The following is a 1,153,433-nucleotide window of genomic DNA, read 5'->3' as shown; positions in this document are numbered from 1 at the left end:
ACAAAAGTCTAACAGTGTCCAGGACTGTCCATGTCCAGTGTATCTTCACTGTAGACTGTGGATCATCCACAAAAAGCCCTTCCTCCCTTGTTTTCTGCAGGTCTCAGTGCTTCCCGGAGTTCTTCACTTGATCAGGGATTTAAATGTGGAGGCGAAGAGTTCTAGAAGGTGTGCATCTCAGCTTAATATAAAAATGTCACATCACCCCTATAAACCTGATACATCCAACTTCATGGCATTTGGGGATTTTCCAAAATGGCCAAAACAAGTTTATGTTGCCCATCAATCTTCCAGAGCCATTAACTCCACCCCTAACTGACTGAGCAAGGTGGTCAATTCCTTTCAAAACTTCAAAAGGTGACCCTCCATTAAGCAGTGCCAGAGGTCTGGCTGCATTTCTTTGTGTGGGGCCTATTGTCAAGGAGAGGCTTTAATCTACCTGCTTGCAAGCAAAGTAATTAACTTGGCACAGGAGGTTTATACACATCTGGAATCTCATTAGGGACTGGATCAGGAAAACACTGAAACACCCAATTTATGTGAATGAGGGAAAGTATGGTCAAATTAATATAATATTGGCACTGGTGGCAATTTTAAACCTATAGAAATTGATGTCAATTTTTCTTTGAATTGAGACAATGTGAAGTTAATGTTTTGGCACTGTTTTCACCCAGTAAAGCACTTCAGACCTATAGAGGAGCAAAACAGACTCACTATAGTTAAAAAGAAATTGAATTTTTGGATGCCCAAATAATTAGGCCTGCACAGGCCCTACTGAGTTTATTCAAAGTCCAATCTGTGGGAGGCTACCTGTGTGCAGATTCTGAGCTGAATTAGAAAACAGTCCCATTTAGCCCGCACATTAGTGCACAAGTGGTCATGTTCAACCAGGGTAGACCCTCTTACCACTGCTGTGCAGCATCTTGCCTTATCTTTAAAGGCAGGCACTGATCATAAGCACTCAAAGCAATTTTACCTCAGCTCATAGTGAGTGAAGCTCAGTTGCTGAAGCTCACAGCAAAGATCTCTAAACTGTGTGGTCCATAAAATAAAAACAATATAGGTGGATAAAACCGTGTCAGAATCCACATCAACATAAACCTCATCTGTCAACGACATGCCGCCACTGAGAGAGATAGTTTACATTACTTACTTTGTACTCAGCTGCTTATAGAGGTTATGAGCTCCTTATTTTTAATACCTTTTCGGAAAAAAACATATATTATAATTGAGCCTCAACCCTTAAGTCTAATCTTGTGATGTATGTTCTACTAGGAAACACCGGCTGAATGATCCTTTATTCATCTACTGTGTCCATTGTCTTTCCTTAGTTCAATGTTTTGTTATATGTACACTATATCTTTTTCTTTCCAGACAATGCCAATTTGAGTACTTGCACTTACACATGCAGAAAGTTATCTTTTTGCATCAGGTTTCTTTTAGACCTCTTGAGTCATCTTAGCATCTCTCCTTTGGGAACTGTACCAATTCTCTCCCGAGTAAACACCGCTTTGTTGTTACTGCCCCTTTAAGCCAGGCATCTTTGCTTCACTGGCTAACCTGCTCTGTCACATAGTTCTAAAGAATGGGGCAAATGAGGGCTACTTTGTCCAGCGTGTGGTGTATTTGAAAAAGTGATAGTTGCCACCATAACTAAAAAGTTACAAAAATATATAAGTAAAAGGCAGCGCCTGAATTGAATTCTGAAGTGCAACAACTTTAGATTACACATTCATTAATTTATCGAAAAAATCCTTGTTTCTTTTAAATCATAATTTACATTATAAATTAATTTTTAGCATGTGCTGCATGAGCTCTTTCTTGCAAGAGATATTGTATGCAATAAGGGGGTGCATGCTGCCATTTGCTCATCATTCTCACTCTTATTTGCCAGCTTCTAATTGCCACCCCATGCTGCCTTCACTTCCTATTCTATCAGCTGGAGCATATACCAAGTACTGATTGCTTCAGCTTGATTGTTGTCTTTTCGATGACTGCATTATGAACAAGGCACTACTTTTATTTTTTTCTTCTTCCATATTGTCCTTGTTGAACATCTTGTGAACAAAAGTAGTTCCTGTCTGGTGAATCTATACAATTATAAGGAAAAATCATACAAAATGTATTATTTTCTATTTCTTACTTTTTTTATAAATACTATGTCATGACTTTAAAATCGGGGATACAGCACAACAGACAATACAAAACATAAATAAACAGAAAAATATTTTGAAATGCACAACCCGGACGCCAGAATTCACAATAAATCAGGAAGCATTCCCCAAGAAAAATCTCATGAACAAACCCAGACTTCAATCAATCAAAGATAACATTCCTAGAAAAAATCAGCAACAGAATCATTGTCAGTAGATCAGAGAAGAAAAAATAGGTAAATCAAATAGCTTCATATTATATAGATGTCTCCGTATCATTTGTAGTTTCTAGCTGTAGGTAGGCCCACACTTCCTACATCAAATAGGGCTCAATTGCAGTTGTGGTCCTGGTCTAACTGATCATAACAGAATATTTTGCCATTTGTAGCTATGTTTTAATATGCCGCATGCACTTCAAAAAAGATATTTTCTCCTTTGAAAAGTATTTTTTCTATGAAGACATATGTTATCTGCTTTTATCGTGACAACAGATGTTATCCACTTCCAAATGTATTTTCACTAAGACATGGACATGGGTGCAATTGCTTTCTTTATGTGATAGGATTTTTTGACAAACTTTATATTTTTTTCTTTTCTATGTAGGGGGAGAATAAGTGATTTGCTCAGAATTACAGGGGTGCTGTGCTGTAACCTAACAGGCAGTAACACATCGAATAGGTCTCACCTTTGAGACAATTGGCTCTGCAATTGCTTTGTTCATGCTGGCCATTGACGATTTTGGCATTGATTTGTAGTTATGCTGTAAAGCAGCATGGCTGTTATCCATCATTGCTAAAATAATAATTAAAAAAAGGACAACGCTAATGCACTTTAAAAAGATAAAAGGGTGCATTAGCCCTGGCTGCATTGAAGCACTTTTTAAAATCCGTTTCAACCATAGTGCAAAGCATCTGTACTGCTGTGAAGCCTCGCTACAAAATATTGAAAGAGCCAATAGCTCTCATACGCTTGCCAAAATGTGTTACTTGCTGCTGATGTATGCATTCAAATAAACATAATAACAACTACAACAAGAAAAAAGTGACAAATACATTACAACAACATCGCAAAATATCCTTCAAACCACTGGTTCAATATTATGGAAGCAGGAGAGAGATTTAAACTTAAATCCCAATCACCATAATTCATCAAGGTCCAATTTCTTCACTTTGTAAATCGTACGTTTGTTACATCAATATATTAGACCTTGATGAATTATGGTGATTGTGCAATAAGTTTATGTTTATTTTAATACATTATTTATCTTATCTCAATATATTATGCCTGATATGATTATTACAAATCAACATAATATTATCTATTTATGATGAGGCTGGCTTAAGTTTTATTTTATTACAGCAGTGAAGTCGTGAAACATGTCTTGGCACGAGAAACTGATGTTGCTCTATTTGAATTGCTTTCTATCAACTCTTACGAATTGATATTTTTCATGTTGATGTTATGAAATTTGGTACATGCAAATTGGATATTGGTATTAGTGAAATGAGTTAATATTGCAATTTATGTTTGGAAGAAACAAGGATTTTCTTCAATAAATGAATGTATGTTTAACCTTAACTTGTTGCATTTTGAAATTTCATTCAGGTGGCTCCTTTTGCATATTGGTTACTCCACTGTCACATTGTCATAAAACTTTGAAGGCATTTAAACCAGGAAACCTCATGACCTTGAATATTACCCCCACCCTGTACTGCTCTCACTGGGGATGACCTGATTTCGCACATACGTCGGTTTCTAGTGGTGACAGGTGCTGTGTCAGTTTCATTCAGATCAAAGAGAGAGAGAGGACTAGATATGCTAGCCCGTATCCCCTGGGTTTATATGTAAGTATCAATGGGGGCTAGCTAACTTTAAGGGGAAGAAAAAGAGTGACTCAGGTACGTCAGACAATACAAGGAAAGCGCAATGTCCTCCTTTGAAAGCCCTCACCCACCGACCTAGTCGGTGGCATGCTTCATCATCGGGCCCACCACAGTGGCACCGAATGTGCCCCGGGTGTGCTGCAACGCCAGGAGACTGCGGAGCTGGTATATTGCTGCGTGTGCAGTGAAGGGGTGAGAAGTGAAAGTTTAAAAAGCTATACAAGCGGTCCCAGCACCCGAGGGTTAACAAGTGTTTAATAAACTGGGCCTCCATTAGCTGTTTAAAAAGGCGAAAGGACAAAGTGGAGTGATTAATGATCTCCCTTGTCCTGTGTGGTCTACATGTTTCTGCCAGTGCCTTTTCTATTATAAGCTGGCTTTCCTCAGGACCAAAGAGTTAAGTGAAAAAGTGCAATTAAATAATATACTAATAAACTATATTAAGTGATTGTGTTTTTGTTGGCTATGTGTTGCGCTCGCTAAGGCGCTGTAGCTGTTAGAGGGGGATTCCCTCAGGCTTGTTCTGTTATTTCTCTGTAAAAAGCCGCGGAAGGACGAATAGGTCCAAGGAGGAACCAGACCGAACTACTCGGTCTCTTTCTCTGCCAGGCGACCCATGAGGCTTTTTACAGAGAAATAACAGAACAAGCCTGAGGGAATCCCCCTCTAACAGCTACAGCGCCTTAGCGAGCGCAACACATAGCCAACAAAAACACAATCACTTAATATAGTTTATTAGTATATTATTTAATTGCACTTTTTCACTTAACTCTTTGGTCCTGAGGAAAGCCAGCTTATAATAGAAAAGGCACTGGCAGAAACATGTAGACCACACAGGACAAGGGAGATCATTAATCACTCCACTTTGTCCTTTCGCCTTTTTAAACAGCTAACGGAGGCCCAGTTTATTAAACACTTGTTAACCCTCGGGTGCTGGGACCGCTTGTATAGCTTTTTAAACTTTCACTTCTCACCCCTTCACTGCACACGCAGCAATATACCAGCTCCGCAGTCTCCTGGCGTTGCAGCACACCCGGGGCACATTCGGTGCCACTGTGGTGGGCCCGATGATGAAGCATGCCACCGACTAGGTCGGTGGGTGAGGGCTTTCAAAGGAGGACATTGCGCTTTCCTTGTATTGTCTGACGTAGCTGTGTCAGTTTCGTCAACCATGCAGCGATGCGTGGAGATTCTTCTCGCACAGCGGTGCTGTGTTGGGAAAACAGCCATAAAAACAACAATGCGTCAATTTTCATAGCTCTTCAGGTTTCTTCCAGCTCCCAGCAACAAGCACAACCTCCAGAGGCCCAGAACTGGAACATGCACCTCCTGGCAGTTCAGAACTCCCAGCAGCATAATTCAGGGAAGCTGGGGTTGAAGTTGGCCTAACGGCTAAGGTCCTCGACCTCGGACCTGGGGATCTGGGTTCGAGCCTCGGTAACGGTGCCAAAAACCTCCTGTGATTCTGGGCAAATCACTTAATCTCCCCGTGCCTAAAATGAAAGTGTGTCCTCATGTAACGTAACTGGTGCTATGTAAAGCGCTCCCATACCTGATTCGGTTCGGGTCTAGTTAGCGCTATATAAAACTCTGCACAAAAAAAAAGTCTTTGTGGCGCTGAGACATCAGAACAGGAGGCCAGCACACACATGCCCTTAGAGATCTTCTTCAAGCAAGCTCAAAGCAAAGTTCCAGTCTTTGTCCTCTCCTTGGCAGAAACAGCAACTGCAGGTCAACCTCACACAGCACACAGCAAGAGGGCAGTACTCCTCCTCCCAGTACTTCAGCTTTTCCTCTTGGCAGAGGATCTTCTTATTTCCAGAAGTAGGCTTAAAATTCTGGGGCTTTAGGTCTAATACTTATACCCCAAACAATCTTTGCTCTCTTTGTGCAAGGGTGCCTGAGCCCAGTCCAAACCAGTTCTGTCCTCACTGGCACAGTATGACCACAGGGGGTGGAGACAGCATTGTGCAAGGGAGACAGGCCCTATTCAGGTGCAGGAAAATCTCTGGACACTACTCTAAATTTAGCCTGGTTCTATGCAGCCCAGCTCTGAGCCATCCAGGAACGGCCAGGCACACCTCAACCTCCCCAGTGACTGTCTATAGTGAATGCACATCCCCACACCTTGACACTCCAAAACTAGAAAGTCAATACACAAACAGGCAGAGGCACACAGAATGGTTAGACAGAAAATGTCTACTTTTTGAAAGTGGCATTTTCAAACACACAATTTAAAAACCATCTTCATTTTAAGATGTGTTTTTAAATTCTGAGTTCAGAGAGCCTAAACTTTCTTTCTCTATCTTGTCCCAACCGCAAGTTATACTTGTAAGATGTTACAAAGCATTTCCTTTCTATCCTATGAGGCGAGAAAGCCTTTCAATAGTGAAAAACGAAATTGCCAGTATTTCACTATCAGGACATGTCACACACCGCTCCATGTCCTACCTTTCACATACTCAGCATCCTGCCCAGGGTGTTACCGTGGGCCTACCATAGGGGTGCCTTACATATAAGAAAAGGCAAGGTTAGGGCCTTGCAAGTGGGTGCACTTGCTAGGTTGACATGGCAGTTTACAACTGTGCACAGAGACTGAAGTGGCAGGTCTGATATACCTTTTCAGGGCTACTCATGTGGGTGGCACAATCAGTGTTACAGGCCGCTAGTAGTATTTGATTTACAGGTCCAGGCACACTTCAGTGCACTTTTCTAGGGACTTACCAGTAAATCAAATATGACAATCAGGGAAACCAATTGTAACAACAATATATACAGGGAGCGCTTGCACTTTGACACTGATCAGCAGCGGCAAAATGTTCAAAGCATCTAACCCAGGAAAAACAAAATTTAGCACAGGATCAAAAATACAAGAGGTAGATGCAAAAGGTCAGGGGAAACCACGCCAAAGATGCAAAGTCTAACATTCATACTTTAATTCCTCTCCATATGTTTCTCAAAATAGTCTTGCAGAAAATGCACTGAATTAAAATATAAGGTTGGCTTGACTGCATCTTTGATGCCGAACTCATACAGATTCATAACTAAGAAATACGTCTACCGCTTGAATGTCAAATGACCAGCTACGAGCCATCAAAAGTATGCAATAGTATTATCTGTTGTCAAAAGTATGCAATAGTATTATCTGTTGCGAAATAATACTTTCAAAATCCTAGTATCAAGAGAACACTCGAGCTATTATTAAAAAAAAGATATGTGAATATTGCACCAGGGTTACACAGAAGACCAATACTTGTAAATTGGTGGGAAGTGGGCCTGCGTGCCAGAGCACTGCCACTGCCTTTATGGATTCTGGGCATTAGGTACCTATCACAGAAACGTGGTTGGGGGTGCATGCTATCAAAATGTTAGTTAGTTTCATTCCTGGTACTGAGGTAACGGGTATTTAGGAACCCGTTGGTGCCAGGGGATAACACCCGAAGACCTCTGAGTTCTCCCTTGTTCCGGACCACAGAAACACTGAGTCTTCTAGTCGCAGTCAGAGATCGAATTTTATTGGCAGCTACCAAGTAACAGGTGTCCTAGAAGCACGACAAACACGGGTCATGTGTTCTCAGGAGACTGTTCGTTTTTACAGAACCAGCCTTCTCCTTATATACAAAAATAATAGCTGCAAGCAAGAATTCTTGAGTTTATGATATGGCTATACACATATTTCTACAATAATACAAAAGAGCGAAGTCATGTAGGCAAGCCCGTATTTTAGACGTCCAATTCGTGATAGATTACCCAGCCAGGCCCGGATATCCCATCAGATATCGATGAAACCCCAATAAAGGAAGGCACCTCCTAGTCATAAAACTGGTCATAAACAGGGAGCGTGGACAGGTGTGTATGTGTGTAGAAAACATGATCTGGATGTAGTGAATGGTTTGTGGCATGTTATGCATTGATGCTATCGTATTAGGCCACTGGGCGAGGAGCTGCCCAAACAGGTTCGGCTGGAGGCAATGGAGTCAGTTGGGACGGGTCAGGGGGAAGTCAGGGAAGGTGGACGTGTCCTTTTAGATCAAGCTCAACCTTTAATTGACTTATCATGAGGGCAAGACACAAGATGAATACCGTTTACAAAATGGAGTCTGAGGGGTCGGGACGGAAACTACGATTCAGGGGTGTTAGCATACCTCGATCATGACGCAAATGCATAGGAATGATGTCCTAATCATTATCGGTTCGTCGACACCAAATTCGTCATGGTACGTTGATGTTTCGGGACACGGGTATTGGACCTCGATTCCGGGACAACAGTAGGGTCCAGAATTTCAGAACCACAGACCCTCCTTTTGCCCTCATATAAGGCAATAATTCATGTTAATCCGAGTCTAAATCTGTATGAAGGAATTCGTGGAGATGCTGCTGTAGCATCATTCTGTTGCTCAGTTCGTCCCTTGACACAGGCTTCCGTACACATGAGGTAGCACAGAGGCCACATAGTGCAGGAGCGCACTGTACACACAGGCAGAACATAAACAGAAGTGCTAAGATCATCCCAATGAAGATCAGTGTTTTCCATCCCCAGGTGGCGATCAGTTCCCAGAACCACCCTAGTAAGGACCAGTCCCCTTTTTCTACGTGAAGGGAACCAGATATCTCGTGTAGCTTAGAGATGGCCTGGTACACTGTCGGTGCGTTATCAGGGATGAAAATGCAACAACTGGATTGGATCACTCTACACACACCACCACGATCGGCGAGTATGATATCTAGGGCAACTCGGTTCTGAAGGGTCATAAGTCGATCCGACTGAAGCTCGGTCGTCAAATTGCCAAGGGCTCCGGCCGTTGTAATCACGGCGGATTCAACTATCCTCGATAACTGGCGAATATTCCTGCTGTTCACCATAGGCCCCCAAAATGGCAGAAAACCCTTTGCGAAGTCAGCGAATTCCTGACCCGCGGTGTCGTCGTTACTCACGACACCCCTAGCTGTCCTTGTCCGATGGTAATCTGCCCTGGCCGTGTAGGTGGGAGGCAGCAGAAATGAGATAAAACATGTACCTGAGAAGTCATGGGGCAACCAGGTGTAGGCTTGGTCATGGCAGACGAAATACGTGCCTTTGGCTGCTAATAGTATAGGGGAAGTTCGGGAAGCGAACACATATGTTTCCGTGCATATACTCTTTCCTAATTGTGCTTTGGGATCCCTGCCGATACCTTGTAAACATAAGTGACCTCGGTTGGGTACTATCCAAACTGGGCCGGATTTCTTTGCTGTCTGGCTCTTACTCAGGTAAACCCCATATTTAGTTACGCTCCAACGAGTGTACGGAGTGAGTTCATCTTTGGGAATCGTTAGATATGTGTCGAACTCTCTGTTCATATTTCTTATCCCTGCTACTAGTGCCTTGTTACTGGAATCACTCTCAGTAGAACGGGTCGGGTATGGTTCTAGGGCGAATAGGAACATGGTCTGGAAAGCCCACAGAGAACCATAATAACTGAAAGGCAGGATGAAGTATGGGATACCCTTATCAGTCGTGTGCGGCATGAGTCCGCATACCCAACAGTTCGATGTGTTCATTATGGACTGGTGTTGGTGTAGAAGTTGAATGAATGAGTTATTTACAAATTCGAGCATTCTGGCAGACTCGTGTTCAGGTAGAGGGTGAAAGGAGTGTGTGGAGAGAGTGAGAGGAGGAGTTGGCCGAGTGTCATTTGAGAACAAGGAAACTAGGAAGGAGACCAGGAAGACCGTCACCCAGGCCCTCGTCACCAGCCGGCTGGACTACGGCAACGCCCTCTACGCCGGGACCACCGCCAAGCTCCAGAAGAGACTCCAGCGGATCCAGAACTCCTCAGCCAGACTCATCCTCGACCTCCCACGAACCAGCCACATCTCCGGACATCTGAGAGACCTTCACTGGCTCCCCGTCAACAAAAGAATCACGTTCCGCCTCCTCACCCACGCACACAAAGCCCTACACGACCAAGGCCCGAGCTACCTCAACAGCCGAGTCAACTTCTACGCTCCCAAACGCCACCTCCGATCAGCCAACCACGCCCTCGCCGCCGTCCCCCGCATCCGAAGAGCGACATAAGGAGGAAGGTCCTTCTCCTACCTGGCCGCCAAGACCTGGAACTCCCTCCCGACCGACCTGCGCCTGACCCAAGACCACCTCTCCTTCAGGAAGAAGCTGAAGACCTGGCTGTTCGAGCAGTAGCGGCACCCCCCCCCCCCCAGCGCCTTGAGACCCTTCGGGTAGGTAGCGCGCTCTATAAGTGTCACTGATTGATTGATTGATAGAGTATAACCAGTCAAGAACATTGCTATGCTACACAACATAAAAATACATATTATCAAAAACCTTCTTTTGGCCAGTATCGTGCATAATTGTCTTTCAAAGTCCGTGAGTCTGGCAGGTCTCTTTACCCTAGGAAACTCCATCCTCTACTTGCTGCCCGCGGTGGTAGGTTGATTCTGCCAGGGAGTGCGCTCTGTTCAGTCCGGGGTAACTCCCTTGGACCAACCAGAACCGTTGACCTAAACGTCCCCAGTTGCACTCCCCAGACTTCAACCGCGACCCTAGCAGCAGAACCGGATGGCGGTTCGAAAATCAAAAATGAGCAAGTTCCCTGGGCGAGAGAGCGGAAAAATCAAAAATAGTTCTTAGGGGAAAAGAAAATCACATTAGTTTGCTTTTATTAGTCTCTTTGTTTAGACCTTAAATTGTACCGTCGTTTTCCTGGTATGGTGTGGTCTTCAAACAATGTCTCAGGTTCTGTAGTGTCCAACTGCATAGACGGTGGCACAAGTCCTTGTAAAATATGATCACTCTCCTTTTCGGTACCAGTTTCTTTCAAACGTGCATTGCTGAAAGGGAGGAAGCGAGGTATGGATTCTGTCTCAGAGTCGGCAAGTCCTTCCTTGACCCACCGGTCGTATGGGAGGGGTAGAGGGACCCGTTTACAATGGGTCCCGTGCACCCAGTTCTTTTTGCCTTCCACCCGAACAGCTGATCTCGTGGAAAGAAGTACCAGGTACGGTCCGGTCCACCTCGGCTGTCCGTTATTTGTGCGCTGGAAATTCCGCACCAAGACCCACGTGCCGGGTTTGATGGAGTGACCTGGATCGTCAGAGGCTGGCGGAGAGGAACTGTGAACCTGTTGGTGTAAAACACGCAATTTAGTTGTTAATTCGCACAAATAGTCAAGCAGTACGGGGTGCTCTATTTCGCTGAGTTTCTTTGGCCTTGGCACGCCCCAGACGTTGGCTGGGCGGCCAAACACTATCTCATGAGGACTAAGTCCTAACCTGGAATGGACGGTCATTCTGGTTGACAAGAGTGCTAGGGGCAAGGCGTCAGGCCACTTAAGACCTGTACAGGCTTGGATCTGGGCTAATTTGAGCTTTAAAGTGCCATTGTAGCACTCTACTAATCCAGCTGATTGGGGGTGATTCGCAGAGTGAAACTTTTGTTGTATGCCTAAACACTCACACACTCTCTTCATCACGCGTCCTACGAATTCACTTCCATTATCACTCCAGACGATTCTAGGCATACCGAATCTAGGGAAGAACTCTTTCACAAGGGCTTTGGCAGTTGACAAGGCAGTATTGTCCTTAAGGGGGTACGCTTCCACCCACCTGGAGAAAGCGCAAACAACAACGAGCACATACTTCAGATTGTTGCACCTCTCCATGTAAATGAAATCGAGCTGCAAAACCTCGAACGGATACGTTGGAGGCGCAAAATGACCAGCTGGAGTTGGGGTCCCCTACCGGGATTGTACTTCAAACACACCATACAGTTTCTGACCACATTCTCTGCATATTTCGGGATATTACCATTTTGCCATACTGGGGCCAATAGTTTACAGATTCCTCTCGAACTGATGTGCGCAACTCCATGAGCCATTGTTACTACTGCAAGTACATATGCGTTAGGTAATAGCCATCGCTGGTGTTCTGACAGTTCAACCCAACAACCATTCGCGTCTAATCTACCTTTACTTTCTCTCCATTCATTCACCTCTTTCTCAGTTGCCTCGGCTTGTATAGATTTCACGCTTTCAATGGTGTCCTCACACATTCCTACATCCGTAATCCATCTAGCGGGACCTACAACATACATCCGACTCATCGTGTTCCTTGCAGTCTCTTTCGCAACCTCGTCTGCAAATGCATTCCCGCGGCCAACATCATCCTGAATCTTTCTGTGGGCACTGCATTTCACAATTGCAACTTGTAGTGGCAGGGTCAATGACTCGAGGAGTTCATTAACTAACTGACCATGTTGTATCTTTGCACCATGTGAGGTAAGGAACCCACGTTCACGCCATAATCTCCCAAAACTGTGAGCCACGCCAAAGGCGTATTGGCTGTCAGTGTACACATTCACTCGCTTTCCTTTCGCTAACACACATGCTCTGGTAAGTGCAATCAGTTCTGCGGCTTGTGCAGAATTCTGGGAAGTACGCGCGGTCTCTATAATGGTGTGTAATGTCGTTACGGCATATGCTGCAGTCGTATCACCATTCGGCAGCTTGAAACATGAACCATCAACCCATAAAGTATCGTTGCATTCAGGAAGGGGAGTGTCCTGTAAGTCTACTCTCCCTTTTGTCTCTTCTTCTGTCCTAAAACAGCAGTCATGGTTATCAATCTTGTCTGTTTCTTTCGGAATGGGTAATAACGTTGCGGGGTTCAGTGTATCACACCTCTTTATGTGGATGTGACTTGCTAGCAGTGTAAGTTCATAACTGGATAGTCGAGCGCTAGTAAGATGTTGTGTCTTCGTCCTGTTTAGTAAAATGTCTACTGCATGCGGGACCATAACGATCAGAGTATTATTCATGACTAATCCAGCGGACTGTCGAATGCAGACAGCTGCTGCGGCGGTGGCTCTCAGACAACTTTGTAGTGCCTTAGCCACAGGGTATAGAGTTGCCGAAAAATACGCGCATGGGCACTGTCTGTCCCCAAAATGTTGTGTTAAAACTGATAATGCACAACATTCCTTCTCATGGACATATAATGTAAAAGGCTTACTGTAGTTGGGGTTTCCCAACACAGGAGCCGAACATAATGCATCACGCAACTTGTGGAAACTCGTTTGGCAATCTTCAGACCAGGGCATAGGATTTGGCGTGTCTTTGCAGAGTAGTGCCAGCAAGGGTTTAGCTAGTAGTGAGAAATTCGGTATCCATTGTCTACAGTACGATGTAATGCCCAAGAAGGCCCGAACATCTCTCTGTGTCCTTGGGGCACTCAGTTCTGCAATTGCCTGTATTCTTTCTGGTGTCAGTCTCCTTCCCTCCTTCGACAAGATGTGACCTAGGTAGGTTACTTCTTGTCGGCAAAATTGGAGTTTGGAAAGAGAGACTTTGTGCTTCATGTCACATAAGTCACGTAATAATGATAACGTAGCTTTCTTGCAAATCTCTTCAGTGTCTGCAGCGATCAGCAGATCGTCTACGTACTGAATCAGAGTTGAGCCATTCGGTAGAATAATCGTGTCTAGTTGTGTTTTCAGGGCCTGACTGAATATTGATGGGCTTTCGCAGTAGCCTTGAGGAGCACACTTGAAGCGGAAGCTTCGTCCTCCTAAATTGAAGCCAAAAATGTCTCTACTTTCCTCGGCAATCGGGATGCTGAAGAAAGCGTTCTTCAGGTCAATCACCGAGAACCAAGCTGCTGAAGCTGGAACCATTGTCAATAAAGCAGTAATGTCGGGGACAACTGGAAACTGTGGGATAACTACCTTATTTACTTCTCTGAGGTCAATCACGAACCTGTACACAGGCGGTTGTAAAGGATCAGTACGCTTTAAGACGGGCAGAACTGGACTGTTACAAACATTACCTGTTGTTTCTTCGATGACATTTTTATCGATCAGATCATAAACGATCGTCAACAATGCATTTTCGCATTCGCTAGATATTTTGTTTTGGGGAATACGTGGCAACCTAACGTTGGCTTTCAAAGTTATGACATACGGTGCTATCTCCAAACGACCTACATCATTAGAGCCATTAGCCCAAAGTATATCAGGAAGTGATAACCATTCAGTTGGAATATTGTCCTTTGACAAATAAATTGGAGAAATGACTTTCTTACCTAAAGTACGTTGTACTCCCAAGGGGGAACAGTACAAAGTCGCATATAACCTTTTTAGCAAATCCAAACCTAACAAATTTTCACCGCAACCTGTTGTAAGAATGAGGGGTGCTTCTAATTCGCACGGGCCAATAGAAAGCGATATAGGACTAGAGATCGGGTTTCTAACAGGGGCGCCAGAGAAACCTACTGAAACATTCATTTCGCCAGACAAAGGTGCACCAGGAAGTTTCGAGTGCATGATAGAACTTTTTGTAGCACCAGTATCCAGCAAAAATGGCTCTGACACTCCTGAGGTAATTACCTCGACATAAGGTCCATTCTGATCTACTGGAACTGAAACAACTCCCTCTCTTCGTCCATGGCTGTCCTAGCAATCGTTACCCTCATTTTCGTGTTCGGTGTAATAGTCGTCAGCATAGTACTGAGCTGACCTAGACGATGCATTATTCTGTTGGTCAAAGCTGTTCATCGAATTCTGAGGCGGAAAAGAAGTTGTATTCTGGGTGAAATTTCCACGGCCCCTACCTCTAGGGGCGTGTTGAACACCTCTTCCCCTTACACCTGAAGCACCGCTCAAACGTCGCGCAAGAGCCGGACAATTACCTTTAAAGTGACCCTCTTCCTTGCAATACGCACATTGATTCGGGCCATAAGCAATACGCTGATGGGAAAACTCGTTTCCTTGCGCGTTTCTCGAATACTGCTGTTGTTGTTGATAATTGGGCTGACTAGCCGTACGAGGCGGATAGGCTTGCTGGAGAAGAACTTTAGTTTTTAAATCTTTTGTCTTTTTGTCTACTTTATCTAGCTCGTCTTTGCGCCTATTTTCATAGTACTGGGCTGTAGCTAAAATTTGCGCTGACGTAGAGACAGCCCAAGCACTCTCTGAATCTTTCAGTTTATTACACAGTTCAGGAATTAAATTATGTACGAATTTGTCTACAAACAATCTTTGACCACCCTCGGTAGCCATATCCTGACCACTATGATCGGTGAAAGTCTCCTCAAATCTTGTGAAAAAGTCAGACACATTCTCATCTTTCTTCTGCTTGCACGCAGATAGCTTGTCCCAGTTTACACGTACTTCAGGCATTATTGTTTTCATGTACGCGATAATCCTACCGGGAAGTTCAGCTATTAACGGCTCAGGTTTAAAACCACCTATTTGTCTAGCATCCATAGCGGTAATGTTCGCCCATGAGTCACCTAGTTCTTGGTCATGGTTCGTATGACGGATTTTGCTCCATAAAGGATGTGGAACAACGTTCCCAAACAACATGTCTACATCCGCTAAATTCATTATACATGAGCTTGCAGTTTGCGATAACTCCTTATAATACCCAGTCGGGTTTTTACGAGGATCAGGCAGTGTCTGCTTGAGCGCTAAGACTTCGGATCGTTTCCAGGGGACATGTACCCATACACGCTGGAAATGAGGCAGAATTGGTGGATTCGCATTCGCATCACCTTCCCTCCAAACCGGAGGAACCTCTCTCATGGGGTACTGTCTCGCTCTTTTCCCACCTGGTGCATCGTCTTCGTGACATGATCTAGAGACGTTTCCCTTACTCCTATAAGAGAGCAATAACTCTATCGCTTTCTCAACATCTGCACCTATAATCATACCTTCATAGAACTTAAAGCGTGTGCGCCATAGTTCGTTCATTGTGCATTTGGAATCATTTGTCTTCACATCTTCGCACAGATATACACACATTTCTTCGAATACGTATCTCTGGGTGGGTGCATTCCATTGACGGAAAACGTCCATAACAGACTGAACATCATATCTAACAGTATCCGTAATCCATTTACGGGCTAGTTCATTTAGCACTCTTCTTTCCTCGTAATCAGGCAGTTGACTACGGGACTGTCTATGTTCTGCTTTAGGCGTTGTTTTAGGCGACCCAAAGAAAGGTGAAAACAGACTAGTGACTGTACCTGTCACTCTTTGTCTAATAGAAGGAGAACCTTGCGGAGGGGTAAGTGCATCGGAAAAAACAGGCTGAGGCAAAGAAGAAGTAGAGGCAATAGCAGAGGAAGTTGAAGTAGTAGCAGACGTAGTATCATAGACAATAGCTGGAGCTGTAGGCAAAGTCGTAGAAGTAGATGGAGTAGGTAGCAGAGACGGCGGCCTTTGAGAAGGCTGCGCCGGAGAAGTAGGAACCAGCTGAACAGTAGCTGGAGTTTGTGCATTAGCTGTGTTCCGTGCGCCGGGGCGCGGTATAGTAAAATGCTTTGGCGGTGTAGTAGCATCTAACGCATACGGTGGAGGTGAGCTTAATAAGTGGGACATTAATGGATCTTTCTCGGATCTCTCCTCTTGACCTTGTCCCTTATTTGGTAACATCGGGTAGCATTTATCTTCTGCTAGTTTCTTGCTCCTAAGCATTTGTTTGTTTTCCTGCTCTTCCTCGTTATCCCTGTATGTTATGGCAGCTTGCACCATCGACATTCCTCTTTTATTCTTTTTTGCTAATTTTATTTCTTTCTGTTTGGCTTCTTTGCGCCATAAGCGGAAAGAGTCAAACATCGCCGGCCAGGCTTTTCTCTTGAATAATTTGACCTCTAGGTTATCTAATATTTCTGAGTCGAAACTACCATATTGGGGCCATTTTAAAACACCATCCTTGCGGGTGTATTTTATCCACACTTCATTATATGTGATGGGACCTACACCGTGCTTCACATAGAGCTCATATGTTGGAGTTCCAATCGGAGGAACCGGACAGGAATCCTCTAATCGGGAGTCCTTACTATAACCAAGACAAAACAAGTTTCCAAGTCTGCTAAAACCAGGCATCTTTGCTCACTAGTCTAGCTTCAAACTTCAAAGGATTATCTGTTACGATATTTCTCGTGAATACACAAGTCCTTCGGCTTTGGGGCTTGCAAGTACCAAATCAAAGCGTATCTCAAGGATACCAAAAACTAAGGACAAACTAAGGACTGGGAGACGCTCCACTTATACTTAACTGAAGTATTTGAAGATCGGTGACGTCGCTAGAAGACTCGTCTATCGTTTCGCTCTACCAAGGATCACTGGGTCCAAAACAAGGCGATAGTCAGGGCAGCAGTCCTTCGTAGCAGTCGGGACGTGGGGAACCTCGCAGCAAAGACCTTCGGAACCACGTCGACATACAGGGGTCGCTGAAGTGGCTGGCCGTCCTCTGGAATTTTCACACGAAGCTCCTCACGAACATCTGGCTTGGACCGTTGCCGCTTGATACCGCCCCGAGTTGGCCGCCAACTGAGGTAACGGGTATTTAGGAACCCGTTGGTGCCAGGGGATAACACCCGAAGACCTCTGAGCTCTCCCTTGTTCCGGACCACAGAAACACTGAGTCTTCTAGTCGCAGTCAGAGATCGAATTTTATTGGCAGCTACCAAGTAACAGGTGTCCTAGAAGCACGACAAACACGGGTCATGTGTTCTCAGGAGACTGTTCGTTTTTACAGAACCAGCCTTCTCCTTATATACAAAAATAATAGCTGCAAGCAAGAATTCTTGAGTTTATGATATGGCTATACACATATTTCTACAATAATACAAAAGAGCGAAGTCATGTAGGCAAGCCCGTATTTTAGACGTCCAATTCGTGATAGATTACCCAGCCAGGCCCGGAACTCCCATCAGATATCGATGAAACCCCAATAAAGGAAGGCACCTCCTAGTCATAAAACTGGTCATAAACAGGGAGCGTTGACAGGTGTGTATGTGTGTAGAAAACATGATCTGGATGAAGTGAATGGTTTGTGGCATGTTATGCATTGATGCTATCGTATTAGGCCACTGGGCGAGGAGCTGCCCAAACAGGTTTGGCTGGAGGCAATGGAGTCAGTTGGGACGGGTCAGGGGGAAGTCAGGGAAGGTGGACGTGTCCTTTTAGATCAAGCTCGACCTTTAATTGACTTATCATGAGGGCAAGACACAAGATGAATACCGTTTACAAAATGGAGTCTGAGGGGTCGGGACGGAAACTACGATTCAGGGGTGTTAGCATACCTCGATCATGACGCAAATGCATAGGAATGATGTCCTAATCATTATCGGTTCGTCGACACCAAATTCGTCATGGTACGTTGATGTTTCGGGACACGGGTATTGGACCTCGATACCGGGACAACAGTAGGGTCCAGAATTTCAGAACCACAGAACTCAGAGTTTCTACATTTGTTTTTTAGAAAGAGCCTAGAGCAGCGCATGCGCAGCTTGCTCGACTTTTAGTAAGGGGATTTTCAAAGTGCTACCCACAAGCTTTTCCTTACCTGAAGCGCAGCCGCCATCTGCCTTTCTTATCTCATTAAGGCTTGTTTTTCAGTAACAAGCCGTCATTGCTCATTAAGTGCTTTTGCGCGCACACAACTCCCTCTGCCTCTCTCTCCCGCTGCAGCCCCCATCTCTCATTAAGTGCTTTCGCGCGCACACAACTCCCTCCGCCTCTCTCTCCCGCTGCAGCCCCATCTCTGCATTCCACGCGGCCAATGCTTGTTTCTGTTTGTGCTGACATCAGTTCGAATGCCTACCAACATAAACTATATGCTTAAAAAAATCGAACTAGGAACAACAGCTGCAGGCTGCCCCACACTATAGACCCACGTCCCTCCTCGTGCTCTCTACTCCTGACAGATCCTCCCTCTGTCGTTTCAGGTCCTGCAGATTGATCGCCTTCCATGTCACCAGTTCCCTTCGCTTTACCTTGCGTGGCTGCGGTTTCTTCCTTCTTGCTGAATAGCGTGAACTCTTCTTTCACTCTGTGTGCAGCTCTATGCTGAACTCATGATGCTCGTGCTTAGCTCGCAGTTCATGATTACTTGGCTTTCTTGAAGTCTGAGTTTCAATCCTGTTGCTTCAAGGCTATTGTGTCTTCGCCGAACACCCACAGCTTTCTGACGACTCCCTTCCTGGTGTAGGAATGTTAACTTGACCCTTCTCGATGAATACTGATGGGCCCCATCACTCCTTCCGGTTAATGTCACGTCTTCTTCGTGAGCTACAGATGCATTTTCTAGACTTACCTCTCTCTGCCCCCTTCCAGTGCCCCTCCCACTTTTTTCTGTGTTATTTAAGGCACAGAACAATGCCTAGTGATCTGGGCTGCCGGCCCCCTCTGTTGTATGGAGACATTTTTGTTTGTAAGAGTTTTTAGACCAGGGTTTATACCTGCAAGCTTTATGGGGTAGCTGTCATTAAATACTAGACCATCATTACAAGTGGCCCGGTATTAGGTGAAATATTGATTGCACGCACCTGATAAATAATGGTACAGCAGAGTATGGTATTTACCTGGTGAGATGAATAGCATATATTCCAAGTTGCTTTCCCTAAAATGGGACATAACGTAGATTGTGTTGCTTGCTACAACAAAATCCGCATGGTACGGTAATTTCCGGGCATTTGCCTCTCTTTTAAATTCTGTTAATCGCAAATAAGGAATAACTCCCCATTCATTCCTATGGGCCTTTGAATGCATGGGGAGTCATTCCTTATTTGCGATTAGCAATTAGCTAATCGCAAATAAGATTGCGATTTCAAGGGTGCCAGGGTGTCCAAAGGACACCCTGTAGCACCCCTGAAATGTAATCTACATTGGTGTTGCGCACACACATGTCCAAAGGACATGTGTGTGTGTAACATGCAACTTAGAAAAATGCATTTAAATGCATTTTTCTAAGTTTTCGCTATTTACCACGAAGTTTGACCTCGCGGTAAATAGCCGCCCAAAATTGCGATTTCGCAAATTTAAAATGGTTCATGAATTGCATTTAAGGAATCTCAAACAGAGATTCCTTAAATGCAATTCCTCGCAAATGTGCGAATTCTTTAATAGCGAATTTTGCATTTGGGATGATGAATCCCAAATGCAAAAATTGCACTCGCAAAGGGCAAGATTCTGAGAATCTTGCCCTTTGCGAGTGCAATTTAGCTTGATGAATCTATGTGTATGTCAAGCGGCTAGTGATCTCCCGCCTTCCCGGAAGGACCTGCAAGTTTCTCAGTGGGGACAGGCTGTGCTCACAGGCCCGCTACCTCTCAGATAAGAAAGGTTACACATGCGCCCTCTGGTGCCTCTCATTGTGCGGCTGGTGCTACAGCACCGGGTGCTGACTTCAGGGGGCACCGTGTCTGCAAGTTTTTTTTGTAGTTTTACAAGCACCTGCTGCCGCATTCCTTGCCTCCAGCAAATTGCAGGCAACTATGGTGTTTAATGTTTTTCCTGGAGAGATAGATCAGAATTTTGTCTAGTAGAAGTTAACTGTCGTCAAAGAGCTGCATGCAAACTTCAAGGTATAGATAGATTAGATTAGAGCATTATGATTCTTTCCCCCAGGTTTTCATTATCCTAATGTGTCAAAAAGCGTTAATTTGGGTAGAAATCAATTCTTAGTACTAAAGAGAACCCCAACCACGGTGTTATGTTTTACATTTGAGTTTGTGCTTTTGCAGACCAAGCACTTTTAAACTATATTGCCTATCAGTTTGGATGACACGCGACCCCTATACTGTGTAGTTTTCTGTCTTATGTAATATCCTCTATACACTGATAGTCACATATAATATGATTGGTTGTCTTTGTGTAATGTGTGTGTGTGTTGTAAAGTGCTCTAATACCCTACACTGGCATGAGTGGCACTATAAAACACATTAAATGCATCTGAGAGAGATTGGTTATGGAGACGTGAGGGGCACTGTTAAAGAGTGGTCGTGATGGAATCCATGGTGAAGGGGTCATTGGGGGACACCAATGAACATTGTCACACCGGGCACCACCAGTGCTAAAGCCGACCCTGTCTCTCAGGCTTCAGAGGCTGCACAAAACATGTAACTACCCGCAGAGCGACATTCCACAGACGATGAGGCAGCTATATGCTGCAGCTTTTCAGGACAAGTAAACTCAGAAGCAGCAGCTGCTGCCATGGCCTCTACATGGCCTTCAGATGCTGATGTAACTCAACAGGGAGTTCCATGCTCTTGTCAAGGCTCTCAGATTTAGCCTTGTGCCTCTAAAATGTATAATTGGCAGTACATCATTACATATATTCATTACTGGAGGTTATACAAAACAATTTAGAATGCATATGAAATAGTAGTGTAATATAATAAAGCCACGTTTCAAGTTTATTACAGAACTTTAGCCGCCTGGAATTTTGTGAATGGAAATAAGATTTTAAAGGGAAACATTCAGACCAGGGGTAAGAGAGAAATACAAATGATGGCAGAGACAATTGCAATCAGGGTAACACCACTGAGGGAATATATGCAATCAGTGTAGTGCAAACTGGCGAATGATGCAACAGAACTAACTCAGCACTGCGGTTCATATTTATACGGTCAAGTGCAACAATACAGCAGTATTGGAGAAAATAAAAATAAATAAAGTCATTCCCAATGGGAAAATATTTCATTTATGTGGTTCAGTTGGAAGAGGTACAATCAACTTGGCACAAGTTGGGGCTATTGTAAGGAGGCGGATGTAATAACAGTACAGCAGAACACTGCAAAGGCATGAACCATCAGCATAGCACAACTTCCATGGGTTGATCAAGAGATCATCATGTCTTACCTTTTCTGTGGATTTCTGTTATTTCTAACCCTGGGCGCCCGAATCGGCTACGCCCACGGAGTAGGCGTAGTGTTGCCTCCTACGCATTTTGCGTAGCCGGCAACACTACGCCCACTCCGTGTGCGTAGCCGAGTCGGCCGCCACCCGCCTCCCTCCCGCCCTCCCCTACATACAATATCTAAGCAACTACCCTTAATGAAACTATTTTAAAGCACTTACCGTGTCCGGGGGCTCGTCCGGGGCTCCCTCTGGGAATTGCGTCCTTGCCTGGATACCAATGCGCATGCGCGGGCGGCCGCGCATGCGCATTTCTCGGGGGAAATGCGCATGCGCGGCCGCCCACGCATGCGCATTGGTATCCAGGACGACGCTATTCCCAGAGGGAGCCCCGGACGAGCCCCCGGACACGGTAAGTGCTTTAAAACAGTTTTATTAAGGTTTGTTGCTTTAATAATGGATGTAGGGGAGAGCGGGAGGGAGGTGCGTAGTGGGGCTACGCGGAGTACGGGAGTGGGTGTAGCTTCTCGCCCTCTCCGCGTAGCTCCGCGGAGCCCCACTACGCCCAGGGTTAGTTATTTCATGTTTTACTAAGACTACAGATACGAAAATGAATGACCAACGAGGGCAGTAAAGGGACATGATTGCTTTGCGAAAGATTGCCAGTGAAACTTTCTTGTTTGACGGTGGTAATAAAATAATGAAGTCAGTGACATGAAGGTCAGTCAGAGGGCAATAAAACCAGTGTCTGCAGATTATGATGGAGTGGTTAAAATACCCACTGCAAGTTGTAGTGAGCGAGCAAATCTGACATCATCCAACATTGGCTCAGGAGGGGGTTCCTACAAAGAAACGTCTGAAACAAGCATTGGCATAGCCAATAGGTCTCGCCTTTGGGACCTTATAAGTGTTTAGCCATCCAACAGTTGATGTTGTTGCACCAAGGATATTGTGCTGGATAACTAAACACTCAAAAGGTCCCAAAGGCGAGACCTATTGGCTATGCCAATGCTTGTTTTTCCTTTTTCTGGGGCGGAGTGAGAGATATTTCAGGAGTTTAACAAGAACAAATTCAAAAGGAAAAAGCAACACAAACTTTGCATTTTTACTGATATCACTGTAAGCATTGACGTTAAGGTAGATTTTGTGCATAAAGTATTGCAATTGTCGAAGTGTACATTAGGAAACTGGCAAAATATATGTACTGAAGAGAAAGGAAGTTTAGCTGTTGTTTTTTCTGGACATGGCCCAAGATTAACTTTAATTGATTTTATTAGGTATGCAAACAGTCTGGTTTCTCCGTCAAAGTTTTTTTTGATAGACTGAAAACGGAGTCTGCACCACGTTGGGCGCATTCACTTTTTATTTAGAAACACTAATCTTTTTCCCACAAGAAGGTCGAAAGATGGCATTTTATGAGCTCTCCTGTTGAATGCTAGGAAGGCAAGTGCAAAGGAATCCATTGTTTATCCCTGGGAAGCTCTGCTGCACTTCCATCATTTTCTGATGACTCGTTACAACCTTGTGAGGATGAAGTTAATATCAGAGTGACTTTTTCACTGTTGTACCTGATGCTGGGGCAGAAACTAAAAACAAATGTATTACGTTTCTTACGTCCATACATAACGTAAATGTCATCTAGTGCATAATTTATTGCCTGCCTATAAGGGATGGGTTATGTTCTAATCTCGCATCTTCTTATCACATTGAAGAAAACGTTTGCACCCCCGGAGAAAACAAATAGCTGCCATTTTGTTTGGGGCTAGGCCCTTATAATATGTGGGCCAGCCCCCATGGGGGCACATATATTTACATGAGTGCTTTCCCATGGGGGCGCGCTTGCTCATGTAGAAGTAAAACGAAGGACTTCCGTTTTGTCTGGGGGTAGGTGCTTCTGATTTTCAGGCCGGCCCGCAGGGGTGTACATATATATTTTCTACTTGTGTGTTTTTCCCCAGGGAGATTGTGAATGTGCTTCTTAGGGGAAAACAAATGGCAGTCATTTTGTTTGGGGTCCGTCCTTGTTGCATAGGTCCTGCCCCAAGTGGGGCAAAAAATATATTCAAATGTGTTTTCCATTGGGGGGTGCACTCGAGGGGATTAATGTATTGATAAATGTACAAAGGATGTGCCACCTAGGGAAAAATAGAAATGACTCAAAGATTTTCACCAGGTTTGCGTGTCTTTTTTCACTTAGACCTGATGCAAAATCTGTGTTGGGATTTACAAAGCTGTGCAAATAGCTATTTGCATTGCTTTGTAGAGAAGAAAAGTTACGCAGAGCTTTGTGCTGCCTTGTTTAACAGTGCCTCAGGAGATGCGTATCATGGGTTGATGAATTGGTGTTCCATACATCCACCATTGTTTTTTGACACATATCCATGTCCACAAAAATCCTGAGCAAGACGGAGGCGTACCATGGAGAAATATTTTACTTCTCATTATGTTCTATTTGCATGTGTGGCGCCTTTGCAGCACACATACATTGAGCAAAAAGCCTCAAAGTTACATTTTTATGCCTGGAGGGGGCCCTTCCTGCAACTACACTATCTTGACCATAACGCAGACATTGTGGCACTATATTTATGTATTTATTTATGTGTTTTATAGAGCGCGAACTTGACCCGTTAGGGTATCAAAGCGGTTTACAGGAGAGCAAAGCAATATACAGACAGGCTTAGAATCAACCAGCTACAGATCGAGTAGTAGGGGTGCGGGATGCAGGATACATAAGAGAAAGAAGAGCACGTATTTACAGTTTACATAACCAATTACTCAAGACGAGATAACATTTATACAGATTACGTTTACAATTATCCAAGACAAGATCCAAGTTTCTGATAGGGTGACTAGATAGTCTGAAGGGAGGCAATGGACGGCCAGAGATCAGGCCATAGTGTTGGATGAGGCAACATTTTAATGAGAAATCTACCCATAAAGGTTTTGCCATCCTTTTTGAAGCGAGTCAGAGAGGAGATTTTTCTGATGTCGGGTGGGAGAGAGTTCCATATTCTTGGAGCAGCCCCAGAGAAGGCCCAATTGTGAGTTTTGTTTGTCGAAAAGCATGCAGGTTGGAGTAAGAGGTCTCAGGCAGATTGGGAGTTTCTGATTCCTCCGGAGATCACAAGTTTCTGTGACAGATATGCAGGGGAGTTAGAGTATTAAGCTTTGTGCGTGATGCATGCTGGTTTGAGCTATATTCTTGCCTCCGGGGATGCCAGTTGAGAGCTTTCAGGTGTGGGGAAATATGATTGTATTTCCTTGTGCCAGTTAGTAATCTGGGGGCCGCATTGAGGCAGTCTTTATGAGGTACACAAAACATAGAAAGCTAGGGGGGTCTGAATGGGTTAGTTTATTGACCATCACACCTTACAACCCAAGCCATAATAACAATAAATGAAAAGAGATGTATAGTCAAGAAAAAGTGGGTGTGCTGTTCTGAAATAAAGTAACAGTCAAGATCGTGGATAAGAGGAATTAAACTAGGCTGAAGAAACTCCCATCAGCCCACCATTGTGGCGGAATTTCATCACGTGGGATACGGATGGTTAATCCAAATCTCGCCCAACCCATCCAATGATGGTGCAGAGATGGATAGACCGAGGTAACCTTCTAGCCACAGTGTATTTCGAGTGGTGCTGATAAATGTGCAGTGCTTAGTGAAAAATAAGTGAGATTAAAAATAACTACTAGGACAGAAAATATGTTTATTAGGCACTGGTTAAAAGACGCCTAATAGTTTGAAAATATAACTATATGTTGGCGTTGTGCAGTGTGGTCAACATGTTTCAGCTGTTAGGAGTGAAAGTCTCCAGCTTTCTTCAGGACCGTGATGGAAAAAGCGACTGCAAAGTAAATAATTTTTCAGTGTAAATTCAAACAATATACATACTCCTACCAGGAACTTGGAGCCCCAATGTTATCTGGTGGATAGTAAGATAAATCGTCCTTTTCCTAAAAGAAAGGAAGATAGTGCAAACAAATGTGTATCGTCAAGACTAGTATCCACTATGATCCCTAAGTCACAATGAGGACAGGACATACAACACACGGAAAGTAAGGAGCAAACAGTCTCCTCGCTTGTCAAGAGGCAACAATCCTCCTGATCAGAGACAAAGATGTCAAAAAATACAATTCAAGGTTATGATGTACTCACCCAGCGTTTTGTGGGAGATAACCTCACCTCACCCGGCACCCGCTCGGGAAAAAATGAGGCCCCGCTCTGTTAGGATGGAAAAAATAGCTATGTTGATATGTGAATTCCCGCTAGTCAAGATTTCATTGCGGTATCTAGCTATTTTGTTTGTATCCAACCATTAAACATAACTCAGTTGTCTCTAAAGGCATATCCCCACTAAAACATAGGCTGAAAAATGCTAGTCAGGATATTGAATGTTAAAGTAAATATTAAAGTAAATATTCTTGATGAGCGCTACTATATTAGCTCCAGGATGGTAACTCTCGATATGTCAGAAGTTTAAAGTATATACACAAATTGGGCAATGCAAGGCTTTATGAGGTGCCAGGGAGATCTTGGGTAAACCCGAGAGGGTTGAGCAGCCGTATTCCAGTCTAGAGATGACAAGTGCTTGGACTGCCATTTTTAAGTTGGGAGCATCGAGGAAGGGTTTCAATTTCCTAAGGTAGCTCAGGTGGAATCCGGCTGTTTTGGCCACCGAATTGATGTGGTCCTGCATGTTCAGGTTGCTGTAGAGGGTAATTCCCAGGGATTTGGCCGAGTCCACAATGGTTGGTGGGCAATTTAAGGCTGTGATAGCCTTAATCCATGATTGAATCTCAAGGTTGGTATTGGGAGGGGAGACCAGGAGAAATTTTGTTTTCTTTGCATTGAGTTTGAATTGATTGGATGCGAGTCATTGGACGGTGAGTTTCAGGGCTTCGTCCAGGGAGAGAATCTTTTCCAGAGATGAGGTTTTGATATAGATCTGAGTGTCATCAGCGTACATATGATAGGAGATATTAGCAGTGCGTAATTCTTCGGTAAGCGGTTCTAGGTAAAGGTTGAAAAGGGTGGGGGACAGGGTTGATCCTTGAGGGACTCCACCGTGACCGGGGATGGTGACAATAGGTTGCCGTTGATTAGAAATCTCTGTGACCGGTTTTGGAGGAAGGACTTAAACCATTCTAGAACAGTGCCATCCAATCCCATCCTGAGTTTGAGGTGTTAGAGTAGTTTTTCATGGTTGACCGTGTCGAAGGCCGAGGATAGGTCCAGGAGGATTAGGAGACAAGTTTTGCCTTGGTCAAGGGCTTAGAGGGCATCATCCACGATGTGGAGCACGGTGGTTTTGGTGCTGTGCCCTGGTCTAAATCCGGATTGGAAGTCATCGAGGTGGAAGTTGTTGATGTGTTGACTTAGCTGCTGTTGCACACATTTCTCCAGCACTTTGGCTAAGAGGGGGATGTTGGAGATGGGTCTGAAGTTGTTGGGGAGGCTGGATCCAGCAGCTGCTTTTTCAGAATGGAGTGGACTTGGCTGGCTTTTAGAGAGTCAGGCATCATTCCCTGCTGAAGGGAGGCGTTGATTATTGTAGTCCAGCTAGGAATAATGGATTGGGCGATGGCAGCTAGGCAGTTGGAAGGGAGCGGGTCATTAAAATAGTTGTTCGGGTTTAAGGTAGATAGGATTTTAGAGATGGAGTCTTCATCATAGTCTTTGAAGACAGTCCAGTGAGCATGATTTCTGGGTGGATCCTGTAGGTGTGTCGCGTGGGAGGAGGCGGGTCAGGAAGGGGTTGAGGGTGTGTGATGGAGCTGAGTTCGTTTTCGAGGGCTGAGATTTTGTCAGCAAAGACTTGGGGGTTTCTTTTGATGTTTTGGCCAGTTTATTAGATTGGTGTTTGACCAGTTCGATGAGCTTGTTGGGTCTATTCTTGGCTTTCTCTAGTTCAGTTCAGAAAAAGCATTTTTTTGAATTGAGTATGTTCCTGTTGTAGACATTCCTGGCCTAGCGGAGAAGTTTTAGATGTGCGGTAGAGGGGTGCTGCCGTCAGGATCTTTCAGCCTGCCGGAGGGCTCTCCTCTCATTATTAAGGGATCCTATGAACCAGGGGTTTCTGTCTTTGATTTGGGTTCTTATCAGTTTTAGTGGGGCTAGATCATCCAGGATGTTCGATATAGTCGCAGAGTAGTGATCGTTGAGGCCACTGACTGTTGTGATATGCGAAGGGGGGGAGGTCGGATTTGCAGCGAGCCTCAAGTTCACTGCGGTCTAGGTTCTTGGTGTCTCTGATCCAGCCTTTAGGAATCGTCGGTTGCTGGGCTCTTCTCTTGTGGGTGCCAGGTAGATGGAAGGTGATGGCATGATGGTCAGACCAGTCGCATGGGTCACTAAAGATAAGCTTGACTGTTGATTCTTTGGAGATGATCCAGTCAAGAGTGGCCCCTTTTGAATGAGTTGGTAGTGAGCAAGCTCGGGTCAGGGCTTGATCAGCTAGGAGGTCTTTGATGGCGTTGACATGTGAATCCTTGGGATCTTTCCAGTGCAAGTTAAAATCACCTAGGAAAATATCTTTGGCATTGGTGGGAATCTTAGCCGTGATGATTTCCATGAGGGGGTCGGTGAAGGAGTCGTTCATGCCTAAGGGGTGGTAAAAGATGTGCAGGTTTCACAGTTGCGTAGAGTGGCTGCAAATAGCGAGGGCGAGGTATTCGCAGGATTTGGTGGTGTCTGCCAAAAGTTCTGTGACAAGAAGGTTAGAGCTGTAGATGCAGGCAATGCCTCCTCCTTTCTTGTTAGATTGTCTGTCCATTCTTGCGATGTTGTAGTTAGGAGGGACTAGGAGGCCCAGGCATGGAGATGAGGATTCATTGAGCCATGATTCTGTTAGGATTGCTAAGTTGAAGTTTTTGCAAATGATGAGATCAACAATATCTGCGGCGTGTTTAGCTGCCAATCGGCAATTGATTAACAGACCAGACAGAGAAGATTTGGACGGAGTTTCGGGAGTCTGGGCGGACAGGTGCTAGATTACTCTTGACCACAGTTCTGTTGCAGAGGGCAGCTGGCATGTTGGGGTTGATAGTCACCATGCGGATGGCATGTTCGGCATTCACGTTGAAAGGATAAGGGGTAGCTGGGGTAGAGTTGTAGTCTCGGAGGATGGAAAGGATTTCCATTTCAATGAGGTCTAATGGTCTAGTGGCCCTCACAAGGGTGCCTGCTTTGGCGCAAGGCAGCACACATAGTGTGCCAGGGCATGGAGAGAGCAGAACTGCACAATGTCTTAAAAAATGTGGCACAGTTCCACTCTACCCAGATGATGGAGCACAGCAAATTTGTTCGCTGTGTTGCGACATTTCTGCCATGACATATGTTGCTGTATTGCATATGTGGTAAGTTAAAGTAATACTTTGTTTTTTCCCCCTTTTTTAGTGTCTGTGGAGAAGTTGTTTAGAAGACTTCATCATTCCACAGTATCAACAAAGTAAATCTTTTCTTGCTTTTATGCTTTGTCTTACAATTCTTACAGATACACACATTCACCCACTGATTACACTCCATACTTCTGCCTTCTAAATAGTACACAGTGTTTTAGGAGTAAGCTTTAGGCATGTTTTAGACAGTCAACAGAGATGACGTCTTGTGGATAACTGATGCCCAAGGCCCTAAATCGAGTAATGAAGGACAGCTCTGAAGCAGGAGCACATACCGAGACAGCAACAGAGGGAGAGGAAACTGGAGTAGAATCTGGAAGTGATTTTTCAATCGGTTAAGTTCCATCTGATGACTTGTTTTCCAGCATTTCTGAGGAACATGGTCATGGCTGTCGTGATGTCCCTTTTCAAACACAGTCTGTGCAGTGGAATGATAGTAGCAGGGTGAACCACCCCAGAGAGCAGGGAGTCAGTCATTTACCTTTATTTCAAAGCAACTACACCATAAAAATACAATACAATAAACCATTTCTAACAACAGGGCATGGAAATATCCATTAAAACAGTAAAGCACAGCAGATCAACACATAATGTCAAAAACAGATCAGAAATATTGTGGCATCAAAATATTATGTAATACAGCTCTAGGAGTAAAATCCATCAGTAAATATGATTACATTAAAATTTCATATATTTTCCTAGTTGCAAAAACTGCATGGATAAAGTTAATCATAGCGAAAAAGATTTCAGGTGTCTCAAGATGTTGTAAATATTGTAGGTATAACTTGCAGTTTCTAAGAGCAGAAGCATGCAGAAAATGGTAGTAGAAACCACTTACGATATCTGCTATATAAAAAATAATGAAGGTGCTTTGAATAGACACATTGCCACACAGACAATTAGGTATAGTCCTGTGCCACCCACCCATGACTAGGAAAGCCAAAAGAAAGTGCAACATGCCTAGGCCAAATCGAATGAGATCAAATCTGTAATTGAAGTTACAGATAAAAATCAAGTAGGGTTCTAGGTTATAAATTGTGACTAGCGGGAAATACAATAAGTATGACTTAGGGGCCGTGTCCGATGCAGGAAGGAAGGGCCGGAGCACTCCGGCCCGCATCGGAATATGATGTTTGGATTCCTTTACGACCAAGCGATTCTGATGTGCTCAGTCAGAAACTAATCCAACTCGGTTTGCCGGATGACTTCCGATGGGCTCAGAGAGCCCGTCCGCCATCTGGAAACCCTTCAGTACTCCCCCAGCCGGCTCTTTCCGGCAGAGGGAGTACAATGGCAGTTTTCCACTGCCTTTATGTGCTGGCCTTTCTGACACAGAAAGGCAGTGGGAAACTGTCTTTGTGGGCCCCCAGCAGGTCCCCCATGGGTGCAAGGGCGTCAAATGGAGGCCTACGGGGCACCTATGGGGCCCCTCTGTTGATCCCTGCACCTGGTGACAGGCTTCTTGGGGTGCCTGCCACGGGGTGCAGGGATGAACTGCACCTTTGCAACTAATGATGCAAGCATGCATTCTGTTTGGAATGAATGCTCCCATTGTTAAGTATAGGACTGCAACCAAACTGGGTTTTGTCGCATCCTACTTGCAGATCTGGATCTGATGACAATAGGTCGTTCGGTTCTAGTACCTGCCATAGGAATTGGCCCCTTAGTATTTTGAACCTGCTGTAGCCTTACACTTCTGCAAAAACTAAAAAAATAATTTTTGATTTCCTTCTTCCAGTTTAGCATAATACATTCTGGAGGAGTAAAGTATTTTGGAACTCCCAAATGTAAAAATTTCTGTTTTATTTAATTAAGCCATAGGATCTTTGACATGTTGTCTAACTGTAAAAAATATTCGACTCTCAGCCTGGTAAAAGATGCCTAAGGAGTAAGCCATATCTTGAGCCATTAGAGCAGGGGAGCTAGTCTTACGGAATCCTGCATGTAATCCATCCCCAATTCTGTATGGCAGATATATGATGTGACAACCTTAGGAACAGAAAAGAGTTTGCACAAGAAATTGTTCTCTATTCTTTACAAAACTCAGGGTTAGTGTACCTCTAAACACCAGCCCCCTAGGAACCCACTTGGATACATTTACTGAAATAGACCTTTGCTGGTCTATGGCCCAACCTAGCTGCAAAACAAAAAGTTGCTTCAATTAAATGGGACAATTGTTGTGATCTGATATTTAGAAGGTCACCTCAGCATAGCGAAAAATCAATGGTAATGCCTAAATATTTCAATGTCGTAACTTTACCCACCTCAGCCCACCCAATAAAATACACCTTGGATTGTTTTGGGGACAAATTATCATAACAAAATATTTTCTATGGATCACTTTTAGGTCTAGATTGCTCATAAACACAGTGAATGCATCCAGCAATGCATGAAGGCCATTCACAGTACTCGCATGGAAAACTGCATCCTCGGCATAAAGCAGGGTAGGTATTGGCCGATTCCTCACTTGCCGAACATCAGCACATTGCTGAACTAAATAGCTGTCAACGCCATTTATGTAAAATAAAAACAAAAAGGAGGCCAAGATACACTCCTGGCGTACACCACGTGTGGAACATATGGGTGTGGAACACTCACCATTTGTAACATAACAGATCCTGACAAATGTATTGTATGCATTATTCTCAGTAGAGTAACTAATGCCTCTTCAACTCCCATATCGTCCATCATGCCCCACAATTTAGAATGATTTACACTGTCAAAGGCACGGGAGAGGTCCATAAATGCTATGCATAAGGAGCCTCGCCTCGCTTTGACATACTTCCCTATTAACAGTGATAGATTTAGGGAATGCTCCTCTGTGCCAATTCCAGGACAGAAGTCAAACTGCAAATCAGATATAAAATGGTTTCTTTCAGCCCTCTCCTCCAATCTGGAGAGTAGGACTTGCCATAATATTTTAGAAGTATAGTCTAAAAGTGAGATTGACTGTTAATAATTTGGGTTATTTCTGTCACCTTTCTTAAGGATGGGCACAACTACTGATTCATTCCTGGATTCTGGAAGGGAACCCTCAATAGCAGCACATAAAACATCTGTGACTAACAGACCCCACAGTAGAAAATTTGCTTTGAATACATCTGTTGGGATTTCATCAGGATCCGGTGCTTTCCCTTGTTCATTTTTCTGGATAGCAGAAGTGACTTCCTTAATGCCTATGGATTTCCTGAATATGTTAGCAGCCTCATGGTCAGAGTAAAAGACCCCATCAAAATAACATTTTCATGTATTAGCTGCGATGTGATAATAAATACCAGATCCTACTTTATCTGAACAAAGGATCTATTGATGTCCTCTCAAGCTTCCGCTATCCCTTGCACATCCTGCGGTTTCGAGATCGGCCCAAGATGTTCTCCTAACCTCCTCTCTCCAGATTTTAAATCTGACTTATAAAGTGCACAAGCATGAAACACCACGTTGGTACTGAGCAGGACAATACTCACGGCCATCTTAAGTTGTTTGTGCTTTGCTTTGAAGGCTAAGTTGAACATTTATAAAATGGCATACTACTGTCATGTTTCATAGATGTTATGATGGTTAGCAACTGTGATATGTGTTGACTAATCATAGCAAATTAAAATTCTGGCTTCTAAATCTCGGGTCAAACAGTTAAGTATAAAACTGGTGTTATTGACTATCAGATACCTAAAAAAAAACGCAGTGGATCTACTTTGCCCTACTTAACACTAATGCCCTTGATTCTAAATGCACTAACCTCTCTGTTGTTTTAGCATCCATTGTGGACTCAAGACTTAAGATAAAGATCACCTGGACGGGGTTGTGGTCACCACTACGTATAGCAATGATCTCAAAATCATCCAATTGGGCACTTAAGTCCTGGGAAAATAGAATGAAATTGATAATACTACCCTGCTCAGAGCTAGTAAATGTTGGTATATCCGAGTTGGCATCCAATAAGAAATCCTTGGAAAAAAATGAATTATATTTTGTTATGAGTCCATTTCATACTTCACCGTAGGCCCTGTGTAAAAAGTGAGTGGAATCTTCCCCATATGTGTCCACAAAACCACAAAGAGGAGACAAACTAAAGCTGGTGGTGCTCGTATTAAAATCTCCTGTCCATATGACTATAATATATAGGTGATGTTTAGTAACAAATGTTATCATTATTTCGCCAGCTGATCAGTTATTTCAGTTATCTGATTATCAAAAATGTTGTGATAAAAGTTCATATTTAGTAGATCAACTGATCCCTGGAGAGATGCAATAATTAAAACCAGAGCATTCAGTGCACTCTTTCAGTGATTATGGTTGGAGGTTTGATAGATACAACGATAGCTAAGCCTTCTTTTGGTCTATCTGCTGATGACGGAGTAGCTGGTTGACAATGCACATGGAAGCCATCTGCATAAAAATCATAAAAAGTTCAATTCTCTTGGCAGCATATTATGTCATGCGTTTTTACTAGTTTCAGCCAATCAGTATTTAGGAGTTTAGTACCTACACCAGCTGGGTCCCAAGAGGAAGCTCCAAGGCCCTTCAAGTCGAAACACAATTACTTTAGGTACCCACCACTTTAATTTCCACGTATCACTCTACATGAATTCAACAATGCAGTTATGTAATGACGATTTTTTAAAGCAAAAAAAAATCATGCCCCAGAGAAAACATCATCCTCATATACTTCTCCAAGTGCTTGTAGTGAGAATGCCTCCTCTTCTGTTTGCAAATGCTGGAATTTGAGCTGATTAGTGTGAGCTGCTGCTGCGAGATCCCCCTTGCTACCACTGGAGATCGGGCAGATGGGCAGCTAGGGTGGCATAGGTGCCTTGGGCTACACAGCTGAGATACCTGAGTTTTTCAAGGCAGGTCTTCAATGTTCCTTGGCCTTTCCCTCCTTACCATTGAACAGCGTGGGTGTGGCTCTTTTTGCAGTGAAGAGAGTTGAGAGGGGGTTATTAGAGTCCCCCACCAGTCCCAGCATACTGTGGTTCTAGGTAGCCAGGCCCAGAGATGCAAAATGGTGTGTGGTAGAGAGGTCGCCTAGAGACCGCAACACCTTTTCCCCCTTTTCTGGCAACAATGTAATGGAGACACCTGAGGAGACTGGGAATTCAAATCAGGATGGCATATGCCTGCAGTAAAAGTCAGGGGGAAGGAAGAAGCAATCTGATTCCACGAGGAGGGATGAGTTAAGAGTCCCATAAATATTATTTTATGTAAAAAGTTTAAAGGACATCACGCATTATGAAGGCTTCTCCAATGCTGACAAATGAAAAGAATATTGAGGTGCACAGGGGCACTCGAAAAAGAAACGAAAAGGAGGGAAAAAAGCTTTGTAAACATGCAGTACATAGAGGCAAGGGCAGTGCACTGGGTTCGTTCATTTCAGTAAACAGTCCCATAAACAAGCATGCAACCCAGCGGATTTTCCTTCCGATCTCACATCCTCAGCATAACTAGCAGCTTCTATTAGGGAATTTGAGGGGAAGCATTTTCTGCACATTTATATTGGTACTTCTGCCACAATCCAAACTATTCCCCATTTGGATAATAATATAATACAATACACCTCATTAATCAACACAGGAGACAATATTCTTCCTCTTTCAGGGGGCTTTGCTTTGGGGTATTTAGAGCCATGCCTATCCTCCTACCTGCTGTTGGCACCAATGTCTTGATTACATTTTAACACACAAGGGGAAAGTATCAAGAGGTACAGGGATCAGGGTGTACACCCCAGCCATTGTTCCCATCGAAATAAGTGTTCTTCAGGACGTGGAGAGAACATTGGCGGCACAAGGAGCAAAAACGCCAGGACACACAAGTCAATGACTACTATCAAATTTAGAGACATTTGACAACAACATCATCATCAATGTTGTACGTTCTTGCCACAGAACACTATTTCATAGAAAACAAGTCCTCTGTAGACACCCCTCAGACTCTGTGGGAGGACGATAAGACAGTCATTAATGGGCAGGCGCTCTATCTGATAGTTAGGCACAAGAAAGAAAAAAAGGCTGCAATAGAGACGGTCAAACGTGATATTCTTGACTTCGAGACTAATCTGGTGGCAGATGAGACCAGGGACACAAAACACAATTTGGGCGTTAAATAGCATGAGTATATAGATATGGTGTTGGAGGGTGCCAGGCCCAGACACCGTGCAATGCAGCATTGCATCTATGGCATGGGGTACAAAGCGGGGAAACTGCTAACATGGCTAGATAGACGCGAAAGGGACAACCAATGGGTATCAGATATCTCTACTGAGAATGAGGAACATCTGCGAGATCCACAAGATATTGCCAATTCTTTCTGCCAACACCTTCACTGCCTACTAGTACCATATCCATTCCCCCGCAGATACCGCTACAGTGGAAGAATCCTGTGACCTCCTGGCTGATATACAGTTCCAGACTCTCTCCAATGAGGACACAAAACTTAGGGAGGGCAATCCTACTGAGGATGAGGTTGCCCAAGCGATACAGAGCATATAATTGGGCAAATCAATGAGGACTAATGGCCTACCGATTGAGCTCTATAAGCTTACAGCACCTACCAGAGTGCCGTATATGTTAAAGATATATATGGAAAGCTGACAACAGGGCACACTTTCCAGAGAGCAGCAAGTGGCTTCAATAGTAACCCTACACAAAGAGGGTGAGCCCCCAGAGCGATGTACCCCCTATTGACCTATGTCGCTGCTTAATGTCAAGGTCATGTTCCTGGCCCAGCTCCTAGCATCCCCACTTGTTCAAATTGTCATTGCATTGGTACATTACGATCAATCTGACTTTATGCCTAACTGTACCATGGCCCTTAGCTTACGGCAGTTTGTTGGACTGTTGAGTTGAGTTGGTAGAATCCGTGAAGATGCAGTAGTCCCCTCATTAGATGCTCGTATGATCTTCGATAAGGTTGAAGGGCCATATCTTCTTGCCGTATTGGAACGTTTGGACTTTGGCCCAAGTTTTTGTCCTGGCTATGGCTTCTCTACTCTAAGCCTCTAGCCCAAGTCGTAGTTAGTGGGAAGACATTCTTTGTGTTCCCCCTCTGGTGCGGGGCCCTTCAGAATTGCCTTCTCTCACCACTCCCTTTTGCCCTGCTTCTTGAACCTTTGGCGGCCTAGGTTTTGTCTGATCCACTTATCCGGGGACTACGCTGGACAGAGGAGAGGGAAGATAGAATATCTCTTTATGCCAACGATATAGTGATGACATTGCAGATCCATGGTTCTCCCTTCAGAGAATATTGCCCATTTTCACTAATTTTGGAACATATCCAGGGGACACCATCAGTTGGTCAACATACACAGTAAATGTTATACATGGCAGTGCACCAGTCCTCCCGGCGAACTATGAGGCACAAAGAGCAATGGACGGCTTCTGTTACTTTAGTGTTATTGTCAGCACTGATCCTGACCTATTCAACACCAAAAACCTTCAGTCCCTATTGTCGCATCTTAAAAGTGATGTCCAGCACTGGAGGTCACTACCGCTTTCACTGCTTGGGAGAGCGGCAGAGTTCAAAATGATGGCATTGCCACATTTTCTCTATGTGCCGCAAAATACGCCACTCCCTGTTCCTACAGCCTATGTTAAGGCTATGGAGGAGGAGGTTCAGACACTGCTCTGAGGTGGAGGGCCGCCATAGCTAAACTAACTCGGGGTAGGTATGATGGCAGATGGCCCTACCAGATGTTCAGAAATATTACTGGGCAGCACAACTGGTGGTCATTAACCAATGGGTCCACCACCCCATAGATGAGCCAGCATACCACATCGACCGTTATGTTTTGCACCTGGGAGGATATTTGTGGGCCCTCTACACAAACCCGAGACACCTGACCCTTATGAGACCATTGGCACTCAAGGTCTGACTTTGGCATATGACACTTAAAACACTGGGTTGGGGAGTTAAGATTACCCAGGAAACACCTTTGTGGAATTCTGAGAATTTGGGCACTCTGGGGTCGCGGCCTGGCTTTGTCAAATGGGATCTCATAGGTCTCTCTAAGGTCAGGGACCTGTGGACCCAGGGTGGAGTGGTTCCTTTTTCTGAACTACAAAGGGTATTTGAACTGGCTGCTGCGGAGACATTCAAGTATCTTCAGTTATGCCATGCTCTCCAGGCTGTAATTCCCTGAGGGGAGGACCTCCCTGAATCATTGCCACGCAAGAATAAATTACTAGATGACCACATGAGCCGAAAAGCAATCTCCCTCACCTATCGGAAGTTGATTAATAATTCATCTGGTACACTTTTTAGCCTGAGAGAGTGATGAGATGGCGACCAGGGTGGCCTTACAGATGAGGAATAGCCGGAGACCTTGGCCTCGCCCAGTGGGATCTCCATTAGGGCAGGGTACATGCTGGTACAGTTCAAAATACTTCATAAAGCTTACCTCTCCTGTATTACGATAATCAAAATGATTAGGGTGTCTGAAGCAAACTGTCGTAGTTGATGTGGACAGGAATAGACCTTCTGCAACATAATTTGGGATAGTCCAGTGGTTCAAACCTTCTGGGGGTCAGTGATGACGTGCATGAATAGCGTATGTGGTAGTGATCTGCTCATCTAAGCTAAATGGGGCCTTCTAAATATGTGGGATGCCACTGATTTGAGTCACATGGAACAACTTTGGATGACCCTGGGTATGGCGATTACCAAAGTAACATAGCACACTTATAAGGGTCCACGTCTGCACCATCTCTCAAGGACTGCAAAAGGGACATGGATAGCTGCATGGTAGCCAAACAAAGGGGTGTATGAAAGCCGAGGTTGTCCCAGGAAGTGGGAAAGCAACGAGGGCAAGAGGAATGTGTACAGAGGAAGCCCTTGTGCAGCTCCCATGGCAAGGTCTACTGAAGCCACCATTTACGGGACTGATGCTTTGGTTACATGAGGGGTGAGGAAGATACTGGGAGGCGGGGACTAAGATCATTACTTTGGAGACAGCAATTCCATTATTAATTGTCTGCATATGCGGCTACTTGTGGAGTACTTGTTTACTTATTGCTTGCTATGCGCTCAATAAAGACATTACAAAAAAAAATTGTATGTTGTTTTTGTTACGCAAAAAAACTTTACATGATATCTTTGAATCAGTTGTTTTGAACAATAACACTTTGAAGACCCATCCATACCAGTTTACTTAGGACCGTAGCCCAAGAGTTAAAAAGTATGACCTCAATGATAAAGCCAATCACAGGTCCAGACCAAAGGCCTGGCGTAAAAGATAATGATGTTTTACTCCAGATGAAAAAAGGGATGAGAACTCCAAGATATACAGCTCCAGAAGGCCCATACTGATAAGAAGAAGAGATCAATTATCATATAAGAGGCTTACATTTCCCATTAGAAGCCACCAGAGACTAGTTAAAAAGGGAAACATCTTAATAAAAAATGGGAAAAGTGATGGCAGTGCATAGAAAGAGAAAAGGGAAAGAATTAAGCTAGCCAATTCTAGTAAGGTCAAAAGACAGTTTGAAACGTTTTGTACTGCCCAAAGGAAAATAGGAACCCGCCCAAAAAAGGAATAGGACAGCAGACAAGCCAAACACAAAAAATACAAGGAGGTAATTTCAAAGGAATAAAAATATCAAAGACTATACAGGCCAGGGAGAAGGAAGCTTAAGACGGAGTTCAGGGAAACGGTGATACAGCCTGTCCCAAAGAAAGAATTCAAGATAAATGAAACATCGCCCAGAAATAGGGTGGAACACAAATTATTGGGATTTGGTAGTGGATAATAACCTGTATTTGAATTTCAATCTACAGAGAGTAAAAGAAAAATTATACCTGTAAGCATATTACAATCAGTTGAAAACGTTAAAAACCTGTACATCTTTAGAAGCTGTGTCTTAAAGACATCAAGCAAAAATGATTCTGTAAGAAATTGGCTTACAGATTGGGAGTAATGGAAGCACCACTAAGAAAAGAATCACAAACCTTCTCAGGGTGAACCAAAAAAATTACCAAACTAACTCTGTTAGCTTGGCACAAAGCAGTCAGGCTTAATTTAGAGGCAATGTGTAAGTAAAGTAATTATGCAGCACACAAACTGTAATACCCAAGACAAATCCCAATTTAGAAAAACAGAGTTAATGTTAATAAATAAAATGATTCATAAGAACCAAAACAGGCTGAGTGAACGCCGGTGTAGGTCTCTGAATCCCGTTAAGAAAACGATACAAGACTAGAGACTACTCACAGGAGGGTTGGTCCTAACGTTTTTAACTTGAACCTCGCGGCCGGTAGGAGTCACTGTGGCTACTTGAGGTCGTGAAGATTGGTGTGTCCAGTTGTTTATGCAGTGGCTAAATGGTTGATGCCCTGAAGAAATTGCCGTCAGTAAACCAGGCAATGAAACATGTTGGCGTGTGGTATGTGGCTATATGAATAATAGCCCAGCCCAGCTTTTTAAGCAGATAGGGTGCACGGCAGAAAAAGAATAAAGGTCGTATGATCGTGCATTTCCTATCCTTTTATAGCACTTTGGTTGTTGTTTGTTCTCTGGATGTAATTTTCATCATCCTTTCCACTGCATCTTTTCTTGCACATACACTTTCATGATTCTTTTGGACACATTTCATTTAAGCTTGGTGACTGCCGATGATGAGAGCAGGGCAACACTGGTGAGTACCTACCAGGTTCCCCGTTGGTGGTTCGCCTGTGAGGGGTCAACTCGCTTTCCCACATTTTTTTCACACTATACTCTGTGGTATGTTGTCCATTCAACACGACTGTCGAGTAAGGGACTTAGGTTTGTTTTTATAATTTCGGGCAAAATAACGGTGTACTTTCTACCCCAGGAACCATGAAGACAGGGGAGAGAGTTGTAAAATTCTGCAACATTTAGTACATTCATATACAATAAAAGAGTATTGCCTGAGTAGGACCAGGTCATTATAGTTTGAATGATCATAAGAACAAAAACCAAGCGAGAAGAACCATTGCTATTGAATTTTTTGATGTTGTTGTAAATAGCGCCTAAAATCCCAAAGCGCCACTCGCAGCAATCTGGGCATGCTAGACCGGCGGAAATTCACAAGTTCAGGCCAACCACAGTGGAGCATGGTTTGGATGCAGGGACCAAGCCAGTCCACTGAAAAGATACCTTCTCAAGTCCAACAATAGAGTTACGTACATGATGAGGCATTTGTCAGATACAAGTACAAGGTTAGTCCAGCTGAAAAGTTACCTTCTCAAGTCCTGCACAAAGAATTCCGTTCGCATTGGAGAAGGCCCAAGGAGCAGGTCAAGCGTCGCATATGGTCATCACTGTAGCTCAAACAGCAGGTTGGGCATTACAAAATGGTCAATGTAGCGCGAAGAGCCAGTCAGAAGTTGTAGAAAGTTGGTGCTGTAGCTTTGCGTTAGTGGTCACCTCGGGCTGTCACTGCTGTAGCGTGAAGTGCAGCTCTTGTGTTGCTGGTTGTTGCTGATTGTCACTGGCGATCACTGTCAGCATTAAGTGCAGACCTCACTGTAGATTTGCAATTATTTTTGTTGTGGACATCAACATTTTTGCCGTCGCAAAGATCCCAATTTTCAGCATTTTTATGTTTTCCTTAGGAGGAAAGAATCCATGGCCTGGGGGTACATCTTGGGGATCGGGCTCACTCCAGCAGAGGCTAGCAGCAGGGCTCAGGCAGTTCCAGTTGCAGGTGTAGGCAAGTCCAGTAGCAACAAATCAGCTGGGCAGAGGCCTCTGAAACTTGCAGTGTGCTTGAAGCTCATACAGGAAGTAAGCCAGCTGACCCTTGGATTCACTCTGGTTAGCCAGGGATGAAGGCAACATGGCAGGACAGTCCTCTGGCAGCAGGGCAATTCTCCTTCTGTCACTCCCACAGGCCAAGGGATGTTTTCTTGAGTGGCTCTGGAGGTCCAATATTTATACCTAGTGCCAGCCTTTGTGTGAGTGAATTCCCTCTCTTAGATCCATTTCTGGTTCAGCAAAGTAGTTTTCTTGTCAAGACTCCAAACTGTCTGGGGGGGACAAAAGGCAGGGCAGGCCTGGTGCCAGGTACCTTTGTGTCTGAAGGAGGGAAATCCCTTTAATATGTAAGGGTGCTGGGCACAGCCCCTCCCCAGTCAGCCTGTCAGAATGGCTGATACTGTCCTCACCTGGCCTCCCTTGGTGTCATAGCCTGGAAGTAATACACAAACCCCTTCAGCAGGGCGATTTACAGTCATGTGATCCAAGACACTGATAGTTGGGATAATGTTGAACAGGGCCTTCTCTGCATGGTCACCCTAAACTTTTTGCCTCCACCCCTCCTGTTTTCCTAATAATAGACATTATTCGGGTTTTAAAACAAAAACCATAAAAGCACACACAATACACAGAAAGCTACAAAATCAGTGCAGAACATAATGTGTATATGAGTAATCCTTAAGGTTCAACATGAAGGAGTTAGTCAAGTGCACTCCATGTATTGCGAACGTTTTCAAAGTTTAACCACGTTCAAATGTTTTGGCGTGCGGCCGGATTCCGTGCTCTGCCCTGGAACCATGTGGGTTATAAACTTTAAAAAAGTTGAAGCAAACGCACTTCGGGCTCGGGCGCACTGCATATGTCGATAGAGGGAACAATTTGTTGTGAATACCCACGGGATAAATGTAGATTGACATACTGCATTATGGGAGTAGTAGTTACATTTGTAGCAAGTTTTACCAGCCAGGTCATTGCTATTGGTTAACATTGAGGGGAGGAGATTGGATAAGCACTAGTTAAAAATGAGAATGTTAGGAGGCAGAGTAACGTAGTATTTTTGAAAACAAGAGACGGCAATGACTGGGATCAAAGGTATGAAGGAAGTGTGATACGATTGTAGAAACAGTTTGTTGCATGTAATGGTTTGAAATTATGAAGATAGACATACGGGGAATAGTAGTGCAATAATATGTGCTTTAACTACAATGTTGTAAAATGAGCCAGCGAAAAGTGGGGTGACTTTTGTTTAAGTGAAAGGTCGTAGCGCTTGACATAGCGCGGATCACTGAAACAATATCGATGTCAAGGATATCGAGTTACAAAAATATCGAGGTAAAAATATAGAATACCAAAATATCGACCTCCTATCTCCAAACAGGTAAGTACAAAAATATCGAATCAAAAATATCGATGTAAAAAATATAGTTAGTCAAAATATCGAATTTTTTAAAATGCTTTAAATTAATTAAAAATTAATGAAATGATAAATATAATTCACTTAAACATACTTAAAATACTTTAAAACCTTAAAATTATTAAATAATTAATGTAAGTACAAAATAAATATTACAAATTGATTTGTTAATACATATATATATATAAACTTAATATTAATAAAAAATTTACAATATTTTTACCGTAGGAAAGCGGTCCAGTGAGTGCAACAGTAGGGAAAGTGTTGGATAGCGTAGGGGTAAAAATTACTATTCCAACTCCAGAGAGTGCAACAGTAGGGAAAGCGTTGGATAGCGTAGGGGTAAAAATTACTTTTCCCACTCCAGAGAGTGCAACAGTAGAGAAAGCATTGGATAGCGTAGGGGTAAAAATTACTATTCCCACTCCAGAGAGTGCAACAGTAGAGAAAGCGTTGGATAGCGTAGGGGTAAAAATTACTATTCCAACTCCAGAGAGTGCAACAGTAGGGAAAATGTTGGATAGTGGCAGGGTAAAATGTACTATTCCCACTCCAAAGAGTGCAACAGTAGGGAAAGCATTGGATAGCGTAGGGGTAAAAATTACTATTCCCAATCCAGAGAATGCAACAGTAGGGAAAGCGTTGGATAGCGTAGGGGTAAAAATTACTATTCCCACTCCAGTGAGTGCAACAGTAGGGAAAGCGTTGGATAGCATAGGGGTAAAAATTACTATTCCCACTCCAGAGAGTGCAACAGTAGGGAAAGCGTTGGATAGCGGGAGAGTTAGAATTACTATTCCCACTCCAAAGAGTGCAACAGTAGGGAAAGCATAGGATAGCGTAGGGGTAAAAATTACTATTCCCACTCCAGAAAGTGCAACAATAGGGAAACATTGGATAGCGAGAGGGTTAAAATTACTATTCCCACTCCAGAGAGTGCAACAGTAGGGAAAGTGTTGGATAGCGTAGGGGTAAAAATTACTATTCCCACTCCAGTGAGTGCAACAGTAGGGAAAGCGTTGGATAGAGTAGGGGTAAAAATTACTGTTCCCACTCCAAAGAGTGCAACAGTAGGGAAAGTGTTGGATAGCGTAGGAGTAAAAATTACTATTCCCACTCCAGTGAGTGCAACAGTAGAGAAAGCGTTGGATAGCGGGAGTGTAAAATTACTATTACCACTCCAGAGAGTGCAAAAGTAGGGAAAGCGTTGGATAGCGGGAGAGTTAAAATTACTATTCCCACGCCAAAGAGTGCAACAGTAGGGAAAGCGTTGGATAGCCTAGGGGTAAAAATTACTATTCCCACTCCAGTGAGTGCAACAGTAGGGAAAGCGTTGGATAGCGTAGGGGTAAAAATTACTATTCCCACTCCAAAGACTGCAACAGTATGGAAAGTGTTGGATAGCGTAGGGGTAAAAATTACTATTCCCACTCCAAAGAGTGCAACAGTAGGGAAAGCATTGGATAGTGTAGAGGTAAAAATTACTATTCCCACTCCAGTGAGTGCAACAGCAGGGAAAGCGTTGGTTAGCGTAGGGGTAAAAATTACTATTCACACTCCAGAGAGTGCAACAGTAGGGAAAGTAAATACTTCATATATGAATAAAAATAAATTAAATATTAATCCCAGATACAAATTAATTAAAAGTAATTAACAATTTTATATAATATAATTAATCAATTAAAAATACACAAAAAAAAGTATTGCAAATAATTACCAATTAATACAAATTATTTACCAATTAACAATTAATTAACAATTAACAAATTATAAAAAATTACAACAAAACAAAACCAATAAATAAATAACAATATTTAATTATTTACAATTAAATTACTTTCCACCCTATTCCCCTATAAACCCACAACCCGCTACGTAAAATAAATTAATACAATTAACATAATTATCAATTAAACTATTAATTAAAAATAATTACCAATTATATTATAATTAATTACCAATTAAAAATTTAAATATCAATTAATTCCAAATAAATACCAATAAATTAATTTAAAAATGTAATTAAATATAATTAAATTAATTCCCACGCTATTCCCCTGTAAACCCACAACTCGCTACAGAAAACACATTAATAAAATTAACAAAATTATCAATTATTCAATTAATTAAAATAATTATCAATTATATTTTAATTAATTACCAATTAAAAATTTAAATATCAATTAATTCCAAATAAATACCAATACATACATTTAAAAATGTAAATATTTATATTTAAATTACTTCCCACCCTATTCCCCTATAAACCCACAACCCGCTGCAAAGAATACATTAATACAATTAACATAGTTATCAATTAATCAATTAATTAAAATAATTACCAATTATATTTTAATTACCAATTAATTATTAATTAACAATTAATTCAAAATAAATACCAATAAATAAATTAACATATTTAACTAATTATTATTAAATTACTTCCCACCCTATTCCCCTATAAACCCACAACCCGATACAGAATTATATTAAATACCATAAAATTAATTAATTAAAATAAATTATAAAATAAATATACACTTTGCACACATATACTAACATAAAAAATACTTTAAAAAATTAATATTAACTTACTTACCTCAAATTCGATATTTTTGTTGTCTATCTTCTGTCCATTCTATATTTTTGTTGTCTATATTCTGTCCATTCTATATTTTTGTTGTCTATATTCTATCATTCTATATTTTTGTTGTCTATATTCTGTCCATTCGATATTTTGTCCATTCTATATTTTTGATTCGATATTAATGCTATTCTATTCGATATTTTTGTAGTCTATATTCTGTCCATTCTATATTCTGTCCATTCTATATTTTTAACTCGATATTAATGTAACTCGATATTAGAAACTCGATATTTTGAGTGTATTCCCATAGCGCATGGCGGGAAAATGTTAATCAGAGGATCAGAGTAATGTAATGATATAGTGTCGAATATATGGTTGGGCCATGACATAACCTGACGGTCATGTTTCTTTTAACTTTTAGTGACCTCCTGAAGAAGGGCTATAATACAAGCCCGAAATGCATTGGGATAAAGAAGAACCACTAAGGATTTGTTTAAAGTATGCGGTATGCAACAGTAAGAGGCTTGACGCACAGCTGCCGTGTAGAACTTATTCATACTTTTTCTGTCTACTATGCAACAAGAAAAATCAAGAGAACACCTTGGACTATCTGCAATAAAAGGATTAAACTTGGATGAAATTGGTGTATTATTAATATGCTATCGACATTTGCAGTGCGCCCAAGCTTGAAGTGCGTTCGCTTCAACTTCTTCAAAGTTTATAATCCTTACGATTGACATATTAGGCCTCTATGCTTGATGTGGGGCACACAGCGCACACCTGCAGGTCCAGAGGAGAGTGTCGGCATTTCTGTGAGAGCCCGTGAGTAGTGGGAGGCGCCGCCCTGTTGGACATAGTGCCCTGAGGCCCTCTGCTCTATAGCCGGTGGCGGAAGACATTGGGAGGACAGAGCACCGTGGCCCACAGGGCATTCGAAAGTTGTGGTGCTAAAATAGTAGCCAAGGCTTTCGCCCTGCCTGAGAGGTGTAGGCTGACACTGGTGCACGAGTGAGTTCATGGAATATACAGGTTTCCGAAGGATTGAATACTGCTGATGATTCCAAGTAAGCGCAATTTGACATTTTATAGCGCTCGTGGCCCTGTGGGCCAGCAGCTGAACTCTGGGGGGCGTCTGCGCTGGATCCCCGGGCCTACGTTCAGATGAGGCCGTACCTGGAAGGTCTCTTGTCCAGTCATATCCGCCTGGAGTGGGCCCACAGAAAATACCTGACGCATGGCTTAGGCCGGCAATCCTACACAGGAGTGATTTTGGGGCATGCATCAGAACTGGGAGCTTTGTCCAGCGGTGACAGATGATGGCAGTGGGGCACACCTGAGCATGGGGATTGCTGGCCCTGACAATTCCCTCCAACTAGACAGCATTGGCGCGGGGGATAGCTATTTCCTCCTGCGGGGCAGATCACCAGTTTGAAACATTGTTGATTTTGTGGTGGTGCGTAGGAACTCCTGAAACTCCCCCAACTGATTTAGGATAGGTTGCTGCTGTGGAAGTCAGACTGGGGCTCGGAGGGCGCCCTGAACTTTTTCCGCACTGTCCCAAGGGGGTGCTGCAAGCTCCAGCTCCACAGGAGATATAGAGATAGAGTGCCGTAAATAGAGGGAGGAGAAGCTTCCTGCAGAACGCTGATGAAGATCATCAAGCCCTACTGACGTGGGCCGCGGATTGGATGGAAGCCCAGCCGAGATAGTCCATGTTCTGAGGCCGAAGTACCCAGACTTCAAATCCGAAAGCGATCCCTAGGAACTCAGTCACTCTTCTCAACAATTTGTAGTCAACTCTTTGGAACTGGTCTGGGTTTTCTTCTAGGAGGGCATCCATTGCAGCGAACCCATGGTGATGGGAGGGAAGGGGCCCAAGGCGAGCACCCAAAAGTGGCTGGCCAAGTTCGCATGGTCCAAAGTGGGAGACAAGCCCAACGTCGCAGATTTGAGGCGGTTAAGAAGGAACTGCGGGACCGGGAGGTGAAATACGCGATTCTATTTCCTGCGAAACTGAGGGTGAAGTCGGATGGCAAGTCGTGGTTTTTTTGATTCAACGGATGCAGTCTGTGACTTGATGGAAGGATGGAGCATGGTGGGAGGCCAGAGACGTGAACGCTCTGAAAGGACTAGCCAACGCAGGGGCTTCCGTACAGACGCAGCACCGAATGGCCCTGCAGAGGAAGAAGATCCGTTGAAGGAACAGGAATGAGGACCCTTGGCATCATCGAGGGAGAGCCGGCGCCCAACTGAAAGTGCAAGTAGGGGGGATCGGGTGGGGGGTTGATATACCCATCGGGCCGAGACTTACAAAAAGGGACCCGGTACAAGGTTTGAGACCGAATAGATTAATAAGATGTGATTTGAATGTGACTGGACTATGCGATCAGTGGATGGGGGAAAAAATTCAAGTTAACTGTGATGTGAGCGGGCGGGGATGGGAGTTGATCATCCCATGCATTTCTAGCATTTCAGGAGGGGAGAGAGGCACTCTGCCATGTTTGGGAGTGGGTAGTTTTAAATCCACGGGCAGGGGGCAGGGAGGGGGGGGATTGCTGAGGGGTTTGGGATTGCAGGGTTTGAAGGCACATCATGCTGTGGACCAGGGGCGGGGACGGGGGAGGGGACCAGGGGGCCGGGAATTGGGGGATGTTACTTTTTTGACTGTGTTATTGGTAAGCAAGGTGATACTGTAATTCAAAAGCGCAAAGTAGCCATGTTGACCATTGGACGGGGATTACTGAGTGGACATGTTCAAGTTTTTTCCTACATAGCGATGATCCGAGTACTGGAATTGAGTGTGTTACACGGTAATGGGGCAGGATAGAGACCGTACCCTTTCAGTAATGTCCTGGAACATCAAAGGGGTTGGGGATAAAATTAAACGGGGAATAGTGCAACAATACCTGAAGAAACATTCACCTGATGTGGTCCTGTTGCAAGAAATGCATCTAGTAGGTCAGAAATCCAAGGCCCTTACTAGGTGGGGATACATACTTCTGGTACACGCAGACTTCACCACAGGCTCGAGGGGGACGGCTGTATTGGTAAGGAAAAATACGCCCCTTATTGTTCATAAGATATGGGTGGATACAGGGGGTTGTTTTGTGGGGGCGGAGGCCCAGTGGGATGGAAAAGACAACAACATACTCTCTGTATATGTAATGCCAGCTCTGGGCAAGGCGGCATTGGAAGAACTAGGGAATAGGCTGACGAGACTTCAGGAGGGCACACTTACAATGGGGGGAGACTACAACATGACCTTAGATGACACTGTTGATCGCCACCCACCGAAGTCTAGGGAGAAATCAAACAACCTAATTGCTGATTTTGTGAAGGCGATGGGTTTGACAGATGTAGGTCGGGCACTTCACCCCACTGATAAAATATTCACATATTTTTCTAGTGTCCACCGTAGTTTATTACGCATTGATTATTTCCTCATTCATCTGTCCTTGATAGGTAATTTCACACAGTATAAAATTCTACCCAGAGGTATTTCGAACCATTTCCCGGTATGTACGGAGTATACGCACTGGGAACGACAACCACGCGCCACTATTGTCCCTAATCCATGGCTCCTACATATACCAGATACAAGAAACCAACTCCAGATAGAGTCCGACCTCCTCGAACTAGAGCGGGAGCATTCTCGAGACCCCTTGCCGGACACTAGCCATAGACTCCTACTGAAGCAAGATAAGTACAGGATAAAAACCAGGGAACAAATAGTGGCTAAACATCGTGCCACTCAACATAGACTCTATGAGCTTGGGGATAGGGATGGCAGGACACTGGCGTGGTTAAAAAGGTGAGAGCAGGGGTCCAGATGGGTATACAAATTGACGACACTGGGGGGTGAAGCAGTGATTCATCCGCAAGAAATAGCAGAGAAGTTTGCTGATCATTTTGAAACAGTGTACTCCCCCTCCACTCACACCCGTCAGCTCCTCCAGGACAGTAATGTGCCGGGCCTCTCGGATGTGGAACGGGAAAACCTGGAGGACGACCTTTTGAACGAGGAAATAAGCAAGGCCTTGGGGCAGATCAAGTCCGGAAGGGCGATGGGGCCTAACGGCATTCCAGTAGTTTTTGAAGGCTACTGCCTCTCTGACTGTGCCGCCCTTGAAAGCCTTGTATGAAGAAAGTTTAGAAGTTGGTGGGCTACCAGTAGATCAGCGGCTAGCCACCATCGTATCATTCATAAGCAAGGTAAACCAGCAGATAACTGTGGCTCATATAGGCCAATCTCACTGATTAACGTAGAGACGAAGGTGTTAGCAAAAGTCTTGGCGAATAGATTGGTGTCAGTTATTACATCACTTGTCCACCCAGACCAATCTGGTTTTATGCCAGGTAGAAATATGGCCCTTAATATACGATGTTTACATAATGGGATGGCTCGTAGGAAGTATATGGAAGAGGAGGCAGCGGTACTATCTCTCAACACCTCCATGGCATTCGATTCCATTGAATGGCCATATCTGTTCGAGGTCCTAGGGAAGGTGGGACTGGGCTCTAAATTTATAGCATGGGTAAAGCGTCTATATACTGGTGTGCTGGGACAGGTGAGTGTTAATTGTTTTACATCTAGGATATTCGAGCAACAAAGAGGTACTAGGCAGGGGTGCCGACTCTCCCCGCTGATTTTCTCTCTTATCCTAGAGCTTCTCGTGGCCTGGGTGCATATTGGTGCGAGGGTTGCGCTGGGCAGATGACGTGGAAGATCGAATATCCCTCTATGCATAAGGGTGGTGTTGGATATATTCACGAATTTTGGTAAATATTCGGGGTATGCAATAAATTGGCACAAGTCTGTATTGTTTATGTTGAGAGGCACAGTTCCCCGCCTTCCGGCAGCCTGCGCTATAGCAGTCGCGACCCTCCCTTTGGCCCGATTACGAACAGACGTAAAACATTGGAGGACTCTGCCCTTAACACTGGTGGGGAGGGCGGCACTCTTTAAAATGCTAGCCGTTCCTCGGTTTCTTTATATACTACACAACTGTCCCCACAGGGTCCCGGACTCATATTTTAGAGCAGTTGAAGAGGAGATTTGCCCACTGCTCTGGGATGGCAGGGCCGCTAGAACTGCTCTGTAGAAATTGACAAAAGGCTGGTACGATGGGGGCATAGCACGTCCTGATCTACAGCGTTATTACTGGTCGGCGCAGCTGGTGACCGTCAATCACTGGATGTATCACCCCCCGGATGACCCATCATATGCCCTTAATCGATACCAAACTGACCGCTCCAGATATTTGTGGCCCCTATACACTACTGATAGGAAAAATAAGGGGAGGTTCTTTGGACCAACACACTTTGGAAATCTGGTGGGTGGTTACTTCCCAGCTGGGATGGAAGGGCATTCTCTCGTAGGCTACACTGTTGGTTCACCCAGAAACTGGGCATGCTGTGCTATCAGCCCGGGTTTGATAAATGGGACCCATCGGGATATCAGCAGTGAGGGATCTGGTTAAAAAGGGAGCAATGCTTACCTTTAGTGAGCTCCAGAAACAATTTCATCTGGCGCAGGGAGAAATGTATAGGTATTTACAGATCAGGCATGCGCTACAGGCGGCGTTTCCATCTTTTAAAGATATAGTAGAGTCATCACCTCTGGAAGACCGCTTGCTAGACGGGCCCCTCACTTCAAAGGCAATATCTCTAACTTACAAGAAACTGAGTAATAACCTGCCAGACACCTTCCCGAAGCTCAGGGAGTGGTGGCAGGATGACATTGGTCCTATAGAAGACGAGGACAGGCAGACGGCAATCATGTCCCCTCGAGAAGTGGCTATCACACAGAGATTTTGTCTGATCCAGCTTAGGATACTCCACCGATCATACATCTCCAGGACAGTTTTGGCGAGAATAGGAACTAGACCTGATGACCACTGTATGAAGGGGTGTGGACAGCAAACCACATTTTACCATAGCCTGTTGACTTGCCCAAGGATACGTGCCCTTTGTGAGGGAGCCTCGGACCACATGTGTACAGCTTTGGGGAAGGACATAATTAACACCACAACTGGGACTGTTGAACATATGGGAGGCGACTGATCTCACAGAGTTCGAACAGCAATTTACGACTCTGGGATACATGCTGGTGAAACGGGAGTTGGCTAGAAGTTGGGGGGAGCGAACCCACCACTCGTCACCTAGTGGGCCAAAGAAATGGATAGATATATGTTGGCGGAGACAGAGGTTTTTAAGGCTCGGTGTGTCCCAAGAAGTGGGATAGGAAGTGGTCACACTGGAATAAACATCAAGGGGAGCCCTGTGTGTCGCCTACCGTTGAAATGGAGATGCACAGACTAGCAAGTGTTGTAGGAAAAGCTTAATATGTAACCAAAAGTAATGTCTGCTTGCCTATTTTGTTGACAACCTTGAATATGTCGTCCAATCATGTGATGTTTCGCTATGATTTAAACCAATAAACAAAGTTGAAAATAAAAAAAAAGTTTGACACATTAGAGAATATTGGTGCATTTTACATTTTTGTTATTTGAGCTTCAACAATAAAACAAAAGCTGTCACAGAAAAATTGCCACACTTGCATGTGTCTATTCAAACTGTCTACTATGAATTAATTTAAAATTACAGAAATTATAGTACATTCTAGAACTAAAGTACAATTATGTGTATTAGTTCCCTGAGATTGTTAGGAAAATTTCAAGAGGGAACAACAGACCAACTAACCAATAGGTGAAAATCTCGAGAATACTATAACATTTATGCGGATAACAAAGACAGATTTACATCTTAAAATATAAACCAAGTAACAAGAAGTACCAATTCCATTCTAATACAGAAAGTGACATATTCTTTCATATTAGCCACCATGTATATAACAGATATCTGCACAGAGCACAAATTTGCCAACCTGTGGTATCACTTCTGAGAATCTTGATTGTAGCCCTCATATGTCTTTCCAAAAGAATACGACAGATCCGAATTAACCAACTTCTCCTGTGATCAGTGTATCTAGGACAGAAGAATAAGGAATGCCCTTCTGTTTCAGGGCTATCAAGACAGCATGGGCAATTAGGGGAGATGTTATAGCCATTCCATGGACAGCGAAAACCATTGATTGGTAAGATGCCATGACTCAATTGCAGGGACAAATATTTTGTTTGGGGAGGTTGAATTTGTTTCATGAATTTCTCAAAATGGAAGTTATCTTTAAAGTCCAGAAACCTTCCTGTTAACTCCCCAGCAGTACTGTGATTCAGCCAAAGAAAACTGATATAATGGCAGTATTTCTTCTTAAGGCACAGCAAGGTGTTTTCTGTAAGAAGTATGGGATAGGCCAGAGTTTACTCATACCGAGTCTGTATAGCCATGTCTTGACGTATTTAAGCTGTGGTATAACCCCTTCAATATAGACTGCGTCACTTCAAGAAATGATTATGTCATAGGGAGGGGTGAGTTATTAAACCAGACTCAGATCCAGTAAGCAAGGGGTCTGAATGCTGCTACATGCACTATATTTTAAGCCTAAGATCCAGACATATTTCAAGGTAAGCCAAGAATCGATCTCATAAAGATTTTCTTGTTTTTTTCAATGGCCCCTATAGTATGAAACCCCCAGATCTCAGCGCCATTTAGGGCAGGGCCAACACCCTTGGCCTGATAGATATCAATAACCAGAACAACTGGCCTATAAGTGGATAATTTTAACCTTTTGGCCAGAGTGGAGCTTACACACTGAAGTTTGAGCTGGCTGGAGATTTGAAGGGTCCATGAAAGTGCATTTGTGAGCCTTAACCCCAGGTAATTTAATTGCTTCACTTGTTCCAGGAAAGTATGACCCAATTTGACCTTGCCTCTGAATGACTTATGTGGGTTAAACGCCATAAATATAGTCTTGTGGACGTTTACCTCTAGACCAAGTTTCTCACAAGATGCTAAAAACCTATTCAATAGATATTGTAATCCCATTGGAGTTCTGGATACAATTAACGGGTCATCAGCAAACTGCAGAGACGCAACTGTGTTATCAGTAATCTGGGGGAAATCCCCATTATAGTAATTTAAGGACTCAATAAGCTTGTTAATGTGGCCTCTTTTTAACCCTATTGTATTCTATCCTTTTAAAGACCACTGTATTTCTACAGTCATTTTTATGGCAACCATCAGCTCCATACTTGCTACCTTACAGAGCTCATTAAACCATTCTGCTTTATTATTACTTATGGCTGTGCACTTCACTGTTTTATAGAGGATTTTTTTGATCTTGCACATTAATTCACACAAAATATTTAGGGTTAGTTGTGCCTCATCTAGGAGCTTGTCGAGATCGATAAGTGATTGTACTAGTATGGTATATATCCGGGCCAAGGTATCCTTGTTCCCATCCATCTTGGGGAATAGCCATGACAACGCGGGGATTACCCCACACTGCCACTACAACGCGGGGATTACAATGACTTTCGCTGGAGGGCGCTGTTGGATAGGGAATAGTTTAATTTTCTATAATAATCCACATTTGTAAAGCGCACAATCACCCGCAAGGGTCTCTAGGCGCTGGGGGCCGTCGGGAAGATTAAGCAAGCTATTGCCCAGAGTCACATAGTGCTGGGCTAATCTTCCGCTGGTGCCAGGGATCGAACCATGAGCCACGGGTTCCGGAGTCAGTCGCCCTAGCCGCGGCACCACACTTCTATCCAACACCTTCCCTACGGTCAACGTGGGCTGGAGTTGGAATAGAAAATTAAACTATTCCACTATCCAGCGCCCTCCAGCAAAAGTCGTTGTAACGACTTTAGTTGTAATCCCCCCGTTGTAATGGCATGCGGGGTAAAAGCCCGCGTTGTAATGCCATACAACCATCCATCTTGGGCCACTTGACAACTTCTGTTGTTACTTAGGACAATTGGGTTGGCCGATTCTCCCACTGATTGGAGCAGGGGAGAGATGAGCATATAATCCAGTTCTAGGATCAGGGCGTTGTGATCACTGTCTAGGCTTTCGGTTATCATCATGTCAATCAGGTAGAACCTTGATGGTAAATCTAGTAGGATGTAGTCTAATTCTAGTTCAGCAGTTAGCCCTTTGGAAGGTTTATCACGGGACCTTGTCTGATATTCAACAACCCTTTACAGACTCTAAGAGTATGCTTAAGAGTAAATGAGGCTACCTGGAAAGCAACTTTCATATTTCTATGAAGGGCCAAGATGGCTCAGAGTAGGGATTCCCCACTCCTCAGTGACATTTGCAATTACTTCACTGACAATCCTTCTACCCATCATGTACTACCAACTACAGCCATGCTGCGATGCCCCTGTCTCGAGTTGTCTTGAGCATTATCAGTTTGAGATGCAAAAAGTCTACTCCTCCCCAAGTCAGGTACCTCCCACCTACTAGGTAGGCTGTACTTAAATTTGATCTTAGAACCATTGGGAGGTATGGTGCATTTGTCTAAGTTTACTAATCCATCTCCAAGGGTTACCTTGGGTAGCTCATGGGTGTTGTAGTCATAATCATCGCCAAAATGACCCTGTCTTGCAGCTACTATATCTGGTCTTATGATGGAATGGCATTGTGTAACCTGCCTGATCCAAAGGGTAACCCTATTTATTAAAGTCTCCCTATTTTCATTTTCTGAAGGTGCCATTTTAGGTACATTTACCATGCAAATTGTATTTCTACTTCCTTTTAGATGATATTCAGAGCTTGTAGGAGAACTCCTCTGCGTACACTAAGTATGCTACCTCGTGGGCTGCCTTTCCACCTGAGGGTGCATCCATGCCCTCCCACCCATTACCCCTAGAGAGCGAGAGGGGTATTATGATGTCTTAATACCCGCCTGTGAAGGTATTGGGCCACGGATTATGCTGGACTCCATAAGGGGCGTGGGGAATCTCCCTAGTTAAAACACTCCTAGAGCTAAACATCATGTGAACTCTAGGATATGAGCTGGGGTATTTGGTCCAGAAATGTATTTGGGCCTGCCAATGGGTCATGATGGTGTAAGATGTGTATCCCAGTGTTTCCTAAACTAGTGGTTGGCTGGGGTCTTTTGTGATCCTGGGGCCTAAGAGCAACTTTTCTTGACCTGCATTGATTTGACCTATCAATTCTGACAGTGAGATTCATTGACTAATTTTTTTATGTTCCTTGGAGCAGGTTCTGACATGTGCAATTAATACATACATTGTGGTCCCCATGCGCCCTCTTGGCCCCCGCTCCTACTGTTGCAGAGGTACTTATGCCATTGTTCACACTGCCAGTACTAGGTGTGCCAGGGGATAAAAGCGATTTGAACATGTCATTTCAGGTGCCACAAATAAAGTCAGGGTGATTTCCCCTGTCTCGCTCGTTGATGTTTCATGCAGCAACACTGTAGCAGAGTTGCTTGACCCAACATTGTCTCCTTCAGTAACTGAGTGGCCTTCGTCATTACCATTCACAGAAGCTGAAAGAGTAAAAGGGACTTTCACATGTGCAAGTGGTTCAGGGTAATCTTTTTAGAATGTCTAGAACATTCTGACATATGGCATTCAGTTCAGAGGTGTTTCTGCTGAAATCGATTTTGTTTGCTTTAGGGCTCTGCCACTGACATGTTTTTACAGACATGTTTTTAAAGTGCTACCCCGATGGATGGCACAAGGAGTGCCGCAGGGCCCCTAGCAGCATTTAATTTACAGGTGCAGGTTGTACCATTTACCAAGGACTTACAAATAAATTAATGGAGACAATTAGTTATAGTGCAATTTTACCATGATACAAGGCGAGAGCACATTCACTTTAGTACTGGATAGCAGTGGTAAGGGGCACAGAGTCCAAAAGCAAACGAAACCTAATTCTGCCAAACAAGAGTAATGAAGGCAAAATGTCTGTGGGAATACACACCAAGGAGGTCAGGTCCAACAGGTTCATACTGAAAAAAGATGGGAAAGGTGTTTCGAATATATGGGTGTATCCCTTGTGGTAAAAAAATCTAATGCAGAGTGAAGTCAATGAGCTAAACCTTGAACGCTTAATAATAGCCCCTGAAGAAGAAATAGAGAAAGGTTTATAAATAACCATGAAGTCAAATTCATCTGAATGATGATACCTGAGACGTGTAAAGGGGATTGATAGAGTTTAGCAGGGGAATCCTTAAAGTAACCCTCCCACAAAGCAGTGAGCTTGGGCAAAACCCAGTTCAGCAGATGGGAATATGATATGCTTGCTTGAACCCTTAGTGAGAAGATGAACATAGAAGCATTAGCAATCTAGATTAGGATGAAAGTATTCTTGACAACCTGTGGCTATACTCCTGGAATACTCACGGGATATGTAGAATATTAGATACAGAATGTATAAATAAAGTGCTAGATAATAACCTGATTATTGGTTTCTAGGAGACCTAGTTGTTTGGAGAAAAGCTCACTTTCGCCATTGTTTGTCAAAATCTTCACCCAAGCAACATTATCTATTTGCATAGTGAGTTCCATTGGGGGTTTAATTACCCTAATTCCCATTAAGAGTGCAAAAGGGAAAAACAACTAAGAACTGAATGTGACTAGATGTAGGCATGTGTAATTAATTTGTATGGTAACTCTGCATTTGTTGACTCAGTAATAGTGATGAACTTTTATGTGTCTCCGGGGTTGTTAAAAATAATAAGAAACAGGTGCAATTATTCAATGTATATGTAAGTGTTAGAAATGGGGGTCTCTAGTTTTCAGAGGTAGGTACCTTTGTCCAAACAGGGGCCCTTGCTTCTAGTCAGGGTAAGGAGATACACACTTTAGATAACCCCGGCTCACCCCGTTGGTAGCTTGGCACGAGCAGACAGGCTTATCCCAAAAGCAATTTGTAGAGTATTTGTACTCACAACACACAGTAATACAATGATAACACCACAAATGGACACCACACCAGTTTAGAAAAATGAAGTATCTTTATCTAAACTCAACAAGACCAAAATTACAAAAATCCAACATAAAAGTATTCAAATATGACTTTAAAAAGTTTTTAAAAAAGAAAGCGTTTACAAAACAAATAGCTTCACTTGGGGCTATCACAATGTTGTGACAGCAATAAATCCATAGTACGGCGCCGACCGCAAGGTGCGTGGTGTCAGGCACGGAGTCACACGGACCCCTAAAAAAACATAAAGTTTGGATAAAGAAGTCTCCCTGGATGCCACAGGGGAGTTGAGGCGTTGTGTTGCCTCGGAGGCATTGTGTCGAATCCAGGACAGGGGAAGTCGGTTGCGTCGGCAGTGAAGCACCTGTTCCGGTAACGGTGTAAAGTCAGCGAGTTCGTGGAGTCACCCTCAGCTGTTATGAGCGCCATGATAACAAGATGCAGGTGCTGGCAATGACGGAGTCTGTGTGAGCACTGATGTCGGGAAATACCGATAACTGCAGGTGTCGGCAGGCGTTGAGGGCATCGAAGCTGTGGTGCAGGCACTTCACGAGCAGTTTCTCTGCCATCGGTGCAGGATGCGGCATCACGATTCATAAAGGGGGTGGTGATGGACAGAGTATCTGAATTAAGCAGAACACTCCTACCCAGTCAAAAGATCAGGGCTTGATCCATCACCGTTTTTTAGCTCACTGCACCATCCCAGCTCAGAACCTGGCTACATGCAAATTAGTCTGACCCTGGCCCAGTGCATCATGGGAACAGGGCAGACCAAACTACCAAGCCAATTCTTTACTGGATGCGGCATCACAGCATCTCCACTGACGGCGTCGGAGACTGGTTTTCTTGCTTCCCTTAGGGGTTTTTTCAGCTCCAAAAGGCAGGAACAACATCCAGAGGCCCAAAGCAGGAACAGTCACTTCCTGACAGGTCGGAAAATCTCAGCAATAGAGTTCAGGGGAGCTGAGGGGTGAAGTCTTTGTGTCCCTTAGACTTCAGAACAGGAAGCCAGAACAAACAGGAGATTCTTCTTCAAGCAGGTTCACATCAAAGTTCCAGTTGTTGTCCTTTCCGTGGCAGAAGCCGCAACAGCAGGCCAACCCCACACAGCAAAGGAGCTGTACTCCTCACAGTTTTCCAGCTCTTCTTCTTGGCAAAGGTTAATCTTGAGTCCAGAAGTGATCTAAAGTTCTTTGGTTTAAGTTCCACTAATTATACCCCATTTTGTCTTTGTTCTCTTTGTGCAAGGGTCTCTGAGCCCAGACCAAAGCAGTTCTGGGTAGAGGCAGCATCATGCAAGGGAGAAAGGCCCTATTCAGGTGCAAGGACAACTCCTCCCACTACTCAAAATGCAACCAAGGTCTACCCAGTTCAGCTCTGAGTCATCCAAGAAGGGTCAAACACACATCAACCCCCCCAGTGAATGTCTACAATGAATGCACATCCCCAGTCCCTGTCACTCCAAAACCAGGCAGACAATCCACAAACAGGCAGAGGCACACAGAATGGTTAAACAAGAAAATGCCTACTTTCTAAAAGTGACAATTTCAAACACAGAATTTAAAAACCGTCTTTACTAAAAGACGTGTTATTAAATTCTGAGTTCAGAGAGCCTACATTTTATTTCTCTCTATCTTGTCCCAATGGGTAGTTATACATGTAAGTTGTTACAAAGTATCTACCATGTTATCCTATGGGACAGGGAGCCTCTCAATAGTGAAAAAACCAGATTGGCAATATTTCACTATCAGGACATGTCTCACCCACAAGTATATGTCCCACCTTTCACATTCCGGTGACCAACGGGGTACCTTGGGCCTGCCATAGGGGTGCATTACATTTAAGAAAAGGCAAGTAGTTTTAAATGCCAAGATAAAATGGCACTAAACTGCACGCGCAGGCCCATTTAAGAAAAGGGAAAATTAGAGCCTGGCAAATGGTGCACTTGCCAGGTCAGCATGGCAGTTTAAAACTGCACACAGACACTACATTGGCAGGTCTGAGATACCTTTTTAGGGGTACTCATTTGGGTGGCACAATCAGTGCTGCAGGTCCACTAGTAGCATTTGATTTACAGGTCCTATCACACTGAGTGTTCATTTTTCTAGGGACCTACCAGTAAATCAAATATGCCAATCATTGAAACACCAATCCATAAACACAGTTTACCCAGAAAGTATATGCACTTTAGCACTATTCAGCAGTGGTAAAATGCCCAGAGCCAACAAACACAGAATCAAAAACAGGAGGCCAAAAAGTCTGGGGGTGAACCTGCTGAAAAAGCCAAGTCTAACAGTGAATAATATAAGTATTATGTATGTTAACATCTCGCTAATACTTCTTGGGAAATTCAATTGTCATTTAAAACCAAGCCAATAGGATATTGCGCAGGCTAATGTGTTGGCAACATACAACATACCTAGAAAGGTATTTCCAAAATCTGTAGAAACTAGGGCTGCAGCCAAAATTAATACTTTTATGGTCAATGGGATTTTATTTGTCTCAAAGGTTGTTTTAAAACAGACACCCCAACCTCAACAACTTTTATACTACCAAACCATAGGTGCCCTATACAGTATATTTGTATGCAAGCCTGGTATTTTGATCTCTTTAATAAATTTCAGGTAGTCAAGTCAAGTGGTAATTATCACTTACCGTTAAGAGTTGAACTGAATCTGAAAATTAGCAAGCACCAAGTGCTTTCACTGCAAATTGCTTTTCCAAAGGATTGGTAACATCTTGCATTACTTAATTACCAAAACACAATTAACCTGTATACCTGCCGGCACTGCTACTGACAGCGCAGTGCAGCAAGAACCACTCCATGGTTTCAGCCCACCTACTAGTGGGCCTGAAGAGCTGCTTGTGCCACCCACAGCCGTAGCATTTCAAAAGTGTCTTGGGCCTGCCACTACAGGGCCTGTGCAAGCAGTTTAGTGCCATTTTAACTTGGCATTTAAAACTACTTGCCAATCCTTAAATTCCCCTGTAACTACATATAGCTTAAGCCTAGGGTAGGCCCTAGGTAGCCCAATTGGCAGAGTGCTGTTTAAGTAACAGGTAGGAGATGTGCCTTTAGTATGTGGTATGTCCTGGAAGTGACAAACAGCCTTTTTTGTCTCTCACTAATGTGAGGCCTACTCCTCTCATTGACTAGCATTGGGAATTCCCTTATATGTGTTTAATGGGTAATTCCTGATTTGAAAGGAGTGGCGTTGCCATGTTTGATATGTTTGGTACAGTGGTGATAAATCCTGCTCACTAGTGTAGTTGGATTTTACATTACTATTTTAGAAATGCCACTTTTAGAATGTGGGCATTTTTCTGTGCTTATAAATCTGTGTGCTTCGCAGCCTGTCTCCAATTCATGTCTAGGCCTGCATGACAGCTACATTTGTGCATTCTTTCCATACAGCCATCACACAGGAAGGATTGGGTGGGACAGAGTTACATATGTGTATATATATATATATATATATATATATATGCATACTGATGGTCTTCCTGGGCTGGGAGAGAGAGGGGTGTTTACACTTTACATTTGTATAGGCTGTGTCCTGCCCTCATGCAAGGGGCTAATGTACCCCACTGTTATTTCTAAACTTTTAACAGGCATTTTAATTTGCCCTATATATATTCCATTTTTTTTTGCTTCTTTCACCCTAGAGTATTTTTGTCCCTTAAGCTAAAAACAGTGTTACTAGCTTTGCTATATTACTGAAGAAATTGTTTTATGATGTATTGCAGGAAGAAGGGAAACTAAGAATTTATCGTGGAAGATTCCGATATCCTGTTCCACGGAACCATCATGCATTTATGCTGCTATAGTTATTACTTCTATGTAAATTAGTGCATCTTTTTCTAGCATTTTATTTTTCTGTCTTCATGAGGAAATTGTAGTCCTATTACAGAAAAAAATTAATGTTAAATACCTGCCAAATGTAGAGTTAAAATATAGTATTTCTTCTATATCATTGGTCAGGTGATGGCTGTAACCTTGTGCACTAGGGGGCGTGGTGTTTTATCACTAGCATTTAAAAAAAAAAAATTCTTGTAACAACCTTACATGTGACCAAGGGCCCACGGGCCCGAAACGCGTCGTGCTGTTGTTGCCTCACCTGCACATTAAAATTTAACCCGAAGCCAGATCCTGTGGTCCGTCTCTCCTTCTTGCTTCGCCGATCGTGGGAGATTGGAAGTGGCGTTTGTGGAGTTGCTGTTGTGTATGTATATATATATATATGCATACTGATGGTCTTCCTGGCCTGGGAGAGAGAGGGGTGTTTACACTTTACATTTGTATAGGCTGTGTCCTGCCCTCATGCCAGGGGCTAATGTACCCCACTGATGTCTGGACCCAGGGCTGGGTTGAAAGGGAACGTTGCACACTTCTAAGGTTTCCTTGTATAGTAACCCTCTACATCAAAGACAAATTTGAATGCGAGTACAGAAGCTCTGACCCCATGTTTTCAGAGCACTTTGGATCTGGAACAAAACCTCTGTCAGAAGGACTGCTGCGCTGCTTAAAGGACACATCTGGACTGCTTTTCTGTTGTTGCCCTGCTGCCTACTATCTTCATTTGAGCCCAAATGTTCTCCCAGGAGCCCCTGCACTTTGAGAACACTGTGTAATACTCCTGGCTTCTCCTGCACTAGTGCCTGCTGAGCGCTTTGTGCTCCTCCACTTTCCCCAGAGAAAGTAGCATTTGAAGAGAGCTTTTAGTGGGAGAGTGCATGTGAAGTGCTTTCTCTTTCAAAAATGAGCATCCTGACCAGCACGGATTGAGAGTTTTTATTGTGCAGACCAAGCTTTCCGCTCTGATCTGTAATCCCCCATAACCTTTGCTGATGCCCCAGCGGCTGCCGGCAAGCGATCTGTGATGTGCAGGCTCAAGAGGGAGATACCATCCTGAGGCACCATCCCCCTGCACTCAGCGCAGCCCCTCACAGTGACGAGGTTACAGGGGTCATCAGCCGCCGTACTGAGGGATGCCTAAGTTATGAGAAATAGCGGGCCCCACTCCCAAGGTCCACTGACACCTGTTGCCTCAGCAGGAGATCACCTGTGCCCTAAGAAGCCCTGGCTGGTCCATTCCCCGATGCCCGCCTCACTATGAGCTCTGCCCAGAAGTTTCCGGAAGGCATGAAGTGGTTCTTGCAGCACTGCCCGGTCAGTAGCTGAGCTGGCGTAGCTTCTGCTGTGCTCCTGAAGAGTACTGAAGAGTGTGAGTGGAGCCAGGGAAAGCTGTGAATCTGTCCCGCACTGCTCCGTACTGTGGTAGGAAGGATGCCCTTACCAGTTCCTCAATTTGGGGGGATCGTTGGTGACCCTTAAGGCCCGAGATGGCCCGTGCTCACCAGACCTTGGGGCATTCTATTTCTCCACATTAGAGGGTGAGAGTTTGATGGTGGCCCCCGCTCATCGACAGGAAACTAGGCTAACATTAGATCACTGTATTTCTGGTGTACTTTATCTTATAGCCAAGTTCTACCTACAAGTTTACTAAAAATGCAAGTGCACAGCACCCTGTGTTTCAAATGGTCATAATTGGTGACGTAGGAACCTTTTCATAAACTGCTGCATTTTCATGCCTTAAATATGCCCTAAAGTCCTAATGGGTGTCGTTTCTCTTACCTTGTCAGGATTGGTATAAAATGAACAGTATTATTGATTCATATATCTTTTCATAACCTGCTACAGTTCTTGCCCTGATGCTAGGACGTATGTCAATGTTATTCTTGCATTGTCAGGATAATTAGTGCTGACTCACAAAGTTGCAGGGATTCTGCACAACCAAAGAACTATGCACAGGATTATGGGACCTTGGAGTATAGGGGCTGGGTCTTCCTACCACCTTAGTACTCACGAGCCTAGGACCAACTAGCTATAGTGTCTCACTTGCTCTCCTACTCACACACAGAAAAACAAATGATTAGACACCCTAGAACACAACACTCCCCAATCACTCAGGAATCGCGGTAACGAGACACACCCTTTTGCTTGCACTCTTGTACTTGTCCACAATACGATCTGATAGAGACACAAAACACTTTAAAATATTTATTTTAAATAATATGCCCTAACATGCAGTATACGTGCCACAACAAACAGGATAATGCATTGTACAAATGCCTTCAGCATCGCTGCTAGTCCATAAATCATGAAGGGAGATGTCATCATGGAAAGACAAATAGAGCCTAACCTCCCTCTCCTTGCTAAGAAGCAATATTATTATATATTAAAAGATCTCTGAGCTTTGTCAGCAGACCCCATTCCTTAGCCTATAGATGTTAGATCCACATCATAGGAACTGTGTTACTCTTCTCTCTGGAAAGCTCCCTCTCCAAGTGTGTGCTACCTATTCATGCAGCCCACTGAAAAACCAAAATACATTGTCCAAACAGCAGCTGCATCAGTATGTTTTGCCTAGGGGCTAAGGTCTGGCCAGACCAAAATAAGAAGGGGCATTGTTGTTCAACCTTGCACATAATGTTCAGTCAAAACCCCAGGAACATGCAGAGAGCTAGCACTAGGAGTGGGCGTCATTTGTGAAACTGACTTTCGCAAATTATCCTGAAATTGCTCAAAATCTCCGCGAGCACGCGGAACTTTCGCGAAGATGCATAGATTGCTTTTCCTGCCTGTTCGCGATGTGTTTTGGCATGTTCGCGGGGAAATTTATCTCTAACTTGCCCATGCGGTCGCTAATGGGCGTGGCCATCTTGCTCGCAATGCCTATTTCCTGTTCCGGATCGAATAACGTGTTTGCGATTCCAAACACTCGCAGGATAGCGCGACCGGCTACCAACAATCCAACATCTCGTGGCGCACGTCAACAGATAGGAAAACTCGGAGGCGTGCGCGAGAATGCATTTTTAAAGCGCGAGCAAGAAAATACTTCAGTTTCGCGGCAGATTGCGGATGTTGTTACATTTCCGAGCTCTCCGTGGAACGCAAAAATCTCAAAATATCGCAAATTCTGCAAGCGGAACAAAATTTACCGCCCAGGCCTAGCAAGCACAGTGATGAGGTCTCATGTGAAAGCAGCCATAGAGCATATTGAAAAAAATAAAGACATGTAGTAACGTGCATAAAGCAGCAGGCAGGCTGCAACATGCTCGTGCTAACTTTGTGTATACGACAATATCCCTATGGGCAACATGACAAGAATTGGCATAGTATGCACAGTATTTATGATTCATGTCTTTTTGGCCTATGTTCTATGCACAATATATACTATATTTTTATATAATCTTGTGTGGAGTCTCTGCTGTGGTGTATTCATTGTGTTTGTTTGTGTGTGTGTGTGTGTGTGTGTGTGTGTGTGTGTTGCACAAAAAACGCACAAAAAACGTTACATAACGCCTTTGATGATAAGCCTACCTGATCTGCGGCAAGCTACCAGAGGGTGAACACAGGTTGTGTTTGGCGTGTAACTTACTTACCCTGACTAGAGTGATAGGTTCTGCCTAGAGTAGGTGCATAACCAAGCCAACCAGAAACCCCATTTCTAACAAACTGGAAATAAGCAAACTGTGTAAGTGGTCAGGGTTAAATCTGTTGCTGTTCATTTGGGAGAGCTGAACTAATTATTACTAAAAATGTCAACTATTTATAGCAGGTTTTCCATATATGCATCTTCTCATTCACTTCATCCTCAGTGCCAGAGCTTAATTTGAGCCAGTGGTTTCAGGTGCTTGGCACCGGCACTTATTTGTCATCACCGGACTAATGAGACTGCTACATGGTGGTGCTGCTCATCTAATTGAGACATGAGCAGAACAACAGTTGGTTATGATTACAATATATAATAACAAATACTAATAACTGCCCCCCGCCAGCCAGTAATTTAGCTTTGGGAACTTGGAATAATCTGAGCAGTCGCCATTGCAGGAAATAGAGATGGTCAGTAGTAGTTTTGCTACCTTCATTGGCAGTGACGACAGTGCAATAAGTGGTGCAAGCCGCAATGGCCTCCTCGTCAGGTCCCTGGTACTTATTATTTCGCAAATTAAGCACTGCTCAGTCCCCTTTCTGTTCATCTGTTCATCTGTTCAAGAGTGTCTTGTTCAGCAATTACATGAGTTTAAGGTAGCTCTTTCTAGTTATTGCACCTTTTTTCTTCTGCATTCATTCTATGGAATATTTGGTTTTGTTCTGCTTCTGTTTCTATTTTGACATCCAAGTGCAGTGTTGTGTTAACAATTTCTGTTTATATAGGCATCTTCTGGCACTTCCTAAGGGTTGAAAAGGACAATTTTTTGCATGAAATGTTGCCTCATCTGTTGTTGCCTGCTATAGAACTCTGTGTGCACGTTTCTCCTGCTAACCAGTGGGAAAGGTCCTGTGCTTCCCCTTCAACATAATTAAATTGACTTGAATTGAGTCTAGAAAAGTGGACCAGCCCTCCCTTTGTATTGAGGTCAAAGAAGTGGACTTCAACGTTCAAATGGCTGATCTGTTCTGTTTCTGCACCTTCCCAGAACATCAGTTGCAACTGAATGTGCTAGAATGAGTATTGCTGCCCAAGTACTGTCGCCAAGGTCCTTGAGCAGCTTGACTGGTGTCCTCCCATCATCTCCAGATGCCAGAATCTTAGAAACATTTTGGCTCCAAGAACTTACGATGGACCAGCACCAAACTGCCAAGCTGAATCACCAAAGGTAGTTGCTGCTAGGTAAAAGGTTCAGGTTGTCCCACTCTGAGCTCCTCAACAGCAGCAAATCTGATTCAGTGGGACCTCATTGGGAAGCTATCTGGACTTTTGGAGCCCTTTGCGGTTGCAGTCTTGGTCCGCTGGGAGAATCAAAGCTTCAAAAAAGTGTCAAAGACCAAAGGTAGAAGTCTTCACAGTGCAACAGCACCAAAACTATCTGGCAAATATGGTGACTGCCCCGGGGACAAAATTCAAATTTCTCCCTCCTAGAGCTTTCCCACCAAAAGTCAATGACTTCACCACGACCTCATCCAGTGGCTACCCAAAGACCTAGAGCCCTCCTTGGACAAAGACTGCTGCCTTATACCGCTAAGGATTTTCGGCTTCCATTTCAGAGATTAAGTCCGAAGGTAAAACTTCCAACCGGGTCAAACCTGGTTATTGTATCCGGACTGTGTCCCATCACAGTTGGCTATAACTAGCGAATAAGTAGCGGTTAATCACAATCAAATGACTACAGTTAGTGGTGAGCACTTTTTGGTGCTATCTGTATATTTAAACTTAAATAAAGAACCTTGGTTTCCCTTTTTGTTTTTTGTCGTTTTGATGTCATTTTATTTATTAAAATCTAGTCTATTTGCCTACATTTTCTGGGGATTTTTCATGTCTTGTGTTTTGTCTTTATTCCTGTTTTTATTCTGCATAAATACTTTACACATTGCCTCTAAGTTAAGCTTGTCTGCTCTGTCCCACAGCTAACATGGAATTAAGTTCAGGTTTATTCAGTGAGTTTATTGGATCACCCTGGCAAGTGCTGTGGTTATTACTTGCGGTGGGTACTCACTACGCTCAAATTATATCCCAATTTCTTACACTAAGACTTCTTCAAAGTTTACAAAATTGATTGCCAATACTGCTATGGTTCACCCTACTAACGTAAAAGCTACTAGGCGCTCAATCACCTCGAGTCACCTTCATAAAATGAAGGTGACCTTCATATGTGTAATATGAAAGATCAGAACTCAAGGACATCATCTCTAATTATGTAATATTACCCAAAAGCTCTGATAATGTATGTAAGTCTTCACTTGGACACTTTGCTATGCTTTAGTGGCCTGTGAAAGCAACTAAAATTGCAGCTTTGGACTTCGAGGAATGTTGTCAGTTGTGCTAATCATGAAGATGTATTCAGTTGGGTACAGTGTTAGACTGTCCGAGCTCCAAAGCACTTGAATCATTCATCATTCTACCAACATAATTTGCACACCCTCTTAGAGTGTAGTCACACATACAGGAAGTACTCTCACGCCCTTCGCAGATTGTCATTATTGTCCTATTGAGAGAACTCGCACCATTCAGCAGCAGTCAAACACTACTGACAGCATTTTCACACCTCTCACAAGCTAAAAGTATCACACTACTGCCAACTTGTGGGGGATACTGTTTTTAGGGCGATACTATTGTATAGTTTTTTAATTTTATCACCCGTTTTCCTGCTTCACTCTTTCTGTGGGTGCTTCCCTGGTTCTTCGGTCCACCACCAGGTTTTTTCGGGATTGTGTGGAGGGAGCCAGGGGAAGGTGGCTACATACTTTCTCATTTAGCCCTACTTCAGGGCCGGCATGGGGGTTGGCGCTCTAGTCCTTTTCCACTTCCTGACATAAATGCGGGAGAGGGACCGGGCGCGCAGCGGACGCATCAAAGGCAAGTCTGCTTGCACCTGTCCACGCCTGGACGGCGCAAGGGGCCAGGACCCTGTCTCGCCGATCCATAACAGGGGAGAGGAACTCCTTGCCTTATGCAATACTTGCTCCATCAGCCACTGTCTCCCTCTTGACTGATGTGGCCGATCAAAGGAGTATAGTTGCCATGCGTGTAATTTCTCCCCGTATGTGGGGGTTGTGTCAGGGCCTGTTGCCCCTAGAGCCTACATTAGAGAAACAGCAAATGGGCAGAGGGGTGTTAAAACACATTACTGTTTGCTCCTTAATGTTAATACCACATCCCTCATCAAGAATAAATATGAATTTGCAGATTTTATGATCCAGCATAATCCTGACATTACCTTTCTTACTGAGACTTGGGCAAATAGCTTGTCTGATCCAGACATCAAGACTGCTATCCCGCAGGGCTTCAATATTGAAAGGTTAGACAGAACAGGGAAAAGAGGTGGATGTCTGGCAATTGTTTATCGCAACTCACTTGAGGCGAGTTTCACCCCATTGTTTCATCTAGACTGGGAAGCGCTCAAGTTTAGCGTTACACTGAATACATCATATATGTTTCATGGAATGCTAATTTATTGACCTCCAGGCCCAGGAACAGGCTTCATTGACAAAGTCCAGTCCTTTAAGAAATCCTGCGTGACACATACCATCTTCATGCTGGTACGGGACTTCAACTTTCACCTAGAACTGTCCTCCGGTGCAGACACAGGGCATTTGGTTGACACACTCAATAGCTTTAACCTACACCAACTAATTGCTGTTCCTACTCACACGGCTAATCATACGTAGATGGAGTATTCACTAACAATGCAAACTTAGTCATTGACAAGATCCTGCCACTCCTATGGCCAGATCACAAGGCCATTCTCTTTTCAGTTACAACGGATGTATGACGTTACAACGCATACTTTTACAACGCCTACCTTTACATCGCAAGTTTTACAACACATACCATTACAACGCATAATGCTTTTGGGCGCTGGATAGTGAATAGTTTAATTTACTATTCCAACTCCAGTCCCCGTGGATAGTAGGGAAGGTGTTGGACAGTACATTAAAGCTATTCCCTATGCTAGAGCGCCCCCCCAGCGCTATGCGTTGTAATAGTTTGCGTCGTAAAAGTTGCGTTGTAATGGTAGTTCGTTGTAAAAGTTTTGTTGTAAAGGCTGTATACCTTCTCTTTTCAGTTACAACCCCGTGTAACAAAGCGGATGGAACTAGCATAATTAGAAACCATTAAATACAAGCCCTGGAAGCATACCAAGGTGAAAGCCTTTTCTGATGCTCTCTCTCAATCAGCTCCAACTCCCGAGAGCAACTTAGATTGCTCAGATATTAGCTTCACGCGCTGGCTGGATGCAGCTTTCATCAAATTGGTGCCTGAAAATAACACTAAGGAGCGCATTTGGAGGGGTGACTATGTGTCGGAGGAAAAAATGAAATATAAAAAATGTCTTCTGGAGTATAAACAGCTAATTGAAGCAGAAAAGACTTATGGGGTCATTAGGATGGCGGGCGGACTTGCGTCCGTCCGCCACTCCTGAGTTTGAGGGACCGTCCGCATGGGCAGCGGCGGTCCCTCCATAGCAATTAGGATGTGACCGCCACCCTGGCGGTCACATCCTGTATGTTTTACATTGCGGCGGATGCTGCTTGAAGCAGCATCCGCCGCAATGCAAAAAACAAAAGGTGTGCATTTGCATGCACAAAGCGGCAGGCACCGCGCGGTGCCTGCCGCTTCGTGCACGCAAGGGCAGGGGGGTACCATAGGTACCCCCCATGTGCACCCCCCACGCAACCTTCACCCAGGGGGCCCGCAACGGGCCCCCAAAGTGACTGTCCGTATGCTTTTCCACGGCGGAAAAGCCGCCGCGGAAAAGCATGACTCACCCTGCATCCTAATATGGCTGGCGGTGTCTGATAGACACCGCCAGCCATGTTATTGCTATTCCGTCGTGGTCGCCTTCCGACCACGGCGGAAAAGCGGCGGACGGATTGGGAGACCCACCAGCCATCCTGATTTGGCGGTGGGTCTTTCAGGCCTCCTCGGCGGATTTCCCGCATACTCCGGGCCGGCGGTGGCTTCCGCCGGCCCGGAGTATGCGGGAAATCCGCCATCCTAATGACCCCCAAAGTATTTTTCAGACAAAATCAGCTTAGCTGCAAACTCCACTAGGGAACATTTTAAAATGGTCAAAAGCCTGTCCAAGTGTAACAACAGTAATGTCTTCGTACCGGATGTACCTTTCTGCAACAAGTTGGTAGAGTTTTTTCAATCTAAGGTCAACTCTATTTTTCAAGCATTTTTGTTTAATAATCATAGTTCTGACCTTTCTCTTCATCAGGTTGAGGCCGTGACCCAGGGGGCATCCTCAGGGGACTGGCCACCTCTGCTATTTGTGAAGTTCTCTTCTCTCTCGTGGGATAAAACAATCATTCTCATGAGCTCCATCAAATCTGGTGCCCCTTCTGATCCGTGTCCCCCTTTGATTTTCAACAAGGTGGCTAGCATGGAGGGGGGACCACTTAGAGATCTAATAAATGAGGTGCTCAGTCCCGGGCATCACCCAAATATCTGGAAAAAAGTGTCCATTCTTCCTCTGGTGAAGAAACCCTTCCTGGACCCTAAGCTTGTGGAAAGCTACAGACAAATTTCCCGACTGCCATTCCCTGTCTAACTTTTTGGGACACAAACCAATTGCTAGATTCTGCCCAATATGGTTTCAAAGCAAACCATTGTAGTTCAGGATCAGCTCTGGTGCCGGCAGCAGAGGAAGTAAGAATTAGGGTAGATAAAGTTGGCAGAACGGCACTAATCCTACTGGCTCTCTCCGCTGCCTTTGATACGGTCCATCATTTACTACTTATTAAGCATCTGTATGCTTTAGGTTTTAGGAACTCTGCAATAACACTGCTGAGGTCCTTTCTGGCAGACAGAACACAGTGGGTGAAGATGGGAGACGCAAAGTCCAGCCCTTTCTCTCTCCCCCTGTGGGGTGCTGCAGGGCTCGGCACTAAGTCCCACTCTTTTTAACGAGTACGTTACCCCCCTAGTAAGGCTCATCCACAGTTTTAGTCTGACCGTATTGTCCTATGAGGACAATACACAGATAGTGGTGTCCATCTCTTCACAGGTTGAGAAAGATGCAGACAATTTTTGCAGCGGCAGTGGCGAGTTGGATGCAGGACAATTGCCTCAAGTTAAACTCAGATAAAACTGAGGTAGTGCTCTTTGGGAAAGAGACCTCCTTTTGGAATACGTCCTGGTGGCCGACTGAGCTGGGCAACCTTCCAAAGCCTGTGTAGAAGGCAAGAAACCTGAGAGTCATTCTTGACACCAAATTGTGCTTCTCTGCTCAAATTGTAGTGTAGTTCCTATCTTCCCAATAGGCTCTGCGCATTGGAATAATACCTACAGCAGTAAAGGCCTAGGCCAGACGTTAACTAGGTCTACTACTGTCGATACTAGACTTAAGTTTTCGGTTTGCCAGCGTAGCTCAGAGTTCGCTAGAAACTTTCTCGAATGTTCAGGAAAGAATTAACTCCCCTGATTAGACAAGAAGGGATTTAGTTTCTGACAACCATAGAACATGACAACTTTGCTCTCCCCTAATCAAGAGTGTATCTCCAGAGTCGTGTGAGCACAAGGCAATTATTTTACTCAGTCAGTACGTGCATTCTTAGTCTCATCAGATTGTAGAGAAAAGGAAGAGACGAGCGTGTTCAATAAAAAGGTGTTATTTATTGATCAGTCTCGTTTCTCGTACAAGAGAAATGGATCGATATTATTGCAATACTTATAGTTAAGTAAAGTGCATACATTAAAAGCAATAGTATAAAATAATACTGTAAAAACATTGATATGGTTTCTGAGCCATATGATGTTTAAAATGATTAAAATATATTTACATACACATATACATTTGACTAAACGTACTCAGCTGGTGTTTCTAAATACGCCTACCCCGTGTACCTGACCTAAGTCTAATGCGTGGGCGGGAATAGAAAGTTACAGTTTAAGTTAAGTTTGTTTTTGCCAAGTGAATAACTAAAGAATTCTCTGTGAGGGGTTATTCAGTTCTGTACCTGGAAGTTAGGATGAATGAGGAATGGTATCTCTTTCTCTGGTCTCGATATTCCAGGCTGCCTGCGAGGGCTGCCCGAAAGCGCCGGTGCTGGGTCTCTCGGTAGGAGATAGCAGCGCGTCAGGAAGGCGGGGCTGCTGCCAGTGGGGTCTGCTCTGCTTCTGGGCTTCGGCAAGTATGGCTGCTCCGTCTCGTCACCACGCGTGTGTTTGCATAGGGCAAGATCGGCAATATTTATACCTTAAAGGTGCCGGGATTGACGTAAGGATGGACATAGATACGTCAATAAAGATGTCATACGACTTGCTAGTTAGCACATTCTTTTACTGAAGTTCTCTGTGAAATCAAAACAATGGCCGCACGGATTTTCCAGGTTGTCATAGGTTTGATTTGTTATGAGAACGTCGTATGCCTTATCAGGGGCTGGAGGAATGTCGCTTGTCTAATTAGATCTCAAGCGTTATGACCTAATCAGATAACATGTTCCTGTGCCGTAGTGTGACTGCGTCAGATAACGGTATCTGCATCATGGGGGCTTTCTTGCCTCATGGGCTGATTGTTAGTTAACTTGATAGTTAGTTTAACCAGAATAGGGTCAGGAATAGGGGGATCGATTCAGAACCTATAGGAATACATGACACCCACTCCACGCTAACTATGGTCATATTTACTAATCTATGCATAGTATAACATAGTACAACATACTATAGAGTATAGTGTATACCTCACCACCCCAAAATACATTAATGCATTTTGAAATTTTCAAATATACTGAAAAATTGCAGTCATATATATTGTATGCACTTAAGCTATGAATTAAACGCTAAAGTAAACACGCATTTGTAGACATTATTGCTTAATTGGTATATGAGAAATACACATGAAATGGCTCTTAATATGGCTATACAGAAAGAAAGTTCGAGACCATTTCATCACATAATAAAATATTTGTGAACATACCAGCGGGCAACTAAAGTTTATAAAGTATCTAAAAAATAGAAATCTTAGTTCTCTAGGAATAGTTTCTTACTTTAAGCAGAAGATAAGTGTCCCGAAAATTTTGTAAAAAATAATTTGGGGCAGCTAAAAAATTGTTGTCCGTGAACTGGTGGGAAAAATTGTTCATGTGACTTTATTTTTAAAGTTGAAGGCCGAATTCAGGGAACGCCGTGTGCGAGATTGCTCAAAAGTCTCTATTTCTGTTCTGGAGAGAACATCATATCATTAAGGCTTTCGAAAAAACTGTCAACAGCTTCCAGGGAAAGTTCCACTAACTCGGAAATAGGTGTAATCATGCATTCTTGCGCATGATTGTCTCCATTGACATTCTGATTTGCATTGCTGACAGAAGGTCGTACCTGATCGATGCTGCTTTCATCTTGAACTTCACTACTCTTCAATCGTAGTGGTGAAGATTCCACGAATGCCGTCATCAGGATTGGCAGCCTTTGAGGGCAGCACAAAGCGTGAACCTTGGTAGGAACCAACAATGTATCTGCATCCACTGGCGCATCCGATTGTAGCGTCAGACAGGTGTCTAACACGCATTCTTCTCCGCATAGCAGACACCTCAATACAGGTAAAACACATCTTTGCCACATTGGTCGAAATGATAGAAACCAAGTCATGTTCAGGTCTCTAAGCCGGGAGAGTCCCAGGATTTTTGATATCCGGTCCCGGTATCCAATGGCTAGGATTGTTTCTTCCATTGTCGCGAGAGTTTGATCTGTGACATGGGTTGCCATAACGAAAAATAAGGACTAAGAATAGGATTCCTGCAATTAGTCCCAGGATCAGGGGAAGTCCGCCAAAAATCGAATGGACGAAATCTGGAAAAATACCCAGTATGGCTTTGAATGGTGTTAATGCCATCGAAAATACTGTCTTAAATACCTTTGAGACCCCAGTGGTATCAGAAATATTTAAGATTTCGCTCAGGATTTCCGCGAAATGTACGGGGGAATTAGTCGATAATAATGTATGTATCTCTGCAGTCGTCCTTGCGACTTGTAGATCATACGTTTCTTTTGATGACGTGAGCCTTGTAGGCGTCTGAAGAAGCACTGTTTTCATTCTGCTTAAAGTATCTATTCGAATAGAAGTAATTTTCAAACTGGGCCATGCCCTTGCCTCCCTGTCTGGAAAGGAGCTGGGGAACAAAGAACGTCCACAGCACTTGACCTTCGCAGTCGTAGTGACTAGATAAGGAGTCCCGGGCATAAGACTACAACATTTGCGGTCTACAATAAGAATGTAACTCCCATTATAGAGTCTTTGAAAGAATGGTTCTATTTCAGTTGCAGGTGCGCCTTGCTGGTGACATGAAAGGTTGTATGAATTCCCTTCACAGGCTCCATGCAAACTAATTCCGTTACACAGAAGCGTGCCGCTTAGTGACATGGCACAATTGTTGCCACTAAGAAACACTTTCTGTCCTTTATTACTGACACATGCATGTGAATAGGGCAGGTTCCAAGTTGTTTTAAGGTACCCCTTCCCCAATTTCTCGTACATGCCAGCCTGTATATATTTTTGGCAGTATTGAAACCTGAAGGTTGAGATTGGAATATTTATGATTCCGTGGATTATCCATTCACTGACAGGTCGTTCTGACATTGTCATTGGTAATCTTTCTAGTTTTTCAATGCTCAAGATTGTATAATCAGCACCCTTTTGCGCCATACCGATTTGTCTATCAGTAAGGTTAAAGATTTGGAATAGTGACGTTGTGTTGATTAAACGCCAAGGCACATAGCCTGAACGCAGATTTTGTAACGTCCAGCCAAGCTGTACAATAGAACGCAATTGTGACTGACCATGTTGTAATAACAGTAAGTCTTGCGATAATATATCGATTGCTGAAGACACAATGCTGTCCAATGAAAAAATTCTGGAGGACAGAGTCATTAACCCATTGTCCACTACAGAAAGTGATTTTTCCAAATTAATACGGTCAATTTCCCGTATTCTTTCTGCTGTTTCAATTTGATTAACCTTCCAGGCCTCATTGTATGCTGCATATACAGAGGCTGCTATGAAACGCTTTTGACGCTGTTTGCGTGGTCCCAAAATGAAATCACGCAAGTCAGCACCATCAGTAAGTAAAGTTAGGTGTTGCTTAATTTCAGGCAGTGTGGAAGTTTGTAGCCATTGAAGGCATAATTTGCCCACACTGTAGGTTGTTATTATCCCTGGGTGATGTCTTTGGGGATATCTAGGGTCTGGCCTGGTCAATTTGAACCCCTGTGTTTTATTCAGGAATCTGTCTTGACAGTTATTTGTATCTGTGGGCCAGATTAACCATTGTTTCCAATCAGGATGTGTTCTGTTTTGGTTTAATATATGGTTTACGTCTATCTCTTCATCCGTATCCGAGCTATTGCTAAACATTGTTGGCTTTGGAATAGACGGTTTATTTAAATCTTTGATTTTGGCTAGGCCAAGACAGGTGGTTTGTTGAACAGTGTCATTTAAAAATATCATTTGTTCTGGGATCATGCAAGCTCTAAACAAAGCTTCTAAACCCTGTACTTGCCATTCTTTTGTACCCCAAACACTTTTCAAATCAACATTTTTGTCCCAATAATCAAATCCAAAAGTATTCATTTCTTCGAAGAATGAATCTGAATATATCAACTTTGTGTTGGTTATCATGGTTTTCATCCCTGTCTTGTTTGACAATTTAAAATAGAATGTTTCAGCATTACTTGTGTTAAAACCTGAAACATATGAATATTTGTCGTAAACGGTTCTTGAGCTCCCTTTTGGAGGTGTTGCACAATGTTCCCATTGATTATAGTTTAAAACATTTCTAGGTTGTGCAGATTTATGTAAAAAATGGTTACCATAGTGGTTATAGCAATACATACTATCATAATTTGTAGAACCTTGCAAATAATCATGTTTTGTAAATTTAGCAGACATTACTAAGTCAGACATCATGTTATTAATGCTTTCGAAGTCCCAATCATCAGCAAATGAGTTTGGTTTTGCAAAGTCACTCAAGGAGATCTTGATTTGGTGTGGATATTTCAGGATCTCGACCGGACCATAAATTTCATAGTCAGTGTTGTCCCAGGCTACCCCACCAGGTATAGGATTGGCTGTGAAGTTGGCTGAAGAAAGTTCTCTTTTCTCGACGTGTGAAGATGTGTGTGGTTTGAGGACCAAGTTGATGTTCTGACTTGCTGTGTCCATTTTAGCATATTTTCCCTCAATGAAGCGTCCCAAAGTTAATACCATGATGAGCCAAAGTATGAGGATAAATGCACCAAAACCCACCCAAAATTCAATCCATGGAGAAATCAGATATGTTTCTTTCAGTTGGTTCAAAAGTTCCTTAGCTTTGTCTTTAAAGGATTTTGATGATGGCTGTGTCTTTGATTCACTGAGGCTTTCAGAGGAATCATCGAAGTTGATGAAGTAGCCGGATGCAGTTCTGTCAATTGTTCCAATTGCTTCAGGATTTTTGTTTCTTGAATTGTCACCTGGTACTTCATTATAGATTGGTGTGTCTCTGCTAAATGTTTTTATTTGGGTTTTCAGAGGTCTGAGTTCTATCGCATTGTTGCATAGTCCTTGTTGTTCTTCTGTAGGCGTTTCGAATGTGATGAGCCTCTTTGTTAAGACCTCTCTACTGGTAGCAAACCTTGGTGTTCTGCTACTTATTGGGAGTCCACTTGGCCTACTGTTTGTTATTGGCCACATGTTGTGGTTTTACCAGGTCGATGGATACAACTCGGTTCTCCTTTTTACCAGCAAGTGGCGGTAGTACAACTGATCTTGTCCCGTTGACAGACAAGACAGGAACTGCTTTTCTGTAAGAAGGCCCAAATTCCTTCTTTACCGCGATCTTCTCCCTGACTAGATCCCCGACTTTTGGAATCCAGACAGGTCTTGCTGGGACAGGTGGTGATTCTTCAGTGGTTGTTGGCTGTTGTTTCAACTGTATGTTGCTCAGGTCTTTTCTTGTTTTGTTTAAGTCCTGCAAAATAGCCAAACGGTCTTTGACATCAAAGCTTTTTTCTTTAACCACTGATGTCTGACTGTCGAGGTCAGAGATAATCATTCTAGTTCCAAATAATAATTCGTACGGACTGAATCCCTTCAGAGAATTTCTTGGCAAGTTATTTAGACTACGTTGGACACTTATTAGATGTTTGACCCACCCAGCTCCCGAACCTAATACCTTTGCCGTTATAGATTGCTTTATGTCACGGTTTTTTCTTTCAACAATTCCGTTCCCCTCAGGGTGAAATGGACAAGAGTACCGCAATTGCACGCCCATGCTGACCATGGCCTCCTTATAAGCCCGAGAGCTAAAAGCAGGACCATTGTCCGAATGCAGCATGCCAATTGCGTATGTGCCGATAAAGACTCGCAAATCTTTTATAACAGTTCTGGCGTCAGCCGTTCGCTGGGGCCACATCCATATGAATCTCGTGCATGAGTCCACTGCAACCAAGATATATTTATAGTTACCATCCCTTTGTAAGGGACCGCAGTGGTCTAGATAAACACAGGCTAATGGTTTATCCGAGATTAGAAGGGGCGTCTGCGCTGGACGTCTCACCGTTGATACTTTCATTTTTTGACATATTTCACATGCTAGAACATAGTTCCTCGTTTGTCTTCTCATTTGTGGCCACCAGTATCTCTGTTTTAATAATGATACTGTGGCTGAGACGCCAGCATGAATAGAAGCAAGCCCTTCGTGTGCCGCTATTATTAGTCCTAACCTATGTTCCATGTTTGGAATTGCCCTATCCCCCACTCCAGGGATTCGAGCAAAAGGAACATTGTTTGCATCAGTTATGTATGAGTATTTTACTGGAAAGCCTTTAGGGAGTGGTTCTATCGAATCCTTTTCTGAAGCGCTGACAGCTTGTAATATTTCGCTGTCTATTTTTGTTTTTGACCGGGTGACGGCAGCTACGGAAGCCGTTTGCACAGCTGCCTTCGCGGCCTCATCAGCCAATGAATTCCCTGCAACGTGAACGCCATCACGTTGATGACTCAGTGTATGTATCACGTGAGTCTTTGGTAGTTCTTTTTGTAAAAGAGCTATTTGTTCCCAGAGCAATTTCTGCTTTATTGGTGCATCTGTGTCATCTTTGTAACCGTTCTGAATCCATGTCTGCAAATCCTTGTTATATGATTTGACGCAGTAATATGAATCTGACACTATAAGTGTCGGGAATTCGCGATCCGCATTATCTAGCGCCATTTTCAATGCTATGATATCAGTTTGTTGTTCTGAATTAGTTTCAACTGAGTGTGTTTTTGTTAATAGAGGTCTTAGTTTACCTCCGCGCCACACTTCTTTTGTAATCTCACATGTGGGGTTGTATGCTTGTTCTCCCCAAACGGAGGGTTGAGCATGTCCGTCTGTATAGATTACACAGGCGTAATGTCGTAGAGGCAGAATGTCGATTGGCAGAGGATACGTCTTTTCATATTTTAGATTTTTTAATTCTTCGAGTTCTGGATCAAAGTAGTAGTATACTTTGTCCGTTGTGATTGAATTCACCCATTGTATCCATTCCGGATTCAATGTTGTTGTTGGTAAATTACACGGTGTTGTTAGTGCCTCAAAGGCTGATTCTGCTGTTCTGACTGTGATATGTCTACCGTCAGCTATGTCTTTTTCTCTAGCTATTGCGGTTTGAACTGCACGAATGATTTTTTCTGTATTACTGAATTTCTGTTCAGCTTCTGTGTACAAGTGTGATTTGAATGCAATTGGTACCTTTTCTCCCTCATTAGAGGTCAGGTATGTGAATCCGCATCTCCCTGGGATGACTCGAATCACAAGATTGCGTGTGTTATCACGTGTTTCTAATTTTGTTTTAATTAACATGTCTGTTTGTAAGGATCTCAAAATTTCTGTGTGTGTTTGAGTCCAATTGGATCTTTTAAAGTCTGGTTTAATTAGATCATAAAGGGGTTTGACCCTTTCTGCGTAATTTGCAATGTAAGTTCTTCCGAAATTTAGGAAGCCTAGAATTGACTGTAGGTTTTTTAGTGTTTTAGGAGCTTGGATTACGGCACATTTCTCTAGGAAATTGTCTGCCAGGCTTTTACCTTCACTTGATAACTCATATCCTAAGAATAGGACTGTCAGATGGGCAATTCTGGATTTTTTAAAGTTGAATTTGTAACCCTCTGCTGCGAACCCAAGTATTATGGTGTTCACTCTTTTCAAGTGAGTATCCAAGTCATCGTCTGTTAAGTAAATGTCATCGACATAAGATTATGCTTCATCATCATATAGCTGTAGTAATTCTGTTACTCTCGCTGAGAATACCCCCGGGCTGTTCTTGTACCCCTGGGCTAACCTACAGAATTGTTTTTGAGTGCCATTTACTGAGAATGCAGTTAAATATCTGCTCTCTGGTGCTATGTTTTGACAAAAGAATCCATTGGAGATGTCCAAGGTTGTTTTGTATTTTTTGCGCACTATGTTATTCATTAGTGCAGCACTGTGTGAGTTTTGCACTGCAAAGGTTTTGCAACATGTGTTAAGGTGTCGGTAATCCAAAACTAGACGATATGAGTTGTCTGGTTTGGAGACCGGAAACAAAGGGTTGTTCATTTGTGAGGTGCAAGTTTCAATCACCCCCTGGTATTCTAGCTGATCTAGTATTTCATTTACCTGTTTTTTAGCTTCTTGCTTAATTGGGTACTGCCTTTGTGCAGTCGGTTGTGATTTTAACTGGATTTTGTGAGGAGGAGAATCCTCATCCCATCCTACATGATTTTTATATAAAGCAGGTGCTAAGGCCACTGCCCACTTTCTAGCAAGTGTGTATTTTTTATGAATCGGGATTTGATTCGAGAAGGCAGGCATAATTACTTCTTCGCCATGAGGGCACTCCCTGACAAACTCTGGTGGCCAGTCTTTTTCAGCTAGAAGGATATCATAGCCCTTGGAGAGGTTATCCCAAAATAGTCCCCTTATTTTCCTAGTCTTATCTCCCTCTATACGTAATGTTATCTCGTATATCTTGTGGGGTTTGCTAACTCTGGTGTCTGCAGTTTCCACTTGAAGATATTCATTCGTGTCCACTGTCTCCAGATGATTCATAAGGACTTTGCGAGCTATGCTCACTTCTGCTGCGCTGTCTAGCATTGTCTGAGCCCACTCTCCGTTTTTCAGTTGTGTCCTCAGTATTCTCGGCATTGTTAACTACCTTGATACTGGCTACCTTCTTTTTTGGAAATTGTAATTTCTTTTTTAGCTGAGCAGGTTCCTTGTCTTTGGACTTGGCGTGCTCTTCTCTTTGTTCTGATCGTCCTCGTCTTTCCGATTTCTGCGAGGAAGTCTGAAAAGATTGAGAGGGACGTGTATCAATGTCTTGATATCTATCAGGTTTTTTAATATTATCCCTATTTCTAAGGTTATATCTTTTCCCAGAGGGGTCACTCTGGGGTGACCTGTGTCTCTGGTTCGGAGATTTCTCCCTTCGCCTAGGAGACCTTCCTCGGGACTGGAATTTCTTTTCTTTTGGATTGGATTGTTTGTTTCCATCCCAGTTCTTTTTTGGTGAATTATTATTAAAAAATGTTTTTTCTGGACTTTCAGTCAGTTGCGGTTTTACTGGTATTCCACCTAAACTATCTCTACCTAGTTCTTCATAGGATTTTTCTATGATTCTGGCAATTTCAGCTGGTTGGTCTGCTATATCTGTCTCTTTTAACCTCTGGCGGATCGCCACGTTTGCTGCTTCACCTTTTATATTGGCTAATAATATAGCCGAGACCTGCTTGAAGTCTTTCAGTAATTTCATACCAAGAGTTAAAGCTGGTTCTGGACCGTATTCATCTTGAATTTGTTTTAGCACGTCTGGTATTACCGAAATGGACGGAACACCGTGCGTTTTTGTGTAGATTGAAGCAAAGACTGTACCCCAAGTATCACAGTCCTCTATGTGTGGTGCGATTCTCATTGGGAGACATATAGTCAGAATCCTGTGTTTTTCTAGCGGGGTGGTGTCAGGAAACACCGCCTCTATTTGGGTGATTTTCTGTGCCAACCAGAATGGTATTTGTTCCCGTTTAGCCGGAACTTTACCTAGGCAGGATTGGATGTTCTGTGGTGTGATTTTATTTATGTTCCCCTGGTGAGGGGTCAGCTGTGGAAGTTTAATCGCTGGCTGAATTGTTGAAGTCCGCATTACATACTGGACTAATTGTCTATGAATTTTTAGTAATTGTTTTAGCTGTATTAACAGCTCTCCAGTAGACATCCCTTCGATGTCTGGGTGTAGTGTGTATCCGGCTAAGACCGGCCACGTTGCTCCTGGTCTACCTAAAGGACCGAGCCTTGTAATGTGATTGTTATGTATTAGGGCGCCATCAAATAAGAGCAAATGCTCTTGGAATTTGAGTGGTACTTCCACCTCCTCGAAAGGAGTGTAAATGTCGGGTGGAACCTCTATTTTGTAATAGTGGAAGTACTTTGTTACAGCATTTGCTGCTGGAAAATGTATCCATGTATAGTATACCTCTGTCTGCCGATATTCGTGTGCCTCAATTACGAATATGACTGTGCCACCTCTAGGTGTCAGTCCATTTTCTATAAGTTTTAAGGTTATAGATTTCCTTTTGGCGACCGGGATGAGTATTATATCCCCGTCCGCATCTAGTGCTGCAGTATCAGCTGCTGCTATTTCAGCTGCTAATCTAACTGCCTCTCTTTCTTCATCACTGTCTCCCATTTTACCGACAGGATGGTATTATGTTTGTTTGTTTGCAGATCAGGTTTCTTATGGAACAAAGATTAGATGCACAATATTTTGGAACAGTGTATCCTTCAACGTTGACTAAACCAAGAACCTTACATAGGAGTTCCCTCCTGCGAGGTTTTGGAGGATATTACCTTTCACCCACTCCAGACGTCTTTGGAGTATTTGGGAAAAGGGGTCTGAGTGAGAAAGCACGACTGAGTTACTTTAAATGTCTTACGTTAGTTTTATCGCCCTTTCCAAACGCGTTGGGCGCCATGTAGTGTAGTTCCTATCTTCCCAATAGGCTCTGCGCATTGGAATAATACCTACAGCAGTAAAGGCCTAGGCCAGACGTTAACTAGGTCTACTACTGTCGATACTAGACTTAAGTTTTGGGTTTGCCAGCGTAGCTCAGAGTTCGCTAGAAACTTTCTCGAATGTTCAGGAAAGAATTAACTCCCCTGATTAGACAAGAAGGGATTTAGTTTCTGACAACCATAGAACATGACAACTTTGCTCTCCCCTAATCAAGAGTGTATCTCCAGAGTCGTGTGAGCACAAGGCAATTATTTTACTCAGTCAGTACGTGCATTCTTAGTCTCATCAGATCGTAGAGAAAAGGAAGAGACAGGCGTGTTCAATAAAAAGGTGTTATTTATTGATCAGTCTCTTTTCTCGTACAAGAGAAATGGATCGATATTATTGCAATACTTATAGTTAAGTAAAGTGCATACATTAAAAGCAATAGTATAAAATAATACTGTAAAAACATTGATATGGTTTCTGAGCCATATGATGTTTAAAATGATTAAAATATATTTACATACACATATACATTTGACTAAACGTACTCAACTGGTGTTTCTAAATACGCCTACCCCGTTTACCTGACCTAAGTCTAATGCGTGGGCGGGAATAGAAAGTTACAGTTTAAGTTAAGTTTGTTTTTGCCAAGTGAATAACTAAAGAATTCTCTGTGAGGGGTTATTCAGTTCTGTACCTGGAAGTTAGGATGAATGAGGAATGGTATCTCTTTCTCTGGTCTCGATATTCCAGGCTGCCTGCGAGGGCTGCCCGAAAGCGCCGGTGCTGGGTCTCTCGGTAGGAGATAGCAGCGCGTCTCTCAGCGCGTCAGGAAGGCGGGGCTGCTGCCAGCGGGGTCTGCTCTGCTTCTGGGCTTCGGCAAGTATGGCTGCTCCGTCTCGTCACCACGCGTGTGTTTGCATAGGGCAAGATCGGCAATATTTATACCTTAAAGGTGCCGGGATTGACGTAAGGATGGACATAGATACGTCAATAAAGATGTCATACGACTTGCTCGTTAGCACATTCTTTTACTGAAGTTCTCTGTGAAATCAAAACAATGGCCGCACAGATTTTCCAGGTTGTCATAGGTTTGATTTGTTATGAGAACGTCGTATGCCTTATCAGGGGCTGGAGGAATGTCGCTTGTCTAATTAGATCTCAAGCGTTATGACCTAATCAGATAACACGTTCCTGTGCCGTAGTGTGACTGCGTCAGATAACGGTATCTGCATCATGGGGGCTTTCTTGCCTCATGGGCTGATTGTTAGTTAACTTGATAGTTAGTTTAACCAGAATAGGGTCAGGAATAGGGGGATCGATTCAGAACCTATAGGAATACATGACAAAATTAATGCAATAACTTCAGGGGGCTTTTTCATGTTGCGAGTTCTTCAAAAAATCCTACTGTACATTACGTTTCACTTACAGAAGACTGTGATGATGGCCCTAATCGCATCCAAAATGGATTACTGTAATGCACTTTATCCAGGGCCGAACTGGCCGCAGCGGGCACCGGGCAATACCCCAGTGCGCCGCACGGGTGGGGTCTGATTTGAACCCCTGTGGGACGATCGGCCATGTAACAAAATCGGTCAAAAACCGGCCCTGGCAAAGCGCTCGGCGGCACCCCCACCCGGGGGGGGGTAGGGGGGCGGATTGCCGAGCACTTTGACAGGGCCGGTTTTGGTTCCCAGTCCGGCCCTGACTTTATCTTGACACCTCCAAATACCTGCAAAAAAAATTGCAGTCTCTACAGAAACCAGTGGCTCGAACACTTCTGAAAATTCCCAAGTTTAAACCAGTTTCTCATTTATTGCATGGTCTGCACTGGTTGCCAGTGGAGACCATGTGGAGTGGAGATCTCTTTCAAGGCGTTGTGCATTATGCACAAGGCTCTTCACAAGAAAGACCCCTCTTATTTCCAAGATCGGTTCTCATGATACATGCCTAGCGGAAAGCTCTAGTTCTGCGTTCATGGTCATTGTCCCCCGAATCAAAAGAGTAAACTGGGAGGAAAATGTTGGAACTCCCCTCCCCTAGCTCTCCTCTCACAACCGGTATTGCAGCTATTCAGAAAGCAGCTAATGAATTGGCTGTTTTTAATTTAATTAGCGGGATCACCCAGGCCCCCCTCCGCAATCCCGCTGCACCCTTTTCAGCCTTCATTTGTTCAGTGCTAAGACACCATCGGGTAATGCACGCTATATAATATATTTCATTCATTCATACTGTTGCTCAAATATGATTTTACCTTAAATAAATGAAAAGACAAGAGGCATTTGGCAAAACAGGAACACATTGGTTTAATTAAGAACAGTGGCCCGGAGAGTATCGACAAAGACGCGACTGAAGACAAGTACAGAAGTTTGGGTCGCACATATACACATTTTGTGGGTACATTAAAACACTTTGACATTTCTTGAAAGGCATCATAGTCATAAATAACAAGTTTAAGCATCTGATAAGGGACACAGCTGGCTCTTGACCTTAGGAAGAGTGAGTGTGGGCCAGTGTGTATGTGTCCAGATGTCTAGTCTGGGGAGCACCTGATCACTTTGAGCGGTGTGCATGTCGTGTCCTGGTTGACTGAGTGTTCCTAACTACATGTGGCATCTAACTCTTTTTGTTGTGGTATTTGGGGAACGCACACCTTTGGTCAAATATGTTTTTTTGAGGTGAATCTCTTAGGTCCTATTTGTGGTGTGACTACCTATCAGTGCGATCGATCAGGTTTTTCCCTGGGTGCACATTTGTCTTTGGGCTAAGTGAGACCCCACCTGTGACCTGTCACTCAATAGGCATGGGTTGGGGGTCACAGGGCCTGTCTGACCACATATCTCTGTCTCAGGGTTGATGGGGAGGTCACCTTGGGTGAATCCGACAGCAATGATACGAGTTCTTTAGAACTTCAACAAATAATGCAGTGGTCATTGATATAATTTATACTGACATCCTCAGTATTGTGCGTACAGTTGTCATGGGGTACATTTACATTGTTTCTACTGGTAACGATGCTAATATGTATGCATAGATTATGGTATAAATTAACATTGTTCCTACTGGTATTGTCACTGTTATGCGAGCATAGTTTATGGCATACGTTGACAACGCATTTAATAGTATTGCCATTCTCTGGCCTGCATATATCATGGTATACATCGACATCATACTCACCCATCCTATCACTACCAAACCACTTTCACACCCCACACAGACTCTCACAGACACACTATTCAAATACTCACACTCCTCAGACATCAGTAGTCTTACTCTTCTCACAGCACTCTCACACCCCTCACTGAACAGCAGCCATTAGCAGAATGTTCTTAAACCTATCACAGACTATCAATCCCACATTACCGGAAGCACTCTCACATCCCACGCAGACTAGCACTCACAAACTACTAGTAGCACTTTCACTTTTCTCACAAGGTAACAGCCTCACATACTTGCAACACTCTCAAAACCCTCACAGATTAGCAGCAAACCGTGTAGATTTGTCTTATAAATGAAAGTGCCTGTTCATTAAATAGCGAGAGTGCTTGCGGCATTGTGAATGGGCGAGTAGGAGGAGTAGATGTGCGAATCCATTGATGAGTGAGTGGATGTACAGTGATTTAATACACGCACATATGGATGAGAGACTGGGTAACTGGAAGCTTACAGGCACTTTAAGCTCTAAATCAGACCTATCGGCTTTGATTATATGTGTTTCTCTTGTAAGGAACTTCCAGATTCAGTGCAGCTGGAAAAAGCCAAGGACGTCATGGATTCTCAGCAGATCTCCGAAGCAGCAGATCGACATCTTTAGTCAAAGCTTGACAGGCCCTGGATTCCGACATGGATCAGCTGTGAAGCCACTACAAGAAAAGGCTTACGCTGACCTTGTAGAGGGCGTTCCAGTTCCATTATTATAATACATTAATGACTCCCCCAAAAAGGGGATGTTTTCACCGACTGGTTCTGAGTGACATCAAGAAGAACTCGGCTTCACTCTCTTTCTCTACTTAATGTCACTCACAAACCGTCAGTGAAAAAATGCACTTACTTCATAGTTACTCATCTATGATTCTATAGGTTAGCGTTGTAATCATCTGCCATTCAGATTACAGAAAAAAACAAGAAGTGGGAAATTACAAAATGTAAAATGTAGAGCCGCACTCCCCGCGTCAAGTTATTCAAAAGATGGTTATGGCAGCTTTGTGATCCTTTATGTTTTTTATACTTATTAGGGATGCATGGAAAGTGCCGCTGCTTAAACTGTATGGGATGGAAACTATATACATTTCACCGGAAATACAGTTCATCACTGAAAACCCACGGACAAATATGCTTCAAAATATTTCATTTTCTGATATTGCCTCTAGTACTATATAGCACGTATGGTATTTCCAGGTTATCAGTACACATTCAAAAGTGAGGAAAAATAAGCATGAACAAACACCCTGAGTGAGAATCCTCAAGGGCTGTGTCGAATGTTGAAATCGAAATGTGCTATATTGTACCCGCTGACACTGAAAAGCGTCAAATCATGAACTGCAATATTATTTAATCAATATTTTAATCAGTACAGTTTTCTAAAATACTATGGTACCGTGCACTCCTAGACACCTATTAACATTCGGTAATGAGAAGCACACGCAGTGCATACAAATGCTTACATTGCCATCTAGTGGTTTACAGAGCAAATGTCAACGAAACTAAAAAAATTAGGAAAACAAGCACTGTTCGTGTTTTCTGTTTCTCAGTTGTGGCTGCCATAGCGTTATCTCATATATCCTGCACCCCTCCCCTCATCCCCCTCCCAAACCTCCTTGGCTGGAAAGGCACACAAAAACAACTAGCATTTGCAATGCAAATTGGTCTCGCATTTGTGAGAGTTAGAGCTACTGGCATTGCAAAATCAATAAAAGTATGTGCATTGAGGTACACAGGTATTTTAAATACCTCAAGATTAATGTTATGATAGGCAAGAGGAAGGGAGCTGGGTGAGAGGTTGACGGTCTTTTTTGGAAATTGGCGCTTCATAAATTGAAGGAACACATAGAATCTGTGGTGCCTATGTGTTTTAACGTTTTAGTAAAGTTAAACGTATTGCTTGTGTTTTTTTTCTGTAAGAGGGATAGTTTGCCTGATTAGGCACATCTTGGTTTAGTCCGTGGTAAATGTTGAATCTCATCAGGGTTGCCTCTGCCGTTAATGCTTCTAAAAATGATACAAGTGCAATCGAGATGGGGAAATGCAGTTTAACAGCTCTACAGCAGTACTGCCTGCCAGAAGCACTTGAAAGCCACAACTATTCTACATGGCTACACTGCAAGCGGATTAACACACGTGTCCTGATCTCATCAAAATAGTCACAGACTGCATGCAAATAACACTGCAAGGGTTTTGACTTTTCAGGCTTGCTCAAGTGCTGCTCTTCTAAGGAATAATGATCAGCTCACTCCTGCATTGACAGCCTTGTTTGACTTGACGACTTAGGGAAGTGTAAATATAATTCACCTCTATCATGCCACTGACAAACACTACATCAATGACCTAGATGGCTCCCTGGAGAAGGTTCCTTGCAAAACACAGATTATGGGAGTGACTCCAACGCTTTACTCAACCAAGTGCGTGTGTGTGTTTATGGGCCCTGCACATAAGGAAGCTTCACTAACCCATGTAGTGGTGTGGTGCGCATTAGTTTTACACAAAACAGTTTTTAATACTTGTCAGTGAGTTGAAGGAGCGGATTGCTTACGAGCAAGTCTCTTTTGTACGAGCCCTTGCTCCATCAGGAGGACACCAAAAAAAGCAAGTCAAGAAACTCATATCTGCTCTTCTAGACACCTTTTTTTTGGCAGAAGTATTTCTATTTATTAAGTTTATATTACTCACATACCACATGGTCTGTGACTGCCGGCCACCCCCCGCCTTAACATGCATACTACAGTTACACATTTATCAGACTGACAGCAGAATTTCTTTGGAAGGCAGGAGGTCTCGAGCCCGAGACCGCCAGGCCGTATTTATTAAAATATGAAACAAAATTAAAAAATATTTAATAAAATAACATTTACATAATTATTAAATGCAAACTTCAGAACATTAGATTTACATCCATTTGGACAGGTATGATGGGCTAACCTTAACAAATGTCTAATACAGCGTGGTTCCTAACCGAATCTAACATCCTGATAAATTTTTGCATTCTAATAATTTCTGGTCCTACGGCAAGGTCGCTAACCGGTGGCAGATCCTTTTACCAGCTACGCTCTCACGTCCGAGATGCGCATATCTGTTTTTGATCTGCAGCGCCGGGACGCTCTTCGGAGCAGCTGAGCGCTTTATAAAACCCCCAGTAACATAACATAACATAACATAACATAACATAACATAACATAACATAACATAACATAACATAACATAACATGCGCAACAAGGGCCCGTTTACCCTCATGCGCTCCGTGAAATCCATTTAGCCATAACAAGAGGGCCCTTACACTCGCGCCCCTTGATGACGTCATAGTGTATCTGAGGGGTGGCTACCAGCCTGAGGAAAACGTAACTCCCTCCCCCGCACCCTTTTCAAGCGATGGATATCCTGCCCCTGAAGTTCTGGGAGAGACCAGTGGCCCCTCCCCCTGGGCGGCCCCTTTCGTGAATGGGACCGCCCCCCCCCCCCCTAAGGACCTTAAATTGCTGCTCACCGATTATGACCTTACCGCCACAGGCCAGCATAGTTGACCGACTATCTGGCCCCCCCCAACCTACACTGAAAGGTCATATTCTCCTCGCAAAACCTTCTACCCATGCTAAGATGTTCCTTATGAATAGGGCATTCCCTGACTCTGTCAAATGTACCCCATCCCGCACATAAAACTGTTCCCCCCAGATGCAACCATGCGGTATGCTTTGCAGATACGGAGTTTGAAACAGCTTATCCATTTTATTGTTGACCCTCTTTACCGAGTGATTCAATGCACTGACTGATTCCCCCCCCTCCACTGCAGCATGAAATAATCCCACTTCAGCCGTAGAACTGCATATGTCCGGCAGGGCGAGGAGCACCGCTGACAAACGTTCCAAACCTATCGGTTTCCTACCATCAGCGGTGGGTGCCTGCAAGCGCCGCCATCCTTTCAAAGCTTTTTGAACCAGGAAACTGTTTGTCGGATCTCTGACTCCCCTAGCGTGTGCGAAAAAGGAAACCGCCGTCTTGTGTCTGCCAGCTGTCACCGCCGTGCGCCCCTCCTTGTGTAATGTGCTTAAGTACCCATTGAAACTAGCCTCCTGATCCCACTTGCTCTGCCAATCATGCCCCAGAAAGCTACAGTAAGACCTGAACGCCCCTTCATAAGCTGTCCTTGTCTTTGGTGCTAGGCTGGCTGCCACGAGGTCGTGTATTTGGGGGCACCAATCTGCCAAAGAGTCGATGGGAAGTGAGCTGGGGATGCTTCTGCAGCCGGTAGGTGTTCCCTGAATACCTGCATCTTAAAGCGAGAAAGGGCATCAGCTGCGTTATTTAAGACCCCTGGGACATGCTTGGCCCTGAAGTGTATATTCAATCTCATGCAACTTAGCACAATTTCCTTCAACAGGCGCAGTAAGAACTGACACCTCGCCGCCTGCTGGTTGATGCACTCCACCACGGTCATGTTATCCGACCAGAAAATTACCGATCGATTGGCCAATTGTTCGGGCCACACCTTCAACGCCACCCAGATTGGGAAGAGTTCTAGGAACCCAATGTTTGCCGTCAGCCCACTCTCTACCCACCAGCCGGGCCATTTTTTCGCCACCCACTTCTTGCCAAGAATGGCGCCAAACCCCACACTGCCTGCGGAGTCAGTCCATAAGCCCAACTCCGCTGAGGACAGCGTGGGGGCACCCCAAAGCTCTTTGCCATTGAAGTCCTCCAGAAATGCAATCCATATCCGCATGTCCTGGAGAACCTCAACAGACAGCCGTGTGCGATGGTGCTTTTCCCGCAGACCCTTCATTGGTTATGCGATTGAGCGTGAAAATGGGCGTGCCATAGGAATAACTCTCAATGCAAAGTTTAGCTGACCCACTGTCTGCTGTAACAGATGTAAAGTGACTTTCTTTGTCTGCAAGCATAGTTCCAGGGTTGACCTGAATTTTTTGATTTTGTCTGTAGGTAACCTGAAACAGCCTTCGATGGAGTCCAACTCAATTCCCAAAAATTCCAGACACTTGGATGGCCCAACCATTTTCCCCTGCGCAAGCGGGACCCCAAAAGTATGCATGAGCACGCAAAACTCCCGCAATGCCCACACGCACTCCTGTGAGCCCGCCGGACCCAGGAAAAGAAAATCGTCTAGGTAATGCATGACAGACTGGTGGCCCGTGGACTGTCGCATGACCCACTCAAGGAAAGAGCTGAATGTTTCAAAGTAGGCACATGAAATAGAGCAGCCCATGGGCATGCACATATCCATGTAGTATTTGCCTTTGAAGGAAAAACCCAACAGGTGTTGATCCGCTGGATGCACTGGGAGTAATCTAAAAGCCGACTCAATATCTGATTTGGCCATCAGTGCCCCAGAGCCCAACACCCTCAACATATCCACAGCCTGGTCGAAAGACGCATATTTCACGCTACAAATAGACTCATCAATTGCATCATTAAAAGATAAGCCCTTTGGTGCCGACAAGTTGTGTATGAGCCTATACTCGCCCTTTTTTTTCTTTGGTACTACTCCTAAAGGCGAGCAGACAAAATTCTGCACAGGGATGTCAGGAAACGGTCCCGCTACCCTACCTAGGCGCAGCTCTTTCTCTATTTTGTTCGCCACTACCCCGGGGTTGTTCTGAACTGACAACTGGTTCCTACACTGCGGTGTCCCAGTATAACCCCCAGCTGGAATCCTGAAACCATGCGTGAAACCCTCTTGCAACATCCTTGCGGACGTGTGGTTAGGGTATCTGTTGAGCCAGGGGATCATAGCCGTCAACAAAATGGGGGAATGCGCCATAAGAGGGTGTATTATGCTATTCTGGTTTCCTCCTCCCTCTGTTACCAGACCGATTGCCCTTTGACCGGCATGTCGTCTCCGGGTGGGAGGGGTGGCTGCATAAATTACACGCGTGCCTGAATTTGCAAGTGCCTGGTGCCCTGTTGCACGTCCGCCTGTTGAAATCCCAGCACACCCCTTTCCCACCTGTACTACCCTTGGTCTTGTTGGCCATTTCCCCCCTTGCGCTGCTCGAAAGGGCTGCTGAAAGGGCTGCTGGGGCTTGGGGGAATAACCTTTGTTCCCAGTAGCGCTAGTACTTGCCGCCTGCCCCTTCTCAAACTGGGAATGCCAGGAAATAGAATCACCCTTGTCCCATGCTAATGACCTGTTGAACTCCCTCGATTTCCTGAAAGCTAAGTCATATTCCTTCCATGCATCCCCCCCATGATTCTCATGATACATTGTAATCCTGCTCTGATAGCAGGCCATCACAGCTTGCATACCTGGGAAGCGCTCTGCAATAACTGCACTATACACCGAAAAAGCCCTGATCCAATTGATGAGTGTCTCTTCAACCCTAAATTTGTACAATTGAGATCGCCATTCGCTAGGTAACATCATATCCTTTTGTGATTTCGCATAGTCCCATTCCCTGTTGTCAATCAGTAATGAAAAAATATTGATATACTTGTCCGCCCAAATCAACTCTTTCACACTCTGAGATACATGCTGCTCTAAACACTGCCCCCTGGAGGGAATCGCGCCCTCGCCCAGTACCGGTAGGGCAACCTCCTTACCACTTTCGGTGGGTTGTGTCGCGTCCACGGTCTTGACTGCATCCCCATTGCTTGCTGAACCTGTTTGGGGAGAAATTGGTGCACTCGGCGTGCTATCCCCGCCCCTAGCTAACAATATTTGAGCCACCATTTTTTGGGCTTCTGCCGAGGGGTCTGCTGCGGCAGGTAACAGCCCCCCAATTCCCAACCAAGGAAGCACTGCCGCTATCTGTGCCGCCAGTTCTGGCGGTACTGGTCCCGTAGCTGGAACAACCGTCGGGACAATGCTCGGGGCAGGGCCAGTCGCTGGCGTGACTGGCGGCGGGATAACAAGGCGGACCGGGTCAGTGGTTGGCATGACAGGCGCTACTGGCACACTCACTAGAGGTTGTGGGGCAGGAGCCGGAACGCTCGCAGGGGGCTGCGGATTAGGAGTTGGTGAGCTAGGTGCCACAGGCGTTACATCAGGTGTTGGACTCGGGGATCCCCCACCCTCACCTGCCCTGAGGGGGCGACCATCCACTTTCTTAGTTCTGGCACGCTTGGGTGGTGTTTCAAACTCTCCCCTTGGTTTGGGGGGCACTATGGTCCACTTGGGCATTCCGGACGGGCCTGCTTGGGCATCCACCCTCGCCCCCAATTCAGCCACAGTCTTACCCAGCTTGTCCACCTTCCCCAATCGCTTGTCCATTGCAGACATCCTGCGCATCATTGTTTGAAACATTAATTCCACATTTGTACTCCCTGCACCCCGTCTGGCAGACATGTTGCTCTTAACCTACACTGCACAATGTGTTATGTATGAGCACACCGTGCTCTGTACCTGTCAAAGTTGGAGGCTCACGAGCTGGCCGTGGGCACCACGCAAATGTGACCGCACACCCCAGCTAGCCTGGAATGTTTGGGCGAGCGAACTCTAGCCCAGCGGCCCGCCAGAAGCAGTGAAATGCAGGCCTGCCCATGTCCTCGGATTCCACCGTCCACCGTGAGCTCTCCAGCTACCCGGTCCGCAGTGGCCCTTGACTTTAAGCCTAAAATGAGAAAATCGTTAAAAAACAAATTTTGCTGTAAAAAATTAGCGGAGTTTGGTGCTTGGTGATTGTCCACAAAGAATGCTGCTGGAGTTACACCCTCCTAGCGCTACTGATCCCCTCAACTATGCCGTGATAATCAGTATACCAGTGAACAGAAACTGTCCTCATTGTTCATACACTGGCAGCTGCTTAGTGCCAGTCGCTCCCGATCCAGATACAATTCTGGCCAAAGGGGGTCTCCTAAATTGTAGATCCATCAGCAAACACACTCTCCAGCTGTGGGATCTCATAATGGATGAGAACATGCAGATTCTGTTCCTTACTGAGACTTGGTTGGGAGAACACTCCGACCCGGATATACTGGACACCATCCCTCCTGGTTACACCCTCCACAGACTTGACAGGACAATAGGAAGGGGAGGAGGGATCGCCATTATTGTCAAACACCCGTTCGAGTGTACTCTAAAGCCAGTAAAAATTGATGATTGCGAAGCTGGTGAATTTAGCATCAAACTGACGCAACATGACACTATCTCTGGCATCCTTATCTATAGGCCCCCTGGGTCCCTGGGAAACTTTCGTAGTAGCCTACTTGAAGGGGCTACTCAGACCGCCATTAAACATAACAAGGTTCTAATACTGGGTGACCTGAATCTACACCTAGAGGACCCTGCACAGAAGGAGGCAGAGGATGTTCGCCTTGTACTACAGGAACTACAGCTGACATTGCTTAGTACAACAGCTACGCATCAGAAGGGTCACTGTTTAGACCCTATCTTTGCGAGCTGGGATAAAATAAAAGTACTCACTCCCTGTCAGCTCCCTTGGACTGACCACTTTCTGGTCCCTTTTCACTGTTTTTATCAGACCACTGGGACTAAAGACAATGGGGACGGATACTTTATGAAACGCAAATGGAGACAATTCTCCAAAGAAAATTTTGTAGGCACCATCCAGAAAGCTCAACTAATAAGTGCTCTGGATAGTGACCAGGCGAATAAGGAATTTAACCTACTTGTCACTGCCACTCTGGATGAGCTAGCTCCTATATGTAAAGGCAAAGTGAGAACTGGTAGACAACGCACTGCCCCATGGTTCACGATTGAACTCCAGCAAACCAAATCTATATGCAAAAAACTAGAAAGAACCTGGAGAAGGAATCCGAGTGAGCAAGCAAAAAATAGCTACAGCTCAGCACACCGGAGCTATCAATATGCGGTGCGTAGAGCTAAAGCCAAATATTTTCAGACTCGTATTGAGGATGCCGAGAGCTCCTCGCGGGAACTGTTTAAAATATATAAAGAAATATCGTTGGTTTCTAGCTCCAATTCCCCTGTAAATTCATCCAAGGAGGGATGTAATAAAGTCGCTGACTTCTTCTCTAGTAAAGTCAAGAAGATTTATGCTTCCTTCTCCCATACTCCAGCTAAGGGCATTGATTTTAGAGCAAACAGCTCATTGGCAGCCCCGGACTCCTCACTTCTAACCTTCGAGGTTCCGGCAGCTGACAAACTAGCAACCATCTGTCGGAGCGTCAAGTCCGGCTCCCCTAATGACCCGGCCCCTGCCTGGGTCTTATCAGAGGGTCTGACAGCCTTGGAACCTCACATTAGACACGTCCTTCAAACCTCCTTTTCCACTCAACAAGTCCCTAGAGAGTGGAAGAAGGCTATAGTACTCCCAATAAGGAAAAAACCCAATGTCAGCATGGAGGTACTAGAAAACCTCAGACCAATCTCCTTATTGCCGTACGTGGCGAAGGTAGCCGAGAAGGTGGTTAATGCTCAGCTCACGGAGCACTTGGAAAAATGTAATCTACTCCACCCCTCGCAATCAGGATTTAGGGTAGGCTACTCTACGGAGACGGCCCTCCTAAGAGCCACCGAGACTCTAAGAGCAGGGGCAGATGCTGGTCACACAATGGCCCTGATCATGCTGGACCTAAGCGCAGCTTTTGACACCGTAGCGCATTCCATCCTGCTACGGTGTCTGAACGAAGCTGGGGTCGCTGGTCCTGCGCTGGGCTGGCTACAATCTTTCCTTACAGAGAGATGTTTCCAGGTTCAGCAGGGGACATGCCGCTCAGGGGAGATGTCACTAGACCAGGGAGTACCTCAGGGCTCGGCCCTGAGTCCCACTCTTTTTAATTTATACATGGCCTCCCTGGCGAAAGTTGTACACTCTTTTGGCGTGGAATTAGTGTCGTACGCTGACGACACTCAGCTGCTGATCTCCCTATCTCAGAGTACTACCAACACCCCAAAAATTTTTAAATCTTGTATGCAGGCATTAGCAGAGTGGATGGATGCCCATTGTCTAAAACTCAATGGCTCCAAAACAGAGGTGTTGGTGGTAGGGGGAAAAAGCGAAAAATGGTCGGATGAGTGGTGGCCGCCTTGCCTGGGCCCTACCCCCATACCATGTCAGGAGGCTAAGAATCTGGGAATCTGGATGAACCCTTCGCTCTCATATGAAGGCCACATAAGGCGCCTGGTGGGCAAATGTTTTGGAGTCCTAAAGACCCTAAATAAAACCTTAGACCTCCTGCCTCTATCAGCCAGAAGAACTCTAACGCAGGCATTGGTGACCTCGCGGTTGGATTATGGCAATATTCTGTTCCTTGGGGCAACCGAGGGCAGCATAGGTCGCCTACAAGTCATCCAGAACTCCTCCGCCAGACTGGTGTTAAGAAGACCCAGGAGAGCTAGCTCGAAATTGGCGCTGGATGCGCTTCATTGGCTGCCGGTGAAGAAGCGTGTGCTATTTAAGTGCCTCCTTTTTTGCCACCGTATTGTCTGGGACAAGTCACCTACATACCTGAAGGAGCTAGTCAGGAGGGACCGCACCGCCAACCTGACGGGAGGAGGCATCGCCATCATCCACAGAGACACCATCCGCATCACGACCAACACCGACGACACCCTAACCACCGCCGAACACCTGCATTTCCAGATCCACACCGACCCGAAGACCACCCTCAGAGGCACCCTGATCTACCGACCCCCGGGACCACGCACACGATTCAGCGAGGACATCACCGACTTCGTCAGCCCGCATGCCCTCCCCTCCGCCGACTACATCCTCCTGGGGGACCTCAACTTCCACCTGGAGAACAACAGCGACCGAAACACCATCAGCCTGCTCGACAACCTCGCCAACCTCGGACTCAAGCAACTGGTGACCTCCCCCACCCACCTCGCCGGACACACACTCGACGCCGTCTTCTCATCCAGCAAAGACGTCACCTTCAGCCACGCAACAGGACTCCACTGGACGGACCACAGCTGCGTCCACTTCACCTTCAAAAGAACGACGATCCACCACCACCAGCAACAGGCTGCCCGAAGAAGCTGGAACAAGATCACAGCCGACCAGCTCACCGCTTCCCTGAGCCAGCACCCTCCCGCCAGCTCAGCGAACCCCAGCCAGGCCGCTGACAACCTCACGATGTGGATCAACAACTGCGCAGACGAACTCGCCCCTCTGAGAACCCCACCCAGCGGACCCTGCAGCAGAAAAACACCATGGTTCACCGACGAACTCAAGAGCTCCAAGAAGAACTGTCGAGCCCTCGAGAAAGTCTGGAGAAGGGAACCAACCACGGACAACATGACCACCCTCAAGCACGCCACCCGGAAACACCACCAACTGATCCGCGCCACCAAGAAAAATACATACAAGGACCGGCTGGACAACAACGCACACAACTGCAAGGAACTCTTCAACATCGTGAAAGAGCTCTCCAACCCTAACGCCGCAAACAACGACATCACCCCGTCGCAAGACCTCTGCAACTCCCTCGCGTCCTACTTCCACAACAAGATCGCGGACATACACAACAGCTTCAGCAACCAACCAACGGAAGCCACAACCGCAACAACGCCACCCACCACCACCCTCCGCACCTGGACTCCGATCAGCACCGAAGACACCATCCGCACAATGAACTCCATCCACTCCGGATCTCCGACCGACCCCTGCCCTCACCACGTCTTCAACAAGGCCGACGCTGTCATCGCACCCCACCTGCGGGACATCATCAACACCTCCTTCAACACCGCCACCTTCCCGGAGAGCTGGAAGCACGCCGAACTCAGCGCCCTTCTCAAGAAACCCACAGCAGACCCCACCGACCTCAAGAACTACCGTCCCATCTCGCTCCTCCCGTTCCCGGCCAAAGTCATCGAGAAGACCGTCAACAAACAACTGGCCGCCTTCCTCGAGACGAATGGATCCCTCGACCCCTCACAGTCTGGCTTCCGAGCGAACCACAGCACCGAGACCGCCCTCATCGCCGCCACCGATGACCTTCGAACTCTGATGGACAACGGGGAAACAGCGGCCCTCATCCTCCTGGACCTCTCCGCGGCTTTCGACACTGTCTGCCACCGCACCCTAGTACAGCGCCTCGGCAACATCGGAATCCAGGACAAGGCACTGGAATGGATCATCTCCTTCCTCGACGGAAGAACACAGAGAGTCCGTCTACCACCGTACAAGTCAGAGGCCACCGAAGTCATCTGCGGCGTACCCCAGGGATCCTCACTGAGCCCAACCCTCTTCAACGTCTACATGAGCCCCCTCGCGACCATCGCACGCCAACACAACCTGAACATCATCTCCTACGCCGATGACACCCAGCTGATCCTCTCCCTGACCAACGACCCCGACGCCGCCAGAGCCAACCTGCACGAAGGGATGAGAGAGGTAGCCGAATGGATGACGACCAGCCGCCTGAAACTGAACTCAGACAAGACGGAGGTCCTCATCCTGGGCTCCTCGCCCTCCGCCTGGGACGACTCCTGGTGGCCCCCCGCCCTGGGCACCGCACCCAAACCGACGGACCACGCACGCAACCTGGGCTTCATCCTGGACTCCTCCCTCTCCATGACCAGACAAGTCAACGCCGTCTCCTCGTCGTGCTTCAACATCCTGCGCATGCTACGGAAGATCTTCCGGTGGATCCCCACCGAGACCAGGAAGACTGTCACCCAGGCCCTCGTCACTAGCCGACTGGACTACGGCAACGCCCTCTACGCCGGAACCACCGCCAAGCTCCAGAAGAGACTCCAGCGGATCCAGAACGCCTCAGCCAGACTCATCCTCGACATCCCACGAAACAGCCACATCTCCGGACACCTGAGAGACCTGCACTGGCTCCCGGTCAACAAGAGAATCACCTTCCGCCTCCTCACCCACGCGCACAAAGCCCTACACGACCAAGGCCCGAGCTACCTCAACAACAGGATCAACTTCTACACTCCCACGCGCCTCCTCAGATCAACCAGCCACGCCCTCGCCGCCGTCCCCCGCATCCGAAGAGCGACAACAGGAGGAAGGTCCTTCTCCCACCTGGCTGCCAAGACCTGGAACTCACTCCCGTCCGACCTGCGCCTGACCCAAGACCACCTCTCCTTCAGGAAGAAGCTCAAGACCTGGCTGTTCGAGCAGTAACGGCACCCCCCCCCTCCCAGCGCCTTGAGACCCTACGGGTGAGTAGTGCGCTATATAAATGACTTGATTGATTGATTGATTGAGTCAGCCGTTATGAGCCTACCAGGACCCTCCGTTCAGAGGGTACCGGTCTGCTGACAGTCCCCAGGATTAGGAAGGCGAGATTAGGTGGACGTTCCTTTGCGCTACTAGCAGCTCAAAATTGGAATAAATTACCTCCTGTGCTGAGACTGGAGGACAATGAACTACGTTTCAGGGCTCTGCTCAAAACTCACCTATATACTGCATAGTGGCTGGGTGTTCTAGGCAGGTACGTTGGTAGCTTAGCGCGGGGACACGCCGTGATGGCGTTACTGAGCGCTCTATAAGCTCTTTATTATTATTATTATTATTATTATTAAGTAATTTTTATGCAGTGCACATTTGACCAAAGCCAACTAGCTCAGCACCCACACATTCATGAAGATACTTTACTTTCGTTAGGTACAGTAGTATTAAATGCTTTGCCCAGAGTCACGCCTTATCACGGCTTCTCCCGCTTCCCAAAGTGTCTTCTCCGGCTTACGGCCAGTGAGATTAAAGTGATTTGCCCAGACTCACACACTAACAGTATTTGCACCACTTCGGTCTTTGTGACAAGAATTACACCATATGCACGCAGGAGCCCTGTCCTTCGCCCCAACAATGTTTGCACCGATATTTGCACCAATGTTTGCACTACTTCGGTCTTTGTGACAAGAATTACACCATATGCACGCAGGAGCCCTGTCCTTCGCCCCCGTTCTCCAACCCAACACGCTACCAGGCGCCGACCCTGCTCCGCCCGTAAAACGCAAGCCAAGATGCTATCACCCGCTCCGATGGGCCAGACCTCTATCGGCTGTACCGCGGAGCCCGTACGTACCTTGTGGTAAAGACCGTGCGCCCTTCTAAACCTGCACTCTACCCACTCGTTCCGTGCGCCTGCAGCTCCCCTTCCGTCCGACCACGGATCACCGCCGACTCTGCTCGATTGCCGTCCCCCAGACACGACGACTCGGTTCCGCTGCAAACTCTGAACGCGAAGTCCCGTTCTCTGACACCACGTCCCGTTCTCGGACACAGCGATCCCTGATACTTGGTCTTGAAACCTGAAATATAAAGGCAAAGAAAATTAACGGCCCCACAGCGGGGCGAGGAGCGAGCCTGGGAAGCGGGGGCACAAAGAGGCCGCTTCCCGCGCTCCCCAGGCTCTTAACCCCTCCTATGCCGCGATCCCGCCCCCTTGCCCCGGAAGCGCAAAACTGCTTCGGGGGCAATGAGCGTGACGCGCGACCAACCAGGACCGGCGAAATATGGGGGGGCCGGGCCCAGCCATGTGTGCGTGGGGGCCGATTGGCCCCCCCTTTCCTAACTCTTCCGACTGGTGTTACTCTGACCACTCTCAACGATAGTCATTTTATCGACCCCCAAAATTGCAACTGTGAACTTTATGGTGCATGCATACTTGCAAGCATGTGTCTTAAAAGAGATTACCCACTCTAGGTAACCTTTCAACATTGCCTGATGCCTCTCCAAATGAAACACGCACATTCTCCTCGTACTGTATTGTAAGTCAATGGCCGAAGGATGCTCATGCAAGCAAGCTAGAGACTTGAAGGGGTCTCGGCCCAAAGACCACTCTGCATTCAATAGAAAAGTCTGATTTCGCCAAACTTAATAGCACTGATATCCATTCAGCAAACAATAATGCAGTATTTGCACTTTTACCATTTGCATTTCAATTGAAACACGTCATGTCTTGTCTCAAAAAAAAATTATTCAGTGAAACCTTTGAAAGGGTAGTTAAGGCATTTACATCCTTTACTTTTAAAATGTCTCATTTTTTTTAGCTTGGAATAATCCTTTAAAATCAAATGGCACTAGTTTCTATGGCAATGGCAGGGCATCGCAAACTACCAAGCATACTGTCACACAAACCAACCTACAAGAAACGCGCACACGCTGAGTACTGGCAATGCAGTATTTGTTCTATGGTCGAGGAAGCGTGCTTCACCAGTGCAGTAAGTGTTCCATGTATGCAATGGTGATTTACTTGGTGTTAGTGTGGAATCGTGCACTGGCACAGCATTCATTTTTCTCGTAGTGGTATCAATTCGTATTCTTCAGGATAGCAGCTGGTACACTTGGCAGGCACTGCCAGTTTGTATCACTTGCATTTCCCTTACACAAAGGTCAGAGAGCAGTCTTGCTCGATCCAGCAGCCACTATCACAGCCTCAGCTCGGTGAGAAACCCCGGCACAGGCACTTGGGCAGCTAGGAATGGACACAGTGTGCAGAATATAGATTCGGTAATACAAAGTGTGATTTCTGACAACTTGCATTTCTCTGCTGAGGCCCAGTCTCAGAGAATAATACACACTGCACACCACAACAGCAGGACGCCAGAGGAAGAGGCACGAGGGGATAAAGTGCTACACCCTGCCTCCGACCAATCAAACATAGGCACTGCGGCCGCTGCAGCTTCGCACAGGCCTTTCTCTCGGGCAGAAATAGTTTACGATGTGCTAACAGTCCAGTCCCCATTGCATCTGCAGCATCAATGATGCCTATAGACCAATATAGGAGGCTACCTCATCTATCCTCTCAACAGGGCCATCATTTGGAATCCTAAGACCCAAAGGCTGGCTGCCCCATTGTGTAATAAAAAAGGGGGAAACTTGATATCTCACCCTTGCTTGGGCATAAAAGGTAAACCCCATATCTCACCCCCGTTGCTTGGGCCTTGTTCCCTGTGCCACAAGAGTGACCTCGGCTCTAATACCAGCAAGGAAAATGAGCCCCACTCCACCTTTTCTTAGTATGACAGCCACAGTTGTGGTTCAGTGCCCCCCTCGCTCTCTTGGCTGCAGTGCCACTGCACCTGCTGCTATGTTATGTTATTTTGTTATTATAATTTATTTTGCGCACAGATGCTCCAGCTAAGGAGCGTCCTGGCGCATGGAAAAGGTGGGCATAACACAACGCAACAGGAAACAGAAAGAAACACGACTCCATATGAAAAAATTAAAACAAGTAAGTTTTCACGGCCCTACGGAATGCTAATAGATCCTCCAGCAGGCGGATTTCCAAAGGGAGGGAGTTCCAGAGAGCCGCAGCTCTCACACGGAAGGAACGACCGCCCATCCGGCTAAGCCTGAAACGCGGAATAACCGCAAGAGATTGCCCAAGAGATCTAAGCGGGCGAGTCGGGACATAGGCGGATAAGAGGTTACTAAGGATCTCAGGTGCCGATCCTTTTAAAATTTTAAATGCAAGGCTGAGGGCTTTGAAGTGGATTCGACTTTTGATTGGCAACCAGTGTAGGGACCGCAAGGTACTGGAAGTGGGACAGAACCTCGGCAAACCCACCACCGCTCTCGCAGCAGCATTCTGTACTCGCTGCAAGCGAACGATCTCAGATTGGTTTACTCCCAGCAGGAGCGAGCTGGCATAGTCCAGCCGGGAGATGATCGTCGCTTGTATGACTAGCTGTCTCGTCGGGGCGTCAAAAAATTTGAGCACCGGCCTTAGCCCACGCAGGACACCAAAACAGCATGCCGCCACTCTCTTGGTATGGGTAGTAAAGCAAAGGGTGTGATCTAGCCACACTCCCAGGTTCCTGAGTTCCATCACTGGTGTAGGGGCCGGTCCTAACTCCGGAGGCCACCAAACGCCACCCCAGCGGTCAGCTCCCTTCCCAATGATCATCACCTCAGTTTTTTTCGTGTTCAGCTGGAGACAGTTGTTATTCATCCAGCTGGCCACCCCTCTCAGTCCATCTCGAAACCTGGGGGCATCCTGTTCGGCATCCCCACTGATCGTGACCGCTAGCTGCGTGTCGTCGGCATACGAGATCATGGTTAGGCCCCATTGCCTGGCGACATCAGCCAGCGGCCGCACGTACAAGTTGAAAAGCGTGGGACTCAGCGAAGAGCCCTGAGGGACCCCCAGGTCCAGCTGATGGAATTTGGACTGAAAAGAAGGGGTGGCAACGCAGAAGGAGCGATCGCTAAGGAAGGAGCGGAACCACTGCAGAGCAGAGCCACAGATGCCAATGTCCTCCAGGCGGTGCAGAAGGATGCGATGGGACACCGTGTCAAAGGCAGCGCTAAGATCTAATAAAATAAGCGCTGCCGTTTGACCTACATCCAACACACTCCGCAGATGTTCTACCATTGCAAGAAGGGCAGTCTCCGTGCTGTGGCCAGCACGGAACCCATTCTGCATAGGATCGAGGACATTGGCCCGGGCCATGTGCTCAGTTAGAGCTAGGTTGACGTGGGCCTCCATGACTTTGGCCGGCCAAGGAAGCAATGAAATCGGGCGGTAGTTTTCCGGTTTTAAAGGATCCAGTGATGGTTTTTTCAGGATCGGGGAAACCACCGCCTGCTTCCACTTGGCAGGAACTGTACCTGAGGTCAAAGAAAGATTGATAAGCGAACACACCGCCGTACGCCCCTGAAAAGAGGAGTCTCTAAAGAGGGCAGGTCTAAGCGGGTCCGCCGGAGAGCCGGACTTGACTCGTTGTGCCAGCTTGACAAACCCATCCCAGGACAAAGCAGGGAGAGAGTGAAATGTCAGGCAGCTGCGAACGCCAGTCAGAGGAATAAGTGATATCGTCGTGCTGGGGAACGACTGATAAATGGTCTTAACTTTCTCCAAAAAGAAAGCGGCCAAAGTTTCGCAATGGGAGGTAGAACCATCCACTTGCCGAGTCACTCTCTTAGCCATCAGATTTTTGAGGGCTTTAAAGATGGTCTTCGATGGATTGTGGCTATTTCTGAATTCCGTCGCATAGAAAGCCGCACGGGCTCTACAAATAGCTCAATGGTAGAGCTTGACGGAAGCCAAGTACAGGTTTTTTTTGGCGACATCATATGTCTTCCGCCACTCCCTTTCTGCCCTTCTACATGAACCCTTCAGGGCACGGAGGGCACTGTCATACCAGGGGCTCGACTGCCTGGAGCTGGATTTACTTGAGATGATAGGCACCAGTTTGTCAAGCGCCTTGGTAATCCAGCTGCAGAATTGGTCGTAGCCCGAGGTGACATTGAGCAGGGGGCCTAGTGGCTCTTCAGCCATGATGTAATGTAGGTCCTCTAGCCTGAGCTTATTCCTAACATTATTCCTAACATGCTCTAACATTAGTACTGGCCCATTCTTAAAATATAACCAAAAAAGAGCCCTCATATCTTGGCACGTTCCCATAGGCATCTTTTTGAGAAAGCTGTCGCTGTCCATTTGTATGTACTACCTTTGCCACCAGATAGCCCCCTGCTAAGGGCTTATGTTTTTTACACTGTTCATGGAGCTCGATCCTACTCTTTCTCCTCGGCCATCACTCTGAGGAGCCGGGGGTCCGGGCGATAAGGACCCTGCTTCTGAATGCGACCCTGCTAGTCTCCCTGGCACCCTTCAACTCTCCTGAAAAGACATCTGCATGTCGAAGTGGGAGGGATCTATGGAGACCAATGTCCCCATGTTTTTTTTAATTTTACAAAACAGTTTCCTTACTTTAAAAAAAAAAAAAAACACACAACCCCACCTGAATGGGTAATACGGATCTTCATTTGTATCTTGGTAAAAGTGAAAGGGGAGGGGAATGAAGTATCACATTCTGTGAAGCCAGGGGCGGGACAGAGAGCTAAAGAAGAAAAACGACTTCTCACCAAGGTGTCTGCTACCTGCAAGAAATGTAATTATATCCAAATGGATAATCACCAAATGTACAGGTTCCTTGGGAGCCAGAATAAGCTTTAATTGATGAAGTCACTTGACGTTTCATTTTGACAAAGATTTACTCTTTTTTGAAACATGACAGAAGGGTTCTGAGTTCTGGAAAGTGCCCCTTTAATGGATGCTTATCACAATGCTTGACTAGGTACAGTCTGATTACTTACTATAAGATATACACTTTGAAATCAACTGGTTTATTTTAAACTCGACATCATTTTGTGATCGTACACTGTATGTTTTGAAAATAATGACTTACATGCTTTGTGTTACAAGTTGGGACCTCATAGCACTATAAATACATATAACCTTGTTCACCACTGCACAAACCAGGATTCAATTCAGTGGTTCTCTGGTCTCACACTCCCAGATATCTGCAGTGATTCCATTAGCCAATTTAGATTTTATAACCCAAAAGAGTGCATTTCCCATTGATTAGTTTAACTTGCATTTTGTTTCATTCAAGTTGTGTGCATTATTTTGTCTGCAGTTACCTGATCGTTTAAAAATTCAACAAAAAACACAATGTTTTCCTTAGTCATGTACATGCCACCACAGCCTGCAGGATCACAGTTCTCATACTTCTTTTACATTATATGCACTTCAACTGTTAATTGTAAATTTCTAAACGAATACAGCCTGAAAAAGCGCAACATAAACAGAGCTGCACTTCGAGGCCATCTTCGTTTACAATTAATAATTGAGACATTAGCACCCCCAAGGGAATACAGCCACAGACCGCCTGGGGGGCGCACACCACAGTTTGAAAACCTCTCGTCTAGTGACTGCTATAATCATTGGTGCTGTAAAGATTTTTAAAGTGGGGGTGCTGGTAAATGTCTCTCTCTCTTTCTCTCTCTTTCTCTCTCTCTCTCTCTCTCGTATTAAAATAACAATATATGCAAACATTGATCGGTATTTCTCATCCTTTTGGGAAGTATTGGAATTGGACCTTTAAATCATTCTATTACTTTGGTTACGTTGATGTTCTCATTGTAGAAGGGTGTAAAGATTACCGCCTTTCAGGACACGGATAATGTACTTGTACCTTTATAGCCAACACCATGTCGCATTATGGGACTTGCAGTTTTCACCTTTAAGGTTAAAAAATATGGGTTGTTAGCTAACAATACAGACCTGGGTACAGAAGCAGTACACATGCTAAACATGCCATGTGTGGCACTTGGCAGGGCTCTAAATAATCATTATATACTTGACCATCAAGGTAAGCCTTATTTTAAGGATTGGCTATATAGCTTTCGATATTTCTACCCATCTAGTGCAAGAACGATTTTTATGATTGCACTGTATGAAGTGACTTTCATGATGTGATGCATGAATTTTACTGATGTCGGTTTTGTGCATTATATAATTATCAGCACATAAGGTCCTTGAAACTTATGATGTTTATACTTTGGGTTGCTGCCTGGAACGCTATTAGTTGGCAGAGCCACCTTTTTTACTAAAACGACTGCATTGGCCAATTCTTCATGTTTTGTTTTGATTCAGGGCTGGTGCTTTAGAAGTGGGCAAGCCAGTAAATTAACAGGGAGATGACCTAAGGGTAATGGATATGGCTTGGCCCTAAGAGACAGTGCATAAGCCAAGCCACAGACATACTTGCAATAAATATTGTAGAACAAGTGTCATTTAAAATAACGATAAAGACTCTAAAAAGTTTTCCTTTGACATCGAATCATTTCACCTTAGAGTAGTACGGGCTTATTTCACAGTGAGTAGCAGTTATTAGGTGTGGTAATTTCTATACATGGCATTAGAAACATTAATAAACCATCCCACCCCTTTATGCCCTTACAATGCTGCCTTTGGTGACCAAAGAGACAAGTCATTGGTCATTTGTCCCATATATAAGGACTGCATTGTTATTGATGGCGCAACATTATAGTCTATTAAATCATATAGAAGAAAGAATTGTGTACAACTATACCCTGAGCACATTTATTTCAAAGTGCTCTTAAATGTGATTAACAAATATAACTAGTCTCATGTTAAACTATCCTGACACAAGACGTCCTCTAGAAAAAAAGTTCAACATTAACCTAATTAAGCATAAATGTAATAGGCTTTGTCTTTTTGCTCCTAATGCATTCTCTCTTTCGTTCAGCGCACACTAGCGCTTCTGCTGAGGCTCCCATTTTACACTATTACTGTTTCCATTACTTTTACTGGTCCCACCAATCAAGCTAAATATACCAACTCAATTTTATGTATCCAGTATGAATTAATTTAAATTTATAGAGTGTTTTAGAAACTTTCCGATTTTAATTTTGCCTTTTTATGTGTACATTCTTTAATGATTTGCTAATAATATTTACATTTCTAAACTACCTCAGATCCCCTGGGTAGACATCATCGACCCCCAGACGGCTAGGGACCACAGGTTAAGAACCTCTATAGTTGTGTTCATATTTCCAGATGCTGGGCTGTAGGACGTGGCCCTCAAGCTGTTGGAGTCCTTTCTTTGTAATCAAACTATCACAGTTAGTTTTGGTGACTTTAGAGAAGCCCCTTTTCAGCTCTCTTGTGGAGTTCCCCAAGGGTTGTCCTTAAGCCCTACCCTACTTAACCTGTATGTCCCCCATTGACAATACTGGTATGGTCTTTCAGTTTCCAGGTGTTGTCCTATGTAAACGACACCCAGATCATCGTTTCCATCACTGATGACTGGGAAGAGGTAGCGGACAGTAATAGGGAGTGTATGAAGGAGACTAGCAGATAGTTGAGGGATAATTGGCTAAATATTAATGGGGTGAAACCAAGATTGTGGTGTTTGGAGCAGAAAGTTCCAACTGGACTGACCGCTATTGGCCAGGTACCTGTGCTACCTTACCCATCCCAGTGGCAGTGCCAAAAACTTGAGTGTGCTGTTTGATAGCACCTTGACTTTTGACTCCCAGGGTAAAAAGAACTGTGCGCTCATGTTTTCGGTTGATCAGGATCTTGATTTGGCCTTTGCTTCCGAAGGAGCTCAGGACTTCAGTGGTCATCGCACTCATCACCTTGCATCTAGACTACTGTAATGCCCTGTCGTTAAACATCATTCAACTGTCATTCAACAAGCTCCAAGTCATCCAGAATGTGACCGCATGCTTGATCCTGGGAGTACTCAAACATGCCTCAGTAAGGGAAAGATTAAGATCCCTTCACTGGCTGCTGATAATGAAATAGGTGTCTTTTAAAGCACTGTTTATAACACATGAAGCCCTTCACTCTAGGGGTTTCAGCTACCTCAAGACAACCGTGAATTTGGATGTTCCCAGGAGATCTTTGAGATCTGCCGGACGATGCAAGAACGTTAGGTGGGGGCAACCTGTCTTTACAGTAGCGGATGCTAGGGTGTGGAACTCTTCCTTTAAGTTATAAGCAGCCACAGTTCTCACTTGATGTTCCGTAAGCAAATTAAAACCTGGCTCTTTGTGGACTAGGTCGGTTAGGGGTTGCTTTTTAGGGATTTGTCTAGTCTTTTTTGTTCTACTAGTCTGTCTGTGCCTCCTAATGCATAGCACTTTGAAGCCTCTTGGTCTAATGCACTTGAGAAATACCATAAATAACAAATAAATATTATATGTCGGTGCAGGCACACTTCACATACTTTTAATATAAACCTCCACCCTACATGGCACACGTTGCAATTGAGACTGATAATGCCCACCCCACCCCGATTGTGGCGTTCCTGGGTCATACCCCCCGATGTATGAGTGTGGAAAAAGACACAATTTCTAGCACAAAACTAGCTTGGACTGGGATTCGGAATAGAATGCAATCGCCAATTCTTTAAGCTCCCAAGCACTGCCTGGCCCAGTTCCCACTCACATTACTCACTTCTAATGCCACACTCTTCCACCATTTACACATGTTGGAACTGGCCACACTTGGGAATCTTCTACCTGAACTGAAGGTAATTTCCTGGACTGTTTGACAGTGCTTGCCGATACCAACGCAATTCTGTTAGATATCTTTACGTATTATCATATACATGCTCTATGCAGGGCATATTACCCTACCTTTCCTCAGAAGCCCCCAGCATCACCCACATTCTCCATGATCCTGACTGCTACCACAGTTAGGCATATGGTAACCAATATATACTCCTCCATTCAAGCAACACTCGAATACCCCACTTCAAGGCCAGGGAATAATGGGTGCTCGATCTAGGCGAGGCGCTTTTGGATTAGGACTGGACCTACGGTTGAAACTTAACAGGAGAACAGTCCTCTAACAGGCGATTGCGACTTATTCATTTTAAATATCTGCACCAAATGGATCATACCCCCAGCAATTATTTGCACACCAGCTCAAACCACACTTGCGTTGCACCCGCTGGGGGTCTCTGAACCTTGGTTCATGCATCATGCTTAGCACTGCTGGGCGATGCTGAATATTGGCTGGGAGTGGACAGGACATATCAGAATGTTAAAAAATGACTCTGAACTTCTCACCAAAGATGGCCTTTCTGGGATGAACGCAGTGGCAGCTTCTCCACTAAGGCGACGGAGCATCACCCCACTGATTTGCAGCAGTAAAAGAAAGGAAAAATAAAATGATATTAACTTGATGTTATTATCAATTTATTTGTTCCTGCTGCGGCAGCATGGGGCGGGGCTGTTCTCCCCACACACCTGGGGAGGAGCGGTGGGCACACTGAAGCACGCATGAAGCTTTGACCGATCGAGCCGGTCTAGCCAAACAGTCATGCGCACTTAGCATGTTCTCTACCCAGACTGCATTGCAGCCTGGGTGGAGAAAGTGCCCAGGTCCCCAGTCCCAGTCTGAGCATCGAACTTTGGCACTCGGACCAATCAACTGTTGTGATTGGCTTTGGGGAGCCAATGGCTCAAGGGAGCCTGGCTGCTTCTTGCTCAGCCGATGTGGAGGAGAGACAACATGGGAGAGAGCGGCGAGGAGGTAAGTGTTTTTTTCTTTTTTGACACCCCCTCATCCCCCGTCCTGCCACCCCAGATCCGTGTCAGTCAACATTGGATGCACAAGGGGATTTCCACGAAAGATCAGGTGCTTTGCATTGATTGCACGCTTGCTGCCAAAAAGGCAGGTCTCGTGTGAGTGGGGTGGCTGCGGTCGACCCAGGACTTGGGAGAAGCTGAAAGATATGGCAACTTGTAATGATCCACTAGAACTCTACCATTGCTTGCTTCCCCAGGCATATCACCTGGAAAATATTTAGGGCTCCTTGCAGGCATATATGCTGAGCCATGACCTTGATGATTTGCCACACCCCAACTGAGGAATCCACACAATATGAGTCTCCCTTGATGTCCAAGGGATGGGTGGCATGGTGCCAAGGCAACAATTTCAGAATGGCCCTAGAGGCATGCTGAGTAGGACTCTGCGTGAGATCTCATGCTCGCACCTGCCAAATACTTGCTATATACCGCTTGACATAGCTGGAACTAGCTGGTTTGCTTTGGATGCCATTGTGTGCCTATAGTTTGTTGTGGGTTTCTCCTTTATTTTGCATTCAGTCCTGCTCTGGGCTGCTGTTGGTGTTGTATGACAAAAAATACCAATAAATAAAATATGAAAAAAAGAAGTTCAGTAGTGAGCCTTATTTGCCATAGCAGCAAAAGTGGGCACAAAACATTTGACAGGATGACTTGAATGCATTCCTGCTTTACCTGTTTATAGTGACCTGCATAGCGAATTCAGTCTCAGTTTTAAATCGCAAGAGGATATTTGAAGTGCTATGATAACAAACCTGAAAACATATATAGGTCATTATGGAGATTGCTAGTTTTCCTTCTTTTGAAGTAAGATTTTGGAAAGTTATGCAACAAAAGAAGATTGTGTTCTCTAGAAGTATAATGCGGAGTAATGGAAGATGAGCCTTTGGATTACATTATAATTGATTTGTAACAATTGGAGTCAGTTGTACAAAGCCATTTTGTGGTTGCAAAGCAAGTGATTTGCTATAATCACAGGGCTTGCAACTGCTAAATGGATTTTTTAAATGTACAAAAATTATTTTGCGATTCAGTAACAGTTTACCCAATTGTAAAATAGGTATAGAAAGGCATAACGAATCGCAAATGGTTGGGAGCATATTTCGTAGTCCTTCCAAATTAGGATTCTGATAGCTATGTATCGACGGTTTTCAACCACAGTTTTGGTCACAAACTATTGATATGTTAAGGGCTCCACAAAGGACATGGTATCCCATTTGTGAAGGGGTCACTTTGGGACCCATTCCCCTTTGTGAACGCAAAAATGAGTTGTTTGGTGGTGAGCAGTGGTTCAGGGGACCACTGTTAACTCTTAAACAACCTGTTAAAAAATGATTTTTTTAATGCAACCCAGGTTCCTTTAGTAAAACAGGCTGCATTTAAAATATATAGATGTTATAATGAAAAATAGAAAGCTTAAAAAAAAATAGAAGTCTCCCATTTGGAACAACATCAGAGAGCAAGCAGTGGTCCCCTAGACTACTGCCTACTCTCCCTCGCTTTGCGACTCACAACTTGCGACTCGCACAATTCAATATACAACAGTGTCACAGACACTGTTAGCGTTTCCCAATGGGGTGGCAAATTGCCTGCCTGATTAATATTCATGAGGCAAGCGCAATTTGTGACCCCAATTGGGAATGGCTAGCTCTCCCAGGATTGGTGTCCTGTTGGGGTCAGCAGACCAGCATGTCTGGGTCTGCTTTTTAAATAAAGCAGTTTTATTTGTTAATGCAGCAATGCATTTAAAAAAGAAAAATTACCGTTTTCAGTTTAATTTTTTAAGGGCAGGCAGTGGTCCCAGGGACCACTGCCTGCTCTTAAAAAATATTTTCTCACACACTCACAAAGGGGAAGGGGTCCCCTGGTACCCCTTCTTGTTCGCGAGTGGTGTACCACCTACTTGGAATATATGACGATACATTGCATGTCATTAATCACATGGCATTACAACACAGTTGTTACAAAGCAAGTGTTGTTACAATGTGTTGCGATTACATCGCAAACTGTTACTACGCATATGCCTTTATAGCGCATGCCATTACAATGCGAAGGCATGTGTGGTAAAGGCATACAATTGGTAAAAGTGCTTAAGGTAAGTAAATATATGTGTATATATCAGGCTCCAAGAAATACATGGTACTCACAAGGTGTTAATTTCCATTATTCATTAGGGCAGATGCGTTTCGGTGGAATGCCTTCTTCAATGCCTCCAAGGGTAAAAACAGCACACAGCCAATAAATAATTTAAATTGCATGAGTGACCCATAGTCATTGGTCAGTTCGAATTACACTTGGAATCCACCTTCACGTAACGATCATCGACAAAGGCAGTTAGCTGAAACGCGTCTGTGCCGAAGGTTCCATTAATAAAGCTTTGAACCTGCCCCCGTGAGGGCTGTGATCTATGGGAGGATTTTTTTTTAACCACCTATAACACTACAATTACCCTCACTACCCCAATACCCATACCCACTAAAACCTTAAAATGACCCTTACTACCCCAGGACACATACCCCCTTAAAATCCTAAACTTACCCTCACCACCCAAATACCCATACCCCTAAACCCTCAAATTACCACCGGCACCCCAAAACCCCTACCCACCCTGAACCCTAAAATTACCCCTGGCACCCCAAAACCCATACCCACTCTGAACCCTAAAACTACCCCTGGCACCCCAAAGCCCATACTCACCTTGAACCCCAAAATTACCCCTGGCACCCCAAAACAAAAAACCCACCCTGAACACCAAAATTACCCATGGCACCCCAAAACCCATACCCACCCTGAACCCCAAAAGTACCCCTGGCACCCCAAAACTCAAACCTACCCAGAACCCTAAAATTACACCTGGCACCCCAAAATCCGGACCTGCGCTGAGCCCTAAAACTACCCCTGGCACTCCAAACCCCATACTCACCTTGAACCCCAAAATTACCCCTGGAACCCCAAAAACAAAACCCACCCTGAACCCCAAAATTACCCATGGCACCCCAAAACCCATACCCACCCTGAACCCCAAAAATACCCCTGGCACCCCAAAACCCAAACCTACCCTCAGCCCTAAAATTACCCCTGGCACCCCAAAACCTACCCTAAAATTACCCCTGGCACCACAAAACCCATACCCACCATGAACCCTAAAATTACCATTGGCACCCCAAAACCCACACCCACCCTGAACCCTAAAATTACCATTGGCACCCCAAACCCATACCCATCCTGAACCCTAAAATTACAGATGGCACCCCAAAACCCATACCCACCCTAAATCCCAAAATTAGTCTTAGCACCCCTAAACCCAAATTCAGCCTGAACCCTAAAATGACTCTTAGCACCCAAAAACCCATACTCACCCTGAACCCTAAAATTACCCTTGGCACCCCAAAACCCATACCCACCCTGAATCCCAAAATGAATCTTAGCACCCCAAAACCCAAATCCACCCTGAACCCTAAAATTACTCTTAGCAGCCAAATCCCATACCCACCCTGAACCCTTAAATTACCATTGGCACCCCAAACCCATACCCATCCTGAACCCTAAAATTACCCCTGGCACCCCAAAACCCATACCCGCCCTTAATCCCAAAATTAGTCTTAGCACCCCAAAACCCAAATTCGGCCTAAACCCTAAAATGACTCTTAGCACCCAAAAACTCATACTCACCCTGAACCCTAAAATTACCCTTGGCACCCCTAAACCCATACCCACCCTGAACCTCAAAATGAGTCTTAGCACCCCAAAACCCAAATCCACCCTGAACCCTAAAAATACTCTTAGCACCCTAAACTTAAAATTACCCTTGGCACCCCAAAAGTAAAATCAACTCTGAACCCTACAATTAACCTTGGCACCCCTAAACCTATAACTCTACACTCCAAAACCCAAACCCACCCTAAACCCTATACTTACATGTGAAACACATATCCCTATACCGTTCATGCCTTTACATCGAAATTCATTGTAAAGGCATGCGTGGTAAAAGCATATGCATTCTAATGCTGTGCGTTGTAATGGCATTGCAATGTAATGGTAGTTGCGTTGTAACAACCGCGTTGTAATTTCAACGCGTTGTAACATCCACGTTGTAATGATTGTTTGCCCCTACTTGAAGTAGGTGGGAAACTGAGTGTTTTGCAGCCGAGAATGCGGTTGCAAAACAATAGTACATGGCAGTGAGTTTCGCTATTAGGAAGGGACGTCCCTTCCTAATAGCGAGAGTCGCAAACGCTATTTTACGAGTCAGTGACTCGCAAACTAGTGTCTGTTTTGTACATGCCATTACCTTTTTTTGCTGTCGCAAACGGGCCGATCTCCCGTTTGCAAGCGTAAAAAAAGAGTCGTACATGTGGTTTTGTTTCCATTGGCAATTCACAACACTTCTAAATTGCAGTTCAGTGTGGGTCGCAAACTCCATTTCATGAGTCTGAAAAAACGTTTCCAGCTAGTAAAATTGATTTTTGTAGGCTGGAGATAAACATTTTGAAGTCACGAACGATCCATGTGAATTTGCGAATCACAGCGTCTACGATAGTAAAATTGCTTAACACATCAGGTCCTTATTGCCGAACTTATGCTTCCTTGGAGTACGCTTAGAAGTGAATTCTGTCAATACTTAAGAAAAAATTGTGAATTTCTTTTAAATCGAATTTCGTCGGAATAATTCAAGTAGTACCATTTATAAGCACCTCAAATAAAGATGAACATATTATTATATTTATGAGATAGCTAATGATTGAAATGTAATATTTTGAAGTGATTACCTATGAAATCGACATTCACTCGCTTGCGCAGATTGCAACATTTAACAGGTTTATTCTCGATTTCAGTTCCATGATGAGGACGCCTTAACTTTATTGTGTAGTGCCATCTAGTGCCTACTGTGAGGTATTACATTTCTTACATTTGTTCACTGACTAATCTCTGAAATAAATGGGGCTGTCAAACTAATCGTATGAACTGTATAAACAAACGAGACTAAAGACATTAAAGAAATATCAGGATACCTTATAAAACTGCATAGTTTGTAACACTAATGTGTTGCTGAAACATTATGTATTTCAGGAGCTCTAAATGAGGTTTGTTGGTCTCCACGTCACTATTTCAGTACTCGGGCTTAAACGTGTTGTTAATGAGAAAAGATACAGGATAATACATGTAGTCTCTGACATCGAAACATTGGTCGTGTTAAGGGCAAGGTGCTTAGTGAAGAGCAGAAAGGACGCATTATATATCATTTACAGGGCGATTAAAGTCCTGTACAGGACTGCGGTGGGTCTTTCTTGTGACGTCTCAGATTGTTTTGGCTGCCTTGCTAAGACGCGTTGAATCTTGAATTTTCAAGTGTATTTCACTATCTCTATGTTCCTCTGTGAGGCCATGATTAGGATCAAAGACCATGGGCCGGTTGACAAATGTGTTTATTAATACTGAGAAGTAGTGTTACAAGAGTACTCCTTTCAGTGCTCCAACGTCCAAATTCCCACTCGTAAAAGTGCAAAGAGGGCCTAGTCCTTTCTGTTTGTACAAATCGTATATGATTAGTGCTGAAAGGTGGTTTATTAGCAGGTGCACGTAGCGACCGACAACTAGTAACAATCACAAATTAGGTTCAATCAATTTCTCAATCAATGAATCTTCGCTCAACCATTGCAAGAAAGACTTCGCAGAGCACTCAGGAAATCAACAGGTGAGGTTATGGTTTCAACGTGTTTTTATGTGTCCATACCTCGTAGGATACACACTGGAGTACTCTCCCCCAGATCGCAATGCATTTAGATTACTTACACCCCAAACCTCATACAAGACAGTGGGGCCACAGAAGATACCAACCAGATTCAACCTACTTCCGTTCAATATCATTACTATTGACCATTAGACTAGCCCATGATGAAGTCTGTTGTAGCTGTCTCATCATTAGACAAAACACACAATGGCGAGGGCAGAGTGGACTGATGGGAGGGCAATAAAGAACACATGTTGCAACCACGACCTCAACTGTTGAGTGCTCAGAGAATTCTTTCTTGCATTTGGATCCACCAGCTGAGGAAGACTTGGTGGCTCTTCATACTCCTAGCAGCACCAGACACTAATGGACATTTGCATCGTAAACAGAATGTGAATAACTGTGGTTCTGTGCTGTGGGTGCCATCATCCCCAGCCACTACACACATATTTCTATGACTTTACTCAACCCTTGTTAGCTTGGCTGTGCGCAGACAGGCTTAACTTAGGAGACAGGTGTACAAAGCATTTAAAAACACCATTGCATCAAAAAAGTAACACACATTAAAAATCAAACACCAATTTATAAACACAGAAAATATTTTATGAGTAAAATTACACCAAATTAACAATAACCCAATGTAGGGAACCAGGGATATGAGTTTTTAAAAATAAATACTTTATAGTGCCTAAAAGCCAAAAGCGCCAACTTGGGACATCTGGTCACACTTGACTGGGACAAAGTCAAAGTTTAAGGCCTGCGTGGGTTGGATAAAGTCAGAGTTAGGGCCCTGTCAAGTTTTTACCTTCCGACCTAGTCACTTTTGAGGAGCTTTATCTCTTGCCGTTGAGTGGGTCTCCTCATCAGGCCACCTTGCAGTTTGACGACAGCAGCTTGGAACAGCATGATGCCTCGGTCATCTCCAGAAGCTCTAGAGGGGAAAACCTGTATCTCAGGCCGAGTCTCGGTTCAGTGTCACATGCTCCACTCTCAACTTATGGGGCCTTTTGAGAAAAATTCTCCAAATGATTCCAAACTATTGGGCTCTTGAAGTGTCCACAACACCAATCCATGGTTTCAGAAGCTCTGAGTTGCTCCTTGCGGATTTGTGGTTACAAGACCCACAATGCACATGACCAAATCCTTAAAGGTCACTGAGCACTGCCCATCTGGGTTCTTCTCGGTGGTGGTATGCAGGTAGAGCTCTTTTAACCTTGTTGATTTCAGGAACTCCACTCCTCAAAAATTTAGAGTCAGGCAAAGTCCGTCTTTTGCTAAAACCCAAAGTGTGCAGCAGGTGCAATCCTTCAGAGTGCGGTCCAGGGTTCAACAGGGCAGTTCTTATTCTGGTTTCTTCCAGACAGGGATCTGTGTTGCCAGGCAGCTCTCCTGATATTTATTCAGGTTTCTGGGCTGGCAAGCAGGGGGCACCCCTGACCAATGGGGTGCAGTGTGCCACCCTCAATAATGACCAATTCCCCTGAAGTGTGGCAAATTCTTCTCACAGAAAGCACTGTTTCATGAAATCCAAAATGCGAAGATCTCTCCTGGAGCTTAAGGTCTGGCTAACCCAACCTATGTCAAGTTGTGAGACCAGCCACTCACCTGAAATCCAGGAGCGTCTGTAGGGGCGATGCTTGCTCCTCAACCCTCTAAGAACAACTCTTAGCGCCACTGATTTACAGAAGCCCTAGCAGTTGTTCCCAAAGGAAGGGGAATTGGAACATAGAGAAAACAAAAGAGAGATTGAAACTGCTACCGTCTGTTATCTGGGCCTGCCAGGTTATGAATTCTTGTTAACAGGAGTGGCACCTAAACGTCGGGAGATATAATTAAAAGCCTATCAATTTCTATGTCATACCTTATGCACTGTATCACTAACATATGTATTTTACTATAACATATTCATTACCTTCAGTTTTAACAGGAAAGTGTTCACTCTTTGGGGAACTGCAGTTTTCCCTCAAGGTTCTAGCTTACACTATTGCTAAGAAAATAATGTTATAGCCCTGTGTTCTGTTTTCCTCTTAATTAACATTAATGCCTCTAAAAAATCCCACTCACCTTCATTATGGTAACCAAAAGGCTATGATGTCTCATGTTATTTATTCATTAAACTTAATATGGGACGGCTTATTTATTCTGTATAAATTTCGCCTTAAATACATTTTTGTTTGCGCACCTTGTTATATAAGTGGGGAGCTACCATTTTTCTTGTTAATTTCATTTTGTCCTATTATTTGCAGCGCGTTGTATTGTGACACATATCATAGTGCTCACCAGTTATAGTTTGCTGAAACATGAGACCGAGAAGACACCGATAAATGTATAAGGTAATTGATTGATTACTGTTTTTTGTCCAAATTTTTGGCATCTTGTCAAGTAGAGTCTCGAAAACCTGATTTCTGTGTGTAGTGAATTAATTTTTCCATACCAATATGCGTGTTGCAGATTTGTTGTGCAGATCGCAGTTATATGCCTACATACATGTCCATTTAACGCAGTTCTTTCTTGTGGAAAAAAAAGTCTTTGGATACCTCCGCTTTTTTGATAAGGTATCCAAGCTTTTCTAATAATGGGCATGGGGGTGGTACGTTCATGTGTTCCAGTCTACATCGAAAGTTACAAGGAAGGTTCTACATGTTGTTTTTGCAGTTTCAATCTAGAAACAGAGACATATATTCGTCATCTGAAGATTGCTTTACCTGCAATTTTTCTTCTTTCTAAATATCTGGTGAGGATTTACCTTCTTGGTTATTTATGGTTTGCCGTGTTGGGTTATAGTAGGTGTCTAGCAATGTAGGAGTCACATTGTCCACTCTTGTTTTATTGCTCTTGGCTTTCTGTGCATGCACCTGTCTTGCACCCAATTTCTGTTTTCTTTGTTAAGCTGTCCCCCTTTTCACGTTTGCCTTATATATTTCTAATGTGTATATATAACGAAGCAACAGTCCTGTGTATTTTTTGTAATGTTTAGCATTTAATATTGTGTTTTCTTCTTTGAGTACTTTTGTATACGCTCAACATTGTTACGGTTCTTTCTCAGTTCTGGATGCTCGTAATGTTTTTGTATATATTTATATGTTCTGTATTCTTTGTTTTCTTCTCTTCCAGGTTTTGCTTTTTGTTTTTTATTTTATATTTTTTCTGTATCGCTCATGGTCCTTCTATTTGTGTTTCCGTATTTTGAACAGATCATGTTTTACATTTAAATTATTACTTGTATTTTGTTTCACTATTTTTGTGATGACTACTTAATGTTTGTTTATAAATTATGGATTTGCATATCCTGATCATATTATTGTTATATTTACAGCCCTGAGGAAGCCCAACTTGGGCGTAACGCGTTGGCTGTGTTGATTGTTCATCTTTCTCAAGAGACTTTATGAAGGATGCAATAAAATTAACCTATGAACATCAATGAAGGACTAGTACTTCTTTATGAAAGCATATAAACAATTTGTTGGATACTTCCTTTGTACCATCTGTTTTGTTGTTGCCTCTCTATTTTTCTTTTTTTGTAACTGTTGGGGTTCTCAGGCAGTGGACCTAAGAGGTGGGCAACGGATGCAAATAAGATTTTGCTGTGACCTTTGTGTATATTGTGGGTAGTGCAACTTGTAAAATCTTTACTGCCATTCCTTGCTTTTTCTTCAAAGTAAACAATCACCGCTCTCAATAAAGGTCAAACCATTGACTTAAAAAAGCATTTAATGTCAAATGTTTCAGGAGTTCGAATTCTCTCTATGCATCCATTCGAGAGAAATGTATATTTAAAAAATAGCTATTCACACAGTATTTAAAGTTTAATTTAGCTCTGGGGAGTCTGGACGGAAGACTGCTGAAGCCAAAATTGACACGCTGCTCACACAAGAGATGATCAGCTGTTTCTTTAAAGTGCAGCGAGGGTCGAAGATCTGTTTGTTTCAGAGAGGAGTCCAATCTTCAGAATCCAGGCAGCTGATGAATCCCTATGAACTCCTCTGTGGTGAAGACATAAAGCCAAGCACCGGATGAAGATGGGTGTGGCTATTTATAGCCTCAGTTACGTGTTTAGGGAACGGCAGAAACGTGACAATCACTGCTGCCTGGACACGTGATTACAACATGCCCATAGCTGCGCCCAATGTATTGCACAAAACACGAAACAAGAAAGTAAACACTACAATAACAAGCATTGGTAAAGACAAGTATTACACTAATAAAGCATTGGTAAAAACAAGCGCTATGTATCCAGAGTGCACATGCTTACAAAATAGTATTTCAGGAAGGCAGGAGAACATGATTCTATAATGGGCTGTTGGGTAGACCACATATGAAACAAATCACACCAGTAGCACCAGTCCCAGCACGATTCCTAACACCCTACCTGTGTGGCTACCTGTGTGGCTACCTTTCCCTAAAACTCCCCTTTCAGCCCCTGTACTAATGAAAATATAAGGAAGCCCATCTAGCTGGGGTGCAGGAAGTGGGGGAGGGCCTGGATCCTGTCCTAAGTGTCATTTCCTCTTTGAAGACCAGTTTGGCTACCCAGCTCCTATCCTGCCTTTCTCTCTGCAGCAGCAGATCTCCTCACAAAAGATGTCTCATTTGCCTCTAGTCAGGCTGCTTCACACCTCATTAGAGCAGGTTGGCTCAGCCTGTCAAAGGCTGACGAATCAGGAGAGGCTGCTCTGGAATTGGACTAAGGCACATCTAAAAAGCAAGTTCTATACCTTCTTTTCTGTCACAGTTATAATGAATCTAACCTTGGCAAGTTGTTGGATTTATTTAAACTAATATTTAGACACTTTGAATTATTATTTTAGCCCACTCCTGTCAATAGTTAGGCTATTAAAGTTTAATAAACCCATCCCATTTTAGCCAATGGAGCTTATGCACTACAATGGGTAAAATTGAATTGGTAGCCTTTCCCTCACCAGGGTGTATAATACATATTTCATAATGCCCCTGCCTATTTTACCAGGGTACCCTACCCTTGGGACATCTAGGGTAGACCTTAGAATGACATATGTAAAAACAAAGTAGCTTAAGACTTTGAAAGTACCTTTAATTACAAAGTTGAATTTGGAACTAGTTTTATTTTAAATGCAGTCAGGAAGCAAGGGCTGGCTTTTAAAATGACAGCAGGCACCTCTGCAGTTCACACTTAAGTGCTTTAAATCTAATGGGCGTCTAAACCTACATGCCCTACCCATATGCTACAGACTTACAGGTAGGTTGTCAGTACCAATTGTAATTATACCTAATTACCATGTACCTTTTTCATAGAACACAGACCCTGGGCCTGGTTAGCAGAGTCCAGGGCACAATCAGTGTAAAAAAAACAGCATCTAGTGGTCAAAATGGGGGCACAAAGTGGGGGCGGGGATACTGCAAAAAGTCTGATTTCTCACAAACAGTACCTAAATATTCTCGTTATTTCCATTTTAGATATTTTGGGGCCTAATGACAAAGGAAGAGTGTTCACAAAAGTAGTACAGAAGAACTACTTGATGTACTACAAAGATATCATAGCAAATTGGCTCCATTGGGTTCCAGTTCAGATTTACACCTGCGTGTCTACTTGCACCCTTTTTCAAGATGTCTCTGTGTGCGTCCCTATGTCCTTACCCAGTATTTATGTATTAATGTGTCCATGTTTGTCCTTTATAGTTCCCAGTGTCCATATATACCTTTCATGAAGCCAATGTCAACTTGCCTTACTATCATGGTTTGATTATAACAAATTGCGTTGAAAAATGCTAAGAATTCACATTTTTGAATTACAACTTTGCATTGTTTAATGTATCAACTTCTCACACTTTTAAGCACAAATACCTAACTGCATGCTTACATGCTCCTCCGTTTGATTAATTTAACATGTAAACATTTGGCAAATTGACCAACCTATTAAAAAGTGTGAGGAGAGCAAGATATTGCATCACATATTTGGGTTGATTAATTATGAGCCCCTTCTAATGCAGCATACAAAATAGGACACAACCATGATGGCTGGGCACCATTTAGTGCTGAGAAAATATAATAGCAGACACACCCTGCACGGTATACATATTGCATCCTTCAAGTGTCTCCGGCTGACAGTGTCCATTTCTATGCATCAAATGTCTTAGTCCTCCTGCCACAGCGTCAATGTCTCTCTGGTGCAGTGTTTGAAAATTCCTGGTCCATTCTTATGTCTCTGGGACCCAGTGTCTCTGGATCTCTTTCACAAAAGCCTGAAGAAAATTCAGCATTAATCTTCTGAATACAGAAACTGCATACAATTCCGCATTAGCTGTACTCCTGTATTCCTGTGAAGAGAAAATTGTATTTATCAACGTGCAAAACAAAGGTAACATAAAAGCACTTATATGTATAATGATGGCATTGATGATAATTTCTAATGGCTGATTTAAGAACAGACATGGGCTCTTTGCTTACATTGCCCTTGTCGCCCATTGCAAATGGTTACATTGCCCCCTCCACATGCTTGTTTCTCCTGTTGGACCGGACACCCTTGGTGTGGTTTTCCCCCATTCTTTTGCCTTTAATCTTCCTGGTTTTGCTGATTTCATTGTTGCCAGCCTTAGGCCTCTGCACACTTTACCACTACTAACCAGTGCTAAAGTGTTTGTGCTCTCTCCCTGAAACAAGATAACATTGGCTTCCACATAATTGGCACATTTATTTTAATTGTAAGTTCCTAGTAACGTGGTACTACATGTACCCAGAGCCTGTAAGTTAAATGCTTCTATCTATTGGACCTGCAGGACTTATTGTGCCATTCACATAAGTTTCCCTGTCAAACATGTCTCAGATCTGCTATTGCACCTGTGTGTGCTGTTTTAAAATGCCCTTTACACCTGGCAAAATAACCCTTTTGCCAGACCTAAACTTTCCTTTTTAATACATATAAATCACCCCAAGGTTAGGCGGTAAAACAGCCCGGAAGGCAGGGTGTTGACCTGAGTCGTCATGGTTAGCTTTTTGTCCAGAATTATGCCTAGGTTCCTATCGTGGTCAGTGGGTGTAGGAGTAGGCCCAAGTTCTGAGGGCTTCCACAATGCATCCCATGGGGAACTTCTGTTTCCAAAAATCAGTACCTCTGTCTTGTTTCTTGAGCTTCCTTAAGTTGTCCTTCATTCAGTTGGCGATGTCTGTTAAGCAGATGTGGAAGTTTGTCTTAGCGCTGGTGGTGTCCTCAGAGAGAGAAAGGATGAGTTGTGTGTTGTCGGCTTAGGATATAATGTTCAGAGAGGGAAAGGATGAGTTGTGTGTTGTCAGCATAGAATATGATGTTGAGCCTGTGGGTTTTGGCGATGCTGGCCAGAGTTGTCATTTAAGTGTTAAGGAGGGTGGGGTTGTAGTGTTGCCCTCTTGGACTTACTTTGGTCCTCCATTTTAGTTTTATATTTTACACATTTTAGTAGACTTCGGTTTTAGCTAGATTGTTTTTACATTTTTGCTTGCATGATATTCTTCTGAGAATATGCTGTACATGTTGGCTATGTTTAGAAAGCCTTTCCTGCTACATAATCTGTACACTTTGGTCACGGCTAGAAACATAGAACAAGATATCCTGGTTGTTAGAAATGGGATTTCTGGTTGGCTAAGGCTTGCGCCAAAGCCAGGCAGAAACCACCACTCTAATCAGGGCAAGGGAGTTACACGCCAAAGATAACCCCTGCTCACCCTCTTGGTAGCTTGGCACAATCTGTCAGGCTTATCCCAGAGGCAATGTGTAAAGCGCTTGCGCAACACACACACACAGCCGCAACACACTATGCTCACTACAAAAGAAACCCCGCACCAGGTTATATCAAAAATAGCCTTTGTATTGTCATAAACACATTTGAAATCACATAATATACACTGTACCAACTGGCACTAGGCAATATTCACAGGGGATGAAATACAGGACCCGGCCAATCGGGCCACGGTCAGTACCATCAGAATGCAGGTAAGTATATATAAAACATAACCAGTAACTACTGGCACAATCATTACCTCAGTATTATCACATTAGGCATAAAACACATTAGGCCCAAACCTCATTAGCATAACACATTACGCAATAGGCATCACAGTAGGCATTAAAAGCATAAATACATTATGCAATAACTGTAAGCCGGAGCACCCTCACATAAACACATTGGGCATCACATAAGGGTCTTGCGCCCTACCAATACTCAACTGACCCCTGGTCAACTGGCCTCCTCTAGCGCTCCATTGCCCTATGTCCAGAAATGTCAGGGCACTAGAATAGGGCTTCTCAAGTAGCCCTCTGACTGCCAAGCCAGCAAAAGAAAAGTGCGCAATGACGCGGGCCGAGGGGTGCTTCTCACCCCTTCCTCATCAGGAACAAAATGCCTCCAAACGTTGCAGCTGCCTGTGCTCTCGCAGGGCAGCTGGGAAGCAGGGAAAACATGCTCTGGCGCTACAGTGCCTCTGAAGCCTCGCTCTTGGGCTCGTAACGTAAATTGCCCCATCAGTGCAGTTGCCCGCATCTGCTGTGCAGCTGGAAACAAAACCGGCAATGGCACTCACTGTGCAACCAAAGCCCCACTCCGGGACTTTAAACAGAATGGCCCCCAACGTTGCAGTGACCAGCTTCGGTGGCGCCACTGAGTAAAACTTGGCCTCAGTACTGGGGACGAACTGGTCCCCAACATTCCAGCTGCCCACTCGAATTCGGGGCAGCTGGGAGTGTCCAAAAACTCAATCCCTCACTCACCGGGCTTCGTGGATACTCCTCTGGTCCTCCGGGCATCGGCTTCCTGCTCCTGCGCTTCTCTTCACCCGGTCCAGTGCAGCAACACGCGGGGACTCCCTTCATCATGGGAGCCCCGTTGACCAGGCATACTCCTCCTTCCTGCCACGATAAAGGTGATAATGGCACCATAGTCACTTGGGCCGCAGCAGTGAATCTCGAGGAAGTTTCCTCGCGTTGCGGGGCAACCGCTACTGCTGTGGCAATCCCAGCGCAGCTGGGGTGTGACGTCAGCGGACTCCTGGGATGGCGGCAGTGATCTCAGCAACCGCGGAATGCTTTCCCCAGCAATATGCATGGTGGGCACCCGCTCGATGTTCAGCAATGCGGGGTGGGCACCCGTTCTGTAAGTATGCATAAACAGGCATGGTGGGCTCCCGCGAAATCGGCAAAACAAAATACACCGCGATGTAGGGTGGGCACCCCCGGTTTAAGGTATTCAGAAAGTGGGGTGGGCACCTGCCGAACTTCCTCTCAATGCTGGGTGGGCACCCGCTGTAGTTAGCATAAAGAGGGGTGGGCTCCCGCTGGAAGCTACCGATGCGGGTGGGCTCCCACTCGGTTTTTAGCATAAATTAGCGACAATAACGCGGGGTGAGTTCCTGCAAGATCTCAGCAATGCGGGGGAATCCCTACGTGGGTATTCCCCCAAAATCGATTGCAGCTCAGCACTGCAGGCCCAAACGGAAGCGCTCCTCAGGGTAAAAATAAAGCGCTCTTCCAAATCAGCAAGGCGCTTCTCCAAATACTAGCAAAGCGCTAAAGTGGGTCAGGGATAAAGGGGCAAAGCTGGGCTCAGGCAGGCCAATACACAGGGCCCTCCAGCAGGGAGGCAGTCCCTCGTGGCGGTTCCTCCTGGAGCCCAGCAGCAGCAGGCCTCCCAAGTCAGGAACAGCACAAGCAGAACAGCAGTCATGGGGTCACAGCCCCTAATTTATAGAACATTGTCCTTTGTCTGAAAGCACAGGGCTGGGAAAACTAGATGCAACTGATTTTGGAGCACTCTGTTTACCAGGCTCCTCTTTCCTATTGTTAGGTGGGGGATCGTCATCACACACACCACAGGGGGGCCCAGCCAGCATTCATTAGGGCAGGCACAATCCTATTCAGGAACCAGGGACCTCCCCTCTCACTACTCAGATTGCAGATGTCCCTATTCAGCCTAGCACTGACACGCCCTGCCCCTCCTGGAGCCACCCATACCTCGCCAGCCCCTGTCATTCAAAAGCCAGACATGCAATTCACATCAGGCAGGCAGACCCATAGCACAGAGAAATGCCAACTTCTAAAAGTGGCATTTCTAACACATGGATGATGTCATCAGTGATGTCATTTGAGATATCATCAGTGAAAAGGGACACTAATAACTACGACACATTTTAAGCCAACGTCTAGAAATTGCCTACTTAGCTTTGAGAGCTTCCACCCACGCCAACTCCGTGAAAACCTGCCATTTGGGCAGTTCCTGAGACTAAGAAGGAATTGTTCAGAAAAATGTGACTATGAAATGCAGGCCAAGGAATTATGCGACAAACTATATCAGAGACAATACCCGAAAAAGATTGTTCAGAAAGCTAAGAAAAGGGCATCCAATAACCACAGGGATGCATTGTTGGAGCCCAAACCTATGGAACCACCATCAAATCCATTGGAAAGAAGGCCCATCTGCATCACCACGTATACAGTAGCTTCACAACAGGTGACAAAGATCGTGAAGAAACATTGGAGAACTCTGAACAGCGGGGGTCTTAACATCACCCAACCAATGTTCAGTCATCGGAAAGGGAAAAACCTGAAGGACTTGATGGTGCACACACGCCCTAGATCTATGGAAGGCCCAGTCCGACGTATGCACCCCTTGCCAACTGGACACCATCCATGTTCCAACTGCAGCGTGTGCCACCTGACTGAAACCACCAAACAGGTGATTTGTAATACAGGCCTCAAATGGGAGTTAAGACAGTTTTCAAACTGCAATACATCAGGAGTTGTCTACATGATCACATGTGTGTGCAATTTGCATTATATTGGAATGACAACCAGGAAGGTTAACACCAGAATGGTTGAACATCGCAGCAACTTTAGGTGCAAACACTCGAACACCAAAATGACAACACACTTTTTGGAAAAAGCACACACACCCAACGATATGCGCTGGGTGGTGCTGGAAACCCAACCACCCCATGCTGACATGGAAAAGAAACTATTAGAAAAGGAGCAACGCTGGGTGTTTAAACTTCGCTCCCATATCGTGGGATTGAATGACGACATTCCCTGGGGACAGTTTACATAAAAGACACATGTAAACATTATAAAACCAGACCCGGTACATGTGAAATTCACGAAGTCTCATGTATATATAGTTCTTACCATCTTTTGGCAATAACTGTACAATCACTGATGAAATATTATCCTGTGTGGCTGAATACACCACTGGAAGGTTATGATCCCTTGAAAATACTGTACTTTACCAGCTATAAACTACCATGAGATATTGGTGACAGTTCAATCGGTTCATTTTTGAACTTATTTCCACTTTTTTTCTTTTTTTCAAACACTGCGGGTAAAAACCCTGATAATATGGCAAGTACTTTGTATATCACCCTAAATTGATTTAGAGGTGTCGTAACGCGATAATAGTCACATTAGACACCTAATCCCGACTATTAGCGAAGATCGACACCCCCAAGATGGCCGCCACGTAGACGGGGCACGGGTAGAGAAACACACGCTCTAGCGTGCGCAAAGGGCGTTCCCTCGACAGCGCTGGGATACCGCGAATGGCATCAGCATTTAAACAACACGGAACCTCCAGTCCGATAACATCCGGACCGGAGGGAGAAAGAGTAGGTGCCTGAATACAGGAGGTAACCAGAGCACAAGTAAGTGGAATAGGGCACGAAGGAATGCCGATTTTTGAAACGGAGAAAATGCCTAGAAAACGAACAGTACTGGGTGACTTAACAACTCCATTTCTTTCTCATCAGAGTTGCGAGGATACCGATACCCCTCCGACTCCATGGGGCCCAGTTAGGTCTCATAAGAAAGTATGTATGAGTGTGTATGACTGTTGAATGTATGGGTGTGACACTGCGATAGGTGTTTTGTTAAAAATCACGTTCGAAAAATGCACGAAATCAATCACGTCTTCGTGCATGAAAACAAGCACGGCCAATGAGTCCGGGTCCGAATTCACAGAGTACATCACTTCTGTAAAAAACTGTGTGTGATAACTAATGGGGCCAACCACCCCTTGAATTTTAAAGTTGTTTTCTATCTTTCAGGAACCACGTGTTTTTGGAACAAAATACGTAGGTATAAATGCATGCACTTAACAGAGTTTGCTGCAGCTTAAAACCCTTTTTGTAAATATCTCAGTGACAGAGTAAGGAGTGGCGAACACAGGGCTGGTCCCTGTGTAGTCCCGAAGAAGTGCTTGGGGTATGCACGAAACATGTCGACTTAGGAGTTGATAGGTACTTCTGAACACATTAAGTTTAGGATAGCCTATCTCCCTACCCCGTTTTTAATACTACCACCTAGAGGCCAGAATAAAGTTTATTAGTAACCTACTGGGCAGGTATTTTTTAACTCATCACATAGTCCACTCCCCACAAATACACATGCACCACACATAGTCCTTTTAAGTGCTCCTACGTAACTCCGCAAGTCGTAGCACGCCCCAGCCCGTAGAGGACTGGGATGGCCCCAATGATGAAGCATGTCACCGTGGGGCAACCCCGGTGAGTGAGGGGACACCTAAAAAAGGAACAATTTTTCCTTTGTTACATATGATACACTATCCCAACAGCCAACCCCATTGAGTAGTGGCTGTCCTTTCCTCTAGCAAGGCTCTCAGGTATCTGGAAACAGAAACCTTTTTTTGACTTTAATGACTGGAGGGCGAGCCTAGCTAGTAACCCTCTGACTCCCTTAGTTTTTTCCCTGTCACTGACCATGTCATGAATGATGTAATATGTGACATCATCAGCATTGCATTGCAGGGGCGCAAGTTATAGTTAGCTGAACTAACTATAACGGTGGAATTTCTATGGTTTTGTACAAGTGAAATGTCCAGCTAACTATAACATCCCTGAAACCTATGTTTTTTTTCAGTGAATTTTTAGGTTTTTTTTTAATGCTAATTTCTATCTATAACGTCCCTGAAACCTATGTTTTTTTCTGTGAATTTTTAAGGTTTTTTAAATGCTAATTTCTAACTATGATGTCCCTGAAACCTAAGGTTTTTTCGGTGAATATATATATATGCATTTATTTATTATTGGTATCCATGCATCCGTGCCTATAAACTGTTGTGATGGCTTTTTATTCTCCCCTGCAAAATATAAACAGACCAGCGAATAAAGTCAGTAATACTTGGTGCTTAGTTACATAGAGCTTTGTTGTCAAGGTAGGCTTCAGTGTGCTGTAATAACAAGAAGTGGCATTAAGCCACATATTGGTGGTAATGCTACAATCATAGGAGCAATGAAATGCTGTTACCCCGTCATCTACTTTGTTGCACAAAAATCCATGAAGTTTGTGCATTAACCGCCTGAACAGTCTTTGTTGGAGAATAGCTTGAAAATGAAACTTTCAACTTACTCAAAAAGACAAAAAGACAAAGGCGCTGTTTACTTCAAGCATGGCTAGCATTGCTTGAGTCTAGGTGCAAGGTACAAGCGCTATAGGAGGACAGAACGTGCTCATATGTCCAGTGCTTTAAGTGGGCCAGGTCAGTTCTGAAAAGCAGGTGCTGAGACGGGTCCTTATCGTGCTCTCCATTTTTTACCCCTCACCCTCCGGGTGGAACAAAATCATAACTGTGCAGCACTGCCCCCCTTCACTGCCTCTGCACTGTTACTGCCTCTGCTATGGTAGCAGAGATTTTAGTTTATGTGTCTTTAAGGCTCGCCCTTAATTACCTCGGCCACGCCCCTTTGAGAGAGACCCCCCCCACCAGGTTTTTCATCCCACTTAAAGCCCTGCATGTACCAGATAAAATCTTAAATCTCTTAATGTTGAATTCTGAGTGACTGGGCCCCACTGCTTTCCTCTCAGAGATGCAGCGGGCATAGATTGGTTAATAATGGAACAAGATGGCTTGTGCAATTATGGTCATTGAAATAAGCATGTGTTTTCTTTCCTTTTTTCTGATTTAAATATACTTTAAATGCAGCATGGAAAAGTAAGATAAGACATGAATATGCAATGTGCAATCCTATTAAGTACACTGAAATTTACAACCAAAATATGCACCAGTCACTAAGCTCTTTTGTATGAAGTCATATTTACGTGTATTTCATTTTATAAAGTTGTATAGCTAGTGTTTTGCAGACTTCAAAGCGCTCCTGGCTTTGGGAGGTAAGAGAACTAAAGCAATAATGGATGAGGGAGTTGCCTACAATCACACCGCATGATTAACTGTACCACCGGGATTGGAACCTAAATCCTAGATCACTGTCGTTTTTCTATATGAGAGACTGTGGCTGTTGTAATGTACACAGTACATTTGTCACTACGGATCTCGTTTGTGTGTACCGGGGTGTCTATGGAGAGAGAGAGAGAGAAAAAAGGTGTGTGTGTGGTGAAAGTGAAAGGGTGTGTGTGTGTGTAGAGAGAGAAAAGGTGTGTGAACGTGTGCGACAAGCGTGTGTGCGTGTGTGTGCTGTGTGTGTGTTTGTGTTTGAGGTGAGGACAGAGTGTGTGTTTTTGTGTGGCGAGAGAGATTAAAGGTGTGTGGAGAGAAAGGGTGTGTGTATTGAGAAAGGCTGTGTGTATGTGTGTGAGAAGTGTGTGGGAGGAATGAGAGAGAGTGTGTGTGTGTGTGTGTGAGTGCTTGTTCATGTGTGAGGTGAGGAAAAGGGGGAGAGTGTGTGTTTTTTGGGTAGAAAGAGAGAAAATGTGTATGTAGAGAAAGAGTGTGTATGCGTGTGTGTTGAGAGAGAGAAAGGCTGTGTGTATGTGTGCGAGAAGTGTGTGTGAGGAATGAGAGAGAATGTGTGCGCACGCTTGTGTGTATTTTTTCATGCCTTTTCTGTCTGGAAAGTTGCCTCAGTGCAGCTGCACAAAGTGAATGCTGTTATCAGATATAAAAGAGTCCAGATACGTCCAAAGCCACGAGAACAGCTCACCACAAAACTTCACATGTGGTGAAAATCCACCTGGCCTGTTCTTGTGCAGTGTTGCGTTGTGACAAAAGTGAAGCAGGTCTTGCAGCTGTGGACTGGATTGCTGTACATTGCTCGAGACCTCTATGCAGACTGGGTTAACTATTTGCACTGTGTGTACAAGAAGAAGGGTGTTGGCTGGAAAGTGCAAAACCAGCCGCAAGGGCTATTTAATTGAGACTCTATTCAATTAACTCTACTCAACTCTATTTGGAAACCACTTCGATCAAGGACATTCACAGACTAAACGACACACTCATGGAGGTCCAACACTGGCTCTCAGCTAACCACCTCAAACTTAATGAAGAGAAAACAGAAGTACTCCTCATTTCAAATAGAGATGAAAACCCCCAAATAGTGGAATGGCTCAAAGCCGTAAATACCCTCAATGTCTCACTTGCACCAACGGACTCCGCAAAATCCCTAGGGTTCACGCTCGACCCCAAACTGGACATGAAGAAACACATCTCAAAAACCGCCAGAAGTGCGTTCCTGAACTTGAAACTTCTTTACAAAATCAAGCCTTTCCTCCCCCCTAAAGACCTGAAACAGGCCACCCAGGCATTAGTGCTCTCCAGAATTGACTATGGCATCGCAGTGCTGACTGGAACAGCCAAATCGCACTTGGGACCTCTCACCTCCACCCTCAACGCAGCAGCAAGAATGGTCACAGGAACAAAAAAATATGAGGACATCTCCCCAGCACTCAAGGAACTGAAGTGGCTCCCGATAGACCAACGAGCCAACTTCCGCCTCACACATAAAGCTCTGCATACAGGCAAACCAGAATACTTGGCCTCAAAACTCAAAAGGGCCAGTCAATCCAGGAACCTCAGAAGCTCCAACACACTCCTACTCATCCCTCTGAAATCTCAGAAACATAAAACCGCGAATAAATCCTTTGCGGGCAATGCCCCAAGAATCTGGAACTCCACCCCCCCACATCAGAATGACTGCCTCCTTCCCACAATTCAAGACGCTACACAAAGCCCTCTTCCTAGAGCGCTCCGGTTCGTAGTGAGAACGCCACACCGGACTACGAAAGGCCGCCTTCTCCTTAAACCCAGACCCGGATGATTCGCTCCTGATCTCCGTCCTGTAAGCCGCTCAAGATGTTAATGTACTGTCTTTATGTCCGCCTGTGCTCCTTGTTCTTTTATTGCATATGTGTCTTTGATGTGAAGCGCTCTGATACCCTCGGGTCCAGCCAGCGCTATACAAAACTTCAATAAATAAAAAAATAAATAAAAATGAGCGCACCCATCCAGCCAGAGGCTATACAGTTCTCATGCGCATTCCACACTGCTGCTCGCCAGGAACTCCTCCAGGCGAGGCACGCTCATTTACAAGCACAGAAATTAGATGTTTGCATGCCTGACGCTGCAGAGCCAGCGTTAAAGCGCCAAGACCCTGGCATGAAAGCGTTGAGGCTCCATTTGATGTCCTCGGTTACAAACATGAGCATCAGAGAATAATACAAGGGAGTGGTAAAGAAGTAACGTGTATTTACGGCTGTGTGACAGGCTGTCAACGCACGACCAACAACTCCTGGTTCCTGTACAATAAGGACCTAATGTGAAGTTTAGTTTACTAAATCCCTGTAGGTGTAATTATTATAATCCAAAACGTGTCAAATGTCCTGGAAAGTTAACAGTAGGCACAACAGTATGACTCGGGCATCGAGCTGGGGGTAGGGGGTTGTGGTCGTGTAGAGGCAACTGCAGCAAATAGCGCTGTTGCTACTACAGCGCTTGGTGTTTATTTGGGCCGGTGTGAGGAATTAGCCGAGTTCAATGAGCTTTAATGTGTTTTGGTGCCGCCCTGAAGGAAGCTCATATGATGGGACATTTGGCAAGAAAGTGGTGTCCTGCCTTGAAATCACAAGAGTGTACAGGGTGCCGCTTGTGACATGCCTCGAGCACTGGATACTGGACATATGTCAGAATATTTCTTTTTTGCTGTATCCGAGATATACTCCGCATATTTCAGGTACCCCCCGCAAATATTTAGGAAAAGCCCTGGTGGGGGTCCACGGGGCTGCGGGGGAGGCCCTGGGCCCCTGCAATTACATTTCACAATGGCCCCAGGACTTGGCCCACCAAGGGGCTAAATAACAGCAAAGTGTTTTTCTCAGCCAGATTCGCGAATTCAGCCGTTTATTATTTTTTTATTGCTTTCTTGGGCCCTGGGGTCCTTGTGGGATCCCCTGAGCAGGCCTAGGGAGTCAGGGTGTTTCTACCCTGCCCACTTTTCTTGTTTTGTGCATTTATTTTTCTTGTGACTCATTTCTACCGAGGTACAAGCTCGTAACACTTCCTGATTTGGAGTGTTGACAGCCAATCAGAATAAAGCTTGTAGCCATACAAAAGGGGATGATGGACGGAGCGTTTGTACAAATCAAACACTCACCCCCAGTCAACTGATCTGGGTTTAATTCATCACCATTCTTTAGTTCACTCAGCCACCCCAGTTCAGACATGGCTGGGAACAGTCCAGCCCGAACTGCCAAGCCATGTCTTCCCTGGACCGGAAACAAGCATCCTGGGACCGGTTTCGGATTCATAATCCTCATCAGCCAGGCTATCTTGAATCCAGTGGCCAAGTGAACAAGGGACTCACGTCTGAGCATACCCTGCCACACTTAGGGCGAACAAAGCGATACAAAAGGGGATGATGGACGGAGCGTTTGTACAAATCAAACACTCACCCCCAGTCAACTGATCTGGGTTTAATCCATCACCATTCTTTAGTTCACTCAGCCACCCCAGTTCAGACTTGGCTATATGCAAATCAGTCTGACCCTGTGCCTCCTGGGAACAGTCCAGCCCGAACTGCCAAGCCATGTCTTCCCTGGACCGGAAACAAGCATCCTGGGACCGGTTTCGGATTCATAATCCTCATCAGCCAGCCTATCTTGAATCCAGTGGCCAAGTGAACAAGGGACTCACGTGTGAGCATACCCTGCCACACTTAGGGCGAACAAAGCGATACAAAAGGGGATGATGGACGGAGCGTTTGTACAAATCAAACACTCACCCCCAGTCAACTGATCTGGGTTTAATCTATCACCATTCTTTAGTTCACTCAGCCACCCCAGTTCAGACATGGCTATATGCAAATCAGTCTGACCCTGTGCCTCCTGGGAACAGTCCAGCCCGAACTGCCAAGCCATGTCTTCCCTGGACCGGAAACAAGCATCCTGGGACCGGTTTCGGATTCATAATCCTCATCAGCCAGGCTATCTTGAATCCAGTGGCCAAGTGAACAAGGGACTCACGTCTGAGCATACCCTGCCACACTTAGGGTGAACAAAGCGATACAAAAGGGGGATGATGGACGGAGCGTTTGTACAAATCAAACACTCACCCCCAGTCAACTGATCTGGGTTTAATCCATCACCATTCTTTAGTTCACTCAGCCACCCCAGTTCAGACATGCCTATATGCAAATCAGTCTGACCCTGTGCCTCCTGGGAACAGTCCAGCCCGAACTGCCAAGCCAATGTCTTCCCTGGACCGGAAACAAGCATCCTGGGACCGGTTTCGGATTCATAATCCTCATCAGCCAGGCTATCTTGAATCCAGTGGCCAAGTGAACAAGGGACTCACGTCTGAGCATACCCTGCCACACTTAGGGCGAACAAAGCGATTTATTTATTTTATTTATTTTATATTCTTCTATAGCGCAAGAATAAACCCCCGGAGGGGTATCTCCGCGCTTTGCCAGTGAATAAGTTCTCAGATGTTAATTAGGGAGGACAATGGAGCATATAGAGAGAGAGATCAGTTACTGGGAAATAGATATGTTTTCAAGATCTTACGAAAGGTCAGATGATTGGTTAGAGTCCTTATCTCAAAAGGCAGAGAATTCCAGAGCTTTGGTCCCAGGTGGGCCAGGGCTCGCCCCCCTTGTCTGGCCTTTTTTATTCTGGGCACCTGCAGAAGCTGTTGGTTCACTGAGCGCAAGATGCGCCCAGGGGCATAAGGTAGGAAGATGTTGGCCAGATATTTAGGGCCTTTACCTATCACACTCTTGTGAATTGTGCATAGGGTCTTGAAGTGCACTCGTTTCTTTACTGGTAACCAATGAAGTTTGGTTAGCAGGGGAAGGGAGGGAGTCCTGGGAGGGGCGTTGAGGACTATCCTAGCTGCCGTATTTTGGATTACTTGCAGTTTTTTTAACTGCCCTTCATTTGCTCCCAAAAGAAGGCCGTTGCAGTAATCTACTCTGCTGATAATTAATGCCTGCACTAGAGTTTTTCTATGGCAGTCTGGCAGGTAGGGAAACACTCTCCTTAGCATGCCGATGGCTCGAAAACAGGTGCTTGCCACCTGGTTAACGTGGTCCTTGTAGGTAAGTGTTTGATCTATTAACACTCCTAAGTTTCTCACTGTGTTTTTGGGGCTAGGAACGGGGCCTAGTTCCAGGGGCCACCAGTCCGGTGTCCAGTGCGTTATTGCTTGCCCAAACAACATGACCTCCGTTTTTCCTATATTGCATTGGAGGCAATTTGCTGACATCCAAGCAGATATTGCTCTCATTCCCTCTGCGAAAGATTTTTTTATCGCAGGTGTCAGATCTTTAAAGGGGAAGAGGAGTTGGGTGTCGTCAGCGTACGACACTGGTGTAAACCCAAATGATCTTGCTAGGTTGGCTAGGGGAGCCACATACACGTTGAAAAGTGTAGGGCTTAAACAAGAGCCCTGTGGCACTCCCTTATTGAGCTCCCTATGGATGGATTTGTGGGAGCCCAGCCTAACCTCTTGAGAGCGTCCTGACAGAAAGCTTTCCATCCATGCCAATGCCGTACCCTCCAAACATACGTCTTTTAGTCGCTCAAGAAGCACTTTGTGAGACACCGTATCAAAAGCGGCGGAGAGATCCAACAGCACCAGAATCATGGAATTGCCCCCATCCAGTGCCATTCTGATGTTATTGGTCACTGTTAGGAGGGCAGATTCGGTGCTGTGGTTTGGCCTGAACCCAGATTGAGAATAGTCCAGGCCCTCCGTCGCTTCTAGATGTTGTGACAGATAGGTGTTCACATGCTTCTCAGCTATCTTACTGATGTATGGCAAGAGTGAAATGGGACGCAGGTTGGAAAGGTCGGTCCATGGGGAAGCAGCTTTCTTGCGTATTGGGTTTACTACCGCCCTCTTCCACTCTGCTGGGACTTGTCCTTTCGTAAGAGATGTATTAATGACAACCTTTATAAAGGGGCCCAGGAGAGGGAGCAGGGGAGGAACCATCTTAGCTGGGAGAAGGTCATTTGGAGACCCTGATTTGATGTGGGTGATGAGATGAGAGAGATCTGCACTTTCAATAAAGGGGAAGTGTGATATAAAACTTCCACTGTCTTTATCTTTGGGCGGGTCTAGAGGTATAGTCCTGCTAGCTACATTCGTACTGTTATTGGCAGCCACTATTTTCTCGTATATAATATCAATTTTACTCTCAAAGAAGGACGATATATCGTCACATAAAGTCTGTGAGAACTCCTCTGAGCTTTCACATGCGGCAGGGTTTACAAAGTTTTGGAGAATTTTGAAAAGCTCCTTGGGACAGTTTGTGGCTTGTGGCGATACAAAAGGGGATGATGGACGGAGCGTTTGTACAAATCAAACACTCACCCCAGTCAACTGATCTGGGTTTAATCCATCACCATTCTTTAGTTCACTCAGCCACCCCAGTTCAGACAGCTCGTAGCCACCATGCCTCTATATATCAAAACTTTTTTTTTTTTTTTTCTCAGCAACTGCTGAACGGATTTACACCATTTTAAAAAAGGCCGCTTTCTGAAGCAAGCACTACTTTTTTGCAAAATTTGGTGTAATTCCGTTCAACAGTTCCAGCTATAGCTGTGTCTAACGTTTCCTATTGGAAATTCATTTTTTTACTTTTTTTTAATTTCCCAGGAACTACTGAACGGATTTACACCATTTAACAAAAAGACTTTGTAGTAATCTAATTCATCTTAGTACATCCTCTCAAATAGCTGCTCAGCAAGGATGAATGAGTTGTTTGTGTGGAATATTAGAATACCTGATGACAGTGTAAATGGAATGTGGAGAGTGCTTGCTTGTGAGAGAGAACGACAGTTGGAGAGAGTGGGCTGAGCAGCAGTCATGCAGCTCCTGGTGGGATTCCCTTTATCAACTAAGATACCTTCATTAGATCAACTATGGAGTAACCTATGGATTACAAATAAACCTCTACATGATAATACCACTTGGCTACACCTTGTCATCAATCCAGATCTAACTACAACATTTTGGCGACGCTTGGAAACAAAACCTGTGACATTCATTGGAGGTGAGAGAAATCGCAACATTTTAATAGAAATATATTATTTACTTGTGACTAAAAATAGACTAACAAATTAAATAAATTACAAGATAAGAAAAGAATGCCCTTGTGGATCCTGAGGAAAATCAGAAAAATGGTCAGGCGATTTAGTCGATGTTTCTTAAGTAATTTTGCCCGGCGTTAAACGCCTCTAATACCATACGAAGTTTATCAAATAAAGAGGCAGGCGCTGGAGACAGGAAGACAGGAAACAAGTTTTATTCTGACGGAGCAGAACACATCAGATCGGACAACAAGGTATCGTCTCGAGGTGCTCTCTAACAGCCTCTCTGAGGCCTGGCCTTTTATACACTGGTTTACGACATGTGACTGCTCTTTATTACAATAAAGACATTGTGAAGTAATGGAAAAAGACATCCCCGGTACCCCCCAGTTCCGGCTCATTCCAACACGTGGCTACAGTAGAGGTCGTCACCCCCCATACAATAGGAGGGGGCTATCACGCAGCTGACTGTTCCGCTGATTCCTTTGGAATGTGCGCACCTGATCGAATCTCAGGGGGTGGGGAGGTCATGATCAATAGTAGCTCCTTTGAAGAGGGGCGAGTGCATACAGTAGTGGGCAATAAACTGTATCCTCAGGCTAAGGGATGCCCAGCGGTCCGTGCAGACAATCGGGCTCAGAGGAAGGGGTCATCAAAGGAGAGATATTCATGAAAGGAAGGATCGGTGTGGACAATCGAGCGTAGAGGAAGGGTTTATCAAAAGAGGGGTATTCATGGAAGGAAAGGAGGTGTTGGTCAGGCGCGGGGTGTGATTCCCAGAGGCAGAGTCATGCGGAAGGGGGGGGGTTCATGACTTGTGCATGTGAGAGCGGGGGCAGCCAGGGTGCATGGGGGATGCTTGCAGGGTCAGGGAAGTGCGCTGATGATCGATCGTGAACAGGGAGACCATGGTACCTAAAATGGCTGTCGTGTATGTCCATACGTGAGTCTGAGGAATGGGCAAGATGGCGCAGATGATGTTCAGTTCATGAACTAAAATTCCACAGTCCTCCCTTTTAACATGTCTCGCCAGCTTGTCAATTCGGATCGATCCCCATAAGACCACGTATTTCTATCTCATAGAGGGGACTCATGTGCTCAGTTCTAAAGTCCAAAGTCTTAGGGCACATACAGTTAGAAATGAGTGAACACAAAGGTGGCAAACATTGAATACCTAAGCAACACCCACACAGTACCACGACTGGTATCAGTATAAATGTAAACAACCTCCATCCCCAGTCCTTCAAAGTGTCCCAAAACCAGCTTCCAAGCGACCATCCTTCTTGCTCCTGGTGAACCTCTGAGGATAGTCTGTGGAGGTGTTCGATTGCTTTGTAGACTGAAGGCGAGTTATCTGGCACGTAGGTGCAACAGCTGGAGCCGATGATGCGGCATGCTCCTCCACGGTCGGCCAGAACCACATCTAGAACAAGGCGGTTTTGAAGCTCAGCCGTGTTGTTAGCGAGGATGCCAGCCGTGATGTTAATGGTTGTTTCTACTGCCTGAGTCAGGTGTCGGATAGCGCGGCTATTTGCCATTGGGCCCCACAGAGGAACAAGTCCCTTCACCGCATCCAGGAACTGTGCTCCGGTGGAGTCGGCTTGTCCAATGTCTCCGGCGCGCTTTTGCTGGTGATGGTAGGCTGGGGCCACATACGCGGGGGGAAGAATGAAGGCGATGTAGCACGTACCCCTCCAACCTTTCGGGAGCCAAGTGTAAGCTTTGATGCCACAAACAAAGTACATATTCGGAGAAGCAACAAAGGAGGGGGGATCAACTGAGACCAATGTTCTGGTGATGTGGCAGGAACTGTGACCCACCAGCTGTGTTCCCTGGCCTTCGAGGCACACGAGACCTGTGACATTGATGACAGACAGGGCCACAGTCAGAGTGGCAGCCGTTCGTTTCCGCAGGTAGGAGAAGGTGGGTCTAGCTGGATTGTGGAGCACTTGCATTTCAACTCGTTCTTTGGCAGGGATGTTCATATGGAAGGCGGAACCTGAGGTCACAGGACAAAAGGGGGCAGACGTCCTTCCTGTTTTGTTCAGCTAGAACCCATAGTAGAAGTGTGACACTGTTTGACCAGAAGCGGCGTTGTCCTTGTGGCTTTCCTGCAAGAGGATCAACCAGGCGAGGCAGGAGCCGTGGACTGAGAAAGGAGAAGGGATGAAGGGGATGGAGTGTCCAGTGGCATGCGGGAGCAACCCGCAGACCCAGCAGTTCGTGGCATTTGCAGCAAGGTTGTGCTGGTGCAATAATTGCACGAAGGAATTGTTCCAGAACTCCTTACGCCTTTCTCGGAGCTGAGGCGAAAGGGAGATCAGGTGATGCTCTTTCATGGTTGTTGGCTGTGCAGTGGTCGGCAATATCTGATGAGCGGGTGTGCTTTCCTCCAAGATCCAGAAGGAAGTCATGAGGAGGAGGCAAAGGAGGAAGAGAATGAAGAAGGCGATTGTCTTTGATTTGTGCAAATTGTCAGCCTTTGGGTTCCTGTAGTGGGTATTTCCGGTTGCTTCCATTATCTTCTCATCTGGCGCTTCCATCATCTTCTTATCTGGCGCTTCCATCATCTTCAAGGTGCTCGGTAATGGGCAGAACCACAGACTTTGTTTAGCTTCTCTCCGGGTAACCCTTGGTTGTTTTAGGCCACCGTTCTGAGATTTTAACTTAGTCCATGGTCTACTTAGCCGAAGCTCCCTCCTTTTTGACGCAGGAAATACCCTTCCCGGGATGGCACAGTGGGATCAGAGAATTTTGCAAGTTCAAGTGCCTCGGTATCAGGATAGCAGTTCAGTGATGGCCGGTCTTTGTTCAGGAGCTCTTCTTGGGTGTCGACGTTTTCTGTCGTGGCCAGGGTCGAGGAGACCTTCTTGCAGTGGTGTGCGTGCAGCCAGTGCCTTTTCCCCTCTACTCGAAGAGCCGTCCGAGTGGTGATCAGTACTTGCCAGGGGCCCGTCGACCGGGGTTCCAGACTCTTTGCCCGTTGAAAATTCCAGACTCAAACATAATCTCCCGGTTGGATATCGTGACCGGGACCCCTGGAAGCATCGGGGATGGCCTGCTGCACCTGTTGATGAATGACAGACAACGTTTTAGTTAATTTGTATAAATAATCTGACAGCAGGACGTCGGGGACGTTGTGAATGGAGGTTGGTTTGGGGGCAGTCCAGAGGTTCATTGGTCGCCCAAACACAACCTCGTAGGGGGTCAAGTGGTGCTTAGTGGGAGTGGAGCGCATCGATAGCAATGCCAGTGGGAGGGCATCTGGCCACTTAAGTCCTGTGGTGGCCACTATTTTTGACAGTTTCAGTTTCAGTGTAGCATTGTGTCGCTCGACTAGGCCAGCGGATTGGGGGTGGAAGACCGCATGGAACCTCTGCTTTACCCCCAGCCCCTTCAAGATTAGTTGGATAACTTCAGCTATGAAGTGGGGGCCATTGTCGCTCCATAAAATTCGACAAAGGCCGTAGCAAGGGAAAAACTCTTTCAGTAGTGCTTTGGCAGTAGTCATGGCAGTGTTATCACGGGTTGGATAGGCTTCCACCCATTTGCTGAAGGCGCATACAATGACTAATACGTACTTCAAGCCTTGGCATCTCTCCAGCTGGATGTAATCCATCTGGAGGAACTCAAAGGGGTGGTCGGGGATCCCAAACCCTCCCCGGGGTACCACAGTTCCTTTCCCGGGGTTGTGTTGTAGGCAGATAAGGCACTGCTGGACCAGGCGTTTGGCTGAGTCGGGGATTTTGTTGTTGTGCCAGACTTTGGAAATGAGTTCAATCATGGGGGCAGAACCTATGTGTGCAGGGGAGTGTGCCATAGTCAGTATGGGAATCAAGTATGAGTCAGGCAGCAACCATTTGTTTGTGTCTTTTGTCCGCCAGCAGCCTTCATCGTCCTTTAGACCCACCCGTGCCCACTCAGTCAGTTCGTGAGGTGTGCTGGCCGACTGGATGTCCCTAATCGTTTTCCTAGCGTCAGTCCATTTTTCTGCTTGTGACCTGGTCACATATATGCGTGTCGTCGTCCTATTCCCAGCTGTGGTTCGGGCAGTGATGTCGGCCAGTGCGTTTCCCTGTCCAACTAAGTCCGTCACCTTTTTGTGTGCCTGGCATTTGATCACTGCTAATCGTTTGGGGAGGAGAACTGCTTCAATCAGGGCGGAGACTAGATCTCCGTGAAGGATGGGCGTGCCGTGGGACGTCAGGAATCCCCTTTCCCTCCACAAGAGCCCAAAATGATGAACCACCCCGAAGGCATACTGGCTGTCCGTGTAAATGTTCGCCGTGGTTCCTGCTGCTATGATACATGCTCGTGTGAGGGCAATTAGCTCTGCCGCCTGTGCGGATCGTTGCGTGATGCGGGCTGTTTCAACTACTGTTCGGGCTGTCGTCACCGCATAGGCAGCCGAAGTGGTGCCATCTGGGAGTTTGATACAAGAGCCGTCTACCCATAGTTCTCCATCAGGGTCTGTAAAAGCAATGTCTCGGAGGTCAATTCTACTCCTGGTCTGTTCATCCGTGAGGGTCACACAGTCGTGCATAGGGGGCACATCGGGGTCATTTTCAGGCAAGGGCAACAGTGTAGCAGGGTTCAAAGTTGTGCATCTCTTCAGAGTGATGTGGGGTGCAAGTAGAGTCAATTCGTACCCCGTCAGTCGTGCACTAGTCAGGTGTTGAGTCTTGGTCTGGTTCAAAAGGGTGTCAACTGCGTGGGGTACTAACACCGTGAGAGAGTTCGAAAGTACGATTCCCTCACTCTGACGGATAGAGACAGCAGCGGCGGCTACTGCTCGAAGGCAGGCAGGTAAAGCTCTGGCGACCGGGTCAAGAGTGGCAGAGAAGTAGGCACAAGGGCGTTGTTTGGAGCCGATGGGCTGAGCTAGAACAGACAATGCGCATCCCTCCCTTTCGTGAGTGAAGAGGGAGAAGGGCTTGGAGTATTCTGGTGTTCCTAGGACGGGTGCCAAGCAAAGGGCATCCCGCAACTCCTTAAAGGACGCTTGGCATTCGGGGGTCCAAGGGAGTGGGAAGGGAACATCTTTGGCCAACAGGGAAAGTAGGGGCTTTATAATGAGACTGAAATTTGGTAACCATTGTCGGCAAAAAGATGTAAGGCCCACCAATGAACGGACTTGCTTCTGTGTTTTTGGGATGGGGGTGTCTAGGATGGTTTGGATTCGGTCTGGCGTAAGTTTCCTCCCTTCTTTGGACAGGAGATGGCCTAGGTATGTCACTTGAGGCTGGCAGAACTGCAGTTTCTTTTTGGAGACTTTGTGGCCATTCTCCGCAAGAAAGTGCAAGAGTTGGATAGTGGCCGTGATTGCAAGTGGAGTGGTGTCGGCCGCCAAAAGGATATCATTGACATATTGGATCAACACCACTCCATCTGGTAGCTGGACGGCGTCCAGCTGTCGTTTGAGGGCCTGGCTGTAAATGCTGGGACTTTCAGTGTAGCCCTGGGGAGCTCTACAAAATCGGTACGAACGGTTTTTTAAGGTGAAGCCGAAGAGATAACGGCTGTCTGGATGGATGGGGATAGAGAAAAATGCATTCTTGAGATCAATAACGGTGAAGGTGGTGGCAGTGGACGGGATGAGGGTCAGAATGGTGGTGATGTCTGAGACTACGGGGTACTGTGGCACCACCACTTTGTTGACTTCTCGCAGGTCGATGATGAAGCGGTACGCTTTCTCATCTCCCTCACCTTGCTTCTTAACAATGGGTAGGATAGGGCTGTTGCAGACATTACTAACCACTTCCTCTACCACTCCTGCATCTACCAGGGACTGAATAATTGCTACCAATGCCTTCTCGCCTTCGGGCGATATCCGGTACTGTGGGAGTTTCGGGAGTATTGCGTCTGGTCGAACAGTTATGTGCACAGGGTCGATCATCATTCATCCTACATCCGAGTCGTTTCTGGCCCATAGGCACAGGGGTAGGGTGTCGAGCAAGGATGGGTCAGCATCAGTTATAGAGTACATATGTCGTGCGGGGCGGGATCTGGACATGCTCGGGTTGTCGTACAGGATGACTCGGACTCCATCTGGGGAACACCTAATAGTAGCTCAGAAATGTTTTAGTAAATCAATACCCATAATGGCGTCAGGGGAGTTGGAGGAGAGCAGAAATGTTGTGTCAGTGGGGTTGTTTCCTAGGTCAAAGGAGATAGGTACAGACAGGGGATTAGTGGAGGGCGTTCCATCGAAACCTATCGATGTAATGTGTGAGCCAGACAAGGGTGCCCTTGGAATCAGTCGCTTTGATAATACACTACGTGTCGCTCCAGTGTCTACCAAGAATGGAGACTTTGTACCCAGGACCTTAGCGGTGACGTAAGGACCTTGCTGGTCAACACAGAACTCGACTGGATCCCTCCCTTGCCCCTGGCAGTCCTATGCAAAGTCGGGAGTGTTCTCACTGTCAGATAGTTGGTACTGGTTCTGTCGGGGACGGTCAAATGTGTTCGATCTTCCTGGTCTGTCGCTGTTGGTGTCGTTTGTGTACCCCCGCCCCTGCCCTCTAGTCCTGGGGCCATTCGTCATGTCCCTCGTTTCTTTATTTTTAATTAGTTCCAGAAGAACCGGACATTGAGACTTCCAATGCCCGAATCCTTTGCAAAATGCACACTGATTATCTTCTATGTCCCTACGTCCAGAGTAGGGAGTGGGTGTGCGATCCTTTGGGGGTGGATTTCTAGGGGCGATTGATTGGTAGCTCCCCCTGTGTAGTTCTTTCCCGACTGCCACCCCTTGTATCTGGGCTATCATCACCCTTTCTTTCAAATCTTTCTTCTTTCTCTCGATTGCCCTATCATTCTCATTCTTTTGGTGTTCGTAGTACTGAGCCATTTGGAGGATAGCGGCGGGTTTGGAGGCCCCCCAACTACTCTTGCTTGTTTGTAACTTCTGGGAAACCTCTTGTGACAGACCCTTTACGTAGTTTTGCACAAATAGGTGTTGTCCGGTTGCGGTGGTCATGTCTTGGCCACTGTAGTCGGAGAACACCGTTTCAAATCGGGAGAAGTATTCTGATACGTCTTCCTGGGGTTTCTGACGGCAAGCCGTGACTATTGACCAATCTACCTTTTTCTCTGGGATCAAGGTTTTTAGCTTCTGAACTATTTTGTCCGGGAGTTCCAGTATGTCTTTTATCGGTTTCCTTCCAGGCTCTCGTCGTCTATCTAGCTCACTGAGTTGATTCCAGGTATGTCCGAACAGATCTGTGTGATCGGCTTTCCGGATTTGCTTCCACACGTCAGCCGGCAGACATAACCCGAAAAACAAATCAATGTCTGCTAGAGTCATTATCGTTGAACCCAAGGCTGTGCCTAATTCGGTGTAAAATGCTGTCGGGTTCTTCCTTAAATCAGGCAGGGTTTGCCTAAAGGTTAAAATATCTTGTCGATCCCATGGTTGGTAAACCCAATTGTACACAACCCTCCCTTTTGCATCTGCGTGGTTGATATCGTCGTTTGTTCCCTGACCTCTTGGGGGAACCCAGTAGGGGGCGGCTTCTCTGATAGGCATCATAGTGTTGGCTACTTCTAATGGGGACTCAGCCGTTTCAGGGACTGTGATCTTAACCTCTGGTTTCTGTTCCGTGAGGTGGCGGAAGACTTAAAGCGTTTGCATGAAGAGGTCCGTCACATCGCGCTCAGTCCCATCTCCAACATCGACCTTTCTATATAGAGCCATCAGCTTAGCAGGACCCTTATTTTGATACCTATCCTCATATGCGTTCAGGGTGTGGTAGCTGAACCGTAAAATGAAATGCCGTCTGTGGCTACCGGCATTGTGAATTGTGCATATCCATCGTATATTCTTCGCTCTCCTTCCGTTCTACCAGTGTCTTTGCTATCTTGTCAATCCCATCCTGCTCATCTTTGCTCAACCTATTTGGTCTGGCTGTTGGCTGCTTGCTAGTCTCGAGTTCATCTGATGTTGTTACCAATGTGGCCGGTGCGAAGGCCGTAAGAGCCGGGGCACTAGCGCTAGGGTCACCCTCGCCCGCACTCAGAACTGGTAGGTGCTGTGCTAGAGGCTGGCAGGGGGCATAAGGAGGGGGCATGTAGATAATCGGAGGACCTAGCAGTAACTCGTCGCTTGCCCGTTGTTTGGAGGGCATCTCCGGGTAGAGCGTAGAGGGGGTCCTAACAGGGCATTGGCCTGCCGACCCTGATTCTTGCGTTTGTCTAACTTCCTCTCTCCTTCTTATTTCTTCATCTAGTTCCTTAGCGGCCAGGTGGGCTGCCTTTCGTAACTCTTTCCCTATTTTTGCTTCTTCTCTTTTCCTTCGTTGCTCTGCTTCTTTGCGCCACATGCCGATACTATCGAGCATGGTGGGCGTTGCCTTATTTGTTCTAACAGCTGCTTCTAACGTTTTTATTTTATGATCATCAAAGGAACCTATCAGTGGCCACTGACTTTCGGGGTCCTTTTTTGTATATTTATGCCATAACTTACTATAAGCTATAGCGACTAGTCCTTGCTTAGTGAACATGTCCTTATTAGGGGTGCCTTCCAATGGAGCTGGATGGTTCATCTCTAATAAGCGGTCCGGGTTGTACCAACTACCAATCAGTGGGGAGAAGACAGGCATGACAGATTACAACGGGGGACAAAGGTCCACACTACCTATCTTTCACTATTTGCAAAGACTAGACAGAATATTGTTATTCTACGTTATTTGCAAGCAGAGAACCTCAAAAGAACTATACTCCAAACAATCTATGTTCGGACAATCAATCAGTGGGGAGAAAAATAGGTACGGCAGATTACAATGGGGGACAAAAGTCCGCGTTACCTACCCTTCACTATCCGCAAAGGGAGATAGAATATTCCTATTCCTCCCCGTTTGCAGGCAGCGAATATCTCAAAGAGCGACAAAGCAAATACTAGTATTTCAATCAATCAAACAATTAATCAATTCGCAATTCGTCGTGTGTCACGACCTTACCCGGACTGCATGGACAGTTTCTCGTCTTCCGCTTCCAGCGCCCGACCGTCCTCTACTCTCTGTTGCTACCACGGCACTCCTGATGGTTCCCAGTCAGGACCGTAGATCACTCGGGAGAGGTCTGCTCGGAACCAGTGAAGTTCGGATGATTGGCTGTCAGACGAGGGTCTATCGGACAGGAGCTCTCCCGATCGTTGCAGTCGTTCACTCTGTCGTCGGGACCTCTCCCACTGGATCCACGTGTCGCTGATGGGCCCCACGTTGGGCGCCAATTGAGGAAAATCAGAAAAATGGTCAGGCGATTTAGTCGATGTTTCTTAAGTAATTTTGCCCGGCGTTAAACGCCTCTAATACCATACGAAGTTTATCAAATAAAGAGGCAGGCGCTGGAGACAGGAAGACAGGAAACAAGTTTTATTCCGACGGAGCAGAACACATCAGATCGGACAACAAGGTATCGTCTCGAGGTGCTCTCTAACAGCCTCTCTGAGGCCTGGCCTTTTATACACTGGTTTACGACATGTGACTGCTCTTTATTACAATAAAGACATTGTGAAGTAATGGAAAAAGACATCCCCGGTACCCCCCAGTTCCGGCTCATTCCAACACGTGGCTACAGTAGAGGTCCTCACCCCCCATACAATAGGAGGGGGCTATCACGCAGCTGAGTGTTCCGCCGATTCCTTTGGAATGTGCGCGCCTGATCGAATCTCAGGGGGTGGGGAGGTCATGATCAATAGTAGCTCCTTTGAAGAGGGGCGAGTGCATACAGTAGTGGGCAATAAACTGTATCCTCAGGCTAAGGGATGACCAGCGGTCCGTGCAGACAATCGGGCTCAGAGGAAGGGGTCATCAAAGGAGAGATATTCATGAAAGGAAGGATCGGTGTGGACAATCGAGCGTAGAGGAAGGGTTTATCAAAAGAGGGGTATTCATGGAAGGAAAGGAGGTGTTGGTCAGGCGCGGGGTGTGATTCCCAGAGGCGGAGTCATGCGGAAGGGGGGGGTTCATGACTTGTGCATGTGAGAGCGGGGGCAGCCAGGGTGCATGGGGGATGCTTGCAGGGTCAGGGAAGTGCGCTGATGATCGATCGTGAACAGGGAGACCATGGTACCTAAAATGGCTGTCGTGTATGTCCATACGTGAGTCTGAAGAATGGGCAAGATGGCGCAGATGATGTTCAGTTCATGAACTAAAATTCCACAGTCCTCCCTTTTAACATGTCTCGCCAGCTTGTCAATTCGGATCGATCCCCATAAGACCACGTATTTCTATCTCATAGAGGGGACTCATGTGCTCAGTTCTAAAGTCCAAAGTCTTAGGGCACATACAGTTAGAAATGAGTGAACACAAAGGTGGCAAACATTGAATACCTAAGCAACACCCACACAGTACCACGACTGGTATCAGTATAAATGTAAACAACCTCCATCCCCAGTCCTTCAAAGTGTCCCAAAACCAGCTTCCAAGCGACCATCCTTCTTGCTCCTGGTGAACCTCTGAGGATAGTCTGTGGAGGTGTTCGATTGCTTTGTAGACTGAAGGCGAGTTATCTGGCACGTAGGTGCAACAGCTGGAGCCGATGATGTGGCATGCTCCTCCACGGTCGGCCGGAACCACATCTAGAACAAGGCGGTTTTGAAGCTCAGCCGTGTTGTTAGCGAGGATGCCAGCCGTGATGTTAATGGTTGTTTCTACTGCCTGAGTCAGGTGTCGGATAGCGCGGCTATCACAAACTAAAATTCCACAATCCCACCAGTGTCCTTTAACACACGGACAGCCTACTAAGGGCAAATCAACTTTCTTGTAAATATGGAATTTAAGAATATATAGACAACATTACAGTCACATTTGGAAGTTACTATTTACGTTTTTAATTGAGCACTACGTTATTTTACAGCTTCAAATTAGTCTCAAAAGAAGTAAAAAGAAATTGACATCGGATAGTTTATTAAAGTTCATGCCATCTGCTCAAACTTAGTAAAAGATAACATCGGACGTGCTCGTAAATTTGATTTATGGAGACATAGAAACTCTGAAAGCCTTTCAGAGTCTACGGAGCTTGAGAGCATAAAAACTCAGTCAACGTAAGATTTCCACACTACCAACTGCGCATTTTTAATAAGACCTCGAGTGAGTATGATTTTAGTCTTCCCTTATTTCACCCGAGGCAATTTAGACTTATTTAAGTCATTTGCGCACAGTTTCAGCCTCTTGAGTTAATGACTCTTCATTTAATTTGGACATCAAGCTAGTTTTACGTGTGGCATTTTAGACTGAACAGTCTTCATGTTTGTACTTTGGAAATTTAAATTGCGCTCGAGCAGCGTGAAAGCAATGAGCTGCCGAATGGAAAGGAAATTCACATGGAAATGTCTTCTTTTAGAACTGAGTCACATGCCACGGAGAGCATATTTTAACTTTGTTTATTTATGCCTGTTGGATCTTAGAGACTTCCGTTTACTTCAAATTTCAAAAGACTTTGCTCGCGCTCACCTCGTGATACTGCCAGCACTTCATGACGCTCCGAGTCAGTGCAGCTCTTCATGACGTTCCTTCGTCATTCTATTCTATGACTCTGCTGACTGACGTTTGGATGCACAGGTGTGCACGAAGCCATCCTGTGCGGCGTAAAATACGTTACACCCGTAGTATCGTGGTGTGTGTTGTATTTTAAGCTAGTTGAACAATGACTGTAGTGTGGAGTATTTACTTCATGAATCTTATGTGTATCCTCTACTTTCTTTGTTCTGCACTATGCTCCAACATCTATCATTTTAAAGTGTATTGTGAGGGATGTTTAACTCCCGGATATTCTTCAAGTCTACACCCGTGGTATCGTGATGTGTGTTGTATTTTAAGCTAGTTGAACAATGACTGTAGTGTGGAGAATATACTTCATGAATTTCATGTGTATCCTCTACTTTCTCTGTTCTACACTAGCTTGAGCACTCGTTTAAGGTGCGTTGTGAGGAGTGTTTACCTCCTAGTTAGCAGTGCACTTTTGTTTAGTGCCTCAGTTGCATTTTGGATTTAGATGCCTCAGATGCATTTTTGATTTAGATATCATCCATAATATTGAAGATGCTTGTGACATTGATAGTGCTGTGGGATATTTTAATATCATTTTTATGCACTTTGGTCTTTGTCCCATCCATGGATTCATAATTATTATAACAATTTATGTTATTGGTGGAGGTGTGTGTGACATAAATTATCCACACTATGCCTCCTTTATGCGATGTGCGATAACATAGTTGGGCTGGTACTATTTGTACCTTTCTTATCAACCTGTTTCCAACTATGCTTTCAACTCACATCTTGTTTCTTTTCCTTATCTTTATTTCCTTACTAATACAAGTTGTTAGAAAGTTTAATTATGCACATGTTCATTTGTTTTTCCCTAAGAGAGGAGAAGTGATATACTATCTTGCATACAATGCTTACTCATACTGTGCTTTCTAGCATTCTGTACTCTAAGCTATGCTAATTCTTATTTAGCTCAAGCAGCTTCTAAAATCTCATCTATCTTACCTTCTGTACTTTAAGCTTTACAAATTCTCCTTTAGCTTTTCCTACATTTGAATTTTTATCTATATCTTTAGATGTATAATGCACTATGTATCTTGTTCACCAATTATCTTTGTATTGATACATAATTGCAATCGTTATTGTTTGTTCTCTATAAGAGAAGAGGATATGTAGTAATCTAATTCATCTTAGTACATCCTCTCAAATAGCTGCTCAGCAAGGATGAATGAGTTGTATGTGTGGAATATTAGAATACCTGATGACAGTGTAAATGGAATGTGGAGAGTGCTTGCTTGTGAGAGAGAACGACAGTTGGAGAGAGTGGGCTGAGCAGCAGTCATGCAGCTCCTGGTGGGATTCCCTTTATCAACTAAGATACCTTCATAAGATCAACTATGGAGTAACCTATGGATTACAAATAAACCTCTACATGATAATACCACTTGGCTACACTTTGTCATCAATCCAGATCTAACTACAACAGACTTCTTTCTGAAACAAGGGCTACCTTTTGCCAAATTTGTCTTAACTCCGTTCAGCAGTTCGGGCTGTTGCCGTGTCTAAAGTTCCCTATGGAAATTAACATGGAAAAAATTAATTTTGGGACCCCCCTTTTTTTTTATTGGCCCCCGATTGCCAAATCACCCCTAAACTTTCAGGATGAGAGCTGATCGGAGCGCCCCACAAGTTTTGAAATTTTTTCGAAGATTCCTCATCCGGCGCCAAAGTTATTGGGAAAACAAAAAACGCTTTTACTATTGGAAACTAGGTCCAAACTATAACTATATACTGGCAGCTGCCAGTAGATTATAATCATATATATATATATATGGGAGGGCCGTGTAGCATTTAAAGAAGGGACTAAGCGTTGCTCCGTGCTAAAGGCATCTGAAGAAGGCAAAAACTGCCGAAATGCATTATGCCCTGCACTCTCTGAAATAAACGGCTGCCTGAATTTCCCCTGCTGTGTCCACGTGATTGGAAAACATGCAGGTCCGCCACACGACAGGATCGAGGATTATGGCTGCTGTCATGAACAGTCCGTCACTGTATGGAGATACTCGGTAACTTAACCTGGGTGTCACGGCCTCACCTTGAATCCAGGACTGTGGCGGAGGCGTTTGGGGACCTAAGGCAACCGGAACCACTTTCAGTTTGGGACTCGCTAGGTTAATATTGAACCTCTCCTTTCTTTCAACACAGGCATGTTAGCGCTGACTTCAGCCTTTGTGGAGCTGCTATTGACACTCACTGTAGTGATGAATTATGGGAACTGGAGTCCGGGACATTTGGGCTGCAGCTGTTTCCTATCGATAGTGACTTCAGCTAGACTCCCGCCCATGGGAGGGCCGTGTAGCATTTAAAGAAGGGACTAAGCGTTGCTCCGTGCTAAAGGCATCTGAAGAAGGCAAAAACTGCAGAAATGCATTAAGCCCTGCACTCTGTGAAATAAACGGCTGCCTGAATTTCCCCTGCTGTGTCCTCTGATCTTTCCTTTGGAGTGGATCGTTTTTCTTCATATATATAGATATATATATATATATATATATATATATATGTATGTATATATATATATTTATATATAAACCGGGAGGTGGTTTGGAGTATTATTCTTTGGATATATATATTTATATATATATATATCCAAAGAATAATACTCCAAACCACCTCCCGGTTTTCAAACTGGCGAAGGAGGAGACAGACCACTTCAATAAGGCAAGATGTTTCTTTTATTCAGCCAAGTTCCAGCAGTGACACATTTCGGGCTCAGAAGCCCTTGATCACACATCGGTCACAGTGAAAATGTAGTGTTTTTAAATGCTTGAGAGTGCACTCCCACCAACAAAACGTCATGTGACCATAGATAGTGAGAAAATACTTTGAACTCCGATATGTATAATTTAATCATAGCAGCACATTTCATCATGTTTTAATCACTGTTTAAATACAAAGTTTTATAAAAGAGGCTTACAGGACAAAGCTTTGTTTACAATCAGTCATGTGCAAAAAATAGTGCAAATGAATCCATAAATCCTATATGTATACTTATAAACAATACATATATTTTAAGATTCTGTATATCTGTATAAATACCTTGCGTCATCTATTGCACAAATGTTAACCCTCGAATCACATTTTTTTTGGTGTCCTTCTGGGTTGCATTGCTGAATAAATACAAAAAGCTAATATCAGATATGTAGTCTTCCCAACATGAGTTTTGTTATAACTGCATAATCCATAAACAGCAGCTTGTTCACTGTGCAAAACTGTGCAATATTGTGCAAATAAGCTTAGAAAGTGCAAACCGTATGAGTGACAATGTCTATAAATATTGTTAACAATAATAAACCAATATTTGGATAAAATTGTTAAAAACATATAAATAGCATTTAATCCCATGGCTGCGGTGCCGATTCCTCCGCTGTGCTTGGGGGAGGTGGGGCACGCACAGTGAACCGGACGTCATGAGCCACGTTTCTCGTGTGCTCATGACGAGCTCAGCTCGTCATGACCACACCCGTTCCTTAGAACGCCCAGCACAGCAGGGGAATTAGCCCCGCACCTGAGCGTTCTAACGGTCAGCACATGAGAACCGTGGCTCATGAGGAGCTGAGCTCGTCATGAGCGTCGGGTTAAAAAAAATCATCATATCGGTAAAATAAGTGCAAATGGAGGTAATAAAAATATTATTTACATCAGATATGCTTTCAGAGCTATACAAAACATATTGTCATGAGAGAATCATAATATCATGTATTTGATACTAGGAAACCTATATATCAAGAAAATATTGTGAATGCATATATACCCCCAACTCATAAATTATATTAACAATTTGAGGAGCCACATTTACATTGTCATAATCAGAAAGTGGATAGAGGGGAACCTGAAGATCTACAAAAAATGATGCATCTCTTTAGTATTGTTCAACCCGTTTGGCCATTTACTGTCAAACTCAAAGATCACCTTGGTTTCGAGTTGACGCAGCTGGTGCTCACGATTCCCACCCCTACGTTGTTTGGGAAATGCCCCCACTACAAAGTATTTTAAGCAAGCAACGTCATTGTTGTGACTTCTCTTGAAGTGACGTGCCACTGGATAAGCGGGGTCACTGTGCAAAATAGCACGCAGATGCTGTAAGATCCTGACATGCACCTGTAGCTTATTGCTACCGATGTAGTTCAAGCCACAGGTGCACGTCAGGACATACACGGCAAATTCCATTTTGCAATTGTAGCTTCCAGAAAATGCCACATCTTGCGTACTGAACGGAGTTTGATAATGGGAGGTATTTGTCCCAAATTTGCACGCTCTACAGCTACTGCATTTACGGAATCCCTGTGAAGGTTTAAGCCACATAGTGTTCAGTATCATCTCAGGGATACTTTTGTCTAGCACAGCACCCATATTCTTCGCTTTCCTGAAAGTAATAGTGGGGGTACTGGGTAGCCTCGGATTGAGTATAGCATCGGTTAACAAAATTGGCTAATTCTTCTTTACAATTGCCCTGATTTTTTTTTCTTCATTGCTATATATTGTTATTAGTCTAGGATTGTTGTTGTTTACAACCCCTTCCCCTGTGACCAAATCTGATTCAATAACTGCATCGTTGGATTCCCTGGATTTGAAAGGGCTCTCTCTAGCTCTTAATTTGGCCTTTTCAACAGCCTGTTGTAATAATCTGTCAGAGTACCTGCGTGCTTTTAATCTTACAATCATATCATTGAGGCAATGATCAAAATCTATGTTTGTACTATATTTATATATATATGTACTACTATTATAAAGGAAGAACTTTTAACCTTTGAGGCGGGTAAACTCGGGAACCAATGCGCCAATCCACACACCCGATACATCGTTGTAATCGTCAGGGTGTGCAGATGGACATAGGCTATATAAACTTAATAAATATACGTTATTTAAAAAATTTATCGAAAAAAAGTAGTCCCTTGGAAGAAGCGCCGGCCGCGACGTGCGTGCTGACGTGAGGAGCGCGGGGAGGAACGGCATCCAGGAGCGCGAGGAGGACCGGCGGACATGGCACGGGGAGGAGCGGTGAGGAAGGGCGGACAGGCGGTGAGGAGCGGTGGACAGGCGGGGAGGAGCAGTGAGCTGCGGATGAGGTAGGTAATTCATTTATTTATTTGGGAGCCTTGAGCGGCGGAAAAATGAAGTAAAATTGACAATCATGAGCAAGAGGAAGAAAACGGAGCATTACAAAAGTGAGCCAAACGGTGCATTACAGGAGGAAAAAGTTACGTGTGCATGTTACAAAAGCGTACAAAGTAAACATAGAGATATAATACTGCATTACAGGAGGAAAAAGTGACGTGTGCAGGTTACAAAAGTGTACAAAGTAAACATAGAGGTATAATACTGCAATATATGGAGGAAGGCTCCGGGGGACCCACGGACAACGTCGGGGCGGGCGGGGGCCCTGAAGCCTAATTGCTTCCGGACAACGTCGAGACGGGCTGCTAGTATACAGATCCCGTACGGAGCGGTGTCTACGAGTGGATCCCCGTCCTCACCTATACATAACCAAGCTGCTGTTCGAGTGCTACTCAAAGGTGGACACCTTTCGAGCATTGATTTATACGCGGCCGTCCAGCCGCGGAGTATGCACCACCCCGGTACCCTGGGGGTCACGAAAGTGAAGCAGCAGTCGTACTTGGAATCGAGGACGGGCTCACTTGTGGAGTCCATACAGGACTTGATTGTGTGCTTCCCGGACCACACTTCCCAGAATGCACAGTCTCATTTGAGCCTCCCATCGGTGGGTGTGTTATATATAAAATGGGGAAGTGGGTCAGCGGTTGCGCCCACCGCTTCCGTTAAAGCCCCTGAAGAGAAGCATATGGAGCTTCGAAACGCGTCGGGCAGATCCCGTACGGAGCGGCGTCTACGAGTGGATCCCCGTCCTCACCTATACATAACCAAGCTGCTGTTCGCGTGCTACTCAAAGGTGGACACCTTCGAGCATTGATTTATACGCGGCCGTCCAGCCGCAGAGTATGCACCACCCCGGTACCCTGGGGGTCACGAAAGTGAAGCAGCAGTCGTACTTGGAATCAAGGACGGGCTCACTTGTGGAGCCCATACAGGACTTGATTGTGTGCTTCCCAGACCACACTTCCCAGAATGCACAGTCTCATTTGAGCCTCCCATCGGTGGGTGTGTTATATATAAAATGGGGAAGTGGGTCAGAGGTTGCGCCCACCGCTTCCGTTAAAGCCCCTGAAGAGAAGCATATGGAGCTTCGAAACGCGTCGGGCAGATCCCGTACGGAGCGGCGTCTACGAGTGGATCCCCGTCCTCACCTATACATAACCAAGCTGCTGTTCGCGTGCTACTCAAAGGTGGACACCTTCGAGCATTGATTTATACGCGGCCGTCCAGCCGCGGAGTATGCACCACCCCGGTACCCTGGGGGTCACGAAAGTGAAGCAGCAGTCGTACTTGGAATCGAGGACGGGCTCACTTGTGGAGTCCATACAGGACTTGATTGTGTGCTTCCCGGACCACACTTCCCACCCAGAATGCACAGTCTCATTTGAGCCTCCCATCGGTGGGTGTGTTATATATAAAATGGGGAAGTGGGTCGGCGGTTGCGCCCACCGCTTCCGTTAAAGCCCCTGAAGAGAAGCATATGGAGCTTCAAAACGCGTCAGGCAGATCCCGTACGGAGCGGCGTCTACGAGTGGATCCCCATCCTCACCTATACATGACCAAGCTGCTGTTCGCGTGCTACTCAATGGTGGACACCTTCGAGCATTGATTTATACGCGGCCGTCCTGCCGCGGAGTATGCACCACCCCGGTACCCTGGGGGTCACGCAAGTGAAGCAGCAGTCGTACTTGGAATCGAGGACGGGCTCACTTGTGGAGTCCATACACGACTTGATTGTGTGCTTCCCGGACCACACTTCCCAGAATGCACAGTCTCATTTGAGCCTCCCATCGGTGGGTGTGTTATATATAAAATGGGGAAGTGGGTCGGCGGTTGCGCCCACCGCTTCCGTTAAAGCCCCTGAAGAGAAGCATATGCAGCTTCAAAACGCGTCGGGCAGATCCCGTACGGAGCGGCGTCTACGAGTGGATCCCCGTCCTCACCTATACATAACCAAGCTGCTGTTCGCGTGCTACTCAAAGGTGGACACCTTCGAGCATTGATTTATACGCGGCCGTCCAGCCGTGGAGTATGCACCACCCCGGTACCCTGGGGGTCACGAAAGTGAAGCAGCAGTCGTACTTGGAATCAAGGACGGGCTCACCTGTGGAGCCCATACAGGACTTGATTGTGTGCTTCCCAGACCACACTTCCCAGAATGCACAGTCTCATTTGAGCCTCCCATCGGTGGGTGTGTTATATATAAAATGGGGAAGTGGGTCAGCGGTTGCGCCCACCGCTTCCGTTAAAGCCCCTGAAGAGAAGCATATGGAGCTTCGAAACGCGTCGGGCAGATCCCGTACGGAGCGGCGTCTACGAGTGGATCCCCGTCCTCACCTATACATAACCTAGCTGCTGTTCGCGTGCTACTCAAAGGTGGACACCTTCGAGCATTGATTTATACGCGGCCGTCCAGCCGCGGAGTATGCACCACCTTGGTACCCTGGGGGTCACGAAAGTGAAGCAGCAGTCGTACTTGGAATCGAGGACGGGCCCACTTGTGGAGTCCATACAGGACTTGATTGTGTGCTTCCCGGACCACACTTCCCAGAATGCACAGTCTCATTTGAGCCTCCCATCGGTGGGTGTGTTATATATAAAATGGGGAAGTGGGTCGGCGGTTGCGCCCACCGCTTCCGTTAAAGCCCCTGAAGAGAAGCATATGGAGCTTCGAAACGCGTCGGGCAGATCGCGTACGGAGCGGCGTCTACGAGTGGATCCCCGTCCTCACCTATACATAACCAAGCTGCTGTTCGCGTGCTACTCAAAGGTGGACACCTTCGAGCATTGATTTATACTCGGCCTTCCAGCCGCGGAGTATGCACCACCCCGGTACCCTGGGGGTCATGAAAGTGAAGCAGCAGTCGTACTTGGAATCGAGGACGGGCCCACTTGTGGAGTCCATACAGGACTTGATTGTGTGCTTCCCGGACCACACTTCCCAGAATGCACAGTCTCATTTGAGCCTCCCATCGGTGGGTGTGTTATCTATAAAATGGGGAAGTGGGTCGGCGGTTGCACCCACCGCTTCCGTTAAAGCCCCTGAAGAGAAGCATATGGAGCTTCGAAACGCGACGGGCAGATCCCGTACGGAGCGGCGTCTACGAGTGGATCCCCGTCCTCACCTATACATAACCAAGCTGCTGTTCGCGTGCTACTCATAGGTGGACACCTTCAAACATTGATTTATACGCGGCTGTCCAGCCGCGGAGTATGCACCACCCCGGTACCCTGGGGGTCACGAAAGTGAAGCAGCAGTCGTACTTGGAATCGAGGACGGGCTCACTTGTGGAGTCCATACAGGACTTGATTGTGTGCTTCCCGGACCACACTTCCCAGAATGCACAGTCTCATTTGAGCCTCCCATCGGTGGGTGTGTTATATATAAAATGGGGAAGTGGGTCGGCGGTTGCGCCCACCGCTTCCGTTAAAGCCCCTGAAGAGAAGCATATGGAGCTTCAAAACGCGTCAGGCAGATCCCGTACGGAGCGGCGTCTACGAGTGGATCCCCATCCTCACCTATACACAACCAAGCTGCTGTTCGCGTGCTACTCAAAGGTGGACACCTTCGAGCATTGATTTATACGCGGCCGTCCAGCCGCGGAGTATGCACCACCCCGGTACCCTGGGGGTCACGAAAGTGAAGCAGCAGTCGTACTTGGAATCGAGGACGGGCCCACTTGTGGAGTCCATACAGTACTTGATTGTGTGCTTCCCGGACCACACTTCCCAGAATGCACAGTCTCATTTGAGCCTCCCATCGGTGGGTGTGTTATATATAAAATGGGGAAGTGGGTCGGCGGTTGCGCCCACCGCTTCCGTTAAAGCCCCTGAAGAGAAGCATTTGGAGCTTCGAAACGCGTCGGGCAGATCCCGTACGGAGCGGCGTCTACGAGTGGATCCCCGTCCTCACCTATACATAACCAAGCTGCTGTTCGCATGCTACTCAAAGGTGGACACCTTCGAGCATTGATTTATACGCGGCCGTCCAGCCACGGAGTATGCACCACCCCGGTACCCTGGGGGTCACGAAAGTGAAGCAGCAGTCGTACTTGGAATCGAGGACGGGCCCACTTGTGGAGTCCATACAGGACTTGATTGTGTGCTTCCCGGACCACACTTCCCAGAATGCACAGTCTCATTTGAGCCTCCCATCGGTGGGTGTGTTATATATAAAATGGGGAAGTGGGTCGGCGGTTGCGCCCACCGCTTCCGTTAAAGCCCCTGAAGAGAAGCATATGGAGCTTCGAAACGTGTCGGGCAGATCGCGTACGTAGCGGCGTCTACGAGTGGATCCCCGTCCTCACCTATACATAACCAAGCTGCTGTTCGCGTGCTACTCAAAGGTGGACACCTTCGAGCATTGATTTATACTCGGCCTTCCAGCCGCGGAGTATGCACCACCCCGGTACCCTGGGGGTCACGAAAGTGAAGCAGCAGTCGTACTTGGAATCGAGGACGGGCCCACTTGTGGAGTCCATACAGGACTTGATTGTGTGCTTCCCGGACCACACTTCCCAGAATGCACAGTCTCATTTGAGCCTCCCATCGGTGGGTGTGTTATCTATAAAATGGGGAAGTGGGTCGGCGTTTGCACCCACCGCTTCCGTTAAAGCCCCTGAAGAGAAGCATATGGAGCTTCGAAACGCGACGGGCAGATCCCGTACGGAGCGGCGTCTACGAGTGGATCCCCGTCCTCACCTATACATAACCAAGCTGCTGTTCGCGTGCTACTCATAGGTGGACACCTTCAAACATTGATTTATACGCGGCCGTCCAGCCGCGGAGTATGCACCACCCCGGTACCCTGGGGGTCACGAAAGTGAAGCAGCAGTCGTACTTGGAATCGAGGACGGGCTCACTTGTGGAGTCCATACAGGACTTGATTGTGTGCTTCCCGGACCACACTTCCCAGAATGCACAGTCTCATTTGAGCCTCCCATCGGTGGGTGTGTTATATATAAAATGGGGCAGTGGGTCGGCGGTTGCGCCCACCGCTTCCGTTAAAGCCCCTGAAGAGAAGCATATGGAGCTTCAAAACGCGTCAGGCAGATCCTGTACGGAGCGGCGTCTACGAGTGGATCCCCATCCTCACCTATACACAACCAAGCTGCTGTTCGCGTGCTACTCAAAGGTGGACACCTTCGAGCATTGATTTATACGCGGCCGTCCAGCCGCGGAGTATGCACCACCCCGGTACCCTGGGGGTCACGAAAGTGAAGCAGCAGTCGTACTTGGAATCGAGGACGGGCTCACTTGTGGAGTCCATACAGGACTTGATTGTGTGCTTCCCGGACCACACTTCCCAGAATGCACAGTCTCATTTGAGCCTCCCATCGGTGGGTGTGTTATATATAAAATGGGGAAGTGGGTCAGCGGTTGCGCCCACCGCTTCCGTTAAAGCCCCTGAAGAGAAGCATATGGAGCTTCGAAACGCGTCGGGCAGATCCCGTACGGAGCGGCGTCTACGAGTGGATCCCCGTCCTCACCTATACATAACCAAGCTGCTGTTCGCGTGCTACTCAAAGGTGGACACCTTCGAGCATTGATTTATACGCGGCCGTCCAGCCGCAGAGTATGCACCACCCCGGTACCCTGGGGGTCACGAAAGTGAAGCAGCAGTCGTACTTGGAATCGAGGACGGGCCCACTTGTGGAGTCCATACAGGACTTGATTGTGTGCTTCCCGGACCACACTTCCCAGAATGCACAGTCTCATTTGAGCCTCCCATCGGTGGGTGTGTTATATATAAAATGGGGAAGTGGGTCGGCGGTTGCACCCACCGCTTCCGTTAAAGCCCCTGAAGAGAAGCATATGGAGCTTCGAAACGCGTCGGGCAGATCCCGTACGGAGCGGCGTCTACGAGTGGATCCCCGTCCTCACCTATACATAACCAAGCTGCTGTTCGCGTGCTACTCAAAGGTGGACACCTTCGAGCATTGATTTATACTCGGCCTTCCAGCCGCGGAGTATGCACCACCCCGGTACCCTGGGGGTCACGAAAGTGAAGCAGCAGTCGTACTTGGAATCGAGGACGGGCCCACTTGTGGAGTCCATACAGGACTTGATTGTGTGCTTCCCGGACCACACTTCCCAGAATGCACAGTCTCATTTGAGCCTCCCATCGGTGGGTGTGTTATCTATAAAATGGGGAAGTGGGTCGGCGGTTGCACCCACCGCTTCCGTTAAAGCCCCTGAAGAGAAGCATATGGAGCTTCGAAACTCATCGGGCAGATCCCGTACGGAGCGGCGTCTACGAGTGGATCCCCCTCCTCACCTATACATAACCAAGCTGCTGTTCGCGTGCTACTCAAAGGTGGACACCTTTGAGCATTGATTTATACGCGGCCGTCCAGCCGCGGAGTATGCACCACCCCGGTACCCTGGGGGTCACGAAAGTGAAGCAGCAGTCGTACTTGGAATCGAGGACGGGCCCACTTGTGGAGTCCATACAGGACTTGATTGTGTGCTTCCCGGACCACACTTCCCAGAATGCACAGTCTCATTTGAGCCTCCCATCGGTGGGTGTTATATATAAAATGGGGAAGTGGGTCGGCGGTTGCGCCCACCGCTTCCGTTAAAGCCCCTGAAGAGAAGCATATGGAGCTTCGAAACGCGTCGGGCAGATCCCGTACGGAGCGGCGTCTACGAGTGGATCCCCGTCCTCACCTATACATAACCAAGCTGCTGTTCGCGTGCTACTCAAAGGTGGACACCTTCGAGCATTGATTTATACGCGGCCGTCCAGCCGCAGAGTATGCACCACCCCGGTACCCTGGGGGTCTCGAAAGTGAAGCAGCAGTCGTACTTGGAATCGAGGACGGGCCCACTTGTGGAGTCCATACAGGACTTGATTGTGTGCTTCCCGGACCACACTTCCCAGAATGCCCAGTCTCATTTGAGCCTCCCATCGGTGGGTGTGTTATATATAAAATGGGGAAGTGGGTCGGCGGTTGCGCCCACCGCTTCCGTTAAAGCCCCTGAAGAGAAGCATATGGAGCTTCGAAACGCGTCGGGCAGATCCCGAACGGAGCGGCGTCTACGAGTGGATCCCCGTCCTCACCTATACATAACCAAGCTGCTGTTCGCATGCTACTCAAAGGTGGACACCTTCGAGCATTGATTTATACTCAGCCGTCCAGCCGCGGAGTATGCACCACCCTGGTACCCTGGGGGTCACGAAAGTGAAGCAGCAGTCGTACTTGGAATCGAGGACGGGCCCACTTGTGGAGTCCATACAGGACTTGATTGTGTGCTTCCCGGACCACACTTCCCAGAATGCACAGTCTCATTTGAGCCTCCCATCGGTGGGTGTGTTATATATAAAATGGGGATGTGGGTTGGCGGTTGCACCCACCGCTTCCGTTAAAGCCCCTGAAGAGAAGCATATGGAGCTTCGAAACGCGTCGGGCAGATCCCGTACGGAGCGGCGTCTACGAGTGGATCCCCCTCCTCACCTATACATAACCAAGCTGCTGTTCGCGTGCTACTCAAAGGTGGACACCTTCGAGCATTGATTTATACGCGGCCGTCCAGCCGCGGAGTATGCACCACCCCGGTACACTGGGGGTCACGAAAGTGAAGCAGCAGTCGTACTTGGAATTGAGGACGGGCCCACTTGTCGAGTCTATACAGGACTTGATTGTGTGCTTCCCGGACCACACTTCCCAGAATGCACAGTCTCATTTGAGCCTCCCATCGGTGGGTGTGTTATATATAAAATGGGGAAGTGGGTCGGCGGTTGCGCCCACCGCTTCCGTTAAAGCCCCTGAAGAGAAGCATATGGAGCTTCGAAATGCGTCGGGCAGATCCCGTACAGAGCGGCGTCTACGAGTGGATCCCAGTCCTCACCTATACATAACCAAGCTGCTGTTCGCATGCTACTCAAAGGTGGACAACTTCGAGCATTGATTTATACGCGGCCATCCTGCCGCGGAGTATGCACCACCCTGGTACCCTGGGGGTCACGAAAGTGAAGCAGCAGTCGTACTTGGAATCGAGGACGGGCCCACTTGTGGAGTCCATACAGGACTTGATTGTGTGCTTCCCGGACCACACTCCCAGAATGCACAGTCTCATTTGAGCCTCCATCGGTGGGTGTGTTTTATATAAAATGGGGAAGTGGGTCGGCGGTTGCGCCCACCGCTTCCGTTAAAGCCCCTGAAGAGAAGCATATGGAACTTCGAAACGCGTCGGGCAGATCCCGTACGGAGCGGCGTCTACGAGTGGATCCCCGTCCTCACCTATACATAACCAAGCTGCTGTTCGCGTGCTACTCAAAGGTGGACACCTTCGAGCATTGATTTATACTCAGCCGTCCAGCCGCGGAGTATGCACCACCCTGCTACCCTGGGGGTCACGAAAGAGAAGCAGCAGTCGTACTTGGAATCGAGGACGGGCCGACTTGTGGAGTCCATACAGGACTTGATTGTGTGCTTCCCGGACCACACTTCCCAGAATGCACAGTCTCATTTGAGCCTCCCATCGGTGGGTGTGTTATATATAAAATGGGGAAGTGGGTCGGCGGTTGCACCCACCGCTTCCGTTAAAGCCCCTGAAGAAAAGCATATGGAGCTTCGAAACGCGTCGGGCAGATCCCGTACGGAGCAACGTCTACGAGTGGATCCCCCTCCTCACCTATACATAACCAAGCTGCTGTTCGCGTGCTACTCAAAGGTGGACACCTTCGAGCATTGATTTATACGCGGCTGTCCAGCCGCGGAGTATGCACCACCCCGGTACCCTGGGGGTCACAAAAGTGAAGCAGCAGTCGTACTTGGAATTGAGGACAGGCCCACTTGTGGAGTCCATACAGGACTTGATTGTGTGCTTCCCGGACCACACTTCCCAGAATGCACAGTCTCATTTGAGCTTCCCATCGGTGGGTGTGTTATATATAAAATGGGGAAGTGGGTCGACGGTTGCGCCCACCGCTTCCGTTAAAGCCCCTGAAGAGAAGCATATGGAGCTTCGAAACGTGTCGGGCAGATCCCGTACTGAGCGGCGTCTACGAGTGGATCCCCGTCCTCACCTATACATAACCAAGCTGCTATTCGCGTGCTACTCAAAGGTGGACACCTTCGAGCATTGATTTATACGCGGCCGTCAAGCCGCGGAGTATGCACCACCCCGGTACCCTGGGGGTCACGAAAGTGTAGCAGCAGTCGTACTTGGAATCGAGGACGGGCCCACTTGTGGAGTCCATACAGGACTTGATTGTGTGCTTCCCGGACCACACTTCCCAGAATGCACAGTCTCATTTGAGCCTCCCATCGGTGGGTGTGTTATATATAAAATGGGGAAGTGGGTCGGCGGTTGCGCCCACCGCTTCCGTTAAAGCCCCTGAAGAGAAGCATATGGAGCTTCGAAATGCGTCGAGCAGATCCCGTACGGAGCGGCGTCTACGAGTGGATCCCCATCCTCACCTATACATAACCAAGCTGCTGTTCGCGTGCTACTCAAAGGTGGACACCTTCGAGCATTGATTTATACGCGGCCGTCCAGCCGCGGAGTATGCACCACCCCGGTACCCTGGGGGTCACGAAAGTGAAGCAGCAGTCGTACTTGGAATCGAGGACGGGCCCACTTGTGGAGTCCATACAGGACTTGATTCTGTGCTTCCCGGACCACACTTCCCAGAATGCACAGTCTCATTTGAGCCTCCCATCGGTGGGTGTGTTATATATAAAATGGGGAAGTGGGTCGGCGGTTGCGCCCACCGCTTCCGTTAAAGCCCCTGAAGAGAAGCATATGGAGCTTCGAAACGCGTCGGGCAGATCCCGTACGGAGCGGCGTCTACGAGTGGATCCCCGGCCTCACCTATACATAACCAAGCTGCTGTTCGCGTGCTACTCAAAGGTGGACACCTTCGAGCATTGATATATATATATATATATATATATATATATATATATATATATATATATATAATATATTTGGGCTGCCGTGGTTGGCAGCGTTTCTCAGTTCCAATGCGTTTGAGCTCTTGAGTGAAAAGAGACATCTGACATCCAGGGGAAGAAGGCATGAAGATGTGAATCTTCTTTGCTCTGCCTTGTCTGGACGGATGGCCCATTTGGGAGCTTATGGAGGGGTTCCACAGCTAGGAATCTTGAATGACACCTTTCCTTATATTTGTGGATTTCCTGATCATTTGTCAGCCCTCTGGGTGAGATTAAGTATGTACCAGAATGTACCAGAGATATGGTCCAATTACTTTTTGTGACTTCCTACCATGCATTTTCCTTCTGCCCACTTGTTGGAGGTTTAGGACAGACCGACTGGACCTCACAGTTAAAGTTTCAGAAGATACTTGAGTTTGTTAAATTGAATCATTTGCTTTACAAGCAAGTCAGTGGAGGGTTTAAAGCAAGGGTGTTGCATGCTCACATTTACCAATGCTAAAACACAGCTTCGCTGCTCCACTTTTATCCTCTGGAGTTTTGCAATCTGCTTGTTCGGAAAACCTTCCAGGATGGCTCTGAAAGATTTTATAGTAAGAAGTTTAGGACTCTTACAAGGGCCACAGAGTGGTTTGCCTTGAGAAGCTGGGGTTATAACGGATCATGTTTAATTGGCAGCTCAGTCTTCTCATCCATACATTGATTTCGGTTACAACGAGGTCTGGTAGCCAAAACGAATGTAATAGAGTATTATCTTTCTACATAGGTATGTAATTTGAATCGTTCATGTAAAAAGGTAGGCGTATTTCCAAAAGTGTTTTGTGAACCTGGTTCTGTGCTTTAAACTTGAACCAGTCCATCACACTGATCTCAATGGCCTTCTGACTGCCAATAAGAAGTGATCGGTCTAGCAGTATTTGGTACAGTTAGAGCTGTTCTGATTTGCACTTACAGGTCCTGTAGAGGTGGTTAAGAATTTCACTTCCAAGGAAGCAACGACAAAGTGGGTATTATTAAATGTTTTACCTGAGCTGCTACAGCACTGTTGCAATGACTTCACCCCAACACAAACAGATCCGATGCCTCCTTTCAACATCCCTGCTCACCTTTATTATCATGTACTGAGCTCAAAAGCCAAACCTATGGTTGAACTATTTAACCAAATCAATGGATACATTTCAAATATTTATTTATTTAAAGAGTTTTATATAGCGCTGGCTAGACCCGAAGGTATCAGAGCGCTTTACATGAGAATCAACAATGTAACAGAAAAAGATCAACAATTACACAATACATCAAAAAATAGGCAATACAATTAGGAGAGGAGAGAAAGGAGAGAGAAAAGTAGTGGAGGGGGCAGGGGAGGTGAGAAAGGGACGATAAGGGAAGAGACAACAAGGAGAGACGAAAGGAAGTCTGTCTAAAGATCGACTGGGTAGGTGACGATCAAGGAGGGAATCCACGGCCCATCTCCCCTATAGCTAAACCAGGTAGCTCCATCGGGCATCAGACAAAATAGTTCAGTCTCAATACATTGAGAGAGGAGAGAAGGAGAAACATAAATAGAGGGAATATGTGGGAAGAGACGACAGGAGAGATGAAAGGAAGTCTGTCTAAAGACCGACTGGGTAGGTGACATTCAGGGAGGGAGTCCCCGGCCAGTCTCCGCTATAACTAAACCAGGTAGCTCCATCGGGCATCAGACAAAATAGCTAGATCTCAATTAACGAGGGAAAATTCACAGATAAACAGGGTGGAGACTAAGGGCAAGGACAGGTGAGGGCAAAGGTCAGGGGTGGGGGAGGAAAGGAGACAGGTGAAGGGGAGGAAAGGAGACACATCAGGGAGATGAGAAGAACTGTGCCCAATGTCCGGCTGGGTAGGTGATGGTCGAGGGGGTGAGCCCAGGCCAATCTCCTCTATAGCTGTCTAGCAGCTCAACCGGGCATCAGCCATGTAGCTCAGGTCTCAGCGGTCAGGAAAAATAAAGATTTCAGTTTTGCAAACTTACATCAGATACAGTAGCCTAGTCAAACATAGAATAACACGTCCCAATAGAAGATGGGGGGAAAGGGGAAGGGGAGTTGAAAAAAAGGGGCTGGGAAGCAGGTCAATTCTGGCAGACCGGCAGTGGAGGAACAGTACATCATGAAGGCCCAAAAAGAGTGAAAGGGAAAATAGCACAGGTGGAGTCACATAGTCATTAAGTCCAGCGCCAAATTCAATCTCCGCGTTGGGTTATCTTGGCAAAGTTGGGGGACCATAAGGAGGGGGTGAGACAAGGGAGCCCCATAAGTGGAAAATCAAGTCTGGAGGTGAGAGAGCATCCAAGTTGGGGTCATCCCAGGGCAATGGACGGGCAGGCGTCCAAAGGCGTGGACCAGCGATAAGCAGTGATTGTGGAACCGGTCAAAGGCAATCAATGTGGAGTGGCCAGAGCCACAATCCCCAACAACCTCGGCACAAAATGGCAGACTCCCAGATCACCAGAAAATGAGCGCCCCAAAAAAATCTGAGGAGCAAAAACCAACCTCCAGGAGCAGGACTGGTTGGGGAAGGCAGGTGCAGGACCAACAGGAATGAAGGCTGCTGGAAATCGGTACCACCTGTACCAACGTCTCTCAGGTTGTCAAGAGAAGTTCGGCAGTAGAAACCCGACCCTGTCTGCTGTAGAGGCGGGGGAAATCTGAGTCGGGGGCCCTGGCTGCAGCCTCGATGAGGTGTCCAGACATCGTCTGGTAGACCTACCAGACGCTTGTGTATATAGATCACAGTGTGAGGTTGTAGAGAGGAAGGTTTCCCCGATACATTCAATTGCCACCATCTTGTCCGTCAGCGGCAGGAGACAGCCGCCATGGAAAGCACATATCAAAAACAGCTAGAAGCAGATTGCCCTGACCAGTGCGCGAAATGCAGGACGTTCAGCACACATACGGAGGGGAGTGCCAACATCACATGTTTGTCACACTTGGTTCTCCAAAAACTTCTTAAAAACCAAATAAAAGCACAGACAATGCTCACCGATCTGGCAAAACTAAAATCAAAAAACACTCTGGCTTTCGCTGAAGTGGCCGCTTCATATGATACTGTCCACTCGTCACAACTGAAACAACAGCCATACCTTCGACTCGTAATCGCTCAAGACGGGTAAAACACCAAACACTTAACGGTCTCAAGTTGTTGAGCTCTTTTATGCCTGCGGAGTGTTAACTTGTCTTTTGTAAACAGTTCTAAAGTATTCCTTCTTCAATAACAGCTCATAAATTGCGGACTCTACAGGAGGATGTGTGGCACTGTGCGTTTGGAGTTCAGGAGGAGTTCTCCTTCATGAGATCAGGTTTGCACCTTTTTAGGATGTTTCCCGGGAGTTCACTGAGATAGTTTGGAAGGAGTCTCATTTATTTCTGAATTTTCCTTGGAGTGTATCTAGGGTCAAAATAAAGCAAAGTCTGACCTTTTTTTTGCTCTTCAAAGTAAGTAAATATAAGGAGGTCGTATTTTAGTTTAGATCAGTCCTAAATAGCTTATTGTGGTGGTTTTTACAATTTTATTGATTACGGCTGATAATTTTGAAAGTATTTTTTCAATTCGTTAAGTTTCTGAAAACTTTAATATTAAGTATAGTTTTTTTCTTTCAGCTTTTCACTTTTTTCTTTCAGCTTTTCAGGTTGTTTTTAGAGCAGTTCTTAAACGATGAATCAACTGTCTATATATCCTGTTTGACATTCTCACTCCTTTTCTGTGAGGTTCTTGAATAACCAAACAGATGTGTTCATGCGTCATTTAGTTGATATTGTAAGCTGTGGATCAGCCAATTTAGTCATTGTTTTTTATTTGTGTAGGCTGTCCTAAAGGCAATGACATTTCAGGGACGTATTTACTGTCCAGTTATCGTGGCCATATGGTTTAGTGGTTGGCTTCAGGTACTCCTCAGCCACGCCCTCTCCCTTGCATCTCTCTGCACCACCATCACCATCCATAGCATTCACTCTGCAGTGATTCCCCGGTAACTAGCAATTGCCTAATGTACTGCCGCACACTACAGAAAGAACTGATGTCTGACTCAAGAGACCTCCATTGATGACCTAAGGTACTGCATACTTCTTCAAAAAGGATGCGTGCTCTACTAAAGAGGCCTCTTGCAAAGGTGTAAGATACACCAGCATGTACAGTAATAATATATGTCTCACGCAAGGAACGTGTACGAGAGACGTGAGATACTACAGGTGTTGACAATATAGTGCCAATTGTAGCTTTTCAAAATTCGAAGGGCATACCAAAGTCATAATTGGCTGTGGCTTTTTTGTGCTTGTTTTCTTTTTATTTAAATGTTGTGTCTTTGCCAGGCGTGTAGGGCCCCCTTTGTTTCCTCTCCACCAGGGTTTTCATGGAGGAGGAACCGCCCTGAAAAACCTGGCAGAGAGGAAACTCCTAAGACGCCCATGTAAACCACACATTACCAGGTTTAAAATCCATCACATGAATGCATGGGATCTGGATAAGTGCCAGAATTATGGGCCAGATGTACAACCATTCCATTTTACGACTCACAAATCGTGTCCTTTTGAGACTAAGGTGTAAGCTTTCTTTACCTCTCTGAACACCATGTCAGAGTTGAGTCTGTCCCATTTTCTCTACTCCCCCAATCAAGTCAAAGTTTCTTTTTTTATTACTTACAAAGATAAAAGGCACTTACACACAACTCACTGAAAAGAAGAAGCGAATGGGAGCTGCTTCTTGCTCCAGGATATGTTCAGGCTGCTGGTGCAGCAAAAACTGTCCACTGAAATAAATTAATAAATCAATAAATCTTTATATCTTGAGGTGAGAGAAGGCTCTGTACTTCAGACAAATCAGACCTCGAGCAAAATTGGTTGTGCCTACCCCTCTGCTCAAACTTCCAAGAACTACAGGCAGAGTCTGAGGTCACTTTGTTGTAAGTAAATAATATACTGGAAACTTCTGTAGGTCATTTATTCATAGATTTTTATTCAAAAGCTTAATATTTTTCTCTCAGAAACAAGGCCAACACATGTTTTGTGACTAAGTAAGGTCACTTTCTAAGGGGCCAGGATCACCCTAAAATGATTCCAAAATAATCCTTAGAGAGCCTATGGTGCCTTTAACAATGAAGCCAACAAATAAATTTAAGAGCAACAATGCGTATACAACTTTGTGGAAGCAGAAGAGTAGCAAGCACAGACGCTACTAGAAAAATTACGGTAAAACCAGAAAAAAGAAAGTGCGCAGTGTTCAGTCAATACAAAAATAATATCGCGATATTTTGAGACTAGAAGATGATACTACCCTTTATAGTACATAACCTTTTCCACAAATAATTCACAGGTAGATGTGCCACACTTCAATTAGAAAGGAAATGCTCAATCTGGGAATGAGTAAAATAAACGAGACCCATTTAAAACTGGTTGTCCAAAGCCTGACCCTTCTCATACTTTATATCCTGGTAAGAATCTCGCCTACCTCTTAAGTAATCACTAGTTGGGTAACATCGAATGTAAGATGCAACAAGTTTTTTTTGCAGATCCAAGGATGAATTACTGAAAAAACAAAAGTATTTAGTCCATTGTTACATACGTGTTATGTATACGTATTTGCAGAATAAAATATTCAGATACATATATTATCTCCTTTAACAAGTGCTGAAGCCTACAAAACTTCGTGTTACCATACAACCGCAGGCTTAAATAAAATTATACCTCTGGTGAGCCGTTCTGCTCAATTAGACATGTATTGTTGTTGGACGTTAGTCTTCCGTTCGTATCCACAACTAGAAACGCTCCATTATTCAAATGCACAATTAATCTCAATCAGCCTTCAGCCACTGACTACAGAAAACAAATAACAATCACATTTTCACATCTGAAAAGAAAAACACCATTCAATACTTTCAATCAAGATGCGAGTATTCCCAATACCCGCACTCCCTGTCGCCATTATCCCTGCCCTGTACTCTCCTTCTACCCTTCAGCTCTACATCTATTAGCAAGTTTCCAGTACTAACTAGAAATGTAACTCCCCTGCCCCAATACGGTGCAGCACTCTCCTGCTTGTAGCTAGGTTTGCAATATATGGAAGCACCTTCAGACATAGATGAATACCATTAAAGAGCAGAGAATGGCTGTGTAGATTTACAATAGGATTCCTCACTGTTAACTGCAACTGTAACATGATCAAAACCCAGCAGACTTGTTCAACTTCACATCCCAGAGCCTTGTGCCTTTTTTAAATGTCTTGGGCACCTGTTTCACTAAAGACCTGCACCCACAATTGATTTTGCAGAAGTTGTGAATGATGGGAAGGGTGTGTTCTGCAAACAAGAAGAGCCGCTAAAGATAGTTGCTAAGCACACCTAATAAATGTCTGCATAATGCCCTGAACCAGTAACTGATATGCCTGTCTTTTATTACACCGACCATAAATGACAATAAAGTTTGCATATTTCCCTAGGCTGCAGTATTGCTATTAATACCTAACAGGGTGTGTGTAGAAAAGATGGCAACGAAATGTTAAAAAGCAGTTGATAAAATGAAGGTTGCAACTGCCCCGACCGTTTTACAATATTCACGGACTTCCAAACCTCCGCGTGCATGCCAATCAGCCTTAACTATAACAATAAATGCAGAGCAACAAGAATTATTTATACCACCATCTCATAATGGAGAAAAACAGTCTCGTGGCCTCTCCCTCTTCGGCATGGCTGCCACCTCCATTATATTCATGTGTGTCTAACTCTTGCTTACCCTTACACTCTCATTTGCATTCTGGCTGGCTTTGAATTTCACTATTCCACCTTCCTTATCTGGCACTCCCTGAAGAGATAACCACAACCCCTGTCTACTGTTTCCCCGCGAGTTCCTCATATTTCCCTTCATGTGCTTCTTTCATTGCTTCTATGTTGATTCTGCTTCTCATATTTTCTCGTTTTTTGTACATAAAATGTTGCATTACCTTACTGTTTGTGATCTTTCCTTCCATCCCCTTCTGTTTCATACTCCTCCCCGTCTGCCATTTTGCACTTCTCTACACGTCGCATTTCTCACTGTTTCTCATGTTTCACTCAATCATCCCCTTTCAATTTCTGTCATCCTCTTAATGTGTATGAAACAATATTCTGGATATGGCAAATGCTTGGTAGAGCTGAGCACGCTGACACAACAATATTAATAATATTAATAATATATTACTTAGGTCGAGTAGGATTTTCAGTGCCGAATTCGACTACAATATAGAGCATTCATGTAACACGGAAATCGTTTAGTTTTGTAGGAGAGTGTAAAGTGGGAGTTTGTTTTCTTGCAGGGATTTTTTTTATTTTATTTGATGAGTTTTATATAACGCTGGCTAGACCCAGAAGTATCAGAGCGCTTTACATGAGGTTCCACATTGTTACAAAGTTACATTTGTTGCAAGAAAACTTTTAAAGACCATATAAGAGAATATAAATGGAGTAAAAGAAGGGTAGGGGAGTAAGGTAAAAGGGTGGGAGGATGATACAGAAGAGACAAATGAAAGTCTGCACAAACTCCGTCTGGGTAGGTGACGGCCAAGTGGGAAGTCCTAAGCCCATCTCCTCTATAGCTATCAAGGTAGCTCCACCGGGCATCGACCAAAATGCTAGGTCTCAATGGTCGGTGGCAAGTTCACAGATTCAATGTCCTACTTTTAACTCTCCTATCTTTTAAGTGCAATATTCTAGTGCAACCAGAGCTTAGATATTCTGAGTGTGAAGCCATCATGGAATGTTGAGCTGATGCAGACGTTTCCTGTGAAAACCTTCATGCAAATCGCCCCCAAGGTAGCTCTTGGAGCAATCCGTGGGTCCTCTCTCACAATAAGGCTGAGAGTGTCATGTTCACAATGATTTAAAATGTGTCAGTAACACTGAATCCTAATTCCAGTTTTGCACTGCTAGTTAAAAGCTTGACTTTCTGACCTGTAGGGTAGGAATAAACTCTAAATTACATATTTTAGTAGCATTGGAGGAAGGGGGACGTGAGCACAGGTGGGATTGAGAACATGGTTGGAATCCATTGGTTTTATGTGTGGGAGATTGGCTGAATGTTACTATTTCTAGAAAGATAGAGGGGAAAGTGATTGACAAAGGAGTTAATAACATAGAAGGTCCTAAAAGTTTGTGCAGTTCTATGGAGATGCAGTTCCAAAATCAGGAAATATTTCAGACCGAGAATTTCTAAGCCTTAATTATTTTATAAACATGACCCTAACTGTGCAGAGTAAACAGCAGAAAAGTAATTTGCCAAATGGGTAAAGAGTTGGCATAAATCTCCTTTTGGCAAATGAGAAGCATCATTTACTGTGGGTTCTCTGGTGCCTATCGTTCCTCTTAAGTCTTAGTGTTTCTGCTGCTACAACAGGCAGCAAGTTCTAATCAACAGATGGACCATGTGAAAGCATAGACTCCCCTTGGAGTTCTGGACTTTTTGGTTCTGTCCAGAGGTGTCAGGGATAACACCCGAAGACCCCGGAGTTCTACCTGTCTCGGTGCACAAACAAACAGAAACACGGGCTTCTCGATGGTGGCGTCAAAGACCAAAGGTTTATTACTGCAGGGACACAGAAGTCACAGAAACTGCACACGGGCAGTGTCTAGGAGCCTGTTCAATTTGTACAAAGAGGGTTACTCCTTAAATACTAAATATTCTGCTCGGGGCAAATTCTTTACATGTTACCACATTTCTAAACATTCGTGTCTTAAACAATAAATATTTGGCGTCGTACAGGAATCGTCAACAGTATCTGATGTCAAAACATTACGAATGAGGGGTTCCCACTATTCCATCATAATCCCATGTCAATTTCTCATTCAAGACCCGGACCGCCTCATCGTAAATTTCGTTACCTCCCCCTAATAAAGGCCCAGAAGGAAAGGAGCAGAGCCAGGTGCAGAAGATAGAAAGACAGGATAAGAGATGTTTGTGGGTCGTAAATGGGCACGGTTACCAGCTTCGGCCGCCTAATCATGATCAGGCTAACGGACACAAGAACCAGTATAGCAGGACTGGCCTCAGGCTGGGGAGGCAGTTCTTGCCGAGTCATGCTGCCACAGCATTGCTGGCCTAAGGTGCACGTGTCACTAGCAAGGTGAATCGCCGGTTAAAGCCTACGTGTCCTTAAATGAAAAGAGGTCATTGCGTGTCCATTGACTATGTGAGGGCAAGGAATACAAAATGGCTTCCGTGTTCTAAGATGGATGCCACGGGTAGTTCAGAAATGTGTTGCATAACAGGAGTGCTCTTGCTCGTAGCATAGCGAAAACACCAGGATATACTAAATGGATCATTTGCGGTTCACTGATACCAAAATCATGTGTTTACGACAATGATGAAAACACGGGTTAAAATCGTCACGGAACCTCAGACCCTCCTTTTGCCCTTACATAGGCAATTACTCAGTCTATGTCAGAGTCTAACTCTATGCTCATTAGGTCAGCAACATGTTGTTGCATCATCATCCTGTCTCGTGCCTTTTCTCCTAATGCAGGTGGTTTTCTGAAACAGGTTGCAGCACAGAGACTACACAAAGCGGGACCACATTGGATAATAAGGCAGCACGAGAACAGAAATACTAGGATGACACCAATGACCATCAGAACCTTCCATCCCCACGCTGATACCAGAGTCCAAAACCACTCCATGAAGGACCAGTTTCCCTTGTCTACGTGTATAGAGTCGGAAATCTTGTGTAGCTTAGAGATCGCTTCATAGACAGTCGGTGCATTATTGGGAATAAAAACACAGCAGCTCGATTGGATCATTCTGCATACCCCACCTCGATCTGCAAGTATTACGTCTAGAACCATTCGGTTCTGCAACGTCATGAGACGATCCGCCTGAAGCTCAGCTGTTAAGTTACTAAGGGCACCAGCCGTTTCTGTGATAGTAGATTCAACTACCCGTGTTAGTTGACGTAGATTTCTACTATTGGCCATAGGCCCCCAAAACGGAAGGAAACCTTTGAAGAAGTCTCCAGCTTCCTGACCAGCGGTATCTTCCTTGCTGAAGACACCTCTTGCTACTCTGGTCTTGTGATAATCTGAAGAAGCAGTGTATGTCGGAGGTAACAATCGAGCAATATAACATGAACCTGAAAAGTCAGCAGGCAGCCATGTATATGCTCTGTCCTGACAGATGAAGTAAGTACCTCTAGCAGTAAGGAAGGCAGGGGAGGAGTTAGACGGAAATACGTAAGTCTCAACGCACTCACTCCTCCCTAGCTGAGCTCTCAGATTTCTCCCATTTCCTTGCAAACAGACCTGACCTCGGTGAGGCACGACCCAAACTGAAGTGGAGCTTTTACCCTTGCTTTCTCCCAAACTAAGGCGATACTCTGTAGAGTTCCAACTTAAATACACCCGTAATTCATCTCTAGGGTAAGATGGAGTATTATTGACGTCTTTAATCATGTCAATAATTCCCTGGACTAAAGCTTTGTTGGCTGAGTTGTATTTAGTGGACCGTGGTGGACGCGGAGGATAGGTCTCAAGGGCATATGAAAAAATGGTCTGAAAGGCCTGAAATGATCCATTGTAGCTAAAAGGCAAGACTAGATAGGGAATGCCTTTATCCATAGTGTGAGGTATCAAGCCACACACCCAGCAGTCTGTAGTATTAACTACCAGTTGGTGTTGATGCAAGAGCTGTACAAATGTATTGTTAATAAATTCTGAGCGTCGAGCTTGTTCGTGTTCAGGAAATGAGTGAAAAGAATGCATAGAAGAAACCGTAGAAGTAGTAGGATCAAGGGGAGGTACTGTAGTTACTGGCATAAAAATCAAATGCACACCAAAGATGATTCCACCCACCAACGTTATCAAAACAATTAAAAATGTAACTGCACATTGCATTAGAAAGCATTTGCTGTGAAGTATTCTGTACAGTCTATTTCTGCGAACATAAATTACATTCTTTCTTTGCAGCTCAGGAAGCTCCATCTTCTACGACCGTTCGCGACCACTGATGATGTGTACGTAGATGAAAATGCCTCTATCAGCCCTGGGAGTTCCCAGAACTAACAGAAAGATCGACCTTGTGTCTGACCCCCGCAGATTCAACTAGGCACACAGCCACGACCCTACGGCTACCCAGACGGCAAGGCAATTTTAAAACAAAAAGAAACAATACAAAGTATTAGCAAACTTCCTGGCTGGAGGCAATGTATGGAAAATTCAGATCTGAAAATAGGCAGTTTCCTGCTTTATTTGTCCATATTGCGAGGTCGCAGATTGTATCTCAGTTTTGCAGGAGCTGTCTGGTCTGGAAACAATGTATTTTCAGCCGACGTTGCAATGTTAACGTTTTCAGATGACAAATGTTCAGGGTTCAAAAGAGCAGTTTCAGGAGGAGAGTCAGTGTTTGATGTATCCGTGATCAGTTCTGCATCGCTGAAAGGTATGAACCTGGGGACTTGTTCCGTTTCAGAGGCACCGATTCCTTTCTTTACCCAGTTGTCGTAAGGAAGTGGCAGAGGCACACGTTTGACATGTGTCGTATGGATCCAGTTCTTCCTTCCGGCCACACGAATAGCAGTTCTCGTTGCTAGTAAGACTTGGAAAGGGCCAATGAATCTGGGTTGAAGATTTTTCGTTCTTGCAAAATTTCTAATGACCACCTGGTCACCCGGTTTCAGCTGATGGCCTGGACTCTCCGGTGGCTTTGGCAATGCATCAAAAACCTGTTGGTGAATAAGACTCAATTTAGCAGTCAAGTCGAAAAGGTAATCAATTAACATTGGGTATTCCAGCTGCTTGAATTCTTTTGGTCTAGGTACCCCCCAAACATTTGCAGGACGACCAAAAACTATTTCATATGGACTAAGCCCTACTCTAGAATGTACAGTTGCTCTTGTTGATAGCAAAGCCAAAGGCAATGCGTCTGGCCAGGACAAACCCGTGGATGCTTGTATCTTAGCAAGTTTCAGTTTAAGGGTGCCATTGTAACCCTCGACTAAACCCGCGGACTGGGGATGATTCGCACTATGAAACTTCTGTCTAATCCCTAGGCCGGCACACACACTCTGCATAACTTTCCCTACGGACTCACTTCCGTTATCTGACCATACAATCCGTGGCATTCCGTATCTGGGGAAGTATTCTTTAAGAAGAATTTTGGCAGTGGATAAGGCAGTATTGTCCTTTAGCGGGTATGCTTCGATCCATCTGGAGAAAGCACAAACTACCACTAGGACGTACTTTAGGTTATTACAACGATCCATGTGAATGAAGTCTAGCTGGATCACTTCAAAGGGGCAGGAAGGAGGAGCGAAATGACCTGCAGGTGTGGGGATTCCCTTGCCAGGATTATGCATCAAGCATACCATACAATTTCTCACCACTCTCTCTGCACACTTACTAATCCCATCATTCTTCCAGACCGGAGCCAACATCTTACAAATCCCTTTTGAACTGATGTGCGCTGTTCCATGTGCCATCGTTACTACTGCAAGCACATACGCATCAGGCAACATCCAACGCTGTTGTTCCGACAAGTCAATCCAACACCCACTCGAGTCCATTTTACCCGTGCTCTCTTTCCATGCAAGTTTTTCCTCCTCAGTCGCCTCTTTCTGAATTTCTTTCACGCTTTCCACTGTGTCTTCACACATTCCAGACTCAGAAATCCATCTTGCAGACGTTGAAACATACATTCTACTCATCATATTTCTAGCTGTCTGTTTTGCAGTCTCATCAGCAAAAGCATTCCCACGACCAACATCATCCGTGATTGCTTTATGAGCACTGCATTTCACAATCGCAACTCCAGTCGGCAAGGTTAGAGATTCCAACAAGTCATTAACTAGCTGACCATGTTGAATCTTAGTCCCATGGGACGTAATGAAACCTCTCTCTTTCCACAAACGGCCAAAACTATGGGCCACGCCGAACGCGTACTGACTATCTGTGAACACATTCACTCTCTTTCCCTTAGCTAACACGCACGCTCTTGTTAGCGCGATCAATTCTGCAGCCTGGGCAGAATTCTGACTCACTCTTGCAGTCTCCACAATCGTACTCAAAGTCGTTACTGCATAGGCAGCAGTCACGTCACCATTCTCCAATTTAAAGCAAGACCCATCAACATACAGCGTGCCATCTGGATCTGATAACGGAGTGTCTTTTAGATCAATTCGTCCTTTTGTTTCTTCCTCAGTTTTAAAACAACAGTCGTGTGGTTCGGAATCACTCGACTCTGGGCTAGTCGGCAACAATGTTGCTGGATTCAATACATTGCATCTTTTGATCTGAATATGACTAGCTAACAGTGTCAGTTCATAACCTGATAATCTAGCACTGGTGAGGTGCTGCGTCTTGGTTCGGTTCATGAGTGTATCCACAGCATGAGGAACCATAACCACTAGCATGTTGTTCATTACTAAACCAGCAGAATGTCGAATGGAAGCTGCAGCTGCGGCTGTAGCTCTCAAGCAACTAGGTAATGCTCTGGCTACCGGATCTAACGTTGATGAAAAATACGCACAAGGGCGTTGTTTATCACCAAATTTCTGTGTCAAAACACTCAATGCACAACCTTCTCTCTCGTGGACATAGAGCGTGAATGGCTTACTGTAGTCGGGTGTACCCAATACAGGTGCTGAACACAGTGCATTTCGCAATTCAGAAAAACTCTGCTGACATTCTGCAGACCATGGTACCGGACTCGGAACACCTTTCCCAGTCAAGGCTACCAATGGTTTTGCTAAAAGAGAAAAATGTGGGATCCATTGCCTACAATATGAGGTAATACCTAAAAAGGCACGTACTTCTCTCTGCGTGCTAGGAACATTCATCTGTGTAATTGCTTTTATTCTCTCTGGGGTCAACTTCCTTCCCTCCTTTGACAAGAGATGACCTAGGTAGGTCACTTCTTGGCAGCAGTATTGCATTTTTGAAGGTGACACCTTGTGATTCAAGTCTGACAAGTGATGCAATAAAGAAATTGTAGCTGTTTTGCAAGTTTCCTTGTCATCGGCAGCCACTAGAAGATCATCAACATATTGTATTAAAGCAGAACCAGGAGGAAGTACGAAGGAATCTAACTGGCTTTTTAATGTTTGACTGTAAATGGATGGGCTTTCACAATAGCCTTGTGGAGCGCGTTTAAACCTGAAGCTTCGTCCTCCTAGAGAGAAACCGAAGATATCTCTGCTTTCTTCAGCTATCGGAATACTGAAAAAGGCATTTTTCAAGTCGACAACCGAAAACCATGCTGCTGTAGCAGGAATCAACGTTAACAATGCAGTAATGTCTGGAACCACAGGAAACTGTGGAATCACAATTTAAATCTCTCTAAGATCAATTACAAACCTATATACTGGAGGTTTTGTTGGGTCAGTTCTTTTCAAAATAGGCAGTACAGGACTATTACAGACATTACCTCTAGTTTCTTCTATAACGTCCTTCTTGATCAGATCTTGTACTATCAGTAGGAGCGCACGCTCACCTTCACTAGAGATTCTGTATTGTGGAATTCGTGGAAGTTTGACATTTGCTTTCAAAGTTACTACATAGGGTGGAATTTCCAATAGACCTACATCATTAGGACCAGTCGCCCAAAGAGTATCAGGGAGTGAACGCAGCTCTGGTGGGAGCGCATCCATCGACAAGTACATCGGAGAGATTATTCTTTTACCCAACGTAAGCTGTACTCCTGCTGGAGAACAGTACAATGTCGCGTACAGGCGTTTTAACAAGTCTAAACCAAGCAGATTTTCGTTACAACCTGTCGTCAAAATCAGGGGTGCTTTCAATTGACAGGGTCCAACAGAAATAGACAAAGGACCAGAAACAGGGTTATGAACAGGGGCGCCCGAAAAACCTACTGAAACGTTTGTTGAGCCAGACAAAGGTGCGCTAGGGAGTTTCGCATGTATGATAGAACTTTTTGCTGCACCAGTATCCAACAGAAACGGTTCGACTATACCTGATGTTGCTACTGCGACATAAGGCCCACTCTGATCTACTGGAACTGATACTACTCCCTCTCTTTGTCCATGGCTGTCCTAGTACTCACTTTGCTGAACTTCCTCACTAGCTTCATAATAGTCTTCAACATGATACTGTGGAGACCTATTCTGTTGGGCAGATTGTCCATTTCGCTGGTCGAAATAATTAGAAGGGCGATCACTCGTCTGCGGAGGCATAGCACCTCGTCCTCGACCTCTAGAGTTTTGCATAGAACTACCACGACCTGTCTGAGCAGCCGCAGTATTATTTTGCGTTCGAACCGGACACTCACTTTTGTAATGACCTTCCATTTTGCAATAAGCACATTGATTCCATTGGTATTGTGGCCTTTGAAAATTATAATCCGTTCTTTGATATGACCCTTGCTGCATGTTAGTCTGATTCGTGCGAGGCGGATATGCTTGCTGTAAAAGTACTTTAGTTTTTAAATCTTTCGTCTTTTTATCTGTTTTTTCTTTCTCCTCTTTATCCCTATTTTCATAGTACTGGGCAGTCGCAAGTATTTGCGCAGTCGTAGAGACAGCCCACGCACTTTCAGAATTCTTTAATTTACCACTAAGTTCTGGCAACAGATTGTGCACAAATTTATCAACAAATAATCTCTGGCCTCCTTCTGTGCTCATATCCTGACCACTATGATCCACGAAAGTTTCCTCGAATCTTGTGAAAAAGTCGGAGACGCTTTCGTCTTTCTTCTGTTTGCACGCGGACAATTTGTCCCAGTTAACGCGCAATGCTGGCATCAAGGTTTTCATTAAATCGATTATTCTACCAGGTAAATTAGCAATTAAGGGTTCAGGTTTAGAACCACCTATTTGTTGACCATCCGCTGCAATTATAGCTGCCCAATCACCACCTAGGGCAACTGGATGATTCTCTTTACGAATTTTAGCCCAAATTGGTTGTGGTACTACATTACCAAATAGCAGATCTATGTCAGCAAGATTCAATACACAAGCGTCAACTGTTTGAGCCAACTCTTTGTAGTACCCTGCAGGATTTTTACGCGGATCTGGCAAGGCCTGTTTCACTGCTAATACTTCAGCTCGCTTCCATGGAATATGTATCCATACTCTCTGGAATTGTGCCGGAGCGGCTGCAATACCAAGCGGTGCATTAGCTTGCACAGCTTCACGCCAAATTGGTGGAACCTCTCTCATTGGATATTGACGATTTTGTTTCGTACTACGTTTCTCTAACTCTCTTGGTGAACGAAGGGATGGGTCATTCCTATAACTTAAAATTAGTTCCATCGCTTCTTTTATATTTTGACCAACTATCATACCTGCAGCAAACTCTTTCTGAACATTAATTAATTCTCCTAGATTTGATTCAGGGTCATCCTCTTCCAATTCCTCACGTAGAAGGAAACACATTTCATCGAACACATATCGTTGTGTCGGTTCATTCCATTGCATAAATGTATCTAATACATCTTGTACATTATATCTTCCAACTTTTGAAACCCATCTAAGAGCAGTGGAATCTAATATTCCTCTTTCTTCAGTACTGGGAAGCTGACTACGTCTCTGCACAGAGTCAGAGGTAGGAGTCTTAATCAGAGTTTTATAGAAGGGAGATAGAATATTAGAGACAGAATCAGTGATTCTCCGACGAACAGAAAGTGGAGTCATAATATTAGCAGAAGCAGTAAATAGAGTAGCAGTTGGAACAGATAGATCAGGAACAGTAGGAGTAGCAGGCAAAATAGCTTGTGAACTAGCAGGTGTGAGCGACACAGGCATAGGCAAAGAAGCCGGCAACCCTAGAAGAGGGGTTGTCAAAGGAACATTAACATTGACCACAGGAGGTACAGGAACTTGATTCAGGGGAGCGGGAACAGGGACACCAGGTTGTCCAGCAACCGGTAATTGAACATTCGGTATAGGTGGAGCCGTAGCACCCTGTGCATACGGTGGGGGTGATCGTAACAAGTAAGACAACAGGGGATCCTTTTCAGGGTCCTCTACTATCTTAGCCGTACTCGATGGCAAAGCAGGATAGCACTTGTCTATCGCTAAATTACGTTCTCTATTGGCCACCTCCATTGCCTTCTCAGACTCGTTGAGTTGCAGCTGCTTAGCAGACTGTTCTAAAGTCAACTCTTGCTCTTTCTGTTCTTTCTTCAACTTTTTAATTTCTCTCTGTTTAGATTCTTTTCGCCAATAACGGAAAGAATCAAACATTGCCGGCCGGGCTTTCTTCTTAAACAACCTTCTTTCTAGATTATCGAGAACTTCAGGTTCAAAACTACCATGTAGTGGCCAACTAAGGACACCATCTTTCTCTGTATAGTGGATCCATACCTCGTTATAAGAGATAGGGCCCACACCAAACCTGCAATATGGATCATAAAGGGGAGTTCCAATCGGAGGAACCAAACACGAGTCCTCCAACTGGGAATCACTGTTGCAACTAAAACAAGACAACATACAATTTTTCCGACTTACCATTTTATAATCCGGAACACAGAACAGACAAAACACAAACAGAAAAGATGCGCACTCGAACCAAGAACTTAGGCCTACCAGAACTGACAAATGTATCGATACCTGAACTGAACAGAATGATTATCGTAACCAGAATAACCAGTGATAATCTTACAGAACTGAACTGAACTGAGAACTAAAAGGATTATCCAAACAGGAGCAACCCTCACAAAATACTTAACTGAGGCACTGAAGACGTCACCAAGGAGAAACCCGTCACGTCTCGCCGTACTAAGGACTGCACCTCGGGTCCAAGACAGGGCGACGGTCAAGGCAACGGACCACTGCAGCCGTCTGAACGGGAACCCTCGTGGAAGAGAACGTCGGGCCACTTTTGCGATATGCCGGGATCGATGAAGTGGGGCGCCTCCCTCTGAAATCTTCACACGAAGCTCCTCGAACTCTTCAGGCTTTTGGACCGGTACCGGATGACGTCGCCCCACGTTGGGCGCCAATTGGAGTTCTGGACTTTTTGGTTCTGTCCAGAGGTGTCAGGGATAACACCCGAAGACCCCGGAGTTCTACCTGTCTCGGTGCACAAACAAACAGAAACACGGGCTTCTCGATGGTGGCGTCAAAGACCAAAGGTTTATTACTGCAGGGACACAGAAGTCACAGAAACTGCACACGGGCAGTGTCTAGGAGCCTGTTCAATTTGTACAAAGAGGGTTACTCCTTAAATACTAAATATTCTGCTCGGGGCAAATTCTTTACATGTTACCACATTTCTAAACATTCGTGTCTTAAACAATAAATATTTGGCGTCGTACAGGAATCGTCAACAGTATCTGATGTCAAAACATTACGAATGAGGGGTTCCCACTATTCCATCATAATCCCATGTCAATTTCTCATTCAAGACCCGGACCGCCTCATCGTAAATTTCGTTACCTCCCCCTAATAAAGGCCCAGAAGGAAAGGAGCAGAGCCAGGTGCAGAAGATAGAAAGACAGGATAAGAGATGTTTGTGGGTCGTAAATGGGCACGGTTACCAGCTTCGGCCGCCTAATCATGATCAGGCTAACGGACACAAGAACCAGTATAGCAGGACTGGCCTCAGGCTGGGGAGGCAGTTCTTGCCGAGTCATGCTGCCACAGCATTGCTGGCCTAAGGTGCACGTGTCACTAGCAAGGTGAATCGCCGGTTAAAGCCTACGTGTCCTTAAATGAAAAGAGGTCATTGCGTGTCCATTGACTATGTGAGGGCAAGGAATACAAAATGGCTTCCGTGTTCTAAGATGGATGCCACGGGTAGTTCAGAAATGTGTTGCATAACAGGAGTGCTCTTGCTCGTAGCATAGCGAAAACACCAGGATATACTAAATGGATCATTTGCGGTTCACTGATACCAAAATCATGTGTTTACGACAATGATGAAAACACGGGTTAAAATCGTCACGGAACCTCACCCTGTACATGTACACAAAAGCAGTATAGGTGTACTTAATTTTCACAAAACATTTTTTCCGCTCATCTATTTAAAAGCACACATATATAAACACCACATGTACATGCCAGTTGTTGGCACTGTAGTGATCAGCGGACCACAGTCATGATAAATGCCAAAGATCCAGTATTTTTAACTGATTGCACAAACACGTCGACTGAGAGGTAATGAAGGTCCTTGTTCTTTTAAGATCTGGAACTAAGAGGAAATCACAAAATTAGGCTGCCTTACCTTGCTGTCCTTTTAATCACACTCGCTTGGGTCTCTGTATTAACCAGGCCAAAACGATAATGCATGCCCAGGACAGATCTCCAAAGCAGTGGAAAGATGTACACACCAGCTCTGGAGGGATCCTAGTGTAGATAGGGAAACTCAAATAAAAGCAACTTTCTGCTCAGGAACCCACAATAGTCAACACTTGCAGGCTATGGCGAGAAGTGAGCCCAATCATGGGGCATACCACCTAGATGGAGTGAAGAACACGCCTTGTCCCTCAAACGTAGTTGTGTAGATTTCACATATAGGCAAACAGAGCTTGTAGTGTTAAATGCATAGTGATGTTGAAAAAGGGAAGGAAAGTGTGTTGATACATAAAACGTGTTTAAAGCTTACAACATGAGAGGCATTAGTGGTGACTAACGCAGATGCCTATGATATACACCGAATGACTAGATATAAGGCAGCATAAGTTTACATTTAAAATAGTTCTTCAAGTACAAATGGTGTTCACAACAAATTGTGGGGCTAAACGCATGGTATTTACCAGTAGTTCGCTGTGTAGCATACTGAAAACTGCAGTCTCATAAGCATAGGAGGACCTTAACACATTCTCAGGGGAGTTGAAACCATTTTACCAACATTCAGTAAAACCTCTGATAAGCGTTGATTGAACGGTATACTGTGGCAAAAGACATACATAGGAGTTCTACTAAAACTACTGCTGAATGGAAATTCCAATTTGAAAAATGAATGGGAACATACATTTATGAATGTTGACTTACAGGTGAGGTCAAAGATAAAACTTGTGACCGCCTTGTACATACTTTAAAGAAACAAAATATATAGACTGTACATCCATTTTAGTTAGCTAAGATTATTTTCCTGACAGAACTCTATGTATGAATATCACGGCTATAGTGGTCTTCGCCCATGGTTATTTGTATAAGGTTAAAGGTTTTTAAAAGGCAAAGTGGGGGCACTATATTAAACATAATGTCCTTGAACTCCCTGATATAAATCTTGGTAATATCTGTAAGCACAGGTACCTTTTATAGTTATGTACAATAGGGCTCAATTCACACAGTTCAAAGCAGTAAAATATATTTGAGTGAACAATCAAAGCAATGATAAGGAGTTTGTTTCTTCTTTGTAGTTTTTATTCCTTCCACTCCTTATAGCCAACGCGTTTCGTTGCTTGGGGGTAACACCCCTACGACTTTCTCAGGGCTAAAAGTTATACAAATACCAATTTTGTAATACACAAAACATTCACAGACTCATAGAACTCAACGCATGCCAACAGTTTTTCCCTGTGCAGGAAACATTTAAATCATCGAGTAAAGTGCCCCTCTCGTGCACTATTTAGCAAAATACACCAACAAGTTCATAGTATTCAAATTCAAGTGCTTGGTGCATGATGTCATTTATTAACTAAGTCAAAGCATCCCTAGTATCAAAAAGAACATACATGGTGACACAACCTTTGTAATATACACAAACAACGTCATCCATAGTTGTAAAGCCCCTATGGTGGTGTGAAAATGTGTTCTATCAATATTCTGTGGCTGTCTCTAATTACTGCCTACGATTAAATCAGACACACTCCCAAGGTATGAAAATAGACCTGGGAGGCATACAGTACCTTAGAATTTGGATGTGTTTGAGGTTAAGATCTGTGAGAACCAAAAGAGATTTATATAATGAGGTATGAGGGACAATGTATCACAACTCTTTGATCCAGAGTAGCAACATCCTATGGAACAAATTGCAAAAGTGGGCTTACCTCCTGAAGCGTATATTATGTTAAAAAAGACCTGTTAACAAATCTGTGTCAGTACACTCCAATTGCATATATAAGTTCAATCTAATTGTTGTCAATAATGCCAAATCTGCAAAAGAAAATATCAGGGTTCATGAGTAATCTGTCTTCCCCAAGCTTTATATAATAAGTCCCTAATGAAAGCCAAGAAGAGTGCTTACCGCAATGTAATCTGTCAATGTCAAAATCCCTTCAGGAGATTGTTAACTCCTATCAATTTTGAAACAGGTCCCTGAAGTACGGGGATAACCTGTACAAAAAGAAAAAGTGTAGCGATCAATATACCAGAGGTAGTGTCACCCGAATTGCCTAGTAAGTCGATAAAGGGCATGTAAACGTACCTGTTGTCTTTTGATGACCGTACCCGAATACAGGTAATGCGTCCGTCCTTCCGCGTTTGTTTTAAAGTTCCGATAAATCAAAACATCAACATGGGGCTTGACGCTAATGTTAGTAAGCATGAGCGCCATCTTAAGAAAGTAACCCTCACGGATTAGAAGTCAAAGCGTCTCCGTCACAATATTATTAGCATGTGAGTGCCATCTTGAATGAGTGTCCACTAAGCATAGCACATATTAAGGAAAATTATGGCTCTATATCACCAATTCTAAACTAAACTGAAGTTTGTCATCAACGCGGTCACAAAGCAAAATATATATTTATGAAACTGTGCCACATTCACCCAAAGGTTTTAGTCTGCGAGAAATTTCCATCAGTGCTCCAGATTTCAAACTTCATGTGCACCTACACTGTTGACATACCGTACTTTTCTTTATGACTTAGTGGTGTTGAGGCACAGTTTTGCAAATGTGTACTATGTTCTTGCACCTGCACTAATGATAAATTGCACTTTGTTTGAAGATTGCTTGATAATGAGGCACATTTTATTGAATACGTGCCATAATCGGTGAATACTCACCTGAGATGGCGTTCACGTTGTGTTTTCATCATGAGCACTGATGGAAATTGCTTTGCAGACTAAAACCTTTGGGTCAATGTGGCACAGTTTCATAAATGTATACTTTGCTTTCTGACCGCATTGATGACAAACTTCAATTTCTTTTAGAATTGGTGATATAGTGCCATAATCTTCCTTAATATGTGCTATGCTTAGTGGACACTCGATCAAGATGGCACTCACATGCTAATAACATTGTGACAGAGAGGCTTTGACTTCTAATATGTGAGGGTTACTTTCCTAAGTTGGTGCTCACGCTTACTGACCTTGGCGTCAAGTTCCAATTTGATGTTTTGACTTGTTGAAACTTTAAAACAAACACAGGAGGACTGCCGCATTACCTGTATTCGGGTAAAAGACAATAGGTACCTTTACATGCGCTTTATCAACTTACTAGTTAATTCAGGAGACGCTACCTCTGGGATATTGATCGCTACACTTTTTCTGTCTGTACAGGTTATCCCCATACTTCAGGGACGTGTTTCACAATTGATGGGAGTTAACAATCTCCTGAAGGGATTTTGACATTGACAGATCATGTTGCGGTAAGCACTCTTCTCTGCTTTCTTTAGGGACTTATCATATAATGCTTGGGAAGACAGATTACTCATGAACTCTGATATTTACTTTTGCAGAATTTGGCATTATTGACAACAATTGGATTGAAATTATACATGCTATTGGAGTGTACCAACACATATTTGATAACGGGTCTTTTTGAAGAGAATTTACGCTTCAGGATGTAAGCCCACTTTTGGCATTTAGTCCATGGGATGTTGCTACTCTGGATCAAAGAGTTTTTGTGTGATACATTGTGCCTCACACCTCATTATATAAATCTCGTTTGTTTCTCGCAGATCTTGACCTTGAACGCATCCAAATCCTAAGGTACAGCACGCCTATTTTCCTCCTTTGGGAGTGTGTCTGAATCACGTGTGGTTAGTAATCATAGACAGCCACAGAATATTGATAGAACTAATTTTCACAACACCATAGGGGCTTTACAACTGCAGATTACATGATTTGTGTATATTACAAAGGTTGTGTCACCATGTGTGTTCTTTTTGATACTAGGCATGTTTGGACTTAGCTAATAAACGGCATCACGCACCGAGCCCTTGATTTTGAATACTATGAACTTGTTGCTGTATGTTGCTAAATAGTGCACGAGAGGGGCACTTTACTCGATAATTTTTATTTTTTCTTGCACAGGGCAAACCTATTGCCATGTGTTGAGTGCTATGAATCTGTGAATGTTTCGTGTATTACAAAATTGGTATTTGTATTACTTTTAGCCCTGAGGAAACCGTAGGGGTGTTACTCCCAAGCGACGAAACGGGTTTGCTAATAGGAGTGGAAGGAATAAAAACTACAAAGAAGGAACAAAGTCTATTTTTATTTTATTTATTTATTTATTTATTTATTTAAGCTTGTATCGCGCACAGCTACCCACAATGGGTTTCCCGGCGCCAGGGATAGACTGTAGAAGAAAGAGGGAGTGTCACCTTGACTTGAGGCCTCAGCCGACTATTGGTCACGCTTAGTAAAGAGCAGGGTCTTCAGAGCCTTACGGAAGCGGAATAAGTTGGTCTCAGATTTTAATGCCAATGGGAGGGAGTTCCAGTATTTAGGACCCAGGGTGGAAAAGGAACGGCCTCCCATTTTTGTCAACTTCCATCTTGGTACTGTGAAATTGCCAGTGTCCGATGACCTTAGTGAGCGCAGGGGTCTGTAGGGCTTTACCAGCCCCTGAACATATACTGAGCGCTGCCCTGCTTGGCCTTGACCATGTAGCAGAGTGCCTTGAATTTAACACGTTCTGGGATGCTCAGCCAATGGAGGTCGCGCAAGGCGGCAGTGGCTGAGGAGCGTCTGGGGACGTTCTTTAGCAGGCGCGCGGCCGCATTTTGCACCACCTGCAGCACATGTATAGTGGCTTTATCTGCACCCAGGTAAAGAATGTTGCCATAGTCCAGGCGTGATGTTACAAGTGCCTGGACCACAGTTCTGCGGGAGGAAAGGGGGAGCATCCACAAAATCTTGTGAAGCCACCGCAAGATTGAAAAGCAGATGGCTGAAACCTTAGTAGCCTGTTGTCTCATAGTTAGCCTGTCGTCAATAATTACACCCAGGTTACGAACTGCAGTAGAAGGTGTAGGCGCATTTCCCAGTTCGATGGGCCAGTGGCGGGGACCCCATAGATGTTTGTTCTGTCCCAGAATGACCACCTCGGTCTTCTCCCCATTCAGTTTGAGACAATTTCTCCGCATCCAATCGGCCACAAGAGTGAGGCCCGACTTGAGTGCGGAGATGTTGTTTACGTCTCTCCCTGATAAGGAGAAGACGATCTGGGTGTCATCTGCGTAGGAAAACAGGGTTAACCCAGCTTGTTCGACTATGGTTGCCAAGGGTTTAACGTAAACGTTAAATAATAGAGGGCTAAGAATTGAGCCCTGGGGGACGCCGTGGGTGGATGGACAGATGGCGGAGGCTGCTTTAGAAGAAAACACTTGGAAGCTTCGATCGCTAAGGAAAGACACCAGCCAGGCCAGGGCCTGGCCTGCCACATCTAGAGATTTCAGAGAGTCGATGAGGATGGAATGTGACACGGTGTCGAAGGCTGCGCTCAAATCCAGCAGGATGAGCGCCATGGTGTTTCCCTGGTCGACACCGTGCCTAAGACTCTCTGTCACCCCCAGGAGGGCTGTCTCAGTTGAGTGCCTAGGCCGGAAGCCCGACTGAGAAGGATGGAGAAAACCAGTGTTTTCAACCAGTTTGGAGAGCTGAGAATTTATATGTCTCTCCAGTATTTTTGAGAAGATTGGCAACAAAGATATAGGGCGAAAGTTAGCAGGATTTAAAGGATCTGCACCCAGTTTCTTTAGTAACGGTACAACCATGGCGTGTTTCCAAGGTTGTGGGACATGGGCCTCGCTCAGAGAAGCGTTGAGTAATTTAATGATGGGGGGATGAGTGAGGGGATCTAATTGTCTTAGTATTTTGGCCGGGAGAGCATCCTGTGGGGAGCCCGATCTCACACTATTTAAGCAGGAGAGGAAGGAAATGGCATCTAAGGGCTGCCAGGTAGTAACTGCTGCATTAATGTTGGTATTTTCCAATTCCTGGACAGTGTCAGGGACAGTGTATGAAGTACCTGGAAGTGTAGTGAAATTTTCATAGATAAGATCAACTTTATTTATGAAGTAATCCGCTAAGGACTGACACTGAGTGGCATCGAGTGCCGGAGGAGGAGGGGTAGAGTTAGCACCGGTCAGTTTTTTGACATACATATATATACAAAGTCTATATCATTATTTTGATTGTTCACTCAAATGTATTTTACTTTTATTTGATGTGTGTGCTTCAAACAATGTGAATTGTTATTTTCAATCTTGGATTGATGTTTGGGGTAGTAGGGTGTATCTCCTTTTTCTGAACGCATCGCAAAGATACAATTTTGGTGTGTATTATTATTGCTTGTTGTGATTTCTATATGATAGCCTGTTACCACTTTCACCCAACTCAGTAGATACAATAGGGCTCAGCTTGGTTTTTGCTCATGAGCCTGAGAGTGGGACCGATGCTCCTGTTTATATTGACTACAACACAGATGCCATGCTTTATGCGCACAGAAAGGAAGTGGGTATTCATAAAGTTTTGGGGTCCCTGACTGTCCGTGCTATTTATTGTGACTTAGAGGTAACTGGTGAGGCACTTGGGTTCGTACTTTAATATCTGAACGAGAAAGAATTAGGAGTAAGATGATGCAAATTCCTAGGAAGGTTCTGCCCTTTTCTGTAAGGAAAACCTAAATAATCAATAATCAGTTACGCATATTCTAGTATTACCAAGTATGTAAATTCATGTATGTTTCCTATTTGTTTGGTAAAGTAATGGGTGACACAAACATAGAATATTATGAAAGGAGACCATGACAGATTAACTCAATCCAACGGTAAGTAGAGTATCAATGTACAAACAATAGCTTCACCTGAAAGTTAATGAGATTGTTGCTCAATAAATTAGAGGCTGCTAATCATTGCCCGGTACTAAAGGCACTGCTGATAACACTGAATGATTGCTCTCTATCTTACTGAAGGCAAAGCCGCTTACAAGGAGCCGCAGATCTTTATTGGGGTGTATTGAGCTCATGCTTGCTGAAAACACGCAGCTTCCTGCTTATGGTCCCAGAGCACACGGACACTGGATATGCTGAACTTAGATGTTGGCAAATCAGGTTTCAGCTAAATACACCATAGGTAGAATTTCACTGTAAACATGTTAGTGACATCCAAATAAGAAGCAAACACTTGCCACTGCTTTTACACTGTAGCAAATTGCACCAGCGGCAAAATAAATACTTAGGGCCACAATCTGAATTGAGTGCAAAGTGAAAAATAATTTTTTGCACTGATGTTGAAGGTCTGGTGTTAGCCCGATACAGCATACTAAAAGGGCAAAGGGTCAGCCCAATTTAGGCATTGGCTACCTTCAATGTGAGTGACGGCATTCTGCTCTTTTACAAGGACCACACAGACATACAAAGTACTTCCCTTCCTAGCCAGTGAACAATATGGCAATGTGTGTTGTTTGGGACATTAAAATACTGCTGCTTTTAGCCAATTTCTTTGTATACTAGAGAGTACTTGACAGCTCCCCTAACAAAGTTTCCAAAAATCATGACAAAAGAAGCAATGATAAGGCCAAAAAGCCTGCAGAGAATGCCAAGCACAATAGCTTTGCCAATGTTTGTTCAGCTTGTGCTCATTGCCAGGTAGGCGGAAAAAAATCTCTCTCCAAAGTTTTACATTTTCAATTTCTTTCAGGCTTTCCCTATAGAACATTACCGTGGCACAACTCTGATAGTTGTTATATCATGAGAAAAAGAAGTCTCATCAATTATTTTTTAATATTCACAAGCATTTATCATAAAAGTAATAATTAGGGCATAAACAAACCCATCTGTTTCCCACTGGTGTGTTTTGCCACCAATCATAACCGGAAAGCAAAGAATGATGCCATTTGTTTTTTTTTCGTGGCAATGAAATGAAAAAGCTTCTCCTCCACAAGCTGAGAGGAGTTATAGGATTAATCAAACTTCAATTTTTGTTTAGAAAAAGTACATTTAATTTAGGTGTATATACACCATACAACTTTCCACTAACAGCTGTGTAGTTAAAGTTTGATGGTAACACTTACAATAAATTCTATTAATAGATTCCATAACTAACAAAAAACAAATATTTTGCCCTTTTGTCAGGTGTGAATAGAAGCCAGCCACAGCAACTGGTTAGGGAATTGAAATTAAGTAGCACTTCATCCCAACCCCTCAAAACACTTTCTAGACCTATGACAGACCATAAAAGTACTGGTGATGATGTTGTGTGGAGTTGAAGGACTGAACCTGCTCCCACTTGTACCCAGGACAAATAAGCGGACTCTGAGGGTCAGTTCGATGACCTCCTGTTTGGCTACAGGGACAGAACTAGCACCAATAGGCCTTTTTACTAGAATTACCCATGGACCACTTACTGAACAGGGCTGGACGTTGCCAGTTGCCTCTGCTAGAGTTTGCCCTGGCCCCTAAGTAATGTCCTAGGGTCCTGGGAGCTTAGAAGTGGTTAACAGATAGTGTCCAACAAAATCTGAAAAGTTGGGACTTAGGACATTTTTGGAGTTCCAAGTCCTCGGGGCATTCAGCAGGGCCTCAAGGAAAAGGTGTCCCATTTTGGAAGGACTTGGTCAGATAAAGCTCCAGGTTTGCCCTGCTGTAAGATTGTGAGCTCCAAACAAGAGACCAATGGTCCGATTTAGATTATGATGGATGGGTTACTCTGTCACATCGGTGACAAATATCCTGTCTGCTAAAATATAAATCCCATTATATGCTATACATAATCCAAGATCTAAATCAATCCCTAAGTCCGAAGGTAGAAATCTGGACCAGGCGAAACAGTGAAAAGTCTCTGATGACAATAGCACTTGGCCAGCTACAAAAGCGGAATTACTTTCCCACTCTGAGCTTTTGTCAATGCACAAATCCTAATTGAAATTCATAATCAGTATTCTTTAAGAGCAAAGATTTATTCAGCTGAATGTCGTGGAAGACCTGGAGGTTCAGCAAGCTGTCTGACAAAAAAAGTCTAAACACAGATAGTTATACCGTTGTTCAGCAATGAAAATGTACTTAGTTCAGTTCTCTGGCATGACAAACAGATGTGCATTCATTATTTGTGTAACGTCTACCTGGCACATTGATAACAGTTGTAAAACGGGGGTGTGGCTTGGACGGCAATGAGGACGGGCGCCTAGGTCCGTTACCTCTGCAACCCCGAGGGAAATAATGGCGAAATCATCAGCGAAACGAGCATCGTCCGGAGCCAAAAGTGAACAGATAGACGTCGGAACACCGAGAGCATACGCTGGTGGCACATAACCCACCCATTTTGATTCTGATTTTGACTGTGATTGAAAACAACAACGCACTCTCGCTGACAGACAAGTGGCTTTGGGAAGGCACAGCCCAACCGAGGATCCACTGGCACCGCAAGTGAGCAGACCACAAGTGCAAGGTGAGGCGCACAAGAAGCGCGAGACAGCCCACAGGCCGAACTGAGCCAACCCATGCCAGCGGGGTAAACAGGCACCATAAAAGGTAACAGGCAAGAAAGCAACCAGATCGGAACTGTAAGCGTGCTGCTGAGGGCCGCCATCTTGAAACAAAGGAATAAGCAGCATCAGTGGCCAGAGGAGCAGCGAAGTGCGACCAAGCACCGATAAGGCCCCTGACACCGAAAAGCAGCGTTTCATGGCCAGCCACAACCTGCATGTAAGAAGATCAATGCAAGCAGCGAACTCACTGGCCTACTGTCCAACACACCACCGCCACAAAAGATCACACACAGGAGTCAGGAAGCACACACAGTAAGAAAAACAAGCAACAAGGACAAACTGCGTTCCTCACGCCAAAGCAGAAACGAAGATAGAGTAGGAGAACTGGCAGGAGCCCAGACCAGAACTAGGAACATCCGAGAGCAAAGCAGGTACAGACCAGAACGCCAAGCCACAGGGAAGGGAGAGCCAGAACTAAAAAGAGCATCAACCAAACCCCTCACCACACAGCAGAAAGACGGAAGATTAGTCAGCTACCTAGCCAGAAGAGGCTTCGCAGCGATGGCAGGACAAGAGAGCAAACTATCCAACGAAATTAAGAAATACAGGAAAGACACACCAGATTCACCACTAAAGCAAAAAAATGAAATAACTCTGGACATGATCCTCAAAAAAATAAACGAAGGTAACGACCTGGCCAAATCTACTAAACAAACAGTAGACAATATGCAACTGGAGCTAGCAGCTATCCGAGCGGACCAACACAAAACGAACTGTAGAATAGACACTACAGAGAAGCGAATCAGCGACATAGAGGACGAAAACGCCCAATCAAATAAGTCCCTGCAATCCATTGCCAAGATCTCCAGCATACTCCAAAAACAACTAGCGGAACAAGACGATCGCAGCAGAAGGGGGAACATAAGACTACTAGGGGTCCCAGAGGGGGAAGAAGACAAACCTGGATGCTGCACAGCCCTAATAGAGGAGCTAATACCACTACTAACAGGCATTAAGTTTGACAGACAACTCGAAGTAGATAAAGCGTACAGAGGGGCCAGCAGTCAAAGCACCTCAGGGTCGCGGCCCTCGACCAATCATATGCAAGCCCCTAATATCAAATCAAACGGAAGCGATCTTTGCAGTGGCACGGAAAAACCCGAACCTCAGATGGAACGGCAACAAAATAATATTAACGCAGGACTTCTCAAGGCAAACAGTGGAGACCAGAAAAGGATTCCTAGCGCTAAGGGAAAGGATACGGAAAGACAATGTCACCTTCAGCTTTGCGGGGCCTGCTAGGCTAAGAATTACAGACAAATGGCGCAAGATGATCTTTGCGGACCCTAATGAACTGAGAAGATACCTCCAAGGCCCGATACCAGTTGACATGGAAGCCAAAAGCCCAGGTACAGCAAAAAGGAGGGCATCAACAGATAACACAGCGGCGCAAAGAACAACGGTCATAGCTGAGACTCAGACACAGCGCAAAACTGGACCAGAGAGACACCATAACGCACAACAACAGGCAAAGATTAAAGCAACTGTCCTACCTCAAGACACAACAAGCTATCTCTTCAATCAACAATCTACCTCTACAACACGAACGCACCGACTGCAGCGGCTGTCGGCGAGTACTGTGGAGCATCAGAACCTCCCACATATTCTTTATGACTAACTGTGCTCCCAGGTGCTAATTGCCAACCAGAAACATTACAATTCTAAGGGAAGGCTTGGACTCAGCTCAGCACAAGCCTCGGGGGGAGGGTGAGGGAAGGGAACTTTGCTGTCGCATGCTCATAATGCAAGCAGAGGGGGGTGGAGGGAGGGGAGGGAGGGGGGTCTGGGGGGGATGGGGGAGCACCCCAGTACAGGTACTTATGTTTTCCATGCTTTGCTTCTTTTCTTTCCCTTTCTTTTCTGCTATCTTCTCCCTTTTCTTCACGGACAGACACACACGCAGACCAAAAAAGCCAGCACGACAGAGAATGCTACACAGGGAGGCAACAGTTAGAGTAAGGCGGAGATCTGATATAGGACTGCCAGATATATACAAAGACATCCAACCAACAAGCGACACCCAGTCTAGGGAATGACACCGACTACGCTAAACCAAACCCTCCCAAGCATTAAGGTAGTCTCATTCAATGTTAAAGGGCTCAACCATCCGGTAAAGAGAAGGAAAGTTATAGAGTATCTAAGCAAAATGAAGAGCGATGTGTGCGTGCTCCAAGAAACTAAACTGGCAGCAGATGACGCTCATCGACTGAGGGCGAACTGGATAGAACATTCGTTATGCTCGCCAGCGGTTCACAAAAAGAGGGGAGTAGTCACACTAATAAACAAAAAATCCAAACTAGTGCTACAAGACAGTTATGCAGACGAGGAAGGGAGAATCCTAATAACCACCCTCAAGCGAGGGGAGGAGACAATCCACAGTGCCAACATCTACGGGCCCAATTCAGAGGACAAGGCGTTTTGGGGCAATGTAGAGAACAGACTGAGGAAGCTTCCCCAGGATGACCTCCTGATACTAGCTGGCGACCTCAATCAAGTATTAGACCACACCACAGACAGACACCTTCAAAGAGTCAGCCACTGCACGCAAGACCAAAACACCCTGAAGAACCTATACACCAAACTCAACCTGAAGGACCCCTGGAGACTCCAGCACCCAGATGACAGAGACTACACCTTCTACTCTCACCCATATAACTCATACAGCAGAATTGACTACAGCCTCATTCCAGCCTCCCACACACACCTCATAGACCACACAGAAATTGCACCAATAACGATATCAGACCACTCCCACATCAGTCTAATACTCAGTGGGAGACACAACGAACAAGGAAGCCGCAGGTGGAGATTCAACAGCGACATCCTCACAAACCCGGCTAATGCAGCCGAAGTAGAGGAGACCATAAAAGACTACCTAGAGTTCAATGGTAACCCAGAGACAGATAGAGGCACCCTCTGGGACGCCTTGAAAGCCACAGTCAGGGGGAAATTACTTAGCATCAAGTCCAAAAAGAACAAAGAAAGAAATAAAAAAGTAACAGAGCTCAAAATGCAGATTAAAGTCCTGGAGAGACGCCATAGCACAAACCTAACAGACAAAAACACCCTGACAGAGCTAAGTAAGAAGAAATACGAGCTCAACAGGATTCTAAGTGTGAGAAACAAATATAAAGCAATAAACCTATTCACAGCAAACAAGCAGGGAAAGCACCTGCCTCATTCCTCAAGAGCAAACAGAAGCAACACGCAATTTCAGCGATTACTGACACTAATAAGAAGTCACAAACAGCAAACAAAGAAATCCTCAAGGTCTTCAGAGACTTCTATGAATACCTATACAGGGAGGACAAAAGCCTTGAAACAGACGAGGGAGCAAGCCTCCTAGACAAGCTAGACCTTCCCAAGCTGTCGGAAGCACAAAGAGCAACATTAGAGCAAGACATAACAGGAGCAGAAATAGAGAAAGCGGTGGCAGCCCTCAAAGACAACAAAGCGCCCGGGCCGAATGGGTACACAGCAAGGTTCTACAAACACTTCCTCCACCTAATTAAGCCCACAATGGTAAAGGTCTTCACACATTGTATACATAAAGGGAAAATGACAAGCACAATGACAGAGGCAAACATAATAGTCATCCCTAAAGAGGGCAGAGACTCACAACATCCACAAAACTACCGCCCCCATCTCCCTAATTAACGTTAACAAAAACTTGTAACAAAATAGTAAAATGTTCGTTTTGGAATTATTTAAGTAACATACTGCTACAAGATTCCAAATTAGGTTCATTGACTATAAGGTTTCTTCAATTTAAAGACACACCTAATTTTGAAATACTCTTGGATGAGATTAACCCCCCGGTAGCAAAATCTTTATATCTTAAATTCAGATATGGGGGCCTGCAGACAAACTAAAAGAAATCTAAATGGGGCAGTAATGCACATGACAAAGATTCGGACAAATGTGGTTTCTGTAAAAATGTCACATCTGTCATAGAAAATGATATGCATATCCTATTTTTCTGCCTGGCTTATTGGTATTCAAGAGAAAGATGGATTAAACCATTATGCAACACTCTTAATTTAAGACACTGTAGACAGGCAGAACGGATTTTACGATCTGATACAACTCGATTGATAGTATTCTGTGTGTCTAGGTTTCTTATGAATGTAATGTTTTTTAAAACCAAAAGAGGTTTAAAGTTGTAATTGCAGCAGCACCTTATCTAAATTGTTACATTAAGGAAAATTAACTTTTATTCTAAAATGTTGTTTGTCCATTTTCTTCTTCTTGTTTTACAATGGAGAATTCCAGCAATGATTGATTGATTGTACATTAATATTTTAATGGAATGCAAGCTTTTAATTTAATACCTCTGTTTATTTTTTATACCTACTTAAATAACTTATTGTATTTTTTTAATATAACTGATTTTATACGAAAACTACTGATGAAATGTGGAAATAACTCCCCCAACCCTGTTATTTGGTATATTCACTAGGATTGCTAAACTTTTTGCAAATTGCTGTAATGATGATTTTTAAACTTAATGTATTGTATTTTTATTTCTGCACTTTTATGGTCCAAAGTAGACCGAAATAAAGTATTGAATTGAATTAACGTAGACTGCAAAATCTACGCTAAGGTTCTAGCAGTGAGGCTGAATGCCCAGCTCCCAAACCTAATACCTAACTCTCAGATGGGCTACCTCAAAAACAGGATGTCCCAAGACAATAAGAGACTCTTATGCCACTTAATAAACCATGCCTCCTCCAACAGAGAACCGGCTGTCATGATCGCACTCGACGCTGAAAAAGCGTTCGACAGAGTGTCGTCGCCCTTCCTTGACCAATGCATGCAAAAGTTTGGACTGGGTGAAAATTATAGGAGAATGGTGATGGCACTCTACAATGAGCCAAAAGCCCGGGTAGTGGTCAACGGCGACACCTCGGAGCCTTTACTATTAGAACGTGACACGAGACAAGGGTGTCCACTCTCCCCAGTGCTCTTCCTACTCTCCTTAGAGCCACTGCTGACCATGATCAGGTCCAACTCTGAGACAAAAGGAATCCAAATAAGGGGTAACACGGTTAAGTTGGCCGCATATGCAGATGACATACTAATTACAACAAATCCGGGTCCCTCGATAGCAACCCGAATGTCCACCATTGAGGAATACGCACAGGTATCAGGATACAAGCTCAATAGGGACAAATCGGAATGGAAGCCCTTAAATTTACACACAACGAGGGCAGTATTAGGAACCTAAGGGCTGGTTTGGCAAAAAGGAGCCCTGAAATACCTTGCGCTCTACTTCGAGAGGGATCGCAAATCAACACTCGACCACAACGAAAAGACAATACTAAACAAAGTGAAAGAGAAACTAGACACATGGTCACCAAAGTTTGTCAGTTGGTGGGGCAGAGTGGAAACAATAAAAATGATGATAGCGCCCACGGTTAACTACCTGCTTAGTATGCTCCCCCTCATAACCACTGAAGACTTCCACAAAAAGCTAGATATCGTAACAAACAAATTCCTCTGGAGAGACAAAAAACCCAGGATAAGCCTACAGAAACCAGGACTAAGTAGAAATCTAGGAGGCCTCAACCTTACCAACTTCAAAATATTCCAAACAGCATGCCTGGCGAAACAAGGAATACATTGGCTCTCACCAAGACAAGACTATACACCGGCATGGCTGAGGCTAGAGAGAGCAATCCTAAAAGGTCTCGACCCCTCAGCCCTACCAACAGCAAATAAACACACCGAAGCCAACAACACCATACTTAAAAACACCAAGAAGGCACTCCTCAAAGTTGACAAAAGAATGGAGAGGAGCATTTAAAACACAAGATGGGAATCCATCTGGTTCAATACTAAAATAAAATACAAGGACAAGACACTTAACATTAGCTCCTGGTACGAGAGGGGCATCTCCACCACAAACCAGCTAGAAAAGCTCAGCACCCCACTCACATTTGACACCCTAAAACAGCTGCACAACCTACCTGACATCGAATTCTATAACTTTCTAAAAATAAGAGCGGCTCTTAAAAGAGCAAATCTTAACAAAGAGGCCACATCAATTCTGCAGCACCTGGCGAACCTAAACAAAATTGGCCACCAAACATCACACCTATACAAACTCCTGAGCCCGGTATCAACATGATTACACGTCAAGGCACTAGAATACTGGGAAGCCCAACACACTAGGCGCTTCAGCGAGCAGGAAAAAACTCGCCTGTGGACCTCAGCAGCCACAAATAAAGTCACCCCAATCCTAGCGCAAACTAAATACTGGCTCCTCCATAAAACGTACTGGACTCCAGCTCGCCTAGCTGCCGTAGGGCTCTGAGACAATGACCTATGCTGGAACTGCCACAAACAAAAAGGTGACCTAGCACATCTCATATTTTACTGCCCCAAGGTCAAGTCATTTTGGTGTAAAATCAGAGATTTCATGAATAGCATAATGGGTTACTCACTGCAGCCAGACTTCCTAGAGGTAGTCGCGGCGTTTATGACACCGGAAATCCAATCTAAGAACGACAGTGAACTGTTAGACCTCCTGCTCACAGCTGCGGTCAAAACTATCCTAAACAACTGGAAAGACACAGGGAAAGCATCCTTCAAAAGCAGGTTCAATTGGATCACCTTCCTCAGAGGGGCACACAACATAACATCAAAACTATCACTAAACCCCAACACAAAGGGCGAGATGTGGCACTCCTTAGACAACTACCTGGGCTCTCACAAACCTCCATAGGCTAGACTACCTAACACACAGCCTCCCCACAGAGCAAACTCTGGAAGTAAGCAGCCTAAAACAACGCTATCCATCCTGTCCGCTAATCCTTCTCTCTTTCCCCACTTTCGCTCTCCCCCTCGAGGGCAATATATAAGTCCACCATTGACAAAATACGTCAAGTCTCTGAATTCCACCGAATGTTCGTACGACTAATCACGCCAGCGAGACGCCTGCTGTAACCTCACCGGCGTACACCAACATTGTATTGCCTTCACTTTTTATATGTACTCTTATCTGTACTGTATCTACAAAATCTTTCAATAAAATCTTTTGAAATAAAAAAAAAGATAACATTTGTAAAACTGTACACTCTATCAACTACTGCTGCAACCTTAAGAGATACTTTCAAATATCAAAAATAGAACATTATAGCTAACTACCTAATTTTCCAATGCCATCCATAGCTGAGATCAATAAAATACCCCTAATTATTAATCTTTGAAGCTCAAGCAAGTAAACGTGCTGTAGCAATGCATTCAAATGACAGAGGCAGATGGAGTTGGTTTAGTATTTGTGTTTGCGGCGTAGATGATCACACTTTTCCATGATGGGCTCTCCATTACACCCTCCTGGTATATGAGTGAGGGTGCCCAGATCATAACCACAAAAAACACAGTTGATGGACAGAATGTAGAACAATGTCATACATTCACCCCAGTACAAGGATCTGGGCCTAAATCCATCGTTTCTTTGCACTCCACACCACCCTGGGTTAGACACTGGCTATATGCAAATCAGCTCTGACTCTGTGCCTCATGGGAACAGTCCAGTCCGAACTACAAAGCCATGTCTTTCCCAGACCGGAATCAAGCATCCAAGGACTGGACTGTTCCCATGAGGCACAGGGTCAGAGCTGATTTGCATATAGCCAGTGTCTAACCCAGGGTGGTGTGGAGTGCAAAAAAACGATGGATCTAGGCCCAGATCCGTGTACTGGGGTGAATGTATGACATTGTTCTACATTCTGTCCATCAACTGTGTTTTTTGCAAGTTTCACCCCGAGTGGGCTGGGGATGCTCAGACGTGAGCCCCAGGCTCTCCACACCACTGGAATCAAGCTATCCAGGCTGATGAAGGCTGATAGCCAGAAACCGGTCTTGGATGCTTGATTCCGGTCTGGGAAAGACATGGCTTGGTAGTTCGGACTGGACTGTTCCCACGAGGCACAGGGTCAGAGCTGATTTGCATATAGCCAGTGTCTAACCCAGGGTGGTGTGGAGTGCAAAAAAACGATGGATTTAGGCCCAGATCCTTGTACTTGGGTGAATGTATGACATTGTTCTACATTCTGTCCATCAACTGTGTTTTTTGCAATTTTCACCCCGAGTGGGCTGGGGATGCTCAGACGTGAGTCCCAGGCTCTCAACACCACTGGAGTCAAGCTATCCAGGCTGATGAAGGCTGATAGCCAGAAACCGGTCCTTGGATGCTTGATTCCGGTCTGGGAAAGACATGGCTTGGTAGTTCGGACTGGACTGTTCCCATGAGGCACAGGGTCAGAGCTGATTTGCATATAGCCAGTGTCTAACCCAGGGTGGTGTGGAGTGCAAAAAAACTATGGATTTAGGCCCAGATCCTTGTACTGGGGTGAATGTATGACATTGTTCTACATTCTGTCCATCAACTGTGTTTTTTGCAAGCTTCACCCCGAGTGGGCTGGGGATGCTCAGACGTGAGTCCCAGGCTCTCCACACCACTGGAGTCAAGCTATCCAGGCTGATGAAGGCTGATAGCCAGAAACCGGTCCTTGGATGCTTGATTCCGGTCTGGGAAAGACATGGCTTGGTAGTTCGGACTGGACTGTTCCCATGAGGCACAGGGTCAGAGCTGATTTGCATATAGCCAGTGTCTAACCCAGGGTGGTGTGGAGTGCAAAAAAACAATTGAATTAGGCCCAGATCCTTGTACTGGGGGGAATGTATGACATTGTTCTACATTCTGTCCATCAACTGTGTTTTTTGCAGATCATAACCACATCAGAGCTGGCAGTCTGTGAGCTGGAGCTAGAGAAACGGTCAGAAAGGTAGTATCAGGCTAAGCAACCTTCTATTACCCCTGAAGAAAAGAAGTTGGACCTAGGGGAGAAAAAAACTGGCTTAAGAGGAACAGAAAGAACTCTTTGCATCCAAAGGGCTAATTGGGAGAAGGAAGTGAATATCATTGTGTTTGTAGTGTAAGGATTGTAGCAATTTGTTTATGGCATAAACCCTGAATAAAATGCCAGTGAAAATGAGTGGAAGACCAAGTTGTGGCTGGTATAGCACAATGACGATTGCAGCAGCAGAGGTGAGGCATCCACAGGATGGTCCAACTTCCCCAAATCTACCTAAGGGTGTGGTGCGAAGCTTTGTTGATGGGGGTGACATAGATAAATGGTTTGCTTCTTATGAAAGGGCACTGAGGATGTGAAGGATAAACAAACAATATTAGGGATCATGGTTGTGAGGATTGGAGCCTAGCCAGAGGAGAGGCTCACTCCTGACCCTAGAGAGTGAGGTAGCAGATTCACACACCTAGATAAAGCAGGTACTTGTAAAAAAGTTCAGTCTCATGATGAATATCAGAAGAAGCTAAAAGACAACCCCAAAGAGTTACAACAGTCTTGACAAGAGTTCAAAGACATCTCTGTAAATGACAGGAGGGCTGGGAGAAGGGCAGTTAAGTTGATTCTTTTGCTGGGTGATATAATTTGGTTTTGAAGGAACATATCTTGATTAATCGTTCTTCAGGGTTGCACCTGCATGCAGTGGACACCAAGCTGACTGATCCCGAACCTTAGGAAGGGAAGCTGGTGTGTGGCACACACTAGGGTGTCCCAGATATTCCAGGGCAGTAATCTTAAGAAAGGGGGTTAAGGCCTTCCACAGAGAAGGAAAAGAAAATCGACATGGATAATAATGAGCTTGCTAAAGGGCTCCAAATGTTTGAGAAGGATATAGAGTCCCACTCCATCACTTGCAAGAAAAGGGGTGGGTGCAAGGGAAATACTTTTGTACTCACCAAGGCTTTGGTGTGCTTTGACTCTCAGCAGCCTAGGCACAAGAGGGGAGACTGCCTGCTCCAAAAAGCCTCACACGAGTGGACAGTCCCAAGAAATAGAAAGTGCAAGAATTGAGGTGGAAGTGACACAGAGGAAACCAAGGGCTTGAAAGTGACCCACACTAGTCTTCATGGGTGATGTAGATGTTGAGACCATGGCGGCCTTACCTCTCAGCTAGTACAGTCAATGGCCAACCATCAGTGGGAACCATGAAGAGGTTCTGATGAACACAGGTATGACCAAGGTGATGGAAAATCTGATGTCCCAGACGAGATCATTCCAGATGTTCTCCAGAAGGGTATCAACATTGACAATGAGGTAAAGTAGCATCCTGTGTCGACAGTCACCATGGAGGGGTGGGGTGTCTGACCCAAAGAAGTTATGAGACCTGCCATCTCAATGGTGTCTCTGTTGGGCAATGAGCTAGGGTAGAAGTTGAAAGAGTTGAAAGGAGGCCCTATTTAAAATACTGGGTCAGCCTGGTGGTAAAGGGCCTAAGAATCAAGAGAATTTGGAACCATGGCCTCCGTCCCTACAGTCAAGCGGGAGGGTAGGGCACATAGGAATAAAGCCCTTACAGTTTCCATGGCACAGAAGTAGTCTGACCCAGAAGGTAAGGACCTGGAGACTAAGGGGGGAAGAGGAAACTGTCCTGCGAGACATGTCTGAACTCTCAGAGGTAAGAGGGACAGGAGGACCCTCTCAGAAGGATTTCTGCCAGTCACAAAGAGATTAATTCTTGAAGGCATGTGGTGGTAGGCTGAGGCACAGGATCAAGGTGAAAACAGATGGAGCCATGCATTATCTATTGAGAGGAAGGAATCCTGCACAGTGAGGCTACAGACCCTCGAATTGTGATGGCCCAGTGACTGATAGCCTTCCTCTGAAATAATCCATTCCTACTGGTCTTCACCCATGGCATCCCTTTAGTTGGGCACTTGGGGCAGGCGAGGACATGGGAGACTTTAGTTGACCTCTTACTTTGTCCCCAGTTATCTGACAAAGTGAAAGAGTTTGGTCACTCTTGCCCAACCTGTCAACAGTGGCAAGACAGGAGGGCAGCAAAGGCCCTCCTTTTCCCACTGCCAGCAGTGAAGACGCATTTTGAAAGGATGGGGAGTGACAATGTTGAGCCACTAGACTGCAAGACAAACTCAGGGAATAGATTTATGAAGGTGGGAGTGGATAATAGCACAAGATACCCTGAAGTAGTACCCCTAAGTTCGGCGACTGTGCTTTTGATGACCAAGGCCTTGCTTGGCATTTTTGCCAGAGTAGAGTTGCCCAAGGAGGTCCTTACAGACAGGGGCACACACTTTATTTCTGCATACTTGACGACTATGTGGATGAGCGTGGGGTGACTTATAAGTTCACCACACGTTCTCACCCTCAAAACAATACAGTTGTTGATAGATTCAATGAGACCCTAAAAGGCATGAACATCGGATTGAATCAGAAAATCCTATGAAAGCTGGACGACTTGCTGCCATGCCTTGTATTTGCCAACAGTGAGGGATAGCAGAAGGGAGTAGGCTTCAGTCCCAGTCAGCTTTTGTACGGGTACCCTGTAAGAGGTCCTTTGAGTCTTGTTAGAGAAAGGTCATAAAAACCTCTCAAGGAACCCAAACAGGACATAGTGGAGTATGTACTTGGCCTGAGAAATAGGATGGCCGAGTACATCAAGAAAGCTAACCAGAATTTGGAGGCCAGTCAGGAGCTGATCAAACAATGATCCGATCAGAATACAACATCAGTACCAACAAAAAGGATTGTGTGGAGTAGACAGTGGCTCTCCGGGCCTCTCAATACAAGTTGATTGGACTCCAAATTGTCCTGGAGATGATGAGTTACCTGATGGTGTACTTGAGCATCAGCAGACACCCCAACAGAGGGATTCATATCAATACCTTGAAATCCCACTTTTAAAAGGCAGATATAACCAAGTGGATGGTAATGGGAGGGCATAGAAAAGACCTGACCTCCTGGCCCACAGTGAGAAAGATAGCTCAGTGGAGGGAGTTGTACTCTCTCCTACCCTGACTTAAGAGCAGCGAAAGGACTGCTGCCAGTTGGTGAGCCAATTTGCTCATCTGTTTTCCTTGACATTTGTTATTACCCAATGGTGTGTCCATGACACTGACACTGGTGACAGCTTATATATGCACAACTTTAGTACCCCGGTGGAGACGGCTTACCTTGTTTAAGCTGTTGAAAAGAAGTATTCAACAGTATCTAAAAGATTCTGGAAAAGATGCCTCACATACAACTTAGTGCGGTATGCTTCATAATAGGTGACATGGCAACACCAGAGCAGGTAAATACCACTCTGGTGGACTCACGCTATTACAGCAGTTCTTGGATAAGTATTTTACTGGAATAATGCAGGGGTCTAGATAAAAGTATCTTATGGCTAACCCCAGTGGAATTTTCTTTCATTGATTGTAAACCTTTGATATTGTTAAAAACCAGTTACCACCAAAACTTAGCCAACATGTTTTGGCCGGATGAACAGCCCGTCTGGGTCTAGGATCTTCTTCAGGTCTCCTATACTTTCCTGCCTACTTAATACAGGAGGTCTAATTCTCTCATACGTGCAGTATTCCCACGAAAGGCTGCAGCCACTGTTCCTATGATCATTCTTCCTGGCAGTCCAATACTAAGGGCCCGATGTAGGTAATTCCTATTTACCGATTCATAAATACCGAATTTTACCGATTCGGTATTTATGAATCGGTAAATAGGAAGGTGGGAGATATAGGAACATTTTCTTTTACAATTACCGAATCGGTAACATTCGGTATTTACCGATTCGGTAAATACCAAATCGGTATTGTCCATTGATTCCTATGGACCTTGAAGCCCATAGGAATCAATGGGCTATACCGATTCGGTAGTTACCGAATCGGTAAATACCGGATCCTGCAAGGGTGCAGGGGGTGTCACTTTGACACCCTCTAGCACCCCAAATACAGGCATTTGTGACATGTGGCACACAGACATGCCCTAAGGGCATGTCTGTGTGTCACATGGCACAGGTGTGCATGCACAGATGTGCATGCACACCTGAATTCAGTATTTTACCACCCAATAGGATTGGGTTGTAAAATACCGACTCTTAAGGGCCTGTGACACTCTTAGGAGTGTCACCTACATCTGGGATTTACCGAATCGGTAAAATTACCGATTCGGTATTTTACAGAATCGGTAAATTTACCGAATCGGTAAATTTATCGATTCTGTAAAATGCTGGCCCCTACATGCCGATTCCTAAATACCGGTCGGTAACGGCCGAAATTGGCCGTTACCTACCGGGATTTCCTCTCCTACATCTGGCCCATAATTTTTTGGAGCTCACCTGGTCATACTCTAATCACGAATCTGACACAGCAACTTATAAATCAGCCCATGTATCTACCACAGAAATATTTTTCATATTCAACATAAACATCCGAGCGCATGCATAAAAAAAATTACGAGTATCAGATAATAGTTACAGGTTACAACGTTATAAAGGTTACACAGTTATTAGAGCATGGCAACATATTTACTTGTAAGGTCAAGATAAACAATAAGCACAAATATGTAAGGGGAAAAGCAGGCAAGGGGAGAGATTCAGGGGAGGGGGGTAGAAGCATGGGAAGTAGACAGAAAATGAAGGCGGGAAACAGACCGGTAGATGAGTCAAAGCAACGTCCAAAGTCCAGTAAGCTGTGATCCCAGGGGAAGTGGTGTCACTTCCCTATCTCTGTTGCGAGAGGCTCCCTTTACACAGCGGACTCTCTCAGAGGGGTCTCTGAGACTCCAAGACCTACATACTGGATCCTTCCGCAAAAAGGGGAGAGGGAGTGCTTTGGCAAGGGGTGCCATACCATACCTCAGCTGTGAGTGGCTCCCTTGGCGCAGTGGACTCTCTCAGCGGGTTCGCTGAGAGTCCAGAGTATAAATATTGGATATTTCTCCAACAAGGGGAGAAGGAGTGCTTAGTCAAGGGCACAAAGGACAGGGGGCTAGGCAGAGTAGCGGGCAAGGGGAGAGATTAAGGGGAGGGGGGATAGGAGCTAAGGAAGTAGACAAAGAGAGAAAGAGTACTAAATGGAAACATATTTAATTAATGAGTTTTATATAGCGCTGGCTAGACCCGAAGGAATCAGAGCGCTTTACATGAGGAACAATAATGTTGCATCAGATAAAAGTTACATAAGTATCAAGAAAAGCATTTAAAGAACATAGGGGACAAGGTGGGCGGAGCAAGGAAGGGTAAGGGGAACATAGGGGACAAGGTAGATGGAGCAAGGAAGGGTAAGGGGCAGATTTGAAGCATCAAGAGAAGCGCTGGCATTTTGCCTCGAGGTCAAGGGTGCGGGTCCCCAAAGAGTCAACATCTGCCCTCAGATCACTGAGTTTAGAGCCCATCTCGGATTTAAAGGCATCACAGGAGGCGCTTATATCTGCTTTGATGTCATCCCGCAATTCTTTTTTTAATTCTCTGAGCGTCACCAGCAGATCCTCATGTGTGAGCGCCATCACCCCCGCCATCTGAAGGCGCTCTTGGCCTTGTCAGTCCTCTGCGTTGGGGGTCCCTAAATTGCTTTAGACCTTGTTGGGTTGTGTTTTCTTAGGAGGCATATATGCGGGCCAGGCCCAGCACCACTCCCGGGGAGCTCGTGATTCGCCTCCAAAATCGGTTAAAGTGCCTGAACGTGCGCACCGCTAGGAGTGCCCCTGGCTATACGCCCCCGTTCAGTCCTCGAGGTGTGCCCCTGAGGATCCCAAACATTTCTGTAGAAGAGTGTCCATCCAGCTGTGTTGGATGTACTCACATTGAAGCCTCAGCATGCCATCTTGTGGTCATGCAGCTCCCTCTGCAGTCACCAGTTCCCTTGTTGCCCCCCCTGCAGCCATCCAAGGTCCACAATGTCACCCCCAGATATTGTGCTCTTCGTATGCGGAAATGGGCTTCTCAGCAGGAGCAGGGGGGGGCCATCTTGCCACAGGGAAGGAGGGAAATGCTCTCACCAGTCTGTGGAGATTATTAAGGCCATCCAGGTCTCCTCATCGCGGTCGCGTCCCCCGGGGCTCAGAACCCCCTCTGCAGCCGCCCACATGCAGCAAGTTTACTGTGCCACTCCAGCGGGCCCCCCGCCTCGTGGCCATGCTCCAGTGTACCTGCCATCTTGTGGTCACCAAGGCGCCTCCGCATCCTCGCCCGGCCATCACCCGTGTCTCAGACCCAAGAACTGGTGCTCACCGGGGTCGTCTTACTATCCAAGGAGGGGTCACCGCAGTCCACAGTCGCAGGACACCTGGTGAGTCGCGCTGCAGCGAAGCGGCCCCATCAGTATCGGAGCCCAGCCGCCATTTAGGCAAACCTGATTTCGAAAGAGGGGTGCGCCCCTGCTGTCATCAAGCCCCCAGACTGGTCACTGCATGGTGGGTATCCAGACTCCCCCGTTGCACACCCTCTGCGCGAGGCTGGATGCCATCAGCCGTTAGGATTCAAGCAAGCCGGGCCGAAGACGGCTGTAATGCCAGAAACCGGTCCCCGGAAGCTTGTTTCCTTTCCAGTAAAGAATTGGCTTGGTAGTTTGGTTTGCCCTGTTCCCATGATACACTGGGCCAGGGACAGACTAATTTGCATATAGCCAGGTTCTGAACTGGGATGGTGCAGTGAGCTAAAAAACGGTGATGGATCAAGCCCTGATCTGTTGACTGGGTAGGAGTGTTCTGATTAACTCAGATACTCTGTCCATCACCACCCCCTTTTTGAATCGTTTTGGCCACCACAAGCGTGGAAGGGTATGCTCAGATGTGAGTCCCTTGCACACTGCACCATCAGGATTCAAGCAAGCCGGGCCGAAGACGGCTGTAATGCCAGAAACCGGTCCCCGGAAGCTTGTTTCCTTTCCAGTAAAGAATTGGCTTGGTAGTTTGGTCTGCCCTGTTCCCATGATACACTGGGCCAGGGACAGACTAATTTGCATATAGCCAGGTTCTGAACTGGGATGGTGCAGTGAGCTAAAAAACGGTGATGGATCAAGCCCTGATCTGTTGACTGGGTAGGAGTGTTCTGATTAACTCAGATACTCTGTCCATCACCACCCCCTTTTTGAATCGTATCAGCCGTTATTAAGCAGACTCCGGAGCCGAGCAAAGCAACGTCCGCGCAGTCCCAGGTCCTAGTTGATCCGAGCACATCATCCGCATTATGCGATGCCCAGGTTGCTGGGGGATTCCCGCTGCCTGTTCGCTGTGTATTTGAGCAGGTAGGAGCACTACGGGGGTTGCATGGTTCGTTGTCAGGCCCACAGCCTGTAATTATGCACCACTCTAGACACCTTTCATCAAGAAAAGATCAAAATCATTTACTTTGATTCCATATCCTCCCCAAAATCCTTTTGGGCTCCCTTAATTTATTAATTACACACCCACTACAGCTTTGGCTCGCTTTACCATCTTATTACAGAAATAAGTAAAGTCATCCAGTCAGAATACTACTGATATCCTTATGACCTTTGCCCCATCTTCTCCTCCAATAGTGATCTTTTTATTTGCTCCTTGACCTCCTTTTTCAACCTGTCCCTTACCACGGCAGACATCCCCTCAGGCTGGAGACACACCAGTGTACTCACTCTTTTGAAGAAGCCATAAGCTGACCCACTTATATTAACAAACCACCATTCTATTTTGCTTCTTTCAATCCCTGCCAAAGTGTTTGAGAAATGAATACATGTGCAACTAGCATTTGATTTGGAACAGAATGAATACATAGATTCCTCACAGTCAGACTTCAGAGCTGCCCACAGGACTGAGACTACCCTGCTGGCCAACAAGAATGATATTACACATAGTCTGGATAAGGGCTGCCATTATCCTCCTCAATCTCCCTGCAGCTTTTGATATGGCATCCCATTCCATACCAATCAAGCGTCTGCATGATATTTGAATCTATTCCACAGTCATATAGTGGTTTCATTCATTCCTCTCTGATAGATCCTAATTAGTTCAACTTCCTCCCTAAATGTCGAACCCCACAACTATTACCTATGGAGTTTGCCAGGGATGCTCCTTTAGCCTGACTGTCTTCAACATTTATATGGTTCAACAAGCAGTCATCCTGTCATAAGCTGATTTGATTAAAGAAAGCGGTTTAAAGATTAATGCCAATAAGACTGAAGTCATCTTCTTTGGGAAGGTTACACCATCTTGGTCCACAGACAAGTGGCCAAGAGAACTCAGCTCTTCCCCACTCCATCTGATTTAGCCAGGAGTCTAGGTATCATTGCCGACAATACTTTGTCCATGAAAGAACAGGTGAAAGCCTGCAGATACTGCCAGAGTATCCTAAGCATAATGTGCAAAATCTTCAGACGGCTCCCACTGGAATGTAGTAAATCCATTACCTAGGCCTTGATCACAAGTCAGCTGGATTACGGCAAAACATTGAAGATAATCTGGTGTTGAATCTCCCAACCAGCACTCCCTCAATGCCTACTGTGAAAACCCTACATTAATTGCCCCTGCATAAACACCCTATTAATAGACTCTTGTGTCACACTCATGGATCAGTCCATTCTCATAGGCTCTCTATCTTCGTAGGACACATTCTTTGTATAAGCCACTAAGGCCCCTTAGATCCTCAACTTAAACTATAGCTTCTATCGCCCAATTTGAGTTGCTAGACCAGTGGGTTACTCCTTTTAATTTTTCACAGCTCACCACAGGAACATTCTTCCTCTGTCTGATTTTACCAGCAACGTCTTTACATTAAAGATGTTGCTAAGTTTCTGGCTCTTCGAAATACATCTAGCCCTTCTGCTACCCTGTCTCTGGTGCCTGTAAGTCTGCTCCTCTTTTTCACTATAACTGAGCCAGGATACCCCTGTTGGGGCGAGATAGCACATTTTAAATCACATTATCATAACATTAAAATAACATAGCAGACTAGACCTGCCAAGGAAACAGCTGAGTTGCTTTTTGCCTTTTATCTGTGAGAGAGCCATGTGAGAAATGCCATTGATTCATATTATCGCCCTCTTATTTTGTGGAATTCTGTTTTCTTTTTAACAGTGTGGTAACCCTGTCCAGTCCTCAGTGTATGTGCTTTAACTTCTAATACATGGTAAAATTAGAAACCCTCCAATTGGCATATTTTCCTTTCTAGTAAGGCTATAGTATATGATGTAAGAAAATTTCACCATTAGTATAGAAAGTGAATTGTCACCTGTGGACTGCCTGTGGACTGCAGCTCCAATTGTGACTTTAATAGGCTGACAAGCAAATTATGGCTTCAGGCCTACATGTGTAGCAGGACTACTGTAGCTTTTAACCCCATGCACGGGGGACGGCCGTGGGCCGTCCGAACTCCGCCCACTCTTTATTTCGCCCGCACAGAGCGAAACTTTGGCCGGCGTGCAAGGGGTTAAACCTGCAGGTATACCTGTCAGAATAATATTTTGACAGGTGGGAAATCCTGTCTTTAGATATTAAGTATGGTCTACTTAAGTAGGTCTTTTAGCCTACAGGCCAAGGTGCCTGGAATGTAAATGTGGCATAAGAATTCAATGTTTGTACAGTGACTAGCCCCCAAAAGCTATTTTCAAGTACAGTTATGGTGGTAGTCCTGAATATTTGTTTTCTCAAATAAGCAACAGAGACGGTGCAACCACTTTTTATATTTATCTAAAAAAAAAAAATCAATGGTGAAGTTTGACGTTTGATTACTACATGGGAAAAGTAACTTTCAAAATTTTCATTTTCCCTGACTTAATTGCCCACAGGCTCATAAGCATTGGATTGCCTGCACCTGCGCTGTTAGTACTCTTTTGATATAGCAAAGGGGGGAGGGGGGAGGGGGGAGGGGGGGCTCAGTGGGCCAATTATTGAAGGTCCAGCATACAGGCCCAAATTAGTCCAAAACAAAGTGGTATGCTGTTCCTACTGAGAATTACAGGTAAATGTGTTTTTTTAATAGAGACCGGAGAAAATCTTTTCTCCATTCAGAAAAAGACCCTCACACACCCAGCCAGCTAGGTGTCTTGCTTCATCACTGGGTCTGCTCCTTATTGGGTCAGCGCTGCAATACCCGATCGGCACCTATGATGAGGCCTTCTTGACGGAGATCTTTTTTCTTAGCCATTGGGTGCAGTGCGAGTGAGGGCCCTAGTGAGTGTAGATATATAGTTGTGAGAAGATGTGTGATTAGAACAGGCGTAGTGATCCACCCAAAACAGTTTTATTGAATGTGGTCACTATCCTGATTAAAATTGGTGATGCATGCAAGCCTAAGCTAAGGTTGCGGGAGTCTGCTCTAGAGAACCAGGCCAATATGTTTCTTGCCTAGTGTCAATTTTGACAGCAATTCAATTCATCAGGAGCTATGTGTGATCTATCTATACTTTTTGGTGGTGGTCTGTTCAATTCAACAATCAGTGACCACCCATACAGCACCCTAAAAAGTGGTACCTGTAGATCAACAACATTACCCAGTTTGGGCTAGCAATATGTGGCATTGTGTACTGGCAGGTGTAGACACTGTAAGGTGCAGTGTTGTTTTGTAATCCGGCCATCAGGGGTAGACTTACCCCTCAGTCTGCCGGTCAAGCCAACATTTGTAGCTGGATTACTGCAGCTTTTAAACCTGCAGGTAGACCTGTCAGAATAATATTTTGACAGGTGGGAAACCATATCTTTATATATTAAGTATGTGGTCCTTAAGTAGACCTTTTAGCTTACAAGTCAATGGTGCCTGGAATAAAAATGTGGTACAAAAGGGGGTGGTGATGGACGGAGCATCTGAACCAATCAAACACTCACACCCAGTCAAAAGATTTGAGGTTTAATCCATCACCGTTCTTTAGCCCACTCTGCCACCCCAGTTCAGACATGGCTATATGCAAATCAGTCTGACCCTGTGCCTCATGGGAACAGTCCAGCCCGAACTGCCAAGCCATGCCTTCCCTGGACCGGAAACAAGATTCCGAGGACCGGTTTCAGTCGTTACAGCCTTCTTCAGCCCGGCTTGCTTGAATCCAGTGGCAAAGTGAGCAAGGGACTCACGTCTGAGCATACCCAGCCACACTTATGGTGGCCAAAGCGGTACAAAAGGGGGTGGTGATGGACGGAGCATCTGAGCCAATCAAACACTCACACCCAGTCAAAAGATCTGGGTTTAATCCATCACCGTTCTTTAGCCCACTCTGCCACCCCAGTTCAGACATGGCTATATGCAAATCAGTCTGACCCTGTGCCTCATGGGAACAGTCCAGCCCGAACTGCCAAGCCATGCCTTCCCTGGACCGGAAACAAGCTTCCGAGGACTGGTTTCTGGCATTACAGCCTTCTTCAGCCCGGCTTGCTTGAATCCAGTGGCAAAGTGAGCAAGGGACTCACGTCTGAGCATACCCTGCCACAAATGTGGCATAAGAATGTAATTTTTGTACAGTGACTAGCCCCCGGAAGGGACCGGTTTCAGGGCATCAGCCTTCGTCAGCCAGACTAGCTTGAATCCAGTGTTGTGGTGAGCACAGGACCCACGTCTGGGCATACCCTTCCCACTTAGGGCGATATATGCAAAAGAAACAGTTGATGGACGGAATACTGGACAAAGCAAACATTCGCCCACAGTCACAAGAATCCAGTGGCACAGTGAGCAAGGGACCCACGTCTGGGCCTACCCATCCCACTATGGATGTGGGTCCCTTGCTCACGGCACCACTGGATTCAAGCTAGCCTGGCTGAAGAAGGGTGACATACCCTGAAACCGGTTCCAGGTTGCTTGTTTCCGGTACAGTGAGGACCTGGCCTGGCAGTTCGGTTTGGACTGTTCCCATGGGGCACAGGGTCAAGACTGATTTGCATATGGCTGGGTCCAAACTGGGGTGGGGTAGTGGGCTAAAGAACAATGGATTTAACCCAGTTCTTTTGACTGGGGGAGAATGTTTGCATTGTCAGCATTCCATCCATCATTTGTTTGCTGTAATAATTTTCAAAATGTGGCATCAACAAAAGAATTGTGCAATAATCACTCTTCCTAGCTTTTAAAAACATAGCAAGGAAATTTCATCACCATTGTTTTTTCCAGTTTTCTAATTGGTGCCCAACATTTCTTAACTTTCTAGCTTCTACATACAAGTGTGGGAATCAGGTAAAAACCCCGCAAGGAACCCTGAAAGGTAAAAAGTTAGGAAAGTAGACTAACTTTTCAACACAGCAAAGGGTCATTTACATATATTTCTCAAGGTTTTGGCAAATAAACTAATCATCAAAACAAACTGTGATGAAAAGTCAGAAAAATACCCCAAAAAATTAAATTGGCAATAGGCATTTCAATAATCACTTTGCATACGAAGACCAATATCCAAAAGAAATACATCATGTCAACTAAAATCATGTCACAGAGATGTACAGTACTTAGACGTTTTCCAAAAACTCACAATTTTCAGAGCAAACAACCAAGACAAGGATTAAGATGATTTTTCATTCTTTATCGGCCACTCTTCACTCAATAATCTAATTAATAAAAAGTGGGTATGAAGAACAGCTATGACTAGTAAAGTTCCTAGAATTGGAGTAAGGAAAGGCTGTCACAGGACCTTAAATATGCCAATGTTCTATGCATTTTGGACCTTGCAAATGCAATTTTTTGGTATTATGGGTAGCTACCATATCCCACCACTGGTCAGCTTGCACCGAGGAATCTCTGCCAATCACGGGAATTTTTTAATAACTAGACACTCATGGCTGATGTGGCTTGCATTAATTAAGATATATTTTCTTAACCACAATGCCATGCAAACGTTAATATTTTGTAGAAATATCCAAAATAATCTCACTTTTTTGTAATATTAGTTCTGCAATCTACTGGGAATTCCAAATGCCCCACAACTCAATCTTCCCATAAACTTTCTAATGAAAAAAAAGCTACACCATAGTTGTGGATAGGCCAATCACCCTGGACAGAAAAGTCCTCAACACAAAAAGTATGAATAGCTTGACAGAGGCCCTTCCAATCTATTTTTAGGGCTTTGGATAGCTCCAATTTTTGAACTAAATTTGATTCGGCATCCATGAAAGCCTGCAAACCGTAGACATTTTTAAAGTAAAGACCTGAGGAAGTCCACAGTGGTTTGTTTGAATTCCATTATGTTTTTATGCAGAACGCCTTGCAAATGTCAGTCAATCAGTTAAGCTTTGTTCGATTATAAAATAATCATAAAAGCATATTTATAAAACAATAAAATCGCATGTTACAGAAAGATAGGAAACCACAAAATTATGGGATAAGCTATACAGTGAGAAATCTTACTTCAGAATAGATTTTCTACACTTAAAAACAGACTTTAAAAACAACGAAACATATAAAATTACAAATTCTCCCCCAAGGGATTGGATGACTATAAATGCAGGACGGCATTGTCGCAGGCCTAGTGTTCTAAGCAGCGGGAGAATCCACCTTTTCCTCTGGACTGTATAAAATTTACAGAAGAATAAAACATGCATGGTGGATTGTGCTGACAATGGACAATGGACCTATGGACACTGCCCATCCTGAAACGTGTTAGTAAAAATCTTTCAAAGTCAGAAGATACAAAAGTTAAATACGACTGCATCTTAAAAGTAGTCAGGATGTTTTGGTGGGCAAGAATAGAGATTTTTAATGTCCCTGTATTTAATCTAATATTTTCTAGATACTGCAAACAGCTAAGTTTAAAAACGTTCCTACCTACTTCAAGTTATTGGGGTTATCAAAATAATCTTCATGTCCTAATTCACAAAAGAATTCCTTGACATACCTGAGCCAACTTATATGTGATACCCATCTAACCAACAGCAATCAATAATCATTTGTTGATTTAAAACAGTCTTCTCTGGAGTCCAAATATGATGCCAGAGGAGAATTGGTTGGATGCCAATGACATCCGCTATATAAGATATATCTAACTCCGAGTGGCTATTGAAAGGAGAGACACTAACCGGGACGGCAAGCAGGTATCTAAGAAATCTGTTTTCGGCCCTCTGTAGAGATGTCACATCTACATGTCTCCAAATACCCGCTCCATGGGTTGCTATTGAGACACATGTGGCCTTGTAAATTTGAAGTAGGTCTGAGGCAGGGCGTCTGCCCAATTTCTTTCTAAAATTAACAAGGGCTGCCAGTGACTTTGAGAATAACAGTCTCCTTAGATTAACAGCCTGTGTCCACGTGCTAGTACGATGAAATAAGACCCCCAAGTATGAAAAGGTGTTAGCGCAGTCTAGGCGATTCTTTTCTAATAAGAACGTGCAACACTTTTTGCTCTCCGGGCCACATTTTAAAATGAATGTTTTGGATGCGTTTACTGTAAGGCCCAAGTTGGACATAAAGTTCACAAAACTAGATAATACCTTCTGGAGGCTATTCGGAGTGCAGGCCATAAGCACCGCATCATCCGCATACATGAGCACAGGAAGTGAGCACTTTTCTACTGCCAGAAGTTCCTGGCACTCATCTCTCAGAACCCAGTCTAAGTTATTAATATACAAGGTAAAAAGAAAGGGTGCCAGGACACAGCCCTGCCTTACTCCTATTCCGAAGGTAAAGGAATCTGTGCACTCACCCCCTGTCCCGAATCGGACCCTGGCCCCAATATAAAATTGTCTCATTAATGAGACATGGGATGGTTCCATGCCCAACTTTGCCAAAATCGGCCATAGTTTTTTATGGAAGACACAGTCGAAGGCCACGGACAATCCACAAAGGCCAGGCAGAGAGGGCCCCTTTTCGCCGTAGTATATTTGGCAATAGTAAATTCAAAATTTAGGCACTGATCTATAGTGCCCAAGCCCTTGCGGAACCCATATTGTATATTAATAACAATAGAATAATTATCTGCCCAGTCCTGCAAACTGAAAAGGAGTACTCTTCCAATTATTTTGACCGTGGAGTCTAGACGTGAGATATGCCAATAGCATACTGGGTTGTGCCTATCCCCCTTTTTAAAAATCGGAACCAGAATCGATTCACTCAAGGTGGGAATAAGACTGGTCAAGATACAGGCATTAATAACTTTTGTTAAAATGGGTCCCCAAAAAGTAATATTATGTTTGAAAAGGTCCACAGGGATGCCATCAGGGCCTGTAGCCTTACCACTCTTGCTCATTGCGATTGCCTCCTCAATTTCATTAAGATCTAATTTAAGATGTGAATGGTAATTTACAGTCTGGTATTCTACCTTAACCCCGCCAAATCATTACTACTGGTTTCAGGACAGGGTGCAGAGTATAATTTAGAAAGTGATCAGCCCATTCACCCTCAGAAACTGCTATCTCTATAGTTGCCCTTGTTGAAATCCAGTTTGTGAACTGAACATCATCTGCGCCATCTTGTCCGTTTTCTCAGACTCACGCACAAATATGCACGGCAGCCATTTTAGGCACCATGGTCTCCCTGCTCACGATCGATCGCCAGCACGTTCCCCTGGCGCTGCAAGCACCCTCCCCCCCACGCAGTCTGGCTGCCCCCGCTCTCTCATGCACGGGTCATAAGACCTCTCCTTCTGAGCGACTCTGCCCCTGGGAAATCACACCCCGCGCCTGACCAACACCTCCCTTCCTTTCATGAATACCTCTCCTTTGATGACCCCTTCCTCTGAGCCCGATTGTCTGCACGGATCCCAGGCCATCACTTAGCCTGAGGATACAGTTTATTGCCCCTTACTGTATGGAATCGCCCCTCTTCAAAGGAGCTACGATTTGATCATGCCCCCCCCCTCCGAGATCCGATCAGGCGCACACATTCTGAGGATCGGCGGAATGTCCAGCTGTGTGATAGCCATCTCCTATTGTATATGGGGTGGGGACCTCTGCTGTAGATACGTGTGGGAATGGGCCTGAAGCGGGGATTCCGGGGATGTCTTTTCATACTTCTAAGTGTCTTTATTGTAATAAAGAATGTTCACATGTCATAAACCAGTGTATAAGAGGCCAGGCCTCAGAGAGGAAGAGAGAGCACCTCGAAACGATACCTCGTTGTCCGATCTGATGTGTTCTGCTCCGTCGGAATAAAACTTTGTTTCCACCTTCCAGCCTCCAGCGCCTGCCTCTTTGTTTGATAACCCTTGCATGGTATTAGAGGCGTTTAACGCCGGGCAAATACTTGAGAGACATCGATCCAACCGCCTGACCACTTTTCATGTTCCACAATTGGCGCCCAACGTTGGGCCCATCAGCGACACGTGGATCCAGTGGGAGAGGTCCCGACGACAGAGTGAACGACTGCAACGATCGGAAGTGCACCTGCCCGATAGACCCTCGTCTGGCAGCCGGTCATCCGAACTTCACTGGTTCCGAGCAGACCTCTCTCGAGTGATCTACGGTCCTGACTGGGAACCATCAGGAGTGCCGCAGTAACAACAGAGAGTAGAGGACGATCGGGCGCTGGAAGCGGAAGACGAGAAACTGTCCATGCGGTCCGGGTAAGGTCGTGAAACACGACGAATTGCGAATTGATTGATTGTTTGATTGATTGAAATACTAGTATTTGCTTTGTCACTCTTTGAGATATTCGCTGCCTGCAAACGGAGAGGAATAGGAATATTCCGTCTCCCTTTGCAGATAGTGAAGGGTAGGTAACGCGGACTTTTGTCCCCCGTTGTAACCCGTCGTGCCTATCTCTTCTCCCCACTGATTGATTGTTGGATTCTTTGGTTCTCTGGTTCTTTAGATTCGATACCTGAGATACTCGGTTGCTCCTTGAGACATTTGCTGCCTGCAAATGGGGAGGAATAGGAATATTCTGTCTCCCTTTGCAGATAGTGAAGGGTAGGTAACGCGGACCTTTGTCCCCCGTTGTAATCTGTCGTACCTATTTTTCTCCCCACTGATTGATTGTCCTAACATAGATTGTTTGGAGTATAGTTCTTTTGAGATATTCTCTGCTTGCAAATAACGTAGAATAGAAATATTCTGTCTAGTCTTTGCAAGTAGTGAAGGATAGGTAGTGCGGACCTTTGTCCCCCGTTGTAATCTGTCATGCCTGTCTTCTCCCCACTGATTGGTAGTTGGTACAGCCCGGACCGCTTATTAGAGATGAACCATTCAGCCCCACTGGAAGGCACCCCTAATAAGGACATGTTCACTAAGCATGGACTAGTCGCCGTAGCTTATAGTAAGTTATGGCATAAATATACCAAGAAGGACTCCGAAAGTCAGTGGCCACTGATAGGTTCCTTTGATGACCATAAAATAGAAACGTTAGAAGCAGCTCTTCGGAAAAATAAGACAACGCCCACCATGCTCGATAGTGTCGGAATGTGGCGCAAAGAAGCAGAGCAACGAAAGAAAAGAGAAGAAGCAAGAATAGGAAAAGAGTTACGAAAGGCAGCCCACCTGACCGCTAAGAAACTAGAAGAAGAAATAAAAGAAAGAGAGGAGGCCAGACAAAAGCAAGAATCTGAGTCGGCATGCCAATGCCCTGTTAGGACCCCTCTACGCTCTACCCTGAGCTGCCCTCCAAACAATGGGCAAACAATGAGTTACTGCTAGGTCCTCCGATCATCTACATGCCCCCTCCATATGCCCCCTCCCAACCTCTAGTACAGCACCTACCAGTTCCGAGTGCAAATGAGAATGACCTTGCAGCAAGTGCCCCAGCCCTCACGGCCTCCACACCGGCCGCATTAGTAACGACATCAGATGAACTCGAGACTAGCAAGCAGCCACCAGCCAGACTGAATAGATTGAGCAAAGATGAGTGGGATGGATTCGACAAGATAGCAAAGACACTGGTAGAACGGAAGGAGAGCGAAGAATACACGATAGATATGCACAATTCACAGGCCGGTAGCCACAGACGGCATTTCATTTTACGGTTTAGCTACCACACCCTGAACGCATATGAGGATAGGTATCAGAATCAGGGTCCTGCTAAACTGACAGCTTTATATAGAAAAGTCAATGTTGGAGATGAGGCTGAGCACGACGTGACGGACCTCTTCATGCAAACGCTTGAGGTCTTCCGCCACCTCACGGAACAGAAACCAGAAGTTAAGATTACAGTCCCTGAAACGACTGGGTCCTCATCAGAAGTAGCCAACACTATGATGCCTATCAGAGAAGCCGCCCCCTACTGGGTTCCCCGGCGAGGTCAGGGAACAAGCGACGATATCAACCACGCAGATGCGAAGGGGAGGGTTGTGTACAACTGGGTTTATCAACCATGGGATCGGCAAGATATTTTAACTTTTAGGCAAACCCTGCCCGATTTAAGAAAGAACCCGACAGCATTTTATACCGAACTAGGTACAGCCTTGGGTTCAACAATAATGACTCTAGCGGACATTGACTTGTTTTTCGGGTTATGTCTGCCGGCTGACGTGTGGAAGCAAATCCGGAAAACCGACCACACAGATCTGTTCGGACATACCTGGAATCAACTCAGTGAACTAGATAGACAGCGAGAGCCCGGAAAGAAACCTGTAAAAGACATACTGGAACTCCCGGACAAAATAGTTCAGAAGCTAAAGACATTGATCCCAGAGAAGAAGGTAGACTGGTCGATAGTCACGGCTTGCCGTCAGAAACCCCAGGAAGACGTATCAGAATACTTCTCCCGATTTGAGACGGTGTTCTCCGACTACAGTGGCCAAGACATGACCACTGCAACCGGACAACACCTATTCGTGCAAAACTACGTAAAGGGTCTATCGCAAGAGGTCTCCCAAAAGTTACAGACGAGCGAGAGTAGTTGGGGGGCCTCCAAACCCACAGCTATCCTTCAGATGGCGCAGTACTACGAACACCAAAAGAATGAGAACGATAGGGCATCCGAGAGAAAGAAGAAAGACTTGAAAGAAAGGGTGATGATAGCCCAGATACAAGGGGTGGCGGTCGGAAGAGAACCCCACAGGGGGAGCTACCAATTAGCCGCCCCTAGAAATCCACCCCCAAAGGATCGCACACCTACTCCCTACTCTGGACGTAGGGACATAGAGGATAATCAGTGCGCATTTTGCAGAGGATTCGGGCATTGGAAGTCTCAATGTCCGGTTCTTCTGGAAATGATTAAAAATAAAGAGACGAGGGACATGACGAATGGCCCCAGGACTAGAGGGCAGGGACGAGGGTACACAAACGACACCAACAACGACAGACCAGGTAGATCGAACACATTTGACCGTCCCCGACAGAACCAGTATCAACTATCTGACTGTGAGAACGCCCCTGACTTTGCATAGGACTGCCCGGGGCAAGGGAGGGATCCAGTCGAGCTCTGTGTTGACCAGCAAGGTCCTTACGTCACCGCTAAGGTCCTGGGTACAAAGTCTCCATTTTTGGTAGACACTGGGGCGACACGTAGTGTGTTATCAAAACGACTGATTCCAAGGGCACCCTTGTCTGGCTCACATATTATATTGATAGGTTTTGATGGGACGCCCTCCAATAATCCCCTGTCCGCACCCATCTCCTTCGATCTAGGAAACAACCCAACTGACACAACCTTTCTGCTCTCCTCCAACTCCCCTGACGCCATTGTGGGTATTGACTTACTAAAACATTTCCGAGCCACCATTAGGTGTTCCCCAGATGGAGTCCGAGTCATCCTGTACGACAACCCGAGCAAGTCCAAATCCTGCCCCGCACGACATATGTACTCTATAACTGATGCTGACCTATCCTTGCTCGACACCCTGCCTCCGTACCTATGGGCCAAAAACGACTCAGACGTAGGACGAATGATGATTGACCCTGTGCACATAACTGTTCGACAAGACACAATGCTCCCGAAACTCCCACAGTATCGGATATCACCCGAGGGCGAGAAGGCACTGGTAGCGATTATTCAGTCCCTGGTAGATGCAGGAGTGGTAGAGGAAGTAGTTAGCAATGTCTGCAACAGCCCTATCCTACCCATTGTTAAGAAGCAAGGCGAGGGAGATGAGAAAGCGTACCGCTTCATCATCGACCTGTGAGAGGTTAACAAAGTGGTTATGCCTCAGTACCCCGTAGTCTCAGACATCACCACCATTCTGACCCTCATCCCGCCCACAGCCACCACCTTCACTGTTATTGACCTCAAGAATGCATTTTTCTCTATCCCCATCCACCCAGACAGCCGTTATCTCTTCGGCTTCACCCTAAAAGCCCGCTCGTACAGATTTTGTAGAGCACCCCAAGGCTACACTGAAAGTCCCAGCATTTACAGCCAGGCCCTCAAAAGACAGCTGGACGCCGTCCAGCTACCAGATGGAGTGGTGTTGATCCAATATGTCGATGATATCCTTTTGGCGGCCGTCACCACTCCACTTGCAATCACGGCCACCATCCAACTCTTACACTTTCTTGCAGAAAATGGCCACAAAGTCTCCAAAAAGAAATTACAGTTCTGCCAGCCTCAAGTGACGTACCTAGGCCATCTCCTGTCCAAAGAAGGGAGGAAACTTACGCCCGACCGAATCCAAACCATCCTAGACACCCCCGTCCCAAAAACACAGAAGCAAGTCCGTTCTTTGGTGGGTCTTACCTCTTTCTGCCGACAATGGTTACCAAATTTCAGTCTCATTGTAAAACCTCAACTTTCCCTGTTGGCTAAAGATGTCCCCTTCCCGCTCCCTTGGACCCCCGAATGCCAGGCGTCCTTTAAAGAGTTGCGAGATGCCCTTTGTTCAGCACCTGTCCCAGGAACACCAGATTACTCCAAGCCCTTCTCCCTCTTCACTCACGAAAGGGAGGGATGCGCGTTGTCTGTTCTAACTCAGCCTATCGGCCCTAAGCAACGCCCTTGTGCCTACTTCTCTGCCACTCTTGACCCCGTAGCCAGAGCTTTGCCTGCCTGCCTTCGAGCAGTAGCTGCCGCTGCTGTCTCTATCCGTCAGAGCGAGGGAATCGTACTCTCGAACTCCCTCACTGTGTTAGTACCCCATGCGGTCGACACCCTTTTGAACCAGACCAAGACTCAACACCTGACTAGTGCACGACTGACTGGGTACGAACTGACACTACTTGCACCCCACATCACTCTGAAAAGATGTACGACTTTGAATCCCGCCACACTGTTGCCCTTGCCTGAAAACGACCCCGATGTGCCCCCTATACACGACTGTGTGACCCGCACGGACGAACAGACTAGGAGTAGAGTTGACCTCCGAGACACTGCTTTCACAGACCCTGACGGAGAGCTATGGGTAGACGGCTCTTGCATCAAACTCTCCGACGGCACCACCTCAGCTGCCTATGCAGTAACGACAGCCCGAACAGTAATTGAGACAGCCCGCATCACACAACGATCCGCACAGGCGGCAGAACTGATTGCCCTCACACGAGCATGTATTATAGCGACAGGGACCACGGCAAACATTTACACGGACAGCCAGTACGCCTTCGGAGTGGTTCACCATTTTGGACTCTTGTGGAGAGAAAGGGGATTCCTGACGTCCCACGGCACGCCCATCCTCCACGGAGATCTAGTCTCCGCCCTGATTGAAGCAGTTCTCCTCCCCAAACGATTAGCCGTAATCAAATGCCAGGCACACAAGAAGGTGACAGACTTAGTCGGACAGGGAAACGCACTGGCCGACATCACTGCCCGAACCACAGCTGAGAATAGGACGACGACACGCATGTACGTGACCAGGTCGCAAGCAGAAAAATGGACTGACGCTAGGGAAACGATTAGGGACATCCAGTCGGCCAGCACACCCGACGTACTGACTGAGTGGGCGCGGGTGGGTTTAAAAGACGATGAAGGCTGCTGGCGGACAAAAGACACAAACAAATGGTTGCTGCCTGACTCATACCTGATTCCCATACTGACTATGGCACACTCCCCCGCACACATAGGATCTGCCCCCATGATCGAACTCATCTCCAAGGTCTGGCACAACGACAAAATCCCCGACTCAGCCAGACGCCTGGTCCAGCAATGCCTTATCTGCCTGCAACACAACCCTGGGAAAGGAACTGTGGTACCCCGGGGAGGGTTTGGGGTCCCCGACCATCCCTTTGAGGTCCTCCAGATGGACTACATCCAACTAGAAAGATGCCAAACCCTGAAGTATGTATTAGTCATTGTGTGTGCCTTCAGCAAATGGGTAGAAGCCTATCCAACCCGTGATAACACTGCCATGACCACTGCCAAGGTACTACTGAAAGAGTTTTTCCCTCGCTACGGTCTTTGTCGAATTCTATGGAGCGACAACGGCCCCCACTTCATAGCTGAAGTTATCCAACTAATCTTGAAAGGGTTGGGTGTAAAACAGAGGTTTCATGCAGTCTTTCACCCCCAATCTGCTGGCTTAGTTGAGCGACACAACGCCACACTGAAACTAAAACTGTCGAAGATAGTGGCCACCACAGGACTTAAATGGCCAGATGCACTCCCACTGGCATTGCTATCGATGCGCTCCACTCCCACTAAGCACCATTTAACCCCCTACAAGGTTGTATTTGGGTGACCTATGAACCTCTGGACTGCCCCTAAACCGACCTCCATTCACGACGTCCCGGATGTCCTACTGTCTGATTACTTGTGCAAATTGACTAAAACGTTGTCTGTCATTCATCAGCAGGTGCAGCAGGGCATCCCCGATGCTTCCAGGGGTACGGGTCACGATATCCAACCGGGGGAGTATGTGCTGATCCGAAATTTCCAACGGGCCAAGAGTCTGGAACCCCGGTGGACGGGCCCCTGGCAAGTACTGATCACCATCCGGACGGCTCTTCGAGTGGAGGGGAAACGGCATTGGCTGCATGCACACCACTGTAAGAAGGTCTCCTCGACCCTGGCAACGACAGAAAACGTCAGCACCCAAGAAGAGCTCCTGAACAAAGACCGGCCATCACTGAACTGTTATCCTGATACCGAGGCACTCGAACTTGCAAAATTCTCTGATCCCACTGTGCCATCCAGGGAAGGGTATTTCCTGCGTCGAAAGGAGGGAGCTTCGGCTAAGTAGACCTCGGACTAAGTTGAATCTCAGAACGGTAGCCTAAACACAACCAAGGGTTACCCAGAGAGAAGCTAAACGAAGTCTGCGGTTCTGCCCACTACCGAGCACCTCGAAGATGATGGAAGCGCCAGATAAGAAGATGATGGAAACAACCGGAAATACCCACTACAGGAACCCAAAGACTGACAGTATGCACAAATCAAAGACAATTGCCCTTTTCATTGTCCTCCTCTTTTGCCTCCTCCTCATGACTTCCTTCTGGATCGTGGAAGAGAGCGCACCCGCTCATCAGATATTGCTGACCACTGCACAGCCAACCACTATGAAAGAGCATCACCTGATCTCCCTTTCGCCTCAGCTCCGAGAAAGGCGTAAGGAGTTCTGGAACAATTCCTTCGTGCAACTGTTGCACCAACACAACCTTGCCGCCAACGCCACAAACTGCTGGATCTGCGGGTTGCTCCCGCATGCCACCGGACACTCTATCCCTTTCATCCCTTCTCCTTTCTCAGTTCACGGCTCCTGCCTTGCCTGGTTGATCCTCTTGCAAGAGAGCTATAAGGACAACGCCACTTCTGGTCAAACAGTGTCACACTTCTACCATGGGTTCTGGCTGAACAAAACCGGGAGGACATCTGCTCCCTTTTGTCCTTTGACCTCTGGTTCCTCCTTCCATATGGACATCCCTGCCAAGGAACGAGTTGAAATGCAGGTGTTCCATAATCCAGCCAGACCCACCTTCTCCTACCTATGGAAACGAACTGCTGCCACTCTGACTGTGGCTCTGTCTGTTATCAATGTCACGGGCCTCGTGTGCCTTGAAGGCCTGGGAACACAGCTGGTGGGTCACAGTTCCTGCCACATCACCAGAACATTGGACTCAATTGATCCCCCCTCCTTTGTTGCTTCTCCGAATATGTACTTTGTTTGTGGCACCAAAGCTTACACTTGGCTTCCAAAGGGTTGGGGGGGTACTTGCTACATCGCCTTCATTCTCCCTCCAACGTACGTGGCCCCAGCAAACCATCACCGGCAGAAGCACGCAAGAGACATTAAAAAAGCCGACTCCACCGGAGCACAGTTCCTGGATGCAGTGAAGGGACTTGTTCCTCTGTGGGGCCCAATGGCAAACAGCCGCGCCATCCGACACCTGACTCAGGCAGTAGAAACGACCATGAACATCACGGCTGGCATCCTCACTAACAATACGGCCGAGCTTCAGGCAGTCCGCCTGGTGGCTCTTCAGAACCGCCTTGTCCTAGATGTGGTTCTAGCTGACCGTGGAGGAGCATGCCGCATCATCGGATCCAGCTGTTGCACCTACGTGCCAGATAACTCGCCCTCAGTCTACAAAGCAATCGAGCACCTCCACAGACTTTCCTCAGAGGTTCACCAGGAGCAAGAAGGATGGTCGCTTGGGAGCTGGTTTTGGGGTACTTTGAAGGACTGGGGATGGAGGTTGTTTACATTTATATTGATACCGGTCGTGGTACTGTGTGGGTGTTGCCTAGGTATTCAATGCTTGCCACCTTTGTGTTCACTCATTACTAACTGCATGTGCCCTAAGACTTTGGACTTCGGAACTGAGCACATGAGTCCCCTCTATGAGATAGAAATACGTGGCCTTATGGGGATAGATCCAAATTGACAAGTTGGCGAGACATGTTAAAAGGGAGGACTGTTGAAATCTAGTTTGTGAACTGAACATCATCTGCGCCATCTTGTCCGTTTTCTCAGACTCATGCACAAATATGCACGGCAGCCATCGATCCAACCGCCTGACCATTTTTCATGTTCCACACCCTCCCTTGATCAGCTAAAAAGGGAGCATTGACAGCTTTCCAAAACGCTGAAGAATCTTTCAATTCTGGCGCAGCACACAGGGCATTCCATGCCTTCTCCTTTAAAACAAAATCCTTGCTTTTAAGGTACATCTATAAGCCCTTCTGGCTTCTTTTATTTCTTCATAATTTTAACCTGTCAATGTAGTACAAGTTTGAGTTTGGAGTGGGCTTTCGAGTAACTAGAATCAAACCATCATTTATTTTGAAGGGTTTTCTCATTTGAGTTTACGTGAAGGGTTTTACCAATGAAGTCTACTATTTCAGAAAAACCCTCCACCATTTCCGATGCGGGATGGTAATTTCCTAAACATTTTCTAATGGATTCACTACAGTTAGAGGTCACCTTTCTCATAAATGACTCTGGATCGATTTTTTTCCAGCTCAGCGCATAGCCATTTTATCTGACCAGTGTAACATCGTTAGCAAGTTGAGTGGACGAAACCTTCCCTATAACTAGTCTACAATCACCCTTAACTCCAATACTCTGCGGAAAATGATAGCTAAGGGAAATGTCATGAGTTTGGAAATTTGGGACTCTAGAAGCATGTCTGGACGAAATAAGGATAAAGTCTATGGTAGAAGACAGCCCTCGTCCGTTAAATATTGGGCTGAAGGAGACCGGGGTGCTGCATAAATTATTTTCAAAGCCCATATCTCCAGTAAACATAATATCATTTAAAATATCTCCAGGTCCAGAATGATTAAAGTGAGGGCAGCTAATTTCTTTGTTATAGCTCAGACCACAGACACCAGTGTCCCAATAGTGGCATAAATTGATGTTAAAGTCTCCACCCCAAATTATAAACAAATCTTTAGTGGAGGCTGCCTGAATCTTTGTAATATGATGGGATATGGCCCCCAGCACTCCTGCCAGCTCTTCACGTGTGGCATTGTTATAAAAATTCACTACAGCTATACCAATTGTTCTATCCAAATGCGCCCCTATTATTTGAAAGCAACGATCAGCTGTCAGGGTTACAATATTCCCTAGGTTTAAGTAGTGTGCTATATAGATGCACAGCCCCCCCCCCTTGCTCTCCCATGTGATGATGCAACTGCGGGTACATGAAAGGTTTTAAAACCGTTAATATGGATCAGTTCTTTCACCCAAGTCTCCTGAAAACAGTACGTTAAAACCAGGTACAAACTCTGCCCACAGAGGATTCCCAATCTTTAACTGTAGGCCAGCAATATTACAAAACAAGAAGCAACAGATACTGTCTTTAGAAATTCCCTGTACAACCCTCGGGCTTATTTCAGAGGCAACAACTGTATCAGCTTCAGGAGGAGTTATTGGGCTATTGCACAAGTTATGGGAGAAAGGGGCAGCTACAATTCTCCCCAATTGCTCATTGCTACATAGTCAGTCACAGGTCTCTAAAGAAAGAGGTGCAAACCGGCTCACTAAAGGGATTCCCTGGCTAGGTACCTGATTGTAATTGTCCAGGGTTTTACCTGGTTAAGATGGCATTTCTGAACTCAGTAATGGGAGAGGCCTAAGGAAATTAATCAGGGATAGCGCTGTGATCTGCGTGCCTACAGGGGGAAATCTATACTGGTAGTCAAGAATTGGTTTGGCAGCATATGATTTAATAAAATTGATCACAATACAATCTCCCTGTGACCCTATCAGGGACGCACCCACCTGTAGTGTAGTTCCTATATCCCTAATAGGCTCTGTGCATTGGAATAACATACACTATAGATTTGACATAGGGCTGAGGTCAGTATGTCTCTATCGAGTATATTCAACTTAATTGTGTGTGTGCCAGCTAACTCAGAGGTCACTAGAAACTTTCTCGAATGAACAAGAAGGGATTAGTCCCTGACAACCGCATAAACATGACAACTTTGTTTCCTTAGTGTCGGAACAATATCTTCAGAGTTGTGGAAACAATAGATAACTATTTCACTAAGTCTATTGTGCATGCTTCATTTCTACAGAGTTGCACAGAAATAGAGAGACAGGCGTTTCAATAAAAGGTTTATTGAACAGTCTTCTTTCTCATGCAAGAGATATGAATTGCTACAATCCTAAGACAGAATGCGAAGTATAATGCGTACAGCGTAAACATTAATATAAAATAATACTGTAATAGCATTGTCTTTTGCTATGACATATATAAAAATGCATACATAAATAACACAGGCTAAAATACTCAACTGGTGCTTCTAAATAATCCAACCCCAGTGTACCTAATCTAAGTCTAGTACGAGGGAAGAAGTAGGTGCTGCTATAGCATAGGTTTAGTTTTGCCAAGAATTTTCCGAAGGTTTCTCTAGGTTTTAATCAGCTCCATACCTTAGAATTAGAGAGGTTGGTATCTCTTTTCCGGGACTCTATTTCCCAACACCCCGCAAGGGGAGTCAGAAACACTGGAGCTGGATTCTTGGCAGGAGGTTGACAGCATCTGGTCAGTGCGCCAGCTGGGGAGTTGGCTTCATTTGATACTTGCTGTGGCGACCTGCGTCGTGCAAGTAGATAGTCGAACTGCACTGAACCACACACGTGCTTTGCCATTGCAAGTTAAGGTTTATTTATACATTGAAGGTGTTTAAGGAATGTCAGTATTGACGTAAGAGCCGGGCATATGAACGTCATGAATGATCCTCTAGGGAATAGATGTTCATGCATAATAATGAGTTTCTTGGAGAAATCAATATTCAAGCAAGGGGATGACCCTAACGGCTTAAGAGTCTGGTTTTCCAAGAAATCGTTGTGACATAGATGAACGGATGGAAGTGGCCATGCCTGTATTTGGGTAGCAAGGGCTAAGCCTAAATAATGACTGGATTTCTATGCCTATTTAAGGGCAATGTGGATTGTACCTATATAAGGGCATGAATCTGGAAATTCATACGGAATGTAAATCGATACACAACACACCCTTCTTACCCGTCCAACCATAGTTATTTGGTTTGCTAAATGTTGCCCACCTCCAACCAGAGCCTATTACATGTTGATTCAGCCAATAAAGTGCCTTATCAATCAGCTGGACAGTAGTTTCCATTTGGCCCACCCTCAAAATGGGAACATTTTTTAAAACCAATAAAACAGTATTGCTGCTGGGGGAAGATAAAGGGAGGAATGTACTTTATTTTGAAATTGACTTTGGTCTTGCCTTCATGCCCACCTTCAGTTGTTTGAACATTGTTAGAGGTGGAAGAACCAGAAAGAAGTTGGGCCCTACTAATTTCATGACGATCAGCATGCTGGAAATTAATGCTATCAGTGTTAGAGGTAGGTTCCTTATGAGGACCACCCAAGGGCTGATACTGGTGCTGGTATTGATGCATTACAGCTCCCCCCTGTTGTTTGCGGGCAATGTTACCCCCCCCCCCCGAGAAACCTCATACCTGTAAACCTAGTGGGGGCCAAGTCTAGCTGTTTCGGTCTCTATTCCCGCAAGTGTCACCTGAGACTGTCCCTCCACACCATTCAGCTGAGATTTATTTGCACAGGAATGAGGCACTTTGCAGCCAGCCTCTAGCAGTGTTAACCTCTCCTCAATTCTGGATAGTTTATAAAGGACAGGGTTAAGCAAAACGGAAAACATAGTCTTGACCCTTTTCAGCATCACCCAGGTAAGATGGTAAAGTACTAGTCTCTGAGTCCTTACAGGTCATTGGTTCTGCATGGACCACTTCCACTTCCAGTTCGTCTATCCTAACGCGTTTCTCGGCTCGTACTCCTCTAGTCACGTTTTTCTAAGCGGATCCAGCCCCCCTTCTTCTTTTAGCTGGCAGCCCAGCACATCCACTAGAACTGAAAGTTGGCACGAACACAGCCTTAGCCCTCGTCACTCTATTGCTGGGCTGTGTCGCACTGATAGGAGGGGGTAAAACAGGTATTATATCTGGATTCGGGCTTCGGTCAGGCTGTGTTAAAGACCTTGCAGGTGAAAGGACGGTCCCAATAACCCCAAGGGAGGAACGTTTCTGCATAGTACAAGAAGGGTACAGTGAGAGACGTTGTTCTGTTAATTGAATTTCGTGGGTTAAGACCAACTCCACTCTAGTAAGGAATGCGTCCAGTGTGCCAACAGTGCCACTCTTCCGTTTTCTTATATTTTTGATGCATGGAATAAGCGCCAAAACAATCCACTTATGGTAGTACAGAAGGTACAGAAGGTATCTAGGCGGAGAGGCAAGAAGCAAGTACAGACCAAAGAAAAAGCGAATACCTTCAAAATATGCGGATGATAAAGGAAGACCCCAGCACCGCCTTCGGGATCGGCGGAGCTCTTTGTGCACTACCACATGAACGGTGGCCTTGCAAATGTAAACATGAGGGTATAAACACAAATTCCTCTCAATTTCCTAGGGGCGGGGAGTGGCTGTAGTATTTGTGCGCAGGGTTCTCCTGCACACACAGTACCCGAGCTGTATCTGGGTTGCTGCTAGTCATCAGTGGGGACTGCAAATCTGACATTGCCGATTGTCATTTGGAGATTGGGAAGGAGCCTCGGAGCATTTAAAGTGTGCCAACATCTCCTGCAGGGTGTTCTCACAGGGTGCACCTAGGCCAAGACCATGCCCTTCAGAGGCAAAGCCACCCACCTAACATTTAACATCTTTTTGCTGGGAGATCTTGACAATTTGGCCAGAAGGATTGCCACTACCCCCACTAATAAACAATGACGGAGGGGGAAAAAAATGTTGGAAATTTTGTTGAGGCTCTGAGGGATGACTGCCATTTATTGAAAAGAGGTAGCAAAAGTGGAAGGTCAAAAAGATTGAAGTGGATATTAGTTTCGATACGGGTCAAAGAAGGATCATATGCAATTAACTGATATCCAGCTGGATCTGGGTGGGGAATGATGAAGAACTGCTCTCTAAAGCACTTTGTTTGTTCTGGGAGGAGTTGCGTATTAGTGTTCTTCAGACGTTTGAGTAGTAATGGAGAAAACGACAGCCCAAACAAGCCCACAAGGGGCTGTGAACAACAAGAAACTGGTCCAGCATGCCACCCACAATTGCACAATGCATGAAATCGACAACCTCATTGAAGAGGTGAAATCCACTTTGAATAAGGGGAAAATAACTGATTGACCATACTTAATCCTGAAGGTCACATACATTTTCAAAAGGGGGAATAAATCTGGGTCATCGAGCAAGCTCCCTCATCCTTCTAACAAATGCCAAACTCTGAGGGTTTCTCAAGGTGTTAATAACAGAGCGACCTCTCACCCTGCTTGCAGGCAGGTTGCTCCCCACACTGCTGCACGGCTCTGCATGCATTGTTTTTGCCTAATCTTTTATTTTTCGCCTGTACTTGTTTTTATCCCTCTGTGTCTGTACTTGCCTTTCAGCCCAGACTTTGTTTTATTCCTCTGTGCCTGTACTTGCTTTCTTGCCGAGACTTGTTTTTATTCCTCTGTGCCTGTACTTGCTTTCTTGGCCAGACTTGTTTTTATTCCTCTGTGCCTGTACTTGTTTTCTTGCCTAAACTTGTTTTTCCTTCCTGTGCCCAGTTCTCCCGGGGCCCCAGCATGTTTTGTCCCACAGCTGTGTCCCTGCGGCCCTGCCCCGCGCAATACCATTCACTGCCCCGCTCTCGCCACCCAGCTGCTCCTCCCTCCCAGCTGCTCCTTCCTCCCACATCTCATTTGGAGGCCGGATGCGCACAGCGGGTGTGCCGGTGGTACGGCAAAGGCGCGCATAAGGCAAGCCTGTCTGCGCCCGTCCACGCCTGGACCGCGCCCAGCGCCAGGACCCCTGGACCCCATAGACGCCACGACGCTCGACACCGCTATGATGCCAGAACCCTCCACGCACTCAACACCGGACGATCACACACCTGCTTCATGGCCGCCCCGAAGAGAGCCCACGGAGCTTTCACCTGCCGGAACTGCAGCTTCACAAGCATCCGCACCACCATGCTGCCGACCAGGAAAGAACCCTACCACTGCAGATGCATCCTTCTCAACATCCGCTCCACCCGCAAACACGCTGTTAAACTCTGAGACCTACTCGACTCAACCTCCCCAAACGTCGCCTTCCTGACGGACACCTGGCTAAACCTTGCCTCGGCACCCGACATAGCCATAGCCGTCCCGGAAGGCTACAAAATCACCCGCAGTGACCGCACCAACGGAGCAGGAGGAAGAATCGCCATTGTCCACAGGAACACTCTCAGAGTCTCGACCAACACCAACGACACCCTCAGCACTGCCGAACACCTGCACATCCAGATCCACACCGACCCCAACACCACCCTCAGCGGAACCCTCATCTACAGACCCCCCGGACCCCGACCACAGTTCAGCGACTCCTTCGCCGACTTCGTCAGCACACATGCCCTCGCCTCCATGGACTACATCTTCCTCGGGGACCTGAACTTCCACCTCGAGAACAACAACACCAATCGCCAACCTAGCCAACCTCGGACTCAGACAACTTGTCACAACACCCACCCAATCTGCCAATCACATGCTTGACCCAATCTTCTTCGCAAGCCCGCACATCTCCTTCAACCACACCACCGAACTCCACTGGACCGACCATCTCTGCATCCACTTTACCTTTAAGAAACCCACCGTCCACTACCGCACCCAACAGATGCCTCGCCGCTGCTGGAACAAAGTCACTGAAGACCAGCTAACTCCCAACCTCGCCCAGAGCCCACCCGCCGACCCCATCGATACTGACACCGCCGCCCGCAACCTCAGACAGTGGATCAACGACTGTGCCAACACCCTCGCCCCGATCAAGAAACCCTCCAACAGTCACACCAACAAAAAAGACAGCTGGTTCACTGAAGACCTCCGGGCCTCCAAGCAAACCTGCAAAAAGCTGGAGAAGATCTGGCTCCATGAACGAACATTGGACAGCCACGCAGCCCATAAGAACGCCACCCACAGACACCATAACCTCATCAGATACGCCAAAAGGGCCTTGTGAGGGATCCCCGACCCAACCCAAGATAGCCGCGGGGTTGGACCCGACCGGAAGTCAGGTTGTCGTTCCAGTCGTCCGCAATCAATCAATCAGTGCAACATCCGCTTTTTGGACTGAAATGGCAGAGTCTACGGGACCAGTGCAGAGAGAGCCGGAGCAGGAGACGAACGACGGAGAGGAGACCTGAAGAGACCGAGGAGAAGACGTCGAAAAGAGCGAGGAGAAGCACGAGGACGTCGTGAGGAAGAGCGACCAAACCGAAGACGCCGAAAGAACCCCAGAGAAGGCGAGAAAGATCGGCCCCCTGAGGGAACCAGAGGCGGCGAGATCTCACGAGGCCACGGTCACCAGGGACCGTGGTGACAGGCAAGTGACGGGGGAGACAGGGTACTGGTTTAAAGGGTGGTGGAAGGGCCGCCTGGGCACCTCACTGCGTCACTAGCACAAATATCCCCCCACCTAGGCACTCCACGGTTAGGGACCGGTTTAAGGTGCACACATAACCCCCCCCGAAAGCATAGAGAGAGAAGTCAGAGACCCTGACGCTTGTGTTTTCTTTCCTTTTTCCTTTGTTCCCTCATCTGGATTCTGGAGGCCGGTCCGCATCAACTCCGTGAAGCCAAGCTCCACCCGAAGACGGGATCAAGAATCCAGATCCTGTGCAGAAGACTTTTCCTTTCTTTATCATTGACTTCCTTAGTTTTTTTCCTTGCTAATTCAGTGACTGTACAACTGAGCTTTCAAGAGTATATCGTTTTGTTCATGAGCCAGCCAGAATACCCAAAACAAAGAAAAAGCAATAAAGCTGGTAAACCTTAACCCCAGACTCGCTCATATCTCCGCTTACCTTATAGTCGGGACGGAAGTCCTGACAGGCCTACTTCAAAGGCCGTCTAGACAACAATGCGCATAACAGCAAAGAGCTCTTCAACATAGTGAGGGAACTCTCCAATCCCAGCTCTAACACCAACGACGTCCCACCCTCGCAAGATCTGTACGACTCGCTGGCCACCTTCTTCAAAGCAACTTCTACTGCAACCAAATTGAATCAGCCAAAAACTCTCCCAAACAGCTTTTCCAAGTGGTATCCAGACTCTCAGGACAAGGATCATCTTCGCCAATTATCGCCACCCAAACACTCTGTGACTCACTTGCGGCATACTTCCAAGAGAAAGTCTGCACCATCTACAATAACTTTGCCCCAGTAACTCGTCAGTTAACACCATCAACTCCAGCACCTCCACAACCGCCCCGGTCTCTCCAGACCACACTAACATCCACACACTTTACTCTCCAGACTCCACTACTACCCACACCTCTCCTACCTTTGATGAATTCAGCCAAGTCTCCCCTGACTTCATCACCCACCTCATCACCTCCATGAAATCCAGCTCGCCGGATGATCCATGCCCCTCTGCCACGCTTAAAATCAACCCAGTCATTATAGAACACAATCTAGCCATTATACTAAACTCTATGTTCAAGACTGGCGTATACCCGTCCATCTGGAAAAAGACGGTCATTAAGCCTCTCATCAAAAAAGCCAATCTCGACCCGGCAGATACAGCTAGCTATAGACCCATTGCCTCCCTACCACTTCCAGCAAAAATTGCAGAGAAAGTTATGAATAACCAACTGGCTCATTTCATCGAGCAACATCAGCTATTAGATTACACCCAGTTTGGCTTCAGAAAGGGACACGGCACGGAAACTGCCCTCATCAAGGCCTCCGATAAGATGAAGAGAATTTTGGACACTGGAGGAGCCGCAGTAGTCGTCCTTCTGGATCTCTCGGCGGCATTTGACACGGTTGACCATGCTACTTTGATCGACCATGTCACTGCACTGGGCATCAGTCATAGGGCCAAAGATCTACTTGCATCATTTCTGGCTGTTCGATCACAATCAGTCTAGCTTGGCACTTTCACTTCCCCCTCATTCACATTTCCCTGTGGGGTACCCCAGGGATCCTCGCTAAGCCCGACACTATTTAACATCTACGTGTCGGACTTGGCGAGGGTCATCAAAACTTGTAACCTGGGTGTTACCTCATACGCTGACGACACGCAATTAGTATTAGCAATACACAACAATGGCACTAGGGTCGCTGCCAACTTCCAGATGGGAATGTGTGCCATAAGCTCTTGGATGGCAGACAACTCCCTTAGACTGAACTCCAGCAAAACCGAAGTGATGATTTTCAGCAACCTCACACCGCCATGGTCCGCCCAATGGTGGTCAGCAGACTTAGGGAATCCCCCTGTCCCGGTCTCAAAAGTCAGAAACTCGGGGTCATCTTTGACACCAAACTCGCATTTATGCACCATGCTAATTCTGTAGTCTCCTCAGCCTTCCACGCCATTAAAATCATTAAAAAAACTTCTCCCTTACCTCCCGTCCTCAACCACAAAAACCTTGATTAGCACTCTCATCATGTCCAAAGTGGATTATTGCAACAGTTTGATCATTAATGCACAAGAAAGAGGTCTTAACAAATTTCAGTTGATACAGAATGCAGCTGCTAGGCTACTGACACAGGCCCTCCCAAATTCAGTCCCATCTCCAAAGTAATACATCAACTCCACTGGCTATCGATCAGAAACAGATCCAAATTTAAGGCTCTTTGCATTGCTTATAAGGCCATTCACTCCCCAGGACCTGACTGCCTTAAACAATCCCTTTGCCCCTACAAACCTCCCAGACAACTACGATCCTCCACTGCCAATCTCCTGACTGTTCCGCGCACAAAGAAAGTATCTTGGGGCGACAGATCTTTTCTCTGTGCCACTACCAAACTCTGGAAGAAGCTCCCCCTCCACATTAAGACTAGCCCTACATTGCTCACCTTCAGGAAACAGATAACGACATAGCTTTTTAATCAATAAATCCAGTACATTTACCTATACGGCTTCAGTTACCAGCGCCAAGACACCCTGGGTAGTTGTGCGCTTTATAAATTGCATAAACATAAACATAAACTGCAAGATCGCAGACATCCACGTCAGCTTCAACACCTTGACTGCCCCGACAACCACTGAGACCTCCCCCCCCCACGACCACCATCCGCACCAACCGCCTACTCTCCTGGACCAACATCAACGACGATGACACAATCAAGATCATGAACACCATCCACTCCGGAGCTCCGTCAGACTCATGCCCACACCACATCTTCAACAAAGCCAGCACAGCCATCGCACCCCATCTCCGGAAAGTCATCAACACCTCCTTTGAGACAGCAACCTTCCCGGAGATCTGGAAGCACGCCGAGATCAACGCCTTACTCAAGAAACCCAAGGCGGACCCCAAGGACCTCAAGAAATTCCAGCCCATCTCCCTGCTCCCGTTCCCAGTAAAGGTCGTCGAGAAGACCGTCACCGAACAACTGACCCGCTACCTCTACGAGAACAACATCCTGGACCCTTCCTAATCTGAGTTCCGCAGCAACCACAGCACCGAGACTGCCCTCATCGCCGCCATCAATGACATCAAGTCCCTGCTGGACAACGGAGAAACCGCGTCCCTCATCCTCCTGGACCTGTCAGCTGCCATCGACACGGTCTGCCACCACATACTACGAACACACCTCCACAACGCCGGGATCCAAGAGAAGGCCCTGGACTGGACCACCTCCTTCCTCTCCAGCAGAACACAGAGCGTCCGCCTTCCCCCCTTCCGCTCCGAAGCCACTGATCTGCAGCGTACCCCAGGGCTCATCCCTCAGCCCAACTCTCTAACATCTCTATGGCACCGCACGCCACGTCCCCCGTCGTCACAACCTCAACATCATCTCCTACGCCGTGGTTCCCAAACTGTGTGCCGCGGCTTCCTGGTGCGCCGTTAGGAGTAGCCAGGGGCGCCGCGCAGGATGTGGGAAATAGCTTGTGTCGTGCCGAGGAAGCTTGTAATCATGTTGTGAGAATGTCAGGAATTAAAAAATTATGCGCATGCGTCTTTTGACGAGCTACCCTACCGTTAGCCTGAAGGCAGCAAGCGAAGCTTTACACACAGGGGTGTTACAAATGCCACCTGTATGATCATGAATCATGGTTTGACCCAAGAGCACACGGCCGCCATACGCACGGCTACGTGCTTTCATGTAGCCTCTGCCTATGATCTCAGCAATGACTGTTGAGCGTTATTGCTGCCCGGGTTCTGTCGTACCTCTGGGGACCATCTTTTCAAGAAACAAATAGGTTGGTTTCACACTAATACGCCCTGCTTTAAGTTACTTGGCACTTTACTGTAAAGGAGGGGAACATGTCAAACTCGTATTCCCCCAAGCAGCACGTACATTTATATGCTGGCTGCTGTTCCTGCACTTTGTTTGTGTGAGGATTTTAAAGTCAGAAATTTCAGTGGGCAAACTCGCTGTGGAAATAGGCCACATTGCAAACAGGATTAGTTTCCTGGCCCCAGTCTGACCCTCAGCCAAGGCACTGCAGGAAGCACGTACTAACCCCGTCACCTATAAAACCTGTTATCTTCTCAGCCTCTGTGAAAGTTCCTCATGTTTCTCCATGTTAGTGACGAGAAGAGTAAGGCTTCTCAAATCAGCAGGTGGGAGATGGAATACAAAAGTACAACAAAGTGTGAAAGAATCAAAGGGAAAGAGAATGAAAGCAGGACATAAAGGCAGGGAAAGGAGAGAAAAAGTATGTCTGAAGAAGCAAGGCAGCAACAAGAGGTGGAGAAACGAAAAGGATGAGGGAATAGAAGACGCTTTAGCTTTTTTCATAATTGAAAGTTTCTCAGTGTCATTAACTGACCATAAACAGATACATCAGAGGTTGCAATGATGTAAGCTTCCTTTAATGCACAGAAGAGGCAATCCTACAGCTTCTCTTTGGATCTTTTTTGCATTTAAGACAGTGCATTCTGGGGCTTTTAGTTTGTCTTTTTTACATTATGATGCGTATTATCGCACAACTCATAGTAAGCGAGAGCTTTGTATCATATCTCACTTAACCTGTTAAAGTTTTTTATTAAACAACTGTTATATTTTAATTCTGTTACAGATATGATTATAATACCTTCATCGGCTTCGTCCCTATTAATTTCAGGGAGAAAACTGGAAGTACTCCCAAGGTCGGGCTTACAACCCCCACCGGTAAAAAAAAGTGACCTGATGGGGAGCCACGGCCAACTGCCAATTAGGTCAAGGGAGCCACAGGTCGAAAAAGTTTGGGAACCACTGTCCTACGCCGATGACACCTAGCTGATTCTCTCCCTCACCAAGCACCACCAAAATCAATCTTCACGGAGGAATGAAGGCCGTCGCTAAATGGATGAGGAACAGCCGACTGAAGCTGAACTCGGACAAGACTGAGGTCCTTATCCTCGGATCCACCCCTTTAACCTGGGACTACTCCTGGTGGCCGACCGCACTGGTAACTGCTCCAACACCCACTAACCACGCACGCAACCTAGGGTTGATCCTCGACTCCACCGTCTCCATGACTAAACAGGTCAACGCCAGCTCCTCCTCCTGCTTCAACACCCTCTGCATGCTCCGCAGGATCTACAAGTGGATCCCAACTGAAACGAGAAGAACGGTCACCCTGGCCCTCATCATCAGCAGGTTGGACTACGGAAACGTCTTCTATGCAGGAGCCTCGGCCAAACTCCTGAGACGGCTTCAATGCATCCAGATCGCCTCTGCACGCCTGATCCTCAACATCCCTCACGGCAGCCACATCACACCCCACCTGAGAGACCTCCACTGGCTCACGGTCAACAAGAGGATAACCTTCAAGCTCCTCACCCACACACACAAGGCCCTCCACAACACCGGACCAAAGTACCTCAACAGACGACTCAGCTTCTACACCCCCACCCGCCAGCTGCATTCCGCCGACCTTGCCCTCGCCACAGACCCTCGCTTCTGAAGAGCGACCTCCGGCGGAAGATCGTTCTCCCACCTCGCCGCCAAAACCTGGAACACCCTCCTAATCCACCTACCGCAGACCCAAGACCTGCTGACCTTCAGAAAACTCTTCAAGACCTGGCTTTTCGAGTAGTAGCAGCATTCCCCACCTCAGCGCCTTGTGACCCTCACGGGTGAGTAGTGCGCTTTACAAATGATATGATTGATTGATTGATTGATTGATTGATAACAAGGAGGAAATAGCGCAGTCTGATAGTATAATGCATAAGGTGGTGCAAGAGCATGATGACACAAATGAGTGTGAAGAAACTAGTAAGCACATCATTCCTGGAATACTTTACAAGAACACATAATATTCCCCTCATACTTTTTGAGATTCCAAGAAGACCTCCTATTAGGGACGACGCAACATGACAACACAGAATGTTTCAAATATTGTAAAGAAATTGAATATTTAACACAATTGTAATAAAGCCCTAAAAGGAGAGAATTGCTAAGATGAGTGATGAAACTAGGCAACTACGCTCGGAGGTTGAATCATTAACAAACCAAATTGAGGGAATTTGGCTGACCCAGACTGGGTGAGGAATGGAGGACAAAATGGGGAGGAGTATCCCAGAGTTGGGATGACTGGAGAGGTTCTGTACAGACATATTAGCCCAGAAAAGAGCCATATCCAGGATATTCGACCCAGAGATCCTAGTATCAGCCAGCATTACAGAGACCATCAGAGAAGGGTGGTGAAGTGCACCCTAAACTCACCATGTAAACCTTCTAGGTATATCCAGTATGGTAAAGACTATCAGAGGTGGGAACAAAGATACACTCTCACTGCACTACCAGGGCCACATATGCATTCCCAGTCTGGTGGAGGTTACCAGAGGTGGACACAAAGTGATAACTACAAGGTGCCCCACTACTGGTATAATAAGGGAAATAAATCATTTAGAGGGAACAAATGATAAGGTCGGGACCCAAAGAGCTAGTGATAAGGAATTGTTCATAGTCAACATCCCCAGATTACTTCCGAGAGTTAAGGAGAATTAATAATGACTCAAAATTAAAATGATTCATTGGACAAGGAACCATCTGCATTTTTATTCAATAGTAAGATCTGATCTTGTCGCTATTAAGTGTTGTTCTTTGTCAAGCGAGCATTTTGAGTACCTAGCCTTGGAACTGATCAAAGATGAATATGTGAATGGGCTGGTGAGCTTGAAATCAGCGCATTTCTCCTTCAAAGGGTTCCCCAATAACATTTAAATACACTCCTTGTATAAAGAAGCACTTAGCTAGGGGGTGTGAAGATCAACAAACCACTGATAAAAGGGCAATTATTTCCACACTATCGACGACATACAATAATATAGATAGATTGAATTAATGATGGGTTTCCAATATCCAGTCAGGAAGAGATGCAGGGGGAGAATAATTCAATTAACCCCACCCCGGGCACGATACACATGTAGCTAGGAACTGGGATAACCATCAGGAGCAATTAGGCCAAGCTACTTCCCCTCTCCAGATTTCTGATGCTATGACACAGATTGAGCTGCTTTCCTGGAATGTGGCAGGGTTAAAATCTAAATTGAATGATCAAGAGTGGGAGGGATTTTATTTACAAATTCCATATTTGTGTGTTTCAGGAAACCTGGGCTTTGTATCCAATGCAAGGATCGGGATATATAAATTACAGCATAGAAGGCAGACCTTCTGCAGAAGGCGGTCCATCAGGTGGTCTATTAATTTGGATGAAGATATCCCTAGCTTGCAAAATCAAACAGCTGAATCTTAAGAACACTGACGTATTGGGGATGTATATTCATTCATCAATTGGGCCATTCACAGTAAGATTATTATGCATATAAAATAGCTTTCTCTGACAAAATTGAGTCACCGACAATAACTCTTATTCAAGATTACCTGGAAAAGTCTAACTCTAATACTGATAGCCATCTTATTCTGGCAGAGGACTTTAACATTACCTTTGAACCACTAGCTATTCGTCGAACTCCTACCAAGGAGGAAGAAAAGTATATTTCAAGGCTAAGGATTCCTCCTCTAAAGAAATGGTCAAAGGACTCATTACAAGTTGCATCTCTAAAATTATCACATGGCCTGTGTGTCTGTAATTGTCACACACCATCAGATATAGAGGCCAGTTGTACTTTTAAGAGGGCAATGTCCAGAAGCAGAATTGACTATGTCCTACATGACTTGTACCTATGGCCCAATTTACAGGACATGAATGTTGTCAATAGAAATGATTGTGATCCATATGCCCCATCACTGGTATAGTGGAACATACCTTTGTCCACAAAAGAGCTGGTCATTTTAAGCGACAAATCCTACTCTAATGATAAAAGACAGATTATTGGCCCACTATACTGTCTAATAAGGATATACTAGCTCATATTTATACATTAGTTATGGATGGTTATTTGATGGACCAACAAAAGCCTTTACAACCCATTAATTGCAATGCATGCATCTTTACAATAAATCTTTTTACCACACATGCTAAATTTTACAGCATACCTTTACAATGTGTCCATTGCAACACATGCATCTTTACCATTGATGTTTTTACCATGCCTGCTTTTACCAGGAAAATATAAGTATTTTACAGGTACGTATAAACCCTATATATCATACACAAGTGTAATACCTTATTAAACCACAACCCCTAAAAATACCTTTTTCACACAAAACTCCACACACACCATAAACCCGAACAATACCCTTGCCACCCAAAAAACACATACCTACCCTAAAAATGCCTTTGCCTCCTAAAATCCCACAGCCACCCTAGACCATAAAATATCCTTGCCATTCAAAAACCTGTACCCCCTCTAAACACTGATAATACCCTTGTCATCCAAGAACTGTACCCACCCTAAATGCTAAAAATACCACTGCCACCCAAAAAAAAACAACCCCCTGAAAATACCATTGCCCCCCAAAAACCCACACCCACCCAATACCCTAAAAATACCCTTGACACCCAAAAACAGACACCCATCCTAAACACTAATAACACTCTTGCCCTAACATATATAACCACTAATTATATGAACAAAACCAAAGGTTACAGGGATGTTATAATTAGCTTAAATTGCACACAAACACAACCATAGAAATTGAGCAGTTACAGATATATCTGAGCTAACTATAACTTGCACCCCCGCAATGCACTGCGTATGACTTCACATATTACATCACGCATGATATGGTCAGTAACATCACTGATGACATCACCCATAGACCCATCCCACCCATTCATGCAAACTCTCATACACCCACTCACATACCAACACAACCACTAACATACACAGACCCATACAACCATTCACAAACCCACTCGCTCTTATAGCCACTCACAACCCACGCAATCACCCATACAGCCACTCACACAGCTAATCACTCAAACAGAACTCATTGAAAAAAGCTACTCCCACACCCACTTATTTACACAGACAGCCACACACACACACACACACATGTACCCATAAAGCCACTCACTCACTCACCCATACACCCACCCACTTACATACCCATTCACACTTCCAAATACACCACTCACAGACCCACTCAGTTACTTAAACACACACTCAAACAGCTACTCATCTATAAAGCCACTTACACACCCACTTCCTAACTCATATAGCCATTCACGCAGCCACTCAGTCATCCATACAGCAACTCACACACCCACTCACTCACTCAATATAGCCACACACTCACCCATAAGGCTACTCACACATACCCTAACACATCCATACAACCACCCACACACCCATACAGCCATTCAGACACCCACTCACACAATGATAAAGTGACACAGCCACTCAGATGATATATATTAGAAATAGTATGGCTCATTACGAGTAAAGAAACAATAGTAATTTAACTTTGGTTTTGTGAGTGTGAAATCTGAGCCTAAATATGTCTCCATAAACTTTGCTTTTTTCAGTGAGTTTCTATGATTTTCCAATGTTATTTCTTAACTGTAACTTATAGCCTTTGAGAGTGGGTGTCTGAGTGACTGTATAGTTCAGTGAGTGGCTGTATGGGTCTGTGAGTGGGTGTGTCAGTGGTTTTGTGGGGGTGTGAGTAGCTGTACAGGTTGATGAGTGGGTGTCTATCAGGAACCAATCTGGGATGATGAATGTTAAAACGTGTTCTTCTCTCTGCTGGACACGCAGAGGCAGCTGGACCCCAACAATCCCCAGAATTCACCAGACGAACACTGAACCAGAAACACCAGTGCTCATGCGATAATCTCAAGGGAAGGGGGTTTGGGAATAAACAATAAACAAACATAAATAGTTAAAAATAAAAAGCTAAAATAAAGAAAGAAACAACTGGTGCTCGTTCATGCCGGTGAAGAAGCAAACTCCGGGTCACAGAACAATCTGGGATATCTGTCCTAAAGCTAGGAAGGAGTATGGAGACCAGCTTGTGTAGCAGTAGTAAAATATATCAATAAGAGCACAAATAATCAATGACATAAATCATGCATAAACTTCTGCATTGGGTCACAATAAACGAGGTCTTTTAGAATGATTTGAATAAATTAGAACTGCACTCACACCATATTGTGCCATTGATAAATACACACTCATGCAATATTGTGCCACAGATACGCACTCACAAACTAATTTGCCAACGAAGATTACACATAAGCACACCATACATTCTAATTTCAATGAGATAAGACATAATCTGTATCCTTCATCTGAAGTCTGTCCAAGGCTTGGGAGCGTAACCAAGACCTTCTTTCAGCGGGAAAAAAACAGAGACGTAACAGGATAACAATAAACACTGCAATAATAATATGCACTTCTATCAGCAAGAACTGTGCACAAATTACATAAATGATATGAGGAGGAAATTACCAAAATCCAGGCAAGTAGCATAAAGTAAGCTGAACAGGAACAAGAGGGAACTGTGAAATAAGAAACGAAGTCAGGAAGTCTCTGACTGTGAAGAGTTTTGTGCGCAGTTTACCCAAAATCTCCCCGATAACCAGAAATGAGCCGGGAGTCAAAATAATGGAATTCCACTGAGCACAAGAGTTAAATGCAGCCCAAAAATGATTTAGACTTATCTGCGAGTAGCAGCAGCAAGGATGGAACAGGACTCGTCGGACCGGCACCTGCCAAGAAGAGCAGTCACGCCGCAGGATCTTCAACAGGACACTCAATGCAAAGCACTGAAGACGAGCCTGGGTGAGAGTTAAATACATTTAGCCAGGCTAATGAGTCATTTAGGCTGCTGAGTCATGGAGGCTTGTTGAGTCACGGAGGCTGCTGAGTGATGGAGGGGATGTTTCTGAGTCATGGAGGGGAGCTTGCTGAGTCATGGAGGCTTGTTGTGTCACGGTGGCTTGTTGTGTCACGGAGGCGGAGTCATGGACGTTGCTGAGTCATGGAGGCTGCAGAGTCGATTGGGGTTGCTGATTTATGAGGGATGCTGAGTCAAAGAGGCTTGCTGAGTCATGGAGGTTGTTGAGCCAACTCTGGCATGGCCTGAGAAACAAAGATAAGTAAAACACCACCACATACCATTGCAGGGAATTAAAGAAACATAATTCAGCTTTTCTTCCTCAGGGAACACAGGGAGTAAAAGAGGGGATGAGTCGAGGGCGAGAGGCATGTGTTGAGCACCTGCTAGTGATCCAGGGAAAAGGCCAGGGATAAACACATTACAGTTAACAAAAATTCAAATGAGTCCATATACACATTCAAAATTCCTGGCTGTTTTGATGGGGGTCAAGTATTGTAATTCACAGTGATCTTGATTAGTTAACTCCCTGTAGACTCAAATTTATTATTGAGACATTTTTATTCAATGTCTAACTAATTTTCACAGATCAACGCTATTCCTTTGGTTGATGGACCATTAGTTGAGTAGGTGAAGGTGATATTAACAATTAACTAACTAACTTAGTGAAATAACCACAGACTCTGGGTAAGATTAAATAAATTTGATCTAAATCTCAATCATAAATGAACGCTCATTTAGTACAAATTTACAATGCAAACTCCATCAACTTTCATCGGAGAGAAAATTCATTTAGCAATACATTCAATTCACAGAATCATTCAACAATTCAATGCAGTAAGAGTGGATAAATAAAGAGACAAAGGGCATAATAAATCATTCATTTGCAAAAGATATGCAAATTTAAAGAGAGAATTATAGTTACCCAAAGGGTATAACAGGACAACCAGCCCTCTGGCCAAAGGACTGGTGGAGGTCCCCTGATAAAGAATCAGGAGAAAAAGACTATATGGCAGGATCAGGACCGGGCAATACTTACTAAATGTCTCAACAGACCCCACACAGCAGGAGCATCCCTCTCTTACACTCTCTGCCTCCTTGATATTCTTCCAGAATCTTCAATCTAATCAGGTTGTCATTCAGGTATGAATCTTCCCATTCTGTTCTCTTCTTCTCAGCAGCAGCTCTCACCTCTTTCTCTCTCTCTCTTTCTCTCTCTCTCTCTCTCGCTCTCTCTCAATGAACAAACCAACTAAACTTAAATCTTTCTAGTTATAGCCTTCATTTCTGCATGTCCCATCCTCAAAAGTTTTTAATATCGATGGATTAAGGACAGTGATTGGGCAGGGACAGGGGAGTGATCATCACCTCATGCTGACATATTCACTTCTTTAATAAATCTTTTGTCTAGCAAACCCTTCCCCTTTAGCTCATTTAATATTCTGTCTTATTTCCTTTCTCATGTATTTAATGTTACTAATCAAAACAAATTTCAATACAGTTCTACAGTCGAAAAGAGGTTTCACACGGTGGGTGTCCTTAGCTCTTGGCAGCCTGTCAGTGACACAGTCAGCAGGTCATATCACTTTTAAATTGTGCATGTCTGGCTCGCCTCCATTTTCATCGCCATCTTTTCTACTTGTATGCCACTAAAGGCCCAAATATACACGATTACTAAAGGAATCATAAACAGATGTTAATTGATCAAATATGTGATTTTCACTGTCCAACACCCACTTCTACTCTATCCCATGTTATTTTCTCTTTTTTTAAACAGGCATGCAGTGCCTCAAGACCTCTTAGTAACTTATGCGCATGTGTGAGACTTTTCCCTCTCAAACGGGTTAGTCACATTGTTATCGACATCATTCTGGTTTGCACATGCGCAAAAGCGTTTTCCAGTTGGAAGTGGGTTTCAGTTGCATTGCCTTTTATACTTCATTAATTAAGCATGCGTAAAGCTCCTTTCCCCATATATAAATGTTGTGTATGTTAATTTTGTTTTCTATAATATTTTTACTGATTACTACTGTTAATGAGAGATTGCTCCAAGCAAGTTTCTTTTTCTTGAATCCTTGCTCCATCAATCCCCCCTCTGAAGGCATTTTAGAGTCATCATAAAATACCCATCATTACCAAGTGCCAACCTTATTATTAAATCTTTGCATCTACATTTTTCTCTACACTTTCTTTATTTTTCTCTTTCATGTTCAACTCTCTCATCTTTCCATATAGATTGTCTTTCATTTCTTCTAACTATATCTCTGCCCTTTTTCTCTTTCTTCCCATCCTTTCATTGTTTGTCTCAATCATCAATCCAGTTCTCATTTTTCCCTTGCAACACTTATAGGTCATTATTATCATCAAAATCATATGCTATTGAAATAACTGGAATTAATATTTGACCTAATAACCTATTTCCGAAAGTGGAAAACCAGCTACCTATATTGGAAATACTTTTACTGAGTATTTACCAAACACCGCCAACCTCCAGTTGGGGCAAGTCTTATTCTTTGTAATATTCTTGATATATATCCCTCAATACCTTTACTTTTGTCTGTGATATATGTACAGCAGTGTTGAATTTTCAACATGCCACAGACTCCACCCTCTTTTGCCAATAAAATATCAAGGGCAAGTCTGTATTGTAAAACCATAGATCTGATTGCAACCATTTCGGTATTAATCATTAAGAACCATCCAGAAGCATCTGTTGATAAACGATCGTTTGAAATGTCTTAGGTGAGTGCAATACGACTCCAACTGACAGTATCAGTGCACCAAATATGTTACCTACTATTTCTGAAAAACGTGTTCTTTTACTTCCGGTTAGTCCTATACTTATTATATCCATTTCATTGTTATTCGTTATGTGGTATGCCTTCGGGATTACAATGCCAAAATAACAACTACCATACCATCGTGCAGGTAACCTATAATAGACATTTTTACCGCACACGTAATAAATACCTGGGAAAACAGGATCAGTTCCCCCTTTCAGTCCCCATCCCCCCATTATTAGGAAGGTATGTTCACATTCACTAGTACCAATGACAATACTGTTATACTCTGTTTTGGTCTATGTAGACAGAATTTCCCCAATGTTGACTAAGTCTAGGGACATTGCAGCATAGGTCGTGCCTTTCATATAGTCCCCTTCATGATTAGCCCATGGTGGTACATGTGACTTCTGATCAACAGCCTTTTTTTGGAAATACTGTCTTCTTTCTTCTACCAAATTTAGAAATTCTATTTCTTCATCACACAACATACATGTTAAGTTATTTCTATGAGCATGTGTTATATCTATGGGATTCGTTGTTAAGAAAAATTCACCCATAAATTCTGCCTCTTTACTACTAAGCACAGGATTTAAGTTTCTACGAATAGGGATTTCTGAAAAGACTAAATCCATGCTAGAGTAGTAATACTGCAACTTGCTGATAACATAGAACAAACTAGATCCATCACCACAAGACACAGCATAAGTTAATGGAGGATGATGATATGGCACACCTTCTGAGACAGAAGTAGGTAGTTTCATGCTCACATAACAGTCACTCACATCCATCGTATTAACATATTGATAAAGGAGTTTAGTAAATACATTTAATGATGAATCACTATTCGATTTGTCATGATAATCATGCTTTTATTCATTTGTTCTAAATCCGTAATAGTAGTTTTCTTATTGACTACATTCATTCACTAGCATCTGTGTTATTTGCGATTATTAGTCACCATTAGAACAGGTATCACAACAGTTAACAATAACCATATCAACATTTGTATATGTATATGTAATACTACATAAACAACACTTAACACATCTCCGTTTTAAATATATATAAACATGTAAAAATGTAAAATCTTTGTGTGATCCCACACTTTAAAAGCTATCAGCTTTAGTTAGCCCATTTTCTTTGGAATTTTCTCTTCTCTTTGTTTGATATCTTTCTCAATAAACCCACCTTTTGTGCATCAGTCTTTTCTTTAAGGTAGTCTCAATTCCCTTTCATCAGATACTTCAATGGTGTCACTTTGTTGTTGTTCATTTAGATCAAGATTTTCAAAATCTTCAAGGATGATGTAAGTCCACTCTGGAGCCTTATATTTTCTACTTGGAACCCTCCCTCTATTTGACAACCGTAATGATCTTCTTGATTGTTCTTGCTCAACCTGACGTGACACCTCTTTTACTTGTTCTAATTCTTTCCCTGTTTTTCTTCTCAGAAAGTATCTCAGTCTTTTTATTCCACTCAGCTAGTGATCTTCCTTTCTAACCCTTTTTGTCTGTACTGCCTTTTCACCTTCTTCACCTATTTCTGTCCTTTAATTTTCTCCTTCTTTTGGTTGAACTGGTTCTGAAGTCTCTACTTTTTTTCTGTTGTTTGTATTTGTTCTGGACCTTCTGGTCTTTTCTTTTCTTCTTCTGACTGAGCTTGATATTTTCGATAGTTGATTCTTCTATTCTTTGCTCACTTTTTGCTGATCTTTCAAGCTCTGGCTCCTTCTCAGCCTCTACAGCAGTTTCTTCAGTCCCAGTAACTGGTACCCACTCTACTTGACTTGCACTTGGTTGTTCATCATCAATGCGTACTTCAGTCTGTTTCTCTGATTTCTTCAACTTCACAACTTTCAGCTTCTGGTTCTTTTCTTTGTTCTCTCAGTTGCTGCTCTTGTCATCCAGGTGGACTTGGGACTTTCCTGGTATGACTGGCATGGATCCAATTTGGCAAGACAACACACTTCACTGCTGTTGTTGTGACCAATATGATTTGATGTGGTCCTTTCCATCTGGATTCCAAACACGATTTCCTCGTGTGCTTCTTCACCAGTCTCCAGGACATAAATCATGAGCTTGGTTCGGCTGTGCAGTGGTTGCATCTTCTCCAACCTCGTGAGACACAGAACATACCAGATCAGCTGGTCCTTTACAATAGTCCAACACTAGATCATACGTTATATTTATCAATTTGTTTCCAGGTACAAATGCTCATCTCATTGCTCTTCCCATGAGGATCTCATGTGGACTTAATCCTGTTCTCCGGTCAGGAATGCTTCCAAGGCTCATTAACACAAGGGGCAAAACAGCAGGCCATTTCAGTGAAGTGGATGCACACACTTTCCCTAACCTGGATTTTATTGTGCATTGAGCTGTTCAACCACTCAAGAAGCTTCTGGTCGATAGGCAAAATGTAATTTCTGCTCAATTTTGAAAGCTGTACAAATCAATTTGATTATCTCATTATTAAAATTAGGTCCCCTATCTGATTCCAAAGTGACAGAAAATCCGAATCTTGGAATGAGCTCTCTCAACAGTAGTTTTGCAACTGTGAGACTGTCCTTCCTTCTCGTGGGATAAGCTTTGACCCATCGAGAAAAAAGACACACAATGACAAGGGCATACTTCTGTCCGTTGCATGGGGGCAATTCAATGAAGTCAACTTGTAATCTTGTGAATGGTCCTTCTGCTTTTCCAATTTTTCCCCAACTGACAACTGTCTTCCTACCTGGGTTCTGCTGTTGGCAAGTCAAACACATTTGGCAGAGACTCTCTGCAATCACCCTGAACTTTGGATTATACCATGTTTGCCTGAAATGTCCAATCATGGCGTCCCTCCCAATCTGTGTAGTTCCATGATATACCCTAGCCATTTGTGACAACAAACTATCTGGCATTATTGGTCTACCATCTAGACATACCCACACTTCATCGTCCACTCTTCTTGTTCACCCTGATTTGATCCAGCGTTCCTTCTCTTTTCCGTCTGCCTCATCCTGTAACTGTCTTACTTCATCCTATGTTTCAAATGCAGAGAAAAACATTAGTTGGCAATTGGTAACTTATTTTTCCATCCCTCTGTTCAAAGACATTGCATTTCAAGCACAAAATTGTGCAACCTGGTCAGCGTACCGATTACCCAGTGTCACAAAATTAATTTCCTGACTTATGTGAGGCACATTTGACCACTGCAATTTCTTTTGGCAATTGGAATGCTTCTGATAGCTCTTTAACATCTTTGCCATTTCGGATGGGAGATCCTGCAGAAGTCAGAAATCCCCTCTGTAGCTACAATTGGCCGAAGTCATGCACAAAACCAAAACCATATGGACTGTCTATAAATATGGTTACTCTCAATTTACTCCCAATTTTTCATGCCTTGGTTAATGCAAAGAATTTGGCTATCTGTGCAGACTTGACTCCTGTTAGACAAGAAGCTTCTATGATACCTGACACAGTACATACAGCATAACCAGACATCAATTCTCCATTCTCCCTTCTCAAGCATCACCCATCAACAAACAGTACAAACTCTGACTCTTCCAAATGAACGTCAAGGAGGTCAGGTCTGGGTTTTGTAAACATTTCTGTCATATCCAAACAATCATGATCTAATCCCTCTTTCACTTTTTCATAATAGTAATCGGGCAATAAGGTCGCTGGATTCATCATGGTGCATCTGGTCACACTTACATTCTCAGCACCCAATATTACTCTTTCATAATTAGTCAGCCGACTAGGGGTCAAATGTTGAGTACGAGTCCTTTTTTAAAAGGATCTCGACAGAATGTGACACATACACCTTTACAGGATAACCCACCACAATCGATTCACTTTGTTCCAGACTCACACAAGTAGCAGCTACTGCTTTTAAGCAGCCAGGTAATGCCGCAGCCACTGGATCCAGAGTAGCAGAAAAATACACTACTGGATGTTGAGACAATCGTGTCTCTGTGCTAACACTGAAAGAGCACATCCTTCCCTTTCATAACAGAACAAACCAAATTCTTTCGTATAATCTGGCCTTCCCAATGCTGGTGCCTGACACAAACAACTTCTCAGTTTTATTAATGCTACTTCACTTTCATCATCCCATTTAATCAGATCCATTACATCTTTTCGTGTCAACCTTATTAAAGGTTTTGCAAGCAGCGAAAAGCCACTGATCCATTGGCAACAATATCCAACCACCCATAAAAACATTCGCACTTCTTTATTGGTCTTGGGCAAACTCATTTGTCGAATCACTTTTATTTTTTCTGGCACCACTTTTCTGACTCTCCTCTCTATTTTGTGTCCTAAATATTGAACTTCTTTCTGGCAAAACTGTAATTTTTCTGGTGATACCTTGTGTCCTCCTTCTGCTAAGTGGTTCAATAAAGCTATTGTGTCCATGACACAAGCTTCTTGTGTCTTTGATGCCACCAATAGGTCATCAATGTACTGAACCAAGACCAAATTTTCTGGCATAACCAAAGTCTCCCAAAATAATTCCGATTGAACATTGAAGGACTCTCTGTGTACCCTTGAGGAACTCGGCACCATGCCAAAACACGGTCTACGAACCGGAATGCAAATAAATATTGGCTATCCGGATGCAAGGTGATAGACCTGGCACCATTGGCATGGGTCTCCCTTTCATTTTTTGCTGTTGCCTCATGTATTTTTGCTGGTGTTGTATGCTTTGGGCACTGTGCCACTGCTGTCCAGTGCCACAGTGCAAGTGCTTCCTATTGTAAATTGATGTACTAATCAGTGGTTCCATGTTTGGCTATTTGGTTTACGTTTTAGACCCTAGTCTAGTGCACTGAGTGTGCCCAGGGCATGTAAATCCAAATGCTGCTGGTGGGCCTGAAGCACTGGTTGTGTCACCCACAGAAGCAGCCTTGTCAAATGTGGCTACGGTCTGCCATTGCAGAGACTGCGTGCTGTCTGGTACTGTCATGCTGACTGGGCCAGTGCACCCACTTGCCAGTCCCTAAACCTTCCCTTTTTTTCATATCAGTCACCCCTATGGTAGGCCCAAGGACAGGGTGCATTGTAAGTATAAGGTAGGACAAGCCCTGGTGTGTGTGGCATGTCCTAATAGTGAATTACAGCCATTTTCGTTTTTCACTATTGCAAGGCTACCTGTTCTCCATAGGCCAGAATGGGCTGTTATAGAGTTATTACATTTTATAATCCTAACTGTCTCAGAGAACATGGTAGAAATTCGAGTTTAGTATGCCTGAACTCAGAATAATAAAATACATCTTTTAGTGAAGTTTATTTTAATATTCTGTGTTTGCAAATACCACTTTTAGAAAGTAGGATTTGCTTGTCTAACCATTCAAACCTGCCTCTGCTAGGTTGTGTATTACTATGTCTGGTTTTGAGAGTGACAGGGCTGGGAACATCCAGGAGAGAGGCTGAGTCACCCAGTGGTGAATAGAGATATCTGCATCTAGATGGGAGGGAGCAGTTGCACCTGAACCTTGAATAGGGTTGTGCCTGCCTTCCACAATGCGGGCTCCACCCCCTGGGGAGCGGCGGATGTCTCTGCCCTGCACACTGAAAGAAAAGAAGGAGTCCTGTAAACAAAGTGCTCCAGGACTGTACTTGCCTTCCACAATGCTGGCTCCACCTCCTGTACTGTTAATGAGAGATTGCTCCGAGCAAGTTTTGTTTTCTTGAATCCTTGCTCCATCACTAGGAGCCCCCACCTGACAGGAAGTCTTCCTAGGTAGGATGTAAGTGAGTGAAATGCACCTAGCGCCCTGGGATTCACCCTGAATAGTTCCCCCACTACAGCTGGAGTGCGAAGGCGGTGGGCATTCCGATGGATCCTGACAGTGTGTGAGAGGCTGCATGGGCCCATGAGGGGTGTATGAATGGCGGTAAGGGTGTGTGAGTGGCTGTTTGGGTCATTGATTGGGTGTATGAGTACCTGTATGGGTCTGAGACTGGGTCTGAGAGTAGTTGGGTGTCTCAGTGGGTCTGTCAGTGGGTGTGTGAGTGTGTGCATGAGTGTCTGAGTGGATCTGTGATTAGGTGGTAGAGTGTCTGAGTGGATCGGTGATTGGGTGGCAGAGTGTCTGAATCGGTATGCCAGTAGATGTGAGTGTCAGAGTGGGTCTGTGAGTGGGAGTGAAAGTGTCTGAGTGGGTCTGAATGCGTGCAAAAGTGTCTGAGTGGGTCTGTCAGTGGGAGTGATAGTGTGAGAGTGGGAGCATGAGTTTCAAGTGAGTGTGTGCGTATATTTTTTTTAAACATTTTCACCCGTATTTACAAGTGGTCCTCAGTGGAGCATGGGGGGCCAAGTTGAGCGTTGTGGCAGATTGGCAAATTCTCGCACATGAAAAAAAAAATTGGTGTATTTTCTTTGCCTATAATGTAATAAAAAGACCTATATCGCGCTCTACTACTCTAGAGTGTCCTGGCGAGTGCGTGGGCTGTGGAAGAGGGGGCAGGATAAATTAGATGAGCAGTTTAAAAAGATGAGTTTTTAAAGTTTTTTAAAAAGGCGAAAGTCCTGTGTATGCTGTAGCTCCACGGGGAGCATATATAGGGGTCCCTTACAGACCCCTATACCCCTATATTGCACCCATGGGGTCAGAGTATCTCTTCCCTAATCCCGCAAAGGATCCATGCCTCCAGATACAGAAATGTGTTTTTCCTTTAATATCTAAAAAAATACTGAACGGATTTACCTCAAATCACAAGACGCACTCTGTCTGGACTAAAAGGTAGGCTCCTTCCCAATTTGGTGTAATTGTATTCAGCAGTTCCGGCTGTTGTTGTGTCTAAAACCCCTATGAGAAATTACATGGGGGAAACATTTTGGGACTCCCCCTTGTCTCGGCCCCCACTTGATGAAGCACCCCAAAACTTTCAAGATATCAACTAAACCCTTTTCCCATTAAAATACTTACATTTTCGTTGTAAAGGCATGCGTGTTAGAGGGATATTTGTGGTAAGAAAAAATGTGTGGTAAATACGTATGAGTTGTGATGGACATATTGTAAAGGTAATGCGTGGTTCTGGCCCACCTTGTAAATGCAGTTTCCCGTTATTGATGCTTTATGTTTGACCAATGACACAGTCGAGAAAGAAATCAGTTATAATTACTTTCAAGGAATTACATGAATCAACAAGTGTCTATTTTTATAAAAGTTGAAGGTAAACCATATAAACAAAAAGACACACTCTGGTATTATAAACAATATGGACAGGCCTAACTAAAATAACAGCTACTATAAAAAGTGGTAATAGAGATTCCATAGTCAAGGGGAGGAAACAATTTGAAAGCGTGCAGTTACTAGCCAGGAAAACTTGGTATGAAGAGAATGGAGAGAAATGGCTAGAGCCACAACTATGAAAGATAGTAGAGCTTTCTGGCACACGAACCTCCCATGTGGCAAGGGATGAAGGTTTTTATATTCCACCTCACATTTGGGACAACACTTCACCAATCTTTACTCAGATCAGACCAGGAATAACAGTGCAGATGTTGAGAAGAACATAGGGCATGATTGTGAGTGTGCTCCTCAAATTTCTTTTTCCATGAAAGAGGCATTTTCAGCCATATACAGCATGAAAACGAGGAAAGCTCCAGGGTTGGATAAGATACCAGAAGATCTTTACTGCTCTGTACTAGTTGTATGGGATTTTTTATTTGAATGTTACATCAAATGCCATAGACAAGGGGACAGAAATACCACAAACATGAAGAGGTGCAGAAATAATTCAAATATATCAGAAGCCTTTGCAATGCAATCGGTCTCGCCTGTGGGACCTTATACGTTTTTATCCGTGCAGCACATTATCCTGGGTGCTGCAACCACCAACTCAATTTAAGCACTGCAGTAAGTGATATGACATAATTATCATATGTTATGTTATGTTATGTTATTTAATTTTATAAGGCGCTCATCTACCCAAGGGTTTCCCGGCGCCGCTTGCATAGGTCAAAAACAAATACGGGAGAAGGGCCTATTGATTAAAGAGCCAGGTCTTCAACATCCCACGAAAGTGCACAAAGTTGGGCTCATTTCTTAAAGACAAAGGAAGAGATTCCCACAAGGTAGGTCCTAAATAAGAAAAAGAGCGACCGCCCATGCTAGACAGTCTGTATCTAGGGACCACAAATTTAGTCTGACTAGCAGAACGAAGAGAACGAGGAGGAACATACAGTTGAACAATAGATTTCAGATATTGGGGGGACCTTACCCATTTTGATCTTGTACATATAGGTTAAGTTCTTGAATTTAATACTGTCCTCCACTTTCAACCAGTGGAGGTCACGTAAAGAGCTAGACACAGAAGAGAATTTGGGAATTTGGCAGAGCAATCGGGCAGCAGCAATTTGAACAATTTGAAGTTTACGAATCACTTCCTTGTTTGCTCCAAGAAACAGGATGTTGCCATAATCCAGGCGCGAAGTAATCAGAGCCTGGATGACAGTTCTTTTAGTCAATTCAGGCAGCATCCATAGAATTTTTTTGAGCCATCTAAGGATGGCAAAACAAGCTGCAGCGACTTTAATGGCTTGCGGCCTCATAGAAAGCTGATAGTCAATTATAAAGCCCAGATTGCGGGCTTGTTTAGTAAGCCGAGGGGTAACACCCAGCTCAGGAGGCCAGTGTTGGGGGCCCCAGAGTTTTCCCCCAGAATAAGCACCTCAGTCTTTTCTCCATTAAGCTTAAGAGAGTTATTTAGCATCCGCTGCATGATTTTACTCAGAACTAACTGGAGACATGAGGGTCCAAAGGCTCCTTTAGCAGAAAGGGAGAAGATTATTTGGGTGTCGTCAGCATAAGAATAGATTGACAGCCCTGTCTCCTCTGCAATCTCGGCCAATGGTTTCACATAAATGTTAAACAACAATGGGCTGCGGATCGAGCCCTGAGGAATCCCATAGGGTGGAGCATGGACTTTGGAAGCTGCCCCTGAAAAAGAGACCTGAAATGTACGACTGGACAAAAAGTTTGCAATCCACTCCAAAGCAACTCCCGACACGCCAATGGATCTAAGTGTTTGCAAAAGCACAATGTGGGACACCGTGTCAAAAGCGGCGCTCAGGTCTAACAATATGAGCGCCACGGTGTCACCATCATCCAAATGGCTGCGCAGCATTTCACTCACTCCCAAAAGTGTGGTTTTAGTAGAGTACCCTTCTCTAAACCCTGATTGAGATGGGTGTAAGTACTTATGGGACTCCATATAGTGAGTTAGTTGCGAGTTGCATGTTTCTCCAATAGCTTGGAAAAAACCGGGAGCAGGGAAATAGGTCGAAAATTGGAGAGTTGAGCTGGATCAGCACTGGGTTTCTTTAACAGAGGAAGAACCATAGCATGCTTCCATTCGGAGGAATCAAGGCTTCACATAGCGAGGCATTGAGAAGTTCCTTAATCTGATCTAGAATGGAAGGGTGCATTTTTTGTAGTATAGAGATGGGCAGCAGGTCACGGGGGGAGCCTGATTTAACACTTTTTAGGACACTATTCCAGGAAATCGTATCAAACAGTAACCAATGTTCAAGTTTGATCAAACTGTTCCCAACCTGATTCACTGGCTGAATATCAGATTTGGATGAATCAATGGTGTCCATGCGTTGTTGTGAAGTGGAAGCTTCAGGAGCATTTAATCTGGAATAAATCTGTTCTACTTTGTCAAGAAAGAATATAGCAAGCTCCTCACATTGTGAGTCTGATAAAGTAAATTGTGGAGCTTGATAGGCCATTCCGGACAATTCCTTGACCAAATTGAACAGAACTTTAGGGCAATTTTGAGCATTCGTAATGGTAGTACTGACATACTCTGCCCGAGCAGTATTACATAGAGAGTGATATTCTCTAATAGTTTGTTTATATATTACTTTGGCTTCTGGGGCATAGTCTTTCCTCCAGAGTCTTTCCATTGCTTTGCATTTACTTTTCATTAGTTGCAAAGTCGGTGAATACCAAGGAGCCGGAGGGCGATGGTTTTTCACCTTCTAGGTAGACAACGGGATGCAGATGTCCACTGAATTAGAAATCCAGTTCATAATAGTCCCTAGGTCAGCCATAGAAGTATGACTAATAGAGGGCATAGTTTCCATTAGATGATGATTGAAATGATCCATGTCAAATTTGTTCCAGTTTCTGGACTTAAATTTCTCCCCTAGATTGGGTACAAACTGATTTGTATGCTCTACCATAAGTCGACAAGTAACTATAAAATGATCAGACCAAAAGATAGGAAGGGTCAAAGTACATCGCAGACTAGGTAGATTGGAGAAAATTGGGTCCAGTAAGTGACCTGCTGTATGAGTTGGTTCAGAGTTGATTAGTACACAATTCATAGCCGCTAGGTCAGAAGTCAAAGATATACTAGCAGGGCAAGACAGATCATCAAAATGAATGTTTAAATCCCCCAAATAGTCAAATTAGCTGCGTTAAGTAGATGGGGAGAGAGCAAATTGGGAAGAGTCGAGGCCCACAAACCAGCAGTGCCCGGTGGACGGTAAAGTAATGTTCCTGAAAAGGTAAACTGAGGACTAAGAGCAAGCTTGAATACCATAGCCTCACTATCTTTCCAGTCAAGTATTTCAAATTTACAGTTATACATATTTTTAAAAATGATGGCTAGGTTCACGATCCCTACAAACTATAGAATAGCCGGCTGGAAGCGCGGCCGCTACATCCGGACCGGAGCTTTCATGAAGCCATGTTTCGGTTAGAAAAACAGTGTCAGGATGTTCATTATTTAAAAGGTCAAATATATCAGCTTTATGCTTTGGGAATGAGCGACAATTTAGACTGAAGAATTTAAATTCTCCATTCTTAATAAAAGTATTAGTTAGCCTTACAGCTGTTAGTAAGCCTTATAGCTGTTAGTAAGCGAGGGACAATTAAGGTCGAACTGACCATTAGTAGTTGGAGGGAGTAAGGTAAAGCCGCATTTCTGACAATGTTTTGATGTTTCATACGGAGAGCCAGGATGCAACAAAGAACAGTCAGTTTGGAGATCAGACCGTAGATCCCACAGTTGTTTAGATGAATATATGCAAGAGGCAGTTAAAATTTGAGCAGAGCTCATGGCCCCTGGACGGGTGCTGACGCGGACGGGCGCAGATGGGCTTGTCTTTGGCACGTCTTCGGCGCTCCGTCGGCGTGTCCGTCCCGGCTCCATTAAATAGCTTAATGGACGTGCGGCGTGCAAAAAGGCGTCTTAATAACTGGAGCGCTAACCGCTCACGATGTGAGTCCGCACAATGGTGGCAGGTAGGAAAAATACACTGAGTTTAACACACTCCAAAAACACAACTTAGCATGAATTTGTTTGTTCCCCAAATTCCCACACAGATTTCAATAAAAATATTTTGAAAAGATGAGGCAGTTAAGTGCATACGTATTAGTATTTAAAAGTAAACCTGTCAGGCCATATCTGACCAGAGTGTCTGTGACAGGCCATATACAACATCTGAGGCCTTAACTGCACATCCTGATCGCCATAAGCATTTCTTATGGCTCGTCCTGAGAGTTTGGAGCTTGTTACTTCATGATTACAACTCAACAGACATAAATATGTGATTAAAAAAATGCTAGGTAACAATCGGTATTTAAGTATATTCAACAAAATTCGAATCACTATAATGCACTTCAAAATCATTTTGAATTCCTGGGCTAGTCAATCTCAATTGATTTTCAAAAACTCGCCCTTTTGGAAACTATGAATTACTAGGTTTGATTGTTGTCACATTTCTCAAAGTTTCCTTTGAACGTTTCTCAAAGATAGCACACTCTTGAAGATTTAGCAGGACTGCCATCTATGTTTTCCTTGACTAGTACTATTTTTTCTACACTTGCTTCTTCTGCAGAGTTAGGAGTAGGCTTACATACATAACAGTGCATTATGGGAGCTGTTGTCTTGGTACATTTTATTTGAGCCAATTTGACCTAAGCATATGGCAAAGGTATGTAAAAGAAAAGGACAGGAATGAAAAAAGTGGTGGCCAGTTGGCACATGGGGCCATCTGGTCACACTAGTCATGAAGGAGCTTAATGTGCTCTGCGAGCCCTGTTTACTTCCAGTAGTTTCCACCACGAGCTCTGCTCTACACCCTTCAGTGCCAACAACCACGCTACTGAGGGTCTAAGGACAGAGCTCAACCCTGAGATATCATCGGGCTCAAATGCTGAATGTCACTTCAGCTCCCTCTAGTAATATGGATCCTAGACGTATTCCTGTTTCCTGTATTTCAAAGAATAACGCAAAATTTGAGGAACAAAACAAGCATACTGCCTATGTGCACTTGCAAGATAGCTGCCTGATAAGTGACCAGTTGTACTTTGGAATTTAGTTGGTAAATGCTGAGTGCTACTGATGGTGCGTGGAGTTACCTGCTCAATTACCATACTCACCTGGGCCCATATACACACACACATTGAACAGGTAACCGTGCCTTTACCTTTGCCTATCAGGATTTTGTTCACTTTAGGACTTAATACCTATACACATTGACATGCCAATCCTTGTCACCTGTTTTTAAAGTCCTATGGGATCGAAAAGGGAATTAGCATAATAGGTGGACAATAACACTTACCTTTATAAAACAACCACAGACTCAGGAAAGTTTTAAACACTTTATCTATGTAAATTCTTATTTGCAAGAGTCCACAAAAGTCCAGTTAATTATTTTTCAAGCAAGAATATAATAATCAAACTGATGATCTGTAGAAATATTGTGAGATTTCCATTAGACATTGATACCTGGGAAGGGTGAGAGAGGGAAACAACACAATGACATACCACACAGATTATATTTACCTAGAATGGTGTGAAGACCAACCCTGGCCACGGGCTGGGGCACAGATGCACAGGACTTCCCAAAGTTCAGATGTAAATGAATAGGACAGGTGTAGATCAGGACAGGTGAGGATCAGGGCAGGACAGATGCAGGTCAGGACAGGTACCCTCAGCTAATTGCAACGCCAGCGTCACACCGCTCGCTGTGGCTAACTGCTGAACCCCGATTGGGTTATCGATTCTTCTCCCTCAGCTATTCCCGATTCTTCTGACAGAGTGATCTGCCAGCACTTCAGCTCTAGATCTCCTACAGCATACGTTGTCAGGTCAGCTACTCGGACAAGTCGGACAATCTAACTAGCTAAGCCTACCTTAGTTATACCTAATTTGATTGGTCAGAAAGGCTAGGAGAGGTCATCACACCATACCAGTATGAGATCATTTCATTCAATAATAAAGATCAATGTTCCCACCCGTAATTTACTTTCCCATGAATTTTATTCCACCCAGCAATATTAGTTTCAATTTATACAATGTTATAACTATTCTGTAAGTTGTCTTCCTCTCGTGGGGTCAAATGTTCATCTTCTCACAAATATTGCGAGTAAGTCAGGACTTGGCTACGTTTCAATGCCATTGCTTCATAGATTTTAGAGTTCCTCTGCGCAGATGCAGCTCTTTCAAGATGGAGTTCAGAAACACCCTTCAGGCCCAAATACAAGCTAGCAGCAAAGTCAAAGAGAAATACATGAATGCACTTCATCCCACTTATCTCTACTCTATTCCCATTACTTTATTTTGACTATAGCATTTATAGTTAAGCAGACCAACAAAGTTTAGTTAAGGCAGCAGCAGGTGCTTTAGTATGTGAAACATGAAGCGGCCATCTTAATTCTAGTGCGCAGCTGCAAGAAATTCCCACCAAGCGAAGATATGTCATACCACGTGAGTGTGGCAGACGCATGCGCAGTAACGTTCCTGTGTTTTCTGCGGCCATTTTAATGCATTTGGGTTACTGTTAGTAAAAGCACATGGTCAAGCTTCCCCTAGATACTAAAAATGTTGTGTAGTGCAAATATTAGTTAGACAAAACATATTGATTAATAGATTACTTATTATCTCGAGAGGAATGAATCCAAGCGTGTCTCTTTACGTATGAAACCTTGCTCCATCAATCCCGTTTGATGGTATTTCATACCATCACCAATTACAGAACCAGATGCCAACTTTTAACATTTCCCCAATTCTATTTCTTCAAACATTCTATTAGGCGTTTTTCATTATTCATTTGGAAGTTTCTCATTTTTAGGTCTCGGCCTGATCAAGCGCATGCGCTAGTCTGGCTGAGATATCTAGTATGTGCTCTGGGAAATGCTCCTTTGCCGGCGATCAGCGTACTATCACGCGCACAAGCATGCGCGTGACGTGCACGCGATCACTTTCACGGCTGCGCGGCCATTGCTTGTTTTCCTAACCATCAGCCACAATGCATTCTGCTGCGCAATGCGGTTTGATGCGAATTACATTCAAACTAACATAATGCACCACAAAGACACAGCTCAGCAGGAAGAATTTAAACGGGCGTTTTTTTTTTCCTGAATGCACCGCAGCTCAGTAATTGGCAGGTTGAGCTTTAACATTGTTTTACAATCTTTAACAAGTCTCCTTGCTTTTCGTGCCAGTAGCTTTCTCTTCAAAGAACCTCTCCATGCATGCTGTGTACTGCGCGTAGAACAGTAGGGTCAGACATTGTGCGCAGCGTAAGAACACCTGACCAGTCACATTAAAGAAGGCGCACAGTTGACAATCTCGGAGGGTGTCGAGCGGGGCCCTCACGGCTGCCAGCTGGGCACATTTTCGTCCTTTCTGAGGGCAGTCACCAGGCTCGCGGTGGTACAGGACAGTAGCCGTCGCTTGTTTAATGCCTATTTCTATGTACAGTTTGTTAGAGACAATTTGTTTGTACTTGCTATGCGGTCACATACATAGGTAATGCTTATCTCAACCAGACCTAATAAAACCAATCAGGAACAAATTAGTGCTGTAGTAATATTTCGCAGTACTTTTAAATATAACATCGTTCCCCATATGCTATACTGTGACTCTTGGTTCAGCTACAAATGGAAGACACAGAAGAGGGAAAAGCAGGTCTGGGGGGGTGTGTGTTGTTCACTTGGCAAAATCTCTACATTCGCTGCCCGGCATATATAACAGAATTGGTGCACAGCGGATTGATTCAATGTGACGCCCAGTATTAGCCTGCTCCATTCGGTAGTAAACACACCTCCACATCAAACCCATTTCATGCCTTACAGATCCCAAATGCAAAACACCACTATCTGTAAGTCCATTCTATTTGATTATTTTCTCAACATTATGTTAACATAATTCTTGCAATGTATACAAGAAAAATTTCTGTGTTTTTCATGAACTATTTACTTGTATATTTTTCAGTACAGACACCCCACCAGGGACCTCAGTATTCGGGATAATAAACTCTGTTTTCAAAGGTCTGGAAATCCCGACTCACGTTTTTAGAAGGTATCTATTAAAAATATAAAGTAAGTCTATAATTAAGTACTCTCTACCAGGATCTGAACTACCTTTATGTGACCCGACTAACTAAATCGATGCTTTAACTGTGTACGAACTTTGACCAACTGCTATAATTGTCTCATGTGGTAACTACGGCACGCATCTTGCAGTGTAAATGTTTGAGTTTAATTACTATAATGGAACTCGCTGTAATCTATGTATCCTGCTACTGTTGTAAATCGCTCGGATGCTTCCGGTCATGTCCGTGCTATTTAAAATAGCAAAAATAAAAAATAAGACAATACATATATTTGTGCTACGTTACATCTTTCTTAAAAAAAACATTGGATTCTCGTTACTTGCAGTATAAAAGAGTACTTAGATTGTGAAAATGTAACCTTTCTTGGCAGGCGTTTGACTACTGTTCACACATGATTGGGGGGCGGGGGGACAGGGTGTTTTAGTTGAGGGTGAAGGGGGCTTGGAGAATAAGAGTTGATGACATTGGTTTGCTTCTTAAGTTAATTTTGGGACGTGGGCCACTGTGAAAACCCTTAGGATTAAAATCCGACAAGCTAGCATGCATATTATTGGGACCATGCTCTTAATGGCTTATTTTTCTCTCCTATGCCTCGCTCCTCTACACATTTTTTTGGGCTGTCAGGTGTGGTGGATACATGTGGTAAGCTGTCTGTAAGGCATAGTTTAAGGACTGGAGTTTGTTTTGATTTTGGGCAGCTAGTTAAACTATAAACTATTTGTTCTCCGCAACTAGTTACTTTTATACATTACGTTGATTTTTGCATAGTGCCTTCTGAGGGTGGACAATCTCTTTCTGAGGGTGAACAATATGGCTTGGTCAGCCCGTGGTAGAAAAGCACAGGAAGGGACAAACATTGGCAAAGCCAATAGGCCTGGCGTTGGCCACCAGCCTTTTGTTTTATCATGGTTTTTGCTAAGCTTTATTATATGGGAACCTGTTGGGACTAAATGCAAAATGTTTTATTTTTTTGTCTCAGCTCAAATTACCATAATACTGTCCGGCACAGAATGAACAAATGAAAGAACACCAGCATAACTGTGTTATACACATAATTCTAGTCAACCAGAAGGTCTTGACTGACAGATATAAAAAGAGCCTATCGATCTGGCACTACTAGTTTCTTGTCTTTGTGAAAGAAGGTACTAAAGACAAAAGGCAAGAAAGAACAATCATTGGCATAGCCAATAGGTCTCGCCTTTGGGACCTTATAAGTGTTTAGCCATGCAACAGTTGATGTTGTTGCACCAAGGATATTGTGCTGGATAACTAAACACTTATAAGGTCCCAAAGGCGAGACCTATTGGCTATGCCAATGCTTGTTTTAATATAGCTTCCCATTCAACTCTTCAAGCTCAATTCCTTCAAAATTCCTCTTCTTTCCTTTCTTGTTTACTGTATATGTCTTTTTGTGTCTGCAACATTTACACCAAATCATTATCCCTAAAAATCAGTAGGGCTACTCCCGTTCTTGGCATCAGTATTCTACCTAATCTACTTTTTCCTACGTTAGAAAACCAACCACCTACAGAGGAGGGACAATTAGTAAGCCTCTTCCATGCACTATCCACCTCCAGTGGTTTCAATTCTTCTTTCAAATGTGTAATGTTTCTCGCATACTTCCCGATTTCAACACTTTTATCTGGAATGTACGTACAGTAATGTTGTATTTTCAGCATTCTACAGACTCCGCCCTCTTTTGCCAGTAATATATCAAGTGCAAGTCGATTTTGTAAAACCATTGATCTTACCGCAACTAATTCGATATTGATCATCAGAAACCCTCCAGCAGTGTCAGTCGATAAGCGATCCACTACTGTTGACAATTTGCAAATTCTTTGAGTATTCAGAACCACTCCCACTGAAGGTATCAATGCACTAAAAATATCACCTACAATTTTTGCAAAACTAGCTCTTTTATTTCATGTTAGTCCATTATTTTCCTCATTGCTTCCAGTGATTCTTTTTACATGATATACCTTTGGGAATACTATTCCAAAATAGCCACTCCCGTACAAATGATCAGGCAGTTTGAAATACGCCATGTTCCCACAAATATAATAAATTCCAGAAAATACTGGTTTAGTTCCATCTTTGAAACCCCAACCCCCAATTACCTTAAAATTGTGTTAACATTCACTGAAACCAATGAATATATTATTATAATAATCTGTTGTTTTTCTATGGAGACACAGTTTCCCTTTCTTTTTTAAATCCTTTTACATAGCAGCCTGAGTCTTGCCATTTGTGGTAAATTCATTACTTTTGGCCCACTTAAAAATTTTACGTTTTGATCCAGCAGCTTTTCTATGGAAATCCTGTCTCCTTGTTTCTACTAAATTCAAAAATACTTTCTCCTTTTCATGTAGCGTACATGTTAAGTTGTCGCTGTGCACTTCAGCCATATCTATTGCTTTCATTGTTAGAAAATATTCACCCATAAAATGTGTTGAATCTCTAGTACTAAGGACAGGGTTCATATTTCTACGTAGGGGTACTTCAGAAAAAACTACTTCAAAATTAGAATAGTAATACTGCAACTTTCCATTTCTGTAAAATAGACTAGCTAAAATACTGCATGAGAAACCATATGTCAGGGGTAAATGATAAGTAACCCCTTCTGCTACTGATGTGGGCAATTTCATGCACACATAGCAAGCACTAACTTCTACAGCTTCTACATAGTGTACTAACAAATTGGCAACTACATTTAAATCTGTACTGTTTTTAGCTCTATTATAGTGTAATTCTACTTCACCTGGTGCTTCTAAGTCTACTCTATTTGTTTAAGGTTATCTACCCTTTCACGTGTATCTACCTTTTCATGAGTACTAGTGTCATTCTGCTTATTCTCACTCATTAGATAAGGTATGACTGTTGTTAGTCCTAACCAGGCTATGACTACTAACAGTATACTACATGTGCATATTCTACAGCATGTTTTTATACAATTTCTTCTCGGTTTGATAATAGCATTATAATCAGCAATTTCTGACTAAGGAGACAAACCTCTCTTTGTAACTCTTACACAGTCTATAACCTGTGAATTTTCTTTCAGGTTGTTCTCACTTCTTCGTCAATCTGATCAGCAATTAATTCGGCATCACTTTCATCACTTATGTCTAAATTTTCGAAATCTTCAAGAATGACATAGGTCTATTCAGGGCCTTTGAATTTATTATTCAGTCTTTTCAATCGTGGACTCCTCCTTCTTGGTTTCTCTGTGGATGGTCCAGCTTGACTCGATATTTCATTTACTTGTACTGATTCTTCATTTATTGTTTTAAGGCAAAATTTTTGTCTTTTGATAAACCCAGGCCAATTATCTCCCTTTCTGAGTCTTTTAGCAGGCACTGTGCTTTGATTTTCTTCAGATGCTCTTTTATTTTCATTCAGTTGTGGCACATTTTGTTCTTTGCTGTCTTCTAAATTCCTCTCTACCTGACCTTGTCCAGGGCTTATTTTTGTCAGTTCTGCCTGGATGCGTTCTTCTAGACTAATCTGACCTTGTTCAGGAGTTTGCTGAATTGGATTGTGACTTTCACCTTCTTCTTCCTCAACACGTTTTTCTACACCTATCTGGTCCTGCTCAGGTCTTTTAATCTCTCGATTGTCTTCCGCCTGAACTTTTGCTCTAATACCTGTCTGTCCCTCCTCAGACTCAGGAGTTCTGGTGGGTGTTTCAGATGTCTCAGTATATTGATATCGCCTTATCCGATCCGCCTCAGAATTGCGAACCCGTGCGGATATTCAGCTAGATTCAGTCAGCCTCCGATCGGTTCGACGATCTAAGTAGATTCAGATCGCTGCCCTCCAAACTGACGGGATCGGTTCGGCGATCCTAACAAACTGTGAACACTGTCCTCGAAACCGACGGGGAACATCAATCAGGATGTCCCCTCTACTTTGTCAGAATATTTAACGATCCCAGCAAGGTGGTCTGCCCCATCTCCCTTGTCCTGAAGAAGACCCCGCCGCAAGGATATAAATGGTCCTGCAATTTTGAGAGGGTCGAAACGTCGACAATCATTTTGTTTTTTTTATATGTCAACTCCACGGCCCAACTTGTTCATATATTGCACTGTGTGGAGTATGATATAGTTTGATTTGAATATCTAAGTTATTGTTTCTTGTACAATGTATGTAACCATCAAAACTATTGTACTTTAAAGTTTTGATTAATCTGTCACTTCAACCCTTCCTTATCACAGTATCCTCACTCTACCACGCACTCTTCCCCCCTTTCCTGGGGCAATGCTCCACCTGTCCATTTCCAACACGTGATAATGTCTTTATTCGTTACTCATCTCCATTGTGATTAAAACATGGTGGTGTGATTCAATGTCCATTTTGATTGCTTCTTTCATTTTTTGTATAAATTTGTGTTTCTTACCCTTATGGGACCCCTTCCTTATAACACTCAGAATTACTATTGGCTTTGATTTCTGTAACCTGAGTGTGTTCTTCTATTCCTGTCTCCTCCTCACTATCACTCTGTCTATCTAGATAGGTTTGACTTCTGGTTCTTATAATCTCTTCAGGTATGTCGACTACTGAATCCATTCATCCTGACTGGTGCTCGGTTGCTCCTCATTAGCTACTTTAGGATCAATTTCTTGGGACCCTTCTGCTGTGAAACCTTCAGCTTCTACTTCATCAGGTTCTGTCACTCTTTTAGTGTGACTAGCATGGATCCAGTGTGGAAAAGTAAATTTTGACATGTTATATGTGCCTACGTGTTCCCCATGTTATGCCATATGTGCATGATCGATATGCATGTATTCCCCTCTGATCGATTAAAGACGCAATTACAGTTGTGTCCATCTCTAGTATGTCAGTTTCCAGTCCTCGTGAATACAACGAATATCAGGCCTATGTAATCCTACGTTGCCACATTTTACAGTGTGCACGTTAATTCATTGAATTATCCCCGTTTCTAGGCCTCAAAAGGGCCCGGACTCAGATTCAGCTCCTGTTTCCTGAACCCTCTCCGAGGAGCGATACAGCCCCCACCTGTATCCCTGACCCTTAGCTTACTTTCATGCCTCGCAGTGCCCGGCTCGGCCTGGCTCTGCCTCCCAGTCTGCCAAGAGTATGTTATGATTCTAGTTATCAGTCCAGCCCTCCTTCTCTGCATTCCTAAGCTACTGAATCGCATCAATAGTTTCCGTCATAGTCTAGCCTTTATGTCTCCATGTAAGAGAAATACTGTATTCATATTCATAGAATATTCCCCGCACACGCACTACATATAGGACTATGTATGCACCAGTCTTAATGTCTGTTAGCCTTTACCCTGATAACTTTTGGATTCTATCAACATGTTCTCTAAACACTAGATATTAGATAGGCTTTAGGTACATGTCGCTCTGACCCTCCAGACTTTCGTCTCCTCTTCTAGCGCAGAAGTCATAGCCCCCAGTTCTCCCTGGTAACACGTCATTGCCAGTTTACGCGCACCACTAGGTTAGAGGTCCCAGCTGCTCAGGTAGCCCCCTCCATGTTTCCGCCCCGTTTATGACATATTCTGTTACGTTTGCATCACATGTCTATGTATACGCCCTGTACACACCTCTTGTTACACCCACTTTATGCCTTATCTTTCGCGACTGCTACAAACTCCGCCTACTGCTACGCCTACTGTACTGAATACAATGTATTTGTTTAACTATAAATATTGTGCACTGTTATTAAAAGTTATCCTTATGCTCCCAGACCCTGCCGGGCCCTGCCATCCTATTCCCGTACAGGCTGTCCTGTTCCAGTCCTTTATGCTTAATTAAAGCCTGTCAACTCTAACTACCTCGTATCTTGACTCTTATTTATTGAGCTAACCGTTTATTGTTTATTGTCAAAAATAGAACCGGTATTTAATTAATTCCCTTGCACTATACAGCTGTGGTGGTAACCAATATTACTTGGTGTGGTTCTCCCTGTCGTGGTGCTAGGCACGATTCTCTGGTGTGTCCCTTTATCACTACCCAGTCACCTGGATTCAGGTCATGTGCTGGAGTTGATTGTCTGGCCACAGCGTCTTCCCCAACCTGGTGAGAGAAAGAACGCACATGATCAGCCAGTTCTTTGCAGTACTCTAGTACTAAATCATCAGTTGTGTCTTGGTACCCACGCTTGCCTCATTGCTCTTCCCATGAGTATCTCATGGGGACTCATGCCTGTGTTCTTGTCTGGAATGCTTTGGAGTACCATCAGCACAAGAGGTAAAGCATCAGGCCACTGCAATTCGGTAGATTCATACATCTTTCCCAATCTTGACTTGATTGTGCCATTCAGTTGTTCTACCACTCAAGAAGCCTTTGGGCAGTATGCACAGTGCAGCTTTTGCTTAATTTGGAATGCTTCACAGATTAGACAAATTATTTCATTATTAAAATGAGACCCTCGGTCTGATTCAATCGTTACTGGGAAACCGAACCTAGGAATGAGCTCTCTCAGTAGTAGTTTGGCTACAGTTGAGCTATCATTTCTGCGGGTGGGGTAGGCTTGTACCCATTTTTAAAATAGGCAGACAATAACAAGGACATACTTCAATCCTCAACAAGGGGGTAATTGGATGAAATCAATATGGAGTCTTATGAAGGGACCTTCTGCCTTTCCAATTTTCCCGGGACAAACTACAGTTTTCCGACCAGGGTTCATGCATTGACAAATTAAGCACTGTTGGCAAAGACTCTCTGCTATGTTTCAGAACTTTGCATTAAACCAAGTTTGCCTGAACAACCTGATCATGGCGTCCCTACCTATGTGTATTTCCCCGTGGTACATCCTAGCCATAGGTACAAGCATTTTCTGCACCTAGAATGACTCGCTCATACTAAGTCAGCCGACTAGGAGTCCAGTACTGAGTGCGTGTTCTTGTCAATAAAATCACAACTGCATGTGGGACTTACACAGTTACTGGATGTCCCATTATAATGGAATCACTCTGTTCTAAGCTCATGCAAGTTGCAGCAACTGCTTTCAGACATCCTGGCAATGCTGATGCCACTGGGTCTAGTGTAGCAGAGAAGTATGCCACAGGACGTCGCATTAGACCATGGGTCTGGATCAGAACAGACAGTGCACAATTGTCTCGTGCATCACAGAACAATGCAAATTTATTCAAAAAAATCAGGCATTCCTAATGATGGAGCTGAATACAAACAGTTTCGTAATTTTAGGAAAGCAGTCATGCTCTCTTCATCCCATTTTACTGGGTCTCTTGCTCTTTTGTATCAATGGCTTAGCTAGGACTGCAAATCCCACAATCTACTGTCTGCAGTAACCTACAACTCTGAGAAACATTCTGATTTCCTTTTGTGTTTGTGGTAGATTCAGGTTTTGAATTATTTTGATCCTTTCTGATGTTACTCTTCTGACAACTCTTTCAATCTGGGGCCCCAGATATTTTACCGATGTGGTGCAAAATTGTAGTTTCTCAGGTGACATTTTATGTCCACCTTCGGCAAAATGATTCAGTAATGCAATCGTATCAACAACACAATCATTTTGAGTCTTAGGCGCGACCAATAGTTCGTCAATATACTGCACCAGGACAGACTGTCAGGGCAGTTCCAAAGATTCAAGACATTTTTTCAAAATCTGAATAATAAAAAAAAAATGGACTTTTAGTGTACCCTTGAGGAACACCATTCCAGACATAGACATGCTTGTCAAATTTAAACAAGAATACAAATTTACTATCTGGGTGCAGTGGAATAGAGAAAAAGGCATGGCATAAATCAATTATAGTGAACCATCCGGCTCCCCACGGTATCTGATACAGAATCACTGCTGGAATTGGCACAACTGGACAACATGGGACAACAATTTTATTAATTTTGCGAAGGTCTTGCACGACCCTATATTTTCCGCTTGGTTTCTTTATGCCAATTATAGGTGAATTACATGCACTGCTCATTATTTCTTTCAAAATGCCTTGCTCAACCAAACGTTCTATTTCTGCGGCAACACCTGCTTTTATTTCTGGGCTCATTTTGCACTGTTGAGTATTTGGATAGACTGCACCTTCTTTCACTGTCACTTTTATTGGATCAACATTTGCCATTAATCCTACATCTTTTCCGGTAAAATCCCACACATCAGGGTTTACAGTATTTTGCAGCTCTTCTGGTAAATCTTTTAGGGTCAACTTTTTAATTTCAGCTTCCTGTTCAGCTAACATTAATTTATAGATTCCATCCTCGTCTGGGGTCTGTATTTCAATACCACTAGGGGTGTAAAAGATTGTGCAGTTCATTTTGCACAACAAATCCCTACCTAATAAGTTTACTGGACTAGAGTCGCACACGACAAACTTATGCATTTCTTTAAAATTGCCAATTCTAACTTCCATAGGTTCTGTAACAGGGGTCCTAATTTGTTTATTAGAAACACCCTCTTCTCGGATCGTTTCTCCCGAGAGGGGTAGATTTGGAATGTCTGCTGTTCTCACAGTAGAACGGGTAGCACCAGTGATCTATCGGCAAAGATGCGTCAAGTACGCATTCTGCTTCTCGCCCTCTCAGGCAGCGTCGGTAACTATCTTCTTTAAAAAATGTGTCTTGCAAAAGAAATTGTGGTATCCCTATGTTTTTCTTACCACAACCCACCCAATTTGTGGTATCCACACTGTATTTGGCTTGACTCCCAAAATGTGGCATAGGGGCAAGGGGTAACTGGTTTTGTATTACCTGTTGCTGCTGTTTCCTTGACACCTCATTCTGCATCTGTGGATTTAAATTTTCATTTTGAACATTATTACTTTGTACAGCCTTACACTCGTTCTTCCAATGCCCCAATTTTCCGCACCATTGACAGGGAAACTTTTTCTATGCCTCTTTGTTCATTTTTCTCCTGGGTCTGCCCCATTTCCTTCCCATTGTCCTTCTCCTTTTCCTGAATTATTTTTCAGCTGGAGTTCCAGTTGCTCTGCTGATTTTACCTGTGCCCACATTACTTTCTCTTCTAAATTCTTTCGTCTATTATCGATTTCATCCCCACAATACTTTGCATATTTGAGAATCTCATCGACAGGCTTGGCCTGCCAGCATATTTTATGGTCTTTAATCATTTCGGAAATTTCTGGTCTCAAACCTGATACAAAACGATAAATAAAATGTGTCATATCCTTGGTATCAATGTTTTCTAACCCACTGTACTGTTTGAGTACCTGTAAAAGGCGTTCATAATATGCATGCACTGATTCATCCTTGTTTTGGGTAGTTCTGTCTATTCTCGTCCAATCTGTCTCATTTGGGGGTACCTTTCCTTTTAAATTAGTTATAACTTGATGGTATTTTTTCATGACATCATCTGACGGGGCTCCTGTCTTTGGGTCTCTAGGGTACTCGTCAATGGGCCTATCTACTGTAATTTTACATTCTGTCCACAAATCTGCAGGAACAACAATGTCGAATAAGCCATCTAAATGTTTCAACAATACTTTCGAGACCTTAACAAACCTTTCGACTTGTCTGTACCGTTCTACAGGTTTCTCACAAAGTTTTGGGAAAGCATTTGTGAATGACAAAATATCCGGTCGGGACCATGGGACATGTACATACCCTCCTCCCGGAACTTCTCTCATGGGACACAATCTTTCTACCTTTGTTGGTTCTTTTAGTAAATATTCAGATGTAGTGCGATTCGCCTGACCTTCCTCCTTTTTCTTTGTCCATCTAGCTTTTCACCCGTCTAGATCTACCCATTTTTGTAACAACAACAACAACAAATCTTTTATTTACAAGTTTCATCCTGACACATTCATTTTTCTAAATCTTTGCCAGAAAATTCAGCTCAGTAAGATTTTTGCAACACCTTAGTTTTACCTGTATTCCCATCTCAGAGGCCAAATTCATTATTTTCTCATGAAACGTTTTTATATTTCGAGTGATGCTTCTGCATATAAATAGCAACTCTTATTCACTGAATGTATTTAACCTTTCCAATCCCACATTTCCAGCAATCATTTCTTCTAATTCGACTATTAATTTAAAAATGTCTAATACTTTTGGCTGTGATTTTGGCTTTTCTACTTCTCAAGACCACCTCTCTATTACTTCTGGGGTCACAACAGTAGCACTTCTCATTCCTGTGAATGTTTCCATCTGTGCATCTCCAGAATCTCTAACAGTGCTTTTCCTGATCGTACCACCCACAGGTTCCCTTATAGGCAAATCCATCAGGGAAATTACTGACTTACACTCACTTGCCTGATCATCAATTATTAAGGTTTCCATTCTAGGTTGCACTATAGGTGTAGTCAAAGCAGGAGTTTTAGGACAGGGCTGTTTAATCTCCATACAAGGGAACAACAGAACCTATAGTTACAGGTATCGTTAGAGCTTCAGGACTTGTATTTAATTGGGTAATTTTCTGAATTATTTCACTTCTCTGTTTATTTATTGCCTCTTTCTTTTTCTTGTAGTACTTTTTCTAATGTGGTCTCATGTGTAACTTGGGGAATAAAGGGTGGCTTCAAGAATGGAGGACTAGGATCGATTCTATTTGTTTCTTCATGATATGGTGGTGGATTTCCATTAATAAATCTTCAAGATAGTCATCTTCTGAATCACCACTAGTCATAACATTTTTCGTTTACTTCCTGACGGTTCTTCTAAGGTTAATACAGGATACAATCCCTCCACTAACATGGACTGTGTCCATCTTTTCATTTGCTTATCTCTCGTCTCTTTAGGAAATCTGAGATAGGATTTACTCCAATTTCTGTCACTTCTGGGCCTATCTTGCTCAAAAGCCTCTGTTTCCCATTCCTCTAATGCTTCATACTGCGTTAATCTAGGTCTGGGATGTAACTCATTCATCTGTGTTCTCAAATTGTACACAATTCTTCCATTAAGGATACCATTTTCTGGAAATGCCAATATACTGTCTTCCCTAGTGTACTCTATCCAGTTTTCTAACCACACACAGGTGTGGTAGCCCCTTTCTACCATCATGTATGATGCAGGTGTATTTGGTGGTGGAATGATAATCCCTTCTCTGGTTTTAATGATGTTATCCTTTTTTTAAAGAATTCTTTATTTTCTTGAAAAATGAATTTTTTCTCTTTTCTCCGTACATGATATAAGGTCTTCCTCTCATCTGTTGTTCTTTAGCAAATCCTAAATATTTTCTATTAGGATGATCTCCAATAAATGCTGGATCTAGGTGCCACATATAACTTGTGCCAATAAATTTAGTGTGCAGTTATACTCCATTGTTTACTTAAATGCTTTTCCAAAACCAGGGCGTTTCTTATTTCAATTAACCAATCAACATTAGATTTCAAATAAATTCAACCGATAGTTGCGAGTTCTCATGCTCCGGCACTCACCCCCCCCTTTATCATTTTACCTCAGCTACACACCCACTGTCTCTCCCTGTGAAGTCAGCGCAGCACCGTGACTGACTCCCTCCTTTGCAAGGTAATACGAAAACTTTAATTCTTTTCACTTTTGAAATTTCATTAATTAACAACATAGAAACATTTGCAACTGCGCTTGATTGAATAATTTCAAAATGAAAGACAATTTTCTCTTACTGAGAGTACATCGCTTCCGTTTACCCTTCACTCACTAGGAGTAAATCTCTTCCGCTTACTCCCCACACGAGCATTAAAGAACCTGTTACTACTTCAGGCTTACCCTTTATAGGTGATATAAGGCCAAAGTTTCACCAGCGAACTCCTTTGCTATCACTTATTCACACATTCATACAATTAGTGCTTCAAGTTCTACCTAACTTTATGCACTTATTCATCAAGCAAGTGACTTCACTGCAGTGTGGCTTCCATTTACCACCCGCTATTCCATATCCCTGGGGCTTCCAGACAATACTTAACAATACAAACGGGTTTTGGTTAATACATGAAATCAATACAAAATCAATAATCAGTGCACAACTAACTACCTATCTTTAACTAAACCCTAACCATCCTCTGCTACAAAAGTAATACTGATGGCGCGCGGAGTTACCTGCTCAATTACCATACTCACCTGGGCCCATAAATACACATATTGAATAGGTAATCTTGCCTTTACCTTTGCCTATCAGGATTTTGTTCACTTTAGGACTTAATACCTATACAAATTGACTTACCAATCCTTGTCACCTCTATTTAAAGTCCTAAGGGATCGAAAAGGGAGTTAGCATATTAGGTGGACAATAACATTTACCTTTATAAAATAACCACAGACTCTGGAACGTTGTAAACACTTTATCTGTGTAAATTCTTTTTTGCAAGAGTCCACAAAAGTCCAGTTAAAGATTTTTCAAGCAAGAATATAATAATCAAAGTGATGATTTGTAGAAATATTGTGAGATTTCCATTAGACTTTGATACCTGGAAAGGGTGAGAGAGGGAAACAATACAATGGCATACCACACAGATTATGTTTACCTAGAATGGTGTGAAAACCAACCCTGGCCATTGGTTGGGGCAAAGAAGCACAGGACTTCCCACAGTTCAGATGTAAACGAATAGGACAGGTGCAGATCAGGACTGGACAGATGCAGGTCAGGACAGGTTCCCTCAGCTAAGTGCAACGCCATCGTCACACCCCTCTCTGCGGCTAATTGTTGGACCCCGATTGTGTTATCGATTCTTCACCCTCTGCTATTCCTGATTCTTCTTCTTCTGACAGAGTGCTTCGCCGGCACTTCTGCTCTCGATCTCCTATAGCATACATTGGGTCAGTGACAGGTCAGCTACTCGGACAAGTCGGACAATCTAACTAGCTAAGCCTACCTTAGTTATACCATTTCCAGGGCAATGTACCAACCCCCAGTGTTGCGAATTTGTGTATTTACCTAATTTGATTGGTCAGAAAGGCTAGGAGAGGTCATCACACCATACCAGTATGAGATCATTTCATTCAATAATAAAGATCAATGTTCCCACCCGTAATTTACTTTCCCATGAATTGTATTCCACCCAGCAATATTAGTTTCAATTTATACAATGTTATAACTATTCTGTAAGTTGTCTTCCTCTTGTGAGGTCAAATGTTCTTCTTCTCACGAATATTGTGAGTAGTCTGGACTTCGCTGTGTTTCAATGCCAATGCATCAGAGATTTTAGAGTTCCTCTGTGCAGACGCAGCTCTTTCAAGATGGAGGTCAGAAACACCCTTCAAGCCCAAATACGAGCGAGCAGCAAAGTCAAAGAGAAACAATTTAAAACAAGGAAATAAATGAATGCACTGTATCCCACTTATCTTTACTCTATTCCCATTACTTTATTTTAACTATAGCATTAATAGTTAAGCAGAACGAACAAAGTTTAGTTAAAGCAGCAGCAGGTGCTTTAGTATGTGAAACATGAAGCAGCCATCTTAATTCTAGTGTGCAGCTGCAAGAAATTCCCACCAAGCGAAAGATATGTCACACTACATGAGTGTGGCAGACGCATGCGCAGCAAAGTTCCTACATTATCGATGGCCATTTTAATGCATTCGGGTTACTGTTAGTAAAAGCACATTGTCAAGCTTCCCCTAGATACTAAAAATGTTTTGTAGTGCAAATATTAGTTAGACAAAACATATTTATTAATAGAATACTTGTTATTTCAAGGAGGATTGAATCCAAGCAAGTCACGTATGAAACCTTGCTACATCACTACTCATCTTCAATTCCCGTCCACCTTTGCAGCTGACCATATAGTGCCCTGTTGAGCCATGCTCTCACAACAGCTGTGATGAAGCACAGAGCAAGCCCAATTGAAGCAGTGGGAGGAGCCAGGCAGTGCCCCATGACTTTTGTTTCAACACAGTGATGACAGAGGCCTGCAGGGCATAGAGCAGCGGTGGAAGTGTATTACAAAAATATGGGAACGGTGATTGTTAAAGAATAGTGCAGATAGGACGAAAGGTAATAATGAAATAATCAATGGGAACAATTGTTTTGTTTTTAGTAAAGATATCAACAAATCTAGTAAACACCACACAAATATTGGCAACAGTCAGGCCTTTAAGTGGGATGAAAAAACTGGGGGTGAGGGGGCCTCTCAAAGCGGCATGGCCGATATAATTAAGGACATTACTTAAAACATTTATGCTAAAATTGTGTGCTTAGTTTAGTGTGCCGTCGGACTGGTATTTTGCTGCTTCTGTCATTGTATCCACATACATCATACAACAAGTAACATTACACCTACAACAAGCCAGGACTATTGGCTTTTTCAAAGGTTATTTGGATAAGATAAATATTATACATGCATACAACTATGGCTTCCTTGTACTCAATATTGAAAATGCTTAAGCTCCTGCCTGAGAGGTTGCTGTGTAATGGCTAGAGCTGCCAATTTTGTAGGTGAGGAAGCCGGTTCTAGTCTCGCCTCCGCTCAACAGTATGTGTTTCTGGACAAATCACTTAATCTCCGTGCCCTCCAAAAAATAAATTAACATGTCCTTGTTGGTGCTTATATAAAGCACTTCAAGTTTTGCAATATAGAACTGCAAAAAATAAAAGTTACATCAAAAGCAGTGAACTGCTAGGTAAAAATCAGTATTTAAGTATATTCAACAAAATTCTGATTCAGAGAGACGTGCTACATTAAACCCTGAAGTAAAGGCAAGGATGACTTTTTGTAACATTGGGGTTCAGGACGCTAACAATACTGGATGATGGTGGAGGCCATTTTGTAGGTCTCCAGTATAACTTCCGCGTGGTCAAACTATAGTGTTCTTGCTAGGCAATAGTGATACATAGTAACTGCAGCCAAGACTTGCTGTTGGAAACTTTGGAACCTCTTATCTGGAGAAGCAAACTAAAGACATCATAGAGTTCAGAGAAGAACTTCATTGCTAAAGCAATGCTTACAGAAGTCAGTGGAATCATGTTGGCACAAAATTGTTGCTGTGTGTTATGAAGACAATGGCAGTCATACTTGATGAACCAGGATATACAAAAAATACATGATATTATGCCTTTAATATTACAGCTATTAATGTGCTAAATTGATTACAGGCAGAACCAAGGAAAGGAACTGCACAGTCCGGAAAGTAGCTCTCTTTAGCAAATAATACAGAGTCACAATGTTGTTACCGATTACTAAATCAACTTTAATTGTATTACAGCTCAAAAGAAATACTGACTTTCATTTCCATAATGAGATTGGGAAACACAGTGTGTGTCAATGAATATATCATATAGAAGATCAAATGTTATTTCGCAACGTCAACAATACAGTTAAGAACAAACTTGCTGTCTTGTTTTAATAAATCTATGCTTCAGGAGTACAGATTAAGTCCAGCTGTGCAACAAAGAAGTATGAACATATACGTTTCTGCTTCTCTTTTTAGTCCCATTCATTTTTCCTCAGTCTACTCCTAACATAATGGTCAACAGATTGAGATTGGGTGTGGGTTCGGTGAAGGTTGGAAGTTGCCATTGCTCCTTTTGGATCTGGATTGCAAGGTTACAGCATCTTGACAGCTTTCTGCCTCAATGAGGCAGCTAAATTGGAGATACACCAACCAATATGCTCCTCCTGGGGGGCAGAAATACCATTTGGGCCCCAGATGGTTGGGCGGTATAACAGCCTATGATGGCGGGAGAGCAAAGGTAGGGGAATCTCCCAAAATGAAAACATCCCTAATGACTAAGTGGGGTGGATTTTAGATCAGGAATTACCCTCCTGCAAAGGTCTCCAAGACAAATCCACTTAGGAGAGGTACTACTGGACGTTTCTCCTTTCCAACTATCCCATTGTCATTGTAAGCAGTATTCAGAGGGTTAGTTGTGCCCCAGAGAACCACACACTGTAAAAGCAGGAGGAACTGTTAAGACACCATCTACTTTCACTTTCAATCCTGATGTTGTCAGTGCACCACATATGCTATTCGTTATTTACCAAGATGCAAAAGACTAAGGCTGCAGTGGAAAGTTGTCCTCACTAGCCCGTGATAGGGTGCTTCACATGGCAGTTCTCTTGTAAGAACACCAGAGAGTTTCTCACCCACAACAGGCACAATCTAGATGGCTCTGCAGTAGATGAGGTCATCTTGTCCACAGTAATCTAGGAATCAAACACTATTACCTTCAACATATGTACTTTCAAAATCAATAGGTCTGGCCTACAGCCTTTGTCATAGCTTTTCAAAACACAGAGATCAGATTTATGGATTGGATATAGCTTTTCCAAATGAACCAATCAGGCATCAAGCATTTTTCAGTGACTTGTCACCATAACCAACCACAATCTTCTGTATTAAGCATACAACTTTCTGAAAAGTCAACAAATAGGCATACAGTCATAAAATTACAAATATGTACACAATTAGAGATGTTTGTTTGAACCCACTTTGAAGACAGTCTATTCACTGTCAATGTGCACATCTTCTACTCCCAGGGTGTGTCAGAGGTAGTAGCCAACACCTAACCTCTGGACTATTAAAGGAATCTGCAAGATTTCATATAACAAAATAATACAGTTTCATAACAACTTATTTTTAAGAGCCCCATTTCAAAATAAATGTCGGGTCTACAGCCACTGCTGTAGCTTTTAATACTAAACACAGTTCAGATCTATGGAATCTGGCATAACTCTTACCAAAGAACCAATCAGAAATTTCGTTTTTAGCACTGTTTATTCACCAAAATCCTTGTCTGATATGTTACTAAGTGAGAGTCAATGTAATGAACAGCCTGTTTATGGGCTTTGACGGTGCATATTAAAAGTTCATGCTTAAAGGGCAAATGCCTTTAACTTTTACCTTTCACAATCTTTTGTCAGAACATTCAAAATTAACCAATCAGCATTGACCACGGGGTTGTCACCATAACCACTGCAGGCCTACTCTACTGAGTGTAGGAATTCACACATGGCAAAAGGTGCAATACAAACCTCTTTTTTCAGTGGAAGTACACAACTTTATGCCCAGCCAATTGATATTTAGAGAGGAAAAATGTACATGTGGGAGGATCCTAAGCCACTTTCACTCTACTGCTTCTTAAAGCTCTTCTCATGGTTATCACAAAGTCTAGTGACTGTAGAAGGAATCCCTTGCAAGGAGGATATGTACGTAAACTTCTGGAATAACAGTTCTTCCTTCTGGTATGTGAAATATTGCTTGCATATTTACTTTTATATATTTGACCCATGCATGGTAGTGAACTCCAGACTCAAAATAATTTGCTTTACCAGGGCTTGTATTTTTAAATTACAGGGCACAATATATACTCTACCCAGACTGGATACATACAATTCCCCCGGCGTCACTATGGGAAAAAGATGATTGAGATAAGCACAAGGATTAAGCACAATCAGATTAAAGAAAAAGATGACAAAAAGAAAAAAGTACAAGACTCAAGCACGATGAGAGAAAATAGAAGAGAAAGGGAGATGACAAAAAGCAGAAGAAATTGAGTACAATGAGAGAGAAAGGCACAAAAGATGGAAGCAAACAAAGTGTAACAGTGGCAAGGCCTGGCAGCCCAAGGAAGAGCTGGGTCTAGGCCATGCTCAATGGGGTTGCGCTGTGGTCTCCATTAAGTAGGTCCTGGGAGGAGGAAGGGTGCTGGAAGGCGGTGGGCTGGGATAGGTGTGAGGCGGGAGAACGGCAGCAACGATCGGGAGAGCAGTTTGGTGGGAGGCGGGAAAAATGGGCAAGTAGCACAAGAATTAAGCACAATCAGAAAAAAGAGAAAAGATGACAAAAAGAGAAACGCACAAGAAATTAAGCACAATGAGTGCGAAAGGCACAAAACATTGCAGCAATCAGACCGAGAGAGAGCTGGGTCTGAGACCTGCTCAATGGGGTCAAGCCAACACTAAGTAGGTTCTGTGTGTAGGGAGAAGCACTGGATCAGCATGGGCTAGGTGGGAGAACCGCAGCAACTTCAGGAAGAGGAATTTGGAGAAAGACAAGAAAAACGGGCAGGGAGCACCAGAAATTAAGCACAATTAGAGAAAAGAGAAAAAGAGATAACAGAGAAAAGCATAGGAACTAAGCGTAGAGGAAAAGAAATGACAAAAAGAGAAAAGCAAAAGAAATTAAGCGCAATAAGCGAGAAAAGTACAAATGATTGAAGCAATCAGAGCGAAGCAGTGGCGAGGCCTGGCAGCACGAGGGATAGCTGAGTCTTGGAGGTGAAGCAGAAATGATATCTTTTCCCCGAAAATGTAACAATAAACTGTCAAAAAAGGGACAAGACTCGATGCAACAAGCAAGGAGAGGGTACCTTTCTGATGAACTGCTTGATTAGCTAGGAATTACAAATTATTTTACTGACCATGCTACAATTGGTTCCAAACAAGTTTGGAAAAAATAAATTATGACTTTTCCTCAGACCATGTTTATAATGCATTTAATAAAATTCCGGTATACGCTTTACTATGGCTTTCTGAGCATTTTTTCAGATGACATAAATCTGGATTGGATCTGTTGCCCTTCATGAAAAGTGGGTATAAATTGAAATTCATCATAATCCAGTTACTGTGGATAATAGGAACAATTCTCTCTACACAATGGGTGCTCTAGTTTCCCAGTAATCTATACCTGCCTTAGTGCTAGTTTGGTGGTCTTCCCAATAATTATGCCATGGAATGTGTTACTCTTTACATTGCAATCTATCACATTTTCTCTGTAGACATTTTTATTATCTATGGGTTTTCTCTGCTTGAATGGGAGTGTTTTTAATATTTCAGAATTGCAGAATGATTTTCCCAATCAAAGATGTTCACTACGTTTTCCATCCAAGGAGCTATAGTTTCATCTGGCCTATTGCTGAAGCTTCAAAACTTACTTTGGTCAATAAATCTTGATATTTGGAAGACAACCACTGGTGTTCAAATAATTTTCTTTTTTTCACAGCCTTTTCTTGTACTGATGTTTTAGTTGCATGACGTTCAACAAGCTTTCTGAATGCTAGCCTTTTTTGTTATACTTTCTTTGTGCAGATCTTAGTTTAATTTGAAAAGGCATAAGATTGAATGTGTTCCATCCACAACTGTATATAGGAGTTGAATCAGAGATGCTCATAAGAGTCTTCTCCTTTCTCAACATATCCTTTAATGAGTTGATAATCTTTGGCCAAAGGGATAAGGGCAAGGGTGGAACAGTGTAGTTTGAAAGTGTATTCTTCACTTTCTAATATTTTTGTGCATATTGCCATTCTTTTAGTTTCTCTATATCCACAACATTCCATCTTATCAGGAACCAAGATGTGTCTCGCTATGTCAGTTCTGATGAACCATCAGTTTCCCTGGAGAAGTACAAACGGATGCCAGCCAAGGGACCAGATCAGGCATCTCTTTTGGGATGAGGGTCCAATAATGACAATTCATTTGAGTGTAAACAGAATCTCTTTATCTGCTCCCAAACTTAGGTTCACACTGTGTCTTTAGATAACCCATTTTTATCCTATGGTAGAGAGAGGCCTTGCAGAAGAGAAAACAAATGTAATTTTTTTCAACTACCATGACATGTTAAACTTAAAAATAAATATACTACTCTCTAAATAATCTGAAACCTGACTTATGGGCTGTTTAGGTTCTACCTCGGGGCTATATAGGTTTTAAAAAGAAGAGATAAGCTTCGCAAAAAGTTTATTTTTCCATGCCGAAATGGCAGTTTAAAACTGCACTACAGGCTGCAGTGGTAAGCGGAGATACATTTTAAAAGGCTTCTTCAATAGGTGGCACAAAGAACGATGCAGGTTCACCTGTGGAATTTAACTTAAAAGACCTGTGTACATGTAGTATATTTACTACAGTCTTACACATAAATTAAATGTGCCATTTAGGTGTAGGCAAATTGTACCATGATTTAGGAAGAACACACATGCACTTTAGAAGTGGTAAAGTGCACAAAGGCCTAAAGCCAACAAAAACAAATTCAGCAAAACAGGATGGGGCAAGGCAAAATATTTGGGGGTGACACTGCAAAGAGGACAGAGTAACAAAAATATTTGATTTAACTACAATGATGTGATTTCGCTGAATGTTATTGCCCTGAGCATCAGCCATAACATGTGTTTCGCATGGATTTTGATTGAAAATATGATACATTAACTGTGTATACTTGTTAACAAAAATATAAAACCATATTTAAAACGCATTTAAGAAAACGATTGACATTTTATAAAACAACCCATAAACTTGTGAAAAATTATAGCTTTCCTTCTACCTTCCAGATAGTTTAAATTCATTTTGTTAAAATACACCATTCAACAAAATCACATTTATGTTTTTAATTATACTGCAATAAGTGTATTTCTCTAAAGCTCTACCTAGTGCAAAAGAACATTATGTCTCCCTTCTACTAAATCGACAATCATTCCATCCTAAAGAGCCCTAAAGAAGCACTTGATAGTAAATAAAAAATAACATTAAAAAACACACACACACACACAGGAGCAGCATTAGCCTAAACAGCATGTTTGTCCTCTCAGCTAGGCAACAAATGACATCATGAATATGTTGCAATTATGTAAACTCAGATTAGAACAGTTTACGTATAACTTATAAAAATTAAAGCTAGTCAATAAATGTACCCAGTGTACAGTCAGGGTTATGAAAACTGCCTCGAAAGACTTTCTTGTAAATGCTGGATAGTTGGAGAACAAGTTTTGGAGATTAAGCTGGAGTTGGACAATCAGCTGTCCTACACCCAGGAAACATGCATCACGTCAAGCATTCCCGATAAGGAGTCCGAAGCTGCATTCTGGGTGTAGGCCAAATATAAGATTGTCGCCTGCAGTGCTCCTACATTTGCAGATCTCAATGTGAATTCCAACCTAATGGCTTGTATCTGGATGTAACTGTGTAGGCCCACAGCTTCTCTGCTGAGCATCCCTCAGTTAAATCCAGACTGTAAGTCCACTCCACCCAACAAATTAGGGCACAATGGCACACCATTCATTTAGCCACATTAGCCTATTTAAGGATATGTTACCTACATATGCTTGATGTGGTTCAGACTATCATTGTTTCGATAGCCAACAGCATTCTATTATTAGAAATGACATCCAAAGAGTCTTTCAGCAATAGACCATTATGTTCTTTTCAACAGAGAGGTCCAGAGACATGGAGCGAGCCCCAGTGTAATTTGAGTGCTTCAGATACTGGTAGCAGGCACTGATAGCAAGCCGTGTCTCAAATATAATTGAAACCAAGGACAGAACTATATAATCTTCAATACTAGGAGCAGAAGACACTAGCAGTTAAACTGAGGAATCACAATTCAGCAACTAGCAAGGCTAACACAGCCATGAAATCTTAGCTATGGAAACTCTTGGCAACTTGGCATCCTACAACCTAGTGCCTGGGCTCCGCCGCAGATCAAAACCAGACTGTTTCTATTTAAATCAACACCCCAGAACCTGGCCATAGACGAGAGGTTATTACCATTACAGTTGAGAGCCGAGACCCTAGAAGACCAATCCTCCTCCGCCCATTAATCTACACTGAGCACCTCACCCATTAGTAGCCCTGGCTTCATTCCAGTGTCTGCAGCAACAGTTTAAAGAAAACATTACCAATGACATGCGATAATTATCGCTATCGATAGTTAGCGAGAAAAATGTTATCGCCTAACATCGCATGGGAATATCGCCGCAGTAGCAAGGCATTACCAATCCTCCGCTAAGCGGCGATATTTCCCCGGGAATGCGATAAAAGCATGCGATAGAAGTAGCGTGACGACGCTAACCCGTCGCACGCTAACGTGAAAAAAATGCACGTTGGGCCTATCAGCGATGATTATCGCTAAACCAATAGGCCCAAGGCTACCATATAACGCGTTAGCGGGACGAAAAAATGCCCGCTAAACCGAAAATCGTTGCTAACAATGGAAAATACTGAAAATGATGGTGAGCAGCCAGGGACAAGTGCAGAGGGCAGAAACAACACCCAGGAAGGCCAGGCAGACACACAGGGAAAGGGCAAGAGGAAGAGGAACCCAAAGTTCACTCCAGATGAGAACCAGGTACTGGTTGAAGAGGTGACGCGACACCAGCAGGAACTCTTTGTGAGTTCCACCGTCACCATGGCGAGGAAAAGGGACATATGGCAGGATATCATGACCAAGGTCAATGCTGAGGGGGAGCGCAAGAGGACAGTGGACGAGTGTAAGAAGCGGTGGCACGATACGAAAAGCAAAACAAAAAAGAAACTGGGAGCAAACCTAAGGGCAGCAAGTGCGACGAGAGGAGGTGGACCAGCTCCACAGGAGGAGCTGGATGAGCTGGAGGAGCAGGTGGCGAACGTCATCAGTGAGGAGACTGTTGTAGGAGTCACAGGCCAGGATTCTGCTGTACTGGAAGTCACACAACAACACCAGGGTGAGTGTCAAACAGGAACAGGTGGAAGTGGGTGGATGGCAGCCACGGCCGGTGGTAGGTGTAACTGCAGGGCGGTGACGTAGGGAGGGGGAGGGACAGGGTGGGGGGTTGTAATGTATGGATTACGGACTTTGACAGGTAAGTAAACATATAAATTAATAAAATGAATTTCATTGCGCGCACTGCATCGCATTTGGTGATGCAGTGCACACAACGAAAATCGTTTTATTAATTTATATGTTTACTTACCTGTCAAAGTCCGTAATCCATACATTAAAACCCCCCACCCTGCCCCTCCCCCTCCCTACGTCACCGCCCTGCAGTTACACCTACCACCGGCCGTGGCTGGTGGATGGGCACAGTGGCACTCATGTACCATGCAAGTCATGACATTGCATACCCTCATGTACTGTACAACAAGTCCTGGAGAGACCTGGTCATGCTGGCATAGGGACACATCACCAGGAGGATGAGGGCAGAAGTGTCGCTGTTGCACAGTTGGCTCATGATGTCGTCAGTGGCGGACATGAGTTCTGGCAGGGTGCTGTGGACTTGTATGATTCAGGCCTGGGATGGGTACAGGATGTTGTTATCTACCAGGTGTTGGGCCAGTTGCATGTTGAGCAATTCCCAGTGATTGGCCCTGGAAACAGGAGCAGGGAGAAATGCTGGAAGCACTTGAGGTCCTTGTGGCCTGGCTTCGGCTACTTGAGGAGGGTGTAGATTTAGTTGTGTTCCAAGGGCCATGGAAATGTTGTTGTACTGTAGTCAGCTCAGATAGCAGCATCTGCCATGTTATATATGTGGTGTGGGAATAGGTGTGACAGGGAGCGTGAGTGGATGGAGTACATAACCTTGTGTATCTTGTTGCTGTTGACATTGGCCTGGGAGGTCAGGTGGCATGCGCTGCTGGTGTACACAGGGGAGGTGGGCCCTGGCATAGTTTGGGTGGGTGTCGTGTTGAAGCTGTCATGGATATCAGCGAGCTAGCAGTGGAAGAAGATGGCTACTGAGTAGCACTGTTCTACTCAGGGAGTCATGTTGTTGGTGTTGGTGCTGGAGTCCGAGAGGTCCCTTACGATGCAGAAGAGACCCTTGCTCCCGTGTGTGTTGTCATCCAGTTAGGCTTTGAAGGAGCAACCCTTGGCCAATCACAAGAGGTGGAGATGTATGTGTATGGCATCCTTGTGGTCTGCGTGGTTGTCTGGAGTGCATATGGTGACCAATATCCACTCCTGTTTCCGACATCCAACTCTGGATACACACCAGCACATTGGTGAAGGTGGCAGCTGGCCTGCTGGTGTGGGGGTTACAGGGTTCCTTGAGTGGCACAAGTGTGTTGTCACAGTTGTGCATACACTGCCTGAGGTGGCGGCCTTCAGCATTGGAGTTGGTGGAGTTGTTGTGTGGCCTGTGGGTAAGGGTGGTGATTAGCTGGTCTACAGTCACTCTCCTCCAGCAGTGGTGAGTTATGTTATGTTATGTTATGTTATGTTATTTTTATTTGTACCGCGCACAGCTGTCCCAGCAAAGGGGAGTCCTGGCGCTTTGAAAAGGTAAACACAACACAGCATTAAAAGCAAGCAGAAGGGAGAAGAAACACCTCAAAGGGGCTAGATAAATAAAAAGGTCTCGATGGCCCGTCTAAACTGAAGGAGCTCATCGATGGCCCGGATTTGCGGAGGAAGAGAATTCCACCATCTCGCCGCCAGGACTCGGAAGAAGCGGCCACCAACTCTGCTCAGCTTAAAACGCGGGACCACTGCTAAGTTCTGGCCTAGAGATCTGAGAGTGCGGGAGGGGACATAAGGAATCAGCAGATTCTCCAAGATTTGTGGGGATTTACCCTTGAGGATTTTGAATGCAAGGCAAAGAACCTTGAATCTAATCCTCTGCTGCACAGGGAGCCAGTGGAGAGAGCGCAGGGTATTGGACACCGGGCACCGCCTAGGCAGACCTGTCACCAGTCGGGCCGCAGCGTTTTGAACCCGCTGCAGTCGAGCGAGTTCTGACTGGTTAACCCCCGCCAGTAGTGAGCTGGCATAGTCCAGCCTGGACAGCACTGATGCTTGGACCACCAGTTGTCTTGTGGGTGCATCAAAGAATTTGAGGATGGGTCGAAGTCCTCTAATGATGCCATAGCAAGAAGCCGCCACCTTCTTGGTATGACAGATGAAGCTCAGAGAAGGATCAAGCCACACCCCCAAGTTTTTTATCTCTGACGCTGGGAGGGGAGTCACACCCAGATCCGAAGGCCACCATTTGTCGCCCCACAAAGCCATCTGTTTACCAACCACCATAATCGCCGTCTTCTTGGTGTTTAACTGGAGACAGTTGGAATTCATCCAGTTAGCCACTTCCCGCAGACCCTCATAGAACCTGGGAGCCTCCAGACCTGAGTCCCCGCTCAGTGTGACCGCCAGCTGCGTGTCATCTGCGTAAGAGACCATAGTCAGGCCCAACCGCTTGACGACCGCAGCCAACGGTCTCACATAAAGATTGAAAAGGGTGGGACTCAGCGATGACCCCTGTGGGACCCCCTGGTCTAACGGGTAAGATGACGACTTACCGAGCGGGATCGCCACCTGGAATGACCTATCCGTAAGAAAGGATCGAAACCAGCACAAGGCGAGGCGAGAGACGCCCACCTCCTCAAGTCGCCGAAGCAGAATCCCGTGCGAGACCGTGTCGAAGGCGGCACTAAGATCTAATAGCAATAGTGCCGCCGTCCGACCCGAATCCAGCACGGAACGCAGGTGCTCGACCATAGAGAGAAGGGCCGTCTCCGTGCTGTGACCCGCACTGAACCCGTTCTGAGTAGGGTCAAGAATGTTAAACCTACCAAGATGGTCTGAAAGAGTGGCATTCACATGGGCCTCCGCTACTTTCGTGGCCCAAGGAAGAAGGGAGATAGGGCGGTAGTTTTCAGGTTTAAGGGGGTCGAGGGTGGCCTTCTTCAAGATTGGCGTGACTACCGCCTGCTTCCATCTGACGGGAACCACTCCAGAAGAAAGGGACAGGTTGATCAAAGACAGCACCGGGGTGCGGCAAACCGGCGCCAGGGTCTTAAGTTGGGCCGGTTCCAGCGGGTCTGCCGGAGATCCAGACTTGATTTTAACGCTGAGAGAGTCAAACACCTCCATAGATAAGGGGGGCAAGATAGAAAGACACTCCCCCTCACCTAAGGTGCAACCAGCCTGCTCTAGCGTCAGGGAACCCGTTGGGAAAGTGCGATAGATGGCTTGCACTTTTTCGTGGAAGAAGGAGGCCAAACCCTCGCAGTGGGTGTCCGAGCATATTTCCTCCGCAGTTGCTCTCTTAACCATCAGGTCCTTTAATAGTAATACTTTAAAGATGAGTTTCGATGGATTAGCAGAATTCTGAAACTCACGGGCATAAAAGGAAGCACGTGTTTGACACACTGCCCTGTGGTAGATCTTGATCTTGGCAAGATAGCAGATCTTCAAATCTGGGTCATACGACTTCCTCCATAATCTTTCGGCCTGTCTACAGGCCCTCTTAAGAGATGCCAAGGTACTGTCATACCAAGGGCTCGGCTCCTTCCGACGACACTTGGACCAACACATAGGGATCAGAGAATCGAGGGCCCCAGAGATCCACTCACAAAAGGAATCGTATCCACGATCAACCTCGGTGAGCGGGTCTAAAGGAGCCTCCTCGAGCAGATGATAAAAATCCTCCAGTCTTAATTTGTTCCAGTGTCATTTAAGAACAAGTCTGTCCTGTGATAGAAAAGGAGATTCAGACAAGGAACATGCCGTTTTCACCAGCATGTGGTCTGTCCAGACCAACTGGGAGGAACCAAGAACTCTGAATCCTTCTAGGTTTGTAAAAAAAGGGTCAAGAATATGACCACCTCTATGTGTGGGAAAGGTAATCATCTGCGAGAGCTGAAGAGCCTCAAGATCCACCAGAAAGCTCCTGATGGAGGGTAAAGAGGGGCAGTCAAGATGGAGATTAAGATCTCCCATAACATTAAAATTGGCGCATCCTAGAGCCTCTGTACTAATATACTCAGGGAGAGCAGCCCTAAAAACGGAGTCGCAGCCCGGAGGCCGGTAAATTAATAGGCCAGAGAAGGTGAACTCGTGACTAAACGCAATTTTAAATAGAGCACCCTCACACCCCGAAAGTTCGGCGGCTTTCCACTCGCAGGGATAACACCGTTTGGTGGCCATCGCAATACCTCCACCTCTAGTCGTCCGATTTAAGGTAAAAATGGCATAGTCTGGAGGGAAGGCTAGGTTAATTATCGAGGAGTCAGAGTCCCGGAGCCAAGTTTCAGTCAGGAAAAGCACATCAGGGGAGCCATCAATGAGGAGATCATAAACCTCCTGATAGTGCTTTACCACTGATCTGACGTTTAAGCTCCAGATACTCAGGTCCCGTTGTCCTACATTCTTTGTAACAGGAGTTGAAAGCCCCAAGGAGCGAATAAGAGAAGGGGGTTCCAATGACCAAGCACCACAACTATAATGATAGGGGCCACAAAGTGGGGCCACGGGCAAGAGCTCGCAGCGTGTAAATTGATCCCGAATGGCCAGTAAATCGGCCCTGCTGTAAGTTCTCGGAGGCAAAGTCATGATGTCCAGTTCCAGAGTTCTGCCGCGACCCGCGCCTCCTTAGCGCGGACGGGCGCAGACGGGCAGGACTCTGGCACGACTCAGGCGCAGCGATGGCGCGCCCGCTGCGCGATCCCGCTGCGCTTACTAGGGAGCTTTATGTAGGCGTGCCTCTAATCAACCGGAGCGCTAGCCCGCTCGTAGGTGACGCCCCCTATTCAGTACACACTACTCCAAGATGGCGCGTAAAATATTTCCCCACCCCAAGAACCGGACCCGCAATAAAAGCAGTGAGGACCGATTACAGTGCAGGTAAGGGGAGAGAAGAATCCCTAGTTAATATCAGGGGGAAAAACGAATAATGACAAAACAAATATTAAACAGGTACTTTTAAAATAGCAGCGCAATTAATGGAGCGCGAAGCGCTATGCCGCGTTCAATTACCTTGACAGGGCTGAACCCAGGGCCGGTCGCCTTATGTAGGCGTGCCTCTAATCAACCGGAGCGCTAGCCCGCTCGTTAGTGACACCCCCTATTCAGTACACACCACTCCAAGATGGCGCGTAAAATATTTCCCCACCCCAGGAACCGGACCCGCAATAAAAGCGGTGAGGACCGATTACAGTGCAGGTAAGGGGAGAGAAGAATCCCTCGTTAAAATCAGGGGAAAAAACGAATAATGACAAAACAAATATTAAACAGGTACTTTTAAAATAGCAGCGCAATGAATGGAGCGCGAAGCGCTATGCGGCGTTCAATTACCTTGACAGTTACCCGTTGTGTGCGGTGGTCTGTGGACTGTACATTGAAGGGGGATTGGATGTAGCACGTTACAGTCCTGTGGAAACAGGTGGTGTGTACTGAAGTAACGTGGGTGCCTGTGTAGAAGGTGGTGTCCAACGTGTGACCAGCGGCGTGGGTGGAAGGGTGGGTGGGTGGGTGGGGTGACGAGTTGGCTGAGGCTGAGGTTGGCTAGTGTGGTCGACAGGGTTCTGGAGTTGGTGTTGTTCTTGTTCCTGAGCAGGAATGTGAGCTCCACGAGGAGGATGTAGTCTGTGGAGGTGAGTGCATGGTTGCAGGCGACGTAGGCGAGGGATTTGCTGAATTGACAATGTGGTCTGGGGGTGCTGGACATGAGTGTACGTCTGAGGGTGGTGTTGGGGTCTGTGTGGATCTGGAAGTGGAGATGTGTGGCAGTGTTGAGGAATAAATCTGCGTGGGTGGTGAGCTTGACGGTGGCAGTGGTGACCCTAAGGGTGGCAGTGGTGAACTAGAGTGTGGCACAGTTAAACCAGAGGGTGGTGTGAAGAACAAAATGGTGCCAGGTGTGAACCAGAGGGTGCTGTGAGGAACCAGAGGGTGGCACAGCTAAACTGCCTGGGAGACCTGTGTGTCTGAGCCCCGTGCAGCAGAACTGCCCCTGAGCCCTCCCAGTGTGATTATAATATCTAGCACAATTGCCGGTAAGCCCTCAGGGTGTGAGCACATATTGTGCCAAGTTAGGCAAAAAAACTAACAAGTTACAAAAAGATCTAAATAGGTATAGTGTGGAATTAGTTTACCCTTACACCAAAAAAGATTATTATGACACACCAGTACAAGAAACCAACCAGAAAAAAACCTGGTACCCATATAGATCAAGGGCACAAAGGAAAAATGTGAGTTTCTCGGAATCCTCTTATGCAAGTACTGAATCTGATGAGGATACCCGTAGTGATACACGAGGAAAAAAGGACACGAGGCAAAAAGGATACGAACCAAGGCCAGAATAGAGAACAAAGACCTTTTTTAGGGCAACATCAACAGAGAGGAAATCATGCACCGAGAGGCAGAGGAAGGGGGAATTACCCCCGACAACCTCCACAATACAGACCCATGTATATGAAAACCCGCAGTCAGAAAGTGTGGGACTAGGTGCTAAGGAAGCTGCCCCAATAATAAATCTATCTAAAAAAGTACTAAGCAGAGATGAAGAGAAGGTGTTAAGCTTAGGCCTAGGATATGCCCCCATAGCTAAACCTAATAATTATGAGATTCAAAAAGACTTAAAAAGTCTATTTAGAAAAGTGAGGCTCAAACAATTTTCTTTTAACACTGAACCAGCTGTAAAAGAGAACCTGTCAGGCTTAAAGCCTATGTCAATTTGGACCCCAGCCAGAGCTATGGTTAATAAAAATGTAGAACTGTTTGAGGGAGCAGTGGAAAAAGACATTGAGAATCTGCTTAAAAAAGAGACAAAAATATATAACAACGATTTGTCAAAAAACTGCAGGGATGCTCTTAACAACCTAGAGAAATGTGAGAACATAACGGTAAAGCCTGGTGATAAGGGCGGAAGTATTGTTATCTTAGAGACTGAGGACTATAGAGAGAGAATCCAGTCATTACTATCAGTGAAGGAACACTATAGACGATCCACACAGAGAGAGTGGGACAACTTACAGCTAAGCAGAAAAAGAACACTGGAATTAGCAAGGGAAGATGAAATCATTTGTGCCGATGAATATGGGTTTTTATTAAATACTAACCCAGTCATACCGGCGATTTATGGTCTGCCAAAAGTGCACAAGAGCCTGGAAAACCCCCCCATGAGACCCATTGTTTCTAGTTTAAATTCCTTGACCGAACCACTGAGCATTTATGTGGACAGATTTCTAAGGCCTTTGGTATCAAAACAGAGATCATATATCAAAGATACCACTGAGATGATTAAGAAGGTAGAGGGTATAAGATTCAATAAAGAAAAACAATGGTTGGTATCGCTTGATATCGAATCATTGTACACAAACATACCCCAATCAGCCACAGTAGAAACAATAAGAGAATTACTCAGAGATGCGAATGGAGATTTATCAGAACATTCAGTCTTCCTAGTTGAACTAACAGAGATAATTCTTAAAAACAATATCTTCCTATTTGAGGAAGACTTGTATTGTCAGATCAAAGGTACCAGCATGGGGGCCACCTGTGCACCGAGTTTGGCCTGCCTCTATGTTGGTACCTTTGAGGACAGGCATATTTATAATGAGGCCTGTCCATTCTATGAGAATATAGAAAACTATTCAAGGTTCATAGATGATATATTCTTCATCTGGAACGGAGAGAAGAGCGAACTGTTGGAATTTATTGAGTGGTTAAACTGTGGGGACCCCAATTTGAGGTTCACCTCAACCATGAGCCAGGAGGAATGTGCCTTTTTGGACATCACAATCAAAAGCAAAGAAGGTGTACTTATTGTGGATCTGTATGTTAAGCCCACAGACCGCAACACCATGCTCCACTATAACAGCGATCATCCGCGGTGTCAAAAGGATAATATTCCTTTCAGCCAGTTTCTGCGCCTCCGCAGAAATTGTACTGATAGACAAGATTTTGAAACGCACGCTGAGAAACTTAAGATAAAATTGCAAAATAGAGGCTATCCCAAGGGCATCATTAAAAAAGCTTATAAAAGAGCCAAATTTTATAATAGGGATGCACTTTTTGAAAATAATGATCGGAAGAAATGAGAAATGGACAAGATAGTGTTTGTCTCAAATTATTCTATGATTAGCAATAAAATCAAAAATATAATCAATAGGAACTGGAGCTATTTACAAGATCCCAGCACAGGGACTATGGAAAAACCTCTCTATTCATATAGAAGAAATAGAACAATTAGAAATATGCTGGTAAAAACATACAGAGAGAAATTGGAAAATAAACAAGTGAGTATCACGACAGGTACCAAAATAATAGGAACCTACCCATGCAGCTCTTGTGTTAATTGTAAACTAATAATGCCAAGTCAGAAAATGACCTTAAACGAGGGAACACACACCGCTAAAGAGATGTATAATTGCAAGAGCAAAAATGTAATTTATTTAATAACATGTCCGTGTGGCTTAGGCTACATCGGCGAAACCGGAAGGGAAGTAAGGGTACGGTTGAATGAACACCGCTCAGCCATTAGGATTAATAAGTGTAATGCCCCATTAACAGAACATTGGTTGCAGAACAACCACAAAGTAGTGGACCTAAGGTGGTGTGTTGTGGAAAAAATCACGATGTCCAGAAGAGGTGGCAACTGGGAGAAAAAACGAAAAATGAGAGAGCAATTCTTTATGTGCAAATTCAAAACACACACCGAGGGCCTAAATAACCGGGAGGAATGGGGAAGGCTGTATCGATAAAACTTTGCATATTAAATATCAGGTACATTTGTCCATAATACCGGTAAATACGTAAATAGCCAATAAGGGTTTATTAATCCTGGATACCCAATAGTCAATAACACCGGGGGACATCTAATAGTTTAAAATGGTACATCAATCAAGAGTATATATATATATAAAAAATAATACTAATAAGTCCTGTGAATTTACTTAAGGAATTTACTAAGTAGTGGCAATTTGAGTTTGAAACACTGATGAAATGTTATTCAGCTTGCAAAAAAACAATGAAGAAAGTTTTTTTTTAAATCGTGTCAGAAATATGCTCCTGATGGTCATATATAGCGCCCAGCACATACTCCAAAAGCCACTTAAAGATGGCGCCTATTACTGAGTGCAGCTAAGCCCCTATAGATACCTCCTCTATGTTTACTAAAGAGAGGGGTCATGTGGTCTAGATTAGGGAGGTGAGACACTGGTAACTCACTTTAAAAAGAGACCGGGAAGGATGGTGTGTCTCTTCGGTAACTAAGATATTGGGATACATCGGTGGAGGAGTTACATAACCGGCAATACAGTAAGCGGCCAATAAATACACTGGGAGCACTTGCGAAAAGTAAACCAACCATCCGGGCTAAACGCTAGATAAAGGTTAAAAAGGGGCTTGTAAACAATTGACTCTAGCCCGAAACATACCACTCAGCAAAGTTCATACCTAAATCGAAACGGGAATGAAAGCGCGAAAACCAGTGAGCCCCAAGTGCGAGATTTATTAAATAACGCACAAATGTATAATTAATGCTTCGAACTAGAGTGATTGAAATAAAGGGTTTATGTGACTGTGCATGTAGCATGCCCCTCTAAAAATAATGCGTGTTAATAAATAGTTTCACGCTGGTACACATAAAAAAGGTTTGTGAGCGAACGGAGCACGAAGCGGACCCTCATTAGACAAGAAGGCGCGTAAACAGTAGATTAAAGTAGTTTTGTTAAGAAAATGTAATCGTTATTGAAACGCGCAGCGCTGGGCACAATCACGGCTCAAGTGAGCACCAGGCTGAAAAACAGTTTGTCGTAAGCGATTAAGATGTAAAGGTAGACACGCAACGTGCGCGATTAGGACTGCAAACACATAATTGTAACATTAAGCTTTCTGTGCTTTTTGTGAAAAGACACGGTTTAGAAAATGGAACCATAACTGTAACTTGCAGCGCTGGGGAGAACTATGGCTCGTGTGAGCACCAGGCTGTAAAATAGTTTATCTAAAACAATTAAGTTTTATAGATAAACACAATGCGGGCGCGATTAGAACAGCACGCAAAACAAATCACACAATTGTCACACTGAGCGCTCTGTTCCTTTTGTGGAAAGACAGGGGTAGACAAATACGGAAAAACCACCCAAGCTTGAAGAGTTTTAATGGGAGTATAGAAACTTCGAACACCCATCACTCTATAATTAATAAAGAAGATGGGATTGTGTCCACATAATACAATGTTATCCATGTGTGACTATAAGCACAAAGATGGTTTTATCTTAAATAAGAGATTATGCACCATGTTTCACAATATATAAAGGGGGTAATATCATGATATTTTCCCATAGAGCCCCTGTCAAGAAGGACAATTGAAGGAAGTCCATATCACTACAGGAGTAACGAGGGTTTAACCATATCAGGAACTAATATCCAATCCTATAGGGTGAGAGCCATAACGAATATGGAATTGTAAAAAATATTCTTATAACCTAGAAAGGGAATTGATTAATGTACATTCATGCTTTTTTTAGAGTTGGAATCAGCATAATTTCAAAATATAAAAACGGTAAACTGGGAACAACCATACCAGAAAGACCTCAAGGAAAATAGGTGAGCGAGGTTTTTACGGCTAATGGGTTGAAAAATAATGGAATTATGCAACTAAAAGGAACGATTCTAATTCTTCCAGATTAAATAAATTCAAATGACTGAGACAACCTAATAGAAGCCTACACCGATGTAAACGTCTGATTACCCGAACTAAGGTGTGTAATAAGATAGGATGACTTAGTAAGAATAACTCACAGTGAAAGTAAGGAGGGGGAACTCAATATATTACTAACTGCTTCCCCACAGGGCAGAATTGAACATAACTGCCAGAGAAATGGAAAAGAATATACACTGCGAGCAATATTAAGTTGCCTTGCTTAACCCCTTCGACGCTGATGACGAGCTGGGCTCGTCATGAGGGAGCCTACTCGCACGCTCATGACGAGCCCAGCTCGTCACGTAACATGCGTTTTTAAAAAACTCAGCGTACGGGCGGAATTCCGCCCGCACGCATGCGGTTAAACACATAAGGTATGATTTTGGGTAATCACAGTATGTCTAAAATCTGACACCTAGATTAATGATCCAGCTAACAAAAAAAACCAACCTTTTTTTTGTTGGTAGAGCGAGACTACAATAAGCCGCCAAAGAAGTTTTACTTCAATCAAATGTCCTGAGCAGAAAGGGATATCTTTAGAGGTATGCAATCTTATTGATTGCGTGGTATTTAAGTTGAGGGAAATGAATGTATGCATGGTTATATGAGCCTATATATCCAAGTCCATATTGATCAATAAGGGGGTTGGCTCCAAGGGTCACCATAGTGTTGTAAGTGCATAGTGGGACCACAAATAACGATGGACAAGCACAGAAAAGAGTGATAAAAAAGTGATATAAAAGAGATAAAGTTGTTTAACATACTGTGAATGTACTCTTACATTAGTATTTTCTGTTTACAGATATATGTGTACATCAGAATTGTCCTGAGGAAGGTGGGGCATATTGCCACAACCACCGAAACGCGTTGACTACCCCGTTGGGGATGTATTGATTTTGCACATTTTATTATTATTACTTGCTACTGCAATTGATGTATTTGAAAGTGTGTTGACCTCTGTACTTTTGTGTCTATAAATTTGACCAAAAAACACCGAAATCTAGGTACCACTGAATAGACAGATATTGTTTTTAACATATTGTTTTTAACCAATTGTGATGAATTCATGTCTTATAATGTATCAAATACTTTTTTTAACAAAATCTTTTTATAATAAAAATTCTGATGTCTCTGTACATGAAATAGTTTATGTCTTTGTGGTTCTACTATAGCATATAATTGGTGAATAGGCTAAATGGAAACATGTTGTGATGAGTGAATGACTTAGTTCCCCATTGAAATCAAGAACCCAGGGAACATTCAATTCTTTTTTGCAATCCCAAAACAAGGACACTGGGTCATTTGCCTATCATCATATTATTTGGCACTAATCACATACCACATGGGAGGCAACACACATGTGACATCCTGTACGTCTCAAAGTGACCTGACCACATCATTGACAAGCCCTACTTTCCACAACACAGGCCCTGGAACGTGACATGACAGGACATGGCAGGTGTGATGTACTGACAAATTAGATGCCAAATGAGACAGTGATAACATGTCACCATTGTGCATCCTGAGAGTGTGCAAGTAGTCCAATTAACATTAGTAGTGTGGCACTACCCCTCCATGGGCAGCACCACCCTCATCTGACCCTGTGACACACTGCTGCTACTGCTGTACGATGCACATGTGCAGACATGTGTGTCTATCTGAAAATGTGTACAGTTCATGTAGTCACTGACAAGACTGGCACTCTTTTACATGGTTGCCAGTGTGGCTGTATGTATATGCCAATGGCAACCAAATATAAGCTCAGCCTACATGCACTGGAAGAAGACCGGGACACCCCTACCAACAACAGGTGTCAAGAATATCAAGAAAGTTCTCCACAATATTGCAGCATACATCGGCAGGAAACAGATGCAAAACACGCTATAAAGGCCTTGACAATATGCACCTGAGAAATCACATAGCTGTCCTGGTCATGGGGTTAAGGATCTGTCCTAAGTCCAATGCAGTTCAATGTATACTTGAGCCTGTTGGGCAAAGTTGGGAAATTGTACGGCTCATCTAAGCGTATTGTATGCTGACAATAACCAGTAACTGAGTACGTGTGGGACAAACAACACTGACACACGTCTCTGTTGTACAAACAGCATGTTTTACATGAGCAACTAGAAGGGCATCAACAAACTCAAACTAAACAGCAGTGAAACAGACATCATTCAGTTTGGCAGCCCTGAGGTATCTTGGTCACCTGAAAGGTGGCAACTGGAACTGTGCTCCTGTCCCCCTTCCAAACATGTGATCTTAGACCTACGAATAACAAAACTACATGCCCTGTCCTGGACAGAGCTCGTCAGCCAGGTAATTGTCACCTGCTACGGGTTCATGTGTAAAATATGGATTTTTTTCAAATGCCATCCTATTGAAGCAAGGAACCCTTTGCTGCAGGGCCTGCCCATCAGCCACACTGACGACAGCAATCCTCAGATTTTATTACTACATTTAAAAATTTGTGTTAAACAGCAGACCCTGCTGAATCTGGCAGCCACACTGACTCACAACCTGTCGCCTATAACCCCTTCCACACCTACATAGAAAATACACCACATGCTCATCATGCGGCAGAAAAGGCAGTTTAACAATCAGAGTTGCATGCATGACATCCTGTCTAACCCTGGACCTAAAGACCTCATAAAAGAGAAGAACTGGGATGGGCCAAATAGACCCCTTAGATCCTGGTATAAAACATTCATGACCCAGTCTTGTGTTAGTCCCTCTCAACATGGCTACGCTAGGTAACTGCTCTTGCCCCTTGGCGGAGTAATGAACTTCCCCCTCAACCATTATCCATCTATCAACACAAACTCTCCTGTGAAAGTTGGTAAACTTGACTGTTCCCAATATGTGGTGCAACATTGCCTGGAACCTCTATGGCACAGTTTCATCTGATTTACACTGCAAAAGGACCTTCAAACCTTGTGTGGATGATATGTGATCGATTCATACCTTACACATGACATGACCTTAACCTGGCATGATATGGGAATGTCCCAGGGCATATTAGTAAACCTCTATGTCCGCTTCACTGCCAGTGTACTGCAGATGAAGCGTGGATACCTCTTCTGGCTGGTCTTGATAATATGTAGCCATGTGTGACAATCCTGTAGTGTAATGCCTGCATGATCCCTGGATCATTGGCTATTTAGCTATTATCAGTGCTGGATGTCATGCACAGGAAATCAGAGCTGTTGCATTGTCCCTTCATGGACAAAGTCACAACTTAGATAGATATGTGTCTAACCACACTCTTATACATATTCTCTGAATAATAACATAACAATACTCTGCACCTTGTGGCCCCGTGACATGCGGAACACACCAGCATTGCAAAACGAGCGTGTGTTGCATTAGTTAATGACATCCATTACATCACACATGGCAATTTACATTCACGTCACCCTGTGTGATGGGTCGCCGACCATCTGCGACTGAACCAAATAAAATATGTGTCATTGAATGGCATCCAGAAACGTTACATAAACATGATGAACAACTTTTCTGTCACAGGAAATGCTACATCACTTTGTAGGGGATTCACACATACTACTAATGACTCTGTGCACTTTGATTGGCATGCACACATGGGCTTGCTAATGCAGTGGTGGCCAAACATAACATTACCACAGTCATACATGCACATAACATTTGGGTTATCCTATTTCTAAGAAACATGTCCACACAGGCATCATGTAGAAATTGTCCTGCGTATGATGGTAACTATGCATTTAGTAAGAGGCAGATACACAGTCCCTTGGGATGTAAAACACTCTGGAGCTGTCAAACTCACACATTGCATAATCACCTGGCAAGGATATATCTACACATGACCCATATACAGGGGCCGTGTAGATACAGTCCTGCTGCTCATGGATTTGAGCATCTGTCACACTGTGTACTGTCCTGCACATAGGTCACACACACACTGGCCTTGCTCAGATATGTACAGTTACAGATACTGGACACACACACATCATCCTGCACACAGTCACTGCTCACATCTCTGACTGACTACAGCCCTGATGGTCTCCTAAATGCAAACATCCTCTGTGCCTTGCCACCCTTACTGGCATGTGGTCATTCACCATCACATAGTAATGTGAATGAAAGTGACACACAGAAAACCTCTGTCCCACATCTGGTCTGCATACTGCTAATATATGTTCACACCTCAATGATAACGTGACTACTCACTCCAAATGTCAAATCATGGAGCTATACAAACAGGCACATTAGCATTGACTACTCACACACCTACTCTACTGTAGCACACCAAGGGACAGTATTACAGCTAATGGTGCATCCCACCAAATCAGCATGGAGGCAAGAGTAAATGTGCACATAGGAAAAAAGACCTATGTGTAGGGTGGGATTAAACACTAACACACTAGGGATGTGTTTGATATGCTAACCATATCTATGTGTATGGGGGGGCAACACTAGTTGTTTTTAGTTACCCTCACACACCCTAGTGGTGTCATGCTTCATCATTGGGTCACCCCGACTCCTACAGGTCGGGGTGGGCTCAACCACAGTGTTGGGAAGCTCTTATGATAGTGAAGGCAAAGCAGCCACAAGCCGGGAAGCGAGACAGTTAAGTCCGGTAGGGTGCGTCCTCCAAATAAGAGAGTATGCCCAGCGTCCCGCTTACTGAGGTGCCGGCGCCCAACATAATTTTGATGGAGCCTGGCATTTCTCACCAATATTACCACACAAACACGAGGAGAAGCTACTCTTCCCTCGCCACATTGATAGAGTAGGGAACTCCCCCTCTTTAGCATCCCCACACATAAGGGGGTCACTGAATCTTGCCCTGAAGAAAGTTCGGGACCTTTATGGCCATACAAGGACTGAAACATGTTGGCACTTCACTAGGGTAATAGGACCATAAAAATCCTAATTGACCACATTTTTTACTCATTTATTAACACCCCAACCAGACCCATGAATAAAGGGATACCAGGGGTCTGATTGAGGTTTTTTATATATACCCCTTTGCCTTCACTATCATAAGAGCTTCCCAACACTGTGGTTGAGCCCACCCCAAACTATATGAGTTGGGGGGACCCAATGATGAAGCATGACACCACTAGGGTGTGTTAGGGTAACTAAAAACAACTAGTGTTGCCCCCCCACCATACACATATATATGGTTAGCATATCAAACACATCCCTAGTGTGTTACTGTTCAATCCCACCCTACACATAGGTATTTTTTCTCTGTGCGCTACCTACATTGAACTATCAGTTCTCTCAGTAGGTTTCCTTTGGAGTATTTTTTGTAGTAGTGTATTCGCTGGGAGGACGTACTCCATATACCCTCTCAAATCCCCCAGGACCTCTGGATTAAGTTACAGTGCTTGTTTAGCAAGAGCAAATGTGCACCATGGGCCAACTCACATGATAAGCTGCATTTCCCATGCTGTGCACCATGCGGCAAAAATGGCACAGATGCATCAGGCATCTGTGCTGTAAATGCAGTGCATTGCAGGAGTTGTGACGCATGTGCGGCGCAGCTCCAGCAATGCTCTTGTTGGCCCTATCTTGTCAATGTTGCATCAATCCTCATGCCTGCTTCAGGCAGGGCAAGAGTTAAGACGCAGCATTGCCATGAAAGTGAATGACAGAAACTTGATATATTTCACTCTGTCACATTACAGAGGTGTTCCTGTGCATGAATGCCCTCCCCTGCGCCAGAACGCACCCTAAAGGTGCATAGCTTTACAATGTGACGATTCTCCCAGAATTGTGATATTGTACATACCCTGCACCATGGCGCAAAACTTGCACTGACGCTTTGACACATAAGTAATGCAACTGCGCCGCAAAAGAACCCCAAGTGGCTTGTAAATCTGCTAAAATGTGCCTGGAAGTGGGAGTCCTAATTAATCTTAACAGAAGCGAATCATGTGCAAATCACATTGGGACATATGTATCAACATTCCGTTTAGCGATTACTAAATAGCGATTTAGAAGGATTCGCTAATTTGCAATCGCTAAATGCTAAGTATGTAGGAAAATGCTTATTGTTAGTGATCCATTAATATTCCTAAATTGCGATTAGCAAATTGCTAATCTCAAACTTCCCAATCATTTCTATGTGGCAGGAGGCCCATAGGAATTAATGGGAAAATAGCGATTAGCAAATTGCTAATTGCAATTTGTGAATATTTTCTAGGGTGCAGGTGTGTCATAAGAACACCCTGCTGCACCCGTGAAAATTACATGTGTGCGTATATGGCGCACATACATGCCCTAAGGGCATGTATGAGCGTCACATGGCACCTTTTGATGTTTACAAAAAAGCTAAATTCAAATATTTCGCTAATTACCACCAACTAGACGTAGGTGGTAATTTGTGAAACCTTAATGGCTATTAGGAATGTTATTAGCCTTGATACATTGCATGTAAGGAATTGCTAAAGTAGCTATTCCTCAAATGCTATCGCTAAATAAGGAAAGGAAAAAGTAGTGAATCCTTACTTTGAACCAAAAATGTCTCATAAATACCATTTAGCGAAAAAGGGTTAGCTGACGCTGGAAATCAGCGAATGTCTGCGTTAGCGAACACATTTTGGCTTGATACACATGGCCCATAGGGAAATGACATTGTCATCAACACTTAGTTACAGTATCACAGTAACGAGTCAGCATGTACATGCCATACTCACATGTCACACACGTAACTCACTTACATTACATTTGAATATTAAAGTGAAATTATGGCTTTTAGACTTACCACCCTGTATGCCTGGCATCCCTCAGGTGTAATCCAGGAGGTCGGCCTCCCGCGCAGTCATGTCCTGCCAGCGGTGCTTCCACTGGTGCACGGAGCGCGCAATCTGAAAGTAGTGCTCCATTTGGAGCCTCACACGCTCCCAGCGCACATTCCGTGCCCCCACAGCATACCCCTGCAGGATCCGCCCCCCCCGCCTCCAATTTATTTGGCAGATAAAACTTCATCATCCACAAAAAAAAAAACAATGCCTCCTCACTCATCCTCCCTGACCTCCCAACAGCAGGCATCTCCCTGAGCCCCGTAACCCACTTAAAACTAATAAATAAAAACCCAATTAACTAACTAACTATATAAAAATACAAACTAACCCCTAAATAAACTCTACAAAACAGAGGACACTAGACACTCAAACTGTGTAAAATAAAACAAATACAACTAACAGACACTGCAGACAAACCAGAGGACAGTAGACACACAAACAGTATAAAATACAACAAAAAGTATTAAAAGACTCTTCAGACAGGACACAGCACACAGCACCACTCTCCAAAACCAACTTCCAACACAGCAACCACCATACACCTCCTCCACTCAGCCCATGCACCAGCAATGTGCTGAAAAGAGAAAGTCAAAGTAAAAAGCACACCCATGTGACAGGAAGCAGTAATACACCACTTCCTGTGTTAGCTGCAAAAAATTCCGACTTGGCGACAAAATTATTCGTGTTTGCGACGAAAATCGTGACATAAAACGTCGCTATGGTAGTTATATACAAAATCGCTCGAAATGCGAGTCGTTTTTTGGAATTGCGACGAAAATATACTCGCTAAATGTCGCTAAGCGACAAAATAATAATATTGGAAATCTGAAAGAATAAAATCATGGATTTCATGTAAAATATATAAATAAATAGCAGAAAACATAGGAAAAATATTGACAATATTTTTAATGCCACCAAAAAATGTTTTATGATTAATAGGTGTAACCACAAATGACAATATATATTTTATTAGAAAAATAAATAAACACAAGATATAGGGGTCAGGGAACATGATCATGCACAGATTTCCTACAGGGAAAATATTAACAAATAATGCTACAATACTGTTTCATCATGGTTCTGTTGAAAAGTATGGCAGGACGTTCAATGATTCACGTCAAAATGCATTTAAATAGACGGTAATGGTCCAAATCTTTGTTTTGCCTCTACATGTCGTGCATTGCGTGATAAGTGAAATACCATCATGCAGACGTAGAAAGGCAACACACAATAGGGGAGTCAGAACACCACAAACCATACATCATGGTGCAGATTTACTAGTTCCTTGCACCCCTGAAAGTCAGCATCAGCGTAACTTTTTGTGCAGCTGCTGTGGCGCAATCCATTTGCAGCATATGTGGTGCAAAGGATGCCCAATGCTGTGGCAAATCCTCAAGGTCTTGCCTCATAAAGAGATGTACCGTCACTAATGGCTGCCACCGGGGGTGGCACAAATGCACAGGAGGTAGTGTACTGGCGTTGCTACGCGTCATTCCATTGGCTCATGTAATGTAGAATGATACCAGCCACTCACTCTTGGACCAATGCTGCGTCCTATCCCTGCACTTGCTTTCAGCATGCGTGATGCTTCATGCAGGGCGGTTGTGGGGTCACATGGTGCTTTCATTGATATCCGTGTGGTAATGTACATGTCTTGGGCCTCTGTGGGGCAGGCTCGCACTGGTCTAGTGTGTGATTGCAGCGGAGGCCTCATGTATATCCCATGGTTGATTCGTTTGCTCTGGGCTCTTACTGCCTTTGTACCTCCTGAGGATGTTGATGTTCCGGTCACACTGTGTGATGGTGGTGTGAAATGCCATATGTGTGCGTTCCCACCAATTGCACATGTTTTGTGGATCCTGCTGCAGGTTGGACTGGCTCGAGCCTGCTACGTGGGGAGGCATCGAGTTTGTTTGGGGTGGGTCTGACTCCCTACATTGTGTTTGGCAGTGGGGCCTTGCTGCCAGGCCCGGACTGACCGTTGTGGGCACGGGCAATCCCCCAGTGCGCCGCAAGGGTAGGGGCCGGTTTAGGGCCCCTGGGGTCCGTTTTAGCTACAGGGCTGTTGATGCAGCATAGCTGCAAACTCGTCCCTGTAACGAATTCGGACGAATACCGGCCCCGGGCAAGGAGCTCTGTTGCACCCCCAACCTCCCCAAGGGGGGCAGCCAAGCACTTTGCCTGGGCCAGTTTTGGTTCCCAGTCTGGCCCTGCTTGCTGCGGCTTGCCGGAGGTCCCTTGTTGTTTCACATCTCGGGGTGTCTGCTATGCTTGTGGGGTGGCTGTGGTGTGTCTGGACCTCCTTGCATTAGCCTGTACTCCTACTATGGGTGAGTTAGGACCTGGGTTTGGTAGCCCTTGGCCCTTCGGGTCCCATGCCAGTCATGTGGTCATTTTACCTGGAGTGCTGTCCGACACAGGGTGTGTCCGCTTTTGAATCCGGGATGTGTTTAGGATTACGTGGTGTTTGCCTTCAACTAGGGTCGGGCTCTGTCCTCCCTGCAAGCTCTGTGTGTGGCCGGATGGCCCTTTGCCGGTTTGTGGGTTGAGCATGTGAGCCCCTTGTTGTCCCGATGGACCTTGAGTAAAATCCTCCTGGGGCAGGTTTTTACTTCCTTTGCACATTGTCAGAGTATATGGTTCTAATATTGGTCTGTCGTGTACCTCTTACTGATGTGTATGTGCAGGTGCTCAGTTTGGCGTTTGTGCACCCTCTGGAGGTGTGCCTCATTCATGCTGTGCCTTTGTTGTAGGGTGGTTATCCCTTTTGGTTCCCATTGGCCTGGCTGGCCATTATCTGTGGTATTCTGTGCCTACTCTCCATCAGTGGCTGTGTTGGCTGTGGGGCCTGTGTTTGGCCTTGTGGTGTGTTGGCACATGGGCCATTTGGAAGTTGCTTGCGTTGGGTGTGGCAGATCATTGTGCTTGCTTCTGGAGTAATTCCCTGGCCAGGTTGTGCATGGATGCCGTTGGGTGTTCTCAGCACACTCTAATGTCATGTGGACATAGGGTGATGTGTGGGACTGTGTATCCTGGCTTTGGGAACGCAGTGTTGTTTAATGCTTGTGTAACTTGCTGCTTGTGCTGCTTCTGTCTGTTTTGCTACTGTGTGAATCCAAATCTTGTTTAGCTATCTGCGCAATTGTAAGGACTGGTACGTGGAGGGCTATGACTTCGAGTAATGTTCATTTGCATAGAGTCACCCGACAATACTACTCCCCAACCTGCATATCTCAACACCCTGCACGTACTACCACTTGCATCTGTACCTGGCTGACTTGCACTTGCAAACACACTCCAGCAATGCCACACATTTACGGCATAGATGGCTCACACATACTGTTATTTTACGGACCAGGCTGCACAACATTAAATACGCATCACATCCATGCTGGCTGTGGCGTTTTGCCCAATTACTGTGGCATCCCTGCAGACATGCAGGGAGCCAACAGGTATTGGAATTCTGCACCTCATTGTGGGACACTGTGGGACATAGGAGACATGTAGTACGCCATAACGTAATGCAGCCAACCATGGCATGGGCATTGTGGCTAGCTGGACACATAGCAACTCCCCTATTGGAATACTGATTTTAGATGGTTGGTAGGTTTGCAGTAATTCATTATTACACCAGGACATGTATCAGCCTTCCATTACTCTGTCCACACTAAGGATGTGTCTGGTGCGTCGAGATAGGTATCTTTTATCCAAATGACATACAGCATGAACCAAAAGCAGAACTAAGATGAGCCACCCACTAAGGGGGAGATGATGTCAGTGACAGTATTGTGTGGAATGATGAGCATATGAGATGAAGTCCCACAAGGGCTGCCCGATAGCCAGTGTAAATATGCATCACAGTCCAAATAATCAAGCACTGTGTTAACATACATTCCACACTCATTAGGCTATTTCCTAGTGCAAAGGCAGAGCCATTTTTGTATGTCCCATTGAAAATAGGGCACTGTGAGACCACCATGTGCCACTACTACTTCTCATGTGACATCTCCTCAGATCATTTGCCATTTGTCAAACACAAGTCCTTACCTCTAAACAAGTATGATCAGACAATGTCATGCTGTATCAAGGTGTAATGAACAAATGCATGATTGTATGTGACAAACAGTGATGTAATTCATCTCCCATGTCACATTGCAGAGGGCGAGACAGCACCTCCTGAAGAGCACCCTGGCTTGGCACCCACTGATGACACGGACGTCTATGCTACCATCGACATCGACGACCTGCAACTCCTGTTCAATGAAATTGCCTCCCCAGCCCCCGGTGAAGGGCAACCCAGTAGCCCTCCGCAGAGCCCACACCCTCCTCACACCAACGAGCAGCAGGCATCCACCACCCCACCCACCTCCCTGGGGCCAGATCCAACGACACGTGCATTCCAACAGCGGATTATAGAGCTCCAGGAACGGTTGGGGGATAGGGTGGAGCTATTGGCATCCGAAGTTGCAGGCCTACGTGGGTGGCTTACTGACACCCACGGCCCCTTCCATGGTCTCCACCAGTCCATGGCTGACATTGCTGGAGTCATGATCCAGAGGCAACAGGCATTGTCTGCTCAGGGTGGTTCCAGCAGTGTCAGCAAGGATCTTGACAACATCAGGAAGATCCTGGAGAGCATGAAGCGGATGCAGGCCCAACATCTGGCTGCCAGGGCTGAACACATGCGCCAGGTTACTGGGATCTACACTGCCCTGCACCTTCTTGTTGCCTCCTTACTGCCACAGGGTTTGGCGCAGATGGATGCTGCTGCAGCCTCCACATCCTCAGCTCCAACACCAGGTGTGTCAGTGCCTCACATGGCTGCTGCCACAACACCCACTGACACCTGTGAAGCACATGACACCGATGATGATGGAGATGAGGATGACAGTGCAATTCTGCTGAGGAGAAAGCGGTAGTATCCCTCTGTGCCAAAGCGCCAGTTTCTTTTGTTTTGCTGCACTCTGAATCGTGCCACCCATGAACTTCTTGCACTCACTTTCACTGTCCCCCGGAACATCCTTGGACCCCCCCATGGACTGCCATATGAACCCATTCCTTGCCACTTCAACCAGCCTGTGGAGTGAACTATGCCTCTTCCCTTGGACCTGATAACATCAATAGTCTCTGCCTGGCCATCCAACGGGCACCCTCTGCACTAGCCCTATATGCTCACCATGTGTAAATACTATAAATAAATTTATATTTTCAGTTTAATAAGTGTTTTGGTCATATGTAGCTAAGGAAATAACTTGCTTTCTAGGGTCAAGAGACTGATACCTTAGGAATGTACAACAATGTCAATACGAGCAGTGTACATGTTGATACAGATCCTGAGAGGGTGGAAACTAATGTTGAGATGTGTAAACATGTGGAGCCGACATTGCACCAATGCTATGCTATGACATTGTCACTATGTAAATGGGCCATCAGGTAAGGTCATCTATTGGGACATGCCAGTGAACAATAATTTGATAAATGTGATAGGAGAACGCCCCCTGGCCCATGTTTGGATGCAGCAAGGCAAGTACTACTGTCCTCATGTCTCGTATGCCATGCACTGCTACATACCACTGGTTGACCTCCATATTGGCATCATACATTAGAAAGGATACACACTGTCTGAAAGAATATTAGTTCCACTCCTGCATACACTGAGTATTCCCTGCCGTCACACTGTTATGTGTGTAGTCTGTGATTCATGAGTCTGTGGCCCTGAGGTGCAATGAGCATGCCTTTCATCAACATCAAATTTGTGGAAGGGTTGCAGCAGGTGTATAGTTGGGCCACAACTTACCAACATGGGCAGCAGCTCTGCATCCTACATGTGTAGGTACAATTAGGAAGGTAGCTCCAGGCAGCCCCAAGTACGTCAGTACTATTTGTACACTTAGCCACCACACATGCCACGTCATGTTGCCATTGCTCACAAGTGCTCCATGAGTGATGATAGCCTCGTCTAACATGTGCTACTCCCCCATGGTGGACACGTGACATAGGGCCATCACTTCCATTAAACATTGTGGCGTGTGTGCACCTGCATGTGTAATGTCAGATGTTGATGTTACGATGTCACGTAGTGGTTGAAATGCAATGACAGAAGTGTCGAACTGGTATCTATGAATGACCCAGGGGTCTGAGTGTATACACATATACTTGTCTGTCCAGCTGTAGGAGGTGTATTCACCCAGCTATGTAAAATATTTTGGATGTTGCAGTTATGCATGTCATGGTGATAGTTATGGTCCATCGATTCTGCAAAGTATCTGGTCAGCATTGTGATGTATGGCCTTGTGGATCTGTAGCTGGTAGTTGTTTCCACACATGCATCTTTGAGGCATTTCTTCAGGAACCTCATTGACAGTATGGCCATCTGTGCAGATATGTACTTGACATTATACATCAACTATGAGCTTGGTAATATTCAGGATATGTAAGTTATACGGGCCCTGGTTATTTATACGGCACATCTTGTGGCTGCTTCAATGGGAAAAGAAATTGGCTGGTAATCCGGAACATTGTTCACATCCTAAGGGTCAGTTTACCGCAGCTACGACGGACATGGTTTGGACAAGTGTCTTGATGATTGGCACCGTTGTGTATTGGGATGTTGCAATGACTATTGGCATCGTGTACACCATTTCACACACTCAAAATTTGTGTGATTCACACAACATACCCAATCCATCATACATGGATTGGGGAAATGGACTCAGAATAGGAATGTAATCCTCATCACAAACAGCACCCTGGTTTGCTAGTATTTGAAGCATGTGACACAACCATATGACATAGTGTAGCCTACGTAGTACCTTGACAAGTAGAGTGTCATACATTTGACACAGTGCAGGGCATAACTGTACTGCGTACACATTCCCAAACTCCATTGAGATTTGTCTCATCTGACCACTCATTGGGACACGTAACTGTTTAATGTGTACAGTGCCCATGCCAGACAGTAACACATGAACATATTATTTATTAGACTATTTTATTTAACAGACACCACGTGACTGACTCAGGCAAAATAATTGTTGATGATGCGGTTCCTCCGTGCAAGTCCTGCAGCATTTGGTGTGCGGTTGGCAGCACCAGCCTCTTCTTCTTCCTCATCCTCATCAGGTGGGTCTGGCACTTGGATCCATGGGGCTTTGGTACGGACACATATGTTGTGCAACACACAACATGCCATGATAATTTTGTTCACCATTTCGGGACTGTACAGCAGACTGCCACCTGTGATATCCAAGCACCGGAACCTGGACTTCAAGACACCAAATGTCCGCTCTACAATGGACCGTGTGCGTATCTGTGCCGCATTGTACTGCCTCTGGCCAGGGGTGGTGGGGTTACATACTGGTGTCATCATCCATGCTCCCAGTGCATATCCTTGGTCCCCTGTGACATACAAGGGAAAGCGGAATTAGTAATTGGTTGTGCTGGATGTGTTGTTGATGAGCATGGATTTGTGTGTTGGGATGGATGTGAAGTTGTATATCGAGTTGCCCATCTGTTTCAGCTGAATGCTGTAGTGCATGTTAGCATGTGATTAAGGCTCACTGCTGTGACTCCATGCAACATCGTTTTAGTGTGCAGATGAGTTGCATGTGTGGCTCTTTTCCCATCTGCAACAGACAGTGATCCACCTACTGCACTGTAATTTACCTTAGCTGTATAGGTGGCATGATTACACACAACACACACTTGACCTACTGTGTGCCAGCATACAGCAATCCTGCTGCAGAACATCATTGTCTGAACGGTCATGGTCTGAAACAAATCACCAGTCAGCTACCCGTAACATGCATGGACCATTGGGCCCTTGTTCGGTTCAACAACAACATCAACTCCAGCATGTGCAACACCATCCACTACCTGTACTGTGTGCTCCATCCTGTCCTGGACTCAAAACAAAATGACATGAGTGCTCAACAGACATAATCAATGTTGCTATATCACATCTCTTATGTTTCTGATCTTTTACTAATTATACTTTTTGTTAATCTTAAAACCATACTGAAGAAAACTAAGGGCCTTTATGAATTAAGGCCATACGCTTTCCAAGTTAAGACTGGACAAGTATGCTATTAGTCATAAAGCTTATTAATCACCCTCAGCACAGGACATGCACAGTGAGAGTTGTGTTGCAAGTTTGCTTGTGAGTGATGTTTCTCCGTCACACATGCATGTTTCACACATCTTGCAACTTTGGGGAGGGGGACAGGAATGTACAACTTGCAGTGATTTTGGTCTATGTATCTGGCTACAATGACCACAGTTCATTGTGTCAATGTGTCTGGTGTGGGCTGTTGTTTTTGGACTTCTTGGGGCAGATTTAAACGCCCCTTGCGTCTCATTTGCAACATCGTTGCGTCACTTTTGTGCAGGAGTACTTACAACCTGAGGCATCTGGGATATGCGTAACATTGTAATGCCCTGCACCACATGTAGGCGTTCCTGTGCAGGGGGGCCTTCCGCGGCAGGGACACCTCCTAAAAGTGGCGGAGTGATATCTACCAGATTTCACTCAGTCACTTTTAGGCCCATGCTGCGTCACAACCCTGCGCCTGGCTGAAGCAGGTATAAGGATTGAGGCAGCATTAACTAGATGGGGCCCCCAGAGCATTGACGCAATTCCAGCTATGCATCACTTTTACGGCACCACATCTGTGCTGTATTTGCACCATGGTGCACCGCTTTGTTAATGGCGCCCATCCATGATGTCGGAGCTGTGGCGCACTGTAACTGACGCATCCCTGCTGATTAGCAGGAATGCGCCACTTATTGTAAAAGTGCCCCCTTGTACGTGATATGGTGACATTGTAATTAGTACATTTCTGATATGCATGTATGTGCTGTAGATGGAAGTGGTATGTTGGATTACTACTTACCAACTAGGACTGCATTCCCATATCGTCCATCCTGGAAGCGCTGGTTGATGACTGACTGCTGGAAAATATACGAATCATGCACACTCCCTGGGAACTTAGCAATGACATTTGTGAACATTCCACGGTGGTCCACTATTGCATGCACATTCATTGAGTGAGTGTGCTTTTGGTTTCTATATATGTGTGCACTGTCCGCAGGTGGCACTAATCGGATATGTGTGCAGTCTATTGCACCCAGTACTTGTGGAAATCCAGCTATGGCGTAGAAACCCTGCTTGACCAGGAGCTGTTCACGCACAGTATTGGGGAAGTGTAGTTCCTGAGGTATCAGGCTGATTATGCCATCCAACACAATTGGGAGGAATCTTGAAAAGGCTGCCTGTGAGACTCCACCCACTCTGGATGTTGTGGGTTGAAATGTCCCTGAGGCCAGGAAATGCAGCACAGCGAATAGCTTTGTTTGCGGTGGGATATTGGTTATCCGCTGGGTTGCTGGTGTGAGCCTGTGGCCAATGTGGTTCAGTATATACTCAATAGATGTCTGTTTGAGCCTGTAGTGGGCTATGATATCCTGGGGTTGTAGATCGCCAAGGACAAGTCGTGTGCGCATTGGCCGCCGTCGTCTTTGCCGCTGCCTTGGTGGTGGTCCAGGAGGTGGTGGTCCAGGAGGCGGTGGTGGTGGGGGTGGTGGTGGTGGTGGGGGTGGTGGTGGTGGCCTTTGGGGAACTCCAAGCTGTAGGATTACTGCTTCCATGACGTCTGCAGGTCCCCTGCTTTGTGGTGGGTCTGGGCTGGCCTATGTCTCCTTTTATAGGATTTTTTTATCTCCAGTTTTTCTGTTTTAGAACTGCTTTTAGCAGTTCTTATTTATCTCCAGCTTAGGGGTGTTAGCGGGAATTTTTTCCCCGCTAAGCATGTCCATGCGTTAGTTGTTAATAGTGCGATATCGTTTTAGCGAGTGTTTTGGTGAAATTTAGCGAGGGTACGCCTACCTCGCATATCATTAGCGATATTTTTCGCTTCCTTGTTTCGCGATTATTTTTTCTGTAGCTAACGCATGGAAACAGTCGCTAACAGTAGTTAGCGACAGCTTGATCATAGGGCGATAGTTTTATCGCCGCATTAGCGGGAAAAATTCCCGCTAAAGCGGCGATAAGGCCCTTGGTAATATGCCCCACAATTCGTTCTACTTTATTTTTAGTCATCATTGAGAATTCAAGAAGTCTTCAGATAACAGTAACATAGACCAATAGTAATTTTCTTTGGGTCATTATGAATCATATTTTCCATATTATGATGTGCATTATTATTAAATATGTTTTCTAAACATGTTTAAAGAGTGCAGGTCTACTGGGAAGCACATGTACTCTTCTAATTAAATGGTATAAAATGCATAAACACATTTACATGTATTTGTTTTGTATTGCAAACAGAATTACTACATATAGGTGACAATATATTGTGTGCATTTTGTGGAATAAGTCAGCAATAAAAAATAAATAAATCACCACTGCCCAAGCTTCCCAACGCCAGACCTATCGCTTTTGGCAATGTTGTTGTGTAGCACCAACCATCCAGTACATGAGTGTGAAGCTAACAGAAGCATCAATAAACAAACAGAAAAGAGACAAAAAGAATGAAGCACTTTGTTTCTGCACATATTTTAAGCAGAACCCATGTAACGCTGGCCAGCATCTTAGACAGGAATGTTGCTTCTACTGCTAGCATGTCAATAAACAGTGTAATGTAATGGTTGTGATAGTTCTCATTTAGGTTGCCTCATTTTATAACACTTTGTGTATGTAGACCGATGACGTTTCCTTGATATTTGCCTTCGTAGCCTCATGCAGCATAGTAAATAAAAGCGAGCTAGCTGTGAAGGCAGAAGAAAACATGTGCCCTTGCCGACAGCATCTCTTAGAAAACAAGCAGTCAAATGAATCTGGCTGTAACATGCCTTAACATTCATAAATGCTGGTAACTGGATGTAGGTGAGCAAATACTGTGTACCTCTTTGAAATCTGCCCTACTTGCCTTGCCAGTGCTGGGAAGGAAGTAACAAAAACAACTGCTTTTTGTATATAATGCATATAGGAGATAAAGAATTAAAAGTGACCAGCAGTGTGATTTATGAGTGTACTTTTCATGCTTTCTAATGAAAAGTGCATTTGACTATTACAATGACAATGTGTATACGTAAAATATTAGGGTACTTGAAAAAACAGCTTCAGCAACAGCTGAATAGCGTTTTTTCTAATGTACTAAACCATTTTAAGATTCGATAACATGGTACTGAATTGCGAAATGGGGTAAGAAAGGCATAACGAATTGCTACTTGGAAGGAGAGCGTTTAGGGCATCCCTTCCAAATAGTAGCGATTTGTTATAGTATGTATCAATGTTTTGCAACGGAAATCTGATTCAAAAACATTGGAAAAAGTTACAGACTTTTGAGTTGGGATGTCATCACATTCTTAAAACTCCCCATTGGGACTCATTTCCCTCTAAATATAAATCAAAAAAAGTTGGTGGGGGAGCAGACAGTGATCAAAGAAACGTATTTGGAATGCACTCCATTTCCTTTCAAGAAAATGAATATTGATGAGGTAGGTTGGCTTGTGGTCTACTACAAATTACAATTATGTAAACTGATCTATTAGTATATAGGTCTGTGGCAAAACTATTTTAAAATCACAGGTCAGTGCTTAGAGTGTGACCACTTTTTGCAATTGGAGATTTTTAACATAAGGCCACTTCTTCAAAACGAAAATGCACATCTTTGGTAGCTTTCATTCCTCTGGGATGGAGTACACTGGATTAAAATCCTATATCTCCTTTGTAATGTTTTCACGTTCTCAACAGAAGAAAAATGTGGTTACTTTGTCTGCAGTGCGCCAATCGCAGCAAAAAAGTAAAGACTGAAGATGTAACCATACACAGCAGGTTGAGTGAATGCATCTGTTTTAGGTCAGCAACCAAGTGCACAAGTAAACTGTGGCCAGTTTGTGCACTACCTGAATTGCACTCATGGGTCAGAGCAGTTTATGTACAGGAACCACAAGAGAAGTGTGGTACGAAACTAAGGAGGTCTACTGCTCCAATGTAGACGACAAACAGAGGTTTCCCAGGAAAACAATGACGAAAGTCCTTGATTTGTGGAAGACTTAAAAAAGCAAGCTTGAAATGAAGTCGGGCAAAAGCAAACCATGGATGTGGTTATGTTCAGATTGTTGCCTCTCCTTTATTTTTCCAAATAAACCTCCACTTACTTTCCATCCTCTGCATGTGTCTTCTCTCTAAACACAGGGTAGCTCACATAACATGCTTATTCACCGTGACCCCTATTACTCTATTTTCTGCAAATTCCTCCCTACCTCCTCTCAAAGATCACAACCTCTTCTTTAAACGTTATATCCCTGCAACCAATCAAAACCTAATCACCTGTAGCTCATCTATTGATATCACTAACCCTTTGCATGAATTCACAAATCCCCCTCCTGCAAACGATCACACCTAACTCCAATTAATTTGACGTACCACCTACAAACGGCGGTAAATGCATGGATTGGAATTACTTAACAGCACAAAAATCCCAATAACCAAAAACAACCACTGAAAATAAGACACTAACTTTAAGTTTCAGAGCAGCATACTGCCTGATCTAAAGCGCTTCAACACCTCTTCAAGGATATTAAGGACTGTTGGACTTGGCCCTTTTTGCAGGGTCATCCCTGAACTTGTTGCCTTTCTCCTCGCCTTTTTTCTGGCATGGTATTGGTGGTGTTAGGATTCTGGGCACTTCAGCACTGCTGTCCAGTATAAAGTGTGTGTGCTCTCTGTGTTACTTATGGTAAGATTGGTCTACACCTGTTTGGCCTATTTAATTTACCTGTCAGTCCCTGGTAAAGTGGTATCTCATATACCCAGGGCTGGTAAATTAAATGCTACTGGTGGGCTTGCAGCACTGATTTTGCCACCCACCAAAGTGGCCTTTCAAACCTATCTCAGGTCTCAGCCCTTGCAGGAACCATTAAGAAAATGGGGTATAACCCAAGAAAGTCAAAGTACCTGGGTATTGGATAATATAAAAAACAAAATGGTCCTGGACAAATTTCTTTTACCACATATTCATTATAAGACTCTTTATAAATCTGAGTTATTTCATGGGATTAAATCCTGAGATCCTACAAGAGAAAAGAAACAAACAGCCAAATGCGTATACACAACAAATAGTTAATACCCCAAAACAAATTCAAATACTAAATTTATAAGCAAAATAAATTTGCAATTTATTTCACATTCATTATGTACAATTGTTAAAAACAAGAAAAAGAGAGGGGATACTGCCAGGTGCAATACAGAGTGCAGAAGTACGTGCTCAAGTGAAAGAAGCAGATGAATAAAAAGGACAATCCAATCTTTTAAACAAAAAACTAAGGTTCTATTACCTTAATGTTGAGTCTAGCCCGCGTATTTTTTCTACAATTTCCTCTGAATTTATTACAAGAGAGGGGACAGGGGTGTAGACTTCAAAAATGGGGGAGATCGTCGCCGTTTCAACCCTTGCGCTGTGGAGGGAAAATCAACACCTCAGCTGCGGGTCTTCCTCAGGATGGACAAGGAGAAAGTGGGGGGACCTGGGAGAAACCATATGAAATAATTAAACAGCTAATTTCTACAAATATCGAAAAATTATACATTGAATGCTGAACTGTTCCTGTGCTTCCAAGTGACCTGCTGTTGCTGGGCCCCAGGAAGAACCGCCACGAGGACCTGCCTGCCTGCTGGAGGGCTCTGTGTGCTGGCCTGCCTGGGCCCAGCCTTTGCCCTGGATGTTTCTTCGGCATAACGCCTCGTGAGCGCTATATCTTTAATTTGAGGAGGGAATCCTGGTGCTTTGCAGGGCTGAGCAGCGTCATCAACAGAGGGATTCCCGAGGTGGGGATTCCCTCGCATCACGGAAGGAGAGCGGGAGTCTAACTCACATTTGGGCTACTTGAGAAGGGGGTGCCCACCCGCTTTTCAACTTGTTTGAGAGTGGGTGCCCACCCTGCAATGGCTTGCTCTTTGGCTGGTGCCCTCCCCGCATTTGGTGTTGTTGGCGGGTGCACACCCCGCTTATATGGATTATTTTGAGGCAGGGGCCCACCCCCCCTTTTTGCAGCCAAAAAGGAGCCGCCGGCCCGACCCAGAAGCCAGGCAGAGTCCGCCTGACTGTGGGCGGGGCTCAGGAGTGTCCGGAAGAGCAAGGAGAGGAAGACCTGTCTGCCGCAGGAGCCGTCCGGAGCCTCACGGGCTTCCCTCTGAAGTCCCATGTCCTAGGAGGGGGACCGGGTGAAGACAAGTGAAGGGGGAGCCTAGCGGGCTCCTCGGGCTGCCGCGACCGGTGCAGAGAGGAGCAGAGTCTCCACAGAGAGCCCAGCGAGGGGGGGAGCACAGGGGAAGCCGAGAGGAGGGCCCCCTTTCAAGGCACATTGCCGGGCCTGTTTGTTCTGAGCAGACCCAAAGGAGAGCAGGCCGCTCCAATGTTGGGGGCAATTTGGTTAAGAGTGTCCCAGAGCAGGGCCCCAGAGCGCAGCTGTCCATTTCCTATACATTAAAGATAACGGGGTAACCCAATAACCCTCCGAACCGGAGTATGATTGTAAAACAAAACAATGGTTCTGTCGGGAGTCACGTAAACTTAGTTTCAACTGTACTTAATACATTACATGGATATTACATTGACCATTGAATGCAGGGAACACACAAGCACACAAATTTGAAGAGAAGAGGTTCCTTTATTGCTCTTTAAATTAATCAATCAAAAAATATATACGGCTGTCCAAAAACAGTAAAGCACGTGGACTGTGAAGCAAAAGGTGACTTATGTTAAGTGACAGGGTGCTGTACAAACATAACATATATTTATACAAAAAGACGGAATTTTAAACAGATGTCCCACATTAGATACATAAACACCTTCACATGTAGAAAACAAGGAAGCAAATCACTCAACTTCTTTGTTAATATGCTGTCAGATCCCCTCCTGTCCTGATGAAGTCCCGCTATAGATGCTTACCAATCTGCACTACATCTTAGGGTCGAAACCTCGACGTTGTGAGTCGAACTTGTCCACGCAATTCCACAACTAGAATAAGGAAACATTATAACCTGCTGTGGTTTATGTATCTAATGTGGGACATCTGTGTAAAATTACATCCTTTTGTATATATATGTGCTATATATGTTTTGTTTGTACAGCACCCTGTCACTTAACACAATAAGTCACCTTTTGCTTCATAGTCCACATGCTTTACTGTTTTTGGACAGCCGTTGATATTTTTTGATTGATTAATCTAAAGAGTAAAAAAGGAATTAATCCTCTGAACCTCTTCTCTTCAATTTTGTGTGCTTGTGTGTTCCCTGTATTTCATGGTCAATGTAATATCCATGTAATTAAGTACAGTTGAAACTAAGTTTACGTGACGGCCATTTCCCGTACAGCTGCACCGCACCAGAGTGGACAGCTGCAACGTTGGCCACTTTTGTTTTAAGAGTCCCAGAGTGGGGCTCAGGCGGCACAGTGGTGTCAGACCATGTGCACGGCTGCACCACACCAGCGCGGGCAGCTGCAACGGTGGGCACATTTGTTGGTAGAGTCCAGGTGGCTACTCCAGAGGGCACAGAGAGTGCCAGTGCCTACAGCTATTTTCACAGCTGCACTGCAGTTGGCGGCAGCTGCAATATTAAGGCCAGATCATTTGTGAGGAGTCCCAGTGGGGACCCAGGAGGCACAGGGGTGTCAGTGCCACAATTCCTTTGGGGGCATTTTTATTCATTTGAGAAGAAAGGAGTGAGATACACCCATTCCCTGTCCCAGCACAATTGGGCAATTTGATTCTGCTGCATTGGCAGCCCAACCCTGACATTTTGGAGGTAGGCATTTGAGCCCCAGAGAGGCCAGTTGGCCTGGGGGTCAGCTGTAGGTTGGTAGGATGCAAGGCCCTAATGTGATTTATGTGATGATATGCCAAATATGATTTATGCACCCTGATCAGCGCATAATGTGTTTATGCTTGTGAGGATTATTGTGTAATGTGTTTAGGCTTATAGGAGGGGTGGGCGCACACTGCCTCACACTCCAGCACTCAGTTTGCCCTGATGCATCATAATAAATGCAGTGCATGATAACACTTTCTTCTGTGTCAGGCTTTAGTTTTTCACCCTTGTTGGTGCAGCCAGTGCTGTGTATCTCTATACACGTGTTTCAGGATAATTGTCCTTCTTCGGTAGAGAGCAACACTTTTTTGGGGGTGCTGGAGATGCTGCCGGAGATGCTGCCCAAAGTCTTCACAGGTCTCAGTACCACTCGCTGGGCGCAGGTGCATCAACCAGAGCTCGTTAGCTCACGGGAGCCTTTTCAAATAGGAGGGGGGTGGGCACACACTGCCTCTTACTCCAGCACTCAGTTTGCCCTGATGCATCATAATAAATGCAGTGCATGATAACACTTTCTCCGGTGTCAGGCTTTAGATTTTCACCCTTGTTGGTGCAGCCAGTGCTGTGTTTCAGGATAATTGTCCTGCAGTAGAGAGCAACACTTTTTTGGGGGTGTTTAGGCTTACCATGGTGAATACATAATGCGATTTATGTTGCAGGATAGAATGCGGAGTACAGTATTTTGCCAGTGGTTACGGGTAGTGTTCTACATTTACTATTTGTGCTTTGTGATGGTTCTGACAGTTGGCCAATTGGCCCTGTCATGTGTATATAACCCCCTGTAAATATTGCCTTGTGCCAGTTGGCACAGTGTATATTGTGTGATTACTATTCTAATGTGTTTTGGATAATACAAAGGCTATTTTTATATATAACCTTGTGTGGAGTTTCTTTTTATGGTGTGCCTATTGTGTTGCAGCTGTGTGTGTGTTGCGTAAACGCTTTGCACATTGCCTCTGGAATAAGCCTGTCTGCTCATGCCAAGCTACCAAGGCGGTGAGCAGGGGTTATGTTCAGTGTGACTCCCTTGCCCTGAGAGTGGTGGTTTCTGCCAGGCTTTGGTGCAAGCCTTAGCCAATGAGAAATACCATTTCTAACAAGGACTATATAATTGCAATTAGAAAATAATACTATATATCTCCTAGTCGTCAACAATTCTAACACAATAATAACACTCAGCAGTCTGGCAGTCAATTGTAATTCATGCAGACGGCATAATAAACTCCTTATTGTCTTCAACCCTCTCACACTCACTTAAGAGAAAACTACTATGGGTCATGTCCATTATCTAGTACTGTAGCAAGCCACAGCAATAAACCACCTACTACCATCTGAACAGTCATGGATAACTTAAGAGATATGCTACATGCTGGTGGCCAACGGAGGGCTTTAATTTAGTCCACCACTGCAGGTCCCAACAAACTATGTACTATGACCGCTTCTTGTCATCTCACAATGACAATCAAGTATGGGATGAGATTAATACAGTCCATCCTAGCAGATCTCTCGAACATGTCCTCCTCCAACTCTTGCCTGCTCAGGACTATAAACTAAATCGGTCACACTGCTAAGCATGACAACACAATTTCAATTCTGAATCCTCCTAACTGTCGCCGCTCAATTACGACTGCTACAGCTCTGCAGAATAACTTTTGCACTACATACATTGCCATGATCAAACTGACAAAACAGACTTCACACCGAATGCACAAGCCATGCAGTTTCAGTTGTGACCGCACTTAAACGTTGAAGTTTGCCACACGAAACCCTTTTATCTAAGCAATTTTACTTCTCAAGACAGTCTCTCTCCCTGGAACTTTTGTTGAGAATCATCGGATATTCATAGCAATCAAAAAGAAGAACTTTGCCACGTATCATAGCTTTATCCAGTTCATGATACCGCAGAAAAGTGGTGAATGCAAATACTTGGATAATAGTAATATAATGGTGATTACGTTTGACAAGTGGCATTGTTTCTAAGTGTCCCTGCCTTTAGTAAGATAAACCAACGATATGCAAATCAGCCGTGGCCTGCTGGGATGGCATGTTTAAACTTGTTATGGGACAAAAAAAACCATAAAGCAAAGTATGTAAAGTGATTGCTTAAACAAACCTGACCTAAGAATTAACTATGAAGAGACCCCATATCATGTGTGACCCGCTGTGCTATTGGTGGTCATTGTTGAAAGAGATGGGAATAACGATTACGGCACATGTGGTTGCAAGGTACCTGTCTAGGTGCTGTGAGCACATGGCACTCCCCTTCGGGGCAGGTGTTGTGGTGCAAGAGAAGGACTGCGACGCTGCAACTACACTGGAGTACAGGTAAACTCGCTTTCGGTTTCCCCGAAGCAGCGCTAGTTACTGTTTAACATCCCCACCCACGTTTAAGTTTGTTTAGTAAATCGATCCGATGGTAGGCTGCCCCGTCGCCGTTGAGTAAAGCGAATATTCTGAAGCACATGGGCACGTCTTTCCGAACCCCACCGAAAAACATTCGGGTTGCCTGCTGCAGATTCTGCGGCTTGGAGCAAAGGCGAAGGAGAGGCTTCTTACCGGCTGCACTGACCAGCCGCGAGCTGGCTAAGGTATGTTTGCTTTGCTGCCCCTGGTGGAACTCTGCGCTGCGAGAGGGCACACATACAACCTTCCGCGTACACGCGCCACCATTACGGTCTCTGAACGCCGAGACTAGTCCAAATGTGCGTTTTGCTTCTTAGAATTTGTACAAGTAACAGTAACGTGATTTTTTTTGTCTGAAAACCTTGTTTACGAAAGCGCAGCTTCACTGCTTGGATTTGACCCGCATTCAATGCTTCCCAAAACAAGGCGGTACCTACACCTTTGGTTCAGGAACTCCACGTGAGACCCGCAGTGACGTAATCACTACACGACTGCAGGGGCGGAGACTCTATAAAAACTCCAGGCAGGACAGGTGTTGTGACTTAAGAACGGGGCTTATTTACGCTGGAAGATAGCAGTGCAGAGTACCGTAGTTTGGAGCGGGATGTTTATATCTAACAAATTCAAAATAGAATTTTATGTGGACTTTCATGGTAGAGGGTCAGCTTTAAACTGCTGCACGATAAACAGTGTACCATGATTTAACTATTGCTACGTTATCTTTAATGTTTAATATGAAATACAGGCCACAGTGATTCTCAAAACAGAGATGGGTAATACCATTTAATATATATAGTAATTAGTTGCAAAACCACTTTGAAAACTGGTGGTCGTAACTCTCCGTCAACATTTTTTTATTTGCATACAATTTCCCGCCCAACTAGTTCGCATCAATTAGAAAAACATGAAACTAACTGTCGCGCACCATGTGCAGTTAATCAAGTTCACCCATGTCTTTCCCTCAGGAATACCCTTTAAAAAAAAATAGTTTTGTACACCCAGCACTTATTATGTTTTAAAATAAATTTCATATGTTGACTTTCATTGTTTAACCCACAACCGTTTCTGTTCCAAGAAATATTTAGACCCTGTTCAAGACAGATACATAGTACCCAATAGAGTTACCACTAGCCTGGGGCTACAATATATATGTTAACGCGGGATTACTGGTTACTAGTTACCTTACCAGATCCCAAACCAAGTCGAACTGGATCGTTGGTACCTGTCATTGAGTAAAAGGCAATCTAACAATAGGTCAATCTTTTAAGAACTTATACCACTCTAAATGATCACTGACCAGGATTAAGTTTTGAAAATTTAATATAAAACCAGAGATAACTGAAGATACAAACTTCTCAAGATGAGATTCAAGAGATATACTGGTATCACAATGAACATGAATTCTTTGAATAATCTGAGTCTACAAAACAGAATAATGAGTACAAGTTCAAAGATCATTAGGTTTGCAAGGATCGATATAAGTTGCAACCTAAGAGTCATTACAGAAAAGAAAATTCAAGTTAGTCTGTCCCTACACTAGACTAAGTGACATCCCTACTTAACAAGATCTTTACCCCAAAAAGGTGTCAGCCGTGGTGACTTCCTAAGAAGATCACGCACTTCTCCTTGTCTCTTCTCTGATAATGGGTCTCTCCTGATCAGCCTATCTGCCCACCCATCCGCTTCCTTAGGCTCCCAAAATCATCTGCTCTACTCTCCTCCCGGGTCGCTTTCCCTAATACAAAATCACATTTCCGATAGGAACGCCCCTTGGGACGCCCCTCACGTGGTACATCTTTGCGCGGTAAACTCCATGATGGTACTCTTCAAGACCCTCGTTAAAGTTGACCTTGGTTCCCAGGCTTTTTCTCCAGTGCGCCGATACCCCCTGAAATTCCTGAAGACTCCTACAGGCCTGCGCCAAGCGCCACTGAACAAAGCTCCATTCATTTCGACTGATTAGGACCCCTCGCACCTGCATACAGGCCATCCTACAGTGGGCCTCAAATTCCAGGCTCCCCCATATCTATAGGTCGTAAAGCATATGGAAATCACAGTACTTGGCGCCTCTCGACTTCTTCTCTAACAAGCACATTTCAGATCAAAGGAACATCATTATCAGTTCGAGCCTACTTGATTTACATGAAGCGGGTCCCTGCACTCTGAAAACATTTAACTTGATTTAAACAGCATTCTTAACTAACATACGTTTCTTAAAGTACACATCTATAAAGCATATATTTCAAACTAAATTCGATAATACATTTTGGAAGAACCACGTTAACCCCACCTGACATTATTTTAGCAGCACGTTTAGATTTTCTGTGAATTGCCATGAGGCCTACACAATTTAACTGGTTTGCAAGGTTCCGCTTAACTCTTACATGATTCCTTTAACATGAGAACGTGAGGTTTTCATATTCATTCCAACATTTCTACATTAGTCTCACACTGTTAGGATTATTGTTACCCTACTTGAACACTCTATACATTTCACTACTAAATATAAGACTCTCTGGTGCAAGGCATATGTTAACTAACTACGTGCTTGTAAATATGGTGCACTTATACATTTTTTCTCAGACTAGTGCTCTCTCAGTCCCCCCTTTGATGACCTTCAGGGGTCATCACCATCAAAACACCATCACAAAAATGTATGACTCTTCAAAGTGAAGTCGTGGCAGTGCCCCTTCTTTTCATTGTCTCCAATGCCTTCAGACTCTTATATTGTGTATCTTGCATCGCTGTCAACCTTTTCTCCTGTTCTCTCATAGATCTCTGCAATCTGTTTGCTCTATACCACTGATACAAACGCACCAATCCCCACAAAGTGATTACACAAATCACAATTATGATGATGGGTTTCAGTATGTACCAAACGATACCCTTTCCTAGGTTGGCAAACCAACCTCCAACTTTACCCATTCCATGACCTACTTTTTCCCACACGTTTATCTTTGTCAGATCCTCAATTTCGTGGTGTATGGCAGTGATGTTTCGTATGTACTTTTCTAAAGGTTTTGAATTGTCCGGAATGTAAGTGCAGCATTCCTGGACCTTCAAAGCCTTACAGACTCCACCCTCTTTGGCTAGCAGAACATCTAAAGCAAGTCGGTTCTGAAGAACCATTGCCCTTATCGATTGCATCTCACCCTCCACCAGCATTAATGATCTAGCAGTACTGGCAGATAACCTATCTACGACTGTAGCCAATCTCCTAATTTTGATGTCATTCAGTATCACTACCAAGATAGGGAATGCAGCACCGAATACATCCCCAATTACTTCTGCTGCACCTAGCCCTCTCTTCCCTCTAGTTGGTATTCCTTTCTTTATCGTTTCCAAATTCTCAACATGATATATTTTGGGGAAGACAATTGCTAGATAGCATGATCCGTACCAATTATCTGGTAGCTTCACATAGGCATTTCTTCCACATACAAAATATACATTTGGAATTGCTTGCATCTCTTTCAGAAAGTCTTTGGAGTAGTACTCCAATTGAAAAGCATGTTCACAACTGACTTGACCTACATACAGATTCTCATAATAGGAGTAACTCCTGTGAATGCACAGTTTCCCCCATTTCTCCTTGTATTCTTGTGTTCTTTGGTCTCCCTCAGGTTGCATGAGGCGAGACCTCTCCTCACACTCCATACTCCTACCATTCTGCTCTTGCTGTCCCCTCTCATTCATAGGACATGTAACTCCTCTAGCTTAAACGTTCCGTACTTTGGGAACTGCATTTCCTCATTTCCTTCCGTAAGCTTATTCCAAGCTCCAATCCATAATATCGTATGCAGCCCCACATTCGTTGCCATATAATGAGCTGGTGTACCCTCCGGCGGTGCCTCTTCCCCGTAATAATGTTCACTTCTTTTTCTTTTAAAAATCCCTTTCAAACACTTAAAACACTTCATGATTTCTCTTTTCTCCGCGTTTGTTTACTTCCTGATGACAATCTCCCAATCACCGTGCTGTTCTCGCTAACTGGCCTATCCGAGCGCGGCTTTCCTCCGACGTCACTCTAGCCGCCCAACCAGAGCGCGGCTCCAGCTAACGTCACACCAACCGCTCAATCGCAGCGCGGCTCTAACCGACGTCACCCGTCCCCCTTCGCAGCAGTTCCCCTCCTTTTTCAGCTCGTCTCCTCGGTCACGCATGCATCTCACTCATACTCTGAAAAATGATTACTTCCGTCCAAGCGATCACCTTTCTTGACTGTACGCCCACAGCCTTTCTGTAGTTGTCCCCTTAACTTGGCGAAATGTCTTTCCGTTTACTTCCAGACAATCGCCTTCTCTGATAGGTTACTCACACACAGTAACTTCCGACCAGCGTCCGTTACTCATATGCTCACTCTTACACTTCCCCTATTTCGGTCCCACGGCGGTCAATGGTACCTCGTGACCTCCGTACTATGGTCGACAACTACTCTGGATGTTCGATACACCCAAAACCACTTAAGCTCTGGCCTGAACTTAAGATTTCACCAGTTCACCCGTTTACCAGGTTTACCAGTTCACCAGGTTGCGCGCGCTCACAACCTTCTCTCATTCACACTACAGGCATTCAACTCCGCAAGACATTACAATACAAATACAACACAAAACACCGCAATCTGTTCACGCATGACCCTTGTTATACTCACTCTCCTCCGATACTGCTGCTTTTCTCGCACCGTCTGCATCCTCGGCTCACGATTCTTCCGCTGCTCGTCTCGCGATGTCTAGGGGCCTTGGGGTAAACTAACCTCTCTAGATTACCTTCCTCAAGAAGATAACCATCCTAACTGCTACCAACTGTTAACGCGGGATTACTGGTTACTAGTTACCTTACCAGATCCCAAACCAAGTCGAACTGGATCGTTGGTACCTGTCATTGAGTAAAAGGCAATCTAACAATAGGTCAATCTTTTAAGAACTTATACCACTCTAAATGATCACTGACCAGGATTAAGTTTTGAAAATTTAATATAAAACCAGAGATAACTGAAGATACAAACTTCCGAAGATGAGATTCAAGAGATATACTGGTATCACAATGAACATGAATTCTTTGAATAATCTGAGTCTACAAAACAGAATAATGAGTACAAGTTCAAAGATCATTAGGTTTGCAAGGATCGATATAAGTTGCAACCTAAGAGTCATTACAGAAAAGAAAATTCAAGTTAGTCTGTCCCTACACTAGACTAAGTGACATCCCTACTTAACAAGATCTTTACCCCAAAAAGGTGTCAGCCGTGGTGACTTCCTAAGAAGATCACGCACTTCTCCTTGTCTCTTCTCTGATAATGGGTCTCTCCTGATCAGCCTATCTGCCTACCCATCCGCTTCCTTAGGCTCCCAAAATCATCTGCTCTACTCTCCTCCCGGGTCGCTTTCCCTAATACAAAATCACATTTCCGATAGGAACGCCCCTTGGGACGCCCCTCACGTGGTACATCTTTGCGCGGTAAACTCCATGATGGTACTCTTCAAGACCCTCGTTAAAGTTGACCTTGGTTCCCAGGCTTTTTCTCCAGTGCGCCGATACCCCCTGAAATTCCTGAAGACTCCTTCAGGCCTGCGCCAAGCGCCACTGAACAAAGCTCCATTCATTTCGACTGATTAGGACCCCTCACACCTGCATACAGGCCATCCTACAGTGGGCCTCAAATTCCAGGCTCCCCCATATCTATAGGTCGTAAAGCATATGGAAATCACAGTACTTGGCGCCTCTCGACTTCTTCTCTAACAAGCACATTTCAGATCAAAGGAACATCATTATCAGTTCGAGCCTACTTGATTTACATGAAGCGGGTCCCTGCACTCTGAAAACATTTAACTTGATTTAAACAGCATTCTTAACTAACATACGTTTCTTAAAGTACACATCTATAAAGCATATATTTCAAACTAAATTCGATAATACATTTTGGAAGAACCACGTTAACCCCACCTCACATTATTTTAGCAGCACGTTTAGATTTTCTGTGAATTGCCATGAGGCCTACACAATTTAACTGGTTTGCAAGGTTCCGCTTAACTCTTACATGATTCCTTTAACATGAGAACGTGAGGTTTTCATATTCATTCCAACATTTCTACATTAGTCTCACACTGTTATGATTATTGTTACCCTACTTGAACACTCTATACATTTCACTACTAAATATAAGACTCTCTGGTGCAAGGCATATGTTAACTAACTACGTGCTTGTAAATATGGTGCACTTATACATTTTTTCTCAGACTAGTGCTCTCTCATATACATTACATGCAATTACAATACAGAACGTGCAGGATACCTATTAAATTAGCACGCAAACACCCAATTGTTTTTAGGCGACACAGCACTATTGTAAGCATGGACGGATTTTGCGGATCCACGGTCCGCGGATTTGCGGATCGTGGATCCGCAAAATCGGCGGATTTTGCGGATTTGCGGATCTGCGGATTTGGGGCGGGGCTTCCATGCGAGTGCACATACCTCTTGTGTGTTTAAAAGGTCTGAGGCCGAACAGAGCAGTAGATAAAGAGACAGAAGCTCCTGGTCACAGGAACAGCAAAGGGATTGCGCTCGTGAAAGTCAAGGATGCAAAGGCCTCTATCCAGCATCACAGCTGATTTTCGACGGTAGATTTGGGAAGAAGGCACACCTGCCCAGCCTCGATGACGAGCACGATTGTTTTTGGGCTGATGAATGAGTCACTGCATTTGAGCTTCAACGAGTTCCAGCGACCATGTGTGTGTTACTATGCAATCCCCCCGAAGGGCGCAGGGGTCCCTTGGGTGAGCTGTCCATCATAGTGGGTCAATGGCGGGAAGACGGTGCACACCGCGAGTGTGTGGGCGGGTCTTTCATGCGAGTGCACATGCCTCTTGTGTGTGTAAAAGGTCTGAGACCGATCAGAGCAGTAGATGAAGAGACAGACCCTCCTGGTCACAGGAACAGCAAAGGGATTGCGCTCGTGAAAGTCAAGGATGCAAAGGCCTCTATCCAGCATCACAGCTGATTTTCGACAGTAGGTTTGGGAAAAGAAAGCACACCAGCCTGGCCTGTTGTAACTATTTTACGATGGCGCTGGCAAGCTGCCAGCGCCATCCTAAAATATTTACTAAATTAGCTTCAACAGGAAGCTCTAATAGATAAAATCGAGCACCTGCTTTATTTTATCTATTAGAGCTTCCTGTTGAAGCTAACTTAGTAACTATTTTAGGATGGCGCTGGCAGCTTGCCGGCGCCATCGTAAAATAGTTACAACAGGCCTGGCTTCAACTTTTGCCCCCGGATCCGCCGCTCGCGGATTTGCGAATTCTCGGTAAATTTGCGGGAGTTCGCGGATCGTGAATTTACCGAAAATTCGCAAAATCCACGAGCGGAACGGATTTTGCGCTCATACCTAATTATGAGTCACTTTGTCTATAAACCATTCATTAAGGACAATTAAAAAAATAGTAGTGTAACAACTACAGTTCAGCTTAAGTTTGTTGGATCAAATATCCCCAAACACCTTTGAATAAAATGGAAGTCCTGACTGAAAACGTGACGCATGGTGCCAAGCTAGTGTACACATATTGACGTTTCAGTGAAAGAAATGATTCATGATTCATGTGTACCATACATACAGCTTTCAGAACATGACACCTGAATTTTTCACTGAGTAACCACACCACAATATCAGCTAATACCAAAGACCATAAGTAGACTGGTATCAGACCATAGAATTCTTTAAATATTGTATTAACTTGGTAGTGTATTTCATGCTATGCAGTTCATTTTTTATTTGTTAATGTTTTTTATGTTTGTATATATACTTTTTGCAGTGGAGAACAGCTTCCTCAGACAAATCGTGGGCCTTCCAGCTAGTACCCCACTATTTCCCATGCTATTAGACCTCGGTATCTCCCCGATCCAAGATGAGGTCGCCCTAAGACCTCTAACATTTTGGCGAAGACTGTGGGCAACCCCCGAATTAGCAACATTTCAGGCAGAAACCAGTGAGCTCCTATCCTATCCTGGGCTGCTGAAAAAGGTTCCCTGGTTTGCACATGTGAAGCATGAATGTGAAAAGATAGGGAAACCAGCCTTGTGGAGTAGACCAGGAGAGATTAGCCCCACGGTTCCTCGAGCCACAATACTGAGGATCTATCGAACCCAAAAGGCCTAGACCAGCTACTCAAATACAAAATTAGGCACCCTTACAATTCAGTTCCTCACTGTGAAGGATAACTATAAACTCGAAACCTTCATGGATGATATTCTACCACATGCTGCAAGGAAACTGTATGTGCAGTTCAGACGTAGTACCTTACCCGTGCGTGCTTTTACCAACAAATGGGTTGGGCAATACGTACTTGGGTGCCCTGCATGCATGTGTCAAGAGGAAACAGAATTGCACGTTCTCTTCTTTTGCCCAGGCTATCAGGAAGTAAGGCGATACTGGCTAGTACAACTCTGCCAGAATCTGGGGTTTAAGCACTCTAGGGAGGCATTTCAAGTTTTAAAATATGATACCTCCAAACCTATTGTGCTTGCTGTTTCCCGCTATCTAAATACTATGTGGCGAAGGAAAAGGGGCTTTATTGATAGGGGAAAACAATCGTAAAGTACAACTCGGCATATACTAATAATTTAAACTGACCAGCATGAGATTAGTTTAATAGAGATACAATTTTTTTAATTGGGCTTTTATACAAAAGTTTTTAATGTTAATGTGGTTTTATGGTAAATTGTCTATTTTTAATTATTTATTGAAATATTGCTGCTATCTCCTGTCTGTTGTCTATATCATATAATTGAATTGATTGTTCTCCTCACATGCCCTTCCTCTTTCTGTGCTCTCCACTTCCACCCTAGCCCATTGGTAAAATGTTCAGAGCTGATGTTCTTAATTGTGTGAACTGTTTACATTTATTATTATTGTATTGTCCTGTGCATACTTTTATGGTCCTAGAGACCGAAATAAAGGTTTTCGTACGGACAATATACATATTTATTTTGTACAAATTCACAGAACTGTAAAGGTTTATATTGCTCGTGTATGACTGTACCCTCACTGGGAAGTTTGATAGTTTACGGAGGTAATAGTCTTGTTTAGTTTATTTAGTTCTTTTGAGGTTTTGCTTTTATTTACATTGATGAGGTAAATTACCCTAGGAATGAAATTTCTGCACAGGTAATGTGATTTTCCATTAGATAAGTGAACCAGATATGAGTGGTACAATGTATTTTAAGTACCTTTAGGAGAGGATTTTGGGTGCAGGGGCCTCTTGAATTACATGTTTAAATTGTTAATTCTGCCTACTGGGACCCAACTTTAATGTATTACAACTATTTGTGGAATTATATTTTTTTGTTAATTCAATCAGTTTACCTATGCAATGAATATGGATTCATTGACTTATCAATTTAATGAGTGATTTGCCATGGAAATGGGTAACTGATTATGCTTGCTCACTTTGAGCTCAATTTTGTATCTGTGTCAGTAATGATCTGGGCATTCATTTAACAAGATGTGTGAAATCAATGAGTGATTTGCCATGGGAATGGCAACTAGGATTACACTCTATTATATTTCTTTTTGTTTTGCATACATATTGTATGCAGGATTTATTGATGTTCGTTTACAATGTATTTACTTCCCCTGGGGCATATTGTGTCAATATACTTATGAGAAAAAGACAATGTAGGTAGTCTTTCGTTGCGTTTGATGTCACATGAGCACTATAAGTCTGTATTCATTATGCCACCACACGTATTTGTATAAGGGCACTGTGGGGCCAAATAGCTTAATGGCCATTCTTTGCTAAATAAAAACAACTTGCAAGGAAAGAGTTGTTTTCATCCTCAGTCCACTGTTGGTTTCACTTATGGTATATTTAAGTACTATGATTCGCTTAATGTGTACATGTGATCAAGGCCCGAGGGATGGCCAAAACATATCTTGCTGGAAGTAAAGCGAGTAAGCAAGTTCTCCTTATATATATATGTGAGCAAGCGGCTGTGTGCTGCGAAACGCGTCTTGGCATCGGGAAAATAAAATCATCATCTTGAGCACTTACTCTGGGTCTGTGTCCAGTGTTGCGGCGAGTGGCGCTCGATACAGCGCGAGCCATCGATTTGGATTTGTTGCATATATATATATATATATATATCATGCTCCTGCTTGACTGCTTGAGATGCACTCAGACGCCAACACGGGCCTCAAGCTGTAGCTTTGAGGAATCGAAATGCGTCAGGCCAGTGTAGTGTTTTGGCTTTGGAAGATATTGAAGGGCTGACACTTCCATACCTCTGAAACGGGCTACAGCTTGAGGCCCGTGTTGGCGTCTGAGTGCATCTCAAGCAGCAGCAGTCAAGCAGGAGTATGATATAGGGCGGTGGCTTTACCGCCGAGTGTGTGCCACCCCGAAGCCGGGGGCCACGGAGTTTGCCTTCAGCAGTCTCTGTTTGTGGGGCGACCGACAGAGGATTGAGGAGGTGCCAGGACTTCAAGGCTCATCCGTGGGCTGTTTCAGCAGAACATTTAACGCGCTCTAAACTGGATCATTTATCCCTCTTGGACTACATCTCCCATAACCTGATGTGCAGTCTCATCTCGAGCGGCCCATAGGGGGCGCGCAATAAAAGGATAATGGAGATGTTTACGGGAGTGTGCGTGTTCCTTTTCACCCAGTGCCTTTGAAAAAGAGGAATCGAAACGCGTCAGGCTAGTATGGTGTTTTGGCTGTGAAAGATATTGAAGGGCTGACACTTCCATACCTGTGAAACAGGTTACAGCTTGAGGCTCGAGTTGGCGTCTGAGTTCATCTCAAGCAGCAGCAGTCAAGCAGGAGCATGATATAGGGCGGTGGCTTTACCGCCGAGTGTGTACCACCCCGAAGCCGGGGGCCACGGAGTTTGCCTCCAGCAGTCTCTGTTTGTGGGGCGACCGACAGAGGATTGAGGAGGTGCCAGGACTTCAAGGCTCATCTGTGGGCTGTTTCAGCAGAACATTTAACGCGCTCTAAACGGGATCATTTATCCCTCTTGGACTACATCTCCCATAACCTGATGTGCAGTCTCATCTCGAGCGGCCCATAGGGGGCGCGCAATAAAAGGATAATGGAGATGTTTACGGGAGTGTGCGTGTTCCTTTTCACCCAGTGCCTTTGAAAAAGAGGAATCGAAACGCGTCAGGCCAGTATGGTGTTTTGGCTGTGAAAGATATTGAAGGGCTGACACTGCTATACCTGTGAAAGGGGATACAGCTTGAGGCCGGTGTTGGCGTCTGAGTGCATCTCAAGCAGCAGCAGTCAAGCAGGAGCATGATATAGGGCGGTGGCTTTACCGTTGAGTGTCTACCACCCCGAAGCCGGGGGCCACGGAGTTTGCCTCCAGCAGTCTCTGTTTGTGGGGCGACCGACAGAGGATTGAGGAGGTGCCAGGACTTCAAGGCTCATCTGTGGGCTGTTTCAGCAGAACATTTAACGCGCTCTAAACGGGATCATTTATCCCTCTTGGACTACATCTCCCATAACCTGATGTGCAGTCTCATCTCGAGCGGCCCATAGGGGGCGCGCAATAAAAGGATAATGGAGATGTTTACTGGAGTGTGCGTGTTCCTTTTCACCCAGTGCCTTTGAAAAAGAGGAATCGAAACGCGTCAGGCCAGTATGGTGTTTTGGCTGTGAAAGATATTGAAGGGCTGACACTGCTATATCTGTGAAAGGGGCTACAGCTTGAGGCCCGTGTTGGCATCTGAGTGCATCTTAAGCAGCAGCAGTCAAGCAGGAGTATGATATAGGGCGGTGGCTTTACCGCCGAGTGTGTACCACCCCGAAGCCGGGGGCCACGGAGTTTGCCTCCAGCAGTCTCTGTTTGTGGGGCGACCGACAGAGGATTGAGGAGGTGCCAGGACTTCAAGGCTCATCTGTGGGCTGTTTCAGCAGAACAATTGACGCGCTCTAAACGGGATCATTTATCCCTCTTGGACTACATCTCCCATAACCTGATGTGCAGTCTCATCTCGAGCGGCCCATAGGGGGCGCACAATAAAAGGATAATGGAGATGTTTACGGGAGTGTGCGTGTTCCGTTTCACCCAGTGCCTTTGAAAAAGAGGAATCGAAACGCGTCAGGCCAGTATGGTGTTTTGGCTGTGAAAGATATTGAAGGGCTGACACTTCCATACCTGTTAAACGGGCTACAACTTGAGGCCCGTGTTGGCGTCTGAGTGCATCTCAAGCAGCAGCAGTCGAGCAGGAGCATGATATATATATATATATATACATATATATATATATATATATATATTTTTCAGGTCCAGGGTCCAAAACCACAAGAAAAAAAGCTCACTCAGAAGTTGAATGGAGAACTTGCTTACTCGCTTTACTATATATATATATATATATATTCACTCAAAAAACTATAAGTTTTAGTGGTGTTATACTTAGCTGGACATTTTACTCATACAAAACCAATGAAATTGCTACTATATAGTTAGTTGTACTAACTATATTTCGCGCACCCGCAATCCACTGCTGATGATGTCACATATTAGATCATTCATGACATGGTCAGTGACATCACTGATGACATCTCAAATGACATCACTGATCTCGCCTTCCTGTATGTAATTAATGGCACGTTTGGTATGTCAGAGCCAATGATTGGGTCTGCTTTCAGGATATGCCAATGCTTTGACAGTACCGTTCGCAATTTGTGGGAGTCCGCAGAGTAAGAAGTAATCATGCGGAATTTGCCTTCTGTGGTAGAGGCTGGCTTTTTGATGAAAAGGCTAGAGCGAGGAACGCTTCTAACTTTGTTCAGGGTCTCTCTTAGGATATGGGGACTGTATCCTCTTATCACGAATCTCTCCATACATTCCAAGGCTGCTTTTACAAAGCATTCATCCTGGCTGCAGTTGCGTTTTAGCCGCAAAAATTCCCCGTATGGAATGGTATTAATTAGTTTACGGGGATGGCTACTGGACGCGAGTAAAACGCTGTTCCCAGCCGTAGGTTTGCGGTACAAGTTAGTGCAAATGTGTCCATCCCTGACGCTCACCTCCAGGTCCAAGTAATTGACTTTTTCCCTGTTGATATCCCCAGTGAATCTCAAATGAAATTCATTGTCATTGAGCATATCAATATACTGATTTGCTTCCTCAATGGAACCGTTCCATACTAGGAACAGGTCATCAATGTACCTGCTCCATAGTACCACCTTGGAGTTCCAGGTGGAAAGTCTGGGGGCCCAGGCTACCTGCTCCTCCCACCAAAGTCAATTACTTGGACCTGGAGGTGAGCGTCAGGGATGGGCACATTTGCACTAACTTGTACCGCAAACCTACGGCTGGGAACAGCGTTTTACACGCGTCCAGTAGCCATCCCCGTAAACTAATTAATAACATTCCATACGGGGAATTTTTGCGGCTAAAACGCAACTGCAGCCAGGATGAATGCTTTGAAAAAGCAGCCTTGAAATGTATGGAGAGATTCGTGATAAGAGGATACAGTCCCCATATCCTAAGAGAGACTCTGAACAAAGTTAGAAGCGTTCCTCGCTCTAGCCTTTTCATCAAAAAGCCAGCCTCTACCACAGAAGGCAAATTCCGCATGATTACTTCTTACTCTGCGGACTCCCACAAATTGCGAACGGTACTGTCAAAGCATTGGCATATCCTGAAAGCAGACCCAATCATTGGCTCTGACATACCAAACGTGCCATTAATTACATACAGGAAGGCGAGATCACTCCGCGATCAAGTAGTCCATAGCTACCTTCGACCCATTGAGAAGCGACAGGGTACATTAAAGGAGGCCAAAGGCTTCTTTCCTTGCAGAAAGTGCAAGGCTTGTTTCGCTAGCAAAAGAACTTTGAGCTATGAGGTCCCTGGGCACAGTGGAGGGAAGAAGATCAGTAAATTTATGTCTTGTCACTCTGACCATGCAGTGTACTGTCTCGTATGTCCTTGCATGCTGAGGTATGTGGGAAGTACGATCAATCCTGTCAAACTGAGGATACTAGAGCATATGCGTGCCATAGCCAACAAGGATTTTACTTATCCCGTGGCACGCCACTTCTCTATTAAACACAATAGTGACAGGAACCTTTTGAGGTACTTTTGTTTGGATAGAGTGGAAGCGAATCCAAGAGGGGGCAATAGGTTGCTCACATTAAGGAGACTTGAGTCCCGTTATATTATAGATCTAGAGTCCAGAGCACCTAAAGGATTGAATATGGGAGAAGAACTGACCTCACATTTGGGTTGACAATGATGTGTAAAAAACATTGAATCTGTAAAAATATTGACTTTAAGATGATTTGTATTCTGATGTTTCTCTAATTGAGTTGAGGTTTGGGGTGAAAGATGCCACCTTTATTAATTCTTTGTTAATATTTGTATAATACATTGCTGTATACTTAGTTGCACCTTAAGTAGGCAGTCCATATGGGCTGCCAATGCCGATCCACGGCGAGATTTTCCTGATGTCTCTATGTCTGATTTACGACTTGGAACACAGGCTGAAGTTTTAGTCATCTTAGCCACGCAATTCAGATATTAATGGTTGTCTGTTTATAATTGATGCGGGTAATTATTATGATGATGGCTACGCCGATACACGGCTTAATCTATGGTGCCACACACTTGCAAGCAATGTTTGGTTAAATAATGTATTTGCACATTCAAAGATGGCGCTCATGAGGCGCTTCACGTAGTCCCTCGTTTATGTTCATGATATATGATGAACATAGATAAGGACCCAGTATTCGGTTGCACAGATGTAAATACTGACGAAGGGAGTTTTTCTCCAGAAACGCGTCTATCTAAATAAACCTACCCCCTGCTGAAAGCAACTGTCGTGCTTGTGAGTGCTATTTGTCCTGACTAACCCGGCTGGGTATTCCTTGGGATTTTGGAGCTGTTATATATATATATATATATATATATATATATATATATATATATATATATATATATATATATATATATATATATATATATATATGCTGCAGTTCTTCACCCAGGAAATTCTTGTAAAGTCAGAAAAGGATGAACACGCGGACCCAAAGTTCTTCGTGCCGTTTATTCAATCACCCTGCATCAATGCCGCCATGATGTGTTTTGGTCCCACCTGGACCTTGATCACTTGACGCGTTACGTGCGGTGAAAAGACCTTTTAAAGTGCTAGTGCAATATAAATTACATTCAGCTGTGCTGTGCCATAATAGATACGGAAGACAGACTATACGTACATAATATCGGCTTAAATGCCCGATTATGTGACATTTATGTTCCTGTTAATAATCAATATAAAAAAACAGAAAAATACCTGCTTAAAATGCATAATATCTGGCATGAACGTGGTATACAGATATTAAAAAATATATATAAATATAAATATATATACATTGGTGCGATTAAATATACATGTATATCCACTTCTCAAATATACAAGTGATAAATCCTAGCGATGTCCAATTTATAATTTCTCAATCATGTACCCATGCTATCTTGAGAAATACCAAAAAACGGATGCCTCAATACAGAAGCACCCAACCGACATACCGCCAGGTACTCCCATCAACCACGTTATCAAAATATGCCAATCATTCATTTGTAATAAAGTCTGTCAACGTTTGGCAATAACCATCAGTTTCCAAATCTCTCAATAGAGCCCAAGTGGGCGAGCACAGCATCCCATGTCTAGCTTTTCAAAAACACTGGCCGAACCTACAAAGACCCCCTTGACCAATGGCAAAGAGAGAATTTGTTAAATACTTAAAGTGAAAACCAAGTGATACAATTTAAAAAAAAAGAAAATATTTAATCAAGATTTCATAAATACATAGCACACAGTTGTTACATGATTTCACGTTTAAAGAGATTCGATCTGCAATGCGGTCAAAATTATATCAGAGCCGAAAAGACTGATCAATGGCATACACAAGATCATAAACATGTATACAAATCCTCGGTTGCATTTAGTCCTAAAGGGGATTTAGTATTAAGCTCTAATATGTAATTGGTCTCAAGTAGACGGAGTGCACTTTCCTGATCTCCCCCCCCCTGCGGGACAACGGTATGCAATCTATGGCAAAGTAACTTAGATGAATTGGATCACTGCCATGAATTGCCTTAAAGTGCCTCGCCACAGGGTACGTCTGATCTCTGTTGACGATCGCCCGTATATGCTAAAAACCCTTTTGTGCACAGGCAGCTTAGTGCTGCCTACATAACGTAACGCACATGGGCATTCTAAAACATATACGACGTATTCTGTTTTACAGGTGATTCTTCTTTTGATTTTTACTGACCGTGGCAAAAACGGAGTATTATACTCCTTTACATTTTTCGCATGTTTACACGCTTTACAAATAAGGCATTTGAAGAAGCCCTTTTGTTTTGATAACCAGTTAGAGGGCGACTTGTTTCTCGGGGCTAATCCTAACAAGACAATTGCCCATAGACCTCACTTTTCTAAAGATCAACTGGGGCATACGATTGTACTTGGTTAGGTCCTCACCAATTACTGGATCCCTCAGGAGCAAATCCCAATGTCGTTTCAGAATGGCCCATGCTACTTATTGAAGGTCAGGATAACTCTGACTTTAGATGACTCTGTATCAGTATTACCTGGGTTTGCTTCCTTCGGAATTAATACCTGTTCTCTAGTGAGAGACCTAGTCTTGTTAATGGCCTTATCAATAATCGATGCTTTATATCCTCTCAATAGGAATCTTTTTTTGCAACTTTCCTGGGCTAGTTTGCATTCCCCATCGCTACTGCAAATGCGCTTAACCCGAAGCATCTCCCCATAGGGTTACTTTGGATCAAGTGCTGTGGGTGGTGACTAAATGCATGCAGTAGCGAGTTGCCAGCAGTAGGCTTACGATAAAGTCTTGTGGATAGGGTGCCATTTGGTATAAAGACCTCCGTATCCAAAAACACAACTGATTCCTTACTCATATGAGCGGTGAATTCCAGATTTAAATGGTTAATATTCAGTTGCTCGATAAATTGTTTGGCTAGATGTTCCGACCCCCTCCAAATAATGAAGAGGTCGTCTGTATACCTTAGCCACAGGGGTGCATGCCTGTTCAAAATATCCTCATGTTGGCGTTTGAGGACCTGCTCTTCCCACAGCCCCATATGCAAACATGCATAACTGGGGCGAAAAGCAGGCCCCCATTGCAACTCCCCTTATCTGTTGATAAATAGTATTATAAAAGCAAAAATAATTATGTTCTAGTCACATTTTAACCATATTGATAAGCATCTAATTGTGCAGTGAAAAACATGCAGGCCTATGGTTTAAATAATGTTCAACTGCTTTAACACCATCAAGATGCCCAATAGAGGTTTATAAAGAGGTAACATCCATAGTAATAAGAATCAAATCACTCCCCCAAGGTATATCCTGAATTTTATGCAAAAGATCTGAGGTATCCCTTAAATAGGACCGCAGAGATGTAACCCACTCCTGCAAAAAGTAATCTACATATTTTGATGTGTTTTCCATAATACTACCTATTGCAGAAATGATCGGCCGTCCCGGTGGTCTCTGATCGTGCTTATGTACTTTCGGTAGAAAGTATAGGGACGGAATTATCGGATGGTCATTTCTTAAAAAAAGATATTCATCATTACTGATTAGACCACCACTTTTCCATGCAACCAATCTACCATAATAATCCAACCAAGAGGCCTTTACAATTTGTAAATTGCTTTGTTTATAGCACGAGACATTGTTCAACTGTAAATACGCCTCCTCCATATATAATGACCGCCGTCACAGGACTTATATTACCCCCCTTATCTGATTATTTTATAAGGAGGTTTTCATTTTCCTGTAGTTTTTTCATCAGCTCGATGTAACAACGCTGATGATGACTTGGCTGGGCACCTGCATTGTTGGTTGACTTGTATTGTTCTTTCAGATCAGAGGTCACTTGCTCATGGAAGAGATCGAGGTTGTCGTGAGGCATTATGGGTTGAAACACGGATTTAGGTTTTAAAGGCGTCCTGATTGTCCCACCTATATCCACGCCTTCCAGCCCCAATTCATTCGTACTCGCACTCTGCTCACCCTGTAGGTGTTGTAAGTCCTGAAATAGATTAACATCCCCAGCTGAAAATAAGGGAGGACTTGATGCGATGTAGGGGACATACACTGCATCCTTTTTGGCCTTGAGCGTATGGAATTTCTGTAGCTTAAGTTTTCGGATGAACCTAAGACATCCATTTGAGTCTCGGAATAGTTAAAGCTACTCTCAGGGCTAAAAGATAGGCCAAGTGCAAGGATTTGGTCCCAGATACTCGAGGACGTACGGACTTGTTCTACCTCGCCACCGCGATCACTAGTTCATACACAAGGGTAAGCGGATTTGCTTCCCTGTGTCCCCCGACCGCTCATCCGGCGTCGGGTTTTTCTTCTACTCGACTAACACCGAGACGCTTAGAAGCACCTTCTCCTAACGTCTCCCTGTGTCACAGACCCGATCAGGACCGGGTTGGAAATATCACCGTTCCGACGAAACAGCTTACATCCTATCACCCTACAGCCCTGAAGAGTCACGGGTTTACCCCCGTTTTTGACGAAACACGTGTCGGCTGTTTTTTTCTTGTGAAACTAATACTATCATTGAATGAATAAACACCTAACAAGTTAAAGACTTTGGAGTTGGATCTTATCCTTTTCATCACACGACTACAAAACTGAATTGTTAAACACTGATGCAGGTTGTGTGCGCTTGACATTGCATTTAAGTGCAAGGATTTGTGTCTCTGCTTGATTCAAGGTTACATCAGACAGATTGATTACTGTATTGGCTACTGTTGCTGGGTCTATTTGCGGTTCGACCTCCCTCTCGTTACATTTTTGGGAGGCTTGTTCACGTTTACGCCAGTTGCTGCGCCTCCTCCTTGCGCTGCGTTTTGCGTTTGCCTCTTACTTTTTGTGGCAATTGTCGGTTTCGGGGTCTCAAAGTGTCTCTCCTGTCCTGGCACAGGCAGTCCACCTCCTGTGCCAGGGATAATTTTAAAATCCCCGCTTTTGCCACACGTGGTACCCGACCACCTTCCCCATCCGTTTCACTTTCAGTGGCGGTACAAGAAAAAAGCTCACTCAGAGGTTGAATGGAGAACTTGCTTACTCGCTTTACTATATATATATATATATATATATATATATATATATATATATATATATATATATATATATATTTCCAAACTTCTCCCTCTCGAGAAACAAACAGGTCGCACTCCTGTGATGGTACAAAGTTTAAGTTTGTTTGTTCCATTTGAGTCCAAACATGAAAAACACACCAACGCGTTTCGATCTCCCCTGAGATCTTGATCACGGCAACGCCCCTTATTTGTTTGCTACATTTTGAAAGTTGTGTCAATCTGACATTTCCTGTGGTAGCTGAAAAGGGCATTATGGTATTTGTAGTGAAATGATAACCAAATTACATTTCATTTTGATGAAAAAAAAACACATATTTTGTAACACTTAACCAATTATTTGGGTGTCAGCTATACATCTGATGACATAACTATTAGCATTTGTTTACTGTGATATACATATTTGTCGCTGGTTGCCATTAGTTCCCAGTCCTACTGTCAGACCTGTTTGCAGACTTAAATGCCCCTGGTGGCATAGTTGTATCTTTTGTATAATTCTACATTTCTAGGTTTCTGCGTATTTCCAACTATATATTGGTATATTTTTAATGCCTCAAGTGGCGTAAGTAACCTCTGCTTATTTGATGATGTAAGTCTGTAAGACTTTAGGCTTTTCCTTTATGGCTCCCTTCTCACTGTTAATGCTGTACTCCCCCTCTATCTTGTTGTGATAACTATTGTAATTATTGTGAACCCAATGTGACAAAAACATTATTTTCTAAAATTAAAAATAAGAAAGTCAAAAGTTTAAAACCCCATTTCCCGTTAGTTAAAAAAGACTGAACATTGCTGATCCTGTGATATCATATTTATCTGAAGGATAAAGACCTAAAAGTTCCTACTACCCTGACATCCCATGTGCAAAGTTCGTTTACAGATGGATATACATTTCTTCACTTTGGTTTAGACCATAAGGGGTCAGGGAACGTAAACTTAAGAAGTATCGAGATTCTTTTTGTCTTAGTGACCTTTCTCTGTCCCCGCCCCTTGCCTGTTTCTTCACTGTGTCGATACCGTAGAAACTCAAAGTTTTCCAATTGCTGTCATGATGGGTTTCCATGTGTTTGGCAACGGCATTACTCCTGTCTTTGTGTTTGGTTGCCCTGACATGTTCCAGGATACACTTCGATAACATAAACTACGTATTGACTCTTGCAAGTAATTAATTCCTGTATGTTCCAAATTTTTCCACTTGCCATCATTACATTTTGGGTGTTTTTGGCAATTTGGCACACCTTACAATTGTAACATTTCTTGGAGCCCTTTACTTTGTAGCCATCTTTTGTTCCTTTCTTTGTGAAAGCAACTGTGTATTAGTCGATCTCATAGATTGGGTGCTCGTCGATATGTTACCTGTGGTGCGTTGCCCACAATTGGCCCAACAGTTGTGCCTAGTTTTAAGATTTTCCAATTTCTCTTAAATATTTGTCTAATCTGTGTCGATTCTTTTGAGTAGGTAGATATTCATCTTATTGGTTCAGTTTCACATTTTTTGATGGAATTCTCTTGAGTTAGTTGTAATAGTTCATTTCTATTCTTTTGATTTGCTCATTTCCATCCTTTCTTTATATGCGTTTTTGAATACCTCTCTTTACAAATCTTTTTGAAGTAGATCAATTTTGTTTCAACCATTGAGTTTCTTTTGAGCAAATTCTGCGCAGTCTTAGAAATTCACCATATGGAATATTTTGGAATAGGCATTGCTGATGGAAACTGCTAGCATGCAATGTTGCATTTGTTGCTGTCATTTTTCTGTGTAATGTCGTTTGTATTTGGTTTGCATTAATGCAAATTTCTGTATTGAGAAAGGTGACTCGCTTTTTACCTAGTTCATATGTGAATTTGAAATTTGCTGGTGTTTTGTTTAGAATTTCAAAGTATTCCTTGAATTCAATTTCCGAACCATCCCAGATGATAAGGAGGTCGTCGATAAACCGCACCCATAGTATTGTTTTGTTAAAAAACTGATCATTTTCTGCTTCCCATACCCATTTCTGCTCCCATCACCCCATGGTGAGGCAGGCAAAACTCGGACTGAAAGAAAAACTCATAGTGGTGCCTCTGATTTGGGCAAATATCTCTTCGCCAAAATAAAAGACATTTTGGTTTAGACACATTCTGATAATTTCTTCCAGCATTTTATTGTGTTGGGTGTAATGTATGTTCCTTTCTCTCAAAAAGAAGTTGCAGGACAAGATGCCAATTTCATGATCTATATTCGTGTATAACGATATGACATCCATCGTTATTAGTTTGTACGTGGGTAGCCAGGGTGTTCCAGTAAGATGTCTTAGCATATCTGTGGTGTCTTTCATGTACGAACTTAATTTTGAAACAAAAGGTAACAAACAATAGTCTATATAGTTGGCCATTGGTTCAAATAGGGATCCATCTGCAGAGACTATTGGACGCCCCGGTGGTCTAGTGTGGTTCTTATGTACTTTAGGTAAAAAATAGATGGTTGCAGTCACAGGATGTTCCACAGTTGGGTACTTCCATTCATCATGATCAATCAATCCCTGATCTAGCCAACCTTTTAGTTTTATATCCAATTCCAATTTCATTTTCGCAGTTGGATTCGATGATAGATTCTCATAGTAAGCTGTGTCACTGAGTTGTTCATGAGCCACATTTATGTAATCTTGTTTGTCCCAGATAACAATGTTAGCACCTTTATCCGCCATTTTTATTTCAATTTTGTCATCTTGGCTCAAAGTCATTAAGGCGTCACGTTCTTCGAGTTTCAAATTGTCCAAATCTCTGTTTCTTCAATTTGTAAAGGTCTTGTATGACAGCTTCATGAAAGGTGTCTACTTTTATTACCTGGTGGCATCTGTGGATAGAAGTGAGATTTAGCTTTCTTTTGGCTTGCTCCTGGTCTTAGCTGTACACATACTTCATCAAGGACCATATGTTCTGGTTCAGTTGTTGCATTCAATTTACTAGGGTTAAATAACTCTCTGAATCTTTTGCCAGTAGAGAGGAGCTTGGTGTCATCTTTGTTGTCAATTGCCTTTTGCTGCTTATTTCTTTTTCCTTTTCTTTGAATATTTTTGCCAATGTGATTTTTCTTATATATTTATATAAGTCAATTCTCGTTTGTGCCATGTCCATGTGTGTGCTAGGACAAAAATGTAGGCCCTTCTTCAGTATGGAATTCTCTGCATCCGTGATTGGTCTACATGATAGATTTATTATGGTTGATTCCCGTGTATCTTCTAGAATGTTTTCTTCAACCTCATGCTCCGGGTTATTGTTCCCACCTTTTCTCCACCGGAGGCCCCTTCTTCCTCTTCTTGTCTGTTTGTTTGCTGTCTTTCCCTGCCTCTTCCACGTCTTCTTTGGCTTTGCGGCTGGACTCCCCTCGTCTGTTCCCATTGGCGTTGCTGCAAGACCAGCCCAATATCCCCTAAAAAAGACTGCTTTCTTGATGTGTTTTCTCCATCACTTGGATCTGTGGCCGCGAGTGAGGACATGCTGTCTGAGGTGCTCATCATATTACCACTGTAATCTTGTTGTTTCAAGAATTCAAATTTCCGTGCATACATGAAGATTCTCCCTTCACTGTAATCTTCCTTATCTCGTTGAAATTTGATTAGTTTACGATTTTGTACTGACTCCTCATGCAGTTCGATCTGTTTCTCCAATTCAAGTTTGAACTTTTTCATGTCTGGGGATAGATCCATTGTTAATAATTCTTTTTCTTTTTCAAGGACCTGAAGTTTAATTTTTTGTAGCACGATCTCAATATGCTTTATCAAAATGTTCATTAATCCTAATGAGGAATTTAGAATATACTCGCCCCATTCCTGCAAAAGTTCATTGCTTGAGTCTTGATGGCATCAAATGAATCCTGTTTCCTGAATCGGTGCTCATTGTACTTCTATATATTTTTTCAATGTTGTGACTTCCCACCATTTATTTATTTCTTTCTTTGAGATTTTCTCCCAAGCCTTTAATTTAGTCTTTGCAACTGACTTTTTTGATGCCTTCGGGTCCGCACCTTCTGTTACTTCTGTTAAAAAAAATTGGGTGTTTGTAGCAATGTCAGTCTCTTTGCCTCTCGGGATTCCATAATGTTTATCCTGTTTGGAGTGGTATTGGCACTTCGTTAATTATTTATAGTTCTTAATTTTAAATATTGTCTCACCAACATGACTTGTGCATAATTAGTGCTCGTTTTCAATCACTCCTTGATTTCTCGTGAAATCCTTTCAAGAAGGTAGTATATTTAGAGCTCGAATATCACACAGAAGGTCACGTGCTGACCGACGTTAATTCAGTATCATGCAATGTTGATCACAAACTTTCTTCTTTCACTACTCGCAGGCACACAGGCGCTTACCTGCCTTCTCAGCGAGAATGCAGGGTCTACAAACCTCCGGTATCGAGCGCGTCCTCACCATGAAAACAGTCGGCGCCTCATTGCCTCTTCTGCCGTGAGTGATTATTTTGTGATTTTTGCTGTCGGTGATCGCCCAAGTCCGCTTGGATACATTGTAATTCCTGCAGCTCTTTTCGCAGATGTGGTGCTGCTTCCAGCTGTGCACAGCCTCGCGGTTGAGCAAAACCGCTGATTATTTCCAAACTTATCCCTCTCGGGAAACAAACAGGTCGCACTCCGGTGATGGAACAAAGTTTAAGTTTGTTTATTCCATTTGACTCCAAACATGAAAAACACACCAACGCGTTTTGATCTCCCATGAGATCTTGATCACGGTAAGGCCCCTATTTTTTTGCTACATTTTGTAAGTTGTGTCAATCTGACATCATTTCCTGTGGTAGCTGAAAAGGGCCTTATGGTATTTATAGTGAAATGGTAACCAAATTACATTTCATTTTGATGGAAAAAAAAAACATATTTTGTAACACTTATCCAATTATTTGGGTGTCAGCTGTACATCTGATGACATAATTATTAGCATTTGTTTACTGCGATATACATATTTGTCGCTGGTTGCCATTAGTTCTCAGTCCTACTGTCAGACCTGTTTGCAGACTTAAATGCCCTTGGTGGCATAGTTGTATCTTTTGTATAATTCCACATTTCTAGGTTTCTGCGTATTTCCAACTATATATTGGTATATTTTTAATGCCTCAAGTGGCTTAAGTAACCTCTGCTTATTTGATGATGTAAGTCTGTAAGACTTTAGGCTTTTCCTTTATGGCTCCCTTCTCTCTGTTAATTCTGTACTCCCCCTTTGTTGAGCTTTCTCTCGTGGAGTGCATCTCTGAAGCTTGGAGGCTTGATTGGAAGATGTTTAAGCACGGCTGATCCTGCCGTGGGAGTTTGCACCGCCATTAGCACCGGAAGGAGTTCTGTGTGGCTGTAAAACTGATTACAGCCTGTTCCAGCACGAGAGTCTAACCATTTAAAGCAGCGCTTCGAACCTGGAGCCCACTGGAGGGCTGTAAAGAATGAATGAACATGAAATTGGGCAATTTAAAATTTCGTAATAAACATGGACCTCACCTATGGGGAATAATCAGGACTACTACTCCCGGTATGCTGCTCACCGGAGAGCACATGCCTCATGGGTAATAAATGTGGCAGTCCATTGCTGTGTGTTGCGACGTGGCCCGCCCCATGATTAAGGTGCAGGAGCACCGAAATCCGTAGGGGACATTATTGGACTGGGCTCGGAATGCTGTTTTTAGAAATAAAGGCCTTGTTGAGCTTTCTCTCATGGAGTGCATCTCTGACACTTGGAGGTTTGATTGGAAGATGTTTACACACGGCTGCTCCGGCCGTGGAAGTTTGCACCGCCATTAGCACCGGAAGGAGTTCTGTGTGGCTGTAAATCTGATTACAGCCTGTTCCATCCCGAGAGTCTAACAATTTAAAGCAGCGCTTCGAACCTGGAGCCCACTGGAAGGGCTGCAAAGAATAAATGAACATGAAATTGGGCAATTTTAAATTTCGTAATAAACACAGACCTCACCTATGGGGAAAAATCAGGACTACTACTCCAGGCATGCTGCTCACTGGAGAGCACATGCCTCATAGGTAATAAATGTGGCAGTCCATTGTTGTGTGTTGTGACGTGGCCCGGCCCATGATTAAGGGGCAAGAGCACCGAAACGCGTAGGGGACATTATTGGACTGGGCTCGGAATGCTGTTTTTAGAAATAAAGGCTTTGTTGAGCTTTCTCTCGTGGAGAGCATCTCTGAAGCTTGGAGGCTTGATTGGAAGATGTTTACACACGGCTGCTCAGACTGTGGGAGTTTGCACCGCCATTAGCACCGGAAGGAGTTCTGTGTGGCCGTAAACCTGATTACAGCCTGTTCCAGCACGAGAGTCTAACAATTTAAAGCAGCACTTCGAACCTGGAGCCCACTGGAGGGCTGCAAAGAATGAATGAACATGAAATTGGGCAATTTTAAATTTCGTAATAAACACGGACCTCACCTATGGGGAAAAATCAGGACTACTACTCCCGGCATGCTGCTCACCGGAGAGCACATGCCTCATGGGTAATAAATGTGGCAGTCCATTGCTGTGTGTTGCGACGTGGCCCGCCCCATGATTAAGGTGCAGGAGCACCGAAACGAATAGGGGACATTATTGGACTGGGCTCGGAATGCTGTTTTTAGAAATAAAGGCTTTGTTGAGCTTTCACTCGTGGAGTGCATCTCTGAAGCTTGGAGGCTTGATTGGAAGATCATTACACACGGCTGCTCCGGCCGTGGGAGTTTGCACGGCCATTAGCACCGGAAGGAGTTCTGTGTGGCTGTAAACCTGATTACAGCCTGTTCCAGCACGAGAGTCTAACAATTTAAAGCAGCGCTTCGAACCTGGAGCCCACTGGAAGGCTGCAAAGAATGAATGAACATGAAATTGGGCAATTTTAAATTTCGTAATAAACACGGACCTCACGTATGAGGAAAAATCAGGACTACTACTCCCGGCATGCTGCTCACCGGAGAGCACATGCCTCATGGGTAATAAATGTGGCAGTCCATTGCTGTGTGTTGCGACGTGGCCCACCCCATGATTAAGGTGCAGGAGCACCGAAACGCGTAGGGGACATTATTGGACTGGGCTCGGAATGCTGTTTTTAGAAATAAAGGCTTTGTTGAGCTTTCTCTCGTGGAGTGCATCTCTGAAGCTTGGAGGCTTGATTGGAAGATGTTTACACACGGCTGCTCCGGCCGTGGGAGTTTGCACCGCCATTAGCACCGGAAGGAGTTCTTTGTGGTTGTAAACCTGATTACAGCCTGTTCCAACACGAGAGTCGAACAATTTAAAGCAGCGCTTCGAACCTGGAGCCCACTGGAGGGCTGCAAAGAATGAATGAACATGAAATTGGGCAATTTTAAATTTTGTAATAAACACAGACCTCACCTATGGGGAAAAATCAGGACTACTACTCCCGGCATGCTGCTCACCGGAGAGCACATGCCTCATAGGTAATAAATGTGGCAGTTCATTGCTGTGTGTTGCGACGTGGCCCGCCCCATGATTAAGGTGCAGGAGCACCGAAACGCGTAGGGGACATTATTGGACTGTGCTCGGAATGCTGTTTTTAGAAATAAAGGCTTTGTTGAGCTATCTCTCGTGGAGTGCATCTCTGAAGCTTGGAGGATTGATTGGAAGATGTTTACACACGGCTTCTCCGGCCGTGGGAGTTTGCACCGCCATTAGCACCGGAAGGAGTTCTGTGTGGCTGTAAATCTGTTTACAGCCTGTTCCAGCACAGAGTCTAACAATTTAAAGCAGCACTCCGAACCTGGAGCCCACTGGGGGGCTGCAAAGAATGAATGAACATGAAATTGGGCAATTTTAAATTTCGTAATAAACACGGACCTCACCTATGGGGAAAAATCAAGACTACTACTCCCGGCATGCTGCTCACCGGAGAGCACATGCCTCATGGGTAATAAATGTGGCAGTCCATTGCTGTGTGTTGCGACGTGGCCCGCCCCATGATTAAGGTGCAGGAGCACCGAAACGAGTAGGGGACATTATTGGACTGGGCTCGGAATGCTGTTTTTAGAAATAAAGGCTTTGTTGAGCTTTCACTCGTGGAGTGCATCTCTGAGGCTTGGAGGCTTGATTGGAAGATTATTACACACGGCTGCTCCGGCCGTGGGAGTTTGCACGGCCATTAGCACCGGAAGGAGTTCTGTGTGGCTGTAAACCTGATTACAGCCTGTTCCAGCACGAGAGTCTAACAATTTAAAGCAGCGCTTCGAACCTGGAGCCCACTGGAAGGCTGCAAAGAATGAATGAACATGAAATTGGGCAATTTTAAATTTCGTAATAAACACAGACCTCACCTATGGGGAAAAATCAGGACCACTACTCCCGGCATGCTGCTCACCGGAGAGCACATGCCTCATAGGTAATAAATGTGGCAGTTCATTGCTGTGTGTTGCGACGTGGCCCGCCCCATGATTAAGGTGCAGGAGCACCGAAACGCGTAGGGGACATTATTGGACTGTGCTCGGAATGCTGTTTTTAGAAATAAAGGCTTTGTTGAGCTATCTCTCGTGGAGTGCATCTCTAAAGCTTGGAGGATTGATTGGAAGATGTTTACACACGGCTTCTCCGGCCGTGGGAGTTTGCACCGCCATTAGCACCGGAAGGAGTTCTGTGTGGCTGTAAATCTGTTTACAGCCTGTTCCAGCACAGAGTCTAACAATTTAAAGCAGCACTTCGAACCTGGAGCCCACTGGGGGGCTGCAAAGAATGAATGAACATGAAATTGGGCAATTTTAAATTTCGTAATAAACACGGACCTCACCTATGGGGAAAAATCAAGACTACTACTCCCGGCATGCTGCTCACCGGAGAGCACATGCCTCATGGGTAATAAATGTGGCAGTCCATTGCTGTGTGTTGCGACGTGGCCCGCCCCATGATTAAGGTGCAGGAGCACCAAAACGAGTAGGGGACATTATTGGACTGGGCTCGGAATGCTGTTTTTAGAAATAAAGGCTTTGTTGAGCTTTCACTCGTGGAGTGCATCTCTGAAGCTTGGAGGCTTGATTGGAAGATCATTACACACGGCTGCTCCGGCCGTGGGAGTTTGCACGGCCATTAGCACCGGAAGGAGTTCTGTGTGGCTGTAAACCTGATTACAGCCTGTTCCAGCACGAGAGTCTAACAATTTAAAGCAGCGCTTCGAACCTGGAGCCCACTGGAAGGCTGCAAAGAATGAATGAACATGAAATTGGGCAATTTTAAATTTCGTAATAAACACGGACCTCACGTATGAGGAAAAATCAGGACTACTACTCCCGGCATGCTGCTCACCGGAGAGCACATGCCTCATGGGTAATAAATGTGGCAGTCCATTGCTGTGTGTTGCGACGTGGCCCACCCCATGATTAAGGTGCAGGAGCACCGAAACGCGTAGGGGACATTATTGGACTGTGCTCGGAATGCTGTTTTTAGAAATAAAGGCTTTGTTGAGCTATCTCTCGTGGAGTGCATCTCTGAAGCTTGGAGGATTGATTGGAAGATGTTTACACACGGCTTCTCCGGCCGTGGGAGTTTGCACCGCCATTAGCACCGGAAGGAGTTCTGTGTGGCTGTAAATCTGTTTACAGCCTGTTCCAGCACAGAGTCTAACAATTTAAAGCAGCACTTCGAACCTGGAGCCCACTGGGGGGCTGCAAAGAATGAATGAACATGAAATTGGGCAATTTTAAATTTCGTAATAAACACGGACCTCACCTATGGGGAAAAATCAAGACTACTACTCCCGGCATGCTGCTCACCGGAGAGCACATGCCTCATGGGTAATAAATGTGGCAGTCCATTGCTGTGTGTTACGACGTGGCCCGCCCTATGATTAAGGTGCAGGAGCACCGAAAGGCGTAGGGGACATTATTGGACTGGGCTCGGAATGCTGTTTTTAGAAATAAAGGCTTTGTTGAGCTTTCTCTCGTGGAGTGCATCTCTGAAGCTTGGAGGCTTGATTGGAAGCTGTTTACACACGGCTGCTCCGGCCGTGGGATTTTTCACCGCCATTAGCACCGGAAGGAGTTCTGTGTGGCTGTAAACCTGATTACAGCCTGTTACAGCACTAGAGTCTAACAATTTAAAGCAGCGCTTTGAACCTGGAACCCACAGGAGGGCTGCAAAGAATGAATGAATATGAACTTGGGCAATTTAAAATTTCGTAATAAACACGGACCTCACGTATGAGGAAAAATCAGGACTACTACTCCCGGCATGCTGCTCACCGGAGAGCACATGCCTCATGGGTAATAAATGTGGCAGTCCATTGCTGTGTGTTGCGACGTGGCCCACCCCATGATTAAGGTGCAGGAGCACCAAAACGCGTAGGGGACATTATTGCACTGGGCTCGGAATGCTGTTTTTAGAAATAAAGGCTTTGTTGAGCTTTCTCCCGTGGAGTGCATCTCTGAAGCTTGGAGGCTTGATTGGAAGATATATATATATATATATATATATATATATATATATATATATATATATATAACGTACTACCTACTGGTGGTTGCCAGTAGGTAGTTATTGTTAGAACCTAGTTTCAAAGGAAAAGCATTTTTTGATTTGCTAATAACTTTTGCGTTGTTTATCTATCCAGGTCATCTCCTATCCTGAAAGTTTGGGGGTGATTCTTTAAGCGGGGGCTGAGAAAAAAGGGGGCTCCCAAACGCGTTTTCCCCATGTTAATTTCTATAGGAAATTCTGCAACGAGCTACAGCCCGAACTGCTGAACGGAATTACCCCAAATTTTGCAGACAGATAGAGCTTGGTTCAGAGAGCAACATTTTTTTTAAATGGTGTAAATCTGTTCGGTAGTTTTTGAGAAATTCAAAAAATAAGAGTGAACAAATTAATTTCCTATAGGAACATTTGTGCAGGGCTACAGCCAAAACTACTGAACGGAACTACCCCAAATTTGGCAAAAAGGTAATGCTTGGATCAGAAAGTGACCTTCTTTTAAATGGTGTAAATCTGTTCAGTAATTGCTGAGAAAATAGAGAAAAATAAAAGTTTTGATATCTGGGCCTAAGTGCCGTGCAGGTGCTTCACTGTGATTGGCTGGCAACATTCCAAACCAGGAAGTGTTGGCAGCCATCTTGTGACTCAGTAGAAGCGAATCACCAGAAAACATAGAAACAAAGGTATAAAACAAGAGAAGGTGGTAGGGTAGAAACACCCTGACCCCATAGGCATGCTTAGGGGGTCTTAGAAGGACCGCCAGGGCCAAAGAAAGCATTTTTATTAAAAGAAATCGGCGTAATTTGCGCTGGGGTCGCGGGTTCCTGCGTTTTATTTTAATGAGACCCAGGGGTGAGCTAGATCTCGGGTGAATTTAAAAAAATAGCGGGGCTCGCTGAGGCTGCAGGGACCTGCTGGGGTCCCCGCAGTCCCAGGACTTTACTCATGTTGGGAGGGGTGTTGCGCGGCACCTCTCATGGAGCCCTCCATGTGCTTATAACTTTGGCGCCGTTTGACGAATGTTTATGTAGGGGTGATTGGTCAAGGGGGGGCTGAGAAAAAAGGGGGTTCCCAAAACGTCTTTTCTCAATGCATTTTCCATAGGAAAAGTTAGACAGGGCTACAGGTCAAACTGCTGAACGGAATTACGCCGTTTCCGAAATTACGAAATTTGGCAGGGAGAAAGGTCTAGGTCCAGAAAGTACGCTTTTGTAGAAATGGTGAAAATCCGTTCGGTAGTTTTTGAGATAGTAAAGGAAAAAAATATATATATATATTTGATCGGTGCCTAACTACCGAGCACAAGCTTGCCTCTGATTGCCTCTGATTGGCTGCTAACACTTCAAACCAGGAAGTCTTAGCAGCCATCTTGTGCCTCGCATTGAGTGAAAATATGAAGGAAAGGTCCCGTGGACAATTTATTATAGCGTAACTCTGTGTACTGATGATATGGACGCAGTGAAGGTTTGAGATTTATTAACAATAAAGGAGAAACAGGTGAGTGCCTGGCAGCACGACTTCCACTCCAGGACACCAGTGGGAAGATAACCCTTTCATGCTCCCTGTGCCCAACATCACCACTTTGCAGCTATGCCTTTAGAAGTCAATTTATCGGCAGGCAGCTCTCTACCTTTGCGAGCCAGTACCCTGCTGTGCCTCTATGTCTGCGAGCTACTACGCTGCTATTCCTTTGGGTAAGTCACAATGGGGTAACCCAGTATCCCTCAGAACCTGGGCGGAAGTATAAAGTATACAAATGGTTCTGTCGGGTATGTACTATTTCTTTAAGTTGTTCTGAATCCTAAACAATATATACTTTTTGAAGCATTTTCATCAAAGAGGAAAGAATATATGCATTTTAACATGAGTTCATCTAGGAGAAAAGAATATAAATCCAAACAATCTGGGGTGAATAAAAACACTTTTATAAATTATTTTCATTTATAATCACCCTGATTTCAATTATGAAAAGGCTGTACAAAATACAAAATGGCGCTTCAAATGTGAAGAAAGGTGACATTCAGTGCTCAGTGATATTTGTAAAGGTGTCAAATAAACAGTGGTATTTAAAAAGGGGACAGGGAGGGGAATATGGCCAGTATTATAAGGTTTTCAGGAACTTCTGAGGACCACATCCGTTGGTCTTCTCACAGAGTCCTTGGTGCTGGTCCAAAGATTCAAGTCTTGATGTTTCAACCCTGGATAAGCCCTCTTAAAGGGTCAGTGCAGGTCTTCATCAGGATTGTGAAGGGCATGGGGGGGGGGACAGCCTCGAAGGGTGCCCAGAAGGGCGCACCCAGGTGGGGTTTAGGCAGAGACACTGGTTGGTCTGTGGCTGGTACGGGATACTGTCTCCCTTGTTTGGTATGTCTTTAAATCATGGAAGTTGCTCGATTAAGTGCAATCAATTCATTTGCGCGGATGCTCATCAATGATGCAATCCACTCGCATGGAACAGTTTCAGGCAATTCAAGGCCCAGATGTGTTCTTTAGAAACTTGTAATGAATCCAAGTATCGCTCAAAAGCTGTGATTTCTTCTTGCTCCGTCCGCACTCGCTCCTTTGGGAGCGGATGGCTCATTGTTCGAGTTGAGCGCATAGGCCGCAGTCCGAGACATTTCTGAAAACATACCGGAGCTCTTTCTGTGAGAAATACCCCTTTCACGCTGCGTCTTCCCACATTAGCAGGTAACCCACCCTCTTCCCATATCACCAGCATAACCCCAACAACCATCTTGGACCCAGAGTGTCCCTCTGCGAACTATTTATAAGAAAATGCTTGAGAGGTTGGACAAATAAGAATCTTAGTCATGTATGGATTTACATATAAAACATTTTGTTGAAACAAAACAACAACAATTAAAACTATGTACAGCCCTGGCATGTCATCACTGGACCATTTGTGAATCACAGCCTGCAAGACAAAAAGAAAGATAAGATGGTGCATCATGCGTCCAGCAAAGGAGAAAGAGAGAAAGAGTGAGAGAGAGGAAGCGAGAGAAAGAAAGAAAGAGTGAGAGAGAGAGAGAGAGAGGAATAAAGAGAAAGAGAGAAAGAGTGAGAGAGAGAAAGAGTGAGAGTGAGATACAAGGAAGAGAGATAGAGAGAAACAGTGTGAGAAAGAGAGAGAGAGAAAGAGTGAGAGAGAGAAAGACAGAGAAATAGAGAAAGAGTGAGAGAGACACGAAGACAGAGAAAGAGAGAAAGAGTAAGAGAGAGAAAGAGGGATAGAGTAAGATACAAGGAAGTGAGAGAGAGAAACAATGTGAGAGAGAGGAAGACAGAGAAAGAGTGAGAGAGGGGAAGAGAGAGAGAGAAAGAGTGAAGAGAGAAAGTGAGATACAAGGAAGAGAGAAACAGTGTGAGAGAGAGGAAGAGAAAGAGAGAGAAAGAGTGAGGTACATGGAAGGGAGAAAGAGAGAAACAGTATGAGAGAGAGGAAGAGAGAGAGAGTGAGAGAGGACGAGAGAAAGAGTGAGAGAGGAAGAGAGAAAGAGTAAGAGAGAGGAAGACAGGCAAAGAGAGAAAGTGAGCGAGAGGAAGACAAAGAGAGAAAGAGTGAGAGAGTAAGAGAGAAAGAGTAAGATACAAGGAAGAGAGAAAGAGAGAAACAGTGTGAGAGAGGAAGACAGAAAGAAAGAAAGAGTGAGAGAGAAGAAAGAGAGAGAGTGAGAGAGAGAACGAGTGAGAGAGAGGAAGAGAGAAAGAAAGAATGAGAGAGAGAGGAAAAGACAGAGAAAGAGAGAAAGTGTGAGAGAGAGAAAGGAAGAGAGGGAGTGTTGACACTGGAGAAGATCTGCGCGGCTCACCTTTGTGCCACCGGTGTGTCTCCAACCATGTGCCGGGACATAGCGCGCCCTCAAGTTTGGTGATCTGAAAGATAGTGTAGAATTAGTAATTGTAGAGTACATAAACTGCACACATGTAATTCTCTTTTTCAAGGAAGAGAGAAAGAGAGAAACAGTGTGCGAGTGGTATAGAGAGAGAAAGAGTGAGGGAGAGGGAGAGAGAAAGAGTGAGTGAGAGGAAGAACGACAGAGAGAAAGAGTGAGAGAGAGAGGAAGACAAAGAGAAAGTGAAAAATAAAGAGAAAAAGAGTTAGATACAAGGAAGCGAGAAACAGTGTGAGAGAGAGGAAGAGAGAGATATAAAGAGTGAAAGAGAGGAAGAGAGAGAAAGAGTGAGAGAGAGGAAGAGAGAAAGAAAGAATGAGAGAGAGAGGAAGAGACAGAGAAAGAGAGAAAGTGTGAGAGAGAGAAAGGAAGAGATGGAGAGGGAGTGTTGACACTGGAGAAAATCTTCGTAGCTCGCCTTTGTGCCAGCGGTGTGTCTCAAACCACGTGCCGGGAGAAAGAGCACCCTCCAGTTTAGTGATCTGAAAGATAGTATAGAATTAGTAATTGCAGAGTACATACAACTGCACAGGCGTAATTCTGTTTCTCTAATGCGCAATAAGGCTGCTGCACCCCATCCACTCACACTGCTCGGAGGTGTCTATGTGCTCTTGTGCGCCCAGACTACTGCACTGTATCCACTCCCACCGCCCAGAGGTGACTGCCCGCTGCTGCAGAAAGAAGTCTCTCTTCTCACCTTCCACCACCCGCGTGTGTGTAAGAGGGTCCACCTGGTGCCAAAGCAAGTTTCTCATGCGTTGAGAATGGCCATGCATCATCGCAGATTCTATGCGTGATCAGATCTGGTGGTGTTGGGGGGGGGGTGAACGTCGATTCGTGATTCACAGCCTGTTAGATAAAAAGCAAAATAAGATTGTGCATCATGCGCCCATCAAAGGAGAAAGGAAGAGAGAGAGAGAGAGAAAGAAACAGTGAGCAGAAGACAGAGAGAAAGAGAGAAACAGTGAGAGTAAGAGAGAGAAAAAGAAAGTGAAAGGAAGACAGAACGAAAGACGAAGAGAGAGAGAAACTGTAAGAGAGCGGAAGAGAGAGACAAAGAGGGAAAAAGTGTGAGAAGGAGGAACAGAGAAACAGAGGAAGAGTGAGAGAGAAAGAGAGAGAGAGGATGATAGAGAGAATAAGACAAACAGTGTAAGAGAAAGAAGGAGATAGAAATAGTGTGAGGGAGAGAAAGGAAGAGATGAGGAGGGACACTGAGTTCCCACAGTGTGTACAAAATGGTCACAGCTCACCTTTATGACACCGCTCTGTCTCCAACCACATGCCTGGACCTAATGGAACTCTCAAGCTCCCACATCTGAAAGATAGTACAGAATTAGTAAAGGCAGAGTATATACAACAGCGTACGCCTAAATCGCTGTGCCGTCTTTCTGCATCCAGGCTTCTGTACCCCATCCACTCCCGCTGCCCAGAGGTATTTGCCCGAAGCTGCGCACCAAGGCCTCACTGCTCACCTTTTCGCGGTCAGGGCACCCTCCACATTTTGCAGCTCCTTTCTGCTAGGTGACAAGCCTCACATTTGGTCTTGATATCGCCATGGCAGAGGACATACTAGTGCACCTATTATCATCGCAGGTTGTACACCGGCTCAGTGCTTGCGGGGATACTAACTCAGTGACAAGTGAGGCCACGCATGTGGCAGTAGGCCCTCACTTTTGGGCTCAGGCCTACACTGCGGTGCAGTAGAGCACTCAAAACATGAGGTGTCCGGTCTACCGGGACGGGCCATCACAGTGGCGGTGTAACTGTGCCGGCCACTGTGCATGCGTTGAGAACAACTCTAAAATGGCGTAGAGCACCTATTTATTAGCAGGGTCATGTGTCCTATGATGCCTGTGCTGGATGGGTGTAGTGTGGGTGTACACCAGCTGTAAGGGAGTGGCTGTGGCATCAGTGTTGCCAGATTGGGCTAGATCATGCACAATTGGGCTATAATTTTCCCGGTTGTGCGGTAAAAGTTTGGTTTGTGTTAGTTGTCAGATTATAAATATATATATATACAGCGCTCCAGCAAAGTAGTATGTTAAAGCGCTTTATTAGACAAATATTTACTTGGCCGCCTGCATTCACCGCCTGATTCATGCTGTCCCTGCCCCTCCTTCCTTTAAATAACAATATTGGGCTACTTTGGGCTTCTTTTTGGTTGGCTTTGGGCTATAGAAAGCTTAAAAAATCTGATCCCATTGGATGTGGATGTGGGTGTCCGTGTTGGAGTGCTGCCGTCACCCAGGTTGCAAAAGCCAAAATGTCACTCTGTGAGCCAAGTCCCATAACATGGCCAACATGAAAGGTAACGGGAATCACTGACCCTGTATTCATCCATAGTTCCACACAAGAAAGATGGTGGACATGAGACATCTGTGTGGATATGAATGTTAATTGCACATTTAGTGGAGTGTAGCAGCTGTAGCAATACAGGGCCAAGGAAAGTTGAAGTTTCAGTTTTTGGCACATGGAGGGATGCCAATTAGGGACAAGCTCATTGTCGGAGTTAGGCTGTGCCAACATATGTGCTTATACAATCACTCCGCCATTCCTCATGCACTAAATTCACTATACACTCTCCTTGCAGTACTCTAATGATCCAGTCTCTACGTACCTACTTGTGCAATGCCCGAGACAAAGTTACATAACTAAAGTTTTCCCCCACTGTCAAAGGTAAGAAGTTTGCATACGCTGTCCAGAGCACTATGTAATGTGGTAGGGCCCAGGGGCAGCATGTTGTATAGATAATGAACGCACAGACACAGATAGATAGTGGAACTGGGTACGGGGACATCTGCTCGACTCTTACCAGGGTCACATGTCCAGTGACGTCTGTGGTGGATGCGTGTGGGGTGATTGTAAGCCAACCCTCCGGGAATGGGTGGTGCTGGCAACAAGTACAACAGTAATCATTGGATCAGACACAGAGATTCAATCATAAAGGGTCAATGATTTGTGCTGCACTAAGGTACGGGCACCAGATATGAAATAATACAGAAAAGATTCTATAGTAAAGGGTTCATGACTTGTGGTAGACTGAGGTAGGACAGCAGATGCGAAATTATACACAAAAATATTGTATCATAAAGGGTCCATGAGTTGTGCTGCACTGAGATAGGGGCATCAGAAGCATTTAGCGTCTGCACAGCCAGTGATGATGCGTGGTGCGGGAGAGCCACACTGGATGCAATGCCTGTTGTCTACTGGACTCCCTTATCTGCAATTGCGACTCAATGTGAATTGTGAGCCTTGCTATCGGTAGTGTACATCGAAGGCATTAGTCAGCACAGACATCGAGGAATGTTTTTAGTCTCTTGACAAAGTTCGAGGACATAGAGTACAATTCTGTCTGTAATAAATAAATCATGTCTTAATTTAAATTGTGAGCTCTGCTGACCGCAGCGTAATTACATGGAACAAAAGATGAAACATGTATGGAATACACAGAGGAAATCTTGGTTCTTCTGAGTACAGTTGTAAAGTACGGTATTCTGAATTTAGAATCTGAACTGGTCATTCATCATATCGTCCACCTTTTCCAGTAGGGAACAGCTGTGGAAAACAACGAGCTTCTAAATTTGTTTCCCACACACTCATGGGAGTTCATTTTGCTTTTTTCATCTGGAACAATTCAATAGTATCTCCTATCAGTTCTTTGAATGTAGAGGGTGTATAGTATAATGTTCATACATTTCTTCTTTTTTTTAATTGTCCACTTTTTCTACTTGTCCACTTGAAATATGTGTTTCATCTTCTAAAGTCATTTCTTTTTCTTCTACATTTACAATTTTATAGTAGTCCGGGTATGACAAACCGTTCAATGTGATAATGCGCCCCAGCGATGCTCATGTACCTCTGCATCCGCTGATTAAGGTGCCGATGTTCAGCGTGTGTACCTGCTCTGAAGTTCTCTGGCCTTGGTGCTCAAGTTAAGCATGTGTGCCCGCTCCCAAGTTGTGTGGCCTCACAGTCTGCAAATACGGCACAGCGATTACCCGCTCCCAATGTGTGTGGCCTCACAGTCTGTAAATGTGGCACAGCGATGACGTTGAGCGTGTGTGCCCGCTCCCAAATTGTCTGGCCTCACAGACTGCAAATGCAGCACAGCCGTCCTGCTGTGCACATCGTGCCCGGGTGTCTTCTGTTTGGCCTCGTACTTTCACACACTTCAACAACACGGCGTGGTGCACTGAGACGCCACATGCCGCGTCAACGTCATCCGACGGCGTACTCAGCCGCCACACATTATCAACGTGATAGAACGCTATTCTCACGCTTCAAACGTAATACAATGATGAACGCACACGCCCACCTCAGAGGTGGTGCTACATCCAACTGACTACTTTGTCCCACAACGTGCTTTGTCCCTTCCAAACTACATTTAGCGCTGGTGTATAGCCTATGTCCATCTGCTTTGCCTCACCTTTCCAATGCTGTATGTGGTGTTCCGGTTGGGGCAGTGGTTCCGGAGCTTACCCACCTCAAAGGTTTGGTCTCTCTCTTTATATTATTAGTATTGATATTGTTTTGCACCAGATAAAATGTAGCCTTTTGGATTTTTGTGACATGTACTAACTCTTGCCATATTTTCCGACTCTTTGTGGGTACACCATTTACAAGAATGACTACAGGTTCAGTGTCCTCTCTTTCTACACCAATAGTTTCAACATTTTTCCTACAATCTATAGGTAAATACACAAGTCTTCCTTTGTAGATCTGTTGGTGGCAGCTTACCTGTTTAAGGCTGCATACAAATTATAGCCTGAAAAGGATGCACAGATTATATAAGGATGGCCTCATTTGTATTTAAATCTGTAAGTTTAAGAGGTATAGCGACTAATTCTAATTTATTATGGACAGCTCTAGCAGGCATTTTGTTTTGTTCTAAATTATTGTAACAATATTTACAAATACATTGTACAGTACGTAACTCAAAACAACCTGCCACAGATAAGCAGCAAATTCTTTCTATTTATCATTGTTTTCCTTTTCACTTTTGTAAAAACACAGCTACATTCCTAGTTTGAATTTTATAATGAGTACATCGAGAAGAAACACAAACATAGTTGGGATTTTCATCAGAAACTACTTTAAACTTTGATATTTCTTCACATCAGTACCATCTTCCATCTCTTCTTCAACACGTACACTTATCAAACTCTTATTTTCTGTACACTCCTCTTGACTAGCAAAGAAACGTAACTCTATATCATCACAAACTTGTTTTACATCCAATACTGAACCATGCAAAATTGCAGTACTAATTTCATTTAGACATAATGCAGGAGTTTTCACGCAGTATAATCTTCTTACTAACTTTCGCATTTCGGAATGATGTACTGCTAACATTGTTAAATGATGAAAATGACTTTGACACACTCTCCTAGAATTACATTACAACCCTGTATTTTTTCTTACTTTGGAAGGATCTAGTTCTTGTAATATCTTAATCTTCTGTTTCTCAGTTTTTTTCTATATTGTCTTAAGAAATTTTGTAAAATATCAATAGATTGTTGACGAATACTACAAATACTACTACAATCCCATAAAAACACCAGAGTATGGGTACGTCTCCCTTGAAGTTCTTCAGCTATTACTTGTTCAACATTTCTAGGAACTATCTTTTCTTTTTCAATTGGAGAGACATTTTTCACTTCATGAGAACGACCACAGGTATCAACTGCATGCACTAATCTATTTTGTTGAAAAAAACAACTTATTGTATCATAAAGGGTCCATGAGGTGTCCTGCGCTGAGTTAGTGGTCCTGAAGCACTCAGTGTGTGTACACCCTGCGATAATGCTATAATTGATATAAAAAAAGTTCTTGAAGCAAGGATACCAAAAGGATATTATGTAGGTTTTAGGGACATTGCAGTTAGTTGCCTACTCCACTCTGTAATTACTGACTGAAAATAAATTTTATTTGTGAGCCCTGATGACCGCAGTGTAGACAGGAGGTAGCGGTGAGCAAGGGCGTACAGTCATGTGGCGTTGAGTAGAGCTGCACAGTGTTGGCAATTCAGCGTGTGTGCAACCAGCGATGATAAGTGGTGCACCGTGTTAGTGGCACCTGAAGCAACCAGCGTATGGGCACCCTGCGATGATGCATGGTCCGGGCACGCTGCACTGGGAACAATGTCTTGTGTCTATTGAATTCTGGCTTATTAAGGCCACGTGGCAATGACGTATGGTGCACTGAGTTAGTAGTACCTTTGGCAGTCAGCGTGTATGTACCCTGGGATGATGCATTGTCCGGGGGGGCCGCACTCGGAGCAATGTCTTTTGTCTATTGAATTCTGCTTACTAAGGCCACGTGGCAATGACTTATGGAGCACTGAGTTAGTAGTACCTTTGGCACTCAGCATGTACGTACCCTGCAATGATGCGTGGTCCGGGAAGGCCATACTCGGAGCAATGTCTTGTGTCTATTGAATTCTGCCTTAATAAGGCCACGTGGCAATGACTTATGGTGCAGTGAGTTAGTAGTACCTTTGGCGCTCAGCATGTACGTACCCTGCGATGGTGCGTGGTCCGGGGAGGTCGCACTCGGAGCAATGTCTTGTGTCTATTGAATTCTGCCTTAATAAGGCTACGTGGTGATGACTTATGGTGCATTGAGTTAGTAATACCTTTGGCGCTCAGTGTGTACGTACCCTGCGATGATGCGTGGCCCGGGGGGGCCGCACTTGGAGCAATGTCTTGTGTCTATTGAATTCTGCCTTAATAAGGCCACGTGGCGATGACTTATGGTGCACTGAGTTAGTAGTCCCTTTGGCTCTCAGCGTGTACATACTCTGCGATGATGCATGGTCCGGGGGTCGCCCTCTGAGTAATGTCTTTTGTCTATTGAATTCTGCCTTAATAAGGCCACATGGCGATCACTTATGGTACAGTGAGTTAGCGGCACCTGAAGCACTCAGCATGTGTGCACTCTACGATGATACGTGGTCCTAGGGGGCTGCACTGGGAGCAATGTGTCTTGTGTACTGGTCTGCGTCATCTGCAATCGCTACGCCATCTGAATTGTGTAGCATGCTGTCCTCAGTGTAGATGCAAAGGCAGTAGTCTATACAGACATAAGTCTGTGGTGCTGTGTCGCTGGGTTTGCAGGGGGCCTGTGTCGAGGAGACCCGTGGTCATGGCGGCAGCCACGTGGCAGGGTGAAGCCTGGCGCTCTGGAAGACTCGTTGGCCTTCACACAAGGGAACCACGGCCAGACCTCCAGCTTATTTATTCATACTCTTTTTCCGGAGTGGCGTACGTTGGACAAACCCACTGCGCTTCCGCTTCCAGGGGGGGATAACATAGCTACATGACCGAGATCTTCCCCACTGCCTGAGGTAACATGGTTGCGTCTATTTCCACAACAGTACAAGCACCAGCAGTAATATGTACACATGGAGTGGGTCTGTGCTCTGCATAGCGAGGTAAGACCAGCACATCACCGCTACACTTGATATTGTGGGCATTATTATTTTTGATAGGTGAGTGTCGCCCTTCACACATACTTGGTTGCCATATCTGCCAACATTCAAGTATTGTGTGGCTGACGGACCATGCTGTTTTTGGAAGGTTTGCTGTCCTGTTGTGCGCTGCCTCGCTGGTAGTAGGGAGGGGGGTGGTCCAGGGGGACATCCTGAGGCTTGTGGCAGTGGGTGTTGTGTCCTTCATGGGTGTCTGAGCTGCATGATCAGTAACTTCATGACATATGTTGGTCTTCAGATGTGATTCTGGGCTAGTCTCCCTTTCACATTGTAGGTAGTCATCTTGGTTTACGCCAGTAAAAGGCAAATGTTAGATTCCTACTGCTAACGCGGCTTATTGCCTGTTTTTGGATCGCACCCCAGATTTGGCTGCTCATTGAAAATATCGGGAAGTGATTTTTTTGTGTTATTTTTGCACGAGAACGTCTGCTCTGCATATTATTACCGTTAGTTGTTGCTCTCATTAGCATTTTACAAAACCTTTGAAATTCACTAAAAAACATAGGTTTCAGGGGTTATAGTTAGTTGGACATTTCACTCATACAAAACCATTGAAATTCTGCCGTTATAGTTAGTTGAGCTAACTGTAACTCGTGCCCCCGCAATGCCCTGTTGATGATGTCACATATTACATAATTTATGACATGGTCAGTGATATCATTGATGACATCACTGATGACATCTCAAATGACATCACTGATGACATCACTGATGACACCATCCATGTGAAAATCTGATGCACCTCCTCATACCTTAATAAAGCCTTTGATACACCTATTCTAAAATACAGAAAGAATAGAGACACCAATACCAGTTACTACGTACGCTTTCACGGATTCCTAGGTCTACACATCACATCATCTCATTCATCCATACAGTTACTCATAGATGCAGTGACTCATCAATACAACACTGTAATAGGCACTCACACATTTTTACAAACACTCACACACCACCAATCATCTAGAGTTACTCAGACACCAAGTCAGTCATGCAAAGAATCAATCAAACTTCTATTTACTCACCTATAGTTATACACACACAACCTCACTTATTCATACAGATACTAACATATACTTACTCTCTTATACAATCACTGATACAAGTACACACTGATCAAATACAGCTACTCTAACAATCACTGGCTCTCAGTTATTTATATACTCCAAATGTCACATTCGCTGTATTTTACATATGTAGTTACTTGGACATGTAGCACTCAAATATGCATTCACTCACTGACACACACAAACATACACCCACCCACTCATACAGGTGTTTCCACATACACTCTTGAACCCATACACCTAGTGAATGAAGCACTCACATATCTATGCACAGTCACACACCTCACATCCAAATACTCATGCAACCAATCAATAATCCACATAGACACTCACGTAGCTACTTACCAAACAATACAGCAACTTACACAGCAATAGATAGACTGTTGCAGACATTCACACAGTTTAGTCACTAACCCATGCATTCACTAAGATACATTTAATCACTCACTTGTACAGTCACTCACGCTCCTACTAAATCCTCATCCGGACACTAATACACCCACTCATTCTTCAATACATCTTGGCATATATATATATAAAACATATTTAAACTTTAAAGAAACACACAGTCACTGGATGATGTCATCAGTGATGTCATTGAGATGTTATCAGTGATGTCACTGACCATGTCATGAAGGATGTAATATTTGCCGTCATCAGCAGTGCATTGTGGGGGCGGAAGTTATAATTAGCTCAACTAACTATAACAGCGAAATTTCAATGGTTTGTATGAGAGAAATGTCCAACTAACTTTCAGTGAAAATATATATATAGATCGTGGTCCAGTTGAAGGCAATCGCCAAAACACGTAGACCGTCCATTCATGCTCGCACTAATGGTGTACAAGAAATAAAGCACTTTTGAAAAAATACTTGCGGACTCTCTCTGTGCTCTGGAGACTCTGGCCGAATGGTAAGGACGCTGAGGATTTCTGTCTGGATATATATTACAAGAGTCCAACTTGCTCTAAGAAGAAGAGGCACGTACACATGGTAGGAATGAATAAGGCCTTTTTATTATATTTAGGTCTCCCACGACCCCACAAAGAAAGAGAGATGCGTTTCGACTTCGCAGCACGCTTTATCAATCTGTTTGGCGCCATTAGATATCAACTATATATAGCCCTCCCCTTTCACATAGGCAACAGTAAACATGGAGAACAGACAATGTAAATAAAACCATGACTGGCAAAAACTTAAACATGACATAAATATAAAGTGCATAGTGCATAAAGTAAATAAGTACAAATAGCAGCATAGTGCACAGCCATCAAGTATTGCCAAAGAGGAATTATCAACATCTCAAAAAAAATATACATGTAAATATATGTCTGTTCTCTGCCCGAAGAATGAGCGTATCGAGATGACATTCTCAAGTGCTTTGATTGTACTATAACTGCTGAACGAAATAATACCAAATTTTGCAAAGAGGTAGTCCTTGATTCAGACTCATGGATTTTTGGTGTAAATCTATTCAGTAGTTGCTGGGAAAATCAAAAGTAAAATCACATATATATCTATGGCCGCGGTGGATCCGCGCACCCTCTAGATCACGAGCTGCATGCCTATTGGCTGTCAACTGGCTGTCAACACTCCAAACCAGGAAGTGTTAGCAGCCATTTTGTGCCTCGGTAGAACCGAGGCACAAGAAATCCTTGAAAAAAGTGTGCAAAAAACAAAAAGGGGGCAAAGTAGAAACACCCTGACCCTCTAGGCCTGCTTAGTGGGGTCCCACAGGATGTAAAAAATCAGCAAAATCCGCGCAGGGTGTGCCGATCCTGCCGATAAAAAAAAAATGCTCTTCAGTGGTAATTAGCCCCCGGGGGAGCCAAGTCCTGGGGCAATATTTTTATGTGAATTGGGGCCCAGAGGTGCTCCCCAGCCCCGGGGTCCGCCACCCCCGGGGCTTTAAAAAAATATAAGTGGCGGTTTACAGCACCCCAAGCCCTGGGGACCCCCACCCCCGGGGCTTCAATATAAGTGGGTGGGAGGCTCATAGGCCTCCAAAACCCCAGGAACCGCCCCCCTCCCCCCCCAGGCGCACGCAGACTCGTGTGCTACCCGCTACTTGGACAACTCCATGGAGCGTAATACATTAGCGGCGGGCCTGCCGCTGGGTTGCACCACCCCGAAGAAACGGGGGCCACGAGACTCGCTATCCAAGGAGTCTCGTATGTGGAGCTGCGCGATGGATGAGGACAGGAGTGATGTTTGGGGCTCATGGTAGAGCCTTTGGAACGAGCAGTAATTTGAAAGTGCATCCATCCAGGATATATGGACTACATCTCCCACAAGGACAATATGTGTTTTCATACAGGGAGATGGTAGACGTCGTGCACTTTACTGCTGGCCCCTGATGAGGAAAATTAATTTCCGAAACGCGTCAGGCCTATATCAAACACGCAACTGCCCATACCAACTAACGCTTTGGGGAAGGCGCACGCAGGCTCGGGTGCTACCCGCTACTTGGACAACCCCATGGAGCATTATATATATGTATATGATGATCACCACCTTCAGTAGAGGGGCTTGGGCTCTAGAGAAAATAATGAGAAAGCACTGGAACCTACTCATGGCTGATCCCATTATAGGAACACTAGTAGGGCTGAGACCTAAAGTCACAAGATGATCCTGATCTTTTTCTTCTTACCGAAACCTGGCTCCAGGATTCGGATACCGCCATTCTGAATCTTACTTTCCCATCAGACTACACGATCTTCACTCTGAATCGGACGACGAGAGGAGGTGGTATTGCCATGGCTGTTAAATCCTGCTTCCCTGCTGAATGGAAAGCTCTTGGGCTGCCTGCGTGTGAAAGCGCCCTCTTTAAAGTGGCTTTTAGCCATCATTTTACGTTTAGCGGTTTGCTTATTTACCGCCCACCTGGCAATGACTCTGTCTTCAAGTCCGCTCTTGCCGATATGGTAAGCTCCTTAGCGCTTAGCTGTGCGAATTTCAACATCATGGGTGACCTTAATATTCATTTTGACAACAGGTCGTCCACTGCAGTTAACACCTTGCTAGCGGATCTTGAAGCTCTTCAACTGGTCCAGTTAGTTACTCTTCCCACCCACACTGGAGGTCATATCCTTGATCCCTTTTTTTCCACTCTTGAGAGGGTGAAGGTGTCTGACCCGATGTTGATGGGATGGACGGATCATTTGCTAGTGGAAGTCTTTTGTCCTATTCACGATAAGCCATTTAAACCTGTGGATAGGCTAATTTTCAAAAGGCATTAGCACAAGCTTAAACTTGAAGAGTTTTATAGACTACTGGAGCAGAAACCCCTGAGCGCTTTTTTGAATGTGGACCATGGTTACCATCTATTTTGCACATGGATTTTAGGCGCTCTTGATTCCCTTATACCTATGCGCTGGTCGAAAGGTCATTCAAAGTCACCCAGCCTGTGGTATAACGATTCTCTCGCCGAGCTTAAAAAAACTTGCCGGAAAGCGGAGAGGGACTGGAGAAGATCTTATGATCCTGCCCTGAAAACCTTGTATTATACCAAACTCAAGCACTATCACAGGGCAATCTGCAGAACACGGGCCGCATTCTATGCTCAGGAATTTCAATCTAGTAGTAATCCCTCTAAACTAATATTCAAGGTCTTGAAAGACCTTAGGAATAAAAGAGCTACCTCGGCAGAGATCTGCACTGACTCCCACTGTGAGAATTTGGCAACTTTCTTCTTGGAGAAAGTGCAGAAAATATATCGAGGATTTGACCCGTGCCGACCGGATCCAGAGCCAGTTGACCCTAATTCTTTGGGGTACGAGATGTTGACTCTTTTACCTGATCTGTCTGCTGAGGCTTTTGACAAACTTAGCCTTAGCGTTAAATCAGGCTCTCCCCTGGATCCGCTAAAGCCAGCTCTTATTAGTACGCTTTCCCCGCTGTGTCGAGCACCGATTCTTACTTTAATTAACATGTCGCTGTCCACTGGAACGGTCCCTTCTGCGTGGAAGCTGACGGTAGTTACCCCTATCTTGAAAAAGGCAAATTCTGATCCCCTTTTGCCTGAGAACTACCGCCCCATATCTCTTCTGCCATGGACTGCCAAAGTCACCGAAGCCCATGTTAATTCAATCTTATCTGCTCATCTGGCCCGCAACCAGATATTGGACTCCAGCCAAAACGGCTTCCGGCCAGGACACAGTACCAAGACCGCCTTGCTCTATATTATAGAGCATCTACGCCTGGTACTTGACTCCGGACGTACGGCAGCGCTCCTGCTATTAGATCTGAGCGCTGCTTTCGATACTGTGTCCCACCATATACTGATCCAATGCCTAGAGGGAGCTGGAGTAGCAGGCACCGCTCTTCAGTGGTTTCGATCTTTCCTTTCAGATCGAACCTTCAAAGTGGCAATACCACCCTGCCAATCTACCATCCATCCCCTGGGCCTGGGGGTCCCTTAGGGCTCCTCGTTGAGCCCTACCTTGTTCAACCTATATGTGAAACCGCTAGCTGCAGTCGTCAAACAGTGGGGTTTGACGATGACCTCATACGCTGACGATACGCAGCTGGCGGTGACACTAAGTGGAGACCCTGAAGTGGAGGCCCCCAGATTCCGAGCCGGACTTGTGGCAGTAGAGAGTTGGCTTCGTACCAATTGCTTACAGTTGAATGCCACCAAAACTGAAATGCTGGTCTTGGGGAAACATGCTGAGTTATGGGGAGACCAGTGGTGGCCTCCAGAGCTGGGCATCACTCCTATCCCAGCCTTAGAAGTGAAAAATCTAGGAATTTGGCTGGACCCCGCGCTCACCTTCATAGGCCACACGAAGAAGGTTGCAGCCACCTGTTATGGTATCTTGCGTGGCATAAGGCCAGTCCTGAAATACTTCGATCCTACCACTCGGCAGCTTGTGGTCCAAGCTTCAGTTTTATCCCGGCTGGACTACGGAAGTGCGCTGATGCTAGGGGTGAATCAAGCTGAGGCATCCAGACTTCAAAGGGTACAAAATGCCGCGGCGCGGGCCATTGTTGGTCTTCCCAGACACTGTTCTGCCTCGGGCACCATCTCGGCCCTACATTGGCTACCGGTCAGGCAGAGGATCAAGTTTAAAGCGCTCTGTCTGGCCTTTAAAATCATGAAACTTTCGTCGCCGCCGGCTCTGACTAACTTGCTTATTCCCTACATCCCTTTGAGATCCTTAAGATCAGAGGCTCTTCATCTGGCAGTTTGCCCTCGCTTTAAACTTTGCCGAATGGGTGGCCGCTCTTACCGGGTGCTTGCTGCGGGGCTGTGGAATTCGCTCCCGGTGCACATCCGAGCTTTGAATGATCTGCTCACCTTCAGGCGCGCCATCAAAACTTTCTTGTTTCCTGCTTCTGAGTAGCTGTCCCTTTTTTTTCCTTTTCCTTTTCTGTGTTATGTTATAGTACCTGTCTAAAGCGCCAGGACGCCCCTTTGCTGGGGCAGCTGCGCGCTATAAAAATAATATTAACATAACATAACATAACTTACCGTAAGGCCAGATCACTAAGGGACAGACTAGTCCATAGCTATCCTACTGATGCTAAACATACGGACTGGCTAACCAAATCCAGAGGCTTTTCGACCTGTGGGTCATGCAAAGCGGATAAAAATGGGAAATGCTGCAAGGTGTACATGAATGGCGCAGGGCAAAAAAGAACAATAACTAAAATCATCAACTGCAACAGTGATTTTGTTGTCTACCTGCTGGAGTGCCCTTGTGTCCTCCGGTACGTGGGCAGCACAAAGCACCAATTAAAAGTCAGAATGCTACAGCATTTACGTGCCATAACGAATGTAGATGCAAACTACCCAATGGCACGTCACTATGCTGAAAAACATCATAGCAATAACGCCAGCCTTAAATTCTGTGGAATAGATAGAGTCCCCAAACATGGGAGAGGCGGGGAACAAGAGAGCAAACTAAGGGTCCTAGAATCCAGGTATATTATGGATCTAGACTGTAAGATGCCGAAAGGATTGAACTGTGGGGAGGAGTTATCCTCACATATCGGGATCTAAATGTATGTTTAAGATGTCCAGCTGCTCTATGAATGAATGTGTGTATGATTTAAGCAATCGCTTGGTTTTAAATTTGTCACTAATTTTATCTGTATAATGTGCCTCCATAATACCCAACCTTAAAAAGGTGTGCATGATATCCACAATTGTGGCATCGCACCAATGAGCATGAATGTTCTGAATGGGCATCCTGTTGAGCACATTTACATTATGTACTATTCATTCACGCCATAAAAAAACAGCGCAACTCTCACCACACACTCCCTGTCCCGTCCTTTCATTCACACTTTAATGCACTTTAAAACTAAAGTTGACCCCATAATATTTGCTGCACTGACGACCTACTATAATCCCTATGTACTAGTCCAACGGGAGCGCCCGTTTACCGCAGAGCAAACTTATCTTAAATTTATCAGCCTGGGTTTACAGTAATCACGTATTACAGGGCCGCACTGCCACGTTTGGTACAATTGTATACCTACAGTCATGAGAGTGTGAGGGCCTATTCCCTTTTGGGTCATAATATTTAACGGGAGCTCCCGTGTTCGAGTTTTGTTTAAAATTCAACTTCTATTTCACATTTCGTGATCCCCCACTACTCTTAAGAGCCAGTCACAGGCTTGCGGTCAGGTTGAGTTCTATTTGGTTTTATACCGAATTGAATGGTCCTTATCTACACACACGCAATAGCGTAAACTACTGTAACCAGAATGCAATGCGCCCACATGTTGTGCAATGCGCGGCTGAGTGCGGGGAGACCAAATCCAAATCTTAAATGTTGTGCAGCATCCTAAATTGCCGTAAATGTATGTCCTTGATACACTATGCAATGCAATCAATTGTATGACGTGTCACTATTTTTGTATTGATGTAAAAAAAATACGAGACATTGTGTTTTTTCTATGTTTATTATTGACATGGTAAAGGGGACTTAAATATGTGCAAAAACAAAATGGGGGCTACTTGAGAAAGGCTTAACGCCGAAACGCGTCGTCTTTAGTTTGTGCACAATATAGTTTTTTGTGCCAGACTTACCTGGTGTGCCGTGTCATTTCCTGGCGATACCTCTCATGGCTGTGAGCAGGAACGGAGGAGAATATATATATATATATATATATATATATATATATATATATATATATAATATATATATATATGTATATATGTATTGTTTTCCAAAAAGTGCCCAGTAATTGAAGACGCACTCACTGTAGATGTGTTCATCACGAACTTTAATTTCCAAAACCGGCATGTTTCTTCCCAATAAATCTTGTAGCCTGATGCGTTTCAGAGCACTTGCTCCTTTCTCAAAGGCATGCTGGCAGATCACGAATGTTTCACACACCCTCTCATCTCCTCTGCATTTTAAATAGATAATCACCCTCCAGTGGGTCTCTCCGTTGATTTGTGTTGGTGCTGCATGCTGGGATTCGAAGTATGTGCAAAGTAATTCTCACCCTCCAGTGGGTTCCGTGATTTCTGTCACAATGACAGCATATTAAAACAATTCTTTTAGCCCTCTAGTGTGGCTCAGGAATCAAATCCGGTTTGTATTTCAAAACATCCACTGTGCTTTTCTTGCGCAATAAAAAGTTCAAAGCCTCAGCCCCATATTTCTTTTGATGCATATATATAATGACAACCATAAGAAATCTCCGCACTTCCGCAACACGTGTGGCGAACAGAGAAAACACGAATCCTCTCAGAATTAGGCACTGTTGTTATTTTATTACAGCTACAAATCTGACGCGTTTTGCACTGGAACATCCTTGCTCACAGATGGACAGATATATATAGATAAAACCTTATCATTATATCCATATATAAGTAGATCATGCATCAATAACAAATAAGGTGATGAGTGCGTACTCATGGGTTTATTTTCCTATAGTAACACATATCTGTCACACTGTGTAAATATGATTATAGCTATTGTTATGTATAAGTACTTCACTTTTGAAATATTGGAAGACAAAAATATATTACGAAAGAAATAAAAAATATGAATGAAAGGAAAGAAAGAAAAAAGAAAGAAAATAAGAAAGATAATATTCTTAATTTAAAAGTGGAAAGCTCGAGTTTGTTAAGATGTATCCATACAGGTAGATATGGAACTTTATCTACTACTAATTTTTTATGTCTCCTGTCAAAATCCCTATGTATTCATAACTCTTATGTGTGGTTATGTATTTACATATTTACATATCTTCCTCCCTCTGCAGTGAAGAAAGAAAATAATTTAAAATAAGTAATCTCACCAAACCACCACTCTGTGACTCATCCTATTCCTCTTCCAAAATACCCCCCACCTCCAATCTCCGACTCATCCCAAACATCTTTTACTATTATGAACTTCCAAATACCCTTTCCAAACTCTTCCCTCCTCTATCCACCATTTATCCTATTCATCCAACTAACAGCCTCTCCAACTCATTCTAAACCTCTTCAACTACTATGAGCTACAAAATAATCCATTCTAAGCTCCTTCCTCTTCTATCCATCGTCTATCCTATTCAGGAGCAGGCCTTGCAGGTAAGAGCCGTGGGATGATGGGGCTGGGTGAGGGGGGATTTCGACAGATGACCATGAGGGAAAATCTAATAATTAATTTTCCCCAGTCGTCTGTCAAAATTCCCCCCAACCCGGCTTCACCACTCTTACCTGCACGGGCCGCCCCATATCATATTCATCGAACTAACAGACTCACATGTCTACCACTCCCACCACTCTCAATAATTTATGTTCACCTCTGCTAATCCACTTTCAGGTTCCATATTAGCATGCTACTCACAAAAAACGCTTTAACACTTTGTCAGAAGTAGTAGGAGATATCTAAATGCAATTACAATCACAATGACACTAACAGTAAAGATTGATAGAACAGCAAGTTAGCATGGACAGGAATGAAAAGACAAAAATAATTAAACATAAAACATCCAAGTTTCAGAATTTTGCAGCTGAGTAAAAGTTGTTAAATGGCTTGGAGATGCTGCAATATGTTTTTAATGTCTGACAAGAACTGAGAAAGCTAGGCCCCACGACGGGAATGGATATAGCAAGGGACAATGATTTGATATGATGAAGAGTCTGTCAAGCTGTAGGCAGTCAGGTAGTAGACAAATCTGTACTGAAGATAAAAGGAATCCCTGCAGTAGTAAGCCGATATAGGCAGAAGTATTTGAAGATAATTCTTTGGAAACCAGAAGCCAAAAGAAGTGAATTAAAGAAGGAGGAATTGGATGAATGAGTTGGGAGGGTAAAGATAAGATGAGTAGCTGTGTTCTGATTCTGCTGGAAGCAGTTCAGGAGATCAAAGATTTAGGGAATTGTAATAATTGATCTAGCTGAGTATGACTGCTTGTACTGCTAGGATTCAATATGAACTACTGAAAAATGGAAAAATCTTTTGTAATGGTTTATGTGGAAGAACCAAGATGGCAAAATCATATTGACTTGTATTTAAAAAGAAGGCTTCTGATCAGAATATATCTCGAGTTTGCAGACTAAAAGGGCAGGAAGGAGAGAAGTTCTCTCTCAGTTGAGTAGGCCAAAGGTCAGTTGGCCAAGATAGACGTTTGCTACGTCCACTGACCTGCTACACAAATCATAACTAGCCCCCCACCATAAAAACCATAACTTTTCTCCCAAGTATTCATAAACGCACAGGGGCAAATTAACAAAGAAATTTATGAGTATGCGATGCAGAAATCATACATTTTTTAATGAATTGGCTCCAGAGTTTGGGAAATAGATGAACCTAGAAAATGTTTTTCATGTGTTTACAAAAGAGTGACCATTAAAAAGGTAATCCAGAAAAGCTGAAGCTTACATTTAGAGGTAGACTGAAGATTATGGAGCCAATTCACAAACACATTTATTAGTATGTGAAGCAGTACTACAGAAGTACTCTTAAATGTATTTGTGTATACAGACCACAATATTTTTAAGAATAGATAACTATACTTAACAATCCACTATTATTAAATATTAACACATATCCAAATTAAAGAAAATATGATGTGTCCATACCCCAGCAATGTAAAAGTTATTGGTGATCTGTAATGTCAAAATTGATTTCATCTGTCACATCATGTGCAAGGTCAGAAGTAGTCGGCACCAAGGTTCAGGACTATCACATCCGACCCTGCATTCGCAATCCCCATGACTCATGAGGGCCTTGCGATTCCAACTCTGTGGTTTGTGAACCCTGCAAGAAAAAGGGTATCTCTTTCAGGAGAACCTACTAAGCCTGGGGTTGATAGATGCTGCAAGAATAAAGGGTGTCTCTTTCAGGTGACATAATTAAGCCTGGGGTTGATAGATGCTGCAAGAAAAAAGATGTCTCTTTCAGATGACCCTTCTTAGCCTGGGGTTGATAGATGCTCCTACTGCCTATGTCCAGGCTGTTTCGATTGCGCTTCACTTTAATCATTCAATGCTCACCTTATGCCATTCCAAATACTAATATCTCAACAACTACTGATTGAATACACCAAACAATAAAAAGAAAACTGAGTGAAATTCTATTTTGCTGCCAAGTTTCAATTCAGTTTTTAGCTGTAGAGGACAGCAACATTTCCTCTAGGGGCAAAATATAATAGGATTTTTTTTACCTCCACTTGGCTTTTTATTCTCTTACAGGTATTTGCACTAAAGGTGGCATGAGAAAACATATTCAATTTTGCTAGGGGTGTGCCGTATTTTATCATAAGCAAAGTAAAAAAAAATCATGTTCAATGGAAAGTGCATCTAAACCTTAAGTTCAGGGATGTTATTGCCAAATCTAATATATATATTACCTACTGGCGGTCGCCAGTAGGTATATATAGTTAGGATTTTTTCCCTATGGGATTTTTGAAAATTCTATGTCTAATAACTTTGGCGTTTGTGGACGGAATTGGCTGAAATTTTCAGGAAAATGGCACATTTTGTTTCTGAGCAGCCCTTGAAAATTTGGGGGGGTTCGTCAAGGGGGGGCCGAGAAAAAAGGGGGGTCCCAAAACGTGTTTTTAACATTGAGTTTTCCATAGGGCGGTTGGCCTCACTTTTAGCCCGAACGGCTGAATGGATTTGCACGAAACTTGGCAAAATTGTAGGGACTGGTAGCCCGATGTGCCTTTTGTAGGTCTCAATATATGTGCTTCAGTGGATTTTGAGAAATTAACGCTCAAAACAAGATATATATCTGTAACAGCGGACCGGGCAGCGCTCCAGTTCGCGTACTTTTCGCGCAACGGAGCTTTGTGAAGCGAAGCTGATTGGTTCTCCGGCGTCTGTAAACATTCCAAACAGTCAGTAGCGGCCGCCATCTTGTCTCTCGGTAGGATCGAGAGACAAGAGGAGGCCAAAGCGAAGGGGCAAATGACCATAAGGGGGCATAGTAGATCCTCGCTGACCCCCTAGGTTTGATGTGGAGGTTTTAAAAGGGCCCCGCGGGGCAAAAAAAAAAAAATAATAATAATAATCGAACGGCTGAATGGATTTGCACGAAACTTGGCAAAATATTAGGGACTGGTAGCCCGATGTGCCTTTGCTAGGTCTCAATATATGTGCTCCAGTGGATTTTGAGAAATTAACGTTCAAAAAAAGATATATATCTGTAACAGCGCTCCGCTTTGCGTACTTTTCGCGTTACGGAGCTTTGCGAAGCTGGTTGGTTCTCCGGCGTCTGTCAACATTCCAAACATTCCGTAGCGGCCGCCATCTTGTCTCTCGGTAGGATTGAGAGACAAGAGGAGGCCAAAGCGAAGGGGGAAATGACCATAAGGGGGCATAGTAGATCCTTCCTGACCTCTTAGGTTTGATGTACCATTTTGCCAAGTTTGGTGTAATTCCGTTCAGCCATTCAGGCTGTAGATGTATGTAAATGTCCTATGGAAAATTGCATGGGGAAAACACATTTGAAAGTGTTGAAATTTAGAACCAATTAAAATGTTACTTTGGTTTTGTATTTGTGTGTGATGAAAGTTAATTGGTTATGTATATATGTCAAATGAGAGGAAACCACAGCCATTTTGTGATACTACTGTCTGAGGTACATTTGTGAGGAATTTTTGGTGGTGAATTTCTGGTGTTTGATTTACACAGTACTAACACTTCTCCTACTTTTAAAAAGGTGAGTTGTTAATTTGTAAGGGGAACTATGTTGTACACTTGAAGATAATTTGAAAAATGTTTTCTGTTATTTATTTGCAGTCCTTCTGTTATACTAAATACTTGATAAAGTTAGTTTTATATTATGTATTACTAAAAACTATAAATGAAAGTGATTATTTTTTTCTGCAATTTACAGCAAGCAATTTCAAAATAAAATGGCTCACAATGAAGAGACCGTGGCAATTTCTTTTGAATTGTCCATTACATTGATTGAAATTGAGAGCACCAATAATGAAATATTGTCACAAGGAGGAGATGACTTGTATGATTCCATTAGATTGATTGAAATGGACAGCACCAATAATGAAATATTGTCACAAGGAGATGACTTGAATGATTCCACTACATTGATTGAAATTGAGAGCACCAATAATGAAATATTGTCACAAGGAGGAGATGACTTGTATGATTCCATTAGATTGATTGAAACGGACAGCACCAATAATGAAATATTGTCACAAGGAGGAGATGACTTGAATGATTCCACTACATTGATTGAAATTGACAGCACCAATAATGAAATATTGTCACAAGGAGGAGATGACTTGAATGATTTTTTTGATCAATCTGTTGATGGCGAATTTATCGAATGTTTGGAGACCATAGAGTTACAAGAATCATCATTGCAGACTTTTCATGAGGAAATTGCTGATGAGGACATGTTACTAGTTCTTTCAAATTTAGAAAATTCTGAAGAATAAATTTATATTTAGAAATCAAAAATTGTTTGAGACATTATTCATTTTTATTTTTAATTTATGAGGTTGTAGCGAAGTGATTGTAGTATAAAATGAGACTTATAGTATAGAGTGCAACATTTTTATGTTACATGGTAAGTTTACTCATATTTACTTCCCTTCTGCCACTATATTATCTCCAATGTGTATTTGACATCTCTTCTTCATCTCCGGCCTCCTTTCTCTCACTGTGTGTCTCCGATGCATCTTATCGCTGCTATTTTGTGTAATTACAGAAGAGAGTAAAATAAAATAGTTTGGAACGTGAAAAGGGGGCAAAGTAGAGTACCCCTCACCCCCTAGGCCTTTTTAGGCGGTCCCAAAAGGATCAGTTTCTGCTTTCCTGAGAGATTATGGTATGAGTTCCATATACCACAATAATTTGCATTACAACATGCAAGATATCTATCTCCTATTACCAACTTTTGGAGATATTCGCGCTAAGCGCGATTATCTCCAAAAGCTAACACCTGCCCTGAGCAGTTCTTAGCCATGTTATCCAATGGGAGGTGGATAACATGGCTAAGAGCATTAGCTCGGAAATGCATGAATATCGCTGACTTTTTAGCGATATTCATGCATTGCGGCCGTTTATTATCGCATTTGCGATAAACCTTGATAATAGCAAGGTTTATCTTCGATAATTTCTGACGATGCTTAGCGGTAAAAAATTCGTTGGTAAGCATCGTTAGCGATAAATATCGCTTAACTTTGGTAATATGCACCAACGTCTGTTAACGTTCGATTCGAAGGAAATGAGGAAGTGTTGAAAAACATTGTCTGCGCCATCTTGCCTTTTTTGAAATGCCACACTTTTGTCGTGCACGGCAGCCATTTTAGATGCCTTGACCAGACCCACTCTCTGCACGCTGTCGATTCGTAGCATGGCTCCCCACCCTCGCAAGCATCTTCCCCAGGCACTGGTCACCCCCGCTCTCGGTCTTATGCATCGGCAATAAACCTCCCCCCATCTGCGCTGCTCTTCCCTGAAAATCACACTCTGTGCCCGCCCGACACCTCCCTTTCGCCCTATTCACTACCGCACCCTCTGACACTCCTCTTCCTCTGTGTCCGATTGTCCAGGCTATCACCTAGCCCTGCAGATGTAGTTTATGGCCCCAGCTGTAAAGAATCACCCCTCTTCAAAGGAGTTATAGTAGATCAAGGCCCACACCCGATGAGATCCGTCACACCACACGTGTTCCTACTATCTGAAAACCATCCTGTATTGTGATTGGGGAGGGGACCGAGCCTGAAGCGGAAGATTCGAGGAATGACTCTTTGTACATCAAAGTTTTTACAATTATGTGTCACATTAAAAATATATAGCACTCCAACAAAGTAGTAGGAATATAAAACTTTAATAACATATAAATATATACAACAAAACAAAAACAGTAAAAACATTTAAACAACGAAGAGACCGTGGCAATTTCTTTTGAATTCCTGATGAGGACATGTTACTAGTTCTTTCAAATTATGAAAATTCAGAAGATGTTGCCTGGGGGTGGGTCGTCAGTAGCAGTCTGTTGTGCGAATAGTTCCAAGGCAGCAGAACGCGCTGAAATCTAGATGGCACGAAAGTGATGTCTAGTAAGTTGCCGCCCAGCAAATAACGGCGTGGGGCGCCGCGGGGGTGAGTGAGTCCAGTAGGCACCACAGCTATTCTTACCGGCATTGCAGAATTACTGCTGGGGACAATGCCTGTGCTGTAGCAGGGTCACAGCAGAAACAAAAAGGATTCTGTTGAAGATGTTGTTGGTTTTCAATTTGAAAACAGTTCTGGTGTCAACTGCTATGCTAATGTAGTGGTTAATGTTTTGTTTTCTCTAGAAAATGTAAAAGAGGGGGAGGCAGTCCAAAGTTCCGTTAAAAGGGCAAAGGAAAGGATCGGTGGTTTGAACTATCAGTCAAAAAGGGGAGGGGGTGCAACAATTTTTCCTACCGGGTCACACTGTGCTTTCACCGGAACTGAGGTCTGCAGGATTCTAGTAATTCAAAGTGAGGCTGGCGCCAGCATGGGAGCGCCGACGTCCCGCAGATACAGTTTCGTCACTCCACGGGCGATCATGGCAGTCATTCCCCATCGGGGGTCGGAGACTCCCGCGGCTCCTCTAGAATCTTCAAGGTCGTGGATGACTACGGTGGTGGAGTCAACCAGTGACCGGGCCATTTCTTTATGCTGGGCCCGCTCTTGCCAGGTCGACCGCCATTTTGAGAGTTCGGTAGCTACTGGCGATCGCAGGGTCAAATGAGCGGACGGGCTCCACCCTGCCGGGCGAGACGTTGCAGCATGGCCACAGTGGAAGAACCCTTTTCCGGGCGCCTGGAGCGCTGAGGGTGCAGCTGGGAAGCCTCCACCTGAGGAGGTGGGAGAGGCCTGTTCGCACCGTCTCTCCCTCCCAGTGCACCCCACGGCGTCTCGCTTGAGATTTGTTATGGCCGGACCAGGCGATGAGGACGAGGGGGGAGGGGGTCGGAGGCATGTGCAAGACATCCCCCCCCAGTGTTGTCGCAGCCATTATTCAAGAAAGAAGAAGTGTCCCGTCCGTCTTCGGGCCGGGCTTCCGGTAGATGTCGGCCGGACGCCCCTGGCTCTGGCCCCATGAACGGGTTTCTTGGTTTATCGGCTGCAGCCGGATCCCGTCGGCCTCGGCCCCCCGACCGTTGGTGGCCGGACCGGAAGAGCATGTGGCGGGACTACCTGAAACTGTCAAGGGCCACCGCGGCCGGACTGGGAGAGAGAGGGGAGGGTCGAGGAGATATTCCCCCCCCCTGCAACTCTTCAGCGTTGTAAAGGCAATCCCCTGGCCGGGTCCCGCTGGCCTCGGCCTCTCCTCCGGCTACACCCTACGTTAGGATCTCCTGGCCGAGGCGTGGCAGCAGGACCCGCCTTATATGGGCTGCTCCCGGCTCGGCGTAGCCGCAACCCTGCCCCACCTTGGAAGTTTCCAGAGTGGGGGCGGATGTTCTACTGACTTGCATTTTCCCTAGTCTATCGATTTTTTTGGCGTGGCAGGCGGTGGGACAGCGAGGGGTGATTTGGTTTCTCTTACTGTTTTTCTGGTCTCTCACCACTGGCATATTTTAACATTTTCTTGTTTCTAGGACATTAATAGGTTTTATCATTACGTTATGTTATCGTTTCTTTGTTCGTTGTTTAATAAAAGTTCATGTTCATCAGTGGCCTACTGATTTTCGTTTTCCTATTCTTTTCTTTCCAGGTTGTTTCATGCTAAAGTTTCTGTTAACAGGATACAGTGATCACTTCGTTATTATTGCATATGTCCTTTTCACTAGGGGTGCTCTCTGGTCGGGCCAGATGACGTATCTCTAGTAAATGGTCCGGGTGAAACAGGTGCATCAATCAGTGGGGAGTAGATAGGCATGACAGATTACAACGGGGGAGAAAGGTCCACATTACGTACCCTTTCACTATTTGCAAAGATTTTCCTACGTATATTTGCAAACAGGGAATACCTCCAAAAAGAACCAATTCCCAAACAGTCAATGTTTGGGGAAACAATCAATCAATGAGGAACGAAATAGGCACGACGTGTTAAAGGTTTGCGTTACCTACCCTTCACTATCTGCAAAGGGAGAGAGAATATTCCTATTCTTCCTCGTTTGCAGGCAGAGAAGATTCTTAAGAGAATCAACTTCGAACAATTCAATGCTCGATTCAAACAATCAACAAGGGGTACTGTGAACACAAATGAACGCCGCTTATGTACATACACATTGGTATTATCAACAGGTTGTTCCTAATGTTTCTATTTTAGGGAGGTCAAAAAGAGATCCCATTAGTGGCCTACTGATTTTGCTCGATTCCTTTTGTTTTTTTACACGATTTTTCGCTATCTGCAAAGACTAAACAGAGTATTGCGACTCTGTGCTTGTTTGTAAATAGAGAATGAACCAAAGAGAACAATCAATCAAATGGAGAGAGAAGCAGGCACGACGGATTACAACGGGGGCAACGGGGGCAAAGGCCTGCGTTAACTACCCTTCACTATCTGCAAAGAGAGAGTACTCCTAATAGAAATGAGGGGTGGGGGGCAGCATTCAAAGCAGATCAGTGTGCATAAACACGAAAAAGTTTTTACTTACCACGTACTTGACATTCGACAGCTTATGATATTTGCTATTAAAAAACCATTGAAATTCACTGAAAAAACCATAGGTTATAGACCATATATAGTTAGGAATTAGCATTTAAAAAACCTTATTATACTCACACAAAACCATTGAAATTCCATATATAGTTAGTTGCACTAACTATATATCGCGCACCCGCAATCCACTGCTGATCATGTCACATATTACATCATTCATGACATGGTCAGTGACATCACTGATGACATCACTGATGACATCTCAAATGACATCACTGATGACATCACTGATGACATCTCATTTGACATCATTCTTGTGCTAATACGATAAACCTCTTCAGACTCTAATATAACCTTAGATACACTCAGTGTATACAGACACTCACACACTGCCACTCATCCATGGAGTTACTCACACACCCAGTCAGTCATGCAAAGAAACAATCTCACCACCATTTCTTCAACTATACAGTTAAACACACCTTACTTATTGAAACATATACTAACACATATTTACTCTCTTATACAATCCCTGATACAAGTTCACAATGATCGATACAACCACTCACTCATTCAGTGGCTCTCATGCACAGTTATTTATATATGCCAACTCTCACATGTACTGTGTTTAACATATGTACTTACTATGACATGTAGCATTGAGATATCCATTCACTCATCAATACACTCATGCACACAGTCAACTGCCCATGTAGCTGTTTCCACATGCAGTCTTGAACTCATACACCTAGTGAATAAACTGCTCACACATCTATGCATAGAGTCACACACCTTCCAGCCACCCCCACACAAACTCAATCTCCCATACTTGGGCAACCAATTAATAACACATATAGCCTCTCGTATAGCTAATGATCAACACATGCAGCAGTTTACATCACAACAGACATAATGATGCACAAATTAAGACAGTTTAGTCACTAACCCATGCATTCAGTGAGACACATTTAATCACTCACTCATACAGTCAGTCACGCACCTACTAAATCCTTCATCCAGACACTTATACATCCACTCATTCTTCAATATGTAAGACATATTTTAACTTTACAGAAACATACAGTCACTGGATGTTGTCATCAGTGATGTCATCAGTGATGTCATTTGAGATGTCATCAGTGATGTCATCAGTGATGTCACTGACCATGTCATGAATGATGTAATATGTGACATGATCAGCAGTGGATTGCGGGTGCGCGATATATAGTTAGTGCAACTAACTATATATGGAATTTCAATGGTTTTGTGTGAGTAAAATAAGGTTTTTTAAATGCTAATTCCTAACTATATATGGTCTATAACCTATGGTTTTTTCAGTGAATATATATATATATATATATATACACACAGGAGTTGCAGCTTCCACATTGGCTGAAAAACCACCAATCAAGATAGCCGATGGACAATATTAACCAACTAAATTTCCTGTGCCACATTGCTAGCAGGTTATGCATTGAGGAAGGCGATTACGCTGAAATGTACCTGCTGCTGCTATTAAATGAGTTTTTACCCTGTGAATGCTCTGATTTTTTCAGTTGTTGTGTAACAAGCAAGACCCTCCCTTTACACATGGAGACTCACCCGCCCTGAGTTCGGAGGTAAAGGTGGGGAGTTATAGTTACAATCAAGTTTCCATATGAAGAGGTCATTTTCAGGTTCCGATATTTTTGGTGTCGCTTGATGAAGCTCCATGGAAGTATACAAACAATTTGCCCTGTAGTTGTGATGGAGTGTGGAAGGTTTCAGGGTGATCCGTCAAGCGGGGGCCAAGAAAAAAGGGGGTCACAAAATTTGTTTTACCCATGTTAATTCCCATAGGAAGTTTAAACAAGCCTACAGCTGAACCGCTGAGCGGAATTACAGCAAATTTGTCAGGAAGCTAAATCTTGGCATGCAGATCGTGCTTTTTGTGATATGGTGTAAATCCATGCAGTAGTTTGGGAGATATTAAGTGGAAAACAAATTTAAATATCTGAGGACGCACATAATTTGCGGATCTACCCAGGAATTATCCACAAATCAGGAGTTGCAAGAAAGGCCCTGATTGGCTAGCCGCAGCTTGAAAGAAAAGTTGCGGCCGCTATTTTGTTTACTCGCATCAGCTTAGTGCGTTGAATATACACTGTAAAACAGATAGAAGGGGTTTTGATACTGGTATTCTGACCAAGAGGATGCAGATAGAGGTCCCTGAGGAAATCTTATTACCATAAAATGGTGTTGCTTTTTTTATTACCGCAAATTACTAGCCACAGCTCCTCTGCAAATATTGGCCCTCATAGAAAACACACCCTGCAATTCACTGATAAACCAAAGGTTACAAGGTTGTTATAGTTATGCCGACTTTTTACATATATAAAACCATAAAAATTCAGCATTTATAGTTATACCTATAGTTATACTTATCTGAAGAAACTATAACTCGTGCCATTAAGAACTTAAGGCAACGAGTCATAGTTTCTTAACATAAGTATAACTATAAGTATAACTATAACCTTTGGTTGTATCAGTGAATTTATATACATATATACGGACACCCACTTAGTTGAGTGATTTTATTGCACAGACTACAGTAGTACAAAAGTATATATTGTGTTGGTACCTGTGAAAACGAGTTTCATAATCGTTATGACAGCTGACAAACTTCTCTGAAGAGCATTGTCATTGGCAGGACCATTACAGTTATGCAGCAATTGAGGACCCAATTATGCAGCTGGATTATCTAAATTATGCAACAAGAAAAGACAAATTATGTGGCACATTCTCTGGCAGTATTTATTCGATATATTTTAGCAGGACACATTTTTGGTGAAATCTGCAAGTTATGTTGCAAATTATGGGGCAAGTCTCTATAAATCCATAAATATGTGGTAAACTCTGCAGCCACAGAACTATATACTTACACCGGTCCAACCACTGTCCATTTTTTATCAACACTCTATTGATTAAATGTACACAAAATGTAAATCTTCTAATGCCAATCAGTGATCATGGTTAGCTGCATCTTGAAGAGAACAGCCTCAACAATTTCTTACTTCTACAAAAACATTGTCTTCATTTAACAATACAAATATTATTTTTTTAATTCTAATTTCTTAACTACATCTAGTTCTCTCTGGTCGGACAACTAAACAGTTTAGTCAAGTACTTCACCTACTATTTCAAATAAACATTTCCCTGTTTGTAGAAAAACACCTTGGGGCAGATTTAACAAGCCCCTTACGCCACTTTTGAATCATTTGTAACATGGGAAAAATTACACAAAAGTGGTTCAAGGGGTTTGTAGATCTGCCCCCTTATTCGAGCTAACTGCCCAAAAATAGACCTGTAATATAAAAGTATGTAATAGGTAAAGGCCTAATATGTCACTGTAATGCAATTTCAGGCTGTAGTAACGTTTACAAACCGCTTGGCCCTCGACCTCGTTATTTCTGAAGTCACCAATGCCAATTTTGGACCACATTTGTTCCTTTTCTCAAAACAAATTTTTTTTTGTTTGTAAGAGCCTCAGAGACTCAGGCAAACAATACAGTTTAAGCAAAGTTATTGCTACAATACAACATTTAAAAGCCATTTATATTTGCCAGTAATGGCAAGCTCCATGTGTCATGTGCTTGAGGCGCTCATTAATTTAGACTTACACTCACCTCCAGGAAGACCTCTACACATGTGAGATGGGTTCGCTGCAAGGACTCTCCCTAGGAGAAGAAGCCTCCCATTCTCCAAGTGTGCAGTGGAGCAGGTAGGCCTCGACCCCACCCATGGCCAGGCAAGGGGCTGGAAATAAGCCCTGAAACCGCTATTGATCTAGTTTCCTAACCAGCCCGATTACTGGTCTGCTCCCAGTAGAGCACCGCTAACTCTACCCTTCTCCCCCTGGACCAGGGCCAGGTAGACCAAGCGTAAACCTGGTGCCCAAAGTGCCCTGTATCTCTACAATACTTACAAGGGTCAGTGGAAGTTACCAACAGTCTCCCACGAAAGATTAGCTACCCTTTCCAAATTCCCATAGCTAGGTCGATGAACCTTACCCCACCTGCATCATACTTCTGTATTGAGGAGAGAAAACCAAAGAAGGGGAAGATGCCATAGAAGCACTCACTGTAAGGAGCAGACAAGATAAACAGGAGGCAGTGAGGGCCCACCAATTCTTTAAAGCTGTAGGTCACAAATGGAACCCCGGGATATTGTGCAAAATGACTTACCAGGGCAGAAAAGGAGATCCCAATTAGAAAGATGGGTCCTCTTGCACCAAATGTAAAACTTTTTTTTTCAAGCAATCTCTCTCAAACAAGTCGTGGAACCTCTCTGAAGTGAGTTTGTAAAAAAAACATTCCTCTGAGGCAAAATCAGGTTTAGAGCGTGAGGCTGCTCCTTTAACCCACGTAGTCTGGGTGAACATAGGAAATCATGTTGTAGCATGCGCAATGGAGCGCCTGTGCCCTTCTGTTATAGAAATCGATTCAGTCCACACATCTGTGTAACACAATGCCGAAGGAGAAGCTGACATGTTTAAGTGGAGCATTAGATGAACTCTCGCTCTTTCAAGAATACTAGGACATTCCTGAAGCAACTTTGTTTGAGCCAGATGCCTTTCTGACATGACTCGTATTCTATCTTATTTAGAAAAAAAACCCATACAAGAACAAAGTAACACAATGCACTATTTTATCTGATAAAGCACACGGCTGACGTGACTTAGTGTTCCATGAGTCCAGACAGAGCAATATATTACTATATTTTATGCTACTTGTCATGCATTCTTATATCACATGTTTATAGGTATCATAAAGATGATGTTCCTTTACAAACAGGGAAATGTTTATTTTAACAGTATGTGAAATACTGCTAGGTTTGCTTTACTGGGGTGAAAAGAGAACATCCTTATTATGGAATTTAGAATTTATGGTTTTAGAAAAACATGATTTACTTTGTTTAAAAAACATTGGGTCTGATTAACTAAGGCAGGATTATGTAAATGGTGAACGGGTCACCTCCAGAGGAGACTCTCATGGATCTTACCTTGATATTTTTGAAGTTACTTGTCTTGCACTGAAATTACATGAATCCATAAGACATTTGAAGTACCATCGAACTGTGATCTGATGAGTTGATAGCTGAGAACATTCACTAGGTGGCATTAAATGTTCAATGTTGTCACAAGAAACTAAGCAACCCAATTGATCAAAGATTTGAGCAACTGCTATCACCGAGTCAAGGGAACCGATCCTGTCAAAAACTGGTGTTTTCAAATAATTGGCATTGAGCTTCTATTATCATTGGAAGGGTTTTCCAAACTACATCTCTGGAAGTTAATAGAGGGGGTTGTTGGGGAGGGAGGGGTGCATCCGCTGCCCAAACAGGTTCAGCTTTCTTTTTAGCCAACCGTACAGGGGGTGTTCATTGACAAATATTTTAACCATTACATTACCAAAGACTTCTGAATCCAACAGAGCAAGGAGGGACAGAGTTTTCTTGTTAGATAAAAACAATATATGGATCATTAAATGCGACAATCTGTGGAAGACAGGAGGTCGGATTGTGTGCTCACTTCCCATCAGCTACTCGGCAAGGGCAGACGGTTCCATTACCAAGCTAAAAGCATTCCAGATGCTTATGTGGTCCTTTCTGAAATATCATTGTACATGTGCACCTATTTGGTCTGTGAAAAGTGAAGTGGGTCCCTGTGCATGGGGATACGACCTATCTCTGCAATTTCACTCTTCCATGCTAACTAGTTACTGGACCCCCAGCGGCTGTATATTGGACTGGCTTTATCTTGTACTATAATACAAGTCTCTACAACAAATCTATGACTCCTGTTCTCTGATTTTGTTTTTTATTTGACAATACTATACATGACAACAATACCGTTGACTTACTTATGTTGAGTGCTTTGGCACATTCATTTCTCACCATTTAATGACAGACAGCAATAGGCAAAGAAGCTCTAGGAAGTTGCACTAGCAGAGCAAAAAAATGAAGAGTAATTCAGAGCGCAAAATGTGCCTAGCGGATTCCGGCAGACTAAAAGAACAATTGTGCACTACTCCGAAGGCTGGGTGTAGAAATGAAGTGCATGAGTGCAATCAAAAATGTTGCCAGACAGTTAACAAAAATGGAAGCTACCTATTATGTTCACTCAGGCATTTTAGACTTGGAGGTGTTCTGAACAGAATGTCCCATTGAGGCACTTCATCGCGTGGATGATTTTAAAGTTGTGGAATATGTATTCTGTTTTTGTTAGGGAAGGTACACCTGTCCAAGCAGACCAAACTGTAAATGAACATCACACATTGAGGTTCTGAGCTCAGATAGTCGTCAGATACTCTTTGCAGGGATGCAGCAATCTCCAAAGACCATTGGGCCTATACTAAAGAAATGGTATTTGCAGAGCAGTCGCGGCCTGAGTTCAGACAGAGCACAAACCCCCTTTCTATAAAAACTCTTTCAATAAGTCCTTTTGCCTGAGAGGAAAACACATCCTGAGCGCAGGGCTTTGTGCTCAACCAGACTAGACACTCAAGCACAGATTTACAAATATTTAGTGGTGGATTTGCATTACAAAATGTATATATGTTGATCTACTCAATGAGAAATGAGTGAACTTAAGACCATCTGTCATCTCTTGCTCTCAGTTCTACCCTACTTAATACTTTCTGCACATGAGCTTTTCTGTGCATAGTGGGCACTTTGTAGAGGACATGCCTTTATCCACACCTTGCTTCTGGTTGCCCTGTCAATTTCCAAAGGGCATGGCCTTTAGACATGCTTAATTGTTGAAAAGCTGTGTGGGATCTCTTTGAAGGTAACATTGGATACACTGTTGGTGCTCTGCGTTCTAGCATTGACTTTTGGAAATCGTTGCCGCTGTCCGTGACCGGACTAGTCTCCCTTGCTAAGATGATAGCCTGCTTTATTTTTTGTCAAGTTTGCCACTGCTTGTCCATTCCAGTGTGTTTTGGGACCTTGAATTTCTAATGATTGAGCTTGTGTGGGGGCTGGTAGGTGTCGGGTAGTGATGGCTGAATTGCAAGAACCAGTATGGAAGGAAGAATAGCGACACCAGACTCTAAATCATTTTATCTGGTAGTGCAACTGCAGTGGTTTACCCAGTGGGTACATAGGCAACAGCACCCTCAAGGGGTGGAGGACTGCTTGGTCTCTGAGGCCTGGATTTGTTTTGAATCCTTTTAAGCCCCCTCTGGCTCCTTCAAGAGGGCTCTAGGGTGCTACTGGTCATGCAAAATTGTTGGCTAAGATGCTTAAAAAAAAACCACACATGATGCCCACACTCTCCTGACTTACCTTTGCAGTGGCTGGGACTGGTGGCACGATAGGTGAATTGTGGGGCTCCCAGAGTGGACGACCATTGGTATGTCCTGGGTGGGAGATCTCTTTAATGCTGGGGAACTTCTCCCTTTTGAGGATCTGTGCTTGGAGTTTGAACTCCCAAGCAGACAGCTCCTGTTACCTAGGGCAGTAGTAGAAATGGTTGAAAAACATTGGGGGGTAGGGATGGCTGAGCCCCCTACACAGAAGAGCTGCCAGCTTATTTGTACCTCCAACTCCAGAGGCAAACTGGGTAAAAATTCTGGAGCACGTTCCAAAAGTGCCTAGGAATGCCTGGTTTAAGTTATTTAATTTGTATTTCCTCCATATAGCCTACCTTTTGCCCAGTAAGATAAATAGATAATGCCGGACGTCGGGGGTGACATGCCCTAGATGTGGTGAGCTTGGGGCTAAGATGTACCTTATGGTATGGGCCTGGCCTGTCCTACCGTCTCCAGGCTTTAGAAAGAGGTCAACGATTATGTTAATGAGGTTACTCATCTTTCCTCGCCTGTCCAAATAAAGGGCCACCAATAGATTCACTGATTTGGCTATGATCTTGCAAAATGGGAAATTATTATGGATTGGAGAGTGAACTGGGATCCAAGAGTGGGTAAATGGCGGGATGAGCTTGTTAAATGGGCAGGATCCAAAGTAGTGTGCTGCTCAAAGAGGCGAAGAGAGGACGGGGCTCAATTGACTTAGCGCTTGCATTGGAAAATCTGGTTTACTGTTTGAAAGAACTGGACCCGGACTCACCAGATGTTTTCCTGCAGCCTGTGAGCATGTCAGAAGTTGGCATTGCATATGGCACACTGGGCAGATGAAGGGTCATAGGATTAGAGTGAGCCCTAACTGACCACAGCATAAAAATGGCTAAGATTGTGATTGCTTCATGGTCTACAGAGTGGGGCTTCATGGATGGAAGGTACAAATGTGGTTGAAAAGAATAGCATTGGTCATGGGGGTGGGAATGAGGGAGGGTTGTTGTTGAATGGGAGAGGTGAGCCTGGTATGTGCGATAATATGTGAGGAGCTCAATTGTTGCTTGATCTATGCATATTTGTTCAATTGAATGTACCCTGCCTGTGCTGGGGAGAGCTGTAATATTGTAATGGGTGTACAGGCCGTTTATGGTTTAAAATAAAACATTTGGTTACAAAAAATTTTTTGTTGAAAGATTACAATTAAAATGCATCACAGCATCTTAAAACAGCAGCTATTGCACGCCAAATTGTTGTTGTAGTCTGCAAACCCATTAGCAAATATTTGGAATACATTCCCCAACCCATAACAGTGTCCCTTGACTTCAGATGGGGTAAGTATCTGTTGTATGTGCACCCTTGCTGCCTTTTTGATTTAATTTAATTCATAATTTGGTTGTGAGATTGCAGTAACCTAGTACACAGGATCCATCAGGACCTATGTTCTTTTTGTTTTCTCATCACCTTCACCAGTGACCACATGTACAGTAACATGAGGGCAATGTTAAGAGCGGGGAAAGAGGAATGGGTTGAGAGAGAAACACTCTCTTTGTGTTATTAACTCTCAGTAATTCGATATGGAATGAGTAATTACTGAAAACTAATCATACAAACAAGTATTTTAAATATATATGTGCACTAATAGGTTCTACCTATGCTTGGGATAACTACATCAAGTGTCATGACTAAACACTCTAGTGAAAGATGAGTTACAGCTTCTACTTAAGTTCTGTAAAACTGAAAGGATAACACAACTGTTAATAACCTGTAGTTCTTTAATCTTAGAAATAGTGTGTGCTTACTACAACGTTAATGTCTCAAACATGAAATTGGTATGCAAATTTGCATTGAACCACCTTAAAAGCTAAATTGGTTTCCTCACAGCGTATCTTAATCAAATATTGATAACAGTCTTTACAGGTCAGATGACTGATAAAAGCATAGTCCAAACTGATTTTGCCAACAACACATTTTCAAAATACTGCCCTGTAATCCTTCAGTAGACTAGCAATGCAGGTAACTGTTCAAACAAATATTTAAAAGTTTGATTGTATCAACAAAACAACTTCAGGATTCTTCACTGTGATCCACTGTGTAAGAAATTAGGTTATTGATTGAGGGGGTTGGAAGCCTCACTCAAGAAACAATCACAATTCTTGTCAAGGCAAACTGCAAAAGTCACTAAATAAACCTGTGCCTAAACCTCTCGGAGCTTGGCACAAAAGCATCCAGTCTTAAATTAGAGGCAATGTTTAAAGTATTTATGCAGTACACAAACAGTAATAAGAGAAAACACAGCATTAGAAAAATCCAAACCATTTTAGGAAAATAGAGCAATTGTTTATAAATAAAATGATACCGGAATGACAGAAATCAAATCAGTAGAACCGGTGATATGTAATTTTAAGTTTTTAAGTATAAATAGCTCTTAGAAACACAAAGTGCCAACTGCAGTAATCTGATCTCACTGGACTGGGAGAAAGTCACAAGTTCAGCCGACTGTAATGGAGCATGGGCCAGATACGGGGACCAGGTTTTTCCCACTGAGAATTGTTTCTTAAGTCAATGATGCGAGTGGTTGCACTGCACTGCGTGGGTTCAAATGACGAGCTGCGAGGGCTGGGGTGCAAAGTCTTGCATTGAGTTGCATCACTCTGCGTCAGTTCCAATGTGGGCACAGATCAAGTGCTGTGGTACGGGGTCCTACCTTGAGTTGTGTTGTGCTGTGTCAGTTCTGATAAGTCAGCTGATCAGGAGCTGCGATGCGAAGTCCTGCATCGAGTTGTGTCGCACCGCGTCAGTTCTGATGGAGCCTTTAATTAGGAAGGGAGGACTAAACTCTGATGCCAGCTAAGGGTTTAGGACCTGAGGAGCACCTCTTGAGGAGCAGCACTCACTCTATCAGAAGCCAGTACCAGGGTTGCAGGCCCACATGTAGCAGATCAGCTAGGCAGTTGCAGGGAGACCTTTGCAGCTTGTTCTTTTCCTACACACTAACCTATTACATTCTGCCCCATTCCACTCTAAGACACTCCACTATACACAGCTACACTCTAAGCTAATTTATTGTACACCACTCTACTCTGCTCTACATCACTTTACTGTACACTATTGTATTCTATGCCACTCCATTCTATGCCACTCCAGTCTACATTACTCCACAGTACGCCCCTCTACTCTACTCTACTCCACTGTATGCTATCCCACTGTACACAACTCAACTTTATGACACTACAGTCTACGCTATTGTACTCTATGCCACTCCACTGTGTGCCACTTCACTGTACACTACTGCATTATATGCTATTCCAGTGTATGCCACCCCACTCCACTCTGTGCCACTGTTCACCACTCCATTCTATGTCACTCCACTTTATGCCATTCCACTGTATGCCTGCCCATTATCCACTGTACTCCACTGTACTGCAAACCACTCCAATGTACGCTATTCAACTGTATACCGCTCCACGGTTTGACACTCCAGTTTATTTACACTACTACACTGTATGCTAATCTACTCTACACTAATCCACTGTAATTTAATTCAATAAAACTTTATTCAGTTTTATATCAAAAACCATTAAAGTTACACACACAAATACATCAAAAATTAAAAATACATTGTTTGAGTTTATAAACAGCAGCCATATCCAATCAGGAACCAGGCACTAGGTGTACAGTAATTACAGTTCATCGTACAAGAAAAGGAAAAAGAGAAAGTGACAGTGCATTGTTGAAATAGCAATCCTTGCAGCATACAGGTAATACAATAAAAAGCTAGCACTTATAAGGGTTCACTACAAATCCATAAACTTCCTTGATTTAACAATTGATTTTAAAAATTCCACTATAAAAACTATGCAAACCCCATTCAGTAATTGAAGGTGCATCATAGCAGGCGGGATTTGATCAAAATTAAGCTTTTTTAAAAGAGGGACCAGAAAATAAGACATTTAGGTCTAACAAGCATGTGATGGAACAAGTTCATGCGGTATCTAGTTAAAAGAAATTTCTCATACGTGGACAATGTGCCCAAGAAATACGGCTCTGCTCTCTGGGTGGTTATCAGCATAATATATGTCCGAACACTGGTTTTCTTTAACTCAATCGCTTCCCTTGTCAGTTTCCTTTCAAGGAGAAAGGCAGTTTTTATTGCCTCAACATCTCCTTTTCTTATGCAATCAGGGTTAACAAATAATTCCCCTCTCCCAAGACTGGCAAAACTCTTCCTGATGTAGTTCAGCCACGGTACTGCCTTCAAATTATCCAATGCCAAACAATCCTTAAAACCAGGTGTGTCAGGGAGATATCTGCGTTCAGCCGCATTTTTAGCCAACAAGTCAGAGGACTCAGGGAAAATACATCGCTGACAAACTGAATCCCCAGTTACTCATGGACAGCTAAATTTGATGTTCCTCTTGGGACACACAATAAACGTTTGAGGAAATCAATCTCCACGATTTGAAGACAGTCTCCAGCATTCTGCCCCCATAATTCACTGCCATAAGATGCTGCTGCCACGGATTTGGCCTTGTAGACTTGCAGCATGGCCCCTATTGGCTTTTTCCCTAGTTTGGAGGCAAAATTAAAAATTGCTGCATTCACCCTCGCCACATCCCTTTTCTTTTTCAGAATGTGGGGCCCCCATTTGAGCTTATTGTCAAAAAGGACCCCTAAATAAGAGAACGTGTTAGTTAGGGGAATGTATGAATCTCCAACTATAAATCTGTAGTTCTTTTTTGGCTGCTGCCCTACCTGCATAACATAGGATTTGGCATTGTTTATGGACAAATCCCCATCTGACATAAAAGCGTTAAAAGTAGTTAAAAGAGCTTGTAGACCCCTTTCCGTCCTAGATATGAGGACGGCATCGTCCGCATATAATAAAACCGGAATCCCACGTCGACCTACTCTAGGACAGTCAACCTCCAATGCACTCAGAACGCTATCAAGTTCGTTTATATAAAAATTAACCAAAAAATGGGCCAGAATGCATCTTTGTCTGACTCCCTTTTTAATGTTAAAATCCTTTGTTACAATGAGGTCCTGCGAGAACCTAACATTTGCTTTTGTGGACCTATGCATATCTTCCAAAAAATCTTCAATGCCATTCTCGACTCCCATTGCCCTCATGGACTAATGACAGGTCCATGAAGGCAAGGTGAATAGTCCCCTGTTGTGCCACAGTGTATTTACTCAGCATCAAATAAAGGTTAAGACACTGTGAAATAGTGGAGCTCCCCCTACAAAACCCATACTGGACATCAAACATCACATTATTGTCCTCTGCCCATAGTGAGAGTCTCTGCAAGAGAACCCTCCCCCACAACTTTCACCACCGAGTCTAAAAGTGATATGGGCCTGTAGCAATGAGGGCTGCTTTTGTCACCTGTTTTAAAAACTGGGACTATAGTAGAAGATGCCCATGACCGGGAGCATCCAAGTTGTGCTGCAGCATTAAAAACAGACTCCAATATTGGAGCCCAAAAGGGAGGGTCAGATTTGAAAAGATCAGGGGGTATCCCATCAGGGCCAGAAGCTTTACCCGCAGTTAGGCCTGCAATACTTTCCAGAATTGGGGCCAAGTAAGGTTGTAACATTGTGTTCAGGCAAGCAATCAAACATCTGCTCGTAATGGGTTTCCCATTCCTCCTTAGATATGTAACATTCAAGGCCTGTACGCAACTCCATTGTACGATACTCCACTCTATGCTGTCCCACTCAAAGCCACCCCACTCTAGGCCACTTCACTCTACGCTGCTCTACTATACACTATTCTTTTCTACACCAGTCCACTCTATGCCACTTATCTCTATTTAACTCTACTTTACCCCAAGCCACTCTATGCCTCTTCAGTCTACACCACTCCAATCTGTGATATTTCAGTCTTTGCCACTTTATTATACAAACACTCCACTGTACACTATTCCACTCTATGCTACGCCATTCCATTCTATAGTGCTCTAATGTATCCACTGTACGGTGCCCCACTCTACTCCACTGCACTCTTTGCTCTTTCAGTGTATGCTATAACATTCTACCATGCTCTGTTCTACGCCACTCCACACTTTGGCACTCCACTGTATGCTAGTCTACTGTATGCCACTCCACTCATCGCCACTCCACTCTACAAACTCCTTTGTATTCTTTTCCACTGTACAGCACTCCACTGTACGGCACTCCACTTTATGACACACCGCTGTACCCCACTGCACTCTAGACCACTCCAGTGTACACTATTCCACTTAATTCAACTACACTCTACGCCTCCCAACTCTATACTATTTGACTCTATGAATGCACACTGCCCCACTCCACTGTATAAAATTCCACTGTACCTCACTCCACTATATGCCACTCTACTGTACACCACTGCACTCTATGCCACTCCACTGTATTCTATTCCAATCTATGTCACTACGGTGTTTGCCACAACAGTGTGCACCACTCCACAGTATGCCATTTCACTCTACACTACTGTACTGTATGCTATTCCAGTGTATACTACTCCACTGAACCCTAGTTCATTGAAGCTCATTCCAGTCTACGCCACTCCACTATATGCTATTCCACTCCACTCCACTCTATGGTCAATTCCACTCCACTCTATGGTCCACTCCTCTCTATGCTTTTCTACTGTGTGGCACTACACCGTACTGCATTCCGCTTTACGCCGTTCCACTCAATGCCTCTGCTTTATATGCTACTCCACTGTATGTAATTACACTTTACCATACCCCATACTATGTTACTACACTCTTTGCCATTCCACTGAATGTTATTCCACTGTACACCACTTCACTGTACGCTATTCCACTCAGTGCCATTCCACTCTATGCCAATCCACTGTACACTACTTCACTGTGCCCCACTCCACTCATTAACACTCAACTATACAGTATTCCACTGTACACAACTACACTCTATATCACTCAACTCCACGCTATTTGATTCTATACCACTCCATTATACCCCACTCCTTTGAATGCCACTCCACTGCATGCTATTCCACTGCAAATTACTCCACTGCACGCCACTCCCCTCTACGCCACTCCACTTCACTTTATGCTATTCCACTGTATGACACTCCACCACTCTAGTGCATGCCAATTCACTGTACACCACTCAAGTCTACGACACTCCACTGTACACTACTCCAATCTATGCCATTTTATTCTATGCTATTCCACAGCATGCTACTCCACTCTTCGCTGCTCCACTCTATGCTATTTCACTCTATGCTATTTCACTCTACACTAATCAACTGTACACCACTCCAGTGTATGCCTCTCAACAACACTCCACTTCATGATACTTGACTCCACAACACTACAGTCGGAGATGATCTACTGGACAGCACTCAACTGTACAGTACAACACTTCACTCTACTGTACAGCACACTACCACAGTTTGCAATACTCCACTCCACTTCACAATACCACGCCACTCCACTCCACTCAACAACAATTGATCCCAATGTATGCAACTCCATCCAATCCACAGTATTCCAAAACACAAAACTGTATGACACACAACACTCTCCTTTACTATACTCTACCACACAGCACTGAACAACACTCAATTAAATGACACTCTACACTATAATTTGTAACAAATTTTCATTCAAAAATAAAAAACAATAAAATTTAAAGAAAAAAACGAAAGTGAAAGCTAAAGAATAGGTTGGAAAACTTTATATAGTCTTTATAAACAAGCTCAACTTAAAATATAGAAACTGAAAAAATATATAAAGTTATAATTATTACTTTAATTTGTAATTTACGCACCACTGGAAAGAACTTACATTTATAATCTGCTCACCACCTTCAATTTACTGTATTGTATTGTGCAAGTTCTTCCAGCATCAATTGCCACACTACATTAACTTTAACACTTCCTTTCTTCATACACTGGTTATACTCTTGCATAATATATAACTTATAGCATATCAAATCATAGCGGTCATAATACGTCATGACATTTGAAATTACAAAATTTCTCTCAACATAGTGCATGATAGAGTGGCGAGTTATTGTTAATGTAGCTTGGCATTTGATGTGAGAAGGATGTTTATCTATCTATCTATCTATCTATCTATCTATCTATCTATCTATCTATCTATATATATATATATATATATTTTTTTTTTACTGAAAGAAGCATAGGTTTTACAGACGTTCTAGTTAGGAATTAGCATTTAAAAAACCGTAGAAATTCACTGAAAAAACCGTAGGTTTCAGGGGCGTTATAGTTAGCTGGACATTTCACTCGTACAAAACCATTGAATTTCCCCTGTTATAGTTAGTTCAGCTAACTATAACCCATGCACCCACAATGCACTGCTCCAAAATCTTGAAACAGCAGGGGAGAAGAGAGATTGGCCTGTAATTCTGTAGGTCAGTAGGGTCTGCCAGAGCTTTCTTAAGCAGGGGCTTAATACGAATGATTTTCCATTTGCGTGGGAATGTGGACGTTGCTAATGAGATATTACAAATGTCTGCAAGTGTATCCGCTAAAACCAGGGTTAGCTCAGTCATAACCGCTGGCGGTACCGGGTCTAGGGTGGAACCCGATTTCACCCGAGATAATAGAGCACCCACCTGCTCACCAGTAATGGTGGGGAAGAATTCCAAACTCTGGGAGCAGGGCTTTTCCTGGAGATGGGCTCTATCATCAACGTCCTCCTCAGGCCCGAAGGAGCAATATATTATGTCGATCTTGTTAGTGAAGTGGGTCGCTAAGCGATCACATAATTCTTGTATGGATGGCGGAAGTGGAGTATTTGCTCGAGAATTTCAAAAACTCCTTCAGGATGGCAAAGAGCTTCTGCGAGGAGTCCTCGGCGAATGCGGGCGCCTAAGTGTTCATGCATGTTGGTTAAGTGTTTCAATTTGGCACTGACCCCCGTTTTTTAAAGCTTATTTAGGTGTACTCATTTTCATTAACTAATGACTAGGTTGTGACGGCAGTATGTTTCCTGATGATAAAATATTTTTTTTTGCTTGTGGTCAAAACGACTGTTGGATTCTCTTATGAATGTTCACTCAATGATTTTGCACTAACAGAATAGCCAGATTATAACATTTGGATTTTCCAACTCCTATATCATCCTACCCACCACCAGCATTTGGATTTCCTCAAACTTGATGTTCTATTTACAATTACGATGTAGCAGTGATTTTCTTTCTTTTATGACTTTCATAACTTTGTTTCTTTTTGTCATATATCTCTCAGCATATTCGACAAAGCTTTCTCCCAGTCTTTCTATACATTGCATTATTTCTTAGGGGCTTGGAAAAAATTGTAAACATGAAACCAAGTTGTTAAATAAGAATATGCAATATGTGTAGAAAAATATGCCAAAGGATGAGAAGGCAAGTGATTGAACAAAAGCTGAAGAAACAAAAGACAACTTGTCATTAAATTGAGTTCTTCATGCAACATCTGATTGCAGCTTTTTCAACAAGCTACTAAAGGATTTGCTCTCTTTACAAACAAGGCAGATTTATTGTGCACTTTAGTTTAAATGCTTCCCACGCCAATTCCTCTTCTTTCGAATGCTAGAATAACAGAGAAATGTAATATTTCAGACTTGACAAATGTGAACAAACAAGATCTACTAGTTTCATACTTTCGGAGAATTCTACAATTCGAAAACGAGGTTTACTGCCAGTAGTAGACATAAAGTGGGTTGGGGTTTGACTCTGAGCCAAGTTCCATTAAACCTACGCCTTCGAACTGAAACCGTCTTTATGTCATAAACTTTTGTTGGAACAGTTCAAACGAATCTTATCTGTTCAACATGCTCGAATTACAATATGCGTGTGTGAAGAAAAACGACGCTAAAAACCAAAATTAAGGCCTAAATAATAATATTACGATAAAATCGTTCGGTAGCATTGTTTCATAAAATATCTTTTCTCTGCCACAGGCATTTATTCCCTGACTTGATTTTAAACTATCAGAAAGTCGAAAGAGCAGTAATAATGTGTTATTGTACTAAATGTTTAATATATACATTTGGAATAATTAGATATGTGGTTTTGTATGCAGTTTTGTACTTGTATTTTTAACAAGGACATTTTTATACTTCATTTGGTCTTAGCGAGTTTTCTTGTACAAATATCCACATACTAATACATTTGAGCTGGTATATCTTGAGGCTGCATGACACATATTTAATCCTTTTCTGCCCAGCCCTCCCTTGCAAAGAACAGGGGGGCCATATGTACGATGAAGTGACGGAGCCTGTCCTTAGCCCCCTGGGCTTAACGACACGCTCCGCCACTTCGGAAACGCAAGATTCCACCATATTTACAAGAATGTGGTTCGGCCTTGCGTTTCCCCCTGCAATGGCGCTAAGTTTCACAACTTAGCACCAACGCAGACACCCTTGCACCAGAGTGCAAGGGTTACTTTATGCAGGGGAGGATTGGTTATGTGTAGGAGGGTGTCCCTTCCTGCACATAAGCAATCCTAAAATGCCATTGTGTAACTTTCATGTGTGCTTCTTCATGCAGCACACATGTAAGCTACAAAATGGCATTTTTAAAAAGGTTTGTTTATGTACAGGAAGTGATACCTTCCTGTACATAAACAAGCCATGGCATTTTGATTTTTCCATGTGTGCCGCACAAGGCATCACACATGGAAAAGGAAAAAACTAGGAGAAATAATGCATTTCTCCTCCTTTTGCCGCCTTAAGACCAAGGTTTTCCTAGTATTAATTTTGGTGCTGCGTCCTATGTAAGCCACCCTTGTACATAGGGGGCAGCGGCAAATACAATGGGTGTTGCAGTGGAATGCCCACCACAACACCCACTGCATGCCCCTTTCACGCTAAACATAGCATGACAGGGTGTCTTATGTACAAAGCAGCGTTAAGCCATGTTAAGTGGCTTAACGCTGCCTTGTACATAAGGCAAGGCCCCTATCGCCACGGGAACGTCATAAAAAGTAACATTCCCGTGGCGATTGGCTCTTGTACATATGCCCCAGAGAGTCTCTAACTCACAATTAGTTCACTGCCAGCTTCCCCATTGCACGCAGCACCGGATATCCGTACTGCTTTCTTTCAGTACATGTCAGATCATGTGAGTCCCACACTGACATCACATTTTCAGTGCTCAACTGTTACGTCTTAAAGGCATTTACTTGTCCCTTGAACTCATGTCCAGTGCGTTATTTGTAAAAAATATATCGAAAAGTTTGGTACATTTTGCTAGGTCCAACAGCATCTCCTTTGCAATAGGTACCGTGGTCCCACACTTTTTACAGCCATTCTCATTGGCCATGGACTATACAGTTCCAACAAAGCATCTCAAAAAGTTCTGAATCAGATGCTTAAGACCGGCTGTCATTACTAGTGACTTCTTGGCCATTGGCATGGCCCCTTGTGATGCAGTCAAGCGTCTCCCTAACTTAGTGGTGTAGTAAGGATTGTATGTCCCCTATACAAGCAGCAAGTCAAAGGCCTTCAAACTGTTAATAACCAGCCACCATCACGTGCTGCCACTCGCAATTCACACCTTGCACAGCACCCACCTCTCCCCCATGCCCAGTCGCAGATGTATGTGGAAAGTTATGTATTTAATCAACCCCTTTCCAATGCCATTCACTTATTCCATCTCTTTGCTTCTGCTGTCTATATGTCTTTCCGTATCTCCTGTCTACAGCGTTCTTTCTTCAGTGGTCAGCAAGATGCCTCATGGGCTTTTTCTGAATCCCAATGTAATTGCGTTTTGGGTGGAAAGACGAGTTTCCATCCAATTTAGGTTTACAATTTGTGCTGCAAAAATTGCAGATTTAGTCATTCTTCCCGTTCGGATTCTGCCAAGTACCATCTAGCAAAATGTGAACAGGGAAAACTTCTCAAGAGACGAAACTTTCAAAAATGAGTATGCAATGTACATATTTTGTACGCTATGTTCATTCCAAATGGAAAAACCTAGTAATTACTACATCCCAGAGTATTAAATATTACCAGGTGTGGTTTTACTGCTTCAATTTACAGGGAAACTCATAATTAGCCCCAATTGTGTTACTTCTCAGTTCTAGCATCTGCTCTAACTCGTGGGTCACTGGTTTCTACCAAAGCCAGCTGATCCTTTCATCCGACAAAGTTGAGTAAATTGAGTGTCATTAAATAAGCTAATAAGGGTACTTATTTATAGCACTAACAACTTTTGAAGAACTTAGCACTATATGAAACCAAGGAGGTGGTCTTATTCTGCTCCCCTTCTCTCTTTTTCTCAGGTTCTCTTTTGCCCTACTCTCCTTGTTACAGCCACTGTTTTCCTGTTGCTTCTGAACTTCTCCCACCTTTACACTACAATACGCCTTTGTATTGGATACTGCAACCATGTTCCACCTTAGTACTGACTGCATGTTCACGTTATGCCACATCCCAAGAGGGAATGTCGGTTGTGCTCCAGAAGAAAACACATTAACATACACCCTGGCATTCAGTAAAAGCTAGTGTCCTTGTGTGTCTATTGAGATATAGCAGACTGCTAGTCCCACATACTAATTATGCTTGGGATTAAATATATGTCATTAAAACACATGTAATAATGACCCATTTACCAGCTATACCAGTGGTACTGGAGGTGGCGAGATGGCATCACTGCATGCTAAAAAATATGAAAATGGGCAGTACATAAGAGTAGTTAACTTGTGGGGTAATGGAGAACAGACCTAATGCAGAATTATAATGTTATCATTGGAAAAAACTGGTGGCATGAAAGATCTCATGGCTGTGTGCATTGTACAGCTGCTTCTTCGAATTGGTAGGGTAGTGGGGAGCAAGGAGGGAGGGTGTAAAAAAATAACATCACATACCTGCCAGGTGGTTGGCTGGCTGGCCACTTCCGTCCTCTCTGTCCTCTTCCTAGCTTCTCTGCAAACAGGAAGCAGGAAGGACCCAGGCTCCCTAAGCCAATAACAACGCTGCAGTGCAGCATGGTGCTTGGTCTAAGTGCTGTGGCTCAGCCCTCAGACAGGAAATGTAAGCCTGGGCATGTTCTCTGCATAGGTTGTAATACAGTCTGGATGAAGCACGCATGACTGTTTGTCCCAAGACGGCCGACCAAACAGGCATGGGCACTTAGAGAGTGCCACCCCTCCTCCCCTTGAGCTTTGCTGCCCAGCCTAGCCCCACCCCGCAAAACAGCCTCAGCACGAAAAAATAAATTGATAATAACCTTGCATTATACTTTTATTTTTCCTTTTTTGCAGTGCTAAAAGGCAGTGGGGCAACACTCCTCCACCTTAGCGGAGGAGCCACCCCTGTGGTACAGGCTTTTACCAAGTACATGCATCTCACAGGTTTGTATCTCCAGAGGGCTCGATCAACCTTTCTTCCTACTGAAGTTGATAAGACATATGCGATTGAGATAGAAAATAATGACACCTTTTATTGCACCTGTTTTTCCCAGCTAGCTCCAAGGAAGTGTACTTGCATTTCCCCAGCCTGTACGCACCTATGCAGAAAGTTCTCTGCTCTGCTCCTAATCAGTGGATTCCATGTGAACAACCTTCAAAGCATACCTAGCACAAATTAGAAACACTAAGGCTAGATCATACTACTATTCCATGTGCACCCCAATAAATCATAAAGCAAAATAGGAGGTAACGGCAATATTTCTTTATGGGAAGATTTACATGACATGCAGTCTCACTTTCAATCAGCGAAGTTTGTTTTACATCGTACATACTTATCTATGCGAATTATAATACTTAATAATGCATAATGGGCAGAATTTCTGAATTAGTTTGTGGACATGTATTGGAAAATGAGGAGTCCTTTGTTCACATGACCGAGAGAGCAGTATATAATTGTATACCTTACCTTGAAATGCATGGGTCTAAAGGGGCGTTGGGGAGTTCCAATCCAATTGTGTGCAACAGCATTGTTAGTGCACCACACAGAGCAGTCTCTCTGTGTCTCACACTGTAGCTGTGATCTCTGTTTCACACATTTTAAAAACAGCCTACCTGTTATCTTCATGCTTGGCATGCTGCTAGATTTGCCTGCCACAGGCAACCACCTCCAGCAGACTCAAAAGTGTACCTAGGACTGTATTATAGATAGGGCACAACTTCCATGTTTGTGCCACGGTGCACTTTAAAGCAGGTGCACCAGGTGCAAACATGGAAAGTGCGCATAATTAGTAGGAATGTGCTGCCCTCGCGTTAGCCACGAACTGGTGCTGTCCCCAAGCCAGCGCATTGAAGAGAAATGCAGAGCAGCTGCTTAATAAATGCTGCTCCTTGTTTCTCTGTGTAGGCAGAATCCCGCCTGCACTTTAATAACGGATTGGAGATCCCCTTGTTGGCTGGTGCAGTGAGGGACTGTTTCCACCTGCATGGGTCTGGGCTGCATTTAGAAGGAGCACTGGAACGGTTAAAAGGGATTGGAGACCCCCTTGCTGGCGGGTGCAGTGAGTGACTGCACAGACCTACCAGGGGATGTCTTGGGGGGTCCATAGGACCCCTTTACCCCTCCGGAGAGCTGCTATCATGGGAGACACTGACATTCGCCACCTGCGAACTCTCCGCGCACCTCCTGACAGCTTTTTTGCTTCGGCGCCTGAGGTCTATAATACTGTGCCAGCACTGAGGCAAATGGATTCCCCCATTTGCATGGGGCCATGCCCTCGTGCAAAAGAGGGAACACCCTCTGGTGATAGTGCTAGTGCTATATGTTTGCCATCGCTATCTGTATTATGCAAAGGGCCGCACAAGCGTCTGTAATAATCCCGGGGCACACAGAGCAGGCACACATGCTCATTGTGCCCCCAGGACCCTTTTCATAATTTGTCTCACAAGACGCAAGCGAAGTCTCGATCTCCTCAGAAGTGTTATGTTATGTTAATTATATTTGAAATGCGCACGGTTACCCGGAGGTGCCCTGGCGCTAGTAGTACAACTCTACCGAGAACAGGGTGGTGCAGAGAGAAATGTAGCTGGAGGGAATTGTAAGTTGAAAAGCCGGATTTTGAGTTGTTTACTGAAAGCGGGGAGGTTAGTGGAGTTGCTCAAACTCCAAGGGAGGGCATTCCACTCTTTGGCCGCACCTGTAACAAAACCCTCCCCCCGCCCAAACAAGGCTTTCTTCGTGGGTGGTACGGTCACATATTTGGCTCTTAGTGAGTGGAGGGTTCTTTTGGGAGAGTACCATCGAAATGTGTGAGTCACAAAATCAGGACCCTGACCATGTAGTGCCTTAAAGACAATACAATGTGACTTAAATTGTACCCTTTACCCAATGGTCAGCCAATGTAGTCTTTTAATTTCTTTGGCTACCGATACGAATTTGGGGGTGCCTGTCACCAGCCTTGCTCCTGCATTTTTCAAGATCTGCAGTCTGTTCAGATGTCGCTTTAGGATGTCTAAATAGAATCCATTGCAATAGTCCAGTCGGGATAAGACAAGGGATGAGACAACTGTTCATAAGCTGTCTTCTGACAGGAAAGTGTATTGGTGATACTAAGGTTTACACACAAATTTAGGAGTCTACACCCTGATACTTAGGACTATAAATAGAACAGTCTCTACCTGTTTGGGATGGTACGGATCCTCAAGAAGATCGTCCAATTTCTCTCCCTACCCTCGCAGAAACAGGCAGTGGTGGCCCTTGTGTTGTCTAGATTAGACTACTTCAATGCCCTTTATGTAGGGATAAGTAAGGGGCTCCTACACCGACTTCAACTTGTGCAGAATACCGCTCCGAGGCTGGTAATGGGCCTCCCTAAATTCCACTCTGTTTCGGTTACCATCAGAAGTCGGCAATGGCTCCCTTTGGGGAGGAGAATTGTGTTTAAAGCCCTATGCCTGGTGCACAAGACCTTCTACAATATGGGGACAGAAGGCATTGAAAAACTGTTTCGGAGATATCTCCCCGGCAAGAAGCTTAAATCTGCCAACAAGAACCGGGTAACAGTTCCCAGGATTAGGAAATCTAGATGGGGGAGGCCTTTTCACTGACTGGAGCTAACCTGTGGAACTCCCTTCCTCCCTCAATTTCGACTCTGGAAATACACTTCTCGTTCTGTAAGGCCTTGAAGACCTGGCTCTTTACCTGTCCGAATATGTAAGCCATGTTAACTATGGACATCTCTGATCTTGATCCCTCTCCGCAGCGCCTTGATGCCCCTGGGCTAAGTTCACGCTTTACAAAGCTTATATTCATTCATTCCTTCATTCAGTGTGACTAACTCCCCCTGTGGGTTATGGTTGTGTTGGGTTACCCATGTCCTGATGAGGCCCAACTCAGTGGGCTGAACCGCGCCGACCAGAAGAAAAGGAGGAGTCCATTCATTTGAAATGTGTATTAGGAATTTGTTAACACACACTATACAAGTTATTGAACATTAGGGGAGTTTCCCTCTGCTTTCGTGGTGTGTGAAAAGGATTACCTTCCCCCGGGATAGCTTATATAGATGTTTCTTTTTGAAGCTGGGTCTAAATGGATGGGTACGAAAAAGTTTAGAAATGTTTGGTTAGACTGTTCTGTTTTGTATGTATATTGTTTTTTTATGTACCATAATAGATTTATATAGAGAATCTTTTTTGTAGATATCTATATCAAAAAATGAATTAATGATATGTGAAAGATTCAAGGATGACCTCATGAGTAAGTACATTGTTTACATGTATGTATGTATGTAGAATTGGGGACTGGGTTGCTGTGCAGGGGACTAATTTATTTGTTCCTGGTGCTGAAATAACTTGTGTATATTTATCCCCAGACATCACCCCTTTTTGTGTATAGGTCAACACTGGCAAGGTAGAAGTAGTTACCAGAACACCTCACAGTGAGGCTCCAAATGGTGGCCGGCCGAACTTAAACCCCCACCCAGTAACCACGATATGTACCTCCGAATATTGCAAACTGAGCATGACCACACAAGTCAACACAGTCACTGTATCCTGCTTCCACACCCTGAAGATGCTGAAGAAAATCTTGTAATGAATCGCAAGCAACACTAGAAAAACTGTAAATCCCACCCTACTCACCAGCAAGTTAGACTATGGGAACATCCTCTATGCAAGGATCACCAAGCAACTCACTAGAAGACTACAAACCATCCAGAGCGCTGTAGCAAGACTCATCCTCAAACTCCAGCGCAGAACTCTCCTCACACCATACCTCAGGGAGCTCTACTGGCTCCTGATACTCAAATATGCTGATTTCAAATTCCTTACAAGCACATTCAAGGCATTACACAACTTAGGCCTCACATACCAGAACTGTTTTATCTCCTTCCACCAACTGCCCAGACATCACCGCTTTGCAGGCCCCCTACTCGCATACATTCCATGCGTACATAAAACCAGAATGAGTGTTCTCTTACATCTCTTCTAAAGAACTTGATCTCTGTCTTTATGATGGAAAATTGTAGCAATCAGGGCCTACAGCAGGGCTCCAGTAGGGGTTTGTGAGCCCAGGGTTCTGTGGGCCCTCTCCAGGGCAAATAAGGTGGACAGTCCCTTAGGACAAAGTTCTGTCTGAATCCAGTTCTCCAGGAAGGACTAAGCATCTCATACCACAGTCCTTTCAGGGAACTCCAGAAATACAGGTTATTGCGGCAGGAACAGTTTTCTGCATCTACCGCCCTGTCCTCCGGAGGCTTCTATGCCTCACCATTTAGCCATACTACCTGAGCCTTCGGTGCTTTTACTTCCGTTTGTAAGGTCACAACTGCGCTCTCCACCATCTGGACTGTGTCCCCCACCTTGCAGAGAACAGTACAGAGGAGGATCACCGCAATGGAGACAATCTTTATCTTATCCTCAGCTGTTCCTGAGCCCTGAATTGCTACCTAGAGTTCAGCCCCCCTAGAGGGTTCCTCATTCTGTGCCTCTTGCTCTGGCACCCTTTTGGGGTCAGTTTGCCTTGTCGTCTGCGGGAAGGGGTTGTAGGCAGTATACTGGGTGATGACGATGCTCTGTGTTGGCGTGGGCGCTTTGTCATTTCCCACCTCAGCTCAGTAGAGTCTTACCACCGTCTGCCCCCCTGCCAAGTTAACCAGGGAGCCCTGAGGGCAATTTTACTCATTCACTGGTTCCGAGGAAGCAGAGGGAGGCAGCAGGAGGAAGGTAAGTCACCAATAGTTCCTGCTGGTCAGTCGTGCTCCACACAGCCCCACCTAGTGTGTGGTCCAGTGCAAGGTTTAGACTTTCCTCAGCTTCATACTGGCTCTTCTGTCCTGTAGTTGGGACATCCCATCATGGTCCAGGTTTGAGTCTCAGGATGAGGGTCACCTCAGACAGCCTCCACAGCATCTCTCAGTAGTCCCCAGTGTTACTTACACCAGCTTCATGTCCCCTTCCTCACAGCCTCCAGGCCAGTTGCTGCAGACAAAAAGGAGGGAGGGTCATGGCACAGGGGAGCACCACTTGGTGCACAGTCTTTGCAGCAGCCCCCCCAGCAATCTCTGGGGGCCAACCTCCCCCAGGGGCAGATGATGGAAAGTTGGAAGTGAGTTGTGGTGACAGGATCAGGTCAGGGGCCCCCAACCACATGTTTCAGGTCAGCGGGCACGACGGCTGTCACTGCCTTGCGAGCCGCCCCGGTGGTCAGTCAGGGCTGCTCCTTGCAGGTCAACTCAGGAATACTCCTGGGGGCAGGGTATAGAGGAGGCAGTTCACCACACCAGCTGCAGGAGGAGGAGGGGCCCTCAGTCACACATGCTGCATTCATAAGTGCAGATAGGCCCCTCTGTGGTTGCCACAGCTTCAGCCACAGCACGACATAAGGAAAGGCCGCTCCGATCAGGGCCCCCTCGATGGTCGCCAGCCACAGTTTCCTGGGTCCCCGCGGCATGAGGTCCCCACAGGATATGCTCCAATAGGTCAGGGGCGTCTGGAGGCCAGGTGTGGGCATAGTCTTCCACAGCACTTCTGCACTTGGGTCCAAAAGCTGTCTGGTGTACTCCTTCAGGCCACAAGGTAAATAAAATGGCCAGAGCCTCCTTGCTCCGCAGTCACCACAGCCGTTAGCTCACCCAGCCATTTCCTCAGGAGGATTGCAGAGATCCAAGCTGGGACTGCAGGCGCCATGCCCTCTGGAAGGAGATCAGATGTGTTTACCTTCAATAGTGTAAGGTGACACTCTGGATTCTGCAAAATGAAACTGGGGCCATCACAATGCTACGGTTTTAGCTCCGGTTGGTCATCCTGCCAGACCACAATGATGTGCCTTTTTAAGTGTTACCTCTCTATACAGGTACACACTAGACCCTTACCATCTAGTGGTTGTGCTAATCATTTTAGGAGAAAATACTCAGTGGATTGTCAATTGGCATGTCATTGGTTTCTTCCTGAGCCCTTCTTTCTCTTTGCCATGTAGTCCTTGGTTTTCTGATGTGGCCCATTTTGTGACTGCACTACTCCATTTGGCCAGCTAGGGAAAGGGGATACGAGTGACATGCACTTCATCCTTATGGTCCTTTTAACAGTGTTATATCCAAACATTTGGAATCTTCACTGCCCTAGGTAGGACACTGAAAAAGCCCTAGTTTAAAACGATTGCCTCTGCAAAGACCTGTATGCCCTACCAATTTTGTTAGCACTCTAGTAATTGTTCTCCAATACCCTTTTATCACTGAACAATGCCATCACACTAGCAACTATTTTTCAATACCTCCCTATTATTGGGCAATGCCATAGCATGTCCAAATAGCCCACTAGGCTGGTCCCGCTGTAGGGGAAATCCAAAGATGCCGAAGGGTATATCCCACTAACTGTCCATGGTGTCAAATAAGATGTACGCAGGAGTTAAAATGCATATATTTAAATCTAGCAGTTTGGGCCACTTTTTGGGGATCAGCTAATGATTGATTGATTCCACTAATTCTCATTGAATCCCTTATCCACATCTGCTTCCCAATTGTTCCTCAGTCCTGTGAGTTACATTTGTGTGATCCCAACTAAAGCCCTATACAGAGCCCTATACGGCCATAATATGAGCCTCCTGCTATCCCCATAGTGTGCAATAGGTGTACCAGTTCATGATTTTGTAGTTCCACATCTGATATCCCATATTAGATGGATTGACGAAAGAAGTGCCTTGTGTGCCAATAATTGTTCTCTAGGAAGTCCAGAACACTCAATTAGTTGCTCAAACTCTCTCTGAACAGCTCTCCCAATGTTGTAATCCCTGCAGTATCCCAATATGTCAGTTTCCTAGACATATAAAAACCTCATTCTTTAGGAAGGCCCATAATGGAATTTTTGAAGCGCGTTGTTTACTATGTTGGATCCTGCCTAGCAACCTCTTCTAACATCCCAGGGCTATCCTCACCAATCTGGAGAGGCTTTAGCTGCACCCGGCCATAAGGAAGGAATAATTTGCAAAACAGCTCTCAACAATTTTGAGTCAGTATAGCACCTGTTCCTGTAAATTGCTGACGATTGCAAGAGTGGAGAGAAGCAATATATTTCAGAATCTTGTGCTCCAAGCCCTCCCTGCATGGTCGGGTTTTACGTATACTCTCATCTACCATCACACAAGATTAGGGCTTTCAAGAGCCCATCTACATCTCTGAAGATCTTCTTTAGTAATATTGATAGAAGTTAACAAAATAGTAGAGGAGAGAAGGTAGCTCTACCATGTTGGCTAATGCAGTTCCTTTTGTCATTCTCAGTGGCAGTGTCTTCCAGAAAGAGCACTGAGATCTCAGTGCTGCTATATTGACCTCTATATTCCCATCTAAGAAATCCACTTCTAAGTGGGCCCCATTCCTTCCTAATTATCAAAAACAGATAAATATTTTTACAATAACCTAGATATATACTGCCCTGATTAACATAAACATGTGTTGACCCAGTAGTCTGGTCAGGGCACTTCTTCAGATTATTTGAAGAATTTCGCAATTAGATTCTGGTCAGCCCCCACATATCTATTAAAAGAAATAATTTTGTCCTTGTAAAGCAAAAACACATGTTTCCCTCCTTCAGCAGGATTCTTCAATGTTGACTGTTTACTGTTAACCTGGCAGGAAAGCGCTCCATTGCTAAGGCAAACAGCGGGGGGGGAGTGTGCAGCCTTTCTGCAACTTCCTGTTAAGCTGATGTGAAGCTGAAAAAACTCTGGCTGTACGAACCCGTGCCATTGGTCTGGTGTATATAATACAATCCACCTAATCATGCCACTGATTATGCGGAAGTATTAAAAGTGCTTGGAGCAGATCCTGCCAGTTTAGGGTGTCCAAGCCTTTTTCCAGATGAAGGGCCAGAAACGCTGAATGTGGCCGCATGGAAGGTGCATCCTTGAGTACCTCCAAAAGCCTCATAATAATCAAATAAGTACCGTGCCCTGGGACACAGCTGTTCTTGTTTATATGAACCATTTCAAGATGTTGCAGTAGAAGTATTTTATCAGAAAAAAGGGGGGGGGGGGAAGAAAAACTGGGTTCACCCTCCTCAATAGTATGTACTCAACAATAGAAAACCCCATCACGGTAAGATCTTGAAAAATAGGAAATTCTCCACCGCGATGGAAACGTTTTCTTAGAAAACCCTCACCCACCAGGGTTGCCCCTTGTTTGCATGCTTCATCATTGGGGTTCATCCCGATCCGCTGCGGATCGAGGCCTGCTACTACCAAGCAAAAATGCAGGAACACTTAGAAATAACGTCTGTGATAAAGACAGTGTATTTGAGGGGAGTGGAAAGTAAGTACTATCAAGTTAAAAATACCTGACGAGTAGGACCCCTACTTTATTCCTGCCCTTAGCCGGCATGGTTAAAATCAGGGGGTTCTACTGAAAGAAATAGTTTACAATGAGTTTATCTCTTCAGATTGGTCAACATGTTTCGAACATTTCTCCTATTGGCTTTTTGTAAGGGCCTACAGGAAACTAGTTCCTCTTGGTGCCACTCCTTAATGTCTCTAAATAGGAACACAATAATTAGCATGCCATGAGAAATCACATAACATACATACAATGTATATTAATGTAAGCTGTAACGTCATTCCGCATCTGTTGCAACATGTCAGCCATAGGCTGATATACCTTGATTCTCCTGTAAAAGTAATGATGCAAACAACCTACTGTGAAAGTGCTTTAGAAACATGTAGATTAAGTGAGCACACTGTGTGTAAAAATGCATGCTAAACCCACTGCCTATAGTTTCCTACAGTGACTAAAAAACATCTTGACTCATATGGTGGCAGTACATCACAAGACAAAACAAACACTTATACGAAATTACATACATTAAAGATGCCATACTAGTGCGTCATGGTCTTGCAGAGGAGGAGGGGGCATGTAGTCATACCCTACAAGAAGAAGAAAATCATTGTCTTCAGCTTTAAATTAGTTTAGAGGAAAAAGTCCAATACCATAGAGGAAAAGGGTGCCTCCCGTGTGATGGGTAGTTTTGCTACCTCTTTATGTGGCAAAATAACTTTATAATGCCCCTGCCCTGCTCACTTACTTCATCAAGTCCATCCTCAGCCTTTTTGTCTAATTCGATCCCCGGAGACCGCATTTTACCTGTGTGTGTCCCTGGTGGATTTTTCAAAAAGACTCGTAACGGGTGACTCTCTAAATAAAATACTAAACCTCTCAGTGTCTATAAAATGGCCGCCGTCGCAGACACAACTGGGGCCATTAGTGTATATTTTGTCGATATATTCAAAGACAGAAAACTGTTATCTCATAAAGATTTTATGAGTAAGTTGTGATGAACGAAGAATTGTCATCAAATACAAGGTGTAGATACTGAGAAAAGATTGGTTTATTCATCGTTGCAGAGTTATTTTTTTTGTTTCATTATATTTATTCGAAAAAAAATTGTCCTAGACAAAAGCTAAATGTTTTCCTTTAATTTCTTATTTTTGTAGTTAACCAGCATTGGTTGCGACAAAACTCCACATTGAGATGGCTTCTGAGTGGTGGTTATCTCATGCGTTCAGTGACTTAGGGTGGTTATGTTTCTGGTCCATCTGCCCCATAGTAGCCTCAGTGTGGTGGACCCTCAAAGGAGATGGTTGTTGTGGTGTTAGAATACAGTGAAAAACACACCCACATTGCTAAGAAACTGACCCCACGGGATGTAGTCGTTGAGGCCCACAGTGTCAGTTTTGAGATTAAAAAGCCAAATCTGCTGTTTTCCAAAAAGCCTCCTTTCTGAATTTTCTGTATTCTTTTTATATATTCTAGGACTAACCATTTTAAATCACAAGGTGTGTGGTTAAATTCCAAATAGTGGAATGACATCTTGGTTGTTGTACGTTGACATCTAACGTTGCTGCAATGTTCACATATTCTGGTTCTGATTTTACGAGTGGTCATACCTACATAGTGCAAATTGCAAAGGCAGGTTATTAGGTAGACTACTCTTAGTGTATTGTAATTTGTTGGGTTGCATATTTGCAATGTCATTCCATTGTTAAAAACCACTGTTGTTGTGACCTTGGTGAGGTGGCAGACACTGCAGTTCCCCCGTGGGTAGTGGCCCTTTGGGGTTGTCCCAGTGTTAGTTTGCATCCCTGATCTCATGTCCGTTGTACATTGGCGGGTGTGCACTAACATGTCCCTCAGATCTTTTCATCTTCTGTGGGAGAACATGGGCTCGGTTATAGCTAGATTGCAACTGTTCAGAATATGCCAGTGTTTTTGGATGACTTTGGAGACTCTTCAGAAACTATGCTGTATGTTTTGATACAGATCTGTCTTTTTCTTCTTGGTCACTTTGTGTGAAACGTGGTTCAAGAAGAGCATCTCTATGGTTATTCAAGGTGCATTTTTTTGCTTGAGACACCATTCAGCTGGGATATTTCCTAGCTATCAGTTAATTGGTCAGTTGGTCAGCCTGTTTCTTAAAATCGCCAGTCCAGTGCAGTTTCTCTTGATCCTTAGAAACGCTCCAAAAGTTAGGTTTTCTTTAAGATGTCTGGGGTGGAAACTGTTACACGAAAATCAACAGTTTTTTGCAGTTGGTTTTTCATGAGTATTAGTCTTCAAAAAACCATGTTCAGCAATGATATTTAGATCCAAAAAGACTACTTCCTTTCTACTCATGGTATGAGCGAATCTCAGAAAAGTGTTGCTTGCATTGAGCCAGGATAGAAACTCCTAAGCTCTTGACTCGTTGCCTTCCCAGATCACTAGAATGTTATCAATGTATCTTTTCCATGTTTTTATGTGCTGGAGGAAGGTGTTAATCTGTTTGAGAATTCTGTGTGTCTCAAGGTGATGTACGTACAAGCCCGCCATACTAGGCGCAAAAGTGCTTCCCATGCTGGTCCAATATTGTTGGAGGAATAGCATGTCTTCGATACTGAAAACGTTTTCAGTAAGAGCCCACTTACCACATTCCAGTACTAGGTGTCTTGGTGTGTGATAACAGCATTCTGTTTCAAAAAATACCTCTTTGATAATATCAAGAGTTTCCTGATGAGGTAAACTAGTATAGAGGCTTTCAATATCAAGACCCATCATAATGTTGGTGCTGGGATTGAAAGGAAACACCAGTAGGAGGCATAGGACTGCTTTTGTGTTCTTTAGAAAAGTGTCAATGCTCTGGATGAGAGGTCAGAGGAAAGCTTCCAGGAATTTGATAGGGGTTCAAAAGTTGAGCCAATCCATGATACAATGGGTCATCCTGGAGGGTTTGTCAATGATTTGTGGATCCTAGGGATGGTATAGGAATAGGGAGTAATAGGTTTGGTGTTGATAAGGAACTCTCCCTCTTTTCGAGTGATCCAGTCGTCGTCTTCCCCTATCATGCTCATTATTAGTATCTCAGGCGTTCCGTTGGATCTGCTGTGAGACGTTTGTAGTTTCTTTCATCACTCAGGAGTCTGAGGCATTCTTGAGGGTAGGCGTCGCTTGATGGTAGTACTATTATGCCCCCTTTATCCGTAGGTTTTATGACAATGCCGTTTTCTTTGGACAGTTCGTGGATGGTTGCTTGTTCTTCCTTCGTAGTGTTGTGGAAGACCTTTATAGTTCTGGGGTTCATCTCGCCAATGTCTTTCAAAACTGCCTTCTCGAAGGCAAGGATTTACAATGGTAGTGCGGAGCTCGGTGGGGTGAAGGAAAATTTAGGTCTTAAGCCTGTGTCCCCTTAGTTTTCATCCTGTGGAGGTCTGTTTGGGGAAAAACCTTCAACCTAACTTTACGGATGAATTCGTTGATCTCTCAACTCAGTTTAAATTGATCTAAACTCGCTGTTGGCACGTACCCCAGACCTTTTTCCAAAATGCCGAATTGTGTTTTTGACATGGTTTTGTTAGTTAAGTTCACCACTAAACTGGGCGGTTGCTCGTGCCTGGATGATTGATTGAGTCCATGCTCCTGGTGGTCATCCTGGGTTGTTTCAAAGGGTCAGTCCACTGTACCTTCTGTCCCTCCTTCGTTCGTTCCCTCTGTGGTCCTCGTCCTCACCTTAAAAAAGGCATATGTGGTCTGCAATAACCTAGTTGTTGTGTCTGTGCCAATGTCTAGTACTCATGTTGATGTTGTTGGAAAGGGGGGAGAACTGTTGTAGAATGGTACAGGTAATGATGTTGGGCCATTATATGTTAGCCTTCCTCTCCCTTGCTCAAATGCATGTCCATTTTCTCCCACAGAAGAGGAAACAGTCTGAGGGACATGCTAGTGTACATCCGCCCACGTACAATGGACGTCAGCCCAGGGACACAAATTAACACTGGGACAACACCAATGGGCAACTACCCGTGCGGGAACTGCAGTGTCTGCCATATCACCAAGGTCACATAAACCATGGTTTTCAACAATGGAATGACATGGCAACTACGCAACCTAACGAATTGCAATACACCTTGCGTAGTCTACCTAATAACCTGTCCTTGCAATTTGCACTATGTAGGTATGACCAATCATAAAATCAGAACCAGAATATGTGAACATCGCAGCAACATTAGATGTAAACTTATAACAACTAAGATGTCATTCCACTATTTGGAATTTAACCACACACCTCGTGATTTAAAAGGGTTAGTCCTAGAATATATAAAAAAATACAGAAAATTCAGAAAGGAGACTTTTCAGCAGAGATGGGGTTTTATAGTTAAAACTGACACCCAGTGCCCAACGACTACATCCCGTGGGGTCAGTTTCTCTGCGATGTGGGTGTGTTTTTCACTGTATTCTTACACCACAACAACCATCTCCTTCGAGGGTCCACCAAACTGAGGCTACTATGGGGCAGATGGACCAGAAACATAACTACCCTAAGTCATTGAACACACATGAGATAACCACCACTCAGAAGCCATCTGTAGTTGAAGTTTTATCGCTACCAATGCTTGTTAACTGCAAGAATATGAAACAAAAGGGTAAAATGTCCCTTTTGTCTACGACACATTTGATCAAATAAATATAATAAAATAATACGAATAACTCTGCTATCATGAATATGCCAATCTTTTCTCAGTATCTGCACCTTGGATTTGAAGAAAATTCTTTGTTCATCATAACTTCCTCATAAAATCTTTGAGATAACAGTTTTACACCAATGGCCCTGGTTGTGTTCCCGCAACGTTCAGTCATTTTATAGACACTGATCGCTGTAGTTTTAATTTTGAGAGACACGAGTGTGGAAGTCACCCGCTACACGTCTGTTGGAAAAAGCCTTCCCGGGACACACACGGGTAAGAAGCGGTCTCCGGGGATCGAATTAGGCGAAAAGGCAGAGGACAGCCTTGATGAAGCAAGTGAGCAGGGCGGGTGCATTGTAAAGTTATTTCGCCACATATAGTTGTAGCGAAACTACACGTCACGCAGGGAGGCCCCTTTTTCCTCTATGGAATTGGACGTTTTCCTCTAAACTATTTTAACGCTGAAGACAATGATTTTCTTCTTCTTGAAGGGTATGACTACAGGCCCCCTCCACCCCGGCAAGACCATGGCGCACTAGTACGGCGTCTTTAATGTTTGTCATTTTGTATAAGTGTTTGTTTTGTCTTATGCTGCACCGCGGCCATATGAGTAAAGGCGTTTTTTAGTCACTGTAGGAAATTATAGGCAGTGGGTTTAGCATGCATTTTTACACACATTGTGATCATTTAATCTACATGTTACTCCCTACTTTCACTGTAGGGTGTTCGCATCATTACTTTCCCCGGAGAATCTAGGTAAATCAACCTATGGCTGACAGGTTGTTTTTAAACTCTCCACTCTTTTTTCTTGTAACAGATACGGAATGACGTTACAGCTTACATTAATATAAATCTGTTATGTGATTTCTCATGGCATTCTAATTATTGGGATCCTATTTAGAGACATTAAGGAGTGGCACCAATAGGAACTGGTTTCCAGTAGGTCCTGATGAAGAGCCTATAGAGGAAAGGCTCGAAACATGTTGGCCAACCTGAAGAGATAAACTCATTGTAAACTATTTCTTACCTCAGAACCTTCCTGATTTTAACCATGCCGGCTAGAGGCAGGAATAAAGTAGGAGTCCTACTAGTCAGGTATTTTTAATTTGATAGCACTTCCTTTCCACTCCCCTCACATACACTGTCTTTATCACAGATGTTATTTCAAAGTGCTCCTGCATTTTCGCTTCGTCGTAGCAGGCCTCGATCCGAGGCGGATCGGGATGAAGCATGCCACCAAGGTGCAACCCTGGTGGGTGAGGGTTTTCTAAGAAAAAACATGTTTTTCTAACATTTTCATCACTGTGGATAATTTGCCATTTTCCAAGCTCTTCCCCTGCTGGGTTTTTCTATTGTTGAGTAGAAGTATTTTAGCCAATACCTTTTATAAAATGTTGTAGTCAATGTGTAGTATGGATAGGGATCTATATATGGGGAACCTCTTGAGTTTAGATAAGGAGCCAGTCTTGGTTTCTCTAATTATAGCAGGCAATCGGCCAACCTCAAAGGTCATCTTGCATTATGCATCTAGTTACAGGTCAAGCACTCCCCATATGTTGTAAACTTTAGCGAAAGCTGATCCATGCATGATGATTTCCCAGTTGCATATCTACAAGTGTTCCCATTATTTCCTGGAGCCTAATAGGGTGATCCATTTCCTTCCTAATTCTTAGGGTCACCTGCAGTAGGGTCACCTCTCTGAGGAATTCTTCTATTTAAGACACTGCACACAAGTAATTCCTGGTGTATGTTTGTGAATAACTGTCATGGAAATTCTACTGAATTCCTCATTCATTTGATGAATGGAATCTTAGCCATCCCTGACTGCTATTACGGGAGCGCCCCTATAGTCTGGTTTTATGAACAACGTGACCAATCTTTTCGCTCTTTCCCTCTCCTTATGTTGTCTTGCCACATACAAGGAACAATCTATGCAGTGCCGTTTTTTCCACCAAAGTATGACTTCTCTCCTTGGCTTGCCTGAGGTATCCCTTTTCGTTGAATCGTGTATGGTTTCCTGCTCCAACCCAGCTAATGAGTTGTTTAGGGTCCTATCTCCGTTTCAGTTCTGTGAATTCCTAATGTTACCCATATACAGTGGCACCTCACCTTGATTTTGATCACATCCTGTTCAGTTAGGAGGGATTAAAGTATTGCACTTTAGTGTCCCTGAATGTGTTGCAAAAGGTGATTTCTGCCAGCACTGCACATTGTAGGCATTATGAGACTGTCAGGGCATCTGTTCTTCCCACCTATTACTCAGGAGAAGTGGGTTATATTTGATCATGCATTGCTTTTCTCAAACATTCAGTGTGATACACCAAAGTCTGAAGTGACTTTGCATATTATGCAGTTCCAGCACACATGCAGATCATGCGTAAGCGAATAAAATGAGTACTCCTGCTTCCTCAGCTTTATAATGCACCAGCAGTTCACTAGCACCCAGCTTGTCAGCCAATCCTGTGAGGCCTTCACAGTCGGACTTAACGTTTTGTGTGGTAAAGGGGGGTAAAATCAATCCATTCAACATAAAGGACATTTTACAAACAAGCATTGGTGGTGTGTTCACCTCAGTAGTTGTTTAGGACCAGATGTTCAAAGGACTTTTGCATTTCTTAACGGGCCGAATTGTAATTTTGGGCTGTTAATAAATGCAAAACTGCCTTTTCCTATGTACAAAAGCCTTAAGGGAATCGCAAAATGTGATTTCTACCCAGTTGAAATCACATTTTACAATTTCCTAAATAGGAATTCGCAAATAGGGATTTCCAATTTATATATTTCTTAGCACATGTACAGAGGATTTCCTAAATGCCAGATGTGCAATCGGGAAATGCAATTGGTAACCATGTGCAATTTAAAAACAGAACCCCACAATGCTTTTTTTAAAAGTGCTATCGAGCGCACACATGCCTTTAAGCATATGTGTGCTCTACAGGTGCACCACTACTTTTGGGATGAATTACAGGGACCTTATGCACTTAGCCATACTTGGTTTAGCATTTCCAAAACAGTGATTTGCTAATAGGAAATCGCTGTTTTGAAAATGCAAAACCTGCCCCTTGATACAAATGACATGAGACTTCCTAATTGCGATTTCCTAATAATGATTCCTATTCTGTAGGAATCGTTATTAGGAAATCGGTAATTTCATACATATCATTATACATATCATATATTGCGATTCCTGTCTAGTTGCTATTTAGGAAATGCAAAATTGCATTTTCGTATATCTGATCCATAGTCAATAAAGTGTAGAAACTTGATTGCTCATCTTTAGGTGCATAAACGCTGCCTAGTGCAACCGAGAAACTATTTAGTTTACCTTCCACCAGAGCATACCTGTCATCCTTACAGAATAATACTGTAGCTTTCACAAAGCACACTCCCAGCTCCACCGATATTGGCTCACACCCAGATCAGCACTCCCCTGGCATAGGATGAAAACTGGTTGCTCGCTCTCGCCTCTTCCGCTGGCTCTAATCCAGCCCCTTCCATTGCTGTCAAATGGGACTCCTGCAGAAAGGTTATATTTACCTCTGTACGTTTGAGGATGGAATGTATTTTGTGTTGTTTGCTGACAGTGCTCAAACCTTGGACATTCCAGGTGGTAATCATGCGTAGTTATTAAGAGGTGCACAAACAAATGATGGACAGAATGCTGAACAAATCAAACATTCACCCAGAGTCATAGATATGGGTTAAATTCATCTTTTTGTTTTGCTCACCATGCGGCTCTGGTTTGGATCCAGCCATATGCAAATCAGTCTTGACCCTGCTCCTCTTGGGAACAGTCGAGCCTGACTGTCAAGTCAGGTTGTCCCTTGACCAGAAACAAGCATCCTGAGACCGGTTTTTGGGTATCACCCCTTATCCGCCGGGCTATCTTGAATCCAGTGGCACAGAAAGAAAGGGGCCCATGTCTGTGCATACCCATCCCGCTTATGGTGTAAAATGCAGCTCAAACAACTAATGGAAGGAATGCTGAACAAATCAAACATTCATCCCAGTCTTAGATCTGGGTTAAATCCATTGTTCTTTTGATCACCCAGCCACCCCAGTTTGGACCCAGCCATATGCAAATCAGTCCAAGCTGGAATGGTGTAGCAAGCAAAAAAAACAATGGATTTAACCCACATCTGTGAATGGGGTAAATGTTTGATTTGTTCAGCAGTCCGTGTATCATCTGTTCTTTTTGTTCTTATTAAGAGGCGTCATAATTCTGTTCTATGTTTTAAAGCTTTGTTAGCTGCGGGCCATCTCCCATTTCTGTATATGGAAGCTGTATGTTATCTCCCTTCTGCTCTCCCTCTAGTGTGTTAATAACTTGTTCTGCTTGCTGAACCTGCACAACCTGCCTCAAGCAGTCCCGAAACCTCCCTGACCAGTAGCAGGCACTGCCAATTTTCCCCATGGGCAGGAAGGGTGGGACCGCGTTTGGACCGGTGGGGGGCATTTTTGTTACTGGGGGTCGGTACGCACAATCGGCCCCCTGTAACAAAATCTCAACAGCAGTGTTTCCCACCAGCGTCCGCCTCTCCCCCGCATCGGAGGCCAATACAACATAATTGACAGGGCTGGTTTGAGGTCCTAGTCCGGCCTTGACTAATATAGAGAAGTGAAATTCATAAGCCCAATCTATAACCATCAACTTGCAACTCTAGAAGATCTCTTAGCCAACCTCTTTGTCATTGAAAGGGAGAGGGGTATACCCACCATTAAGTTAGCAGACATGCTGCCTGTGTTTGGCACATATAAACCTCATGGCTGTTAATTGCTACCATCTTATATAGTGAGCCCCAGCGGAGCCAACACCACTAATTGTACTATTCTTGTGCCTCCCATCCTTTCCATTCCCCCACAAACAGAATAATGCAAATCTACAACCTTTACAACTAAACCCCTATTTCATCACCTGCCATTTGAAGAATTCAGGGTGCCAGTCATCTTTCTTTTGTTCATCTAGGAAGGAAAAGAGGCACGAGAAAAATAACACTGGGGTAAGGGTGATAGAAAAATGTAGTCTCTGATCTTCACCCCTTTTGCACTTTCTCTCAAGGAGTTACAGCCATACTAGGTATTTCCCCATCTGTAGGATCACTGCATGAAGTTTTTCCAAATTACTTTCCGGAACATGCTCTGCACAATCCATGCACCGAGCCATCTGTTGGTGAGCCATCCATTTCTAATGTTCTTGCTGATTTTTGAAACGTTGCCACCTCAGCAATTGGATCATGTCTACCTTTCTGTATTTGTCTAAATAAGCGCTGTCCTCATTGAAACTCAATATCAGCATTATCAAAAGTGGTACATGGCTAATTGTGCACAGCAGTAGATGAATCCATTTCTTAGCAAGAACATCAAATGCCTGAAGATCGTTCATCCTTGGGAGCAACAAAATGTCCAGTAGTGTCCACTTCCTGGCACTACCAACTCTGCTTCCCGTAAAGTCACAGACTTGTAGAGTGGCCATTCTAGGGAGAGGATTGTGGAAAGGTAACTTCAAGGAGGGAGATCTGAGAGAGAATTTGTAAAATGTAACATGTTTTTAACTACATGGCACCTCCCACAGATCCCTTGGGGAGATCTAACTTTCCCTTTAATTACATGGAGTATTCTTAGACCTTTCCCTTGAAGACCTAGGTATAGTTTGTTTTGGCTTCTTCAGTGTTACTGTACTAAGAGAAAACAATAGTTAGGTGAAATAATCTCTTCTCTTTGGCTAAACTACATTCAGTACTGTAAGAAACGGGGTTACTGGTTAACTGGGGTGTGAGACCTGGTCAAGCTGCAACCACAGTCCTTGTCAGGGTGAGGTACAAGCCAACCCTAAATTAAGCTGTGCTCATAACTTCTGGTAGCTTGGCACAGAGCAGTCAGCCTTAACTTAGAATCAATGTTTAAAGGATTTGTGCAGCACTTCAAACTGTAATAAAGTGACAGACATCACAAAAATGGATCCCACACTGAGTTAGAAAAAATAAAGTGACTTTAATAAATTAAACAAGAACAAAACGACAAAAGTCCAATCAGTAGAACGGAGATGTGCACGTCTAAAGATTTCAGATAAAAAGGAACCACAAAGCATCAACTGTAGCTATCTGGTTGCACCAGACCAAGACAAAGTCACAAGTTCAGGACGATTGCGATAGAGTATGGGCTGGCTACAGCGACCCAGTCAGGCCCGCTGAACAAAGTACCTTAAATCCTGGTTTGCGGAGCATTGCAAGGTTCCACGCCAAAGATGAGTCATGCAGCCAAAGCAATGCATTGGTTCCGTGGTGTGGCAAGGCTGTGATGGGAGGTCCTGCATTGTCATCGAGGATCCTGTCAACAGGGGTTTGCATTGTAAAGTCTGGCGTCAATAATGCATCGCACAATATTGGTGATTCATCAGTACCAAGGAGTTTCAATGCTGCGACGTGGTGTCTGTCATCATCGAGACTGCCGTTGATGAAGGATGCAGGGGCCTGGGCCAAGGATGCGTCACGCAACTGCGATTTGGATGATATCGCGGGCTACGAAGGCAATGTGGATCTTTGCAACTGGTCTGAAACACGCAGCAGCAATGATATGTTGGTTCTGCTTGGGGTTGCACTGCACAGCAGAGGAGATGCTTTGGTTCTGCTGGGTCCACAGAGGCTGGCAGAGCAAGAAGGCCTACATCCAAGGGTCCAGGACTGGGGTGGCACCACTTGGCAGTCCTTCAGAGCAGCAGTCAAACAGAGTGGCAGTCCTTTCAGCATCACAGCAGTCCTTCTTCCTTACAGAGGATCCACAGGCCCAGACGTGTACTGAATAGTTGGTGTCTAAGGTCCCATATCTATACCCAATGGTGCGTTTGAAGTGAGGAGCATCTTCTAGAGCCTTGCCTTTGAAGTACACAGTTGCACTGCATTCATGACCCTGGCTCCAGACTAAATACCGGTGGTATGCAGCCCTTTGTGGGGAGGCAGGACACTAGCTATCCAAGTGTAAGTGGGGCTGTGCCCAGCATCTCCTTTCTATACTGCTGGTGATGGCCCATCCAGACAAACCTAAGCTCCTTGTTGTTTGTGGCTTTCTAGGAGGAATTCACAAAGCTCAACTGTCAACTACACCTGTACATATGACCCAAAGACAGGCTGCAGGCACTCAATGGATAAGGCAGGAAAATGGCAACTTTCTAAAAGTAACATTTTCGAAATTTAATTTAGTTTCTGACTTCACCATGAGTTAGGATTTTCCATTACAATTCCAAGACACCAAACATTATCTGGTTACCTGCTTCCATTTGGAAATTACAGCTTATTAATTGTAATAAGGTAACTACAAGGTCATTGTATGGGAGAGGTAGGCCTTGCAGTAGTGAACATTGATTTTAAGAGTTTTTATCTACCAGGTCATCTAACATTTAAAAGCACATGGCCTACTTTTTAAATACATTGCACCCTGACCTCTGGGCTGTCCTGGGCCTACACTTGGGGTGGCTTATATGTATTAAAAAGGAAGATTTGGGTCTGGCAAAAGTTCTTTTTTTGCCAGGTCAAAATGGCAGTTTAAAACTGTACACACGGGCTGCAGAGACAGGCCTGAGCCATGATTAAGGTGCTACTTAAGTGGGTGGGACAACCAGTGGATCAGGCCCTTAGTAGCATTTAATTTACTGGCCCTTGTCATGGGTAGTGGCACTTTACTAGGGACTCACAAGCAAATTAAAATATGCCAATTGGGTATAAGACATTGCTACCATGTTTTGAGGAGCAAGTACAAGCACTTTAGCACTTTAGCACTGGTTAGCAGTGGTAAAGTATAAAGAATCTTAAAGCAGCAAAAAAGAAGTCAGCAAACAGGAGGGTTGAAGACAAGAAGTTAGGGGGAAAGCCACACCAAGGATTTCAGGTCTAACAAATACAATTCTAACAAACAAAGTGCATTCCACTGAAATTTTCTTCAGGAAATTTGGGACGTTTGTATGAGGGGGTCACTTTGTTCATGATCTGCACCGCCTTCAATCAAGTTATTCAATTACAAAATACACAACATCTCAACATCTCAACCTGTCATTCATGTGCCTCGAATTGCAAATGATTATAAACACATTTTCCAAGTGGCTTGTTCTCCAAATCTTTCTCTTTTTCTCTTGGGGTAGAATTTATTGTCTCTAACACTTCCTACTCAATCATTCTTTGATTTTGAGTTTTAAATGTCTCTCTAATGGTTTCGTAAGCTTTTATAAGAACTGACAAACTTTTCAAGAAATATCAAAAGACACGCCTTAATCTTTTCTTTGCATTATCGTGTAAATGTCCAAACAAGCCTCGGAATACTTTTCCTACTTGTTCCTATAGATCTGTCTTCTCTGCTTAAATGTCATAAACATAGTTCTGAAATTTGTCAAGGTGAAAAAACACTAATTTGTTCTGAAGCAGATGCAGCCTTACCGCAACTGCACCTTGGACACATGAGCTGTTGCCCATGTAATCTGTCACTCCTCTCCAGTGCTTAATTTGTAGAAAAGTAAATGCCAGAGTCCTTCTGAGGAGGCTACTGCAGCTTGCATCCACCATTTCGCCTGCCAGAGCTACCAGTGCAGTGACAGTACCAACACAAGAACTAACCATCACACTCCTTCAAGAGTGATAATTCAGACTATTAAAGGCCACCCAGAGCTATAACAAATGTTTGAGCAGCAGGTATTAGCCATTTTAATTGTTGAATGATAAAACTGTTCTTGTACTTATTTCACAATTAGAGAGACTGCGTCACCATGTGGCAGACTGTCACAAGTGCTGCTGTTGATAATTAAGTACCAGTGCCAAGCACCAGAAATCACCTGCTCAGATTAAGTACAGCTCCTCTCTGTCCAATTGCTATGGCCAGACCTTGGGAATTATGAGAAACTGTCTTCGGGTGGGTTGATCATTTAAGCAAGAACCCGCCTATGATGGCCAGTGTTTGTTATCCTAGGAAACGTTTTCCTTTCCTATTGTGCTTCTCTTCAAGAGCCTTTTTACCTTACCCTCAAGGACACTAATAGTGACAGCAAGCCCACAACCACCTATGAGGAGCTGAGTGCGATTGACCACACATCTCTTAACTCTATGTAGCCAAGTGGTTTCAAGAACAGTGGTCTGAGAGCAAACAGACACCAGTTTTGCTTAACAACTGGTTTCACTTGCATATTGCTGATAGATCAGTCCAAGCATTGTGATCTTTGTTCCAAGCACTGTGGTCTTGGGTAAATCGACCCTCGTGGTGGGGTACTGCCCTCTTAAAATCAATCGTCTTGGAATTGATCACTGATTATGTGAGAAATAGGGTTATTGGCCAGGAGAATGCAATCCTAAACAAGCAACAACCAAAGTCCTTGTCAGGGTGAACCACAATTCTGGTAGCTAGGCACAAAAGCAGTCAGGCTTAACTCAGAGGCAGTGTGTAAAGTATTTATGCAGCATTCAAGCAATCACATCGCTTTTGTATGTGTCTTTTTCAGTATTTTGTTGCATACTTGGTACGTCATCTTGAATTGTGTATCCTACAGTCTTTGATAAAGTGATGTGAATATTAAATTAGAAACTATAGTGTCTGTTTATTTCAGGTTGTGCCATGGCACATTAAAATTCAGTAGTGAGTAAAACGGCCTCCCAAACCAGGAGCACCAACATTCCTACGTATGGAATGCTGAGCCTCACAGGTACAGTGACATGAAATTAGCACTTCAATTTTATTGTTCGAATTCTCTTTGAGCGCATTGCATGCCTTTAAAGTTCATTATCCTTAATCCGTTTCTGCCCAGTGTATCCATGACGTGGTTCATTTTTTAATTCTAGAGATTGTGGCAGGATGGTTATTGGTGGCATTTATATATTCAGCTGGTGCATACATAATTTTGTGGTTTAGAATCTGTCAACGTCTCTGGTATTACACGTGTCCACAGAACACACTTGTAATGCGGCGAATTAGAATTCTGTCATTCATGTGATGAACTAACCCGTCCGCCGAACTCTACATCACCCTACCCTAGTCTGTGGTGCCTACGTCAGTGCATCTTTTTTTATTAGTCATTAATTCGCACTAGTGTTTTGAACTTTGCATTATTATTGTCTTGTTCTCTTAAACCTCACATCAATCATAATTTGAGATTTTTTAAATATTACTGCTTATTTTCATTTTCTAACCAAATCTCTATATTAAAGTAGCTATTGTGCTCCCTAATCTATTGCACAATATCCTCCATAACTGGAGCTATTTGTGTTTTGAATTCTCTTAAATCAACAGCATGATAAAGTTAGATAAAACCGTTTGTTACATTATACATATTTGTTAAATCACACTGCGTACACACTTGAACGGGCATGCCCTTTTAAAAAGAGCTCACCGGCACAGTCACTTCACCTACCCTTAACATATTGTGTCCCCTGGCCCACATGCTTACTTTTTAAATCAGGAATCAGCCTTTCATTGTTAGCAATTATTAGGACCCATCATACCAGAAGTTGAAAGGTGTGAGGGTTTTGTAAGGGAGATAAGGACTGTGGGGGATATTGACCAAAGTGGAAACTTCCGGATTCTGGGGTTTGCCATTCACAGGGAATCAAAAATCCGCCCGCCCTCCACAAGGCTGGGTGATTTGTGATACGGAGGAATTAGAGGGTGAAGGAACAAAAAAGGTGAGTTTAGCAAGGGACAGTTTTAGCCCAGATCTCTTGACTGGGGGTGAATGTATGATTTATACAGCATTCCGTCCATCATTTGTCTGCGTAGCACTAGGTAGTTGTGCAGCTAAATATTTTGATTATTTCAGAGACAAAAAAGGTATTGTTTTCAAAGATAATGAAGGAGATGGACAGTTATTTGGGTGTGGAGTATGTGTGATATGTCTAGTAAGATGGCTTCAGCATCGGCTCCTTTGACGTGGACACTTTTTGTTTCCTTTTACTCACTGAGTACATATTTACCTTTTGAGATGTGGGCCAAATTAATCCCTACACCCACCAGTCAGGCACTAACAGCACCCAGAAGCATCCAGTAGCATCCCACTTGCTTATGTTCACGGAGGCCAAACAACACCCAAACAACAAGCCACATTTACATTCACATGCATACTCCTCAAAACCTGCTGGGTCACCAAAAATGCCAAAGAGATATGAGAACTACTGCATGACCACACTCCATAGCTGCTCTTTCTCACAGAAACATGGCTAAAACTATCATCAGCACCGGACATCGCTACTGCCATCCCGTTTGTTACACAATTGTTAGACAAGACCATCAGCACAAGCCCGGAGGTGGAGGCGCCATCATAGTCAAATATATCAGCTGCAGCACCTATATGGACAACCCTTCCAGATACATGGAACACCTAACATTCAAGATACACTACAAGGGCAACTTCTCCATGGGTGGAACCCTCATGTACAGACCACCTGGACCCTGCACCAATTTCTCCAGTGACATCACAGACTTCGTCGCACCCCTCATCATCAAAGCCAGCAACCTTCATCATCCTTAGGTACTCTTACGTTTACCTCAAAGACCATACCGACCCAAACTCTATGGCCCTTCTAGAAATCGTCACAACCCTTGTCCTCACCCAGCACGTTACTGAACCCACCCACACCCCCAGACACCTAGGAGTCTGGGGATTTTCTTTTTCAATCAGCAACATCACAGTCGACAAGCCAGCTACCATGACCTGGACAGACCACGACTGTGTCATTTTCAGTATACACATCTTGCACCATCACAGACTTACCACTACAGGAACCGCCCACTGGAGCTGGAAAAGCATTTCAGAACAGGAGTGGGCTTCCACCCTATCCAAGCATCATCTGAGGCACACCAGCAACTTGTTGAATGCCATCAAAAACCTCAACAGTGTGGTCACCTCTTGCACTGACCCCTTGTCTCCCTTCAACTTCCACCCAAAGGCAAGGCCCGACCACAGGCCAGTTGGTACACAGAGGACCACAGTGTGATGAAACAGCGCTGAAAGCAACTGATGCATATTAAGGTGAACAAGTCAAGACAACCGAGATAAAGACATCTTGAAAGCAGTCCTAAGACACTACCACGAGCAGATACAGAGCACCAAGCGCACAGCTCTTGCAGATCACATCAACATTAGCACTAACAGCAGCAAGGAAATCTTCGCCATCATCAAATATTTCACCAAGCCTCCTGTTGCCTCCAGCAACATCACTCCCTCACCAGACCTTTGCAACAAGCTCTTGTTTCCTTCTGTACCAAACTCACCTCCATATACAGCAACTTTGACCCTCAGCAGGACTCCATTACGATTGCAACTAAACTTCCCATCACAGCCAATGAACAAACCCTGACCTCGTGGCCTGTGTCACCACTGATACATTTCTGCTACCTTGAAAACCATCAAATCGGGGTCTTCATTTCACCCTTGCCCCCACCATGCCTTCATCAAAGGACTCATCTCCCTCCTACCATACCTGGCAAAGGTATGATCAATCGACACTTCACCGACCGCTGCAACAATCATTAGCTCCTCAATGCCACATTGTATCAATTCAGGCCCAACCACAGTACAGAAATAGCACTCAGTGCTGCCATAGACAACATCCATTTGATCCTTGTCATAGAAGACCCTGCAGCCCTCATTCTCCTGGACCTCTCTGCAGCATTTAACACAGTATCACACCCCATCCTCATCAGGCGCCTGCACAAGATTGGCTTCCAAGGACCCGCTTACCTCTGAATCTGCTCCCTCTTAACTGCTAGAACACAAGATGTCAGCCTGGCACCTTACTCCTCGGAAGTTGGCAAATTCATCGGTGGAGTCTCTCAAGGTTCATCGCTCAGCCACACCCTCTTCAATGCATACTTGATTCCTCTGGCCAATGCCATCAGCGCACACTACATCAACATCCTCTCATATGCCCATGATGCACAACTCATGCTCTCCCTCTTAGATAGGACCCCAACATAAGAAACAAGTTGACCACCTGGATGACTGAAGTCGCTGACTGGAGTAAGACAACTGTCTCAAGGTCAAAACTGATAAGGCTGAGGTTGTGAGCTTCAGCAAGAACACCTCATGGTCGGACTCCAACTGGTGGCCAGCTGAACCCAGACCCACACCAGATACCTCAGAATACTGCAAACTGGAAATGAGCACACAAGTCAACATTGTCACTGCATCCTGCTTCTACACCCTGAAGATGCTGAAGAAATTCTTCAAATGCTCCCACGCAACACTAGAAAAACTGTCACTCACTCCCTACTCACCAGCAAGTTGGACTATGGGAACACCCTCTATGCCAGGATCACAAAGCAACTCACTAGAAGACTACAGACCATTCACAGCTCAGCGTCAGACTCCCACACAGAACCCACATTACACCACACCTCAGGGAACTACAGTTTGGAACCTCTTTGGCTGAAACATGCAGACCACTTCACTTGAATTAATATGTTCACATACTTTTGAAGAGACGTGCAAGACAATTCCTCTCACTAATGTCCACCTATTAGATTTTAACCCTACCCCAGGGACCAAACAATAAAATAACACTGGGTACCCTGGAGGTAGTTTTAACCTTTTACTTCACGGTATCGACCACTCACATAAACTCAACCTAACAAATAAACCAGCTCCGCTGTAATCAGGCATCGAAGCACACCTAGGAAACACTCGGCTTCTTGGGTGGTAACCCGATAATGAAGCATGCCACCAACTGGGTTGCTGGGTGAGGGTTCTTCTATCAACCTAATGGGTTCCCCTTCATTGACCCGGATGATTGGGTTAAGTCGTTCTCTTTGTTAGTGTAAGATGGTCGAACATAAATTTGGAACAGCACAATTGAAGCTGGTTATGGTGAGATCTCTGGTAAGTGCCTGCCCAACTGGAGATAAGACATTTTGTTCAGTGATTGCTGCAGAGATAGTGCTGCGCTAATTGTTCAGCTTCGGGAGCTGGGTCGTCGGGTAGAGGGGACTGGTGAAGGCAAGACATGATGAAGTAGATGTTAGTATTTTAATAAGTGAACGTTTGTATACCCAGTAAGGGGTTAAGAATAGTCAGTAGTCCCAACCGTAGATCAGAGGAGAGAGGACTTACACTATAAAAGCCATGGACTTCTAAATCAAGAGTGACCAATTACAAGACAAAAATTGTGTGACAGCACTTCAACATTTGTTGATAGTCATCGTGGGGTCTTGCAGCAAGCAGGACAAATAGGTCACAGGTTGTGACAGTTGTCAACACCAGATTATGATACACACAAAAGTTGATGGGAGGAATACTTGCAATTTGTCTAACCACTGGCGATCGCTCGGGATAGCATCCCAACCCATCGTTCTTTTGCTCACTATGTCACCTCAGTTGGGCCCCAGCCATATGCAAATCAGTCTTGACTCTGTTCCTCTTGGGAACAGTCCAGCCTGAACTGCCAGACCAGGTCCTCCCTAAACAGGAAACAAGCATCCTATGACTGGTTTCGGGGTTTCACCCCTCATCAGCCAGACTAGCTTGAACACAGTGACAGAGTGAGCATGGGACCCACATCTGGGCATACCCATTCCAGTACATAAAAGACACAAAAGTTGATGGGAAGAATGCTTCTAAGTTGTCTAACCACTGGTGACCCAGATCTAATAGTGACAGGGGGTGAGTGTCTGAAAAGTTTTAGTGCTCCGTCCATCATCTCCTTATGTTTGCTTTGTTCACCCTAAATTGGCACGGTATACCTAGACGTGGGTCCCTTGCTCACTTTGCCACTGGATTCAAGCTAGCCTGGCTGATGAGGGGTGTTACCCCGAAACTGGTCCAAGGATGCTTGTTTCTATCCAGGGAAGACCTGGCCTGGCAGTACAGAATGGAATGTTCCCATGAGGAACAGGGTCAAGACTGATTTGCACATGGCTGGGTCTGAACTGGTGTGGCGAAGTGAGCTAAAGAACGATGATGGATGCAACCCAGATCTAATAGTGACTGGGGGTGAGTGTCTGAAAAGTTTCAGCACTCCGTCCATCATCTCCTTGTGATTACCAGATTATGATGGTCAGATGTCACAGCCTGTTCTTGTGTGTTTTAGATTCAGTTTGTTGTTTTACTTGTGCAACCATATCAAGGCACTGCATAAGTGTATGTGGAGAGTTTGGATCTTTTTAGCATGGCTTGGATCCCACCTGTTTGCAGGCACCAGACAGTAGAGGAGGCAAACATCTGCTAAAACAGTGCAACCCTTTAGTTCCGGGTGGCGGAGTAGCAGTTTACAGTAGTGGAGTCAAATAATGACTGTCTCTCACTTAGTGTATCACCAGCCCTGCATGAATTGTAATCTATACATTTTCAAGGAGAGTATGACTCTCATCCCTTACATTTGACACCTATGTGTAGAAGGTTTATAGGAAATGCTTAATCTCACCCAAAAATTGACATGTTTTTCTACTGATCTTATTGGATGCTGTTGGACTTGAGCCTTTTTGGCAGGTTCATCCCTAGACTTTTTGCCTTTAGCCTCTGGCATGATGGTAGTGATTTTAGGCCTCTGCGCACTTTAGCACTGTGGGCCAGTGTAAAGTGCGTACGCACTCTGAGTGTGTGTGCTGAGTTGGTCTGCCCTCCCACAGGAATGCATGGGAAATTTGTTTGTCCATGATAGTTCCTGATGCGTGGGGAGTGCAAGGTCAAGTTTGGTATTTGTGAACTCGTGAGATTAAATGCTGTGCGATGAGAGGTGAGGATTTATTGTAGCTAGTGTAGAAGTGCCACTTCTAGAAGTTGGCCTGCAGTAAATGTGAATTGGCTGTCTGGCGTGTGATTGGCTGGAGCTGGCTGGTGTGCCTGGCTCCAGGAGACAGGATGGGTCTGCCCCGGTGGTGAATGGAGAGATCTGCATGCTTGATGGCAGGGAGGAGTGCACCTGGGACCTGAATAAGGCTGCGCTTTCCCTCCACAATGCTGGCTCCACCCCCTGTGGTGCGTCTGATGTCCCTGGCCTGTCTTGTGAGTAGGAAGAGGGGCTGAGCCAAACAAAGTGCTCAAGAACCAGTTGCATCTGGTTCTCCCCTTGCCTACACTGCTACAACAAAGGATTTGTGTGTATAAAAGAGGGGCTGTGACCCCAAGTAAATGTTCTTGTCTTGTACTGGAATCTACTAGGGGCGTGCTGCTGCTGGAGCTCAGGGGAAGGCTTGCCTCCCTGGGCTCTCCCCAGCCCCTGGATGCCTGAAAGACTCTTGGGGACCCCTCTGCCTTTCCTGGGATGATTGGGGGACTTTGTTTTGCACTGGAACCCTTTTGACTTTTGCCCTTCCTTGCCCCAGGACCTTGCTGCATCTTTTTAGCACCCTGGGAGTGCTTTCCTCTTTATCCCAGGACCTCTGGTTACATTCAGCGCCCTGGGAGCGCTGTGTGCCTTATGCCCGCTTATTTTTTGCTTCCCCATTGCAGGTGCCCACCCTGCATTATGTCCGCTGGATTTTTAATTAATTATCCCCGATGCGCAGGTGCCCACCCCGAGTCTTCCTTTTTATTAATTTAATGATTCCCGAGGGAGCCTACCCCTCATTTTGTGCCCAAAAGAAAATCACCGCTGCGGCCCCGGGTCGTGGCAAACCAGAAGTCAGGCACTCCTGCCCGTGACATGGGCGGGGCCTGCAGCCGGGCCGGAAGGGTACGAGAGGAATGCGTTCTACGCGGGGCTTCCATAAGGTAGAGAGAAGCCCCGCGCTGTGAGAAGAAGCCACCCGGAGAAGAACGGTGGTGCCTGCCTGCGTGGGGCTTCCATGACTGAGGGAGAGCCCTGCAGGCAACACCGAGTGCGGCTGGAAGGCGGAGGGGGCGCGAGGCACATTGCCGGTGCCTGCCCCCACCGTGTGATCGGAAGACGACTGGAGTCCTGCACCGGAGTCCTGGTGAGTGGGGGTGTCCCAGTTTCCTTCCCGAGCGGCCCCACTTGGCAGGGGGGCGCTCCAACGTCCTGACCAGTTCATTTAAAGCCCACGAAGGGCTCCGACATTAAGCCTACTTGTTTACGGGCCATAGGGGCCCGTGCTCTTGCCCCGGGAAGTATTTTTCGAGGCCCAGGACCAGTTTCCCCTGTAGAGCGGCCCCGGATGGCAGCGGGCCGCTCCAACATCGTGGGCATTTTCATTACCAATGCCAGAACACTCCCCAGGGCGCTCCATAGTGCTTGGGGCCAAGTTCCTTCCCCTTATTTTGGCGCATCATCATTTAAGGAGCCAGAGTGCTCCACAGTCTTTGAGGACATTGTTTATTTACAGAGCCTAGACGGCTCCCAGGGGCCCATTATTGATTTACTGAGCCCCGTGTGGCTCCATTGTTTGGCACAAGTTATTTTCAAGGCTTCTGAGAGCCCATGCCGCATTTTGTTGCTTCCCAGCTGCCCAGCAATTAGTGGGCAGCTGCACTGTTTAGGACCTTTCATTTTAGGGGGACATGTACTTTTATCCAGGAGTGAGACGCACTCCTTTCTCCCTACCCTGGCCTGCACAGCTGCGCAGCACTTAGTGCCAGCTGCAACGTTTAGGCCCTTCATTGATCTTCCCAGCTGCCCAGCAAGTAGTGGGCAGCTGCCACGTTTAGGTTTGTGCCAAGTGTGCCCCTGTGACTGTCGCTGTTTAGACAGCAGCCCTGACTTTATGGACAGAGGGCATTTGAGCCCCTTATTGATGGCCAGTTGGCCCTGGGGACTATTAGGTTTTATAGGGCGCAAGGCCCTAAGGTCATTTATATAGGTGCTAGGAAATGTTATGTTTGTTGAATGATTTATGCACATTGATTTATGCTCATAGATGTGCTTTTGTGATTCTTAGGTTCCACCTTATGTTTTAATTCTCTACTGTGGTCTAGGCTTGATTTATTCCCTACTACAGGAGATGTGCTTTTATGGTTACTAGGTTTTACCTACTGTTTTACTTCTACTGTGGTCTAGGTTTGATTTATTCCCTACTGCAGGTTATGTGATTAAGTGTATTTCCTGATGTTAGGAGATTATGGTTTATCCTATTTTTGCTTATGAGGTTGGCGCAGAATAGAGTTCTCGCCTTATGTGTTACTGTGCCTGTTCTGATTTATATTACAGGTTGACGCTGATTATAGTGTCTGCGAGTGATTTCTGGTTGTGTTCTAAATTCATATGTATTCTTACTTTTTACTATTTCGTTACCAAGTGCTAATTTTGATAGTGGCCCACGTGGCCCTGTCCTGTGTAAATAATCCCTTGTAAATATTGCCCGTGCCAGTTGGCACAGTGTATAGTGACGGATTACTATCTGAAGTGTTTTTATTATGATACAAAGGCTATTTTTATATAACCTTGTGTGGAGTTCCTTTTGTGGTGTCTGCAAACACAACAATGATGGACAGAATGTGGATCAATGTCACACATTCACCCCAGTCCAAAGATCTGGGCCCAAATCCATCGTTTTTCCACTCCACACCACCCTGGGTTAGACAATGGCGATATGCAAATCAGCGCTGACCCTGTGCCCCATGGGAACAGTCCAGTCCGAACTACAAAAGCCATGTCCTTCCCAGAACGGAAACAAGCATCCGAGGACCGGCCCGGTTTCGAGGTAACACCTCTCTTCAGCCCGGCTAGCTTGATTCCAGTGGTGTGGAGTGCCTGGGACTCACGTCTGAGCATCCCCAGTACACTTAGAGCGGTAACTGCAAACACAACAATGATGGACAGAATGTGGATCAATGTCACACATTCACCCCAGTCCAAAGATCTGGGCCCAAATCCATCGTTTTTCCACTCCACACCACCCTGGGTTAGACAATGGCGATATGCAAATCAGCGCTGACCCCGTGCCCCATGGGAACAGTCCAGTCCGAACTACAAAAGCCATGTCCTTCCCAGAACGGAAACAAGCATCCGAGGACCGGCCCGGTTTCGAGGTAACACCTCTCTTCAGCCCGGCTAGCTTGATTCCAGTGGTGTGGAGTGCCTGGGACTCACGTCAGAGCATCCCCAGTACACTTAGAGCGGTAACTGCAAACACAACAATGATGGACAGAATGTGGATCAATGTCACACATTCACCCCAGTCCAAAGATCTGGGCCCAAATCCATCGTTTTTCCACTCCACACCACCCTGGGTTAGACAATGGCGATATGCATATCAGCGCTGACCCTGTGCCCCATGGGAACAGTCCAGTCCGAACTACAAAAGCCATGTCCTTCCCAGAACAGAAACAAGCATCCGAGGACCGGCCCGGTTTCGAGGTAACACCTCTCTTCAGCCCGGCTAGCTTGATTCCAGTGGTGTGGAGTGCCTGGGACTCACGTCTGAGCATCCCCAGTACACTTAGAGCGGTAACTGCAAACACAACAATGATGGACAGAATGTGGATCAATGTCACACATTCACCCCAGTCCAAAGATCTGGGCCCAAATCCATCGTTTTTCCACTCCACACCACCTTGGGTTAGACAATGGCGATATGCAAATCAGCACTGACCCTGTGCCGCATGGGAACAGTCCAGTCCGAACTACAAAAGCGATGTCCTTCCCAGAACGGAAACAAGCATCCGAGGACCGGCCCGGTTTCGAGGTAACACCTCTCTTCAGCCCGGCTAGCTTGATTCCAGTGGTGTGGAGTGACTGGGACTCACGTCTGAGCATCCCCAGTACACTTAGAGCGGTAACTGCAAACACAACAATGATGGACAGAATGTGGATCAATGTCACACATTCACCCCAGTCCAAAGATCTGGGCCCAAATCCATCGTTTTTCCACTCCACACCACCCTGGGTTAGACAATGTCGATATGCAAATCAGCGCTGACCCTGTGCCCCATGGGAACAGTCCAGTCCGAACTACAAAAGCCATGTCCTTCCCAGAACGGAAACAAGCATCCGAGGACCGGCCCGGTTTCGAGGTAAGACCTCTCTTCAGCCCGGCTAGCTTGATTCCAGTGGTGTGGAGTGCCTGGGACTCACGTCTGAGCATCCCCAATACACTTAGAGCGGTAACTGCAAACACAACAATGATGGACAGAATGTGGATCAATGTCACACATTCACCCCAGTCCAAAGATCTGGGCCCAAATCCATCGTTTTTCCACTCCACACCACCCTGGGTTAGACAATGGCGATATGCAAATCAGCGCTGACCCTGTGCCCCATGGGAACAGTCCAGTCCGAACTACAAAAGCCATGTCCTTCCCAGAACGGAAACAAGCATCCGAGGACCGGCCCGGTTTCGAGGTAACACCTCTCTTCAGCCGGGCTAGCTTGATTCCAGTGGTGTGAAGTGCCTGGGACTCACGTCTGAGCATCCCCAGTACACTTAGAGCGGTAACTGCAAACACAACAATGATGGACAGAATGTGGATCAATGTCACACATTCACCCCAGTCCAAAGATCTGGGCCCAAATCCATCGTTTTTCCACTCCACACCACCCTGGGTTAGACAATGGCGATATGCAAATCAGCGCTGACCCTGTGCCCCATGGGAACAGTCCAGTCCGAACTACAAAAGCCATGTCCTTCCCAGAACGGAAACAAGCATCCGAGGACCGGCCCGGTTTCGAGGTAACACCTCTCTTCAGCCCGGCTAGCTTGATTCCAGTGGTGTGGAGTGCCTGGGACTCACGTCTGAGCATCCCCAGTACACTTAGAGCGGTAACTGCAAACACAACAATGATGGACAGAATGTGGATCAATGTCACACATTCACCCCAGTCCAAAGATCTGGGCCCAAATGCATCGTTTTTCCACTCCACACCACCCTGGGTTAGACAATGGCGATATGCAAATCAGCGCTGACCCTGTGCCCCATGGGAACAGTCCAGTCCGAACTACAAAAGCCATGTCCTTCCCAGAACGGAAACAAGCATCCGAGGACCGGCCCGGTTTCGAGGTAACACCTCTCTTCAGCCCGGCTAGCTTGATTCCAGTGGTGTGGAGTGCCTGGGACTCACGTCTGAGCATCCCCAGTACACTTAGAGCGGTAACTGCAAACACAACAATGATGGACAGAATGTGGATCAATGTCACACATAAACCCCAGTCCAAAGATCTGGGCCCAAATCCATCGTTTTTCCACTCCACACCACCCTGGGTTAGACAATGGCGATATGCAAATCAGCGCTGACCCTGTGCCCCATGGGAACAGTCCAGTCCGAACTACAAAAGCCATGTCCTTCCCAGAACGGAAACAAGCATCCGAGGACCGGCCCGGTTTCGAGGTAACACCTCTCTTCAGCCCGGCTAGCTTGATTCCAGTGGTGTGGAGTGCCTGGGACTCACGTCTGAGCATCCCCAGTACACTTAGAGCGGTAACTGCAAACACAACAATGATGGACAGAATGTGGATCAATGTCACACATTCACCCCAGTCCAAAGATCTGGGCCCAAATCCATCGTTTTTCCACTCCACACCACCCTGGAATAGACAATGGCGATATGCAAATCAGCGCTGACCCTGTGCCCCATGGGAACAGTCCAGTCCGAACTACAAAAGCCATGTCCTTCCCAGAACGGAAACAAGCATCCGAGGACCGGCCCGGTTTCGAGGTAACACCTCTCTTCAGCCCGGCTAGCTTGATTCCAGTGGTGTGGAGTGCCTGGGACTCACGTCTGAGCATCCCCAGTACACTTAGAGCGGTAACTGCAAACACAACAATGATGGACAGAATGTGGATCAATGTCACACATTCACCCCAGTCCAAAGATCTGGGCCCAAATCCATCGTTTTTCCACTCCACACCACCCTGGGTTAGACAATGGCGATATGCAAATCAGCGCTGACCCTGTGCCCCATGGGAACAGTCCAGTCCGAACTACAAAAGCCATGTCCTTCCCAGAACGGAAACAAGCATCCGAGGACTGGCCCGGTTTCGAGGTAACACCTCTCTTCAGCCCGGCTAGCTTGATTCCAGTGGTGTGGAGTGCCTGGGACTCACGTCTGAGCATCCCCAGTACACTTAGAGCGGTAACTGCAAACACAACAATGATGGACAGAATGTGGATCAATGTCACACATTCACCCCAGTCCAAAGATCTGGGCCCAAATCCATCGTTTTTCCACTCCACACCACCCTGGGTTAGACAATGGCGATATGCAAATCAGCGCTGACCCTGTGCCCCATGGGAACAGTCCAGTCCGAACTACAAAAGCCATGTCCTTCCCAGAACGGAAACAAGCATCCGAGGACCGGCCCGGTTTCGAGGTAACACCTCTCTTCAGCCCGGCTAGCTTGATTCCAGTGGTGTGGAGTGCCTGGGACTCACGTCTGAGCAACCCCTGTACACTTAGAGCGGTAACTGCAAACACAACAATGATGGACAGAATGTGGATCAATGTCACACATTCACCCCAGTCCAAAGATCTGGGCCCAAATCCATCGTTTTTCCACTCCACACCACCCTGGGTTAGACAATGGCGATATGCAAATCAGCGCTGACCCTGTGCCCCATGGGAACAGTCCAGTCCGAACTACAAAAGCCATGTCCTTCCCAGAACGTGTGCCTAGTGTGTTGTTACTGTGTGTGTTGTGCAAATACTTTACACATCGCCACCGAGATAAGCCTAACTGCTCGTGCCAAGCTACCAAGGGGGTGAGCAAGGGTTATCTTAGGCATGCAACTCCCTTTCCCTGACTAGAGTGGTGGTCTCTGCCTGGCTTTGGCGCAAGCCTTAGCCAACCAGAGATCCCATTTCTAACAGATGCAAATGCTACTTAATATTGTAACTTATCTTCTATATCAACTGTTGTCACGCTTCTGCATTCTTTCAAAGTAATCCGAGGAAAATTTTTTCCAGTTCACATAACAGTCTCTCACTTTTCAATTTATCTAACACAAAGGATTAGGAGATTGTTAGTGGGTTCTCAATAACTGGTGTAACTCCTTGTGGGTTTAGTGGGGGTTTTATTGTGCACAATACACGTTTCTTTCGTGTAGCCACGATAGAGGCAAAACAGAATAGCGATGTTGGTGCAGGTGTAGGTGTCCTGCTGACTTGTCCTCTTCTTTCAGCGTCTTCAAGACGTCTTCCTGGACTCAAGTCGCTGTCTCTGTCGTGGAGGTGCTCGAGGAGAGAAGTGAAATGGGGAAAACTGGTGAGAATCTGATCTCCTGAAATACCACAGGAAGGGGTAGTGAGGGAAAACCAACACTCTTGTGATAACTGTGCGAAGTGGGAACGTGATAGTGCGGGGTTAGGGAAGGGAACCACCCAAGATGAGGCAGGGGGCAGTTTTCCCCTACTTTTCCGGTTTCTCCCGCTGCCCTACCCAGCCCATGAAGCGTTTTCGTACCTGTGTTAGCCACGCTCCTCCGGGAGCATGACTGGGTGAAGTGTGATCCCCGCAGCTCCTCTGCTCTGTCAACGTCTTCGGTTCCCCAACATCCTCTCCTCCGCCAGATAGCAATCCTGGGCCGGTTTCCGATTTCTCATTTTTTGAGGCTGTTTTGCTTACATACATACCACTTAGCTATTTTGTGATCGCAATGGCAGAAATTTGGCGAATTTTGGCGTTTGCGATCACAAAATTGCTTTCATACATATGGCCCATAGTCTCCCGCTCTGGAAAACTCATACCCCGCTGGGCTTGTCGGTCTCCATTCCTCGTGCTGTGTGGAAAGAAAAGGTGATTGGTCATCCTGTACCTCCCACTAGTCAGATGTTCATGACAAAGCCTCCCCGGGGAAATCGGTCTTGCGACAAAGATGCTTATGCACAGTCCAGTCCTTATACTCAATCAGTCAAACTAGGGGAAGGACAAACATAAACTATGCAGTAGATACTTGCTTGTATTTTTTTAATCACAGGAATTTTCTGTAAATGTGACTTAACAGTAAGGACAGCATTAGATATGGAACACATATTTTGGTGAAGAACTCCTCTCATGCACAGCTTAGTTATTCACAGTAAACTGTGGGGCGCTTCACATATGTGTGAAAGGGGAAGGTAATTTGTACACATTCATATCTTTTGGACTTGACATCCTTGGTATGGTATTCCTCTGACTTTTTGCCTTCACTCCCCTATTTTTGTAGAATTCATTTTGTTGGTTTAGGACTCCAGGCACTTTACTCCTGCTAACCAGTGGTAAAGTACTTGTGCTCTCTCCCTTAAACATCTTAAAATGGGTCTACGCCTAACTGGAACATTTAATTTACTTATAAGTCCCTAGTAAATGCTACTACATGTACACAGAGCCTATACATTAAATGCTTCTAGCAGACAGCAACACTGATTGTGCCACACACTAAAGTAGCACTGTAATTCACTTCTCAGGCCTGCCACAACAGCCTTAGTGCAGTTTTCAGGCATAAATCTTGTTTAATGCCTATCAGTCACCATTAAGGTAGGCCTGAAGGGACCTAGGGCAAGGCACTTTTATTTAAATAAGTAAAACGTGTTGAAGTCCTGATAGTGAAAAACCCGTAAAGTATTTTTTCACTGTTGTAAGGCTATCTCTCAAATACAGTAACACTGGGTTACCTTATTACATTTAATACGTGATTACTTCAGTTTGGAAAAGGATACAGAAATGTTTCTTCCACTCATTTGAATTTAAATTTAAATCCCCTTAAATGGTAAAGTCGGATTTTAAGTTACTATTCTGAAAATGTAACTTTTAGAACGTTGGCATATTTCTGCCTAAATCAAATGTGCCTTTCTTTCTGTTTCCAGGGTCACATGACTGTGAATGGCTCGCCTGTGGTATGTTGTGCATTCCTTTCAGACATGGGGACAAAAGAGCCATGTGTGTGGGGCAGGGTGTTCTTTTCCTGAGCAGCGTGTCCTGTTGGTTATACTTAGCTCTTCCTGAGTTTCAAAGACTTACCTCAGGGATATGTGCATCACCTTCCTGAATTCTAAGGACTGCCTGCCTTGCCACTAACAAATGCAGCTGACAACGTGCCTGCCTGCCCTTTGTTACACCAGACAGTTAAGAGCCAAACCCAGGATAGGGGGAAGGTTAGACAAAGGGGATATCCTCCACTCACAGGTTGGCGCTGGTTGTAAGAATAGCTCCTTCAGACACTCTTATCAGAACACTCCTGGACCTGTGAAAGATTTAGAAGAAAGCCTGTCCTGCTGTCTAAGAAGGAAGACTGGATAAGTGTGCCTTGAACCCAGGTCCTCGGAAGTGACTGCATGGGTCAGTTGACTGACCTACTGTTTGAGCTACAGGAACACAACAAGCTTCCAGAGGCCTTCCCTTCTGCTGCCCAGTGGACCAGAACTCACTGGACCTGTCTGGGCCTTCTTGAGCCCTGCATCTGGCCTCTGTTGGAGTGAGTCCGATCCCAAAGAAATGCCCTCCACGTCCTTGACCTGTGACTGTGTGCTCCTCCTGAACTCCAGGTGAAAATGAAGACATTTTGAGCTGTTCATGACTGTGAACTGACTGCCTGTGGCAAACGACATCCTGCTGTGATACACGTCAATGTGAATCTCCAGCAATGACTGTTCTTTGCATCCTTCATGACAGTTCACATCAGCAGCAACAGCTTGCATTGACCACCAACAAGATGCTCCAGTGGTGACTGGCTCTTCATGCCACAAAGCGACCACCCCCGATGCCCAACGCTTCTCACGCCGACAATGAACTCCTTGCCACAAAAACAAAGCTCTAGCTGAGACTCCTCACATAGACACAGACTCAAAGAAGGTAAAACTTTTCACTAGGACAAATCGTTTCCCGGTATCAAACCTTTGCTCACTTGTGGTCAGCCTGAACTTGCAACCTTGACCCATTCTAGCATGAACAGATACCCGCTTTGTGCTTTTTGGACCTGTTTCCACCGAAAACTATGAAAACCCATAACTCTGGTTCTACTATTTGTATTTTTGTCATTTTCATGTCATTTTATTTATTAAACTTGACTCTGTGTTTCTAAATTGGTTTGGAATGTTACTTGTGTTGTGTTTTCTCTCTCAGTGGTGGGTCCAGGATTATCGCCCCACTACTTTAACTCAAGGTTATCATTACATTTTTCTTGCGGCTGCATCTTTGTGGGGTGGGGCTGCTCTCAGAGCTGGAGGAGGAGTGGTTTGCTCTGCCTATGTGAGCATGAGTGATTAGCCCTCCCTTTAGGGCTGGCCAAACAGTCATGCGCACATTTTATGTTCTCCATGCAGGCTGCATTACAGCCTGCTTGGAGAACATGCCCACCCCTCCAGCCCCTGGCTGAGCGCCATGTCGCGGCACTCAGACAAATTACAACTGTGCATTTCAGCATAGTGATTGGCTGTGGGGAGAGTGGGCGCCTTGGTGATTCCTGAATCCTCGAAGAAGACCAGGAGAGGCGACTGCCGGGAGGTAACTGATTATTATTTTGTTTTAACCCAACCCCCCCCTCCTCTACCCCCTAGCCTGCCCCACTGCTGCTTCCAGGTACCATGCGCCAATGTTCACTTTATTAGTGTTTGAGTGCTGTGTTAGATCTGACATCCTTCGTTGTGATTTTCCTCCAAACCTTTTTGGCACTAGCATTTCCTACACTTTTCCACTGCTAACCAATGCTAAAGTGCTTGTACTCTCTCCCTTAAATATGGTGACATTGGCTTACACCTGATTGGCACATTTAATTTACTTATAATTTACTTAAAATTCCCTAGTAAATGTTACTACATATACCCAGGACCTGTGCATTAAATACTACATTGTACCACTCAATGAAGATGCACTTTGAAATGTCTCAGACCTGCCTTTGCAGCCTACAGAGCAGTTTTAAACTGCTGTATCGAACTGGCAACATATTTATTTTGCCAGGCCCAACCATACCCTTTTAATCTATGTAAGTCACCTGCAAGGTAGGCCTTTAAGGTCCATAGGGCAGGGTCCATTTTAGAAAGTTACCTTTTTTTAATCGTAGACATTTTTTCCTTCAGGCAGTTTTCTGAGTCACACGACTGTGAATGGCTCTGCTGTTGGGCTTTGTGCATTCCTCACAATCATTGAGGCAAAAGGGGCTATATGTTAGCAGGATGGGCCATCCTGCCATGATAGTTGGGGGCAGGGCTGCTCCCTGCCCGACTTACACGTCAAACTGCTTGCCTTCAGCACACATGAAGGAACATGACACCAGTCATTTGTTACCCCAGACTTCTTAGAGCATTGGCAGGGGAATAGAAGAACATCCAAGCACCAGATGTGGGAGTGCTAAAGGGACTCCCTCACTTAAAGGCTGGCACCAGGTATAAATATTAGACCCCCAGAACACCTCTTCAGTACACCTACAACAGTAAAAGACGTCAGAAGGACTGCCCTGATCCCCAGAGGACTGATATCCTGCACAAAAGGACTGCCCTGCTGCTTGATGGACTATCTTGCATATTGAAAGAGAACTGGACCATCTACTTGAACCCAGACTACCACAAGTGACTTCAATGGCTGGTTGACTGACCTCCTATGTGAGCTACAGAGACAGGAGAAGCTCCTGAGGCCGTTGAACCCTGCAACTGACCACTGCTGGAGTGAGTCCTAACCGCCCAACTGGTGCCGCTCAGGTCCTGTACCCTTGGTAGTGGTGTTTGTGGTGCTGCTCCTGTCTAACTCTGAAGCTTGGGACTTAAATTTTCTTTCACTAAAAACCTCCTGTAGAACCAACAGAAGGACAGGACCTATCTGCCAGCCGATCCGCCCAAGCTGCATCGCCGTTTGACCTGACTTCACAGTAGCTCCTACCACGTTCTTTTCCACAGCAGCATTTCCTGTTCAGTGGGATCCCTCAGTGATGGTATCTTGCTCCATGGAGTACTCTTCAGCTATTGCCTGCAGCTTTGTCACACTGGAAGTTTTCAACTTCCGAAAATGTGTCTAAGTCCAAAGGTATATATGTTCACTGGACTCGACTGCAACCAGCTCTCCATCGACAATGACAAACTCCTCTGCTTGGAAATCCTTTTTTTCCTGCTTTGAGCTTTTTCCCGCCTTTGTCAACAGCTTCACCAATACTTCGCCCTGCGGCTAAATGGCAAACCGGACTCCTTGTTGGGCACAGCCTGCTGCAATACCCTGCAGAACTAGACTTTCTTCCGGAGTTTTCATCAAGAAATTGTCTAATTCCGAAGATAAGCCTAGACCAGGCCCATTCTAACCCTTATATCAGACCCACACTCCATTGTGGTCAGCCTTTAGTTTTGACTTTGCCCCAGTCTTGCGCAACGAGATACCTGCGTTTGGCGATTTAATTTTTCAAATGTATGTTTCTTGAAATTTTTGCATAGCAATACAAAACATGCATGATAATATGTTTTTCAGAGATCTGCAGATATTGCCATTACAGAGCTAGTTCGTGGTTACAGAGTCTGTCAGGAGATCCGTCAGCATCATCAAAACCATTATTTTTCTCGTATTATCAACCAACCTGAGTATGGTCTAGATCAAGCCTACAGAGCTGGTACTTTCAGATTATATTTTCTGTAACTACGAGAGTTCATACTTGGTGTAGGGGGTGTGGGAATACATAACTGACACGAATCAAGGAAAGTGACTGTCCTTCCTTGTGCGTTAACCAATATCTTGTTCTGATTGATGTGTAACAGTGTTGACACAGTTTCGTTTAAAGGCATGGCGTGCAACATGCAACATTAGCACAAATATTCAGTCCGCCTTTCTGCTTGAGGACCATTAGCAAATTGAACCTTATCAACATGGTGGGTAATACACCCCTAAACAAAAGAATCCCTCTCCCTCCCCCCTAACAAGAAAAATAGAATAGTGGTGGTGTCATGTGGTCAGTGTGTTGGGTACGTGAGTCAGGCCGAAGTGAAGGTACAAGCGTCATTGTGGGTTTGTCTATTTACTCTAGTGCACCAGCTGGGCGGGTCTCGCAGTGCAATACTATATGATTAATGGTCTATGGGTTAGATTTGAAAGACTTGCATATCTCTAATGAAGGGAGGGGAGGCAGCCCCCGAGTCAGGTAAGAAACTAGGGGTCCCATTTTTTTTTTTTTTAAATGGTCGTCTCTGAAGATATCCGTCACTCTCTCTTTACAAAGTATCCTCCAAAGACAAGCTTGCCACATCGATAGAGTGGGGGCTGTTGTTTTCTTCTAGACTGCTGCGATTTTGGCCACCCCTAATCAGGACCATAAATTAGCCTTGTCTGATTTGGTTTAGTGTGTCAGAGATGTGTCCCTAATGCCCAGGAGTACCCCCTCAATATTAGTCGGTATGGGTAGCCCAGCATGGTTTTGATATGGGCTAGTATCTCCTTCCAGATAGGTCTAAGCACAGGGCAGTCTCACCATATATGCCAGAAGTCGCCAAGAAGACCACATCCCCTCCAGCACATGTCAGAAGTGTCCGGAAATATTTTCCTGAGTTTGGTTGGAGAGAGATACCAATCCATCATGGTTTTCATATGAGCCTCTCGAAGTTCCACGGAGTGGTTACCTTTAGCTGTGTCTGACCATACTCCTGCCCATTCCATATCTGATATGTCCCTTTGCGTTATTCCTTCCCAGATATCCATATACCTAGGTCTCGGTGAATGAGTGGAATCAAGTACGATCTTGTAGAAGGAGGATATCGCTTCCTTCATGGAGACAGTTGTTTAAAAGAATTTTTCAAATGTGGTTTTCTCTCGTTCGGCTGTATTGCGGTTCTGAGGTATGAGAGCCCAGTGCCTAAGTTGAAGATAGTGATAGTTTTCCTCTGGGCCTAGTTGAAATTCCCACCTACACGTTTCAAAAGTCAATATGCCATAAGTATGAAACAAGTCCTGCAGCATGAGACACCCTTCCTCTTTCCATGCATCAAAGGGACCGTCGCGAAGAGCCAGTGGGAAGGCCGGGTGAAAGTGTATCGTGTGTGTTGTGAGGGGAATGTGGTCCATTCGGACCCTCCAGAAATGGAATCCCAGAACTTTAGGATGGTGCGTGTGGGGGTGCCAATGTAGCCATTGGCGGGTCTATCTTTTTTGGGTTTCCATAATAGGTCCCATATCGACCTTCCTGCGATGGCTCTATCCATATGTAACCACTGTTTGTCCGGAGCCTGTTTGGACCATTCTGTCCTCATCCTAAGTTGTGCGGCCTTGTAGTAGAGACCGAGGTCGGGTATCCCTACGCCTTTCTTATCTCTTGACCGCCGCTGTACATGGAACGGCAGGCGTGCTCGTCCGCCTTGCCAGATGAAGTGAGTAAATAATGACGGCAGTTTAGGGAGGAGGTCCCCGTCAACTTGTATGGGCAGGGCTTGAAAAAGATATGGGAGTTTTGGGAGCATTGTCATTTTGATTGCGTGTATGTGACCTAGCCATGAGATGAACATTGGCTTCCACTGCTTAAGGTCACCCTGGAGTTGGTGGAGGAGAGGAGGAAAATTGGCCCTGTAAAGTCTATCTACAGTTGGGGTTAGTTGTACTCCCAGGTATTGAAGGGTATGTTTTGCCCATTGTAAGGGGGTGCCCTTCTTCAGTGTATCTGCGTCAGATACTGACAGCGTAATATTGAGTATAATGGATTTGGCAAAGTTAATTTTGAAACCTGCCATTTGTTCAAATCTGGTCAGTTCTAGCTGTAATGCTGGGAGGGAGGAGGATGGTTTAGTCAGGGATTGAAGCATGTCATCCACAAAAAACGATCTTTTATGATCATCTCCTCCAAAGGGAAGCCCCCTTTCTCCTGAGGTTCTCCCGAATATACATAGCAAGGGGCTCGATGCTCAAGGCGAATAATAAAGATGACAGTGGGCACCCTTGTCTTGTTCCTCTAGTGAGGGGTAAAATATCAGACAGCATACCGTTGACTTGCACGCCGGAGCGGAGCGCCATGTAGTTGGCTTTAAGCATGGTGATGCATTTGTTCGCATAGCCAAAGCGTTTAAGAGTGGCAAAAAGGAAGCCCAGTCCAAACGATCAAAGGCTTTCTTCCCGTTCAGCTCCACGAGCACCGCCGGAATTTTCCTTTTGGACACCTATTCAATCAAGTGTACAGTTTGCCTAATGTTGTCGTGGGTTTGCCTGCCTTTTATAAAACCTGATTGGTCCGGGTGGATGAGGTCTGGCAGTAGTTTGGTAAGTCGTTCGTCTAAGATGGCCGAATATAGCTTTGCGTCCAAATTCAACAGGGCAATAGGGCAATAGGAGGCGCACAAGTAAGGCTCTTTCCCCAGCTTAAGGATCACTGTAATAACCGCCTCAGCCAACGAGGGGGTTACCTGTACCTTCTCCACCATTTTGTTGAAGAGTTGCTTGAGGTGGGGGTTGACGTCAGCTGCAAAGGTTTTTTAGAAAAGGGCTGTGAGGCCATCGGGCCCTCAATCTTTGTTGGGCTTGAGTGATTTGATTGCTTTATCCACCTCATCGGAAGTGATAGGGGCCGTAAGGGTATTATGAATCTGAGTGACCGTTGGGATGGTCAGTGCCTGTAAATAGTTGTGTTGTGCTGTGAGATCTAGTTGCTCCTCCGTGTATAAATGTTCATAGAATTTCTTAAAAATGGTGGCTTTTCCTATATCGGTAGACTCAAGCCCGCCCTCATTATCTTGTACGTCCCCTAGGAATTCTCGTTCCCGGTGTTTCCACAATTGCCGCGCTAGTTGTGTGCCAATTTTGTTGCCCTGTGTGTAGTATACTCTGCTCTGTTATTATATATCGCTTAAAGTTTTCCTCTCAGGGCAGTAAGTTTGCACTGTGTCAACCTGGTGGGGGTAGTCGTGTGCGCTTTCTCTGCTACGTCTAATTTTGTCTCCAGGTTTATTCGTTCCTTAGTTCTCTGTTGAGGATAGCGTTAAGCTCTAAGCACTTTTCCAATATAACTGTTTTGAATGCCTCCCAAGTGTTGAAAGGGGATGTGTCCTGTTGGGAATTGAGATAGAAAAATTCTGTGATCTAAATTTTGCAGAGCATTTTGCATCAATTTATCCCTCGTGAGGGAGGCAGGGAAATACCATTTAGCGGTTTTAGGCATTGCAACATTTTATCTAAGGCAGATCGAGATCGGGCAGTGATTTGAAATAGAAACCGGGAAAATATTTGCCTCTAGTAGGGATCCCAGTAGGCTATGACTAGTGAAAATTTAGTCTAGCTTGGAATAGGTGTGGTGAACATGTGAGTCAAAGTGTAATCCTGGGCTGTGGGGTAGAGTGTGCACTGGGCATCTCTAAGACCCAAATCGTGTATTGTCTGTTTGATCGTTGTAGGGAAGGACTTAGTTAGTGCTCTATGCGTGTGTGTGCTATCAAGGTCTGTTTGCCGGATGAAGTTGAAGACCCCATGAGGATGGTCGGTCCTTCTGCAAATTCGCCAACCCGGTTTAGGAAAGTAGTGAGGAAGATGGGCTGGCCCACATTATGGGCATATGCTGATACAAAAGTGCATAGTTTCCCTTTTAGTTTGCCCTTGACAATGATTAGGCGGCCATCCTTATCAGCGTGGACCGCCTCTGGTTGGAATTTCGTTGTCGTGGGAAAAAGTAGGGCCACCCCCGTTGTTTTGTCCCTGCAGAGGATATATAAACAAGTGGGTATTGCTTAAGTCGCAACCTCGTCTCCTCACCCCTTTTTAAATGTGTCTCTTGAAGGGCCACAATGTTGAAGTGGTGGTCAATAATATATTTCCGTTCTTTTTGGCACTTAAGTTTATAGTCAACACTCCTATTCAATCATTATAACATGAACATCATATACATTTAGGCATAAAACACATTTGGATTTATTACTTGCCATACTAGGCCCACATGTATTGATTGGTATGATATCAATAGTATGTACACTGTGGACAGTTCCTAATCCAACCCCCCACCCCTCACAGAGAGAGCACTCTTATCCGGTGCAAGTTGATCCAGGACTGTTTTTCATTTTTGGAGGCTTGCTCCTGCAGTTGAGGCAAATCCTTTAACATTTGTACAGGAAATAAGTACATTCTTATAACATACAAGGCAACATAAAAAGTTTAATACAAAACAGTACTTTTAGCGGCTGAATCAGCCAGGTTGTTATCCATTGAAACGTCATCATGAGGATGCTAGTGCATTGCACACTTTACCACCACCATCTTTTTAGTCAACTGTAAAGCCCTCAATAGATTTTAAACATAATGTCCATTTTTGATAGTGGTTCCAACTGATGTTAAGAAACCACGCTGCATCCATAAAAGCCCAATGTCATGTGTCACTCTAAATACACACTTTGGGTCTGGATGAAGGCTCAGGTGAGAGCAAATAACTCTGCAATTTGATCCAATTTCATGGGTCAAACCTTTCTGATGGCCTCTGCTGGAGGGAGTCTTGGCTCCCAAGTGGTGTCTCTCAGGACCTGGAGCCTTAGAAGTGACCCTGAAAATCTGCCTCAGAAACCCTGAAAAGTTGAAATCCAGAGGCGTGAGCCGGACCTGACAGAAAAGGTGTCTGATTTTGAAGCATCTTTATTGGAGAGAGCTTCAGGTTTCCCCAGCTCAGTAATTTTGAGCTTGAAAAAAAAGACTAGTCAGATGTGAAAGTTTTTGACCAGAACTAACTTAGTGTATACTACCTGCTCTTCATTGCGATTGGACTGTAATTCTGCCTAGGTTCTAGTCTAGTGCTTCCATGGATTATCACTGGGCTTAATGCTTTTGGGTACTATTTTTACATACAAAAACCTGGTCCTACTCTGCTACAGGCCATTATATTCATAGTACCTCTTGTTGACTCGTTTGTGCGGTTATTATTAACCTAACACCTACTCAAGGAGTTTGCAACAGGGTATGCCTGTCTTTAAAATGTCCTCATAAAATCTCTGCGTGTCATTCACTATATGCCTACAGTTCCTATACTCAAGCTATGCTTGTGCAGCCCCGTGTGTGGATGCAGAAAGGGAAAAGTCCAGTTAAATCAAATCAAGATCAGGAAAAAATGTGTGGAAGAAGGGAAGGTGCCTCACGGGAGCAACCACCAGGGAACTACTGACAGGTTCTCGTCAGTGTGTTCCACTTCTCATCATTGGCTCCTTCCCATCATAAATAAACAAAATGAAAAGTAGGAAAAAAGGAAATTCAGTGAGCTCAACAGTGTATGTCCCTACCTTAACCGTGTGCATCTACCCCCATGAACATCAACACCGCTACTCAGTGTGATACTTCTTTAAAACGGAGTTAGAAATCCCTAGCTATTTGAACACCTTTATTCTGTGCTGGGTTTCTACTCCCACTAAAACCAACACTCTACCGTTGTGCTTCGTTTTGTATTCTATGAAGCCAACATGTTTCATTGCCTGTGTAATATCGTTGGCAATTTCATCAGGGCTGGGGGTGTTTTCTCCACACACCGCCGGTCACCGCCGGCGACTAAATCTGTAGACATATATGACATCACCAGAGAGACAAAACAACACACGACATATAAAAAACAAAGAGTGACACGCATTAGTTAGATGCCCATATCCTCTAGATGTATATATTCCAACTGTCACACGGACATGTCCAGACTTATTACCTTTATCTCTTTGGCGGCTCATGTACCTGGGGTTTCTAGTTTCCCCCTTTTTTTTTTTTTGTGTTGTACTAGTCCACCTTAAAAGGTTTTTTCGGGTCGCTTCTCGTCGACCTGCAATTATAGATGTGCTCAGTAAGTATCTCGTACCTCTGCAATATCACATTCTAGCCCAGTATTTCCATTAAGATGGTTTGTAATTGCGCTAGCGACTGTGTCCATTGTCAGTGATACATGCTGTTATCATAATTCCCTGGCACTCTCGTAATACTCCTTTCCCCGCTTTTCACAAGTTTCAAAACAAACATATTTCTTTTGCATAGATGACTTTTTCTCTTGCGCCCAATGCATTTCAAGCTCTTGGAGCTCTTCCTCAGGGGCCTGTAAACTGAATAGTAATTTTGCATTACTGCCAACATTGTTTTATAAACACAGAAAACCAAAACATCATTATGTACAGGGAATTATTTCAAAAAAGCACTCAAAGACATGACGAAGTGTTAAGACCACAGGTAACCCACACCACTGTGAAGAAAAATTTAATCACCTAAAGTTTCTAAAAAAACCGACTCACTGTTGTCAATGTCACCAAATGGCTCAATCTAAACCGGAAATAAACGCAAAACAAGGAGTTTGTACCTCGCAGCTACTTTACACTCGTTATCCCTAAATAAAACTAGACTGTCACAGTGTTCACCCTTCGCTTAACGCAAATTTTTCGGAGGCTCAAAGCGGAATGTTCAGCTCAGTGGAGGCTCATGATAAAATTTGAATCTTGAGAAGATAAAGTCTAGTTCTGAATGTGTTAAGAATTGATGCGGAGTGTCGTTAGAGACAACCGCGCACAGCTAAAGTGCGCTGAGGTTAAGGGTCTCAGACTCTTAAGATAGGTTATTCAGTTTAGGCGCGTTACAGGACAAACGTGCCACCACGGCAGCACGCTGGTAGTTTAAAAATCATAATTTGAAAAGTTAGTTTAAATTCACAATAACTTTTGAGAAAAAGCTCGAGTGCTCCTCCTCCCATCTATAATTCATTCTGTAGCAGAGTAGGACCCGGTTTTTGTGTATAAAAATGATGTGAGTGGAGGGTACCTGGGTCTGAAAATTTCCCTCTGTGTTCCTTTTGTGTATGTACTATTTTTACATAACAAATTGTTATCTCTGGTTCCCTTCATTAGATTTAGTCATTTTGGTGTCATTTTGTTTACTCAATTCTTCTAATTCAGCTTCAGATTTTTATTGTTAGATATTTTGGCTTCATTACTGTTTTGGTACTGCAGAAATTCTTTACACATTGCTCTAAGTTTAGCCGGACCGGTCTGTGCCATGGCTGCCTAGGGGTTGAGCTCAGATAATTTAGTGATTTGGGGTTCGCTCTAACAGGGTAGGAGATCCCAAACAGCAATTAAGTTTCTTACAGGCTCTACCTGAAGTTTTTTTTTTTCACACTCATACCTTTAGCCAATTCACCAGGTCCAGTATTGAGCGTACCCCCATCCCAATTTTCTCTGGAAAAACTTGTCCCTTACCTCTAGCATCTCGGGTCGACATGTCGGAGCCTGGTCTGGTGCTCCCCTGTCGTCTATCTGTTGAGGAAGTTTCCAATGCCCCATGAACCATCTATCAACTATGAAGCACAACACATCGGGAAGCCTCTACAGTCTAACATGTGCACAGCAATAATCCAAAGGCAATTTTAATTGCTCACTGTCCTGACTAGAAAATGCTCAGTCTCAGCTTGACGCTTAAATTCCTCTAATTTAGGACTATTTATGTATGTTTTCTCTCATTAAAATTCAATGGTATCTAATCATTTGACGGAAACGTTTTACTTTCAGCAGGTGTCAATATCTTCTTCTAGATAAAGTACTAGATATTCTTGAGAAGTTATCATGCATGAATACAATATTGAGTTCATTGTTCTTCTAAAATCCTGCTTGTAGTTGCCTTCACTGAAAACTAAGCCTTGCCTTAATTTACCACTCTAAAATATCTTCTGCGTGTATTAGCACCATAACACGTAGCAAGCATAATTGAAGCTAAAGGACACCTTAGATCAATTTGAAACAACTTCCATATTTGGTTATAAAATATATCAGTACATACAGTAAGATGTGTGTTTATGTGTGTGGCGGTCACCACTGGGTGGTTATAGTTAGTTCAGCTTTTAAATAGACAGAGACTTAGGGCTAGATGTAGGTAATTGAAATTTCTGATTCTAAAATACCGAATTTTACCGATTCGGTATTTTAGAATTGGTGATTGCTATGTAGTTAAAAACATCGGTAAAAATTACTAAATCTGGATGCCCATAGGAATGAATGTGAATTACCGAATCGGTAAATACCGATTCGGTAAAATAGGGAAGGCTTCAAGGGTGGCAGGGTGTCACATTGGCACCCTGTTGCACCCCTGAATAGTGCTTGTGTGCACATGTGGCACACACACATGCCCTAAGGGCACGTATGTCCGCCACATGGCACTAGTGTAAATGCACAGATTTGCATTTACAGAGGTATTCGTTATTTACCACCAACTAATAGTTGGTGGTAAATAACGAATCCTTAAAGCACAGAAGCACTCTTCAAAGTTCTTCCTACATGTCATTTACCGATTCGGTAAATACTGAATCGGTAAATGATGATTCGGTAAATACCGATTTGGTATTTACCGAATCTCCCCTACATAGCAAATGGCTCAATACCGGTCGGTAAACCTGAAATTTACTGAATTTCGAGTTTACCGACGGGTAATGGGCCACCTACATCTGGCCCTTAGTCCCCAGTCCTGAAGTTTAAAAATAATATATATAAGGGGGCAGGGAAGGGATACCTTACCACCCTAGGCCCCATGGGAGGGAACCAATTGGGTCCATGGGGCCCACATTGATAAAACAATTGGCAAAAAACTAAATTGCAGCCTGCCTTTATTTAGAAAATGTGTGACGAGGGGAGCGTTAGAGGGGCCCCCATCCTCGAGCCGTTTAAGGCCTGGGGACCTCCTTTCCCAGGCTGTATTCTTTAATTTAGAAGAGGTAGGGTGCGGCCCTCCATCCTGAGCCTGAAAATAGCCTCAGAGACCCTATCCCCTGGGGCCGGCACTGTGACAGTGTCCCGGGAGCCCAGCACCAGTACACAGTAGTGTTCCTGCCTGCCCTCCTGCGTGAATGGATACATGTGTTTGCTTCAACCTGGCTGGAGCACTTTTATATCTCCCTCCAAACAGGAGCAAACATACAAATCTGCTTGCAGCCAGGAGGATCTTTAAACATGTCAGTTATTCAGAACACATACTGCTCTTGCTCGGAGGGCGCAAGCTGCTCCCACTGGGCAGGACCAATGCCAGCTCCCTCACCATGTGGGGAGCTGTCGGGGGCCGCGAGGACTCCTGCCGCAGCCCCCAACATGGTGAATGTTGGGAGCCCAACCTATAATTATTGCAGGCCCAGGGGGATGGGCTTCCAGGGGGCCTAAATAGGCTCGAAGACGGGGGCTGTGTGGACTCTCCCCTTTTTTTATTGTATTTTAACTCGGCGATAGGGTGCACAGGGCCTTTTAATGTTTGGGTAGAGGGGTCATGTAACATTGAAAGTACATGAGTATATGATTATTATGTTGCCTTATGTGCATGTGAGCAGTTCAGTGTGCAATGCACAGTGCTATGTACCCCATGGTAGAGTTGGGCTGTTCCCTTCTGCCCAATGCAGGGATTTTGAAGAGGGTTTTATGCCCCTTGCACTTTGTCTTATGCAGTGTGCTAAGGTCTCCATCTTTGCATGCCAGGTCACCATTGGGTTGTGCATTCCCCTCGTCCTATGCAATATACCTTTCCTTCCTTAATGAAAGATGTGGGTGATTGCTGCTTATCACAGTCTTGCCATTTGTGATAAGGGCACTGGGTGGCTTTGGTCTCGGCCCCCAAGATAGGGTTGCTGAATTAAACCCTATAGTTCTTATGTCACAGGTGCTGCGTAGGATCAGTGAAATGGGAAGTGTGGTTAACATGACATTATACAGTGTGTCATGTCACGCCTCCCTAGCACTGCCCCAGCTACCCATATCAACCATTACCACTGTGAAATATTGTTGCACACTTGGAGGTGCCTGGAGCTGGATTCAATTCACCAGATTACTTTTGTTGGTCATCTGTTCCAAGATGACAGTGGCCCTCGTTTCATCTGATTCTTCTCAGAGAGGTGTCTTGCAGTACATCTATTAGGGTTCCTCTGTTTCCTGGATTTGTGAACCCGGTATTTACCTCTCAGTTTCATCTTATCCTCTCCTCAATGCCACTCTCCTCTCTTCCCTCTCCCTTGCCCTATCTATCATGCAAGTGATGTGCTGCGTTTGTAGCTAAATGTAGACCAGCAAGCAAATTACAGCACAAAGTGTGCCAGCTTGGAAGAGATGTGGGTGAGGAAATGACTGTGTGTTATGTTGCCCTGGCCACTCTGTGGGAACTGCAACAGTACTGACCCAGACCAGACCCTGGTGCTGGCAGCTTGGACTCTGATATTTATTATATTTATTTTATTTTTGCGATTTTTATAGCGCGCAAATACCCAAGGGGTGTCTCGGCGCTTGCAATGTGTGGCAGAAAATTATACTGGGAAAAGAACAGGTTTTCAGTTTTTTCCTGAAACTGATGAGCGTGGGGGCGGTTTTGATGTAGAGGGGTAATGTGTTCCAAAGTTTGGCTGTGGAGATCGTGAAACATCTATCACCCCAATTGGCCCTTCTTGTACGTGGGACTTTGAGCAGATGGGCTGAAGACGAACGTAGTGTTCTTGAGTGTTCAAGCGGGCAGAAGGCATTTTTAAGAAACTGTGGGCCCAAATTATTAATGGCTTTGTATGCAATGCATAGTGCCTTAAATTTTGTTCGGCTCCTCACTGGGAGCCAGTGCAGCTGTCGAATGTAAGGGGAGATGGATGTGAACTTAGGAATGCTTAGAAGGATTCTGGCCGAAGCATTTTGGAACAGCTGCAATCTGTTAAGGACTTTTTCTTGGGCATTCAAAAGAAGGGCATTGCAGTAATCTGTTCTGGAAAAGACCAAAGTACTGATTAAAGTGTTGCCAGCTGAAGGGGGTAAGTATGGAATCAGTTTTTTAATCCTTTTCAGGATATAAAAGGATGAGGAGACCACGGAGTTGGCATGTTGATGGAAAGTCATTTTATTATCGAATATGCCTCCAAGGTAGTGGAGGTGCCTGTCTTAAGCCCTGTGTGAGGAATGCAGAGCAGCTACTGAGGATATTGGTGCACTAAAGCAGTAGCTAGTAGGCAACAGGTGAGGAGTATATGTGTTAGAGAGAAGCATGTGAGATGGATGAGAGTCTGGGAAGATTATGAACTGAAGAATGAGTGTTGGGCAAGTGTTTTAGAGAGGATGTGGCCTAATAGCTAGAGTGGTCAACCTCAAAGCTGGGGAACTGGTTCGAGTCTCGGAAGGGATGCTCAACATCCTGGGATTCTGGTCAAATCACTTAATCTCCCTGTGCCTACCAAAAATGAATGTGTTCGCCTGTAATGTAACTGGTGCTCATGTAAAGTGCTCTGAATCCTTCAGGTCGAGTTTGTGCTATATAAAACTCTGAAAACAAAGGCATGGTGGAAATGTTGGGAGTGCGAGTGAGTGGGGTTGAGAAGAGTAAGAAAGGTGTGAGTTAAATGAGTAAAAAACGCGTGTTGGATCCTGGTGGGGCCCAAATGTAGGCACGTCCACTCTGTACATGCAAGTCTTTTATTCACAGGTATTTGACTAGCAACTTCTCTGTACACCCATATTTTAATCGAGGTGCCAGTTACGGTCTGCAGGGGTTGCATTGGTCCTATGCGCCAAATGTCCTCCCTCAGTGCTCATTAATGTACTGAAATTGGGCAGATAACTACTGTTTGATCTTTTTATATGTGATTCTGGGGGTCAGCAAAACTCATTGGATTTTCCCATGGGAACTCAGGATTCTAGCAGAGCTCTGTATACAAGGCATCTGTGTCATGTCAAACTGCTATCATTACATAATGAAATGTTATTTCCAAGGGTCTTATTATGAATTTGGAGGTGCGTGAGCAGGGTGGCACTCCACAGCACCGCCAAACTCAAATGCCAGCCGCCTGCCAGATTATGAGTTTCCTCTCAGTATGACGGTCAGTAATTTGGTTTTCCCACAGTGGTGCCTTTCAAAAGGACATCGCAATGGGAATGCCAAAGAAAGTTGCTGCATGGCATTGACCATTAAGTCCATGCTGGGCAGGAGCTGGGCATGCACACAGGCGGGCACATCATGTGCCCCCTTGCATTGCATGAATCCCAGGCAACATGAGGCAATAGGGTGCCATGTAGGACCCTCCTTTGTTTCCTCCCCTCCACCCTAACAAATGCAGTCTCACCGCCGTGGTTAGGGCCGCAGTGAGGAAACTTGTAATTTGCCTGGTGGTGCCACAGCGACACTGCCAAGAATATCCCTGGTGGCTTCAGCGGTCCACTCCAGGTCCGAACTACGTACTCCTAATACTACAGTCGAACCACAGGTGTGGTGGTCCCTGACCACCATCACACCTCCACCACGGATTTGGCGGTCCAATGGACCGCCAAACTCATAATCAAGCCCTAAGAGTTTATGATATGTTTATCTTTTCTTAAAGGTGTAATTATCTACAATGCTCCTTGCTATGCTTCTGTCCTACTAGATTGACTTCACCATTATTCCATGACTCACATCCCACTTTCTGCATCTCATAAAGTAGGTAGCCCCTCATATCTTTCAAGAGACCTTATGAGTGGCAGACAGAATACTGTTCAGAACCCAGAAAGGACAAAAGACGCTCTCCGAATCTGAGTATGATGCCAATATCAAATCCAAAGAAACAATGAGGCCACTATACCAATAATACCTCTTCTAAAGTCAGTCAAAGGACAGCTCCGTAAACAATCACATAACCCTTCTATCACTAGTACAATAACCCACCAACACATAGGAAAGGCTGGCACCCAACCTGTGCAGTACAAAGTAAAATAAGGCCCCAAGAGGCTGGTTGTCATGTCACAACTGACTGGTTAGTCAGAGGAGCAGGAGAACCACCCCACAGGGTCACGTCCCACAGATACAACACAAACACACAACCCTCCACCACAGGTACCCCAAATAGAGTGAAATCTCAACACTTCTTCCACACACCATTAACTTGGGGATGTCCTCGAGTATCATCCTGCTCCATGCAAACCCACACCTGCAGTGGAGTAACTGGTAAATGTTTGTTATGCAGAGTTATTATTACATTATCTATATTACATTACATGCTGTAAATTTATTTGACTAATGTTCTCGCGCACAACTCATATGTTTTCAAGTCTCACTCAAAAAATTGGTAAGAAAGCTTTGTGAGTCAGGATGTTTATTGCAAATTAAAATCAGAGATGGGTATCTATGTTATTAGTATCTATAGTTTGTTTATCAGCATTTCCAAAATTACAACAATGCAATACAGAATAAATTCTAAGCCAGCTTCCTGGAGTTACAGCTATTATCAATGGAGTTCAAAATAAACACTGAATTGTTTTTTTAGATTTACAATTATATGCCCACACTGTATCATCAGGAGCAAACAAACAACTACCAGAGATGGGTTTTCGCTCCCTCTCACAGGAGCTCTAAACGCCATAAGAAAATAATAATGCAGAATTAAATTATATACAATAAAAAATAAACAATTACTGTGTCCATGCATGTCTAAGGCTGACTACAGAATGCAAGAACAACATCAATTGCAGCGAGGCCTTTGTTGCTCCATCCCCATGGCACTCCCTTTCATCAACCACTTCCATCCAAAGAATAACAATAGTTCTGTGACAAACACCCTTGGCTTCCTCCCTCTGAAGTGTCCTTTCCTCAGCCCGTGCACTGACTAACAAAGGACACCCATGTCTCCACACTAGGTCTCCTAAGTGATTTTCAGGGCTTGGCCACATTTCCCTTGGCAAAGCCAGGGCCAAGTCCACAAATCTGATCCCCACTTTCTTAGGGCCTGGTCTACAGAAGAGACCAAGTAAACAAACAGCATGTGCATTAGTGAGTGAACCGGACAGGGGCTTATTAAGTTGCAAATTTACCTCCTCCCAGGACTCTGCAAGCCGAGGAGAACCCGTCTAGAGTTGAGCAGCCTGTTTGATACCCGCCATAAATTGTTTGGATCCTGTGAGGAGTGAGATACATCCTATCTGCATGTGCTGTGCTGGTCTCGAGTCTTACTCAGGAGGCTGACGAGGAACTACAGGTGGCACTGCTGCTGAGTTGAGTCACTGAGCTGCTGAGCTGTCGTGCTGCCGAGCCGAGCAAACCGCAAACCGCACGCCGCGAGCCAAACGCCAAGCGCCGTGAGCAAGGGGCAAGCCAAGCTAAGCCAGAGAAGCCCGACGGAGCCCGACGGAGCCCGCACCTTCCACGGTGCCATCGGGGGCTGCAGGGAGTTGAGAGCCCGGCGCTGGTAGCCACCGGTGGCCGGAGGCCGGGAGAGGCGAGAGGCGAGTTCCGACGGTCAGCTGCCGAACCCAGCCGGAAACTTTGGCTTCCCCACTCTTCTCTACTCACGCCGCCAGTATCAAGGAGGCGGCGGCGGCGGCGGCGGCGGCGGCGGAGGCAGGCAGAGGAGGCAGCTGCATTGTGCGGCAGAGGTGAGAGCAGCAAGCGCCCCTAAACCGCGAGCCGCGCTAAAGCAACCAAAAAACACAGAAAAGCCTCAGTAATTCCAGAAATCTCACTCAGAAGCACCCAAGCACCAAAAACAAAAACAAAAACAGACAGGCAACAAGCCATTCTGCAACGAACAAATGACCGGACGATCACATCCCATATCTCACCCAAAGTGACCGAGTGACCGAGTCGTGCCTGGAGGCCCAGCAACGCGCTCTCCAGTCTGATGCGCAGTGCATCATCAGGAGATCAGACTCCTCACGTCCCAACATCCGAGACCCCCCAACCGCGACTCGCCGGACAAACAATACTGCCTCCAAAAGACAAGCATCTATCCAGCCTATCCAGCCTCACTCACTCTTCTCCAAAGACATGAACAAGCTGGAAGGGAGACAGAAGAGATAGAAGAGGCAGACGAACACCATAAGCGGGGGAGACACTGATAGGAACATAGGAGGACCACCATGAGGTCAGGGAAAGAAACAAGACCTCCAACAAGGCAACCGACAAAACGGAAAAGGAACAAAACATCTACGAGCTTAGAGACAGCTGAAAAAAACAAGCGACCATTCAGTAGCCCCAAGGACACCAGCAAGGACACCAGCAACACCCCGAGCACCTCCAACCCATTGGATAACAACCAAAAAGACAATAACCGCGGCACAAAAGAGGGGCTACTAACGGACACAGCCCACACTCCCACTCTAACCTCAACCTCAATATCAACTTCAGCTCTAGATCAATCCACAAGCAATAAAAATAATAAAAGGAAAAACACCAAAGACCTAATCAACCTAGCAGATCACCCAGCGAAAACGCAATACAATTATCAACAGAAAATTTATGCAAAATGTACCTTTCTAAAAAACCTAGGAAACGCGATCTACTCGTCAAATGACTCAGTTACAGGCCTTCAAACTCCCTTGCCACCAGCTGACACAAATAACCCCTTGCCTCAAACCTCAAATCTCACGGTAGCTGAAATACATACGCCATCAACTCCAAAAGAGAGCACGGTAAACATCAAAAGCATAGCAGGGGTAGGAGGACAACGGGGACAAGATAATAGCAACCTTACGACACAAGAAGGCGCAGTAGGCCACACCTCAGCAACAGAGGAAGAAAATCAGGTAACAAGCCTATCCAGTCCCCCGCCGGAGAAATAAAAACTGAGCACTCGCGTCCCAGAGTCGGTAGAGTCACAGGGACACCTTAGCAATAACAAAGAAAGCTGTACGTCACCTCCAACACTCTCTCTTTCACTCATCCGGCCGGCAGCGGAAGAAGTAAAACACGACCAAGAAACAGCACTGGTTCGAGGAAACGAAGTCAACCATCATGCCAAACCTAAACTTCAAGACAAAACCAAGGCCAACGTAACCCAGGGTGTGAAAATAGAACCCGCAAACTCCTCTCCAATTAGGGCCGACGAGATTTCACCCTCCCTAGACAGGGACATGACTTTCTTGGAACATCAAGAATGGATCGAACTTGAAGCTGCATACAACACCAAGGACCCCACAAACAACATCAGCAAAGAGAGTCTCACTTATCCCATAGAGGGGGCAAGGGATACCACTGACACCTTTTGGGTAACTCTACTCAACACTATCCACCTGTCCTCAACAGCACTCCAGTATCAATCTGACAAATTAGATCTTCAACTAATCGGGCTGCAAAGGCTGGCAGAGGCCACCATGGGGATCGACAGAAAACTCGCAGATCTTAATGGCCTTATAAAAAGAGGACAAGAGTCAGCAAAACTATCCCAGATCGTAAGAACGGACTGTGTCTGCTCACCTATTGTCGATAAATTATCATCATTACCCACTATGTTGGGTAATCTCCTGGAGGACATAAAATCAAACACCTCAAAGCTCCTCACAACAAAGGAAAGGCCCGGCATTCCACTCCACAACAAAAGCCCACAAGGAAATGATAACAACCCAAATAAAGCCAGAATGCAACGGCGCCAACAACCAAATTCCAACACTTCAATAGAAGAGTCCCCCTACAATACCTCAACAAGAAGACACGTCGAGCAATCGAGCAGCTCAACAAACGCGCGCACTCGACGCAAACAAAAAACAAAGGGCAGGAACAGGAAGCAAGTTGAAGCAGTCTGTACAGAAGAGAATCGCCAGCTAAGTATATTGGGGGGCTCTGATCCGCTAGTAGCAAATAAGCACCACTTCAGAGCTTCACCTCAACTCAAAAAATCCTTAGACACACAGACGCAAGCCGGAGAGGGCATGCGAACCCCGTCCTTCCCAAAAAAGAAAACCTCCAAACAGACAGAGGAAATCCCCCCTGGCAAAACAAATAACCTAATATCTAACAACTCATCAGAACCGACCCACATAGGCCAAAGCGAAAGCCAAGCCGCAACAACGCAACGGACATGGGTGGTCGGAAAACAGGCCCATGAGGAGCCTGTTAAAGTTACAACTAAGGTCACAACCACCGACCTCCCAACCACCACTACTTGCAAAAACATTAAGATCATCAGCAGCGAGACAAAGGGGCACCCCACGACGTTAAACATCACAAAAACAGAAAGTGGTCAGCCTAAAGACCAACTCCAGTGGGCACATTCAAATCAAAATCTTACAATACCCACCAGCCAACATTCGAAAGGGCTAAGCAAATCGGCGAAACAATCACAGCAGACCCCACAGCCCCCAGGGGAACCCGACATAATTCTTTTTATTCCCGAATTCAAATCCAGAGGAAGAGTATACACTTTAAACAGGGGTAACATACTAAAGCTGATCAATTCAATCGACAACCTAAAAAACATACACACCACAGACCTGCTTGAACTTGAATTTCTTCCAGCTTCTCACCTATGTGGTAACGAAACAACAAAGACCAGATGGACAACACACGACGTTGCAAACTCAATTATGGAGGAAACACTTAGATTCTCCCAGTGGGGAATAAAGTTAGAAGTGGTAAGCAGGCCCGCTTACCCGACTCTGCTTCTTGAAGAAAAGAAACAAGAACGTCCGAAAACGGCTAAATCAATCCTGAAAGGAGCACGGAGCCACTCACCGGGACCGGTAATACACCTGCCACCACTTCGACACCTAAGCTTCCCCCAGCTAGAACCACATAGAGCACAACTACTAACACACACTATACCCGGTGGAGACACTAACTGACAAAGAACATCAGCCTCAACTATCAACCCTACAGCCACCCCCAAAATAGAAATATGTAATTGGAACATCAACGGCCTCTTAGACAAACTGGAGGACCCCGAGATCTCAAATTACTTAAGAACCTTTGATCTGATCCTACTTAAGGAAACGTGGGAAACAAACCACATCCCACTACAAGGCTTTACAACTCAAACGCACCCGGCAACCAGATGCTCTCAATATGGCCACAGTTCTGGCGGCCTGGCAATATTCGCCTCGACATCAACAATCGGGGCAACGGAAACGATAAAGGTAAGCCTCACACCTCCAAACGCGATACAGGCGCTATCAGTAACAACCACAAACAATCAGGCAACCGAACAGCTGTATATCATCAACATATACATACATCCGAAGCACAGATACTCGGGCTCCAGAGAACTTACCAAAGAACTGACAAGACTCATGGTGGACAGGGAAATGGAGAACACACTAGTGGCAGGAGATTTTAACCTTTACCTCTTTGAAACCAAATCAGCAGACGAAATGACCAAGGAAATGGACACCGTCTGGGCCATCCCAAGCCAAACAACTCCGTTTCCCAACAAACACACAAAAACCTCAATCGAGCTACTGAAAGACCTTGAGCAGCTAAACCTTAGAGTACTTAATGGATGATTTAAAGATGACACCCCACCAGCTCCAACACACTTCTCCACGAGTACGTCTTCACACCTCGACTACATGCTGACGACACTCCCGCTGTATGGAAAAATCAGTTTGTTCAAGATAGGCAGACGATTTAGTTCTCATCAGCCGGTCCCCTATAGGCCTACAACACCTGCTGGACAAAACTAACACGTTTTCCAAAAATAACTCACTGACAATTAACCTAAACAAAACAAAAATCATGACAATTAATCACCACAGAAAACTGAACTTTACATGGCTACTGAATGGACAGAAGTTAGAGCAGGTAACCTCCTACAAATACTTAGGCGTCATACTAGACAGCAACGGCTCATTCAAACAACAATTAGAGGCTATCCGGCGGAAGGGCACGACATTCCACCTGTCGATAAAGCCGTTGCATAAAGCTCTTCCTGACCGGACACTGGGCCCACTCCTACAGGTAATAAGAGCTCGCCTACAGCCAATGCTCACCTACGGCAGCGAACCTATGCGTGGCAAAGACGCAATGACACTAGACAACATCATCAGTCGAGCCTACAGGGCAATATTCCATCTGCCCACTTACACCTCGTCCGCTCAAATCCGCCTCGAATTCGGGCTGCAGAAACAAACGGTAGAGAGAAGAGGCGCACACATTAAAAGCTGGCGGAAAATCAGAGATGCAGAGCACGGATCCCTAAACGCCCACCTCTGGACCGAATTATCCATTAGAGAAAATTCTCCAGCAAGAAAATATCTAATGGAATCATTGGAGACCCTAGGACTAACAAACTTATGGGAGTCAGCAACTGACCCCAAGACTTTCAAAAAAATGGTATCGAAAGTAACCAGGATGGTCTCATCTATTGAGGATAAAGCAACTCTTGCCAAGAGAGCACATGGATGGGTGGTATTGGAAGGCTATACAGCTCTCAAACCACAACAGTATTTAACAACGGGTCTAATACAGACAACAAAAAACAAGTTCCTCAACATGCGCCTTGGCAATATACCCATAATGCCTCATTTAGCACCCTGGAAAAGAGAAAACGCAGCAAACTGCTGCCGACTCTGTTTCACTGGAAAAGAGGACCTGACGCATATATCCTGCATCTGCACAAAACTCCTGGACATAAGACGCTCCCTGCTTCGGCCCCTATGGTTGCAGAAGGGAACAACAAGCTGTAGGCAGGCTGTGATGCGCTGCTTTAACCCCGGAGAAATCCAGTTAAACTGCAGAATAACAAGATTCTTTGACATTGTGGCCAAAAGACTAAAAGACACAGCTGCCGGGCCAACTGGAAGCACTACCTAAAATAAAAAACTGTTAGCATCCAGTCGCCAGAAAGGACAGCATCAAACCCAATTGTGCTTTTATTAACTACTAAGGAGAATTCACCTGTTATTTTAATCACAAACACTAGTTAGTGATTGTTTTATAATTTGCTTGTTTTAAAAATTGTGAGTTTTCATTAACTGTACATTAAACAAATCTTAAATCTTAAATTTATGGGTGTAATTAAATTGAATGTATTTAAGAAGTGTGTAGCCAGAAACCATCTGTGGAATACACAAGTACCCTCCCCCATTCAGCATCTATCATGTCCCTTCCCAAATCAGCAGACCAACGAGCCCAGAGTCTGCTGTCACATGTCTTTGTGTCACCTGCCTGCTCACTTGTTGTCATGCAGTAACATATGTCTTTGTGTCCTTTGTCTGTGTGCAGTCACGTGTCTTTGTCTCGTCTGCCTGCTCTCTGGTTGTCTTGAAAAGAATTTAAAATAAACGTACCTTCTTCTTCGCCGTGCAGCCGCCACCGTTACAGGGGTCTTTGAGTCGTCCCCCGCCCTGGTTGTCATGCAGCCACACACTCAAACACACACACAACAACCCACACACAACCACACACACAAACACACACACACAACCACACACACAACCACACACAACCACACACACAACCACACACACAACTACAACCACACACATAACCGCACCCAACCACACCCAACCACACATCCACACACACCCAAAAACACCCACACCCGCAACCGCACCAACACCCACAACCACACACAACTACACACCACACACAACTACACACCACACACAACCACACCCGCACACAACCACACACACAACCACATATAACCACACACACACAATCACACACACACAACCACACACACATAACCACACACACATAACCACACACAACCACACCAAGCATTGGCATAGCCAATAGGTCTCGCCTTTGGGGCCTTATAAGTGTTTATCCACGCAACAGTTAATATGGTTACACCAAGGATATTGTGCTGCATAACTAAATACTTATAAGGTCCCAAAAGCGAGACCTATTGGCTATGCCAATGCTTGTTTCTGAAAGCGACAGAGAGTCTGCTTCAAGATTGGAGGGATGGAAAGGGATGGTAGGAAAAGGGGTGAAAGAGGCAGAGGAGATAGCCCACTACTCAGGGTCATTGCTATCATTAGTTCAGGTGCAGTAGCCTTGGAGCAGAGGAGTGTGAGGGGCTCACATCGCCCATTTTTGGGTAGTAGTGTTTTTTGTGACAATTTCTGTTTTCATTTGATGTATTTGCTCTTTTACAAATCTCACATTTTGTGTGGATTATGAACTACAAAAAAAGCACCACCAGATCCAGTAAGCTCTGTCCCTCTAGCCCCCATAAGTCTTGCCACTTAGGGCCAGATGTATCAAGATACACTTTTGCGATTCTCAAATAGAGATTTTTAAGGATTCGCTATTTGAGAATTGCAAAATGGTATGTATGTAGAAATTCGCTCTTTTTTAGTGATTTCTTAAAATTCCTTAACTGCGAATAGCAAATTGCTAATCGCAATTAACAAATAATTTCCCATTCATGTCTATGGGCCAGGAGGCCCATGTGAATTAATGTGAAATTATTCTCAATTTGCAAATCGCAAATTGAGAATAATTTCAAGGGTGCAGGGGTGTCCAGAGGACACCCTGTTGCACCCCTGAAATAAGCATGGGTGCACATGTGGTGCACGTACGTGCCCTAAGGGCATGTATGTGCATCACATGGCACTTTGAAAAATGCAAAAATGGGCATTTTTTGAAGAAATTCGCAAATTACTACCAACTTGAAGTTGGTGGTAATTTGCGATTCCTTAAGGACAATTAGCAATTTTTTTTGCATCATACATTGCATTTAAGGAATCGCAAATTTGGCGATTCCTTAAATGCAATCGCAAAATAAGGAATCACAAATGTGCGATTCCTTATTTTGCACTGAAATTTGCTTCATACATACCATTTTGCTCAAATGAGTTAGCAAACGCCGAAATTCAGCGTTTACGAACCCATTTGAGCTTCATACATCTGGCCCTTAATCTTTTTACGGGGCCCAGCTTCAAAACAATTTACTTAAGGGGATTCGGTTGAAACACATTTTGAAGACCTCTGTTCTACAGTCAGTATATGGTTGCAGTGCCTATTGAGGCAACACGTTTTTATAACATTTGGCTTAGCACTTGAATAGAAAAAGAGGTCGTTTCACCTGCTGAAGTTTACCTAGGGAAAATTGTGACGCATGTGGTAACTACTACAGATGTTGTAATTCTGATTCCTTTGCACAGGCAGCGGAAAATAACTGCCCACTCGTAATGAGGGCAAACGTTTGGGGTTTACCAGGAGCACAATTATGGCACCATTTTAAGTTTTTGACCTTGAGATAACGGGTAACACTGGGCATGGGTTTCTCCATTTCGAATTGTGTAAACTTTAAATATACGCAGTTTGTTTGCATTAATATTACTGGGCAAAACAATGTGCTGGCAAACGTCCACAGAGTGTTGTTTCAGTTGCATCTTAATTTTTATTCCTAAAGAAGACTGCAGTGTAAATATGACAACTCTCAAAGTTGTTTTCTTTCTTTGTTAGCTCAGACTCTTACGAACTCTTATTCGATTAAACCTATAAAATAATTACTTTCGGTACGTACGGATTGGAAAATAGCCTTTTGTGATTGAAATCACAAACTATTTTTTTTCAGCTCAGATATTAGTGTTATGTAAATGTGTTTTTAAATAGTTTCCTGGATTTGAAACATGAATATTGATGATGAAGGCGGCCAGTTGTGTATGCTTTCACAACAATAGCAACAATGGTTTAGCAAGAAAGAGATACTTGGCAGAGAAACTTGCTGGCTCCTGGTATCAACTGGTACGAAGGTCTCTGTCATTAAAAATAATGACTAAATAAACATACTGCAACAGGATTACTTTATTGCTGTGTGCTCATTTTATTGCAGTACTAATGACATACCATTAGCTTTATGAAAAAAAAATTGAAACATGCAAAACCAGAGAAAAAAAAGGCACACTTAAGATTTCTTTAAAAAAAATCTTTAAAGCACACATTGACTTCTAATACCATTTTTTTCAATATTTTTTGTAGCGCCAAACTAAATTGTATATGATATATTTTTGGATTATGTTGAACAGAGTGAGTGTATAAATGTGTACTAATAACCGTTCAATTTGTAGAACCCAAAATTTCAGAATCGTATGTTAGTTTGCCATATTGTTCTCGTACTGGAACTACTGATTTATTTGTGACCAAAATCCCTGTGCACAATTGCCTTGCTTCATAATCTAACAACAAGTGGTTTGTGATTCAAACCATGCATTTCTTCGTTGATTGTCGCATGTTTTCTACTTCAGTTTTGTCTCCTTTCAGTGTAACTTTGCAAATTATTATTGATAATGAATATGCTGGTGAAGTACTGCACTGCAAAGTAGGATATAATAAATGTGATGACGCTGTCAAGACAAAGGTGTAAATTGGAAAGACGAAAGGACCCAGGAATGACGCCCGAGGGACATCTACTGTCAGCCATGTAAGGTTAGGATCAGGGTCAATTTACAGTGGAGCCCCGGATCCCAGTTTTGGTTGTGGTGGATATCAGAGTCAGGTAATGAACTGTGTGGTAGTCTGAAGAGAGGTCGAGAAGTATGACAACTCGAAGAGAGGTTGTTGCAAGTGAGCAGAGGATTTGAAGTGTGTTGCCCTTGAGAGCATTGCCCAAGATCCATAACGAAAGGGGTCAAATTGGTGATAATTAGAGTGGAAGGAGGTAAAATGATGTATGTTCAAGTTTTTTTAAGACGAATGGAAGTAGAGAGACAAGATGGTAGTTAGTTGGTTGGCTGAGGCTAGAGGGCAGCATTAGTTTTTCTTTAGTAGTGTCAGGACCACTGCAGATCTGAAGTAGGGAGAACAGGTGTCTGTATGGAAGATGCTAGGCAGGATAGTGTGTGAGAGATTTGTACTTTGATGATCTGCAGATTGAAGGTGTGGATGGTGCAGCTGAAGGGTTGTCAGCTTTAAGATTGGAAACTCATTGGGAGGGAGAAGAGTGAGAGAAAGTGTAGGGTATGACACAGAGGGTGTGATGTGTGGTGAAGTGCACAATGAAGGAGGTGGGCCTGAGAGGATTGTTGTTAGACTTTTTTTGATTTTTGAGTTCTTTAAAGAGAAGCGTGACCCAAAGTTAGCTTGGATGGAGGTCTCTTTGGCAGGTGTGGTGGGGCTTGAGGGATCTTGAAGTATTAATAGTGATTGTGAGTCGTTTGAGGGAATGGTCAAAATCTGGAAGAAAATAAAGCACAAGCCAATTAAACAAATGCAGAGTTGGACAAACAGCATTATGGTCTTGCTTTGTCCAAAGAAATGTGAGCAAGATATTATCAGTGGATATTTCAAGAGTTGCCTGCGCTTGTTGATCCTCCACATGATGCAGCTGAGATTGAAACAATGCATGGGGATTCTCATCCTAAGCCAAGGTGGGAGACCAACATCTATCATAATGCGGTCACTTCTGATCCCTGTATTTGTGAACATCTTGTGCAACTCTAGAGAAAAGAATGAGTTATGGTAGAACACAGTGAGCAGAACGTTTTCATCTCTTTTTAGGGATGTAATAAGAGCAGGCAAAGTTACAAAGTCAAAGAAATGACCAACTCCAAATAACTTGACTTTGTGATATATGAAGCAATTTAAAAAACAATGGGAATGATGTTTTGTTTTCTCAGGCTAAGGAGCTGGCCATGCAGAACTAGAATTTTAACTAAGGGTTACTCAGATCCTGTCTTTGCCCTTCGTTTCTTGAAGGTGCATAGATTAGCTACATGTTGATGGTTTTCCCATTATTTTGTTATGATTATCGATGGCAGTGTTCTCCAATTTCTTTAACTTTTTGTTTACTTTTTTCTTTATTCGGATCTTAGCAGTCCTTGTGTCGGACAAAAAATAGCAATAGTATTGCAGTTAGTCAGTTTCATATATCAATAGAAAAACATTGTAGCACAGTATGTAGCACGGTCTGACAAAAATATAATTACCCACCATTTGGTCTAGGAGTAGCGAAAAGAAATCGCTGGGCAGTAAAGTGACAACATTCCCACAGGGATCTGAATCTGCTCATAATAAAATTGCAACATGTGGTATTCACGGGGATCACCAGAAGTTAAAGTGTAATCAGTTGACTGATAGTGAGGAGTGGGGAAGCATTGATATGCCTCTAGTAACTAACTGGTAGATTCATCAAAGGCCCGGTTTGCGAGTCTTTAATAGCGATTCATAAGGAATCGCTATTAAGGACTTGCAAAACGGGATTCATGTAGAAATTGCAATAAATATTGCGATTCCTACATGTTCCTTATTTGCGATTAGCAAATTGCTAATTGCAAATAAGGAATAACTCGCCATGCATTCCTATGGGCCTACAGGCCCATAGGAATGCCTAGGGAGTTATTCCTTATTTGCGATTAGCAATTTGCTAATCGCAAATAAGGATGCGATTTCAAGGGTGCCAGGGGTGTCCAAAGGACACCCTGTAACACCCCTGAAATGCAACACAACACAGGTGTTGCGCACACACGTCCAAAGGACATGTGTGTGTGTAACATGCAACAGAGAATAATGCACTAAAGTACTTTTTTCTATTTTTTTCGCTATTTACCACGAACTCTGACTTCGTGGTAAATAGCGGCCAAATATTGCGAATTCGCAATTTTTAAATGTTTCATGAATGGCATTTAAGGAATCTCTAATAGAGATTCCTTAAATGCTAATCCTCGCAAATTTGAGAATTCTGTATTAGCGATATTTGCATTTGGGATGATGAATCCCAAATGCAAAAATTGCACTCGCAAAGGGCCAGATTCTCAGAATCTGGCCCTTTTGCGAGCGCATTTCGCTTGATGAATCTGGCTGTAAGTCCAGAGGGGTGTAAGTGTACTGAGGTAATGCGTTCGGCCCATATAGTCAGTGCACGTGACATGTTGTGCCATATCCGGCGTGTCCACTATCCTTTCCAGTGTAACATATGATGCATACAGTGTCGAGTAAAAATATAATACTTTAGTTAAAGATATCTATCTACAAGGCCCCACTTGTCTAACCAGCCTACGAGGACTCTAGCATTTAATGAGGCTGCTGTTCGAGACAGAGGGGAAAACAAACAGTCTATATCAATATCAAGCATGCTATTGACGTCACCACCTAGTAGCCAGGGTATACCACTCCACTATGAGAGCATTCTCGAGAGAGAGTGCTAGGATATGTTGTTTTGTCTTTATTAGGGGCATAAAGGCTGCCAATTATTAGGCATCTCTTGTCCAGTCTACCTAAAACAAGAGCATATCTGCCCTCGGGGTTTGTCACCACGTCTTCTGCTATGAACGGGGCTTCCGGTCTAACTTATACTAGTGCGCTGCTGCCTAAGGAGAAATCAGTGACAAATAACTGTACACACCATCAATGCTGAAGTTTAGATGCTTCTGACCGAGTCAGATGGAATTCTTGCAACAGCACTATGTGCATCTGGTGCCTCTTTAAATAGGAGTAGATAGCATAGCGTCGCGCAGGGGTAAGTATGCCTTTCACATTCGAGGTCAATATATCAAAGTTCACCATTTAACTGTTGGGAAGGATGGGGTTTGGAGGGGCATCATGGAGCAACATAACTGTGTACATTATAGAGCTTGACAAGCAATGCATTGCTACAACATCAAAGTGGAGCCATATTTCATGTGTAACCTGAGTATACCAAACAAATGTAAAGAGCATACAACTTTGAATACCTGAAGAGCAGAACACCAACCGGGCACCTGCCCAAAACAGGGCTGAATGGATAAATGTCCACTAACAAATGTGTCAATACAAGGTTGACAGAGCTAAGAGGAACAACCCACTTTGATGACCCTTCAGTTATATTAATCGTAACCTTTGCCATCATTGCCTTGTGGGCTGCATCTGAAACCAGCAGGGCCCCAACCCTGAGGTGCAGCACGAGCAAGTGGGATGCCTATTTTAACTGGATGCGTGCTAACTAAGCTGCGGTGCTAAGGAGAAAGAGTAATTAAAGAGGTCTGGCAGCAAATGTGACAACATTGCATTTGATAATGACATCTGATTTTGGTAATGTCAATTCTGGGGGGCACTGAGTCTGATCTGGAAGGCCATGTTGCAGATGAACTGTCATCATTGGAGGAGAGCAGGGACTCCATATCAGGGCTGCGGTTCTCAAAATTGCTGCAATAGCTGCAGCATGTTCTAAGACCTGGCTGATTTCCGCAATCATTTGCTCTAGGTCTGGTGCAGCCCAAGGCATCTGGGCATGCCACATCGCAGTGTGGCATCTGCGAATGCAACAGCATGTGCCCATGGCACCAGTATCAGTGCCTGACATATATTGGTGATAAGCATGGGGTCCATACGTCTCCAACCATCTACACGTGTCCTCCAGGGAGTCAAAGAAATGCGTAGCCCCATTTGGGACCACTAGAAGTCTGGCTGGGTATAGCAACGCATATTTCAGAGGAATTCACGTATCCTGTGTTTTACAGCAGTAAATGTGCTGCGCTTCTATTGAACTGCCACCGTGTAGTCTGGAAAAAACACAACATATGAGCTCCCCACTATCATCTCCTGAAGCTTCCTTGCCTCACACAAGATGGCATCCCTGCGCAGAAGTGTAGCACCTTGAATACCATAGGCCTGGGTTGTGATCCAGGTGGAGGTTAGCGTGCTGGAACCCGGTGTGCATGTTCTATGGTAGAGTACGGGGAGAGTGCCTGTGGGGGCAGGAGGTTGCAAATCCAGCTCTCTACATAGGTGATGGTATATTGCCCCTCAGCTTCCTCTGGAAGTCCCAATACATGTAAATTATTCCTCTGTGAGCTTCCCTCTGCGTCTCCAGCATTCTGTTTCAAGATGCGCACATGGTGCAACAACAACTTCAGTGAGGAATCCATGTTTTGTATTGTGGGCTGAATTTGTTCTGCTATTTTCTCCTTTGACGCTACCTTGTCCATGATTGTATGGTTTACGTCTCTCATCAACATCAGATCTGTGACAACTCTGTCTATTCTGGATTCTAAGGAGCTCCTGGAATTCTCTATAGCAGTCAGGAGGGCGTCAAACCTGCATTCCATTGCTGGCATAAGCCCGGAACTCCGATTTGGTGCGGGCTCTGCCACTATGTGCAGGTGTGTACGGAGCCAACTACCTTAGCCGGTCTATTTTGTGGCTGGTCGGAACCCACTGACAAGTCTCATTGGATATTGCAAGTCTAGTGTATGCTTACAAGTGGCCCCATGCTAACTATTTTCCGTAGTTGGTGCTGTTTAGCATCATCCTAAGTGACAGGTCCCTACTGTCGCATGTAGGTCTCCGGGGCACTCGTGCCGAGACCTCTAGAGGGGTGGACGAAGTAGAGTCTCACTGACCGCACCTACTGGTATGCGTCACGCACTCATGCATTCTTGCCAAAGGCGCAACCATTTCAGTGGTGGCTAGCAATCCTTACTATGGCGGAGTGTGTCAGTTGAGTAGTGCAGGTCCCCTGCAGTATGCACAGATGAGGCCCCAGTCCCAACTTAATCAGGTAATCCAAAAGGGCCTACTCAGCTTCACCAGGAGCAGCCTGGAATAAGGGCCTGATTCAGGTCGGGCCTCCAGATCTGGCTCTTTGACTGAACCACAGTGCTGTACGACAGATCAGCAGTACCCCTCACCCCCTCCAGTGCCTTGAGACCCTCATGGGTGAGTAGCCTCGCTTTACAAGCCACTTGATTGATTGATTGAGGATAGGGCATAGATCCACCCCAAAACCCCCACAACATGCTCCAGCAACAAACTGAAACACAGCACTTCAACAAAATGTACAATAAATAGTAAGAAGTAGTGCTGCTCAGTCGTCCTTGATTTGGTGTACACTTCAAGTCAAGTTGGAGACTGAGGCCTAGGCCCGATAGGACCCCAAGACCCCACTGCAGTCCATCAATGTATTACAGTGTCATACCACTGTTTAGGAGTAGCAGCGTCGGCCCGGGCTGTCACCAGCGCCACTACCTCCACTAGGTGCCAGCTCAAAGAGGTCCTGAGTTCAAGTTATGGGCGCAGTTCCACCCCTCTGCCAGTAATCCAGGTCACACAGGCAGCACAGCAAGTGCCACGGGGCCTAGGTCCACCTAACCCCTGGTTCCTGCTGCAATACCAGTAAAGGCCGATGCAGTATAAACGTTTCAGGCAGCTAGGGGGGCATCAGACGGCCGTGGTGCATGAATCAATGCCCCTAGTATGGTCAAAACACAGGTACCAGTGGTTCTTGCTTTAAGGCTTGGGCCCGGCATGGCCCCACAGCAGCTCCTCACACTGAGCTATAACTACCCATGCCATCCCCACGGCCTGTCACACTGCGGAGCAGGTGCCTGGTCACAGGGGCCGGTCTAGGCCCAATCCGGCCCCTGGTTCCAGTCCCGTCCCACCGCCACTCAGTCAGTAGCAGCACAGTCAATTAGTGGAGGCCCACCAAACCTCACTTGGGTCGCTGCGGCCTGCTTCATATGCCAGGCCCCCATGTCCCACTGTGGGACACGCGCCAGAGGGGGCCTCCGACCATACCAGCTGCCAGTATGAGCCCACCCAGATCACGTCCACAGCATGGCTCTCCACGGGGCAGGCTTGGATCACGCAGGCTGGTCTAGCGCCGATCCTGCCCCTGGGCCCAGCCCAACCCTGCTGCTCCTATGCGAATTGCTACATTCGATCCAACTTAGGCCTCCAACTCCTCACCTTGGATGTCGCAGCACACATTATCCGTCAGTACCCTCACGCCTCTCAGCGGGTTACGTATCAAAGCGGGACCACTCCACGCCCCCGCCGCATCCATGTTGGCTGAGGTGCCAGCCTGCCTGCCTGTAACAACACTGGTGTGGGCCAAGAGACAGCAGGTGGGGCCATCACCACTGCGTGTCACCGGACGTCTCAGCAGTCATGGCACCCCCCTTAATCTTCGTGCCTCCGCTCGCCTGCCGCTGCAAAAATCACCCCAGTGCTTCGTGTAGGGATTAGGGGGTCAATCCAGGACCTGCCAGGAGTGGATTTTGCTGGCACCCAGGATTGTAAGTGGATGGCAGGGATTAGGTGCAGAGCCTCATTAGAGTGTGTCTGCCATCTTGCCCCTGTTGGCCACGCTCCTTGACCAAGTCTTCTGCGTCATGGTGCTAAGATGGAAATATATAACCTTGAGGAAGGACCATCTTTATGTCGCTTTTATAGACATGAGGTCAGCATTTGACCTGGTCCCGAGGGATAATATATATGGCGGGTCCTGGAGGCCTTCAGGGTTCACAGTAACCTCCATATTAAGAGGTCTTCGTACTGATACTCATGCCAAAGTGAGGTGGAACATGGAAGGAGACCATACAGACAGGATTCCTATAAATCAGGGATTTGAACACAGATGCGTATTGCAACCGACACTCTTTATCCTTCAAATTAATACTGCAGTTACATGGCTATCCAAATGTAGGCATGATGCACCCAAGAGTCAGGAATATCAGTCCCACTCCTCATGTTCCCAGACGATACTCTCTTCATAACTAGAACCATGTTAGGTTTACAGTAAGAATTGGACTCTTTTTCCACCTTCTGCAAAAACAGGGGCCTAGAATTAAATCCAGTAAAGTTCAGAGGGAGAATGACTATTGATGTAGCCCCAATAGAACATGTCAAAAACTTAGATTATTTAGGAGAAAGATTGACAGATAATTTGAACTGGGGGTTGCAAATGGGGAAAAGTAAAAATAGGCTCAAGCAGGAAGCACTATTAATAACGAAGAAACATAAGGACACCTCAGGTGATGCTGGTTCACCTGCCCTTAAAATGTACAGAGCCACAGCAGTCAGCAGCTATTTATGGGGCAGAGATATGGGGATAGGCTGCCGCAATTCCCTTACATTAGGAGAAAATAACTTTATTAGACGACTCTTTAATCTACCTATGAGCACCCCCACTATTGCCCTAAGGTTGGACATAGCACTGAACTGTATCCAATGGGGGTTCTCCCAAAAACCACGTATGTACTGGTTGCAAATTTGGTCAACTCCAGAGCTGACTCCTTATAGTGTATCATTAGTAGACCTAATTTCCAGTGATGTACAAGTACGTATCCCATGGTTAAAATATGTTTACAAAACAATACGAAGTGGTTAAAAAGGGGGTCTATGGAACTCCCCAGCAAATAAAGCCAAAGGAGCTTCTGAGAGACTGAAAAAAGCATATCAGATGAGAGCTTAACAGGGCTGTATTTAACTCATAAATGCTCGCCTAAATTTGAATTCTATATGTACAGAATTTACCCACCGCAAGCAAAACGTGTATACTTGCAATTCAGATGCGGTGCTTTACTGCTAGAATCGTTCCCAGCTAAGTGGAATACATCGGGTTGCTCTACCAATCATTGTCCTTATTGCCCAGAGCTAAAGGAAACTGAGGAACATTTTTTCTTAGTTTGCCACAGAACTCATTGCCTCGTAGGAAATGGATTATTGCAGCATGTAAGTTGGAGGGTGTGAGGCACTATTGGTAGGCATTAAGAATACTGAAAAGCGACCTGAAGTAAACGATTGTGTTTGTCCTTGCAAATTTCTGCATTGGGCTTCGAAAATTAGATCGAAAGGGCCGACTTCTAACAACCCTTCAATGCCGCACAGTATGATTATCCTTGCCAACTAGAGGCATTCATTGGAAAACTGCAAAGTATGTTACCTTGATGCGTTAGAATATCCATCAATAGGAACTTATAGCAACTTTCAGAATTGATGCTATAGACTTACATTTCACAATTTGATTTCAGCTGCTATTTAATGAGACTGTATGTTAATTGAATCTGTGAATTTTCTTGCACTTTAGTTCGAAAAGATAAGAACAGCTATAAATTTTTCTTCTGTAACTGTATTTTTATTGCTTAATGAAGTTAGTATTTGATAACTATGGCCCAGATGCATGAAGGAAAATCTGGTCACAAAGGGGCATATTCTCAGGATCTGCCCCTTTGTGACCGTATTTTTGCATTTGGGATGCATCATCCCAAATGCAAAAATCGCAATTTAAGGAATCTCTAACTTGAGATTCCTTAAATTGCATTTGCATTTAACGAATCCCAGATTGAGATTCCTTAAATGCAATGCAACAAAGTAAAAAAAAAAATAGCGATTTCGCTAATAGGGGGAGTAAATTACCATGAAGTTGAACTTCATGGTAATTTGCAAAAACTTTGAAAAATGCACTTTTGTGCATTTTTCAAAGTTTCATGTTGCGCACACACATACCCTTAGGGCCCTTAGGGCATGTGTGTGCGCAACATACGTGCACAGATTAATTTCAGGGGTGCAACAGGGTGTCCTTTGGACACCCCTGCACCCTTGAAATTGCATTCTCAATTTCCGATTCTCTAATTGTTAATCGCAAATTGAGAATTTCTTTCCGTTCATTCCTATGGGCCTATAGGAATAAATGGGGAAGTATTCCATAATTGCGACTCGCAATTTGCGAGTCGCAATTAAGGAATATTAAGAAATCGCTATTTTTTTAGTGATTTCTTCATGCATAGCATTTTGCTATTCCTTATTAGCGAATCCTTATTTTTCGCTAATAAGGAATCGCAAAATGGATGCTTGATGCATCTGGGGGAAGTTTTTTAAACGTGTGATACATTTGATGTAATACTTGTATGACTTTTTAAGTCGAAATAAAGTGCATTATTACTACTACTACTACCTTAAAAAAATTCATTGCAGTCCCAAATTTGAGCACTCTACATAATCATCTGTGTACCGTGTAACATTCCCCCTTGACTAGTGCAAGTCCTGTATTGTATACAATGTCAATTTGCACATTATATCATAAGGTGCAATGCATATGTGTACAGTAATCAATGTGAATCAAGCATACAGGTCACCTGGGTATGGTGCAGAAGCCCTTGAAGTGCTGATACTGCTACAGATAAGCTGAGTGATAGTTTTGCCCATAGGTCACCCAGTGCCCATACCTTCTGGGGCAATGCCATTGGGTGTGTAGCACACCAAAATCAGTGTGGTTGATACCGCCAACATTCAAACTGGAGTAACTGAGGCCCTTTGTGTAGTTTGAAGGGAGTCTAACTCCAATTATGTAGCAGTTCAAAATATAGTAATTTCTGTCTACATTCCCTAACATACTTGTCATGGTTTTGAGAAAAAGTGTTCCTCAACTTAATTCCTATTTAGTGATTTTTACCAAAATGCTCTGAAGTCGGTCAAGGCCTGTCTCAAGAAGAAGTGGTCAATAAACACTCTATAATCCTGACACAACTCCTTGAAACAAGCCCGAAGTAATGATGTACCTTAAATTAAGTCGCTTTGGCATTCTCACCGGATGTTGATGGTCCTGCCAGCGGAAACAGTAATCCAGTATGAACTCCAGGCACAGGGCGTCATTAGGTTTGAACAACCCTTTACTGAACAGGTGGTCTAGAAGAGTAATGCCCTTAATTACGAAACCCTTTGGAGCCCGATGCATAGGTTGCATACCTTGGCTGACTGTGGAAGTGTTTTCTGACATTTACCCTAGTTTGTACCAATATAGACCCAGAAAGGAACCTATTACTATTGTTAGAGCAGCAGTGAGGCCTTAGGGTACGTGACTGTAAGTAATATATCGTCAGCATTTAGAAAGGACTTCACCTGCCCATATGCTATTTCAATTCCCTTTGTTCTATCAGATACCTTATCATAGCTGATGGGGGTTGAAAGGTAGAATAAAGAGGATGGGCACCAGGGCTGTGCTGTCTAGTTCCTCCCTTGAGATGCAATGTTTCTAAAAAGAATCTAAAGAATGCGCAGTCTAGTTCTGACTTAAAAAATGAAGTCTTGCGCCAGTCCCGCACTTTTCATTGTTGGAAAAACTTACAGCCTGATTCATCATTCTCCCGTTTTGCGAGCCCCTAATAGCGATTCATAACGAATCGCTATTAAGGACTTGCAAAACGGGATTCATGTAGGAATTGCAATAAATATTGCGATTCCTACACATTCCTTATTTGCGATTAGCAAATTGCTAATCGCAAATAAGGAATAACTCCCCATTCATTCCTATGGGCCAAAAGGCCCATAGGAATGAATGGGGAGTATTCCTTATTTGCGATTAGCAATTAGCTAATCGCAAATAAGATAGCGATTTAAAGGTGCCAGGGGTTTCCAAAGGACACCCTGTAGCACCCCTTAAATGCAAATTGAAACAGGTGTTGCGCACACACATGTCCAAACGACATGTGTGTGTGCAACATGCAACTTAGAAAAATGCTTTTAAAAGCATTTTTCTAAGTTTTCGCTATTTACCACGAGGTTTGACCTCGCGGTAAATAGCGGGCCGAAATTGCGAATTCGCAATTTTTAAATGGATGATGAATTGCATTTAAGGAATCTCAAATAGAGATTCCTTAAATGTAATTCCTCGCAAAATAGCGAAATCGCTATTATCGATTTTTGCATTTGGGATGATGAATCCCAAATGCAAAAATAGCGCTCGCAAAGGGCCAGATTCTGAGAATCTGGCCCTTTGCGAGCCGATTTCGGCTTGATGAATCAGGCTGTTAGTCCTATTTGCCTTAAGTTGAGATACCATCAGTGTCTCCAATCGGGTATCGCGTGACTTCCTCATGCAGTGGATCCATGTCCTTAGGGGGTTCCTAGAAGGTTGTCCAGGCACAAACTGTGCTAATTATGTACTAAGGAAGCTATCACTCTCCGAAGTCCTGTAGCTAGGATAATATACAGAAAGGTTTTCTTTATGGCTGTTGCCCCTCCACGTTTTCTTGAACCATGGAGGCTCATTCACCAGGCTGTACATAAAAAGACATTTTATCAAATTCCATTGTGTTCCCTTCCTGGCATATGTCTTTAAATCTTGGTAGTTAATTCCCCAGCTGAGCCACACCTGCAAGGTTGTGTCAATAAAGTGATTTTCATGTTCCTTGGTTTAGGATTTATATTTCCTGCGGATAGCTATCTTTATCTGTTTACATATGATGTTAGTCATTGTCTACAGCTTGATACACTAGAATGCCCTAGAACAAGTAGGAATTAAAACAATATCTAGTGTAATATTTTGAATACAATTGTATTCACAACAAGTAAACATCTGAAAAACATATCTCAGAATAACTATTAAAACTTTTGGTTGAATAGATTAGTTTAAGCAATCTGTGGTAGCATGGTCCAAAATATATAATTAAGCACACACCTATGCATAATCCATTGAATTGCCAGTGCCTATACATGACCTCTGCCCTTAATTTGAAAGTGTTTACATTGGCTTTATTGTCAGTAAAAGAGGGGCACCTTGATACTTCACAATGCATATAACTGCTCGACAGGTCTCAGGAAATGTGAAGTTGGGCTGTTATGATCTACCTGTGTAAGCCAGGATCGCTACTTCAAACCAGAGGAGCAAGGCACTTTGAGAAGTTAAAGTTTTGCCAATTTTTCCAGGGTCCAGGGACAATAGTGTCCCTTCCAGGGCATCCATGCTCCTACATACAGATTCATCCAGGCAATTCCAACATCTCCAAGTGTCACCTGAGCTCCACCTCACTCCAGATCGTGTTCTGCAGGTTGTTGTCCAACAGATACATTTATAGGCAGGGCTCACAGCTACCTTTAAGGAACCTAAGTCTCCCCCAACCACTCAAAGGGAACCGGAGCTACCAGTAGATCACTCTAACAATTATCGGTGACTATGACTTAGTGGTATGTGTTAGGGCGGACCTGCTCTGAGGATACTAGCTGACACCTCACAGTAGTCATGCTGGCTCCTGTGTCTCTCAGATTCTCCACCTGGTGCCCTTTGATGGTGACCCACTGCCTGTAATTCGAAGTGCTGACAGGCACATGGGCTTTTGGCACCATCTCCTTGTACCCCAGGGAAACTAGGGTCTCCTCTGTCTGCTCCTCAAAGCTAACTCTGACTACCTCCTCCCCGAGCGCTACACTCGCCAGCCCATGAGTATGCCCACCGGTGAGGGACTGAGCCCTCTTAGGATATTTGCTGTTGCCCTCTGAGTACCCATACTTGTAGCACTCTGTACATTGGGGTAAACACCTCTCTGTGGGACTGGTTACCACTGCTCCTTTGGGAATTCTTTTGGAGGCCATTTAAGAACTCCTTATGTTGACGTTTGCTCACCACTCTTTCTCCTGTTAAGACCCCTGACTACTTTTCTGTGAGTCTTCCTAGACCCCTTTTGAATATTCTGGGGCTGGCCCAGAGGTCTGCCTGCTCACCAAGCTTCCTGGGGTTTATCAGTTTGCTGTACACTAGGTGCCTGCGCAGCTCTGGAAAACAAACATTGAGCATGTTCGCTCTCACAATTATTCTGTACTACCCACTGTAGTCATTATCTTTGCTGCCCGGCACCCATCCATTCAGTGCCTGGCTAGAGTAGCCCACAAAATCAACTCAGTACTGGTTTGGGAGCTTTTAATTATCCCTGAACCTTTGATGATACTTTTCAGGGGTCAGTCGCAACTTAGCGACCAAGATGGCTTTCCTGGGTATGTACCTGATTTGGTCCTTACCATCTACAGTAAAATGTGTGTCCCACTCAACTCTAGGCATGTGATTCCACAATCCCTCTCCCCCCAGTGCTCTTCTGGGATCTGTGAACCCTCAGGGCTACCTCGTAGGCAGAAATCCATTTGTCAATGTCATCTCCCACCACATAACTGGGTACCAAGTTCTTGGGGATGAGGACATCTTTATCTCCTTCAGACACTGCAGGTATGCTGCCACCATCACTGCCTAGCCTTGAAATCCAGCTCTCTCAAACTAAGTTCATAAACCAGTGGTAAAATGTTCTCCTCTAAGGCCCTCTAATCTTTCTTTTGTTCTGCGTCTATGGCTAGCTTCTTCTCTTCCATCGTGAGTGTGGCCATATCCAGCTTGAACCTTCTCTCCTTCCTCCTCTCCACCAGTTCTTCTGGGGACAGGCAAAGGAAGATACACTGCTCCTTGCCCTGGTATGGAGCTCCAAATCAAGGGTCAAGTCATTCCTTTCAACAGGCCTGTGGCCCTTTAGGAATGAGATCAAAATTCTCTCCTTGCCTGTCCATCTCATCAATTCCTTCAGTTGTTGTGGCAAGTGACTGGTGGAGTTCCACCCAGGCCTTCATTGCCATTTGCACTTCCACCTTGCTAGTGATGCTCTTGGCTGAAAGTTCCATCTTTTTACAGAACTCGTTGAGCTGTGGCACAGTGGAGGAACACATGTTTGCCAGCTCAAACTCCATGCTTGTAGAGGCAGATTCAGGCAAAACAGACTGACAGAATTTTGAAAAATCAAAAAGAACAATCAGGAATAATTTATACTCGATTTGGTCTTAGATATTGGATTGTAGTGTACACCAAATCACGTATTGGCACTGTACAAACACACATCCAATCCACCGCTGCCACCAGGGTAAGAAATTGGTTTACTGGTTGACTGGGGTGTGAACCCTGGTCAAGCAGCGCCAAATGTACCTGTACTCACCCCCTTGGTATCTTGGCATAGAGCAGTCAGGATTAACATGGAGGAAATGTGTAAAGTATTTGTGCAAAACTTCAAACAGTACAACCATGAAAACACCATCCAAAAAGATCCAAAACCAAGTTAGAAAAGTAAACCATAAATGGCCAATTTGGCAGCGGTTGAAAAATAAGGAAAAGGTAAATGTTTTATTATTGTGAAGCATGAAAAGTAAAGTAATCTTTAGATGCATGCATGCATAATGTCTTCTAATAAATAATAGTTTAAAATGTGAATATTTGAGGACAGATTGTTTTTTTCAATTGAATTGCATTGAACTTAATACATCTGTAAGTGAAAATGCTGCAGTGGACCCTGATCCAGCACCTTGGACCCCTCTGCACCTATTATGCCCTTACGGGGGCTGGGATTTCACATCAGGTGAAGTATATCCTCACAGTAGCTTCTTCTGACTTTGATGTCTGTAAATTGGGCTTGAAAACTTGTGCACCTGATTGTAACAAGTGCATTTATGAAGATGCAAACGGGATTGTTTAAAAGAGGCTTCATAACCAGCCTCTGTAAACTATAAGTAATACAAGTTGCTTCATGATTTGTAGACGGGAAAAAAGGGTCAGCGTTTTTAGGTGTCTTGACAGTGCAGCTGTTGGTGATCTTATGTGATGAAAAGAGAACTTTTGTGGAGTACAACAGAGAGGGACTGTGGCACCACCCAGATGTTGGTTCATCTGGATATAGCTTTTGATTTGTAAAAAGCTGTGTGCTTCCACAGACAGTGCCTATCCTGCAGGCAGCTATGATCGTTTATGTATCCATCTGCTTGAACCAGGCTCTTCATTAAGCAAAGCTATTGTATTTAACCTTTTCAGCCACTCACATTCCACTGTAGTGGATAGAGTGTTGAATATGTGGCTATATTTTGGTGTAAACCATCCTTACCTGTGTGTTCTTTGAGATTGTACATTCCAACCCCCTATGAAAGGTTGATGTTTGAAGAACTAAGGAGAGTTACAGTTATGGGGAAGATATGGCTGAGATGACATTAAAGAATCCATCTTCACCTTCATCAGGGGTCCATCTGCTTATTTCACATATAACATGCCCTTTAGGGTGACACAAAAACCACTGTGTTGCTATTGAACAACTTCTCCTAGATAATTAGAAAATTATGAAGTTTGTCTTCTCAGGTTGCCAGGTGTGTGTGTGTATGCTCAATATGGCAGTGTTTTGTTGGTTATGGTGGCAAGCCAATGACTAGGCTATTCGCTAGATCTGTTTATTATGAAAATTATCATTTTTTAAAATTTATTTATTATGAAAATGATGTGTTAAAGTCAATAGGAATTTAAGGATGACTTGTTTTACTCTATTACAATCTGCAGAGGTATTTTGTTAGATTGAATGTCACAGTTCACCATGTTAGACAATGGGTTTAGTGCTTGTTACCCGCTCTAACAAACCCATAGAGATAAAAGCTGCTGAGAGTTATCTCAGTAAACTGTAACTGGTGAATTTCATTTTTTTTATTTTTGAACATCACTTTTTATCTTATTTCAACACCTAACTATAACACCATTGTATTTTTTGTTTTTTCAGTAAATTTCTAGGAAGTTTTTTAAAATAAGCTGATATTTTGTTACCATACCTAGCCAAACTGTAACGTCATTTTTTGTGAATTTCTGTAAAACATGAGGTAAGAACTTATTACCATACCAAACATTGATTTTTTTTGAATTTCTGGGGATTTTGATTATATTCAGTGAATTCTCCCGCATCACAGGACATTTGGCCATGCGCAGGTGCCAGAGACCAGGCCATGTATCCAACCATGCCATGGGCAGCCATCCACCTATGCACATGTCCTTCAGCAGGTGGCCAAGCACAGGTGGGGGTTTGCGACAAGGCAGGCGCTGTGCTCAACTCCGCCTCGTTCGACCAGCACGCCTCTGTGCACTGCCAGAAAAAGTCAATTCATTAAAATGCTGTCACTAACTGAACAATAGGGCCAGTGCAATAATACCAATGGTTGGAGCATTAATTTGGTGTGCATCCAGAATGGGACAATGAGCAGCTATGTCAAACATTGGATGTATTGCCATATGAACGATGGCATTTTTCTGATCGTGTGCACATCCCACTGAAAATGAGTGTGCCTCCGACCCAGAACTGGTGGGCCAGGCCTTTGGTTTTCCATTGTTTCATCTTGTTTCTTTCCTCCTCATCTTTTTATGTACATTATTTTAGAGCATACTACAGATCTCGAGATAGTGCAAACAGACTGCTTGCTTGCCATTTATTTTATCTGCAGTAAGCCCATTTCATGAGGACACAGCCTCCTTAACAGGCTATTGTCATGGAATGGTATTGGCCATAGTTGTATTGTTTTAAAATCTATGATGGCCATCGCATTGCAAATTTGTCGACAATGCTGCAACTTCAGAAAAATGAAATACCATGTATAATATCATTGCAAGACAGGCTCCTGATGCTATGTTTAATTTTATTTGTTCTTGCAAACATATGCCTACTATGCTCAGACTGGCAGCCTGTTTTCTTTTTCTACTTTTCTTCTTTCAATGTATCTAGAATATGTTGTTGAGTTTGCAGAATAATTTATTTAGGTTGTTTATGTGGATAACTGAAAGAATGAGTCAGTGGGTGACTGAGTGCTAAGGTGAGTGACAGAGTGCATGTACGATAACTTATTGAATGCCTAAACTCATCATTGATCAAGGAGGCACTTTCATTTAAAACACTAGGCCGTTATTGTAAGCACAGAAACAACCACACTGGGATGTTGAAGAAAGCCCTCACTCACCACCTAGTGATGACATGCTTCATCATCGGCCCCCACCAAAGAGACCGAGTGTCTCTTTGGTGTGCTGCAACGCCAGGATTACTGCGGAGCGGGATGGTGATTTAAGGGCGTGTTGAGTGCAATTCAGATTAGTGAGTGGTTTAAGTATTAAAATAGTCAGTAGTGTATCTGAGGTAATAATTTTATTCTATGATCACTAAAGACAGAGATATTAAAATATGTGAGGAAACAGTCCACTATAATTGAGTGGTGGGTTCCTATAGGTTTGTCAATTTATTTATTTATTCATTTATTTATTTATTTTTAAAATTTCTAAAGCGCACAATACCTTACGGTGTCTCGGCGCTAGTGTTTGCAGATTGCGAGGGTTATGAAGATGTTACTGGTTGAAGAGCCATGTTTTAAGATGTTTTCGAAAGGAAAACAGCGAGGTGTGTTCCTTGATCTGAGAAGGAACCTGGTTCCATAGTTTTGATGCAGCCACTACAAAACGTCTGTCTCCCCATGTTACCTTTTTTGTTGGAGGAATTTGGAGCTGTTGGGCCGTAGATGACCGCAATGTTCGACTGGGTTTGTAGATTTTAAAAGCGCTTTTAAAAAAGTCGGGACCATTATTTTTCAACGCCTTGTAAGTGATACACATGGCCTTGAACTTTATCCTACTTCTTATAGGTAGCCAGTGAAGCTCTCGAATTGTAGGAGAGATAGAAGCATATTTTGGAATCCCCATGAGGATCCTTGCAGTGGCATTTTGAACAAGCTGTAGCTTGCTCACCACTTGTTCCTGTGCATTGAGCAGTAGGCCATTGCAATAGTCCACCTTGGATAGTACCAAGGAGGACATTAAAGTTTTGCCAGCAGTGGGAGGAAGAAAAGGGAGCAGTTTCTTCACCATTCTCAAAGTGAAAAAAGAGGCCGAAACCACGGCATTGGCGTGACTAAGGAACGTAAGCTTGCTGTCAAAAAGCACGCCCAAGTTTTTCACCTTGGCTACTGGCAATGGAGGCATACCCAGTTCCGAAGGCCACCAGACCGGAGACCAAGACGGAGTCAGTTCACCAAAAACCAATACCTCCGTCTTGTCGGAATTTAGCTTTAAGCAATTCCGGTTCATCCATGTACTGATGGCCTTCATGCCTGCCTGAAAATTCGCTGCCACCGCTTCTCCGTTTTTGTGTATCTCCAGGACCAACTGTGTGTCATCGGCGTACGATGTTAGCCCTATGCCAAATGACTTAATTACCCTCGCCAAGTCCGACACGTAGATGTTGAAAAGTGTCGGACTTAGCGAGGAGCCCTGGGGGACACCACAAGGGAGAGAGAAATCAGGGGAGCTGAAATTTCCCATCTTCACGGACTGTATCCTGTTGGCCAGAAAGGATGCTAGCGTTGCTCTGGCCCTGCCCTGAATGCCGAGGGCGGCGACACGGTCGATCAGGATGGAATGATCGACCGTGTCGAAGGCCGCGGATAGGTCCAGGAGTATTAGGATAGCAGCGCCGCCCCTGTCCATGATGATCCTGACCTCTTCTGCCGCTTTTATTAGAGCTGTCTCCGTCCCATGGCCCTTCCTAAACCCGAACTGCGTGTTGTCAAGCAGATCGTTCTGGTCAATAAAGGTCGACAGCTGTTGGTTTATTACCTTTTCGATTATTTTTGAGGGATAGGGGAGAGAGGCAATTGGACGGTAGTTTTTGGGCTCTGAGGGGTTTAATGCGGGTTTTTTCAGAAGCGGTGTTACAGTTGCCTTTTTCCAGATTGCGGGAAATACACCTGTCTGAAATATGGCTTGGCAGATGTTGGTAAGTACTGGGGCGATTAAGTCAGATACTGATTTGATGATACGTGGGGGGCAGGGGTCCAGTGGGGATCCTGACTTAACAGTATTTATGAATTCCATCATAGATGCGGGTGGTGTGAAAGCCTCTAAGATTGGTTTTAGTGGCCGAGGAAGAGTCTCCAGAGAGACTACATCTGCGGTCGATGTTGTGGTAAATTTATCGAAAATATCGTTAACCTTGGCCTGAAAGAAGTCTGCCACCTTATTGCAGAATGATTGGGATGGTTCGACGGAGGGTGGGGCAGGAGGATTGGCTAGGTCTTTTACCACCTGATAGAGTTGTCTGTTGGAGTTGAGAGCGTTTTCTATTTGTGTACTGTAAAAGGCGCATTTTTCCGCAGTGATCAGCTTTCTATAGCTAGTCAACGCGTTCTTGTAGGTCTCTCGGTCGGGGTTGGCATAGTTCCTGCGCCAACGCCGCTCCAAGTTTCTGCAGCGTTGTCTCTCGAGCCGTAATGACTCCGAGAACCAGGCCGCAGAAGGTTTGATGCGGTTTGGCTGCATTTTTTTTTGGGGAGCTAGGTGATCTAATGCCTTAAGTAGCCAGCGTTGATAGTTCTGAGAGGCTTCGTGGGGATCGGGTCGATCTTCGGGTATCGAAGATTCCAAGATGTTATGTAGGGCAGTGACATCAATGTTTTTCCAGTCGCGACATAGGATCGGAGGGCAGGTGCTAGTGGAGAGGTTCTTATGAGATTTAACTAAAATTGTGAATTTGACAGCTAGGTGATCTGTCCAGGTAAGAGGGAACACTGTAGAAATAGTAATGTGGGCATTGTTGGTAAATAAGGCATCTAAAGTGTGCCCCGCTTGATGGGTGGCTGTAATGATCTGCTGTTCTAACCCAGCGGCCAGAAAGTCAGAGATCAACGTACGCGAGTCCTTATCGTTCGCATTCTCCAAATGGAAGTTAAAGTCTCCCATTATGGTGTAGTCCTGATTAGCGGCTACTGGTTCTAATAAAGGATTGAGAGATTTTAGGAAGAGCGTACGTGAGGTGGGTGGTCGATAGAGTAGGGTTACTTTAAAAGTTTGTATGGGAGAGAGAGAAATCGTAAAGGCAAGGGCTTCCGCACAGCTGTAATCAAGCGGTTCGGTTTTTAAGGCTAGTTTAGCTCGATAAATAATAGCCAGCCCCCCCCCTCTTTTCCCTGATGACCTATCTAGTCTTGTTACTTGATAGCCAGTTGGAGTCAACATGTTTCTTGCCATCGAAACGGTGTTAATTTACCCGGCAATTCTTCAGGACTGTGTGTGATAAACCCTGGCGGTATGGGCACGCTAAGGCCCACCCTTACCTAGGGGCGTGAGAGTGAAAATTAAATAAAAGTGAAAAAGTGCAAAAAAATTAGGAAGGAACAGACTCTTCCTAATTACTCCTGGTTTAGGAGGCTTCTACTTATCGGTTTCTGCACTTTATAGGTGTTGGAATCAAACACCATGGGTCTCAGGAGGGGGGTGGAAGCGTATTCGGCACACCGCCCTTGACGCTTAGCACCCTCAGTCTGCCTACGTCGCCCTCGTACCGGACCCATGGTGTTTGATTCCAACACCTATAAAGTGCAGAAACCGATAAGTAGAAGCCTCCCAAACCAGGAGTAATTAGGAAGAGTCTGTTCCTTCCTAATTTTTTTGCACTTTTTCACTTTCATTTAATTTTCACTCTCACGCCCCTAGGTAAGGGTGGGCCTTAGCGTGCCATACCGCCAGGGTTTATCACACACAGTCCTGAAGAATTGCCGGGTAAATTAACACCGTTTTGATGGCAAGAAACATGTTGACAAACCTAGAGGAACCCACCACTCAATTATAGTGGACTGTTTCCTCACATATTTTAATATCTCTGTCTTTAGTGATCATAGAATAAAATTATTACCTCAGATACACTACTGACTATTTTAATACTTCCACCACTAACTAATCTGAATTGCACTCAACACGCCCTTAAATCACCATCCCGCTCCGCAGTAATCCTGGCGTTGCAGCACACCAAAGAGACACTCGGTCTCTTTGGTGGGGCCCGATGATGAAGCATGTCATCACTAGGTGGTGAGTGAGGGCTTTCTTCAACATCCCAGTGTGGTTGTTTCTGTGCTTCCAATAACGGCCTAGCTTTTCCTGAAGACACTCTTCCTTTGATTATTGATTATTGACCGGGGAACAAGAGTGTCAATCTACTCTCCCTACCTCTCTCCTTGTTACACACACTTTCATTTAAAAGCCAGGCCTATTGGCACTACCAATGAATTTTTCTCTATAGATATAGATATGTGCTGCAGAGCGGAGTGGGGCAGTGGGGATTGGGCGTGGAGTTGCAGCAGATCTTTCAGTTTCATAAAATACTGCCCACTTCTGAGTACTTCATGCTTTGCCTAAAGTCACCCGTAAGATATTTCCCACCATGCCTTTGCTCCTCTAATTCTATACCTGGGACCCCTGTCATGTTTTTGTTTATTCAAATCTGGTCGCCCTGGCACTGAGGCAGTGTAACCATTTTCACTGCTTCCGGAGCATGAATGCAATGCAATGTTATGATTCTGTGGCGTTTATGCCAAGATGCTGCACGAGTGGTGACTTTTCAAATGTGTCCCCTCGCTGTAATGTTACCTTTCTTTTTCTACGGTGGGTGACAGTGACAATTCTCTCTCTCTCACCATATTCATCAGAATGCCGCTGCCAATTGCAAGTGTGCCCCAAAGCAAGTCAGTTGGCAAATTACAAATTAGGAAACACCATGTAGTAAAAGCTGTGATTTATTAGAGACTATATTTAGCCATGCTTTCTAAAATTAGACTTGGCTCCAGAGAACAGCGAGATATACTATTCGACCATTAATAATTACAAAGTAAACAACAGCACTTCCACAGAAACATTGCTGCGTCCCAAAAAAAATGTATCCTGAAAAGGACATTGCTCGAGGTAAAATCTTTATAAAGAACACAATTATCATATAACAAAGTAAGAACCTGAAATGAAGTGTGGCAGATGAGTTACTTCGTCATAAAAGTGATGGATCTCCTGTCTACCTTACCAGAAGTGCATTGGATATAATGTCATAACATTGATGTGCCCTAAATCAGTTAATGCAAGACCAGAGGGCCACTATACCAGCAGATCAGCGAAACAATCAATACAAACATCTGATGTTACACTGACAGACAGGTGTGTCACTACAGGGGGTCAAATGGGACCTGTGTGTCCTAGCTCCGTTTATCCTGTCCCTACCCCCCTATGGCCATGTCTGGACTGGGGTGGTGTGGGGTGCAAAAAAACGATGGATTTAGGCCCAGATCTCTGTACTGGGGTGAATGTATGACATTGTTCTGCATTCTGTCCATCAACTGTTGTTTTTGCATTTGTCACTCCGAGTGGGATGGGTATGCTCAGACGTGAGTCCCGTGCTCTCCACACCACTGGAGTCAAGCTATCCTGGCTGAAGACGGCTGATAGCCAGAAACCGGTCCTAGGATGCTTGATTCCGGTCCAGGAAAGACATGGCTTAGCAGTTCGGGCTGGACTGTTCCCATGAGGCACAGGGTCAAGGCTGATTTGCATATGGCCATGTCTGAACTGGGGTGGTGTGGAGTGCAAAAAAACGATGGATTTAGGCCCAGATCTCTGTACTGGGGTGAATGTATGACATTGGTCTGCATTCTGTCCATCAACTGTTGTTTTTGCATTTGTCACCCCGAGTGGGATGGGTATGCTCAGACGTGAGTCCCATGCTCTCCACACGACTGGAGTCAAGCTATTCTGGCTGAAGACGGCTGATAGCCAGAAACCGGTCCTAGGATGCTTCATTTTGGTCCAGGAAAGACATGGCTTGGCAGTTCGGGCTGGACTGTTCCCATGAGGCACAGGGTCAAGGCTGATTTGCATATGGCCATGTCTGAACTGGGGTGGTGTGGAGTGCAAAAGAAAACTATGGATTTAGGCCCAGATCTCTGTACGGGTGTGAATGTATGACATTGTTCTGCATTCTGTCCCTCAACTGTTGTTTTTGCATTTGTCACCCCGAGTGGAATGGGTATGCTCAGACGTGAGTCCCATGCTCTCCACACCACTGGAGTCAAGCTATCCTGGCTGAAGATGGCTGATAGCCAGAAACCGGTCCTAGGATGCTTGATTCTGGTCCAGGAAAGACATGGCTTGGCAGTTCGGGCTGGACTGTTCCCATGAGGCACAGGGTCAAGCTGATTTTCATATGGCCATGTCGGAACTGGGTTGGTGTGGAGTGCAAAAAAACGATGGATTTAGGCCCAGATCTCTGTACTGGGGTGAATGTATGACGTTGTTCTGCATTCTGTCCATCAACTGTTGTTTTTGCATTTGTCACCCCGAGTGGGATGGGTATGCTCAGACGTGAGTCCCTTGCTCTCCACACCACTGGAGTCAAGCTATCCTGGCTGAAGACAGCTGATAGCCAGAAACCGGTCCTAGGATGCTTGATTCCGGTCCAGGAAAGACATGGCTTGGCAGTTCGGGCTGGACTGTTCCCATGAGGCACAGGGTCAAGGCTGATTTTCATATGGCCATGTCTGAACTGGGGTGGTGTGGAGTGCAAAAAAACGATGGATACAGACTCAGATCTCTGTACTGGGGTGAATGTATGACATTGTTCTGCATTCTGTCCATCAACTATTGTTTTTGCATTTGTCACCCGAGTGGGATGGGTATGCTCAAACGTGAGTCCCATGCTCTCCACACCACTGGAGTCAAGCTATCCTGGCTGAATACGGCTGATAGCCAGAAACCGGTCCTAGGATGCTTGATTCCGGTCCAGGAAAGACATGGCTTGGCAGTTCGGGCTGGACTGTTCCCATGAGGCACAGGGTCAAGGCTGATTTGCATATGGCCATGTCTGAACTGGGGTGGTGTGGAGTGCAAAAAAACGATGGATTTAGGCCCAGATCTCTGTACTGGGGTGAATGTATGACATTGTTCTGCATTCTGTCCATCAACTGTTGTTTTTGCACCTACCCCCCTTCGGCCACGCCACCAAAACGTTTGAATGCCACCGCACCTTGCCACACATTGTTATATTCAACTACCTTTGAACTGAAAAAGGCAATTGTTTGAGGAAATACATGAGCCTATATGTTTAATTAAAGAGTTGAGATATTACTCTATGTGTATACATTTATATGCCTATAGATAAATACACAAATACATACAACTCACATTTAAACATTAAAACAAACATATATACGAACACACACATGGACACGCATGTGCACGCTCTCTTCAAGATTGCCCTTTGCATTTGGCCCTGCCAGTTGTATCTGTGGACCGTTGTGTGGTCCCCAAAAATCACTTCTAGAGAAGCCTTTGGTGACACAGGAATACCATATGGGCAGTATTACGTAAACAGAAAAGAAGGACAAACCAGGAATTCCTCTAAGAACTCATTACCCTTGGAGGACTCAATTGGGAATATATATACAAACAAGGCTGTTTTGGTACACCATCATTGTAAGGGTGCTCCCTCCTCCATCGATTGTTAGTCTCCTCAGGGACTCATCTGGCTGACGAGCCGCAGTATGCACTTACCTAATTTGCAGTGTTGCTTTACTTGATATATCACAAGCTGCCTTTCAAGCATTCCCAAACCTGCCTGCTACTTTCTGCTGAAGGCAGGAAAGAACTCAGAAATACATTTCCAGTAATGCAAACACTGGCTGCTCCCCCACTTGTGGCAAACACTATGATACTGAGAAATTAAAAAATTCTATTAGCTACATATACCATAATGCAGTAGGAGGACTGGTGCTGACTTACCAGCAATGTGCTCCTTTCATTTGAGAAAATACAATACTTTGAAAATGTTAGCAAATTATTCTAGCTAATACCATTGTTCAATCATCTGAAGAGTCACAAACCGCTGTGGCGGGGATACCATAAGACCAGGAAAAGAGTGAAAATAGAGACCTATGGACAGGAGTTAGAAGTATCAAAACATACGAAAGGACAGAGATGGTGCATAGCGAGTAGGAATAAAGTCCTAGATCTGCTACTTCAGTTCAGTATGCAGCTGTGAGGATCAAGAGATATTTGCCCTCCACAATATTACTAGTGAGTAGCAAAATCATGGAGGCTTAGTCAACACTTGTCAATTGCATTCCAAAATCTTAATTTCGTATAGCAATATTTCCCATTTTTCTCAAATAGGGGCTGATTCACAAAGTACCCGCGTAGAACTCTTTTACATACTCATACATGCATTCGTGAAATGGCGGCAAACCATCTCACATGGGAATAAAAAGCAAATATTTGGTTCTTATTCACATACAATTAGTACAAACAGAAAACACAGTGTTCTTTACACTTTAACTCATAGAGAGTTGGATGTTTCATTGAAATAAACAGTAAATTTTCAGATTTCAAGTTTTTTTTTCTAGTACGGGGTGGGGAGATCAACAGAGAGTGGGAGGATGGGTGGTGGTTTAGAAACGAGAGGGGGAAACAATGGAGGCGGGGGTGATATGGGTTAAGACAACTAATGCATGATAAAGGCAGAGCTGCTGACCTCGGAACTGGAGAACCGGATTTGAGTCTCTGCGTCGACTCAACATCCTGTGATCCTGGGCAGATCACTTAATCCCTCTTGTGTAATAGAGATCAATTTAAAAAATGTATGCGATGCTGCTCATGTAAAACCCTCCAATCTCATTGGGACACAAGTGACGGTGCATGAGGTGGCAGAAGCTTTTCTTAGAGCTCCAAATAACACTTACCACTGTTACCCAACCAATCTACTCAGTTTACCGACCTCCAGACAATGGAAGGCTGAGCATGCCCTGCTGGGAATGGGACTTGTGATCTTAACTTTCCCTTATAAAGTTCAGCTCAGTGAGCCACCCAAGAAGCTTTGAAAGGGGGCTGCCCTTCATGCAGTTGTCACCCACAGATAGTAGCAGGCTAACAGGTCTCTCTACTTCACTGCAGAGGTCATCACTGTGCAGAAACACTGTTTACAAAAATTGGTCCCAGGCCCCAGCAAATACAGGAGCAGCGGCCTCGCTTCCACAGGTCACATAAGGTTTATAAACTTTCACATGCATTGATCAGACCATAACAGAGAGCTGACAGCACTTAGTTTAGGAAATTCGTTTACAAGAGACCTCTTTCCCTTTGACTGCAGCCTTGACAATAAGCATTTAATGAATGCAGATCCCAGGCTTCTCCAGGCAGAGCAGGGAAGCTTGAAACAGACACTTAGGACAAGTTCCCCTTCAAAGACCTCTCCTGCACCGCCACATTATAACAAAATATCCCAATCAAAACACGAAAACAACGCGTTTCTCTTTTCTTTCAAACATGCATACATTCAGCTCAAGCACCAGCGCCCAGCTCTCTACAATCGGCACTGGAAGCCTCCCCGTTGTCGATCACCGGAGCACATGTAAAAGCCCTACGTCATTGGTTAATGTGTTTTATGACAAACAGGTGTGACTTGTTTCTTACCAGAACTGGAAAAACGTCTCCTCTTTAGGTAAAGGGTCTTAGCTGGACAGTGGCATACCATGGTCCATGGTATGTATTTTCCAGATTGCATGAGACGATAATTATTATGCATGTCAAGTGACCTCTTTCTTGGAGGATATCTCGGCTCCCCATTGAAAAAATCTTCAGTGTGACGTTGCTGAAAGAACATGACACGTAACACACACACCGTGTAATGACTGTGTACTCTCCATATAGGTGTGGAACATTGTCCTACCCCAGGCCCAACCAGAAGCTGCTTTATGTAATCTTGCAGTGCGCTTTTCTGTGAAATGTATTCAGAAGTTCTACAATTAAATATACAAGTCTTTTACAATTCTTTGGATTTCATAGTCAGGAGTTCTTTTGCTTCACAATTCAAAATAGTAATATTGCGGTGTCATTCTTTTTTTGCCAATGTGTTTCGTAATATTTTAAATCACTTCCTCAGAGCAAAAAACCTGTTCCTTTCTACTGTAAAATCTAGTCATGTCGCATACTTCAACCAGGTCTTAATTCAGTGTGGGAAACCGACGTGACTCTGAATCTAGCAGTTCACTGGGCAGTGCATATACTCTTGCCAGCTCACTCGATGTGGCTCAAGAATTGAACTTAAAATGCTATAAAACAGGGCTGGGAGCAAGTACAAACTAATGACCGGGTTATGTATTTCTGCTTCAGAGGGTGGGCATGGCCGTCTCTGTGTCAGTAACGCGAGGGCATGTGACCACGTGTGCACATCAGTGTAGATTTCTCTACTTCCTGCTTGGTTGGGTAACCCAAGGCTTTACAAGTTGCTGTTCACTATAAAACCTTCTGAATGCACCGCTTCTTACCTAACACATCTATTGGCAAGCGCCCAGTAACATGGCCGGACTGGAAAAGTAAACCAGCCTGAGGGAAAACAAGCCTTGGTCAATGCGAGAAAATACGATACAGCCAATAGAATGGGAGGAAAAGTAAGTGGCCTGCACAGGAACTAATTAAAAGCCAGGAAAGAGAGGGGGCAGGATGTAAACCCTTTGCAGGCCATACATAAGAACAAAACAAGCCCAATCCCCTTTAAAAGGTAGCTTAAACCAAGCAAATATCCTACTAGAAAAGCCCAACTGACGGTGGAGAATAAAAAGTGCAAAAAGCCAAATAAAAAAAATACATGCAACAGAGCAGGAGCCACAGTGGGGAGGAACCATTGAAAAAGGCAGCAGTAACACAACTGTGACATTAGGAGTAGGTGGGAAAAAGAATGCTACATTTGAATATAAGCAGCTAGGGAGCTGAAGCTAAACACAGACAAACAGTAACATAGCAGGAAGCCAAGAAACAATTTGTCCCACAGAGAACAGATAAAGAACCATAGCGGACTAAGACAGTTTTAAGTCCCTGGTCTGTGGGAGGAAGAGAAGAGAGAAAGGATGGACCAAGAGGCAGAACTGACCACTAGCAAGCAAGGATTTTTAAAGGACACTGACTTAGACAAATGAAATTTAATGCCAAGAAAGGGGAGTGGTACTTGATGCATACAGACTGATTACAGCAGGTCTCAAAGAGACAGTGCATGCGCTGTCTAGCTTGACCTAAAAAAGTAGAGAGGAGCAGGTACACTGTTCTCATCTGTGCAGTGAGGCATTATATGAAAATTAAGCCAACCAACAAAATTAAAAATCGAATGCTTGTGTCTCTATTTCAAGGAGTTCACATTTTATAAGTTCTTTTGCACCTACATTTTCCAACGTTTCCAGTGAGGGACTTTTCTGCTAATTTCAAACTAGGTCTTTTAATATCAGATTGCTGACCATGGTTAGGTAAAACAATCATGCTGATCCAGATTTTGATAGCTTTATTCAGACACATTTTTCACTCACCATAGCCTCTAAAAGCCTTTCTTTTTCTAAAATGTATTGATTGTGTAGTTCTTTTCAAATAACAACATTAACAAAAAAAACAGCATATGGTAGATATGAGATGGGGCTTCTTGTGGCATTACGACCGTTTACCCCATTTTGGTTCAACATAAGCTGTCAGATTAAACTTTCTTTTTAAGTCATCTTTCCTCTGTAGTGCTATGGAAATACCATTAATGATATTGCTACATAATTAGTATACATAATTTCTACTTTTAGGTATTTTGGGACACTTAAATGAACATTTGGTTGAACAATGATTACATGATTTTGAATTTCTAGAAAGCATAATTAATGAAAGAGGTTTTTTTCTGTTTAAGTGGATCAAAAACAGAGATCATGGTTCATGAGTGAGAGACTTTAGGATACCATTTTTGTTCCTGCCACTAATCAACACTGTAGTCAACTGTCAGGAAACTCCCTACATTCTTGGAAACTATCAACCAGGTGGACTTGACAACAGCTTTAGGGATTACACTCCTAGAGTACTGCATTTTATTCTGTTCTGGTCTCTAAATAAATCACTGACATCATGCAGAGAATAACATAATCACATTTCCAAACTTCTTTTGACCCTTTGGAAATTAAACCCTTCCAAACCTACCTTGAAAGTGCTCCAGTGACTTTCAACTAATTTAAGTTTACATTTATTTTCAATCAAGTGCTTATTTAATTAAGACATTTACACTAAAATACATTCAGAATTTTTTTTTTTGAAAAGAAGGAATCATTGTGCAAACTTTAGATACTCAGATATGAAGAGGAAACGTTATGCAGGATAAAGTCAATGTTCAGTGCTAAGTATGCCGGACTTGTCAGTGCTGAATCAATTTAAAATGCTTGGTGTGCTGGGCTCATCCTTGTAGGATGAAAGCAGAGTCAGTCAGTCTTTTCAGTTTTTTAGAAAGTGGTGGTGCAATCTCAATTTCGTGGGAGCAGGGATGTGGTGCTCATGCACTTCCTTGCTTTACCTGCTAAGTGTCCATTGGGGCATGATACAATCGTTGTTGGTTTGAGCTTGGTGCTCTTTTGGAGCTCTCTTGTTCCTAGAGGTGTTCTTTTGGTTCCTATGCTGGGTGACACTAGTATCCCCTGATTTTAAAAGGTCTCTGCTGCCTTTATTACCTTGTTGGTGGCTGTAGACGATGTCCAAATTACCTTTGTGGTTTTGTTGATGCGTCCTGATGTAGGGGCCATGAACTCGACAGAAATGATGTTGGTTGAGCTCAAGTTCCTAGTGCCTAAATTTGACTTAGTAGACGGAGGATATTGCTGCAGTTGAGTAGTTTGAAGTGACCTCTTGACTGGTATTCTTGGTATGTTAGAATTACCTTGCTGTCTGGTGCACCATGGGGTGAGGTCATGGTGTTAGGAGCTACTTGGATCTGCTAAGACTCTTTTCCGAGAGGTGGCTGTGTGGTATGCAATTGCCCATTGGGCCAAGCTACGATGGTTGTTGGTTTAAGCTTGGTGCTCTTTTGGAGCTCTCTTGTTCTTTGAGGGGGCTTTTGATTCCCACGTTGGGCTTGGTGATTTGAGCTAGCATCTCCTTTTCTTTTTCCGAGCTTGTCTTCACATATTTTGCTTCCGATGATTTACTATTGGTCGCTGGCAAGCGCTTCCTTTCATATTGCTGGGCCAGCTAGGGGAGCGACTTTCTACTAGCAGTTTCTATTGGTTTCCTTCACTAATGGCTCCTTTCCCATCTTCGTCTGTCGTAGTGCCCGTCAGTGGGTTCATGATTTCCAGATTGCTTGCCAGGATTGCTGTTTGGTTACTTGCTGTGCAAGCTCATTTTAATCATTGTCTGCGGTTGCTTCCCCTGTAGCATTGCTATTCCAGGATTACCTGCCTGAGTTGCCCTGTAGTCTACCACACCAGTATCGGAGCTTTTTACTTGTTTGTCTGGGGTGTTTTTTCTTCCTAGGTTTGAGTTGCAGTTTGAATTTTTGAATAAGGAATAGATGTTTTTCTGCACAGTGACATTGGCTCTCTGCTTTCGTGCCTTGCACCGATTCTTCCTCCGTTGACCTTCTGGTATCTGTTGTATTGTGATTTCTATATCCTGGTTCACTTCAGTGATTTTTCTACTGGTGTCGAAGTGTTTTGTTGAAGCTCCCAAGATGTTAACCGACTGGGCTACAGTGCTTGTGGGAGCTGCCAGTTCCTGGGAAGTTAGGGTTGACTGCCTGAGGGCATGCTCTCTTTGGTCGCATGAGCTAATGGTGAGGAGGTGGACTGATTGGGTCCCTTGTGGACTTGTGCCACTAAAGTTATATCCGATTTGAGTTTACTTGCTGGGTTCACAGGCTATGTGGCTCTCTTGAAATTGCTAAGGATGTCTCCTAAGACTGCAGGAAGTGACTCCAGTTTGTCCAGAATTTGGGAGCAGGCACAGGAACCGGTTAGTTGCATATTTTCTGCAGTTTTTTTAGCTTAAGTTATGAGATGGCTTTGATTTGCTACTTTTATATCGATTCCAGAAGTGAAAACTGCCATGGTATTTAGTAACTTGATCTGGGTGTCCAGTTTCAATTTTATAGACTGGTAGTTGAGGGTTTCAAGTGTCAATTGTAGTGTTCTTAGCAGAGTTGCCTAGACATCTGTTGGTTCAATTTATTTTTGCTTGGTGTTAACATAATCCGGTTCTTAGGTCTCTATTTGGATCAGGTGTGAAAGATCCCGCTGGATTCCACCATAAGTGGTTATCATTGCATCCCATTCTGCTGAGGTAAGCGTGGATATGTTGTGTAAAGGTGTGCTTAGGATTTCAGGTTTCAGGGGACTTTCTTAATACACACTACCAATATTTCTCTGTGAGTTCTTTATACGGGGGTTTGTTTGGGTGCCATTTACCTTAGTGCTTTGTCTCACTGAGGGCCTGATTTACAGCAGCTGATTGTCTCCTGGGCCGAGAAAGAGACGTTTGTAGGAGTTAAGGATGGATGTTGGATAGTTTCGCTTTCTATTGCTTCCTTGTCTTTAATTATGAGGGAGAGGTCTCCGCTGTCCTCTCCATCAGATTGTTGTGATAAGCTGTCTATTTTTCATGTGTTTATGTGTACTTGTGCAGGAAATGCAAGTACTGGTTGGCCTTTTGCACTCAGTTTTTGGGGACTCTGTGGAGTATTTTCCAGCTCTGTGGGATCCTGGCAGGGGATGAGTATGATTGCTGTGTCATTGCCTTTGGCAAAAGTATTCAGGAGCTTGTTGCACTTCCGCCCCACTGGTTAAAAGGTCACGTTTTGGTTTCAGGAAAACTGGACTGTCCTGTACACCTTGCAAGAGGAGGTATCGGGCAATTTGTTTGATGACAGTTGTTTTCAAGGGAGACAGTAACTCCAGATGATTAACATTTCATTTATAGATGGCAGCTGCTTGATCTTTAAGCATGAAAAATGTACTATTAATTTTGGGATGATGTTTTTTAATTGTTATGTCCTTATTGAGTAAAAGTAAACCCTTGGTGCTGGATAGAATCTGTGGCTTTTGCTTTGAGGCCCTGATATTAACTGCGCCTGGGCTTGTGAGTGCCATGTTACTAGTAGTAAACCTGTCCTTAGCTACCTCACTGGTAGGAGCATTTATCCCTTTTGTTCGTGTCATCAGGAGAGGACAGCTTGTTCTGCTTGACAGCATTATGTGTGTTAAACATTGGATTTTTACGTGTCGCCTGTCAGATAAAAGCAGCTGGTGCCGGCTGGTGGGGACTTGTTAGCTTGCTCCGCAAGCAGAGTAACCAAAATCTGAGGCTCGTACAGAGTGATGCCAAGGCAAAGTTCCTTGCAGGTTGGAAGTTGATGGACTCTAGTTGGTGGCTTCCAAGTGGGACCAGTAAATGCCGATGCAGGGTACAAAGAGAGAGCTCCACATCTGTTCTGAGGATAGGAGCATAATCAGCAATAGTATAGAAGCGAGTTGGGGCAAGTTTCGGTGGGCGGGCTGTTTGGTGCAGGGAGAGCATAAGCTCCACTGGACTAGTTCTAACTGATACCCGTGCTCCGGCGGTAAAGCAAAGCCTCCTTGGGCATCACCTTGTTGCTCCCCTTGCTCAGTCCACCTGCTCAGCCAACCGATGAGTTTACAGTTTGGGGCTTGAGGTTTGTGGGTGGCCCAGCTGGTGGCAGGTTGGCAGGAGGGGCGACAGAGGATATTAAGAGAGACTTAGTTTCAGCCAACCAGTTGCTTTCTTTACTCTCTTCTCTTGCTGCTGCCATTTCTGCCCAAGCCACTCATGAAGATCTGAACCCAGATGCTTTCTAATCGTGCCCTTGGCCAAGCCTCAGCGCCTCAGGCGCCGTGTGCGGTGCACGGAGCTCTGTGCAGTACATTGGCTGCAGCTGTGTTCTGTGCCACGCCCACAGGGAGCGCGCTGGGATAGTTGCGTATTGCTCCTTATCTCATCACAACTGGATTATATGGTGGGTGTAACCGGCTCGAGGGAGGTACCAGGAACACCGTCTACTCAACTAAATTAAGGGTCACATTCAGAGTCCTCTGTATCATACAGATGGTAAATCTGGCTCTTCATTACACTGTAGCTGAGAACCATTGATTGACCAATCTTAGCCATAAATGGACAGTCAAACACATGTAAGCCAATCACTCTACATTCAAGGATTGAGATGCTTCAGACCTCAATTGAAATTCCTCCAGTTAAGAAATTTCCTGAAAGCAGATCCTTCTTAGCTAATATTTCACTAAATACTGTTGACAACATGTGCAGTGTTAGAGGAATACTGGATTTGCTAGACTCTCCCTGAGCTCATGCTCTTCTGAATTTCCACTGTTTGCCTTCAACTGTGTCACCACTTTATATAATACGCTTAATGAATACATTCCTGTTTTTGGCTTTCTGGTCACTTCTCTGTTGATGACACTTTGTATTATTGTTTGAGCATCAGATTGTTTTTCTATTACTTAAAGAGTATTGTGAATTATTCGGACATGGCTATCTTGAGCTCAGCATCTGCAGCCTTGAAAATGAATGTTATATTTTTTAGAGTGATAGCTTGCAATGTTGATATCTTATCTTTTTGGCATTTCTGTTGAATTTCAAACTAAGGATACAACTAAAATTGTGTTTAATATTATACTAAGAAACGAAGTGCGGTGCACCAATATGTGAATATTTCAGTGTGCCACACTTGAGCACTGAGTAAGTTTTTGACACTCAAACTTGACATTATAACTTTTGATCATTAGATTTTTGGGTTTTTGGGTATTTAAACTTTTCCTTATTAATTTACCTCTATATTGTTTCATTTGAGAACCCTGTTTCTTTGTGAACAATAGTTATATTGGCAATTTCTTTTTCTCCAATCCTTTTCTACTATAGGTAAATGTTTAAGAAAGTTCCTAATCTGCATAGTTTCCTCAGAGGAAGCATTTTGCATTGGGTCAGCTGGAGCAGGTGGAATAACTTATTTATTTATTTTTGACATTTGTACAGCGCTCTGTTACCCATGGGTGTCCGGGCGCTAAGTAATACTCCTTAGGGAAAGTCGAATCGGAAGTTAGTTAATGAATAGCCAGGTCTTCAACGCCTTTCTAAAGGCCCTAAGATCAGTCATCTTTTTGAGAGGAAGGGGCAGGACATTCCAGACCTTAGTGGCACCCAACACAAAGCCTCTGCCTCCCCAACGTGCCCTCCTAATGCGAGGTACTGCAATCAACCCTGCATCAGTGGATCTAAGGTGTCTGGTCGGGCGATACCAGTAGAAATAATGCCGAAGGAAAGATGGCCCTAGTCCTCGCAAGGCCTTAAATACCAGGCACAACTTGCGGGAGTACTACGAAGCTGGGCACATGGTTGGGAGATAGTGGACGCATGGAGGGCAATGCACTCGAGAGACAGGGAATATACATTCTACGCCCCAATGCACAAACTACACACCCTCATTGACAGGATCTTTTGCTCGACCATGTTGGTGGATGCAGTCACCGACTCCACGCACCTGGGGAAAACATTATCCGATCAAAACCAAGTGGAGATTTCACTGCAATTGGGCAAAATACCGACTCTGGTGCCGACGTGGTGGCTTCAACCACAGCTGTTAGAAGACTCCGTTTTCAAAACAACACTAGCTACTGCTATATATAATTACTTCTCAGAAAGTGCAGATACATCTTCCTCCAGACAGATAGAGTGGGATGCATTTAAGACTTTAATGAGAGGAGTATCGATTGGCACAAGAGTACAAGAGTGGGGATGAGACATAGCCTTGTTACCCAGATTACTGACATTGAAAATACTTTAGGAAGGTTAGAGCAGATGGCTGCATCGGACGAGGCACATAGGGCCCAACTGCAGGAAGCTCACATACGTTACGCTGAACTATTGGAGGAGCTGAGGGTGCTGAACTATAGGCTATATGTGCAGAAACAGCAAACGGTAGCGGACAGAGCAGGGCCGTTACTGGCTACGATTATTAAGGATGAACCACCGGTTGTCCCCATATTGGCCCCTCTCACTACTAAACGTAGATTATAAAATACTGAGCAAGATACTGGCGGTACGGATTGGCCAATACATACCGCAGTTGGTGCAAAACGACCAGTGCGGGTTTGTCCCAGGCAGGAACACGGCCCATAATATCACGCGGCTGCATCAAATAATGGTTCATACCCTACAGCGCACTGGTGCAATAGGTTGTATCTCGTTAGATCTTCGCCAGGCCTTTGATTCCCTGCAATGGGAATATATGTTTTATGCTCTGTCTAAATATGGTATTCCTGAAGAATACATAAAATGGGTGATGTTGCAGTATAAAGACCCTACGGCACGGGCGAGAACAGGCAGGCACATCTCGAGACAATATATGGTTGCACGAGGCACCAGACAGGGATGCCCACTGTCGCCCCTGCTGTTCATACTGGCATTAAAGCCCCTGCTACTGAAGTTGCGCTACTGCGGGTCACAGAGCAATAGCGTTGGGTCCCACTACACATATTGTATCTGCGTATGCAGATGATTTATTACTAAATTTTAGGGACTTGGACAATGGTTGTGAGCCTGTACCTTCAGTCTTTGCTGCATTTCAAACAATGTCGGGGCTATCTATCAACAAAAAAAATCATATGTTTATTATTTTACAGAAGCGGAACGTACTGGTTCGCTGGCTTTTGGGGACTGGCCATTCCAGATAGCATCTAACACCTTCAAATATTTAGGAATCAATATCACCTCCCTCAGGTCCCAAATAAAATTATGGGGTACCTTGCCCATATCTGTGGCAGGCAAAGTGGCAATTGCCAAAATGGTGGTGCTCCCTTGACTGTTGTATTTTTTCACTAATTTGCCCATAATAGTGCAGTCAAAGACATTTCAGTTGCTTTCCTCTCTACTGATAAAACTGATCTGGGGCAACAGTAGGCGGTGGATAGAGCTCACAAAACTGTACCTAGATACTAAACAAGGGGGAATGGGGGTCCCTGATCTTAAAGCCTCCTGCTACGCAAGTCAGCTGCAATGGTTGGCATACGGGCTGGCGGGGCGGAATACGCATGAAATAGACATGACACACATAGAATGGCAAAGGGGTGAAGTACATACACTTCTGTTGCCTAACATCAAAATTCCACCAATGACGCCGCATCTTTTCAAAATTGCATTGCTGTACTGGAGACATTCTCTTCGATATACCAGGTGGGCGACTCCATATGCCCCTACTATACCTCTCCCGGGGATTCCCACTCAGATGGGCAGGATTAATATGCGGAGAATAAGAATATGGGAAGACGTGGGTGTCACCACAGTGGGAGATCTCTTTAGGGAGGGCACTCTAATGCCAAACGATGCGTTCATACGGGAACATGGAGCACCTGACACTCTGTTCCTCCTACACGCAAGTTTATCCCACTATGTCCGCACTAAATGGGCACCTGGGGGGTAGAACCAGCAACGCACACATTGATCACAATGCAACATCTGATGGGTAATTGTCGACACCTTAAAAGATGGCTATACAAAGGCATCCGAACATTGGCAGTGGTGTCTCTACAGACTCTCCGAAATAAGTGGGAGGTGGACATAGGCAGGGCACTCAGTGACAAGGAATGGAGTGCACTGGTAGAATATCCCAGAAAGGTGTTGAGAAACCCGAAATTCAAGTTCATACAACTTATGCTCCTGCACCGTGCCTATCTGGCACCGTGTAAGCTGAAAGCCTTGTTCCCCGATATATCAGATATATGCTAGCGCTGCCAGCTACAGGCAGCAAATTTGGCACACATGCTGTGGAACTGTCCATTACTCCGGCACTATTGGGTGACAATATGTGAGATTCTAACAGATATAGCCCCAGTGAGGAATAACAGCAGTCTGGAATACTGTTTGCTAGGGCTTGGTCCCAAAGGGAAGAAAGGTAGCCCGGCCACTAAATTTAATAACTTGGCGCTCATACTGGCCAAACGTAACATTACCATGAAATGGAAAGCTACGAGGCTGCCGGCATTGAAAGATTGATATGAAGAATTAATGAGTTTGGGGCAGAGTTGAAGGGGCGGAATTGAAAAGGGAGGAGCAGCGTGGATTATGTAAGATGCCTATATCTTTGGAGTGGAATATGCTGATGGAGGAGCTTGGCGCTATAGAAATACAGGGGTATTGTACCTCGAGTGTGATCTAATGGAGCATGGGATGTGCAGAAAAGGAAAGATGCTGGGGCCCTGTGGAATGAAATTGGGTGTTGCTGGAGGCCGGCATATAAATGTATGTATAAAACTAAAGGACAACATACTTAACTGGACTATGTATATGACTGCATAATTTCTTCTTCGCTGAGCCTATGGGGGGAGATAGGGGGGGTAGTTGACATGTTTGATCGTTAAAATGTTGTACTATGTCACATGTTGGTGCAGTATAGTCCGGGTATGGCACCATATTCCAGATGTATCCAGTTAGAGCTGTATAACAATCGGATATGGTCGGTGGGATGTCTTCCCTGAATGGTAAAATGAAGTAGGAATGCTACTGGGTATGTTTACATATGCATACATGACAGGATATGGTGGACGCTGTAGATAATTGCTAAATATGTTGTCATTGCTATTGCATGGAATGTGTTTCGCAATGTTATGACAAGGGTATGTGGGATGATACGCCCAGCGATGTACTGTATTGCAACCTTCTGATGAAAGTATGTTTGAAAAAAAATGGAAAACTAACTTTCCAAATGACAGAGCTGATGGCGACCACTCCCTGTGGAGAAATGAAGGAAAATTGTTGCCTTAGATACAGTACATTATATTGATGAATAATTCCACATTTGAGAATTATCAAAATATTTTTCATGGTGTCACTTAGCAGCACACAAATTCATGTAAAGTGGTGCTTCTGTATTCCCATATTCAGTACTGGTGTCATTTTACAGGGAGTTGTTACACTTATGATACTGTAAATGTTGTTATGAATGTCTTCTATGATCTTACGGTTGGTGTTAGGGGAAAGAGAACCCTCCCAATGTTAGAACTTTGTTGGAGCCATAAAACATTTGTTGGGCTGCTTCCCACCTTGCTATCTCTTTACATCAACTAATCATTGGTGTCAGTGTTTACACAGTGGTAAGTGGGGAAGCGTTTAATCCCAAACTTCATGGTTTTTTTTGTTGGGGTGATTTGAATTTCCCTATAGGAAAAAACGAGGAACAATATGTAATGCAAATTCCATGATGCACTCTTCACAAACCAGGCTGATTTTCTATCAGTGAAAAAATCTTCAGACAGATGTATTGGAGTGGGCTTCTGCGTGAATCATACTTTATAGGATGCCATGTTTTATTTATGTGACTGCTTAGTAGGCTTGCTCTAAAAGTCTACTAGACACATATCTGCTTTTGGAGGCACGATGATTTCTTTGTGAATCGAGTTTTAATTTTCTAATGTTTTTAATGAGGTGTGGTTTTGTCTGAAGATTATAAAATCTAATATTAATTATCTGAAAAGCGGATGTTAAAGGGTCAGATTGTTTAATGGAGATCCCATCCCATCCCATCCTGCACGATTAAAAGTGGACTTCACTTTGCTCATGTGACAAAAGGCTTGCTACTGTAGTTGGTACATCAAAGGCTTGCGTAGAATATGAAAGATGTTGTTACTTCATTCTAAATATGGTAAAGAAACAAGCTTCCACATAGGAAATCAAAAGATGTGAAAGAGCAAGAAATAAGCACAGACATTTTTTACCTGATTACTAAATTATCTCAAAAGACATGAATATACATGCAGCACTAATTGTGCCACCCCTATGAGTAGCCCTGCACGCATGTCTCAGGCCTGCCACTACCATGTCTGTGAATGCAGTTCTGAACTGCCATGTCGACCTGGCAAGTGCAACCACTTGCCAGGCCCGGATGTATGACAATACAACGTGGACCATTTCAACGCGGTCTGTTAGATCGCAGTTTTCACTACGCAAGTCGTTACATCGACTTGCCCTGGAGGGGCGCTGGACTTAGGAATAGTGTAATTACTATTCCAACTCCAGTCTACATACAGTAGGGAAGGTGTTAGAATCAGTAATTTACACTATTCCTTAGTCTACAGCACCCTCCAGTGCAAGTCGATGTAACGACTTTCGTAGTGAAAACCACGATGTAATAGTACCACGTTGAAATGGATGCGTGGTAAACGATGTCTCCCGCCAGGCCCAAACCTTCCCTTTTATTACACATAAGGCAGCCCTAAGGTAGGCCCCAGGCAGCCCCATAAGGAAAGTGTGCAGTTAAGAGGAAAGGTAGGACATGTACTGGTGTGTTTTACATGTCCTGATAGTGAAATGCTGCCAATTTCATCTTTCACTATCTCTCCCATAGGTTTTCATTGGAGCAGTCTTGTAACACCTTGCCAGTGTAACTTTCAATTGGGAAGAGATATAGATTTGGAGTTTGGATTCCATGAACTCTGAATTTAAAAATACATCTTTCTGTAAAGTTGGATTTTAAATTGTATGTTTGAAAATGCCACATATAGAAAGTGGGCATTTTCTTGCTTTACCATTCTGTGCCTCTGTTTCATGTGGAATCCCTGTCTGGTTTAGACTGACAGCTGGGATGTTTGTGAATCCACTTTAGAGAGTCACACAAAGGGAGCTGAGGTGTGCCCTGCATATCCTGATTGCCCATTACTAGGCTGGCGGGCTTTCCTGAGCTAGAGTGGTGGGAGGACTTCTCACTAACACCTGAATAGAGCTGTGTCTGTCCTCACACAATGCTGACTCCACCCCATGTAGTGTGTCTGGAACCAGGACTGTGCAATACAGGATCTATGCACTACAACGACTTACCTTTGAAGTATACCTACTTCAAAGGCCGAAAGGGGTATAAGTATTGAACCTATCAACTCCACTGAGAGTAAGGAAGTGACTCATCGTTTTATTTTTGGCACCTCATCTCCCCAGCACTTGTTTTCATCTTTTGATTTTTGACGCATCCCAGTTACTTTACACTAAAAAGTGACGCATGCATAGTTTTCTATGAACTGAACTTTTTGAAACTTTTAAAAGTGATATCTTTGCTTGTGTATGTTATTGTTGTCGTTTTGGTATTGTTTTACTTAGATAAAGATTGGCCATTTTTCTAAACTGGTATGGTGTCCATTATTTGTGTTTTCACTGAGTTACTAAGTGGTTATGAACAAATGCTTTACACATTAACTCTGAGATAAGTGTGGCTGCTCGTGCCGAACTACCAAAAGAGTGAGCAGGGGTTATCTTGGGTGTGTAACTCTTTTATCCTGACTTGGATAAGGGTCCCCACTTGGACAGGGTGTAAGCAACCGCCAACTAGAGACCCCCATTTCTGAAACTGAGCTGCTGTGCGCATCAAAAGATTTTACAGATTGTGCAGAGAAGCATCAGAACATTGATGTCCAATATTGATAAGCAAGAATAAAATTATATGTTTGGGAAATGAGCTCTGAACAGCAAATGTTCGTGCCGCAATTTGCTAAACCATTGAATGATTCCTGATTACTGTTATTTGAGTGTCATTAAATGAAATACTGTATTTTCAGTGTTTTCCTGACAATTTGTGTGCATTGATTGACTATTTCCCACAAGATAGGACAGTGCATGATTAAGGCGAGGTCATTTTTATGGTACTCAAAAGCCACTGAATTCAAACTTTGAAATATGTAGTATTTGCTTTTCATGTTTGTGTTTTTTAACCATTTATTTTTTGGGCTTGAGTTTGTGAATTGTTTTGCATGGTACCGCTGAGGGGTCGATGTTTTTGTAAATTAATTTTTCGTTTTCATTACTTTTTTGTAAAGAGCAAATGAAACAAACTAAATTATTCACATCAGTAATTTCAACGGGCAAGCCATCTGAGCTACAGAAGTGCTAGCCAAAGGGAGTGATATAGGTGGAAATAATTAAGCCTTGATTAGCAGTACTGGAATGGGAATGGAGGAAACAACTGGTGAGTTGGGGCATAGATGGTGGGTTAGCTGGGCGGAATTTTAAGAAAGCACCAGAAAATGTCCAGATATGAAAATATGTATTCTGCTGCATCAGTATTGCTCCACCCCTTTAGTATTATATTATTTTATGAGATTCTCTTCAATTGTACCTGTAATTTATTAAATATATTTGCAATGTTGCACTGTAAAACTACTAGATTGGTCCTGTTTACTAAAACATGTTACTGGGGCAGAGCATGCCTCACCCCCTGAAGGAGAGGCAACATGGTGCTGGTATTAATACATGCTGAGAGGGTAACTTTAACTCACTTTCCATTCCAGTTGGAAAGTGAAAGCATTGTTTTCTGTGTGACACTCACTTTCTCTAACATGTTGTTACTTGGATGTCAGTTAAGGAACAATTCTTCGACTTTTTTTCATCATGTGGGGAACATATTTCCATGAAATGTTGTCACTCAAATTAATCCATTAAGTGATGTGATTTTATTGCGAGAAACAGTGTGATCTTGTTTGTGATGAGAGAGGGTCATGTGCATATGTCCTTGTCGTGTACTCTCTCTTGATGACCAATGTGCATTGTTATGCGGTTTTACTTTTGTTTACAGTGTTGATTGTCTAGTATGGATGGCAGCGCTATGAGAATTTAGTTAGGGTAATGATATCATATAGATGATAGGTATGGTAATGAGGAACTACTGAAGAGAGATTATTTATCACCTGCATATGCAATAGTGGCGTGATATGTGCAATACTACCTTAGGGTGCTATTTAGGGTGTTTGTGGGTTGACTGTCCTGACATACATTAGCCCTTCCATGTTTGACTCATAGGTGTTTTAGGCCTAGGTTGATTTTTGTGCAAATTATACTTCTCTTAGGTTTTTTAGTAGCGTATTTACTGCAAATTATCCAAATATTTGGGCGTAATGTTTAACTGAGTCATCAGTTGCTTTTGTTTGTTTCATTTGATTGAACACTTTCTTTATGCGACTAACAACCCGCCGTGCTCGGGGTTCCTGACAATAGGTTCTAGGCATCAAATACATTTTATGATATGGTAGCCTTTTGGTTGTAGCTGCTTGCCCATAGTTCAGGGTGCTAGAATGAATTATTTCTCCATGACATATTTTGTTTTCTGCTTTGGATACAGTTACCACTATGGAATTTGCTTTGGTCATTTCGTTATTTCTTGAAGGTAACAGTGGTAAAACACCTTTGTTCCAGAAAATCAAAGATTTTCGGCGATATTTACATGCATGTTTATTCATTGTGGGCGTATATCCTCTTACATGCAGGTATTGGTACCCTCATGTGGCAATTCATTTGGTCAGACAGTGCTACCCTAAGGTAATTAAAGCCACCTAGTGAGATCTACTGGACTTAGAGAGGGGCCCTGTTGGTATAATGATTCCTTACTGCCCTGTGGCTGATCGCCACCTGTCTTCGAGCTACATGGGACCGAGGTTGGGCTCTGCGTAAAAACGTGAACAAGCACGTGTGCACAGGCCAGAGATTTGGAACTCTAAAATAATGTTTTTTCCTAAGGTAATCACTATAAGTATTCGCTTTGCTTTGCCTTCTGCTTGACCTGTTCCTTTGTCCAAGGTAAAGGTTTGGGAGGAGCCCTTTGTGTATCTCCCTTTAGGCCGTGGCTCCTGGTGCTCCAAGGTCTTGTAAAAGGAGTCTCATTGATTTGTTTCTGGAAAGGCTATTATGGTTAAACTTCCCAATAAAAAACATGGGTTGTGGAGGAAGATATTATCTCACTCTTTCTCCCATTGTAGTAATTAGAGCAGAAAGCATGGCAGAACTCAACATACCATTTGCATCTCTGATGAGGAAATCTGCGGGATGATTATATCCTCTCATTAATTGATCAAGGAGGACATCCTAGGCTGTCTACTTACCCTTCAGAATAGGAGTGGTGGTTCAACTGCTCCCAGAAACGCCTCAAATTGGAAACACGGTGTGCCTTGTTCTTTAGTTTTGAATATTTTGTCTTTAGAACTCGTCATGAAGAAAATATTCTTTGGCTCTGAAAAGTTAACGAAAGGCCTGGGTGAAAAGATATTGTGTAAATCCCTAAGCCCTTCTTTCCCAAAGTTTCAAACCTGTGCATAGAGGTGTCCCCAGTGGGCACTGAGCAACTTTAAACTTTCAATGAACTTAGCTGCTGCTATAATTTGACTGTGCTTGTTCTACCAGAGAAGAACCACCAAGGCCCCCAATTGACTTGAGCTGCTGTTGTCACTGGGAAGTTATGTGGTAGATCAGAATAAAAATATAGCTGTTTCCAGGAGGCCCCTCCAAGAAGTGAATTGACACATTTAATGCACAAGACCTGACACCAAGACAGTGCTTAAATTGAGCCACTGGCACCCATTTTGGGGGCTGGCACTCATTTTTCCTCATCAAACATTCCCACTGAGCAAGAGAGGGAAAACACACAAACGGGAATGATGGAATACCTGTCACAAAGTGAGAACCTGCAGTAGTGAGATAAAGGGGAGAGAGTCTTTGGCGTTAGATTAAAGAGGCCTGGGGTGGGTTCTGGACTGCACAGCTGGTCGGGCTTCTGAGCAGTGCTTTGAGCACTGGTACTCATTATTTTACAAATTAAGCACTGCACCAAGAACCAATGACACAAAATAGGGTGGTTGCAATTATTAGAATTCATCTGTCCATGTTTCCCTCTCGTGCCCTTGTGACTGGGTCCGAATGTTTTAAATTTTGTATTGATGATTTGAAAAGGTTTATGTGGACATGGTCAGAAAACTTAGATTTTAGTAATGCTCATTTGTTATGGGAACCACAGCAGTTGGTTTCTGTTACTTTGCTAATCTCATTCTCCTTTGTCAAAGATCATGCAGGAATTTTAACTTCATTATGGCTCGCTCGCTTTCCAGGTGACACCTTAGATAGAGGGGCACATGCATCAAGGTAGGCTTCTGCGATTCCTTAATTGCAAAGATTAAGGAATTGCAATTAAGGAATCGCAAAAGCCTATGCATGTAGAAATCGCTGAAAAAATAGCGATTTCAAAACATTCCTTAATTGCGACTCGTAAATTGCAAGTTGCAATTAAGGAATACCTCCCCATTCATTCCTATGAATGAGAAGACATTCTCAATTTGTGATTCTCAATTAGAGAATCACAAATTGCGAATGCAATTTAAGGGTGCCAGGGTGTCAAAAGGGCACCCTGTTGTACCCCTGAAATCTGCATATGAGTACATCTTGCACACACACATGCCCCAAGGGCATGTGTGTGTGTAAAATGGAACTTTAAAAAAATGCAATTTAGTGCATTTTTCAAAGTTTTAGCAAATGACCATGAAGTTCAACTTCATGGTAAAGTGCTCCACTTATTAGCGAAATCGCAATTTTTTTAACTTTGATGCATTGCATTTAAGGAATCTCAATTTGAGATTCTGTAAATGTAATCGCAATTTAAGTAATCGCAATTTTGCAATTTCTTAAATTGCGATTTTTGCATTTGGGATGATGCACCCTAAATGCTAAAGTACTGGTCGCAAAGGGGCAGATTCTGAGAATCTTTCCGTTTGCGACCGGTTTTTCCTTTGATGCATGTGGGCCAGAGTCACTTGACTTTCTTGAACCTGTTGCCAAAAGCATTAAGCTTCATTAGCTGGTCCCTGGGCAGCATGGAATCGTCCTCACTGTTGTTGTGATGTGTAAATATTTTTCTGTATGGAGCTCCCATGGATCCAGGTGCAAATGAAAATGAAATAAACACGTTGGTACCTAGACAGTGTCTCCTTTTCCCAATATAATGATGTTGGATCTTATGCATCACTGATCTCTTTCATCTGCCACAAACAGCAACGTTAATGGAACCGTAGCATTTGCAGGGAGGATCATGATAAGACATGATGACCCGTGGGAGGCTTTGCATCTCAGAGTGCTGTGCTGCATAGGCGCTCTCGACTCATGTGTGACTGAACTATTGTGCCCCAACTTCCCTCCGCCCCCAGCAGTATGTTAAGCTTTATAGATATGGGCATTATGCTTACAACAGAAAAGAGAGCACGAGTTTCTGTTTTATTGGCACCTCCAGGATCATCTGCAGAATTATTGATAAAAAGCTAAAAGTAAACTTTCCTTTCGTTTTAAAATTAGTCTATAAATACGAAAGTTAGCAGTGAGTGCAGGTCTACTGAGAAAAAGGGGGACTGGGAGCGATACCCCCAGCTTCCAAAATGCTTTTTGTGGTCATTACTTTGGGATTGGAGACTTCAGGACCATGCTGGGGGCAGCTGTCTGTTTACCCAGATCAGTTGACTGGGGGTGTGTGCTTGCAATGTTCAACAATCTATCCATCATCCCCTTTGGTTTTGCTTTGTACGCCCTAAGTTGGCAGGGTATGCCCAGACGTGGGTCCCTTGCTCACTTTGCCACTGGATTCAAGCAAGCCTGGCTGATAATGGCTGATTAGCCAGAGACCGGTCCCGGGATGCTTGTTTCTGGTCCAGGGAAGACATGGCTTGGCAGTTCAGGCTGGACTGTTCCCATGAGGCACAGGGTCACACTGATTTGCATGTGGCCATCTCTGAACTGGGGTGGCGTAGTGAGCTAAATAATGATGATGGATTAAACCCAGATCAGTTGACTGGGGGTGAGTGTTTGCAATGTTCAACACTCCGTCCATCATCCCCTTTGGTTTTGCTTTGTTTATTGAATGCCACAGTGGATACAGGGCCCTAAACCTTCAAAGGTAGACATCTGACAGACGTCCACGAGGCGCACAGCTGAACAATGTGGCGCTGGAGTGATTTTATGGAATTTGTCTGCAGCAGGGACTGGGAAAATAATGGCAGTCGCTGGGAAGGCCCGTGTATTTTGTTGAACCTCTTAACAGGCAGGGAGCAGTGTACTTCCTTCCATGATAAAAGATCATAGAGGGTGGAGGTCACATAGTTTTGAATTATTAATTATTAGTAAAGATGTTGACCGCCATCCTGACATCAAAGACACATAGGCGCAGTTGTCTTTGAAAGCAAAAACGGAACGTCCCTGACATGCTGGTTGTGTGTGGTGAACTGAACATTTGACGATTTTTCGTACTTGGGGCCAGCAGAGTGTATATGTCCGTCCTGGGCATGGTTAAGTCTGACAGGTATGACATTGAAAAGGGCCACATTAAATAGGGTCTCACTCCGACCATGTCCTCGTCCGTGGATGGGAGAGAGGAAAGGTATTTCTGACAGTACAGCTTACTGGCCTCTCCAAAAAAACAATACAATTTCTTGTTAGATTATTTACACTCCACTAACTCCATGATTTTTTAGAGGGAACTGGAATGTATTAGCAATGACGTCCGCCTTTTCTTATTAATAATACCTTAAAAATACAATTGCATCATTATTCCAAAAAGTCAACAACGAGTGAGCTAAGGTGTATATACAATGGGCAATCTAAAACTGCAAAGGGAAACACTGTATGATGTACGGAATGGAGTTTGGAGTTGATACCGAGTCAATTAGATTATTAAATGTTTTGGTTTTTGGAGTTCATTTTTACTGTTTACAACATTAAATGGACAAACCTGCAGGATGTGGTAGCTGCTGATTATATATGCCTAACTGCTAGGAATGTCATGCCGTATTTTACCTGGTACAAATAGCGTTTAATTTATCTAAAACATTATTAAAAGGAACTTAGAACTAGATTTTGGCAAGCATGAGAAACAGACTTCGAGCTCACATTTTGCAGTTTTCTAATACGTTTTCATTCTTAGAAATAATTGTATGCAATCATTATGTTCTACCAGGCTGCATTTCGTCTTGTAGAACACACCGATTGCATACAATTAGACTCTAGAACAATATGCTTGAAGCATTGCCTTCTCATCTTCATCAGCGCTACGGAGTGGTCTTCAGTCGCCAGACAGCGCTTTGCAAAACATATAAAATAAAGTCAGAAAACCACGTTAGTTGTATAGTTTTCCACTGCCTGGCCAGGATAAAGGCTAGCACACAGCACACAGCACACTTTCTTCGTGCTCATGATTGTTTTACTGCCCTCGGTAAAACCCTGAGAGAATGTTAGTGCAAACACAATCTATAATAGACATGTGCACACCTGCTCCATGGTATTTACGCGAAAGATAAGAAACGGGTTGGAATGGGGCAGCTTCAGCATGTGCACATATTTAAAGTGACGTAGGTAGAAGCGTTTTATTACAACTTCTGTGTTATTTTGGAAATCAGAACATTTCGACTATCTCATTCAAAAATCAATATTGACAGTATGCACATAAAAGGTGCATACACATAAAACACAGAAAAACAGCATGCCAGGAAAGCAGCATAAAGTTCACATTATAAGAGATTTCCAAAAAAGAAATTGTTGTTTGCAGATTTGTCAGAAGTGCTGTGCTACTTTACATCAGATGAACACTGGGCATACTGTCTCAACAACAAGTGAACACTGGGCATACTGTCTCAACACCACGTGGACACTGGGCATACTGTTCAACACCACGTGAACACTGGGCTTACTGTCTCAACACCACGTGGACACTGGGCATACTGTCTTAACACCACGTGAACACTAGGCATACTGTCTCAACAACACATTAACACTGGGCATACTGTCTGAACACCACTTGCACACTGAGCATACTCTCTCAAAACCATGTGAACATTGGGCATTCTGTCTCAACACCACGTGAACACTGGGCATACTGTCTCAACACCACGTGGACACTGGGTTTACTGTCTCAACACCACATGAACACTGAGCATATTGTCTCAACACCACATGAACACTGGACATACTGTTTCAACACCACGTGGACACTAGGTATGCTGTCTCAACCCCACTTGAACACTGAGCATACTGTCTCAACACCACATGAACACTGCGCACACTGTCTCAACACCACTTGAACACTGAGCATACTGTCTCAACACCACATGAACACTGCGCACACTGTCTCAACACCACTTGAACACTGAGCATACTGTCTCAATACCATGTGCACACTGGGCATCCTGTCTCAACACCACGTGAACACTGGGCATACTTTATCAACACCACATGAACACCGGGCATACTGTCTCAACACCATGTGGACACTGGGCATACTGTCTAAACACCACGTGGACACTTGGCATACTGTCTCAACAACACATGAACACTGGGCTTACTGTCTGAACACCACTTGCACACTGAGCATACTCTCTCAAAACCATGTGAACATTGGGCATTCTGTCTCAACACCACGTGAACACTGGGCATACTGTCTCAACACCACGTGGACACTGGGTTTACTTTATCAACACCACATGAACACTGAGCATATTGTCTCAACACCACATGAACACTGGACATACTGTTTCAACACCACGTGGACACTAGGTATGCTGTCTCAACCCCACTTGAACACTGAGCATACTGTCTCAACACCACATGAACACTGCGCACACTGTCTCAACACCACTTGAACACTGAGCATACTGTCTCAACACCACATGAACACTGCGCACACTGTCTCAACACCACTTGAACACTGAGCATACTGTCTCAATACCATGTGCACACTGGGCATCCTGTCTCAACACCACGTGAACACTGAGCATACTTTATCAACACCACATGAACACCGGGCATACTGTCCCAACACCATGTGGACACTGGGCATACTGTCTAAACACCACGTGGACACTTGGCATACTGTCTCAACACGATATGAACACTGGGCATACTGTCTCAACACCACGTGAACACTGGGCATAATGTCTTAACACCACATGAACACTGGGCATACTGTCTCAATACCACGTGAACACTGGACATACTGTCTCAACACCACGTGGACACTGGGCATACTAACACCATGTGAACACTGGGCATACTGTCTTAACACCACATGAACACTGGGCATAATGTCTCAACACCACGTGAACCCTGGGCATACTGTCTTAACACCACATGAACACTGGGCATAATGTCTCAACACCACGTGAACACTGGGCGTACTGTCTTAACACCACATGAACACTGGGCACTCTGTCTCAATACCAGGTGAACACTGGGCATAGTGTCTCAACACCACATGGACACTGGGCATACTGTCCCAACACCACATGAACACTGGGTATACTGTCTCAACACCACATGGACACCGGGTATACTGACTCAACACCACTTGAACATTGAGCATACTGTCTCAACACCACATGAAGACTGCGCACACTGTCTCAACACCACTTGAACACTGAGCATACTGTCTCAATACCACGTGAACACTGGGCATACTATCTCAACACCACATGAACACTGGGCATACTGTCTCAACACCACGTGCACACTGGGAATACTGTCTCAACACCACAGGAACACTGGGCATACAGTATCAACACCACGTGAACACTGGGCATACTGTCTCAACACCACGTGAACACTGGGCATACTGTCTCAACACCATGTGGACACTGGGCATACTGTCTCAACACCACATGAACACTGGGCATACTCTCTCAAAGCCACGTGAACACTGGGCATACTGTCTTAACACCAAGTGAACTCTGGGCATACGGTCTCAACGCCACGTGGGCATACTGTATCAACACCACGTGGACACTGGGCATACTGGGGAATATTTGTAAGAGACCCTGCATGGAAATATGGATTATGAGGGCTCACAGGTATATACAACTATTCTCCTTCACAGTTCTTTGAGCAACATATGACTGAAAGAGTTTCACTTGAACGGCAGGATGCTTTTATGCTGGACTTTCAGTTTCATAGTAAAGCTCACTTTTAGTACCCCTTTGTCAGAATGATACCATGTGACTCACTCTAAAGCAGTCTACTTTAAAATATCACCCCTTTCTGTCTACCCAAACCTCATGTGTACTCCACTCAGTCTGAACAGATCTACATGACCTTAGTATCCAACCCTTCATCTCCACAGAGCAGTAATGCCCTTGTAACTCCTCCACAATCCTCTGCACATCCCTGCATCACCCTATTGCTGCTCCCTAGGATTTACATAGACATCACTGTGGCTCTGATCAGCTCGTTAGTCTCGCAGTCAATAACAACAATGTCCTTCCTCGGTTTTTTTAATAGACTGTTCAATTACCAGGGTAGGGCAGTAAAATGTGTATTTTTGTGTAAGATCAGAATAGTGGGAACTGCACAGTGGTGTGCCTGAGGTGTTAGTGGCTAAGTGATCTTCACCTATCACTGGCAAGATATGTCATCCAACAGCGTGTATCTATTTTTCAAAAATCCAGCCTCTGACCTATTGATGCAATCCGTGAGTTGTATGGGTGTTTTGTGCCCTTTTAGTTGATCATTTAGCTGTTCCAAACTGTTTTTAGCTGGGTTCTTAGTAGTAGATCAACTTATCTAGGTTAAATTATCCTTTTTTTTGTTTTGCAGATTTATATAGTCAAACTCGACCCGAAGGTATTGGAGCGCTTTACATGAGCATCAATTACGTTCACAAGGACTAATTCGTTTTTTTTTGGGAGGCACGGGGAGATTAAGTGATGTGCCCAGAATCACAGGATGTGAAGTCGTCCCCGAGGCCCGAGGCTCGAAGCTTGGTTTCTCAGCTCCAAAGTCCTTTAATATTGTGGTTTCAGTTGTCATCCATCACACCATTACATTGTAGTGGTAGTGGGCCTATTGCCTCTAGGGAAAGCAGAGTAAATAAACCTAACACATATCTTTGGGGATCTCGTGCCATGCTTCGAGATACCTTCAAGTGTAAGCACGTTCACCTGGCGCTTCCTTTAGAGACACCAGAGAGGTGGCCTCTTCAAGTAGGTTGAAACATATTAAGGACAAAAAAGTCTCATCCGTACGGGGTTGCTTATCATACTGGTTATCATGTAGAATGCTCTTTCCCTTCCTTATTTTAGGTGACAACCTAAGGAAGAAAATACAAACATAGTTTATTTCTACAACGTTCAAGGTGCTCCAGGCTAATCAAACGAAGGTTGCATAAGAAACTGTAGTGCTGTAAAATAACAAATAACTGAGAAAGAGGCAGGTGCGGTACGTCTGTTGCCCGTTGAGAAGCAGTAAACGTTTGTCAGTGTGGTTACTGTGATATTAAGGGCTGTGTTAACCTGTTACTCTAGCACATGTTGTGCTTTTGTGCTGTGCAGTACTGTATGCTATGCATTTCATCACTTCTATGGGCCGGGCTTAGCAGGTATCACTTTAGCTATCTGGACCCTGTGCACTGATGATAGACCTTTGCAGATATGCAAATGTTCACTTGCCGTCTTTACTCAGCAAAATATCATTGAGCATATACAGCTGTGGGCAAGTACACGTAAACATGTCAAAGGTTAGCAGTTATTGACTGGTTGCATATATACCAGTTGTGAATAGTAGCTTTTTATTTATAGTTTTATTGTAATTTAATACTGTGAATTTTACACTGACTGTATGCCACAACACTCTATGGATTTACACATTTAGTGTTGCTCTAAGTGACCCAATCATTCTTCTAAGCTGGAGTGTGGTTCTGTGGTACTTCACATTACCTGCTTGCCTTAATGTAATACAGTGCTTAGATGAGTGTGGTGTTGCACAAAACTTGCTCGTCTTCATGTAATACAGTGCTCAGATGAGCACGGTGTTGCACAATTCTTGGTTTCCTTCATGTAGTACAGTGCTCAGATGAGCGCAGTGTTGCACAATACTTGCTTGCCTTCATGTAATACAGTGCTCAGATGAGCGCGGTGTTGCACAATACTTGCTTACATTCAATTAATACAGTGCTCAGATGAGCGCAGTGTAGCACAATACCTGCTTACCTTCATGTAATACAGTGCTCAGATGAGTGCGGTGTTGCACTATTCTTGCTTGTCTTCTTGTTGTACAGTACTCAAATGAGTGTGGTAGAAGCCTTTGCTGTTATAATAGAGTATACAAGAAACATGTATTGGAGAGGTGAATGTCAAGCTTTAGTAATTGTGTCAGGCTTTCCTAGTCTGTTTAACAAGGACAAGCCATTTCTTAACTTTGGCTCTACTTGCAGTCGGGATGATATTCATCACCTTGCAAACCGGTTGGGAGGAGAGCATGAAGCCAATGGTGATGCCCTGGTGTGATAACTGATGCTGGAGTAGTGTGGAGTAGTGTGGCTCAGTGGTTAGAGGCGGCAGACCCGGGAGCAGAAGTCGGCCCGGGACCAGGGTTCAATTCCCGACGCTGCAGGGTCGTGGACTTGGGTCAGCGGACTCGATAATTCTCGCTTCAGTGCTTACTATAATCAGGGGTTCCACTCGGCAACTCTGGGCATTAGCTTGCCTAATCTCCACAACGGCCCCATCAACTTCGGGGATGCCTGGCTCCACCTTGGGGACTCCCAGCAGGGACCATCCCACAGGGAAAGCCAGGACGGGTTCCCCAGAGTTATACAGCGCCAGGAAACCTAAGGACGGGTAGCAGTGTGCTCAAATACATACATACATACATACATATATACATACATGCTGACAAACAATGGATGTAAGAACTCAAAGAGGGAATTATTCAATTTGTGCTAGAACTAGACAGACCGCTTCATCATAAATTATGTTGGTAGATGTTAAAGAACTACTGGAGTAGTATATATTAACACTTGCATCTTGCATGTGTGTTCACTGGATGCATTTGTAATCACAAAAGAACCACCCAAGCCCTCAACGTCACAATCATTTGATGGACCCACCGAAGATGTCACTGTCGATTCACTTCTTGGTGAATATAGATGGGCCCTGTAGAACCCCCTACCTAATACCGTAACCCTAAATCCTTCACATCCCTGCCACACATTTGAGGATCTTACGGTACTTTGTGATGAAGCTCAAGGGGTGGCTATGGGCATTGATCACCTTTCCCGTGCACTTTTTTGACAAGCCAGCTGATCCGCAATGGTGGACTCAGAAAGTGACTGTTAACCCGTTGCCTGCTTATGATGGAACCACGCCGTCATGAGTCACAGGCGGCATGTGCTCATGACGGCGTGGTTCCGTCATGCGGCTGCCGCTCCTCCCACGCAGCATTAATTCCTCACCTGTGCAGGTGAATGAATGAGTGGGCGGGGCCGTGACGGAACCATGCCGTCATGAGCACACGCCACGCTTAGCTCATGACGGCGTGGTTCCGTCACGAGCACAGCATCGCTGCGCTCACCCCCTAACCCCCGCGCCGCGGCAAAATTTGTGCAGCAGCAAAGGGGTTAAAGGATGGTCTTTCTTCTGTTGGATGGAGGTTAAAAGCAATGATCCGGCTATCTTGGGAAGAGGTAGCTTGGTTTGAACAGTCTTTTTCACTCTTGTTGCTCAGATAATTATTGATAATGCCTTCTTACTATTCAGAATTTGCCCATTTTCACACTTCAACCAATACATCGTGGCTGCTCCTTATTATGCTTCTCCTGTCAGTGTTATGTGCTCACTCACTATAGCAACAGTTTTGCATTGCTGCTTTACTAGTTTGCTTCAATGAGCCTTTTATTTCCTTATTGCAGTCATTCACCAAGCTTAAGTTCCCCCATGCTCCAAAAGTCTCTCTTGCATTTCGAATTTTTATTATTGCAGGCTTCGATGCTTACGACTATCTGATATTGCAGTCTTGCAACCCAAGCATGCATCAATAAGCTTGCATATCAATTTGCAGCAACTAGTCCTGTTTTTAGGACAATCATTCGGGTTTCATTTATGTATTTGGGGCTTTTCGCGACTCCCTTCTTGGTAGCATCATCAAGTAACCTATGCTACTCTCAACAGAGAGGCTGGTGTCTATAAGACTTATCTTTACTTCGTAAATGCTGAAGACCTTATGTTAAGTCCTCCACAGTGTTGAAAGGGTCAATGGTCACATTTTCATAGCCACTTTTCTGGTTAGCGCTTTCATAATTGCTGATGCCCTACATACGACATCAGGGAAAATAAAAAAATCAGGCGTAGAAACATGGAGGAACTAGGAACATTTGAAGCTCTGTCTTTTCTGGGTGTGGAGACCAAGGGATAATGTGCATTAAGTTACTTCTGTTAAGGCAATCTATACATAGTGCATACATAAATCTGTTGTATCCAAGTAATTTGTATCTACTACAATGTGTTGCACTATCGAGATATCTACCATATACCATTGCCCAGGCTTTTAGAAAATAGCTTTCTATCCAATACAATTTAATTGGTTTCCCAATGTCTCTGGTCTCTCGTATTTCTTCGGCTTGCCTAAGCAATAAGTGTCTCTTTTCCAACAATCAGCCTTTAAAATGGATCTATTAGTACTCTTTCCCTCGTTTTCTGCATCTGCTACTCCTACTCAATTGAGGTTAAAGTTAAATTAGAAGGACGTGCATGGGAAAGTCAATGAAAATGTTTGTGAATATCCACAAAGTCACAACTGTGTGCATATGCACCGAGTTTGTATTCCATTTAACGGACTCAGCTCCTGACTCTCCTCTGGAAACACCCACTTGTCTAATTTGAGTAGAAAGCAACTTGTAGATATTGTACATCTGAGTTACAGACATCATGCACATTAAGCCAAAATCCAAACACATGTGAAAATGTGAACTAGTAATCACAGATAGAATAGCATGCCTGAATTATTTGTCTAACTGCGAGTCATATACCCGGAAGAACTTTGTGGATTTGTTTCAATGTAGTTTGAAAACGTACATCGGTGTACATTACATTTGAAAGCAAATATCCATATCAGTTAGCACATAAAACATGTCATTTCCTGTTTCATGTTTATTTCCTATTGTTGTATTCATTTTCTCTGGTATACTGGCAAAATATCAAACCCCAAAATAACCCCATACAAAAATATTGTGACAAAAATATCGATGTAAAAATATCTACAGCCTGTACTTAAAATGGTAAATACAAAAATATCGGGGAAAAAATATGAATGTCATCAATATAATTGTACAAAATAGACTTTTTAAATCCTTTTAAAATATAAATATATATAAGAAATTAATACAAATTAAATATTTTAAAGAATAAAATAAATTAGAAAATATTTTAACAATGAAATTTGATTTATTATGCATTTTAACAAATATAACACATATCCTTAACTTAAAAAAGTTAAACACACATATATAATAATATACATATATATTTACTTTACAGCACTTATTAAACTATTAGTTTTAATGTGTTTTATAATTTTAAAATTATATGTTTTTACAAATATATATATAAAAACTCTATTTAAAAACATTCTATAATAAATTAAAACATTAAACATTAAACTATTTAAAAATCTTTAAACTAACATTTCTCACTCCAGTCAGTGCAACAGTAGGGAAAGTGTTGGATAGTGGAGGGGTAAAAATTACTATTCCCACTCCACTGAGTGCAAAAGTAGGGAAAGTGTTGGATAGCGGAGGGATAAAACTTACTTTTTCCACTCCAGTCAGTGCAACAGTAGGGAAAGTGTTGGATAGCGGAGGGGTAAACATTATTATTCCTACACCAGTGAGTGCAACAGTATTACTGTTCCCACTACAGTGAGTGTAACAGTAGGGAAAGTGTTGGATAGCAGAGGGGTAGATATTACTATTCCCACTCCAATGAGTGCAACAGTAGGGAAAGTGTTGGATAGTCGACGGGTACAAATTACTATCCCCACTCCAGTGAGTGCAACAGTAGAGAAAGTGTTGGATAGCGGAGGGATAACATTTACTATTCTCACTCCAGTCAGTGCTACAGTAGGGAAAGTGTTGGATAGCGGAGGTGTAAAAATAATATTCCCACTCCAGTGAGTGCAACAGTGGAAAGTGTTGGATAGTGGAGGGATTACATTTACTATTCTGACTGCAGTCAGTGCAACAGGAGGGAAAGTGTTGTGTAGCGTAGGGGAAAAATTACTATTCCCGCTCCAGTCAGTGCAACAGTAGGTAAGGTGTTGGATAGTGGAGGGATAAAAAATACTATTCCCACTACAGTGAGTGCATCAATAGGGAAAGTGATGTATTGCGGAGGGGTAAAATTGACTATTTTCATTCCTGTCAGTTCAAAATTAAAAACCACCAAAATATCATCAACAGAATAAAAAATCCTTTTAAAAAAAGGAAGCAAAAAAATATACTAAAAAGAAAAATATATTTAATATAAAAAAAATATAAATATTTTAATGGTAAATATCACAAATACCTGCAAATAATATATTAAATGTAAAAAAAACATAGAGGCCCATTATGATGTCGGGCGGATTGCGGGCAATCCGCCAGACATCCACACTTGTTTCCCCTCCCCGCCATATTAGAATGGCGGGGGGACCTCGGCGGATGGAAAGACCGTCCGCCGCTTTTCCGCCCCGGCCGCAAGGCCGAAAGGAATAATATGGTGGCGGTGTCTATCAGACACCGCCAGCAATATTATGATGGTTGTCTTTTGGTGCCTTTTGGCGGCGGCGATGCAGCCACGGAAAGGCATGCGGTCTTCACTCTGGGGGCCCCCTGCGGGCCCCCACAGTGAAGTATAGGTGGGGGGTGCACAAGGGGGTACCTGTGGTACCCCCCTTCATTTGCATTAACAAAGCAGCAGGCACCAAGCGGTGCATGCCGCTTTGTTAATGCAAATGCTGAAATGCATTTTTAGCATTTTGGCGGGCGGTGCAGAGAGCACCGCCCACCACATTGCTAAAAATGCAGATGTGCCCGCCACTGTGGCGGACACATCCTAATACCCCCCACAGGACCCCCCGCCCTTATGGCGGGCGGTCCCGAATTCCGACAGGATGGCGGGCGTACAAAGTCAGCCCGTCAACCTAATGAGCCCCTTAATTTTGAAACGAATAAATATTTTTATTTAGAAAATATTTATTAACAAAAACATTAAATATTACATACATTTAGTCTATTTACTTCCTGCCTATAACACCACACAACTCGTAACCAACATCGAAAAAAATTAAAGCAAATAACATTAACTTTCCACCCTTTACACCTATAATCTCTACAACCCACACCTAAAATTAAACTGTAAAAATTACACAATGACATTTTTTTTCAATTAAATAACTAATAGTATTTAACAACTAATTATTAAGTAAGTGAAAATTAATTTACTTCCAACCCTTCACCCTGATAAACCCAAAGCCCTAACACAAAAAATAATTAAACAAATACCCTAATTAGGTATCAGTGAATTAATATTAATTGTCAACTAATTATTCATTAGTTAAAAATTAATGAATTCCCACATGTACCCCTGAAAATCCCACAACTAAAATTAATGACACAATTTCCATATTTAATCATCAATTAATTAATTAATATTAATTAATTACTAATTGTTAATTAAAAATGAATGAATTCCCACCCTTTACCCCTATAAACCCACAACCCAAACCTAAAACTAATTACACAATTACCATAACTAATTGTCAAATCATTAATATTATTTAACAACTAATTATTAATTAATTACAAATAATTTTCTTCATGCCCTTTACCCCTATAAACCTCACAACCCATACCTAAAATGTACCCAAAAAATGAAAAACACAATTAATATTATACAATTTAAATTAAATAAATATAATAAATAAAACATATTCAATAATTCATTAAAATTAAATTACTTCCCACCCTATTCCCCCATGAACCCACAACTCACTACGGAACTAAAAACCGCACAATTTAATTAAAATAAAATTTATAACCACTAAAAATGTAACACATTTATTAAAAAACATAAACAATACTTATAGAAAATAATACATCACATACATTTAAAATATATACTAAAACACATAACACTAATAAAAAAACATAGAGGCCCATTATGATGTCGGGCGGATTGCGGGCAATCCGCCAGACATCCACACTTGTTTCCCCTCCCCGCCATATTAGAATGGCGGGGGGACCTCGGCGGATGGAAAGACCGTCCGCCGCTTTTCCGCCCCGGCCGCAAGGCCGAAAGGAATAATATGGTGGTGGTGTCTATCAGACACCGCCAGCAATATTATGATGGTTGTCTTTTGGTGCCTTTTGGCGGCGGCGATGCAGCCACGGAAAGGCATGCGGTCTTCACTCTGGGGGCCCCCTGCGGGCCCCCACAGTGAAGTATAGGTGGGGGGTGCACAAGGGGGTACCTGTGGTACCCCCCTTCATTTGCATTAACAAAGCAGCAGGCACCAAGCGGTGCATGCCGCTTTGTTAATGCAAATGCTGAAATGCATTTTTAGCATTTTGGCGGGCGGTGCAGAGAGCACCGCCCACCACATTGCTAAAAATGCAGATGTGCCCGCCACTGTGGCGGACACATCCTAATACCCCCCACAGGACCCCCCGCCCTTATGGCGGGCGGTCCCGAATTCCGACAGGATGGCGGGCGTACAAAGTCAGCCCGTCAACCTAATGAGCCCCTTAATTTTGAAACGAATAAATATTTTTATTTAGAAAATATTTATTAACAAAAACATTAAATATTACATACATTTAGTCTATTTACTTCCTGCCTATAACACCACACAACTCGTAACCAACATCGAAAAAAATTAAAGCAAATAACATTAACTTTCCACCCTTTACACCTATAATCTCTACAACCCACACCTAAAATTAAACTGTAAAAATTACACAATGACATTTTTTTTCAATTAAATAACTAATAGTATTTAACAACTAATTATTAAGTAAGTGAAAATTAATTTACTTCCAACCCTTCACCCTGATAAACCCAAAGCCCTAACACAAAAAATAATTAAACAAATACCCTAATTAGGTATCAGTGAATTAATATTAATTGTCAACTAATTATTCATTAGTTAAAAATTAATGAATTCCCACATGTACCCCTGAAAATCCCACAACTAAAATTAATGACACAATTTCCATATTTAATCATCAATTAATTAATTAATATTAATTAATTACTAATTGTTAATTAAAAATGAATGAATTCCCACCCTTTACCCCTATAAACCACAACCCAAACCTAAAACTAATTACACAATTACCATAACTAATTGTCAAATCATTAATATTATTTAACAACTAATTATTAATTAATTACAAATAATTTTCTTCATGCCCTTTACCCCTATAAACCTCACAACCCATACCTAAAATGTACCCAAAAAATGAAAAACACAATTAATATTATACAATTTAAATTAAATAAATATAATAAATAAAACATATTCAATAATTCATTAAAATTAAATTACTTCCCACCCTATTCCCCCATGAACCCACAACTCACTACGGAACTAAAAACCGCACAATTTAATTAAAATAAAATTTATAACCACTAAAAATGTAACACATTTATTAAAAAACATAAACAATACTTATAGAAAATAATACATCACATACATTTAAAATATATACTAAAACACATAACACTAATAAAAAAACATAGAGGCCCATTATGATGTCGGGCGGATTGCGGGCAATCCGCCAGACATCCACACTTGTTTCCCCTCCCCGCCATATTAGAATGGCGGGGGGACCTCGGCGGATGGAAAGACCGTCCGCCGCTTTTCCGCCCCGGCCGCAAGGCCGAAAGGAATAATATGGTGGTGGTGTCTATCAGACACCGCCAGCAATATTATGATGGTTGTCTTTTGGTGCCTTTTGGCGGCGGCGATGCAGCCACGGAAAGGCATGCGGTCTTCACTCTGGGGGCCCCCTGCGGGCCCCCACAGTGAAGTATAGGTGGGGGGTGCACAAGGGGGTACCTGTGGTACCCCCCTTCATTTGCATTAACAAAGCAGCAGGCACCAAGCGGTGCATGCCGCTTTGTTAATGCAAATGCTGAAATGCATTTTTAGCATTTTGGCGGGCGGTGCAGAGAGCACCGCCCACCACATTGCTAAAAATGCAGATGTGCCCGCCACTGTGGCGGACACATCCTAATACCCCCCACAGGACCCCCCGCCCTTATGGCGGGCGGTCCCGAATTCCGACAGGATGGCGGGCGTACAAAGTCAGCCCGTCAACCTAATGAGCCCCTTAATTTTGAAACGAATAAATATTTTTATTTAGAAAATATTTATTAACAAAAACATTAAATATTACATACATTTAGTCTATTTACTTCCTGCCTATAACACCACACAACTCGTAACCAACATCGAAAAAAATTAAAGCAAATAACATTAACTTTCCACCCTTTACACCTATAATCTCTACAACCCACACCTAAAATTAAACTGTAAAAATTACACAATGACATTTTTTTTCAATTAAATAACTAATAGTATTTAACAACTAATTATTAAGTAAGTGAAAATTAATTTACTTCCAACCCTTCACCCTGATAAACCCAAAGCCCTAACACAAAAAATAATTAAACAAATACCCTAATTAGGTATCAGTGAATTAATATTAATTGTCAACTAATTATTCATTAGTTAAAAATTAATGAATTCCCACATGTACCCCTGAAAATCCCACAACTAAAATTAATGACACAATTTCCATATTTAATCATCAATTAATTAATTAATATTAATTAATTACTAATTGTTAATTAAAAATGAATGAATTCCCACCCTTTACCCCTATAAACCACAACCCAAACCTAAAACTAATTACACAATTACCATAACTAATTGTCAAATCATTAATATTATTTAACAACTAATTATTAATTAATTACAAATAATTTTCTTCATGCCCTTTACCCCTATAAACCTCACAACCCATACCTAAAATGTACCCAAAAAATGAAAAACACAATTAATATTATACAATTTAAATTAAATAAATATAATAAATAAAACATATTCAATAATTCATTAAAATTAAATTACTTCCCACCCTATTCCCCCATGAACCCACAACTCACTACGGAACTAAAAACCGCACAATTTAATTAAAATAAAATTTATAACTACTAAAAATGTAACACATTTATTAAAAAACATAAACAATACTTATAGAAAATAATACATCACATACATTTAAAATATATACTAAAACACATAACACTAATAAAAAAAAAATCGATTTTTTGAAACAACTATATATCTGCAAACGATATTAATGACTCGATATTTCTTACCCTAAAGTTGAAATTCTTGACCACAATATCCTTGTTGTCGATATTTCTGTGTCACAATATTTGAAACTTGATATTAGTGTAAGTAGACATTTCCAACTCGATATTTTGACTGAATATCATTTTCTCTCTGAGGCTTCCACCGATTCATTGTCTTTTAAGGTAGATTTGAAGATTTGGCAGTCATTCTGGAGATATGTACATTAGAGATTTCCAATGGCCCCCTGATGTTACTCTATTTATGAGACCTGGTTTAGAGCGGTTGGACAGTTGACGATTTTTTGGTGATGTGTCACTTCCTCCAAACTCAAAATCAGGACTTTGGAATGTAGACATTCCGAGTAACAGTGTTCAGAAGGTAGATTATCTCCCATATGTTATCTGGGCACTGTTTGATGGTGGAACAATATGGCGTCGATTCCGATCCGGTAAAATCACCATCCGTACGATTCGTATCCGGAGCCGTTTCCGTACGACTCGTACACACACCGTACGACTCGGCGAGTACGATCCAGACCGGGTGATCAGGACGCGATTCGTACGGCCACCTCAGGTAAGGGCGAGTCGTACGGAAAAGCACACAAACACATACACACCGTATGGTCTGTACACCCCATGATCGCAGGGGTACGGTGCGTACTACTGCGATCATGGGGTGTACGAGCCGTACCCCCATTGTACGATCGGTGTACGAGCCGTACCCCCATTGTACGATCGTGTACGAGCCGTACACCCATCGTACAATGGGGGTACGGCTCGTACACCGATCGTACAATGGGGGTACGGCTCGTACACCGATCGTACAATGGGGTACGGCTCGTACACTGATCGTACAATGGGGGTACGGCTCGTACACCAATCGTACAATGGGGTACGGCTCGTACACCCATCGTACAATGGGGGTACGGCTCGTACACTGATCGTACAATGGGGGTACGGCTCGTACACCGATCGTACAATGGGGTACGTCTCGTACACTGATCGTACAATGGGGGTACGGCTCGTACACCGATCCTACAATGGGGGTACAACTCGTACACCCCATGATCGCAGGGGTACGGTGCGTACCCCTGCGATCATGGGGGGTACGCACCGTACCCGGGGGGTCGTTCCGTACCTGTTTCGGCACGAACTCAGCTTTTACGGCTGTTTTCAGCTCCCGTAGAAAAAGAGTCGTACGGTGCGTACCCGACACGTATCGTACTTGCTGGGTCGTAAAAACCAGCCGCGAACCGTACAGATGTCGCGTACAGCGGGTTCCGAGGGTGAATCGTACGGAGATTAGAGTCGTACGGTGTCTTGTACGACTCGTACGGAGTACGGCTCCTGGTACGAATCGTACTTCGCCGTACGTACGGGACGTTTACAGGTACGATTCGTACGGGGAAAAAATGCTCCGTACGACGATTCGGAGCGCTTTTTACCGGATCGGAATCGACCCCTATATCTTCAAAGGAGTATACTTAAATGTAGAAGATTTTACTAGTATAATGTAATTATCAGATCAGTATGTAGTACACACAAATCCGCAGAATTGAAGCTTTTGAAAATAAAGTACAAGTATAGAAACAAATTACAGGTTTAATCACCTTATGTTTAAAGTGTCTCTAAATTGAAATGTACGAGTTGAATCATAGGATTATTAAGAGTATACCAAATAGCTCCTGCAGGGGTTGAAATAATGAGCAGCAATTTATCTTTTCCCAAATGCTAATTTCTTTTGAAGAGCACTACATTCAATCATTTCTTTTGTTTAAGTAGGAGAGGCTTGGTGGCAGCCGCGGCCGGTAGTGGGAGTACCGGCCGGGCGGTGACGTGGGGAGGGGGAGGGGCAGGGTGGGGGTAGTAATGTATGGATTACGGACTTTAACAGGCAAGTAAACATATAAATAAATAAAACGAATTTCGTTGCATGCATTGCATCACCAAATGCGATGCAGTGCGCGCAACGAAATTCGTTTTATGTATTTATATGTTTACTTCCCTGTTAAAGTCCGTAATCCATACATTACTACCCCCCACCCTGCCCCTCTCCTTCCCCTCGTCACCACCCGGCCAGTACTCCCACTACCGGCGGCGGCTGCTTGGTGGTTCACCAGTGCTTCATCTGCTTGGTCCGCACCCGGAACCTGCATGTAGGAGTACTCGTCCTGCCGCTCGATCACCAAAGAAACGGAGCACACTCCGACATGTGATAATTGGTCCTTCCGTCACAAACACGGAGCCCATTTTTCCGGACCTACAATCACTCTACAGTGGATGCTTGTTACCATTGGTAACTCTGACGAACCACAGGCGGCTTGAGCACTGTTCAAATTTCGCCAAGCACTATTGTCGCATGAACCCTTTATGAATTCAGAGCCACATCTAGCTTCAGGATTTGATCTTACCTGGTCTTGAGCTGAGGCCGGGTCGGAATTATCACCGGCTAAGCGACCTGTGGTTGTATACCTTCGCGCTACAGCCCTGATGAGTCGTGCAAGCACTGTAACCGCTTGACGACGAAACACGTGTCGGCTGGCCATCCTTTCAATAAAAGAAAAAAACCTACCACCATCGTTTTCGTTTTCTGCAATTGTAGATACTTGTATATATTAATGTCCATTGTGACATCTCAACTATACTGTCAACTATTGGTGTGCATCAGGTCACTGTTTTTTGTCTTCATCTGCTTGGTGTTTGAGTGCAGGATCTTTGTCAGAAAGGCAGCCTTGATTTCACTTGTCATTAGAAGCATTGGAGTGTTCAGACCAAACTCTTATTTTGGAAAAGGGGGGTGGTGATGGACAGAGTTTCTGAATGATGCAGAATACTCTTACCAAATCAAGAGATCATGGTCTTAATCCATCACCGTTTTTTAGCTCACTGCACCATCCCAGCTCAGAACCTGGCTATATGCAAATTAGTCTGTTCCTGTCCCAGTGCATGATGGGAACAAGGCAAACCAAACTACCAAGCCAATTCTTATACTGGGAAGGAAACAAGCTTCCGGGGACCGGTTTCTGGCATCACAGCCTTCTTCGGCCCGGCTTGCTTGAATCCTGATGGTGCAATGAGCAAGGGACTCACGTCTGAGTATACCCTCCCACACATAGTGTGGATAAAACCGATTTTGGAAAAGGGGGGTGGTGATGGACAGAGTTTCTGAATGATGCAGAATACTCTTACCAAGTCAAGAGATCATGGTTTTAATCCATCACCGTTTTTTAGCTCACTGCACCTTCCCAGCTCAGAACCTGGCTATATGCAAATTAGTCTGTTCCGGTCCCAGTGCATGATGGGAACAGGGCAAACCAAACTACCAAGCCAATTCTTATACTGGGAAGGAAACAAGCTTCCGGGGACTGGTTTCTGGCATCACAGCCTTCTTCGGCCCGGCTTGCTTGAATCCTGATGGTGCAATGAGCAAGTGACTCACGTCTGAGTATACCCTCCCACACATAGTGTGGATAAAACCGATTTTGGAAAAGGGGGGTGGTGATGGACAGAGTTTCTGAATGATGCAGAATACTCTTACCAAGTCAAGAGATCATGGTTTTAATCCATCACCGTTTTTTAGCTCACTGCACCATCCCGGCTCAGAACCTGGCTATATGCAAATTAGTCTGTTCCTGTCCCAGTGCATGATGGGAACAGGGCAAACCAAACTACCAAGCCAATTCTTATACTGGGAAGGAAACAAGCTTCCGGGGACCGGTTTCTGGCATCACAGCCTTCTTCGGCCCGGCTTGCTTGAATCCTGATGGTGCAATGAGCAAGGGACTCACGTCTGAGTATACCCTCCCACACATAGTGTGGATAAAACTCTTATCCCTCTACTACAGGCCCACACACATAGCAGGACAGAGGGACACCTAGCAAACAATACACACACTTTGCAACCTGATAGCCCCAATATTCTCAATACAAAGATATTCTCTTATTTTCACATTTCACAAAAATGTTCCAGGTAATGCCGGGAAACCTGCCCCAGGGACTGGTTTCAAGGTACAAGCATGCAAAACATTTGTGAATTCAGTTTTTTGCATAAGTAAATTAACACACTTCTATTTTTTGCATGCAAACATCAGAGGAAGTTCAAATACACTTATTAACTTGTTTGTTTTCTCTCAACACAGAAAATATACTCTGCTGTGAAGAGCCCCTTTCTATAAACCCCAACAATTTTGTGGGTATTCCTTTGACACTTCCACCCTGGAGATGTGTTTACTCCTGCCTCGTATACTAGTACATCTCCAAGCTTTTTCCAGGGTAGAAAGGGAGTTGCAGAGGGTTTGTTGAACACCATCAATCTTATGTCTGTAAGAGTTTACAACATAACAGCGCATAGGTGTCTTTTAATGCACACTTGCTGCCCCCTCAAACCCTTGGTCATAGATTTACTAACACAAACATCTTTGTTTGAATTAAATAAGATTTGCCTGCAAAACTAACTGCTCCAATTTAAAAACATTGATTCGCCCTCAAAAGTTTAACTATTTATGTGGGTTAGACTGATTTATGTGCAAAAACAATGTTGAGCCTTGGGAAGGGATGAATGTGGGACTACCACTATTCCTGAGTTGCCAGCCCCCACACCATCTCCAAACCAGGACATTTAAAAATCATATATCAAATACTGCCACACAATGGGGTTTGTGAACTTAATACCATCTAAGGGTGGAGGCATAGATGCAACTTTCAGATTGGGGCCATACCCTCGTTTGCGTTGCAGTTGGTGTTGAACAATTGTTTTGTACAGCATAGAAACACCGCAATGCTTAGGTAGATTTGAAATTAGTGTTTCTTTTCATAATATCACTCCTCCGCCCCTACATTTCACAACCTTCTCTCTTACCAACTCCTTAAGCCCCCCATTTCCTGCTGATTGCATCATCTCTTGGGGCAAAGATTTACTAAACTTCACACAAGCAGCACTTAGGTCACCTGGAAGCTAGCCAGGAAGAAATGAAAAGATGGTACGACCAGAATACCACTCTGGTCGAATTTCAACCTGGGCAGAAAGTGTGGGTGATGGCGTGAGTGGAGCCTTGTGCACTCCAAGACAAGTGGACTGGGCCATATGAGGTGGTGGAGCGCAAGAGCTAAGTAACCTACCTGATTAACTAGAAGACTCCCAGGCAGCCCCTGAGAGTCTTGCATGTGAACCGCCTCAAACCCCACTTTGAGAGGTCTGAAGTGACAATGCTCATGGCTACAGATGCTGGAAGGGAAGAGGATAGTGATCCTCTCCCTGACCTCCTAGCAGCCAAGGATCAAGATGGGTCAGTGGATGGTGTGGTCCTCTCACCCACCCTGACCCCAGAACAGCAGAGGTACTGTCGCCTGGTGTTGGGTCAGTTTGCCTCCCTGTTCTCCCTGACCCCAGGTGTCACCAATTGGTGCATCCATGATGAGGACACTGGAGATAGCCTGCCTGTGAAACTGACATTTTACAGGGCAGCTGACAAGGTCAGGGCCAGCATCAAGGAAGAGGTTTCCAAGATGTTGGTGCTAGGGGTAATTGAGCCCTCCAGCAGCTCCTGGGCTAGCCCAGTGGTCTTAGTGCCAAAAGCTGCTGCGCCCGGTGCCACTCCAGAACTCCGGTTTTCTGTGGACTACCGTGGGCTCAATGCGGTCACCAAGACTGACGCACACCCCATCCCCAGAGCTGACCAGTACCTCAGTATGTTTGATTTAACTTCTGGCTACTGGCAGATTGCCTTAATTGAGGGGGCCAAATAGAGGACTGCATTCTCCATGCCAGAGGGGCTCTTCCAGTTCCGAGTCATGCCCTTTGGGTTGAAGAATGCCCCGTGACATTCCATGGACTTGGTGGCCTTGTTGTGTGTTTTTTTTGTCGACCGCCATAATTGTTCCGGAGTGTCCACGGCGGTGGGTGTGCAACCGCCCTTCCGCCGGCTCTCCCATTCATCACTGTTTGTGATTGTGGCGGTCGGAAACAGCGGAACGTTTCGCTGTCTCCTTAATGGTATCCTAATTGTACATGCGGTCAATCCGCTGGCCTAAGGGCATTTTTGGTTTTTCCCACTGCGAATCCGACCGCCGCGGATGGATTTTCACCTGCTCCGCCTGTTAGCGGCAGTCTTTTGTGGCACCGTTCCGCAGTGGTCGGATTTTTCTGGCGGGAATCCTAATCAGACCGTTTGGTTTTCCCGTGGTATGTGCAGCCTGTTAATTTCCGCTATCACGGCGGTCAGAATGGTGTCCAGAAATGAATGTCAGGGATGGGCATAAGTGAAGTCGATGTTTTGACCCTCTAATAGGACATGCATGAATGATTCAAAATACAGAATAGAAACTTTTGCACTTTGGCTATAAGAAATCTTTTTCTTGAAAATATGAAATTGATTTATACTACAGGTTAATACAAAATCCATGTTTTAAAAAAAAAAAAGTTTAGTTTTGAATTGTCCTCCTGGTAGAACACTTGTTTCTATGGCATTCTGAGTGGTGGCAGACCCTCGATGAAGAAACAGTGTGTTGCTCACATTTCCCTAATTGTTTCTGGGGCAGAACCTAGGCCATCGCAGTCCGGATTAAGAGCAGCATGCCTCACCTGAGCCTCACCTTCCTTTCCCTACATGTTGCCAAGGCAACGACATTGCCAAGCAGAAAACCAACATGGGTACCTCAACCCAAGGCTGACGACCTAACCACAGAAAGGACCCGTGAGGTTCTTATACTCGACCTGCACGCTATCGCGAGAGGCTGAAATCCCTGAAATTGTAGCTAAGCAAAGCGACCTGCCAAGTTCCTCTGTTCTGGTGCATGTTGGATCCCATGGCACGCAAGAACTTTCAGGAGACACATCTATTGATCTCTCTCCCATGATCTGTGCCAGTGAAACCTACTAATTATGTTTTATTTAAACACTGTGATTATCATTCTACTTTTGAAAGGTGCATGACTTGAGATTCCTAAATGGGAATGTTGTCCTTTTGGTCTTATTTTAAAGTGTAAAGGAATTACTTTGTTCTAAATCTGTGTGAATTCTTTTCTGGTGTTTTCACTGTATTACTGTGTGTTGTGTTGCACAAATACTTTACGCATTGCCTCTTTAGTTTAGCTTGACTGCTCTGTGCCAAGCTACCAGAGGGTAAGCGCAGGTAAACTTTTCTTGTATACTTCACTTACTCTGACTATTGTGTTGGTGGGTATTAAGACAAAATATCTAGTAAAAAACATTGAGATGCAAAAATATCTAATTTTTAATATCATGATCCACAAATATCGTGATGCAGGTAAGTAATATCGATGTTAAAAATATCTGTGTTATTACTAGTGTTTACAAAAATATCTAGTGGGCAGATTACGATGTTGGTCAAACCATAGGTTGGAAGCTTTGCGACCGACATTGTTGGCTTCAATTTCGACCGGCTGTTTATGATACAGCTGGGCGGAATTGAAACCGACCAGTCATTTTGGTTGGCTTCTGACGGGCTCAAAGAACTCGTCGGCCAGTCAGAACCGACCTGTAATCCATATGGACGTCAGTTTACGCCATCAGAATTACGATGCACGGTTTCCTGCAGGGCTTCCATGCAGGCCTTTCTGACATGGAAACCCAGTCAGAAAGTGTGTTTGGGTGCCCCTAGCAGGGCCTCTTTCCCTTGTGGCCTCCGGTTGGGGGCTGAGGGGGCTGCTATGGTGCCCCACTGTTAAATTCTGTACCTTGTGGCAGGCACCTTGAGGTGCCTGCCACGAGGTGCAGGGATTAACACAATCTCCAATTTTTCTGTGGGAGCTTGTGTTATGGGCAATTTATGGCCGTAACACAAGCTCCCACAGAAAAATAGGAGAAAGCGATTGCACCATGTACGGTCACAATATGATTAGGCAGTCAGGACTGCCAACCGGAGGTTCATCGGTCCCGTTTCCGCCACTGTGTCAATCAGAGGAAATTCCGACTGAAATCGTAATAGGCCCCTTTGTTGTTAGAATCGATATTAAAAATATCTATGTTGTTAACATCATTTACAAAAATCTTGTAGTTAATATTGTTTTTTATTATTTTAATATATTTTAGTATAATTTTAATTTTTTATGATATGAATTATTGTTAATGTTTTTTAATACAGTTAGTACATTTTCAGTTGTTTTTAAATGTAACTTAATTGTTCATTTTAAGTTTTTAGTGTGGTTGCAGATTGTGGGGTTTGTAGGAGCACATGGTGGAAAGTAAATTATTGATCATTAATTAATTGTTACTTATGTAAACTGAGTAATTCATTTTTTCAAAGTTATGTTTTAGGTGCAGGTTGTGTGGTTTGCAGGGCTACAGAGTGGGAACTAAATGAATTAATAATTGTTTCATTGATAATTAGTTAAGTAAATTGTGATATTTTGTAAGTTATATTTCAAGTGCAGGTTGTTGTGCTTGTAGGGGTGAAGGGTGGAAAGTTAACTAAAATATTTAATTAATTATTAGTTAATTATTATTAATTGTTTAGTTGATAATTAATTATGTAAATATAATCATTTTTAAGATGTATTTTAGGTGTGGTTTGTTGGGTTTTAGGGGTACAGGTTGGGAAGTTACCTAGGAAATAATTTTTGACGACCAATTATTCATTTTCTATTCATTATATAATTAATAATTAAGTAAATTGTGAAATTATCATATTTGTAAGTTATATTTTAAGTGTATGTTGTTTATGTTATAGATGTAAATGGTGGGAAGTTATTTAAGTAATAATACATATAAAAAGTATTGGTATATATATATTTTTTTATGTATTACGCAATGTGTTTAAATTACATTTTAACCCCTTCGCTGCGGCGGCAATTCCGTCGCAGCGCTAGGGGGGAAGAGGGTCGCGCGGCGCTCCCATCCTCATGACAGAACCGCTCCGTCACGAGCATCGGGCGCGCTGTGCTTGTGACGGAGCGGTTCCGTCATGGCCCCGCCCGCCTAATAGAACGTGCCGCGCAGGCGTGAAATCAGCGCCGCGCAGGCGCGCCGAGCGGGCCGTGACGGAACCGCTCCGTCACCAGCACAGCGTGACCGAGGCTGGTGACGGAGCGGTTCCGTCACCAGCATGGGAGGGGTTAATTGTTGGCTGTTATGATTGTGGGAATATAGGGCCAGATTACGATTGGCGGTGGGACCACCACCGTCAGGCCATCGGTGGCAGTCCCACCGCTGTTTAGCCCATTGGATCCTACTGCTGCATTAGGATGCAGGTGGTCGGATCTCGGCTGGCGGGGGCGAAGACCGCCATGTCTGACAGGACCAAGATCAGTGTGGCTGTGGGACTCCGATTCCCTACAATGGGGTGGTGCCTGCTCAGGCACTGCCATAGGGATTAGGCTGCCCGTTTCCATCAGCCCTTTTATGGCGGTTAACCCACCATGAAAAGGCAGGCAGACAGTGACATTGGGGGCTCCTAGCTAGCAGGGCCCCCTTTCCCCCTAGCCCTCTGCTATGGGCCTTGGGGGGGCACCTATGTTGTACCCCTAAAAATCCCTGTACCCTGTGGCATGCACTGCTTGGTGCCTGTCGCATAGTGCAGGGATGTTTAAAATGTCTATATTTTGTACTGCGGCATGTGCTGCAGCCCGCAGAACACGCCGCAATGCAAGGTATACACATTGCGACCACCGTGAAGGCGGTTGCATCGTAATGCGGGCAGCAGGACAGCCGACTTTTAGATGGGCAGTCCTGCTTCCGCCACGGTGCTGGTTAAACGGAAGTACGACCGGCATCATAATCAGCATAATCAGGCCCATAGTGTGGTATATTAATGAAATTATTATTGTTTGTTTTCATTGATAATAATTATTTAAAAAATTATTTTATTTTTTGTTTACTTTTTGTTAATATTTAGACATATTAATTTTACTATTTAAATATTTATATGTTTTGGTATTTAATAGAGTTGTTAAAATATGTTATTTATTTGAAGTGAACTTCTCTCTTCTTACTGTTACACAGACTGGAGTAGCAATAGTGGAGTGGGAAAAGTCAGTTTGACCCTTTCTGAGTACAATTATTTCCCTACTGTTGCAGACTTGAGTGGGAATAGTAAATGTAACCCCTCCTGAGTCCAACACTTTCCCTATTGTTGCACAGAGTGGAGTCGGAATAGTAAACGTTACCCCTTCTCAGTCCAGCGCTTTCCCTAATTTTACACAGACTGGAGTGGAAATAGTATATTTTACCCATCCTGAGTCCAACTCTTTTCCTACCGTTGCACCGGCTGGAATGTAAATAGTAAATTTTACCCCTTCTGCATTCACCGCTTTCCCTACTGTTGCACTGACTGGAGTGGGAATAGTAAATGTTACCCCTCCTGAGTCCAACACATTCCCTACTGTTGCACATATTGGAGTGGGTGGGAATAGTAGGTTTGACCCCTCCTGAGTCCAATTCGTCCCCTACTATTGCAGAGACCGGAGTGGGAATATTAAACTTTACCCTTCCTGAGTCCAACGCTTTCCCTACTGTTGCACTGAATGGAGTGGAAATGGTAGATTTTACCCCTCCTGAGTCCAACGTTTCCCCTACTGTTGCACGGACTGGATTGGGAATAGTAAATGTAACCCATTTTGAGTTTAACAGTTTCCCTATTGTTGCACAGACTGAAGTGGGAATAATACATTTTACCACTTCTGAGTCCAACATGTTCCCTACTGTTGAACCGATTGGAGTGGGAATAGTAAATGTTACCCCTCCTGAGTCCAACACTTTCGCTACTGTTATGACCCACTGAATTGGGAATGGTAAATTTGACTTCTTCTGAGTTCAAAGCTTTCCATATTTTCGCACATATTGGCGTTGGAATAATAAATTCTGCACCTCCTGAGTCCAATGCTTTCCCTACTGTTGTACAAACTGGAGTGGGAGAAGCAAATTTAACCCCTCCTGAGTACAACGGTTTCCCTCCTGTAAGACAGACTTGAGTGGCATTAGTAAGTTTTACCCCTCCTCAGTTCAATGCTTTCCCTACTGTTGCACAGAGTAAAGTGGTAACAGTACATTTTACTCCTCCTGAGTCCAACGCTTTCCTTACTGTTGCACAGACTGGAGTGGGAATTTTAATGTAACCCCTCTGAAGTTTAACACTTTTCCTACTGTTGTATAACTTGGAGTGGGACTAATTTATTTATTTTTTATTTAGTTTAATTGTTTAATAATATTGTGGAAATATATATTATTATGTGTTTGTGTATTTAAATCTATATGTACATATATATATATATATAAATGTATGTATTTTTTATATTTTAGTAAAATATATTTTATGTATTGTTCAAATTTAATGTATCATTAAAATTGAAATATTTTTTATTTTTGGGAAGTTAATTTTGGTTTACTTTTAAATGTAGGTGTATGCAAAAAATAATTTATATATACATATATATGTATATATACTTGCTCTATTGGCAAATTTGAAAACAATAAAACAATTATGATTTAAGTTAAAAATTAATATTTCTTTTAATATCTTTACATTATATATGTGCATATAAACATTCACACTTTGATATATGTGTGTTTGTTTAAATTAGTAAATATTTCTATATATTTTCTAATATTTTTACAACATAACTAATATATATTATATTAATGTTATATGGTAAATTATAAAAAAGTACTGATTTAAATACATATATAGGAAAAAACTATATTTTTTTAATATATTTTTCAATATTAGTGTAAAATGATATATTCTTTTTATATTTTTGTACTTTATATGTATAGAAAAATTATATTTTTATGATCGATATTATCGACAGGAAATTTTGGTATCACAATATTTGTGGTTTCGATATTGTGTCAGTGAACTGTGTTGGTTCCTGCCTGGCCTGGTTATGTATCTCAGATTATCAGGAACACAATGTCTAACACTTAATAAATGTAATAAGGTAACCCCAATGTTACCCTATAAAAGAGGTAAGCCTGTGTAATAAAATAAAAAAGCACATTTAAGAGTTTTTCACTTTCAGGACATGAAAAGGCACTTTTAGAATGCATTGCACCCTGCCCTGTGGCCTGTTTAGGACCTACCCTAGAGGTGACATATGTATTAAAAGCGAATGTATGGGCCTGGCAAATGTTTTATTTTGCCAGATCGAAATGGCATTTAAAACTGCACACACAGGCAATAAGGTCAAGCCTGAGACGTGTTTCAAGGGCTATGTAAGTGGGTGGCACAATCAGTACTGCAGGTCTGTTATATTCCATATAGGTATCTTCCAGAGGTGCAGGTATTATTGTAACCTTTCACCTATATTTTTCCTACATTACATACATAACGGTTCTTAGGCACTGACCTTTAACCTAGATACGACACTGCATTCAGAGCGCATGTTTTTCCCTAGTTCAAATATCATACATTATGCATGAGGTTTCCTGGAAGCACAGCAGGACTACCATCTCCTGTATAATATCTCTGTATAAAGTTCAGGCCCGATGTCATTCTCTAGGCCGACACAGTAACACAGCAAGGTAGGACCCCTGGGGAGACCTATGGGTAGGTATTAATCATATCTTGCTTAGAAAGACAGAGGAGACCGTGACTTCCCGACTGACCACTGACCAGAGACGCTAAGGTTCTTGCATGCAGACACTCCAGCTCGCAGTGGTCTAACATCCCTCGCGGGGTGTCCAACCTGAGACCAGGACGGGGTCCCATACTCTCTCAATTTCACGTAATGGGGTTGACTAGAACCTAGAGGGATTCTTGGCATAACACCTACGCAGATGCGAGGTACATTTAGGGTCATCTAGTTAGGGAGGCTTCGTAGGAGTACGCACGTTATATCATGTATTTTATGTACTTGCATATATTCATGATTACTGCAAAATGGTAGAGCTTTACTTTCGTAGTACTGCTAATCATATATCTCCACTACTGTCTAATGGTTGTTACCGCTTATCTATTCTACACTAGAATAACAACTGTTCAATAAATTCTTATTGAAACGCTCAGACTATTTAATCTGTGTATCTCTGAGACAAACTAAGTGAGCACGAGTGACTAAGCGAAAAGTAGTATATTGTTTCCACGATTCTGAAGGATCAGGGTTGTCATGTTCTGAGGTTGCCAAAAACTATTCTCTCCCTGATAAGAGGAGATTCTAGTGGCACTGTGAGCTAGCTGATACAGAAAGGCTAACATATCCAGTGGGGGTGCACGAACCAGTCTACCACCAATTCCACAGTTTATGTTATCCAAATGCACATATCCTGTATAGGTTATATTGGAACTACACGACATGGCGCGGTCAATGTTGGTTGGGTACTTATTTAACAGTAGAATCTGAGTAGTTCAGTTGTGCTATTCTCAGAGACCCCTACTCACAAAACACCAGAGAAGTCTGGAGTGGGTGGGCACAAACTCTGCCACAGCTTAGTAGGCAAAAAATCCTATTTATTAGCTGTTGGTTAATCAAGCTTGAAGGACACGTTGTTCCTAAATTGTGCAAAACACTTTATCTTAGTTTCCTTGAAAAATACTTCTTCCTCTAAAAAATGACTGAAGGCTTGGAGAACCCAGGTGGAGTTGTGCATAATTTACACCTCTCAGATGAAGAAGAAGCAGACGCAATACAGATTACAGAAAAAATCAGAAATACAGTCACCCTGAAATTACTAGAACATGGTTTAACACCTGGGGTGGCATAGTAACTTTCGTGATTGATGCACACTAATCATACAGAAAAGAGATATTTTTTCATGGGTTGCATTCCCATCAGCAAATGCCGGAACGCAAATATTTCACTGCTATACGGAAGGAAATGCACCTACGGAATACAGTCCGTTAGAGGACATTGAGGTTCCACTCACCTACCAGGAACACTTATACTGGTTTACAGGTGCCCTACCCCACATAAGCAGAAGAGTGAGACTCAACCCGCTCAGAAGAGAAGGTCAACATGGCCAATATTAGCGGCCTACAAACCACATCCTGACATTGAAACAATGCCAGTAGGAGATTTACTCACACAACACAAAGATGTGATAAAAATCTACAGAAACTTGACGCAATTCGTCATTAGGACACTTACAGTCCAACCAGCAATAGTTGCAACAAATGCAACTGAAGCTCAGGGTACATCAACTAAAATCACACCACAAACATTACACGCAGTGATGGGCAAAATGCCCACAAAATATGAACAAGTGCCCTTCTGGGTAGCTCAGAAAATAACACAGCTGGAGGCAGTATTCCCAAATACTACACCATATGAAAAACACTGAATGCTAACATTCTGCTTGCCCATGGGGATAACACCACAAAAAGAAGATTGTACCCCTTGGGGTACAGTCTTTGCTGCCATTTATACCAGTAGTCATGGTATTCCATCATTAGCGGTGACACCAAATGTATTAAGACACACACAGAACGAATATGGAGCAGAGCCAGCTCTGAACTTAGGGATGAAGTTACTAGGTAACTATGCCCAGGTATCAGCCATAATATTAGCTAATATTAAAGGGGAAGCCGCTTCAGTGGCTATCCGCCAATGCCTAAGGGAGTTCAGTCCTTTAGAACAGGAACACGAACAACCAAAAATGATTGAAACTGCATATGCAGAATTAGGCAGAGACAGTTTTGGTGGGAAAGCTTTAAAACCACAACTGATGGGCAGTTCTGAAAAGGACACTTCCAAGCAAACACCTGCTTCAAGTAAAAAGAAGTGGGAAAATAAAAAAACAACAAACATATAAATGAAGCAGATCTCAATCCCGAGGTAGATCTCCTCCACTGGAGCCCTCCGAAAAGCGGTATAACCTCAGGAATAGGGATAATATTAGGAAAGCTGACAGGTATCAGGATACTGACACAAGTTCATCTCATTCCTTTCAGGGTTCATCGAAAAACTCCAAGAGGGAAGGATGGTCAGAAAGACAAGAAGAGCGTACAAAGTCCAGAGACAAGCAGCACACTCAGGAATATACTTCTAAAAATGAAAAGAAGCCAAAACAAAAGCCACAGTTCGAAAATAAGGTCTAAAGATCAGACATGCCCAGAATTCTGAGGACATGACTACTGAACGGGGAATGGACTCTGATGGTGGTAGACAGTGCAGCAGAAGTAACAAAAGCTCACCAAAACCTGATGGAATTTCTGGTGATAGCGGACTTGAATGATTATATTACAGTAGAAACACCCGATACTAGGGTAAGTGTCCCACATAAAGTGTATGAAATAACTTTCAAGATGGAGGTGGACAAATGTAGAACAGTGAGAGGTGTCTTTTGGGAGAACCTTACGTTTGGCTATGACATTTTGTTAGGTGAACGAGATTGGCCGCCAGCATTTGTCATGGATTGCCCTAAAGGAGAAACGATAATTCTACTGGCATTCTCAGATCATATTCCCAGGCACTTGCAACACACATATGCGCAGGAGGGGGCGGTAGCCCAGGTTTTAGAACTATACAAAAACCATGTTGGATGGAATGAGGATTCAACCCACCACATAATTCCTTTAAAAATACTCCAACTGCTCAGAGGCAGTATCCAATTAAGCAAGAAGCTACAAAACAGGTCAGGGAGATCTTAGATCAACTTGAATACCAAGGGGTGATCGAAAATTGCACTTTGTCAATGAATAATCCTTTGTATCCAGTCATGAAACCAGACAATTCACATTGTCTTGTTTTAGATTACAGACATTTAAACACATGCACAAAGACATTCGCTGTCCAAAATGCAAACAGTGATGCATTAATGAAAAACATTGTGCGAAAAAATACAAAACGACACTTGATATCTCAAATGGATTTTTCTGCCAAAATATAGCACCTGGAAGCAGGTATCTAACAGCATTCTCAGTGCAAGGGTCCCAGCGTTAAGCACAGGACTGTTTTCGGCCCGAGTAACAGAATTATTTCAAAAATTTGATTAAGAGGCAATGTACTATGTGGATGATATTTATCTGACTGACGATGACCTAGAAGAGCACTTGAACAGAGTGAAGACCATCATTTGGGGATTTGCATCTGATGGCTACAAATGTAACTTTAAGAAATCAAAAATTGCCCACCTCAGTATCCTGTTTTTAGGATATGAACTTTCAAGTGAAGGGCAGCCAATTAATTTGTTCAGTGCATGCTGCTCCAACCTCCAAAATCATAAAAAAATCTACAGTCAATCCTGGGATTCCTAAATTTTGGTAGAACATACATTTTGGATTACGCAGAAAGAGTAAAACATTTCTACAATTTAATAAACCTTGATTTCTCAGTAAGACAATGTACACAGGAACATACAGATACACTTTGTTTCTTACAAGCTGACATGATAGCTTCCAAACACTTACACACATGTGTAAACGTATGCAACCTGGGGATCCGTATAATTGCGGGTCAATCTGAGTACACCTATCTGATATATCAATCTTAACCGGCACCATCCCTAGTATATGGAAGAAGGAGTTTGTCTGTCCAATACTGAAAAAACCAACAGCGGACCCTCTAATCCTCAATTATTATTGTCCCATCTCTTTATTATCGCTTTTCGGCAAACAGCTGGAAAGCATTATCAATAGACAATTAAGTTCATATTTGGAATTCAATCAAGTCCTGGATCCATCACAGTCGGGCTTACGGCCAGGTTTCAGCACTAAGACCGCCATTTTGGCAGTGACTGACTCCCTCTGGCAGACAATAGACGCAGGAGGATCAGTGATACTGATTCTCTTAGATCACTCCGCAGCATTTGATACCATCTCGCATTCAAAGCTGGCAGAGAGACTACTCTCCTGTGGTATCGAGGGGACCGCTTTGAAATAGCTGCAACATTTTCTGTCTGAAAGAACTCAAACCATCATTTTAGGAACCTACACTTCAGCCAAAATGCATCTTGATAAGGGCGTCCTTCAGGGCTCCTGCCTGAGCCCGACTCTTTTTAACATTTATATGGCCCCCCTGGCAAGGATAGTCATGCAGCTGGGCTTTGAGATCATCTCATACGCTGATGATACGCAGCTTATGTTTACCATTGGTCCAAATCCAGTGACAAAGAAAATCCATTTCGCCAACAGCATGTTCTCTATCTCCAATGGGATGACAGAAAACTGTCTTCAATTGAACCCAGAAAAAATGGAGGTCGTGCTAATGGGAAAAGCCTCGGACATCTGGTCGGACGACTGGTGGCCCTCTCAATTGGGTACAGCTCCTGTGCCCAAACAATCAGTTAAAAATCTAGGTTTGAAGTTGGATCAAGGCTCTGACCATGAAGGACCACATTGCTGCCACTACCAGTTCTTGCTACTACAGTCTTCGTCTGCTTCGAAGAATTCTCCCCTATATGCCTACCTCCCACCGCAGGACCTTAGTTCAAGCAATGGTAATTAGTTGCCTGGACTATGGAAATGCTTTGGTGGCCGAAGTGGGAGAGACCCTACTGGCTAAATTGTAACTAGTACAGAATACCGCAGCTAGAATGATCCTCAATCGCCCAGCAGGCTCCCACTCAACTCCGTTGCTCAAGGAACTGCACTGGTTTTCAGTAAAAGAAAATATCCTTTTTTTAAATTTGTTGTCTAGCTTATAATGCCTTGAAAGATATAGAGCCACTCTACTTGCAAAAAAAAACTCATAAAACATTCTCCTTGCAGGAAACTTAGATCCAGCACACTAGGCCTCCTTCAGGTTCCCCGAATTCGCCTGACTCGCACAGGGGGCTGAGCATTTTCATATCTTGCGCCAAGATATTGGAATGAGCTCCCCCAGCCCTGTGTAAAATTTTCAGCTATGTTATTTTTAGGAAACAGTTCAAAGCCTTTTTCTTCTAATTGCTTCTTCAGATTCGCTTTGGTTTTTTCCAAGTCTTCAGGTTACTACTTTCTAGGCAGCGCCGAGATGCCCCAGGGTGAGTCGTGTGCTTTAGAAAGTAAACTAATATAACAAAACATAACATACAATGAAGGTGAAACAGTATCAATTGCATCAAATCACATTTGTACATAAATACTGAGATGCGCTTCGCATCTACAGAAAAGATTCTGACAGCAGTACAGACTGCTGTAGTAAGAGAAAGATCACTGGCACAGGGGAAACAAATAATAGTAGTGACTCCGGTTCGAGCCTTAGAGGCTGCGGCAAAGGCAAGCATTCCTAACGCGAATGCCTTACACCCGAGATGGATACAACAGGCTAATTCTCTCACTGCAACAGATGTAGAATACAGTTACGACCCAAATTTAAAGACACAAACATTCCTGCAATACGAAGAAGAATATCCCCTACCAAATGAAATAATGCCTCTAGATCAGTATGAAGATATCATTTACACTGACGGGTCTGCTCAACTGGCATTAGGAAATAAGCGACAAGTTCCATCCAAGTTGCACGAAGACGCAACCTATAGGAGACTACATGGCACAGTTGGCAGAGTTAACAGCATTGATACTGGCACTGGTAAATACGGATTGAGAATTCCCTACACTAAATGGGTGCGATTCCTTTTACTGTGTACAGTCATATAATGAATATTTACAGCACTGGATTCAAAACGGGTTCAATGATGCAAAAGGTGGCACAATTAAGCACAAAATGCTATGGGAACAGGTAGTGGAGTTGAAAAACACACTACTGAGAGCTCATTTGATACATACCCTGAGTCATCAGAGTGATGGTGTTCACGTTGAAGGGAATTAATTGGCTGATGAAGCCACAAAGGGGGCTGTATGCTTGGCTTCCGTAGATGCAATCACTCGTTCCAAACAAATATAGACCGTAAAATGATGGTAGTTGTCATGCAAAAACAGCAAAGCAGTACCAAAACAATTTCAACTCAAGTACTTCTACAAGTTAGATGCCAATAACATTCCATTTGCTCAGATTCCTGGAGTGGGGGATAGAGTAATTTCAAACATGGATCGTAGGTTAGGTTTAATTCTAGCAGCACACAAGGGGATAGGTTCTGCACATGCAGGAGTTATGGAGACTGTTTCTTTATTGAAACAACGCTATTGGTGGCCTGGATCAACAAAGCAGACTAAGGGCTATGTTTTGAAATGCGACATCTGCCAGCAGATGAAAGGTTCCACGGTAACACGTCCAGCGCAGACACCCTTGTTAATATCTGACAAACCACAAGTGTGTGTTTACTTGGACCACTGCAGCCCCTTAAATAGAGATGGGTCTTACAGGTATATCATGATTGCAGTGGATTCCTGCTCAAGATTCCTATAGGTGTGGCCCCAGCGCTTGGCTGCCGCTCTAACTGTTATAAAAGATTTGTGAGTCTTTATAGGGACATACGCAATCACCACATTACATTGTGACAAGCGCCCTGTGTTTAGCTCTTGGGCTTACAAGGAGGCCATGCGAGGATTGGTGTAGCATTGCGGTACTCCTCTCCATACCGTCCCGAGGGAAATTCGGTCATGGAGAGGAAGAACAAGAATTAAAGCAGTCTTTAACAGCTAGAGTATTAGCACGTGTGAGAGCTGGGTAAAATATCTGTATGGAGTGCAGCAGGCTTTGACAATATACCAAGAAGTTCTCTAGGGGGTCACTCCATATGAGGTCCTATTTGAGACAATAATGTGGGTACCTGATCTTGATTGTGAAGGCGCAGTGGCAGATAAAAAAACTTTTGACATCCATGATCGTTTGGCTGTTTTACAGGTTCAAAATAAATCCAGGCCACAACAAAGTAATGTCCACCTGAAGCAAACCGTCACTGGGGAAGTCAAGTCAGTCACAGCAAAACCTGTCTGGATCTCAAAAGTTCGGGATCTGGTAAGGGAGAAAATAGCGGACAAGAAAGAATTTGGGCCATCCTACGGAAAACCTGTACAGGTCCGAACAGTGAAAGGAATAAGAACTGTACTTCTACTGCCTCTTTCCGGAAAAAAATAGAAAAGATTTGTCTCAATCAATATAATCAAACCACACTATGTGGCCGATACTAAGTAGAAGGTCACGTGGACTCTCAAAGTAGCAAACACCTTCCTCTCGCTACAATTCAAGAAGTTCAAATGGAAAGACTTATCACATTCCAAGAGTCCCCTGTACGGAATAAGGATTATGTAATAACGCTACAGAACTAGTTCCCCTTGAACCTAAAATTCAAATTCAGAATCAAAATGGAAGACAAATTGCTATTCGACCAAATACAGATGTCTACATCAGCATGCCTCAACAAGAGCAATCTACGATTTCTTCAAATCCTGATGCAATTGATCGAACTGCTTCTAGCTACTTCGTAAACTTTGATACGTTTTCTTTGGATCCAAGTGACCCTAAAACAATGCGAGTCCCAAAATCACACAAGCAGCAAGTCAAAGACTTTCTGAACTTTCTTAAAAAGACTTACCTGGTATCACCATAGGTAGAACTATGGGTAATTTCCAGAAACCTTTTCTTTCTTTTCTGGGTAGACTTGGTAATAGTTTTTAATATGCTTGTAAATGGAAAATATCTTCGACAAAGCTCTGCAGCCCAACAGGTGAATTTAATTTTGAAACCACATTGATCATCTCATCGAGAACAAAGAGACTGTCATCAGTGAACATTACAGCAGTTCATATACCGGATGGTATAGTTTGGGACAAGGTTGATTTTTATATATTTGACCCGACAGACATTTTAAAAATTCCTCATTTATTTCAAATATCATTGAGTGATATCATTACCTCAAGTACATTTTCCAATGATTGGGATTTTGAAACTGTAAATAACATGTTGTCTGATTTCGAAAAATCTGCTGCATTTTCTAGTAGTGAAACATTGGAAAGCACATCAGATTACAAAACTATGTATTTTGTTCAACATTATGGTCATCACTTTTTGCATACATCTGCTAATCCTAGAACAGTGTTCACATACCACCAGTGGGAACATTGTCCGACACCGCCAAAAGGCAGTTCAAAAACATTTACACAAACGTTTCCATATTTTTCAAGGTTTAACATGTCTGACCCAGCCTCATATTATTATAAGGTAGCACCAACATCAGCACATAAAAATATGTTAACAAACACCAAACAGATTTACTTTGCATCCTTTATTGGCCAGTTGTCTGAACACGTTTACAACTTATGGAAAGACACCATATACTTAAAATCAGTCTGGGGTACTAGAGAATGGCAAGTCCATGAAACGGAAGCTTTATTAAGAGCATGCTTCATCCCTCAACTGATCATGTTTTTGAACTAGACAGTAGAAGAGAAGTCTTGCCTTTGACTAGCCAAGAACAAAGATTTGAACACACATCAGCTGCCAATACCATCACTGACCGAGAGCAATGAAACATCACAAAAAGAGGTTACATTAGATGACATCATTCAATATAATAGATCAGATCCTAATTGGAAGAAATGGTTGATTAGGCCCACAGACACGAATAGTTGTCAGGCACAATTCTTGGGTAAAACCGAAGGGTTCGCTATCCATAGGCCGCGCTATGTCAAGTCAAGTCAAGTCAAGAAATTTGTATAGCGCACTACATACCCAGAGGGTTTCAAGGCGCTTAGGAGGGGAGGAGGATTACTTGTCAAATATCCACGTTTTAAGTTGCTTCCTGAATGCTAGGTGGTTCTGGGTGAGGCGAAGGTAAGCGGGGAGTGAGTTCCATGTTTTGGCAGCTAGGTACGAAAAGGATCTGCCTCCCATGGTGGTCTTGTTGATGCGAGGTACAGTGGCGAGCGCTTGGCTGGAGGAGCGTAGTTGGCGGGAGGGGGTGTAGAAGGACAGTCGTGAGTTGAGGCAATCTGGTCCGATGTCGTAGAGTGATTTGTGTGCGTGGATAAGCAGTCGGAAAGTGATCCTCTTATTGACGGGTAGCCAGTGGAGGTCTTTGAGGTGCCCAGAGATGTGTTCGTTGCGTGGGATGTCTAATATGAGCCTGGCTGAGGCGTTTTGGATTCGTTGGAGTTTCTTCTGGAGTTTTGCGGTAGTACCTGCGTAGAGGGTGTTTCCGTAGTCCAGTCGGCTCGTGACCAGAGCGTGGGTGACTGTTTTCCTTGTGTCGGAGGGGATCCAGCGAAATGTTTTTCTGAGCATGCGAAGAATGTTGAAGCATGAAGAGGATACGGCGCTGACTTGTCTGTTCATTGAGAGTGAAGAATCCAGGATGACGCCTAGGTTCCGTGCGTGGCCTGTCGGGATTGGTGCTTTTCCGAGGGCTTCCGGCCACCAGGAGTCGTCCCATGCAGAGGGGGATGTACCTAAGATGAGGACTTCAGTTTTGTCTGAGTTCAGTTTGAGACGGCTTTGTTTCATCCACTCGGCAACTTCTTTCATTCCTTCGTGTAGGTTAGTTTTGGCGGTGCTGGGGTCGTTGGTGAGAGAAAGGATCAGTTGAGTGTCGTCCGCGTAAGAGATGATGTTGAGGTTGTGTTGGCGTGCGATGGCCGCGAGGGGGCTCATGTATACGTTGAAGAGGGTGGGGCTGAGTGAGGATCCTTGTGGAACGCCGCAGATGACTTCAGAGGCCTCGGACTTGAATGGTGGTAGGCGGACTCTTTGGGTTCTTCCGGTGAGGAACGAGGTGATCCATTCAAGAGCTTTTCCTTGGATTCCGATGTTATTGAGGCGTTGTAGAAGGGTGCTGTGGCAGACTGTGTCGAAAGCTGCAGAGAGGTCGAGGAGGATGAGGGCGACTGTGTCTCCATTGTCCAGTAGAGTTCGAATGTCGTCTGTTGCTGCGATGAGTGCGGTCTCAGTGCTGTGTTTTGCTCGGAATCCAGATTGTGAGGGGTCGAGGGATTTGTTGGCTTCGAGGAAGGCGGCGAGCTGGTTGTTGACAGCTTTCTCGATGACTTTGGCCGGGAATGGAAGAAGCGAGATGGGGCGGTAATTTTTGAGTTCGGTGGGGTCCGCTGTTGGTTTTTTCAGAAGGGCGCTGAGTTCAGCGTGTTTCCAGCTTTCCGGGAAGGTGGCGGAGTTGAAGGAGCAGTTGATGACGTCTCGGAGGTGCGGTGCTATGACGGAGTCTGCTTTGTTGAAGATGTGGTGAGGGCATGGGTCTGTGGGGGATCCTGAGTGGATGGAGTTCATCAGTCGGATGGTGTCCTCAGTGGAGATTGGGTTCCAGTCGTTAAGGGTGTTCAAGGGGGGAAGATGATCAGCAGATGGTAGGGTGGGTTGGTTTCCGGGTTGGTTGTCAAAGCTGTTGTGGATGTCTGCGATCTTGTTGTGGAAAAATGAGGCTAGGGAGTCGCAGAGGGTTTGAGAGGGGGTGATGTCGTTTGAGTTGGCCGAGGGATTGGAAAATTCCTTGACGATGTTGAAAAGTTCCTTGCTGTTGTGTGCGTTGTTGTCAAGTCGATCCTTGAATGCTGTTTTCTTGGCTTTTCGGATCAGTTGGTGGTGAGTGCGGGTGGCGCTTTTGAAGGCGTCCTTGGTGCTAGTGGTTGGGTCTTTTTTCCAGGCCTTCTCAAGGGAGCGGCAGAGTTTCTTGGACTTCTTGAGATCATCGTTGAACCATGAGGTTTTTTTGATGCCAGGTTTGCTTTGACGTTTTTTCAGAGGTGCTAAGGTGTCGGCGGTATGTATAGAGAGAACATCCGGGGTAGGGACATCCTACGGTGTTGGGAAGTTGTGCCTTGATTGGTTAAGAACCACAACACTTACACAGGTGAAAGAACAGTTATCCTTACTGTCACAGGATGTGGATATTTGGGATTTTCACTAGGTCCCAGGAAGCCATGTCAAAAACGTTTCACATATGCTGACATTTATGCTGCCTATAATGAAATACGGAAAATATCCCAACTAGAGGCCGCAGAGAGATTACGGGAAATAGACCGTATAAATCTAGAAAAATCTCTTGCAGTGGTAGACAATGGGTCCCATACTCTCTCATTCTCTTCTCAGGTAATGGGGTTCACAAGATCCTAGAGGGATTCTTGGCATAACACCTACACAGATGCTAGGTATGTTTAGATACATCTAGTTAAAGCAGTATCTTACACTGGGAACAAGACAGTGTATTGTGGCACTAAGGATACTGCTTTCAGACACTCGCACATTTTACGCATGCGCCACCTCGAAGTACCTTGGGTGGGCATGGCGGATTCGGTCAAAAAGACTTAGACAAATTGTTTAATCATGCTTTTATCTCTGTGGTCTGTTTTATAAACATACCTTTTTTAGGTAATTTATACATTCTTCCCCTAAAAAATTATAGTATAAATTGCAGATTTACATCATGCAAGGGTTTTTTTTTTATATATACGTTTTTATACACGTTTTATCCTCAATGCTTTGAAGTGAATTTTACATGTATGTATGCTTTTTAAGATATTTTTATGTCGAAATAAAGCCTTTTTGACTTGACTTGACTTGACTAGTATCATAGGAGTACGCACGTTTTATCATGAATTTTATGTATTTGTATATATTCCTGATTACTGCAAAATGGTAGAACTGTACCATCCCTTTACTTTCGTAGGAGTGACTTATGTATTAATAGCGAAGGTATGGGCCTGGCAAAAGTTTCATTTTGCCAGATCGAAACGGAATTTAAAACTGCACACACAGGCAGTAAGGTCAAGCCTGTGACATATTTCAAGGGCTATGTAAGTGGGTGGCACAATCAGTACTGCTGGTCTGTTATATTTCATATAGGTGTCTTATATAGGTGCAGATAATATTGTATCCTTTCACCTATATTTTTTCCTACATTACATACATTATGGTTCTTAGGCACTGACAGTTTACCTAGATATGACACTGATTTCAGAACGCAGGTTTTTCCCTATTTCGAATCTAATACATTATGCATGAGGTTTCTTGGAAGCTCAGCAGGACTACCATCTCCTGTATAAAGTTCAGGCCTGACGTCATCCCCTAGGCCGACACAGTAACACAGCAAGGTAGGACTCCTCGGGAGACCTATGGGTATAAATACATCATGTCTTGCTTAGAAAGACACAGGAGACCGTGACTTCCCGGCTGACACACTGACCCGAGATGCTGAGGCTTCTCCATGCAGACACTCCAGCTCGCAGTGGTCTAACATCCCTCGCGGGGTGTCCAACTCGAGACCAGGAAAGGGGTTGACTATAATCTAGAGGGATTCTTGGCATAACACCTACACAGATGCTAGGTACATTTAGGTACATCTAGTTAGGGAGGCATCATAGGAGTACACAGGATGTATCATGTATTTTATGTACTTGTATATAATCATGATTACTGCAAAATGGTAGAGCTGTACCATCCCTTTACTTTCATAGTACTGCTAATCATATATTTCCACTACTAATGGTTGTTACAGCTCATCTATTCTACACTAAAATAACAAATGTTCAATAAGTTCTTATTGAAACGCCCAGACTGAGCGAAAGGCAGTCTGCCACCAATCCCACAGTTTATGTTATCCATACGCGCAGATCCTGTATAGGTTAAGTAGGAACCACATGACAGGTCCACTAGCAGCATTTTACTTATAGGCTCTGTGCACATGTAGTACCACTTTCCTAAGGACTTACAAGTAAATCAAATATGGCAAGTGGGGAGAATACAATTTTACCATGTTTTAAGGAGTGAACATGTGCACTTTAGCGCTGGTTAGGAGTAGCAAAGTGCACAAAAAGGCCAACAAAAATGGGATGAGAAAATGTGGAGAAGTATGGAAAAATGTTTTGGGAAGTCACCATAAGGCTGACAGGTATAATATGCAGCCATAGGTAGCAAAGGCAGATTAAATAAAGCAATTTGCGCCGACTCTATCCAGTTGGCACAGGGACCTTTATGGTCCATTTTGACATCTTAAGGGGTCATCCTTAAGATTTCGCAAAGTTGACAAACTCCCTACAACATGAGCTTTTTTATTATACATTTTTTATTGAGGAGGGTATATAAAGAGACAAATTGCATACTATATATACGGTATGTTTGTCGTCTTCCCCTTTAGATAGCAAAACATAGCAGCAGTATCGACCATACAAGTACAAGAGTGCGTTACCAATTCAGACAGTCAAAGAACTAATTAAATATAGTTAGCAGCAATTTCAAAGTGCGGCAGTATATTATGATAAGGAAAAAAGTGCTTAATGCAAAACAGTTTCACAGTAGGCAGACGGAGCAAACAATAAATAATTAAAATGCCATTTATCATATCACTCAAAATCTGTTACTGAATAATATGATTGGAAAAACAAAGAAAAATTAATCTTAACAAATACATACAAAAATTCATGGAAACGCTGTTATTAGATATTAAAATCAAAACCATTAGACCTAATATAGATGCACACTGTCTTACATAAAAAATAATTTTTCTACCAAAGAAAAATACCTTTAAACTTGCAGCATTTAGAAGAACACATGGGCCTATAGACCCATACAAATCATTAAGAAGTGCTACAGGAACATAAAGGCACCCCATGTTGCCTTGAATCTCAGGAGGGCCCCTACCCGTTTAGCTTAGGCCTCTTCAAAGGATCGAGACCTAATCATTTTATTGTGCCATTTAGGATATAATGGGACCACATCATTTTTTCCAAATACTGAGACTCAATGAACGGGCCACAGAAATAAGTATCAATATAAAATACTGTTGGTGTTTATGTAGATGGTATACATTATGAGATGATCCAAAGATCACCAATATTGAATATGGGGTTGCTAGGATTTGTAGGGGTTGGCTACTTGCGTTGAAAACTCCATCCCAAAATTGTAGAGCATTGGACAATCAAAAAATGTGTAAACCCACTGACCCCTGTCAGTTGCCTTTCTTCTAAAACCCTGGTCTCGATGGGATGGAAACATCCTGTGTATCTTATTAGGCATATAATAAGCAATCCAGCTGAATAGAAATGCCATTCTCTTAAAGTTTGCAGCTGTAAGCAATCTCTGAGATACCTCAGTAAGGTGCTGCCATTCTTTAATATTATACCTACAATTGGTTGCCTGAGAGACTTTTGTCAGAAACTCAAATAATACAGTCTGACAGGCATGTCGCCATTGCATCTGGTACCAATTTCCCACTCCCATCAGCATGGTTTTGTTTATGCGATAAACAATTCAACAAATCTCTTCCTTCATTACCACATAATTTGTTTTAAAAAAACTGGTCAACTAGGTAAAACTGAACTATTATAACATACATAGACTGGTTTTCAAATTGTTCAATTAATAAATCTCAAGAAATCAAATTTGAGCCGCTAAAAAAATCCCTCAATTTCTCGAAGCCTAACATTTGCCATGACAGAAACATTCTTTTAGATAAGGCCACCCTCCAGACCTCACACTCCTGCAGTGAAGTGTAAGCATGACATGCCGGAATTTTCATGATTTAAAATAAAGTCTGGATACCTGATCCTATGGCCTCTATACCCATGTACCTAATTTTCTTGGGAAGTGTGGCGGTTCTAAGGAAAACTGGTAAACATATTTGACTTTCCCCAATCATGCAGTACAAAAAATTATCATAAACTGTGGTATCAGCTGTTAGTCGGACTGATGAATCAATTTAAGTAGCCTGATAGTATGTCCTAAAATACAGCAAAGCTAGACCACCCTGCAATGTGTTGAGTTGCAGAGCAGACACTTTAACCTGCGGTTGTTTCTTGGACCAGACAAAACTACTAATAATAGTATCAAGTTCTTTAAAGTAAACGCTAGGTATTTTAACGGAAGATTCAGAAAAAAAAATAGCAACAAAGGGAGAATACTCATTTTACCCACTGCAACTTTGCCAACCAGAGTCAGAGGCAATAGAGTCCATTTTTCTAGCAACTTTCTCATTTTGACAAGATTTGGCCATAATTTAAATGAAATAATTGTGAAGAGTAATTTGTTGCAAAAATCCCTAAATATCTGACAGGGTGCTGTGGGTGGAACAATCTGTAAAACCACTGGGAGCTCAGAACGAGATGAATTAAACAATAAAAGCTCTGTCTTAGCCTGATTTACTTTATAGCCCCAATTCACATAAAATTATCAATTTCCTTCATAGTGTTCTGGATATTTAGACTGTGGTCCATTAAGTATAAAACCATATCATCAGCGAATAACTTGATTTTTGCCATCCTCTCAGTCAGTGGAGGAATAATTAGATTATTTCGAATCCTGAAGTCTAAGTGTTCATTTTAAAGTGAACAAAGAAGCGGGGATAGAGGGCATCCCTGATGGATGCCATGATCCCCGCCTCATTATAAAATTAATTTATCTTAGCCTTGGCCCGCTAATAAAGTTTCTTGAGCAAATATATAATTGCCGGTGGGAAGCCAAAGATATATCCAGAATGAAAAAAGGGCTTTCCAATGAACAAGGTCAAACGCATTTTTTGCATTCATCATAAGGATTGACGCTTGGCTTGAGTCAATTGATAGGTGTTAGCTGCCATCGAACTTTTGGATAGAAAAACATTTTGATCCGGATGGATCAATGATTGAGCGTATAGTGAAAACCTATCCACCCAGATCATTGTAAATAGTGTGTAGTCTACATTTAGTAGACTTATAGGGTGATATAGATTTGGGTTTAAAGAATTGGTCATTGTCAGTCTCTTTTAAAAAAGACCAAAATCCTACAAAGTTTTTGGGTATTTTTGCTTCCTCCTTGCTGCTATTAAAAAAGTCCTGAAAGGAATGGAAGAGGTTCCTCTGGAAAAGTTTTGTATGATTCCGTAGGAATCCCGTCGATCCCACTCACCTTACACTTGACCATATTTTTTAGGGCTGCGGCGACATCTTACGGCTCCATTTTGCTACTCAGTGTGCTTTTTTGGGTGTTAGAAACTTGCGGGAGCTGAGGCTTATTAAATTACTGTTCTAGATTGTGCTCTAGGATGAGTTCAGCTTCTTCATAAATGCATTTGTAAGGATTAAAAAACATCCCAGTTATTTCTGTTTTTAGTCTCAATTGCCCCAGTAACAGGATTTCTAATTTTATTTATTGTTTGCCAATTCCTCTCAGTCTTGGCTGTCCAAGCCAGAAATGTCTCTACCTGTTGGCTCTCCTCGTAGAACTTCTGTTGGTAGCCTCTACCGCCCGCCATTTCCTCCAACAAGAAAAATTTCCTCAGTTCTTGTTCTGCCTTTGAAAGCTGATCTTGCAGAGGCCGGTGAGTTGCTGTGGAGGTAGATCCCCAGCAATTCCATAAGTTTCTTTTTGTTCCAAGAAGTTTTTATTGAGATATTTGATATAAACAAAAATAAGATAAAACAGAGGCAACATTGAGATGCTGGGGTAGGCAGTTACATGGAAAATAAGTAAGTATGCAGCATGCATTGGTAATGATATGTGGGTTCTCTAGGAGCATAAGAGAAGTACAAGCCCAAACTCAGCCTCCAAACATAATATAGAAGAGAGTTTAAGACATGAAAGAAATTAAAGATAGCAAAAGCAGAGAAAGACGATAGAGGGACCCTCTTGTCGATCTTGAAAAAGGAAGCTATTATATCAGCCAACTAATAGACACAGTGTATCAAAAAGTATAACAGTGAATTAACGTATCATTTATATAGTACCTGCATTACAGCATCTTTAATACATGTTTTAGTTCATATAAAAGTTGTGATACCTATTTAGTATATGTAGTGCGTGACCTGCTGTCTCATGGGGGTTTTGTGACAACGAAGTAGTTGTCCAGGGACTCCCAGACATTGTTATTCTGTCCTTTCCAAGGAGAATTTTGGAGAGAGATATTGTCTGCCACTCTCAAAAAAGTAATCCCGTTCAGCCATGCACGGAAGGAGGTACAGCCTGTGTTCTTCCAGTTAGTCAATATCAATTTGAAAGCAGAGGTCACTATTATGTCAACAAGAAGTCTATCATTTTATGAGTGGATCTAGGGGTCCAGAAACCCTGAATTAGGAAGAGAAATTATTTTTTAAGATGTATCCCGCATAAAGAGTGAATGAAGTCGAAAACACTATCCCAGAAAGGGGAGACCGTCTTGCAGAGAAGGAGTAAATGTCAAAGGTCACCGGTATCTGCATGGCAAAGTAGGGTCATCTCTAAGAGCCACTTTATAAAGCTGTGCCAGTTCCCAAAATGTCCTATGGAGGAGCCAGTGCTTTGTTTGGGTGAGGGAAGGAGAGATCTTATGGGATATGACGGACTTCCAGATTAACTGCCACTTGTCTGGGGAATGGACTGTTGGCTATCCAAGTTTTTTTAAGACTGTTCCCATAATGGATGTGTTTTATGGCTTTAAGATGTGATAAAGTTCGGAGGACTGGTGACCTCACTTATTGAAGGAGAGCATTGTCTTAATGATGGAAGTGTCTTTGTCCTGGTAACTTATCTTAGACAAACTGACTTTGAGCTTAAGAAAGTCATAAAAGTCTATGTCTAGTAGGTTGTATTGTTGGAGTACTCGGAAGGGGATTGGTGTGTCTGGGGTGCCCAGTTGCTTTAAGAAGTGGATGCCTTTTGATTCCCATGATTCCCAGAAAATAGTTTTCCGCTGGACTGTGAGCCTTGGATTGTGCAAGCTCTATGTCGTGTTTGAGTTATTTAGAGGAGTATATAAGTTCTTATCAATTCTTCTCAGAGCTCTTTTAGTATTGATAGAAATGATTTTACCCGTGGATGTGGGTATTCTGTCTCTGGTACAAATGTGATAGGATGAAGTGCACCCAGGATTTCTTTTTCGATTATTAGTCAGGAGGGAGTGTAGTCAAGAGGCTGGGACAACCCGAAGGTGACTTGTCTAGCCAGAAAGGCAGATTGATTCTTTTTTTATTCACCAAGGTGAACGGGTAAGTGCAGGTTTTTTTAGAGGGATCCTTGCGCGTTTATTTTGCCAAATGAATTTTGAATCTCTTTTTTGGTGAAAATCTTCCGATAGTACCAGGGGTAGCATGCTAATAAAATAATTACCTAGCGGAGTGACCATCATTTTGATGGTCTCAATGCGGCCCCACCACTTGAGAAATATAGGGTTTCAGCCCTCCAAGAGCATTTCAACCTTTTTCAGTGTTACGTTTTCATTATGTCGGAGCAATTCTAATAAATCTGCATTGAAATCTGAGCCCAGGTAGTTAATGAAGAAAGTTGTCAGGTTAAAGATGTAGACTTAAAAAGGTCTCTATAACAAAGATTGTTCAATCCTAAGATTTCAGACTTGTCTTTATTGAGTTTGCATCCGGACACCCTAGTATAGTTTTTGATTAGTCTCTAGTAGAGGGAATTGAGCGTGTTGCGTCTTCCGACATAATCAAAATATCATCAGCATGTGTGGCCAGCTTTATTGTCTTTTGGTTGAAAGTAACTTCTGAGATGGAGAGGTTTGAGCGACTCTTGTGGAGGAGTGGCTCTAGAGACAGGATAAAGAAGGTTGGAGATTGTGGGCAGCCTTGACAGGTGGCTCCCTCCAAATTAAAAGATGATGATATGAGACCATCGGAACATACTCCGGTGGAAGGGGCGCTATATAGGGCCATAGGGCAATTCCATATGTTAGCTACCGCAGTCTGTAGATCTTGGATCCTACCAGCCCGTGCCCTAGTTAATTTAGCAATTTAGCTTTGTACAAGTGCACCTGCCACCTAAAAGCAGCCTTAAAAGTTTCCCAGACTGTAAAAACGCCAACCAAATTAATGTTATTTCAAAGAACTTGTGAATAAAGTGTTTAGTATCGCTGACCCAGGTTTGATCCAAAGTAATTTCTTGTCTTATTGTGATCTAGCCTTTCCCTTTGAGTCATTTCTAAAATTATGACCATGGAAACCATTGCCATGAGGAAAAAATCTAGACGCGAGGCAGACTGACATTTTGATGATTAATAGGTATATTGAGAGAATTTAGGGTAGTTTAACTGCACAGGATCTACCAATGCTAGATCTTGTTTCATTATACTAAGGAGCTTGACGTTGGTTGCCTTTATTGCCTCCTATCTCTATTGGAGGTGGCATAGGTCATATCTTGTATGAAGTTAAAATCCACCCATTATTAATCATCCCTCTGTCTGAGTTACAATGGTATAAATATGTTCCAGAACCTTTGTGTCATCCGATATGGGGCCAAAGTAGTTAAAGATGTTCAGCACATTATCTGCAACACTAACTTTAACCCAAACCCACCTGCCCTTATGATCCCTTGAGATCTCCTTAATTTGCCAGGCTATAAAGCTAGATAACAGTATTGCCATCCTCCTCGCATTGCTACTCCAGCTGAGGTGTAAAAGGTCAAAGATTATTTCCCGAGAATAGATCATTTGGGCGTGTTGTTTTTAAGATGCGTTTCCTGGAGGAAAATCACCTCTGGGTTAAACCAGGTTAACCACTTCATCAAGCCTCCACTCTTCTACTTATTCGACAACCCATTCACATTGGAGGTAGTAATTTTAATTTGTTAACACACTATCAATCGACTCAACTAATAATTGCACCTCCCCGACCAAGACTTCCCAATTCCTGCTATAACACATTGCAATGCTTAAGATTTTAAAATGCTGCACTTCTATACACATGTTGCTTGCTATTCATGATTACATTTATGTAATATAACCATTTCTGACTCCTAGTCATTTTCACTGTAAACCGCAAGGACTTACGCCATCAAGCAGTTATTATTGACAATTCAGAGAACACTCTCATCTGTATATTATGCACCAGCGGAAACAATTTTTTAAAAATTGCCACAGTTAAAATCCGCTCTTTTATCCTGTAGTCAGAAAAATTAACCAGAATTGTTTGTAGTTATTTCATGTCCGTTGGCCAAGGCGCAGGGACCTCATGATTGTCAAATCAGTTGAAGCGTCTGGTAGAATATGCTTTCTGATCAGTGAGTCTTTCAATTGGGAAACATTCTGGTCACCCCTCTGGGACTCACTTCCCTCCTGGATGTCAATAAACATCAGATTTGAGCGCCAGGCATGATTCTCCATCTCATCAAGCTTATTTCCTAACTATTGAATCTTCAGATCAGAATTGACTTTATTCAGCTAAAAATAGCCATAAAAGCATACAGGATATGTGCAAGAGAACAACAGCATCAATATACACAGCCCATTGTAAAAATTAAGACACATGAATAAAATGCATAAAACTTCAAGTTATATAAAATCGGATAAACCAACAGTATTAAAAATAGTCCTAGATCCGCATGCAGCATAGTTGAACTACTTTAGCTTGATTCATCAATAAAATAATTCTAAAAGCATTGACCTCCTGGAAAGTAGTATGGCTTGGAGAACCATACTACACAACATCAAGTTTCATTATCTGAGACGGTTTGTAAAAAACAATAGCCTGTGAACAGGATCATAACTTTCTAAGCCTCATGAAAGGCACACTGAATTGTTTGGTGTACAATTTATAATAGCCACAGAAAAAAATAAAGTGCAACATTGTTTGTTTAAGCAGATTATTACATTGGCATATCCTAGAATCAAGTTTGTGCTGGTGCCCAAGCGGGAAGCATAGGAAATATTTCATTTTGCCATTCCTAAAGCTGAACAATAGAAATTGTTACCAGATCCTACTTGTGTCCCACAGATAATGCGTAGGGATTTCCACTGTGTTAAGGTACAAATAACACGTTGTTTCTGGCCTTCCACATGTAACTTCTCTGTTTTGGCTTGTTCGAATAATAAAACTTGCACTTGCTTCCTACCCGCTGCTGTCCGAGGGGCTCTATTGAAAAACATTTCAATTAGGCCAATTGCTTCCAGAGATTTTTAAACATATGCCAACCAAGGGATGGAGAGCCCCTTAACGCATGCCAGGAAGTGAGAAATTATATTTTTTGTTAGTGATGTTTCTTCTGAGCTTCAAATAGATAACGACATCATTTCTGGGCAGCTACGGATATAGTCACTCAAATATTCTATTCTCAACTTGCTATGGCAGAGGAAATGGGAAGTCAATGTGAAGGATGATACAATATGAGGGGACCTTGGCCCTGATGAACTAAAGGTGATCCCATATAGGAAAAAGTGCTGATGCTTAGTAAAATATTCGAGCCCACAGTGACAGATTGGAGTTGCGTACGCTTCGGGCCAATAGTCATTAAAACTGATTTGGTAACATTAGTCTATAGATCAAGATTTGCCATTAAAAAAAAACAAAAGATTAATTAAAACTGTGTCATCAGCATAAAGTAATGCAGGAAAGGGGTACCATTAGCCATAGACACATCGGGTTTGCTCTTAGTAAATTCCGTGCTAGGATCATTTATATAAATATAATAAAGAGAAGCTGAGCTAATATGCACTCCTTGCAGACCCCCCTCCGTGCTAAATTCATCAGACACTTCCCCATTAAACCTAACTCAGGCCTTAGTACACATATGTAGGAAGATTACAGCAGGTGCGCTTTCAGTTTCCATTTTTAGTAGGCCTGGGCGGCAAATTCCGTTCCGCTCATGGAATTTGCGGAATTTGGGTAATTTTGCGTTCCGCAGAGAACGCAAAATTGCCCAAAATTCAGCGTTCTGCAACTTCGCCAAATTTTTTGCTTGTTTGCGTTCTCAAAATGTGTGTTTGCGAGATATTTACCCCGAGCACGCAAACAGCAATTGCGAACAGGAAAAACGCATCATGAACGAGCAATTCCGCGTGTTCGCGGAATTTCTGCGTTTTCGCTGAGGGTTTTTTACCGTTTCGCAGACATTTACATAACGCAATTATGCAAATTCCGCCCACCCCTAATTTTTTATTTAATAAGCAATTGCTTATTAAACGTCCAAAAAGGCGGGATGCAGTGTTGACTGTTTCGCCACAGTATATTTCCCGATGGTCAAGTTTAAATTAAGGCATAGCTTAACCGTCCCTATGCAACTTCGAAAACCATATTGGCACGCATTTAGTACATTATTTTCAATGGACCATTCTACTATTCTATTGTACAGAATGCTGCACAGGATTTTGGCAGGGATATCCATCAGAGAAATAGAGCAGTAGCATTTCGGCTACGCCCTATATACCCTTTCTTTAAGATCAGGACGATAACTGAGGTGCCCAGGAGCATGGAATTAAGGAATAATTCATGATTTTGCATACATTAATCAGCAGTGGAGCCCGAGGATTTACATTATATTTGATGATGTCGATGGGAATGCCATCAGGCCCTAGTGCTTTTGCCATTGCGCTTTCCTGAATGGCAGTTATGACTTCCTAAGGAGAAAAGGATAAAGGAGGTGGGACATCCTCCTGCAATAAGTGTAAGCAAGTGGGATTACTATCTGTGAATATTTCTGTGACGTGTGTCACCCACTCCTCCCTATTCATGTGGCAACTGATAGTCTTGCCGCCCTGGTCTAGGGAGTGCATACTTGACACAGCTTTCCAGAAGATCCTACTATCTTTTGTACGGGCAGTGTCAGTTAATAGGGACCACTGCTTGATAATGACTTCATTCCTTCTTTTACTTGTAACTGATTTATAAATCTTCCATTTGGCTGTCACAAGTGTGCAGTCGCAGGGTGTGTTTCTATGTAGAAGTTGGTTAGCCTAAGAGCATTCATGGTCAAACCAGCCGGGGCACCAGTTTCATGGGTGTGCAAAGTAAGAGTCTAATTCTATTGCAGAATGCCATAAAGGAGATAACTATCATCTCACTTTCATTAATCTCCAGTAAACGTCCCATTACTATCTGTAAATTCTCATATATCACCTTCTTAAGAAACTTTGAGGGTTCGGACAACCTCCAGAGCAACCGTAGGTTGTCTATTGATAGTGATCAGTTGGTGAGCCCTGGCATATGCGGATGGATGTCTCTATAAGGAGCAGCCAGAGTTATCTCGATCAGGTTATGATCTCTGAAATTGGTATGAACGATTGTGCTGTGTGTTAGTAGTTGCCTTAAATTATGGGAGATGAATATATAATCAATGATTGAGGAGCTTTTCCTTCCTTTATAAGTAGGTAGCCCCTGCATACTATTCCCAACCCCTTCCAAAGCATTGTATAGGTCAGAGGAGGCAACAAATACCTGCAGCTCTTTTTCCCGCTCAACTACTTTGCTGACACCTGTCACCCAGCCCTCTGATACGGTAACCTAGTGTTAAAATATGTCTCCTTAACAAAGGTACAACTGCTGACCCTGCTGGGATTTGTCCTCTACAAGAGTTGAAATGAAAGCAAATAGGCCCAGAAATCTTTGGTTAGGCACATTTAAAAAATCATTATTATAAGAAATTATTGAATAATATAGTCAAAGTTAGCTTATATGAAACAGCTTCGAAGTCAGTTCCAGGAGTTTTCACTGCCACTTCAAGGCCTCCAATTAAAAGGTTAATTAAGATGGACAGTCCACCTGTTGCATGACCAGAGCGAGATGAAGCAGCTGGGAGACTAAAACGTCTATAGCCTTCTAAGACTATGGGGTTAATTTTCCCGGTTTCCTGCACAAGATAATGCTGTATAATTTAACAAACTTTTGCCAGTCAGGTATTGATATCCTGTAGCGAAGACCTCTAACGTTCCAGCTTAATATTTTTAACTCTGCATACTTGACAGACAGACACATAGGGGCAGGGGTTGAAGCAAAGCATCCTAGCTCTTGTGGGGAGGAATTAGTCGAGACATTTTCTAAACAGTTTGACACATTACTGGTCATGGTGCCATCAGGCTCAGCAGGCATAATGGGTGGTGTTGTCACAATTATGGTTTCAGGGGCCACTTTAAGCATGCTTTGAATTGTGGAAGATGTTCCTGATGCCGCAAGCAGGCTCTTTTCTCTCTCCCTGGGGGCTGTTTGTCAGTCCACCTCATTACAGTACGATAATACTGCAAACCTGTTCTCACATAACAAGCCCTACCCTGGCTGTGAGCAATAGCCCTGGACGTTCTGATAAAATACTTACTTAGCTGGTTTGTTGAAGTACCCCAGGGGTAAGGTAACAATCTTTAGACCATTTATTATCTCCCGCATGTGGGCGTCCAGTAGTTTCCTCACACTCTCAGGGTGCCTGTAAATAAACCTATGATACAATACCCTACTACATTGTTCATGAATGAGCCGATTCAGCCTGCCCTTTGTGCTGTAATAATTCCGCAGCTTACGCAGGATTAAAATATCAGTGCACACTGAGCCAATGTGCGACCTTCTTTCGCAGCTCAACCCTGGTCTCTGCCTGGTTTTCTCCCCTGCCATTATTAGAACATAGTGACAGGACCATGGAGGCAAATTTATAGTTGTGTGTGCTTTGTGCTGTTTCCTGTTTGTGTTTCACCGTGTTTCAGTAAACCAGGTGCTTCAAGGTAAAGTACTTTTGATGGGGCCGCCAATGCTACAAGACCTGAAAGATCTTTATTTCCACATTTTCTGGACCTCTGTGTCCCACGGCAGGAGGAGGGGGAAAAGATTATGTTGCAAAGGCCTGGGGGTTAGCCCCGCCTTGGGATGGGTAACCACCCGTACAGACCAATGACGTGCCACTGGTTTCAAATCGGTATATGTTTGTGGCACATGTAGCTCCAGCAGCCATTGTAGGACAGAATTTTAACATAGTGGTTAATTGGGCTCAAGTGACTCAAGGCGCTCTTTGATTGGCTGTAATTGAGCCTTCAGAATGCTGGCAAAGTCCTTGACCCCTTTTACCATTGTTTCGACTGTTTTTGCCAGTAAAGCTTGTGTTCTGGGCTTTTTAGGTCGAGCTTAGAGTCAGGGCGCATGCTCTGCTCTGCGAGACTTCTTGTTGTGGAATACAGAGTAGAAGCCCCACGCACTCTCCACCCATGTTTGTCATTGGCTTGTGTCTTGGTCCTTCATAAATGCAGGCTTCTGATTGGTTAATAGGCTTGTTTGTCCCGCTTTAGTACTGCCTTGTCTTCATTAGTAACCTCCCATAGCGATTGACTCCTTGACTTAAGTTGTTACACAGGATGCTTTGTGTTAGTCTTTAAGCACTCTTTTCTTTATTGAGTTTCTCTTACTGCAGGCACAACATGTTTGAATGTAAGCAAAGCATGTCGTGCCTGCAGTAAGCAGCCGGGACAATGGTGGCCGCTTCTTTCCAATGCCATAGGACATGCATTTTTACTTTTGGTTGCAGGTTCAACAGGGGAGGTAGTTCTGATCAGCCTCGGGAGGCTGAAAGGGCCAGATGGGCCAAAGGAAAGTCAACATTTGTTATGGTAGCCCTGGCTCTCTGCAAGGCTCCTGAACAGTGTGGAGATACTGTTGTCCCTGTAGCTTCCACAAGGCTCCTAATTACATTAGGTGTGGCAGCACCAAATCCGTTTGTTATTCCGCCAACACAGCTCCCCTGACCAAGAGATAGCCTTCTTTCTGTTAAGGCATTTCATTTGATCCCACCTCCACCGCACGTTCCACCATGGTATCATTGCTGGTAGGTTTGTAGGTTTGTGTAGAACTTTATGTGGGAGGCCAAGGGCATCCAAGGATCTTATGCTTTCCCATGTTTAATACAATGCAGGGAGGCCCACAAAGCACCCAAGGAGTATCTCACCTTATTGTCCTTAGTCTAGACGCCAAGCTCCGGGGTGGCCCAGCCTCGTCCAGACGCAGATAGCAAGTATAAGGAGGGTCATGATGTAAAGTGTACCCCAAACAGCAAAGCCTCCCATGCTGTGGGGTAGGAGGCAGCACTTTAAGCATGACCCCAGCACCTCCCTTTCCATGCACCTGGAGCTGGTCAGCAGGAACCTGGTTCAGCGAGTCCCACCAGGCTCAGGAGGTAAAGTTTGCCCCAAACAGCAAAGCTGAATCTAAGTTTGCTCAGTCTAAACATCTTTGTTGACAGACTGCAATCTGTCCACCAAACCAAAGATTGTTTGTTCCGCCTCTTACAATCTCTGCGGAATATGTGTATTGCTTTGCTCAATCTGGGACAGTCTCTGATCTAGTATTTCTATCACGTGAACCTGCTGTTGTTTTAGCTTCCGAATTTCTGTCAAAATTGTTTCAAACAAAGATCTTAACATCTCTACCGGAATGAAAGAGGTCCAGTTGTAGCTTTCTTTTCTGCTGTTGTTGGTCACTAGCAGTAGAGGAGGACCTCCTTGGTCCTTACTATCACTAGAGCTGTCATCCAGATTTGAAATGTCATCCTGGACTGCCTGGGCTGTCTTTTCTCTTGTAAAGGCTGATGCCTCCTCCATTGTGGCACTCTCATCATGTTGACCGGTATTAGTTGTATTATTTGCTCCCCTTTTCCATGCTGCTGGTTGAGTTTCTTCTCTTTGTCAAGCTGATGATAATAATACTTTTTGATCTGGTGAACTCATAAAAAGAGTGGAACATACCACCATAATGAAAACATCATAATTCAGATACAGAATAAAACTTGCGATAAAACATTGTTGGTTGTCGTAACCCTCATGTGATATGGTACCAAGGTACAACAGATTATTGGAACGGCAATCTAAACATGTCCATGCTTTCTTTTGTAATTAAAGTGCTAATGCCAATGAAGAATGGGGAAGGAGCAGAGTGCAAAACTGCTACGCATAACATTCTTTCCAGTTTCTTAACCGCTTAACCTCGACGCGAATTCCGCCGTGGTGCGGCGGTTTGAATAAGTGGGTGGTGCCCTTCGGCCAACGGACGTGCGCAGCACTACCGAGGTAGTGCTCGCGATGGCCGTTGGCCAACGCGCGCATCGAAGGGGTTAAGTCACTATGGTTTTCTATCCTGGAACATTTGCTGGTATGAGCGTGTTTATGCCTTGGACTTGTCGTAGATGGGAGCTTGAAAGAAAGGGAGTACAAAAAAGGTCTGAAAAAGACTGAGGCCGACTACTTTATACCTTTCCTCCAAATTCCTATTTTAGTGTTTCTTTCTTTCCAAGTTCTTGTGCTGTTTCTTTCTTTTCTCGTTCTTGTGCTACTAGTGACAATTTGACAGTCTTGCAAGACAATTGGACTGAGGAACCACTGAGACATTTTATGACAGCCGATCTGCAAGTATGGATTTGAGTTTCTCTTAAGATTGGCCTTAAAAGTGACGTCCTTAAATTATGCAATGCCGGGCATATGTATAATAGATGTAATAGTGACTCTGCTCTGTTACCACAGAGGCTGCAGTCCAGGGATGGCCAAGTCTGTGGCCATTTTGGAGTAAGATCTTTATTTGAAAAAGAACCCAATCTCAGTAAGGTCAATTTCCGCTTATAGTGGTCTCTGAAGCATTCTTGCAGGTAGGGTTGAGGTTTCATTTGCTTGTAGGTTGGCATTACCGACCATGCGTGACTTTTACCGGCAAGTACGTTTTTATCGGTTTGTAACAATATTTTTTTAGTGGATTTTTTTGACAAAAGAGTATGACAGGGGTGTTTGCTAGACTTCCTCCAGATTTAGCGTTAAAAGCGCTTGTTTTAAAATTTGGCATATCACATTTTTGTGCCTTGATTGTGTTTCAACCTTCTCCCAGCAGTGGTGGGCTAGGGTGCTATCTTCGGCTACCCTCATTCGCCAGTAATATTTGGCCAGGACTCTATGTCTGGCCTGTATCTGGTTCATTAATCCATATTCCAGATGTATGTGTGCCTGAGAAATATGCAGCGGGTTTAGAAACTGTTGTTTAAACAAACTGGACTGGGATAGATTTAGCATTTGGGAATCCTTAGTATTCAGCATTTCCGAGCCATATGTTATCGCTGGCAAAAATCTTGCAGCCATTACCTTTTTTTTTTTTTTAAACTTTGTTTATTGGTAGTTTTGCATCAAAACAAGAAAAACTCAGAACAGACATAAGAAACTAGGAAGACAGTACAGTGGCTGGGTCATAAAGTAAAGTAAGTAGCATTCAAAATATACATCAGTTACAGCATGGCACATCAATTCAAAATGTACATAAGATTGGCGGAGCGGTACGGCAGGGAACCTGTACAGTGTTCAATGGCAAGGCAGCAGTAATAATACAGAACAATCATCCAGTACGCTGAAGCATATCATAGAGAAATACAGTGATCTATGTCAAGCACGAAAGGACAGGGCAACAGTGAGCAATACTGGATCAGTGGGCAAGAAGATGGTAACAATCACTTGTAATACACAGTAGAGGCATCGACAGCAACACCAAGGCAAGACCATCAGGGAGCGGGGAGACATTATAACTGGACATCGTTAACATCTCGGTTATTGTCCCCCTCCAAATCATTATCTCGGGCGACCTGGGCGTGAAGATAGAAAACCAAGGGGCCCCAAATGTCTTTCGGTTTGCTAGATAGTGGGAGTAATTCAGTGAAAACTGTGTGTTGATCCTGGCTTTACTTCATATCAGCACGCCAGTCCTTGAATTTCGGGGCCCTGCCACGGCCCCACCTACAAGCGACGCGCCGTTTTGCTAGGAGAAGCGCAACGTGTACGAACTTCCTGCATGCCGAGGGAACGTGTGGTGTGTGCCCCAAAAGCATCAGGACCGGGTCTGGCGGTATAGATTTCCCGGTCATGGATTCAAGGGCGCCATGTACCTGCTGCCAATAGGCCTGCACAGAGGGGCACTCCCAGGCGAGGTGCAGGAAGTCAGCATGCTCAGCACGGCAACGTTCGCAACGGTCAGAGTCAGACAATTGAAATCTGTATTTCTTCATTGGGGTATAGTATAAGCGCTGTAAGAATTTGTAATGTATGATTTTGAGCCTGCAGCTAGCCGATATACGGGCTGTGAGAGCAGTAGACCAATGCCTTCTCGCAGAGGCCTCCGGTGATAGGCCGCATAGTCTCACATGGCGATACATGCCCGATACCAGGTGAGAGCCATCTTGTGAGCTCAGAAGGAAGTGGAGTGGAGGCGTGAGCTCAGGCTCCGCAGGGAAGTCAGGAAGGATTGCGCGCATACCTTGACGCAGTCGCAGATAATAAAAAACGGCAAGCGAGGTGCGATTATGTGTCATAAAAAATGCGGCCGCAGTTTTAAAGCGGCTCGCAGAGAAAAGGTTGCCCCAGCAACTGATTTGCAGAGTCTCACAAAGTGTTCAGAACCCGCGCTCTTGCAGGAGCTCAAGCTCAGGGTGGTACGCCAGTGGCATCCGGGGAGAGTAAAGTAATCCGCAGTTTAGCTTTTTAGCCAAACGGCGCCACGCGTCCATAGTGCACGTAACAGACGTATATGGCGTCGTAATGACCGAGGGTGGACAATGAAGGAGGCCATTCAAAGGCAGAGGATTAGCGATCCAGTCCTCCACCGCCAACTGAGGCATATAGGGAGTAGGGCGAAGCCAATGATAGGCGTAGTGCGCCTGAGCACACAGATAATAGACCTCAAAATCGGGGAGGTCAAAACCCCCTTTATCGTATGGCTGTTTCAGCATGGACCATTTTAGTCGCGGGCCCTTGCCCCCCCAAAAAAGACGACAGAGCTCCGACTTCAGAGTCTTGAAGAAGTAGGCACCCAGGTGATAGGGTATGTTGAGAAAAAGATAAAGGAAGCGTGGGAGCACCACCATTTTGATAAGGGACGCCCTACCCGCCATGGAGATGGGAAGGGAGATCCATCGGTCCACCAGCGCAGTGAGTTTGGTCACTGCAACGCCGTAGTTGGATCGAATCGTCTTATCTTTGTCGCGGGAAACCTGGATACCCAGGTATCGAAGTCAGTCCGACACCATTCCAGAGGGTAGTCCAGAGGAAAATCTGGTACCGCATCCGTAAGTGGGAAGAACAGGGATTTCGCCCAATTGATCTGTACACCAGACATTCTACCAAATACAACAAATTCCCTGAGCAGGGGGTTGCAGGTTGTGTACCGGGTCCTTAACAAATAGCGTCATATCGTCTGCGTATAACGATACGTCAATTTGGCGTTGGAGACACCGAATCGCACCTTCTCTATGGAGCTGTCGGAGTCGACAAGCTAGGGGCTCAACGGCAATCGCAAACAAAAGAGGAGATAGCGGGCATCCCTGCCGGGTGCCCCTAGAGATTGCGAGCGGCATGGAAAGACGACCGTTTATCAGGACTCTCGCAGTGGGCTGTGTATATAGTAATTGGACCCAGGAGATGAAAAGTTGGGGAAATCCCATGCGGGTCAGAACTGTGAACAAGTAAGGCCATTCGACAGAGTCGAATGCCTTAGTAGCATCTAAAAAAATCGCTGCAACAGGGAGGTCAGGGTGAGCCGTGTGGAGTAAGGAAAACAGAGTGCGCAGGTTATGGGAGGTGGAGCGACTTGGGACAAAACCAGACTGATCCGGTAACACAATACGAGTCATGAGTAGTGATAGTCTAGTGGCAAGCACCTTGGCCAGTATTTTGACATCGCAATTCAAGAGTGATAGGGGACGGTATGAGTCACAGGCTTCGGGTTTTGTGCCAGGTTTCAATAGTGAGGTGATAACGACTTCGCGCATAGAGCTGGGAAGGACGCCATCAGCAAGGGACTCCTCGAAAACCTCGCGAAGAACCGGGGCCATGATGTCTACATAGGTCTTGTAGAATTCTGCAGGGAGGCCGTCCAGCCCGGGCGCCTTCCCATTTTGGAGAGACATAATAGCGTCCCTAATTTCTTCCAGCTCGAATGGTGCAGCAAGAAAAGCCCTGTCAACATCGCTAAGCCAGCACAAGGCTATGTCACTAAGGAAGCTATCATATTGGACATCCTTAGATGTGACTGTGGTGTAGAGTGCGTGATAATGAGAGACAAATGTTGTAAGTAAATCATCAGCGTCCCTAACAGTAAAACCCTGGTCGGTGACCACCTCAGTGATAGTGTAATTGGCGTGTGGTGCACGTGTCATCATGGTGAGCGCCTTGCCTGGTCTGTCCCCCTCGCAGTATTTACTCGCCTGCCAATATTTGCCTCGCAACTTGGCCTCCCTCTCCGCCTCCTCCTCATATTTTGTGAGCTTATCTCTAAAGTCTGCGTGTGCATCAGTGCCATCACCCTCCACCATCCGTGCCTCCAACATCCTCAACTTGTCTTCAAGCTTCCGGGTCGTGCGTTGTATATCACGCAAGACCCCGAACCTTTTCGATATGCAGTGGCCCCTTATCGTAACCTTGAATGCCTCCCAAATAAACTCAACAGAGTCAACAGAACCCTTGTTCCTAGGGAAAAAGGCGGTGATCTCATCGCCCAGTTCAGTGCGAAAAACCGCATCTAACAGGGCCGCTGGCTGCAGCCGCCAATGTGGTCTAGGATTATCCCATCCAGGGATATGGAGGGTTAGTAGGACCGGGCTATGTTCCGAATATGTCCTTGGAAGGTGAGCTACTCCTGTGACCCCTGCAAATATCTCTCTCGTCAGGAAGAAATAGTCAAGGCGCGCCCATGTACATGTCTGTGACGTGAAGTGGGTCCCCTCTGTATGGTTGGGATGCAGCTGCCGCCAAGCGTCCATCAAGTTGCCCTCAGAGAGCACTCCCTCCAACGCCTCTCTGGATCTGGGTTTATAACAAATTGCACTGTCTGCTCTATCCAACCGGGGTACCAACGCTATGTTAAAATCGCCACCCCATATGATATGCTGGGAGCCTATGTCCAAGATTTTACCCCAGAGTGTGGTGAAGAAAAGTGGTGTATCCAAATTAGGTGCATAGCAATTCACTAGGGTGATAGTATCACGGCCTAACCGTCCCCACAGCAATACATAGCGGCCCTACGAGTCTGCCAGTTCACCACATACCTGGAAGGGCAGCGTGCGCTTAATCAGGATAACAACTCCCCTCGCATAAGAGGAGTAAGAGGAGAATGCTCGGGAAGTAGCACATTCACAACCGAAAGAAGGGCGCGTCTGAGGAGCTATGTGTGTTTCTTGTAACATGGCAAGTTGCACTTGATGGCGGTCTAAATATGCAATAACATTTCGGCACTTTTTAGCATTATTGAGCCCTCGGACATTCCAGGAAATGCATTTCAATTGCGCATCAGACCCCGATCCCGCCATCACCAATAGGAAATCGTAAAGATAAGCCCTGCCACCGTGAGCTCCATAGTGTCGACCAAACATAAATAACGCCACGCAACAAAATGACCAACCAGTCGGTCGCTGGCTTCAGTAAACTGAACCCCCCCTCAAAAATGCTCAACCCCCCTCCCACTACTGCATCCCAATCATGCCAGCAGCCATTCAGCCCGTCGCCCTCCCACCTCCCACCTCCCCAAAACACCCTCAACTTGGTTCCAAAAGTGGGGTACTCCCGTAGGGGGAACATCAGCAAAGGTGCACAGCCACAGACCCCTCCATCAGCCTCACAGACGGTGCCGCCCTCGGTGGAGGCAAGGGAGGGGAAGTGGTCCTTGCAAATGTCCGACCACTAGAAGGCAGACAGTCTCATCTCCCAAGGGGAGCAGCAGTCCCATCTGAGTCATTAGCAGCGAGGCTGGTGAAGTGAGGTTACACCAAGTCAGAATCAGTCCAGATTGAGCACAGCAGATCAATTGCCATCGTCCACCAAGGGTAATTCCTCTTCAGGATCCGCGTGGCCGTCCCGTCTGCCCCTCTGCGCCTTACGAAGCATTTTTAAATATTCCTCAACCTTATGCGGGTCTGTGAAGAATCGCTGCTTGCCCTGGTGCGTTATCCTCAGCCTCGCCGGGTACAGCAATGCATAGTCCAACTGAGCCTCCCTCAATTTCTTTTTGACAGCCAGAAACTTACACCTTTCATCCTGCACAAGGGGAGTGAAGTCAGGATAGAGAGAGAAGGTGACCCCATTGTAGTGTAGGGCCTGCTTGTTTCGGGCAGCCCTCAGGGCGACATCTCGGTCTCGGTAATTGAGCAAGCGAGCAATGATTGGTCTAGGCGGCAACCCAGGTTTCGGGACTGGAGCCAAAGACCTATGCGCTCTCTCCACAATAAACGGGGGGAGAAGGCGTCCTCTCCTATCGAAGCTCGGAGGAGTTTCTCGACGTAGATCTCCATCCTGCCAGTGTCTGTGGACTCCGGAACACCCGTGACGCGGATGTTATTGCGTCTGCTGCGGGCTTCCAAGTCCTCATTCTTGGCTGCAATGACCCGGAGAAGATTGTCCATACGAGCAAGTTGAGAGGTATGCGTGGCCATGAGGTCATCATTGTCCGAAATGCGTTGCTCCGTCGCGGTGATCCTTTCCTCATGCCGATCAACTTTGTGCACTAGGGCGTCCAGTCTGGAGGACATCCCGTCCACCTTCTCCACCACAGTAGCAAAGCCTTGGCGCATTTCTTGGAACAGGCGGTGCATATCCAATTCAGCCGAGGGGGAGGGTGGATCCACAAGCCCCCTGCCACTGGGTCCGGGCTGAGCCTTGCCCGGTTTCGAACCTTTCTTGGCGCTTTCGAAGCTGAGCTTTGCTTGGCGGTGCTCTGGGCGCACCATCGTGCCCCTGCGCCTCTCCTGGGCCACCTTCGCAGCTCGTGCCAAGATAGTGAGGGCTAGACTTCTGTCCGAGCGAGGCGGCAAATCGTCCCGCACCCAGCACCCTCGAAGCGCTTAGTGCCTCCGGCGTCGCAGGCCTCCTGGGCGCCAAGTGCTATCTCAGTGACAGTGGAGCTCGCAATCTACACCAGCGGCAAGAGAGTCACAGCAGGGAGAGCACGGCGTTCCTCACGGGGAGGTCAGCATGGAGACCGGGCACTGCCTCCCCAAGTGTAAGCCCAAGGATTAGTATGCGCCGCTCCCAGTGCACCAGATCGGCGGCAGAGTACTAATGGCGTGGCCCGTGACTCGCAGCACAGCGCCAGGGTCCGTGCAGGCAGTCACAGCTCCATCAAGGCCGAGCGTCCCACCCCCGCCATGCCCAGTACCTGATACCGAGGGGTACAGCTCCTGTCCAGCGGCGCCACCAATCAGGTACAACGCCAGCAGCATTCGTGAGGGCACAGCTTCCTGCGGTGTTTTAGTGCGGTATGTCGCTGTCCGAGGCAGGGGCTGGGGGCCGAGTCACTGTAAGGAACTTAGCAGATCGCCGGAGCTGGTCTCCCATCCAGGGCCTGTTGCCGCGCGGCGCGCACCGGCCTCACGTGAGCGGCAGCTGCCGAGCCTCGCACCACAGCGGCTCCAGGGGTAGCGCCGGCGGATCCTGTAAAGCCGGTATCTCGCGGTGGATGTCTGCCAGCGGTCCGGGAATTAGACCGAGTGCAGCCGCGACCGTTCCGCACCTATCCCGCTAGTTTTGCGAGACTCTGCTCTTCAGGTGACAAGGAGTAATGAAGGATTAAGGTTGCAGAGAACGGGAGCCGTACAGTTAGGCGGCCATTCCGTTTGCGCGCCAAGCCACGCCCTTGCAGCCATTACCTTTAGGAGATGGTTTGTTGAGCTGCCACTTAGGCTTTTCTGTAAGGTTTTGAAAGCAAATGATAATTGTTTGATTTTTGTTTGAGCATGTTCTAGATGTTGTTTGAAACTTAAATGGCAATCTAAGAGAACCCCCAGATATTTGTATACTTCCACCCGCGATAAGATGCTTGAATTTATCCTCCAGATGAATTTGGGGCGTTTTCTATGAGTGCTGGAAAATCATAAAACGTTGGATTTTTTTTTTAGATTAATTATCAGTTGTTCTTTTTAAATGTATATTGCTAGTTGTGAGATCAGGCACTGTAGACCAAGCGGAGTTTGAGAGAGTAACACAATGTCGTCCGCATATTGCAAACTTGCTATTCGTGTCTTTCCTAATTTGGGCGGGTCTCCCTTAATGAGACTAAGGTTGCTTTTTAAATCAACAGTATAGATGTTGAAAAGACAGGGCGCCAGAACGCATCCTTGTTTTAGCCCGTTTTTTGTTGGAGATTTTTTGGTTAGACTCCGGTTATCCCCTTTTTTTATCTGAACCCAAGTTTGTGAGCATAGGTTGATAATTGCTTCTAGTAATTTAGGTGGGATTCCCCAAGCTTTCATTTTGACCCATAGCTTGGCTCTTGACACTTTATCAAAGGCTCTCTGTCAAGCTGACTGGTCACCAACCTATGAAACACTGGGCAATCTTTGATTTGTTTCTTTTTACTTGGGCTAGACATGGAAATGAGGCCTGGCCCCCCAACGTTGCTCAGCTGAAATCTTCCTAGAGACCCTTTATTGTGACTGTTTATCCAGTCAGAATAAATCTGTTTTGCTAACACTGGACTCACCACAGGGGAGACTAAAGATACATTCGCCCGTCAGACTGATCTTGCAACCCCTCTTGGTTGGGGGATGAGCATCCCACCACCATTTCAACAGCTGGGGAGTCCTTCTGCCCGGGGTTTCTTCAGGCCGCTGCAGCTAAAAAACCCTGGGCCTTCCATCATTTCAATTTCTTTTTTTGTGTTAAAAAGACTTTATTGAATTCAACACACCCTACATATCAACCAAATTCAAGAAAAATATTGATAAACCAAAATGAATATGCAGTACTAGAAATCTAGAAAAACCATAAAAAGTCTTTATGCATTTTGAGAAGGGGAGCGGGAAAGGAGAGAAGGGAGAGGGAGGAAGGGAAGGCATAGGAAAAGCCATATTATGAATCATCAATAGTAACATCAAGTTGCCTCAAATACAATTTCATATAATTAACAATATGCATTTTAACATATCCAATGAAGTAATTAAAGTTTAAAAGAAAGACAGAGATAAATTTCATGGAGGACGAAAATTTTCAATGGTCCACTTCAGCAAAGATCAAATATCTGGGAATATGGTTCACTAATTCTATTCCAGATACGGTTAAGATCAATTTTTTCGAACTTTCTACTAAAATTGACAAGATTCTTTCCTACTGGAACCCTTTATTTTTATCTTGGTGAGGTCGCTTAGACTCTATTAAAATGATGATTTCCCCTCTATTATTGTTGACAGGTCATAATCCAAATTTTTTTTTTTTTTAAAAAAGGTCAACAGGCTACTCGTTAAATTCCTTTGGAGAAATAAAAGATCGAGGGTAGCATTAGCTACATTACAAAGATCGAAGTTGGTGGGAGGCATCAATTTTCCTCATTTCTATGGTTATCACAGAGCTTTTTATGTGCGCCAAGCAAGTTTTTGGACTCAGTTTTCATCCTCTCTCTTTTCTCCACTATGGCTTTGAGAGAGCGCAAACTGATCTAAATGTATGAGTGCATCACACTTATCTGTAGTAAGCACAAATCATGAGGAGAAATGCCATGAGTGCTAGTAGTATCTGCAATTATATTCTGAATGTATAGCTAATGTAGAGATTTAAGTAGAAGTGGAACTAATACAGAAATGTGTGACACTATATGATTTTATTAGATGTGATTATTCCTGAATCCATGTCGTGTAGCTGCTAAAATGTAAGATGGCATGTGGTAAAACGCAGAATGTGGTAGGCCTCAGGGCCAGTGCTAGAAGGGCCAAAGCTAGAAGGTGTTTCTTTTCACGACATAGATTGCAATAATGTTTTGGCCATTGCATTAATGGGCCATGATTTATAGATGTGTTTACTGAATAATAGAATAAGAGTATTAACATGCTTTAATTAATGAAGAAGTTGAATGCTATAATCATTATGAGAAATATTGTAGGCCTGAATTGTTTTAACATTGATTTACACGTACATGTCTGGGCTGAGAAATGTTGCAAACCTTTTTGGAAGTCTATGAGAGTTGGGTTCTTGGCCGCAGATGTCTGTCTGCAAGGGAAAGGGAGGATCCGATTATAAATAATATGAATAGAGGTCTGTTCAGTAGACGGCCCAGACATGGAGGAGGGTTCTGGAATGTTTAAGGGGTATCAGCGGGCCGGAGAAGAGTCTGAGAAGCAAGGTCAACTCTAACGTATGAGGCCCAATACAAAGCAGCATGGAAAAAGCCAGAAGCTACACCACGTGAGGGGCGTCTCACAAGGGGCGTCTCAAATGTTGTTGACTGTTTTGTATTAGGGACAGCACCCCTGGGTGGAGTTAGAGCAGATACCTGAGGACCCTTTAGAGAGCGGATGGGTAGGCAGAGAGGGGTCATGACTGGAGAACTATAGGTTTTCACCAAGAGACTTAGAGTGAGTGACTTCCCTTGGGGGTCGTTCACTGCTGACACCTTTGTTAGGTTGGGATTTGGTTAAGTAGGGATACCATCTAGAGCAGGGTAGGGACAGCCTAACCTGTGTGTTTTCCTCCAACTTAAATGAAGGAGAGATATGCGTCAATGCTGATAGCTTTATTATTCTTAGAACTTGTGTTAGTAATTTCCGTTGCTCGTCTGAGGGCTTTCAGAGAGCACATGTATGTAGTTGGACCTGTGTATCTCGTGAATCTCATTCTGAGATGCCTGTATTTGCAGCTTATCATATCTTTACAATAAACTTTTGAAAGCTAGAAGTTGTTTGTGATCTTTTGGAGCGGGGTCCTTTATTGGGTGAACTAACTTGATAGGAGAGGCACTTTCTTCCTCAAAGACAGGCAACAAAGGTTCAGTCGACCAGATCGAGGTTTGGATCAATAGTAATAAAGTATCGATCAAAATCTCGCCCTTCCAGTTGGTAGCAGAGGATGGTTGCCTTCTTGAGGACGGTGACCTAGGCCAGGTTAGCTTACCCCAAGGCCCCTAGAAATCGATGATCGGAAGAACCGCCCGCTGAAGAAGATCCGGATGACGTGAGACAGAAAAAGCAGCAGTATCGGTCGAGAGTGAGTATAAAGGGTCATGCGTGTTAGATTGCGGTGTTTTTGTATTGTATCTATGTTGTAATGTCTGGCGGAGTTGAATGTCTGTAGAGTGACTGTGGAACAGGTTGTGAGCGCGCGCAACCGGTGGAAATCTTAAGTTCAAGGAGAGCTTAAGTGGTTCGGGTGTATCGGACACCCAGAGTAATTGTCAAATAGTGTGAAGGGGGTCATGAGGTACCATTGATCACCCGAAAAGACCGAGATAGGGGGAACGTAAGAGTGAGTGCGTGAGTAACGGACGCTGGTCGGAGGTTACTGTGTGTGTAAGCAACCTATCAGAGAGACGATAGACATTTCGTCAGTTGTGTTGACAATTACATATAGACTGTGGACGTACAGTCGAGGGAAGTGACCGCTTGGTCGGAAGTAGTCATTTTTCGGTGTATGAATGGGACGCATGCATGACCGGGAGACGATTTGAGAAAGGAGGGGTGCTGCTGCGAAGCGGAGAAAAGTGACGTCAGGAAGTGTCGCGACGTGATTGGCTGACCGGAGAAAGACCGCGCTGTGATAGGCCAGCTAGCAAAGACGTCAGAAAGTGTCGCGACGTGATTGGCTGACCGGAGAAAGACCGCGCTGCGATAGGCCAAGTTAGCAAAAGCCGCGACAGGATTGGTGGATTGTCATCAGGAAGTAAACAGAGTAGCGAGGCTGGATATTGTGTGCATAATTATGAAGTGTTTTAAATGGCTGAGAGCGGTGTTTAAAAAAGAGAAGCGGGGATCGTATGAAGGGGAAGAAGCCCCGCCGGAGGGTACGCCAGCTCGTTACATGGCAGTGAATGTTGGGTTGCATACGATCCTTTGGATATCAGAGTGGAGTAAGATTACTGAAGGAAATGAGGAACTGACGTTCCCGAAGTACGGGACGTTCAGATTAGAGGTGTTACATCGATTAAAATCAGTCATGACCTCAATGAGACCCTTGCCTAGACCGACCCAGTTTGAAGCCCTTGAAGCATGGATTAGGGCAGCGCATGAAAAGAATATGAACAGACGACAAGAAAGGGTGAAACGATCGGTAAGGGCAGTGCAGGATGCCAGGTGGGATGCGGATGCTAAAAGATGGAGAGTGCATAACATGGAAGTAAATAAACTGTACCCAGTGTTAGAGGTGCCTGTAAATAAAAGCCCCCTAGAAGAAGATGATGAGAGCGAAACAGAGGACAGCCTGATAAACAGATTATTGACAGACAGGCCACCCCCGTATAATAGAGCAGGGGGAGAGGTCGAGCATAGTGAAGGAGAAAAGGGGGGCAATGCAGGAGAGCATAGACCGCTTCCCAGTTCAGAGTGGGATCCTGAGGCAAAGAAAGAGCTGTCCCAGCCTAGTCAGGTGCAACAGGTAGTCGGGAGGTTTGTGGTACAAAGAGCGCCGGAAACGGAGTGCGCCACATCCTACGGATTACCAGCTGCACTACAGGTACCTGTTACCATAGGTCCTATAGTATCGATATATGACCCAGAGAGAGCAAATGGGGAAGAACGGGTACGGAAGGACAGAGAAAGAGCAGGGACGGCAAGGAGGAACGATACGATTAATTCCCCAAGTCAGATGCCGATACCCAGAGAGTGGAGCACCCCGATGCACACAGCAGGGGATCCAGGAGGGGACCCTGGGGGCCCTAGATGGCCAGCGGATCTGAGGGGAACTGGACGAAAATCCTTTCAAGAGCTAAATGAGTACATGAAGAAGTGGGATGAGGCAGTGGAGGCTCACAAGAGCATCATAGCTGCAGAAGCTGAAAGGGAAAGTCAGGACAGCAGAGCTCGGACTCACTGCGGGGCGGGGGAGAGCAGCCCGGAGTGGGACTGTAGAGAGAGAGATAGTAGGGGAGTCACCCATTGGGCCCGGAGTGGAGGTAGAACAGACCTGGAAAACGGGGGCCCCGGGAGAGGAGGGGTGGCGTGCCCAATACTCAGTGAAGGGGAGATGAGAGCGCAAGAGTACAGAAACAGCTTTAAGTGTCCACACTGTGTGCCCGGCACCAGAGAACTGAATGGGAGTTGTGAGAGGTCGCACCATAGTCCCTGTGATGACGGAAATGAGCGTAGCCCAGGGAATATGGGGAACCAGGAAGGATCGTATCGGATACTGAGCGATACTAGGCAAAGGGAGAGTAGCGACCAGAGGGAAAATAACAGAGAGGCGTACGGTGAAAGGAGAGAGGAAGAAGAGAGTGGGCAGAACAAGAGTGGGGGTAACAGGCCCGTGTTCCATCACCTTCCAAGATCGGATGGCCGAGCATGGGACCTGGAGAGATGGGAGCAAGGGAGAGCACTCATTAACTCTCCCGAGCCCAAACGTAGAGCTCGAAGTTGGGATGGTAGGGAGACCAGTGAGCCCCCTTCGAAAGACATATTGCGAGCTGAGATAAAAGCTAAGAGACTCGATGTCGCCAGTTTAAGGTCAGACCTGGATGACATGATAGATGGTACCCTGCCTTTAGAAAGAATGGAAATGTATGCGCAGGATGAAATACTGTATATGGCAAAGGACATCACTCGAAAGGCGAGAGCAATCCATGAGAAGTTAGTCGAACTAGCAGGCAAATATATGGTGGACCTGTCAAGAACCAAAGCATTACAGGGTAACCACAGGCTACATTACACAGATCGAGACCTAGATGAGAGGAGAACGATTGGGCTGAAAACGCATATAAGGGAACTGATCACTGGAATAAGGACATGGAGGGCACTAGATAAGTGGGAAGAGAGGTGGTCCAAGAAAGGGACCGGCAGGAGAAGCACGCTTGGTATGACACCAGGAAGGCTGCAGGGAATAGAAGCATACCCTTTGCGTGAAGTCGCCAATGGGAACTATGTGCATGTCCCTTGGAGTAGGGGAGATTTAGCTGCTTTTACCACCTCCTTCCCCAAATTGCGGGAAAACCCAGTGGAGTGGTACAAGCAAGTCGAGAGATTTGTAAAAATCTCAAAGGTCCTATGGATAGATCTGAACACGCTGTTCGACATTGTAGTACCAGGAGATCTGTGGACAGCATGCAAGGTTAGCGCTGAGTGGCCCACAACGGAGCCGGAGAGAGATGCTAAGACTAATGGGCCGTCCGAGATTGTGATGGCAAAATTCGAGAGAGTGATGACTTGGCTGAAAGAGAAAGTGCCAATGCAAGACATAGATTGGGTCAGAATAGACCGAACCAGACAGGAACCCAAAGAGACCGTCCACGAATATTACGAGAGATTGCTGAAGGCGTTTAAACAGTATAGCGGCTTGGATGTAATGGATCCAAAAGACATAGGGCAATTCGTGTCCAAGTTCGTCCTGGGACTGAGACCGGATATTAGTTTATTGATTCAGCAACACTCGATTTGTTGGCAAAGTAAACCCCTAGACGAAATACTGAGGTATGCCAGGTACTGCTGTGATGAGATAGACTCCAAGGCTAAGAAACTAAAAGAAAAGTTGATGGTGGTACAGATGCAGGCAGCAGGGAAGGGGGGACAGCAGCAACAGCAGCAAGGAACAGGTACAGGAGGAAAGAAGCAGTACAGTCAGAACAAGGGCAATGAGGAGAGTTCCACCTTTAGACCCAGAATAGACATAGCTGCCTTGAAGAAAACGACTAGGTGCCACCAGTGTAACGAGGTGGGGCATTGGAAACGCGAGTGTCCCTACAATGTAGAGATAGGAGAACAAGAGGAAGAGGAGGAAGAGGTCCAGAGCGCGCCTACAAGAGGGGTGACGCCATACCAGGGAAAGGTGCTAAAAGGGGGGGGGCTCCTCCCCGAGCCCAGTTCCCGCAACCTCCTCGAGTAGGGACTATGGGTAAGACCTATAGACAGATGCCCCTGTTTGTAGAAGGAGAAGAGTGCTATTATGTGGACCCATTAACCGGACAGAGAGTGGAAAGAGAAGACTGCACCCTCGGGGCAGCCTTGGAGGTGGACCAGAGGGGACCCTATGTCGAAGCAGAAGTAGCAGGGTGCCCCACGACATTTCTGGTGGACACAGGAGCCACTAGGTCCACGATCAGATCAGCTGCAGTTCCAGACCTGCCCATGTCTGGAGAGACCATACAAGTGGTGGGGGTCGCAAACAGGAGAATAACCAGCCAATTGACAGAACCAGTACAGGTGAAAATAGGGAAGTACAGCGATGAGCACCAGTTTGTGGTTTGCGATTCAAGTCCTGTGTGTCTGCTAGGTAGAGACCTGTTGTGTAAATTGAATTGTACAATATACTGTACACCTCAGGGAGTGGAGGTATTGACCAATGATGATGACGCAGATTTCAAGGTTGCAAACTCAAGAATATGCGTGGAGCTGTACCCTACTTTGACAGTAGATGAGCTCCCCTGGGACTTGAGAGAGACAGTGGCACCAGAAGTATGGGACTTCACTGGGGAAGAGATTGGATTGGTCAAAGGGGTGGACCCAGTGAAAATTGTAGTGAAACCGCATGCTGAGTTCCCAAGAACACCCCAATATAAATTGACTCCAGAAACAATTGCAGGCATAAAACCCGTGATCGAGTCCATGATTAAACAGGGAATACTGAAAGAAATCGTGGGTAGTCCATGCAACTCCCCGATTATGGGTCTGCAGAAACCAAATGGGAAATTTAGGATAGTGCAGGACCTTCGAAAGATTAATAACATAGTCGTTTCGTGTTGTCCAGTGGTACCGAATCCATCAGTGATACTGTTTCAGATTCCATTCCAAGCTGAGTGGTTCACTGTGATTGATCTTTGTCAGGCTTTCTTTTCGATCCCTCTGGACGAAGAAAGCCATTTTCTTTTCGCATTTAAGCTGGAAAATCGCGTCCTAACATGGTGTCGTATCCCTCAGGGGTATACAGAGAGCCCATCGATCTTTAACCAGCTTTTGAAGAAAAATCTTGAAAGTCTAGTGCTGCCCCAGAAGTCAGTTCTGGTCCAGTACATAGACGACCTCCTTGTGGCGTCAGAAACAGAAGAAGCTTGCAGGGAGGACTCCATTGCTTTGTTAAATCACCTAGCTGCCAATGGGCACAAGGTGTCCCCGGGAAAGTTGCAGTACTGCCTGACAGAAGTGCAGTACTTGGGACACAGAATAGAGAAAGGCAAACGAAAGGTTTCACCAGACAGGATAGAGGCGATCATGAAAATGAATGCGCCTAAGACACAGAGAGAGGTCAGGATGTTCCTAGGGATGGTGGGTTATTGCCGACAGTGGATCGCGAACTTTTCACTGAAAGCAAAGCCCTTGCAAAAACTGACGCATAAGGAGGTGAGCGATCCGGTACCATGGGACAAAGACTGTTTGATGGCATTCCTACAGCTGCGAGAGGACCTGTGCCGTGCTCCGGCATTGGGAATGCCTGATTACAATAAACCATTTTTTCTTTACTGTTGTGAGAGAGAAGGTTGCGCGTTGTCTGTGTTAGTCCAAATCCATGGGAATGCCCGTAGACCAGTTGCTTATTTCTCGGCTACTTTAGACCCAGTAGCCGCAGCGTTGCCCGGATGTCTCAAATCCGTTGCTGCAACGGGTGTCAGCATTGAGAGATGTGAAAATATCGTTATGGGGCACCCGTTAGAGGTGTGCGTGCCCCATTCTGTTGAACTGTTGATGACCAGGACCAAAACACAGCATCTGACCAACAGCAGGCTCACACGCTATGAGCAAGTTATTCTTGCTGCAGAGAATGTGACCCTCAAGAGATGCTCTGTTTTGAACCCTGCCACCTTGATGCCACTCCCAAATGATATCGAGGATGATGATGAATGTACAGACCATGACTGCCTCGATGTGACTGAACTATGCACCAAACCCAGACCTGACATCGTAGATGAGCCACTGACCGACCCAGATGAAATTTTCTTTGTCGATGGCTCATGTGTAAGAGACGAAGTTGGGCAGTTGAGAGCAGCTTATGCTGTTTGTACAATTACTGGAGTTGTGGAAGCTGGGTGCCTGGAAGGAGTACACTCCGCTCAGGTAGCCGAGATTATTGCCTTGACACGTGCTTGCTTGGCAAGCAATCAAATTCGAGTCACCATATACACCGACAGCCAATATGGTTATGGGGTGGTTCATGATTACGGGCAGTTATGGTCTCAAAGAGGGTTCATGACCTCTTCAGGCTCTCCCATTCGCAATGGAGAGTTTGTGCGCCTGTTGTTAGAGGCGTTGCAATGCCCAGCAGGTATCGCAGTTGTAAAGTGCACCGCACATACCAGAAATGAGGACTTCGTTTCGAAAGGCAATAGATATGCTGATGAAGTTGCGCGGTATTGCGCAGAACAAGGGTACTCTTTCACAGAGGTGGAAGTGGGTGGAATAAATGTAAGAACTGAATTAGCCATGATATTGGAAACTGTTGATACTTGGGACGAATTGGCAAACATGCAAGAAAATGCTCCTGATTTTGAAAAAGAAACATGGGAAAAGGCAGGATGTGTAATGGGTGAGTCCCATTTTTGGGTCTCAGCAGATGGCAGAGCAGTGTTGCCCAATGAGATGGTGAGTCCAATGGCCAGACTCATACATGGTCCCGTACACTTAGGGAGAGATGCTATGCTGAGAGTGTTTAGACAGACTTGGTACAATCCTAAGTTTAGAATAGCAGCAGAAGCAGTGTGCCAGCGTTGTGTGACCTGTCAGCAGCTGAACGTAGGGAAAAGAACACCAGTTGCACTGAGTCACATAGGAAGGTCTGGAGGTCCATTCAATCGAATGCAGATAGATTTCATTGAAATGCCGAGATGCAACCGCCTCCGCTATGTCCTGGTAGTTGTTTGTGTGTTCTCCAGATGGGTTGAGGCATACCCTACACGTAGGTGCGACACCCTCACAGTGGCTAAGTTACTGCTTAGGGAACTCATTCCGCGCTTCGGGGTGCCGGCCTCTTTGGAATCAGATAGGGGAACACATTTCAACAGCGAGCTTGTGAAGATGATTTGTGCAGCTCTAAATATCGATCAAAAGTTGCATTGTAGTTACCGACCAGAAGCCTCAGGAATTGTGGAGCAGATCAATGGCACGATCAAAGCCCGAATTGCCAAAGTGTGCTCCTCAACGACCCTGAGTTGGCCTGACGCCCTGCCATTGGTCCTCATGAGCCTTCGTAGTACCCCAGACAGAAGAACGGGGTTGTCACCACATGAGGTGTTAATGGGGAGAGCAATGAGGCTGCCATCTGTCCCAACTACTGCACTGTTAAATATCACAGATGATATGATCCTGGACTATTGTAAGGGGCTGTCTGACGCCATTCGTTCTGTGTCCCTTCAGGTGCAGGCTGCCGAGGTTCCATCGTGCCAGGGCCCGTGCCATGACCTGTACCCTGGGGACTGGGTCCTGGTGAAAAAACATGTGAGAAGAAGCTGCTTGGATGTTCGTTGGCGTGGGCCCTTCCAGATCATCTTGATTGCGAATACGGCTGTGAAGGTGGGAGGCCTGCCCAATTGGATCCACGCGTCACATACGCGAAGGGTTCCAGCACCTCGGGAAGAAACAGCTCCTCTCTCGGATAGACGTCCAGCAGAGGACCGAGAAGCCATAGAGGGGGCTAGCCAAGCTGAAGAGGTGCCAGCGGAAGCAGGGAACGAGTCTGACCAAGCTGAGGACGGTCAGTACAACAGCGAAACAGACGACGCTACAGAAGGAGAAAGTAGCTGGGAGTACGAGTCAGACACTGATAGGTCTGACAGAGAGCGAGAACAGACAAGAAGGAGAAGGAGTAGAAGGGCACGTGGAGAAGCTAATTGGCCGCAAAGAAGGAGTTCTAGCCTGAGGTCAACTCCAGAGGTAACCCTTCCTCCGATATCAGAAGACTCAGACCCGGAAGAAGGTGCTCAGGGCGCTGAAGCACCGGACCGAAGAAGGTCAAGAAGAGTGCGTGTGCCTAACAGAAGATACTCCACACCTGAGTGGACATATCTGGCGACAAATGTCTTTGAAGCAAGAGACAGGGAGGATTCGAGCGGTGGTGGTGTCCAGTTCTGAGCCCATCGTCACCGTGGAAATACGACTGTTGGTACCCGGAGTCGAACAAGAAGGGTCACTAACATTCATGCTCCCCAGACCTCCCCGCCTCAGCAAGTTAAAACATATGTTTCTTTCAGAATTGCAATTCCCCGACTTTGGTACAACGATAACAGCCCATGAAGAGCACAATCTTCGTTTGGAAATACTGAACTTTGCTATCGAAGCTGCAGGCACAAACTTGATAGTAGACTGTTAAAGGACTTTGTAAATAAAGCGAGCAGAAAAAGAAGATTACCTAGCGCCCAGGAAGCAGAGAATATTAGGGAACTTCCCTTGAGTTGATGGAGAAGGGCTAGGGTTGTCTTTATTGAACTGTTAAAGGACTTTTGCGAAGAAGGTTGTCAGCTTCCAGTGGATTCTAAAGACAAAAAGAGTAAAAAGAGACTGTAAAGGAACGAGAAGAAAAGAACTTTGTGCCAAGATAAGAGAGCCATATTGTCTGACGAAATGGAAGCCGGCACCCAGAACCGCAGAGCTAAATGTATAATAGGTACACTAATAGTAGGAGTGATAATGTTAATAGCTTTAGTGGTAACAATTTCTTATGTAAAGGGACATGAGGAAGAGGCGAAGGTAACTGATGTGAAATCTGTAGAAACGCTTACACCCACTGTTGTTGGTGAGAAAAGGGAAAACACTCAAGAGAAGGCGTTATTAGCTGCAGAAGCCCGCAGGTTACACGTAGATGAGTCCCAAGGAGACTTTAGGTCAAATGCTTATGCTAAACTCTTATATGAATACGTGGATGCCATGGAGGTTAAGGACTGTTACGTCTGCATGCAGTTGCCGGCGTCTGTAGATGAAGGCATCAGATATCATCACCTCCCGCTGACATATGGCATTACATGTAGCTTATTGCTTAGTATATTTTATGAGAGAGATAGTTTTGAATACTATTTCTCCAACTATGATTCAGTGTTGCCAGAAGTCCCAAATTATAAGCAGATGAACAAATGGGACTACTGGAAGAGTGAAGACAGATTGGCTAAGTTCTTCATTCCTTGGATTACCTTAGATACTTCACATGCCCGTAGAAATAACCTGACATGCAAGGTGTCAGAAGTCGAGAAGAAGTTCATAGGGCAGGTGGATGATCGTTACAGGAGACAAAAGATTTTGAAAAAATCAGGACAATGGAAAACAGATTGGACCGAGGAAGAGAAGGCACACAAGAGAAAGGGTAGTAGTGGTCCAATAGCTTTAGATAAGACGCAGAGAGGAAAGCTATGTCTTCACCGAGCCAAAACGTATTATGAAAATGTATACGTGGGAGAAGTCGACTGTGAACATGCTTTCAATATAGAGTACTATACTAAGGATTTCCTGAAGGGAATGCAAGTGATTCCAAATGTGTATTTTGTATGTGGAAGAAATGCCTACGTGAGACTACCTGACAACTGGTATGGATCATGTTACCTAGCAATTGTCTTCCCCAAAATATATCATGCACAAGACTTAGTGATCATTGAGGGCAAGACATCATCGAGGGGAAGGAGAGATGTAGGAGATGCAGAAATGGTTGGAGATGTCTTTGGAGCTATGTTCCCTCTTTTGGGAGTAATCCTTAATGATGTTAAAATTAGGCGACTGGCAACAGTCGTCGACAGGTTGTCTGCCAGCACTGCTCAGTCCTTAATGCTGGTAGAAGGAGAGATGCAATCGATAAGGGCTATGGTTCTTCAGAACCGTCTTGCGTTAGATGTCCTACTAGCAAAAGAGGGCGGAGTCTGTAAGGCTTTGAAGGTCCAGGAATGTTGTACTTACATTCCAGACAATTCGAAGCCCCTTGAGAAAGTTATTAGGAACATAACTAATATTCACAAGGAGATCGAAGACTTGAGTAGAGAAAATGTCTGGGAAAAGGTGGGCCACGGAATGAGTGAAGTTGGAGGGTGGATTTCCACCTTAGGCAAAAGCTTTGTGTGGTATATACTAAAACCTATCATCATAATATTGATCTGTGGGATCATATTGTGGGGATTGGTGAGGGTATTCAAATGGTACAGAGCAAGAAGGTCAGAAAGAGCCCAAAGAGAGCAGCTGCAGAGATTGGCTGCCATACAAGATAATCAGTACAGGAGTCTGAGGGCTCTGGAAGCGCAGAGACAAATTATGCCAGCAATAACTGCAGTTTAAATGTTAGTGATGACCCCGAGAGGTCATCAAAGGGGGGAACTGAGAGAGCGCAAACTGATCTAAATGTATGAGTGCATCACACTTATCTGTAGTAAGCACAAATCATGAGGAGAAATGCCATGAGTGCTAGTAGTATCTGCAATTATATTCTGAATGTATAGCTAATGTAGAGATTTAAGTAGAAGTGGAACTAATACAGAAATGTGTGACACTATATGATTTTATTAGATGTGATTATTCCTGAATCCATGTCGTGTAGCTGCTAAAATGTAAGATGGCATGTGGTAAAACGCAGAATGTGGTAGGCCTCAGGGCCAGTGCTAGAAGGGCCAAAGCTAGAAGGTGTTTCTTTTCACGACATAGATTGCAATAATGTTTTGGCCATTGCATTAATGGGCCATGATTTATAGATGTGTTTACTGAATAATAGAATAAGAGTATTAACATGCTTTAATTAATGAAGAAGTTGAATGCTATAATCATTATGAGAAATATTGTAGGCCTGAATTGTTTTAACATTGATTTACACGTACATGTCTGGGCTGAGAAATGTTGCAAACCTTTTTGGAAGTCTATGAGAGTTGGGTTCTTGGCCGCAGATGTCTGTCTGCAAGGGAAAGGGAGGATCCGATTATAAATAATATGAATAGAGGTCTGTTCAGTAGACGGCCCAGACATGGAGGAGGGTTCTGGAATGTTTAAGGGGTATCAGCGGGCCGGAGAAGAGTCTGAGAAGCAAGGTCAACTCTAACGTATGAGGCCCAATACAAAGCAGCATGGAAAAAGCCAGAAGCTACACCACGTGAGGGGCGTCTCACAAGGGGCGTCTCAAATGTTGTTGACTGTTTTGTATTAGGGACAGCACCCCTGGGTGGAGTTAGAGCAGATACCTGAGGACCCTTTAGAGAGCGGATGGGTAGGCAGAGAGGGGTCATGACTGGAGAACTATAGGTTTTCACCAAGAGACTTAGAGTGAGTGACTTCCCTTGGGGGTCGTTCACTGCTGACACCTTTGTTAGGTTGGGATTTGGTTAAGTAGGGATACCATCTAGAGCAGGGTAGGGACAGCCTAACCTGTGTGTTTTCCTCCAACTTAAATGAAGGAGAGATATGCGTCAATGCTGATAGCTTTATTATTCTTAGAACTTGTGTTAGTAATTTCCGTTGCTCGTCTGAGGGCTTTCAGAGAGCACATGTATGTAGTTGGACCTGTGTATCTCGTGAATCTCATTCTGAGATGCCTGTATTTGCAGCTTATCATATCTTTACAATAAACTTTTGAAAGCTAGAAGTTGTTTGTGATCTTTTGGAGCGGGGTCCTTTATTGGGTGAACTAACTTGATAGGAGAGGCACTTTCTTCCTCAAAGACAGGCAACAAAGGTTCAGTCGACCAGATCGAGGTTTGGATCAATAGTAATAAAGTATCGATCAAAATCTCGCCCTTCCAGCTTGATATTGAGCGCACTTCTCTTCTCCCATTTAGCTTCAAAGAAGTTTTATCTCGGTCTACTAAAACTGCATCTTCTTATTCTCCTCTTTTACGGAATACAATATTGTTACTCAAATCAACCTTTTCTTCCCCTTACTTTGGATATGACGTTATTTTTCAAAATGCTGATTTGGTATAATTCCTTGCTTAGGATAAATAATAGACTCTTTTTCTGGCGCTGTTGGAAGGATAAAGGATTAATGTGGGTGTCTCAATTCTTTCATGATAACTCCCCCATCTTTTTCCCAATTTTGCCTTATTTACCATTGCCCTAAATCCTTTTATAACTGCTTTCTGTTATTAATGAATGTCATTTTTGATGTTTGTACCTCTTTACCGAATTCCTCAAAGACAACCCTTGTCCCTTCTCATATCGTGGAATTTTTGAAGGCAGGCCCTAGGGCTTCGGCTATTAATAAATCCTTTTCCATCCATGACCCCTCTAGAACCAAATCTAAATCTGAGTTATTATGGGAGAGAGATTTGGCAGTTTCTTGGACTATCTCCTTTTGGGACAAGATATGGGTGCGCATTTATAAAATCTCATGATCTGCTAGCATCACACAATCTCTATTTTTTGTATATCATCGCCTATATTTTTCTCCTTTACAGTGTTCTAAGTTTTCATCAGATAGGTCTGCCAAGTGTTGGTCCTGTGACTTTCCTGAGGCAGATTTGATACATATCTTATTCAATTGCCCCAACACCCTTAATTTTTTATACAAAGTTTGAACCCAAATAAAGAGGATTTTTAATTGTAATTGCCCTTTTAATATTGTATATCTTTTTTTGGCTTCTCTATCCAATTTACTTATTCCAACTGTCCTAAGAATAAATTATTAGACATTCTATTAGCGCTTGCCTTCAACCTGATCAGTATGAACTGGAAAACATCAGATAAGTTATCATACAAAATGTGGTGAGACTCAGTGATCTCTCATCATAAGTGGGATACTATGTATGCCACTCAAAGCTCATCTGTACATAATGTACATTTACTATGGTTACCACTTAGTACATATCTTAACACATTTGATAGTGATAAACTAAATATTTTACTTGTGTCATCATTTCAATTTCTGAGCTATTGGAGTGTTATGGGCTGTCGCTGCCGATTTGGGAGGTAGTTGCCGCATATCAGAAGCAGCTTGCATGCTAATTGAAAATTACACTAAATCCCTTGGAAGGATCCCCCGCCACTACTCCTCGTTGCCGACGCTCAGTCACCTCGTTATACCGGTGAGCCACAGGCAGCCTGCCAGGCGCTGGTTGCAGCTTTTCTCTACAAGGTCCTTTTTCCCTGTCTCTCAGTCCAGGTAACGTCCAATATTCATCCTGTGGTGCTGACTTAATCCCACACCAGCTCGGATCCAAGAAATGCCTGTAGTCAGAAGCTGAAGGCCTTAGGACACTGGCAATGACGCCGTCATTCCACTGCGGCCTATCCAATATGCTGAGGGTGAGACCACGCACGAGGGGGCGGAATCATGAATAAGCGCTAGCAGCAGGCCATCTGGCCTATGCCTGGCCAGGTATCTCCCTTACATTGTAAGCTTGCCAAGTTTCTCAAAATTGCAATAGTTCCACCTCTCGTTAAAAAATAGTGCCAACTACCTGGGTTTTAGCAGGAAGTTACGGAAGGAGAGCTCTCCACCAAACATACTATCACAGAACTTGTATCCAGAACTTGTGATTGTTTTAAACATTTGAGAATTTTGTGAAGGTTGTAAAATTTTGGTTAGTGGTGTCACCCGAGGGCCGCATTGATGCCAGCAGGATGGCAATCGGGTGGGCTGGGGTGGTAAGGTGGGTGTAGGGGAAGTAAAGCATACACATCTGGAGTCTGAATTACACAATGTGAAACTTGTACAAAACCTTCTCTTGTGTTGGATTTAATAATCTACAACTTTATTTATGTATAATAGTAACCCAGGCCACTCAAGGGGTGCACATACAACTAACTTGCCTCTTAGTACTTTATTGACATTATTGCCGGGGTGGGGGGAAGGAAGCAGGAATGTTTCTAAATTCGTGTTTGAAAACTATCACTTAAAAAAACACTTCTCAATTCACTGAGATAAGCTGAAATAAAGTGACACGGCTCTGCTTGTTAATGAAGTAAACTTTTCGAATTTTGGAAATACTTTATCATATTTGTACCCGTTAGTTGTAAGATATTTCTAAAGGGAAGGTATTCCTAAAGTTAGGCGTTGCAGGACGCCTTAGTTTCTTCCTTTAACTTCAATGATCCCTTAAATAAATGTTTGTCCGTTTATTTACATTTTTTTATGTTATTGCTGAGTCCAGCAAAAAGCAGCCCTGGGGCCGAGTATGAAAAGCCCCCGTGCCGTACGTTGAGAAGCTCTGAATAAAATCACTCCTCTCTTTTGCCAGCAGTTGATGTCTCGCTATGTAAACTGGTTGTTGTGAAGGCCTTACAGATGGATTTCTTATGTTAACTAGGTATTTTGCATTTTGCCCCCATCTTTAAAATACCTGAGCTCATTGACAAGAATTAAAGTCGCTTTGGGACGCCCCCTCATGCAGGCTTCTGAGTGGTGCTAGGGCTAAGTAATGTAATGTTTAATTGTACTCAAATGTTTAACCAGTTGTGTTAACATCCTAAAAGGACAAACCAATGAACCATAGAAATGAGATGTTAAAATCAGTGTGTGGCTAAAACAAGGTGATGTGCTGATTGGACATCCTCACAGTTTCTGGGAAAGCATTTGTGGCCAGCAGTTCTAGATAAGAAGCCTCCGCCAAGCATTCCAAAACTATCGCAAGAATGACTTCAGCTACCATAAAAGAAATAAGTTCCAAGTAGAAGATGGCACGCACAAGAGGCAGCACAGCTCCTCCCATAACCTCACACAGGTCACACAGTTACAGCTCACCCGCATTATCAATCACTGATTGCTGCTCAGAGGAGCACATCTCAGCAGCCGGGCTCTTTTCTCAAACCGGAGGGGCGGCGAGGCGTGGCCCTGTCAGAGCCAGCCATGAGACTCTCGGACCCCATCATGGACATGCAGATGGCAGACTACAGCCAGGCCTTGGACCCGACCTACACGTCCTTGGAGTTTGAGACCATGCAGCTTCTGTGCCATGGCAGTGGTAAGTCTTGCAGTCAGGACAGGTCAGGCTAGTTCTGACGGCTCGGGGGACTAACCAGAAACCCGTGTATGACCTCATGGAAGTGGATCCAAATACCGCTGGGTACACTTAGTCTTTCATCCTTCCAGTGTTGATCAAATGACTACCTTTTCGTTGGGTAATAATAGACGCTTGTTATGTAGGGGTAAGGCGTCCCAAAGAAGGAAGATGCTTTACTAAACTTTTCAGGTTAGAGAGGACAAGGTTCCACAACAGGAAAGTCCTGCGCCTACCTGTTGGCTATTCGGGTTTAGTCACATGGATTTTCATTCATTACAACATGTCTGTATTGGCTAATGCACTACCGGGTCACGTGGTCTATCGCCCCAAGGCCTTTGATTATGATGTCACATATTTTTAACTCAGGCCTCTGCTGTTGGTCAGTTATCCATAGGCGCTGAACAGCTGTTTCAGCGATTACTCTTACTGATGCGAGTATTGTAGATCAAAGCTGTAGAATAGATAACCTGTAACGTAGGCACAATTGTGATCTGTATAAATTCGAGACAATTGAAATTAATCTAGTTGAAACAACAGAGGGTTTACGGTGTTTTTATGTTTTTTGTTTTGTAAATATTCTTTAAAAATCTGAGATTAGACACGAACGATTGGTGAATAAGTTGCAGGCTGACATGCTATGAAGTTTCTTGCTGATCAACATGTCACTTTGGATGGGCGACGCTGTCACGCTGGTGTCATTCTAGGTTAATGGTTAGCCAAGTAAATCTCTTGGTATTTATCTTGAGTTACATTTTAACTTATGTGATGTTTTGGTACATGGCGGGGCACTTTTGAAGCGCTTCAATACAAAATGGCAGCGCCTACGCCAAGCGATAATGTTTGAATATAAGCAATTTAGCGCCGTACAACCACGAACATTAATTATATCTGCTTTAACGGCCTACCCTTACAGTACACTCGTTCTTGATGCACTTAAGTAATACTTTAAAACGTCAGCTAGCAGCAGCCCCCGGGTGACGTCAGGGTCTATATGAAACTCTGATGGGCACTGCCCATATACCTGTTACCACTGCCCATATACCTCGCTCATCATTCATACCTACGCCTGAATTTCTGTACCCATTTCTCTGGTCTTTTTTGCATTAAAAATTGCGGTTTCGATTCAACCAGTCCGCATGATGTTCAAATACTCCTTCCTCCCTATTGGGGTCCTGATTTCGAAAAATAGACGTTTTGATGCGGGAAATGGTTTTGAACCTGAGTCCGTCTGCACACGTAATAAAAATGACTTTTTGCACAGAATTTGGAGAGGTCACACTTTGGGAACTATAAGGTTGGCAGAGAAGTTTTTATTTTGAAACAAATTGTGGGCCTCTTTTAAATCATGTTTTTAGGGGATAATAGCAGATAAAGAATAATGTCATACAGTTATTCATGCACACTAGCAACTTATGCTGCCCAATATTAACTGAACACAGAAACAGAGACACAGGTTAAAAAATTGGGGCCTGTCCACTTGTTCGACTTTAGAAGCAAGTTAAGACAGACCGGCTGACCCAAAAGGCATTTACAAGTACGTGAAGCAGCGCTACAGGACTACTCTGCCAGGAACACAAAATGTCTTGGTGAACCCGCCCCATATGTCCAATTTCCTACTAATAAAATTGCCAAAAGGGCAATACTAATTGTATATGAATATTCTCTTCATTCCAATTTTATTGCCATATATATAGTATGGGGTAATTTTGAAAGGCAACTAAAAACTGCGTAAAGTAGTACTACTGAAGTATTACAGTAGGTACGCAGAAACATGTTCGTCAATCAGAACCATTATTGGGAAGGTAATATCGAATTTTACGGGTCTAATACTTCAGCTGCTTTTATTGTGCTCACCCAGTAGATTGCTGATCAGGTTATATTGCTTTCTGTAATTAAAAATAAGCAAAATGATGGATGGATGGGTAGATGGATGGGTGAGTGGATGGATGGGACCTCAAGAACTTCCGCCCCATCTCTCTTCTTCCCTTCCCGGCCAAAGTCATCGAGAAAATCGTCAACAAACAGCTGACCGCCTTCCTCAGGACTAACAGCTCGCTCGACCCGTCCCAGTCCGGATTCCGAGCAAACCACAGCACCGAAACTGCTCTCATCGCAGCCACCGATGGCATCAGGACCATGATGGACAACGGAGAAACAACCACCCTCATTCTCCTTGACCTCTCGGCAGCCTTTGACACCGTCTGCTACCGCACCCTAATAACACGCCTCTACAACACTGGGATCCAAGGAAAGGCCCTGGACTGGATCACATCATTCCTCTCCGACAGAACCCAGAGAGTTCGCCTCCCTCCCTTCCGCTCCGAAGCCACCAAGATCATCTGCTTCGTACCCCAGGGCTCCTCACTCAGCCCAACCCTCTTCAATATCTACATGATCCCCCTCGCCGCCATCGCATGCAAACACAACATCAATATCATCTCCTACGCCGACAACACCCAACTGATATTCTCCCTCACCAAGGACCCAGCCACCGCCAAAACCAACCTCCAGGAAGGAATGGAAGACGTCGCAGAATAGATGAAGCTCAGCCGCCTGAAGCTGAACTCAGACAAGACGGAGGTCCTCATCCTCGGACAATCCCTCACCGCCTGGGACGACACCTGGTGGCCCACAGCGCTGGTCCCCGCGCCGACTCTCGCGGACCACGCACATAACCTAGGATTCATCCTGGACTTCTCCTTCTCGTTGACCAGGCAAGTCAACGCCGTATCCTCATCCTGCTTCAACACCCTGCGCATGCTCCGAAAAATCTTCAGGTGGATCCCCACATATACCAGAAAGACCGTCACGCAAGACCCCGTCACCAGCCGACTGGACTACGGAAACCCCCTCTACGCAGGAACCACAGCCAAACTCCAGATACGACTTCAGCGCATACAAAAAACATCCACCCGACTCATCCTCGACATCCCCCGCCACAGCCACATATCCGCCCACCTAAGAAACCTGCACTGGTTCCCCGTCAACAAGATGATCACGTGCAGGCTCCTCACCAACGCACACAAAGTGCTCCACGTCAAAGGACCAATATACCTCAACGACCGCCTCTCGTTCTACAACCCCACCCGCCAGCTCCGCTCAGCCAGCCTTGCCCTCGCCACCGTTCCACGGATCCACAGAACTACCGCTGGAGGAAGGTCGTTCTCCTACCTGGCCACAAATACATGGAACTCACTCCCCGCGCACCTTCGACTGACCCAGGACCACCTCACCTTCAGGAAGCACCTCAAGACCTTGCTATTCGAACAATGACAGCACCCCTCCCTTTAGCGCCTTGAGACCCTCACGGGTGAGTAGCGCGCTCTATAAATGTATTGATTGATTGATTGTTGGGCAGCTAGGTAATGTATTGAGAAAATGAAGATAAACCAGCAACGTACCCAGATGAACAAAGAGAGATAGATGAGGTGATGTGGTGTAAGGGCCAGAACTGCCGACTTTGGAACTAGGAAACCAAGTTTAACACTCGGTGTCGGCTCAACATCCTGTGAATCTGAGGAATTCACTTAATCACCTGCCAAAAATTAACACGTCCTTGTGTAATGTAACTGGTGATTTTGTACAGTGCTCCAGCCTCTGGAGTCACCAGAGCTGGTCTACTGCCTACCATTTTGCTGCAGCCCAAATCACCTCACCTCATCCACCGCCACTCACTGTCTCCTCTCCTCTCCTTATTGCCCCTCTTTGCAAGCAGTGGAGGGCTGGGCCACAGGGCTGCAGGGTAGCGGAGCCATGTATCGAGGGTGAGTCTTTGTAGCCACCTGTGCTTGGGAGAAGAAAGAGTGGAAATCATTGGGCATGGCCTGTATGCAAGCAGACAGCATCCCGTACCATAGTATGATGCAGAGCGGTGGCCGCCTTCATTCACCACTTCATACACTGCCTTCATTTGCCCTTTCAGCCTGCTAGTCCTCTGTCTTGTGACTATCTGATTACCACCTCAGCAAGAAACATAAAGCAACGACGAGTGACTGTAGGGGTAGAGATTGTGGGTTGGATGAGGCTGTTATAGGCTGACAAAGGCAGGTTCAGCAGATACAGCACCAAGAGGCATAGAGGAAAAAAAGGGCAAGAGGAGGCGAAAACTTAAGTAGAGCTGTTGCAGAAATGCTGCAGGATGGTTGTTTAATAACACCACATTAAGTAGAGCCTAGGCACACGCAAGCGGCCCGCAAGGTCGGGGTGCTGCTTGTGTGCACTGTGTTTGCTCCCCCCTACCTCTGCTTCCGCTGTCCATTCGCCATCCGTCGCTGTCTGTAAACCTGTAATCCAGCCTTAAAATCTGTTTAAATCTGCTTGCCAGCCTTGAAGAAGTTCGAGGGAGGGGGCCTTCTTTTCTCTCCTTTGCGTGCTCGTGTCCCTTCTCTGGAGTGCTAGCAAACCCTTGAGGACCAGAGTGGGTGTGGCCGCACTCTGTGGCTATCTGCTCCCAATTACCATTTCTTGCCCCCTTCCCTCCACTATTCACGCCTCTCTTATTTTTATCTACTATCCTGCGGTGGAGCATAGTCATGCATATTTGGAGATACTATCATCATTAATATGCGCAAAACAAGGGCCAAAGCACGGGCTGCAGCCAAATCACGGACGTATGCAGAAGACGAGCATGACATGGACCTCTCAGCTGAAACAATGATGGAGGACCTACTTGGGTTGTTGAGGGGGTCTGGGCTCTAATAATCACTGTTAGAAAAGGGGGCCTCTACTTGTCAATGGTTTGCACCTCTGTCCAGGTAGGGATCCTTGCTTTTAGTCAGGGAAAGGGAGTTATGCCTTTAGACAACCCCGGGTTGTTGAGGGGGTCTGGGCTCTAATAATCACTGTTAGAAAAGGGGGCCTCTACTTGTCAATGGTTTGCACCTCTGTCCTGGTAGGGATCCTTGCTTTTAGTCAGGGAAAGGGAGTTATGCCTTTAGACAACCCCTGCTCACCCCTTTGGTAGCTTGGCATGAGCAGACAGGCGTATCTCAGAGGCAGTGTGTAGAGCATTTGTGCTCACAGACAGTAACACAGTGAAAACATTACAAATGGACACTAGACCAGGTTAGAAAAATATTAAATTTCTATCTAAACCAAACAAGACCAAAACGACAAAAAATCCACCATGCACATATCAAGATATGATAAAAAAAATAGGTTATTGACAAAAATATTAGCTTATAGCAACAAATAGCTCCACCTGGGGCTATTATCGCATCGTGGCCCCTGAAAATCCCAAAGTATAGCACCGGCCATGAGTTGCATGGTGTCGGGCCAGAGTCACCCTGACCCCTAAGAGTAGTACCTTGTAAATGATGAAAACAAAGGTAGTGCACAGCATCAGGGAGGTGATGCTTCGTTGGCTCCAGGCGGTGTCATTTCCTTACGACCACAGGGGAGGTGAGGCATCAGTTTCTTACTGTGATGCAGGGGAGGTGAGGCGTCGGTTTCTTACTGTTGCCGGGGAGGTAACGTCATGGTGGCATCGAGGTGTCAGTTCCTCATGACGATTTACACAGGGAGCACTTGCACTTTGCCACAGTGACAAAGTGCCCAAAGCATCTAGACCAGCAAAAATGAAGTTCAGTAACACAGCAAAAATACAGGAGGCAGAGGCCAAAAAGACAGGGAAAACCACGTCAAGGATGCCAGGTCTAATAATCATCAATTCCCAAACCAAATTCCAGCACAGACCAGGCACTTATCACCAGCTGATCAGAATTGCATCACTATTAAAAAAAACTAGACCTTGAGCACTAGTAAAGGCAAAATATTGACCACTGACGGATCAGCAGTGTCTCGACATTATTAATACCCAAGCAATTTAAGTACAACCGACCAGTGGCCATCCCTAACACTATTTCAAACTATTTTGGGGGCATTATAGAGGAAATATTCGACAGATGTTTCAATTGTTGTAGCTCCAATCTGTCGGTGCAAATACAGCCAGTTAAATCAACCAAACCACCTGCTGCTACACAGCTCGAATTAATTACTACCCTTGCCTTCTAATAGTACTCTGACTTCCAACAATCCAGCCCAGACTTTAATAGCTGATAAGGCCTCAATGCCAGGAACACAAGCAACTGACGTAGCATTGGAAGAAGCATGATGTATGTCTACTGAGATGAGGGGACACACTGAAACGGACCCCCCCAGCCACAAGTTGCAGCTTGGTGTGGGCAGAAGTACATCAGATTCCTGCATCCCTTGTCTCACCCTCAATTGATATTATCTAGGTCACAAGCAGCCCAATGGATTTGTCAATTAACGATGTAACTAACCTAGAAGAGGCGTCTTGCAATTTGGTGTTTGAGGGATGTAAGTCCACCCCAAGGGTCACATACAGACCTGGGTCTACACTAGGTTCTCCATTAGGTACAGGAACATTATGATCAGTGGCGTAACGAACATTGAGGGGGCCCCCCTGCAGGGTAAGTGAAGGGGCCCCCTCCGGACTCAATTTAGAGCTCCCCAGCAGAAGTGCGGTGCTGACGGGGCCCCCTGGAGGGTGAGGGCCCCCCGCACCGCGGGGGATGCAGGGGCCTGTGTTACGCCCCTGATTATGATTAGACTCGTTTACCCTAGATGATAATGATTTGAGTAATATGGGAACAATCAACGATGCAGACTTTCAGTCAACAGGGACCCAACAGGCAAACAACTGTACGAGGGATTTTAATGGCCCCAGAGATGGGAAGCCAGTGAAATATGAGACACCACCTTTTCAACCTATATTAGGCCTTATGAAAGCCATGACATTAGATTCAATAGCCTCCGCACTGTCGGCTCAGGCACAAAAAATTGATGAGCAAACGCATAGACTTAGGGAGACTCTAAACACTGTGAAGACAATGGAGAAGATTGATCAGAGAGTGGCTGGTATGGAGAAAGCAGGTAATAACAAGCTCCCGCAGCCAACTGAATTGGCAGAGTCATGTATTTGCTCCCCCATCTTAAATAAGCTACGTGAGGACCCACTCATGCTAGCATTAATTATTGAGGACTGCAAGTCCCAGCTCGTAAGGAAGGAGCAGGATGTGTTAATAAATGTGCCAGAGGACCATACTCTTTCAAAAAGTGTTGATGGCAAGTTTAGCTGTATTCAGGAACAAGATACAAATTTCCCGGATCTGACGCAAAGGCCTGCATCTAGAATATATAAACATAAAAATGGGCAGACAAGGACATTCCAGTATCCATTAAGACCCAGCCAAAAACTCAATATAAAGAAAGCCGGGAAAAGGGCAAGGCAGGTCTTCTGTGGGGCGGCAACTAAGGTTTCGGGCTCCTGTGAATCATCATTTGAAATTGGACAGTTTGGCTCGACCTCCCTCGAGCACTTTCTAAATACCTGAATACCCAAACTACCATTGTCTTCCGAGATTGTAGTGGAAAAGAAGGGTATCAATCCTGGATCTCCATCAAATAGACAGCAGCCATCTGAGGCTGGTCATTAACCACCCATGCCCTTTATTTGTTCCAGTCTTTTATGTGACAAGCAGTGGAAATTGCATCCACATATTAATAGATGTCCAACTGGTCAAAGAGTAACTCAGGGGAATAGTCCAAAGCCGGATAAATGTGAAGGAGAACTACCTTCTAGCTTAATCGCCCATGAAACTCCTGGAAACAGCAGTCAACAAGGTTTGCCTGAATCAAATGCATTAAATGCATTGAATGCACAAAATCAGCTCTTTGAAGTAGCCACTCATGCACAAAAATGCGAGCCTTATAAGTCTGTCATGTCAGGACCGCAAGTAGTTACAGGAAAAACGTGTCTCCAACATATCAACATGGAAGGGTCAAGTCAGTCCCTTTTGTCAAAACCAAATGAAGGAGTAAGTAGGAGGCCTATGGATAGAACAATGGATGAAGCATTAACAAACCACCAGCATTGGCCTATAGTAGGTGAAGCTCATGCCAATGCTTTCTCTGCCTCCATGGAGCCACCAAACTGCAGTTATATCCAGGATATTACCAGCCTGCTGGTACACAGCATCTGAATTATAGAGATCCAAGATTGCTGACAGGGTGCGATGATGTTGCTGTGTGTCTTCAGGGTACTTCTATTATTTACTCCTTTATCCCCCCCCCCCTTTAAAGCCTCAGAGAACCATCGGACACCCAGATTGAAGCGCAGAGTAAAGGAGCCCTACATTGCACTGACGCCGCTGCAGTGGGTGATGCGCACCAGCGTGAGACTCCGGTATTGGGTCGTGGTCCAGTTGAGTCACAAACATTGCTTTCCAACAGAGTGCCAAGTGCTAATCAGATCGAAGGCCCTTGTGCGGGTGCTGCTGTCTTATTCTTCACTCCAATGTTTCATTCAAGGGGAATCAAGAAATGCTAGTTAGGAGAAACATCCTCAAATTGGTCACTGCTCACCTCAATTAACCTCAAATGAATTTCTCAATACAAGTTTTCGCCCACGGGGGAATATGCAGGGGAGGGAGCAGATATTAACACTCTGGAATAGCAAAGCAATAGTTGATTATCTATTTAGGCAGCTAAAGATCTTGCATCTTAGGGCTTAAAAAACAATTTGGCTGAGCCTTACCCGCACGTGTTTGTGCCAGGCTCGGAAACACTCCAAAATCCAAGTGCTTGAGTGAGGTCAAGTTACCAGCCACTCCTGAACGGAGCATGTGGCCCTACGCATCCCCTCACATCCACAGTTGATCTAAAAAAACAGAAGTTGCATGTTGCAAGAAATCAAACTGTAGCAAGGGATGCTCCCTATTTGCCCCATCTGCCAGATCTATATTCCAATGTGCCCCTTAATGATACTCATTGACAATCCCATCCTGGATGGGATCGCATTGGAACTACAGGGCAACCAATCAGTTACGTATAGGGAATACAGAAATCCCATCATTCAGTTCCTGACTGTATGAAGATAGTAATTTGGAATAAAGTGGGTTTAAGTAAGAAATTGGAAGACAGCAATTCAATTGTGTACATGAAGCTGCAGGATATATGTTGTCTGCAAGAAACATGAGCAGTGGAAAATATGGATGTAGCGTGGTGTGTGTCCTTCAATACGCCTGCAATAATTCAGCCCATAGGAAGAGCAAAGGGTGGTCTACATATCTGGGTTAAGGAGTCCTGCACACTTAATACTAAATTATCATTCTTCCCCAAAGTTAAAAACATCCAAGACCTGAAGCTTGAAAGAGGCAAGGGAAGGATAGATCTTACTAACATCTACCTTCCACAGTGTGGGAAGACTGAAACCTCAACACTCGGAGAAGCAGTGAAGTCACTACTTATTTCTTTAGGGCATGACAGTTTAGCCGGTCATCATTCTCCCAAAAATCAGGAAGGAATAATAATCTCATGAGGGGACTTAAACACCAGACTACACTCAGCCCTGCAGGATCAAGAAGTAATGATTGAGGAGCATGCTTGGGGGCTCCCTCCAAATACTTTAAGCAAAGAACACGTCATCAAGAAAAGCATAGCAAGTAACCATGATTTTCCTAAATGTTGGCCAAAGACCACTGAATGGTCGAATTTTCTCAGATTTTATCTCAAGACCAACTTTTAGGATTGGGAAGCATGTTAGCATAATTGATTACTTCATGATTAATCTCGAGGGTTGGTATCAGGTAATCAATATGAGGGTTGAAGAAAGAATAGAGAGTGACAACCACCTCCTTGCACTTGATCTTGCTGATTCCCACTTCGAAAAATGGCACCAGGTAGACCATGCATATCAGTGCAATCTGAGTGTAAATAGGATCGGAAAAAACCCATTGAGTGGGATACAGTGGAGTGCACTCTTTACAACACTGAGTATGGAGGACAAGGACGGTGGTCTTGTGATGATTGAATCTTTGAAATCGCTCCTCAAAATTACCAGGCAAGTTCTACTTCAGAAATAAGTCAGGAAAGTGCAAGATGCTTACTATCATTGGTATGAAAATGAGAATGAGTGTGCTGGAAAAAAGAAAGCACTCACCTCCTCTCTAAGAAATAGTAGGAACACGCCCTGGATGTAGCAAAATTAATAGAAGCTCAACGAACTTATAAACATCTCATCCGATACAAAAAGACCCAGTTTATGAAAGCTTGGAAAGCCCTGCAGTATGCAATTGACACAAAATACGTTAAAAATACTAGGAAATCATAGAATGGTTCTGCTCAGGCCTTTGTAAGAACTTGGAACTCAACATAAATCCATCACGATGGGTGGAAAATGTCTCCTCGTTATATCAAGTGCCTATGGAGGATGACCTGGGAAGAGAATCTACAGATCCTTGCACAGTAACAAACTGAAAGTGCGGTCCCATGGTGTAATTACTTCTCCAACAATATTGTAATTGGCAAATTGGAAATACCCCGCGCTATCCAACACCAAAAGCTGGGAAAGGCTCCAGGCCATGATCAGGTCCCCACAGATGTGTTCAACAGGAGCATGGAAGTCGGGCTGGGGCATATGACAGCTGCCTTTAATGCTGTCTTACTGGATGGTGTGTTCCTGATTCATGGAAAAAACTATCATGGTCCATATTCATAAAAAAGGGATTAGGGATTACCCCTTCTATTACCACCCAATTTCATTATTGGAAAATGCAGGCAAAATCTTTGATAAGCTGCTGTTGACTCGCCTGGAGATGTGGATGGAGACTAATGGTATAATGTTTCACTTGCAAGCCAGCTTCCGCAGTGCTCAGAGTACAATTGATCAAGTATTGTGCCTGCATATGATCTGTTTGAAGTATGTCATTTTAAGTAAAACACCACCTTTTCAGTTTTGTATTGATTTAAAGAACTCTTTTGATAACATGGATCCGATCATACTTTGGCAGATATTGAAGACTACGTTGTTCCCAAGTACCTGTTGAATTTGTTAATTAGTCTCCATACTGGAAACAGAGCGACCATAGAATATGGCCCCAAAGTTGAGTGCACAAATGCTTTTGAAATACAATCAGGGATCAGGGAGGGGTGCTTGCTGGCCCAGTCCCTATTTAACATCTACATCAACGACATAGAGAAGATGCTTTTCAGTCTTGCACAGGATGTACCGAAGTTGGGGAGCCATCAAATTTCGATCCTCATGTTCATGGGTGATGCATTCTTTTAGCACACACCGAATTGTCCATGCACTACCTACTAGAAGGTTTTCAACATTTTTGCTCATCCAGAAAATTAACAGTAAATGTGCAGAAAACCCAAGTTCATGATAATAAAATTAAAGGCCAAATAAAAATTAAAATCAACCTTCGGAATATCTGGTAACCAAATATGGTGAGAACCTTTGAATATATGGGTATCCGGTTTGATGATAAGTTACTCTGGGGCAGCCAAGTAACCAAGTCTAAAATGGTCCTCTTCCAGCAATCAGGGGCAGTATGGAGATTTGTGAGCAAGTGCAATAATCGTCTGATAAGACCAGCTTTGTCCGTATATAAAACCAAAGCAATAGCCGCAAGCGCTTTTGGGACCAAAATTTGGAGACACAATAACGCAAAGGACATACAAATATTGGAAAATTCCTTTTTGAGATGTCTCTTACACCTAGGCCCAGGGACTCCAAGGGTAGCAATGAGAGCTGAACTGGGAATAAGGTCTGCAGCAGATTACATTGCTTTTCGCCCTGTAAGCTACTGGACTCGTCTTTGATCAACATCGGCTTTTGTAGATTATCAAAAGGTCCTGAGGGACATTTTTGCGTTGATGAACTGTAACAAACTGTTGTTGTTTAGGCATATAGAGCACATTTTAAAGGCAATTGGCTGTTCAGATCTGAGGTTGTACCCAGAAAATATACCCTAATACACACTACCATTGGTGAAAAGGAAATACTAGGATTTTATGTGGCAAAAATCTGCAGAGACAAGCTGTGCCTCGTAAACTAAATATTTAGTCATGAATGCCGAATCTGCATTGGAAACTTACATTGATACAATCTTTCTATCTGAAAAAAGTGCTCTTTTCCAAAGCTTAAGGCTAGGCACATTGCAGGTCCACTCATATACTGAATCCTGGCCCAAGGGCCAAGGTTGGAAAATTGAAACGTGATTGCTTTCTAAGTGGCCAAGAAACTTTGATGCACTTTTTGTTACTCTGCAATAACTCTATAGCCCTTCATAGAACTTACCTTCGTCCCTTGTTCCTAAAATATAGTATGAGGATCGGTAAGGATGCTATCCTACTGTGTTACAGAGCTGACCACCCGGAGATCTAGCGGGCCGTAGCCTCATATAGGTAGATGCAACCTCCTGGATGGCTGTCCTGAATATGGAGAATCTGCAAATACAAAGCAGGCATATTATTGCCCTTTCAGCTTCGAATACTTATGGTCCTATTTTTGTACCGGTAAGGTCCAAATGAACCACGTGTATTACTAGCAAGTATATATGCGATACATTGGGGAATACGCATAAGGATCTTATAACTTAGCTATTACTTCTGGAGGAAATTTTGTAGTACCTCTTTGGGGAACAAGCTGTCTTGCTAGTAAGGGCTATTATACCCATCTACTGAACCACCTAACTTTCCAGCATCTGTACTTGTATGATGCAGTTTTTCTCACCGCGGATATTGGACTAATGAATTTTCCAGCTTCTGACTTTATATGGTGCCGAGTCTTACTACGGATGACTTGCACTCAACAACTTAATAGGACGAGGTCAACTACAAAGGGGACCCCAGGGCGTCCGTGATATTCAAATAAACTAACTGGATTGTTTCTGAAAGCCTTGAAAAAGTTACCAGGTAACGAAACACGTGTCAGCAGCCGATCCGCCACTCCACAGGAAGATTATTCTTTCACATCTTCCATCTGTGCGATACTGTGCTAAGTTAATCCAGGTGCTTTGAATGAAATTGAATATGATCTATTGCTTCAAAACAAGCCTACTGTATTACATTTACCATTCTCTGTAATATTGTAACATTGGGATCTATGCGCTTTAAACGAAATGTATGAAGAACAATGCTAAGTATATATAGCTCACAATATTAAATAGTACTAAAAATTAATTATTGTTGTTTGTATGCATTGGACATCTTAAGACAGAACACTTTGTATGAATACATCAATGAACAGGGTAGAGTGCAGAGGTTACATCTATATATTGTATGTATACTGGGTTTGTGAAAACCGCAGTAAGTAGACACCTGAGGTAGTGAGGTGTTTGTGTCTAACCTCGAGGGGGACCAATATTATACAACCGTTTTTAAGCAACACTAGGAATGATGTGCTACCACTAAAACCGCCACTGCCATTTGTATATTGTTGTAGCCTCATATATATATACTTCGTCTGAAAAAGAAGACGCCCAGTTATAACACCGTCAATGTAGAGCACCACTTCTCAAAATAGGGAACACAGAGCCTTGATATATATATATATATATATATATATATATATATATATATATATATATATATATATATATATTACCTACTGGCGGTCGCCAGTAGGTATATATAGTTAGGATTTTTTCTCTATGGGATTTTTGAAAATTCTATGTGTAATAACTTTGGCGTTTGTGGACGGAATTGGCTGAAATTTTCAGGAAAATGGAACATTTTGTTTCTGAGCAGCCATTGAAAATTTGGGGGGGGTTTGTCAAGGGGGGGCTGAGAAAAAAGGGGGGTCCCAAAACGTGTTTTTCCCATGTTAATTTCCATAGGGCGGTTGGCCTCACTTTTAGCCCGAACGGCTGAATGGATTTGCACGAAACTTTGCAAAATTGTAGGGACTGTTAGCCCGATGTGCCTTTGCTAGGTCTCAAGATATGTGCTCCAGTGGATTTTGAGAAATTAACGTTCAAAAAAAGATATATATCTGTAAGCGCGCTCCGGGCAGCGCTCCGGTTCGCGTACTTGACGCGTAACGGAACTTCGCGTAGCGAAGCTGATTGGCTCTCCGGTGTCTGTCAACATTCTAAACAGTCCGGAGCGGCCGCCATCTTGTCTCTCGGTAGGATCGAGAGACAAGAGGAGGCCAAAACAAAGGGGGAAATGACCATAAGGGGGCATAGTAGATCCTACCTGACCCCCTAGGTTTGATGTGGAGGCTTTAAAAGGGCCCCGTGGGGCAAAAAAAAAAAAAAAATTGTTTTTTTTGCGTGGGTAGCGCCCGGTACGCGCACCGGGAAGCGGTCCGGGGAGCGTACTATAAGGAACAAAGAATGATAGATTTTTCAAATATTGTATGTTAATTGATTGTTTGTTTTGTTGATTTTTTTTATTTCTTTATTTTTTAAGCAATTATTTATTATTGTGATTGTGTTTCAAAATTTAATAAAATGTCTAACATTTCACTGTCTGAAATGTCGTTATTTTCATTGAACATAGCTTGTAATGTTTGAGTGTGTAAAATGTCCTCATTTTCAAGGAGGACATCTACTGATTGCACACATTGCAGTAGTTCTTGGTCCCAAGTTTTATCCATAAATTCAATGTCATTTGGATCAATGATTTCTTGGTTGGTCTCTGCAAGGACAATTTCAAATGAAACTTTCTGTTCGCCTTCCATTTTGCCTGAAATTTGCATAAAAAAAATATATATTAGTAGAGATAGGGCACTGTTGGGATTAATTTTAGATAGGCAGTTTTTAACAGTGAATTTATCTTTGGGCAGAGTATAGTATCAGAGTGGAAGTAGGAATATAAAAAAGTGTATGTGATTTAACGTAAGTAAATTCATAATTATACAAGAGAAGCCTAACTGCATCCATAACTATAACAGAGAAGTCTATCTAAATCTATAACTACTACAGAGGGATAGTATATAACTATCAGAAAAAGTTTACCATATTAACTTAAAGTGCACAATATACTTAAGTTTTTAAAATAACAACTTACCTTTAAAAAGAAGTTGAAGTTATTAGTGAAAATCCTATTGAAATGTACACCAGGAAGTAGTAGTCAAAATGGCTATGTTTCCTTCTCTTCCTTTATATATATTCAGGTACATAACCAATCAAATGTCAGGTAAAAAAAAATAGAAAATGAAAGTAACATTTTAATTGGTTGTCAATTCCAACACTTCAGATGTGTTTTGTGAAGTAATTTACCTCAGGGTATTTAGAGAGGTCTACAGGCTAAATGGCTAAATGGAATTCCAACCAAATTTGTGAAAATGGTAGGGATTGGTATGTAGTATGAGCAAATCTATATTTGGTGAAAGTGTCTCTAGGGTTTCTTCTGTAAATTACTTTCCCACCTTTTTTAATGGAGCGCTTCCCAGGGAGCGCCCCGGTACGCGAACCGGCAGCGTTACGGGAGTCCACCATTTTGTGTTTCGGTCGAATTAAAATACAAGATGGAGGGCAAATAATGTTCAGAATGGGTAGAAGGGGGCACGGTAGACGTATCTTGACCCCCTAGGTTTTCTGAGGGTGGCTGAGGAGGCCCATATGTGCGGGGAAAAAAAAAAATTTTAAAAAATTTGCGCGGTTAGCTTCCGGTTTGCGTACCGGGTAGCGCTCCGGGGAGCGTACTTTGTTGAAAATTAGTGAAAAAAGTTAGAGTAAAATAATAATTGTGAGTGATCAGATGTAGGGTAGCTCTGAGAAGAGCTTTTGGGTTTATGGTACATTTAGGTACTTATAAGTAGGTACCAATGCATAGTCTTAAATTCAGGATGAAAACTCTGTTCCCTTCATCTGAGAAGTGAACTCCATCTCCTCTGTAGATATCTTGCATGTAGTAACGCAAGTTATTGTTGTAGATGGAGCCCATTCCATGGTCTCTCATGTAAGCTGAAACAGACTTATTTACATGCTTCCTCGATTTCTCAATTTGAGGACAAAATTCGTTTGACCACCTCCATTTCTGTCTTTGGCATATATTTGAATATACCAAGGCAGTTTGAGGAAAAAGTGCCATCAATTGCTCAAAGGTGTCCTTTAAAAGCATTTCCAGACCTACCCCAGTCAAAGTGCCCAAGTCATTACCTCCACAGTGCACAATTAACAGGTCAGGTTTTGGCAAATGCATAAAGGTTTTCACCAATGGTATCAATTGGTGACATTTTAATCCTCTGTGGCCAAACCACTTAATTTCCACATCTTGTAAATTGAGGTTAGGTAAATTTCTGTTATCAGCATACCTCTGAGCCCAGTAGATGTAACTATGTCCAACAATCCAGACAGAAAACATGGTGAGAGGAGGTTCTGCTGCAGTCAGATGAAGTGTGGCAATGAAATGGGAGTTGAAAAAATAAGAGTTTAAAATGAAAAAAACTGTGGAGTTTCTGTGTTAATGAAGCAGTAGCAGTGATTGGTGGATTTTGATTGCTGAAAACAGAAAGTTAGGGTGCATGGATGAGTTCTTTGAAAGATGTAATTTGAATGGTCAAAAAAAATCATTTTATGAAAGATTGCACTGGATATGCAGGTGTACTGAGAGTTCAGAGTTCAATTGAAACATTGTTGTGTGAACTTGCAAACATGGGAGGTCTTTCAGGAGGTGGTTGCTATGCAAAAAAGGCAGAGAGGGCAGAGGGGGGAAGGGTGTTGATTTGAAAAAATGAGGGAAGAGTTTTGATTGGGTGACATGAGAGATATGTGTGATGAGTTACAGCATTTCTGTGCTTTTCATAGCTGCAGACTCTGGAGTGCATACCTTTTGCTCTGCTAAAGACAAATTGGTATGTTTCTGAGACTGTTTTGAAACTCATAAAGTATTTGCTAAGGTGAGAAAAGATTCATTTAATTTAGATAGACAATAGTATGCTTTAGGGAGAAAATTATGAAGAAAGTTCTGTATTTAAAATGTTGCTTTGTGTCAAGTGTTTTACAAATAGATTTTGTTTCTTTGAGTTACATAGCCATGTTAAAAGTGATCCTTAAAAAAACGCTTTCATGTGTCTTAGGGCATTGTAAGTCATTTCCCGATGAATGTAGGTATATAATTGATTTATATGATGTGTTTAAAATCGTTTTTTGAAAAATATTAGGTTTCTTGATATGTACTGCTAGAGCTTCATAGGTTGCTTGGGGCATATTTATAAGGCATTTGAGTCTCTCTGATGTTATTTTTCCCATTTTAATTTAAGACCTTTCCTCGTGGAGCAAGGTCCTTGTAAATATGCCCCCATCTGTGCTTGGCAAATTTAGATTTTAATTCTTTGACTAACATAGCCATGTTAAAAGTGACCCAGAAATGGTGCAAGGGCCTTAAAAAAACGCTTTCATGTGTCTTAGGCCATTTTAAGTCATTTCCCCTTGAATGTAGGTATATAATTGATTTAGATGACGTGTTTAAAAACGATTTTTGAAATCAATTAGTTTACTTGATATGTAGTGCTAGACTTTCATAGGTTGCTTGGGGTATATTTAAAAGGCATTTGAGTCTCTCTGATGTTATTTTTCTCATTTTAATTAAAGACCTTTCCCCGTGGTGCAAGGTCCTTGTAAATACGCCCCCATATGTGCTTGGCAAATTTAGATTTTAATTCTTTGACTATCATAGCCATGTTAAAAGTGACCCAAAAATGGTGCAAGGACCTTAAAAAAACGCTTTCATGTGTCTTAGGCCATTTTAAGTCATTTCGCCTTGAATGTATTTGAATAACTGCTTTACTTGATGTGTTTAAAAACGTTTATTGAAGTCATTTAAGTTTCTTGATATGTACTGCTAGAGTTTCATAGGTTGCTTGGGGTACATTTAAAAGGCATTTGAGTCCCTTTGATGTTATTTCTCCCATTTTAATTAAAGACATTTCCTCGTGGTGGAAGGTCCTTGTAAATACACACCCATGTGTGCTTGGCAAAATTAGATTTTGATTATTTAACTTACATAGCCATGTATGCCTCTTTTGCATCACTGTGCGTCATTTTTGTGATGCAGCGGCGGTGCAAAAGATTTGCTATGTAGCGACATATTTACAACTTGATGCATCTAGGCAGATGTGTCATGCTGTAAAGTCCCGTGCCACATGAAACCGATGCAGCAGTGATGCAAAAGATGCACCATGTTGCAAGACAGGCCTCATTTCATCTGCAACAAGATAAGTAGCTGAATCTTTTGTAAATGTCAAAATTGTTCTATACACTGCTCAACTTATGTGTACTCTTTGATATGCTAGAGTCCATGTGCAGTATGAGATACCTAAGCAAAGGAAACACAGGTGATGTGATTGTGAAATGAGGAAAAGAAACTCCACATTTTTCAATTACATCACCTGTGTTTCCTAAGTTTATGAATGACATTGTGCAGATGAGGTTTAGGTCTGTCCACGGACACAGAAGAGGTCTGGCCTTTGTTCAAGAGTGAAGTGGACATGACTTACTTCATTGGTAGGTCTTCACATGTATTATCTCCTCTATACTCTTCAACAAGCGTAAATTTAATCTGCAACCCTGAGTAGGCCTTACCTTAAACAAACCTCTGGATAGGCCACACCTTAATGTCATCCTGAATCAATCATTTAACATATTAGGGACAGATTTATGATAGGTGTATGACTCTTTTGCGTCACTGTGCGTCACTTTTGTGACGCAGCGGCGGTGCAAAAGATTTGCTATGTGGCGACATATTTAAAAATTGATGCATCTAGGCAGATGTGTCATGCTGTAAAGTCCCGTGCCACATGAAACCGATGCAGCAGTGATGGAAAAGATGCACCATGTTGCAAGACAGGCCTCATTTCATCTCCAACAAGATAAGAAGCTGAATCTTCTGTAAATGTCAAAATTGTTGTATACACTGCTCAACTTATGTGTACTCTTTCATATGCTAGAGTCGATCTGCACTATGAGATTCCTAAGCAAAGGAAACACCGGTGATGTGATTGTGAAATGAGGAAAAGAAACTCCACATTTTTCAATTACATCACCTGTGTTTCCTAATTTTACGAATGACATTGTGCAGATGAGGTTTAGGTCTGTCCACGGACACAGAAGAGGTCTGGCCTTTGTTCAAGAGTGAAGTGGACATGACTTACTTCATTGGTAGGCCTTTACATATATTATCTCCTCTGTACTCTTCAACAAGTGTAAATCTCATCTGCAACCCTGAGTAGGCCTCACCTCAAACAAACCTCTGGATAGGCCACACCTTATCGTCATCCTGAATCAATCATTTAAAATGTTAGGGACAGATTTATGATAGGTGTGTGTCTCTTTTGCGCCGCTGTGCGTCACTTTTGTGACGCAGCGGCGGTGCAAAAGATTTGCTATGTGGCGACATATTTACAACTTGATGCATCTAGGCAGATGTGTCATGCTGTAAAGTCCCGTGCCACATGAAACCGATGCAGGAGTGATGCAAAAGATGCACCATGTTGCAAGACAGGCCTCATTTAATCTCCAACAAGATAAGAAGCTGAATCTTATGTAAATGTCAAAATTGTTGTATACACTGCTCAGCTTATGTGTACTCTTTGATATGCTAGAGTCCATCTGCACTATGAGATACCTAAGCAAAGGAAACACAGGTGATGTGATTGTGAAATGAGGAAAAGAAACTCCACATTTTTCAATTACATCACCTGTGTTTCCTAAGTTTACGAATGACATTGTGCAGATGAGGTTTAGGTCTGTCCACGGACACAGAAGAGGTCTGGCCTTTGTTCAAGAGTGAAGTGGACATGACTTACTTTATTGGTAGGCCTTTACATATATTATCTCCTCTGTACTCTTCAACAAGTGTAAATCTCATCTGCAACCCTGAGTAGGCCTCACCTCAAACAAACCTCTGGATAGGCCACACCTTATCGTCATCCTGAATCAATCATTTAAAATGTTAGGGACAGATTTATGATAGGTGTGTGTCTCTTTTGCGCCGCTGTGCGTCACTTTTGTGACGCAGCGGCGGTGCAAAAGATTTGCTATGTGGCGACATATTTACAACTTGATGCATCTAGGCAGATGTGTCATGCTGTAAAGTCCCGTGCCACATGAAACCGATGCAGGAGTGATGCAAAAGATGCACCATGTTGCAAGACAGGCCTCATTTAATCTCCAACAAGATAAGAAGCTGAATCTTATGTAAATGTCAAAATTGTTGTATACACTGCTCAGCTTATGTGTACTCTTTGATATGCTAGAGTCCATCTGCACTATGAGATACCTAAGCAAAGGAAACACAGGTGATGTGATTGTGAAATGAGGAAAAGAAACTCCACATTTTTCAATTACATCACCTGTGTTTCCTAAGTTTACGAATGACATTGTGCAGATGAGGTTTAGGTCTGTCCACGGACACAGAAGAGGTCTGGCCTTTGTTCAAGAGTGAAGTGGACATGACTTACTTTATTGGTAGGCCTTTACATATATTATCTCCTCTGTACTCTTCAACAAGTGTAAATCTCATCTGCAACCCTGAGTAGGCCTCACCTCAAAGAAACCTCTGGATAGGCCACACCTTATCGTCATCCTGAATCAATCATTTAAAATGTTAGGGACAGATTTATGATAGGTGTGTGTCTCTTTTGCGCCGCTGTGCGTCACTTTTGTGACGCAGCGGCAGGGCAAAAGATTTGCTATGTGGTGACATATTTACAACTTGATGCATCTAGGCAGATGTGTCATGCTGTAAAGTCTCGTGCCACATGAAACCGATGCAGCAGTGATGCAAAAGATGCACCATGTTGCAAGACAGGCCTCATTTCATCTGCAACAAGATAAGTAGCTGAATCTTTTGTAAATGTCAAAATTGTTGTATACACTGCTCAACTTATGTGTACTCTTTGATATGCTAGAGTCCATGTGCAGTATGAGATACCTAAGCAAAGGAAACACAGGTGATGTGATTGTGAAATGAGGAAAAGAAACTCCACATTTTTCAATTACATCACCTGTGTTTCCTAAGTTTATGAATGACATTGTGCAGATGAGGTTTAGGTCTGTCCACGGACACAGAAGAGGTCTGGCCTTTGTTCAAGAGTGAAGTGGACATGACTTACTTCCTTGGTAGGTCTTCACATGTATTATCTCCTCTATACTCTTCAACAAGCGTAAATTTAATCTGCAACCCTGAGTAGGCCTTACCTTAAACAAACCTCTGGATAGGCCACACCTTAATGTCATCCTGAATCAATCATTTAACATATTAGGGACAGATTTATGATAGGTGTATGACTCTTTTGCGTCACTGTGCGTCACTTTTGTGACGCAGCGGCGGTGCAAAAGATTTGCTATGTGGCGACATATTTAAAAATTGATGCATCTAGGCAGATGTGTCATGCTGTAAAGTCCCGTGCCACATGAAACCGATGCAGCAGTGATGGAAAAGATGCACCATGTTGCAAGACAGGCCTCATTTCATCTCCAACAAGATAAGAAGCTGAATCTTCTGTAAATGTCAAAATTGTTGTATACACTGCTCAACTTATGTGTACTCTTTCATATGCTAGAGTCGATCTGCACTATGAGATTCCTAAGCAAAGGAAACACAGGTGATGTGATTGTGAAATGAGGAAAAGAAACTCCACATTTTTCAATTACATCACCTGTGTTTCCTAATTTTACGAATGACATTGTGCAGATGAGGTTTAGGTCTGTCCACGGACACAGAAGAGGTCTGGCCTTTGTTCAAGAGTGAAGTGGACATGACTTACTTCATTGGTAGGCCTTTACATATATTATCTCCTCTGTACTCTTCAACAAGTGTAAATCTCATCTGCAACCCTGAGTAGGCCTCACCTCAAACAAACCTCTGGATAGGCCACACCTTATCGTCATCCTGAATCAATCATTTAAAATGTTAGGGACAGATTTATGATAGGTGTGTGTCTCTTTTGCGCCGCTGTGCGTCACTTTTGTGACGCAGCGGCAGTGCAAAAGATTTGCTATGTGGTGACATATTTACAACTTGATGCATCTAGGCAGATGTGTCATGCTGTAAAGTCCCGTGCCACATGAAACCGATGCAGCAGTGATGGAAAAGATGCACCATGTTGCAAGACAGGCCTCATTTCATCTCCAACAAGATAAGAAGCTGAATCTTCTGTAAATGTCAAAATTGTTGTATACACTGCTCAACTTATGTGTACTCTTTCATATGCTAGAGTCCATCTGCACTATGAGATTCCTAAGCAAAGGAAACACAGGTGATGTGATTGTGAAATGAGGAAAAGAAACTCCACATTTTTCAATTACATCACCTGTGTTTCCTAATTTTACGAATGACATTGTGCAGATGAGGTTTAGGTCTGTCCACGGACACAGAAGAGGTCTGGCCTTTGTTCAAGAGTGAAGTGGACATGACTTACTTCATTGGTAGGCCTTTACATATATTATCTCCTCTGTACTCTTCAACAAGTGTAAATCTCATCTGCAACCCTGAGTAGGCCTCACCTCATACAAACCTCTGGATAGGCCACACCTTATCGTCATCCTGAATCAATCATTTAAAATGTTAGGGACAGATTTATGATAGGTGTGTGTCTCTTTTGCGCCGCTGTGCGTCACTTTTGTGACGCAGCGGCGTTGCAAAAGATTTGCTATGTGGCGACATATTTACAACTTGATGCATCTAGGCAGATGTGTCATGCTGTAAAGTCCCGTGCCACATGAAACCGATGCAGCAGTGATGTAAAACATGCACCATGTTGCAAGACAGGCCTCATTTCATCTCCAACAAGATAAGAAGCTGAATCTTCTGTAAATGTCAAAATTGTTGTATACCCTGCTCAACTTATGTGTACTCTTTCATATGCAAGAGTCCATCTGCACTATGAGATACCTAAGCAAAGGAAACACAGGTGATGTGATTGTGAAATGAGGAAAAGAAACTCCACATTTTTCAATTACATCACCTGTGTTTCCTAAGTTTACGAATGACATTGTGCAGATGAGGTTTAGGTCTGTCCACGGACACAGAAGAGGTCTGGCCTTTGTTCAAGAGTGAAGTGGACATGACTTACTTCATTGGTAGGCCTTTACATATATTATCTCCTCTGTACTCTTCAACAAGTGTAAATCTCATCTGCAACCCTGAGTAGGCCTCACCTCAAACAAACCTCTGGATAGGCCACACCTTATCGTCATCCTGAATCAATCATTTAAAATGTTAGGGACAGATTTATGATAGGTGTGTGTCTCTTTTGCGCCGCTGTGCGTCACTTTTGTGACGCAGCGGCGGTGCAAAAGATTTGCTATGTGGCGACATATTTACAACTTGATGCATCTAGGCAGATGTGTCATGCTGTAAAGTCCCGTGCCACATGAAACCGATGCAGCAGTGATGTAAAACATGCACCATGTTGCAAAACAGGCCTCATTTCATCTCCAACAAGATAAGAAGCTGAATCTTCTGTAAATGTCAAAATTGTTGTATACACTGCTCAACTTATGTGTACTCTTTCATATGCTAGAGTCCATCTGCACTATAAGATACCTAAGCAAAGGAAACACAGGTGATGTGATTGTGAAATGAGGAAAAGAAACTCCACATTTTTCAATTACATCACCTGTGTTTCCTAAGTTTACGAATGACATTGTGCAGATGAGGTTTAGGTCTGTCCACGGACACAGAAGAGGTCTGGCCTTTGTTCAAGAGTGAAGTGGACATGACTTACTTCATTGGTAGGTCTTCACATGTATTATCTCCTCTATACTCTTCAACAAGCGTAAATTTAATCTGCAACCCTGAGTAGGCCTTACCTTAAACAAACCTCTGGATAGGCCACACCTTAATTTCATCCTGAATCAATCATTTAACATGTTAGGGACAGATTTATGATAGGTGTATGACTCTTTTGCGTCACTGTGCGTCACTTTTGTGACGCAGCGGCGGTGCAAAAGATTTGCTATGTGGCGACATATTTAAAAATTGATGCATCTAGGCAGATGTGTCATGCTGTAAAGTCCCGTGCCACATGAAACCGATGCAGCAGTGATGGAAAAGATGCACCATGTTGCAAGACAGGCCTCATTTCATCTCCAACAAGATAAGAAGCTGAATCTTATGTAAATGTCAAAATTGTTGTATACACTGCTCAGCTTATGTGTACTCTTTGGTATGCTAGAGTCCATCTGCACTATGAGATACCTAAGCAAAGGAAACACAGGTGATGTGATTGTGAAATGAGGAAAAGAAACTCCACATTTTTCAATTACATCACCTGTGTTTCCTAAGTTTACGAATGACATTGTGCAGATGAGGTTTAGGTCTGCCCACGGACACAGAAGAGGTCTGGCCTTTGTTCAAGAGTGAAGTGGACATGACTTACTTTATTGGTAGGCCTTCACATATATTATCTCCTCTGTACTCTTCAACAAGCGTAAATCTCATCTGCAACCCTGAGTAGGCCTCACCTCAAACAAACCTCTGGATAGGCCACACTTTATCGTAATTTTGAATCAATCATTTAAAATGTTAGGGTCAGATTTATGATAGGTGTATGTCTCTTTTGCGTCACTGTGCGTCACTTTTGTGACGCAGCGGCGGTGCAAAAGATTTGCTATGTGGCGACATATTTACAACTTGATGCATCTAGGCAGATGTGTCATGCTGTAAAGTCCCGTGCCACATGAAACCGATGCAGCAGTGATGGAAAAGATGCACCATGTTGCAAGACAGGCCTCATTTCATCTCCAACAAGATAAGAAGCTGAATCTTCTGTAAATGTCAAAATTGTTGTATACACTGCTCAGCTTATGTGTACTCTTTCATATGCTAGAGTCCATCTGCACTATGAGATACCTAAGCAAAGGAAACACAGGTGTTGTGATTGTGAAATGAGGAAAAGAAACTCCACATTTTTCAATTACATCACCTGTGTTTCCTAAGTTTACGAATGACATTGTGCAGATGAGGTTTAGGCCTGTCCACGGACACAGAAGAGGTCAGGCCCTCGTTCAAGAGTGAAGTGCACATGACTTACTTCATTGGTAGGCTTTCACATGTATTATCTCCTCTGTACTCTTCAACAAGCGTAAATTTCATCTGCAACCCTGAGTAGGCCTCACCTTAAACAAACCTCTGGATAGGTCACACCTTATCGTCATCCTTAATCAATCATTTAAAATGTTAGGGACAGATTTATGATAGGTGTATGCCTCTTTTGCGTCACTGTGCGTCACTTTTGTGACGCACCGGCGGTGCAAAAGATTTGCTATGTGGTGACATATTTACAACTTGATGCATCTAGGCAGATGTGTCATGCTGTAAAGTCCCGTGCCACATGAAACCGATGCAGGAGTGATGCAAAAGATGCACCATGTTGCAAGACAGGCCTCATTTCATCTCCAACAAGATAAGAAGCTGAATCTTCTGTAAATGTCAAATTTGTTTATATACACTGCTCAACTTATGTGTACTCTTTGATATGCTAGAGTCCATCTGCACTATGAGATACCTAAGCAAAGGAAACACAGGTGATGTGATTGTGAAATGAGGAAAAGAAACTCCACATTTTTCAATTACATCACCTGTGTTTCCTAATTTTACGAATGACATTGTGCAGATGAGGTTTAGGTCTGTCCACGGACACAGAAGAGGTCTGGCCTTTGTTCAAGAGTGAAGTGGACATGACTTACTTCATTGGTAGGCCTTTACATATATTATCTCCTCTGTACTCTTCAACAAGTGTAAATCTCATCTGCAACCCTGAGTAGGCCTCACCTCAAACAAACCTCTGGATAGGCCACACCTTATCGTCATCCTGAATCAATCATTTAAAATGTTAGGGACAGATTTATGATAGGTGTGTGTCTCTTTTGCGCCGCTGTGCGTCACTTTTGTGACGCAGCGGCGGTGCAAAAGATTTGCTATGTGGCGACATATTTACAACTTGATGCATCTAGGCAGATGTGTCATGCTGTAAAGTCCCGTGCCACATGAAACCGATGCAGGAGTGATGCAAAAGATGCACCATGTTGCAAGACAGGCCTCATTTAATCTCCAACAAGATAAGAAGCTGAATCTTATGTAAATGTCAAAATTGTTGTATACACTGCTCAGCTTATGTGTACTCTTTGATATGCTAGAGTCCATCTGCACTATGAGATACCTAAGCAAAGGAAACACAGGTGATGTGATTGTGAAATGAGGAAAAGAAACTCCACATTTTTCAATTACATCACCTGTGTTTCCTAAGTTTACGAATGACATTGTGCAGATGAGGTTTAGGTCTGTCCACGGACACAGAAGAGGTCTGGCCTTTGTTCAAGAGTGAAGTGGACATGACTTACTTTATTGGTAGGCCTTTACATATATTATCTCCTCTGTACTCTTCAACAAGTGTAAATCTCATCTGCAACCCTGAGTAGGCCTCACCTCAAAGAAACCTCTGGATAGGCCACACCTTATCGTCATCCTGAATCAATCATTTAAAATGTTAGGGACAGATTTATGATAGGTGTGTGTCTCTTTTGCGCCGCTGTGCGTCACTTTTGTGACGCAGCGGCAGGGCAAAAGATTTGCTATGTGGTGACATATTTACAACTTGATGCATCTAGGCAGATGTGTCATGCTGTAAAGTCTCGTGCCACATGAAACCGATGCAGCAGTGATGCAAAAGATGCACCATGTTGCAAGACAGGCCTCATTTCATCTGCAACAAGATAAGTAGCTGAATCTTTTGTAAATGTCAAAATTGTTGTATACACTGCTCAACTTATGTGTACTCTTTGATATGCTAGAGTCCATGTGCAGTATGAGATACCTAAGCAAAGGAAACACAGGTGATGTGATTGTGAAATGAGGAAAAGAAACTCCACATTTTTCAATTACATCACCTGTGTTTCCTAAGTTTATGAATGACATTGTGCAGATGAGGTTTAGGTCTGTCCACGGACACAGAAGAGGTCTGGCCTTTGTTCAAGAGTGAAGTGGACATGACTTACTTCCTTGGTAGGTCTTCACATGTATTATCTCCTCTATACTCTTCAACAAGCGTAAATTTAATCTGCAACCCTGAGTAGGCCTTACCTTAAACAAACCTCTGGATAGGCCACACCTTAATGTCATCCTGAATCAATCATTTAACATATTAGGGACAGATTTATGATAGGTGTATGACTCTTTTGCGTCACTGTGCGTCACTTTTGTGACGCAGCGGCGGTGCAAAAGATTTGCTATGTGGCGACATATTTAAAAATTGATGCATCTAGGCAGATGTGTCATGCTGTAAAGTCCCGTGCCACATGAAACCGATGCAGCAGTGATGGAAAAGATGCACCATGTTGCAAGACAGGCCTCATTTCATCTCCAACAAGATAAGAAGCTGAATCTTCTGTAAATGTCAAAATTGTTGTATACACTGCTCAACTTATGTGTACTCTTTCATATGCTAGAGTCGATCTGCACTATGAGATTCCTAAGCAAAGGAAACACAGGTGATGTGATTGTGAAATGAGGAAAAGAAACTCCACATTTTTCAATTACATCACCTGTGTTTCCTAATTTTACGAATGACATTGTGCAGATGAGGTTTAGGTCTGTCCACGGACACAGAAGAGGTCTGGCCTTTGTTCAAGAGTGAAGTGGACATGACTTACTTCATTGGTAGGCCTTTACATATATTATCTCCTCTGTACTCTTCAACAAGTGTAAATCTCATCTGCAACCCTGAGTAGGCCTCACCTCAAACAAACCTCTGGATAGGCCACACCTTATCGTCATCCTGAATCAATCATTTAAAATGTTAGGGACAGATTTATGATAGGTGTGTGTCTCTTTTGCGCCGCTGTGCGTCACTTTTGTGACGCAGCGGCGGTGCAAAAGATTTGCTATGTGGTGACATATTTACAACTTGATGCATCTAGGCAGATGTGTCATGCTGTAAAGTCCCGTGCCACATGAAACCGATGCAGCAGTGATGGAAAAGATGCACCATGTTGCAAGACAGGCCTCATTTCATCTCCAACAAGATAAGAAGCTGAATCTTCTGTAAATGTCAAAATTGTTGTATACACTGCTCAACTTATGTGTACTCTTTCATATGCTAGAGTCCATCTGCACTATGAGATTCCTAAGCAAAGGAAACACAGGTGATGTGATTGTGAAATGAGGAAAAGAAACTCCACATTTTTCAATTACATCACCTGTGTTTCCTAATTTTACGAATGACATTGTGCAGATGAGGTTTAGGTCTGTCCACGGACACAGAAGAGGTCTGGCCTTTGTTCAAGAGTGAAGTGGACATGACTTACTTCATTGGTAGGCCTTTACATATATTATCTCCTCTGTACTCTTCAACAAGTGTAAATCTCATCTGCAACCCTGAGTAGGCCTCACCTCATACAAACCTCTGGATAGGCCACACCTTATCGTCATCCTGAATCAATCATTTAAAATGTTAGGGACAGATTTATGATAGGTGTGTGTCTCTTTTGCGCCGCTGTGCGTCACTTTTGTGACGCAGCGGCGTTGCAAAAGATTTGCTATGTGGCGACATATTTACAACTTGATGCATCTAGGCAGATGTGTCATGCTGTAAAGTCCCGTGCCACATGAAACCGATGCAGCAGTGATGTAAAACATGCACCATGTTGCAAGACAGGCCTCATTTCATCTCCAACAAGATAAGAAGCTGAATCTTCTGTAAATGTCAAAATTGTTGTATACCCTGCTCAACTTATGTGTACTCTTTCATATGCTAGAGTCCATCTGCACTATGAGATACCTAAGCAAAGGAAACACAGGTGATGTGATTGTGAAATGAGGAAAAGAAACTCCACATTTTTCAATTACATCACCTGTGTTTCCTAAGTTTACGAATGACATTGTGCAGATGAGGTTTAGGTCTGTCCACGGACACAGAAGAGGTCTGGCCTTTGTTCAAGAGTGAAGTGGACATGACTTACTTCATTGGTAGGCCTTTACATATATTATCTCCTCTGTACTCTTCAACAAGTGTAAATCTCATCTGCAACCCTGAGTAGGCCTCACCTCAAACAAACCTCTGGATAGGCCACACCTTATCGTCATCCTGAATCAATCATTTAAAATGTTAGGGACAGATTTATGATAGGTGTGTGTCTCTTTTGCGCCGCTGTGCGTCACTTTTGTGACGCAGCGGCAGGGCAAAAGATTTGCTATGTGGTGACATATTTACAACTTGATGCATCTAGGCAGATGTGTCATGCTGTAAAGTCTCGTGCCACATGAAACCGATGCAGCAGTGATGCAAAAGATGCACCATGTTGCAAGACAGGCCTCATTTCATCTGCAACAAGATAAGTAGCTGAATCTTTTGTAAATGTCAAAATTGTTGTATACACTGCTCAACTTATGTGTACTCTTTGATATGCTAGAGTCCATGTGCAGTATGAGATACCTAAGCAAAGGAAACACAGGTGATGTGATTGTGAAATGAGGAAAAGAAACTCCACATTTTTCAATTACATCACCTGTGTTTCCTAAGTTTATGAATGACATTGTGCAGATGAGGTTTAGGTCTGTCCACGGACACAGAAGAGGTCTGGCCTTTGTTCAAGAGTGAAGTGGACATGACTTACTTCCTTGGTAGGTCTTCACATGTATTATCTCCTCTATACTCTTCAACAAGCGTAAATTTAATCTGCAACCCTGAGTAGGCCTTACCTTAAACAAACCTCTGGATAGGCCACACCTTAATGTCATCCTGAATCAATCATTTAACATATTAGGGACAGATTTATGATAGGTGTATGACTCTTTTGCGTCACTGTGCGTCACTTTTGTGACGCAGCGGCGGTGCAAAAGATTTGCTATGTGGCGACATATTTAAAAATTGATGCATCTAGGCAGATGTGTCATGCTGTAAAGTCCCGTGCCACATGAAACCGATGCAGCAGTGATGGAAAAGATGCACCATGTTGCAAGACAGGCCTCATTTCATCTCCAACAAGATAAGAAGCTGAATCTTCTGTAAATGTCAAAATTGTTGTATACACTGCTCAACTTATGTGTACTCTTTCATATGCTAGAGTCGATCTGCACTATGAGATTCCTAAGCAAAGGAAACACAGGTGATGTGATTGTGAAATGAGGAAAAGAAACTCCACATTTTTCAATTACATCACCTGTGTTTCCTAATTTTACGAATGACATTGTGCAGATGAGGTTTAGGTCTGTCCACGGACACAGAAGAGGTCTGGCCTTTGTTCAAGAGTGAAGTGGACATGACTTACTTCATTGGTAGGCCTTTACATATATTATCTCCTCTGTACTCTTCAACAAGTGTAAATCTCATCTGCAACCCTGAGTAGGCCTCACCTCAAACAAACCTCTGGATAGGCCACACCTTATCGTCATCCTGAATCAATCATTTAAAATGTTAGGGACAGATTTATGATAGGTGTGTGTCTCTTTTGCGCCGCTGTGCGTCACTTTTGTGACGCAGCGGCGGTGCAAAAGATTTGCTATGTGGTGACATATTTACAACTTGATGCATCTAGGCAGATGTGTCATGCTGTAAAGTCCCGTGCCACATGAAACCGATGCAGCAGTGATGGAAAAGATGCACCATGTTGCAAGACAGGCCTCATTTCATCTCCAACAAGATAAGAAGCTGAATCTTCTGTAAATGTCAAAATTGTTGTATACACTGCTCAACTTATGTGTACTCTTTCATATGCTAGAGTCCATCTGCACTATGAGATTCCTAAGCAAAGGAAACACAGGTGATGTGATTGTGAAATGAGGAAAAGAAACTCCACATTTTTCAATTACATCACCTGTGTTTCCTAATTTTACGAATGACATTGTGCAGATGAGGTTTAGGTCTGTCCACGGACACAGAAGAGGTCTGGCCTTTGTTCAAGAGTGAAGTGGACATGACTTACTTCATTGGTAGGCCTTTACATATATTATCTCCTCTGTACTCTTCAACAAGTGTAAATCTCATCTGCAACCCTGAGTAGGCCTCACCTCATACAAACCTCTGGATAGGCCACACCTTATCGTCATCCTGAATCAATCATTTAAAATGTTAGGGACAGATTTATGATAGGTGTGTGTCTCTTTTGCGCCGCTGTGCGTCACTTTTGTGACGCAGCGGCGTTGCAAAAGATTTGCTATGTGGCGACATATTTACAACTTGATGCATCTAGGCAGATGTGTCATGCTGTAAAGTCCCGTGCCACATGAAACCGATGCAGCAGTGATGTAAAACATGCACCATGTTGCAAGACAGGCCTCATTTCATCTCCAACAAGATAAGAAGCTGAATCTTCTGTAAATGTCAAAATTGTTGTATACCCTGCTCAACTTATGTGTACTCTTTCATATGCTAGAGTCCATCTGCACTATGAGATACCTAAGCAAAGGAAACACAGGTGATGTGATTGTGAAATGAGGAAAAGAAACTCCACATTTTTCAATTACATCACCTGTGTTTCCTAAGTTTACGAATGACATTGTGCAGATGAGGTTTAGGTCTGTCCACGGACACAGAAGAGGTCTGGCCTTTGTTCAAGAGTGAAGTGGACATGACTTACTTCATTGGTAGGCCTTTACATATATTATCTCCTCTGTACTCTTCAACAAGTGTAAATCTCATCTGCAACCCTGAGTAGGCCTCACCTCAAACAAACCTCTGGATAGGCCACACCTTATCGTCATCCTGAATCAATCATTTAAAATGTTAGGGACAGATTTATGATAGGTGTGTGTCTCTTTTGTGCCGCTGTGCGTCACTTTTGTGACGCAGCGGCGGTGCAAAAGATTTGCTATGTGGCGACATATTTACAACTTGATGCATCTAGGCAGATGTGTCATGCTGTAAAGTCCCGTGCCACATGAAACCGATGCAGCAGTGATGTAAAACATGCACCATGTTGCAAAACAGGCCTCATTTCATCTCCAACAAGATAAGAAGCTGAATCTTCTGTAAATGTCAAAATTGTTGTATACACTGCTCAACTTATGTGTACTCTTTCATATGCTAGAGTCCATCTGCACTATAAGATACCTAAGCAAAGGAAACACAGGTGATGTGATTGTGAAATGAGGAAAAGAAACTCCACATTTTTCAATTACATCACCTGTGTTTCCTAAGTTTACGAATGACATTGTGCAGATGAGGTTTAGGTCTGTCCACGGACACAGAAGAGGTCTGGCCTTTGTTCAAGAGTGAAGTGGACATGACTTACTTCATTGGTAGGTCTTCACATGTATTATCTCCTCTATACTCTTCAACAAGCGTAAATTTAATCTGCAACCCTGAGTAGGCCTTACCTTAAACAAACCTCTGGATAGGCCACACCTTAATTTCATCCTGAATCAATCATTTAACATGTTAGGGACAGATTTATGATAGGTGTATGACTCTTTTGCGTCACTGTGCGTCACTTTTGTGACGCAGCGGCGGTGCAAAAGATTTGCTATGTGGCGACATATTTAAAAATTGATGCATCTAGGCAGATGTGTCATGCTGTAAAGTCCCGTGCCACATGAAACCGATGCAGCAGTGATGGAAAAGATGCACCATGTTGCAAGACAGGCCTCATTTCATCTCCAACAAGATAAGAAGCTGAATCTTATGTAAATGTCAAAATTGTTGTATACACTGCTCAGCTTATGTGTACTCTTTGGTATGCTAGAGTCCATCTGCACTATGAGATACCTAAGCAAAGGAAACACAGGTGATGTGATTGTGAAATGAGGAAAAGAAACTCCACATTTTTCAATTACATCACCTGTGTTTCCTAAGTTTACGAATGACATTGTGCAGATGAGGTTTAGGTCTGTCCACGGACACAGAAGAGGTCTGGCCTTTGTTCAAGAGTGAAGTGGACATGACTTACTTTATTGGTAGGCCTTCACATATATTATCTCCTCTGTACTCTTCAACAAGCGTAAATCTCATCTGCAACCCTGAGTAGGCCTCACCTCAAACAAACCTCTGGATAGGCCACACTTTATCGTAATTTTGAATCAATCATTTAAAATGTTAGGGTCAGATTTATGATAGGTGTGTGTCTCTTTTGCGTCACTGTGCGTCACTTTTGTGACGCAGCGGCGGTGCAAAAGATTTGCTATGTGGCGACATATTTACAACTTGATGCATCTAGGCAGATGTGTCATGCTGTAAAGTCCCGTGCCACATGAAACCGATGCAGCAGTGATGGAAAAGATGCACCATGTTGCAAGACAGGCCTCATTTCATCTCCAACAAGATAAGAAGCTGAATCTTCTGTAAATGTCAAAATTGTTGTATACACTGCTCAGCTTATGTGTACTCTTTCATATGCTAGAGTCCATCTGCACTATGAGATACCTAAGCAAAGGAAACACAGGTGTTGTGATTGTGAAATGAGGAAAAGAAACTCCACATTTTTCAATTACATCACCTGTGTTTCCTAAGTTTACGAATGACATTGTGCAGATGAGGTTTAGGCCTGTCCACGGACACAGAAGAGGTCAGGCCCTCGTTCAAGAGTGAAGTGCACATGACTTACTTCATTGGTAGGCTTTCACATGTATTATCTCCTCTGTACTCTTCAACAAGCGTAAATTTCATCTGCAACCCTGAGTAGGCCTCACCTTAAACAAACCTCTGGATAGGTCACACCTTATCGTCATCCTTAATCAATCATTTAAAATGTTAGGGACAGATTTATGATAGGTGTATGCCTCTTTTGCGTCACTGTGCGTCACTTTTGTGACGCACCAGCGGTGCAAAAGATTTGCTATGTGGTGACATATTTACAACTTGATGCATCTAGGCAGATGTGTCATGCTGTAAAGTCCCGTGCCACATGAAACCGATGCAGGAGTGATGCAAAAGATGCACCATGTTGCAAGACAGGCCTCATTTCATCTCCAACAAGATAAGAAGCTGAATCTTCTGTAAATGTCAAATTTGTTGTATACACTGCTCAACTTATGTGTACTCTTTGATATGCTAGAGTCCATCTGCACTATGAGATACCTAAGCAAAGGAAACACAGGTGATGTGATTGTGAAATGAGGAAAAGAAACTCCACATTTTTCAATTACATCACCTGTGTTTCCTAAGTTTACGAATGACATTGTGCAGATGAAGTTTAGGTCTGTCCATGGACACAGAAAAGGTCTGGCCTTTGTTCAAGAGTGAAGTGGATATGACTTACTTCATTGGTAGGCCTTCACATGTATTATCTCCTCTGTACTCTTCAACAAGCGTAAATTTCATCTGCAACTCTGAATAGGCCTCACCTCAAACAAACCTCTGGATAGGCCACACTTTATCGTAATCTTGAATCAATCATTTAAAATGTTAGGGACAGATTTATGATAGGTGTATGTCTCTTTTGCGTCACTGTGCGTCACTTTTGTGACGCAGCGGCGGTGCAAAAGATTTGCTATGTGGCGACATATTTACAACTTGATGCATCTAGGCAGATGTGTCATGCTGTAAAGTCCTGTGCCACATGAAACCTGCGTCAGTTTTCATATAAGTGTTTTGTTGCAAGGTATGCATTAATTTGCATGAAAGCCCTGTAAAACTAACACAGTGAAATTTAGAAGATTTCACTGAGTCAGCTTTATAGCATTGCTGAATGAAATCCTTACGCCTGTTTGAAACAGGCATAAGAAGTGATGCACCATGCAATGTGAGGCTTCCTCCTGTGCATTGCAGTAGACATGTCGCGCTTATGACGTGATTCCTGCAATGTGCTGCTTTTGCGGCACAGATGCGTGACGCATCTGTGCTGTTTTTGCTCAATGGTGCTCCACATTGTAAATGCGGCACACTATGGGTGGCAGAGCAGCGGTGCACATTAACTGGTGCATCCGTGGGGATGCGCCACTTAGCATAAATCTGCCCCTGTACATTTAAGTATGAGCAGGGGACACAGAGTCGGTGAGGCTTATCCAAGGTTAAGAAGAGATGAGTCCTGTTCACTGAAAACTTGGACATAGGCCTCACCTCCTCAGCATCGCTGGACATGGCTAAATAATAGCTGCAAAATGTTACTCTTGTTAAACAAATTTACTATTATAATCTCTGAGATTTGTCTCTTACTCTGCAACATCTCATTGTTGTTCTCTTTCTTTAAAGATAACGACAACATCAACATGAGAGACAATCAGCAATCAGTTGATCTCGACCTCATTATTGAACTTGTAATTGAAACGTCAGTGGAAGTAGATCCCTTGGATGATTTAAATCCTGAGGATGATGAAGAATATGATGAGGATGCCGATTTGTCAGAATTGTATGACATAGGGTGGGAAGCTGACCTGCTTGAGCCTATGGAACTATAAACATTTATTTTTAAAATTTACAATAAATGAAAAGTAAAAATGTAAACTGTTTAATTTTAAATTAAACACACCTTCAAAAACAGGTTATGTGTAGTGTCTTCAATAAAATATTAAAATATGCTCATAAAATTAGATCAGATTCACATATAAAACAGGACAGGTAAAATGAAGAAGAATTCCATTTCTTTTCTGCTATTTCTGTATTCTAAATTTGCCAAAGCACTAAAAAATATTATATGTAAAAATGTTAAGTAGTGTGTTAAGTTTTTGATGACTGTTATTGATTTACTGTTTGGTAATAGTGGTTAATAACATTTTTTATTATATTTTACCACAGATTCAACTGTAGATCATTTCAAATTTTGAGAATGCCAACTAAGGAGAGAATGAGAAAGGCTACAAAACGTCAAAGACAGCAGGTCCATCATTTACTGCAGCAGTCCTCTACAATAAAAAATCGTCAAGTCACCAAGAAAGCACCGGGTAAGACCAAGAAAACATTCATAAGAAACATTTCTAGAAAAAAAAGTAGTACTACAGAAAATGTTTTTGTCCAGAAAAAGAGAAGCAATTTAAACGGAAAGGAAAGGCCAATCAAAAATGTTACTGCTAGAGCAAGAGATAACTCTGTGCATGATAGTAGAAGGAAACAACAGTTTAGGGACATTCGTAAACGAATGTTCCGCAACAGGATAATTGGCAATTTGTTAAAAAATATTAAGAAAGGTCAACAGAAAGTGGTTTTTTATAAGAGAAAAAAAAAGTTGAGAAAGTTATTGATCAGGCATTTGAAATTAAACGAAAGTTATTTATTTTGATAATCAATAGCATTAGGAAGCTAAACAAGGCAATTTATGATTTCAAAAGAAATAGTAGATGGAAGAGAATAGTTAATCGTAGTAATTTTTGTGAAGTTTTTTCCGAGAATGGATGCATAGTTCAAGTTGTGAGGCATTTTTCAATGAGGAGAGTTATTTCCAGGATAATGATTTGGTGCATGCAGTTGACACCAGCGGTCGAGCTTATGAGGTGAAAGATGGTTGTCCAGTTGAAAAAGAAAAACTTGTGACAACAGAGGCAAAAGAGATGTTAGGTAATGAGGTTTTAGGAAGACGTCCTAAGGGACCTGTGTACACCTGGAAGTGTAGTAGTATTTGCAGTGTGCGACAGGATTCCATCAATTTGCTTTGTGATTTTGTACGGACATTTAATAAGAAAAGTTTGAAGCAGAAAATGAAGTTGTTGCAAGAATTAGAACCTTGCAGAGTGAGAGAAGTGACAGGTTTGCATGGTCATTCACTGGCTTGTCTTTCCAGGAGAGTATGCCAGAGTGTTTTTCATCATTTCAGGATGCTAGCAGTGCATCATAATAAAGTGAGGAAATTAGTTAGAATGTTGTATTATGCTAAGAGTCCAGCAGTTATGCTTAAACAATTATGCGCTGCTCTTTTGCATGGTTCTGAAATAGATGTGAAGAATATGTGTGAAGAAATTGAGTTTTGTTACTTTGGAAGTAAAGAGGAGAATGTTGAAATTGACCCAGAAGAAGAGGGTAATGTGGAAGATAGTGTACAGGTTTCCAGTACAGATAATTTTCAGAAGGAAATTGCCACGTTTCAGGTGAAATCAAGTGAGAGGCCTAATTTCACTTGTGTGTGTTGTCGACACACTTATTATAAGAATCAGACTAAGTTAGTGGATTTATATGCAAGAAGTGAAAGGGAAAATAATAGTGAATGGAAGGATTTCGCTACATACTTGATGGTAGAAAATTGTTTTGATTTGGGATCGGATCAACGTGTGTGTACTTATTGTTGTAACAAATTAAATCAAAACCAGATGCCTGCTAGAGCGGTTCATAATAATCTGGAATTGGTTGAGATTCCTTCTGAATTGAAGGATTTAAATACTTTTGAATCTATTTTGATTTAAAGTATCCATCCCTTTCAGGCTATTGTAAGAATGGAGCCAAAGACAGGGAAATTGCCTCCATCAGATTTACAGAGAGGATTAAAGGGAAGAGTTGTTTATTTGCCTCTAGATTTGAAGAAAAACATTAACACAATTGGAGTAGAAAAAGTGGAAGAGGAACCTCTGGTTATCTTAGTTAATGGGGTTCCGACAAAGAATAAAAAAATATGGCAAGATTTAGTGGATGTTAGGAAAGTAAAAAAGGCAACATTGTATTTGAAAAAAAATAATAAGTACTATAAGAATGTATATGTTGCAGAAGAGGAAGTAAGTGAGGAAGAGGATAGGGATTTGTGTGCTGGTCAAATTGAGAAAGTAGAACCCTCTAAAAGTGAAGAAATATATGAACATTATAGTGTTCATCCTTTGCATTCCAAGGAAGTCATGGGGAATGCTATTGAGTTGTTTCAAATGAAACAAGCCAAAGGGAGTCCCATTAGTGTCTGGGAGGAAAGTTTGGAAGCTCGGTGTTTCCCACAGCTATTTCCAACAGGTCAAGGAGGAAGATATGATGAGCGACCTCATCAAATTCCTGCTTCTGAATACCGGACTTTACGATTGTATGCAGAAGATGCTAGGTTTCGACAATGCATTCCCTATTTGTTTCATCTCCTGTTTGAAAGTGATCTGTCTGGACTGTCATATGCAGTGAACCACATCTTGAAAAGTGGTATACAGATGCAAAACATCTCGGCAAGTGACTTTATGGATAAAGTCAATGTCCAAGACAGTATTTTGGATTGTCACCTGATTAATATCATGGCGTGTCAGCGTGGTACTAATGAGTACTGGTACCGTCGTCATGGTGATTTAAAATGTATGCTGAGGAACTTAGGAACTCCCACATGGTTCCTCACTCTGAGCTGTGCCGAGTATGGCTGGGAAGACTTACTTGAATTTCTACGAGAGGCAAATGGAAACATCGAAAACATCGAATTCAAGACACCCGGAGAACTGTGCTCTTTGGATCCAGTGAATGTATGCAGGTACTTCAATCATAGATTTGAAGCTATGATGTCTTTCATCATGAATAAGAAGAATGCACCTCTTGGAGAGGTGTTGGATTTCTTCTGGAGAAAGGAGTACCAAGCAAGAGGTGCTCCTCATATACATATGCTGCTGTGGATCAAGGATGCATCTAAATTTGGAACAGATCCAGAAGACTTAGTGATGAGTTTCATAGAACAGTATTCTACATGTGCTGTTCCAAACGCAAAGGAGGACAAAAGCCTAAGAGAACAAGTTCTACGCTTCCAAAGCCATCGTTGCGGAAAGTACTGTCGTCGTAAATTCAGAAACAAGGACAAGTTCTACACCAAATGTCGTTTCGCCTTTCCACGACCGGTGATTTCTAAAGGAAGAGTGAACAGTTTGATGTCTTCGCTGCGACATAATGTGATGAAGAAATCACCTAAAAACACATACAATTTGAAGAGGAACGAAGAGTCCAAGTACATCAACGACTACAACCCAGTGATTTTGTCCATGTGGAATGCTAACATGGATATACAGTTTGTGGCTGATAACTGTATGGCTGTGGCTCGGTATGTGACATCTTACATCACCAAAAAAGAAAAGACAGAATTGAAGGATATGTGGGAGGACATTTCCCATGAAAAGAGCCTCAGTAAGAAGTTGTACAGTTTCAGTCTGAAGATGTTGTCGCATCGAGAAATCGGAGCTTACGAATGTTCTGACCGGTTGTCTTCAGCAAGTCTCTTTGCCAAATCTAGGAGTATCGTTTGGGCGAGTCTTGGTCTTGCTGCAACGCGTAATCGAGTTCTGAAACCTGTGCGGGAAATTGAGTATTTGGCGGAAAAGGAGCCAAACAGTACCGACATTTTGAAGACCAACATGTTGGATACATATTATCCAAATCGAAGCAGTCACCTCGAGAATGTTTGTCTGTATGAGGTTCTACAAAATTACATATTCAAGAGGAACATCAAAGAAGATATTGATAAAGGAGTGTATGCTGTAATTGGAAGTGAGGGATGTCTGGTCAAGCAAAGAAAATGCCACTTGGTAAACCATCGAAAATTGAGTGGCGAATCTCCTGAAAAAAAGGAGTTTTTCTATTTAGCACTTTTGCAACTTTTCAAGCCTTGGCGTGCAGAAGAAGAACTGCTTGGAGATTTCCTCTGTTATGAAGACTCTTTCACTGCCGCCAAGGAGACCATAGAATGTCCTGCTTTTCCCAAATATGTACAAATGTTGAATGCGGAAATCGAGCAGGAAGCAACGATTGCAGCCGAGATTGCCAGAGACAGTTCTCAGGACAGTCAGAGTTCTGTTTCATTGAGTCAGGATCCACTAGGAGGACCTGTTATCGAAAATGAAGCTGCCACTGCCATGAATGAAGTGGAAAGAGCCATGGCACATGCTCAGGAGGATGCGGTTAACTTAGAAGACTTAGAAAGACAACTCAACGTTGAGCAGAGGAAAATATATGACGAAGTTACCAAGCAAATTGATCATGGATTAAGTCATGAGAAGAAAGAGTGCTCATGTACATCGTTGAAGCCTGTCCGACTGTGCGTGAGTGGAGAAGCGGGAACTGGAAAGAGTTTCCTCATTAAAGCAATTTCATGTTATTTGAAGGAAAGGACTGAGTCATTGCTGTCTTGTGTTGTCACCGCTCCAACTGGACTGGCAGCACATAACATTAAAGGTATTACTTTGCATCGTCTACTGATGCTGCCAGTGGAGCATGATAACAAATTACAATACCACAAGTTATCTGGAGATGCTTGTTGTGAAGTTTCAAGAGTCTTGAGGAAAATGAAACTTCTTATCATTGACGAAGTAAGCATGGTTTCCAATGTCATGCTTGCCTTTGTGCATTTGAGAATGCAAGAAGTTCTTAAAACAGAGTATGATGTGTTATTTGGTGGCAAACACATCATTGTTTTCGGAGATCTTCTGCAGCTGACACCAGTGAAAGGACAACCTGTGTTCAAAATGCTCACGCATGAAGATACCAGGAAGTGCCTAGGGAGCATTGGCAACGTCAATATATTGTTAAACTTCAATTATGCTGAACTGCATGAAAATATGCGTCAGGCGAAGGATGAAGATTACAAGAATATTCTACAAGATGTTAGAATTGGAAAAGTGACCGAGCATGGGAAACAAGCTTTACATGCACGATTACTGTCAAATTTATATCCAGAACAAGACGTTGTGCCTGAGAATATTTTTCAGAAAATTACTGAGAAGAAATCTGGAATATGTTTGATGCCAACTCTTGCAGAATGTGCCATCTTCAACAACAAAATGTTGTATTTAGAAAACCAAGAGATTGTGAAACTGGAAGCTATTGACAGAGTAGAGCATATGGGATCAACAATTATTTTGTCTGAGAATTTGAAAACAAAATTGGATTCATTAGAGAAGACTATATCTAAAACTGCAGATTTTGAAAAGACTCTGAATGTGTGCTTAAATTGCCGTATAATTTTAAGAAGGAATTTACATGTTGAAAGAGGTCTGGTAAATGGATCAATGGGTAATGGTGTTGATTTTGTGAAATACAGAAATAGAGATGGAATTGAATTTTTAAAAATTAAATTTGATGGCATTGAGGAAGTACAGCTAATTGGTCGTTGTTCTGCTAGATTTTTGCTTGTAAAAGACTTATATGTTCGCCGTAAGCAGTTTCCGGTTTGCTTGGCATATGCGGTGACAATCCATAAATCACAAGGTTTAAGTGTAGAAAGTGCATTGGTGAATATTGGCAGTTCTGTGTTCAAGGAGGGTATGGCATATGTGGCATTGTCACGAGTTAGAACTTTATCGGGATTGTACTTGATTGAGTGTGATGTCACAAACATTTGTGCGGATCTAGATTGTGTTAAGGAATACAATAGGTTAAGAAGAGAGTATGCGCCACATTTGCCTCAATATCCTTTGTTTGAGAAACGTGTGGTAGGCCGGAAACGAAGAAATGTGACCAATACTAGGGAGGTTGTACCAAAAAGACGAAAAGTTGATGAACCTGAAATTATAAGCAGAAAGAAAAAGGATTCTGTTGAAGATGTTGTTGGTTTTCAATTTGAAAACAGTTCTGGTGTCAACTGCTATGCTAATGTAGTGGTTAATGTTTTGTTTTCTCTAGAAAATGTAAAAGAAGAGATTGTGGTCAATTCGGATCACAGATTTTGCAGTTTGTTAAATTCTGTGTTAGAGAAATGTAGCACTGATAGAACAAAAATAGAAAGTGTGTCTGAAATTCGAAATCTGTTAGACAGATGTTCAGGTCAAACACAATTCTCTCAAAATATTCAGCAAGATTGTCAGGAGTTTTTAATGTATATGCTTGATGTATTGCATGCTGAAGGTGTAGATGTAGATCACCTGTTTGGGCTTTCTTATCAATGGCAGCATGACTGCGAGAACTGTAGGGTATCAAGTACTACTAGTGTAGACTCAGAAAGATTTATATATTTAACTTTGCCAGACAGTAAATCAGTGTCCTTTAATAAGCTAGTAAAAGCAGCTGATCACAACATGGAGTGTAGCCAATGTAAATCTGAAATGATGTCAACATTATTTATACGAACATATGGCTAGTATGTCATTTTAATGTTCCAACGATGTAGGGCTGATGGAACGAAATTGACAACTTTAATTAAAAATTTTGTAGCTTCGCAGTTGTCAATATCAGGAAGGACTTTTGTAACTGCAGCAATTATATATCATGACGGTCCTTCAATAACATCAGGACATTACACAGCTTATTTAAAGTCTAGAAACGGCTGGTCATTCTGCAACGATTCTGTTTTAACTTTCAAAAAAAAATTGCCGTATGACCTTAAAAATTCTTACCTGGTGTTTTTAAAACCAAAATTTTAGGGAAAGAATCTCGGGATGTGCTCTGAGGAATTTCAAGAGGTTCTAATGGCTCCTACACGATTTGGCCTTGAGGATAAGTGTAGTACAGAGACAATAGTTCCTGGAAAAAAAGAAGATTTTCTTACAGAAAGTGGTGGGCACAGATTAGTTGAAGGACAACAGAGTATTTCCCAAAGCAAACGGTCTTCTTACCATAACACTTGACGTCATGGAAAAATAACTGCACTTTGAATGAGTTCAGAAAAACTGTTTCTTTTTATAAGCTAATTCAAGCAGCCAATCAAAACATGGAGTAGAGGGAATGTAAGTCTGCAATGCTGTCTAGATTATTGGTCCAAACTTTTGATTATAATGTCATTTTAAAAATCCAATTATATAAACCTGATGAAAGTAAGTCTTCAACTTTAATTACAAATGTTGTGGCTACACAGTCGTTGATTTTAGGAAGAAGATTTGTAACTGCAGCTATTATATTGCATGATGGTCATTTGACAAGATCCGCTTATTACACAGGTTATTGAAAATGTAAAAAAATTTGCTGTTTCGGAAATTATTGCCATTTGACTACGATACAATGTTGCCTTTTTACTAAAAAATATTCTTACTTTCTGTTTTCAGAAAAGAGAATTTAGGGTAGGTAACTGGCGTATAATGATTCTAGGGGTTGATATAATTTTATCTACTGTTTTACATTGCTTTGTGATTAAAAGTGATGTAGAGAATTAAATAATTGTAGTAGTCATAGAGGTAGTGTAAGTCTGCTTCATAGTAAGCAGTATCAGTGTCATAGGAAATGTAGAACATGAGTGAGCAAAAAGGGTAAGATATTACTAGTCTAGGATTGTGAAAGTGATCTTGAACGTTTTCTTTCTGAAAGTTGCGGAAATACAAAATGACGGGATTTGCTTACAAGAATTCCAAGAGTTATAAATGGCTCTTACACGATTTGGCCTTGAGGAAACGTGTGGTAGAGAGCGAGAAGTCATTTATTGTATGTAACATATTTTTCAAAACGATGGAGCTTTTCTTTCAGAAAGTGGCGGGCTGAAAAAACAGCACAACCGAGTGTAAGCTGTTCATAGGACATCCTTCGACGTCATGGAAAGTAAGTTACTTTTGAGGAGTTTTGATTTCTGATTGGTTATGTTATATGGGTTTTTTAAACACAATCATTTTGATTGTGTTTTTTTTTCCCCGCTGTTATATGATGAATACCTTCAAGTCACTGTTTTTAGTGAAATTTGATACATTCTGAGAACAGCAAAAATAAACCATTTAACATGTATAGTTAATTCTGTACTGTTTGTATTTATGATGTACATTTAGAACTGTGTAGGAGGCATGGAGAAGGTGAGGCTTCTGTAAGTGTCAAAGTTGTTGCATTCAGTGCGTACTCTTTCATATGCTGGACTACATCTGCACAATGAGATACCTAACCAAAGGAAACACAAGTGATGTGATTGTGAAATGAGCAAAAGAAATTGCATATTTTTCAAATACATTACCTGCGTTTCGTAACATTACGAATCAAATTGTGCAGATGAAGTTTAGGCCTCTCCAGGGAAACAGAGGAAGTCTGAACTTTATTGGTTGCCCTGCACATGTATTATCTCCTCTGTACTCTTCAACAAGGCTAAATTTGATCTGCAACCCTGAGTAGGCCTCACCTGAAACAAACGTCTGGATAGGACACACCTTATTGCCATCCTGAAACAATCATTTAAAATGTTAGGAACAGTTTTATGTTGATTGTGCACCTCTTTTGCGCTGCCATTGCGTCACTTTTGTGAGACAACAGCAGTGCAAAAGATGCACCATGTTCCAAGATAGGCCTCAGTTCATCTGCATCAAGATACTGTTAGTTTAAAATGTATATCTTTAGGACTGTGTAGGGGGCCTGGAGAAGCAGAAGCTTCTGTAAGTGTCAAAGTTGTTGAAAAACTGTTTGTCCTTCAATCTTTTCCCTTTGTCTTTTCTAATTTTTAAATACATGTTTTAATATTTTTCAAATGTTTGTTCTCTCTTTCACAGATTGAAAGTATAAAAATAACAAGTGACTAAGTTAACGACAATTATAAGGTAAATGTTTTGTACTCTTTTCGTTACATTTCTATCACATTTAACTACTATTAATTCCACTGCTTCATTTCTTTAACCCTAACTTTCCTGCCTTTGCTACTTCCCTCATTCCTTTCTCTATTACTTACTTACTTACTCTACTCCTTCCACTCCTTTTCTCAGTCCCTCTCCTCATATTTCCTCACTCTTGTTCACTCACTCCATCTCTATTACTCTTAGTGTCTCTGACTGATCACTCTTTCACTACTTGTTCATTATGCTTTCTCTGTGTAGTTGAAGCACACTAAGGGGCATATTATGAACACAGCCAATAAAATTATTGCTGCTTTTATCGGCAGAAAACCGCTGCAAAAGCGGCTGTAGCGGCAGTTTTCTGCTGCAAAAGCGGCTTTAGCGACACATTTCTGCCAATAAAAGCTGCGAAACTTTTATTGCCTATGTTGATAATATGCCCCTATGTTATTTACATTTCTTTGCTGTTTCAATTATTCCTTTTCTGTTACTTCTTCTTTTCTGCTTTCTGTTTTTTCTCTCTGTTATTCCACATGTTTTAATCTTATTTTGAACATTCACTCACATTCTCTAAGAAACTCTTCTTTGTTATTCTTCTACTCTCCTTTTTTTCTTTCACTTCCTTATCTATTTTGTTTTTCACAATTATACCCTCTCCCATCTTTTCTTCGGTAAATAAATCTATTAAACAGTATCTCTGGTTTAGTCCCTATAGCTGTCTTTGTTTTAACATTACTCTCTGTTTACTTCCCTTATACTTACTCTTCTTTTTTTTTTTTGGTTCGCTCCCGGTTCGCGTACCGGCGAGCGAACCGGGAAGCGAACCAAAAGAAATAGAGCTTGCCAGAGTGCTAAACATTCTAGCAATTTTTTTATAAAGGGGAGGTAGTTCTGAAAATAACTTTTTTTTTAATGTTTTTGTTGTTTTATATATATATATTTTTCTGAACATTTTTTTTTTTTTTTTGAACAGTTTTATGTTTTTTTTGGGTTTTTTGGGGGGGAAACAACAAAAAACAGGCATTGGAAAGGGCTCAACAGGAGCAAAAAAAAAATTTACTTTTTGGGGCGTTTAGAGCACTTGTGGTTTTCAAATGCTCTGTTTATTAAGTTAATGCTCATATTGGCACATGAGAGCAATGTACCACAATATAAACAGGTAATCTTCATATGGACAAAGTTGTCCTGAATGTTTGGCACGGTTTCCCGTGCCTCTGGCCCCGACAGAGATACCTGTGACGATGTCCTGGCCACAGGAGTTGGTGGATTGTCCTGAAGGTCACGCATCTCTGCCCGGCTGTAGTTTAGTGGATGCCACCTCAGCATGTGACGGTGCATAGTATAGTTGCCGTAACTATACTTCTTTTCTGTGCCTCTAGATAAGTCCTCTTTACATATCAGGCACGTCACATATCGAGCATTAACTTTTTTCTGTCCTTCAGGAAAAGAAAAAAACTGCCAAATGAAACTAGTTTTATGATGAGATACCCGGGGCTCCTCTTGTAAAAACTGTGTTCCCTGTATCTCCTGTTCCTCTTCTTCATCCTCTTCCTCCTCTGTGTTGGTAATGAACTGTGGAGGTGGTCCTCTCTTCCTATGAGGAGGTGGTGGTGGTGGTGGGGGTGCACCAGCTGAAGCTACTAATGAAGCCATTGCTCAGTGATCACAAAGGGTCTTCCTCTCACAAAGATGAAAGTCAGAGTGAAGAAAGAAGGAGGGGTTTTCATCATTTTGGAAAAAAATAGGTCTAAACCAATGAAAAGTGTTATTTTTAGGTCACATGACCTAGCCTTACGTCATTAGGAAACCAAAAGTGAAATGAACCAATGAAAAGTTTTATTAACAAGTCACATGACCTGTTACGCTTATGTTACGCGCTGCGGAACGCGCCCTGGATCGCTTCCGGGGAGCTGCGCTTCACGCCTCGGTTCGCGCTCCGGAGCACTTCCGGGTGCGCTAACGCGGCGCGTCATAAGACGCATTACGCGGCAACGCGATACGTCGCGCTTTCGTGACGCGCCCCGGATCGCTTCCGGGGAACTGCGCTTCGCGCCGCGGTTCGCGTACCGGAGCACTTCCGGGTGCGCTAACGCGGCACGTCATAAGACGCATTACGCGACAACGCGATACGTCGCGCTTCCGCGACGCGTCACGATGTTGATTTCTAACGCGGCAGTTGCGCAAACGGAACGTTTACTGGTTCGCGGACCGGGTCGCGGCACCACATTGAGCTAACGGGAAGCTTCCCAGTTCGCGAACCGGGAGCGAACCAAAACATAATAATAAAAAAAAAAATAATAAACATATAAAATACATTTTTTGATTTAAAGAAGAATACATTTTACAGCTATAGATATTAGCTTTTAAAAAACCAATGAAATTCACTGAAAAAACCATAGGTTATAGACCATATATAGTTAGGAATTAGCATTTACAAAACCTTGAAAATTCACTGAAAAAACCATAGGTTATAGACCATATATAGTTAGGAATTAGCATTTAAAAAACCTTTTTTTACTGACACAAAACCATTGAAATTCCATATATAGTTAGTTGTACTAACTATATATCGCGCACCCGCAATCCACTGCTGATCATGTCACATATTACATCATTCATGACATGGTCAGTGACATCACTGATGACATCACTGATGACATCTCAAATGACATCACTGATGACATCACTGATGACAACATCCAGTGACTGTATGTTTCTGTAAAGTTAAAATATGTCTTACATATTGAAGAATGAGTGGATTTATAAGTGTCTGGATGAAGGATTTATTAGGTGCATGACTGACTGTATGAGTGACTGATTAAATGTGTCTCACTGAGTGCATGGGTTAGTAACTAAACTGTATTAATTTGTGCCTCATTATGTCTGTTGTTCTGTAAACTGCTGCATGTGTTGATCAGTAGCTATATGAGTAACTATATGGGTTATTGGTTGATTGCCTAAGTATTTGTATGGGAGACTGAGTGTGTGTGTGGGTGGCTGGGAGGTGTATAACTCTGTGCATAGATGTGTGAGCAGTTGATTCACTAGATGTATGGGTTCAAAAGTGCATGTGGAAACACCTGTATGGGCGGTTGACTGTGTGCATGAGTGTATTGTTGAGTGAATGGATATCTAAGTGCTACATGTCAAAGTAAGTACATATGTAAAACACAGTACATGTGAGAGTTGACATATATAAATAACTATGCATAAGAGCCAGTGAATGTGTGAGTGGCTGTATGGATCATTGTGAACTTGTATCAAGGATTGTATAAGAGAGTAAATATGTGTTAGTATATGTTTGAATAAGTAAGGTGTGTATAACTGTATAGTTGAGGAAATGGAGGTGTGATTGATTCTTTGCATGACTGACTAGGTGTGTGAGTAACTCCATGGATGAGTGACAGTCTGTGAGTGTCTGTTTACACTGAGTGTATCTAAGTTTTTATTAGAGTCTGAAGAGATTCATCGTATTATCACATGAATAATGTCATCAGTGATGTCTTTTGAGATGTGATCAGTGATGTCATCAGTGATGTCATCGGTGATGTCATTTGAGATGTCATCAATGATGTCATCAGTGATTTCATCAGTGATATCATCAATGATGTCAATTGAGATGTCATCAGTGATGTCATCAGTGATGTCATTTGAGATGTCATCAGTGATGTCATCAGTGATGTCATCATATATATATATACACTGATGACATCATTCATGTGATAATACGATGAACCTCTTCAGACTCTAATATAACCTTAGATACACTCAGTGTAAACAGACACTCACAGACTGTCACTCATCCATGGAGTTATTCACACACTTAGTCAGTCATGCAAAGAATCAATCACACCTCCATTTCCTCAACTATACAGTTATACACACCTTACTTATTCAAACATATACTAACACATATTTACTCTCTTTTACAATGCCTGATACAAGTACAGAATGATCCATACAGCCACTCACACATTCACTGGCTCTTATGCACAGTTATTTATATATGTCAAATGTCACATGTACTGTGTTTTACATATGTACTTACTTTGACATGTAGCACTGAGATATCCATTCACTCACCAATGCACTCAGTCAACCGCCCATACAGGTGTTTCCACATGCACTTTTGAACCCATACATCTAGTGAATCAACTGCTCACACATCTATGCACAGAGTCATACACCTCCCAGCCACCCACACACACACACTCAGTCTCCCATACAAATATTGGGCAACCAATTAATAACCCATATACTTACTCATATAGCTACTGATCAACACATGCAGCAGTTTACAGAACAACAGACATAATGATGCACAAATTAAGACAGTTTAGTCACTAACCCATGCACTCAGTGAGACACATTTAATCACTCACTCATACAGTCAGTCAAGCACCTAATAAATCCTTCATCCAGACACTTATACCTCCACTCATTCTTCAATATGTAAGACATATTTTAACTTTACAGAAACATACAGTCACTGGATGTAGTCATCAGTGATGTCATCAGTGATGTCATTTGAGATGTCATCAGTGATGTCATTTGAGATGTCATCAGTGATGTCATCAGTGATGTCATTTGAGATGTCATCAGTGATGTCATCAGTGATGTCATTTGAGATGTCATCAGTGATGTCCTCAGTGATGTCACTGACCATGTCATGAATGATGTAATATGTGACATGATCAGCAGTGGATTGCGGGTGCGCGATATATAGTTAGTACAACTAACTATATATGGAATTTCAATGGTTTTGTGTCAGTAAAAAAAGGTTTTTTAAATGCTAATTCCTAACTATATATGGTCTATAACCTATGGTTTTTTCAGTGAATTTTCAAGGTTTTGTAAATGCTAATTCCTAACTATATATGGTATATAACCTATGGTTTTTTTAGTGAATATATATATATATATATATATATATATATATATATATATATATATATATATATATATATATATATATATATATATATATTGTTGGATGATTTAAGATCCAAACAAGAAACACAGCAAGATCCAGTGTATCTAGAAACAATGACTATGGCTGAAAGAGCCTCTAGATGAGGCATTGATCAAGAGAAGGAAGAAAGCCAATTCAAACCTTGCTCGGTTTTCAATCCACAACTACCTTGGGATGCGATAGATGTGTTCGCAGAAGCGATAAATAATGACCTTCTGAAATTGGGGAAGACTGATAAGATCACAATAATCAAGCCCTCAGACAAAGGAGGGAATGTCCTTCTTATGACCAGAGCTCAATATCAAAAGGAAGCTGTGAGACAACTCTCAGAAGAGAAGTACTATGAACCAACAAGCATTGATGCATATAAGAAAAGTGTGGAACTCTACGACAGACTTGTAAGGAAGTGGTATGACCAATCCATGCTAGGAAGCGATGAATACATGTTCTTACGAAGTAACAACCCTACAGTTCCCACGTTCTACCACCTTCCCAAATTGCACAAAGACTGTGTACATCCCCCCGGAAGGCCCATTGTGTCCTCGGTCAACGGACCTACTGAACATTTATCCATGTTCATTGACAGTTTCTTGTTCCCTTTTGTAGAGAACCTACCTTCATATACTAAAGATACAAAGGACTTCTTGAACATAATTACGACAATCACCTGGGATCCTATATACTTATTAATGGTGCTGGATATCACCAGCTTGTACACATGCATTCAGCATGAACATGGTCTGTCTGCTATCTGGCACTTTTTGGACCAACGTCAACTTCGTTTTGCCAAACACAATCTGATGCTTCTTGAACTTGCAGAATTTTGCCTCAAAAATAACATCTTCCTATTTGAGGACCAGTTCTACAGACAAGTGTCAGGGACAGCGATGGGCACCTGCTTCGCTCCCAGTTATGCAAATTTATTCGTTGGCTGGTGGGAAGAGCAGGTGCCTAGACACTTAGAGGGGCAGAACGGAGGCATGGTTGTTCAATAGCATCGATATATATCGATGACTTGTTCATTGTGTGGCAAGGGACAATGGACAATGCTCAGAGATATGTTGATGCCTTGATCGATAACAACTACTATCTGCACTTCTCTGGCTCAATTAGCCCAGTAAAAGTCAATTACCTGGATTTGAGGGTGTTTGTAGAGAACAACGAATTACAAACGGCATTGTACAGTAAACCTACTGCCGGTAACTCAACCCTGTTTGCCAGTAGCAATCACCCACCGAAGTTGATTAGAAGTATACCGTACGGTGAACTCCTCAGATTAAGGAGAAATTGTTCTAGAGAGCAGGATTTCGAGGCGGCTGCCTCGGAATGTATTAGTAGGTTCCACCTAAGAGGTTACGACAGTAAATTGCTCAAAGACACTTTACAGAAAGTTAAAACAATTCCCAGACAACAGCTTCTCAAAGAGAAATCCAAAGAGATCACCCCCAAAACAGAAGGAAAATTTCGTATGATTACCCCGTATTCCACTGAAGCTAATCAATTGAAAAACCTGTTACGTAAGAACAGGCACATCCTCATGACAGACAATGTAATAAAGGATGACATACCTACGTCTCCCTTGGTTACATTTAGAAAGGTTAGGTAACTGCAAGATATGCTTGTAAGGAGCCATCTTGATAAAGATACTGTGAGACCTTAACATCCTAAAAGACATGAGAGGTTTCTTCCCTAGTGGGAGATGCAAATCTTGTGCAGCCAGTAAGAGGGTTCTTACATACAGTATACCCGATGCAGGTCTAACTAGGACCATTACCAAGTTCATCACCTGCAGCACACCGTATGCGGTGTACTGTTTGGTCTGCCCATGTGGCTTACGCTACATAGGTAGTACCATACATCAACTTAAAATCAGGGTCCTTGAACATCTCCGGGCGATTGACAAAGTTGAGCCGGCTTACCCCGTCGCACGTCATTTTGCCGAAAGCCATCAAAGTGACAGGAACAAGCTTCAGTATTTTGGTCTAGACTACATCCTTAATTCCATCGGGGGGGGATAGGCTGCGAAAATTGAGACGGCTTGAGTCTAGATACATTATTGATCAATCAACCAAATTTCCCAAAGGATTAAATAGTGGGGAAGAGATGGATGTTCATCTGGGCACATAGAGCAATTACATTGTAACTATCTCTATTGGTTAAATCTGAATGTGTATGTGTATAGTCACTCATATACATAGAAAGAGATTAATAGTGGAACTCGAAGCTCCAAACCATTCTTCCCAGCACCTGTTCAAATTAATGCTATGCGTAACTGTGTTATTGAAAGCCACTATGTATACACTGTATATATTTATGCACATTCTGATTTGTATCCTTTTGATTTTGACTTGATTTGGATTGTGTTATTTCAAGTCACAATGTTGATAATCAGATTAGATATGGTCTGCTAATGCTTTATCAAACTCATTACGCTTCATCATGTTTACAGTATGGTTCAACAAGGGACATTAGCAGATCCACGGCCAGATTTTTCTTCTTTGAAGTACCACTGCATTTTTATTCAATTTTTGTTATCATCAATGCACACTGATATCACTTTGTGTATCCCATTGAGTAAACAAAACCAGTATTTACTAGGTAAAATAACATGCTCCAATATGTCGCCTCTGTTATTCACAGTGGTTTCCTTTGTCCCTTGTTTGTGTCAATGTTGATGACGTTAGGCAATGCAAACACGAACACTTTATTAACATGTCCGGCACTCGGTGATGGTTACACCGAAGAAGGCTACACGCCGAAACGCGTCTGTCTACTTGGCAGAGATAATCTAATAAAATGTGCCTTGAACGTTACCTCACGAGTGCGGTTCTCTTTCTTTTAAAAAAAACGAAGGATTTTGGAGCTTTACATATATATATACATATTTTTTTTTCTTCTTTACTATATTTCACGGCCCTATATAATTAATGTTTGGAGAACAAGGCGGACGTTAGGAAATTAACTGCTACTTTTGACTTAAATTGCCTCTATATATTGGTGGATGGGAATGTCTCTTGGAAATCGTCTGTGCTATTTTTTTTTTTTTGCACAGGCATGTATGATCTTTTAATTATTTTTGTTGTTTACACGGTTGCACATTTGAGTACAATCAATAGCAATAGCCGGTTGGCTCCTTATGCCGGAAACCGAATATTGCTCTTTATCTTGCAAGCTGCACAAAAATAATAATCTTATCCAATTTTAATTTGGATGCTCTTCATAGCCATTGCCCTCTTTAATTCTCTTGCGAGGCTCCAAAGAGTCTTCCTTTTTCATGAATCTTTTTATCAGCTTGTTACATAGTTCCAATATTTATTCATGTTATTTTTAGGAAGTACCTAATCGTAGTAACATTATACCCCGATAATGTTGGCAGCTGCACGCAGCACTTTATTTCGTCTGTTATATGGACTCATAAGAATTTTTTAAACAGATGTGTTTTTGCTTCGTTGCTCTTTGTGGGAGCTGCATTTTCAAGCCTACAAGTCTAATAGCGTTTATTTGTACTTTAGCAATTGTATCCTGCACTTTACTTCGCAAATTGCATGATCTTGTGAGCCTTCCCCAACTGTTATCTATGCCTGGTTGCTTTTTATTGGTTTCTGTGTTCCTAGTTTCCCAAGACCGTCCTCTCCTTTCTTAAGCCTGATTTGATGTGGTTGTAATGACTTTTAATTCATTTTTATTAGCTTGTTATTTAGATTTTACACTACTTATTGGCTTATCAACAGGGCCCGACTGACCCTACTGGGCATCAGGCATTTCCCCTGAGGCTGGCAGGGTGGGGGCAGTTTTGGGGCAGTTTTGTTACTGGGGGCCTGTTTTACAGCGGTGATGCAATATCGGCATCTAGTAACAAAAGCAGCAAGTGTTTCCTGCCTCCCAGGGCTAGGCAGTGCTTCTCCAGGGGGCTGGTCCTAAAAAACTGCCAGGGGTGCTTTGCTTCCAACTCTGGTCCAGCTTCTTGTATTATTAGGGAAATTAACCATAGTGATTCCACAAATCAGGGTCTTTATCTGACTCTTGTATTGTATATTGTATGGCTTTTTGTAAAGCTGAACCCATCAATTTGATTTGATTGATACAGATCTCCAATACCTTTGGGTCGAGTTTGGGCTTTATAAAACTGCCCAAATAACATAGAGGTGTATGAACACCGAAAGAAGGTGTGCTATGTATATATGTACAGACATAAAAATATTGATATCGAGATAGATGTGCATAGAGTTAGGCATGGTAGAGCGATAGACAAATGGACAAATAGACATGCAGGCGGACACATAAATACGTAGAGAGACCGAGAGTCAGTGCGATAAATAGATCCACATTCTGTTGAGTACTTGTGTTGTATTTACCTTGTCAAATACCTTCTTCGAATCTTCACGAAGTTCAGTTCGGAGTCAATCTGACTGTTACCTAAATTTTCCTCAGGCTCTTTGTGCTTATCTTGTAAGTGAAAGCAGATTATTTTGTCATGTGTCTATCTCTACCTAACGACTTTAGTTACACAATACAATTGTAATAAAACACTCAGACATGTTCCAGGAAACGAAAAATACATTTGTGATAAAGATTCGTAGTAGCCTATCTCAGTTGTTTGTTTTTGTGTTGGAAAGGTTTATTGGGCAGGAACTGTGATTGAAGTAGTTTGTAAATTTTATTCCTAGAGATTCTTATTTGGACTGGAAAGCTCCATGCAAAATATATCCACAGTTTATTTAAAAATAAAAGTAAATGAAAATGGGTGTAATTTCATAGATTGGACAGGTGCTTTTTGCACTCGATCTGATTGACCAATAAAAATGTTGAGTTCGCATGGGTCAGCTGGTGCAGGCGTCATCTTGGCACGACATGTGGTATAAAAGTTTTTTTCAAATTATGCCCAACACCAGCATATTCTTTGTAATCTGAAGAATCAATGGCAACGGTAACTGGTGTACGGCGTCACATCCGACCCTGGTGTGCATATGATGGAACAGCAGAATTCCATCATGGATGGTTCTTAAGGTGACCAACTGGCATAGATGCAAATTCAGGATGGTGAGTGCAAAAATTCAGGACAAAGGGACTAAATTCAGGACAAAAATTAAGGATAAAAGGTCAAAATTCAGGACAAAACTTTGGGACAAAAGGTACGTTTTACAGATATGTATGAGGAGGTCGCGCAATAGTATATTAGTAAGTAAATAAACAACTACCTAAGTACAAGTCTAAATAAGTTTATATTAGGTTGAGACAATCGTGCACTTCACGTTTTTTCAGTATAGCCACAGCTTCCTACCTTAGACGATTCAAAATTTGCCTCTCGCTCCAGCAGGTACATTAGTTACCAGACAATGGTGAACCACACCTGAATATAAGTGAGGCTGCTTTTATTGTTGATAGAAAACTACTGGATATATAAGGAACTTTGCAGTGCCAGCCCCCAGTAACAAACCCTTTCCAGCCTCCCAGGGAAACACCCGATGCCTGGTCCGGCCAGTCCGGCCTTGCTACCACACCCTCCAATGGTGTCCCTCATCTTCACTTAGACCGTCTCTCATGTGTATTTAATTTCTTTTATAGTGTTACTCATGCCAAGTATGTAGGGCAGGGTGTCGGAGTGCGTTACATCACACACACATTATATAGAGAAAATGACTAATATTTACGTGAAAGTCAATTTATGTGAAATGTTACTTAAGATAATGGGCGCTACAAGGTGTAATCATTATTTCAACCATCGTTCAGTCTTTCACCATTTATTCTGTCCTTCCATCTAACCATACATAATCAACCATTTGCAAACCTATCCACCATATATCCTTCCATCTATCATTTCACTCATCCATCCCTCCATCCACCCTTTCACTCATCCATCCATTATTCATCTACCCACCCTTTCACCAGTATAGTCATCCATCCACTCTTCCACTCATCCATCTATTCACTCACCCATCCAGCCATTTATTCTTTTACCCATCCAGCCACCCATTCACGTACTCATCCATCCACCCAGTCACTTATCCTTCCACCCATTCACCCTTTCAGTCATTCATCCTCCCTTTATCTCTCTATCCCCCTATCACTTATCCATCCACCCGCCCATCCATCTACTCATCCATTCATGAATCCATCCATTGATCCTATTACTCATAGATCCTTTCACTCATCCATCCATCAGCTCTCTCATCCATCCACCCTTTCACGTAACTCATCTATCCATCATTTTGTCCATCTATGCCCCTTTCACTCACTCATCAATCCTTACATCCACCCTTTCACTCATCCATCCATCCATTCACCCTTTCACTTATCAATTAATCAATCCAGCCATCCTTTTACTTATCCACCCACCCATCATCTACCCTTTCACTCATCCATCCATCCTTTCACACACCCATCCCCCTTTTTACCCATGCATCTACCCTTCCACCCATACATCCATCTATAAACCTTTTCTCTCATCCATACTTCCACTCCTTCACTCCTCCATCCATCCTTTCTTTCATTATCTATCCATTCACCCTTTCATTCATACATTCATCCTTTCAGTAATCCATCCAGCCATTCACACATTCATTCACTTATTTACTCACCCACATTTTCACATTATAAGCTGAGCCGTTGTTTGAGGAGTTGCAGGCATAAGAGGCCCATCAAGAACTTCACCTCGCTGTAGTTCCTAAAACAAGTGGTGGGGTGCGGTGGTTGAGAGCTTACTATGCCACTGCACGTAGGCATTCTGAAAACGTAGAAGTCATGAGTCATGCATGATGCACAGTGCCAGGATGTGAGGTGATGGTGACATGGTGTTGTTTCCAGGGCTTTAAGTGGTGTAAAAAAAACCTGGGGGGTCTCTTCAAAGGGGTGTTTAATGTAATTACCCCTTGCACACTGCGCTAATTCTCCCGCTGTGCGGGCGAATTAGTGAGCGGGCGGGGTTCGGATGGCCCCGGCCGTCCTCCACACACTCCCACCGACACGTGGGATGACCGAGGGCCGTCCACAGCAATGAAGGGGTTAAGGGCATGGTTTAAAACACCTAGGCTAAAAATATGCGCTTAGCATAGTGTTCCGCCTGACTTATGTTATTTCTGTCATTCCATCCAGATATGTAATACAGCAAGTATCATTACACCAACAACATGCCAGGACTATTGGCTTTGTCAATGGTTGTTTGTTATTTCCATAAAATAAAAAACAGCAACCATGGCGTTGTTGAATATAATATTGAAAATACTTCTAAAAGATGAGACAGTGAAAGAATGATAACCCATTCTTTTGAACTTGTTTTACCGGCTTCTTTAAATAAACTGTTCTCTAATGTTGCAACATGGGCGTTTTACCTTTTATCTAACAGAATGCCGTGCTGTACACCGAGGCATGAGGAGGCCACCACATGCTTTAACACCCGAGACTGCCCTATTGACATTCTGTATGTGGCAATTACCTGGCATACAGAATGACAATGGGCGGGTGGGGGTGCTCCTGTGCTCCAGGAGGAGTGGGAGGCTGGTCCCATCAAGGGGAGGTGAGGCCTCTCACAGGGAGCAGTGCTGCTTCCTGTGATGGCCAAAATTATGGACAAAAGGGGCCTGATTCACAGAATGAACTTAAGACTCAGTCCTAAACTTACTACTATTTTGGTATTCACAGAATGCACTTACTATTTTTGGCATTCACAGAAAGCACTTACTGCTTTTGGTATTCACAGAAGTTAGGATTTTGTCTTAAGTTTGTCTTAAGACAAACTTAAGACAGACTTAAGACAAAATCCTAACTTAAGTCTGTTTTAAGTTTGTCTTAAGACAAACTTAAGACAAAATCCTAACTTCTGTGAATGCCAAAAGTAGTAAGCGCCTTCTGTGAATACCAAAATAGTAGTAAGTTTAGGATTGAGCCTTAAGTTCATTCTGTGAATCGGGCCCAAGTAGTCCGTAAAAGGGATCCTCACAGACAATGGAAGTGAGGTCCCAATTACGGACGGTCCGTGAAATTTACGGACGGTTGATCACCCTAATGGTTGTGCGGTTGTATCCGTCGGTGTTATAGTAATAACCATAGAGCACCTGTTTTATGCTCCACAGACCGCCCTCAGTCAGAAACAGCCGACATGAACTCAGCAGATGGTGGCGTGAACTGCATGTGCTCTATATGTGGAGACCGAGCCACGGGCAAGCACTACGGCGCCTCCAGCTGTGACGGCTGCAAGGGCTTCTTCAGGCGCAGCATACGGAAGAGCCACACATACTCCTGCAGGTAACTCAAGATTCAATGAACTCTGGCTGAAAGGAAGCAACACGTCTGTATTGTAATCAAGGGTCCCTGTTTTCCATTTTTACTGATTTTTAGAGATAAATACAGATAAAAAAACATTTATTTTCCTACCTTTTTTTTTTTATTTGTAAACGTGGATAAAAAAGGAAAATAGGTTGTTTTTGAGTGATTCTAAATACTGTCAGTCATGACTGCCATATCCCTGCGGATTGACAGGCACGGGGATTAAAAAAATAAAGGGATTTTCTCATTTTCCTTGTAAGGGAGAATATTGTGCAGAAGAAAAAAGCCTCCGTCTGCACACGTCGATTGTTTTTTAAGAAGGTGTTGGTGCCTTTTTGTCATCTGACATGGGGCGTGGGTAAAGATTTGTGAAGAGTACACCCAGAGCCTCCTGTTTCTTTGACCACCACCCTATACATACACAAAAGTCTCTTTAAACCTACAACCAAACTACTTACAGGCCCCAAGCAATTTGCACTTTTACAGATTTAAATATTATATCACTTGAGGATTCATGTAACAGGACTGTCCCTCAGGATACACACACCTTCTAGGGCCTCTGAGGGAACATTTGGGAAGGGACAGTGATGACGCTCTTTGAGCATCAGTGCAGAGACTGGAAGAGAAGGGAGTGGTAGGACTGCTGGAATGTGGAGAGGTTACATTACTGTGGGTGAAGATAGATTGATGTCCCAGCAGGAAGAGAAATTGGTTTTGTGAAGCTGGATGGAGAGGAGGGTTTGTTATTCCTTGCTGTTAGAGAATGGGGTGTCAATACATGCTTGGTGAGAATAGGGTGTCGCAGCCTACGCTGACAGAGAAGACGGGTGTCAGCCTCTCAATGACAAGGAGTGGAACTACCCCCCAATGAGAGAGATGAAAATTGCCAATCCTGTAATGAGGGAAATGCAGAACGCTACCCCCACTGGGAGAGAAATTAAGGGAGCCAGCCCCACTATCGGGGAAATTGAGATAGCCAGCCTTGCAGTGAGAGAGAGAAGAAGGGTTTCCAGGTCCACAATGATCGATAAAAACAGAGCTAGCCCCACAATGGGAGAAAAGAAGGGGACAAGCCCCACAATAGGATAAAAGCAGGAGGCCAGTCTCACTATCAGGTAGATTAAGGCAGCCATCTTTGTAGAGAAAGAGATAAGAAGGGAGCCACGTCCGCAATGATAGTGAGATGGGAACTTGTCCCACAATGCTTGAAAAGCGGGGATCTAGCACCTCAATGAGAGAACAAAAGGAGACCTCGCCCTCAATGACAGAGAAAGAGGCCAGCTCTAGCATAAGACATCGTATTTTGCGATGCAGGGTGCACTATGACATTCGTTTTATTTATCAAATTATTTATTTACCTCCAATTATCCATAATCCGGTTTTTAGCAACCCAACCCTACCCCTCCCCCGCCCCGCCTTTCTGCTCCACCGCAACTCCCTCCACGGACCGTGGCTGTCCAAGAAAAGTGCAAATGATACCATACCTGCTGAGGGAAGAGTGTTTCAATCACTGCAGCGAGACAAGGGCAGTGCCTGCCCTTGCACAAGAGTAGGAGGGGGAAGAGAGAATAGGATCAGTCTATTAATAGGGTCAATTGTTTATCACCCCTTGCAGAAAGAAAAGACTGGTTGTCAGGAGCTTAGAATGAAGCAACACTCCATGTAGGCCTCCCTAGGTAAAATTTAACTTGGACAGTTATAATTGATTTCGACTTCATTCACTTCCTAGATGGATACCTAGAAAGCAGACTAGGTATTTGAAGTGAGAAGGTCTAGTGGTTTAAGCAAAATCACAAACTGAAATGAAACCAATACACATGATCAAACATATACGGTTAGTTCCAGGGTGCAGCTGCAAGCACGTGAGATGCTCTCTGGCAGTGAAGTGGCTACCCAAAAATGTATGTCAGCCACGGAATTCAGGGGAAAGGATTTATATTTAGATACGAGCAGTTGTTTACGTAGGGTGAACAGCTTCCCAAACAATATGTATTTGGGGATATGGCCTATGAAGCCTAATATATATGACGATTATTGTTGTGTTTAACTTTAAATGCTGAAGGCTACAAGACGGTTTTGTCTACATTACATCCTACCAAAAAAGTAGTGCCCTCACCGTACCGTAGTGAGATTTGCCCAAAGTACCAAGACATTAGATTGTAGTGCACACAATTACCTGGAAGTACATCTGAATACCTATTATGCTCATCGTTGTAGGAGAGAATATGCTTAACATGAGAGGAAACAATGTCAGTGACACAGAATATAACTCCAAAGGACACTGAACAGAGACAGATACATCAATGGGTTAGTGCATCTGATGCAGACATTCTTTGGATCACACTGGTAAAGCAATTATGTTGTCTTCTGATAGATAGGCAAATGGGATTTTTCTGGAGTCAGTTTAAACTTCATGTTAGAACACTCTGTGTTAGGGTGCTCACATTTCGGACTCTGCACTGTGCTGCTTTGTGCACTTGCAAATTGCTTGCTGAATTACCAGACCTCTTAATTTCAGGTATACCTCGGCTGTATTGTCGAAGGCTTCTCGGTTTCTTTTCTAGAACTAGTGCAACCTCTTTGATTTCTTGTTTATTTTTTATCCCATTTTTCATGATATTTCTAAGGTTGGCCTACATGTTTAAATGTTATTGACTGCAACATGTTTACAGTGCGCCTCAATGATTTATTAGTTTTATTTATGGGAGAAAGTGCCCTGTTTGCTTTATGTGCTCTAACCCCTAACACATGGTAAAATTGTCTAACTCCTAATTAGCATATTTAACTCTCCTATAAGGCCATAGTATATTGTGTAGAAATACACACGTAGCATGGAAAGTTAGCTGTCACCTGTGGACTGCAAACACTTATTATGCCATCTACTAGGCTGACAGGGAAAACATGGCTTCAGACCTACCAGTGTAGCCTAACTGCTGCAGTTTAAATCTGCAGCCCAACCTATCCAAATAACCCATTTTTGTTGGAATTATCACCTTTAAATATTAATACGTAACCTGTTTTCAGGCCCCGATGTAGACTTTGTACCCGCAAGGTAGGGTGCACAGTATTTAAAAGCAGGACATGTAGAAATTTAATTTTACCATGTCCCTACAGTAACAAGGCCCCAAAAGTTATTTTCAGCATCTAAGGCTTAGGCTGTTCCATAAGGCAAATGTAGAGTACAGAGTACAATATTATTTTTGCTATCTCGAGTTTCAGGCTGCATGAAAAAATATTTATTACTATTTTTAAAATGTATTAAAGTAGCATATTTATTAAATATTTAGTCAATGTAACTTTTAGAAAGTTACTTTTCCATGTGTAAAGCTCCTGGACAAAGCCAGTGCGTTACCATAATGACGTGATATCTGCTTCCAAAGCAGGAACAATGCCCGAGGTGTGGGGAGGTGTTTTTCTTCCCCTGGCAGGAAGTCCATTTAAGGTGGACTCAATACTGTCATTAATTTGCACAGGGCCTGCCCTTTTACAAGTAAATGTAAGGTGAGACCTGGAGAAGACAATCCTGTGTTCCCCCAGGCAGGCTGGCTTCAAACCCAGTGGACGTGAGCTATCATCCTGATCTGGCTCTGGTTGTCCACACAAGAGGTGACTGCTCTTTCCCACAGCCACACCTCTGGGTGGGAAGACAGGCTCTGCATAAGGAGAAAAGGGATCCTCGAGCTCAAATTTTAAGAGGGAGGTGCACTGTGGGATAATTTGCAGTTAGGCAAACAGGTTCTGCTGCAAAAGTGGGCAAGTTTGCCCCTGGAACATTGGTTGTTGAGGAACTAGGAGTCATCCCCACCCTTAGATGTCAGCCTTCTCTGAGTTTGTATATTATAATATCTTTGAGATGAATTCGCAGCTAGGTGATTGAGGATTACATTATAGAGAAGTATTTTATCTAAAATGGTATTTGTTTCCAGTGTTTCTTTAGCTTCAAAGAACTTTTCCCAATAAATGCAAAAATACCCTTAAATGTTTTTGATGCTAAACAATTTAGGTGAGGGATTGTATACTCTTGTTTCACAGAGATTAGAGCGCACCATTTTGAAAACTAATTAACACTGCAATCACCCATGTTTATTTCTGTTAGGTTCAGTCGACAATGTGTGGTTGATAAAGACAAGAGAAATCAATGCCGTTACTGTCGTTTGAGAAAGTGTTTCCGGGCAGGGATGAAAAAAGAAGGTAAAAATTATATTTTGATACATTTATATTTCCGAATGTTACAAAAACAAAGAGTTGCAAGAAATCTGAATAATCATCTAGGGTATGAAAGAATGGTTGGGCGGTAAACTCCGCTCCACCGGCGAAGTTCATGGAAATTTGCTACTCCATGCTCTGCCTGCAGCGTGAAGTTCGACAAAAACCACCAACCTCTGTGTGGCGGGGTTTACTGGCACCTATCTCTACATTTGCAGGCATCATGGCAGGAACACATGCAAACCAATCCACCACTGACACAAATTAGTGAAAGTGCCCAGCTTTGTGACCTCCTAAGTGACCTCTGCAGTGCAGGGATCAATAAGGAAATACAAAGCAGCTCTGTTAAGACAACTAAGTGGGCGTAGTGTTATGCCAAGCAGCACTTTTCAATACTGTAATGAGGGCCCTTTTGAGATATGAGCTATGTTCACCCTGGAGTGATTTGAATTTGTAGTCCTTCGCTCTGTACATTGTCGTACTTCATTGCCTGGTCATTTAGCGGCTGTTTGTTAGAGGGCCCTGCAGTGGCACTCTTCCGCTCTTTAGCGCTTGCATGCTTACCACACGTTGATGTCACAGACGGGAGATGGGTTTCCTGTGGCAGGGGTGGGCCCTCCGAGGGTAAGCACAATGGGAGTGGTAGTTGCAGGGAGTGTCAATGCTCTCCAGCCAAGCAGCACAGCTTGTCCGGGGACATTGCGGCCAAAGGTCGTACCTCGGCCGGTCCGGGGTCCCGCAGATACAGAACATCTGTTACCCCGCTCTAGAAGTGTTGATGCAAGGTAAGGGATATCCGGATCCATTGTGAAGAATGGTAGAATGTTACTGTGCCTCTGACTAATTTCTCCTCCCAAATTGCAATCAGTGGAAGATGATGGCTAGCCCGTTGTCACTAGTGGAGAGGTCTTCCATGACAATCTGCAAAGAAGTCTATGCCCTCTGTTGCCAGCATAGTGGACAGTGCCATGAAAACGGAGGTGTCTTGATAAATTGCTGTGGTCCGTGCTCGTTTAAGGCTTATGTGGTTGAGGCCTGACTGGAGTGTGGATATTGTATCTGTCAGTATAGTCTGACTTGGCTCATGTATTTTCAACCTCGGGAACATTGGGTGTTTGTTAAGCACTGGGGTGCATGTACAGCCTTGGGGGGTGCGTGTCTGTATGACTCTATCTGTTAAAGTGTCTAGCCCTGGGGTAGGCTTTAGAAGGTACCCTTGGTCTTCTTCAGGCACAGCATTGGGGTGGTTTGTGCTTTAACTTTGAGCTCTTATACAGCCTGCATTGCTAGTAGGCCTGGTGGTCGTGTTTGTTTATCGCAGGGTGTTCTCCTAGTTGCCATGTTGGTCTCTGGGTAGTTGGTATACCCCACTGAACAGTCGTGCTTGGAATAGGCAGTAGGCGCCTGAGCTAGGATTGGGCTGCTTGTCCGGTCAGGGCTCTGCTTTCTGTGCTTCTATAGAGGCGAAGTTGCGAAGTATGGAGAAGTCTGATCCACGCCTGAGTCAACCGGAGCCAAAGCAACCTGCCTAGAATCCCATGTGGGGTAGGGGCCAAGGGAGGAGGCTGGTCCATCCACTCTGCCTGCCACTCCAGGAGTCAAACAGCCTGTCTTGGTACCCCTGCCCTGGCACTGCTACAGCAGCAGTTACTAGTGATCAGCCTCTGTTCTCTTCCAGTATTCATTCTGCCCCAAAGCCTGCCTGTGACCTGTCTATTTCAGGATCCACGCCGGGGTTGTTTAAGTGTTCGATGTACACAAAGTGCCTCGTGTTGCCAATGCAGGCAAATGGAGATTCTGAAGTTAGAGCAACATATAACTAGGGGCTGGTGGAACTCTGCAGAATCTTGCAAGTTTTTATGTAACTCTGCAGAATTCCATGGAGTAAAACGTTGCAGGTTTCGCCCACCCCTATCCAAATGTGCCTATGTTGGGGGATCATAACAGAGGTTGTGTTTAATGCAAGGTGCTCATTATAAAACAGTACTTCCATTTTCTGCTTTCAGAATTCAGGATCTTGATGTATCCCACACAGGTGTTTTTATTACTCGAGGAGTAGTTACACTTCTCTGCCCTTCTCTGAGAACTGTAACTACTCTGCCTTGTAAAAATACCCGGCAGCATCTCATGTGACCGTCTATCCTGCACTGACACTTCCCTTGAACTGGCCTTGCAGAATCCAGGACAGTCTGTTTCAAGTCTCTAATTAATCTCCAAGTGATTTAATTTGAAGAGCACAGCTAAATGTTGGTATGGTGGATGATGTAATGTACTTGTCTGTTAAAACATTTGTAGATGGGGTTTCTGAGTGATGTACAAATTGCACACAGTGCTTGTGCAAATCTCTGGTAGTCTATGGTATGTTGATGATGAACAGATCCTGTTTTTGTAAATGTACATTTAAATTGTGTAAGTTATGCATGGGTTTGTATATAACATTTATCGAATTTCACATTAGTTTAAATTGTACTGTTTTCCCTGAAAAATATATGTTTCCATAAATTGATCTTAAGAAATAAAGTGAGGAGGGTCACAAAGGGGATATTTAACAACCACAACACCTCAAGCCCCTGCAGATACTAGAAAAAACACGAAGAGGTGCCTGGTCCACAAAGCTGTTTGTGTGTCGTGTCAAGACTTAAAACCAAGAGTCCATCAAACCACATGTGTGAAATAACACTGGGCTGAAAAAATTCCCATCAGTCCACCCAATGGCGGAATATCATCATGTGGGATACAAGTCATAAATCCAGATCTCGCCCAACGCACCTGGTAATGATGCGGAGATGGATTATAGAAGTATTTTACTCAACCACAGTGTTTTTCAGATGGTACTGATGGAGTGCAGTGCTAGTGAAAGATTAAGGTGAAGATAAAGTGAAGATAAAATTGGCTCAAGGAACAAAAAATAAGTTTAATAAGTATTGTCCTAAGGTCAAAAGTTAAAACAACGCCTGATAGTTTAAAATAATAACTATGTAGTGGCGCAGTGCAGTGGGGTCGACATGTTTCAGCTCAAAACGGACCAAATGTCCAAGCTTTCTTCAGGACCAGATAATAATAGCGACTGCAGATGTGAAAACAATAGTGCTAATACAGTTGCACAGATATATTGGATAACTCCTACCAGGAACTTGGAGCCCCAATGTTTGCTGGCGGATATACTATCATTCATTCTTTCCTGAAAGGAGAGAGGAAAAGAAAGTGCACAACAGCAAGCAGTGAAAATAGTGCATGATGGTATCTCGGAAAAAAAGAACTAAACACAACAACACAAACAAGGCGAAAGAGAATCTCTCCGCCACTCAGAAGACAAAAAGTTCTCCTAGTCATACCAAATTACATTTAGTAACGAACCATTAGTTGTAATGTATAACTTACCCAGCCTTTTGTGGGTAGTTACCTCACCTCGCCCGGCACCCGCTCGGGGAGAAGGAGGCCCCGCTCTGTTAGAGTGGAAATGAGGAATGAAACAAGAAAAACAACCTCAGAGACTCTTCAGAGGTATGCCGATGCATTAATCACACATTCCCATTAATCTACTAACAAATACCAGCTGTTTTAAAAGAGACTAGTGCCTAGGCAAACATATGGCTCTGACTAAGCATGGAGAGACAAAGTGTTTAACAAGAACCTGATAGACTAACTTTTAACAGTTACAAAAGGGAATTTGAAGGCGATCTAAAAAAAGGAAGCCCATTCATATTAATATTAGGCTCTAAAAAAAGAGCAGACTGGTGAAAAAGGACCGGCATGTGAAAAGATCTTTTTAGAAAGAAAAGAAGACAGGCGTGGGCTTCGTCGTGTCTGCAGATCACAGCCTAAGGACACACACGCATTTTCACCAGGGAGCCTACCTGTCCGTCGGTGCCTCTGGGCCAGCGTCCGAGTGGGAGTGGAGGTGAATGCTCCCTACTCGTGCGTCTATTTAAACGCTACGATGATTGATTGATTACATGCACCGGCGCCTTCAGGTGAGCGCCTATGGCAAACACCTTACGTGTGTACTGGCGATTCCGGGTCTAGTATGGAACATCGCCGTTTTTGTTTTGTGATTTCATTCATTATAGATTACTGTACCACCTCATCCCTATTTGGCTGTGTTGGGCGCCTATTCTCACTCGTTTTAAAACTATTTTTGGATTGTAACGTTTAAGACGCTCAGGCTTAAGAAAAACTGCGGTGTTCCATACTAGACCCGGAATCACCAGTACACACGTAAGGTGTTTGCTCTTATTTTCTGTGCTTCCACTCTGCCATAGGCGCTCACCGGAGTTTTTTGCACTAACGTGCGTGCGCGACAAATCAGCATCTCAAGGTCGCGCATGCGATGTTATACTATTAATATGAATGGTCTTCTTTTTTTTGAGATCGCCTTCAAATTCCCTTTTGTAACTGTTAAAAGTTAGTCTATCAGGTTCTTGTTAAACACTTTGTCTCTCCATGCTTAGTCAGATCCATGTGTTTGCCTAGGCACTAGTCTCTTTTAAAACAGCTGGTATTTGTTAGTAGATTAATGGGAATGTGTGATTAATACATCGACTTACCTCTGAAGAGTCTCTGAGGTTGTTTTTCTTGTTTCATTCCTCATTTCCACTCTAACAGAGCGGGGCCTCCTTCTCCCCGAGCGGGTGCCGGGCGAGGTGAGGTAACTTCCCACAAAAGGCTGGGTAAGTTATACATTACAACTAATGGTTCGTTACTAAATGTAATTTGGTATGACTAGGAGAACTTTTTGTCTTCTGAGTGGCGGAGAGATTCTCTTTCGCCTTGTTTGTGTTGTTGTGTTTAGTTCTTTTTTTCCGAGATACCATCATGCACTATTTTCACTGCTTGCTGTTGTGCACTTTCTTTTCCTCTCTCCTTTCAGGAAAGGATGAATGATAGGATATCCGCCAGCAAACATTGGGGCTCCAAGTTCCTGGTAGGAGTTATCCAATATATCTGTGCAACTGTATTAGCACTATTGTTTTCACATCTGCAGTCGCTAATATTATCTGGTCCTGAAGAAAGCTTGGACATTTGGTCCGTTTTGAGCTGAAACATGTCGACCCCACTGCACTGCGCCACTAGATAGTTATTATTTTAAACTATCAGGCGTTGTTTTAACTTTTGACCTTAGGACAATACTTATTAAACTTATTTTTTGTCCCTTGAGCCAATTTTATCTTCACTTTATCTTCACCTTAATCTTTCACTAGCACTGCACTCCATCAGTACCATCTGAAAAACACTGTGGTTGAGTAAAATACTTCTATAATCCATCTCCGCATCATTACCAGGTGCGTTGGGCGAGATCTGGATTCATGACTTGTATCCCACATGATGATATTCCGCCATTGGGTGGGCTGATGGTAATTTTTTCAGCCCAGTGTTATTTCACACATGTGGTTTGATGGACTCTTGGTTTTAAGTCTTGACACGACACACAAACAGCTTTGTGGACCAGGCACCTCTTCGTGTTTTTTCTAGTATCCATAAATTGATCTCCTTCCAGCACAAAACCTGAAATTGGGCTGAAAGTTGTCACATTTTCAACAGTAATAACGCCAGATCTGTGTGTTTTTTAGTTAGGCAATCTTATGTTGCATGAGTAAATATGCATGAGTTTGTGAAATGTTAGGAGCATAATTAGCAATACATTTCTCTCTCATATTCTTCTCCGAAGTCCGTTGGTGATGCTCACTTCAGGTAAGTCTAGTGTGATGTTAGGTATGCATGATAAATGCTCATGTTGTGTACATTGCACATATGTGGAACAGAGTCACACTCATAAATGAAGCATCTGTCAACGTTTGTTGATCATGGAAAATATATGGATGCATGATTACACACTTGGGTCCGGGTGCGGAAATTCCGGCCCGAGTGCGGACGTAAAGGTATGAGTCTGTGAATACCAAAAGTTATACGTTTAGGATTTTGTCTCAGATTAGTTCTGTGAATCAGCCCCTTTGTGAATAGTGTCAACGTGTTTAGATCCATTATCCAGATGCACTATGAAATGTCATCAGATGCTGGAAAATTGATAGAACAAGATCCGGCTGCACTGCTGTATGTGCTACAATCTGTTTGTTAATCAACCACTTCTAGAATAGGCAGCATAATCATTTCAGATTCAACAATGGGTTGAACTAGGTGTGGCCAGAACTGAAACAAAACCAGAGAACTTCACATGGTTGACATACTTCTTATTAAGCAACATTTTTTTGCTTTTAAATGTCATAATACATGTTATGGCTATTTTTTTGCATGCAGGAAAATAATTCATGCAGAAATTGTCTCACCAAAATCTTGTTATGCTCTAACCCATCTTTTAAAGAACATTTTTTACAGAGTTTTATATTGCGTGAACCGGACCCGAATCGGGTATCAGAGCGCATTACATAGAACCAGTTGCATTACATGAGGACACATTCTTTTTTTATTAGGCACGGGGAGATTAAGGGATTTGCCCAGAATCACAGGATGTTCATCGTTATTGCCGAGACTCGAACCCAGTTCCCCAGATTCGAGGTTGACCGCCCTAGTCATTAGGCCAACTCCCCTCCCAAATCGTCTGCCATTATCTTAATTTTTTTTTTTTACTCAAGGCGTGCTCTCAAGTGAAAAAGTAAAGTAAAATATTGGCAAACCACATATCATTCTAAACAGTGAATGGCAACAGTAACGTTCTTACCTGGATGTTCCTGGTATTAAAGTAAGAGTTAGCAGGGTAAGCCCAAGCCAAGTCTTGTTATTTCATTTGAAGAGTCAAAAACACGTGTTTCCCTGGCACTGATCACGTGAATTTTAAGGCACTCAATTTTACATTATAACATTACTGATATGAAAGGCACAAACATTCTAAGTCTCCCTGCAGTTAGCCAAGTAGTAAAAGTGTGAGCAGACAGCATTCAAAATTCTCCAGAGCTGCTGGGTATGTACTGCAGAATACAGGTGCAGGGAATATGTGCAAGGCATGGCATAAGGAAAAGAGTATTTGATTGAATCAAAATCACAAGTTATTATAATTGACATCTGGGATTGTAATGTATGAAAACTTAAATCTGTTCCACATTGAAGTGCATTTCCAGCACCATATGCAGGCTTTGGTTTCAGTTCCAGAATAGGAGGGAGAGCCACAGCTTAAGAGTGAAGTACCCCATGAACGCTTTTTTCTTCATGAGTTATGGCATAGCATGTTTGCTGCAGGTCAGGAATAGGTGCATAGGATAATCCTTTGACTCCAAATTATAAAGACATATTTTAGGAAATTGGGTTACTGGTTGAGGCGGATGAAATTCTACGCAAGCAGCAATCACAGTTCTTGTCAGGGAGAAGCGCAAGCTAACCCAAAATTAACATGTGCTTAAGTCTCTGGTAGCTTGGCACAAAAGTAGTCAGGCTTAACTTAGAGACAAAGTATTTATGCAGCACACAAGCAGTAATTAAGTGAAAGCACAACACCAGAAAATCCTGCTCCAATTTAGAAAAATTGAATAAATTGTAATAAGTTATTTGGTACCAAAACAACAAAAATCCAATGACTAGAACCAGAGATATGTCATTTTAAAGATTTAAATAGAAATATTGCTTAAAAGCGCAAAGCACCTAGGTCCTACAAGCACATTTGCGCCACCAGAACATCTCTTTTTTGACATTCTGGTGGCACAATGTGCCACGGCATATTTATAAGGCCACATAAAGCTTCTGTATGTGACTTTTCATGGCATTATAAATATGTGCCCCTTTCACACAGAAAACTGTGTGAAAGGGGCATTCCATGGGTGATGCTGTTGTTGTTCCAATGCAACACACGTGGAACCAGACACATAACCAGATTTATGTTTGAATTTCAACTTGTGCATTCCTTTTTCTATGTGTGCTTCTTTCTGCAGCACACATAGACAAAGGAAATCGCCTGAATTGATAGATTTTGTGCAGGTAGATATCCCTTCCGGCACAAAATCAATCATCCCCATAACGCAGGCTCCCAGGCACAATGGTGTTGGTGTGTGGCAGCCCATTGTTTGCCTGAGCTAGGGAAAAGGAGAGGAATGCGCTGAATCACATAGATACAGCACATTCCTGACCTTTTGTTTTGACATAGGGCAGCGGAGTAAGATTCATTGTGCCACTGCCCTATGTCAAAACCTCATAAATGAGGCCCCAGCTGTGATTATTTGGCCATGCAGTACCTGGTCAAAGTCACAAGTTCAGGCCAACCAAAATGGAGCATCGGCCGGACACAGGACCAAGTTGGCCCGCTGAACAAAGTACCTTAAATCCTGGTTGCAGAGTGTTGTGAGGCCCCGTGTTGAAGATGTGTTGTGCAGCGGCAGTGCCGAGCAGCTGTGGTGCTGAGATGTGAGGTCCTGTGTTGAAGATGCTCAGCGCAACAGTGATCCCAAGGAGCATCAGGGCTGTCATGTTAGGTCCAGCATCGAGGTCCCATGTCAAGTATGCATTGCACAGCTGTGGTTCTGTGGAGCTGCTGGGCTGCAATGTGAGGTCCAGTGTCGAGGATGCGTCACACATCAGTGCTTTTGAGGAGCTGCAGGGTCCTGCATCAGAGATGCATTGCTCAACAGCAGCTCTGATGCGAGGCTGCGAGGTGATACGTCGTGCTGCATCGATTCTGCTGGGACCACAGTTAGGCTGGCAGAGCAACTTCAGGCACATTTCCAAGGGTCCGAAAATGGGGTGGCACTACTTGGTAGGGGAAGGACTCACAGCCGTACAGCCGTGAGTACAGGTTCAGGGCTCGAGGTGGTTGGAGCCTTTTCTGTGCCTGAGGCTCTGAACAGGAGGCCGGCCAACTAGCCCTTGTACTACTGTAGTGGTCCTGGGTTCAAGATCCAGGTCCAGTCCTTCTCAGGCAGCAACGCAGCAGAGTAGCAGTCTTTCTTGCAGCACAGCAGTCCTTCTGAGGCTTTTCAGACCCAAATGTTTACTGAAGAGTTGGGACAGAGGGTATACCTGGTGCCAGCTACGAAGAGGGTAACTCCTCTAGAGTCTTCCCCCTACAGAGGTGTGTGGAATTTCCTACCTCCAGGCCCTGGCCCCAGCTTGTCTGGGGGCACAATAGACTGGTGTGAAGCCCTTTGTGAGTGTGCTGACGCTAAGTCTTTGAGATATGCACGTGTGGTAGGTGACATCTCACCCCCCTCATGAAATCAGAAATGGCCCATCCTGCCATCACCTATTCCCCCTTTGTCTCACTGTCTGGGGGTAATGCCCAAAGACCAACTGCCAGTTACACCTGTGACCCAGGATACTTGCTGCAGGCACAAAATGGTTGAAACTAGAAAATGTCAGCTTTCTAAAAGTGTTATTTTCAGAATTGCGAATCCAACTTTACCATCTAAAGAGGGATTTAAATTACAATTATATAGAGACCAAGCCCGACTTTCCTACCTGCTCTCCCAATTGAAATGTATCACAATGTTGTTTCAATGTAGGAAATATTGTGGATCTTATTTTTAAATTTATTTGCACATGAAAGTCAGATCTAGTTTAATGCCATGAGTGTCATTTACTTGGCTAATAAAGTTAAAGATTTTTTTTCATTTTTAATCTGTTAGACCTAGCAGTTTCTGGCTGGCTTTGATGCATCTAAGGCAGGCAGAACCCACTGCCCTTGATAGGATGAGTACGTGGCACTTGTCAGATAATGTGTGCTCACCTTTTGGTAGCTTTGTACAGAGCAGTCAGGCTTATCCTCAGTGTCAAAGTGTTAAGTATTGGCACAACCCCTACCCCCGCGATACACTGTGTATGCTTCTATAAGACTCTACACTGTAGGTATAAAATACTAGTCTTTGTATTACACACACATTGAAATCGAAATGATATACACATTGGATATATACTTTACAGTTATATTATTAGCAGCAGAATGGCATGAACATATATGTATTAATCATAGTTATTCACTTGCCCTCAGTCTTGTAAGTAACATAAACCTATGTGCGTACTTCCCCAAGGTATACATGATCGAAGCAGTCCCTCCCACATCAAAAGCGACAGAAACATATTTGCAGGCTGTTCAGAGGTATTCCCCTTTTCTGCTAACACTAGCATAAAACGTGGAATTCCCAATATCGCATACCCCGTACAGTTGTAATGGTCAAGTAATAATAGGTTCTGACTTAGTAACCCACCCTCTCATCCACTCACACTACACCAGCCACCGATACACGTTGCACAAGCTGACAACCCTTTGATGGGACCACATAAAACAGAAGGATACAATTCTGTTGTTGGACTGGGCCCTTCTGGCAGGTCCACCCCTGAAGTTTTTGCTTGCTATATGTGACCTGGAGATGGTGATTCCCACTCTGAGTGCGTGTAGATGGGAGAGGCCTGCCCTCCCATAGGAATGCGTGGGGAATGTGTGTGTCCCTGATAGTTCCTGATGCGTGGGGGGTACAGGCTCGAGTCTGGTATGTGTGGACTCGTGTGATAGAATGCTGCAAGATGATGTATGCGGCGTGGATGTGTCTAGAAGGGAAGTGCCACTTCTAGAGATGGGTGTGTGTGTGCAGTAGTTGTGCTGGCGCGTGATTGGCTGAAGCAGGCTGGGGAGCCTGGCTCCAGGAGTCTGTGTAGGTCTGCCCCGGTGGTGAATGGAGAGATTAACAAGCTGATGTGAGGGAGGGGCTGTGCCTGTATCCTGTATGGGGCTGGGCTTTCCCCCACAATGCTGGCTCCACCCCCCTGGGGTGCGTCTGATGACCCTAGCCTGCCTGATGAATGGAAGGGGTGGCTGGGGAAACAAGATACTCCCAAAACCAGCTGCGACTGGTTTCTCCCCCACCCAGCACCCTTAGACAAAGGAATTTCATGTATAAAAAGAGGCTGTGACCTCTTCTAAAATGTTCTTGTTCCCAACTTGAATCTACCAGGGGCTGCTGCTGCTTGGGCTCAGGGTTGGCTTGCCTCCCTGGGCCCTGCCCTGCTCCTGGACTTCTGATGGCCTTTTTCCCTTCTAGGAGCTGCTATGCTCCACCTGAGGTCCTGGACTTCCGATGGACCCTGCTATTTTCTGTGCTTCTAGCGCTTGGAAGCGCTTTCCTTTGACCTCTAGCGCTGGGGAGAGCTTCATCCTGCTTATAGCGCTTGGGAGCGCTTCATCTCGGTCCTAGCGCTTGGGAGCGCTTCTTGTTCAAACCGGTGCCCACCCGGCATTTGCCCCGTTCGTGTGGAGGGCCCGAGACCCCAGCGAGTGCCTACCTCGCTTATCCCCCTAATTGCTGTATTCTTCGAGGGAGCCCACTCCTCGTCATTTCCCCCGAGTTCACCGCCGCCGCCCGGGACCCTTGTGACGTCATCCCGGGCCGCGCTGGTATTGGTTGCCGGCCCGGGATTCCCCCGTAGCGTCATCCCCCAGGCCGCGCCGTGATTGGCTGCCGGCCTGAGGAGAGGAGGGAGGCCGGCCCATGGAGCGCGACGAAGCAGGAGCGGCGGGAGCCTACTCCGCGCTCCTGCCTTGCCCCCGAGAAGCTGCCGACCCCCCCGGGGCTCCCGAGAGTGAGGGAGAGCCCCGGAGAGTGAGAGGAGGCTGGCACAGCAGAGAAGACCGGCGCACCAAGACCGGTGAGTGCTGCAGCGTGAGAGAGAGAGGAGGGGCGTCGGGGCACATTGCCCGTGCCCGCCCCTCCCCTCCAGTGAATCCCCTGTTGTGCCCCGAGGCCCGTAGGTCCCCCAGTGATGCCGGGTCCCCCGAGAGGGACCCCGCCTGCCCACAGCTTTGTTCCCAAGCCCAGAGAGGCTCCTTCATGGCCCATGGGGCCCCAGTGAGATCGAGTCCCCCGAGAGGGACTCCCCCTTTGTTCCCGAGCCCCGAGAGGCTCAGTCATGGCCCGTGGGGCCCCAGTGAGATCGAGTCCCCCGAGAGGGACTCCCCCTTTATTCGTGAGCCCCGAGAGGCTCCACCATTGTCCCACATGTCCCTTTGCTCTCGAGCCCCGAGAGGCTCCACCTTTTTTCCGTTGTTCCTTCGAGCCTGTGAGGCTCAGCCCAGCATCTTGTTCTCGAGCCTGAGAAGCTCCTTCATGGCGCGAATTATTCCTCCGAGCCTGCAAGGCTCCCACGATGCCCCTCAGCTGCCCAGCACTTCGTGGGCAGCTGCCATGTGTAGGTTTGCCCTTGGCTACCTGCAGCCTGTCTCGAACATCGTGACATTGGGCGTCCTAGCCCCCGAAAGGCCAGCCGGCCTGTGGAAAGTTAGTGGCTAATGTTTATGTGATCCCTGAGAGTATTCTGTGTTGCACCTCTAAAGTGCTCCTGTTATGTGATGTGTTTTGTCATTCCTTCCCCCCTGAATATCCGATGTCCCCTGTATGTTGTTCCTGGTTAGAGTGAGTTCTACTGCTAGTTCCATGAAGCTCCTGGTTATTATGTGTTCTAGTACTAGTTCTAGGAAGCTCCCAGTTGTTATTTGTTCTCATGCCAGTTCCATCATGTGCATATTCCTGGCAGTGGTCCCCTGGCCCTGTCCTGTATAGAGTCCCTTGTAAACCCTGCCCGTGCCCCTGGCACCTTGTAAATTGTGTATTTATCCCTAGGTATGTTTTTCAATACAAAGTCTATTTTTCATATATATCTTGTGTGGAGTTCCTTTTGTGGGGAGCCCGGGAGGTTGTTGCTGGGGGTGCGTGCGCAAATGCTTTACACATGACCTCCGAGATAGGCCTGACTGCTCGTGCCAAGCTACCAAGGGGATGAGCAGGGGTTGTCTTGGCGGGTGACTTCCCTACCCTAACTAGAAGTGGTGATTTCTGCCTGGCCTTGGCGCTAGCCTTGGCCAACCAGGGATCCAATTTCTAACATTGTTGGCAAGCGGTGGGATTTGGACTTGTGTTTGCGCAGTACCACAACGATAACTGGCCTCACTACAAAACTCTGCAGTTTAGATGGTCGCAAAGAAAAGAAACTAGTGTTTGAGTTGCTAAAAATATCTGTTTTTGTGGAAAATGTGGTTCTGGTGCACTTTGCTAAAAATATCTGTTTTTGTGGAAAATGTGGTTCTGGTGCACTGTGAGTTAGGTGTCCCTAGCTCGGGAGGGTAGATCACCCCCCTAAGTGCAATGTGTTTTCTGGATTCACCTGAAGGGTGGGATCCAGTGGTGGCAGCGAAATTGTGTCCAAGGTGTGTGGTCCTTGTCCCTTCCCTAGAGTAATGGTACCTGTGCCACATGGGTCAGGTTGAGGAATCAGGGGCGGTAGAAACTGCCTTACCAGTCCGGGGGAGGGTGTGTGGATGAATGTTGAGGTGTGCTGATTAATGGAGTGTAAGTTCTCTGAGAGGGGGAGCTTGCTGAATGCTTGGGTGTAAGTTCTCTGAGAGGGGGAGCTTGCTGAATAATGGAGTGTAAGTTCTCTCAAAGGGGGAGTTTGCTGAATAATGGAGTGTGAGTTCTCTGAGAGGGGGAGCTTGCTGAATGAGTGTTAAGTTGTATCCCAGACAAGGAAGACCTGCTGGCTCGGCCGCAGCTTGCCTTGGGGAGAGCTGAACACTGGGGCCTGTTGGCGCTGCCGCGGCTCATCTTGTTGAATATATGTTAAGTTGTATCCCGTACAAGGAAGACCTCCTGGCTCGGCCGCGGCTTGCCTTGGGGAGAGCTGAACACTGAGACCTGCTGGCGCTGCCGCGGCTCATCTTGCTGAATGTATGTTAAGTTGTATCCCTGACAAGGAAGACCTGCTGTCTCGGCCGTGGCTTGCCTTGGGGAGAGCTGAACACTGAGACCTGCTGGCGCTGCCGCGGCTCATCTTGCTGAATGTATGTTAAGTTGTATCCCGGACAAGGAAGACCAGCTGGCTCGGCCGCGGCTTGCCTTGGGGAGAGCTGAACACTGAGACCTGCTGGTGCTGCCGCGGCTCATCCTAGTACAAGAAGGAACGCCTGCTGAGGGGGGAGAGAAAGTCTTAGATTTTATTTTTCATCTTGTAGAAGTCCTGGTGCGCCAGGCATCTGGCCGTAGGGTACTGCCCGCGATTGGGGAGCCAGTAGTCGGTGTTTCCGGATCTGGACGTCAGGGCGACTGTAGCCAGTGTCCTGGCCGGTGTGTCTTCTAGGCGTACTCCTGTGGACGCAGGTGGGGCTCATCCCCAAGGGAAGAGACCCTGTGTTTCCCAGAAGGGGTGGTTCGGGCCTAGCAGGGATCCTTAGGGTTCTTGGCTGAGTGTCGCAGTACTGCCCTGAGAGCAGGGGGGCCCACCTTAAGTGGAAGGACCCTGTTCTACATGGGAGGGTGCGGAACTGGAAGGGGATCAAAGGGAGTCTGACCCCTGGGCATCCGGTGAACTTAGTTCCCAGGTGGTAGACCAGTGGAGGGAGGAAGTTCCGAAACTGGTAGGAGAGCGTGTTCTGAGGGTGTTTCTCCTGGGAGAGCGCGGAACCTCAGAAGTAGAGGTAGGTGGGGCATTCTTGCCCGTGACCTCTGGCCAGCCTGAGGGTGCGGACCCTAGGTGGAAGAGAAAGTGGTAGAGTGGAACTACAAGAAGAAAGGGAGTGGAAAATGGCTGTCGTGGGCCAGGGGTTACCACCTCCCACTCCGGGTTGGCATGGACCAGTGGTATCTGGGTGGCCTAGGGCCTTGTCCTCGCCGTGGTCAACTAAGGAGTGCCAGTGGGGTAGCCTGGTTGGACCTATGTTTTTTTTTTTTAGTCTGTGTGTGTCTATAGATCAACGTGGCGTAGAACTGGAGGGTGTCCCTGCAGTGCGGGCCCGTGTCCATGTTTTATTGCCCAAAGCAGGGAAATCCATAACGGTGGTGATTGGCCTACCCTGCGTTTTGGCTGGAAGGGGGTAGTGTTGGACTGGGCCCTTCTGGCAGGTCCACCCCTGAAGTTTTTGCTTGCTATATGTCACCTGGGGATGGTGATTCCCACTCTGAGTGCGTGTAGATGGGAGAGGCCTGCCCTCCCATAGGAATGCATGGGGAATGTGTGTGTCCCTGATAGTTCCTGATGCGTGGGGGTACAGGCTCGAGTCTGGTATGTGTGGACTCGTGTGATAGAATGCTGCAAGATGATGTATGCGGCGTGGATGTGTCTAGAAGGGAAATGCCACTTCTAGACATGGGTGTGTGTGTGCAGTAGTTGTGCTGGCGCGTGATTGGCTGAAGCAGGCTGGGGAGCCTGGCTCCAGGAGTCTGTGTGGGTCTGCCCCGGTGGTGAATAGAGAGATTAACAAGCTGATGTGAGGGAGGGGCTGTGCCTGTATCCTGTATGGGGCTGGGCTTTCCCCCACAATGATGGCTCCACCCCCATGGGGTGCGTCTGATGACCCTAGCCTGCCTGATGAATGGAAGGGGTGGCTGGGGAAAACAAGATACTCCCAAAACCAGCTGCGACTGGTTTCTCCCCCACCCAGCACCCTTAGACAAAGGAATTTCATGTATAAAAAGAGGCTGTGACCTCTTCTAAAATGTTCTTGTTCCCAACTTGAATCTACCAGGGGCTGCTGCTGCTTGGGCTCAGGGTTGGCTTGCCTCCCTTGGCCCTGCCCTGCTCCTGGACTTCTGATGGCCTTTTTCCCTTCTAGTAGCTGCTATGCTCCACCTGAGGTCCTGGACTTCTTATGGACCCTGCTATTTTCTGTGCTTCTAGCGCTTGGGAAGCGTTTTTTTTACCTCTAGCGCTGGGGAGCGCTTCATCCTGCTTATAGCGCTTGGGAGCGCTTCATCTCGGTCCTAGCGCTTGGGAGCGCTTCTTGTTCAAACCGGTGCCCACCCAGCATTTGCCCCGTTCGTGTGGAGGGCCCGAGACCCCAGCGAGTGCTTACCTCACTTATCCCCCTAATTTCTGTATTCTTCGAGGGAACCCACTCCTCGTCATTTCCCCCGAGTTCTCCGCCGCCGCCCGGGACCCTCGTGACGTCATCCCCGGGCCGCGCTGGTATTGGTTGCCGGCCCGGGATTCCCCCGTAGCGTCATCCCCCAGGCCGCGCCGTGATTGGCTGCCGGCCCGAGGAGAGGAGGGAGGCCGGCCCATGGAGCGCGACGAAGCAGGAGCGGCGGGAGCCTACTCCGTGCTCCTGCCGTGCCCTCGAGAAGCTGCCGACCCCCCCGGGGCTCCCGAGAGTGAGGGAGAGCCCCGAAGAGCAAGAGGAGGCTGGCACAGCAGAGAAGACCGGCGCACCAAGACCGGTGAGTGTTGCAGCGTAAGAGAGAGGGGAGGGGCGTCGGGGCACATTGCCGGTGCCCGCCCCTCCCCTCCAGTGAATCCCCTGTTGTGCCCCGAGGCCCGTAGGGCCCCCAGTGATGCCGGGTCCCTCGAGGGGAACCCCGCCTGCCCACAGCTTTGTTCCAGAGCCCAGAGAGGCTCCTTCATGGCCCGTGGGGCCCCAGTGAGATCGAGTCCCCCGAGAGGGACTCCCCCTTTGTTCCCGAGCCCCGAGAGGCTCCGTCATGGCCCGTGGGGCCCCAGTGAGATTGAGTACCCCGAGAGGGACTCCCCCTTTGTTCGTGAGCCCCAAGAGGCTCCACCATTGTCCCACATGTCCCTTTGCTCTCGAGCCCCGAGAGGCTCCACCTTTTGTCCGTTGTTCCTTCGAGCCTGTGAGGCTCAGCCCAGCATCTTGTTCTCGAGCCCGAGAAGCTCCTTCATGGCACAAATTATTCCTCCGAGCCTGCGAGGCTCCCACGATGCCCCTCAGCTGCCCAGCACTTCGTGGGCAGCTGCCACATGTAGGTTTGCCCTTGGCTACCTGCAGCCTGTCTTGAACATCGTGACATTGGGCGTCCTAGCCCCCGAAAGGCCAGCCGGCCTGTGGAAAGTTAGTGGCTAATATTTATGTGATCCCTGAGAGTATTCTGTGTTGCACCTCTAAAGTGCTCCTGTTATGTGACGTGCTTTGTCATTCCTTCCCCCCTGAATATCCGATGTCCCCTGTATGTTGTTTCTGGTTAGAGTGAGTTCTACTGCTAGTTCCATGAAGCTCCTGGTTATTATGTGTTCTAGTACTAGTTCTAGGAATCTCCCAGTTGTTATGTGTTCTCATGCCAGTTCCATCATGTGCATATTCCTGGCAGTGGTCCCCTGGCCCTGTCCTGTATAGAGTCCCTTGTAAACCCTGCCCGTGCCCCTGGCACCTTGTAAATTGTGTATTTATCCCAAGGTATGTTTTTCAATGCAAAGTCTATTTTTCATATATATCTTGTGTGGAATTCCTTTTGTGGGGGGCCCGGGAGGTTGTTGCAGGGGGTGCGTGCGCAAATGCTTTACACATGACCTCCGAGATAGGCCTGACTGCTCGTGCTTGCCAAGCTACCAAGGGGGTGAGCAGGGGTTGTCTTGGCGGGTGACTTCTCTTCCCTAACTAGAAGTGGTGATTTCTGCCTGGCCTTGGCGCCAGCCTTGGCCAACCAGGGATCCCATTTCTAACATATGTGTTCTCTTCCATCCAGATTAGGTCTTCGGGCACCCAGCAGCCCGTTCACAAGAGTGGGATCACTATCCCTATGGACAAAAGACTGTGACACTAGAAGCTGGTGCACTTTTAATTTGGAGGATCATTTCCCCTCCTGCGGAGGTGCGAGCTGCAGTTGCTCCAGTCAGCCAGCTGAGGGTGCACACAAGGCACAACAAGACTCCTCGGGTCAAGTCACTGTATTCTCAACAATAGATTACATTGTGGACCGGGTCTGGGGAGAGGGATCCTGTGATCTAGCACTGAGGCTCCAAAGTCAGGCACTGTCGGCCTCCTGATCTGGAGGTCGGAGAAAGTCAATGCTGCCAGCTTGTGTCCCAAAAAATCAGCAAACCACCACATACAACTGTGTGCGAGCTAATACAGGTTTCCACTTGTAAGTTTGGGTCCCTCAGACTCAGCAAATGTACCCAGCACTCCTTAAACTCCTCACTCCACAGCACCACCAGGTGGGCCGCTGATCATTACGAGCACACTTCGTGGCACGGTGTGAATATTGCATACATTGCGACGGTCTTTATCGCAACCGTCAATCTCTCCTCCTTTTTCCGTCGCACCCTGCATGGTCCTTATGATCTTGTGGAAACGGGGAGATCCTTTCTGTCCCTGGGATCTTGTGGACAGGAGACCAGATTGGAGAGTGCTTAGGGACCCGGGCCACGACACAGAGCCATGAGCGCAGAAATGCCCACTTACCCATAGTGGTATTTTCACAGTAGCAATGTCGAATCCACTCACACCCCCGGAGAGGATTTGCCACTAGTAACTCATCGATATCAAACACTATACTGCTACTTTTCTGCATGTAGGAAATACATCTCAATAGGCTTTCCACTGACCCCCTCATGTCATTCTAATGTGAGAAGCATGCCCTACCATACTGAATACAACTTCTGGTGCTGTTCACCACCAGTGCATGTAGCACACCTGCCCTATCTCTTACCAACACCGCACCCTGTTCTCAGGGAGTACTCCAAAATAGCAAGAGACATGCAGAATCTTGACAAGTAGCTTTTTAAATGCCAAGTCCAGTAACAGTAACCTACACACACAGACCCCATCATGGCAAGCCTGAGGCACATTTGAAGACCTACCTCTGGGAATGGCACAACTGCTGCATTTGAGTTACATGCCCTAGGTATGTGACTTAGCCCTAGACAAGGGACTTACAACTAACTCAAATCAGCCAATCATGTATGCACCAATCACCAGTATGTATATGACAGGCACAGCCTTTGGGCACTGAATGGCAGTTTCAAAGTGCTCAAAGTCCTACGCTAGCAAAACATGGTGCAAACAGGAGGGCGGAAGCCAATAATGTCAGGGGAGACCATGCCAAAAGACACCAGGTCTAACATAAACAATGTATCTTAAACAATTTATTTTGCTGCTGTGGCAAACTTATTTCTTGTAAATATGCTCAGCTATATGCACAGTTCATTGTTTATGTCTCTAGCATAGAAATGTCTTCCAGCTGCAACCACAACGGCTGCACCACAGCATACAATGGCTGCCTACCAGTTACAACATAAGAACAAGTGCCTGTGAGAGACAGCAAGAAAATATCTCATGAACAGTCAGTAAAATCATGGGGAGTCAGCATGGAGTACGACTCCTTAGGAGCAAGAGCCCTCACGCTGCTGCAATGCCCTACAGGCACCCACAAGGCAGCTCTTTACCGGTTTGTGTGAAACCATAAACAGAAAAACAAAAAGATCTCAGGTAAAGAGCCCCTTGTGTGTGCCTGTTGGGCAGTGCAGCTCCTACGTGGAGCTTGCACAGTCATGAAGTATTATGTTCTAGTTAATTTGGAGCACACATGCTGGACATTTAATCTCTCCTTGTCTCCATCTTTTTTTAGATAATTGTTGTCCCCTGGTTAAAACTTGGGTGGTGACAAAGCAAGGTTTAATCAGAATTAGTAATTTTCTTGCTATTTTTTTAATCTTGAACTTATTACATTTGTTAGAAATGGGGTCTCTAATTGGCAGAGGTATGCGCCCTATTCAAGTAGGGACCACCACTCTAGTCAGGGTAAGTTAGATACACACTCTGAATTAAACTGTGCTCGCCCTCTGGTAGCTTGCACAGAGCAGTCACACTTAACTTAGGAGGCAATGTGTAAAGTAATTGTGCAACACTTATTATAGTAAAACAGTGAAAAACACCACACAAAAATAATATACACCAGGTTAGAAAAATAGAGCTGAATTTAATGAACAAAATAAGACCAAAACTAAAAAATCCAATACGTAGAACCAGAGTTTTGATTTTAGAAAAAATATTTTTTAAAATAGGTATAGTTGCATCAACAATGTCATTTGCGATTCCTTATTAGCGAAAAATAAGGATTCACTAATAAGGAATAGCAAAGGGCTATGCATGTAGAAATCGCAAAAAAATAGCGATTTCTAAACATTCCTTAATTGCGAGTCGCAAATTGCGAGTTGCAATTAAGGAATACCTCCCCATTCATTCCTATGGGCCCAGAGGCCCATAGGAATGAATGGGAAGACATACTCAATTTGTGATTCTCAATTAGAGAATCATAAATTGAGAATGCAATTTCAAGGGTGCCATGGTGTCAAAAGGACACACTGTTGTACCCCTGAAATCTGCATATGAGAACATCTTGCACACACACATGCCCCAAGGGCATATGTGTGTGTAAAGTGGAACTTTGAAAAAGGCATTTTAGTGCATTTTTCAAAGTTTTTGCAAATTACCATGAAGTTCAACTTCATGGTAATTTGCTCCCCCTATTAGCGAAATCGCTATTTTTTTTTACTTTGATGCATTGCATTTAAGGACTCTCAATTTGATATTCCTTAAATGCAATCGCAATTTAAGTAATCGCAATTTTGCGATTTCTTAAATTGCAATTTTTGCATTTGGGATGATGCATCCCAAATGCAAAAATACTAGTCGCAAAGGGGCAGAATCTGAGAATCTGTCCCTTTGCGACCGTTTTTTCCTTTGATGCATCTATACCATAGTGCTTAGATTAATAAAGCGTCAACCAGGGCCATCTGGTCACGCTGGACCAGGTGGTCAAATCTGGCTACAATGGACTGGGGGTCGGATGCAGAAGCCACACAGGCCTGCTGAAAACTGGACCTTTCCGGAGGATGCGTCGACTGCAAGAGCTAGATGCATCGGTTCCGAGTCATGCAATCGGGTGATTCATTTTTGTCGTTGGGCCTCGCAGATGGCTCCTGCTTTGTCGTCGGAAAACCCCTTTGTGGTAAAGGCAATGCGTCGTCCTCGAGCCAAGCAATTGAGTCCTACGAAGTTGTTGAGCTCCTTACAGTGCAGGCGATGCATCATTGTCAAGTCTTGTGTCATCGCTGAGCCATGCAGCGACGTCCTCGCGCAGCTGCTTCGAGGTTGAATGAGAATGCATCACTTCCGACTGGCCCAAAGTAGGTAATGTGTTGGTTTTTGAAGAAACATAGTTGCAGAACCCTTTCAGAGCCCAGGACAGGATTGCCCCTGCTGGACAGGGTAGGACTCACAGTTGGAAGAGTCTTGGAACTGGAGCAGAGTTGAAGGAAGTCTTTGAGGTCTCTGAGGCTTCAGAACAGGAGGCCAGCCAGCAAGCCCCTGGAGGCACTTGGGTCTGGGGATGTAGAGATTCAGGTCCAGTCCTTCTCACCACCAGGCAAGAGGCAGCAGGGCAGGCACAGAAGAGCAGTAATCCAGCAAAATCAGCAAAGTCCAGCAGAGTGTCAGTCCTTTCATCAGCACAGCAGTCCTTCTTCCTGGCAGAGTGTCCTCAGGTCCAGAGTGAACTGAGGTGGTGGTGTTAGGGGTCCACTACTTATACCCATTTATGCCTTTGAAGTGGGGGACACTTCAAAGAGAGGCCTTTGAAGTCCACAAGATCCCTGCCCTCCCTGCCCTGGCTCCTGACTCACTACAGGGAGGTATGCAGCTTTTTGTGTGAGGATAGGCAGAGTCCTATTCAGGTGCAAGTGCCAGCTCCTCCCTTCCATCTAGCTCAGGAAGCCCCATCAGTCTGATGATTGGGCATCAGGATGTGAATGTCACAGCTCTGCTCCCTTTGTGTGTGTATGTCTACAGGGAATGTATAAAGTCCATCTGTCACCCACCCAAGACATGTATTCAGAGAGAAGCAGAGACACAGAATGGTTAAAGTAAGAAAATGCCAACTTTCTAAAAGTGGTACAAAAGGGAGTTGTGATGGACGGAGCATCTGAACCAATCAAACACTCACACCCAGTCAAAAGATCTGGGTTTGATCCATCACCGTTCTTTAGCCCACTCTGCCACCCCAGTTCAGGCATGGCTATATGCAAATCAGTCTGACCCTGTGCCTCATGGGAACAGTCCAGCCCGAACTGCCAAGCCATGCCTTCCCTGGACCGGAGACAAGCTTCCGAGGACCGTTTTCTGGCATTTCAGCCGTCTTCAGCCCGGCTTGCTTGAATCCAGTGGCAAAGTGAGCAAGGGACTCACGTTTGAGCATACTCTGCCACACTTATGGCGGCCAAAGCAGCACAAAAGGGGGTGGTGATGGACGGAGCATCTGAACCAATCAAACACTCACACCCAGTCAAAAGATCTGAGTTTGATCCATCACCGTTCTTTAGCCCACTCTGCCACCCCAGTTCAGACATGGCTATATGCAAATCAGTCTGACCCTGTGCCTCATGGGAACAGTCCAGCCCGAACTGCCAAGCCATGCCTTCCCTGGACCGGAAACAAGCTTCCGAGGACCGGTTTCTGGCATTACAGCCATCTTCAGCCCGGCTTGCTTGAATCCAGTGGCAAAGTGAGCAAGGGACTCACGTCTGAGCATACCCTGCCACACTTATGGCGGCCAAAGCGGTACAAAAGGGTGTGGTGATGGACGGCGCATCTGAACCAATCAAACACTGACACCCAGTCAAAAGATCTGGGTTTGATCCATCACCGTTCTTTAGCCCACTCTGCCACCCCAGTTCAGACATGGTTATATGCAAATCAGTCTGACCCTGTGCCTCATGGGAACAGTCCAGCTCGATCTGCCAAGCCAAACTTTGCCACTGGATTCAAGCAAGCCGGGCTGAAGACAGCTGTAATGCCAGAAACCGGTCCTCGGAAGCTTGTTTCCGGTCCAGGGAAGGCATGGCTTGGCAGTTCGGGCTGGACTGTTCCCATGAGGCACAGGGTCAGACTGATTTGCATATAGCCATGTCTGAACTGGGCTGGCAGAGTGGGCTAAAGAACGGTGATGGATCAAACCCAGATCTTTTGACTGGGTGTGAGTGTTTGATTGGTTCAGATGCTCCGTCCATCACCACCCCCTTTTGTACCGCTTTGGCCGCCATAGGTGTGGCAGAGTATGCTCAGACGTGAGTGCCTTGCTCACTTTGCCACTGGATTCAAGCAAGCCGGGCTGAAGACGGCTGTAATGCCAGAAACCGGTCCTCGGAAGCTTGTCTCCGGTCCAGGGAAGGCATGGCTTGGCAGTTCGGGCTGGACTGTTCCCTTGAGGCACAGGGTCAGACTGATTTGCATATAGCCATGTCTGAACTGGGGTGGCAGAGTGGGCTAAAGAACGGTGATGGATCAAACCCAGATCTTTTGACTGGGTGTGAGTGTTTGATTGGTTCAGATGCTCCGTCCATCACCACCCCCTTTTGTACCAACTTTCTAAAAGTGGCATTTTTTGACTTACATTTTAAAATCTGACTTCACCATGAGTTGTGATTTTACATTGTGAGTCTAGAGACACCAAACTCAAAATTTCTATCTTGTCCCAATTGGAATTTACACTTATAAGATGCAATATCGCAATCCCAATTGTTAAGCTGTGGGCAAGTGAAGCCTTGCAGTAGTGAAAAATGAATTTTTTAGTTTTTCACTACCTGGACATGTAAAACTAAAAAGTATATGTCCAATGTTTTAAATACACTTCACTCCGCCATTGGGACTGTCCAGGGCATAACTTAGGGGTGACTTAAATGTATTAAAAATAAATGGTTGGGCCTGGCAAGTGGGTTACCTTGCCAGGTCGACATGGGAGTTTTAACTGCACACACATGCTCTACAATGTCAGGCCTGAGACATATTTTAGAGGGCTACTGATGTGTCTGGCACAATCATTGCTGCAAGCTCACTAGTAGCTTTTCATTTACAGCCCCTGGCACATGTAGTGCATGCTACTAGAGACTTAAATATGCTAATTGTGGATACGCTCATGTTACCTTGTTTTAGGGAACAGCACCTGCACATTAGCACTGGTCAGCAGTGGTAAAGTGCCCAGAATTCTAAAGCCAGCTAAAATGAATTATGCAAAATAGGAGGTCAGAAAGCAAAAAGTCTGAGAAAACCACACTCACATGGTGTGTGGCTGTTTAGGAGGAATACACAAAGCTCGACTGCCATCTACACCCAGTCACATGATCAGAGACAGGCTGCAGGCACTAAAAGGCAAAGGCCAACTTTCTAAAAGTGTTGTTTTTATAATTGCAATTTAAAATCAGACTCCAACATAAGTTATGATTTTAAATGGTAATTTCAGAGATATCAACCAAAAACTGTTCAGCTCTTCCTATTTGGAAATTACACTTCTAAGATAAAATAGGTAACTCCAATGTTATCCTGCAGTAGAGATAAGTCTTGCGGCAGTGAAAAACGAATTTATGGGGTTTTCACTGCCAGGACATGTTAAATTTAAAAGTTAATGTCCAACTTTTAAAATACACTGCACCCTACACTGGGACTATCCACACCCTACCCTAGGGGTGACTTATATGTATTATGAAGGAAGGTTTGGCCATGCAAAAGGTTTCTTTTGCCAGATCGAAATGGTAGATTAAAACTGCACACACAGGCCATACAATGGCAAACCTGAGACTTACAGGGTAGTTAAGTGGGTGGCATAACTGGTGCTGCAAGCCCACTAGTAACATTTCATTTATAGGCCCTGGGCACATGTACTGCCACTTTAATGCGGATTTAAAAATAAACAGAAATGCTGATTAGGTATTAGCCAATGTTATCATGTTTTAAGGAAAGAGCACAAGCATATTAGCACTAGTGCTAAAGTGTGCAGAGTCGAAAGGCCAGCAAAAACAGGAGGTCTGAATGCAAAATGTTAGGGGTAAACCATGCCAAGGAGGCCAGGTCTAACAGATACCATCTAGGGACTGAATTGCACAACATGAAATATTGAAATCTGAAATTAGTCCCACCTTCCTCTTTTGACCAAATTGTGTGAGCCTAGAACAATGTTTTATTTCACTGTGCTTTCTTACTCTTTATTTCTATACGAGTGCCTTGAAATACACTAGGTCAGGATGTGCTCAGTAGAAAAACATTTCTTGTATATGATATAGTAGACTATAATGTTGCTCCATTTATAAAAAGAATGTATGCAACATATAGGGTGCACATGACAAATGACTAGACCTTAGTTCACTGATGGCATTATTGTCATTGTTGGATGAGGCATAAATGTTTCGAAGTTCATGTTTAAAAACTATCACTTTCAATAAATTCCTCTTCGAGCCGTGATATAATCTGTTGTATTAAATTGCAGTGATATAACATGATGTACTAAATTGAAGTGGTTCAGAATTGTTAAAGAAATACAGTTTTTGAATTTTGATAAGACTTTATAATCTTTTATATGATGTTTGTAGTACATTTCAAATGCCAACTTTTTTCATAAATCGGCTTGTGCAAGGGCTCTTGGAGTCAACCCAGACCCTCGACTTGGCTCTGACTCTAATCTCCTTGTTAATTTGTTGGTTCATTTACCTCTTTACTTTTGTATGAACTCTATACGACTATTCCATGATTATTACCATTTCAGATGTTCTTTATTCCAATGTCTTTCAATGTATACATTTGTTTTAACAACCTAACCAAGTAAGTGGGAGAGGCCTGCCATCTAGTGGGCATTGTTGTGTATTTATTTAAATTGAATCGATTTCTATTTACACTTGCGCCTCAAGTTCAATTTACCCATCACACAACTTGCCAAGCATGAAGAAAAAATGACTGTTCTATTAAGTATTGGGATTTAGAATTATATACTCGTCTTTCGTTATCTGTGTCTTTTGACCTGTTATCTCTCTTGTCATCCAATGCAGTACATCAAATCTCATTGCTGTTGAATACACATGATTTATCCAATCTCAGTGAAGTAATCTGAAGTACTTGTTTTCTCGTATCAGTGCCATACATTAGAAGCCGGGGTGTGGGAGGTGCTGCAGCACCCGCAGGTAGACTTTGTAGGCGTTCAGAAGGTGAATGGGCAAATAAAGTGGCGTTTAAACGTTGTTTTTCACTTGTCCATTTGCTGTTAGTTCAAAGCAGAGGTCAAGTGTCAGGCAATGTCTACTAATAAACTGCTGCTTACTGAACATAACATAACATTGGTGTCTACCTTTCCTTGCCTCAATTGCAAAGTGAAGGAATTTTGTAATGTGAACCAAGTAACAATCTTGGTTGGGCGCATGGAGTATTAAAGAAAAGGCTGCACTATATGAAATGTTTTCTAACATCAACATTAAAATATTGCAAATAAGCTTAACATTTCAAATAATATCAGCAGCCATAATAACAAATGAAGGTAACGGAAATAAAGAGTTTTATAGAATTAAAACAAGCCAAGCCATTTTTACTTCTGTGATGCACAAATTATAAGAAGAAATCTGATTTTCATATATTAACGGTTGTGTGCTATATAAGTTTAGCATAAAAGCGACATGCCTGATGCAAATGTAGTGAATTTAGTGTCAATTTCAAGAGACCATTTCATTAGAAAATGTGCTCTCTGTAAATTGTAGTGCCCTTGCACACATGCTTTAGCCAAATATTCGCGAAATTGTGTTTCAAAATGTACCACTGGAGACCCACTTCCCCCACCATTCTTCTGCTGAGTGGGTGTGGCTCATTTTACTACACTTGTTATTTCACCATCGGTATGACTTTACTGGCGTAACTCTGATAATCGTCCCAAAGTCACTGCTTTGGTCACAGATATGGATCGCACTTCCTTATGTTTCGGACTTCCTAATTATGTGCTAGAAGAGACATATGTAGAGATTTGAGCACTGCAGTCATTTGTTTATACAGTGATGGTGCTCAGACAAGTAATGCCGTGGGATTCCACACCTAGCAAGACCTGTCTTGTGCACAGGGAATGCAAGGCAACCGCACAGGGTGCCACGAGGTGTGGGAGGAGGCGGGGAAGGGACGGCAGAAAGTAGAAGTAGCCGAGAGTAGCATTACAAGCAGCAATTGTGGCCCCATTATCAGAGAAGTAATCCTGCCGAATCCCACATTGCTTGTGGCGGAAGTGTACTTGCAAAAGCACTGTCCCCTGCTCCTCAATGTTTACACTCTGCTCTCAAGGGCTCCCTCACAAATATGTTGTGAAGGAGGAGAAATATATCTTTAGTAACGTTGTGTGTTTTTGGTGGGAGGTCACAAATAAATGAATCGCTGGCAAGGGAGCAGCTGCTTTGATAGTAAAACACCCAATTTATCATTATAGTCTCCCCTGCACAAAGCAGATTATTCCAGACACACCACTGGAGAGACATTATATCTACACAGTGTTTACTCCTATCTTGCAGAAGCTAAAGTTGGGCTGATGACATTTATAGGGAATGTTACCCAGCATTCCTGTGTGCCACTCTAATAAGACTTTGGCTAGGCCTATAGCATTAAGTAAGCTATTGCCCAGAGTCACATGGTGCTGGGGTAATCTGCTGCCGGCGCCAGGGTTCGAACAGTGATCTCCAGATTCCAGCGTCAGTCGCCCTGGACGCGACGCCTGAAGTCTAACAGTTACCTTCGTGATCAGCTTGCACATCTCCTCTCAAAATGGTTGGAGTTCAGATCACTTCTCTATCATGTGGCACAAGTCTTCTATGTCTACGTCACACCTGGGGTATTTATGGGATCCAGTAATAAATACTTGGGGGCAGATTTACAATAACTGGCGCATCCCTGCATATCAGCACGGATGTGCCAGTTACTTGCGTCATGGCAGACACCTCTTGCTCCACCATGGATGCGCCGCATTTACAATCCGGCGCACCATGGCGCAGGAATAGACAGATGTGTGACGCATTTGATGCCATAAAGGTGATGCAGTACTGAACTCCAGCACTGCTCGGGGCACCCTATACTAGCTGTGCTGCTTCACTCCTTATGCCTGCTACAAACAGGCGTAAGGTTTTGACGCAGCGGGGTCTGAAAAGTGACTGAGTGAAATCTTGTAGATTTCACTCAGCTACTTTTCCGAGGTGTTCCTGCGCCGGAACGCCCCCCCATCCGTGCGCCAGAACGCCCACATGAAACCTGACGCAGGTTTCATGTGGCGTAGGGTTTTACAATGTGACCCATCTCCCTAGATGCGTCACGTTGTAAATACCCCGCAGCATGGCGCTGGCTTTGCGCCGCCGCTGCGTCACAAAAGTGACACAGCGGCGGCGCAAAAGTGGCGTACGGCGCGTGTTAATCTGCCCCTTGGTGTAGCCGTGCTGGTGCTAGGTAGGTCTGGTGTATGTCATTAAATTGTATCAATTTAAAGCGGGTTATCCTGGCAATCTCAGGAATGTGATTTAAGATTGTGGACCAATCCCTATCATATTTTAATGTAATTTTATTTTATTTTTGCGACTTATTAAGCGCGAACGAATACCCATAGGCGTCTCGGCGCTAGACATAGAACTCAATCTGTAAATCATGGCTCTACCGGAGATTGAGCTTACCCCTGCCTAATGCCCGCTATACACTTCCGACCCTATGACATTAAGGCTCCATTTCAGCAACATGCTGCCCTTTACCCTTCATGACCAAACCCATCACCAAGCTGTTGCAGCTTGGTAATCTATGCATAAAGGAACCTTCTTTGAGGGAAAGATGTTTCATTTAATGAAATATCACAGGCCCAAGCGATGCCATCTGAGCTATCAGTGTAGCAGGCCGTGGGATTGGAGTGACTGAAGCTACACCCCTAACCATATTCTCCCAGCTTTAAAATCATTGGTAATGAGATCACACGGCATGACCCACTGTCTTCCCAAATTCAGATTTTGTATGCATGTTTCAAGAGGCAGCCGAAGGAGGCTTGACGTGGTCTGGAGGTAGATCAGTTGCTGCATGGAAAATATTTTTTCATTTAACAGACCCAGCCTAAAGGTCTCCGTCTACAGTGACATTATATGCAACCATAGACGCTACATTGTATTTGGTGTGGGACTGTGCCAATTTAAATCTCACCATTTCAAGCTTCATTTCTTTGCTCTCAATCATTAGAGAAAACAACATAACGCCTTCTGTCTGACCTGAATGAAAAAGGTGTCATATAGAGCAAAAAAGAAAGAACATTCCAGGAGTGTACATGACCAAAGACTAGCTCAGCCCATGAGTGGGTCATTCTATACTTACATAGAGATCTGTGAATAAGATAATTGGATATGAACCATGTCTATACATTTACACCTTATCATTAACCTTGTCTGGTACAAATAAGTATTGTTATCAATAATTGTAACCAGAGTACAAAAACTGGAATACTCTCTTCAAAAAAACAAATCCAAATCTAGTTATTTGCGTGTGTGTAGAATCATTGGATAAGATGGAAGCTGGCTGAGGTCCACAGTCGCCTGCTGCAGCAGCTTCTCCACTTGAAATCTTGAGACTCCTGATCATCTTCTGCTCTGCCCATTAGAGAATCAGCCAGTTATGCCTGAATGCACCCTGTACTGCTGATGTGCTCATCTTTTGCTCTTGATTCCTAGACATATTAACAATCAAGTTAGTTCTGTTAATGAGCTGAAACGTTGTGAATTGACTGCAGGTGTGGAACCCAGGGCCAGAAACCTAGATAGGCAAATGTATCTACAAGTTTAATTATTAATTATCTGTATGAAAGCATTTCTTAATTTGGTATCCAAGGGCTGCAGTTATAGTTTTACATTTCTCTAGGTTGGAGCACAGCCTTTTAATTTATCAATAGTACTCAAAAGCTGTTAAACGTTTATGTAGCACTTTTTGGTGCGAGCGATTAAAGCTGTATCATCTACATGTAATAAACATGGTGTAGAGATGGAAACAGTCCAGCCCGAACTAGGATGGGTATGCCCAGACGTTGGTCCCTTGCTCACTGTGCCACTGGATTCAAGCTAGCCTGGCTGATGAAGGGTAATACCCAGAAACCAGTCCCATGATGCTTGTTTCCAGTCTAGGGAAGACATGGCTTGGCAGTTCGGGCTGGACTGTTCCCATGAGGCAGAGGGTCAAGACTGATTTGTATATGGCTGTGTCTGAACTGGGGTGGCTGGATTCAAGCTAGCCTGGCTGATGAAGGGTAATACCCAGAAACCAGTCCCATGATGCTTGTTTCCAGTCTAGGGAAGACATGGCTTGGCAGTTCGGGCTGGACTGTTCCCATGAGGCACAGGGTCAAGACTGATTTGCATATAGCTGTGTCTGAACTGGGGTGGTGAAGTGAGCTAAAGAATAATTATCGATTCAACCCAGATCTATGACTGGGGGTGAGTGTCTGAAATGTTTCAGTACTCCATCCATCATCTCCTTGTGTTTGGGTAGATACCCAAATAACCACCGGGCAGTCCAATCCATACTTACCCAAATGCACATACAGATCATTAAAAAAACATTAAAGAAGTGAGCAACGAAGCAGCCCTGTCTGACTTTCTTGGTTACTGAAAATATGTTTTATTAGGACTCGGCTTAGCAGTGCATGCGCTGTCTCAGCGAGACTAAAGTAATGTGTATGTTGGCTGAAACTTAGTGTAATGTGTTATGCAGCTTGCCATTGGTTTAACTCTGGCATGGCTGTTGTAATCTAGCTTTCTGTTGGCTGTTAATACCATACCTAACTTCCGGCTAGTCCGTAAGCAGCAGTACCTAACTACAGTTTCCCTCCGCAGCAACACTCTGTAGGGCGCACAGGGAACTTTCTTTTTTCTCTTCAGCAGCGCCGGCCTTACAAGTCACATGATGCTCGGGCGCACCGCCAGCAGCAGCATGGAGAATAATTTGCTGCCCTTTTCTTTGGCTTCCCCCGCCCCCTACTTAGCACGAGGAGCAATCTCTTTGTATTTATTTGAACTATCCCTATGTTCGACAGCAGCAGCTCTCCGCCCGTGCGGTGACGTCACAGTGATTGCCAGCTCTGCCCGTGCTGGTTCTGAGGAGGGGGCCGGACCGGTCTCCCGCCACAGCTCGAGGAGGTAGCAGCTCTGCAGAGTCGTTGTGTGCTCATTGGAGAGAGCAAAAGAACAACACTGGCCCAATCAGACAAACGCGTCTTTCATGTGGACCAATTGCAAGCCTGGGGCAGAGGAGCCGCGACATGTTTAATCACTGTGAAGTGGAAGTGAACCTAGAACTGGAAGGGGGTATGGAGGAGTGGATTTTTGACTAGAGTTAGGGCTGCGGTTTCTGGAGCTGCCGCCTGGGTCCCGGCTAGGTCCACTGGGGCTCCCGCTGCTTCGACTCGCGTGGGCTCCATGGCCGGCCATCTCGTCTCTGCCGTTTTTGGGAGATCGGGGCCCGCAGCTTTGAGGAGCTGGAAGAGGAGTTGGAGATTCGAGGGGATCGGGAGCCCTCGCGTACTACCCGCACCGAGTCCCTCCGCCGGTCTCCTTGACGCACACTGCACTGGAGGAGACGTTGTTGGATTACCAGTGGGATCAGCCGGACATTACTTCGCCAGCCAAGCCGGCTCTGTTGCGCTGTAGGGGGATCAGGCGAGGTCCCTCTGAGGAGCCACTACAGACTCCTGGGCATACGTCTCTAAAGAGCCGCAATGCCATATTCCTACTTGCGGGGTAGCGGAATGGATGACTAAGATCACCCTCCATATACAAACTGTAGGGGTAATGTGATGTGAGTGACATCTTAATAATGAAGAGTAATAGAGGATACTGGCACGAGAACTTTCCAAAGGGGGGCCATCAGCCAGGAGCTGAGAGACAGGTTATTTCCTAGGCCCCTTCAAGACTTGATCAACAGCAGAAGTGTCGCCCTCTATTGGGTGGACACCTTCAAGCAGAACAAGGTGAAACATTCTAAAGTATGGGCATGTCTGATGTGTCCGCAGATGCAATGTCAGTCTCTCTCCATACCCTATTCTTAAGGGTGAGGTCAGTTGGGATCACTCTTTGTTCAGCTTCGTCTTTTTGAGTCATATTTGGACTAGATGTAGCTCGTAATAGAAATTATGTCGTGGCGGGGTTGAGCTTCAGGTAAATGCTTAACTTCCATTTCTGGTTAAGGTGATGCCTGCTTGAGGTGTTGTATATGTTGAGCTGATTAGACTTTAAAGTTCAGTTGGCGTCGCCATGGGGTTCCATGTAAATGCTGCAGATGACCAAGCAAGACCTGTTTGCAGCTGATAGTGGTCGTCTGAACCATGGGTGTGGTCATGTGAACCAACTGGTGTCAGTTGACTAGGCAGGAGGAGAACCAATCTAAGATGTTGCTGATGAATCCTAGTAGAACCTTATGATATGGGTTAGGATGAGATGACCAATGTCGAAGGTAGTTTAGAGTTCTTGCAGTGTCAGTAAGCAGGTATCACATTTGTCTAGGGTTAGAAGGACACCGCCTACGATATGTAGATTCCTCCAGGTGTATCTTTATTTACAGTACAAAAGTGATGTTGCAGAGTGACTTCTGTGCACTATTGTGTTAACATTGTAATGCACTACTTCGAAAATGTTCCTCCAGGGACGTGAAGCAGCCTCTGCACCATTCAAGTAGGCAACCAGGCTGCCCCCAATCACAGTAAATGTAATCCTGAGCACCAATGTTCAAATCACAGAGTTCCCACAACGAGTTAGTGGAGATATCTTCTCCTCTTTGTTCTCAATCTTCGTATGTCATCCAAATATACTGTCTGTTGATATAATAAATATTAGAAAAATATCCAATATTTATGTGAGTAGAACAAAACAATAAAAATCCATCATACACAACTCAAGATACTAATTTTGCAAGATAAAATCAAAATTCGGTGCTTGGAAATCAATAGCTCCAACTAGGGCCCTCTGGTTGGACCGGAGCAGCTCCAAATGTATATGTGATATCATCAAGGACTGTATAAACACTAAAACATTTCCGCACCCTCACTATATCTTCCAACCATACCATATCCATTCTGCACGGATGTGATACGTTAGGAAGATATAGTGAGGGTGCTGATATATTTTAGTGTTAGTATAGTCCTTGATAACATGATAGTATTACATGCATATATATTTTATTTAAATACAGACTGTGTACTTGGAAGACTTTGGCGAATTTTGACTGTTATTTGAGTTGGCAACCGCATTGATGAATACGGTAAGGAGTTGAACCTTAGGGGGCTTACAGTTGGTTTGATCGTTGGTGAAATGTGGGAGCACTAATGGCATTACTTTATCCATTTAGGACATTGAAAGGCAGTATACGATATTGTGTGCTCGTAATAACCACACCTTCACAATTGAAAGAATAGGTGAGTAGGTTTGGAACGGAATCAGTCTGCTTATGGCTGATCTTTTAGTTTGAGCACAATACAGTGGCGTGAGGCATGACATGATTTTGATGGAAGAAATTATGAGGTTATCCGTCACCTCCTATTTTTCTTTTTTTTGTTTCCGCTTAGTATGCATAGATATTTTTGTTGACCCACCGCACTTAAAACCACCCCGCATTCTGAACGCGTTTTTACAACAGCCAACAAACTATGCCTACTTCTCTAAGGACCTGCAGGAAATGTGAGTCTGCGTCATTGTTTCATGCAGTCTGAAACCAGAAAAGGAGCTGCCCTGTGTGTGTGTTTACTAATGGTTTCTGAGGGTGAATGTAGCTGCTGCTATTGGTACCTGCCTTTAACAGACCTTGGCTGATACAAGACGGATTTGTGCCAGTGAAGGGGTTTTGAATTGCTCAAGCAGGAGTTAGGGGCGTAACACAAACCCATGCAGCATGGGTAGGGACACACCATGGAAACCCCAACCCTCAAACAATGGGGTCCCAGTTCAGGCCAAGGAGTATAAGTAAGATATCTGAGACTCAGGGACCCTCATCACATTCTGCAGGGTGGTCCCCATGATTTGGAGGCCTGTGTGATCCTGCTGCTTCATCGTAATTGTTACACTTTATTTAGCATGACATTTTTATGTACGCATGCCTGTAAATGACAATGCTTTTTATGTATGTGTTAAGAAAATCTACAAAGTGTGTGTTTACGCGAACCACTTGCAGGTTTTCAAAACACATAAATAAAAGTCAGTGTCATTTACAATGTAAATTGCTCAAACTCTTGCAAATACGAAACCTATTTCATTGCAAATGCTTGTTTATTCCTTTGCTGCAAGGTGCCAAGTCTTTATTATCTACTTGAATTGAGATAATTGCATCTATCACAACAGAGAGTGGCAACCTTTGCTCTGTTGAACTTTATTAGCAAGGCTCTGTTAATGTTCTCAAATACTGACCTAAGTTCAAAGAAGTCAAAAAATGAAGCAATATAGTGTAGACCCCTGCTCTACTCTACCTGGCAAGCATCTAAGCACAGCCTGACATTCATCCATAACCTTGTTTGCCTTACCGCCAATACATTTCCAAATAATTTGACAGCCCCCAAATAATGTTGAGATGGGTATGTGGTTAGAGAGCATCAGGTTGCCCTTCTGACATGTGGAAACAATTAGGGCAAGTTGCCTATGAGGGGGTACTTTTCAACACTTTTATTCAATATATCCAACTGGCAAGCCCACATTTCACAACAGAGTGCAAAGGAGTGCTTAGGAACTAAATATGCCTCAGGTACATTTCCCTTTTTCTTGTCTTTAATTGCATTAGTTTCTTCATCCTCTGGAACATAGGGTAATACATCTGGCTTAGGTGCCTTAGTTTTCCGTGACGCAACTCTATTTTCTACACCTATTAGTATTGATGGATTATAGCATATAACATAGAAAAATCTGAAAACTATCAGACGCATCAGAACATTCTGGTGTTCTATCATATTCACTCATTGTCTTACCCACTAGTGACCGCAATAATTGATAGTCTGTTTCACTCAGTTGATCCCAGCTTTAGTTTATGGATGAGGTTTTGTTTCTACTCAGGACATTTTACACCTAACTATTACACCCTATAGCATTTGGGGATTTTTATCATGTCTTCTTTCTTAGCTTTTGCCCTTTTAATTTTGTGAACATACCGTTCCCTAGGCTGTTTTATCTTTTATTAGGTCCCAACTTGATAACAAAGGATATTCTGCTTTCAGGACAAACATTGCTTCATAGAAGGCACAATGTTTGTCAGGATCAATTTGGGGGTGCTTGCCAACTTTTATGCTTCTTAAGATTTCAAGGTATGTAAATTTCATTATATTATTCCATTTAAATCCTTGCACACCCAGTCTTTAGAGATCTCTCTGGTTGATGATGGATGGATACATACACAATTCAGCCCATTCAGAATGCAAAAAGTAGTAACTGTGGTGGCTCTCAGCTAAACAAATAACCTCCAAATCTATTAAGGAGCACCAGTGTGACATCTTAAAAACTTATATTTGATTCTAATTTCAGTGCTGCCTCTTTTAAAGAATATGCAGCAGGGGTATCTGAGACACATCACCTGTTGATTTAAAAAAAAAATCCATAATTCAACATTAAATGTGAAACCTGATGGGTATTTTGGGATTTACAAGCTTTATTTGAAAGCACAAAAGAATGCATGCCCAGAATATTCTCTGCTTAATGATTTCTGCCTGCACATCTACTGCATCTTCAAAGCTGGAATTAAAACCCCCTACAATGATTGTCAAGCTTTCTGGTGAATACAGTTTAAGAAAGGAGAGACAGCAGACCATTTAACATTTCTGACCCAAAGTTCGATTGACCTGGTTTATTGTAAATGTTTATAATTAAGCCCTCACACCCCAATGTATCTACTGTTTTTTAAAATTGAGTTTATTTTGTTTGTATCCAACATAGGCCCAAAATGTGTCTTCCAAGCGTCATCGTTCCTTGGCAGCTTCATCTAAAGCTTCTAAATGTCCATCTTTCATTCAAGCAGTTAATTCTGGAAAGATGCTAGCTGCAGCTACAGCACCATGATTGAATTCTAAACTGTTCAAAAGCTATGATATTTTCCTATTTGAGGACATGTATTAGTTTAAAGAAGAATGATAGAAAGTTATGACTGTGCAGGGGAAGGGGCAAGAGAATCCAATATCATTTAATTGTTAGTTTGCATTAACAATGATTTCTTAGTTCTATGATTATTTGAGACTAACCTCTCGAATGGGTCGACGGCCCGCGGCAGTCCGACGTCATGTGGGCGGGTGCGAAGAACAGCTGGGGGCCGTCCGTTCTGTGCACACGTGGAATTCTTCCGCACCGCGGGGAAATTCTATCCACGTAGAAGCGTTTAATCTAATCTTTTTCTATGTTATTTTTATTTTCTGCAAACTAAAGTTTCTTTATTTGACTTGTCCGCATACACCTATAATATTAAGGTGCTTTAGAGTAGGTGAATATTTTGATATGGATGGTATGAAAGGGAGTGAAACAGAAGGAGGGCAGCAGAGGGCTGGGTGAATTTATTTTTATTTATTTATGAAGTGTTATATAGCGTGAACATGACCTGTGAGGGTATCAGAGTGCTTTACAAATGATCAGAAAAAAGAAAAACGGGAAGCAAACAATAAGATCATCAAGAGAGGTACACACTGTGTAAATAAAATAAACAAGTTCACAAATTGAGGGAGGTAGTATCTCTAGGACAAGTCGTCAAATAAATTGAAATGGACCAACAGTCTAGTAATAAACATGCGTGCAGATCTTGAGATGAATTGTATGACCTAGGGCAGAAATTTGTTCATAAGTACCTTGGGGGTTGTAATGTAGAGCTTTATAGGTCATGAAAGCATTTTGAAACTGTATCATTGCCTCAAATGGGAGTAAGTTAAGGTCTTTGAAATCAGGGGAAATTGGATTGTTACTTTTTGATCCTGGAATGAGCCTGGCAGCATCATTTAAAGAGGCCCTTACAGGTGCCAACTTAGATCTAGGAAGGCCACACAGGATTGCACATCCATAGCCCAACCTGGGAAAAACTAGGTTGAGACCACTGATTTGAAGTCATCCTGAGGGAAGAAAGGTTTTAGTTTCCTTTAAATGTTCATTTGGTAGTTCACTCCTTTTACAGTGGTATTCATGTGCTCCTGCATGTTCAGGTTCTTGTACAGAGTTATTCCCAGAGATCTCGTGGAATCTATAATGTGTGGTGAGCAGTTAAGAGCCGTAAGATGACTCATGCATAGATCGATCTCAGGTGAGAGATTGGGTGGGATGATTAGTAGGAATTCTTTTTTTATGGCATTAAGTTGGAGGTGGTTGTGGGTTAGTCATTTTTGGGGTTTGAGTAGAGTTGTGTTGAGGGACCTAATACCTTCTGGGAAGAGATTTTGTAAGTTCAATTGGTTGTCATCAGCATACATGTGATAGTGAGTGATGGAGGAATTCAAGATTTCAGCTAGAGGCTTCCTGAAAAGGATGAAGAGCGTGGATAATAGAGAGGACTCTTGTCGGACCCTTAATGTGACAGATGCAGCATATGACAGGGACTGGTTAACCTTGATTCTTTGAGTTCTGTTGTGGAGAAAGGGGGCGACCAATTTAGTATAGACCCTCAAAGCCCCATCCTCCATTCAAGTAAGTCTAGGAGACTGTCGTGTTTAACTATATCAGACGCAGATGATAAGTCTAGGAGGATTAGGAGTCAGAATTCGTTCTGATACAACATTTTTAACAATTCATTTACTATATGCATTAGAGCAAATTCAGTGCTGTGGCCTTGATGGAAGCCAGATTGGAATTGGTCAAGAAGTTGGAAATTACAAATGTGGTTGCAAAGTTGGACCTGAATTTATTTTTCAATGAGGTTATCTAAAGTTGGAACGTTGGAAATAAGGCAGGTATTGTTTGGGTACGAGTGATCCGCTGTGGGTTTTTCAGAATAGGGGTTACCTTTCCTACTTTTAGGCAGTTCGGGATAGATCCTTGCAGAAGTGAGGCCTTTACTATCATGGTCCAAGGTTGAAATAAAGAGGATTTGATCTCCCTAAAGATTTTTGATGGTAATGGGTTGTTTAATTGGTTTGAGGGATTAAGCAATGTAAGGATGTTATGAATGCTGTTTTCATAGATGATTTTAAATGTATTCCAAGCAGCATTGTTTTTGGGGGTGTGCCCAGGTGACTCAGATATTTATGAGGGCAGGAGGCTGATAGGCGGTATAACTGCAAGGACTTTCCTGCTGTCTGCAGGTTGGTTCAATTGTTTCCTTTTTGCCCTGGAAGAAGGTGGCAAATTCCTTGCAGTTTGGAAGCATATTGGATTTAATTATAGCTGGGTAGGGTTGATTATCTGATTGTTGTTTCACCAGTTCAAAGAACTTTTTTAGGTAGGGTTCTAAAGAAATTTGCTTTCAAACTACTGATACGTTTATTGTAGATGTTCCTCACCGATCATAAGCGTTTTAGAACTTCCTTGGATGGGGAGCGTCTCTAAGCTCATTCAGCTAATTTTGGAATGCATCTGTCTGTATTTAGACTGTAATTGAACCATGCTTTCGAATCTTTGGTGGATATTGTTTTTAGTTGTGCGGGTGTAATCGAGTCGAGGATGTTCAGTATGGAGGTATTGTAGTGATCTGAAAGGCTTGTACTTCTATCATATCTGACTGGGAGGGCAGGGTGTTGCTGCTTAGGGAAATACAATCATTCAGGTTTATGTTCTGCATGCTTCTTTTCCATGATTTTGGTTTCTTTAGTTGAGGCTTTTTGGTACTCAGTGCATTAGTGAGGTGGAAAATGATACAATGACAATCTGTCGAGGTGCAAGAGACGACAGATTCAAGTTGGATGTTATCCACCCTAGCAATGATAAGATCTAAGGTCACACCCTGTTGTGTGAAGGGCTGTTGCAGAATTGGAACAGATCGAGGTCAGCAAGAAAGGTTTTTAAACTGTTCACTACCAATTCATTCAGGTCATTCCAGTGTAGGTTAAAGTCTCCAAGGAAGATCTGGGTAATTTTCTGACCAGCATTGGTTGTGATGGCTTCCATGAATGGTAGGTTGTCTCATGGTGGATGATAAATTGCATGAAGTTTGCATATGGGTCTGTTATTACTTGCAATTTCAATGCACACAATTAATGAGGACAGGGCAATGGTTTGTGATTGTTTCACTAGCAAATTTGTTGTGGTAGATGCAAGCAATCCCACCACCAGGTCTGTTAGCTCTACCTAGTCTAATGATGTCGTGAGAAAGGGGGACTAGTAAGTATAGTAGAGGAGTGGAGGAATCATTTAGCCATGTTTCTGTAAGTATAGTGAGGTTGCGCTCATGTTTAAGGATCAGGTAAGAGATACCTGGCATTTCTAACAGCCAATCTGCAGTTGAGAAGCATGCATTTCAGGTGAGTAGTGGAGTCAGCTGAGGGAGTTTGGGTGATGGTAATATGTCTAAGATTATCTTTGTTTATGATTCTAGTGTTGTGGCTGGGTTCTCTGTGTGGGTTAGCAGGAATAGTGTGATTTGGCCAGGAGGCTCAGAGTCAATGGGTTTAGTATAATTATATGTCAGGGGGAGAGCTTGGCTGTCACTGTCGTTAGTCAATCATTCAGTCTATTGGACCAGGTGAGGGAGTTAGAGTTCTCCATAATGGTTCTCCATATCGGGAGAAGAGGGAAAGCAGCCAAAAGCAGAGGTTAGCGTATTGGGCATGGTTATAACTACAGATAGTAGTTACATATTTAGTTGTGGGGGAGAATGAAGCATTTACTCACTATATTGATTATATTTTCGTCTGTTGTGTTTGGTTGAAGTATAGCGCAGTGAGGACAGAACCCTCTTGATCTTCTTTAGTATAGATGTTCAGAGATGTTACTGATTTACAAAAAAATTAGAAAGTTGGTAATTTATCAATAACATAAATATTGGGCATGTTATTGACTCTAAATATGAACGAGATTATCATATGAAGGATGTTGAAACCTTCTAAATATGCTATGAGAGATTAGACTCCAGATATGAGGTAAAAATCGATTTTACAATTGGTTAATGATTTGTGATAAGACCATTGTTGAGTAGTCTTTATAAAATACAATACTACTTTACAGATTCTACTCAATATTAGCAACGTATTAACTCTGATATATCTCGTGGGTAAACGCTTCATTCTCCCCCGCAACTTAATATGCACTAATTTTAAATTGCACTGCACGAGAATTCACTAGCATGCATATAGTCTTTGCAAGTTGTAGTACTTAACTAACTAGACATGAGCACCATGGTAAATGAAAACACAGAGGAATACTTTCAATAATAAAGAAAGCATGAATCCCTCTATCACGATTGAAGCACTACTCCGTGAAGAAACTTAGTCACAATATTGGGGTGAAGGGAACTGTGCCTTGATAGGAGATTACTCCTCCTGATTATCTTATACATTTGTATTGTAAATACATGTGCCCTGATGAAGTCTGCTGTGACTCTAAACAGTTGTTGATGAAACACATGTTGGCATATGGGCAGTAGCAAAGATATCAGAATAAAGAACATCTGAAACCGCAACCTCAGTCTACTATCTGTGTGCTTGGAGAAAATTATTTCATGAGTTGTAGACTGTCCTTGTTGGTAGGGATGACTGGCTTTCTCTCCTCCTGAAGGACCAGATGAACTGTATGTGGAATTGAATGTTTGTTTATAGATAATTGTGAAATAAGGAGTAGAGTGCGCCTTGTATACCCAGCCAGTGATTCTTTTCTGTATGGTTATGATTACAATTAATCAGAAACCTGTTAGGCCACTGATTGATCACCAACTCTGAGGTGAGGCTTTGTAATTCTGCCCTAAGTTGTTGAAGATTTTGCAAGATCTCGTCTAGTCTGGATTCTAAAGAACCATGGACAAGCAAGGTAATGGGGTGGGGGGGGGACAGGTGTTGGGGGGGTACCTTGGTTTGTGGTGTAGGAATTTTGCTGGTCTAGGTGGATCAGTGGGGACTAAGCCTGGTTGTGTATAAAGGCCCATTGGAGAGGGGAAGTGAGGAGCTTGAGAGCTGATTGAGGGCCGTATGAGACACATTGTTAGTCAGAGTAGGACATTTGGAATTTGAAAGTGTCCAAGCTTGGGCCAAAGGGGTTGTCATGGGAGCATATGCGGGACCAACCAGAGTGTTTTCGGGGACAGAGAAGTAGTTGTGGGGCAGTTGTTCCAGTATTGTGCAAGTCTGTGCTCCCTGTTCTAGATGCTTAGTGCGAATGAGGTCTGGTACAGCGATTCATGAGGGGGTGCCCCACGGACATCACCGAGGGTGTCGTAGAGAAGATGTTGTATGTTGGATTTGATGTGAGGAAGCAAGTGCAAGGAATGAGTGGGGAACTTGGTATGTCGAGGGACAGTGTCGGCACTGACCGAGGTTCCATGGAGATGGCTGATATACTATGATCGTCTTGGGGGGGTAGCTTTTTTTCTAGACATGGTGATCTTGATGGTAGCAAAGATTCCATTCAGTATTTCAAGATTGCTATTTGAAACTTGGATGAGGATAATCCCATTGTTATATAGGGGTATGGTTGCATATGCTCTGTAGAAGGGAGAGTGTGCTACTGAGAGTCTGAAACCAGGAGGAGTTTTCTAGGAGGTGGTGATCAGGAGCATGGAGAGAAGGGTTTTCCTCCATTGTGCTTCTCTTTTTGTGTAGAAGATAAGGTCATTAATTATAACTCCTTTATTTAAACAGAAGTATGTGCCAAAGATTAGTGTTTCTGGGTGAGAATTGGAGTCTGTGTTTAAAGCTTTTCAAAGCACTTTCAGGAAGATTGGGCGGATACATCATTTTAAAAGCCTTCTGTCTGGCCAGCTCTAAATTTGATATCACGTGCTCTGGAGGAGTAGGGAATCATGTTTGAGGGAGCAACTAAAGCCCTAATGAGAGATTGGGGGTAACCAAGGGGGAGGGGAGCCAGAAATGATTTGGGCTACTACCTGAATGACCTAGGGCTAATCAGTCCTCCGGGCACCTATCAGGTGGTCTCAAGACCTGTATGTATGACCAGCGATAGTACAATGGCGAGGGAAGTATCAGGCTTGAAGGGTGGGGATAAAAGGGAAAGAAGGGACTGTAGGTTGTATCCTAAGAAAGTGGGGTGCGAAATTTTCCAACTATACGTAAACCAATCCGCAGATAAATGTCTAATACACATTAGAGACAAAGGAAATGGGAGGCATATAGTCGAGGAGTAACATGTAATCTGACTCTTAAAACAGTTCTAGAGTGAAAATTCATCAAATGTGTAAATGATTCATATACTGATACTTTAGAAAAGATCAGTATAATGAGTAGCCGCGAAAAGGCTGTCTTAATTAGGGCCAGTATAGCCCTTCAATTTCGTTAGAGTATGTTTACAGTGATCTAATTAGTTACATTGTATCCAAACAGTGCTCAAACCAGTAATCATATCAATGTCTAGTGCACAGAGAGTAGAGATCAAAGCAAGGGGGGGATATGAATATGGCAGGTAGTCCCCACATCAAGAGTGGCCTAGGCAAACGTGATTTCAAATGGGGGAAAGTTGGGCTAATGCCCACCTTCCCCCCATTTGAAATCACATGTCCGGATGTAGGACTAAGTCACAGTAAAAGCAATAAATGTGTAAATACGTTAAATATAGTTTCATTATATGTGAATGAGAAAAAATGGCTCTGAACCAGCCCTCTTGCACCTATGTTGGCCACCTCTGGGCTAGAATCCTCATTTTCTAATCGTTGCTGTTGTATTGCTTTTACTTCCATGTGGAAATCGTGGGTGCATTCACTTCAAGGTCACGACTGATGACGCTAGTGCAAATGGTGATGTTTTCAGTGGTTGTGGTGTCTAACAGAATCCTCACTGTGAGATGTTCAGTGGGATACTGGTGTTTTACCACTTTCTGATATGAACTTCTAAGCATGTTTTATGGTTTGGTCCATGGTACTTTTATTTAGCAGCATTGGTGACAGTATCTCTATCAATGATAGATTTTCATGGGTGAGGGGCTAGGATCCAAGCATGTGCTGATGATAGTAGACTGCAGGATTCTTACTGGCCCATAAAAAGTGGATGGTGTCTAGCACCTGATCTATGTGCTGGTTTTGGTTACATGTTGCGTTGGTTCTTATTTACAATGTAGCAGAGAAAGATCAAAACAAAAAATATTACATAATGCATAATCCCTGCTACAAATATTTTCTAAAATTCCTTGCCAGTTGCAATTTCCATATTCATTGAAATCACTGTTCACATAAAAGACTAGTTTTTCTCAAAATATTCCCCCCTACTCCTAATAATAATAAACAAGCATTTACAATGCAACGGTTTCGCCTTTGTAAAAGTTAGAGCTATTGGCATTGTAAATGACAAATTCTTTATTTATGTGTTGGTTTTGAAAACATAAATAAATGGCATTGTCATTTACAATGCCAATAGCTGGAAACAATTGTTTGTTAAATCAGAGCAGGTGTGAATGACTCACCCTGCCCAGGTATTTCCTCTATGTCTGTGTACGTTATACACGCGGCACTACAATTACCAGAATGCAGTGGGAATGGACAGTTCACACCTGTTGTGGTAAAAGGCTTCGGAGAGTGAAAACCCCGACCCTGCTCCTGAAAAGCGTCCAACAGCTCAGGGAGCGTGAGACCACATCTCAGCGAAAGTGTGGACTCAGCCCCCAAACAAATGTCACCCATGTCCCCGAGAGAGTGTGAGACCCTTGCCAAGCAAGGCCGCGACCTTAGTACTGGGAGGGTGAGAAGCGAGCACGAGAACAGAAGTGACGACCTAGGGATTTGGACCACAAGAAACTTATATAGAAGGCAGTCAAGATGGCCACCACTGGCATGTCTTGAGACTCTTACGCACCCCTGGGCATGTAGCCCTTCTTGCCTTTACTTGTTTTTTTAACGGAGTGCATCCTTCTGAGATGCAGGGCTTCTGTGCAAAGGGTGCCAACACACGGTACACCCCTCTTTCCTCTTCTGCCTTTTCAGACATGCAACTTCGGGGTATCACCTCACACAGAACCTGCATGTAGCAGTAAACACATTCCACGTCACAGCATGACAAAATAACAGGGAATATAGAAGGTGTTGCATTCTATGGAAAGTGTGTTGGGAGTATGACTCTTGGGGAGAAGGGGGGGCTAAGAGAATATTGGCAGGGTTGAATCAGAGAAAGAGACTGGGTGAGAGACTGGACCGTCGCCCAAATGCCAGTAACATGTAGAGCAATATATTGGGAGTCTTTTTACTCAAAATATTAGATTTTTCTTTAAGGAGGGGACCTATAGACCGACATTGTTTTCTATGGGGAACTAGAGATCGAGTAGCAGAGATGCCGAACCCCCGGTCAGTGGCATTCCATGCAAACCTATAATGGAGTACCAATTAAACAGCTCAGTGACCTACTCTTATTACCCAGAAAAGGGGGTGGTGATGAACAGAGTGTCTGAATTAAGCAGACCACTCTTACCCAGTCCAAAGATCAGGGCTTGATCCATCACCGTTATTTAGCTCACTGACCCATCCCAGCTCAGAACCTGGCTATATGCAAATTAGTCTGTCCCTGGCCCAGTGCATCATGGGAACAGGGCAGACCAAACTACGAAGCCAATTCTTCACCAGAAAGGAGACAAGCTTCCGGGGACCGGTTTCTGCCATTTCAGGCGTCGTCGGCCCGGCTTGCTTGAATCCTGATGGAGCAGTGAGCAAGGGACTCATGTCTGAGTATACCCTTCCACGCTTATGGTGGACAAAATGATTCAGCAAAGGGGGTGGTGATGAACAGAGTGTCTGAATTAAGCAGACCACTCTTACCCAGTCCAAAGATCAGGGCTTGATCCATCACCGTTATTTAGCTCACTGACCCATCCCAGCTCAGAACCTGGCTATATGCAAATTAGTCTGTCCCTGGCCCAGTGCATCATGGGAACAGGGCAGACCAAACTACCAAGCCAATTCTTCACCAGAAAGGAGACAAGCTTCCGGGGACCGGTTTCTGCCATTTCAGGCATCGTCGGCCCGGCTTGCTTGAATCCTGATGGAGCAGTGAGCAAGGGACTCATGTCTGAGTATACCCTTCCACGCTTATGGTGGACAAAATGATTCAGAAAAGGGGGTGGTGATGAACAGAGTGTCTAAATTAAGCAGACCACTCTTACCCAGTCCAAAGATCAGGGCTTGATCCATCACCGTTATTTAGCTCACTGACCCATCCCAGCTCAGAACCTGGCTATATGCAAATTAGTCTGTCCCTGGCCCAGTGCATCATGGGAACAGGGCAGACCAAACTACCAAGCCAATTCTTCACCAGAAAGGAGACAAGCTTCCGGGGACCGGTTTCTGCCATTTCAGGCATCGTCGGCCCGGCTTGCTTGAATCCTGATGGAGCAGTGAGCAAGGGACTCATGTCTGAGTATTCCCTTCCACGCTTATGGTGGACAAAATGATTCAGAAAAGGGGGTGGTGATGAACAGAGTGTCTGAATTAAGCAGACCACTCTTATACAGTCCAAAGATCAGGGCTTGATCCATCACCGTTATTTAGCTCACTGACCCATCCCAGCTCAGAACCTGGCTATATGCAAATTAGTCTGTCCCTGGCCCAGTGCATCATGGGAACAGGGCAGACCAAACTACCAAGCCAATTCTTCCCCCGAAAGGAGACAAGCTTCCGAGGACCGGTTTCTGCCATTTCAGGCGTCGTCGGCCCGGCTTGCTTGAATCCTGATGGAGCAGTGAGCAAGGGACTCATGTCTGAGTATACCCTTCCACGCTTATGGTGGACAAAATGATTCAGAAAAGGGGGTGGTGATGAACAGAGTGTCTGAATTAAGCAGACCACTCTTACCCAGTCCAAAGATCAGGGCTTGATCCATCACCGTAATTTAGATCACTGACCCATCCCAGCTCAGAACCTGGCTATATGCAAATTAGTCTGTCCCTGGCCCAGTGCATCATGGGAACAGGGCAGACCAAACTACCAAGCCAATTCTTCACCTGAAAGGAGACAAGCTTCCTGGGACCGGTTTCTGCCATTTCAGGCGTCGTCGGCCCGGCTTGCTTGAATCCTGATGGAGCAGTGAGCAAGGGACTCATGTCTGAGTATACCCTTCCACGCTTATGGTGGACAAAATGATTCAGAAAAGGGGGTGGTGATGAACAGAGTGTCTGAATTAAGCAGACCACTCTTACACAGTCCAAAGATCAGGGCTTGATCCATCACCGTTATTTAGCTCACTGACCCATCCCAGCTCAGAACCTGGCTATATGCAAATTAGTCTGTCCCTGGCCCAGTGCACCATGGGAACAGGGCAGACCAAACTACCAAGCCAATTCTTCACCAGAAAGGAGACAAGCTTCCGGGGGCCGGTTTCTGCCATTTCAGGCGTCGTCGGCCCGGCTTGCTTGAATCCTGATGGAGCAGTGAGCAAGGGACTCATGTCTGAGTATACCCTTCCACGCTTATGGTGGACAAAATGATTCAGAAAAGGGGGTGGTGATGAACAGAGTGTCTGAATTAAGCAGACCACTCTTACCCAGTCCAAAGATCAGGGCTTGATCCATCACCGTTATTTAGCTCACTGACCAATCCCAGCTCAGAACCTGGCTATATGCAAATTAGTCTGTCCCTGGCCCAGTGCATCATGGGAACAGGGCAGACCAAACTACCAAGCCAATTCTTCACCAGAAAGGAGACAAGCTTCCGGGGACCGGTTTCTGCCATTTCAGGCGTCGTCGGCCCGGCTTGCTTGAATCCTGATGGAGCAGTGAGCAAGGGACTCATGTCTGAGTATACCCTTCCACGCTTATGGTGGACAAAATGATTCAGAAAAGGGGGTGGTGATGAACAGAGTGTCTGAATTAAGCAGACCACTCTTACCCAGTCCAAAGATCAGGGCTTGATCCATCACCGTTATTTAGCTCACTGACCCATCCCAGCTCAGAACCTGGCTATATGCAAATTAGTCTGTCCCTGGCCCAGTGCATCATGGGAACAGGGCAGACCAAACTACCAAGCCAATTCTTCACCAGAAAGGAGACAAGCTTCCGGGGACCGGTTTCTGCTATTTCAGGCGTCGTCGGCCCGGCTTGCTTGAATCCTGATGGAGCAGTGAGCAAGGGACTCATGTCTGAGTATACCCTTCCACGCTTATGGTGGACAAAATGATTCAGAAAAGGGGGTGGTGATGAACAGAGTGTCTGAATTAAGCAGACCACTCTTACCCAGTCCAAAGATCAGGGCTTGATCCATCACCGTTATTTAGCTCACTGACCCATCCCAGCTCAGAACCTGGCTATATGCAAATTAGTCTGTCCCTGGCCCAGTGCATCATGGGAACAGGGCAGACCAAGCTACCAAGCCAATTCTTCACCAGAAAGGAGACAAGCTTCCGGGGACCGGTTTCTGCCATTTCAGGCGTCGTCGGCCCGGCTTGCTTGAATCCTGATGGAGCAGTGAGCAAGGGACTCATGTCTGAGTATACCCTTCCACGCTTATGGTGGACAAAATGATTCAGAAAAGGGGGTGGTGATGAACAGAGTGTCTGAATTAAGCAGACCACTCTTACCCAGTCCAAAGATCAGGGCTTGATCCATCACCGTTATTTAGCTCACTGACCCATCCCAGCTCAGAACCTGGCTATATGCAAATTAGTCTGTCCCTGGCCCAGTGCATCATGGGAACAGGGCAGACCAAACTACCAAGCCAATTCTTCACCAGAAAGGAGACAAGCTTCCGGGGACCGGTTTCTGCCATTTCAGGCGTCGTCGGCCCGGCTTGCGTGAATCCTGATGGAGCAGTGAGCAAGGGACTCATGTCTGAGTATACCCTTCCACGCTTATGGTGGACAAAATGATTCAGAAAAGGGGGTGGTGATGAACAGAGTGTCTGAATTAAGCAGACCACTCTGACCCAGTCCAAAGATCAGGGCTTGATCCATCACCGTTATTTAGCTCACTGACCCATCCCAGCTCAGAACCTGGCTATATGCAAATTAGTCTGTCCCTGGGCCAGTGCATCATGGGAACAGGGCAGACCAAACTACCAAGCCAATTCTTCACCAGAAAGGAGACAAGCTTCCGGGGACCGGTTTCTGCCATTTCAGGCGTCGTCGGCCCGGCTTGCTTGAATCCTGATGGAGCAGTGAGCAAGGGACTCATGTCTGAGTATACTCTTCCACACTTATGGTGGACAAAATGATTCAGAAAAGGGGGTGGTGATGAACAGAGTGTCTGAATTAAGCAGACCACTCTTACCCAGTCCAAAGATCAGGGCTTGATCCATCACCGGTATTTAGCTCACTGACCCATCCCAGCTCAGAACCTGGCTATATGCAAATTAGTCTGTCCCTGGCCCAGTGCATCATGGGAACAGGGCAGACCAAACTACCAAGCCAATTCTTCACCAGAAAGGAGACAAGCTTCCGGGGACCGGTTTCTGCCATTTCAGGCGTCGTCGGCCCGGCTTGCTTGAATCCTGATGGAGCAGTGAGCAAGGGACTCATGTCTGAGTATACCCTTCCACGCTTATGGTGGACAAAATGATTCAGAAAAGGGGGTGGTGATGAACAGAGTGTCTGAATTAAGCAGACCACTCTTACCCAGTCCAAAGATCAGGGCTTGATCCATCACCGGTATTTAGCTCACTGACCCATCCCAGCTCAGAACCTGGCTATATGCAAATTAGTCTGTCCCTGGCCCAGTGCATCATGGGAACAGGGCAGACCAAACTACCAAGCCAATTCTTCACCAGAAAGGAGACAAGCTTCCGGGGACCGGTTTCTGCCATTTCAGGCGTCGTCGGCCCGGCTTGCTTGAATCCTGATGGAGCAGTGAGCAAGGGACTCATGTCTGAGTATACCCTTCCACGCTTATGGTGGACAAAATGATTCAGAAAAGGGGGTGGTGATGAACAGAGTGTCTGAATTAAGCAGACCACTCTTACCCAGTCCAAAGATCAGGGCTTGATCCATCACCGTTATTTAGCTCACTGACCCATCCCAGCTCAGAACCTGGCTATATGCAAATTAGTCTGTCCCTGGGCCAGTGCATCATGGGAACAGGGCAGACCAAACTACCAAGCCAATTCTTCACCAGAAAGGAGACAAGCTTCCGGGGACCGGTTTCTGCCATTTCAGGCGTCGTCGGCCCGGCTTGTTTGAATCCTGATGGAGCAGGTAGCAAGGGACTCATGTCTGAGTATACCCTTCCACGCTTATGGTGGACAAAATGATTCAGAAAAGGGGGTGGTGATGAACAGAGTGTCTGAATTAAGCAGACCACTCTTACCCAGTCCAAAGATCTGGGCTTGATCCATCACCGTTATTTAGCTCACTGACCCATCCCAGCTCAGAACCTGGCTATATGCAAATTAGTCTGTCCCTGGCCCAGTGCATCATGGGAACAGGGCAGACCAAACTACCAAGCCAATTCTTCACCAGAAAGGAGACAAGCTTCCGGGGACCGGTTTCTGCCATTTCAGGCGTCGTCGGCCCGGCTTGCTTGAATCCTGATGGAGCAGTGAGCAAGGGACTCATGTCTGAGTATACCCTTCCACGCTTATGGTGGACAAAATGATTCAGAAAAGGGGGTGGTGAATAACAGAGTGTCTGAATTAAGCAGACCACTCTTACCCAGTCCAAAGATCAGGGCTTGATCCATCACCGTTATTTAGCTCACTGACCCATCCCAGCTCAGAACCTGGCTATATGCAAATTAGTCTGTCCCTGGCCCAGTGCATCATGGGAACAGGTCAGACCAAACTACCAAGCCAATTCTTCACCAGAAAGGAGACAAGCTTCCGGGGACCGGTTTCTGCCATTTCAGGCGTCGTCGGCCCGGCTTGCTTGAATCCTGATGGAGCAGTGAGCAAGGGACTCATGTCTGAGTATACCCTTCCACGCTTATGGTGGACAAAATGATTCAGAAAAGGGGGTGGTGATGAACAGAGTGTCTGAATTAAGCAGACCACTCTTACCCAGTCCAAAGATCAGGGCTTGATCCATCACCGTTATTTAGCTCACTGACCCATCCCAGCTCAGAACCTGGCTATATGCAAATTAGTCTGTCCCTGGCCCAGTGCATCATGGGAACAGGGCAGACCAAACTACCAAGCCAATTCTTCACCAGAAAGGAGACAAGCTTCCGGGGACCGGTTTCTGCCATTTCAGGCGTCGTCGGCCCGGCTTGCTTGAATCCTGATGGAGCAGTGAGCAAGGGACTCATGTCTGAGTATACCCTTCCACGCTTATGGTGGACAAAATGATTCAGAAAAGGGGGTGGTGATGAACAGAGTGTCTGAATTAAGCAGACCACTCTTACCCAGTCCAAAGATCAGGGCTTGATCCATCACCGTTATTTAGCTCACTGACCCATCCCAGCTCAGAACCTGGCTATATGCAAATTAGTCTGTCCCTGGCCCAGTGCATCATGGGAACAGGGCAGACCAAACTACCAAGCCAATTCTTCACCAGAAAGGAGACAAGCTTCCGGGGACCGGTTTCTGCCATTTCAGGCGTCGTCGGCCCGGCTTGCTTGAATCCTGATGGAGCAGTGAGCAAGGGACTCATGTCTGAGTATTCCCTTCCACGCTTATGGTGGACAAAATGATTCAGAAAAGGGGGTGGTGATGAACAGAGTGTCTGAATTAAGCAGACCACTCTTATACAGTCCAAAGATCAGGGCTTGATCCATCACCGTTATTTAGCTCACTGACCCATCCCAGCTCAGAACCTGGCTATATGCAAATTAGTCTGTCCCTGGCCCAGTGCATCATGGGAACAGGGCAGACCAAACTACCAAGCCAATTCTTCCCCCGAAAGGAGACAAGCTTCCGAGGACCGGTTTCTGCCATTTCAGGCGTCGTCGGCCCGGCTTGCTTGAATCCTGATGGAGCAGTGAGCAAGGGACTCATGTCTGAGTATACCCTTCCACGCTTATGGTGGACAAAATGATTCAGAAAAGGGGGTGGTGATGAACAGAGTGTCTGAATTAAGCAGACCACTCTTACCCAGTCCAAAGATCAGGGCTTGATCCATCACCGTTATTTAGCTCACTGACCAATCCCAGCTCAGAACCTGGCTATATGCAAATTAGTCTGTCCCTGGCCCAGTGCATCATGGGAACAGGGCAGACCAAACTACCAAGCCAATTCTTCACCAGAAAGGAGACAAGCTTCCGGGGACCGGTTTCTGCCATTTCAGGCGTCGTCGGCCCGGCTTGCTTGAATCCTGATGGAGCAGTGAGCAAGGGACTCATGTCTGAGTATACCCTTCCACGCTTATGGTGGACAAAATGATTCAGAAAAGGGGGTGGTGATGAACAGAGTGTCTGAATTAAGCAGACCACTCTTACCCAGTCCAAAGATCAGGGCTTGATCCATCACCGTTATTTAGCTCACTGACCCATCCCAGCTCAGAACCTGGCTATATGCAAATTAGTCTGTCCCTGGCCCAGTGCATCATGGGAACAGGGCAGACCAAACTACCAAGCCAATTCTTCACCAGAAAGGAGACAAGCTTCCGGGGACCGGTTTCTGCTATTTCAGGCGTCGTCGGCCCGGCTTGCTTGAATCCTGATGGAGCAGTGAGCAAGGGACTCATGTCTGAGTATACCCTTCCACGCTTATGGTGGACAAAATGATTCAGAAAAGGGGGTGGTGATGAACAGAGTGTCTGAATTAAGCAGACCACTCTTACCCAGTCCAAAGATCAGGGCTTGATCCATCACCGTTATTTAGCTCACTGACCCATCCCAGCTCAGAACCTGGCTATATGCAAATTAGTCTGTCCCTGGCCCAGTGCATCATGGGAACAGGGCAGACCAAGCTACCAAGCCAATTCTTCACCAGAAAGGAGACAAGCTTCCGGGGACCGGTTTCTGCCATTTCAGGCATCGTCGGCCCGGCTTGCTTGAATCCTGATGGAGCAGTGAGCAAGGGACTCATGTCTGAGTATACCCTTCCACGCTTATGGTGGACAAAATGATTCAGAAAAGGGGGTGGTGATGAACAGAGTGTCTGAATTAAGCAGACCACTCTTACCCAGTCCAAAGATCAGGGCTTGATCCATCACCGTTATTTAGCTCACTGACCCATCCCAGCTCAGAACCTGGCTATATGCAAATTAGTCTGTCCCTGGCCCAGTGCATCATGGGAACAGGGCAGACCAAACTACCAAGCCAATTCTTCACCAGAAAGGAGACAAGCTTCCGGGGACCGGTTTCTGCCATTTCAGGCGTCGTCGGCCCGGCTTGCGTGAATCCTGATGGAGCAGTGAGCAAGGGACTCATGTCTGAGTATACCCTTCCACGCTTATGGTGGACAAAATGATTCAGAAAAGGGGGTGGTGATGAACAGAGTGTCTGAATTAAGCAGACCACTCTGACCCAGTCCAAAGATCAGGGCTTGATCCATCACCGTTATTTAGCTCACTGACCCATCCCAGCTCAGAACCTGGCTATATGCAAATTAGTCTGTCCCTGGGCCAGTGCATCATGGGAACAGGGCAGACCAAACTACCAAGCCAATTCTTCACCAGAAAGGAGACAAGCTTCCGGGGACCGGTTTCTGCCATTTCAGGCGTCGTCGGCCCGGCTTGCTTGAATCCTGATGGAGCAGTGAGCAAGGGACTCATGTCTGAGTATACTCTTCCACGCTTATGGTGGACAAAATGATTCAGAAAAGGGGGTGGTGATGAACAGAGTGTCTGAATTAAGCAGACCACTCTTACCCAGTCCAAAGATCAGGGCTTGATCCATCACCGGTATTTAGCTCACTGACCCATCCCAGCTCAGAACCTGGCTATATGCAAATTAGTCTGTCCCTGGCCCAGTGCATCATGGGAACAGGGCAGACCAAACTACCAAGCCAATTCTTCACCAGAAAGGAGACAAGCTTCCGGGGACCGGTTTCTGCCATTTCAGGCGTCGTCGGCCCGGCTTGCTTGAATCCTGATGGAGCAGTGAGCAAGGGACTCATGTCTGAGTATACCCTTCCACGCTTATGGTGGACAAAATGATTCAGAAAAGGGGGTGGTGATGAACAGAGTGTCTGAATTAAGCAGACCACTCTTACCCAGTCCAAAGATCAGGGCTTGATCCATCACCGGTATTTAGCTCACTGACCCATCCCAGCTCAGAACCTGGCTATATGCAAATTAGTCTGTCCCTGGCCCAGTGCATCATGGGAACAGGGCAGACCAAACTACCAAGCCAATTCTTCACCAGAAAGGAGACAAGCTTCCGGGGACCGGTTTCTGCCATTTCAGGCGTCGTCGGCCCGGCTTGCTTGAATCCTGATGGAGCAGTGAGCAAGGGACTCATGTCTGAGTATACCCTTCCACGCTTATGGTGGACAAAATGATTCAGAAAAGGGGGTGGTGATGAACAGAGTGTCTGAATTAAGCAGACCACTCTTACCCAGTCCAAAGATCAGGGCTTGATCCATCACCGTTATTTAGCTCACTGACCCATCCCAGCTCAGAACCTGGCTATATGCAAATTAGTCTGTCCCTGGGCCAGTGCATCATGGGAACAGGGCAGACCAAACTACCAAGCCAATTCTTCACCAGAAAGGAGACAAGCTTCCGGGGACCGGTTTCTGCCATTTCAGGCGTCGTCGGCCCGGCTTGTTTGAATCCTGATGGAGCAGGTAGCAAGGGACTCATGTCTGAGTATACCCTTCCACGCTTATGGTGGACAAAATGATTCAGAAAAGGGGGTGGTGATGAACAGAGTGTCTGAATTAAGCAGACCACTCTTACCCAGTCCAAAGATCTGGGCTTGATCCATCACCGTTATTTAGCTCACTGACCCATCCCAGCTCAGAACCTGGCTATATGCAAATTAGTCTGTCCCTGGCCCAGTGCATCATGGGAACAGGGCAGACCAAACTACCAAGCCAATTCTTCACCAGAAAGGAGACAAGCTTCCGGGGACCGGTTTCTGCCATTTCAGGCGTCGTCGGCCCGGCTTGCTTGAATCCTGATGGAGCAGTGAGCAAGGGACTCATGTCTGAGTATACCCTTCCACGCTTATGGTGGACAAAATGATTCAGAAAAGGGGGTGGTGAATAACAGAGTGTCTGAATTAAGCAGACCACTCTTACCCAGTCCAAAGATCAGGGCTTGATCCATCACCGTTATTTAGCTCACTGACCCATCCCAGCTCAGAACCTGGCTATATGCAAATTAGTCTGTCCCTGGCCCAGTGCATCATGGGAACAGGTCAGACCAAACTACCAAGCCAATTCTTCACCAGAAAGGAGACAAGCTTCCGGGGACCGGTTTCTGCCATTTCAGGCGTCGTCGGCCCGGCTTGCTTGAATCCTGATGGAGCAGTGAGCAAGGGACTCATGTCTGAGTATACCCTTCCACGCTTATGGTGGACAAAATGATTCAGAAAAGGGGGTGGTGATGAACAGAGTGTCTGAATTAAGCAGACCACTCTTACCCAGTCCAAAGATCAGGGCTTGATCCATCACCGTTATTTAGCTCACTGACCCATCCCAGCTCAGAACCTGGCTATATGCAAATTAGTCTGTCCCTGGCCCAGTGCATCATGGGAACAGGGCAGACCAAACTACCAAGCCAATTCTTCACCAGAAAGGAGACAAGCTTCCGGGGACCGGTTTCTGCCATTTCAGGCGTCGTCGGCCCGGCTTGCTTGAATCCTGATGGAGCAGTGAGCAAGGGACTCATGTCTGAGTATACCCTTCCACGCTTATGGTGGACAAAATGATTCAGAAAAGGGGGTGGTGATGAACAGAGTGTCTGAATCAAGCAGACCACTCTTACCCAGTCCAAAGATCAGGGCTTGATCCATCACCGTTATTTAGCTCACTGACCCATCCCAGCTCAGAACCTGGCTATATGCAAATTAGTCTGTCCCTGGCCCAGTGCATCATGGGAACAGGGCAGACCAAACTACCAAGCCAATTCTTCACCAGAAAGGAGACAAGCTTCCGGGGACCGGTTTCTGCCATTTCAGGCGTCGTCGGCCCGGCTTGCTTGAATCCTGATGGAGCAGTGAGCAAGGGACTCATGTCTGAGTATACCCTTCCACGCTTATGGTGGACAAAATGATTCAGAAAAGGGGGTGGTGATGAACAGAGTGTCTGAATTAAGCAGACCACTCTTACCCAGTCCAAAGATCAGGGCTTGATCCATCACCGGTATTTAGCTCACTGACCCATCCCAGCTCAGAACCTGGCAATATGCAAATTAGTCTGTCCCTGGCCCAGTGCATCATGGGAACAGGGCAGACCAAACTACCAAGCCAATTCTTCACCAGAAAGGAGACAAGCTTCCGGGGACCGGTTTCTGCCATTTCAGGCGTCGTCGGCCCGGCTTGCTTGAATCCTGATGGAGCAGTGAGCAAGGGACTCATGTCTGAGTATACCCTTCCACGCTTATGGTGGACAAAATGATTCAGAAAAGGCGGTGGTGATGAACAGAGTGTCTGAATTAAGCAGACCACTCTTACCCAGTCCAAAGATCAGGGCTTGATCCATCACCGTTATTTAGCTCACTGACCCATCCCAGCTCAGAACCTGGCTATATGCAAATTAGTCTGTCCCTGGGCCAGTGCATCATGGGAACAGGGCAGACCAAACTACCAAGCCAATTCTTCACCAGAAAGGAGACAAGCTTCCGGGGACCGGTTTCTGCCATTTCAGGCGTCGTCGGCCCGGCTTGTTTGAATCCTGATGGAGCAGGTAGCAAGGGACTCATGTCTGAGTATACCCTTCCACGCTTATGGTGGACAAAATGATTCAGAAAAGGGGGTAGTGATGAACAGAGTGTCTGAATTAAGCAGACCACTCTTACCCAGTCCAAAGATCTGGGCTTGATCCATCACCGTTATTTAGCTCACTGACCCATCCCAGCTCAGAACCTGGCTATATGCAAATTAGTCTGTCCCTGGCCCAGTGCATCATGGGAACAGGGCAGACCAAACTACCAAGCCAATTCTTCACCAGAAAGGAGACAAGCTTCCGGGGACCGGTTTCTGCCATTTCAGGCGTCGTCGGCCCGGCTTGCTTGAATCCTGATGGAGCAGTGAGCAAGGGACTCATGTCTGAGTATACCCTTCCACGCTTATGGTGGACAAAATGATTCAGAAAAGGGGGTGGTGAATAACAGAGTGTCTGAATTAAGCAGACCACTCTTACCCAGTCCAAAGATCAGGGCTTGATCCATCACCGTTATTTAGCTCACTGACCCATCCCAGCTCAGAACCTGGCTATATGCAAATTAGTCTGTCCCTGGCCCAGTGCATCATGGGAACAGGTCAGACCAAACTACCAAGCCAATTCTTCACCAGAAAGGAGACAAGCTTCCGGGGACCGGTTTCTGCCATTTCAGGCGTCGTCGGCCCGGCTTGCTTGAATCCTGATGGAGCAGTGAGCAAGGGACTCATGTCTGAGTATACCCTTCCACGCTTATGGTGGACAAAATGATTCAGAAAAGGGGGTGGTGATGAACAGAGTGTCTGAATTAAGCAGACCACTCTTACCCAGTCCAAAGATCAGGGCTTGATCCATCACCGTTATTTAGCTCACTGACCCATCCCAGCTCAGAACCTGGCTATATGCAAATTAGTCTGTCCCTGGCCCAGTGCATCATGGGAACAGGGCAGACCAAACTACCAAGCCAATTCTTCACCAGAAAGGAGACAAGCTTCCGGGGACCGGTTTCTGCCATTTCAGGCGTCGTCGGCCCGGCTTGCTTGAATCCTGATGGAGCAGTGAGCAAGGGACTCATGTCTGAGTATACCCTTCCACGCTTATGGTGGACAAAATGATTCAGAAAAGGGGGTGGTGATGAACAGAGTGTCTGAATCAAGCAGACCACTCTTACCCAGTCCAAAGATCAGGGCTTGATCCATCACCGTTATTTAGCTCACTGACCCATCCCAGCTCAGAACCTGGCTATATGCAAATTAGTCTGTCCCTGGCCCAGTGCATCATGGGAACAGGGCAGACCAAACTACCAAGCCAATTCTTCACCAGAAAGGAGACAAGCTTCCGGGGACCGGTTTCTGCCATTTCAGGCGTCGTCGGCCCGGCTTGCTTGAATCCTGATGGAGCAGTGAGCAAGGGACTCATGTCTGAGTATACCCTTCCACGCTTATGGTGGACAAAATGATTCAGAAAAGGGGGTGGTGATGAACAGAGTGTCTGAATTAAGCAGACCACTCTTACCCAGTCCAAAGATCAGGGCTTGATCCATCACCGGTATTTAGCTCACTGACCCATCCCAGCTCAGAACCTGGCAATATGCAAATTAGTCTGTCCCTGGCCCAGTGCATCATGGGAACAGGGCAGACCAAACTACCAAGCCAATTCTTCACCAGAAAGGAGACAAGCTTCCGGGGACCGGTTTCTGCCATTTCAGGCGTCGTCGGCCCGGCTTGCTTGAATCCTGATGGAGCAGTGAGCAAGGGACTCATGTCTGAGTATACCCTTCCACGCTTATGGTGGACAAAATGATTCAGAAAAGGCGGTGGTGATGAACAGAGTGTCTGAATTAAGCAGACCACTCTTACCCAGTCCAAAGATCAGGGCTTGATCCATCACCGTTATTTAGCTCACTGACCCATCCCAGCTCAGAACCTGGCTATATGCAAATTAGTCTGTCCCTGGGCCAGTGCATCATGGGAACAGGGCAGACCAAACTACCAAGCCAATTCTTCACCAGAAAGGAGACAAGCTTCCGGGGACCGGTTTCTGCCATTTCAGGCGTCGTCGGCCCGGCTTGTTTGAATCCTGATGGAGCAGGTAGCAAGGGACTCATGTCTGAGTATACCCTTCCACGCTTATGGTGGACAAAATGATTCAGAAAAGGGGGTAGTGATGAACAGAGTGTCTGAATTAAGCAGACCACTCTTACCCAGTCCAAAGATCTGGGCTTGATCCATCACCGTTATTTAGCTCACTGACCCATCCCAGCTCAGAACCTGGCTATATGCAAATTAGTCTGTCCCTGGCCCAGTGCATCATGGGAACAGGGCAGACCAAACTACCAAGCCAATTCTTCACCAGAAAGGAGACAAGCTTCCGGGGACCGGTTTCTGCCATTTCAGGCGTCGTCGGCCCGGCTTGCTTGAATCCTGATGGAGCAGTGAGCAAGGGACTCATGTCTGAGTATACCCTTCCACGCTTATGGTGGACAAAATGATTCAGAAAAGGGGGTGGTGAATAACAGAGTGTCTGAATTAAGCAGACCACTCTTACCCAGTCCAAAGATCAGGGCTTGATCCATCACCGTTATTTAGCTCACTGACCCATCCCAGCTCAGAACCTGGCTATATGCAAATTAGTCTGTCCCTGGCCCAGTGCATCATGGGAACAGGGCAGACCAAACTACCAAGCCAATTCTTCACCAGAAAGGAGACAAGCTTCCGGGGACCGGTTTCTGCCATTTCAGGCGTCGTCGGCCCGGCTTGCTTGAATCCTGATGGAGCAGTGAGCAAGGGACTCATGTCTGAGTATACCCTTCCACGCTTATGGTGGACAAAATGATTCAGAAAAGGGGGTGGTGATGAACAGAGTGTCTGAATTAAGCAGACCACTCTTACCCAGTCCAAAGATCAGGGCTTGATCCATCACCGTTATTTAGCTCACTGACCCATCCCAGCTCAGAACCTGGCTATATGCAAATTAGTCTGTCCCTGGCCCAGTGCATCATGGGAACAGGGCAGACCAAACTACCAAGCCAATTCTTCACCAGAAAGGAGACAAGCTTCCGGGGACCGGTTTCTGCCATTTTAGGCGTCGTCGGCCCGGCTTGCGTGAATCCTGATGGAGCAGTGAGCAAGGGACTCATGTCTGAGTATACCCTTCCACGCTTATGGTGGACAAAATGATTCAGAAAAGGGGGTGGTGATGAACAGAGTGTCTGAATTAAGCAGACCACTCTTACCCAGTCCAAAGATCAGGGCTTGATCCATCACCGTTATTTAGCTCACTGACCCATCCCAGCTCAGAACCTGGCTATATGCAAATTAGTCTGTCCCTGGGCCAGTGCATCATGGGAACAGGGCAGACCAAACTACCAAGCCAATTCTTCACCAGAAAGGAGACAAGCTTCCGGGGACCGGTTTCTGCCATTTCAGGCGTCGTCGGCCCGGCTTGCTTGAATCCTGATGGAGCAGTGAGCAAGGGACTCATGTCTGAGTATACCCTTCCACGCTTATGGTGGACAAAATGATTCAGAAAAGGGGGTGGTGATGAACAGAGTGTCTGAATTAAGCAGACCACTCTTACCCAGTCCAAAGATCAGGGCTTGATCCATCACCGGTATTTAGCTCACTGACCCATCCCAGCTCAGAACCTGGCTATATGCAAATTAGTCTGTCCCTGGCCCAGTGCATCATGGGAACAGGGCAGACCAAACTACCAAGCCAATTCTTCACCAGAAAGGAGACAAGCTTCCGGGGACCGGTTTCTGCCATTTCAGGCGTCGTCGGCCCGGCTTGCTTGAATCCTGATGGAGCAGTGAGCAAGGGACTCATGTCTGAGTATACCCTTCCACGCTTATGGTGGACAAAATGATTCAGAAAAGGGGGTGGTGATGAACAGAGTGTCTGAATTAAGCAGACCACTCTTACCCAGTCCAAAGATCAGGGCTTGATCCATCACCGGTATTTAGCTCACTGACCCATCCCAGCTCAGAACCTGGCTATATGCAAATTAGTCTGTCCCTGGCCCAGTGCATCATGGGAACAGGGCAGACCAAACTACCAAGCCAATTCTTCACCAGAAAGGAGACAAGCTTCCGGGGACCGGTTTCTGCCATTTCAGGCGTCGTCGGCCCGGCTTGCTTGAATCCTGATGGAGCAGTGAGCAAGGGACTCATGTCTGAGTATACCCTTCCACGCTTATGGTGGACAAAATTATTCAGAAAAGGGGGTGGTGATGAACAGAGTGTCTGAATTAAGCAGACCACTCTTACCCAGTCCAAAGATCAGGGCTTGATCCATCACCGTTATTTAGCTCACTGACCCATCCCAGCTCAGAACCTGGCTATATGCAAATTAGTCTGTCCCTGGGCCAGTGCATCATGGGAACAGGGCAGACCAAACTACCAAGCCAATTCTTCACCAGAAAGGAGACAAGCTTCCGGGGACCGGTTTCTGCCATTTCAGGCGTCGTCGGCCCGGCTTGTTTGAATCCTGATGGAGCAGGTAGCAAGGGACTCATGTCTGAGTATACCCTTCCACGCTTATGGTGGACAAAATGATTCAGAAAAGGGGGTGGTGATGAACAGAGTGTCTGAATTAAGCAGACCACTCTTACCCAGTCCAAAGATCTGGGCTTGATCCATCACCGTTATTTAGCTCACTGACCCATCCCAGCTCAGAACCTGGCTATATGCAAATTAGTCTGTCCCTGGCCCAGTGCATCATGGGAACAGGGCAGACCAAACTACCAAGCCAATTCTTCACCAGAAAGGAGACAAGCTTCCGGGGACCGGTTTCTGCCATTTCAGGCGTCGTCGGCCCGGCTTGCTTGAATCCTGATGGAGCAGTGAGCAAGGGACTCATGTCTGAGTATACCCTTCCACGCTTATGGTGGACAAAATGATTCAGAAAAGGGGGTGGTGAATAACAGAGTGTCTGAATTAAGCAGACCACTCTTACCCAGTCCAAAGATCAGGGCTTGATCCATCACCGTTATTTAGCTCACTGACCCATCCCAGCTCAGAACCTGGCTATATGCAAATTAGTCTGTCCCTGGCCCAGTGCATCATGGGAACAGGTCAGACCAAACTACCAAGCCAATTCTTCACCAGAAAGGAGACAAGCTTCCGGGGACCGGTTTCTGCCATTTCAGGCGTCGTCGGCCCGGCTTGCTTGAATCCTGATGGAGCAGTGAGCAAGGGACTCATGTCTGAGTATACCCTTCCACGCTTATGGTGGACAAAATGATTCAGAAAAGGGGGTGGTGATGAACAGAGTGTCTGAATTAAGCAGACCACTCTTACCCAGTCCAAAGATCAGGGCTTGATCCATCACCGTTATTTAGCTCACTGACCCATCCCAGCTCAGAACCTGGCTATATGCAAATTAGTCTGTCCCTGGCCCAGTGCATCATGGGAACAGGGCAGACCAAACTACCAAGCCAATTCTTCACCAGAAAGGAGACAAGCTTCCGGGGACCGGTTTCTGCCATTTCAGGCGTCGTCGGCCCGGCTTGCTTGAATCCTGATGGAGCAGTGAGCAAGGGACTCATGTCTGAGTATACCCTTCAACGCTTATGGTGGACAAAATGATTCAGAAAAGGGGGTGGTGATGAACAGAGTGTCTGAATTAAGCAGACCACTCTTACCCAGTCCAAAGATCAGGGCTTGATCCATCACCGTTATTTAGCTCACTGACCCATCCCAGCTCAGAACCTGGCTATATGCAAATTAGTCTGTCCCTGGCCCAGTGCATCATGGGAACAGGGCAGACCAAACTACCAAGCCAATTCTTCACCAGAAAGGAGACAAGCTTCCGGGGACCGGTTTCTGCCATTTCAGGCGTCGTCGGCCTGGCTTGCTTGAATCCTGATGGAGCAGTGAGCAAGGGACTCATGTCTGAGTATACCCTTCCACGCTTATGGTGGACAAAATGATTCAGAAAAGGGGGTGGTGATGAACAGAGTGTCTGAATTAAGCAGACCACTCTTACCCAGTCCAAAGATCAGGGCTTGATCCATCACCGTTATTTAGCTCACTGACCCATCCCAGCTCAGAACCTGGCTATATGCAAATTAGTCTGTCCCTGGCCCAGTGCATCATGGGAACAGGGCAGACCAAGCTACCAAGCCAATTCTTCACCAGAAAGGAGACAAGCTTCCGGGGACTGGTTTCTGCCATTTCAGGCGTCGTCGGCCCGGCTTGCTTGAATCCTGATGGAGCAGTGAGCAAGGGACTCATGTCTGAGTATACCCTTCCACGCTTATGGTGGACAAAATGATTCAGAAAAGGGGGTGGTGATGAACAGAGTGTCTGAATTAAGCAGACCACTCTTACCCAGTCCAAAGATCAGGGCTTGATCCATCACCGTTATTTAGCTCACTGACCCATCCCAGCTCAGAACCTGGCTATATGCAAATGAGTCTGTCCCTGGCCCAGTGCATCATGGGAACAGGGCAGACCAAACTACCAAGCCAATTCTTCACCAGAAAGGAGACAAGCTTCCAGGGACCGGTTTCTGCCATTTCAGGCGTCGTCGGCCCGGCTTGCTTGAATCCTGAAGGAGCAGTGAGCAAGGGACTCATGTCTGAGTATACCCTTCCACGCTTATGGTGGACAAAATGATTCAGAAAAGGGGGTGGTGATGAACAGAGTGTCTGAATTAAGCAGACCACTCTTACCCAGTCCAAAGATCAGGGCCATATCCATCACCGGTATTTAGCTCACTGACCCATCCCAGCTCAGAACCTGGCTATATGCAAATTAGTCTGTCCCTGGCCCAGTGCATCATGGGAACAGGGCAGACCAAACTACCAAGCCAATTCTTCACCAGAAAGGAGACAAGCTTCCGGGGACCGGTTTCTGCCATTTCAGGCGTCGTCGGCCCGGCTTGCTTGAATCCTGATGAAGCAGTGAGCAAGGGACTCATGTCTGAGTATACCCTTCCACGCTTATGGTGGACAAAATGATTCAGAAAAGGGGGTGGTGATGAACAGAGTGTCTGAATTAAGCAGACCACTCTTACCCAGTCCAAAGATCAGGGCTTGATCCATCACCGTTATTTAGCTCACTGACCCATCCCAGCTCAGAACCTGGCTATATGCAAATTAGTCTGTCCCTGGGCCAGTGCATCATGGGAACAGGGCAGACCAAACTACCAAGCCAATTCTTCACCAGAAAGGAGACAAGCTTCCGGGGACCGGTTTCTGCCATTTCAGGCGTCGTCGGCCCGGCTTGTTTGAATCCTGATGGAGCAGGTAGCAAGGGACTCATGTCTGAGTATACCCTTCCACGCTTATGGTGGACAAAATGATTCAGAAAAGGGGGTGGTGATGAACAGAGTGTCTGAATTAAGCAGACCACTCTTACCCAGTCCAAAGATCTGGGCTTGATCCATCACCGTTATTTAGCTCACTGACCCATCCCAGCTCAGAACCTGGCTATATGCAAATTAGTCTGTCCCTGGCCCAGTGCATCATGGGAACAGGGCAGACCAAACTACCAAGCCAATTCTTCACCAGAAAGGAGACAAGCTTCCGGGGACCGGTTTCTGCCATTTCAGGCGTCGTCGGCCCGGCTTGCTTGAATCCTGATGGAGCAGTGAGCAAGGGACTCATGTCTGAGTATACCCTTCCACGCTTATGGTGGACAAAATGATTCAGAAAAGGGGGTGGTGAATAACAGAGTGTCTGAATTAAGCAGACCACTCTTACCCAGTCCAAAGATCAGGGCTTGATCCATCACCGTTATTTAGCTCACTGACCCATCCCAGCTCAGAACCTGGCTATATGCAAATTAGTCTGTCCCTGGCCCAGTGCATCATGGGAACAGGTCAGACCAAACTACCAAGCCAATTCTTCACCAGAAAGGAGACAAGCTTCCGGGGACCGGTTTCTGCCATTTCAGGCGTCGTCGGCCCGGCTTGCTTGAATCCTGATGGAGCAGTGAGCAAGGGACTCATGTCTGAGTATACCTTTCCACGCTTATGGTGGACAAAATGATTCAGAAAAGGGGGTGGTGATGAACAGAGTGTCTGAATTAAGCAGACCACTCTTACCCAGTCCAAAGATCAGGGCTTGATCCATCACCGTTACTTAGCTCACTGACCCATCCCAGCTCAGAACCTGGCTATATGCAAATTAGTCTGTCCCTGGCCCAGTGCATCATGGGAACAGGGCAGACCAAACTACCAAGCCAATTCTTCACCAGAAAGGAGACAAGCTTCCGGGGACCGGTTTCTGCCATTTCAGGCGTCGTTGGCCCGGCTTGCTTGAATCCTGATGGAGCAGTGAGCAAGGGACTCATGTCTGAGTATACCCTTCCACGCTTATGGTGGACAAAATGATTCAGAAAAGGGGGTGGTGATGAACAGAGTGTCTGAATTAAGCAGACCACTCTTACCCAGTCCAAAGATCAGGGCTTGATCCATCACCGTTATTTAGCTCACTGACCCATCCCAGCTCAGAACCTGGCTGTATGCAAATTAGTCTGTCCCTGGCCCAGTGCATCATGGGAACAGGGCAGACCAAACTACCAAGCCAATTCTTCACCAGAAAGGAGACAAGCTTCCGGGGACCGGTTTCTGCCATTTCAGGCGTCGTCGGCACGGCTTGTTTGAATCCTGATGGAGCAGTGAGCAAGGGACTCATGTCTGAGTATACCCTTCCACGCTTATGGTGGACAAAATGATTCAGAAAAGGGGGTGGTGATGAACAGAGTGTCTGAATTAAGCAGACCACTCTTACCCAGTCCAAAGATCAGGGCTTGATCCATCACCGTTATTTAGCTCACTGACCCATCCCAGCTCAGAACCTGGCTATATGCAAATTAGTCTGTCCCTGGCCCAGTGCATCATGGGAACAGGGCAGACCAAACTACCAAGCCAATTCTTCACCAGAAAGGAGACAAGCTTCCGGGGACCGGTTTCTGCCATTTCAGGCGTCGTCGGCCCGGCTTGCTTGAATCCTGATGGAGCAGTGAGCAAGGGACTCATGTCTGAGTATACCCTTCCACGCTTATGGTGGACAAAATGATTCAGAAAAGGGGGTGGTGATGAACAGAGTGTCTGAATTAAGCAGACCACTCTTACCCAGTCCAAAGATCAGGGCTTGATCCATCACCGTTATTTAGCTCACCGACCCATCCCAGCTCAGAACCTGGCTATATGCAAATTAGTCTGTCCCTGGCCCAGTGCATCATGGGAACAGGGCAGACCAAGCTACCAAGCCAATTCTTCACCAGAAAGGAGACAAGCTTCCGGGGACTGGTTTCTGCCATTTCAGGCGTCGTCGGCCCGGCTTGCTTGAATCCTGATGGAGCAGTGAGCAAGGGACTCATGTCTGAGTATACCCTTCCACGCTTATGGTGGACAAAATGATTCAGAAAAGGGGGTGGTGATGAACAGAGTGTCTGAATTAAGCAGACCACTCTTACCCAGTCCAAAGATCAGGGCTTGATCCATCACCGTTATTTAGCTCACTGACCCATCCAAGCTCAGAACCTGGCTATATGCAAATGAGTCTGTCCCTGGCCCAGTGCATCATGGGAACAGGGCAGACCAAACTACCAAGCCAATTCTTCACCAGAAAGGAGACAAGCTTCCAGGGACCGGTTTCTGCCATTTCAGGCGTCGTCGGCCCGGCTTGCTTGAATCCTGAAGGAGCAGTGAGCAAGGGACTCATGTCTGAGTATACCCTTCCACGCTTATGGTGGACAAAATGATTCAGAAAAGGGGGTGGTGATGAACAGAGTGTCTGAATTAAGCAGACCACTCTTACCCAGTCCAAAGATCAGGGCTTGATCCATCACCGGTATTTAGCTCACTGACCCATCCCAGCTCAGAACCTGGCTATATGCAAATTAGTCTGTCCCTGGCCCAGTGCATCATGGGAACAGGGCAGACCAAACTACCAAGCCAATTCTTCACCAGAAAGGAGACAAGCTTCCGGGGACCGGTTTCTGCCATTTCAGGCGTCGTCGGCCCGGCTTGCTTGAATCCTGATGAAGCAGTGAGCAAGGGACTCATGTCTGAGTATACCCTTCCACGCTTATGGTGGACAAAATGATTCAGAAAAGGGGGTGGTGATGAACAGAGTGTCTGAATTAAGCAGACCACTCTTACCCAGTCCAAAGATCAGGGCTTGATCCATCACCGTTATTTAGCTCACTGACCCATCCCAGCTCAGAACCTGGCTATATGCAAATTAGTCTGTCCCTGGGCCAGTGCATCATGGGAACAGGGCAGACCAAACTACCAAGCCAATTCTTCACCAGAAATGAGACAAGCTTCCGGGGACCGGTTTCTGCCATTTCAGGCGTCGTCGGCCCGGCTTGTTTGAATCCTGATGGAGCAGGTAGCAAGGGACTCATGTCTGAGTATACCCTTCCACGCTTATGGTGGACAAAATGATTCAGAAAAGGGGGTGGTGATGAACAGAGTGTCTGAATTAAGCAGACCACTCTTACCCAGTCCAAAGATCAGGGCTTGATCCATCACCGTTATTTAGCTCACTGACCCATCCCAGCTCAGAACCTGGCTATATGCAAATTAGTCTGTCCCTGGCCCAGTGCATCATGGGAACAGGGCAGACCAAACTACCAAGCCAATTCTTCACCAGAAAGGAGACAAGCTTCCGGGGACCGGTTTCTGCCATTTCAGGCGTCGTCGGCCCGGCTTGCTTGAATCCTGATGGAGCAGTGAGCTAGGGACTCATGTCTGAGTATACCCTTCCACGCTTATGGTGGACAAAATGATTCAGAAAAGGGGGTGGTGATGAACAGAGTGTCTGAATTAAGCAGACCACTCTTACCCAGTCCAAAGATCAGGGCTTGATCCATCACCGTTATTTAGCTCACTGACCCATCCCAGCTCAGAACCTGGCTATATGCAAATTAGTCTGTCCCTGGCCCAGTGCATCATGGGAACAGGGCAGACCACTCGTACACTCCGCTGTACGAGTGAGCCTCGTTCTTAGTTGTAAATACTACTAAGATGCCAAAACTGAGGAAGGACTAGTTACCTTTGCTTGTGTTTGGCGGCCATGATGGAGTGGTGATATGGTCTGGGTGAGGCCTTGCGCACAAGGTGTAGTGCCGTGGCCTTTTTGAATCGTGCTCTTATACTTGGAGCCTAGTGCGATTTGAAACCAAGCAGCAGATATCTGGGGTTGTGAGTTCAATAAGGTCGTGAATTCGGTTGTGTGCCCATGCTTGTGACGAGTGAAGGCCTTTTGAGCTCAACAATTATACGCATACGATTATATAACAAAATCACTAAAAACATTACTGATTTTTGGTCATTATGGTGGTAAAACAATAGAGTCCATGTTATTTTCTGTTTCATTCAAACATTAAGGCTTCTACGGGTTTCAGAGACTATTTAAGAAACTAGGAATGAGTTACTTAAGTTTCCATTGAGCATAACTGTTAGCAAGACATCTAAAGTAACGAAGTCCAATCCTCTGTCCGGTTCAATCCGTTTCGAATAGAGTCCAGCAATATTATGCACTTCAGTTCTTCTTTGTTGAGCAGGCTGGACATACTTCCTTATTGAACTCACAACCCCAGATATCTGCTGCTTGGTTTCAAATCGCACTAGGCTCCAAGTATAAGAGCACGATTCAAAAAGGCCACGGCACTACACCTTGTGCGCAAGGCCTCACCCAAACCATATCACCACTCCATCATGGCCTCCAAACACAAGCAAAGGTAACTAGTCCTTCCTCAGTTTTGGCATCTTAGTAGTATTTACAACTAAGAACGAGGCTCACTCGTACAGCGGACTCGCGCTGCGACAGAAGAGGGAGAAGACCATCGTGTTTCTCCCCTCAACCCACCGCCACTTCCATTGTGAAGGAAAGGTAAGCGCTTTCCCTGCCCGCCCCAATACACATGTCTCGCGTGTGAAGGGCTGTCTCTAATTCCGTTATCCTGTACTAAACAGCCTCGAGCTTCCGGACCTTTAAATCCAAGGAGTCATTTCACTCCGTCCACCAAATACAAATATTGAGAAGACCGCCGCTTCCATTATGAAGCAAGGTAAGCGCCCACCTTAACCCGCCATATACGCCAGTCCAATCCACGAAGTAGCCTCCCTAATGGTAATTATAATTTTTACCTTGTAGCACCAGGGTCCCGGACCTGAAAACTAAATATCTCACCACGAAGGAAGGACAGTGACCTCGCGACCCTCACCGTGGATTCGCACAGGTACTACCACTATTTCCGATAATCATAACTTTTTGGCTGATCGGAACCAGCCCTACTCTAACGAATAGATTTTCCTTCAGTTCCCAGACGAACCAGCAACTATCCGAATACGGTCGCTTTACCAACCAAGCCTCTCACGGTCTTGGCAGGTTAGTGCTCATCTCGCCACGCTCACAACCACTTCACACTCGTCAAGCGAAAACCGCCCAAATCGGCCTGCAGAACACTGCTTCACTTTTTCTCACTATGTCATCACTGTCACAAGTACCCCATGTTAAACCATCTCGGTCTCTGCCCAACCTAATTTCACAGACAACTTGCTGCCTAGCTGTATACAAACTAGCGCCAAGACTGCCAGGAATCACCATACAATCACTAAGTCACCGCGCCGCTTTTATTGTACCAAATGGTAAATGCACGCATGCAAAAGGAACCACGACGAGGCAACTGGTCACATTTGACATCACCACTCACTGTCACTTTAGATTAACAGCTCACGATTTGATGTAATTAAGAATGGCCTTTAGTTATACATAGTCCTTGCTGAATGTTTTTAAATCTATGATTTCAGGCGGATGCCTTATGTTGTCTTCCATTTTTTCCCTCTTTTCACATTTACAGGCGTTCGTATATTATACAGGCAGTGATTTAAAACAGTCCTGATGATGATCCCGGTTAATAAGGAGCATTAGGGATCGAAACGTTGACGCTTTAAAACAGTGTTACATGCAACTTATTGTATATATTTATCTGTATACACTGTTTGTTGAGACTTGCGGAATTGATCATTAATTCGTAAGCCATTGTTTGCTCCAAAATAATTTTTTCTTGCCTGCTAAATCTTCTCTCTTACTTACCTTTATCTTACTCTATGGTTTTTCTACTTTTCTGGGAGAGGTACAGGAGTGTGCCCCATCCGAACGTTCCCATTTTGACCCCCTTCAGGTCAACTAATTCCTTGTTATCTTTAAAATAAAATATTCCTCGCCCGGCTGGGCTTGGAAGCTAAAATATAGTACTTTTTGTGGTCTATATTTTCATTTATTATTTTTCTATTGTAATTCCTTAGGACCCTTGTTCTGTGTAATAAACTTACGGCCCATAGTCCAAAGGCCCCATTGGGTTTCCTTGTTTACAAAAAACGATTTGAGCGCAAACGCTGGTTTGCAAGGCCTCACATCCTGTCCAAACTCTTTGGTTTGGGTTCCCTAGTACCTAGTACTACTTATCTACCCCACTGCTCTTACTTTTTCCCCACACGGAGTAATCTTCCCCCCCCTCTCTCCAGCAAGGTAACTATGTCAAATTTGGCTCCATTATATACAGACGATTATCTCAAACACTTGTGTTCCGGCCCCTCGCTGCTCTCAGAAAATGCAGACATTTCCAACCAGATTAATACCTCAATACCAGAACAACTAGAAAAACTGAGGAAAAAACAAGTCCGACTCCAGTTAATGGTATTAATGTTGACTGATTACCTTAAAGCTGAGGTTATCCCCCTGGGCCTCCAGGTCCGTAATATACCAGGTATCTTCACAGATAACCCTAAATACATATCAGGCTTCAGTTACATTGGGACCACTTGCTCCCGTCACTGGTTGGCATTAGGCATTGACACAGCGACTGATACTTTAAAGTCGCTACAGGTAGAAATTGCTGACATCCTCAAACAAATTGAGGACTCTGATACCACAACTGAAAGTAAACAACTCATAGAACAAGTAGATAAAACTGTTGCGGAGTTCTACAGAATTGAGCAAAATAAGAAATCAAATAAAGTTAAAAAGGATATAAAGTCTTATAACATTGAAACAACGTACCCCTATCTGCAAAAGGATTTTTATACAAACAAGTCATATACCTACCCCCAACAAAATAGACCCTGGGGCAGGTATAACAGGCGACAGAATCTGGTTGGCTTCTCCGATACCTCCGCGGAATCATCTGAGAATTCAGACGCAGGCGAAGGCTCAAGTACATCAAGGCGAGGGGGTGCACACCAGAATTCTAGTCGTTTTTTACAGAGAGGCCAGCAAGAACCGCCACAACGAGGGCGCGTCAAGAAAGCCCAGAGATGGGTCAATCCCCCTGGGGAACGGAGAACCAGGAACAACTATTACCAATGGTAACACAGAGTCCCTCCGAACTTGACACCATTCCCATCTTCAATCTTACCACTCACTTGCTAGCACAAGACGAACTTTCCCTCCTTAAGAAGGGCCTTACTTTTGTCCCAACGGTGGCACCCAACTTCATGGAGATACACACCGAACTCCTAAGGTTCTTCAGGCGTATTCGCCTGAAGGCATTTTTTCAACTCCACCCCTCGCCCGGAGTCAATGCTCATACTCCCTTTCGCCCTCCCTCAACCTTTTTGCCATCTGCGGGCTTAATACCACCTGAAGTAATCACATTTGAGAAATTGGTTCTTAAAGACCTCACAAGTATGAAACAACAGAAAAGATTCATACCATACAACATAACACTGAAGGAGAAACAGGCAATCTGTTCCCTGAAAAGTAATGACTCAATCGTCATTAAGAGTGCAGACAAGGGGGGCGGTATAGTTTTACAGGAGCTTGACTCTTACACGGCTGAAATCCAGAGGCAATTAGACAATACAGATCACTACCTGAGGCTTGCATCTAACCCCACTAAGGCAATTCAGGAACTGATACGCAAAGTAACAACAGAAGCAGTATCAGAAGGTTTCCTGACAAAAAAAGAATTTAACTATTTGAATGTGAAAAGTCCCAGGACCCCGGTAATATATACTTTACCTAAGATTCACAAAAATTTAACCACCCCCCCGGGTCGTCCAATTGTATCAGCATGTGGTTCAATTTTGGAACCCCTCGGGGCTTTGTTGACTTCTTTATAAAAGAATTTGTCCCACCAACAGCTTGCTATGTACGTGACTCCATGTCCATGATCAACTTGATCGAGCACCATCCCTTCAATCCTTTAACCGACACCCTGTGCACCATGGACGTGGAGTCTCTATACACGAACATCCCGCAAACTGCGGCTCTGCTTGTTATACAGAAGACTCTTGATGGACGTCCACGACCACATGCCATTCCCACATCATTCATTTGTAAACTACTGGAACTTTGCCTTACCAGAAATTTCTTTACATTTCAAGGCCTCTTTTATCAACAAATAAAGGGGACGTCTATGGGCGCGATTTTTGCCCCAAACCTGGCCATATTGTTTATGGACGAAATAGAAAGGCAGGTTATTCTGGTGCCATCTAATCCTTTCTTCCCCGGTGTCATCATGTGGCGCAGATACATTGATGACATTTTCATGATATGGAGATTAGACACCAATGTACTGCGCCACTTCATGCACTGGATAAATAACAACTGCTTGGGCCTCAAATTCACCTCCACATCTGATAAAACCTCTATAAATTTCTTGGATCGGACAATCTTTCATCAGGAAGGTGAGCTGCTCACAAGGCTATTTAGAAAACCCACTGAGAGAAACACCCTGCTAGAATATACTAGTAATCACCCCAGGGCACTGAGGGATTCTTTACCATTCTCCCAATTTCTACGGATCAGGAGGAACTGCTCCCACAGGGAGGACTATTTTAAAGAAAGTACCATCTTGGCCAACAAACTCAAGGACAGGGGATACCCAAAGAAAATTGTAAAAAACGCCCTGAAAAGGGCTTGGTACCGTCCACGTGAGACACTGCTTGTCCCTAATCCAAAGAAAAATATGGATAGAATAGCGTGCGTCACAACTTTCTCTCCTATCTCTAACAACTTGAGAAAGATGATTCTAAAACATTGGCCTATCATTAATGCAGGCATTCTAGAAATCGAGCGACCCCTCTTCGCTTTCAAAAAAAGTAAGAATCTAAAGGACCATCTGGTCCGGGCAGCGCTCCCCAGTCCTAACCATCCTTCTACACTTGAGACAGCATGGGGTCTGTCCCCCATTGTTGGACATGTCAAATGTGGGGGTTGTTCAGTATGTGATCTGACCATGGAGGGTAAAACGCATGTGTTCAATAATGTCACTTTTAGATGTAACACTCTCACAAATTGTAACACAAGCAATGTAATTTATCTCATTCAATGTCCTTGCAACAAAAACTATGTGGGCCAAACCTCACAAAAAATCAAAACCCGTGTTTGCCAGCATAGGAGCCGCATTAGGTGCAGGACACCAAATGCCCCATTGGACGAACATTTCATTGAGGCAAATCATGATGAAGACGACATCCGATGGACTGTATTAAAAGCACTGAAACTCCCCCAACGAGGTGGAAGTATGTCCAGCCTGCTCAACAAAGAAGAACTGAAGTGCATAATATTGCTGGACTCTATTCGAAACGGATTGAACCGGACAGAGGATTGGACTTCGTTACTTTAGATGTCTTGCTAACAGTTATGCTCAATGGAAACTTAAGTAACTTATTCCTAGTTTCTTAAATAGTCTCTGAAACCCGTAGAAGCCTTAATGTTTGAATGAAACAGAAAATAACATGGACTCTATTGTTTTACCACCATAATGACCAAAAATCAGTAATGTTTTTAGTGATTTTGTTATATAATCGTATGCGTATAATTGTTGAGCTCAAAAGGCCTTCACTCGTCACAAGCATGGGCACACAACCGAATTCACGACCTTATTGAACTCACAACCCCAGATATCTGCTGCTTGGTTTCAAATCGCACTAGGCTCCAAGTATAAGAGCACGATTCAAAAAGGCCACGGCACTACACCTTGTGCGCAAGGCCTCTCCCAGACCATATCACCACTCCATCATGGCCGCCAAACACAAGCAAAGGTAACTAGTCCTTCCTCAGTTTTGGCATCTTAGTAGTATTTACAACTAAGAACGAGGCTCACTCGTACAGCGGACTCGCGCTGCGACAGAAGAGGGAGAAGACCATCGTGTTTCTCCCCTCAACCCACCGCCACTTCCATTGTGAAGGAAAGGTAAGCGCTTTCCCTGCCCGCCCCAATACACATGTCTCGCGTGTGAAGGGCTGTCTCTAATTCCGTTATCCTGTACTAAACAGCCTCGAGCTTCCGGACCTTTAAATCCAAGGAGTCATTTCACTCCGTCCACCAAATACAAATATTGAGAAGACCGCCGCTTCCATTATGAAGCAAGGTAAGCGCCCACCTTAACCCGCCATATACGCCAGTCCAATCCACGAAGTAGCCTCCCTAATGGTAATTATAATTTTTACCTTGTAGCACCAGGGTCCCGGACCTGAAAACTAAATATCTCACCACGAAGGAAGGACAGTGACCTCGCGACCCTCACCGTGGATTCGCACAGGTACTACCACTATTTCCGATAATCATAACTTTTTGGCTGATCGGAACCAGCCCTACTCTAACGAATAGATTTTCCTTCAGTTCCCAGACGAACCAGCAACTATCCGAATACGGTCGCTTTACCAACCAAGCCTCTCACGGTCTTGGCAGGTTAGTGCTCATCTCGCCACGCTCACAACCACTTCACACTCGTCAAGCGAAAACCGCCCAAATTCGGCCTGCAGAACACTGCTTCACTTTTTCTCACTATGTCATCACTGTCACAAGTACCCCATGTTAAACCATCTCGGTCTCTGCCCAACCTAATTTCACAGACAACTTGCTGCCTAGCTGTATACAAACTAGCGCCAAGACTGCCAGGAATCACCATACAATCACTAAGTCACCGCGCCGCTTTTATTGTACCAAATGGTAAATGCACGCATGCAAAAGGAACCACGACGAGGCAACTGGTCACATTTGACATCACCACTCACTGTCACTTTAGATTAACAGCTCACGATTTGATGTAATTAAGAATGGCCTTTAGTTATACATAGTCCTTGCTGAATGTTTTTAAATCTATGATTTCAGGCGGATGCCTTATGTTGTCTTCCATTTTTTCCCTCTTTTCACATTTACAGGCGTTCGTATATTATACAGGCAGTGATTTAAAACAGTCCTGATGATGATCCCGGTTAATAAGGAGCATTAGGGATCGAAACGTTGACGCTTTAAAACAGTGTTACATGCAACTTATTGTATATATTTATCTGTATACACTGTTTGTTGAGACTTGCGGAATTGATCATTAATTCGTAAGCCATTGTTTGCTCCAAAATAATTTTTTCTTGCCTGCTAAATCTTCTCTCTTACTTACCTTTATCTTACTCTATGGTTTTTCTACTTTTCTGGGAGAGGTACAGGAGTGTGCCCCATCCGAACGTTCCCATTTTGACCCCCTTCAGGTCAACTAATTCCTTGTTATCTTTAAAATAAAATATTCCTCGCCCGGCTGGGCTTGGAAGCTAAAATATAGTACTTTTTGTGGTCTATATTTTCATTTATTATTTTTCTATTGTAATTCCTTAGGACCCTTGTTCTGTGTAATAAACTTACGGCCCATAGTCCAAAGGCCCCATTGGGTTTCCTTGTTTACAAAAAACGATTTGAGCGCAAACGCTGGTTTGCAAGGCCTCACATCCTGTCCAAACTCTTTGGTTTGGGTTCCCTAGTACCTAGTACTACTTATCTACCCCACTGCTCTTATTTTTTCCCCACACGGAGTAATCTTCCCCCCCCTCTCTCCAGCAAGGTAACTATGTCAAATTTGGCTCCATTATATACAGACGATTATCTCAAACACTTGTGTTCCGGCCCCTCGCTGCTCTCAGAAAATGCAGACATTTCCAACCAGATTAATACCTCAATACCAGAACAACTAGAAAAACTGAGGAAAAAACAAGTCCGACTCCAGTTAATGGTATTAATGTTGACTGATTACCTTAAAGCTGAGGTTATCCCCCTGGGCCTCCAGGTCCGTAATATACCAGGTATCTTCACAGATAACCCTAAATACATATCAGGCTTCAGTTACATTGGGACCACTTGCTCCCGTCACTGGTTGGCATTAGGCATTGACACAGCGACTGATACTTTAAAGTCGCTACAGGTAGAAATTGCTGACATCCTCAAACAAATTGAGGACTCTGATACCACAACTGAAAGTAAACAACTCATAGAACAAGTAGATAAAACTGTTGCGGAGTTCTACAGAATTGAGCAAAATAAGAAATCAAATAAAGTTAAAAAGGATATAAAGTCTTATAACATTGAAACAACGTACCCCTATCTGCAAAAGGATTTTTATACAAACAAGTCATATACCTACCCCCAACAAAATAGACCCTGGGGCAGGTATAACAGGCGACAGAATCTGGTTGGCTTCTCCGATACCTCCGCGGAATCATCTGAGAATTCAGACGCAGGCGAAGGCTCAAGTACATCAAGGCGAGGGGGTGCACACCAGAATTCTAGTCGTTTTTTACAGAGAGGCCAGCAAGAACCGCCACAACGAGGGCGCGTCAAGAAAGCCCAGAGATGGGTCAATCCCCCTGGGGAACGGAGAACCAGGAACAACTATTACCAATGGTAACACAGAGTCCCTCCGAACTTGACACCATTCCCATCTTCAATCTTACCACTCACTTGCTAGCACAAGACGAACTTTCCCTCCTTAAGAAGGGCCTTACTTTTGTCCCAACGGTGGCACCCAACTTCATGGAGATACACACCGAACTCCTAAGGTTCTTCAGGCGTATTCGCCTGAAGGCATTTTTTCAACTCCACCCCTCGCCCGGAGTCAATGCTCATACTCCCTTTCGCCCTCCCTCAACCTTTTTGCCATCTGCGGGCTTAATACCACCTGAAGTAATCACATTTGAGAAATTGGTTCTTAAAGACCTCACAAGTATGAAACAACAGAAAAGATTCATACCATACAACATAACACTGAAGGAGAAACAGGCAATCTGTTCCCTGAAAAGTAATGACTCAATCGTCATTAAGAGTGCAGACAAGGGGGGCGGTATAGTTTTACAGGAGCTTGACTCTTACACGGCTGAAATCCAGAGGCAATTAGACAATACAGATCACTACCTGAGGCTTGCATCTAACCCCACTAAGGCAATTCAGGAACTGATACGCAAAGTAACAACAGAAGCAGTATCAGAAGGTTTCCTGACAAAAAAAGAATTTAACTATTTGAATGTGAAAAGTCCCAGGACCCCGGTAATATATACTTTACCTAAGATTCACAAAAATTTAACCACCCCCCCCGGGTCGTCCAATTGTATCAGCATGTGGTTCAATTTTGGAACCCCTCGGGGCTTTGTTGACTTCTTTATAAAAGAATTTGTCCCACCAACAGCTTGCTATGTACGTGACTCCATGTCCATGATCAACTTGATCGAGCACCATCCCTTCAATCCTTTAACCGACACCCTGTGCACCATGGACGTGGAGTCTCTATACACGAACATCCCGCAAACTGCGGCTCTGCTTGTTATACAGAAGACTCTTGATGGACGTCCACGACCACATGCCATTCCCACATCATTCATTTGTAAACTACTGGAACTTTGCCTTACCAGAAATTTCTTTACATTTCAAGGCCTCTTTTATCAACAAATAAAGGGGACGTCTATGGGCGCGATTTTTGCCCCAAACCTGGCCATATTGTTTATGGACGAAATAGAAAGGCAGGTTATTCTGGTGCCATCTAATCCTTTCTTCCCCGGTGTCATCATGTGGCGCAGATACATTGATGACATTTTCATGATATGGAGATTAGACACCAATGTACTGCGCCACTTCATGCACTGGATAAATAACAACTGCTTGGGCCTCAAATTCACCTCCACATCTGATAAAACCTCTATAAATTTCTTGGATCGGACAATCTTTCATCAGGAAGATGAGCTGCTCACAAGGCTATTTAGAAAACCCACTGAGAGAAACACCCTGCTAGAATATACTAGTAATCACCCCAGGGCACTGAGGGATTCTTTACCATTCTCCCAATTTCTACGGATCAGGAGGAACTGCTCCCACAGGGAGGACTATTTTAAAGAAAGTACCATCTTGGCCAACAAACTCAAGGACAGGGGATACCCAAAGAAAATTGTAAAAAACGCCCTGAAAAGGGCTTGGTACCGTCCACGTGAGACACTGCTTGTCCCTAATCCAAAGAAAAATATGGATAGAATAGCGTGCGTCACAACTTTCTCTCCTATCTCTAACAACTTGAGAAAGATGATTCTAAAACATTGGCCTATCATTAATGCAGGCATTCTAGAAATCGAGCGACCCCTCTTCGCTTTCAAAAAAAGTAAGAATCTAAAGGACCATCTGGTCCGGGCAGCGCTCCCCAGTCCTAACCATCCTTCTACACTTGAGACAGCATGGGGTCTGTCCCCCATTGTTGGACATGTCAAATGTGGGGGTTGTTCAGTATGTGATCTGACCATGGAGGGTAAAACGCATGTGTTCAATAATGTCACTTTTAGATGTAACACTCTCACAAATTGTAACACAAGCAATGTAATTTATCTCATTCAATGTCCTTGCAACAAAAACTATGTGGGCCAAACCTCACAAAAAATCAAAACCCGTGTTTGCCAGCATAGGAGCCGCATTAGGTGCAGGACACCAAATGCCCCATTGGACGAACATTTCATTGAGGCAAATCATGATGAAGACGACATCCGATGGACTGTATTAAAAGCACTGAAACTCCCCCAACGAGGTGGAAGTATGTCCAGCCTGCTCAACAAAGAAGAACTGAAGTGCATAATATTGCTGGACTCTATTCGAAACGGATTGAACCGGACAGAGGATTGGACTTCGTTACTTTAGATGTCTTGCTAACAGTTATGCTCAATGGAAACTTAAGTAACTTATTCCTAGTTTCTTAAATAGTCTCTGAAACCCGTAGAAGCCTTAATGTTTGAATGAAACAGAAAATAACATGGACTCTATTGTTTTACCACCATAATGACCAAAAATCAGTAATGTTTTTAGTGATTTTGTTATATAATCGTATGCGTATAATTGTTGAGCTCAAAAGGCCTTCACTCGTCACAAGCATGGGCACACAACCGAATTCACGACCTTATTGAACTCACAACCCCAGATATCTGCTGCTTGGTTTCAAATCGCACTAGGCTCCAAGTATAAGAGCACGATTCAAAAAGGCCACGGCACTACACCTTGTGCGCAAGGCCTCTCCCAGACCATATCACCACTCCATCATGGCCGCCAAACACAAGCAAAGGTAACTAGTCCTTCCTCAGTTTTGGCATCTTAGTAGTATTTACAACTAAGAACGAGGCTCACTCGTACAGCGGACTCGCGCTGCGACAGAAGAGGGAGAAGACCATCGTGTTTCTCCCCTCAACCCACCGCCACTTCCATTGTGAAGGAAAGGTAAGCGCTTTCCCTGCCCGCCCCAATACACATGTCTCGCGTGTGAAGGGCTGTCTCTAATTCCGTTATCCTGTACTAAACAGCCTCGAGCTTCCGGACCTTTAAATCCAAGGAGTCATTTCACTCCGTCCACCAAATACAAATATTGAGAAGACCGCCGCTTCCATTATGAAGCAAGGTAAGCGCCCACCTTAACCCACAATATACGCCAGTCCAATCCACGAAGTAGTCTCCCTAATGGTAATTATAATTTTTACCATGTAGCACCAGGGTCCCGGACCTGAAAACTAAATATCTCTCCACGAAGGAAGGACAGTGACCTCGCGACCCTCACCGTGGATTCGCACAGGTACTACCACTAGTTCCGATAATCATAACTTTTTGGCTGATCGGAACCAGCCCTACTCTAACGAATAGATTTTCCTTCAGTTCCCAGACGAACCAGCAACTATCCGAATACGGTCGCTTTACCAACCAAGCCTCTCACGGTCTTGGCAGGTTAGTGCTCATCTCGCCACGCTCAAAACCACTTCACACTCGTCGAGCGAAAACCGCCCAAATTCGGCGTGCAGAACACTGCTTCACTTTTTTTCACTATGTCATCACTGTCACAAGTACCCCATGTTAAACCATCTCGGTCTCTGCCCAACCTAATTTCACAGACAACTTGCTGCCTAGCTGTATACAAACTAGCGCCAAGACTGCCATGAATCACCATACAATCACTAAGTCACCGCGCCGCTTTTATTGTACCAAATGGTAAATGCACGCATGCAAAAGGAACCACGACGAGGCATCTGGTCACATTTGACATCACCACTCACTGTCACTTTAGATTAACAGCTCACGATTTGATGTAATTAAGAATGGCCTTTAGTTATACATAGTCCTTGCTGAATGTTTTTAAATCTATGATTTCAGGCGGATGCCTTATGTTGTCTTCCATTTTTCCCTCTTTTCACATTTACAGGCGTTCGTATTTTATACAGGCAGTGATTTAAAACAGTCCTGATGATGATCCCGGTTAATAAGGAGCATTATGGATCGAAACGTTGACGCTTTAAAACAGTGTTACATGCAACTTATTGTATATATTTATCTGTATACACTGTTTGTTGAGACTTGCGGAATTGATCATTAATTCGTAAGCCATTGTTTGCTCTAAAATAATTTTTTCTTGCCTGCTAAATCTTCTCTCTTACTTACCTTTATCTTACTCTATGGTTTTTCTACTTTTCTGGGAGAGTTACAGGAGTGTGCCCCATCCGAACGTTCCCATTTTGACCCCCTTCAGGTCAACTAATTCCTTGTTATCTTTAAAATAAAATATTCCTCGCCCGGCTGGGCTTGGAAGCTAAAATATAGTACTTATTGTGGTCTATATTTTCATTTAATTTTTTTCTATTGTAATTCCTTAGGACCCTTGTTCTGTGTAATATAGTTGTGATTAATGCATCTATTGAGACTTAATGTGGCTTTTTTCACCCGGTACATTGGCATGTGTTGATCTGGCCCCCTGGCAGAGACATATCCGGGTCAGTCCACACGGAAAGGTCCCCTAAGAGCTCTCCGCATTCCGGTGCTCAGTTGTTGCTGACTCAGAACAAGGGCCCGTGTCAAGGGTCAGAAAAGGCCAGTGACGCGAGTCGTGGCTCCCAGGAGATAGAACAGTCCAATTGCCCCAGTGGTGCACTTCTCTGCATGTGACGGTGTATCCCTGGGAGCTCTGCAGGGGCCGGCGCCCAACGGCTCTCGGTGAAGCACGTGACTGAAGAGAGGCCGGCGCTGCTCTCTAGGGGGGAGACGCTACCATCGGAGCATCGGGTGCATTGGTACCGGGTCAGCAGGCTGCTGCAGTTATTTTAAAGGCTGCCCGGAAGAATTAGACACAGTGCGCGTTTGGGGTCTGCTTCCGTGTTTACTCTCGAGGGGCGGATGTGCTAAGTGAGAAACTGAGAGGAGAGAGGAAGGAGGAAAGAAGTGACAGAAAATGAGTGGATGAAAGGTGAGAAGGAGAAGCGACAGAAAGTGAGATGGAGGTAAGAATAAGCAAAACACAGAAATGATATATGGAGAGGAAACGAAATTGGCCAGCAATAGGGGTGTCTGGAGGGAAACGAGAAAGAAAATAGATCCAAGTGATTAATAGCCTGAGAGCCCCCCTCGCTTGGGGGAGTGTGAAAGAGGGGAGAGATGGATGGAGAAAATAAGTGAAAGCCAGATAGAATGGGCAGCCGGTGCCAAATACATCTGTATTTTAATACCAACCTGGGAACCACTTTTCTTTCTTGCTCTGGTGCACTCATTCCTCCGCTGAATATCCCCGGGAGGCAGGTACGGCATTTCTGCATTTGTACGCCATGACCTTCTCCTGCGATTCAGGAGATTACCCGGGTGTTTGTTCCCAGGATGGGCTTTTGGGAGCATGTTCTTTTTGATAGAGGTTGTGGTAATTAAATGTGCTAATAAAAAATTCAACATCCAACATTACATTCAATGCAATGTAGACACATGAACGCCATGTATAAAACGAAATGGCAGTGTCACTCACGTAAATGATTACTTTTATAGATATTTAATTCCTCCTTGCGGACCAGTCCCCCCTCTTTTACACTTTTTTTCTGGAACTACCGACAAACGCAGCTATATAGATGATTGTTGGATATTTTACTATATTTTATTATGAAGAACATTACTAATGTTCACATAATCAATTACCGAAGGGATACAACTAATACAGAAGACAAAACCAACAGAAAATACGAAGAAATATACAAATGTCTGAAATATAACATGAAAAGGATCACCTGGCAACTAAAGAGAAGCGTTTATGGAGTTAGCGTGGATTACGTCTACCCGGTGGCATTTTATGCATTTAAAAGATGAAGCCTCTGTTCATTCTGTTGTAATTTGTCCAACAACGCTAGGAGAATTAATTAAACGAGCTCCGTGGATTTTGAGCATGTAGCAAAAACGTGTAATAAAATATATTAATAAAGACAACGTGGGCAGACACTGAATTTTGTGAGCACTATAAGAATGACGATCCGCCCTCTGAGTCAACCCCGAGAAGAGGGTTGGGTAACTAATGCTGGCCCGAAGATTATGTATACCTAGTTTCACGACCCAAAATTGCCGTGCGATTTTATTGTTGCAGTTCGAGTCTACAAACGGTTTGTGCGCCAATTAAACCTGCAAGTTCCCACGCGTATAATTAAACCTGGTAATAGTCGCGCCTGCTATTTAAAGTATTTTGCAAGGCAGCGCAAGCCATTGTCATCATTAAAATAATTTAGGTCGGTTGACGGACGTATATACCGTAGTCCTCCGTGGAACTGAAGTCTTAAATGTATCCCACGGGTTTGGAGCCCCACGGCCAGTGCACACCCCTCTGCACAGCCGGCGGGACTCGGGTAAATTGGGTCAGTGTTTCAGCCTGAGATTGTTTAAGTTCTCATTATAGAGCCCACATTTTTATTACACTCAGTGCACAAGTTCATTCCTGGTCCTGAGGTGTACGAATACCTCAAGGGTGGTGCGTGTTCGATAGGACATTGCCCTCAATGCCGAAACTCGTTTCTGGTATGATCCGTGCCACTGGAATTATGCGGCTTGGGGAAGGAGCTAATTAGTGTCAGGATGAACTAAATTATGCGGCAAGAAAAGACAAATTATGCGGCGGAATGTTCCACATTCGGTGACAGTATACCTTTATTTTACATGGTAGCAGTCTCTGCGTAAATGTTTCACCCCATTAACACCGATTTAACACCCAAATAAAACAAATGAGCAACTGAAAGCTGACCAGTCAACTTTTGCCGAGAGCCTTCCCTTGCATTGCAACACGAGTCCTTGTAATTTTAGCAACTTGTGATCAATTTAAGCTAGAAATATTTTTGGGGTGAATTCTGGAGGTTATGCTGAAAATAATGGATTATGTGGCATAAGGGCAACCCCACAATTATACCTAAAACACCGCGGCCGCAGAAGCGCACAATTCCTGTGACCCCGGATGATACAGGAAACTTTAAAGAGTTCTGTAAACTGGTGGTCTTGCGATGGCGTGGGGGGTCTTTGCAAAAACGCACCATGGCATGTTTTGTTGTTACCACCACTACGAAGTGTATTAATGGTGTTTTTCTACTCACGCCGACCTCGTTATGTTGTATGGTCATTGCGCTGTGTCCGAGCCAGGTATTATGTACTTGAAGGGAGACAGGATGGCTGATTACAGACAGAGTGAGGGATTGATGGTGCCCTGCACTTCATGTGCGCCATAGCCCTACCACCATGTCCTCATTACAGTGCATTCAAAAAGCACAAGTCTTAAATGAGAAGTGCACATAATAGTCGGAGTGCTTCTGGTAGGCAATGCTAAGTTAAAAGTTGATATTACTGTGCGAGGCCACCTGTGAGCCAGCATGTGTTACTAGCACAGAACACGATTGTTTCGTGCGAGTTCTAAAAGGTCCACAAGTTCAACCCAATCACAACAAGACAGGTCCCGGGCCGGCAGTCAATCACAGCGCGGCCTGAGGAATGATGTCACGTGGGTGTCCCGGGCCGGCAGCAAATCACAGCGCGGCCCGGGAGACACGGCAACAAGGGGCGGGACTTAAAAAAAGACAGAGAAACGCCCCCGAATCGCATTGTGACGGGGAAAGAGTGATTGACAGCCCATCTCTTCCAATGGCTAGCCTCCATTTATGGAGCTACCCAATGGAAGAAGGGGCGGGTTCAAGTTCCCCATACTGTTCTAACATTAGATTTCGCCTGCGCGAAACGCTGCTTGCGCAGCTTTCGACAGGCGAAACCTAAAAAGGGTATATTAACATATAAAGTGCGTGTGTGATTCTTCTTTGGCAATAAAGTGCGTCACTTAACCCTAAGCAATTAAGAAGTTACCATTTACTGCCACTCCAGTAGTCTCGCAATTTTCAGTTCCAATTCTTGCATATTTTATTTAATTTAACTACTGCGCCAACCCTTTTTGCATATATGGTTTCTTGAAAAAAACTCTTTGCATTTGTAAATATATATATTTAATAAATGTTGCATTGGTTCGAGTTTGCTGGTGGTTTGATGTGTGTGTGTTGGTGTCTCCTGATGCTATTGGGTGTGATTCTTCCACTAACCACGTGTACTGTTAGTCCTGGACTAAAGCACCACGTCAAGATTTTTTTAATGAAAAGGTTTAATTGTTTTTGTAATCTACAATGTGTGTGTTGCTTTGGTGTCTGCAATCTCTAGTAATTCAAAACTTAAAGGGTCAACATTTTTTCGCCATTTTTCTTTGTTTTTTCAGATTCATGAATGTCACTTGAAAAGGGAGACATTGAAACAAGGTGAAACAGGCACACATAATGGGAGGCACTTTGACAATGAGACTTGGATACACAAAGACACTTGGAAAGCGATACAGCTGTAATCACGAGGCACACACATTGACAATGAGAGAAGCATAAAGGCTAATGGTTGATAGAGACATTGAAAAGAATACCTAAGATACCTGACACAAATACAGGTAATGCAAATGACAAATATAAACTGGCCCACCACTCCACTTACAGATACCAGCCTGCTGGATACATCACATCATCATGACTATGCACCCTGTAGATACCCACAGTGCTTTGAGGGGATACCATTGGCGTAAGAGTGCCGTACAAATAACCTACCAGACTATAGAGTAGAATAACACGCTGCTACCATCTTCTGATTTTTCATTTAAAATGAATCTGTGCCTGAACCTCCAATGAAATGCATTCAGTTTCTTCAGTTCCTGGTGAGGGTTATTGTTCCCTCAATGACAGCCCCCCTGTGATGTGGATACCACCCCTTTCCGTTGGATTTTATGGATTTAATAGTCAGTCATGCCACCCACCGTCGCACAATGGCTACGTATTTGAAACCCGCTGGGCTAGACACAGAAAATACTGGGGCTCATGTAGTCCAAAGAACTGCCAGAAAAAGAAGAACCAAAAAGAATAAAAACCTTCCCAAAAAGAGAGTTTCTGAGTGAGCCAGGGGTATGTCTGGGGTCGATACTAGCCAGCACAGGAGGCAGCCTGACAACCTTTCCTGACGTTAGTGTGAATGTTGCATACCTTCATTCTGTCTTATGTCATATACCTTGGCCGAATCTACTGCTGATTTATTATTGAAGATGATTCATGCACACTTTAGTAGATTTTGAAAAAACTTTTGGAGTTCTGAGAACAGCTAGTATTTTAATCTGCATATAAATAAGTTGTAAAAACAATTTAATTTATTTTATTGAGCAAATTGTGAAGCGTTTGTGACTTCTAAGATATCGAACCTACACTCAAGGTGATGTAGGATTACATTTTTTCTTACTATAAATATAGAAATAGCCACTGATATTAAAATAAAATATTGTATAGACATTGAGGACAAAGCTCAGTTTAAAGAACAGTCAAATAAAAGTAGTCAACTAACAATGGGGTATTTTGTTTGTGTCTAGCCCAGTTACAGAAAACTGTTTTAACTCAGTGCTGAAAAGTCCAGGGACACGTTTTGAATCAATGGCGCAAAACTACAAAAATGCACCTTATCAGTCAATAGAGGGAAAGCTAAGGGAAATATTGTCTGTTGGCCAAATAGCTACTATTTTTCGTTCTACTATTGTTTTATGGGTATGCTTTCAAGCACTTAGTGTGACTGATGATATCTTATTTTGAAGTGCCACATGGAACATGTGAGTCCACTTAGGGTCAATAGTAGGCTATACTTAGTTCCATAATTAGTCAGTAAAGCCATAGCCACCTTCCACTTGATGAATCACTGTGATCTAAGCAAGTGTCAAGTTATCTTCATCTTGTATCCTAGTCATGCAGTTCACCAGTTGTGTGGAAAGTATGGGACACCCTGAAGAAACTTAAAAAATCATCTGAATATGCCTAACAGTGGTGGCCAGAAGACCAACCTTGTGCTCAGAGAGTTGCTCAGCAGTGAAAAGGTGCAAACCTAGTGCAGAACAACACAACTTTTTTGCACACCAAAGTTCCATTTAAGTGTGCAGAATCTGTGACTTGCTCTCTCAAATGACAGATCTTGAGTTATAAAATCATGATATGTGTGTATTTATTGGTGCATTTGGCACTTCTAATTGTGGAAAAGCAACCTTTGGGTGTATATTTTGCAGTCTTAACTGTGGATTTTAATTTTATAAATACTTATTCCTATGGGTATGCCATCAGGGTGGTGAATGCAAGGTTGGTGAACATCCACAAAGTTGCAAACGCATAAGTTTGCATTCATCTAAAATGCTCGGCGTAGTTGTGTCTTTAGACTGAGACAAGGAAATGGTGAAGAACCCCCATACACTGTGAAGTGTATGAAAAGGCATTTCTTTGATGTAAAGGAAACATGAATGTGCAGATGCATATATCCCCGCACCCTGGGACTGAGGATTGCAAGTGTAGGATATGAAATTGGAGGCAAAGGAAATTAGGAAAGTTATAGTTTTGCAGAAGGTATGCCAGAGACGCTTTGAAAGTTGATAGAATATTGAATTCTAAGTTGTGCACGAACGCAAATGCCTACAACCGCATAGATTGTCAAAATGTTGATGGATCTGGCCATCAGGGAATGCAGAAATGCAGTAAGGACAATGACTAAATTGTATTTGACCTTTGATAGTCCTGTGGTTCATATCTTTTTTCCCATAGTTGGGGAAAAAGGGCTCCACTCAGTAAGGTGCTCCAATGTATGCCTTTGCACTACACATTAGGGGTTTACACCCTGTAATGAGCATGCATGTAGCAACAGATTGCAAAGGTTTTGCGGACAACAGCCCACCTTATTCCAGATCATCCTCATCAATTATTTACATTGCACAGAGTGGGGGATCCCCCGCTATGGCTGAGGAGCTTCGCCCTCCCTGCCACCCTCAAAAGTTGAATAACGATAATAAAACAAGTTTATAATCGTTTTATTTTCACCTTCTCCCTGCAGCGTCCTGGGGGTGGAGCCATCGCGAGAGAGCCAGGAGAGAGAGTTTCTGAGCAGCACTGCTATCAGTGCGGATGTGGGTTTGGCCGGCAGTCTCAGGCACTGAGCTATTTCAACCCAGGCCCAGACTGGCCGTAGCGGGCACCGGGCATTTCCCCGGTGGGCTGCTAGGGTGGGCGGTTTTAGGCCCCTGGGGGCTGTTTTTGTTACTGGGGGCCCTGCAATATCGGCCCCCGATAATGAAATCGGCCCAAACCAGCCCTTGCAAACAGCTCGGCCCAGCGGGGGCGGCCGAGCAGTAGCCGGGCCAGTTTCGAGTCCCAGTCTGGCCCTGGCTGCATTGCAGGATTGGAGAGAGAGCAGCCAGAGGCTCCCAGTCTCCCTGGGTGCGCAAAGTCGCAGTGCTTGGGCCAAAATCTGACGTTGCTTTCTAACATGAAAGCAGGGTACGCTGGGAGCCTCTGCCGCAGCGAGGAGAGGATACAGAGAAGAGCATTGAGCAGCAGGCAGAAGATACGTTATTTTTATTTCTAAATGTTTAATATCCTTTTCCCCTCCCTCCCCTAGCTCCCCCTCATCCGTTGTCCCCCCCAGCCCCCGCCACTACGTCTGTTACACAGATAAACATCACATGGTTGATAAATATACATCTCAGGTATAATCATGGTGCATTTTGCCAGTGTGGTGGATGGATTAGACACAAGCTCTATGATTGAGCTGTTTTTTTACTACTGTACCTGCTTTGGGAACACTCAATCTCACACCCTACCTGACATTGAGGACTGGGGTTACACACACATAATTACATACATTTCTGAGAATCAGCCACGTTGCTTCATCGAACTATCACTTTTGCTGGAATGGATGATTTACATATCCCTATTTTCATTCCTTGAAATATTTCTTCTATTTTATGAATTGCATTGTACTACTCAAATCTATTTATAAAGATGCAATGTTATGCCCCCAATTCAGTAGTGCTGACTGATTTCTCAAAAGGGCGGATTCACAATGCATTTGCAGGCATTGTTGGTAGCGATAAACTAGTAACGGTTTTAATGTCTCTTATAAGTAACTTACACCTTATTCAAAATAGTGAAACAAATGTATTTAAGATGTATAAATGTGTACAATGTAAACCCTTTCACTGCGATGTAGAGGAGTAGATATTTTAGTCCAGACGATGGTCCTAGATGGGTTTCACAGGATTGGGTAAGAGTATACATTGAGTACACATTTTAAAATATATATTCCACATGTGTTTGTGTTTGGTCAGACACCTCACGCCTGAATGACTGAAGTGTAAGTGCCTCACATAGTTTATGAAGTGCTCTAGAAAGTCCCATTATTATGCAGTGGGTGAGTGAAGTGAGAGAAAAATATTTGTTATTGAAGGAAAAAGAGAATTCAGTGTCAAAAGCTTCTATGCAGCTGAACATGTTGACTTGTATAATGTGCAGGGGACGCATTTACATAGGTCTATTAAGAGAACATCTGCCCAAAAAGTGAATGTTTCATTCAGCTTCCTTTATCATCCGTGCCTCATTTGCAGAGCAATGTAAGTTGGTGGATCTGATGACCAAAACTTTATCAGCTCCACCTTCGGACACTGTTAAGCTTATGGACCAGAGGCCACCGATTTTAAGGTGGCAAGATCGCACCCATTTTTGGCCATGTCTTTTCTGTGCAAGATTGCCATGCAGAGTATGGCAGTGGCAGTTTGGCACAGGAAATGCTATTGATGTGCTAAGAATTTTAACATCAGGGACAGAGTCCTGGAACTGTATCTGCATATGATTTTGCGTTCCCCTATTAATTTAAAAAATAGGGGACAGTAGCACAAAGGTATTAGGCTTTCCAGTGGTGTCGGAAAGGCTGGTCTTTGGGACCGGGGGGATCTCTGTAAATCACAGGGGTGGAGTCCCATGGCCATAGTAAGATGGGTGAGATGAGTAGTTGGAAGTACAAGGGCTGGTGTCCCTGGTGGCAAAACTAAAAAGAAATCATATTCCAAGTTCCCCTTGTTGGAATTTTGCCATTTTGGTGTCATTTTGTGCATTAAATCATACCTTGGAGTGAGATTTTTATTGTTTGGTGTTTTTGACCTTTAAGCCTGTCTGCTCTGTGCCCTAGCCACTAGATGTTTAGCTCAGGTTTAAATTATTAAAACCTTCATTGAACCTAACAGGAATAATAAATGAACAACTCCTTGCTGAATTAAGAATTTAGGCTACTTTTCAGAAATGTATAACTGTCTGAGTTCAAACTTAAGTTTCGCACCTATGTCCTCCGCAAACCTCAAGTAGGTAGAAACAACCAAAAATAAGATCAACTATTTTTTTGCATCTCTGATAAAAAATGTTTTTATATCTCTGATTATCATAGGACAGTAAATTCAATTTTTAAATAGAAAACAGACTTTTTTTGCACATCACTTTCTTCATTTTTTCAAACAACAGTATAAAATATTCCTGTATTTACATTGTTTTCAGAGTTTACTCCAGGGTAATCCACAAGCCCTGGGCATCTTTAGAATATTACATATGTAGGAAGAAAGGACCAAAATTTGGCTGGGACACATGTTTTGGAAAAAAAGTTATTGAGGCTTAAGCAAATCATGCACTGCACATAGACACAGAGAAAGCAGCCCAGGTAGCAGCACTGCAGTCCTGCCTAGAGTGCTTTACTATATCCTTATAGCCTTCTATAGCAGTCTATATTGTACATTAAAAGCCTGTTTCAGTGTAAAAGGCCTAAGCTGAAGGCAAAGCCTCATAACAAGGGAGTCAGCCTTAAATGGTCCGTATAGCCCACTATGGTGGCCCAAACGGCTATTAGAACATTTCACACCATGAGGGCAGAATGTTCATAATGAAAAACTGTCTGGGAGGCGTAAGGGATTCACAACCACTCATACCTCTAAGACTTTGGCCTTTCAACATTTTTGCAGTGTGTGCCTGGCTGTTATTAGCACAAGCACACACAGCAAGAGCTGTGAAAGTGGGCCACAGTCAGCCTCTTCCTATTTGGGCTATGCCACACTGCCATCATTTGGCAGAACCAGAGACAGGATCTGAGTAGAGTTCTCACTTCCCTCCTTTCGAAGCTCCAGTGGCACTGTGAGGAACGGGATGGGTGGGGGAGACTTACTGTGTACTGTCTGCCTCACAATTTCCTCTGTCTAATCCACATATTCTGGAAAGGTAGGGAAAAGAGGGAGAGAGAGATAGACACAGGCTGTGGATTAGGGCAGGCCTCGAAAAATCCACTCGCCCATTCGCGATTGGGATTTTGCAATTGTGAGTGGGCGAGTGGATTTTTCATCAGGTCGAGCTATTTTTAGCACCTACTCGACCTTACTGGGAGTAAACTTAAGCTGGAAGAAACAGGTGTTCTGTCCATTCAGAAAGTGAATGAGCAATTAAGAAACCTTTAGATCATGTTTTTTCTTGACATTTGCTGACTACTCAAGGTCAAAAGTCAAATGTCAGTTTGACTTTGTACTAATTCTTGCCTTTCTATTCCTGGAAAATGGTTTTAATTTTTCTTTCACCTATTTAACACAGTTAATGGGTTTTGTCAAGTGAAGGACAAAAGTTGTGAAACAATAGGATGTAAAATGACTGGTTTTTTTCTCCAACAACATTTAAGCTGCTTGAAAATGAACAGTACAAGTATTTCAAGATATAACTGGAATTATGGAAGAACTTTTTTTCATGATTCAGAAGTGTGATGCAGACAAAGATTTATATAGGAACAAAGAAAATCAGAATACTTTACTTGGTGATGTGCAAATGACAAATATTTGCACTTTATTTCCAAACGTTGTACACTATATATATATTTTTTGCGGAGTTTTATATAGCGCGAACTTGACCCAAATCGGGTATCAGTGCGCTTTACATAGCACCAGTTACGATACATGAGGACACACATTCATTTTTTTTAGGCACAGGGAGATTAAGTGATTTCCCCAGAATCACAGGATGTTTACCGAGACTCTAACCCAGATCCCCAGGTCCGAGGTCGAGCGCCCTAGCCATATAAACCACGTCAGTAACAAATTCTGTGGCCATTTCATTGTAAAATCTGCTGAATGCAAATGTGCAGTGTGCTGCTACTTTATGCTTTAGTTGGGTATTTATTAAAAGTGAGAAATATTCCTGCCCCCGCCCTGATGACATTGCAGTTAATGAAATAAGAGGCAAGTCAGTGGTCATGTGTATCTTTTATGTGGATAGCTTTGTATTCTATATGGAGTTGATGTTTAGTTTATTAAATCAGACAATATAGTTTTCAGCACAGAAGGCATACTGAACTTGCGTATCTCATACGTGATAAATGACATCTCAGTGAATACACAGCATACTTGCCTAGGATCACATAATTTGAAACCAGTTTATGGGTCTAGAGCATTATAATTAGGTCGAGTAGATTATTTAAGTCACTAGAACTGCAGGTCTAGTAACAATTTTAGGATTTTTTTAGGTCTGTTAGGGCATTTTAATGTTGAGAGCAGTGGGCCTATACCAGCTTTTATAGGACACTGCTGCCCAAAGTTTCCATTGGAATGCTCAACATTCCAATCACTAACATTGTGTTTTGAACATTCTTTGAATGGGTAAATCTTAAGGCGTGAGTGGCTTGGTATGTGGCTGCTTTTCTTAATCGCAATACTCTTTTCTAAGCGGACTCTTGGGGACATAGTGTGGTCTTCAATTCATTGTGCATGCATATGTACGTCTGTCATTACAGTGGACACAACTTCTTTCAGTCATGATTTTTTCCTCAGTTAAACATATTTTGTGGCCTTTCCTGAAAAATCCTCTATCAATTTGTTTGTTTAAGAGGTAGTCAGTTACCAAACCCAGTTTAGTTTCTTCAAACTAAAAACCATAGCTAGAACTGAAGAAATGTACTATCAGACTGTAAATAGATCAATAAATGAGTGCTTAAACAAACGAAAAAACATTAATAGTTATGTTGAACGAGGTTCCATATTATTTGGTTTCGTGATATGATTTTTCGTCCATGTTCCTCTATACTAAATATGAACTTTACCAAGTCTGAAGATACAACCAGTGCTGTTTGTACCATGCCAGCTTTGATTGCCGAATGCAGTGTTGCTTTAGCTCAGTGGTTGTTACATTTGCTACTTTATGGTGTCTATACTTCGAGTTGGTTGTTGTCATTATTGATAGTGGCATTACGTGCAAATGCTGTGTATTTTCCCGTCTAAACGCTTTTGTTATTTTTTAGCTGTACAAAACGAGAGGGATCGTATCAGCACCAGAAGAAGCAACCTGGAGGGCAGTGATCTACCCTCCATTAACACCCTGTCGCAAGCTGAGAGTCTGTCACGCCAGGTAGAGAATCCCTTTTTGCAAGCAGCCTTCTTTATGTTGCACTGATGATGTAATATACAGAAAAATACCGATTTACTATCTCTTATCTGGTCATTGTAATATTCCCTACCTTTCATGCCCCGCTTCTTAAAAAGCTATGTTTTGGGAACAATGTATAAACTGAATCATTTAAGACATAGTGGTGCACGCAAAATAATAATTCATAGCAGTCCAATTGTATTTGAAAGCTCATATATTTTCTTTGTCTCCTTCCAACTCTTGATTATTTTTCATATAAAATCAAAACACAGCATTTCGTTCAAACATGAACTTCTTCGGGGGTGCAAAAACATATTTAAACCCCCAAAATATGCACATATCATATACTGCAAGATTTATTATATCATTATAAAAAACATTTTTTTATTGTTTTTATTTTATTTCCCCATAGTCATTGGTGTGACAAAAATACAAAAGTATAAAGTGCTGAAGAAACAAAAGAAAATAAGATCCACACAGATATTTGAAATAATCACATGATTATGATTCTATGTTAAAACAAATTACTCAATTACAGCAAGTGGAAAAAAAGAGGAAAAAGAATAAAAAAGACTGATCAGAAAGTAAGGAGAAGAGATGGAGAAGGAGAGAATAACAGCTAGATTGCGGGTGAAACGTCAAGGTGCACATGATACAATGGCAATACAAAATTAATCCCATTGGAGGCTTACCAGATCTTTCTAAATTTTAACCAGGAGTGGGGACCTCTGACCTTGGCTAGAGCTGAGGCGGACTCGTACACCTGTCTAAGTACAGCCTAGACTTCATTGGCATTTGGGCTGATAGTATTTATCCAGGCTCTTGTGATACATAAACGGGCACATGCAATGAAAATGGTGGCTAATGAGCTCTCACGACTAGCTACCTCGTGTTTAATCCCAAGAAACATTTAATTTTCAGTGAGCTGGAAGTCACAGCCGAGGTGTAGTGTAAGCATAGAGGAAACATCCTTCCAAAATGTATTTAGCCTTGGGCAGTCAATAAACATGTGCCTTAAGTCTGCAGCAAAGAGCTGACATTTTGGGCAGTGCGATGTTACTGAGGGTTGGGATATTGCCCACTTAGAAATAATCTCTGGTGTGTATTACAACATGAAGATTGTCTGGTGCTGTTGTAATTTCAAATTAACAGAGCCTACTACTCGATCTAATGTGCCCATTGCCTCTTGTATGTCCTCTACTGTTATATCAATTATTAGAAGCCAACCTAGTTTTACGGAAATCAGCAGGCTATCATCACGAGCTACTGCGAGAAATTTCTGATAAGCTGTGGTTCTGCCGGGGCTCGCATATACATCTGACAGTATTTCCAAGAGGGATGGCATATCTGATAACTTCTGTCCCCATAGGAAATAGTCTCTTACTTGTAGAAATTTGAGAAAGGTAACTATGCGGTACCCCAAACTCATCTTTTAATGCAGAAAAAGATTGAAATCCCTGCCCACCATACAGTTCTCCTAATCGGTTAATGCCCTTAAGCTGCCAGACTCTTCCGACATGATCCTGAAATATATCGGGAAGCGTTGGATTGCCCCATAACACCATGTACTGATGCAGTGAGGGCAAAGAATATTCCTTACAGATATCTTGCCAGATCCTAGTGATATCTCTGACTACCTTGAATCTGACACACTTGTAGTAATTAGGATCGGAGGTCTTATATATTGTGAACCCGATGGAAGGTCTGCAAGCTAGCTGGTAGGACAGTGAAGATGGACTAGCATCAAGCCTATTAAGCAAGCTCTGGGTCCGGCCGGAAAAAGCAGTACAAAAATAGAGCTTAAAGTCAGGGATCTTAAAGCCCCCTTGTTTATAAGATAATTTGATGAACCTGAGGGCCCTCCTAGCTCATCTATACCCCCAAATAAAACTGCCTATTGCGCTGTCTAAGCGTTTAAAGAAAGACAGTAGAACCAACAAAGGAATTGAGCAGTATATATGTGGACATTTCAGCAGTATAATAATTTTAATTATGACACACCTTCCAAATATACTGACGGGAAGCCAATGCCAACTACACAGTTTAGCTGGAACAGTTTTAAGAAGCGGTTCATAATTCAAGGTGATAACATCCTTTACTTGGCTGCTAAGATAGTCACCTAGATATATAGCCATCTTTGTAGCCTCTAGAGATATAGGCAGGATATCAGGGTGAAAATTTAGGATTGTCTGAGTCTTAGCTAGGTTTAACTTATAACCTGAAAAAGAACCAAAAAGCTTGGCCTCTCGATTAATACCGGGTATAGCGGCAGCAGGATTGGCTGAAAAAACAGCAATGTCATCTGAGTACGCACTCAACATAAGTTCCATGCCGTTGAGAGACACTTTGGAGATCCCTGCATTCTGCAATAGATGCCTTATAAAAGCATCAAAATAGAGGACTGATGAGATGCTGTTCAGCTTGACTGTTGCTACCGGGTTTTTATAAAATTTCTGTACCAAGAAGATGAACCGGGAACGGAGACCAAATGTTGACATAGTAAGCCAAAGTGCTTCCCAGGCTACTCTGTCAAAAACCTTTTTGGTGTCAAGCATGACCATCCCTATATGTTTGTTTAATTTACCAGATACGTCAAGGGCTGCAATAGCTGTATTAATATGGGCTGCGGTATTTATACCAGGAACAAACCCATGCTGTTGGTCAGAGACTACCTGGTGGATAAGTGGGGCCAGGCGTAAGGCCAAAATCGTTCTAAAAAATTTGCCGTCAGAGTTAATCAAAGATATTGGGTGATACAAGTCTATTTCCTCAAGCGGTTTTTCATTCTTGGGGAATACCTTTATGTTAGAAACACTCCAAGAGGTGAGGGCATCACCCCCAATAGTGAAGTAAGTGATTATTCCATGAAAACAGGTGCCAGAGTATCCCTAAGATTTTTATATAACTCAAGCGGGACAGTATCCTCACCTGCCGCCTTGCCATAAGGTAGGGTCTTAATTGCTTCCTCCAAATAGGCTAGCCCTATATCTCTTTGCAATGATGCAGACTCTACAGAGTCAAGCCGTGATAGGTGGCTCTCTTGTAGGTATTCCAGATGAGTGCGATTATTATAAGAGGCTGACTTGCAATATAGTTTATTGTAGAATATTCAAAACTGTTCGACTATATCCTATGGTCAAGAATAGAGCAGACCACCCTCTCCTTTGATACTGAATCTAGCCTTCCTATCAGAGATCTGAATAGCCAACAGCTGACCGACCTTCTCCCCATATTCATACTGCAGCATTTTATGTTTGTGGTAGTTAGCAGCAACCTTCTCTGCTAACCTTCTGTTGAGCTTAAATAGTACTTCTAGGAGCCGTAGGAATGCTGGCTGCTCCGGTGGGTCCCTGGCTACAATCGCATTTGCATATTGCTGATCCAGATCTTCATAGTCTAGGTGATCCTGTTCTGCCTCCTGGATTACCCGCAGATTCTGAGCTAAAATAAACTGAAGGGTAGATCCCCCTGATGAAGGCTTTCATACAGTCCCATACCACCGAAATAGGAGCAGTACCTATATTGTTTCTTACATCCTCCACCAATACTACTCTGATGTGCGATTGATACTCTGGATTACTGAGTGTCGAGGAAATGAGAGACCCCGATGAGCAAGATTTATTATATTAAAAACAATTACAACCCACTTTCTGTATAAAACAGATTAATTAACAATTTCTCATAAACAAGCAACTTTTTCCCAATAGTGCCCTGCCCAAGAAAATCCCATATTCCAAAACAAGTTAACAAATTTGCCAAATAGGTTAAAACTGAGACCTCATCATTCAGGGTTATTACCACACCACCGAAGAATTAGAGCAAGACAGGAGGAAAGGTGTGTTTTCATACAAATTTTTCTTTTAGCTAACAGTGATTGGGATACTAACAATAGCAATCAATTTGGGCCCTGTCACCCTAGAAAATCCTTTTGTGATCATGGTCAAAAGTTTAAATCAAACAAAACGAAAAAGGGAGCAATATTGTGATCCTGCACAAGACTCATTTTTAATAAGTTGTACTTGATTTTGGCAACAGATACCATTTCCTTATTGTTCCTGAGTTCCTTGAAAAAACACGAAGAAAAGGTTTTTCAATCACAGTCATTGCTCATGGTTATCTGTTATGCACAACACTACGGCATGTTCAGGGTGCACCAACGCCCAATTTAATCTTCACAGTCCAGATTGGTCATACAACATACTGGCACCTAGTGGATAAATTAAATAGTTTGTGTAACCTTGTACATATGTCTAAAAAAAATACAGGTTTAATTTATTCGAATATTAAACCTCTGGGGTAGATGAAAAACGTATTTCCCTATGTATCTAACAAATGCAGAAGTTTAACTATGTTTACTGGGAGACTACTAAAAGGGCATACCTTACGTCATTAGCAAACAATAGCAAGCCAACAAATTACTGGTTCTAAACATTTCACCTCCAGTACTGCAAATTTATCAAACACCCCAGAAACTGACTTATCACAAAACCGTTATGGTTTGACCAACCTAGATTACTATTTCCCGCCTGTTATTAACAAATACATCTTGGTGCTGATAGAATTTTCTTTCAAAGGCCAAAACGTGACTCAACCATCCACAGTGAACCAGCACACCGCCTTTATAGTCAGTTAAATCATTTCACAGTTCCGTAGAAAACACTCAAAAACATTAAAAAGCATTTCGACACAAGGCAATTGGAGTGATAGACATTTTTACTAAAATGGCACGTACTGGGAGAGGGTTTGGGGTAAATAGAATATCTATAGAGGAAGTCCATGTACTGTCCCCACTATCATGTCAATAGCGTCCCCTCTCCTCAGAGGGGAAGTATATTTTGTCACCTGGAATGGTTAAGTGTCAAATTGCCGACAGGGGACATAGCCAACCATGCGAATGCAATGTCCATAATCATTGAAAAAGTGTAAGACTGCCAAGGTGTATTTATGTATGACTGAACTGCTGTACACCTAACAAAAAGATGTTAAAAAAACATTTCACAGTCCCTGAGGCAATCTCAATGGGGCCTATGGACTAAGTGGCAGTGGCCAGTTACTGTTTGCACTCACACAGATGTTTAAGCGGTTCCTGTCATAATGATCATTGTTGGAATTGTCCCTTTTCGCAGGGTTCTCCCCAAACATTTAGCCTTTTGCCTCCTATTCTGACCATGTTTTTGTAGGCTATAGGAGCTAACGTGCATATGCTCTTTGTATAAATTATGATATGATTAGTTATCCATGATTGGCATATTTGATTTACTGGTAAGTCCCTAGTAAAGTGCACGGTGTGTGCCAGGGCCTGTAAATCAAATGCTACTAGAGGGCTTGCAGCACTGATTGTGCCACCCACATGAATCGCCCAGTATATGTACCTCAGACCTGCCACTGCAGTGTCCGCGCGCAGTTGTAGACTGCCATGTGGATTGGCAAGTGCACCCACTTGCTAGGCCCAAACCTTGTCTTTCCTGACATGTAATGTACCCCTAAGTTAGGCCCCAGGTACCTCCATGGGCAGGGTATAGAGTATGTGAAAGGTAAGACCTGTACTAGTGTGTGTGAGGTCCTGATAGTGAAATACTGTGTATTTCGTTTTTAACTGTTGAAAGGCTGTCTGTCCCATAGGCTTATCATTGGGGCTGCACTGTAACCTTTTTACCTTTTTCAATAGGGAGAAGATAGAAAAATAGAGTTTAGGCTCTCTGAACTCAGAATTTTTAATGCACCGTTTGATAAAGGTATTTTTTAAATTGTGTGTTTAAAAATGCCCCTTTAAAAAGAGGGCGTTTTCTTACTCTACCATTCTGTGTGCCTCTGACTGTTTGTGTATTCAGCGTCTGGTGTTGGATTGACAGGAGCTGGGGATGTGCATTCACTCCACACAGTCACAGGGGGGTTGAGGTGTGGCCAGCCTTGCCTGGGCGACTCATAGCTGGACTGACTAGACCTAGTCTGCATTTAGAATTGTGGAAGGAGTTTTGCTTGCACCTGAATAGGATGTGTCTCCTTTTCACAATGCTTTTTCAGCCCCGTGTTGTCATGCTGCACCAGGGAGGGCAGGACTAATTTTGAATGGGTGCAGAGACCCTTGTCAGAAAGAGAACAATGACAAAATGGGGTATATGTACTAGACCTAAAATCCCGGGACTTTAGATTACTTAAAGAAACAAGTGGACCCTGCCAAGAAGAAGAGCAGAAGGACTGTGTGAGGAGTGCTGCCTTTCCTGGGTGAGGTGTGGGTTGGACTGCAGTTACTTCTTCTGTCTGTGGTGGAGGAAAAGAACTGACTCTTTTTGCCCTGCTGTGGTATCCTGCTTGTGAAGGGAATCTCCAAGGACTTGTGTGTGCTGGCCTCCTGTTGGACGTCTCAGCGAAATCAAAGACTTCAAACCAAGTAACCTGCCCGGGAGGAGGGCTGGAGAAACTGTTGCTCCTGTCCAGAGCAGAAGAAAGGACTGGACTGTCCTAAATTGGGCAAATAGAGCATGGCAAGCGCTGTGTCCTGCCCCTTCCGATCTCAAGGGAAAGCGCATGCGGAGCGCTTTTGTTTGCCCTGCAGCCTGTGCAGTGTTGCACCTTCCTCGTAGGCGTACTTTTGTTTCTCTTAGAGCAACAGTAGGGCAGAGCTGAGGTGAAGGCAGCATCTCCCTCTCCCCCTCCCTCTCCCTGTTGAACCGTCATTCCTGTATTTTTTTTAATCTGAAGCCAGGGCTCTGCTAGGTGTCCCCAGGCTTCATAGTATTGCGGCCCCCAGACAGTGAGGAATCCGGTCCGGGAGTTCCTCTACATTGCTGGGGCAATGCAAACGCCAGAGGGAGGTGGGGGCCTAACTGCGGAGGAAGCTGGAGCCTTGCGGGCTCCAACCAGCCCAACTGCTGGAGGAAGCAGGAGCTGTCCGGGCTCCAACCAGCCACACCCAAAGAAACCGGAGCCATGCGGCTCCAATCAACCGCCTCCCACCTCGGTAGGGTGCGAGAAGAGCACCCTTCGGCAGTGGTTCTCGCTTAGGAGACCAGGGTGGGACCAATAGCTGTCCCAGTGAGGTTGTAAGAGGGGTCCTGGTGAGTTTGGGCCTACAAGGGGCACAGCTAGCCCACTCAACCTGAGTGGTGTGGCTGGCCCCCCAACTCATTTGTGTCAGCGGCTGAGCACGTGTCTGCGGGCTGCGGTCCCTTTTCGCACCTGTGGGGGCATTTTATTTCTGATGACCTTATGGAGAAGGCCTTGATGGAGGTTCCCAATACCCCTGGGAAAGTTACTGCATCTCCTGAGCTGGCAGCAGCTGCACCTCGCGTTTGAGGGCACCTGCCTTTCACTACGTCTGCGTAGGAGGGTGTGCCTTGTGGCCGCAATTTCCTTCCCTGCTTGAGGGGCCTGATAAAAATACTAAGGAGTGTTTTCTAAGCACCCACCAAATCCCCATACAAATGGTTGTAGGAGTGCAGGGAAGCTGCAACCTTTACGCCTGTGGTGACATTTGGACTCATGTGCAGGGGTAGCTGGGGAGTCCTGTATAGCGGTATTTTGGGCAAATCTGTGCAGCAAGGCTCAGTGATTAATGCATGATCTAACTACTATGGTTCTATGCCCTAATATCTTGAGTATGTTGTTTTACACCTGGCAATGATAGGATGACAAGTATCCATCGCATAAAGTGCATGGTACATAAAGTAATGGTGGTCTAATGTATTTGGCCTATCCTACAATGTAATTTTCATGAAGTTTGTAACCTATGAGTATTTGGTTTATTGCACCAACTGTGATGTTAGGCTTAATATGTTCTTATGACATGGACAATATATAAATGTCTTTATGTTACTGCCCTCCCTGTGATATTAATGATGACATTTGCCCGGTTGGCAAAGTGATTTGTGATCTATACCTTAGTGTGACCATTGCCTAGTGGCAAAGTGATTTATGTGATTGTGATCTAATGTGTTTTATGTAAAAATAATACAATGGATATTTTTGTATGCCCTTATTTGGAGTCTCTCTTTGGGGTGTGCCTAGTTTGTCACTGGTGTGTGTGTTTCGCAAATGCTTTACACATTGCCTCTGGGATAAGCCTGACTGCTCTGCCAATCTACCAAGGGGGCAGGGGTTATCTTGGGTGTATTACTGCCTTACCCTGACTAGAGTGGTGGGTTCTGCCAGGCTTAGGTGCATACTCTAGTCACTCAGAAACCACATTTCTAACATTTATCAACATACTTCAATATCCTCCAGGCCAAATACCTGGGATTCTGTGGTTTAGTGAACCGCTGAAGCATTTCAAATGTATAGTCAGGACAGCCAGCATATATCCATTCACATAGTCTAGTCAGTCAATAGCACATGCCTAAATTACCAGGACCCTGTAATGAAAACTCAGAAGGAGGAAGATCTTGATTTATGTTATTAAGTTAATATTTGTTTACATTCTTTCATTGCACAGCTCCACCGACATCTAGATGTTAGCAAGCTTCATAGTAAAAACATCTGCAGACACAGAAATCTCTTTACAAACAATCAATAACATAAGGTTAAAATAAATCAAAACCTTCATATGAGTAGACTCAAAAACCTACAAATCATTAGATTCAGAAAGCCATATCAAATGGAAAATAAGGGCTAAGGGATTGTGGGGCATGGTGAATACATGGAGAATAAATGGAGAAGAAGTGCAAAGAGTGGAGAGGTTTTAGTGCAGGAGGGTAAAAAGAGGAAGGCTCAAGCGAAGGAGAGGAGACAATGTGGAAATAAAGTTAGGAAGGAGGTCAGTATAGGTAGGAACAGAGGAGACAGAACAGCATTAGAGGAGGTTCTTGAAGTAAGGGCTCTAATGAAGGTACATGTGTAGATAAAGTTTAAGGAGATGAGTTTTCAGTTTTTTTCAAAAGTAAAGTAGGTCTTCAGTGCATCATATGTTCTAGAAGAGTGTTCCATAGAGGGGGACTTATCCCATAAAAATATTGACTAGAAGCCACCTTGAAGTAAAATATTTTTTTCTGTTTTATAATGCTATATTTCTTAAATGTTTTTGCCTCAAAGTATTTTTAATGAACAATGCAAATATCCTACTTGTAGCGAGAGGAGGGTTTGAAATATGATGCATGCCATTTTATATTTTATTCTGGCTTCTAGTGGAAGCCAGCATAGTTTGCCTGGTAAGGGGGCATGTTCAGATTTGTTTGTTCTAGAACTCATCTTACAGCTGAATCCAGGATTGCAGTGAAAGCTGCTAGTTCAGATTTTGGAATACCTATTAGAATGGTTTGCCATTGCTTGCTATTGTTCTGATAAAGCCATCAATTTGCATTTCACATATCCGAGATAAGTTTAAATATGTTTTATTCTTAAATTTTGCACAGCACATAAATCATCCCACGGGACATCAGAGGGCCTTACAAATGGTACTACGGTCACATAGAAGACATCAACAGGGAATTACATAATTCATTTTAATGAAATTGGTAGCTTGGTTACCTAGAACATGGTGTACGGAGTTTACATATAGGGTACACCTTCTGATGGGCAGACAAGGAAGGCAAAGCCAACGGGCATTTCTGCATGGATCTCTTTGTACCAGCCAGAGTATACTCTCTTTTCATCCTCCAGGGATTGATGAGACCATGCATCTCAGTGGTAAAGAGACTTAGGGCCTGATTATGATCTTGGCAGACAGGGTTACACCTCACAAATGCCAAATTACAATCCCATGATATCCTATGGAACTTGTAATATGGCACACGGAAAGTCAGTCACGTTTATGATGGAGAATGTCATCTGCCATATTTGTAGTCAAGCCCTCAGACTATTCATTGTGTTTTGTTTATTGTATTTCACACTGTTAGTAGACAGCACATATTTGGCTGAAGTTTCTTGCTTCACATAACCAAGGCACCAATGACCACTGCTCCTGCCTCACTGGATTGTTACATACTGCTAAAAACAAGTGGCCTTTTTCATTTGTCACCATATTCCTAGAGTTGTTATCTGATAGCACTGGTTTTGTTTTTTTGTTATTTGGGGAGTTGTGGGTTGAAAGAATCCCAGCGCAGGCCACTAAGCCTGGAGGCATCAAATTACCTCTCTTCTCCATGGGAACCCCACTTCCTTCTCTGTGGTGTCCAATACAGTCTCTTCAGTGTCTCACCATCCTTTCTTAGATTAAATTAATTTTGGCAAAAAGCAGTCACATTTAACATAGAGGCAATTGTAAAGCACACAACAAGTAATCACGTCAAAACACAACACATGAACCACAAATCCCGAACCAATTTAGAAAAATAGAGTACAATTTAATAAATAATACAATACCAAAAAGCCAAAATCCAATCAGTAAGTCCGCAGATTTGCAACTTCAAAGTTTTAGGTAATTATAGCAAAACAACAAAGCATCACTCGCAGTCATCTGGTCATGTAAGACCAGGAACATTCAGAAGTTCAGGCAAAACGCGATAGGGCATGGGCCGAGTACAGGGACCAGACTAGTGTTACCTTCTCAAAGTCCGGAGCGAAGAGTCAAGCTTGAGATGGACAAGGCAGTGAGGAGCAGAGAGATGGGCATTACTGTTGTACGAAGAGTGGTTACACGTCGTTGCTTGAGCTTCATTTTGGCATTCACCGCTGGCTGCTGTTGCTGTATCGTGAGGGCATATCTCGCATTAGCGGTCATTGCTGGCAGGCATTGTAGCACAAAGAGTCAGGTTCACCGGAGCTGAGCATCGCCGGTCATCACAGGTGACAGAGTGAAGGGGCCCATTTGTGGTCTCGAAGAGTTAACTTAATCATTAAGGCAACTCTTCCTTTTAATTTTCTCCCATATAAAAGCATTCAGAAACATAATTGTGTTCTCATGCTCCAACATGGAGTTGACAAGAACATTTAAAAAAGAGTTTAATACCCTAGTATTTCAGTTATTCACCTCTGTGCCCCAACTTGGCTCATAAATCTGACTGAGCACTGCTCATTATCAGGCCCTGTTATTTTCAGCCAGATGATAATAATGTAAAATAAACACAGCCTTCCCAAAACTTTAAAAGAAAAAAGTGACCCTGTGCTTACTTGAAAATGAACTCAACGCTATAAGCTGCTCTGAAGGTGTCTGTCAGCTACTGGTAGCTCACAATTCACTTGTTGGAGACACCTGAGATAGAGAAAAGTATAAGAATGTCTTGTTACATATGTGCAAGTATGCATCATGATCTCAAACAGTAGTAGACATACAAAATTATATACAGAAACTCATTTTTTAATGTCTGGAATGCCAATTAGACACACAAACATGCCGTGGCCATTCTACATGGCATAAGATTAGATCTCAAAGGCCTTTGTTCCATATGTTTATTCTCAGTTGTACAGAATAGGCACTGTTAATCCATTTGCACTCCTGAAAAAATAAAGTGGATGACTGGTCATCTCCGTGTCGATTCGATGTAACTTAATCATTGTCCTCCCAACGCAAGTCATCAAGGCAATGTTCTTGTTCCTCATAGTACTGTACCAAAGTGTGCCAGATGTATGGCATTTTTTTCTGAGCTAGCGTTGTAGAATCCATACTTAGACCTTTTGTGCCACTTGCCCAAAGTACAGTTTGTTTCAAGGACACCCCAGTATGTAAATCACATTTTTGGGTTGCATTTAATAGGAGATTTCAAAGGTATTTTGGTACAGTCATAATCTAATAACTTTGGCTCCACAGCGAATGTGGTAATACAGCAGTACAGCACACTACTATTAGTACTGCACATTACGTTTCCAACATTTGAAATTTCCGACAATCCCCATTTTGATCTCACAGGTGAAGTAGGGACCACAGGCATCGCTGATGTAAATACTGTGTTCTAAATATGTGAACTTTCTTTGACCCAGATAGTGACCCCTGACGGTACTGAAGCACACTATTCAATAGGTGCGATTGTTTTTGTATAAACTTTGTAATCCGATTCCTCACTGGATTGTGCATACTTACAAATGACAAGCAATCAGAAGTGGTTTTCTTTTATTTAGGAGGCAGTAAACATTCATGCGGAAAAACATTCTCCTTTTTATTTTGCTTAATCTCTCTCGCAATGACTAGTGAAAAGAACACAGATTCCTGGAAATAATAATTCTTGGGTATACAGTTTATGCATAAACTGAAATGCTGTCCATAATGTTAATTGTCACTGAGGGTACGGGAATGATAGTTCGTGTCCTGAAGAAGTATTTTACGTTCAATAGGTTTACGGAAAAGGGTAGTGAATAATATGCCCTGCTGAACCCTGATAGTCAAATGTTATTTTATGTAACTTTATATGTATTTGTAAAGCGCACTATTACCCTTGAGGGTATCCAAAATGTAATTTGCTCTGAACTGTGTGTATGGTAAACTGAATATCATTGGAACACATATTGAGCCATTCAAAAAAAAAACATCAATGATCCATTATCATCTGTTCAGGTCACAAAAGACATTATCTAGGTATCTTCCCCAAAGAGAGGAGCCTTCTCAGCTAAAGATTAATATTGGCATTCCTAAACTCAAAGTGATTCATGAGGAGATTAGCCAATTACGGACCTAATCCAGCAACCATTGCTTTTGATTTGAAATAAGATATCAGCCTGGAGTTTGAAAAATTACTTAGTAAATGGAGTTTCAGGCAGCATTGTTAGGAAATCTGTGGCGACCTGAATAGGTAAGGCTGTCCCTTACAATTCTGAGAGCTGCATTCACAGGTTCTTTAGTGTACAGAGCCTGCATATACACTGCAACCAGTGTTTATGTTATGCTATCAGATGGAATAGTCTCCATGTGGTTGATGAGGTCCATGCTTTCATGCATGTGACAGTGGTTGTATAAAGAAATCAATGAATTGGCAACACAGTTCTAATCTGGAGCTCCGCCCAACACAATGTAGCTCCCTGGAGGATGATGTGAGCATTTTTTGCTGTTAGATATGGATACAATTGTAGGAATTCTGGAGGGTTTCCTGTCTAAAAACGCATGCTCATTTTGATGAGAAAGCCTTGCTGTCCTGCTTAATCAGTCCCTCTGGTAGTGTACGTACATATCTATGAAGGATCAAGGAGTAATCTGAAGTAATTGTCAATAACATTTGATTGTTGGTTTATTTCCAAGCAATAGTTGGAAATATTTTGTTCATCTATACTACTGGCCATATCATGAGCCGCCATATTTACAACGCTGTGGTTGTTCTATAGCCATTGTAGAGTCACAATCAGAATTCGAAAAGTTGTAATATATCTACTCTGGTTGCTAAGGGAGTCAAGGTGCCTTAGCACCAGCCTTGAAATGCTGTTATATCTTCAGGCATGACATGTGCCAGGGGATGAAATTGAGATGGTGGATCTAGGTGAATGACATCAGCGGTCCATTTAATCTTTATTTTTTTGCATTTTAAAACTTCATTTGTCCTTTTCATAGGCATAACATCAAACAGCAAAGACATCTCTACAGTAAGCATACAGAAATCAAATACTGACAGCATATCAGTATCCAGGCATGTATCACAAGTCATGCTGCATATCTTTATACACAATGTGGTGGTTCCCATCGATGTTTGGGTTGGGCAGCAGTCGAATACGACTCGTTATTTCGCATAGCATTACTTCACAGCATTTTACTACGAAGTTTTTACTTAGCAATTACCCTTAGTACGGAAGTTTTCAGTTTGCATACCTTTACATTGCAAGTGTAAATGTATGCAAACTAAAAACTTGCCTAATAATGAAAACAGATATTTACCCCAAAAGTACACTAAATACAAATACACTACCCTACACATATCAAACTCTAAAACACTACCCAAACCCCAAACACTACACTACACTACACAAGACAAACACAACAACACTACCCTAAACCCTAAATCACTAACCCCTGCACGACCCTCCCCCTTCCCCAGCCCGCTCCCTACACTCAATCACTACCCTGCACGACCCCCAAACACTACCCTAAACCTTAAAACACTACCCTACACTACACTACACAACAACACTACCCTAAACCCTAAAACATTACCCCCTGCACAACCCTCCCCGACCCCCAGTCCAGTCCCTACACCCAAACACTACCCTGCACGACACCGACACTACCCTAAAACACTACCCTACACTACACTAACACCACAACACTACCCTAACCCCCAAAACACTGCCACCAGTCCGTTCCCTACATTGAAACACTACCCTTCACACCCCTCTGACACTACACTAAACCCAAATACACTACTCTACACTACACAAACACAACTACACTACCTTAAAACCTAAAACACTACTTAGCACGTCCGTGCCCCTACCGCCAGTCAAGTCCCTACTCCCAAACACTACCCTTCACGACCCCAGACACTACCCTAAACCCAAATACACTACACAAACACAACTACAATACCCTAAAACCTAAAAAAATTACCCCTGCACGTCCCTCCCTCTAGGACAACGCCCTTCACGACCCCAACACTACCCTAAACCCAAATACACTACACAAACACAACTACAATACCCTAAAACCTAAAAAAACTACCCCCTGCACGTCCCTCCCTCTAGGACAACGCCCTTCACGACATCGACACTACCCTAAACCCAAATGCACTACTCTAAACTACACAAACACAACTACACTACCTTAAAACCTAAAACACTACACTCAGCACGTCCGTGCCCCTACCCCCTGTCCTGTCCCTACTCCTAAACACTACCCTTCACGACCCCCGACACTACTCTAAACCCAAAATACACTATACTACGAATATCACAGTGATATGCAAATTGACATTGTGCTGCAAGGTAATATAACTGGAAGTCTGGCAGACCGAACACTCCATGCTCATGGGGGAGTATCAAGGTGGCACATTTTATCCGGGGTCTGCACCCTGCCCAAATGAGGTGAGTCAGGAAGTGTCACATGGTGTCAAAGAAGCGATTGGGTATGTTCATAAACTAATATAGAAATCGAGGGAGCAATATTGTTTTGATGATGGCTATATGTTCTGCCATTGACAGGGGCATCTTGATTCAATGTTCAATCAGCATGGTGAATTTGTCCACCGCTGGCACGTAGTTCATCCTGATCACTGTGGGCCACATGTACAAAAGTGTGAAATAGTAAGTTCCTAATTGCAATTCCTATGAATTCTAAATAAGAAATTGCTATTTTAAATGTATGAAACTCTTTTAGTTTCACTTGCGATTCCCAGTGGGTCGTAAATAGACCTACCTCTTGAATATAAATGAGGTAAGTTTTAGTTTGGAATCCATTTGGAATTGCTAAAATTACAGGTATAGTGGCCTGCTGGGGTCAGCAGACCACCATGTCTGATTTTGCTTTTACATAAAGCAATCTTTTTTTATTTTAAATGCGGCCCAGTTTCCTAAAAGGAAAATAAGAGGCATTTCCAAAACAAAAATGAAACAGTTTAGTTTCATTTTTCAAGAGCAGATAGTAGTCCATTGGACCACTGTCTACTCTTAAAAATGCTTTCAATAACATTCAATAAGATGAAGGGGTCCCTTGGGGACCCATTCCCGTTTGCAAATGGGTTACCACCAAACTGAATTTAGTGGTAAAATGCAAATGTTTTGTTACTGCATTTTTGTTGCAAAACATTCATGCATACCACTGCAATTCGATATTAGGAAGGGACAGCCTCGACACGCCTCTTCCTAATACTGAACCGCAAACCCCAATTGTGATTCAGTACAGGTTACCGAATTGCTATTTGGGTGTGGTAAATATCAAAATTACTTTTTGTGTTTGCAAACGGCCTGATTCTGTGAGTCGGCCCATTTGCAACCTCAAATATGCTTCTGTCATGTGGCCCTACATCTTTCTGCCTGTGTAGTACAATTCCCAGATATTTTGTGGAGTCGTCACACAAGGACAGTGGAAAGTCCAATATGTCTGGCATCATGGTGTCAGTGAGTGAAAAAAGTTATACCTTGGCCTACTTAATGGTGAGGCCTGTAGAGCCCCAAATCAGATAATTTCTTGTATCGGAGAACCAAGAATAGCTGCAGGGTGCCATGTGAGGAGCAGGGTGTTGTCTGCATACATGAAAGTCAAAAATGGGTCTGGACCAAATTGTAATACATGGTGGAGATGCCTCTCCTGTAAGTGGCAAAGCAGGGGCTCCATTGCTATGATGAAGAGGAGCAGTGTTTGGGCAACCTTTAAGGGTCACAGTGGACACCTGGAAGGAGCCAGTGAGAGAGCCAATGAACCTCAGTGGGGCCAATCAGTGGGAGTATAGGAGCATAATAAGAGCAGTGTATCCCAAGGGCAATCCAAGTTTGTCCAGTGTTACCCTCAGTAAGGACCCCTCCAAAGAATTGAATGCCTTTTTGTCATCTATAGGAGCTACCCTGCCGGTTTGTCCTGTGAAGTCCAGTTCAACAGCCTGAAGATCATACGGAATTACCAGTCTATTTATTTTCATTCTATAGAACAAAAGAATTTAATCTCACTTTTCAGAACAATTTGTGTAATCTAACTTTGGTATAGAGGTAGTTAGTTCTGTTAGTAGACACAAAAGATAATTATTGACAATTGCAAGGGGGTAAGGGTATAATTGCCTATAATGAAGATGGGCACCATCTCTGAGTGCTCCAATGTATTATGATTTACCAAATGTAGACTTAGTGCTGAGTTTGTCTCACCCCGTGAGAACCCTGTTGTTAATCTTCAGAGGCTCGTCCACCTGCCTCTTTTCCCTCTGAATAAAGGGGAATCTTGGTGGACCAGGGTGCAGAGAGGAGGCACAAGGGCCTGGTTTGGCTTGTAGTCTAAGTCAGATAAACTGCAGATAGAAGACTTAGAGAAAGTGAAAAAGCACCTCTTGTAAGTGCAACCTCTGTTAGTATATTGTCCCTGGTTGTCTTGTTGGCCAGTACTCATCAACTAAAGTACATCTTTTTCTATAATTCTTAATATCTTTTGGAAGTTTTTTTTTTTTTTCTATTGTATGATTAGGTGAAAGTCCTTGCTAGGTTTTTTCCAGATTATTCAATGCATATCTTGCCTTTAACAATACTTGATCATCTAGAGTTTTTTTGTCCAAGTGTATTGAACTATTCCAATGTGACAAATAACTGCCAACCACCATCCAATGACATGAGCAGTTTGATACAAAACGAAAACTCCCCCTGAATTTACGGCCATTTACGAAAACATTGAATAGTTGGTCACTGGTAACCTTAGGCAGACCCCTAGGCTTTTTTAGTGATTTTTCAATTAACTAATAGAAACCATAGCATGCCCATGTGGGCCTCTGGTGTGTCTATGGAGCCGGCTGAAGAGCAGTTTAGTTTTTGCTCCATGCAGGAGCAGTTCAGTGCATCTCGGTATCGTGGAGCTCTTCACATTCGCGCAGCAATGCCCCTCAGTTCGGTAATTGACTTGTCCATACTTCACCCTCTGATTATCTGCATAGGATGGTCTTGGTTCTCCATGCAGGTATCTGTGTGTAATGATTGTCGTGGGGTGGGGAAGATATGTCGTGGGAGGAATGAGGCAAAGGCACAACGAACGTCTGCACGATAGTTGGGGGTTTATTGGTAGAAGTCTTAATGCAGTAACAACTCAGAATCTCATAAGGCTGACAACAATGAATGTCTATCGGTGGCTGCTTTCTTCGTTCTTGAGAGTACTCCCCGGTTTGGTTCCAGGCGGCAGGTCTTCTTGCTCGCAGGGACGTTTCCCCAGGACAGAAAGAAAGAGAGAATACAACGGGTTACTGGCGTGACCGGTATCAAATACGTGCATGAGGGGCGGGGAAAGGACATGAAGGGGATCACCAGGGACCAACACCGTTCAGTGCTCTTTCCTATCTGTGACAGTGATAGCGCTTGCAGAGGCACTCCCGTCCCGTGACCACCCAGCCGCCCTCTACCCTTTCCCTCCCTCCGAGACGAACACTCCCCGTAAGCGCACCCGTACCTTGCGGAGCCACACTTCTCCTGGTGAAGTGTGGCTGGGCGGAGCATGGTTCCGTTGGCCTCCCGGCTTCTCCTGCGGTCTGTTGACTGGTCCCGCTCCGGTCTCTGGTGACGGCAACTCGGCTCTGGTGTCCTCCCGTCCAACGGCGAACTCTGCAGAGGCCTCTTGCTCCGTCCTGGCGTTCGCGTTGTCTCGCTCCAGATCTCGCGCTATCAGCGCCATCGATGACCCTGATTGGCTATCCGGGGATGACGTGGTTGTTGTTCCTGCTTCCGGGTACATCCAAGCGGCCGTAGAGGGGGCGTGGACAACCTGCGTGCGCCGAGGCGGAAAGGAAGAGGGACAAGGATCAGCATCAGAGTCGTGGCAGGTAGGGACCCCCTGACACATCCCTCCCCCAGGATTTCCCCGATCGGGGGAAAGAGGAATCCGGGACAGAAAGTCAGCGTTCCCTTGCTCGAGACCCTAGCGATGACGGACCTCAATTTGGAAGGGTTGGAGAGCCAGAAACCACCGAAGGATACGATCGTTGTGGCCACGGTTTCGTTGCAGCCATGTCAGAGGAGCATGGTCCGTATAGTGGACAAAAGGGCGTCCTTCCAGATAATATCGGAGTTTGTCCACACTCTAGCGGACAGCCAAGCATTCCTTTTCTATCGTGGAGTAAGCCTGTTCTCTGGGGAACAATTTACGGCTGATAAACAGAACCGGGCTTTCCAACCCCTCGGAGTCCTCTTGGGAAAGAACCGCCCCAATACCCACCCCAGAGGCATCAGTCTGGAGAATGAAGGGTTTCGTGTAGTTCGGTGAAACCAAGATGGGCGAGGTGGTAAGGACTGTCTGTAGTGTCCGAAAAGCCTTTATTTCTTTGGGAGTAGGGGCTGGTAGCCTAGGAGATGAGTGAGATTTCTTTAACAAGTCCGTGAGGGGTCCGGCTAGGTCTGCAAACTGTGGAATAAACCTCCGGTAGTATCCTACTAGGCCCAAGTATGCCCTCAACTCTCTTTTGGTTTTGGGATAAGGAAGTTCTAGGATAGCCTTCACTTTCTCTGTCTGGGGTTCTATGAGGCCATTCCCTAAAACGTATCCTAGGTATTTCACCTTTCTGTAGGCGACTCTGGTTTTCTTGGCATTAATGTGAAACCCTGTGGTTCTTAAGCTAAGGAGGATCTTCTCAAGGTGCTCTTTATGGTCTTCCCATGTCTTACTAAAGACGACAATGTCGTCCAAGTAAGCGGAAGAGTATTGTTTGTGGGGAGACAAGACTGTGTCCATTGCCCTTTGGAAGGTGGCCGGGGCCCCATGCAGACCAAAGGGAAGAACGGTGAATTGATAGTGACCTGAGGGGGTAGAAAAGGCCGTTTTTTCCTGGTCTGCTGGGTTTAGCGGAATCTGCCAATACCCCTTGGTGAGGTCAATAGTCGTGATGTTTTGGGCTTCGCCAAGACGTTCCACTAGTTCGTCCACGCGAGGCAGTGGATAGGCATCTTGTTTTGAGACCTTATTGACGGCTCTGAAATCTATGCAAAACCGGATACTGCCGTCCGGTTTTGGAACAAGAACTACCGGAGAACACCAGTTACTGTGTGAGGGTACAATCACCCCGGAACGTAACATCTGGTTGATCTCCTCCTGAAAGGCGTGTCTTCTGGCTTCAGGGATCCTATAGGGTTTTTGTTTCACTACGGTTCCGGAAGGAGTGGGTATGGAATGAACCGCTATGTTGGTTCTTCCGGGCTGGTCAGAGAACACATCGGTGTAACGGAGAAGAAGAGACAAGATTTCGTCTCGTTGTGCCTCCGATATGTCTGGGTTGATAGGAGTATCAAGAACTTTATGCGGAACAACAGTGACGGTTTGTACCAGTTGCGGGGGTTTCCCCAGCCACTTCTTTAGCAGGTTTATGTGGTACATTTGTGTCTTATTCCCTTTCAGATGCAGGATGTAAGTGGTCTTTCCAATTTTCCGGAGAACCTCAAAAGGTCCTTGCCATTCTTTTTTGAGTTTATGTGTAGAGGAAGGCAATAACACTAAAGCCCAGTCACCCACATCCAGTTCCCTCCACTTCTTTCCCTTATCTTAGAAGGTCTTTTGTTTCTTCTGTGCTATGGCGAGATGGTCATGGGCCAATGTCCTTAGTTTGTGAAGCCTAGTCTGGAGTTGTCGTGTATAGTCCAACAGGGCCTCGGCCTCGTGGGCTCCCTCCTTTTCCCAACTGTCTTTTGTGATCTCCAGAAGCGTTCTTGGAGCACGGCCAAACAGTAATTCGAAAGGAGAGGTGCCTAGACTGGCTTGTTTTTGGCTCTGAAGGACAAAAAGGGCCAGGGGTAATAACTGATCCCAGTTCTTGCCATCCCCAGACAAAAGTTTCTTCAGGGTGAGCTTTAGACTGCCATTATACCTCTCAACAAGACCATCCGTCTGAGGATGGTAGACAGAGGTTTTAATGTGTCTGATTCGTAGTTGTTTGCATACTTGAGCCATCAATCGTGAAATAAACGGTGTTCCTTGATCTGTGATGATTTCGCGAGGAAATCCCATTCTAGAAAACACCTCCACCAATTTTTGAGCGATGGCTGTGGAAGTAGCCGCCCGGAGGGGGAATGCTTTGGGATAACGAGTGGCATAGTCCACTAAGACCAAGGCATATAGATGTCCCCTTGCAGATTTGGGTAGAGGACCAATGAGGTCCATCCCGATCCTATCAAACGGTTTCCCTATGATGGGTAACGGATTCAGAGGAACCGGCGGGGGAACATATGGGTTTCTTCGCTGACAAATCTGACACTCCTGACAATAGCGTTGTATCTGTGCATACACTCCGGGCCAGAAGAAATGTTTTAAGATGGCCTGCCCTGTCTTTTCTGCCCCTGAATGTCCTGCCAGTAGATGAGCGTGTGCAAAAAAGAGTATCTGGTCCCTGAAGGCCACAGGAACTAAGAGTTGTGGTACGTCATCGGGTTTAGCCAGTCTGTACAGTAACCCGTTTTTCTCAATGAAAGTGGGATACGTCCTCTGTAGAGGATCCTGTCCAGAACGGGCTATGTGCCAAGCGTTAGTGAGCGTGGCGTCGTTCAACTGTGCTGTTCTAAAGTGGGTATCCCTAGCCCAGGGTTCGGGAACAAGCAGAGCGTTGCGTGGAACGGCTTGTAAGGCATCAGTTAGCAAGGCGGAAAAAACGGGATTGTCTGTTCCTATGATCACGGGTTCCGGTAGAGAAGCCATTACCCCCACCACTACTTCGGTTCTAGTGCCTGCAGCAGTACAGAGGCTAACGGTAGCTAGCGGGTATTCCCTAACGTCCCCATGAACGCAGCGTATGTGCACAGTCTTCCCGGGCATTAGACATGAGGGCGGGACAAGTTCCTGTCGGACTACAGAATGTCTACACCCCGAATCTAGTAAGGCCCTAACCACTTTCCCGTGTATAGTCACACTCACATAGAAGACTGGTCCCGTCTCTTGTGCGAACAGTAGCGAATAGGGAGCGTAACTGACGTCCATGGGTTCTTCGTCTTTCTCCTTTGGTTTTTTTCTGCAAAATCTCGCTATGTGACCCCATTCACCACAGTCATAGCATTGAGGACCAGGATTGGGTTGTGGGGGTTCAAACAGGGGTTTTGGATTCTTCTTTTCGGTTTTTCCTGCTATAGGTTTCAGAGGTTTCTCTGGTTCTCTGGTTCTCTGATAGGGGGACGTCCTTGGGCGCGGGCATAAGAGGTGGCTATTTCTATGGCGTGTTCTAAAGTCAGCCCTGCGTGTTGCTTCAACCAACGCTGGGTTCCATATGGTAGTGCCTCAAGGAATTGCTCGAGATATATTTTATTCATCACGTCATCTATATTACCCTCCTGTGGCTTTAGCCAAAGGTCAGCGCCTGCCTTCAATTTATAGAACAAAGTCTTAGGAAGATCTCCAGGAGTTCCACGTTCCTGTCGGAATTTGAGCCTGTGTGTCTCTTCGTCCACCCCTAAACGGTCCAAGATATATTGTTTCACTATGGCATAAACAGAGGTGCCATCTTTGTTGATCATTTGATAAGCGGATTGTGCCTCTCCCGTTATGAGAGGGGCAAGGTAGAAAGGCCATCGATCCCCAGGCCAAGCGCTGGCCCTAGCAGCCCTCTCGAAATTTAGAAAGAATGCCAAAGGGTCGTCTCCTGGCGTGAACTTCTGTAGAGAGACTACAGTTCCTGGGGCGTTTGTTCTGCCTTGTCCCAATACAGTCATGAGTTGGTTCTGACCCTCAGCTAATTTTAGTAGGCTATCTGCCTGAGCCTGTATGGCACTAGTAAACGCCGTGCGGTCAGCTTCAGCCTGAGTAGAGGTTTGGCCGATTGCCCACTCGAGTTTGTCCTGGCCCTCTTTCATTTGCTGTATTAGGGCTTCCATCTTGTATCAGAGGATGGTACGAGGATCCCACTTCTGACACCACTTGTAATGATTGTCGTGGGGTGGGGAAGATATGTCGTGGGAGGAATGAGGCAAAGGCACAACGAACGTCTGCACGATAGTTGGGGGTTTATTTGTAGAAGTCTTAATGCAGTGACAACTCAGAATCTCATAAGGCTGACAACAATGAATGTCTATCGGTGGCTGCTTTCTTCGTTCTTGAGAGTACTCCCCGGTTTGGTTCCAGGCGGCAGGTCTTCTTGCTGGCAGGGACGTTTCCCCAGGACAGAAAGAAAGAGAGAATACACCGGGTTACTGGCGTGACCGGTATCAAATACGTGCATGAGGGGCGGGGAAAGGACGTGAAGGGGATCACCAGGGACCAACACCGTTCAGTGCTCTTTCCTATCTGTGACAGTGATATCGCTTGCAGAGGCACTCCCGTCCCGTGACCACCCAGCCGCCCTCTACCCTTTCCCTCCCTTCGAGACGAACACTCCCCGTAAGCGCGCCCGTACCTTGCGGAGCCACACTTCTCCTGGTGAAGTGTGGCTGGGCGGAGCATGGTTCCGTTCGCCTCCCGGCTTCTCCTGCGGTCTGTTGACTGGTCCCGCTCCGGTCTCTGGTGACGGCAACTCGGCTCTGGTGTCCTCCCGTCCAACGGCGAACTCTGCAGAGGCCTCTTGCTCCGTCCTGGAGTTCGCGTTGTCTCGCTCCAGATCTCGCGCTATCAGCGCCGTCGATGACCCTGATTGGCTATCCGGGGATGACATGGTTGTTGTTCCTGCTTCCGGGTACATCCAAGCGGCCGTAGAGGGGGCGTGGACATCCTGCGTGCGCCGAGGCGGAAAGGAAGAGGGACAAGGATCAGCGTCAGAGTCGTGGCAGGTAGGGACCCCCTGACACAGTGCAAGTGAGATGTGGACTCGCTCTGCTCCTCCTCACAGTTAATCTATCAGTGAGCCGAGCATAAAGACTCAAAGGCCCATTTCTTCTAAACTTTGCTAGATATCTTGGTGACTCACTGGGAAATAATGGACAGAATCAATAAATCAGTCAATTTTTTTACAGTTTGGTTTTCCCTAATGCTCACACAGCAATTGAAGTACATACAAAGGTGTGGGTACTGTGATCCTGTGGAAAAGGGGGTGAAGTCAGTAAGTGTGGGGGCAGGATCAGACATATTGCTAAAAAGGACAACATATTCTGGAACTTTGTTTAATGGCTTTTTTCCTACAGGTAACTGCATATAACATGTTCTGCACACTCCTTAAATAATACATATATATGTGAAACTTAAACATATCTCTAGGACATTCATTTTTCTGCTACGAAAGCTCAGTTGGTTAATATAATCAATTCAGATGTCTTGCACTTGTGTGTAGCTGGGGGGTCACTAATTTGAATCTTTGTTGGTACACTGGGGGTTAGTAATAGTGCTATAAGAGCCCAGCCTTTGACAGAAAAAACTGTGAATATTTATGTCATTAGTTTAAAAGGTGTATAACACACTGTATAAGATACTGCTCAGTAAGTTCCAACTCTGGAGTAGCTCTACAAGGTTTGCTTTCTCACCCAAGGATGATTTAAGTGAGTTTAGTTCAATGCACCAGCACTGAATGTGAATGAAGGGTTATTGTAGTCCCGCAGAAGTCCACTCAATATAGAGTTGAAGGGAAATTATTGCCTTGAGTTACTAATAAAGGGGGTCTGGGGAGATGTGGTAACGGTACACCAATTTCCCTGTTCATGGTATCATACACCCAGTACAAAGAAGAACAGACCTTTTTACCTAAAAGTATTTATTACAACAGGGTGCATCTGTTTCTCAGTACATCTAGAATAATGACACTGGATATTATTAAAACAACAAGAAGGGACATTATACATGATGAAAATAAAATTAACATTCCTAACATGGTTGAAATGTCATCTAAAAGCCTTACACCTTTTTTTTTTTTTTTTTTTTTTAATTCCAAGACCTTTATTACATAGATGCGTGATAAGATAACACAGCTTTAAAGCCCACATCCTTACTGTGTAAGGCCGGCAGCGTACTGTTTCATGCGGACATTGGGCTGTCCCGCCCCGGGATTGCATTGGCGCGTTATCACACAGCAAGTCGCCTACAACCACTGAGGGCCGGCCGCGTATTTTATGCTATGTCGTCTCGGTGTTTTACTTTATATTGTACAAGCATTAAACAGTGAGTCAACTTAACTGGATCATTCCACTTCCGCTCTCCCCAACCAGTATGTTTCGTTGCGGTATTACAAAAGGTGATGCCAAATTAGCGTGAGTACAGTGAGAAAAGTAACAACAGTAGCAATCTTAAAGCACCTGGAACACACTTAATCCCCACTGTGCGCATTCAAGTACGTTGTTAGGTATGTCCAATAGTCCTTAGGCCGAGATCTGAGTGGCAACATTTCTTCATATGTGCTTAGAGTGTCTTGACAATAAACCAAATCTCTCAGCCATTGTTTAGTTGATGGTGAATTTTTACTCTCCCAGTGCATAGATACCTGTCTTTTAGCCAGCAACAGAGCCACTGCACAGTATCTGCGCTTCGTCGCTGTCACTGCACCCAGCAGTCCCAATAAACAGCAGCTTGCTGTACATTCTACAGCAACCCCCACCATTTCAGACAACATAGATACCAACTCAGCCCAGTATTGTTGTATCTTAGGGCAATGCCAAGCTAAGTGTATAAAGTCGGCTGAACCATATCCGCATCTTTTACATTTTGCATCGTCACGCAGGCCGTAGCTATGTAGCCTGGTTGGGGTATAGTACACCTGATGGATATATTTGAAGTGAATAATTCGTAGGTTGCCATTAGGCGTAAGTAATCTCGTCAATTTGCATGTGCTCTCCCAGTCTTTATCAGTAAGTGGTGTCTCTAAAACCAGGTCCCATCTTTCTCGTGCACGTGTGGCCTCGTGACCGATTTCCGATTGCATGTGGGCATACAGGCGCGACACGAGATGTTTAGTGTTGGGTGATGTCAGAACAAGCTGTAGCGCTTCCAATGCGGGCGGTTCCACCGGGAATGTGGTATAGTGTTGCCTGATCGCGCCTTTTAGTCTGTGCATCGTGAATTTGAAAAGTAAAGTAGGGTTTTGTACAAATTCTAAATCTTGTTCAGACAGGAAGACACCATCCTTGTATAGATCCCCCATATTTACTATTGCTACCCGTTTTAGTAAATTCATGCCAACTGATTCTGCTGTGACCGTGAGATTGGGATGGTGATGTAACGGCAGTGCTGGCGCATATAGAGGAAGTTTGTCCGCTAATCTGCCCAACTGTCTCCAGGCCGCATTTGTAGCATCAATAGTGTTAATGTCTGCGCTATGCAATGGAGGCCTGATGTGTGTGACAATGGCATCAAGTGGGACCGGGCAGGCATCTCCCTCCTCCACCGCTACATGGGTTAGGTAAGGCGTTGGGTGATACCAGTAATTTGCGTAATGGGCCTGCGCACAGAGGTAGTATAACTGTAAATCCGGGACTCCCCACCCTCCACTTGCATGCGGTAGTGTCAGCACTGACAGTTTCACGCGCGCTTGTTTACCCGCCCAGATCAGTTGTAGCACTAGTGTAGTCATCCGATTAAATACTTCTTTTGGTGGCGGTATCGGTATATTGTTGAATAAATACAGGAGCTTAGGGAGAATCACCATCTTAACAATTGCAGTGCGATCGGCCAACGACAGTGGCAGCTGGATCCACCTCTTGACCCTGTCTTCCAGCTTGTCTATGGCCCTGCCGTAATTCGTTCTAATCACTAGTTCCGGGTCCCGATGGAACCAGATACCTAGATAACGCACCGGGTCTGTGTGCCATTCGAGCGGATATTCGCTCGTGTGCGGCGTTGTCGTGTCTGTTAGTGGGAATATCAGGGACTTGTCCCAGTTTATTTGTAATCCAGAGAACCCTCCGAATTTGATATACAACCTAAGTAGGGGGTCCAGATTCTCAGCCGGGTCCCGTACATATAGAAGCATATCATCTGCATATAGTGAGATATGCAGTGGTCTGCTGGGGAACTGGAGCGCCAGGTGGTGACTCCTTTGCCGAACCAAGCATGCTAGAGGTTCTAGCGCGATGGCAAAGAGGAGGGGGGAGAGTGGACACCCCTGTCTCGTCCCGCGTTCGATGCTAAAGGCATTTGAGACGTAACCATTAATTTTGACTCTAGCAACAGGCCGAGTGTACAGTAATTGGATCCATTGTGTGAACACGGGGGGAAATCCCATCCTCTGAAGGATTGTTAACAAATATGACCACTCAATGGAGTCAAAGGCCTTTGCAGCGTCCAGCATCACAACCACCGCCTTGGTTGATGGTGTGAGGTAGTGAGAAACTGCGAACAACGATCTAGTATTGTGCGCAGTATTCCTCGAGGGGATGAAACCAGATTGGTCCGGGAGGACTAGAGCAGGCATAAGCGGTTGCAATCTGGTGGCAAGAATCTTAGCAAGGATTTTTGAATCCACATTCAATAACGATAAAGGCCTATAGGAGGCGCAGTCCGTTTCGTCTTTTCCCGGTTTGAGTAATGCGATTAGCACGGCTTCCCGCAGTGTTGCCGGCAGAAGCTGAGCTTCATGTGCATCCCCAAACAAAGCGACCAGGCGGGGGGCCAGGAGGTCTGCGTATCTCTTGTAGAATTCACAAGTGAATCTGTCCGACCCCGGCGCTTTACCGCACGGCAGGGATCGAATCGCCTCAGTAACGTCCTCCACCGTGACAGGCAGGGCCAGGTACTGTCTTTGTGCGTCCGATAGCCATGCGATAGCGATATCATCCAGGTAGTCTAGGGTTTCCTGTTTTGTGGCCACCGGGCATGACTTGTACAGCTCACCGTAGTTTTGAACAAAGCATTGCAGAATGCCTTGTGGATCTGTATAGGATACACCATCCTTTCCCTTTACCTGCGTGATGATGGTTGACTTACGCCCTGTGCAAATTTTAGCCGCCAATACCTTCCCCGGGCGCCCTCCCTCCCCGTATGATCTTGCAATGTGCTTTTTACTAAGATATTTAATTTCATCCGCCGCAAATTGGCCGTGTTCTGTTAGGGTGTCTCTCAATTCACTAAGAGTTGATTGTAGGTGTGAGGCCTCGTACTGTTTCTCCAGTGCTTGTAGTTTGGTCTCACATCTGGCTATTTGCGTTCTAATGTCGCGCAGTATCCCTGCAGTCGCACCAATGCACACACCACGGATAGTGGCTTTGAACGCTTCCCACAAGAGGGATGCGTCGTCTGTTGATCCCTCATTGTGAAGAAAATATTCCCGGATTGCTTTCTCGATTGTGTCTGCATAGATTAAGTCTGTGAGCGCTGCGGCATTAAATTTGCAGCTGAATGGAGGGGGTGTGTAATTGGGGATGCTCAGGGACAGTTTAACCGGGCTGTGATCTGATAGCGTTTTAGGCAGGTGCGCTATCGCGCTGGTCCACAATAGCGTATCTACAGACCCCAACCAATAGTCTATTCGCGACCAACTGCCATGCGCTATTGACGTGTTTGTGGCCTCTTTCGCTAATGGATGTCGCGCTCTCCATAAGTCTTTGATGTTTAATTCAGCTATTATGTCGCGTAGCTTGTCGCGGGCCCTTGTATGATGTTCGATCGTGGTACCCGACCTGTCCATGTTGTCCTGAAGTGCAATGTTAAAATCCCCTCCCCACAACAGGGTATGCGTGTCTTCGGGACGGAGTTGTTGCCAGACCTCATTAAAGAACTCCGGATCATCCGTGTTGGGACCATATGTGTTGACTAACGTCATCTGTCTGCCCCTCACCCTGCCTCCTAGTATGACATAGCGACCATTCGTGTCCACCTTGACCGTGTCTACAGTAAAATGTGTGCCTTTTCGCACCAGGATGGAAACCCCTCTAGCATAGGAGGAATATTTGGAGGAGTGTATCGATTCCGCCCATCTCCTCCCGACCTGGGTGTGTGCGTGTGGGGCATCGTGTGTCTCCTGAAACATAACTATATCTATATGCCATCTGTCAAGTGAAGCAAAGATTTGGCGAATTTTCTTGGGATTAGTGTATCCTCTAATGTTCCATGTTAGAAGATTAAGGGGTTTGGCACCTGTGTCTATCCCCGCCATGTGGGGTTGTAATGCGTTCCCAGGTTGCAGTCGTGTGTGACCCAGCTATACGCCCGCATGGTGCACTGTAACAATTGAGCATTAGCATCACAATAAACGCAATTTATACAACATAACCGGAAGGAGGCAGTGCATCTCAAGCAGTTTGATCCATAACTAATAACTACAAATCCCCCCAACCACCCCCCACCCACATCAGCAGCCCAATCCTGCTGAAGCCACACCCCGAATAAACAAACCCATTGCATAGAACTGTGTTGGGGAACTCCCATGTGGGGGTCCGCCTGGGCAGCACGTCTCCATCCGATTTGACGGACGTGGACGGACTATAGTAATAGCTCTCTTCTTGTATCTGTGAATGAACAGTAGGTGATTACCTAGCATGTAGTCGCAGTGCAATCAGAATTGTGACAACACCCCTAGCTGCAAGTGCCCCTTACGGGCTATGTACCAGATAAGCTCGTCGGAGGAGGGTAACCCAGCGTGCACAACTGCGTCATAAAAGAGGGCAAAGCAATACCAAGTGGCCAAGGACCGACGTCCCGCATATAAGATCAGCACGTGAAATGGGGAGCAGACCCACATCAGCCAAACAGCATGAACCCAAATAAGTGTGTCTTAACCCGCCACCCTCTCTGCGCTGGAGGAACAGGTAATGTACAGTAAGTGGCGCATTCGATATATACCACAGGTGTATGCACAATGTCTAGGTTTGCCAGGTTAGGCTGTCCCACCGCTGCACCTACATTGTAGCCTAGTTCCAGCCATAACTGGACGTTGGCACCAAGCGCCCTGGGGTTCGATGATGTCTAGTAATGAGGGCGGGTGGAAGCTGAGTCTGAGTGTAAGGTATAAACCCCCCCGCAGTAACCTGTGTGCATATACCATATCTTACATTGGACAACATCAAGTGCACGCAATTGCCTGCTACGTGCTGTGGCCAATGGTTCGCAGTACCTGTCTGTAGAGTGAAATCTCGTGCCGACCACTCCCTGAGTGTTGGTCATCTCATTGCATAAAGCAGAAGAGCAGCATAGGCAAATGTTCGCAGTGCCGGGTTTGTCGCTGGTAGGGAGCTGCAGTCGCCTCGTGACTTCACGTGGGGTGAAGTCGGCGTAGCTTACTGGGCACAGCTGGTTCTCCGTTTCATTGTGAGGACTTTTGGGGCACTCGCGTGGTGTGGTATTTTACTCAATGTCTTCCTCCTGATCGTCGCTTCTTACATTTTTACGCGAGGAAATGATCTTTTTGATAAAGTCGTTGGCTGCTTTGGGTGAGTTGAGCAATGTCGACGTTCCTTTCCAAGACACTTTCAGCCGTGCAGGATACAGCATAGCGTATTCTACCTTCAGGTCGCGCAGCTTAGCTTTCGCCGTGTTAAATTCTTTACAGGCCTGCTGGACCGCTACGGTAAAGTCTGGGTAGAATTCTAACTTGTTGTTCTGAAACGTGAGGTCCTTATGGTCACGAGCCAGCCGCAGAATCGCGTCCCTGTCTCGGTAGTTCAATACTCGTGCGACAATCGGCCTGGGTGGTGTACCTGGCGGAGGACGCGGTGCCAGCGTGCGGTGGGCCCGTTCCACGATGAACACCTGGGACAGTGCGTCTTTTCCGAAAAGCGTTGTACATATCTCCTCCACATACAGTTCCATCTTCCCGGTGTTTGTGGATTCGGGTACCCCCGCTATGCGAATATTGTTGCGTCGCGATCTCGCTTCCAAATCTTCTGACTTAGATTTGATGACGTCCAGTATTTTCTCAAATCCCGTGCATTTGGACGTGCTTGTTCGTGCTTCATCCTCCACAGCAGAGATTCGCGTTTCTGCCTCATCCAATCGCTCGCCATGCTTGTCCATTTTTGCTGCCATGCTGTCTACCCTGGACGTAAGGTGGTCCAATTTGCCATTCATGTCATGTAGTGTAGATTGGATAGACTTCAGGATAGCTTCCATGTTGCTTGCTGTCGCACCCGGTGTTTCCGCCTCTGTATCTGAGTGTGATGAGGGTGTCCTGGTGGTCCTGCGGGTTTCAAAGCTAATTTTTGGCTGCTGTTTGTCTGGCTTGCCCATCTTGCTTCTAATTCTGCAGAGTCGTAGTATAGCGCGGTACAGGGCGGTGGGCTGACGATAGTAATTCGAGATCGACAATCACAACGAACTGGAGGTATCCCGGCAGGTGATTGTGGCGTCCTGCGGGCCAACCCACGTACCCGGATCCGTCGCTCCTAGCGTCGTAAGCTGCCTGCGGGCGCCCCGGGGGCGGCACCCGGCTACTTCTCCTGGCCCAGTGGTGGCCCCCCAAGCAAGCGCCGGTGTGGGAGGGATCTCCCTCTCTTGCACGCAATTTACAGTTCTTATCCGGTGCACCACAGCCACCCAGAGCTCACCGCAAGCCTCACACGCCTCAAGCCGATGGCTGTATATCTCTGCGGGCCTCTAATTCGTAGTACGCGCTTCAAAGCGTACCTTGCGCTGTTTCGCACTCCCAGGGCTGGGCGCCGCTACAGTCTGCCAGCAGTCCGTCTCCTTGCGTCGACAGTTCAGGCGTTATGTATTTACCACGTGTTCCGATTGTGCTACATAAGCCACATTCTGTTAACAGGTCTCACATCATGGGGATAGCGTTGGCCGTCGCACATCAGCATCACACCCTCGTTTCACGCATTAAAGTAGCAATGCCGCAGTATCTGTGGTGATGTGACGCTCTTTGCTGTGTCCACAGCCACCACCAGCCTCCAAGCTTCACTGATTGTAGGTTGAGCAGATCTCGTGGCCCATGACCACCGACATGGTGATGTGATGTCTCGCGCCTCTCCGTCTGCCGTCCCCTCGACTAACGATACAACCCCCGCTCCGCACTGATTGTATCCACGCTATTGACCACCATGCTCCAGGCGGTTGTTTGTGATAGGGAGCAGTGAAGTGCGCAAAGTAAGCAGGACGCATGCAAGTTGGCAGGTCACGAGATTGTGCTGAGGCCGAGGTGTACACTGTGACGCTGTGATGTGCCCCCCCGTGTGCGGTTAGCACTGCAGCAGCGTAGCTAGTCCGCCGTTCTCCGGTGCGGTGCGGTGCAGTGTACGATCAGGACGCTGCTCCTGGCAATGGGCGCCGCCATCTTGCGGTCCGTCTTCGCGCCAAAGCCCGGTTTGCCGCTTTGCCGAGATTGGAAGCTGGTAATGCCGTGGAGGGGTTATGTGATTTTTTTCGCCGCCTACGCGGGTGCACAAAAGCTGACTATGTAGGGTATGAAGTCCGTTCACCGGCATGCGCTAGGCAGCGGGCGCCCTGGTCCCGCAGCTCACGGGCAGCTCTCCCACGCCCAGTGCAGAGTTAGAGCCCTCCTGTCAAGTAATTGTAAAGTCCATGCGCCTTACCGCTAGCGTGTGGCAGCTTGCAATCACAGTGCTCCGGTGTCGCATGGAGCCTCCACGAATGCTCACGCGACCGTTGCTGAGTCTGTCAGGTCCGGGGCACATCCTGCACCGCTCCCGCCGACCACCGGAGCTTCAACCTTTCACAAAATTCGGCGAGATGTCCCGTAGCTTGGGACTTCAAAGTCGCCACGAGCATTCTACAGCATGTTAGCAACCTCTAGATGTGCAGCAAATCCATTTTCTGGAGCATATTGCGGCTGGAATAGCACGTTGTTCTGTCCGTCCGGCGGAGCTGTCTGTTCAGGCAGCCATTCCGCAGTGCGCCCTCTAGCGCCCCCCCAAAAGCCTTACACCTTAAATCTATTTTATGCGCTACCTAACGAGCAATTGTAGGAGAGTGACTTGCGGACTACAGAATCTTGGGAAGAAGGGGTGCACTGAATACCTTGTTGACCGTTTGGGCTATCATTATCAGAAGGTTGTTGAAGGAAGTGTTCCCTGTGAAAGGCAAACATGCAGTGTGGTAGCGGATCCTCGACATATCTCCAAGTAGATGGGGGGGTTGAGTGGCCGTCAATGTGTGCTACACCTCTTTGATAAGTTATATAGGGAGGGTTCTTGGTGGACTTCATATATTGATATGAGAGTGCTTGTTTCAGACTGAGTGTCTCATCAGGTTTATGGCTGAGTCATTCTCATAACGCCTTTTCACTTTCTGTCCCTCCCTCGATTTGACAAATGATAAGGGGGCAATGACTTCATGGTGTTATTGTAATACGTATGACAGGTTTTTGCCAGAGTGTGATCTGGGATGGATTTGAGGGATTGCCTGGAATGGAGCCTGAAGTTAGGAATTTTATGTCACTACAATGCCACAGTTAAAAAACATATTGCACACAGTGTAAGACAGGCTGCATGCAGTGTAATATAGACTGCTGCAATATGTGTAAAAAGATTCAGTGCTTGCTGAATTATATGAGGTGATCAAAGAGGATGGCGATGGCAGAGAAATGTGGCAATAGAGGAGAAAGGTGATTACAGAGGGGGTGAGAACCTGAAGTGAGTTGATGGAGGTAAGGCAGTGACATAGCTGTGACGGCCAAGAAAATTGATGACATGCATTTGAGAAACTGCCCTTTTTCATGATCACCATCATTTTTTCAACTGTTGTTACTGATTTTTTGACTGTGTGCACTGGGACACTGCTAATCAGAATCCAGTGCATTTGGCTCCGAAAATGTGCTAAAATTAGTTAGCGGGGAAGCATCACTGAGAACAATAGAGAGTTGTTGCGAGGTGAAGAGGGAAGTAGCACATGACGGAAAGAGAAAGAAAAAACATGCGCTCGGAAGAATGCTTAAAGGAATAGAAAATAAATTGCTCCTTGAACAGAAGCAACTTCAGCAATATACAGAAACACGTCAACTAGTCATAACATTGTGAAACCTAAATGCTCCTGTGCAATACAAACACAGGATTAGAGAGGAACTTCATGAAATTAAAAGTCGATAACGGAGATAGACAACAAACCCATTCAGTGTGAGCAAGGAGATTAGCCGAAGCCCACACTAGATGGATTGGAATCAAAAGGTTTTACCAACTGACAGCTACAGCTGTTTGTAACCTTGGATTAAAAATGCCCTTGCTCTTGGTGCTGCAGTGAAAAGAATTGCTTTATGGTAAGAACCCACATTTTGTTGATTAGATGTATGATTCATTGTACTTGTATACATCAGTGAGAAATGTGCTGGAATGCAGCTACACTGTCAAGACATGATATGTAGTTCTATCACAGTGATACTCAAAGTACGACCCGGGGGCCATATGTGGCCCTCCTGACCTATAGATGCGGTCCCCTGGTCAATAGCAGCACTGGGCTGCTGCCAACAGAATCCTTTATATCCAGCAGTGGAAAATATATCTAGGTACTATTAAAATCGCCAAGAAGGAGTATTACATTAACGCCATCAAGGAAGCAAAACAAAAACAAAAAACGTTATTCTCCATTGTCAAGACTTTTACACACCCAAAAGCCTTACAGCCTGAAATTCCACCATCCCTAGAATTCTGCAACCAAATTGCGGACTTCTTCGTGGAAAAGATTGACCTTATACAAAAGGATTTCCCAGCCCCGCAAGTCTATCAGCCCTCTGTCTCTTCTCACCAGGGAGAAAACACGACCAGTAGTCTTAGAACCTTCACACCAGTTTCGCTATCCCTTACCCGGGAAGTAATTCTTGCTTGCAAATCGGGCGCCCCTTCTGATTCTTGCCCCCCAAGAATTCTTCATCAGTTAATCGAAGTGGTTAATCCCCTTATAAACGAGATTGTAAATACTTCTCTCAATACAGGTATAGTCCCAGGCCAATGGAAACAAGCAGTCTTAAAACCCCTGATGAAAAAGTCTAATAAATCCCCTACAGAGCTTGCCAATCTACGTCCAATTTCATTTCTCCCAGTCCTGGGTAAGATTACCAAACAGATGGTATACAAAGAGCTAAAAAGACATGTAGAAATCAACAATGTCCTACATCCCCAACAATCGGGTTTCCGGTCTCACCATTCCACGGAAACGGCTCTGATTGAACTCACCGATTCCATAAAAATCTTGCAGGATCAAGGAAAGAACGCCGTTCTGATTTTATTAGACCTCACAGCGGCGTTCGACACCATCTCCCATTCTATATTGATAGGTAGACTAAGAGATATTGGAATTTCGGATGTTGCATTGGCGTGGATTGTCTCGTTTTTGACAGAAAGATCACAAACAATTGCATTGGGTCCTTTCCTCTCCAAGGAAAAAAAGGTATCGTCTGGAGTTCCTCAGGGCTCTATCCTGAGCCCACTCTTATTCAATATTTACATGGTTCTTCTCATCTCCCTCATTGAGTCATACGGCATACTAGTGACATCGTATGCCGATGATACTCAACTTATCGGACCTCTTGATAAGAACTCCACCAATGCGGAACAAAATCTCAAGAACTGCCTTGAGGACGCTTTTGTTTGGATGGAAGAGAACCATCTTAAATGCAATGTAAATAAAACAGAGATTCTTCCTATGGGAAAAACCCAGCACTTCTGTCCCAGCAAATGGTGGCCGGAGGATTCTCCTGCTCCCCCACAAACTGTGGTGTCAGCAAGAAATCTAGGTGTCTTATTTGACACCGAGCTTCGCAGCGTGCAACACGCAGCTGCCAGACTTGTTCTTAAACTGCCGAGGAAATCTTCAGCGTCGGCCGCCTTAAAGACCCTTCACTGGCTGCCTCTGCATAAGAGGATATTATTTAAAATTCTGATTGTCGCCTTTCGAGCATTCAATGGTACAGGCCCAAAGTATCTCATCAGGCGTTATCCCCACTACAACCCTGCCAGGACGCTACGATCTGCAGGAGACAACCTAATAAAATTGGCCAAATTTAACTATAAAACCAAGGGGGTAAGACCTTAACCTTCCTGTCATCCAAAGCCTGGAATTCAATGCCTAAGAACCTCAGATTGCTGACTCAGGAAAACCAGTTTAGGAAGCACCTTAAAACCTGGATCTTTAATCTTCCAGACGACTACGTAATGGCCACTATCTAATATTGTACTTGTAACTGTATGCACATTGTCTCATTAGCGCCAGGATGCTCCTTTCGGAGCGATAGTTGCGCTCTACAAATAAACAATACAAATACAAATACAAATCAAATCAGCCCTATCATTAAAAAGATGATAGATTAACAAGCAAGCATTTGTTTTCAGGTTAATTGAAGTTAAAGAAAGGAAGTACCTAAGGTTTCCTGCACTACTTAACTTAGGAACACTTTAATTTTTGAAGACATCTTGTGACAAACATGAAAATATGATAAAGTCTCTTCAAAATTCAAAAAGTGTATTTCATTAACATGCAGAACCATTTCACCTTAGTACATTAGGGTATATCAGTGCAGTAAGAGGTGATTTTCCTTTTGGAAGTGATATTTTTCAAACACAAATTTAAGAAACATTCATGCTTCCTTCCACCTACACTGACAACAATTGCAATAGTGAGCTTGGAGGGAAGTCACTTGGTATGTTCACTCTTTGGGTGGTGTGGGTTGCTATTATAGGTGGACAACATTATAGTTTATTAAATCGTACACAGGAAAAGGTTTCGTACAGCCCACACCCTGAAGTCTTGTATTTCAAGGTCCTCTTATATGTGACAATGAACATAAAGGAGGGAAATTTGGTCAAGTGGGAAAGCCAGGATGGATCCCATGTTTTCTGGTTTCACATTGTGCAATTCAGCCACTAGATGTACATGCTTCACTTCCCCTACACCCACTTTACAGTCCATCCACCCAGGGCTGGCTTTAGCAGTGGTTGCGCCCTGTGCGAAAATCATTTTTGCTGCCCCCACACCCCATGACTGCCTCCTTCCAGCACCCCCCTCCTAGAGTTCAGCGCCCCCTCTAAAGGACAGCCCCAGTGCGCCCGCACCGATCGCACTGCCCTGAAGCTGGCCCTGTGATAATCCACCCCTCCCCCGACCTCCACCCTGCTGGCATCAATGCGGCCCTTGGTGAAACCACAGACCTAACCTTTTGATCCTTGGGGAAAATGTTGCCAGCACACACGTTCTATCACAATAATTGTGTTGCACAGACCACTGACTGTTGGTTGTCCAAAATATTGCCCATTATCTACCAAAGCTAATATTGAGAGTAAAGGGCAGAATAGTCAACGTGCACCATTACATTTTAAGAGTTTATTGCTAGGTGTGAGACTAGATGCAATTAATTTTTGCCTAGAAAGGAGCCGCTTAACAATTGTATCGGTATGCCCTTCCTTCTTTTGTGTTGTTTGGTAAGTGATGCACATGCTTACACTTAATAAAGACACCTGAAACACTTCATACTAAGACTGAATATTTGGTTTGGATAAAAGTTGCTAAAATATTTTCAAAAACAACATTTATGTTTAATTTACTTATTGAAATGCTTTTATTTGGAAAAAAAGCAAGAGATATGTTGCAAATAACATACTGTAGAAAATGATCCTCCAAATAGAAGATGTAGCAAAGATGTCAATAGCAGGCTGTTGCTGCGGTTCCAAGTGGGGTGTTTTTAGGGGGGAGTAAGTAAGTAAGTAAATAATCTTTATTGTTTAAGTTATTTAAAACCATAACAATGTCATAATACAAATATGGTATCCCTATGAAAAGTGGGGTGTTTTAGGGTTTTACCTTTGGTCGACTTTACAGTAGCTAGACACATCATATCCTGATACCAAAGCAACAGAGGAGCTTAATTAACTTAACGAGCGAACATTTTAGAACAGAAAAATAAAACACGTGGTCACATCATAAATAGTCTCTACTAATTCTATCTAAATAAAATAAGAAAGGACAGTAAATATGTCCATATATAAATGGATAACATATTCACTACCTGAAAGGGACAGTTTCTTTCAGGCACTAGTTGCAGAATCTGTAACCTCAGTTTGAAAACAAGCATGGCTGGGCCATCCTGTTACTGTATTGTTATAATAATAACTGTCTCGTTAAATGCATTTTGCTGTTTTTTTTCTATGCAGTTATTTTACTTTTGTACACAGCCTTTCTCTTCCATTTTTTACATGTGTTGTTAATGTTAGTGATCTATCTTGTTGCTATATTTTTCTCATACACCATTTGATGGCCCATTAACTTTTCTCATTTCTTCATTTCGCGTCCACCTCGGTCACACTTGCCTTGGTCATTTTATCCCTCCATGTAGAGAGAGAGATATATATATACATGACTGGTCCACAGCTAGGCCTACGAGTATGTGATGATTTTTTGCAAAATGCCTGCGATGTCTCGTGCGCTTCCCACCATCTTTGCTCATTCAATTCCATTTTGTTGCAACTCATCAACACGGTGCTGGTGTTTGTTAAATTTTCGCCTTTGCCTTTTGACTTCCATTTTTCCCTCTAGTCCTAATATGACTGCGATCACTGTTTCCTACTGTGAATGCAGCCTGCTTCCCATCACATCAACAGGACATTATATATTTGTCTCTCCGTGGACTCCATCCCTATATACGAAACCCTGTCCCTTTAAAAAGCAATCTTTCACCACTTTCAAAAACGTGCCTACTGCCCTGTTTTTTTTGTGCATTTCATGTTCTACACTCCTTAATAAAAACACCCCATGCATGGCTGGGTAGAGCCATTCATTAGCCCTCTGCTGACCAGTTTGCCCTCTCGTACGTGTATTTATTCATTTCACAGTCCAGCTGTTCAAGGTGGCGATGGTCCACAATATATTCCGGGTTTATCTAAATCCTCTTTCTCAAATTAACAATCCCTCTGTTGCAAACATATATTCGTCTTTTATGACGCGCGGCAAAAATATGTTCAATTGAGGAATAGAGATATTCGTGCTCTAGTAATAACACATTATAAGTCGAAGGTTTTTCATATGTCGGCAGCAAATACGTATAAGGGTAGTATGTGTTATCATAGAAGGCCATTCTAATTTATGGTTCAGGTGCTGCCTGATAGGTTTGGCATTTTCAGTTTAAATTTGATTGCACCTTTAAGGTCATATAAAATACACCGCTCCCATCATGGACAGAATCAGCTAAATGATTCACTCAGTATGTTTTTTCACAGATATTGCAATATTTGGCCCAGATAAGACTTTGGATTGATCTTTCCTGTGTTATTATGTTTTTTAACAACGCACTGTGTGAAGAAATAAGATAAAAAATGGTGTTGCGAATAGCATGTAATTGTAACTCTGTGCAAAACAAATGTGACCTCCATTTGTTCTTGTGTTAGCAGGGCCCACCAATGAATTCTTTTCTGTCAAATGCCTTAAATACAATAACCATGTTTGTCTTAATATTGTATTATAACCAACTGCAAGGCCTAGAACTATCGTTAAAGGCCCTCTTTCTGAGTTATTAGCCCAAGCCTCAGCCTGAACTGGTCTGCAGTGGGACATATCCACAGGAAACAGACCTCTCATAAATCCTTTTGACTGCACTGTGCACAATACAACAGGAGACAGACACTACAAGCTCCCCAGCCTGCAGTGGTCTTTCTCTGCCAGAACACTTCGCGCATCACAGGAGGTTCCACACATGATAAAATAGATTCCCCAGAGTACAAGCCATAACGGGGCCTTTACCAACCATTGACGACACCCAGCTGTTGTTCACATGTAAGAAGGGGGAGGAGTTTAACGGGGAGAAGATAAACAAATGTCTTACAGATGTCTTTTTCTGGTTCAGACATAACCGTCTCAAATGCAACCGGGAAACGTCTGAAATAATCTTCCTCGGCACCCCTCTGGACACCTGGAAACAATGGTGGCCAGCTGACATGTCTCCTCCCCAGTCAGCGGTTAAGATTGTCAAAAACCTGGGAGTAAAAATGGACGATGCCTTATCCATGACATCTCAAGTCCAGTCATGCTCATAAGATTTCTCTACCTTCTGCCGACCTCTCACAGAAAGACGGTCCTTCAGGCCCTGATTACCTCCAGATTGGACTATGACAACGTCCTCTATTTGGGCCTGCCAGAGTTCTTGTTAAATAGACTTCAAGTTGTACAGAACGCGGCTGCTAGGGCAGTCTTGAGACTCGGGCCTAGAGACCGGATCTCCCACCATCTGAAGAATCTGCATTGGTTACCTGTCCAATGCAGAATTCTTTTCAAAGCACTAGTACTGGCTTTCAAGGCTCTGCATGGCATGGGGGCTCATTATATCCGCAGTAGAGTCTCGCACTATGTCCCAGGCAGATCCCTCAGATCAGCACACCAACACCTAATTGCCGTACCTAAATTTCGCAGAGACCACAGTGGAGGCCTCTCTTTTCAAGTGCAAGTGGCCCGAATCTGGAACAAGCTGCCGCTTCCGCTTAGGCAGGCCACAAACATACTAGCTTTCAGGAAGAAAATGAAAACCTGGTTGTTTCAACAGACAGTATAGTGGCTGCTACCCCAGAATCAGAGTTTCCCTTGGTCCCCGTTTCTTCTGTCTCAGAACCAGGACAATCTGTTGAGTAGCTGCGCGCACTATTAGCTCCTTTAACATTAACATTAACATGATAGCTAGAGGCTATAATGGTTGGTATGCTATTAGAAAACCCACCCAACTGGCGGTAGAATGGCCTAAATTAAACATGGAGAAAAAGAAAGCAAAACATTGCAATGTTGGGCAGTAGGTCTGTACCAGCCATTATTAACTCCACCACTCCATTGTCTTCAAAGGAGCTTCCACCATTCCAGTATTGTTACATGGTGTTTGCCATTACACAGAGGTGAGGATGAATATGGATGTCATTTGGGGGTCACCAGTGGTCCCAAGGGTGACCATTGGTATTGTCCTTTACAATTCCTGGCTTAAAAGGGAAAAAGACAGGTCCAGAAATGGAAGAACAGGGACTGGGAATAGCAGGGGTTCATGGCTGTGCTGTTTAAGACTGTAACAGTTATAGTTTGCACTATAAGGGCCTCCAGGACTCTGGACCTTCCAAAGCTTGAGTGTGCTTGAACATGATGCTTTCAGTGTTGGTGTGCAATTCTATATTGACCTGAACTTTAGAAATAGTTGTGTCTTGAAGCATTCTGGGGCTGGCGAACACTTACTTTTCTTGCATGCAACTTTCTTGGAGTCAGTCAGGGTGAGTGTTTTTCATTGGTCTTATATTATTTGCACCAGTGCACATTTAGGGGCCGATTAGGATGGAGGATTTTCCGCCTCCTCCGGGCCGGCGGAAGCCACCTCCGGCCCGGAGGAGGCGGAAAATCCTCTGCGGAGTCACCAAAGACCCACCGCCGCATTACGATGGCTGGTGGGTCTTGGTTTCTGTCCACTGCTTTTCCGCCGCGGTCGGATTACAACCACGGCGGAAAAGCTCTCATTTGGCTGGCAGTGTCTATCAGACACCGCTAGCCAAATTAGGATGCATTTGTAAACATGCTTTTCCGCGGCGTGGAAAAGCATGTGTACTTTTGATTTTGGGGGCCCGTTGCGGGCCCCCAGGGTGTAGGCGGGTGGGGGGTGCACATGGGGGGTACCTATGGTACCCCCCAGTATTTACATGCACAAAGCGGCAGGCACCGCGCGATGCCTGCCGCTTTGTGCATGTAAATGTTAAACATGCACTTTTAACATTGCGGCGGGTGCTGCTTGAAGCAGCACCCGCCACAATGTTAAATATCCAGGATGTGACCGCCAGGGTGGCGGTCACATCCTGATTTGCACGGAGGGACCGCCGCAGCCCATGCGGACGGTCCCTCCACCTCTGGGATGGCGGACGGACGCAAGTCCGTCCGCCATCCTAATCGGCCCCGTAGTTTGTTGCTGCTACTGCAGCAATGTGTTTTAAAAATACAACGTTTCACTTATTTGTTTTTAGTTTACTTTTATTCCAGGTTTTGTTTATTCTTGGGATATGAGCCATATACTCAGGTACATGTCAACATTTTAATTCGAAATTTAGTGACAGGTATACATGTTGGGCCTGATTCACAAAGGTAAAATGAGACGAAAGTCTAACTTTATGACTTTCAGTATTCACAAAGAGCATTTGCTACTCGTAAATGCCCTTTGTGAATACCAAAAGTCGTAAAGTTAGACTTTCGTCTCAGTATACCTTTGTGAATCGGGCCCATGGTTTTTACACAGCAGTAGGACATGGGTGGGGGTGTAGATTAAGAGTTATGCGTGTATTTGGAACAGAAAAGGATGCTACAAACCTGTATAAAGGAGTACAGCAAAGTTGCTTGTAGGACTCAGTACTAGAACAATAGTGTTAGTTGCTGCATGTACAATGATTACTTAGGGCCTGATTTAGATCTCAGCGGACGGGTTACTCTGTCACAACAGTGACGAATATAAAACCCATATGATATAATGGGATTTATATTTTGGCGGACAGGATATCTGTCACCGTTGTAATGGAGTAACTCGTCTGCTGAGATCTAAATCAGTCCCTAACTATAAACAGTCACACAATAAATGTCGGCCTCTTTTGAAATGAAAACAAGCTCATACTTTAGTTTCAAAAATGATCCAATTTTTTCAAATTTTCCTAAGTCTAAATACATGTTTAATGCATGTAACAATGTACCCTTTTATTAGGAAAGAGTCCAACCACTACTTTTGGGGTAACATGAGAATGTTTTTTCTTCCATTCTTTATGTGATTGAAAAACACTTAATCCTTTAGTCTTATAAAAAATTAGATATAGGTGACCCTAAATTATATCACAAATGTATTTTAAGAAATAAATATGTTAAAAATCTGCTTTAAGAGATTAAAACAAATGCACATGAACAAACGTAAAAAAAATTCCATTCTCTCACTATGATGTCATTCGTCTTCCAGTGTGGTGGTATGTTACCCTTGCCTTGCAGCCTTTACCACGTGGTACCTTTTTTCACAGTTTCTTCCATTCCAGGTACTTTTTGAATTTGGGACTTTACCAGACCAGTATGGCATTAATTTATATTTTTTTAAATGACAGAAGCACTTGTTTATATATAAATATGTATGTGCTTATTTGCATATGTATTACACAATGGCAATCACCACTGTGTAGTTATAGTTAGGTCAGATTTTCACTATTATCTCTGACACCGTTTGACGAAACTTCACAAAGCTTTCCCAAAAAAGTTCATCCACCTCAGCTCCTTTCTGGAAAGTTTCAGACTGATCCATCAATCAGGGGCCTTGATAAAGGGGTTTCGAAAATGCTGTTTCCCCATATTAAGTCCCATAGACATTTTTGGGAAGTGATACAGAAAAAACACCGGAATGAAATTACACCAAATTTGGCAGAAAGTTAGATGCTTATATAGAAAATGTGTTGTTTGTTATTTTGTGAAAATCCATTCAGCCAGTGCGAGAATTTGGGTTTAAAGCAGTTCTCAGGGTGTTCATGAATGTGCTAAATATCTTTGTGATATCTGGACAGTTGGTCCTATAGAAGTCCAGCAGTATGGTAAATTTAAAAAATAGGGCATCTGATTGGCAGAGAGAGTTTTTTCTCCTGTCTGACTTTTCTGTTCGGCAAAACTGAATGATTAGATTGGCTGGCAACACTTTAAAGAAAAATGTTGCAGCCACCATTACAGTATACAGTAACTTGGTCCCCATGTTATTAACTTAGTGTTAAAAATCTTATAACGGGCTGGGTATGAACATCTTGACACCCTGGCACTCATGGGGGGACCAGATCTTGCAGCTGGTACTAACGCTGCTCTCCTGTGAGACACTGGGGTACTCCCCAAGACAGCATATGGCGGAACCTACGGTACCATGGATTGACGCTTGGGCACAGTACCACATGGGGGGACCAGATCTTGCAGCTGGTACTAACGCTGCACTCCTGTGAGACACTGGGGTACTCCCCAAGACAGCATATGGCGGAACCTACGGTACCATGGATGTGACGCTTGGGCACAGTACCACAGGAGTACTGTGAAACACAAAAAAAATAATAGCGATTTGCAGAAGGTTGATGTTATAGTTAGGTGTGGTAATATGAATTTACCTTATGTTAAAAGAAAACCTCAGAAACTCGCTAAAAACAACTAATGGTTAAAGTGATGTTATATTTAAATGTTGAAATAACACAAAGAACAACCTTAAAGCCAAAATACTCTGGAATTCAGCAGTTATATTTGATCTAAATATACCTTGCACCCCAAAAATTCCCTGCTTACGACCTCACATATTACATCACTCATGACATTTTAAATGAAGGGCTTGAGACAAGTGCTAATTATCCTAACTGTCCACACATTACACGTGTGCTGCACTGTACAGCACACATCCAATGTGTGAGTCCTGCACTGTGCAGCGCATATCCAATGTGTGAAAAGTTGAGACCTTTGTCTAGGCATAGTATTTCGTAGTGGATGGGTACACTGCCAGTATAAAACATATGCTAGACAACTCGCACATTACTTTGCTCTGTAGTGCAAAGGTGTGTCCCTACTACTAAGTACCTTATTTGTGCACCAGCACTAGAGAACAGAATAGTAGCACAATATTCTGCTCTCTCCCCTAAGCACAACACAGCACATCAACATTGGTTGCTGAGCTGTGTTGCTATAATGTTTACTTATGCTGTTGTTTAGTATCAATTTGCTTAATCCTACAGCTTGATTTATTTCACACAGAATGGCTGCACTTCTGTTGAGCCCCATTTAGTCACAAATTCTACAGCTGATGCTGTGGCTCAGTACCTATTCACTCTGTTTATTATGCCCATACCACAAATGCTATCCTATATTTTTAATCAGCTTGTCTACTGTCCCTCAATTTATCCAGTTACACCATTTGCACTTTGACAGCCACCTAGTACTAACTTAAATTGGTTTGCAGAAAGGAGTTTGGTACCACTATATTCAATGTGGATCAACAGATTCCAAAGGTGTTGTAGGAATCAAACAATCTTTTCTGCTGTGCCTTGCTTCACGTGCCCCCATGCCTTCCTCTTTCCTTGATATAAGTCTGGAATTCCATTCTTGAACCTGAGTTAATTAAAGGCTTTCCAACAGATGATTCCAAATATTGACCTTTGAAAAGTTAGACTTGAAGGCAATGTGCTTGTTGGACTATGGCATGCTCAGAATGACCACAACTACTATGGGAAACAGAGCCTAAGAGGATAATTTTCTTTCCCTCCAACAATTTCTCTGCATATCATTAAGTTTCAAAGTGGTACCAGAACCTTGATTCACTGATGCATCTGTACAGGTTTTTGGACCATTGCTGCTAGAATTAACGTGATAGTAATAATTCATATGTTAATCCTCTACAATCCTCAATCATCTTTCTCCGCTTGTTTGAGCTAGTGTAAATAGCGCTTGTACTTCAGTCTTTCGATGGCTTTATTTAATTAACAGCATAGGGGATTCTCTTAAGGAATTGTTGAAATATTTGTTTTTTGTTTTTATTTGAAGAGTTTTATATAGCGCTAGCTAGACCCGGAGGTATCAGAGCGCTTTACATGAGGAATCGTAGCATTACAAGTTACAAATTACATCCGTTACCAGAGCATAGTGAAACATAGGCAAAACAACAATGTTACAGTAATTCGTCGAAGGGAGGGGGAGGAAGGTGACAGAGCGGGGAGACGGAGAGAACCGTGCCCAATGTCCGGCTGGGTAGGTGACGGCCGAGGTGGTGAGCCAGGGCAGATCTCCTCTATAGCTGTCTAGCAGCTCCACCGGGCATCAGCCATGTTGCTCAGGTCTCGGAGGTCAGGGAAAAACAAGGTTACAATCGTTACAGTTGCATAGTCAAACACAGAAGAAACAAGTCCCCAACAGAGGAATAGAGGGAATGTAGGGAAGGGCGGGAGTAACAGGGGGCTAAGAAGCAGTACAGTTCTGGCAGATTAGCAGTGGTAGAGAAATACCTTGTGGGGGCCCAGGAAGTAAGAGTAAATGGGCCCATAGCTCAGATGGGGTCACATAGTCATTAAGTCCAGTGTCAAGATTAAGCGTTAGGTCAACTGGGCAATAGGGGGGTACCGTGCAGCTTCACGTTCCATGCCTCTGTCTGTGGTATCTGTAGTCCAGAGCGAACCATCCATGCAATTGGGAGGTGTTTAGCAGGCTTCTGCACTATCGGGTCAGAAGTGCGTGGATGCTGAGTGTACAGTCACAAATTATGTGGAATGTCAGGTTTCCACTAGGCGGGCGACATCATATATGCAGGGAGATCAGAGTCAATGAAGATGCTTGTTATTGTACCCAGATAACAAATGGGCAGCTGGCAAATAAAGAGTTAAGTTTCTGGTATGAGTGAGGTAAAGCGTTACCTCCCCTAGACTGGTAATTAAGCAAGCGCTACTAGCGCAGTTGCCATTTTAGGGTCAGGCAGTGTTAAATGGTCGATCGCCCCGCCAATCATATTGGGCTATTGCAGGAAGGAAATAAAAGGGTACCTTGAATAGAAAATTGAGAGTCATTGAAAGGCCCTCTTTTTAGGGGAGCCGTCGCTTGGGAAGGCACCTCTTAACAAGCAGTAAGGCTATGCCTGGTCGGGAACTCCCGGCAGGAGCTCCTCACCAGTCGGCCATCTTGGGAAGTCCTTTCCAGTCAAATTGGCAATACCTGTTGGCTTTATTTTCTTTGCAAACTCCATCACTAGAACAATCAGTACACATCAAAGGATGTGTATGCTTTTTATGATGAGCCTGTGTTCCTTCCTAGATATGGAGATGGTTGCGTTATTGGTTGAGAGGTGGAGTCTCCATGTCTGTAGTAACTTTGGAGGATTGGGGCTGGTCAATTAGAAAGGGTTAATCAAGATGTTGTTTTCAGTCTCCCTTTAAAGGCAAGCAAGGAAGGTTGGTGTTGAGCTTCGGACGATATCTAGAGTCCTCTCAGGGGTGAGCTAGTACTTGGGAGGAGGCGTTAGACTGGGGGTGAGGATCTCATTAAGAACAGACTGGGCTCCCAATTCAAAGTCTGAGTATTAATAAAAACTCTAGCCTCCAAGCCAACCTCTCTCCTCATTTTACTCCGGGCAGACGAAGAAGCAGCAGGAGGGAACCCACGAGACCACAGGAGTTCAATCCCAGCTCACGCATCACGCCTCGACAATCATCAGATCTCGGAACGATCCTCATCATTTTTAGCTTATCTGTGATTCCAAGACCCGGGTGCAGGGACCATGTTGAAGTCAGGCACGCCGAGTGTATGAGTCACTTTGGTCTCGGTGTGGCGTCCATTTTAAGTTCAGGCTAACAGAATGAGAATAAGACACTCTTCCAATGCCCCCCAGATGCCTCATGCAGTCCCTAAAGAGTCTTGTTAAGCCTCTAAGTTCCCCTTTGGTGTCGCTGCAGCCACCCATAGCCTCGCGGTTACCTTCCCTGTTTGAGGTCCTAACGGCCGCCATGATGGGGTCAGGCATCGTCCCCCTTGTGCGTCCCGCAGCTTCTGTCGCACCTGTGGGAATCTTCACTGCTTCTTGTGTAGCTGTGTCCGACCGATCGGTAATTTAATTTTTTGGCCAGCATGGCAGGTCTTTCGGTTCACATTTGCTCAGAAAATGTGACCTCCTGTCGTTGAGGGCAATCTTGTGAATTCCGAAGAGCCTTCGGTGTCCCCAGCGAGAGATTTATCGGCGGGCACGCTTTCTGGTGTTCACTCTATTCCGGCTGCGGCCGCACCAGATGGCACCCTCATCCAGCGGCCCCCTCAGACTCCGTCTGCAATCTGCAAGGCTCACCCGTTAATTTATTGTGGCTTCAGGCGGGGACCAGGTCTCTCTCCTGGACTGGCGAGTCTGGCAGCTTCCGGATGCCGAATTTGGCCGTCAGTCATGTGTCGCTTTGACTCCCTCGGTATCGGTGTCGCTTTGAATCCCCAAGGACTGATGGTTCCTCGGGGCATCCCGGATCTGGCTTGGATGCATCAGATTTGCTCCGCATCTTCCTGCGGATGCTGAGCGCCTCGCGGCTTCAGTGTGGGAGGCAGAAGCGCGCGCTGGGTCACGCATTTTGGTGCTTAGGAAGCAGCATATGATTGCAGTCCTAGAGAATTGCAATTTGGCTGCTGGCAGCCTCAGTGCCTGTTTGTGTATCTCTTCTCCCAGGAAAGATGGGCAAGTGATCTTTCTTTTGAAATACTCCTTGACATGTTGAAACACAGTCTATTGCCCATTTGCATAATGATGACATGTGATCTATTACATTTGTCACACCCTTCTGTCCTCTTCAGCGGCCTGGATAGAGGTTCACTTATGTTAGGATACAACCATGCTCACAGTTCTCTAAATCAAGTCTAAAGTGTAAGCACTCAAAAAAACTGCACTTTAAATCACAAAATCCAAAGAAGACATTTGTTAGTGCATTACACATCATTCACTCTCTAAGCTAGCAGTGAGTGGCAAACTCATGTTATGTTATGTTATGTTACATACATTTGTATTGCGCACAGCAGCCCCAGCTAAGGGGCGTCCTGGCGCATGGCAGGTAATATGCAACACCTACAAGGAACACAACAGATAAAGAGACAAAGGGCTGGATTATTAAAACAGAAAGGTTTTTAAAGCTTTACGAAAAGCTAAAAGATCATCTAGTAACCGCAACTCTACAGGAAGAGAGTTCCAAAGCTCGGCTGCTCTGACCCGGAAGGATCGGCCACCAACCCGACACAACCTGTATCGAGGGATCACAGTAAGTGCTTGGCCCAAAGATCTCCAGGACCGGGTAGGCACATACCAGGACAGAAGGTCCACCAGAATTTGAGGACCCCCTCCCCTCAAAATCTTGAACGCCAAACACAGCACTTTAAACTGGATTCTTGCCCTGATAGGCAGCCAATGCAGTGATCTCAATGTGCCGGAGACGGAACTAGATCGGGGTAAGCCAACAATGGCTCTCGCCGCGGCGTTCTGAACGCGTTGGAGGCGGGTAACCTCAGCCAGATTGGACCCTACCAGGAGAGAGCTTGCATAGTCCAGGCGAGATAACACAGTAGCCTGGACTATCAGCTGCCTGGTACTATGGTCAAAGAACTTCAGGATGGGACGCAGCGACCGTAAGATGCCAAAGCAACAGGCCGCGGTTTTCTTCGAATGGCCCACAAAACTGAGAGCAGGATCCATCCATACTCCCAAGTTCTTTAATTCAGTGACCGGAAGGGGGGCCGGCCCCAGCTCAGCAGGCCACCACCTGTCCCCCCATAGTTCCGCCCTCCTGCCGACGATCATGATCTCCATTTTCTTAGCGTTGAGCTGGAGACAGTTGTTCTTCATCCAGCTCGCCACCGCCCTAAGTCCACTCTGAAACCTGGGGGCATCCCGGTCCGCATCCCCGCTGATCGTAACCGCTAGCTGAGTGTCGTCGGCATATGAGACCATGGTCATGTCCCATTGCTTGACGACCTCAGCCAGCGGTCTCACGTATAGGTTGAACAACGTGGGACTCAGCGAGGAGCCTTGCGGTACCCCCTGTTTCAAAGGATGGAATTGGGACTGGAACGGTGGCACGGCAACGCTAAAGAAACGGTCGTCAAGGAAGGACCGGAACCACTGGAGGGCAGGGCCGCCCAGCCCAATCTCCTCCAGGCGATGCAACAGGATGGGATGAGAGACAGTATCAAACGCGGCGCTCAGATCTAATAAAACGAGCGCCGCTGTCTGCCCCACGTCCATCACCGTGCGAAGATGTTCAGCCATGGAGAGAAGGGCGGTCTCCGTGCTGTGACCAGCACGGAACCCGTTCTGGGTGGGATCCAAGATATTAGCATGGATGAGGTGGGCCGAAAGAACTTTGTTGACATGGGCCTCCAACACTTTGGTCGGCCAAGGGAGCAGGGAAATAGGCCGATAGTTTTCAGGTTTATCTGGGTCCAGGGAAGGTTTCTTTAAGATGGGAGAAACCACCGCCCGCTTCCAGCTAGCGGGTACCGTGCCGGACTCCAGCGAGATGTTAATCAAGGAGTGTACCACGGCCCGTCCCACGAACGACTGATCTCTAAAAAGAGTCGAACTGAGCGGATCAGCGGGGGACCCCGATTTAACCTGCTGCGCCAGGAGGTCAAACCCTTCAGATGTCAACGGGGGCAGCACGTGCAAAACGGTATCTCCATAGATGTTAATCGGAGACTCAACTGGAGGCCCTGTAGAGGGGAACGTCTTATAGATGTTTTGGACCTTTTCCAGAAAAAACAGAGCAAGGGCCTCACAGTGAGTGGCGGAGCCAGTCGTCGGGGCACAGGCTCGTTTTGCTGTAAGATCCTTCATCAGTTTGAAGATGGTTTTAGAGGGGTTGGAGCTGTTGCCAACTTCAGCAGTATAATAGGCTGCCCTATCATGTGTCCCGTATAGCCAAGATTGGATCCACTTCCATCCTAGCACTAGAGAGAAAAATTGATCAAAAGAAGTGTAGGTCATAGAACATTGTTCCTATTTCTAAGGGTTGCCCCAGACAAAATAAAGGTGAAACAGCATGTTGGTCCTGTGCCTCCTTTTTAAGTATTACTCTAAGTGGAAACATTTTAAATATGGGCATGGATAGGAGTGTTAATAGGTCTGATATACTCCCAAATTCGCTCTACTGCTTCCAATTCATCTAGAAGTCCTTTGATGCATGTCATTAGCCAAATGGCCACTGTAATCTATGTTAGGTACATTGGCTGGCAATTCATTATGTGGGTAATATTACAACACTTTTTTCTTTGTCTTTTGCTTTGAAAGTTGCTCAGTGCAAACTGCCCCTCTCCCCAAAGGTTTTAATAAAAATAGGGTTGCTGTGATCCTCACTGAGCTACTGATGATATAATACTAGCTGAACAAAAGCAGACCACAATGCCTTATTTGTTCTACCTTATTTAGCGATTCCTTTCTACTGTAGTAGTGACTCATAGGAGTGCAAACATTTGCTGCTGCGTGCAGTTCCTAATGGTGTACCCTTCCACACACATGCAGAATTGGGGAGCAAAGCTGCATAAAAACCCATAGAACAATATGCCTCTAAGTGTGTCAAAGGCATGACTTCCATTTAATGCATTTTAACCTCTGTGATCTTTGCCATTTCGAAAGAGTTGTTAGTGTGGCCTGTCCATGACTTCCTGCAAGGACTGACTGATAACATTTCCCTCTGCTGAAAGATTGCTTTTTTATGTTGCCCCCTGATTGTGTTTCATAAATGATCAAGGCATTCTCTTCACAGCCTGTTGTGAAACGTGTGGGTGTACCAGTCCTCAAATAGGATGTCCAATAAATGAAGTGCCTTACTCCCTTTTTGCTCCCATTTTGACTACTAGATGCTGTTTTTTTCACTCTGATTGTGCCTTGGACTCTGCTAACCAGACCCAGGGCCTGTAGTCTGATTAAAAGTGCATAGTAGTTAGTTATAATTACAATTGGTACTGCACTTCTGCGGTGCCTCTTGGCATTTTTAGGCCAGTCCTGCCTTCTAAGCTGCTTTCGAATTTAAATAATATGCAAATTCGACTTTGGAATTAAAGGTACTTCCAAAGTTTCAAACTAGCTTATTTTTACTTTTAAGTCACCCCTAAGGTCTTCCTATGTGCCCCTGGGGTAGAGTGCCTTGTAGCTATAAGCAGGGACATTATAATATATAGGTGGAGGAAAACTGCCAATTTTGTTTTTCCCCTTTGTAGCACTATGGCTCTATAGGCTAACATGGGATTATTTTATTAAAGTATAACTATTGAAAGAAACATACTTCAAATTATCAAAATGATTGTTAGAATGAATTCAACAATTTGACACGGTTTGATTTATTATAACTATCACAGTTTTCAGCTACCCCCTGTCAGGTCCAGTGCGGGGTGCCCCAGGGTTCCTCTCTGTCCCCTTTATTATTTAATCTCTACATCTCTCCGCTTATCTTTGCTCTCCAGTAGCTGGAGGTCACGGTATATACCTATGCCGATGACCTCCAGCTCATCTTCAATCTGTCCTCTTCATCTGACTCTATTTCCAATTTTCAATCTATTTTATCTTTTACCAGGGACTGGATGAACTTCAACCACCTGAAGCTCAATCCCGATAAGACGGAACTTGTGCTTACGGGTGGTTGCTCCAGTCCCTGGAATTCTCTATTTTGGCCCCCTTCCTTTGGCTCTCCTCCTACCCCAGTTTCCTCTGTCAAAACTTTAGGCATCAAGCTCAATGACAAACTCACCATTCACTCCCAGATAGGTTCGGTGGTTTCTTCCTGTTTTCTCACTCTCCGTACTATTCGTTCTATTTCTCGCTTTTTTCTTTTCCTGCACTCAAACTGATTATGTCCGCACTGGTCCTGTCCCGCCTGGACTATGGGAATGCCCTGTTCAACGGTATCCCTCAGTACAGCATGCGCAAGCTACAACTGGTTCAGAACCAGGCGGCTCGCCTTGCCTTCGGTCTCCCTAAATTCCACCACACCTCTCCCCTATTGAAGACCCTCCACTGGCTTCCTGTCCGGGAACGCGCCTTGTTCAAACTAGGCTGTATGGCTTTTCAGGCCAGATCTGGTCTGGCTCCTATCTTCATATCTTCTGCCATCAAAACTTACATTCCCGGGAGAGACCTTCGCTCCTCTTCCCAACATCTTTTAGTAGCCCCTTGTTACAGGAAAAAAAACAGGGCGGCTCTAAATTTTCCACCCTCGCCCCTGTGTTTTGGAATTCCCTTCCCCTTCACCTCAGATCCCTCACCCAGTATTCCATCTTCCGTAAATCCCTTAAAACCTTTCTGTTCACCCAGGCCTTTCTGTCTTAAACCCTCTTTTTCCCTGCTTCAGTTTATGCCCGAGCGGTTGATCCCGACACTCAGGCTGTTTTGCCATTTTAGCGCCAAGAAACCGTCTAGGTGTATGTTGCGCTTTACAAATATTTTAAACTTAGAACTTATCACAGTAAAGAAGTTATAGAATTTTCTTTTCTGTAAGCCAAAATCTAGCCTTCCAGCTGCCCTCTCCTGATTGGTCAGCCTGTTCCAGGCTGAGCCAAGCTGTCTTTAATGAGGCGTGAAGCGGCCAGTTCGCACTGAAACTCTGCCGCTCTCCTGAAGAATCAGACTGGGCTGCCACAAGTTTGTCTCTATGCACATCAAGTATCACCGCTAGTGACCGCGAGGCTCCAGCCCTGGCACCTCTTTGCTCTCCTCAGACCACCACCAGCGACGCTCTCCTTCCCGCCAGCAAACTTATGTCTCGCGAATAGGACTCTTGGTACAATTCTTGAGAAAGGTAAAGTTCAGCTGGTGTTATCTGGTACTGTATCCGAAGCATATTCCATCGTGTTCAGCTTGAACTTTTAGATTTGACCTGGTCCAGTGTGACCAGATAGCCGTGGTTGGTGCTTTATGCTTTTAGGTGCTATACTTCAGTTTATTCTTAAAACGTGCATAGCTCCGGTTCCCTACATTGGATTCTTGTTGTTTTGGTGTAATTGTAAAAATAATAATGTTCTCTGTTTTTATAAATTGGTGTTGGGTTTTTATTGTGTCATGTATTTTACTTATTTACCTTTTTGATGATATTACATGCTTTACACACCTGTCTCCTGAGGTAAACCTGACTGCTCATCTGCCAAGCTACCAAGGATTGAGCAAGGATTAATTTATTGAGACTTGACTGGATCCTATTACTTATTGTGGTATTATTACTAGCTGAAGGTACCTACCTCAACCTACTAATAAGTTACCTTCCTACACATTCTAAGTGTGATCCCCTGAGATCATATTTCTCACAAGTCCTTACTTGTCCTTTCCAGCTATCTGGTATATATTAATTTTCTTAATGAAAATTTCAGTTACCAACAACTGGCCAGCAGCAGGAACTCTAACTTGACGGGTGTTACTTTTAGGTAAAGTGTTGATTAACAGTTCTAGATCAAGATGAAGCCGCTCCTCAGCCATTGGATGGCTATACCTAATGACCCTTTTTAACATCAGCTCAAATTAACAAATATATAAAAAAAAATGTCAGGTGGGAATACCAATGGGGACACCCTTTAAAGGGCCAACATGGGGTGCACACTGATGAAACGTTTGTCACACTTGACAGATATCGCCCAAAATGTACCCAGAACCCTTGATGCTGGAGGCACAGCCTATGAGCTCTGCAGCAGCAAGCCTTGATCCCTAAAACAGCTCTCCTATGTGCCTAAAGGTGCATTTAATTAGTCAAAACACAGTACAATCAATATTAAAACATTTGAGGATGGTACAACTTACAATGACATTGAACAATGCATGCAACGATTTACTGTCACCTATGTGTATGTGAATAAAGTGTTTAATGTTCAACTATATACAGTGTATGTATATTTATTCTTACTTTAACCTGGTTACAGCGTAACCTCAGAATCTAGAAATAAAATGTCATCCCCCTATTACCATCATAGTGATGTCCCAGCTTCAAGAAAAGTTCCAGCTTAAAGAAAGCTGAAACGTATTCCGAGGTCACTCTTTTCTGTATAAATAAAATATGGAGCTCCTGGTGGATCTGATTCTCTCTGGCAGCCGCCGTAGCAAATGTACAACATTGGTGATGCCACCTATTCCAACTTGGGCGCTACCCTTGAAGATATGCACTTTTTTCCAGCAGGCCCCAGTGCCTTCTGGGGACAAAATGTAGCCCAAAATGTTTTCCTTTTATGTGTCGCTTGCTTCAGCTTTTTCCGTTCCTTTTTTTTGTTTTCTAATCTACAAGTGCCCTAGAACCTCAGTGAATTAGGGTGTACCAAACTCACCTCAGTATCCAAAATCCCCTACCAGACTAGCAATCAGTGTCTCATTGGTTCTTCCATACCCCCAATGATTTAGACAACCCAGAACATGGACTTAGAACACCTCAGGTAACGTGGAACACATGAACACTCTTTCATTATACCAAGATATCAATCCAAAACGAGGAGTAAATGAAGACACGTGCAAGTTTGAAATATTTAGTTCTAATGCTGTGTTCTCAAGCGCAGTATCTTAGCTAATTCAAGCAAACATATTATAAGCAACAAGGTTATCAGCATAGTTACTAGTCCATGAAATACAAAGGGAGAAAGCATGTTAAAATGCTTAAGGGAAGAAGGCTATCTAAAGAAGGTCTCTTTAGGTTTTAGAAGGGCGGCCCCATACCTCTGATCTTAGCGGAAAGGAATCACATCATCTTTCACCAGCTCTCTGCATGCGAATATTCATCAAGTGTATGTGCATGCTCTGCGCAGAAGCTGATACACTAGCAAAACATATTATTCTGGTGTGAAGCAAAATATTCTACTAGGCTCAAAGCTCTAATAACAATATGTGCCGTGTGCAGAAGCAGCAGAAAGGTAAAATGGTGTTTAAACTTCTAATAAGCTCATCAAGGAGAGCAAATATGGCCCACTTGTCATTATATTTGCACTTAGGACCTTTTGATGCATATAAAAAGATAAATTAATCTTTTCTCAAGGTTGGGCCAATGAAGAGATGGTATTTATGTGCAGCTGTCCCTTACAGTATGAAGCCCTACATAAACACAATATACAGATACAAACATCCCCAATCTTCTGTGAAATGGGACTATTTTGTATCCCCTCATAGCGTGTGCCAATCTCAGCGGCTAATGACATTGCAGTTTTGATGCATCCTTTGCATAATGTTCTCTCTGCTTTCACCAGCAGAACCTCTGTATCCATTTGTGTTTAAAATTAGAATTTCCAGGATTGTATTTCAGCTCTAAACCTCTGATTTCATTTGCCTCACCATCCATAAGTGGATTCAGCAACACTAAACTACAACTCCATTGAGGAGCAGCTTGGAAAGTTAGAAAGGAAAAGCACAAATAATTAACGAGTGCATTGAGAAGCTTTCTGTATAAAAGCTCCCATGCAATGATAATATTTTGTAAAGGTAGGAACGCAGCACAGCCTTTGGTAAAGTATTAATCCCTGACAGCAGAGCGAGACACTGTTTTGTAATTTGTGTGACTGCTGATAGTTCAAGTAACGCTGAGAGATTTTCAATTATTTGCATGATTGCTTCTTTGACTTTCGCTTGAAAATTGCTTGAGCCAATGGAAATAGCACTTTTTAATGCATGTTTGATGCAGTGAATTGTTTTCTCTCTTTCCTCATGCACAGATCACTTCGAACCCTGGTGCAAGCAGCGATATCAATGTGAAGAAAATCGCCGGCCTTGGTGATGTGTGCGAGTCTATGAAGCAGCAGCTATTGGTGCTGGTAGAGTGGGCGAAATACATCCCTGCCTTTTGTGAGCTCCCGCTGGATGACCAGGTATATATCAGACGTACTAATAAAACCAGCTGCATCCTTGTAGTGACAGGATATACGGCATTCATAATACATTCCCGATTAGGCTGCATCTCCCAATGTATGGTGGAGGCTGAAAATCAAGTCTAAAATTATTATTGATCATGGAAGCAACCATCTTATTATCGGCCCTTTCTTGTATACCGCGGTGACAGGACATTTTTCGTGCACTCTGTTGTTTCAGAAAGTAGGGGTTGTACGTGCAGCATGTAAGTAATGTAAAACATAAGAGTGTACTCACATATGACGGTTGTTGGGTGTGGTGACGGAGGAGCGAAAAGGAGACACACAGGCATTGGCAGTGGGTCTGGTGTTGGCGCCCAAACGTTTGGTTTTGCCAATGTTTTGTGTTGTTTTTTTAATAGTTTCTGTAAAACTCTATTGCAATTTTTTTTGTTTCGTCAATCTTGTCCACTTTTGTTTCATAAAAAAAACACACATTGGGCCACTTGTCTCTTGCACTAAAACTGACTGCATTTTCGACGAAAGTGCACATTGTGCAAGAGCAGAATTCCATCTGTCCCAGTGTAGTTGGCTAATGGCTGAAGTGGACTGAACCATTGCCACAGGGTATATGCTGTAGTGGGTAAAAGAAGCATGTGAATGACGCAAAAACATACCAATGGATGAAGACGGCTTATTGGATGCCCCAATAAGTATATTATATATACATATAATTTTACAAATATTAAATCAAAAAGGTTCTTGGCTACTTCTAGACTTAATATAGAGCGAGAGAGTGATGGAAAGCAAGCCAGAAGGGATACAGAGAACAAGAGAAAGAACATGAATATTGACAGGTTGGGATATAAGTGGTACCCAGCTTTTTATCTTAGTGTATGTGACGAAAAAACAAAGGGTGGCTCAAGAGATACAGAACATAAAATTAATCATGACCTTCTAACCCCTCATTTATTTTCTTGACTAGTGCAGGTTTTTCCTAATGACGTGATGTTCATAAGAAAAGAGGGTTCAATAGCCTTATATCTTTCATAATTTTAGTTAATTTGTTGATTTCAGTGCTATTATGGATTAGCTGAAGGCCATGAAGATGGGTCTGTCATGCCACTATCTTGTAATTGATCACCAGCCATTCACCCACCCATAAAAATTGTACATACAAATAAAACATTGTAATCCAGGAAGGTACTTGTAAGTTTAAAAGTAAACATGTTGAACTGCAGTACTCTGAAAACATGAATGGAAAGTAGGAGTTGCTGTGGCATTGTACCAGTGAAAGTCTAAATGTTTGAAAATCAGTGACTGTGTCATTAAAGGGGGGATCCTGGTTTGTGGCACACCCACAGTCCCCTAAACGTACAGTATTCGATTGGATTTACACTCATGCGTGTCATTAGGGCCCAACCTAAGTGCTGGGGGGGTGCATTTGCAGTTGCTAACAGTGTAGCCAGGACAACATTGGTAGTGTATGTGCTTGGCATCACTAGCCTTTCTTTTGAAGTCACTCATAAAATCATTGGACGTTCCCATATGGCTTATGAGACCGTCTATGTAGTCCACCAAAGAGCTGCAACCCGAGTGCAGCTCATTGAGCATGCTCCTGTAGGACGAGTTCGCTCACGTGCATGCTTTATTGAAATAAAGAATATATACTGACAAAAATAGTTACTCTTTTTCAAAGGGCAATGCAACTATCCCAAAAAGGTAACACTCACTTTGCAATGTGCATCCACAGCGAGAGCAGATACTCATTTGTTGCTGAAGAATATGGGCCCAGTAATGCCACTATTATCCAGTTGCAGGGAAACAGCTCTGAGGGCCTTTAATGTGTTGTTTCGGTTCTGAGGTTCAATGCAACGGTATACAACCTTTACCACGCAACTTTTACAACGACCTACCATTACCACGCAACTTTTACAACGCAGGATCCATTACAACGCATACCATTACAACGCATGTATTTACAACGCAGGTACCTTTACAACGCATACCATTACAACGTAAGTATTGGTAAGTATATCATTTTATTAAAAATATTATAAGTTTGGGTTTTTGGGTAAAGGGGTATTTTTAGGGTTCAGGGTCAGTTTTGGGTTTTTGGGTAAAGGGGTATTTTTAGGGTTCAGGGTCAGTTTTGGGTTTTTGGGTAAAGGGGTATTTTTAGGGTTCAGGGTCAGTTTTGGGTTTTTGGGTAAAGGGGTATTTTTAGGGTTCAGGGTCAGTTTTCAGTTTTTGGGTAAAGGGGTATTTTTAGGGTTCAGGGTCAGTTTTCAGTTTTTGGGTAAAGGGGTATTTTTAGGGTTCAGGGTCAGTTTTCAGTTTTTGGGTAAAGGGGTATTTTTAGGGTTCAGGGTCAGTTTTGGGTTTTTGGGTAAAGGGGTATTTTTAGGGTTCAGGGTCAGTTTTCAGTTTTTGGGTAAAGGGGTATTTTTAGGGTTCAGGGTCAGTTTTCAGTTTTTGGGTAAAGGGGTATTTTTAGGGTTCAGGGTCAGTTTTCAGTTTTTGGGTAAAGGGGTATTTTTAGGGTTCAGGGTCAGTTTTCAGTTTTTGGGTAAAGGGGTATTTTTAGGGTTCAGGGTCAGTTTTCAGTTTTTGGGTAAAGGGGTATTTTTAGGGTTCAGGGTCAGTTTTCAGTTTTTGGGTAAAGGGGTATTTTTAGGGTTCAGGGTCAGTTTTCAGTTTTTGGGTAAAGGGGTATTTTTAGGGTTTAGGGTCAGTTTTCAGATTTTGGGTAAAGGGGTATTTTTAGGGTTCAGGGTCAGTTTTCAGTTTTTGGGTAAAGGGGTATTTTTAAGGTTCAGGGTCAGTTTTCAGTTTTTGGGTAAAGGGGTATTTTTAGGGTTCAGGGTCAGTTTTCAGTTTTTGGGTAAAGGGGTATTTTTAGGGTTCAGGGTCAGTTTTCCGTTTTTGGGTAAAGGGGTATTTTTAGGGTTCAGGGTCAGTTTTCAGTTTTTGGATAAAGGGGTATTTTTAGGGTTCATGGTTAGTTTTGGGTTTTTGGGGTACAGAGATATTTTTAGGGTTCAGGGTCAGTTTTGGGTTTTTGGGTAAAGGGGTATTTTTAGGGTTTAGGGTCAGTTTTGGGTTTTTGGGTAAAGGGGTACAGGGTAAAAATTAAATATAATTAAATTTAAATTACATTAAATTAAATTTATTAAATTAAATTAAATTACAATAATTAAATTAAATTAAATTAAATTAAATTACATTATATTAATTTTAATTAAATTACATTTAAAAAAATATTATATACTTACCAATACTTACGTTGTAATGGTATGCGTTGTAAAGGTACCTGCGTTGTAAATACATGCGTTGTAATGGTATGCGTTGTAATGGATCCTGCGTTGTAAAAAATGCGTGGTAATGGTAGGCGTGGTAAAAGTATGCGTTGTAACGTCATATATCCCAATGCAACAGCTACCTCCCAGTGTGCCTTGGACTGTGCCAGTAGTGATCCTTGTCTGAAGACTGAGATACTGTCACAAGCAAGCTTTAAGGATATTCCACCTCCATTCAACCTTGGTCCTCCACCTAATATGGACTGTCAGTTTTCCATCAGTGGAGCCCTCTTAGGGTCCTTTGTTATAATGCTACCTTTGACAGAGGGGGGCGTCAGAAAAAGGGCATTACACAACCCTCGCTAATTAGGGTGGATGGTAAAAATCTGGCAGTGAGGGACATAATACAACAAATAATGTGCTCTACACCAAGGGAAAAATACTCCCTGGGTGTGGGTGTCATTAGTTATTTGTTTTTCTGTAACAAACTTCCACTTTGGGAAACTTTTGAGAAGAAACACTTTGGTAAAGTTTGGCGAATGACTGTCAAAACCAATAGATTCTGTCCACCAAACCTTTTGTGTCTTGACAAGAATTGCTATGATGGTGGTTCCTATCATGGTGCAGAGATCATGAACGGTAATCTCAACATTTTGTGGGTGCTAGTTCATCAGTGTGGCAGACCTAATGTCCTTCACCAGCCACACGGATGGAGTACCTCCCATCAGGTCTGTCTGTAAGGCCCTCAACATCAAAATGGTTAGATGCAAAATGGAAGTGCTACTTAGCAACAGTCAGGCCATTCAATAAAGTCTGCACACCATAAGAAAAGAAACTATATTGAAACTACATAAGAAACTATATTGACTACAGTCAGCTTTATCATACTGAGGTCCCAGTTTCAGTTTTGATACTACTCACCCCAGATTGAACAATGATGGGGGGGAAATGCCAAGAGCACCCACCAAATGAAACTGGACATATGTACCCTCCCATAATGAACTAAAGCCCAAGATCCCCCCTATGAATGTCCGACCCCAGGGACTCAGGCTGCACCTAACAAAACAACGCTCTCCCTGCACGACATCATGACAGCCAAACAGGGGTACAAACAGCGCTGCAGAACCGAATAGACTCTTTTACAACAGAAGTTTCACTAAACTGTGCAAACTTATTTACTATGGGGGAAGAGTGCAAACGCTTAATACCCAAGTGCAGGAGGCCAGACTCGAAGATCAGGAAGGGCAATCAAGATGGAAAAACATCCGTATTCTGGGAATCCTGGAGAGGGCTTAGGGCTTGGCTACTGATTTATTCATGGAGGAGATGATTTGAGGGCATCTTCAGCCAAAGGGTCTCTCAAAGTTTTTCTCAGTTGAGAGGGCTCATCGTGTCCCGGGGGGTCGCCCCACCGAAACCCATCATAGCACGTCTCTTTAATTATAGATTGAGATGCCATATAACCTGCCTGTGTGCCTCCCCCCATGTTCTCTATGAAAATTCACAAGTAACCTTCTTCCCTGATTTCACCCTAAAAAGTCAAAGACTAAGATGCAGCCTCATGGCGAAGAAGAAGGCGCTCAGGGATAAAGGGGTGAAATACTCCATGCTCTTCCCGGCACAACTCTGCGTGGAGTCGGGGGGAGGGTTTTGTTCTTTGGCACGCCAGAGGAAGGATGGGACTGGCTAGAGGGCTGGAGGACTGGTGGTGGTGCAGGTGATGAGGCCCGTCATGGCAGATTTAAGAGGGCACCGTTGGGTCTAAACGATCACCTCACAGAGGATGCACGAACAGGTGATGTGCCATGAAATCACAGTCTTACATCTAAACGAGCTGATACCGAGGGCATATGGATAAGAGGAAAGTGTCTTCGTGGATCAGATTGATAATAATATTTTGAAGTAACTTTGGCCTGAGCGACTAACCCTCCGGGTGTCATGGTGGGATGAGAATAGATGTTACATAGTACTCCCTCAGCGGCCTGAGCAGGACTGGACGGCAACAAAGAACCACCATAGAATCGAGGATAATAGAAACTCCATATTAATCAAATACAGACTAATTGTAATGCTGTAGATGAGGTGGCGGAAGAGTTGAAGGGCATGCATATGTTCACTATGTTAAGTAAGTGGGGAAGGGTCGACGGGCTCTCTGCTGAGTTGGGGGGGGCGGGCATTTGGAGCCCCTTCTAGCAGGGCTGCAAGGTGGGGGTGGTAGAGGGAGGGGCAGGGAGGGGGTTGTTTCTGTTTTAGTTGCATGGTTTAGTATTTTCTTGTGTAATAAGAATTGAGCAGGTAGTGTTCTTAGACATAGCCAAGACACCGCAACCTACATTGTGAGGCAGAGAAAACAAGAGAGGAAAGAGGCTCTCTGAGACCCAGCCGTATCACTAATGAGAAAAACAGATTGACCGTCACATGATAGGACAGGCTGAAATGAAACTAATGTCCTGGCACGTATATGGGTTGGGAAGTAAAGTCAAGCGAGGCATAGTGCTCCAGTTTAGCAAGACACACTCCCCAGATGTGGTCCTCTAACAGGAGACCCATCCTATGGGAAATAGCTGTAAGGCTCTAAACCGTTGGGGTTACGAAAGGAAAGCACATGCAGGATACACATCAGGCTCAAGGGGCACTGGAGTCTTTCTCAATAAGGGACAACCCAGGCAGCATGCGAGCCCCATGTCCTGTTGCTGAGGCACCGCCCCTCTCCCTTCCTTTCTCCTCTAGCTTCTGGGTCATGATTTGAGTGCAGGACTGGCCACGGTGAGAGAGCTATGTGCAGCAGCACTGGGCTTAGCACACAGAGCAGAGTTGAATAGGTCTGGGGCAGCTGAAGCTGTTTGCTGTTTGTTGTTTGGGACGAAGAAAGACACAGAGTGAGCCGCAAGCCGCAAGTGGAGAACTGCGGGGTTGAGGAACGCGGTGAAGAGACACAAGTGTGTAGAGCAGAGCAAAATAGCTCGGGGTCAGCTGAAGTTGTTTGCTGATTGCGGGGACCGAGACGGAGAGAGATGTGGTGAGAGATGCGAGCCACAAGCTGAGGGCTGTGGAGTTGCTGGGTTTGTGAAACCGTGGTGCTGGGCTTAGCGTGCAGAGCAGTGGTGTCAGCTGCGGGTTACCTGAAGCCGCTTGCTGGGACTCCCGTGAGGCAGAGAGAGACACGGTGAGAGCCACGAGCCACAAAGCTGCAAGCTGTGAGCAGAGCTGGGCTTAACGACCAGGACAGGTTCTGAAGCTGTTTTCATTTACTTCAGTTCAGTTCAACGGCTTTATTTTCGATTGTTACATCATAAAAGCAGCACATGAAAAATGCAACATGGGTCCATATCGAAAAAATGTACATTCATTAAAAAACATTATAACAAATATGAGTTTAAAAATGGCCAAATTCCATAGCAAAAAAACAGGATCCCAATAAACTTTAAAAGAAATAACCATTTATCGATTGGTCATAGGATTAAAAATTGATCAATTAAACAGTAATTAATAGCCGTTTTGTCGTAATGGACCATGCCCATGACAAAAATTTTGCAAGGCCGAAGACATACATGGGCCGAGCATCTGATATTAAAATTCGGAATGCCACGGAAGAATGTCTAGTATCCATGGCCCTACACACAGGTTTGAGCCACAGTTGCCTCGGGCATGTGTAGGCCGGGCAGACAAACAAAAAGTGTTCTACTGACTCCGTAATGGTGTCGCAGAAGGGACAAGATGCAATTGACTGATACGGTGGATTCCAATGGGCTGTTAGGGCACGTACAGGAAGAGACCCCGCTCAAAATCTAAAATACAGGGCCCTATCATAGAGTTTCCAAACCATATCCAGATAAGGCTCCCGATAAGGTGAGTCCTTGTGAATTAAAAATTCCTCTGTGAGCTTACCAAGAGATGGGTCCGTAGAAGTTCTGTTGCTGACCCAATTCCAATACAACGTTTTTAAGACAGCTTTCGGGGGGGGAGGACCGACTTTCCCAGGCGTCGCTGAGTCCCAATTTACCAAGCAAAGCCTTAACATCGGTTAGCCATCTTATCCTATGCCACCCCGCCAGTGACCTCACCTCCGCTAGGCCTTTAGCGTATTTTGCAAGTTCAGGGACACGCCACATCCTAGCCCATAGAAGTAATGGTCGTAGTCTTGCAACATCGCTAATTTGTTGGCATCCAAGGTCCAGCAAGAGGGGTAGCGTAGGTGTGCTCTGTGGGAGGGACATAATACCTTTCAGGAACTTATTCTCAGACCTAGTTAGAAGATTGGTGTTAAAAGTACCCCAAAGTTCTGCGCCATACAAGGCGGAACTAACAGCCTTCGCCTTGTAAATGTCGATGACAGGGGCAATGGGCTTAGTTGAAGAAGATCGCTGTTCTTTAGCAAGTCCCCCTGTGACCCTTTTATGATTGAGCAACATTTTCAGCAGATGGGGGGTCCAATGCATAGTATCTGTAATTCGGATGCCTAAGTAATCAAAAACGGTGACCCTTTCCAAAGGGGTTTTATTAAGTACAGGGGGACGACCTAATTTTTTGGGGGGATTTAAAACCAAATACTTCGTTTTGTCTGTATTGATTACTAGGCCCCGTTGGTCACAAAAGGTCTGAAAATTAACTAAGAGGCCCTGAAGACCCGCCAAAGTTTTTGAAATTAATAGCGTGTCATCGGCAAAAAGAAGAGTGGGAATTTTCTCCCCTGCCAGGGACGGTGCATCTGAAGGATGTTTGAGTAAGTGCTCCACAACCCCATTCACATAAAGTGAAAAAAGGGAGGGGGCGAGAACGCATCCCTGGCGTACCCCTTTCCCCACCGGTATCCTACTAGTTTTCTGCCCATCAGTGCCCCATCGCACCTGTTCGAAATTACCATCATGCAATCGCACTAAGATCGACAGAATATTTTGGGGATCCCCATATCCGCCAACACGCCCCATAATTGGTCTCTGGGCACAAGGTCAAAGGCAGTCTTCAGGTCAATAAATGCCAAATAAAGGCTGCCTCTGCCTATAACCACCACCTTCCAATATAATAATAGGAGCGTGAAGACCTGCTCTATCGTGCCAGTGCCAGCCCTAAAGCCAGCCTGGTAATCTGAAAGGATCTCATTTTCATTTGCCCATTGGAGGATTCTTTCCAGCACCACCTTACCCACGACCTTCTGGGTTGAGTCCAGTAAGCTTATTGGTCGGTAGTTGGCAGGGTCTTCCCTCCAGCCTTTTTTAAAAATAGGGACAACCTCTGCCCCCTTCCACGAGTCGGGGATGGCGGCACCTTTGTCAATCGCAGTGAGTAAGGTGTGGATAAACTTCCCCCATTTCTGCAGGTTGGAACGAAGCAAATCCCACGGAATTCCGTCGGGACCAGCTGCCTTCTGGGGCACAATGCAACTGATAGCATATTCCACCTCCTTAAGTGTAAATGGGGCCAACGTTTCATCTCCAGTGGATGCTGGGGATCTATAGGGCGCAGGAGAGGCAAGGGCCCTGTGTTGGCATGAGTATAGATTAGAAAAATGCTCGAACCAGGCCTGCCCAGTTATGTTACAGGTTATAAGTTCACTGTCAGGCCTGTTCCTTGCCCTTATGGTGCTCCAAAAGTGGGCTGCATCCCGCCCAGCGCTTGCCTCTCTTAGGGTTTGCCAATAGGCATCCTCCGCACTCCTTTTTAGCACTTTTAATCACTTGTTTATATTTTGCTCTGGCTTGTAGGACAAGGGGCTGTGACTTTGCCTTAACAGCTTTAATGAGACACGCTTTCTTCTCTCTACATTTAGGTGTATACCACCCCCGCTTTGCTTTTGGCTTCTGGTGATCAGCTGGCCTACCATATTTGTAACACACCTTTTAGTGAGCTAATTAAATAAGCCAGTACTACCTAGGAAACTAATCTCGCAAGTGTCTAAATGTAATCATACATAGACAAAATCAATAATAACTCTAATAATTTTATAAGTCAAAATATTTTTGTTTTATTTAAATCTTTTCTTAAGTTCTGATACATAATTCATGTCTTATCTATACATATTTAAAATGACAAACATGTGTAAATATAAAGCTACATAAACAAAAATTAACAAAAAGAAGAAACAATTAATCAAATGACAGTGATGGTAAACGGGGCTATTGGAGTAAGCAAAGCGGTTGGTGGAATCTCTACGCGCGTTTCGGCATTTGCCTTCTTCAGGAGTCCGTCATTTGCATTTAGGACATATACATTACAAGAGAAAATAGGTGCGACACTCTTCTATGGAATGGTAGTAGAAATTGTAGAAGTTTGTTATCAATGAACTGTAAGGTCATATAAAATACCCTGTAGCTACGGCATTGATGTCTGTGTACAGCTGAGGAGGCTCAAAAACGGGGGAACGCCATATGGACTTAACAGTATTTAAAAACCTTCTCTGCGACTTGTACTGCTTTGTCTTCACTATGCCCTGTGTTGCTATATATCCAGAAATTAGGTTATTAATCTGGAGCGCACTAAAATAATTGATAAATCTCAGTCGTTGCGCTTTGTCTGCATAATGAGCCGAATTTCGAGCGGGGTTCACGAGGGCGTCCCTTTACGTTTTGTTACTAGATGTAGCCAGCTTTTGGTATGAGTTAAATTAATATGTCGTTCTCAGCGGTTGCGCTTAGCCGGCAAAAAGAGCCGCATACTGCGCATACGCATACTGCGGCTCTTTTTGCCGGCTAAGCGCAACCGCTGAGAACGACATATTAATTTAACTCATACCAAAAGCTGGCTACATCTAGTAACAAAACGTAAAGGGACGCCCTCGTGAACCCCGCTCGAAATTCGGCTCATTATGCCGACAAAGCGCAACGACTGAGATTTATCAATTATTTTAGTGCGCTCCAGATTAATAACCTAATTTCTGGATATATAGCAACACAGGGCATAGTGAAGACAAAGCAGTACAAGTCGCAGAGAAGGTTTTTAAATACTGTTAAGTCCATATGGCGTTCCCCCGTTTTTGAGCCTCCTCAGCTGTACACAGACATCAATGCCGTAGCTACAGGGTATTTTATATGACCTTACAGTTCATTGATAACAAACTTCTACAATTTCTACTACCATTCCATAGAAGAGTGTCGCACCTATTTTCTCTTGTAATGTATATGTCCTAAATGCAAATGACGGACTCCTGAAGAAGGCAAATGCCGAAACGCGCGTAGAGATTCCACCAACCGCTTTGCTTACTCCAATAGCCCCGTTTACCATCACTGTCATTTGATTAATTGTTTCTTCTTTTTGTTAATTTTTGTTTATGTAGCTTTATATTTACACATGTTTGTCATTTTAAATATGTATAGATAAGACATGAATTATGTATCAGAACTTAAGAAAAGATTTAAATAAAACAAAAATATTTTGACTTATAAAATTATTAGAGTTATTATTGATTTTGTCTATGTATGATTACATTTAGTCACTTGCGAGATTAGTTTCCTAGGTAGTACTGGCTTATTTAATTAGCTCACTAAAAGGTGTGTTACAAATATAGTTTATATTATTCCCTACATTTAGTGAGTTCACCAATAGTAGGGGTCCCCTTCTTTCTAAATTGTGATCAGCTGGCCTACCTCCATGCATTTGTACCATAAACAAATTACCTATCGAGTTTATAGTCTCCTGGAACAATGGCGTAGTTCTGGATATACCAGAATCTTCTAAGGAGAATGTTGCCATCTCACTTAAAGAGGCTTCCAGGAGTTGATCTATGGCCTGAAGTTTTAATTCATCTAGGGCCACTTTCCGCCATTTAAGACGCCTACCACAGTTAGACAGGGTAATACTCGAAGTTGTCCTACTACCAGACGGTAAAGTTGGGGTACTTAGCTACTTAGCCATAGGTGCTTTAGACTTAGTGAGAGGAAGTTATGATCACTATCTGTAGTGGGTGTTACAACCATATCCATGACATACTGCCAGAGATTTAGATTGAGGAGGATGTAATCAATCCTGGAGGTATGATTTACCCTGTTATATGTATGAGTGCCCGAGGAGTCAGACATGGTTCTTCCATTTACGGCTCGCAGGCCATATTCCAAAGTCATAGCATTTAATTGGATCACCCTCTGGAACCATCTCTTTATTGGCTCAACAGCCAGAATTGGTTTACCCCTCCTCAGATCATCCTCAGAAACACCCAGAATATCCTCTACCGCTAAGGGTTCAAACGTGCAGTTAAAATCCCCTGCAATCATAACTTGTGCACCCTCGCCGCAATCGTCTAAGATTCTCTCGAGCATGGCTACAGTGGGGAAAGGGAGCTACCTCTAGTGCCTCTAGCATACACATTTAGAATTTCGAGGGGCCGCCCGCTACCTGGGCCTTTCAGTGAGATTCTGAGGATATCCAGTGAAGCACTATGCTTCTGGGTAATGCTACAGCCCAGGGAAATGTCCACCCATATGAGAAGTCCCCCCGAGGGCCGGCCCCTCCCTGAGGGCGACAACAGAGCGGGCAAGAAATATGTAGAATAGCCAGCTTTGTGAACAGGTTCAAGGCTCCAAGTTTCCTGGAATATGCAAATGGAATGCTGTTCTACTTGCGAGTGGCATTCAGGAAGATCTAAGTTCCTAGCAATACCCGCTATATTCCAGCTCATAACCCCCAGGATAGGCCCATTGTCCACATCTGTGCCCCGAGATTGGATAGGATAGTTTATGCAAGGTGGTGGATGGAGTTCCTCCCCCATGTCTGTTAAAGATGTTATCGTTGGAACATGTGTGGAGGAGGGCATGCGAGTCTGGGCTGGTGAGGTCACCGAAAAAGTGGTAGCACCAGGTAAAGTAATTGCCATAATATTACTAGAGGAGGATCCTCTTCCATACTGGCAGATCGTGCCACAGTTTTCATTTACAACTCCTTACTAGTGTCCGCGCTTGATCACCTCTTGATTGTTTATGTTATATTGAACTACTATGTGATTGCTAGTATTGCCTGGCCAGTTGTCCTCCATGTGCGCTGGCTATAAGTGACTTTGTGGTTGGACGGCTTCTCTCTGTGCACCAGGTGGTTGAAGCTGATGCTTGTTTTATATGACTAAAAATAAACCCAGCTGCCTGCCTCCACAACGTGGTGTCATCGTGGACTTGAGACCTGTATCCCAGGAGTGGGTAATATAATTAAAGGACAGGACTGTGAATTATGCGGCAGATGGCCCTGAGAGGATCAGCAACATGAGCAGGGGCTCCAGCCGAGGTCCCCACTCCCCCATCACTGACTCAGAAGGCTAGGAGACAAGCGGCACAGTCTCAAATTTTGGCAGCCAGGAGAGGAAGAACTGACCAGAAAATAAGGGAGACAATGAGTACCATGAGCTTGCAAGTGAATCTGGCGCTCCTGGTGCTTTCTCCTACATCACCTAAATCCCTAGGAACTTCTTCAGGGTCTTCAGAGTCCTCTCCAGAAATAGGAGCAGTAATGGCCCTAGCAGAGTGGACACTGTAGGCGCTGCCAGGTCGCAGATGGTAGTGGAGGGGTCCCTCTATGAAGCGCTGGATGAGGCAACTCCACAGCACCCAGTATTCGTCAAGCTGTGAATGAGGACATTAGCGAGATTGGATCTCCACAAATGGTTAAGTCAGGTAATAGGAGCCTAGAGACAGCTAATACTCTCAAAGACTATCCTGTATTTTCTAAGAACTGTAAGTTCAATCAAAAGTCACCAAGGCGCCCCTGCAGATCAGACATCACTTGAAGATGCTGCCCATGTTAACCAGGAAACAAATACTGGCGTGTGCCGGGGGTAGAAAGGTGAGACTGCCCAAGAAAAAGGTCTAGAGGGGTAAGCACAATCTATACAGTTGGTCCCGTCAACTCAAGGGGCAGGTCTGGACATACTGAGGCATAAATCTATGAGATCAGATAGTCTAAGGCCTTCATCTCCCTTACCACAGCACAGTCTCTCGTTGACAATTTGGTGCGAAGAGATGAATTCGCTCTATCAGCAGGGAGCTGGAAATAGAGATGCTAGCTCTGGGGGGGAGCGCCACTATGGTCCAGTCTCCATACGTCCAGATGCAGCAAATGCAACAGCTCTTTGAGTCTATTGTAGGGGAAATACAGGACTACAATTCCGCGTAAGCTCAAGAGCTCTCTTTACTAATTTGAAGATTAGATAAAATTGTACTGTGGTGCAGCAAATACCTGAGGGGTATCTGATATTGAGGAACGCTCTGTATTATGTGACTCTGATATTGCCTTTCTTCAGAAGAAAGATAAAGATGGATGAGAAGGAGAACTATGATAGACCATTTGAATCTATGCCTTACAGCGATTCCGGAGGACAGCGAATGCCTTAATGGCCAGCCTATTCCAGTGGCTTATATAGGGTCAATGATCAGAGATCATATACTTGAGAAGGCACCTGAAGATTGTACTGTAATGCGGACCCACAGAGTCCCCTCCCAGAAAATTCCAGGGGCTAAGTATCCCAGGACAATGATTGTGAATTACTCTGATTACTGCATTAGAAAGGCTGTGTTAACTAAGGCGATCCAAAAGAGGGAGATTGTTCTACCTAACGGGGCCAAAGTATGAGTGTTCTCTGATATGTCAGCTGTAGCTGCATGAAGATGGAAGGACTTTGTGGGGGTGATTAGTCAAGTTAAGAGTGAAGGAGCACAGGTTTCTTTTGCCCAGCTGTCCAAACTGAAAATGTTATGGAAAGGAAGGTTCAATTTGTGTGCCACTCTTGAAGAGGCTCAAGATTTAGCACAAAAGATTGTCCAAGCAAATGGAAAATAATGGAAGGATGGCTATTTGAGCAGTGACTCTCGTCCATATTGCTTGGTTTATCGTTAGAAACTGATACGTATGTTTGATTTCTTTTTTCTCCTTCTCTACACTTAGGCACTTTAATCACTCAGACACTAAGTCCATTTTAACTGCATGAACTCTTTGCTATTTTGCACTTTGTTCTCCTTTAGGGGGAAGATGTATTGAAAGGAGTTGCTGCTATAGGTATTACTCTAGAATGCACTTTGCCCTTTTTGCAATGTGCGTACGGTTAAAATTTGCACTACTACACCATCGCACTTTACTTGTTTTCCCTTTATGTGAGGGGGGAATGATATTATCTCTTTTGACTGGTGCAAAGTTTTGTGGCAGTTCCTCCTTCTTTTAATGCTCAAAGTATTTTAGTTTAAACACAGCAATGGAATGTAAAGGTTGATTTTTGTTGCATCTTGGGATATTTTAGACATAAAGCTTATTCTAATTCTGTTTATTTCTGCCACTTGTACTTTGTTTTTCTCCAGGGGGGAGGATGAATTAGATACAGCCGCTACCAACACTTCTTGCTAGATATATTTTTCTCTCTAGCACAAGTATGTAGTATTTGAGGAATATATTGCATAAGTCTCTTTATGAAACAGGTCTATTTTCAAGACTGTACTATTTATTGCACAAGCACTTTTTAATAATGAAAGCACTTTATATTAGAGATACCTTGGGCTTAATTATCTAAAAGGTATCGTGCACAGTGGTAAAGGGGGGGAGCACCTGCTCCCAGGTGCCAAGTCAAGGCGCCTTTGTTGATTGAGGGAGGCTGGGGGCGAGGTAACGGCTACCTCTCTCCACAGACAGTCTGGGGAGGGAACGGGTGGTGAGGAAGGGGGGGGGGGTTGGAGCATATAAAAAAATGGTTGGATAAATAGCGGTCAAGCCTTGGATAATAGGCAAAATGGTAACATGTTCAAATCCAGAGGCCAAGGGGTATACAGCAGTTTTATGTCATCAAGGAGTTATATTCGAAGTACGGCATAGGAGAGAGTATAGCAGGTTTTTCTTAAAGTGGCATAGTTTGCTTTGAAGAATGGTACAATTGCTGAAGGTAATTTAATGTACAAAAAAGAGGAGCAATGTTAAAATGGCTAGGATCCTTTTCCTCACTGGATTTTTTTTTACAGGAGACACATTTTAAATCCAATTCCCCCAACCTCACACTCCCTAAGAAGTTTGCATACTTTGCTTCAGCTTATGTTGTGGTGCATAGAGTGGGTATTCTTTTTTGTTCAGAGCTAGACTGGGAGGTGGGTAAGGTGATTCGGGCGAGGGAGCCAGGTGGATCTGGATTGAATTCTCAGCCAATGGGATAGTTTTTGTTCTGCTTAAATATTACGAGCCAATTGTTGGTGACACTAAGGCCCTGAAACAGATTTATGATTTGTTGGCAAATGCTCATGGGTTTATAATTATGGGTGGAGACTTCAACCTAATCCAAGATTTAGGCTTGGATACTTCCAACAAGTGTACAAAGCAACTAAAACCTAAAACAGATAGATTATTAAAAATTATGAAAGAGGACTTCACCCTATTAGACCCATGGAGTAAAGATCATCCAGGCCCTGCTGAATTCACGTTCTACTCAGTGAGATTTAAAACAGCATCTCGTCTGGATTTTGTTCTGATAAGCAATTATTTGACAAGAGGGAATCCCTTAACCTTTCTATCCCATTTTCAGATCACTCTCTGGTCTCCTTGATAGTAAATGTACCCATCCCCAAGGGAAAAATAATAACAGGTGGTACTTCGACAAAACATTGCTCTCGGACCAAAAATGGATTGTCGAAACCCATGATTTTATACTATGATTATTTAAGGAAAAAGTGAACAGAGCATCAGGCTTAATGGTTTGGGAGGCTTTTAAGGCTACTTTTAGGGGACGGGTGGTTGCATACAGGGAAACTCTTTACAAATAAGGAAATATAAGATTGCAGGACTTCAGGAGGTGGTGGATCGGGCTAAGAGAGAACTTTTGTCTAGGCACCCCGGGGATTCGGAGGAAGAGGTTCTCCAGCTGGAATTACTAAGGGAAAAAGAGGATTACATTTTTGTTTTATTCTTGAGGAAATAGTTGGGAGTAAAGCTTCTCAACAAAAGTTTATGAAAAGAGCCAGCACATCCATACATTTTGATCCTGCTCTACAAAAACGCATCAGAGGAGGCAATCAATCGCACAAATTAGAGATACCAGTACTACAAGTCTGATTAATGAAATTGCTGAAATGTTTGTGTCTCATTTTAGTAAGTTTATGCGGATGTTCAGCTAGTTAGCCCTCAGGCTCTTGTGGATTATTTTATGGCAGTCCAGCTATCTAAGATCCGCAAAGGAGGACTGTATGTTGCTGAAAGAACCAATTACAGCTGCAGAATTAAGTGAAATTATTTTTTTAAAATGGCAAATGCGAAGTCAAGTGGTAACAATGGGATCCTTATAAATTGTTTTTAGATACACTTTTCCTGTTTTTGGTATCCTTGTATAATCAAATTATGGATGGATTGTTGGTTTCAGATAGATTTAAGGAATCAGTTGTGATTTCTATGGTAAAGAAGGATAAGGACCCGAAAGACCCAAGCTACTACTGCCCAATAAGTCTACTAAAATGTCAACTATAAGCTTTTTATGAAAATCTGGTCAAATAGGATTTCGGGCTGTGCACGACAGGTGATACACGTGGACAAAACAGGGTTCCTGCCTGAAAACTGGATAAAATATCATTTTAGATTATGAGGGTGAGTGTGCCTGGGGGCTTCTCCAAGGATGTGATGGGTATGGAGTGGTGACATAACATTTCAGAATTAGGCAGAGACTCCCACCTTCTAGAACAGTCCACCACCACCTATAAACCCCTGCACAGGGGTAGAGACATTTTAGAGAAAATAAACTACTACCTGGTGAGGACACCAGCCTTATACTTCTTGGACTTTGTGGCACTGGTCTCCCCAGCTCTATCTGAAGGACAATAGAGGATAGGATCGTTAAGGCCCATGAAGGACAGGGTTCCTGTGGAGTTCAATTCTAGCAGCATGCCATCTGGGAAGGAGTATCTGAGACTCCAGCAAGATGCACAGGCACCCTGCAAAGCAAAGGCAGATGGTTTTCTGTGCTTGGTGGGCAAATGGGGCTGCTGCAAAACCCCCTCTGAAGTAAGGAGATTTCCAGCAGGTAGGGGCAGGAGGATTACTACAACTAAAGCTTCATAAAAATCCTCAAGAGAAATATACCATATGTTTAGAGGTCAGGGGGTTCCTGAATAATCACTTCCGGTTGCAGGACTGGGCTGCCATGAGCAGTATAAAGTAAACCCTGTATAGGTTGCCCCATCAGGACTCAAAATCCTCAAATGGAGACATGCTGTTCATGTAAGGCCCTGGAAAAATTCACCATGGGTGCCTTGTGCATGGAGGCACCATGGGCAGCTGAAAAATCCACATTGGGAATACCTATGTCTCCCCAGGGAGTCTACAGCTGTTAGGTACTACCAGAGGACTGAGATATAGGAAGAATTCATTCCACTTCCTTCTTCAAATTACCCACAGGTGGACCCCTTTTGTTTTCCGGTCTGGGAAGTAGCCTGGGAGGAGCAGGGCTCCCCAGCCAAAAACATGTAGGGCATACTTCATCTTCTGTCCGTTCTGAGGAGTGAAGCATGGGGAGAAAGAGGAGTAGGTGGGAGAGAGGAGAACAGAAACGGACCCACTTACTTTCAGGTGGGGCAGTAAACTGGTTTGACCCTATGGGCCTCTGATCCCAAGCGCTCTTGAGAACAAGTATGTGAATGATCCATGCAAGGGGCCGGGTCTGGTGGCTCAGTGGACTAATGCGTCCATTGCAGGGGCCTGTGTTCGATCTCATTGTCACGGGTTCAAATCCCGGTGGGTCCTCTCAACCTTTCATCCATCTGAGGTCGATAAAATGAGAACCATTAAGTTGGGTAACAATGAACATCTATAACATTGGCATAGGATATCATAAGGGCTTCCTTGCATTCCATTTAAAAGGCATGCCAGGCACCAGTAGTTGTGATGAAAAGTTGTTGGGAGATGTGACTAATTACAATAAAATACTCTGCCCTGATGGTAATGAAGAAAATTTAACAGAAGTTGAAATACCCAATCATCATAATATAGTGAAAAAATAACTAAGTATTGTGTTATGAGTACATTGCATGTATGGCATAACAAATTGAATGTGTAATAATTGAGTGTACTTTTGAGATGTAAAGTAATCCCTCATGCATTGTGTGGAAGGATACACCCAAGCAACCATTAGCATGAGGTGATAGATACTGCACTGTGGTTGACTGAAAAGCGACTCTATATATGTGTTAAATTAATTGTATCAGAATGTTTTGCAGGCAGCTTTTCGGTCAAGCAACCTAAAGAAGCTTTAGCTGACCCAAATGATCATAGTAAAGTTATCCCTCTTTTTCGGGATGCTGTTTATCACAAAGCTTCACATATGTAAAAGGAAGGTCTAATGGCAAGGTGATAACCAGCAGTAAGAAGAAAGTTGAATGAGGTACTTTGAATGAGGTACTTTTTAATATGACTGATTCTTTTGAAACTTCTCTGTAATGCCTTCGTTTAAATGAAAGGTATTATTTTATTTTTTACAGTAGCACATTCCACTGATTTGTTTGAGATACTTTGTAATGGCGTGGATCCCAGATGTGATCAAAAAATACAATTTATGAACTGTTTGGAAGGGATTGCTGAGCAGCACATGATTTTGCTGTAGTGCATGCATTCAAATTATTTCCTGATCCTGAAATATGTATGCCTTTTACAATTCAAGCGTTATGGCTGAGCAAACAATTTAAACACAACCTTTCCATTCACCCCTTGATCTAGTGGACTGAATATCCTAGCCTTTGTTTTCCTTTTTTTGTTCTGTCCAAAATCAAAAGACTTTGTGGTGCTACTGTCAGCGCGGTACTGGAGCAGGGTGCACATTTTTTATTTATATAGAACTACTCATCTCTGACTGACCAACCTTACGTTCACTTTAATAATGTATTTTCCACTTGATGCAGATCATGGTTAGCAGAAGAAAAGGATTAGTATATATGAGATGGCATTGTATCTATACTTATATTGTATCTATAAGATCTTAGATCTGCTTATGGTGCATACACTGTGCAACGCCTAGACCTAATGTGGATTGCAGTAAGCAAAAGACCCTTTGAAAATGATTGCTGTGATGTAGCATGGGATGAGGTTTCAAACTATCCGGTCATGCTGGACATTATTTTTAATATGTCCCTTATCCATAACAAGATAGGTACTGCTTGCCGAACATCTGAGTATATGAAGAATATCCTGTACTTCTGACTAGATATTTTAATATGATGCACACATATGTAAAGTAACTATATTGTGAGTATTTTACAATTATATTAAGGAGTAAAATAATGCTATTTTAGTCAGGAAAGCATCTAAATCACAATAATGAGGTGCACATGTACTTTTCTTCTAGGTTGCTCTGTTGAGGGCACATGCTGGGGAACACCTTTTACTTGGAGTCGCTAAAAGATCAATGGTCTATAAGGACATATTGCTTTTAGGTAATTATACATAACTAGGACACTGTGAAGTTTGTATTTAATTGACTTGAAAAGGTATACAAATGAAGATTTCTCTTTTAATTTTGTTTCACAAGAATTGTGAACTACGGTTGCCTACATACCTCTCCCCTGCCCACTCCTGTAGGTCTGTATCAATGACCAGGCCAAGGCATTGCACATTCCAGTAGAATACAAGCACCCCCGCCAGAAAATGGAGAAGAATATTCTTGCATTCTCTATCAGAATAAAAATGTGTGTGTTAAATGAAATCCTGAGCAGCATTCACTATAATTTGCAGGAGTTTTCCAAATCCTGTTTCCATGTACTTTCAGGAAGAGATAGACCGATGCTTGAGCAATACTCCTCCACAATGGGGTCTGTGTAGACAATAGACAGAAGTAACAATAGTTAGAGTCCAACATGAAAACTACTAATATTCTCACCAATCTATATAGATTGCTCTGCCCAACCCTTTTGCTATTACCTTTTTGACTTTAAATTTGATAGAAAATGCTGTTAAATTTTACAGACTAAAACAAAGATGAAATGCCACATTCATGTTTGATGTACTGCAGGTAATACAAAATGCAATTTATCTTCCTTCAGGATTAAAATATATGAAGAGTAAAATATCAGTATAGTGAATAATTAAGATGTGTTGCTTTCCTTGAAAATGGTAATCATGGCAACAAGTAAAACATGCGGTAACGAGTCTATTATTTGATCAACAGTCAAAAAAACACAACATTTAATTTCTTTCATAATAAAGAGAAATAGGGTTCCCATAGAGGCGTTCATACTGCATTGAAACCATTTTCATTTGCTGTAAATAACTAATGTTGCTATTACCAACTGTAATCGAACGAAATGTTTCAGCCATGGAAGGATAGAATGCTATGATTGTATCCTGTGACCTTCAGATCATTGTAGAGGTCAGTGGCAAGCCTTAACTTGTCTGCTTGATGGTGTCGAATGCGAGGCATTTTCAAATGAAAAAATAGAATAGCAATGGACAGGAAATACCATGTTTTTTTTTTCTGATTCTCATAAATGTTACCATATTAATTAGCTGCATCCATTCTAAGACGTATGTTCTTAAGAAATATTTAACTTGTCTCTTTACATCGGTTAACATGCATGTGTTTAGACTGCACACTCTTTAATTTCTTATTGACTGAATTTTATGAATATTGACCACCTTCCTTACACTTCCTTCACCATGATTTCAGTATGCTAAAAGTAATATTGTGTTTCTTAAAATACAAACCTTGAAGTCAAATTTTTGCCACCACTCCCAATTTAGAAAACAAGACTTAAATGGAGATCCTAACATGTATTGACTTCAGATCAGCTTATCCAGCATGCTGCTCTCGCTGTTTAAAAAAATCAATATATAATTTCCCATATCAGTTGAGTCAAAGTAAGCAGCTGCGCATCTTTAGGATCCTAATGCTCTGTTCTGTGGCAAATCCCTGACTGTAGATGACTGACATCCTGAAAAAAGCAATCATTGGGCTTAATTTCTCTCTAACGCTCCTGAGCTTCTGATTCTTGAGTGGAATGTGAGGCTGTCACAGGCACTGGTTATGGAATAACTAAGAACGTAAACCTGTTTTGCCCATTCGCTTGTGAATTTGTGGTATGACTATGATGGCTTTATGCATACGTAAGTCTTAAAAAATTGAACATAAAGCTAGTACATACAACTGTGCACCTGCTCCACACTCTACACTCCAGAAAGAATTGCTTATTTATTTTATAATTTTACTTATATTGTGCACAACTTAATTATTTTTAGGCAGGGAAGCAGTGAGTTGAAATACATAGCAGCCTGGCAAAGGTTGCAGTGAGTAATTTAAGCTTCTTTGAGGCAAGTGGTAGGGTCTGACAGTTTACAAAGTCCGGTGACTAATTCCATTGCAAGTTTTGTCTCATAGTTGTAACACTGTTGAGTAGTGATATTTGTTTATTTGTTCTGAATAGCGCCAAATGCATCACGTTGCAGTGTTTCTCGAGGTTTTCATGTTTGATACAACCACTAAACAGAAGTAGGAGTCGGGGTTGTAAGGTGAGAGAGAGAGAAAGAGAGAAAAAGAAAGTGTGTGTGTGTGTGTGTGTGTGTGTGTGTGTAAACAGCATATCTGTTTTGAGTCTAGCAATGTGAATAATAATGTTATTCTCCTCCACCGTAGGAAACAATTACATAATACGCCGTGATTCGTCTGAGATAGAAATTAGTCGTGTGGCTAACAGGATTTTGGATGAGCTTGTCCAGCCTTTCCAGGAAATTCAAATAGATGACAATGAATATGCGTGTTTGAAGGCCATAGTCTTTTTCGATCCAGGTAAATTTTCCATTTGTGAAGTCAAATAAATGCACTGCCCTAGTGGAAATTACACGATCAAACTGTATTCACCAGTTTTTTTTACTGAGAACCAAATGATGTGTCTAATTCCATATGTTGGTATGTGAGGAGACTTATAGCGAATGTGTCAAATTAAGATTTCCTACGAGACATACTTCTTTCAAAACACATTGCATTCATATGTATGTAGGAAACATAAAGGCGGTTCTACTGGTCTCCGCTGATTTGGTTTAGGAGTAATTATAGATGACCATAATATCGTGGCAAGCAGTCACAGAATCTTATTATTCAATAGATTAATCAAAAGAAATGATAGTTGGTCTTCTCAACCCTGACAGCTAGTTGCTGTCTCTGGTGGGAGTTCAGAGTTAGTAGGTGGGTGAATCACAATTCTGATAAAATTTTTAATATTTTTGATGGATATTGCTAATATAGTTTTTCGCAAATAAGCATGCTGTTTGTGTGATATTTCGTGTTTTTTTCAGTTAGTGTACACTTGAGACACACAGACATGTATTGCATGTGTGAAAGTTTTAAAGAGAAACTATAAACACCAACAAATATTCTTTAAACAACAAAAAATGTATTGCTCATATTTTCTAAAGTGTTGTTTTGTGAGATAGGATTTACCAAGGACTGCAGAAAATATTCGGCATCAGGTGACTACACTTATCGTAGACTTTTTCTGCTACAAGAACCTAACTCATTACAGGCCAGATGAACAAAAATACAACTCTGCATTTCCTAAATAGCAACTCCTTAGAAATCGCTACTTAGGAAATGCAAAATGATATCTATGAAACATTCGATTTTCTAATAGGTGTAGAGTAGGAATCGCTATTTGGAAATCACAAATAAGAAATCCTATGTCATTCGTTTGAATGGATGAGGTTGTTTCCCATTCGTTCCAGCGGGCCGGTGTAGCATTTCCAAAATAGCAATTTCCTATTAGGAAATCACTATTTTAGAAATGCTAAACTAAGAAAGGTTATGGGCATAAGGCCCCCCGTGATACACCCCTAAAATAGTGGTGCATACGTAGAGTACACGTATGCCCGAGGGACATGTGTGCACTATATTGCGCTTCAAATAAATCATCTGTGGGTGCTTGATTTGATTTGATTTTGATTTGATTTGATTTATCAACTTGTAAAGCGCGCGAATGCCCATGGGCGTCTTGGCACTATGATAGATCCTCCTATCTCAAGAACGGTGTCCAGAGTTATACCGAGAACAGCCAGGTTTTTACTTCCTTTCTAAAGGATTCCAAAGATGGACAAGTTTTTATGGCAAAAGGCAGCTGATTCCAGGTTCGTGCTGCATGTACAAGGAAGCTTCTTCCACCCCAGCTAGCTCGTCTAAATCTGGGGACAATAATTAGCTTCAATTGACCGGATCTCAGAGGTCTCGTGGGTTCATATTGTTTTAAATGAGACCTCAAAAATTGTGATCCTGTTCCCTGAAGTGCCTTATATGCCAGGCAGAGTGATTTAAATTTCACCCTTTTTGCAATTGCCAGCCAATGCAGGGTTTTTAGTTTGTGACTGATTGGCTCAAACTTAGGTAAGCCTAAAACCAGTCTGGCTGCTGCGTTTTGCAGGCGTTGTAATTTAGCTATGATTTTTGTCTTAGCTCCGGCATATAAACCATTCCCGTAATCCAGTCTTGCCAAGGCTAAGGCTGTCACTACTGTCTTACGCGAATCCAGTGGTAGATAAGGCAGTATCTTTTTTATCATTTTTAGAATATACCAGAGTGTTGAAGACAGCTTGCTGGCTTGGGCTTCAAAAGATAGGTTGGTGTCAAGAGTGACGCCCAAATTCTTCACTTTTTCTGATGAGTTTTTTGCATCTACCCAAGTCATCAGGCCACCAAGCGGGGGACCAGATGTTTGTGTCACCCCCTAGTATCATCACTTCGCTTTTATCTCCGTTAAGCTTTAGGCAATTCCTTTCCATCCATTGGCTAACCTGTGTCATACATAGTTGGAATTTTTCTGCTGTGTCCTCCACATCCTTGCTGATAGACACCACAATTTGGGTGTCGTCAGCATAGGATATTGGGGTGAAACCACAGTTTCTTATGATTTCTGCAAGGGGGGCCACGTATAAGTTAAAAAGGGTGCGACTCAGCGAGGACCCCTGCGGGACCCTGCATGGTAAGTTAAAAGATTTAGATTTCGCTCCTCCTACTTCTACTGAAAAAGTTCTGTTTACCAAGTAGGATGCGATGAGGGTACATGCTGAGTCATGTGTTTCTGCTGTTTTTAAACAAGTTAGGAGAATCTCATGACTGACCGTGTCGAAGGCCGCCGATAGATCGAGTAATATCAAGGCGGCCTTCGCTCCCTTATCCAGCACTTTCCTAAGTTCTTCCACAGCTGTAATTAAAGCAGTTTCTGTTCCGTGTCCGTCACGAAAACCAAACTGGGAGTGGTCTAGCCAGTTACCGTCCATCAGATAACGGGATAGCTGTTTGTTTAAAAGTTTCTCTAAAATTTTGGCGGCAAAAGGGATCCTAGCTATAGGTCTATAATTACTTGGTTCTTTACAGTCCAGATTTGATTTTTTTAGTAGTGGTCTAATTGATATCTTTTTCCAGTCGTCTGGAAAGGTATTAGTTCCAAGTATTTGAACAAATAATTTTTCTAATACCAGGCTTCTTTCAAATTGCACATGGTTACTATCGACTTGGAGTCAATGGTAATTGCATTACCTAAAAGCCCAATTCGCATTTAGGAAATGTTTTATACGTGTCAGTAGGAATCGCAAATATGTAATCCCTATTTGTGATTTCCTATTTAGGAGATCGCAAACTGCAATTTCTACTGTGTAGAAATCACACTTTGTAACCACTTAACGGGCTATGTACATATTAAAAGCCCATTTAGCATTTCTTAATGGCCTGAAATAGCAAATCAGTCTGTCAAGAAATGCTAAATATCTTCGTACATCTGGCCCTATATCTTCTTACTTCTATCAAAAGAAAGAGTAAAACAGGAACTATCACATACTAAGAAGCAAGAAGTTGAGAGACATTGTAGCTCCAGTGAGGTTTCCTAATTTCTCTGGTGACTGTCAGCATCGTTTTTAGTGGAATACTGGCAAGCATGAACTAGACATTCTGTTGAACTTAACCTGCTCAAGCCCTCAGCAAGATGTACCCACGATGGTGCTTACTTTACACTATTTAATGCCCTAAGTCTGGACCGCCTGCTTTAGGGGGGATAATAACAGTTCAGTTGAAGCTACAGTTCCTAAAAGTGCTTTCTGTGAGCTGTCATTTTCGCTCACCTTGCAATTACAGATTCAATTACAGATGCCTGTTTAAACAAGAATTAGGATTCCTGTCATCTGCACAGGGCTTAATTTTTGCTTTTGAAATGCATCATTCTTTAATAAACCATAATTTATTAAACTTATTCTTATCAAGATGCAAAAGGCCTAAGTGACCAGTTAAGGATCAAGACCATGAGGTTCCAGGTTCAAGTCAGTTTGGAAGATTACATCAATGACCGCCAGTACGACTCCCGGGGGCGATTCGGGGAGCTGCTGCTGCTCCTGCCGATGCTGCAGAGCATCACCTGGCAAATGATCGAACAAATACAGTTCGTCAAACTCTTTGGAGTCATCAAAATTGACAATCTGCTTCAGGAGATGCTATTGGGAGGTGAGATGTATTCCTTGTTTTTTATATGATCAGAAAAATATTGAGAAAAACATGTTGCATTTAAAATATCAGAAATAATGTTACATATTGTGAAAATATGCCAGCTTGTACCAACATCTGTGAATTTCCACATGTAGATGCATTCTTTTTTGGGGGATTCACACACTCAACCATGAGGCAAGAATCTAACAAAAGACGGTTGTTTTTGCACCAGGAAGTATGTTGTTCTCCTCTAAATAGTGGTGCCTTCCAAAGATACATTTTTGAATTTGCCTGGCAGCAAGAAAGAGAACTGGAGTTTTGGGGAATTTCTGGGCATTGCTTCTTAGTCTTTTTTGATGCTGACGTTTTATGTTCACTGTTGGGAATTTGATCTCTCTAATTGCAATTGAGTTTTCCTTTAAACCGTAGTTATATTTAGGTACATTGATGCAGCAGACTACTGAGACCTGAGCTGGCACTGTGCGCATTCTTGAGAGGCATATGGATATGTACCTCCAAATACGCACATCAGGAGCACAGTGTGTATTAAACTGCAGGCCGTTTCCTCTTTTTCTTTAGCTCAAACTATCACTGCATATTCACTACAGCTCCTTCCCCTCCATGTAGCTATAGGCATTGAAAATACTCTTCCACAATCCTTTATTTTAACTGTTTATCACTTTTTTCCCATTTTGTTAAATGAATTATTCTAATGTCATTGATGTGCAAATGTTAAATATACTAAACACATCCCATGTCTACCACGTATTGTTTCATGGAAAGCATTCATTTTATGAGAGAATAGATAGTAATATCCACAATTTCCAAACGTCTGTCCCTTTTGCTTAACCAGTAGTATGGCATTCTGTTCTTCAAAACATTATAACTAATTGTCCCAAAAATACGCGCTGTTTCAGTTCTATACCTAGATATCATTCCAGACTTCATGGGGGAGGGGGTGGGCGCATGTCTGGGAGTTGGAGCTTCTGGAAACTTGTGAGAATATCCTGAGGTTAACACACACCCTGAAGTAGATTAGCCAGTACAAACAAGGTTGTAACAGGACAGAAATGAGTCAAAATGTTATGTCCAGATATTCCCCCCCCCCAAATATTCAATAATGGTATAGCATGTCTAGGACATCGTTCAGGGGTTTGGTGATTACAACTTGTATGAGAAAAGATTCATAACTTAATGAATGATTGTCTAAGCAAAACACCATGCACACATTGAGCAGCCTGGCTGGAGTGGGATCTTAGAAAGTATGAATAGTTTGAATTTTAAAGATCATGGGCTGGATCACAAAACCTTATTGACTGGTATTATTTGATGTTCTTGGTAGTAAGTTAAGGTAGTGCTTGCTTCAAACACCTTTTATCACTGTGGTATGAAAATAGGATTTGGAGATGGTAATATAGGATAAGAACTTTGGGCACATTTTGCGTGTGACATTTTGTTATGGTAAGTAAGTATTTTATTAGCATAGTTAATTAAAACCATTGCAATGAAAAAGCAGAATAAAAGAAATATTTAAACTGACATATGTTAAAACCAGCGTAGCATAGACAAAGCTTTTCAGTTCGTCCTAAGCTCAAAATTGCTTCATGTTAAATTTTAGGACTAAAGTTGCTACAGTAATAAAATGTTTTGTCCTTTCAGTTTTCGCTACAAAAGTGCATTTACAGTAGACACAGTTTTGTTTTGGAGACAGTTTGAAGATCAGTTTTAGGCATTTTTTTCTCCACTGCCTTCATGAATTTCACAAAGCTGCAGCTAAGCTGGGGGTCCTGAGAAGAAAAACAGGTGAGAACTGCATTCCTTCGTGTGTGTATCCCGCAGCGGATAAAGTAGCGCTTCAGCAGGTGTTTCCGCTCGTCCAGCAGTTTCTCGCAGGAGCATAGCAAGTGCAGCATATCCTCTTGCATAACGCCGCAGAGCCGACAGAGTGGACCTGCTTTCTCTTTTAACCAATATGGAAGGTGCTGAGAGCATGGTAGCAGTCCTAATCTGTACCTTAGAAAATGCATTTTGGTGGTTTTGGCGTAGCCCAGGCCAAAATAGCTCAGAGGAGCTTTTCCCGAATACGAATTCAGGGTCATCCAGCCGTGCGTTCTTTTTGAGAGGGCTGCTTTATCTTGAACTCACGATAGTTGTTTAATTGATTTCTTGACCAATTGTTTGAGCGTTTTGTGGCTTGTGGAGGAGTTCCAGAGCTGCTCTAAACCAATGTTTGCAAGACTATTTGCCAGGTACTTGGCTGCTGGTGAGGATGGGTGCTGCTCTAGCTCCCTCCATAGATAGTCATTCAGTGTTTTTTGTGCGGATTTCCTTACTTTATCCCAGGCACAAATGTAGGCCCCCTGTCTTGTCAGGAGCTGTTGTTGAATGCCAAACTCTAGCCTAATCTGTGATGGAGAGGTTCGCTTGGGAAGGCTACAAATAATTCTATATGCAGCTGTGATCGTAGTGTCAAGAGTTCTTGCATCTCTGCCTCACTGCACCTCACTCCCGTAGGTAATTTTTGGCAACTGTTTGGCACGGATTACTTGTACCAGGGGTGTAAGAGAAGGACCAGAAAGTTTGTTGTTCAATGTTTTTAGAGAGATTGCCAACGCAAGTCCTTTTCCTCTGATACTTGATCTTTGCACACTGAATTGGCCACCATTGTCAATCTTTACGCCTAGATATTTGTAAGTCGACGTGTCTTCAATGCGAGAGTTGTTCCAAAACCACGAAGAAGATTTCTTTTTGCTTTTGCTGATCGTCATCGTCTGGGTTTTCTCAAGGTTTATTGTTAGGTCATTTGACTTAGAGTAACTCTGGGTTGTATCCACAAGATGTTGAAGCCCTACCTTTGTGTGGCTTATTAGGACTATATCGTCTGCATATAAGAGACACGGTAGTTGAAGCCCTCCTAGTTTGGGAGCATGAGAGTTGCAATTGTTCAAGATTGGTACCAGGTCACCTAAGAACAGGTTGAACAGAGTGGGGGCCAGGACGCAGCCCTGCTTGAGACCCTTATTGGTCTGTATGCGCCTTGACAGCAGTGTGCCGTCCCCCACCTTTATCTGAACCCAGGTCTCCGTATGCAGGTTTATCAACAGGTCCAACAATGGTCTTGAAATCCCCCAGCTATTCAGTTTCGACCATAAGATGTTCCGGTTAATGTGATCAAAAGCAGCTTTGTAGTCTATGAAGCAGAAGTGAATGGGCATTTTGTTTAATTCTGCCTTATCTATTAGCATGCCCATAGTTAAGATGTTGGTCATTGTGCCGACTGATTTGACAAAGCCTGTCTGGTTGACCGGTATTAGGGATTTCTTTGTGGCCCATGCCAGTAATTCCTCCAGCAGTATGCCTGCAAAGTACTTTGCCTCGTTGTCAATTAGAGCCACTAGTCTGTAGTTTTGTGGGAGGGCCCTGTCGCCTGCCTTATATATTGGGGAGATGATAGAGCCCTTTCAAGAGGCTGGCAAGATATTGAAATTTCTAATCTCCAAGAATAGGGGTTCAAGAGCTGCTGCCCAGCCATTTACGTCTTGTTTATAGAGGATTGGCGGGGTCCCATTTGGTCCCGGGGCTCCTTCCCTTATGCCCTTTTTGATTTGGCGCTTCAATCAATCAATCAATCATGACATTTGTATAGCGCACTACTCACCCGGGGGGTCTCAAGGCGCTGGGGGAGGGGGGGCCGTCACTGCTCGAAGAGCCAGATCTTGAGTTGCTTCCTGAAGGAGAGATGGTCCTGGGTTAGTCGGAGGTTGATGGGGAGGGAGTTCCATGTCTTGGCTGCCAGGTAGGAGAAGGATCTTCCACCGGCAGTGGCTCGGCGGATAAGTGGGACGGCGGCAAGGGCGTGGCTGGTCGACCGTAGCTGGCGGGCGGGCGTGTAGAAGGTCAGGCGGTCATTGAGGTACTTGGGGCCCAGGTCGTGGAGAGCCTTGTGTGCGTGGGTGAGGAGTCTAAACATGATCCTCTTGCTGACGGGGAGCCAGTGCAGGTCCCTCAGGTGGCCGGAGATGTGGCTGTGTCGGGGGATGTTCAGGACGAGTCGTGCGGAGGCGTTCTGGATACGTTGGAGACTTTTCTGAAGTTTGGCCGTGGTTCCGGCGTAGAGGGCGTTCCCGTAGTCCAGTCGGCTGGTGACGAGGGCCTGGGTGACCATCTTCCTGGTTTCAGTGGGAATCCAACGGAAGATCTTTCGGAGCATGCGCAGGGTGTTGAAGCATGATGACGATACGGCGTTGACTTGTCTGGTCATCGAGAGGGAGGAGTCCAGGATGAAGCCCAGGTTACGTGCGTGGTCCGTTGGCTTGGGAGTGGAGCCCAGGGCGGCGAGCCACCAGGAGTCGTCCCAGGCGGAGGGAGATGGTCCCAGGATGAGGACTTCCGTTTTGTCTGAGTTCAGTTTCAGGCGGCTGTTCTTCATCCATTTGGCGCCGTCTTTCATCCCCTCGTGTAGGCTAGTTCTGGCGGAGGCTGGGTCGTTGGTGAGGGTGTCGTCTGCGTAGGAGATGATGTTGAGGTTGTGTTGGCGTGCGATGGCTGCGAGGGGGCTCATGTATACGTTGAAGAGGGTGGGGCTGAGTAAAGATCCTTGTGGTACGCCGCAGGTGACTTCGGTGGCCTCGGAGCTGAACGGGGGGAGGTGGACTCTCTGGGTTCTTCTGGCGAGGAACGAGATGATCCACTCCAGCATCCATCTCTTGGATCCCGGTATTGCTGAGGCGCTGCACTAGGGTGCGGTGGCAGACGGTGTAGAATGCTGCGGAGAGGTCCAGGAGGATGAGGGCCGCTGTTTCCCCGTTGTCGAGCAGGGATCTGATGTCATCCGTGGCTGCGATGAGGGCGGTCTCGGTGCTTGATGTTGTGTTGCAGTTTTGGGAGTTCAGTTGATTCGTGACTGTCCTTGGTATTTTTGTACAGTTGCATTAATTGTGCATTGTCATCTTTTTTATCCGTTGTAGTGTCTGTCATTATTAGATCCTTCTTATTAGGCATGGCTTGATTGAAGTGATTGCCAAGATAATTTGCGCATGTTTCCTCTGTGATGTTAGATGAAACCCCAGTATGTGTTGGCCTGATAAGGGAGTTTATAGTTTTCCAAAACCTTGCCCCGTCATTCTGTTTGATGTCTGAGTTAAGTCTTGCCCACAAGTTGTCCTCCAATGTTTTGTTGGCTTCCCATTTTAGCTTTTTTAATGATGTTTTCAGTGTGCGTAGGTGGTTATGCTTGGCAATATCCCTAGGTTCCTGCTGTAGTTCTCTCATCAGACGATAAATCGATGTTTTTTTTTTCTTGATTTTTTCCTTGTACTCTTGAGAGAGGATATCCGTATTGCCGAGCTTTACATGTACTTTGGGCCTCGAAGCATAAATGGACAAGGTTTTAGTAAATTGTTCCCATTTCGCAATTTCACTGGGTCTGATGCGCCACAAAGTGCTGTTTTGCCCTTTCTGTTAAAGTTTCGCCAGTAGCTGCCGAGTATTCAATTTTTTTTGAATTTGACAGTATAGACCGTCTCTTTTGGGGCATTTGATCGCTCGAATATGGGTTTCACAAAATCCAGAGCAATTTCTTGAGGGCACTGATCGCTGTCTGTTTTTTTGCCTATCCGAAACAAAGTTATGTGTTGAAAGAGAGGTAATGAGATAAAGGTGTAGTCTAGTATGCTACTTGCTCTTGTTGAGTGAAGGTTGGTGCTGACGGGCTGTCTCCAACAAACCTGCCATTTAGAGCTCTGATATTGAAATGTTCCAGTTCTTCTAGTATCTGGGATCCTAATCTTGTTCCTTTAGATGTTTGCAGTTTCTCTTGTGGTGGTATATCCCAGGTTGAATTTTGAGCTATGGTTACATCTTCTTGTGAAGTGCCCATGAGGTTGAGATTAAAATCCCCGGTGAGTACAAGATTTGTTGTTGAACTTCCCATAATGCGCTCTTCCAAGAAGTTGCATAGTTCCTTGGCTGCATTTTTTTTCCTTTTGGGGTGAACCTAGGCATTAATCAGGATGCAGTCAGTAGCGGCTTTGCCTGGTTCCGGCTGTACTAAAGGTAGCTTGACTGCCAATATTGCTGCAGTAGAAGGCCCAATTTCTTTTACCGTAGCAAAACTTGTAGTTGCTACGTATATTGCTAGGCCGCCTTGCAAGTGCCCATATTTAGCTGTCTTTTTTGCGCCTGAGTAAAAGCGTAGGTACCCTTGAAGATGTGGAGGTTCAGCAAACCATGTCTCCTGTAGTGCCACTATATCGAATGCTCTTATATAATCTATGAATTCTGAGTCTCGTATTTTGGTGGCTAGGCCATTGATATTCCACGAGCATATGCGCAGTGGGTCATGCTTGCTTTCATGTGGGTTTAGGCCAGTTTGTCAATTGTTGTTTTTTATTGTTCTCGCAATCCATCTTAGATCTGGCAGCTCGATTGGATCTGCCCTATCAGCTCCGTTCCATCGAGTAGCTTCAATATCATCGTCATTACCTGTTCCGCATGGCCCTACCGCTCCTCTAAGAACAGAAGTTCTGAGGCTGCTTACATTGACCCTGGACTCCAGCTTTGCTACTGGATTGAGTATATAGGGTATCCTGGCTTTATATATGGATTTATCGTGATACCCCAGTTTTTTAATATCTCCGATTCGGATTGGGTTTTTCTGCGATATTGCTCTGGAGGCCCAGGTTGCTTTAGTTTTTTCCCTACCAGTGCCGTCTGCATCTATGAATTCAATCGAAACCAGGTCTGAGCTTGCCACGTCTGCCAGAGAGGGGATATGGGATAGCAGCCGTAGTATGTTGCCTCTGTTGAGTATGTCGTGTCTTCCCTTGGAGACAAAATCTGGATTAAACCAAATGGCATCTGGTACTTTCCCTTGTTCATTTATGGCCCAGCTTCCTTTATAGATGTTGGTTGGTGATTTCAGGTCCACACCTTGTATTGGTGTCAGTTTTACCTGATAGATGTCGATGTTATTTACCCCGCCCGGAGCTTGATCGTGAGTGCGCCGATCAGATGTAGGAGGTTTGGCCTTTTGGTAGTTCTCCCCATCCCACGGGAGACGGCGCATGTAGTCCGCAGTTTTTGCGAATGCTTGTTCTGCTATTTTTTGATCGACCCGTATGTGTGTCGGCACGGTTACTTGGGTGATGGTGCATAGTTGACTATCCGACAACCCTTTGCCGTTTCCTTGCTTGTGGGGCCCCGGATTATTCCCAGCCCTTTTTCCTGATGTGTCTTCTTGTTTAATATTTTGTGTGGGATTGGGACTGGTCGTCGTGCTATTTTTTGGCGCCCTTGTCAGGTCAAAGTCAATAGGCGCTTTACTGTTCCCAGATGATTCCGAGCGTAAGTTTTGTCTATGTTGAGATGGGGCTTCTTGTTCTTCATATTTGGTATTGCCCAGTTTTTCCAAGTGCACCGTTGGTTGCCCCCTTTCGTTGGTGGTTTGGATTGATGTTATTGTGTCCGCTGGAGTCTTAGTTGTTCTGGTGTCTCCCGCAGGTTGGGGGGGGGTACTTTGCTCTACAGCGGAAGTACTCCCGAAAAGTTGCATAAATCCTTCGCGTTTTGAGTAAAGCTTATATTTCCTGCCTTTCCGTTTTTTTGCTCGCCTTTGTTTGGCGTTCATTTTTAAATCAGTGTTGTCTTCATCCAGAGTTTCAGGGGGTGGGGGGCATGTTGTTTCAGTTTCTTTAGCCTCTATTCTTTTGGGTATAGCTTTTGTTTTGGCATGTCCTTGTGTGGCAATACCCGGCAGTTCTATCTTCCTTGAGGTTGCTGATTCTTCTCCAAATGTTCCGTTTTCGTAATCCTCTATGCATTTGGAAGAGTCGGTTTTGATGCCCGGCGTACAATTTTGTTGGTTCTGAACAGGCCTTTTGAGATGTGTGCACAGATCGGTCAGTATAGTTGGAAGAGTGGATTGTTTATCAATAACTGGACCGCATCCACACTCGCCTCTGATGTTCCTGTTTGCGTCTTGTAGATGATCAAGTTTGTTTTGGAGAAGCGTGTTTAACGTGCCCAGCTTCCCGTCTATGGCAACCACAAACACGGCTAATGTGTCTAGTAACGTTAATTGAGTGTCCATTATCTCTGATTGGTAGTGTAGGGCTTCCACCAGGAGTTCTACTGTATTTAGGAGGCTGGGCCAAGCACTTTCATGCCTAGTATGTGTTGGAGTTTTTTCTTGGCTTTCTGGTAATCCATTGCAGTTTTGTTCCCCCTCCAGCTTGCCCACTTCCTCCGCTGGTTGTTCCTGGTGGCCGTCAGTTGTCGTGGTTCGTATGTTTGTACTCAACCTGCTTCTGCTCTCATCTTGGGAGTATGCAGCGATAAGGTCTTCCCACTCCTCCGTCCCCAAGTGAGAGGATATTTCTATCATCTCTGACATTGGGCTCGCTTGCCTATCTGCTTTGTTTCGTGTTCTCCCGGTCCACTTATCGCCGGTCTCTTGTACGTTGTAAGGTGTACCTAGGACTGCCAGGGGTAGATCCTTCTCTTCATCACTGTCATTTGCGGTCCCCTCCTTATTTTAGATTTCTCTGATGTGATTTATAGGCTCTATGTTTCTTTCTTTGCCGGGAGTTAAAATGTTTATTCCGGTGTGCGGTTCAACTTGCGTGCTGGTTGTGCGTTCCACATAGAGTGGGCTGCTGCTCTCGTCCATGCCACAGATGTTTGTATTACTGATGTCTAGTATTCCTGCTGACATATCTTTTGCATCATTTGGCCAATGTACTTGAATTAGGTTGGCATCTACAGCAATATTCCTTCCGGCTTTTTTTTCCCACGGATGTGGTATCTTGCCCTGCCCAGCAATTTTTACTCTGAGGAGTTGATGTCTTTTGAGGTGAAATTTTAGATGTTGAGCTGGGGCTTCCTTTGCTGTTGTCATTGGCCTGTGTGGCCTGTATGCCGCTAAACTGGTAAGGCTGTGAGAGCTGAGACGGTTCGAGAGGTGATTGTAGGCCCGATAGTTCTTTGATATTTGAAAATAGGGTGTCCCCCGCATTTTTTAGGAAGCAGAACTTTGTGTAAATTTTAGGTTGAAACAATGTTTGGCAGGTTTTTATTTTGATGCTCCTTTCTGTTTTAGTCGAATGCTAATTTTTTGAGCTATTTAAATCGAATTTGTCAGATGATATGTCAATTAGGGAGCTCTGTGTTGTGGACCTGAGTTTAACTGACAGGACCTCTTTAGTTTCGTTGAGCGTCTTTGACGTTCGTTTGCGTTTTTTTAATCCTCCTTTGCTCATTGGACCTCCTCGGACCCGTCCTGACCTCATTTTGCACCCGTCAGGCACTCTAAAAAATAAGGTTAGAGGCTGGCCAGCGAAACAGAATAAGCAATAGCCTGGTGGTGTAGTTTTCCAACTATGATCCCAGTGTGTCTAATGGTACAAGCAGGTGCACAAGAAATAAGGGGTAGCAATTTATGAGAAGGTCCGAGGTCAGTGCGTTGCTAGGGGGAGCTAAGAGGCTGGTGTGGGGCTGATGTGGGACTGATAGTGGCTCCTTATAACTGTTTCCCTCTGCTCATCAATCGTTCCGCACAAAGATGAAAATACTTCAGCTTACCTCCCAACTTGGGTGCAGCGCACCAGGGGTTGCGAGTGAGCAGTGGAGCAGTAGGGACTCCTTCAGCTACCACCTACCAGCCACGAGCCTCAGATTTCCTTTTGTATTTGCCGAATGTGTCCATGAGTTTAGGCGTGATTCACCACCAGTAGCTGCTCCCCGCGGTGGTGTATGTAGTATGTGAGTCCACTTCTCTCTGCACCACACTGCTCCTCACACGCCCTGTCTTACGGGCTCCGCAGCCTGTCTGCTGGCTCCACACCCTGCCCTGCCCTGCCCCGCCCTTCACAGCCCACAAGCGCCGGGGGGCCACCCGCTGCCAAGCTGAGGAGCAGAAAAGATGAAACAAAACGGCAAGGCAGGTGAGGCGAGGCGGGCAGAGGGGCAAATGGGCAGCAGCACTTGAGCAGCAGCAGCCGTCGGGGATTAGCCGGTTTGACTAGTTTTGCAGGCGGAGGAATGGCAATGGCAGTAATCTAGTGACAGCAGCAGTTGGGCTCTCCTTTAGACTCCCTTCGGTCCACAAGCCCTCCTCTGTCTGTGGACCAGCGGGAAAAGCGGAAAGGCGGTACTGGCAGGAGGCGACTGGCTTTCAACCCCACTTAACCCCCTGCACTGCTATACAGGTGCCGAAACGGCTCACTCCGGGGCGAGGGGCGAGGGTTGAGGGTCGAGGGGGAGCCTGCTTTTTCTCTCGGCTGCTTTTCTCTTCAGCCGCTCTTCTATTCTGCTTTGCCCGCAGAACCGCTTGCCTCGGCCGCAAAAACCGCTAGCAAGAAAAGAAGGTAAAGCGGATCAACGGTTCAGCGGGGAGCTCTCGTCTCACAGCTCGGAGCTCTCAGCTCCCTGCTCGACTGACCACCGTCGGCAGCTATCGCAATCAGCAAAGCACAGACCGGACTCCAGCTCAGGGAATCAGTGAATGGAGTCCAGAGAGGAAAGGGTTATGGTGTTGATTATTTCTTCTGCTGTTGTTTTTTGGATTCTGATATTGCAATGTGATTTTGTTGTGTTGTAATGTGGTTGCTGTTTTGCATTCGGTTTTGGATGTTTTGTTGTGATGTGCCCGGTTAAGTATTAATGTTGTTGCTATGCTGCTTTGTGCATGTTAATTTAGGTGTTTACTTTAGAAATGAAAACAAATGCTACTATATTTCTTTCAAAAATCAACACATGCCTTGAAAGTTAGTTTCACAAAACAACCGTTTTCCCCTTTTTAAAGTTGATAAAATAGCGCTTCTCCAGGTCTTCAACCAATTAAGATACCAGCCAGCCCAAATATGTGGCAGATGCTGAATCTTAACTTAGCACTGGCAGTACTCACGTTAGGTGATATGGCCCCATGTACTGGACTCATGTTACCTTGGTGAATTAAACGAAGCAACACAGAGGTAAAAGGAGGAACTTGGCATAACATGGTTCTTCACAGTCAAAACAAGTGTTATATTGTTAAATTTTTCATCCGGCCACCACAGTATACACTATGGAGTAGTTGTTCGGCGAACTTCAGCCATTGGTTAACTTCACTGTGAGTGACTCCATTCTGCCCTTTCACAATGCCCTACCCTTGATTGATAGGGACTCTAATGGCAATGTGTGCTTTTGATACTAAAAATATTAGTCAATTTGGTTTTAGATTTATGTGGAAAAGTTAACTTTCCTAACAATACCATTTTGCAAAAATCATGACAAAACTAAGCAAACAATAACAAAGCCAAAAGCTTGGCTGACAGCACCAGACATATTGGCTTTGCTTGTTCTTTATGTCCCGAAATTTGCTTTGAAGAGTGGCTTGGGCTGTGCAGCAAAATCTGCGGCTGACTCACCTTCAGTTTTGACTTAGGCCAAATTCTCCTGCCAAACCGCTGTAGTGAGGGCCTTCTTGCCCTCCGCTTACAATTATGACAATCGGGTGGGAAATAGTAAGTACTGGAAAAAAAATGAGAAAATGACCCTGAGGATAGCAAGCAGAACAGGGACAGAGATAACTGCACGGGCGAGTCGTGTTATAAAGCTCAAAGTATGAGTGAGAAGCTTGGAATGAAACACAACATGAGGCCTACAATAGAACTATTCATTTCTTCTAGCTTTTGAGAATAGTCTGCTAATAAAAAATCTTCTTTATTAACAGTAGTTACACGTCTGTTAGTGAACGAGGACGCATACTCATTTGCATATCAAGCTCTTTGCAAGTTAAAATCAAGCTAATTGTGCATTTTGTGTTTCGCATACTTTGAATAGTTATGAGTATAAGTTTAAGTAACATTTTCTAAGAAATGTACAAATAACGAATACAAAGAAAGTTGAAGCTCTCGCGGTATATAGTGGGCGCACACACCATGATATATCCCTGTGCTCAGAAATGCCTAACACAGAGCAGAGCTATGCACTGCTTCAGGAATGAAATTGGCACAGTGTGATGTGCCTTTGAGATATGGTGCTCCGGACAGAATAGCAGGGAAATAGAAGGCAGTGGGTGCAAACCCTGATTCTGCACCCCCTGTCTTTAACTTACATCTACTGCAGATATTGGAGGCGCATCCATTCGCTGGACCGGAAACAGACTGAGGGCCATATGTATGAACACATTTTCCCATAGACACAGAATTGGTAAAACCCGTTGATACATCTGGCCCTTACTCTTTCCACTTCCCGGAGAACTTTTATGTGCATCACCAGAATGGTATTCTGTTTCCAGCCCCTACGAGAGTACTAACACACTCTTGGGAGTGAGGACATTCACCTATTTTGAAAGTTCGCTTTAAGAAGTGCTCACAGAAGTGCTGCCAAACCAGAGAAATATACTCATTTGTAAGTGCAATTTCAAATGCAAAATCTCAGCATTCTTGATGTAGGGGATCGCGATTGGAATTTTACAGAAGCGCTTATTTCACATATTTAAGTTACATTTAGCTTATGACAATGCTTAGTGGATTGGACTGGTATACACAGGATCTAATTTTTAGAAAATATTTTTCGTTCTAATAGTCATCTTCTCATTGCACTGTGTATGCTTAGGACGTTTTTCAACTGATTCATAGGAACAGCACCTTCTGTTTACCTCAGTTTGGGGGGCAGTGTTTGAAAAGTTACCTGTAAGTATTATTTTCAGAGGATCTCCTGTCTAACAAATAATTAATAACGCACAAACGTCTTTATTATCATTATGTTCAAGAGAAGTTGTGCCTTAAAGGCAAGGGCGGTAGTTGTCAATCAAAGCCTCCCCATCAGTGATGAATATTGTGAATAGAGATTATTACATCGATTTTCTCTTGTTACAGGGGCATCCAGCGACGTGGGTCATCTCCCCCATTCTATACATCCTCATTTAGCGCAGGATCCATTAACGGGACAAACGCTGCTTATTAGCTCTATGTCTGCACCCCTGCGCACAGAACATGTGTGTAAGTAATTTAAAATACATCACATCTTGTGTGAAAATAGTCTGCCTCAGTTTCCAAAAATGGGCAGTGTTTTTGTGTTGTATCACTTTTATGCTATGGAAAAATTGTACTGAACTTTGTTAGCAATACTATGGATTTCTGAGTTACGCAAAACACTTACAATCAAGTAGTGTTTTCCTGCTTTGCCTAAAAATACCAAAGCACACACTAGTCATACTCTATCAGGCCATCCTGTATACTTTCATGTGTATTTCTTTGGTTTATTAGTCCCTCCTTTCTTTTCGTCTCGGATTAATACTTGTTCAGGTTGCATATAATTGGTAGATTACATTCCAATGTTTTGCTTTAGTAGCTCATACACTCAGGCCCCACTGCATCATGGTAATTGTAGTTGCTTTATAATTTATGTCCTAATATTTTGCTTCACTGGGACTCTTCACTGTTATTGTAATTATTCAAGTGGTAAAACGTTGACTTATATTTTGGTTCAGTGCAACTTCTGATGTGTATTCCCCTCTATATGGAGCTCTTCAGAAGAGTGCATCAGTGCCAGTTTAAAAGCTGTTACATATTCACAGCACATCAACTGGAATTCGCCTTCAGTTTGCCCCGTGACCTCTGGAATCTATTTTGGAGTTTATTCTACACACTGCTACTGAATCCGGAAAATGTCGTTCGAGGCTTACATACCAATGATATTTTCTGTGCTTTTATGCTCCTTAATGACCAATATTTTACAATAGTTGAGATACTAGAACATTAAAGAAATTGAAAGCATTACACAAATACTAGGCAATGAAAAAATCTTTATATGAATTTGAACGTGGAAGCCTTTTGTACGACAATTGCCATTGTACTAGAAAACCTAAACCAGGGGAACATGATATTATTAGATGAAAAACAAATTCTACCTGGCTTATACAAAAAAATTAATACTTTTTGTTGTAAAAGGGTTACACTAGGGGACACTTTATGGATGACCTATGGTTTGCCCAAAATGTGCTTCTACTGGGTTGCCTTTGATGGTGGCTCAACCAAAGATGGCCTAGTAGCCACAGGATAAGATGCAGGTATATGATCTCCATAATTCCGAGTCACAGACGGCACCAACCTGAAATCAGGAGCTCCTTCCACCAGGAAGGGTGGTAGAGGTTGAGGGGTCTGGGATAGGGCTAACATGAAAATTAACTATTTTCTCCATCAAATCTTTGAATATTTAAAATGTTTAATAAGTAGGTGATCAAACATGACATCTCCTTCGAATACCAGGGAGTTCAATTGTGAATTTGCTGATAGACAGCATGGATGGAAACCTTGGAGACAAAAAAGAGGCATTTTAATGGCTGGATGTGTTTCATTATTATATGCAAACTTTCCTAAGGGTAGATTATTGCACAGTTCCCCCCTACTGCCTTGCTGTGACAGCGCAAATACTGCCATAGAGCATAGTTTGTCCGATTTGTAAGTCCAATAAGTTGTGGATGATAACCAGTAAAATATGATATGTGGGGGGATGATCAATCTGGGCAGACTCAGCACGCAACATACCAGCTATTGTTTCTGGGGTGAGCAGGCACCTCCCGAACTCTAGAAAGCGTCATAGAGGCTCCTGCCTTGGTATGCCCACGCAAAGGGCGGGCCAGTCTGCGCCCGTCTGCGGCCAGTCAAGCTGGGCTGGGCCATGTTCCTTTCATCAGCGAATAAAGATGACTTCAAGGCCCCCAAGGACCTTGCTCGGCTGTCTCTGAAGCGGAGGGCGAAAATACTGGTCAGTGAAGTGCCTGTGATAGATTTTGTTCTAGTACTGCACTTTGCCCTCTATATCTTCTCTCTCCACTTTGGTAGCGTTCCTGTTGTATAACATTGAAGGGGTTCCTTTAGTCTTTTGCTAACTTCAAGCAACTATGGGGAAGGGGTCTGCCACAAAAAATTGCAGGCGCAGGCGCAAGCCCAGCCACCAACCTCATCTCTGCCACCCACATTAATTGATAGGAAGATACTGAAAGCTTATCAGAGTGGTGGCAACCAAAATTAAACTTTCAGAGAGACGGTTGTCCTTAACCCCAGACATCCATTACTCTCCAACTGGTTCAGCCGCCCCTCTAGCTACCATCGCCTCAGAGATCCATACCTCTCTGATCCCACAGGACGCACAAACTGAGGTAGGAGCCTTACCCAAAGCGTATCCCCAGATGGGGTGGCGACATCGCAGGCCACTTAAAGATCGATAAACTAAAAAAAAAAAGTCTTGGGTGGTAGCCAACCAAAAGAAGTGTAATGACGGAACCGCCAAAAACATCCTTTGCCCCAATGACTCAGACTTTGGTCATATTGACAGTACACTAGCGGACATTGAACATCCAGCATGGGTGGTGAACCTGTGGTGGGTGTACTGGACCAGATTAGATCTATTGAGAAGGAAGAACTTACCCCCGTGGTAGCACGTATAGATAAGATGATCGAACTTTGTAAAAAAGGGCTCAAAAGTGTAGTGGAAGGTCCCTTATAGCGGATGTATGACGTTATAACGCATACTATTACTCCGCAGACCATTACAACGCGACTTTTACTCCGCATACCGTTACAACGCATAGCGCCTTGGGGCGCTGGATAGTGGTAAGTATAATTTACTATTCTAACTCCAGTCCCCGTGGACCCTAGGGAAGGCGTTGGATAGTAAATTATACTTATTCCCTATCCTAGAGCGCCCCCCAGCGCAATGCGTTGTAATGGTATGCGGAGTAATGGTCGCGTTGTAATGGTAGTGCGGAGTAAAAGATCCGTTGTAACGGGTGTATACCGCTTGGGATGACATATCACGCACCCAAATTAATACCTCCACTACCAACACCTGTAGTTATAACCATATGAATAAGACTGGTGGTCTGGCCCACATCAACATGGCTATAAGGAGAAATCACATTCAAACATACGGCCCAAAGATTAGTAGGGAGGGGGTTGGGAATGAGCCTAGCTGCGAGGTTAGGGCCGATATGGTTGATCTTCCCACCATTATCTTACCCCCTGCATCAACTCTGTATGTTATTGTATTAGCAGGAGTACCCCAGATCAAATAAGCCAGAGGGAAGCTAAGCATGAATAATGAATAAATGTCTGTTTTGGTTGGCCAGGCACAGGCAGTTTGCCTATGATAAAGCAGGGGAGATTCTTACAACCCGAAGGGTTAGCTTGTTAGAAAATAGGCCCAAAGACATGCAAAGGGACTGTGTTGTGATTAATTTTAGAAACTAAATGATTGTCCACAGCCTCTTGCATATGAACCATTTTAATCAGGACATGAGCAAAGGGATATGGCCCCTTCCGCTTGGCTGTTTTTATAAACCGCCCCAAACAACATCGATCAGGACGCACAACAGCCCTGCGCTGGGAATGTGGAATCAAAATCTTCAGCATGCGCGACACCCCCACCAGCCACCCAGACCCCTGTTGTTCAATCTACTTTTATCCAACAGGTTTTGGGTCCTGGAAGAGGTAGATTGAGTAACTAATCAACACTATCCAGATCAGGCAACCAACTCTGAAGGGAGAGGGCTATTCCTAACACGTTGCAGTGCAACACAAAGAATACCTATGGGATGGGGGAGGAAAGATAAGCACCATGATGGATTGGGAGGTACCATTGTGAGATGTGGAAAAAAACAACTATCTTGAAATGGGCTAATCTCAGGAAGTGACTATGAAGAAAACTTCTAGCAATCTCGTACAATATTCCAATATTTGTCATAAAAGTGGGTGTAGACCCAATATCCACCTATATCTAGGTTCTTAGGACCTGCTGACTGGCTATGGAATCACTAGACTAAAGAGATAAGAACGCCCAAGAGTGACTCAGTGGAGATATTGGACACCAAAGCATGGAGATCAGCTGCAAGTGGAGATTTTAGAGTGAAGTGCAGTGAAGAGAAGTGGGATATAGGCACTGAGCATGTGGCTGAATTGTGTTTCTTATACTAGAAATTTCAGAAGGTGCATAGGGATTTTTGAAGATGTTGTGGACGTCAGAGGAGTGAAAGGATAAAGTTGGTTGTTCGTTTTCGGAGAGCAATTTCTTCTCACCTCATATCTGTGTTTTCCTATGGCAGAAAAGCAAGAGATGAGGTTAACTCTCAGAGGGCATTTCTATTGTTTAAAAGCTCTTTTGGGATAAGTGACATCCTTCACATACATAGGTGGATGCACCATTTAATCTTGAGTACATGGGGGGGTGTGTAAACAAATACTGTGAATGGGTTCAGAGAAGGCCAAAGTTGAAAGTTGATAATTAGAGAAATAGTGATAAAAATAGATTCATATCAAAGAAATTATAAAAGGAGATGCTACTTAGGAGTGACCTCAAACCATTGTGTATTTGGTTCAGACACTTTGGAATTTGGAATGTTTGGAGCAATTCTTTGCCTGAAATCGGTGTTTTAGTGATAGGAGTGGGTGTTATGTGATGGTGACAGACATGTGAACTACTCAGTGGTCAGAAGGAATTGGTTAGGTATTGGGGTAACGTGTCAGTGAGTGGAAACCGAAGGTCAGATCTAGTGATTTATTTATAGTGAATGGACAGGAAGAAGTTTACTGAAGAAAGTTGTCTTTTGGCAATTTTTTATATCAATGCTGAAATTGCTATGGACCAGGACAGACAAAGATCAACATTATTTTCTCTTGGTCTGTGATTTCAAATAAAGTTTCTGTGCTAGCTGGGGTAGAGTAGATAAAATATTGTTTTAAAGAGGGAATTACTCTGAGAATGATGTAAATAAGAGCATGTGGAAATCGGTCAAGGCCAAAGGCGGTGAAAAGGTGATAGTTCTATTAATGAGGATCACAACTCTTCCTTCTGTGCACGTTATCCTAGGCAAGCAAAAAAAGCTTGAATGTCTGATGGAAGAAAATATAGTATATGGAGAAATGAAAGCTATAGTAGGCAGTTATGTATATTATTTAACAGAAGGAGGGTGGGGGCACACTGCCTCACATCCCAGCACTCAATTTTCCCCAATGCACCATGGTAAATGCAGTGCATGATAACACTTACTTCAGTAGTAGTCTTTAATTTGTCACCCTTGTTGCAACATCCTGATCTGTGTAACTTTAGACATGTGTTTCTAGCTTCATTCCTTCATCAGTAGAGAGCAACAAGTCATTTTGGGAGTGCTGGAAATGCTGACAAAAGTCTTCTTGGGTCTCTGTACCACTCATTGGGTGCAGGTGCATCAGCACAAGTTCATCAGCTCAGTAGCTCAAGGGAGCCTTTTTAAACACATAGTGAAATGAGAGTAACAGTAGGCAGTTATGTATGTTTTTTGCATATAAAACTTTGGTCTTAGGCTTTTTATTTTCTTCTTTTACTAAGGGACATTAGCTCATCTGTTGGAATTTGTCTACTTTTGCCATACACAAATCATCTTATTTCCTAGTCTTCCATCCAGTCTTCCATCTGATGTTGCTAACTACTTCACAGCTGTCAACCAATTGGACGGGCTACTGCACCCTTATTTCCATGAATGGGTTCCATGAACGGGGTGATATTGGTATATCATGCAACTCGCACAGATTTTTTGCACAAGGAACTTGTTCTGCACTGCAAAATTAGCATAAACGGCACCATGCGGTGCCCCAGAGGATGCTGCCTCTTTGGTGCCACTCGAGTAGATGTTCTACTCAAGTGCCAGCTTTCTCACTGCGAACGGTTGTGACAGCCCAAATCAAGAACATCTCGCTCAGTGCCGTCCTGGCACCCTAAAATGACACTACAGGATGCCGATTCTGGCTCATGCTTGCCAACTTACTGTTAGTGGGCAATGCACCATAAAAATCTCTGCCACGCGCAGTTGGTAGAGTTTGGCCACAACTCCACGTTCCAAGCATAACGCAGAGTGGTTAAAACCCCACAAACTCCGTTTGCGCACCAGAATTTATCACCCACCTCTACTTCCTATCCCCATTTTATTTATATACACACACCAGTGCAATCTCTTATTCAGAAACCTAAATCTCATTTTACTGCATGCAGGATTTCTTTACTTTAGATCTCATCATTGGAACCAGCTCTCAGCTTATCTATGGTCTTTCTCCTCCGTTCCAACTTTCAAATTAGCACTTAAAATGTTTCTCTTAAATTAGAGAAACTATGTAAGTAATCTTGATTCTCTCCCATCACCCCTCCTGATGTAAATCTCCAGCAATGTAAACACGTGAATATGTAAATATTTTAAATATCTATATTTGTCCATCAACCATAATATGCTTATATTAACCGCATGCGTGCGGGCGGAATTCCGCTTGCACGCTGAGATTTTTAAAACCGCACTTTACATGACGAGCTGGGCTCGTCATGAGCGTGCGAGGAGGCTACCTCATGACGAGCCCAGCTCGTCATGAGCGTGGAAGGGGTTAATACGACCACATGTGTATTTGTTCTTATTTGTCATATTCTTTCTACTAGGGAAAGCATTTCTTATTAAATTGCAACTGGTGTTATCAATATACAACGTAAGGGTATCAGAGAATCAAGAAGAGGAGAAATGTCATTGTCTTTAGAAATGTTGGTGTGTGTTGGCTAGTGACCCATGTGAGTGAGATGAGATTACATGGGGCACTTGGGCGTTTGCCTAGGAATATGAAGGTGGGTTGTGAAGTGGTCAGTCCACATGTGCAAAGTGTAAAGTATGAAGTAAATAATCACCAGAAACCGGTAAAGAAAATCATAATAATACTTGTAGAAAAACTCTCTGCAAATTACCAAGAATGGTATCCTGGTGGGGGTGCTGCTCCTGGCACATAGGAGTTCCCATGTGTTAGAAATGGGGGTCTCTAGTTGGCAGAGGTAGGTACCACTGTCCAAATAGGGACCCTTGCTTCTAGTCAGGGTAAGGAGGAAACCCTCTGAGATAACCCCTGCTCACCCCCTTGATAGCTTGGCACGAGCAGTCAAGGCTTATCAAAGGCAATGTGTGAAGTATTTGTACCAACACTAACAGTAACACAGTGAAAACACCACAAACTGACTCCACAACAGTTTAGAAAAATAAAGATATTTAATCTAAACTACACAAGACCCAAAAGACAAAAATCCAACATACACAGTTTAAGAATATGGTTTCAAAAGAGTTCTTAAGGTTGCGTTAGAATAATCCACAATTGCGTGAAAATAGTTCACAGTTGCGTCATGTTTAGCCAACAGTACCTTTAAATGTGACAAAGTTCCAAAACAGAAGCTGGTGCAGTGGAAAACAAGCGATGCATCACTCCTGAGACCTTGGGGAGGCGATGCGACAACCCCGCTGGATGTAGCCGGCGTGTTGCGACGAATCCGGTCTGTATAGGGAGGGAGGCGATACCTTGTATGGATTCCGGTGCGGAGGTTCCGTAGTGAAAAAGCTCGCAGAGGCACGATGCGGTGATCTTTGGGGGCTGCGACGATCTCCGGGGCGACGATGCACGGTCCAGCGGCGATCTTCCGCTCGCAGCTCCCCGATGTGATGGCTCTGCGACGATGTTCACAGCGACGTGATGCGGTCCGCAAGCAAGCGGTGCGACTATCTCACCCAGTGAAGACAGGCTCTGCGACGATACTCGCAGCAATAGTAATCTTCCCGCACTGGACTGGTGCGTCCTGCGTAAGAAGGATGCGATGACTCTGGTAGCGGCAACAGGTGCTGCGACGATCTCGGCCTGCGTAGCGGCGGGAATTTCCTCACACTGAGGGGGATGCACTCCACAAGCGAGTGATGCGATAAAACTTGCAGAAGGCTTTGTTCTGAAAAAAAAAAACTTGCAGAAGGTATTTAAAATCTTGGTTTCCAGCTTCCATACAGGTACAACTTCCAGAGGCACCACAACTGGCCCAAGCACTCTAGGAAGGACAGAACTCTCTCAGTAGAGTTGAGGGAAGCTGGGGGGGGAGTCCTTTTGTCCCTGGGACTTCTTAACAGGAAGCCAGCTCTTCTCAGGCCCTTGGAGATTCCTTCAAGCAAGGGGACACAGCACAGAGCGAAGTCCTTCCCCTCTGCTTGGCAGCAAAGCAACAGCAGGTCAGTGCAGCAGAGCAACAGCAGGACAGTCTTCCTTCTTCAGTTTCAGCTTTCTCCTTGGCAGAGGTTGCTTCTTGATTCCAGGATGATCTAATTTTCTGTAGTGTGGGGTCCTGTACTTATACCCCCAGGCTCTGAGCCTGGTCTGAACAAGTTCTGGGTGTTCCTTGAGCACTCTGTTTTCCTGGCCTCTCCTTTCCTTTCAGAGAGAGGGGCAAGGTCGTCAGCCGCCCAGCAGGAGGTGGGGCCAGCATTGTGGAAGGCAGGCACAGCCCTATTCAGGCCCAGGTGCTACCCCCTCCCACCACTCTAGATGCAGATGGAGCTATTCAGCCCAGGGATGGCCCACTCAGCCTCGGGGAGCCACCCAGCCCCTGTTACTCACAAACCACACAGTCAATTCACAAACAGGCCAAGGCACACTGATAGGTCAGACAAGAGAACAGCAACTTTCTAAAAGTGCTGTTCTCAAACACAGGATTTAAAAACAACCTTTCCTAAAAGATGTGTTATTAAATTCTGAGTTCAGGGATACCAGAATTTTATGTCCTATCTTGCTCCTACGGGAAAATATGCTGGTAGCCACAGTAGCCAGCATTCCCCATGATAGCCTATGGGGCAAGATAGCCTTACAATAGGGAAAAACAAAAATGGCTGTAATTCACTACCAGAGCGTGTCACCTGCACTAGTACATGCTCTACCTTTCACCTACACTGACCCCTGCCTAAGTGGGTACCTTGGGCCTTCCATAAGGGTGACCAATGGGTACAGAAAGGGAAGGGTTAGGCCTGGTCAGTGGGGACACTGACCAGGAGGACATGGCAGTTCACAGACTGCACACAGGCACTACGTTGGCAGGTCTGAGACACCGTTTTGACTACTCATGTGGGTGGCACAATCAGTGCTGCAGGCCCACTAGTAGCATTTGTTATCACCAGCCCTGGCACACTCAGTGCACTTTACTAGGGACTTCTGGCTGACACAAATATGCCAATCATGGATAACCAATCACAATAACAATTTACACAGGGAGCACTTGCACTTTGACACTGATCAGCAGTGGCAAAGTGCCCAATGCATATAAACCAGCAAACACAAAATCCAGCACAGCATCAAAAATACAGGAGGTAGAGGCAAAAAGATAGGGGGAAACCACACCAAGGATGCCAGGTCTAACACGTGTCCCCTCCAGCTGAAAGTGGGGAGAACTACCCACCCTCTTGGGAGTTCTCTTAACTAAGGCGGAAGAATCTGGACAGACCATCATCATTGGCGTGTTCTGTACCAGGGTGGTGTTCCACCGTAAAGTCCATTCCCTTTAGGGAGATTGACCACCTCAACAGTTTTGGGTTCTCACCCCTCATCTGCATTAACCATCTGAGGGGCCTTTGGTCTGTCTGAACACGGAAGTGAGTATCAAACCGGTAGGGCCTCAGCTTCTTCAGAGCCCAGACCACAGCAAAAGCTTCCCTTTCAATTGCACTCCACCTCTGTTCCCTGGGGAGTAGCCTCCTACTAATGAAAGCTACAGGTTGGTCCCAGCCCTTTTCATTGATCTGTGAGAGTACTCCTCCCACACCATGCTCTGAAGCGTCTGTCTGCACTATGAACTCACTGGAAAAGTCAGGTGCCTTGAGCACCGGTGCTGTGCACATGGCAGTCTTCAGGGCATCAAAAGCAGTTTGGCAGGCTTCGGTCCAATTCACTTTCCTGGGCTGCTTCTTGGAAGTCAGCTTTGTCAAGGGGGCCACGATGGTGCCGTATCCCTTGACAAACCGTCTGTAATACCCGGTGGGACCTAAAAAGGCTCTCACCTCTGTCTGGGTCTTGGGGGACTTCCAAGCCAGAATGGTATCAATCTTTGCCTGTAGGGGCGCCACCTGGCTGCTCCATACCTGGTGTCCCAAGTAAACCACAGATCCCTGCCCTATCTGGCACTTGCTGGCCTTAATAGTGAGGCCTGCCCTTTGCAGAGCCTCCAACACTTCACAGAGGTGTTGCAAGTGTTCTTCCCACATGGGGATGAACACAGCATGTCATCCAGGTATGTGGCGCTGAATTCCTCCAGCCCGGTCAGTACCTGGTTAACCAGTCTCTGGAATGTGGCAGGGGCATTCTTTAACCCAAAGGGCATGACTAGAAACTGGAAGTGCCCCTCTGGCGTTGAGAATGCAGACCTCTCTTTTCGGCCCCCCAGTTAAGGCAATCTGCCAGTACCCAGAAGTTAAATCAAACGTACTGAGGTACTGGACGGCTCCCAACCGATCCACAAACTCATCAGCTCTGGGGATGGGGTGTGTGTCAGTCTTGGTGACCACATTGAGCCCACGGTAGTCCACACAAAACCGGAGTTCTTGAGTGTCACTGGGCACAGCAGCTTTTGGCACTAAGACCACTGGGCTAGCCCAGGGGCTGCTGGAGGGCTCAATTACCCCTAGCACCAACATCTTGGAAACCTCTTCCTTCATGCTGGCCCTGACCTTGTCAGCTACCCTGTAAAATTTCTGTTTCACAGGCAGACTATCTCCAGTGTCCACATCATGGACGCACCAATTGGTGACACCTGGGGTCAGGGAGAACAGGGAGGCAAACTGACCCAATATCTGGTGACAGTCCCTCTGCTGATCTGGGGTAAGGGTGGGCGGGAGGACCACACCATCTACTGACCCGTCTTGCTCCTTGACCGCCAGGAGGTCAGAGAGAGGATCACTATCCTCTTCCCTTCCAGAATCTGTAGCCATGAGCATTGTCACATCAGACCTCTCAAAGTGGGGTTTGAGGCGGTTCAAATGCAAGACTTTCAGGGGCTGCCTGGGAGTCTTCAAGTTAACCAGGTAGGTTACTTCGCTCTTGCGCTCCAACACCTCATATGGCCCAGTCCACATGTCTTGGAGCGCACAAGGCTCCACTGGCGCCATCACCCACACTTTCTGCCCAGGTTGGAATTCGACCAGAGTGGTATCCTGGTCGTACCATCTTTTCATTTATTCCTGGCTAGCTTCCAGGTTCTCCTGAGCGAGCTTCCTGAAGCATTGTGTCTGGTTGCGGAAGGCCAGCACATAGCTGAACACATCATGGCGGGTTTTCTCACGGGATTTCTCCCACCCCTCCTTCACCAGTGTGAGAGGTCCTCTAACAGGGTGGCCATACAGGAGTTCAAATGGACTGAACCCTAAGGAATTCTGAGGCACCTCCCTGTAGGCAAACAACAGGCATGGTAAAAAGACGTCCCACTTCCATCTCATGGACTCCGCTAGGCCCATAATCATACCTTTCAGGGTGCGGTTGAACCTTCCAACCAACCCATTTCCTTTGGGGTGGTAAGGATTGGTGACCTTATAAGTTACCCCACACTCCTCCCACAGAGACTTCATGTACCTAGATATGAAGTTGGTATCCCGGTCGGAGACCACCTCTCTGGGGAACCCCACACAGGAATAGATCCCAATCAATGCACAGCCCACCATGGGTGCTGTGATTTTCCTGAGAGAGACTGCTTCCGGGTACCGGGTGGCATGGTCCACCAAGACCAGGATGAACCTGTTGCCTAAGGCTGTCTTAGGGTCCAGGGGCCACACGATGTCGATGCCCACCCGCTCAAAAGGGGTGCTCACCACTGGAAAGGGTTGGAGGGGTGCCTTGCACTTCCCTCCGCTCTTGCCACTGGCCTGACATGTTTGGCAAGTTCAACAAAAGGTACCGACGTCTTTCTTCATCTGGGGCCAGTAGAAGTGGGTGACAAGCCTTTGGAAGATCTTGTCTTGCCCCAGATGTCCTGCGAGAGGCACTTCATGATCCAGACCCATTAGAAAGCTCCTGAAGCGCTCGGGTACCACCAGCACACGGGCTGCACCGGGCTGAGCAAACTTAGGCTCGCTATACAGTAACTCATCCTCCCAGTAAATGAGATGATCCTTGGACGATCCACCTGCTGCCTAGTCTGCATCCTGTTGCCGCACACCAATGAGGGAAGGGCACTCTTCCTGCGCCTTGCAGAATTCCTCCTTGGAGGGCCCACCTTCTTCCTGCCAATGGGTCAGCGCAGGTAGGTCGCCCAGTTCGGCCACGTGTTCCCCTGTAGGTTTCAGGGCATCCCCCTCAGGTTCTGATCCTTCCTGGACCGTGGGAACAGCTGGGGCTGGTTTACCGCGCCCCCTGCCTCTTCCTCTCCTGGCATGACTATGTGCCTGTTTTAGGCTCCAGTTCTGCGGAATCACCCTTACTTGCTGCCATAGCGCACGTGGTCACACAGATCCACGCAGGCAAACCCAGCATCTCCAGATGAGCTTGGTGCTCCACATCCTTCCATGGAGAACTCTCCAGGTCATTACCTAGCAGGCAGTCTACAGGCAAGGCTTCACTGACAACAACTTCCAAGAGACCAGAGACCCCCCTCCACTCAAAGGGAACACGCGCCAATTTGCAGAGGCGCACTGAGCTGTCAACTGCAACTACTGGGAGGAGTACCTTGGGAATGACCTGCTCTTCAGACACCCACTGACACCTCGCGAATGTCACGCTGGCTCCTGTGTCTCTCAGAGCCTCTATCCCTCTCCCATTGATGATCACCTTCTGCCCGTATTTCTTAGTGTTAGGGGGCAGTAAGGTTTCCTGGACCATCTCTTGGTCTCCTAAAGAGACAAGGGTCTTAACTGCTAGTCCCTCCTCCCCCCTAGAAATCAAATCCCCACCCAAAGCTACACTTGCTAACCCTGGGGCTGGAGCACCAGTGGGTGCTGGAGCTTTCCTTGGTCATTTAGGAGAAAAGTGGCCCACCTCATGGCAGTGATAGCAGGTAGGGGGAACCCTGTTGTCCTTGTTGTCTCTATTGTCCCGCCTCCCCCTAGGGGCCATGGCTGTCTAGTTCTGGGGGTTGGGATTCCTTTCCCTGGGAACTATTTTGGGGCCCTTGAGAGAACTCCTTTTGGTTACCCTTGTCCCCCCCACTCTTCAGCTGGGGACCCTGCCCACCTTTTGCTGTGGTACCCACAATTCCTTTGTGGACCCTGGTACTGGTCCAGCGGTCCGCCTCCTTAGCAAGCTTAATGGGGTCTGTCAGCTTGCTGTCTAAAATATGCTGGCGCATCTCTGGAACACATAGACTATTCAAGTGCTCCCAACTAAATAAATGCAACAACCCCTTATAATCAGTTACTTTGCTGCCCTTCATCCAACCTTTCAGTGCACGCGAGTACGAATTCACACATTCCATCCAAGTCTCAGACTCTCTCTTTTTAGAGTTCCTAAACTGCAGTCTATATTGCTCTGGAGTAAGTCCATACCTGAGACATAAGGCCTTCTTCATATTGGGGTAGGTAATGGTACGTGCTAACTCTAAGGGCTCTAGAGCACTCTTCCCAGAAGCCTCAAAATGTTTCCACAGGCCCGCCCTCCAATGTTTCTCAGGCACACCATTCATTCTTAATGCAATTTCATAAGAAGTAAACCAGGCATAGATATCCTCACTCCTATGGTAATTCTGTACCAGATCTTTGGGAATATATACTTTACCCCCCTGCACTGGCGGTCCGCTGGCACCATTTGAACTGAAATCCACCTGCTTGGCCTTGATATCCAATCAATCAATCAATCAAAGACATTTATAGAGCGCACTACTCACCCGGAGGGTCTCAAGGCGCTAGGGGGGGGGGTGCTGCTACTGCTCGAACAGCCAGGTCTTGAGCTTCTTCCTGAAGGAGAGGTGGTCCTGGGTCAGGCGGAGGTGGGTCGGAAGGGAGTTCCAGGTCTTGGCGGCCAGGTAGGAGAAGGACCTTCCTCCTGTTGTCGCTCTTCGGATGCGGGGGACGGCGGCGAGGGCGTGGTTGGTCGATCGGAGGTGGCGTTTGGGAACGTAGAAGTTGAGGCGGCTGTTGAGGTATCCTGGGCCTTGGTTGTGTAGGGCTTTGTGTGCGTGGGTGAGGAGCCGGAAGGTGATTCTTTTGTTGATCGGGAGCCAGTGCAGGTCTCTCAGGTGTCTGGAGATGTGGCTTCGTCTGGGGACGTCGAGGATGAGTCTCGCCGAGGCGTTCTGGATACGCTGGAGTCTCTTCTGGAGCTTGGCGGTGGTTCCGGCGTAGAGGGCGTTGCCGTAGTCCAGACGGCCAGTTCTCTCATGCTCAACTCGTGAGTCAAAAGCAATTTCTTTTCCTCCAAGACTCAGGCATTTTTGCTCTCCTCCACCGCCTTTTCTTTCACCATTTCTGTTTGCTTAATTTTTAACCTCATGACTTCCAAGTCATATTCTCTCACTCTTTGATTCTCCTCTAACTCTTCTGGAGTGAAACCCCTATTCGGAATGGTGACTGCCAGGCCTTGAGCCTGGTCCGCCCATAGGCAGATCTTGGGGTTGAAAACCATTCCTTCCACTTGCATCATTTCCCTCTTGGGCCTCCCAATAGGTCTTTTTTTTATTTTTATTTTTAATTTATTTATTTATTTATTTTTTTCCCTCATTTGCCTTTTCTTCTTTAAGGACCATACCAACCACCTGGCACGACTTATAGACGTGATTTGACATATTGGTAGTAGAGATGTCCTATAAGAAGAACTACTGTTGTTTTTTGCTCCATCAAGGTATATTTCAACCTGTAGGACCTTTATCGAAACTTGACTAACCCTGGTCCTGGAGTAAATAAGGCATAATCATTGGACCCGGGGGAAACCCCCCCCCCCAAAAAAAAAAACCCCGGGTTCATCTCCAGTTAATTAGAAGGTCCCAGAAAGCCAAGTTCCTCTTACTAGCTGTTCTTTTAAGGTCCATTTTAGATATTTCATATAAAGAGGAGAGCCACCGAGAATGTAATGGAGGTGTTTTCTCTACCCAGTTTATGCAAATTTGTCTTCTCGCCAGTAAAATTGCGTAGAATAGAAGGGATTTCGCTTTGCCTTTGATGTTATCTTCCAAGCCAAAGATGACGAGAGAAAGGGTTATTTCTAGAGATGTGTTTAGGATAGAGTTTAACGTTTCCTTCACATCTATCCAAAATTTTTGGATGTCAGGGCATTCAAAAACATATGTATGTCACAAGCACCTGCCAAATTGCATTTATTGCATTTTTTATTTGGTAGAAATTTAGATAATTTCAACGGGGTTATATATGCACGATGTGCAGAGAATAGGTGGTTTCGTCTGAGCCATGAAGGCTTTACGGTTTTGTATAGTAGAGTGAAAGAATTTTGCCATCTCTCCTCACATAAGGATCCGATTGCCGTTCCCCATAATTCATCTGGGAGTTGGAATTCCCCATCAATTTCCTCCAACAGCTGCCAATACCAGGTAGTTACCTCCTTTCCCCCCATAGCTCTTTCCACCAATTTTTGTTCTGTTATGCTTATTTTCCCTAGGTTGGCATCAGTACGAATCTGAGATCTCACCCAACTGTTTAGTTGAATGTATTTAAATCTTGACAGCCCTGCGCCAACCAATTCATACAACTCATCCCATGCTATAAGGTTACCATCTTTAAGTAGTTGACCCCATCTTATAATGCCTGCTTGTTTTATTATAGTGGAAAGACTGTCCCGCAGACATAGTGGTAACCCTGGTGAATCCCAAATTGGGGAATAGTTGGAGTAGTATGACAGGCCCAGTTTCTTTCTGATGTTATACCAGTTTTTAGCCCATGATTGTACAATTTTTAGTTTGATGTTTTTAAAGAATTTCTGACATCCAAATTTAAACATAAAGCTATCCGGTGTTAGATTAGCCCCCATTAACATAGCCGTATACATAGAGTCAGTTGCAAGATTAGATGGCATCTTTAGAAGCATTCTTGAGTGTGATAACTGGAAGGCCCATGAGTAATACAATAGATCTGGCAGTGCAAGGCCCCCTTTCTCTCTTCTTCTTCTTAACTTTTTCCACGCAATTCTTGTGGTTTTGTAGTTCCAAATGAAAGAGTTAATTTCTCTTTGAGATTGTTCGATCATTTTTGGATCAAAGGCGATAGGAATAGTATTGAAGATAAAGGTGAATTTTGGAAGGATACACATTTTAACCAAGTTCACCCTACCTATAGTTGAAAGTGGTAGATGTGACCAAGATTTTAAAAGCTTTTTACTCTCAGTATGTATCCTTTCCAAATTAGTTTACCCAATGCTGGCTACTTCTTGGGTTATTCTAATTCCTAAGTAGCGCATCGATGAGGATATCTTTGCCCCCAACTGAATATTAGGTAGATTCCAAGTCATTATCTCACTTTTACTGGAATTAATGTCAAACCCCGATATTCGTCCAAATTCCTCCGCCCGTTGGATGACTACTGGGTATGCTCTTACTGGGTCAGATGTAAAAATCAGAATATCATCTGCATACATTGCTACCCGCCTTTCCCACTCTCCAAAGCTGAAAGATGGAATATTAGCCTCGTCCCTTAAGAGTTGAGCGAACGGTTCGATGTATAAATTAAATAGGAGAGGGGAAAGCGGAAGCCCTGTCTTGTGCCTCTAGATATATTAAATGCCTCGGTTAAAGATCCATTAACCAGTAATCTGGCAGAAGGGGCACTATATAGCTGTTTATTAATCCTACAAAAGTTCTCCCCACAGTTGAATTTTTTCAAAACATCGTTGAGATATAACCAGTTAACTCTGTCAAACGCTTTAGTTGCGTCCAGAGTCAATGTGGCCAGAGGTAAAGAGAAGGCTGTAGCGATATCTATAGCCCCAACAGCTTCATACGTTAGCTCCGCTAGTTGTCTGTCCTTGATGAAACCTTTTTGGTCGGGGTGAACAATTTTTCCAATGACACTAGCCAGTCTTGTAGAGATAATTGTTGTGAAAAGTTTATAGTCATTGTTGAGTAGTGATATTGGTCTGTATGACCCACAGTCCAATGGTGATTTCCCCGGTTTCGGGATGAGCACGATTGTAGCTTCTCCCCAAGTTTTTGGGGGCTGGTTCCCGTGTATTAGAATGCCATTGAAGAGTATCGTAAGCACGGGGGCAACAATATCCTCAAGAGATCTATAGATTTCTCCAGGCAAACCATCCGGACCAGCTGCCTTTCCTTTTTTGGAGTGGCGGATTGCTTTCTTGACCTCATCTTCAGTGATCTCGACCTCCAAGAGATTGCTCTGACTTATTGTTAAAGTTGGGAGGGTTATGGCCTCTAGCCAACTGTCCCTTGCTTGCTGGTCGTTGGGGAGGTTCTCTTTATAAATATCCTCAAAAAAATCAAAGAAGGCTCTCCCTATCTCTGAGTTAGTAGATCTTGTTTCTATCTCTCCAGGTATCTTGATTTCTCTGATATAGTTGAGGGTTTTTTCTGCTCTTATTTTCCACGCAAGTACCTTCCCTGCAGCTTCTCCAAATTCAAATTGGGAGGATTTACTCACTTCCCATCTTTTGTTTATTCTCTCCTGTAAGGTGTTTTCCAGTTGGGTTTTTTAATTCAGTCAGTTTCTCATGGTCGCTAGATGTTACTAAAGACGAATCGATCTTAGATTCCAAAAGTTTCATTTCCTGTTCTAGGTTTTTTATTTTTTGAGTATATAGTTTCCTCCTATAAGAGGCTCTACTAGTAATCTGCCCCCTTAGAAAGGCTTTGAAAGCTTCCCAGACGGCTGTTGGACCTGCGGAGTCTCTATTTATATCAAAGAAGGCTAGAGATTCAGTAGACAAAAAATTGACCTCTTCCTCCTCAAGCAGCAATGTCCGGTCGAAAGACCAGGACGGGTGGTTAACCAAATTATTAGATTTTAAAGTGAATTTTATTGCAGAGTGATCTGAGAGATGTGATGGTATATAATCGATTGACTCCAGTGCGTCCTTTAGACAGTAACTAAAGAAGACATAGTCAATTCTAGATTTATGTTTGAATCGACTGTTCCTCAAAGAAACGCCTGGTTTATTGCCGACTCGTTCTCTCCATAGGTCTGCCAGACCCAAATGTGTCATGATGTTTTTGAGAGTATCTCTGGATTTGACAGAGCTACAAATTCTAGATTTGTTGATTTGTCTAATTTAGGGTCTAATACAATATTGAAGTCTCCCATCCAAATTATTGGTTCCTGGACTGATATTAGTTGATCTCTTACAGCGTCCAGGTGTGATGGGTCATCTGAATTAGGGCCATAGTATCCTATCAATGTCCTCATTTGACCATCAAGAGAGACTCTAACTATTAACCACCTCCCTGTGTTGTCTTCTTTGTATTCCTGTATTTGCGCTTTTGCTGATTTTTTAAATATGAATATTACCCCTCTTATATTTGCATTGTGATCTGTGGAACAGAATTTATCTATCCACCTTTGTTTTTTCACTATATTGACCGCCTCTGATCTAAGAAGATGTGTTTCCTGCAATGCAATGATCTGCGCCTGTGAGTCTTTCAGATATTGTAAAATACGCTCTCTTCTCCGTCTCACGCGCAGGCCATTTACATTCCAGGACATATAGTTAACTGTTGTCATGTTTTATTTTTGTTCCCTTGTGTCCTCATTCTTCCATTTATTTCTTTAACTTTATTATTTTTTGCTTTAAACCTGTCAAATGTTTGGTTATGAGTATAAACGAAGGTTGGAACACCAAAGTGAATTTTCAAATGAGGATTTTCGTTTTTTTTCCCGCCCGACCTCCCCACCCACCCCCTTGGAAACCCTCCCTTATTTATTCTGGCTTGGTGTTAAGCCAGATGTACGCCGCTCCGCAGCCCCCTTTAAGCCTCCATCGCTACCTCCCCTTCAGTAAACGGAAGAAATGAGAAAGATAAAAGGCTGTAATTCTATCAATAAAGATCAGGTATGGTAAGATTTGGACCAAGATTTGGTCTGTAAGTTACTTCAATAGCTCCCATTTTTTGAAAAGAAATTATCTATTTTTTTAATTTTTTTATTTTATTTATTTATTTATTTATTATTATTTTTTTGCATTTCACCCTTTAATACTCCTTTAATAACCCTATTGTGCAATTGGATGAAGTGCATCCACTTTTGATTTATTTAGTAATTTGTTTGTTTTAGTTTAGTTTTAGTTTAGTTATTTTAGTTTACTTTACTTACTTTACTTATGTTCTTTTTTCCCCCTTTTTTTTCCCTTCTTTTCCTTTATCCCTTTTTTAGCTTTCTCTTTTTTTTTAAGCTTTCCTTTTCTTTCTACCTATTTTAATAGTGTCTATTCATCCTAAAATTGGCTGTATTAGCTTATTTATTTATTTATGAGCCTGAGCTTGAGCTTGAGCGTGATCTTTAATGGAGTTTAATAGATCATCAGCGTCGTGTATAGACCTAACATTGTGCATTTTGTTATTGTACATGACTCTGAGAAATGCAGGAAATCTCATCTGTACTGTTGCTCCGAATGATCTAAAAGAGTCCATGCGCCTTCCAAGCTGCCACTGCCTATCCAGCGTGGTTTTTGATAAGTCTGATTGTCTCTGTCAAGCTCTTCAGCAGATTCTTCCAATGTAAGAGAGCTTTTCAGTAATTGTATTATATAACATTTGAGGTCACTTCCTTCTTTCCCCTCTGGAATTTTTAGTAGTCTGATGTTGTTACGTCTAGAATAATTTTCCAGAACTTCAATCCTTTCTCTCATATTTTCACCCTCACCTTCGAGAGTGCGTACTTTAGAGCTTATTGACTCCAGGTTTGCGGTCAAGACGCTTACCGAGCTTTCCAGTATTTCCGTTCTTCCCCCAATGCTATCATTTTTTTGACTCAACTCCTCACAGGTTACCCTTATTTCAGCTTGATTAGTTTTAGAAACCACAAAATCTTGCCTTATCTCTTCCCTCATTGCCGCAATAGAAGATACTATTGCCTCAAGTGCGTTGCCAAAAGCCGGGTCTGAATTTTGAGCAATTATTATTTTCTCCATCCCCGCTTCAGCTCTCAGAACCCCATTTTCTGAGGTTTCCTTTAGTTGAACAGGGGTAGGATTATTGCTAGGACTCGCTGTATGTGTTCCTATCAGAGGCAGGTCGGGCATAGTAGATGTTTCAGCCTCTTCCAATGCCGCCTCCGCTAATGAAGTAACTGAAGGTGAGCTTGAACCTGGGACAGATACAGCTAGTTGGTTTTCCGACTGTTCATGCTCGCTCTGCAATGATTTAGTGTTTTCCAGGGCAGCAGCCATGTCCTGCGTGATCCGTAATACTTGTGGTAAAGCCTTAAAATGTGTTCGCAGGGACGGGGTTATATCCCCAGGGGCTTTTACTTTTTTATTCTTATTTTTACTTTGGGGTTGCTTTTGGGTGGTGTATTTTTCTTTTGTTATATCAAGTTTCTTTTTTGCCCGTGCCTTCTTTTGGACCTCTTCCCAAGTGCCTTCTGGGATTGGTAGTTTATCCCCCTCCAAGCCTGCCACTTTCCCCTTGTTTTTAGTTTTACTCCTAGTTACTCTTGTTTGTGGGTGTGGTGGGGTTTTACACAACTCACTGTCCTCCTCTGTCTCTACTCCCCTTTTAGAAAAATTAGAGACCTTACTTGAGTCGTGAGATACCAGGTTCTGATCACTCAGCTCGTCACCTTACCTCTCTGTTACAGTAGTCGTTGTATCGCTCTTTTCCTCGATAATGGCTCTGGTCAATGGTGCTGCTTTCAAGGATTCTTCTCCTTTCCACCCACCAAGTGCCGCTGCTATATGTGTATTCCGAGCAGTGGCCGCTCGGCCACGCTTGATCTCCATGGCTGCCTGCCCCCAAGGTAGGAGAGAGGCGGAGAGTGAAGGCGTGTATGGCGGGCACATTAACAGGGAGAGTAGAGCGTTCTTCAGCGTCCTTCAGCGTTTCTCAGTAATTTACAGCGGAAAAAAGCGGGAAAAAAACAAGAAAGCGACATCCAAGCCACTGTCGGTAAAAGGGAAGGAAAACCTCGCTCAATTACAGCCGTCCGCCAGGGTAACGATGAAGGTTTTCAGGAGACTGCCTTCCGACGTGCAAGCCGCGTTTGCCTATGGCCGCCATGTTTCCCCAGGATCCTCCCAATAGGTCTTCAAGATGCTCTGCAGCTCCTCCTTCCTGAGGCTGCTCGTTATGAGGCACTCAAACTCGTTGCAGAATTGTCTAAGCTGTGTAACTTTGTAAGAATACAAATCCTCAAAGCAAAACTCCAATTTTGCCTCCTCACTTGGTGCCTTCCCATTCAGTGACATGATGCTTTGAAGAGTTATTCAAAAATAGAACCAACCAAAAAAAACAATAGTATGCGGTGGCGTAGTGGTCTGCACTCACTAGTGATGTACACCAATCACTGTGGGTCTAGTACAAATACAAGTTCAAATCCCACAGCTGACCAATAATGTTAGAACTCGGGGTCTCTAGTTGGCAGCGGTAGGTACCACTGTCCAAATAGGGACCCTTGCTTCTTGTCAGGGTTAGGAGGAAACCCTCTGAGATAACCCCTGCTCACCCCCTTGGTAGCTTGGCAGGAGCAGTCAAGGCCTATCAAAGGCAATGTGTAAAGTATTTGTACCAACACTCACAGTAACACAGTGAAAACACCACAAACTGGCTCCACAACAGTTTAGAAAAATAAAGGTATTTAATCTAAACTACACAAGACGAAAGCAACAAAAATCCAACATACAGTTCAAGAATATGGTTTCAAAAGAGTTCTTAAGGTTGCGTTAGAATAATCCACAGTTGCGTGAAATTAGTTCACAGTTGCGTCACGTTTAGCCAACAGTACCTTTAAATGCAACAAAGTTCCAAAACAGAAGCTGGTGCGGTGGAAAACAAGCGAAGCGTCACTCCTGAGACCTTAGGGAGGCAATGCGTCAACCCCCCTGGATGTAGCGGGCATATTGTGACGAATCCGGTCTGTATGGGGAGGGAGGCGAGACCTTGTATGGATTCCAGTGCGGAGGTTCCGTAGTGAAAAAGCTCGCAAAGGCACGATGCGATGATCTTTGGGGGCTGCGACGATCTCCGGGTCGACGATGCGCGGTCCAGCAGTGTTCTTCCTCTTGCAGCTCCTCGATGCGATGACTCTGCGACGATGTTCGCAGCAACGTGATGCGGTCCGCAAGCAAGCGGTGCGACGATCTCAGCCAGTGACGACAGGCTCTGCGACAATAGTCCCAGCGAAGGTAATCTTCCCGCACCAGAGTGGTGCGTCCCGCCAATGAAGGATGTGACGACTCTGGCAGGGGCAACAGGTGCTGCGACGATTTTGGCCTTCGTAGCGGCGGGAATTTCCTCGCACCGACGGGGATGCGCTCTGCATGCGAGCGATGCCATAAAACTTACAGTAAGTCTTTAAAATCTTGGTTTGCAGCTTCCCAACACAGGTACAACTTCCAGAGGCACCACAACTGGCCCAAGTACTCTAGCAAGGACAGAACTCTCTCAGTAGAGTTGAGGGAAGCTGGGTGTAAAGTCCTTTTGTTCCTGGGACTTCTTAACAGGGAGCCAGCTCTTCTCAGGACCTTGGAGATTCCTTCATGCAAGGGGACACAGCACTAAGCAAAGTCCTTCCTCTCTCCTTGGCAGCAAAGCAACAGCAGGTCAATCCAGCAGAGCAACAGCAGGACAGTCTTCCTTCTTCAGTTTCAGGTTTCTCCTTGGCAGAGGTTCCTTCTTGATTCCAGGATGATGTAATTTTCTGTAGTCTAGGGTCCTGTACTTATACCCCAAAAAGTCTTTGTTCCCTTTGTGCAGGAGGGCTCTGAGCCCGGTCTGAACCAGTTCTGGGTGTTTCTTGAGCACTATGTTTCCTGGCCTCTCCTTTCCTTTCAGAGAGAGGGGCAGGGTCGTCAGCCGCCCAGCAGGAGGTGGAGCCAGCATTGTGGAAGGCAGGCGCCCTATCCAGGTGGTACCCCCTCCCACCACTCTAGATGCAGATGGAGCTATTCAGCCCAGGGATGGCCCACTCAGCCTCGGGGAACCACCCAGCCCCTGTCACCCACAAACCAGACAGTCAATTCACAAACAGGCCAAGGCACACAGAAAGGTCAGAGAAGAGAACAGCAACTTTCTAAAAGTGCTGTTCTCAAACACAGGATTTAAAAACAACCGTTCATAAAAGATGTGTTATTAAATTCTGAGTTCAGGGATACAAGACTTTTATGTCCTATCTTGCTCCTATGGGAAGATATGCTGGTAGCCACTGTAGCCAGCATTCCCCATGATAGCCTACGGGGCAAGATAGCCTTACTATAGTGAAAAACGAAAATGGCTGTAATTCACTACCAGAGCATGTCACCTGCACTAGTACATGCTCTACCTTTCACCTACACTGACCCCTGCCTAAGGGGGTACCTTGGGCCTTCCATAGGGGTGACCAATGGGTACAGAAAGGGAAGGGTTAGGCCTGGTCAGTGGGGACACTGACCAGGAGGACATGGCAGTTCACAGACTGCACACAGGCACTGCGGTGGCAGGCCGGAGACACCGTTTTGACTACTCATGTGGGTGGCACAATCAGTGCTGCAGGCCCACTAGTAGCAATTGTTATCACCAGCCCTGGCACACTCAGTGCACTTTACTAGGGACATCTGGGTGACACAAATATGCCAATCATGGATAACCAATCACAATAACAATTTACACAGGGAGCACTTGCACTTTGACACTGATCAGCAGTGGCAAAGTGCCCAAAGCATCTACATCCGCAAAAACGAAATTCAGCACAGCATCAAAAATACAGGAGGTAGAGGCAAAAAGATAGGGGAAACCACGCCAAGGATGCCAGGTCTAACACCATGTGTTTGTGGCTCGGAATTATTGGGTCTACAAACTTTGGGCCGGATAATTCTGGGCCTAGAGATATTGGGCTATCTTGCTATCTGGCCAGTGGTGGCTGCTGACAGCAGTTGTGCCTGGCCCACACTCGCCCACATACTGCAGCATTGGGGGAGCAGAAAAATCTTCCCCCTAGGTGGAAATAAACCTACTCTGTACTCCCGCTGCCCCTCCCTCGCCACCATAAGCATAAGAGAAAAGGCCCTCCACCTAGGCCGTCCACCTATTAACCACCTGTTCAGAGCAGGTGGTGTGTGCAGATTTGGGCCTGTGATATCTGAAAGAGGTAAACATGGTATTGGACCTGGTATACCTGGGTTCATAAGTTATTGCCCATTCCAGGGGAACAGAACTAGTAATCTCCAGATAAGAGAGCAGGGACACCAATCGGAACCCGATATTTCACCTTTTGGTATATCGCAGGAAGTCGTAATGAGGTCTGTAGTGTCTGGTGCTGAATCAGACAATGTACTTCAAATCTAGGAGGCAATGTTGATGACTTTAATACAGGGAGCTATGTTTGGTACATATGTATATTTAGGTTTTTCATACATTGCAAGTGGAACAATATATTTCAAAAATGCAACTTAAACTAAAGGGCCACAGTAAATATATAATGTGAAAATGTTCTCACTTGTTATCCACACTTTCTTAGAAATGTGTTGCAGTTTGACATAGAGTAAAGATATCCCCGGTATTTATATTGTTAAAAAGAATGTACTAGAATAATGTCTACAATATAGGAATGACGTTAAATTTGCCATGGACAATATCCAATTGGGCAGCTAGCGTTTTCAAATTGATAGTACTTTCCATTTAAACGTGTGGTATATTGCTCCAGTTGTCTGACATGTTGTACAAAAATAACCTTTTTTTCTGTTCTTTCAGCGGCCCCCGAGACTCCATTACCATCTCCACCTCATGGCTCAGGACAAGAACTATACAAAATGTCCACAAACCACACTTCAGTTATTACACAGCAACATATTTCGAAGCACAAATCATTATGATGGCATAAAATACGAAACTTTTGTGCCTGAGGACTTCTTGCAGATACATCAGAAAAAGTCAAATACATCCAAGACCCGACAAAGTTGCCACCTCATGTGGCCAACTTGCCAGTGAATACTTTGCTCTGGAAAAGGCGCCAGGGAGATTTCCGTTCATCGAACACAAACAGTTTATCTCTGTATTATTTACGGTGCAGTCAAAAGGGTACTGCTTGCAATGCCATTAACTCGTGATTGTTACTGCAATGTGTAGCTTTAGTTTTTTAAGTGAAATGATTTTCTGTGAGAGTTTTTCCATTATCAGGAACAAAGTGTTTGTGTTCTGTTGCAAACTGCACAGATGGTAATGTGACATCCACGAGTCATACAGAAAGGCTTAAACTTTTTTAACTTGCCCATTAAGAGGGTGCAGCTTGTTGTCACAAAGTTGGAATGAATGCATTACTCAATGGTGCCCACTTGGCGTAGTAAAGTAGATGCACGAAACGATTTGTAAATACATTTCTGCTGTTCTGCATTCTTAAAGTCAAATGGGCCACATGTACGAACACATTTCCCTATAGGCACAGAATGAATGGGTAAAACCCTTTGGTACATCTGGCCCAAAGGTTTTTAGGGAGCTTTACCTTTTATAAAGCAAATTGCCCTTAGCAGTTAAATGACCACACATGATGCAGAATTCAATAATTCATTTTGTATTTTGAATATTCAAGGATTTGCTTGAAAATGTTAGGTTTATTTGTGTGCCAATACAATGTAAGGCTCTGCTGTGTTTTTATGGTGCACCTATAGCTATCAGAATTGTTTACAATGTTTTAGGAGAAGGCATGCTATGACTAAGCCACTCATTGATATTCGATCAAGTAATGCAAGCTATATAACACTAAAAAAGCAAAAATTATGCTCTCTGTGATAAATTAATCGAGTGCTTCTACACTATGTGCCACAGCATTCAGAAAATATTAAAATAACCAATTAATCCCACCTAAACAGAAACTGTCCTGCAATGTTCCTGTCATAATTTGACCGTTTGGTAAAGGTATTTCTTTACTTTCTCTGCCTCCTCATCTGAAGCATCTGAAAATCCCTACCTTTCAAGTGGATATATAATTAGAATAACTTTTACAATTCTGTTCGTTATTTTTCCATTTCCCTCTTGTTCCTCTGGTTTTTCTGAGTCTTCTATCAAATGTCCTAGCGCTTTACAAAACCCCAAATAAATAGAAATAATAACACTGGAATAAGGATGATTGCAGGTAAGTAAACAATTAAATGAAATAAATGAATTTCGTTGCGCGCCCTGCATCGCAAAATGCGATGCAAGGCGCGCTACGGAATTCGTTTTTATTAATTTCATTGTTGACTTACCTGCAATCATCCATATTCCGGTGTTTACCACCCCCCACCCTGCCACTCCCCCGCCCCGCCTGTCTGCCTCACAGAACTCCCTCCACGGGCCGCGGCTGGTTTGAAGGTTTTAAAAATGGTGCCATAAATGCATGCACATATGTTGTCTGTGACTGAAGAGTGTAATCACATAATAATATTATGTAGTTTAAGGAGTTTACTTTAGGAACTGTAGTCGTGTGTCATGAAAAGCCCTCTTCTATGAAGAAACTTTACACTGAGCAATTCTATTAAAGATATGCTGTTCTTATTTTCCACATAATGTACACTTGAAACAGTCACACATCTACTTAATCTTATCATTCCGGTTGTGTGGCATCATGCTCCATAGAAGACTAGATCTTTTTTATAAAATGAAAACCAGTTTTTAAATAATAAATATAACTTGTACTTGCTAATTCTTTTTTTAATTTTGAAAATATGTTTTGTTATATCCTCAGTGTATTGAGGTCTTGCTTAAGAATGAGTTTATTTTCTGCTGTTTAGAAAGAGAATGATTCTATAGCTGGCCTCCTTTTGTAAGTCTACCAATATGTGGTGGGTAAAGATATATATTTTAAGTACATTTTCAGGTACTGACAGCTTTTTATGCTGACATGTTTTAATATAACAAATGTAATAATTTATTGCAATAATTGTAATTATTTTTAAAAGTTTAAATATGGAAAATAAAAATATTTTTGTAAACTTAATCAATTATAATTGAAAATGATGAACACTGCCAAATATTACATTGGATGAGGAATGTACACTTTTACACTTTTTTTTACATTATGGTGATCTAATATGTTATGTCTATGGAATAAAATATTTGCAGAAAATAGAAAACGTCTTATAAGAGTCCTTTTAATAATTTTGTGAAGATTATGTTCACTGTATTTTATTGTGACGAAAATCCAAGAACAGAACTGAAATATTAACATCTTTTTGTGATATTTGTAATACAGCTTGAAACATTGAGAGAACATATTTGAACCAGTTGTTGTTGAATGGTTGCACAGATTGTTACTGTGGCGGCGCTGAGTGATGTTGTGGTGGCGACGAGTGATGCTGTGGCATTCAGTGATGCTGTGGTAGCGCTTAGTGATGTTGTGGTGCCCCTGAGTGATGCTGTGGTGGTGCTGAGTGATGCTGTGGTGATGCGATAGATCGATAGAGGGAGTGCGATAGATAGATAGACAGATAGATAGAGTGAGTGCGATAGATAGACAGACAGATAGATAGAGTGAGGGCGATAGATAGAGTGAGGGCGATAGATAGATAGAGTGAGGGCGATAGATAGAGTGAGGGCGATAGATAGATAGAGTGAGGGCCATAGATAGAGTGAGGGCGACAGATAGAGTGAGGGCGATAGATAGATAGAGTGAGGGCAATAGATAGAGTGAGGGCGATAGATAGATAGAGTGAGAGCGATAGATAGATAGAGTGAGGGCGATAGATAAAGTGAGGGAGATAGATAGATAGATAGATAGATAGATAGATAGATAGATAGATAGATAGATAGATAGATAGATAGATAGATAGATAGATAGATAGATAGATAGAGCAATAGAGTGAGGGCAATAGAGTGAGGGCGATAGAGTGAGGAAGATAGATAGATAGATAGATAGATAGATAGATAGATAGATAGATAGATAGATAGATAGATAGATAGATAGATAGATAGATAGATAGATAGATAGATAGATAGATAGATAGATAGATAGAGTGAGGGCGATAGCTAGATAGAGTGAGGGCAATAGATAACCTATTAGTCGCAGCTCCCATTAGACACAGTCCTTTCTATTCTAAGATATTCTATACGACTATTCCCTGAAGGTTCCCATTGTAGATGATAGAAGCCAATTCACAGAAGCATGTGATAGTATGTAAAAGAGAATTACTGGAGTCCTATTGTATGTGCTCCAAAATGCCTTTGTAGATATCATGTGTATTATGTATATGCACATCCACCTCTCAGAGGCACGAGAGTGCTGTTAATTAGAATATTCAGAGAAAGATGCTGCTTGCATTCACGTGCACATTTATTACATGTACAAAAATAAAACAAGGTATGCAGTCATCAGAGTACTAAAGATGGCATCTGCTGCCCTTGCACTTTATCTGCTGTAATTAGGGTAGCATCTCACCAGACCTGGCCATTGAGCCTTTGAAAGCCCTTCTGAGTGGATTGGGGAGTTGGCCTACAAGCAGATCTTATCGAGCCCCTTTCACATTCGGGGACGCAGGCCAATTGGTCCGGAATTTACAAGCTCTAAACATATATCTGCTTCCTTTCATCTTGGGGGGCGGGGGGACGCAGGGGGCAGAGCGAAGTGACGAATAGTGAAGTATGTGACTTTTACAACTTCCTCTGGGCAGGCAGCCTTCCAGTGAATTTACACAAATTAAGCATTGCATAGGTCAGATTTAAAAATAAGTGGACTTACTAAAGGATAAAGGGGAAAGAACTTTAAGGAACGTGAAGGTTGATTGAAGGTGCTGGCAGCGTCCTGTTGCTCATTAAGGGTTCTCGAGTGAAATTTCCATCAAAAACATGGCTCTGTGTGCACATAAATCTTTTGGCTGCAAATCGCAAAGGAAACGTGCTGCTGCAGCATTTGAAATGCTTTTTAACATCCCTGCGTTCCGTTAGTCACCGGTTTAAATTAAGCACCGGAGTGCTAATCCTTTTTTTTCTATCTTTTGGAAATATTACTTCAGAAATCTTGATTGTAATTTTCTTTAAAGATCAAATAAATATTATTGTAATCCGTTGTCGTGGGGCCCTTAACAGGAGTGGGTCCCATAAACCAGTGCCTACTTTGCCTATTTGGTAACCTAGAACTGTCTGTGGAAGACGAATGCCAGGAAAAAGATTGCCTGCACTTGGGGAAAGTTAGTCTAGAAGATTACCACACTTTCCACAAGCATTGGGTCACTTCAGAGAAAGCTTCAGTAACACACAAAGCACAGGTACTGCATGGGCAGCCGAAGTGAAAATTCCCCTCGCAACACAGAAGAGGAGCCTCATGATCAGCTATAGTGCATGATCATATCGCATACAAATAGCGAATAGCATATGGACTACAGCAGTGAAGGTTTCCTACACTCCTGTATTGTAGATGCAGATACACAGCAACAAAACAAGCTTCCCTCACACAGGCAATATGTACAATATGGGCATTCGTGGTGCAAGGAACATTGTGCTGCACGTACAGAGATATAGCCAGCAATAAATATTTTGTATTACGAATGTGCAGTGTACACATAGTTGGTGAGATCTGCACTGGAGAGGTGTGTCATGGAGCCTTCACATGAGCCTTTGTATCCTGTTCTGTGGAGCATGTCTGGCATGTCATGTCTATTTCCGGAAGCTATATCTAGCATTTTGAGTCAATGTTTGGAGTACGCATCTGGAGTTTTTTGTCATATCCAAAGGCGAGCTCCATTCTGCTGTCCCCTGTCTTGTGTAAAACAACTAAACCCTGCGTGTTTCCCTTCCAACAAGTGTTACTCAGTTACCATGGAGTAGGTCATCATGCAATAGCGTAGCTAGGGTGCCAAGAACCCTGGGGCAAGCCCTTCTTACTGCTGTTTGGTATACGTAAATTTAGCAATCTACAGAGTTCAATGGGACCCTCAGGGCTCTGGGCCTTGGTGCACTGCACCTGCTGCACCAGTGCTATATATAGGCCAGCTTCCTGCTGCTACAACCTGGCTTGGTGATCTCAAGTTCGGCCTGACAGGCTACTGCAGCGGCTTCAGCAACACACACTCATCTCCCTGACTCTAATAACCAGTGATTTTCCAGGTAAGACACGAGGTGGAAGGGCTCTGGTGACTGAACTTTGGGGCAGAGAATGGTAAAGCATGGCTAGATGTGCTAGATCCATAACTGGTGAAGCATACTCTTCTGAACAGCGGGTACCTCTCGCTCCCATGGTGTGCCTCCTAACACTGCTGGTGGGACCCGGTCTCTCTACAAGGATCAGAGAAAAGTGGGCATAGGAGATGGTGAGAAGCATAAGCTCATGGGAGAGGTATATGTAAACAAGTTTGAGCTATTGGCATTGCTAAATATTGCAACACCAATTGCAACAAAAGTCTTTAAATTGTATGCCCAAAAAATGTGTATTTATTTTTTTAGCAATGGTGGCAAGCTGCGCTTTAGATTAATATGTTTAATAAAGTGCGCCATACTGCGATTGCTACAATAGTTAATTGTGGATGTGTTAACAATTGATGTGTGCACGGATGGCTGGTGGTGTGTGTGCCTGTAGAAATTGTGCACTGATGGCTAGTGGTGTGTTTCCCTGTTGGAAGTGTGCACTGCTGGCTGGTGGTGTGTGTGCTTGGTGGAAGTGTGCACTGACGGCTGGTGGTGTGTGCCTGGTGAAAGTGTGCACTGACGGCTGGTGGTGTGTGTGTGCCTGGTGAAAGCGTGCACTGATGGCTGGTGGTGTTTGTGCCCGTTTAAAGCGTGCACTGACGAATGATGGTGTCTGTGCCTGGTGAAAGTGTGCACTGATGGTGTGGTTGTGTGTGTGTGGTTGTGTGTGGGGTTGTGGTTGTGTGTGTGGTTGTGTGTGTGTGTGGTTGTGTGTGGTTGTGTGTGTGGTTGTGTGTGTGGTTGTGGTTGTGTGTGTGGTTGTTGTGTGTGTGGTTGTGTGTAGTGAAGGGGTGTGGAGGTGAGTGAAGGACTGGGCTGCTTTGGTTGTGCGGATTTGAGTATCCCAGTAGCAGCATAAGTGGAGGTGCGGGTGGTGTAGGACGGAGGTGCTTTGGCAGAGCGGGGTTTGTGTCCTAGTAGTGGCAAAACTGGATGGGCGGGGGGTGTAGGACTTAGGTGCTTTGGCAGAGCGGGGTTTGTCTCCCCGTAGCGGTATAAGTGGAGGGGCTGGGGTGTAGGACTGAGGTGCTTTGGCAGAGCAGGGTTTATGTTCAAGTAGCAGTATAAGTGGAGGGGCGGTGGGGATGAGTGAAGGACTGGGGTGCTTTGGGAGAGTGGGGTTTAAGTGTCCCAGTAGCGGCATAAGTGGAGGGGCAGGGGTGTAGGACTGAGGTGCTTTGGCAGAGCGGAGTTTGTGTCCCAGTTGCGGCATAAGTAGAGGGGAGGGGGTGTAGGACTGAGGTGCTTTGGCAGAAGCGGGGCTTATGTCCAAGTAGCTGTATAAGTGGAGGGGTGGGGGTGAAGGACTGAGGTGCTTTGGCAGAGCAGGGTTTGAGTCCCAGTTGCGGTGTAAGTGGAGATGCAGGTGGTTGTAGAGCTGAGGTGCTTTGGCAGAGCGGGGTTTGTGTCCCAGTAGTTGTATAAGTGGAGGGGGGGTGTAGGACTACGGTGCTTTGGCAGAGCAGGATTTGTGTCACAGTAGCGGTATAAGTGGATGGGTGGTGGGTCAATCAATCAATCAATCAGATTTATATAGCGCGCTACTCACCCGCTAGGGTCTCAAGGCGCTGGGGGGGAGGGGTCCGTTACTGCTCGAAAAGCCAGGTCTTGAGTTGCTTCCTGAAGGAGAGATGGTCCTGGGTCAGCCATAGGTGGATGGGGAGGGAGTTCCATGTCTTGGCCGCCAGGTAGGAGAATGATCTTCCTCCGGCGGTGGCTCTGCGAATGCGTGGTACGGTGGCTAAGGCGAGGCTGGTCGATCACAGCTGGCGGGTGGGCATGTAGAAAGTGAGGCGGTTGTTGAGGTACTTTGGGCCCAGGTCGTGGAGAGCCTTGTGTGCATGGGTGAGGAGTCTGAACGTGATCCTCTTGCTGATGGGGAGCCAGTGCAGGTCTCTCAGGTGGGCGGAGATGTGGTTGTGGTGGGGGATGTCCAGGACGAGTCGTGCGGAGGCGTTCTGTATGCGCTGGAGTCTTTTCTGTAGTTTGGCTGTGGTTCCCGCATAGAGGGTGTTCCCGTAGTCCAGTCACCTGGTGACGAGTGTCTGGGTGACCGTCTTCCTGGTTTCGGTGGGGATCCATCGAAAGATCTTTCGGAGCATGCGCAGGGTGTTGAAACAGGATGACGAGACGGCGTTGACTTGTTTAGTCTTCGAGAGGGAGGAGTCCAGGATGAAGCCCAGGTTTCGTGCGTGGTCCGTTGGCTTGGGGGTGGTGCCCAGGGCGGGGGGTCACCAGGAGTCGTCCAGGCAAAGGGGGATGATCCCAGGATGAGGATTTCCGTCTTTTCTGAGTTCAGTTTCAGGCGGCTGTTCTTCATCCACTCGGCGACGTCTTTCAATCCTTCGTGTAGGCTGGCTCTGGAGGTGGCGGGGTCGTTGGTGAGGGAGAGGATCAGCTGGGTGTCGTCGGCATAGGAAATTATGTTAAGGTTGTGTTGGCGTGCGATGGCTGCGAGGGGGCTCATGTAGACATTGAAGAGGGTGGGGCTGAGTGAGGATCCTTGAGGTACGCCGCAGATGACTTCGGTGGCGGCAGATTGGAACAGGGGGAGACAGACTCTCTGGGTTCTTCTGGCAGGGAACGAGATGATCGACTGCAGTGCCTTCTCTTGGATTTCTTGTGTTGCTGAGGCGCTGTATTAGTGTGCGGTGGCAAACTGTGTCGAACGCTGTAGAGAGGTCCAGGAGGATGAGGGCAGCTGTTTCCCCATTGTCGAGCAGGGATCTGATGTCGTCGGTGGCTGCGATGAGGGCGGTCTCGGTGCTGTGGTTGGCTCGGAAACTGGACTGTAAGGGGTCGAGGGATCCGTTTGTCTCGAGGAAGGCAGCGAGCTGTTTGTTGACGGTATTCTCGATGACTTTGGCAGGAAAAGGGAGGAGCGAGATGGGGCGGAAGTTCTTGAGGTCGGTGGGGTCCGCTGTCGGTTTCTTCAGGAGGGCGCTGAGCTCGGCATGCTTCCAGCTCTCCGGGAAGGTGGCGGTGGTGAAGGAGATGTTGATGATGTTTCGGAGTTGGGGAGCAATGATGGAGTCGGCCTTGTTGAAGACGTGGTGGAGGTAGGGGTCGGTTGGGGATCCGGAGTGGATGGTGTTCATTGTGCGGGTGGCGTCTTCGGTGCTGACCGGGGTCCAGTTGCAGAGGGTGGTAGTGGGGGGCATTGGTTCGGTGGTTGGGTGCGTGGTCTGTGCGCCAAAGCTGTTGTGTATGTCGGCGATCTTGTGGTGGAAGAATGAGGCGAGTGAGTCGCAGACGTCTTGCGAGGGTGTGATGTTGTTGTTTCCGGCGCTGGGGTGGTGAGCTCTTTGACGATGCTGAAGAGTTCCTTGCTGTTGTGGGTGTTGTTGTCCAGTCGTTCTTTGAATGTTGTTCTTTTGGTGGTGCGGACAAGCTGGTGGTGTATGCGGGTGGCGTTCTTGTGGGCTGTCATGTTTTCTGTAGTCTGGTCGTGGCGCCAGGCCTTTTCGTGGGTGCAGCAGTTTTTCTTGGAAGTTTGAGTTTGTTGGTGAACCACGAGGCTTTCTTGCTGCCAGGTCTGCTGGGTGGGTTCTTCAGATGTGCGAGGTCGTCGGCGCAGTTGGTGAGCCACTGTGTGAAGTTGCAGGGTGCTTCGTTGGGGTCCGTTGCGTTGGCGGGAGGGTTCTGGCTGAGGGAGGTGGTGAGTTGTTCGGCAGTGACCTTGTTCCAGCTCCTGCAGGGAACCTGTTGCGGATGGTGGTGGGTCGTGGTTCTCCTGAAGTTGAAGTGGACGCAGCTGTGATCAATCCAATGAAGTCCGGTGGAGTGGCTGAAGGAGATGTGCTTGCTGGAGGAGAAGACGGGGTCAAGCGTGTGGCCGGCATAGTGGGTGGGGGTGTTCACCAGTTGCTTGAATTCGAGGTTGGCGAGGTTGTCCAGCAGGATGGTGGTGTTGCTGTCATTGTTGTTCTCCAGGTGGAAGTTGAGGTCCCCTAGGAGGATGTAGTCAGAGGAGGTGAGGGCGTGCGGGCTGATAAAGTCGGCGATGGCTTCGCTGAATTGTGTGCGTGGTCCCGGGGGTCTGTAGATGAGAGTGCCTCTGAGGGTGGTCTTGGGGTCGGTGTGTATCTGGAAGTGAAGGTGCTCGGCGGTGGTGAGGGTGTCGTCGGAGTTGGTTGTGATGTGGATGGTGTTCCTGTGGACGATGGCGATGCCTCCTCCTGTCTGGTTGATGCGATCCCTCCGGGTGATCTTGTATCCGTCCGGGATGGCTATGGCGATGTCGGGGGCTGAGGAGGCGTTCATCCAGGTTTCCGTGAGGAAGGCGATGTCTGGTGATGTTGTGTCGAGCAGGTTCCAGAGTTCGACGGCGTGTTTGTGGACGGAGCGGGTGTTGAGCAGGATGCACTTGAGGTGGTTGTTGCTGGTGCCTGGCCTTTCACGTGCAGTGCAGGTCCAGAGGCAGGTGAAATTGCAGGCTTGGCAGGTGAAGGGTCCGTGGGTGCATTTCAGGGTGGCTCGGTAGCAGGCGGGGTTCCGGCAGGGTTTGAGTGCGTTGAGGGTGGTGGCGTCGTAAGTCCGTCGTGTGGGCTGGCATCGTCGGGGGCCAGGGGTCCCGGCGCTGTGCGCGGTCCAGGCGCGGATGGGCGTAGACGGGCTTGCCTTTGGTGTGCCTTCGGCGCACAATCGGCGCGCACGCTGTGCGGTACGCTGCGCGTATGCACGGTCCCCGCCATTGATGGCGAAGTGGCAGGGAGGAGCAGCTGGGAGGCGGGAGCGGGGCGGCGAATGCGGAGCGGGAGACAGGAGAAGGGGGCGGGGCCGCAGGAGAGCAGCGACGGGGAGCAGAGGGGGAGTTGGAAAAAGTGGGAAAGCGGAGCGGGATAGCGAGGGCAAGCCTGAACAAGCCTGGAGAGAGAGGGCAAGCCTGGGCAAGCCTGGAGAGCGAGGGCAAGCCTGGAGAGCAGGGGCCCTAAGGAGAGGTGGCAGCAAGAGGGCCAAGCAGGCAGCGGCAGCAGAATCCGGGCACACAGGGGCCGTGCGGTAGTGGACTGACCGGGTCAAGGGTCACAGCTCAGGGTGTAGGAATTAAGTGCTTTGGCAGTGCGGGGTATGTGTCCTAGTAGCGGTATAGGTGGATTGGTGAGGGATGCGGGGTGTAGGACTGAGGTGCTTAGGCAGAGCGGGGTTTGAGTCCCAGTAGCAGTATAAGTGGAGGGGCGGGGGGGTATAGGGCTGAGGTGCTTTTGAAGAGCAGGGTTTGAGTCCCAGTAGCGGTATAAGTTGAGGGGCGGCATGGGGGGGTTTGGACTGTGGTGCTTTGGCAGAGCGGGGTTTGTTTCCAAGTAGCGGTATAAGTGGAGGGGGTGTGTAAGGACTGAGTTGTTTTGGCAGAGCAGGGCTTATGTCCAAGTAGCGGTATAAGTGGAGGGGTGTGGGGTGCAGGACTGAGGTGCTTTGGCAGAGCGGGGTTTGTGTTCCAGTTGCGGTGTAAGTGGAAGTGTGGGGGGGTGTAGAACGGAGGTGCTTTGTCAGAGCGGGGTTTGTGTCCCAGTAGTTGTATAAGTGGAGGGGGGTGTAGGACTAAGGTGCTTTGGAGTAGAGGGTATTGTATCCCAGTAGCGGTATAAGTAGATGGGTGGGGGGTGTAGGACTAAGGTGCTTTGGCAGAGCGGTGTGTGTGTCCTGGTAGCAGTATAGGTGGATGGGTGGGGGGTGTAGGACTGAGGTGCTTTGGCAGAGCAGGGTTTGTGTCTCAGTAGTGGTATAAGTGGATGGGTGGGGGGAGTAAGACTGAGGTGCTTTGGCAGAGCAGGGTTCATGTCCAAGTAGCAGTGTAAGTGGAGGGGCATGGGGGGTGTAGGACTGAGGTGCTTTGGCAGATCAGGGATTATGTCCAAGTAGGAGTATAAGTGGATGGGCAGGGGTGGTAGCGGTATAAGTGGAGCGGCGGGGGGTGTAGGACTGAGGTGTTTTGGCAGAGCGGGGCTTATGTTCAAGTAGCGGTATAAGTGGAGGGGTGGGGGGTGTAGGACTGAGGTGCTTTGGCAGAGCGGGGTTTGTCTCCCAGGAGTTGTATAAGTGGAGGGGGGGGGGTAGGACTGAGGTGGTTTGGCAGAGCGGGGTTTGTGTTCCAGTAGCGGTATGAGTGGAGGGGCGGGGTGTAGGACTGAGGTACTTTGGCAGAGCGGGGCTTATGTCCAAGTAGCGGTAAAAGTGGAGGAGTGGGGGTTGTAGGACTGAGGTGTTTTGGCAGAGCGGGGTTTGTGTTCCAGTAGCGACATAAGTTGAGGGGCGGGGTGCTGTAGGACTGAGGTGCTTTGGCAGAGCGGGGTTTGTGTCCCAGTAGTTGTATAAGTGAAGGGGCATTGGGGGGTGTAGGACTAAGGTGCTTTGGCAGAGCGGGGTTTGTGTCCCAGTAGTTGTATAAGTGGTGGGGAGGGGAGATGTAGGACTGAGGTGCTTTGGCAGAACGGGATTCGTGTCCCAGTAGCGGTAGAAGTGGAGGAACAGGGGTGAGTGTAGGACTGAGGTGCTTTGTCAGAGCAGGGTTTGAGTCCCAGTAGCAGTATAAGTGGAGGGGCAGCGGGTGTAGAACTGAGGTGCTTTGTCAGAGCGGGGTTTGTGTCCCAGTAGTTGTATAAGTGGAGGGGGGTGTAGGACTAAGGTGCTTTGGAGGAGAGGGTTTTGTGTCCCAGTAGCGGTATAAGTAGATGGGTGGGGGGTGTAGGACTGAGGTGCCTCGGCAGAGCGGTGTGTGTGTCCTGGTAGCAGTATAGGTGGATGGGTGGGGGGTGTAGGACTGAGGTGCTTTGGCAGAGCAGGGTTTGTGTCCCAGTAGTGGTATAAGTGGATGGGTGGGGGGAGTAAGACTGAGGTGCTTTGGCAGAGCGGGGTTCATGTCCAAGTAGCAGTGTAAGTGGAGGGGCATGGGGGGTGTAGGACTGAGGTGCTTTGGCAGATCAGGGATTATGTCCAAGTAGGAGTATAAGTGGATGGGCAGGGGTGGTAGCGGTATAAGTGGAGCGGCGGGGGGTGTAGGACTGAGGAGTTTTGGCAGAGCGGGGCTTATGTTCAAGTAGTGGTATACGTGGAGGGGCGGGGGGTGTAGGACTGAGGTGCTTTGGCAGAGCGGGGTTTGTCTCCCAGGAGTTGTATAAGTTGAGGGGAGGGGGGGTGTAGGACTGAGGTGGTTTGGCAGAGCGGGGTTTGTGTCCCAGTAGCGGTATGAGTGGAGGGGCGGGGTGTAGGACTGAGGTACTTTGGCAGAGCGGGGCTTATGTCCAAGTAGCGGTATAAGTGGAGGGGTGGGGGTTGTAGGACTGAGGTGTTTTGGCAGAGCGGGGTTTGTGTTCCAGTAGCGACATAAGTTGAGGGGCGGGGTGCTGTAAGACTGAGGTGCTTTGGCAGAGCGGGGTTTGTGTCTCAGTAGTTGTATAAGTGAAGGGGCATTGGGGGGTGTAGGACTAAGGTGCTTTGGCAGAGCGGGGTTTGTGTCCCAGTAGTTGTATAAGTGAAGGGGCATTGGGGGTGTAGGACTAAGGTGCTTTGGCAGAGTGGGGTTTGTGTCCCAGTAGTTGTATAAGTGGAGGGGCGGTGGGTGGTGTAGAACTGAGGTGCTTTGGCGGAGCGGGGTTTGTATCCTAGTAGTTGTATAAGTGGAGGGGAGGGGGATGTAGGACTGAGGTGCTTTGGCAGAGCGGGATTTGTGTCCCAGTAGCGGTAGAAGTGGAGGGACGGGGTGAGTGTAGGACTGAGGTGCTTTGTCAGAGCAGGGTTTGAGTCCCAGTAGCAGTATAAGTGGAGGGGCAGGGGGTATAGGGCTGAGGTGCTTTTGAAGAGCAGGGTTTGAGTCCCAGTAGCGGTATAAGTTGAGGGGCGGCGTGGGGGGTTTGGACTGTGGTGCTTTGGCAGAGCAGGGTTTGTGTCCTAGTAGCGGTATAAGTGGAGGGGGGGTGAGGGACTGAGGTGCTTTGGCAGAGCGGGGCTTATGTCCAAGTAGCTGTATAAGTGGAGGGGTGGGGGTTGTAGGACTGAGGTGCTTTGTCAGAGCGGGGTTTGTGTCCCAGCAGCGGCATAAGTGGAGGGAGTGCTGTAGGATGGAGGTGCTTCGGCAGAGTGGGGTTTATGTCCCAGTTGCGGTATAAGTGGAGGGGGCGGTGCTTTGTCAGAGCGGGGTGTCCTAGTAGTGGTATAAATGGAGGTGTAGGGGGTGAGTGTAGGACTGAGGTGCTTTTGCAGAGCGAGGTTTGTGTCCCAGTAGCAGAATAAGTCAAGGGGCGGGGTGGGGGTATTTGGACTGTAGTGGTATAGGTGGAAGGGGGGCTGCAAGATGGGGGTACTTTGGCAGAGCGGGGTTTGTGTCCCAGTGGCAGTATAAGTGGAGGGGGTGACGTTGGAATGAGGTGCTTAGGCAGAGCGGGGTTTGTGTCCCAGTAGTGGCATAAGTGGAGGGGGTGTAGGATTTAGGTGCTTTGGCAGAGCGGGGTTTGTGTCCCAGTAGGAGCCAGGTGGGCAACTAGAGCCAAATTTTGGGGAGGAGGGGGGTGAAAAAGATTTCGGGGGGCTAATTCTTCCAGCCGTAACCAGAGAGGCTGTAAAAAGGGATGAAAACACAACAAAAGCCTCATTTAAAAAACACGTCTTTTAAAGACCTGTGAAGTACTTGGGTGCGGCTGCAATTAGACGTCACCAGCCAGCGAAGCTGTCTCAGCCCGGGCTGACACACACAAGGGGGTGTGGGGGGCTGAAGCCCCATGAGCCCAATGGGTGTTGCACGCCTGGTAGCGGCATAAGTATAGGGGCGTGTAGGATTGAGGTGCTTTGGCTGAGCGGGTTTTTTTTCCCAGTAGCGGAATAAATGGTGGGGGGAGGGTTGAGTATAGGACTGAGGTGCTTTGGCAGAGCGGGGTTTATGTCCCTGTAGCGGTATAAGTGGAGGGGGGCGGAGGATGGAGGTGCTTCGGCAGAGCGGTGTTTGAGTGTGCCAGTGGTGGTATAAGTGGAGGGGGGGCTGTAGGATGGAGGTGCTTCGGCAGAGCGGGGTTTGTGTCCCAGTTGCGGTATAAGTGGAGGGGGTTGGTGTAGGACTGAGGTGCTTTCGCAGAGCGGGGTTGGTGTCCCAGTAGCGGTATACTTTAAGGGGTAGGGGGGGGTGAGTGTAGGACTGAGGTGCTTTGGCAGAGCGGGGTTTGTGTCCCAGTAGCGGCATAAGTGGAGGGGGGTGTAGGATTGAGGTGTTTTGGCTGAGCGGGGTTTTTGTCCCAGTAGCGGTATAAGTGGAGGGGTGGGGAGGTGGGGGGAGGGAATGTAGGACTGAGGTGCTTTGGCATAGCGGGGTTTGTATCCCAGTAGTTGTATAAGTGGAGGGGAGGGGGGATATAGGACTGAGGTGCTTTGGCAGAGCGGGATTTGTTTCCCAGTAGTGGTAGAAGTGGAGGGGCGGGGGGTTGAGTGTAGGACTGAGGAGCTTTGTCAGAGCGGGGTTTGAGTCCCAGCAGCAGTATAAGTAGAGGGGCGGGGGGTATAGGGCTGAGGTGCTTTTGAAGAGCAGGTTTTGAGTCCCAGTAGTGGTATAAGTTGAGGGGCGGCGTGTGGGGGTTTGGACTGTGGTGCTTTGGCAGAGCGGGGTTTGTGTCCTAGTAGCGGTATAAGTGGAGGGGGGGTGTAGGACTGAGGTGCTTTGGCAGAGCGGGGCTTATGTCCAAGTAGCGGTATAAGTGGAGGGGTGTAGGACTGAGGTGCTTTGTCAGAGCGGGTTTTTTGTCCCATTAGCGGCATAAGTGGAGGGGGGCTGTAGGATGGAGGTGCTTCGGCAGAGCGGGGTTTATTTCCCAGTTGTGGTATAAGTGGAGGGGGGTGTTGGACTGAGGTGCTTTGGCAGAGCGGGGTTTGTGTCCCAGTAGCGGTATAAGTGAAGGGGCGAGGTGGGGGATTTGGACTGTAGCGGTATAGGTGGAGGGGGGCTGCAGGATGGAGGTATTTTGGCAGAGCGGGGTTTGTGTCCCAGTGGCATTATAAGTGGAGGGGGGCTGTAGGATGGAGGTGCTTCGGCAGAGCGGGGTTTGTGTCCCAGTAGCAGTATAAGTGAAGGGGTAAGTGGGGTGAGTGTAGGGCTGAGGTGCTTAGGCAGAGCAGGGTTTGTGTCCCAGTAGTGGCATAAGTGGAGGGGGTGTAGGATTGAGGTGCTTTGGCAGAGCAGGGTTTGTGTCCCAGTAGCGGTCAGGCGGGCAACTAGAGCCAAATTACGGGGGGAGGGGGCTGAAAAAGATTTGGGGGGGCTAATTCTTCCAGCCGTAAACAGAGCGGCTGTGAAAAGGGATGAAAACACAACAAAATCCTCATTTACAAGTACACAGTCTTTTAAAGACCTGTGAACTACTTGGGTGCGGCTGCAATTAGAGGTCACCAGCCAGCGAAGCTGTATCAGCCCGGGCTGACACACACGAGGGGGGGTGGGGATCTGAAGCCCCGTGAGCCCAATGGGTGTTGCGCGCCTGGTAGTGGCATATGTGTAGGGGCGTATAGGATTGAGGTCCTTTGGCTGAGCGGGGTTTTTGTCCCAGTAGCGGAATAAGTGGAGGGGGGGATGAGTATAGGACTGAGGTCTTTGGCAGAGCGGGGTTTATGTCCCAGTAGCGGTATAAGTGGAGGGGGGGCGGAGGATGGAGGTGCTTCGGCAGAGCAGTGTTTGAGTGTCCCAGTGGTGGTATAAGTGGAGGGGGGGCTGTAGGATGGAGGTGCTTCGGCAGAGCGGGGTTTGTGTCCCAGTTGCAGTATAAGTGGAGGGGGATGGTGTAGGACTGAGGTGTTTTGGCAGAGCGGAGTTTGTGTCCCAGTAGCGGTATACTTTAAGGGGTAGGAGGGTGAGTGTAGGACTGAGGTACTTTGACAGAGCGGGGTTTGTGTCCCAGTAGCGCATAAGTGGAGGGGGGTGTAGGATTGAGGTGTTTTGGCTGAGCGTTTTTTTTTTCCAGTAGCGGTATAAGTGGATGGGTGGAGGGAGTAAGACTGAGGTGCTTTGGCAGAGCGGGGTTCATGTCCAAGTAGCAGTGTAAGTGAAGGGGCATGGGGGGTGTAGAACTGAGGTGCTTTGGCAGATCAGGGATTATGTCCAAGTAGGAGTATAAGTGGATGGGCAGGGGTGGTAGCGGTATAAGTGGAGCGGCGGGGGGTGTAGGACTGAGGTGTTTTGGCAGAGCGGGGCTTATGTTCAAGTAGCGGTATAAGTGGAGGGGCGGGGGGTGTAGGACTGAGGTGCTTTGGCAGAGCGGGGTTTGTCTCCCAGGAGTTGTATAAGTGGAGGGGAGGGGGGGTGTAGGACTGAGGTGGTTTGGCAGAGCGGGGTTTGTGTCCGAGTAGCGGTATGAGTGGAGAGGCGGGGAGTAGGACTGAGGTACTTTGGCAGAGCGGGGCTTATGTCCAAGTAGCGGTATAAGTGGAGGGGTGGGGGTTGTAGGACTGAGGTGTTTTGGCAGAGCGGGGTTTGTGTTCCAGTAGCGACATAAGTTGAGGGGCGGGGTGCTGTAGGACTGAGGTGCTTTGGCAGAGCGGGGTTTGTGTCCCAGTAGTTGTATAAGTGAAGGGGCATTCGGGGGGTTTAGGACTAAGGTGCTTTGGCAGAGCGGGGTTTGTGTCCCAGTAGTTGTATAAGTGAAGGGGCATTGGGGGGTGTAGGACTAAGGTGCTTTGGCAGAGTGGGGTTTGTGTCCCAGTAGTTGTATAAGTGGAGGGGAGGGGGATGTAGGACTGAGGTGCTTTGGCAGAGCGGGATTTGTGTCCCAGTAGCGGTAGAAGTGGAGGGACGGGGGTGAGTTTAGGACTGAGGTGCTTTGTCAGAGCAGGGTTTGAGTCCCAGTAGCAGTATAAGTGGAGGGGCAGGGGGTATAGGGCTGAGGTGCTTTTTAAGAGCAGGGTTTGAGTCCCAGTAGCGGTATAAGTTGAGGGGCGGCGTGGGGGGTTTGGACTGTGGTACTTTGGCAGAGCAGGGTTTGTGTCCTAGTAGCGGTATAAGTGGAGGGGGGGGTGTAGGACTGAGGTGCTTTGGCAGAGCGGGGTTAATGTCCAAGTAGCTGTATAAGTGGAGGGGTGGGGGGTGTAGGACTGAGGTGCTTTGTCAGAGCGGGGTTTGTGTCCCTGCAGCGGCATAAGTGGAGGGAGTGCTGTAGGATGGAGGTGCTTTGGCAGAGTGGGGTTTATGTCACAGTTGCGGTATAAGTGGAGGGGGCGGTGCTTTGGCAGAGCGGGGTGTCCTAGTAGTGGTATAAATGGAGGGGTAGGGGGTGAGTGTAGGACTGAGGTGCTTTTGCAGAGCGGGGTTTGTGTCCCAGTAGCAGTATAAGTCAAGGGGCGGGGTGGGGGTATTTGGACTGTAGTGGTATAAGTGGAAGGGGGGCTGCAAGATGGAGGTACTTTGGCAGAGCAGGGTTTGTGTCCCAGTGGCAGTATAAGTGGAGGGGGGTGAGTGTAGGAATGAGGTGCTTAGGCAGAGCGGGGTTTGTGTCCCAGTAGTGGCATAAGTGGATGGGGTGTAGGATGTAGGTGCTTTGGCAGAGCGGGGTTTGTGTCCCAGTAGGGGCCAGGTGGGCAACTAGAGCCAAATTTCGGGGGAGGGGGTTGAAAAAGATTTGGGGGGCTAATACTTCCAGCTGTAACCAGAGCGGCTGTAAAAAGGGATGAAAACACAACAAAAGCCTCATTTTTTAAAAAACCGTCTTTTAAAGACCTGTGAAGTACTTGGGTGCGGCTGCAATTAGACGTCACCAGCCAGCGAAGCTGTCTCAGCCCGGGCTGACACACACAAGGGGGAGTGGGGGGCTGAAGCCCCGTGAGCCTAATGGGTGTCGCACGCCTGGTAGCGGCATAAGTGTAGGGGCGTGTAGGATTGAGGTGCTTTGGCTGAGCGGGGTTTTTGTCCCAGTAGCGGAATAAATGGTGGGGGGAGGGTTGAGTATAGGACTGAGGTGCATTGGCAGAGCGGGGTTTATGTCCCTGTAGCGGTATAAGTGGAGGGGGGGCGGAGGATGGAGGTGCTTCGGCAGAGCGGTGTTTGAGTGTGCCAGTGGTGGTATAAGTGGAGGGGGGGCTGTAGGATGGAGGTGCTTCGGCAGAGCGGGGTTTGTGTCCCAGTTGCGGTATAAGTGGAGGGGGGTGGTGTAGGACTGAGGTGCTTTCGCAGAGCGGGGTTGGTGTCCCAGTAGCGGTATACTTTAAGGGGTAGGGGGGGTGAGTGTAGGACTGAGGTGATTTGGCAGAGCGGGGTTTGTGTCCCAGTAGCGGCATAAGTGGAGGGGGGTGTAGGATTGAGGTGTTTTGGCTGAGCGGGGTTTTTGTCCCAGTAGCGGTATAAGTGGAGGGGTGGGGAGGTGGGGGGAGGGAATGTAGGACTGAGGTGCTTTGGCAGAGCGGGGTTTGTATCCCAGTAGTTGTATAAGTGGGGGGGAGGGGGGATGTAGGACTGAGGTGCTTTGGCAGAGCGGGATTTGTTTCCCAGTAGTGGTAGGAGTGGAGGGGCGGGGGGGTGAGTGTAGGACTGGGGAGCTTTGTCAGAGCGGGGTTTGAGTCCCAGCAGCAGTATAAGTAGAGGGGCGGGGGGTATAGGGCTGAGGTGCTTTTGAAGAGCAGGTTTTGAGTCCTAGTAGTGGTATAAGTTGAAGGGCGGCGTGTGGGGGTTTGGACTGTGGTGCTTTGGCAGAGCGGGGTTTGTGTCCTAGTAGCGGTATAAGTGGAGGGGGGGTGTAGGACTGAGGTGCTTTGGCAAAGCGGGGCTTATGTCCAAGTAGCGGTATAAGTGGAGGGGGGGGCGGAGGATGGAGGTGCTTCGGCAGAGCAGTGTTTGAGTGTCCCAGTGGTAGTATAAGTGGAGGGGGGGCTGTAGGATGGAGGTGCTTCGGCAGAGCGGGGTTTGTGTCCCAGTTGCAGTATAAGTGGAGGGGGATGGTGTAGGACTGAGGTGTTTTGGCAGAGCGGAGTTTGTGTCCCTGTAGCGGTATACTTTAAGGGGTAGGGGGGTGAGTGTAGGACTGAGGTACTTTGACAGAGCGGGGTTTGTGTCCCAGTAGCGCATACGTGGAGGGGGTGTAGGATTGAGGTGTTTTGGCTGAGCGGGGTTTTTGTCCAGTAGCGGTATAAGTGGAGGGGCGGGGGGGTGTGTGTAGGACTGAGGTGCTTTGGCAGAGTGGGATTTGTGTCCCAGTAGTTGTATAAGTGGAGGGGCGGTGGGGGGTGTAGGACTGAGGTGCTTTGGCGGAGCGGGGTTTGTATCCTAGTAGTTGTATAAGTGGAGGGGAGGGGGATGTAGGACTGAGGTGCTTTGGCAGAGCGGGATTTGTGTCCCAGTAGCGGTAGAAGTGGAGGGGCGGGGGGTGAGTGTAGGACTGAGGTGCTTTGTCAGAGCGGGGTGTGAGTCCCAGTAGCAGTATAAGTAGAGGGGCGGGGGGTATAGGGCTGAGATGCTTTTGAAGAGAAGGTTTTGAGTCCCATAGCGGTATAAGTTGAGGGGCGGCCTGTGGGGGTTTGGACTGTGGTGCTTTGGCAGAGCGTGGTTTATGTCCAAGTAGCGGTATAAGTGGAGGGGGGGGTGTAGGACTGAGGTGCTTTGTCAGAGCAGGGTTGGAGTCCCATTAGCGGTATAAGTGGAGGGGCGGGGGGAGGGTATAGGGCTGAGGTGCTTTTGAAGAGCGGGGTTTGAGTCCCAGTAGCGGTATAAGTGGAGGGGTGGTGTGGGGGGGTTTGGGCTGTGGTGCTTTGGCAGAGCGGGGTTTGTGTCCTAGTTGCGGTATAAATGGAGGGGGGGCTGTAGGATGGAGGTGCTTTGGTAGAGCGGGGTTTGTGTCCCAGTAGCGGTGTAAGTGAAGGGGTAGGGAGGGGTGAGTGTAGGACTGAGGCACAGTGAGGTTTGTGCCCCAGTAGCGGCATAAGTGGAGGGGGGTGTAGGATTGAGGTGCTTTGGCTGAGCGGGGTTTTTGTCCCGGTAGCGGTATAAGTGGAGGGGTGGGGAGGTGGGGGGAGGGAATGTAGGACTGAGGTGCTTTGGCAGAGCGGGGTTTGTGTCCCCGTAGCGGGCAGGCGGGCAACTAGAGCCAAATTTCGGGGGGGGGGCTGAAAAAGATTTGGGGGGGCTAATTCTTCCAGCCGTAACTAGAGCGGCTGTAAAGAGGGATGAAAACACAACAAAAGCCTCATTTACAAGTACACGGTCTTTCAAAGACCTGTTAAGTACTCGGCTGCGGCTGCAATTAGACGTCGCCAGCCCGTGAAGCTGTCTCAGCCCGGGCTGACACACACGAGGGGGCGGGAGGGGGCTGAAGCCCTGTGAGCCCAATAGGTGTTGCGCGCCTGGTAGCGGCATAAGTGTAGGGGCGTGTAGGATTGAGGTGCTTTGGCTGAGCGGGGTTTTTGTCCCAGTAGCGTAATAAGTGGAGGGGGGTGAGTATAGGACTGAGGTGCTTTGGCAGAGCGGGGTTTATGTCCCAGTAGCGGTATAAGTGGAGGGGGGGCTGTAGGATGGAGATGCTTCGGCAGAGCGGTGTTTGAGTGTCCCAGTGGCGGTATAAGTGGAGGGAGGCTGTAGGATGGAGGTGCTTCGACAGAGCGGTGTTTGAGTGTCCCAGAAGCATAGGGTGACCAGAATTTTAAAGCGTATGGCAGGCTGGAAGTGCTTGGCAGCCTATAATGATGTACATGACTGCAAAAATAACTAGGCATTTAAAAGCCGAATAGACAGCAAAGCTTAAAACCACAGCGTTTATAATTGTTGTAAACTTACGATTGTATTTTTTTATTTGATGTATGATCTAGTGCATGCCCAGTGCACGGCGGCTTAATATCCTACAATTGGTTTGGGCGAGAATAATACATTGTCTTTTCACCTCATTTATCTACCCTCAGCTTGCTTGTCATGGGCAGCACAATAAAAGTGCACAGTGTGTCTTTAATCTCCTTTTATCTTCTTACGGGCTTGCCTTGTGTTTAAAAATCCACAACCCGCAATCTGGTATTCTCTGAACATCTGGAGGTAATAAAGTGTTCACCCGGTTTAATCCTCTCGTTTCACATGGGTGATTGGCTGACAACAAAGTGAAATTTCCCGACCATGGCGGGGTCAGCATAGGAATCCGGAGACCAGCAGCAGCTGATAGGAAAGGAGTGTTCATGCATAATTTGGAGAAATAAAGCAGTCTCAATAAAAGCCCCAATTAATGTTCTTTTTCCTTGAAGCAGCCAGCATAGAGGTACTCTGGGAAACTAAAGAAAGCGGGTAATTAACAACCCGGTGCTATAAAGAAAGAAAAACAAGCATCACCCGAAGGCAGGCACTGAAAGCGATCGCTTTCACGATCGCTATTGAAAACAAGTGGTGCGCGTGCACATATGCTTCCAATCATCGCGGCCCCTGTCTGGGCATGATAATTTAAAGCATATGTCAGGAAATGCGCGTAATAGACACCAATAGGCCAGGGGCGGAGCTATGCTTTGGTGTCTATTTTACAGAACAGCAAGCAGTGAAAGGCCAATAGAAGGCCCAAATGGAAACTCACATGCATGAGCGTGAGGAATTTGCAGGTCCATTTTCAAACTCCCCTCAAAAGGGCTTTTCGCGAGCCCTAAAAAGCACTTCAGAGAGATGGCGAGGTGGTGAGATTCTGCTGTTGACGTCAGTAAAGGACAAAGAGTGCTGAAAGTTCCTTCCACTCAAATGTGTCTTTGATGTTCAGCTGGAAAGATGTACAAGGATGGGTGAGCAACTAGCGTTAAATGGGACCAGGGAAATAATAATATGTAACTTATAAGCCCATAAATACAGCTTTCAAATACCAGGCTGCCATTTTAGAAATCATCAGTGATACCATCAACAACGTCATTTAACAAGTCATGAGTGATCTAATATGTGAGGTCAGAAGACACACTTATGGCTGAAAATGTGCTTACTACACAGGGGAGAGAAGAGAGCAGGGCTGCACAGCCTCATATCCCTAAGGGCACAGGGTCAGTAAACCCCATGGATTTAAAGGCAGTAGTACGCAGCACACACTCCCTCCAGAAGCATAGTCTAGAGATCTTCACCCTCCTTCAGGAGGAGGCCCCTGACATCCTAGCAAGCACAGAAACCTGGCTTGATGACGGCTCAGGTCCCCATATTGTAGCAGCACTACCCTCAGAGTACAATGCCCTATGACACAATAGGCAGGATGGGAAAAGAGGGCGGGTAGGTCTACTCTATCACAAACAGCTAGCAGTAGAAAACCTTGCCAGAGAGAACCTAGAGGGCGCTGACATTTTTGTGGCAAAAGTGTCCTTTAAGCACTCGTGCCTGGCAATAATGGTGGTGTATCGCCCCCCTCGATCGAACCCCGGTTCAATGACCATCTGACTGAAATAGTCACTGACCTACGTTCCCGGTACCAGCAACTCCTGGTGATGGAGCATTTCAACTACCACTAGCACCAGATACCCAGAGAGTCAGGCCAGTCAGTTAGAGGAAACAATGGCCACATTGGGGCTGCAGCAGCTCATGGATTTCCCCTCTCATGAGAAGGGACATACACTAGACCTCATTTGGTCTACTCAGCCACCAGCTAAGCTGACGGACATCAGACCATGAGGTTTGTCGGACCACTACCTGATCAGGCTCTGGGTCCCCAAAGCTAGGTGCCCCACGCAAACCCCCTCCCGGAATGGAGAATGATATGAAGATGGAACAAGATTGAGGCAGGCAGCCTAGGGGACGCTCTGCTAGGCGACTCGCCAAGGAGATCACAGCTGGAGTATTTTGATGAGGAGAGTTAATCCCTCACCAACCAGTTGAGAGCAGCCATCAATAGGGTGGCACCTGCTCGTAGAGAAAAAGTGAAGAATAAGGGCAACGGATCCCCCTGATTCACGGAGGAACTAAGGGAACAGAAAAAAACCCTACAACAACAAGAAAGGCAGTGCTATAAGTAATATGACCCCGAGGCACTCAAGGAATACAGGGCCAGGCTCGCCGCATACAAAAAAAGCCATTCTGGCAAGAAAGGCCGAGTACTATGAGGCCAGGATCATGGAGGCAGATAAAAAGCAAAAAGAAACCTTTAGGATTCTGAAGGAACTCAGTCAAAATCAGGCGCAGAAAACAGTTGCTAGCCCGGAACACTCGATCAGGTTCCTGGCCTTTTTCCTAGATCAAGTAAAAGACATCCTAACTGACATACACAACACCCACACCAGCCAGAGCCCCCTGGTTATGGATGAGCCACAATGTGACTTTAGGCAGCCTCTCGCCTCCTTTCTGAGGCTAGACAATGACTCCTTGTCCCACATTGCGGCTTGAATTAAGTCAGGTACACCAGCAGACCTATTCCCACCAAGGATATTTAAAATGGCTCTACCAGTGATTGAGGAAGGGATCCTTGCTCTGATCAATCTATCGCTGGAAACTGGGAGGTTCCCCAGTAACTTCAAGGAAGCCAGAGTAACCCCCCTACTGAAAAAGGCAGTGGCAGACACCGCTAACCTGAAGAATTATAGACCCATATTCCAACTCCCTTTCTTGGCTAAAATAATGGAACAGCATGTCCTAAAAACCCTGTCCATATTTATTGAGAAACATCAGCTACTCGAGGTCGGCAGGCAGAATTTAGGGCCCACCACAGCACAGAGCTAGTGATGCTGTCGGTGCTGGAGGAACTCAGGCTCACGGCCAACAGCAAGAAGCTGTGAGCCTTGATTCTTCTAGACCTCACAGCTGCATTTTACACAGTCAACCACGGCCAACTCCTGGCACGAATCAGGGACATGGGCAACAGTGGGATGGTATATTAATGGATCGCCTCCTTCCTGGCAGCCCGGACTCAAAGGATTGAGATGGGTGACTGTGTCCAATAAAGGGACATTAGCCTGCGGAGTTCCACAAGATTCGCTACTATCTCCGCTCTTGTTCAATATCTATCTCATACCATTGGTGGGGTCCCTGGCTTGCATGGACTGCCAGGTGTTTAACTACGCTGATGATACACAATTAATTCTTCAAATTGACAAAACCTAACAAGCCCACTCACATGTGCAAAATATCCTCAGATACGTGGTCAGCTGAATGACAGCTAACTCACTCAAAGTTAATCCAGACGAAACTGAGGTCCTAGCCATCACCACTGGAAGCAAACCGTGGACTGACCTCTTCTGGCCACCGAAGCTGGGTGCTACACCTACTCCAGCTTCAGTTGTAAAAAGCCAAGGTATTAAAATAGTTGTCAAACTTACATTGCCTAATCAAGTGTCCTCCGTGGTTGGGACATGCGTGGGTCTGCTTAGACAGCTGATGAAATGATCACACAAGCTACCAGGAAACGTCTGTAAGGAAAAGGCCCTTCTTCTTTTTAGAAAAAAACTGAAGACCATCCTCTTTACAGAGGCCTGGACATAACACACTGGGACTAACAGTTACTCACTGGGGTAGTCCATAGCTACTCTCTCCTAGCGCTTAGAGACCTGCCGGTGATTATGCGCTCTACAAATCCCAATTAACATTAACATTTGAGCCAATAGCTAGTAGGGAAATGAAGTCAGGGATGGCATTGCAGAAGTCGGGGCATGGTCCTGGGGGTCTCTAGGTGAGAGTGCCCCTGATGGTCGTTCTGCCATCGGTGTAGATTTGGAGGTTGAGGTATTCCATTATTGGTGTGGTGTCATCTTCGGTGGTGCTCATCTTCAGCAGATTGTTTATATAGGGTTTAAGGCAATGCCTCCTCTAAGTTTGTTGGTGTGGTCCTGGTGTATCATCTTGCAGCCGCTGTGTGTTGCAGTGGTGATTTCGAGAGTGGAGGAAGAGTTGAGCCAAGTTTAAGTGATGAAGATCACATCTGGGGTGAGGGTGGTGATGGAGTCCTCGATTTCGGTAGTGTGTTTGCAGAGTGATCGGGCACAGAAGAAGTTCCGGGGGGTCGGCAAGGTGGGTGTGACATGATTTTCCATGGAGGCAGAAGGTCCTGAGTTTCAGGTGAAGAGACAACAACGGCAGGTGAAAGGTCTTACCAATGATCAAGGAGATGTGATGCAGCAGTTGTTGCTGAAGTGTCTGGGTTCCTGGTCTCGGAGTTCTACAGCAGTGTATCTGTGGATGCCAGGAAGGCAAGAATGGGCTTGCCTTTGGTACACCTGCCGCGTGCGTCCACTGCACAGCCCAGCTGTAGCCTCTATTAAGTAGGTCCTGGGAGGAGGACTGGGCACTGTGTGACCAGAAGCGGGAGCAGTGAATACAATGGCAGGAAGCAAGCTGCACCGTGGGCATGCTCGCTGCACAACAAAAGAACATTCAGTGGAGGTAGGATGTAGGCTTAGGAGAGAGGATGTAGCCTTAAGGCTAGAGCAGTCGACCTTGAAGCTGGGAAACTGGGTTCGAGTCTCGCCAGCGACGTTCAACATCCTGTGATTCTGGGCAAATCACTTAATCTCCCTATGCCTAACAAAATGAATGTGTCCTTCTGTAACAAAACTTGTGCTCATATAAAGCGCTCTGATTCCCGATGTCTCAGGTCTAGTTCACGCTATATAAAAATCTGAAAAAAATCTTTTTTAAAAACAGTAATCAAAACAACTCAGATACAAATCAACTTCAGCTTGGAAATAGCAAAAGAAACAGCAAAACAGAATACAATGTTCTGGGCTGGACAGGAATAGAAGGCTACACTGACACAGGTGCTAAGTTTAATAGGAACAGAGGCTACACTGAGCAGAAAACACTCAGAACAACAGTGCAGAAAAGCAAGAAAGGTTGCTGAAGGTGTGTGAGAACCAGTGGGGTAGAGTGAAGCGAGCGTTAGATGCACACAGAGCATAGTCGGGAGACTTGCTTGACTGCAGTGAGGGGGGCTTGTGCAAGGACCTTCACTTGTTAAAGAGGTAACATACACATTCCTTTACCTCATATGCACAGGTAAACTGCATTGAGTCAAGTCGTTAATCCTCTGTCTCACTAGGAGGTGAAAATTGAATGCACCTTTAAACGTCTGTACCCAAAATCCCACTTCTGGGGGAAACTGGGAACAAGGGATAGGCAAGACAGAAACATACCACTGGCTTTGCACCCATTCTGAACTGCAATGAATCCTGTGATACATTGTAGTATGATATTGCAGTGTAATAAACAAATTAGCAGGTATTAAAATACACTGACAAAATAAGTATAGTGAACATTCACTACTGTGGACTTAAGAACAGCCACGTACTGTTAAACTCCGGGGCCCATTTTGCAAATAGTGTGCACTGCCAGGGTCTGCATTGAAACAGATCTTTAACTGTGTGCACGGAGTGCAGACTGGAACAGTGTATCTTAATACACTGAAAGCACTTTTCCCAGTGCAGACGCAAACCTGCATACCTGCATCTGCACTGTAAACAATTTATCAGTGAAAGGTGTACTCCTCTTAACCTTTCACTGTGAAGTCTGCAGGCTGGTCTGCAATTCAAAGGGGGCAGAGATCCCCCTGCAGATAGGTGCGGTGAGTTGCTGCACCCTCTGGGGGGGAATGCCTGATGAAACCCTCTTTCACTTTGTCCATGGGGTATCCTCAGGAGGCCTACTGATTGTGTGTCCATCTATGTGGCACACAGTAAGTGGGACTCCTGGGATCTCTTTGTCTCTGGGCTCACAATTGTAATACAGCACAGGCACAAAGGCAACTTGTTTCCTTATCTGCATGGGGCCACATCCCCAGGCAAATGATGGAATGCAACCTTTATAGTCACACTAGCGCGCATCCTGTGCTGGTGCGATCCATATTGTAGAAAGGCTGTACACACATGTATAGCATCTTCCATAATACCAATTCTCCCGAGGGCACAATAACTGGGTGCAAATGCCTGTTGTACTCCCGAAGGAAATACTTTAGCACTGCCCAAGGGAGTTTTGGAAAGTAGGAGGATGCAGTAGATCTGCATAGTAGAGCAAGTGAAGCACAGAAGACATAGAGAAACTCTGGAACATCAGATAACAAAGTGTGAAAATTTGGGTTGTTGGTTGAGTTGGGTATTCACCCTACTCAAGCAACATCCCCAATCCCTGTCCGGGTGAACCTCAAAAGTCACTAAATCAACCTGTTCTGAACCCTCTGGTATCTTAGAACAAAAACATGCAGGGGTAACATAGTGGCAATGTGTAAAGTATTTATGCAGCACACAAACATTAATTAAGTGAAAAAACTATAGAAGAAAAATCCCACACCAACTTAGAAAAAAAGAGTAAATTGACACCAAAACAACAAAATCCAATCAGTAGAACTGGACTTATGAATTTCTAAAGTTTAGGGGAAAAGCTAGCACCTAAAAGATCAAAGCGCCAACTGCAGACATCTAGTCTCGCGAGACCAGATCAAAGTAAAACAATATTGCCAACCGCAAATGAGTGCGAGTCGGGTAAAAGAAGTTGATTGGGCCTGGAACGGACTTATCTTTGGACTTATAAGAAATTTTGTTAAAACCTGTCTGAGAAGGTAGAAGTTCAGCGGGGCAAGACTGTAGGCTTTGTCAGAGAAGGAGACGTCGTCATCTGTGAGCTGCTGGACAATTTGTGGTGAATATTTCCACTTTCAGGATTAGTCTCTTTCTTGGCAGCTGAAAATTTCCAGCTTGATGAGACTGGAGGCTATAGCAGAGGTTGGTTTCTCAGGGCCAGATACCCTTTCTGTGAAGGACTGCTGAATAGGATTTGCTGTTGCTGAGAAGAACAAGCTGGAAACTGCTGTGAAGTCAGGCCAACCAGTGATGCACCTTGGGTGGATAAACAAGTAGGTTGGCTCCAGTCTCCTCTCTGTTCTCAGAGCAGTTTTATCCAAAAGATTTTTAGGGCCCAAGTTATGGATTTTAGCTATCTGGGCACCTTTTGCACCACCCCCAAGGGCCCAGGACTGGGGAGGCGCCATTTGGCTTTTGCCTTTTCTGTCCCTGAGGCTCTGATCAGAAGGCCAACCAACTAGCCGTTGGAGTGACTCTGGTAGTGCTGGGTTGAAGAAGTGGAAGAGGGCTTAAGCAGCAGGGCAGGTCTCTCAGGGTTTAAGGCAGGCTTTAGGCTCGGGCTGGACTGTTCCCATGAGGCACAGGGTCAGGGCTGATTTGCATTTAGCCATGTCTGAACTGGGGTGGTGTGGAGTGCAAAAAACTGATGGATCTCTGTACTGGGGTGAATGTATGACATTGTTCTGCATTCTGTCCATCAACTGTTGTTTTTGCATTTGTCACCCCGAGTGGGATGGGTATGCTCAGACGTGGGTCCCATGCTCTCCACACCACTGGAGTCAAGCTATCCTGGCTGAAGACGGCTGATAGCCAAAAACCGGTCCTAGGATGCTTGATTCCGGTCCAGGAAAGAAATGGCTTGGCAGTTCGGGCTGGACTGTTCCCATGAGGCACAGGGTCAAGGCCGATTTGCATATGGCCATGTCTGAACTGGGGTGGTGTGGAGTGCAAAAAAAGATGGATTTGGGCCCGCCCAGATCTCTCTACTGGGGTGAATGTATGACATTGTTCTGCATTCTGTCCGTCAACTGTTGTTTTTGCATTTAGGTAACAGAGCAGTTCCTCTAGGTGCAACAAAACAATCCTCTGAAGTACATAGCAGGATACAGCAGCCTGCAGTTCTCCTAGACTCCTTCCAAAGGGCAAGAATGAGAACTGTAAAGTTGGCCTGATGGTCCTATTTTATACCTCTTGCCTTCCTTGAAGTAGGAGAAGTTTCTAGAGAATTCCCTTTGAAGTGCTTAAAGTTCCCTGCCTCCCCTGTCCTGGCTCCGGCTTGGCTGCCTGAACAATGAAGTGGTGTGAAGTCATTTGTGTGAAGGCAGGACACAGCCTATTGATTTGCAAGTTGGGCTGTGCCCAGCTCCGCCCCCTCATCCTGCCAGTGATGACCCATCCAAGCATACCTAATTCCTCTATTATGTGGCTGTCTGTGAGGAATGAATAAGGTTATGCTGACAACCACTGAGGTAACGGGTTTTTAGGAACCCGCTGGTGTCAGGGGATAACACCCGAAGACCTCTGAGTTCCCTTGTTCCGGACCACAGAAACACGTAGTCTTCTAGTCGCAGTCAAAGATCAAGTTTTATTGGTAGCTACCAAGTAACACGTGTCCCAGAAGTACACCACACAGAGAGTAGGTTCTTGGGAGACTGTTCGTTTTTACAGAACCAGCCGTCTCCTTATATATCAAATATATGGCTTCAAGCAAGAATTCTTGAGTTTATGGTATGGCAACACACATATTTCTACAACAATACAAAGAGCGAAGTCATGTAAGCAAGCCCATATTTTAGATGTCCAGTTTGCTGATAGATTACCCAGTTGGACCGGGAACTCCCATCAGATATAGATGAACCACCAATAAAGGAAGGTACAACCCAGCCATAAAAGTGCCATAAACAAGATACGGGGACAGGTGCGTGTTTGAAGGAAACATGGGCTGTATGTAGTGAATGGTTCGCGGAATGTTATGCGTAGATGCTATCGTATTCGGCCACTGGGCGAGGAGCTGCCTAAACAGGTTTGGCCGAAGACAGTGGAGTCAGTTGGGACAGGTCAGGGGAAAGTCACGAAAGGTGGACGTGTCTATTTGGATCAAGCTCGACCTTTAATTGACTTATCATGAGGGCAAGATGCAAGATGGATGCCGTTCACAAAATGGAGTTTAAGGGATGGGACGGAAACTGTGATTTAGGGGTGTTGGCAACCCTCGATTGTAACGCAAATACATAGGAATGATGTCCGAATCATTATCGGTTCGTAGACACCAAAATCGTCTCGGTACGTTGAGGTTTCGTGACACGGGTATTGGACCTCGATATCGGGAAAACCACAGGGTCCGGATTTTGGGAACCACAGACCCTCCTTTTGCCCTCATATAAGGCAATAACTCATGCTAATCTGAGTCCAAATCGGTATGAAGAAATTCGTGGAGATGTTGCTGGAGCATCATTCTGCTACTCAGCTCGTCCTGTGACACAGACTTCCGTACACACGAGGTAGCACAGAGGCCACATAGTGCAGGAGCACACTGTATACACAAGCAAAACATGAACAGAAGTGCCAAGATCATCCCGATGAAAATCAAAGTTTTCCATCCCCAGGCAGTGATCAGTTCCCAGAACCACCCCAGCAGGGACCAATCCCCTTTCTCAATGTGAAGGGAACCAGATATTTCGTGTAGTTTGGAGATGGCCTGGTATACTGTTGGTGCGTTATCAGGGATGAAAATGCAGCAACTGGATTGGATGACTCTACACACACCACCACGATCGGCGAGTATAATGTCTAAGGCAATTCGGTTCTGAAGGGTCATAAGTCGATCCGACTGAAGCTCTGTTGTCAAATTGCCAAGTGCTCCGGCCGTTGTGGTCACGGCGGATTCAACTATCCTCGCTAACTGGCGAATATTCCTGCTGTTCACCATAGGCCCCCAAAATGGCAGAAAACCCTTTGCGAAGTCAGCAAATTCCTGACCCGCGGTGTCGTCTTTACTCACGACACCTCTAGCTGTCCTTGTCCGGTGGTAATCTGCTCGGGCCGTGTAGGTAGGAGGCAGCAGAAATGAAATAAAACATATACCTGAGAAATCAGGGGGCAACCACGTGTAGGCTTGGTCGTGGCAAACGAAATACGTGCCTTTAGCTGCCAAGAGTATCGGGGAAGTTCGGGAAGCAAATACATATGTTTCCGTGCAAATGCTCTTTCCTAACTGTGCTGTGGGGTTCCTACCAATACCCTGTAAGCATAAGTGACCTCGGTGGGGAACTATCCAAACTGGGCGAGATTTCTGTGCTGCCTGGCTCTTGACCAGGTAAACCCCATGTTTGGTCACGTTCCAACGGGTGTAGGGACTCAGTTCATCTTTGGGGATTGTCAGATAGGTGTCGATATCCCTACTCATGTTCCTTATCCCTGCAATTAGTGCCTTGTTACTAGAGTCGCTCGCAGCGGAACGGGTCGGGTATGGTTCTAGGGCAAATAGGAACATGGTCTGGAAAGCCCACAGAGAACCATAGTAGCTAAATGGCAAAACGAAGTATGGGATACCCTTATCGGTTGTGTGTGGCATAAGTCCGCATATCCAACAGTTTGACGTGTTCATTATGGACTGGTGTTGGTGTAGAAGCTGGATGAAAGAGTTGTTTACAAATTCGAGTCTTCGGGCAGACTCGTGTTCAGGTAAAGGGTGAAAGTAGTGTGGAGAAATAGTGGGAGGAGGTGGTGTCTGGGTGTCATTCGAAAAGGTAACTTTAAATACGAACAAGGTATAACCAATAAAAAACACAAGTATGCTACATAACATTAAAACACATAATATCAGGAATCTTCTTCTGGACAGTATCGTGCATAACTGTTTTTCGAAGTTCGTGAGTCTGACAGGTCTCTCTACCCTTGGAAACTCCATCCGCTAGTTGCTGCCCGCGGTGGTTGATTGATTCTCCCAGGGAGCGCGCTCTGCTCAGTCCGGGGTAACTCCCGTGGACCAATCAGAACCGTGGACCTAGAACTTCCCAGTTGCACTCCCCAGACTTCAACCGCGACCCTAGCAGCAGAACCGGATGGCGGTTCGAAAAATCAAAAATGAGCTAGTTCCCTTGGGACGAGAGAGCTGAAAATTCAAAAATAGTTCTTAGGGGAGAAGAGGAAATTACATGAGATCAAGCTTTTATTAGTTCTTTTGTCTAGACCGCAGGTTGTATCGTCGTTTCCCAGGTACGGTGTGATCTTCAAACAGCGTTTCAGGGTCAGTAGTGTCCAATTGCATAGATGGTGACACAAGTCCTTGCAAAATATGATCACTCTTCTTTTCGGTGCTAGTTTCTTTCAAACGGGCATCGCTGAAAGGGATGAAGCGAGGTACGGATTCTGTCTCAGAGTCAGCAAGTCCTTTGTTGACCCACCGGTCGTATGGAAGGGGTAGAGGGACCCGTTTGCAGTGGGTCCCATGTACCCAGTTCTTCTTGCCTTCAACCCGAACAGCAGATCTTGTTGAAAGTAGTACCAGGTGCGGTCCGGTCCACCTCGGTTGTCCGTTGTTGGTGCGCTGAAAATTCCGCAACAAAACCCACGAACCGGGTTCGATGAGGTGACCTGGATCGTCAGAGGCTGGTGGAGAAGAACTGTGAACCTGTTGGTGTAAAACACGCAATTTAGTTGTCAATTCGCACAAATAGTCAAGCAGTACGGGGTGCTCTATCTCGCTCAGTTTCTTGGGTCTTGGCACGCCCCAGACGTTGGCTGGGCGGCCAAACACGATTTCATGGGGGCTAAGTCCTAACCTGGAGTGGATAGTCGTCCTGGTTGACAAAAGTGCTAGAGGCAAGGCATCAGGCCATTTAAGACCTGTACTGGCTTGGATTTTGGCTAGTTTGAGTTTCAGAGTGCCATTGTAGCATTCTACTAATCCAGCCGATTGGGGGTGATTCGCAGAGTGGAATTTTTGGTGTATGCCTAGACACTTACACACTCTCTTCATCACGCATCCTACGAATTCACTTCCGTTATCACTCCAGACAATTCTAGGCATACCGAATCTAGGGAAGAACTCTTTGACAAGGGCTTTGGCAGTTGATAAGGCGGTGTTGTCCTTAAGGGGGTACGCTTCCACCCACCTTGAAAAGGCGCAAACAACAACGAGAACGTATTTCAGGTTGTTGCACCTCTCCATGTGGATGAAATCCAGCTGCAAAACCTCGAACGGGTACGTTGGAGGCGCAAAATGACCAGCTGGAGTTGGCGTTCCCCTACCGGGATTGTACTTCAAACATACCATACACTTTCTGACCACGTTTTCTGCGTACTTTGGGATATTGCTATTCTGCCATACTGGGGCCAATAGTTTACATATTCCTCTCGAATTGATGTGTGCCATTCCGTGAGCCATCGTTACCACTGCAAGTACGTATGCATTAGGTAGTAACCATCGCTGGTGTTCCGATAGTTCGACCCAACAACCATTCGCATCCAATCTACCTGTGCTTTCTCTCCATTCAATTTCAATTTCAATTTCAAAGCTTTTATTCGATTTGCAAACAAATCATACAAGCAAAACATGAAATCAGTCCATTGCAATAAAAAAAAAATAATAAAAAAAATTGTTACAAAGTTTCAACAGGGGAATCCAAAATAATTCATATGGGAATAGGACACATACTAACAAGCGTTTAAACATTGGATCTCAATAAAAAAACATGAAGATGACAAAAAGGTATAGAAGTTAAAATCGTACAGACAGGAATAAATAAATTGGCACAAAATGCTTATCCTGGCAGCTGTACGTTAAATAACAAGCCCCTGCCTAAATCATGGGACAAGAAAATGTTTGATTTAAAATTTTGATACAGACAGGAAAGTATGGAAATATAGCAGCACTAAACATTTCCTGGCAGCTGTATAATAAAAATATGAAAAATCAAAAAGGAAGAAAACATGTACAGACAGGATTGAAAATAAGTTGAACACTGCTAAACAAGTGCTCACCCTGGCAGCTGTACATTTTGAGGAAGTACAGACAGGAATATAGAAATCATAGCAATACAATACTTTTCCTGGCAGCTGTACATTTCAAAATATAAGTGGCAACAAAAAAACATATGTCCGCATTTTCTAAAGCTGATAGTAACACAAGGGCTTTCTTAAAAGACCGTATATTATATTTAATAAATATAGGTTTTAAATACCTTGATCTTAAAAAGTGATAAAATTTACAAAAAAGTAAGAAATGGCAGCAACTCTGGCGTGAAACATTGTCACAAGGGCAGGGGGTTTCAGATTTCTGTTTCTGTACTGGGAACGCAACTAGATGGTGTACAATACCCAACCTGACGCGGGTTAAAACATATTGATGAGATGGGCGGCAGACATATAGGAGATAGGCTTGGAACCCCGATGGTAAGTTAAGTTCTCTATAGAACTTCACAGTAGTTAGCTTACCATATACCTCATCTCGCCCTTTCTTTTTGTACATCAGAAAAGTTTGTTTGATCTCTTTTTTGGGTATTTCTACCGCGAGTTCGGGGTCGGTAAGAACATCAATGTCAAACAAAGTCTTAAACCAAAAACTAATATATTTCAGCCAAAGAATACGTAAAGAAAAGTCCAGGCCTATACAGTCAAGAATAATTTCTTGAGTGAATCGAGTTTCTGGCTTAGCCCAAATAGAACGCCACAATAAGAGTGGACGAACGGCTGCTAAGTCCGAGATGAACTCGACCCCAACCTCGTCATGAATTAATTGAATGGAAGCGGAGTGGGGAACACATAGCACTTTTCTTAGGAACTTGTTCTCCTCTTTTTGGAGAGAGGTGCCATCTGTGTGGCCCCACACCCCAGCCCCGTACAATGCCGAGGGAACACAGCGAATATTATAGATGTTAATCATATCACGGATGCTTCTCGAACCGAGCTTAGAAGAAAATCGAAAAACGCTGCTAGTACAGCGAGTCATTTTCAACCTGGCATTATCAAGCTCTGATTTCCAGGACCCATCGTTAGCATAGGTGATTCCTAAATAACAAAATGTTTTAACTTGTAACATTTTATCGCTGTCTAGATAGAAATTGGACTTTAGTTTATTAGCTGACTCACCACATAACATAACATAGGTCTTGGATTTGTTTACACAGAGTCTCCTGTTTTGTATAAACAACATAAAACCATCAATGAGACGCTGTAAGCCTATCTGAGTGCGTGATAAAAGTACCGCGTCATCCGCATAAAGTAAGATTGAGACAGAATTGCCTCCAATCTGCGGGGCGTCTGCTGGTATGGTAGCCAAGGTGCGGTCAACACAGTTAATAAAGAGAGAAAATAAAAGAGGAGCTAGTACGCATCCTTGGCGGATGCCCCTAGATACCTTAAAGAATGGTGTACATTCACCATGGGTGCCATATCGGACTTTACAGGAAAGTTTCTGGTAAAGCCTAGCCAGAAAATGTACTATTTCTTTCGGTGCTCCTAACTCCAATAAAACCTGCCAAAGAATGCCGTGATCAACTAAATCAAATGCGCTGCTCAGATCTGCAAAACATAAAAATAAATTGCCATCTTTGGCCACTGTATATTTGTTAATTAAAAGATCCAAATTCACGCATTGCTCCAGGGTACCCATCCCCTTCCTGAAGCCGTATTGCACTTTAGTTAAAATATTCATATCTTCTGCCCAAGTTTCTAGTCTTTTAAGCAGAATTCTACTTATAACCTTTACTGAGGCATCCAATAAAGAAATTGGCCGATAGTTGGAGGCCTCGGATTTGCTGCCTTTTTTATATAAGGGGATGATAACCGATTGACCCCAAGAGGGAGGAAAATTGCCTTCCGCTGCACAGTTAAAGGTCCTGACCAAAATGGGGGCCCACAGATTAGGTTCTGTTTTTAATAAATCTATGGGCACCCCATCAGGTCCCGGGGCCTTCCCCCCCTTGCTATTAGCAAGGCCTTCTAGTCCCTCTTGCAGCGTAATCTCTAACGGTATAGGTAACCACATTGGCGAATCAGCAAGAGGTAGGGTTAATGATACCCTTTCTGGATTAAAAATATTAGTGAAGTGAGAGACCCAGTCCTCGCAGGCAACATAAGAAGTGATTTCTGGGACACCTTCTGTGTTAAAAAATGGACTGTTGACTATTTCCCAGTAGAGTTTACTATTTTTTGTCTCAACTGCTTCATTCAATTTATCCCAGGCTTCTCTCTGTAGTACCTTTTTCCTGTTAGAGATAGCCAGTTTGTAATTGACCCTTGCTTCTTTGATGCTAATGCCATCGCGGGGTTTGAGCCCTAAAACACGTTTTAGTTCCCGTAGGGCTACGGTACAGGGCTTGTCAAACCATCCCAGTTTAATCGTTTTATTAGCTGAGGGTTTCTTGGTGAAGATACCCTCAATGATGGTATTGATATTAATAAATTGGGATATCAGAAGATCGTGGTTAAAAACATCTTTAAGGCAATAACTAATCTCTATTTTACAGCTGATTATTACCTCCCTTTGTTTGGCCGCAGAATTGACCCCCGTCCATTTGATTCTCGGACCATTGGGTCGTTGGGACACTATATCGGTGGTGCAGGTTTCCCCAGTTCTTTGTGTGACACCCCTTGAAGGAAGGGTGACACAAATACTGTTGTGATCGCTAAGACTTTCCTCTCTCACGTACAAGCTTAAATAGTCCCCATTGCTTGAGAACAAAATGTGATCGATGAAAGTCCCAGCTTCCCTCCCTGTAAAGGTGGGACATGTGGCATTCTGCTTATTTTTGTTACAGTTTAATAGGGATAAATCTAATTTAGATAGCAGTTTGTTTAAGGTGGAGCCGTAATGGCAATGTGGGAAGTGGGGGAAATCCTCACTCCTTCCCGCACCCCCGTTAGAATTATCCGGCACCACCCCAAAGCCGCATGGGTTGCCCTTAGATAGCTGACATGGCTGCAGATTAAAGTCCCCAGCCCATAGAATGTCTAACTGCTTGTTTGAAATGCCTATAGCCTTAGCAATTTCTTTTTCCAGGGGGTACAGGATATTCCCTCTGGAGGCATCAAAAATATTATTATAAAAGTTGACGAGAACCAGGTCCTTACCCTTAGCACATGCAATCCTTAATACCTGGCTGTAAGCTCCCACATTTGAGCTACTTCTAACTTTGTAGGTTTCCAATCTGTTGGAAAGGAGAATCAAAAGACCCCCCTTTGCCCTGCCAGAGTTGGATTTGGTGGCATTCAGGCAATAAGAAGAATAACCTTCTACATAGACATCCTCCTGACTCCAGGTCTCTTGGAGGAGGACTATATCGAACCCTTCTCCTATAAATCTGGACCAAAAAGGGGTATTTAACTTCCCTGCGATACCAGCGATATTCCAGGATATCAATATAAGGTCACCCGGCTTAGTTACCTGAGCTGGTATCTTTGAGGGTCCGATTACTAACCTGCATGTGGGGGATTGGGTGTTAAAAGGGTGATGACAAAGGGGAGGGGATTGGGTAAAAAAACTTTCGGGTGCGGGAGTCTTATGTAGAACCATATGACCACTAGAAGACACAGGGGCCACTGTAAGAGCAGAGTTAGGACTAGGGCTGGCAGGGTCGGATCGCACATCCACACCAGATGCCGACCGCCTGTTGGCAGTTGGAGTCAATGGTAATGGGACATAAAGTCAATCAACCATCTCCAGGCAGTCAAATCTGTTAGTGGTTTGGATGCCCTGCCACCCGCCGTCTGCAAAACGGTTGTTATTGGGATACCAGGGACGAGGTACCCAATCCCTACCTCTAAACTGTTGAATTTGCCAAGGGTCGCCATAGTCCCATTGGTGTTCTTGGTTCATAGCCCAATTTGGCGGTGGAATTGGGTAGTGGTAATTAGAAGTAGGGGGATAGAAAAAGGAGAGTCGATGGGTATCAATTCCCCCTTTCTTCTCTAGATCGGGCCAAGAACAAATGTGGTTCACAGTAGAGGCATCCTCGCATGTAACAATAACACAATCCCCTTGAATGCTCTTGGGGATCTTACCCACCCAAGATACCCTACGTACCGAAGATATTCTACAGGTGAATGGGGGCTTCAAGGGCCTGTGAATACTAAGCCACTGCAGAATTTTATTCCGGAGGGACCAGTGGGGTTCATCAGTTCCCTCTGGAAGTTCCGGTACTCCTGTTAAAATTGCAGTAAATGGAGATACCTCCGGAGCCAGTTGAAATGGGCGTTTAGGTCTAGGCCTCTTTATATCTGCATGGGAATTAGCTTTGGGGGCCTTATTTTTGCTGGTAGATTGCTGTAAAGGCTCATTGGTCAGGGTACGATTGGCATCATTGGAGGTAACTTGTGGGGTCTGGACAGCAAGAATTTGCTGAGTAGATGACGGTGTCTGGGGTATTGGTTTATCTTTCAGCTTAGATTTGAAACAATTAGTACAGGTGTTAGCAATAGACGGTGTTAAAATTGTGGGATCCTTTGTTTTAGATTTGGTATTAAACATAACTGTATTGACAGATGGTTTGTCTATGTTAGTCTTAGTTGGAGGGACCCCCGAACAGGACACTGCAGATGGAACCACAGATGAACCCCCCCCAGGTTTAACTATTCCTGCCCTTGGATGGATGGGAGATTTATCAATAAGTATGGCAAGCTGTTTCTCAATGGCCATGATACTCCGTTCCAGGGGCTGGAGTTGTTGTTTAAATAAATCCCTGAGTCTTTCAAACAACTGGGTATTATCAAAGTCAGACGGACAAGGTGCACCCCCCTGAACAATACCCTTGGAAGTACAATGTGGGTTAGGCGAAACAGATGTTACAGAGTTAGTACAGGTAGGTATATTCGTGACTGGTGCTGTAGTAGTCCCTTTCTTTTTCTTATTTTTAGGATGATGGTTGGCCTTATTCCCTTTATTTGTGGGTATTGACTGCTTAGGAATGGCGCCTTCTCTCCCCCCCATGGAATGGATACCTTGAGTTTGGTCATCAACTACAATCCGCTCCAAATCCGGGGTAATCTCAAGGTTCTCAGTGGAGTCCAGTTCCAATGACAGGTTTGTGGCCGATAGATCTACGGCATTGGGAATGGAATGAACTTGTGCTATAACATTTCCAGGTTGAGAAAGGCTGGGAATAGATGTAACTGCTGGGACTGGGGTTAAAGCTGTAGCTATGAGACCCAAGGAGGATCTCCTAGCAAACGCAAGGTCCTGGGATACCCTGCGCTCTAAAAGGGAAATGTTTAAATTAATAGCCTCAGTAGTAGTAGAGATAAATTTGTCGATGGGACCTATAAACTGCGCAGTTCTAAGTGCGGTCTTACTCCTGGATCCCCTTGTTTCTGACATAATAAGGATATGCAGGCACAGAGGCGATAGTCCAAAAGAATCAAAACACAGAACTAAAGAGTACCTTTGACTGAAGAGAGGGTCATCAAGCGATTGCAAACCAAACCACGGGGAGGGGGCCCAGCCCAGACTGGTTCAGTCTGGAACGGGCTGAAACGGGCCCGCCCTTGGCCCGGGCTTCGCCCGGCGTCCCGCCCGCGTCCCGCGAGGCGGGGCTGTCCTCGGCTTTAAGCGCCTCCTGGCGCGGCTTGTAACGTTGCAGCCCGCTTGGGCTGATGGGGCTTGTAGTCCCCTGACCCGCGCTCCACTCAGCGGCTCAGCCTGGTCAGCGAGCGGCGGGAGGCGGGCAGGATATGCAGGGACACGGTGTTCTTCTCCCCGAATGAGGCGTCTGCACAGCGGTATGTCTCTCTGTACCTGGTGGCGGTTCTCTCCATTCATTCATCTCGTTCTCAGTGGCCTCGGCTTGTATTGATTTTACGCTTTCAATGGTGTCCTCACACATTCCTACATCAGCAGTCCATCTAGCGGGACCCATGACATACATCCGATTCATTGTGTTCCTTGCAGTTCCTTTCGCAACCTCATCTGCAAATGCATTTCCGCGGCCAACATCATCCTGAATCTTTCTGTGTGCACTACATTTTATAATGGCGACTTGTAGGGGCAAGGTGAGTGATTCAAGGAGCTCATTAACTAGCTGGCCATGTTGTATCTTTGCACCATGGGACGTAAGGAACCCACGTTCACGCCATAATCTCCCAAAACTGTGAGCCACACCAAAGGCATATTGGCTGTCAGTGTACACATTCACTCGCTTTCCTTTCGCCAGCACACATGCTCTAGTAAGCGCTATCAACTCTGCAGCTTGTGCAGAACTGTGGGGAATGCGTGCAGTCTCTACAATGGTGTGTAATGTCGTTACGGCATATGCTGTAGTCGTATCACCATTCGGCAACTTGAAACATGAACCATCAACCCATAGAGTATCATTGCATTCGGGAAGGGGAGTGTCCTGTAAGTCTACTCTCCCTTTTGTCTCTTCCTCTGTCCTGAAACAGCAGTCATGCTTGTCAATCTTGTCTGTCTCTGTCGGGATGGGTAATAACGTAGCGGGATTGAGTGTATCACACCTCTTTATATGGATGTGACTTGCTAGCAGGGTAAGTTCGTAACTGGATAGTCGAGCGCTAGTAAGGTGTTGTGTCTTTGTCCTATTTAGTAAAATGTCTACTGCATGCGGAACCATAACGATCAGAGTGTTATTCATGACTAATCCAGCAGACTGTCGAATGCAGACAGCTGCTGCGGCTGTTGCTCTTAGACAACTTGGCAGTGCCTTAGCCACTGGATCCAGAGTTGCCGAAAAATACGCGCATGGGCGCTGTTTGTCCCCAAAGAGTTGCATTAAGACTGATAATGCACAACCTTCTTTTTCGTGGACATACAATGTAAAAGGCTTACTGTAGTTGGGGTTTCCCAACACAGGAGCCGAACACAATGCATCGCGCAACTCGCGGAAACTCGTCTGACAATCTTCAGACCAAGGCATAGGTTTAGGCGTGTCTTTGCGGAGTAGTGACAGTAAGGGTTTGGCTAGTAGTGAGAAATTCGGTATCCATTGTCTACAGTACGATGTAATGCCCAAAAAAGCTCGGACACCTCTCAGTGTCCTTGGGGCACTTAGTTCTGTGATTGCCTGTATTCTTTCTGGTGTCAGTCTCCTTCCCTCCTTCGATAAGATGTGACCTAGGTAGGTTACTTCTTGTCGACAAAATTGCAGTTTTGAAAGGGAGACTTTGTGCTTCATGTCACATAGGTGACGTAATAGCGACAACGTAGCTTCCTTGCAAATCTCTTCAGTGTCTGCAGCGATCAGTAGATCGTCTACGTACTGAATCAATGTTGACCCATCTGGCAGTACAATTGTGTCTAGTTGTGTTTTCAGAGCCTGACTGAATATTGATGGACTTTCGCAGTAGCCTTGAGGAGCGCATTTGAAGCGGAAGCTTCGTCCTCCTAAATTGAAGCCGAAAAGGTCTCTACTCTCTTCGGCGATCGGGATGCTGAAGAAAGCGTTCTTCAGGTCAATCACCGAGAACCAAGCTGCTGAAGCCGGAACCATTGTCAATAAAGCAGTAATGTCGGGGACGATTGGAAACTGCGGTATAACTACCTTGTTTACTTCTCGGAGGTCAATCACAAACCTATACACAGGGGGCTGTGAAGGATCAGTACGTTTCAAGACCGGTAAAACTGGACTGTTACAAATGTTTCCTGTTGTTTCCTCGATAACATCTTTATCGACCAAATCATAAACGATCGTTAACAATGCCTGTTCGCAGTCGTTAGAAATTTTGTATTGGGGAATACGTGGCAATCTGACGTTTGCTTTCAAAGTTATGACATACGGTGCTATCTCTAAACGACCTACATCGTTGGAACCATTAGCCCATAGTATATCTGGAAGTGATGACAATTCGGTTGGGATACCTTCTTTTGACAAGTACATTGGAGAAATGACTTTTCTCCCTAAAGTAAGCTGTACTCCCGAGGGAGAACAGTACAAAGTCGCGTACAACCTCTTTAGCAAATCCAATCCTAACAAATTTTCACCGCAACCTGTTGTAAGAATGAGGGGTGCTTCTAATTCACAGGGGCCAACAGAAACGGAAACAGGACTAGAGATCGGGTTTCTAACAGGGGCGCCAGAGAAGCCTACTGAGACATTCATTTCGCCAGACAAAGGTGCGCCAGGAAGTTTTGAGTGCATAATAGAACTTTTTGTAGCACCAGTATCCAGCAGAAATGGCTCTGACACTCCTGAGGTAATTACCTCGACATAAGGTCCATCCTGATCTACTGGAACTGAAACAACTCCCTCTCTTTGTCCATGGCTGTCCTAGCGATCGTTACCCTCATTGTCGTGTTCGGTGTAATAGTCGTCAGCATAGTACTGAGCTGACTTGGACGATGAATTACCCTGTTGATCAAAGCTATTCATTGATTTCTGAGGTGGAAAAGAAGTTATATTCTGAGTGAAATTTCCACGGCCTCTACCTCTAGAGGCATGCTGAACACCTCTTTCCCTTACACCTTGTGCACCGTTTAAACGTCGTGCAAGAGCCGGACAATTATTCCTAAAATGGCCCTCTTCTTTGCAATACGCACATTGATTCGGGCCATACGTAGGACGCTGATGGGAAAGCTCGTTTCCTTGCGCGTCTCTAGAGTACTGCAGATTCTGTTGATAATTAGGCTGGCTAGCCATACGAGGCTGATAGGCCTGTTGGAGAAGAACTTTAGTTTTCAAATCTTTCGTCTTTTTGTCTGCCTTGTCTAACTCGTCTTTACGCCTATTTTCATAGTACTGGGCTGTTGCTAGAATCTGCGCTGACGTAGAGACAGCCCAAGCACTTTCTGAGTCTTTTAGTTTAGCACACAATTCAGGAAGCAAATTGTGTACAAACTTGTCTACAAACAGTCTTTGGCCACCCTCGGTAGCCATATCCTGACCACTATGGTCAGTGAAGGTTTCCTCAAATCTCGTGAAGAAGTCAGACACATTCTCGTCTTTCTTCTGCTTGCACGCGGATAGCTTGTCCCAGTTTACACGTACTTCAGGCATAATTGTCTTCATGTATGCGATAATTCTACCAGGAAGTTCAGCTATTAACGGCTCAGGCTTGAAACCACCGATTTGTCTAGCATCTGTAGTCGCAATGTTTGCCCATGAGTCACCTAATTCTTGGTCATGATCCGTATGACGTATCTTACTCCATAAAGGATGTGGAACAATGTTCCCAAACAACATGTCTATATCCGCTAAATTCATTATACATGAGCTTGCAGTTTGGGACAACTCCTTTTAATACCCAGTCGGGTTTTTACGGGGATCGGGTAGTGTCTGCTTGAGTGCTAGAACTTCGGATCTTTTCCAGGGGACATCTACCCATACACGCTGGAAATGAGGCAGAACCGGTGGAACTGCGTTTGCATCACCTTCCCTCCACACCGGAGGAACCTCTCTCATAGGGTACTGTCTCGCTCTTTTCCTACTATACGTACCACTGTCAGAGGATGACCCAGAATTACCACCTGTACTTCGATGTGATAATAATATCTCTACTGCTCTTTCAACGTCGGGACCAACTATCATACCCTCCCCAAATTTAAATCGTAACCTACACAACTCCTGCAGGTTGCTCTTCTGACCATTATCTTCCAAATCCTCACACAGGAAAACACACATCTGCTCAAAGACGTATCTTTGCGTTGGTTCATCCCATTGACGGAAAACGTTCATGACAGACTCTACATCATATCTCGCTGTATCCATAGCCCAATTTCGTGCTAACTTATTCAATGTTTCCCTTTCCTGATAATCAGGCATTTGGCTTCGTAATTGTCTTCGTTCCGTGTTAGGGGTCGTTTTAGGCGACCGAAAAAGTGGTGAAGGAAAGTTAGTAACAATGCTGGCCATTTTATGCCAGACGAAAGGTGAAAGTGGAGGAATAGCTGGTAGTAGAACAGAGTCACGCAAAGCAGAAACAGAAATGTTCGTAGAACGAGTATCAGAGAGACTAGAAGGTGCGCTAGGCGAAATTTTAGAAGGAACGGTAGGAGAAATAGATGTGATCGGTGAGCCTTGAGGAGGCTGTGCCAAAGAAACAGGAGCCAGCTGAAGAGTAGCTGGTGAGTGCGGTAAAGGAGCCTGTATTACAGCTACCAAAGGTGCAACGAAAGGTTGCGGAGGTGCTGTGGCATTTTGTGCATAGGGTGGCGGAGAATTTAATAGGTGGGACATCAATGGATCTTTCTCGGATCCTTCCTGTTGACCTTTTCCTCTATTTGGCAGCATTGGGTAACATTTATCTATCGCTAGTTTCTTGCTCCTAAGCATCTGTTCGCTCTCCTGCTCTTCCTCGTTATCTCTGTATGCAACGGCAGCTTGCACCATTGACATACCTCTTTTATTCTTTTTTGCTAGTCTTATTTCTTTCTGTTTGGCTACCTTGCGCCATAAGCGGAAAGAGTCAAACATTGCCGGCCGGGCTTTCTTCTTGAACAATTTGACCTCTAAGTTATCTAATATTTCTTGGTCGAAACTACCATATTGGGGCCATTTTAAAACACCATCCTTGCGGGTGTATTTTATCCATACCTCGTTATATGTGATAGGACCTACGCCGTGCTTCACATAGAGTTCATACATTGGAGTTCCAATTGGAGGAACCGGACAAGAATCTTCCAACTGGGAGTCCTTACTACAACCAAGACAAAACAAGTTTCCAAGTTTGCTAAAACCAGGCATCTTCGCTCACTGGTCTAGCTTCAAACTTCAAAGGATTATCTGTTACGATATTTCTCGTGAATACACGAGTCCTTCGGCTTTGGGGCTTGCAAGTTCCAAATCAAGTCGTATCTCAAGGATACCAAAAACTAAGAACAAACTAAGGACTAGGAGACGCTCCACTTATACTTAACTGAAGTATTTGAAGATCGATGACGTCGCTAGAAGACTCGTCTATCGTTTCGCTCTACCAAGGATCACTGGGTCCAAAACAAGGCGATAGTCAGGGCAGCAGTCCTTCGTAGCCGTCGGGACGCGGGGAACCTCGCAGCAAAGACCTTCGGAACCACGTCGACATACAGGGGTCGCTGAAGTGGCTGGCTGTCCTCCGGAATTTTCACACGAAGCTCCTCACGAACATCTGGCTTGGACCGTCACCGCTTGATATCGCCCCGAGTTGGGCGCCAACTGAGGTAACGGGTTTTTAGGAACCCGCTGGTGTCAGGGGATAACACCCGAAGACCTCTGAGTTCCCTTGTTCCGGACCACAGAAACACGTAGTCTTCTAGTGGCAGTCAAAGATCAAGTTTTATTGGTAGCTACCAAGTAACACGTGTCCCAGAAGTACACCACACAGAGAGTAGGTTCTTGGGAGACTGTTCGTTTTTACAGAACCAGCCGTCTCCTTATATATCAAATATATGGCTTCAAGCAAGAATTCTTGAGTTTATGGTATGGCAACACACATATTTCTACAACAATACAAAGAGCGAAGTCATGTAAGCAAGCCCATATTTTAGATGTCCAGTTTGCTGATAGATTACCCAGTTGGATCGGGAACTCCCATCAGATATAGATGAACCACCAATAAAGGAAGGTACAACCCAGCCATAAAAGGGCCATAAACAAGATACGGGGACAGGTGCGTGTTTGAAGGAAACATGGGCTGTATGTAGTGAATGGTTCTTGGAATGTTATGCGTAGATGCTATCGTATTCGGCCACTGGGCGAGGAGCTGCCTAAACAGGTTTGGCCGAAGACAGTGGAGTCAGTTGGGACAGGTCAGGGGAAAGTCACGAAAGGTGGACGTGTCTATTTGGATCAAGCTCGACCTTTAATTGACTTATCATGAGGGCAAGATGCAAGATGGATGCCGTTCACAAAATGGAGTTTAAGGGATGGGACGGAAACTGTGATTTAGGGGTGTTGGCAACCCTCGATTGTAACGCAAATACATAGGAATGATGTCCTAATCATTATCGGTTCGTAGACACCAAAATCGTCTCGGTACGTTGAGGTTTCGTGACACGGGTATTGGACCTCGATATCGGGAAAACCACAGGGTCCGGATTTTGGGAACCACACCACACCCAGTCATGTGTCCCAAGAACAGGTTGCAGCACAACATAGCTAGGGAAGGAAAATGCAATCTTTCTAAAAGTGGCATTTTAAAATGGTATTTCAAAATCCAACTCTACAATTAAAGAGCATAGTAAAATAACAATTTCTTAGACACCAAACATGCATTTTCTATCTGCTTCTGATAGAAGGTTATCACTTATTGAATGTAATAAGGCAACCCAAAGTTGTCCTATGGTAGAGGTTAGGCCCCACAGTAGTAAAAAACATATTTAGGTGTTTTTCACTATCAGTACGTTTAAAACCTAAAACTATTTGCCCATACCTTTAATTACAATACACCCTGACGTATGGATTGCCTTCGGCCTAACTTAGGGATGACATATGTAATAAAATGGTGAGTTTAAAGCTTAGCAAGGATGTTATTTGCCCAGTCAAATTAGCAGTTTAAAGCTGTCAGCTGGCTGGAATGTAGGCATGAGACATGTTTTAAGGGCTACTTAGTTAGTGGCACAATGAGTGCTGCAGGCACGCTTGTAGCATTTAATTTACATGACCTGGATATATTGTATACCACTTTACTAGTGACCTACAAGTAAATTAATGATGCCAATAACGTGTAAGCCAGATTTGTCATGTTTTAAGGAATAAACACAAGTTCTATACCACTGTTTAGCAGTGGTAGAAGGCACAGAGTCCGAAAGCCAGAAAAAAGAATACCAAAAAATAGGAGAGTGAAGGCACAACGTTTTGAGACACGTCTAACATAAGGAGAGCACACCAAAGGAACCTGAAAACATAAGAAAGGTTCAGAGTGGAGAGAGACCAAGCAGGAACTTGGGACCTTGCAAGGATCACACCAACTCATTAGTTGGCAGGCAAGGATGCGCAATGCTAGCTTCTCTGTATAGTACAGCTGCTTTCTTGGACCTGGTAGTGGAAATTGGCATACCAGGGCACACACTTGGGACTGTGTACTTGCAATGGGATGGACAATTATCAATGCCATCTTTGGATAGTAAGCCCACCTTCCTGTACATGCTATGTTACAGACGCTTAACATACACTGGGCAAAATAACCATAAATCTCCACTGGTCCATGGGACATGGCGACAATATCTCGACTTGCAGCACAAGGATCGCCCAAAAACCTAAATTCCTCTTGCTCTAATGTCTGTGGTCTTCACTACCTGTCAAGACCCTGTAGTGTAATGTTCCCTTTGGCATGGTAGGTCATTGCAGAAAGATATCTTTCATAATATATCCAGGCACTGCTCTGGGCCCTGTCTGTTTATTTTCTTCCACTTTACTTTTGCTTTCTTTAAACTGCCTTTATTTTAGTACATTCTTTTTCACAGGGAAAGATATATTAAACCAAGCCATAATCTATCTAGGCAAACAAGTGAGTCCTTAAATCTATGAGAGTAAAGCCATTCACCATCGAAATTCAGTCTGACATGTGACCCTTCTAATTCATGAGTATAATTGTCCATTATATTTAGCCCACTACCTCCAACTGATTCAAGAGTGAGGCTGCACCCATATATTCTATTTAGTGAAACCGTTCATTACTAACTATCATTACAAGGATAAGCACCCCTTTACCAGGAAAGCTTGTTTAAAACTCAGTAGGGAGTTAAATAAGACGTTTCTTCGACATCGATCTCCACCCCAGAGGCTTATAACTACTAACGATGACACAAGAGGTCTGTGTACACAGGAACTTTATAAACCAACAATGGGTATTGACCAAATACATTACAGTCCCTTTCCACATCTGACTAGAACAATGGAACCATGTTCTGGCAAGACGTAATAATGGTTAAAAGGTGAATATACTTTGCGCCAAGGGTAGGTTACATCATTGCATTGAACAACTGCTGATCTGACATTCACTTGACAATTATTAACTAATTTGTGGCATAAGGCCCATAAGTAGGATAGCTAGTATTTCCAGCTGCCTTAGCCACTGAAGACATTCCTTTAGTTACAGAGGGATGGATGTTTGCTTCTTAGCAGAGATAAATAGAAGATAAACCTTCTGCATTGTTCCGGCCACCCTTACACAATTAAGGCATTAACCAAACTGGATTCTGTTTTAGATTGACCCATTGGTTTCCATATTCAGTGTGTTATATTTACTCTTAAATCATGATAATCTACATTCACAAACACTTCTGGAAGAAGGGTGACTAAGTTCCAGATTTAGGGCCTCATTTATGAAAAGTGTTGCATGCTGGGGGAACCTGTGATGCAACACTTCTAATAGCGCTATCCTTGCAACTCCATGGATGCGTCATATTTACTGTTCGGCACTCCATGTTGCAAGATTTAGTGATGCGTCAGTATTCCTGATGTATCTGTAGGTGCAAAATTGGTGCATTGCTGGAGTGTGTCTGAAAACAGATGCAACTGCAGCAATGTGTCCTTTCACATGGTGCAAGCCCCATGTGAAAGGGCCAGCGTCACTCCTTATGCCTGCTTCACGCAGGCGTAAGGATTTGACGCAGTAGCATCCTAGAAGTGGCATACTGAAATCTCATAGATTTCACTGCACCACTACTATGAGGCTCTTTTTGCAGGGGATAGTTCACCCTGCATACTTTATACCTGACACAGGAATGAAGTACTGTAGGGGTGTGCAAAGTGACACTTCCGCCTAGATGCTTCACTTTGTAAATAGGGCGCAATGTGGTTCATATTTTAAGCCGCTGCAACGTCACAAAAAGTGACGCATCTGAGGCGTAAAGGGCAGATGCAGACTGGCTGTCAAAAACCCTTTGTCCAACCATCTACCACCATGGAAATACATCCATCCTTTTGAAACTATGGTCGTGTGATGGATGAAAGTCTGTAATATGTCTGCCACATGTTCCTTACTCCATCCCTACACCTAACACACAGCAGAGGGAATGACGGAAAGTCAATACTCCATAATATTTAGCATACAATTTCTATCAACGTAAGCTTGGTGGTACATTCTCCACATCTGTGTTGGAGGAAAAAGAGCATAAATTACCAAATCCTGCCCAAAATCCCAACACAACTGTCAGCCTTAGACTGGTCTTCCCCCAAACGTTTTGCCATTTCCCTCACTTTATGTTGATCTGTTTTTGTTGGCCTTAGGACTATGGGGACTGTACCACTGCTAATCAGTGCTGCAGTGCATGTGCTCACTCCCCTAAAACATGGTAAAATTGGGGTATCCACAATTGGTGTATTTAATTTACTTCTAAGTCCCTAGTAAAGTGCAATGTATCTGAGCAGGGCCTGTAAATGAAATGCTACTAATGGGCCTCCGGCACTGATTGTGCCACCCACTTAAGTAGCCTTTTAAACATGTCTCAGACCTACCACTGCAGAGCCTATGTGTGCAGTTTCACTGCCACGCCGAGTTGACATTTACCACCTCTTGCCAATCCTTAAACATACCTTTCATTGCACATAATTCTCCCCTAAGGTAGGCCCTATGTCACCCAAAGGCCGGGTGCTGTGTAAGTAAAAATTAGTAAGACAGACAAGTAGGACAAAGTAACTTTATTATTAACTGTGCGATTACTTAAAATCTTTACAGTATAAAACACATAAACAACACCCCCCTCCCAAGTACCCTTCCCCCCAGTAAAAACCCAATGTTCAGCTTTAAAATAGCACCGTGGCTACGCAGGCTCTATTTACTACTTTGTGTCCATTTAAAACTTCAATTAAAAGATTTTTTTTAAAATTAAAATATTGGGTTAACACCGTTTCACATCTTTGCACCTCTAAGGATCAATGGTTATATAAGAGTCCAACAGGGTCGTTCTCTCCATAATACTAATTGACATTAAGATAAATTCTTAACAAGCCCCCTGTCTGGGCCCAAGTTTGATTTCTGATTCCAGTGGCCTTGCAAGAAACCCCTGAATTAAGTGACGACTAACAGGGTTAGGGCACCACATAATTTTCATTGCAGAATGACAGGACCCCTGAGTTCTGTGGCCTTTTGATGGAAATCAAGTGCAATTCTAATTTGATGGATAAACTTGCCAAATCTGGCAAGTAAACAAGTTGTGGTTTCTGAGAAGCACCAGTCCGAGGCCTCTCTGCAGGTTCTGAAGCCCAAGTCCCTTAGGGCCGGTCGCAGCAAACGATGACGATCGCTGGCCAGCTTTGAACAGCAGCATAAAAGGTGTAGCCAAGATTCTCTGTGGTAGTTGCATAACCGGCAGGAGATGGTGCTGTCAGTTTGTGCCCATTTTGGGTTAAAATCCAAAATCTTGAGGGCCAGGAGGTGCAGGTACAGAATTTTCTTTCTTGCTTGAGCTGAAAGTGAATCTTGCAATTATGGTTAAACTTTACCAGGAGTATATGACTTGTCCAGGGCCAATGTGAGGGAGTTGTACCGGAGTGATGAGCGATCCAGTTCAAACGAGATGGTCTGGACTTGGCGCTTTACAGCTTGGGCACAGGCAAAATAAGGAATTTCCTAAAGGGGCATGCTCTTTCTCTCGATTTTCGATAGGTCTATTGCTTGTTCCAACTTGGAGTGCAATGGGGAGCCCGCTACTCTGAAAATACATTTTATAAAATATTTGAGATTGTTTTCAGGGGCTTTCAGTACTCTGATGTAATATTTTATTAGGCCCCCCTGTAGTACCAGCTCTGGCGGTTCAAACCTATTTCCAGCCTTAGTCTGGTGTTCCTTGCTTGTCTAGGAGCTTGTAGCACAGTCTTGTAAGCTTACATCTGGGCCGCATTGATGACTTTCTCTAGTGCTCCTGGGAAGGCTAAGTGACCATACATGATTGCGGGAATCAGTTTTGCCCTAAGTACAGTCAGCATGGGTTCTATAGATGGACTAACTAGGCGATGGCTTAGATATCTGAAAGGCAGGATTATTTAGCTAATTCTCGATGTTAACTCCTTTATGTGTTTGACTGCACTGGCCCTCCCCGACACCCATACCCCAAGATAATTGTAGGATGTGGCTGTCCTGATTCGGTGCTCACCCCAGGAGCATGTTGCTTGTTTTTTGTGGGGGTATTTACCAAAGATTACTATCTTGGTCTTGCTCTCATTGATCCGTAGGCTATTTTCCTTGTTGTATATTGCAAGACTATTTAATGCTCTTTAGAGCCCCACCCTGGTGTGGTCCTTGACCACTGTATCATCCGAATACTGGAGAGTTCCAAGGGCCAATTTCCCCAATCTCGAAGGTACTAGGTTGGCGTCTTTCAGGGCTTTCTTCATGTCTGCAGTGTACAAATTGAAAAGTAGGGGGGCCAAAACACAATCCTGCTTTAGTCCGGTATTAGTTTTAATTCTTGGTGTTACGATTGTTGGACTTAATTTGACCTGGACCCATGTCCCCTCATAGAGGGCTTTTATAACTTTTAGCAGGGTTTGAAGGATCCCCCAAGATTTTAGTTTTGCCCATAACCGTCTTCGATTGACTCGGTCAAAGGCCGTGGAGTAGTCGATGAAGCAGCAAAACAGGGGCAGCTTGTTCCTCAATACGGCTTGCTTCGAGAGGTAGGAGAGCGCTATGATATTGTCCATGGTGGAGCTATTGGCCCTAAAGCCAGTCTGAAAAGGCGGGAGAATGCCGTTCTTGTCCACCCAGGCCTCTAGGTCCCTTAGTAATAGGCGGGCATATACCTTGGCTTCGATATCAAGAAGGGCTATGAGCCTGTAATTAGCCAGGTTCGAGTGGTCTCCCTTCTTATGTATTGGAAAAAAGACCGAACCTTTCCAGGATGTTGGTAAAATTGCTGTGGAGAATGAATGATTGTATAGCGGGGTAAATATGGATGCAAAAAAGGCAGGGGCGGTTGTAAAGACTTGGGCGGGAATACCATTTGGGCCAGGGCCCCATCTGTTCTTGTTGCCCTAATGTACCTTACAGACTCCTCCACTGTATAAGTGACAGGCTGACTGGGCACTGTAATATCTTTCAGCGCGCTCTGAGTTTTAATGGTTACAGCTGCCACCTGCGACCACTCTGAGCTGAGAGAGCCCATCTTATTTGCTCCACATGTGTACAGACCCTTCACATACTGTTCCCACACGTTACCTGTAACAATATTTTCCTTGCGCTGGCTTCCAGAGCTCAGGCTGTTGATGTATCGCCATTGCTTGCTATTGTCTTTTCATTAATTAGGGAGAACACTTTAGGCCAGTTCTTTTCTGTCCGCTGTCTTTTCAACTCCCAGACTTTCTTCTTATAAGTGGCTCACAAGGCAGGGATGGAGGGCATCTGTGACAAGTAGATACCTTTCTTTTTTGCCTTGATTGCCTTATTAAGGACTTGTTTGCTTTGTGTCAGGCTCCGCGGTTTTTAACGTTCTGACCATGATTGATTTAAGGGTTGGCTGCTTCTTGATTGGTTGGTGTTACCCAAGTTCTTCTGTAAATCCATTGTCAGTATTTCCCAAAAATGTGTGATGTTCTTTATATCTTGTGCCTTTAGTTCCACCTCCCTTTTGGCTACATAATCCGACAGGCTGTGACTGAGGTTGGCCGTCCATTTTATTCTTTTGAGGACTAGATGATGTTCATCGCCTGTGGTTGCTCCAATTATTTCCTGGGCTTCCACCTGTTCCCACGCCAGGTTGAAGGAGGCGCAGAGAGGCCTGTGGTCGCTTTCGTCTCTGTCGTCCACAGTGAAGTCACGTAGTTTGTGGGCCTGCCCTTCATTGATGAAGATATAGTCAATGGTGGAGACATTCCTGAAGGTCGGTTTAGGGATCCATGAGGGGCGACTGATTTTTTTTGTCCCATGAGTGGATTGTAAGTTAAAGTTTGTGAGGAGTGAAATCAATGGGCTTGACTTCTTCCCATGGGGTGCGACAGGGGTCTGACTCAGACCTCTTGTGTTGAAGTCTCCCGCAATTATCACGTTATGATGCTCAAATCTAATGAGTATGTGTTCCAGAATGCTGGTGAGGGATTCCATGGCCTGATGCGTTTGATGTTTAGTTGTGTTAATGTAACAATTGATTAATAACAGAGGTTGGGGCTGTTGTCCCGATTTCAGCCTCTCTATTGTAATGGCTTGAAGGTCAGATGACTCTACTTTTATTTCTTTGTTTTTAAATTTGCAGGCGTGACTTAAAAAAATGGATAAGCCCCCAGACGGGCGTCCAAAGATGGTCCTTTTGGTCGCTGGTATGTAATGTTCATAGAGGCCGCCAATTGGGGTCATTGACTTGGCCCAGGTCTCCTGAAAGCACAATACGCCCCCCTTTGCGAGATAATCTAGTGTGGCCTTGTCTCTAAAAATGTTCCTTAACCCGGCAATGTTCCATGAGATGAGGGTTAGCTTATGATCTTGGCCACTAATTAAGTTTGAACATCCTCTGTTTTCATTGCTGTATATTTGATTAGGGACCCTGTCTCCATATATCCTCCGTATGGGCCAGCACTTGCTGGAGCGGCTGCGCTCTTCGCTGCGTGTCTCTGTGCGAGATATGGATTTTTAGCGGGGTTCTTGGCCTCCCTGTTTTCGCACCCCCACCTAGGCTTTTGATCATTGTACCTTTGAGGACTGATGTAGATTTTTGCTGATCATAATTGGGCGTAAGGACGTGTGGATATTTTGGCGCACTGAGGACGGTAACTTCAATACCCCATTCTGCGAGATGTGACGCTTCCTTGAGGACGGCATGTTGGGCCTGCTGTTGTAAGAATCCGACCAGAGTGGAGTCACCATGGGTATCCCTCTTCAGACTTCTAAACTTTACCCACTCTATCTTATCTGAGGTGATCTGTGCCAAGGATTCAATGTGGCCAAAGAGGCGGACAATGTTAGACCTATTTAGAATGCCATAAGAGCCTTTGGCTGTATATCTGGGAGTAAGCATCACCTCATGTATTGCAGGTTGATTATTATGCTTGGAGGTGCACAGTGACTGCCCTTCTCCCCAGGTGGTGTACCTCTGGAAATTCAGATTTAGTGGGTTTTTATGGATGTCTCCTGGCTGATATCTGCCTGTCGCCCCGTTTGGCGGTTCTGCCTCTATTTGTACTTCTTGCGGCTCGTCCTGATTTGTTTTAGGATATTTTGCAGTCCTGTGTTGGTGCTCCCAGCCTGGGGAGCTAGAAGCCCTAGATTGTGTGCAGGCTTCCTCCTGTTATGTGCTCTGCTGAACTTCCTCATCATGGGCCCTCGCTAAAGTTTGCCTGACTATTTGTGGGCCCTCCCGATGGGTATTCTGTTGACTTTGGTCCTCCCCTGACACAGAAAGTTTGTCCCTTGTCATCTTGGCCTTGGTTACCTGTTTGAAGTTAAAAATGGGGAAAAGTGGCCTTGAGCTGTTTTTGTTTTCTGTTGCACCAGAAGTTGGTATTGCTGGTAATATTTGTCTTCTTTTGGCTTTGGATTTCTTCAGTTGTTTCTTCTGCTTTTTCTTCGCCCTCCTTGACAGCGGTGCTTCTGCCCCTTCCACTACTCCATCCACCTTCTCTGCCAGAGAAGCAACACCATGTGAAACGTCGATTGTTGTGTCAAGTGGTAGGGCCTCGGAGTCCCCATTCCCTTGTCCTTCTGTGATGTTCTTGTAGCTTGGCCCTGCTGGTGGCTCCTTCGGTATGTGGCTGTCCGCTGGGAGATAGTTGGTAATTTCTGGTGGCGCCGTCTTCACAGCTGATGTCTTTTGGATTGTTTGTTCTAAAGGGAACATCTCCCTCTGTCCCTTGGCAAATGCCAGCATGTCCTTTAATACTTCTGGTAGCCCTGACCATTTTTCTATAATGGCGGCACAGGAGCTAGTGTACGCTGCGTTGGCATTATGGACTTCAAGTGACGCCTCTAGTTTTACCAGCTTGTCGTCTTGGCGCACCAGGTGCTGAGCCATTGACTGCAGTAAATCAATTTGTACTTCCATCTTTGTAGACTGCCATAGCAACGCCCTAGCCATTGTGTCCTGAACTTCTCTTCTTGCTGATAGATTTACCTCTTCGAGGTAGCCCCTTCCGTTGCATCCTGCTGATCTGCTAGGCCTATCAAGCTCCAACCCTCTATTTGGAGCATTCTCAGGTCAGCGGTTCTTCCGGGATTTATTGGTATTGCATCCAGTGTTCGTTTGATGGACTGTTCTAATTTTTGCAGGAATGAGGTAGTTAAGACATCTATTCCAGGGGAAGTTGTCTTCTGATTTACCCACGGTGTCGCTGTTGGATTCGTTCCCTTGCATGTGCTCATTGAAGGATTAGCCACGACCACCTCCTTATGCTCATCATCCTCCTCCTCTATGGGCCACTGATGGATATCAGCTGTGGTCCATATTGGACTTTTCGCCCTGGCAGTGGGCTTAGGACTGGTCTCTGGACTCACAGTTTTCTGTGAGGTGGCAGGCTCACAGGAATAGTGCCCCCTCTGACCCTTGTTGATCTTTGGGGTTCCTGAAAGTTTGGAGACGGTCTCTGTCTCCGCTTGCCCCTCGTTCAAGACTGGTGGACCACTGGAGGCCTGAAAGAAGTGAGTGATGAGTCTTTGGGGGAGGATGTTACCGTTGATTAGTTCCTGGGAATGTTGGGTAGTTACACTCCTTGTTATCCTTCTTTGTGCAGGACCTGCGGGGTCAACCTTCACCTCCACCTCCATACCTGGCTGTGTCTTTTTGAGCGTCATCTTTAAGCTCCGGTGTCAGGGGCTCTGGAGGAATCTATTCGGTGCTATTAAGTACTTATGGACCCCCTGGTTAATGTGTATCAGCTGTGCTTGATTTGAAAGACTAGCTCAGCAAACACCAACCGAGACTACGGCACCCAGAATGCATTAAGTCGCCACGTTAATGCCCGAGTCTGGAAGCGGGGTTCATGTTAATGTTGAGTAGACTGTGTCTTTATATTTGCAGCCTTAGGAAATCCTTGGCAAGGGAATAAAATAGTCAAAGTGCCGGTTCAAGGCCTCTGTAAAGCCTCTATAAGCTGCTATGTCACCCGGAGTCAGCGACCCCTCTAGCAAAATCTCCTGTTGGATATATGTATATTGTTTTTATCTATGGAGTCCCTTGGCATTGTTGATCTCCAACCTGGGCGATGCCTGCTGCAAAAGGTGAGCTGGGGGCAGTATCAGTACTCCCCCATTTCTGCCCGAGATGCCCCAGAGGCTCCTGTGTTGTTAGGGAATGGCCCCTCGCCCCTTTTTGATATTACTCGTGGCCCGCGGCTCGCAGCTCGCAGCTCCACTACTGATGTGTTGCCGCCTCTCAGACCACTTCCAGGTAGGAGGAATTTGTTCTGAAAGCGGGATCTTAGTTTGTTCTGGAAGCAGGTAGGACTGGCGGTAACCTGTATCCCGCATCCCACACGCGTCCGGCTACTCCGCTTCCCCACTTCACGGTGCATCTTGTGCTGTCTGGGTGCTGAGCAGCAGTTTCTCTTCCGTTGGGGGTGCCGTTGCCAACCTCTTGGCCACCGCACTGCGCCTCCTGTTGTCTCTGCCCCGTGGGTCTGTGGGTTAGTAGGGATCCTCTGGGGGTCGGCGCAGGCATTGGAGACACAGTGGGGTAAGTAGCGGCAGTGGCTCCCTGCTGCACTCGCAGTTGTGGCTTTGGCAGCTGAGTGAAAGACCCGGTTCGGACAAAACAGTCCGAACTGTGTAAGTAAAAGGCAGGGCATATACGTTGTAGTTTTACATGTCATGGTAGTGAAAACCCAAATTCGTTTTTTACTATTGTGAGGCCTACCCCTATCATAGATTAACATTGGGGATTACTTAAGATATTTATGAAGTACAATTTCTATTTGAGAAGACGTGGAACTGTCATATTTGGTACCTATGGACTTGTAATAATACATGCCCTTTAATGGTAAAGTCTGATTTATGATTACAACTTTAAAAATGCTACTTTTAGAAAGTCTGCATTTTTCTGCTTTCAAGCCCTGTATGCCTGCTGCCTGTCTCCAATACACATCTGTGTTGAGTAACAGCTGGGCTTTGTGCAATCCCTCTAGACAGTCACACACAAAGGGATCCCAGGTGGGCCTGATGGGCCAATGACATCCTGATTGGCCATCCTGGTGGGTCATCTTGGGCCAGATGGGAGGGAGGAGCTGACACTTCCACCTAAATTGGCTGTGCCTCTCCCCACACAAAAATCTGCATTCCCCATCTGTAGTGTGTCTGGGGCCAGGGCATGAAAGGGAAGACCTCTGTGTACTACAAAGCCCCTCTTTGAAGGCACACCCACTTCAAAGGCACCACTGGGTTTAAGAACAGGATTTCTGACCCTACCAACTCAGTACAATTCTTGACCTGTGGATACTCTGCCAGGGAGAAGGATTACTGTGCTGCTGAAGGACAGCCACTCTGCTGGACTGATGTTCTGGAATAATTGCTTTTCTGCTGTGCAGACTTGCCTTCTGCCCTCTCTGCCTGGGTGAGAAGTTTTGGACCTACACCATTTGTACACATAGTGACTACAAGGGCTTGTCTCCTTCCTTGCCTTCTGTTCTGAACTCTCAGGGACATCAAAAACTTCACTCCATTTCACCAACCAGCACCTGGACTCTGCCATCTGTGAGTTCTACCCTGCCAAGAGGTGCCAATGCAGTCCTGGTCCCTTGTAAGTGGATTTTCCTGTGCTGCAGCATCGAAACCCACACTTTGCCAACTTTGCACTTTCAAGGACCTCACAGCGCCGGCAGTTATGAACAGCGATGACCCATTACCTACTTCACAAATGGTTTGACAATGAGGCATCCCACAACTGCGTGACTTGGAACTGGCACATAGTCTACAACCCTAAAGCTCGAAGTTGAGGCATCGCCTCTGAACGCTCCTCGTTTCTTGCTTCTTGTTCTTGATGCTTCCTCCATGAAGGCACTGCTTGCAGCTGGCCCTGTGTGGCTCCTGTTTCTGACCCTTCTTGAATCAGGGTGAGGGAGGTAGAAGTGTTGATCCATTCAGCTTCCACTTTATATATCAAATAATCAATAGGAGAATGGATCACTTGTAAACTACAGCACCAGGGTTTTTTATTCGGAACGACCTTCTTAAAAAACCCTCATACACGCACGTTAGCGACGAGGTGGTATATCTTGGTTCTCCACCAATTAACGCCGCTTGGATGCATCATCATAGGGTTCTTTATTAGTTGTATGCAACCTCCACCTGGAGGTACCAACTGATTTTGTAGCAGTCTTCCAGAAATAGTGCTCCCAAAAAGTGATAGTGCAATAAAAATCCTTAGATCATCAAAAACAACTATTTTATTAAAGGTGTAGATTAAGGATGGTTTAAAAGTATATTGTGTAGTAAAGGGTCGAGTTACTGGACCCCCTATACATAGGAAATGGTCAACATGTTTCAGCCCCACTATGCCCAGCCGGGTCTATGGGGCTTTCGTCAGGACCGAGATGGAATGTTAAAATGAATAATAATACTTGCACGATTTGTGTAGTATAACGGTGGAACAGTTCTTCACGTACTTTCTTTACAAGGCCAATAGTACCTGTCATCAAGAAAATATAACTAGATAGTTATTTGCATATTGACCCTATGATATTCTCTTTGAATTCTTTAATTGTGCAGTATATATGAAAATAGATGGAGGAATGTATTGGGGAACTTATTACTGAGGTGTTAATGTTTGTCTGGTCTCGTACAACTAATAAAGGTTTTTCTTATCACATGAGGCGGTAACAGCGTCATCTTTTATAATGTTTTGCTGAGCTAGATGTGTTGACTATTTTATAAATATATTTATCAAAAATACATTTTATCAACTGCTTTTAACTTATGATGGTTCCCGTATCGTGGCTTTGAACTTCCATTGAAAGAACAAAGCAATACGCCACTAGCTAGAAGCCCTTAATTAATGAGTGAACCCCCGTACCTTAATAGCCTTGAATTGCGCTTTCTTCAGGGGTTAAGAGAGAGTTTCCCCGAAGCCTGCAGTATGAGGAAATAAATTTGTTAAAGGAATGATCTTACTTGCTATTTCCACATGACTTTCGTGGCATGATGGTTCTCGCCGGCTCTGCGGAACTTTCCTGCTTGTGCTGCCTCTGCCCCTGGAAGTGACGGCTGATGTTTCACTAGTCCCTTTTCTAATCAAAGGAGCTATAGACAATGAAAACAGACTCCTGTGCGATGTAAACACAGGGAGGTTGTATTAAAAAAATCTGTATTTCATGAGTGACAATAACTACTACCGTTAAGTGAATTATAATTAAACTACCCTCATAATACAGCTCATTTAACATCTTCGGTCAGCCATGTTAGTATATAAAAAACTCCCCCCTCTCTCTCTTTAAAACAGACATAATTTTGATCAAAAACCAGGTATAGAAGTCTGTTTTCTTTTGTTTTGTTTAGAGTCTAAAACCTATATAGACATTATCAATTTTTACCACCTTTCTAACTTGAACCTTTTTCTACCATTACGAGTAATACCTTTTTTTCAACATGAAATACAGATTTTTTAATACAACCTCCCTGTGTTTACATCGCACGGGAATCTGTATTCATTGTCTATAGCTCCTTTGAATAGAAAAGGGACTAGAGAAACATCAGCCGTCACTTCCGGGGGCAGAGGTAGCTCAAGCAGGAATGTCCCGCAGAGCCGGTGAGAACCATCACTCCACGAAAGTCATGAGGAAATAGCAAGTAAGATTGTTCCTTTAACAAATTTATTTCCTCATACTGCAGGCTTTGGAGAAACTCTCTCTTAACCCCTGAAGAAAGCGAAATTCAAGGCTATTAAGGTACAGGGGGGGGGGTTCACTCATTAATTAAGGGCTTCTAGCTACTGGCGTATTGTTTTTGTTCTTTCAATGGAAGTTCAAACGCCACGATACGGGAACCATCATGAGTTAAAACCAGTTGATAAAATGTATTTTTGATAAATATATTTATAAAATAGTCAACACATCTAGCTCAGCAAACATTACAAAAGATGACGCAGTTACCGGCTCATGTGATAAGAAAAACCTTTATTAGTGGAACGAGACCAGACAAACTTTAACGCCTCAGTAATAAGTTCCCCAATACATTCTTCCATCTATTTTCATATATACTGCACAATTAAAGAACTCAAAGAGAATATCATAGGGTCAATATGCAAATAACTATCTAGTTATATTTTCTTGATTACAGGTACTATTGGCCTATAAAAAAGTACATGGAGAACTGTTCCACCGTTATGCTACACAAATCGTGCAAGTATTATTATTCATTTTAACATTCCATCTCGGTCCTGACGAAAGCCCCATAGACCCGGCTGGGCATAGTGGGGCTGAAACATGTTGACCATTTCCTATGTATAGGGGGTCCAGTAACTCGACCCTTTACTACACAATATACTTTTAAACCATCCTTGAGCTACACCTTTAATAAAATAGTTGTTTTTGATGATCTAAGGATTTTTATTGCACTATCACTTTTTGGGAGCACTATTTCTGGAACACTGCTACAAAACCAGTGGGTACCTCCAGGTGGAGGTTGCATACAACTAATGAAGAAACCTATGATGATGCACCCACGCCACGTTAATTGGTGGAGAACCAAGATATACCACCTCGTCGCTAACGTGCGTGTATGATGGTTTTTTAAGAAGGTCGTTCTGAATAAAAAACCCTGGTGCTGTAGTTTACAAGTGATCCATTCTCCTATTGATTTCCTGTTTCTAACCAGCACTCCATCCTGGTCGGCCTGACTTTTCAGATTTGACCTGGTCCAGCGTGACCAGTTAGACCTGATTGGCGCTTTACGTTTCTATGTACTATATCTCAAGATATTCTTAGAAAAATCATACCTCCAGTTCCACTTATTGGATTTTTGTTGTTTTGATCTTGTTTTGTTCATTACATTAAAGTCTATATTTCTAACCTGGTATGGATTCTTTTTGTGAAATGTTGTCAAGTATTAAGTGTTGCATAAATACACAGATTATTTAGGCTGTGTATCTGACTTATACTGATTAGGATTGTGTGTACTGCTTGAACCGAGTGCATACCTCTGCCAACTAGAAACCAAATTTCTAGCAATAACCAACCTGTCCCTGTTACTACAAGCCTTGTGACTAAACCTTGCAGTGGGAGGTGAACAACACACAACAAATTAGAAGGTAAAGGCAACTTTAAACATTTTTTTAATGTATAATGTTCAATATCAATGTCACTAAACTTAACTTAATGCATACCAAAGAATATATAACAACAAATTACCTTGTCTTCCTCTCTGGCCTCATGCTTCACACTGCCTACCCATATAAAATACTAACCTAAGACAGTTTTTCTACACCTTAAATCAGTGAGTTCCTGCACATTTTGTAAAAGTGTACATGGTTAGCCAACCATATAATGCTAGCACACTAACCTACCTGTTTATATTTAGTATTATGGTGTGTGTAGGCTAGTAATAAACCTAAACAGAAGTGGTTTGATTAAATAACAAAACTATTATGAGGATACCCTTGATCCCTGTTAACTCACAATCTCCATTTATATGATTTAACGATGTGTACCTCAAGCAGATATTACCAAAATTCATTCTACTATTAAGGGCCTCATTTGGATGTCGATCGGAAAGCCTCAGACTGCTGGTCAGAGGCTTTCTGACTGACATCCATGATTTAAACTCTGACCGCTTATTACAAAGAAGGCGGTCACAGTTTAAACCTGCCGGTCAATCCGACTGGCTTCCGATGGGATCAAGGAGCCCATTGGCTAGTAGGCAACTGATCATAATCCCTAACAGACGGGATTATGATATTGGTTTCCAACAGGCTTTCTATGTCGGGCTTTTTGACATAGCCTGTTGGAAAGCTAATTTGGAGGTCCCTAGCAGGCCCCCCTCCTTCCGCAGCCTCCGCTTGTGGGGCACCTATGGTGCCACCATGTAAATCCCTGCACCGTGTGACAGGCACCAGTAGGTGGCTGGCACACAGTGCAGGGATTTACAGTAACTCCCATTTCTCTATGGGAGGTTGTGTTGTGGCCGGTTTTCGACCAGGTGCCTTCGCATCGTAATTGCAGTTTCGGACTGCCAACCCGAGGTCGGTCGGTTCTGAAACTGCAGAGATGTCGATAGGAGGCATCTCCGACTGACATCATAATCAGGCCCATCATTTTTTTAAATATTGCCCATAATACCAAGTGCAGTACAAATATGCACATGCCAGAAATTCTACATATATTGGCATTTTATGTGTATACACTCTTAACGTATTGCATGCACTTTGTCAATCCTAAACCTAAATGCATACCTACATTTTATCACCCAAATAATAATGTGAAATGTTGTCACATACAATCCCACTTAGCATGCCACACACACCAGCTGCTTACAATACCACTTGCAGTTCATGTAACACACTTGGGAATGGAATTAACTACATTTCCCACAATGAAACACAAAGGCAATCACAGTACCTGGAAATGTAAGTAAATTGCTAGTATAAGCAACATATCTAAATATTAAATCATACATGGTATTTTGGCAAAGCTAGCATTTTCAACAACAACCAATATCTACAGGTAGAAAGCAACCCCAAAATATTGAAAATTAACTTTGTTTAAATGAACCCTAAGAAGGCACAAAAAAAAACATTTTCTTCAGGGTAATTTATTTAAACAAATAAATAAAAATAAAGGTCTGGGAGATTGAAGGTTTAGTGCACTATCACAGTTTTATTTTTTAAAGCTTCCAGAGGTGGTGCTTGCCTTTCATCAGCTGCTGTAATATGCCTCTCAGGAGGCTTTCTATCGTCTTAGAGCAGAGAGTAATTTGGACACCAACTTTTTGGGAATGTGTGGAAAAGTAAATTTTGCCATGTTCTGTGTCCCTACGTGTCCTCCATCTTATGTTATGTGTGCATGATTAAATATGCATATGTATTCCCCATGTTTGATTAAAGACGCAATTACAGTTGTGTCCATCCCTAATATGCCAGTTTCCAGTTCTCGTGAAAGCTACGAGTAATAGGCCTATGTAAAGTCACGTTGCCACGTTTCTCAGTGTGCACGTTATTTTATTGTAAAGTCCCCGTTTCTAGGCCTCAAAAGGGCCCGGACACCAGATTCAGCTCCTGTCTTCTGAGTCCTCGCTGAGGAGCGATACAGCCCCCACCTGTATCCTCGACCCTTCACTTACTTCCTGCCTCACAGTGCCCGGCTCAGCCTGGCTCTGCCTCTGAGTCTGCCAAGAGTATGTTATGATTCTAGTTATCAGTCCAGCCCTCCTTCTCTGCATTCCTAAGCTACTGAATCACATCAATAGTTTCCGTCATTGTCTAGCCTTTACGTCTCCATGTAAGAGAAATACTGTATTTAATGGTCATTTAATATTCTTCATCACGCACTACATGTAGAATAATGCATGCACCATTCTTAGAGTCTGTTAGCCTTTACCCCGATAACTTTTGGATTCTATCAACATGTTCTCTAAACATCAGATACTAGATACTGTTTAGGTACATGTCGCCCTGACTCTCCAGACTTCAGTCTCTGCTCCTAGCACAGAGTTCATAGCCCCCAGCTTCTCCTAGTAACACGTCATTGTCAGTTTGCGCGCACCATTAGGTTAGAGGTCCCGGCTCCTTAGGTAGCCCCCTCCATGTTTCCGCCCCATTTATGACATATTCTGTTACGTTTGCATCACATGTCTATGTATACGCCCCTGTTACACCCATTTTCACCCTTATCTTTCGCGACTGCTATTGACCACACCCACTGCTCCGCCTACTGTAATTCATTGTAATGTAACTGTTTTAGTATATATATTTGTGCACTGTTATTAAATGTTACCCCCATTCCCTTATGCCGATTCTGATCCTGCCCCCGGCAGCGCTGCCATCCTGTTCCCGTGCAGGTTGTCCTGTTCCTGTCCTTATGCTGTATTAAACCTGCAAACTCCTACTACCTCGAATCTTGACTCTTATTTATTGAGCTATCTGTTATTGCTATGTCCAGTAAAACCTAGATCCGGTATTATTTATTTATATACCACATAATGGCGCCCGAACAGGGACTTGCCCTTTCCCCACGCGCCGGTGAAGCCACGCCGGCCCCCTGACCCTCTGCAGCCGTGACGGAACCATACCGTGCACGTGCAGATATTTCTGCTTCAAGTATCCCTCAGGCCCACGGAGGAGACGGAGGTGGCGGTCCAGCATCCAGACGAGGCGGTGGAGGAACGCGGCGAGTCCCGACCAGAGCCCAAGCCGAGAGTCCAAGGTCCGAGGTATCCGGAGGCCCGCCCGTAACAGAAGTCCGAAGTTCGTCTGTCCGGCGTCGAAGCAGTCCAGTCCAGTCCGAGGCCTTCCGTTCTTGCTGCCCGGTGAGTACCATTGCTGGGGTAGTATCTAGACAGGGTCAATCTAATTGACTCTGGTCCGTGGGTTGGTGGTACACAGACCCAAAACGAAGTGTCCACTTCGGTGGATGCGGGTCCTGACGTGTCTCTTTATGAGACCGGTAAGTTTCGTACTGTTTCAGCAGTGCATCTAGTTTCTGTTCTAGTCAGTCCTGTTCTCGAGAAAATTCATGTATTCTGTTTTCAGTATTCCAGGTAGTATTCTGTTCGAACTGTTATTTTAAATGTTATGCACGTATTTTAATGTCGTGGTATGAATGTGGAGTAATTATCGTGTTCATTGTGTATTGTATTGTGTCTAGATTACAGTTCAGTTATGCCGCTATTTTCGAAATTACGTCAGTTAAAAACTAGAAAAGGTCTGCTAGAAGCAGCAGTTCCTGTCCCGCCTAGGGACAGTCCAGGTCATTTTATGTATCAGAAGCATGGCATAAGTGCCATATTATATCTAGATTTATGGGTAGAGTATACCAAACAGTTGGAAGAAAAGTATAGATGGCCTGTATCAGGCACATGGGATGCCGAGTGCATCATGCGAGTAGAAGAAGCATTATGGAAAAAGAAAGCCAGACAGTCACAGAAAGATGCCATCGAGTTATGGCGTAAAGAATCTCATAAAAGAACCGAAAAAGAAATCAGAAAGTCAGAACTAAGTAGAGAATCTTTAGAACGAGCCCAAGAAAGGGAACTAATCGAGATAGGTGAACGAGTCAAAACTGAACAGTCAGATAGACAGAGGCATGCCCTCATTAAGGGTATGTATCCTCTTCTTGCCGAGGGCTTGCCAAAAGCGACCCCGGAGGCATCCAGTAATTTTCCGCCACCACTAGTTCCGACTAAGCTACGTCACAAACCGACCGCAGCTGATATTTTTATTTCGTCCTATTTGGACGACACAGTCCCAGAATATGCAAATCCTGTTCCGCCAGCTCCTGTAAATAATGTAAATCCTGCTCCTCCAGTCACCGGAGTACCCGCTACGGTACCCCCGGTCCAGCCTACATTACAATTTCCCGCCGCGCTGGTACGAAGAGTATCAGTCGACGATTCCAGTTTAGGGGCCGCAGGAGGAGGTCCTCCTGGTACCCCGCCACCGCACCAACGTAGAACGTTGGCCGAGTTACATGAATGTGCGTTACAGCGTACGCCCAAATTTAAGTCCGTTGCAGAAATCCGACGAGCTCTTACTGAATGCCGCTATGATCCAGTTGCAGGTGATGATAGTACAGTAATATATTCCATCCGTGTAAGACGGGTGACCGGGTATTTAGACACCCTACCAGATATGAAAGGAGATCTAGACAGAATATATCGTTTCATCCGTACAGGGGATGATCCAGAAAGTATTGGCGAAGCCATGTCTCAAAGGAAAGCTGAGATCCAGCTAATGATATTAAAGTTTCTGATTAATTGTCTAATAAGAGAACAAGATTACCCGACTAAAGATCCGGCCGAAATGAAAATCCTGACAAGGTGGAGTGATAATATAGCCGAGGGTAAACACAAGACTATCAGTAGTATAGAGAGTATGTACAAGAAAATTCGTAAGGAAATACTAAAGTTACACGAACAACGTAAAGCAGCACAAGTAAGCGAGAAAGAAAATGACTCTTCTACTGAAGAGGTAGAGGACGAGAATCCCGCCAGAATAGCGTATGTAGGAAAATCTAGATTTCCAGACCGACATTCACGTCTAGACCACAAGAAAACTGTTCCTCATCCGGCACCAGAACAAGGTTCTCTAGAACAAGTATTTCAAGCTACCGATCACATTCTGAAATCACGAATCGGTTATAGCGAGTTAAGTACTATGCATGAACAAGAACTAGCCCGATCAGCAGTCCGATGGATTACTGATTCTACCACTTTTCCAGACGAAATAGTGGCACAAATGTTTCTGAAACTGCCTCCAGCCGAGCAACGACTGGTGGGTATGTATATGATCCAGCACCTCATTACTCTGTATGAGGGTCAACATTCTGATCCAGGTCCGTTACACGATGTCCTGAACAAGTTACTCCAGTATAGATGGAAAGGTTTAGGTACCAATTTAATTAGTGTCATTCTAGAACAGCGCCACAAATATAGAACGTTTTTGAACCCGCATTTTGTTCATGTCTCACCTCCAGAAAGTAAACCGTTTTACATAGACAGACAGAATCCGTTACGAGAAGTACACCCAGTTAGGACAACAGATGGTGAAATGCAACGAGTGTTTGTTTACACTCCGATTACAAAGATGGAACTCTTAGAGATGAAGAAATTAATTCCCTGTCATGACAAAGATCCAGCAGGGTTCCACCGAGAATTAAAAGACATGCTCCGTATGGGAGAATACACGTATCCAGATATAATTAAAATGTTAAAGGTCCTGTTGCCCGCAGGGGTATACGAGAAACTCAAGGAAAAAGATTGGGAGGTGGGAGAGAAAAAGATCGATTGGGCAGTTCTAGAAGCTGAAGATAAGATACGAGTACCAGGTACCGGTCTAGGAGAGAAATGTAAAGAATTACCAGAGCTGTTAATACAAGTTTTGCCAAGATTATTAGCCACTAAAAAGGAAGACTGGGATGCAATCTCAGCCTGTAAACAGAAACAAGACGAAGACACTAGTGATTTTTATTCTAGATTTGAAAAATGTTTTATCATAAACAGTGGCCTCAAGACGAGTAGCGAGTCATACCCTCATCTTTTTGTTACTAAATTAGTCGAGAATTCAAGTCCACAAGTTAAGAATCGAGTTTTGAAAGTCGAAAGTACCTGGCAAGCTAATACCCCGTCCCAGATGTTACAGATGCTTCAATACCACCAGAATAGAATCAGAGAAGAGCAAGAACACGAGAGAAAACGTATGAAGGACACGAAAATGAAAGTACTAGTTGCACAATCTATTCCACAAGACAGTCAGAAGAGGGGTACGAATCAAGCCAGTCATCCTGCAGTTCCCGTTAAAGGGACATGCAATTATTGTAAACAGCCAGGTCATTTTATAAACGAGTGTGCAGTTCTGAAACACAATATAGCTACTGGTAAGACTAAAGAAAGACCACGTCCGCCTAGACAAGAACAAGTTTCACAGACTTCTCAGCCACAGAATGCACAACAGACAGTTCCAGCACCGCAGCCTATCGCTGCAACACAGCATGTTACACAGCAGATGTACCAGTATGCACAATCCGAGTATCCAGAGTATCAGCCGTACTCATGAAACAGCCTAGAGAGGGAGGTAGGCTTGCCTCTCATCGAGATACCAGTAGATCAAGACGGTCCCTATGTTCATAGTCAAGTATTAGGGAAAGACAGAAAGTTTTTGATTGATACAGGGGCAAGTAGGACCACCATTAGTCACGCCGAAGTTCCAGGGGCTCCGCTCTCAGGCTCTAGAAATGTTTCCCTTGGATTTTCAGGAAAGCCTATTGTAAATGAGATATCTAAGCCAGTTACTCTAGAAGTAGGTCCATTGTCCCGCACTACTGATCTGTTACTTACGAAGTCATGTCCAGAAAATCTGTTAGGTATTAAAACACTGAAAGAATTAGGTGCAGTTATTTGCTGCTCCCCAGAGGGAATACGATTGTTCCTACGTGACTTCAAGGGTCACTATGTATTACGAGATTTTGATCCGAGATTGTCTAATGTTCCGCAGCATCTATGGGCACAAGGTCCAACTGATGTTGGTTATATGCAAATCACACCCCATCGTGTGACTCTCAAACCAGGTGTAGTGTTGCCACGAATCAGACAGTACAGATTGCCACCTGAGGCTGTAGCAGCCTTATCCAAAATTATTGACGAGCTCATCGCTCAAGGAGTAGTTGTAGAAACTGACTCCAATGTATGTAATTCTCCGATCATTCCAGTCATGAAACGTACTGATCCAAATGCACCCCCAGTATATCGATTAGTGATTGACCTTCGGGAACTCAACAAATGTGTTATTCCCCAGTACCCAGTTGTCCCAGATATCTCTTCCCTATTGACAGCCATTGATTCTGAAGCCTCATTTTTTTCAGTCATAGACCTCAAGAACGCATTTTTCAGTGTCCCCATTCATCCAGACAGCCAGTTTCTTTTCGGATTTTGTTTAAATGGAAGGAGCTACCAATTTACACGAGCTCCTCAAGGTTTCACAGAAAGTCCTAGTATTTACAGTCAAGCACTTAAGAGACAACTAGACAATATTCACATGCCAACTGACACTGCCCTGCTCCAGTATGTCGATGATCTACTGATCACAGCCCGTTCTGAACGTACTTGCGAGCGAGCATCCCTTACAGTCTTGTATTTCCTTGCCGAGATGGGGCACAAGGTGTCCCCTTCTAAGCTTCAATTCTGTGTCCAGCAAGTGATCTATTTAGGCCACTTGCTGTCCAAGAGGGGTAGGCAGTTGACACCTGACCGTATCCAGTTAATAGCGAGTCTTCCTCAGCCCAAGACACAGAAGGAGGTACGTGCTTTTATCGGCCTTACTTCTTACTGCAGACAATGGATTCCTCAGTATGCATTTCTAGCTAAACCACTGATACAGTTAACGACACAGGAGGCAGCCGTATCGACTGTCCTCCCTTGGACATCTGAACATACATCTAGTTTTAATGAGTTAAAGAAGGCTCTATGCCAAGCTCCAGTTCTAGCAACACCGAACTACAGTAAGCCTTTTACACTTTTCGTCACAGAACGTGATGGTACAGCATTATCTGTTCTCACACAAGATCAAGCAGGTCAATACAAGCCCTGTGCTTATTTTTCGAGCACACTAGATCCTGTAGCCCAGGCTCTGCCTGCGTGCCTCAAGTCAGTTGCAGCCACAGCACTAGCTATCAGACAAAGTGATTCCATAGTATTAGGACATTCCTTGACAGTACAAGTTCCACACTCCGTGGAAGTTCTTTTAAATCGAACACAGACTCAGCACTTGACAATTGCACGTTTAACAGGTTATGAACTGACACTGTTCCAGCCACACATAGAAATCAGACGCTGCAACGTTCTAAATCCTGCTACACTGTTACCGTCAGTTATTTCGAATCCGGCCACACATGACTGTGTGGAAGTAGTTAACATTATGACTAAGCCAAGACAAGATCTGACAGATATTCCATTACCAGATCCCGACCTGACACTTTATGTGGATGGTTCATGTATGAGAACAAATACAGGAGAACTAGTAGCCGCGTATGCAGTGACTACTGACACTGAAGTTATTGAAACACACCGTATTGACACCTTGTCTGCTCAAGCAGCAGAGCTAGTTGCTCTGACACAAGCCTGCATACACACCAAGAACCTGAAAGTTAATGTTTACACAGATTCACGTTACGCATTCGGAGTCGTACACGACTTTGGAGTGCTCTGGCAGGAGAGAGGTTTCATGACTTCTCATGGAACCAAGATTCAGTATGGTCTCCTTATTCAAGCTCTGTTAGATGCCATACACCTACCGACATCTATTGCTATCATGAAATGCAAAGCACATACGAAAGTTACTGACACTATTTCCCAAGGTAATGATCTAGCAGATCGCACAGCCAAGCTTACAGCACAGACACCAGACATTCCAGTTAATAAGACACCGACATACACTCCAGATCTGACTACCTGTATGACAGTTAAGGACCCCACTCAAGATGTCATAGATATCCAGTTACATGCTACTCCCGACGAAATCAAGAAATGGTCCGAACAAGGAGGGGTCCAGACAGATCAGGGATGGGTAACGAAGGGTAAAGCCACATGGTTTCTCCCCGATTCTATGGTTCAAGTCATTATCAATACCGCACATAGTCCAGCACATTTAGGAGAAAAAGCTATGTTAGATAGTATCCAGAACATTTGGTTCAACAAGCATTTACGAGCTGCAGCCAAGCAGAAAGTCCGTACCTGTATGATATGTTGTCAGTTTAATCCAGGTAAAAGTGTCCCGGTGGAACAAGGCGGATTCCAGCCCCCTGACCACCCTTTTGAAGTCCTCCAGATGGATTATATTCAGATGGAGCGATGTCGAGGTTTCAAGTATGTCCTTGTAGTTGTATGCGCTTTGTCCAGATGGACAGAAGCATATCCAGTCCCAGATTACACAGCCGCGACCACTGCCAAGCAGTTGGTTCGTGAGTTCTTCCCCCGTTATGGACTCCCAAGAGTCGTATATTCTGATAACGGCCAGCCATTCTCATCTGAGCTCATGAAACATATTTCCCTTTTGTTAGGGTACCAGTGGAAGTTCCATTGTGTACGCCATCCAGAAGCAGCCGGTCTCGTAGAGAGACATAATCAGACCCTGAAAATCCGAATTGCAAAAGTATGTAAAGAGAAAGGTGTGGACTGGCTAGTAGCTCTGCCAGTTGCCTTATTTTATATGCGCATGGTCGCACACTCCAGATCAGGTCTGTCCCCGTATGAGGTCGTATTCGGCCGCCCCCCTAACATGTGGGGTACACCTAGACCCCGAAGTATTACCGATGTTTCAAGTAATATGCTGACAGATTACCTAGCTTCCTTGATGTCTGCCCTCAACTCTTGTCGTTCACAGGTTGCTGCCGCATTTCCAGACAATACCGAGGTGGCACCGCATGAAATCGTTCCCGGATCCATGGTTCTTGTCCGAAATTTTGATCGTTCAAGTCCACTGGAGCCTCGCTGGAAGGAACCCCGACAGGTCCTCCTGGCCACCCGTACTGCCGTCAAGCTGGAAGGCAGGAAGGGCTGGGTGCATCTGTCTCATGTGAAAAGATTTTTTGGATTGAAACCTGTTTCAAAGAACATTTCCGAGGATTCTAAAGACTGCCAAAGTACTATTCTTAAGGACTGTCCCGCAAAAGACATTGCTACGAACCCTTCCCTGTTAGAGAAAACTCCGCAGCAGGAGTATAAGCTTAAACTAAGGTCTAGTAAAATAAGTCAGCCAGTTTGATTGTCTAAGTCCTCCCCTAGGTGAAACGGTTAGACCGGTTTCTGACATGTATATAATAGACCCCCACAGAGAGAGAGTTAGTGAGAACTCTAGAAGTTGCACTATTATATTATGTTTTCTGCTATATTTTAGCATTTTGATTTCCTGCACCAGTTATGCATTTTATTTGTGTTTTTCAGTTTCTCATGTAAATAAGTCTGCCAATGTTACAGTAGAGCACACGTTTAGTGATCTGCCTCCTCATGAACTCTCATATCGTCTTGCTATGCGTAATAATTCTTTTGTCCGCATGTTACATTATTCACACCAGACCAGCAATGCCACAAATTGTTGGGTGTGTGGTCGACTCCCCCCTTTCCAGACACCGAAGGGAGTTCTGCCACTCTTTCCTTATCCATTTTCACATAATGGTTCGTGTGGAGCATGGTCCACGTTAACGTCATCCTCAACAGATATGTCTTTTCTGAACAGTACATGTTTCCCAGACAAGCAAGGTCTTCCCCACAGAACAGGGTTAGATCTAGAAAATGAAGTTTATAATTTGGGTAATTATTCTTCGAATTTTATGGTCCTGAATGTTCAGTCTGATTCTACTCCAGACTTACCTGCTATGTCAGTACTACCAGTCAAAGGTGAATTATGTGTCCGAAATAATGGTTCCATACATGTAGGCCATAGTGATTGTACTACTATTGTCAAGTATAGTGACAGTAGGAAATCTATTTTCAAAGCTTCACGTCATTCTTATTTTGTTTGTGGTCAGACCGCATATGTTCGTCTGCCCCTTGATTGGGATGGTACATGTTACATTGCCTTCCTACTGCCACCAGTTTTCCTAGCCCCACCTGACTACCATAGGAATTCCCACCTAGTACATACTAGACACAAGAGAAATTTCCCGATTGTCGATTATACTGAAACTGCTCTGGAACAATACATAGATATCAATAAAGGTGTCTTCCCCTACTTAGGTACTGTCGTGAATAGTAAACTGATACGTAGATTAACCAGAACACTTGAAGCAGTAGTGATTGAGACTACTTCTGCTCTAGGTAACTTAACCGAAGAACAATCCTTTATGAGAATTGTCGTGCTCCAGAATCGTCTCGTCCTTGACGTCATACTGGCCGATAGGGGCGGGGCATGTAGAGTCATCGGATCTAGTTGCTGCATTTTCATTCCTAATAACGCACCGTCTGTTTATTCAGCTATTACCAGACTCCATAAAATTGCCCATATGTTACACCAAGATCCAGGCACCTGGACATGGTCCGGTTGGTTCTGGAATATAATTTCCGCCTGGGGATGGAAAGTATTGTCATTTCTGGGTATTGCAGTAGCGATCATATTCAGTTGCTGCCTCTGTTTACAATGTGGCCCTGCGATTTGCGGCATTTGTGCTACATCTTGTATTCCTAGTCCCAAGTCCCGTTCTAAATCCCGTTCCAAGAAAATTCGAGACGAGCAAATGATACTGTATGAAATGATAGATGGTATCATGAATATTGATGTTTCCTGATGGAAACGTAGCGACAAGGAGGGAATGTGGAAAAGTAAATTTTGCCATGTTCTGTGTCCCTACGTGTCCTCCATCTTATGTTATGTGTGCATGATTAAATATGCATATGTATTCCCCATGTTTGATTAAAGACGCAATTACAGTTGTGTCCATCCCTAATATGCCAGTTTCCAGTTCTCGTGAAAGCTACGAGTAATAGGCCTATGTAAAGTCACGTTGCCACGTTTCTCAGTGTGCACGTTATTTTATTGTAAAGTCCCCGTTTCTAGGCCTCAAAAGGGCCCGGACACCAGATTCAGCTCCTGTCTTCTGAGTCCTCGCTGAGGAGCGATACAGCCCCCACCTGTATCCTCGACCCTTCACTTACTTCCTGCCTCACAGTGCCCGGCGCAGCCTGGCTCTGCCTCTGAGTCTGCCAAGAGTATGTTATGATTCTAGTTATCAGTCCAGCCCTCCTTCTCTGCATTCCTAAGCTACTGAATCACATCAATAGTTTCCGTCATTGTCTAGCCTTTACGTCTCCATGTAAGAGAAATACTGTATTTAATGGTCATTTAATATTCTTCATCACGCACTACATGTAGAATAATGCATGCACCATTCTTAGAGTCTGTTAGCCTTTACCCCGATAACTTTTGGATTCTATCAACATGTTCTCTAAACATCAGATACTAGATACTGTTTAGGTACATGTCGCCCTGACTCTCCAGACTTCAGTCTCTGCTCCTAGCACAGAGTTCATAGCCCCCAGCTTCTCCTAGTAACACGTCATTGTCAGTTTGCGCGCACCATTAGGTTAGAGGTCCCGGCTCCTTAGGTAGCCCCCTCCATGTTTCCGCCCCATTTATGACATATTCTGTTACGTTTGCATCACATGTCTATGTATACGCCCCTGTTACACCCATTTTCACCCTTATCTTTCGCGACTGCTATTGACCACACCCACTGCTCCGCCTACTGTAATTCATTGTAATGTAACTGTTTTAGTATATATATTTGTGCACTGTTATTAAATGTTACCCCCATTCCCTTATGCCGATTCTGATCCTGCCCCCGGCAGCGCTGCCATCCTGTTCCCGTGCAGGTTGTCCTGTTCCTGTCCTTATGCTGTATTAAACCTGCAAACTCCTACTACCTCGAATCTTGACTCTTATTTATTGAGCTATCTGTTATTGCTATGTCCAGTAAAACCTAGATCCGGTATTATTTATTTATATACCACAAATGGGTGGGGATTAAAAAAATTTATTGGATGGGATAGAGCCTGGGATTTGTAGGGAGGAATGCTTAGGAGCATTGTGATGTTTATGGATATAATACTAATTAGTGGTATTGGGTGATTTAGAGGCAGGAGGAATAGTGGAAGAAGGAGGGGGAACTTGGTCAGCAGCTGAAACTGATTCTACTAACTGGATTTTTGGCATGCTGGTATCATTTAATTTATTAAACGCTACTCTATTTTCTAAACTGTTTAGGGTTTTTTCTTGTGTTGTGTTTCCCTTAGTTACTGTGTGTGTGCTGCATACAACTTTACACATTGCCTTTAAATTAAGGCTGATTGATTTGTGCCAGGCTACCAGAGGGTGATGCAAAGGTTAATGTAGTAACTTTTCTGGCTCACCCCAACAAGGATTGTGGTTGTTGCCCGAGTGGGGCTTCTACTCCCTCTAAACTAATAACCCAATTTCTTACAAATATGAAATATAGAAATACCTAAAAAAGATAATGATCCCCAAATTCTCCTCTTGCAGGCTGGTTGCGTAAGGCACAGTGCTGAAAAATATAGGAGTATTGGGTAGAACCTAGAAATGTGGCCACAAGGTCAGTAATTAAGAAGCCAGCCTTGCGGCTATTTGATGTTTAAGGGGTACTGACTCTTCTGATTCCTATAAAAAAAAATCATTAGCACTTGTTGGGCAATTTAAGACACATGTCCCATCAACACAGTCACTTGTGGGAAATGTGGGACACAACATTAATCTAATGTTGTTTGCTGTAAGTCTTATTGGGAGCAGGGAGAAATGTATCTTTGAATGTTTAGCAGCAATCCATCTAAACAACTGCAAAAAAAATGTCAATAAGCACTTTTGGTAACCACTCCGGCTGTGGCAACAAGTTCTTGATAGCTTCCTGAGGCTAAAAGGTGCTGGCTGCTAAGTACCTGAATTTGAGTTGGAATAGAAACTTTTTTTGCGTATCCCTACAGAACACAGAGTCTAATTCAGCTTTAAATCTAAAATAACAGTGCTGCTGAGCTAATATTTACTATATATCCCTTCCCAGGTCTGCTGCAACAAACTCACTCTGAATCTGAAAATTGAAAATGTGTTCCTGTCTTTGCCTCCTCCAATGGTGGTGTGGAGCAAACAGACTCACCCTCCTCGCCATAGCATACAAAGCAGCAATGGTGGAAAAAACCTATCAAATATTCCACCCTTTTATAGTTTGGGCCTGATTCCCATCTGCTCCCACTTTCTAATTTGTGCATGGAAATACCTGTTTTGTGACTGTTGGCAATTAGCAAATCAGTACTATATTCCAAAATAAGAAGTGCCAATTGGTAACCGGTAATAGGTAATCACAAGTTCTAGTCAAAACAATATTTTTGCCAGTGGATTCAAAACCCAGTTTGATACATTCCAAACTTTTAATGGTCGCTAACCTATTTGCAACCGATTGCCAAATCCCAAACAGTTCATGCATCTGGCCCTCAGTGTATCGGTCGTTCTGCTCTGCCCCCTTTTGCAGAGGTGTGTGTTGTAAGGGAATTAAGTCTAGGTAGCCATAGAGGAAGTTTCATGAATAAGGTTTATTAAGACTAGGGGGCTGATCAAAATGTCGGTCAGTAAGCTTCCGACCACTCGTTGGAGGCTTAACAACCGACATGGTAGGTTACAGTCTGACCACCAAATTATAATGTAGGCAGTCGGAGTGTAAACCGGCTGGGCTTTCAGACTTAGTAGTCCCTCCTTACTAGCACCTTGTCTCATTTTCTAACCTCCAATGGCGACACCCCCTGTTACGTGTGTTGTTGCTCTGTAGGTTTAATTTTAGCCTGCAAGCACTATTTTCTCAAATCGCTTTGTCCTGCCTGTTGTTGCAGGCAGGAGCGCTCTCTCATTATGCTTTTTTTATGTTTATAGCAAGCATTTGTATTGCAATAGGTCTTGAACTTGCAAGAGTTAAAGCTATTGGCATTGTAAATGACAATACCTTTTATTTATCTGTTTTAAAAACAACAATAAATAAAAGGCATTGTCATTTACAATGCCAATAGCTCAAACTCTCATAAATGCGAGACCGATTGAATTGCAAATGCTTGTTTTTATACTCCATCTTTGACCAGACTACAACTGAGTTGATACAGCACTGTAAAAGTAGAGACCTGCATTATGGCTGGTGCATTGCAGGTTGCGTTGGAACTAACAGATTCTAAAATAGGTATCACTCCCAATGGCCGATTAGCAAATGGAAGCACAGTGGGATGCATAGTCAACGTCCCGTCATCTTCATGGGGACAAGGCCACTAGCAGGTCAGGGAATGCCTTGCTGTGCACTTACATCATCTTTCTAATACAAGCGCGCATGCAAAAAGGCCCTCAAGGGACGTCATTCGGGAGGAGGCGCACTGTTAATACGCCCCCCTATTGGAGTCTTATGGAGGTGTATGGATAATACAGTTACCCCATATAATTACTGTGAGACCGATACATTGCATTTGTATTTGTATTTGTAGGGGTATTTGTAAAGCGCGGCGGTCGCTCCGGAAGGAGCATCATGGCGCTAAGAATCCTTGATTACCGGTCTGGGGGCGGAGAGGAAATTAGATGGCTGCTTTAGCGAGATCATCGGGGAGGCTGAAGATCCACGTCTTAAGAACCTTTCTGAATGGTTTTTCTTGCGTTAATTGCCTGAGGTGTTTGGGCAGATTGTTCCATGCTTTGCATCCCCTTTTTTTCCACAGGCAGGAAGGAAGTGCTCTTTCAGAGACGCTGCTGTCAGTTCTTCTGCTGGTGCACTTAGGGGCCTATTAGCATGGCCCACCAAAACACCCTGCCGGATGGCCATTTACCCCCTGCCACATTAGCATGCCGGGGGTGCCATGGTGGACGGAAAGACCGTCTGCCACTTTTCTGCCAGTGGTGCCTTGCAGGCACGCGCATCCATATTATGATGATGGCGGTGAAATGCCTTTCCATGGCGGAGAATCCGCCATGGAAAGGCATGCAGAGATTACTTTGGGGACCCATTGTGGGGCCCCGGGGGAGGTGGTGGGGGGCAGCACTTGGTACCCCCCTACATTGGCATTCAGGCGGTGGTGCCTGCCACGTTGTGCATGCCAATGCACAACATGCTTTTTCAACATTGTGGCTGGTGCTGCTTACAGCACCGCATGCCACAATGTTGAATATGCGTGGCGGTCGCATCTTAATTGACAGTGCGGGACCGCCGCAGCACTGGCGGCTGGTCCCATCACCGCTAGGGTGGGGGGCGGACTTCTGAAACTGAATTTGAAGAAACCCATGAATGTTGGTGTAGTACTGATTTCCTCCACACTCGTCTGGTATTCAAAGATCCCTCGATGATTAGTGGGACTTCCTGCAGATAAACAGGGCGTGTATTTTAAACCCTCACTATGTGTTGGCAGCTTTTAATTGTATTTTTTTACTTTGAATGTATATTGCATATGTCTGTAAAAATGAATTTAAAAAATAGGTTTGTCAAGGCCAGGATTTTTGGATTTGCTAATTTTTGTTTTGGTGGTAAAAAGTCCAGCCTCTGCCTGCATCAGCCTGTCTCAATGAGGGGTGTAGACTGTCAGAAAATGCCCAGAATGTGTCTTGCTGCTTTCTGAGTCTTTAATATCTGCTTTAAGTCTGGCTTAAAAAAGATTCGCACCGGACTGCCGAAGGGCACAGAACTGCCATTCTAATGACTGATTGTACACGACACCCATGTTAATTAATAATAATGACACCAATTATCAGCTAATCCGCCTCATAATCTGATTCCTCCACGATTGACTGACATGCAAGCCAACTTGCTGTTTTACACTGTAGTGCCTTTTAAAGAGCTGTCAATTACTGAATAATTGGAACCCGAGTTGGGCAGTGTTCCTCGGAGTCAAATTATGCCACTCTTGTGATGTACTGGACAGTTATCGTCCTGCAGGCCTGTAATTGTGGTGGGCGCATTTCAGTTGTTAATATAGACTGTCACAAGTGCAGCTTCTGCCGGTTCACACCTTGTCACCACTGTTTCTATTCATATCCTGTATTAATGTACCTGTCACGGAAACGTCAATACAAAGGAGAGCCATGCTTTATTTAACACCCAGGTCCTATGACAGGCTGAAAGCTCGGGCCAAGATTGCTGGTCCAGGCTGTTTGACTTAAGGAAAAGCACACATACACGAAAACATTTTAAAACAAATCTTATATTGTGGGGTGGATTAGGAAATCGCAAGAACCATCGATGCAACCATATACGGGATTTATTTAATTTTTACTATAATTACACGAAATTAATATATTATTTGTTATGCAAAAATAAATATTCCATCAACAGAATATGGAGGTGTAGATCAAATCCTTGTTGGGAACCTGAAATTATTAAGCATATGTATAGATTGCTATCACCCTTGTTGACCATGGATTGAATGTAAGATCTCATCACTTTCTTTGCATGTCTGTTTCACTCTCAGTTAGGTGGGGATTAACAATATACGATCATGTCATAGTGTTTAAAAAGGCGAAACCTGCTCTCAAATAATTCCTCTAACACAGATCGTATGTAGAACAACTGAATATTGAGAACAGAACCATTTTTTAAAATAATTATGAAAGTCTTGTTTATTACCCAAATTCAGGTACAGCAGAGTGCAGCATTGTTTGCTTTGCTGAAAGTCTGAACGATAATTTCAAAAGGAGCTGATTAAATATTCTTAGATTTCTCTTCTCGCTTTAGACATGAGCGCAAATGTAAAGGCACTGAGACCTGTGTTTCTCATATAAATTCCAAGTAAAACAAATATGTATTATTGGAAATGCCCTAACATTTAAGGCAACAGACGTGGGAAAATACTGACCTAAAGTCAGCAAAAATAATCTACATTATCTAACGTGTTTGCTATTTAGTTTTAGTGATAGACAAGTTGTGTTAGATGTTAATGTTAGACAAGTCTGCGTTAGTCATTTGAAGTTTACCCTAGTTTTATTTCTGGGCATTCTCACTTACGCCCAATGCTAACCAATTCGCCATGCATTGAAGAACTGGCATACACATTCAGCATCCCTCAATGCCCAAAATTGTAACTGTAACGTTGTGGGCCTAGGGCCCACATACTATAAACATAAGTGACACAGACAGTATGGTACTTAGAACTGGCCATGACCATGAGCACATGTACTTGGGCTCTTTTATTGGCAGGGTCAACTGACCGGTAATGCTAGTGTTGGATGGGTGTCGGGTGGGTGTAAGGGACAGTCCTCAAGGGAGTGGCTGGTCACATTGTACATGTTGAACACTACAACGTGTCCAGCAGAACACTACAGTAACTGATTCCAAAGCTAGAATTTCCGACTAGGGCAAGACATCAAATCAAAAACAATTCCATTCAGTGGGAATAAACAAAAACACGCTGGACACACTTAGTCAATCAGCCTCGAGAGGCAGTCCACAGGCCAGCAGTAACCAGATAGACTGGTGCAGCTGGGAGTACCCGGGCATCTCTGCACACATCCATGATTTAACCAGCTACCACTGGGCATGGACACAGTGTAGGTGTAGTCCAGAAACTCGGACAGCCAGTCAGTTGGGTCAATGTCCACTCATGCTCTGCTGGTTGGTCTTGCATGCTCTTGCAGTGATTGGTTTTCAAACAGTTCAAACTTGGTACATCAAGAGTGTTGGTGAAGTCCGCTGCAGAGCTTGCTCTCAGGGGCGTCTTGACTCTGTGAAGGCAATCCTCGAAATGACTGGGTTGACATTTACGATGCTTAGGACTTCTTCTGATGCCCCGGTGCCTCCCAGTACCTTGTTGGTAGAGCAGCTTCCAGACCATCTCTAGTGCAGGCATTTTCTTAAGGCCCATTCTAATGGGTTGCCACGGGAGCGCATGACCTGTGCAGGGCTGCCTGTGGGCCGCCTGAGGGCTATTGCAGGATCGCTGATAGAATCCATGGCCAAATCATTTGTGCAACTGCAAGAGTGGATGATTTATGGGAGGTTTGATTGCTAACAGGACCTAGGTGCGGTGGGCTATCAGAAAGGCTCTGGACATTTGGACTCTCACTTGGTCTGCAGTGCCTCCGTCTCTGGTTGTTGTTGACATAAGGCTCTACCCTGGTGATGAGATGCTCCTTCATTGGATTGGGTGATGCACATGACAATGACGGTGTGTTTACCATTAGGCAACCTGGATGACAGGTGGCGATGACTTTCATGAAGTAAGGGTGACTGGAGGGAATTTGCAGCCACGTAGCTCGGTGTATTTGCTGATGCTGTTCTTCTTCCTTGGTATGTGGGGTTGCGAATAGGGATGCTATCTGCCTCAAGCAGCTGACACTTGGAAACTGACAGATGCACTGGGAAGCATGGAGTCGAGACACGGTTATCGCTTGCTGGTGGTTTACGTTTGGTTCTCCTGCTGAGCTGTCACAAGGGACGTCGCTCTGCCTCGGTCGGAGGCTGGCTTGTACCTGTAGGTGCACTTATGTAGTGGTACGAGTCCTCTGTCTTAGACCCTTCTTCATAATCCAGCGCGAGCGCTATCTATGCAGCGCCTGTTTTTTGTGGCAGCTTGTGTTTTTAATTACCCGTTTTGTATTTGATTTAAAACTTTGATTTTAGACTTTTCCCTGGTCTTACCTGCCTGGCCTCGCATACCCCCACCTCTGCCATTATACTTGCACTGTAATTGTGCTAATTCACCGCGTTTAGCGGGTCCCTCGCCCCTGACTCGCGGTGGCCATCTTGGGTGAGTGGGTCCCAGCGCGCCAGCAAGTCCTCTCTCCATTTCGTTTGGCGACTATTTAGGAAGGCTTGATTGAGCAGCACGCCCTAATCCAGCGCGAGCGCTATCTATGCAGCGCCTGTTCTTTGTGGCAGCTTGTGTTTTTAATTACCCGTTTTGTATTTGATTTAAAACTTAGATTTTAGACTTTTCCCTGGTCTTACCTGCCTGGCCTCGCATACCCCCACCTCTGCCATCATACTTGCACTGTAATTGTGCTAATTCACCTCGTTTAGCGGGTCCCTCGCCCCTGACTCGCGGCGGCCATCTTGGGTGAGTGGGTCCCAGCGCGCCAGCAAGTCCTCTCTCCATTTCGTTTGGAGACTATTTAGGAAGGCTTGATTGAGCAGCACGCCCTAATCCAGCGCGAGCGCTATCTATGCAGCGCCTGTTCTTTGTGGCAGCTTGTGTTTTTAATTACCCGTTTTGTATTTGATTTAAAACTTTGATTTTAGACTTTTCCCTGGTCTTACCTGCCTGGCCTCGCATACCCCCACCTCTGCCATCATACTTGCACTGTAATTGTGCTAATTCACCTCGATGACCCTTCTAATTCCTTGGGAGTAGACCTGCAAGGCGATCTCAAAGCTTTTGGGATCAACTTGGCTAATTCGGGTGCTACACACGGGATGGGCAACTTGTTGGACCCTATATTTTCAAACTCTGCCTGCCTTAAAGCACTTCCAACGCTGGCTCTGCCTTGGACAGACCATTTTATGGTGCCTGCCCAGTGGCAGTTTGATGCCCCAGTAGCATCGGCCCCCAGGGTATACACTTTGGAAAGAGCCTGGTCCAGGCTCCCAGTGGATACCTGGGCGGTACATCTGGAGGCGTCCCGGCCCCTCCGTGGGTCTAATCCGTTAGTGGCTGATGAGAGAGTAAACATCTGGCTTACCAATTCGCTGGATGCCCTCCTCCCCAAGAATAAACAACTCTTAGTACCTACAAATCTGCTATTCGGGTAGCTAAATCTGTGTTCTTTGAGGAGAGAATAGGCTCTGCAGCCAACTCCTCAAAAGAATCGTTTAGGGTCATCAAAGAACTTCTTAAAACTCCCGAACCTCAGGTCATTCACGATGACCCCTGTGAGAAATGCTCCGAACTTGCCTCCTTCTTTAAAACCAAAATAGATAACATCTTGGCATCCCTCCCTCGGCTAGCCGTGGAGACCCCCTCTGGTGGTAACCCAGAGTCTCAGCCCAGGGTGCGGCCAGTGGGGTTGGCCTCTTTAGGCCCTGTTACTGGGGAAGAAGCTCTCACAGTTCTTATGACCATGAAAAGTGGCTCTCCTAAAGACCCTGCACCTATGAAATATCTTAAGCAGGTAGCCCCCACTATTGGTGGCTTAGTGACGGATTTGATAAACTTATCTTTTACTCAAGGAGTGGTGCCCCCTAGTTGGAAGGGAGCGGTTGTCAAGGCTCTCTTGAAGAAGCCTAACTTGGACCCCGCTGACCTTGCCAACTTTAGGCCTATCTCTCTGCTCCCCGGCCTCAGCAAGGTGGCGGAGAAGTTGGTGAATCGCCGCCTCTCGGGCTTCCTGGAGTCCAACTCCCTTCTGGGTGATTCTCAAACGGGCTTTCGCCCCGGTCAGGGGACCGATACTGCCCTGCTGGCAGTCGTGGAGAATGCCAGGAGCATTTTGGATTCAGGGGGATCGGTGGCAGTGATCCTCCTGGACCTTAGTGCGGCATTTGACACCGTAGACCATCAGGTGCTTCTCCAACGGCTGTCGGGGGTGGGGGTCTCTGGGATGGCCCTGAAGTGGTTTGCGTCCTTTCTGGAGGGCCGTACGTTTGAGGTGTGGGAAGGCCACGAGAAATCATCATCAGTCCCTCTCCAGTGTGGTGTGCCACAGGGCTCATCGTTGAGCCCTACTTTATTTAACATTTATATGGCCCCCCTGGAGAGTGTGATACTGCCCCTGGGTATCAAGATTATCAGCTATGCTGATGATACCCAGCTGGTGGTAGGGCTCTCCCAGTCGGCTTACCATTAAGCATGGGCGTAAAATCCGCTCCGCTCGCGGATTTTTCGGATTTTCGGCAAATCCGCAATCCGCGAACGCTCGCGAATTTGTCGAAAATCCGTGAATCCGCTCGCGGCGGATTTTTTGCTTGGTTGCGGCGCGCGGCGTGGTGCACGGCGTTCACTTTCCGTCATTTTAGCGTTTGCCGAGTTGTTTTTCTTTGCGAGTGACGCGCCATTTTAGATCTTGCTGCGTGTTCCCGCGGGAGTTTGTCGCCCGCGAATACGTACTCGCGGCTTGCCACCTTGCACAGCACACCTCGCGAGAGTTCGCAATTGCAAACATGTAGTTGCGGCGGAAAGGAACAATCTCGCACTTGCGAAATAGAGATTTTGCAATTTCGCACAAGAAAATCACCAGCAAACAGGATAAACCTTCAGAAAATTATGATTTTTATCAGAATCACTCCTCAGGTTGACATTTGCATGGCCTTTTTTTTTGCAAGGAGTCCATTTTGGGGGGGGGGGGGAGGAAGGAAGTGCCCCACAGTCTCCAACTTCCTGTTCCTGTCCAGCAGGCTCCTCCCAGTGCTTTGTCCATCTCCTGGTCACTTTCATTTGGATCTGGAGCTGGAAGGATTACTTTTTGTGGGTGCTGCTGGATATTTGGATTTGAGGCCTTTTTGACTGTCTTTGGATCACTTTTGGATTAGAAATCAACTTTCACAAGTAAGTTTGTTTGGGGCATTACAGTTGCTGCAAGTACAATTTTGGAACTTTTTCAGAAAATTAAATAAATTATATTGTGGGTAGCCACAGTATCCAGTAGGACCAGGGTTGGTTATGGGTGCATGATACAACTGTTTTGTTGAATTTAAACACCATTGAGGCCATGGATGGGCTGGGATTGTGCAGATTTTATTGTTTTTTGTCGTTTTTTTGGGCCTGCTGGTGTGGCCCTTTGCCCAGGGGTGGTGAGTGTTGCATGGGCCTAGTCTTTCTGTGGGGTGTCTTCTTGAATTTAAACATAATTGAGGCCATGGATGGGCTGGGATTGTGCTTATTTTATTGTTTTTTGTCGTTTTTGGGGGGCTGCTGGTGTGGCCTTTTGCTTGCCCAGGGGTGGTGGTGGTGCATGGACTGAGTGTGCCTGTGGTGTTGTCTCACTCTCTTTGATGTAAACATCATGGATGGCATTGGATTGTGGTGATTTCTGGCTGTTTTTCTGTTTTTTGGGGGTGTACTGTTGATGTGGTCTGGCCATGTGGGTGGTGGTGGTGGCCATCTTGAGTGCTGGCTGGTACAGGCAACATGTGCTTGGGGTGTAAGGGGGCCATTTTGAGGAGAGGCAGTGTCTGAGGCCTGCACTTATTTTGCCTACTTTTCATCCCTTATGCCCAGGGGTAGTGAGTGTTGCATGGGCCTAGTGTTTCTGTGGGGTGTCTTCTTGAATTTAAACATAATTGAGGCCATGGATGGGCTGGGATTGTGCTTATTTTATTGTTTTTTGTCGTTTTTGGGGGGCTGCTGGTGTGGCCTTTTGCTTGCCCAGGGGTGGTGGTGGTGCATGGACTGAGTGTGCCTGTGGTGTTGTCTCACTCTCTTTGATGTAAACATCATGGATGGCATTGGATTGTGGTGATTTCTGGCTGTTTTTCTGTTTTTTGGGGGTGTACTGTTGATGTGGTCTGGCCATGTGGGTGGTGGTGGTGGCCATCTTGAGTGCTGGCTGGTACAGGCAACATGTGCTTGGGGTGTAAGGGGGCCATTTTGAGGAGAGGCAGTGTCTGAGGCCTGCACTTATTTTGCCTACTTTTCATCCCTTATGCCCAGGGGTAGTGAGTGTTGCATGGGCCTAGTGTTTCTGTGGGGTGTCTTCTTGAATTTAAACATAATTGAGGCCATGGATGGGCTGGGATTGTGCTTATTTTATTGTTTTTTGTCGTTTTTGGGGGGCTGCTGGTGTGGCCTTTTGCTTGCCCAGGGGTGGTGGTGGTGCATGGACTGAGTGTGCCTGTGGTGTTGTCTCACTCTCTTTGATGTAAACATCATGGATGGCATTGGATTGTGGTGATTTCTGGCTGTTTTTCTGTTTTTTGGGGGTGTACTGTTGATGTGGTCTGGCCATGTGGGTGGTGGTGGTGGCCATCTTGAGTGCTGGCTGGTACAGGCAACATGTGCTTGGGGTGTAAGGGGGCCATTTTGAGGAGAGGCAGTGTCTGAGGCCTGCACTTATTTTGCCTACTTTTCATCCCTTATGCCCAGGGGTAGTGAGTGTTGCATGGGCCTAGTGTTTCTGAGGGGTGTCTTCTTGAATTTAAACACCATTGAGGCCATGGATGGGCTGGGATTGTGCAGATTTTATTGTTTTTTGTCGTTTTTTTGGGCCTGCTGGTGTGGCCCTTTGCCCAGGGGTGGTGAGTGTTGCATGGGCCTAGTCTTTCTGTGGGGTGTCTTCTTGAATTTAAACACCATTGAGGCCATGGATGGGCTGGGATTGTGCAGATTTTATTGTTTTTTGTCGTTTTTTTGGGCCTGCTGGTGTGGCCCTTTGCCCAGGGGTGGTGAGTGTTGCATGGGCCTAGTCTTTCTGTGGGGTGTCTTCTTGAATTTAAACATAATTGAGGCCATGGATGGGCTGGGATTGTGCTTATTTTATTGTTTTTTGTCGTTTTTGGGGGGCTGCTGGTGTGGCCTTTTGCTTGCCCAGGGGTGGTGGTGGTGCATGGACTGAGTGTGCCTGTGGTGTTGTCTCACTCTCTTTGATGTAAACATCATGGATGGCATTGGATTGTGGTGATTTCTGGCTGTTTTTCTGTTTTTTGGGGGTGTACTGTTGATGTGGACGGGCCATGTGGGTGGTGGTGGTGGCCATCTTGAGTGCTGGCTGGTACAGGCAGCAACATGTGCTTGGGGTGTAAGGGGGCCATTTTGAGGAGAGGCAGTGTCTGAGGCCTGCACTTATTTTGCCTACTTTTCATCCCTTATGCCCAGGGGTAGTGAGTGTTGCATACTTGCATGTCCCTAGTCTTTCTGTGGGGTGTCTTCAATGTAAACATCATGGATGGCATGGGATTGTGCTCATTTTTCTGTGTTTTGTCGATTTTTTGGGGTGTATAACTGAACTGATGTTCCTCTGTCTTCCATTGCTTTTAGGTGCACAAGAAGACTCAATAGAACCACCAGTGCCAGGAAGAAGTCCTGCAGCGGTGTGTGCAGCATAACGTCACGCGACGTCACGTCTGGACACAGAACCCTCTGCAACTCGTGCAACTGCTGCCTGCTGACCTGCTCTGAAGAAGATGGCCCCAAAAAAAGTAACCCGTAGCTCCTCTAGCAAGAAAGGTGCCAGTAAGGAGCAGAAGAAGCAAGTTACCAAGGACACTGGTGTGCCGCCCGCCCCTTTTTTTGTGAGTAAAAAAAAAAGTATGCCTGCAGCAGCTGCAGCGGGATCTGCTGGGGACCAAGCTGGCAGCAGCACCCCCGCTCCATTGGGCTCAGTGCCACCACCACCACCACGCCAACTTAAGTCCAAGCCCTTGAGTGCTGCAGAGGCAGCCAGTATACTTCTTCAATCACCATCGACCAGTGATGTTGGCTCATCGCAAGAAAGCAGCAGCAATGTCCCTCAATCAACACAGGTTGTTGTAGCTCATCTGACGAGTGTTGAACAACCACAGCGGCAACAACAATCACATGTGCAAGTACAAGCCCAAGTACATGTGGAAGGAGAGGCAGCGCAAGGAGATGCGCATGCAGAGGTGCATGGAGGGTCACAACAAGTGCCCACAATAGTTGTTCCTCCCGAAGTAGGGGCACATCAGGAAATCGACAATCAAGGCGAGGTATCATTTGAGGAAGCCACTCCTCCTGATGATCCTTCATTGTCTTCCACAACCCTAGCAAGGAAGAGATCAAGGGTGGTGTCTACATCCTCTTCAAGCACACCTCCTTCTGATGATACGGATCAAACTTGGGAACCAGCACCACAGCCGTCTGAGAGTGAGGCACACCATGATCCAACAAAGGTACTTAAGCGTAAAAGGAAGCTCGTCCAAAGTCTCAGACTTATGGAGTGTGATGAGGCTCAACAAGAAGTGGCGGATACTGCTGCTGATGAAGACTCTGCCAACGACGACCCAGTCATCATAAAGGTCACTGCAGCCCCAGCGGGCATGCAGCAAACAGACATTTTGACCCTAGCCCGAAGAGCTGCTGCGCGTGATGATGATGATGATGATGTTGTCGATGAGGAGGCAGTGGAAACACCACAATCATTGGAGTTAAGTAGTACACCAACTCGTCCCGCTTCCATATTTCTTTCTGGCAAGAAGAGACCTGCGTCAACCTCGACCTTAATTAGTGGCGGTGAAAGTGGAAAACGTACAAAAGTTGGCCAATCCAGATCCTCCACTTCATCTGGCATTAGCTTCATGACCACCACCACCACCAGTATCGCCGCCTCCTCCAGGTCCCACAGACACTTCAAGTCCCCAGTTTGGGACTTCTTTACTGTTTGTCCCAAAAATCCAAGATTTGCCATTTGTACCCTTTGTAAGCTTGCAGTTAGTCGTGGTAAGCCAGGTAGCAACTATGGTACCGGCGGCCAGAGTGGTCATCTTGACAGAAAGCACGGTGTCCAATGGTTTGCGCACCTAGCTGCGATCAAGAAAGGCCAAAATCAAGGAAACGTTGATGTTTCATCTGATGTTGACGAGCAGGAAGAAGACGTGTCAAACACTTCCCTTACACCCAGTACCCCTCTCAGCAGCACACCCAATGTGAGGCACACTAAGAGTGTTGGAGCGAGTGAGACACCAACGCACAAAAGTTCACCAGCGAGCAAAATTGGGTCAACGAAGTCATTATCAGCCCGTAAATGCTTGGTCCAGGCCAACATTAGAACAATGCTTACTTCAGACGTGCCATATGAACGCAACCACCCACTGACGCGTCTGTATAACACTAAGCTGGCTAAAATGCTAGCTGTGGACCTTCTACCTTTTTCTTTTGTAGAAGCGGTAGGTTTTCTTGAATTAGTTGCAACGCTCTGCCCTAAATGGAAGGTTCCGAGCCGGTTCTATTTTGCCAGAGTTGCGGTTCCAGCACTACATGAAGATGTGCTGCAGGCGATTGGGGCAGCTTTGCAGAAGAGTGCTGTTCACACAATACATCTGACAACAGACATGTGGACCAGTGGCCCAGGCGATGATTACATGTGCATCACTGCACACTGGGTCTCTTTTTCAGGTGTTATAGCAAAGCTAAACGCAGGTGTTGACCCGGACCAAGTTTTCAAAGCTGCTCGGAAACATGCAACACTAGCCATGTTTGCCTTGGAGAAAAGTCACACAGCAGAAAACCTTTTGGAAGAGTTTGACAAAAAGGTGTTGTCAATGCTATCCCCCCTAAAACGCAAGATTGGTTATGTTTCCACGGATAATGGCGCCAATGTAGTTAAGGCCATGTCACAGGGTCACCATGTTAGAGTGCCGTGTTTGGCGCACTGTATCAACCTGGTAGTTCAAAAATTCTTGAGTGATAAAGAGAGTCCAGCGTTCGAGGTAATGGCCACCTGCCGCAAAATGTGCAACCATTTCAGCCATTCTTTTAAGGCCCGGAAGCATCTGCGGAGACTGCTACTTCAACGTGGAATGCCAGTGAAAGCACTCATCCAGGAGGTGGCAACACGTTGGAACTCAACCTTCTACATGCTTGAGCGTCTGCATGAGCAGTATACGGTACTCGATCACTATTTCTTGACAGAGGCTACATCTCAGAAGGAGGACCTGCGGATGAGTAAGGCGCAATGGGCCATAGTTAAAAGCCTGACAGACATGCTTCGTCCTTTTGAGTTCTTCACGCGTGCAGTCAGCCAGGAGGACTGTAATTTGGGAAAAGCTATCCCATTGTTGTGCATACTGGAGCACCAACTGATGGCGGTTTCTTCTGAGTTTGAAAAAGATGAAAAAAAAAAAAAACATTTCATTTTGTCTGAGAAATTATTACATCGCCTACGTGGTGATGAACGTCTTAAAAACATCAACTCAGATCAGCATTACATTTGTGCTACTATTCTGGATCCACGCTACAAAAAGGCGCTGGCAGACAACGCATTCTTTCCTTTCGCTGATGCAGATGTTCAAAAGTACAAACATTGGTTAGCCTGGTCAGCCAAGAGGTTTGAAAAAGAACGGCAGGTTATTGAAGGAGAAGCCAGTACATCAGCATCAGCATCAGCAGGCCATCCGCAGTCACAAGAATCCACTTCTGCACCTGTGGCTGGGGCACAAGTGACCTCTCAGCCGTTAAAGACACCGGCAACTGGATCATCTGCACCACACACAATGACAACACTAACAGTGGCTGGGGAGGAGGATTGGCTAAGTTTGATGGGGTATGGTTCTCTAAAAAATGTCACAGGCACAGCAAAAAGTAAGCAAAGTGGAGGAACAGTTGATGACCTTGAGTCGATGGTGCAGGACTATCTGAATGACTCAACAGTGGTCTTTCTTAATGAGGAGCCATTGCAGTATTGGCATGGCAAAAAACAATTGTGGCCACAGCTCTACAACCTGGCTATAAACTATTTGTCTTGCCCACTCGCAAGTGTGTCTTCTGAACGTGTTTTCAGTGCTGCTGGTGGCATTGTAACTGCCAAACGGAGCCGCCTATCGCCCAAAAATGTGGAGCGGCTGACAATGATCAAGATGAATCAGCACCTCATACCACCAGATTACAAAGTGCGAGAAAGCACGCCACATGAAGACGATGAGGACAGCAACGTAGATGAGGGGATTTTTTCTCTGTTCGATGCCACTGACCTCATCCAGCCTGAATTCGCAGAGTATGATGACGAAATCTTGTTCTTATTCCCTGACACCGAGCCCTGAAAATGAGACAATCAATCAAGAACTTTCTTTTTCGTCCTTATTCACTTTTATTCCTGTGTGCTTTGTGTCTCTCTTTCTTTGTTTTGCACAGTTAATTTAATTCAAACTTTAATCACCTAATCCCAAAAAGAAGACCATCATCAGAACTGTCTTCACTTGTTTGCTTATTGATTTGAAGGTGCCGCAGTCTACATTCCTCAGGTTCACAAGTTCTGAAGAACATGCTCCTCTATCCTCCTCCTCCAGACTGCGATTTCCCTCCAAGCAGAGTGCTGGATTACGCACAATGAAGAAAGACTCAGCACTTGTGGGGGTGTTGTACTTCTTTGCGGGTGAGTTGACGGTTTTGGGCCCATTGCTGTGAAGCTCTAATAATGGACAAAAGTGTTTTGGACCAAATATGAGGTGAAAATTTCTTGCCGTTTTTGCTGACTTGCTTGCCTTTGAGGTGCTCTTTGGCGGGGTTCCGGGGGTTTGTGTGTAATTTTTGGTGTCTGTCGAAGCACTGCTGCGACAGTCTAATCTTGATTGCATTTGCTTTTCAGGAAATCCGTGGTGGAAAACAGGAGTTATGATGATTGATGATGACCTAGCTGCACAGCGCGTTACTTTGGACCGAAGGCCGAGAGATATTGTAAGTATGAGATTTAGCTTTTTCGCTGTTTGGGGGTGTTGTCGGGTGTTTTTTTGCGGGTGGGTTGGCGCCGGCGGGTCTTGCCTGGGGCATTCCTGGGAAGGTCTAATACCGGATACAAGTATTTTGGACAAAATCCATAAGGAACAGCCTTTTTTTTGCCATTTCTTCAGACATCTTGCTCAATGTAGCTTTTGGGGGGCTTCCTGCTGTTCGTGGGTGGGTTGCGGCCGGGGTCTCTGTCGAAGCACTGCTGCGACAGTCTAATCTTGATTGCATTTGCTTTTCAGGAAATCCGTGGTGGAAAACAGGAGTTATGATGATTGATGATGATGACGACCTAGCTGCACAGCGCCGCGTTTGGACCGAAGGCCGAGAGACATTGTAAGTATGAGATTTAGCTTTTTCGCTGTTTGGTGGTGTTGTGTCGCGTGTTTTTTTGCGGGTGGGTTGGCGCCGGCGGGTCTTGCCTGGGGCTTTCCTGGGAAGGTCTAATACCGGATACAAGTGTTTTGGACAAAATCCATAAGGAACAGCCTTTTTTTTGCCATTTCTTCAGACATCTTGCTCAATGTAGCGTTTTGGGGGGCTTCCTGCTGTTCGTGGGTGGGTTGCGGCCGGGGTCTCTGTCGAAGCACTGCTGCGACAGTCTAATCTTGATTGCATTTGCTTTTCAGGAAATCCGTGGTGGAAAACAGGAGTTATGATGATTGATGATGATGATGACGACCTAGCTGCACAGCGCCGCGTTTGGACCGAAGGCCGAGAGACATTGTAAGTATGAGATTTAGCTTTTTCGCTGTTTGGTGGTGTTGTGTCGGGTGTTTTTTTGCGGGTGGGTTGGCGGGTCTTGCCTGGGGCATTCCTGGGAAGGTCTAATACCGGCTAGAAGTTAGTTGGACAAAATCCATAAGGAAACACCAGTTTTGGCACTTTGTAAGTTAGGGTTCGTTAGGGTTAGCCCTAGCAGCAGGATTGCATGTGTTTAGGGGGGTTCTATTGCAACGCGGTTCTGTTGTTGTAGAGCACTGTTGGAGCGATGCTGGCTATGGATACTTTTGCTTGCAGGCAAGTGGTTTGAATACAATCCACGGTCTGTATTTGGGTCTACTGTTACTTTCAAAGTACGTTTTGTAACCATTTTTCTGCTAGGCATCATCAAAGTGTGACTTTTTGAACCACACAGCGTACATACCTTTTATTTATTTATCAGTGGTATTGTAATAGCACTTCCTGTTTTCCGTTCAATAATTACAGGCCGGGTTTCAGTCAACATCCGCCAGGCAGGCAGTGGACAGGGTGTCTCTTCTGTCAGTGGTCACTGGTCACCACCACATTGATGGACGAAGCGTCAGCTGGAATGGAGGAGTGCCGCCAATAAGAGGAATTGTTTGCTGCATGCAACTTACTTACCAATTTCAACAGGACAACTCCAACAACATACGCAATACAGATACAGTATCCATTGTTGTCTTTTATTCTATGAGTGTGACTGCATGTGCTTACCTTTACTTTGTAACCAAAGATTGTCTGTAAACTCTGTATCTTCAATTATTGTTTGTCCATGCTCTGCTTTTTTTTTCTTCTCTCAACAAAACCTACCCAAAAAGAAACCCCCATTCCCATCCATTTTACAAACCCTAACCCTCTTCCCCCGGGCTGTGTTGTTTTGCTTGATGTCTGACTAAAATGACATCAATAATTCCACACACTTGCTGGGGAGGATAAGGTGATAGCAGCAACAGGCTGGTGAAGGAATACGAGGATATCTTCTAGACTTACTCAGCTTCAGTACTATATCTTCTAGTAGTAGTAGCCAATGTCAAATAAATTCAACGCAAGTACTAGTTATACTTGCAATACTTTACCATTTGTTAGGCTACATTATGGCACTGTTCTAGTGTACTGTCACCTGCTATTTTCTCGATCGTACCGTAACCGTTGTAATGCTACAGTAAGGAGTACAAACAAGGTTTCGTTTTCTTTTTTTCCATAGGCATGCAACTGCCACTGTGTCACACCACTAGTAACACCGCAATGAGGAAATGTCACCCGCCCAGGAATGACAACGTTAATCCCCATTTCACCTGGAGCCAGCCCTGGGCCTAGCCCTAATTTCTAACACAAATTACAGGTAAGATAAGCGTTTGGTGGGAGGTAGTATAATGGAGTATTATTTCGGAGTAGACAAGAGTTTGACGGTTGTACTACTAAAGTCCTACGACTGTTCAGGAAAACAAAGTTACTGTTACACCCCCGCCCCCCACCCACCAGACTGAAAAGCAGTAAAAAACAGGTATGGTCAGATAAAGTAGTTGAAAAATATATTTATTTATCCCTAACAAAATAATCTCCCTCACCCACCCTAACCCCAACGATTGTCTCTGAAACGTCCCAAAACGATCCCAACTCCCAAATCCCACCCCCCAAAAGTCTATAAAAAAAGGGCAAGGGACACTCCACTACTGGAGGGTGCTGGTGCTGGTGCATGATGCGGCATGGGCATCATACTCCTTGCGGAGGGTGGCAAGCTCGGAGCGGAGGCCCTTAACCAAGGTCTTATACCTCAGGACCTCCTGCTCCAGGTTGGACATGCGGACTCGTAGGCGGTGTTGGCGTTCCTTGCAGCTCCTGTGGGGGGCAGCTGGTGTTTCCGGTGCTTGGCGGTGGCGGTCGGCTTTCTTAGCCCGGCTCGGTCCCGCTGGTTTAGTCACGGAGGAGGATGCAGTCGAAGATGTTGCCCCGCTCGACTGCGTGTCCTCCTCCTCCTCCAGGGCCACCAGCCGCCGATACTCGGCGACTGTGGCCTCCAGCCTCCGTTGCCGGGCCAATCTAGCCTGCTCCCTCCTTGTTGTTGATTTGGAAGAAGGAGCAACTATATGAAGAAAGAAAGACATAGTCTGTAACCAATGCTCCTTATTAATAACACAAAGTGATTGAGCCGAAAGTTGGGTCACAGAGTACAAGTAGCAAATTGAAAGCACAGTACATAACTATTGAGGACAGTATCTATGTAACCCTCCCACTTCTGCATCCTTGCTCTAACAGTAGTGGTAGTTTAATGAACTAATTCTACGACCACTATGGACTTCCATTACAGTCGACTATGACAGTACACCAGTCTTATTCTTCTTCTTCTCTCTTGTTTAGGGAAATGGGTACGTTATCTTATGCAAGCCGGCAGAATGACATGGACACAGCACAGTGAAGTTGCACCCGAGAAAAAAAGTTGCACACCATGATGATGGAGACAGACTTGCGTTACTGTACCGGTCCAGTACATGCAGGTGGTGAAGCTATTACTTTTCTATTACGGGTGGCACTGAGAATACTCTGTTACAAGGGCTACTGCTTAATTAATTTACCTTTCACCCTACAGTGCAAATGAGTACTAGAAAAGGAAACTGAAGAAGCTAACTAATTTGATTATCTATCACTTCACATGGGACGTATTTAATGACAGATGAGATGACTTTAGGTGCTTTGCTTAATATTGAGTGAACACAGTGATACACCCACACATGAATGACGTACTACAAGTAAACTAAAGTTATTAAGAGAGGTACGGAGTGTCCACCGTAATAACCAGATATATGCTGTGAATGCAAACGCAATACAAAGTACTGCTACTATTCATGGAAGTATTGGACACATTTACAATTTCTTTTCCTTGCCTTCCCTGCACTGGGACGGACGTGCGGGTGCGGTGGTACATGCTCTTCAAGGTAACACTTACTTCACCTGGCGACCATCTACTCTCTCTAGATACACATTTGCTATGTAAGAGTCAGAGAATACCATGCTCCAGGCATCCATTCATTCAAAGTATACGCACACATACAGTTTCTGTTTCACCCACCCAGGCTGCTGTCCTTCCACCCATCCTTGCTTCATCATTGACCCAGCCATGCACCATACCATATTCTTTCCTTCCCAGCCACCTCTGGGTCCAAGCAAACACATATCGTTCTTCTTTGCCAGCCATCATACAAGTTCGCGTCCCACTTACTTACACCCTTCTTTCGCTTTTCGTTCATCCCATCCATCACGTTCGTCTAAGAACTTATTGGGATTCTTCTCACCAAAAACTTCACAGCTAAGTCGAAGTACATTTCGAGGAGGCTACTACCTGGTTGATTTGTAATTGTAATACACCCGTGCAGAAAGCACACTATGCAGTCTTCAATCTCAATAAGTAAGGAATATATAGCTTACCTGTTTCCGCCACCACCGTTTGATCCCCCACAGGAACGGCCACCAGCTCTTCTACCGCCGCATCCTCCCCAGAGGCCTCCGAGTCCAAGTCCAACACATCAGCCACCTCCGCGCTGGCCCCGTCACCAGATGTTACACCTACAAAGTACATTTAAGAAAGTTAGAATACACCACTCACTACTATATAATATTTGGTCTAGGAGAAATGTTAAAAAAACAGAATACAATGTAATAATTTGTGACTGTCTACTCCATAGTAAAAATGTCCCATTTTCCAGGGAAGGCTGTTGTCTTGCTGCACTTTTATGCACAACTGATGAATGCTTGCTTTTGATTTTTAACACGCACCACTTTTTCTCCTAACAGACAGAAGCTTGACTCCTGAGTCCTAAGAACACGACCAGGATCAAGTTCAAAGTAGGTGAGAGTTCGGCTCGACCACAAGAAATGTGTCCAATTAATCGTCAGCACTAACCACTTTTCCGTTTACAGTTAAATAGTTTTATGACAAAGTAGATTTCAATAAATGTGTTTACTTTTAATAAAGCTTTTACACTTAAATAGACTCTGTGGTTTTTGTTCCTCTAGACTAGAGTGGATGAGCTAAAGGTTTTGGAATTTTTGCAAGCATGAGTGCCTCTGACACTTCTTGACTGTGCTGTGACTCCGTACTACTCTCTTGTCCTGCGTACGATAATCTAGAGATCATTGGGGATCTATAATCGGTGACTTCGGGAGCTGAATGACTCTGCCACACTATCTAGTCAGTAAGGAGACAGTGCATAGAGGTATTGCTGAATATAATGGGAGTCCAATGGAATTGCCAAATGTCCAATCTTAGTTAGCTACACAGACAGACTAATAAGAATAGTCTAGTAATACCACAGGGAGTCATCATATTCGAGGCAGGATAAGAATTTATATCCAGTCTACAAGAAGATCAAAGACGATTTAGAAAAAATCGAATGAGGAACGCTAGGAAAAAATAGGTACTGTTTAGTAAAATGTAAACTTACTGGGGCCAGCAAAGGAGCCCTCGCCTGCCCGATCCTGGCCTGCATCCTCAGCACCCTCCTCCTGTGTCCTCTTGCCCTTGGGGGGAGCTGATGTACAACATGAAAGAAAGAAAAACCATAAAACATGGATGAGATTTTTCAACCAAATCAAACATTTCAAAAGAACAATAACAACATATTTTGGAAAAATAGCAAATAGATAGACAACTATTCCACGGGATCTATCTCATGTGGTATACTACGTTATTCGTATTGCCTGATTTGCGGAACGTTGACTTAGAAAGTTCCTATGTAACTCAATAAACAGACTACTAAAGAGGTTTGCCTAGGCCTGGCACTGCAGGCAGTAGTGCACAACACGTGACAGACAAAGTCCATCCTGCTTGCAGATCAGTGAATACTCAAACTATCAATCCACCCGCCACCACCGCCACTATTTCTTCTGATAGCCATGTGACTGTCTAAAGGAAGGACACTGGACTTCAGTCTGTTGGGGCTGATTTATAAGTCCCTTGCGGAAGTTGCGGCTGATTTTCCTCCATTGTTGCGTGCCTTTTCTGACGCAGCGGCAGAACAAAAGACTCGCCATGGTGTTGGTGCGGCGTATATATTAAAAAAAAAACACATATGGGCATATGGGCGATGCATCACGTTGTAAAGCCCTGCGCCATCAGGGGGCGTTCCGGCGCAAGGGAGGGCGTACCTGCGCAGGAACGAATCCTAAAAGTGGCTGAGGGAAATCTACAAGATGTCAATCAGTCATTTTTATGACAATGATGCATGACTCAAACCCTGCGCGCTTGAAGCCGACGTACGGCTTGATGCAGCATTGGGGAGATAGGGTACCCCAGAGCATTGCTGGAGCTGCGCCATCGTTGGCACGCAACTCCAGCAATGCGCTGCCTTTACGGCACAGATGCGTAAGGCTTCTGTGACGTTTTGGGCCAATGGGTGGTGGTGGCATGGCACACAATTACTGCCGCATCCCTGCTACTTTGCAGGGATGCGCCGGTAATTGAAAATATGACCCTTACTGTCTAGCATTACGCAGTTCTTTTCTTTACAGTACACTGATACATAATTTCTCAGGCCAATGAAATGCTTCTGAACACAACATACAAAACAAAGAAGCATAGTAGCAAGCAAGGCTACTGAGAAGGAGAGCAGTGCACCTGAAAATGAAATGCATAGAAGATTTTGAAATATAATTTACCTCAATGTAATCGGCAGCATTATTGCTCTTGGTAAAGAACAAAGATTTGCAAATAACAGAGCAGGATAAAACAGAGTAGTAAATGTACTACTACTACTACTCACCAAGCCCGGGGACCTCTACGCCGAGCGCGTCCAGCAAGTCCCGCTCCCGGTCCATGACATCGGTCCAGCGGTGGGTGGCCTGGTTATATGTGCGCCGGACCCCAGAGATCTTGTACATGGCCCGGCACACCTTCTCCCACCGCTGGCGGCGCTCCCGGATGCCATAGCCGGTCGCGATCTTGCCGCCTCCCAGGATCGTCTTGGGGAGGCGGCGCTGGACATGGAAGATCAGTGCCGCCACTTCCTCCGCGCTAAAGATCTCCCTCGGGACCACTTGCTCCCCCCTTAAACGCCCGCACGGGAGCCGGGCACGGGGTGCGGGACCCTTCCCCTTCTCAGGGTGCTTCCCGGCTCCCTTTACCATGGTCTGGGCAGAAATAAACTTAAATGATAAAGAAGAAATAGAATAGTGAAGAAGAAAATAAAAGAGTTTAAAAAAGTAGTTTAAAAGTAACTAAAAGCTGCAGAAAACACAAAAATATAGAGCTAGAAAAATAGAGGGTTAGATAATAAGTAAAATTAGATCAAAAAAACTTCAAACAAGCAAAGGATGGCAGAGATTGAGAGAGGATAGAGAAAGCATGCCCAAAACCATAGCAATGAATGAGAAACAAGATGGCCGCGCCCGTTCACGACCGCGTGGGTAAGTTCGCGCGAGATTTTCCTTGCGAGTACGCGCGAACTTGTACTCGCGAGCAGCACACTTTGCGAGATTACACATAGCGGGCGGAAACGGAATTACGTCACGCCAACAAGATGGCCGCGCCCGTGTACGACCGATAGGGTAACTTGGCAAACGAATAGCTAGAAGCGCCTCGCGAACACGCGCAAGATCACGCGAACATACACGTCGCAACAAAAACAATTTTGTATTCGCACGTATTCGCGGCTTCCGAAATCGATCTCGCACGGATTCGCGCCCCAAATAACGCGCGAAATTGCAAAAAAAACGATTTTAGCTAAAATGAAAGCAATGAGCAGGTGCAAAAGTTCAAACTTAACATTAGTAACATTCAAGGTAGTGCTTCCTGATGGGCCCCTCCAGAGTTTGCAACAATTCTATGACCCTGCTATGACCCAAACAGCAGGCTCATAGAATAGCACCATAAAGGTCCTGTAAAAAAAAAATTTCACTGCAACAAAAAGCAAATTACAGATAAGGAAGGAAGCAGGTGCCAGCCAGACTGGAACTTTCAAAATTACTGACACATTAATGAAACACAAATTAATTGATGGCAGTTGAAGAAGGGCAGGTGTGCTAGCTTTTTTCAACCACCATAATCTACAGTAATAAATAAACCTAATAGGTGCCTGTGAGGATGTACTAGAGGGTGGCATGGGTGTCCCAGAGGGTGGCAGTGGTGAAACAGAGGGTGCTGTGAACCTGTGATGATAAACCAGACGTAGAAACAACATAGTCGCGGCCGTTGCAAGCCGAAAAGTAAGTTCGCAATTGCGAACTTGTCCCAAAATCGGCGCGAACACGCGCCAACACAAAAAACGGAAAAATCCGCAAGTCCGCTAGAGTTCGCGGATCTTCGCGGATTGCGAATCCGTAAATACGCAAGTTCGCGGATTGCCAATCCGCAAAATCCGCCCATGCTTACTTACCATCCCGACCGGTTGCACACGTGTTTGGATAAGATCTTCACGTGGATGTGTAGCTCCGCACTCAAGCTTAACGGCTCCAAAACGGAACTGATGATGTTAGGGAATTCCCCTCCCTCCTTGTCTCCGAGTAGTTGGCCTAGCTGCCTGGGAGCGGCTCCCACCCCCAAACAGGAGATCAAGAGCTTGGGGGTGTGGTTGGAGCAGGACCTGTCCTTTAGGACACACGCCAAAAAGACTGCAGGCGTGTGTTTTGGTCTGCTCCGATCAGCCCGGAAGATCTTACCTCTCCTCCCAGCAACCTCTAGGAGGTTACTCATTCAGGGGCTTATCATCTCTCGGCTAGACTTTAGCAACGCGTTGTTTTTGGGGGCTCCAGAGTCCACCCTAAATAAACTGCAACAAGTGCAGAATGCGGCCGCTAGGCTCCTGCTGGGTCTCCCAGGCGTCAGTCTGCTCGACCTGCGTTGAAGGCGTTGCACTGGCTCCCTGTTAGGGAGAGGGTGAAATTCAAGTCACTCTGTCTGGCCCATAAAATCTTGCAGGGGAAAGGCCCACCTATCCTTCGGGACATGGTTCAACCATATAAGGCCTCCCGTTCCCTCCGGTCAGACCACCAACATCTTCTGCAGGTCATGAGAGCAAGGAAGGTTAGAACTGGTGGCAGAAGGTTCTCCATCAACGTGGCTATCCTGTGGAACTCCCTTCCTCTACACCTGCATTCGGAAACAAGCTTCTTACGCTTTCGCAAGCTGTTAAAAACCCACCTGTTTCCTGCTTAACTTCCGGTGTCGCATGTCATGGCTTCTCTTTCTGGATAAGCGCAGGGATGCCCAAGGGTAACCAGGCGCGGTACAAAACTCCTAATAATAATTTCTCCTGCACACCTGTGGTCGTCTGTTTTTTCAAACGCAGGACTGTCACACTCCTCTCTTTCCTCTCCTCTCCTCTCCTTTTAACTTCTTTCTTCTTATATTAGGGATCTATTGGCCAAACCGTGCAGGGAGTAGAAACTGGAACACAGACAGACCCAGGCAATATGGTACAATCAGGACTGCAGGAAAGCCAAGGCTGATCTTGTACAAGCAGCAACATCTAATGTCCATCCAGATCTAGTGATATGCAGAAGAAATTATAAAAAAGCTTTAAAGTCAGCTAGGAAGAGATGGGAAGACTCCCTCTGATCCACCCTTCAAAAGGCATCTCTAGCCAAGGATTCTTAGGGCCAGATGTAGGTAGGTTTTACCGGTCGGTAACGGCCGAATTCGGCCGTTACCGACCGGTAAAAGGATTTTGAGATGTAGGGGGCAGAATCGGTAAATTTACCATTCGGTAAATTTACCGATCGGTAATTTTACCGATTCTGTAAATATACCGGTCGGTATATTTACCGACCGGTATTTTTACAGATTCGTTAAAATTGATATGTAGGTGGGACTCTTATGAGTCCCACAAGGCCTAAGAAATCGGTATTTTACCATCAAATTCAATTTGATGGTGAAATACCGATTCAGGTGTGCATGCACATGTGTGCATGCACACCTGTGCCATATGACAGGCAGACCTGCCCTTAGGGCAGGTCTGCCTGCCATATGGCCCCCGACCCTTTTTTGGGGGTGCTAGAGGGTGTCAAAGTGACACCCCCTGCACCCTTGTCAAAATCGGTATTTACCGAATCGGTAAATACCGACCGGTAATGCCCCATTCATTCCTATGGGCTTCAAAGCCCATAGGAATGAATGGAGCATTACCGGTCGGTATTTACCGATTCGGTAAATACCGATTTTTACCGAATCGGTAAAATGCACATCTGGATGGACCTACATGTCCACCCTTCATATTTACCGATTCTTAATTACCGAATCGGTAAAATTCGGTAATTAAGAATCGGTAAATATTTTTTACCTACATCTGGGCCTAAGTTCTTTCTGAAATAAGCAGCCTATTGGCTCAATGGTATTGCAGCCAGAGCCCTGGGCCCTGATCGAATCCCAAAGGATTTGTATAAAGAGGATTTAACTGTCTGGGTCCCTTACATCAACATGATTACAAATGCCATCACAGCAGATATGGACATTCCTCTGTCATTGAATGCAGCGGAGATTATCCCAATTTTTAAGAAGGGTAACAGAGCTAATACGGCCAGCTTTAGACCTATCAGCCTAATAGACTCACTGCAGAAACAGGTGTTGCGATGAGTTCAGGAATGGATCTCTGTGCACCAAATCTTAAGCGATCTTCAAGCAGGCTTTCATGTGAACATTAGCATGTTGTATCAGGTTTTCCACTGGAGGGAGGTTAGAATTAGAAGGGGCAAACTATATGTTGCATTTGTGGACCTACGTACTGCATTTGATTTGGTGCCATGAGCAAAGCTGTGGAGAGTGTTGGTCGATGTAGGGTTGCCACTCATTTTATTAGAGATTTGATTTCGGCTGCACTCTTCAAAGACTGCACAAGTTAGGTGGGGGAGATAACAACCAGCTCACTGAGCACTTCCGTGTCAACTGTGGAGTAAGACAAGAGTGTGTCCTAGCGCTCACGCTATTCTCGATTTTAATTAATGTTGTGATTGATCATCTAGATATAGATGGATGTATCACCCTAAAGGTGTTGGAGCGAAGAGTACCAGCCCCACTCTTATCGGATGATACTCTATTAATCTCTAAATCCCCCCTTGGTTTGCAACAATTGCTGAATATGTTTTTAAATTTTGCAAGGAGCACAGCTTGGTGCTGAATGAGGCAAAAACTAAGGGGTCCATTATGATGTTGGGCAGATCGCCACCCGATCCGCTCAATATCTTTGCTCGCCCGCCCTTCAACTATCCCCGCCACATTACAATGGTGGGGGGTACAGCGGCGGACGGAAAGACCGTTCGCTGCTTTACCACAGGCAGGCAATCATTAAGATTGCCTGCTGTGCGGTCCAGGCCCATAATATGGTGGCGGTGGCTAGCAGGCACGGCCTGCGGTATTATGATGTGGGCAGATTAGGGCCTTTGGCATGCGGTCTTTTGCTTTGGGTCCTCGTTGTGGGCCCCCGGGGTGTTGGTTAGTGGGGAGGCACTTATGGGGTACCCATGATACCCCCTACACTGGCATGCACACGGTGGCAGGCACCACGCAGTGCCTGTCACGTTGTGCATGTTAATGCACGACATGCCACTTTTACAGCTCGCTGCAATGCAAAAGATGCAGGATGCGACCACCAGTGTGGCGGTCCCATCCTGATTGCCCCCACAGGACCGCTGCGCCTCTTGTGGTCGGTCCCGTTTTCCGTGGCGGGAAGAATAAGTCTGGCCGCCATCGTAATGGGGCCCTAAATATATGATCTTCCTGAAGGGGAACTCCAAGTCACCTAAAAGGCAAATGTATGTCGGAGATAGCCCCCTCGAGAAAGTTTTTGCATTTGATGATTTGGGTATTCACCTAATCTCAAACTTAAGTTGGGCATCACAAATGGAAAAAAGCCCTATTATCACTAATCTAACAAACTGCTCACTTAGGCAAAATATTTTTAAAAAACAGTGTCCAGGAGAGTGGCCCCATCGTTAGACATTTATAATACCAAAATACTGGGGGCAACCCTTTATGGGGCCGAATTTTGGGGCATTGGAAAAACAAACTCCCTCACCTTGGTAGAAAACAGGTTCATCCAATCAATGTTAAAGCTCCCCATTAGCACTCCCCTGGCCCCCAAATTTCTAGACCTGGGTCAAAAAACATTATAGCACAAGATGGGCTACAAGCAGTTAATGTTTTGGCACCGCCTGTGGTTGGTAAATTAGCTCACTCCACATAGGACAGAGATGATAGATCTCTTAAAGCGATCCCAGGTAAACTCTATCCCATCATTTAGTTGTTTGAAGAATCTATTGAAGAGTTTTGGGATGGAGGAATACTGGTCCACCCCAGAAAAACTGGGCCTCATCCCAAAATGTAGGGTCAAAAAGATATACAGGGATATTATTATGGAGAAGGAGGCGGTCACATGGTTGGGTACCCTGACACAAGATTTTACTAATTTTAAATTTGCCCCTTTTTACGAGGAAACCATTGATGAAATTGTACCACCGCTGGCACAGAAATTATTAGTTCAATAGCGTTTCAAAACTTTGAAAACTAAAATGCTCGGTAAAAAGTGGTGTAGTAATGCCTTCGCAGATGATCAGTGTCCTGCATGCAATGTTTGCTTAGAGTCAATAGTCCACTTGCTATTCTTCTGCCCTTACTATAAAAAGCTGCGGGCTAAGTGGATTGTGCCATTATGTAGATTGGTAGGACCTGGACATTACTTTGGAGGCTATGAGAATCCTAGCCACCGATACAGGCAGGGTGGTGGTATTTGGTTTGGCCAGTCTCTGGCATTCATTGTGGATCAAACGCTCCAAATGTATTACATAGTTTCCTAAATGTTTGTATGTCAAAATCTGGGCTATTTTTATTGATTCCTAACTTTGTACTGCTCTTAACTACGGCTGTATATTGTATTTTGTATATTGCTTTTGTTGCTTGTACTATTTTTACATTGTATGGCACTTTGCACTTTATAAGATCTTTGAGATGATGATGAATTTCTTCTATGCGATGTGGCATCATGCCATGCTCTCATCTTCTTGCTTACTGTGTGATGTGGCATCTGGCCACATGTCGCATGTCTTCTCTGCACATGCTATGAGGTGACACCAGTCCACATGTCATTGGTTCTCCTCACAGTGACATCCTGCCAAATCCTTCCTGTCCATAGGACTGCACATCTTCTCCCATATTGGACCACTCGCAGGTCCTGTCCTGTCAGTAGACCTGGGCATCTTCTCACCAGTGCATCAGCCATTTTGTGGACAGTAGTGGAGGTAGGTTACCTTTGATGGATTTAGTCTGCAGCCTCTTCCATACCTTTCTTATCCTGGACAAGGTATTCTCGGTGCAACTCAGGATCGCCATAGGAAACAAGCGTCTCCTTTCATTTGCGGTGGTGATGGCTTGCCTCTAGGGAACGTGCAACTCTCCTCATGCCTGTAATGAGTTGGTGAGTGACTCGGTCTTAAGGCAGTGTGGAGGAGGACTCTCCCTGTGAACATTCTTTGGCCCACTGCGGTTGGTGCTTGTGCAGTTAGGGAGTAAATGCTGTCCTTCCTGCATTCAGACCACGCTAGGACTTTCCTCCCATCTTGTCTTTGGGGAGCACTGATCTGGCTCTCTGTAGTTCTATGTCATCTCTTTTGCAGTGGTAGCACCCTGTCATTAGGGGACGTCCAACGCTCTTCTCCACCCTCCAACACAGAGAAAGCTTAGTCTGTTTCTCTTCCTCTGCAGCAGGTGGGGTGGCAGTGCACCTTCTTCATCCAGTCTCTGTCCCCTCCTACCACACAGTCTCTGCCTTGGCATGGGAGACAGCGTTGCACAGGCTGCTACCCCTGTAAGGGGACTGCATGCATGGAGGTTGTGGCTTCCCTTTTCTGGGCAGAGGAATGATCTCAGAAACTCCTGCCCGAACATCAGTACATCAGGGAGTTTTGCAGTTTGTCTTACCACTGATAAAGTTGAGGGTGCGGGCCACTGGAGATGTAGGTGGAGTGGGGGTCTTGAAGCATAGGTTTGGCACATCAGCGTGCACTGAGCATGAGTATTTATTTGGATGGGGCCATTTAATTGCAGATTACGGTCTTTATTCAAGTGCGGTACCGCAAATAACCGCTAGGTGGGACTGAGGTCATTCCTTAATTGTGGGCAGTGTGGGATGGTGCTGCGGGCCGCCTTACAGTTTCCTTGACATGCACTGTTTCTCTTGAGGTCACGGGTGCATTGCAGGCTTCTTGTGATACAGGGCAGCTTGTCTTTTTGTTTCAAAATGCTTTCCCCCATCAGAGCAAACTCATGCATGAGTTGCTGTTGCCAGGGCTGGGCGTGGTTCAACGAGCCACTGCTAGGTGGCGCTGCCGCCACTGTTAATCGACCGCTGCACCTTCACTGTTCCTTGGGCCACCGGCACTGGAGATTTAGGTGCAGGGGTGACTGTTGGCTTGTGTGCTGCTGGTATCATGATGTAGGAGTATTTATAATGTGTGCTGAGTGAAGCGTGTCTTCAACATCAATTTTCACCCTTCTGGGCCACCACATTCAATCCCCCCCTTGGAGGCAGTAGGCAGCCACCAGAGGTCATGCAGCGCCAACCGCTCCGGTATTAGCAGCATGAGTACGCCAGCACAGGGCTCACCTGTTGTCCTGCAGTTCGTCACTCAGTCTCCTCACATTGGCGGCACTACTTTGACAGTCACCTCACCGATTAGGCTTGCCACTACCCCTCATGAGTTCAGGCCTTCTGTGGTCAGGAGTTGCTTTCACTGCAGGTGTGGTCTCGTGTCCTCACCCCTGCCAGCAGATGTATGGATTTATGAGCGTAGATAATGGCAGGGGGCAGCTGCATTGTGTCAGACTTATTTCTGGGTTATGGCTCACATCCAGGGGCGGGAAGCAACCAACATCGGCATCCTGCCGATAGCTCTACATGGGCTTCTTTGTGATGCTCACCAGCTTTCTCAGACTTGCACCAGGTGAATGGCAGCAGTAGCGGCAAGTCTAGGGTTCACCCTCTTCTTGGGGCGGCGTGCCTGCTTCTATGGGCAGGCTTCAGCAGGGACCCCTATCTCCTCCTTAAATATGGGGTGTCCTCGTGGGCAGCATGGCATGGGGTCAGAGACCCTCTTCGCCATTTTAATGTTGTGGGCCCTACTCCCCCACATACTATATAAATAATGGGCGCAGACACGGTCAGTATGGTACTTAGAACATGTGCTCTCTGGCTCTTTTATTGGTAGGGTCACCTGATCAGTGATGCCTGTGTTGGATGGTTGTAAGAGCCAGACCTCAAGGAAGTAGCTGATCACATTGCACATCTTGAACATAAGAACGTGTCCAGCAGGACACTACAGTAACTAATTCCAAAAGTAGGACTTCCGACTGGGGCAAGAAGTCAAAGTTCCCTAGTGGGGAAGCAATGTTGATGGCTACATTTTCTACATTTGTCTAACTTGGTGCTTTAGCCGCGAAAAAGGAATGCTTAAGCATGAGTCTTGACTTCATGTTTCTGAGTCTGAGAGACCCTGTTGAGGCAGAAGTTTTACCTGGTGTAACACCCTTAACATACCAAGGCGCAAGACCACAGTCAATGTGAAATCAAGTCTCGATGCACTGGAACCATTGAATTAAAATGGTGTTTTGTGTTTTCTAAGAGCTTCTTAACTTAAAACTTTAAAAATTCATGTCTCTGGTTCCCTCAATCCATTTTGACCATTTATTATGTCATATTGCTATCAAAATTATATCTTTTTTACTAAATTATTTTGTTACTTGTAATGGTATGTTTCTTGACTGCTGTTTATACCAAACTATCTTTTGACATTGGAAGATACTTGATTGCTAATTTGGTGTTTCCCTTCCATCCCATAATTATTATTCCAGAATCACAAATTGTCTGTAACCTTTGGTGGCTAAATCTCATATGAAGAACGTGCAGACTTTTCTTATTCTTCTATTGCTTATTTGGAGATTTTGTTATTTAGAATCCTGAATTAGATGCTGTCTTTTAATCTGCATAAGCGCATGTCATCTACAAAAGAATTTTACTTGTTTAAACCATATTGAAGCAAACATTGGGCAGACACTGAAGTACACAGGGTTACAACTCAAATATCTTCAGATATTCTCTATATAATGCAAGCAAACTAGCTGCGAAGTGGGCCAGAATTGAACAATGTTATGTTCAGGAGGGGAAATGCCCACTACAACATGGCCGTTTCCACACAACCTTTACCACGCATGCACTACAACGCATGCGTGGTTACCACAAAAGCCTTTACCACGCATACCTTTACTACGAGATACATAGTAAAGGCATGTGTGGTAAAGTCTAAAAATAAAAAAAGGGGCTTGGGGGTCTCCCCCCCAAAAAGAAAAAGTAAGCATGGGAATAAAAAGGAGGATTGGGTGGTCTCCCCCCGAAAAAACGCACCTGATGTGACAAAGCTGAGCCAATCTGCGTAGTTTGAGAGGAAACGGAAATAAAGTTCCACTTCCTCTTTACGACGTACGACGTCATCGACAACAAGGAAGATGAAGGAGAGGAGACGACGCAAAGCGGTAAGGGGAATTTTAGTTTAAAAAAAAAAGATTAAGTGTTAAGGGCAGGGATAATTATAAGGAGTGGGTGTTGGGGGTCCTTTAAGATTACAGGGGAGGGGTATAACCTTTACCAAGGGTATGCCCTTAACATGCATAAATTTACAATGAAAAACCATTGTAAATGTATGCGTGGTAAAGGAATATTCGTGGTAAAGGTTATGCGTGGAAAAAGCATTCCGTTGTAACGCATGCGTAGTAAAGGCATGCGTTGCAACGGAATGCATTGTAACGACATACAACCATTCAGGAGAGTTCAAAGAGTAAATTTAATCTATCGTGACCCCACATTCCACCTTTTTTTACAAAGGTGTCCTTCAGACAAGCTACTGGTATATAGGTCTTTTCCAAATGGCTTCTTACGACCTAAGGGCCACATGTACGACTGTTTGTAGAGGTCACGAATGGCCAATCAAGCTGTTTGCGACTGCTACATCGGTCTGCAGCCTGTACAATCCCTATTTTGCGAGTCGGTAATCAATTACCGACTTGCAAGATAGGGTTTGCGATTCGCTATTAGGAAGGGGTATGCAAAGGGTGTCCCTTCCTAATAACGACTCGTAGGCCCATGTTTGAATGTTTTGAAAGTGAAATGCAGTTGCAAAACATTCAAATTTTACTACCAATAGAACAATGGTTGTAGACCAGTCGCAAAAGGGTAAGGGCCCCCAAGGCACCACTTCCCCTTTGCGAATGTGGGCACAAATATTTTTGAAGAGCAGGCAGTGGTCCCATGGAACACTGCCACCTCTTAAAAAATTAAACTGAAATGTTTTCTTTTTCTTTTTTGAAACACATCTCATTTTCCTTTAAATTGGGCTGCATTTTTTTTTTAAAAAGACTGCTTTATTTAACAAGCATATACAATGCAATAGGTCGCGCAACTGCGAGTTTTGGAGCTATCGGCATTGTAAATGGCAGTGCCTTTTATAAAAAACTTAAAAGCAATACCTATTGCATTGCAGAGAGCGGGGTCCGTTTAGCGGGCGCCGCGCTCCTTAAAGTAAAAAAAAAAAAGAAAGAGCGCGGTGTCCCTGAAGCTCATACGCTCATGAGTAAAGTTAATAAAAATAAATAAAAAATAATGAAACCGAGCGCGGTGTCCCTGAAGCAGGCGCCGCACTCGGTATTGCATTTAAATAAGATAAACCGAGCTCGGTGTCCCTGAAGCGGGCGCCGCACTCTGTATTAATTTTTTTTTAAAAAGAATAATAAACTGAGCACGTTGTCCCTGAAGTGGGCACTGCACTCAGTATTAAAGTTTGCTTTTTTTTTTAAAACAGAGCACAGTGTCGCTGAAGTGGGCACCGCATTCAACATGCAAATACGTCAAAATAAAGCAGCTGCCATTGTCCCCATCAGTGTCAATAACAAAAATAGTACTCACTCGCTAGATAAAGTAGTCCGTGTAACGTGCCAATTAAAAGGTCAAGTCCTTAAGGGCAGTAAAAAATGGTGACAAGGCGATAACAAGGAGGGACTAACAAGCCTAATAATGAATCGGAAGCCAGCAATTACCAAGTACAAGGGCACTAGCACATGCATGCTGCCGCTAAGCTCTACCTAAAAAGCAGTCACAGACGTGGTGGTCTGATGACCCTAGCAGGCCACCATCATTGTGAGTTCCAGCCATTCCCAATGGGTCGCAAATTGCAGCCTGTCTCATGAATATTACTGAGGCAGGTCCCTTCTGACCACTTTGAGAATCGCAAACAGTGTCTCAGACACTGTTGTACATTCCCTTTTGCGAGTCGCAAATTGAGAGTCTGAAACAATCACAATTTGCGATTCGCAAAATGGAATGGACGTACATCTGGCCCCAAATCCTTGTCTGGTCCTATGTGTAACCACCAACATATGATTCTTGAATACCATCTCACCTGGGTAATAGGAAATCGTAGTGCAGATTGAATGAAATCATAAGCCCAGCACTAGGGAGTGATTGAAAGACACAAAGGAACCTTGAACCAGAAATATCCAATAAGTAACATGCATGCATACATTAAAAAAAGTGATAATTAGTTAATATTACCATTAATGAGACCCCCCTCTAAAATGACTGAATAGAGTGGAGGAAGTTGCCTGTCATGGAGGCCAATTCCTGTATTACCTGCTTAAGCTAACTTCTATTGGACATTAATTTGTAAGTATTCCGAATGCCTGGATATAGGCGCTGGAAGTAGAGGTGCGAGGTTTGGGGGGGAGAGGTGCCGCAGCACCCTCAAAATAAACATGCTGCAGTTCAGAAGGTGAATAAGCAATAAAAATGCCATTCAATTTTGTTCCTATCTTATCACTAAACCATCAAAGACAGAGGTTAAATGTCAGGTTGTGTCTTCTGGCGGTAAATTGCTGCTTAATTTTTTACATGTAGATTGGAACTATACTTTCTCTGACTGCAAATGGAGAGGATTTTGTAAAGTGAAATACCTGACAATGTTGCTAGGTACAGCGAGTGTGAAACGAAAGACCGTAGAATGTCAGTTTTTCTAACACACAACAACATTAAAATACATGTAAAGGAACTGTACAAATATTTCAAAATCAAAACATATCAGCTTTTAGGGAAGCAGATATTATGCACTTTTTGTGTAATTCTGAAGATTGATAGAAACAAACATTTCAATCAAATCAAAAAGGATCCAAAAACTACTTGGCGAAGTGCAAATATTTGCTGAAACCCAATTTTCACTCATAATTGTTTGCGTGCTGTATATTTATATGAGAAAAAAACCTGCAAAACATGCAATTTTTGTTGCCATTTCAATGGAAAATGTGCTATTTGTAAAAGAGCGGGCTCTACCACAGCATGCTTTAGTAATATATTTGTGACCGTGTGCTCTGAAATGCACATACCTCACTCCACCTGAACTGATACAGATTATTTCCTATACTTGTTCTTCGTGTGATGCTTGGATTTGTCTTAATCCCTACAACTTCAGTGATGTAACAGTGAAGGCATAACCCACACTCCGGAAATTGTTACAGCACCACTGTGCAGGGAGTGCTCTAGCGAAGCAAACCGTGGAGCTTTCACAGCTGTGTAGACATTATCGTGCTGGACTGCATTTGTGCAAGACAACACAACTTTAGAAGGCTTTTCGTGTACTTTTCTGAACCGCACTCCAAATCCAAAAATGGTTACAGACAACAAGTATGTTATCATAAAAATAATGAACTATAATTATTTAACATGACGTATACCACGTTATTTTACCAAGCTAAGCCTTTTGTATCATATGCCCGATCATTTTTCAGTTATTTGTTTTAGCAATTTTTGTACATAATGCTGAACAAAAACTGGGTTTCTATGTTTCCTTTTATAGATAGTAGCTTTGCAACATACAAGCCTCCATTTTGATTATAGGAATTATTACAATATCTGTGGACCTTGGTTAGAATTACATTATATATTTTTGAAGTTTGTGGCCAGCTGTGCCTAGGCAGAGCCCCATTCATTTGTGCTTCCTCCTTTGGTCTCAGCACCGTTGCAATTAGCCCTTATTTTAACTGCCTGGATTCCTGCTGCCTTTCTCCTGTTGCGGTTTCATTATGTCCTTCCGAGGCACAGATGTGGGGATGATTGTTTTCACTCGCCCACTTCAAGAAGAAGAGGCAAGATCTTGAAGCCACGGTCCACTTTGATTGGCGTGCCTGAAAAACACAATTTTCAAAGTGCACATTACTAGGTCATGTCATTTGTGATCTTGAAAGGAAGATCAAGGCTGACACTGACCATCCAGCAGCCGGACCCATGCTGGGCCTCGTATGTCAATCCGCTTTGTGCTGCGCACATTATGGTGACTGGGTCATGTCCAGACACGGTGGGTTCTACCACTTGTATATTATGGGCTAAATCCTCCAGCACTTTCAAGTGCATTTCAAAGATTGTGCTGCAAGGCAAGCGCGTTGTTTCAACGTCTGACATCTTGTGTGAGAAATCCCAGTTGTTCTTTTTCGTGGTGTTTGTTGGTCTACTCGGCGTTATCAAAAAAATATCTTCTTGTGCTCTTGGCTCCCTTAGTATACTGAAAAGATTGTCATAAAGAGGAGAATACAGAAAAAGACACAACCCAGACGCATGCAGGGGCCCATTTGAAGGATTTGTACCAATAATGTCTCTGTCACACGAAAGCTATTTTTTAATCTAGGGATATACCCGGAAATGATGTTTAGAAAATGCATGGAATTGTACATCTTTAAATACTTGTAACTTTCGCAATTGAAATTCAGTTGGAAAAATGTAGTTCGAAGGACACACTTGCAATTTTTTTTTGAGATCTTAAGGGCAAATATTAAGCTAACCAAATATTTCGGACCTTCTGATTAATAAAAACTGTGGAATCAAAAATCCTCTTTGTTGCTCACATTCAAAGTGAACATTGTTTTATGAGATATACTGGATAATATTCAACACTATACTAGAGATTAGTGCTCATTTCTGGTAAATAGTTCTATAGTTACAAATTATTCACCTATGATATTCTCGCATAAATTATTTTGCGGTTATATATTTGCCAGATTGTTTGAATTTTTACAAACCCATGGTACCTTTCCAGGTATATTTACACCTCTGACTCATAACATTTGAGTAAGTCTGTTACCAAGACCAACATATTCAGATATGGTTTGTATGTCAGGTGTTCTAATGCGCACTTTGCACATTATGCACGTTGTCTTACCCTATCACGTGCTCACATCTCAAATAAATGTTTTATTATTACTGCTCCTGGATGAACATTTTAAAAGTTGACTGTTGTTCTTGATTGTACCCCCAGTAGGTTTGGGATGATCTGTAAACACGTTTGGATTATTTTGGGATGATAAATCCTCATGTAACAAACCTCAATGCAAGTAAGAAAACCATATAAACTTCAGTATTTGTTTAGCTCCTTAAACGCTTGAACGGGAAGGGAGTTACAAAACCTGCAGTTCAGTGTCTCTTTTGCAGGCCCGATACTGACAGCAATAACTGACTGCTGAAGGCAGCATTGCATCCCATCCTTGAATATATACTGGGAGAGGGGGCGGGGCTTTGTGTCATCCCGTGAGCGGATAGCATTCTTGCCCATCTCAGGTCCTAGGTCATTGGTTTTCCTCTCTATTCTGGTTTGTCCCATTTTATACCTTAACATGGCTTCTGATTGGATGATCTTGTGTTCTTCCGCTAGTCAAGTATAGGAATATAATTTTTTTTATTTACTTTTAGCTCTCCATGTGAGGGCATTGCTTCTCTCAGTCACTCTCCCCAGCTCAACAACTCCACAACTCACGCTTGTTTTATGATTTCATGCCGTCAGTCCGTATTTAGATATTTCGTTTTTTTCTTGAACTTTTTTTGGCCCGCTCTCTTTTGTTGACCATGGTTCATCTGATTAACTCCTGCCTCCTGTTAATGAAAGGCAGTCCTTTTAAATTAATCGCCAATCCATCTCACCCCATCTTAGGAAGTTGCATTGGCTCCCAATCACTGCTCGCTTCAGATTCAAGGCCCTCATACTAGTCTTTAGGGCTCTGAATGATAAAGGCCCCAGATACCTTAGACAGAGATTGAAATTAGTCCATTCGCCTCTCAACCTCAGATCTAACCACCTCCGGCTTTTACTTCCCCCCAGATTCCGCCTTGCAAGGAAGGGTGGTAGAGCATTTGCAGTAGTTGTATCTAAACTGTGGAACTCCCTACCCATCAGTCTCCGTCTCATTGACATTGAATCTCAATTCCGTGGCAAATTAAAGAACGTTCTATTCTCTGGCTGCTAATTTCTCCCTCCAGCCGTTCGCAATCCTCAACGCCGGGACACCCCCGTTGGGGCTAGCCGTGCGCTCAACAAATGTCAATAATAATAATAATAATAATAATAATAATAATTAATTAATTCATCCATATTTATAACATTGTTTTTACAATGTTCAACCAGCTATCGCGCTGTTTACTGTTGTCAGTTTGTTCAGTATCCAGCACTTAGGACTTTTTTGTACATTAATGTTTAAAAATGGCTGCTCGTTTTTTAACAGTAATAAATGAATAAAATATAACCAAAAAGTACTGAAAGATGGCTACTGGTACATCAGCATACTTGGCAACAATATTATCTTCGTGCACACCTATTTACTATCAATTTTATCCAATTTTTTGGCGGCGCTGTCCTTGTCGCACTGTGTCAGGCAGTGCCTTTCTGAAAATTGTAGCACAATGTGGTCAGTCAACCACTCAGGACGCGCTCTTTTTTGATGAAACACAAGAGTTTCTTCACTCTCTCATTCTGATTAGGTGATTTTACATCGTTCCATGTAATTATGCAACTGAATCCAATGTCTTCATTGTATACATATTTTCTTTTAATTCAGTTAAAAGTTCATGTCTTTAGATGATTACACAACAATATTCCTGAAAATTCATTATATTCATGAGAATTCAGCAGTTCAAATTATGCCCAATGCATTGTGGGTAGAAGAAAATAACCCTTCGTCAGGGGCCTGTCAAAAAATAACGAGAAAACAAACAGGACCTTAACATTTAGCACAATACGAGTGCATATCAGCATTTCAAATAAACTCAAGTGTCATAAACAATCAGACTGCATGGTGTTGGTTGAATACATTCATGTTGACACTTACGGAATGAAAATAAACATATTGGATGTAGATATGAAATAGTGTGGATCTAGCCAATAGAAACGGGAGCAATGTTTGGTTAAAAACGGAAGGTTATTGTACGAACGTGCACTGTGAAGAATCAACATTGCCATATCGATGTACGAGGTTACCACCAATATGTATCATTAAAGGGAATCACAAAAATGTGAATAACTATAGGTGCATAAATAAATCGGATGAGTTAACGTTAGGTCGGGAGCTCAAAAAAGCACTTACGTGCGACTGCAGGATCTCACGAATCTAATCCGCATCACGTGGGTGATCGCGGAACCTATGGTGCACCTTAAGAGAAGTGAACACGGTCATGTGGTGGAGTGTCATTAGAAGGCGTGTACCCACGTAGAATGCATAAACATAGCGAGCCGAGGCGTTACGGGTTAGCGAAAGCCTCAAACCATAAAACAAAAAGTTTACAAAAGCAATGTCAGTGAAAAAAGTGAATCGAATGAATACAGACGTGTCGAAGCTGGCAGTTGCCATGGGGACTCAAGATCGTGGTCTGTGATTGGACAATGTTCCGATCACGTGTCTACTGTGTTCGGAGCAGTGGAGAATGAATAATAAAGTTGTGATAAAAAAGGGGAATCTGAATGCAGTAAGAGTCTTAGATGTGTGTGACATTTACAATAACAGGTGGCATATCTTCATTTACACTGTCAAATATAACGTATCAAATTCGTCAAGATCACAAAAAGTCTTCATAAGTAAAATAAACTTGACAGTCATGCGATAACATGAAAATAAACACTACGATCAACAAAAATATAACAAGTATATGACCAATATCAATGTTATTGCTTAGTCGATGGGTGCGATAAGCTTGGAAACAAGGAAATGTGTGTATTGGCTAGGTTGTGGGGAGGTTAAGGTAAAACCCGAAGTTCTAGGGGGGTGGAAGGACCATGGTGGCCGATGTGAGACATTCAAAAATGGTTCATAGAAAACATGATAATTCGATTCTGTCATTCATTCCAGTTGGATGGAGGGAATGCAACTTTTTTATCCAGAAGTATTCGGCTTGTAGTCTTTGTTTGACTGGATCCATATCACAGCGTTGTGAGAGTCTCTCGAGTATGGTGAATCTTAGTTGCGCAATTTGGTGTTTTGCTTCAAGCCAGTGCATAGCTATAGTGGACTTATTGTTCTTATTACGTATATTGCTCTTGTGCTCAGTCATTCTGATTTTGACTTTACGTTCAGTTTGTCCAACGTATAACTTGCCGCATGGGCATTTGATCGCGTAGATTACGTTTTTTGAATCGCAAGAACCTGTATATTGTAGCTTGATTTCATGACCTTTCGTGGGGTGCATCAGAATATTACCTGTTATAACATTGTTGCAATGAATGCAATTGTGACATTTTGCCATGCCTTTATAGACAGGTTTAGGTTGTCTTTTTTCTGTGAGAATTTCTTTAAGGTTTTTTGATCTTTGAATGCGAAGGTCACATGTTCACTGTATAGGTTCTGGAGATCTGGTTCATCTTGGATTAAGGACCAATGTCGATTGATGGCTTTTTTTAATTTTATGTGAATCCGTGGAAAATTTAAGTGCACAGACTGTTTTTTGCTCAGTTGCTTGTGTAGTAGGTTTCAAAAGATTAACTATTGGTAGTTTAGTTATTCTTTTTAGAGATTCGTCTAGAATTTCTTTAGGGTATCCTCTTGCTAGATACTGTTCTTTTTGTTCAAGGAGTGAATCTTTCAGGGTATTTTCATCAGAAGTGATACGTTTAAGACGAATAAATTGTGAAGTAGGTAAGTGTTTTTTGAGAGTTATAGGATGAAAACTCTGGAATTGTAGGCTGGAGTTACGGTCTGTGGCTTTTTTGAAGACTTTGGTCTGAATCTGTTGATTGACTAAGGTAATTTGAACATCCAGAAAGGATATGGTTTACCTGGAAAGCGTCTGTTTACCTGGCCAGATGATACCCTTGATACATCTGCGGTCCATTTGTGTTTGTCCTCTGTATTTCGCTGGCTGGCTAAGGCACAGTTGAAGTGCAATGAAGACAAATCAGAAGTGCTTTTTTATGGGTCCTTTCCCCCCTCGTTCAAGAGTTCCTTATGGCCCCCTGACATTCCTAGCCCGAAGGAGATGGGGAGACCTGCTAAAAATTTGGGTATCTGGTTTACAGAGGATTTAAAATTTGAACATCACATTAAAAAACTTACTGGCACCTGTTTTTCTACTTTAAAAATGCTTCGCAAATTTTTTCCCCTGCTTCCAAAAGAGGCCAGGGAGTCTGTTGCTCGAGCGCTCATACTGGCCAGGTTAGACTATGCTAATGCATTGTTCAGTGGCATCCCTGCTTACCTAGTCAAACGCCTGCAAATTATTCAGAACGCGGCTGTCCGTCTATTATTTAACATCCCTAGATGGAAGAGCGTTCGCGCTGAGATGCGCACACTCCACTGGCTCCCTGTTGCACAACGCATCCGGTTTAAATCTTTGGTCCTGGCGTTTCGTGCTACCCATAATCTTGGCCCCCAGTATCTGAGAAGAAGATTCACTAGCTATGTCCCGGCACGCACCCTGAGATCTTCTACTTTGTTTAAACTGTCCCTGCCCCGCTTTAAACGTGCCAGACTTGGCGGCCAGTCGATCTCGGTGGTGGTGGCTCGCGCTTGGAATGCACTTCCCTTTCATCTGCGCTCCACACCGACAGTAGATGCCTTCAAAAAACATTTGAAAACACATCTGTTTAATAGTGTAATCTAAGATTCCTTCCCATGCTCTGCTATCTGCTTTTATTTTTCCCCCGCGCCAGGATACTCTCCAGTAACGGAGCGCGTTATAAAATGGTTTATACTATACTATACTATACTATACTACTACTATGGTTTCCTCATGTATAGTGTGGGTGAATTGAATGCGAGGGTTTATTAAGTTCAATGCAGATAAGTTGTGGATGAGTTGATCCTTTTGACCTTTCCAAATAAGAAATATACCGTCGATATACCTCTTGAAAATAACCAGATTGGAGGTCCAGTCATTATTGTTCAAAATGTGGTAGTTCCCAAATTTAGTCATGAATAGATTAGTGTAGGAGGGGGCCCCCCGAAACCCATTGAGGTACCATTGCATTGGTTGTAGAACTGATTTTTCCATGCAAAATAGCTATGGAAAAGTGAAAAATGCATAAGTTCAATCAAAAATATTCTGTTGGCTTCACAATCCTCTTCTCTTAAAAGGTTCCATTCTAGAGCATCTAAGCCTTCGTTATGTGGGATTGAAGTATATAATGATACAACATCCACTGTGCACAGCCAAAATTTGTTGTTCAAATCCAGTTGAATGGTGTCGAGTAGGTTCAAGAATGCTGTGGTGTCTTTTATGTAAGATGAACTCTTTTGCACAATAGGCTGTAAATAACAGTCAACATATTTGCCAATACTCTCAGATATTAACCCACAAGCTGATACAATGGGTCTAAAGGGTGGTTTAAAGGGATTCTTATGAATCTTGGGCAACATATACAATTTTGGTCGCCGTGGATATTTAGTTTCCAAAAATGTGTACGTTTTTCCATCGATCCATTTCATCATTACTGCATGTTCAAGAATTAGAGTCAAGATTTTCTGGTATTCTTCTGTAGGATCTGACTCAAGTGGTATATAAATGTTCACATTCTTAATATGTTCTTCAACACTGTTTTCATAAAAGGTGGTGTCCATTATGATGAGAGCTCCTCCTTTGTCAGCTCTCTGAAAGGTTAGGTCACGATCATTTGATAGATTTTTCAAAATACTCCATTCTGTTTTAGATAGATTCTTTTTGTTTGTTCTGTTGTAGTTGATTTTTTGTATGTCCGAAATAACAGATCTTTCAAATGCCTCGATAGTTTTGTGTGAGGAAGGTGCTCAAAAAGTGCTTTTGGGTTTGAATACTCCGATGGTTGATGGCGTCGTATTAGGCATATCTTTGAAAGAAAACTTAAGTTTGAGTATCCTAAAGAATTTGAATAAAGCAATTTCTGTCTCTGCCAAATTTGTATGGTAAGTTGGGACATAAGAAGTACCTTTATTTAAGACCGCCATTTGAGCTGTTGTCATGGTTTTTGATGAGATGTTTATCACTAATTCGTTTTTGTTGTTTTTTGGCTCCTGGTTCTTTTGGCTATTTCTTCTTCCGTTTCTTCTGCCCCTCCTGTGAGGATGATAGGTGGTGCATTGGCGGCCGGGCTTACATCTAAAAAAGCCTGTTTCCTAGATGGTCCAGGTTGTTGTGGTTGTTCGATTGGCTGTCTGGATTGAGCAATGTCCGATTCTGAGACTATGCTCTCTTGTGATGATGTTGCAGATGCTTTTGGTTTAGGTTGTTGCCATTTCTTTTGATTATAAATTTCCACCCAGGTATAAACTTCGTTGTATTTATAATCAATTGTGTCTCTTTTATATTTCCTCACTTTACGATCGTTCACTTCTTTAGCATATTTGTCAAGTTTGGCATTCACATCTTGTAATAGTGTCTGTAAATCCGGAAGTTTATCAAGTTCCTTTTTCATGCCTTCTAGTTCTGCTTCAATTTCTTTTAGAACTTTAGATAGTTCTTGTATTATCAGCAAAATTAAATCCAATGAACATTTGTTAAGGATCTGGTACCACTTTTTGACAAATGATTTATTATTCTTACACAACATCGGTTTGAGGGCGATTCTCAATCCCCTAGGTATTCTTTTATTTTTGTGGTAGTGGATAAGAGTTGTAGCGTGCAGCCTTTGATTAATTTCCTTCTTACAATTCAAATTGTCTGATGAGTTGAGCTGTTGTTGATACGTTAGGGCTAAATGCTCTGGCCTCCTGGATGAGTTCGTACATTTCTTGGGCTGATTCTGGTGTACATGCTAAAAGTTCAGCTTGTTTGGTGGTAATTTGTGCAATATCGTCAAATTGCATGACGATGTAGTTGGGTGCACCGGAAGATCGGTTTGACTGGGAAATTGAATAATTCGCAACAATATTATCTTCGTGCACACCTATTTACTATCAATTTTATCCATTTTTTTGGCTGCGCTGTCCTCGTCGCACTGTGTCAGGCAGTGCCTTTCTGAAAATTGTAGCACAAGGTGGTCAGTCAACCACTCAGGACGCGCTCTTTTTTGATGAAACACAAGAGTTTCTTCACTCTCTCATTCTGATTAGGTGATTTTACATCGTTCCATGTAATTATGCAACTGAATCCAATGTCTTCATTGTATACATATATTCTTTTAATTCAGTTAATAGTTCATGTCTTTAGATGATTATACAACAATATTCCTGAAAATTCATTATATTCATGAGAATTCAGCAGTTCAAATTATGCCCAATGCATTTCGGGTAGAAGAAAATAACCCTTCGTCAGGGGCCTGTCAAAAAATAACGAGAAAACAAACAGGACCTTAACATTTAGCACAATACGAGTGCATATCAGCATTTCAAATAAACTCAAGTGTCATAAACAATCAGACTGCATGGTGTTGGTTGAATACATTCATGTTGACACTTACGGAATGAAAATAAACATATTGAATGTAGATATGAAATAATGTGGATCTAGCCAATAGAAACAGGAGCAATGTTTGGTTAAAAACGGAAGGTTATTGTACGAACGTGCACTGTGAAGAATCAACGTTGCCATATCGATGTACGAGGTTACAACCAATATGTATCATTAAAGGTAATCACAAAAATGTGAATAACTATAGGTGCATAAATAAATCAGATGAGTTAACATTAGGTCGGAGCTCAAAAAAGCACTTACGTGCGACTGCAGGTTCTCACGAATCTAATCCGCATTACGTGGGTGATCGCGGAACCTATGGTGCACCTTAAGAGAAGTGAACGCGGTCATGTGGTGGAGTGTCATTAGAAGGCGTGTACCCACGTAGAATGCATAAACATAGCGAGCCGAGGCGTTACGGGTTAGCGAAAGCCTCAAACCATAAATCAAAAAGTTTACAAGAGCAATGTCTGTGAAAAAAGTGAATCGAAAGAATACAGATGTGTCGAAGCTGGCAGTTGCCATGGGGACTCAAGATCGTGGTCTGTGATTGGACAATGTTCCGATCACGTGTCTACTGTGTTCGGAGCAGTGGAGAATGAATAATAAAGTTGTGATAAAAAAGGGGAATCCGAATGCAGTAAGAGTCTTAGATGTGTGTGACATTTACAATAACAGGTGGCATATCTTCATGTACACTGTCAAATATAACGTATCAAATTTGTCAAGATCACAAAAAGTACCCTTTTTTATCACAACTTTATTATTCATTCTTCACTGCTCCGAACACAGTAGACACGTGATCGGAACATTGTCCAATCACAGACCACGATCTTGAGTCCCCATGGCAACTGCCAGCTTCGACACGTCTGTATTCATTCGATTCACTTTTTTCACCGACATTGCTTTTGTAAACTTTTTGTTTTATGGTTTGAGGCTTTCGCTAACCCGTAACACCTCGGCTCGCTATGTTTATGCATTCTCCGTGGGTACACGCCTTATAATCACACTCCACCACATGACCGCGTTCACTTCTCTTAAGGTGCACCATAGGTTCCGCGATCACCCACGTGATGCGGATTAGATTCGTGAGATCCTGCAGTCGCACGTAAGTGCTTTTTTGAGCTCCCGACCTAACGTTAACTCATCCGATTTATTTATGAACCTATAGTTATTCACATTTTTGTGATTCCCTTTAATGATACATATTGGTGGTAACCTCGTACATCGATATGGCAACGTTGATTCTTCACAGTGCACGTTCGTACAATAACCTTCCGTTTTTAACCAAACATTGCTCCCGTTTCTATTGGCTAGATCCACACTATTTCATATCTACATCCAATATGTTTATTTTCATTCCGTAAGTGTCAACATGAATGTATTCAACCAACACCATGCAGTCTGATTGTTTATGACACTTGAGTTTATTTGAAATGCTGATATGCACTCGTATTGTGCTAAATGTTAAGGTCCTGTTTGTTTTCTCGTTATTTTTTGACAGGCCCCTGACGAAGGGTTATTTTCTTCTACCCGAAATGCATTGGGCATAATTTGAACTGCTGAATTCTCATGAATATAATGAATTTTTAGGAATATTGTTGTATAATCATCTAAAGACATGAACTATTAACTGAATTAAAAGAATATATGTATACAATGAAGACATTGGATTCAGTTGCATAATTACATGGAACGATGTAAAATCACCTAATCAGAATGAGAGAGTGAAGAAACTCTTGTGTTTCATCAAAAAAGAGCGCGTCCTGAGTGGTTGACTGACCACATTGTGCTACAATTTTCAGAAAGGCACTGCCTGACACAGTGCGACGAGGACAGCGCCGCCAAAAAATTGGATAAAATTGATAGTAAATAGGTGTGCACGAAGATAATATTGTTGCGAATTATTCAATTTCCCAGTCAAACCGATCTTCCGGTGCACCCAACTACATCATCATGCAATTTGACGATATTGCACAAATTACCACCAAACAAGCTGAACTTTTAGCATTTACACCAGAATCAGCCCAAGAAATTTACGAACTCATCCAGGAGACCAGAGCATTTAGCCCTAACGTATCAACAACAGCTCAACTCATCAGACAATTTGAATTTTTAAGTAAGAAGGAAAATAATCAAAGGCTGCACGCTACAACTCTTATCCACTACCACAAAAATAAAATAATACCTAGGGGATTGAGAATCGCCCTCAAACCGATGTTGTGTAAGAATAATAAATCATTTGTCGAAAAGTGGTACCAGATCCTTAACAAATGTTCATTGGATTTAATTTTGCTGATAATACAAGAACTATCTAAAGTTCTAAAAGAAATTGAAGCAGAACTAGAAGGCATGAAAAAGGAACTTGATAAACTTCCGGATTTACAGACACTATTACAAGATGTGAATGCCAAACTTGACAAATATGCTAAAGAAGTGAACGATTGTAAAGTGAGGAAATATAAAAGAGACACAATTGATTATAAATACGACAAAGTTTACACCTGGGCGGAAATTTATAATCAAAAGAAATGGCAACAACCTAAACCAAAAGCATCTGCAACATCATCACAAGAGAGCATAGTCTCAGAATCGGACATTGCTCAATCCAGACAGCCAATCGAACAACCACAACAACCTGGACCATCTAGGAAACAGGCTTTTTTAGATGTAAGCCCGGCCGCCAATGCACCACCTATCATCGTCACAGGAGGGGCAGAAGAAACGGAAGAAGAAATAGCCAAAAAAACCAGGAGCCAAAAAACAACAAAAACGAATTAGTGATTAACATCTCATCAAAAACCATGACAACAGCTCAAATGGCGGTCTTAAATAAAGGTACTTCTTTTATCCCAACTTACCATACAAATTTGGCAGAGACAGAAATTGCTTTATTCAAATTCTTTAGGATACTCAAACTTAAGTATTTTTTCAAAGATATGCCTAATACGACGCCATCAACCATCGGAGTATTCAAACCCAAAAGCACTTTTTGCGCACCTTCCTCACACAAAACTATCGAGGCATTTGAAAGATCTGTTATTTCGGACATACAAAAAATCAACTACAACAGAACAAACAAAAATAATCTATCTAAAACAGAATGGAGCATTTTGAAAAATCTATCAAATGATCGTGACCTAACCTTTCAGAGAGCCGACAAAGGAGGAGCTCTCATCATAATGGACACCACCTTTTATGAAAACAGTGTTGAAGAACATATTAAGGATGTGAACATTTATATACCACTTGAGTCAGATCCTACAGAAGAATACCAGAAAATCTTGACTCTAATTCTTGAACATGCAGTAATGATGAAATGGATCGATGGAAAAACTTACAAATTTTTGGAAACTAAATATCCACGGCGACCAAAATTGTATATGTTGCCCAAGATTCATAAGAATCCCTTGAAACCACCCTTTAGACCCATTGTATCAGCTTGTGGGTCAATATCTGAGAGTATTGGCAAATATGTTGACTGTTATTTACAGCCCATTGTGCAAAAGAGTTCAGCATTCTTGAACCTACTCAACACCATTCAACTGGATTTGAACAACAAATTTTGGCTGTGCACAGTGGATGTTGTATCATTATATACTTCAATCCCACATAACGAAGGCTTAGATGCTCTAGAATGGAACCTTTTAAGAGAAGAGGATTGTGAAGCCAACAGAATATTTTTGATTGAACTTATGCATTTTTCACTTTTCCATAGCTATTTTGCATGGAAAAATCAGTTCTACAACCAATGCAATGGTACCTCAATGGGTTTCGGGGGGGCCCCCTCCTACGCTAATCTATTCATGACTAAATTTGAGAACGACCACATTTTGAACAATAATGACTGGACCTCCAATCTGGTTATTTTCAAGAGGTATATCGACGATATATTTCTTATTTGGAAAGGTCAAAAGGATCAACTCATCCACAACTTATCTGCATTGAACTTAATAAACCATCGCATTCAATTCACCCACACTATACATGAGGAAACCATATCCTTTCTGGATGTTCAAATTACCTTAGTCAATCAACAGATTCAGACCAAAGTCTTCAAAAAAGCCACAGACCGTAACTCCAGCCTACAATTCCAGAGTTTTCATCCTATAACTCTCAAAAAACACTTACCTACTTCACAATTTATTCGGTTTAAACGTATCACTTCTGATGAAAATACCCTGAAAGATTCACTCCTTGAACAAAAAGAACAGTATCTAGCAAGAGGATACCCTAAAGAAATTCTGGACGAATCTCTAAAAAGAATAACTAAACTACCAAGAGTTAATCTTTTGAAACCTACTACACAAGCAACTGAGCAAAAAACAGTCTGTGTACTTAAATTTTTCACGGATTCACATACAATTAAAAAAGCCATCAATCGACATTGGTCTTTAATCCAAGATGAACCAGATCTCCAGAACCTATACAGTGAACATGTGACCTTCGCATTCAAAAGATCAAAAAACCTTAAAGAAATTCTCACAGAAAAAAGACAACCTAAACCTGTATATAAAGGCATGGCAAAATGTCACAATTGCATTCATTGCAACAATGTTATAACAGGTAATATTCTGATGCACCCCACGAAAGGTCATGAAATCAAGCTACAATATACAGGTTCTTGCGATTCAAAAAACGTAATCTACGCGATCAAATGCCCATGCGGCAAGTTATACGTTGGACAAACTGAACGTAAAGTCAAAATCAGAATGACTGAGCACAAGAGCAATATACGTAATAAGAACAATAAGTCCACTATAGCTATGCACTGGCTTGAAGCAAAACACCAAATTGCGCAACTAAGATTCACCATACTCGAGATACTCTCACAACGCTGTGATATGGATCCAGTCAAACAAAGACTACAAGCCGAATACTTCTGGATAAAAAAGTTGCATTCCCTTCATCCAACTGGAATGAATGACAGAATCGAATTATCATGTTTTCTATGAATTATCATGTTTTCTATGAACCATTTTTGAATGTCTCACATCGGCCACCATGGTCCTTCCACCCCCCTAGAACTTCGGGTTTTACCTTAACCTCCCCACAACCTAGCCAATACACACATTTCCTTGTTTCAAAGCTTATCGCACCCATCGACTAAGCAATAACATTGATATTGGTCATATACTTGTTATATTTTTGTTGATCGTTGTGTTTAATTTCCTCCCTCTCCATGACCAGACAAGTCAACGCCGTCTCCTCGTCGTGCTTCAACATCCTGCGCATGCTACGGAAGATCTTCCGGTGGATCCCCACCGAGACCAGGAAGACGGTCACCCAGGCCCTCGTCACCAGCCGACTGGACTACGGCAACGCCCTCTACGCCGGAACCACCGCCAAGCTCCAGAAGAGACTCCAGTGGATCCAGAACACCTCAGCCAGACTCATCCTCGACATCCCACGACACAGCCACATCTCCGGACATCTGAGAGACCTGCATTGGCTCCCCATCAACAAGAGAATCACCTTCCGTCTCCTCACCCACGCACACAAAGCCCTACACGATCAAGGCCCGAGCTACCTCGACAACCGCATCAACTTCTACGCTCCCAAACGCCATCTCCGATCAACCAGTCACGCCCTCGCTGCCGTCCCCTGCATCCGAAGAACGACAACAGGAGGAAGGTCCTTCTCCTACTTGGCCGCCAAGACCTGGAACTCCCTCCCTCCCGACCTGCGCCTGACCCAAGACCACCTCTCCTTCAGGAAGAAGCTCAAGACCTGGCTGTTCGAGCAGTAGCAGCACCCCCCCCCCCCCCAAGCGCCTTGAGACCCTCCGGGTAAGTAGTGCGCTCTATAAATGTCTATGATTGATTGATTGATGTTATCGCATGACTTGCAAGTTTATTTTACTTATGAAGACTTTTTGTGATCTTGACGAATGTGATACGTTATATTTGACAGTGTACATGAAGATATGCCACCTGTTATTGTAAATGTCACACACATCTAAGACTCTTACTGCATTCAGATTCCCCTTTTTTATCACAACTTTATTATTCATTCTCCACTGCTCCGAACACAGTAGACACGTGATCGGAACATTGTCCAATCACAGACCACGATCTTGAGTCCCCATGGCAACTGCCAGCTTCGACACATCTGTATTCATTCGATTCACTTTTTTCACCGACATTGCTTTTGTAAACTTTTTGTTTTATGGTTTGAGGCTTTCGCTAACCCGTAACACCTCGGCTCGCTATGTTTATGCATTCTACGTGGGTACACGCCTTCTAATGACACTCCACCACATGACCGCGTTCACTTCTCTTAAGGTGCACCATAGGTTCCGCGATCACCCACGTGATGCGGATTAGATTCGTGAGATCCTGCAGTCGCACGTAAGTGCTTTTTTGAGCTCCCGACCTAACGTTAACTCATCCGATTTATTTATGAACCTATAGTTATTCACATTTTTGTGATTCCCTTTAATGATACATATTGGTGGTAACTTTGTACATCGATATGGCAACGTTGATTCTTCACAGTACACGTTCGTACAATAACCTTCCGTTTTTAACCAAACATTGCTCCCGTTTCTATTGGCTAGATCCACACTATTTCATATCTACATCCAATATGTTTATTTTCATTCCGTAAGTGTCAACATGAATGTATTCAACCAACACCATGCAGTCTGATTGTTTATGACACTTGAGTTTATTTGAAATGCTGATATGCACTCGTATTGTGCTAAATGTTAAGGTCCTGTTTGTTTTCTCGTTATTTTTTGACAGGCCCCTGACGAAGGGTTATTTTCTTCTACCCGAAATGCATTGGGCATCATTTAAACTGCTGAATTCTCATGAATATAATGAATTTTCAGGAATATTGTTGTATAATCATCTAAAGACATGAACTATTAACTGAATTAAAAGAATATATGTATACAATGAAGACATTGGATTCAATTGCCTAATTACATGGAACGATGTAAAATCACCTAATCAGAATGAGAGAGTGAAGAAACTCTTGTGTTTCATCAAAAAAGAGCGCGTCCTGAGTGGTTGACTGACCACATTGTGCTACAACAAACATCAGCATACTTGCACATACTTAGAATGTTTCCTTTATGACTAAAACCTTTTCAAGATAGACCACCCATGTGTTTGCGTGTGTTCTCATGCACCAGCAGCTTTACTGGATTATTTTTTTATTTAAAAGAAGAACCAATAAAAAATGGCCACCATTGCAACCTCATGCATGCATCGTGCTGCCCCAAGCCACTTTGCATTTTTTAAATAATTTGCATGAGTGCACTGGATTTGCTGGATGTATTGTTTCATATTCATTTTCTGTTGGCCTGTAAGTACTTTCTTAGGTTGGAGATCAGTGTCATGCATTTATAATTGTGCTAGACCCTCTTAAGACAGTAAGGAGGTTCTCCAGTATTCTCCAAGCATTCAGAACTTAAGAGCATTTTACTTGCATCTGTCAAATCCCCAGTTACACAGTTCTCGGGAGAAGAAAGGTCTATTCAAGTCATCTCAAAGAACTAGGACACAACGCATGGGCACATAGTCCTCTACAATCTTATCAGAGAGGCTTCGTTATCCCCATTACTTCTGTAGTATTAATTACAGATATCTGCATGGTTGCATGTGTGGCTACATTGTGCTTCATGCCAACCCAGTGATAGTGGTCAATACGGCTGCTCTCCTAAATAATCAATGTAATATGTTCCAAGTTAACCAATTCTTAGGGGATAGAGTTCTGTTTTATAGAGACAACATTGCAAATCATGTATTATTCACAATTTGACCACTTACTATCCAAGTTTTATGCTGTTTAAGTTTCACTTCATGACACAGATGAAGTGGAATTTACCTCTTCTTTATACTATGATCATCTAGAAAATGGACAATATAAAAGAGGACCATCTAAAATTGATTTAGCCTTTGTTAGAAATTGGGTCTCTAGTTGGCAGAGGTATGCGCCCTGCTCAAGTAGGGACCACAGTTCCAGTCAGGATACGCTAGATACACACTTAAAGATAACCTGTGCTCACCCTCTGGTAGCTTGGCACAGAGCAGTCAGGCTTATCTAAAGAGGCAACGTGTAAAGTAATGGTGCAACACACACACAGTAACACAATGAAAATACCTCTTTGCTCTCCATACAAATCTCATTGATGCGTTTGTGCTGCAGATTGAATTATTGCATTACCTGACAGCTGGCAGCTGTTGTACCACATTAACAGCATCCTTCCACTCTTCAGTCCTGTGTTAAGTACATCGTTTCTGGTTGTGTTTCCAGTGAATTTTGGACTTTCTACTGTGAACGTCTTTGAAATTTCTGGCGAAGGAGTTTCCCTTGGCCCTTTCCTTCTTCCCTCTCTGACTTAAATGTGTAGCACATTCTGCTATCAGAGAACAATAGGAAGTTTTGTCAGGGGCTCATTTCTGTGTTACACTTGTATAGGAACTTTACTGTGACCTGACGTCCATCCATTCTTAATTTCTCAGTGGTATCACATTGGTATCAAAACAGTGATTCATCTTTGTTTTCAGTAGGCATTACATCATTTAACGGTTTTGCATAGCTTTGGGCCCAAAGTATTTTAGCTCTTGCAGTCAATGTGCATACCTGTGTATCATTCACTAAGCCTGCAACACACCTGGCCTATACCTTCTTCCAAACTTACAGGTCTCAGTATCCACAAGAGGTCCCTTGAACTGTGTCAGCCTTCCTTCCAAGGTTTTGGCACTTTAAACATGCAGTTTGGACAAACAGTTGTCCAAGAAACAGATGAACCCAGAGCCAACAACTCAGCTACCCCGTACCTTGGTTTTTCATTGTGTACAGAGTTTAGACCAAATAATATGGTGAAATATGTAGAGTGAAAAAGGGAGTATCAAGGAAACCTATGTGTTTCTGAAATAGGCACCAGATAATTAGTTTAGGAGCAGTGTTTATTTGTGCATCTTTGAATTTGTGGGTGCCTATACTTGCATGTACTTCAGAAGGCATTTCTAAAACTGTCTCTTTCTGACACACTGGCTTGCATTTGGAAGGCATAAATTCAGCAAAATACATTTTGTCATAACAATGTTCTGCTACTCTATGTTCCCACATGTCTTCCAATAAAAAATGGTACCTCACCTGTGTGGGTAGGCCTTGTGACTGCGACAGGAAATAGCTCAAAAAGGAACATGGACACATCACATTTTACCGTTGTAACCTGACCCTTTTTTTGCATTGTGGATAGCTGTGGATTTTGGGACCTACCTTTGCCTAGTCCAAACCAGTTCTGGTCAGTCCTGGAGCACTCTGTTTACATGACTCCTTCTTTCCTTTCACAGTGTAGGGCAGAGACACACCACAGGAGGTGGAGCCAGCATTGTGGAGGGAAGGCACCACCCCATTCAGGTCCCAGGTGCAACTCCTCCCACCCATCTAGATGCAGATCTCTCTATTCACCACTGGGCTGACTCACCCTGTCTCGTGGAATTCCCCCATCCCCTGTCACTCAAACTCCAGACAAGGAATACACAACCTAGCAGAGGCAGGCTTTGATAGTTAGACAAGAAAATACCTACTTTCTAAAGGTGGTATTTTCAAACGCAGAATGTTAAAACCAACTTCTCTAAAAGATGTATTTTATCATTCTGAGTTCAGGCATACTAAATTCGAATTTCTATCTAGTTCCCTGAGTCAGTTAGGATTATAAAATGTAATAATCTAACTGCCCATTCTGGCCTTTGGGAAATTGGTAGCCTAGCAATAGTGAAAAACGAAAATGGCTGTAATTCACTATTAGGACATGCCGCACACACCAGGGCTTGTCCTACCTTGTACTTACAATGCACCCTGCCCTTAGGCTGACCATAGGGGTGTCTGATATGAAGAAAAGGGAACGTTTAGGGGCTGGCAAGAGGGTGCACTTGCCCAGTCAGTCAGCATAGCAGTACCAGACTGCACACAGGCTCTGCAATGGCAAGCCTTAGACACACTTTTACAGGCTACTTCTGTGGGTGGCACAACCAGTGCTGCAAGCCCACAAGCAGCATTTGGATTACCAGCCCATGGCACTCCTGGTGCACTGTACTAGGGTCTGACCGGTAAACCAAACCAGCCAATCATGGAATCACTAATCCATACATACATTTACAATAGGCAGAGCATATGCACTTTAGCACTGATCAGCAGTGGTAAAGTGCCCAGATTCAATCAATCAATCAAAAAATACTTTTATTTGATTTCATTAAAATCATAAAAGCGTGGTCTACCACCATGTTTCATAAAACCAAAGATCAGCATTTTAAAGCTGGAAGTTAAATAGAGACAAGAGTTGTAGGAGGGTGAAAAGACAGAAGAGGTTTGAAGCTAAATCGTGTCGACAGGCGGTAAATTAAGAAATTAAATTATTTTTATGCTTCTTTTTTCCAAAAGTTTTAACATGATGAAGCCGTCCTGGACAGTTAGCTGCTAATACATAAAAATAAAAAAATGAATATGATCAGAGCAAATAAATAGCTGTGTACAATTATTTTCAAGCTGCTTGTGTTAAATCGCTACTTTTTTCCAGTTCTTTTGCTGCCATTTTCCAAAAGTTCATGGCTCTACAGGAGGCATTTTATAACTGCCGCTCTGCATGTCCTTATTTGTTTGTTTCTTAGTGCCTCTCATAAAACAGATTTCCTGATTGCTAGTAGTGCGGGGCAGATACATAGGAGGTGTAACAAAGACTCGTCCCCTTGTCCACATAGCCGGCATGCTTTAGTTGGCCATGTGTGTTTCCATTTGAGGGTTAGGTCCTTCGTAGGGTATACCGCCAGCCTCAGCAATGTCAAATAATGCTTTTTATAATATGGGAAATGTGCAGACAGGTACTGGTGGGGTTTTAGAATCTGGTATGATTGTATCACTGCCCAAGCGTGATTTTTTTTTTGCAATAGCAGTTTTATCGGTTAGTAGGGATGTTCTTTTGATCATATTATTCACGATTTGTTTAAATCCGGAAAACGTTGTGATGGTCAACCAAGCCTCCTTTAACTGTATGAGTTTTTTTAATTCTGATGTAATAGAGTTTTTGAGCTTAGTTTTCATTTCTATCTCCACCCAACAGCGATGTGCTAAAGTGTTCTCTTCGGCAGCTCTCATCCTTCAGAAAATGTAAGTAGTGCGCCTTGTCTGGCTGGTTGCTGTTTTTTTAATCCATATTCCAGTTGGATTTGAGCTCATGAGATACATTGGGGAATTGAGAACAAGCGTTTGAAAAGGGTATATTGTGCTGTGTTTAGTGCTGTGGCGTCTTTGGCGTTCAATATTTCTGAGCCGTATGGGATGGGGGTAGTAATTTAGAAGCGGTTACTTTGAGCAAGTGTCCTGTTGAGCAACCTGAAAGCTTTTGATGTAGACTTTTAAATGCAAAGAGCAGTTGTTTGGCTTTTGAGTGGCCTTGGTCCAGATGTTGTGTGTAGATGAGGTGGCAGTCCAGTTGGAAGGCTAAGTATTTATACGAAGACACCCTGATCGATAGTTTTTCATCTAATTTCCAGATACATTTCGTTTTTTTACTTGTGGAATGGTGTTTGGAGAAGCACATCACCTTCATTTTTTTATGGTTGATAGTGAGTTGCACTGAAGTGACGTAGGCTCCAAGTTTGGAGATTAGTCACTGCAGACCTAGTGGGGTTTGTGCTAATTGGACTATATCGTCTGCATATTGAAGACTTTGGAGTTGAAATTTTGCCCAATATTGGAGGGTGTTAGATGAGGGGGTCTCTAGTTGGCAGATGTAGGTACCAATGTCCAAATAGGGACCCTTGCTTCTAGTCAGGGTAAGGGTGATACACTCTTTAGATAACCCCTGCTCACCCCCTTGGTAGCTTGGCACGAGCAGACAGGCTTATCAAAGGCACTGTATAAAGTATTTGTACCAACACTCACAGTAACACAGTGAAAACACCACAAATGGACTCCACACCAGTTTATAAAAATAAAGTTATTTAATCTAAACTACACAAGACCAAAACGACAAAAACCTAACATACACAGTTCAAGAATATGATTTTAAAAGAGTTCTATGGCTTGCGTTAAAATAATCCACCGTTGCGTCACGTTTAGTCAAAAGTACCTTTAGATGCGACAAAAGTTCCAAATGGAAACTGCAGCATTGAAAAACAAGCGATGTATCACTCCTTAGACCCTGGGGAGGCAATGTGACAGCCCCGCTAGACGCAGCTGGCGCTTTGCGATGAATCCGGACTGTATGGGGAGGGATGCGATACCTTGTATGGATTCCGGGGTGCAGGTTTCGTAGAAAGCGTCTCTCAAAGGCACGAGGCGACGATCTTTTAAGACGGCGACGATCTCAGGTGTGGTGGCGAGCTTCTCCTCTCGCAGCCCCTCGATGCGATGGCTCAGCAACGATGTTTGCCGCGACGTGATGCGGTCCACAAGCAAGCGGTGCGGCGAACTCAACCAGCGACGACAGGCTCTGCGTCGATGTTCGCAGCGACAGTAATCTTCCCGCACCGGGCCGATGCGTTCCACAAGCGAAGGATGCATCAGCTCTTGCAGTGGGAACAGGTGCTACAACGAGCTCGATCTGGGCGGCGGCGGGAATTTCCTCGCATTGTCGGGGATGCGCTCCGCAAGCAAGCGATGCGTGAACATTTGCAGATTGTCTTAGTTTCTCCTTGTCCAGCTTCCCAAACAGCAGGCCACAACTTCCAGAGGCCCGGATTCAGCACTCTAGGAAGGGCAGAACTCTCTCAGCAGAGTTCAGGGGGGAATCTGGGGGTGAAGTCCTTTTGTTCCTGGGACTTCTTAACAGGAGGCCAGCTCTCTTCAGGCCCTTGGAGATCCCTTCAAGTAAGGGGATTAAGCACCAACAAAGTCCTTCCCCTCTCCTTGGCTGCAAAACAACTGCAGGTCAGCCCACCAACACACAGCAGGACAGTCCTTCCTCTTCAGTCTTCCAGATTTCTCCTTGGCAGAGGTTCCTTCTTGATTCCAGGATGATCTCATTTTCTGCATTCAGGGTAGCTCTTCTTATACCAGTCTTTCCTTTGTTCTCTAGAGGCAGAGAGGCCTTGGCATGGTCAGAAACAGTACAGATCAGTTCCTGAGCACTGTGTTTTTCTGTTTTCTCCTCTCCTTTCAGAGAGAGGGCAGGGTTGTCAGCCGCCCAGCAGGAGGTGGAGCCAACATTGTGGAAGGCAGGCACAGCCCTATTCAGGCCTAGGTGCTATCGCCTCCCACCGCTCAAGATGCAGATGCAGTCATTCAGCCTAGGGCTGACTCACCCAGCCTCCTGGGGACTCCCCAACCCCTGTCACTCACAATCCAGACAGTCAATTCACAAACAGGCAAAGGCACACAGAAAGGTTAGACAAGAGAACAGCCACTTTCTAAAAGTGCTGTTCTCAAACACAGGATTTAAAAACCATCCTTCCTAAAAGATGTATTAATAAATTCTGAGTTTAGGGATACCAGACTTTAATTTTCTATCTTGCTCCTATGGAAAGATATGCAGGTAAACATTATACTCAGCATTCCCCATTACAGCCTATGGGCAAGATATCCCTCTCAATAGTGAAAAACGAAAATTGCTGTAATTCACTACCAGAGTATGTCTCACACACCAGTACATGCTCTACCTTTCATATACACTGCACCCTGCGCAGGGGGGTACCTATGGCCTTCTTTAGGGGTGTCCAATGTGTATAGAAAGAGAAGGATTAGGCCTGGCCAGTGTGGACACTGACCAGGGCAGCATGGCAGTCAGCAACTGCCCACAGGCACTGCGATGGGAGGCCTGAGTCACCATTTTTGGGCTACTCATGTGGGTGGCACAATCAGTGCTGCAGGCTCATTAGTAGCATTTGAATCACCAGCCCTGGCACACTCAGTGCACTTTACTAGGGACTTCCTGGTAATACAAATATGGCAATCATGGATAACCAATCACAGTAACAATTTACTCAGGGAGCACTTGTACTTTGACATTGATCAGCAGTGGCAAAGTGCCCAAAGCATCTAAACCAGCACAATAAATATCCAGCACAGCAACAAAAATACAGGAGGTAGAGGCAAAAAGACAGGGGAAACCACGGCAAAGATGCCAGGTCTAACAGGGGGTCTGCTCGAAGAAGTTGGAGGTGTTTATCTAGGTCTGCAGTATAAATGTTGAATAGGCAGGGGGCCAATACACACCCCTATTTTAGCCCGTTGGATGTTGCAATCTTACTAGTTACGCTGTGCCCATCTCCTTTCCTTGTTTGGACCCATGTGTCTAAGTACAGGTTGATGATGGTTGCCAAAAGCTTAGTGGGTACCGCCCAGCTTTGCCTATAGTTTGTCTCTCGATACCTTATGGAGCGCAGCTTTGAGGTCTATGAAGCAAGCGTAGAAGGTGTTTGAATTTGATATGGCTTTATTAGCTAAAAGTGTGACTGCAGAGATGTTTGTGAGGGTGCCCATCCCTGCCCTGAATCCAGCTTGAGTGGTAGGAATAAGGTTTGACTGGTGAACCCAATCCTCTAGGTCTATCAACAGTTTTGAAGCGTACATTTTTGCCTCCACATCGATTAATGCTGTAAGCCTGTAGTTGGTTGGGTCTGAGCATGCCCCCGACTTGTAGATTGGATTTAGTATACTAACTTGCCAGGAGTCGGGAAGCGCACCGGACACCAGGGCGTGGGTGAAGAGAGGGGTCAGGAGACTGGACCAAAATTAAGGGTCATGACAAAACAAGGCATTTGGCAAGCCATTGGGTCCGGGTGCTCCCTCTGTTCTCAACTTGTTGATAGTTTTAAAGACTTGCTCATGTTATATCTGCGGAGAAAGGTTGCATGTGTTTATACTTGGGGTGTCATTAACTGGTCCAGCATTGAAATCTCCTGTTAGTATTCCTTGAACTGGAATGCCTGGGGATGGAGTTTCATTATATAAATGTTCGATGTGGGCTCTCCAGGTGTCCTCCATTACAACCGAGTTGTGATGTCGGTGCCTGCCATTTATTAGTTGTTTGATGGATCCCAAAAGATTTTTGAATCTCTTTGTTTGCTAGTATTGAGGAGTTTTCCCCAGGTGTATTCATTGTACATTTTCTTGGCTCCCCTGATGTCCTGTTTTAAGTCTTTTTATGTTCTAGATATCAGTAACAGAATTTCCTGGGAAGATTCTGGATTCCTGTTTCTTAACTGTCTTATATATTTATTCAAATATTGCTTTTGTTTGCTCAAGTTGTTGGTGAACCAAGGTGCCGCTGGTTGTCTTCCAGTTTTGCGGCCTTTAGTCAGGGTCGGGAATTTGTTGTGTAATTCATGAATGAAAGAATCTCAGGACATTGGGCACAATGCTTCTGAGTGCCCAGAGTCATAAAACAGCCAACAACAGGTCAGACAAAATACAGGAGGAAGGCAAAAAGTTCAGGGATGAACCTGCAAAAAGGGCCAAGTCCAACACATAACCACAAGACTTTCACACTGCATACACAACTTATGTCACAACAAGCTCTTTTGACCAGTTTGTTCAGCCTGAACAGCAGCCACCCTTATAACAGAGTCCAGGACTCATCAATGGCGTAATTCTTGCCAGGAGAATACATCTCTGGAAACATGGCAGACAAATGTTCCACAAAAGGCTGATTTGAGCTGCTAGTAATGGTCTTTATGTTCCAAGTGCAATGGAGCAGAATTATCATTGAAATGCAACATACGCTGCAATAGCAAAAAATGATCTCTGTTCATGTTCGGTGCCAACATGGGTGTTTCCCAAAATGTGCTAGTAGATGAGCAGGACTGCAAGCTTGGTACATTCACTAACCCCATTTTGAGTGTAAGGTCCAAAAATGTAACCCTAGAACGAAGCCCAAGATTGCCTTCATGCTCCCACAAAAATTGTTCTGCACACAAAGTTGTTGCTGCACTATTTCCTGAAGGAAGTTAATATCCAAAATGAGATGAACATAGTCAAATGGCAACAAAATTGCTGTATCGACTTTACATCTAGTGTCCCAAGTGAAGAGGGAAATATGGGGCTTCACTATATTAGAGGACTGCCAAAAAAGCACTCTGTCTATGCTTACCACTGCACATGTCTGCTCTGTGGGTTGGTCTACCCAGCTATGGTTACTCTACTGCGAAAACTGTGCTGGAGAATGGACATCATGACTTCCATGACCATGTTCCTCAGAATAGCTGCAAGAAGAGTCCTCGGATAGAGCTCTGCCAACTGATAAATCACTTACAGATTCTGCTCAGTTTTCCTCTTCCTCAGATGCTTTCTCAGTATCTGATCCTGTTTCTGAACTGTTCTCCGTAGCTCATGTTAGGGCCTAGGCAGCACTCATCCACTAAAATGCCATCTCTGCTAAACTTAATAAAACCTTCTTTCTAAAACACTGTCCTACATAGAAGGCCGAAGTATGGTTCTAGATCAGTTGGTGGGTATGTGCTTCTGTGAGGTATGTGCACCTGACAGAAGTAAAGAAACACAAAAAAGTGAACAAGTAAACAAAAAAAGACACATATTTTTCACTGCAGCTACAGGTTCTTCAAAGACACAAAAAAGTGCATAAAAGACAGTATTTATTATTCTTTTTTTTTTGCTGTTTTACATAGCGCAAACTAGACCCAAAGGTATCAGTGCGCTTTATGTGAGCACTAGTAACTTCACCTTGCCACATACTAAATGCAACAGCATCATTTTGTAATGGCTACTGCAAAACTTTATTGTTAGTGTAGCTGCTGGGCCATTGCCTGTACAAAAGTAATTTCCTGAAGCCAAGAATATTCATTTGATCTTAAGAAGCAAACATTCACATAGTAGCCCTGCAACTTTATACTCAGGCTTGCTCCTTGTGAAAACTTACAGTGCTATCACCATGGTTACTGGAATTATGCTCAAGTATGCGACAGGAGACCACAATATTTTGCAACAAGATTGACTAAATTATGCTGCAAGAAAAGGCCAAATATGCAGCATAATGTGGCACATTTTTTTGATAGTATTACATCATTATTTTGTGATTTGTAAGCATTGTGATACCCTCTGGGCAACAAGTTCTCCTCATTCGTACCAGTTTACCAACCAAATGCAGAAATAAGCAACTGAAAGATTACCAGTCAAACTTTGTGTAGGGTCTTCTACTATGAACGGACATCTCACCACATTTTTAGGTGTAGATTATGTGGCAAAAGTAGCATATTTTTAAATAAATGTGTGTTTTCCTCTGGGGGAGGAGCAATCTGCCTCTGGGGGAGGAGCAATCTGCCTCCATGGAAAACCACACATTTTAACCCCTGACAATTCCATCTTTTTTTAAAAACCTGTTTTTCACCTTCCTTTAGGGGTGTGATTGGGCTCCCCTTGGGGGAAAAAAGCTTTTTAAAACAAAATTGTGGCCCCCTTCTACATGAGGGTTGATAACTTGAAAACATGTCCCTGGTGTCCTAATGTGTTTCCTGGTTCAATCGGGATCCGCATGCAGGAAACTGTTTCACAAGGGGATTGTTGGAAAGGCAGGAGTATTCCCTTTTCAATTATGTCTCTCTGTCTGGGGAAGCATTGTGGCCCCCTAAATCCCCAACAGGCAACGGAGAGAACACTCACCTGTTGTCTCCTCTGACTTGCGAAAGTTAAGGCCGATCTTGATGGAGAACATGTCAGATACAGAAAACCGGTTTGACCCAGTCAGAAATATTACCTTGGGCTTAGTCTCTGAATTGAAAGTCAAAACTCCTCAGTGTGGCAAGGCAGCAGGCTGTGGCTGAAGAGACCTAAATCATCACAAAGTCAATGGACAAGATGTTGGTGAAGCTATTGACTTTTTTGGGGGGAAAGTTCAGAGTGGGAGAAAATTGAATTTCACACTCAGAGATGGTCCCTTGGATACTTTTCATACCTTTACCTGGTAAAAGGTTTTTATTAATTTTCTTTGGAGCTCGAATGCTCGGATTCTTCCAGCGTGGCAAGACTGAAGGCTGTAGCGGAACAGGGCTCTGCAATGTCTCCACAAGGCTGCATACTTTTGTCGGGAGGTCCTGCTGAAAAAGATTTGCTACTGTAGAAAAGCTCAGAGCAGGAGCAACCTGAATCTTTTCCCACTGGCAATGAACCAAGATCAATGACCCTTAGAAGGTCTTTGAAGCCAAAACGTTTCCAAGTCCCAGGTTTCCCGATATGTTAGGAGGGCTACACTTTGACCCCAGCCAGAAATCCAGGCCCTGGGGACAGCCTTTGGGGTCAAGTCTAACTTCAACAGAGGCCAGCAGGAGGGTACAGGGCAGGTCTATTTTGACCTGGTCAGCTGGGAAATTGCAGATAAGGCCTCCTGCAGTTTGATGTTTTCCTGTAGCTTGAACAGGAGGTCAGACCTCATGATCCCTGGAGTCTACTTCTTTGTTTTGCATACAATAGGAAGAGCAGGTCCAGCCTTCTAGGCTCTTCTCAGGTCACAGACAGTAGATCCAGTCCTCTTTTGTTCTTTCACAAGTTCAGAAAGCATTCTGAGGAGAGTCCTGTGGGTGCCATATTTATGCCTGGCACCAGCCTGTGGGTGAGTCCAATAGGGGGAAAGTTCCCTGGGGCATCCCTAACCACTTTTAAAGCAATTCCTGTGTAAATACTCCCACAGTCCACGCTCACTGCCTAAATTCAAGACAGTGAAACCCTTCTCCCCTTGTGCAGAACCTGTGTCACAAACCCTGAAGAGCGTCCAGGAAAATGAGCAACTCCTCCTCTTTGGGCACTCTAAACTTGTTCTGGGGGCAGATCCTCTCCCGCTTGAATTGGAGCCTGCCTGACTTGGGAGACAAAGGAAGAGCCCTGTGAGGTACTAGGTAACACTTGACTGACACGGCAGGCCCCTGAAATTAATAAAGATCCAGAGCACAGCCCAAATGGTCATCCTGTCAGAGAAACAAAATATCTTCCCACACCCATGCAAATGGACATTCAAAACTTTGGGCAGGGAAAGGTAACTTTCTAAAAGTATCTTGCAAAATATTTATTTAAAATCTGCCTACACCCATCAATTGGGCTTGTAATAAACGTTTTTAAAAGTCAAAAAATTATATCTTTAGTTGTTTCCTAGTAGGAGATAACAATATTACATTTAATTTTGGATTCCATTGTTTCCCTATGAAGCAGCCAACCATGCTACAGTGGAACCTGCTACAATAAAAATAGCTTTTCAGCCATTTTAACAAAAAAATACATGTTTAACATTAAACCCTTATATGTTCGACTTTTACGTACAATGCATCTTGCTTTGTGATCAGTAAGGCCTATTTTGAAATTACATTAATATTTAAAACTGAAGCTTAGGCTTGCCAAATTAGTTATTTTTAAAGGTAAGTAAGTAAGTAATTTATTCATGATCAATTACTTAAAATCCTTACATGTAAACACCTAAAATCAGATTTGGCAATAAATCATGTTAAAACACTTAGGGGGATATTCACAAGGACTCAACTCGGATTTATCTATTCCCTAACACAACAAATGTGGAGCTAGATTTAACACCCTATTCACAAGCTGGTGCAAACTGTAGACATCACCAGTATTCCCGCGATAACTACCCCAAAATATATCCCCATGGTGGACACCACCAACTAACCCTAATGAGATGCAGAGTGGGTGCTCCCGTGCAAAAACACACGGAAAAAAACAACAGCACACATTCACATTCAATTGCCAGATCTGCAAAGCAAAACAAAAACATGTTATAGCAGCAGGGAATTAACACCTGCCTACTGCTAGTTTTAAGCAGGATGACTATCTGCAGCATGAAAGGGAGCCCAGCCAAGAGCCACACCTGAAGACCCACAGATGCCATGGTGACAATGATCATGCAACGCAGATACCTGTCAGGATTCACGAATCCTTACCTAGAGCTTGCGCAGGAGCAGAGACTGAACTGTACTGGAGCTTATGATGCACGTTCCCAAATCCCTCCCAAGAATGCCTCCGAGACCAAGGACAACTTGGTCCCCAAAACACTCCCGAGGGAGAAGGGGGAGTGGAGAAAATAACAAAAAAAGAAGAGACTGGTCCTGAGCTTGTCCTCTTCACAACTCGTCTATCCTTCTCTTACGTCAGCAGATCAAGTTTTCATGAAGAGTACCTAAAATACAAGAAGGTGCATGTTAATCTACTCTACGCTTCCCACTTCCTTTCTTTCCTCGGAATACTACCTACCCCAAGCTTAGGAATCTTTGCCTCTCCTCTGCCTTAATTCCTGAGTATTTCTCTCAGCAACTTCGTACTCTCTGAACCATGTAATTCCTAAAATACACAACACTGTTAATACTGCAATTAACCCCTGAACCTTTGCTCTATTTCTTATGTGGTCTCTGCACTTACTTCTTGATGGTTCTGGAGTTTTCTTTTATTTAATCCTGTATTTACATCCATGTATTTATTAGACTTCCCTTTTGGTACTACTAATAATCCTTCTTTCTTTCTTTTTCTTTTAGATGAACAGCGATTGTATGCCGGTAAGACTCTTATTTCTTTAATCGCTCCTCATTAATTTAAACTGTTATTAACTCTATTTTTCTTTTCTGTTCCTTCTTAGGTCGAAAATACTCCTTTTCTATCAGGTAAGTCACAACTTTAAACATATGCAACTGTAGTCTCTTAACTACGAAGTTCTCTGCTATATTATAATTACAATGACTTAATTTATGTCTTCTGTTCTTGGGTTGATAGGTGGCGCTGGAGACCTATTCTTCATACACCGTCTTCATGAGGGAATCGCCGAAGAATTCACTTCAGGTGAGTGTGAATTTTAGGGCACAGGAATACTTAAAACAACTACCGCTATGCTAGGAAGTAATAGGGCAAGGGAAAAACCGGACGAATACCCGACGAAAACTCTTCAGGAAGTGAATATATTTATATTTGCTCGAGTGATTCACCTACTCAGCCATCCCCGGGAATTGCCTCAGTGAAGTGCGCATTAGCTGGGGAGCGCGTGCTTCACATTAGTGCCAGAGGCTAGAGCACCTGTGGGCGAGAGACTAGACAGCCTCTAGAGGTAGGGGTGGCGGCCATCTTGAGGTGTCTGGTTCGAGTAAGTCTCGACCAACCATTGCGTTTGGTTAAAATCCTCACTCTTGCAGCCCGTTCTTTCCACATTAAGGCACCTACACTGGCTCTTAGCACCTGTGGGATCCTGACAGTTCCCCCCAACAATGGAGGTCCTACCTTCTTGGTTTTCATAGGAAATCACTGATGAAATGCCCTCACTAGTCTAGGAGCATGTACGTCTGACTCCAGTTCCCAAGACCTTTCCTCTGGAGGATAGCCTTTCCAGTCTATCAAGTAGAACAGTTTCCCTTTCACAATCTTTGAATCCAAAATTTCTTTGACTTCAAATTCAACTCCTGAGTCTAGTAGAACTGGATTTGTAGGTAACGACCTGCGCCATTCTGCTGGTGCCTTTTTTAGCAAAGAGACATGGAACACTGGGTGTATTTTCAGCTTAGGGGGCAATTGCAGTCGATAAGTAACGGGACCTTTCTTTTCTTCCACTAGATATGGCTTAATAAACCTTGGTTGAAACTTGCGGTTTCCTTTTAATCTAAGATTTTTTGTGCTTAACCAAACTTTATCTCCCTCCTCTATCACAGGACCTTCTCGCCTTTTTTTATCTGCATAAGTCTTGTACTTTTCTTTGGCCTGTTCTAAGTTATGTATAACTGACTGATGGACTTGCTCTAGATGAGACACTAAGTCCTTCACTATTGGGACAGATATGTCAGTATGGTTGATTGTGAAATGTGGGTGCCTCCCATAATTCAGATAAAATGGAGTGTAACCAGTAGAAGTATTCTTGGCATTATTATGTGCGAATTCGGCAGCCCACAAATAATCTGACCATTCACCTTCCTGTTTCAAAAGGAACAATCTTAAGTACTGTTCTAGTCCCTGATTAACCCTCTCCGTCTGTCCATCAGTTTCTGGGTGATAGCTTGTCGAATATCTAGATTCCATACCTAGTCCCTTTACAAAGGCCTTCCAAAAGTGTAACACAAACTGAGCGCCTCGATCTGAGATCACAATCTTAGGAATTCCATGTATTTTTCACAATGTGTGTGCCAAAGTGGTGGGCCAACTGCTAAGCACTGTGAACCCCTTTCAACGCCAGAAAATGTGCCATTTTAGGTAATGCATCCACAAACACCAGAACGGTATCAAAACCTTGACTAAGAGGTAAGTCCACAATGAGATCTAGTGTGACTGTGTGCCATGGATAGGGAGGAGTGGGCAACGGTTGTAACAACCCCTTAGGAGCTTGCCGTTCAGATTTTCCCTGAGCGCAGACTTCACAGGTCTTTAGATACAACTCAATGTCTTTAGTCATATTTGGCCACCAGTAGCTTCTTTTGACTAATTCTTCTGTTTTTGCTTCTCCTTTGTGTCCCGCTAAGAGGCTGTCATGGCATTCGTACATTACTTGATCTTGTAATTCCTTAGTAGGCAAGTACAAGGTTCTCCTATAACAAGGCAGTTGATGTTGAATCTCTCTCTCTGCATCTTCTTTAGCCCAATCTTGCATTTCCTCTGGACTCATGACCTTATGTATATGTTCTTGAATATCCATTGAGATGGTGGCTCCTATTATTTTAGTTCTTGGAATGATAGTTTGATTTTCAGCTTGAATTCTTTGATCACTTAATCCTAACCTCGATAGGGCATCCGCTTTACCATTCTGGGCCCCTGGTCTAAAAGTAATTACAAAGTCGTAGTCTGCAAAGTACAGGGACCATCGAAGTTGCCTTCGGAGTCAAGGTTCTTTCTGATTTCAAAAACTTCAGATTTCTGTGATCTGTGAAAACAGTGACTTGATGTTGAGCTCCCATGAGGTAATGACGCCATTCTTTGAAAGCGTCCTTTATCGCCAAAAGCTCTTTTTCTGTAATTGTAGAATTCACCTCAGCTGGGGTCAGCTTCCGTGATCTATAAGCGACTGGATGCAGTTGTCCAGTAACCTTATGTCGTTGAGATAAAACCCCTCCAACTGCTTGATCCGAGGCATCCGTCTCAACATAAAATGGTTCAGTGGTATCCGCATGCAACAGTATTGGAGCTGTAGTAAAATCTTTCTTTAAAGACTGAAAGGCTTTTTCCGACTCTTCTGTCCACTCAAAGCGAATACCTTTTCAGAGCAAACATGCAAGAGGTAGTATTTTCCGGGAAAATTCACTGATAAATCTTCGATAGAAATTTGCGAAGCCAATGAAGCTTTGAACTTCTTTAACACTTCCTGGAGACTTCCATTCGATTACAGCCTTGATTTTTCGCTCATCCATATTGATCCCAGTTGGAGATAGGACAAAACCCAAGAACTCCACTTGGGAGACATTAAAATCAAATTTGTATAACTTCACGAACAGTTTGTTCTCTCTGAGTTTCTGTAATACTCCTCTCACTTGTCCACGATGTTTACTCTTGTCAGATGAATAAATCAAGATGTTGTTGATGTACACTATGGCACACTGATCAATATATTCACTTAGAACATCATTGATGAAGTGTTGGAAGGCTGCAGGGGCATTGCATAAACCATACGGCATAACTTGGTATTCGAACAGTCCAAATCTTGTTCTAAAGGCTGTCTTCCATTCGTCACCTTCGCGCATTCGGACAAGATGATAGGCTCCTCGGAGGTCTAATTTGGTGTAGATTTGTGCCCCTTTAACTTGATCCAACAAAACAGAAATGAGAGGGAGGGGGTACCGATTTTTTTTTGTAATCTTATTGATGGCGCGGTAGTCGATGCAATTCCTCAGATCACCTTCCTTTTTCGACACGAAGAATAGGGGCGAAGAGACTGTTGACTGTGAGGGCCGAATGAATCCGTTCGCTAAGTACTTATCCAAATACTCCTTCAAATGATGATTCTCCTTTTCGGTTAATGCGTAAACTCGACTGCAAGGCAGATTTGCACCAACTTCCAAGTCAATCTTGCAATCGTAGACTCTGTGTGGTGGGAGCTGTTCAGCTTCAATCTCATTGAAGACATCTTCGAAATCTTTATACTCATGTGGTATATCCTGTGAGTCTATGATACATACTGATACCCCTGTCATACACAAAGAGTGAGCTGGGTTTTCTTCATGTTTTCCTTCCTTGACTGCCAAACAATTTTTTCTGCAATACTCAGAATCCATTACAACAGTTCTGGAACTCCAGTCAATGGTTGGGTTATGCTCAGTTAACCAGGGCAGACCTAAAATGAGCTGAAATTGTGGCGCATCAATTAAGTTAAACTGGATAATTTCCTCGTGCCCATCATTAGATATTAATTTAACTTGTTCAGTGTGACTTACAATCGGACCTGATGATAGGTTAGTACCATCAACTGCCCAAACTGGTTCACTCTTGGGTTTTAATATAGCTCATAGTCCGACTTTGGCTGCAAATTTTTTGTCACAGAAGTTTCCCATAGCTCCCGAATCGATCATCACTGACACCTCAGTTAACGTGACTTGTCGAAATTTGAGCATCATGGATAATATCAAGTGCGGAGCAGAAGATTGTAAAGTATTTGCAACTTGGTACTCTCCAGGAGTTGAATTTTGATTAGCATCCACCGGTCCAACTCCTTCTACTGGTGGTGCTGCGAGTTTTCCTTCGGCTTGAAGGAAGTTCTTGGTTTCTTTGGACAATTTCGTACAAAATGACCACTTGAGCCACAATACATACAAAGGTTGCTTGATCTCCGTTTCTCTTTTTCTTCTTTAGTAAGAGGGCCCCTTATGGTTCCTATTTGCATGGGTCCAGCACTCACAGATCCTTCAAGGGTTCTATTTCCTTCTGATCGAGCTCGATCAAATCTAGGGACGATGTTTTTAAAATCTCTTTTCTTTTCACCCTTCCTTTCGCCTTGACGGAAGTCGATTTCTAAGACCAAGTCCACCAATTCCGATATTCCTGTGGGTCTATTAGGTATTTGTGCCAGAACATCCTTGAGTTCATCTCGTATCCACCTATAAAACACTGCGGCTCTTTTACTCTCTGGCCAATTTGTCTCTACCACAAGCTTGTTGAATTGAGCTAGGAAGCTACGAGATCTCGGTTCCTTTGTCTTAAGTCCAGTAGTTCGTTATCCACTGCTTGAGAAATCCTTCTCCTATCAAATATTCGAAGAAATTCTTCTTTGAAACTTTCATAGTTCTGAAGAATAGGATCATCTCGAGCAACCAAAGGCATTGACCATGATGCAGCATCCCCTTTTAAATATGACAGAACAAAAGCTACCTTAGACTGCGCATCAGGGAAGATAGAAGGGCGGCACATGAAATGTAAACTACACTGCGTGATGAATATCTGCGCCTTCTGTGGGTCTCCACCAAAACGTTCGGGGGGGCCAATGGAATGACTGGGGATATAGAATGAATGACCTGTGTTGTAACTCTATTTGGTTCTTCCTCTGAGAAGGTAGACGTGTTTCCCCCCAAACCCATAGGGTGCTTTAATCTCTGAGCCAATTCTGCCGTTTCCTTTCTAGATTTAACTACTTCCTGCCTCAAACTTTGGTTTTCCTCCCTGACAGACACTAATTCTTTCTGTATATTCTGTAACACCGCTCCCAAAGTCTGTAAATTAATTCCCTCAGCCATCTCTGCTCAGGCGCAATTTATTACTTGGGCACTTCACTCTGTCAGGATTCACAAATCCTTACCTAGATCTTGCGCAGGAGCAGATACTGAACTGTACTGGAGTATGATGCACGTTCCCAAATCCCTCCCAAGAATGCCTCCGAGATCAAGGACAACTTGGTCCCCAAAACACTCCCGAGGGGGAAGGGGGAGTGGAGAAAATAACAAACAACGAAGAGACTGGTCCTGAGCTTGTCCTCTTCACAACTCGTCTATCCTTCTCTTACTTCAGCAGATCAAGTTTTCATGAAGAGTACCTACAATACAAGAAGGTGCATGTTAATCTACTCTACGCTTCCCACTTCCTTTCTTTCCTCGGAATACTACCTACCCCAAGCTTAGGAATCTTTGCCTCTCCTCTGCCTTAATTCCTGAGTATTTCTCTCAGCAACTTCGTACTCTCTGAACCATGTAATTCCTAAAATACACAACACTGTTAATACTGCAATTAACCCCTGAACCTTTGCTCTATTTCTTATGTGGTCTCTGCACTTACTTCTTAATGGTTCTGCAGTTTTCTTTTATTTAATCCTGTATTTACATCCATGTATTTATTAGACTTCCCTTTTTATACTACTAATAATCCTTCTTTCTTTCTTTTTCTTTTAGATGAACAGCGATTGTATGCAGGTAAGACTCTTATTTCTTTAATCGCTCCTCATTAATTTAAACTGTTATTAACTCTATTTTTCTTTTCTGTTCCTTCTTAGGTCGAAAATACTCCTTTTCTATCAGGTAAGTCACAACTTTAAACATATGCAACTGTAGTCTCTTAACTACGAAGTTCTCTGCTCTATTATAATTACAATAACTTAACTTATGTCTTCTGTTCTTCGGTTGATAGGTGGCGCTGGAGATCTATTCTTCATACACCGTCTTCATGAGGGAATCGCCGAAGAATTCACTTCAGGTGAGTGTGAATTTTAGGGCACAGGAATACTTAAAACAACTACCGCTATGCTAGGAAGTAATAGGACAAGGGAAATACCGGACGAATACCCGACGAAAACTCTTCAGGAAGTGAATATATTTATATTTGCTCGAGTGATTCACCTACGCAGCCATCCCCGGGAATTGCCTCAGTGAAGTGCGCATTAGCTGGGGAGCGCGTGCTTCACATTAGTGCCAGAGGCTAGAGCACCTGTGGGCGAGAGACTAGACAGCCTCTAGAGGTAGGGGTGGCGGCCATCTTGAGGTGTCTGGTTCGAGTAAGTCTCGACCAACCATTGCGTTTGGTTGAAATCCTCACTCTTGCAGCCCGTTCTTTCCACATTAAGGCACCTACACTGGCTCTTAGCACCTGTGACAATACCCATGAGGGCCACAACACCCCCGCAATCACCCCAGGCCCCCCTGCCCCTCCCGGACATACAAATACTGTGCATGCCACAAGAACCACAACAAACGTACGATGACGCACAGTGCCAAAATAAATACATACATGTGTGGCCAGAAGAACGAGAAGCAGTGAAGTATCAAACAAAAACGTTATTGAAACACAACACAAAACAACAATGCGGAAGACTCCTGTCAGGTCCGCCAGGGACAATCTCGACGACACAACCTGGAAGAGAAAGCACAAAATCAGGATGTGTATCATGTGCACATCAAAGGAGCGAGACACAGAGAAACAGTGGAAGAAAGTGAGCCAGACAGAGAGAGAGAGGGAGGGAAGGTAGATAGAGTGACAGAGAGAGAGAGAGAGAGGAAGGGAGATAGAGTGAGAGAGAGAGAGGGAAGGGAGAGAGAGAGAGAGTGGGAAGGGAGATAGAGAGAGAGAGGGAAGAGAGAGAGAGTAAGAGTAAAATAGTGAGAGTGAGAGAGGGAAGGTAGAGAGAGAGAGAAGGAAGAAAGCGAGGGAGAAACCGCCACCCCTGCACACATAGTCCCCACTGCTCAAATGTTGCCATCGGTGTGTCCATCAGTAGGCACACTGCATGACCTTGCTAACTCCAGGCCCTTGTCCCGCCACCATGGCATGGTCCACATCATGCGGGTCCACCCCATGTCCCAGCATGTCCCACACATGATGCTGAGTCCTGAGTTATCAATGGCGGAGACCACATCAGTGCATACATCATCATAGCAGGCTGCACCCCCGCTCAGCAATTACGTGTGCCACCAACCCTGTGCAAGCCAGTCAGCGCCACGTGGTGATAGGCCCGTGTCGGCCACAAGGCCTCGGGTGCCACAAACCCGGTGCTACGCCAGTCAGCGCCACATGGTGGTAGGCCTGTGTCGGCAGCAAGGCCTCGGGTGCCACTAACCCTGTACTATGCCACTCAGCACCACGTGGTGGTAGGTCCGTGTCGGCTGCAAGGCCTCATGTGCTACCAACCCTGTACCCAGCAAATCATGGGCCCTTCATGATTGAGCACCGTGGAGCGTCCATCATCCAGTCACCACCATGGAAATGTGACGTTGTCGGCCCCTTATATTAGCGGGGTCACATGGCCTGTGACGCCTGTGCCGGATGGGTGTGGTGTGTCTGCCCTCAGGGATTGGGCGTGACATGCTGACAACTAGACCAGTGACCTGCACACCACCAGCGAGTACGCCTGCGACAAGTAGCTTGTGGGCCCCCTCTCGGAGCGTCAGTATAGTGGTCTGGCCTGGCGTACACCAGACCAGAGCAGGGCTCGCAACAATGACTCGGGGGCTCTGGGCGTGGTTCAGTCCATGTCCGGACAAGGAAGTGACTAATGCGTGTGTCCCAGTTGTAGTGTCCACAGCACCAGGACACAATAGGTAATGTAGCAAACGGTGACAGGCATCCCACTAGATGAGCATCATTGACGTAAGGGAAATCACTGTCCCCACTCCCATCCACACATTCATGTAGGAATGATGAAAGACATGACACAGCAGTGCGTTACTGGATGTTTATTGCACATCCAGTGGAGTGTTGCAGCTGGAGCGGAACAGGGCCATGCCACGCACACCATACAATATGGGCCCGTGGAGGGCCAGCCAGAGTCCATCCGGGGATGACAGGTGCTGCAGAAGTAGAAAGGGAACAGTCCGCAGTCTGGTTGCCGTGTCATTGGTCATCAGACAGGATATGGCAATCCATGTTGTGGTCCAAGGTGAGTGCAGCAGAGTGTATCGGGGTCAGTGGGAGGTCATGAGTTCATGTGCAACACCAAGCAGAAACAGGCCAGGTGGGGGAAATTAATGCTACTGCCTCCTTGAGACATCAATCCCATCCACGTCCTCATCCTCGTATGTGTGCTCTGCCTCACCTGTGGGTGTTGCAGTACCGGCTGCCACACTACGGGCCACTTACACATCAGGGGCCAGAGCAGGATTGTGTGGACTGTGTGGCAGTGGCACCTCAGGTGCTGGAGTGGATACACCTGCCGCACTGTGAGGCACTGACACACCAGGGGGCGGAGATGTGGACGGTGTGGGGGCAGCAGCATTCACGAGTGCCACACCTTGTGGCAGAATGTCATGATGAGGATCTGCAGGGCATGGTAGATCCCAGCTACATCTTGTTGATGTGCAGCGGTGGCTGCCATCCTTTCCACCTCCATCCGCACCATGTCCTCCATGAGCCTTCGCATATGTGCCAACTCACGGCTGGAATCGCTGGAGCCAGTCTGAGCGGACAGGTGTTCTTCCCTCCATGTCATGACTCCAGCGATGTCAGTCAGGGCTCCTTGGAGAGCATGGAGTGGATCGTGGGTCTCCGTTAGGGACTGGAGCTGGTCCCTGATGGGACCTATACACCCATGGATGGCGTCTATTTTGTCAGCCAAATTGCCGAACCCTACTCGCACCGGTACAGCCGTCTCCCTCTGGCCCTCCAGCACACGGCGTTGGAGGACCATGTTTTGTTCCTGGGGGTCTTGGGGGAGTGCTGGGGCTGTGGGTGCCTCCTGCTGGGTGCTTTAGGTAGTGGGTGGGATTTCCTCGATGTAGCTGGGCTGTCCTTATCCTGGAGGTGAGTTGCAAATGATGTTCCTGATGTCTTGGAGGGTTTGGGTGTTGATGCTGGTGTTGTCCTCCTCGTCATCAGTGAAGAGTGGCTGGGACTGCTCTGCAGGGGATGTTGACAGTGGCCCTGCAATGTTAAGGGGAGATGGTGTATTATAATGTGTCCACATGTATGTAGCCGCATGATACATGTTGACATTCAGACAGCATGGCATTGTAAATTGTTACAGTGTGTGGATCAGGGCCATGACCCAGAGTCATTGTGGGTGTGCACTGCTTGATTGTGCATGTGTGCCATTGTGGCCCACTCTACTCACCCCCCAGTGCCTAGTGGTCAGTCACCTTGTTGTGGTTGTGTTGTGTCCTGTTGAGCAGTATCCAGTGCCCCGACTCCGTCCACAGTCTCCACACTGATGACTGTCGACACCAGCTCCTTCATGTCATCCAGCACGAGCTGTGGCGCTGGGCCGTCACCTCCAGTCTTCATTGCTGCCTTCTGGTTGGCTCCAAGTTTCTCCTTGGTCTTTCGCTTGATGTCAATCCATCGCCTCTTGGTCTCGTCCATTGACCTCCTGTGCTCTCTGACGGCATTCACCTTGTCCATCCCATTTATTGTTCCCAATGACACTTTGGAGGTGACGAACATTTGTTGATAGTGTTGCATCACCTCCGTGACAAGGACCCTGTTTTTCTGCAGACTGAACTTCGTCTTCCTCTTCTTATTGTCCTTGCCCTTCCCTGTCCCTGAGGTCCCAGGCTCGTCGTCTGGGGTGCTTGTGGGGTTGCGCTTGTCCTCTGCGCCTGCTCTGGCTGCCTCCATGGTGCTTGGGTGTTGGTCAGTTTGTGTTTTGGTGTTTTTCCTACTTTTATTTTGATTTTTCCCGCCTGCCATGTGTGTATTGCAGGCCTGGCGCTGCTTTTCGCTGATTTCCTCATCGCGCTTTGGCCCATCGCATTTTCTTTTGCTTTGGGGTTTGTGACATCGCGGACATTGAGTGCGGTTTCGGGAGACTATCCCCTGCTACCACCTTGTAGTGAATTCCACGTTGACACAGGGTTATTTTCCCCCTGTAGGCTGCGATGTGTAAAGGTTGATAGCATTTTTTGGTGATTTTTACCACATGTTCTTGTGAATATACCCTTTAAAATGTTGACAAATCGAATTTGCAGTTTAAAGTTACATGTTAAAAATACAGTTGCATATAAATTCCCAATTTTCACAGGTAGTGTGTGGGAAATAAGGATTTTCAATAAGAAAAATGCTTGGTCTGGTGGCAATTCTGGCCTCTTGAGAAACCTGTATGTTAGACTTGCCACTTTCTGCTATGGTCATGCTTAAACCTTTTGTCTTCACTCTGTTGGTGTCTGAACCTGTTTTTACTGGCTTTTAGGACTCTGTGCACGTTACCACTATCAACCAGTGCTAAACTGCTTGAGCTTTCTCCTTCAAACATGGTGAAATTGCCTGACACCCAACTGGCACATTTAATTTACTTGCAAGCCCCAAGTACAATGGTATTGCATGTCCCCACAGTCTGTAAATTAAATGCTACTAGTGGGACTGCAGCACTGTTTTTACCATCCACTTAACTCGTTTTTGCCTCAGTCCTGCCACTGCAGCCTTTGTGTGCAATTATAAACTGCCATTTTGACCTGCCAGGCATATACTTCCTTTTTAATAGATATATGCCAATGCTAGGTTAGGCTCTAAACAGCCCTTATGGCAGGGTCCAGTGTATTTAAAAAAGGTAGACACACACTTTTAACTTTTACATAACTTGGTAGTGAAAATCTTGTACATTCATTTTTCTCTACTGCAAGGCCTACCTCTTCCATTGGGTTGCCTCATTACATTTAATAAGTGATACATTTCAATTGGGAGCAGGTAGGAGTTTGGTGTGTAAAGATTTGCAAATTAAATCTCGCTTTAACGGTAAAGTCAAATTTTAAGTTACAATTTTGAAAATGCCACTTTTAGAAACTTGCCATTTTCTTGTCCTAACCATTTGGTGCCTGCAGCCTGTGCCATGGGCCACATTACTGTTATGAGCATAGCAGCTGGCTTTTGTGCATTCCTCCCTGATAGTAAAACAAAGTGGGTATTGGTATTGGCAGGATGGGCCATCTCTGTCTTGACATGGGGGCAGAGATGTCACCTGCCACACTTGTACATCACAAAGTCTCTTACACAGCACACTCACAAAATGTTTTGTACACTACTTTTTGGTGCCCCAGACAAGTTGTGGCCAAGGCAGGAAAGCAGGAAATTTCAACCACCTCTATTGGTGAAATCCACCGAATCCTACTACTACTTCAAAGATGGCACCAAGTATAACTATTGGACTCTCAGACCAAACTTCTCAGTACACCTCTGGACCTCTGGAAGACTCAGAAGGACCGCTGTGCGGCCAGCAGCAGCTTCTCCACTGGAGTGTAAGGGGCGTTGCCCCTCTCTCCAATGCAAGCCTTCAAAAGTCGCCAAATGTATTATCTTAAAGTGACAGCTATTTTTCTTTTAATGTTTTCATCCTGCCACCATGCTGTGGTGATCTGTGGTATCTGGTCTGAGAGCTGTGGGGGCAGAGCCAATACTGTTGTTTGGCAGTAGTAGGACTGAAGTGTGCATGTTGAGTCAGACAGGTCTCTTACTCTGGCCAGCCCGACATGCGCACTTCCTTTCTCTCAAACCCACGCTGAGCCAAGGAGACAGGGGACACACAGCATAACCCCCTGTTCTCTTTGGAGCACTGGATTCACCTGATCTAATCTATCCTTGCATTTCTTTCATGCTGTTTACAACTATAAACAGTGTGAGAGTAAATCAAGGATTGGTTCTGGTCAACCTTATTCTGAGCCACACAGTGATTGGTCAGGTGTTTGTCCCTTGTGGGAAACAAAGTGCTCAGAGCACATCTATCTATCTATCAATCTATCTATCTATCTATCTATCTATCTATCTATCTATCTATCTATCTATCTATCTATCTATCTATCTATCTATCTATCTATCTATCTATCTATCTATCTATCTATCTATCTATCTATCTATCTATCTATCTATCTATCTATCTATCTATCTATCTATTTATCTATCCATCTATCTATCTTTCCATACAAATATATATATATATGTATATATATATATTTATTCACCAAACTGTCCTAATAAGGAATGCACTCTTCTCACTGCCGGTGCGCGTGTCGAGGTCGGACAGGACCTCGTAATGATACTTCTCCAAAGCCGCCAGAAATAACACACGCACTCCACGGACATAAAGTTTTACGATTTATTCAGCTCATAGCAGTGCCATCATCCCCTTCACCAATGCGTTTCACCCGTCAGGGCTTGATGATAGTTTGCACTGTGATCAAGCCCTGACGGGTGAAACGCGTTGGTGAAGGGGATGATGGCACTGCTATGAGCTGAATAAATCGTAAAACTTTATGTCCGTGGAGTGCGTGTGTTATTTCTGGCGGCTTTGGAGAAATATATATATATATATATATATATATATACATTTTTCGCTTTTGGTGCATTATGGATAAGGAAGGACTTTTGTATTTTAAACATTCAGAGGTATGCACCTTTAAATCTGACCACTTGGCAACACAACCCACCCTCCAATGATTAAGGCTAATTAGCTGAAACGCGTCTGGAAGTTATTCTAATCTGCCGCCCTATGTCTAATAAAGAGCACTGCTGTCTCTGATGTCGAGTCTTGGCATTTCCTAGTGTACAGAAGCAGGTTGCTCCTTTTCCTGCGATGCCGAGACCGCCCTGTCTGGGTCGGTGGCCCCTCAGTAAAGAGAAACTTTGGTGATATATATATACATATATGTATGTATATATATACAACGTTTCCAAGCCTCACCAACTGAGGTAGTGCGGGGTTGGAAGTGCATGGGTAGGAATCAACTATCACCCAACACAGAGTTACAACTCAAGACGTCCACTCTCCAAACTCAGCCACTCACTGTGAGTTAGGAAAACACTCGGCTGTGTGGGAGCACTCGTCCGTGCGGAGTACTAAATGCATGATGGGATCTGTAGTACGCACACATGAACTGGCCGAGTGATCCTTAAAATGAGATGTGGTACAGGTGAGCCCCACGCTACTTTAGAAGGAGGGGCATAATATATAAAGAGAAAGAAATAGAAGACCTTGAGATTGCAACAACGGAGGCATCTGATGTGGCAACCGCCGAAACGCGTCATGCCAATACCAAAGAATTCCTGTAAAGCCCTGTGGTGTTCCCCGATTCTTTTCAACCGAGAAGGATAGCTGCGGAGATATTAGCGTGTGGCCAGTGACACGCACGAGGGACCCTTCCAGAAGTGTCTTCCAGGAGTGTTAAGGGTTCAGTGGCTTAAACCCGGACCGCCCCACACCCGATGGAGGCAGAGGTCTTGCTGCCAATTGACAGGTCGTGACACACACGGAGAAAACGGAGTTACTTCAACAACGTTTGCAAGCCTCACCAACTGAGGTAGTGCGGGGTTGAAAGTGCATGGGTAGGAATCAACTATCATCCAACACAGAGTTACAACTCAAGACGTCCACTCTCCAAACTCAGCCACTCACTGTGAGTTAGGAAAACACTTGGCTGTGTGGGAGCACTCATCCGTGCGGAGTACTAACTGCATGATGGGATTTGTGGTACGCACACATGAACTGGCCGAGTGATCCTTAAAACGAGATGTGGTACAGGTGAGCCCCGCGCTACTTTAGAAGGAGGGGCATAATATATAAAGAGAAAGAAACAGAAGACCTTGAGGTTGCAACAACGGAGGCATCTGATGAGGCAACCGCCGAAACGCGTCATGCCAATACCAAAGAATTCCTGTAAAGCCCTGCGGTGTTTCCCGATTCTTTTCAACCGAGAAGGATAGCTGCGGAGATATTAGCGTGTGGCCAGTGACACGCACGAGGGACCCTTCCAGAAGTGTCTTCTAGGAGTTTTAAGGGTTCAGTGGCTTAAACCCAGACCACCCCGCACCCGATGGAGGCAGAGGTCTTGCTACCAATTGACAGGTCGTGACACACACGGAGAAAACGGAGTTACTTCAACAACGTTTCCAAGCCTCACCAACTGAGGTAGTGCGGGGTTGGAAGTGCATGGGTAGGAATCAACTATCACCCAACATAGAGTTACAACTCAAGACATCCACTCTCCAAACTCAGCCACTCACTGTGAGTTAGGAAAACACTTGGCTGTGTGGGAGCATTCGTCTGTGCGGAGTACTAACTGCATGATGGGATCTGTAGTACGCACACATGAACTGGCCGAGTGATTCTTAAAACGAGATGTGGTACAGGTGAGCCCCGCGCTACTTTAGAAGGAGGGGAATAATATATAAAGAGAAAGAAACAGAAGACCTTGAGATTGCAACAACGGAGGCATCTGGTGAGGCAACCGCCGAAACGCGTCATGCCAATACCAAAGAATTCCTGTAAAGCCCTGCGGTGTTCCCCGATTCTTTTCAACCGAGAAGGATAGCTGCGGAGATATTAGCGTGTGGCCAGTGGCACGCATGAGGGACCCCTCCAGAAGTGTCTTCCAGGAGTGTTAAGGGTTCAGTGGCTTAAACCCGGACCGCCCCGCACCCGATGGAGGCAGAGGTCTTGCTGCCAATTGACAGGTCATGACACACACGGAGAAAACGGAGTTACTTTAACAACGTTTCCAAGCCTCACCAACTGAGGTAGTGCGGGGTTGGACGTGCATGGGTAGGAATCAACTATCACCCAACACAGAGTTACAACTCAAGACGTCCACTCTCCAAACTCAGCCACTCACTGTGAGTTAGGAAAACACTCGGCTGTGTGGGAGCACTCGTCCGTGCGGAGTACTAACTGCATGATGGGATCTGTAGTACGCAAACATGAACTGGCCGAGTGATCCTTAAAATGAGATGTGGTACAGGTGAGCCCCGCGCTACTTTAGAAGGGGGGGGCATAATATATAAAGAGAAAGAAACAGAAGACCTTGAGATTGCAACAACGGAGGCATCTGATGAGGCACCCGCCAAAACGCGTCATGCCAATACCAAAGAATTCCTGTAAAGCCCTGCGGTGTTCCCCGATTCTTTTCAACCGAGAAGGATAGCTGCGGAGATATATATATATATATATATATATATGCGCGTCCTCGTACTGCAGCAGTACTTCGCACTCCACACAGACAATAATGTTTAGTACTCCGTCTGTCTCGTCAACATGGTTTTTTTATTGATATTAAACCATAAGCCAAAAATTACGAAAACCCTACGCGTTTCAGCAGATAACCGCCTTGCTCACGGGTAAAGCATTGTAGTGTGGCCATATTTCTAATTTTGGTATGTGGCACCTTGAAATTGCTCTAGTGACAATGCACAGTGCAGTGCCATTGCCCTATTCTACCAACCTGCCTGCTCCCTATCACTGTCCAGACTCTCCATTAATAACCCCCACCCGCTTCTTTTGTGACTATGGGTGTTTGTGTGAACAATTACATTTATTTTAATACACAAAACAATATGATATTAATAATTATTGAAATGGAGGATGGAATCATACGGTGTAGTGCAACCCATAGAACAGTTTGCAAATACTGCAGTATTTACTTTTGTATAAAAAGCAATCACTTCTCCTGTCACACAATCTTGTCTCCTGCAAAGCTCCTGTACTATCATGATTTGACCTTGTTATCTTAATGTCTGAGACATTAATTATCTAATGTGTTGCCCACTGAAATGCAGGACCCTGCATAGTGCAAGCAGCGGGGTGTTTAGCTCATACAGTACCTCCCTCGTGATGGTCTAACCTTTCTCATGAAGCTGTCTGATAACAGTGACAGTGCAGATGTTGAGAACATGCAGTAGTTGCCAAGCAGTGGTAATTGCCTGCTTCTTTCATCAAGGATCATGTATACTACTCCTACCCATCCATTTATATTAGTTCAGCTTTTGTGCCCCACCACTTTGAAAAGTCATCATCCACCAATTTGTGCTGCTCTGCTGTAAAAAGGATTGTTACTCTGCTATCCTGCTACTCTGCAGCCCTGCTGCCCTGCTGCCTGAGTAAGATGGACTGGAACTGCATCTTAAACCCAGGACAACCAGAGTGACACCAAGGTCTAGTTGTCTGACCTCCCGATCAGAGCCTCAGGGCTAGAACAGGCTCCAACCACCTTGATCCCAGCAGTGCAGAGAAAGAATATTGTGGTAAAAATATTGAATTGCACAAATATCGTGGTAAAGATATTGTGGGTCAGGAATATTGATAGTAAAATCCTCGTGTTCAAGAATATCGATTTTAGGTAAGTAATATCTATTTAAAAAATATCGAAGTGTTTAATATCATTCGTAAAAATATAGTTGTTAAAAATATAGATTTTTTATTAATGTAATGTATTTTAGTATATATATTATATGTGTGTGATGTTTATTACTTTTGTAGAAGAATTGTTTGTATTTTTATTATATGCTAACATTTTTCGTAGCGGGTTGTGGGATTATAGGGGAATAGGGAGGGAAGTAATTTCATTATATAAATGTTATTGAATTTTTATAGTAGTTATTATTGTTTTTATTTGAAATTTGCATTTTTAGTTCCGTAGCCGGTTGTGCGTTTACAGGGGAATAGGGTGGGAAGTAATTTAATTATATAGAATGTATTGAATAATTTGTATTTATTAATATTTGTTTACTTGTGATGGTATAGTATTAAATTGTAAATTAATTTATTAATAATTGTTTAATAATTAGTTGTTAATTTAAATAATTAATTAGTAATTAAATATGGTAATTGTGTAATACATTTTAGGTATGTTTTTTGGTGTCTATAGGTGTAAATGGTGTGAAGGCTGGGGAGTAATATGTTTTTATTGATGAATTATTAATTATTTGATCATTAATTTAAATTAATTAATTAGTAATTAATCATCATAATTGTGTAATTAATTGTTGTGTGTGTGTTGTGAATATTATAGTGTTAAAGAATGTGTATTCAATTAATGTTCATTATCTTTCTTTATTAATAATGTACTTTTAATTCATCATTAATTATGTTAATTGTTGAAATACATTTCAATAAAAATGTTGGTGTGTTTTTTTATTGGTGTGGTGTTATAGCGTAGGAAAAAAAGTAAATACCTTTATGTTTTAAATAATTTGTATGTTTTTGAACATTTGTTTAAATAAATATTGTTTATAAATGTATTTTTATATCATATTTGTAGGTTTTTGTTATATGTAATTAACATTATAAAATGTGTTCTTTTTATGTTTAATATATTTCATTGTATATTTTTAAATTATTGTTTATTTATTTTTAAGATTATTAAAACAAATGTAATTGTTTAAATGTTATTAGTAATTTTTGTTTTTCTGCTATCCAATACTTTCCCTACTGTTGCACTCACTGAAGTGGAAATAGAAACATTTACCCTCCGCTATCCAATACTTTCCCTCCTTTTGCACTCACTAGAGTGGGAATAGTAATGTTTACCCCTTCGCTACCCAGCACTTTCCCTACTTTTGCACTAACTGGAGTGGGAATAGTAATTTTTACCCCTTCGCTATCCAGTACTTTTTCTACTGTTGCTCTAACTGGAGTGGGAAGAGTAATTTTTACCCGCCCGCTATCCAGTACTTTCCCTACTGTTGCACTAACTGGAGAGGGAATAGTAATTTTTACCACTCCGCTACCCAATACTTTCCCTGCTGTTACACTAACTGGAGTGGGAATAGTAATTTTAACCCCTTCGCTATCCAGCACTTTCCCTACTGTTGCACCTACTGGAGTGGAAATAGTCATTTTTACCCCTCTGCTATCCAATACTTTCCCTACTGTTGCACTCACTGGAGTGGGAATGGTAATTTTTACCCCTCCGCTATCCAACATTTTCCCTACAGTTGCAATCATTGAAGTTGGAATAGTAAATGTAGTTCTTCCACTATCCAACATTTACCCTACTTTTGCAGTCAATTGAATGGGAATAGGAAATTTTACCCTTCCACTATCCAACACTTTTTCCCTACTGTTGCATTCTTTGGAGTGGACATATTAATGTTTACCCCTCTGCTATCAAACACTGTCCCTACTGTTGCGCTTATTGCAGTTGGAATAGTAAATGTAATTGTTTTGCTATCCAACATTTTCCCTACTGTTGTATTTATTGTGTTGCGAAAGGTATTTTTTAAATGTGTTTTAATAGTTTAATATTTTAAGTAATTATACTTTTTTTTTCTAATTTACATTATTGATATATGTATATATTTTATTTTTATATAATTTAAAAGTATTATAAGTAAATAAAGATAACAGTTAATACATTATTTTAGAGTAAATATATGTATAAATTATTGTGTGTTTATATATTTTTCAAATTAAGTTTAATTTTTATATTTAGTTAAAATGTATGTTAAATTTTATTAATTTTGTTAAAGATATTATTAATATTTTATATTTTTAATATATATGATTTTATTCATATTTTTTTAATTGATATTTTTTACATCTATATTTTTAACTTCGATATTTTTGATTTGGTATTTTGTACTTAGCTGTTTAGGTATAGGGAGTCAATATTTTTACTATCTATATATTTTTGTTGATATTGTTTCCAATGTTTTTACCATTGATTTTCTATCAGTGAACCACCTCAGCACCAGTAATCCGCCCGGTGTGAGTCTTACTTCCCCCAAGTGGTGCCATCCTAGTCCTGGACCCTTGGAAGTGGGCCTAAAGGTACTCTGCCAGCCCAGCTGTGGTCTTTTGGGCAAAACCAACACAGTGTGATGCATCTCTTCACACCTCCGCATCAGAACCTTCGTGGCGTGATGCATCTCTGACACAGGACATTGCATAAACCCACAGCTTCTCAGAACAACCACTGCTGAACACATCACCACGCAAGACTGCATTGCAAGCCTTGTCGACAGCTTCTTCGAAACTGCCACTGCGTGATGCATTATGGATACAGGACCTAGCATCGCCACCTGAAGCTTATCGGAACGGCTGCTGACTGACATAATCAACGCGTGATCTCATAACACTCATAACACTCTGCAACTAGGATTTAAGGTAACTAATTGGGGCCTAATTAGTCCTGGCATTTGAAACCCTTTGCCTGATGTAAAGCTTTCTTTTCTAATACATATAAGTCACAACCAATGTAGGTCCTAAACAGCCCATACTGCAGGGTTTTACATGCCCTGGTTGTGAAAAACTCCCAAATCATTTTTCACTGCTGTGAGGACTACCTATCCTACAGGATAACAGTTGGTTACCTTATGACATTTAATAAGTGAGAACTTTTGGGAACGGGTAGAAATGTCACATTTGGTCACTAAAGAATTGTAATTTAAAATCCTCTTTAATGGCAAAGTTGGATTTTAAGTCACAATTCTGAGAATGCCACTTTTAGAAAGTTGTCATTTTCTTGTTCTAAGCATTTTGTGCCTGCAGCCTTCAACCTGTGCCCTGGTTCACATGAGTGTGATAGGCATGGTAGTTGGCTTTTGTGTATTCCTCCCAGACAGTGAGACAAAGGGGGACTAGATGTTGGTTGGTTGGTGGTCCATCCTGCCAGGATTTGTGGGGAAGAGCTGTCCCCTGAACTACTTACATTTCAAAGGAGCTGCCTTAGCAACATCACAAAGAACTTCATATCAGTTTCTGTCTCCCAGACCCTTTGGACCCTGAGCAGGGAAGAAGAAAATTCAAGAACCATATGTGAGAGGTGGTACGGCCACGGAGGAAAATGACCGTTTGAGCATGGAGCTCCGCAGCGAGACAGGCCACGGATGGCGTCAGCGATTCGACGGTGAGGCAGGGGACCACCAATCTTCCCTGTATACTGCCCGCATTTAGTTATGCCCGGATCGGGTGCAAGCTTGGCCATTGCGGCAGCCTGCACAGTGTGAATTCTGTGTGGTCGTGAGAGGCTGCTGGGCCCTGTGAGGGAAACGTGGCCTCAGTCTCCAGCTTCTAGCCTCACCCTTCTCATTGAACCACAGCCTCAAATTACTTGGCCCCCACCGGCGCTCTGCAGAAAACTGGATACACGTCGAGGAGCCCGTGGTATATCTTAACACCAGCCTGTGGCCCCATGACATTGCAACCGTGGCATAGACAAAATCCTGGCTAGTCTTTTGGCTTCTGACACCCAAACAGGGGTGCCTGGCAGGGCCTTGCACCACCCGCAGTGGGAGCCGTGACCTGGAGCTTCCTGATATGAGCATCCAGCTACAGATAGGTGGGGCCCCACACTCAACCTCCCACCTCCTCACATCCCCATAGGAGCTCCAAGCGTAGGAGCCCTTAGACACTGGACAGAGTGCCCAGACTCGTTTCCTTGAGCAATAAAGGCATATAGGCACTCCCCCTCTCACCACATGGTCCCAGCACAACACCACCCTGTCAAGAGATGGTGCACCCCTGGGGTAGCGGAGTCCTCCAGCCAACCGCACCTCTAAGGACTTATGATTAAATACAGACCCACCATGATCAGGGACTGCTGGATTGCGATCTACATTTGCCTCAGCACTCAGGAAACATACTTACTGGGAGCGTACCTTTGTTAGCCGCAGAAGGACAGATCACCACATAACCATGCAGCACAGCAGCAAAGGACTGTGGCACCCTGTGCCGCTCATCTCACATGGGGCAGTTACACTGGATCCAAAGCAAGCACTTTCCCAGCCCTCTTGCTTTCTGATCACTGCAGGATGCCTTTCAGACCTCCCCATTTGGGCCTCCATTGACTCGCTCTCCATCCACCACCCACACCCCATGGTCTGCTTGTAGGGAGGGCGTTGCATCAGACCAGGCGATGCGGGGGTCCACTACATAACCTACCTCCTTGACTAACCCCACAGCGGGAACAGGCAGCCTAACCTATTGGCGCCGGAGTCTTTTGCTCGAGGACAACTGACGATGGCAAGTCCACCTCACAGTCCCGACGGGAGAAGTGGACCCACCTGAAACATAGTGATCTGTTGGCACGGTCATACCCACTTGCACCAAAGGACCCCTCTTTGGCTAATCTGGGCCGACAGCCACCTCAAAGCCCAAACACATTGCCGGCCTACAACCTACCCTCTTGCAGTGCTGGTCCACAACTAAAACCTCGACTGTCAAAGACAGGCTCGACCTGTGTAACTCCTGTGTAACGGGAGAGGTGAGTGCTCCGCAAAGTCCATAGACGGATGTCATCTGGCAAGCCTACGGGCAACCCTGCAAGGCAGCTTCTGTTCACGGAAGCTCTTAACCTACCCTGCACCATGGCCGCGCAAAATGGAGCCACCTCCCCTGCAGCTGCTCTGTCCCAACCCCCTGTTAACACCACTCAGGAGAGCACCAAGGAGCGCATTTTCCAAGAAATCTTGTCGGTGGGTGGCCGGCTAGAAGGCATGGATGCACACATATTAGCCCTGACGGAAAACCTGGCTGGACATCACAGATTTCAGACCCTAGTGGATGGGCTTAAACAGAGGGTGATGATGATGGAAGGCCGCCTAGAGACCATAGAGAACTCCTCTTCCTTCGTAGTAAGGTGATCGGCCTGGAAGATCGCAGCAGGAGAAATAATGTCTGGGGATTTCCTGAATCAACAGTGGGACCTGATGTCAAAGCCTCTCCTTTGACCCTCCACTGGAAATACAATGCGCCCACTCTTTGGCCTTCCAAGCAGAAACCAGAAGATTTGCCGAAAGCCTGCTTTCTCTGACATGAGCAGGCCCAACAACTACTCTCTGTGGTTAATTCCCAAGTCCCGTACACATACAAGGGTCATGAAATAAGCATGTCAGCAGACTTCCAAAGAGACCAATGACCACCATAAAGCCTTCCTCTCCTTCTGTATCGCTTGCACAAATTGGACATCAAGTACAGCCTCTTACAACCTGTGCAACTCCAGATAACTAAGGACGGTTTTACCAAAGAATTCTATAACCCAGAGGACTTGCGGTATGTTCTGGGCAACATCTAGATGCAAGGCATGGACATCTCCAGCTCACCGAGTGAGGCAAACACCACCTTGTTGCCTCCTCTCTCTGATACTGGTGGAAGGTGGCGAACCGATAGTGACACCCGCCATCAAAGCCCATGGAACACCTCCTTGATGCTGAGTAAGGCAACCCAGTGACTTGCGCTGCTATGTCTTACTGCATATCTATGAGCCCATGCAAAGCCATGCAGGGTGGCACTGCCTCATAGGTATGGTAGTTATGCTTGCGTCACTGGAGGATCAAAAATGTGATGCTCTGGCGATGCAAACCTCTCATAAATAAACCCAAAATATGTATGTTTTTTTAGGTCTTTCACCATCAGGTATCTACAAAAAAATAATGGGCAGCGTAAATGAAAAATAAATTTCAAAAGTTATTGCTCAGTAGGAAATGCACTGTAGTACATTATGAAACCTCTAATGGTTAATGCACTGCAGAGGTCTGAGTGTAACCAGAGAACTACAGAAGTAAATCTTGGTTGATGCAGTGGAGAATAGTGATGTGTATTTTTAGTGCTATGAAGTCACAGCCTGTGATAGAAAGCACTGTTAATATGAAGTCAATTTTTTATACGTGCAAATAGTTTTACGATAAAATTGTGCTTTCAAAATGTAGATTTTAATAATAGAGCGTATAAAATGCAATTTTGGTTTTACATATATTTCCCTTCAACACCTCTTTAGGGGCACTAAGTGCTGTGTAAATGCAGTTAAAATTAAAAGCAAGAACATCCCAGCCCAGTTTTTAACTCTTTGCACTTCCACTCAAAAAACTAATCTTTGTCATCTCAAAGAGCCAGAACTGCTCCTAAGCATCCTTTACGCTTGCAGATTAACTGCTATGGCACATGTGCCTTTCATTCAGGCAAGCAGCTGATAATGATCTAAATTAGCTCTCTCCCAGGACAGCTGTCTTTTTGCAGGGACAACTGAAGCTGGGGAATCGGTGACCCCCTTCCCAGGACTCCACGATCAGGGGGTCCTGCCCCACAGAGTGAAGACATCGGATGTACAGGAAGGCTTCCTGCACATAAACAATCATTAAAAAAACAGAAGATTTGCAACTTCTATGTCTGCTGCACAATTCAGCACACAGTGGAGTTACAAATTGCCATTCTCGATTGTTTATCTGCAGGAATGGAAACAATCATCCCCCTTACACAGGCACCCTTGCACCACGATGCAAAGGTGCTGCGATGGCGCTAGGCAGCTTAATTTAACGCTAGGGGAAACGCAGGGGTGCGCTGTATCATTGTAAATATGATGCATCCCTGCTTTATGAACTGATTAGGCGAATCATTAGCAATTTTGGAGCTAACCCTCGCCTAGCAAGTTCATTGTACATATGCCCCTATGATTTCAACCAGGTCCAGGTGGAACGAAAATACTTGGCTGGGGCGTGTGGTCGGTGGCCGTGCTCACATGATGAGCAGTAATGCCAGACTACACTTGCAATCACAAATCAAATCAAATCAAAATAGGCTTTATTCGATATTTACATTGAATATCATAAAAGCATTCAAAATATTGGTTAAAAGAAAATCTTCTTACATTTATAACGTTTATAACACTTAATTATCAAAGAAAAACAAAATATAAAATTTTTAAATATAAACATTTTCATGAGAATTAATCTTAAGAAGAACACAGTATTTAGAAACAGACCAATGTACAATAGGATCTTTAGCTGTTTACCGAATCAGGTTGTACATGCTAACGAATTTCTAAATTTAAGTAATAATTTTAAAAAATATTCCATTTTACATATGACATCCTTGTCCTCTAGCTCTTGTAGGCGTTCAAAGGCGTCTCTACAGGACCTTAGACCCCATTTTTTCAACAATGGTCTCAATAAAGATTTCCTAGGGGTGGTATAATAAGTACAAAATAATATGGAGTGAATGTTTGATTGAACAGAAGTATGATCACAAGGGCATAGGCTCAAATTTCGCGACCAATCGTTACATATCGGGAAAGTTATTAGGCGAAAAAAGGAACCCAACCTAAATCTTGTAAGCAACATTCTTGTGAAACAGGAATAGTCACTGGAAAGATATAGTTGTAACCCTTTATTCACAGTGATCCTTTGATAGGCCTGGATTGATTTATTTAATTTCTGGGTCGCCCACCTTTTGGCTTCTAGGTGGTCCAGTAGGGTCTTTCTCAGTTCTTTTCTTGAGATATTTTCCAGTGTCGTTGGGTCAGTATAATACTCAGGGCGATCTATCTCTTGGAACATCTTTTTAACATATGTTAGCCATTTCATATGTTTTACCCCCTCCAGATTAAGAATATCCATTATTATATCACGGTTTAGAGCAGTTTCGGTAGTGGTCCAAATTTTATGCCATAGAAGCGGTGGCTCAACTTTTACTAGATCAATGATAAACGGTAGGCCTAGCTCTATATGCATCATATAGACTGATCTGGCTTTCGACGTCGCTAACAGGTATCTTAGGAAGTTGTTTTCTGCCACTTGGATTGATGAGATGTCATTTTCAATACCCCAGAGGCCGGCCCCATAGATAGCTGTAGAAACACACTTGGCTTTATAGATCATGATGAGTTGTTTAACTGGCCTCCCTCCTATTTTACTTGCAAAGTCACGTATACCTCCAATTGCTCTGACAAAAGCAAGTTTCCTAGCTTTGACAGCGGGCTGCCATAATACCTTCCTGTTTATGTTTATACCAAGGTACGTGAAATTGTCAACTGTCTCCAGTTTTTGATCCTTAACCCCTTCCACGCTCATGACGAGCTGGGCTCGTCATGAGGTAGCCTCCTCGCACGCTCATGACGAGCCCAGCTCGTCATGAAACATGGGAATAAGTAAATCTCAGCACAGGAGGGGAAAATGCATAGCATCGATGTGGTTAATAAAAATAGGGCATGGAATTCTCTTTCTGCCCTTACTGCAAGCCATAGAAAAGGTCTTCCCAATGTTGACTTTCAAGCCCCTTTCCTGCATATAGTTGGTAAATGCAGCAACAGCACGTTGTAGCCCCAATCTTGTTTGTGAGATGATAGCCGCATCATCGGCATGCAGCAAGATTGGGATGGCTTGGCCTCCCACCTTAGGGTAGTCACATTCAATGTTTTTTAAATGCTCACCGATGGCATTTATATAGAGTGAGAAAAGCAGGGGAGCTAAGATGCAACCCTGCCTAACCCCTCTATTGATGGTAAACCTTGGTGAGTATTCTCCCTTCAAGCCAAACCGCACCCTGGCACCAGCATCTTTATACAGTTTCATTATGAAGGCAAGAATTGATGGATCCATCCCTAAATGGTCAAGAGTTTCCCATAGTTGGTCATGGACCACACAGTCAAAAGCAGAGCTTAAATCTATGTATGTTATGTAGAGACTTCCCCTCTTAATCACCACATATTTCGACATAATGAGATGTAAGTTCAAGCTCTGCTCGACTGTACCCCTTCCCGTTCGGAAACCATATTGCAATCTTGAAAGTATGTTCTCCTCTTCTATCCACTTTTGCAAGCGTTTCAGGATGATTCGCCCCACGATCTTCATGGTAGAATCTAGCAAGGAGATAGGCCGATAGCATGATGGTAGGTGCCTATCTCCTTTTTTATATATGGGTATCACTATTGCTTCAGCCCAGGTTGGAATTTGGCCAGATGCATTCGCTGAATTCAAAACAGCGGTTAATATTGGTGCCCACATATATATCTCGGTCTTAAAAACGTCTGCAGGGATGGCATCCGGACCAGGTGCCTTCCCGGACGGACACTCCCTTATTGCTTCGATCACTTCTTCATGTGAAAACACAACGTTAGCAATACTTTTGCTCCTGGAGGGAAATGTTAAATGTGGAGACAGGATGGAATCCAATGGGGTGCCATTTACAAGACTAGGTTTACTGTATAATTCTTGAAAATGGGCAGCCCAGGTATCACCATCAATTGCAAGGTCCAGGTGTCTCTTAGGTGTTTTTATCCATGGGAGTGGGGTGTTTAAGAATTTCCAGAAAGCTGAAGAGTCCCTATTTTCACTTGTTAACAAGAGAGTCTGCCAAGCTTCCTTCTTCAGAGTATTTTTCCTGTTTTTGATGGCAAGATGGTATCGAAGTCTAGCTTGACGTATCTCGATAACTTGTTTAGGTGTTATATGGAGAACTTTCTTCAGATATTTTAGGGCTCTTGTGCACTCGTTATCGAACCACCCTTTTGGGGTAATAGGGCCTTGCTTGAACTGTCTTGTGAGGAACATTTTGAGACTCTCTTGAATTTTCAAGAAGGCTTCCAGGATTGATTGAGGGCGTTCATTTATGGACAAGCAAGTGTGTATCTCCTCCCATCGCAGCTTAAGTAAATTTTTAAGGAGATTAGCTGGATTAATTTTATCCCATTTGATGGTATAACCATTAAGTGTACCTAATCTAATGGGTTGTTCATAGTTAAGACCAGGATTTTCGTGGCTAGGGCTGGGAGAAGGTAACACAATAACTAAAGCAAGAGGATAGTGATCACCAAAAAGGTGGTCCAAAGTATCCCAACAAGATATGAAAGAGGCATGCATCTTCGAAAAGAGGATGAAATCGATGGTGGAATTTATTGCTCTTCCATGGAATGTCGGTTTAAATGGTTTCAAGGGGAATGATAAGACATTTGCAAAATCTAAGTTAAACGATGCCATGAAATTATTTAATAGTTCCCCTGTGTTTGTATGCACAAAGTGATCGGGCATTTCGTCCTCTGATTCCTTATCGTTTGGAGGAGAAAAATCACACACCCCCTGGAATTGTTTTGGCAGATATGACAGTTAAAATCACCCATGAGTGCTGTCACACATTCCCCGCCCCGCATTTCTTTGATCGAAATAATAGAATGAGACAAATCATCTAATGCTTTCTCCAGACGATCTAAGGGGATGTTATTATACATATTAATGATTAAGAGACTCAAAGCTAAGCCCAAGTCCATAACTATGATTTGGTAGAAATCCCCTAGTACACATTTCCGTATCCTGTGTCCCACGGCTACACTTACATATATACAGAGTCCCCCCCGGTGTCTGCCCTGGTTGCTCTCTATTGCTGCTGAATGAAAAGTTTGGAAGCCCAATAAATGTATCGGGGTAAGCACCCAAGTTTCCTGAAAGCACAGGACAGAATAGGAGTTAACTACCTCCAGCCATGCTGGTTGAGTAATTTTTGAAGATATCCCCGCCAAGTTCCAACTAAGAATGTGTAACTTGGAGGATAGATCTTGCGTTACCATACAAGTAGTCAAAGGTTTTACTTTAATACACTGGTCAATTGGGGGGAAACGATGTACTGGGGGCTGTATATTTATTCCATTTACCAGGTCTTCTGATATCTTGGTATTTTTCGGGCAGCTCTTCATGGATGGTGTATTTGAGAGTATACTAGCATTATCCTCCCCCTCCACCCTTTGGTTCTTCTCGAAAGGGAGTCAATCTATATCCTCCAAGGCATAGAGCGGTTCGTAGTAATTATTACAAGGGAAATTCCAAGTTGGAGTTATTGGCGGGAAAAAATTACCATAACAAGGTTGGTCATATCTAGGAGTTGAATAGGTTTTATTTCTCCACGACCTGCCATTTTGGAAGTGTGGATTGAAGGTGGTACAAATTTCACCCCTATTTACCTGTCCTGGATTTTGGAAATTTCGCAATGGTCTTTGATGGTATTGAGTTGTGCGGTTCTCATAATGATGTATGGAGCGATATGGTTTTGGGGGCATTAAGGTTTCTGGGTAGAAATATAATAAGGATTTGGGTGAAATCGGGCCTTTATTGGTAACAGTGAACCAGTCCAATATGTGGTTTGTGACTCTAGGATCTTTAAAAGTAATTATAATTACATCGCCCTCAATGTCAGAGAGTCATTTTGGGACCATATCAGTCAGAGGAGGTGGTGATCTCTAAGGGGGTGCCACAGGGCTCTTGTTTGAGCCCTACGTTATTTAACATCTACGTGGCACCCCTAGCTAACATCATGAGATCCCACGGGTTTATTCCCGTATCGTATGCGGATGACACCCAACTCCTCTTTCCTTTTAAAACCATGACTCCTGAAGTTCGTAACTCCTTTGCCCGGGGGATGAAAGAAGTGGCACATTGGATGGCAGCAAACTTTCTACAGTGTAACGTTTCTAAGACTGAGGTCATGCTCTTTGGGGAAGCCAAACGCCTGTGGACTCCGGACTGGTGGCCTCAAGATCTAGGCCCCGTCCCTGAGCCCAAAGTGGTGGTAAAAGACCTGGGAGTAAAGCTGGATCAGGAACTTGCCCTGAAACAACATGCTAATCAAGTGGTCAGCTCCTGTATCCATGCAATTGGGCTTCTCCGGAGAGTATTTCCCCTGTTACCTGATACCACCAGGAAAACACTCGTTCAGTCGCTCGTGTTGAGCAGGCTGGATTATTGTAATGGTTTGCTGCTAGCTGCCAATGAGGGGATCTTTGCAAGACTGCAGGTTGTGCAAAATACTGCTGCACGATTAGTTCTTAATGTCCCGGCCCGTACTCCCTCAAAACCATTACTCGCTAAACTTCATTGGCTCCCAGTGAAACAGAGGGTGATGTTTAAAACCTGCTGCGTCATCCACAAGTGTCTTACTGGAAAAGGTCCAGGCTACTTAACCGGAAAATTCATTCCATACGTTCCCTCTAGATCCCTGAGATCGGGAGATCAAGAATTGCTATATGTCCCCAGGGCCATGAAGACAAGGAAAGGGGGAAGGGCCTTATCAGTAGCTCGCCCAAAGCTATGGAATGAACTTCCTAAGGAAATTAGAGTATGTAGGGAACATTTTCCCTTTAGGAAAAAGCTAAAAACCTTCCTTTTTAACTATTAGATGTCCCGGTTAGGTAATCATGTGACATGTCTGGGCCTTCTCTGTTTCTCAGATGCTGCCAAAGGCGCGAGATACTCCTTCGGGAGTCGATTCCCAGCGCGGTACAAGTATGCAAATAAATAAACAAATAAATAAATAAATAAATGTCTTTGGGGCGTAAGCCCACCCAGCTAGTTCTCCTCACCATGATAATATCACCGTTTAGGTGTGATGGCAATGGCCTATTATTTTTTAGCCAATAAATGACCTTATTTTTGAGACTAACAGGGTCTTCATATCTTACTTCAGATGGTAAAGGTGGAACCCCTGTTAAAATAATAACATTGTGAGAAGCTGCTGGAGGTAGATCCACATGTCTCTCACCCAGTGATCTCTTATGTTTCTGGGCAAAGATTTTCGTATCCCGCGTGGATTTGGTATTCCCCATTCTTGCCGAATCCATGAGAGATTTAATTTGAGCTGACTGTGCTTGAGGATCTGCGGGCAATTTGGATGAAACCTTAGAAACTTTGTTTCTTCCGCGCAAAGCAGCTGTGGGAGTTGGTATGGTAGGGATTTTAGATACTTTTACAGTTATATCAGGGTTGGACGTTTTTACCTCTTTTGTAACTTTCTCTTTCTCTTTAAGAGTCGGTTGGGAATTTGCCATATCATTACTAATTAAAGTGTTTGGGGTAAGGCATCCTATGAGGGTATCCAATTGAGTTCCTAGTTTCCTTACTCTCTCCACTATTGGCATGAGTAAAGCTTTCATAAGGTGCTCCATCGCATCTACAAAGTCTTTCATAGTTGGAGGAACCTGAGCAATCAGTGTATTACTAAGGACATTGGGTGCGCCTTCAGCTATTTTATGTAGTTTTTTCATTAATAAGTCCTTTTGGGGCATAATTTTGTGGATAATTGTATCAACCTGGCATAAGCTTTTTTTCCTTCGCTTTTTGGGTGGAGATCTAAGTACGACCTTTTTCCTTTTCACCGAGTTAGTGCCTCTCAGCTTTTTAGGGGCTTTACTTTTAAAAGTAAATAAGTCACATTGTCCTCGCTGTCCCGCCTCTGAAGATTTAGGTGTCTCCATGATACATGAGCTTTCGTGAATGTTAGGAGGCTTAGGGGTATCAAGGTCAATGAGATCAATAATTAAATTACTGCTAGGAAGGGGTTGCTCCAGTTGGTGGCTGGTGGAAATCTGATCTTTGGGAGACGAGCTAGACTGAAAAATTAAAGGAACATTGTCCGTATTGAATAGGTCGTCATCAGAAGTATCCCGAGTTAGGTGATCCAACTGGACATCTGGGATAGCTTTAATAACAGTATCCCAGGCTGTGTTTTTAAGATGCTCAATTGATAGCCGTCGAGCTGCACGGCGCTCTGCCAGAGCCAGCTCTCTATCAACTTCCACCTTGGCTTTTATAAAATATTTATCCAGTGGGCCCAGAATAGAAGAACCTACACTGGAAGGTATACCGTCCTCAATGGGTGTAGACAAACCCGGCTGGTAATCCCGATCTAACAATATGTTGAAATGAAATCTCGTAACTTACTGGTAAACGACAGGGGAGTGGCCAAGCCTAGCCTTGTCTGGCCGCTTCGCCCCGGGCTGCGACCCGCGCCCGTCCCGCGGTGCGCATTGGTAGCCTTGCTTAAGTTCCTGTTGGGCGAGAGGGGGCGTGGCACTGGGAGGGGGCGCGGCTCACACGGGAAGAGGACCCAGCTGGTGATGGTGGATGCTGGTCCTCGCAGTCCCGGGGCCGCGCCTCTCGCCTCCTCTGCGGCCAGGCAGTTGGTCTCCTTCACCCACTGAAAAGCAACAGGCTGGAATAAGTCTTGTCAGCTACTCCTGTAGCGACGTGGAAACAGCACAGGGCAAAAGAAACCTCACGGCGAGCGGCACCCGCGTAGCGGGGGCCACGAGGAGTGAAGAACGTTTTTGGTGGGGGCGTGGAACTGGGAGGGGCGCGGCTCACACGGGAAGAGGACCCAGCTGGTGATGGTGATTGCTGGTCCTCGCAGTCCCGGGGCCGCGCCTCTCGCCTCCTCTGCGGCCAGGCAGTTGGTCTCCTTCCCCCACTGAAAAGCAACAGGCTGGAATAAGTCTTGTCAGCTACTTCTGTAGCGACGTGGAAACAGCACAGGGCAAAAGAAACCTCACGGCGAGCGGCTCCCGCGTAGCGGGGGCCGCGAGGAGTGAAGAACGTTTTTGATGGGGGCGTGGCACTGGGAGGGGGCGCGGCTCACACGGGAAGAGGACCCAGCTGGTGATGGTGGATGCTGGTCCTCGCAGTCCCGGGGCCGCGCCTCTCGCCGCCTCCTCTGCGGCCAGGCAGGGCAAAAGAAACCTCACGGCGAGGGCACAGAAATGCTTGGCGGTGCCTGCCGCTTTTGAAAAATGGCTCGCGGCTTCAGCCGCGCACGAAAATGTTTTGGCGGCGCCTGCCGCTTTGAGAATAGCTCGCGGCTTCAGCCGCGTAGGGAAATGTTTGGCGGCGCCTGCCGCTTTGAACAATGGCTCGCCGCTTCAGCCGTGTAGGAAAATATCCGGCGGCTCCTGCCGTTCAGGGAAGCCGACCTTCAATCTCGTCGTGTGGAAAACAGGGGCAGCCTCAAGCCGCGGCTCTGAAAGCTCCGGCGGCAAACTGAAATCACACTGCAAAATGTAAACCTAAACATTACACATATGGTCTGGTTGGAAATGGAGAGACCCTTCCAACAAGAAATGCCTGAAAGGGGATGATGATCTAGAGCAACCAGTGGCTAGAAGACACTGACCCAAAGTCCCTTTTCTTCATGTTCCATCACAAAAGGTGCTGTCTAACCAGGCTCAGACAGACGCCGCCATGCAGTGCGTAGTGTGGAGTGTGAAAGACAAGGGTCATCATATCATATCTAACAGGTGTGGCTAGTCATGTAAATGCACATTTGCTTATGCACTGAGTAGAGTTGGTAGTGGAATACACAAGGATAGCCCCACACACTGCCATTGGGAGAGAGGGCGAGGGGTGGGAGAAAAGTAGACCAAAAGTTGTTTGTGTGTGTAAAAGGCCGCTTTATTAAGACACAGGTGCACATTACAAACACAAACCTTGGCAACGCCTTACAAAACTAAACCTCACTAAATAAATAAATAACTACAAACTCAGCCCCCCGAACCCTCCCCCACCCCTAAAACATTTGAGCCCTCCCGCTCCCAACAATACATCAATAACAATATAACAGCATTATAACATTACGTCATCAATAAAACATTACATCATCAATAAAACATTTCGTCATTAAACAAACATACGTCATCGTTAAAACTTTATTCGTCAAACCACAATTGCAATAACAACGGTCAGGTCCTCCATAACCATAAACCCTGCCTGACCCTGCACTCCTGCAGATACCCCCCTCACAAAACTGAACGGTCAAACCATGACCAACATACCCCAGCACTTGTCAAAGAAATACTCGAACTAATACTCAACCAGCAATCTGCCTAAAATCATAATGATACCCAAAAACACCGCACAGCACCTGTGTCTAGCGACGGATACAAATACAAGAGAAAAAACCCCTGCACACCGGTGGCCCACAAAACAGCCTTTTACTTAAAAAAGAAAATGGAGCAAAACCCCCAAAAATGGGAAAAAACTAGGCAGCGAGGGGAAAAGAGGAACATTCAAAACAAAAATTGAGGGAGGGAGGGTGGGACAAAAAAGCTATAAGCCCACCTAGCCACCAGGTCACCAAACCTAAAATGGTGGCTGGTAGGCAGTGGGAGGGGAGTTTATAATTGGGCTACTCTGGTCCTACTAGACCAGCCCAAATCTCGAAACTTCTGTTCCTCTTAAAGAGACACCCCTCGCAACCCTCCCAAACCGCCCGGGGGAGGAGACCTCCCGGCGGTCGGCTCCCTCCCCCAAGCCCCCCTTGGGAGAGAGGGCGAGGGGTGGGAGAAAAGTAGACCAAAAGTTGTTTGTGTGTGTAAAAGGCCGCTTTATTAAGACACAGGTGCACATTACAAACACAAACCTTGGCAACGCCTTACAAAACTAAACCTCACTAAATAAATAAATAACTACAAACTCAGCCCCCCGAACCCTCCCCCACCCCTAAAACATTTGAGCCCTCCCGCTCCCAACAATACATCAATAACAATATAACAGCATTATAACATTACGTCATCAATAAAACATTACATCATCAATAAAACATTTCGTCATTAAACAAACATACGTCATCGTTAAAACTTTATTCGTCAAACCACAATTGCAATAACAACGGTCAGGTCCTCCATAACCATAAACCCTGCCTGACCCTGCACTCCTGCAGATACCCCCCTCACAAAACTGAACGGTCAAACCATGACCAACATACCCCAGCACTTGTCAAAGAAATACTCGAACTAATACTCAACCAGCAATCTGCCTAAAATCATAATGATACCCAAAAACACCGCCACCCAGAAAGGTAGGCGGGGAAGACACGCCTCCCTTTCTGCCCCCCAACCGCGAAGCGAAAGAGAAACCAGAAAATCAGCGCTGCATGGCCAATGCCCGGGCTAAGACCTCACGAATCTCCAACAAGTAAAGTTCCATGCCCACACGGGACAAATGAACTCCATCATCCCTAAAGAACTCAACAGACTCAAACTTAATGTCCCTGTGTGAAATCCTGCTGAAACCAAGGCTCCTACAGCAACGAGACACCTCCGAATTCACTTTCTTCCTAGCCCGATCGACAGCCCTGGGATTCAGCGCTCCTCTCCAGATCCTGCGAGGGATTAACTCTGTCCAAAAAACATGACACCCAGCCCACCGTTCCTTAATGAGGCCTAAATCCCGTTTCATAGCTCGCAGCAAGACTACACCTTTCGTTGCACATAGGTCATTTTCTCCCAAATGAATGACTAAAATATCTGGGCAGACACCGCCCACCACGTTGTTGTTCAAACAAGGGATCAACTCTCTCCAGAGCATCCCGCCTTTACCCTTCCAAAGAACATTAAACATTCGAACATTGAAACCAAGTAGATCACCAAAGTAACTCCTCGCTGCCTGGACTCTGGCCCACTTGACAAAGGAATGCCCCACTATCCAGACCGTTACCACCGAGGAGCGAGGCCCAGCAACGGATCCTGAAAAAGAAAAGAAAATTAGAATCATGTGAAGGAGGATGACGCATGCGCCTCCTCCGCCGAGCTCCTCACATAACGCTGGAAACAGTTAGAAGACCAGCGCCCCAATCGCTTAATATCCCTTTCGGACCAATTTCTGTGAAAAGCTTCAGTGGCTGCACCTATTCTGAAAGAGTGAGTACCATAAATATTGCCATCGAGACCTATGTGCTGTAGTGCTTTGCGCAAAACCATACGTAATTGATAAGGTGTTACAGGGGTGCCATTGATATGTTGGAAAACCAGGACTTCATCGCCACCCCCACACAAGGAACGCCAGCGCCGCGCCAGCAGTAGAGGGCAAGTAAGCTTTGGAGCACATGCCTGTAACCACACACCTTTCCCCTTACCCGTCTGATCAGTTTTAGACATGGCCAACCATACATGAACTCCCTCATCATAACAAAAAACGTCCTTCCAAAACAATCCACACTTATATTTCGAACCCAACAACTCCGATACCCTGAAAGCACCAAAAAACATGAATGCCATCAACATTGAGAAAAGACATGCCTCAAAATCATCCGAACAAACTAAAGGCAAAACCGTAATTAACCTGGCAAGAACTTGCCAAGATATAGGGGCTCTGGACCTACCAACGTGCCCTTGCTCCCTGGCCCAGCCCTCCAGCATCCTTCTACCAATTTCCCCCGCAGATGGAGGATAGCCCCACCACAACTTCCCCATGAAAGCAATCCCCGCCAGTTTCCCAGCAATGGTTACTTTGGTCAAACCCTTATCCATGAGGTCCAGTATAAAGTTGACCACATCATCCGACCGACTCGACAGATCCTCTCTTCTGACAGCACTAGATTCCAGAAATTCCTTCCACGCAAGGGAATACGCAGAACGCGTGGACACAGACAGAGAACCTACCACCAATTGAACGACCCGACCTCGCCGACGTGCCACAGATGACTCGGCATCGGAGTCGGGGATCTGTCCGCATCCCTCGCCAGTCCACGGAATCTCCCCCACTGTGAACGAGACAGAGCATCCGCAATGTCATTGTCCACGCCAGGAATGTGTAAAGCACGAAAATGAATATCGTGTTTCAAACAACCAAGAACGAAAACTCTCATAAGCTTCAACACTTGTTCGTCCCTGGCCGATTGGCGATTCACTATCTCTACCACCGCCATGTTATCCACACGAAACAGCACTTTCTTGTGCGCCAATTCCTCCCCCCACAGTGTCAAGGCAACCAATAAAGGGAACAGTTCCAGGAAAGTGATGCTGCGACCTCCATTCAACCATTCATCAGGCCAACGTTCCGCACACCATTTGCCATTCCAAAAGAGCCCAAAACCATCACTGCCAGCAGCATCCGAAAACATTTGTACATCCCACTGAAAGTCAACCTCTCAGACCAAGGGGACACCATTGAAGGAGTTCAGGAAAAACTTCCACATTCTCAAATCCTCCTTGACACCAGCAGACAGACGAACACGATGGTGGGGCAAATGATGACCTGCCAAAGCCCTGCCCAGTCTCCTACAAAAGGTCCTGCCCGCTCTCACCACTCTGCAGGCAAAATTCAAATGACCCAAAAGCACTTGAATCTCTTTCACCAACACTTTTCTCTTTGACAACATCACATCCAGTAATTCAATCATGTTGACCCTTTTGTCCTCGGGCAGTCGAGCAGACATAACCACAGAGTCTATTTCAATACCCAAAAAGGAAAGGACAGTGGCAGGGCCCATTGTTTTCTCGGGAGCCAAAGGAACTCCCAAATCCTCCATGAGCCCTTGGAATGTGTCCAGAGCCTTCTGGCACTCCGCGGAGCCCGGGGATCCGACAAAGAAAAAATCATCGAGATAGTGTGTTACCAGGGTATGACCGGACTGATGGGAGAAATACCATTGCAGAAAAGTACTAAAACACTCAAACAAGGCACACGATATGGAGCAGCCCATCGGCAGCGCCTTGTCCACGTACCATTTACCAGCGAACTGAATACCTAAAAGGCTCCAATCGTCCGGGTGGACAGGCAATAACCGAAAAGCAGACTTGATGTCACACTTAGCCATCTCAGCGGCTGCGCCCGCTGTCACAACAAGTGACATGGCCACGTCAACCGAAGAGTAAGAGACAGACACTGCCTCTGGGTCAATGAAATCATTAACAGACGACCCTTCAGGCCATGACAAATGTTGAATCAGCCGAAACTGTCCCGGTTCTTTCTTCGGGACAACTCCAACCGGTGAAACAATCAAGTTATGGATCGGCCAATCGTGAAACGGGCCAGCCATCCTCCCTTCATGTACCTCCTTATTAAGTTTGTCTTGTACCACTGTGGCATGTTCAGAAGCTGATTTTAAATTGGCAGACCACCTCCGTTCCCTAGAACCTAAGTAACCAAGTCGGAACCCAAACTGAAAACCTTCCAACAGTGTAACTTTTGCTGACTGATCTTCGAAACCATGGAGGGCAATACGCAGCCTTTCCAAATTAACTGGCGTACGAGCCCTTGGACCCAGCACCCTTAGCACCTCTGTATCCCCTTCCTCCTGAAAATTGTGAAGTCGTATTTGATGTTCCTGAAACCGTTTGCTTTCCATGTGTACCCTCCGATGGCTGATTGTCCCAACACTTGGACAACGGGTGTTTCCTACCACAACCTGAGCATTCATGTTTAAATTTACAATACTCCCTGGTACAGGAGCCCCTATTAAATTCCCAACAGAAACCAGACCCTGAGTGCAAGGTTGCAGTGGCCCCCACCCCTCCCCGGGTGGGCTTCCCCTGAAAGGGCCGGTAAACTAACGGCAAACCACTGGCCGTAAAAATGGTTTTCCCCCCTGACGCTGACCCCATTGTGTGTTGCCACAAGTCATTATCCAGCTCCCCCCACTTAGCCTCCGGGTCCCAAGCCATCCTGGCCCTAAATTCCTCATCATATTGAGACCAAGCAAAACCACCCCCGGTTATCTGGGCCTTGCGAATGACGTCCATGTATTTAAAAAGGGACACGCTGCGCTCAGGGAACTTTTCGCAATATACACTAGCATAAATCAAAAATGCAGCTGTCCAGTTTTCAATAGTTAAAGGCACTCTGGGGCGTTTTGCCAGCTCAAACTCCTCCTCCTTAGACCCCTCTTTAGACCGGACTTCCCTGTGGAGTAGCTTCAGTAGTTCCACATACTCACCATTCCAAATTCGTTCCTTGGTACTTAACATGAGATGAGCACCTAACGGTTTCGTAACCCCCATGTAAGGCAGTTTCTTGATTTTTAATTCTTTACTGGCCACAGGCTCTTTAACCTTGCTGGAAGCACCAGCCATAACACCACCTACCACCTTGTTCGTAACGTCTACCACATCATCTGTACCAACTGCTGTGTCTTTTACATATCGACCTTTGACCAGACGGCCATCACCACTAATCACTTCGGTTTCACCACCTGTACCCACAGACACCATCGTAGGTTTGGCCTGTGTGGCTGATTGCTCACCTGGCAACAGAGAGACCACTCTCGATGGCTCCGCCCGTGTCTCCGAGGTCAATGCATCCGGTCTGCGAGGCGCCCTACTCGATGGGCCGTGCTCTCTTCTCCCTTGCACTTGACTTTGGACCACTGGAGCCTGTAACACACTAGAAGAAACATGAGAGGGCACCCCCCTTTCCGGATCCCGCACTTCACCTTCTTCAGGACTCTCGTCGTCGTAGTCCAACACCACTGAATCAACACTGGTATGCAACAATTCATCACGGGTCTTACCCAACCCGGTATCCACCACTGTACTTTTAACTGATTTTAAAACTCCAGGAGGGGGAGCAGACTGTACCCGCCTGTACCTCCCTGCGCGTTGACTCTGCAGCTCCATAGCCGCCGGCAAGGCCTGCCACCTATACCTGCTACTCGTTGTGGCCAGCGGGGTCACGCCGGACCCTCGTGTGCTGGCCGCGGCGGGATCCCTCGGTGGAACAGAGAGGGCCGCGCGAGGCATTCTCCTCGCTTCACCTTGGCGAAAGTGGACTGGACCGCGCCCTGCCAAGTCTGGACCGGCGCCCCTATCCCTGTCCTGAAAAGAAAAAGTTTGGACTGGTGTACTAGGGTCCACGGCTACAATACCTGACACAGCCCTCATCTCCTGTCTAGTAGCACCTAGAAACGTGCCCTGCCCCCTATCTAAAGAACTTCCCCTAAACCTCCTGCCAGGCACCTCCCTGACCGGAGAGTCGCCAATCATCTCCTCATCTTCACTGCCATCCAAATTATCAACCGCCACCGTTGAGGAAACAGGAGCCGGAGCACTTGAAGCCAAAACTTGCCCAACACTATCTTTCCGAAGACCACGTTGCGCCAAACCTGCAGCCCCAAAATGTTCCCACCCAGGAGAGCCAAACATCAAGTAGGGGCCACCTGCACCCACTTGCCCATAATGGGCAGCCGCCCCAGTCCCCTGTACCGGCCAGCCACTGAAATTCCTCAAACCCCCCTCCGGCTGATACACCATACCATGAAACCCAACACCTTCCGAACCTCCGACAACAGGATGTGGCACACCTACCGCCTCCCGCCACACGGCCCCTTCAAGCCCTGATCTGCCTGTCCCTTCCACATGACCTGCGCCAAGCCCAGAACAAGAAAATGCTCCGCGCCTCACCTGAGACATACCCCCATCTCTCCCCTGTAAACGGTCAGACACATCAAGAAAACCAAAAGCCCCAGCCTCCTCAAACCGGGGGCCCTCCAAATCTAGAGTAGCGCCAGAAACTGACCCCCCCTCCCCTACTTGTGCCCACTCCCCCTCTCCCCTGGAACCCCCCCTACCGACAAAGCAGCACCCCTGAGAGAACCAGGAGTAGAAAAAAGCAATGGACTCCCCAAATTACCTCCTAAATCCTGAAGAGGCATACCTGTCTGGTCCTCAGCTACGACCTGGCCCACCTGTGAACCCGGACCCCCCACAACGTCTGGCCCCTCTGCAGCAAACCGTCCAGAAAAGTTCTCCGCAACCACCCGTCTCTGTGACACTATCTGCCTTGCAGGGAGTAAGCCAAACCCTTCCTCACAGCCAAATTCACCTTGCGTTTCCACCACTAACTGAACTGAAGGGGTTAATGGCCGTCCCACCGATTCCCCCACCTGCTGCCAAGACCCTTGCACATCTACAAACTGCAGGGAGCCTCTTCGCGCTCCCCGCACTGACTGCCCCTTCACACGCTCAGCCCTTGAGTCGGAAACAGGGTCTGAGGCGGAGCGCTTCCCGCTCGCTCTCCGCCCCCCCCTCTTGCCCGCCGGCTTCCCCGCAGCCGGTACTACGGCTGACACATCGCTCACCAGCCGAGCCCCGCCCGCTTGCCTATACAGCGCGTGAGGTACCGCGCCTGTCACCTCCCGCGAAAGCCCGGCGGAGGAAACAAAAACCTCCGGAGCTTCCCCCACTGCAAGCGCCCCTCCCGCTGCAAACGAGGGGGTCGGGCGCACTACACCCGCCCCAGAGACAAAAGCGCCAGGCAACGCCGGAGCTTTCCCCGCCCCCACCACTGCGCGCGCTTGGCCCGGAGGGGCCGGTTTCTTCGTACGAGACCGGCCCCTCTCACTCACCTGACCAGAGCGTCTTCTCTTCGGCGACTCGCACGCCAAAACAGCGGCAGATACACCAGCGGAGGCCTGGCGCTGGGGGCGCGCCGGCCCCCCACCCACCAACAAATCCAGTCGTCCCGCGTCAGCCAGCAACCTCATAGCCTCCACTACACGAGAGTCTTCCATAATAGCCACAGAAAAACCGCCTCAAGAAACAGTAATAAAATATTATAAACTCCTAATTCCTCACGCACACAAAAAAGCTATAAGCCCACCTAGCCACCAGGTCACCAAACCTAAAATGGTGGCTGGTAGGCAGTGGGAGGGGAGTTTATAATTGGGCTACTCTGGTCCTACTAGACCAGCCCAAATCTCAAAACTTCTGTTCCTCTTAAAGAGACACCCCTCGCAACCCTCCCAAACCGCCCCCCATCTCCACTAGAGGAAGATTTATAACACACGTGGGGATTTTAGCACAACTGTGTATTTTGTGTTTCATTTTACCGAATACTTTTCGACGGAAGGAGACGCCTCTTCTAAAGGTAATGTACAAATTATAAATGCAGTAAGTGAGTCAGTCACCAAAATTACTTTATGAATGGAAATCATCTGTTTTAAACTAAACTTTGGCCATATATGTATTATTGCTTTAAACAGTGGTTTAATGTTTATTTTTTTGTGCATCCATGTTCTCTATAGTCAACAGACTCACAGAAGAATATATCAGGCTCTTTTAAAAGACTATTGTAATTGTTCTGCTTTACAAAAAAAGGCCAAGTCGGTAGTTGCCTCGTGGCGTCATTTAGGGGTGCCTTTAATTTTTTTGAAAGGGGTCTACCTTTATTAGAATGTGATGGTGTTAAGTTGACAGATTATACGTTATTTTAACACGTTTATCAAATTGGGCAATAGTTTGTGCTTTCCAAACGGCATGTGCAATTGATTATTGTTTTTACCATTCGTGAAAGACAGTCAGAGCCGTCCAATCACCTGCCGGGTCACTTCAGCCAGCCTTCTCCTGAAAGAGTAAGGGCAGAGGGACGTGCTCGTTTGTATATCTTACTGCACGGTTTTCCCTGTACCTCCTTTTATTTCCAGAAATGAAAATAAGAGAGTTGACCTATTTTATAATATGCTGATAGATTCACAGTAAGGTCGGAGGCTAGGTTGAAATCTCTTTTTTAAATTCATCTTATCTCACTGTGCAGGTCAGAAAGAGAAAGAGGAGCTCGACCTCCATTCAGAGTTCTTGACCCCATTCGACCCCCTCGTTCGAGGCCTGAACCAGTCCCCCGACCTGCATACATTAACACAGATTTACATGTTTCAAGGATCAGCAAAGTTCGCAGAATCTGAGCGTTGACGACTAGAGCACATGCAAGAAGTTTAAATGTAAGAGATAAATACATCTTTTGCTGTCATTAGTAAACGTTTATTCATGTTATCCATCATAACTTAGCCAGTCCAGACTACTTGCATTCTTGTCAGCATTGGTAACTATTCCTTACTGTGTCCATTTGTTAAACTCTGTTTAACTCAGTACCCACTCTTATGTTTTCCATTGTGCCACTGTGCACCACAGGAAAGGTGTGGTTTCGCTGCAAGTGGTCATAAATGGTAAATGACATTTTAACATCTGGTCAAAACACTTACTAAATGAAGGAATTATTTTTTGTGTTGGAGAAACCATTGGTTCATGGCTCGCGTGTGTGATGATGTCAGGATCTTTCCCCCACATGTGTCCAGCCAAAATCCCTTATTTCTGGTCATGTATGAGGAGCCTTTCAAATAGCCATATCATGTGTGCTTTCCTCTGATTATATATGTGCTGATAGCGCATATGCTACTCTGTCTTTAATTGTATCTAAATTAAACTTAACGTCGTCCTCCGTGTAACAGATAAAATGCTGAGCTAACAGTGTTTATGGAATTTTTCATCATGTTGACTTCCTTGATATTTCAACACAACCTCTCTCCCTGGGCTGTGAATTCTTCACAATGACCATGGGGTCTGGGAAAAAAAGCCTAAGTGTCCGCCGATAGTTCTCATGATATCTTGGCACAGAGCTTCCAGACACTAAGGCCAGTGCGTAGATCCTTTGTAAATAGACAGGGTCAGTTGTTCCTGGTGCCAAATTCAGGGAATGGTGGGCCATATTATCAAGAACAGCATTTAAATTATCGCCGCTTTAGCGGCAGGAAACTGCGGCTAAAGCGGCGATAATGGGCTTGATAATATGCCCTTGTGAATTCCCATAGAAGCCCAGGTTCACACCAGAACCTGGGCTTCTATGGGAATTCTCAAGGGCATATTAACAAGCCCATTATCGCTGCTTTAGCTGCAATTTCCTGCCGCTAAAGCGGCGATAAACGCTGTTCTTGATAATATGCCCCGTACTTTCCTCGTCTAGAAATTATGTTGCTGACCTGAAAGGGAATCTTAGGGAACAAAGCTTTGGAGCCCCAGAGAATGTTATAGGATCGAGGTTGCACAGTTTTTTTCAGATATGAAATATAAAATACAGATTAATGCTTGATGGCACCTCACTGCTCACTTCTTTTTATAGAGGCATTTCTAGACTTTAAAAAAATGTAATGTTTCCCCATCACTGGAATGTTATAACGTTATCTTCACCCAAACACTTAACTAAAGCTCTGACATTGGATGAGCACTGCCCCCGCCCCCCAAGTGCATCAGCCATGCCACAATACATTTCATCTAGGGCCTGAAGAAATGTTATCACATCACCTTTACCATAAGGAATGCCACTGTCTTCCCTGCCAGTGCACATTATTTTCAAAACCAGCTGTATCATTTATCATGTCATGAGCAGCATTCCCTCTTATCTGGCTGACAGCTTGCCATCTACGGTGGCTATCAGCACACTTGCAGCCAGGACCCTATTTACCTAGAAGAAAAGAATTACAAAAAAGAAAAAAACAAGCTAGCAGGCCTGCTTAACCTGTGCACACAGAAGCAGGAAGAAGATCCCCTTAGGCCTCAGGACCGCCCTAACCCTGGTCCAATTTAGGAAAGGTTGAAGGTGTACCTCTAGCATGAACAATATATCAAATTGCAGTAATAGTACTCTTCTGCTCCCAGAACCCAGCTACATCTCTGGTTACTCGTGGACTGCATCTTCGCTTCATACGCTGAACAGTGCTAGATTTTAGATTTTGGTTAGGTTTGCACTGCAGAAAGGCCACATAATACCATAAACACATATATTATCAATTCCTAAACCTCTCTATTGCGACAATAGACACCCCTATAATCCATTCAAATTAATATTTGAATTTTTAATTTGCAGTAAATACTCTGTTGGTTCTCATGTAGCACCTTTATTTTAAATTCTTTAAACTATATATTTTCAAATATTGTAACAAGTCTGCAGTCAAAGAACGTGTGGGAGGTTGACCAGAGGCTTTGATATGAGCTGCAGTGAAGTTCCCACAACATAGTTGCAAACAGCCATGCTAAAGGTCACCTAGTCGTATCCTTTCCTCACCTTTTGGTAGCAAGTGCCAACCACAAGACTTGCTCTGCGGGAGGCCCTGGGGGATGCAGGCCTCCACAATTCAAAAGGCAATGTGGATAAGAGAAAGAAGTTGGAGTAGAAGCCCATTTCTTCAATGTAAATCTAGGGAAAAATGAGAACCATCAGAAAAGCTTTGAAATATTAAAAAATAAATTTGTACTATGAGAGAGATGACGAGGTCTGCAGGGAAATGAGTAGAGCAGGCCAATTTTCTAGTGAGGCTAAAGGAAAAATATACCTCCTGAATTAGATGTTTTCTTGGCGGAGAAGTCAGGGAGGTGGAAAGGAATAAATGCCATGGCCAAAGCCAAGTCAGTGGCTCTGGCTATGCATAATGGGAACCCTTTGTCATAGCAGTTTTCAGAGTAGATTATTTTGGATCACTGAAATATTATCGACGGACACATTATCGACTTACCAAAATATCGTTGACAAATTATCGAGAACAAAAATATCGACTTACTATACTTATTACACAAACTACAAAAATATCGACTAAAAAATATCGAGTACTAACTATATCGAAAACATAAATATCGCTTAAAAAAATATCGACTACAATTATATCGTTGGACATGAAATTAGCCCTAACACTACAAAAATATCGACTACAAAAATATAGACTACCACAATATCGTAAAAAAAATAATATCGAGTTCATGTTTGCACACTTTTCTTTCTAAAATACCATCTTTATCATCAATAAAAGTCATTTCTCTGTAAAAAAAACTTTTCACATATAATACCTGTTTCTTACATAAAATTACTATTAATCCACATTTACTATACATTCTATTACATGCATTTTATCATTTTCTATTATTCTTTGCATTTAACTAACATTTTCATTACTTATTTTCACATATAAATATATTTCATTTAAACACGAACCTGCTTTAATGCGGGAACAACCACATACCACCATTCTCACATCAACAAACACTCCAATTAACTTAAAAAAATTCAAACTAGCCTATACTATACTTCCTTACATCCTACAACCAATCAAATCAAAGCACACATAACACATATACTATAAAAGGGCTACATGCATTCTACCATTTGTTGCTGCTACCTATCTGGAAAGTAGATGCCAACACTTTGAAGATTTTGTTGCAGAATAAACATCTTTAAAGATCCAGCTTACTAGCTAATTAATCAAGTAAGTAACACAGCATTTTAGTAGAAAACTACATTAGAAGTGCACTATTTTCCTTACATCTCCTAACTCTTAGACTTATTTTATTTTCATGTCTTCCTACTTTTCTGATAGAAACTACTCCAACACAATTCCTATTACATGGTCATATTTCTTCATGTGCAAAATCAGATAGTAAGTATATAATAATTCTCTGTTACACACCAACTGCTTTGTTTAAACACTAATTTACAAGAGTATTTATTTTTCATTGACATTATATTTACAGATATACAGAAATGGTGCTATTTCTACAGCAAAAACGATAAAACTAACCTAATTACACATGTAAGTATAGATGTGTTTGTTATAAAACGGCCAATTTCATTAATGCACATTTTTAAACAACATATCTTGCTTTTTACATCTTCCCTATAGATCATTTGAAAAATCCAAGATCAACTATAGCAAAACACAAAAATACCCTTCAGAAAAAAGTAAGTATAATTGTTATTTGCTAAAATGTTGGCACAAAAAACGCTAACAGTGGGGTCGATCAGGATGGCGGACGGAAGAGCCACCGCGGCCCTGGAGTAGGCGGAAAAAGCCTTTTCCGTGTCCGCCTGCCGCGGATACTCCGTCCGCCATATCAGGATAGGAAAACGTGTCAAATTTCCGTCCGCGACGGAAAAACACGCTCCGCCGGCCAACTACACACGACCACGCGGCGGACGGAACACATCCAAACGCTCCGCCGTACGCACTGACGTCGAAGACCGTCCCCCAAATCAAGATGGCGGAAAACACACATAAAACCGCTGCGGAAAAACAACCTGTCTTAACACGGCGGAATCCCCACAGCGAACATAGGTGACACAGCCGAGATACCCACCGCAAGCTGACCACCACCATGGACCCGGCGCTACACGCTTTCCCGATGCTCTTCGCGATCCACCACGTCCTAGTCATGGCCTACTATGGACGACGACGCAGGTAAGGTACAAACCATTGGCTGTCTGGAGGGGAATACCAGCAAGGGACGTGACGTAGGGAGGGGGAGTGTCATGTTACTGAAACCACTGATGAGAAGCATATACGAATACACATTAGCAGGACGCAAGCAGGAATGACAACGACAGACCACGAGACTTGATAGACTACCTTTATTGTCAAATAATAGGGGTCAAATCACAGTGTATGCGTGAACATGGGCAAAGTGGGCACCAGAGCAGGTACAACATAGCAGGTAACGAGAGGGCAGCATGCAGTATCAGAGCATCAACAGGGCATTGTAGAGTACAGAGCAGGTACATCATAGGCAGGTAACGAGAGGGCAGTATGCAGTATCAGAGCATCAACAGGGCAATGCGCAGTACAGAGCAGGTACATCATAGGCAGGTAACGAGAGGGCAGAATGCAGTATCAGAGCATCAACAGGGCATTGTAGAGTACAGAGCAGGTACATCAGAGGCAGCACGTGAGAGGGGCTAAGTGCATCAACAGTCCATTGCACAGAACAGCTCCATCAGAGGCAGCACGTGAGAGGGGCCAAGTGCATCAACAGTCCATTGCACAGAACAGCTCCATCAGAGGCAGCACGTGAGAGGGGCCAAGTGCATCAACAGTCCATTGCACAGAACAGCTCCATCAGAGGCAGCACGTGAGAGGGGCCAAGTGCATCAACAGTCCATTGCACAGAACAGCTCCATCAGAGGCAGCACGTGAGAGGGGCCAAGTGCATCAACAGTCCATTGCACAGAACAGTCACATCACTGGCAGCACGTGAGAGGGGCCAAGTGCATCAACAGTCCATTGCACAGAACAGCTCCATCAGAGGCAGCACGTGAGAGGGGCAGAATGCAGTATCAGAGCATCAACAGGGCATTGTGCATTACAGAGCAGGTACATCAGAGGCAGGTAACGAGAGGGCAGAATGCAGTATCAGAGCATCAACAGGGCATTGTAGAGTACAGAGCAGGTACATCAGAGGCAGCACGTGAGAGGGGCTAAGTGCATCAACAGTCCATTGCACAGAACAGCTCCATCAGAGGCAGCACGTGAGAGGGGCCAAGTGCATCAACAGTCCATTGCACAGAACAGCTCCATCAGAGGCAGCACGTGAGAGGGGCCAAGTGCATCAACAGTCCATTGCACAGAACAGCTCCATCAGAGGCAGCACGTGAGAGGGGCCAAGTGCATCAACAGTCCATTGCACAGAACAGCTCCATCAGAGGCAGCACGTGAGAGGGGCCAAGTGCATCAACAGTCCATTGCACAGAACAGTCACATCACTGGCAGCACGTGAGAGGGGCCAAGTGCATCAACAGTCCATTGCACAGAACAGCTCCATCAGAGGCAGCACGTGAGAGGGGCAGAATGCAGTATCAGAGCATCAACAGGGCATTGTGCATTACAGAGCAGGTACATCAGAGGCAGGTAACGAGAGGGCAGAATGCAGTATCAGAGCATCAACAGGGCATTGTAGAGTACAGAGCAGGTACATCAGAGGCAGCACGTGAGAGGGGCTAAGTGCATCAACAGTCCATTGCACAGAACAGCTCCATCAGAGGCAGCACGTGAGAGGGGCCAAGTGCATCAACAGTCCATTGCACAGAACAGCTCCATCAGAGGCAGCACGTGAGAGGGGCCAAGTGCATCAACAGTCCATTGCACAGAACAGCTCCATCAGAGGCAGCACGTGAGAGGGGCCAAGTGCATCAACAGTCCATTGCACAGAACAGCTCCATCAGAGGCAGCACGTGAGAGGGGCCAAGTGCATCAACAGTCCATTGCACAGAACAGTCACATCACTGGCAGCACGTGAGAGGGGCCAAGTGCATCAACAGTCCATTGCACAGAACAGCTCCATCAGAGGCAGCACGTGAGAGGGGCAGAATGCAGTATCAGAGCATCAACAGGGCATTGTGCATTACAGAGCAGGTACATCAGAGGCAGGTAACGAGAGGGCAGAATGCAGTATCAGAGCACCAACAGGGCATTGTGCATTACAGAGCAGGTACATCAGAGGCAGGTAACGAGAGGCCAGTATGCAGTATCAGAGCATCAACAGGGCATTGTGCATTACAGAGCAGGTACATCAGAGGCAGGTAACGAGAGGCCAGTATCAGAGCACCAACAGGGCATTGTGCATTACAGAGCAGGTACATCAGAGGCAGGTAACGAGAGGCCAGTATGCAGTATCAGAGCATCAACAGGGCATTGTGCATTACAGAGCAGGTACATCAGAGGCAGGTAACGAGAGGCCAGTATCAGAGCATCAACAGGGCATTGTGCATTACAGAGCAGGTACATCAGAGGCAGGTAACGAGAGGGCAGCATGCAGTATCAGAGCATCAACAGGGCATTGTAGAGTACAGAGCAGGTACATCAGAGGCAGCACAACTACGTGTCCCTACCAACCCGTCACAGGGACCACAAGAGTGCCACGCAGTTCTCAATGGACACACCATGTGAATTAACATTTGAGTGAAGTGTACAGCACGTCACATCACAGAATCAGGGGGGACTGCGTGAACTACCTGCCTCGGACACACTGGCAGCACCAGCAACAGGAGTGTGAGACACAGCCACAGCCCGAGTGACACACACATGGGCCACAGACCCAGACACACTGGCAGCACCAGCAACAGGAGTGTGAGACACAGCCACAGCCCGAGTGACACACACATGGGCCACGGACCCAGACACACTGGCAGCACCAGCAACAGGAGTGTGAGACACAGCCACAGCCCGAGTGACACACACATGTGCCACGGACCCAGACACACTGGCAGCACCAGCAACAGGAGTGTGAGACACAGCCACAGCCCGAGTGACACACACATGGGCCACGGACCCAGACACACTGGCAGCACCAGCAACAGGAGTGTGAGACACAGCCACAGATGTAGTCACTGACACGTGAGCCACTGACCCAGACAGACTGCCAGCACCAGAAACAGGAGTGTGCAACACAGCCACAGATCTTCTAACTGACACGTGAGCCATAGACCCAGATACACTGCCAGGACCTGCAACAGGAGAGGGCACAACTGACACTGTGCCACCATCTGATACATGAGAGTCAACTGCACCGGCGCCACTGGGACAACTGAAATGATGAGCCACAGGGCTGTATGGGCCAGGAGGCAGGGTGGGCCTGGGAGCTGGGGATAGCTCACCTAGAGCCAAATCGGGGTTTGCAGGTGTCAATGGTGTGTGTCTGCGTTTCTTAGGGAGGTGTGAGTGCACCCTGGACAGGACAGGACTGCCAAGTGGTGGGGACTCCAAAGAATCACCACCCAGTATAGGTGGAGCAACTGCTGCCGGGGATCTGGTTTCGGGGGACGTGCTGGAGCCTGCTTGTCGTTTGCTCTGTGCCTGCCGCCTGGACTCGGAATGATGTGTAATGGGGGATGCAACAACAGGGGACACCCTCCTCTGCTTCTGACTGGCCTGGATGGGAGTGGAGGTATGGGGGGACTCCGCCGCGGAGACATCAGTTTGGCGTTTAGTAGAAAACATCAGCCTCAGTGCAGCCAGGGGTGAAGTATGCCTGTCCTTGATTGCGCCATTGTCCATGCTAGATGCCTTGTCCGTAGGATGTGCCTTATCCTTAGGTGGAGTGTTGTCTCTGGATGTAGCCTGTGCCCTGCTCGCCGCCCTGTTCCTGCCAGCAGACTTGTCGTCTGTGGTGCACCTGCCTCCAGCAGACACCTGCTCCCTGTGTGTGTCGCTGCCCTTTGGAGTGTTCCTATCCACTGCTGTGGGCCTGCTCTTGGGAGTCTCCCTGCTCTTAGTAGGTGCCTTAGTCTTCTCACTGTCCTTGGGAGTGTCCCTTACCTCTGCTGTGGGCCTGCTCTTGGGAGTCTCCCTGCTCTTAGTAGGTGCCTTAGTCTTCTCACTGTCCTTGGGAGTGTCCCTTACCTCTGCTGTGGGCCTGCTCTTGGGAGTCTCCCTGCTCTTAGTAGGTGCCTTAGTCTTCTCACTGTCCTTGGGAGTGTCCCTTACCTCTGCTGTGGGCCTGCTCTTGGGAGTCTCCCTGCTCTTAGTAGGTGCCTTAGTCTTCTCACTGTCCTTGGGAGTGTCCCTTACCTCTGCTGTGGGCCTGCTCTTGGGAGTCTCCCTGCTCTTAGTAGGTGCCTTAGTCTTCTCACTGTCCTTGGGAGTGTCCCTTACCTCTGCTGTGGGCCTGCTCTTGGGAGTCTCCCTGCTCTTAGTAGGTGCCTTAGTCTTCTCACTGTCCATGGGAGTGTCCCTTACCTCTGCTGTGGGCCTGCTCTTGGGAGTCTCCCTGCTCTCAGTAGGTGCCTTTGTCTTCTGACTGGCCTTGTCCAAGGAACAGTCCATGGACATGTGAGTATCCCTTGCCTTCGGAGTACCTTTCGTGTTGAATGCCTGTGTAGCTCCGGAAGGCATGTCCCCCAACAACACTTGTGGATCCTGTGTGTGTACTCCAGTGCATCTGACGTCGTCTACGTGAACAGATTTAGCTGATCTAGGGGATGGGGTCTGTGCCCTGCGTGCCCTGACGTGCTGTCTGACGCTGCTTCTAGTGCAATAACCTGTATTTGAGTCCTGCTCTGAATAATCACTACCCCCTGAGACATCCAGCGGTGTAGATGGGGAAACAGAAGTAGCACCCTGTTCATTCGACTGTACTATTGCAGACGACACACTGCTTGCCAATGACTGCACTGTCCTGTGTAGACCTGCAAGATCGCCATGCATCCCTTCCATGAATGCCACCACCTGCCCCAACTTCCTATCATGATCCTGGAAAGCATTTGTCATATTGGTCTGACCCACACACAGCTGTCGCAGCAGATCAACGGCCTCAGCACACAGTGCATTTTGGCTCACCGTGGCAGGGGCAGCGGTGCCTGCACCGAACGCCACTCTGCTCCCCCTACTCCTTCGGCCACGAACAATACATGGTGCAGTTGGCGGAAGTGTGGGCCCTGTGTGCTGTCTTCCGACAGAAGGTGATGAGTGCCCACTCCCAGTCTGTGACAACAGTGTAGGCTCACCAAGAGTGTCCGACGAGGAGGACGATGGTGTCTCCACATGCGAGTCCTCAGGGACGGTCCTGTCCCCCTCTCCGGCGCTGGCCTCCTCCGTGTCAGTCTGCGTGTGTGCGAAGTCTGAGCCGGACTCATTTCCTCGGCTACTCTCCACCGTCTGTGGCTGAGTGTCCTCTGTCAAAGCTGAAATGCACAGAAAAGATGTGTGAGTCATGGGCACACTCACGTACAGAAGGAACAGGATAGCCAAATCACATAGCAGACAAAGGTTCATGAGCCCTCAGCCTGCACATGGCCCACCCCTACCAGTCATCCTCACATTTTCTGCCATGGGGACATGGACCACTAGGGGATGTGCTTTAACACTCAACTACTAAGCAAGTGGCGTGTCAACATGGCGGACCTGGATGTCAAATGAGTACCACCCAATGGGACCAAAATGCCATCACAGGCATACATACGCAACACGGAACTCAATGGTGTGTCTGTGCACCAATACATGCATAGCACTCACAAGTTTCCTACACAGACAGTATGCTCACCGCTAGTTTGCTGTTGATCGGCACTCAGACGTTCGGCCAGTTCAGGATGCGTCACTGCAATGATACGGTGCATGAGAGGGGTCATGGAGCGTCGGGCCAGACGGGGCGTCCTTGGAATCAGGCCCAGTGTTACTTCCGCTACATTCTTGCTCAGCCTGGAAATGTCGTCCCAGCGTTTGTGGCAGTGTGTATGTCGTCTGTTGCACACCCCCAATGCCCGTACTTCCCGTGCTATGGTCCTCCACAGGTCCTTGCGAAGGTGCAGCTTGACCTACCATGATGGGAGACAAAAGGGTTTAAGTCAGTGGACAGGTGGCCTGTCACACACATAGGGGCAAGACGTTACTGTCAGCAGCCATGCACAATCAGGAACATATGTCTAGCCCACACTACACAGCTAAGATATAAATAGGCCTGATCATTTGGCCCCCTCATGCACACCAACATGTCCCACACTGCACTTACCACCCGTCCCGGTGCGCCGTAGAGGCGTCCATAGTTGCGGAGTACACCGTCCACGAGGACATCAAGCTCCGCGGCGGTGAAGGGTCGAGACCGGATCTCTTTGCCTCTCGACATGGCAAGATCACGGAGTATGGCACTAGAGCAGCAGTCGGTGGTCAGCTCAGCAGCAGCAGCAGGTCGAGGCGATGGTCACAGGCAGCAGTCGGTGGTCAGCTCAGCAGCAGCAGCAGGTCGAGGTGATGGTCACAGGCAGCAGTCGGTGGTCAGCTCAGCAGCAGCAGCAGGTCGAGGTGATGGTCACAGGCAGCAGTCGGTGGTCAGCTCAGCAGCAGCAGCAGGTCGAGGTGATGGTCACAGGCAGCACTGGTCCCCAGGGTAGGAAGTTTCATGTTGGCCAAGACACATATATAGGGCCCTCAGCACGTGTCAGTGGCATACGTCGCCAGCAATTGGTCAGCCCTGGGAGCGTGATCGTGAAATGGGCCAATGACTGGCCCTGTTGTTGCGGTGCACAGCTTCCGCTACTTGCGATTGGCCGTATGCGGCCAGCGTCCCTCTTCCCATTGGCTGCATGTGCAGGGACCGTGACGGGCACACATCGGCAACCGCACGTGCAAGCTTCAGGCACGGATGCTTCAGTTGCAACAATGTACTATCACTGGCGCCTCCATGGCGGGGCACGTACACAGCGGGGGAGGTGCAGGCCTATACACCCTGCAGATGTACTCAATGGACATGCCAGTTCATGACCCCCCTTACAGTCACCTTGCATCATCCACCGTACACCGGCCGGAGCGGCCGGCCCATGAACATCCGCCGTGCCCGGCCATGAACACAACCGCCATGGCCGGGACCGGCGGTTGTTCATGGCCGGGCACGGCCATGGCGGTTGTGTTCATGGCCGGGCACGGCGGTTGTTCATGGCCGGGCACGGCCATGGCGGTTGTGTTCATGGCCGGGCACGGCGGTTGTTCATGGCCGGGCACGGCCATGGCGGTTGTGTTCATGGCCGGGCACGGCGGTTGTTCATGGCCGGGCACGGCCATGGCGGTTGTGTTCATGGCCGGGCACGGCGGTTGTTCATGGCCGGGCACGGCCATGGCGGTTGTGTTCATGGCCGGGCACGGCGGTTGTTCATGGCCGGGCACGGCCATGGCGGTTGTGTTCATGGCCGGGCACGGCGGTTGTTCATGGGCCGGCCGCTCCGGCCGGTGTACGGTGGATGATGCAAGGTGACTGTAAGGGGGGTCATGAACTGGCATGTCCATTGAGTACATCTGCAGGGTGTATAGGCCTGCACCTCCCCCGCTGTGTACGTGCCCCGCCATGGAGGCGCCAGTGATAGTACATTGTTGCAACTGAAGCATCCGTGCCTGAAGCTTGCACGTGCGGTTGCCGATGTGTGCCCGTCACGGTCCCTGCACATGCAGCCAATGGGAAGAGGGACGCAGGCCGCATTCTGCCTTTGGGAAGTAGCGGAAGTTGAGCACCGCCATGGCGGCGCCAAATATGTGATCTTGTCAGACGCTGCACCGTGATGTGTTGTGTGCAGTTGCGTCATGAGGGATGTGAGCGTGATTGTGAAAGGTCATATGTCATACAATATAGCATGTGTGTCCATACAATGGACATCGGTCGGCACACAATGGCCAACAGATGTGCATTCGTACGTGTTGACGTCGGGTTTGACCCTACAGACGTTGTTACATCTTCACAACTACACAGTACATCACGGCTGTGTGGCCAATTCATGCATCTGTTGTCGGTTTATTGTTGTGTCGAGGTGACTACAGTGGTGGTGGTACACATGCATTCCGTGTATGTGATTTATACGTTCTGTCACCATGCATGTCATTACCGTATGCACATCATCATTGGTGGTGGCATTTGTGCTTGATGACATGGCGTGTGTAAACTTATCGTTTGTGTGCATGCAGTTGCATGAGTGTCTGTGATGTGTCTACGATACATTAGGGTGACGACTGGAGTTATGTCAGTAAGGTACACATGTGATGGAGTTGTACACGTATGCGTCGTTTGTACGTTGACCTAAGTTACATCTCTCTCCCACACAGGAGGGCTCCAAATGTGCATCGCCCATACACTCAGCTGGAGGATATGGTAGACGAGGAGGTGATTCGGAAATTCAGGCTGGATCGACGTCGGTTGCTGGAGCTTGTGGCTCAATTGGCTCCTCATCTGCAGCCACGTAGAACGTATCCTGGCTCGTTTACACCCACTGCAAAGGTCATGGCGGTACTACATTTCTTCGCTACTGGCACATTTCAGTATACAGTTGGAGGTGCCGGGGGTATGTCACAGGCAATGTTCAGCACGGTTCTTCGGGATGTGTTAACAGCTATGATGCTGTACAAGGATGAGTACATACATTTCCCACGTCCGGAAGAGTTGCCAGCTGTCAAAGCTGGTTTCTATGCACTGGGCCACATACCTCACGTTGTGGGCTCAATTGATGGCACGCACATCGCGCTCATTCCACCACGGGCACGCGAACAAGTGTTCAGGAATCGGAAACACTTTCATTCGCTGAACGTGCAGGTGGTGTGCCTGGCGAGCAACATCATCTCCCATGTGTGTGCAAGATTTCCTGGATCCGCACATGACGCCCACATCATGCGAACCAGCAATGTCCCACGACTCATGGCAAATCTGCCACCCGGTCAAGCGTGGCTTGTTGGTGAGTGTGCAGTGGGGACTCTTGTGATCTCTGTGTTGCATGGGGTACCCACCATATCTTGTTCTGATGTTTGTCTCTGTCATCCCCCTACATAGGCGACTCGGCTTACCCAAACCGGCCCTGGCTCCTCAGTCCCCTACGTAATCCGAGGACGGCGGGTGAAATGCGGTACAATGAGGCACATGGAAGGACACGGAGAGTCATCGAACGTACCTTTGGACTGCTGAAGTCTAGGTTTCGGTGCCTCGATAAGACCGGAGGGGCACTGCCTTACTCACCAGGAAAAGTATGCAAGATCGTGATTGCCTGCTGCATGCTCCACAACCTGGCAGTACGCAATGACATTGAACTGCTGTTGGACCCTGAAGACGAAGGAGTTCCTCGGCCTCCCATCCCACCCATGTCGACTGATGAGGATAGTGGTGAGGAGGAAGGTGTGGACCAGAGGCGCCAGCTCATTGATCGCTACTTCCCTTGAATGTGAGTATCTACCTCTAGTGGCGGTTGACAATGCCTCATGTATGTTTTCTGGTGTTGTGTGGATATGGGGTTATTCAGCTGGGTGTGGTTTGTGATGGTTGCACATGTGTGTCTTCATGTCTTTGGACATAGGAGTGTCCATGATGTGTGTGCTCCCATCCCATGCTTGTGTGATGGTTGTCGTTTGTGTAATGTTGCTGTGCATTGTGTTGTGATGTGTGTGAATCTCTTTACTGACGTGTGTTTGCTGTCTCTGGTTTTCTCTAGGTCACTCCCGCAGCGCCATGATCATGTGCGACTATGATCCCTGTACCTGTTTACGTCTGTATCTGATGGCAATCATGTGAATAAACATGGAGGCAAAACATCATTGTGTGAGTAAATGCAATTTATTGACAGGTTGTGCTTTTGTGCTGGTGAATATATACAAGTAAGTGGGAGGGAGGGAGTTGGAGTTGTAGGTAATGGCAGATGAAATGTCCGTGCTGACACCACATTGGGGGGTGTCAGGCTAGTCCAGCAGACCAGTGGCAATGATTGTCTATGTGGGACAGGATGGTTTGCAGGGTGAATGTCTGGCACAGGCAGTGGCATTGTCAAGGTCGTCCCCTCTTGGAGCGTGTGCCTGGCGCTCCAACACTGCTCTCAGCAACTTCCTGCCTCGGCCGCCCCCTCCGTCTCGGAGGTGGTACAGAGGCAGCTGGGAGGGCAGGTTGGTGATGGGCCACATCCGTCGCCAGGGGCTCAGGTGGTGGTGGCGGCGGTGGAGGCGGAGGCGGAGGCGACGGGGGAGGCGGAGGTGACGGTGGCGGTGGCGCTGACACACATGGTGGAGGGGGGGGGGGTTGTTCCGGGCAACCCATTCCCTCCACATCGTTGCCTGCTGGCCCATGATCACCAACATCTGGCCAAGGATGCCAGAGATCTCGCGCAGGCTGTTGGTGTTGTCCACTGAGTCCTCGTGAACACGATCAGCGTTTGCCTGGGACCGGTCGTATGAGGCCTGGCACCTGGCAAGAGCTTGTAGGGACTGTGCCACTGGCTCGGGTAGCTGTCCCTCCTCTGACCGGCGGTGTGTGGGTCGCCTGATTGGCAGTTGTCCCGTTGCCTGTGTTTGTGGCCCACTCACCCTGCTTGTGGGGCCGTTGGACCAGCGTTGCGCGCTGGGTCATGCTGGGTGGCACCGGCAGGAGTCGTGGTGCTCGTGGTAGTGGTGGTAGTGGTGGTACTGGTGGTACTGGTGGTACTGGTGGTGGTGGGGACTGTGCAGATCACAGAGACGGGTGCCGCGGGAGTCACACATGCGACGTTGGTCGGTCCCGGGAGTCCCTGTGAGCCAGATGGCCCTGGCTGCGTGCTTGGTCCCGCTCCATCCTCCGCCCCGGAGCTGCCTGTGTCGTCGTCGGCAGAGAGTCCTGTAGGTGTGGGAGGCGAGGCTGGCGGCCGGGTACTGCTTTCCCCAGTCAGTTGACGATCACCTGAGGGACAAGATCGAGCAGGTCAGTAATGTGGACAGTACATGGTTACATTGATTTGTAGACATTTCTGTTTCCTGTCGCACACACCCCACCCTCCACCACCACCGCCACCCTCCCCGTGCACATGGGGGCCTGTTGGGAGTTGTAGTTTGGGCCTCTCACACACACCACCCTCCACCACCGCCACCCTCCCCGTGCACATGGGGGCCTGTTGGGAGTTGTAGTTTGGGCCTCTCACACACCCCACCCTCCACCACCGCCACCCTCCCCGTGCACATGGGGGCCTGTTGGGAGTTGTAGTTTGGGCCTCTCACACACCCCACCCTCCACCACCGCCACCCTCCCCGTGCACATGGGGGCCTGTTGGGAGTTGTAGTTTGGGCCTCTCACACACCCCACCCTCCACCACCGCCACCACCACCACCACCCTCCCCGTGAACATGGGGGCCTGTTGGGAGTTGTAGTTTGGGCCTCTCACACACCCCACCCTCCACCACCGCCACCCTCCCCGTGCACATGGAGGCCTGTTGGGAGTTGTAGTTTGGGCCTCTCACACACCCCACCCTCCACCACCGCCACCACCACCACCACCCTCCCCGTGAACATGGGGGCCTGTTGGGAGCCATGGACATGTTAGTGTGTTGGTGTCCGACGTGCATGGGTTGGGGCGTGGGGGATGTTTCTTCTCAGTTGTGTGAGCCTGACCATGTCGTGCTGATCGTGGTGCTTGGTTTGTACTCACCAGTCTCTTCTCCTTCGTCAAGGCCGTCTAGGCTCTCTGGGTGTAGTATCACCAGCACCTTCTCCTCCCAATCGGTGTAGGGTATGGGCTCCGGGGGTGTGCCACCGCCAGTAAGATTGGCTCTGGCGTGGTTTTTCGCTCGGATGCCCTTGACCCTGGTCTTAAGGTCATGCCACCGCCTCTGAATGTCGTGCTTGGTCCTCGGCACAGTCCCCGACGCATTCACACGAGTGACGATCCTGTCCCACATGTGGTTCTTTTGCGCCACGGTCGTCTGCTGGACTTGGGCCCCGAAGATGTTGGGCTCCACACGGATAATTTCATCTACCATTACCCGCAACTCTGTCTCCGTGAATTTGGGGTTTTTTTTGGGTGCCATGGTGTGTGGTGCTCAGTGTGTGAGTTGAGTGAGTTGGGAGGTGCAGGTGTGTGGTGTGTGATGTGTAGGATTTGTGTGGTGGGTGTTTGTGTGGTAGGGTGGTGGGTGGGTGTCTTCTATGTGATTTTATGTGAGTTCGCAGTGTCTCGAATGGCCCTCTTGCTGGCAGCAATGCTGTGGTGCAAGGGATTGTGGTTGTGTGGGGGTGTCTTTTTATAGTCGTGTCTCGATGGTTGTTGGCAGTCAGGTGGTAGGTGGGCGTGTTGACTTGTGTGCATTATTGGATAATTGGGACGTGTCATGGTGGCTTGTGCTGGGGGGGGGGCCTTGTCAATGTTCGTATGTTTGCTTAGGACTTGCGGTGCACTTTCATACATTTGTTAGGCGCTAGGGATGTTGTGCGTGTTGGCCTTCCGCCCTGATGCTGTGGTTCTCGTTGCATTGTTTCCGCCGCAGACGTGGATGGCTGTGAGTTCCGTTGTACGGGCGGATTTATCCTAATTGCGGCCACGGAGTATTCTCAGGGATGGCGGTACATGTTTTATTTTCCGCGGTCATTTCCGTCCGCGGCAGTGGTTGTTCATTGGACTCCGTCCGCCGCGGACGGACTTGGTTGTGTTCCGTCCACCGCGGACGGTGTTGGTTGTGTTCCGTCCGCCGCGGTCGGAGTTTCGTGACATGAATATCCTAATCCCAACCGCGGTTTCTCCGCGGCGCAGCCGGGAGTAAAATTTCCCCCACCATGGCGGACAGTACCCATTTCCGTCCGCCATCCTAATCGGCCCCTATATTCTTAACACCATGTTATTTATTTTAAATTGCCTCTACAGATATTCAGAAAACATCATACATCTATTCTACATATCATATGAAAACATCCTACACAAAATATACCAATATAGAAGAATCGCCTTGTAAAAAATGTAAGTATATTTATCATTTCTCTAAAACTGCCTAAAATAACACAGTCTATGTTCTTAACAACATCTTATCTATTTTATATTTCCTCTACAGATATTCTGAATACATCATACAGCTATTCTACCTACAACAAAGAAAACGACATATTTAGAAGTTAGTATACGTTTAAATCTGTTACATTTCCAAACGGTTCAGTATTAAAATTATAATATTTTGCTTTTATTTCTTCTATCTACTCTACAGATCATACCTGTACTAAATTGATGAACTCCAGCAATTACTACTATTCTACTATTTAAACAAGTAAGTATATGTAATGTTTACATCAAATGCACTAGTAGACAAAAATGACAACTGCTTTTGAGTAGGAAATACATTTGTTATATATAAACATTAACGTTGTTTTTCTATATTTTCATACCAACAGCAAATAAAGACATACATACAAGAACATCATTCAAAAGACATTTCTGCTTCTGTGACTACTACTTTGATTAACTGTAAGTATAAATGCATCACTAATGATGTTAGCACCACATAAGTAAAAAAATGTGTACTGATTTTGTTTCTTTCTACTCTTTCCTAGAACAAGTAAATCAAAATGACTGAAGGTGCAGAATTTGTCATGTCACAGAAAAATAAATTGCTATTATGCTACATGGGTTATGTGTATAATCAGGAGAGACAAAGTGGTAGAAAGGTTTTTTGGAAGTGTACACAATATTACTCCAACAAATGTTATGGGAGGGCCACTACCAAGGAAACTAATGTGCTATTTACTAGAGAACATAATCATCCCCCAAATGTCACCGAAATTGAAATTAGAGATGCCTTAGAAAGTATTAAAAGTGCTAGCACACAAAGTGACAAACCCACCACCCAAATACTTAAAGAAGAACTGGTAAAAATCCCTAACCATGCTTCAGGGCAACTACCCTCTATTGATTCCCTGAAACGCACAATTGCACGCACCAAACGACTCACTAGCACAACCCAACCCAACCCAACTTGTTTTGAAGAAATTATTATTTCACCCGAAATGGCCATCACACACAATAAAGATAAATTTATTCTTTTTGATAATGAAAGCAGTACAAACAGAATAATTATGTTTGCAACTGCAAGTAATTTACGAAAAATCCAACAGTGTCCCCAATGGATGATGGATGGAACATTTAAACCCTGCCCAAAACCTTTTTACCAACTGTATTCCATCCACGGTTTATACCATCATTCTAACATACCTTTCATTTACTGTTTGCTACCCAACAAACAGCAAACAACCTACACCGAAATTTTAAATGTTCTCAAAACGGAAATCAATAATTATTTTCCCGAAAAAATAATTATTGATTTCGAATTAGCTATGATAAATAGCATTTTGAGAACATTTCCCCACACAGCAATCCAGGGTTGCTATTATCATTTTAATCAGAGTATATGGAGGCATCTCCAAAAATCTACTTTAAGTGTACTATACTCTACAGATAGCACCTTTGCCTATCAAGTTAAAAAGTTAATAGCCCTGGCCTACGTCCCTGTTACAGATGTTGCTGAACATTACAATGTATTAATTGACAGCGCATATTATAAGAGGAATGAGGATAAGCTAACACCATTGCTAGACTATTTTGAAGACACTTGGGTGGGAAGGTTGCACAGATCAGGACATCGACGCCAGCCCAAATTCCAAATCCCTTGGTGGAATGTCTATCTCAGTACTTTAAACCAAGAGGCGAAAACCAACAACAGTGTTGAAGGGTGGCATAATGCTTTCCAAGCAACTACAAACAGAGGCAAACCCACATTCCACAACCTTCTTGAAGCTTTGAAAAAAGAACAAAGCTATCAGGAACTAAGAATGGAACAATCAGTGTCACAAATAGGGCCCAAACTCACTAAACAAACCCAACAAATGTTCCGACTACTTCAAAGTCAAGTCACATTATACCCTACAACTAGAGGTTTAGAATACCTGGCAATAATAGCAAAAAGTCTTCTATAAAAATGTCAAGTAAATATACGAATGTCTTCTTACAATACTAATAAAAATCACATGTCATAAACATATATAATGAATTATAAATAAAACATATTTGTTTGACAAACTTTTAAAAAATATGTAAAAAAATTCGTAACAAATATGCAATGTTTATAATTTTTTATAACATACACATAACATTAGAAATCGACATTTCCCACCCAATCAAAATTGTAAAATAAATACAAAAAATTTTTAGAATTAAGAGACGCAATCAAGGAAAAATCAATCCATACAATCCAATCCAATATCTTACTATTCCAATATGGGAAACCCTCAAAAACCCGAAAATAAATTGTAAAACGTAAAAAAACGCTCCAGGAAATCCCGAAAACAGTAGTGTGTACACGTTAGGATTTAAAGTTATATACACACAATTTAAAAAAAACGGTCACGCATATCAAAGTATCAATCCGATTCGAAACCCTCCAAAAAACCCGAAAAAGGTTTAAAAAGTGAAAAAACCGCTCCAGGCAAACACGAAAAATAGGAGATAAAAGTCAAAATATAAGCATAATAACTTAAACATTTGTTTCTCCGTTAAAAAACACGCTTCCTTCCATGTAGTTTTCATGCGAGGAACCGAAACCTGTAAAATAACATACATAACGAAAGCCACCCACAAATACCCCCTTCACATTTGTAAATATACTAACAATTAACATTAACCATGTAAGAAGACATTTCCGAACAATTAAAATTAGACTTGAAGGAAAAAAAGCACGACACATCTATAACGCAGACTTTTCACCCAAACGCTACTTAAACTAATAATACATACACCAAAAAACACTACAGAGTTTGATTACACCCTCAAACATGACCACTTACTTATAATTAGTATTACAAAATAACCTTACCTCTCTCCAAGCGAAGCAACTCCCAACCGCGAGCTTCTCCAGTCCTGAATGGAGCGCAATAACCTTACGCGGTAAAAAAGTAGTCCCCTTAACCCATTTGTGTAAAAGGATAATAGAATAAACAATGTGAAATAAAAAATATATAATACATACACATGTATAATGTAACAAATTAATACACTATACTCATGACAAATTTCCTTTATTAACAAAAAATAATATATTTAATATTAATTAATATATAATATGTATTATATATTAATAATATAAAATAATTATGTAAAACTTTGAATAAAAGATGTAAATATTTAGTTATTCTGTATATTTATAAGAATAATTTTGTGTATAATTTTTATAAAACATTATAAATGTTTATGGGAATAATTAATAATGATAAATAATATAACTTATTTATTGTTATTAATATAACAAGTAGAACCATTTAGTATATAAAGAATGCCCTGAAAAAAAGTCTCTATTTTATCTGTGAATATATATATTTTTGTTAATAATCAATGAATGTTTATGTTTATTAATTAATAATAATAATAATTATTAAAATAATTATTATTTTTATTAATTATTAAAAAAAGATTATATAATTATTTCTAATTATAACAAAATTATATAATTGCTTTACTAATATTTGATAAATACCAGATATTATAATTAAACATATTGTTTCCCTATACAATTATAAACTTTACAACCAAAGCGATTTATATGTTTTATGTAAAAACAACATTGTGTGAAATATACACCAAGAAAATTTATTTTGGTATTTCAATTTATCCTAAGAAATGTAATAATAGTCATGTTACTTGTTACAAAGAAATATGTATTATATATTTTATTATATTAATATTTAATATTAACATTATTAAATATTAATGTAAGAAATATATAACAAATCATTGTTTAATGTATTTCTATATAAATACTTTAAATTGTAAATGACTGATGGGAATATGTAAAATTTACTGAAAGAATCTAGTAATCCAAATTATTGTTTACATTGACCACATGTATATAAATGTAAAGATGTTATTGTGTGAATAATAAAAGTAAAAAAAAATGTGATGTTATATTTGTTATTGATTTTATTGTAGTACACAATAAAAAAATTAAAAATTGTTTAATAAACTAATTTGAAAACATCTATGTTGCATAATTTTTTATTATTAAAATACAGTAATGAACAAATGTATACAAATGTGCTGCACACTGACCAATTTTATATGTATTGTTACTACTCCAGTCAATCTAAAATCATAGAAGCTGCAGGACACTAGCAAAAATTATTTTACTATTCCTACTACACTCAAGGTAATACCATAAAATGTGGTGGAGACTAACCAATGTATTTTTATTAATCCAACTCCAGTGTTGGTAATATTACTGATGGTGCTGGACACCAACCAATTAATAATTAGAATTCCAACTCCACTCTAGCTACTGTCTGGAAACATGCTAATACATAAATAGTTTTTATCTAAATAAAGTGTACTAATGTAAAGTTATAATAATATCTATTTTCGTGTGATAAATTTTATGTATCACTGTTAAGTTAAACTATACATCAGCACTCTAAAATACCCAAAACTGTCCCAAAACACTAAAAAGACCCCTTGACCCTAAAGGCCAAAACTGACCCAGAACACTACAAATACCCCTTTATCAACAAACTGAAAACTGACCCTGAACCCTACAAATACCCCTTTACCCACAAACTGAAAACTGACCCTGAACCCTACAAATACCCCTTTACCCACAAACTGAAAACTGACCCTGAACCCTACAAATACCCCTTTACCCACAAACTAAAAACTGACCCAGAACCCTACAAATACTCCTTTACCCACAAACTGAAAACTGACCCTGAACCCTACAAATACCCCTTTACCCACAAACTAAAAACTGACCCTGAACCCTACAAATACTCCTTTCCCAACAAACTGAAAACTGACCCTGAACCCTACAAATACTCCTTTCCCAACAAACTGAAAACTGACCCTGAACTCTACAAATACCCCTTTACCCACAAACTGAAAACTGACCCTGAACCCTACAAATACCCCTTTACCCACAAACTAAAAACTGACCCTGAACCCTACAAATACTCCTTTCCCAACAAACTGAAAACTGACCCTGAACCCTACAAATACTCCTTTCCCAACAAACTGAAAACTGACCCTGAACTCTACAAATACCCCTTTACCCACAAACTGAAAACTGACCCAGAACCCTACAAATACCCCTACAACCACAAACTGAAAACTGACCCTGAACTCTACAAATACCCCTTTACCCACAAACTGAAAACTGACCCTGAACCCTACAAATACCCCTACAACCACAAACTGAAAACTGACCCTGAACCCTACAAATACTCCTTTCCCAACAAACTGAAAACTGACCCTGAACCCTACAAATACCCCTACACCCACAAACTGAAAACTGACCCTGAACCCTACAAATACTCCTTTCCCAACAAACTGAAAACTGACCCAGAACCCTACAAATACCCCTTTACCCACAAACTGAAAACTAACCCTGAACACTACAAATACCCCTTTACCCACAAACTGAAAACTGACCCTGAACCCTACAAATAGCCCTTCACCCACAAACTGAAAACTGACCCTGAACCCTACAAATACTCCTTTTCCCACAAACTGAAAACTGACCCTGAACTCTACAAATAGCCCTTTACACAAGAACAGAAAACTGACCCTCAACCTCAAAATACCCATTTACCCACAAACTTAAAAATTTCCCAAATCCCACTAAATACACCTTCACTCACGACTACCAAAATTACCCTGAACCCTAAACAATTAACCTATAACAAAAAATATGAAACTAAGCCAGAACACTATAAATAATAATGAACACAACATTAAACATAAATATATAAAAAAACAAATATTTTTCAAAAAACTATTATAAAATATATTATCACATTACCTATAATAATAATTTAGATTAATTAATATTGTTTAATTCCAATTAATTAATTAACATCAACATTAATTAACACATTACATTTAAATGTATACAATTAATGTAATTAAGTCATTATTATAAATTAATTACCAATTAATTTATTTAAATGATATGCAATATATTAATGACATCATTAACTAATTATAATTAATGTGTTAGCAATTAATAAATGTAAATAATATACTAATTCTTAATACAATAAATCACTAATTATTATTAATTAATAACCAATGTATCAATGAAAATCATATACAAAATATTTGTTAAAATATTAATTAATAATAATCAATTAATCAATTAATCAATTAAATAATATGCTAATTAATCAATTAAACAATTAACTAATTAATATTAATTAATTACCAATTACAATCTAATTAAAACAATTACCACACATATATTAACTAATTATTTATTATTAAATTACTTCCCACCCTATTCCCCTATAAACCCACAACCCGCTCCTAAACATTAATACAATGAATCACTAATTATTATTAATTAATAACCAATGTATCAATGAAAATCATATACAAATTTTTTTTTAAAATATTAATTATTAATAATCAATTAATCAATTAATCAATTAAATTATATGCTAATTAATCAATTAAACAATTAACTAATTAATATTAATGAATTACCAATTACAATCTAATTAAAACAATTACCACACATATATTAACTAATTAATTATTATTAAATTACTTCCCACCCTATTCCCCTATAAACCCACAACCCGCTCCTAAACATTTGGTACTATTTATTTATATATTATATATATATTATTTTATAAAATCAATATTTTCTAACATTTTCTCGATATTTTTTACTTTCACTATATTTCGATATTTTGTCTAGTCGATATTTTTAAGTCGATATTTTTGTATTCGATATTTTTGGGTCATTTTTGCAGTCGATATTTTTTTCAACGATATTCCTATAGTCGATATTTTGTTAATGTCGATATTTTTCCGTCGATATTTTGTCCATTCGATATTATGTAGTCGATATTATGTCCAGTTACCGATTATTTTAAAGGCAGAGAATACGCCACTGGAAACCATTGATGATAAAGAAGATTGATCTCTATGTTCTCTACTACTGGTTGTCTCAAAGCTAAATTCAGCAACAATTCCCAGTCACTAGATGACCTGAGATGGAACTTTGTTGATGGTCATTGGTGATTATGAATGAGTATGAAGGGACTACAGTCAGCTCTTTTCTCGATTCTAAACACATGATGACTGCATACTTTCAGTTTCTTTTCTTGGTTCATTTGTGCATTTTTGGATCAATTCATCTCATACCTCTTGACCATACCTCTTGAAGTATAAACTGAGGAGGAGTCCATGGATTTGGATCATATATCTAAGTGGGCTTTATTCAAGAGTCTTTGCTCCAACAAAAAAACACTGGATTAACCAGGTGATGGCAATGGTCAAGAAGAGTGTGACATTGTGCGATCAAGTCTACAAAGTTGGATATGTAAAGCTTAGAATCTGCAATCTCTGCTGTGGCCTAACGATACAGAGCTGGGCTACGACCAACAAAGTTGTACTAACTTCCAATATCAGTACATCAATAGCAAGTCAAGATATACCACTGTGCACAGAGAATTTGTTTGCAAGCCTGGTAGTCATCAGTCAAGGTGATATACTGTGATAACATTTGTCGGCTCTGCTTTGGCTCTCATGTATGGCTCACAATCAGCAACCGGAAATCTGTCACACATGCCCTCGTCACAAGCCAGCTGGATTACGGGAACATCCTATGTGTTGGGCTGAACAAAAACCTCACCAGAAGGCTGCAGACCCTTGAGAACATGGTGGCTGGAATCACTGTCATCATCCAATACCGCACTCACATCACACCACACCTGAAGCATCTCCACTGCCTCCCCATAAAAAGAAAAACACATTTCAAACTCCTCACCCACAATTTCAAGGCACTACATAACACTTGGCCAGCAAGCCTCAACAATTCCACCTGCTTTCACAAAGCTTCAAGACACCTAAGCTCACCGGAACTCCTACTTGCACACATTCCAAGTTCAAGTTCAAATTTGCTTTATTCGAGGTTACCTCATAAAAGCATATACAATCTTCAATAAAACCATTAAAAAACATTTGTGTTAAAAGTAAGGCTTAAAACAGATAAAATACATAAATTTCATTGCAAGATAACAATTTACAGGTAAAATACAGACACTCTAACAATACATCATTTACAAGTCATCTGCCTAAAAGCTTCTGTCTAATAGTCCATGACCAACCAAGATATTTGGCAGTGGCTATTACTATAGGCAGTAGAGAGCTAGTGCGTATAATTCTTAAAGCTACTACACTGCTAGTCGTACCTAGGTTCTTGCACATTGGGGAAAGCCAGATGCGTCTAGGCTCTGCATAGATCGTACATACAAATAAAAAGTGGCCAATAGTTTCATTATGTGCTCCACAAGAGGGACAATTGCTAATTGATGGACCACCCCACTTGCCAGTCAGAGATCTAAGGGGGAGGGTACCCGCTCTGGTTTGGAAGAACAACTTCCTATCCCTCGGGCTAGTAATAGCGTCCCAGTAGAGTTCTAGGCTGGGGTTAGGCTTTGCTTCTAGGAATCTTCCAGCCATAGTCTCTACACTAGTTTTGCTCCAATTTCGAGCGCCCACCCTTTCCCAATAGATCTCCTTGAGGACTATCTTTGGTGGGAATGAGGCTTCCTCTGGGTTTTCCCATAACGTGTGAAGACCAAGGTCACCCAGCATTTTTCTAAGTTCATTCAGCCATCCAATTTTGTGGAACACATCTGCTTTATTAATGTCCAAAAACCCCTCGGCATAGTATGAAAGTTCAGGTGTAGTCCAGAGTCTACGCCAGTACATAATTGGACGCAGCCTAGCCAAATCAGCAACAGGCTTCCTGCCTAGATCATACCTAAGCGGCAGCAAGGGAGTACTCTTAGGGAGGCCAGTAATGAGTCGGAAAAACTTGTTTTTCGAAGTTTGCAATGGCTGAAGCTTCTCATAGCCCCACAGCTCAGCACCATAAAGTGCTGATCCGGGGGCTTTGGCCTCATACACCTGAAGTGCTGGTTTTACTGGTTTTGTCTGGGATTTTCTATGTTCAGAGCCAAGGGCACCAGCTATTTGTTTGTGCCTTATTGTTGCAATAACTATGTGTTGGGACCATCTTAAGTCATTTGTTACATGGATTCCCAGGTATGGAAAGGCGTTAACTACCTCTAAATGACGACCATTCATGACAATGTGAGATCTACAGCCACAGCGAGGATTAAAACCATGAGCTTAGTTTTAGCCACATTGATTTCTAAGCCATGTTCCCCACAAAATTGATCAAAGATAGATAAAGCGTGCTGTAGACCACTCGGAGTCTTGGATAAAATCAGAGTGTCATCTGCAAACATTAAAATCGGTATCTTGATGCCAGCAAATGAAGGGGCGTCCACATTTGCAGACAACATACGGGCAACAACACCATTGATATACAACGTAAACAGCATGGGAGCCATCGAGCAACCTTGACGTACTCCCCGCTCGACAGGGAAATCTGAGGTGACCATACCATGCCCTCCCCACTGGATCTTCGCAAAAGTTGCTTCATGGAGCCTCATTAACATTGTCAAAAGTTCTTCTGGTAGGCCCAGGTTCCTCAGCACCTGCCACAGCTTAGACCTTGGGACTAGGTCAAAGGCAGCCAGCAGATCGACGAAAGCCGCATACAGGCTGCCCTTGCCCAGTAACACAGTCTTCCACTGCAATAGAGTGAAACGGAAGACCTGGTCCATTGTGCTGGTAGATTTTCAAAATCCTGCCTGAAATGGTGACATGGCTTGGCAGTTCGGGCTGGACTGTTCCCACGAGGCACAGGGTCAGACTGATTTGCAGATAGCCATGTCTGAACTGGGGTGGCTGAGTGAACTAAAGAATGGTGATGGATTAAACCCAGATCAGTTGACTGGGGGTGAGTGTTTGATGTGTTCAAACGCTCCGTCCATCATCCCCTTTTGTATCGCTTTGTTCGCCCTAAGTGTGGCAGGGTATGCTCAGACGTGAGTCCCTTGTTCACTTGGCCACTGGAATCAAGATAGCCTGGCTGATGAGGATTATGAATCCGAAACCGGTCGCAGGATGCTTGTTTCCGGTCCAGGGAAGACATGGCTTGGCAGTTCGGGCTGGACTGTTCCCACGAGGCACAGGGTCAGACTGATTTGCATATAGCCATGTCTGAACTGGGGTGGCTGAGTGAACTAAAGAATGGTGATGGATTAAACCCAGATCAGTTGACTGGGGGTGAGTGTTTGATTTGTTCAAACGCTCCGTCCATCATCCCCTTTTGTATCGCTTTGTTCGCCCTAAGTGTGGCAGGGTATGCTCAGACGTGAGTCCCTTGTTCACTTGGCCACTGGAATCAAGATAGCCTGGCTGATGAGGATTATGAATCCGAAACCGGTCCCAGGATGCTTGTTTCCGGTCCAGGGAAGACATGGCTTGGCAGTTCGGGCTGGACTGTTCCCACGAGGCACAGAGTCAGACTGATTTGCATATAGCCATGTCTGAACTGGGGTGGCTGAGTGAACTAAAGAATGGTGATGGATTAAACCCAGATCAGTTGACTGGGGGTGAGTGTTTGATGTGTTCAAACGCTCCGTCCATCATCCCCTTTTGTATCGCTTTGTTCGCCCTAAGTGTGGCAGGGTATGCTCAGACGTGAGTCCCTTGTTCACTTGGCCACTGGAATCAAGATAGCCTGGCTGATGAGGATTATGAATCCGAAACCGGTCCCAGGATGCTTGTTTCCGGTCCAGGGAAGACATGGCTTGGCAGTTCGGGCTGGACTGTTCCCACGAGGCACAGGGTCAGACTGATTTGCATATAGCCATGTCTGAACTGGGGTGGCTGAGTGAACTAAAGAATGGTGATGGATTAAACCCAGATCAGTTGACTGGGGGTGAGTGTTTGATTTGTTCAAACGCTCCGTCCATCATCCCCTTTTGTATCGCTTTGTTCGCCCTAAGTGTGGCAGGGTATGCTCAGACGTGAGTCCCTTGTTCACTTGGCCACTGGAATCAAGATAGCCTGGCTGATGAGGATTATGAATCCGAAACCGGTCCCAGGATGCTTGTTTCCGGTCCAGGGAAGACATGGCTTGGCAGTTCGGGCTGGACTGTTCCCACGAGGCACAGGGTCAGACTGATTTGCATATAGCCATGTCTGAACTGGGGTGGCTGAGTGAACTAAAGAATGGTGATGGATTAAACCCAGATCAGTTGACTGGGGGTGAGTGTTTGATTTGTTCAAACGCTCCGTCAATCATCCCCTTTTGTATCGCTTTGTTCGCCCTAAGTGTGGCAGGGCATGCTCAGACGTGAGTCCCTTGTTCACTTGGCCACTGGAATCAAGATAGCCTGGCTGATGAGGATTATGAATCCGAAACCAGGATGCTTGTTTCCGGTCCAGGGAAGACATGGCTTGGCAGTTCGGGCTGGACTGTTCCCACGAGGCACAGGGTCAGACTGATTTGCATATAGCCATGTCTGAACTGGGGTGGCTGAGTGAACTAAAGAATGGTGATGGATTAAACCCAGATCAGTTGACTGGGGGTGAGTGTTTGATTTGTTCAAACGCTCCGTCCATCATCCCCTTTTGTATCCCCTTTTGTATCGCTTTGTTCGCCCTAAGTGTGGCAGGGTATGCTCAGACGTGAGTCCCTTGTTCACTTGGCCACTGGAATCAAGATAGCCTGGCTGATGAGGATTATGAATCCGAAACCGGTCCCAGGATGCTTGTTTCCGGTCCAGGGAAGACATGGCTTGGCAGTTCGGGCTGGACTGTTCCCACGAGGCACAGGGTCAGACTGATTTGCATATAGCCATGTCTGAACTGGGGTGGCTGAGTGAACTAAAGAATGGTGATGGATTAAACCCAGATCAGTTGACTGGGGGTGAGTGTTTGATTTGTTCAAACGCTCCGTCCATCATCCCCTTTTGTATCGCTTTGTTCGCCCTAAGTGTGGCAGGGTATGCTCAGACGTGAGTCCCTTGTTCACTTGGCCACTGGAATCAAGATAGCCTGGCTGATGAGGATTATGAATCCGAAACCGGTCCCAGGATGCTTGTTTCCGGTCCAGGGAAGACATGGCTTGGCAGTTCGGGCTGGACTGTTCCCACGAGGCACAGGGTCAGACTGATTTGCATATAGCCATGTCTGAACTGGGGTGGCTGAGTGAACTAAAGAATGGTGATGGATTAAACCCAGATCAGTTGACTGGGGGTGAGTGTTTGATTTGTTCAAACGCTCCGTCCATCATCCCCTTTTGTATCGCTCTGAAATGGTGACAGAGCATTATTCTCATCGGCCCAATCCAAAAGTCTATTAACAACCACCCTACCAACCACCTTTTGGATGGTGTCTATTAGGCTTATGGGCCTGTAGTTTCCCGGTTGGGATCTGTCCCCTTTCTTAAAAACAGGAATTATAACTGCGCCTTGCCAGGACGCCGGTATATTAGCGCCCTGGGAAACTGCATTGACAAGAAGAAGGATGTATTTGCTCCAGCGCTCTTTGTCATTGATAAAGAGATCCGCTGGCACCCCGTCTAGTCCCGGAGCTCTACCACTAGACACTGAACTCAGAGCCATCATAACTTCACTGCTACTAAATAAGTTATCTTTGTAGTAGGCAGGCCTGTAGCCGTCCATCAAGTTATCGGGCTGTGTATTGGCATACTGGGGCTTAATATAATTGACCCAATCCTCCTGGGATACGTTGTTATTGGAAGGCTCAGATACACCCCCCCCTACCCCATTTTACAATGTTCCACAATAGCCTAGAGTCTTTTTTATCACTAGCCTCCTTTAACTCTTGCCAGTGGAGCTCGTCCCACGATTTCTTAGCATTTGCTATAATGTTCTTGTACTCTATTCGGGCGAGGCGAATAGAAGCCAAATGCCTCCCCTTAATCGCAGCACCTAAGGCTAATCTGGCGTTCCTGCACTCGGTGTTGTACCACTTAGCCGGCTTAAGAGTTGTCACACCACCTCTCTTTGCAGGTGTCAGGAAGTAATCCCTGATGCCTGAAAAGAGGTTTTCATGGATTTTAGTTACTTTATCACTGCCTGGGTCAGGTGGATTTGCTTGCTCAAGAGATATTACTGCGTCATCAACCTCAGCATTAATACTGTCCATGGCCTGCTGGTTAGCCTTGACATATACCCATTTTAACCGGCGCATGTCATTTGTAGGGACAGTCAAAGGGGCATTATCCACCTCACTTGTCAGGGCCACACTAGTTGAAGTCCACCATTTGTGTTCAACACACAGCGGATTGTGGTCGCTTTCAATTCTAGATTTTACCTCCATGTCCACCACTTGTCTCCAGAGCTTCAAACTGCATAGGACGTAATCGATTCTGCTCCTATGCTGCCCATTGTCAAAGGTATTTGCCCCTGCCTTATCACTCTTGGTCCTCCCATTTAATGCCCTTAGACTACTATCATAGCATATTGTGTTTAAAGAAATGATATCCTCAGTCCAGCGAGTGACAGCTTTCAAATGTAATTTAGGGACGCCCCATTGCCTGTCCTCCTTGTCTCCAGCAAAATCATCATAGATGGCCAAAGGTTCAAAGGTTCGGTTTAGATCACCTGCTATCACAACATATTTGTCCAGAGAGTGGGTTTCGAGGAGGGAGCCTAAAGCCGCACAAACTTCTGACCTCCCACTCCTATTACTCCTGGCATAAACATTATAGATATGTAGCCAACCCAAAGAGCCCAGATCGACTCTAATAAGTTGAATATCTTTGCTTCTAGGGTCAACTACTTTGATAGTAAGTGATAAATGCTGCCGAACCCAAATGGTAAGGCCACCCATGGGTCGCCCCTTAAGGCCCTTTGATGCTGGAACATAGTAGTTCAAGTAGCCCTCAACAAAAGAAGGTTCACACAGCAACGTCTCCTGGAAAATGTACACATCAAAGATGTTTACAAAACTCCTCCAATCCTGAGATTCCTGTCTAGAACGTAACCCGGCTATATTCCATGAGACTAGCTTGCCTACGCCAGCCCCAGTACCCTCGATTATTCTATTAGAAATAGCTACAGTGAGGTAGTGAGCAGCCCCTTTTCAGCTTCACACGCAGAGCCTAAGTTCGAATCGGTTATAGAAGTCTCCCCACAGTTCAAACCTAACTTTGAGTTAAAATTGGGAGGATAGTCAGCACCCAACACTATCCCACCAGCTGTCTTTAATACCCCCGTGATTTCCTCGTCATTCATGAACTCCCAGTTGCCCTCGTTTCCTATAGATGGATCTGGTGAAAGTCAATCATTACTGTCCAATCCGGAACCATTTCTCTCGCGTGCTCTACCCTTAGCATGAAAGGTTTGCTCCTGAGACTGGGGGCACGATTTTCTTAGCTGGATCAGAGATTGCGCTGGGGCACTAGTTCTAAATTCTAGGGCAAAAAGATTTTCAGCAAGGGATGCAGATTTCAGGGTTAGCTCTATAGCGTCATACTTATAGTTTGGGGGGCTTATCCTTTTCGCCTCCAGAATGTCTTCCCTTATCACTGAGGGCCAGCCTCTGACGTGCCGCAGCCAGTGAATGGCTTTGTTTATTAGGGAATCTGGATACTCTATATTAACATTTGTCAGTTTAAGAACATAGTCATGTATATTTTGTTATGGGAATATTCGTTATTAGCAAAACTAGTCCATTTTTTCCCCTGAGTACTGACACCTGGTACTTTGGCCTTCACTAGTCCTCTAGGGATTGTTTTTAACCCTCCTAACATGGTTCCAGACTTCTGACGGATTTCAGGGACGTTCCCTATTACTCTAGGACTGTGTGATATTGGCCCTTCTTTGGTGCTTTTCTGAGTGTAATGTCCAATCTTACTAGGGTCAGTAGCATGCGGCATGGTTAAATCGCTATGCTTGTCCCTGACCGGGGCTTGATGCACCTGGCGTTTTAAGGGGAAGGAATCTTGCGAACGTATTGTCACATTTGATTGGATTTTTCTTCCTCCTTCGTGCTCGCCCCTGACTAGAGTGGTTAGGTACATTATTAATGACTTTAGTGAATCTATTTCATCATGAAGAAGAATTACAAGGTTTGTTAAATTATTAACTTCTTCTGAGACTACTTTGCCCCTACTGATGTTGGCATTAGGCGCAGCGTCCAAACTGACTACCTGTTGCATCACAGGGGCAGTACGTACCCCTTCAGCTCCTGCATCTAGCAACATTTGGGTGGCAAGGGGCTCATTATGAATATCAGCCAGGACTGCATACCTGTTGTGACAAGGTATCAGCGGAACAGTAACAGCTGGCGAGTCGTCACAGGTGGCTTTAATGGGTAAGTCCTGACCTACGTGACAGTGAGCCTCACTTGATCTAAACGACCAATCCCCATTGTCTTTATTGTTACAAGACCTAGATTTTCTTTTTGCCCGAAACATTGCTGGTATTATAGGGAGATCAATAGTATCCTCTGGCAGGCTTAATGTATCACCACCCTTGTCGCTCATAGCCTCCCCGCTGCTATGGCCTTGATCAGCCACAAGGATTTCCCTACAGTCATCAACAAGATAATTGATTTGTTCCATTACACAATTTACAGCTGTGTGGCTAGCCACTTTTCTAGATTTCTTTCCCTTTTGTTGTTTGGGGGGTTTGCCATCCCCTCCCCCCTCCATAGTTTTGCGTTTCCCCATAATACCAATATATAAGCTAGTATGCTTAATACAATACAGCTATTGATGGTAACCACAGTCAACCCGATGTTGTAAGGGCTGAATACTTAATCCTGTCCTCGTCTGGAGTACACTCAGTCCTCAGGTATGGTACAAGGCCAGCCGTGGATCTAGAGTAGCAGATGTTATGGATAGGGCCCAGCCCTGCCTCGTACTGCCCCGGATGGCCACAGATGGCCCGCCCTTTGTCCGGGCTTCGTCCGGCACGTCCCGCGCAGCGGTGACCGTATGCTGATGTAGTATGCCGGTAGGCGGGTGGGCGTGCCTCTGCACAGGTGAAATCACGCACAGGCTCTTGGACAATGGAGTCCCGTGCGGCATGCAGGTGAGCCCTCCTCGGCAGTTGGCAGACAGGGAATGAAGAGCTCCCCCGGGAGTGGCGGCAGCTGAAATGTTGGTGAGACTTTGCTCACGAAGCGGGACCCGCGCTAGCGGGTCCGGCGAGGAGTTTTGAAGCGCCGGGGGGGGGTGGGCGTGCCTCCGCACAGGTGAAATCACACACGGCTCCTGGACAATGGAGTCCTGTGCGGCGTGCAGGTGAGCCCTCCTCGGCGGTTGGCAGACAGGGAATGAAGAGCTCCTCCGGGAGCGGCGGCAGCTGAAACGTAGGTGAGACTTTGCTCACGAAGCGGGACCCCGCTCACATTCCATGCATACATGAAATCAGATCCCATAGCCAAGCCTTCTACATCGCTACTAAAGAGTAAACCAACCTGTGGCTACACGTAAAAGCCTCCTTTTCACTTCTTGAATTCCACAAGAACTTGAAAGCCTGACTTTATGAGTAGTCCCACTAAGCCCTATGTTTAGCTAGACTTACATCTATTCAGCACCAGGATAACCTCCCGGATGATAGTTGGCTTTTACAATCGGCATAACATGAAGAGCTGGCCAGCAACTTGAGAGGGAGAGATGGGGTCTAGAATTAGCAACTCTGCCTGGTATCTCTGCCCCAGTTACCGCCATCATGTGTTACCAAGTCTAGAATTGGAGAAACATGTAGGTCCTGTAATTACTGAGACCATGCCTGCATGCACTTTTACAAAGAATGAAGGCCTTCATATCTCATATGCAAGAATTTTTATCTTATTGCTATATGAATCAAAATTGTAAAGCACACATCCTAACTTTTATCTAAGCTTATGCAGACCTGCATATTCATAGGAGTGGCAATCTTAAATGCCAGGTGAATTAGATTATTGCAGACCACATTCTAAGTCACATTTCCATGAATTTATATGTTGTTCATGCTCCTTTGTCTTGTCAAATTGAAGTTTTAAAAGTAATGGTATAATTTAGCTGTGAGGTGAAGGCCACCATTGACACTAGTCCATTGTATTCTCCATGGTAGATGCTATAGCACAGAGTTAGGTTAAGAAACTTGAGAGAAACATTAAACACTTTCCAAGAGCCAAATTTGGAAGGTGTTCAGTGCATGACACGAATGACTGCATAAGCACACATGCTGGTTCCAGTGAGCATGTTTAGTTCAAAAGTAATTGCTCACTTCTTACCGGCAGTAACACTAATTAGAAACATATTTGCTCATTAACACCACCAGTAATACTAGGTGTCAAATGTTACATTCCTTTTACGTATGTAGTTCTAACTGTGCTAAAGATGGGGTCCATTGCAATAGAAGCACATGGGAACATGACTTAAGGGCATAGGCCTCAGTGGAGGCTGGAGTTACTCTCATACAAGTGCTCAAGGAAATTTATGACAGTTGTAGATGTTCTTGAGTACCCTAATGAACAACATTTATGCATGCAGAATTTCCACCCTATAGAAAGTACCACATGTAAACATTTGATTGAAATGTGAGTTTCTATAAGTAACTTTTATATTGCTGTTTTTTTGTTTCAGTGAGATTAAATGTCCCCATCCACGTACTATGCCATATTTCAGTGGAATGTGTGTTTCCTCTACAGTTCCATAATATGAATGTACCTGCATAGGGAGAAGGAAATCATCACAGGATTTTGAGCTTGTATTTAAGTTGGATTTACATCTGTAGGAATTCATTTACTTTTTGCATGAATACCCCAAAACTCCCCTTGTCCTAATTGTCGACATATTGGTGAAATTTCTGCATTTGCAAGTGCACTTTTCAAAGGTAAAATTCAGTCAATCCTAGATCTGTGAATTGAGATTAAGAAATAACCCCCAAATATGATCTATTTGTGTGTCTAAAGGAAACTGGGGTACGAGGAATCCAACACACATACAAAGTCACAATTTTTAGAACAATTCACCAATTATGCTGGCCTTTAGTTGGACATCTAGTTTAAAAGTAGGACTCACGTCACATTCTAAACTAAATAAAAAGGGCTTTAGTTATAAAAAAATGTTTCTGAGATGGAGCCCAATAAGAATGACCAAGCCAGGGGAAGACCTATCTTTTGACAAAACAGCCTCAAATGTTCACTGAAAAATGTAAAAGAATTACTGTGCGTCAGAGGCGGTTTCTGTACTAGGACATTGGGGCCATACAACCTCCTGTCTGCATCCAACTTTAGAATGCATTGCCTGAGTCTTAGAAGCAATGATAATAGTATTTGGCTGCTAAATCCAGAATGATCATGAAGCCATGTTCTGATAGGCAACCAACTGCGCATGTCTGGACTTACCTTTTCTCAGCCCTTAGATCTCATATCAAAGGTGCCGCAGCAGTGACAAGGACCTGCACCAAAGGAATTTAGCCTCCTGGGGAAATGCGCACTGAAGCCACTTGTGATGCAGTGTAAATATCGATAAAATAGATTCCAATGTTTATAATGATACATTCATAAAGAAGAACAAAATCGCATCTCTATTATCAAATTCACCAGTCATAAACTTTCCATCAACCCAACTCAGAAATACATGGTCAGACAAGCACTGAGACCTAGGCCTGAGGTTACTGATTGACAGGACACTGGACAGGGTGGGACATACCTAGCAGACAAATATGTAAACAGTAAACTCAGCTAAATTCCTCAGATAAGACCAGTAACACCACAATGGTCTAGGGAGATTTGCCCCAATAAAGCACATATGGCCGGTGGGGAGCGAGCATTCCCAAAAACATCATAAAGTCAGATGCCACAAGAAATTAGGAACACACAGCCAATCAGGACACAGTACACACAGTAAAAGCAGTGATCACGTGCCTCCCAGGCCAGACATCTGGACATGTTACCCACTGGCCCCCATTTTGTCCATGGAATGTTGAGGCCCACCTGCATTTTTTATTGGGGGTCTTATTTATGACTCCAAAGACAAGGCCTGCATTCTTTTACCAAAGAAGTTTAGGTAGAAGCACTTTATGATACCCAAAGAAATGTATAAATCCTTGTTTAGATTGACTAGTTTGAGACAGTCCGCTTCTGTAACCGTGCTCCCGGGCGAAGTGTTTCATTAAACCAACTGTTCCTGTTTTGCCAAATGCCTCTTACCTTTTGTTTTTTCAAGGTCAATTCATATTTGAGCAACAGCAGTCAGCCCCTCACAATACTTGTCAGTGTTCAGCTCCATTTTTGGCAGTCCATCTTAAATATTTACTTAAAGAAACTGTCTGCCAGTGACTGCCAGGTGGCATGACTGATCAGTAAGGGTGAGATATGCAGCTTCAACTTAACTAAATGCAGACAGAGCACATGTCTACAATTATCTTCAGGTAGATGAAGCTAATGTAAATTGTGCTTTAATCAGCTTTTTATCTTAGCATCATATGCAAATCCTCCTTAGCAATTACAAATGTCAGTGCATTTCAATGAAAATACATTTTACCCATGTCTGTAGCAGATACTTTCTTTTTAGTGACATAGATCAACTCACAGTGGCCACCTTTTGGAAGGTACGAACTAATTATTTTAGTGATAGAAATTCGGTCCTGTCTTACAAAATATGGTAAACAAACGTTTTCTGGAATTTTTCCACTTACTAATAGATTCATGGCTCATACCTAAAAAATTAAAGCTTGTGTAGATTTAACATTAATCTGCGTGCTTTTTATTCCACACAAAAGTATTAATTGAAGTTCTGTTTTAAGGATGGGCAGCCAACATTTCTACAAAGGCTCATGTGTCTCTAGGAGAAATGACTTTATGTAAATATAAGTGAATTCATGTGGTTTTGCTAACTCTACTTTCAATTAATATATTATGTCAAAGATTCGCAGTTAGTATTGTATTGACAACATAGACAGACGTGCTAAATAAATAAAATATGGCACTAGTCAGTCCCAAGCAGTTGATTATGAAGCACCTCCCAGGTCTGAGCAGAAATCCTAAAGTAGCTCTTTAGTGAGGGCTTGGTCAATACATCCTATTGTTTCTTGCCTAAATGCAAATTTTGCCACATTTTCAGGCTCTCTACTAATTATTTTCCATATCCATAATTGGGCTGAGATGGAGTTAGGGAACAAAAGCAACCTTTCTGCAGCAAGGACAGTGATTAAGGGGGCTCATATTGTCAATGAAGTGTAGCAGTAAGACAGGGGCCAGAAAGTGGATGGCTTCCCTTTTCTTCAGAGGATCCTTGCCATGAAACACTAGGGTGAACGTGCGCTCTATAAATTGCTATTAACATAACATAACATAACAAAAGAGTTTTCGGATTATTTGCATTTGAAAAATACAAACAATGTGAGTTAAAGTAACTGGTGTGTTTTTATGTACTGTAATGAAGGATTTGATAAAGAAACAACAGTTCTATAACCATAGAGCGAACCACCACTGTAAATCAATATTCACCAAAAGTCTGCGGTGTGCCTTACACAAGAGCACACTATGCCAAAGATATGTCTCAATTCACTTATTCACGCTTTAATTACAGCTCAGTATAAGGGTGCATATATAACTACACCCATGACGTTTACATTTATTTACGGTAAGACTTAGGGCCGATTACAAGTTTGGTGACCCATCGTACCGCCAAACCCGTGGTGGAGGTGCAGTGGCGGGCGGGGATCCGACGCACCAGTAGTCCTACCAGCATATTACATGTACGGCAGTCGGGCTATTTTGGGACCGCCGCATCTGCCTAGGAACCGCATTCCCTGGAAGTGGTGCAATGGTCGGGGGCAGCAATATGCTTGGCGCTGCTGCTGCGGCACCACCAAGCATATTCTGAGTTTCCAAACCGCTGGTAAGCCTGCCAAGAAATGGCTGGTGGTGGGGAAATAAAGGGGGCCCTACAGGGCTCCCTTTTCCCCCTGTACACTTGGATGCAGGACACATGGTGTGCCCCCTGTGTGCATGCATGCCCAGTTCCTGCACAGCATAGACTAAACAGTCCATGCCGTACAGGATCTTGATTTGGTGTTGCCATTGAGGTGCCTTTTTCAAAGGGAACAGCTGTGAGAATGCCAAAGGACCACCCACCAGACCAGGAGAAAACTCCTAATCTGGCTGACGGCTGACGGACAACTTTGGCAGTGCAGGAGCAGGGGAGTGGCATGCTGCCACGTTCCCGCATCGCCAAAGTCGTAAGCAGTCCCTTGGCCTTTTATGACTGATAATGACTCTTTTTCAGGATACGATCGAAGGGCCCGAATCAGTGGCTTATTTGCATGTAAGCAAAATGCAGGTGTGTAAATAAATGCTTTGATATGGGTAAATCCCTTTCCTGTTTTGCAAAATCAAGAATGATGGAATGTTCCCTTGTAATGAGATTTCCTTACACAGCAATGCCACCAGTAAAGCTGTACTTACATACAAATCTACCTTTAGTGGCAGGACTGTGGGTTTTTCAGGTGGCTGAATCAGTAAATTGTTCCACACGCACAACCATAAAGGTTTGTGAGTTTGCACCACAAAGGGTTCCACTCCAAATGTGTTTATAGATTTACTTTAGCCCGGGTAGCATGAATGTGTCTTCAGAATGTGAATGGAAGCCTCCTCGGCCATTATAGTGTAGGAAGGGTCGTTTACACTCGAAAAAAAACCTTTGCTGAAAAAAAAGAAAGAAAATCCAAGAAGGAGTGAACTTTTCCATTCTATTTCATGATCTAAAAAGGTACATCTGTTACTTTTCTATATGAGGAAATGGAGAAGTAACGCATGACTACTTCTGAGAATAAAAGCACTCTTTGAAGATTCCTGAAAAGTCAGAACACAAAGATAAGTATTGCAGGAATAAAGTTATACTTTTTTCTCAGGCTTTAGTGAACTATGCCCATTTAGTGCACTCTGGAGCATTGAGCATTGAAGCTAGGAAATAGTTTCAACACGTTTAAACAAGGTAATAGATGCTCAGTACTGAGAAACAAAGGTCTTTGTTCCTGATAATTGCATTAAACAGGGCTGTAGAGCAAACATTACCTCTTTCAGCAGTCCAATTGTTCCTGCATGAAAGCAAATCATATTATATTTCAATTTGCATTTTCATGTTCCATAACAAAGATGCTGAATGCCTTCTCCATTTTAAAACCTTCTAAACAATAAATACATTCTGCTTTTGAAGTTTCTTTTCACATCAAGGATGTATCCAGATAGTAGCAAGAAGAGCCGTCTGCCTAGTGAAATCGTAAAAGCTGGATGAGCAACTTATAAATGCTCTCTTCTCTGTACCGATCTTTGTGTATTCGTTATGTGGGGCACTATCATTTGGTATTTACTGCCTGATTGGCTTGTTTTTCTTTCATTTTTCATTAGAGCAAATTTGTTAGATTCATAGTGAATGTCGGAATGTGTTTTTTTTAGTAGGGGTAAGCAGGTACCTACAACAAGCAATAAGACTACAATCACAATTAAAGGTTCAGTCAATCTCTCAATAAAGTATTCCCTTGCCCAATCCTTGGTAGCTAGCAGCGAGCAGGCAAACTTAAATTAGGAGACAGGTGGGTAAACCATTTAAAAACACCAATACATTAAATAAGCAAGACACAATACACAATAAACACCTAACGCCAATTTTCAAAAATAGGCTATATTTGTATGAATAAATATACACCAAAATTTCAAAACTCCAATGTAGTGAACTAGAGATATGAACGTTTATAGATTAAAAGTAAAACTAGTACTTAGAAGTAAATAGCACTCCAAGGGTTAAAACAGGTTGTGCTAGACCGGGACTAAATCAAGAGTTCTTTACACTTACTTCCAGAAGTGCTTCATGATCAAGGAAAGTGGAACAAAGCACCAGCCAACGGGTCGAATGATCTGGTTTGCCTCTTGGTGTCTGTCACTACATCTCTAACAATGCACCTGGTCAACGTATGGAGCTTTTTACACAAGTTGCTCTAAACTTCTCCCAACTTCTGGGACGTTTTCCTGAAGTTCATCTTGTGGGTTCAAAGTGTCAAACACACCAATCCAAGGGTCTAGAAGCCCTGAGATGGTCCTTGGTATGTAGTGACTACAATTGCCACAATGCACATGGCCAAATCTTTAACAGTCCACTGGACACCCTCCAGGCTGGGGACTTCTTGGGGCGATGGTGCAGGTGAGCTCTGTTAACCTGTTGCTCTCAGTAGTCCACTCCTTAATGTTTGTGAAACCAGGCAAAGCCTTTGGGCCTGTATTTCCAGATTGTGCAGCAGGTGCAGTCCTTCAGAGTGCAATCCTTTGGGTGCAGATCTGGGTTCCAGCAGGGTAGTCGTTCTTCTCCTTGTTGTTTCAGGCAGCAGATCTGAGTTGTCATTCAGGTCTCCCATATTTATTCAATGTTCCTGGGTGTCAAGCAGGGGGGCTCCCCTGACCAATGGGATGCCGGGTGCCACCCTCAGGTATGGCCACTTCCTCCAAGGTGTGGCATATTCTTGTACCAGCAAGCACTTTTCTTCTAAAATGGAGACACTTTCTCCTGGAGGGTTACATCTGGCTCAGCCAACCTACTGGTGTGACTTAGATTCTCTAACACTCCCCTCCCAGCCCCTTCACTAATAAAATTATCGGGGTTCCTGTGTGACTGGGAGTGCAGGATGTGGTGGTCTTAAAGTGTCATTCTTCCTTTGATGACCACTTTGGTCACCCTACCTCCATCCTGCCTGTTGATTCTGCATCTGCAGTTATCCATTGACAGGAAATCCTTTGTCTCTCTAGCAGGCCACTTAGCACCCCACTAAGCCAGCTTGGCCCAGCCTGGCAAAGGCTGGCCAATCAGGAGAGGTCAGCTGGATGACTTGGTTTTGGCTTACTGAAAGAAAATTCTACAACTTTTTTTCTGTAATGGTTATTATAAATCTAACAGTGGCAAGTTGATAACTATAAGTTTGAGTCTTTGAAAGATATTTCTAGCTTACTCCTGTCAATATTTATAGCTAAATAATATAGTCTCATGTTAGCATATGGAGCTAGTGTTCTACAATGGGTAAAACAAAATTGGTAGGTTTCCCCTCATCAGGACATATGAAACATATTTTATAATAACCCTGCTTATAGTTACAAGGCACCCTATCCCTAGGGCACCTAGGGGCGACCTTAGGGTGACTTAGATATAAAAGTAAGGTAGTTTGAGACTTTGGAAGTACCTTTTTATTTTCAAAGTCGAATTTGCATATACATTTATTGTAATAGTAGCCTGAAAAGTAGTGCTGTCTGTAAAATGAAAGCAGGCAACACAGTAGTGGTTTCTCACAGTGAACAAAGCATAACATGTGTAAGATAATTTGTTGAATGTGACTATAATGATTCACCACAACAAACCTTGAATAGAAATGTGAAGAATTCATTCCTTTCTTTATTCCAATGTGAAAGCAATAGTATCATGCTGCATAAGTGTATGCCGACGTCCCTGACAATATTGCACTCCATACACAAAAAGGTCTGGCTAACTATCACAAATGAGTCGGCTCTCTATTACTTGATTTCCTTTTTAGATGTAGAGACCAAAGCTTATGCAAAAGTGTTGCTAAAAGAATTGGAAGACTGGGCAGAAAAAGGGAATCTTCTACCCTACAATCAAGGTTAAGGCAAAGTGTCTTAAATACAATGTACCTCGCCCACAGATCTAATGGTTCCTCTCAGCCTCCAACATTTGCATGTTTCGTAGACTAATCAGCCGGTTTTGATGGAGTGAACTGACATATTCTATGAAAGAAGCTAGCAGACTCTGGTATTCTCAAACCCCTGCTCAAAGCAATAATCTCACATTATTCTGATATGTGGTTCTGAGTCAAACTAGGACAAGGGGACAAGGTATCCCAAAATGTTTTCACCAACAAAGGCCAAATCATTTCCCCCAAGGATTGGCTCACACAAAATGTATATACTACAATATACAGATGACTTAGTCATCCTGGACCAAGCAAAGATAGGTCTACAGCAATCGCTGAATGAACTGCATACATATAATCTGAGCAACATACTGACAGCAAACACAAATAAATCAAAAGTCATGATCTTTAGGAAACTCAGAGACAAATCAAAAAAAGTTTGGACCCAGCACCAATAGAATAAACTAAATCCTACAATTATCTGGGCATCTGGCTATCTGATACCAGCAATGTGCATACAGGTTTTCACCAACAGGAGCATTAAGCAAGGCTGAGTAATGGCCCGCTATTGTTCGATCTGTATACCACTGATCTAGAGATCACATTGGCAAAGGCCAAATCATTTCCCCCAAGAATTGGCTTTCACAGAATTTGTATACTACAATATACAGATGGCTTAGTCATCCTGGCCAAGCAAAGATAGGTCTACAGCAATTACTGGATGAACTGCATACATATAATCTCAGCAACATACTGACGGCAATCACAAATAAAACAAAAGTCATGGTCTATGGGTAACTCAGAGACAAATCAAAGAAAGTCTGGACCCAGCACCAATAGAATAAGTTGAATCCTACAATTATCTGGGCATCTGGTTCTCTCATACCAGCAATGTGCAAACACATCTAAGATTTATGGAGAAAAAAGCACGGGGTTTCATATTCACACAATGTAAACTAAATGAAAATGTATACAGTACATCAGCAGAGGCCACTAAAAGGTCAATTAAGGCCAAGGTAGTCTCAACAATTCCTGAGCGACAACAAGGCTTTCCATCTAAAATGGACTCCATGGTGGACAAATTACGATCAGTTACTTATAAAAGAATATTTCAGTTACCCCGCTATATCCAATGGGCTCAGATTCAGTTGGAATTTGGACTTCTAAAACAAGATCTAGTATGTAAATCCCAATTCCTCAGATATTACCACCAGATATTTCACACCAAGGAAGGGTCAGTAAAAGAAGTACTGCAGGGAATTTCCAACAGTCCAACCAACGACTGGACCAGATGCTTAAATTTGGCGTGCTCCACCATAGCCCTTGATTTAGACATACTAAGAGCTGTCAGTTTACAGTAATTTGCACTTAAACAACTAATGAATAAAGAAGTTATGGCAAAATCTAGGGAAGCAAACCTATAAGCCATCTGACTACAGGAATATTATAAACCTATCCTTCCTTCATACTAAACTCCATGTCTACAATATTATCTGAAGGAACTACTAAGCATGGTATGTAGGAGAAGCATCTTGGTCGCACGCTTTCAGTCTCTAATTATTAATAATCTTCAACCAAACTGGAGGAATGACTCACCACAACTGCAAAGTGCAGATTTTGTAGTTATAAAAAAAAAATGTACTCTTACTTCTCTACTTTCTGGAATTTTGGCCTGCTCGCTTCACTCTTGTAAGCCCTTTGTTCCTATCATACGGGATGCCGTACCTGCAAGGAGATTCCATCTCTTTCTTTTAATTCTGCTGACATTACGGTTATTGGAACCCAAAGGAGATAGGTCTATGAAAACGTGGTTAAGGCTAGACCCTTATTAATGCATACAACATGAAAATTGCCTCAACCACTCTTACTTGAACCAAAAGATGTTTTCAGGTTGGAAAGATATTTATTACATCCCAACCAGGCATGCTTATTCAATGCCAATTATTTTTAAATTTTAGAAATATATTTTAACATCAATAGACAGAAATAAGGACTGAACATTCAATTTATATACAAATGGTTTGATACACATAGAAACTGCAGCTTTGGTGGAATAGAGCATTATCAATAAACAATATTAGGCTTGGCCATTACAGACATTATCAATTTTGAATCATTGAGTTGTTCTCTATTCCCCATTCTTTTGATTTTTTTCATTCATTGATTCTGTATGTATGTGATATTTGTTTTCTGTTATGTATTAATTTTTTTGTAGGATGTTGGATGTTTAAATATTATTTTGACACTGTTCTGTTTCTATGTGTATCAAACCATTTGTATATAAATTGAATATACAGTCCTTATTTCTGTCTATTGATGTTAAAATATATTTCTAAAATTTAAAAATAATTGCCATTGATAAAGCATGCCTGGTTGGGATGTAATAAATATTTTTCTAACCTGAAAACGTCTTTTGGTTCAAGTAAGAGTGGTTGAGGCAATTTTCATGTTGTAGACATTACGGTTATGGCTCGCTATGGGAAATTGTTTTGCATAATGTTAAACTGATTTAAGTCTGAGCGCCATCTTAAACTTGTCAGTAATTACCCCTTTAGATACGTCGGACGGCTCCTGGCCATCCAACGCTACGTGTGGCATGTGCATCGGACGGCCGGGAGCCGTCCGCATTTCACACGCATCCAAAGGGTAAAGGCTAGTTACTGAAATAATTCTAGAGGACGCTAAATCACTCTAGTTCCCTAATCGAGAAAAAGTGGTAATGATGGAACGGTTTTGGAATGCTGGTGGTAACTATGGCTTGGCTTTGTTGATTACTCTGAGATCATTTGAGCACTGCGATAGCTGACCTGCCAGGGGAACAATTTATTTTTCAGCAAGTCAAGGTGTAAGTAATACTACCCCACCAGCGAAACTTTTCCCCATCTGTCCAAACCCCCCACACACCCCCAATTCCACTGCCTTCACCCCACCCAACAACTGGCTCCCAGCTCATATTAACCACCTGCCAGAACAAGTGGTAAATGTAAGCATTTAATCCACAAAACAGTGGTAACCTTTGTTGAATGCCTCGTGGAAAACCGAGTCTGCATAGGTATTTCCTATTCCAGGTGAATTAACTCAGAACTGTAGTATATTGGAGGACTGTTTCCACTTGCTAGAGCTATTTTGTTGTCTTTAGTTTGCACCCCTCCAGTACCATGCAACTCGTAATGAAGGTCATTGAATTATTTATTCTAGTGGCTCTACCATCTTAATAAAAGCAAGGCAAGAAGTGAGGCCCTTATCATAATCACTGCAGTAATAGCTACAACAGCACCTGCAAGCCCCCAATTCAATCTCCCAACCATAGGTTTTACAGGTGATCATGTTGGCCTTTAGGCCATAAAGACTAGGGCCTGATTCATAGTTTTGCAATGTTGAAGAACTGCCTAAAAAGTGGTTGATGTGCAGTCAGCCATAGAGCACATATAATTTACCTACTAGCGATCGCCAGTAGGTAGTTATAGTTAGGACCTAGTTTCCTTAGGAAATTCGCAACATTCTATTTGGAATAACTCAGGCGCCGGTCGACGAATCTTCACGAAATTCTCCAAGAACAATGGCCTGCTCTGCTCCGCTCCTTCCCTGAAAGTTTGGGGGTGATTCGTGAAGCTGGGGCAGAGAAAAAAGGGGGTCCCAAAACGTGTTTTCCCCATGCAATTTTCCATAGGGACCTTTAGGATGAGCTACAGCCCGAACTGCTGAACGGAATTACACCAAATTTGGCAAAAAGGTAGAGTTTGGTTTGCAAATGACGCTTTTTGTTAAATGATGTAAATCTGTGCAGTAGTGCCTGAGAAAATCAAAAGTAAAATCATAGATATATATACGGACGAAGTACCGTCCGAGGATTATACGCGTACCCTTACGAGCACGAGCTACTTGCTAATTGGCTGTCAACTGGCTGTCAACACTCCAAACCAGGAAGTGTTGGCAGCCATCTTGGTAGAACCGAGGCACAAGAAAACAGAAAAAGAAACGCGAAAAACAAGAACAGGGGTCAGGATAGAAACACCCTGACCCCCTAGGCCGGCTAAGGGGGTCCCACAAGGACCCCCAAGGCCCATTGGCCTTAAATCGCGGGATGCGCGTAGGGTATGCATGCCCTGCCGTTCCCAAAAAAACCCGAAGCACGGTCTCCCACGCTTTAATGTTAATTAGCCCCCGGGGGGCCAAATCCCAGGGGCTTTATAAAAATAAAGTGTGGGGGGAGCCCCATCCCCCCACACTTCCCCAGGGACTGCCCCCCCTGGGGCAAAGTATGTATTATAGCGGGGGGCACATGGCCCCCCACAGCCCCAGGGACCGCCACCCCTGGGGCTTAAATGTATAATGATGGGGGCCTCTATGGCCCCCTGAGCCCCGGGGACTGCCACCCCCGGGGCTTTAACCCCTTGTATGCTTGTGACGGAACCGTTCCGTCACAAGCCTCAGGTGAGCTGTGCTTGTGACGGAACGGTTCCGTCACGGCCCGCTCGCCGCGCCTGCGCTGAGCATTCTATTGGGCGGGCGGGGCCGTGACGGAACCATTCCGTCACAAGCACAGCTCACCCAAGGCTCGTGATGGAGCGGTTCCGTCACGAGCACGGCAGCGCCGCGCGGCCGCCCTGCCCCCTTAGCACTGCGGCGGAATAGCCGCCGCAGTGAAGGGGTTAATATGATGTGTGCTGGGGGGCTCAGGCCCCCCCCCGCAGCCCTGAGGACCACCACCCTCCGGGGCTTCATTTAAAAAATATTAAAAATAAAAATACCTGTGTGTGGGGACTCAAGCCCCCGCACACGCCCCGGGGACCGCCCCCTCCCCGGGGCACTGCATATTTAAATTGGGGGGTCCGTGATGGACCCCCCAGCCTCGGGGACCTCCACCCCCAGGGGCTTTTAAATTTTGGGAGGGGGGCCGCGCGGCCGCCCTCCTGGAGCCTTGTGGTGGCCCTGGGTACCGCCACCCCCCAGGGGCGGCTCCTGCAGTGTCCCGTGGTGCCTACCCGGGGACACTGTAGTTTGCTATGGTAGTGCGGGAGCGAGGCTCCCGCCCTACCATAGCAAACTACATGGGGAGCAGCATGTTAGCTGATCCCCATGTAGAAAAGCAATGCCGGCTCCCGCAGGATGCAAGAAGCCAGCAGGGAACATGGGAGGACCGTGGGGGGCTTGGGGACCCGCCCACGGTCCCCAACGGAGAGGGCCAGGCCCCCTGGCACATACTGGAGGTTCCTGGTGGGCTAGTTGGCCCCCAATGGACCCCCAGTATTCAAGGGGCTTTAGTTCCCCCTCTGGAAATGCGCCAGGGGGCTGCGTTGCAGAGAGGTGTAATGAGGCCACGCCCCTTTTGACACCTCTCTGAAACGCTGCCCCCTGGCGCATACTGGAGGTTCCTGGTGGGCTAGTTGGCCCCCAGGGACCCCCAGTATTCAAGGGGACTTAATCCCCATCTCAGAATGCGCTACGGGGCATGTTTGCACAGTGGTGAAGGTAGGGAGCGGGGCTTGAGGTGATATGTGTGCAAACATGCCCTGTGGCGCGTTTTAAGTTGGGGAATTAATTCCTCTTCCATGCAGAGGTCCCCTAGGGGCCAACTAGCCCAACAGGAACCTCCAGTATGCGCCAGGGGGCTGAGTTGCAGAGAGGTGTAATGAGGCTGTGTCCCTTTTTACACCTCTCTGCAATGCAGGCCCCTGGCGCATCGTGGAGGTTACTGGTGGGCTACTTGGCCCCAGAGACCCCAGTATTCAAGGGGACTTAATCCCCCAATTTAGAATGTGCCACAGGGCACATTTGCACAGTGGTGAAGGGAGGGGTAAGGGCTTGAGGTGATGTGTGTGCAAACACGCCCTGTGGCGCTTTTTAAGTTGGGGAATTAATTCCTCTTCAATCCAGAAGCCCCCTAGGGGTCAACTAGCCCACCAGGTACCTCCAGTAAGCACCACGGAGCTGCGTTGCAGAGTGTTGTAAAAAGAGGGGTGGCCTCTGAACACCTCTCTGCAACGCAGCTCCCTGGCGCATACTGGAGGTTCCTGGTGGGCTAGTTGGCCCCGAGGGGACCTCTGGATTGAAGAGGAATTCATTCCCCAACTTAAAACGCGCCACTGGGCGTGTTTGCACACATGTCACCTCAGGCCCCGCCCCCTTCCTTAACTATTGAGCAAAATATTCCTCTATGGCTCCGCGTTTACTACAGGCTAACAGGTTTATGCTCAAGCGTTTCTTTATCTCCCACTAAGTTGATCTTATGAATAGGTTGGGTGATTCTCACAACTCCTTTTTTTCATTAGTTATTTACCTCAATTAAATTAGGTTATACGAAGAAGTTCTTTAAGATTTCAAGCATAGGCGCTAAATATTCAGAAATGTACATTTTCTTCATTGCAGAATTTAATTGCTTTAAAGTTTAGAACCATAGGATTAAATTATGGAATTTATATAGTGTTTTGATTCTATAAACTGTAGGCGTTTCGCAGAACCAAGTATCCATGGAAATCAGAAACCTTGAGGAACCTACAGGATGTTTGACACTGGATCAGGTGAGTTGTGATCTTTGGATAAAAAGTAGGTGTGCACTGATATAGTGATGAAGCAAGTCAATAGGAGCAAGTCGGTTTTATTTATCTTTGGGATTTTGTGAATTCACAATTGAGAAAATTATTGACAAATAGTTATTGTAGCAAAATATATCAGTGAGAATTGGTGCTAAGGAAAAAATAAAGTACCACAATTATGGTCATTTGGAAGTAGTAGGAAGTTTGCAGCTGACACAATACAGACAATTATAGAGTGAAGCAAGTAATTTAGTGTAGTTGATGAATGATGTTAAAGCTACAATATGATAATAATCAGTGTATTGATGTATGTATGAATGGATCAAGTGTTAAAGAATTATTATCATGATGAATTTGTAAACAAGTGTTACTTTTTATCTACATGTTCAACTATGATCTTATTTTGAGTGAAAGTGTCTATTTGTTGGCTTCATTGTAAAATTGTTGCTTTTTAAGTAATGGAGCAAAAGGTCACTTATGCATAGGTGAATTAATGGGATTGAATTGGATCGAATGAAGATGACAATAGGTAGAAAATCATTTAAATCATATATTAGTTATATAGGAGGTTTTGTCCCTCCATTCCTAGTTTTCATAATTGCGAAATACAGAATTTAGGAAATGGATAGACCAGTAGAAATGATTTGGGAATATTGATTATAAGATGAATCGTTTTAGGAACTGAATATTTGTTATGCATTAGACTTTTATAAAATGTGTTTTTTTTCTAAAATTCAACCCTGAGAAAGAGGGTTGTTCCCAAACCATGTGTTGAATGTGGCTGTGTCATTGACAAATTGATGGGAAGCTTTTTTGCGAAAATATGAGGAGAATAAAGACTTGTTTTAGAGTCAAACTTTCATGTGGATGGGAGTTTTTCATGCTGTTGTATTGCCACCTGGATGATCCAAATAATACACAGATCTTGCTACAGTTTAATAAAAAGGTTGCTGGTGGTACTCATTCTGAGTGTCAACACTACATGCACACCATAAGGAATTGTACGGGGAGAACTAAACTCAAGCTTTACGCTAAAAAGACAGAGGTCCTCATTCTAAATGTCCACTGCGACTTATGGTTGGATTCTTATTGGCCTCTAAAACGGAATCCTCCAACTAAACCAACAATATCTGCGAAAATCTGGGGGGGGGGGGTTACTTCCAGTTTACTATGGCTGAGCAGGTGCTGTCAATAGTTGCTGCCTGCTATCAACTTAGAATTCTTCGGAAAATCTCACTAAACCTCAGCTTGGAGAGCAAACACAGTGTGATTGTTTCATAGTTAGATTATGTCAATGTGGGATACCTGCAACTGCTCCTTTCATTACCCAACAAATTGCAGGCAATTGAAAGCTTTTTAAGTAATGGAGCAAAAGGTCACTTATTCATGCATAGGTGAGTTAATGGGATTGAATTGGATCGAATGAAGATGACAATATGTAGAAAATCATTTAAATCATATATTAGTTATATAGGAGGTTTTGTCCCTCCATTCCTAGTATTCATAATTACGAAATACAGAATTTAGGAAATGGATAGACCAGTAGAAATGATTTGGGAATATTGATTATAAGATAAATCCTTATAGGAACTGAATATTTGTTATGCATTAGACTTTTATAAAATGTTTTTATTTCTAAAATTCAACCCTGAGAAAGAGGGTTGTTCCCAAACCATGTGTTGAATGTGGCTGTGTCATTGACACATTGATGGGAAGCTTTTTTTGAGAAAATATGAGGAGAATAAAGACTTGTTTTAGAGTCAAACTTTCATGTGGATGGGAGTTTTTCATGCTGTTGTATTGCCACCTGGATGCTCAAAATAATACACAGATCGTGCTACGGTTTAATAAAAAGGTTGCTGGTGGTACTCATTCTGAGTGTCAACACTACATGCACACCATATGGAATTGTATGGGGAGAACTAAACTCAAGCTTTACGCTAAAAAGACATAGGTCCTCATTCTAAATGTGCACTGCGACTTATGGTTGGATTCTTATTGGCCTCTAGAACGGAATCCTCCAACTAAACCAACAATATCTACGAAAATCTGTGGGGGGGGAGTTACTTCCAGTTTACTATGGCTGAGCAGGTGCTGTCAATAGTTGCTGCCTGCTATCAACTTAGAATTCTTCGGAAAATCTCACTAAACCTCAGCTTGGAGAGCAAACACAGCGTGATTGTTTCATAGTTAGATTATGTCAATGTGGGATACCTGCAACTGCTCCTTTCATTACCCAACAAATTGCAGGTAATTGAAAGTTAGGCTGCTTGCTTTGTCGCTGTCTTTTATATTATGGTTTGGCATGTGAAGCATTCACGTAAAGTGTTGGTTTGGAGTTCCATGGAGATGGACATACTCCATCCACCCTTGCCTCTTTTTCGGAATCAAGGAATAATTAGGGGTTTGGATAAAAGCAAAGCTACTGGATGGGACTGTATTTTTTAATCCTTTTAGCTATGAAGTATGGCTATTGCCCTAAGTCTTGAAAGAAAAACCTTCATGTAGATGGGACTTTCTCATGCTGTTGTGTTGCCTCCCGGATGGTCACAAGTATTAAGCAATGCACAATTAGGGTTGTAGTGTAGGAAGAAACTGGTGCCTGGCTTTGTGTCCCTTCTTATCCTCTGATTATTGAAAGATCTGTTTATTATATGCCTATACAAAGGCTCTAACACATAGCTCAGCTTATAGGCAAAAAGAAGGCATGAATATTATGAACATTACAGTACTCCATGAGAACCACAGGATGTCTGTGAGACAAATGAGGCTTTACAGCTCGAGAGCGATTGCCGAAGAATGACTAAACCCTCTGCAGTACTCCAGATACAAACCACCTCAATAAGACCCATAAGAATGACATGGTAGATCATATTGAATGTGGCTGAGGTACAACAAAATCAGTGCAGTAAAATGTCCTGCATAAAAGTACAGCCTCAGATTGTCTAAAATTGAAATCAGGAATGAGTCAGAACTATCTGCTGACCGAAAATCAGCCTGATTCTTGTTAAACCAGTTGTGGGAAAGCAAGTGTGTGCAAGGCAATTGCTCTGCATATTTTTGCCCCAGAGGCAAACGTGAGATGGGGCAACATTGTTCAAGACCTGTTTAAAAACAGTTCCAGTCCTGTTTTTTTTCCTAATAACAGAATGATAGTTGCCTCTTTGAAGACAGAACGAATCTTGAATTCATCTGCTAAAAGGGGGTGGTCAGAGTGGAGAGATTAAGTGCCACCTTAACATCAATACGCTGAAACACATTCTAATTCCCTCTTATAGTAGTCATGAAGGCTGATGTAGATTTACCTGACATCAAGGTAATGCCTGATAATATCTGACAATGGTCATACGAGACACAAGGCTTTATCAGTGACTCCACTATTTGGAAATCAAGAGACCAAAGTTGGTCCAGGAATTGGTCTTTTTATGTTTAGGAAGCCAACGGTGGCACATCAGGTTGAAGAAAAACTGATTTAACACAAATTCCTCAAAATAAGGTAATCTACAATTAGTAATAATGTGTAAGTAAGCACACAAACACTCACAAAGTCACTGAAAATAGCTACAAATTCATTAAAAGCATTAAGCGGACAATAAATCAGAACCACTGCAAATGCAAAGTCCTCTACACACACTTGGAAATGAAAAAAATAGAAGCCCAGAGAGGAACCACATTAAATATCTTTTTAAAGATGGCCACCACAACTGTGTCCTTTTTTCCTGAAATGTGGTTAAGAAACAGGATCTTATAGTCTGTGGGTAAGGTTGCCTGTATATTTGGAGCTGCTTCCTCCAGAATCCATGGTTCAGTGAAAAATGAACAGTCCAACCTAATTTCGTCAATAAAATCAAGGGTTTACATTTTCTGTTTAGGAATGGAGCCTATACTTAAAAAAGAACAATTACATCTATCAGGACCTTTTATTAATGAAGACCGTAACAATACACAGGTCAGAACATTGCGAAAGGTGACCTACTCCTATCTGGATCTCCTCAATATTTAAGATCATGGCTTGGGTGGTTATGTCTAAATCCACTGCAACGGTATGATTATTTTCTGGAAAAGTGGCTGGCGCCTGGTCACAGCCTGGCTTGCCTTTGGTGCACATTCAGTGCACTCACTGCACATGGAAATGCGGTCAGGCCTCCACTATAGACCTTCTGCTCTCTAAGTGTATCTCAATCCCAAGGTGCCAAAAATCAATAGACTGGAACCTCTCAAGACAACTCCTGGGCACTGTTGAGTGCCATCAAACAGTTGAAAAATTCTATTCCTCTCAGAAAACCTTCAGCAGCTTGTACATAAAGTATGAAAGACTAAAGCTATTTCAGAACACTGAACTGCATCCTCTGGTTTACATGTCGTAAGGACAGCATTTTACTCAATCTGGTTTTGTCGCACAGTGGGGGTAGCTTTATAGACCCACTGATCCCTGCAAATGTCCAAATCTCAAAGTTCTAAAAAATGCCAGACTGGCACCACTTGAACACCTACTCGGTGCCATCAAGTTCAATAAATCAATGAAATAGTCCTGATGCTTCCAACATTTTCTCCTTCCTTCAATGCCCAACCTTTAAAAACTGCAGCCTCACCTCACACCCAGAGAAGCAACGTCTGAGCTACATAGCCATGGTACTCACACCATCACCCCGACTATACTTCTCACCCCCACATGCCTCTTTTATCCTCACTCCCAAATGCTGATCACCTAATAATACCCAGCAACATATGCATACCACTCCCCCTCACCGACCTCTTGTGCTTGGCGCCACCTAACCTCAAGCTTATCTTCACCTCCAACCAATCCTCCCCACCCAGGCCATCAGCAATCAATAACCATAAACATAGACACCCTCTCTCCTCCTTCCCCCCTGCTCCAATACCTGACAACATGCTTGCACTCCACACTTGAATCCACACTAGATGAGATCACTCAAAACCTACATGAACTCAAAGCAGACTTACAAAGACTCATTTGTATCGTGATAGAGACAACCATAATCAGTGGCCTAATAGGAATCCGAAGATGTATACTCTTATTTATGACCAATCCTCCAACCACTTTATCGTACGTTCTACACACCTCCCAACTAACTTGACCTAACCATCTTCGATGCTCATGCACCTGAGATGGAGAGTCCTAACCTATCTCAATGCACCCTCGTGGCTGATTAGAAGGAAAGTCCATCTATCTGACACAGATAGCCACTTCTTCCTCCTATCATATCTTCTCACACCCTGATAACATTGAACAATCAGGGCCTAATCCAGTCCATTCCTGCGAACCCACACAGAGCAACAAGGCTCAACCACAGAGCGGTAAACATGCAAAACCTCAGTTACCCTCACACAGACTACTCCAGTAAATTCCAAACACCATCTGAAGTGCATGCTACTCAATTGCAGAACAGCTGTGAGACACACTTTGAATATTGCTGATCTTATCTTTGCACATGATCTTGACCACTTCAGTTCAGTTCAAAGACTTTATTCGGTTTACAAAATAGAAAACCATAAAAGATTACAGATATCATAAAAAAAACAGGGCATATCCAAATCCTATACATATTAAACGACATTCCCATTGTATACTTAATAAGATACATTAAACGCCGTATATAAAAATTATGAAAATACACACTATTGTTACAGAATGGGTGGCCATCCAGTTAATAAAAGGAGATAACAGCATTACAGAGGAATTAATTAACCGGTTGAATGGGCCATATGGCCTCAACACTGTATTACAGAAAAGAAACAGCCATCAGTTAAAAATTAATTTTCCATAGATTTTCTATATTTCAATGAACATTTCAAAAATCCAACCACAAATGGGATACATTCAGGCTTTAACATTTGTAGAAAATAAAGGGCTGGGCACACTTTGGAAAAATTAATTTTTTTTTAAGTGATTTTCAAAAGAACCTCCGGGGAGCATCATAGAAACTACAGAAAAACATGAAGTGCAGCAGGTCCTGTGGAGACACTCCGTCGCAGACACAGGGTGCTAGCACTTGTCCTCTATGGCACCCCAGAGGAACAGCAAGTAAAAAATGGAAATAATCCATTCTAAACCTGGTCAATAGGAACCGCTCATGGTTCGACAGGGGCATTAAAAGATAAGGCTCAGTACCCAGAATAGTTTTTAGCATCACGAATTTCCGGAAGCTAGTTTTTGATAGTTCTACCCCGTCTCTGTTTGCTTTTTTGAGCAAGAAAAAAATGTCCTTTACAAACGCCACGTCTTCTGCAGTTATAAAACCAGGTCTTAAAAACAAGCCTGGCCACCCCAGATCACCAAAACAAGCCATGGGATATCAAGCATATGGTCCAGACTCATTACTTCTTTCTGTAGCTCATGATTAAGGCTCAAGTCTTTATTCAGCCAACAATTGAGCCAGAAGAGCAATGAACGTATAGCCAGAGTATCAGAAATAAATGCAGTCCCAGTCTCTTCATGTACTATTAGGTTAGCGGTACCTTTGGAACCCCCAGCAGTTGCTTTAAGAAATTATTCTCAGCCACCTGAATTCCTTCCGAGGCTACATATCCCCATAATTCACTTCCGTAGAGGGCCGTTGCTATGCTTATTGCCTGGTACATTTTCAGTAATGCCACAATTGGGCACTTGCCCATCTTTTTGGCAAAGTTGAGAATAGATGCATTTACTCTTGACATTTCCCCTTCCTTCTCCTAACCAGGGCACTCCAATCCAAACAATCGTCCATTAGGACACCCAAGTAAGAGAAGGTAGGGGTTATAGGCACCTTCTCTGCATTCACCCTAAAAGAATACGGCTTCTTAGGGCATGACCCCACTTGCATTACAAATGATTTTGCATTATTTACGGACAAATCGCGGTCTGCCATAAAACTGCAAAAGGTATTCAACAAAGTTTGCAGACTTCTTGGTATTCGGACTAGGAGAACTGCTTCGTCCGCATAAAGCAGAACGGGCAGACCCCATCGCCCCACATACGGAAGATCAGCCCCTGTTTCTAACAAAGTCCTATCTAAGTCGTTGATATAAAGGTTAAAAAAAATAACGGGGCAAGGATGCACCCCTGTCTTGCACCCCTTTCAATACTGAAATCCCTGGAGACCCCAAGGTCCTGAGCAAACCTAATATTTGCCCTCGTATCACTATGCAGATCCCTCAGGAAGTCCACCAGGTCTTGACCACTTAATCCAGACTCAAACTTGACTCATTGATTCCTCTGAACCCATCCTTAACATACTATACCATCTTAACCATTGATTCTAGACTGGATAGACCCAGAAGACCAGGTGGAGGCATTGCCTGCAAACACTGTAAAAACTCACAATCCCCTGTTTTATTCACATGCAAATACTTATGCATCGATATTGCATGCAACAACAGACCTCTAACCAAGCTACAGACTATCTACCACCCTCCAGTAGATAACCTTTTCTTCATAGAATGAATTATGGAAATCTTCACATGTAACATGGGACAACACTGCACCCAAATCTACATTAGAGTTTACAACCTACACTAGATTGATTTGAATGAAACCGCAGTTAACAGCTTAAAACCCCTACTTGCTGATCTCAACCTGACCCAAATCTGTGACAGCCCCACACACAACACAAGAGTGACCTGAGATCTTATCAATGCAAAGGCCAATGCCATTCAACTTCAATTTATCCTTCCCAGTGACTGTTCTGACCACCACCACATCACATTCCTCATCACTGAATCAGTGAGAACAAACAGCTCAAGTAACGAAACCTAATCTCTGGAAAATTAGCATGCAAAATATAAACCTCAATCAACTGGCATCTTTCAGATATAACATCCTGCCTCGTCCTGGAAACATGTCAGATGTTCATGATCTCAGACACCACTACACTCTTACCAGGGAGAATATTCTAGATTAATTTGCACCATTACAGTTAAAAAGACCATGGTTTAATGGCGCATCGATACAGAAAGATGTCCCATGAACACCTCAAGCATTTGAGATCACTGAGGAACAGATACTTCATAAACATTAGAAGTTTGAAATCAATTTTTTTCAGAAACCAACTGGATCAAGCTACCTAAAAAACTATTAGAGCTCCTTAAACTACACTCAAATGGCCTGCCCAACCCTTCCCTAGCCAGATCCAGTCCCCTACCAAACTGCAAGGAATTGGCCTCCTTTCTTGAGAAGACCAAGCAATGAGAAATGATTTGCAGATGGCTTTGGAACATCAACATCGTATACCTCTTCCAGCTTCTCCTCTTCCAGGACTGTTGTTCCCTCATTTCTCCTGGGCCACTGCTCCAAAAACAACACCTCATGGATTTCTTTCAAAACATGTGAGGAAAGTGCCTTTCTCAAAATTTGAGCAGCATTGAAACCCTCAAACCACTTCAAAGGCCATCTGCGCCCCCCCCCAATTTCTTCAATGAGATCAAACTATTGTTACTCCCACTCTGAACCATGATTGTTACTGCTTCCCTACTTCAAGGCCCTACCCCTGACGGCCTAAAGTCTGAGCTGGTTTCCCCATCCTAAAAAAACAATGGCAGATCATGCTGGCCTAAAAACCTCTGCCCTAGCTCCAACATTCCAACTCTGGCGAAGCTCCTTGAAAAATGTGCACACGTCCAGCTTTTTAACCACATTGAACAATTCCACCTTTTAGACCAATTCCAATCCAGCTGCTGTCCATGGCATAGCACTGAATTGGTTCTTACACACATAGTGGACGATGCAGTTAACATTTTGGACCAGAACGAATCTTGCCTTCTAATCCTCCTTGAGCTATCTTCGACATTCAACATAGTTAAGCACGACAACCTACTAGACCTATTGGAACATAGAATGGATTTAACTGGGTCTGTCCTAAACTGGTTCACCTAGTTTCTCCAAAACAGAATTCAAAGATTCAAGGTTAATCATTCACTATCGCAAACCACTCCAGTCACATTAGAAGTGCCATAGCATTCCTCCCTATCTTTAATGGAGCCTCTAATGGAAATTCTCAGTTCATCCAACATCCACTCCCAGATGTATGCTGACCACAACCCAATTATACCAAAAAGTCTACTACCTGAAGACATCGGATCCCTCAAACTAACTCTACAGAAAACCCCAAATTGGCTTGCATGCAACCACCTCATACTAAATTCTCTAAAACCCAAGTTTCTCCTAATCACCCCAACCAACTAGTCACCTGTCATTGAGGAATGGTTAAAACAATCAACAGTCGAACAACTGCTTACCACAAGTTATAGATTCAGTGAAATCACTGGGAATAACTATTGACAAAACCCTTAACATTGCAGAGACACATCAGTGCTGCCACCAAAGGAGTGAACCTCCAAATGAACATCTTAAGAAAATGAAAACTCTTCCTCCCCTTCAATGACTTCAAGTCTGCAGTGCAAGCCGTAGTGATTCCCAGGTTGGACTATGTAAGTATAACCCTCTGCGGCCTGCCCAGATACAAAACAGCTCCTCTAACTCTGTTGCAAGGCTCATCACAGGATAAATAAAAAAACAAGCACATCACCCTGGATTTGAAATCCCTCAACTGACTACCTTGGAGGCAAGGTCTCAGTTAAAAATTGCCTGCATGACCCATAAATCGCTACACCACAATACCCCAAGCTACCTCGCTCAGAAGCTGAAACTTTCTGGCAGTTGCAGATCATCCAGAAGCTCTAACACCTCACTGGTGAAACCACAGACATTCCTTAAAAAGAAAACCTACAAAGAAGCTTTCACTGGGATCGCCCTAAGAATTTGGAACACCTTGCTCCCTGAAATCAGACTTACTCCCTCAACAGCATCTTTCAAGAATGACTGCTGCTCTCTTTTTATGTTATTTATTTTGATTTTCCGATCCTGACATTGTGTTGTACCCTCCCTTATCATGGGTGCTGTTGTATCCTCTATTGTCATTGACTATGATATTATTGATTTTATTTCTCTCAGAACAATTGTAAAGCACACTGATACCCGCATGGATCATGTTTGTGCTATATAAAGCTTTCTAAATAAAAAGAAATTAATGTCGAATATAAACAGTAAAGTGTAACCCTGACTGGAAATGACTAAAATAATTTCAAAACAGTGAAGAACACTCTCTTGTTTATTATGGTAGGAGAAAGGCAGTATCTTACGCAGTGAGGTGCAAAAGCACAGTGGAGCCAGCTTTATAAACTTCTGGTCTCCAGTCCACACATGTCCGAATCTCAAAGTGAAAAAATACTAGAATGGCACTGCATGCGACACTTACCCAGTGCTGTTGAGTTCAATACCTCAATTAAACAGTCCCGATCTTTCCAAATGGCCCACTTTCAGGTGCCTACATCTTTGAAGCTCATATATAAAGTGAGCCTTCTTTTGGATTTTTCAGTATCAGGTTGATGGTAGTGTGTTTGAATGGTGCTGCCACAGGCACAATTAGATAGGCAAGCTAAATATTTTAGTGACTTTTGGAGCTAAGATGTTTATCCAGTTGTTAATGAGGGTCCTTAGGCAGGGTAATACTGACATGTAGACGCTTTAAATTTTGTGGTGATTTGCAGAACTCTGTTTGCTTAAGAGGGGGAATTAGTCGAAATTGTTCATCAAGGTTGGAGGATGTATACTCTGGTGAATTGTTAATATTTTGTTGAATATTTTTTAACGTAGAATTGAAGAATTTCACTAGCATGTGGCACAAGGTTGAAGGAGTGGTATCAGTGTGCATTTGCCTTGTTCAATCAAAACAGGAGCTTCAGAGGGAAAATGCAAAAGGGACAGGCCGCCCCCCACTCATATAATTATTTACAACAAATGGCCTTCCCTTGAATGCTGTAGGGTGAACACCCCAACTGGAATCTATTCTTGATAGTATCAGACAGAGGGTGCCTAACAACCTTCTCTCCAATTGTGCTGCTCCTAGTCACTTATCTTAGCTGTTGAGCATTAAAATTTAAAAGGTGTGTGAGTGCGTGTATGTATCCTACGGCTGATACTTTCTCCTCACTATTCCCTTCTACTGTGAAAAAGGGGAGGGGAAGGTTGACAGAGCCTCACGGGAGCAACACCCAGGGGAGGATATGACAGGCTGGTACTCGCCTGAATCCCCACTTCTCATCATCAGCGTCTGTCAACCATGAAAGTAAAGGGGAGTAACGGTGTGCAATGAAACCAAAAACCAATAGTGTTACCCGTGTTGAAAGACCCACTATTAAAAAGAGCTGAGCCAAACTGGCCACTACACCTTTATTCTGTGCTGTTTGCTCGCTCTGTTAAAAACCACAAACCGACATGTTTCATCACCAACATATACTTTACCGGTGATTTCTTCAGGGTTTTAGTTCGGGTCAGCGTAAATCTTGCACCTCTGGATTCTCCCTTTATTGTACCAGGTGGCCTCTTTATTCCGGCCTACCGGCCCCCGTGGAAGAATTTGGGATTGTAGGGCACCCCTATATCATTACTGGGTCCCGTGTACCGCCTGCTAGTCGGTCTCGTTAGAGTGCACAAGTCTGGCTTCCGCTCACCCTGCGTCTACCTTAAAAGTCAGGATATCTCCAAACTGGGTGTCGGCTGACACCGCAACGGCTACTGAAGAATCCTCTAGCTGTTCACGTCCTCAGGCTGTCGCTCACTTATTGTCCTGATGAAGACCCGCCCCAGATGCAAATAATTCATAAACACCCTCCCTGCCTGCATGCACCAATCCATGTCTGACTTCAAGTCCTTATAACACAGCTGAACTCCACCCCTCCACGTTCTAGCGATGTTACTCTTTGCCCCCATACATCCCAGAGTAACCCACATCCTATCAGTATGTGACAGATCTGTGGCGTCCCAAATATTAAGGAGACACACCCAGTGGGAGTCGTCAATTTTGGAATTACAAACACGAGTCATGCCGGCAATAGTTTTTCCCCAATACTCTTGAATGACAGGGCAGTACTACCATTGGTGTATGTAAGTACCATCCAAGCCACATCCATGAGGGCAGGCAGGGGAACCCAACACACCCATCTTGACCAGTAAAGCACTGGTATAGTACATCCGATGTAACAATTTAAGTTGTATATCTGAATTGGGATTGGATTGCTGCCTCGCGAGGGGACACCAGCGCCTGCCTCCAATTGTCATCGTCCATATCTTCAACCTCGTCAGCCCACTTAGCCAGCAGTTTTTCCTGGGCGTCTGGAGTATGATTGAGGATTTTGCGGTAAGTCAAGGAGATAGCTTTCTCCGGGAGATAATCATCCAACAATCTGTCCTCCAGAGGTGTGGAAGCTGGCACCTCCGAATCTTTAGGAATGGTTTTATTCAACGAATTTCTGGCCTGCAGGTAACAGAATGTTTCTTGGTCATGCAATTGATAGTCCCTTTGTAGGTCAATAAAGGGAATCACCCTGCCACTCGCCCACATGTACCCAACTGTAGAAATACCTATCAAATCCCACTTATTGAATCCTGCCTGAAAGGCAGTCTTTTTTAGCTTTTTATAGTATAGCAAGAGCACGCCGATCTACAGTTGAAATCAGACCACAATTTACAGTGTAAAAAGTCCAGCTCTACCTAATTTCCTTAAATGATAACAGTTTTCCAGTGTTTAGCATTCTCCTGGAAGGACAATATTGATAACAAATCAGAACATATCTGTTTCCTTGTGTTGCCTTTTTATAAAATAGAATGGGAGCACTTAAACCTTTGCATATAATCCTAGATTAGTCCTGCAAAATGTACTGTTTTACTTTCTATGGTGTCTTCCTGACGTCCACATGGTCATTTGATACAGGCCACCAATTTTGGTTCTTTTGGTATTACATGACGAATGTCATAAGAACCCAGGATTCATTATCCTCAGTAAATATGTTAAGGTTACCAGTCATACCATATGATGTACAGTGGACACATTTCAATTGTCCATCAGTAGTTTCTTGATTCCACATTGCTGAAATTCTTGCTTTCACAGGGGGGTCCAGTGTATTCTCTTTTGAATGCTAAAAGAGGTTCTGGTATCTTAAAGTCACCGGAGTTCAATAATGTTTGACAAAAATGTTTAGTTATCCTAATAAATATCAAATTTGTATAACTGGACTGCTTTCATTTGACTTCTCTATGTACTAGTTTCCTTGGTTTACCACAGACAAGCAACTTAAGATTGCCAACGTATCACGGAAGCTAATACTCATTTTGTCATAGTTGATTACAAATTGTAAGTCCTCACATCTGCAATTCAACCACTCGTGAAACTGCAATTATTGATCTATTGATGAACCTTACCAAATCATCACTACATTATTGATATAAAAATTCCAAATCTCTACAGAGCCATTAATCCGACTATCTCTGTGGTAGATCATCTATTCCTCAAAGTGAGGTACATTCAGAAAGACCAGATTTGAGACATAAGTTGAGCCCATGGCAGAACATTTAATTAGCTGATAAAAACTGTTATTGATAAGGATATAATGATCTATTAATTCTGTTCTAGCACACTGTACCATGGAAGTGGTTGGACCCTTATGTAGTCTTGGCCTACCATATGATACAGTTTCTCTCGTTTGTACCACCTGATGTTGTGGGATATTCATAGATACATTTCAGTAGCTGGAGTCACTATTATCGCAAGTGGAGTCAAAATCCAAATCTTTAACTTTTTCTATGGGCATAACGTCTTGTTTGCAATACAAAAATATTTGGAAAAAATCCCTTTTTTCTCAATCATCAAGCAAGCATTGTAGTTAACTAAGAAAGTATTTTGTTATAAACTAGATGGTATTTGCTATAGATAAACATAGTGCTAACAATTGGTTTGAACTTCACATGGTGAGTACATGGAGATTATGTAACAATAAATTAATATTGAAAAAACGTTTTGGAATTGGCTTGTTTGTAACTGATCTAATTAACATTAATAGAAACAAAAAAATAGTTGTTTTTTGATTGACATGCCATTTAGTTAAATTTGGGTATGATGAAATGTGAAAGTTAAAAAGGTTACTAAATAATACTTTTTGTATATTTGTTTGTAATCACAGGTCATTGGATGACTATAACACTACATTGGTTCTGGGTGGCTATGGTTTATAAATTTCATGTAATATTCAATTGACTAGTGTATTTTGAGCCTTTTATATGTGTTGTATGACTGTGGGTGTGCAAACTGAATTTGTTGAATGTATTTCTTTTACCAGTAAGATTAATTTGTTTGTGATAACAAGTCGGTCCTGCTAATGGTCCTCAAGAATTGATGAAGTAGATTGAAACATTGACATTCTTTCATTGATTGCTCAATTATATATTATTCTGTCATTACCGTCTTCTGTGTTATGAAATATGCTTGAGTATCCAAAACCTTTCAACCTTTTTAGTTCTTTCTTTTTACATGTATGTGAGAAATTGGTTTCATAGTTGACTGGGCTGTGAGCCCTTGTCAAGCAGCAACCACAATCCTTAGAGTCTAGGATGAGTTGTGCAGTCAAGATGATGCATCTCTTATGATGGAGCTGCGATGCTACAATGCAGAGCCCAGTGATGAGGCTGCCATCAATGATAGAGGCAAGGGCCTGCCCCAGTGATGTGTTGTGCAGAGATGGTTATGAGGGGCTGTGATGCAGATCCTTGTGACTGGTCCAATATGTGCATCAACGGTGATGTGTTGGTTTTGCTTGGGTTTGTACGGTGCAGCAAAGGAGATGCATCAGTCCTCTGGATCACAGAGGCTGGAAGAGCACCATAAGCCCTCTTTCAAGGTTCCAGGATTGGAGTGGGACCACTTGCCTAGGTAGACTCACAAATGGCGGAGTCTGGGTGCCAGTTTGTTGGAAGCCTGTTGTCTCCCTGAATATTCAGGTCAGCAGGCCAGCCAGCTAGCCCTTGGAGTCCTTCCGGGTCATTGTTTCAAGGGATGCAGACCTAGTACTTCTCATCCAGGCAAGTGGGCAGCAGGTTAGCACAGCAAGGCAGCAGTCCTTCAGAGCAGCAGTCAAGCAGAGTGGCAGTCCTTTAGGCAGCACAGCAGTCCTTATTCTGGAAGAGTATCCTGCAGGTCCAAAAGTGTACTGAAGCATAGGTGTCTGAGGTCCAGTATTTATACCCAGTTACGTCTCTGGAGTAAAGAGCAGCTTCTATAGGCAGGCTTTTGAAGAGCACAGGTGCCCTGCTTTCCAGGTCCCGACTCCAGAATAACTACAGGGAGAATGCAGCCCATTTTTTTGGGAACAGGACACAGCCTATTCAAGAGTAAGTGGGGCTAGTTCCAGCTCCTCCAGCCCATCCTGCCAGTGATGGCCCATCCAGACACACTTAAGCTCCCTATAGTGCGTGGCTGTCTAGGAAAAATACACAAAGCCCAACTGTCAACTTCACCCAGTCATGTGACCCAGAGACAGGCGGCAGGCACCAAATGACTAAGGCAGGAAAATGCAGTGTACATTTCAAAATTATATTTTAAAATTCCCACTTCACCATAAGTTAGCAATTTCCATTAAAATTCCAAAGACCCCAAGCATGAACTGGTTAACTGTTCCCATTTGGAAACTACAATTAATTAATGTAATAAGGTGACTCCAATGTGATTCTATGGGAGAAATAGGACGTGCAGTAGTGAAAAACAAATGTAAAAGTATTTCTATTGACCAGGACATTTAAATCCAAAAAGTACATGTCCTACTATTTAAATACATTGCATTCTACCTTCTCAGCTGTCCAGGGACTACCTAGAGGTGATATATATATTTGGAATTTGTGCTTGGCGTTGATGAGTTGGGGACCCAAGGCAGCCATGAACACCTGTATTACGAGATCCACTCGGTTCACATCAGCCCTCTCCCTCCTTTGCTGGGTACATCAGCGTTCACTGAAGCATTATTTAGCTCCATAACCAACACTTACTGGGGAACCGCATACTGGAATTTGGAGCCTTTGAAACACGGGACCACAGCTGTAAGCAATAACGACGGAGCCTGCTATACTCCAGCCAATTGGAGCACCTTAGAACATTCAAAGAAGGGGGGCGAATGCAACCCATGGTAATTAGTCATCTGAGGAAGGCACATACGCCGAAATGCATCATGCCTATTACGGTGAATAAATGGTTGCCTGGTATTTCCCGCTGTGTCCTCAGGTCTTTTCTTCGGAGGGACTATGTTTGTACATTTTCACACGCTGGATCATAGTGCGTGTACAGAGGACCTGTCTCACAAGTGGCCTGCATAAATAATGGCATTGTGGCTAAACTTACCAAGGGATTGGACTTTGCTGGCCCACCTCGGGAACATGCCAGACAAGCGGCCACTGCTGCTAGCAGTCCGTGACTGCACGGGCACGTTGGATCATTGCATTTCTACATCACAGCCCTGTTTGGAATTTGTGCTTGGGGTTGAGGAGTTGGGGACCCGAGGCAGCCATGAACACCTTTATTACAGGATCCACTCGGCTCACATCAGCCCTCTCCCTGCTTTGCTGGGTACATCGTGGTTCACTGAAGCATTATTTAGCTCCATAACCAACACTTACTGGGGAACCGCATACTGGAATTTGGAGCCTTTGAAACACTGGACCACAGCTGTAAGCAATAAAGACGGAGCCTGATACACTCCAGCCAATTGGAGCACCATAGAACATTCAAAGGAGGGGGCGAGTGCAACCCAGGGTAATTAGGCATCTGAGGAAGGCACATACGCCGAAATGGATCATGCTTGTTACGGTGAATAAATGGTTGCTTGGTATTCCCCACTGTGTCCTCTGATCTTTTCTTTGGAGGGACTTTGTTTGCATATCTTCACAAGCAGGACCATAGCGCATGTACAGAGGGCCCATCTCACAAGTGACCTGCATAAATAATGGCATTGTGGCAAAACTTACCATGGGAATGGACTTTGCTGGCCCACCTCAGGAACATGCCAGACAAGCTGCTGCTGCTGCTAGCAGTCCGTGACTGGACAGGTATGTTGAATCATTGCATTTCTACATCACAGCCCTGTTTGGAATTTGTGCTTGGGGTTGAGGCATTGGGGACCCAAGGCAGACATGAACACCTTTATTATGGGATCCACACGGCTCACATCAGCCCTCTCCCGAGTCAAAAGAAAAGAGAAAAACAAACGCAGAAAACGAGAAAAGGGGGCAGGGTAGAAACACCCTGACCCCCTAGGCCTGCTCAAGGGGTCCCACAAGGACCCCGAGGGCCCAAAAAAGCATTACAAAAAAGAATCGGCTGAATTTGCGCTGGGAGCACGAATCCGGCCCAAAAAAAGGATCACGGGCTCCTGTGCTTCATTGTATTGAAGCCCATGGGTGGACCCAGTCCCAGGGGCAGTGAAAAGGTTTGTGGGGGGGCCTATCCCCCCACACTGCCCTGGGGACTGCCACCTCCCCGGGCCAAGATTAATGAGTTGTGGGTGGCACGCAGCCCCCCGCCAGTCCCTGGGACCGCCACCCCGGAGCTTCTTTTTTAATTTGTGAGGCCCCCCAAAGCCCAGGGACTGTCACCCCGGGGGTTTTATTAATTATTTTTGCTGCACCGGGGATCACCACCCCTGGGGCTTTTAAAAAAAAATAATACACCTGTGTGGGGGGGGGGTCGAGCCCTCCCACACGCCCCGTGGACTGCCACCTTCCTGGGGCACTAATATTCAAATACGTGAGAGTCAGTGATTCTGAGAGTGGCTGTATGGATGAGTGTGTACTTGCATCTGTGATAGTATAAGAGAGTAATTATGTGTGCAGTATATGTTTGAATAAGTAAGGTGGTGTGTCGATAACTGTATAGGTGAGTAAATTGGAGTGTGATTGATTCTTTGCATGACTGACTAGGTGTGTGGGTAACTATGGATGAGTGGCAGTGTGTGAGTATCTGTATAGATATGTGAGTGCATATGTATTCATGGTTGACTGCATGTATGAGTGACTGTATGGGTGAATGAGTGGATGTGTGTAGACCTAGGAATTAGTGAGTGGGTTTGCAATAACTGGTCTATGGTTTCGAAAATGGTAGTCTGTATTTTAGAGTGGGCGTATCAAAGGTTATATTATGGTATGAGGAGGTGCATCAAATTATCACGGGATTATGTCATCAGTGATGTCACTGACAATGTCATGAATGATGTAATATGTGACAGCATCAGCAGTGCATTGCAGGGGCGTGAGTTATAGTTAGCTGAACTAACTATAACAGCCGAATTTCTCTGGTTCGGTATGAGTGAAATGTCCAACTGAGTATAACGTCCCTGAAACCTGTGTTTTTTCAGTGAATTTCTAAAGTTCTTTAAATGTTAATTTCTAACTATAACGTCCCTGAAACCTGTGTTTTTTTCATTGAATTTCGAAGGTTTTTTAAATGCTAATTTCAAACTATGCGTACAAAGGTAGGACATATGCAGAAAGAGGAAGAAAGGCTCAGGAAGAAGCAAGAGAATGCAGAAAGAGGTAACAGAAGTTCAGAAAGTCGAAGAATGGTACAGAAAGAAGCAAGAGATGTGCACAAAGAACCAACAGAGGAGCAGACAGAGGCCTTGTTGCCAAGTCATCTTCTGCCCCCAACTTTTTGCTGACTGGTATTGGTGGTAACTGACTCTGACTAACCAGACCCGGAGTCAGTGCGATGCTGAAAGGCTCTTAGAATACAGTGAAAACCCCTACATGCACTAGGGTACACAATGGGTTGGGTTACCCCTGTGATTGGCATGACCTCTCCTGTATGGCCCTAGTACATAATAGGTCAGGAGGATTAAAACTACCTCTAACAAAGAGGTGCAGAAGGAGGCAAGAGAAGTACAGAAAGAAGCAACACAGGTGCCGAAAGAGGCAACAGAGGTGTAGAAAAAAAGGAGCAGTGCAGAAAGAACCAACATAGGTCTAAGAAGAGTAACTCTGTGTGTCAAATTCCATTCCGCTCAAGGAAATTGCAATAATTTGACATTTTCGCGTTCCTCGGAGAGCACGAAAATGCCAAAATTTCCGCAATCCGCAGCGTACCGGAATTTTTTTTCATGCTCACGCTGTAAAAATACATTCTCGTGCATGCGATCGCCTTACCTGGATCCCCGCATTCGCCGACAAGTTTTCCCAATCCGGTCGCGTGCTCCACGAGATGTTGGATTGTTGGTAGCCATTTTGCGCTGTCTCGCGAGAGTTCGCACCCACGATCACGTCATTCGTCTCGTGATCATGCACTGCGAGAGTATGAGATCTCGAACACGTCATTCTCCACCGCGAGCTAGAGCGTGAAGACGCGAACACGTCATATCGAACGCGACAAGGAGCGAGAAGCCCGAACACGCCATATCCAACGCGACAGGGCCATATCCAACGCGACAGGGAGCGAGCGAACGTGAACACGTCATTTTGGACACGCAAGCGACATCCGGCGGAAGTCATGTGAGGCTCGAGAACTCGAACATGTACAATTTTCAATTTGGAGAAGAATATCAGCTCTAGCAGCATAAACCTTCTGCAAATGATGATTTGGATGAAAAAAACTCCTCAGATTGACATTTGGCTGTCCTTTTTTGTGCAAGGAGTCCTTTTTTAAAATGGGGATAGAGGGAGGAAGTGCCACAGAATCTCCAACTTCCTGTTCCTGTCCAGCAGGCTCCTCCCAGTTCCTTGTCCATCTCCTGCTCATTCTGCCTTTGGATTTTGAGCTGGAAAGATCACTCGTTTTGTCTGTTGCATCATTGCCATTGGATTTGAGGATTTTTGAATTGGATATTTTACAAGTAAGTGGTTGTTGTATCTGTTTGATTGGGGGCATTGCAGTTGTTGCAACTACAATTTAATTTTGGTAACTATCATTCCTTTTTTTTAAATGTGGGTAGTAGTAGTCAGTAGGCCCAGAGCTAGTCATGGCCTCATGGGTGGGTGCATGATGAAACAACTGTTCCTTTGGTGTTTTTTGAATGTATTTCATTTTCCAGCATCATTTAGGGCATGGATGGCATTGGATTCAGTTGGGAAAAGTGTTTTTTGGGGTGGGCTTTCTGTTGTTGTGCCTGGCCATGTGGCTGGAGGCCATTTAGAAGCCTAGGCCTGCAAGCTTGTCTGACTTTGTCTGCCAACAGGTCTACTTTCATCCAGTAGGATCAGAGCAAATAGCCACAGATGCATTAAACACGTGTTTCTATGTGGTCTGTTGAATTTAGACATCATTTAGGGCAGTGGTTCCCAAGGTTTTGGCTCCTGAGGACCCCCATTGAGTCAGCACTGGAAGCCGGGGACCCCCTAGCAATCTGTATAATTAAAATTTTAAACAGTAATCCAAAAAAATACACAGGCGTGAACACAAAACAAATAGTCAAATTACTAAGGATTTTAGTATTTTATATTGAAAGAATCTGCAAAAAACTAAAATCTTTATTGGGAAGGTTGGTGCTGCATCTCCATGACTAACTTTTAAATGGTTGGTTTTATTTCACACTACGAGGCTCCTGCTCCTGCCAGGGACAGTCTGGAAACCCAATGCAGCCCTCGCAAATGTTTTCAGACCAGTCCCCACAGGGTGCACACCAAGTGCAGTGAGTGAGTCGAACCACTACAAAGGGGACTTTGGGAGGTTCTCCCCACAAGACAATTTAGGAAACAGTAGTGCATTCTACAACACATTTATCATTATATATTGAATTGTATTAGCTCTAAAAGAATGGTAAATGGTAAATGATGACTTTACTGTACCAGGATACAATAATCTTTGTTCGGGTTCTTCAGTGATTCCCTTTTTATCACACTCCAACAGTGCCTCTCGTCTCTCCATAGTCCCTCTGTCACATGTATTTCATTTGTTTTATAGCATCTCATACCATAGTAGGATGTCAAAGCACTTTACAACACACCCAAATATAGGGCAGATTTACAAGACGCTTGCGCAACCGGTGCATCACAAAAAGTGACGCTCCGGCGCTCATTTTAGTGCCGTATATTTATTTATAAGAACAGGAAAAGCCACCCTGCGTGACTTTTCATGTTCTTATAAATATGGCCCCTTTGCACACAGGACTTTGCGTGAAAGGTGCGTTTCTGTGAGTGTTCCCAAGCAACACCCATGAAACCAGACACATTTCCAGATTAACGAGAAATCATGAATCTGGAAATGCGTCCGAATGCTACACCTCCCCAAGGGAGGCGTAGGGAGGTGCAACAAGAAAAAATGTATTCATTTCTCCTCGTTGTTCAGGAAAATGAAATCCCCTCTAGTGATTGTTTATGTGCAAAAAGGGAATCCTACCTGAACATAAATAATCTCCCCACAACGCAGGCATCCTTGCACCATGGTACAAGGGTGCCTGTGCCGGCGCATGGCAGCAGTTTGTGCACTAGCGCAGGGAGAGCACTGAGATGCAACATACTATGGTAAATATGTTGCATCCCTGCGCTTTGAAAGTGACTAAGTGCAGCACAGCCAAATGGCTTGCAGCACTCACCGAGTCAGTTTCCTTGTAAATCTGCCCCATGGAGACAATGAATCCTACATGTAATAACATAAGGCAAAGGTGACTACTAGTTGTAGGATTCACATCATTCATACTGGTAGGCATAACAGTGTTTAGCATTGACTTTAACAATGAAACTTTATTTCCATTCAAATAAACCTTTTTAGCAGCATCAGGATAATGAAAGACCAGGAAGAAACTTAAGTTACTATCTTGTACCATGCAGTTTGCAAACATCTTTTTGATGCCAGTTTATATATCTCTGTGCTAGATCACAAGTGTCACTTATAAACTGCACAGTAACTAAAGAATCTGTGACAAAAGCAGTGACCTATTGACCTATGCAGATCAAACAGTAAAAAAAAAAAATATAGGCACACTTTCTTTGCAAGAGGCATATTAACCCTCTGTGCTACATTAAATAAGTCAAGCTGCCACTGGACAAAACTCATTTCTCTCTCCAGCAGGAACATTAATTACTGGTGTTATCTTGGTCTTGACACTTTTATTGTTGCTCGAACACTTCTAATTATACTTGGAACATTTGCAGTGCTTTTAAAACTGCAGCCTGCGGACCCCCTGGGAATGTGTCACGGACCACTAGGGGTCCGCGGACCACAGTTTGGGAAACACTGATTTAGGGCATGGATGGCATTGGATTGAGTTGGGAAATGTGGTTTTTTGGGGGTGGGCTGTCTGTTGTTGGGCATGGCCATGTGGCTGGTGGCCATTTTGAAGCCAAGGCCTGCAAGCTTGTCTGGCCTTGTCTGCCAACAGGCCTGCTTCCATTCGGTAGGTTCAGAGCAGGTAGCTACAGCTGCATTAAACAAGTCTTTCTGTGTGGTCTGTTGAATTTAAACATCATTTAGGGCATGAATGGTATTAAATTGAGTTGGGAAGTGTGTTTTTTGGGGTGTGCTTTCTGATGTTGGGCCTGGCCATGTGGCTGGTGGCCATTTTGAAGCCTAGGCCTGCAAGCTTGTCTGGCCTTTTCTGCCAACAAGCCTGCTTTCATCCAGTATGCTCAGAGCAGGTAGCCACAGCTTTATTAATAAGTGTTTCTGAGTGGTCTGCTGAATTTAGACATACTTTAGGGCATGGATGGCATTGGATATAGTTGGGAAGTGTGTTTTGTTTGGGGTGGGCTTTCTGATGTTGGGCCTGGCCATGTGGCTGGTGGCCATTTTGAAGCCTAGGCCTGCAAACGTGTCTGGCCTTGTCTGTCTACAGGCCTGCTTTCATCCAGTTTGCTCAGAGCAGGTAGCCACAGTTTTATTAATCAAGTGTTTCTGTGTGGCCTGTTGAATTTAGAGATCACTTAGGGCATGGATGGCACTGGATTGAGTTGGGAAGTGAGGTTTTTTTTGGGTGGGCTTTCTGATGTTGGGCCTGGCCATGTGGCTGGTGGCCATTTTGAAGCCTAGGCCTGCAAGCTTGTCTTGCCTTGTCTGCCAACAGGCCTGCTTTCATCCAGTAGGCTCAGAGCAGGTAGCCACAGCTTTATAAATCAAGTGTTTCTGTGTGGTCTGTTGAATTTAGACATCGTTTAGGGCATGGATGTCATTGGATTGAGGTGGGAAGTGTGTTTTTTTGGGGTGGGCTTTCTGATTTTGGGCGTCTTAAAGATGTGCCTTTTTTGTGTGTGTCTGGTGTGTGTTGGTGTGCAATGCATGCACCCTGCAGACCTTTTTGGGGCCTGTGAATTTTCGTATTTGCATTTTGTTGCATTAAAAAGGCAGAGCAGTGTGCTTTAGCATGCATCCTTTGTCTGGTTTTTATAGGTCTTTTGTCAGCTCCTGGTGTTTTCCAGGCCTCCCCTGCTTGTTGCTTGTGATTTGTGAGTGTCCATGTGGCTAGTGTCCTTTTTGTGTGGTGGGAGTTATTAGTGTCCTGCTTTTGCCATATAGACCTCCATGGTTTTCCTATTGGCTTACGGCTTCCATCCATCCACCCCCTTTGCCAGCAGCAGCTCCATGAATGATGTGATGCTCAAACAATTTAATGGCAAATAGGGTCCACCCCACTTCCATTACATTTTTATTTTGGTGGTTCTTATTCTCTTTCCTATCCTTCATGAGAGTGTAGTGTGTGTACACAGTAGTATAATATAGCCCTTGTTGACAAAGTCTCAGAAATGGCTAGACTATATATTTTGTTTGCACTAGTACAGTAGTAACTGATCCACAACAAATGCAACATTTCACTGATGTTCTTCTACTGGCTTATTTGCTTCTAGGTGCACAAAAAGCCAGAAGAGGAGGTGTCCTCCTCATCACCCATTGTACTACCAGCCAGACAGAATTCCTGCTGTGCATCACGTCCACATGTGACCACAACTTGTTGTGTATCTGCATCCTGCCTGACATCTGAAGAAGATGGCCCCAAAGAAAGTACCCAGGTCCAGTACCAAGAAAGTTGCTGATGAGAAGAAGCAACAGAAAAAGGAAGTGCCATTAACCACGACTGGTGTGCCGGACAATGTTTTATTTGGGACCAAAAAAGTTATGCCTGCAGCAGCGTGGTCTGGGAACCAAGCTCGGAGCAGCACCTCCGCACCAGCGGTCCAACCCCACCAACCTAGGCCCAAGCCCTTGAGTGTCGCAGAGGTAGCCAGTCTACTAACGAGCAGCGATGTTGAAATGTCATTATCACAAAGTAGTACACAATCAACGCAGGCGGAAACTCAGCAGATAAGTGTGCAGCTGCAACAACAGCAGCAGCCGCAACAATAACAGCAGCAGCCGCAAGAACAACAGCAGCAGCTGCAAGAACAGCAACAGCAGCCGCAAGAACAGCAGCAGCAGCCACACGAACAACAGCAGCAGCCACAGGAACAACAGCAGCAGCCGCAAGAACCGCAGCTGCAGCCGCAAGAACCGCAGCAGCAGCCGCAATAACAGCAGCAGCAGCCACAAGAACAGCATCAGCCGTAAGAACAGCAGCCGCCGCAAGAACAGCCCAAAATAGTAGTTGTTGCTCCTGAAGTAGGGGCATTTCAGGAAATCGAGCTTCCTGCAGACAAAGTGGAGCAAACCACTGTTTCGGAAGATATATTGTCTTCCAGACCACCAGCAAGGAAATGGAGGCTTAGTCCATCATCTTCTTTTTCAAGCCCCGCTTCTGATGATCGTGATGCCACTTGGCAGCCACCAGCTCAGTCTGAGAGTGATGCACGCCACAAGACAATGCTTTTGAAAAGGAAGGTTCCAGAAAAACGTAGAGTTATGGAGGTAGATGTAGAAGAGGGGGATGATGTTGATGAAGACGAGCCAGTCCTCACGCACATCACTCCCGCCCTAAAAGGGATGGAGATGAAAATTCTCACCCTATCCAGAAAGGATGCTACTGATTGGGATGTAGCATGGATACCACCAACACAGGTTACACCACCACGACCTCCAGCTGTCATATTTTCACAGGCCCGGCAGGGACCCACTACATCCAGCTCAACCACCTTAGTGGTAGTAAAAGTCACAGTGTAGCTGCACAGAGTCACATTCCAAGCACGCCCTCCAGTTCATCTGGTATTAAAAAGTGGCACATCCAGCAGTGCCGGAAAGTTCTCCTCCCCAGTTTGGGACTTCTTTTCTGTTAGCACCAAGGAGGAGAATGTTGCTATATGCTCAATTTGTCGCACAGATGTTCGGCACGGTAAGCTTGGTACAAACTATGGTACTGGAGGCCAGGCAAGTCATCTCAGAATACACCACACTATTGTGTGGGAGAATCACCTACTTCACTTAAAACAAAGTAAAAAAACTCAAACCATTGAAGTTGGGCATGAGGAATCAGGGGACGATATTATTGCGGTGGAAGGTGAAGAAGAGGAAGGCATTTCTAGCCCTGTCCCCAGTAGTGTAGTGGTACAGCCCACAACCTCCTCAGTAACATCTGAGTGACACCGCAGTAAGAGCCATATTCAGAGTCAGGCTGAGACACCAACGCGACAGAGTACTGCAATGACACAAACTGCTTCGTTGAGCCTAAGTGGGTTAAGGAAAACAACAGCACCACAAAGGAAAGTAATCTAGCCTACCATTGAGAGCATGCTTAGGTTGGGGGGCAGATCCAACGCAACCACCCAATGGCACGGTTGTTCAATGCGAAGCTTGCTAAAATGTTAGCACTGGACCTTCTCCCTTTTTCATTTGTGGAAGGGGTGGGTTTCATTGAATTTGTGTCACTATCTGCCCTAAATGGAAGGTTAAACATGTGCTCCTAACGAATCATTAGTTGCATCCCCTTGGGAACTAAGATATAGGTTCCTCTGACCACTAAATGAGGATTCCACACAGTTCAAATGAAGTTATTCACTCTCTCTTTTATTCATTAAATTCATGAAGTATGTTTTTTTCTTCTTGTGAATTCATTCATCCATCCATTTAACATCATTAATATTTCATGACATTGTTGCTAAATTTGCTCCTATGCATTTCGGGCACGAAGAAGCCCTTCCTCAGGGAGCAGCACTGTTAATTCAGAAAAACATAATCATATAAATCTGCATTTATCAAGTGTCAAAAACAACATTTAAATGAACTGTTTAGCCCACAGTGTAAAACTTGTGTCATCCGGGCCAAAACCTCATATCAAACGTGCCCGTGTGTTGTTTGTGAAAATCGATGTGACCCGATTTGTCTTTACCGAACGTACACGAGTGAAACTTACATGTCAATAATTGAAGCCAGTTTGAAGAGTCTGAGGAGAACAAAACGGTCAGCAAGATTAACATCAGAAAGTGTTGTCTCAATCTTTCTTACTTACAGTCCGCCGACCGTAATGATGTAAGCTAACCTTATTTCGCCGCCGCGGTCAAATGAGTCTAGTAAACCTCATACAGGAACGCTCTCTGCGTTTCCGTGTTCCCGAATAGAGTGATCACAATTGGACGCTGTCCTCGTGGTCACATGATATGCTTCCGATAGAACTAAAAAACAGACTTAACTATGACAGACCCAAAAAGAAAACCTCTGTCTATATGTCGATCGGAACCCGATATTCATACACTTTAAAAAACATTGAAATACTGCGAAAAAAAATAGATATGGATGAAAGAAAACGTTAATAGTGAATAAAAAAGGAATGTGTGCATGGTGAAACAAGCTGAATGCCAAAATGTGTTTTAATTGACTAAAATGCAAAATGTGTATGGATCACATGATAAATATCAGTGACAACAGTAAACACAAAAAGAACCAAGATTGCAGGCAACATATATAGTTATTTTTCAATAGTGTGTAATTAAAGATAACATGCCTGTTCTATACGGTCATTAAGACCATTTGGTCTACTTGAATTTAATCTTTGAATCCAAACATTTTCACGTTGAAGTAAATGTCTATTATTGTCTCTCCCTTCTTTTTTTTCAATGCATTCTAATAACATGAATTTTAGTTGGGATATATTGTGATGCTCCTCCCAGAAATGGGTCGCGATTGATGATTTCATATTGTGGGTGCGAATGTTAAACTTGTGCTCCATGATACGTGTCTTAATGTTTCTTTCTGTCTTGCCCACATATACTTTCCCACACGGGCATTTGAGTAAGTAAATGACATTGGACGTGTCACATGTTGTTGTAACTCTAAGTCTGATGTCATGTCCCCTCATGGGATGCGTTATGGTGTGACCTTTTATTATATTTTTACAATTGCCACAGTTTAAACAGGGTCTTGTGCCTTTGTGTACCATTGTAGTTGTAGTTTTTTGTTTGAGAATTTCTCCCATGTTTCTTCCTCTTGTATGTGCAAATAATGGAGGTTTTGCAAAGATTGAATTGAAATCTGGTTCCAGATCTAGAATTGACCAGTGTTTCCTTATTATCTTTTTGAAGTTCATGCTGAGGATTGAGAATTTTGATACTGCTACCACCCTATTGTCATCCACTTTTTTACGTTCTTGAAGTAAATTTGTTCTCCTCGTGTTCTGTACACGTGCCTTTGCTTCTTCGATTACTTTCTGTGGATAACCTCTACTGCAAAATATTGTGCCCATTTCATCTATCCTTTGTAATGCGTTAATTGGATCTGAAGTTATTCTCTTGACCCTTGTCATTTGGGAAAAAGGAAAATGTTGCTTCAATGACATTTGGTGAAAGCTTGTGTAATTTAGCATATTGTTCCTGTCTGTGGGCTTACGATATATGTCAGTTTCCATTCCCTTAACAGTGATTGTAATTTCCACATCTAAAAATGTTACTTTTTGCTTTGAGATCTCCCAGGTTAGTGGAATGCGTTCATCACGGGAGTTGAGTTCAGTTAGGGCTGCCTCCAGCTTCAATTGAGTTTTTCCAAATTATAAAAATGTCATTAATGTATCTGACAATTAGCTTGGTGTTATCACACCATTCAGATTTTGAAAGAATGTGCATTTTTTCAAATTGCTTCATCAATATATTCGCATATACCGGCGCAGCGGAATTTTCCATGGATGTACCCACGAGTTGTTGATACCAATCCTCTTTGTATTTGAAGTAACTCTGATAAAGAGTAAATAACATCAATTCCATGAGAAAAGTCTGCATCAATAACTCCAAAACAGCATTGACTATAGCTTGTTCCACAGTCTCTATTCCTGAAGAATGCGGGATTGAGGTGTACAGTGACTTGACGTCAGCTGTGCACAGAACTAGGCTCTCTCCTTGTTCGATTACCACTGATTGTAACTTCAACAAAAAATCAGTTGTGTCCTTTACGTAAGTTGTCATTTTCCTCACAGCGAGTTGTAAATATTTATCCAACAGTTGTCCTATTGGCTCATGCAGACTACCGCAAGTCGAGACAATAGGACTCAAGGGGGGATGTCGTAGGTTTTTATGAATCTTCGGGATCATATAGAACACCGGACTCTTTGGATGCTGTTTTATCAAAAAGTTCTTTGTCCTCTCGTTGATTGTCCCTGCATCATAGGCCTTATCGATGATCATTTTCAAGGCTTTCATGTATCTTCATGTGGGATTCTCCTCCAACTTCATATAGGTGTTGGGATCTGATATATGCTCCATGACTTTGGTTTCATACATAGCTGTATTCATAATTACTAGAACTCCTCCCTTATCTGCTTTTACACAAGTGATTTCTTCCTTTTTTGCCAATTTCCTCAATGTGTCTATGTCCTATTGCGTGATGTTTTTTCTGGTGTTCCGCTTATACTTTAATTTTGCCAAGTCTTGTTTGACTAACTTTTCAAAAAGGTCAAGCGTTTTATGGCTAACTGGAGCTTGAAATGTGCTGCTAGGTCTCAATCCCTTCAATATATCAGGTTCCTGTGATTCTTGTTTGGGTAAAACCTTATCAAAAACATTTCTTAATCTTAGTTTTCTCATAAGCCTGAAAAAACTTACTTCCAATTCTAGAGGATCGGTATTTGTTTTAGGGATGAAAGATGTACCCTTTTGTAATAGTTTGATCTCATTTATAGACAAGTTGTAATCCGAGATGTTAATTACTAGTTGTCCTTCACCTATGTTTTCTTTCTCTCCTTGTCCTTCTTTGGTATTGTGGTACTTCTCGTATTGGGGTGTTCCTTTTCCTTTTCCTTTTCCCCTCCTGTTTAATAGGACGTCGTGGACGGAAGACGCCACCCGCGGAGCCCCGGCAAATTTATGTTAGCCTTTTTTGAAACTTTTGGAACATTTTACAAGAAACTGGGCTGTGCACCTTCACCAAACATAGTTCTCACTAAATGGAAGGTTCCGAGCCGGTCCTATTTCGCAAGAATTGCTGTTCCGGCACTACATCATGGTGTGCTGGAATTGGTTGGAAAAGCTTTGCAGCAGAGTGCTGTTCACAATATCCACCTGACAACAGACATGTTGACCAGTTGCCAAGCCACTGATTACATGTGCATTACTGCACACTGGGTATCTTATGTGGGGGTTAGAGATAAGCTATCTGAACGAGGTGCTGTTGTCACAGCTGAGATTTTTAAAGCTACTCGGAAACATGCAACTGTAGCCATGTTCGCCATGGAGAAATCTCATACTGCTGTAAACATTTTGGAAGAGTTTCTCAGCAAGGTTTTTGAATGGCTGTGCCCAAGAGGGCTTAGTAATGTACTTAAGGCCATGGACCTTGGTTCCTATTTCAGGGTTCCGTGTTTGGTGCACTGCATAAACATTATAGTTCAAGAATTTCTGAAAAAAGAACCCATAGTCAGTACCTTACTGACCATCTGCCGAAGAATATGCACTAATTTCAGCCATTCTTTTAAAGCTCGGAAGCAGCTGAGGATCATTCAACGTGAATATAACATGCCAGTCAAAGCACTCCTCCAGGAGGTGGCAACACATTGGAACTCAACGTATTACATGCTTGATCGTCTGTTTGAGCAGTTCAGGCCACTCAATGAATATGTCATGCGAAGACTGGATGCTACTGTGAAAGGCATGACCCTTCAGATGGACCAATGGTGCCTGGTTAAATGCCAGACTGAGATGCTTCGTCCTTTTGAGGTCTTCACACGTGAAGTCAGCAAGGAGGACTGTACAATGGGCCAAGCTATCCCATTATTGCAAATGCTAAAGCATCAGCTGAAGAAGGTGTCTGAATCATACAAAGGTGTAGAGGAAAAAAAGGAAGCCTATGAGTTGGTGGAGAGCTTAGCCCTTCACTTAGCTGAAAATACAATGGTGCAAAATTGGATTTTGTCACAAGAACATTACATTTCTGCCACAATTCTGGATCCACGGGCAAAATTGGGACTGAAGGCATTCATTCTTTTTTAAGAGATGGATGTTGCCCACTACAAAACTTGGATAGCTGAGGCAGCGAATAAGTTGTAAAATGAACGGCTGCTAATTAAAAGCTCGCTAGAACAACCCACAAGAAGTACTGCAGCAGGGCATGCAGCATCAAGTGCAACTTCAGAGGCTGAGGGCAGTGCGTTTGGCTCACAACACTCACCATCACTATCGACAACAGCAACAATAACTGGATCATTAGGCCCAGTAGAATTGTTACCGATTGGTATTTACAGTTAGGCATTAATAAGCACAGTGCTGATGCACAGAGAAAAGAACCTGAAAGGTTAGCAGCAGCACCCCTGAACATAGAGCGGATGGTCCAGGACTATCTGGATGACCACACAGATGTGTACATTGATCAAAACCCATTGCAGTATTGGTATAGGAAAAGGGCTTAATGGCCACTGCTCAGCAGGCTGGCGATAATCTATCTGGCTTGTCCTGTCGCAAGTGTCCCTTCCAAACGTGTTTTCAGTGCTGCTGATTCCATTGTAACAGTGAGAAGGACCAGTCTCTTGTCCAAAAACGTGGAGAGGTTAACAATGATCAAAATGAATCAGCACTTCATACCACCGAATTACACAATACATGAAGCAAGGGAGGAAGATGAGGACAGCGGCTCAGGCGACGGAAGTAGTGTGTCACATGATTTCCTACTACTGGCTGAACCCCCAGAGATTGAGGACGAGCTATACTTCCATGACAATTAGGCTTGCCCTTACTGTCTTCCTCGCTTATTTTCCTTTATTTGTGTGTCTGTCGTTCCGGTTACAAACTTTGAATCACAACAAATCCACTACCACCGTCTTCTACACTTCTTATTTCAATATACAAGTTTCAGGTGTCTGCATTTCACAGTACAGTCCTCTGAATCCATCTCCTCTGCTCCATCATACAGAATCTCCCTAAATCAATTGCCCTCATGATGATTGGATGATGGAAAATAGAAGAAAAAATAAAAACGTTCCTAGTCCCGCCAAAAGAAGTGGAACATGATGACTACTACAGCTATCCTCCTTTCAGAGCCGAGAGAGACTGCCCATTAAATAAAATGAGATGGAACAGGTAATGATTGTTGCCATGCATTGGACGCAGAGTCGCAGACTGAGTGATTTTGTTGTTGTTTGTTGTGCATTAAGTTATGTCATTGTGCACTAATCATCTTTCTACAGTACACACTAAACATAACTCAAGGCAATTTTCCCCTTCTTGCAAATATTTTTAATAAGAAATTTGTACTTCTACTGCAGCTTGATATATTGCTTTTGATTGAATACAGGAAGGGGACTCAATCTGCACACTGAGTATGACAACAGCACCGTCCAAGATGATGATGGTGAAAAAGACGGCCCGTTAACTTAAGATGAGAAGGAACAGGTAATGAAAATGAATGTCATGCATTGGACACCTGACTCTGAGCGATTGGTGTTTTTCTTGTTTGTTTGTTGTGCATGAAGTGAAGTCAAAGTATACTAGTAGTCTTACTGTACACACTAAAGAGTGACTCAAGTCAATAATATTTCTACTCTTGTTGTGTAATAACAAAGTTTTACTTCTACTGCAGGCCGATCTTCACAGTCAGTCAGTACATGTATCGGAGATGATTCATGGAATAATAACAAGTAAGGAGGACGTTTCATGAGTGGCATAAAAGGTAATATACACAAAAGAGGGGTGGAGAAGACAGGAAAACAGATCAAAAGTGTACAAACAGTGGCACACTTGTGTATGATGAAAAACTGCCCTCACTCACACACAATGTGTGTGACATGCTTCATCATCGGGTCTGCTACGACGCCCGGGCGTAGCCACGCTACGGGCGGAGCATAGGGAGGGGAAAAAAATAATACAAGAAACAGCGTGCAACACGGGCCTAAAGGTGACAACAGTGTTCACAAACAAACACAACAAATCAAAACTAGGTGCAGTGATAAAACAAAAAATTGCAGTAGGGAATAGTGGAATGAAAACTGGCTCCTGGATACCAAATATAACGTTATTGATAGGTTCCAAGGTCAGGATTAAAAATAAATGGATGGTAGTGCTAAGAAGGGTGTTAGGACCCCTTAGCGCCCCTCCTTTACTGCTACAGTCAACATGTTTCAACCTATGTGTGCCCTAGGATAATAGGTCACCTCAGTCTTCTTCAGGACGTCTTACTGTCCCAGTCTCCTGTGATACCCACCTTACCGTGGCATATCTGAGATGGGCACAAATGGTGCGGGAGCGTTTCATCTGCACAGTTGTGTTCTTTGGGACCCCACCCTCCATACGCCAGGTCAAGTGGTATGTTTCAATATACTCGTTATGTCACCGTGTTGGCGGAACTCCCTCCACATTGCCTTATAATGATGGGCAAGAGTGACTAATATCCTTGTAACACCTAATTAAGGTAAGGGGGGTATCACAGGAGACTGGGACAGTAAGACGTCCTGAAGAAGACCGAGGTGACCTATTATCCGAGGGTACTTCAATTTCAAGGCAGAGCGATGATCTTCTTCTGCTTGCCCACCCAGGGAGCAGTATATTTTAGAGATGATTTTTATTTAACAAACAAACTTATACCTCTGCATTAATTGCAGGCATTGATTGGATATGTTGTCATCCTCATACACAGCACTAACTGTGACGCTGTAGGCCTAGTCAAGTGACTCGACACAACTATAGTTTGTAATTCTGTCTAGTAGGCTTTCCCCACCACCAATGTGTTTTGTTGTAAAATATTTTTGCATATTATTGTTGCTCGGTAAGTTCTGTACTTTACTCCATTCTGCTACTCCTCGAACAGTCTCTCAAAGGCGACTGACTGTCTCATTTTCTTTTTTTGTAAATGCTGTGGCCCTGCCAGTGTCTACTACTACTACTACCACCACCACCACCACAATCATGGCATTTAGAAAAAGGAAACCATCATCACCATGCAGCCATCGCTGTGCCTAAGGTGAACATCAAGCAAAGGTAAGAGAAGATTGGGGGAGGCATAATTAATATAATGGACATGTTTTCAATCAATTCACACACCCCTTTGAGACCAGATAAAGAATGCATAGACTAGAAGAGAGAGACTGACAGTACTTGTAGGACAACTCAATCAGTGAGGGGTGTCGCATCTATCTGTTTGTGTCTTACACAATCAGCCAATTATTTGAATCAAACCCTGGGTATGGGCGGACCTGCACCAGCAAGGAAACAGTGTGATGTAAAACAGTAACCCCACCTACAAAACATTAACAACATTGTATGTAAAGTAGAAATATAGATTTATTATAACCCTAACAAAAATAAACTATGTAAAAAAAAACATAAAACCTGACCCCCCCCTCTCCCTAACCCCAACCAATGTCCGTAACGAGAAAGTTCAAATGTCCAAAACCCCAACACCCAATTCCCACCCACCAAAACAAGAATTAAAAACGGGGCAATAGACAGGGTCTATGTGTGACGGGATTGTCTCTGGAGGACACGCACAGCCGCCTCTAGTAGGGCGACGTGGCGCTTTAAAGTGCAGCAGTTGCAGCCACAGTGGGGGGGCACCAGAGATGGAAATGAGGCAGGCGGCCACCAGGCGGTGGCGCTGTACCGCTGGAGGGCGGTGGCTGGGGCCCGGGGCACTGGAGGAGGCTTCCGCCGCTGCAGCATCCTCCTCTTCCAAGACCACCAGCCGCCGATATTCTCATAGGACTGCCTCCAGCTTGCGGCACCGTGCCTTGGCGGCCAACTCCTTCCGATCTGGTTTGAAACTGGAAGGAGTAGCTGTATGTCAAAAAGAAAAAACAAGACCATTGTAAAATATACTCTTAGAAAAACAGTAAGACAAGTTAATTATACACATAGTGGCATGTAGCACTATAAAGCACAGAACATAAGATTTGAGGTATGTATCTATCCTCCCACTTGCTTGGGCTTTAATATTTGCAGGATTATTTTCAGGCATTCAACCAACCAGGCATCAGATTCTTGACTATCAGCCACCTTTGCAATTTGCATGCTTGCATCACATGTATCCTTCTCTCTGTCAGTCATAAATATTAAATCTCGCCCGTCCTTCTTCCTTCCACCAGTCTTTCACTTTTTAGTTCAACACTAGGTGATCTGATCTTATTTTTAGTCTTCTCCATCAAACTTTCAAAGTGGAGGTGAAATCACAGATAGGTGAGGCCATTGGTTACTCAATACTCCCACCCCTAATGCCTTTACTAATGCCAATTAAAGGGTGTCTTCACTCTTCAAACGTTCACAACAACTCTTACTTACTTAGGGCATCATTAGGATGGCGGGCAGATCCTCACGCTAAAAGGGACCACCTGCCATAATGGCTGGGGTCCCGTGGGGGTAATTAGGATGCGCCTGCCACAGTGGTGGGCGCATCCTGTATTTTTAACAATGTGGCGGGCGGTGCTGAAAGCACCGCCCGCCGCAATGCTAAAAATACATGCTGTGCTTTTCCAAGCACAACATGACAGGCACCGCGCGGTGCCTGTCACGTTGTGCTTTGAAAGGCTGGGGGTACCATAGGTACCCTCCATGGGGGCCCGCAACGGGCCTACCAAGCATACTCCGCATGCCTTTCCGTGGCTGCAATGCCGCCACGGAAAGGCATTCCAAAATGTACATTATATGGCTGGGTGTTTGTTTCAGACACCACCACCATATTGAACCCTTTTCCGCCCGGTCGACATGTCGACTCTGCGGAAAAACAGCGGACGGTCTTTCTATCCGCCGTGGACCCCCAGCCATTGTAATATGGCGGGGGTCTTTTCTACAGGGATGGCAGGATGTTTGCCCCTGCCGGGCCGGTGGTGACTACCGCTGGCCCGGCGGGGGCAATCCACCCGCCATCCTAATGGGGCCCTAAGTCTCAACAGTACAGTATACATACAGTACACCCTTGCAGTGAGTGTAATGTCAATAGTTAAGGCTTATGAATCTAACTTTCCACCGCCCGTCACTGGTGCTGGCTCGCCTCCAACCGCTCCATCGGCAACTGCCGCATCCTCTCCATCCGCGTCGCCTTCACCGCTGGCCCCGGCAATGGTGGTCGTTAGTTCGCCTAGAAAACATTACACATTTTTTAGGCGTCGTATACACCTCCCCCTATTGGTCAGTAGCAAGATGGAAAAATGAGTTAATAGTATACAACATACATCAGTAGTACAAATCAGGTAGTAGTAGAGTAGACACTAGTAGTTATATATGGTCCCTATGGTCATTCTAGCCTTTGCTTAGCCCGAGCCATGCAACCATTTTACCTTTGTGTCTTTTATGTTTGCACATGTGATGTTACCTTGAGGCTTGTTGTATAAGACACCTTTGAGCCCACATTACTTCATACTGCTACTGTCTAAGCTCTGAGTACAACATCAACCAAAACATTAACAAGCCACTTTTTTATGAAGTTCTGGTGTACTGTTAGTCCATATTGCTTGTTCATAAATGCTACACTTTTTGGCACGGCTGATAAATTCTTGCAATATACTAACGTGCACCATTTTATTTTTCACATTACAGACTGAAGATTCCCTTCTACGAACCAGAACTTTGCAGAGATTAGGATGCAACAACTACCAGTACTAGGTTCTTCTAAGGTGAGGGGTCCCCAGAATTCACTGTAAGTGAGTATAACAATGTTATTGATTTTCCTGTTGGTGCTGCGTTATAGAACAACATACAGAGCTTGTCAATTCAAAATAAAAATGTTGAACTTACATAGACTTGGTGGTATTTGGTGTGGACTTACACGAGTGAGCGAGCAAAAGGAAGTTATCATGATTTATTTCCCAACTGTAAGTAAGTGTAACAATGTTATTGATTTTGATTTTCCTGTTGGTGCTGCATTAGAGAACAACATACAGAGCTTGTTAATTCAAAATAAAAATGTTGAACTTACATAGACTTGGTGGTATTTGGTGTGGATTTACACGAGTGAGCGAGCGAAAGGAAGGGTGTGTATGTGCATTGCTTCCACGACTGAGAGGTTGGGTGTGTTATGTTCTGGGTTGTCTACTTGTTGGGTATGTTGGGGGGAGGGTTCGGAGAGCTAATAGTTATGACAAGACACTATTATAACTAGTCGGGCAGGGGATTGTGGTGGGTTCTGAACTTCTGATTGAGGTGTGTGAGGAATGGAAGGTCCAACCTCTCATCACCAACATCCTATTTTCTTGTGCAAAGTTCTGTATGTTCAAAATCCCTACAACGGTAGTAGTATTTCCTATTCTATCAGAATAGTAATAAATCTGGTTGGACATTTGTTGGTGGGAATTGTCGAAAAGCCTTAAGATTGACAAAAACTCAAGATCAATACGACTAGAAGTAGTACAAGAGGACGACCCAAAAGACTGGGCTCAACGGCTAGAGCTACTGGTGAATCTGAGTTTTATTTGAAACCTTTTAAGTAAAGAGTGGCCAACTGCGCAAGCTTAGCTAATACAGTACAGACAGACTAATAGTAGTAGTACAGAGAGTTATCATAGCAGAGGCAGGGATGACAAGATTTTTGAAACAGTACAGATCGAAGGATAATTGTTGGTGAAAAATCGCATTAGGAAACGGAAACAATAGTTCGGGAAAAATATGGTGCAATAAAAGGTATTTATTATTAAAAACAAGAAGACTTACTAGAGCCCGCAGAGGAGCCCGCGTTGGTGTCCTCCTGTAGCTGGTGTTCTCCTGCCGACTGCGCCCCTGACTGCCTGCCCCTGGGTGCCGAACAGGAAAGATATAAGAAAGAGATAAACATTGATGAATGGTGTCAAACAAATACAATATTTTTAAAGAACGGTCAAAACTTATGTAAACAGCAATTGCAATAACTAAATTGACCGATCTCATCTGGTCAACAAGTAGTACTGGGGGATTCGCGGATCGACTACTTACTATTTATCAACACTAATCCACTCTTCCATTCTGATTCCAGAATACTAACTAAGCCTAAGTAAGACGTACCACCTGACCTAGCCCACCTATTCCAGGCATGCCAATTGTACATTAAAGTATGCATTTCCACTTCTTTTAGTCCTCAACAATGCATATGGTCAAATGGAAGACACATGACTACATTTTGTATACACCAAATTTTTGGTTGATTGATTGATGCTGATGTTCTGCTAGTGCTTCTAAGCCTATTACCACTCATTGAACAAACTAGAAAAGGTTCTAATAAAGACTGGGGTACTAGCAGCACGTGACGTAACAGAGGGGGCATCACGCATACCACTAAAAAATTACAAACTCATACAAAGTAACTAAACCTAAGTATCAATCCGCCCCTATCTCTTAGTGACAGGACAAAGTAAGGACTAGAGTCACTATAGCATTACGTTACTTAATTTCTCTAAAATAAACTCTTACATAATCATGCTAAGCGAGTGCAAACGCAAAGTTGCAAACAAGTAAGATTAGGAGCGCAGAAGAGCACCTGTGTCATAACAATCACAGAAACATTTTAAACATAATTTACCTGTAATGTTAGCAGCAGCATTCTAGCTGGTTGTGAAAAAAAAGATATTCGCAATATATAACACAGAGCAGAAGAACAGACACAAAGTAGTAATAATTAAATAGTTACTCACCAAGACCTCCACTCCTAGCAGGTCCAGCAGGTCCTGCTCCCGGTCCAGGATATCGGACCACCGGTGCATCAACTGGTTCTGGGTGCGCCGGACCCCAGAGCAGCAAAACACTGCCCGGGACACCTTCCCGCACCCCTGCCGACGCTCCCGGAGCCCATACCCGGACCCAGGCCTGCCACCTGCTGTCAGGTTTAAGTGGATGCGGCGCTGCACAAAGAAAATGAGTGCAGCCAACTCCACCTCCCCAAATAAGGCCCATGCCTGCACCCCTTGTGGGCGCGGCTCTGGCTCCTGCAGCCAGCCCTACCCTTGGACATGGTTCTGGGTTAGAAGTGAGTGAGATGGGGCGGGAAAGAAAAGGTAACAACATTTTAAAAAGTAAGTAAAAGAAATTAAAAGAGCAGGCAATAAAAAAAGAGTGAAAAAGTAGCTAATAAACACACAAAAAGTAGACAAAAACCAAAGATATAGAGGCAGGAAAATAGTCAGAGAGATAATAAATAAAAAAGATTTTAAAAAAGTGTCTTGAAACAAAGGATTGGAAAGATAGAGGGAGGATTGAAAAGCAGGACCCAGAACCATATCAATAGAGTGAAAAACATGATGGCCGCGCCCATTGCGACCACGTGAGCAAGTTCGCGCGATATTTTCTCCCCGAGCATGCAAAAAGAGGCGCGAACACGTAAAAGCATTCCCGAAGAGGAAATACGTACGGCGAACGGGTGCGAGCATGCATTACGTGACCCAGAACAGGAAGTAAGCAACGCGAGCAGGCGGGACAAGTGAAAACAAGATGGGCGCGCCCATAATCAACTGCATGGGTACGTTGGCGAGACATTTTCAATGCGATCACGCTGAAAGTACCGTGAACGGGCGGGAAAAAAATGTCCGCGTCTTCGCGATATTTCCACATGTTTTTTAACATTTTCGCGATAGTTTGCGAAAGTCAATTTCGCAAATTCCGCCCACCCTTAAAAAAGAGTCAAAAGGGGTGCAGAAAATGGTAGGAGAGGTGCACAAAGAGGCAAGAGAAGTACAGAAAGAGGCAGGAGGTGTGCAGGAAGAAGGAAGATAAGTGCAGAAAGAGGCAAGAGAATTGCTGAAAGAAGAAACAGAGGTGTAGAAAGAAGCAAGAGAAATGCAGAAGGAGGCAAGAAAGGTACAGATAGAAGCAAGAGCAATGCAGAAAGAACCAACAGAGGTGCAGAATGAGGAAAGGGGTAGAGGGAGAGTCAAGAGGGGGCAGAAAAAGGTAGGATGGGTGCACAAAGAGGCAAGAGAGGTACAGAAAAGGCAGGAGAGGTGCAGAAAGAAGGATGAAAAGTATAGAAAAAGCCAGGAAAGTGCAGAAAGAGGCAAAATAGGTACATAAAGAGACGACAGGAGTGCAGAAAGAAGCTAGACAGGTGCAGAAAGAAGCATGGAATGTACAGAAGGAAGCAACAGGGGTGCAGAAAGAAGCAACAGAAGTGCAGAAACATGTGAGAGAAGTGCACAAAGAGGCAAGATAATTGCTGAAAGAAGCAACAGAGGTGTAAAAAGAAGCATGAAAAGTGCAGAAAGAGGCAAGTGAGATGCAAAATTAGGCAGAAAAGGTACAGAAAGAGGGAAAACGAGTGCAAAAAGAGACAACAGGGGTGCAGAAATAAGCAAATGAGGTTGAGAAAGCGGCAACAGACATGCAGAAAGAAGGAAGAGAGGTGCAGAAAAATGCAAGAAAAGTGCAGAAAGAGGCAAAAGAGGTACATAAAGAGACAAGAGGAGTGCAGAAAGAAGCAAGACAGGTGCAGAAAGAAGCATGGAAAGTGCAGAATGGAGCAACAGGGGTGCAGAAATAGGCAAGAGAAGTGAAGAAACAGGCAAGAGAAGTGCATAAAGAGGCAAGAGAATTGCTGAAAGAAGCAACAAAAAAGTGCATAAAGAGGCAAGTGAGAAGGAAAAACAGACAGGAAAGGTACAGAAAGAGGAAAGACGAGTGCAGAAAGAGACAAAGGGGTGCAAAAAGAAGCAAATGAGGTGCAGAAAGAAGCACCAGTAAGTAAGTAAATTCTTTATTGTTTGAATATTTAAAATCTTACAATATTTCCAGTACAAAAAACATATTTAAAAAATACATTACAATAAAAACAATTAAATCCTAAAAAATTTCTATAAAAAAATAATCTGAAAAGCATTTATTCTAATTTATTGTCCCAGTTTTATAGATACTATCTTTAGGAACTTTACAAAGGCAGCGTTCATGACTATATCATTTGAACGAAGACAGATTTTCAGTGCCTGCCTACATGTCCTTGTTTCACGCATATTAAAGTGAGGTTTAAGTAATGCCCATCTTTCATTACGGAGTCCAGGACAGATACATAGGAGGTGGACAATATTCTCTTCTCCACCGGTACATAGTCTACACAATGTGCTGCTGTTGGGTTTTTTCCACGGCGGGGCGTGACTAAGGCCTGGTAGTATTCCAAATCTTGCTCTCACGAGACATTGTTTGCTTTTTTCAGACCAAGGTATCTCCAAGTATTCTTGTACTTTCTTTTTTTCGTATCCATTTATTACTGACCACGAATGCTTTCTTTTTGCCTGCGTATCTTTGTCATTTACAAGTGATAGGTGATTTGTTGTTCGATTTACTATTTTTTTTTAAATGATCCATTGCTTATCATATTGTTCCAGATTGGCATTAGTGCAAACTCTTCTACTGCCTCATTGAGATATTTCCATGCAACTGATTTCGTATTCTTATTTATTTCTTGCCAAAGTAGCTGAGATATATGATTATCATGGTCATTTTTAATCCTATACCACGTTTTAATAAATTGGCCTTTTCTTGCAAAATCTTGATTGTTTAACCCGAACTCCAGTCTAATTTGTGCCGGTGAAGCATTATTTGGGAGATAGAAAAGGGTTTTATACGTTTTAGAAAGGACCTTGTTTATCAATTCCGCATCCATCCCCATTAATGCCTCACTACCATATGTTATTGTTGGGAGCAATTTAGCCCCTATAATTTTCAAGAGCGGTCGATAGGTCAGATTTCCGAGCGATTTCTGTGCTATCTTGAATGCTGCAGTTAATTAATTAGCTTTTCTTTGTATATCCAGTTTTTGTAATTGATAATTTCCTTTCTGGTCAAATAGTACACCCAGATACTTGTAAACTTCTATTTGTTCCAGTTGGGTATACCATTTGGTTTTTTGTCTCAGTTTTATGTTCCTAGTGACCACCATGATTTTTGTTTTGGTTTCATTTATTACCATTCCGTTTTCCTGAGCATACAACACTGTTCTGTTAATTAAGAGCTGAAGACCGATTTTAGTATGACTTAGAAGGATGGCGTCATCTGCATACATTAGGTTAGATATCGGTTTGTCCCCTAACTTCGGAGGATGTGAATTAAGTTCATCCAGGTTCCCTGATAGATCTCCAAGGAATAAACTAAAAAGGAAGGGGGCCAACACACATCCCTGCTTTAGCCCTTCTATTGCTGGAATCTCCTTTGTTGGTGATCGGCCGTCCCCCATCCTTACTCTTACCCAGGTTTTACTGTGTAACAATTGAATCAATCTCAATAGTTCAATTGGAATGTCTTTTTCAAAAAGTTTTTTCCACAATATATTTCTTTACACACAGTCAAAAGCAGATTTAAAATCTACAAAGCATAAATACAAGGGCTGTTTTACTCTGAGTGTTTTTTCAATTATTAGTGATAACGCCATAATGTTTGTCATTGTTCCAAGCCCCTTAATAAAACCTGTTTGATTCAATGGTAAAATCTTGTTTTCTGATGCCCATTCATTTAATTTAGTTAGTAGTACTCCAGCAAACAGCTTAGCATCTGTGTCTTGTAGGGTGATGAGTCTATAGTTCTCCGCAAGCGCCCAATTACCTTTCTTGAATATGGGGGAGATTAGAGATCCTCACCACGACTCAGGGATGTTACCTGTCTCTATAACTTCTTTGAATACCTTTTCCAAATAGCTCGACCAAAAGTCAGGGTTTTCTTTAAAAAGGGCAAACGGTATCCCATTGGGGCCTGGTGCCCCATCTTTCTGCTTCTTTATTAGTTTTACTAGTTGTTCTTCTGAGATTACAAATTGTTCTTGCATTTCATCACTGATTATTAAGCTGTGTTGTATGTTCGCAATGATTTTTGTAGCTCCATTACTGTTTAGATGCTTTTCAAGAAAAGTAACCCATTCTTGCTCAGTTAGAGTTGATGAAACTACCAATTTGTTCGGCCGTACTAATTTGTTTATAATTTTCCAAAATTCTCTTGCATTTGCTTGCTTGCTTGCATGAAATAATTTAGACCACATTTCTTGTTTTGCTTGGTATTTCTCATTCCATATTAGCTTCTTCAGGTATTGATGTAATGCTTTTAGATTGTTAAAGTTTTCCTCATTAGTTGCTGCGGTTTTTATTTTTATTTGTCTTCTTATTCTGTTTCGAGCTCTTTTTAGCTTCGTTATTGTATATGGAAGATTCATATATGAGTCCTTTCTTTCTTCTTTCCATTTTACACTCCTTTTATTGGGGTTAACCTGGGTTTGGGGTTTCACTAATTTCTTAGTAAATTCCTCCCATTGCTCAACTGCTGTTTCCGTCGTATTTTCAGTAAAGCAGCTCTTTATAATGTTCTCAACTTTTTCATTCATACTATCCTTATTCAGATTAGTCCAAATTAGTTTTTTATAATTTATTGTTCCAATGTACCCCGGCACAGTATGGTATGGTTGGTTAATATTGTTTTTAATGTTGGTAGTTATTAACTGCTGGCAGTGGTCACTATCTCCAACTTTAACTAACCTATAGGAATTTATGTTTTGAAATATATTGAGTGAAACCATTGTATAGTCGATCCTAGTGCTTGCAATATGGGCGATATACGTGTATGGGGGGGTGTATCCTCTTTAAATCGGCCATTAAGGACTCGCAATCCCAACGCTTCTATATCCTTAATGAATGTTATACCAATTTGGTTTTGTGCCTGATTTATCATGACGCCTTGGTGATCCTGCTGTGGAATTGACCACTGAATGTCTTGTGATTGTGCTACATCATCCCTTAAGAACGGTGTTAGTAAATTAAGGTTAAAATCCCCAGTCATCACATAGTCCACTAATGGATTTTCTAGCATTTGTTCCAATAGTATGGTGTTAAGGGTTGCACATATAGTTGCTCTACTTGTTTTTGTTGGGTGGATATATACATTGATCATAATTAATGACCTATCTTTTTGATCTGCATTTTTATATTTCAGTCTGACCATAAGAATGTTTTTACTATATGATACTAGTTGCTCATGTTCAGCTTGTATGCCACTGGAAATAAAAGTTGCTAATCCCCCACTCGGACGTCCATACCTATGAATTTTACTTGCGTTTTCATAGTATCCTACATAACCCTCCAATACAAAAGGGTGTTCTTCCCAGGTTTCCTGGAGGAATAAGATTTGACATGGTAAAGGAATAGACCGTATTTGTGCATTGGAAAGCTTTGACCCTACTCCATTTATGTTCCAAGAGCACATTCTCAACTCAATTACTTTTGTTTGTGGGATTGGATTGTTATTCCTTCATTGTTCTACATTACAATGCAGAGCCTGTGCAATCCATTTTTCATTTATTCCTGGAGGTGTTTCTGTTGTGGTAGGTGGTGATGCCACTCTTAATGTGCTAATGGATCTCCCCCGGGCATTCCTTAACACTGTTCCTTTTTGTTTGGTATTTTTTCTGTTTGGACCAGATTTGTCTCATTAATAAATGGAGTAGGATAAACTTTCAGCGCCTGCTTTGTGATGAATATTCCCCAGGCCTTAAATGTTGAAAACTCTTTTAATATTTTCTCTGCTATTGATGTTGATTTTAATGTTACCAGTGTCAATTCTTGGGTACTATCTTATCGGCAATGAATTCAATAGAATCAATATCATTGTTCTTAATGTTGTCTAATGCTGGAATTGATTTAAATAATCTAAGGATGTTCCCTCTATTCAATGTGTCATATCTACCTCTGGATTCATATTCAGGTTTAAATATGAGCTGTATTTTCTCAACTGGCAGTTGGTTTTCTTTGTTTGAGGCTTCCGTTATGTGATTTGTTCTACATCTAATTAGTTTTTCTCCTTCCCGTTTTTCAATTATCAAATGGTCCCAGTATGTAGATTTGATTTTATGCTCTACTGTTCTTACTATACTCAATCTTGCTACATCATTCTTGTTAACTTTCAAACCTGTTTCTGTGTTCACATTGTGATGCTGATATTGTTGCTCGCTTGGTTTTATCGTTATTTTTAATGGCATACTGTCAATCATTCCGTTCCTATGATCGTATTTTAAATTGTCCTCCTGGATTACATCTTCTTCCCTTATTTTTTCTGTAATCAGTGGTGGATTAGTTGTAACCATTTTTTTCATCACTTCTTGTCATTTTTTAGCCTCTTTATTCGATGCTTGTTCCAGCAAAGGTTCTTGTACGAATATTGGGAATACTTTTTTTGGCTCATTCTTAGTTGTTGGAGGAGTTTTTTCTTCAATTGATTTTTCTCGTTGCATTCCATTATTTTTTGTTGTACCTTCAGTTTTTGTTGACTCCTCATACTTATAGAAATTAGGCTTTTGATTTTTCCTTGCTTTACGTAGTTTTTTCCTTTGTCGTTTTGACATAATATAACAGTTTGGGTCATGTTCTTTACAATCATAATCTACCTTTGTTACTATACTAGTTGCTTCCTCGTGTGTTTCATCCCTTAGTTGGGTTTCTATTGACAAGTCTCTTTCATCCTGTGCATTTTCTTTTTCCTGGGACTTCCTCATTGTTGCTAATTCTTTTTTATCCACTATTGACGTGGAGTTCTTTTCCTCCTTTTTTATTATTTCCATCTCTTCCCTTTTATGTTTCCTTATGTTCACTTCCTGGTCAATTTCATTTTTTAGAGCCTTTTTTGTGTCTTCTATTATAGTATGCAAAACATCAGGTATTGCTACAAGCTTATCCATAAGTGGGGTGCAAATACATTCAATGTCCGTTTTTTGTTTATCATTTTGGACTCTGATTATCAGATTATTAAGCTGTGCGAGTTAGTTATCTATCCCTGTAACTGCATGTGCCATCATTGTGAGTAGGTCAATCTGAATGACCATCTTATTCGATTGATATTTTAACGCCTCTAGAGTTAGTGTCGATGTTTGATAGAATATGTCCCAATTTACTCCAACATCTGTCATTTTTGTTTCTTCTAAATCACTTTCAGTTGACCTTCTGTTTATTTGTTCCGTCAGTAAAGCACAATCTGATGTAAGGAAGGTGTTTGCTTTTGGGAGCACATCCTCAAATATTTTGTTATTTTGCCATATTTTCATCATTTCATTTTCTTCTTTTTTATCATACCCAGTATTGTGACTTATTGTACTAGTTGATTTGATCATGTTTTCATTAGCTGATGACTGAGGTTTTTTCATAATTTCCACATTTACTTCTATGGGAATTACTGCTAGCTTTGTTTCCATCATGCCGCTTTTAGTAGGTACGTCTTGTATATCCTGTATATCCAGTATTTCTAAATCCTCTAGATCAATTGGGTTATCATTTTTTATATCAGGATAGATGGTTACATTTGAGATATCCTGGTCTGTAATTTGGAGTTCATGCTCCTTCCTTTGTAAGTTATAATCTCCGTTTTGAGGAGTACTTTGGATGGCTTGTTTATTGTATTTTTCCGTACACGACGGCTTTATTGGAGTTTGTAGATTGTCGTTTTCCCTATCCTTATGCATAGTGATAAGAGCACCAGCTGGATCTTTCATGAACTCGAACTTATCCGAGATTTTTCCTGATGTTGCGAACATTCTGGCTATTGGGGAAATTAGAGTTTGATTTGCTCCTGCAATATTTGCTTTCACCTTTGGCTGTTGAATTTTCTTTATACGTCTGACAGTTGTTCCTGTAGTTCTCACTTTGCCAGAGCGCCTAATTCCTTGTATTTTTCCTATAAAGTCTGCACTTTATCCCCGGTCGCCGGTTTTGGCGAGGGCGGTGTGCACAATTCTGTTAGATTTCAGGCTTCTAACAGTTTATTGGGAGATAAAAAGTCCTTATCTGGCAAATACACTATTGCTCTAAACTTGCGGCCTGTGAGTTACAGCGGCGTTGTTGTCACAGCGCTTACGCCTGCATTCAACCCACATACAGCCTGATTTACAGCCTGAAACCACCTATGGGCTACTGTGTACCAGGGGATCTTCAATTTGCAGTGGCGTTGTTTTTTCAGCACGTATCTCCGCGCTCACGCCTGCATACTACCTGCGTCCAAACTGCGCTCCACCAGTGCAAGCCCTCGACCCCCTCAATTTCTTATTCTTTTAATTCTTCAATAAGAGTCATGGGCAGGTTTCTCCAATATCAAATTTTAACGTGGGGAAAGAAACTGGAGGTATGTATACCTCCCACCGATGACCACTCAAATTTGCTACCCGTCTCTGTCTCTGCCTCCTGTTCACCCTTAGGCGCTCGCCCTCCCAAGCCCGTCTGCCCTATAGATAATGGACAGCTGCCGTTAGGGAGGGGGCAAGAACAAGTGTGGGAAGGAAAGCTGAGCACTGTAGCAGTTGTCTACCTCACTCACCAGGACCAGCACACTTCTCCCCCCCAACCTCCAAGTTATCGAAGTTTATCCAGGTTTTCCAAGATCTTTCCAATGCCTTTCTCCTCCCCTGCAGCCCCACAGTATACAGTACACAGTTCACAGTATACAGGTCACAGTCACCCCAATTGTACTCACTGAGTTGTATCTGTTGAGGAGGGAGCACCAGGCAAAAGGTAGTAGGCTCACTGGCTCACTGGCTCTGACGTCACAATAGCAATTGTTTACTATTTTTTTCCGTTTTTCCAGCAAGATTCAGCAAGTAAGAAAAATAACTAAGCAGAAAGGAATTTTGCCGTTTTTTGCTGGGGGTCCTTCAGCTATGCAGAATGGCAATACTCCGTAAAGTAGTGGTGTCTCACTTTGCTCCTTACACTCCTTAACTCCTTAACGCGCTCCCTTAGGAGCCACTGAGCACTGCAGGATCCTGTCTGTGTTTTGTATTCTCATTCAGGCGTCCTTTCCGGCGTCCTTTCGGGTGTACGGTCTCTCTGACCTGCTTCCAGCACCCAGGTCACAGCTCCCGCTCCAAACCCGACTTTACTTTACTTTACTTTACTGGCAGCCTGCAGCCTGCACTGACGTGACGCATCGCCCGCCGCCTGCCGCCCGTGCCTCCCACTCGCCGGCTCGTCAGCTCAGTCCGGCCGTGGAGCCGTGAAGCCCCAGAGCCACGCCCGCCAAATGTGGGAGGTGCGGAGGTGCGGCGCGACGCGGCAACCCCAGGCACGCGGGTACAGCGGTACAAGGGTTGAGGTGAAGCGAAGCCTCCAATTCTCTTTGCGGCCACAGCCAAGCCTTGCAACCGCAAACAGAGAGCCTGCGGCCTCCTGACCAGCCGACCAGGTCCGAACGGCGTCCTTGCGTTCTCGATGCTCGATGCTCACTAGCTCCCTCTAGCTCCCTGCTAGAGGATCAGACTTTCTCTCACAGCAAAACAGAAAGAAGCACCAGATGTGCAGAAAGAGGGAAGAGAGCTGCAGAAAAAGGCAAGAAAAGTACAGAAAGAGGCAAGATAGGTACATAAAGTGACAATAGGGGTGCAGAAAGAAGCAAGACAGGTGCTGAAAGAAGCATGGAAAGTACAGAATAAACCAACAGGGGTGCAGAAAGAGGCAAGATAAATGTAGAAATGAGTAAGTGAGGTGCAGAAAGAGCCAACAGAGGTGCAAAAAGAGGCAAGCTAGATGTAGAAACATGCAAGAGAGTTGCTGAAAGAAGCAACAAAGGTGTAGAAAAAAGCAAGAAAAGTGCATAAACATGCAGGTGAGATGCAAAAACAGGCAGAAAACGTACAGAAAGAGGGAAGGCGAGTGCATAAAGAGACAACAGGGGTACAGAAAGAAGCACATGAGGTGCCGAAATAGGGAAGAGAGGTGCACAAAACGCCAAGAAAAGTGCAGAAAGAGGCAAAAGAGGTACATAAAGAGACAGCCGGGGTGCAGAAAGAGGCAAGACAGGTGGAGAAAGAAGCATGGAAAGTGAAGAATAAACAAACAGGGGTGCAGACAGAGGCAAGAGAAATGTAGAAAGGAGCAAGTGAGGTGCAGAAAGAGCCAACAGAGGTGCAAAAAGAGGCAGGAGCGATGCAGGAACATGCAAGAGAACTGCTGAAAGAAGCAACAAAGATGTAGAAAGACGCTAGAAAAGTGCAGAAAGAGGCAAGTGAGATGCAAAAACAGGCAGAAAAGGTACAGAAAGAGGGAAAGCGAGTGCATAAAGAGACAACAGGGGTGCAGAAAACGCCAAGAAAAGTGCAAAAAGAGGCAAAAGAGGTACATAAAGAGACAACAGGGGTGCAGAAAGAGGCAAGACAGGTGCAGAAAGAAGCATGGAAAGTGCAGAATGAAGCAACAGGGATGCAGAAAGAGGCAAGAGAAGTGTAGAAAGGATCAAGTGAGGTGCAGAAAGAACCACTAAAAGTTTTTAGAGAGGCAGGCGCTCCAGCGAGACAAAGAGAAAGAAAGTGAGCACTCAAGAGACAGATGGCACAGGAAAGTCGTGAAGGGGAGCAAGAGAGTGTTAGTGGGCAGATGGAGAGACTGAGTGGATGGACGGATTCATGGATCTTTTGGAAGGAGATGGTAGGTAGACGGATATGTCAGTGAATGGGTGGCTTGGCAGATGTCTGTGGGGTGGATGTAGAGATCCGCAATGAGGTGAATCATACGGGTAAGAATGACCCACCAACAGAAGGAGGGCCGAGTGCTCATGAGAGAGTAGGCAAAGGAGAGGCGACGTGTGAGGCGAGGTGACAGAAAGCGAGGCACTGGGCAAACCAAGAAGGTAGAGATATGTTCTACATGCACCAAGGGCTGTCTCTACCCGTATGTGGGGGTCACTCACCCTGACCCTCCCACACTAATCAATGCACCTTAAAAGCGGCTCAAGCAAAGTCTCCTGTTTGAGGCACCCCTGCCGCTGACTCATCGGAGGGCTCTGAGGTGTAAAGAGGTGGTTAATGCCCCGGAACTGCCCTCTGGTTCACCAACCCTAGGAGCACGGTGATGGCGTGCGCCCTGGAGTCAAGGCGGTGACCGATACTCACACCCGCGGTAATGGTGTGAAGTCCTGTAAGGTAGCTCAGCGAGCTCAGTGCATGTAGCAAAGATCTGTGAGTTACCAGCAGCCTATCCAGAGTGACTCCTTTAATTAGTATCCCTAGGAAGGTGCAATCAGTTGAAAAAGCATGACACTTTTAAAATGACAATAGTTACAAACGGTAAGCCTGTCAAGTTTGTCATGTTTTTAAGTGTGGTCATAGTGCTAATTTACACGTCCGGTTGGATTTTTCAGCGAGAAAGGCATTCCACCGTTCCTGGTCGCATCCTTTCTCACAACCTGCAAGACCCCTTCCAAGATTTGCACCATTGCACAAATTCACAACACAAAATCGTTTGTGCTCTGAAAGAAAGAATAAACCATAACATGGTCAACTATTTCACTTCCATTGTTATTTTAAGCAAACACCGTTTTACAACTTGACACACCAACACGTGCCCTTCAACTGTAACAAAAAGGCTTTAGACAAATTGCCTCCCAATCAGAATTTACTACTTGGTTTATTATGTGGTATGTTGGTGGTGTGAATTATTTTCTTTGTATCATACCCCTGAAGAAGGAGTGGCCTCGCTTTGCAATTCTTCACTGCAATACTATAAAAAAAGCCATGCTCGTCCCTTCTTCAAACTTCACTGAAAAGTGTGATCCTTGTGGCATATAAAACAGCTGTTGCTCTTTTAAAATGAGTGGGCAGTGACTGAGTTCAAATGAATTTGAAGCCACCGGGGAGTCCGAAGTAAGCTTCTCCTGTTGTTGTTCCTTCTACAGTTGGAGCTCACGTACCATGGTGAACCGTGAGGGCTTTTACTTCCGGGGCAAGGGCGCGGGCAGGGAGTTGCTGTACCATCAGTGGTGGAGACGAAGTACTTCTAACGTGAGGTGCTGAGGGATTGCTTACCTCACTCCCACCCCTGCCTGGGCTCCAAACTTTGTCACTGTATACCAACCTGAGGGGCCCAACTTGCTGTGACCTCAAATATACCCCACTAACACACACAAACCCATTTAGAGCTAATAGCCAGCATGCTGAACCCAAAGTGAGTGAGTGTGTGCGTGCATGTATGTGTGTCGAAAAGCACTCTTCTGCTCAATGCCACGAGACTACAATGGGTGGTACAGACGGGCTCCAACTCACTAATTCAGTATAAAGCACACCATCTCCTTCCAGGATTTTGAAATATGAACGATGTGGACACCGGAATAAAGACGTTAAGCCACATCTGAGAAATACAATTGTATCACATTTCAAATGGTCCGTTATTTCACCTTAGGCATCTGAAAGCATCTCTGTTTTTCGCGCATCTGCAGCTATGAAGTGAATGGTGCATTTCAAACTACAAAATATAGATTTTGCATCTTTTTTATTTAGTTTAAGGAGCTGCATTACACATTCTGGGAGAACTATTCGAATAATATTCAAATCAGTTTCAGAATAAGATGCTACCATTACCCTCACTTTCTTGTGGGATTTGAGCCTACGTCTCGGATGCGTTTTGTGGTTGTTTGAATTAATGTTATTCTGCGAGGGGGGAGAGTCTCATTCGTGCTTTGGGTATTTATGCGAAAAGCGCCTACATAGACCAACTTTTGATTCAACCGAAAAATTAGACAGGGGATAAAAGGATGAGATCCGATAGGAGTCAGTGGATGAAAGGATGAGATCCGGCAGGGGCCAGGTGTCTGAACCCAACATGGTTTTTCACAATCCATTCTGAGCTACACTTTTTGCAGTTTCTCCGTTACTTTGTACATGGAACTGACACATGACTCAATAGTTGTGTGAAAATCTTTATTCAGCATAAAAATATATCATAAAAGATACAATTCATATACAATAAAGACATATACGTACAGTATACAGCTATTGGGAAAATTCTTACAGGGTGCAATAGTTAATTACCTGTTTATAGATACAGTGCAGAAGGTTAGCCCATTTCTTGGTTATTCTCATTGTTAAAAGGGAAAACATCCAGAGCAACAGACAACAAATGGATGTGTCCAGGATCACACAATTTGGTTACAGGGAGAAGACGTAAGCAGAGCTCCGGGAGTCGCAAACAAAACAATGCAACACAATTGTGGGGGTACGGTCGAAGACGCTCCTGCCATGTCAGGCACGGGATACCTAAATATTGTTATGTAATGATAAATCAATGCGTAGGGATACTGAAACAACAAGAGGTGAGAGAAGTGAAAACCGAATGATCTAAGAGGGATCCCTTAAAGAAAGAGCAGCACCGTCACACGCAGCAGGAGGCCCGGGTGACAGGGATCTTAAGACCGCAGAATTTGCCCTCGCGTGCCGGTGAGACCTGGCATTCGCCTGCGTGGGCCTAAGTGCAGTAAAATACCAAGGGGGTGTTAATAATGATGAATGGATGAAAGCAGAGGGGATCTCATCTGTGGGGTGCAGGCGCCCCCGAAAACATGCCGCTGAGAGAAGTTGCGGCTTAAGACAGCTCGGAGGGCTGAGCCCCACGGCAGAGAGTGGAGTGTACCGGTCAAGGCGGGAAACAACCTTTACAATGCAGTCATTACATCGCACTACATCTGCAATGCAGTCATTGCATCGCAACATCCTTTACATAGCATGTTACTACAATACATCCATTATATTGCATGTCACTACAACGCATAACACTACAACGCATGTCACTACAATGCAGGCATTACATCGCATGTCATTACAACGCATACCATTACAACGCATAGTACCCCTACACTATCCAACACTTACCTTACCCTACTGTTGCAACCCCTGGAGAAAGAATAGTAATTTTTACCCCTACACTATCCAACACTAACCCCACTGTTGCACCCCCTGGAGTTAGAATAGTAATTTTTACCCCTACACTATACAACAATTACCCTAGTGTTACACCCCCTGGAGTCAGAATACCTTAAATGCAATGTAAAGGTATGCATTGAAATGGTATGCCTTGTGAAGGTATAATGCGATGTAATGGAATGCATTGTAAATGTAGTTTTAAAAACTTTGTTGTAGTGGTATGCGAGGTAAATGTATGCATTGTAAAGGATGTTGTGATGTAAAAGCTGTGTTGCAAAGGCATGCTTTGTAAATGTATGCATTGTAACTGGGGTGCAAAGAAAAAGGCCGGAGACGAGTTATCTTCTATGCATGACTGCCTCACGAGGAAGATACCTGCGTGCTATGTCAGGCCAAGGGAGCTTGAAAAAGTACAGAGGCAGGTGTTGTCCAGTAGAAGACGATATATTTTGATATGCGAGAAATGCAAAGTAAAAGGTTTGCACTCAGGGAGGTGTGTGCAGCAATGAGAGGCCGAAAGAGGCTGAGATGCTCAAATGCTCAAACAAGAAGCTGACAGGAAGATGTTGGATCGCTGCGGTGACTCGAGCTCTGATTATAACGCCCAGGAATTGCGCCTCAACTCACTGTGCACCCGCCAGGTTTTGAGTATATATATATATATATACATATATATATGTATATATATATTCCTTCACAACTGGCTCCTTCCAAGAATTCCGGGCGCTCTTCGGCGGTGCATCAAAAGGGCGGCAGAGCCCAGCCGCGATAAATCGTATGGGGGTTTCCCCAGAGGGAAGTTTTTTCTTTGTGCACTCCCAGGCTAACACGAATAATCCAACCAAGATCTGTGGTTAATAAGATTTATTTACAGCAAGCCAGCAGCATATCCTAACGCGTTTCAGTCTCACCAGAGAGCTTACTCACAGGACTGTTAGCGAACCACAAACAGCGAACCATAATTATATATATTTATATATATATATATATATATATATATATATATATATATATATATATATATATATATATATATATTCACAGAAAAAACCATAGGTTATAGACCATATATAGTTAGGAATTAGCATTTACAAAACCTTGAAAATTCACTGAAAAAACCATAGGTTATAGACCATATATAGTTAGGAAATAGCATTTAGAAAACCTTATTTTACTCACACAAAACCATTGAAATTCCATATATAGTTAGTTGCACTAACTATATATCGCGCACCTGCAATCCACTGCTGATGATGTCACATATTACATCATTCATGACATGGTCAGTGACATCACTGATGACATCACTGATGACATCTCAAATGACATCACTGATGACATCACTGATGACATCTCATTTGACATTACTGATCACATAACTGATGACATCATTCATGTGATGATACAATGAACCTCTTCAGACTCTAATATAACCTTAGATACACTCAGTGTAAACAGACACTCACAGACTGTCACTCATCCATGGAGTTACTCACACACCTAGTCAGTCTTGCAAAGAATCAATCACACCTCGATTTCCTCAACTATATAGTTATACACACCTTACTTATTGGAACATATAATAACACATATTTACTCTGTTATACAATCCCTGATACAAGTTCACAATAATCCATACAGCCACTCACACATTCACTGGCTCTTATGCACAGTTATTTATATATGTCAACTATCACATGTACTGTGTTTTACATATGTACTTACTTTGACATGTAGCACTGAGATATCTATTCACTCACCAATACACTCATGCACACAGTCAACCGCCCATACAGATGTTTCCACATGCACTTTTGAACCCATACATCTAGTGAATCAACTGCTCACACATCTATGCACAGAGTCATACACCTCCCAGACACCCACACACACACTCAGTCTCCCATACAAATACTTGGGCAACTAATCAATAACCCATATAGTTAGTCATATAGCTAATGATCAACACATGCATCAGATTACAAAACAACAGACACAATGATGCACAATTTAAAACAGTTTAGTCACTAACCCATGCACTCAGTGAGACACATTTAATCACTCACTTATACAGTCAGTCATGCACCTACTAAATCCTTCATCCAGACACTTATACATCCACTCATTCTTCAATATGTAAGACATATTTTAACTTTACAGAAGCATACAGTCACTGGATGTTGTCATCAGTGATGTCATCAGTGATGTCATTTGAGATGTCATCAGTGATGTCATCAGTGATGTCACTGACCATGTCATGAATGATGTAATATGTGACATCATCAGCAGTGGATTGCAGGTGCGCGATATATAGTTAGTGCAACTAACTATATATGGAATTTCAATGGTTTTGTGTGAGTAAAATAAGGTTTTCTAAATGCTATTTCCTAACTATATATGGTCTATAACCTATGGTTTTTTCAGTGAATTTTCAAGGTTTTGTAAATGCTAATTCCTAACTATATATGGTCTATAACCTATGGTTTTTTCTGTGAATTTCATTGGTTTTTTAACAGCTAATATCTGTAGCTGTAAAATGTATTCTTCTTTAAATCCAAAAAGATATTTTATATGTTTATGAATAATTTTTTTTTAAAATATTTTTTTTTCTTCGTTCCCGCTTCGCGAATCGGGAAGCTTCCCGTTAGCTGACCTTGATGCCGCGAAATAGACCGCGAGCCGGTAAACGTTTCTTTACCGCAAGTGCCGCGTTAGAAAACAACATCGTGACGCCTCCCGTCCGCATGACGTTCCACGTTGTCGCTTGATACGTCATATGACGTGCTACGTTAGCGAACTGGTACGCGAAGCGAGTGCCAAAGCGCAGGTTTCTGGAAGCAAACAGGGAGGCCCTGCAAAGCGCTTAACGTAAACACAGCAAGTCATGTGACTTGGTAATAACACTTTTCATTGGTTCATTTCACTTTTGGTTTCCTAATGATGTAAGACTAGGTCATATAATCTAAAATGAACACTTTTGATTGGTTGAGAACTCTTGTTTTTCCCAAATGATGAAAATCCCTCCTTCTTTCCTCACTCTGACTTTCATCATTGTGAGAGAAAGACCCTTTGTGATCACTGAGCAATGGCTTCTTTAGTAGCTTCAGCTGGTGCTTCCCCACCACCTCCACCACATCCAAGGAAGAGTGGACCACCTGCTCAAGTTGTAATTCAACAAGAAGAAGAAGAAGAGGAACAGGAGGACGAGCACGAAGAGAGGCAGTTTTTGCCTGAGCAGCCCAAGACGTCTCACCGGAAAGAAAACTTCATTTGGCAATTTTTTAAAATTCCCAAAGGTCAGAAAAAAGTAAATGCAAGATACGTAACTTGCCTTATATGTCAAGATAGACTGTCCAGAGGGACCGACAAAAAATACAGTTTCGGAAACTACACAATGCATCGCCATATGACTAGGTGGCATCCTAACAACTACAGTGCTGCACAGTTTCGGAACGACCTAGATAATCTCCCTATTATGGCCAGAAGATCTGTTGTACCGGAAGTAACGGGACCAGAGGGCAGGGAGATGGTGCCAAATATACAAATGAGATTTGGTGAAGTAAAACACACCTGCGTATTTTGCGATGGATTCATTTCCTACGGAGAAAGAAGCATCACTCTGATCAACAGAGCTATTGACTATCATATGCAAGTTTGTCCGAAACGCCCAAAATAATAAATACTTCTTTTTTTTGTTTTGTTGCTCCTGTTGAGCCCTTTACAATGAATCGTTTTCATTGCCCCCTCCAAGAAAAACCCAAAAAAATATAAAACTGTTCCGAAAAATTCAAAAACAGTAAAAAAATGTTCAGAAAAATAAAAAAAAAAGTTCTTTTCAGAACTACCTCCCCGTTATTAAAAAATTGGTACAATATTTGGAACTGTGCCAACCTCTATTTCTCTTAGTTCGCTTCCTAGTTCGCTCGCTGGTACGCGAACTGGAAGCGAACCAAAAACAGTAAGTATAAGGGAAGGAAACACACACTTATGTTAAAAGAAAGACAGCTATAGGGGAGTAAACTAGAGATACTATTACCCATAATCCACTACTGATGATGTCACATATTACATCATTCATGACATGCTCAGTGACATCATCAGCAGAGGATTGCGGGTTTTTTGGCAACATGCCTTATCCACGGTTTAATAACGCTGCCTTTTGCTTTATATAAGTTTTCAAATTGTATGAAATATATACCAATAGGTCTTTATGAACCTTTAGGTAGTGCTTTTGTTCATGAGGTCTGGTCGCTTCCATACACATACAGATGTTTCAAAGATGATCAAGAAGTTTATCTGAATGGAGAGGAATGCACTGAGACGCCAGATCATTCACTAATGTGTAGGCACATACAGTTACACGATTCATGCAACAAACACCGACCAAATATGGCTTGCGTGTTGCAAGGCACGCCAGTTCCTGCTATCATCCCCACGTTCAAGTTGTTGGAAAATTTTAGTTATTTGATGCTCAATAATGAAGATTGTTCTGAGTTAATTAAAAGTATTCCTTTTATCGTAACAGTAAGTGAACGGGTTATTTGCTGCAGAAATGTTCTATTTCCTCCCACACATGAACATAGGGAGTTTTCAATCTGGCCACAAATACCAACCTTGGGACACGTTTCAACGGCATGACAAGAATAAGAGCTCTTTTGTCTCAGAGAGAGGTGGCCTTGAGTTCGGCCCGTGAAACTTTCCTACTTCACATAGCGAACACCCGTACACAGGTTTGCCTTTCAATTTCAGCAACATGTTTCCGACTATCTTTAACGCATCCTCCACAAAATCCCTGGCACACTTTTTTAAAGTTGTTACCAGTGGTCTCGTGACTTCATTTGAGAAAATCTTTGGAGTCATCCCTGCTCCCTTTCATTCCATTTTCTCCACTCTGGTTCGTGGATTGCATTTTTACTTGCATTACCAGCGGACGCTCTTGTGCTTTTTTACATTTTTAAATATGGATGTCCCTCCTATGCAACCTCCGACCCTGCAGCTGCTGACACTGTTCCGCAATCGCATGCTAGAATATTATGGCACAATGCCGTTGGCGATATTAAGCACGGCATATGGATTATCTTTTCGGTTCTCCTACTTCACCTGTGTCCAGCCTGTATTTCACTGCCTGACCTGTGATTTCGATTGGGCCATTGATTTGTGTCTCTGCGGACCGGTTTCTCCTGACGTCGACTTTAATCAGCTGATGACTCCTATCATTACTCACGAGTTGATTTGTCCTGGCGAAAGGATTATGGCTGTGGCATTGATGCATGGACTACTTGGTCCCTGGAATTTACTGGCGGCAGCACAGTCTTTCTTGGAACACAGCTTTCTTGAAAACCCACCGAGCTGTCCTCTGATGGTGATAGAGGATCCGGTGCTGGGAGAGCACGTATGTTCTTTTCCGCTTTTAAATTGGATGGCTGAACTGTTTTCGGATGAAGACGGTGACTTCCTATTGGAGGCTGTTGCAGCTTATTTTGCATACACAGTTATGTCATAGACCTTTTTCATGTTTGATATGCTGAGTACTAGCATTTCATTGACAATTCATTGACTTATTTGTCAAGTTTTTATTATTTACCTTGCCTATTGGCTTAAGACTCGATAAAGTACTTGGCTGTTTTATTTTTCTTTAGCATTGAATTTTCCTAGTTTTTAATGCTTTACCTTGCGGACCGTCCACATATAAACTTGCAATCTGCTCTCATGAGATGGCACTTCTATTATCTTATTCAGTTCGTTTCCGGATCATGAGGAGGTGTCATCTAGGTCCTGGATATCTTTATACCGTGTTAAGTTAGCATGGGCTCATTACCGGTTTAAACGCCATTTTTCCTTTTTTGCAACTTCTGCACACGACACTTAGTTGTTGCTTTAGCTTTCCACCTAGTAGTTCATCGTGGTTTACATGAGAATAATATGTTATTGGTCTACTATCTGCTTTACTTGTTAAACTATATCTGTACAGCGAGTGCTAAAGTTTCAAGAACAACACGATACAGAATTGTTATGAGGTCTGATCTCCACGACTTCATACTCATAACATAAGTGCAACTTCTGCCAATTCTGGGCATGAGGCGGGTTTTATATTGCTTTGCCGAACACACATACACAACAGTTGATGCGGTTCACATGAAGAGAGAGCTGGTGTATGCTGATGTGATTCCTTCAAATCTAAGACACTAAAGTATGGACACGCCCTAAACCAACACAAAGAGACCTTCTTAGCAAATAATATAATATGTGTATTAGGGAGGGTGAGATATAAGCAGCCGCGGGCCGTGGAGGGAGTTACGATGGGGCAGGGAGGCGGGGAGGGGGAGAAGCAGGGTGGAGCCCTCTCTACCTTGCCCCTCCCCCTCCCCGCCTCCCTGCCCCACCGTAACTCCCTCCACGGCCCGCGGCTGCTTATAAGTGTTGCTAACTCTTATTCATTTACAGCATGTTAACATACTGTCACCATTCGCTTTTTATGTACTAGTAACTATGCTGGTAATTTTGCTACTGATAATATGTGTACTTGTATTCTCCACCCTGCTTCTCCCCCTCCCCGCCTCCCTGCCTCACCGTAACTCCCTCCACGGCCCGCGGCTGCTTATAAGTGTTGCTAACTCTTATTCATTTACAGCATGTTAACATACTATCACCATTCACTTTTTATGTACTAGTAACTATGCTGGTAATTTTGCTACTGATAATATGTGTACTTTTATTATCTAAGGTACTACGCCTGAGAAGACGGCATTAGTAAATAAACATTTCAAATACACATGTGTTCTTCTTAACTCCATGTTCTGGTTTCTAAGAAATATATAACGACCGACTGTTCATGAGTTCCACGTATCCTGAGGTACTATAAGTTCATATTCTGGATTGTCTAAACATTGAGAGTTTGTTATATCCAATGTGACACTGTACCTAGCTTGCTAAATAGTTTTTGATTACTAACGTGAGTTTTGGGACACCCTAATTCGCCGAGGTTCCAATCCTCTGTCCACAGTTCTGTGTGAGAACAGAAACCCTGCGACAGGGGCACCCCCGACCCTTGCTGGAGCTTCATCACACTTGCGATACAACTCCAGCAATGCGCCACCTTTACGGCACAGATACATCACGCATCTGTGCTGTTTTTGCCCCATGATGCGCCGCATTGTAAATGCAGCACACCATAGGTGACGGAACAGCGGCACAGAATGACTAACACATCCCTGGTGATGCGCCAGTCATCATAAATCTATCCCTATGCTTCTTATCTTGTTAGAGATGAACCGCCATATGTATCATCAAAGTTATTTGCATTTCCTAAATAGCGAACTTTAAGGAATAAATAGCGATTCTTTACCATTCCTAGTTTGCGATGAGCTATTTGCTAATTAGCCGAATGTAGCCCAATGAAGCCCAATGTAGCCCAATGTAGCCCAAAGATGGCCGCCAGACACACAAAAAAACAAATGTAGCCCAAATATCAGCCAGATGTAGCCCAACTATAGCCCAGTGACAGAATGACCAATCAGCTTCGCAAACCTCCGTTACGCGAAGCGGAGCGCTGTTACAGATATATATCTTTTTTTGAACGTTAATTTCTCAAAATCCACTGGAGCACATATATTGAGACCTAGCAAAGGCACATCGGGCTACCAGTCCCTAATATTTTGCCAAGTTTCGTGCAAATCCATTCAGCCGTTCAATTATTATTTTTATTATTTTTTTTTGCCCCGCGGGGCCCTTTTAAAACCTCCACATCAAACCTAGGGGGTCAGCGAGGATCTACTATGCCCCCTTATAGTTATTTCCCCCTTTGTTTTGACCTCCTCTTGTCTCTCGATCCTACCGAGAGACAAGATGGCGGCCGCTACGGACTGTTTGGAATGTTGACAGACGCCGGAGAACCAATCAGCTTCGCTTCACAAAGCTCCGTTGCGCGAAAAGTCCGCGAACCAGAGCGCTAACCGGTCCGCTGTTACAGATATATATCTTTTTTTAAACGTTAATTTCTCAAAATCCACTGGAGCACATATATTGAGACCTACAAAAGGCACATCGGGCTACCAGTCCCTACAATTTTGCCAAGTTTCGTGCAAATCCATTCAGCCGTTCGGGCTAAAAGTGAGGCCAACCGCCCTATGGAAAACTCAATGTTAAAAACACGTTTTGGGACCCCCCTTTTTTCTCGGCCCCCACTGGACGAACCCCCCCCAAATTTTCAAGGGCTGCTCAGAAACAAAATGTGCCATTTTCCTGAAAATTTCAGCCAATTCCGTCCACAAACGCCAAAGTTATTAGACATAGAATTTTCAAAAAACCCATAGAGAAAAAATCCTAACTATATATACCTACTGGCGACCGCCAGTAGGTAATATATATATATATATATATATATATATATTCACTGAAAAAACCATAGGTTTCACACCAGTTATAGTTAGCTGGAAATTTTACTCGCATAAAACCATTGAAATTCCCACGTTATAGTTAGTTGGACTCACTATAACTTGCGCGTGCAATGCACTGCTGATGACGTCACATATTACATCACTCATGACATGGTCAGTGACATCACTCATGACATCACTGATGACACCATCCAGTGAATGTGTGTCTTTCTGAAAAATAAATATGTGTTATATATGTATATGTAAAAGTTGATGGAAGAATAAATGTTTAAATAAGTGTTTACATGGATGTTTTTTTTTTTAATTGATTGGTAACTGGTTTATTAAGTGTATCTTAGCGAATACATATATTAGAGAGTAATGTTTAAATATTTAAATATATGTATTAGTGTTTCACTTTGTGTATAAGTGGCTGCATGGGTTGGTGAGTAGCTACATGTGTATGTATATGGGTTATTAGATGTTTTTCTTAGTATCATTATGAGTGTTTGTATGGTTTGGTGGGGGTATACTTAGCACATACATGCATGAATGACTGACTCTCTCTTTGTATGTGTTTTGAAGACAGCATATGTGCAGGACTGTATGGGTGGATGAGTGTGTTTATGTGTGTGTTAGTGAGTGAATGACTGTCTCACTAGTGTCTTTATCAGTAACTACATATGTTTTAATCTAGTTATGTGAATATTGATGTATATAAGTGAGTATATGTGAGCGTGAGGGATTGTAAGAGTTACTGTTTAAATTATATGTGTTTCTATAAGTGATTGTTAAAGAGAGTAAGTATGTGTAAGTTTCTTTAGAAGTAAAGTGGTAGTGTGTGTATAGCTGTATATGCAAATAAATGGATGTTTAATAGTTTATTTGCATGTGTGAGTATATGTCAGAGTATCTTTTGGATGACTGTCGGTGTGTAACAGGATGTATAGGTGTATCACTACATATGATGAGTGAGTATATGTATGAGTGACTATATAGAACTGTTGGTGAATGAGTGGATGTGTATATAGATGGTGGAATTATTGAATTGGTTGTTGTAACTGGTATGGGTATCTCCATTTTTTTGAAAATTTTAGTTTCTATTATTGAATATGTGTTTCAAGGGTTACATTACAGTGAAAGGAGGTCTGTCACTCTGTCACAAGGATAGTGTCATCAGTGATGTCATGAGTGATGTCACTGACCATGTCATGAGTGATGTAATATGTGACGTCATCAGCAGTGCATTGCACGCGCAAGTTATAGTGAGTCCGACTAACTATAACGTGGGAATTTCAATGGTTTTATGCCGAGTAAAATTTCCAGCTAACTATAACTGGTGTGAAACCTATGGTTTTTTCAGTGAATTTAATAGGTTTTTTAAATGCTAATTCCTAACTATAACTGGTGTGAAACCTATGGTTTTTTCAGTGAATTTCATAGGTTTTTTAATAGCAAATCTCTATAGGTATGAAATGTAATATTTTTTATAATGAATTTTATATTGTATAATTATGTTATACTATTTTTTTTATGTTAATTTTATATTTTTTTTTGCCCCGGAGCGCTTCCGGGGCGCGTACCGATGCGATCACCGGTGAGCGCAGTATTACGGCAGGCCCAGTGCGCGTACCGGTGAGCGTCCCGTTAGCGCTATTGCCGCGAACGAAAACATCATTGTGACGTATCGCGTAGCCGCGTGATGCGTCTTATGACGCACGGCGTAAACGCACCCGGAAGCGCCCGAACGTATACGATCGCGCAACGTAAGCACCACCGGGCGCGTCCTGACGCTCTTACGCTACACGCCCCTGGGCGCACCCCGGGGCGCGTAGCGTAAGCGCGTCCGGTCATGTGACCTGAAAATAACACTTATCATTGGTTCAGATCAGTTTTGGTTTCCAAATGATGAAGGCCCGAGTCATGTGACCTGAAAGTAACACTTTTCATTGCTTCAGGACAGTTTTGTTTCCCAAATGATGAAAGCCCCCACCTATTTTCCTCATTCTCACTTTGTACTTTGAGTGAGGAAGACCTGTTGAAAGACCTCTCTGTACCTATTTGTCTGAAAAATGGCTACAGTAGCAGCAGCTGCAGGAGCATCTGCACCACCACCACCACCACCACAAGGACCACCACAACACTACAGTGGTGGAGAACAAGAAGAGGAGGAGGAGGAGGAGGAGGAGGAGAAGGAGGAGGGGAGGTTCCTACCAGAAGAAACTACCCCATATAAGCCAAAGGAGCACTTTATCTGGCAGTTTTTTTCCATCCCAAAGGACAAGAAGAAAGTTAATGCGCCAAAGGCGACTTGATAATCTGTGGCTTTCAACTTTCAAGGGGGAACCCTAACAAAAAATACTCTTTTGGCAACAACACCATGATTCGGCACATGCAACGCCGGCACCCTAATAACTAAGCTAGGGCAGAGGTCAGGGAACTGGCCAGAAACCCTGCCCAATCTTCTGCCAGCACCTCCCAAAGTAAAGAACCCACCCCATCGGGTCCAGAGGCAAGGGAGATGATCCCAAGCATTCAATCCAAGTTTTCCAATTTTAAAATCGTTTGCATATTTTGTGGATTGACAATATGCTATGGTGAGCAAAGCATTACACTTATCACCCGTGCTTGGGATCACCACAAGTGCCCGAAGAAACATTAATTTTTTCCTGTTTATTTTTTGCTCCAGCTGAGCCATTTACAATTCCCTGTTTTTTGTTTCTCCCCATAAAAAATACAAAAAAATATAAAACTGTTCAGAAAAGCCAAAAAAAGTAAAAAAAATTCAAAAAAACAATAAAAAAATATAAAACAACAAAAAGAATAAAAAAACAGTTCTTTTTAGAACTACCTCTAATTTATAAAAAAAATGCTACATTTTTTGGAAACTCTGTCATTCTGTTTTCTCAATGGTACGCTCCCCGGTACGCTCCCCGGTGCGCGTACCGGGCGCTCCCCCCGCGAAAATCGGAAAAAAAAATAAACAATTTGACCCACGAAGCACTTTTATGGCCCCCACATCAAACCTATGGGGTCAGGGGGGGTCTACCCTACCCCCTTTTAGTCATTTCCCCCTTTGTTTTTGCCACCTCTTGTGTCTCGATCCTACCGACACACAAGATGGCGGCCGCTCCGGACTGTTTAGAATGTTGACAAACACCCGAGAGCCAATCAGCTTTCCGCTCGCAAACTCGCGTTACGCGCCGGGTGCGCTCTCCCGGTGCGCGTACCGGGGCGCGCTCATAGATATATATATTTTTTTTAAGCTAAATTACTCAAAATCCACTGGAGCACATATCTTGAGACATAGCAAAGGCACATCGGGCTACCAGTCCCTACAATTTTGCCAAGTTTGGTGGAAATCCATTCAGCCATTCGGGCTAAAAGTGAGTCCAACCGCACTATGGAAATTAACATGGGGAAAACGCGTTTTGGGACCCCCCTTTTATCTCTGCCCCCACTTCACGTATCCCCCCCAAATTTTCAGGGAAGGAGCGGAGCGGGCCATCTTCTTTGAGAAATTCGCGAAAATTCGTCCACCGGGGCCAAAGTTATTCCCAATAGAATGTTGCGGATTTCCTATGGAAAACAATCCTAACTATAACTACCTACTGGCGACCGCCAGTAGGTAATATATATATATATATATATATATATATATATATATATATATATATATATATATATATATATATATATATATATATATATATATTACCGCCAGTAGGTAATATATATATATATATATATATATATATATATATATATATATATATATATATATATATATATTACCTACTGGCGGTCGCCAGTAGGTATATATAGTTAGGATTTTTTCCCTATGGGATTTTTGAAAATTCTATGTCTAATAACTTTGGCGTTTGTGGACGGAATTGGCTGAAATTTTCAGCAAAATGGAACATTTTGTTTCTGAGCAGCCCCTGGAAATTTGGGGGGAGTTGGTCCAGGGGGGGCCGAGAAAAAAGGGGGGTCCCAAAACGTGTTTTTAACATTGAGTTTTCCATAGGGCGGTTAGCCTCACTTTTAGCCCGAACGGCTGAATGGATTTGCACGAAACTTGGCAAAATTGTAGGGACTGGTAGCCCGATGTGCCTTTTGTAGTTCTCAATATATGTGCTGCAGTGGATTTTGAGAAATTAACGTTCAAAAAAAGATATATATCTGTAAGCGCGGACCAGGCAGCGCCCCGGTTCGCGTACTTGACGCGTAACGGAACTTCGCGTAGCGAAGCTGATTGGCTCTCCGGTGTCTGTCAACATTCTAAACAGTCCGGAGCGGCCGCCATCTTGTCTCTCGGTAGGATCGAGAGACAAGAGGAGGCCAAAACAAAGGGGGGAATAACTATAAGGGGGCATAGTAGATCCTCGCTGACCCCCTAGGTTTAATGTGGAGGTTTTAAAGGGGCCCCGCGAAGCAAAAAAAAACAAAACATTTTTTTGTTTTTTTTCGTGGTTAGCGCCCGGTATGCGAACCGGGAAGCGTTCTGGGGAGCGTACCACAATGAAAAATGAATGATAGACTTTTCAAATGCTGTATGTTAATTGATTGTTGGTTTTGTTGATTATTTTTTATTTTTTTTTATTTTTTAAGCTTTTTTTATTGTGTTTCATAATTTATTAAACTTTCTAACATTTCATTGTCAGAAATTTCATAATAATCATGGAATATAGATTGTAGTCTCTGAGGTTGTAAAATGTCCTCATTTGCAAGGAGGTTATCTACTGCTTGTACACATTGCAGTAGTTCTTGGTCCCAAGTTTCATCCATAAATTCAATCTCATTTGGATCAATGATTTCTGTGTTGGACTCTGGAAGGACAATTTCAAATGAAATGTTTTGTTCACTTTCCATTTTCCCTGAAATTTGCATAAAAAAAATATATATTAGTAGAGGTAGGGCACTGTTGGGATTAATTTTAGATAGGCAGTTTTTAACAGAGAATTTATCTTTGGGCAGTGTATAGTATCAGAGTGGAAGTAGGAATATAAAAAAGTGTATCTAAATTTATAAGTACTACAGAGGGATAGTATATAACTAACAGAAAAAGTTTGCCATATTAACTTAAAGTGCAAAATATACTTCAGTTTTAAAAATAACAACTTACCTTTAAAAAGAAGTTGAAGTTATTAATGAAAATCCTATTGAAATGTACACCAGGAAGTAGTAGTCAAAATGGCTGTGTTTCCTTCTCTTCCTTTATATATATTCGGGTACATAACCAATCAAATGTCAGGTAAAAAAAGTAGAAAATGAAAGTAACATTTTAATTGGTTGTCAATTCCAACATTTCAGATGTGTTTTGTGAAGTAATTTACCTCACGGTATTTAGAGAGGTCTACAGGCTAAATGGCTAAATGGAATTCCAATCAAATTTGTGAAAATGGTAGGGATTGGTATGTAGTATGAGCTAATCTATATTTGGTGAAATTGTCTCAAGTGGCTTTTCTGTGAACTACTTTCCCACCTTTTTTGATGGTGCGCTTCCCAGGGAGCGACCCGGTACGCGAACCGTTGAGCGCCCCGGTTCGCGTACCTTAAGCGTTCCGGGAGTCCACCATTTTGTGTTTCGGTCGAATTAAGATACAAGATGGAGGGCAAATAATGTTCAGAATGGGTAGAAGAGGGCA

The 1,153,433-nt window shown here is 44.3% G+C and overlaps 1 protein-coding gene and 1 long non-coding RNA gene across 6 annotated transcripts; one reads left to right on the top strand and one right to left on the bottom strand.

Moving 5' to 3' along the window:
* Positions 1–306,849: 306,849 nt before the first annotated feature.
* Positions 306,850–317,981, bottom strand: LOC144828725 (uncharacterized). Its single transcript, XR_013610523.1, has 3 exons — positions 317,934–317,981; positions 313,171–313,359; positions 306,850–307,230 (listed from the first exon to the last, which is right to left on the bottom strand). It is a non-coding gene; the product is annotated as an uncharacterized LOC144828725 (long non-coding RNA).
* Positions 317,982–318,070: 89 nt separating this feature from the next.
* HNF4G (hepatocyte nuclear factor 4 gamma) lies at positions 318,071–861,880 on the top strand. 5 transcript variants are annotated; one of them, XR_013610522.1, is made up of 11 exons: positions 318,079–318,291; positions 645,291–645,462; positions 649,580–649,674; positions 740,613–740,719; positions 796,122–796,274; positions 815,820–815,907; positions 818,100–818,252; positions 821,706–821,942; positions 834,785–834,907; positions 859,524–860,901; positions 860,970–861,880. XR_013610522.1 is itself a non-coding variant. In XM_078687128.1 (11 exons), exons 2-11 carry the CDS (start codon positions 420,506–420,508, stop codon positions 859,643–859,645), a joined length of 1,266 nt encoding a protein of 421 aa, XP_078543254.1. In that variant the 5' UTR covers positions 318,093–318,291; positions 420,426–420,505; the 3' UTR covers positions 859,646–861,880. The 5 variants fall into 5 exon arrangements, 3 of the variants coding, with proteins under 3 accessions (XP_078543255.1, XP_078543254.1, XP_078543253.1); XM_078687128.1 differs by adding an exon at positions 420,426–420,521 and having other exon boundaries at positions 318,093–318,291; positions 859,524–861,880; XR_013610521.1 differs by lacking the exon at positions 318,079–318,291 and adding an exon at positions 587,903–588,200.
* Positions 861,881–1,153,433: the final 291,553 nt, after the last annotated feature.

Source organism: Lissotriton helveticus, chromosome 4_1, assembly GCF_964261635.1.
Source record: "Lissotriton helveticus chromosome 4_1, aLisHel1.1, whole genome shotgun sequence".
Taxonomy (NCBI): domain Eukaryota; kingdom Metazoa; phylum Chordata; class Amphibia; order Caudata; family Salamandridae; genus Lissotriton; species Lissotriton helveticus.
This window is presented reverse-complemented; position numbering and strand designations above follow the sequence as displayed.

What these genes read in the sequence shown, in the direction of transcription:
- HNF4G (XM_078687127.1), top strand. Translation starts at nt 588,086, where the DNA reads ATGAGACTCTCGGACCCCATCATGGACATGCAGATGGCAGACTACAGC. An exon ending in GGCAGGGATGAAAAAAGAAG is followed by an intron (nt 649,675 to 740,612) that starts GTAAAAATTATA and finishes GTTATTTTTTAG; the next exon opens with CTGTACAAAACGAGAGGGAT. An exon ending in CTGAGAGTCTGTCACGCCAG is followed by an intron (nt 740,720 to 796,121) that starts GTAGAGAATCCC and finishes CCTCATGCACAG; the next exon opens with ATCACTTCGAACCCTGGTGC.